Source organism: Pelophylax lessonae (genome assembly GCF_965119305.1).
Source record: "Pelophylax lessonae genome assembly, chromosome: 2".
NCBI lineage: Eukaryota > Metazoa > Chordata > Amphibia > Anura > Ranidae > Pelophylax > Pelophylax lessonae.
In genome coordinates this window covers 375,780,849-376,729,009 of record NC_138769.1, presented here as the reverse complement: position 1 = coordinate 376,729,009, position 948,161 = coordinate 375,780,849, and the positions used below count along the sequence as shown (strand labels likewise).

The window sequence follows — 948,161 nt, the reverse complement described above, 5'->3', positions numbered from 1 at the left end:
CGGGGCAGAGGGAACCCCGGAGCCAAAGGGGACAGGGGGGGGGGGTGCACAATGTTCGTAGGGCACTATAAAAGAAGGTGCATCAAGGATGGAGGGCAGGTGGGCGGCCACGGACCGGGGGAAGCAAGAGCAAACTAATGTCTCAGAGTCTGTGTGGCTCAGGCAAGGCAAACAACTAGGGTGGCATGGCAATAGTCAGTAGAAGTGAGCTGAGACGGGCAGGTAGCTCAGTCCTCTCTTACCGCCTGTGGCGTTGCAGGAACCAGCCTCCTCCGGCTTCTAGGGGTACGGGGCGACAGACCTCTGCCACGGCTAGTGGAGCCCGGGGGTCGGCGAGGCGGGTTCGGCAAGTGCTGGAGCCAGTTCGGTACAGTGACAGGTTCCACATCCAGGAAGGCGAATAGCGCCGGAAGATCCTCCGGGTGAGACACAGTGAAGGACGCCGATCCCCTACGGACCGTGAGGGAGATGGGGAAACCCCAGCGATAGGTGCAGCCCGTGTGGCGGATCCTATCCAGGAGGGGACGCAGCAGGGCTCTGCGCTGCAGGGTGGCTCGCGATAAATCTGGAAGGATTCTGAGTTTGGCGCCATCAAAGTCTATGTCCCCAGTCTCCCAGGCTTGTCTGAGGATGGATTCCTTATGGGAGTAATGGTGGAGCCTGCAGATGACGTCACGGGGTCTAGCAACGTCTTGAGAGCGCGGGCCTAGGGCACGGTGAACCCTGTCGAACTCCATTTCGGCCTGCGGGATGTCTGGTACCAGAGTATGGCAAATGGATAGCAGCGTAGGCCGGAGCGAGTCCAGTTCAGTGGCTTCAGGGAGACCCCGCAGCCGAAGGTTGTTGCGCCTACTACGGTCCTCCATCTCCTCCATTTTCAACTGCAGGGCCGTCACATATTGGGATTGCTGCGAGTGGCTCTGTTCCAGCTGCGATACCCGGGCTTCAAGGGCAGAAAACGAGGACTCATCGTCTGCAACTCGGTCAGACAGCTGCTGAAGGTCCGCCCGGACAGCCTGGTAGTCCCGTTTGTGGGCCTCTTCCACTCGCTGTACCATCGCCTCCATGTCCTGCTTGGTCGGCAGGGCCCGGATTAGGGCTCGCAGGTCCGCCTCCATCCCAGGCTCCGGCGTCGTCCTCGAGTGTCCCAGCGGGGAGCCGAGCGGGAGAGGGGTGCCCGACAGCGCCCACGGTTCCGACTGAACCGAGGCAGTGGGCGATGGCGGTGCCTGCGCCATGACAGTAGAGGTGGAGAGAGCTGCACCCGGGCCGGCCGCGTGAGCGCGGGCTGAGGCCGATCTCGTCCCAGGGAAGAACCGATGCAGATCCGACCCCGGGGATGATCGTAGGGGCTTCCGGGATCGGCGGCGGCGGCTAGAGTTCATGCCAAACGTGGATGAAGGTAAGTATTCGTGCTATACAAGAGGGAGATGGCCGGAGCTCACTCAGAGCACGTCTTCACTCCGCCATGTCCAGGACACGCCCCCATAATTGTATTTCTTCTGTGGCAGGTTCAGAGTCAGTTGCCTCTTTAAAGGAATTAATGTCATCTACTTATGAAGGAGGTGTTTTCCTCCTTTTAATCTTTTAATGATAGGCTGGCGGGGTTTGGCACTTCCACCTTAAAGTCAGTGACTCGAAAACCTTTACCTACAGTCTCTGCCAGATCTCTTCCCCCTTTGGAATTGGAAACCATAAGTTCTTGGGCTGATTCTGACCTAGAAGAAGGGGAAAATGCAGCTTCCTCGTCTGATGAGGATTATGCCTCAGAAGTTTAGGAAGCAGGTAGCTCACCTAAATATCTCTTTCTGGTGGAAGAAATCGATGAGCTTTTAAAGGCAATCTATACCAATGAACAGAGTGAGGTTACGCAACCAGCTTAGTCAGTTCAGGAAAACATGTGCAGGGATGTAAGCCTAAGACCTTTCCAGTCCATCGTTCTCTGAAAGATTTGATTCTTTCTCAGTGGAAAGAGCCTGAAAAAAGGTTGTTTCAGTCCAGGGGCCATAGGAATCCTTTTCCCTTTTAGTCTGAAATTGAAGAGGTATTTTTTAGGTGCCCTAGATTAGTTGCTCCTCTTTCTCAGGTATCTAAGAGAACAGACCTCTCCTTCGAGGATTCTAGTGTACAGAAAGATCAGATGGACAATAAAGCAGACGCACTGCTGCGTAAAGCCTGGGATGCCTCAGCTTTCTCCCTGGGTCCAGCCCTAGCTTTCACGTTTGTGGCTAGAAATCTGTATGTGTGGATTCAGAGTTTAGATGTTTTACTTTCCTCTGACACGCCTGTAGAGGAGCTTAGAGAGTCCCTTCCCCTAGTTGCTAAACCTGTGGCATTTTTGGCTGACGTTGCAGCTGAAACTGTTAAATCTGTGGCTATAACATCGGCACTCATTAATTTCAGTAGGCGAGCTTTCTGGTTGAAGCCCTGGGAGGGGGACCTCACTTCCAAAAAAAATTTGTGAGGTATTCCTTTTGAGGGGAAACTTTTGTTTGGTTCCACTTTAGAGAAAGTACTAGCACGCTCTTCAGAGAAAAGTAAGCGTTTCCCTTCTAAGAGGTAAACCTCAAGGTAAAAGACCTTTTTGTGGTTTCCAAAATAAATCGGAGGTTAAGTCAGGTGGTTTCCAGACCAAGAAGAAGGGGTCATTCAATAAGGACAAGTCAAAGGGGGGCGCTCTCTTTGCTCTTTCAGCCCCAACCAAAAATTCACAGTGACGCCAGTTTGGGGGTGGGTGGAAGGCTGACTGTTTTTTGCCGTCCAGTCGGCAGAGATCACCGAAAATGCCTTTATTCTCCAGATTGTAAGAGAGGGTTATAGGTTAGAGTTCAAAATCCTCCTGCCCTAGAGATTTTTTTCTCACCAGGCTGCCCAGGGACCAGGAGAGAAGACAGGCCATGTTAGACCTGCTCTCTCTTTTGGAGTCAGAAAAAATCATTCTTCTGTTCCAGAGAGTCAAAAATGTCAAGGTTTTTACTTGCACATTTTACTTGTGAAAAAGCCATTAGGCAAATTTCGGATGATTGTCAACTTAAACGTCCTCAACAGATTTCTGACTGAATGGATGCTTTACCTACGGAACCTTCTGCAAACCAGAAATCTGAAATCTGTTATTGCCAAATGTGTTCTTGTTAACTCTGAACCTTCAGGACGCTTACCATTACGTGCCAATTTGCCAGAATCATCAGAAATTCCTAAGGTTTGCAATTCCCACAGAAAACGAGCCACACCATTGGCAGTTTAGAGCTCTGCTCAGTAAGGCAGGGGATCACTCTTCTGTGGGAGAAGATTTTAGAAATCATTCTCTCTGTACAGAATTTCAAATTGCTCTCCCAGGCCTCTCCTTGTCAAGTAATGCAGTTGCTAGGTTTAATGACAGCAACGATCCCGGAGGATCCATGTGCTCAATTACATTCCAATTACATTCCAGTCATTTCTTCTTAGATGTTGGGATCACAGGAGGAGCTCCTTGAGTCACATGGTTCAACTTCCAAATGTAGATTCTCTAGGTCTGACCTGGTGGGAACATCCAGAACATTTGCAGAGAGGGCGGCCGTGGACACAGTGGTCACCTATAAAGGTTACCAAGAGCGCCAGTCATTGGGTTTAGGGAGCTCACTCAGAGGACTGGCAGGTTCAAGGACCCTGGCTGCCAGAGAAGGTGGCTCAGTCTTCCAATTTCAGAGAACTTCTTGCAGTGGGGAGGACGTTGCTAGCTCTCGAGCCAAGAATTCAAGCAGGAGAGATATTGATTTTTACGGACAACACCAGAGTTGTAGCATTCCTTAACAAAAATGGGGGCACCCGCTCAAACAATCTATTATTCTTAACCCAGTAAAACCTGGGCTGGGCAGAAAGCCATATTGCCTTAATCAGGGTTGTCCACATCAGTGGCACAGCAAATATTCTAACAGACTATTGGAGCTGGGAGAAAGTTAGCAACAGCAATTGGGAGTTGAACAGTGAAGTTTTCCAATAAATCACAGAGAGATGGGAAGTCATCTTGGTGGAATTTTTTTTTGTGTCCAGTCAAAACAGGAAGCTTACTGCCTTCTCACTGGAAAGAGAGACAAAGGCTTTGGAAACAGATGCATTGACCTTTCCATGGAGGTTCAGTCTGTCTTATGCCTTCCCGTCATTTGCGCTATAGACTCTAGTTATCTGGAAGAATGTCCACGAACAGGCAGATGTAATCTTGATAGCTCCTTGCTGGCCCAGGAGAAGTTGGTTCTCAATTCTGAGAACTCTTTCCACAACTATTACTCGGCCCCTTCACTGACAGGGGCCAATATTCCATCCAAACTCTCGGATTTACCGTTTGGCGGCTTGGAGGCTGAGCGGTGCATCCTTCAGTTGAAGGGGTGTTCGGAGAAATTTTTTTGTACTATTCTAAATAGCCATAAGTCGGTCACAAGAAAAATTTATGGTAAGGTTTGAAAAACGTTTGTTTCCAGGCAAAACAAGGCCGGGTTTGACTCTTTTGCTATTTCCTGTATCTTGAATCTTTTACAGGGGGGAGTAGAAAAGGGACCTTCTGTGAGTACCCTTAGAGTTCAGATTGCCACTCTGTCACTGTTCCTAAATGTCAGACTAGCCAAGGATACGTTAACAAGAAGTTTTCTCTTATCATGAGCCAGACATACTCCCAGAATAGTTAAACAAATACCTCCTTGGGTTTTGTCTTTAGTTCTGAATACTCTTACTAGAGCTCCCTTTGATCCCTTGAGTGAGGTTTCTTTAAAATTATTATCTATGAAGATACCCTTTCTTTTAGCCATCACTTCGGGCAGAATAATTTCTGATTTAGAGTCCCTATTTTGTAAGGACCCCTGTTTGAAAATTTTGGACGATAGGGTGGTTATTTAACCAGACCCTCTGTACTTACCTAAGGTCACTTCTAGTTTTTACAGATCATAGGAAGTGGTCCTTCCTGGTTTTTGTACCTCCCCCAGTAATCCGGAGGAGGAAAGATTCAGTTTTCTTGCTGTTAGAAGATGCCTTCTTCAGTACTTAGAGGTTACTAGTGAGTTTAGAAAAGCCTCACAGCTTCTAGTATTTTTTAGTGGGCCCAGGAAGGTGTCTAGGGCCTCCAGGAGCTCCATCGCTAGGTAAATCAGGGATTTGCGAGGCTTACAGTTCTTCAGGTCAGGCCCTAGCAGAATTAGGGCACACTCTACAAGATCCTTGACCACATCATTGGCAGAAAGGGCAGGAGCATCATGGGAAGAAATATCCAAGGCTCCTGTTTGGTCTTCCTCTCATGCATTCATCAGGCATTATAGAGTACAGATGCTCTCCAGCCAGGATCTCTCCTTTGGAAAGAAGGTGCTACAGGCTGTCATCCTTCCCTAAGGTATAGAATCTTGCTTATTCTCTCCAAGTAGCTGTCCTGGAAGATGAAGGGGGGAAACCCCCATTAGACTTTCCAGTAACAGTATTTCCATGAATCTTCAAGGACAGCATCTGAATCGTCACCCTTTCCTTTTTTAGCACTGATTTGATTATGTAGCTTGGTGACAGTGGACTATGGAATTTTTTTTTATTATTCCTCTGCCTTGTGCACATTAGTGGAGGTTTACTCTCTTAAATTGTGTCTGATTTGTGTTTCCTGTAGAAGGTGGAGTCAATCATCTCTCCAAGTAGCTGTCCTGGAAAATTAATGGAAATACCGTTACTGGTATGTCTAACCGTGGTTTTCCTTGCCTTCTCAACCCCTCCACCTCTTACATTTGAATATATATGTATTATATATATATACATATTTTTTTTACTTTATAGTGTTTTTGTGCTGCAACACAGCAATTTCAGTCTTTCTCACCTAGGGGAGGAGAATGAAGTTTGCCCCTCAAATCTGTGTGTATACAGATGTGCCACAGTCCTTCAAGTTCGGCAGGGCCCTGCAGCACATCTGCATACGTGCAGGTTTCCTGCACATGTCCAAAGACACAGCTAGTATGAATATTCCAACAATTGTGTTTTTAGTTTTTTGCTATATAAACATAAAAGACCAACAATTTTGAGAAAACATGTTTTCCTTAGTTCCTGTTATAACATTTTTCAAATAAATACCGTATTTATCAGCCTATAACACGCACTTTTTCCTCCTAAAATGGAGGGAAAAACAGCAGTGCATGTTATACGCAGATATATTTAAAAAAAAAAAAAACAGGCAGCGCTGAGAGGCAGAGGGGGCGGGCCGGGCCGAGCAGAAGGAAGGACGAGTGGTCGCTGTCATAGGAAGTCACGCCTCCTATGATAGACAGCACAGTGGCCCAATGCCAGGACGTGTGATGTCTATCATAGGCGCCGGGACTTCAGATGACAGCGGCTGCTCGTAGTTCCTTCTCCTCGACCTGGCCCGCCCCCGCTCTGTGCAATGGGGCTGGCGAGGCTGCATTGCTGAACACTGCGCAGGCGAGGCTGCATTGCTGGACACTGCGCTGGCGAGGCTGCATTGCTGGACACTGCGCTGGCGAGGCTGCATTGCTGGACACTGCCCAGGCGAAGCTGCATTGCTGGACACTGCGCTGGCGAGGTTGCATTCCTGGACACTGTGCTGGCGAGGCTGCATTGCTGGACACTGCGCTGGTGAGCCTGCATTGCTGGATACTGTGCTGGCAAGGTTGCATTTATGGACACTGCACTGGGTGCAAGCTCTCTGTCAGCAATCCGTCAAAATTAATGTCAAAAACAATAAAAAGATGAAATACACATCGGCTGGATGCTGTTCTTAGCAGGACTCATGTTTACAAAAATGTAGTATACCCTTAAACAGATTTTGAACATATGCAAGAGTGGCATTTTGTGCTGGATCCTCAGTGTTTGATCAGTGACATTAGCATTACAAGGGGGAAAATAAAAAGGAAAAAATAAAGGAGAGGCGAATGGAGTAGAGTGAAGGCATGGGGGGCAGGGGGGAGGGGGCTGGGAAAGCCCTCAGAGGTGGGCTCCCCAGCCTTTACACCTTTGTAATGTATTCATAAGCTCAGTATGTTTTGGTCAAAGCTTGCTGGGAGGTAACTGTCTTTCCAAACGCTCTATATTTTGTAAAACTTGGATTTAGTGTCAGGTAGGATAGCCATTACATTTTTCATTGACTAACATTTAGGTGAGATGATCTTTGATTGCCTCATAACAAACAGTGAGTAGCTTCCAAGGTTATGTTATGGATTGAATGGCTGCCTGGAAAATAATTACTAGGAAACTGATGGTGGCGTAGGTATTTATGTAGAGGTTTAATTGGGTTGTTTTTTTTTTTTTTATAAAATTCCCAAAGACAGTATATTATTTGGTACACTCTTGGCCAAATTTGTTTGATATTCTAGCAATCCAGAAATATAAATCTATTCCTGTGCTATTTAGCCATTACATCCATTTGTTCACTGATTAGATGAGATTCACCATGTTCAGCTGCTATCCTTGAAGATTGCCAACAAGGTTTGTGTAGCAATCTTTGTCTAGAGCAAGGAAATAAGAAAAAATAAGGGGAGGGCTTCCTTTGTGTAAAACCTCCTTTAATTGAAGACACGACATATAAATAAACAAAATGCTCTCACATGTTCCCAGTGCTCACATTCCTGTCACAGAGCTTGTGGTCTCAACCAAACAGTCCATCCATCCCTGCTGGGTGGCTGTCATCTAATGCCCCAAAAGCCAGTTGAGCAGTCTGAGCCAGGATGCTGCCACCAGAGCAATAAGGAGGCCCCCAGGAGCCGCTGCTGACGGTTGCAGTAGGTGGGCTGTCAAACCTCCGCTGTGGATGGAGACAAGATATACTGTATACATTTTCCTTCTGTAGTGCAACCCTGGAAACATGTCAATAGATATTCCCATATGAAGTGGACTTTTCTTTTGGGTAACAAGTTCTAGAGCATAGGATGTTTATAATTTGCCTCCACGCAGAACACATTGATGGAGTTATGAGGCGTTGTGTTCCACATTTGTGTACAGTCCTTCTCCAAACTCGTTCCCATTTTTCCTCCCACTTAAATTAATAACCTGATCAAGTGACCCAAAGAAATACAAGTTATTTAATTATTTTTTATTATAGGAAATCAGGGTGAGTAAGGAGGTCTGATTGCAAAACATTGACTTTGAAAGTTGTTTCAATTGTAATTGTACTGGAAGATTTCTGAGCTTGTGTAATTCTTGTAAATTTGGGAATTTGCATTTGGTGTCACAAAGATGTGACCAAGACTATATGGTAGTCTCCATTTTATAAGGAGAGATTGCCTATAATGTGGTCCAGGGTAGATAAGGAAAATATAGGCTTTCACAATCAGTGCTGGGACAAGGTCATCCGGTGCTCAGGGCAAAGATGGCAAACTGCACCCCCCACCATCCCGATGTGTACTTACAGTTCCTGTCTCAGTCTCAGTGTGGCACCCGCTGGGCATGGAGACAGCTTCTCCGTCTTCTCCTCTCTGGTTATCTGATATGCCCACATACAAGGGGAGACAGGAAGAGGGGTGGTCTGTGCCCCACTCTGAGGTGTGACTGAGATGCACAGCTCAAAGTACAAGTTGTACAGGCAGGTAAGGAAGGGACATAGTATGCCTCTTCTATATTAAAAATCCTGCCTGTTTGCCAATTCTTCCCCTAAATTTCACAAAAAAAAGGCAAAAAAAAAAAACTTTAAAAAGTCTGTGCTCCTTTCTTTTAAAATTATTTCTAGCTGCTATAAAAAAGGACAAATGACATAGACTACATAATAAAAACAAGTGCTTAAAAAAATTTCATACAAATTTGCAATAAATATACTAAGGTATTAAAAGCGACGTAGCATGATAATCCCTACTTAGGCTGCTTAATAGAATAGAACAGAATAAAGCAGAATAGAATAAAATAGAATAGAAAATAAAGGAATATAATAGAATAAATTAAAACAGAATAGAAAAGAATATACAATAAAATAATGGAAAAGAAAAGAATAGAGTAGAATAGAAAATAATAGAATAGAATAGAAAAAAATACAAACGATCAGACAAGACTAAAATAAAACTAAATTGATGTCTATTCCAGAAATTAGAATTTTGGAAGACATCCATATTTTTTCTATTTATTCTATTCTAATCTTTTGCATTTTTTTCTATTCTATTTTATTCCTTTATATTCTGTTCTATTCTGTTTTTTTCTATTCTATTCTGTTTTATTCTAATCCTTTATTTTCTATTCTATTCTATTACTTTATTTTCTATTCTATTCTATTTTATTGCTTTATTTTCTATTATTTTGTATTCTATTTCTGTTTCATTTTATTATAATTTATTCTCTTCTATCAGGCAGCCTAAGTAGGAATCATCATCCTATTTAACGTTTATGCCTTATTGTATTTATTGCAATATGTTTCCATTTCAAATTTATTTTCAAATTCATTTTGAATAGATTTGAAAATAACTAACAAATATACAAAATAAATCTGAATTGGGAAAGGAATTATGAAAACGAATCATTCTAACATAACAAATATGAAAAAATTAAATTATTAAACTAACGAACGAATCCGAAACATACTGAAACACATTTTTTTTCATCATGCACATATCTACTTAAAACTATGATGAACAGAATCATGCAAATGCACAAATGCATGTTAACAAGTTCTTATCAATGCCCATGGGGTAGATTTTCTAAAGCCAAAAAAACCCAGTAGTTTTGCTCGTACATGATTGGGTGATGTAAGTTAGCAGAGCTTCATCTCATTCAATAAGCTAAGGGAAAAGTCTTTTTATTAAGGGGTATCCCTGTCTTGTTTCCAGTTGGACTTAAAGAGGTTGTAAACTCATAAAATTTTTATTTTTTTTTCCCCAACCTGAAAGAGAAACACATAATGAGCTAGTATGCATTACATACTAGCTCATTATGAAATACTTACCTTAGAACGAGCCCCCGCCGTGCCGCCCGCTTACCTGTATGACAGGCGACATGTTCAGTTGCCCGTGTTCTGGGATCGCGGCATCCGGCCATCTGATTGGCCGGACCCGCGATAACGTCACTCCCGCGCATGGGGTTCTGAAGGAACGGCATGGGTGGCCGTTCCTTCAGAGCGCATGCGCCGATTACATCATCAGCTGCATGCAATGTAAATATCTCCTAAACGGTACATGTTTAGGAGATATTTACAGTACCTATAGGTAAGCCTTATCATAGGCTTACCTATAGGTAAAAGTTGCAGAGGAGGGTTTACTTCCTCTTTAAAACTATAATGAACAGAATACTGCAAATGTCCAAATGCATGTTAAGAAGTTCTTACCAAAGCCCATGGGTTTATAATATTATTAATAATAATAATAATAATAAACTTGAAATTTATATAGCGCCTGCAAAGGTACCTTCTCAAAGGGCTTTACAAAGAAAAAACAGGAAATACACAGGATAAAACAAAGGAAAAGGGACAATTATGTGAAAGCTTGTCTAAGGAAAAAAGTTTTGAGATTTGATTTGAATGAGTTTAGAAAAGATGACCCTTTAAAGTTCTTTGGAAGGGAATTGCAGAGTTTTGGAGCATAGCAGGAGAAGGCTTTGTCTCCCATCGAGTGTAGGTGAGTAAAGGGGACATACAGAAGACCAGAATTTGAGGAGCGGAGGTTACGGGGGGGGGTAAGTTGATAACAGTTCAGACAGATATTGGGTTGCCATGCCATGAAGACCCTTATAGGTGAGCAAGAGGATCTTAAAGTCCATACGAGGGGGCGTGACAGATGTAGAGCAGAACGGACGTCTGAGAGGAGAGCTCCGGTTCATCCTGAAATATCCTGTCCCTACACGCCCGTCTCCTCCATCTACTGTCCTCCCCACTATATACCCTATCTCTGCTGACATCAGGTATTCGGGGGAAGCAATGCAAGAACTGATCTGCCGCTTCTACCCCGAATAAAAAGCAGGGAGCTCCGGCGGCTGCTTGTCCCAACGCCATCTTGGGCACGCAAGCTGCAGGCACTTCTGGCAGAGATGGACCTAACTTGAGAGCAGGAGTATGGTGCGGCCCCCTCCCCCGGCTTAACTCCAGGGAGCTGACACCACAATTATCCTGCAAGCCATAGAGCAAAGTAAGTCCTCTTTACTGGTAAGAATAGACCACTTGGTAGAGGAATGCAACTTAATCCGAAATGACTTAGACAAAATCAGGGAAAGAATCAGTGAAACTGAATCCCGCATTTTGGCCACAGAAGACACCACCTCCCAGCACACTCAAATCCTACAGTAACTTCAACAGATTGTCTGCATGCTGGAGGTTAAATCAGATGGAGCAGAAAATCGTTTGCGCCGCAACAAGGTGCGGGTGCTGGGCCTACCGGAGGTGGCAGAGGGAGATCACTTTGCATAAACTTTCTTTAAGGATCTTTTGGGTCTCGCAGGAGTCCCCCCAACTTATGTCAGGGAGAGCTACCATAGGATGCCTACAGGAAGACGCTATCCAGGAGCATCTCATGGGCCTTTCCTGGTTCGGGTTCTGAATTACAGGGACAGAGACAGGATCCTTAGCGAATCTTGGAAGCATCCAGATCTTTCCTACCTAATTCCATAATACACCTGTTCCCTGACTACTTGGCAGAACTACCGAAGAAGAGGAAAACACTCACAGAGATCAGCAAGAAGCTTCTTCCATACAGTGTACTCTTCCCCAGCCGCCTCCGTGTCCCTCACGATGGAACAGTGCGCTTCTTTTACTCGCCTGAGGATGCAAACTCCTGACTTCTCACATTCCGAGGCGTGGATCGCAAAGTCTGGTGAGCCTGGTGAGCTATGACGTTTACAAAACCCTGTTTCATTTGTTTGGGTTCAGTTCTTCTGGGATTCTCAGTTCTCAGGGTCCAGTGAACTTGCCCTGAAGTTTTATTCAAGGAATGCCTGCAGCATCATTGACACAACACAGGAGAAGGCTATTTTCCCTGTCTGTCAGGATTCTTACGTTACCCATCCTGTAGCTGTGGTTTTGGAGTACAGACTTACAGTATGTCCAAATTGGGCCAAATTAGCCATTTTCCTTCCCCGTTGTCATGTGACTCGTTAGTGTTACAAGGTCTAAGGTGTGAATGGGGAGCATGTTGTTAAATTTGGTGTTATCGCTCTCACTCTCTCATACTGGTCACTGGAAGTTCAACATGGCACCTCATGGCAAATAACTCTCTGAGGATCTGAAAAAAAAATATTTTTGCTCTACATAAAGATGGCCTAGGCCAGTGAAGACAAACCTTGGCACCCCAGATGTTTTCGAACTACATTTCCCATGATGCTCAGCTACACTGCACAGTGCATGAGCATCATGGGAAATTTAGTTCCAAAACATCTGGGGTGCCAAGGTATGCCATCACTGGCCTAGGCTATAAAAAGATTGCCAAAACCCTGAAACTGAGCTTTAGCACGGTGGCCAAGACCATACAGGACAGATTCCACTCAGAACAGGCCTCGCCATGGTCGACCAAAGAAGTTGAGTGCACGTGCTCAGCGCCGTATCCAGAGGTTATCTTTGGGAAGTAGACGCATGAGTGCTGCCAGCATTGCTGCAGAGGTTGAAGGGGTGGGGGGTCAGCCTGTCAGTGCTCAGACCATACACTGCACACTGCATCAAATTGGTCTGCATGGCTGTCGTCCCAGAAGGAAGCCTCTTCTAAAGATGATGCACATGAAAGTCCGCAAACTGTTTTGCTGAAGACAAGCAGACCACGGACATGGATTACTGGAACCATGTCCTGTGGTCTGATGATACCAAGAAAACTTAATTGGTTCAGATGGTGTCAAGCGTGTGTGGAGGCAACCAGGTGAGGAGTACAAAGACAAGTGTGTCTTGCCTACAGTCAAGCATGGTGGTGGGAGTGCCCTGGTCTGGGACTGCATGAGTGCTGCCGCCACTGGGGAGCTACAGTTAATTTAAGGAACCATGAATGTCAACATGTTCTTTGACATACTAAAGCAGAGCACGATCCCATCCCTTCGGAGACTGGGCTGCAGGGCAGTGTTCCAACATAATAACGACCCCAAACACACCTCTGCCCTGCTAAAGAAGCTGAGGGTAAAGGTGATGGACTGGCCAAGCATGTCTCCAGACCTAAACCCTATTGAGCATCTGTGGAGCATCCTCAAATGGAAGGTGGAGAAGTGCAAGGTCTCTAACATTCACCAACCCTGTAATTTCGTCATGGAGGAGTGGAAGAGGACTCCAGTGGCAACCTGTGAAGCTCTGGTGAACTCCATGCCTGGGCATGTGCTGGAAAATAATGGTGGCAACACAAAATATTGACACTTTTGTCCCAATTTGGACATTTTCATGTAGGGGTGTACTCACTTTTGTTGCCAGCGGTTTAGACAATAATGGCTGTGAGTTATTTTGAAGGGACAGAAAATTTACACTGTTATGCAAGCTGTACACTAACTACTTTACATTGTAGCAAATTGTCATTTCTTCAGTGTTGTCACATGAAAAGATATAATAAAACATTTACATAAATGTGAGGGGTGTACTCACTTTTGTGAGATACTGTATATATTATCCTACAGGAAGGGTGCAGGAATTACTTTTTTTCTCCAGGGCTGAAAAACTCACCCTCTTCTCAGTGCTGCAATGTTAGACTTGCAATTTAACACCCTCACCCCCATTTCTTCAAGTCTGCAGACTTCAGTGAACTTTGTGACTACACCACAAGACCACCCTTTTTTGGTCTGTTTTTCATGTTAGTCTGATTTGCAGACTTTTGGTTTTCTAGTTGAGGTATTAAGCCGCTTGGCCTAGTTATGTTGGGACATTGGCTATGTGGTAGAGAGTTTTTGGTTAAGGTTTTCACCCTTTGGATTTCTCCTTCCACTTGTCACTTTTGGCTATTGGTTCCTTTTCTTTTCATACTTCATTTTTTACCTCTGCACACTACCATACCCCTCGCAGGGGTCTTTGTATATACTGCTACTTCATCACTTGGTTGACTTCTGACACTAGGGGTACGCAGTTTCTTACACTTCATACTTCATCACTGTTTCACCTCACTGTGGATGACTCCCACTTCCTTTGGGCATTTTCTATACTCTCATTTTGGCAGCAGCACCATGACATCTCCACTATTAAATACGTATGTACTTCTGATTCATATATCTAATATATATATATATATATATATATATATATATATATTTACATTTTGACAGATATCCCCTGTCCTGCTGCCATAAGTATTATCTTTACACCATGTACTCCTGCCCACACTTTCCATGTGTGTGGTGTGTTTGGCCCTTCTTGCCCACCCTGTGGACCCTCAGCTCCCGTGGGAGGCTATCTTAGCCATGTCCTACTCCCCAAGCCAGCAATTACCTGCAGAGCAACGTAAGTTTGGGGAATTGAGGTTTATATTTCCTCCCCCCCCCCCCTCCCTTCCAGTTTTCATTTGTCCTCATTTGCCATTTTCTTACACATACTCTTTTACATATATAGATCAGACATCTACTCCTGATGAAGTGGCATATTCAGTCCACGAAAAGCGTCGAGTTATTATGATGATGTGATCCATTACCTCAATACTGTTGACCATTGCAGCTTATTGATGTTTATGAATATATCTCTGTATGGAAAATTTGCTATGTTGATTTTATGAACACTGGAATTGGGATATTCCATCCTTCTTTTTACTCTGTTGATGTCAATATATACACTATCATTGTGTTATGTTTATTATTTGCATGTATGTATCAATAAATGAGACATCTTTTTTCCTGCTATCCTGGTCAGGTCTCTCATTCAAAGTCCCAAACTTCCTTTATGGCTACTGAACCGGGATGGAGGCACACAATTGGTCCCATTGTGCTCCTCACTCAAAGTCCCAAACTTCCCCCCTCCTTTATATTTAGACAATTTACCTGCTTATATTGCAGATGGTTCCATTATTCCTTACTACTGTATTTTATTACTGCCTTACTTATGTCAGAAATTAGGTTAGTGTCTTGGAATGTATGGGATCATAAAGTTAAATTTAAATGTTTCTTGTTGTTTAGGTACCTAAACTCCCATATACCCCATATCCTTTTTCTACAGGAGACGCATCTTGCTGGCAACTGCATCCTAGCTTTGCGTAGATAATGGGTTCATCAAGCATTTCACTGCACTTATTCCGCTTATGCCCGCGGAGTGGCAATACTCATAAACAAATCCCTTCCATATAAAGGTAAAAGGGTGATAACGGATCCCGGAAGCCGCTATATCATACTGCTGTTAGAACTACATGCAGTCCTTTTGGCCTTTGTTAATGTACATTTGTCTCCACTTGTGGATCACTCTCATGTATACTTTTGTAGCACCACCCCCGCAGGAGCTGCTGATTATATTATTGGGTCTACACCCTGCCTAACAACCCAATCAAATTGGCTCGATCCCTCCTCAGGCACAACTGACCCAGAATAGGACTGGACTATCAAATAGATACACAGGTTGGAATACAATACTTCACTATGCAACAATACCTTGTTACCTTCTTGAATAGTAGTCCTTCTGGGTGACACAATGGAACAACGCACAAGATTGTAATTAACCAAACTTAGTTTACTATATATCAAATTGAATAGGGGAGATACAATACAATACAATACAAGTCCATAAAAGGTTATTTAAAACAGCTTTAAAAAGGTAAAAGAATACCCCCACACTCCTCCTGCATTAAGGCTAGACACAGTACCAGGTAGGTGGGCCTATCTGAGTCCCTCCCCCAGAGTTCTCTTCTTTCTTGTTGATCTTCGCTAGCAAGGTTATTGAATAGAGCTCATTTGTAATCCAGATTAGGAATAAAGATCAAGAGAGAGAAAACAACGAGCTGTTAGTTGTCACCGCAGGGTGTCTGCGTAACTGAGCAATAACTTCTGCGAGAGAGATAAGCCTCTGGCGACTCCTTTACAGACCTTATTGTTTGTCTATGAGTCTCCAGAGAGAGTATGGTGATAAACCCCGGGGTTTTATCACCTCCTGCTGCGCTACCGCTATCTGTAGATAAAACTGTCTCTTCAGCAGATAAAGTCAGTTATTGGGCATGTGCCCTCTCACCAACAGAAGTTTCTCCTTCGCGCGCTTCCACTGCGGTCTCAGTCCTTTGGCTATATGCCAGCCGCGCGGGGTCCTTCTGGCGGATGACTTCCGGTCTCGGCAAACAGCAGTATGACCTCCAGGAATGTGCCTCGTGCTTGAGATGGGACGGTTCCACGTCGTCCCTCCAGGCTAAAAGGCTCTGGCCCAATATCCAGTGTCAGTCCTTCACTCTCGCTCGCTGGTTCCTCAGAGTCCAGCGCAGAAAGGCCCCCCCTTCGCGCGCTTCTCTCTTCCTTTAAATAACCTCCCCCATAGTGCCGTGCGGTGCAGCCGTGCACCCTGGATCTTGCAAAGCAGCCTGGGAGATGTAGTTTCTTCATCTTGTGAAAAGGAAGTCACAGCCCGGGAAATTCCATGCAGCTACCACTAGAGGGAGCCTAGTTCCTGGATCTTGCAAAGCAGCCTGGGAGATGTAGTTTCTTCATCTTGTGAAAAGGAAGTCACAGCCCGGGAAATTCCATGCAGCTACCACTAGAGGGAGCCTAGTTCCTTCCCACATATCAAACAGTGTCTTTAGGCATGTTTAACCCCGCTACACACTCCCCCCACTTGAGAAACTTTGGTCCCCAAAGAGGTCAACAGTATGTACCCTAGTGCATAGGTTGGCATTATACAACAAAAACATTAACATTTTGCTGAAATAAGTCAATCTGAATACATCCAATTTTGTATTCTAATAGCAGTGCAACAGTAAAACGATAAAGTGCAATTAATAAACAAATAAGTGATTTCTACAGTGTTAATATAGTGCTGATTTCTAGTGCTTTTATATAGTGCTCCTTTAAAAAGCACATGTGCCTTTGCAATTTCTTAAACACTTACATCTTAAAGTTTGTGTTGAAAAAAAACATCAAAAGGTGAGAAAGAGAAAAAACATATAGTGAGGTCAGAGCAACAAAATGTGCGCAAACATTAACTCACAAAGTAAACCAAATTGTGAACATCAAAAACTGTGCTTATTATAATGGCCAAACCCAATATCCTTATGTACAAACTTAAATGCAAACGTTTTCTACTTCAATACTTTGTTCTCATGATCTCTCACAGACCCCCCAAACTTGGGTGGCTTGTACAGTTGTGCCTGGGGGTGAGCTAGGGTTGTCCCCCACCAAATCTACAGTGGAGGAAATAGGCTGGTCAGGAGATCTTTTGGAGGTAAAAACAGCTTCTTCCGAACATTCACCCAATTGATCATAGGTCAGTCTCTTAGGTGGGTGAATGACTCTCCTTTCCCTCTGTTCCCGTGGAGGCATGCTCTCAGAGGTGCTAGGATCAGGCACTTCTGAGGATTCTTCAATGTCCCCCTCCTCATGTTCCAACACAGAGGAACCTGATGGTTCAAGAGAGGTCAGTTCTTCTTCAGAGAAGGGTGCAACCTCCTCCTCAGGATCTTCATCCTCAGCTGCTTCTTCTGGAAGCATATGAAAGGGTATGAATTCAGGGGCTTCTGCCCGAAGGGCTCCTCTATCAGCCAAGTCAGATGAAGACAGGGAGGCAGGTGTGGGTTCTGGCAACTGAGATGACCACAACCAGTCGGGTACCTCCTCTTCATCTTCCAAATCTTCAGATGGAGAACTTCCCTCTCCCTCATCTGGGAGCGTCGTCTGAGATCTGGTAACTGGTCTGGACCGGCGAGAAGTCGAAGGGGCCTCTGACAAGTCTTCCACAGGGGGCATACGAACCGCTTCAGAGAGAGGCAGCAAATGGTTCCGATGCCAAGCCTTCAATGGACCCACACTTCCTTCAGGCCGAATTTGGTACACAGGAAGGTTTGGCAGTTGCTTGCAGATAACGTAAGGTTGGGACTTCCAGCGGTCTGCCAACTTGTGTTTTCCCGGGACACCCAAGTTTCTCAACAAAACCCTGTCCCCTGGTTGCAGGTCATGGATCCGAACTTTTAGGTCGAAATTTTTTTTATTCCGCAGTCCACGTTGATCAGATGTGGCCTGAGCCTTGTCATAGGCCGCTTTCAGACTCTTCCGCAGTCGGTCCACATATCCTCTATGCGATGCTGAAGAGGTATGATCAGGCGAAATGCCAAAGGCCAAATCCACTGGCAACCGAGCCTCCCTTCCAAACATCAGCCGATAAGGGGAATATCCAGTAGCATCACTGACAGTGCTGTTGTAGGCATGCACAATGGCAGCTACGTGCTTGCCCCAATGCTGTTTCTTCTCTGAGCTCAAAGTCCCCAACATATCCAAAAGAGTCCTGTTAAATCGTTCAGGCTGGGCATCCCCCTGTGGATGGTAGGGAGTGGTTCTAGTCTTTTGAATGCCTAACATATCTAACAGTCTCTTGATCAGTCTGCTTTCAAAGTCCCTTCCCTGATCAGAATGGAGGCGTTGTGGTAACCCATAATGTACAAAGAACTTCTCTACAAGAACTTTGGCTACCGTTGAGGCCTTCTGATCCCTTGTTGGGAATGCTTGAGCATATCTGGTAAAATGGTCTGTTACCACAAGGACATTCCCCTGGCCACTCAGATCAGGCTCTAAGCAAAGGAAATCAATGCACACCAGCTCCATGGGTCCCTGACTTTGTAGATGGCCCATTGGGGCTGCTTGACGTGGCAGAGTCTTCCTCTGTATACACCGGACACAAGAATGACAGTATCCTTCAACTTCGGCCCTCATACAAGGCCAGTAGAACCTGTCCCTGACAAGCTGAAAGGTTCTTTCGGGCCCCAGATGGCCATGATTATCATGAAGAGCGGCCAGAACTCCCTCTCTGTATTTAGCTGGTAAGAACAGTTGCCACTTCTCCTCCAGATCTTCAGATGGACCTCTCCGGTAGGCCACTCCTTCTCTGATCTGTAACCGGGTCCACTCTCTATGTAACAGACGGGCCCCCTGAGGGGAGTCAGTTAGAAGCAACTCAGGGCTCTGGATCTCCAAGGCTTCCAAAAGAAGTTTTCCCAAAGGGTCTTCCAACTGCTCCTTCCGCAAGTCCCTTTTGGACAGCCGGGGCAAACCCTCCCCTTCAACCTGGGTCACCTGGCAGTAGCATTTGGGTACTCCGATAGCCGAAACCCCAATCTCTTCTGCTCTTGACCCTCCTCGGGATCGAAATTCAGTTCCCTGATATAGGGCACGCACCCCTTCTGGAGCCAAATGAGTCCATTCTTCCGCAGGTTCCTGTGGAACATGCAACCTTCTGGATAGGGCATCTGCATCCCTATTTCCGATTCCTGGCCGATACTTCAGGCCAAAATTGAAGCTAGAGAGGGCAGCCAACCATCGATGTCCTGTTGCATCCAGCTTGGCCGTAGTCAACAGATAGGTGAGGGGATTATTATCTGTCTTGACAATGAATTCAGCTCCGTACAGGTAGTCTTTCAATTTGTCAACCACTGCCCACTTCAAGGCCAAGAATTCAAGTTTGTGAGTAGGATAATTCCTTTCAGCAGGCAGTAGGCTTCTGCTCACATAGGCAACAGGTCGCAGATGACCCTCATGCTCCTGATAAAGTACCCCCCCCAGCCCATCTCGGCTGGCATCAACATGCAGTTCATATGGTTTTGTGGGGTCCGCATAGGCCAACACAGGGGCAGTGGTTAGGGTTTTCTTCAGCTGAACAAAGGCCCCTTCGCATTCCGGGGTCCACTGATCCTGGATGGATTCCTTAGCCTTCCGGGGGCCCATGGTGGACTTCACCGGCTTTACCAACTTAGGGACATCATCTTCTTCATTCTTCAGGAGCTCATTTAGGGGTCGGGCAATCTGGGCGAACCCCTCCACAAACCTCCTGTAATAGGAGCAAAAGCCCAAAAATGACCGGAGTTCGGTCACATTTGTGGGTCTGGGCCAGGAAGCAACAGCATCCAGCTTGTCCGGGTCAGTGGCCACCCCTTCTCCAGACACGATATGGCCCAGGTAATGGACCGAGGACTGATAGAATTGGCACTTCTCAGGAGAAAGTTTCAGACCTTCTTCATGTAGCCTCTTCAAGACCTTTTCCAACCTCTCCTCGTGTTCTTCCAAAGTTCTGCCAAACACGATAACATCATCCAAGTATACCAGTACCTCTATCAAGTTCATATCTCCAACGGTCCTTTCCATCAGCCTCTGGAAGGTAGCAGGGGCCCCGGACAACCCCTGAGGCATGCGATTGAACTCAAAGAACCCAACAGGGGTGATGAAGGCTGTTTTCTCCCGATCTTCAGGGTGCATGGGGATCTGATAATACCCACTCTTTAAGTCCATCACACTGAACCACTTCGCCCCTGACAGACTCTGTAGGGCATCTTCGATTCGAGGAGTGGTATACTGGTCTGGGATGGTTCTTCTGTTCAGCGTTCGGTAGTCGATACAAAGCCTCAAAGATCCATTTTTCTTCCGGACTACCACTATCGGGGAAGCATACGGGCTCCTGGATTCTCGGATAATCCCGATCTTTTTGAGCTCTGCCAGCTGTTGACGTAGATCTTCTAAGTCACCTAAGGGGACTCGCCGGACTCTCTCCCTGAAAGGCTTGTCCTCACTCAGGCGGATCTTATGAGTGGCGCTCCTGGCACATCCCACGTCAAACTCGTCCTTAGAGAATATTTCCCTCCATCGAGCAAGTTGTGCCTTGGCCCTCTTCACCCATTCCGGCAGGAGGGCAGCGCTTCCAGAGCAGAGCTCCTCTATAACCGCTTCACCCTGTTCCTTTTCTTTGAAATCAATGGGGGCAACTGGGGTAGCCGGGTTGACTTGGCCCAGGAGCACTCTGGCCGGTACCTTCACTGGTGTAATAGAGGTGTTTCTGACACTCACTAAAACCCTTCCACGGTTTTCCTGTAACACCTTCAAAGGGATCACCTCAGGGATCACTTCTATCCCTCTCTGTCTCTCCTTTTGACCTGATTCAAAGATAATGAAGGGACCCGGCTGTTGCCATGTGAGTTTAACAGAAGCCTTAAACAGGCCACCTCTCCTGGCTGTAAGACCTTTTCTGCTCTATCCAGCTTCCAGAGTCGTCCAACTCCTTCTGCGGGGGTCTCTTGCTCCAACACTAATCGTTGGTAGGCCTGCCGTAGCATGGGATGGATCCTTGGCGCCTGAGCATCTTGTCCCTGGACCAGTTGTATCAGAAGGCGCCTTACCAGGTCAGTGTTTGTTCCTACGATGAGAGAGCTTTTGTTGGCCCCTGGTGGACGAGGACAGACCACCGCTAAGGTGTCGAAGGTTTCCGCTTCACCAGCCACTGATGGATCAAAGGTCAACTTGATTGGCAGATACCCGTCATAGGGAAAACTTTGGGTCCCAATACCCCATATCTCCAGATCTTCCAACTTCTGCAAAGGTAGATGGGTAAGATATTTATCATAGAAGTCTCTATACAAAAGAGTCACCTGGGCCCCTGTGTCAAGGAGGGCTCTTGTGTAAATTCCTTCCACCTGAACCGAGACCACTGGGGAGGGCCCGACCAAGTTAGTTGGGAATTCTCTTGCTGTAGCCTTGTTGTCTGATTCAGTTCTCTGTACCCTGGCCCTCTTCTCCTTTTTCTTCCTTGATCTGGGCCCCCGCTGAACCCGGTGTGCATTGACTTTCCTTCCCTCAGTAACCCGGAGTCTAGAACTGGGGGTGTTATATTTGGGTCTGACCCCCTGACTCAGTTTCCCTGATCCTGCACCACTTCTGGAGTCCCTTAAGACTGACGGACACCCGATTGACTCCTTCACCGGTGTCCTCTGAAGTTTCCCGCTGGCTCGCGAGGTTTCGTGGCAACCTTTCCTGAGCTGGGACATACCCTTCTAACATGCCCAACTCCCCCGCAGTTGAAACAAGTTAACAATCTTGCAGGCCGTGGCTCTGGATCTGTGCTGAGACTAACAGGTTCATCTGGCCTCTCCGATATACTCCCCTTGGGTAGAGTGGATACCTGACCAGTCAGGATGGACACCATTTCTATCAACTGAGACACTTGGGTCTTTAGGAGTTCAACTTGAGAGTCACCCTCTTCCACACTTATCACTCCAACCCGGGCAGTTGAGTCAAACTGCCGACTTTTCTTCTTGTTGTCCAACATGACCTCTTCCTCTCTGACCATTCGAATCAGGTCGGGGTATTCTAGAATGCCGCCATCTTGACGAGTTCGTAGCAGTATGGCAATGGGATCTAAAGGTTGAGCCCCTTTCAGAACCTGTCGTGCACGAGTCTCATCTATTTTCCGGGGGTCTATTCCTTTCTTTAACAGAATCTGGTGGATAATCCTATCCAGACGTTTAATGAATTCGGACAACTTCTCCCCCTCTTCTTGATAACAGTGGTCCAACTGGTAGAGAAGTTCAGCCGCGTTCTCCGTCCGACCAAACACATCTTGCAGAATGTCCAAATAATCCTGTGCAGTGCAGTTCTTCTTGCTAAGCTTTAGATTACGTACAGCCTCTAATGCAGGTCCCCTTAAACTCTCTGTGATTCTCTGCTTCTTGTGCTGTTCTGGTACCTCCCATTCCTCCAAAGCCTGAGTGGCGGTATCTAGCCACTCTTCGAACCCATCTTCTGCTGAAGGCACAGGCTGTTTCCCAGAGAATGTCCGGAGCTTCCTATATCCAGTCATCAGATAGCTCGAGGAGTCCCTGCTACATTTTGCCACAATCTCCCCAAGAACAGCACACAGTTCTGAGCTAAAAGTCGACAAAGGTGATGACTCAGGATGCCCTTCTTGGACACCTTTTTCTTGGCTGGATACCCCAGGGGTGGTGGATGAGGGACCCGCAGTAGGAACTCCTGGATGTATCAGGAAAAGTTCTGTTTGGTCAATAGTTTTTACACTGTTTCCATTGAAATAATCAGGGACCCCTTTCCTCCACTCACACAGTGCATACGTGTGTGGGGCAGTGGTGTCAGTTTTTATGTCAATCACCCAGAATTTCCTGTCTGTGGATAGTGCCCTTAAAACAGGGAGGAGCTTTTCTTCAGTCCAGGCTTCTCCCTTGATTTCAACCACCAGGCCATTTTCCACTATGACATTCTCTTCCTTGCACCACTCAGCAGCAGCGACAGGATCCATTTCTGCGTGGGAGGGGATTCTGGGGCTGAGAGGGTTGTGTTACAGGACTGTAGAAATCCCGGACGAGCCCCCACGTGTAGCACCACCCCCGCAGGAGCTGCTGATTATATTATTGGGTCTACACCCTGCCTAACAACCCAATCAAATTGGCTCGATCCCTCCTCAGGCACAACTGACCCAGAATAGGACTGGACTATCAAATAGATACACAGGTTGGAATACAATACTTCACTATGCAACAATACCTTGTTACCTTCTTGAATAGTAGTCCTTCTGGGTGACACAATGGAACAACGCACAAGATTGTAATTAACCAAACTTAGTTTACTATATATCAAATTGAATAGGGGAGATACAATACAATACAATACAAGTCCATAAAAGGTTATTTAAAACAGCTTTAAAAAGGTAAAAGAATACCCCCACACTCCTCCTGCATTAAGGCTAGACACAGTACCAGGTAGGTGGGCCTATCTGAGTCCCTCCCCCAGAGTTCTCTTCTTTCTTGTTGATCTTCGCTAGCAAGGTTATTGAATAGAGCTCATTTGTAATCCAGATTAGGAATAAAGATCAAGAGAGAGAAAACAACGAGCTGTTAGTTGTCACCGCAGGGTGTCTGCGTAACTGAGCAATAACTTCTGCGAGAGAGATAAGCCTCTGGCGACTCCTTTACAGACCTTATTGTTTGTCTATGAGTCTCCAGAGAGAGTATGGTGATAAACCCCGGGGTTTTATCACCTCCTGCTGCGCTACCGCTATCTGTAGATAAAACTGTCTCTTCAGCAGATAAAGTCAGTTATTGGGCATGTGCCCTCTCACCAACAGAAGTTTCTCCTTCGCGCGCTTCCACTGCGGTCTCAGTCCTTTGGCTATATGCCAGCCGCGCGGGGTCCTTCTGGCGGATGACTTCCGGTCTCGGCAAACAGCAGTATGACCTCCAGGAATGTGCCTCGTGCTTGAGATGGGACGGTTCCACGTCGTCCCTCCAGGCTAAAAGGCTCTGGCCCAATATCCAGTGTCAGTCCTTCACTCTCGCTCGCTGGTTCCTCAGAGTCCAGCGCAGAAAGGCCCCCCCTTCGCGCGCTTCTCTCTTCCTTTAAATAACCTCCCCCATAGTGCCGTGCGGTGCAGCCGTGCACCCTGGATCTTGCAAAGCAGCCTGGGAGATGTAGTTTCTTCATCTTGTGAAAAGGAAGTCACAGCCCGGGAAATTCCATGCAGCTACCACTAGAGGGAGCCTAGTTCCTGGATCTTGCAAAGCAGCCTGGGAGATGTAGTTTCTTCATCTTGTGAAAAGGAAGTCACAGCCCGGGAAATTCCATGCAGCTACCACTAGAGGGAGCCTAGTTCCTTCCCACATATCAAACAGTGTCTTTAGGCATGTTTAACCCCGCTACACTTTCATGTATAATATACATGAAAAACTGATCCCTTTTCAAACTGCTCTAATGGAACTCTGGTGATGGAAACATGTTTTTACCATAGCCTTTTCACAATTATCCGTGACTCACAGATCGAGTTCATGCATTGACTTTGCTTTTGGCAGCTCTTCAGTTCTTACTAAATTGTCTGGACCTTCTATCTTCCAGTAGGACTATCTGACCTCTACCCACTATAACTGTGCCTCAGCATAGGCAGGCAGAAAGATCCAGGTACTTGAAGACTAGCTCCTCACTGGGTGTAGAATGAAAGGGTGGCAGAGATAGTTTTCCCTTTGATAGACTTTTACTAGTCCACTAATATGGATATGGCCTCACCAGCGATAGTGTGGGATGCCTTCAAAGTGACCATGCAAGGTAACTATATACAGTATATCAGCTATTAAAGCTGCCAGAGCTGATTATGCTTTTACAATCAAACATTTGAAGGCTTGTGAAGCTGGGGCAGCTGAGTCCTTTGTATGGCACCCCACACAGGAGGCCTATCTCTAATTGGTCCAGGCCAGAAAGGAGGTGAACCTGCATTATATACTGCTCTAATGCAGATGGATACCAATTTATTGGCAGGCAAAATCTTTGAGTCAGGAGACAAAAATGGTAGGCTATTGGTTATCCTGGTGGCAGAACCTTGCTTTCAAACAGTTGTATCAGAATTACAGATGGCTGCAGGTAATCTAATATCAGAACCTACTGCCATATGTTCGGATTTTTGGAATTTCTTTCAAGATCTGTACAGTCAACCTCGAAATACCACTCATGACCATATTCCTTCTGAACTTCAAACCTTATCTCAACCTTCCTTGGCACCAGAAGATGTGGAATCTTTAGATGCCCTGATTTCTACACTCGAAGTTGAGGCAGCTATCTACTCTCTTCCTCCTTAGCCAATCAGCGGGCCTGACGGCCGCGATGTCCGCCGTGACCCTCGGATCATTCGGCAAAATGACAAAATGGCGGTTGCCTATGTAAACAAGGCAGAACGTCGTTCTGTCGAACAGGAAGAGAGAGATCTGTATTTCAGCTTGGCTCCTTCCTCTTTTCCTCAAGTACATCCAGTCTCAGTACAGTTAGAAAGTATTCCCTAGGAGAACACTTAACCCATTGATTGCCCCTAGTGTTAACCCCTTCCCTGCCAGTGTCATTTATACAGTAACAGTGCATTTTTTTTTGCACTGATCCCTGTATTGGTGTCACTGGTCCCCAAAAAGGGTCACTTAGTGTCATATTTGTCTACCGCAATGTCGCAGTCCCACTAAAAAAACGCTTATCACCGCCATTACTGATAAAAACAAAACAATTAAATAAAAAGTCCATAAATGTATCCCATAGTTTGTAGACGCTATAACTTTTGCGCAAACCAATCAATATACACTTATTGGGATTTTAATATGTAGCAGAATACATATTGGCCTAAATTGATGAAAAAAAAATATAAGATTTTTAAAATGTTTTTATTGGGAATGTTTTATAGCAGAAAGTAAAAAAAAATATATATACATTTTTTTTTTCAAAATTGTGGTTCCTTTTTTGTTTATAGCACAAAAAATAAAAACCGCAGAGGTGATCAAATACCACCAAAAGAAAGCTCTATTTGTGGTGAAAAAAATACTTAAAATGTATTTGGGTACAGCATCACACAACTGCGCAATTGTCAGTTAAACAACACAGTGCCGTATCGCAAAAAATGGCCTGGTCATTAAGAGGGTAAAACCTTCCGGAGCTGAAGTGGAGAAGAAAAAAAGATTGTGATCTACAGTATCAAAGGCAGAACTAAGATCCAGTAGTATAAGAATAGTTAGCAGAGTTGTTCTGACAGGGCCACCCACTGATCAGGTTTCTTCTGGTTCATTGGAAACTGGCTGAAATTCCATCACTGTATGGCTAGTTTTAGCCTTGTAAAGGATGTTAGAGGTAAAATCCAGTGTAAATTGTACTTGAGTATTCATTTACCACTTCACTGTATATCCCCTAATTACATTTCTGTCGTGGACCTGTTTCTTTGGTAATACCTTTGTCATGGCCCAATATAACAAATGAATACAAACACGATATATACAGTGGGTAAAATAGGTATTAAACACGTCACCATTTTTCTAGATAAAGATACACTATATTATCAAAAGTATTGGGACGCCTGCCTTTACACACACATGAATTTTAATTGCATCCCAGTCTTAGTCCATAGGGTTTAATATTGAGTTGGCCCACCCTTTGCAGCTATAACTGCTTCAACTCTTCTGGGAAGGCTGTCCACAAGGTTTAGGTGTGTCTATGGGAATGTTTGATCATTCTTCCAGAAGCCCATTTGTGAGGTCGGGCACTGATGTTGAAAGAGAAGGCCTGGCTCACAGTCTCCGCACTAATTCATCCCAAAGGTGTTCTATCGGGTTGATGTCAGCACTCTGTGCAGGCCAGTCAAGTTCCTCCTACCCAAACTCGCTCATTCATGTCTTTATGGACCTTTCTTTGTGCACTAGTCCAAATTATTTGGTGGAGGGGTAATTATGGTGTGGGGTTCTTTTTCAGGGCCAGTGAAGGGATATTTTTGACAATATAGTGTATTTCTAAAGGTGCTATTACCATCAAAAAGTCCAGCACAAGTAATTCATACATACAAAGAAACCAAAACAAATAGGTTTAGAAATTAAGTTAGGTGTAATAAAAGGGAATGACATAGGGAAAAAGTATTGAACACATGAAGAAAGGGAGGTACAAAAAGGAATGGAAAGCCAAGACACCAGCTGAGATCTATCAGTAATTAGAAAGCAATCCTGCTCCTTTTAAGTGCAAATATATATCAGTCTCAAGTGATGGCCTATTAAAAAGTGTCTCATTACCAAGGTGTCACACAAAAAAAAATTCTCATGACGGGTAAATGCAAAGAGCTCTCTCAAGACCTTTGAAACCTTATTGTTGCAAACATACTGATGGCATTTCTTACAGAAGGATTTCTAAACTTCTGGAAGTGGAAAAAACATAATTTCACCAAAAGCCAGTTCCAACCAGGTGCTCCTCATAATGTTTCTGACAGAAGAGTGAAAAGAATTATCAGAAGAGTTGTCCAGGAGCCAAGGACCACTTGTGGAGAGCTTCAGAAAGACCTAGAATTAGCAGGTACAATTGTTTAAAAGAAAACAATAAGTAATGTACTCAACTGCCATGGCCTGTATGCATGCTCACCACGCAAGACTCCACTGCTGAAAAAAAAGTATGTTGAAGCTTGTTAAAAGTTTGCTGCACAACATTTAGACCAGCCTATGAAATACTGGGAGAATATAGTCTGGCTAGATGATACCAAAATGTAACTCTTGGGATGCTATAATACACACCATGTTTGGAGGTCAAATGGAACTGCACATCACCCCAAGAACACCATACCAATAGTGAAGTTTGGAGGTGGTAACTTCTTGGTGTGGGGCTGTTTTTCAGCATATGCTACTGGCAAACTTCAACTCATTGAAAGAAGAATGAATGGAAAAATGTACCAAGACACTCGTGATAAAACTGTGCTGCCATCTACTAAGATGATGAAGATGAAATGAGGGTGGACATTTCAGCAAGATAATAATCCCAAACACAAAGCCAAGGAAACTCTCAATTGGTTTTAAAGAAAGAAAATAAAGCCGCTTGAATGGCCCAGCTAATCCCCTGACTTGAATTAAATAGAAAATCTATGGAAAGAACTAAAGATCAGAGTTCATAGAAGAGGACCACGGAACCTTCAAGATTTGAAGACTATGTGAAAGAATGGGCCAAAATCACACTTGAACAATCATGCGACTGGTTTCTCCATACTGGAGGCGTCTTGAAGCTGTCAATACCAACAAAGGATTTTGTACGAAGTGTTAAATAAACTACATTCAGTGCGTTCATTACTTTTTACATGTCATTCCATTTTATCACATATAACCTCATTTCTGAACTTGTATGGATCGCGTGGGTTGCTACCGACATGTGGTAAAAATGTAATGTCAATAGCACCTTTTGAAATATATTTACCTAGAAAAATGGTGACAGTTAAATTTTTTTTTACCTGCTGTATAGTATATGTATATATATATATATATATATATATATATATATATATATATATATATATATCATATAATCATATAGTAAAATTGACCCAAAAGCACTATATTTTTTCCTTTTAATCTTCTGAACCGTTACACTAAACTCCCCCCTCCCTCTTGGTAAATAACCCTACTCCTAGTTCTTCCAGTGTCATATAACAGATCCCCAGCATTGAAAGGCCGTCATGAGGGGGAGGAGCCTAACGGCACGCACGTAGGCCGGAGGGGGAGAAGGCTATCTCCTACATGAAGGAACTAAGGATCCCGACCGCTCCCGACCCACCTTCGGCCAGACTCTAGACGCCTAAAGCTCCCGGGGATGAGCGAGGGCACTGTGAGCGGTGAACCTCGCTGACCCCCCCCCCTGCCTGACGTCTCCCTCCATGGTTTGATACCACGCTCCGCGCAGCACCAATACCTGGAGGAGTCCCGCTCGCCTCGCAGCACACTGACGCCGACGCTGGCGAGCCCTGTCTCCTGCACGGCGACGCAGGTGGGTAGCTACAGCGGCGATAGGTGAGGCCTCTTTGCTAACCGCCAGCGCGGGAAGCCGGACGTGGACGGTAAAGAGCGGGTCCCGAGGGAGCGGACCTCAAGAGAGCTGCCCGGTCCACCTGAGCCCTGTGAGCGATGTGAAGTCAACAGGGTAGCTGAAAAGGAGAGAAACACTCCTCACCATTTCTGCACCGTCTCTCCCTATCCCGCATAGCCTATCTGGAGATGCCGATGCCCTGATGCCTGAGGGCTGGGAAGCTAAGGAGACAGGAGAGCAAACAGCCTACAGACGAACAGAAAGAAATTTTAAAAGAGGACAGTCTACAAAACCGTGAGTTACAGAGGAGTAAACCCTCTTTCTATATCATCTCTACTGTCATCCTACTGTTTATTAGAAGGACTTATAAAGACTTCCTAGAGATAATATACAACAAAACAGCATGGTAAAATATAAAGCCAGCACACCTGAGACTGTTCTAGCTGCTCCTTGTTTAAACCAGTAACTTCACATAAGCGTCTTTTATTGGATTAGCAGCTGCAACAGTTTCTCCATACCTCAAATTAGCACACGTTTATACTACATGGTACCTCGGCAGCCGGACCATCATATGCAGGTACATTTGTATGTATACCAATTTAGTAGGTGAAGGAATGAAGGACCTACACAGAGACTCATAAGAAGAACACAGGTATAAACAAAGACCTCGGGGTTATATAAAGTAATTAACACTCTCTCTGTGAAATAATACCTGGCACTGCAAGCATTTTGTTATGCTATACAGCATGAGTTTCTTTCTTGCTCTTCTGCTTTTTTTCATTTTTTAACATTTAAGGATGAGATTCACCCCAGCCTGTATAAGGACCTGAGTAGGGAGGTGGAAGGCTGGAAGTGCCTCATACCTCTATCCTTTATAGCTGCCTGTTAATACAGATTCAAAATAGAGGTTACTCGGCCTGTCTGTGTCTCCCTCCGGTTTGAATGCAAACAAATTTTATACTGAATATCAATACGGTATACCTAATTTTTGAGTACCAATATAGGGAGTTGTGAGACTTTATAAAGGAACCTCGGAACAACTCTCTACATAATGAGGGGTAAATCCACAAGAGGAGGAGCTACTGCAAAATCACCAAGGGTGACCTCAAGCCCTAACACAATAAGGAAATTTATGACACAAGAAAACGCCTCAGAAAAAACATCTCAGGAAAAACAACAAGGAACAGACAAGAAGAAAGCGGAGAAAAATCAAAAAGCTGAAGTAGCTAAATCACCAATCAGTTCAGCAAACTCTGAGTTAAGCCTAAGGACTGAAAATGATGAGGAAGAAGAGGAAGAGCAGGGAGAAATAAAAGAACATGCCCCTACAAAAGGTGAAATGCGAGAAATGTTCGCAGGATTGGAAAAATCATTAAAAATCGAATTGGTTAAAATCCAGACCGACCTAGGACGTGTCCAGACGGATCTGGGACACGCCCTGGGACGGGTAGAAGAACTAGAGAAAAAACAAGAGGACCAAACAAAAATAATACAGGGAATGAGAAAAGAAATAAATGAGACCAAGAAAAAAGCCAGAGATCTAGCTTATAAACTAGAGGATCAAGAGAACAGAGCAAGACGAAAAAATTTGAGGATCCGAGGATTAAGGGATACAGCACAGGAAGAAAATTTAGGAGAAAAACTTCAAAAAATCTTAAACCCAGTATTAGGTAGAGGGGAAGAAGACCAATTACTGATTGAAAGAGCCCATCGCATAAGAAAACCGACAGGAGTCCCAGCAGAATCACCTAGAGATGTGATAATCAGGTTCCAAAACTATACAGATAAAGCACAAATATGGGAAAACCTAAAGAAGAATAAATCATTACTAAATGCAGTAAATACAGAAAATGACAAGATACAGATATTTACAGATTTGGCACCGGAAACATTGAGGAGGAGAAGAATTTTAAAGCCCTTGACAGAAGAGATGCAAAAACAAGGAATCAGATATAACTGGGGTTTCCCAGGTAGTTTAATAGGAAAAAGAGATGGACGATCAGCAAAACTCACTTTTCCAGAGGAAACTCAAGAATTTTGCAAAAAACTTGATATACAGGAGCCAAACCTGCCCGGATGGTATGAAGGTGACAGGGAAGATGAACCAGGAAGAAACTCACAGACGGAAGAACAGCAATGGACATTAGCTAGAAAAAACAAAAGATAAAATATGTGGAAATACTGTCTAAATAATGCAAACCGGGAGAGAACCTTTTTTTTTTTTTTTTTTTTTTTTTCTCTCTCCTGCCATACGCTGAGGGGCTCTCTCCTACCCGCATATCGATGTGAACTGTGTGGGGGGACTGAGGGAAGGGGGGTCGGGGGGGGGGGAAGGAGGGAGAGGGAGGGGAAGGGAGATAAGCTATACAAAGGAAATAGGATAGCCCCCCCAAAGCCGGAATGTCCTTCCAATTGAGGAAGGAGATACATCGTGCAAACCCACTAGAGCACCACCCCAAAGGAAATGGGTATCAGGGAGAATGACCCAAAGAAACAACTAAATACCCTAAGATCAAAAGCTGATCAAAAGAATATCAATATGAGACGGAGAGGGACGGAGGTGGGGGGGAGGGGGGAGGGAGAGGGATGGGAGGAAGGGAAGGGATAGGGAAACTCTCCATTGCCTAAAAGGAAAAGAAATTTTAAAAGTTTGCCAGACCAACAACATTGGTAGTATGCTGTCAGCAGAATTTAAATCGATCCAGCGCCTCCGTGTTCGAGGAGGAGCAGGACCGAGCAGAAAAAATAAAAATGAAAGATGAACAACTAAAAATAATAACATATAATGTAAGAGGATTAAATTCCCATATAAAAAGGTATAAAATATTGGAAGAGTTGAGGAGAGAAGCAGTAAATATCGCTTTTCTGCAGGAAACGCACATCTCTCTCCACTCGAATTTAAAACTTTTTTCTAAACACTTTCCTAAATGGTATTACGGGGACTCACCAATAGAGCGTGCAAGAGGAGTAGCAATAGGAATAGCTGGAAATATAGAATTCTCCCTAGAAGAAATGAAAACAGATCCGAATGGTCGATACATTTTTCTTAAGGGACAAATAAGGGGGATGGAGCTGACATTAGCCAATATATATAACCCAAACAAAAAACCAAGTGAATATCTGGGGAGAATCCTGTATGACCTAGAGAGCTTTAAAAAAGGCTATCTGATAATGGCAGGAGATATAAATTTCTGTATAGACCCAAGCGTCGACAGTACATCGGGTGTAAGGATGCTGGGAGAACAAAAACTAAGGAAAATAAGGGTAAAGTTACACCAGAGTCAATTAGTAGATGCATGGAGGGTTCAACATCCAAAAAAAAGAGATTATACTTACTACTCCTCAATACACTCGATGTACTCAAGACTGGACTACTTTTTTATTGACCATCGCCTATTGGAATTTATAGAAACTACAGAAATAGGTACAGCCACATTGTCAGACCACGCTCCCCTAACCTTAACAATTAAGACACCAACCCACCACAAAAGTATGGGAACATGGAGGTTAAACGAAGAACTAATTCTAGAGGAAGAAATAGGAAATAGACTAGAAAAAGAACTAGAGTTATATTTTCAAAAGAATGACACGCCAGAAATATCATCCGCTATACTCTGGGAAGCACACAAAGCGTATATCCGAGGAATATTAATATCCAGTGCATCAAGAAAAAAGAAAGAGAGGTCCAATCAAATCAATACACTCATAAGAGAAATACACGATCTAGAACAAAAACATAAAAAGGAATTTAAAAAAGAAATAGAGAAAAATCTTATAATTAAAAGAGATGAATTAAAAGATCTATTGGAAGAAGAATCTAGAAATCATTTCAATAAGATAGCTAGATACAGATACAAATTTGGAAATAAACCAGGGAAATCCCTAGCAAGATTACTGAGGAAGAAAAAATCAAAAAATTACATAGAAAAAATTAAAAACAGTAAAAACGAAACAGTAAATCCAACCACAGGAATAGCTAAAGCGTTTCATGCCTTTTATAGTGCTTTATACAACGTCCGGAAGGAAGAAACCTCAAAAATAAGACAGGAAAGAATAATAAATATCCAAAAATATATTGAGGAAGCAAACCTGCCCAAAATCCCAGAAGATAAATTGGAACTTCTCGAAGCTCCAATTACTGAAAATGAAATAAGAGAAGCATTAAAAACCACTCAAAATGGAAGGAGTCCGGGTCCGGATGGATACACAATAAAGTATTATAAAAGATTTAAAGAAATATTAATACCAAAAATGCAAGAATACCTGAATAAAATAGGGAAGGAAGAACTAAGAGAAGAATCTCTAATGGCATATATAACGGTCATACCGAAAGAAGGGAAAGATCAAACCCTTTGCTCTAGTTATAGGCCAATTGCGTTGTTAAACGCAGACACAAAATTATTTGCGAAAATCTTGGCAACGAGATTAAAAGAATTACTAAAAACGTGGATCCATCCGGACCAGACCGGATTCGTTCCAGGTAGAGAAGGGAAGGATAATGTGATACGCACTCTGCTTCTTCTACAAAAAACAAAAAAACATGAGACCCCCTCCATCCTATTATCAATTGATGCCGAAAAGGCTTTTGATAGGGTGGACTGGGACTTCATGAAAGAAACCATAAAAAATTTAGGGATTGGGTTAAGAATGAGGCAATGGATAGAGGCATTATATAACAACCCCACGGCAAAAATCAAAATAAACGGAAGTCTATCAGAGAAATTTGGAATGAGTAATGGGACGAGACAGGGATGCCCCCTGTCACCCCTATTGTTCGTGTTAACCCTGGAACCATTACTGGCAAAAATTAGACAAAATGTAGACATAAAAGGAGTGATGGTAAACCAAGATGAACACAAAGTCGCAGCATACGCTGACGACTTGTTATTCATCGTCACAAATCCAAGGATTACCCTCCCAAACATTCAAAAGGAGTTAAAAGATTATGGAAAGTTGTCAAACTTTAAAATAAATCCAATAAAATCAGAGATTTTGAATATAGGGTTAAATACTCAGGAAGAACAAATAATAAAAACATACTTCCCATATACGTGGACAAAAGAAAAATTAAAATACTTAGGGATATACTTAACACCTCAAACTGAAAAATTATACCAAGCTAATTATATACCGTTATTGAACGAAATAAAAACAGAAATAAGAAAGAAATCAAATGGTCAAATCTCATGGATCGGAAGAAACAATGTTGTTAAGATGTTTATCTTGCCAAAAATCTTATACACCTTCTCTCTATTGCCAATAAACATCCCCGCAACTTTCTTTAGGGTAATCAGAACCTTACTGACAAAGTATATATGGCAGTGGAAAAAACCCAGAGTACAGTACAAGATCCTTACAAGAAGCAAAACACAAGGAGGATTAGCCACTCCAGATATAGAAAGGTATTATAAGGCGGTAATTATTACACGAATGGTGGAATGGACAAAAACAGAAAGGAGGGAAAAAAGATGGGTAGAGATAGAATGTACACAAAATAATAATCACCTACACAAAACAATATGGATCCCACCAAAATATAGGGAAACACAGGGAGCACATGAACTGACAAAGGTAGTCTATAAAATATGGGATGGGATAAACAAACAACTGAAATGGGAATACAATTCACCAATGATAGCATTAAATGGCACTAAATACTTCCCACCCGGGGAAGAAGAACAGGGTGGAAATTGGATAGGGAACACTCAATTAAAAGATATCTTACACAAAGGTCACATAAAAACACTTCAGAAATTAAAACAAGAAAATAATAATATTAAAATAGATGATTGGAGATATCTCCAGCTGAAACATTTTGTCAGCTCATTACCACAGCCGATTAGGTCTGAAAAAAATCTTAACAATATTGAGAAACTGAGCTACTCTCCCATGCAAAGGCATGGAGTGTCTCAGATTTACAAAATGCTGACGGAATGGCACAGTCTGGAAAAACCTCCATATATAGTAAAATGGGAGAAAGAAATAGGGACACATTTGCAAGGACAGGAACTTGGGACTGTACTAGGGATGGTTGGATCCACAGCCATAGACGTAAGTACTACAGAATTAAACTATAAATGTCTATTTAGGTGGTATATCACCCCAGAAGTGACAAATAAATACCAACCAGGCAAGACAGACAAATGCTGGCGGGATTGTGGCAACATAGGTACAATATATCATTTATTTTGGGATTGTCCCAAGATAAAAGATTTCTGGCTAGAGGTAAGACAACTGATTGAAGATATCACCGAAATAAAAGTGCCGGACGATCCATGGGCCTGCCTATTTCATAAAACAACAATACCTTTAAAAAAATATAATATGACTCTGGTCCCAACCATGCTGAATATAGCAAAAGGAACCATACCAAAAAAGTGGAGAGAAAAGGAGAGCCCGAAAATAAAGGAATGGTGTAAAAAGATAAATAATAACTATAATATGGAATATGTATGTAATACACAAGAGGAGATCCCAAGAAATATGAAAAGAAAATGGGGGAAATGGATAGAATTTAAAAAATCAACTAAATATATTGAACTAAATAGTTAGCATATCTACCATGGGGAGGCACTGTAGAATGGAAACTGCTGGCAAGAAGGGGAGGAATCCTGGGAGGGGGGCAAGGGGGGGAAGGAAAAAATGTATGAGATTTAATGTATGAATTACTGTATTTCCTTTTTTTTCTTTTTTTTTTTTGCATAATTTTATTATGTAATTTGTGAATCTAAATCAATTGGTGGAATACTGTTATATATTGAAATTTTATATGCAAATAAAAACAAAGTAAAAAAAAAAAAAAAAATAACAGATCCCCAGTGGCATAGAATTCGTTTTTTGTGTTCCCCCCCCGCAAAATATGCTTCATATGTATTTTCTAATATATGCCACAAAAGCCTCTGTTTTTAACCTACGTGTTTAATGTTTTACACCTCTGACATTAGTGCTGTTTTTTTTTTTTACATTTAAGGTGTTAGACTTATATGATTGCCTGACACCTGTTTGTTTGTGTATTGTTTCCTTTCCATCTTGCAGGGTTACTGCAGCTGCATTTACAGAGCAGGTGACAGGAAAGCCTGTCATCCGCATGTAACAGATGTAACTAATTACATTGTAACAAAATAGTAGCTATTAAGGATAACTGTAGAAAGCTGTTACAGTGATCCTCCCATTAAATGCCCACTCACAAGGTCTGCATGGGTCTTTCTACTTTATCATCAGCCACCCTGTCTGCTCCATTGCCCAAAGATGATAATGATTATGTTATGCTCTGCTGCTATTCCACCCTAGAAGAGAAATCGATAAAAAAAAATAATCTTTTTTTGAATCTTATGTGCAGATGTCTTAATATAGGTCCTGAAATGCCTCCTGTTGTTGTTTTAATTTTTTTTAGGGCCTTGGTAAATGGTAAACAGTGTTTTTTTTTTTTTTTATATTGAAATATTTTTGCAAAGCTGTGTCAAGATTCCTATTTCATGGGTTTTATGGTAAAGTTTTAAACATTTAGCAATGGATGCTAGCCACAGATCTACAAGCTGTTTTTTAGAGAAATTCCTGGATATAGATCCTCATATATTGTTTTTTTTTTTTCCAAAACGATTTATTGAAACAAAGAACATGGTAGTAAATCATACAAACAGTTGAACAATCCGATCAACATTCTCGGTGTTCAGGGTGTAAGTGAAGAAAAACAGGAATGCATATAACAGAATTTCACTTCCAAATAACAGAATTTAGAAAATTTTTGTATGAGTATGCATAACCTAACAGAAGGTGCGGTTGAGGAAGCATTTTTTGTTTCATCAAGTTGCTAGGTGAAAAGTATAATAGAGTTGCATATTCAGAGAAAAATTCAATTATTTGAATGATATAATTGAATTATGCAGAAGTTAGTTGTAGGCGATAGAGGGGAAAGGTTGGTTCCCAGCACCAACCTCTCCCATGTAATGAGAAGGATAAAGGTAGAGAAGGGGTATAGGTGAGGAATGAGGGGAGGGGGGGAGGGGGATTGAAATAATGGGAGTAGTGATTCAATATAAGAAGGTAAGTAGTTGTTATTAAGTTTGAGTAAATAGATTAAAGGGTTACAAGTTGCTGTATTTTAGGTGGAAAAGGGGTCATCATTTCATAATTGAGATGTACGTGTTTGATTCTCGGAATTTGTTCCAAGGATTCCAGGTGGAGGCATATTTGAATAGTGAGTCATGGGAGATGGCAATGAGCTCTTCCATCTCTGCCAGTTTGTTAATTTGCATGATCCAGTCTTTAAGGGAGGGGACCTGAGGGGAGCCCCAGTGTCTTGGTATACATAGCTTAGCTGCATTGACTAGGAACATACTTAAGGATTTGCAGTATTTTCTATTGGCGTGAGGTTGTAAATGGAATAGGTATGAGAGAGGTGAGTATGGTAGTGAAGTGAGCGTTATTTCATGACATATATTGTAACCGGAGTACCGTAAAAGTTGTGAATAGTATATTACATACCAGGAGCTCTCCGCCCCCCTTTGGAAGATGGCACAGAATGTTGCAAAACTGCATACAGGAGTATCTCCTTCCTTCTTGTAGGACTGCCCCTTGCTCCACCGCCTCAGGTATTACCAGCCCTCCCTGCTACATGTGGCAGTCTCTCCCCTTGTGAATCCCTGGGTGTGCTGATGTACTTACTCCTTATTGCTCCCTGCTGCTTCTAGGAAAGATGCCTACTCAAATAAGATGCTAAAACAATTCTTCCAAACCAGCCCAAGCCCCAGCCTGGAGGCAGAGCCCCCCCCCCCTAGACCTAGGGGACCCCTCTTATGCCACCGACAGCCTCCTCAGAGCTTCATCTTCCACCTGATTCGACTGCTAGCATGGCTCTACCATAATTAAGGGCTGATCTATCCACCCTGCCAGGACATATTTCCTGGGGATTGGTCAGACTCCCCTAAATATGCAGATCAGGCCTCCTTCTACTAACCTCCAAAAGCATCTACCAGCTTTCTGATCCAAGGGGAGGTACCAGAAACATACTCTGTAGGGCCATCCTGCCTGACCTGCAGTAACCTGACTTAATTGTAGACTCACACAGTTACCATGAGCCATAAACTTACATTTACCTACACTAACACTAGTAGCGCACTAGAGAGTGCCCCCCCCCCCCTAAAAACAAACATTTCCCCATTTGCTTGATAAATGCCCTGTGCCCAGGATCAAGGGCATCCCATAGGAAAAATTGGAGGGGAAAAGGGAACAAACTTGGAAGGGGCTATGCACAGATAAATATACAATAGCAGAAATAGAGTATGTACATTTGATGTATATACAGCAGCAAATACATATATGTACAGAAATCTAACTACAGCTCCCTGCAGCTAGCAAGCATCAATCAAGGAAACATATGTACAAGCAATTTACGTATTACCAAAAGGCATTTTCAAAACAGAGCACCTCCCCCTAAAGGGAAGCCCTTCAAGCAGAAACTGTAAATATACTGGAAAGAATCCCAAACTCCAATGTTTGAACAGGAGACAGTCATCTCTGATGAACCTGCAGAAAAACAGGAAGGAAACACAACCCTCACACTAACTAAACTATCTGTACATTCTGCCAACAAGGGGTTATGATCCTGCTGACAGAAAGAAGAAAACCTTAAAAGCAAGAGTCTCTGACAGAGTAGCCCCTCTATAACATTAGTCTATTAAACAGCATTTTAGTCCATACCAGCACATCTTCTCCCTGGATCATACATCTAACAAGGGGTGGGTGGCACTGGTCTGGCCTAGTCTATTAAAAAACATAGGGGTAGTAGGATACTCAAAACAGCAGCTGCCATCGCTCTCTCTTCAGACTGGAATCCAGGCCTCAGCCCCTTTCGTACCAGCACATCTTGGGATTTAGCAGTCTGATGATCTCTCAGAATGCATGCCTGTACAGACCGGGTGATCCACAGTTTGTAGACCATGTTCTGGGCTTGTGTCCTGCCCCAGGTTTCTGACGGTCCTGCCTGGATCTAATGTTGGGCATTCACATGGCCTAGTTGGTCTAGGGGTATGTAGTTGTTTTTGGTGTTTTATTTTAAATAGGGATAGGAGAAGGGACTAGTGGGATATTTCAAATTAACTATTCACAAGTTGCGAGGACTCCTATCTGGTGATGCAGCCAGGCTGCTGATCCACCTTGCTACTTATGTAGATTTGGGTTTAAGTCTCTTGCCACAAGACTTGGTGAACTACATTTTTCTTTGGGACACTCTCCTTAGTATCCCCTTTCTGGACTGCTAACACCCGTCCACTGACTATCCTACTTTTGAGGGGGGCCCCCCTCAGGTCAGGCCCCTTGACACGATCCCCCGTATTTATGATACTGTTTTTCTAGGGTCTCCAGTGTCTCCCCTCTGTAGAGATTCTCTTTAATTCCTGCCCCCTCAGGGCACACTTGACTCGACGTTCCATTGTTGCTCCTGAAACAGATAACAATTAGATCCTGTCACGCTATCTGAGAATCATTTTGGTGACTAGATAATAGGCACAGTCCCTCCTCAACACTAGGGCACTGACTCTCCTCCTATTATAGTCAGACCCACAAGTTCAGAATAAAGACATGCGGAGTCCACCCGACTGGTGTTCACAGTGTCCTATCCTTCTGTAACACCTAGGCAACACATCTTCTTCTGCGCCAAGCTATATTGCTGGAGCTTGAGCAAGCTTGTCCCACCTGTGAGTTTTAAACATTTCTTCGAGGGGTCCCTCCTCTGGCATCCCCTCCTCTGAAGAGACAATGAGCCTCTACCTGCTTGTCCGAGGTAGCAACTCGCACAAAGTTCTCTCAACTGGCCCACTGGCCTAACAGGATCTTCACAAAGTGTTCTCTGAGCAAAGTATCTTTGTAAAGGAATTCTCTTCTTCTGTACTCTTTCTCCTGGCCCATTGGCCCAAGTTTCTTCGCAAAGTGTTCTTGAACTTGTTTCAATAGGTGATCCCGGCCCCTTGGCCCAAAGGATCTTGTTAAAACATTTAAAGAAGGCTTCTGATAGCAACTAAAGCATAACACCAAGTGACTACTGAAGTCCTCTAAACAGAAAGTCTGTTGTGTGTTAGAGGGTCGGCCCTATTTTGATGGTACTACACAGTGGTAGCAGTTCTGTTTATTCCTGATCCCAAGGATAGAAGAGAAAGGGGGATATGGGAACAGGGCTTTGGCCCTAGCAACAACAACTTAAACTTGTGCTGGAGCTTGCACTTGAACTTCGGGCTCACCGGCCCCTTTACTTCTCAAAGAGTTCTTAGGCTAGCCAGCCTTATAGCAACAGTACCTCTGCATGGGTCGGATCCTATATCCTTAGCAGTAATAGTCAGCATGAAGGATCTGGACAGGCTTCCCCTCAGAGTCCTAAACATGGACAGACCAAGGCTGGCCAGTTCCGTTTGGACGGCGGACCTCCACACGGTCCATGTAGATGGCCCGCCCTAGATTCCAGTTTGTCTTTGTAGAAAAGAAGGTGTTCCATACCTCAGGCCTTTCTTTGTTCTGATATGGCTTGGGGATGTAAAGGAACTCTCACATCACATTGTTGCACCACTCTTCTCTTCTGGCCTCGATCTCCAACATAATCTCCCGAGGAGCATAGGGGTAATCATACCCATACTCCAGGGCCACCTTCCTCTGTATGAGCCATTAACACCTTGAGAACCTGGGAAGGGTCTGTCGATTTCTTCTTCCAGGTGGGGAGTATAGGCTCTCTGTTCTCCTCATGAGCTTAGAGTAGGCCTGGTTCTGATCCTGAGCCCGGGTGTAGGTACGAGGTGGGGATAAATCTGGGACCCTCGTAGCATAGGCCTCACAGAACCCCAGATTCCTGGCACACTGCATGCGTACCACAGAATCCCTTGTCTCCTCATCAGGTAAGCTGGGACTTGCAGAGCTGCTCCTTTCATCTGCTCCCCAGTCCCACTCTGTCTCTTCCTCCGACTTCCATCTATGCCTTCTTTCAAGGACCCGAACCGATGCTGAAAGCTGCGTGACCCTATATCAATGGCTCCGACCTCCTCTCCACTTGACACACTCGAGGTCTCTCTCCCGGGAGCCCATTGATTCCCTTTTGCCTTGATTGAAGCCACGGATTCTGCCTGTGCAGGTGTTTCTGGCCCTCTTTCTGGCCAAGACTCGGCTATATCACCTGGGTAGATTTTACCTCCAAAGTGTGAGTCTCCCTGGTCTGGCATATGGCAGTGTAAGTCTGCACCACTGGCCCCGGTTCCAGCAGCGCTCTCAGCACTCCCCTTCCTCTTGCCCACAGGGATCCTCATGGGCATCAGCAACTCCTGAGTAAATCCTGTCTCCCATCTTACACACAGCTTCCTGGGCTGACAATTACTCTGCACCGCCTGCACAAGTAGTTTACAGCAGTGTCCACACTGACTCCAGGCCTGCAGCCGCAAGGACACATTCAAGCACCTGCCACACACCAGCCCGAGATGTTCCTTGCCTCCTCCACTGCACAGCCCTTGTTTTCCGTTGGGCACCACCCGAACTCCGGTATCCCACAGGACCAACTCCGGTGTCTCCATTAGCTTCTCAGGTACTCCGCCAACACGTGGGATAGCCCCTGCGCTCCAGCTCACTCCGGCATCCGCCATCTTGCTCCTCCACACACGTGTCTCCATCTCAGCTACACCCGAAGACGGAAGTGATGTCTCAGCTCTCTTCCTCCTCTTGTATTGGCAGTCTGTGGGCGGCAAACCCGCCCACAACTCCAGACTAGCTGACTCTCTGGTGGTAGCTCCTCCTGTTGGGCAGATCTCTTCAGTGCGCGCTTTCCCGCGCGGTACAGTAACCTCTTCACTGATGCCGCAACTCTGCCCAGCCAGAACGAAGGTCACTGCCTGGCAGATTGTATTCCCCAATCCACGCTCATCTGCCATCTCTGTCTTCACCTGGGCCTCTGTTGCACTTCTATCTTGCCAAGACAACTGACCTCCCACACTGTTTAGGAAAATTGTCCTGCTGTAATGAATTGCACGGCCAACACTTTTCTCCACCGCATATGTACAGACATGTCTTCCCATACTGTTTAGGAAAATTGTCCCGCTGTCATAAATTGCACGATCAACACTTTTCTTCACAGTGCATGCACAGACATGACCCCTGACACACCGATCCCTGTGTCGCGGGTCACACTTGCACCGATTACTGTAAAGCAGACATAGTCTTTTTGTATAATACAGTGCATTTCTTCTCCATCAACTCTCCTGCATTTTACTTGAAAACAGATACTGTTTCCTGGGTAAATGTCCATTCATTGCCCATGGCAACCACCGTTACTAACTTGACCTGTCAGCACACTTAGACTGATCACTGTAAGGCAGACATTATCCTCTTCACTGACACTCCAGTACGTTACTTGGGAAAGCATGGCATTATTTGGCGGGGTTTCTCAGCCGTTGCCGCTAGCAACTGTTGCGGTAACCCAGGAGTGCATCCTGGACGATGCCCCCAAATGTAGCACTGCCACCTTGAGGACTGCTGGATAACACACTTTCGGGGCCCCCTGGGTTACCGTTAGCAAAACTACCATTCACAATTTAACACTTTAATACTTGGCTCAGTCAATGATCAGTCAAGGGGTATGTAGTTGTTTTTGATGTTTTATTTTAAATAGCGAAGGGAATAGTGGGATACTCCAAATTAACTATTTACAAGTTGCGAGGACTCCTATCTGATGATGCAGCCAGGCTGCTGATCCACCTTGCCACTTAGGTAGATTAAGGTTTAAGACTCTTGCCAGAATACTTGGTGAACTACATTTCTCTTTGAGACACTCTTCTTAGTATCCCCTTTCTGGACTGCTGACACCCGTCCACTGACAATCCTACTTTTGGGGTGGTCCCCCTCAGGTCAGGCCCCTTGACACGATCCCCTGTACTAATGTTACTGTTTTTCTAGGGTCTCCAGTGTCTCCCCACTCAGTCAGCTCCTGGACCTCTGGGTTCAGCTCCATTCCTCTGGCCCTCAGGACGACCTCCCGATGACACGTGCCACTGCTACAGAGGAGGAGGCAGCCGCCACTCTCCCTCCAGGACTCTGCTCTCCAGCCAAAGACCTCGCAGCACATGTGCTCCTGGCTTTTATACAGTATCCCAGAATGCCCCAAGACAGCCTGTCTCTACCAATCACCAGGACTGTATCAAAGGCTATGTATCATTTGGTCAGGTTTCCTCCCACTGTCCAACATGCCTCCCTATTGAACCAGTGTGAAACTCTCATTTAGACTCAATGAATAATATACTGAGCACACTGAGTAGACCTATCTCTTGTAGACAGAAAGCAATATAGATTTGGCTGCTGCTCCTCTGAAAGTCAGAAAGAGCCAAAAACTATACTCTTTCACTAGTACCTACCTAGGAGGGTGCTACACATTTTTTAGAAAAAAAAAAAAAAAAACACTGTACAAATAAGCATATCAAACCGACACGTTTCACAATGAATTGCTTCTTTGGGGTTCATGCTTAATGATGACCAGCTGAAATATATAAAAAAAAGCTCAGCATCAGAATAAAAACATTATATACATAAGCGATATAATATACAGAAGAGAAATAATTCTTTACCACATATACATGGTGCAATAAAATATAATGCAAAAAAAAAGAATGGAGGGGAAATGAAAGGGAAAGGGAGAGGAAAAAGGGGAAAAGGGAAACAGACACCATTGAGGAAGAGCCTCATGTGGGGACATCCACAAAGAAAAAGGGGGCCAAAACTGAACATCATGAAGTCACCCAAAGAAGACACAACTTACCTAATATGAAAAAGTAATGGGCCTCTGGTGTACAGATAACTAAACACCCATTGACTGTAAAAAACCTCATAGGTCATGCACCGAGTAAGCATACCAAGTTAAACCAAGGAACCCCAAACGTACCTAATATGAAAAAGTAATGAGCCTCAGGTGTACAGATGATTAAACACCCACTGAGTGTAAAAAACCTCATAGGCCATGCATCAAGTAAGCATAACAAGTTTAATCTAGAAAATAAAGTAAAAATAAGTAATATAAATGCATGTATGATGGATAAACTATACCTCCTGCATTGTGATGGTTCTTTTATTTGACTTACAAATAGGTTCTAGCCAGGCCCCCTTTATCTCCGTCCTTCGCCACAAAAACCGTGACAAAAAATGGTGGGTATGCTGGCAGGATGCTCCACTTATCTAGCCAGGACATCCTAACTAATGGAGTCACTGGGACACCGATGATGAAATATCCAGGAAAACTGGAAGTGCCGCAGGCACCATCTTGGTGCACCCGCAGTAAAAGGGAGACATGCCAATTACCCCATAGCAAAATACAAAACAGGGAAAAAGAGCGGGCACCACAGCAGGAAGCCCACAGAGCCCCACAATCAAAGGCAACAAGGAAATAAAGCCAGGCACAGAAAACATAAGCCCCAAAGGGAAACCAAAATATAAAAAATATAAACGACATACATTAACATCCTGGAATTGGCCAAATATATAGACATGGGGTCCCTCCTCCCCAGAAAAGAAGAAAAAAAACAAACAAACATTCTGAAAATATTTATTGCTCAGAAAAACAAAAATCCAATTGAATTCAACATATGCTCCTCACAACTGATGTGAGAAGCTACTTTAGGGGCTGATGACACCTAGGGGGCTGAATTTCTAGGTAGAATTACAGGAAGGGGGCATAACTAAATTTATCGTTCAAGCCAGGTTTTTTTTTTCAGGCCTTTAAAAGTATAAATCCACCTACATTCTTTCTGCAATATCATGTTGTCAAATTCCCGCCCCCCCCCCCATTGCCCTAGAGAGAGGGGGTGGACTCTCTCTAGGGCAATGAAACACATTCCCTCTGGGTTATAGTCATGCACAGTGGCAAAATGTCTAGCCATTGGGCTCACTAAAGCCCCGTACACACAATAAGAAATTCGGCCAGGAAATTTCTTCCGATGACCGATCTGCCGATTTTCGGCTTGTTAGTATGGTGCTTCCGACAACCGACTCCGACTTTTCGGCTGAAAATATCCTGGTGTGCAGGCTATATAATTTTTGTCGTCCGTCAACACAACGTCCGATTTTCCTGCAGTCAGTACAAATTTCGTCAGACAAAAATCTAAAATCGGAAAACGCATGATCGGAAGCAAATAACGACCCGGAAGAATTTTGTAAATACTAGTCATTGTATCAAGAAAGAACTTACGTCTCGCAGCAGGCAAATAAATATTTAAAATGCGGTGCACATGCTCATCTTGGTTAATGTGAGAAGAAGGAAGCTGCTGCTCACAATTCTATACTTTAGAATTAAAGAGGCATGTGTTCTGTTATAATGATGATAATGATTTGGCTATTCTATATGTTGCATGTATTTTTTTTAAGATTGTTAACTCTTTACCATTCTCAATGGTTTATGAATGGAAAATGTCTAACTATTGATGTGTCCCTTTATTAATTTTTTCATTAATGTATAATACATATATTGCTGCCTACTCCCAATATGCTCAATTTTTACAAATACAGATAGGCAAGTATTTTTTTTTTAATTTTCTATACTTTAGAAATAAATATACTCAAACATAGATATAGAGATACTCTCATACTCTCATCTAGTAAAAATAGAACAGAAAAAAAGGGCATTCCCTCCTCAAATAACTTATAAATAAATAATAATCGGTAACAGAAAAATCACATTATAAATTATTTTAATTTATAAATATGTATAGTCATGTGACCATGGGGGTAGGTGGGGATCAAGGGCATATTGGTGGAGGTGGAGGGGGTGGCTGGTAATCTGACAGGTGCATGTGTCCATGGATTTCTCCTCGGACCCCTTTATTTAGCACCTGTAGTACTAGGATCTCTGCCATTTGGCGCTGTTCCTCACTCATCAGCCTTAATTTATTGGCTGTGAGAAAGCCAAATGAGTCAGCCTCATCTGGCTTTCTCTGCAGGGCCATAGAGGCCTGGCTAAGAAAGGAAGCAGCGGCCTCCTCCAAATTTTTTGTTTTTTTGCGTCTCTTTTGAGGAGGTTGGGTGGTTGCTGACTGCTCCGATGACACCTGGCTTCCACTTGGCTCCTCCACATTGACACTTTCCTGTTTAAGAAATTAAAAAATTATTATAATGTTATAGTGTATATAAAATGTCACGTTTGTTTGATTATTTTAATCAAATAACAGACTTTACATTAAGGGTGAATTATTGGCTTGATAATATTTTTATTGCATCATTATCTTTATTGCAGACAATATATTGTTAAATGCTATACCTGTGTCAAGCTTGGCTCCAGTAAATCTTTCTCCTGGCTTGCAGCACATGAGCCCTCTGCCGAAGTGGAAGGAAGAGTCGACAGGGATGGCCTTGCTTCTGATTGTTCCGTCAGGAAGCGCAGGCTCTCAAAATACCAGAGCCTTGGTACATATATTTCCTCTGTAGCAGCTCCTGACTTTTCAGAATTCCTGATTTTGTTAAACAGAAGCAAGCAGAACCAAGTGTTGGGGAGCCTGTTTTGTGCCCAAGTAAGTATTATTCTAATGTTGTTTTTAGTGTATTTCTATTTTGGTGTATTTTATTTAATGCTTCAAAGGAACTACCTGTTTGCTACATTAGCAAGGTGTGAAACCATACAGTGCTAATGTACATAGTATAAAGTGCATTACCATGGGGGAGCAAGAGGTGTAGTGAGCTGTTTGTGTCAACAGGTGGAATCGTTTATGAGCCACAGACACCAGTGTAAAGAGAACATAATGTTTGCACTGTGTACTTTCATAGTAGTATAGGTGTCAGAAAGGCAAGATGGTTACACACAACAATGCACAGGGTAGGTACTAACTATTAATTAGTTTATGATGAACTTGACCCCAAATGTTTAGATATTATGACCTCATCTAGTTGCTTTGCATGTACTTAATATATATTATTTTTTATTAACAGGTCATGTTATTCCTAGTTGTACAATAGCCAGGATGACTGTTGATGCTTTGCAGTGTTGCTCAGAACGTGAAAAAATTAAGGAGGCTGCTACAGCATTACAATGCAAAATGCGTGACTTTGTTGACCTGCTTGCAAAATTTTAAGGCTACGCTTTTTTCTTTTTTTTTGGTTTTAATTGGGATATTTTTGGTTTTCCCAATGTTCCTAAAAAATGTATGGCCTATTTTTTGGCCAATAACTGATCATGTGCAAAAGGTGTCCAAAAGTTTTTACAATTTTTATACTGTTTTATACAGGGCTCCTATGCATATGATAAAGTTTTATAAGTAATAAATAAGAAGACTAGCAAGCAATCTAGATGTTCTCACCAAAGAGAGTCTGGTGTTTAAGCACTTTACAACACCTTAACCCTTACCCTCACCCTAACCCTGTGAATGTGTGTTATTAAAAAATGTTTTTTACACTCAACAATGTGTGTTATAATATTTCTTTGGCTTGCTGTGGGGGGGGGGGGGGGGCAGGTCTAAAGCTGTGTAAGGTGGCACAAAATGTATGATGGCTGTCCTGTTCACATAGTTGAATGTTAATTAAAGCATTTTAGTTTGTGTGTATAATTATAAGCCTGCCAGAATGATTGTTCCTTCTGGACCAGTGGCCATCTAACAAGTGATATTCACTAGTACACTGAGTGCACAATGATACACAGTCTACACATATACAGGTTCTATTTAAGGGACTAGCACTCCTAGGATTCTATATGTCATTGAGATAGGTACTAGCACTCAGTGTATGGAGATCAGTGTAATATATAGTGTATCGCAGCTTCGTTTGTCCATTTCACTTTACATTACCTATATATAACACTTATATCTCTACACTGAGCAAGTTTCACATAACACTGACATCTCCTTACATTGGTGGGCAGTGAGAAGGATGTCATAAATTAACACAACATAACAGGTGGAGGTAAGTTGTTATTACACTAATGTATTAATAAAAAAATAAAGGTATGGGGACCTTCTGGCCAATGACCACCAATGTAAGGTGACATTGGGTGGACCTTGGGTGTGACCTACTATACAATGTGAGAGGGCTTTTCGAATTTAACTGGGGTGCTGAAGACCCTGGTATTTTGGCCACCTAGCAATGCCCCAGAGCTTTGAAATTTCATATTTTGCTTCTTACATTGTATATAAATTATATTAATCAATATACTTGACACATGGACCCAAATGCACACGTTTCTTCCAAAATGTAGATTATCTTTAGTGAAACATGTGGTGCTTAAAAATAATTACTATATAGTGACCTCGTGAATCAGTTAAGGTGTAATCTCACTATTGGAGCAACTGGTAAACCAAACACACATGGCCAAAATCTCATTTGAACAGCTGGGGAGAGACAACAGTAGATAAACACACTGATGAATGTATTAACCCTTCAAAAGTCACACATATATAACACATGATGAACAAAAAACATGTTGATTTTGGTATGTACCCAAAATATTAAAATACACACTCCTGAATAAATGCAAGATTTTTTAATTGCACAAATAATAATATATTGATACAAATTAGACTGTATCGGGCAGAAATTGCTGCCAAGAAACAGCCCCTCTCCCCACAAAATATTCAACATATTTTTGTCTAACATCACGGGCACTTCTGGATGGCAAGCCAGAATGGGCTACTTCAATAGGTGTCATAGGATCAAAAGGCCCACATGGTTCAGCCTCTACACTCGGCCCTGGCATGGCAGGGTCACTCTCAATTGGCTGAAAACTTACATATGTCTCTGCATGCCTGCGCAAAAAATTATGCAAGATGCAGCAACAGAGGACCACATTAATAATTTTGTATAATGCCAGATGGATGGAGCTCAAGAAAAGTCGAAACCTATTTGACATTATCCCGAAGGCATTCTCCACCACTCTTCTAGCACGGGAAAGGCGGTAATTGAAAATCCTTTGCTCTGGGTGAGGTTTCTCAGAGGGAATGCCTTCAAAAGATGCTCCCCAAGCACAAAGGCATCATCAGCCACGAAAACAAAATTGAGACCCTCAATTGTTTGCTCCCTGGATGGCAAGTTGAGAGTGCCATTTTGTAGCGGCAGAGCAAACCCGGTTTGGTCAATGACTCCCCCATCAGAATTGCGGCCATTCTTTCCAATGTCCAAAAACAAAAATTCATAATTAGCATTGACAATTACTAGCATGACAATGCTAAAAAAGCCTTTGTAATTGAAATAATAGGATCCCGAATTAGGTGGTGGGACAATGCGGACGTGCTTGCCATCAATAGCACCCCCACGATTGGGAAAATTTCACTGCTCCTGGAATTGGCAAGCAACTTCCTGCCACTGCTCTGCGTTGGACGGAAACTGTTGGGAAAAAATGAAAAATAAAATTAGTGCTTGAGCATATCACATTATTCCACACACATTTGGCAGAAAAATGCTTATGCAACTTTAAGATAAGAACAATATGAAGGGAATCTTTAGCATTTTGGGGTATGACATCTACATACATTTAATTTTCACATCCTAATGTCATAATATTGTAATTCACCAGCTACAGCTTTTGTATATGCTGACTTTTACATTTAACATGGGTGGGTGGCTAAAACTATGCTTTTAAACATCATTAAGGGCTTGTGCCTCATAAACTATGTAAAAAACATTTCTATAGGAATAATTGGTTCTGGGAAAGTCAGAAAATTACACAGATACACAGATACAATATACTGTTAACAGGCTATGCGTTTAGGGACACATAGGAGAGAATGCTGGGGTGGTTACTGGGTCATTTTAAAAATGCTTAGGAAAATATATAGCTTTACTACTATGTGCATGAGGCCAGAGGGTAGTTACAAAATAATGACATCTGTAATTTGATGTACATCCAAAATGATCTAAATTAGGATGACATGACAAATACATGGAATGTAATATAAAAATATGAAACATACCTTGATATAGTCCTTCTGCAAGACTTTAATGATAGCAGATCAGGTCTCAGGGATGATGACTCCAAGAGCTTGGAGGGAGATGCCTGTGGTGAACTTGAGATCCTGCAGGCTTCTCCCTGTTGCAAGATATCTTAATGTTGCAATTAGCCTTTGCTCAGGAGTAATTGCAACCCGCATACATGTATCCTGCTTCAGAATATAGGGGGACTCCAAGGTAAGAAGACGGGGAAAAATTGGATCCGTCATCCTCAAATAATTCCTGAAGTCATCAGGATTATTTTCCTGTAGCTCCCGCAGCAAGCACATGTGGGAAAATTGCTCACGGTTGAGCAACCAATTTTTGGTCCAGGAGGTCCTCTTTTTCTTCTTCTTGCAAAGAACTCGGCTTAGAGCAATTACTCCCAGCCCAACAACAGCAATAGTAGAATCCTCGGTCATCATAATTGCTTCTCGAATGATGTCTCGGAAACTAGCGAAATGTCGTTACCAAACAAATGCTACCGAAATCAGCACGAGATGCCCAGAACGGTCACGGCCAAAAACTCACTTCCTCTTTTGTAGCATCGGACGTAGTGACGTCATCTTTTGTCGGATGACAAAATTCGTGTGCAGTCTAGAGCACATTCCAACCAACAGACACGCACTCTGGACAAAAGACGGATGACCGGTCGGCGGAAATTAGTTGCGTGTGTACGAGGCTTAAGTCACCTCCACCAATGTCATTCTCATGATCATGAATACATTCCCAGAACCTCCTCTTTGTTTTGCCTACATGGAAGGCATTGCAGGGACATATTAGTAAATAGACAATCCCTACCATTTGGCAGGGTACAAAATGTCTGCTTTTCCATAAATGGACCATTAAGTAAAGTGCATTCAGAACATTTTTCCACAAAGTTGCAATTGCTTTCTGGATATTTCTGAATATATAAGTCCAGAAATGGGAGATTAGATTTGTCCTATGTAAGTGTAGAAAACAAATTGGTATTTATAATAAAAAAAAAAACACAAATTCCTGTAGAACTTGCACTGATCCAGTCAGAAAATAAAATGTCATCTATGTATCACTGACAGAGGTAAATATGGCAGGGATTCACAGATGCCTCTTTACATGAAAAAAACATCACTGCCACCCCCCAAGAATAGGTTGGTGTACGACGGGTGTCACGTACCTGGTCTGAGGCTGATTTGACGAGGGGGCTTCCCTTCCAACTAAGCGCCGAGCACCCCTGAAGGTAGGAATAGAGAGTGCTAGACTTAAAGAAGCATGGGTGCTATTTAGGAAGATCCACTGGAAGGGGTTAGCAGCACAGAGGAACTGAATAGCTGTCAGCTGGAGTGTCAGGGCAGATGGAAGGACCTCCGTAGCCCTAGATGTGTAGCTGAACCAGGGCAGTGACCACAGGCAATGTGGCACCCGAGGAAGAAGCAGGAGCGGGTTGGCAGGACAGGACTGAAGAGGCGAAGTCAGGATGACAGCCAAAGTCATACATAGGAGGGTAAGCCAGGGAGTATACAGAAAGGGTAGTTATGAGCAAGCCAGGGTCATACACGGTAAAGCAAGAGAAGCAGAGTCCAAAGGCAAGCCGGGTCAGTAACAGGTATTCCATGAATACAAGAAACACAGGAGCAAGAAGTACTGGTAGCTGAAGATCATCCAGCAAAATCTAAATGCACCCACTGACCTTATATAAGGCGTTTGGCGCCAGTTCTGGCACCAGGTGTGCGTGAACGTGCGCCAGTGCGAACCTTAGTGTGCATGTGTGCATTTCTACGCAAATGAGCATGGCCATGTGAAGTATTGCCAACTATGCCAGGTCTTTTCTTCAGCACTAGCACATCTTTATTCTTCTGACTCCTTTTCCACACCTGCTCATTCTTATTCTCATTAGCACCCTGACAACAGGGCACACTTAGTCCCCATCACCACCCCCTGCTCCTGGAAGTTGTGGGAGCCATTGAAGGGTAACACGTTATGCGTGAGGATGAAATTTAAAAGCTGTGAGACAAATTAGTTTTACCTGTACTGGTCAGTACTCCTTCTGTGTCCACAACCTCTATGCCCTTCTCATGCAGGATATTACTGTAGAATATAGAGATTTAACGTCAATTGATGCAATAATAGTATTTTCTGTGACATAAATTCCACCTAACAGAGTAAGGACATGCATCATATCTTTCAAATATGAAGATAAAGCCCCCACATGAGGTCTAAGTTATTTGTCAATTTAAGAGCTTGCATGTTCAGTCAAGCAGTTATTATCAGACACAATGGGCCTCACTGGTGGATCTTCTATACATTTACAGTATGCACCTTGGGTAGTTCTAATTGTGTTCCCCTCTTTTTGTGCTGAATTGTTGACACAGCACGTGCTTTGGTGGTCTGTTTTTTGTATGTGTTTTTAACTTACCATTCTTTGAAGAATACCTACAAGATAGACTTAAGCATTATTACATATCACGTTTTACAGTCTATATTGTATGTATGACCAAAACACTGGAGAGCATAGTTGAAGCTTTGAATTAATACACTATATGACTGTTAATAATGAGACAAAAAAAACCAGCATACCACAATGAAAGTGTACAACTTCCCTATAATAAAAATAGCACCTTTTCCAATCTTATACAACATAAAAATATGAAATGGGTATTTTTTGGGTTATAGTGCATTGGGAGGCTCATAGGAAATGAATGGAGTGTATTTTGATGTGTTTGGATATGTTGGACACAAGTATTAACAAGCCTAGGTGATTTTCTGTTTACCCGTCCACTCTGAATTCTAAATTTGAAAATGCACATCAACACACTTGAAAATGCATGTGAATGGGAAACATACATTGACACAAAAGGTACAACAAGGAAAAAAAGGCGCTAGAGCTGCAGATCTAAAGAACAGGGGGCATAGAAGGGAGCAAACAAAAAGGAGAAAGGGAAGGTAACAAAGTCCATGTACTTCATAAAGTACTACAAGTCCATGTTCTTAGGGCTTCCATCAAGGGAAACTGAAACCAGGTATCCAGAGCTGCAATAAAGATAAGAGAGAGAGGCATCGCTCAGCCAGCATTCAGACCGTGACAAGCAAGGCTGCACGGACTACACATCCTACTGCAGGACGTCGCCAGCACATGGGACAAGACCCCCACCGAGGATCTCTTGAGGTACTAATTATTGAAGTGCCTGATTTTATTCACCTCCATGTGAGTTGCCAATTGTTTTAACCCTTATTAAACTGTCAAAGTCTGCACTTAGAGGTGCCTCTCTCTCTTATCATTATATACATTGACACATGAAAATGCACCTGCCCAAAACTACAAAAAATATATGTAGATCTAAATAGGCACTTGAGCCTGATTTACATATGTGTTGCAGCAACACAACACACAACAACACACATTACATGTATATTGACACATTTCGGTGCCATTAAATAGCACCCCAACTCACGAAGACAACACATATGGATTGCAACATTCCAGAGTGCGTTGCTGCAAAATGTTGTGATTCTGGGACAGTTTAGTAATTTCGATGGACTGCCTTAAAGGTGAACTATGGAATTAACCCCTTCACGACGACGGAACGCAAATATGCGGCCTAGGATTCAGGGGGGTTGTACCGGGGTGATTTCTGCAGCTAGAGGCATCACCCCAGTACCAGTAGTGTTTAGAGCCGGCTGTCGGCTTTCTTGTAATGACAACTGATGCGGCTAAGCCGGGAGACCCGAGCAACCAGCTGGCACATCCTCCGGCTGGCCCAAGACCTGAGCAAAGCCAAATTTGGCTTTGATCGGATCTCCGATGTAGAAACCTGGAAGCGATGTCATGACATCACTTCCAGGTACTGAAGCCCTGAAGGTGCCAGATTAAAAAAAAAATTACAGCATTCAAAACAGGCAAACATATTTTATTTTATTTTTTGGACCCCAGATCCCTCCGTAAAGAGTACCTGTCACTACCTATTACTGTCACAAGGGATGTTTACATTCCTTGTGACAGCAATGAATGTGATCAAAACATTTTTTTTTTAACGAAATGAACAGTGTAAAAAAAAAAAAGTTTTTTGTTTTTTTTTTACAAACGTCATATTTACCTGCTCTGTGTAATGGTTTTGCATAGAGCAGCTCCAATTATTTTCTTTTCTGGTCCCCCACTGGCGTTCCTGGCTTGCTATGGGGCACTGGTGCATACTTGCTCCCGAGCCTCACTCTATGGGTCCATAAGACACAAAGAGCCATGACTCGGCCCTGCCCCTGCTCTCTCCTTGTTGGCTCACTGACTATAATTGACAGCAGTGGCAGCCAATGGCTCCTGCTGCTATGTCTCAGCCAATGAGGAGAGAGAAAGACCTAGGAGACCCGAGGCTCCCTTGCAAATGCTGTGGAGGGAGCAGTACACAGAATGCTTTTTACCTTCATGCCTGGAATGCATGAAGGTAAAAAAAACCTTTAGCCTTCTCAACCACTTTAGGCAAATATTGCCTAAATGCAAAATATATATGTATTCTTGCTTGAATCTTGGTGTGCTTTGTAAATTTCTTCCAGATCTGTGCAGTAATCCATTTTAAACATTGCATTTTTTATTGCTATTTCAGGTAGAGAAACAATACAATGTATTATATATCAGATCGCATAGATACTATCAAAACGATTATTAAATCACATATTCCTATTATACTTCCCAACTTTAGAACATGAGAATGAGGGACAATTCAGGGGGTCGGTGACCTGCGATGGCGCGTAGTGCGCTGCTGCAAAAATAAGTGTGGCCAAACTGTTAGTAGTGGGAGAGGCTTAAGAGACATGGTTACCTGGGCTTTCTTGTACCTATAAAATTTGCACTGATTGTTGTACCACAAGCAAGAGTCTCACAGACACATACTGTACCAGCCCCAGAACAATAATTTGCCCACACTGCCCCCTTGGCAGAATACGCCCCTCCCTGTACACACTGCCCCCTCGTGAGCACAGTATGCCCCTCCCTGTACACACTGCCCCCTCCTGCACACAGTATGCCCCCTTCCTGTAAACATTGCACCCTCCTTCGAACAGTACACAGTTCTATGAACACACTGCCCCCTTGGCAGAGTACGCCCCTCCCCGTACACTCTGCGCCCTCGTGAGCACAGTATGCCCCTCCCTGTACACACTGCTCCCCCTCCTGCCCACAGTATGCCCCCCTCTGTACACACTGCCCCCTCCTGCGCACAGTATGCTCCTCCCTGTACACACTGCCCCCTCCTGCACACAGTATGCTCTTCCTGTACACACTGCCCCCTTCTGCACACAGTATGCCCCTCCCTGTACATGCTGCCTCCTCCTGCACACAGTACATCCCTCCCTGTACACACTGCTCCCTCCTGCACACAGTATGCCCCCCCTGTACACACTGCCCCCCTCCTCGGCAACTTATTCCCTCGTATTACACACTGCCTCCTCCTCTGCACAGTACACCCCTCCCTCTACAAACTGCCGCCTCCTGTACACAATACACACCTCTCTGTACACACTGCCCCCTCCTGCACACAGTATGCCCTCCCTGTACACACTGCTCCCCCTGTGCACAGTATGCCCCTCCCTGTACACACTGCCCCCCTCCTGTGCCCAGTCCACCCCTCCCTGTATACCCCTTCCTGTACACCTTCCCCCTACTCCACACATTACGCCCCTCCCTGTACACACTGCCCCTTCTGCGCACAGTACGCCCCTCCTTGTACACACTGCCCCCTCCTGCGCACAGTATTCCCCCTCCCTGTACACCTTGCACCCTCATCTGCAGAATACGCACTTCTCTGAACACATTGCCCCACCTTGGCAGAGTACGCCCCTCCCTGTACACACTGTCCCCTCGTGCGCACAGTATGCCCCTCCCTGTACACATTGTGACATTCTTCACACATTATCCACCTCCATATACTGCACACAATGCCCCCCTTACCCCTCCATAATGCCCTTCTTTCTTTGAATACTGTCCCTGGAAATCTGAGATATCTAGTTGTGGAGACACTGCACTAGTTATTGCTCAGCCTGGAAAGGGTTAAAGTTGATGTCTGCAGAGGGCTTTCTCTGCTTGGCTGAGCACTGGGGATTCCCACATTCTTAAGAAGACTTTAAATCACACACAGTCTGCTCTCAAACCTGAGTGTTGACCTGTCCAGCTGCAGCTTTTCAGAGTACACACCAGGAAAACCAAGTCCAGCAAGAAGAACTGATTGGCTGCAGCAAGCTAGCCCTGATTGGAGGCTTCCCGGACAGTGATGTTTTGTCTACCTGGGGCAGTTCACTCAAAGAGGGAGCGTTGTGGATTCTGTTCCACAGAGCGGCTGCAGGTCCAGTATACAGCCACTGTACTGGATTTGCAGCTGCCACCCATGTGACATGCGGGACAAAGCCTATATATGCGGAATGCCGGGAAAATGTTGTATTTGCAGGACTGTCCTGCAGAAGTCGGGATGGTTGGGAGGTATGCTATTACTAACAAAGTTATTCCCTGCAACAGATGTAGTTAAAATTTCAACATGTTTCAAGTGTATGTATAATCTACGTTGTTTTTAAACACAAACATGTAATTTTGAATTTTTAATCCCCACCCTCTCCCCTTCAAGGGAAAATAAAGGGAGGAGGGAGGAAAAAAACAACAAAAAAGGAAAAAAAAAGAAAAGGAGAGAGGAAAAAGAAGGGAAAATAACCTATGACAAATAAGTTAATGAAATCAAAGGGTTAAATGATAGTGTTAATTGGTATGTCATACTCTGACTTGCTTTTCTCAGGAGTCTGAGATTATTTCATTATATCACATAGTAATCTTAAATTCAAACCAATTTGTCCATGCCTTAAAATATTTTCTGGTCAGTCCCTTATTCTTACATGTTAATTCATACATTAAATGAAGCTCACTGACCCATTGAGAAAATGTAGGTATAGATTACTTTCACCAGTATAATGGGATCAAAGATTTACAGTACCTGCATTTAATAAATATGGAGTCATAGTCATCCTATACTGACCTATTGCTTTCTTTGTATAGTGAAATAGAAATCTCAGTGGTTCAGGTTTAATTAGTTCCCCTTGCATCAAAGAGATCAACTTCGCCACTTCCTCCCAGAACAAGCTGATCTTAGGGCAAGACCACCATATATGCCAATGTGTTGCTCGTTCTCCACAATCTCTCCAGCACAGGGGTGAATTTGACGTGCACATCGCATGCAATTATACTGGTGTATAATGCCATTGGGTAAGAAGTTTAAAATTTACCTCCACTATTCTGCACGAAGTGGCGGACATATAAGAGAGATGTATAGCCTTATAATTTTGTTTATCTGTAAATCTAATTGTCAAATCTGCTTCCCAACGGCCTATATATTCTGGGTAGCCCGGGTTTTGCAAGTTCAGCAGAGCTTTATAAAAAAGTGAAATACTGTACAGTGCTGTGACAGGTCTTTATGTTGTATAATCGCTTCAATAGAGTTCAATTCATTTAGAGAATGAGTAGATTGCAGAAGACTCTGAATAAACTGAGACAGCTGTGTGTATCTCCACATACACATAAATCCACTCCACACATGGACCTTAATGGTTTAATCTTCAAATCCTTTATCGATTGATGTAATAGACTCTGGGAACCATGATTCGCAACCCTTATCTAAGACCCTGGGCATAAAATATTTTTGTCTCAACAAGGGCATTATGGGGAATTATTTTCCCAGCATTATCAGGTATGTAAAGAGTCCCATAGTGCCAGGGTAGATCTAGTCAGTGGAGACATTGTGGATGTCAGCCCTCTCATTGGTCATGGTATCCATGATACTACTGCTAAGTTGTTATCTGCCAGTGCCGTTTCAAGTTCAACCCAAAGTTTAGTCTGTCTAGCATATTTCCATTCTGCCATACGTGTCAATACAATCACTTGGTAGTATCATTTAAAGTTTGGTAAGGCCAGTCCCTGAAGTCTTTTGGGTCGGTGTGAAGTGTTTTGTGATTTTCTAGTACATCCCTTCCAGATATAATGGGCAATAGTAAACTGAAGCATCAGAAAAAATCCTACAGAGATACCTAAAGGTAACATTTGGAAGACATATACAAATTAGGGAAGGACATTCATCTTTATCAAATTAATCTTACCTAACCATGCGTGACAAAGAAAGAACAATTTATGTCCGTCTAATTTGATTTTATTTAACAAAGTAAAATAATTTTGTTGAAATAAGTTAGTAAAATTAGATTAAGATAAATGCCTAAGTACTTTAAAGCAGATGGTTGCCAGGTAAAGGGAAATAACATTTTTAAGATTTAAACTACATGCATGGATATTGATATAATAAGTATTTTAGATTTAGTCATGTTAATTTTAAAATTAGATATAGTTTGAATTTCCTGCATTAACCCAAGTAAATTTGGCAAAGTGATCCTTGGTTTAAGAAACACAGAATAGTACATCATCTGCATATGCAAATAATTTATGTTCCTTTCCCTTCACTTTTACACCGTGTATATATATTTGGATTCGTTCTACAGTTGATTTGCCATTTGTAAGGGTAAATATATCACTTATAAAAACATTAAACCTTATTCGGGCGGTCAGTTGTACATATAAAGATGCAATTCGATGAAATGTTCTTGGGCATATTCCCAATCATTATCAAACATTCCCAATCCACCCTGTGAAACGCCTTATCGGTGTCGGTTAAAAGTAACAGGGTGGGCTGGGAGCTGCCTCTAACATTGGAAATTATGGACAGGGTTTGTATCGAGTTGCTCCCTCGCTTCACTAGGGACAAAACCTGTCTGGTCTGGTCTAGTCCTATCCAATGCGGGATCAGAGGGAGTAATCTAGTCGTCAGAACTTTTGAATAGCTTCTACAGCTAAATAGATCTTTCCTCTGCTTTTGTAATACAGATATGTATGCAGATATGTACTCCGATCAGGAGCCCTCCGATCCCGCAATGAAATTGGCATACGAGGTCAGACGTGAGACAAGGGTCTTCTTTAATTTTTTATAATAAGAAATTGTGTACCTGTCCCGGCCTGTGGATTTGCCCATTGGTGTTAATTTTAAAGCAGCGTAGAACTTTTCTTCCGTAAATTCAGATTCCAGCTTTGGAGGGACTCATTATAAATTTTAGGTAACTGTGCCTGTTGCAAATAATATAACATTTTCCTATGTCTTTCCTCTATTGACTCAGGATTTAGTTTATCCCTTACATTGTACAGATCTGCATAGAAATCGTGAAAGGTTTGTACAATATCAGGGGCGGTATGCACAAACTCCCCAGAATGGGACTTAATCTTAGAAATAAAAGTTGCTGTTTTTTTTTTTCCTGTAATGAACGGGCCAACATTTTGCCTGGTTTATCTCCCTATTCATACCATATCTGTGACAAAAATTGGGAGCGCCTTTTAAAATCTGTTTCAAGTAATAGTTTTAGCTTCTCGCGAACAGAAAATTTGTGTACCCTCTCTAAACCAGCCACTTGTCGTAGCAGATCTGTCAATTTTTATTGTTCTTTTTTCTTCCTAGCACCCAATTCAATTAGCTTCCTCCTCATATATGCCTTATGGGCTTCCCACAGGACAGACTCAGGCATTTCAGGTGATTTATTCTCTGCAAAATAGGAAGCCAAAGCGGTCAAGAGATCTGTATGATCTGATGTTTCGGAAAGAAGAAAATCATTAAATTTCCAGTTACATTGTTGTTTTGGCTCACCAGAAAATATTTCACTGATCGACACAGGGGCATTGTCCAAAAGAGTACTAGTCCCTATAATGGCAGATTTTACCAGAGGGAGATGGTAGTGATCTATAAAAATATTGTCTATTCTGCAATAAGAATCACGGGTTTTAAAATACAGCACAGTGATGATGTCACTGCTACTTTTGCAATGTATCATCTGAGTTTACAAAGGCATTTGGTGCACACAAAGTGGATTTATAACCTTTGTGGCTACTGAGGAAAATATTTAAATTACAGTCTGGAGTTCAAGTTTAATGCAATGCATCTTAAGGCATGAAATAATGCATGCAAACTCCACAATTATAAATAGACCCTTAACCACTTAAGCCCCGGAAGATTTTACCCCCTTCCTGACCAGGGCCTATTTTGCGATTCAGCACTGCGTGACTTTAACGGACAATTGCGCGGTCTTGCGACGATGTACCTAAACGAATTTGACGTCGTTTTTTTCCCCACAAACAGAGCTTTCTTTTGGTGGTATTTGATCACCTGTGCAATTTTTACTTTTTGCGCTATAAACAAAAAAACAGCATCAATTTTGCAAAAATAACAATATTTTTCAAATTTTTACATGAAATTCCCCCCAAAAAAAAGTAAAAATCAAAATTTTTTAACATTTTGGGCCAATTTTTTTTTACCATATGTTTGCAAAAAGCGTATTTTGATTGGTTTGCGCAAAAGTTATTGCATTTACTAACAAAGGGAAAGATTTTTGTCATTTTTGTTGTTTTTTTTTTAACGCGTAATGGCGGCGATCTGCGATTTTTTTTGCGGAACTGCGACATTGCGGCGGACAGATCGGACCCTTGACTGACATTTTTGAAACTTTTGGGGTTACCAGTGACATTTCTACAGTAATCAGTGCTATGCATATGCACTGTTACTGTAAAATTACACTGGCAGTGAAGGGGTTAACTTTTTTTGAGAGGGAGGGGTTATGTGTATCCCTAGGGGCGTGATTCTAACTGTGATTGGCTGTGGCTTGAGGTGTAGGAACAGTGATCAACAGTCCTACATAGTAGAACCGTATAATCACTGTTTCTACACAGGGGAGAATGACAGACGGCTTGTTTACATCAGCCGCCTGCCTTTCTCCCTCTCCACCCGACGATCGCGAGTGACCAGCGGACATCGGGTCCGCCGGTCACACGCACGGGGGGGTCCGTGACCACTCGGGAGCGGGAGCGCGCCTCCGGTTGTGCGCGCTCATTCCCTAGACCCTCACAGGCTAGCGACGTATCCCTACGTCACTCTGCCTGTGAGGGGCTGACCGCCGACGTAAATAGTCGTGTGGCAGTCGGCAAGTGGTTTAAGTGGTTCTAAAGGCAGAGGGTTTTGTCATCTTAATGAATTCTATGCATTAAGGTAAAAAACCTTCTGTGTGCAGCTACTCCCCCAGCCCCCCCCCCCCTCGATCTTATTCCAGCCCTCTCTTTCTCCTCACTGGACAGAGAGGCGGCTGTGGGAGCCATTGGCTCCTGTTGCTATCAGTCACAGCATGTGAGGAGAAGTGGGGGACAGGCCTCAACAATGATCTGTGTGTCACTGGACACAGAGCTTGGCCCTGGTGCTAGCCTACAGGAGTGCTCCCATTGAAGGCCGCTTGCTAAGGGGGCACTTAGAAGGGGGAGGAGCCAGGAGCACCAGTGGGGGACTCCAGAATAGGAGGATTGGGCCGCTGTGTGCAGTACCATTGCATAAGGTGGTAAGGATGACATATTTATTATTTTTTCTAATACCTTTAGACCTAGATTATGGAGGTTTCCACTTTCAAACATCTCATACAGGAAGAAACGTATTTTTGTTCAACAATGTTTATTCAACCAATGCAGTAGTAAGATGTCCCATATAAAGTGAAAGACTGTGTGGTTACAATGCAGACATAAATAGAATGCAAAATAAACCTTGGTGTACAGAGATCGGCATGAGGAAAACGAAGCACGTGGAGTGACAATCATTTGGTCTGTACATAATTTAGTCATTAATATTATGTATTCCGAAGGAACTAATTAGAAGGAGGATAGAGAAAAAAAATCCAAAGGGGCAAGTGAGAGAGAGAAAAAAAGAGGGGGGGGGGTAATCCAACTTTCAGTCAAAATCTGGTGGCATACCATGTGTGACTAAAGGGGCCTAAACCTGGTGGAACATTTTATCCAGAAACATACAATATAAAAATTACCTAATTGCATTATTTACTACGACACAGTATACAAAAATGTAAAATATACACTGGAGGATCCTGCATTTTACTTGTAACCTTATGTTCATATATTCATGTTGACAAATTCCCAAAATTGCTAAATAAGAATAACAATGCATGTAGTAATTGTTCCTAATAGATTAATAGAATAATTTTGAAAAAACAGTACCTATATATGAATCCAGACACACGGGGGTTGATTTACTAAAATTGGAGAGTACAAAATCTGGTGCAGCTGGGCAGGATAGCCAATCAGCTTTGAACTTAAACTTGTTAAATTAAGCTTTGACAAAAATAAAAAATCTGAAAGCTTCTATGCAGAGCTGCACCAGATTTTGCACTCTCCAGTTTTAGTAAATCAACCCCGTGGGCAGTTAAAACCAGTATTTTTTCCTAGAAAACTACTTAGAACCCCCAAACATTATATATATTTTTTTAGCAAAGACTCTGGAGAATAAAATGTCGGTCATTTCAAAATTTTTTGTCACGCGGTATTTGCGCAGCGGTCTTTAAAACGCCATTTTTTTGGAAAAAATTTGAAAAATCACATTTCACTGCATTTAAAAAATACTAAACAGTAAAGTTAGCCTATTTTTTTGTATATTGTGAAAGATGATGTCACGCCGAGTAAATAGATACCCAACATGTTACGGTTTAAAATTGTGCCCCCCCCCGTGGGATGGCGACAAACTCCGGTCAATAGAGATCTCAATCGGCGACGCTTTAAATTTATTTAATGATTATCAGTTTAGAGTTAGAGTGTAGCTCTTTTTTTAAATTATTGCCCATGCTCTGGTGATTGCGGCGATACCTCACATGTGTGGTTTGAACAGCGATTTCATTCGCGGCTCGACTTGCGTATACGTTTTTTTTTTGTGCGCGAGCTAACGGTGACGGGGTCAGCTAAATTTTTTTTTTCCTATTTATTTTTTCTTTTTTTTAACTTTATTACAGGTTTTTTTTTAAAAAAAAAAATCTGATCACTTTTATTGCTGTCACAAGCAATGTAAACATCCCTTGTGACACCAATATGTAGTGACAGGTACACTTTATGGAGGGATCGAGGGTCTAAAAGACCCTAGACCCCTCCACTACACTTCCATGTATGCAAAACGCAGAAAACGGCGTTTTTGCATACAGCCGTTTTTTAAATTTGCCGCCTTTTGCAGCACAGTAACCTGGAAGTAACGTCATGGATGCCGCCTCCGGGTTACGTCATCGGAGACCCGATCGATGCCGTTTCCGGCATTCATCGGGACTCCATCCAGCCGGCGGACGTGCCGGCTGGGTGCTCGGGGCTCCCGGTGGGACGGGAGCCCCGAGCGAAGCCACGGAAGGCGGCGGGAGGGGGGGGGACGTCCCCTCCCGCTCACCCGGGTAACGATCGAGCGGCTCCCGAGCCGCATCGGTCGTTACCAACGGAAAGCCGACCATCGGCTTTAAACCACGGTACCAGGATGATGCCTCTAGCTAGAGGCATCATCCCGGTATAACCCCGCAAAGTCTGCCGACGTACGGGTACGTCAGTATGCGGTAAGTGGTTAAGGAAAATGTAAGTTCATAACAAACAACTAGTAAGTCAGTCACCTGTATGTATTTCTTTAACCACCTCAGCCCCAGAAGGTTTTACCCACTTAATGGCCTGGTCATTTTTTGAGATTCGGCACTGTGTTGCTTTAACGGAATATTGCGTGGTCGTGCGATGCTGTACCCAAATACAATTGATTTGTTTTTTTCCCACAAATAGAGCTTTCTTTTGGCGGTATTTGATCACCTCTGCGGTTTTTAGATTTTGCTCTATAAACAAAAAAAGAGCAACAATTTTGAAAAAACTTCATATTTTTTACTTTCTACTATAAAACATTCCCAATAAAAATTTTTAAATGTTTTTATTTTTTTATCAGTTTAGGCCAATTCGTATTCTGCTACATATTTTTGGCAAAAAAATCCCAAAAAGCATATTTTAATTGGTTTTCGCAAAAGTTATAGCGTTTACAAACTACGGGATAGATTTTTGGACTTTCTATTTTTTTATTTATTTTTTATTAGTAATGGCGGCGATCTGCGATTTTTAGCGGGACTGCGACATTGCGGCGGACAGATCAGACCCCTAACTGACATTTTTGACACTTTTTGGGGACCAGTGACACTAATACAGTAATCAGTTCTAAATAATATGCACTGTTACTGTATAAATGACACTGGCAGGGAAGGGGTTAATACTGGGGGTGATCAAAGGGGTTAAATGTATGCCTGTATGCTTACTAACTTTGTGTGTGTGGGGGGGTTCTGGGACAGGCACAGACAGATCGCAGTTTCAGCTTAGCTGAAACTGCTGATCTGTCCCTGCCTGTCTGACAGACGATCCGCCTGCTTTGTTTACATAAGCAGGCGGGTCTTCTCTCGGGTTTCCGGACAATCGTGGAAGGGCAGCGGCAATCGCTCCTCCCCTGGCCCACCTACCGCTGTGTCTAAACACAGTGGGAGCGCGGCTCCCGCAGCGTGCGCATGCTGCTGAAACCACATGCGTGACTGGACGCAGCCGAGCTGCCCTGCCGCAGTAAAAAGGCGGCGAGCGGTTGGCAATTGGTTAATGAGTGCAAGCTTATATTGGTTATACAATGGAATTCTTTTATCACCAATAAACCTAGTTCCAAAAATTGGTAGGATGTTCTGTTGATTAGGAACTAAATCATCCACAGAACAAGTCACACAAAATTCACTCTGAAATTATATAATCTTATTTCAAAAGGGAGTTCACAAGTTATACACACTCCCATTAACCACTTTAAGCCCGGAGGATTTTCCTGCTTAATGACCAGGCCACTTTTTTCAACTTGGCACTGTGTGACTTTAACTGACAATTGCGCGGTCATGCAATGCTGTACCCAAACGTGTGGTTGCTCTCTATGTCTCAGCCATTCCTGTCCTGGGTACTCTGTGGGGGTTCTCAGGTGGGTGTAAGTGGTAGAAAGAATCAGCACAAAAAGGGCCCTTAGGTAGTTCCATTGGCAGACGTGCCCAATGTGGTTGTTCAAAGGATAGGCACAAGTCGCCTGCTTTAGTAAAACATCCAATTACTTTATTTAACTGAATAAAACAGGTTTTGTGGCTTTAAATTGGCACTTCCTCAATTCAACGTGATACAATTGGTGTAAAGTTTGTGGCAGTGATGTCATCTAGATGGATCACATGTAGCTCATATGATCCACCTAAATGACATCACTGCCACAATCCCTACACCAATTGTATCACCTTGAACTGAGTAAGTGCCAATTTAACTGCTTGCTGACCACCCTAAAGCGCTTTTATTGCTATAGGGAGGCAGCTGTGTGCCGGATCACGTATATATACATAACCTGGCTCTTACGGGTAGGGCACGCGCATGTCACCAATTGTTTAGTACACAGGCAGAATGGCGATCTGTCTATGAAAACAAGGCAGATCGCCGTTCAGTCAATAGGGAAGGCATTGATCCTGTGTTCTTGCACATGTCTATGCCTTTCCTTAGTAAAAAGCACCTCCCCCACAGTACCCAAGCACTGGCTAGGCACACAGTTAATCCTTTGATCGCACCTGATGTTAACCCCTTCACAGCCAGTGTCATTAGTACAGTGACGGTGCATATTTTTTAGCACTGATCACTGTAAAAATGTCACTGGTCCCCAAAAAGTGTCAAAAGTGTCAGTTTGTGTCCGAATTGCCCCTCGCAATATCGCAGTCCCGCTATAATTATCGGTCTTTTTTGTTTTATTGCGCAAAAAATAAAAAGCACAGTTAATCACATACCATGAAAAGAAAGCTCTTTTTGTGGGGAAAAATAGGAAATACATTTTATTTTGGTACAGCATCGCACAGCAGCACAATTGTCAGTTAAACTAGTCCAATGCTGTATCGCAAAAAACGGCCTGTTCAGGAAGGTTGGTAAATCTTCCAGAGGTCAAGTGGTTAAAGCCACGAAACACATTTTATTCAGTGAAATAAAGTAACTGGAGGTTTTACTAAAGCAGATGAAACGTGCCTATGCTTTGAATAACCACAATAGGGGCCTCTGCCAATCGAACTACCTAAGGGGCCTTTTTGCGCTGACTCTTTCTATCACATCAATACAATAGGGCCTTCTCCAACAAAGATTGTGGGCACTCCACTGAACACTAATGTTAGAGCCCTTCTGCTCCTGAACAACATGTTACAAACTCTCCAGGGCTTCCAGAGGAATAGACATCCAAATGGTATCACAATACAAAAGCAGAAATGCTCCACGGTTGCAGTCATTCTCAGACACGGGAATCTTGAGAGGAAACTAAAAAAATACACCCAGGAGGGCACAAATGCCTTGTGCATTACAATAAACATTTATTAACCATCAAACACACAAAAACATACTCACAAGTGTGGTGAATAACAGTCATGGGATCTCAATACATTCCACTCCAGAACTGGGAAGGCATCACGCAGCCCGAATGGCCCCCCATTGCAATAGGCTTACACATTTCGGAGGATGCACCCCCTTCCTCAGAGCCAAGACATTTAGAACCAGCTCCCCTCTCCTTTATATAAAATAATATATGACCACTCAACACCCTCTCCCACTTTAGTTGGGCAGAGCCAGTGCAACAGATAGGGTAATCAAATTGCCACATGGTATAATAAATAATCCAATAGAAGAATGAGGCAACATCTCCATAGCCAAGAAGGAAAAAACAAAAGCAGAGACAGCACCAGTTTATCAGTATAAACATTAATATGAATGTTATTCAAATATACAATAATCAGATTCACATCATCGTGTCAGGTAATCAGACTGCCATTTAGATGGCATCTTTGTTTAGTAAATACGCCTCCATAAACTGTTCCAAAAATCCAATATGAAAACATGTCCTCACCAGTGCTCCAGGCTCTATCTTACCAAAATGAGCTGCTGGAACGTATGCTCTGTGTCTTTGTAGGTCATCTTCGGCCGGTTTTTGGAATAGGGAGTTTGTATTATGTCCATAACTGTTTTCCCCCCAGGAACACTTTTTTTTAGGGTACATGACATCTGATTTAACTGGTCCAGTGCAAGTGTTTAAAATGGAATTCAAGTCTAAAATTTCAGTCTCCCTTTGATTCCTATGTAATAATGTATCAACCTATATATTATGCATTTTTCTTATTTGTTATACATAATTAGAATATATCTGTTGATCCCTTTAATTCACAGATGTATATTTTATTTCCACTTTTGGCCTGACAATGCTGTCTTTACCCATGAGAAAGACAGTTTCTTTTCATGTTACCGACCCTACCCAGCTAATTAGTATTCATGAATGAAACACATTGAACACGACTATCTAAGTAGTGTTTACAGTTTACTCTGAGTTGCCCTGTAAACAGGAGGCCAACATCAGTATTGACACCCGTGACATATCAAGTGCAGGGTTTCATGCCAACCTACCGCACATATTTTCATAACCTGGACGGTTTTCAGTCACATGACCGGGACTGAAAATCTAAAATAAGTGTAATTATTTGGGGTTTATTATTACTTAGAACACTGGAATATGCATATGCAGTTATATAAGTCACATTGGGTAATATCTGAATGTAAACCCTTACAACTGATTGTCAGTTTTATTTTAAAATGTTTAATATGATTTCATATTTTAAAAGTAATTTTTTGTATTTGTTTTTACTAGTTATATAAAACCTTTGTTTTACAAATATATACTGCAGGGATCACCCATAGCTTGGGATTTGATGAGCATTATTAGCTAGTTCACACCAGCAGTGCACATTAAGTTGTACATAACGCGTGAGTGTTGATGTGCATGCGCTAATATATATTGTTAAAACACATCACATCACTTGTATATTTCCTTTTTTTAAAACGTATTTCACCTTCACATTTCTATGTCTATGCTGGCAGCACAGTGGAGAGCCCTTAGATTCTTTCTCTCTCTCATTGGAAATTCTGAACACAGCAGGAGGGTAAGGGATGGAGATGGTACACTGGGTTCTTTTTACTAAAACTGGAGAGTGCAAAATAAAGTGCAGCTGTGCATGGTAGCCAATCAGCTTCTAACTTCAGCTTGTTAAATTAAGCTTTGACAAAAATAAAAAATAAAAATCTGGAAGCCGATTGGTTTCTCTGCAGAGCTGCGCCAGATTTTGCACTCTCCAGTTTTAGTAAATCAGCCCCACTATTCTGGCTCATCCACTTGTCTAGTTAATTTTTAGCTTTAGCTTCTGCACTCTGTATACAAATTGCATTATTCAGCAAAGCAGATAAGGAGAACTTGGAAAACATGCGAAAAGGAGATCTAAACTTCATCCGTTGGCTTAAGATTAAAATACTGATACAAGATTTCATATTACTTTACATTTTTTTTAGTCTTGACCATAATACCTAAACTATATGTCAAAGGCACACTATATTCTTGGGTTTTAAGCTTTTCAAGTATCTGGCTGCCTTATAATTGTTAAAATTATTTAACAGTAAATTACTTTAGGAACCGGATAGTTTTTCGAAATCTGAAATATTATAAAAAATACAGACTCACCTTTTTTTTTTACCAAACCTTTGTCAATTTGCAGTTTCATTATTACTCCTGGTTTGTTCATTCTATGAAATACTACTTAATATTTTACATTTGTGGTACAGGAATTTTATTGGGTTTAATAAAAGTAGAATATGTAACAAACATAAGAATACATTCCAAAAATGAAAGCAAAGAGATTATACTGTAGCAAGGAATGTACATTTAGCATGTGTATATATAATGGAAATAAATCTATGTAAAAAAAAAAAAAGAAAATTATTAAGAAAGAGAAAAGGGTAAAACATAAATCTGTGTTCACAATACACTGTCTTACATGACAAGAGGACATGCACTATTGCTTTAAACAAATAAAACAGCCCAGAGTGATCTGTTAAAAGAAAGTGTCACTTCACAGTGCCGTATATGCAAATTCAAATGAGGGAGAAGTGTTGGCAGTCACCCAGAAGGAGACTGAAGTTTATACAAACAGTAGGAATTGTAATCAAGGCCTGTAACATCTTTACACTAGGAGTCCCTAATTGCATCTAAAGAGGTACCTGAACTAATCAGAGTGCTTAAGTCGTTGTTATTACCATGTAAATTGGGTCTCACCGTATTAAAATATTTCCAGGTTCGGTGTAATTTGACCTCAGTACGAAATCAACCATTTTAAGGCTTGGGAGGGACCAGGAAGAGAGAAAAGAAAGAAGAAAGAAAAGTGCCTGATTAGATACGTATCTAGTATGCCCAAAAAACTCCTGAGTGAAGAAAGATTGTAGAAACGTATGCTTGCAAGATAGTTGCTTAGCTTTGCATTTCTTTTAAGTGGGGAGTTGAAAGTATAACAAGGGGATGTGTACATGGATACATTGAGCACAGCACACTTTATTTACATCACACTACTGCTTCATTTGCATCCCTTTAACTAAAGTATACTGGCTAGATTACAGTTAGATTAGTTATAGTGGCTGCTTGCTACCTGAATTTTTATAACTAGGAACAATATGGGGGGTAAGTAATGACATGGCAGGCGTTACCATTAGGCAAAGCAGGCGTACACCTATCATTGAAAGAGACAAAGAAGCAACTTTTCGGTATATAGTTATCATACTTTACGTTTTTTTCCACCAACAACAGAAGACACAGTAATTTACTATAACCTTATTCACACGTTTTTATAATATTCTGAGCCAAGTTATTGTTCATAACTGGGGTTTTCTGATTAGGGTGTTGCTTTGGGCATCATATTTTGTGTGCATATACTGTATGCCCCAGTGATGTACACTATATCTGGCCATAAACTTGTGGGTATTTTGGTATGTTATTATAAAAGATTTTTAAGCAAATTAAGTTGTGATACTATATAAATACACAAACCCACCACTGCTTTTCGGTGACAAGCAGAATTAAACCCCCCTCCAAAAAAAAAAAAAGGCCCCCCAGGAGCTTTTAGCCATAATGTGCTAATATGCATATCATATTGGCACGTTATGGCGGACTTAAAGCTTGGGAAATCTTTTTGATCCAAATCCGGCTTTAACCTCCCTGGCGGTATGATTCTTTTGGATTTTAGGTGCTGAAAGCGGTACCATTATTTTGCATGTAGTTCTTGTGAATGAGCAGCCCAAACCAACTGTATACATTTATTATATATATATATATATATATACATATATTATATATATATATATATATATATATATATATATATATACGTATATATACAGTATATATACAGTGCCTTGCGAAAGTATTCGGCCCCCTTGAACTTTTCGACCTTTTGCCACATTTCAGGCTACAAACATAAAGATATAAAACTGTAATTTTTTCTGAAGAATCAACAACAAGTGGGACAAAATCATGAAGTGGAACGAAATTTATTGGACATTTCAAACTTTGTTAACAAATAAAAAACTGAAAAATTGGGTCTGCAAAATTATTCAGCCCCTTTACTTTCAGTGCAGCAAACTCTCTCCAGAAGTTCAGTGAGGATCTCTGAATGATCCAATGTTGACCTAAATGACTAATGATGATAAATAGAATCCACCTGTGTGTAGTCAAGTCTCCGTATAAATGCACCTGCACTGTGATAGTCTCAAAGGTCCGTTTAAAGCGCAGAGAGCATCACGAAGAACAAGGAACACACCAGGCAGGTCCGAGATACTGTTGTGGAGAAGTTTAAACATCCCAAGGAGCACTGTGCAAGCGATAAGATTGAAATGGAAGGAGTATCAGACCACTGCAAATCTACGAAGACCTGGCCGTCCCTCTAAACTTTCAGCTCATACAAGGAGAAGACTGATCAGAGATGCAGCCAAGAGGTCCATGATCACTCTGGATGAACTGCAGAGGTCTACAGCTCAGGTGGGAGACTCTGTCCATAGGACAACAATCGGTCGTATACTGCACAAATCTGGCCTTTATGGAAGAGTGGCAAGAAGAAAGCCATTTCTTAAAGATATCCGTAAAAAGTGTTGTTTAAAGTTTGCCACAAGCCACCTGGGAGACACACTAAACATGTGGAAGAAGGTGCTCTGGTCAGATGAAACCAAAATCTAACTTTTTGGCAACAATGCAAAACGTTATGTTTGGCGTAAAAGCAACACAGCTCATCACCCTGAACACACCATCCCCACTGTGAAACATGGTGGTGGCAGCATCATGGTTTGGGCCTGGTTTTTCTTCAGCAGGGACAGGAAAGATGGTTAAAATTGATGGGAAGATGGATGGAGCCAAATACAGGACCATTCTGGAAGAAAACCTGATGCAGTCTGCAAAAGACCTGAGACTGGGACGGAGATTTGTCTTCCAACAAGACAATGATCCAAAACATAAAGCAAAATCTACAATGGAATGGTTCACAAATAAACATATCCAGGTGTTTGAATGGTCAAGTCAAAGTCCAGACCTGAATCCAATCGAGAATCTGTGGAAAGAACTGAAAACTGCTGTTCACAAACGCTCTCCATCCAACCTCACTGAGCTCGAGCTGTTTTGCAAGGAGGAATGGGCAAAAATTTCAGTCTCTCGATGTGCAAAACTGATAGAGACATACCCCAAGCGACTTACAGCTGTAATCACAGCAAAAGGTGGCGCTACAAAGTATTAACTTAAGGGGGCTGAATAATTTTGCACGCCCAATTTTTCAGTTTTTTATTTGTTAAAAAAGTTTGAAATATTCAATAAATTTCGTTCCACTTCATGATTTTGTCCCACTTGTTGTTGATTCTTCACAAAAAAATTACAGTTTTATATCTTTATGTTTGAAGCCTGAAATGTGGCAAAAGGTCGAAAAGTTCAAGGGGGCCGAATACTTTCGCAAGGCACTGTATATATACATATATATATATATATACGTATATATATATATATATATATATACGCACATATATATATATACGTATATATATATATATATATATATATATGTATATATACGTATATATATATATATATATATATATACATAAAAAGTACAGTAAAACTGCAGGAAAGGGCACTGGGGGGCAAACTAATGTGATTTTTTTTTATTGAGTAGTATCAGTGTGTTTGGTGTGTTTTACTATTTGAATTTTCCGCCGGTTCCACCCCCCTGCGAACGTCACGTCGCAGGAGACGGAAGCCGGGGCACGGAGACGATCGGGAGGAAGAACCGCCGCTAGACAACGCCGGGACACATCACTGGATCCCGGTGACAAGGTAAGTAACCCTGCTTACAGGATCCAGCGATGCTTCTGGCGGTACCCCGAGTGTGGCTCGGGGTTACCGCTTTTGGCTCTCAAATTTAACCCCGAGCCACGCTCGGGAATACCGCTAGGAAGGTTAACTGGTAAACCATCCCCTTGATGCTGTGGTTTCAGCACTCCTGGTGGTCACAGGTACTTCTATCTACTCCCAGTCTTTCTTCTCAGTTCCAACTCTTCAGACTACTTAAATGGCCGAGGCTGCAATGACGTCACTCCTGTGCATGGGCAGGGGAGTCACATCATTGTGGCAGAGCCGTGGCCTAAATGTACACTGAGATATTGCTCAGTATACAGAAACATTGACAGGCAGGAAGAAGCAGTTATGACAGAAGAGACCAAAAGGGTCTCTTCTGCCATAAAAAATCTACCTATCAGCTGTTTTTTATTTTCAAAGTGTAATCCCACTTTAAAACTCATTTTACACAGCATGTGGAAGTGGAAGTGGAAGCAAAATTTTAAATTGTTTTCAAATATTTTTACAAATATCTATCTGAAAAGTGTAGCGTGCATTTATATTCAGCCCCCTTTACTCTGATACCCCTAACTAAAATCTAGTGGAACCAATTGCCTTCAGAAGTCATCAAATTAGTAAATAGAGTCCACGTGTGTGTAATTTAATCTCAGTATAAATATGGCTGTTCTGTGAAGCCCTCAGAGGTTTGTTAGAGAACATCAGTGAACAAACAGTGTCATGAAAGGCCAAGGAACACACCAGACAGGTCAGGGATAAAGTTGTAGAGAAGTTTAAAGCAGGGTTAGGTTTTTAAAAAAATACCCCAAGATTTGAACATCTCACGGAGCACTGTTCAATCTATCATCCGAAAATGGAAATAGTATGGTACAACTGCAAACCTACCAAGTCATGGCCATCCAACTAAACTGACAGGCCTGGCAAGGAGAGCATTTATCAGAGAAGCAGCCAAGAGGCCCATGGTAACTCTGGAGGAGCTACAGAGATCCACAGCTCAGGTGGGAGAATTTGTCCACAGGACAACTATTAGTCGTGCACTTCACAAACCTGGTGTTTATAGATGAGTGACAAGAAGAAAGCCATTGTTGAAAGAAAGACATAAGAATTCCTGTTTGCAGTTTGTGAGACGCCATGTGGGGGACACAGCAAACATGTGGAAGAAGGTATTCTGGTCAGAAGAGGCCAAAATTTAACTTTTTGGCCTAAAAGCAAAATGCTATGTGTGGCGGAAAACTAACACTGCACATCACCCTGAACACTCCATTCCCACCGTGAAGCATGGTGGTGGCAGCATCTTGTTATGGGAATGCTTTACTTCAGCAGGGACAGGGAAGCTGGTCAGAGTTGATGGAAAAATGGATGGAGGCAAATACAGGGCAATCTTAGGATAAAACCTATTAGACTCTACAAAAGAATTGAAACTGGGACGGAGGTTCACCTTCCAGCGGGATAACAAACCTAAACAGACAGCAAGAGCTTCAATGGAATTGTTTAAATCAAAGCATATTCATGTGTTAGAATGGCCCAGTCAATGTCCAGATCTAAATCCAATTGAGAATCTGTGGCAAGACTTGAAAATTGCTGTTCACAGATGCTCTACATCCAATCTGTCAGAGTTTGAGCTATTTTGCAAAGAAGAATGGGCAAAAATGTCACTCTCTAGATGTGCAAGGCTGCGAAAGACATACCCAAAAAGTCTTGCAGCTTTCATTGCAGTGAAAGGTGGATCTATAAAGTATTGACTCAGTATTGACGCACCACACTTTTCAGATATTTATTTGTAAAAACAAAATTGATAAATGGTTTTCACTTTCCTTCCACTTCACAATTATGCGCCACTTTGTGTTGGTCTATCATTTAAAATCCCAATAAATAAATTAACATTTTTGGTTGTAACATGACAAAATGTGGAAAATTTCAAGCGGTATGAATACTTTTTCAAGGCACCGTATGGTCAATAGTACAAGGTGACTTTATATGAGCTTAAAGAATAACTAAAAGCAAAACTTTTTATTAGGTTTAGATAGAGTAGACAGGAATTAGAACACCTGACATGTTGTTATTGTTGTCTATGCCCCACTTAGGGAGATTCACCCTTTCTCTGTTTGTCCTGTTAACATTATCACCAAGTGTGAAAGTAAAAGAAAATCTGGGTTGTCACCAGAACAGGAATACAGAGGGAACTCTACCAATGAGGACATTAGATCTAGTGATCCTGATGACCACCTGATTTTCTCTCACTTTGGAGGGATTTCTTCTCACTCACTGTTTTAGGTATGGGACTGGAAGTGAAGGGAAATCCCCCCATATAGACACAGATGGGGTCTGGATGATTTCCCACCCCTGGCCTAAAATGATGACAATATTCGATTTTTACATTTTTTTTAATTGGTTATATTTTATAGCAAAGTAAAAAATATTGTTTTTTTTTCAGAATTGTTGCTATTTTTTTTGTTTATAGTGCAAAAAATAAAAATTGCAGAGGTAATCAAATACCACCAAAAGAAAGCTGCATTTGTGGGAAAAAAGGACATTAATTTTATTTGGGTATAGGGTCGCACGACCATGCAATTGTCAGTTAAGATAACGCAGTGCCGTATTGCAAAAAATGTCCAGGTCATTAACCACTTTCAGACTGGAGGATTTTTCCCCTTAATGACCAGGCCCTCTTTTGCGATTCGGCACTGCATTACTTTGTCGTGTGACGCTGTACCTAAATAAAATTGATGTCCTTTTTTCCCCCACAAATAGAGATTTCTTTTGGTGGTGTTTGATCACCTGTGCGATTTTTATTTTTTGCACTATAAACAAGAAAAGAGCGACAATTTTGCAATAAAAAACAATATTTTTTCACATTCTGCTATATAACATTCCCAAAAAAAAAAATAAATAAAAATACAAATTTTTTAACATTTTAGGCCAATTTGTTTCTGCTACATATTTTTGTTAAAAAAATCGCAATAAGCTTATTTTGATTGGTTTGCACAAAAGTTATCGTGTTTACTAACTACGGTAAAGATTTATGTCATTTTTATTGTTTTTTTTTTAATTTTTACTAATAGATAGCGGCGATCTGCGATTTTTTTGCGGGACTGTGATATTGGGGGGGGACAGATCGGACCCCTAACTGAAATTTTTGACACTTTTGGGGGTATCAGTGACCTTACTACAGTAAGCAGTGCTAAAAATATGCACTAGCAAGAAGGATGGATGGCTGTGTTTACAGCAGCCGACCATCCTTCTCTGTCAGCGGGGAGAGATCAAGAGTGTCAGGCGGCAATCAGAGCCGCCTGACACACGCGCCAGCTTCCCCGCTGACGATCGGGGGTGGGAGTGCGCCCCCTAGCTCCTCCCAGGCAAATGACGTATCGATATGGGGTTTTGCCTGGGAGAGCCAGCTTGCTGACGTATATATACAGTATATGGTCAACAAGTGGTTAAGGAGGTAAATCCTTCTGGTCCAGAAGTGGTTAAGACTGCTTTCTGGATTTCCATGCTATGTACCTAGCTACGTACATAAATTACCTAGCTACGTACCTAGCTAAAGGACCATTCACGCTTGCTTGCAGTGCACAGCAGTTCATGCGGTGCGTTGTGTTGGGGCTCATTCACACTAGCAATTGTGGAAATGCAGAATGCACATATTGGAGCATTTCAGTTCTCTTCAGTTTGAATGGTACCCCAAAGCACCACCAGTAAGCACTTACATTGCATCAGAATGCACTGCAGCACACTACCACTGCACTGCACCATGCCCTAGATACTTTGAGGTGCTTTACAGCCCATTCATTTAAAATAGCCTTTTTAATGCAACCTGTCTTAAGGCATGAAAACATGAACATTGAGGCAGGGTGAATCCTGAAATGAATGGGCCCTTTGGCAGCCTATTCAAAATAAACGGCCTGTATGACGTGAAAAAAATAGATCCTGCTGCATTTTTCTTGCAGCAAACCATAATTCAATGATGGTTATATTAGGTCAACAATGTTAGAAGCATCCCCACCCCCCTGTCAACTTAGTTGTGGGGAATACCCACACCTAAGAACGACAGCTGACTTCTGTACAGTTCAGAAAAAAAAACAAGTTCAAGGCTAAGAATGACAGCTGACTTTTGTACAGTTCAGAAAAAAACATCGCTAATAACCACGTCACAATTTTTGTATGTCCAATGACCATTATGGATTAGATTGGGGTTTGGCTCGAGCATGAGTTCGACCTGAACTCAGCTTGAATAGGTGAACAAAATAGCCAGATTTTATTTGCCAACCATAACATTTGGCTGCTGCAACAGAGAGTCATTCATTTAGTTGGGGGTATCACTACTGCCACTAAATGACAGCTTCCGGCTGGCTTGTTTCACATGGCCACTTGTAAATGTGTATGTGGTAGGGAAATTACTTATAAGCTAATGAATCTAAATAAAACTCTATAATACTACTTTGCCTAGCAATGCAATATACAAGCATAAAAAAAAATGCATAGTAAATTACACTGGTGTTTGAATAGAAATGTTTTAAACATTGCTACATAGTTTCTAATTTCTTCCAGGTATTGTTGTAGAATAGATGCCTTATAAAGGTCCATATCCAGCATTCAGTAGTGCCGTCTCCTGTAAAAAGACACAAAAAAATTGAAGTACACAGAAAGTGAGGAAATGTCTAAAATCACAAAATGCATCATATAGCAGTCCTACATAAGTTTATTTTTTCTCTCACACTTCAGTCTACCTTTTTTAATATCCCTGATGAAACCTCAATTCTGAACCTTTTTCTCCTTACCTTAAGCTATATATTATACAATTTTCTTATAGATTTATCTTCAACTATGTAGTACAAGGGCCAGCCTGATTGTATACAAATTAAAAGTGTTTAGGTTTGACCCCATATTATATGGTTTTGGTAAATTTAAAGGAAAATTGTACAAGAAAACTGTAGAATGTATTGCCAGCCATAGACTGTTCCGGTCATAAATGTGCTGCCAGAATTATTAGTGATTGCAAAATATCACACCACCTTTCAGTCAGCAAAAAAAGTGATTCCACCTACTTTTTCACTCTTTTTATAGCCACCAATACAAGTCAGTATGAATAAGTGACTGCAATCCTTGATTCCTTTCTGTCAAGTTTTATAGTTGGATTCTATCAGGGCAGGGTGGATAGATATGCAAGATACGTTGTTAGAAATTTCCTGCTAATTCTAAAGTTCCAAATTTCTATAAAGAATTCCCACTGAAGCATGTATGGGAGTTTTTGAGTACATGCCGTAAGCAAAATATATATTGTTGAAATGTGTCCCTTCAATGGCTCTCTTGAACTACAGGATAGTTCATATAGTTTCATAATAATAGTTTTAGGCCTTTGACAACGTCTATGATGACGAAACCCGTCAGTCTCGTATGACGCACGCAAGCACGCTTCCGCCGCGGCCATCTTGGATTTTATATGCTGTATTCATGCAAGCAATTTGTGAGTACCTGTCCTTTATCTCTTAATAAATATCAGTGTCTGAACGTATTACACGATTGGATTGCCTTTATTTTCTCACGAGGTCCACCTCATCCTGGGACTTGTGGAGAAGCAGAGGGAAGTTTATTGATTTTACCATTATTCCGGTTTGGAGAATCTCTGGAGGTTGATGATCAGTAAAGCTGAGCCCTACTACATATGCCTGTTTGACCTTTCATTAGTTTGAAGGTCCACCGTATCCGGTAAGAGTACCCTGGCATTTACATCATGGCGGTGGATACTACTCTACAGTGGGAGCGGCTTCCTGTCATCACTTTTTTCCATTTTTCTTCAAAGACTTCTCATTGATTTAGAGACTGTTTCATACTCAGTTTGTTTGAGTTTACTTTATGCACTTGGGTCGTGCTCATTAACGGATACAAAGTTCCATTTTTCCATGATCTATGTATAATATACCTGTATGCATTTAGTTTATTATCATTATCAGGCGCTGCACTCTTTTTTTTATTATTTTCATAATAATAGTTTGACTTAATAAAAGGAGACTATCTGAATATAATGGCAGATCTCTGATAGAAGTAATTCAAGCTTCTTTTTATAATGATCCAGGCTATGAATTTCAATACTTGACAAGAAGACCCCAATACAATTTAACCTTTTTTTTCCTCACTATTGGACATTATGTGGATTTTGGCCAGGTTGAGATGCAGGACTATCAATGATGGGTATCAGCTGAAGATAGTGTTCTTATGTCTTTCCCACACTGAAAGGAAGAAAGGGTGGGACACAATATAGAAGTTCATCCAACTGAGGCTGAGTTCCTCTGATAGTAGTTTGTGCTAAATGGGCTTGTTGAGTTGCTTGATGATATGCAAGTAGATTAGGACTTCCCTGGTTTTATAGGTGAACAGTTTTGTTCTGGTAATCTGTTTGGTTTCTCATTTGGGAATGGGTATAGGGAGGGTTCTAAAAAAAGGTATGATAATCCTTCAATTTAATTGTATGTACAGTATTCTCCCAAACCACAAATGCTAAGAGGTTGACCACCATTCCAGGTCTCCCAAATGTGTCTAAAGTGACAGAGAGATAGAGGGTAGTTTTGTTGAAATAAGGTGAAAATAGAAGAAATATACAATAGATACATATTTAGAGAAATACAGAAGTGAATCCCTAAATAAGGGATAAACCTAACGGCCCAATTGAATTCAAAATTAGACCGGAGTAGTGACATCATAGCAGGGGGCAAGTGGACGTTTAAGATCAAAAATGTGTATATATATATTTTTTTTTTTTACTGAAAGGCCAGATATGTCTGTAAAGGAAAATACTAATTTAGGCAAATTGGTAAGGGTCGTAAGAGGTGAAGATATGAACATTAAAGTGGTTGTAAACCTACTTTAATGACTTTTACCTATAGTCAAGCCTAAATTAAGGCTTACCTACAGGTGCTATAAATATCTCCTAAACTTGCACCGTTTAGGAGATATTTACATTGCATGCAGCCGATGACGTCATCGGCACATGCGCTCTAAAGAAACGTCTGCATGTGCCGTTTCTTCAAAGCCCTGTGCCGTGACAGGCGCTTCCCGGGCATAATACAGCAGTCCACAGACCCGGAAGGAAGACGGGTGAGCATGGATGCCGCTGGCAGCAGGGACAACATGGGCTTCGTTGCAAGTAAGTGTCACATAATGTGCTAGTATGTGATGCATACTAGCACATTATGCATTTACTTTGCAGGAAAAAAAAAAGTTAAGGGTTTACTTCCTCTTTAAGATGACATCTGAAATAAAGTGTACATTTATGCTCTGTCAAGCCACATTTTGTACCCTTGATGACAGGATTACAGAGAATGACTATTGCAAGGGGTTCCATCGCTATCACAAACAACAAGAGCGATAAGGTGCACCCATATTTCTGCTTCTCTGAATGTAAATTTTGTGAGAGATTTATGACCTCTAATTAAGCTTTGATCCATTAACCATAAGAACCTATTACTTTGTAATTTACTGCAGAGAATTATGATTAGTGACTTCAGAATACTGAACTTTACTTATCATTACTACACATTTTAATACTAAACGTAATAGCACACAAAGACAGTGTATATATATATATAAAACTAGGCATGTTTTCACCTCAGTTACCAGCATGTTCTATATTCTCCCATCATTTCTTATTGGACATACATACTGCAAATTACACAGACATGAGAAACAGTATAACATTTCATTTTTTTTTTTTTTGTTTTTTAATCACAAAGCTGCAATTTGCTTGTATATTTGTGAAATATATACTGTATATTTATAACTGTGGATTAATTTATTCCTTCACAAATCCAGTAGTATTCCTATATATGTAAAACTTGTATTTACATATAGTAAACTTTAATAAAAACATGTTTTCATTGAGATTATACTTACTATGAGATCATAAAACTTTTCTCCCATAGCCTCTTCATAGAATTGTTGATGCCGCTGATATTCTGGGCTATTTATGTGTAATTTCTTCTGTTTCTTGTCTAGGCTTTCTATTACTAACATAGACATGTCTTTGCCTTTTTTGCTGGTCTGCATTGCCAAGAATTTCTTTGTGTTTGTTATTGTGAGAAGATCATTGACAACCTGTTACAGATTAACAAAAAAGTATTTTCGTAAAGGCAATGTGTATTAACAAATTATTTTATTACTAACCATTATATTGGTTGGTAAATTCCCAAAATAAACATATTTGTGCACAATTGTTGAAGTGAAGCTAACATGGCCTAAAATGTTCCTAAAGTAACAATGCTGCTGAAATGTAGGCATCTCGTAGTGCTTTCAAGTACCTGTAATGCTTGTAAAGACAGTCATTGGGCCAAAGACTCAAACGTTCTCCACAATGAGATGATGATAGATATGATAGATATGAAGGCAATTTAAGGTACCAGTGCAGAATTGTTGCTACCTAAGGGCCTGCTCACATTTACTTGAGTTGTGACAATGCACTTTATCACCTTTCCTCAATTTTGAACGCAGTAAAATTCACTCCTGCTCCATTCTTAAGTGTATAGCATACAAAAATGCTGTGTATTCCAGAGATACATTAGGTTATCATTGAATGAATGGTATTCCAGCGCAATGCACCCTGCTTGGTGCACTACTGAGTATTGTGGTAAAGGGCACACTACTGCAACATTATGGTGTGAACGAGTCCTTCAAAAAATTCTAGGCTACTTTAGTAAACATTATTTGTAGAAGAATAGATAACTGGATTTTTAAGGTGCTCATCCACAAAAATTAAGAATGGAAGAATGGATACCAGGATTTTTAGGTGCTCATCCACAAAAATTAGACATTATATCTAAAAGTATTTTTATTTAAAATATCAAAAGTTTTAAAAAAAGACATTAAAAAACCATGACAAATTCATATGGCCTTTGTACAAAGGTTTCCCCTCAACATGTTTCACCACAACTGTGGCTTCCTCAGGAGACTTATAATGCCTCATACACGGTAACACTAAGGACAAAATGAAAAACAATATCAATTTATTAAATACGGATCCTAAAGATCCACAAGGATCCACATGAAATAATGGTTTTATATACATTTATTTACAAAAATACAATTGATACCTTAGGATTTGGGCAGTGTTTTCCTGTGGTGAGAACTATTCATTAGATGTCTTATTGAGATATATATGAATGTTATAATCAATTGTATTTTTGTATCATGATATGATATATGATACTTACTGATAAATGGTCTTTACATAGGATGGCTATATCTGATATAGGTAATACTTTATTGTCTGACTACGCTCTTATGTTAGTCAATTTAGGTGAACATAATGACCATGCCCCTCATTATCTGTGAAAGCTGAACTCTTTCCTTTTAGCACAACCTAATGCAAAACAACTTTCAGAAGCCCAACAACTTTATTGTGAAACAAATGACTCACCGGACGTCCACCAATACAAACACTGGTCTTGCACATATGCATTTTATTCAGTTAAAAATTAGCTCCCATGACAAAAGACAAAGAGCCCATGAAATAGAGATGGTCATGAGGATAATACAAATATAAAAGCCTTAAATAAACAGAAACCCTCACACAAATTACCACTGGAAGACAAATACTTGAATCTCTTCTACAACTACAAAAAAACCTCTAAAAATGTCTTAAAGCTAACTATTACACACTAAGGCTGGCCATACATGGTTCGAATCTTGGAAAGATTCGAACCATGTATGGATAGGCTGAATGTGCCAAGTTGATCGATTGATCAACTTGGGTAAAACCAGTCTGCTGGGTTTTATCTCCGATTATTGCTAGCAGCTGCTATAGCTGCTAGCAATAATCCCTTTTTTCTCCAGACAGGGACAGCATCCCCCCCCTTGCTTTGAGAAGACAATAGCTCAGCAGGAGGGATTACCGCATCAACCTGTGTTTGCAGGAAAGAAATTTGTTCTGTGTATGGCCAGCCTACATAATGAAGCAGCAGACTTTGTTCCCAGTATCTAAACTATAAGATTGCTTGCCTAATCAACTCTACAACAAAACAAAAAATGACAAGTTACCCTAAAATAACAAATGTTTTAGTTAATAATGTAGTATGCTATATGACCTAAAAATAACCCAAAAAAGTAAATATACCTAAATCTAATGTTTTAAACATAAACTTGCCAGCTTCATTTAGGAGCCAAATTTGAGGTGGCAACAGTTTTCTATACCTTACTCAGGCATTAAATTGACTTCGGATACAGCTCCACTTTACAAAAAATATTATACAATATATATATATATATATATATATATATATATATATATATATATATATATGATACAGTGCATATGTTTATATGTGAGAGACAAAAGTAGAGTTATTTACTGTGATTTCATGTTTGGATGTCATATAACAGTTGTATATTGTGTTCACAGAAGCAAAAGAGAAAATATGCCTGTAAGATTCATTTATATGCCTGTAAGGTAAGCTCAGACACAGCAGAATTGAAACCAGAAAGCACAGAGTTAAACTTTATTACCCATAAGGAGTTTGTGGCCAATCACAGCCAATCCCACACTCAGCAAGAGTCTTGGCCAATTACAGCCAGCCTTACACTCCTTTTGTCTGGAAAAGTTCTATGCACACAGCCAGCATTCTCATTCCACCAGAGAGAGGAGATCTGTACAGACACAGATCCACAGAGTCAGTTTTATGGAAGCAAGTGGCTAAAAATAGGTAATTAATAGTTATATACGTTCCTATTGTTAATAGAACTGTATACTGAACTAGTTTTGTGTTCACTTGTAGTTCCACCGAACATGAACTCAAACAAGCAAACAAACAAATTTCAAACATTATAGCAAACAGCAATAGAGAAGAAAGAATATAGATTAAGCATCAGATATACCTCTCAGAGAGATCATAAAGTGTCTAAAGTATTTAATGTGAAAGTACAGATACTGAGGAGAGAAATATATCCACCATTTTGTTATACTTTATGCAGCACATGTTTGTATATGAACTGTCTGCTGCAAAGTGTCAGTGTTATCTATAAAGAAAAGTTGAAGTTAATAAAGAAGATATCTTAAGCGTTTGGTGTGCTCTTTAACCACTTGCCGACTGCCTAACGCCGATCTACGTCGGCAGTCAGCCCCTCACAGGCAAAGTGACGTAGGGCTACATCACTAGCTTGTGAGGGTCTAGGGAGCGAGCGCGCGCCCCCGGAGGCGCGCTCCCGCTCCCGCGTGGTCACGGGCCCCCCCGCGCGTGTGACCAGCGGACCCGATGTCCGCCGGTCACTCGGCGATCGGCGGGGGAGAGGGAGAATGTCAGGCAGCTTGTGTAAACAAGCTGCCTGTCATTCTCCTCGCTGTAAAGACACTGATAAAACGGATCTAGTATGTAGATCCGTTGATCAGTGTCCTTACAGCTCAAGCCACAGCCAATCACAGTAGAAAGCACGCCCCTAGGGATACACACAGCCCCTCCCTTCCAAATAAAGTTAACCCCTTCACAACCAGTGTATTTTTACAGTAACAGTGCATATGTATACAAGAGCATGCAGCGCTTGGTGGAAAACACAAAAAAATGAGCAATCTATATTAGATACATAGTGTCACAATATATCAATGTACACTAGAAAAACAGTGAAAGAAGAGTCCGTGGAGAGGAAAAACGTCCAACAGGAAGCTCAGGTGGTGTGTTGAATAGATGTGACCTTCACCAAAACACCCAAAGTAATAGCCTCTTACCAGACTTATATGATCCCCATGACAGAGATCATATAGCGCTTGCAACAAGGGCTCCTCACACTCCACAGCACTCCTCGATTCTTGTACATGTAAAGGATCACCTCCAGCAAAGAACTGCCTTAGTACCATCAAACAATATCCTCTCGTGGGGACATATAGTCATGTCACATGTAGGAAAAAGAGACCTCGCATGGTGTAATACGTTCAAGATATTACTTTTAATAAGAAGTAGATTTTACACTCACATGTGAATCACGACATATAGGCATCAAGTTATGGTCTTGCGGGGATCTCCAGATGAAATGTGCGGTAGCTGCAGCCCGGTCTCCTGAGTGAAGTAACAGGACACTAAAGGGTGTGCATAAAGCAGACGATCACCGGTCCCCTACCGGTTTCATCAAAGTATGACATCATCAGGGGGCGTGGTTAGAGATCGCCAGTCACCCCAATAAAAAGGCTGTGGGAGTCGGAAGGGGAGGAGCGGCATCTGTGCCATCCAATCACCTTCCACACCTCCAGCTCCAACCGCACATCTATATAGAGAAAGGGAAGTGAACCTCCGATGACCCGGAAGTCACAGATCCGGGCTATTACTTTGGGTGTTTTGGTGAAGGTCACATCTATTCAACACACCACCTGAGCTTCCTGTTGGACGTTTTTCCTCTCCACGGACTCTTCTTTCACTGTTTTTCTAGTGTACATTGATATATTGTGACACTATGTATCTAATATAGATTGCTCATTTTTTTGTGTTTTCCACCAAGCGCTGCATACTCTTGTTTTCATTCTACTGGGTTGAGGTACAACAACTTTCTTATGCCAGCAGCTGGTAATATCAAAACACTATTTTTCTTTGATCTAGCGCAGTATATACCTGTTTTTATCTAGTGCATATGTATAGCACTGATTACTGTAGAAATGTCACTGGTAACCCCAAAAGTGTCAAGGGTCCGATCTGTCCGCCCCAATGTCGCAGTACCGCAAAAAAAATCGCAGATCGCCGCCATTACGCGTTAAAAAAAAAAACAACAAAAATGACAAAAATCTTTCCCTTTGTTAGTAAACGCGATAACTTTTGCGCAAACCAATCAAAATACGCTTTTTGCTATTTTTTTTACCAAACATATGTAGCATAAAACAAATTGGCCGAAAATTTTAAAAAATTTTGATTTTTACTTTTTTTTTGGGGGGAATTTCATATAAAAAAATGTGAAAAATATTGTTATTTTTGCAAAATTGACGCTCTTTTTTTGTTTATAGCGCGTGATCAAAAAATCGCACAGGTGATCAAATACCACAAAAAGAAAGCTCTGTTTGTGGGAAAAAAAGGACGTCAAATTCGTTTAGGTACAGCGTCGCACGACCGCGCAATTGTCCGTTAAAGTCACGCAGTGCCGAATCGCAAAATACCCTCTGGTCAGGAAGGGGGTAAAATCTTCCGGGGCTTAAGTGGTTAAACCTACTGCTTTCCATAGAATGGTATTAAAGGGATTTATAAAGTAACAGACAGTCTGGTTAGACTGAAGTCAGAGAAATCAAGTTCTTCTAATGCCACAGCGCATAAGGCACTTCATAGTGCTGCGCCTGCCACAAGGGGAGAGTGGGGCTGCAGCCAAGACAGCCCTGGATTGTAAGAGAAGTCAGATAAGTGTTTAGGGATAGGGAGGAGCAAGGGGAGTTTTAATTACCTTAATGCAGAGAATGAGAGGTTCAAAACCTCTTTTGAACCTCATGTCTCAATCCCATTACCCACATACTTTTTCTCTTCTCTGCAAAAACTCATCAACCAATTTGTCTGGACAAACAAAAAACCTAGATGTCAATTTAACATTCTTACTAAATCAAAATATACAGAAGGAGTGCACCTCCCTAAACTTCCGGTTGTTGATTCAGATAATTGTATGTATTGTATTGTAACTTACTTCACTAAAAATGATTAAAAAAATATTGAGAATTAAATCTATAACTGTTGCCAGCTACAGGTTCTTCAAGATGTAAAATATATTTTTACGCATGCAGTACTGAATTATCTGTGCATGTCTGTTGAAAGCCATTAAAGGTAAATCTTTGTACTTTTATGTTTTGATGCATGGCCATTAGCTGTGTTAGTTATTTATAAGACATATTGTTTTTAACATGATGTTAAATGTAAAAAACTTACCGGTAAGGCATAATGTTCTTCATCAAAGTAATGACCATCCCATATTTCCATGGTTATGCTTCCGTATTTTTTTTGAAGCTGTATTTGTTTTTTCTGCAGGGCATCTTGAATGCCCAATTTCACAGAAGTCATTGATAATGTCTGCATAAACCCCTAAAACAGTAAGAAAAGTTATTTCAAGATTGTACTTTGGTGAGATGGGGAAATAAATTTATTAACTGCAGAAATTATATACTGTATATTCAACTATTTGGATATGAAAAATGAATCCACTGTTGAAGAAATGTATATTTTTTGAGTCATGGTACATTAGGCCACCCATTGCTGGACAACTGTTTGTTACCAATGTAGAAAAGTCAACAGAAAGACCATTTTCTGGTTGTAGGTTTTTGCCTGATTCTCATTTTCTTTGCAGGGACAGGCAATAAAACCAATCCCCAGTTGTTGGCCTACGCGTGGAAGACACAAACTATGTATTAGGGGTGTGTGATCTGGGGCAATTTGTCACTGTACAGCTACTAAATATACAGTAATTGTTTTTCAGGAATAGATTTAGGCCTTTAAACATATGTGTAATGGTTTTGTCTCCTTCCAGCTGCCTTCTGCTGCTCCACCCCCCTGCTGTGGCTCCAGGGGGTGTAAAATGACAGCATTAGGGCATGGTACAAGAGAGCAGCTCCTGAATACAGCCTCAAAGTATGTAAACTGATAGTGCTGAGGCTGTGTAATCATCAAGAGATAGGATATATTCTTCCTCTTGGCTGCAGCAGACTAATGATATCATCTCTGCCTAGGCTAGGCAAAGTTACGAAATGGAGATCAAGATCAGCATTTTTTAAATTAGAAAAATGACAGCTTTTTTTTAAAAAAGGATACTGTTGCTTTGTATGTGACGTGAGGAATGCAGACAGGTAAGTTCCAGAAAGGTCAATTTTAGGATGTGTTAATGACATAAAAATTGTGTTCATAAAAATTACAGGTCGAAACTTGTAAAATACTGTAAATATATATTTTGTCTGACAAATTAAAGTGTTATCTATCAAACAAAAAGAAAGGTATATTTGATGGGATAGAAATCAAATGCCACAAAGTTATAGCAAAGTGGACAACCATCCATGAAACATCCCAGTGCACCCCAGTGATGACTCCATGGCTATTCTCAGTGGGTTTCCTTGGTGTGACAACAGTAGACCATGCCTGTACAATGTGTGTCAGCATGGCTACTTATAGTCTCAATTTGGAGAGAATATGACCTTGTGACAATGCAGGAGAAAGCATTGCCACTCTATAAAGGCAAAGTAATTAGGTATTATTTTTATGAATCACTATAAAAAAACTCAGCGCAGCTCCTAAACCAACAACATAACTTTCTTTGCTCTCTACAATATACCAAAATTCATAAATCCCAATATATTAAATTCAATAACTTGGTTCTTAATTCATACAGTCCATAGATGTACATATAAAGTGATCAGTGCAACTCAAAGTGCCGATGCATACATTTTAATTTTAATTCCATATTTTAAGTCCATATATGTACACATAATATTTTAAGTCCATATATGTACACATAAAAGTGAATGGTGCAATTCAAAGTCCCAGTGCAGATACTTCTTTCTTAGTGCAGGGTTCACAGTGCTGCGCTCCCCTCCTGTACTCCCCACTGACCCACAGCTGTTGATTCTTAGACATGTTTCACCGCTACTACGGGGCTTCCTCAGAAGTTTCTTTAGACGCCCAGTGGGAGGGGTGAAAAGCATCAAGCAGGGACTTTTTAGGAGCAGTGCTGAGTTATTTTTATAGTGATCAAATAGGGTTATTATAACCCCATACTTCAGCAGCAGCTCCATGGGTTACATTATCGGATTTCGTTAGCACTATTAATTTTTAAAGGGAGTGCTCCTGATTTCAGCTTGTTACCTGTATAAAAGACACCTGTCCACAGAAGCAATCAATCAATCAATCAATCAATCAATCAGATTCCAATCTCTCCACCATGGCCAAGACCAGAGAGCTGTCCAAGGATGTCAGGAACAAGATTGTAGACTTACACAAGGTTGGAATGGGCTACAAGACCATAGACAAGCAGCTTGGTGAGAGAATGACAACAGTTTGTGCGATTATTCGCAAATGGAAGAAACACAAAATTACTGTCAATCTCCCTCGGTCTGCTGCTCCATGTAAGATCTCACCTCGTGGAGTTTCAATGATCATGAGAACAGTAAGGAATCAGCTCAGAACTACATGGCAAAATCTTGTCAATGATCTCAAGGCAGCTGGGACCATAGTCACCAAGAAAACAATTGGTTACACACTACGCCGTAAAGGACTGAAATCCTGAAGCGCCCGCAAGGCCCCCCTGCTCAAAAAAGCACATGTACAGGCTCTTCTGAAGCTTGCTAATGAACATCTGAATGATTCAGAGGAGAAATGGGTGAAAGTGTTGTGGTCATATGACACCAAAATTAAGCTCTTCAGCATCAACTCAGCTTGCTGTGTTTGGAGGAGGAGGAGGAATACTGCCTATCACCGCAAGAACACCATCCCCACCATCAAACATGGAGGTGGAAACATTATGCTTTGGGGGTGTTTTTCTGCTAAGGGGACAGCATCAAAGGGAGAATGGATGGGGCCATGTACCATCAAATCTTGGGTGAGAACCCCCTTCCCCTAGCCAGGACATTGAAAATGGGTCTTGGATGGGTATTCCAGCATGACAGTGACGCAAAACACACAGCCAAGGCAACAAAGGAGTGGCCTAGCCAGTGGCGTAGTGTGGGTTGTCAGCACCCGGGGCAAGGCAAGTAATTTGCGCCCCCTAACCCGCAGGATTTTAGCACCAGATGTTGTGCCCGGTGCGGCCGCCCCCCCCTGCACCCCCCACGCTATGCCACTGGGCCTAGCCAGTCTCCAGTCCTTAATCCTATAGAAAATATGTGGAGGCAGCTGAAGGTTTGAGTTACCAAACATCAGCCCTCAAAACCTTAACCACTTGCCGACCGCCGCATGACTATCTACTGCGGCAGTCAGCCACTTACAGGCAAAGCGACGTAAGTGGCTGACTGTTGATCGGTCCTGCCCAATCAGATACTGTCTGTGCCTGTGAAATGTAAACAAAGGCACAGAAAAGACCCGCTCTCTCCTCCCAAAATCCTTTTTGGATTCATCGAGAGGAGAGAGCAGATCTGAACTGTGAGTACTGCCCCAAGCACACACACACACCTAGGCTAGGCACATTTAACCCCCGATCACCCCCAGTTAACCCCTACACCCCCTGTCACAACACACACTGTATACAGTATATAGCATTTTCCTATATACCTGTATAAGTGTGACTTGTGACCAGGTTTAGCGCTTGTGGCAGTTCCTTTTAGGCTTAGGATACCCGCCACCCCCCCAATAAAGATTTAACCCCCTGATACCCTCAGTTAACCCCTCCCCCATCACATTGCACACTAATATACAGGTAATATAGTGGTTTACTGTATTTTGTATTAGTGTGATTGTGACTTGAGTTAGCGCTAGCGAGTTAGTTTAGAATCCCCGCCAACCCCCCAATAAAGATTTAACCCCCTGATCCCCGCCCAGTTAACCCCTTCCCCCTGTCACATTGCACACTAATATACAGGTAATATAGTGGTTTACTGTATTTTGTATTAGTGTGATTGTGACTTGAGTTAGCGAGTTTGTTTCTGTCCCAAGGAGGTTTAGGGTCCCCGCCACCCCCCAATAAAGATTGAACCCACTGATCACCCCCAGTTAACCCCTACACCCCCTGTCACAACAGTATATAGCAGTTTCCTATATACCTGTATCAGTGTGACTTGTGACCAGGTTTAGCGCTTGCGGCCGTTCCTTTTAGGGTTAGGATACCTGCCACCCCCCAATAAAGATTTAACCCCCTGCTCTCCCCCCTGATCACCCCCAACAAACTTCTTTACCCCTGTCACATTGCACACTATACACAGGTAAATATAGTGTTTCTCTGTATATCTGCGATAGGTTGATTGTGACTTCAGTTAGCGCTAGCCAGTAAATTTCTGTCCCAAGTAGGTTTAGGGTCCCCGCCACCCCCCACCCCCCCAGAAAGATAAACCCCCTGATCCCCCCTGATCACCCCCAGTTAACCCCTTCATTGCCCCTTCACAGTGTCTCTTTTATAGTGTACTTTTTTTTTCTGATCACTATTATTAGTGTCACAGGTGACATTAGTTAGTGTTAGCGTCAGATCCCGGCGCATAGTTAGAAATAACCCCTTGATTAACACATACACACACATACACACACATACACCTCCATTACTAGTATAGTGTTTGAACGGATCAATAGTTTAGGGTTCCCAAAATGCAGTGTTTGCACGATCAGCACTGATTCCTGCCAGCACCTGCATTTAGCCCCTCCGCCCAGACCACCCGACCCCACCCAGGCAAGTGTAGTAATCAATAGATTACTGTCACTTACAAAAAAACACAAAACACACAAAACCGCAGTGTTATTAGAGTCAGGCCTGATCCCTGCTAGCATTAGCAGTTTTTTTGGTAGCGGTTGAAATAGTCCTTGACAACCAGTTGCTTTTTTACCTGCGAGTCACACTACTGTACCTGTAAATTTAGTTGCTATAATGACCAAACGGTGGTACAGTAGTGCAGAGGACTAAAGTATACTGACCATGTCAGATGAGAGCGATGGGGAAGCCTCACTGGCAGAATCAGGGTCAGTATATGAACCTGAAGAGAGCAGCGGCTCCCTGACAGATAGCTCAGACGACGGATGGGTCCCTGTTAGAACCAGGTGTACCCGAGCCCATTCTGGAGTTGAAGAGGTGCAGAGATCGCAGCATGCTCGTATGGAGCAGAGTGTCGGTACTAGTGCCACTCAGCCTTCTGGTGATCTGGCGAGCACCAGCGGCCTAGTACACCCTGGACCTAGTACAACAAGCACTGCAGTAACACTTGGTGACATAAGTGCAGTTGAAGCTGGTGCGGTGGCTAGCACAAGTAGTGGCCCGCAGTCACCGCGTATTCGAAGACAGGTCCATAGAGCCCATAGTGCCCTCCCTGATATGCTGACATATCCTGATTGGCAACCCACTGATACTTCAGCGCCCGCACTTCCCCCATTCACTGGCCAACCTGGAATCCACGTAGAAACAGCCAATTTTACTCCCCTGAATTTTTATGAGCTGTTTTTCACAGAAGATCTTTTCAAATCTATTATGGACCAAACAAATTTACATATACGCTGGTCAATTCATCGCCGCCAACCCAAATACGTCCCTTGCCAGACAATTATAACGGTTTCCGAGTTTAAGACCTTTCTGGGCCTTTCCCTCAACATGGGCATAACCAAAAAGAGTGATTTTATTGGTCCACTAGCCCAATTCACCATATGCGCGTGTACTCTGCTACCATGTCCAGGGTGAGATACGAGCAAATTCTGCAGTTTATGCATTTCAACGACAATGAAATCTGTCGTCCCCGGGGAGACCATGAATATGACCGGCTCCACAAAATTCTGCCCCTCGTGGACTTCAATCAGCGGTTTGCAGCCTTGTTTACCCCCCAAAAGTTGTCTGCGTTGATGAGTCCCTTATTAAGTTTACTGGCCGCCTTGGTATGAAACAGTATCTCCCCAGCAAGTGTGCCAGATACGGGGTCAAACTGTATAAGCTCTGTGACAGGGCCACAGGTTATACAGTTAGTTTCCGGGTCTACGAGGGAAAAGATAGCACTGGTGAGCCCCCCAACTGCCCAGACTACATAGGGAGCAGCGGCAAGATAGTTTGGGACTTGGTGTCACCCTTATCCGGAAAGGAGTACCATTTGTACGTGGACAATTTTTACACAAGCGTGCCACTTTTTAGTCACCTGCTCGAATTACAAATTGGCACATGTGGCACCGTGCGACTTAATCGCCGGGGCTTCCCCCAATGGCTTGTAAATTCCCGTCTTAGTCGGGGGGGAGAGAGGCTGCTTGAAAATGGACAAATTGCTTGCAGTGAAGTGGAGGGATACACGGAATGTTTTCGTTCTGTCCTCCCTTCACGCAGAAACAACAGTCCGAATTACTACAGCAACTGGTGTTATGGAGAAACCCCTCTGTGTCCACGACTATAACCTTAATATGGGAGAGGTGGACCTTAATGACCAGCTTTTGGTGCCGTACTTAGTTGCCCGTAAAGCCAGACGATGGTACAAAAAAGTTTCTGTTTATTTATTTCAATTGGCTATGCTGAATGCCTTTGTACTATACAGAGCGTCAGGACGAACTGGATCCTTCCGAGAATTCCAGGAAGAGATCATCAATGCCTACCTGTACCCAGGAGGTGTTCCTGCCCAACTTCCCCTTCCAGATGCAGTAAGCTGTCCCCCCGTGCTTGCACGCAAAGGCGCGCGCAAACGTTGGTCTAGTGTCATATGTAAACCGCAATTGCAGCATGCATGTGAGGTATCGCTGCGAACGCCAGGTTGAGGGCAGTAATTCTTGCAGTAGACCTCCTCTGTAAGTCTAAAGTGGTAACCTGTAAAGACTTTTAAAGGTTTTTAAAAATGTACGTAGATTGTTGCCGCTGCACAGGCGTGCGCAATTTTTAAAGCATGTCATGTTTGGTATCTATGTACTCGGCATAAGATCATCTTTTAAATTTTACCAAACAATTTGGAATTATATAGTGTATTTGTGCATTAAATAAAATTTTTTTTTTTTTTTTTGCAGAAACTGCGTTTGGAGAATCTGAGCGCAAATACCGTGTGACAAAAAAATTTGCAACATCCACCATTTTGTTCTCTAGGGCCTCTGCTTTAAAAAAAATATATAATGTTTGGGGTTCAAAGTAATTTTCTAGTAAAAAAAAAATATATTTTTTCATGTAAACAAAAAGTCACAGAAAAAGCTTGGTTTTCAAGTGGTTAGAAGAGTGGGTGATGTGTGGCTAAGATTGAACATAAAAAGCCAGGACAGTTCAAACACCTCCCAAATTACCACTTTTTGAAAAGTAGACACTCAAAGCTATTTACTGAGAGGCATATTGAGTCCATGGAGTATTTTATATTTTGCCCTAAGTTTCGGGAAGGTGACAATTTGTTTTTTTTTGTTTTTTTACACAAAGTTATCACTAAATGATATATTGCTCACGCCATGGGTATATATGAAATGACACCCCAAAATACATTCTGCTGCTTCTCCTGAGTACAGGGATACCACATGTGTGAGACTTTTTGGGAGCCTAGCTGTGTATGGGACCCCGAAAGCCAATCACCACCTTCAGGTTTTCTAATGGCGTAAATTGTGCATTTCACCTCCGCATTACCTGTCACAGTTTCAAAGGCCCTGAAATTTCAAGATAGCACAAAACCCCCCCAAATGACCCCATTTTGCAAAGTAGACATTCCAAGCTATTAGCTGAGAGGCATGGTGAGTCCATGGAATATTTTATATTTTGCCACAAGTTTGCGTGTGCAAAGCTAGAGGCCAACTACAAGAAATGTCTGACCTCTGTGATTGCCAACAAGAGTTTTGCCACCAAGTACTAAGTCATGTTTTGCGAAGGGGTCAAAAACTGATTTCACTCATTAAATGCAAATCAATTTATAACTTTTTTGAAATGTGTTTTTCTGGATTTTTTTTGTTTTGTTTCTGTTTAATTGTTTAATTATCATTAAAATTATAGACTGATCATTTATTTGTCAGTGGGCAAATGTACAAAATCAGCAGGGGATCAAATACTTTTTTCCCCCACTACAGTATTATAAGTAAATATTTTCATGAAAGCTGCAAAGTTAATGAAATTTAAAAATTACTTTTAAAATCACTTTAACGTGCTGAATTGTATATAAGATTTTAGTAAATGGGCTTACATGCTATATTTAACCCTGCAAATATTTATGATCCTTTTGAAAAAAACATTAGCAGATTCTGTTATGGAAGAAATATTGTTATACAGCTTCCATCCATGCACTATTGTGACTATACACAGTGTCAGTTATGTGCTCCGTACAATTTCACCCAGCTCTATACTTTAAATAACATGTTTGCAGTATTAAGTACAAGCTCTGCAGTATGGGATGGAACAGGTTTTTTCAGGGTGGTGTATAAATACAAGTTATAATTATGATGTGAAAAACAGGTTAATCAACGATCGTTCTACACTACATATTTTACATTCATTATCAACCTACTCGCTCAGCAACAGACTGTTTATTGTTTCATGTCTGCTGCAAGTGTGTGTGTAATAGCTGTTTTGACTGCATCCCCTTATGCTCCTTCTCTTAAGAGTGGAATGATACAGATAAAAGTAAGGCATTTGTGTTAAGATTTACAAATAATTTTTTAAACATTTTTGAGACAGCTATTTATTAAGGGTCTCAATATTTTCCTGGCAGGCACTACTACTGATAATGTTTGTATGTATGCTGTATATTGTTTAATCTTCTCTCTACTGTTCGCTGTTCATTAACCACTTTTGTCCCCAGGCCATTTTCTCTCTCAAGCCCCCTGAGTCCCAGAATGTTTTTTTGACAATGTCTCAGTTCCACACAATACGTTTTTTAGCTTTTGTAGCCTACCCTAACATATTATACATCATTTTTTTGGAACAGAAAGGGCTTTAGTTTGATAGAAAATTTTGATACTGTCTTTTTATATCTTTGTTTTTTCATTGCGAATAAATAAAATTAGAAAAAAAAGACTTCTCCTGTATTTTTCCCTTACATAACACATTCATTAGGTTTGTGTACCCCATATATTTACTGCAAAATGTTATCAACAAAGCTTGCTCATTAATCACTTCCCGATTGCTGGCTTCATATACAGTATGTGACCACTCAGCGGGTGGGCTTTAATGCCGAGTGGATGCATATATGCATCTATAGGGAAACTGTTTACTGTGCTGAGAGTGCACTCACTGCCCTCTCCCAGCAAAGTAGCTAAAGTGTCACAGAAAGCTCCCAATGCATACTTGCAATCGGGAGCTTTCAATCATGTTACCACTGTGACCGCCAATTACAGTTCTCAGATGAATGGAATTTCCACTTCCGCCTCTCAGCATTTAGATTCTCTTAAAGGGCTGTGAGGCGGCAGTAGGAAGGGGTTAAATTGATACCACATTAGTGCCACTTTTTGGTAATGTAGTGGAATGGTAAAGCTCAAAGTGAACGTATGTGTTTTACTTTAGAAGAGCTTTACTGCCCTTTCAATACTACATTGTGACTCTCATGAAAGAAAAGACAATTTGTGTAAATTGTCAGCATAATATTAAAATACAATTAGGTTGTGTTAACGAGGGAACAAATTAACAAATTAATGATATTATGAATGAAATTAATCAATGATATTGTGTTCACATAAGCCATATCAAACGACATCATTGTTGCAATCTAGGGATTCATTTTTCTTTTTAAAGAGAGTGAATATTTTTTTTATTAATAACATTTTATTTTATATATATATATATAAATATATATATATATATATATTACTGAGGAGGGAGGAAGAGCTGCATTTTCTCAGGCTGTACAGGACACAGATTCCTCTTGCCTTGAGGGAGAATGGCTGGAGAGGTAAGGCTGGTAGGGGGGGTAGCCCGCTGGGTTAAACGGAAAAGAAAAAAATGACCTGTGTGTACTAGGTTTTAGGACAAAGACTGTCCAGTTACAGCTGCTACACAGAGACCCTTACCTATTGCTTATGCTAAAAGGTACCTTACAGGACATTGCACCATAACCTAGCTATTCTCCGAGAGTGCACTCTAGGCTAGTTATAGTATTATTATTTACATTGTAGTTAATTTTTATATGCTCTTTTTATTGCTGACTTTGTTGATTAGTGAGTTAACTCTAGTCTAGTAGTACAGAACTCTATTCTATGTTACCTTGGCATTGTGATTATACTGTCTAGCAGACTGTGTCTGAATTACCTTCAGTGTGTTCATTTATGTTTAAACCACCATTTTTATCCTAACCCGTACCAATACTTTGAGTTTATTTACCACTAAACAGTCTTGTGTCTATTTCCTGATGCTAATTCACAGCTGAGTTAAAGGTATGTACAGTATACTCATGTTCTTATAAGTGCTTGCAGTAATTTTTGATCAACCAGGAGTGTCAGAGAGACTAAGGTTGTTCTTGGAGGCCAATTTTTTTGCATCTGTAGCCTAGTTAAAAATTGTTCTTTCAGCTTTGAAGCATATCCTTTGGGTTATCATCCCAGGAGTTTCATACGTGTAAGTATCTACAAAATCTTTTCAATAAATGATTGAAAAGAATTAAAAAAATAAATACTACACAGCAATATGGGAACTTCATAAGGATAATGAGGGAGAAGTAATTTTCTACAGAAAGTAAAAGCCACTGCTGTCACCAAGCTGATGACGCATGAAAGAAGTCACAGAGACCAACATGCAACATTAGCATCCGCAGAGATCTGACTCACTGCGAAGATATTGCCAATAGCTTTTGTGTATTAGATTGGAACTGTATGAATCAGAGTGGTTCTTAGTGACCCACTGCCTGCAGTTTAGTGCAAATAATAATTTTTAAGCAATCTGCACAACGTTGAAAGTATGCATATGGAATAGAAAAACTGCATGTGAAATGTATTAGTAATTGGCTTAACTGTGTGGATGACTGGTCAGAAGCAGGGATATTTTACAAGATATTCTGGATACAGCCTTGTCACAGTGATTCACGTCACAATCAGAAGGCACAGGCAGATACAAACAGGCTGAAGGGAAGCTTCTGTCAAATGGCTTTGTGTTTTAGCTCATCAAATCGGCACAATCATTTATTTTGATTCATTTCTTCAGCCAAGTAGAAATAAAGGTCATACAAAACACTTCTTACATTTATTATTCACATATCTTTCTTTAGTGTTGGTTTTATTTAAATGATACAGTATATAATACAATATATTATATATACTGTATATTTCACACGCAGTGTGTAGAATATTACTAAGCTTAGATCAGTACCACACTGATGCCAGCTGCCACACATCAAAGCAAGAACTCCACTCCTATAGTATCCTATCGGTCTGCTAAATATAGCATTAAGAAATACCTGTTGATCATCTCAGAAAGTCATAGCTGTTCTATGTCTTGTGCACATTTTTTGTGTCATCTCAAGAATATTAATTAGCTCCCCCAATTCTCATCTAGGACTACAGAATAATTAGTGTCTATATAGAGATAAGGAGAGTGGGAGGGTCTGTGTAGTTTAGGAAAAATCAACTAGGCAGAGCAGATACCACTTGGTCCACAAAAAATACTCAATGGAATTCATAAAGACTGGTACAGAGGTTTTGTGAAAGTGTCTCATGTGCGTTCTAAAAGTGGTGCAGTGTACACCAAATTCATGTACCTGTCTTAAACTTGTACCTGAATTTTGGTGCACCAATTTTAGAATGCACACAAGACACTTCCGCAAAATCTGTCTGCAACATCTCTCTGTTTGCCAAAAGAGAGTTGCTTTTAATTAGCTCTACGTTCATAAGATATGGGTATTTTATGTTGAATATGGCACAGGCATTGTGCCACAATGTAAAAGTGCCACATTGTAGAACGACCTGAATTTGGCGCAATAGTTGCTTTTAAAACCAAAAGTGCTGCAGATGCTTCATAAATTTGGCACAACACATTAACACGAGGGATTAACAGCAGAAAAGTGACTCAGCAGTTTAATTACTCTCCCCCACTGTGTTTTGGCAGTCCACAGCAGGATTTAAAAGCTCAGTGCATTTCTGGCAGATCAACAGTTAGTTTTCCCTACTTGCAGGGTCTTCAGCCCTCCCCTCATGCAGGCACTGATTTATGTCAATAATAGGCAGCAGCAGGGGGCTTACACACCTTCCTGGCTCTACAGCATGCATATAAACATGACAAGCCGATTGTCAGTTTTTAGATGGAAGTGATACGGCAGCTGTATAGTCACTAGATCTCTTTCATGGACCCCCAGAACACGTGCCTGCCATGGGCTCCACTATCCCACCTACATTCCCGGGACTAGGATGGCAGGTGTCGCTAGGTAAAAGAGAGGCAGACCAGTGAACATCCATTTTAATCTAGCTAGTAAGATTGTATCTTAGTCGCTTCTGGTTTTCACTGTCACTTTTCCCAGCTGCTGTGGGTAGGGAGGAAGCTAATAGAGCACATTTGGTGTTCCATTAGCTTCAGTAGAATGCAGGGGAAACATCAGAGGTTTATTAGACCTTTTATGTCTCATTAAATAGAACCTGTCATTTTAAATATGATTATAAAGATAACCCCTGCCTTTAGACTCGGTGCCAATAAACACAATATATATTAAATGTGACAAAATGTGTGAAAAAAATATATGTTGCAACCACATACAACAATAAACTTTACACTTTTAAATATCAACAAAAATACCTCCAAATAGTGTCCATGGATCTGTGGAATCATTTCCACTTAAAATATAATACCACATGTACAATTCAAATAATGTCCATAAATATGTGAATTTGTTTCCCAGACACCGTGCCTTTAAATATCAGTGACAAACTCTTCAATCCAGAATAAGTGCTCCGCCACGTGCGGTAAGATAAACCACTCACCAGATATATATGGCCATAAAGACCTGCTCAGCCTTTGAATTATGACAACAAGGAAGGCGAATTGGGTTCAGCATTTATCATGCACTTCCTCTGCATCTTCTTTCCCACATTCAATAGGAATCATGGATTCAGAAAAAATAATGTATTGATAGTGCAGCACATTTATTAAAATCCACTAATCCAATAGACACTAATTATATGCACTTACATTAGTCTGTGTACATCATTTGTATTGTACCTGTGGTATTATAGTTTCAGTGGAAATTATTCCACAGATCCATGGACACAATTTGGAGGTGTTTTTGGTGATATTTAAAGGTATAAAGTTTTATTTGTTATACATGGTTGCAACATAGATATATATATATATATATATATATATATATATATATATATATATATATATTCTTTCACACATTTTGTCACATTTAAAATATCTTGTGTTTGTTGGCACAGAGTCTAAAAGCAGTGCCTATCTTTATAATAACATACATTCTTAGTGTTCATAACACTTAAAAGGGCAGTTGCAAATCCCATATGGGAGTTTTGGGTTGGCGCCCTTATATTATATATATATATAAAAGGACTGTACGAATCGTCACTGATAGCTCCGGGAATAGCCAACAATAACAGCAGTCCCTTCAGGGCAACAGGAGAACTGGCCTTTGAATACCTCTATGGGTTAAGTATATTGGGTCTCTATGCTGGAGATAGTAAAAAAACACAAGATGTTCTCATGAAGCCAGATCTGTGGGGTAACTTGAAGAAAACAAACAGTCTGTCCACTAAAACCACGTTTCACGAAATTGTTCTTTTTTATGGTTCGCCGAAGTTAGAATATCTTCTATCCGATATAGCTCCTCAATTTCGCGTAACCAGGTTCCCATTCGGGGAGCGATGGGTTTCTTCCAGTATAAGGGGATAAAGGCATTTTAGAACTGAAGTGTAAGCAATTGTTTTTAATGTTTGGCTGACAAGGGAGCCAGGATAACAGGTATGATGCCAGGTCATTTCACAGCTGAATGTCTAAGTTTAAACATGAAATCCCATATCTGGGACCAGAAGGGTCTCAGAACTGGATAACTCCACATATGTAGTTAAGGGCCTTGCTGTTGAAGGCATTGCCAGCACTGGACAGAAACCTGTGGGTACATTTTTTGCAGGGCGTTTAAATCTTGAAACCAGTTTCCTTGATTTAACTAGAAAGGGAAGCCTGAAGGTGAATCTCAAAATAAGTTCTTTCTGATGTTCTGAAAAACTGACGCCCAGATCCACCTCCCATTTAAGAACCTAGGGGGTTCATGGTGGTCCTGACTCCTGAGGGGAAGCTTGTAGGGGAGGGATAATCAATGTTTCATTGGTGAAGAAGATGTGCATAACTTTTCAAAACAGATTAAAGGGGGTAATAAGGATATTATTTTTCCCAGACTCCCTAGAAATTATGTTAATTGCATTTTCCAAAATAGCAACGGGGGTGGGGGGGTCTGTCATTTGTTGGATTTCTGCTAGGTTCTTATATTCTGTGGAAGACAGAAGGGCGTCAGGGTGAAAATGGTTGTTATATATCAGTGGTTAAACCATATGGTCGGAGGAACCGGGTAGGAATTTTGGGTGCCCTATGACCAGGTCATAATGGCAGGTGAAGTAGCAGAGATGATATTCCCACATTCATCAAGGAGGAGAGGCGCTGTGTATCCAACGAATAGGTGGAATCTAACAGGGAGTGGAAGAGCATTTTTAACCAAGGTATACCTCCTAAAGTAACGGCCACTTGTCAGGGTTAGGGATGATCGAACTTTTGAAAAGTTTGGTTCGACCAGAAAACCCGAACTTTCGGGAAGTTCGGGTGTTCTGGTCGAACCAAACTTTTCAAAAGTTTGATCATCCCTAACCCTGACAAGTGGCCGTTACTTTAGGAGGTATACCTTGGTTAAAAATGCTCTTCCACTCCCTGTTAGATTCCACCCATTCGTTGGATACACAGCGCCTCTCCTCCTTGATGAATGTGGGAATATCATCTCTGCTACCTCACCTGCCATTATGACCTGGTCTTAGGGCACCCGGATTCCAGAACCCCATTGAAATCAATGGGACCCAAACTTCGGTAATCAAAAAACACAATTTTGAAGCCCTAAAACCCAATAAATGCCCCTAAAAAGTGCCTAGGGTTCTGGGTCATGCCCCAGGGACTATTAATCACACAAAAAAAAGTCCTTAAAAATTGTCGTTTTTGATAGAGATTCAATTATTGAAAAAATTATTGAAAAAAAAATGAAATTTCTTTGGATTTAGTGTCTGGGGGGTCTAAAATGTGTACCTGTGAAGTTTCAGCTCTGTAGCATGTCCAGAACCAGAAAAAAAAAAGATTGTTTGTCTTAGAATTGCAGTAGAGCAGGGATATGGCTCCGCTATTTTCACACCTGGCCGTTTTTGTTGCAGGCGTTTATTGGGCTTTTTTTTGGACGTCTTTGGAGGCAGGCATGACATCTGAACTTCTGTGTAGGGGTATATATATACACATACACACATATAGGTGTGAAAGTAGTGGAGCCCTATGCCTGCAAATAATTTCATTAGCGCAGGCAATACACATACACATACACATATATAGGTGTGATAGGAGCGGAGCCCTATGCCTGCAAATAATTTCATTAGCGCAGGCATAGGGTTCTGCTACTTTCACACCTATATGTGTGTATGTGTATATATACATACATGTGTGTGTGTATATATACCCCTACACAGAAGTTCAGATGTCATGCCTGCCTCCAAAGACGTCCACAAAAAAGCCCAATAAAACGCCTGAAACAAAAACGGCCAGGTGTAAAAGTAGCGGAGCCACTACCCTGCTCTAATGCAATTTTAATACAAATGATCTTTTTTCTATGGCGGTCACCCTGACATGGAAGAGTTTGGTCACCCTGCCATAGCAGTTCAAGAGGAAGAGTCAGTTCACCCTACACTACACTACTGTCACCCTGACACTTAACACTTTCCCTACAGAAACTAGATTATTGAATCTAACTATAGTGGTATATAGTACCCTAACTACACTAGATATCCCTTTCCTCACACTAATAATTGCTAAATGACACTTTTGTAGCAGGAGTAACAGAACTGCTTCCACTCTCTTCCACAGCCCCTGTATTACAGTGCTAGAGATTTGGCGGGGCTATGTTACATACTGGGGGGCGTATTCACTACTAATTGGCCTTTGGACCCCCTAGTCACTCCAATCACATTCCTAGCATCCTCCTGCCCCCTCAATTGGCTTTTACTGATGGTTCTGGTCCAATCACAGGCTTTTAAAGCCCAGTTTCTGTCCCATTGCATTTTGGTCGGTTCTGGTTTCCGAATTCCGAACTTTTTCCGCAAAAAGTTTGGAATTCCGCCAAATATCGAACAGTCAATGTTCGGGTCGAACCGATGGTCGACCCGAACCATTCGATCATCCTTAGTCAGGGTGTCAGGAAACCAGACCACACAGGGATGCAGGAAAAATAAAGCAGTTTATTGGAGCAAACAACAATAAACACACAGCAAGAGTGAGGAAGTGAGAGCAGGAACAAGCCAGGGTCAAGTCCAGAATCGGGTAGTCATCCAAGCCGGGGTTGAGTTCAGAAGCGGGTAGTCTACCGATGTGGGGTCGAGAGCCAGGAGAGTCGTCAGCCAAGCCAGGTTATACACAAAGGAACACAGAGAACAGAAGACTGCAACCCATCAGGTAATAGATATAGTCAGGTGTGCAGCATCATCACTGTGCAACGCCCAGGCAGCAGGCAAGCGATGATGCAATCAGAGTCTATAAGAGGCAGCAGTCTGCACATGTCCTAGATGGCTGCCAACAGGAGGGCAAGGTAAGACCTTGACACCACTTCTTCCTTTTTCAATTGTATCCAACGTTTGTTACCGTCAGAGCACCAATCCAGAACTTGTGCAAGGTGGACCACTCTGTGGTATTTTATAGGGTCTTGGAAACACAGACAGCCCTGTCATTTGGAGAAAGATAGCAGTGTGAGGGATAGTCTGGTATTTCTGGGCCCTAAAAATCTGATGAATTCTTCTCTAACTTGTTTAAAGAACAATTTAGGGATCCCGATCGGAATGGATTGCAAAAGATAGAGCAATCTTAGGAGGAAGTTCATCTTAAGAATGCTATTCCTTCCAAACTGTGAAAAACAAGTACTTGACCACTGTCTGTGATCATGGCATATGATTGTCAAAACCAGGGGAAAATTAACTGAAAAAATTTCCTTTAACCACTCAAGCCCTGGAGGATTTGGCTACTCAAAGACCAGGGCCTATTTTGCGATTCGGCACTCCGTGACTTTAATGGACAATTGCGCGGTCATGTGACGCTGTACCTAAACAAAATGGACGTCCTTTTTTTCTCACAAACAGAGCTTTCTTTTGGTGGTATTTGATCACCTTTGCGTTTTTTATTTTTTGCGCTATAAACAAAAAAAGAGCAACAATTTTGAAAAAATAACAATATTTTTCACATTTTTTTATATGAAATTCCCCCCCCCCCAAAAAAAAATGTAAAAATCTAATTTTTTTAAAATTTTAGGCCAATTTGTTTTCTGCTACATATTTTTGGTAAAAAAAATCGCAATAAGCGTATTTTGATTGGTTTGCGCAAAAGTTATTGCATTACCTAACTACGGGAAAGATTTATGTCATTTTTATTGTTTTTTTTTAAACTAGTAAAGCGATCTGTGTTTTTTTTTTGCGGGACGGCGACATTGCGGTGGACAGATCAGACCCTTGACTCACATTTTTGACACTTTTGGGGGTACCAGTGACATTACTACAGTTATCAGTGCTATAAATATGCACTGTTACTGTCAAAATGACACTGGCAGGGAAGGGGTTAAATTTATTGGTGATCAGTGGGTTAAATGTATCCCTAGGGGCATGTTTCTAACTGTGAGGGGGGCGTGGCTAGTGATGTAACCACAGAGACATACGATCCTACATAGCAGGATCGTATAGTCTCTGGCTTTACATCAGAGAGAATGACAGACGGCTGTGTTTACATCAGCCGTCTGCCTTTCTTCTTCTACTGAGTGGTATCGCGAGTGGAGGGCGGACATCGGAGCCGCCGGTCACACGAGCAGGGATGCCCTTGAACGAGCGGCGGCGGGAGCGCGCCTCCGGCGGCGCACGCTCGCCCCCTACAGGCTCCTGGGCGAGTGACGTAGTACTACGCCGGTTTGCCCAGGAGCGGCTGACTGCCACAGTAAATATACTGATGGCAGTCGGCAAATGTTTAAGCAGGGAGTTAGGAAGGTCCCCAGATTATGGATGTGTATATAAGCCTACTTGAAAGAAAAGTGAGGTTTCAACATATCCATCACTGATTTAGGGAGATTTATATTTATCAAATCATAAAACAGTGCTGCGCCAAATATAAACAGTAAAGGAAATATATGATACAAAATTAAAAATAAAAATATATATTAATCTATAGTGACTCAGTGAATGAAAAATTAAACCGTGTAAAAATAATGTGATGTAAAAGTCCATAAATATATAGTAAAATCAAATCAACTCAATGTCATAATCCACCATCCGTGCATATGGACATAATGAGTGCTCAGTGCTCCTCCTCCACCTGTGCTATCCAGTCTCTCTCCTCAGATTCTGACCCCCCGTTTCACCAGTGGGTCAGAAAAAGCAGTTCCCCTCTGGGATAATTGCAGTCAGATGGGGCTCTCTGGTGATATGCTCATAGATAGTTCCAAACTCTTGATATCAATCAGCGATATGTCAGGGAATAAAAGGCAAAATCTAGTGCTCTCTATATAAAATCATCAATTTATTGAAAAAAGTATCAAACAACTCACAAGGAAAGCACTGTAAGCAGTGCGGGCTGTAGAAGCGTGCAGTATATCACTCGTAGTGGCCGCGATGTGACACTGACAGACAGGCTCCGCCCCCTATGCGTGTTACATCATGCGTTGACTTCCTCGGTAGGGGTGGAGCAATACTGTCACAACTCAGGTTAAAAAGGCTACTAATACTGCAGGCACCTCCTCTCAATGATCCTGATCCCGCTCACACTAAAATCCAATACTCCTCCGTGAACATTGGATCAAGAGCGAAAGACAAATCACAGCAGATGCTAGTATAACCTCCAATCCACAAATAGGGCCACAAATTTAACTAAAACATATCAATTAAAACCCGCACATAAATATACAGAGCGTGTCAATAAGCACCAGCCTCACATTGCAGCCATACAAAATATCAATCTATCACCCATTTATATCTACCACCCATTAGGACATGCTGTTAAATTATGTTTCTAAAAAGAAACATAATTTAACAGCATGTCCTAATGGGTGGTAGATATAAAAATTAAAAATCAATAAAAATAAAAAGAACCACCATAAATAATTACAATATTTTAGACACAATCCCAGCCTATATACTATACATAGACAACTCCCTCCTCAACTATAACGAACAAAACCCATGAGTAATGAAATCTAACACAAAAAATAATAAAGGATGCATTCACCTATCACTGATAAAACAGTTCAAATCAAAGTCTATGTTCAGACCCCTAGTGGAGAGTACCTTAGCCTCAAAAATCCAAAAGGATTCTCTTATACTCAGTTGCCTAAAAAAAAACCTCTCTTCTCCAATGCTTATTAACTATTTCTATCCCCAAAAAATTGTAGGGAATCGGGTCTTTTATATTTATATTCATGGTCTCCAATTTCTGTAAATTGATCTTAAAGTTTGACAGCTCCCCATACTTATGAAATTCTTCCATGAGGTTCGGAAGTGAAATGAGGGGTTGGGTGACAAAAAAAAAAAAAAACAACAGGTCGTCAGCATAATCAGCAACCTTATGTTCCCCCTGGGGTAGACGCAATCCAGAGATATTCTGATTTGCCCAAATGTGGCATACAAAGGGCTTAAAGTCAGAATAAATATGAGAGGGTAAAGAGGACACCCCTGTCTGGTTCTATTGCTCAGCGTAAACTCATTCAAGAAAAGGTCTTTTTTTTTACTCTGGCCAATGGGCAATAGTAGACCTCATCGATCCACCTTCCCAGGTTAGCTCCAATGCCCAAATAGTGAAAGACTGACTTCAGGAAGGACCAATCGACTCATCTGTGAATAATTTAATCATAGGAGTGTTGGTGGAGTGCACCAAATGGATTACATTTAGGGCCCTAGATGTATTATCTTTCGTTTCTCTATCCATCACAAAGTCAACCTGGTCGGGATGGGCCAGACGTTATATGTAAGGCTGAAGCCTCATGGCCAGAATTTTGGTGAAGAATTTTAAGTCCACGTTGAGCAGGGAGATGGGGCAAAAGTTTCCACATTTCATCTTGTCCTTCCCTTCTTCGGGGTGACAGTAATAGGCGCTCGTAAGCATATAACATTTTTATCTCCACCAGGTCTGATGTCTGCAGGGATATGAGCTTTGATTAGCTTAAGAAAGAAAACTTTGGTTTTTTTAAGGTATTATGAAAGCTTTATCACCACTAACAGCTTGTTATTAGCATTTTAATCAATTTTAAAAACTCCCCCAGGCTCTCAATTCCAGATCAAGAGCACAGCTCAGCACTTGCCCATCCCCAAACCTCCGGCTATGAAAAAAGGAGGGATTTCACAAAGCAACAGTTTTATGGGTACAGAGAACGCTGATAAGGTGAACAACAATTCTTTAAAAAACCTAATGTTTCGCTCCTACTGTGACAAAATAAATATACAGTATATTAGTCAGCCTAAACTACATTTCCTAATTCATTTGTTACAAGTGCCTCAACAATGCTTTAGTTCACAATGAATATAAAGAAAAAATAGACATTCGGCTTAGAGCCAGTATTGGTGCACAATATACATCATATCATTAATTGTAAGCAAAACGTTAAAAATATATCAATTTGATTAAATCACACAAAAATATGTTTACAAAAAAAAAAAATGAACAAATCTCTTCACTATATATAACTAAGTTAGCGCAACTTAGTTATATATACTTTTTTGATTGTTTGTCGCAATTTAAGTTGCTGCTGGATCTTATTAGTTAGCGCAGTTATCTTCCCGTATTAAAATCTCTTCACTAGCAGGAACCTATTCAATTATCAATTTATCCTCAGTATCCCGTAGATCTGAGACAAATTGATAGAAACCCCTCAAGTTTCAGATAAGCAGCTAAGTAAACCTGATGTATACAGAATTCATAATTGTAATATTAGACTATAGAAAAACTATCATACAGTACTTCATATTTATAAAGATTCACAACATAAATAAATGTGTCCATCTATGTCCCATCATGCCTCTGCCTCTGGGTGTCATGCATGTGGCTGTCAGAATCTTGCTATGCATCATGGGACTTGTAGTTCTGCAACATCTGGAGGGCCACAGTTTGCATATCCCTGATCTAATGGTGTGTATATCCAAGCTTAACATGTGTAGTAAAATTGGTGCTTAATTTGAACATGATTGAGCCGCCTTTTGATAATGTTATTAGCTGCCACACATAAAGATAAATATAGGCTCAGAGCTGTTACACCATCATGTAGCAAGGCGTAATCTCTAAACATAAGTATCCATTCAACACAGCCAGGCATATCAAACATTAAAGCCTATTATGTCAGATGGTGTTTCTGAACTGGAAGTTGCAAAGAAGTCAATGGGAATCTGAGCTAGGAAACCTCCTGAAAGCTCTGCCTAAAACAATGATAGGACAAAAAACAGCCTGAACCACTTCCTTTAAAAATTCTACAAGAAATACTAAGATGGATAGGTGGGACCTGGTGGCACTGGCAGACAGGGTGCCCATGCAACATCAGAAGGAGATATAAAGCAGAAAGAGCCTTTGTAGCTGCCTTTGATCTCAGATGTCTTTTGGGAATCCAAACCGCTAAAAATATCACTGAAGCGTGGATTCAGTTTAGGACATCTGAATTCACGAAATTCAGTCCGAATTAAACATAATTTTCGGGATCAAGTCTAATGTGCAGCAGCCGAGGGAAACAATATTATGCAGTATTTTATACAAGTTTTTGTTGAGAAACAATACAAATGTAAACAACGACAGTCCAGTAAGCATTTAGACTCCATTCACACTGGCACGACTTGTCAGGCACCTTGGTCAGCCTGACAAGTCGTGCACCGTCGCTCCCACTGTGTAGTACAGGAGCCGTTCTAATAGGAGCGACACAAGTCGCTCTGACTTAGAAAAAGGGTCATGTACTACTTCGGGGCGACCTGGAGGCAACTTGCATTGACTTCCATTATGCGAAGTCGCGCTGCACGCGACTTCACAGGTCGCCCCCTAAGTCGGAGCGACCAAATGTGAACGGGGGCTTAAAGTGAATGTAAACAATCACTTTGTAAAACAACCCATTTAATTTAAAATAGAAATGAAAGGCAAAACATTTTTGTATAAATAAAAATAAAACAATTATATATACCTTTTACCTTTTTTCCCATTTTTTTTTTTTTTTTTTACAAATTATCACATTCCATCTGTTTTCAGCTGGGGGGGGGGGGGATGAGAAGCAGCAGCACAGTGATCTTCCCAGTGAATGGCTGTGCATCGGGGGGGGGGGGTGTCAGGGCATGTGTGATCATTGGAGGAGAACACACTCAGTTCCCAGCATAGATAGAGAACTGACCACGGTGTGCTCTCCTGCTTAGTGTGGTCAGTTTAAGATAGGAAAGCAGAGGGACTGGCAGGAACACCAGAGATTTAACATAAAGGAAGCAATAAAAAGAGAACAGAATACTTTCTCATACAAGTACATCGTACAGCAGGCACATATCAGGAATATGAAGTGTTGGGGTAACAAACTCTTTAACATTAATTTAAATTTGGGGTAATGTGTTGTAAATGTTTTTGTTTTGTTGTTAACATTGTTTATTTTTTAGCACTATGTGCATTCTTTACGGATTAAACAGTAAACATCAATGTGCCGCAAATCTAAATTTATATGTTTTCATGGAGCTCCGCTTTGAGGACTGGTTCACACCAACTGCATTGTCATTATTTTACTGCAATTTTCAGTGCAATTTACATGAGAAAATCCAATGTTTTCAGGAGAGTCTGCGTTACACTTTAGGACATTTTAATTATTGGGCGCCCTGACCTGCAGTATTCTATTTAAATCACTTAAAGGATAACTCCACTTTTGTGGGGAAAAAAAATAGTAAATGATATAACATATCCAATTGCGACACAAGTTATATTGTAATTGAATGTTATTAAAAATTACATTTCCTTTTCAATCGCAGCTCTTTTCTGTAAAATGCAATGCAATATGGCTAACTGGAGGAGTTCTGTACACAGAATGTGTACAGAATGCTCCCAGATATGTCCTGCTTTTGTGATTGGCCTACTGATTTTCCCAGAAGTCTGCACTAAGATACAAATCTGATTTTGGCATCCCCTACAACAAAAATATCATTTTTGGTGAGATACTCCCAAAGGGAAATCATATCTAAACGAATGCAGACCCTGCAGCTGGTCTCATTAGAGCCCTGCACATGCAGCAGCTGATTGATAATTATGAAACCATTCCACTCACATGGACACATTGCACATGGACACAGTCACACAAACACACAGCTATTCCTTCAAAATAACAAAAGGTAGGAATCTGCAACAAAGTTTGTTAACTGCGTCCTTACTGCTGGACGTCATATGACGTCCAGGCCTTTAGGTGGGGATATCTGAATGATGCCTGCAGCTACAGGCATCATTCAGATATAAATTTTTTTAGCCGGCAATTCCCTTCACCATAAGAACAATCATAGTGTCTGTTCAGCCGCTTGATTGTTCTTACAGGCAGAGGGAGGGGACGTTCCCCCTCCCGCCACCCTCCGGTGCTTCTACCCGCTCGTCCATGCAAACAGTGAGCTGGAGAAGGAATCGGCCACCATAGAGGCTCTCTCTATGACTCTCAGAGCCCGTGATGATGTCACGCCCGGCCTGGCAGTTGTCAATACTGCCGTGATCTCGGCCGAGATCGTTTGTTTTTTTTATTTCAGGCTTTCCAGCCTGTAGGAGAGATCTGAGGCCTTATTGACCCCAGATCTCTCCATAAAGAGGACCTGTCTTGCACTATTCCTATTTTAAGGGATGTTTACATTCCTTGTAATAGGAATAAAAGTGATCAAAAAAAAATTAAAAGAGAAAGTGTAAAAATAAAAAAATTAAAATTAAATAAACAGTAAAAAAGAAAAAAAAGTTAAAGTGCCCCTGTCCCCGCATGCTCGCACGCAGAAGCGAACGCATGCGTATGTCATGGCCACATATGTAAACGGCATTCAATTCATACATGTGAGGTATTGCCGCGAATGTTAAGAGTGAGAGAAACAATTCTAGCCCAAGACCTCCTCTGTAACTCCAAACTCGTAACCTGTAAACATTTTTAAAGCATTGCCTATAGAGATTTTTAGGTACCGAAGATTGGCGTCATTCCACGAGTGTGCACAATTTTTAAAGTGTGACATGTTAGGTATGTATTTACTCAGCACAACATCATCTTTCACATTATGCAAAAAAATTGGACTAACTTTAGTGTTTTGTTTTTTTTAATTCAAAAAAATCTTCCCGAAAAAACAGGTTTGAAAAATTTCTGCGCAAATACCGTGTGACATATAAATTTGCAATGACTGCCATTTTATTCCCTAGGGTTTTTTGCTAAAAATATATATATATATAATGTTTGGGGGTTCTGAGTAATTTTCTAGCAAAAAAATGATGATATTTACATGTAGGAGCGGAGTGCCAGAAATTGCCCGGTATGGAAGTGGTTAAAATCCTTGCAATGTACATAGATCACCCAGAGGGTGCTTTTTTCCCAACAAAAGTGGAGTTACTCTTTAAGAGAAAGTCTTTTAAAAACACAATGTTATCGATTCAGAAAGCACAACAACTACACAAAGAGGAAGGTTCTAAAGATTTGAAAGACCTTGTACTTTTTTTTTTTAAACTCTAGTCTACTGTAGTAAATTTTAACTAGTAAAATTCCTACTAATTTGCAGTATGGTTTATAGGCTAGTTACTGTTCCTTGGTGCTGTACTATGTAATAAATCTTCTCTCTGTAGCAGTATTGATCACATGATCTGTAGTAATATCTATTATGTTATCTACACATGCATTTGTATGGCGTTCTCTTTGTCACACTTTTTCTTTTTACATCTTTTTGAAACAAATTCTTATAAATTGTTTGGAATATTGTGCTACGTGTAACTGCAAGTATTATTTGTGTACATCATTACACAAGTGGTTTAAAAAACACACACAGATGTCTGTATAGACTATAAAAGCAACATCAATACAGGAAGCAACACATTGATTCAACCAAGGCCACTATTATTGACATAATATTTCACAGTCTATGTACAAAACTGATATCTTAATAGCTGACTATGGGATTTATTTGTAAGCGTGCCATATTTATTAGACAAGCCGCATGGTGATTATAATGACAACATAAACCTATGGGAATGCCGCTAGCATCAGTTAATACTGGCATAAGGATTGTTAAGTAATGACAATTCAATTTCAGAACTCCTACAAATATCAGCTTCTAGTGTTATAATGGAATTGCATACAACACATACAACTGAATTACTTCAATATGATGATTACCTAGCTAAAATGATTACATGAACCTTATAACATCCTTGTCTGGGTGGCTGTTAGACTGCTGCATTCTTATCATAATTTGAAAATACACAAGGTGATTAATTTATTTAACAGCTTCATGGCAAATGCTATTGAACCACAGTTTGTAAACCAGCCCATTATGATGTATGCATATGTCACAAACTGTATGTCTGATCCTCACGTTACAAGAACTCGTCACAAGGATAAGCAGGCAAAAAGAAAACACGTTGCTTCATAAACAATTTATATCTATCTGACAAGACACAGTAATCCTATTAAATCTCAATGGAAGCTTCAAGATATGAAAAGGGTAATGAGATTGCAGAGGGATTACTTAATCATTTTAAACTGTTGAACTGTTTAGGTTGTTTCAATTTCTTACACTGCAAAATAATGCAGTCATAGGCAATGCCCCCCCCCCCCCCCACCTAATATGTTGCTTTCTGTTAATAATCACATTTTCTAAGGAGAACTCCAGCCAAATTATAAAGCAGGGTTGTTGTTTTAAAATAGGGAGAGTACAAATCATTCAGTATCACAAATGAACCAATACTTTCCTATCCATGAGACAGAAGTTAACAGTAGGCTTGAGCCTGTTCTCTCCACTAAATCATGCTGATTGACAGAATAGTCATGGGTGTGTGCAGCCTATTGCATTAGGGTGTGCACCCCAACGTTTAAACACACATGCCTTTCTCTGCAGCCTCAGCTACATGGGACAGTGAATAAATGGGAAGTGCTCTGTGCTGAATGGCTTCCTGTTCATTCACAAACTGAAGCAAAGTAAACACAGTTTACTATGCTTCAGTAATAAATGGACACAGTGAGCAAGTGTGTTCACTGTGTTCATTTAGAAATGGAAGGGGCTGGTAAATTACATATTTCCCCACTCTCCATCCTGAAACATACCTCACAGTAGCCAAGGGGAGAGGAGAGGAGAGGAGAGGAGGGAAACCAACAGCACTGCAAGGTGGGGGGGGGGGGCAACAAGAGAAGGGGAAGAAGCTTGGGAAGCTGGGGGAATCTGCACCACACATAGTGATTAGGGTGTGCCAGGGGACACCTGGCACACCCCCTGCGCACGCCTATGAGAATAGTTCAAAAAGAGAATGGGCAAAGAGAGAAGAGTTTTATTGAATTATAAAAAATCTAGCCTTTACTTTTAAATTCATCTTTCCGAAATACTTACATTCTGCCGGGAGGAGCAGAATCAAATTTACTAACAGCCAGTATCACACTCATAAGGAAGGGTAAAATAATATTTTTGTAGAGATATGGTCACGTTTCTCTTCTGTATGTGCCCATTGCAAAGGTTAACTCTAGTCAAACAGCTAAATATACACATGAAATATATATACTGTATAGCAGATGTTTTACCTACCAATGGATTTGAATTTCTGTTTATCCAATCCTGAGATTTACATAGCTCTGTCACTCCACATAGCCTTTTTTGGCAGGGCAAGACTTGATTTTACTATGTTACCAATAGGTAAAACTTACAGGTCTAGTCCCCACAACTAGTGTCCTGTGACTGGACAGTAAATAGAGAAACAGCACACTAATCAGCTCATCTTTCTTTTACGCTTCTTTCTCCTCCTATCAGCATGTCTTTTGCTAGCATATGCTTAAAAAAATCCTTAAATTGTATCTTTTTCCTGGTTGGCTCATTTCTAGTAGGTATTTACTTTAATATAGGAATGATCAAACCAGTACTTAAGATTTACCCAATTTTCAATTCATTGCAGCTCAGCATTATATTGTAAATTCCCTATAAAATCTGAATTCATAATAATGTGCAACTAAGACACACTATATATATTTTTCTAATTTGCTATATATTCAACTATAATTTTACTTCCATCAGAAATTGAGTTCTCACATAATTACATCCATCCAAAGATTCCCCCCCTTTCTGAGGTATTCCAATTATTGTAGTGTGGTTTTGGCTCCTGTTTTTATCTAGAGTGTCAGTTTCTCCATTATCTTGACTTCTCTAAAAATGCTGAGGTTTGACTTACCCCTCACTTCCTGCATATCAAGGTCCCAGAGTCTGGAGGAAGAGTGGAGAGGCACAGAATCCAAGTTGCATGAGGTCCAGGGGGAAGTTTCAACAGCCAGTGATGATTTGGGGAGCCATGTCATCTGCTGGTGTTTGTCCACTGTGTTTTATCATGTCCAAAGCCCTCTACCAGGAACTTCTAGAGCACTTCATGCTTCCCTCTGCTGACCAGCTTTATGGAAATGCTAATTTCATTTTCCGGCAGTGCTTGGCACATGCCCACCCCGCCAAAAGAACCAATACCTGGTTTAATGACCATTTTATCACTGTGCTTGATTAGCCAGAAAACTCGCCTGATCTAAACCCCATAGAGAGTCTGTGGGGTATTGTCAAGAGAAAGATGAGCGACAACAGACCCAACAATGCAGATTAGCTGAAGGCCACTATCAAAGAAATCTGGGCTTCCATAACACCTCAGTACTGTCACAGGCTGACGGCCTCAATGCCACGCCTCATTGATGCAAAAATTCATGCAAAAAGAGTCCCAACCAAGTACTGAGTGCATACTATACTGTACATGGACATACTTTTCAGTAAGCCAACATTTCTGTATTGAAAATCCTTTTTTTATTGGTCTTTTGTAATATTCTAATTTTCTGAGATACTAAATTTTGGGTTTTCACTAGCTGTAAGCCATAATCATCAAAATTAAAAGAAAGAAATGCTTGAAATATATCACTCTATGTGTAACACATCTATATAAAATATATGAGTTTCGGTTTTTGAATTGAATTACTGAAATAAAATTAACTTTTTGATGATTTTCTGTAGATTTTATTATTAATAACAATTATAGTCCCCTTTGAAAGACCTATAGTTACCTGAGAAACATCAATGGATACTTCTCCAAAGCAGCAAAGGGCTGTATTAGTGCCAACATTTAAAGGCCCCAAATCTTTAGGAAATATCATGCTTCTTAATTGTCATTAGGCCAGTGTGATAGTATCATATTAATTTTCACATGTGGTAGTTAGAAATTGAAAGTAAACAGCACAGGAGAAGCTGCAAGGCATTAAGGGAATCTAGAATGTTGTTGGAAGAGATAACCATAAGCTTATATTGGATTTGTAAATTAACTATTGTTTGTATTGCTATTACAGTGCTAATGTTACAAAACGAAAGTGTATGTTGTGACTATAGAACACTTTTAATTATATTTTTTCTTTCAGAATAATGTTCCTTGATAAATTATTCATTTTTTTTTTTTAAATTGATGATATTTGAATAAACATTTTCTAATTATAACATTTTAAGGAATTTTCATGGGAATTTCTAAGTTTAATATGTGTATTTTTTCTAGTAATTATATGTTTCATCTCTAAATTTGGGATTCCTGTGAATTAAATGTATCTAAACCCAAAAAAAACCCAAAATGTTATATATTGCAGCTTACCAATTTTTAGATGTAGTGGCTGCTTTAGTGTTTTGTTTCTAGGCATTTTCCCTCTATTTTTACCTGGTGATCCAACCAGTAACTATAATCAGTAGATTCAGTAGGGACTGGGCAAAATGTGCTCTGTGTGTACCTCTGTCTCTTCAACAGAAGCTAGTTGTTAGAGCGGCTTCTGTCTCTTCTGATGGCAGTCCTGCTGGAAAACCAGCATTCGATCAACACTTGAATACAATAGTTGCAGCACAGATCTTTGTATTTTGACGACGGGAGCACCCGCTGTCAGAATACAATAGTGGGGCATGGGAAATCCCTGTATCCTCATTGGGTTGAACAAAAAAGGAACTGTGCATACCCAGCTTTAGGATGACTCCTCTATCTATGGAGGATTAACGAAGATACCCATGGCATTGCCTGTAGAGGGCAGTGTCAGTTGGACTTGTAGATTTAAATGGACTTTATGTAAGAGCCCTAACAAATGAAAACCTAAATCCAGCTAACATTTTTTAGGCAGTTACATAATATTTTAATTTTTCTTTGGGGATAAAGTTTTTAACTAAATTAATAAAAACTGACCATTATAAGCACCTCTGCCAGCATTACTCTATGACAGAAAAAGAGTTTGGGCTCATGGTTTTACATGTAATAGGACCTTTCTCCTTCTGCCTTTTGTTTTTCCTCCAAAAATTAAAATAAGTAGAGGCCGCATTTTTAAATCACATTGCTGGTCTTTATAAATGTACCCGAAGATTTTTTTATTGAAAAGCAGCGGTGCCACCACGGTAAAGCCATACCACTGCTTTATGAAAAAGTAAAAGTAATGGTTTGAGCTAAGTAAGAGCCAGGGGTAAAAGGTCCCTTGAAGTATGACAGCTGCTGTCCTGTCTGCTGCCTGCTGCCTGCTGCCTGAACCTGTACTAATAACACATGTGGTCTTCTAGCTCTTAAGTAACCATTACAGTATTAAGCGTACAGCCCTTTAATTATTTGCATTCCTTTTATGCTCACTGAGAAGTGATTGATATCAGGGTAAATTCAGTTTCTGGAGAAGAAACTTATATTGCGGATTAGTTATCACTTCTAATTCCAAGAGCCATCCTTCGACAGCCAAATAATTTAATAAAATACAATATAATATAATATAATATAATATACATTTTTTTTTTGCAAATCTAAACTTACATAAAAATTTGTTTGAATATTTCAATTCTATAAAATCCATAAGGGCACTTGCATTTTTTGTTTTTAAAAACGTATAATATAACAAAAGTGTAATATTTTAAATATAATATAAATAAATATAAAATATGAAAACATATATTAAAAACTTACGGCATTCAGAAACCCTTGAAACAGAGGAGCACTGTGAATACCACTACTGACATAGTCACTGCAAGAAAAGCAGAGGAAAAGTGATTAAGTAACAGTCGGTATTTTTGTATTTCAATATCCAAATGCTATACTTAAGGAAGACAAGTAAAAAAAATGTTGGATTATTAGTTTATATAATTTAACTGACAATTTTCACAATTTGTACAAAATCCACAGTTTGCAAAGGGAGAAATAATATGTTTTAATAACCTTTAGTGCAAAGACTAAGCAAGAAATGGCTAATTTATACAATAAACTTGCTTGTGGCATGCACAACCAATAGGATCATGGAAAAGAATGCAATAATAAATCCTGTCAATAAAACATTAGAAAACAATGCTGGAGTTAAAAGAACAACACATTTACAAGAAAAAAAAAACCTTTACAAATATTGCTAACATATAACAATTAACATGATTCAGTGTATTAAAATATCTCCATGATTCATCCAGTTGAACTGTATATTTGTAAATGACCACACGCAAGTTGTATGATTTGAAGAACCTATTTAAATCCTAAAATGATCCTTAGAAATATAATCCATTCTGCTTGGTTTACAAACAGCTTTCAGGATTACGGGACCACAGTGTTTGACACAAATACATGACAAAGGATCACCAATAGGAGGAAGGAGGTCCTAATTACCCTAGATAGATCTTGAGTTAGACCTTATTTAGAATACTAATTCCAATTCTGGAGACCTGACTTACAAAGAGATATTGAACAAGTCCAAAATGGGCAACAAAAATGGTGCATGGTCTCAGACAAAAAAAGTAAAAAAAAAAAATAGAAAGAAAAAAAAGGGATAGACTAGATGCAAAACTTGATCTTTTTGTTCCATTACTCTTCTATGTTTCTGGGGGGTTAATTTGCTAGGGCAGATAGACTGTGCACTTTGCAAGTGCAGTTGCACTGATTTTCCCCAGAGCTTAGTGAATGGAGAGAAGCTTCACTTTTAAAAAAAATACCCAATCAGGTGCAAGGGAAAAAAAACACAGCCTTTTGCTAGCACATGATTGAATCATGAAAATCAGCAGAGCTTCTCCACATTCACTAAGCTTTGGGGAAAGTACAAAGTCTATTTATCTTAGCTCTGTGGATTTCCATCATCCAATCATATGCAAGCACAATGCTGTTTTTTAAATTTCACCTGATTTGGTATGCTTTAAAAAGTGAAATTTCCCCACATTCACTAAGCTTTTGAGAACATAAGTGCAACTGTACTCGCAATGTGCATAGTCAATTTGCCTTTAAAAAATCAACCCCTATGTCACCTACACAATCCAAATCCTGTTGTTACCTGCCGTACCTAACTAATTACACTCTTTATGATTATTTTTCTCATTTGCATTATTTAGACTGCAACATTCGTGCTCTAATAATACAGAAATCACCAATTTTCTGACCAACAACAGTATCTAAAGATTCTGTTTTGCAATGCAGCTGGAAAAGTCTGTCGTTTGCAAGACAAGTACATGTCTCTATTTGTTTGAAGAGCCATCAAATTGTTTTCTGTCCTTACAGCAATAGCAAAGAATCCTGCTCCACCATATTGGAAACCAATATGACCCTGATTTACTAAGAATTAAGCATGTTCATTTTGCAAAGTGAATTTCCCTTAGTTGCTGTGTTGAAAATTCACTTTGCAAAGGATATCCAACTACGCAAGGACAATTAAAAATACACAGCATTTTTGCCTGCACATGATTGGATGATTGAAGTTAGCACAGCTTTCCATACTCTCTAAGCCAAGTGGAAAATCCTATGCAAAGTGAAAATTCGCTTTTCAAAGTGACCATGCTTTATTTCTTTAATAAATAAATCCCTAAGTACCTTGAGCACACTCAGGCCATTCTACAAAAAAAAAAAAAAAAAGCTAAAGTACCTTTTTTTCTGCTTCAAAGCAGTGGTTATGGGACCTGTACAGTCCGCTTTTCCTGTACTACTATATGCAATAGGGCTGGAGGAGGGAACATCATACAACTGAGAACTGTTGGCCTGGGGAAAAAAACACAACCAACTAGTCGTTCCATGGTAGGGATTCATTTCTTTAGGCCAACAAAGTGTACAAAACAGTATGCCATGGTGCCACATTGAATGGTGGGCACGATAAAATGTGGATGCATCTAAAGGACATGGTTTATTTACCATCAGCTTCCTTTCCAGCTCTTCAAATTTAATCATGGCATTGCATACCTGCAAAGGCAATCGATGATGTAGGACTTCCATCAGTGATCACAGAACACAGACAGCAAGTAGTTATATAATGCCACCATAAATCAGTAAATGCACCCTGCGGTTGTGATGGTGTAAGCAGGGGGGAGGAGACGAGACAGTGGCGCTATTGTCAATCTAAGTTGCGCCACAGGTATCAGTAGAGTCCAGAAGTACAGTAACAGCTGTATTTCCAGAAGCACATACTGTAGAATGCTGATTTTTTTGACTGACAACTAAAAATAAATCTGAGCTATACTACATAGATAAAAACCTTGTAACTTCTCAGTTGTTAAAATTAGGATATCTGGAATCCAACTTTAATATCTACATAAAATACAGCCCACTGCACTTCATTACATCACATTCTACAAAGACGTAGGAAAACAGAATAATTGGCTTTATGAAGAACATATAATGCCTGTCTTTTCACCCTTCTATGATAACATATTGGAGTTTGGGAGTCATTACATAGCAGGACATTGCAGGTACAGACCCTACAGATATGTTTGTACTTGTTAGGTATTTGTGAGCACTTGTGGATATCTCATAAGTCCTTCAAGATTATCCAAGCTATTGTAACATAAGAGTTTTCATTCTACTACCTGACTACAAATCCATAATGGGAAACACTTACACAGCATTAAAGACATTCAAATCTCTTTTTCTGTAGAGTAAACATGCATTTTAAAGTAGAGCTGTCACAATCCTGGCATATGCAACCTGAGAATATCATGAAAACATCCATATGGCTGCATCTAAGCTTTAGACAAATCTTGACTTTTTGTATTAACCACTTAAGCCCCGGAGGATTTGGCTGCTAAACGACCAGAGGCTATTTTGCGATTCGGCACTGCGTGACTTTAACGGACAATTGCGCGGTCGTGCGACGCTGTACCTAAACGAATTTGGCGTCCTTTTTTTCCCACAAACAGAGCTTTCTTTTGGCGGTATTTGATCACCTGTGCGATTTTTTGATCACGCGCTATAAACAAAAAAAGAGCGTCAATTTTGCAAAAATAGCAATATTTTTCCCTTTTTTTTATATGAAATTCCCCCAAAAAAAAATGTAAAAATCAAAATTTTTTAATATTTTCGGCCAATTTGTTTTATGCTACCTATGTTTGGTAAAAAAAATCGCAAAAAGCGTATTTTGATTGGTTTGCGCAAAAGTTATTGCGTTTACTAACAAAGGGAAAGATTTTTGTCATTTTTGTTGTTTTTTTTTTTAACGCGTAATGGCGGCGATCTGCGATTTTTTTTGCGGTACTGCGACATTGCGGCGGACAGATCGGACCCTTGACTGACATTTTTGACACTTTTGGGGTTACCAGTGACATTTCTACAGTAATCAGTGCTATACATATGCACTGTTACTGTAAAAATACACTGGTAGTGAAGGGGTTAACTTTATTTGAGAGGGAGGGGCTGTGTGTGTCCCTAGGGGCGTGATTCTAACTGTGATTGGCTGTGGCTTCAACTGTATGCAGAGTGATCAATGGATCTACATAGTAGATCCATGTGATCAGCTCTCATACAGAGAGGAGAATGACAGGCAGCTTGTTTACACAAGCTGCCTGACTTTCTCCCTCTCCCCCGCCGATCGCAGAGTGGCCGGCGGCGATCGGGTCCGCCGGTCACACGCGCGGGGGGGTCCGTGACCACGCGGGAGCGGGAGCGCGCCTCCGGCGGCGCGCGCTCGCTCCCTAAACCCTCACAGGCGAGCGACGTAGACCTACGTCACTTTGCCTGTGAGGGGCTGACCGCCGCCGTAGATAGTCGTGCGGCGGTCGGCAAGTGGTTAAAGTTGTGCTTGTATATATCTCTGGCTCTATTGATTGTTTTGGAATGCAGTTTTCCCTGAAAGTAACCTCTGCTTATATGTTCAGTTTGCTTTGACTTTTGTGGCAGGATTACTTTATGAACCAGTTAGTCCAAACATGATGGTTTTAGAAATCGAATTACATATTAATATTAGTTTATGATAAGGTCATCCATAAAAGGAGTGATTTTCTTTACTGCATAGTCAGTGTTGATGGGGTAATCTCTCCCGCAGAGCCATTGTTTTCTCCCGGCGGGGGAGGGGAACCGTACCTGCTGGGAGAATACATTGATTCTTGCTAGCGACTAAAGCAGGCATCTATGGCCAACTTTACTTAAAGTGGATGTCAACCTCATTCATTAAATTTGACCTGGGCACATCTATCTGTAGTGTTTACTTATCTCTCTTCAAATCCCTAAGTCCCATGGCTTTCTCCTGCTCTGTTCTTCTGTTATCAGCATGATAAGTTCCCCATCAACCAAGATAAAACCAGGCTGAATTTTGTTCAGGGTGGGTGCTGTAAATAGATTTGCAGAAAGCTGGTCTATTCACAGCACAGCTCTTCATGTTTCTGGCTATTTGGAGAGGGGGTGTGTGCCCTTCCTCCAATCAGCTGTCTTACAGTGTATGGCAAGAATTCACACCCACAGGTGAATCGGGTAGAGAAAATTCTAACAGGACATGCACTTTCTAAACAGTATAGAAAGCTGAATATACAAGTAAAAATTATGTAGGGAGATTTGTTTAATCTCTGTGTATCATCTGAGGATGTTCACTTCACTGGGTATGTGTGAATTTACATCCACTTCAATTTAAAAAAGTGTGCAATGCAATGAATGTATAGACAAAAGAACATTTTTCAATATTTGCTTTTATTAATTGGCACAAAAAAGCTAACCACAAACCTCCTTTTCCCCTAAGGCTCCATTCACATGTCAGCGTATGGATCGCGACGCGATTCCGCCCGCGATCCGGAGATTATTGCAAATCGCGGGACGCCTGTGCATTGCCCGTGATTTGCAATAGCCCCCTAAACGCTGAGCGATGTTGCCGCGATTTCCGCCTGCCGAATCGCAGTAACATCGCGCAAAGAAAATCGCTGGACGCATTACGCCCAAAAAAGTACAAGAGCTCCTCCAAAAATTGCTAGTGGTTCATTGAGCAATGAGCAATTTCCGACTCTCCCATAAATTCCTCTGACACCATTAATCTTTTTAGCTATCTGTAAGAGGGTAATTCTTCCCAATGTCCACAGGTGTAATGAGCATTCATCCCACTGACCATCACACTAATGTATCTTGAGTTGTAAATATAGTAATTTTCCCTGAGACCTGAAAACTATTACAAGGGTTCCTCTGTGTTGAAAAGGTTGAGAAAGGCTGGTGTAGAGAATAGGATATGAGGAAGTTATAGAGTTTAGCAAAGGAAAACTGGACAGGGCTGACACCACTCAGTCCACAACAATGCACAAAATGTGTTGTCAGCCCAAAACAGGACTTAGGAACTTAGTGCATTTCTGCCAGATGACCAAGTCTTTAAAGGTATAAAAACATGGGTAAATGATCCAAAAGGGTGTATGCTCTGTGAATGAACAGCACTCGTTTATATAAATATTAATGTGACATGTGTACATAAAAACACAAAACTTGACTATATACAATTTAAAACATGTACAATTGGTAAGTGAAGTCCAAAAAAAAATGGATTTTTGTAAAATCTTACCGTAAAATCCTTTTCTCTTAGCTCATTGACAGACGTAGTCCTCGGTGATACACCACCTTCGGGTTATGTTGCCTCCACAGGAGCAGGACTAGACAGGAAATTAAAAAGCTCTGGCCACACCCTAGGGGCAGTCCCAGAGGGTATATCCTCTCTCTCTCTCTGCCTCAGCAAATCAGTTATGTGAAAAAGCAGTCTCTAGAGATTTTAACCCAACTCAAAAAACAGAGGGGCGGGGACTACGTCTGTCAATGAGCTAAGAGAAAAGGATTTTACGGTAAGATTTTACAAAAATCCATTTTTCTCTAGCGCTCATTGACAGACGTAGTCCTCGGTGATACACCACCTTCGGGACGTCCCAGAGCAGTATCACAACTGAGGGGTGGGAAAATGAAATCAAATCCCAATCTAGAAGGCCCAACCGGTGCCAACTAGAAGTTTACAATGCTCATCCTTAATGATGAGACTCAACAAAAAAGAGAAAAATTTTTTTTTTTTTTTTTTTTCAAACAGAAAAAAACCCTCGAGGTAGACCACCGGTCTCCTCAAATTGCGGCCTGCAAAACCTTGCGGCCAAATGAGGCATCCGCCGATGCCGTCACATCAATTTTATAGAATTTTGTAAAGGTATGTACCGACGACCAGGTGGCCGCCTTACATACCTGGACCACTGACGCCTGATGGCGAAAGGCCCAGGAAGTACTGAGCGCTCGAGTGGAGTGCGCCCTAACAGGGAACGGAGGACTCTGACCCTTAATAGAATAAGCCTGTACCACCGTTTGTCTAATCCATTTGGCAATGGTCGCGGCAGATGCAGGCAAACCCTTTCTGGGGCCATCCGTGATCACAAAAAGTGAATCCGTCTTACGGAAAGATTCCGTAGCTTTCAGGTATACCCTGATTGCCCGAACCACATCTAAGGAATGCAACGCATGTTCCCGATGATGCTTGGGCTGAGGACACAAGGAAGGTAGTACAATATCTTCATTCAGATGAAAATCTGAAACCACCTTAGGAAGAAAAGATGGCTTAGGATGAAGTACTACCTTATCCCTATGAATCACTAGGTAAGGGGACTGGCATGATAATGCAGCCAGTTCTGACACCCTGGGAGCAGAAGTAATAGCCACCAAGAAGGCCACCTTCTGGGATAAAGTAAGCAAGGGAATCTCCCTGATGTTTTCAAAGGGAGGTTTCTGTAGAACCGACAAAACCAAATTAAGATCCCAGGGCGGTAAGGGCGCGCGGACTGGAGGAGCCAGGTGCCGCACCCCCTGGATGAAATTCCGCACCAAGGATTTGGTAGCTAAAGGCTTCTGAAAGAAGATTGCTAATGCTGAAACTTGACCCTTGATGGTGCTCAAGGCTAGCTTCTGCTCAACCCCTTGTTGCAAAAAGGCCAATATTCGAGTCACCGAATAGGTACGTGGAGGAAATCCTAAAGATTCGCACCACGCAATATAAGTCTTCCATGTGTGATAATAGACTTTGCTGGAAGTCGCTTTCCTTGCTTTAATAAGGGTAGGAATGACTGAAGTAGACAAACCTCTGTCCTTCAGTACTTGGGTCTCAATGGCCAGGCCATTAAACCCAGCGACTGTAAAGCATGATGGTAAATTGGTCCTTGAGACCACAGACACTCCCTGAGACGAAGTTCCCACGGAACGTCTACGACTAACATGTCCAAGTCGGCCAGGCCGGCTTGAGGAGGCCAGCCTAGAATTTCTAGGACCACTGGCGCTGATAGAATCTGAACCAGGCGTCCCTAGAGGTATCTGGCCCCGACCATCCGAGAAAGTCTGGTCGTTTTCTGTTCCCACACATTTATCAGATACCTGATAGTTATCAGGAAAGGTGATCTTTTCTGGTTGAACCTCAGGGACCGAAGTCACCCGACTAGAGGCTACTTGGCCTATCTGGTCAACCAGATCCGATTCCTGTGAGGTATCGGGACTAATCTTAGGAAAAGGTAAAGGAAAAGATCTATTCAGGGAACGGTAACTACCGCTTCCTATAGTACTTAAATGTTGGAAGGGAAGAATCGCACCGGTAGTAGTGGTTGATGCTCGATCTAATGTCCTGAATACCGGTGAAAACGTCCCCCCACCCTGAAACCGGGTGGGGGCGCACCTTCAGGCTGTGTACTCCTTTGCTTCGGGTTTGGCTGGGTTGGTCCTTTGCTTGTCCGACCAGCCCTTCTTGAACCCTCCTGGAGGAGTCTTGCCTTTCCCGCTAGTACCAGCCGGGCGCCCTTTATGGGCGGTAAAGAAAGGTCCTCGCTTGTTGCGAGGTCCCTTAGCTTTAGCAGCCTGTGGCAAAAAAGTGCTCTTGCCCCCAGTGGCATCCTTAATGATTTCATCTAGGTTGGCCCCAAATAGACGATTCCCCTGAAAGGGGAGATTTGTCAAGGTCTTTTTGGAACCTAGGTCAGCTGACCAGCATTTTAACCACAGCACACGTCTGAGGATCACCGCTGACTTAGATGCATGCCCTAATAAGGGAGTAGTGTCCAAGGCTGCGTCACAGATAAACTGTAGCCCTTGTATAATCTGTTCCATCAAATCAGATGTCTCCTGGGGAATATCTTTTCCCCTAAGATCTTGGCGTACCATTTTCGCCCATTCCGTAAGTGTCTGGGAAACTAGACCAATAACAATTACTGGTCTAAATGCTGACCCTATCAGAGAGAAGATGGTGCGGGACTCTGCTTCCATCTTTCGATCCACCGGATCCTTAAAGGACGAAGTGTCCTCCACTGGAATAACCGTGGCTTTATTCAGCCTGGAAATAGGTGGATCCACCACTGGTGGTACCGTCCATTTCTTAATGATGGATTCCTCAAACGGATAGCGTCTAGCAATACGCTTGGAAATAGTAAAGGTACGTTTAGAATGCTCCCATTCTCCTTTAATCTGATTACCGAAACATTTAGGTACAGGAAAAACCTTCACCGTTTTGATGGGCTTATTAGTACCAAAAGGAATCTCTGTTTCAGTTGCCTCTGCCGGTAAAGCCTCAAGTTTTAAGGTTTCCTGCACTGCCACAACTAGTGCGTCCACCAATGCTTCTTCCTGAATTATAGCAGGAGAAGAAGCGTCCTCCTCACTGTCTGAGGGGGCTTTACCTGGGATAACAGCCCTTGCAGAGGAACCTGCAACTGCAGTGACCATCTCTGAATCAGAGTCAGAGGTGTCAGATAGTATAGGGGTAGGCGGGGGTCGCTTCCTTGACCCCCGTCCCTGACAGGCCGCCTCCACCCGAGCCACCATAGACTCCAAAATTGCTGTAAATGACTCTATACTCTGTGCACCGGCGGGTCCCGTGGCCCCCTCGAGGGAAACAGGTGGGGGAATATGTGTGGCAGGGTCCATGATAATTCCAGTCACTTCCTGGATAATATAATTCAAAAATAAAAAACTTTTTTTTTTTTTTTCCAGACCCCCAGCGCCACAAAAGCCCCTTAGTGTTACCTGCTAGGGATCCCTATCGATCGAGAGAGAGAGAGAGATAGACCCCCAGGCTCACCACTTGATGCTCAGAGTTTAACTGCAACAGGTTACAGCGCTGTCTTGACAAACAGGAAGTCTTTTGGCTGGCTGCCCAGGAAGAAAGGAGGCGGCTCCGCCCCTCTGCACGCCTTCCGGCGCCTCCCCCAAGCTCCACGAGGTGTTTGGATCACCTCAAACATGGCCGCCCCCATGCTGGAGACACGAGGCTACGCCAAAATGGCGGCTCGTGCGATCCAGCAAAAAAAATGGCGGCGGCCTGTACTGAATAGCGGTGTGCTGCAGGGCACACAACACTCTCTCTGCATGGGGATATGGCGTGGTTGGCGGTACCGGCCCTGGCGGACCGCATGGCCATTCGGGAGGCCTGCTAATAGCTGGAGATCTGATTAGGAAGGCAGTCTACATGTCCGTGGCTTCTGACTGGTAGGTAGCTTATTCTTAACACCGTAAGATTCCCAGAATGCCACAGATTACATCTTTTTAACATGTATACAATTAGATTGTTAGCTCCCAAACCAAGCCTCCTGGCTTTTTGCACATAAAATCACACTCAAAGTAGGAGGATCTGTGTCATGTTATAGGATAGAGAGGGACTCTATCTTACCATACAGAGAGGGGCCCGCGTTCACCACAAGACCCGTCAAGGGAAAAGGGGGAACATACTACTCACCATACCGGAACCAGGCGGGCACCAACTTCTGACAGTACCCCTCTCCACCGGGGCGGGAGGGCTGTCGACCGATACGGACGCCGTGACTCATGGTCTTTGGCGTTTCAGCGAGACGTTTAACTCGCGTGGACAGTCCTTTAATGGGACTTTGTCGCGGCCGACCCAGCGCGGAGCTATGGCCTGCACGCGCTCGTAGGCTGAACTGGGGTGACCACCGGATCTAAACATCCAGCCCGTCGCCCAGTTCAGCTTTCTTGCTTGAAGATCTCACAGGAACACTGGAGAAAAAAAGCTGTCTAAAAAATCCTTTAAGAAAAAATTCTTGCCAGGACCTAAGATCCCAGCAAGGTATCTAGGTCCTTACTCCTAACTAGACAGAAAATAACTGATTTGCTGAGGCAGAGAGAGAGAGAGGATATACCCTCTGGGACTGCCCCTAGGGTGTGGCCAGAGCTTTTTAATTTCCTGTCTAGTCCTGCTCCTGTGGAGGCAACATAACCCGAAGGTGGTGTATCACCGAGGACTACGTCTGTCAATGAGCGCTAGAGAAATATTATTATTAATGGTAAACTGCTTGATCCACATTGGACATATGTAACATCCAATATACAGAGTTTTTTGCTGAAAAAGACTTGTGTCCTGTGGTACTAATGCCCCATACACACGTTCTGATAATCGTACGATAAAACTGGCTTTCGACCTGATCGCACGATAATCTGATCGCTAGTACACAGTTTTCGACAGCCGATCACGACAGTTCATCCAACAAAATCCGAAGGGACAAACAGAAAAACTTCTGTCGTACGATAGCCCCGCGAACGACAATCGTTTCATTAGTACACTATGCGTCCGCTAAAAATCGATCGACAAAGACCACTGCATGATCAGAAACACTAAAATAGCACGGGAAAAGCCTGGCTGCCATTTGTTTTTGTTTTGCACCATCTGATACATAGCTAAGCAACCAGGAAGCTTTTCCTGAATCGTATGACAAAAATCATGGTTTGTACGCATTGTTGAATTCGATGTAAGTATCATGCAACAAAATGCGAACGATAAGTCGTCCGATTATCTGAACGTGTGTACGGGGCTTTATATTATCTGACAGTTCCTCAATGTGCTCCCAAATAAACAACACGTGCAATAGGTGTAGTGAAGATCCCCACTCACCAGATGCTGTTTACCCACCTTGTCGTATGACAAGAAGGGTCATAGCTTGATAAGGTCTCCGTGACCAGGGTGTATCCTCTGGCCAGCTCCCCACGCCACCTCTTCACAATGAGCAGTGGTTCCAGAGATAGTATATATTACCAGGCAGGGTGAAAGTAAAAAAAAAATAAAAAAACTCCTCATAGCGTAAAAAAATGGGCTATTTATTAAAATCCTTCATACAAGGTAGGCTTACAAAAAGATAGTTAAAAATTCATCCTGGGCAGGCATCTGCACTAGCAGTATTAGCAACAACCGCCTAGGTATCAGCGTGCATTCCACCTAAGCCCAGTGTAGCACACCGTTTTTTTTTTTTTTGGACTTCACTTACCAATTGTGCATGTTTTTAAATTGTATATAGTCACGTTTTGTGTTTTTTTTGTACACATGTCACATTGGTATTTATATAAGCGAGTGCTGTTCATTCACAGAGCACACCACCCTTGTGGATCATTTACTGTCATTTACTAAATATGTACAGAACAAAAAAATTTGTTTAGTTTAATTTTGATTCGTTATTTGCATAATTTTGTTTAGTTAAATTTGTTTAATGCGTATGATTCGTTTTTGGAATTCATTTCGTTTACTCGTATTTGAATCGATGCAAACTTTCTGAAATTGAATAGATTTCAAATTTATTTAGAATATTTTTCTAATTCGAAAAGTTTTCTAATTCGAAAAGTTTTCTAATTCAAAAAGTTTTCAAATTGTTATCCAATTTCCAAATACAATAAAATAGATAACAAAGTAAAGGAATAGAATAGAAAAAAATATATACTAGAATAGAAAAGAATATAACAGAACGTAAAAGAGTAGAAGATAATAGAGTATAACAGAACAAAATAGAATAGACAATAAAAGAACAAAATAGAATTAAAAAAGAATAGAATAAAATAGGAAGAATATAACCACCTTCTGAAATTTGAATAGAAAGAATTAAAAAAAAACAATAGAATAGAATAGAAAGAATATAACATATCCCAAAATTTAAATAGAATCAAATTGAATTTGAATTTAATGGAAAATAATAGATTAGAATAGAATAGAAAATAATAGAATAGTATAGCATAGCAAAAACAACAGAATAGAATAGAAAGAATATAACCATCTTCATATTCCAATCTACTATTTTCTATTATATTCAAATTTGAATTGATTATAATTGAATTTTGGAAAATAGTTATAATATTTATATTCTATTTTTTATTTCTATTCTTTTTCTATTTGTTTATTCTATTTTATTCTTTTCTATTCTATTCTCATTTATTCTTTTCTATTCTATTCTTTTCTATTCAAATTCAAATTTATTCTATTTAAAATTCGAATTTTGGAAGATGGTTATATTTGCTATATTCTGTTCCATTATAGTCTGTTGTTTTTTCTATACTATTCTGTTATTTTCTGTTCTATTCTAATCTATTCATTTCAATTCTATTTGAGTTTTGGGAAATGATTATATTATTTCTATTCTATTTTCTTTTCTATTCTATTGTTTTTTTTTTAATTCTATTCTTTTATATCCTATTATAGTCTATTATATTCTTTTTTTTTAATCTATTCTTTTCTTATGTATTCAAATTCTAATTTATTCTATTTGAAATTAGAATTCCAGAAGATAGTTATATTCTTTCTATTTTATTCTATTCTTTTTTTCCATTCTATTTTTCTCTATTCACTTTCTATTCTATTTTATTCTATTTGGAAAATAAATCGAAAACTATTCGAATTCAAAAACTTTTCGAATTAGAAAACTATTCATAGTTACATAGTTACATAGTTAGTGAGGTTGAAAAAAGACACCAGTCCATCCAGTTCAACCTATGATGTGTGTGTGTGTTTGCTTTTAACCGTACATTGTATACCCCTGTATGTTGTGGTCTCTAAGGTGCCCATCTAACAGTTTTTTGAAACTATCAATGCTCCCTGCTGATACGACTGCTTGTGGAAGAGAATTCCACATCCTTACTGCTCTTACAGTGAAGAACCTCTTACGCATTTTAAGGTTAAACCGCCTTTCCTCTAATTTTAGTGAGTGGCCACGTGTCTTATTGCATCTCCTTTCTCTGAATAGTTTGTTTCTTATGCTAGGGTCGCCAGTTGATTAGAAAACTATTGATTAGAAAACTATTTGAATCGATTCGAATTTTAGCCAATTTTTTTTCTGTTAGTTTGCTAAGAAGAAGATATGCAATACATCTTTGTAAGACATACACAGTTTCCCATTTTATATATATATATATATATATATATATATATATATATATATATATATATATTTATTAAGGTTTTAAGAATTAGAATATCCATGTTTTTATAGATGAAAAACATTTATGAATACACTCGCGCCAAGCAATAAATATTACTATGCTTGCTGCTGTTCCAAACCTTTCAGGTAAAGGATAGACATGTGCAGTTTGTTTGGTTCCGAATTCAGACGAATTTTCGAATTTCGGAAAACAGAAAATTTGTCTGAATTTCAATTCGGAATCAAACAAACTGCACATGTCTATCCTTTACCTGAAAGGTTTGGAACAGCAGCTGCAAGCAAAGCTTAAACCTTAATAAATATATATATATATATATATATATATATATATATATATATATATATATAAAATGGGAAACTGTGCATGTCTTACAGAGATGTATTGCATACATTCTTTTTTTATTTTGCTTGTAATTAGTAATTTTGCATGCAATGGAACCCAAAATGAAAAGGGAGTTAATATAGAGTCTTATGGCTAACAGGAAACATTATTCCCTTGAGACTTAAGCAGTTGTTCAATAGTACAAAGGTGGTTTATGTTTAATTCTGCAAGTCTGCAGATCAGACTTTATTTGGCAGAGTAGCTCTGCATTTATTTCCTTTGCTTAATGAGTTGTGCAAGGTCTGAACATAAGCCAGATATAACACAGCAAGTGCATGTACACAGGCAGAACTTTACTCTTCTATAATACCATGTTATGGCAGAAGTCCTTTAACATCATTTTGTTACACAGTCATTTTGTTCCTTCCAACCACTCTTTGTGGCCTTATTTTAGAAACCTTTAGGGCTCATTCACAAGAGCAGAAAAATGCTGCATGAATGCACACTGCTCATAGATTTATGCACACCTAAATGCAGCACTATAGCAATCAACAAGCAAATACACATGGAAAAACCTGTGAAAATGTGTGCTGGGCAGAAAAAAGTAAGACACCAGATCTGCAGATTGTACAAGTGACTATGCATAATGACCCGTACACACGATCCGAAAATTGGATGAAAAATACCGCTTTCGAAGCAATGGTGCATAACTCTGATCATTAGTACACAGCTTTTCAAGAGCAAATCACAACATTTCATCCAATATCAGACAAGCATGATACCAGATTGTATGATTTTCCTTTAATCAGTACAGTTGTCGTTCGAAAATACAATACAAATACATTACAACACATTACATCGTTTCTGAATTTTTATCCTGTCTCACCAGAATTTTCGTAACTTTAGTAAACTCTTTATTTTCGATATGCTACTAGCATACGAAGAAAAATGGACGATCTCTCTTCCGATTTTCAGATAGTGTGTACGGGCCATAAGGCTCTATTCACACTTGTATGACTCCAAAGTTGTCCCGATTTTGGAGTGCAATTTTGATTCAACGTTGATGCAACTTTGACGCAACTTTGGATGGGTGCAACTTGGATACAACTTTTACCAATGATAATGGACAACTGTTGCACAACCGTTGCATTGTATACCATTTAGGTATGACTTTCATGCAACTTTTGAGGGTTAACATTGAAGTCTATGGCCCTCAGGTTGCATGAAAATAGGACCAAAGTAGTGCATGAACTATTTTGAAGTTACTGCAACTAAGTCGCACGTATATGAATGTATATTATTGGAAAACATGGGAAATGACTTGTCATGCGACTTCATGTCCAAAGTTGCATGAGAAGTCGTGCAAGTGTGAATGTAGCCTAGATGAGCCTGAACAAGTACACGATTAAACATGTAGCCATTCATTTGAATAAAAGAACTGTACACATCTAAAGCTGTATGCATCTAAACACATCTAAATACAAGTTTAGATGCATATTTTCTGCAGGATCATCTGCCAGTTCTGCCAGCAAGAATTTGCATTAATGCTTAAAATGAAAAAACACATATGTCCATGTGAAAAGACCCTTAACCACTTAAGCACCCGAAGGTTTACCCTCGTCATGACCAGGTCATTTTTTGCAATACGGCACTGCGTTACAATAACTGACAATTGCGTGGACGCACGGCGCTCTACCCAAATAAAATTAATGTCCTTTTTTTCCCTCAACTAGAGCTTTCTTTTGGTGGTATTTGATCACCTCTGCAGTGTTTATTTCTTTGTGATATAAACAAAAAAATAGTGACAATTTTGAAAAAAAAAAAAATATATATATATTTTTTACTTTATGCAATAAAACATTTCCAATAAAAAAAATGCAAAAAATCAAATGTATTCATCAATTTAGGCCAATTTGTATTTGTATTCATCAATTTAGGTATTCTGCTACATATTTTTGGTAAAAAAAAAATCCCAATATGTGTACAGTATATTGATTGTTTTTTGCAAAAGTTATAAGGTCTAAAAACTATAGCATATTTTTATTGAATTTTTATTTCTTTATTTTTACTAGTAATGGCGGAGATCTTCGGTTTTTACAGGGGCTGTAACATCTAACTGAAACTTTTGCCACTTTTTTGGGGACCAGTGACACTAATACAGAGATCAGCGAGTGCTGATAGGGAGTGCTTTCCAACTGTGTGGGGGTGAACTAACTGGAGGAAGACAGAGATCAGTATTCCTGCTTAGCAGAAACACAAGATCTCCATCTTCCTCTCTGACAGAACGGCGGTCTGCCTTGTTTACATAGGCAGACCGCCGTTCTGCCTCTCCTGTGAAGGATCGTGGGTCAACGGCGGCGTGCGAACATGCCAAAGACCCTGTGTACGAACTCATGTACATCTATGTGATTTTAGCAGGAGGGCTGCCCTGCCCCAGTATATCTGCATGGGGCAGTCTTCAAGTGCTTAAAGTGCTCTAAATTTCTTATTAGCATGCATCTCTGCATGCTGATGTGAATTTGTTTTTTTAATAAGTCTTTATTGGGTTTAAACAACACACAAATACACAAATATATAGGTATATAAAATGTAAATGTACATATACACACAAGGGGAAAAAGGATAAAAAAAAAAAAAGGAAGGGTGAAGGGGGTAATATCCAGTGTATATCTTATACCTATTTATTCCTTTCATACATGTCCTAGGCAATTGATTATAATATGCATTGGCGACGGGGAAATAATATCATACGTATTTACAATCTACAATGCTGATGTGAATTTACCTAACATTTTTTAACATGTTTTTCTGCTTTACTTACCATTTTTTATCTTGAACTCCCTGATTTACCTGAAGGCAGTGGGGCAGTGGTGATATAGCCTTGGCCGCACACAAGGTCACCATTGCCATCACTGGAAATCCAGTACTGAATCTGTGAGATCTTGCAGTATTGTCATACTGTGCATGCCTGGGATGAAGCGTATAATGCCATGTACTTCATCTCCTGCATGTACTTTATGAAATTACATTTGCTGGGGGGAAAAAAGCTTCCCCCCCAAGATCTCAGAGAAGGGATTTTTCCCCAACAGATGCCAGTAGTGCCGTATGGCACATGCATAAGATGAAGCACATGATGTTACGCGCTTCATCTTCGCGCATACTCAGTATCATGTACATTTCAAGAATGGTGTCACGGGAACAGGGACCCAGGCAGCACAGAGGCAGGACAAAGATAGGTAAGTGTGACAAACACGTGACAAGGATATAGGTAAATATGATCATTTTCTCCCTATTGAGGTATGCAGGTTTATAGAGTAAGGATTTGAGAAAGAAGGCCTTCTTTAACACTAGGCTGCAATGGGAGAAGAAACTATTTTGGAAAATATATATCCTTGCTACACACTTCCATTGTTTCAGCAAAACACAATTAGCTTTTCACATGCAAAAGATACATTCTTTGTGCATCACTATTAGTCAGAAAGTTAGACTGGATATTCGGGAAAGCAAAAGAACAATGAGTGAAGGTTGAATAGCCTCTCATGGGTCAAAATGTAGGTGTAATGTTTTGGACATAAAAGAAAATAGCCTAAAGGTTAACCCACAATTCCCACCTGGACTGGAAAAACAAACCTTTTGTCTCTAGGGGATTGATAGACATTTAGGTCTACACCGTGTGATGAAGGGCTCTTTCCTGCTCAGCTTTTCAGAAATCAGGGCAAAAATGGGGATGTGGTGTATTAGACTACTAGATACAACACCAAATTGACAATTCTATATAAAACCAGATACAGGCTCCTCATTCCTATTTTTAATAACATCCACCACAATTTATAAACAAAATAATAATTAGATGTTATGCCTTTTGATAAATGCGACTGTGAGGTTGACACTAAAATACCTTACATCTTCCAATCTGCCTCCAATAGAAAAATGGTTGCTAAGGGTTGACAGAAGTTGAATGTTAGAAAAAATCAGGACTGTAAAAAGCCAAGACTATTCAGTGTTTTACACTAACTGGGCAGGCTGGCTCCTTTAAATTTTTTTACTTATCATTTTATCATTTGATTAATTACCCATAAATATACACCGACCAGCCATAACTTTATGACCACTAACAGGAAAATTGAAAAACATTGATTATCTCATTACAATAGCATCTAAAACAGGGTGGGATATATTAGACAGCGAGTAAACATGTTGCCCCTGAAGTTGATGTGTTCAAAGCAGAAAAAATGGGCGAGCATAAGGGTTTGAGCATGTAGTGTAATATAGGTTTTTAATAGTTATTGATTTTCAAGAAACTTAGTAATCGTTTGTATGTTATTATTTATGGTAGTTTATACTTGATATATGTATATATATATATATATATATATATATATATATATATTGATATATATTTTTATTTGTATATATATTTATATATGTGTGTATATAACTATATATATAAATATATATATAGCTATTTATAATTTATTATTTTTTTATTTATATAGCTATATATATATATATATATATATATATATATATATATATATATATATACACAGTATATATATATAATATATTTTTCCTGACAGACTCCATGGCAGCATACGTTTGGGTAGGCCCCGCCTCCTCTCCTACCTCATAGGACCCCACTCCCATAAATCTTTGCTCCCTTTCAGCATCAGTGTTCTTTTTTCGTCCTCCTCATACATACGGTGTTATGTTCCTACTATTTTCAAGTCCTATACCTTGAAGCAGATTGGGTCGTGGAGACTCCGATAAGCCCTGGCTATTAGCAGGGTATGGAGGGGGCAATGGAAGAGACCCTCAGCAGGATCGCTGTGGTCTGGCCGAGAGAGCCCTGCTGCCGCGGGTGGCCTATCTTTGCCTGAAGACACAGTCCGGTGGTGTGCCTCTGGGACCCTTCTCTGCTTGGGCAGGGTGGTAAGCCCTGTGATGGGACCTTTTTTATTTGTTTATTTCTTTTGGTTGTGCCTTTTGTGTGCTAGTCTGTGGTATTGTTTAAGTATATGTCAGGCAAAACAGCGAAAATACTTCAAGCAGCTATGCAAAGAGCGCTTGGACTTCCCATTTCTAGGGGAACTGGGAGATATAATTACAGAAGAGTGGAGCAAAGTGGAAAGGAAAAATTCTCTGACCACAAAAATGGCGAAGCTGTATCCATTTAAACAAGATAAGGTGAAGTATCTGGAATCTTCCCCAAGTGTGGATGCAGCGGTGATGCGTTTGGTCAAGCATGTCACCCTTCCAATGGAGGATACAGCCTCTTTTAGGGATCCGTTGGATAGGAGGATCGACGCTGATCTTAAACGAGCATATCTTTCGGCCGGCATGGCCTGTAAGCCAGCTTTGGCTTTGGCTACGATTTCAAAGGCCATGGAAGTCTGGATTAATGCCCTCGAGGGTACCCTTGGAGGAGTTTCGGAGGAAGTGCTCCAGAGCTCCCCAATCCAGGAGCTGAAGATGGCTGCGGGTTTTCTGGGGGAGGCGTCTCTAGACACCATTCGCCTTTTGGCTCGAGTTATGCTGGCTTCGGTTACGGCCAAACGCGCCCTTTGGCTTAGGCCTTGGGTTGCTGATGCTGCTTCCAAACAGGCGTGGTGCCGAATTCCCTTTGAGGGTTCTTCCCTCTTTGGGAACAAGTTGGATGCAGCCATAACTCGGGCCACGGGTGGAAAATCTGGTTTCCTCCCTCAGGATAAACGCCCAGGCGCTCAGAAGCGCTCTTTCCCGAGAAGACAAACTGCCAATCGTGCCAGGGAAGCACGCAGCTACAAACCAGGCAAGTCCTACGGAAGAGGTTGGAAGTCAAGGCAATCCACCTTCCAGAAAGGCTCTAAAGGCTCTTCGTCCGGTGACCGGGAGGCCACCAAATCCTTTTGAGGTTGGGCCCGTCCAGGCCTTCCCGGTAGGGGCCAGGTTGCTCCAATTTCGGGATGTCTGGGCGGCCTCGATTCAGGATCCCTGGGTGTTAAACATCGTGTCCCAGGGACATTCGTGGGCGTTCGACAACGTTCCCAAACCCAGGTTTGTCGCAACCTCACTTCCTCCTTCGGCAGAGAAAAAGAAGATTCTTCTTGCCTACGTGGACTCCTTACTGGTTCAGCGAGCTGTTGTGCCAGTTCCCGAGGCAGAACGAGGTTTCGGAGTCTATTCACCTCTGTTTCTCGTCCAGAAGAAGAACGGCACCTGGCGTCCGGTAATAGACCTCACTTATCTCAACAGGTCGATCCATCAAGAAAAGTTCAAAATGGAGTCCCTAGTCACCATTCAACATTCGATTCTCCCAGGAGATTGGTTGGCATCGATCGACCTAAAAGACGCATACTTCCACGTTCCTGTGGCAAAAGAGTACCATCAGTTCCTCCGGTTTGCTGTAGGTCGTGCTCACATGCAATTTACGTGTCTTCCCTTCGGGCTCTCAACTTCGCCTCGCACGTTCTCGAAGACCTTGCTGGCAGTTGTTGCTCTCATCAGGACCAGAGGCATCAGATTGCATCATTATCTGGACGATCTCCTCCTTCTGTCCCAGGACAAGCATCAGTTACTCTTACATCTGGAGCAAGTGACATCTACGCTTCAGGAATTCGGTTGGATTCTGAATCTAGAAAAGAGCCATCTGGTGCCTACGCAGTCGCTGGTGTTTCTCGGGGCACTGTTCAACACGGTGAAGTGCACCATTTCCCTGCCAGAAGAGAAAATTCCTGTAGTCCAGAGCAGGGTGTCTCACGCTCTCGCTGCCTCTCGTCTCACTGCTCGCCAGTGTCTAAAGGTAGTAGGGACGCTTGTAGCCACCTCGCCTATGGTGAAGTGGGCTATGTGGAAGCTGAGACCCTTCCAGAAGGGGTTTCTCCAACAGTGGACGACGGATAATTTGTCACAGGTTATTCACCTGACTCCATTCATGAAGGGATGCCTTCCCTGGTGGTTACGCCGTACAAATCTGACCAACTGCCACTCAATCGCTCCGATTTCCTGGGTAACGATAACCTCCGATGCCAGCAATACCGGTTGGGGAGCCCACTGTCTGACCGAAGTGGCACAAGGCAGATGGAACTTCCCAGGTCACGGAGTAGTGTCCAACGTTCTAGAACTTCGAGCCGCCCTCAAAGCACTCCAGGCTTTTCACCATCTAACACAGGGGGCTTCAGTGCTGTTAAGGATGGACAACACCACGGCAGTGGCTTATGTCAAGAGGCAGGGAGGAACACGCAGTATGTCTCTCCTCCAAGAAACAGAACCGATCATGACATGGGCTCAGCATCATCTGGCCAATCTCTCAGCGGTCTTTGTCCCGGGAGTGTTGAATGTGGAGGCAGACTTCCTATCTCGTTTCCAACTAGACAACAACGAGTGGTCCCTCCACCAAGAGGTGTTCAACTGGGTGTTTTCTCTGGGGATTTCACCCGAAGTGGATCTGTTTGCGAGTCCACGCAACAGGAAGCTTCGGAAGTACTACACGAGATTCAGAGATCCTCAAGCTTTCGGAGTGGATGCCCTCACGGACAGGTGGAACTTCCAGTCTGCTTATGCCTTTCCACCAGTGCCAATAGTACTCCAATTCCTGCGGAGACTGAAGATGGAGGAAGTAGAGATCGTGGCAATAATCCCCTTCTGGCCCAACAGGCCATGGTTTCCCCTGCTGTCCCTTCTGAGCTTCAGGGATCCAATCCCTCTACCTCTCAGGTCGGACCTTCTGTCTTAGGGTCCTACTCTGCACCCATGCCCTGCACGGCTGCACCTCAGGGCTTGGTTTTTGAGAGGGGGAGGTTGGAAGCTCTCGGATGTCCAGAGGAGGTGATTCCGACTCTCATGAGTTCAAGAAGGCCCAGCACCAACAGGGTATATGAAAGGATATGGGCCAGGTTCATGAGTCATCAGGCCCAGGGGTCAGGTCCAGTAGGTACACCTACTGTTCAGCAGATTTTAAGTTTTTTGCAGTCTGGTCTGGATCTGCCCCTCTCGGTTAGTTCTCTCCGGGTGCAAGTATCCGCCATTTCAGCCTTTACCGGAATTCAGTGGGCAAGTCATCATCTGATCCAGCAATTTTTTAAGGGAGCAGTCAGGCTTAGGCCTCAGAGAAGGCCAAGATTCCCAAAATGGGATCTTCCTTTAGTTTTGGACTTTTTTTCTTCAAAGGATGTTGCTTCCATGTCTGTCAAGGAACTTACGTTGAAAACAGCATTTTTGGTGGCTATTTCCTCTGCTAAGAGGGTCTCCGAGATACACAATCTGGGTCACAAAGAACCTTTTTTGATCTTTTTTCAAGACAGGGTGGTCCTTATCCCTATGCTAGGGTCAAATCCAAAAGTGACCCCTGTCTTCCATGAAAATGCTGAGATAGTTCTTCCCACCTTCAGAACTGATGAGAATTCTTCAGTCCATCCTCTAGACGTGGGCAACACTCTAAGTCAATATCTGGAGGCCACATCCTCCTTCCGCCAATCGGACTTCCTTTTCGTTCTGCTACATGGCAAAAAGAAGGGAATGCGTGCATCTTCCAGAGCAGTGGCTGCGTGGATTGTTCAGGCTATCCAATGGGCGTATAGAGCAAAGGGCTTGGCTCCTCCAGAGGCGATTACAGCTCACTCTACAAGAAGTGTCGCTACGTCTTGGGCAGCTTCCAAGCACGTCGCACCTGACGTGATCTGCAAGGCAGCATCTTGGTCATCTGTTAATACTTTTCTTTCCCATTATTGTTTTGAACCTGCTGCTTTGTCTTCCGTTAATTTTGGCGTTCAAGTCTTGTCAGTTGACAGTGCCAATTAAAGTTTTCTTTGTTCAGCATCTTCCCACCCGGGAGTGTATAGCGAGTTATTTCCCAAACGTATGCTGCCATGGAGTCTGTCAGGAAAACGGAAAATTGATATCAAATACTTACCGTAATTTTCCTTTCCTGATGGACTCCATGGCAGCAGGAGTCCCCTCCCAATTCCTGAGTAGGCTAGTTACAGAACACTGATGCTGAAAGGGAGCAAAGATTTATGGGAGTGGGGTCCTATGAGGTAGGAGAGGAGGCGGGGCCTACCCAAACGTATGCTGCCATGGAGTCCATCAGGAAAGGAAAATTACGGTAAGTATTTGATATCAATTTTCCGTTATATATATATATATATATATATAGCTATTTATTATTTATGAATTTTTATGAATTTTTATTCATATAAACTATTATTTATATTTATTTTGGTTTATATGAACTCTTGATAGAAATATAATAATATACTTATATTATCAGCACTGTAGGTAGTCCCTATTATAGTGGCTATACTCATTCTTCTATCACCTGTCCTCAGCAGCTGCACATTACATTGATTTATATTATTTTAATTTAATTTACTTCTTTTTATCACTATACCTAATTACCGTCAACATTAGCGCAGGGGATATACTACAAGTATATTTTTCTGACACTTTGAGGAGCGAAGGGAGCAGGTACCCGATTTTGACAGGTACCTGCTCCCACTTCCGTTCCAAGCGTCGCGGAAGTTCTCCTCCCTCCCCCTGCAGTCTTCTGGGACACTGACAGGTCCCAGGTGACTGCATCCATGATTCAGAATGCGCAGCGTGACTCCTGCATGGGCAGTGGGAACCTGGCTGTGAAGCCACAAGCTGTCACAGCCAGGTGCCCATAGTGAAAATACCGGCGCTGCCGAGGGAGGACAGAGAATGAAGACAGCTGGGGTGAGCTCAACGCTTGACCGTGGGACAGGTGAGTGGCTGTTTTTTTAAAAGTCAGCAGCTACACTTTTTGTAGCTGCTGATGTTTATTTTTTTGATATGCGTTTGGAGCTCCTCTTTAAAGGATAAGTTTACCTTTAGTAACATATTACATGTTGCACCCATATTTTGGGTGTAACATGTTACTAACTGAGCAGCCCTTACACCCCCCCTCAAGTTCCTGTTGTGACAGCGAGTTTGGGGATCTTCTCCCCATAGCCACTGTAACAATTTAAAAAAAAAAAAAACAGCTGTACGGGGCTCCGCCCACCCGGTCGAGTCATATATTCACAGAATTCCATTGCGGCTGACGGCTTGTAGTTTTCAATAAACTACCAGGGTGCTGATGAGTGCTCTAGGTAGTTCATAAATGCTTCCTGTCCTCGAACAAGGTACGGGCAGACAGCTACACTGACAATCTGCAGGAGCCTGAGATTGTACTGGTGATCTGCTGATTGTGGATGCAATTCGTTACAGGCTCCCATTAAAAAAATAATAAATGCATATTTTTTAACCTGCAAAAAGATGTACATTTATTTATTTGTAGTTATTAAATTATAAAAGGTGAGCTTATCCTTTAACAGGGTACACAACTAATGTATGCTAAACTATGCTGTGTTTATATAACCCTTGTAGACCTCATGTTGAGAACTTCATCTTATCCTTAAATAATATTAATAAACCAAAATAGTTAAAAATTGTATCAAGGAAATAAAAAAAAGGGGGGGGTAAAAAGAGAATAATTAGATAACAATTAGATCAAAGGCAAAGGGTAGTGCATTAGGGGTGGGAAGGTCAAAAAAATGTAGCTATTATTATTAAAGACATCCCAATATATTAATATTTAGACCATGTGGCCAAGATATTTAGACCAATATCCTAATATTCATCTAGTTTCTAGCTTGGAGATCTCTCTCTGGATAGAACTTCCTGTCCAAATTGGAGTGTATTTATCTATACCCAAAAATGTTTAGGGACACTATATCCTTTTAAATCCCCGTTAACCTCCAACTGCCCATAGAGGAGAGCAGGCTGTATCTGTGTCTGCTTTGCATAAGTGGAGCGGACACAGGCCAGCCATCCTCCCGCCCAGTGGGGATCAGCATACAAATCCTTTGCTGAGCAAGCAGACTCCTAGTGGAGTCCACCCGTGTGGAAGGAGCCTAATTCTATGATCACTGCTATAAATTGATGTTCACTTGTTATGTTTATATAATTTTTTGGGTCACTTGTAATAATTTAGACAATTTTGGATTAATGCTGCACCTGTCTCTTGTTATATTAGTTATTTATTGTGTATCCAATATTGTGCAAGCGGCTGTCGTGGTTTTGATATTGTTTTTCCACAAGCGCAGTTTTACATTTTTTCCAAGTTAGCAAAAAGAGTTAAGAGTTTTAATTACCAGTCTGTGAATACTTACAGATGACTATTTAATGACACAAAATTTCATTTTGCTTTAGATAAAGTGGGGTTAAAAACATTTTGTGTCTCAACTGGGGAGTTTCATCCTCTCTATTTGTTCAGGTGACTATCGTCACCAGTATTAAAAGTAAGGATACATTTAAAATTCTGAGTTGTCAACAGAACATGAATATGGAGGATCTGGTTAGAACTGTTACCATACATTGTAAGTTGCCTTATCCAGGTTAAAGAAGGGAGGTTATTGTTGCTCTATTTTGTAAGGATTTGAAATTTTTTGCATAATTTGCCACTCCACCCCTTACTTCACCTCCCTAAATCTAGCTGTTGGGTGGGGGTGTGGGGGGGGGGTGTATTAATACAAACCTGTCAATCACTTGCATGACAGGTTTGAGTCTGCTGGGGTTGCTGACATCTCAACCAAGCAAGCGGTGCCCAACAGCAGTCTCAGGCCTTTTTGATGTCTATGCTTTAATGTCTTGATGACATGGTCTCTTTAAGTACTCCAAATTTAGGTAAACTAGGTGACATCAAAAAGGTGATGGACTTGAACAGCAGAAATGAACAAACAATACAACCAGATTTTTGACATGTAAAGCATCTTCTGTTCTCTCATTACCTCATTTAGATGCCAAAATGTATGTTACAATAATTTAGTTCTAATTAACCATCCTTCAATGCATTACATTATATTACATTTAATACCATTATTTTGTAGAACATAAAACCATTTAACACTGTGTAGATGGCATAACTATCTGACAAGCAAATAAATATATAACAGAAAGTAAATAATAATTTTTATGTCAATGCCATTATATAGATTACACAGGCTTGTGTAATAGTCCAACTTTTAGATAATACAGTTAATTATTAATAAGCACAGTATTGCTAGACTTTGAGCAAAAGCCCTAGTCTATCCAGTAAGTCATTCACACTATTATTTTGTCTGATAACAGACAAGCACTAGAGGAACTTCACACTGGAGAATGACAGTTGTATCAGTCTTAATTCATGGGGCGTTTAAAGTTGTATTTTTCCTAAGTACAATTTTAAAACAATTTTAGTCCATGAATATTTACCAGTTTGAACTGATGCATTGCATATAGCTTAAGAGCATCTGAGAAATAATTTTGGTCTGCATTAGGAAAATTGTTTAAAATCAGAAGAGAGAAGTAGAGAATATGTAAATCTAACAACAGTCTATGCAAACTCCTGTGAAACTCATTTGAAACACATTTAATATCACAAGAATGTCTCTTTGGAAATTGCTTACCATTATAATGGTCGTATACTTTGAAGGTGCAGAATAAAAGTAAAATATAAAAACAGATACATTACTTGCTAAGCAAGAAGGGCTTTATCCACTAAACAGGTCTCTCATCAACCAAAGCTGTAAAAGGTTGGGGAAAAGTGGAGGGCTAGAGGAGGGAGCACAGAGTTGGGCTTTAAAGCATGCCAGCACATAAATATGTACAGTGGTGATCGAAAGTTTGGGCACCCCAGGTAAACATTTGTATTAATGTGCATAAAGAAGCCAAGGAAAGATGGAAAAATCTCCAAAAGGCATCAAATTACAGATTAGACATTCTTATAATATGTCAACAAAAGTTAGATTTTATTTCCATCATTTACACTTTCAAAATACCAGAAAAAAAAAATGGTGTCTGCAAAAGTTTGGGCACCCTGCAGAATTTATAGCATGCACTGCCCCCTTTGCAAGGCTGAGACCTGCCAGTGTCATGGATTGTTCTCAATCATCATCTGGGAAGACCAGGTGATGTCAATCTCAAAGGTTTTAAAGGCCCAGACTCATCTGACCTTGCCCCAACAATCAGCACCATGGGATCTTCTAAGCAGTTGTCTAGAAAACTGAAACTGAAAATAGTTGACGCTCACAAAGCTGGAGAAGGCTATAAGAAGATAACAAAGCGTTTTCAGATGTCAATATCCTCTGTTCGGAATGTAATTAGGAAATGGCAGTCATCAGGAACAGTGGAAGTTAAAGCAAGATCTGGAAGACCAAGAAAAATATCAGACAGAACAGCTCGTAGGATTGTGAGAAAAACAATTCAAAACCCACGTTTGACTGCACGATCCCTCCAGAAAGATCTGGCAGACACTGGAGTTGTGGTACACTATTCCAAAATGCTTTGGGCAATGATGGAAGAGGATGTGGCACAGGATGAAGAGGAGGAGGAGGAGGAGGAGGAAGAGGTATAATTTCCAAGGCTTTCAGGGCAATCATTCACAAGTGGCTCTGAGGGTGGGTTCCTGCACCCACAAACGCCAGGTACACAATTGTCCAGCAGGGGCACAGTTCTGGAGGATGACGAGGATGAGGAGGAGGAGATGGAGGAGGTGATGGAACCATGTTCACAGCAGGGTGGCACCCAGGCCAGCTCATGGCCATCACTGGTGCGTGGCTGGGGGGATACAGAGGACATAGAGGATACACCTCCTACAGAGGACAGCTTTTCGTTGCCTCTGGGCAGCCTGGCACACATGAGCGATTACATGCTGCAGTGTCTTCGCAATGACAGCCGAGTTTCCCACATTGTAACTTGTGCTGATTACTTGGTGGCCACACTGCTGGATCCCCGTTACAAGGACAACGTACCGTCCTTAATTCCCTCGCTGGAGCGTGATCGGAAGATGCGCGAGTACAAGTGCACGCTGGTAGACGTGCTGCTGGTGGCATTCCCACCTGACAGCGGGGGCACAGTGGAAGCACAAGGCCAAGGCAGAGGAGGAGGAAGAGGTCGCCAACGCAGCCAGGGCACCGCCAACACCCCAGAAGGCAGGGTTGGCATTGCCGAAATGTGGAAAAGCTTTGTCAGCAAGCCACAACAAGCAGCAGCATGTAACGTTCATGCGTTTTTGTTTGTGGATGGATTTACAGCTGCAGAATTATTACACTCAGTAGCCTTGTAGAGAATCTGTTGAACAACATATCCAACTCTCAGGACTTCATCACCGTGTACAGCCTGTTATATACTATATATATATTAATAGATGTTTAATGGAGGGATAGAGTATATGAGGATATATAGATGAGAGACAGGCTATTGTATGGTGAGCACTAGAAGTAGTATTAGGAGAGTTGCAGGTGATGGTAAAGCAGATAGGTTCTGATGTCAAGTATAGTGCAGATGGTAAGAGGACACAGATGGAGTATACTTAGACAGAGTGACCTAGTGCAAGGATAGTTGAAGGTAGTCCCAAGAGCTAACAGTCTATGCAGATGATAGTGAATAGATAGATACAGATAGTCTTGGTAATTGCAGTAGATGACAGTAGGAGATTGGTTAGCAAGAATCCCCTGCGGGGTACTTATCACTTAGATAGGTTTAGGAATAACAGTGTCCATAGGAGAGGGGTGATCCCGTAGCGAGATACGGATCACCAGTGAGGTTTCCGGCTTCAGTTCAGCAAGGGAGGTATGTCAGCAGCTCCGACTTCTCAGGCGTAGGTGCGATGAACATGTGGGTTTGAACGAGCGATGAGTGAGAGCAAACCGGCGATTGAAATAGCCGCTAATAGCGGCGCTCGGCAATGATGTCATCCGGTCTTAAAGGTATATGCGTCCTTGTTACACAAGATGGAACGCAATTAGGAGAGGAGAAATATGGAGACAAGGGTACCATAGGTACCGGAACATTACAGTACCCCCCCCTTAAGGCCGGCTCCGGAAGGCCTCTAGAACTGTTTTTTCTGGATATTTCGAGTGGAAATTGCGAATCAGTCTAGGGGCATGTATATTGGAGGTATCCAGCCAGGTGTCATCTTAGGGCCCATAATTCTTCCATCGTACAAGATACTGGAGTCTTCTTCTATTGAAACGGGAATCCAAAATTTCTTTTATCTCAAATTCTTCTCCACCTTCCACTTGTACAGGAGGTGGAGGTGAGATAGTAGGCCTTATTCCTTGGTTAGGAACATGGGGCTTCAGTAGAGACACATGGAAGACAGGATGTATCTTGAGGTCTACTGGCAATGTGAGTTGTACTGCAGCTTTTCCAATAAGCTTCTCTATTGGAAAAGGTCCCAGAAATAGAGGTCCAAGTTTTTTACTAGGGATTTTTAGTCTCAGATTTTTTGTAGAAAGCCAAACAAGATCCCCAATGGCATATTGGGGAGAGGGTTTCCTACGGAGGTCGTAGTACTTTTTTTGTTGGCTATGAGCATGAGATATGGTATTGTTGAGTAATCCCAGAGAATCCTTTATCTGGGCAAGATAATCAGATGCCACTGGATTACTTGATGGCAAGATATGTGGAGGAAGGAGTGTGGGATGAAACCCATAATTCAGGTAAAACGGACTTTGCTTAGTAGTGCTATGAGTAGCGTTGTTATAGGCGAATTCCGCCAGCGGGAGGAGATCTGCCCAATCGTCCTGTAGATACGAAGTATAGCAACGCAGGTACTGTTCAATGCACTGGTTAACTCTCTCTGTCTGTCCGTTGGTCTGAGGGTGGTAGGGAGAAGTAAGGTTACGCTCTATTCGCAGTATCTGACATAGAGCTAGCCAAAACTTTGAGATGAATTGTGAACCACGGTCAGACAGCAGTGTTTTTGGAATACCATGTAACTTAAAGACATGTTTCACAAGTAATTCCGCTGTTTGTTTGGATGAAGGTAGTTTTCGGATAGGAGTGAAATGTGCCATCTTGGTCAGATGGTCCACTGACACCAAGATGGTGTTGAATCCTTTGGAAGGTGGTAGTTCCACTATGAAGTCTAAGGATACCACTTCCCACAGGACCTGGGGTATCGGTAAACTACAAAGTAACCCTGATGGTTTCGTGTTGTCAATTTTAGACCTTGCACAGATATCACAAGATGAAACGAACTTTTTTACGGTTGTCTTCATGTCTGGCCACCAAAATTGCCTAGTGAGTAGATTGAGAGTTTTAGTCATACCCATATGTCCTGCCATAGGTACATCATGCGACAATTCTAAGATCTTGGTTTGCATAGTAGGGGGTATGTATAATTTATCGTTGTAGTAGAGGAAGCCTTCTGCGTCAGTAGTTAGTTGTGGTGGAGGTGAATCCAACCTTATGCTGTGCAAAATCTCCTCCTTCAGGGAGCGAACGACTCCGATAATACGCTCAAGTGGTATTATAGGAACTGAGGGAACCTCAGTGCAATCTTTCTCGGCTAGTCGTGAGAGTGCATCCGCTTTTTTATTTTTGTCTGCGGGGGTGTAAGTTACTAAAAAATTAAATCTCAGAAAGAATAACGACCACCGTACCTGCCGGTGGGAAAGAGTTCTATTAGTCTGAAGTTATTGAAGGTTTTTGTGATCTGTATATATCAGAATTGGCAATTGAGTGCCCTCAAGTAGATGTCGCCAATTCTCTAATGCCAGTTTTATGGCTAATAACTCCTTCTCACCTACTGGGTAGTTCACCTCGGGGCTACTTAATGACTTTGAAAAGAAAGCAACTGGGTGAAGAGGTGAGGTGTTTGTTGGTCGTTGTGAGAGAACTGCTCCTACTGCCATATTAGACGCATCTACCTCCAAGATGTATTGAAGGGATGGGTCTGGATGGCATAGTATGGGGGCAGTAGTAAAGCTTGATTTCAGCAGAGAGAATGCTCCATCTGCTTCTTTTGTCCAATTAAATGGTCTCTTCGTGCTTGTAAGTTGTGTGAGAGGTTTCACAATCGCAGAGAAGTTTTTAATGAATTTCCTGTAGTAATTAGAGAATCCTAGGAACCTTTGTAATGCTTTGCGAGTGGTTGGCACAGGCCAATCCAGAATGCAGGATATTTTGCTCATGTCCATTTTGATTCCACTTTTAGATATAATATATCCTAGGAATAGTACCTGCTCTTTATGAAACAAACATTTCTTTGATTTAACATATAAGTTATGTGCAAGTAGTCTTGACAACACAAGTCTCACATGTTTTATGTGCTCAGGTAAGGAATGAGAATAGATAAGTATATCGTCCAAATATACTAACACACAAACATCAAGCAAGTCTCGGAATATCTCATTTATAAACCGTTGGAAGGCTGCGGGAGCATTACATAGCCCAAATGGCATTACAAGGTACTCAAACAGTCCGTATCTGGTTCTGAATGCCGTCTTACATTCATCCCCTTTACGGATTCGAATTAAATTGTATGCCCCTTTTAGGTCCAATTTTGAAAAGAAAGAAGCTCCACGCACCTGTTCGATAAGTTCAGGAATAAGAGGTAAAGGATAACGATCCTTTATTGTGATGGCATTTAATTGTCTGAAATCAATGATAGGCCTAAGGCTAGAGTCCTTATTGCGGACGAAGAAGAGCCCAGCAGCAGTGGAGGAAGTAGAAGGTCGGATGAATCCTTTTGCCAAGTTCTCATCCAGATACTCCTTAAGGTGAGAGAGTTCATCCTGTGAGAGAGGATATACATGTCCGTAAGGCAACTTGCTATTAGGGAGCAGATCGATACAACAATCATAGTCCCTATGGGGAGGTAGCATTTGAGCATTTTTCTCAAGGAAAACCTCCGATAAATCTTGATAACACTTAGGAATAATGTCATCCGGCAGTACAGACAGGATCCTATCATGTGTGGGGAGGTTGCACGTAGTCTCACAATAGTGAGAAGAGAAGGCTAACGTTCTTGTTTTCCAATCCATGATTGGTTGATGTATGTGTAACCAGGGAAGTCCCAAAATGATTGGAAAATGTGGTGAAGTTAATACATCAAAGGTGGTGGTCTCCACATGAGACTCGTCAGCAGTTACAAGAAGTGCCTGTGTCTGACACAGGATAAAGGGGTACCGTTAATAAAACTAACGGAGACAGGTTTGGGTTTTGAAACAATAGGTATTTTATTAAGGGAGACAAAACAAATGTCAATGTAGTTTCCACAAGATCCTGTGTCAATCATAGCCTTGGTGGTGATCCTAGTTTGGTCCCACTGCAATGTTAATTGAACAAAAAGATAAGGATTAGAAAAGGAAGTTGTGAGTCCCCCTAGCAAAACATTTGAGCACTCACCCTCTTTTCTGCAGACAAGAGGACAGTCGTTTACCAAATGATTCGGGGATGCGCAGTATATGCAAAGATGTTCGGTTTTCCTCCTGGCACGTTCAGAAAGGGTCAGAGGTGGACGTATCATTCCTACTTCCATAGGAGTAGGGTCAGCAGGCAACATCCGAGAAGGACTGGAAAATGGTGAGCCCATCTTCTCAGCCTTTCTTTCTCGTAGTCGTCTGTCAATATTGATACTGGTCTGGATCAGTCCCTCTAGAGTGCCAGGTAAATCCGCTCGGGAGAGCTCGTCTTTAACGGCCTCAGATAGGCCGAGTCTAAACTGCGTTCGCAAAGATGTGTCGTTCCACCCTGAATCAGGGGACCATCTTTTAAAATTTGCCACGAAATCTTCAACAGGTCTCCTTCCTTGTTTTAAGGCCCGTAATTGGGTGTCAGCGGTACTCTGCTTGTTGGGGTCTTCATATAAAGTAGCAAGCTGTGCTAGAAATAAGGGATAAGAATTAAGGAGTGGATCATCCTTTTCAAAGAGAGCATCTGCCCAGGCCCGGGGTTCACCCGTTAAATAGGAGATGATGGTACAAACCTTAATTTGGTCAGTGGTGTAGGTTAGAGGTTTTAACAAAAAAAACAATCGACATGCGTTTTTAAATTCACGGAATTTGCTCCGATCACCAGAAAACACTATAGGAGGGTTTATCTTAGGCTCACGGGGCTGAGCAGCAGGAGGCTGTGTGAGACGGCCAAGCTGCTGTCTCAAGGTTTGATTGTCATTTTTTACCTCTGTAAGCGCAAGGATCAATGCATCTACTTGCTGTTTTAATTGTAGTACATGAGTGGATAATTCTGCTGAATCCATATTTTTTTTAAAGGCTCGTTCAATCTGTAACGTTCATGCGTTTTTGTTTGTGGATGGATTTACAGCTGCAGAATTATTACACTCAGTAGCCTTGTAGAGAATCTGTTGAACAACATATCCAACTCTAAGGACTTCATCACCGTGTACAGCCTGTTATATACTATATATATATTAATAGATGTTTAATGGAGGGATAGAGTATATGAGGATATATAGATGAGAGACAGGCTATTGTATGGTGAGCAATAGAAGTAGTATTAGGAGAGTTGCAGGTGATGGTAAAGCAGATAGGTTCTGATGTCAAGTATAGTGCAGATGGTAAGAGGACACAGATGGAGTATACTTAGACAGAGTAACCTAGTGCAAGGATAGTTGAAGGTAGTCCCAAGAGCTAACAGTCTATGCAGATGATAGTGAATAGATAGATACAGATAGTCTTGGTAATTGCAGTAGATGACAGTAGGAGATTGGTTAGCAAGAATCCCCTGCGGGGTACTTATCACTTAGATAGGTTTAGGAATAACAGTGTCCATAGGAGAGGGGTGATCCCGTAGCGAGATACGGATCACCAGTGAGGTTTCCGGCTTCAGTTCAGCAAGGGAGGTATGTCAGCAGCTCCGACTTCTCAGGCGTAGGTGCGATGAACATGTGGGTTTGAACGAGCGATGAGTGAGAGCAAACCGGCGATTGAAATAGCCGCTCATAGCGGCGCTCGGCAATGATGTCATCCGGTCTTAAAGGTATATGCGTCCTTGTTACACAAGATGGAACGCAATTAGGAGAGGAGAAATATGGAGACAAGGGTACCATAGGTACCGGAACATTACACAGCACCACCAGCTGATATGGAATGTCTTAACAGGAGGCAGCATTTCACTAACATGGTGGAGCAGTATGTGTGCACACACCTAGACGTACTAAATGACGGGTCTGCCCCCTTCAACTTCTGGGTCTCCAAATTGGGCACATGGCCTGAGCTTTTCCTTTACGCCCTGGAGGTGCTGGCCTACCCTGCAGCCAGTGTATTATCTGACTGGGTATTCAGTACGGCTGGGGGCGTTATCACAGACAAGCACAGCCGCCTGTCCATAGCTAATGTGGACAAGCTCACGTTCATTAAAATGAACCAGGCATGGATCCCACAGGACTTGTCCTTACCTTGTGCAGAATAGACATGTATACCGGCCTTACCCAGCCATTGTTGTATTTGATCTTTCTTACTCTTTTGGGGTGTACCCTAATTTAAAAAAATTTTAATTAAAAACCAAAACCAGTGTTGGCTACCTCGTCCTCCTTCTCCACCGCCGCCGCTTCCACCTACTCCGCCATATCCACCGCCACCTCAACCTCCTACTCCATATGGGCCTCGTCCTCCTCCTACATCATTCAAGATTATTATTTTTTATTTTTATGTATTTTATGTTATTTTAAGTTATTTCCCTATCCACAATTGTTTGCAGAGCACTTGCCAGGCTCTTAAGAAGATTTTGCTGCCATTTGCAGCCCTCTAGCCCTTTCCATGTGTTTTTTAGAGCCATTTTAGTGCTCAAAAGTTCGGGTCACCATTGACTTCAATGGGGTTCGGGATCGGGGTAAAGTTTGGGTTAAGTCTGGGTCACGAACCCAGACTTTTTTTTCAAGTTTGGCCGGACCTGCCGAACCCGGACATCCAGGTGTTCGATCAACTCTACTGGTCTATGCTTTAATCTTGGCCTTTCTCAGACATGTTGCCAATTGCATCCCTTATGGCGAATATGGTACTGAAAGTATGTTTTTTACCTTCATATTTTGTAGGTCTGTACCATTTGCAGTAGCCCAAATAACTGTTTTAAAGGAAACATTAAGCTATCAGATTATTGGAGTAATTTGCATACCTGTGGTACATTCCACACCATCTGACAAAGGTTTGGTATGTTTGGAATAGTGCAACAAATAAAGTTTAAAAAAAAAGAAAAAAAAAAACTTCCAAAAGAATGGGGAATTTAAATAAACTTGTTGTTTTGCTCTGCAAAACAGAGATTCACTTTAAAGTGGACCTTCACCTAAAAATGAAAGTACTGCTCATCCCCTTTCTTCCCCTTTCTCGACCAGATTTTGTTTTTGCAGAGCCCACTTTTCCAAAACGTACCCAGGTGAGAATTCCGTCAGCTAGCCCACCCTACCCACAACCCTCTTGGATATGGTACATGTCCCAGGAGGCTGCAGGACCAGTTCCACAGCAATGTCATGTCCTGCACATGTGGAGTTGGGGAGCTGAATGAGACTTCAGGAAGTCACAACTGGTTCCCATTTCCAGGATGGCGGCGCTGGAGAGCCGAACCCCGGTGAAGAATTGGCTCGAAAAAAGACAGCGCTAGACTCCACAGGCTGGTAATTATCCATTTCTTATTTATACATTATATATGTATATATAATATACAGTATTTGTAGTTGCTGCCTTTTTTTTTTTTTAAACAGAGTAAAGTTCCTGGTTAAAACAGGAAATGCTTAAGTGGTCTGCATATTTGCTGAAAATTTTAGGGAAACTTAATATATTTCACAGCCTAAAAATTGTTTTTGCGTTTTTCTATTAAGTTATGTGAATCTTATATTAAATGTATGTGCATGTTCAAGCACTGAAACTAAACAGTTCTCAGCTTGCTGACATTTTATCTTTCAAGTTTCTGCTTGGGTATTTACCTTACTTCCCTGTCAGCTGCTTCCTTTACATACATACACTGAAAACGAAATTGTTCAAACCCTATGCTCAATTTTTTGTGTATTTTAGCCCTTATGAAAATCTCCTAAGCCCGCAAAACACATTGTCAAAGCACTGCAACACAACGCGTTGTTTGTAACTGCTGGCCCTACACATGGCATTTCTAAGCCACTTTCAATCACTTTGGATAAACTGGGAATTGCAAATACGTGTAAAAGAAAACACTTTTACCGATGACTATAAGCAATCTACCACCCATGAGTTTGATAGCTACCCACGCTTTGGGCGATTGTGAAGTCAAAGCAAACATAGACAAACTGTAATTTGAAGGCATTTTAGGAACACACAATATGACAATTATTTAGGTATGTCTTTTTTCATTTTGTGTAACTTAGAATAGAGTTCTGTACTACCAGAATGGGATTAACTCACAAATGAAAATAGAAGAAAGCCTATAAAATAAAGTAAATGCAGCCATCATTGGTAAATTGCAATATCATAAATGTTTGCTTGCTTTGCTTTGGTTTATTACCACTTTAACTACAATGAGAATTATAATACTATAACTAGCCTACAGTGCACTAAAGGAGAATGTATAGAATATGTTGCAATATCCCCTTAGGGGTATTTCTAAGCATAAGCAATAGGTGAAGGGTTCTGTGTAGCAGCTGTAAAGGGACAGTCTTTAGTCCTAACTCTTCAACTGGCTAGCGTTGGGGCCCAGTTGTATCATTGTTCACATGGGCGTAGTCCCAGTAAAGCCTGCAGGCAGAAAAAAGACTACTACATGGCTATATGGTCAGTTCCCAAAAGGCTCAGTCTCTCTAGCAGTAGATAGTAAATCCCCACAGCAGCAGCTCACCAGTCCCAGTGATATTGCAGCTCACCATTTGGTCACACACAGCGATCAGTCCATTCTTTGCTTTGCACTTAGGTGACCCAGGTGACTGGCTATCGACATATATTTTGACTCAGCACTCCGAATCCTGCTCAGGCCGCTGATATGCAAAAGCAATGGTACACACTGAACAGTGATGTGCATTCTCTCAGCTTCCTCATGGCAAGAGACAGCTGTGTCCTGTACAGCCTAAGAAAATGCAGCTTATCCCCTTCCTCCTGGCAATCTCCCTCTGGGAAATGCAGCTCAAAATCTCTTGATTACATTAGAGTCTCTCTCCTCTGGACTGCAGTTCTCAGAGTGCAGTGCAGCCTGACTCAATCTATTGAACTCTTCCAGCTCAGCAGTTCCCTCCTCTTGCTGATATAGCTGTTAACCAGTTCAGCAGCTACATAGAGTAGCTGCAGCCAATGTTTGTCTCACTATCCATTACCAGCAAAGCAAATGGCAAAAAAATTGTATATATCCTTTATTTATACTTTTTTTCATCCCAATGTTGCTGATCTCCTGCACAATTTCTCAGTCACATCCTATCTAAATGCATTCAATCCAGTGTTCTTTGCTTATCATTGCACTGGACCAACTTCCTGATAGTGACAATGATGGACCATGTTGGTGGAATGAGTGACAGAAGGACAAGAGAGGAGCAAAACTGGGAGATAGATGTTACCCCATAACAGGACGTGTCTGAACTAGGGCCTTTATTGTGGGGTCGCCAGATATTTTACTTAACCACTTAAGCCCCGGAAGATTTTACCCCCATTCCGACCAGGGGGTATTTTGCGATTCGGCACTGCGTGAATTTAACGCACAATTGCGCGGTCGTGCGACGCTGTACCTAAACGAATTTGACGTCCTTTTTTTCCCACAAACAGAGCTTTCTTTTGGTGGTATTTGATCACCTGTGCGATTTTTTGATCACGCGCTATAAACAAAAAAAGAGCGTCAATTTTGCAAAAATAGCAATATTTTTCACATTTTTTTATATGAAATTCCCCCCAAAAAAAATGTAAAAATCAAAATTTTTAAAAATTTTCGGCCAATTTGTTTTATGCTACCTATGTTTGGTAAAAAAAATCGCAAAAAGCGTATTTTGATTGGTTTGCGCAAAAGTTATCGCGTTTACTAACAAAGGGAAAGATTTTTGTCATTTTTGTTGTTTTTTTTTTTAACGCGTAATGGCGGCGATCTGCGATTTTTTTTGCGGTACTGCGACATTGCGGCGGACAGATCGGACCCTTGACTGACATTTTTGACACTTTTGGGGTTACCAGTGACATTTCTACAGTAATCAGTGCTATACATATGCACTGTTACTGTAAAAATACACTGGTAGTGAAGGGGTTAACTTTATTTGGAAGGGAGGGGCTGTGTGTGTCCCTAGGGGCGTGGTTTCTACTGTGATTGGCTGTGGCTCTAGCTGTAAGGACACTGATCAACGGATCTACATACCAGATCCGTTTTATCAGTGTCTTTGCAGCGAGGAGAATGACAGGCAGTTTGTTTACACAAGCTGCCTGACATTCTCCCTCTCCCCCGCCGATCGCCGAGTGGCCGGCGGACATCGGGTCCGCTGGTCACACGCGCGGGGGGGTCCGTGACCACGCGGGAGCGGGAGCGCGCCTCCGGGGGCGCGCGCTCGCTCCCTAGACCCTCACAAGCAAGCAACGTAGCCCTACGTTAGTTTGCCTGTGAGGGGCTGACCGCCGACGTAGATAGTCGTGCGGCGGTCGGCAAGTGGTTAAAGATGCACATTTAAAATAGATTTAGAACTTGTACTGGAATTTGGTGAATGCTTCGTGACTTTTAAGCTAGGTACACAAAGGCTGCAAATTGGCTGAAAACAGTCGGTTCGGCAGGAACCAGCTGATGTCTGGCCCGTGTGTACAACTCGTCCAGCAAAAGCTGGTCTTCTGTCAAACATGCATGCTGGAAAACCAGGATCTGATCATCAATCACAGCCAATAGTCCTCCTGTCAGAACACATTAGCTCAGCAGGGAGATTGGTGCATTGGATGTGTTAGTACAGGGATCTGTAAGTACACACTTCCCGTGTGTACCCAACAAAAGAATGCAAGCATGATGGTTTCACAAAATCTGTCTCTGTGCACCAAAAGAGAGTTGGTCGTTAATAGCTCCACTTTTGTAACATACAAACTGTTGGTATTTTATCTTGAATTTGGTTTAGGTGTTGCATCACAATGTAGAAGTGATTTAAAAAGGAGATGGTTGTGAGGCTACTGTCCTACAAACAAGATTCCAGAGATGTACTGGTTAGGATCTCCTCCATAAAGGTTCCGCCAGATGCTATCCTGGTATGGATTGATGTAGAGTCACTATATACATCGATACCCCACACCTGGGGCTGAACAGCCACGGCACATTTTTTGGATTACAACTTCGCATTGATGGGAGCACAGAATGAGTTTTTACTAGAGCTGTTGCAACCTGCCCTCTGTAACAACTATTTCCAGTTTATAAGGCCAAGTTAAAAACAGACACATGGCACTTCAATGGGAACCCCATGGGCACCTGCCTATGCATGCCTCTGCCTGGGTTGGTGGGAAGAGGAGATAGTTTACTATTCCGAAATGTTCCTTGGCCATGCTCAGTTATGGCTAAGGTACATTGACGACGTGTTACTGCTATGGCAAGGGACCCCAGACACCCTGAAAACCTTCATGTGTGAACTAAATTTCAACAATAGGAACATCAGTTTAACCTCCACCTATGACAGCCATTAGAAATGTATTCTTGGCTCTTCGGATAAGCCTAAATTATGGCATTCTCACCACCAAGATATACAGGAAGGAGACGACAGCCAACACCCTCCTGGAAGCATCCAGTCATCACCCACAATCACTAATAAGGGGAATACCGACTGGCCAGTTCCTCCGAATCTGCTGGAATTGCTCTTAAGAATTTGATTATAGATAAGAAACTACTGAGTTATATGGGAGATACAGGGAAATTAAATATCCACACAGACTGTTGGGAAATTTAAAAAAATGGGCATCCTTGAGACCAACAGAGGAGCTACTCATGAAGCAAAGAAAACCAGAAAACACTGGTCTTCCTCACCATGTGAGGATCATTACACCCTTTGTCACACAATGGGAAGAGGTATGTGCCATGCTAACAAGACATTGGCACATACTCACCCGCTCATCACAGTTGGTGGATATCGTTGGGCCTTGACCCCTGATGGTGGCCAAAAGGGCAAAAAATCTGTCAGATGAGCTCGTACAGTCAAAGTTTTTAGATCCACGCTGGGAAACTGGCTAACGGACCTGCCAGAACTAAAGGGCATGTACCCCTGCGGAAAATGTCCCATATGCAGATATGTAGATAGTACCGATGTATTCACCAATGCGGGACAGTCAAAATCCTATAAGATTAAGAAATTAACGAATTGCAACACAAGCCAGGCACTCCATACTAGAGTGCCCATGCCATAAATATTATGTGGGTAAGACAAAACGCCCTATAAAAATTTGCATCGGGAATATCTCTCAAGTATCCAGGGCAAAAAAGATGAGTCTCCACTGGCTCAGCATTTTATGCTGTGTCATAAGGGCCAACTTAAAGGATTAAAGGTAAAAGGATTTTTCACCCTAAAATTATCAAGTAGAAGAGGCGATTTTGATACTGTACTTCTTCAATGTGAGAAAGAATGGATCTTTCGCCTGTGGACTTTGTTGCCCAGGGCCTGATCACTGAAATAAATCTGCAGGTATTTCTGAGACCCTGATTCCCATGAACAGCACTGAACCCCCAAACCCCACCCCTACACCACCCCCTTGTCTGCACCCCCACAGAAAGGATGCTGAGATAGATACAGTGGTGTTTGAAAGTTTGGGCACCCCAGGTAAAAATTTGTATTAATGTGCATAACCACTTTACCACCGGAGGATTTTGCTGTCTTCCGTCCAGGCCACTTTTTGCGATTCGGCGCTGTGCGACTTCAACTGACAATTGCGCGGTCGTGCGACGCCGTACCCAAACGAAATTTACGTCCTTTTTTTCCCACAAACAGAGCTTTCTTTTGGTGGTATTTGATCACCTGTGCGATTTTTACTTTTTGCGCTATAAACAAAAAAAGAGCGTTTATTTTGAAAAAATAACAATATTTTTAACATTTTTTTATATGAAATTCCCCCCAAAAAAGATGTAAAAATCAACTTTTTAAAAAATTTTTGGCCAATTTGTTTTCTGCTACCTATGTTTGGTAAAAAAAATCGCAATAAGCGTATTTTGATTGGTTTGCGCAAAAGTTATTGCGTTTACTAACAAAGGGAAAGATTTCTGTCATTTTTGGTGCTTTTTTTTTTAACGCGTAATGGCGGCGATCTGCGATTTTTTTGCGGGACTGCGACATTGCGGCAGACAGATCGGACCCTTGACTGACATTTTTGATACTTTTGGGGGTACCAGTGACATTACTGCAGTAATCAGTGCTATATATATGCACTGTTACTGTAAAAATGACACTGGCAGGGAAGGGGTTAATTTTATTGGAGAGGGAGGGGTTAATGAATGCCTGGTGCTTACTGACGATCGCCGCTGCTCCTCCACTGGCCCGACTCCCGCTGTGAATGAAAACAGCGGGAGCGAGCCTCCGGCGGCGCGCAAGCGCCGTCCAGAAGGGGGAGTGTCTGACGACGTAGTACTACGTCGTCAGACGATAACGAGCCACTCTGCCGCAGTAATATTACTGTGGGCGGTGGTAAAGTGGTTAAAGAATCAAAGGAAAGATGGAAAAATCTCCATAAGGCATCAAATTACAGATTAGACATTCTTATAATATGTCAACAAAAGTTAGATTTTATTTCCAATCATTACACTTTTAAAATGAAAGAAAACAAAAAATGGCGTCTGCAAAAGTTTGGGCACCCTGCAGAGTTAATATCTTGTACTGCCCCCTTTGGCAAGTATCACAGCTTGTAAACGCTTTTTGTAGCCAGTCAAGAGTCTTTCAATTCTTGTTTGAGGTATCTTTGCCCATTCTTCCTTACAAAAGTCTTCCAGTTTTTTTAGATTTCTGGGCTGTCTGTCACGCACTGCTCTTTTAAGGTCTATTTATAGATTTTTAATTATGTTGAGGTCAGGAGATTGTGAAGGCCATGGCAAAACCTTCAGTTTACCCCTCTTGATGTAATCCCCTGTGGATTTCGAGGTGTGCTTAGGATCATTATCCATTTGTAGAAGCCATCCTCTCTTTAACTTCAGCTTTTTCACAGATGGCATCAAGTTACCATCCAAAATGTGCTGAAATTTTATTGAATCAATTTTTCCTTCTACTCGTAAAATGTTCCACTGGCTGCAATACAACCCCAAAGCATGATTGATCCACCCCCATGCTTAACAGTTGGACAGAGGTTCTTTTCATTAAATTCTGTGCCTCTTCTTCTCCAAACATACCTTTGCTTATTCCGGCCAAAAAGTTCAATTTTAACCTCATCGGTCCACAGAACTTTTTTCCAAAATGCATCAGGCTTGTCTATATGTTCATTTGCAAAACTCAAACGCTGATTTTTGTGGTGAGGACGTAGAAGTGGTTTTCTTCTGATGACTCTTCCATGAAGACCATATTTGTAGAAGTATCTCTTTATAGTGGAATAGTGTACCACAACTCCAGTGTCTGACAGATCTTTCTGGAGGGATCGTGCAGTCAAACGTGGGTTTTGAATTGTTTTTCTCACAATCCTGCGAGCTGTTCTGTATGATATTTTTCTTGGTCTTCCAGATCTTGCTTTAACTTCCACTGTTCCTGATGACTGCCATTTCTTAATTACATTCCGAACAGAGGATATTGACATCTGAAAACGCTTTGCTATCTTCTTATAGCCTTCTCCAGCTTTGTGAGCGTCAACTATTTTCAGTTTCAGTTTTCTAGACAACTGCTTAGAATATCCCATGGTGCTGATTGTTGGGGCAAGGTCAGGTGAGTCTGGGCATTTAAAACCTTTGAGACTGACATCACCTGGTCTTCCCAGATGATGATTGAGAACAATCCATGACACTGGCAGGTCTTAGCCTTGCAAAGGGGGCAGTGCATGCTATAAATTCTGCAGGGTGCCCAAACTTTTGCAGACGCTATTTTTTTGTTTTCTGTAATTTTAAAAGTGTCAATGATGGAAATAAAATCTAACTTTTGTTGACATATTATAAGAATGTCTAATCTGTAATTTGATGCCTTTTGGAGATTTTTCCATCTTTCCTTGGCTTCTTTATGAACATTAATACAAATGTTTACCTGGGGTGCCCAAACTTTCGATCACCACTGTATACACCTATATCTTTGTCTGTGCTGTACCTTCACATCACCTACCTTCTAACTAAATTAATTGTTCTAACTAATATGTGCATGAAATCTACTGGAAAATCAATGTATCTCTGTATTTATAAATATCTGCATAGATGTATATCACCACTAGATGGTGACAGACTTTTACCCATTATGTTACGGGATTACTGTATGTGATTAAATGTGCCTCTATACATATGCAAACAAATTAGTGTTGCTGCAATTTAAATTTTTTTTTTTTTTTTTTGCTGTAATTTCAATTACCTCAAGATGGTGATACTAATATACAAACACACTACATAGGACCCTTTAATGGGATAAAGATTCGGTCAAGTGTGACGTCACAGGATATCCTAATAAGGAGACACAATTAATGCTAATTTTGGAAAATGGTTGTAACACTACCCTGAAGAACCCCAGGTGACCACTGGGTCAAACGCGTAGGTCTGATTGTCCCCACATGCCCGTGGACATAACCACACTCTGCGGCTGAGGACATCCTGCTGCTCAGCACCACTACCCTGTGATCTGGATATTGAGGCTATTAGATCGAATACATTCTGCTAGAGAGCTTGTGCTTTTGAAAAAAAATCAACCTTGCTATCTGGATCAGCAGATGAAAAATAGAAAAGAAAGTTTCTGAACTTTGAAAACTTTGGAAAGAAAGCCTAAAAAAAGGAAACTAATAATGCAGCCATCACATCTAAGAATTGGTAAGCTGCAATATAATGAATGTTTGCTTTTGGATTTAATACTGCTTTAATGGTTTAACCACTTGCCGACCACCCCACACAGCTATATTAGGGCAGGACTGCGCATAATCATGTAGATCTATGTGATTATGTGCCAGCAGCCGTGTTTAATTACAGCGGGAGCCAAGCCACGGGAGGAGCGGGTGCGATCGCCGCTGGCCTCCCGCAAGCTTCAGGGAAACGGACAGAAGAGCTGCCTGCCTATGTAAACAAGGAAGACGGCTCTCCTGTCAGACAGGCACAATGAGATCGTGTGTCTCAGCTAAGCTGAAACACAGACTTCTGTGTGCCCGTCACAGAGCCTCCCCCCCCCCCCACAGTTAGTAAGCACAATTTAGGCTCACACTTAACCCCTTGATCACCCCCAGTATTAACCCCTTCCCTGACAGTGTCATTTATACAGTAACAGTGCACATTATTTAACACTGATCACTGTATTTGTGTCACTGGTCCCCAAAAAGTGTCACTTAGTGTCAGATTTGTCCTCCGCAATGTAGCAGTCCCGCTAAAAATTGCTGATTGCCGCCATTACCAATAAAACCAACACAAAATATAAAAAGTCCAAAAGTCTATCTGTAGTTTGTAAACGCTATAACTTTTGCGCAAACATATTAATATACACTTTTTGGGATTTTTTTACCAAAAATTTGTAGCAGAATACAAATTGGCCTCAACTGATAAAAAAATTAGATTTTTAAATTTTTTCTATTGGGAATGTTTTATAGTAGAAAGTAAAAAACATTCTTTTTTTTTTTAGAAAAAAATTGGCGCTGTTTTTTTTGTTTATAGCGCAAAATCAAAAAAAAGGAGAGGTGATCAAATACCACCAAAAGAAAGATCTATTTGTGGGGAAAAAAGAACATCAATCGTATTTGGGTACATCATTGCACGACCGCGCAATTGTCAGTTAAAGCAACGCAGTGCCGAATCGCAAAAAATGGCCTGGTCATTAAGGGGGTAAAACCTTCCGGGGTTGAAGTGGTCAAATCGAAGTACTGTAAATATGAAACATTAGTAACACTGTATTTCAATTCTGTTCTTGATCTGAATTCATTCTTTTTTCCCCTAATTTTAAAAATGCGTATGAAAGGGAAACCAAATCTGTTTCTGAATGTGGTAAGACGATGACATTGCAGCAGATCTGTATGTTCAAGTATTTCTGTCAACAACAACATTAACTAAGCCCCTCAATTTCAAAGTAAATAAAGGCATCTGGGTCTTCTGCTCAGCACTGTTTGCATATTTAAACCTCATATACAGATGAATTTGCAGTGGACCGAATTAGCATATTAATGAAGATCTAATTGCTCTTTGCAGTCAGTTCAGTAGCAAATGACTATAGTACTGTTTGCACAGAAATATTCTTTGCCGAAACAGATAAGAAACTGTATACCATTTTTAGCAGAAGATAATGTTTTAGAGTATGTTTGATTTCTGCTGTAAGCACTTGTTCTTAAACTATACCTGCTACAAATTAGAGTTATGCACTTTATACAGTAATCAAGTGATGAAGACTGCTATACCAGTTACAGCAGCCTTCCAGCATTCTTCACTATAATCCATGGGAAAAAGGAAGAACAATTAAAAAATGGTGCTTTAATAGGCGTTTGCCAACTGTTTCGCAAACAGGCCGTCAAAATAGTTGCCAAACCTTTTTCATAGCTAGTAAAGAATATTTGTGTATGGCAAACTTTACATTCAACACCTGTTCAATTGGAGCACAAAGATATTTATGGATCTTGCATTTTTGTGTCTACAGTATGAAAGGGAACAGCTTGAGCTTCCCAGAGGTTGCCACTACTACACTCATGAAACCATTGCTGTTCTGCTCCACTTTCATGTTGTATTTTATGTCTTGTATTGTTTTGCGTGAGGTTATCAGTTTTCTGAAGTATGCTGATATCTGGTGGTGTTTATTGCCGCTACAACTTGTTTACAATGTGATTTTGATATTGTCCTCTGTTCTAGCTTGACCCTCCCCATTTCTTTCATGTTCCCTTAAGGCCCGTACACACTTGACGGAAATCGGACGAAATATCCTCCGATCTTTCTCTCTCTTGCTCAGCGTTCATTACCGTTTTTAGTTGACAGTGCATAAATGTTCAAATGTTCCGATTTTTTTTTTTTTATGGGACATTTGTTCCTAGACTTCTGGGTCGTCAGCAACTTCAGATCATGCGCGGTCTTTCGTATCCGATTTTCTGCGGATGTACTGCATACACATTAAACGAAAATTGGTCGTCTGGGGATGGGCGGTAAACATTTTGGTGTTTGTCCCTCCATTTTTTTTCATTGAAAATGTCGGCATTGGCTGCTGAAAGTTGTGTACACACTAGCCGAAAATCGTACGATTTTACCTCGGACGGGAATTTTCGGCAGATTTTCTACTAGTGTGTACCCCACTTTAGTCAGTATTAGTTATTCACAGGGACAGGGTTTAGGAAAGCCATTGTCTTCATACACGTCAAAAGACTAAAAAAAAATAATCCTCTATATAGCAAGTGGCTGAAACAAAATTGTGTTGGATTCAACTTCTGTGTCCTATTGAAGAGTGATGCTGTCTCTGGATGGTGCCAAGTCAGTAGGAGAATACAGTTCATGCACAGATTGGGTCTAAGGAGGTATGTCAGCAGCATTTCACACAGAACAATTGTTAGTTCTAAGGTTAATGTTTTCTGCTTTAAGCCGCACATATTTTCTCTGCCTTGGAGCTAGCAGTAGAAACCCCTAGCATCGGGTTAAAGCCTCAGCTGTGGAAGATATCAGCAATTGCGAGAGATTCCTCTTATGCTGGCTATACGCTGTTTTTTTTTTTTTTATTCAGCCAGGGGTCCCGAAGAGGGACAAGGGAGAGATCAGAAAGGTCAGGGAGCCCTTTCTGCTCACCATATTCCACATCTTGAGGCTATAGTAGGTCAAAGTTGTATCAGAAAGACCTCGGAAAGTCTTTTGTTAATCAAGGGGCATGGGCCAGGTTTCAACCTGCTATAAACTTCTCTATAGAGACCCACAATTTGGTGGTGACGTGAACGTGAGAGTCGACTGCCTTGTAAAAAAGATGTGCTGTATATCTGAAAGCTCTAAGTCCCATTGGGGTCAAGTCACTAAGAGTTAAATACCGGCAACTAAAATGGGGTAAAATACCGCATGCGGTAAATCAGTTGGGAAATGTCAACTCACTAAGAATTTAGCATTACATACTGAATGTGGTATTTGTTTGATTTAGCTGTAGACACTGCATTATTTAATGTGGAGGTAATTTACCGCATCAAGGTGGTTGCTAAGGAGCGGGCCGTGAAGCTGACCGTTGCATCCTTAACTGATGAACCCATGCCAAAAAAAAACAGAAAAAAACAGCGTGAGCCCCCCCCCCCAAATCCATACCAGACCCTTATCCAAGCATGCAGCTTTTCTTGAACCATGCCAGGCCACGTGCCCTTAACATGGGGTAGGTGGGTGCCTCATCCCCACAACTGTGGCCAGTGGTTGTGGGGGATTGCGGGAAAGGGTCTTATAAGAATCTGGAAAAACTCCTAGATCCTGGCCCCCCCATAGTACCCCTACCCATTCACCAAAAAGTGTCAAAAAGTAATTTTTGACAAATCTTTTATTAAAAAAAATTGAAAATCAAAAAAACAGTGTCCCTTGATTTAAATCCATCATCAATTATGCCACCACCTACGCCGGGACCTGAAAAAAAAAAAAACATTGCTCCCGCTATTTAGGAAGGCTGGCTGCCTAGTGCAAGCTCCTCTGTTAGACAGTTTGGTGCGCAGGCGTCGTTATTGACGATAGATTTACATCGGGGGACAACTGTTATTTTGCTGTTATTTTTTAATAAAGGATTTATCAGAAACTGTCTCAGGGTTTTTATAACTTTTTGACACTTTTTTGGTGAATGGGTAGAGGTACAATATAAAGGGAGCTGCCAGATCCTGATAAGCCCCCTGCCCGCAGACCCCCAACAACCACCAGCCACGGTTGTGGGGATGAGGCCCCAAGGTTCTTTGGGGTTAGGGGGCAGAGCCCCCCTGCCCCAAAGCACCCACTCTCCCATGTTGAGGGCATGTTGCCCGGTATAGTTCAGTAGGCCGCATGCTCTGATAAGGATCTGGTATGGATTTTGGGGGGAGGGGGGGCCATGTCAATTTTTTAAAAAATCTTGGTGGGTCTGATATGGATATGGACTGGGGGGGGGTGGTCTGATATGGACTGGGGGGCCACACCGTTTTTTTTTATCGTTTTTAATTGTCAGTTTTTTTTTTCAATCAGCTGTCAGTGGAAAATCCGGCCTGGCAGAGTTGCAGGTGGAGCAAAACATTTAGCAATACATTCATCCTTAAAATAATTATGCATCCCAGCCATGTAAACAAGGAAAAGTCTGATTAGCAAAGATTCTGCATACAGTATGAGGTGGTATCAAAATGAGACACACCAAGAGATGGCAACATAAGGCTGCACGCACAGTCACAGGAAGCACCGACCTTCATAGGTCATTGTGCCAAAAGACATCGTCCTGTGTACATTGGGAGCTGTGCAACTGGTGATATTCTGAACACGTGTGTTACCACTTCTGCTATTTCATCATAGACAGCAGGTTAGATCAAAGGGCAAACGTGAAATTCTGTGTGTAACTGGGCAAATCTGCCACAGAGACGTTTGGCATGATTCAGCAAGATTATGGTGATGCTGCAATGAGTTGAAGTTCCAGCTCAAAGGTTTGATCAGCAAAAATTTTGCATACAGTACGAGGCGGAATCAAAACATTTTTTAGATACACCAAGAGATGGCAGCACAAGGCTGCATGCACAATTACAGGGAGCACTGAACTTCATAAGTCAGTGTGCCAAAAGACATCGTCTCGTGTACATCGGGAGCTGTGCAACTGGTGCTATTTTGATCAGGTGTATTACCACTTCTGCTATTTCATCATGGACAGCAAGTTAGAACAAAGAGAAAACATGAAATTCTGTGTGTAACTGGGCAAATCTGCCACAGAGACGTTTGGCATGATTCAGCAAGTTTATGGTGATGCTGCAATGAGTTGAAGTTCCAGCTCAAAGGTTTGATCAGCAAAAATTTTGCATACAGTACGAGGCGGAATCAAAACATTTTGAGACACACCAAGAGATGGCAGCACAAGGCTGCATGAGTTGAAGATCCAGCTCAAAGGTCGCTGTTTTGACACCTTTGCAGAGATTCAGTGCAAATAGCAGAAGGTGCTTGACACACTTCGAAGAGAAGACATCCAGGACACATTTCAGAAGTGTCAGGAACTCTCGGAGCGCTGTATTGCTGTGCAAGAGAACTATTTTTAAGGCAATAGTGTGTAAACGTAGATAAAGTACTTTCTTGTAAACAGAGCTAGTCTTAAAACTTTTTAATACTTTGTATATAACAGGGGTTCCAAGCTTAGAGGCAGCTACAATGTTCAGAAAGCTCTATAACCAGATAATTCACAGAGCTGAGCTACAGGGGAGCGTTGAATCTGGCTGGAATAATAGAAAAAGTGAGAGTTGTCCAAACTGCCTAAAATCTTACCAATATAAATTTTATCTAGAGCAGTATTAGCACTCTTTCTTTTTTATATGTCTTTGTTGGCAGACTACAAAGACAGGGTCTGTCACACATTCATTCAAATCTAAGCCTTTTTTGTTTGACTATGCCAGTGTCTACCATGGCAAAATCTTACTGTTCCAGTGCCTATTTAAAATAAAGTACAATTCTGTGTGTCTCATTGTTTTATGAAATGCAGCAATCTAAAGCAACCAATTAAATTTCCCCTTTTCATTAGTTTTGTATATTTAGAACAATGTGTGCATGTATTTATGTGAACACACTGCAAAATATATTCCCACGGGCAATACAAAAGGCTAAAAGAAAAACTTACGAGGCTCAAAAGCTGTAAAAAGGAAATCAGAATTGCAAACATTCTAAATCAATCACAGGTTGCAAAATAGATTAAAGGCTAAGTTGATTTTTTTTTAAAATTCTAAATTCCAGCTAATCTATATCTTTCCATTGATTCTACACATGCTTACCTCACTGTCCTCATGGCTGTATGAAAACACTTGTCCATTACTTCAGCCTTACTTCCTGGGCAGACTATAGGCCATGACACAGGAAGGGGTTGACCAGCTGACTTCATTGACACACACACCCTGCATCATCTACGCTCCTACCTACCTCTCACTATATACATACACAGGCATTGTTTTTTTTTTTTTTTTGTCTAACTTAACTTTCCTCTTCCATTGATTGCTTATTTGTCAATGTGCTGAGTGATCAGATAACAGCCTATTGGAATAGAGCTGGTGTATTGAAAACAGGAGAAGTATGTTCTGGGTTCTGTAAAGCTCACCATACATGACACAATCTGATTGTACGATCTCCTGGATTTCCCACAAAGCAGGCAATACAGGATACTTTTTCATACAAGTACATGGTACATTAGGCACATATCAGGAATATGAAATGTTGGGTTTACACATTCTTTAAACATAAGTATAATCCTCTGCTGCAGGCACTGCTTCGCACTAATTTCCTGACTCAGGGAGCTGGCTCCCAGTGGTCGCTGCCCGCTTCACACTCCAAAGACCTACTCTACACAAGAAAAGAAACTGCTCGCCATGTAAAAGCTTTCAGTCTAATTTGATCAAACTGTCCATGATTCCAGCTGGCATTTTCAAGCCCTAAATCTATAAACCACAACCTTTAGTTGTGAAGATCTAATTTGAAATATATATAATTTAATGCTTAACCACTTCTGGACCACCCCACGAACATTTTCTGCAACAGGGCGCCTCTCCGTGCGCAATCACGTACTTATAAACGGTTTTGCTCTCCCTGTCTGTTCCCGAGACCCGCCGATGTTCGATTGGACCCGCTGATCGTTCCTGAGGCAGACAGAACAGCGGTCTGCCTATGTAAACAAGGCAGGTCATCGTTCTATGTAAAAAGTATACTGCGCTAATAATAATAACCTGCAGCCAGCAAAAAACAAATGACAATTCGTAAAAACCGATGATAAAAGATATTGCAGCGCTGGTAATGAGAAAATAAATAAATATGTGAAGTAAGATTCAAAACATACAAATAAATATGTGCAAATGAAGCAAAAATTGTGCAAACATATATTAAAGTGCATTGTGACATAAACCATAATAATGGTCATAAAAGTGCATATAAGTAATAAATAATGGTTGAATGCATATAGTCCATCCAGTTCAAAGAAGTGAATATTTGCAATGTTGCCTGTAGGAAAATACAACAAAAGTACAGAGTGCAAAATCTCCTTTGAATAAAATATTTTGATCTCTGGTATATGTGACCACCACCGATAAATAAGGTAAGTAGGGGGCTTACCAGATGGATAGGACCCAATAGAGTATACACTTTTTAGGTCGCTCATGCATTAGAGGCAAAATAGTTGTCACTGTATTGCTAACGCTGGAATGCCTTCAGTGCTCGGGGACCACCTCCAAACGCATCACAACATCCATATAAAAAGATTAAAGGGTAACTACTTGAGACCACGGCCAGGATATCCTCCACAAGAGCTCAATAAAATAGAAAACTCACATTGTGTGTACCGATAAAGGAACCATTTATTTTAAAAAGTAAGAATACTTACAGTATCGATGAGAAAAAAAGCGTTTGTAAGTAGCAGACAAAGTAAATGCAACACCTGTAAATCATCGTTCTGTGATAGGAGAAGCCAGAGATCTTGTGTTTCTGCTAATCAGGAACACAGATCTCTGTCTTCTTACAGTACAAGCACCCCCCACAGTTAGAAAGCACTCCCTTGGAACACATTTAAACCCTATGATTGCCCCTGATGTTACCCCTTCCCTGCCAGCATCATTAGTACAGTTATGGTGCATATTATTTAGCACTGATCACTGTATTGGTGTCAATGGTCCATAAAAAAGTGTCAAAAGTGTCACTTAGTGTCCAATTTGTATGCCACAATGTCGCAGTCCCACTATAAGTCATTGATCGCCACCAATACTAGTACAAAAAAAAAAAAAATTCCATACAAATATCCCATAGTTTGTAGACGCTATAACTTTTGCGCGAACCAATCAATATATGCTTATTGGGATTTTTTTTTTACCATAAATATGTAGCAGAATACACATTGGCCTAAACTGAAGAAATTCGATTTTCTCTTTTTTCTTTTATTGGATGTGTTTTATAGCAGAAAGTAAAAAATGTTGTTTTTTGTTTTAAATTGTTGGTCTTTTTTTTGTTTACAGCACAAAAAGTAAAAACCGCAGAAGTGATCAAATACCACCAACAGAAAGCTCTATTTGTGGGGGAAAAAAAGGAAATCAATTTTGTGTACAGCGTTGCACAAACACGCAATTGTCAGTTAAAATAACGCAGCGCCGTATTGCAAAATAATCGTCTTGTCATAAAGGGGGGTAAACCTTAAGGAGCTGAAGTGGTTAAAATATAATGATACATCTTTTATTGTCCCAATATTTACCCCTTTAAAATATATTTAGTACATGGGATTATAGTAAATAACATCTAATAACCATTTACGGCAACACTGCAAAGCCACACAGTACTGTTGTCCGTATTTACAGTATAAAGCAACAATATTTTGAATGCCCCAGTATCAACATAATTGTATCTACTTTTAAAGTGTTTAATTCTAATCATGTCCATGTATATTTGATAATCTGTAAAAAAAATTGTAGAAGACTGTTTAAAATTTACCCGTCAAACAAGGGAAAGACGGTCCAACCCAATGGCGGCTGAAGTTGAAGCTCTTGTTCATTTTTGGATATCACATGACCACGCTTGTCACTGCTAGTATGAGGGACATATGTGGCAGCCATACTAAACAGTTGTACTAGAAGTACACTATTCTTATCCAAATAAGGATGCAGGATCTAGATAAAAAAAAAGGCATTTCTTAATGTAAGCAATATATACATGTTTCAGATTGTACAGAAACAGCACGCACATTAAACATGCAAAACTATAAGGCCTAATACACACTGGATGTCATAAAAAAAAACAATTAGCATTGGCTGTAGAAAGCTGTAGCTGTACAATAAGTTTTGCAGAGTTTTTGTAGTAGTTTATTTTAGATTTTTTTTTTTTTTTTAGCATTTTTTAACTGTTGCATTTTTTAGCTTTTTTTTTTTTTTTTTAGAAAAATTATACTCCCCCTAAAGCCTATGGCTCAAAAGCACCGATAAACACTGAATAGCCACATTTTACAGCTTTTTTTAAGCTTTTATCAGAGTTAGAGCATTTTTACAGCTGAAAAACTCCTCAAAAAACCCACTATTTCTGGGGTGTTTTTTCCAGCCAGAAAACACCCATGCCAAAAAACATTGATAACGTGTGCATGGACACATAGGATAACATGCTGAGAAGTTTGCTGGTTGCAAAAAAAAAAAAAAATGCCTGGAGCCAAAAATGGCAGCTGTAAAAACATCCAGTATGCATGAGGCCTAACTAGCAAGCAGCCAAAACAATTATATAAAACTGTATTAACCATTTGCCGACTGCCGCACGACTTTTAACTGCGGCAGTCAGCCGCTCCTGGGCAAAGCGACGTAGACCTACGTCACTCGCCCACGAGCCTGTAGGGGGCGAGCGCTCCCCCCGGCGGCGCGCTCCCACCCCATTTGTTCCCTGCCTTCCCCGCGCGTGTGATCGGCGGCTCCGATGTCCGCCGGCCACTCGCAATCTCGATCAGGAGAGGGAGAAAGACAAACGGCTGATGTAAACACAGCCGTCTGTCATTCTCCCTTAGATCATGACAGAGGCTATGCGATCCTGCTATGTAGGATCGTATGTCTCTGTAATGATCTAACAAGCCACACCCCCTGACAGTTAGAATCACGCCCCTAGGGACACACTTAACCCCTTGATCACCAATAAAGTTATCCCCTTCCCTGCCAGTGTCATTTTTACAGTAACAGTGCATATTTATAGCACTGATTACTGTAGTAATGTCACTGGTACCCCCAAAAGTGACAAAAATGTCAGTCAGATCCGATCTGACCGATCTGTCCGCCGCAATGTCGCAGTCCCGCAAAAAAAAAAAATCGCAGACCGCCGCCATTACTAGTTAAAAAAAAAACAATAAAAATGACATAAATCTTTCCCGTAGTTAGTAAATGCAGTAACTTTTGCGCAAACCAATCAAAATAAGCTTATTGCTATTTTTTTTACCAAAAATATGTAACAGAAAACAAATTGGCCTAAAATGTTAAAAAATTTTGATTTTTACATTTTTTTTGAGAATTTCATGTAAAAAAATGTGAAAAATATTGTTATATTTTCAAAATTGTTGCTCTTTTTTTGTTTATAGCGCAAAAAGTAAATATTGCACAGGTGATCAAATACCACCAAAAGAAAGCTCTGTTTGTGGGAAAAAAAGGACATCAATTTCATTTGGGTACAGCATCGCACGACCGCGCAATTGTCCGTTACTGTCACTCAGTGCCGAATCGCAAAATAGGGCCTGGTCTTTGAGCAGCCAAATACTCCGGGGCTTAAGTGGTTAATATACGAGGGTTCTACAAAAAGTTTCCACACTTATTTTTATAAGTTTCGCAGCCATCTTCACCACAGCATGACACCTCTTATACTATACTGCAAGGTCAGCCGCCTTGCCAGACAGACTAGTTACATGACACGCTCAATTACTACCCCTCCTGCCCTTACTGTTTCTAACAAAAATATAAAAGTGCAGAAACTTTTTGAAGACCCCTTGTATATAATATAAAATATATTATAATACATTATATATATATATATATATAAAATATATAATATTATATATGCCGAATATATAGAGATGTATATAATGTGTATAAAACTACTCATTCCTGCCTAAAACTGATAGAATCATACCTTGCTAAGTAAAAAAAGGCCTCATTTTAAATATAGCAGCGATCAACATCTAGAGAGTTTGCAATAGATGAATGACAAATGCAGGAGGTTATCAAATAAATCCTCCACATTGTAATGCCCGCAGCATTTCACTTCCCACTAGACTTGGAACCAGACCTGGCTCTTGAGATTAGACTATAAAGCAGATATTGTTTTATTTCTGTATTACATCTAATACCAAGCACAAGTCTACATGCTATAAATGTACTGTATATGAATCCTTTTTTTTCTATAAAGTTAGTTGCTTTTCCAGTGGCAGACATAGCATTAATTCTTCATAACATAGCAGGGGAGAAGGAAACAAGTAATTACTTTACTCTAAATTTAGAATCTCTTTAGAAAGGATAAATTTGGAAGTTTTTTCTACTAAAAACCAAAACAGAAAAAAAAAATATTTCTTAAAGATGTAATTCCACATGTGACCTAAAAGACAAAATAATCTCACTAATGGATATTGCAGTACACTTTGTATACAAAACAATCAATACAGTGCACTAGGGAGTACATTGCTTGTTGTAAGATGTGTTTAAACAAAGTGACTTCTCAATTAGAGAGAGGTTATTGAAAGTCCACATTCTTTTGTAAAGAAGAAAACTGGACTTCATTAGTCCTCACTTTCAAAGCAATTAGACTGCAATGTGACAAATATCAATAAAAGATAAGCAGCAGTTTATACGCTTAATGTTGGCCATATCTGGCAATATAAATTATAACAGAAGTAATTAGCTCAGGATTAAAACTTCCATTGATGGTACAGTAAAATTCTTATTTTCTGCAATTGTTCAACAAATTAAAAAACAAACTTAACGTATGTAACAGTCACTTGTTTTAAATAATTGTCCAAATTATAAAAAATACAATTATGGCATTCCTGCTTACTCCACACAGTTAACTTGAAAGCTCATAGGAAAGCAAATATTGCTTATCCTTCTTGTTAGAATTTTCACTAAAGAGATACTAAGAAAAGCAGCCTTGCATCTATCACTCTTCTTTTATCGTAGATATGCTGTATTATTTTTTAAAACTTCTTACTTGAATGATACAATGTTGCTATATCAAATTGCCCTCTAGTAGTATTATGGTACCACAATACATGTTGCCACATTAGTGCCATTCTACCTTCTGGAACCCTATTACCAAGGCAGTGGGCTGGCTAACCAGTAGTCTGATGTCAGATGTTATTTTCCCTCCCCAAAGCAATTCTGTGTTTTACACATTATGGGAAAACAGGTTTGCTTTAACATTCTCCTCCACAGCAGCATATACTCACTTTCCTTCCGTCTTATGCCAATCCGTTCAGTGACATGAGCAAAATCCCTGGTACTTGCGGGTATTAAGGAGCATGTGCCTCACTCCGTATGGCAACGATGGACCAAACAGAGCTGTCACACAGGGATTCCATACCTCTGTATAACCTTTGAAACCAGCAGCTTGTAGCTTACACTGCTTTTGCTCCTGGCAGATGAATGAGGGTGGCAGGAGAGGGAAAAGAAAATAAGTATGTCAGGGCCTGGACCTGAACCTGGGACCTCTGCTGTGTCTGGTAGTAACTCTTCCCACTGAGCCACCTGGGATGTTGGACAGCTTTCTGCCTGACTGCTTAGACAACCTTGTGCTCTGCCCAGCCTCTTTTTATTCCTGCTGCAATCTATATCTTTGGTACCATTCGTTACTCACCTTTTGCTTTTACATAGACTATGCTTCAGCTTAATCACAACTCGCAACCACTTGTTATCGACTTTTGGCTATGACTAGGCTTGTACTTGATCTCTACCTGCTATATCTACTACTGTGCAAACAGGTGCAGTAGAGCTGCTACCTTCCTTCAATCCTCAGCTCTAGACTAAAAGGCTGCTGAGGCCTCTGTATACTGTGAACCAATGGAGGGACAGTCGGCACTCGGGTATACGTCAAATGGCAATATCCTTTATTGAAATGACATGAAACAGCTGTAAAACAGCCAATGCGTTTTGGCGTTCAGGCTCTATTAATGGCTCCTAACCCGGAAGAGGCAGAATCACATATGTATACATGACTGAACCTGCCCGTGCTGTCCCACTGCAGTAACAGTACTGTGGAGGGGTGGCAAGTGGTCAAAGCAGTGTTAAACCCAAAACCAAAAATGTAATATATTGCACCCTGCCAAATCATTAGATGTGGTGGTTGCACCTTTTTTTCTTTTTTTAAGATTTTCCTTTTTTTTTTTTTTTTACATGGTGATCTAGCCAGTAACACACCTCCTATTATTACAGTGCCCTTACTTGGTTTGCAGGGGGGGGGGGAGTGTTAACCAATTCCCTGACCATAGAGATAAAACAAAAAAGCCCCAAAAAAGCTGTTAGGAGCATTTATAGTAGAAGCAGTTATGAGCATTTAGGAGTGTTTAGGAGCATTCAGCATTTTTTTTTCCAGAAAAATGCTCAAAAAAACTCTACAAAAACAATTATTTTTCTGCTCTATGACACTGAAGCTCAAAAAAAAATGCTCATAGCCTAAAGTAGTGTGCATGGAACCAGAATAACACTATTTAGCTTCTAGGAGCGAAACAAAAAAATGCTAACAACATCTTCTAGGAACTTAAAAAAATGCTAGTGTGCATGAAGCCTAAATGTTTGTTGTTGGGTTTCATACCATTTTAATGAAAACTGTGAGCTCATCGTATTAAACAGTAGTGTTTGTATGTTTGTATGCTACAGTATGTTTAAAACGCATATTGTACGTGCACTTCTTAGGTAAACTGATACTGGTTATTAGAAGTATATCTCAAAAGATTTTTTTTTTAGCAAACAGGAAAAAAGAAAGTTTTTTGAACTAGTTAGAACAACCCCCTGCCTACTTCATAGGTGTGCGCAGCCTATTGCATTAGGGTGTGCACCCCAAAGCTCAAACGCACATGCCTTTCTCTGCAGCCTCAGCTGCACTGGACAGTGAATGAATGGGAAGTGCTCTCTGCTGAGCGGCTTCCTGTTCATTCACAAACTGAAGCACAGTAAACACAATTTACTATGCTTCAGCTATGAATAAACACATTGAGTGAGTGTGTTCACTGTGTTCATTTAGAAAAAGAAGAGGCCACTAAATGACATATTGACAAGCCCTTTTCCCACTCTCCATCCTGTGATCCCCCACAGCAGCCTAGGAGAGAGGAAAGAAGAGGAAGGAAGCCAGCACCACTGTGGGGAGGGGGGGGCAGTAGGGGGAGTCGCACTGCACAGGGTTGTGCCCAGGCACCCCCCCTGCGCATGCCTATGCTACTTGTAATTTTTTGTGTGTAACTAGTCTTTAGTTTCAGCAGTGACCCCTGTGTTATATATCTCGTTTATTTTGTAAAATAAGACTCTCATTTTGTACAACTGGAATTATTTGTAAAGGAACGTAAACTCTGCCTAAAAATCTTCAATAAAACATTCCCAGGCCCCTTTATTGGATGCTGCCTAAGCCCCCCACACCTAACACATAAGGGTCCAAAATGATAATAACACAGTTGCGGATATTAGAAACTACAAAGGAATTATTCTACTCCCAACTTTCTGCTAGAGAAAGGGATGTTTGAGCAATAAAGGAGGATTACAAGTGGCACACAAGGTTTGGTAATTAACATTTATCTACAGTTAGTCTTTAACAAAGTGCAGCAGATGTACTGACAGTAAAGCTAATACACTCTGTGGCAGCATTTTAATACCCAAAACAATTGACAACAAAGGAAATAAAATGCCATGATGTTTGTAGCAAGATTATGTGCAATTTTAAATAATATTTCTGATTTTTAATTAGATGTTTATACCCAATTGCGAATGTTACATTGAAATGTTTGTCTGGGATGGATTTACTGTACATTGGAGGTATGGCAAGTGGCAAGTATTATTTATGTTTTCTCAGTGGATTTCTAGGATCTAGAGCTATGCCTCACAGCTAGGAGGCAATCATGGAACTGGTAACCTGTCTGTATATGAAAACATAACACTGTCTTCAACAGAGCTAGTTTGGTGCAAATTCTAAAACCGTTAGTTAACCTTCCAAATTAATTTTAAGGAAGTTGTCTAAACCTGAATGTGGCTTTGTATACGTGTTATATTAGGTGTACATGCAGATCACATTAGGAAGTATGTGTATTTGGGATCATGTGTGAACATTCAAGTAGAGGAAAAAAAATGCCTTTTGCTTCATGTTATAGGAAAACATCATTTAGGTCATGTACTGGCTGATGTGATGAAAATTCAACCATTGTGTACTTTAATGAACAAATATAAAATAAAAGTTCAGAGAAGGAGTCCACAATGTCCCCAGTTGCACTTAGCTCTGACAGATGCACACTACTGCTAAATTCTACCCTGGAGCCACAAATGTTGCCTTCTTATCTGTTTGGCTGACCTTGGTTCAACAAAAACATTACAACAGTAGGATTTTCTTCGTGGATGGGCTTCAGAAAGAAGCAGCCTCCAGTCTCCATGAACGAGACTGCAAAGCATGGTTAAGACTTTGCCTACTTGATGCTGAATCGGCTTTCAGTTTTGCAACTATTAGCAGAGGTGCAAGTGAAGCACTCCACTCTAGTTTCTCTGGGTCCCTCTGCAGGTCTTTCTTGTATTGCCTCTCCCTCTAGTTTGGCTCATTTAGAAGGAGGAATGGAACTCACGCTTGCTGAGATCAGCAAAGTCAAAACTATAGATACCTCTGACACCTCCCACATGAAGAAAGTGTACAAAATCAGCAATAATTTAAACTACTCTGGACCAACATAACAGAACTGCCAGTGCTGAGTGGCAGCCACAACCTCCAGGAATAAAGAGTCCAACTGGTCTAAAATAATACCTTGTAATATAATCTGGATTAGGTGATACTGTATCATTGTTGATTTCCAAAGGGCCTGATACCTTGGATGATGACATGAGGACATCACTGCTTTTCTGAATGTATTCTCTCCATCTAAGTTAACAGAGAAGACTGGGCCTACCTGAAAATTCCGTTAACACAAAAATAAATAGTAGAAGCAATTGACTATTATTTTTTTTTTCACAATAAAGGTTTATTGTTGTAAACAAAATAATGAATATGGCTCCTTTCACATGGCCGCTCCGTGTGAAAGGTCCGCTGCGGGACTTTTTTTTTTTCTTCCACGGAGCGGATGACATTTCTGTCATCCGCTCCGTGTGCCCGCATATCATCCCATCCGTTTGCGGATGATATGCGGACATAATGTATGTCTATGGCACTGCGGATGTCAGCGGATGACACCGCTGACATCCGATTTTCCTTCCTTTCCGTTTTTTACACGGAAGGAAAAATAGGGTTCTGTTCCGTTCGTAAAAACGGAACAGAACTGACAGGAGGAAAATCGGGTGTCAGCGGATGGTATTCCGCTGACACCCGCAGTGCCATTCACTTACATTATGTCCGCAAATCATCCGCAAACGGATTGGATGATTTGCGGACACACGGAGCGGCCGTGTGAAAGGACCCTATGTTGTATATCATATTTTTATTTTTAACATTAAAACAAAAGTTGAATATATATGCAGTAAAGTATTCTGTATTTAATCTACATCACATGTAAGGTATGATTCGTCATAAATCTTAATAACATGCAATTACTCTGGGGCCAGATGGTTTACCCTTAGAATGTTATACAGCCCATGAATTTCTGGCCCACATCTACATGCAGTTTATAAAGATGTTTCTAAGCACGGAACATGCCCTATGTCAGAGGCGCTGATCATTCTTTTGCCTAAACTGGGTGCTGAAAAAGGTACAAGTCATATGGATCTCTCTTGCTTTTAAATGAGGATATCAAATTCTAGCCAAAGTGTTGGTTCGCTACCTTTCTGATGTAATACTATCAATTTCTCACCCTGGCTAGTCAAAGCTTTATGCCAGGCAAAAGTACATACACATAGCACCATCAGACGCCCTATACCGAAATATACATCAAGTCTGGTGATCACAAAGCAGTGGCTTTGTTATATCAATAGATAATATGAAAACCTTTGATTAGGTTAACTGGAACTATTTGTGGCACACTATGCAAGCCTTGGGGATTGACCCAACCTTCATAAAGTGAACTTTACAATTGTACACTAAGCCTCCAGGATATGCATGAACCAAGATGTTTCTGTCATAGTTATCAATCAATCAATTAATCAATCAATCAATCAATCAATCAATCAATCAATCAATCAGGGGAACCTGCCAAGGATGGTGATGGAGTCCTTGTCATGTAGTATTAGACAGTCATGTCTAATTTGTAGTTTTAATGGGGGCCCAAGAGGAGTGCCTGCCTCCTGTCTGCACTGACAATGCTTTTTTTGTTTCAATAATTTTTATTGAGATTTTTGTAGGAAAAAAGGTTTAACAGTGCAAAATGAGCCAACATGGCTCAACCATATCCTTTGAAAGCAGTACATTTCACAGAATACATGAAGTACAAAGATGCCTATTCAGATAAGTGCAATATCAAAAATTAGAAACCAGTAAGACTAGAGATATGAACAGTAGAGGTTGGCTAGGCATCTGTCAGATGAGGTGAAAACATGGAGACACCGCCCCCGCTTTAGAACACTAAAGGTCAGATGGTCCGGGCCCAGCCCCCCCCCCCCCGGCGCCCCTACGGGAACACACTGCGCCCTTGGGAGGAGACTGCCCCCGACCCCCGACCCCAATACTAAGCCCACTACTTGAGGGGGCAGTATCTCGCTATCCATGCACTGTCAGATAGAAACAGAAAAAAAGAAAGAGAATAAGAAATGGAGAGAAAAGGACAAGACTGAGGGAAAAAGGAGGTAACAGCAGAGAAAGGTAGCAGGAGTGGGACGGGGGGAGAGAAGGAAAGAAATATCAGCGGCCGGTGAGAAGAGAAAGGGTCGACACCCAGGTCCCGCCCACCCCAAAGGGGGAGATTCCCCCAACATTTTGTCCAAGGCGACCAGGGCGCCCGACCTCCCCTAAGGGGGGCCTGCCAGGTACCTTATCCAGGGGTCCCATGTTTTGTCAAACATACGCATCTTATCATTCAATAGCGCCACCATCCGTTCGTTTATCATGATCCAGGTCAGTTTGGCTTTTAGAAGCTCGAACGGCACCACTGGGGTTCGCCAAGAGCGGGCTATAGCTATTTTGGCGGCTGTGAACACAAAGGCTATAAGGCATTTGGCGGGTTTAGATGCCCCCTCCACTGGTTTACCCAAGAGGGCATTTTGGGGATCCTTTACCAGGTTAACCTGTGTCAAGGAGTAAACAAAATTATAGACTCGGATCCAAAAGCGTCTGACTTTCGAACAGGTCCACCACGTATGGAGCACCGTGCCCGCCTGACCGCATCCCCGGAAACAGTTGGGGGATGCAGTGCGCACCGCCGCCGCCAGCCTGACCGGGACCATGTACCAACGCAAAAATACCTTGAAGTTAGCTTCTATCAAGGAAGTATTAAGTATGGATCTAGAATTAAACTGTGCTAAAGTGTTCCATTCCGCCCGGTCCAGAGACTCTCCCAAATCCTCCTCCCAGCGTAGCATATATGACAATTTAGTATCATCTCCATGAAGTATATTATAGATCGTTGATATATAGCTTTTTTGTTTATCTAGCGTGCGGCAAAGGTACTCCATTGGTGTGGAGGTAGTGATGTCGCTCTTACGCTTGAGGGAGGCTGCGAAATGGGAGATCTGGGCGTAGCGAAAGTACTCTCCCTCAGGGAGGGAATATTTCTCTTGTAGTTGGGACTTGGTAAGCAGTCCCCGGTGGTCGCATAAATCTGCTAACCTGAGAAGCCCCTTGTTCGTCCACCAGGCAAATGCCACAGGGGTCAGACCCGGTGGGAACAAAGGATTGCCCAGCAGGGGTGCCAGCAGAGCATGGAGGGACTTAAATGAGTGTTTGCCCGACAGCCTATCCCAAACCCCCAGGGAGAGGGACAGGGCAGGGCAGAGTACTCCCGGCCTGTCCCTGGCCCGCAACCACAACGTGTGGTGGACCGGAACCCCCAAGTGGGCCGCTTCCAATTGCATCCAGATTGGGAGCGGGTCTCAGGAGTGGAAGCGCACTAAATGAGCCAGTTGTGCTGCGTTATAATATTTACCCAGATCCGGGACCCCTAGTCCCCCTCTAAGTTTTGGGGTAAAAAGAGTCCATCTGTTTACCCTGGGCCTCTTGTCCCCCCAAATAAATCGGATATCCGTCCCCTGAAATTCTCTAAGATCAGACATATTAAGCATTATGGGTAATGTGCGGAACAGGTACAACAGTCTAGGCAATATGTTCATTTTTACCGAATTCAACCTACCGAACCACGACGGGGGACTAGCAGACCAAGTAGCAAGGTCTTCCCGTAATTTTTTATATAAAGGTGGGTAGTTACATGTATAAAGAGTAGCTATGGATGCCGTGAGATGGATCCCAAGGTATGGCAGCGACCTCTCCTGCCAAGCGAACGTAAAGTTGTCTCTGAGAGCAGACAGGGTAGTGTTGTCTAGTGTTAGGTTTAGAGCCCGGGACTTGGAGGGGTTAGACAATGCTTTTTAGATGACACTGAACACACGTTGATGGCATTGTTAAATGTAACAGATAGCTTTGATACAGTCTTGCAGTGATACAGTCGGAGAGGTCAACATTCCCTCCTGTAGGTCCTCTCAAATCACATCCTTTTTTGTAATGCTCCAAACTAGCAACTGTAGACAGCTTTAAAGCATAACTCCACTTTTGTTAAGAAAAAAAATTCCCTTTTGGATAATCTATGTACATTACAAGGATTTTACCAAACTTGTTTGCAGATTCCTACCTTTTGTTATTCTGAAGAAATCACTGTTAGTTCCTTTGTGCCCCTGCGCTAAGTGAGTCTAATGGGAGCGGTTTCATAATTATCAATTACACTCTTAAAATTATTATTTTTTTAATTTGCTATTTTTTTCCCATGAAAGTAGAGTTACCTTTTAAATAACTTTCAATATTTCTATCCATGACAAGCTTACTAATATCTTTCCAATTGTTACTCTTATGGAGGCCAAACTGCAAGCTTGGTCTACCCTTTCATTAAATTGAATATGTTGTTGGTAGGATAAATCAAAAATTATTTATTTACCTATATACCTGTACTTATTTAAAGTATCACTTGTCTTTATTCCCAAAACATTCTTCCAACTTGATTTCTCTATATACTTCTTTATTTGGAATAATACTCACCAAGCATTAGCAAAATTGGGTTTCAAAATGCACCTGCAGATGGTGGTCTCACTTACACTAACTTTTACAAATATTTGGCCTCCCAAATAGCATTCATAAAAAACAAAATAGTAGACTGCCTGCAATGACAATGTTTCTACTGTTATTGCAACAGTGATCGTGGGATCACTTGGACATTTATGTAGTTTAATCAAAAGGGCTAGTTGTATTCAGGGAATAAGCCAGGTGTTGAGGATAATTACTGCCAACTGCACCCACATCCCAAGGCCGATAATTGAAGCTAAAAAGGAGGGGGAGGTTTTTTGAAATTCCAGGAAGGAACCAAGGGAAACCAAACCCAAATCAATAAAGGAAAGGGGACTTTAACAGGTGTAGAATATGCAGTAGGTGAGCATATTGAGACAACTAAAATGATACTCTTAAAAACATATAACAGAGGCTCCCCTCTTCCGGTGGAACCCTGCATTTAATGGAGTCGGCTCGTGTATCCGACACAGCCGTTCTCCATCTCTGGGACACATTTACACTCACTTATTAGTTGACTAGGTAAGGATACTCTCCCGCCTGGTACCTGTATGCTCTTTTGCTATTTCTAGCTCTATCTGTTATGGGATTCTCTGGTGAAAGGCACTACGTACTTACCTCTATTTGGCGGTCTATACTTACCTCAGAGAATGTCACCAATAGAAATCTCTGCCTTAGCATGTAATAGAGCTGTAAAATTGCTGGTGTCTGAGCAGAAATATTCTTCACCTTATGCACCCTTGTGATTATGCACCCTTTGATTTAATCCTAATCTTTAGGAGTTATTTGGACTCCCAGACACTATTTGATAGGCATCCAGAGAACTACAGTATCAGTCATATATCTTTCTAATTTGATCTATCATCAGCTTTTAAACCTTGAAAGACAATTATGATATTCCTAACAGGATGTTCTTTAAATAGATGTTGCTTTGACACACTGTGGAAATTCGCTTCAAATCTCTCTCTGTGATGATTAAATCCACTCTACTACAAAACCTTCTTCGAGGCTCTACTCAAAGAAAAGTGGCCACTAACCTCTACTCTGTGATCAAAACTGAGGGTTCTCAGTCATTCACTAATGCTTACAAAAGAGGTCCAGTCTAGTCACATTCTTAAGTTGGTGATCTCTAAGATGAAGTGCAGAAAACCTGGTTCACTGATATCATTGGCACCCAGCATAGACTGATTCAGTTAAAATGCCTAAATCAATTATATACTATTCCAGCTTGACTTAAAAAGATGGGACTATGTGAGCATGCCCTGTATTCTAGATATCACTCAGCTGAGGTGGACCATATCTACAGGATACCAACTACTGGATAAATATTAATTACACAAAAAATTGGGCATTGCAGCTCTGCTTTTACCTGAAGTACTTATTCTCAATACCTACAACAACCTATGTTGCAGCTCTCATGCAGAACAAAGTTTTAATTGATTTGCTTTTATGCTTGCAAACTAATGCTACTTCACTGGAAAGATGCACTTCCTCTGGATATATGCTCTCTATTAGGTTGGTTAAAGTGGATTTTACACCCAAGTGAAATGTGTTGCATGCAAGCTCTGCTTGCTGATATCAAATCATCTTGCTTTCTAAGGTGAAAGGGGGCATTTGGTTGCTTCTTACATCTAAATACATTGCACTTTCTGGTCTCTAGAATCACTGGTGATGTAGCCAGGGCCAAACAGATGCATCCTGGGAAGGCTGCCTCACCTACTGCTTTCCTTTGAAATCTCTTAAATACACTGCAAGATATCACAAGATTTCTGACAAATACTTTTTTCCCTTTGCCCTGACAATGTCTAGTATCACATGGGCAAGTGAGACATGTTAGAACTCCAGGAAAAAGTATAGACTGAATCTTCTGCCCTTTCTGAGAATTGTCTTTTTTTTTTCCTCTTCTCCTGCCAGCCTTTTTAAGAAAGAGAAGCCTGCAATAATTGTTTGTTATGCCTTTTCACAAAAGTTTGCATGGTGGCTCTTTCTTTGTGATGGTCCAGGGGAAGGTCCAGTTTATTAATGATCTGTCAAAAATTAAACTGATATACCCAGCCACAGCTTACCCTCCAAAATACACTAATTTGGGGAGCTTTTGGTTGGAATGAGCATGTGGTGTGCAGAGACATGGGGGGATTTATCAAAAGGGGAGCAGTTATGCTTGATAAGCAGTCAGCTTCTAGATTCAGGTTCTTCAGCTAAGCTTTAAAATTAAAAGCTAGAAAGTTATTGTTTGACATGCACAGCTGCTCAAAATTCTGTTCACTTACCAAGCAATTACTTTTGAACACCTAGGACATATCACCACCAACCACCACCATTTAGACCTCAAAGGGTTAGGGCCAGAGGGAACAAAAAAAAGGAAGAGGCTCACAGAGACCTTATTACCAATAACAAGGGGATTGGGGATTTCCATATCATGAACAGGAGGAGTGGAGAAATCCATCTCCTACCTATCCTCATTCTTCGAATGAGCGGAGAAACCAGCAGCAACCATATCCCCACTACCAGGAGGAAGAGAGGGGATGGAAGGACACCTATTGGGCACCTACCCAGGAGGGAGGGGAACAAGGAAAGGAAAGCAAAGAAGAGGGGATCTAGAGGAGGAAGAAAGAAAAAGGAAAAGATACGGTTAGATGTGGGTTTATTCAATCTGGCAGGGATTTAATTTTCTGAGGCAGAATAAGATGTGCTCCAAAAAGGAATAAAGTATGCACCAGCTACATTTTTAGACAAGTTTGAAACATTTGTGGATATAGAGAAATTTACAAGAAAACTTATTAAGAATTTTTTTATGGAAAGTAATAATAAAGGAGCTACAGTTTAACCTCCTGATTGTAAGCATAGTGGTCTTAAAAATAAATCAACATTCAATTCTAAGTCTAATGCTTACCAATATATTAAAGTTTTTAAGAATATGGTACAGCAAGAGGTTAAACAGCTTAAGGTCATACGTAATAGAAATACCAAAAGTACATGGGAAGGAATCAAAGAATTAGAAAATAGCAGAAATATAGTTATCAGACCAGTGGATAAGGGAGGGGGGCTGGTAATACTCAAAAAAAGAGGATTATAATGCTGAACTACTTAGGATTATTATTGATAGATACACCTATAAACCACTGGAAGGGGACCCCACCAGCAAACTTATAAACAAAGCTGGCTAAATTGAACAAGAAAGGGACAATTAATGGTATATTGAATAAAAAAAAAGAATCTGAATCTGAAAGCACTCCAGATCCCAGTCATATACCAGATGCCCAAAGTTTATAATAATAAAAACCGACCACCTGGATGACCCATTATTAGTGGGATTATTTCCCTGTATGCGAGAATCGGAGAGTATTTAGATGTCTATTAGCAACCTTTGGCAGCGAATGGGAGATCCTTTTTAAAAGGTAGTAGGGACACCATTATTTCTGTCATGGACATGCAATAGTGTCTGGCAGCTTACCTTCTCCTCCATGTCTGCATTAGAGGCCAGACTCTCATTCTGGTTGCTTTTTATCATCTCTCCTCCCTGTTTGGCTCCACCCCAGGCCATTCCAGGAAGTCTATATTAACCAGTGCACTGCAGGTCTGCTTTGCTGTTCAACAGTGTTTGTTAGTTTGTGTTCCTGTCTGCCGTTTGCTTCATCCACCTTTCTGTGTACGGACTTTGGCTCGTCTCTGACTACCCCTGTTTGCCTGTGACCCTGACCTTTGGCCTGTTCCTTGTTAGCCTTGTCTGCCTGTTGCCCCGACCTTGGCTTACCCATCACTATCCCTTGTGTCCCGAGTGGCTGCTTCCCCTCTCTCCCTACAGAGCGTGACCCGGGGGACCCCAGGGGCCACGACCTGGGCCCAGTTGCAGCTAAGTCTATCCTCACCCCTAGAGGCTTTGGTGAACACCTGCTGGGTCTTAGACTCCGCGCCCTGGAGAATCTTGGGCTCGCGTTTCTGTCCATCTGCAGCAGTCAGCTATTGGGTTCCCTAACTTGCGGTGCACCCCTGCCTCCAACAGGGTGCAGTTGTCACCTGGCCACAGGTGACCTGACAGTTTGAACAGTCATGAACCCAGCCTACGTGCCGCTCCCCCCAGACGATCCATTACAGGGCTTAGTTCGCAGACTCGAGACGCAGAAAGCTAATCAGACTCAGGTGATGCAATTCCTACAGGTGCTGGCTTCCCGATTTGAACAGCTTTAGACCTCGTTGGGAACTCTGGATCCACAACCCCAAGAGCAACCAGTGGCTGGGACTGTCACGCCAGTCACAGACTCGCATTCGCTAAAACTACCTTCTCCAATCCGTTTTTCTTGAGACTCCAAGGCCTGCAGGGGGTTTCTTAGCCAATGCACCATCCATTTTGAGCTTCAGCCGCAAAACTTCCTGTCAGATCAGGCAAAGGTAGCCTATATTATTTCCCTTATTTCCGGTGAAGCTCTAGCCTGGGCTGCCCCCCTATGGGAGAAGAATGATCCAGTAGTTTCCAACCTGTCCGACTTCTTGAAGCTCTTTCGTAACATCTTGGAGGAGCCGGCTTGGGTTTCTTCAGCGGCAAAATGCTCTTTTACGTCTCCGCCAAGAATCTCGTTCAGTGGGACAATATGCTCTCCAGTTCCGTATCCTCTCAGCTGAATTGAGCTGGAACAATGTGTAACGCTCCTGCGTTTTTGTAGTAGGCTGGATTTGCAGCTGCAGAATCTCCACTAACCAGATCCAACTCTCCAGACTCATCACTGTGGGCCTGTCAACTTCAGCATACAGATATACACACTCAATAAGATGTTCCTGGAGTGATAGGATGTATATGATAGTATGAAGATGATGTGCTGAAGGGACAGGTGTGAACAGTGACAGAGATGGTAAGCACTTGAGAAATGTTCAGGAGAGTATTAGATGGTATTAGGTAGAATGCAGATTGGTTAGTAATCGAGTATGGTAACAGGTGGTAAGGACAGCAAGTGACAAATACAGGATAGGCTAACCCAGTGCAAGGATAGATGGTAGTAGACTCAAGAGCTAGCAATCTATGTAACAGTGCAGATGATAGAATTAGTATGCATAGATAGTAACAGTCCTTAATGTGCAGAGGTAGATAGTGTAAGTAAGGTTATGGAGGATTCCCCTGTGGGGTACTTATCACTAGTAAGATTAGTAGTAGAGGGGTCCAGTAGTAAGGGAGTGATCCAGTAGCGAGATACAGGGATCAGTAGCGAGGTTCCGGTCTTTTCCAAGTAAAAGAGAATAGCTGGAGGTTCCGGTAGCAAGACAAGCTTGTAAGCATGTAGGACACACAGGCAGGTTGAACGAACAATGTGAGAGAGAACGCCGGCGGTTGAAATAGCCGCTCTGCGGCGCTCGACGATGACGTCATCCGTCTTAAAGGTGTATGCGTACCACCTAATTAGAAAGGTGGGACGCATATTGAAGGAAAATGGAAATAAAGGGTACCAGAGGTACCAGAATCTTACAATACCCCCCCTTAAGGCCGGCTCCGGAAGGCCTATAGCACTGGTTTCTCCGGGTATTTCGAGTGAAACCTTCGTATAAGCCTAGGTGCGTGAACATCAGAGGTATCCAACCAAGTGTCGTCTTGGGGTCCATAGTTCTTCCATCTTATGAGATACTGGAGTCTTCCTCTATGGATACGAGAATCCAGAATCTCCTTAATCTCATATTCTTCTCCGCCTTCAACTTGTACTGGAGGTGGAGGCAAGATGGTAGGCCTTATTCCTTGATTAGGAACATGGGGTTTCAGTAGCGACACATGGAAGATGGGATGGATCTTGAGATCTGCCGGTAAGGTGAGCTGTACTGCAGCTTTTCCAATAAGTTTCTTAATTGGGAAGGGTCCCAGAAATAAAGGTCCAAGTTTTTTGCTAGGGATCTTTAACCTTAAATTTTTTGTCGATAGCCAAACGAGGTCCCCAATAGCATACTGAGGAGAAGGTCTTCTACGAAGGTCGTAGTACCTTTTTTGTTGACTATGAGCGTGTGAGATAGTGGTATTAAGTAAACCCAGAGAGTCTTTTATTTGAGTAAGATAGTCCGAGGCTACTGGGTTACTTGATGGTAGGATGCGTGGTGGAAGAAGTGTGGGATGAAACCCATAGTTCAAGTAGAACGGACTTTGCTTAGTAGTACTAAGGGTTGCGTTGTTATAAGCAAATTCCGCCAGAGGGAGGAGGTCCACCCAATCATCCTGTAGGTATGATGTGTAGCAACGCAGATATTGTTCTATACACTGGTTGACTCTTTCAGTCTGTCCGTTGGTCTGAGGGTGGTAGGGAGAAGTGAGCTTTCGCTCAATCCGTAGTATTTGACAAAGAGCTTGCCAAAATTTGGAGATGAACTGTGAACCACGGTCGGATAAGAGAGTCTTTGGAAGTCCATGTAACTTGAACACATGTTTCATTAGTAGTTCCGCTGTTTGTTTAGATGAAGGTAGTCTGCGAATAGCAATGAAATGTGCCATCTTTGTCAGATGGTCCACTGACACGAAAATGGTATTAAAACCTTTGGAAGGTGGTAGTTCTACTATAAAGTCTAAGGACACAACTTCCCATGGAACCTGGGGTATTGGTAGACTGCAGAGTAGACCAGATGGTTTTGTAGTGTCAATTTTGGACCTTGCACAGATGTCACATGAAGAAACAAATTTTTGTACAGACGTCTTCATATCAGGCCACCAAAACTGCCTGGTGAGCAAATTAAGGGTTTTCGTCATACCCATATGTCCTGCCATGGGCACATCATATGATAATTCCAAGATCTTGGTGCGCATAGTAGGGGGTATGTAGAGTTTGTCGTTGTAGTAGAGGAAGCCTTCTGCATCAGTACTTAGTTGTGGTGGAGGTGAATCCAATCCTATACTGTGCAAAATATCTTCTTTTAGGGAACGAACTACACCAATAATACGTTCATAGGGTATTATAGGAATGGAAGGGATTTCGGCGCAGTTATCTTCGGTTAATCGTGATAGCGCATCCGCTTTTTTATTTTTGTCTGCAGGCGTATAGGTCACTAGGAAGTTGAATCTTAGGAAGAATAATGACCATCGTACCTGTCGGTGGGAAAGAGTTTTGTTAGTCTGGAGGTATTGAAGGTTTTTATGGTCTGTATATATGAGTATTGGTAATTGGGTACCTTCAAGTAGATGTCGCCAATTCTCCAGTGCCAGTTTTATGGCAAGCAACTCCTTTTCACCCACTGGGTAATTCACCTCTGGGCTGCTTAGTGATTTTGAGAAGAAAGCAACTGGGTGGAGTGGTGAAGTATTTGTTGGTCGTTGGGAGAGAACTGCTCCTACTGCCATATTTGACGCATATATATTGGAGGGATGGGTCTGGATGGCGTAGTATGGGAGCAGAAGTAAAGCTTGATTTTAACAAGCGAAAAGCTCCATTTGCTTCTTCTGACCATTTGAATGGTTTCGTTATACTTGTAAGTTGTGTGAGAGGTCTCACAATAGCAGAGAAGTTCTTGATGAACTTCCTATAGAAGTTTGAAAATCCAAGGAATCGCTGTAATGCCTTACGTGTTGTTGGTATAGGCCAATCCAGAATACAGGATATCTTGCTCATATCCATCTTGATTCCGGTTTTGGATATGATGTATCCTAGGAATAATATTTCTTCTTTATGAAATAGGCATTTTTTTAATTTCACGTATAGGTTGTGTGCGAGTAATCTGGATAACACAAGTCTTACATGTTTTATATGTTCAGACAGAGATCGAGAATAGATAAGTATATCGTCCAGATATACTACAACACAGACATCAAGTAAGTCTCTAAAGATGTCGTTTATGAACCTTTGAAAAGCCGCGGGAGCATTACACAACCCGAATGGCATCACAAGATATTCGAATAATCCGTATCTGGTTCTGAATGCTGTTTTCCACTCATCTCCGTCACGGATTCGGATTAGGTTGTATGCCCCTTTTAGGTCCAATTTAGAGAAGTAAGTAGCCCCACGCACTTGTTCGATGAGTTCAGGGATGAGCGGTAAAGGATAGCGATCCTTTATTGTAATCGCATTTAATTGCCTATAATCGATAATAGGCCTAAGACTTGAATCCTTATTGCGGACAAAGAAAAGTCCTGCAGCTGTGGAAGAAGTAGAGGGTCTAATGAACCCTTTTGTCAAATTCTCATCTAAGTATTCCTTGAGATGAGAAAGTTCATCCTGTGAAAGAGGATAAACATGACCGAAAGGCAATTTGCTGTTAGGGAGTAGATCGATAGTGCAATCATAATCCCTATGGGGAGGCAACACTTGAGCATTTTTCTCAAGGAATACTTCGGACAGATCCTGATAGCATAGTGGTGCAATCTCATCTGACACCACAGACAGGATCTTTCCATAAGATGGGAGGTTACACGTAATCTCGCAATAGTGAGAAGGGAAAGTTAAGGTCCTTTGATTCCAATCTATGATTGGTTGATGTGTGTGTAACCAAGGAAGTCCCAAAATAATGGGATAATGGGGTGAAGGTAGTATATCAAAAGTGATGGTCTCCATATGAGACTCATTAGCAGTGACAAGGAGTGCTTGTGTCTGGTTGGTGATTGGACCAGAAGATAGCGGAATGCCGTTAATGAAACTAACAGAAACAGGTTTAGGTTTTGAAATAATAGGTATTTTATTTGAGGTAACAAAACATGTATCAATATAGTTCCCACAAGATCCTGTGTCGATCATAGCCTTGGTGGTAATCCTAGTCTAGTCCCACTGTAATGTTAAATGAACAAAGAGATGGGGGTTAAAAAAGGAAGTCGTTAATCCTCCTAGCAAGACATGTGAACACTCACCCTCTTTTTTGCAGACAAGGGGACAGCCGCTTATCAAATGATCCGGGGATGCGCAGTACATGCAGAGGTTGCTGGATCTTCTTCTGGCTCGTTCAGTAGTTGTTAAAGGTGGGCGTATGGTTCCTACCTCCATAGGAGTAGGATCAACGGCCGAAATCCGAGAAGGACTAGACAATGGCATTCCCATTTTCTCAGCCCTTCTTTCTCGCAGTCGCCTGTCAATGTTGATACTAAGTTGTATTAAGGCATCCAAGGTGCCAGGTAAATCCGCTCGGGCGAGCTCGTCTTTAACGGCTTCTGACAACCCGAGTCTGAATTGAGTTCGCATAGATGTATCATTCCACCCTGAATCAAGGGTCCATCTTTTGAACTCTGCTACAAAGTCTTCTACAGGTCTCCTTCCTTGTTTTAAAGCCCTCAATTGGATATCAGCAGTACTCTGCCTATTGGGGTCGTCATATAAACTAGCGAGTTCCGCTAGGAATAAAGAATAGGAGTTGAGAAGCTGATCATTTTTCTCAAAGAGAGAGTCTGCCCAGGCCCGTGGATCACCAGATAAGTATGAAATAACGGTACAGACTTTAATTTGATCAGTTGGGTATGTACGAGGTGTTAACAAAAAAAGCAGTTGACATGCATTTTTGAATTCACTAAATTTTTTCCGATCACCTGTAAACACTAGAGGAGGGTTTATTTTAGGTTCAGGGGGCTGAGCAGCAGTAAGCCGTGAGAGACGGGTTACCTGCTGTGTCAGAGTCAGATTTTCTTCTTTTACTTCAGAAAGAGCAAGTATTAATGCATTTACTTGTTGTGTTAATTGTGTCACTTGAGTGGGTAATTCTGCTGAATCCATTTTTTAGGTTCGTTCAATCTGTAACGCTCCTGCGTTTTTGTAGTAGGCTGGATTTGCAGCTGCAGAATCTCCACTCAGTAGTCATGTAGAGATGTGTTGAATAACCAGATCCAACTCTCCAGACTCATCACTGTGGGCCTGTCAACTTCAGCATACAGATATACACACTCAATAAGATGTTCCTGGAGTGATAGGATGTATATGATAGTATGAAGATGATGTGCTGAAGGGACAGGTGTGAACAGTGACAGAGATGGTAAGCACTTGAGAAATGTTCAGGAGAGTATTAGATGGTATTAAGTAGAATGCAGATAGGTTAGTAATTGAGGATGGTAACAGGTGGTAAGGACAGCAGATGACAAATACAGGATAGGCTAACCCAGTGCAAGGATAGATGGTAGTAGACTCAAGAGCTAGCAATCTATGTAACAGTGCAGATGATAGAATTACTATGCATAGATAGTAACAGTCCTTAATGTGCAGAGGTAGATAGTGTAAGTAAGGTTATGGAGGATTCCCCTGTGGGGTACTTATCACTAGTAAGATTAGTAGTAGAGGGGTCCAGTAGTGAGGGAGTGATCCGGTAGCGAGATACAGGGATTAGTAGCGAGGTTCCGGTCTTTTCCAAGTAAAAGAGAATAGCTGGAGGTTCCAGTAGCAAGACAAGCTTGTAAGCATGTAGGACACACAGGCAGGTTGAACGAACAATGTGAGAGAGAACGCCGGCGGTTGAAATAGCCGCTCTGCGACGCTCGGCGATGACGTCATCCGTCTTAAAGGTGTATGCATACCACCTAATTAGAAAGGTGGGACGCATATTGAAGGAAAATGGAAATAAAGGGTACCAGAGGTACCAGAATCTTACACAATGAGGCTCTGGTCGCTATCTTTTTGCATGGCCTCTCTGACCAAGTGAAGGACGAATTAGTGGGAAGAACCATCCTCGTCGGTCTGGACAATGTCATCCCCTTATGCAACCAGATCGATATTCGTTTTCAGGAGAGGAGCATAGAAAAAGGACCCAACACTCCCTAGGTCCTAGCCAGTCTAAGCTCCCCTCACTTCATCCCGTGGAGCATCCTCTGCCTGCTGAAGAACCCATGCAGCTGGGCCGGACCAGACTAACCCCCGAGGAATGTGCTTGGCGCAGAACTTGGACTTGTGCCTCTATTGTGGAGGCAAGGGCCACTTTCGTGACTCCTGCTCCCTTCGCCCAGGAAACGCTCGGGTCTAATACATTTGGAAGGTGGAGTATTGGGCGCAGAAACATCACCTTCCCGTCTTCTTCTTCCGGTGTCCCTTCATGTAAGCAATTCTCCCCAATCGACCCTTGCATATCTGGATGCCGAGGCTGCCGGCAACTTTATGGACTGGAGAACTGCTTCTTCTATGAAGCTCACCCTTTCACCCCTCTCTACGCCGTTGGTAGTCTTGGCAATTGATGGCACTGTTCTCCCAGGGGGCCCTATTCGCTTCCAGACACTACCTATTAGGATGTCGGTAGGGATTCTCCACCAGGAGTGGATATCCTTTCTCATCCTACCCAAAGCCTCTAACCCAATTGTATTGGGCCTTCCTTGGCTACAGCCCCACTCTCCCCATGTGGACTGGGTCTCTGGGCAGATCCTGGTTTGGGGCCCCTCATGTTTCTCGTCATGTCTTTCCAAGGTGACCCCAAAGGAGAGACTTCCGGTTGCTACCACATCGGTATCTTCTGATCTTCCCACTGCATACAGCGATTACCGGGATGTGTTCTATAAGAAATCAGCTGAGGTGCTTCCTCCCAACAGGTCTTTTGCCTGTGCCATTGACCTTGTTCCCGGGGTGACTCTGCCCAGGGGTCATACCTACCCTTTGTCCATCCCAGAGACCCAGGCCATGTCTGAGTATGTCGCAAAGAATCTTGAGAGAGGTTTCATCTGGAAATCCTCATCGCCTGCAGGAGCAGGGTTCTTTTTTGTCACCAAGAAGAATGGTACCTTGAGACCCTGCATTGATTATCGAGGCTTAAACGCTGTTACTATTAAGAATCGATACCCGTTACCCTTAATATCTGAACTATTCGATATGTTGAAGGGTGCTTCCATTTTCACCAAGTTGGATCTCAGAGGGGCGTACAATCTCTATCGAATTTGAGAAGGTGATGAATGGAAGACTGCGTTTAACACTTGAGACGGTCATTATGAATACCTGGTCATGCCGTTTGGGCTGTGTAATGCCCCAGCTGTGTTTCAAAACTTTGTCAATTAAATCTTCAGGGACCTGCTGTACCAGTTTGTTGTCATCTATCATGATGACATTCTTATCTTTTCGGAAAATGTGCGTGTCCACAGAAACCATGTCCGCACTGTACTAGCGCCTTAGAGAGAATAATCTCTATGCTAAGCTGGAGAAATGTTTCTTTGAATGTTCTGAGGTCCTATTTCTAGGATGCTTTGTCTCAAGTTTGGGTCTTTGTATGGATCCTGGGAAGGTCTTAGCCATTACCAACTGGCCTCTTCCTGCTAGCCTTAAGGCCACACAGCACTTTCTTGGCTTTACAAATTTTTATAGGCAGTTCATAAGGAATTACTCTTTCATTGCCGCGCCTATTATCGCTTTGACCAAGAAGGGTGCTAATGCCAAAGTCTGGCCCCCCCGAAGCTGTCGCTACATTTCACGATCTGAAACAGGCCTTTGTCTCTGGACATCTCTTGAGGAGACCTAATCCTGGGGATGCATTCTTTATTGAAGTGGATGCTTCTTCAGTGGGGGTGGGGGCTGTGCTTCTTTAACTCTTTGAGAAGAGACGTCAACCATGTGTGTTATTTTCCAAACAATTTTCCCAGGCAGAGAGAAATTATGCCATCGCCGACCGGGAACTTCTTGCAATCAAATTGGGGCTAGAAGAGTGGCATCATCTTTTGGAGGGTTCTCCTCACCCCATAACGATCTTGACTGATCACAAGAATTTACAGTACCTACAGAATGCTAAACGTTTGAATCCCAGACAGGCCAGGTGGAGTCTCTTCTTTTCCCGTTTTAATTTCATGATTACGTACAAACCTGGTTCCTGCCACGGTCAGGCTGATGCACTTTCTAGGTCCTTTGACACTTTGGACAAGGAGTCCACTCCTGAACCTGAGCCGATCATCCAAACTTCATGCATTGTTGCCCATTATACCACCCTGGACTCAAAAATTCCTCCTGGTAAGACCTTTGTCCCCACTGAGCTAAGATCCTGCGTTGGGGACATGATTCCAAGGTGGCGGGCCACGTGGGTTTTCTCCGGTCCTTCTTGCTCATCAGCCGTCACTACTGGTGGCCTAATCTCCGCTCGGAGGTCAAAGACTATGTCAAGGCCTGTCATGTCCGTGCTCAGTCTAAATCCTCCACACAAGCTCCTGCTGGTCTCCTCATGCCTTTTCCCATTCCTAAGGAGCCCTGGGCCCATATTGCCATGGATTTTATCACTAATCTCCCACTGTCTGACGATAATACGGTCATTTGGGTGATAGTCAATCGATTTTCCAAGATGGCTCATTTTGTTCCCCTTCCTGGTCTTCCTTCTGCTCCTGCCTTGGTTCCCATTTTTATTCAAGAAATTTTCCACCTCCATGGGGTTCCTTCTCCCATTGTTTCCGACAGGGGCGTTCAATTTACGTCTCATTTCTGGAGAGCCTTTTGCAAATCTCTCAATATTGCCTTGAATTTTTCCTCTTCTTACCATCCTCAATCCAATGGGCAGGTAGAGAGGGTTAATCAGGAGTTAGAGGCCTTTCTTTGCACCTTAGTCTCCGCTCATCATGACAATTGGTCCTCTCTACTTCCGTGGGCGGAATTTTCTCATAACAATCATGTAAATACCAGTTCGCAGAAAACACCCTTTTTCGCAGTTTATGGAAGACATCCTCAACTTCCGCTTCCCATGACCTGTTCTCTGGATATCCCAGCTTTGGCTTCAGCTCAGGAGTCCTTCAATTCTATCTGGAGTGACGTTCATGATTCCCTCCGGGCAGCTGCCGACAAATTCAAAGGCTTTGCTGACCGCCGCAGGCGTAAACCGCCTTCTCTTCAGCCTGGGGACAAAGTTTGGCTCTCCACCAGGAACATCAAGCTTCGAGTGCCTTCCCTGAAGTTTGCTCCAAGATTCATTGGTCCATACACTATCATTTTTAAACTGAATCCAGTTTGTTTCAAACTTCAGATCCCCAAAAGCCTCAAAATCGCTAACTCCTTCCATGTTGCCCTTTTGAAGCCTTTAGTCCTCAATAAGTTCTCTCGTCCTCTCCCTACCATGGCCCTGGTCCCGAGGATAATCAGGAATACGAAGTCAGTCAAGTTCTGGATTCCCGACTCTGTAGAGGCGTTCTTCAGTACCTTGTTCATTGGAAAGGCTTTGGTCCTGACTCCTGAGGAGAGGTCTTGAGTCCCTGCATCGAAGGTCTTTGCACCTCGTCTGTTTAAAAAGTTTCATCTGAAGTTTCCCTCTAAACCCAGGCCCAGGCGGGGAAGGGGGAGGCCTCGTAAGAGGGAGGGTACTCTCATGGACATGCAATAGTGTCTGGCAACTTACCTTCTCCTCCATGTCTGCATTAGAGGCCAGACTCTCCTTCTGGCTGCTTTTTTTCATCTCTCCTACCTGTTTGGCTCCACCCCAGGCCATTCCAGGAAGTCTATATTAACCAGTGCACTGCCGGTCTGCTTTGCTGTTAAACAGTGTTTGTTAGTTTGTGTTCCTGTCTTCCGTTTGCTTCATCCACCTTTCTGTGTACTGACTTTGGCTCGTCTCTGACTACCCCTGTTTACCTGTGACCCTGACCTTTGGCCTGTTGTGTGGCTGCTTCCCCTCTCTCCCTACGGAGCGTGACCCGGGGGACCCCAGGGCCCGCTACCTGGGCCCAGTTGCAGCTAAGTCCATCCTCGCCACTAGAGGCTCTGGTGAAAACCTGCTGGGTCTTAGACTTGGGCTCACGTTTCTATCCATCTGCAGCAGTCAGCTATTGGGTTCACTACCTTGTGGTGCACCCCTGCCTCCAACAGGGTGCAGTTGTCACCTGGCCACAGGTGACCGGACAATTTCATTACAAGAGATTGAGGCAGTGAGCTCCACAATACTGGCAACAGTGGATGCAATGGAAGCAGTCAGGTAGGCTTTAGAGGGACAAACCGATCTGAAGCAGGCACAGATTTAATTCCTTTTGGAATGTTTGCATATGGCCATGTCCAACACCTAGTTTTAGCATAAAGGGAATTTTTTCAATCAAATCAAAGAGGTAGCTATGGGGGCTTGTTATGCCTCTAGTGTTGCGAACATTTTTTTGGCCAAATAGGAAGAACAGATTTTTGCCCTGCCCCAACTTAAATATTACAAGAGGTATATTGACGACATTATGATAGTATGGGAAGGGGAACAGAGTGAGCTTCTAAAATTCCTGGAGGATCTGAACCATAAAGTTTATGGGATCAGAATCACAGGAAATTGGAATAAGGGTATGGTACAATTTTTGGATTTGGAAGTTTTTAGGAACAACAACAGGCTAAATACTAGAACCCATTGCAAATCTGTTGACTGTTGAATGGTTACATCTCAACTAGGAGTTGCCATCATCCCAATTGGGTTAAGGACATTCCAAAAAGCCAACTTGTGTGCATTAGAAGAAATTGTAGCAATATTCATGACTACGTAACGCAAACAGATAAATTAATACATAGATTTAAAGAGAAGGGTTATAGAGAAAACAAGCTGGTGGAGGTTAGAAATGAGGTTTACTCTATGAATAGACAGGATTTATTGAAACCCAAGAAACGTAAAAAAGGTAATAAGGATTTAGCTTTTATTACAGGCTATAATCTACAATACAGAGAGTTGGAAAAATGTATTCGGAAATACTGGCCTATCCTCTTAAAAGATAATACACTCAAAGATGTGCTTTCCAAACATTTATTTATAAATGGGCACCTTGTTTGAGAAATATGGTATTGAAAAATGTACCTGATCCCCCTAAGAGAGCTAGGACCTTCCTGGAGAGGAATGAGTTTTATAGATTTGAAAGGTGTAAAGCATGCAGGACTGTTAGGGATAAAAGGAGGAAGGAGGAAACGTTTTCCTCATCTGAGGGGAAGGAGTACATAATAGATACATTTATCACATGTGGTACTAGGTTTTTCAATTATTTGCTGATTTGCCCGTGCGGCTTAAGGTATGTGGGCCAGACTACCCCAACGTTGTTTAAACGTATCGGGGAACATATTAGTAATATCATCAACGGGTACAGACAGCATAGTGTTTTGAATCATTATAGGCTTAAACATAATAGGGATTCCACATCATTTTTTGTAATATTGATAGTGAGTGTACAAGCATTGGAGAGGGAGCGATATGTGGAAACAAGTATTGCAGAATGAGACCCAATGGATTCACCGTTTATATACGTTGAGTCCAGGGGGGTTAAACTTCGATATAGACCTTAACTGTTACCACAATGATTTTTAACTTCTATCTGGATACGTGATTGGGTAGGTATTTTGTGGATATTGTGGGCTTGGAATGTAGCGGGGAAATCTATTAGGTTATTGGATTTTCTGCTATATTTTGGATCCAGGATACATCTATATTTTATGTATATTAAGGGTGTAGCGCTGATCTAGAATATACAAGTCCATATACAGGGAATGTCCGCAAGGTGTTAATATCAACTCCACAAAGATGTGTATAAGGGTTGAAAGATCCAAACTCCAAGACCACCACCAAGTTGAAAGACACACTGCCTCTTAGCGGATAACATGGACCCTCATTACAAAGGCCATGTTCACCATTCACATGTGAATACGATCAGCACTCCTCCAAGATGTCAGGAACAATTGTCTCCAAGTGTGCCCCAGTAAAACAAAACAAGGATATACCCATAGCGTAATATGTACAAATAGTTTAATATCACACAAATGAATAAAAAACAGCTTACAAGGTAGTGGATTCAATGGAGCAGAGTGGAATTCCCCTTACATCGCGGTCCGCGTCCATATCCCGCCAACAAAATGGCCGCCGCGTCTCCTCGTGTGGGCTAGCGTCGCCGTAGGCTCCTCCCGACACGTTTCATCATAGGCTGACGTCGTCAGGGGGTGTGGCCGTACGGCAATGCCACTATATTTATAACCGTGGAGACGGGCGGAGCTTCAGAGTCCTCCCGGAAGCCGGACATCCCCGGATGCATTCCAGCACCCGGAAATAGACGTAAACAAGCAGCAACCAGCATACTAACCAAAGAAAGCGGTCACCATTATTGCAATATTGCACAAAGCTAACCTCGTTCCAGATTTGATCCAAATAGGCCGCAATGAGAAACGTTAGCAAAATATCAAATTATGTGTGATACAAAAATAAAACATAAAAAGTGTGCATCCACCGGAGAGCGACGCCATCTGGTGGCCACAGACCGGATCACAACCAGGGGAACCCATACTGCCAATATCAATCCAAAGTCATAATAATATCCACATAACATTGATAAACAATAAAAATGCCTGCATGAAGATGTATAACACAAATCTTAAATATATAAATTACAAAAAACCTTAAAAAGAGACAGATAAAAAACACAATAGCAAAATTATTCATAAAAGCAAAAACCTCAAAGCATCAGGTACTGAGATGGGATCAGGAATTATTTATAAAGGCATTTATATCCCAGTCTATATTCAACCCCAGGGGAGTATGAGATTTGATCTTATAGATCCAGTTGGTCTCCAATTTGGAGACACCCCGGGTCATATTGCTCCCCCTCCAATGACCAGTGAACTTGTCTATACCCAAAAACACAGTGCCTCTAGGATCCCTTTGATGACATTGGTCGTAGTGGCGCGATACGCTGTGTTTTGGGTATCCTTTGACTATGTTGGCCACATGTTCCTTGAGCCTAACATGAAGCTCCCAGATTGTGCGGCCAACATAGTCCACATGGACACCTAATTAGATATACAACATATCTAGTGGTACAGGAGATAAAGGGTTTAATTTTGAACTCCTGACCAGTGGATCCAGACAGAAATGTATCAGTCTTTCTATTCTTATTGTGGTTCAATTTACATATAGCACACCTTTTGCAGGGGTAAAATCCCCCCTCTCTTTGGAAAAACGAGAGTACTTTAGGTGGATCTCTGATGTTTGGAGCAACCTGTAATTTTAATGGAGGCACCCCTCTAAAAATCAACTGAGGTTGCTCTGGAATGAGGGGACCCAAGACCCCATCATTCCGCAAGAATCTATATTTTAAATAGAGTATGAGTTGGTCATAAGTAGGAGAGTTATGCTTATTAGATATCTACATTAAACTATAACATATAACTAGTTGGGAGGTCACACGTTTTAGCTATTTCTATGTCGAATGACGATCGTAAGGCAGTGGCTTATGGGATTGCATGATATGATCTACTAAAAAGATCAGACATGCATAATTATGTACAAAATTATTTGACCACTGGGTGGCAGTATTGCCAGGATATCTGTATGACATTTTCTAAATGAAATTAACATTGCGGATTTATATGTGTCAATTTATGCTATTTTAAACAAGTACATTAATATGAATGGTTTTTAGAGTTATTACTATGGATTTGGATGTTGTTTTTAATTGTAATATTAATTGTAAAGAGCAATGCCAGCTCGATAGTCATTACCATACCCGGAAGTTGAGGAGTATCAAAGTATATATTTGAGGGCTTAGTAATGTTAGGGCGTTATATACATATATATCTATATGGCTGAAGGAGTACCAGTAATGGGATCCAGTTTTCCGTTAGAGCACAATTTAAAAAAAAAAACTATTTTTTCTAAGCGGTTGTCCACCAATGAGGGGAGACCAGCAGCTATTTCGATCTCAGGGATTAAAGGTGGTAACCAGATTTCCTGATGATGTGTCTAATAGACGAAATGTATTGAAATCTGGTTGCTGTTTGAAAGTTGCGGAGAATCATTGACGTCACTTCCTGCACCTCTGTGGAACGCACGCGAGTCACGGGACTGGAGTGAGTGGTGAGACCATACCTGATTCGAGCACTGAGGGGTACAGTAGAGGCTATTGGAGTGTCTAGGCACATTTTATGTAAGCAGACTACTAGAGAGATGTTTTTATGGGAAATTTTAAATAAACAGTGTTGCACGATCACCTTGTTTTTTTTGCCTTTTTGCTAAATGCCATCTGCTTTCTAAGGGGAGGATATGCATTAAGGTGAATAACGATTGCATTGGAAGAATCTCTAGATGTTTTGGTGCTGATATCTATTCAAAGCCTAGTGGTCCCTGGGATCTGGGGACTCTGGTGAGCGCAGTGGAGCACTTTATTTATGGGAAGAGAAGCACATTTAATATACACTGGTTGTGGTCACAGAGACTGGTGAGCAACACAGACTATCGTCACTTTATTTGCAGTTGACTGTGATATCTAATTTTGTCAACTATTATTTAGCATTATTTTTTTTTACATTTTTTTTCTTCCTGCAATTTGTGCATTTTTTGGGGTTGATGTACTCACATTCACTTTTTTGGGATTTTTTTCATGTATACTAAGAACACATGTTTTTGATATAACAGCGCCTTACTTTACTAGTTATTGATTTGTAACTATTGGGGTAGGTTGCTCTTGCTATAAGATTAGCCAGTAAACGAGAGAGATGGTGAGAGAGATGTGTCTATGTTGAGTGCATGAGTGTCTGTCCTATATATTCCAACCCAATTAATTTGTTTGCAATTTGAAATTTTTTTCGAAAAAAAAAAAAAAGAGAGAGAAACCTACAAATCACACTGACATCAGAACAGTGGAATGTTTCCTTTTGTATATGAACAAAACCTCAATTAGCATGAAATATCAGGAACTGGGATTTACATTATTGACACTGTGGTACAGAACTCCAGTGATCTCACACCAACTGTTCCCATTCTTTCCCGATGCATGTTGGAGTTGCAGCCAGACTAGAGGTGAAATTCTGCATATGTTCAGTTCATGTTTTATATTTTCCTCGTTTTAAGCAGAAGTATGGCAGATATCTCAGAAATTCACAGATTATACCATACCAAATGACCCTGCCTTCTTGTTATTTCATCATACACAAATTGATGAAGTCTTTTGGGAAAATATATTGAAAATATATTGTTTTTAATGCTTTATGTAGGTATATATATTCATATAGTTGTATCCCATTCTCAGCAATTGTATTGGCCAGCCCTCTGGGCACTATGTATGATATGATTGAGACATTTTTTCCATAGATTTTTTAATGCAGTGGATCCTCAACCCTCTTTGTTACTTGGGCTTGGGATCGGCGCACATGCTCTAGGGACAATTAACCCATCAGCATGTCTTTAAATTGCGGAAGGAAACCACAGTACCAAGAAAAACTCATTCAAACACAGGGAGACCATGCAAACTCCATAAAGATAATGACCTATCAGAGATTGGAACCAAGGACCCCAAGGTATAAGTGCTAACTAATTCACTGTGCTGCTCCCAGTGGTTTATACATTATACTATTTAATGATTTGTGGTCTCTCCTACTTCTTTGAAAAGTTGTATATGTACAACTTATCTTTGCCCTTTTGACTTTTAGAAGTTGAAATCAGTTAGGCACTTGTCAGGCATTATATTTTGATAATAGTAGTGGATATATTTGCCAGCTGTTTGAAGAGATTAAATAATCAAAGTTTTATTATCATTTACACAAAGTACAAGCATCGCCTATCTAAGAACTGGGGACTTAACTATTTGTAATTCTATGACATATTGGGTGATAATGTCTAATATGTAATGCTCACCTGGTACCTGCATATGCCCAGTGGTCCCAACCCAATGAGTGTCATGTTGGTGTTGCTAATGTAAATACCAGATATAGGATAGATGATAGATTATGCTTTTGAGAAAGACCTTTATTGTCCAGGTTTTGTTGGAAGCATTTGATTTCAATGCTGTTATATTTTATTTTTTATAGTAAATGAAATGCTATAATTTGTGTGTAAAGCTGGTCTAAACCACAATGTATAGTATTACAGCACATTGGATAACCCCATAGAACATAACATTTTTTTTAAATATTAGAGACATGGAAGCACATTTTTCCTGTATGAAACAGGGAGTTCATTCAAGAAAACCCACAAACATTTTGTATGCAGGAGCGACTAAAAATTTCACAAAGTAAATTTCAGATACGTGTGTGCAGTTATGCAAATTCCATAAACGTGTTTTCTGCTAAAGGGAGCAATACAAATGGTGTAGTTACTTTTTCCACATTACATCTATTGATATTTTTGCCGAATTAATTATTGAGAAGGTGTACGGTATCAACATTATCTGTAGGCACTGTTAGAATGATGATATAAAGTTTTCCTGTTCTTGCATGACTGAAACCTACAACTATTTTGCACACAAAATATTTCATACAATATAGTTGAAGGTTAACATTTATTTTATGTTGATTTTACAAATGTACATTTGTTTATTTAACTAAGGAGTCACTCACATGAAGTTTTATACAATATAGGATTTAAAAAAGCATCTAAAAAGTTCATAATTACCTTCAAAATAATCAAACCAAGTTCAACAAAATGTCAGACCCTTGGATTAACTATTTATTGGCAGACTAGCAGAAGCTTTCAGGGTAACTCACCTGCTATAGGCAGGTTATCCCTCTCCCCTTTCTCTTTTTCTCCCTACTTTCTACATTATTAATCTTTCTTCTCCTTTCTAATATGGGCAATGACAACATGCGCCAAGTCTAATACACTTTAAATTGTGATCTTTATTAGTTGGTTACATGTGAATTTTCTGTTAATTCTGCTTGTATTATGGTTGACAGCCTAACTGGGGTAACCAAACTCATAGTTGGCATTTGGAGCTTACATGTCTAATTTGCCCATACACACATTCTGTGTTGATCTAATAATGATGGCAACTGATAAAACATTTAATAATTAATGAATAAAGTTATATAATGTATATAATAGCCACGCTCTCCAATAAATTAAAATTCACATAAATAAATCCTTAATTGTGTTGAACATATAACAATGAAATTGATGATGGTAAATGATTGGATTACCAGTGCATGAATAATCAAATTATCTCTAAGTGCCACCATAAAACTGTATACAAATAAATTGAACAACTGTGCAAAATATCTGTGCAAATTATAGTCCCAACAGCAATGTTTAGTGGGCCACAAAGCAGTCCAATAAGCACCACCCAAAGATTGGAATATCAGAGGGATCCTGATCTGGACTTTTTACGATATAGACACCTCCACCATACACACAGACCACCCGGTGAGTCAAACCTCTTACCAGAGATGGTAGACCCTCAAGTTATAGGGCGTCAGTAAGAGCCTTTGTAGGACAGGGTTAAGGTGGATATCCACTGAATGCTTCCAGCCAGGGATGAACCGTCCTCCTTAGAATCTTTGTATCAGGATGCTAGACTCAATTCTATGAGTCCTCCACTGGGAGTGTCACTGTCAGTGCAGGCTTGCAGTGGGAGAACAGGCACATGAGAGGAAGCGTGGAGGTGTTAGTGGAGTCTCTGCTGTGGAGGGAGGGAATGTCAGTGCTCTGACTGAACCGAGGAGGAGGAAGCAAGAAAGGATTGGAAGTTGCGTGCTGGAGCCTGGAGGACTCATAGAATTGAGTCTAGCATCCTGATACAAAGATTCTAAGGAGGACGGTTCATCCCTGGCTGGAAGCATTCAGTGAATATCCACCTTAACACTGTCCTACAAATGTTCTTACTGATGCCCTATAACTTGAGGGTCTACCATCTCTGGTAAGAGGTTTGACTCACCGGGTGGTCTGTGTGTATGGTGGAGGTGTCTATATTGTAAAAAGTCCAGATCAGGATCCTTCTGATATTCCAATCTTTGGATGGTGCTTATTGGACTGCTTTGTGGCCCATTAAACATTGCTGTTGGGACTATAATTTGCACAGATATTTTGCACAGTTATTTTGCAATTTTGCACTAAATTAATACTGTATTGGTGTATCACTGTATTTAATTTCTATTTAGATTTTTGTATCTGATTTGTTGGTACCCACCTATTGTGGCCTAACAATTGTTCACTTTATTTGTATACAGTTTTTTGGTGGCACTTAGAGATAATTTGATTATTCATGCACTGGTAATTCAATCATTTACCATCATCAATTTCATTGGTATATGTTCAACACAATTAAGGGTTTATTTATTTATGTGAATTTTAATTTATTGGAGAGCGTGGCTATTATATACCATTATATAATTTTTTGCATTCCTTGCTTGTTTTCACGTTTACGCTGCGGCTCCCATTCCTTTTGTTTTCCATTCATTGTGGATCATTTGGATAAGTTTGGTTTCACTTTTCATTGCGCAGGACGGTTGGTGCTTAACACTAATTAGTCTTCTCATTTACTAATTAATAGAAACCTGTTATAAAAACAACAGACTGGACTTTACCTGGCCCACCTCATTGTCCTGCTCAAGTATCAACCTCACCTCACCTGTAATTTATTTGACACCATTGCAGGCTGAAGGCTTGTGAGCGAAATAAAACGAATAGAAGGGCGCTGAGGTCAGTATCAAATAATAAAAAAAACACTTTATTAAAATAAACAGCACACTTATAGAGACGTTAGCATGAAACAGCATGAATAGGGAACACCTGGGACCAAGCAGCTGTAATTAGTGTGAGGCTGTAGGCATCACTAGGTAAACAGAGACCGAGGATGACAGGGATTCAGCCAGCTCAAAACATGGATATTAGCAGCAGCGTTCTAGGCTGCACATGAGGATGACAGCTGTCAAAATGCCTGGTGGATGTCAGGATAGGGGGTGTGCATGACATGTTTCCAGGGACTTACCCTCTTCTTCAAATGCAAGAGGGCAAGTCCCTGGAAAAGCATCATGCACACCCCCTCTTCTGACATCTACCAGGCATTTTGACAGCTGTCATCCTCGTGTGCAGCCTAGAACACCGCTGCTAATATCCATACTTTGAGCTGGCTCTGTTTACCCAGTGATGCCTACAGCCTAACACTGATTACAGCTGTTTGGTCCCAGGTGTTCCCTACCCATGCTGTTTCATGCTAACTTCTATGTAAGTGTGTTGCTTATTTTAATAAAGTGTTTATTTGATACTGACCACAGCGCCCTGCTATTCGTTTTCTTCCACCTTGAGGTCATCCTACCCAGATCTTCTGCGGGAGCTGCAGAGGTTCCAGTCTCAGTCCCTTCTCCTGTTCGTCCATCCAGTTCCCTTATCTATTCCTCTACCCTGTTGATGGTCTACAGATACAGATGAAAGTTCCAATGGACCAAGGAACCTTGCACTTCTCCTAGGCGTGCCGTATGTACTGTGTGCTTGTACACTCTTTGGATTTGCTGAAGGCTAGTGGGTGCATACTATATTTCTGTAAAATAGTGAGTGGCCTTTGTGTACTTAATCTAGGAAAGTATTTTGCTGCAGACCAAATCACACCTATAGCATCACATAATTCCTGTGAAATGTACTTCTGGACCTACATTACCTTTGTTGAATGCACCATTTTCCCTGTTTTCAATCTAATCTGGCTTCCCCCACACCAACATCCCCCCATAACCGATCCCACTATGTAACATTTTTTTTTTGAAAATTCGTTTTATTTTGTTTTGAAAAAACATACAAAAACAGAGCCGCTGGGCATACCCTGACTCAAGACAATACAAAAGAACATATATAACAAGTACAACCATAAGAAAACAAAAGAAAAACCTCAAACAACGCTGCAGCCATAGTCCATGTAACGTCATGCTTCACCAGTGAAAGACAGTGTCTGATGGAAAAATCCGGTCACTGTGAAACATCTGAGAACAGGAGAAAGGTGGCACGGGCCCACTTCCCCCAAACAAAAAAAAAGACAAACAAAATGAGCAGATATTAGGGCTGCGGAGTCACATAATTTGGGCTTTCACCGTCATTAGTTTACTTTGCCTTTAACCATATGTTCCAAACCTTCATGAATTTCTGAGGGCAACCTCTGTTAGTATAAGCCGCTTTATACACAGGGATAAAAGAGTTCACCAAAGCCTTCAACGAGGAAAGGGTGGGCGCATCAGGTTTCCGCAATCTGATAACCACCAGTTTCCTTGCGTAGAATAACAGAATACCCAGTAAAGTGCGGGTCGCCACAGAGTTGGCCAGGTCATTTACAAGCCCCAGGATGCAGAACCCAAGTTTAAGAGGTACACGTATGGTGGTCACTCGATCAATAAGGCTCAGCACCTCGGTCCAGTATGGCAGTAAAGAGGGGCAATGCCAAATCATATGCGTATATGTGGGGGCATGAGCATAGCAGCGCCAACAATCTGCAGGGGTGCCAGGGAAGGCTCTGTGCAGTGTAGTAGGCGTCAAATGGAACCTATGCAGTATTTTAAACTGCACTAGGTGATCTCTGGTGGCCACGAGATGTCGGAAGGGGTAGTCCCAGACATCCTCCCAGTCCTCCGTTTCTAGTTCTGGAGCTTCCGCTACCCAGAAGGCCTGCAGAGCCTCCAGGCCAGAGTGAACACTGGAGAGCAAGGTGCTATAAATAGTAGAGAGAGGCTTCTTGAGCGTCTCATCCTGGAGGATGGAAAAGGGGTTTTGATCTCTAGGATGCCCTATAGTAAGGTTTTGCCACCGTCCCTGTGAAATCATTGTGTTTTGGGTTTGGTGCCTCAAACCAAGGTTGTTGGGACTTTAAGGGCAAGAGTAAAAAAAGTAAAGTATCATAGAATAAAAATTGAACAGTTTATTTTCAAAAAAGTCTTACAAGGCAATAGACAAGTTTATCGTGGATGGGTTTAAGGTCCATCGGTGAGAGAAGTGAAGAAGTTAGAAAGGTAGGTGACAAGGTGAAAAATGGTGACTTTTGAGGAACATTTGTCTCTGTTGTTCCATGCGTGTATTTCAGGCTTGGAACTTTGTTCAGAGGAAAATGTCCAGGAGATTATCCTATGCGTTTCGCCTGTATAGGTATTAGCCTTTTTCAAGGATAAGTCACCATGTCTAAAAACAACAATGAACTGTAAGTTTTTTGCACATATGCAGAATTTAAAGTAGAATTATGCAATGTTCTTTATGTTACATACATCTTTCTTTTGTCTGGTCCATGTGTGAAAGGTTTTCTCCAGGTTTCCAAGTCACATTAGGAACTAAGGCTGCTTCTATAAATGACGTGTAATTGAGATAAATTACTTGAAAAATGCTATTTTTTAGGAAAAGGAAATAATTGTAGATAAAAAATGATGTTCACTTTCAGGCTAAATCATATAGATTAGCTGTACTGGTAGAATCCAAAAAAGGAGTTCCTCAAGATGAGAAAGTTTGTAGCTATAAAATATGTAAGGATTTTAAGTATGAATGATTGAAAAAGAAGACGAGATGAACAAAGAAAATAAGTTTAAAAAAAATAAAAAAAAAATAAAGTAGAAATTACCATAGTTTCATGGTGGGTATTGTATCTTTGAGTAAGGGTAAAAAGCTTGCTATTTGTGGCAAAAAAAAGCAAACCTGAGAGCAGCCTTCTATGGTTCTATTTGGAATAGTAACATTTACTTTTTGTCAGGTATAGCAGAAAAAAACCTGTTCAAGGTGCAGCATCTCCCAGGGTGTTTTCTCTCCCTCATCTGGAGAAAATTGATTCCCTGGGTGTGTTCCCTGGCCTTATAAAGCGGCACTTCCTTGTTGCGCAGGTGTCAAATCCGGCAGCTGCGCATCCAGTATGCCGTGCGGTCGTGATATGTTGGCTGCCGGCACGTGCTTTGGAGTTTGGAAACCCCGGTTGGGGGGAATCTGGAGAGGCAAGCATTGCCATCATTTTAAACTCCTAATGCCCCGATCATTGATCGGGGCTTTCTGTGCCGGGTGCAATAAAAAAGGAAAAATGAGGGCGATCATCACATGTGGAGACTTGACATATTGACAGAATAATATGTTAAATATAAATATATATATAAAAAGATAGTCATATATAATTTTGAACAAATCAAAAACTTAATTATTATGGATACATTATAAGATATCTTGTATTGTATTAACAGCAGTTGAAATAAAAACAAGGTTGGAGGTGGCACAGATTGTGCCTGGGTAGGTTGACTGGTAGGGGGAACGAGGAGAACAGTCAATGTTGGGCATAGATGGTGTACTTCCTCGGGGTGAGCATATTTTTTGATATAAGTCTTATGGCTGAAAGATGGGAGGTTTACTTGGGTAGACATAATTGTTTTTACAGAGAAAGAGATTTTTGTTCTCTCGGTTCTACTCTCAAAAATATCAGGGGAGGGTGGGAAGGGAGGGGGAGTGTTAGAATATATTGGTGACCTTGTATTGTTGGGGCCGTTTTGGAGAAAAAGACTCATTCAAGTATTTTGGTGAATGGATGTCTATAATTTTTTGGTTTGCTGAATGGATCCAACCGGATTTTTTTGGGAGAAAATTTTTTTAATCAGTTTTTCCTGAGGTGAAGCCTTCCAGGAAAGGACGGAAGCTTTCTTCTTTGTTTAGACCTGGAGGTATTGTTGATTTTAAAAAGCTAGTCCACCTCATTTCGATTTGTTTTATTCCAATCCCCTCCTCTCCTTGGGATATGGATTTGATCTAGGGCCATAAATGTTACCTTGGGCATTTTATACTTATGATCATAAGCTATGTGTCTCCCAAGAGGGACATAGTAGTTCCTAAGACGCATGGTTTGTAGGTGTTTGTTCACCCTTTTTCCAAATTCTTGCCGAGTTTTGCCGACGTAAAAAGATACACACTCGCATCGCATTAGATATACTATCCCTTTGGTCTTGCAATTGGGGAAGTGTCTTGGCATGAAAGTGTCTCCGTTTGGCAGTGTAGTGATTGTGGATTGACAGATAACAGCACATTGTGCACAATTTCCGCAGGGGAAGGTTCCTTTGGTTTTGCACGGATCTTTTCTAGATCCTTTTCTATGCTCACTGTAAACCAGGCTTTGCTTTAGTGAGCCAGCTTTTCTAAAAGTAATGGGGGGGGGGGGGTTATCCGGTACCAAGCCAGTGATGTTTGGGTCCTCCTTAAGTATAGACCAATGTCTTTTTAGGATGCTCCTTATTTTTTGATGCTCGTTAGTATATCTCATAATTATTCTAGTGGTAGGTTCCTCATTTCCACATTCCAGTTTTTTTGTGTCCTTTGAAGAGGAGTTGTTTCCTATCTTTTTTCTTCACCCTATTAAAGGCTTTTCTCAAAGATGTCTTTGTGTAGCCTCTTTGTATTAGGCGTTCAGTGAGGGCATCGGCTTCTTATTGAAAATCTTTCAAATTAGTGCAGTTCCTTTTAAGTCTCAAAAAATGGCTGTAAGGAATGGATTTTTTCAAGGAAGTTGGATGAAAGCTAGAAGTGTGTAGTATTGTATTACCTGCAGTCTCTTTTCTATACAAGGTTGTCAAGATTCTACCAGTCTCATTTTTGTAAATCCAGGTATCGAGGAAGGAGACTTGTTTTTTGCTGAAATTCATAAGAAAGAACATATTATATTGATTTTTGTTTATTTCTTCCAGGCAATCATAGATCATGTCTTTCGGGCCATTCCAAATAATCAGTATATCATCGATATATCTTTGCAATATCATGATGTTATTGACAAATTTGTTGTATTCCTCTTTGGATCGGAATTCTTGCTCCCACATTCCTAGATAGATGTTGGCATACGATGGGGCGCAGCTAGTGCCCATGGCGACCCCACAGGTTTGGAGGTAGTAGTTGTCACAAAAGGTGAACACATTGTGGTTCAGAATAAAGTCCAGCATGTCTGAAATCATTAAATTTTTGATCGTGTTGGCTTTGTTGGCCTAGTGCTTTTTGGACTGCAATGAGTCCCTTGTTGTGAGGAATGTTATTACATAATGATTCTACGTCAACAGTTATTAGATATGCATCAGTTGGTATCGTTAGATCATTCAGGATTTTGAGTAGATGTACTGTATCTTTGGTGTACGAAGGTAGCTTGGTAACATGGGGTCTGAGGTACATGTCAATGACCTTGCTCTTTGACTTAGCGATGTTTCCATTGCCAGAGATTATGTGTCTTCCTGGTGGGTTTACTTGGTTTTTTGTGTACCTTTGGTAATGCGTAAAAAGTTGGTATTCTTGGATGGGTGGTTCGTACATACTCCCATAGTGTTTGAGATATTGTTCCATTGTTTAGTGCTTTGTCGATTTTTTTGTAAAAGTCTTCATTATAGGTTTTTGTCATTACAGGCGATATTTTCCTATAGCATTTCTTGTTTGCTAGTATGCTCAAACACATGGATTTGTATTTGTTGTTGTCCATGATGACAACGTTCCCTCCTTTGTCAGAGGGTTTGATGGTGATTTCCTCATTGTTTTTGAGTTCTTTTAAGGCTTCTTTTTGTTGTTTTGTAAGGTTATGTGTTGTTTTATCTTCGCATATTTTTTCAATTTCTTTGGTTGTTTGTCTTACGAAGAGTGCAATTGCCGGGTTGAGGTTGAGTGACGGAAATTTGTTAGACTTCTTTTTGAATTTTGGGTCTTTACTTTTTTCTTCTTCCTCGTCTTCACTGTCCACTAGTACTTCAGGCTCCATTGAGTCGTCTAGATTGTCTAGATCGCTTTCTTGAAGTAAGAGATTTAAATCCCTTATCGCCCTAAATTCAACTGCTGTTAGGGCTGGGGATATTTGGTCTTGTTGGGTTTTTTTGTGGTGCATGGTTTTAAAGTGTAGATTCCTGGCAAATAGGTTGATGTCCTTAATGGTTTCGAATTTGTTCGTGCTGACATTGGGGCAGAAGGATAGTCCGAGTAACAAAACTTTTTCTTGTTCGTCTGTAAGCGTGTATGAGGATAAATTTATGATCGTTCGTCCCTTTTCTCTTCCTGTCTCTTCTCTTGTGGGTCTGATGTCTGCAGGGGCTTCATTGTTGGTTTTAGGTTTTGCTTCCCTAAAAAACCCGTTGTTGTTTTGGGTCGTCTTCTTTACTTTTCTTGGATCACGTGAAGATATGGTGGTGTCTTACAGGTTGACTGTTTTCTCCTTCTTGCTGTAAGTTAGGTTCGGGATAATTGTAGTCTCTCCTTTCATTGTAGGTATCTTCTATTCTATTCTCGTTATCCATCTGTGGGTCATGCCTTGTTGATTTTTGTGTTTCTCTTTTATTTCCTCTGTTTTGTTCAGATCCGGAGGCGTATGAGGATGAATCCGAGGAGTAATATTGACCTGTTTTGTTGGGCAGTCTATTGACTTATTGTGTTTTGCGAGTTGGTCTTAGGTTTGTCCATTTATATGCTCTTCCCTGGCTGAAGGCGTTTTTGTCCTGACAGTATTTTCGTTCTTTCTTCCTAAGGATTTCTTTACTGTGCTCCTCCAGATGTAGTTTGAGTTTGTTTTCCTGTTCGCTCTTTAGTGTAGCCGTTTTTAGGGGGGACAGTTTTTCGTAAATATTCCTTATGTCACTGTCCAGACTTTTGGTTTGCCTAAGGTATTCTTCTTGTAACAGAATCATTAGATTGCGTGAGCATTCATTTAATTTATTTTCCCAATCCTTTTTCATCTGTAAGGTCACATTATCTATGATTGGGAAAATCTGGATCCTTAGGCCTACAAGGTTAATATTTTCGTTGATATAAATTTTGAAGGATTTTATGTGCCAGTGAAGGGTGGATTTACGCTCTAAATGTTTTCTTAGAGTTGTGAAGAGGGCTAGGATGTCAGAATCCTGCTGTTCTTTTCCCTGGAAGCTGGTCTGTATGCCCTGCATTAGGCTGTCCCATTCATTTCCTACCAGGTCTCCCATCTTACTTCCTTCCTTTTGTGTCATTCTTTCTTATGTGGGAAAAGAAAGAAGGGGGGGGGGCCTCCTTTCTATTGCCTGTGGTTTGGTCACAGAGAAAGGGGGGGGGGTTTCTCCAGAATATTTTTATTTTTTTTAATGCTCTGCTGATCAGCATGAGAGAGGTTGGTAATTAGTTGGGCTTTTTAGAGGTCTATGAGGACGTGGATGTGTTATCCATCCGGGGGTAAATTGGTAAGGGGTTTTGATCTCTAGAATGCCCTATAGTAAGGTTTTGCCACCGTTCCTGTGAAATCGTTGTGTTTTGGGTTTGGTGCCTCAAACCAAGGTTGTTGGGACTTGAAGGGCAAGAGCAAAGTAAAGTATCATAGAATAAAAATTGAACAGTTTATTTTCAAAAAAGTTTTACAAGGTAATAGACAAGTTTGTCGTGGATGGGTTCAAGGTCCATGGGTGAGAGAAGTGAAGAAGTTAGATAGGTATGTGACAAGGTGACAAACCCAAAACACAACAAAATCATCCCGGAGGATGGTCTCTTAATCCGCCACAGTGAAATCAGATGGGGAGTCCCCAAACTGCTTGTGTAAGGCATGTTGAAGCTGTAGGCATCGAAAAAAATGTGAGTTGGGCCTTCAGCTGGTCAAACGTCAACAGCGTCTCTCCATGACAAATATGAGACAAGTGGAGGACTCCCTTGGTGGCCCACACAGAGGGATCCGGAATGGAGAAAAACTCCGGCAACTCCAGATTCATCCATAAGGGGGAGTTCGGGAACCGACGACCGGATCCCGTCCTAACATACGGAGTCTGTAGCGCCCATGCCCTAATCACCGCCACCATAGAAACAGCGAGTGGGTACGGGGCCTTGGCTCCACGAAACAGCAGATTACGCAGCCCCTTGTAGGAGCCCACTAGGGCCGCCTCCAGAGCCACCGTGGTATTGGACGTGTCCAAGATCAGCCAATTATGAGCATGGGTCAAAAGTTCGGCTATATAATAATGAAAAAAAACAGGACAAGCCAATTCCCCCCTAGTCCAAGGCCGCTGAAGCACCGATAGTCTAATCCTGGGAGGGCGAGAGCCCCACAGGAAAGTGAGAATGTGGGAATTAAACTGTCTAAATACTGTCTTGGGAATCCAAATCGAGGAGTGACGCAGCACATACAGAAGAGGGGGGAGCAGTTTAATTTGGACTAAGTTAATTCGACCAATTAAAGACAGGGGAGGATTTGCCCAGGATCGCAGTTTAGCCTTAAACTTCTGTAATAGGGGAAATAAATTGAGGCTACAAAAATCCCATATATCAGGGGAGATAACGATGCCCAGGTATTTGATCTTATCCGTCCAACATAACGGCAGAGAGAGGTCCGCCTGTAGGCGGGCACTCCCGTCTACCTTAAGGATAAGTGACTTGTCCCAGTTCACCCTAAGGCCAGACAGTTCAGTGAAAACTGTAAGTAGGTCCAGGGCCGACCGGAGCGACCGGCCAGGGTCCCGGAGGAAAAGGACAATATCATCGGCATAGAGTGCCAATTTTTCATCCAGGGACACCACCCGAATCCCCCCGATCCCCCTGGAACCACGGACAGGTGCCGCCAGGGGCTCCATCACCAGGGAGAACAAGGCTGGTGACAGCGGGCAACCCTGACGAGTGCCCTGCTCAATGTTAAAGGGAGTAGACAATCTGCCACCCAACTTAATCTGAGCCCGAGGGTGACTGTCGAGAATGGAGATCCAACTACGGAAAGTCAGGTCGAAGCCAAAGGCCTCCAGCACCTCCGCCATATAAGGCCATGCCACCAAATCTAATGCCTTTTCTAGATCGAGCGCCACCATCACTCGGGCCCCCTGAGCCTCCACTGGGACCTGCAAATGAGTAAACACTACATATATTGATGTCAGTAGACTTACCCGGCATAAAGCCAGTTTGGTCAAAATTGATCAGAAAAGGGAGAACTTTCATTAATCTAGTAGCAAGCATCTTGGTAAGGATCTTTAAGTCATAATTCAGTAGGGAGATGGGCCTGTAGGCCGAGCACAGAGTAGGGTCTTTCCCAGGCTTCTGAATCAAGATGATATGAGCCCGAAAACATGGAGTCAGGCAAAGCATCGGACTCCATGCAAGAGGCATACACAGTGGCGGCCGGTGCATTGGGGGCGCAGGGGCGCCACCCCCCCTATCCATGCATCCGGCCCCCTAATCTACATGCAGGGGTGCCGGACGCATGGAGTTCAATGGGGCTTTTTCTTTTTGGCATCACCTGATTTGAGCCAGAGGCTCTAATAGGGCGATTTAAAGGGTGGACCCGGGGCGCAGTGCGTCCCGAGCCCACCCATTGTGTGACAATAGCGAATGAAAATACGGGCTTCCTGACTGGCCGCAAGGCAAACCCCATGCCATTGGCCGAGGAGGAGGCGGGAGCAGGAGGACTTGTGGAGACGAGCCGCCGGGGGACTGAAGAGAAGCCATCGCCGGGACTGCTCCAGGGCTCCAGGTAAGTGCACTGGTCTGGGGGGGGGGGGGGCGGCACACTGCATTGAAGGGGGCACGCATGCACGCTGGTCTCTGCATTGAAAGGGGCATGTACGCTGGTCGCTACATTGAAAGGGGGCATGTACGCTGGTCACTACATTGAAGGGGGCATGTACGCTGGTCACTACATTGAAAGGGGCATGTATGATGGTCACCACATTGAAAGGGGCATGTATGCTGGTCACCACATTGAAGGGGCATGTGCGCTGGTCACTACATTAAAAGGGGCATGTACGCTGGTCACTACATTGAAAGGGGCATGTACGCTGGTCACTACATTGAAAGGGGCATGTATGCTGGTCACTACATTGAAAGGGGCATGTACGCTGGTCACTACATTGAAAGGGGCATGTACACTGGTCTCTACATTGAAAGAGGGAATGTACGCTGGTCACTGCATTGAAGGGGGCATGTACGCTGGTCACTACATAGAAAGGGGGCATGTACGCTGGTCACTGCATTGAAGGGGGCATGTACGCTGGTCACTACATTGAAAGGGGCATGTACGCTGGTCACTACATTGAAAGGGGCATGTATGCTGGTCACTGCATTGAAGGGGGCATGTACGCTGGTTACTGCATTGAAGGGGGCATGTACGCTGGTCACTGCATTGAAAGGGGGCATGTACGCTGGTCTCTGCATTGAAGGGGGCATGTACGCTGGTCACTGCATTGAAGGGGGCATGTACGCTGGTCACTGCATTGAAAGGGGGCATGTAGCTGGTCACTGCATTGAAAGGAGGCATACACGCTGGTCACTGCATTGAAAGGGGGCATGTACGCTGGTCACTGCATTGAAAGGGGCATGTACGCTGGTCACTGCATTGAAAGGGGGCATGTACGCTGGTCACTGTTTTGAAGGGGGCACGCTGGTCACTGTTTTGAAGGGGGCACACTGGTCACTGTGCATTAAAAAGGGGGCACACTGGTCTCTCTGCATTGAAAGGGGGCACGCTGGTCTCTCTGCATTGAAAGGGGGCACACTATACCTTAATTACTGAAGGCCCCTTTCACACTTTTGCGACCTCAACGTCACGCAATTTTTTACAGCATTTTTTGCCGCAAAGCAATGCCTATTACATTTTTCTGTTTGCGCCCCCCAAAAAATTTTGAGTACCAGCCGCCAAGAGCCTGGGTGCCAAATCAGCAATGTACATCTTATACCAGTCCCCCGGCAGGCCATTAGGACCAGGGGTCTTCCCGGGGGGAGGGAGTGAATGGCCTGCTCAACCTCCTCTAGGGTAAAATCCGCCTCTAGAAGGGCAACATCTTCGGATGACAGTGTTGGTAATGACAGTTCCCAAGTTCCGACCGTCCGGCCGGGGGGGCCTGCACCATACAAACATTCATATTAATTTTGAAATTCCAGAAGGATCTCAGCAGGGTCCCTGAGAAGATCCCCCCAGGCAGATTTAATAACTGGGACTACGGTCTGTAGCCTAAAGTCCACCACCAAATTAGCCAGAAGTCTACCATTTTTGTCGCCTGACTCAAAGATCCTGGCCCGGAGTGACCCCACCTCAGCCTTAGCGGCCGAGGAGACATGCAAGTGCAAGGCTCTTCTAGACTGGGCCAGGGAGGAGTACGCCCCAGGAGAGGGGTCCGAGGCAAATCAGGTCTCATCCTCCACCACTGCCGCCTCCAGGGCAACCCTCTCCGCAGCGCACTCCACCCTGGCAGATTTAATGGCAGAAATATAATCTCCACGTACAGTGGCCTTAAAAGCGTCCCAGCATACCAGTGCTGATGAGGTGAGGTCATTCAGGTCCCAATATTGAGCAATCTTGCCGGACATCCCCTCCATCACCCTCTGGTTTTGCAGCCACCCGCAGCCCAAAAGCCAACTGCCCTGCTCTCCCCGGTCCCCCAGCCGCAGTTGAACTTCCAGCGAGTGATCAGAGAGACCGGCAGGCAGAAAGCCGGCCAAGAGGACACATGGAAGGGCAGAGGGGGAACAAAACGCCAAATCAATTCGAGAACCAGAGCGATGGGAAGCGGAGACATGCAAATAGAATCTAGTCTGTGGGTGCTTCCACCTCCACAGCTCAGTGCGCTGTAGGGTCGAGGCCCAGGTCTGTAGCTCTAAGCAGGACTGTCGACTCGGATTCGAGGTATCCAACTCCCCATCCAGAATGCTGTTAAAATCCCCAGCTACAAAGATTCGCTGAGCCGAAAACTCAGCCAGGCGGTCAGAGACTGTGAGTACCTATTACTACTGAGTGCCTGTGAGTACCTATTACTACCTGAGTGCCTGTGAGTACCTATTACTACCTGAGTGTCTGGGAGTACCTATTACTACCTGAGTGTCTGGGAGTACCTATTACTACCTGAGTGTCTGGGAGTACCTATTACTACCTGAGGGCATGTGAGTACCTATTACTACCTGAGTGCCTGTGACTACCTATTACTACCTGAGTGCCTGTGAGTACCTATTACTACTGTGAGTGTTGTGCGACTGACCGGGCTGTGTGTCTGTGAGTGTTGTGCGACTGATCGGCTGTGTGTCTGTGAGTGTTGTGCGACTTTGAGTGTTGTGCGACTGTGAGTGTTGGGCGACTGTGAGTGTTGGGCGACTGACCGGGCTGTGCGAATGAGCGTGTTGGGCAACTGAGAGTGTTGCGCGACTGACCGGGCTGTGCGACTGAGAGTGTTGGGCAACTGAGAGTGTTGTGCGTCTGACCGAGCTGTGCGACTGGGAGTGTGGTGCGACTGGGAGTGTGGTGCGACTGACCGGGCTGTGCGACTGGGAGTGTTGTGCGACTGGGAGTGTTGTGCGACTGACCGGGCTGTGAGATTGTGAGTGTTGTACAACTGAGTGTCAAGTGAGGGTAGCGGTGTACCAGAGGGTGAGAAGGTAGAGTTAGGAAGCCAGGAAATAGCCACATAGGATAGACTTAAATCACTGAATCCCCTTTAGATTAGATTAGTAGGTACAATGCCCGGCGGGTGTGGAGATGCGACTCGGTGTACATCTTGTGATATGTATGTGTTCCTCGGTCATGCGATCGAGGGTGAATACAAATGCACAAAATGTAAGCAAGTTGATTCCCTGGAAGCTCAGGTCCTGAATCTAGGGAAGCAGCTGGCAACACTGAGATGAATGTCCATACCGGAGGAGAGCCAGGATCGTACCCGTCAGGCGTAGGCAGGGGCCTGCACAGAGGTGGGCCGAGTAATGGAGGTGCAGGCATCAGAGCAGAGTAGAGGGGTAACAGTTAGGAGGGGTAGAAGGGGACAAGGCAAGGAGGCTGATCCTGGGCTGGAGCACCCCAATAGTTACGCCCCGTTGTGTGATGTTGGGGAAACCAGTCAGGGACCAGCATTGCTGGAGCAGAGCGACGCCCCTAGCTGCCAGGGGAAGAACTCCTCCAGTGAGGCCGGGAGAAAGGGAAAGGAAAGACAGGTGCTGGTGGTAGGGGACTCAATTATTAGAAGGACAGACAGTGTAATCTGTCACAAAGACCGTGTGCGCCGAACAGTCTGTTGTTTGCCGGGCGCTCGGGTTCGGCACATCGCGGATCGGGTGGACAGATTATTGGGTGGGGCTGGGGAAGACCCAGCTGTCATGGTACACGTGGGTACCAATGACATAGGCAGAGGAAGATGGAGAGTCCTAAACGATTTCAGGGACTTAGGAGCTAAGTTGAGGAGTAGGACCTCCAAGGTAGTATTTTCAGAAATACTACCTGTACCTCTAGCCACACCAGAGAGGCAGCGGGAGACCAGGGAAGTTAACAAGTGGCTGAGGAGCTGGTGTAGAAAGGAGGGTTTCGGGTTCCTGGAGAACTGGGCCGACTTCTCAGTCGGCCACCGGCTCTTTGGTAGGGACGGATTGCACCTAAATGGGGAGGGTGCAGCCGTACTGGGTGGGAGGATGGCCGAAAAGTTAGAGGGGCTTTTAAACTAGGTGACGGGGGGGAGGGTACAGATGTAGAATTAGCCAGTGGAAAGCAAGATTGAGAGGGCATAAATGGGGGCATTAGTGGTAGGGTGTTTGGAGCTCCTAAACCCAGGGGGGGTATGGGGAAAAATCAAGAGAGCAGCCTAAAAACATCAAATTAGGATATATGTAACTGGTCAAAATTAAGAGGTTTGTATACCAATGCCAGAAGCCTGGCCAACATGATGGGAGTGCTGGAGCTACTGATGTTTGAGGAGGACTTCGATTTTGTGGGGATAACAGAGACTTGGTTTGACAGCTCTCGTGACTGGATGGCGACCATTCAGGGGTATTCCCTTTATCGCAGAGATAGAGAAGGTAAAAAGGGGGGAGGGGTATGTCTGTATATTAAGAACAGTATACAGATAAATATGAGGGATGATATTAATAATGGAGCTATGGACGAGGCAGAATCCCTATGAGTAGAGCTTCAAAGGGAAGGCACGGTGGGGAAGGTAATATTGGGCGTATGCTATAGGCCCCCCAACCAGAGGGAGGAGGGGGAGGCAGACCTCATTTTACAGATAGGATTGGCAGCAAGGATGGGAAATCTCATTATAATGGGGGACTTTAATTATCCAGATATAGACTGGGCAGAAGGAACCACACACTCAGCCAAGGCTCGGCAGTTCCTAAATGTTTTGCAGGACAATTTCATGGGTCAGATGGTGAATGCACCGACAAGAAACAATGCGGTACTTAACCTACTGATTACCAACAATACAGACCTGCTCACGGATATAGAAATACGGGGCAACTTAGGAAACAGTGACGAGGAAGTAATACGAGGAAGTGAAGTTTCAGTATTAATTACAGTAATAGGAAACACAAGGGTAATATAAGGACACTGAATTTCAAAAGAGCCAATTTCCCAAAACTGCGCTCGCTGATAGAAAATCAAATGGGATAGAACCCTGGGAACAAAGGGAAAAATGGGAGTGCTTCAAGAGCATACTTAACAAGGGGATTGGCCAGTGCTTTCCAAAGGGAAATAAATTTAAAAGAGCAAAACTAAACCCTGGGTGGCTAAACTCCAACATAAAAATGCATATTAGTGCTAAAGAAAAGGCCTTCAAAAATATAAGACTGAGGGGTCATTGGCAGCATTTAAGCATTACAAAGAGTGCAATAAGAAATGTAAAGACGAAATCAGGGCGGCTAAAATAGAACACGAGAGACATATAGCGGAGGAGAGTAAAAAGAACCCCAAGAAATTCTTTAGGTATATAAACAGTAAGAAAGCGAGGCCAGAACACATTGGCCCCATAAAAGATGACAAAGGAAATATGGCCACTGAGGACAGAGAAAAGGCCGAAGTGTTAAATAATTTCTTCTCTTCAGTCTTCACAAAAGAATCGGGGGGCTACACTAACCCAGCTTGTAAGGCCAAACTAAACAACACACCTCAGGAAGTGCCACCATGGCTAACAGAAGATAGACTTAGAACTAAACTAGAGAAACTTAACATAAATAAATCACCGGGACCAGATGGCTTGCACCCAAGGGTTCTTAAAGAGCTCATCCAGGTGATTGCCAGACCATTATTCTTGATCTTTAAGGATAGTTTACAGACGGGTATTGTGCCAGCTGATTGGAAAAAAGCCAACGTGGTACCAATATTTAAAAAGGGGCCGAGATATATCCCGGGTAACTATAGGCCGGTCAGCCTAACATCTGTAGTCTGCAAGATCTTGGAGGGGATGTTAAGGAACCACATACAAGACTTTAGTAATAAAAATGGTATTATTAGTAGTAATCAGCATGGATTCATGAAAAATCGTTCTTGCCAAACCAATCTATTAACCTTCTACGAGGAAGTGAGCTGCCACCTAGATAAAGGAAAGCCTGTGGATGTGGTGTATCTGGACTTTGCAAAGGCCTTTGACACCGTTCCCCACAAACGCTTACTGTACAAACTAAGGAAGGTAGGTATGGACCATAAGGTGAGTATCTGGATAGAGAACTGGCTCCAGGGGAGAGTACAGAGGGTGGTGATTAATGGGGAGTACTCGGATTGGGCGGGTGTGGAAAGTGGGGTCCCCCAGGGTTCTGTTCTGGGACCAATCCTGTTTAATTTATTCATAAATGATCTAGAGGAGGTGATATCTAGTACAATCTCAGTATTTGCAGATGATACTAAACTAGGCATGCCAATATCTTCTATGCAGGATGTGGAAACCTTACAAGCGGACCTGAACAAAATAATGGGGTTGGGCAACTACATGGCAGATGAGGTTTAATGTTGAAAAATGTAAAGTAATGCACTTGGGGGCCAGAAACCAGAAAGCAAGCTACTCACTAGGGGGGGGGGGGGAACCTCTGGGTGAGTCTAGGATGGAAAAGGACCTGGGGGTACTGGTAGACAACAGGCTTGGCAGTGGCATGCAATGCCAAGCCGCTGCAAGCAAAGCCAACAGAATACTGGGATGCATAAAAAAGGGGATTCACTCCAGAAATAAAGAGATTATTCTCCCGCTCTACAAGACTCTGGTTCGGCCACATCTGGAGTATGCTGTCCAGTTCTGGGCACCGGTCCTCAGGAAGGATGTGCTGGAACTGGAAAGAGTCCAGAGAAGGGCAACAAAAATAATTAGGGGAATGGAGGACATCAGCTATGAGGAAAGACTACAAGCACTGAACTTATTCTCTCTGGAGAAGAGACGATTGAGGGGGGATATGATATCAATGTACAAATACTGTACTGGCGACCCTAGCATAAGGAACAAACTATTCAGAGAAAGGAGATACAATAAGACACATGGCCACTCACTAAAACTAGAGGAAAAGCGGTTTAAGTGCTTAAGGGGTTCTTCACTGTAAGAGCAGTAAGGATGTGGAATTCTCTTCCACAAGCAGTCGTATCAGCAGGGAGCATTGATAGTTTCAAAAAACTATTAGATGGGGACCTTAAAGACCACAACATACAGGGGTATACAATGTACGGTTAACAGCAAACACACACACACACATCATAGGTTGAACTGGATGGACGGATGTCTTTTTTCAACCTCACTAACTATGTAACTATGTAACTATGTAAGAGATGTGATACAATACAACACTGGAGAAGGGTGGAGGGACATATATATTCACAAAAAGAAATATGCGGCCCTCAATCTCCAGGGCAAGGATAATAAATTGACCTTTGGGGTCCGTAATGATCCGCTCAACTCGACAAGGTAGAGCCCTATTCACTAGAACAGAGTCCCCCTTGGCATAGGAGGAGTAGGTGGCGTGAAAGGATTGACCCACCTAGCGTCTGCGAAGAGCCAAAACCACACTGCCCGTCAGGTGAGTCTCTTGGAGAAAAACTATGTGCGGTTTAGAGGACTGCAGGTACTCATAAAAGTGCACGTTTAAATTTGTCATTCCAAGACACCACTTTAATTCGGTCTAGCATGATTCAAAGGAAAAAAACATAGAACAGGAGACCGGAGGACAGTGTAAGAATAGCCCCAGAGCTAGGGGGGAACCAACCACACCAACCCTCAGACCCAGCCACTTCAAGGTATATACACCAGACTGAGTTGCACAGTGATACATAAAATAATGGTGAAGCAGTAAACATGACCTGAAAATTAGTGACATAACATGGGTTTGCAGCCAGAAACAAAAGAAAAAAAGGAAAAAACAAAAACTCCCTGCCAAACCGGGAGACAACTGTGTTCCAGGTCGGCTTCATCCCCAAAAACCTGTAGAACAATGCTGCCCTGAAAAACTTAGAAAGCTAACATCAGGCACTATGCCAGGAAAAACAAGAACCCCCGCTGTAGGAGAGCAGTCACGGTCTCCCACTTATTTAATGGCCCAAAAAACTGCGCAAAAGAAAGAAAAAAGGGGTTAAGCAAAACAAAGTCATAAACACGCTACTTGGGGAGCTCCTTGGAACAGACGATCCAGGCTGGGGGTACACCAAAACAAACAAGGGAAAAAACTGCCAGGTCAGAAGGATAAAAAGGGGGAATCCATAAGGAGGTAGTCAGCACTGTACCAATCCGCAGGAGGGTAGAAAAGACTGTGTAGCAAAAGAGGAAAAAATAAGAACAAAGGATCCCCAGAGTACCTTTATAAACTTTAGCGCAGGGCCAACAGCCAGGCATCCGCATCCTCCGGCGTGTTAAAGAAGAGCACCACTCCGCCGTGAGTGACCCGCAAGCGACTGGGGTATAGCATCCCGTACTGCACCCCTTTCTCTCTCAGCCTCTGGCGAACATCAGTAAAGGACTTGCGTTTCTTTTGTAGATCATCCGAGAAGTTAGCATATAGGTGGACAGCAGCATTTTCAAAGCGCAGGTCAGGGTGTTTTCGGGCCTCGTTAAGGATCCTGTCCCTGTAGTTAAGAAAGCGGACTAGGAAGGGTCTCGGTGGGGCGCCCGGAATCCCCCTACCAGTGGGGACCCGATGGGCCCGCTCCACCACGTAGGTGGGGGACACCTCCATCAATCCCAAGGGGTCCTTAAAGAAACGCTCGGCAAACTTGGCCAGAGCATCCCCCTCTGCTCCCTCTGGCAGGCCCAGGACCCTCACATTGTTACGCCTCATGCGATTCTCGGCATTAGCAGGTCGACTTTGGTCTGCAAGCTGGCCAGAAGGCCAGAGTGTTGTGCAGTAGTGTCCTCAGCAGCAGAGACACGCTGTTCCATTTCAGTTAAGCACCCCCTGATCTTATCCAGGTCATTGCGGATGAGGTTACACTCCTCCGCGAGGTGATCAATTCTGACCAACAGGGATATCTTGCTGTGCTTGATGGCATGGAGGATGACCTCAGTGTCCGAGCCCACCGCACGGGTCCAGGTGCCGGGAGAGGAGTCCATGACTTGAGCTGCCTCCATGCTGGCCAGGAGAGTGCGTAGTTGGTCAGCCAAGATGGCGTCGGAGCACAAGGCCAGAGGCACCGAGGGCTTGGTATGTGACTGTGGCGGGGCTGATATACGCCTGGAAGGCATGAGTGAGTAGCGGAGAGATACCCCAGTACCGCAGAGGGCACCGGAGGTAAGTCTGGCAGGTTAGTGAGCAACAGGATGGGTGCAAATGTTCAGGATGGCAGGAGCTCCCAGAGCACACGTCTTCACTGCTCTACATCCAAGCCACGCCCCCCACTATGTAACATGTTGAAGACAATAGGACTTGTGAAATACTTCAGCAATTTAATATCATCTCACCTCCCAGAAACAAGGATTCTGCACAGCCCCTCATTCTCCCCCACACATGAGAATTCACAAGCTTTCTGGCACTTTAAATGTGTTGAATAGGCTTATGACCTCTTTTGATGGCATTAAAATAACTCCAATACCCTAGAGAATACAGGAAATTGCCCCACACTAAAACATTCTGATACATGCAGATTAGACATTACATCCTTATCAAACACCCTACAAATTGCCCAATACGTTTGACTCCTTTTAAATATCTGCATGAAAGAAAGATCTTCTAGACTCAACAAGCTTACTGAAACTCCTATATATAAAGAAATGGTAGAGAGACCTAAAAGAATCCTTTGACATAACTAAGACATACCTTTAGACATAACCAACTGGAACAAAATCTGGACCACCACAGTCAAATGCTAACCTAACGTATTATCCCAACAAAACTCTTACAAGGTAATATTAACCCTTATGCTAACCCTGTCAATCATCAATGTTTCAGTGACATTTGATCCCCCCCCCCCCGTTTTTTTCTCTTACATCAGTGTTTTACTGATGTGTTTTACTGCGTTCCAGTACAGTCCAGTGCAGGAAAAATGCTGTATGTTCTACTTTTTTTTCTGGAACTGGAAAGCCCTGGACCTGACTGCACTGGTGTGAACTATGCCATTGGAAACCATATAACCTACTTTTCATGCAGCAAAAAAAATGCACTGGACTGCATGTGGTGTGGACTAGCCTTACAAAAACGTCATAAATGATGAACTTGCAATTATCTTGCCACATACCGTTGAAGGATCATTCCACCTTGGTGAGGTTTGCAGGCTTGTGAAGTCATGCTGTCTTGTCAGAAATTTCTCCTCTCCTCCCCAGTTTTGTGCCAACGCAGGTAACTGTATACTTTGGGCTCCCTTTAGAATTCTAGCAAAGGCACTGATGTAAAGACCTTCCACTAATTATGTGTAAAAGAAAAAGAAAAAAGAATAGTATAACATTAGCTGGCATGTGCAAGAAATTAACAATTATGTTGTAATGCCAGTTATGCACAGGTAGATTTCATGTGTCAAAAGGTTGGTAATTGCCTGTTCTTTCTGAGATAGGTGACAGACTTCAAATGCTGTGGATTGCTGAATGCACCACATTCAAATCACAAGTCAACATAAAGCATAAATTAGGCACAGTTTATTTAAAAAAAAGAGAAAAAAGGGGGTATTACTCCAGCAACCAATCCACATTTTCATTAGAAACTGTAAATTGATGTACGTTTTTATTCAGAGGGTTATTAAGGAAAAAGGAAACGTTTCAATTACAAAAGGTATTTGATGGACTGGGGGAACCACAAATTTCTTTTTATTCTTCTTTCTTATAAGTTCTTCGCTCTGTACCCACTTACATTGGGGTCTTTGAATGTTCCCATGCCATTTGCATTGTCCTTAAAATAAATTAAAATACATTAGTGAGAGTGGGATTGTCTTGTTATTACTCCAGCCGTAAAGTGCTGAGATTTTACCAACCAAGTCATTGGGAGATGCAGCACGTTAAAGCCAATGAATACAAAGTAAACATCAAGTCAAAGCCAACCTGAAGTATTCTTTCACAGAGTGCAATGTAAAATGTAGCAGAAAAACTACACAACAATGTTTAAATTCCACATAAAACTTTTTTTCAATTTTTTTTTAGCTTAGTAGATAGCGGAAGAGGCTTAAAACCTGTGTCAAATTTTTTTTCGGTGTGTGTCTCTATTTGGGAGTAGTCTCCTCACTTCCTGTTTATTTATCAGAGGTTAGATCAGAAAGAGAGGAAGAATCTCCACATTTCCTGTCTGTTTGACAGGTGTCCAACACAAAAGGAAGTGAGCACACTGGCAGCAAAAAAAGAAACCTTGGAACCTCTATTTGGACATTATGTTCCCATTTGGGAGATTATCCCTCTGGTCCTTTTTGAAAAATATCTTCTTTATGAGGACAAATACAATACTTTACTGAAATTCCAGCCCATCCCCATTTTATCCAAAACAAAAAAAATAATAGGTTTTACATCTTGTGTATGGTTTCCAAGTATTCAAAAACGTACAAATATGTATCAATGCAACAACTGAATGTTTTTTTAAAAATGTTTTAACACTTTCTAGGGATAATAGCATGACCAAGTACATGGGAACAATAGTGAACTGCTAGTTGAAGGTTTGCTAAATAAGTATGGAAACGTTAGAGCTGATTATAAAAAGTTGTAGATGCTTAGCAAAAACACAATCCTTAAAAGGTCTTTGCAGTTCCTCATCCACTGTTTTATTCAGTAATGCAATGCTAAAAGCAAAGATGATATGAAAACTGCACCCATGTCAGCAATAAGAAATCATCTGTAAACTGGTCTGACTATAGTAAACTACGAGTTACAGCATTACTGCTCTTTGCTGTTTATGAAATAAGTTGGTGTTTTTGAGATCTTTTTTTCTTTTTCCATAAAAATATTTTATTGAGAAAAAGGTAAGCAAACATGGAAACTTTAAATAGTGACATTGAACAAGAAATGCGTTATGACGCATGCGAGAAGTACATTGCATCAAACATACATGAAGAATCGATTGTCGACGGGAAACATCAAAAATATAAATGATGTAAAACAGTAAACTTATACCTGAATAAAATAAACTATTAGTAGGAATGGAGTCTGGCCTTGGGATAGGTGAGGTATCAGTGAAGTAAGTTCACATGAAGTGTCGATTGGGCGATGGGGGGGGGATGATGTTAGGGGAAGTTGCGATGTGGGGGGGAGGGGGGAAGGGAGGGAAGGGGGGGAGGTGAATCAAGGGGGGGGGTTGATAAAGAGTATTGTAGGGTAGCAACAAAAGAGTGGGACCTTCAATGTAGATTGCCGAGATACTCCCTTAACTGCGTAGGGAGGGAGAACCCTATCTTTGAGATCTTTTTTAGCCCTAATTTATTAAGAAAATAAAACTATTTTAATTTTATGATTTAATTAGTGTAAAATGTTATATTGTGTAAATGCAAACAGAATAAAAAAAAAAAGAAAATACATTTTATTTTATTAAAGATGTAATTTACCTTCAAGTCCAAATGCTTGTCTAATTTTCAGACGCAGACCACTATGCTGTCGATAGCGTACGGCATGATGAATGTTACAATAGTTAAGTGATGGCTGTAGGAAAGAAGACTTATCACCTCCAATCCTTTGCTTATACCAATCTACCACATTGCCTTCTGGAACTGTAATATTAACAAAAAATAGTCAACTATCATCATACATGGAAGAAATTACATTACATTAGCCTTTTTTCTCTATTCTAGTATAAGAAATAGCATAATATTGGTATAGTATAATAAAAATAGTATTGTATATTATATAGTATACTATAATATATATAGTATAATATCACTATAAATCTTGACTTATTGTGTAAAGTACTTGGAAGTAACAAAATACCATATGATAGAGAACATTACACATGCAGTAAAACTTTGGGATAAACGTCTAAAACATGGTAAGGAAAAAATTACTACAATGCATATTTTACATACTATATAGTTTCCAATAAAGAATAGCCAACAATAATTCAAAAAACTATTATTGTAAAATAAATATAATAAATGATTGCCATGGGATGCATTTTTGGCTGCTCTTTAACTGCAAAGACTGTCCAAAATCCAGGATATACTATGGGCATAGTTCACACTATTGCAGTGCAGTGAAAAAAAGAAAAAGTATAGCATGCTGCATTTTTCTGCACTGCAAATGCACAGAAATGCAACACAGGGCAGTACACTTAAAAGGCCAGAGAAGAAAGGAGATAAAAGTGACCTCAAAGGAAATGCAAGCTTAGGAAATCTGCACCGCAAATGCATGTGTATACGAAAAAAAAAGTGTGTCAAATGTACAACACTGCGCATGCAAAAACACTCAATAACCACGCAGTTTCTGGTATGAATGGGCCCCTATATCAGATGGAGGATGAGGATGGATTAGATGCACAATGATACTAAGTAAATTCTAATATCACAATTTATGGGAAAAAAAAACATTATGTTAGATTTAGGAGAACTATTTATCTGATGAAGGACAGCAGTATATCTGATGTTCGCTGATATTTTGGCTGATTCACACCAGATGCAGTCCAATGCGTCTTTATTCTACATCAATATATTTTAAAAAAATCATTGAAAATGTGCATGTAGAAATGCATCCGGAACATCGAAATTGTAGTGTGAACTGGCCCTAAAGGATGATATTTCAGATGGAGGATTAGAATTTATCAGCTGAAAGGAAATAGGATGGTAGAGATGGGGGGAGAGTTTTTCAGATGAAGGATGATATTATACGTAAAATAATAGGACACCTGTGATAAGGTTTCAGGGACCTCATCATGTGGAATAAACTTGCATCAGGTAAAAGATGAAGGGTGATTAGCACAGGGTGAGGTTTTGTCATACACATGAGGTTGTGTCCCATGAACTAAGAAGCTGTGTTAGACCCATGACCAAGCTGTGTCAATAAAAGGATAAAAGTAGATATCCTAAAACTGGCATCATAGGCCTGACTCTTGTACTTTTTCCCCATATTTAGGTAAGCTTTTGCCCACAGTCCTAAAACATACTGGCAAGTTAATTTAAGTCTTCCCTAACTGACCTTAGCATGCATGTGACCAGGGTTGGGACAAGGCCATCTAGAGCCCAGGGCTAACATAACAAACTGCGCCCCCCCCACCCCAGGATGTATGAGCAGTATGGATCAGAAAAAATCCCCCCTCAAAAAAAAAAAAAAGTGAGTGCAAATTTGCATGATTATCCCCTAAGCAAAAATTCTCCCCCATCCCAGCACAGATCTCTGCCGCCTCCATCCCCTAAATCCCCCCAGCACAAATGCACACCCCCCTAACCCCGCCCCCCCAAATCCCCCTCCAAGCACAAATATCTCTCCCCACCCCCCCCCCAGCACAAGTACCCCCTAATCATCCCTACTAGCACAAATCCCCTCCCCCCAAAAAAATCTCCTCCTAGCATCAATCCCCCGCTACCGTATCACCTCTTCTAGCACAACCCCCCCTCCCAAATTCACCCTCCTAGCACAAATCCTCTGTGCCCATCTCCCCCCCAACCCAAATCACCCCTGAATCACCACTCCTAGCACTCACCACCAAATTTCCCCTCCTAGTACAATTCTTACTCCCTGCTGCCCCCCAAATTTCTCCTCACAACACAAATCCCCTCCCCTCTCAATCTCCTTGCGTTGCCCCCCCCCCACCTCACATGATATCACAGTGCCCAGGGCAGCTGCCCCTTCTGTCTATGTCAGGAACAACAAAGGGTAGGTCCCATCAGGGCAGGGAAAGATTTGAATGTTTTATTGTTCTCTGTAAGCACACCAGGGTGAGATTTTATGCTGATGTTTCTGTTCACAGATCTTAGTATGTGACAATAATATTTAAATCATATTCTCATATATTCATCTGAATTCAACACTGCAACACTCTATTATTAGAATCTATTCAAGCATACAGTAACAGCACAAGATAGATGCACAGCTTAATGTGGAACTGTACTGTTCTAGGAAGACTCCTGAAGAGAGCTGGCAAAGTACTTGATTGCCACTGATGGCTTTTTTTGTATCTGTGTTTTTGTTCTTGTAAATATAGTGTTTCTCATTACATTATTTGTTAAAAATGTAAAATGAAATTATTTGACTGTTTATTGGCAGGGAAAAATTGGTGTTAACATATTTTCCTTCCATAGCATGCAAGTCTGTAGTCTGTATACCTTGGCTCTGCTCTTTCTCCATTAATTGTTCTGACATATCCTTCACCTGCATGGGGAACAAGGTATCTTTTTGAAATGTGGACATAATCTCCATTTCTGACCTTGTGGGCTTAGCGTCATCTGTGAAGTAGTATCCTGAAGCATAGCTGGGCACAGGCTCTGAGCTCTGCAAGAAGAGAAAGCATATAGAGAATGTGACAAGATTGGCAAAAATAGAATAGTTGGCATTGTACACACTGCCATATGTTATGCTGCTTCAGCATTGCTAAATCAACATAATGATGCCTGTAATGGTTTGTATTCATGCTTGGACTGCATACACTGATCTTGAAACAAATTTTACACATTTCAGCTGCAGTAGCTTTTAATAAAATGCTATGGGAGCAGCATAAAAAGGACAATGAGAATGGCAGTAAATTGCTATGCACAATGGTTTTATGCTGTATCTTAGCTTGATGTACATAAACCTATTTCATACATAACCACAGCTTTATCACTGGTATTACAGTAGATGTCGGAACAGCTAGAAAGCTAAGTGGTCACTAGATGAGGAGAACATTTCCAATGCTTTAGGTGGACTTAAATTGGAACTCCAAGAAATAAAAATGATAATCTCCGGAGCTCAATTAATGTATTTTTGTTTCAGAAGGTAGAGTTACACCATAAAGTTCTGTTAACAAACCCACAAATAAAGAACAATACAGGCACTGAAATACTTAAATCAGAACTAAACCCTCCTATCCTTGACAGCCAAAGAAGCTGCCATCTTAGCATCTGTTTGATCTGCAGTTACTATGGTGCCGCAGAAGTGATTATTTGACTCCAGCGATTTGATGGTTGACAGTGTGGTTGACAGAAAAAGCAACAGTGACCATTTCCATTCATGGCATGATATTATTGTAACTGTTTTGGGGAACTGTTAAATTGATGGGTTTAGTTCTGCTTAAACCTTTAGGGGAACCTAGATTTCAATGCCCCCTGGTCATTTATACCTGCTCTAGGTGCATACTGAGCCTAAGATGCTCAGCTATAAGTAAATGGATCTAGCAATTATGTTTTATTCAGTCAAAGAAGTTTGGACTTTTTTCTTTAAAAAGACGCTATCACCTTGCCCATGCCCCAGCAAAATTAAAAAAGTGTCTTTGCAAAGGGAGGAAAATGCCTTGGTGCATGCTGAGATACTGTATAAATGGTAAGAGCACATGTGCTCGGGGTCTTTCAGCTAGAGAACGGAGTCCTGGAGGGAGGGGGCAGCTGCCTCCTCCTCTGTAGAAGTTGCCATGCGGCCTCAGGTGATCAACCTGAGGGCATAAAGAATCAGAGAGGAACTGTACCCAGAGGTCCTGCAGAGCTGACTGGAAGGGAGACACTGGGGGATTTGATTCTGCACTACAGTGAGTGTCCTGAGGGGGCCTTCCCTTCAGCTAGAAGAGTCAGTGGATGGGTGTCAGTCAAGGGGATGCTAGAGAGTGTCCTGAAGATAATGTAGTTCATCAAGTCTGTGGCTGGACAGAGAGAAAGGAGACTTAACCCTTTCCATACCCGCGGCAGTATGGTTAAAACAGTGTGACTGCTTCCACAAGTATCCTGGTGAGGCCAAGTGAGAGTTGTCCTTATCTACTGTAACAGTTCAAGTTGGAGTATCCCACTATTCCCTTCTACCATTCAAGTTGCACAATAAATACCAAAAAAAAAAGAAATGAGCCATTGGGAATAAGGATGAATGTGTGAACTGTCCCTAACTGACTGTCTGCAGGTAACCAGAGGTACTGTAATCACACAGCAAGCCCTACGGGAACAGTGATACAATTTAATAACTCGGAAAATATACAAAGGGATATTAACTAATACACAGCCATGTTTAATAACAGAAAGCAAATGGGAAAGTACATAATTTAAAAACAACCAATCAGCAATCATCCTTCTTTTTTATGAATAAAGGAAAACTACATTTGGTTGTCTGTTATTTGGACATATACTGCATATCCTCATTTCTTTTACTGAATATCATCCTTTTTAATTAGCCTGAAAGTTGTTCCTTTAAAATAATCCACATGTAGATAAATACTGCTTTACATGTGCACGCTGTTTCCTTGAGGTGTGCTAGAGTAGTGTGGAGGCTTTCTAGGGAAAAACTCCACAGTTCTAATATTTTCCTGGCTGTCTCTCAGCGGTAACGTTTTCTTTTTACTGTGATCTACCCTTTGTGCAGATCCTCCCACTTATACTGCTGGCCTGGAGCAGATTCTGTTCTGAGATACAGGGCACAAAATTTCTTTCCCTTTTTGGTTTGCATTTGTGACACAATACTACATGCTTGAGCACTTTTCAGATGAACATAGATGTGCTCCAGTGCTCTGACCTAAATATGCCAATGACTATCATTTGCAAAATGAAGACGGTTTTAGAATCCACATGTATATCTGATTATTGCAGCTGCTCTTTGAAAAGGATGAAGTTTAATATTAAATGCCATATTCATTCCTCTGAATGCAGCAGTTCACAGTCACTTGAGTCTAATACCATTTGTGCACCGCAGTATGCCTTTCCAAAACTTTAGATACATTTACTGGTTCTAAAAAGACTTGAATCCTCAAAATAGACCAGTTATTTATTCTTTATTCTTTTTTTAAAGAAAAAAGAAAATTAAAGAAGGCAGGCAGAAGATGGAGCCTGGAATAATAACAAGAGAAAATGGGAATAAGAATAAAATATTGAGTGCATCTGGTATATGGGACAGTCACATTTGCTCCTTGTGTGTAGGCTTTGGTTCCTCCCTTATAGTGCTAAGAAATGGGTCCTCTCAAAGAACATTTTATATTCCTGATATGTGCCTGCTGTACCATATACTTGTATGAGAAAGTCTCCTGTTCTCTTTGTATTGCTTCCTTTATGTGAAATCTCTGGTGTTCATGCTAGTTCCCTTGCATTCCTATTAAAAACTGACCACACCAAGCAGGAGAGCACAGCGTGGTCAGTTCTCTAGCTGTGTACTCTCCTCCAATGATCAGACTTGTCCTGACATGCCCCCCGCTGCACAGCCATTCACTGGGATGCTCAGTGTGCTGCTGCTTCTCCTCCCCCAGCTCTTTTGCAGCTGAGAACAAAGAGAGCATGATCACTTATAAAAAAGTGAAAAAAGGTATTTATAATGTTTTTTTTTCATATCCATGCACAAAAGTTTTGCCTTTCATTTCTATTTTAAACCAAATTGGTTTTATAAGGTTATGGTTTACAATCACTTTAAGTGATCCCTCTCACAGTCCAAGTCTATGAGATAGCTGATTCACTGAAACCACTGTAGTCCATATGTGATTGATGCCCTTTCTCAACAATTATTCAGAGAGAGAGTAGTTACACTGTGACACTAAGAGCTCCCTCCAGTGGTTTATTTACAAATGTGCAAAAAAAATACAACTTTAGGCTAGAAATTGATTTAATTTAAAGTTATTTATGTATTTTAAGTTAGATATTTATTTAATTTAAGTTATGTAATACAATAACTAAAATATATAAAACAACAAGCAAGCAAAAATGCAAAAAAGTTAAAAAAAAATACTATAAGGTAAACACTGCAGTCCTAAACATATGCACTGACTGAACAAAAAACACTACTCATTACTTTTCAAGATTAAAATTGTAAAAACTTTCTTATACCTAGTGAAGTGATTAGCCTCAGGTGATACACAGAGATAAAACAAATCCTCCTACATAAGTTGTACCTGTTTATCTGCAGTCTTCTCTACTCTACATCCATTCAGAGAGCTGAATGTTTCAGAAAAAAGGGGTTAGAACTGAAGCACACTGTGCAGAGCTCAGTTAGGAGAGCTGATCGAGGACAAGGGACACGCCCCCTTCACACAGCACAAACTGTCAATCAGCTGTAGCTCCCTCTCCTGTCATTATTTTTCTCTTGGTGTCTACTAAAAAAACTCAATAAAAATATTTATGATCCAGAAGGTCTACAGTACAGTATGCTTTAGCATTCTTTGAGTGGAACACCAAGGGTCTGCCATACTCTTTTATGCACCACAAGATGCGAGCGAGTGGCTTAAGACCCTCTGAACGTGAAGGTCTCTCCTCCTTTGTGCTATTCATCTTATAGCAGGTTGGATCATATTCCATTTACTTATTGCTGGTGTCTCAGGGTTCATGGTCTCCGGTAACCTTTTTTGATCTCTTGTGTGGGGGTTCTGTGCCCTATTCTCTATGTGCAGAATCTCTTCTCTCATTCTTTCTACATTTACCTCCCCCCCCCCTACTGGAAATTACCCTCATAGCCCTATGTTTTTTGTTTGTGCCCCTTTTGTTATCTCTTTCAATAGACTCCTTAAAAGATGGACGTCTGCAGTGGCACAATTTCCTGTGAGAATAACCTCCCAGGTGACTGCATGAATGAATGATCAAGAGCAGTTAAGAATTTTGCTCAGAGCGGTTGTGCTCTTATATTTAATTGGTACATGTATGGGTATAAGCTGCATATTAGTTTTGTTTTAGTTATTTAGTATAATAGTATAGCAGCAGGGAGTTTTCTGTGAAGATATTTTATTTATTTTCTCTTATGCAGTATACTTAACTTTCTTAATTCGATGGGTTGTTATTTATGTTAATTTGACATATTCTTTGTTGTCATGGTCTATGGTGAAGCACCATGCATGGATAATGCTTTATTCATTTTATATTGTTATAGTCTGATTAATAGGCTATGTTTTGTGTATTGGAATATCAGGGGCTTGAACAATATATTCAAACAAGCAGTGGTTCTCCAAAATTGTAAGGTGTGTTCACACTATTGAGATGCAGGAACCAGCGCGATTCCAGTGCGGGTTCCAGTGTGGACCAAAAAAGGGTCCTGCACCATATTTGCCCAACAGCAATGTGAATTCAGCCATACAGTTTGTATGGCTGAACTCGCATCACACAGACATCGCATGTGATCTGCACAGCAATGCGGTACAAACACCCATGCGATTCAATTCCAGTGCGGACCGAAAAAAGGGTCCTGCACCATTTTTGTCCAACTGCAATGCAAATTCAGCCATACAGTACAAAATTGTAAGGTGTGTTCACACTATTGAGATGCAGGAACCAGCGCGATTCCAGTGCGGGTTCCAGTGTGGACCAAAAAAAGGGTCCTGCACCATATTTGCCCAACAGCAATGTGAATTCAGCCATACAGTTTGTATGGCTGAACTCGCATCGCACAGACATCGTATGTGATCTGCACAGCAATGCGGTGCGAATCACATGCGATGTCTGACATCGCAATAGTGCGAACTCAGCTTGAAACCTTTCAGACCCTACGTACTTTTTTTTACAAGAGGCCTTTTTGGATGGTAACAGAGTACTGGCCATTCACCTCCAATGGATTTAGAGGGCACTTCATGCACATTCCTGGCAGGGGATTAAAATAGTATCTTGGATAGTTCTAAAGATACTTCAAAATGACGTGGGTCCTCCTCAATAGATTTGTCCTCCTGGGCCTCAGCAACCTCTCTTAATGAGATGTGGTGCTGGAAACATCCTGACATCAGAAGTGTCTCTCATTTGTTTATGATCCAATAAACCTCATCTAAGATTTTGCTTTGGCCAACGCTTTCTTTCTACAATGGTGCAGGTATGTAATACCTCACTGGGCATCTGTTGGATCATACCCCTTTATCTGTTGAGATTGGGCTCCATATGTGAGCTCCAGGGAGTGCATGGAGGCTTGCCCCTGCATGGTTGGGGTTGGAAAAGGTGTCTGCCTAGGTGGGGCATGCGGGGCAGGGGGGTTTGGAGGAGTATATGTCAGTTATCAAAACAGTTAATAAAGACCACAATGCAATCTCATATACATGTTTTTTATCCATTACCACGGACCCGGACTGTGCCTTTGAACAGTATTACAGTCAGGTGTATGTGCCTATCCCCCCTAGAGTCTCTTCCCATACCCTCTCTGTTGATGGATAACAGGCCCTTGCTAGATGGGGACATCTCTGTGAAGGAAATTGAGCATGCCATTGGATCCTTTCCAACTTTTAAATTCCTGGTTCCGGATAGTTTCTGGCGGAGTGGTACAGATCCCATGTTGAGGACTTGGCCCTAGACTGCAGTCTCTTTATGAGTATGGTTTAGAGATGGACATGTTGCCTGACTGCATGCTGAAAGGCACAGTCCTGGAGGCTGCCCTCATGGGCTTGTATGAGGACTTACAACTATTGGTCTATCAGGGTCCTCAAGCAACTTATCCCCTTACTGTTTCTGTGAGGATGACTCCTAAAGCATGAGATTTAGGGGATTTCAGGCTATATTACAACTGGATGATGTAAAAATGTCTCCTTCCTCTCTACTGTGGTTTAACCTTCGCTTATCTCAATTTGCTGAATTACCAGACCCAATGACTTGAGCCACTTAACCCCTAAGCTACTAAAATATATCACTTCTATGGGTACACTTTTGACTTTCGATTAACTGAAGTACAAGCTTGAATTGTGAAATTGGTATTTTTTAGTTACTTGCAATTACGATATGCTTTTGTTTCACAGTTTTCTTCTGTATCTATGGAGACTTAGCCCTCCCGCCTTGAACAATTGCTTTGTGCGGATTCCATGTCAAAACCTCTGTCAGAGGTGTTTAAAGAGTTATTCCCTGTGTGGCATCCTGCCCTGGAGTGTTGCAGGGAGAAGTGGTTGATGGATAATCCAGGCCTTTAGGGAAGGATAGATGATATATAAAACTACCTCTTTACATTGTTAGCACTTGATACAATATTAAATAATGCAAACTTATGGATCCTTCTCTGCTGAATGTTGGCACTGTACCTTTTCCCCAGCTGACTTTAGCTATCTGTCAGTGCCCCTTAATTCAACAATTCGGAGTGGGGGTGGTTCAAATAAAAAAAAAAACATTATGGCTCTTCTGATTCCACTTACAGTCTAAGTTTGCCTGCTAGGCCAAGTGGAGGAGATAACCCCTACAAATTCAGTGTTACCATTTTACAAGGCTACTTATCTGAATAAAGGCTATCCCAAAGAAATTGAGAAGGTCTGGAGTAGCTTGCTATGCATTTCTACTACCAGTGCATAAGTGCTCCTAGGAATGCAGCCCAATGCAATTATGGTGCCTGTGCCATTGAATGTAGTGCTCCTTGCTTTTGGCTGACCCTTCCTCTGAGGTTGTGTGCTCTTACCTGGTAGAAGCTCTGACATCACTTGGTCTCTTTCTGTAACAATCTGCTAAACTCTTTGACATAATGGTGATCTCATGCATGTTCTCCGGGACCACTGCATTAACACTGGTAGTCTGGTGGCCTACACGCTTTGTCTATCTAGGATGTGACTGATACAAGGGGGGGTGGACTTTCAATGTTCCAATGTTGTTGGGCAGTTTTTAAACCTTCTCAACAATCTGGTCCGATTTCAATTGCACTATGGTTTTTACTTTTTTAAAGTTTAATTTTGAATTTGTCCTTAGTTTCGTGAATGTGGGGAACATTTCCTTTGAAAAGAATGAATTTGATGCATGTATTTTTGTCTGCCAAGCAAATGATAGCTCAACCCTGGAGAAAATCCTCTGTCCCATTTCAAGCAGTCAAATACCCTTTGAACCTGATCAATAGAAAACTGTCCAGCATTCTTCAAAACTTCCATATGAAATGTATTAAAATATGAGAACCATGGCTTAATTATACTCTACCTTCTATAAATCCCTCAAGCCTGACTTATCTATAGGCCATCACCGTAATCTACATCTGAGTCGAGGAACACATTCTGTGTTTCACTTCCCCTTCTTTTTGCTCTGCATGTTTCTTACAACTTCCTTTCCTTTTACTTTCTCTACTCCACTACTTGGAGTTTATCAGCCCCTGAGGTTCTCTAACCCATCTAGATTCTAAAAATGCCTATGTTAACCTCTTGCAGTCAGAGCCTTAAGAGACTGAATATGACTGTTATGTATGCCAATTATATCCTGTGTATGACCAAACACTACTTACTGGATATTCTGTCCCATGCTTGGGCGTACCTGCTGTTATCTCAACTTAAATGTAAATCAATACAAAAGATTGAACAGAAAAAAGGGGAAAATGTATAAACCTTTCAAATGTAAGCCTAAACAGCTATAATACATCTTTCAAAAGAAAGTCAACACGACTATAATAAAGTTATTCTGCACTTTGGCCATCCAGTACAAAGCAACAGATTTACTTGAATTCGCCCTCCCCAAAAGCATACACTCAACTTCCCTTCACTCCCTCTCCCCAGCAGCATATACTCAACTTTCCTACTCTGGACAACTGCTGGGAGTTAAGAGAAATGTCCTGTACTTCCAGGTATGAGACACCATATGATTACATACTCCTTCCACTACTGCTGCAGTGCTGATGCTCAGTGATTGGCTGCTCAGACAGCCAGCATTGTCCTCAAATCTGGTTTAGCCCCAAATTGTGTTTTAAAGCTTAACCAGGAGTTCTTTTTTCCAACAGCTAAAATAGAGCAATGGGTCTAAAAAGCAAGTACTATTATTATTATACATAATTTATATAGTGCCAACAGTTTGCGCAGCACATTACAATATAAAGGGAGACAATTCAAAACAAGAGGGTTAGAAGGGCTCTGATCCTGCGAGCTTACAATCTAAGAGGGAGGGGCTGGTGAAACAAAAAGGTAGCGACTGTGAGGGATAAATTGATGAGGAAAGTATAAAATTTGGTTGTTAGCTGAAGACAGGATAAGCCTCCCTGAAGAGATGAGTTTTCAGGGATCGCCTCAAAGTGGACAGAGTAGGAGATAACCAGACAGAGTGGAGTAGTGAGTTGGGAGAGGCTCTGGAGAAGTCCTGGAGATGAGCATGGGAGGAGGGAGCTAGAGAGCAGAAGGTCTTGTGAGGAGTAGAGAGGAGGGTTTGGGTGATATTTGGAGATAAGATTGGCGATGAAGCTCAGGGCAGAATTGTAAATGGCTTTGTATGTTATTGTTAGTGTTTTGAATTGTATTCATTAGGCAATGGGAAGCCAGTGGAGGGTTTGGCAGAAAGGAGTGGCAGACACTGAATGGTTGGTAAGGTGGATGAGTCTGGCAGCGGCATTCATGATAGACTGAAGAGGTGATAGCTTGCGAAGAGGTAGGCCATGAGGAGGGAGTTACAATAGTCAAGACGAGATATAACAAAGGAGTAAATAAGTTGCTTAGTGGTGTCAACGGTTAGAAAGGGGCACATTTTGGATCTGTTTCGGAAGGTGAAGTCTGCACAGTTTGGACAGTGATTGGATTTGGGCTGAAAGGACAGGTCAGAGTCCAGGATTACACCTAGTACCCTGGCATGAGGGGAGGGACTGATGGTTGTATTATTGATCTTGATGGAGAAGTCGGGGGGGGGGGGGAGCTGGAGGAAAAACGATGAGCTCAATTTTAGAAAGATTGAGTTTGAGGAAGTGGTGGGACATCCATCCAGATATGTCAGTTGGTAAGTTAGTAAGTAAAGTATTAGTAGTTGCAGCAGTTATTACTTTGTCCTGAAATTTTAAAGCCCTGGAATATTAAAATTCTTGCTTAAACTTAACTAAGAGTGAGAGTTGCACATGCTGATGCAAAAAAAAATAACCACAACTCTGCCAGTCAAATGTCACTGTAACAATAATGGAAATTGAAGCACCACACTACTGCTAAGAGGTCCAGATACAATTTTATTCCATTACAAGTCAAGGGATCAATCCAAAGAGTATTTAATCCATTTCAGGGCTGCCAAACTAGCTGCTTACAAGGCATGTGCTTGTAATCATACAGGCAGAAATAACATTAAACATTCAGTTTACTTCTAGCCCATTCACAATATTTTCAATCAATCCTTGTGAAGGGGGTTGAATACCTTTTGGATTGTTCCCCTAAATCTTACTGCAATAAAGGTGTACCTGAACCTGAATCTTAGCAGTGGTGTGGCAGTTCAATATCATTTTTTGTTACATTGCACTACAAGCAAAGGAGACTGTGGAGATCCTCTGGAGTGAAGCATCATGCCTGGGAACCAGATTATTTACATAAACATCAATACTTTAGGATAACATTATGAATCCAGTGCCAGTGCTATTCTTCCACTTTCCTCAACTAAGTCAAATGTGACTGGCAGTTTAGTTGAGAACGGTTTATTCTGACTTACAACGTATTAGAGTCTATGACTTAAAAGCCAAAATTACAGTGCAATAAGGATAACTATAACAAGTGCATGTATCAGAAATACATTTCTCATGGATTCACAACTGCTGGAACAAGTGATTTCCTCTGACAATAATAGCATCATCTTAGAGGCAGTGAGACAAATTAATTGTACAAACACAACTTCTGCAATAAAATCAAAATACACTCTTAACCAGAGCTCCTAAACTAAATAAAATATGTGGTAAGCTAGCAAATCATTGAATTACATTTTAAAATACATTTAGAAGAAACTTACAGGTTGGAAAGTAACAGATGTATTCTAAAGCTACAACACTAATAGTTGTAAGCAGCTTAGATTACTGTTAATAAAACTACTCAAAAGGCAGAAAGCAATGCCCTCTGCTTTGATAAATACTAATCCTTTTAAATGTATTATTCTTTTAGAATAATAGTAGAAGAATTAAAGTGAAACCTGCAACATCTAACATTAGTCATTAGCATGTAAAATAATATTAAGGTTTGTATGTAATAGTAGGTTGCACAGATTAAGGGGAAAAAAACACAGGGATGCTGAAGTGATCAGAGTAGGAGTTGGGGGTGAAGAGACGATAACAACATATTTCACATAGTTACATTTTAAATATAATATTCTATTTTTTAACTACATAAACTAACACTATTTAGGTGTACATACAGTATATTGGTTCAAGACACTTTCAGCATTTTACATGTGTAGCTGACTGATGGCAACCTAGGAGCACCAGTGCATGATTTGGAGAAGCTCTGAACTATGAAACTGGCTATCACTTCTTTTTGCAGAACATGTTATTTTAAATACAAAAGAGTAGTGAAGTGGAAATCTACTAAAGCTGATAGATTTAGAAAGGAAGTACAAATTTGCATACGGTATACTGAAAACCTACAAATGTGTATCATAATCACGTTTATTAAATTTATAATGATTATCATCCCCTCTTTCAGTCTTGGGCTTGATTAAAGAATGCATAATCCCTAAAACCTGGACAATAACTATCTCCATAACTACATTTTACAATACTTACAGCTCAGTGAGTATATTTGTACTGTATGTCTTTGCCTCTGTCGACTATAGGCACAAGCCTACTTTCCTAATGGCAAATCCAGCACTTACAGTGGTATTAAACCCAAAACCAAAATGTAATATACTGCCGCTTACTAACTATTACATAGTTACATATTTAGTCAGGTTGAAAAAAGATACAAGTCTATCTAGCTCAACCAATAAAAAACAAAATACAAAAAAGAAAACACAACAATACAATCCAATATACACAATCCTATACCCACAGTTGATCCAGAGGAAGGCGAAAAACTCTAGCAAAGCATGATCCAATTTGCTTCAGCAGGGGAAAAAAATCCTTCCTGATCCCCCGGGAGGCAATCTGATATTCCCTGGATCAACTTTACCTTTACATATTAGCACCCAAGTTATATTATGTACACCTAGGAAAGAGTCCAGGCCTTTTTTAAAGCAATCTACTGAGCTGGCCAGAACCACCTCTGGAGAGAGTCTATTCCACATTTTCACAGCTCTTACTGTGAAAAAACCTTTCTGTATTTGGAGATGATATTCCTTTTCCTCTAGGAGTAAAGAGTGCCCCCTTATCCTCTGTAATGACCTTAAAGTGAATAACTCAACACCAAGTTCACTATATGGAAACCTTATGTATTTATACATGTTGATCATATCCCCCCTAAATTTCCTCTTCGCAAGAGAATAAATTAAATTCCTATAATCTTTCCTCATAGCTGAGCTCCCCCATGTCTCTTATCAGTTTGGTTGCTCTTCTCTGCACTTTCTCCAGTTCCCCGATATCCTAAGATGAGGTCTTACTAATGATTTGTACAGGGGCCAAATTATATCTTTCTCTCTGGAGTCCATGCCTCTCTTATTACAAGAAAGGACTTTGCTTGCTTTGGAAACTGCAGCTTGGCATTGCATGCGGTTATTAAGCTTATGATCTACCAGAACACCCATATCCTTCTCCACTATGGATTCCCCCAATTGTACTCACCCTAGTATGTATGATGCATGCATATTCTTGGCCCCAAGTGCACTACTTTACATTTATCAACATTAAACCTCATTTGCCACATAGTTGCCCAATGAAACAGTGCATTACATGTGGTGGCCATATTAATTTTATTTGTTAGGATTTTTTCCTTTTTTTATATACCTTGTGATCTGGCCAGTAACACACATCCTGTATTAGAGTGCCTACACTCTAAATGAAGGAGAAAAAGACATACCTCTGGACAGCAGCATTGTCTGTCTTGGGGGGAGGAGAGCGTTAGATGCACTAGCAGAAATTACACTGACAAACTAAAGCTGTCCTCCAGCTTAAAAGATTTACATAAATAAATAAAAGCTGATTATTGTAAGCCTCCCGACAGTGTTACATTTTTTTTTCAACCCTCTAACTTCTACATCTGCAGGACAGCTTGTGTTGTTGAAAAACAACAGCCTTACTGGCAGGATCACCAGATGAAAATAAAGGAAGTAAAGCCTGAAAAAGAGAATTAACGCAGCCATACAATCTAAGGATTAGTAAGACGTAATATAATAAATGTTTGGGTTTGGGTTTAGTAATGCTTTCACCATTCTTCAGCCCTGTAATAAACCCAGAAGTTTAGGGGCATAAAGCCCAAAAACAAAAATTGCCTCTGACTGAAATAATATTATGCCAGTTTCAAAATGTGTGGGCTATTAAAGTTACTATAATTACACAAATGTGGTAAATCTGGCACGTTCCCAACAATAGTGCACCATTTTTATAACATTAAAAAGAACAATTTCAATTTTGATTACCACTATGTAACAAACCCAGCTTGGCCCCACTTGCAAACAAAATATGACCAAGTTCAACACTAGATAAATGTTATCCGTTAGTACTATCTATATCTTTTTTTATTTCTGTCTTTTCTGTCCAATCTTCCAATTTTAATGTTTTAGACCCTGTTCAAGCGTGGGTACTTTTCAACACCTTTTACTGAGCTGTGTGAAATACTACAAGTAAGCTTCAGTATTTGTTTTGTTTAATGGATTTTTAAATTAATCTGAACTTGCCTCAGAGTGTGGTAGGAGTCGAACCAAAAGAGAACAGCAGGGAAAAGCAGGATATTTTTGTAAGTCCTCAGGTACTAGTGAGTCCAATGTTTTGGAAGGTAAACCTGTTCTCAGTCTCAGTTGAAATCCTCCAACGTTAGGCTTACCATCATCATTAAAAACACGGAGCATGCAGTTCCCTAAGTATAAAAAATGTATAGTGAACAACTGAAAACATTGAAAGTTTGAAATATGTATAATATTTATAAACCTTCTAATGGAAATAGTTTTGCCTGTTAAAGGGTTTGCAACTCTGTGGAGCCAGCCTTGTGATTCAGGGACACCTGCCAAATAAAACAGTTTGGTCCTTCCCCTTCTGTCGGTGCATGTGCATACAGCAAAGCCTAATTTGCTACCAGTGGTACCCTCCCTTTCCCAGTTAGAGTGATTCTGTACTGGGAATTAAATCATTCTGGTACGTCCACTAGTTGCATTTAACAATATATATATATATATATATATATATATATATATATATATATATATATATATATATATATATATATATATATATATATATATTAGTGATCAACCGATATTGTTTTTTTAATGCCGATACCGATATCGATATTTTGGTCATCGGTATCGGCATAAAAAATGTATTTTTTATTTTTTATTTTTCTAAAGGTACTCCTTGTGGAGGGATCTGGGGGTCTAAAATACCCCAAACCCCTCCTCGGCACCGAAAAGCATTCAAAATGCCAATTTTGGCTGTTTTGAATGCTGTCAGTTTTTTTAATTTGGCGCCGAGTACCCGGAAGTGATGTCATGACATCACTTCCGGGTTTTTTACATGGAAACCCGGGTCTTCTCATTCGGCAGCAGTGGAGGTAGAATGCCTGGGTCTCCCGGTGGGACGGGAGACCCAGGCGAGCCACGGAAGGCGGTGGGAGGGGGGGGGGGACTTCCCCTCCCGCTCCTTGTAATGACAGCCGAGCGGCTTCTCAGCTGCATCGGTTGTAATTACAAGTCAGCCGACCGTCGGCTATGGACACCGGTACCGGGGTGATGCATCTAGCTGCAGGCATCACCACGGTACAAGCACTTTCCCTAGATATCGGCAATATCGGTAACCTCAGGGGCCTATTCCGATATATCAGGGAAAGTGTATATCGGCCCCCTATATATCGGTGTTGCCGATAATCGGTCGATCCCTAATATGTATATATACAGTATATTGTAATAAATAGCCACATTCATTAATGTTTTTTAATATCTGTCTAGAGTTCAGCTTTAAGGGACACTGTGGTGTTCCTGGTTTTAACATGGGAAGGTGACACCAATTATAGTATTAGATGTTTTTTTAAAGATGCTCATACAGATGTAATATAACGGTAAAGAAATCATAACATTTATCATTACCTTGCAATAGCACAAAGCAGACAAACCTTGCTAAGTGTTGTTTCTGCATTCTTCCCCATAACATTTCCTGTTTCAGTAAAATTGTTTTTAACTGTAATAGTTGCTGACCCCATTCCTAAAAAAAAACTGTTTTAATTAAAGTACAACTAAATGCTCCTATATGACAGGTGCCAAATCCAGCTGCTATGTAAGTTCAGCAACATAGTGCTGTGCTGTAGTGCTGTCAATATAGAAAGCAGTGGGCAGGACTAGGTGTGGCCAGATGCAGTATTGTAAATCAGCAGTGACTGCGCGGATAGCTACACCTCTGTAACATTTTTTCATCTCACTTTAGTGCAAGATGGCACAGACTACATGAGAGTAGCAACGTCACCCTCAAAATTCAGGAGTAGTACACCATCGTTGTCCCACCATCACTGTGAGACTAAGGCTCGGTTTCCACTAGTGCGGCTACGAAGTCGTGCTACTTCTAGCGCGACTTCGTAGCTAAAGTTGTTTGCGGCTTTCAGTGAGACTTGTCCCTCATTATAGGGGGAAGTCGCACTGAAAACGGCTCAAAAGTAGTGCACGAACTACTTTTGAAGTCGCCGCAACTCAAGACGCGGCAGTGGAAACGGGCCACATTGAAAACAATGGCTTTTGACTTGCTGTGCGACTTGACATGTGTCAAGTCGCACAGCAAGTCGCACTAGTGGAAACCGAGCCTAAGAGCAAGATGAAAACTGTCAGGGGGACTAAGAGAAAGATACAGTGTATTCAAATGTTGCAGCAGAATTGTTTTTAAATGGAGGCCAGAAATCTACAAAACAAATAAAATTTACTTACCGATTATGGCAACATTTCCAGAGTCCACAGTAGACACTTGAAACAAAATACAGGAAGCCACATGTAGCTGGTCATCTCTTGTATTTAGTGTGTGATGGAAATCGAACATAGGATTTCGAGCTGGACTGTCCATTCTTGGAAAAGCCACAATTGAAGACTGAGCTTTGGTTCCAGAATTTAGAATCTGGCCAGAGACCTACAAACAGAAGGGAGTTAAATCTAATGCATAGACCATCAAAATCCATGAAGCATATACAGGCATCCATTAATTAAAAGAGACCCTGTACCAAGACCAAACTGTTATTTTTATTTTGAAATAGGAGTGCTTTACTTGTACATAAAATTGCTCCAACTGGGGGAATGTTTTTACTCACCTCTAGCAGAGTTATAGGCTCGGAAAAAAACGTGAAGAATTTAAAACAAATTCTTATCTTTCCGGCTTCCCTTTACTACTCTTCCCCCAGTTACTACCTCAGGTGTAAAAGACAGCTAGGGCTGTATGCAGAAGAATCACTCCTGAACACAGCCTCAGTACATGTAAATGAACCAAGCTGAAGCTGTGATTGGAAGCTGCCAAGCTGGAAAATGACAACTGAACCTTCATTCTGAGAACTGCCCCAGGTCCTTCTTAACACTCTTTGGTGATAATCTAAGTCTGTGATTGGATTCAGTTCTCCTGCACACAGCCTCAGCTATCTTTTTGTTTTGGTGGGGCTGTGTGCAGGAGAACAACTATTTGTTTACATTTGTTTACATTTTCCGAGGCTGTGATTGAAAAGCTGTTCTCCTGCACACAGCTTCAGGGAAAATAAAATGACTTAAATCTGTGTTCAGAGAACCGCTCCCAGTCACTGCCTATGCAAATGGGAACAACACAGTTCTCATGCTGTGATTGGGAGGTGCACTCTGAACAAAGGTTCCACTGCCATTTGAATTTGCCTGTGTATGTAAGCAGGAGAGGAGCTCCCAATCAGCTTTAGTGTGGGTTGCTTATGTTTGCTAAGACTATATTTGGGAGTGATTCTTCTGCACACAGCCTAAGCCAGTGATGGCGAACCTTTTTGAGCCTGAGTGGCCAAACTGTAACACAAAGCCAACGTATTTATTTTGAAGTGCCAAAACTGAATTAAACCTGGCAGCGGCCTTGTACAGAGCATGGGACTGATCACCCTTCTGAATGAGCCCAAAGGAACCAAAAACGTACGATTCTGCTCAAAAAAAAATCTTTTTGTGCTTTTTCAAATGACAGAATACTCAGGTGTGGGTGGGGCCATTGACAGTAATGGGGTTCTTCATCATGAGTGTTGGTGCGTTTCATGAATCACGCAATCAGTGTACTATGTATGTGGACCATGGGGCTCTACATCCAAGATTGAGATGGTAATTACCTGTTGGTAAAATTCTACTGATGTCCCAATGGTGTCCTCCAGGGCAAAGCACTGTGGATACAGCCTGCTCGGGGACCTAAATATTGTGCTGAATGTCCATGGACGTTTGTGGCTAAGGGTAATACCACGCATGTGGGGAGGCAGCTCTGGGACCAACCGAGCCTGGAGTGGATGGCGCCTCCCCGACAGTCCATGCGTTCCAAGTCCACCGGCGCATGCGCATGGCTCCACCAGTCCACGAGCAGAACTCCCCAGAAGGGAGGCTCTATCAGGCACTGATGACGCCATCCGATGGGCCCCACATGAGCCAATCATAGGGAGCCCCCCTGTGCGCAGGGTGGAGACAACATGGCCCCACAGCAGAGACACTCCCTGATCCCCAGGTAACCAGCCCAGCAAAGGCAAAATAACCACTGCCCTGTGTAGGGGAAAATTGTGTGACATTATGCACTGATACATAGGGAGGAACATGCATTGATGTGCAGAGATACAGAGGCATAGAAAAAAAAATTCTAAGGTTCAGCTGGGGGGAGGCAGCGATCTGACAACTTGCTCGTGTGCCCACAGAGAGGGCTCTATGCGCTAGCTGTGGCACGCGTGCCATAGGTTCGCCATCACTAGCCTAAGCTTTCAATTTAAATTCTAATTTAGTTGCTGGAAAAGAGCAGCAGGGGGCAGCTAGAAAAGAGAAGCATCCGCCACACTTGCATGTGTTAAATTCTCAATTTTCTCTTTTCTCAGTGTAACTCTGCAATTTACTAGTAAAATCAATGCCCAGGGGATGCAATAGTATGTACAAATAAACAACTATTTTAATTATTGATTGGTCTGACAGGCTCTTTTGTGTAACACTGAATAAATATGCACTAAGTTGCAACGCTTGCAACAATTACATTTTTAAAAAAAGTATTTTTTTTGTGGAGACACATTAATCTGTTAATGAATGACCAGGCTTTCAAATAGAATTAATATAGATTTGCATTTTAGTGTACAATATATTTAATGGGTGTCTACTGTATAGGAAATATATTTACTTTCCTAAAAAATATTTTAGCTAGCTAAATATTTAATGTTGCATATTTCAGGATCTCTTTAGCTTGTTGAAAAAAAGACTGTTTACTGAGCACATACAAACGAGCAAATATATTGACTCATCCCACTCACTACGCTTTTTATCAGAATGCTCTTTAGTTCTGAATCAGAGACAGAGCATTTGAAAAGGAATAATGACTGTTGTGCTTTCATTTTAGAAAATCTCTGCCATATCTATGTAAATAAAATGGACCTAAAACCATTATAGTTTCTCTTGAAGGGTCATTAAATGTTTTTCCACCTTTCTTTCAAAAACATACCAAAATAACAACTGCAATATCAACAAATCACCAACCATAATTATTTAACGATTTAATACTGTTTTTCTGTGATAGTCTACATCAAACCTTGTTACTTAAACAGCAGCCTAAAATCTGCTAGCAGAATTGACAATGGACATCTCCTCCCCTTGGGTAGGCTGCACAAATGGTTGAATCCAGCTTGGTCTAGCGTTTGGTGCTTGAGAATATTGAAAGTGCCACACCAGCTTAATTGGCCAACAGCAAATAGTCAAAATTGCTAGGGAAATGTTTACATTTGTTTGTGTCATTTCAGATACATTTTCAAACACCCAAATGCTGGATTTATTACCTCATCCTCTTTGTAGAACTTCCCATTTGATTCTCTTTTTAATTTAATAGGCTATCAAATCACAGCCTTAGTTATGAATTCAATTGCAGATGAAATTCGTTTACATGCACCAACATCTAGGCTTCATAGAACAGGCAAGGATGACAACAACATTTTGAGCAAGACTCCCCTCCTAAACTTTAGGTTTTCTATCACACCACTAGAGTTGAGGCCATATATGGTGTCCCTTGCAGAGTGGGTGTACAGATCCCATTAATAGATTGGAGGATAATTGCTTGTCTACTAAAGTCTCTTATTACATGTACTCACCTTGGTAATTGTTGCACAGTCAGGTATATAGTGCAAAGCATCAATGTATAAATCAAGGGGGTCCTGCAATGTTGATGAATGTGGTAATATTGTGGATTCATTATGGGGCACCCAGTGTGGCATAGGGGCTAGACTAATATCTTCCATTTTCCTAGACAGAAAACAATTACAAGCAAGCCATACAATAACTATGGATTATCCAATAGTTCTATTTTTACAATTAATTTTTAACAAGTAAACAATAAAAGCATGAATCATATTTATTTTAGGCAGGATTTTTTTTGGGAATGTGACCACTGCACTAGGCTGTTCCCTCCATACATTATATTACAGTATATGTCAATATACTATATACAGTATATATATATATATATATATATATATATATATATATATATATCTATATATATATATATACATACAGTATATATATATATATATATATATACAGTATATATATATATATATATATATATATATATATATATATATATACACTATATATTACCAAAAGTATTGGGACATCTGCCTTTACATGCACATGAACTTTAATGGCATCCCAGTCTTAGTCCGTAGGGTTCAATATTTGTTGGCCAATCCTTTGCATCTTTAACAGTTTCAAAGCTTCTGGGAAGGCTGTCCACAAGGTTTAGGAGTGTGTTTATGGGTGTTTGACCATTCTTCTAAAAGCGCATTAATGAGGTCAGGCAGTGATGTTGGAGAGAAGGCCCGTCTCGCAATCTGCACTCTAATTCATCCCAAAGGTGTTCTATCGGGTTGAGGTCAGGACTCTGTGCAGGCCAGTCAAGGCCTCCACAACAGTTCCCTTCACTGGAACTAAAGGGCCATGGCCAACCCCTGAAAAATAACCCCACACCATAATCCCACCTGCACCAAATGATTTGGACCAGGGCACAAAGCAAGGTCCCTAAAGACATGGATGAGCGGGTTTGGGGTGGAGGAACTTGACTGGCCTGCACAGAGCCCTGACCCTAACCCGACAGAACACCTTTGGGATAAATTAGAGCAGAGACTGCAAGCCATGCGTTTCTCTAACATCAGTGCCTGACCTCACAAATGCACTTCTGGAAGAATGGTCAAACATTCCCATAGACACACTGCTAAACCTTGTGGACAGCCTTCCGAGAAGATTTGCAGCCGTTATTGCTGTAAAGGGTGAGCCAACTCAATATAGAACCCTAAAGGATGGGCCAACTCAATATAGAACCCTAAAGAATAAGACTGGGATGCCATAAAAGTTCATGTGCATGTAAATGTAGGCATCCCAATACTGTTGGTAATATAGTGTATATAACACTGGCACATTGGCCCTCACCCAGACCAACCTGCGTTATGCATTCAACCCCAAACACTAACTACTACCACTAATAATCCTCTCGTACTGTGATCATTCTTGGGAGCCAAACTATCATGCCCTATGAAATTGAATCTGATCTGGAGTACAACTCTCTCACCAAAAAAGAAATAAAGAAAGAATAATATTCTGCTTTTATATCCAATGTTGTTCCTTTTGTGATTTGTCTCCTCTTCAATTCCCTGATATTCTCCTATTGGTCTGACTTACTTCATAATGTGACCGTCTGTTTGATGCACTCTGCAGTTTTTGTCTAGATTACTGGTTGTTACAACAGGCTGGCTCCTTGCCTTAGATTGGTTGAAAGTGTTACCATCCCTATCCTGCTACCACCCCACTACTTTTCCTTTGCCCCATTAATATTTTTTTATTTTCCCTGCCCCACAGCCGCTCTTTTCCTTTCTCTCTTTTTCCTGAACACTCTGGGTCTCAAACTACAAAACAAAAGTGTTAAAGCCTTTATCTCAAACTATCATGTAAACATTCTTTGCTTACAAGAGATGCATTTTTTTTCCCAAAATTCAACTTCCACTTTTCTATATATTATTAACCCACAATTTTTATGGCCTTAGCTATGGCAGGACACAGAAATGTCCTAATATCCTTTGATCCCCAATACCTTCATGTGAATTGTCAGAGGGAGAAATGCCCTACTTTGGAAAAATCTCATTCTATTCCTATCCCCATGACTTCTACAACCACAATTCTCTAAATTGGTCAGACAGTTGTGCAACCAAGCCATAGTGCTTGTAAAGGCAGAAGTTTTTTTTTTTTTTTAACCTTACTGCATACTCTCATCCAACTGTATCAAATCACTTTCCACTTTAATGACTGTTAGACTGGTGTTGACAATTGTCTACAAAACAATGGATATTAATTGAATAAACTGCATCGCCTACTCTGCTAAATGCAGTTCTGTCGACCATTGACCTGAATAATCATCCTACTATGGTTATTCAGATCAGGGGTTGTTCTGTTGTGAATGTACAATATACTGTTTATATGTAAAGCAACACTGGACACATAAGACTTGAGTCCGTCCCTTCAACACTGCCTAACCCCACCTCTTTAACATTTCCTATTTTCATACTGGCCTGACCCCTCCTCTTTCTTTTTTGCCTTGAACTCACCCTACGAGTTGGGATAAATGCATTTTCCTGTCATTCCCAAACTCTCCTGTGTAATCCTCGGTCCCTTTACCCCCCGAAACAGCCTTTCCTCTGGTTCACCCTCTACCATCGCCCAATCCTCCTTCCAGCTTGTCCAAAGTATCCTTAAAACACCTGTGTGGACATGTCCTCACCATATTATAGTGATATTCTTCTCTTCTGCACATGATTCTAGGTCAAAATTTCAAAAGACATTGACCCCCCTGGATTGAACACTATTTACCTTCCAGTTTTCACATAGACTCACTGACTCGGAACTACCAGTCAGAATATATAGCTTAACTAGAGAAAAGTATACTCCACGTGAGATCTATGACAGTTTGCCTTCCCTTTCGGCAACTCAATCTTGGGTCTCTTTGCTAGCCCCCCTCTATCCTTGGTGTTTTGCGAGAAAGCCTGGCCTCATTCTCCATATCCTCCTTCCCCCTTTCTTTTACTCTTCTCTCTTTCAACCCCCTTCTGCTGTAGCGGATCCTTTTACTACTTTTCTTGTATATTATTTTGAAAAAAATATGTTTTTTTTTTTCAGTTTCTCAAGTTATTTACTTATCCCCCTAACATTACAACACAATTACATTAGCTAACATGTTATGTCTACAATGAAAAATGTTGTGTTTGCAACATGTGTTCTGTGAACTTCTAATATTGCAAAACTATTATAGCCACCTGCCCTAAGGATAAGTGTCTAATTAAATGTAGTGATTCTAAATTGCAGTCAGCTTAGCTGAAGTTTAGCTTCTTAGTTCAGCTTCTTTGCGTTTCTCCTTTACCTTGGTTATTCTATATGTCTTTCTGTTTCTAGTAGGTGGCACTGATGTCTCTAGCAATAGCATGATCCGGCAATAGCACTAATCAGAGTTATGAATAAGTATCTTCTCTGGCCCAACAATAGAAAAGTGCTGGGTACTGGTACATGCTGGGGGAGAGTATAAATGTTCAGGAAATGACCTTGGGAAGTCAGTTTGTTCTCCCTGGGTCTCCTGCCTAGGGGAGGGGTGTGTTGTGCTACTGGAACCTTTTAGGCCTGCAGTCTGAGAGGATGACCATGTGTCTGGACGGAGGCCTGGATCGGGGGCCTAGCCTGTGAAGTCTAGGGAATGATGAGCCATGGAGGATCCCCAGATGTCTCAAGGGCATGGCAGAAGTTTAGATGTGGAGCTTGGACCTCACTGGAGTATAGCGCCTTCTACCCAGGGTGCTGGCAGTTGATCTTTCAAGTGCTATAGCGTCAGGAGTTTCAATCACAGAATGCCAGGTCGGCTTCAAGATTTTTTTTTATCTGTGAGTACTGTGAGTACTTTGTCTCTGGGGAATACCACCATGCCTCCAGGGGACAGGTAGATGCTACACCAATATATGTGGTTTAGAAGACATCAAATACTGATACAGTGCTACATTTCATTCCTTACCTGCTGTACTCTTCCCCATGAATTATTTGCTGTGAGACCTTTGTTGGATCATATACTGTTAATTCAATAGTTGATTCATATAATCCTAAAATATAACATAATAATTTCAATGAATTTCCCAGAGGGTAGATACATTTATTTTGTAATTGCATCAAAAACATAGTGTCACTTATTTTGTTATAGTATTCAAAAGACAGAATGATATACTGATGTAGGCAGGGAATGAGTTACCCACTAGAGGATCCTCTGGTGTGTTGTGAGTATGTGACTGAAGTGTGCATTGAAGTACCTAGTGGGGGGGGTCTGCCATTAATGACTAATTTCTGTCTATTAGAACTGTAATTCCTGTCAAATTAATGCCTGCCTTTCTGCCTTTCTTCCGGTTGTCCGTCAGAACAGTCGGAGACTCTGCTCGTAGAAGAAGATCACCCAGGTACTCCAGTACCACAATCCCCTGCTGACACCACAACGCCAACACCGGGGCCAACACTCTTGAAAGCCTGAGGGACTGAGGTGAGACCTCTTGACAATGCTCCTGTGAAGAAAGCACAGGTGACCACCATATAATGGAATATGACAGTAAGCCCTGTTAATATCTATAGAGGCCGGAAGATCCCCCCTGAAGAAGGAATGCCACTACCGTACGAATAGACTCCATTCTAAACATCTTTACCCGCACAAAACGTTTCAGAACTTGAGGTCCAAAATGGAACATACCTCACTTTTCTTCCTAGGACCTGCAAACATGTTTGAATAAAAGCCATGAAACAAACGTTCCAATTCTGAGAAGGAACAATCACTCCTTGTAGTAGCAAGTTTGCACTGCCATGAAGAGACCACACAGGCAGTCTGGGGATAAACACAGGTTGGAAGGAGAGAACAGCACTAGACGAGTAGATCAAAGACTCAATCATGTAGCCGGGCCGATCAACTCATGGACCCACCCGCTGTGACACAGATGCTTGCCCACACGATAATGGCTGCTTCACTTCACTAAAAAATGTAGTGCCCCCAAGGTTCAAGGGGGGCGCCAGGCTAACCATATGCCCCCTGTTGGCACCATCAGTTTAGCACCATTAGTGTAGGCATTCACACACTGTAAGGTTTTCAGGGGTTTAGTAAAGCATTAACCCCTCTAGTTATTGTAATTGTCATTGTGCCTGTTACTGCACCTGTTATGGCAAGTGTTAATACTGGTGATACCAACTGTGCTGCTATAAGTACTCTTGTAACTTTTCTGCTATACTACTTTTACAAATACACTGTTACTGAACTGTTAACTCTTCATGGTCTTTGTGTGTCTCATTTCCTCTGGATCAGGTACTATAGCTCCAAAATCCTGCCCATACACCTGCAGGCTGCAAAAGAATTAAACTCACTACCGTCGACATGTTCACAAGAATAAAATTAATATTTTGTAGGTGTTGTAGCTAGTGTTTCATATAAAACATTTCACCTTTTTTTTTCTCAAGGTATTACAAAATCAAACCTAAAACGTCTAAATCTTTAGGTACACTTGTACATTTTCCAAAACCTCAGAATCATTACATCCCCAGGCCAACAAATGCCAACTATGATGTAACACAATGACTTACTCCAGCCAAGCCAGCAGCACTGACACATTACTGAACCCATTTCCAAGTCAGCGATCAACAACCAAGATGTAAAACAGTTAAAATATGTACCCCAGCAGCATTGCCCCATTTCCTTATGCCTGCCCATAAGGCAAACCAGGCAATATGCAACACAGTGATGTCTTTAAACAGCAGTGTCATCCCTTGGTCAACATTTGCAAAGAGATGTTCTCCAGAGGTTATAGGAAAAAAAGGTGGTCATCCACATGTGAGAAGAGAAGAGATGCATCCAAAAAGATAAATTCAAAATTTACTCCTGGACATGAAAACATTTTGCCTGCAAATCTGTAATTCTGCAAAATCTGCAATGTCAGGTTTGTCTGTAGGTGAGCAGGTGACCGAACAGGCATACTTAGAGGAAATTATATGTTCAAAGGAAAAAGTCGGCGCTCAGAAAGAAAGGCTAATATAAGCAAACTAATGCTAACACAGTATACGTAAACCTTTTGCTATCCATATATACTGTGAGCAGCGCCAGAAATGTCAATAACCTAATCAGTGCTTATTGTGCCTTGACAAAACAATAGTGAATAATATTAAATCCACAATCTGATTAAAAGTCCACCAGTTCATCTAGAAATCCCCATGCAATATACCGGTATGTGAAAATAATTTAATTAAAAGTCCACCAATTCATCTGTCTGTCTATCAATGTGTATTAAATAAATAAATGGAAAGTTCCAAAATACACCCAAGTGTGCTTGTTCTTTTCCTCCATTAGATTAAACCGAGCCAAATCAAAATTACCTTCTGAAAGCCAGTGTCATCACACCTCCACCAATATGCACTCCAGTGCATCTCCACTCCATATGGTGTTCTGCAAACACCAGCAGCATATAATGCTCAAAGGAATATAAGAATTAGATTCTCCCTTTATGCTCCAGCATGTAATTCCCTGCAAGCACCTTGTAATTTTGTAATTTGGGAGCAATAAGCGATGTCCAGGATTTTAATATAGTTTTGCGTGCCGTCAACAAACATAGTGAAGACCATGATGGTATTGTAACTGATGATAAAGATGTTGATTAGGAGGAAGGGCCAAAACATCCAAAAAGGCAGATCATATGATCCTTGTCGATTTGTATCCTCGATATAGTATGTATGTATTTTAGAATTTGGTCCCAGAAGGTAGATATCTTGGCACAGCTCCACATTCTATGAAGTAGTATGGGTCGTATGGTGCCACACTAAGAGCAGGTTGAGGCTGAGGGATCCGATTTATCAATCAAAAAGGGCATGAAAACTCGATATAATAGCTTGAATTGTATTTCCCTCCATTTTTCGCTTGTTATTAAACTGCAAATTTTATGATGCCCTCCGAGAAGTTTATCATCGAATGCCTTATCTGGAAATTCCTTAGTCCATCCTTTTTTTTTATGAAAATAAAGGTTCTACGGTACATTCAGGCACATGTATCTTATGCTAAACTCCTACTTCGCCCCAAATAGCATTGTAAGCAGCATCTATTGAGTATCCCACCAATCCCAAATTAGCTGCCTTTCTATGGAATCACATGAATAGGAAGATAGGAAGAAATGTAGAAAGAGAGGGAGGGGGTATGGGAACGGGGAAGGGAAAGAGGGGGGTGGGGTGGGAGAGAGTAGAGAAAAGAGGGGAGTAGAGGGTCTGGAAGAGAAGCCTAAAGAAAACTGACAACAATAGCTGTCATTTAGGCAACAACCTAAACAAACAAAAACAAAACAAAGACAAACAAACAGCACTCTACTTAAAAGCAAAAGTAGTACCTTAGTCCCTCCTTTTAATAGTGAGTTTCTCTGCGATGCAGTTAATTGATAGTTTAATGGAGAATAAAAGGTCAGATATTAAGTATCTTTAACATTGTATTGCGTGGTTTATTAGATATTGCTGAAAAGGGTCTTTTTTTTGGACTAGAACAAGGCTTGATATTTTTATTTAGTTGATTGTAATATTATCCGTGGTCTTCTGGTAGTTTAAATTCTGTAGATAACCCCCTAAAAGATTTTAGTTTTGATGGTTCTTGATGGTAAATTGACATCACTGTTTGGATTCCTATTACTCTACATAAGTTTGAAACTTCGGCATTGGTTACACTGTCCATTTTCAGGTTTCCATGCAAAGGAAGATATTTAGAGATGGCAGTTTTAGTGATCTCCTAAGTGTACGCCATTCGGCAAGGTTGTCCCCATAAGAAGATTGTTTTGTAGCTTATCAGGTACAGTTTTAGAGTTGAAATGCAGTATAACTGTTAGATTCAGAGGAAACACCATTGATGCCTCTAGTGTCTTATTTGAGTAGTTCGAATTTTCTAATATCAAATCCATACCAATCCTCAAAAGACATGTTCAATTATAAATCCTAAATGTTAGGAAGACCTAATCATCCTTCACTTTTTGGGAGGTATAGCTTGGAAATAGAGTATTTTTTGATCGCCATAAAAAGGATGTTATTGCTTTAGTCAATATTTTGATGTCTGGACGTTTGAGTAAAAGTGGGATGGTCTGCATTGGATATAAAAGTTTAGTGAAGGAGACCACTTTAAAAAGATGACACCTCCCAAAAAGTGAGATTGGAGAGCTCGTCCATGCTTCCAACTCTGATACAATTTTAGAAATAAGTGGTGGGTAATTAAGCAAATATATTGATAAATGCTCTCTTCCTATTTTTATCTCTAGGTATGTGATATATTGAGTAGCTATTTTAAATGGGGAATTAGAGGCGCATACTTTTGATTTTGATGTATTTATAGGTAACATTTCACTTTTAGAAAAATGTATTTTGAATTCTGTGAAAAGGTATTAAAAAAAAATTGTAGTATTGGCATATCCCTTGTTGGATTTGAAGTGAAAATTAGAACGTTGTCTGTAAATAATGCTGATTTAAGTGTTAAATCACCTATTTTGATGCCTGACAAAATGGGAGAGTAATTTATTAATCTAGACAGGTGCTCAATCGATAAGTTAAACAGTAACGATGATAAAGGACAGCCTTGGCGAGTCCCCTTAGATATTGGGATAGTATCGGATATATCCTGAAGTAATTATTTGAGCTGTGGGGGAGGAATCCATTTAATATGGAGCCCATAAAACCCATCTTGCTCATCAACATAAAGAGCCATTTTAGATTGACGCTATCAAATGCTTTTTTAGCATTTAATGTAATAATAGCTGTATCTTTATCTGGAATGGATTTGACATATTGAAGAGCTAGTATCAATTTGCGAATGTTCAGCATTGCTGATCTTCCTTTTACAAATCCTGCTTGCACGTGATGGATTATAGTAGATATTATTTCTGCTAGGTGGGAAGCCACCGTTTTTGAAAGTTTTTTTGACGTCTATGTTTATAAGCGAAATGGGCCTATAAGAGTCTGCCAAAGTAGGGTCTTTATCCTTTTTTGCTAATAATTTTATATATAACTGAAGACCTGTGAGTAAATATGGTCCTTCCTCCCACATGTTTGTGTAGTTTTTGTAAGTTTATTGGATTTGTAGTTTTGTGTTATTTTCGAAATTTCAGAGGAATACCTATCCAGACCAGGTGATTTATTGTTAGCCAGATTTTTAATCATATGTTGGACTTCCGCAATAGTAATGGGTGCATTTAACATTTTTAATTGTAAAAATGTCAGTCTGAGTAATTTAATGCATCAAAGGGTTCTTCCTAATATAAATCTTTAAAGAAATCTGATAGCAAATTAATGATTTCACTTGGGATGTTAGCTCTGGTCCCTTTAGGATTTTTTAAAGCCAATATGTGGGTAGGTTGGAAAGGGCCTTTACTGAGTATAGCTAGTAATTTTCCTGATTTGTTGCCATATTTATTGTATGAAATTGTAGTAAGGCAAATGATGATTTATTATGTTCTTTTTGGTCAGCCCATAGATCAAACTGTCTTTTTGCTTCATGCCAGGCTTTTTTTATTTTCGTGTGTGTTTTTTTTTTTTGCTGAGTTAAATTATGTTGTGCTCTCCTTAGGGCAGCACTGGCTAAACGATAGTTTTCAGCTGAGTGTTTTTTTAAACTGTGAAACATAAGTTATTATCTTTCCTTTGACAAAGGCTTTATCTGTTTGCCAGTATAGGTTAAGGTTTAATGTGTGGCCACAGTTAGTTAGTTCCAAGTCATTCCAAGCATATTTTAAGTGGCATTGGAAATCCTCATTTTTTGCTAAGAAAGAGGGGAACCTCCACAATCTTAAATTTCATTGGGATTGTTTGTCTGTTAGAGTTAAGCTTATTAGACTGTGGTCTGACATCAATATGTCAACTATATAAGTCAAATGGCGCTGAGGATGTTGAGCAGAAAAAATAATCTATCCTTCAGAAGGAGTTAGGAGGAGATTAGTAAAAAGTATACTCTCTATCCAAGGGATGTGTTAGCCACCAAATGTCTATCATTTTAAGAAGAGATATGGTTTGGTGTAAGGTGGTAATGAAACTGGAGGAGGAATTAGTGTTATTAGGTCCCGGAGTGCTCCTGATTAATCTATCTTCCTCTGGATTCATGGTTACATTGAAATCCCCTCCCATTATGTGGTGATCTTCAGGAGCTTTCAGAACACAAGTAGTGAGCTCTTGATAGAATGACTTCCTAGGTGTATTTTGGGCATAAATGTTAGTGATGTCCATGTTACGTGTGCCAACTTTTAAGTGAATAGTTAGTTTACAACCTAAATGGTCTTTGTCTATTGCAGTTATATTATGGGATAGATTTTTATGAAGTAAAGTTATTACTCTGGCCTTATGGCCCACTGCAGATGATCCTAATGCCTCTTCTACCAATAGCTTAAGCAAGTGTTTGAGGTCATCATCTGTTAGGTGTGTCTCCTTGAGTAAAGCTATGTCAGCGTGTAGTCTTTTAAGATGTCGTAAAACTTTCATTCTTTTTGAAGGAGATCTTAAACCCCCTTCACATTCCAAGACACCATTTTCATATTTTTTCTTTATCTTTGTAAAGTATAATAAGCTGGGGTTTCAATTTTCCCAGGTATGGATGCAGGTGTAACCAATGAAACCAATTATTATCAAGCTCATTTTAGTGTAATTATGGAAAACATAGCATAATCCCATAACATAGTATAAAGAAATTCCATCAACCACTGACATCGAACGACAACACATAAAATAAAATGTTAACCAATAGTGACTGCTCTTCTTTCCACATGGATCTATCTCTTCTAAATACTAGCAGCTGCTGAGACCCCGCAATAAAGATATATATATATATATATATGAACTCTGGGATCTAAGACCTTTTGTATATATTTCAAAACATTGTATAAACCTTAAACATTCGGGAATTCGGCACACATTTTCTGTAAATAAAACATCCTCTATTATTAGAAATCAAATGTAGGCACGTAACCTGACCAAAAAAAAAAAAAAAACACAACAGGTAAGGATTGTAACAGTACTGAAGATGTATTTCTGACATTTTTATTATAGTAAAATATCTTACTACCTCAAACCCACCCCTAGGTGGTTAAAAAGGTAAAAGGGCCATCAAACAAGGGTTGAATGGATCAACATGCTCTGGAATTGCCTATATGCCCTGTTGACCTGAAATGTTTTGTAGGAGGTTTCCCATGGATACGTTGGGGTTTAGGTGAACCTTTTTGGTTATTTTTCCAGGGTTTTGGAACTCATCTTTCAAGGAATTCAGAAACTTCAGAGCATCTTTAGGAGATTTAAAAAGGTAAGATTTTTCCCCATCAGGAGATTGGACATATAAATTGGCTGGATATGCAAGGGTAAACTTTACCTTTTTATGCTATAGGTCAGGACAGATTTAGGCAAAAGCTTTGTGAATTAGTGACTTCAGCAGAATAGTCCGCAAAAAATTAGTAGATTATGACTATCTATTAATAGATTGTCTGTTTTCCTGTAGCATTGAAAAATTTACTTTTTGGCAGTTTAAATATCCGACTATTACAGGTATAGAAAAAGAACGACATTCAGATTGTGCTCCTACTCGATGAGCATTCTCTGCTGGGGGGACAGGGTGAATTTAACCCCAAAGCCTCTGGAATGCACCTGGAGCATATATCCATTAATGTGTTAAGCTTATAAAACTCAGTTAGACCTATTCCTAAATTGTTTCCTCTTGAGCAAGGTCTTCCACTTTTTTCAAAAGTGATTGATTTTTGTTCATGTTTGTGCTTTGTTATAATTAAACTAGCTTGGTCCAACTCATCTTCAAGTGCTAAGACTCTTTCCTCAGCTAATTTAGGCCTATTTGAATGATTCTGTATTTCCTGGTTGATCTGCTTCATCCCCTGTGAAATAGCTTCATCCACTGCTTCATTGATTTTGGAGGTTAAGAGACTGACCACAGCCTGTGCTATTTTAAAATGTAAGCTTTCCTGATCAAAGTCTGACACAGCAGTAGAGGGACAGTGCTGTCCATTGTTTTCAGTACCTGTGTCTGTAGCCATGACAGGAGCGGCGACTTTCTTGGAGTTTCTGTCAGCTTTATACTGCTCCTAGAGTGGAAGTGGAAGCAATTGAGAGTGGGTCCTGTTCTGGCCTGTAAAGCATTCCATGAAGAGGAGAACTTCAGTGGGAAGCTGGCTGTGTGAAAAGTGGGTCACTCAGTGGTCTTTCACACAGAGTTTGGGCAGGGTTCAGCTAAGCTGCAGCAGGATCACTGCCTCTCAATTCGGAACCGTAATCAGGAAGTTGTAGCCTTTTCATTTTAAAGAAACACATATACTGTAGTTAGTGGCAGCATAGTCCGGAGGGGATACATGTATATTTGCTGCATATTGCAGCTGAATAGTGGTGGGGGTGGCAGAGAGGGGAGAAGTTTTCACGCTGAAAGGGAGGGGGGAAAGGGGAGAGACTCAGAACAGAGCAGCAGGCTGACGAAGGCACGTAACCTGACTATGGTAATCATGACTCAGCAGCCATGATAAACGTGGTCAGCACAGACAGGGGGACACAGGAACAGGCAGGGTCAACCAGGTACATTACAAGATAGGAAGGAAGGGAAAAATCACACAGCACAAGCGCTGTGCTATAGATCGTGCCTTAAAGAAACAGGATCTTCTGTTTTTTTTTAGGATTACAACCACTTTAAATTACTATGTAAATTTAGATTAGCAGCCAACAGTGGCATTTCACAATTTAAGAGAAGATTAAGGATTATGTAAAATCTACTGTATATTGGAGGGCCACAAAGAGAAGACTTCAAGAAAAATATCAAAGAAGCTGTTGTTGAATGCTATCTTAGAAGATGTAAAAACAGGGGAATTGCAAAAGCCTGAGGACTACTGATTGCTATCTTTGACATTTTAACCTACGATCTCTACTGTCTAACAGCTTAAACTCAACAGCTGAAATTCTTATCAAATACCGTATTCCATTTTGTATGATTTGCACACTACACTTGCATTCTGCATATGGCATTGATAATGTTTTGCAAACGATCACCTTATTCTTTTATGTATTTGCATCCTTTAGACCCTGATAAGAAACTAGCCTGCCTATATAACTCATCTTGTTACCTTGATAGTACAATTGTAAAATAATGTGGTAACTACATAAAAATGGATATAAAAATCTTCAAACACACCAAACAAAACAAAAAACAGTTTTTTGAAAAGATTATTTTTTGTGTCCATTCCCTACTGCAGCAGATATCAATTTAGTGGGTATATTTTACATTGTCACTGTCTACTGTCTGTCGGATTGTTGCAGATAAGAAAAGGAAGAGTTATGCTGTTAACAGGCTATATGACAGATCTGATGTAATATTTATTTTCAGGCAAGAAGGTATAAGTGCAAGTAGAGAAGAAAGAGAGAATACTGGCTAGATATTATGGGCATTAACGAGGAAGTAAAGCTTCCTCTGTAACTTGTACCTATAGGTAAGCCTACAATAAGGCTTACCTATAGGTATTGTAAATATCTCCTAAACATGCACCGTTTAGGAGAGATTTACTTTGCATGCAGCCAGTGACATCACTGGCACATGCGCTCTGAAGCCCATGCCATTCCTTCAGAGCCCAGTGTCGTCAACAGCGGCTCCCACGCGCATGCGCCGGAGTGACGTCATCGTGGCTCCGGCCAATCAGATGGCCAGAGGATGCAAACCCGGAAGGAAGATGGCTGAACATGTCGGGCGTGTGAGCCGGTGGCACTGCGGGGCTTCGTTCTAAGGTAAGTATTTCAAAATGAGCTAGTATGCAATGTATACCAGCTCATTATGCCTTTGTCTTTCAGTTTTTTTGCTTTTTTTTCCCTGAGGTTTACAACCTCTAAGGAAGGAAAAGGAATGAAAGGTAAGACCTTAAAAAATTCCCAGCTCCTGCGAGTGCTAAAGAATATATAAAATGGAGGTATGGTTCTGCCTATACTGAGCCCCTAGATAAATGGATAAGGAGGACAAGGATCCACAATTGAAAACAAGGCCACAGGAAAAAAAAAAGAATCCTCAGCAATAGTTTGTAAGCACACGAGTCTCAAAAACTATGGAGAGTGACAGAAGAGCTCAATTTATTGGAGAGGGATCTTACAAGAAGTTTTGAGTGTATTACAACAGGCTTTTCACTCCCCCTACTGTCCAGAACATATTTTTTGTATAGAGGAGTTTGTTAAATTTGTTTGCCTATATTTAATCTACAAGGCCAATCTGGCCACAGGATCTAAGCATAAAGTCAATTACTCTGTAATATTTTTTTATTGCACCTATATTTTTTTTTTTTTATCAGAAAAGGGTAATTTTATGGTGATGTGGTTGCTCTCAACTATTATTCAATAGAGTTTGCCTCCAAGGCCAGGGTAATAGCAGGTATGGTCAGTGATCAAATGTAAAATATTGATCAATGGGGGAAAGAGGTGAAAGAAATGTTAAACTCTGTATAAAACTATACTCCATTTTGAATGCTTTGCCTATGTTTTGCACACTGCACTCATATTCTGCATATGTCCCTAATATTTTGGACATGATCACCCTATTCTGTTATGTTTTTGCATTCTTTAGACCCTGATAAGGAACTCGTCTATCTTTGTAATACCCCTTTTGACCTTTTCTGATGTTAATGTAGGCACAAATAGGCCCCCTGACACAAATCCTGGGTAATCTTACATTAGCCCCAGGAGAACACCCGGGAATAAGATAGTTATATAGTTACATAGTAGGTGAGGTTGAATAAAGACAATAGTTCATCCCGTTCAACCTGTGTAGGTGTGTGTGGACGTATTCATTTCTCATACCCCTAAATGTTTTGATCCTTGAGATGTACGTCCAAGAGTCTTTTAAAAATAGCCATACTTCCCGCAGTTACTACCATTTGTGGCAGGGAATTCCACAGTCTAGTAGCCCTTACAGTAAAGAACCCCCTGCGTAGCCTGTGGTTAAATCTCTTCTCCTCTAAACGCATTGTATGACCTCGTGTCCTCATGCATTTCTTGTGACTGAATAGTTTTTTCTATGCTCTGATCACCATTGAGGTATTTGTAAATCGCTATCATGTCCCCTTTCATACGTCTCTTCTCCAGGGAGAATAAATCAAGTGCTTCTAAACGCTCTTCGTAATTAGGGTCCTCTAATTCCCTAATACGTTTTGAACTGGACAGAATACTCCAGATGTGGACGGACCAGAGTTTTATAAAGTGGTAGGATTATAGTTTTATCTCTGGAATACATCCCCTTCCTTATGCATGCCAAAATTCTGCCAGCTTTGGCAGCTGCAGCTTGACATTGCATGCTATTGCCTAATCTATCTTCCACCAAGACTCCCAGATCTTTCTCCATTTTTGATACCCCCAGAGGTTCCCCCCCTTGCTTGTATATTGCTTTTATGTTATTGGTCCCTAAGTGCAATACCTTGCACTTATCCACATTAAACCTCATTTGCCATGTAGTTGCCCACTCTGTTATTTTGTTCAGGTCATTCTGCAAGATTTCTGCCTCACGATGTGAAGTTATTGCTCTGCTCAATTTTGTGTCATCTGCAAAAACTGAGATCGAGCTACTGATCCCATCCTCAATGCTACTTATGAATAAATTGAACAAAATTGGTCCCAGAACTGAGCCTTGGGGGACCTCACTTACCACCCCAAACCAGTCCGAGTATGCGTTGTTTATTACCACCCTTTGGACAGGCCCCTTTAACCAGTTCCATATCCAAGAGCAAACCTTGTGGTCGATGCCCTTAATTTATAAATCAAGCGTTTGTGGGGAACTGTATCAAATGCCTTAGCAAAATCCAGGTACTCCACATCCATAGGTCTCCCACTGTCTAGCTGACAACTAACCTCCTCGTAGAATGTTAACAGATTGGTTTGACAAGAACGCTCCTTTGTAAACCCGTGCTGATTACTGCTGATGATGTTGTTTTCATTAGCAAACTCTTGGATATAGTCCCTTATCATCCCCTCCAGAAGTTTACATACGATTGACGTCAGGCTCACCAGCCTATAATTTCCCGGGACATGCCTCTGCCCTTTTTTGAATATCGGTATCACGTTAGCTTTTCTCCAGTCCCTTGGTACATTTCCTGTCAAAATACTGTCAGCAAAGATCAGGAACAGTAGTCTAGATATTACCTTAGTGAGTTCTTTAAGTACTCTCAGATGTACGCCACCCGGGCCTGGTGATTTATTTGTGTTAATTTTATCTAGCCTTTCCCTTATTTCACCCTCTGATAGCCATAGTGGCCAGTCCTGTGAAGTACTGCTAACCAAACCGTCATGGTCAGTGTACCCCTCCTTTTCTTGTGTAAAGACTGAGGAGAAGAAAGCATTAAGCACAGTTGCCTTATCAGTGTCCTCTGTAACCATCCTCCCCTCTTCGTTAATTATGTGCGCAACATGTTCTGACCTCGTTTTTTGCTGTTGATATACTTAAAGGATTTCTCAGGGTTCTTTTTACTATCCTTCGCTATTTGTCTCTCAAAGTTGATTTTAGCCATTTTGATTTCGGATTTACATTTCTTATTTAATTCCTTGTATAGCTGGAAAGTCGATAACGTCCCCTCTGATTTATATTTCTTGAAGGCCATTTATTTTCCCTAATAAGTTTATTTACATTACGGCTAAGCCAGCCAGGTTTGGCTTTGGCTCTTTTAAATTTATTTCCCACTGGAATGTAATGCGATATGCATTTGATTAATATGTTCCTAAAACAATCCCATTTTTCCTCTGTGGTCAGTGTTCCTAGGGTTTGGTCCCAGTTTATTTCCTCTGGTCCCAGTTTATTTCCTCTATCAATGAGCACAATTTGGGAAAGTTTGCACTTCTGAAGTTTAGGGTTCTTATGTTCCCCTCATGTCTTGCTACATTGTGATTTACGCTAAATGTGATCGACCTGTGATCGCTAGAACCCAGGTTGTCGCGGACTCCTACATCTGAGATCAGATCTGGATCATTAGTAATTAATAGATCCAACACTGCATTCATTCTAGTAGGAGAATCCACCAACTGAGACATGTAGTTGTCCTGTAAGGTTTCCATAAAGAGAAGGGCCTTTAGTGATTGTGCAGTCCCCTCTTCGCAGTTAATGTTGGGATAGTTGAAGTCCCCTAATATGATGACTGGCCCCAGCTTTGCCTCGCTACTCAACATTGACATAAATTCCAACTCTACCCATTCGCCCATTCATCCCGCCAAGCACCATAATAGGCTGAAACCACTGATGCCGACTATCAAATCTTCCATGCACTCCAGGATGGTGGTGGCAGCACTTCCAACTTTGGGACTTTGTCACCTCTCTCTAGAGTCACCACTCTTGTCAGGGACCTAATCCTATTCAAGCAGTTCTGTGTGCAGGATGAGCAGCCCACATACATTATTGCACAAATCTGTGCCATCCTTTTAAACCACTTTCACTTGGGGACCCCATACTACATCAAAGAACGGGAGAGAGATTTAGACATGAAATGCTTAGGCGCTGACCTCGATAAGATTAGGCGCTGACCCTCAAGAACAAATCCTATATCTCTGCAGCTATTCAGAGGAGTTACAAAATACTTCTGCAATGGGACCACTGCCCCATGGCATTCCACCAAACTGACAGAGGTTCAGCCACCCACATGGATCCATGCTCCCCGACTGGTGGGATTGTACACATATACATAATTTCTGGTTGCTCATTTTTCGCATTTACACCATTCTAGATTCCCACACTCCTCTGTCTCCATCGATCTCCCTCCTCTCACTAGTACCAGGCTCTAGCTATTCAGCTAAAGAAGGGCTATTATGCTTCTTAGTAGAAGCCATAAACATAATTGTCAGGCACTGGAAGTTGATGGATGTCTCCATGATCACAGAATAAAATGCTGAACTCACTTGTATACAATGCATAAAGAAGCTGCTAGCAGCATTACCATACATTCTCAGCATACATGGCCATCTGGTGTATCTGGATATTCTTTTTGGAATCTCCTTGGTTCCAAACCATTTTCTCCTGACTGTGAATTCATAAAAGTTTTAAGATAAGCCTCTCCTATCCTTACACCTGTCTTTCCTCTCCTACCCTTCTCTTTAACCTACCCGTTCTTATTCTACCCTCTACCTTCTCCTCTTCTCTTTATCTTACTTCATCACATTAGGTTTACTCCCCAATTCACTCAACTTCCCCTATGTATCCAATATTAGGTTACGAGCATTGCATCAAGAAAGTGGTAGCCTTCTTCTGGGAAAGGATCACGTCCCAACCTTTTTAAATTAGCTCCTGGCTAAAGCCTAACACCCACATAGTGACCTCTGCGACACACCTAACAAGAGTCCCTGGACTACAAGCCTCCCAAATCCTCTTTTAGGGGGCCTGGAGCAAGGTTGTTTGTCAATTATACTCCTCTTGATGTTTTCTTATTATTATTATCTAAAGTCGATGTGAAGTGAATCCGCCTACTACATTTTTGTAATGGGGAAGTTACTTGGGACTACCCTGATAAAGCCTTTTCTTTGTCAATTTCTATATTTTTATATTTGAAACTTAATAAAACTTTCTTCAAAAAATAAATCCCACTGCTCCCTTACTTTTGCCTTCCCAAAGGACTCCAATGCAAATAGTCACAATGATGCATTTCTGTGAAATATACAGTGGGTACGGAAAGTATTCAGACCCCCTTAAATTTTTCACTCTTTGTTATATTGCAGCCATTTGCTAAAATCATTTAAGTTCATTCTTCTTCCTCATGAATGTACACATAGCACCCCATACTGATAGAAAAACACAGAATTGTTGACATTGTTGCAGATTTATTAAAAAAGAAAAACTGAAATATCACATGGTCCTAAGTATTCAGACCCTTTGTCTATTGTCTTTGTTTATTAGTCTTATATAAAGCTATTATTTCCACACTGGTGTGCATCTATATACCTATGGTTATTGTTATATGTGGGTTGTAATAGTTCCTCTGCTTCCAATTACTTTGAATAGATTACTGGTTAAATTTCCAGGAAGGGAAACCCCTCTGTTTACAAAAGCCCTGTCCTGGGTGGAGGCCCTGCCCACTTTATTGAAAGCAGGGTGTTCTTTTTCTTAACCTAAAGGTTTAGTGCACTATCCTGTTTGAGGAGGGTAATTTCTCATAACCCCCCCCCCTCCCAAAAAAAAAGAGGGCTTCAATATCTCTTTTAACACCAATCCATGGTTTGGAAATTAGATTACTTAATTTTCTGTATCTGGCAGGGCCAAGTCCCTAACATGGCAAATATCTGCTTTCAAGCCTGTGAGGAAATTGGTGGTTGCGCTAACAAAATTTCTTAGTTTTCTAGCCATGCAACTTATGTACCTGAAATATTGGTTAGTTCTTACAAGTGAGGCATGAGAATTTGGCAAAAAATATATACATATATATTTTTTGCCAAATTCTCATCCCTCACTTGTAAGAACTAACCAATATTTCAGGTACATAAGTTGCATGGCTAGAAAACTAAGAAATTTTGTTAGCGCAACCACCAATTTCCTCACAGGCTTGAAAGCAGATATTTGCCATGTTAGGGACTTGGCCCTGCCAGATACAGAAAATTAAGTAATCTAATTTCCAAACCATGGATTGGTGTTAAAAGAGATATTGAAGCCCTCTTTTTTTTTGGGAGGGGGGGGGGTTATGAGAAATTACCCTCCTCAAACAGGATAGTGCACTAAACCTTTAGGTTAAGAAAAAGAACACCCTGCTTTCAATAAAGTGGGCAGGGCCTCCACCCAGGACAGGGCTTTTGTAAACAGAGGGGTTTCCCTTCCTGGAAATTTAACCAGTAATCTATTCAAAGTAATTGGAAGCAGAGGAACTATTACAACCCACATATAACAATAACCATAGGTATATAGATGCACACCAGTGTGGAAATAATAGCTTTATATAAGACTAATAAATAAGTAAATAAATAAGGAAGTAAATAAATAAGAAATAATAGCTTTATATAAGCTTAACTAAGAAAAAAAGATTAATAATAGTACATACATCCAATGTACAAACAAGTATTATCAACAAAGTGCCAGATAGGAGCCCTGGTGGAATTGTACGCATACTGTATACCCAGGTATAGTTATTAGTAGAGATAACACCAGATGAATGTTGCAGCAAAGTTTAGTTGCAGGGGCCCCCGGGGATGATCATGGTTTTGGAGACCTGAAGACAATATCAGCAGTGGTGTGGAGATTCTCCAACTGTTGCTCAACCAGTATGTAACACAGCTTCTCATACACAGAAACTGTGGTGTGGCGCTTGATCACAGTCAGCCTATTTATTCTGTGCTTTAGTCTCTCCCTTGGAGTTTCTAATCTGACATGCAACCAGACCTCTAGCTACCAGGAGTGGCTATTGGATACCCAACCTGGCTGTAACCTATGCTGGTTATCAAGACCTAAGCTAGAACTAACTATAGAATCCCAGACCAGAAGGGACGGGGTTAACTAAAATAACAGGTGCTGCATATAAACACTCCATATAATGGTTCACCTACTAATATACAGGAAGGCGACCCCTACATACATACAGTAGCACACACCTCGCTATCTGGCACTGTGCATGTGAGATAATAACAATAGCACAGAAACTTGTCTACTAGAATTCAGATCAAGAAGGTATAAGCAGGAATAATTACCAGTTTCTGCTTCTCATCTGGATAAAATACAGTATTGCAGCTCCTGCATGTGGACATGTGGTGTTAGTGCTATCACATAATTACATGTAACACTGTGATATAGGCAGCTAACACTAGAGGGCAGCAATCCCTACTATATAAAATATGTATAAGGTTTACATGCCTTATTACATTAAGGGATACATTATTCCATATGTGCAAATATCTCCCATTAGTGGTAAAGACCAGTAATAAATTTAATTCTACAAATGTAGTGAAATAATTGGGTACCCAAACACCCAGATACTTAAATCTACCCATGGGTTTAGGGGATAAGTCACTGTGATTCCAATAGGAATTGGAGAGAAGCCAACATTACTGACCAAACTAAACGGGACTGGTAGATACTTGCTGAAACAATCATCCGCACACAAGGATGGCTTCTCTTCCAGTGCTTCTACCCATAGGGCAGTAATAGAGTTATACTGTCTAATCAGAGGCGCTCTATGCCCAGAAAGAACAACCAGGATGGTAAAAGAGGACAATCCTAACAGGTGCCCCTTTCTAGCGAAAAGGGAATTGAAATATCTTTTGTATATACATTAGCTAGAGGTTTGGTATACAAATTTAGATCTATTTGAATACATTAGGGTTCTCAAATCCATCTTTTTCAAAACTGACCATAGGTATTTCCAGTCTATTAATCTAAAATAATATGTATTTAAATACAGTCCCTGTAGCTATCTTTTGGGAATTCTTTGGGCAAAACTTGGTAAACAGGAGGCCATTATTTCATATGCTGACAATTGCTATCCATGGTGCTGAAACTATATATAAGCACTGTTTCAGCAACATCCTAGAAAATGCTGGCTACATCTAATTTTAATGTTAATATGTAGTGTATAATAGTTTTACTTTTAAAAACGATGTGCTCCTAACCACCCCCAGGTGCTTCACCTTGACAAAGTAGAACATACAAGGACACATTCTGTTCTCCTTTAAATAAAACCTTTATTTCTCAAGTTACAGCATAAGCACTGACACTCCAACTCTCTACATTTAGTGTCATGCTGGAACTGAACAATAAAATTGTGGCCTTGTATGCACTACTGGCACCTGGAGGTTGTTGTCCATCTGGTACACAGTGGTCATGTTTGACCACAAAGCATGCTTAAGTAGATTATTTGCCAAAATCTAGCCAGAATGCAATAAAAGAGAAATCAGCTTTTGTCTTTTTAGCAGTTTTCGCATAAGAGCAGTATAAATGGCGCCCAAAGTTTTAAAAACTCCCCTATAGGGGTTTGTGTACCCTCACATCAGACCCTGCCAATCCAGGAGGAAAGGGAATATCTCCTACTTGGAGCTGCAGAGATTCTTCCCCCTACAGCTATAAATGCAAGCAGATATGTTCAGTTCCATATCCAAGTAACTCCAGTATAGAAGCACTGAATAAATGCAAAAGGCAAACTCAAAACCAAGAATCAGTTACAACCTTTGAAGCCTCTTGTGGCTCTACTCATCCTGACTAGCAGCAGTTATTCTTTGTTGAAGGTCATGCACTGGTTTCATAGAAAGCAAAGAGTAGGGCGAAACAGCCTAAAGCCATTAAAAAATTAATTGGCACAGAACAAAATTTAAAAATCTGGCGCTGCAGCTCCAGGGAAGTGCAGAGGTTTGCTTCTCCAGTTAGATACCCCCCTCTTTTAATAGACACTTAACAAACATCAAAAGACATGTTTTCTCTATATTTAGCTTTATTTGCTTTGTGTTTGACCTTTTACGTTCCTTGAGTGGTTAGAGGCCACCTGAAGTCTTGCTGCCCTGCTAACTGCCTGACCTCACACACTGTCTACCAGCTTGTGTGTAGTTGACAGTACAGAAAACTGAAGTTGTACTCAAGAACACCATAACTCAAGAAGAAGAGTGGGATACAGACAAAGCACTATAAATAAAGGTGGCATATATAAACCTTTAATAAGAAGCCTGCATGATTGTAATATTTTAAGAAATAAACATTACAAGTAATTTTGTATGACAGAGCAAAAGGAGACATCATAAGAAAAGATAGAAGTTTATCTATCATTTTTTCATTCTCCAGCCAACTTGCATTTTCAACAAAGCAATCCCACAAAACCGTGGTTATAGGATCCTTAGCTACCATAGCCTCTAAAGCAATCGAAAGGTTGGGAAGGAAAACTACTGTACACTTAGTTTACATTACCAGAGGACATATTTTTTTTTTATAATGCTTACTGTGTATAATAGTTTAATTCACTGATGGTTCATTAGGTCTTTTTTTTTTTGGGAGTTGCTCATTTTCACTATTTCACTGCAGAGACACTGCAGGGCCAGTTATACTTTGTGGGGGAGGGGAAGTTGCTTTAAGTTTTTTAGGGAAAATATGGTAACACACTCCCTCCCTCTCTCTCTTAGAATGAAACTATATAGAGCCCCATCTGAAAAGATTGGTCAGTTAGGGGGAGAGGTAGAATGAGACACTTGGGGAAGATTTACTAAAATTAGAGCAGTCAGAATCTGCTGCAGCTTTACATAGTAGCCAATCAGCCTCTAAATTCAGCTTGTTCATATAAACTTTTACAATAAAACCTGGAAGCTGATTGTTTGTATGCAGAGCTGCACCAGATTTTGCACTCCCAAGTTTTTAAGTAAATCTGCCCCTTTGTCTCATGTAGTTGTATGTGTACATGGGCTGGAGCTATTGAGTTCTGTAAACATTTTTTTTCAACAACAGACAAGGATAGCCAGGACATTTTGATAATGAGCCAGGATTTCCACAATATTAAATATTGATATGCAATATTTTATAGTTACTAGACTAATTAAAGTAAATACAATAAATAATAAATAACTGGCGCACCACGGGGAGAAACAGTATCACCAAAAGACTATACCGATAATACTGGACACATACTAATGAACTAGTGAAAAGGACAATCAATGTGATATAAAAAGTCCATAAGTCCATATGTGACACAGTCCATAAAAAATTCCAATGTGCACTCCTTAGGCAGCTCTAGTGACAAGGTAGAAGTTTTGCTTGTTGCCAACTGAAAAGAAACACAGGCGCCACTCTAAGTGCAGTAGCTGGAATTTTATTAAAAGGATGCAACTTAATGTTGGGTACTCACAAGGGTAATAAGTAATCAAGCACATCAGAGAATGCTCCGGTGGAAAGTCAGGATGGCCAGAGCGATAGCAATGGGCAGGCTGCAGCGATATCGCTGTACTTCCTCGTCCCGGGGACACTCAGATGCCGGTCCGTCGTCACTTCCGAGAGCGTGGGCGTGATTACGTCAGGTCGCCGGCGCCATGACGTAATCACGCCCACGCTCTCGGAAGTGACGACGGACCGGCATCTGAGTGTCCCCGGGACGAGGAAGTACAGCGATATCGCTGCAGCCTGCCCATTGCTATCGCTCTGGCCATCCTGACTCTCCACCGGAGCATTCTCTGATGTGCTTGATTACTTATTACCCTTGTGAGTACCCAACATTAAGTTGCATCCTTTTAATAAAATTCCAGCTACTGCACTTAGAGTGGCGCCTGTGTTTCTTTTAATTAAAGTAAATGTATGTTAAGTTCTTAGCATACTAAATAAGTAGGCAAAGAAAACAAGTAAAAAATTAACTGTACATTCAGGTAAAAATATCTTATTGGACTGGGGATCTTTGAATCTTTATAAATATTTTTATAATATTATGTAACAATACAATGAAAGCCATATTCTTTCAAAGAGCAATTCTTTGTAGTATGTTCACATTGTTACACTACTTAAAGCTTTGGTTGGTTTCATCTGTAAGAAAAAACGGCTAACACAAACTTTCATAATAACAAAGTGATCATTAATACGATTGTGGTTTGCAAACTTTGATAATAAAAGGTTAATCAAGTCTAACAAAGCAACAGATATTCTTTGTTTTAAAATGGACCATTTATAACAGCCACAGGCACTTTCATTAAACAGTTTATTGTAACTGACAGTGCCATGTACACTGCCATGTGGTTGATATTTAATCAGCCTAGCATTTTTTAATTACCTGATCTGTTGATACCTGGAGTGCTTTCATTAATATTGTCAGGCTCTTTCCCAGGATGTAATGATAAAAGTGATGAGAACTCCCTGGGTTTCCATATTTCTTGAGTGCTCACTGCATCTCTTTCAAAAGCATCAACTTTTTCCCATCCAAGCACTTGGGAAGCTTAAAAAATAGAATGTATTTTCTTTTCAATGCAATGAATTAAAACAATTTTCACATATAAAACAATATTAACAAGGCACACTGTTTTGCTGAAAATTCAAAACCAAAGCTCCTGCCTAAAAGCTCACCTTATGAGGTGCTATTAACTTGAATCAACCATTTTCTCTGTGCCTGGTAAGTCCTGAAAAAACTGTGGATTAAAAATAATTTACCATCCCACTATCCAAAAAAAAGAAAAGCCTTAGTAGTCAAGTTTGCTATGACTGTATTCTGGGATAGTAAGAGGGTTAGGCTCATGTCTTTGGGGCCCTATAGACAAAGCTGCAGGGGGCACAGAAGAAGGTTTTTAGGTTAATAAAGTTATTGGAGTATAAAAAAGAAACATAAAAACTGGGAACACCAACATTGGGGTTGATTTGCTAAAAAAATTACTGGGCTGTTCAAAATCTGGTGCAGCTCTGCATAGAAACCAATTAGCTTCCAGGATTTGTTTTATTTTGTCAAAGCTTAATAGAACAAGCTGAAGCTGATTGGCTACCATGTACAGCTGCACTGGATTTTCCACTCTTCAGTTTTTGTAAATCAACCCCATTGTGTAGCACATGCACCTATTTAAAAATGTAAAAAAAAAGTTCACTCATGAAACATGATGCCTACATATTTATTTTAACTGGGTTTAAAGGTTTTAGAATGTATTTCCAATTTTGCAGTGAAATTGGGATACTTACCATTCAGTATGTGTTAAAAAATTTTAAAACTGCAGCTTTTAGATATTTTTTTCTGGAAATTCCAGCACTTTAAAAATCCTACCAGTTCCTTTTTGTTTATAAGGGGGATAGGTAGCTGTGTTTGCCCTCTCTGTACTGTGCAGGCATTTGCAACACTTTTTGTGCCCAACGCTGACAAAGAATGTCCTGCACCAAATTCATTAAAGCAGTGTGAAAGTTCTATTCCTAATACCAAGACATGCAACAAATGCAGGCCGGTGGCATCCTAACAACCAATCAAGCTTAGGTGCACCAGGTCATTTCTTGCTAGAGCATTGGCAGCATGGTGTCCTTTGGACCTGTGCACAAGGCAGATTTTAAACAAATTCTTGTACAAGTTACTGACATGTGCATGATTTTGTCTCATTCGTCTGTTTGTTGTTGATGGCGCAGATACTCTACTAAAAAGTGTCTGTGCCACGGTTCATGAATTTTATGGAATGGATGCATTTTCTGCTGCAGTGCAAAGGTACATAAGTAAATAGGTAAGTACACTGAACAAGTTTCAGGTGTCACCTGTGAACCTGGTAAGGAAACCTGAAAATGTGAACCTGGTAAGGACACCTGAAAAGAGCCCCTACCTCTTCTTCCTCACAGAACAACAACCCTACTGCTTGAGGTTTTAATGCTCCACCGTCTCTGCCCATCTCCATGTCAGAGGCCTTCTAACAATATTCCCAGTCATTTACCTTCATATCCCAAGGAAGGAATGTCCATACAAAAAGAAAAAAATTGCAGCACTTTTTACTGATGTTACTTTAAGATATCATTTACAGTCACATCACATAGACATATTATTCAGGGTCACTTGACAGCATTTTGTCAATCACATATAGTGAACAAGCTGCAGAAGACACGCGTGAAAGCACAGTCTCTTACCTTTCCGGGGTCATTGGTACTCACACAGACACTGACTTGCTTTAGGCTGTCCGTATCCAGCCTACTTCTCCTTACAGGTTGTCTCCTGAAATAAGATTACTGTAGTCTCTTCTGGCTTGGGTACACTTCTCCCAAGATCCTCCAGGGGGAAAGCCTCACTCCAAGGAACACTTGGCCTTGCCTAAAAGGCCTTTTGCAACCCCGATTATACTATTGCCTATTACCAGTACTATTCTGGAACAGATCCACCTAGGGGCAAACTAGCACACTGCATCTGCTTACAAGCGTACCCACCTATGTTCTTATGTACTTTTATTTGCACTGCAGCATTAAATATATTATTAATAAAACAAACACACAACATACCCCCACCTTCATCTTCAGTTTTGTAAGACTGTGCTTTGAATGGGTTTCCTCCTTTTTTTGCTTCCTCCTACAACTTAGTATCTGCATTTTGTATAGGATGCCAGCTTGAGCAGATAATGAAGCCAACCACTAAAGTGTTCAAAAAAAGTTAAAGAGGAGCTCCAGTTTCCTGTGTAAAAAAAAGTAAGTCAGCCTGACTTTTATTAAACGACAACTTACTTGTCCCACGATCCAAGAATGGGCTCACTCCAACCATTTTCAACTCCTGTCATCTGTCTCCAGCGCCGGCATCCTCACTGTGGGCACACGGAGCTTACAGCTTGTGGCTTCACAGCTGGGTGCCCGCTGAGCATGGGTAAGCCGCGCTGCATATTGTGAATGGTTCTGCAGTCTTCTGGGACCTGTGATGTGTCTCAGAAGATTGCGGGGAGGGGGTGAGAACTTCTGCTTCTGTTAGCCTAGGTGGCTAGGTGTCATTTCACAAACAGTGTAGGGGAGGAGGCCTTAAAGTGTATCTTCCGCTTTTGGGTGGAGCTCTGCTTTAATGAGATTATTTTTATCCCATGGATTTTCACTTTTCACAGCACATAGATCACATCTTTAAAAATGTCTTAAAATGCCTTGTCCTAAAGTAAAGTCTAAGTGAATCTCAGACTGTTAATCTTTGTGGAAGTGAATACACTTAAGTTTTAAAAAAAAGGGACACACCTCTTTCTTTACCAAGATAAAGGACCTCCATTAAAAGAAAAGGCTTTTCTCTGCTTTCTGTATGATTTGAGATATCTGTTGAACCAAATTCAAATTTATCTGAAAAACAAAGCAAAAAGATAAGCTAAGCAATTCAAACTGTGATAGTATTATTCAGTATAAGCAAGAAAACTATAATTTTAGTTCAAGTTCTTTTAATACATATAATCAAGAGATCTTTGTACATTTCTAGGCATGTATTATAGTTCAAATCCCACTTAAAGTGGTTGTACCCCCAAAAAATAAATAAAAAGTAAATATATGTTCCTGATCCTTTAAAGGTAGGATACACAGTATCAGGACAATATCCCCCCGGACAATATCCCCCCGGACATTATCCCCCGGGACAATATCCCCCCTGAAAACATCCCCCCCGGATAATATCCCCCCGGGACAACATCCCCCGGGCAAAATACCCGGGACAATATCCCCCCGGAAATCATCCCCCTGGACATAGGGTTAGGGAGTTAGGGTTAGAGGGGGGATATTGTCTAGGGGGATATTGTCCAGGGAGGATATTGTCCGGGGGGATGTTGTCCAGGGGGGATATTGTCCGGGGGGATGTTGTCCAGGGGGGATATTTTCCGGGGGGATATCGTCCGGGGGATATTGTCCAGGGGGATATTGTCCTAGAATCAGGATACACAGCATAGTGCTTATAGTGCTTGCGCTATGTCATTTGTCCCTCTCTATCTTTTGTTGACCTGGTTGATCTTGCCAGTTCCTGTGTCCCCCTTGGTGTGCCGACCGTGGCAATCATGGCTGCTGATCCATGATTACCGTGGTCAGGTTACATGCCTCTGTCATCCTGCTGCTCTCCTCTCTCCCTCCCTGCTGGTCAGCTCTGTGTATGCCTGTGTTAGCCATCTCCTCCCTGCCCCTCCGGCCGCTATACCTGTTAAAATGACCAGTGACAAATCCTGGAATCCCCTTTCTTACATGTAGATCTAATCAGCAGTGTGTGTGTTTTGTAAAAATGATTCAGTGAAATACTTCATTTACAGCGCCGTAGGGTGCTCATATGACCTCCCACCGTTCTACTCCTCTCCCTACATTATTGAGGTTTGAATTACATATTGAACTATTGAAGGCTCCAGAACTCAACTCCTGAAGTCTCCAAAACTTTTGATTTTAGATATAAACAAAAATTCAGATCTGCTCTTTTTAAAGTGTCAATAAATTTAGAGAAACTCTCCTGTCTAGAAAACACAAACACTTTGCTAAACTCAGTAAAATTTCAGAATGTATTCTAATTTAAAATTTTACATAATTTTACCACTACCCTTTAAAACCAAATATGGTAGGAATCTAGCAGGCCTTTGACCTCTTGCCAATCATTTAGTGCTAATTCTTTCCCTTGGAATACCATATTCTGATCTCACATAGAGATACTGTAGCTGTATTAGACTGGGAGTGCAAGATTTATTTTAGAAAAAATACAGTATATACATAAAAATGTGTGGTCTTGGGAGCACCCAAAGATGGCTATACACTATTAGAATTTCATCTGACATTTTTTTGCTTTAAAAATTCTTACAATTGTTCGTGAAGTTAAATTGATGTTTGCTTTTGACTAGAAAATTCAAAAAAAGCAGGATAAAAATTTCTCAAACAAACACATTTCTAAAAGTGTATGTGGTTTTTGTTTGGTATATCCCATTCATTTCAAAATCAATTATTAAAAACAAACAAAATTTTGAAACACTTTCAAGCAACATTTGTCAAGCTGTCAAATGTCCTGAGAATTTTCAAAAGTTAATGAATGTTATTTTGAAAATCTACTGCTATATGGCCAGCTTAAAGTAAAATAAAAGGCTAAACTATAAACCATTAAAATGTATGCCCTGCATATATTTTAGTGCTAAATCACAATGTAGATACCTTTTACAACTTATTTTCTGTGCAGTCATGTCACTGTAAAGCTTTCTCCTCTGCTTTCAACAGCTAGAGCTTTGGCAACTTGCTCTAAATGATTTAATCCAGTTGTTGGCCTTGCAAATTTACACAGATAAGCTGGAGCTTTGCAATCACAAGACCGCAAGGTAAAATTTTAAAGAAGGTATTTATATTGTGATTTATGCAAAGCATTGACGAGCAATGGGGAGGCGACCTTTTACACCCATTCACACTTGCGATTCATAGCCGCTTGCATGTAAAGGGTCATGGATCAGTTACGTGCAAATGATCGGCTTTGGGTGCAAACAGTCTGCATTTAGGACTGATCATTCGCAGGTAACCGCTCCATGAGTGAATACAAGCACACAGCAGCAAATAGCTGTGGGATTTGCCAGCAAATAATTATCCCCACTGAGTTTCTGGCATTTATTTGCAAACAGTCTCAATTGCAAGTAGAGTTAAGCCTAGTACACACGCAACGAATTTCTGCCGACCGGTCGTCCATCTTTTGTCTAGTGTGGTGTTTTGTTGGTTGGAATGCGCCTAGACTGCACATGAATTTTCCCGCACGACAAAATTCTACTTCAGAAGTGATGTTATGTGTTGGTTTTCTTTCTTTGTGTTATTTCTTCTCTGAGCATGCCCAGTCTTGCTCATAAGATTTTTCCCTGTCGAAATCTGTACTGACTACACGAAAATCGGACGTGTTTTGAGGGAGGACAAAAATTTTATAGCCTGCACACCAGAATTTTTACGGCCGAAAAGTCGGAGTCGGTTGTCGGAAGCATCATACTAACAAGCCGAAAATCGGCGGATTGGTCGTCGGACGAAAATTCTCGGCTGAATTTTGACACGTGTGTACGAGGCTTTAGTTTATGTTTTTTTTGCATTTCTTTTTATGAAGCATAAAATTGTACAGTGGCCATAGTACAATGCTTACACGCAGATGAATCCAGTGGATACTGATGATTCACATGTAACATTTCTACATAATACAGCAACAATACTTATAGGTCAAAACCAGTTAACAGACAGGAAAAATAAATACGACCTCTATAAATAGAATTTTCCATATCCAAAGATTACATCATTTGAGGGTATTTGAAGGGGTATAACCACCATTATACAAGCAATTGTTGTTTCTTTGAGAAAAGACAGATTCTAACAAGAATGGGAAATGGAAAAATTGAGAATGGAAAGGAAGGAAGAAGTGGTAAAATAAATAAAAAAAAAGAAGTAAAAAGCCCCCCTCCTCGTTTCTGACCTGGCCCATAACAAGATGATATGCAGATTAGTTAAATCTGCCAGTCAACACAGAGTGGTTCATACTCAGGAGTACAGGAAAACTCATTTTTGTTACATGAATAGGTCCAGAGTAGTGATAAATGGCTCCTCCTAACAGTCTAAATATGTGAGTGGTGTTTGTAAGGATACTGTCTTTTGGGTCAATGCTCTTCAATTTGTTTTGAAATTATAGAGGCTGAAATCAAGAGCTCAGTTTCAGTATTTGCTGGTGATGCCAAATAATGCAGGGAAATAACATTGGCACAGAATATAGCATCACAGGAAGACCTTGAAAAAATAGGGGGTTGGGCAGCTATATGGTAGATGAGGTTCCGTATTAAAAAATGTTTAAGTTATGGGTGCCATACACATGCAAATTATACATTAGGAAGGGCACCCCTTGGAAAATCAGTGATGGAAAAGGATCCAGGGGTGCTTGTAGATCACAAACTAAGCAATATATTGCAATGTAAAACCACAACTAACAAAGCTAGCAAAATACTAAGCATTAAAAAGGGCATATATTCAAAAAATAAATCAATAATTCTACCCTTTTACAAAAATGTTAGTTCAGCTTCCTCTTGAATTTTCACTTTAGTTTTGGTCACCAATCCTCAGGAAAAATGTTGTTAATTTAGAAAGAGTTCAGCAAAGGGCTATAAGGATTAATTATGTAGATTACAGTTATTCACTCTTGAGAAGAGGTGCTTAACAGGGTATATGATGGCTATGTACAAATATATCAAAGGTGACTTCAGTAACTGTATTAAACTGTTTACTCTAAGGTCCCTGAAGAGGACACATAACCACAATTTGAGTTTAACCTTAGATTGCAGATTTTTTTTTTTTTTTTTTTACTGTTAGAGCAGTGAAAATGTTCAGTTCTCTCCCCTAGGAAGTGATAGTAGCTGAGAGTGTCAACAACTTCAAAAAAACTTTTAGACGTCTTCTCCAGAAAGCAGAATATACAGGACTATGGGAACTGTTAGAAAAAAAAATATCACATGCACATCCATATACACTGTTACTTTTTTTTCTACCTTTTAAACTATGTAACTACTTATTATTTATATAGTGCAGACAAATTATGTAGCACATTACTTAAATACATAAATCAAATTATTTTACTTTAGAAAAAAAAACACAGAACTTCTTTAATAATCAACAGAATATATACAACTCTCTTTAGTAAACTTTGTAGAGATCCTTTTCTTTTAACATGATGAAACCCATCCCTTCCATTAAAAATTACAGAGTGGATTGAAAGATACAAATTTATGAAGAACTACCAAGATTGTGTGCTATGCAGTTAAGGATGCTGACCCCTGTTTCAACCTTATTCACTGCTGCAAGTTAGATAAATGAATATTTTATATACTTGTACTCTGAATTTTAAGCATTTGAATATAATAAAAAATACCAAAGAGCATAAAAGTGTTTAGCATTAACATTACAATTTGCTGGATTTCAATATTATTATAAGCTCTAAAAGTATGAAAAAACTATAATGAGCTACTAGAGCGATTGTATAAACAAGCCCCAGCTCAACAACAGTCAACCACAAATGCTCAATTGTTCCCCAGCAAAGCTATCACCACAGACCAGAATACTGAGCAATTCCACATAGCCCATTAATAAATTTCTCCCCATCAAGAGGTTTAAATCCTGAAACCCCTTTTAACCTCTAACACTATAAATAAGTAAATGAATTTCCTTAAGGCTGCACAGAAAATAACGGCTTATGTGATGTAAATGCAGTCTAATGGATTCATACTTATACTGATTGTTCATGCTGATTCTGATTGCTGTAAGAATGAAAACTTAAAAAACATTTCATTTTAATGTCAGCTGAGATTTAGAATCTTCTACCGCATGCTCATAGCTCAGATGAGGTATCACAAAGTAACTCTTTTGCTACTTAAATAGTCTTGGTTACTGGATCACACTTACACACATACAATAGTAATCAATACACATATATGGAAGTAAAAAATCTCCTGTTTATTATATATTTTTTCCATATAAATATATATATATATATATATATATATATATATATATATGTTAGAAGACCTGTATGGTGGCCTGAATTTGTGGGAGGAGCCCGGGGAGGGGGGTATTTAAGCAGCCCACTCACCTGTGTTTCTTGTCGGTTCCAGTGCACGATATTACATGTCACTAGGCCGACTCTCCCCAGCTCACTCCGTGAGTCTGAGCGTTCGATTACAAGTGTGTTGCAGCTTCTCAATTCGTGGTCTTTGTCGGCGGTTCTTGCTTGCTGTTGCAGATAGGATTTGAGCCTTTTTGTTTCATACACAATGTTACGATTCGTTAGGTTTGCTATCCCCCATTCCTTTCGTACTTAGCTGCTTCTGAGTTGCTATCAGTCATGTCCCGACATCATTTGGCACAGGCGTAGTAGATTTGTAGGTTCCCTCCGCCTTGCTTGTCATCCGATCCACAAGTATACGATTAGTTTGTAGATCCAAGCCTCCGAGCTGCTGTTAGTCGTTTTCCGATATTACTCGACACAGGCTTCACTAGTTATAGGATTCACCGTCTATGGGGTTTCCGCCTCATCCATTTGGAGATCAGCATGTATTGTTTGCACCGGTTCTGTGGCTGATTGAGGTGGTAATTAGACCTACCTGCAGTGGTTGGATTCGGCCGGTTCGCACCGGTTCGTTCGAACCTGTTACTAACATTTTACAAGTTCGCCAAACCGATGCAAGCCGGAGATCGGGCCGGTCTGATTCTCCTATAAAATGGCCGCAGCACTTCACTCTCCCTGTCCTGCATGAGCCAGGTATAACTTCTGCACTGCATATCGGCTGGGGAGGTAGCAAGAGGCGGGCTGCACTGCCTTCCCTTGCCTCTCAGCCAATGGGTGCATTGCCCATTACTTCCAGCAGACTTCCTGTGAAGTGGCATGGAGCTGCTCTGCAACTGCAAATGGAGGTGAGGAAGGAGAAGTGTGTTATGCTCCAACATGTTTAACCACTTAAGCCCCGGAGGATTTGGCTGCTAAAGGACCAGGGGTCTTTTTGCGATTTTTTACTGCGTGACTTTAACGGACAATTGCGCGGTCGTGCGACGCTGTACCTAAACGAATTTGACGTCCTTTTTTTCCCACAAACAGAGCTTTCTTTTGGTGGTATTTGATCACCTGTGCGATTTTTTGATCACGCGCTATAAACAAAAAAAGAGCGTAAATTTTGCAAAAATAACAATATTTTTCACATTTTTTTATATGAAATTCCCCAAAAAAAAAAGTAAAAATCAAAATTTTTTAACATTTTTCGGCCAATTTGTTTTATGCTACCTATGTTTGGTAAAAAAAATCGCAAAAAGCGTATTTTGATTGGTTTGCGCAAAAGTTATCGCGTTTACTAACAAAGAGAAAGATTTTTGTCATTTTTGGTGTTTTTTTTTTTAACGCGTAATGGCGGCGATCTGCGATTTTTTTTTCGGTACTGCGACATTGCGGCGGACAGATCGGACCCTTGACTGACATTTTTGACACTTTTGGGGTTACCAGTGACATTACTGCAGTAATCAGTGCTATACATATGCACTGTTACTGCAAAAATGACACTGGCAGGGAAGGGGTTAACTTTATTGGACAGGGAGGGGTTAAGTGTGTCCTAGGGGCGTGCTTTCTACTGTGTAGGGACATTCCTATTGGTGTAAAAGCAAAGATCAACCGTTCTACATAGTAGAACGGTCAGATCTTTACTTTTACACAGGGAGAACTGACAGGCAGCTTGTTTACACAAGCTGCTCTGTCTTTCTCCCTTCACAGGAGCGATCGCAGTGTGACTGGCGGACATCGAGTCCGCCGGTCACACGCACTGACTTGCCTGTGAACGAGCCGCGGCGGGCGCGCGCCTCGGCGGGCGCGCGCCCGCCCGCGATAGGCTCGCAAGTCAGTGACAGGCGAGTGACGTACCGATACGTCACTCTGCCTGGCCGGGGCTGACCGCCGCAGTATATAGTCGTGCGGCGGTCGGCAACCGGTTAAAAACTGCTAGAAGTGCCTTCCTTCCTTCCTCCCTGCCTCTTTCTCTCTCCCTCCATCCCTCTTTCTTTCCCTCTCTCTCTCTCCCTCCCTCCCTCTTTCTTTCCCTCTCTCTCTCTCCCTCCCTCTTTCATTCCCTCTCTCTCTCTCCCTCCCTCTTTCATTCCCTCTCTCTCTCTCTCTCCCTCCCTCCCTCCCTCCATCCCTCTTTCTTTCCCTCTCTCTCTCATCATTTTAGGTCAATTTGTATTCTGCTACATATTTTTGGTAAAAAAAATCACAATAAGCGTATTTTGATTGGTTTGCACAAAAGTTATCGCGTCTACAAACTAGGGGAAAGATTTATGTCATTTTTATTTATATATTTTTTTACTAATATGGGCGGCGATCTGCGAATTTTAGTGGGACTGCAACATTGTGGCAGACGGATCGGACCCCTAACTGACATTAGATAAAAAAAATGACACCATGCTTGAAAGTCGGAAATGGTTACTAACATTTTTGAATTCCACTACTGCTTACCTGGTGCCTTGTCTGCACTTTGATTAGCCTGGGGGGCTGGGTGGTTGGTATGTGTTCAGTTTTGGAGGAGGGGGTGGCACCCTAACACTCTATAATTGCCCAATTTGAATCCTGGTCACTTCGGGGACATAGTGTTTCGTATCCTCGGCACAACACAAGTCGATTCCAGTTGTCACACACATCAAAGATCCCTGCAACTTGGTCTCTCTCATGAGGCTCCTGACACAAGCAACCAGCCATTACTCAGACCATTTATACGATCGCACTTACTCAAACACATACAATACTCTAACTTCGTAACTCCGAGTCAGCACGATTTGTCCTTGTTTTCACCTCCGTGATGAGGCTACTTTCTTGCAATCGTTGCAAGCATGTCTCCTGTGGCACACGATCCGACCACTCATTGTCTCCAGTGGCACACAATTTGGCCACTTACGTTTTCTTGTCTGTCGTTTCTCCCTTAGGTCAATCGTGTTCAGGTTGTTCCATCCTGCACTAGGTTGAATGTGCTTTCTACAAAAAAAAAAAAAAAAAACGAACAAAAAAGAAAAAAATTATAATAAAATAGCAGTTCTCTACTGCTTGTTTTCACCTCCCTTTGAGGCTACTTTCTTGCAACATGCATTGCAAGCTCGTCTCAAGTGGCACTCAATCCGGCCACTTACATTTTCTTGTCTTTCTCCATAGGTCAGTGAGGTCAGGTTGTTCCATCCTGCATAAGTTTGGACATTTTTCTCTCAGTTAATATGACATACATACACACATGCAGGGCTTTGCATGCTTTTACCCAGGTTTTGTCACGTTTAAGGGGGGGGGGGGGGGCTTAGGGCTCTCCTCCACGCCAGGTTAAACCTGGCCTTCCATGTTACCTTTTTCAGGTTCCCGGTCGCCAGATTAGTCTCGGCTACGACCAGGACCTCTATTCTATCAGAGCACGAGTCCAGTGGGTAGTACACAGAATACTCTGCCACATCAACCTGCAGCACCCTTTATTCATCTCAACACCTTACATACACGAATTGGGCGGCTGGTCTGGCGCTCAGCTACTGTCACATTTTCTTTCTTACCTATTTTCTGAAGGACATCACCTTCAAACTACGCAGACACAGTTGCTAAACAGTTGCTTGCTGACAGTGCAGGCATTAGCAGGCCAACCATACGTCACCTATTGGTTATTTGGTCAGTCACCTCCTGGCTAACCTTGGTTACCCCTCACTTTTTGAGTTTTCCACTCTTCAGCGTTCGCCGGAACGCATCGTGTTCTTCACTACTCCTGTCCTTCCTTTTCTGTTTCTCCCATTTGCTTCTTACTTATTCTTACATATTCCGTCTCTCTTCCTCTGTTCTCATTTTCCAAAACTCTTCTTAAACATACACCCTCCCCCCTCCCCTCTTTTCTCATTATTGCTGAAGTCATGTCACAGTTCAGCAGTGAGGACTCGGCAGTGCCCTCGGTCACCCACTGCAGGTTCAGAGCCAGGCAGCACTCAGTCACTCAGGGGATGGACTATCCCCAAGCTCACAGCAGAGCTGCATCATAGGGCCATTCCCACCCTGCCATGGCCAGCAAAGTCAAATCAGACACTAGTTCCACTATTTTTCCAGCACACCTCCTCCCTACCGGCATCAGGAAGGACATCCTAGAGCGAATGATGTTAACCTGGCCTCCCTGCTCATCTTAGTCCACGATCTGGCCGAGAATAAGTCTCACGCCTGGGGGGACGTGTCTGTGGTTCTGAAGGCCAAAGACCCCAGGCTCAATCGCAAATTGTCAATCACTGAGTTTGTGCTGGCCTTCAGCATGTTTAGGGACATGTTGTGCTCGGCCAACCCAGGCAGCAGTGAAGAGATGGATATGTACCTCCATGCCATGGTTGACTTAGGGTATAAACACGGAGGCTCTGCGTTTTACGACTACCACCGCTCATTCGCAGCCAGAGCCACAGCCAAACTTGCCAAGTTCCAAACCAGCACGAATTGGAGCATTGTGGACACACAGTTGGTCTGCCTCCACTTTGCGGGTCTGCGTTCTCTGCTTTGCGCTGCTTGCCAATCTTCCATGCACACAGCAACCTGGTGCTCTGAACACGGCAAACTGGTGTTTCAACATGGACGCCTTGACCTTCCCCTCTACCTCTAGTGCCGCTCAAGGCATGCTTGCCCCTATGCAATATCCTCAGGTGGACAAGTTGGGATGGCCCGTCCAGTTACTAGGCAAGACGGCTATCTGCAACGACTCTTGCAGCTTCAACTAATGCCGACTGCTCCACATTTGTGTCAACCGTCATAGAGCTCATCTCAAGAGCACATACACCCTCAAGCGTCCCAACTCATCCTGACTGAGTCGGGTGAACGTATGATGGCTGGAGTTCTACCTTTCCTCTCACCCGTCACCCGCATACACACTATTCCAAATGCACAGGTTTATCTACGAATTCCACACGGAGCTCATCACACTACCCCACACCACTCATGAGTGCAGGAACCTCTGCTCAGCCTCCACTTACGAGCAGGCTATTGACAATCTGTTGTAGACCAAGCTGGACCGAGGATTAATTATCGGCCCCTTCGCTGAGTCGTCATTTGAGACATGGAGATTTACCATTGTTGGGCTTGTCATGGACAAATTCTCAAATATATTACGATTGGTGTACAACTTGACCATGCCTGATTCCTCCCACATCCCCAGTCTTACCTCACTGATTCCTTCCGAAGAGTTCTCTCTCAAGTATGCGTCCGTTGACTTAGCTATACAGTACAGTAGAGAATGTCCGATTAGCGGCAACACCGATATATTGGGTGCTGATATGCACTTTCCCTGATATATCTGTATCGGCATTTGGATTTGCCAATATTGCCAATATTTAGGGAAAGTGCATGTACCGGTGTGATGCCTGCAGCTAGAGGCATCACCCCGGTACCAGTGTCCATAGCCAACCGTCGGCTGACTTGTAATGACAACCAATGCGTCTGAGAAGCCGCTCGGCTGTCATTACAAGGAGCAGGAGGGGACATCCCCCCCTCCCGCTGCCTTACGTGGCTCGCCTGGTTCTCCCGTCCCACCGGCATCCTACCTCCACCGCCGCCGAAGAGAAGACACGGATCGCAATGTAAAAAACCCGGAAGTGATGTCATGACATCACTTCCGGGTACTCGGCGCCGAATTAAAAAAACTGACAGCATTCAATACAGCCAAACTCAGTGCCGAGGAGGGGTTTGGGGTCTTTTAGGCCCCCAGATCCCTCCACAAGGAGTAGCTAAAATAAATAAATAAATAAATAATTTTTATGTCCGAAAATGTCTTTGGACACGAACATAAAAAATCAAAAGTCCTAATTTTAAACGCTTTATAAGCAAGTTATTGCCATAAAAGGTGTATGGAGACCAAGGTACTGCCCTGGGGGACATGCATCAATGCAAAAAAATGTTTTTAAAACAATACTTTTTAAGGAGCAGATATTTTAATGATGCTTAAAGGCAAAAAATAAAAATGAAAAATGCCTTTAAATATTTAAATATCGTGCCTGGGGGATCCCCTTAATATGCCTGTAAAGTGGCGCATCTGTACGATGTATGCAGCCCATTGCAGCAATACTGACATTTCTAAAGGAAAAAATGTAATTTAAACTTGCTCGCGGCTGTAATTTATGTCAGCTCCCAGCAATACAGAAAAAAAAATGCCCCCCCCCCCCTAGTCCATACCAGACCCAAATTTTAAGGGGAACCCTACGTCAAAATAATTTAAAAAAAGGTTCCCCCAAGCTGTTTTTACCCTAATTTTTTTGAATTTACAACTTATTTTTACAATCATTTTTTTAAATTCAGCTCTCAGCAGGGAAGCCTTAACCTACTGATTGTGTGCTTTGCAGGCAAAAATCCCGCTAAGTGCTGAGAAATTACAGGTGTATCTGAATAGGTGATGTTTAGGCCAAACTTTTGCTCGGGCCAAACCGTTCACACATCCCTAGTGGTGCCTGAACACTATAACCCCTCTCAGTTACTCTTACTAGGTGCAGGAACAGCCCTGCTGTTGAAAATTTGAAAAAAAAATTAAATTACATGCACCTGTAATACAGGTGAAGAAAAATTGGGCCTTGGGTGTTAGTGATGCCGTAAATTAAAATCATTGTTGGAAGCTAGCATAATCAAGATTCAGGAATAGGATAGGCAGCATAGGCAGATAGTATAGCAAATTTGAACAGTTGCATCAGCATCAGGGGTTTGATAGCTGCTGTTGATCCAGGACTGATTCATTTTTATAAATGTCAGCCGGTCAATGGAGTCTGTGGACAGACGCACTCTTTTATCCGTCACAAAACCTCCAGCAGCACTGAATGTTTATTCCGAACGCACACTGGAAGCAGGACAGGCCAGTAGCTCGATTGCATATTGAGCAAGTTCTGACCAGTGGTCCATCTTCAAGAACCAGTAAATGCTCAGTTGGAAAGGTCTCCAAGTCTGCTCTTGTCCCTAGATAATCCTGCACCATATGCTGCAGACGCTGCTAATGGTTGCTGAAACCTAACAGCCCTGGGTGCTGAGGACTAAAGAATTGTTTAAAGGCATTGGTCAGCCGGTCGCCTTCTCCACTGCTCCTCCTTTGACTGAAAGAAGCCTCAGAAACACGTTGTCCAGGAAATGGTAACCTCCCAGTGTCTGGAAAGGTGTTACACAAATTTTTCTTCAAGGCGTCCTCAAGATGTTTCATCCTTTGCTCCCTCTCCTTGATACCACAAATCCTGGGGTCCTTTTCGCAAGGCTTTGCAGCATCGGGGAGCTTATGCAGTGTAAGTTTGAGGAGGCATGAGATTCTGAGTCCTCTGGGTCACTAAGGATAACATTGTCAGGAGCAACCTCTCCTCAGCCATGTACAACTCCGGGGGTTTCTGGGGAATAAAAAACCATCCCTTAAAGACTGCTGTATGTTATCCTCTACATCCATGCTGCCACAATTCTCCTCCTCCTCTTCCTCCTGTGTGTTTTGTGGCCCAATGGAATGGGATCTGCATAAAGGGGGCTCAAATGCCCTGTCTATGATTCCACGAAGCGTGGAAGACTAGAGCAACAATGTCACTGATGCATGCATTGTCGCAGCTCACCATCTTTGTGGCCTCCTCAAATGGTGACAGGACAGTGCATGTGTCCTTTATCAGCAGCCATTGGCATGGCGAAAAGGACCCAAGCTCCCCTAAGCCTGTCCTTGTGCCATACTCACACAGGAACTCATTGATGGCCCTCTGCTGCAGCATTGACAATGTTGAGTTCCACTTGGTGGGCATGTCACAAATCAGGCGGTTGGTGGGCAGGTTGAACTCCCATTGAATGTCAGCCAGCCGAGCACTTGCATTGTAGGACCGCCGGAAACAGCCACAAACTTTTCTGGCCTGCCTCAGAAGATCTTGTAAGCCTGGGTACTTGTTTAAGAAATGCTGCATCAACAAATTCAGGACATGTTTCAAGCGTGTGTCAAGTGTCCCGGTCAGAGGGCAGAGAGAAGGTTGGCGCCATTGTCGCATACAACCATTCCTGGCTCAACTACCTCTGAGCCTGCCGCTGCATAGCTGACAATCTCTGGCCTGGTGTGGCTCTTTTCCCCTAGACAGACCAACTGAAGCACTGCATGGCATCTTTTAGCCTGACTGCTTGCTTAGCCCCTTGAATGCTTAGGGAGCACTGCTGTTTCAGAGGATAATTCAGCATAAGAGGCCATAGAGGAAGAAGAGGGGGTGGAGCAGACAGATGTGGCAGAATCACCACCAATGTTTTGGAGGCATGGTGGCAGAACAAGCTCCAGCACTGCACCCTGTCCTGCATCCTTCTCAGCTGCCAGCAGAGTTATCCAGTGCACCGTGAAGGAAATGTAACTTCCCTGACCTTGCCTGCTGGACCATGAGTCAGCAGTAATGTGAACCTTCCTGCTGACCGATCTGTCCAACAAGGCTAGAACATTGCCTTCCACATGATGGTACAGAGCTAGAATGGCCTTAAGTGAAAATAAATTTCTTTTTGGAACCTTCCACTGGAGTACAGCACATTCCGCAAATTCACGAAAGGGGGCAGAGTCTGCCAGATGAATAAGCAGCAATTGTAGTGCTAGCAATTTGGCCAAGCTAGCATTTAGATGCTGAGCATGTGGATGGCCAGGACAGTGTTTTTTTTTTTACAGCTCAGCAACGAAATTTTCCTTCTGGTCAATCAACAGGCGGTGTACTGCTAGCAGATTGGGTGCAAGTACCTGTTGCACCCATTGCTCTACCATCATCCCTCTCAGTGCAGGTTGTTGAGAGGACTTGAGGCATATAGTAGGGTAGAGATCCCAGATGAGGAGCAAGGAGAAGTCTGCATTTTATTATGATGTGGGTCTTTCAGGTGGTGTTGCCAACGGACTGCATGGCAGGCCATCATATGTCTTGTCAAGCATGTGGTGCCCAAGCGTCTAGTGTTCTGGCCACACTTGATCTGCTTCAGCCAGAGATTGCAAACAGCAGCACTGCGGTCTGCTGCACGTGTTGAAAAAAAACCCACACCAATGAACTTTTGGAAGTCAGCAGGGAGTTAGCAGTGCCCTGCACCTGTGGAGCTCTGCAGTATGATGCAATAAGGTGGCTGCTCTTAAGCCGGCCCCTGGAGGACATCCTGCCTCATTTGAGTTGTTCTGCCTCCTCCTCACTTGCCTCCTCTATTCTCTCAGGCACCCAAGTATGGTCAGTGTTTATGCTGCAGGTTTTGGAACATGACTGTTAGTTTCTTGTCTGTCATTTTCACCCCCTCTTTCTAGGCTCACGTTATTCCCTTCTTCAAACTGGGAACCAACATTGGGGCATTCAAATTGCTGCGCATCCTCCAGCATCATGTAACTGGTGCACTATAAACCGTTTTATTATATATATATATATATATATATATATATATATATATATATATTTTTTTTAAAGGAAAATGTAATAAAGCCAAAAAAAGAAAACCCCTGCTGATGCAGAAGGAATAGAACCTGTGACACAAAAGGGGGTCAACAATTATGCCCTAAATACAATTAGTGCTGCTGCGCCATAAAAAAAAAACCCACTGCTGACACAGAAGGAATAGCACCTGCGACATGAAAGGGAGGACAGCAATTATGCCCTAAATACAATTAGTGCTGCTGCATCAATAAAAAACCTACTGCTGACACAGAAGGAATAGCACCTGCGACACAAAAGGGGGGACAGCATCTATGCCCTAAATACAATCAGTGCTGTTTTGCCACAAAACCACTCCCCACTGCTGGCGTAGAAGGAATAGCACCTGCAACCCACAAGGGGGGAGTACAAATATTGCAGCAACAGGACCTAATGCTGCTGCTGCTGCTGCAAAAAAAAAAAAAAAAATATATATATATATATATATATATATATCAAATGAAAAAAACAATGGGATCAGTGGGGTGACACAGACGTGTTGTATACACCAACACTTCAGTGGCCCCACTACACTGTGTTACACAAGAATCACAGCACTACACTGACTGCACTACACTGCAATATACAAAAATCAGCCCTACACTACACTGCACTGCAGTAAACTGTGTCATACAAGATGAATCAGCACAGCACAGCATTACACTGACTGCCCTACACACAAGAACCAGCACAGTACTACACTAAACTGACTGCAGTACACTGCTATACAATAATTAGCCCTACAATACACTACACTACACTGACTGAATTAAATATGAAAACACAATCCACAAATGACCTGCCTAATCTCCACTCCTAATCTCCACTAACACACTACACACGGGTAAGGCCCTCACCTTCCTAGAAATCGCTGTCCTGGATTAGGGTGGTCATTCACGCCTTCACCACCTCACACCAAGAGACAGCTGCAGTCCCTGTTAGGCATGCTGAACTTTGCTATGAGGATTGTCCCTCAGGGGCGTTCCTTCATTTCTCGCTTCCTGGTTTTTCTTTCCCACACACAGGACCCTGATAAAAGCATCAAGCTAGACCAGGCAGCTGCCACAGATCTAGCAATGTGGGATAACTGTCATGTACCTGAGTGTCCTTGAACTGGAAGGTTCCTTGTTTTGTAGCTTGCAGCCTTAAATGTTGTGCCACAGAGAAGCTCTGGAGTTTTGGCAGTGATTTTTCCAGCCTGATGCTTGCCTTGGACTCACTAGCCCCACCTGCTGTCAGCTTCAAACAATGTACAATTTTACCAGCTGTGAACAATGTACAATTTAACCAGCCTTTAACCACTTGCCGACTGCCTAACGCCGATCTACCACGGCAGTCAGCCCCTCACAGGCAAAGTGACGTAGGGCTACGTCACTAGCTTGTGAGGGTCTAGGGAGCGAGCGCGCGCCCCCGGAGGCGCGCTCCCGCTTCCGCGTAGTCACGGACCACCCCGCGCGTGTGACCGGCGGACCCGATGTCCGCCGGTCACTCGGCGATCGGCGGGGGAGAGGGAGAATGTCAGGCAGCTTGTGTAAACAAGCCACCTGTCATTCTCCTTGCTGTTAGGATACTGATCACTCGGATCTAGTATGTAGATCCGTTGATCAGTGTCCATACAGCTCAAGCCCCAGCCAATCACAGTAGAAAGCACGCCCCTAGGGATACACACAGCCCCTCCCTCCCAAATAAAGTTAACCCCTTCACTACCAGTGTATTTTTACAGTAACAGTGCATATATATAGCACTGATTACTGTAGAAATGTCACTGGTAACCCCAAAAGTGTCAAAAATGTCAGTCAAGGGTCCGATCTGTCCGCCCCAATGTCGCAGTACCGCAAAAAAAATCGCAGATCGCCGCCATTACACGTTAAAAAAAAAAACAACAAAAATGACAGAAATCTTTCCCTTTGTTAGTAAACGCGATAACTTTTGCGCAAACCAATCAAAATACGCTTTTTGCGATTTTTTTTACCAAACATAGGTAGCATAAAACAAATTGGCCGAAAAAGTAAAAAAAATTTGATTTTTAAATTTTTTTTTGGGGAATTTCATATAAAAAAATGTGAAAAATATTGCTATTTTTGCAAAATTGACGCTCTTTTTTTGTTTATAGCGCGTGATCAAAAAATCGCACAGGTGATCAAATACCACCAAAAGAAAGCTCTGTTTGTGGGAAAAAAAGGACGCCAAATTCGTTTAGGTACAGCGTCGCACGACCGCGCAATTGTCCGTTAAAGTCACGCAGTGGCGAATCGCAAAATACCCCCTGGTCGGAATGGGGGTAAAATCTTCCGGGGCTTAAGTGGTTAATTAAATAGCAGCACTTCCTTTTACTGTTGTTTTGGAATATCTTCCTGGGTGTGCTGCTTGCTCTTTGATAGACTTTCGTGTATGAACTTTTGCCTGTATTCGTGACTCCTCTTCAGCCTGCCGAATCTGTTCTTCACTGCCAGCTTGTGTATGACTTCTGCCTGCCTGACCATTCTTTGTATTTAGTTTGGATACCGCTTTGCCCGATCTGTTGCCGGCCTGATCTCTCTGACTTCATTTTCGCCTGAATCCTCAGCACTCAAGCTCCACTTCAGACTTTACCTCACAGGCACCTAACAATAACTTCATTGAGAACTGGAATGGCGTATCCATACAACAAAGCAAGATTTCACCCTGGGACTTTAAATGAGGTGAACACATAAGGCCAATAGATGTATATGAGGTAAACATGGTTTCTAAATGTATTAAAATAAATAATTATCATACAGAAAATGCATGGACATAAATGCAAAACCGATTTGATAAATACATGGTACATTGATGCTTGAAACATTTTACACAATTGGCTACAGGATAAAACTCTGGCATCTTTAATACTCAACGAGTTTCGCGCACCCAGGCAGCGTGCGTTTGATCTGCGTTCGTATGCATCTCGTTAGCCACCTGTACATGGTGTTAGGGGTGGAACTGATCACGCCCACCTAGGGGTAAGAATAAGAGGGTCAGCATGGTGGGGATTCTTTTCTCCCACGGCTTTTTACCCACATGGAGGAAGTATTTCTATTGGCAGCACCTACACAACTTTCCACTTTTTTGCTTTTGCACCCATATAAGTTCTTCCTTCAGCTTTTTACTGTTAGGATTGTCTTCCTATACATTTTTCACATCTTGCACCTCTGAGTTTCACTTCTCACTATCCCTTTCTGTTTTCATGTTTAGGTCATTGCCAGACCAGGTTATACATTACCTAGATTCATACATACTTACTCCCAGTATGTAATCTCAGCATTTTTATTAGACTACTTAGACATATATACATTTTTGTTACATCCATTATTTATGATTATGGACATTGAGGGACACACTCCTATCATCCACATTATGCACATACTCCATTTTTTCACTGGCCGGTCCCTGCCAGTTACACCCCTTCAGCTCCCAGGCCAGACGTGATTCGCCTCCATCTTCTGGGAAATCAGCCTTTGGTGCTTTGGCTCGCAGATTTGTAAGTTTGGGATCCCCATATCAGGGCCCCCTATTATTTGTTAGATGATATTTACCATAATGGTGTATATTCTGTGACAGGAAGTCAGGTAAATCTGGGAATGTAGTCACTGAGAGGAGACACATTCCCACCTGCTTTGAAAGTTCACTGATACTATAGGGTGTTGGCTGCAGAGAGAGCCAGCAGGAAGTTGAAAACCATTCAGCTGTTCAGAATGAGGAGATCAAGGACTCTATAATTTGTCCAGAGAAAATCTATTGAGTGCTGCCTCCTGTCGCTGTGTGAGCTGGGAAGAGGAGGACAGACATACGTGTACCTCCCGACGCCGTGTGGGCATGGGAGAAGGACTGCTGCCGCCTGTCGCCGTGTGGGCTGGGAGAGGGGGACAGTCGGATGTGTGCCTCCCGACAAGCTGGTGAGCATGGGAGAAGACCCCCTAAAGCGATGTGAAGCTAAGGAGGGTAACCACGAGTGAAGACGTCTCAAAGGTGAGAAGACAAAGTGTTCCATGTGAAGAGTGTGAAGAGTAAAGGGACCTGTTAAATGAACTGTGTTCAATATGAAGAATCTGAAGAGTAAAGGATCCTGTTATAAATGAACATGTGCTGTGTGAAAGAAAACAAAGGGACATGTTCAATGGACAATGTTTGTGCTGTGTGAAAAGCAAACAAATGGACATTTGAGTGTCTGCTGTAGGATCAGCAGTGTCGGTCCAACAGTAGGTTGGAAAGACTTCTTAGGTAGGTTCCAGCTGTGAGAAGGTAGCCGCCCACAGAGGCAAGGATTTATTTTGTCTTTTATTTTATTTTGGCTGTTTTGATGCTTGCAATTGTGTTAAGTAAATTGCATGAATAAATCAGTCTTGTTTTCAACCTCTAATCGGCTATCTCTCTGTGAAAACGCACCCCCAAAGGGGTCATCCACGCCTACCACCGAGCTAATCCCTCACATATGGTGGAGGATGCGGGCATAAGCAGAGATCCCTGCAAGGAAGTGCAAATGTTTGATGAACTTTGTCTGGTGCATGAGATTGCACAATCTATGTGTGCAGGAGAGAAGATCCTGACAGAAAAAAAAAAAAAAAAAAAGTGTTTTAAAGAGACAGGGGTCTCAAAATTTTTTTGATGAACTTTGTTGTGTCTGGTGCAAGTGACTGCACAAACTGTGTGCGCAGGAAAAGAGATCCTGCAAGAGAGAGAAAAACTACATGTGTTGAAGAGACAGTGGTCTGAAAATTGTTTGCTGGACTGTGAAAAATTTGTTTGTGGAGTTATTGAAGATGGGGCGGTCCAAACGCCTGAAAAATGCAAAGATAGATGAAATGAGAGACCGGATTCTTTGGATGGAGGGGATGTTGCCGTCTGAACCAGCCCCATCCATGCCTAAAGAGAGTCTACTAAAGAGGAAGGTTGTTGTCCCTAGCAACACTGATGAAACTGCTATGGAGACGCAGTGTGCTCAGATGAAAAGTAAACTCAAAATGGAGGAGATGTTGAAACATCTGATTATATCAAATGCAGCTCAACAGCAAGCAAATGCAGCTCAACAGCAGGCAAATGCGGATTTTCAGCGGAGCTTTGCAGCTCAGCAAAAGGCTCACCAAGAGAGCATGGCAGGCTGGAAACAGAGACGCCAGCAGCCAATGGAGGCCATCGGTTTGGAAGAAACCGAGTATGTGTGCAGGGCTGAGTTGGATGCCTTGCAACGGAAAATGGAAGAAAAGGAACAAGCCTTGGAATTGCTTAAAATGGAGCATAGAAACTTGCAGGAAATGAATGAACTACTCAAGTCTCATGTGTTACAGTGGGAAGAATCCACTGCTCTTCTTTTGGTCGAGTTGCAAAAACGCAGAGAGACTATAATGGAGAAAGATACCATCCTCATGGAAAAGGAAAGTGAAATTCAGACTTTGCAGAAGCAAAGTATGGCTGATATGTTGGAGTTGCGTAATCAGCTGGAAAAAAGTCTTCAGTGTTTGGAAGTTACAAAAATAGACCTGCAGGAGTCGCAGGAACAGAATGTTGCTCTGAAAGCGACATTGTCTCTCAGCGACAAAGAGAAAAGTGAAAGAGAGGCTAAATTACTGAGTACTGTGTATGAGCTCACTACTTTAAGCAATGTGGTAGATGAATGGCGTGCGGACTGTGAAAGTTGGAAAGGGGAAGCCCAACGTGTCCAGCAGCAGTTAAAGGAGAAAGAAGCCTGTGTGGCAGAATTACATTCTTATTCCCAGATGCTAGCCAATGAGGTGAAGGCTCTTATGCAGGAAAAAGAAGATTGTGAACATAAGAGGGAAAAAGTAGAGGCACAGCTTCTGGAATCGCAAGTCAAGGTGTCAGAAGGTGACCGATTGTGTGCTAAGCTGTCAGAGAAGGCAAACCGACTGCAGGTTGAGTTGGACAATGTTACAAATCAGCTTTCTCAAGCAGACAGAAAATCTAGAGAAATTGCGGAAGATTTTTCTATCTTGGAATCGCAGCTGCAAGACACGCAGGAACTCTTACAGGAAGAGAGGTGTCAAAGGCTGAGTTTTAGCACAAAGCTCAACCAAATGGAAGATGAGAAAAATGGCTTCCTGGAACAATTAAAAGAGGAGGCGGAAGCAAAGAAAAACCTATCAGAGCAAGTCGCAACATTGCAAGCTCAGATAGCGGATATGAAAAAACGCATGGAAGAAAGCGTTGGTTCATTACAGTGTGTTGAAGATGTGAAAAAGAAGTTTGATCAGATGCTTGGTGAAGAGAAGACTGTGTCTGCAAAATATGCAGAAGAACGCGACCGTGCAAAAACGGAGGCGCGTGATAACGAGAGCAAAGCCCTGTTCTTGGCTCGCTCTTTGGAGAAAGCTCTAGAGTGTAAGGCTGAACTAGAAAGTGTTAACAAACAGCTGCGTACAGAAATGGAAGAATTGGTCAGCTCCAAGGATGATGTTGTGAAAAGAGTTCAGGAGCTAGAAAAGTCTAAGCGAGCCTTAGAACAGCAAGTAGAAGAGATGAAGATTCCGTTGCAGGAACTGGAAGAGGAATTCCAGGCAACAGAGGATCTGTCCCAAAGAGGGGATAGTGTGCCTGATGCAGTTTTTAAAAGGATCAGTGTTTTGGGGTCTGTCCTGAGTGAGCCTCAGAAATGTGATGACATGTGGCTTGAATCACCCCTTTGGAATAAACCGTTCCTTCAAAAACTTCAAGCATTGGAAAATGTATCATTAGAGCTTCAGCAAACAAAGGAGCTGAGTAAGAAATGTGATGATTTCTCAGTTCAGGCTGAAAACCTAGTGGGGAAAACTAAGGCTGTTGGTGAAAACGTGAAGCAAATGAATAAGTGCCTTTCAGGGAGTGTTTCCAAAATGGAACTGGTGAAAGACGGGTGGCAGAAGTTTGATCGTGATCTTGAGATGCATTCCATGTGGAATTCAGATAGAGAAAAAGAACTAGGTGACCTTGAGCGGTCAAATAGTTCAGCAGAAAGTGCATTGAAGAAACCTGTAAAAGAATGTGTTGCAGTTCCATGCTTCTTCACTGATGCAGAGAGGAGGTCTATAATGGATACCACCCAGATCGCTGGGTTCAACTGTGTTGTTGCCTTTAACCCCTATGTTGGTGTAAGGAAAGTTGATGATGTTCTGGTTGACTACTTCTGTGAAGAGTTTGGCAAGAAATATAAACTGAATATCAAATCAAATAGTAGGCCTTTACTGCGACTCGCTCAGGAGGGCGAAAAGTTTAAGAAGTTGATGAGTGCAAATGCTTCCGATCTGCCTATGAATATGAAATGTTTGGTGAATGATATTGATATCTCTGGGAAAAGGAACAGGGGTCACTTTGAAGAAATGTGTGACAGCCTGTTGTCTCAATTGGAAAATCCTCTGCACAGCATCTTAGAGCAAGCAAAGCTCAAGAAGGAAGATCATTCCCTTTTACAACAAAAAGTCAATGATTGTGTACAGATGTATGGAGAGGCAACTCAAGTCACAGAGGGATGTCAAGAGTCCCTACTTGGAACAAAGCTTAGTGAAGCAAAGGTTCTCAAAGTTTTGTGGAAAACATTTATGGATTGCAGAGAGAGGCGTCTTAAGAATGTTGAAGACATTAAGACTAGCCCAATTGAGTTGCCTATGGATCACGGTCCTCCATGGTGGATTGGACAGACGGTTATGAGGGACAAGCTGTCTGACATTTATGAGAAAGCTGTCAATGAAGATGACAGAAACGAGAAGGAGCAAAATGATGCCAAAAATGCAGTTGAAGAATGTGTATATGAGATGAGAGACAAACTGTGTGGCATTTATGAGAAATCTGTCAATGAAGATGACAAAACAGTTTCATCCGGAAGCTTGAGGATAATAGGAGGCTTATCAGTGAGTCAGCAGTGCCTGACACATGCGTGCCTGGAAATATGTGTCCCAACCCTAGGGTTGAAACAAGAGGGGGGGGTATGTGACAGGAAGTCAGGTAAATCTGGGAATGTAGTCACTGAGAGGAGACACATTCCCACCTGCTTTGAAAGTTCACTGATACTATAGGGTGTTGGCTGCAGAGAGAGCCAGCAGGAAGTTGAAAACCATTCAGCTGTTCAGAATGAGGAGATCAAGGACTCTATAATTTGTCCAGAGAAAATCTATTGAGTGCTGCCTCCTGTCGCTGTGTGAGCTGGGAAGAGGAGGACAGACATACGTGTACCTCCCGACGCCGTGTGGGCATGGGAGAAGGACTGCTGCCGCCTGTCGCCGTGTGGGCTGGGAGAGGGGGACAGTCGGATGTGTGCCTCCCGACAAGCTGGTGAGCATGGGAGAAGACCCCCTAAAGCGATGTGAAGCTAAGGAGGGTAACCACGAGTGAAGACGTCTCAAAGGTGAGAAGACAAAGTGTTCCATGTGAAGAGTGTGAAGAGTAAAGGGACCTGTTAAATGAACTGTGTTCAATATGAAGAATCTGAAGAGTAAAGGATCCTGTTATAAATGAACATGTGCTGTGTGAAAGAAAACAAAGGGACATGTTCAATGGACAATGTTTGTGCTGTGTGAAAAGCAAACAAATGGACATTTGAGTGTCTGCTGTAGGATCAGCAGTGTCGGTCCAACAGTAGGTTGGAAAGACTTCTTAGGTAGGTTCCAGCTGTGAGAAGGTAGCCGCCCACAGAGGCAAGGATTTATTTTGTCTTTTATTTTATTTTGGCTGTTTTGATGCTTGCAATTGTGTTAAGTAAATTGCATGAATAAATCAGTCTTGTTTTCAACCTCTAATCGGCTATCTCTCTGTGAAAACGCACCCCCAAAGGGGTCATCCACGCCTACCACCGAGCTAATCCCTCACAATTCTTAAACTGATATTTTATCTTATAGACACAATGTATACACATCCACTCCTGAAGCAGCGAGCAGTAGCTCGCGAAATGCGTTGAGTTTTAAAGATGCCTGTGTTTTATCCTGTATCCAACTGTGCCATAATCTTTCAAGCATCAATGTACCATGTATTTATCAAATTGGTTTGGCATTTCTGTTCATGCATTTTCTGTATGATGTTTGTTAATTACTTTTAATACATTTAGAAACCTTATTTACCTCATACGCATCTATTGCCCTTAAGTATTCACCTCATTCAAAGTCCCAGGGCGAAATCTTGCTTTATTATATGTATCTATGGGGAGGGAGGTGTATCACTGGTAGCAACAAACCACTTTTTAAATTTTTGTATGGAACGGCGTATCCATGTTCATCCCAGCAGCTTCAGCCTCCTCACCTCATATAGTAACAGATGCAGCAGCCTACACAGGTTTCACTTCCATTTTTGGCACCCAGTGGTTTGCAGGTCCATGACCGCAAGAAAATCTCCTGGCCCCTGGGTTCAGCCAGACATTCTCATTGTTCAAGCTTTACCCTATAGTCATGGCAGCTCAGGTCTGGGGACACACCTGGGCGGAGCAGACCGTGGTCTTCTCCACTGACAACTTAGCCACGACTGAGATTGTCAACAAAGGCAGATCCAAGTCCCTGGCCATCATGTCCTTCCTACGCAGGCTGGTTCAGATATCCCTTCACTACAATTTCAATGTGCACTGTACCTACATACCTGGCAAGTGCAATCTTACAGAAGACGCACTGTCCCGTCTCAATTTTCCTTTGTATTTCTTACAGAGACCCAGAGCCGACCTCACTTCCTATCCCACCTTGGTCGCAGCAAACGATGGGCTAAAAGACCACCTATACACCTTACAACGCTAAACTGTTCACTGTCGCCCAACACGATGAAAGCCTACCGCACCGCCTGGAATGCCTACAGCAAATTCCTAGCTACATGCCACGGGACAGGCACAGGTCACAATAAGCATGTCTTACTGCCACACTCATCTAAGCCTGTCCCACAACAGACTGTACCTAGCTGGCATCCAGCATTTCCTCTGCAAGCGTTTGGGAAACCCTCGTTGTTCCCAACCCATGCAGTCAAAGGTTTGCTGCGTGGCCCATATCAAGTTCCACATTCCAGTACATGTCAGCCATAATGTCACAGTCCTTTTTTGGGTTGCCCTCCTGCCTGGTCATCCAAGCAGCTATCTACCTGGCCTTCTATGGCTTCCTGCGGCCCAGTTCGGCACCGGGGTCAACATAAAATTCTTCAAGACCCACAATGAATGGTGTCCAGTAGAGGTTCTAGACCAGTTGTTATCACACCTGCCGAGCCAGTCTAGCTCCAGCCCATTGTTGACTTTTTCTTCCAGCCCATTAACAGCTAGCCAGTTCATTAGACATGTTTGCATATTCCTGGCTAATCTAGGCCTCAACCCTAACCAGTTTTCATGGCACTCCTTCCAGATCGGCGCAGCTTCAAACGACTCCCGACACAGGGTGCCAGATCATGTCATCAGAAGATTAGGCAGATGGAGATCTGCCTGCTTTACCCGAATCCCCAGCTTGAGATGTCTTCACCAAACTTGCCCAATAAATGTCATGTATACCAATAAAACAGCTTTCCCTATCCTGGTATTTTTGCCCCCTTTTTGGTGTACTGACCAGCTGACCAGGGCACACCTCAGGTCTATGTTATGTTGTGAGTCTTGTGGCATCTTTATGTGGTTTCACATCTATCTCAGTTGGAGGGCTCCGACCATAAATTAGAAGGCCAGTATAGTGGTGAGGGGGGTATTTAAGCAGCCCACTCAACTGTGTTGCTTGTTGGTCCTAGTGCACGATACCCTCCCTCCCATCCCTTTTTCAGGGCACTTACTTCACATTCCTCTTCTACAATCAACCATTACTTATCTTGGGTATGCCCCCTTTTCGGTGTACCGACCAACTGAGCAGGGCACACCTCAGGTCTATGTTATATTGTGAGTCTTGTGGCGTCTTGATGTGGTTTCACGTCTATCTCAGTTGGAGGGCTCAGAATATATATATATATATATATATATATATATATATATATATATATATATATATATATATATATATATATATGTATTGTAAGGGATCAGACTCTATGCAGGGACACGCTCACAGTTTTTTAGAGAAACGTAATGTTTAATCCATTGAAACATTTCTAACAAAGGAAACAGTCTTCTTGCCATAAAACAAACAAAAAGTAAACTACTGCTCTGCTGAGCCTTACTGCATCCTTACTGTCCTAAGGTAAGTGTCCTTTACAGAGCAAATATTTGTATCCAAGGTTCAGGGATATGCAGCCATGCTCCCAGGTGCTTCCTCACATGGAGACATCCACACTCTCACTGAGGTCTAGAACCAGCTGCCTTAATCAAGACCTAGACAAAGACCATTAAACTGTGGTCCAAAGAATTGGGAATCTGTCCCACCCAGAGCTCTATCAGACTCATAGTAAAACCAGCCTTGGAATGGACTTTACTAATAGTAAAGAACTATCTCTCTTTACCATAACATCTTTGCTGGTATTACCTTAGATTGCAAATCTAAGAATCCACATAGGAACATATATCCCATTAATCACTTTTCCTGTTGGCTACCTGGTCTATGTTCTACTATAAGTTTGAAATTCTGTAGAGGCAAGAACCATCTGGTAACTCATTTTTCTCCTTATTTTGGGCCATCCATTTGAGAGGGGCATGGTCAGTTAAGAGCCTAAACCATCGCCCTAACAGATAGCATTTTAAACTCTCCAGAACCCATTTGATAGCAAGACATTCTCATTCTTCAATAGCGTATCTTTTTTCAGCGGGGGGTGAATTTTCTACTTAGGAATGCTATGTGGTGTTCCTCCTCATTCACCACTTGGGACAACACTGCACCTAATCCCAATTCTGACGCATCTGTCTGCACTATAAATTCCCATGTAAAATCCGGGGTAATTAAGACAGGGTTATTACACAGGGGCTGTCTTTAGGTCCTGGAAAGCATTCTCAGCTTCTGGGGTCCAAGTTACCGGTGAGGATTTCCCACCCATGGTAAGATCTGCAAGGGGAGCGGCCAATGAAGCACAATTGAGGACAAACCTTCTATAATAGCCTATTAACCCCAAAAAAGGACCTCATCTGTTTTTTATTGAGGGGTCTTGGTCAACTTTGGATGGCATGTATTTTTGTGATCTGGGGTTTTACTATCCCTGGCCAATAATGTACCCCAAATATCAGGCCTTCTCTAATCCCACAGCACACTTCTTTGGATTAGAAATCAAACCCTCACCATGGAGGGCATTAATAACAGCCTGAACTTTAGGTAAGTGGCTCTCCCAGTCTGCACTAAAAATTACCATGTTGTCTAAATAGGCAGATGCATAGGCTCAGTGGGGTTTAAGGACACAATCCATCTTCCATTGAAAAGTGGCCAGCGCCCGATGTAGGTCAAATGGCATACTCTTATACTGCCAGTGCCCCTCAGGAGTAGAAAAAGCTGTCTTCTCTTTAGCATGACCTGTAAGTGGTATTTGCCAATACCCCTTCGTAAGATCCAGGGTGGTGATATATCGAGCATATCCCAGACGCTCAATTAGCTCATCTACCCTGGGCATTTGATAAGCGGCAAATTTTGACACCTCATTTAGCTTTTGGAAATAGTTACAAAATCAGATGCTGCCACATGGCTTGGGAATCAGGATGATTGGACTTCACCACTCACTATGGGATTCTTCTATCACCTCAAGATCTAACATCCTCCTTATTTCCTCCGAGACTACTTGGCGCCGAGCTTCTGGGATACAGTAGGGTTTTACGTTAACTTTCACCCTGGGCTCAGTCACAGTATCATGCTTTATCATTGAAGCTACCCCTGGAAGATCAGAAAAGAACTCCCTATTTCTTAGCATAAATTCCTTGGTCTCCTGTTTTGGCTTACTGAGAGTGCCTCAGCAATCTCTACCCCAGGTATCATAGAAGGACCTGCGGTAGTCATGGCCAAGGGTGCTTGGACCATAAGGGATTCTCTGTCTTTCCAGGGTTTCAATAATTTGACATGGTAGATTTGGTAGAGCTTCCTTTTACCAGGCTAGTGTACTCTATAGTTAACTTCCCCCACCCATTCTACAACCTTGTATGGCCCGTGCCATTTTGCCAGAAAATTACTCTCCACCTAAGGTACCAGCACAAGAACTCTGTCACTGGGGTTAAAGGTTCAGATCTTGGCTGAACGGTTATAGACTCTAGCCTGAGCCTACTAAGTCCATTGCAAGTGGGATTTAACAATGGGCATGACTTTTCCTATCCGGTAATCTGGTCTTGCATTTGAGCAATATGCTCCACTATGCTTTTGAGTGGGGTTGCCTCTTGTTCCCAGGTCTCTTTTGCTATATCTAATAGGCCCCTCGGATGTTGGCCATACAGCAACTCAAAAGGGGAAAAGCCGATGTAGGCTTGCGGTATCTCCAGTACAGCAAACATTAGGTAGGGCAATAGACAATCCCTACCATCTGCTGCTACTACTCTTAGCTGAGGGGTTCCTCAACAGGATTGCGTCTGGGTACCGGGCAGCATAGTCCAAGACAACCAGGATATACTGGTGCCCCCTAGCGGACATAACCAAGGGACCTACGATATTTTTGGCAATCCAGTCAAAGGGCACCTCAATGATGGGTAAGGGTACCAGTGGACTCCGGAAATGTGAGACTTGGGCAATGAGCTGACAAACTGGGCATGACTAACAATACAATCTGACATCTTTGTGTAAGCCTGGCTAATACAAGCATTGCATTACTCTCTCTTAAGATTTACCCACACCCAGATGTCCCCCTAGAACCAGAGAATGTGCCAAATCTAGTACCATGTGTCTATGAGGTTGAGGTGCTGGCAACTGTTCCAGTCTCTCTCCCCGTATCTCATCCACTCTGTATAACAGGCCATTTTCATGGAGAAACATGGGAATTTAGCCTCCACCCCTGGCTCTTGGGGTTCCCCATTTACTACTGCTACCTATTCCCTGGCTAAAGTGGGGTCCCTCAGCTGGACCGTGCCAAACTTTTCCTGGGCAGTGGGCATGTCGGGCAGGTCTATCTCCGGCAGGGGGGGGGGGTGGAGGGGGGAGGGTTCTATGTTACCTGCGAAGACCTCCAGGGGAAAATTTGGAGACTCTTTTTCCTCATTCTGCTCCTCCAGCAGTTCTGGGCAGCAGGAGTCAGATGCAGCTGGGGGCTTTGCTTCCTTGGCATTTTCCCATAAGAAAGGGAAGTCTCGCCCAAGGACAGTGTTATACATTAGATTTGGGACCACTCCTACTTCATGGTCCCTGGTGCCACAGGGAGATTCAATAGACACAACTGCTGTGGGGTAGCACTTGGTATCTCCATGAATACAAACAACCCCCGTTAGCTTACACTGCAACTTGTGGGGGTTCACACGTGCACTAGAGTGACTAGACTGCCGGAGTCCAGCAAGGCAGTCATCTAGCAACCATCCACTTTAATATCATAAATTCTGTTTCTCAGAGCCACCTGGCTGTTGTGAAGCACCCCCTGGTGTAGCAACAAAGGAGCTTTTCTTGGTCAAACTGAAATTCATAAGTTCCTGGGTTAGCAGACAACTGACGACCAGGTGTCCTGGTTCTTGGCAACGCCAGCACACTATAGGTCCCCGGTCCTGTTGGGTCTCTCTTTGGTGATAGGGCCTCTTTACACCTTGTGCATCAGTGTCCTCAGTCATATTTACCTTCTTTTTCCCCCACTTTAAGATTTTGCTCCTCAATGACCAGGCCACTTTTTTCAACTTGGCACTGCGCGACTTTAACTGACAATTGCACAGTCATGCAATGCTGTACCCAAACAAAAATTATATCCGTTTTTTCCCCACAAACAGAGCTTTCTTTTGGTGGTAATTGATCACCTCTGCGCTTTTTATTTTTTGCGATATTAATTAAAAAAGAGCAATAATTTGAGGAAAAATTTACATTTCCTACTTTGACTCTTAAAAAATATCCAATATATTAAATTTTTGTCATATATTTAGGCCAAAATGTATTTGGCTACATGTCTTTGACAAAAAAATTCTCAACGAGCGTATTTTTATCCACTTTAAGACCAGAAGATTTTATCCCCCTTCCTGACCATGCCATATTTTGCAATTCGGCACTGTCTTAATTTAACGGACAATTGCGCAGTCATGCGACGCTGTACCCAAATTATGTCCTTGATTTTCCCACAAATAGAGATTTCTTTTGGTGGTATTTGATCACCTGTGTGATTTTTCATTTTGAAAAAAGAGACAATTTTGAAAAAAAAACAATATTTTTTCACATTCTGAGATATACTGTAACATTCCCCCCCAAAAAAAACCTAAAAAATCTAATTTTTTTAAAAACTTTAGGCCAATTTGTTTTCTGCTACATGTTTTTGGTAAAAAAAAATCGCAATAAGCATATATTGATTGGTTTGCGCAAAAGTTATCGCGTTTACTAACTACGGCAAAGATTAACGTCATTTTTATTGTTTTTTTTTTTTTTACTGGTAATGGCAGGGATATGCGTTTTTTTGCGGGACTTTGACATTGCGGCGGAACAGCTCAGACCACTAACTGACATTTTTGACACTTTTGGGGGTACCAGTGACATTACTACAATAATCAGTGCTATAAATATGCACTGTTACTGTAATAATGACGCTGGCAGGGAAGGGGTTAACACTGTTGGTGATCAAGGGGTAAAATGTATGCCTCATGCTCACCGACGTGTGTGGGGGGAGGGGTTTCTGTGACACAGACAGAGATCGCAGGTTCAGCTATGCGGAATCCTGTGATCTCTCCCTGTCTGTCACAGAATATCCGCCTGCTTGGTTTACACAAGTGGGCGGATCTTCTCACACTTTCTCCTGTTTCTCACACTCTCCGCTGAGACCACTAGGAGTCCAGCGATGTAGGTCTACGTCGCTGGACCCAGTGGAGCCGCTGTGCCACAGTAGCAGTACAGTGAGCGGTCTTAAAGTGGTTAACAAACAACGTCCCTCGAAGTGAATCCAGCATCAATCATGATGAACGCTGCCGTAGACGCCGTAGTTGAACTCTTAAAGACTAAAGTGGTTAAAGGGGGCATCCAGATTCTGATAAGCATTCCCCCTGCAGACCCCCGGGAAGAGACCCCTGTCCCCATCAACATGTGGACAAGGTGTTTTGGGAGGGGGAGACCCTTGCTGCAAAAACACCCCCCCATCTTGAGGCCATGTGGCCTGGTATGGTTAAGGAGGAGGGGCGCTCATTCCCCACCCCCCTTTCCTGACCTGCTGAGCTGAAAGCTGGAATCTCCACCTCATAACTCTTCTCAGCAGGCCCAAGCCAAACAGGCCATCAGACAATCAGCGGGCCCCAGTTCCTCTCTCCCAAACTACTTTCTTACACATCCTTCCCTCCCTCAAAAGCCCACCCTCTTCTGCCCTAACACGATTCCTCTCCCCCTATCCCTGCATGGTTCCTACCAAACTCCCAAGGCTGCCACACCAAAATAACCTTACTCACGTGGATTCACATACAAAGAGCTTAAAAAGTTAGAAGAGGAGATTCAGGGTTTTGGGGGAATTATAGAGTAGGAACATTTACATGGTTTTCTCACAAAAGTAATTTGAAATTATGAAAATATCCAGCTTCTGTTACTTCCCTAATCCCTTGTTATACCACAGCACCTCCCCTGATTCTAAATCTAGAATGGTGAACATTGGTAGCTCTCAAACTGCTAACTGGATATTCCTTGGTTAGCTTGCCAACAAATGAGGCAGGATTTTATTTTTCAAGGATCGATAAATGGTAAGATAGTTACCCAAGTGAATGAATATGCCCCAAACACCATCAAAATTATGTAAAGCTGTATAGATGCACTTTCTGGCTTTACTGAAAGCCAGATCATTGTAGGAGGCAATCTTAGTATATCTCTAGATCCACTCTTATATCATTTAACAAGTTTTACCTTTCCGATCCTTACCTTTGCCACTTTAAAAAAGACTAATCAACACCTGGCGCTCTACTCTCAAAGCTTATAGAGTACACTCCATGGCTCATCACTCATAGTCCAGAATTGATTACTTCTTTGTGAAAATACTTTTACAAAGTCTGCTCCACACAAATACACGTTCTTTCCTGAAAGCTCCATGGCAGCCTACCACTGGGTATGCTCCACCCATATCCCTTCCTGCAGGACCTAATAAAGTTGACTCCCTCCCTAAGGCCAGCGTTACTTTCTTTTTCTCCTTAGCTCGTAGGATCAAGCAGCACCCCTTACCTGGCTGCAATAAACTTGTGGCCCTCAACCTGTTGTTCCCCAGGTGCATACCCCACTGTACGGACCCTTTAATAGACTTCTTGCGTGAGTGTTATGGCTGGCATTGAGATTGATGCCCCGCTAAAAGCACAGCTGTTCCCAACACCATGGCTGTGCAGCTATCTGGTATATAATTCTGCTTGACTTTATTGCCTTTTTATTTGTCTCTGTGATGAATGCTGCATCTTACGCCATTCAGTGATGTTTCTCTAGATTGAACAACCACCGTATTGCAGCCTGGATGCTTTTTAACTCCACAGCAGCTTAGGGTTAAATAAAGGCACCTGGGTGATCTGTGTAGATTGCAGAATATATCATAATCTGTAACAGAGTTCTTCCTTTTTGCTTCTGTCCTGAACAAAATGTTTTCATTGTCCTTCTTCTGGCATACAGGGTTTGAGGAATTATCACCTGGTAAATGTCTGAGCTGGTCTAGGAAGCTGCAGTATTTAGCCTTCCTTAGCAGTAGTTTACCCCTTTAGAGGGTTATTTCCAAGCAAACTAACTCCTATTGCATTAAATATGTTTTTGTACTGCTTTTTTTAGTCTAAAGGACTGTAATTTGAAGTAGATGGGTAACTTTTAAACATCTTAGTTATCTTAAGTTACCAGATGACTTTGGTAGCATTGTACATGTTATCTTATTATTCTCAAAGCCCCTTCTTTAGACTTGCTCAGTATTTCTGTTTCAGGGATTGATTTTTATGGAGACAAGTCCTTGTGCAGCAAGCAGTAAAACTGTGTACTGTTACCTCCTTTTACAGTATTTCTTACTGCCAATTTGATGCAAAGCTATGAGTTTTACCTCATCCTGGTAGCCAGTCATTGCAAAGAAAGTAAGGGGCACTATTTAGGTAAATGTTTTTTCTTTCAGGTATATAGGAAGCAAACTATAAGCTATTGCCAGTGAGTCCCTCTGGATTGGCTGGCATCGTGCACCGCCTAAATTGGGCCTGTGCCACTCATACCTAGGCAGGCAAGCCCTGTATGTGGGCCATACAGGGCCGGCTTTTGGGGTGTGCGAGCTGTGCAGCCGCACAGGGCGCCATGGGCAACAGGGGTGCCGTGCGGCCATCACAGCTCGCAGATGATCAGGCCGCACAGCAGGAGGTAAGCGGTGACCATGGCCAGGACAGGGTTAACACAGGCCGCGGTCACCAACCAATCAAAATACGCTTATTGTGATTTTTTTTACCAAACATAGGTAGCAGAAAACAAATTGGCCAAAAATGTAAAAAAATTTTGATTTTTACATTTTTTTGGGGGGAATTTCATATAAAAAATGTAAAAAAATTGTTATTTTTTCAAAATAAACGCTCTTTTTTTGTTTATAGCGCAAAAAGTAAAAATTGCACAGGTGATCAAATACCACCAAAAGAAAGTTCAGTTTGTGGGAAAAAAAGGACGTAAATTTCGCTTGGGTACGGCGTTGCATGACCGCGTAATTGTCAGTTAAAGTCGCACAGCGCCGAATCGCAAAAAGTGGCCTGGACGTAAGACAGCAAAATCCTCCGGTGGTAAAGTGGTTAAAGAAAAAAATAAAAGCTGCAGATAGCATGAACCTCCATACTGAGGTAAGGAAGCTCTCTCTCCTGCAACAAATGTAAGGGGGGGCTCTGTGTGGGGGGGAGTCTCTGATGTAAGGGGCGCTTTGTGTGTGGCGTCTCTGATGTAAGGGGGGCTCTGTGTGGGGGAGTCTCTGATGTAAGGGGGGCTCTGTGTGGGGGGGTCTCTGATGTAAGGGGGGCTCTGTGTGGGGGGTCTCTGATGTAAGGGGGCTCTGTGTGGGGGGTCTCTGATGTAAGAGGGGCTCTGTGGGGGGTCTCTGATGTAAGGGGGGCTCTGTGGGGGGTCTCTGATGTAAGGGGGGCTTTGTGTGGGGGGTCTCTGATGTAAGGGGAGCTCTGTGTGGGGGTTTCTGATGTAAGGGGGCTCTGGGGGGTCTCTTATGTAAGGGGGGCTCTGTGGGGGTCTCTAATGTTAGCGGGTCTCTGATGTATGGAGGGGCTCTGTGAGGGTCTCTGATGTAAGGGGGGATCTGTGAGGGTCTCTGATGTAAAGGGGGGCTCTATGAGGGTATCTGATGTAAGGGGGGGCTCTGTGAGGGTCTCTGATGTAAGGGGGGCTCTGTGGGGGGGGTCTCTGATGTAAGGGTGGTCTCTAATGTAAGGGGGTATAAGTTATTTGTGATCATAAAAAAGAAAAGTCAAATAAAGTGCAAAAAAGGTGCAAGAAAATGTGCATGGGGGGCGCCCAAGGATTAGCTCGCACAGGGCGCCTGAACACCTAAAGCCGGCCCTGGGGCCATACACTCTAAGGGAGTGTTTCCCTTCACCCTCTAAGGGGGCTACCTATTCTGGCAATGAGCAGTCTCCAAGCCTTTCCAGGCAAGCAATACTTTTCAGACTCTTTCAAAGAGAAGATATGGATAAACATGACTGCAAGAATGCTGCCCTGTTCAAGCAACCAAGGATAAAAATGACATTGAAAGGTGGTCAATACACTCTAAAGCAGTCGTTTCCACTCACCCTGTGAAGGGACAGGATCCAGGAAATTGGCACATGTCTCCTACCTAGCTTATATAAAGTATGGCTGTCCATCCTGCTCTGCTGGGATGTGGTTCCTATATTTACATGCTTAATGCATCATCTATCAGGGAGCCTCTCTGCTGGTCTCTGGGGCGGCATATGAGGTGTAAATCACTCTCAATGGGGAAGCAGTGCAATATCATGGCTGGAGGGGACACTTGCCTTAATATTACAGAGATACTGAGATTACTTCCGGATGAGGCACTGCACTGCTGCTAAATAGATATTGAACAAGCTCAATGTTCTTTGCCTGCCTTCTGCTACCAGCGCTACCAGCGCTACCAAATAAGGTAGGGGACAGTGCCCATCTGCTTCCAAGGCAAACAATCCTTTTCACACTCTTCCAAATAGAGAGACTCAGATGAACATGACTGGATGAATTTTGCCTTGTTCAAGCAGTGATGAAGATGACAAGTACCAAAAGGTTGTCACAATTCATTAAGCATGTGTTCAAAACACTCTAAATGAGTTGTTCAAACTTCCCTTGTGCAAAAGTCATCTGTTCTGGCAAGGCCCAGTTTTCCTTCCAAAACCAGTAGCTGGTCTCAAGAGCTTTCTCGGGCCAACCAACCTTCTTTAGACTCTTCCAAAGAATAAGATGCAGATGAGGATGATCTTTATCCAGTTTTTGAGCCCTCCTTTGTAAGGCTGGTGAGATGCCTTAAAATAGAAGGAAAGCAGTGGGAGTATTTTAAGTGCCTTTGAAGACCGCTTTGCAATTTCCCTATGGTGACTGAGTTTAGGCTCATTCAAGAAGAATAGAGCAAAAAACATGTTTTCACAGCAGATGTCAAAATTATGCCCTTGTAAATAGAGCTTTTCAGTGTTTGGATTCACCTTATGGCCCTATAGGTTTGGCTCAGACCATTAGAAGATGATGTGGCCTTCAAGGAAGTACTCATTCACTGCATCTGTTCGCAGAAGATGAAGCTTAAATTGACAGCAAGGTTCTGTGATTGTGGACAGTCTGGCTTCCTTCCTCAAGATAAATGTCTGAGTTGGCAGTTGGCGAATAAAGAACAGGGTAATCTGACCCCTACACAGTCCTTCTGTAATTAGAAGCCCAACTAATTCAAAGTATGCCTTTCTCTGCTGCTAGAAAACATACCGGTGGTAAAGTACTGAACTGTCCTAGTGTTCCCCTCTTCACCGGTCAGCGTCTGCATGCCTGGTGACTATCATGACCATGGTCTGTCCTATCCTTGTGTTGAGTGGCTCAGTGAAGAAGATACCCTTTCCAGGGGTTTTTCTTCAACAGTGGATATGCACCAAACTATTTACAGTATCTCACAAAAGTGAATATACCCTTCACATTTTTGTAAATATTTTATTATATCTTTTCATGTAACAACACTGAAGAAATTACACTTTGCTACAATGTAAAGTAGTAAGTGTACAGCTTGTATAACAGTGTAAATTTGCTGTCCCCTCAAAAAAACTCAACACACAGCCATTAATGTCTAAACCGCTGGCAACAAAAGTGAGTACACCCCTAAGTGAAAATGTCTAAATTGGGCCCAAAGTGTCAATATTTTGTGTGGCCACCATTATTTTCCAGCACTGCCTTAACCCTCTTGGGCATGGAGTTCACCAGAGCTTCACAGGTTGCCACTGGAGTCCTCTTCCACTCTTCCATGACGACATCACGGAGCTGGTGGATGTTAGAGACTTTGCGCTCCTCCACCTTCCGTTTGAGGATGCCCCACTGATACTCAATAGGGTTTAGGTCTGGAGACATGCATGACCAGTCCATCACCTTTACCCCCAGCTTCTTTAGCAAGACAGTGGCTGTCCTGGAGGTGTGTTTGGGGTTGTTTTCATGTTGGAATATTGCCCTGGGCCCAGTCTCTAAAGGGAGGGTTCATGCTCTGCTTTACTATGTCACAGTACATGTTGGCATTCATGGTTCCCTCAATGAACTGTAACTCCCCAGTGCCAACAGCACTCATGCAGCCCCAGACCATGACACTCCCACCACCATGCTTGACTGTAGGCAAGACACACTTGTCTTTATACTCCTCACCTGGTTGCCTCCACTTACACTTGACACCATCTGAACCAAATAAGTTTATCTTGGTCTCAACAGACCACAGGACATGGTTCCAGTAATCCAAGTCCTTAGCCTGTTTGTCTTCAGCAAACTGTTTGCGGGCTTTCTTGTGCATCATTTTTAGAAGTGGCTTCCTTCTGGGATGCCAGCCTTGCAGACCAATCTGATGCAGTGTGTGGTGGATGGTCTGAGCACTGACAGGCTGACCCCACCCCCCCCCCACCCCTTCAACTTCTGCAGCAATGCTGGCAGCACTCATACATCTATTTTCCAAAGACAACCTCTGGATATGACGCTGAGCACGTGCACTCAACGTCTTTGGTCAACCATGGCGAGGCCTGTTCTGAGTGAAACCTGTCCTGTTAAACCACCGTATGGTTTTGGCCACCATGCTGCAGCTCAGTTTTAGGGTCTTGGCAATATTCAAGTAGCTTAGACCATCTTTATGTAGAGCAACAATTCTTTTTTTCAGATCCTCAGAGAGTTCTTTGCCATGAGGTGCCATGTTGAACTTCCAGTGACCAGTATGAGAGAGTGAGAGTGATAACACCAAATTTAACACACCTGCTCCCCATTCACACCTGGGACCTTGTAACACTAACAAGTCACATGACACCGGGGAGGGAAAATGGCTAATTGGGCCTAATTTGGACATTTTCACTTAGGGGTGTACTCACTTTTGTTGCCAGTGGTTTAGACATGTCTGCGTGTTGAGTTTTTTTGAGGGGACAACAAATTTACACTGTTATACAAGCTGTACACTCACTATTGTACATGGTATCAAAGTGTCATTTCTTCAGTGTTGTCACATGAAAAGATATAATAAAATATTTACGAAAATGTGAGGGGTGTACTCACTTTTTTGGAGGTACTGTATATTTCACAGACACCTAGTACAAAATCTTCTCAGTTGCCAGACAGTGGCACAAGGTCATCCAGCTTCAGAGAAGCTCATGTTAGCAGCCTGGATTTTGAGAGGCGAAGGTTCACAGATTTAGGTTGCTCTTCATGAATGGTAGATGCCCTGATGAGAGCACGCAAGAGCAGCATGAACAAAGTCTGGCAAAATTCTAAGAATACGCTACGTCAGAAGTTTTCTCCAGGCGAGCAAGAGATTGTCATGTCCTCTGTTTTCTTCAAAGAGGTCTCCACATGGGCCTGATCGCAAGCACACTCAAAAGACACATCTCTTCCACGTCGACCCTTAGTGTGACTGAGTGGACCTCTGATTCTTCAATTCCTAAGGCCCTAGTAAAGCTAAGGCCTCCCAGGGCCCCCACGTTTTTACTTGGGACCTCGCAAGAGTACTCCACTACCTGTCTGCTCCAAAATCCATGATGGAGTTGTCGCAATGGTAACTGTCTTTAAGACCACTTTTCTGGTAGCAATAGCCTCAGCTGGGAGGGTTTGAGTTGGCGGCTCTAGGGTATAAAGAACCTTATAAGTCCTTCCTGGCAGATAGAATTATTCTGCTCCTGATGCTGGATTCTATTCCAAAAGGGGCCTCAAGATTTCAAGTCAAGAAATCAAGTTGCCTACTTTTCATCTGGAAGATGGACAAAATGTTAGTCCTTTGGATGTCAGGGAGACACTGAAGACACATATTCATGCTATCCCAACTTTCAGAGCATCAGATTGCCTGTATGTAGTACCCAGAGGTTCAAGCAAAGGGAGCCAGAGCTTCCAGCAGAATGATTGCTTCATGGATTGTGAAAGTGATCTCCCTCTCATATAAGGATAGGGGGTTGGCCCTTTCGGAAGAAATAATGGCGCGCTCCACAAGAAACGTCTCAATCTCCTACCTGGGCAGTCTCCTGAAGCCAATATACATGGCGGCAAGGTGGTCATCCAAACAAACCTTTATTTCTCATTATTGCATAGATACATCATTATTGGCAACTGTTAAATTTGGCAAAACGGTTATCTCATTAGCCGGAGACCATAATTAACTGTATTTTATTTCTACATTATCCCACCCTGGTTAGCTAATTAGTTCCCAGTGGTAGGTTGACATGGACAGCCTGAGGGAGGGAGCCAAATTTATGTGTTAGGTTCTACAAGTGAGGGTATGGGCAGAGCATACATGCAGCTCGTCAGGAAAGGATAATTGCGGTAAGTATTTGATATTCAATTTTCCTTTTCTATCTCTGACTAAACTCAAGTCCCAATTGACAAATTGACATTCTTCCCAGAGATGAAGCTTAAAATGTAGGATGTGACCCTTATTGAGTCCCTTCTGCAAAATACTAAAGTCACAGAAGTGTCTGAATGGGAGATCAAAAACTTCCTAACACAGTCCCATCTTCAGACACCTCCCCTCTAAGAGTACGGGAAACATACAACTGTTGCATAAGAGCAATCCTAATAGCTCAGGACTCTAGACCTGGGTCAGCCAGGGTTATAAAGATCTTAGACCTGCTGTTTTGAATCCAAAAGTTGGAAACCTTACAAAAAAAGCTGCTGCAATTTGCAGCAACTGAATGATAGCACTTATACTCACAACTAAATGAAGTACCTTCTATTTAAATTAAAAGGGCATTCAACAAGAGCCAAAAGGTCCTTTTTAGGAGTATGGAAAAAAAAACCTGGTAGAGCCCTGGCTAGAGTCCTAAGGGCCAGTCGTTTGCTGCACTACATTCAGTTCTGTCGACTGCAAAAATCTATAAAGACTCTGGGCTTGTTGGTTTTACCCTCTTATACTACAAAATTTAAATGGCCACCAATTTTCCCCGACTCACTAAGAGGACCCATATCCATCATTCTAAAGAAGGCAAAGACCCAACCCAATGTTTCAACTACCACATTATCTTATTAATGTATGTTGATCTGAACTATTTACCAAGATCTTGGCCCCTATCCCAAAGTGTTACCCGCATGGATTGTGTTTTTTTTCCCTAACAAAGAAGCCAAAGATTACACCATTAGTGCCTTAAGTGCAATTCACATACACACACTAGCAAAACAGTATTCCTTTTGACCAATTCAAACAAGGTTTTCGATTAAGTAAACTATATACAGTACAGTATTCCCAAAAGCCACCCTTCTACTACAGGTTTGGGAAGAAACAGGAGAAAACAGATCAATGCCTATTTCCCACCCTCCTCGATACTCAGCAAAAATTATTCCACCTCAGGTTCCCTCTTTATAAGTAATAGAACAGGACACTGCTGCCCCCTGTCCTTGATTTTAATTTTATTCCTAAAGTGCCTCTTATTTACTTTTAAATCATGAACTTTCTACTATGGAACATTGTCCAACCTCAAGATAACCTTCTAAAATCGGAGGCTCTAAATATAAATATTCCACAGGCCAGACTCTAGAACATATCAACAAATTTCCCATTTAGGTGGGCCACAGGCAGCTCTAGAGCACAACTAAACTGTATCTGAGCACCACAAACTGAAAATGCTATTTAATCCAGTTTTAACATTCAAATAAAATTCCCATCCATCCATGTCTCTATGCTTTATTTTGTTGAGAATCACTTTGAAAAACACACCCTAGTATTTCCATTTGTGGCCAACTTGAGTAAGGGCTGATGATTCATGTAGCATTTACTTCCTGGAATTTATCAGCCTTTAGATCAAGCATGCCGGCAAATTTCAAAAAAGGGGGAGCAAAGGACTGGGATTATTGAGGTGCAAAGAAATTCAAAGCACATGCAGGCAAAAGGTGTGCTTAGCTGGGAAAACCCCTCCTCCAGATGAAAGAAAAAAAATGTCCATGAATATTCCTGGGATGTATGACATCATTTTAGCCTAAGCCAGGAAGCAGGATGCAACTGAAGAAATGTAAAAAAGGTTATAACAACATAATACAATCTACTTTTCTATCTATTTACCAATGCTAGCAGCATAAGGATTAAAACTGTTAATGTTGATTGAGAGAGCTTAGTTCCAATGTAAATTACCATTTACCTCCAACCATAATGGCTTTTTTACCAACAAACATTCCTCCATTTCTGGCAATAATTAGACAATACCTATGTCTTCTGAATGTGGATAACCCAAGTCCAAGAAATCCCAACTGGAAGACTTCACAGCTGTAATTTGGATAGGGATGTGGATAACCAAAGAAACAAAGTCCAAGAAATTACTATGGAGGACCTCACAGCTGCATTTAACCACAGAGGAATCATTTAAAAACTGGTTCTACTGGACACATGTTCTCCAGAATGCTGTGAAGCCTTTTTTAACTCCTAACCAGCCAAAAACATTGTCTACAGTTCCTTAACCTCTACCCTACTCATCTTTATTTTGTTCTGATTATTTTGGTCTTAAACTGATCTAAAATCTAGTTGATAATCCATCGCAATAAGGAGGACTTGATTATAAAGAACTTTAAAAAAAATAATATGACCACCCTCTCTCATGGGGCTTGCAAAGGTAAATCTTTATAAAATCTTTATAAAACATGTAAAGGATTCTATACACAGGTATTATGCCATTGCAAAAATGTATTGCTGAATCTGATTATATTAATACACATATAAACAAGGAGTCTTGTATTTTTTTCTGAAATATTTTGCGGGAATGAATACATAAGGATTCATAATTAACGTTATGGTTTAAGTTCATTTGTAGTCAACCCCTCATTTGAAATCTGTGAGTTGAAGGCCTAGGAAGAATTTGAGGTTGTGAAAATTGTGGCAAAGAGGAATCTGATTAAAAATAAATTCTTAGACAAGTCTATAAAATAAGAAACTGAAGAAGGAGAGGTAAGATGATAACTGGTTTAGGCTAGGTAAATAGTGAAAGTAAAAATGTCAGTAGTTTATTGACATGGTTCTCTGTCCCTAACTACAGATATATAATGGTGTCCAAATAATCCAATTAATGTATGATTAAGTATGGTCCATGTAAATTTGCTTTGGAATTCAACCCTTCTCATGGAAGCATTTAGCTGGGGTTGGAGGTGTCTGTTGAGGTCACGGAATACCCTTAGATACATCTTTTTCTAGCTCAATTGTCAATTACATACATTTTACAATGTTAATCTTTTATGCCTACAGTTGAATTTATGATGATAATTTGTGGCTGAGAAGATTTACCTTTAACTTCTACCCATTCACCAAAAAAGTGAAAAAACAAAACAAAAAAAAAACAAAACAAAACACACACACACTGTTTTGACAATTCCTTTGAATTGAATTACATAAAAGAAAATAATCTCCCCCAATGTAGATCCATTGTCATTCACGGCACTCGCCGCACCACTGGACCCAGAAAAAAATCTGCTATGTCTGCAACAAAGGCTAACTGCCAAATACCTGCTCTGCCATTTGGCAGTTCTTATATAGGCAAGGGGAGGGACCATCTGGTCATATCACCTGGTGGCACTGGTCCCTTGTGACATCACAGACACAGCACAACGTTGCCAGGTGGCCCTGCCCCCTACCTATTTAAAAACTGGCAAATGGTAGAGCATGAAGTCACAGGGCAGGTAGTCGGAAGTTAGCCTTCGTCACAAGTGGAGCTTTTTTTTTTTACGGGTCCAATGGTGACAGCAGGCGTTGTGAATGACAATGGATCTCAATCGTGGTACATTATTTTTTTAATTTTAATTATAGGAAATGTCAAAAACTGCTTATGTGTGTTTTTATTTCTTTTTGACACTTTTTTGGTGAATGGGCAACGGTACTATGTACCCCATGCTCATTCACATGGGAGGCCAGGATATGGGACCCCCCTTGTTGTTAAAGGGGGCTTTCAGATTCCGATAAGTACCCTGACCACAGACCCCCATAACTAACACCCAGGGTTGTCGGGAAGAGGCCCTTGTCCCAATCAACATGAGAACAAGGTGCTTTGGGGTGGGGAGCAGAGCTCACCCATCTAAAAGCACCCCCCCATGTTGAAGGCATGCGGCCTGGCATGGTTCAGGAGGCAGGGCGCTCGCTTGTCCACCCCTTTCTTGACCGGCCGGGCTGCATGCTCAGATAAGGGCCTGGTATGGATTGGGGGACCCCACGTTTTTTTTTTTAACATTTTTGTATTGCCGGCAATGGTATGGTATTGCCAGCCATTTAAATGTCTTTTTTTTTCTTTATAAATGTCAGTTCTGCTGCAGCAGGTTCTATACATGGTACCGATGCGCCACTTTACAGGCAGACTAAGGGGACCCCCCCCAGACACTATATTTAAAGGAATTTCCTGTGCCCTTGTAGCTCACACATCCCCAAAATATTAGCGATCCACCTCCATGTTTCACAGGAGGAATGGTGTACCTTTCTAATAGGCCTTGTTGACTCCTCTCCAAATGTAGTGTTTATGGTTGTGGCCAAAAAGCTCAAATGTGGTCTCCAAATGACTTAGTGCCAGAAGGTTTGAGGCTTGTCTCTGTGCTGTTTGGCATATTGTAAGCAGGATACCTTGTGGCATTTGCGTAGTAATGGCTTTCTTCATGCGACTCGACCATGCAGCCCATCTTTCTTCAAGTGCCTCCTTATTGTGCATCTTGAAACAGCCACACCACATGTTTTCAGAAAGTCCTGTATTTCACCTGAAGTTATTTGTGGGTTTTTTTTTGCATCTCAAACAATTTTCCTGGCAGTGGTGGCTGAAATTTAAGTTAGTCTACCTGACCTTGGTTTGGTTTCAACAGAACCCCTAATTTTCCACTTCTTGATTAGAGTTTGAACACTGCTGATTGGCAATCCCAATTGGATATCTTTTTATATCCCTTTCCTGTTTTATACAGTTCAGCTACTTTTTCCCATAGATCCTTTGACAATTCTTTTGCTTTTCCCATGACTCAGAATCCAGAAACGTCATTGCAGCACTGGATAAAAGATGCAAGGGTCTGTCAGGAGTCCAGAAACTCATTGACCTTTTATACACACACACGAATTACAAGTGAACAGATCACAGGTAAGGATGTTTACCTTTAGTAGCCATTCAAACCCCTTTGTGTCAACTTGCGTGCATGTTATTAGGCCAAAATCACCAGGGTATGTAAACTTTTGATCAGGGTAATTTGGGTAGTTTCTGTTGTCATTATGATTTAAAAAGAGTAAACACAGTTGATTGATAATAAATGGCTTCCGCACAACACTAACCATGAGTGAAAGAAAAGTTTTTGTGTTATCATTCATATTCTCAGAAAAAAGGCCAAGAAATCATAAATTCTGCCAGGGTATGTAAACCTATGAGCACAACTAACTGGGTATTAATATTTATAGGTAACGTTGATCCAGGAACATCCAATTACCTCCTGGGGAATAAGGAAATAATTTTTCCCCTGCTGTAGCAAATTGGGTAATACTTTGCTGAGTTTTTCACATTCCTCTGGATCAACTCTGGGTATAGGATTGTGTATATGTGTTTGTATGGTTGTGTTTTTTTTTTTTTTTATTGGTTGAACTAGATGGACTTGTGTCTTTTTTCAACCTGACCAACTACAGTATGTAAGCATCATTAAAACCACTGCTCCTGTAAAAACGATGTTTTTTAAAACAAAATTTTGCATTTATATATGTCCCCCTGGGCAGTACCTGGGTCCCCATACCCTTTTACTGGCCAATAACTTGCATATAAGCCTTCAAAATGGGCACTTGATTTTTCAAGTTCAGGTCCCATAGACTTTATTAGGGTTTGCGGTTCCGATCCGAACTTTTTGGGATTTTCGAGAGTCCTGGTGCGAGCTGAACCGGGGGGGTGTTCGGTCCAACTCTATTCATGTTCAGAGCTGTATGACTCTGGTTGGTGAAAAATAACTGATCAAGTACAGTCTGTACTTAACTTGGTTGGAGGAGTAAAGGTATTGGGGGACTGTGACTGCTATATATATGCTTTCAGCCCTTTTTGACAGCAATAGAGACATGTAAAAAAGGTTCAAAAATGAAAACATCTTACAGTACTGTGCAAAAGTTGTAGGCAGGTGTGAAGCAATGCTGTAAAGTAGGAATGCTTTTAAAAAGAAAGTCATGTGTATGATTACCCATTATACCATGCAGGTGCTAATGATCATCCAATTTCATATGTAGGTGGAAAAAGTGAAAAAGAAACAGTAGTGTAGGAGGCTTAAAACTGGGTGAGGAGCAGCCATACTCTTCTACTAAGGTAAGGTTGTGGAAAACCTTTTCATGTCACAGGTCATACACCATGGCAAGACTGAGCACAGCAACAAGACACAAGGTAGTTATGCTGCATCAGCAAAGTCTCCCTCAGGGAAAGATTTTAAAGGAGACTGAGGGGTTTAAGATGTGCTCTTTTGTAGAAGCACAAAGAAGTGGACAACATCAGGACAACATGCAGTGGTTGGCCAAGGAAACATAATTCAGCAGATGAAATCAACATCATGCTTACGTCCCCTCAACATCAGAAAATGTAAAGCAGTGCCATGAGCACAGAACTGGTGGAGACCAGTGGGACCCAGGTAAATCCATATACTGTCTGGCCAGAAGTGGTCTTCATGGATGAATTGCTGCGATGTGGAATAGGGCAATGTAACTCAACTATGCACGAAAACATAGAAACTAGGGTGAAAAAAATGGCAGCAGGTGCTCTGGACTGGTGAGTCAAAATTTGAAATATTTGACTGTAGCAAGAGGCAGTTTGTTTGCTGAGGGCTGAAGAGCAGTACAATAATGACTGTGTGCATGGGGGGGGGGGGGGGGGGGGTTCCTTGCAAGTTTGGGGCTGCATTTCTGCAAATGGAGTTGGAGATTTGGTCAGGATCAATGGTGTCCTCAGTGCTGAGAAATATAGGCAGATATTTAGCCATCATGACAAAAAAAAGGGGGGGGGGTGTCCCAAATTTATTCTGCAGCAGGTCAACAACCCCAAACATACAGTCAATGCAATCAAGAACTATTTTCAGTGTAAAGAAAGTACAAGGGTCCTGGAAGTGATGGTTTAGCCCCCAAGGTGCCCAGATCTCAACATTATTGAGTCTTTCTGGGATTACATAAGGAGACAGAAGGACTTGAGGCAGCCAACTTCCACAGAAGATCTGTGGTTATTTCTCCAAGATGTTTGGAACAACCTACCTGTATCCAATATCCTTCAAAAGCTGTGTGCAAGTGTACCTAGAAGAATTGATGCTATATTGAAGGCAAATGATGGTCACGCCAAATAATGATTTGATTTAGATTCCTCTTCTGTTCTCTACTTTCCATTTTTTTAATTGATAAAAATAAACTGTTAACAGTTATATTTCAGAAAGCACTCCTAATTTACAGAATTTTTTACACCTGCCTAAAACCTTTGCATGGTAGTGTAAATTTAAAAATAGAACAAACATTTAAACCACCACCACGTGCACGCACATTCAAACAGAAACATATACATACAGCAAACATAGATATGTAAGAAACAATTGCGCAAACACGTATTAGGCATTGGCACAAGTGATGGAGTAAAAGGAATATCTACGGCTATAAAAAATAAAAACAAGAAGGGGGCGCCTCCCCTAATTATGCACTCACTGCATGACAGATTAAGTTAGCGTAACTCTAATGTGGAGAATTAAGTCATCCATGGAGAGGCTCAAACATGCAGTAGTCTGCAGAAAAGCAGCCGTTCCAAGGTGCAGAGCTGAGCAGGCAAGCAGCTGGTATTGTGCCGAGTTCAACCAAGAAGCTTCTGGTAGAAGAAGAGGGAAAGCTGTCAAGGCTGCAGGTAGAACGCAAGCTCTCATTGCCTGTCAGGCGCGGCTTCCAGGTTAACCATCACCTCTTGATGACTACGTCAGGAGGGCATGACAACGTTGCGGTTTCATTGCCCTTAAATGTATAGCCATGCCCCTTGACATAGTGACCCGATCATGGTAAATCCTGGAGCTGAGCTGATTCCAACCAAGGCAGTGGTTGACGGCCGAACAGGCAGTGAGAACTTGTGTTCCACCTGCAGTTTCAACAGCAATTCCTCTCCATCTACCTGGCCAAACTCTACACAACACCAGCCACTTGCCTGTTGATCTCTGCATCTTTGAACAGCAGCTTTCCTGCCAACCTCTACTTGTTTGAGCTGCTCCACAAATTACTTAATTCTTCACATTAGAGATACGCTGATCTGATCTGTCATGCAGTGAGTGCATGATTTTATTTGTTCTTTCTTTTAATAAAATGGTTGATACTTAGATGAAGGCACCCTCTATTGTTTATATTTTTATGTGTATTAGGTATATGCAGGACTTGATTTAGAGTAGCAGCAGCCATCTTTTTATGTGCCATCTACGTGACCATGACCTACCCATCTCTGGTTTATCCAGCAGTGCTATAGCCATACTATTAGCAAAACGGTGAGGGCTGTCATTTTTGTTTTTTCTTCTTTTTTACATATAGGGCCACTATTTAAAGTAGATTCTAATTTAATAAGGTGTAAATATTATCTCATTGTAAATCTCATTGCTCAATCTTGACCTAAAAATCCTGGCAAAAATCTTGGCGGACAGAATTAGGCCATTCTTAGAGAAAATAATAGGTCCTGATCAAGTAGGCTTCATGCCAGGCAGGGAAGCCAGAGACAATGTTATCAAATCGATAAACCTTATTCATGGGGCCAGGAAATCAGGATTCAAGGGTCTTCTGTTGTCCACGGACGCAGAGAAGGCCTTTGATCGGGTATCGTGGGAGTATCTTTTTGAGACATGTGCTCATATCGGTTTGAGTTCGGGAATGATGTCCTGGATAAAAGCCCTATACTCAAATCCGCAAGCAAGGGTGAGGGTCAATGGGGTCTTCTCTGACCCACTGGAACTCCACAACGGCACAAGACAGGGCTGCCCATTGTCCCCCATTTTGTTTATAATCTCACTAGAACCACTGATCCGGTCAATCAACCTGGACCCATCGATTCAGGGATTGCAGATCCACCAGAAAGAATACAAAGTATCGGCATACGCGGATGACCTAGTTTTCTATGTCTCTTAACCGCATATATCGATCCCCAACCTAAACCAGCAATTTAAGATTTTTAGATCACTGTCAAACTTTAAAATAAATAATTCAAAGTCGGAGGCGATAAACCTCACACTCCCACCACAGATGGTAAAATTAACCAGAGATAACTGCCCATACAGATGGGAAAGTAATTCGTTAAAATACTTGGGCATTGCCCTGACATCAAACCCCAGTAAATTATTTGAAGCCAATTTCATCCCTTTACTCAGAAAGATTGCTAGCGACCTCAAGAAATGGGACAGGGGCAGATTTTCCTGGTTCGGTAGGGCAGCCATTGTCAAAATGACAATTTTACCCAGGCTGCTATACCTATTTCATGCCCTACCAATACACATCCCCTCATCATTCTTCCGTAGTCTTGCATCCCTCCAGCGTAATTTTGTATGGGCCGGCAGACATCCAAGGATTAGCCTTACATATCTGCAAAGAAATAGGGAGGATGGTGGCATGGGAATACCGAACCTCTACAAATATTATGTAGCAACCCACCTGACCAGAATCATAGACTGGCATTGCCATGCTGACACTAAAGAATGGGTAGACATAGAAAAGCGTTGGTCCCTCTGTGATACACACCATCTTCTATGGTTGAAAACAGGCTCCCAACCCTCTGAGATCAAAAATCATCCTCTAATTGCTACCACACTAACATTATTTCAAAAAACTCTGGTCAAATTCGGCCTGTCTTCATACCCCAATCCAATTTTACCTCTATATAACAATCCTGATTTCCCACCAGGAATTCTAAATAGATCCTTGCTTAATCTTGTCAAAAAGGAACAGGTACCTCTGCTTGCCAAAAATTGTTTTGCAAATGGAAAGATCCTCAACTTCCAAAATCTCTGCAGCAAGTGCTCAACTAGCCACCGTCTGTCATATTGGAACTATGTGCAGATACATAGCTTCCTCCAGAGCTTTAAGCACAAAAATGTATTCTTCAGAGTGCCCACGGAGTTCGAGAAATGCTGTTCTCTCCACACTCCGATGAGGAAAGTTACCTCAATAGCTTATAAATGGCTCAACTCCATTTCCGTGGACGCTGTAGACCCATACAAAAAAAAATGGGAAGAGCGTCTAGGCCGGACATTCTCAGAAGCCCAATGGAGGAAATCTTGCGTTTTCGCATACAAATGTTCACTCAGCACTAAGCTCCAAGAAAATTCATTTAAGATTAGGACACAGTGGTATCGCACCCCAACTAAACTGAAGCAATGGTACCCAGATGCTTCAGACAGATGTTGGAGATGCGGGGTCGCTCAAGGAGATTTTGTTCACATCTGGTGGACATGTCCTAAGATTGAACAATTTTGGAAAACGGTTGCCTCCTGGACAAAGCATGTTACAGGGTTGGATCTAAACTTTGATGCACCGACTTTTCTTTTGCACGTTAACTCGTTCTCATACTACAAGTACAAAAATTCCTTGGCAAGGCATTTCCTAAATGCAGCAAAATACCTAATTTCTCTCAATTGGAACTCAACTAACCCACCCCGAATCAAAGACTGGTTATACAAAATTAACCAGATCTATGAAATGGAGAAAACCCTGGCAATGAAAGCTGATAGAGCTGACATTTTCCGCAAATTATGGTCTCTCTGGACTTCATTTACCGTTACCCCTGAGTATCAGGATTCGATACTCTGAAGGAACATATATGTTGATCATCCTTCTGATATTCACCTGCCCGAGGTCCCTCGGAAAAGTCCTTTACGGTCCTGTACCTGCACTCTTCAAGTCATCAATCCACCCCATACCCCCCCCCCCCCTTTCCTACTCACCCTCCCCCCTCTTTCCCCCCTTGTTTGTCTTCTCACTCTTCTTCCCTTCTCATTCTTTTTTTTCTCTCTGATATTTTCATTCTTCCAGCAGGCCAGGTGCTTCCTCCTGACCAGTTCCGGAAGTTCACATGTTATATTATGTGTTTTATGCCTTACTCTCTTGATGTTATGGTTTACAACAATACAGTCATGTGATTTGTCCTCATGGATATCCTCAGGTGTAATTTAACCCCTTTTTTCATCAAGAGATAAATATCCATGGATAGCTGCTATTACTGAGTCATTATTCTACGATTGATGTGAAGAAGTTTTGTCTTGTTGAACATAAATTTACTGATTATGTGACTTTATGCTATTGGACCACCCAATGACTGTCTTACATACCACTTTACTATTCATACTGTTACATTGTTTCCTGTAACTTGTGTTAATTTTTTCCAATAAAGCACCTTTTTGTGAAAAAAAAAATATATATTTTTAAAGTGTCACCTATGAAAAATATTGGGTATCATAGTTTGTCGCCATTTTGCAACTGCATGTTGTTTTCAGTGTAGCCAGGAGCTGGACTACAGACAAAAATTTTGCTCTGAAAATTATGGAGAAATACATTTTTCTTTTATACTAATGTATAAGAATGGCTTTAAAATCTGGTAAGGGAGTCATACAAAAGCATATAAGGATGGTTACTTTAACTGACTTCATACTATAGGAATGTCATTACCAAGCCCCTTCATGGATGTGCTATTTTCTTTAAAAGGTAATATTACTTTTGCTGAGTTAAAAACTGGTTGTTTCTTCAACAGTAGTCCTGTATATACTACAGTAAAAACTGGAATAAGGTAGTCTTGTCCCAGGGCTGCCTAATGCATGCGCCTGGTTTGATCATCGTACCAAGCTGCAAATCTAAGTCTTCTTGTTACATTTTCCAATATTATTACATTTGTTATCAATATCGGTTATTATTTAATGAAAAGTTATATATAGTTTAATTTTATCTACAAGTGTTTGTACAATCTCTCTGTACACATCTTAAAAAAACACCCCAAAAATTTAAACTATAACGTTACAGTGGTAAAACAAAAATTGTCTTTCCATTTATTCTACTGAGTTGCTAATGTTGCTGCACTGTTCTCCTTTGGTCAGCAGGGGGACAGCAAAGCTACCTCAAGCCCGTAGACTTTAATGCAGAACACCTGTAATCCTGGGGGATGTAGTTCAAGGCAGTGGCCATTTAATTAAATGTCTTACTAAACTACAAATCCCAATGGCCTGTGAGCCAGGGGACTTCATATTCTTTGCCGGGGAAAAAGCCTGTGCTCTTGGTGCCATGGGATCTGAGCATTCCAGATCCGTTGGAGTGAGCCACTCAAGAGAGCCTGGGAGTAGGCCTGAAATTGCAGGGGTAGAATTGCTACTTTTTCTGTTCGCACAGTGAGGCTGCTGTCAACTCAAGAGGGGGCCCCTTCCACCACAAGACTTTACAGCCTTGACGAGGAGTTGGTGAGTGGGCTGCTGGCCCAGCTCTTTAACGAAATACAGACAGACCACTGAGGACAGGACACAATTAGCATTCCCCTCATATTCGGATGCCACCAGTTGATATTCTGGTCACCCAAGTTTACATCTTGTTATTGCAATCTCAAGGTGCAGTCATACTACAGATTTGCCGTGCACCCCTTGGCTCACAAATGTTCTGTTACCTTGTTTAAACTGCATCTCTCACTGCCTGAAGAATGTAAAGACTACCTCTAATGCACCAACAGTCATCTAAGGGCCTCAACGTTAACCAGCAGAAGATCCATCTTAGAGACTGTGTTAGGTACCTGACTGGAGGCTGAAGTGACAAGAGGGCTCCCCTTGCAGCTAAGTTCAGAGCACCCCTGATGATGGTGACAAAGGGTGGTGTGCCCCAAGAAGCATGGGTTGCCTGCCGGTGACGCTCTCTGAAGAGACCAGATGCAAGGACACCCACAGGTAGAGAAGGTGGTAACAGCCAAGGGTTCCCTGGAGGTGCTGGCGGATCTTGACAGTAGAGTAAGTGGAAGCAAGGTAGAAGCCAGGCCAAGGGTCAAACACAGCAGGTCAGTCTGGAGCAGAGACAAGTAGAGTAGTCGAGATCAAGCCGGGGGCTAACAGAGGATATGAATCTGGAATTGACAGGCGCAGGTCCCTGAAGCAAGCCGGGTATAGAGCCAGGAGATAAGCCAGAGCAGGTCAGGGGTAAGCCGGGTCAGTAACTGGTAATCAAAACAAAGGCACAAGGCACAGGGACAAAGGATGCAAACTGAAGATAATCCAGCAGTTTCTGATAGCCACTGATGTCTTTATATAGGCCAGTGAACACTGGCAATTAGCGTGCTTTGCGTACCCCAATGCGCTGTCATGTACGCCAATGCGCCATTGCGTGCCTTTCGCTAATGCGCATGCACATATTAGCGTGGCCATATTGGGCATTGGAATATTTGTCAGTTCTTCTTGGAGTTCTTTTCTGACAGACTGGTCCTTCTACTAAGTTTAATGGCCCCCTCCCCCTTTTTTTTGACTTTACATAGTTTAGGCTGTTTAATGCTGATTGTGTTCACCCAAACATTCTAGGCCTAGCACAGTCATCATTAGAACATGCTGGCATAGCTCCGGTTTTGTTCATCTTTCAAGTTTTAATGGCAATCTGTGTATTTTATTGCATTTATGTGCATTACAATAGTTTGAGTGCTTTCTTTTACAGAAAGTGGTTGTGAAATTATCATATAGCAAAAAAATTGCAACTACTATCATTTTATTCTATGGGTCTACTCTGATTTCAGAAACATAAAATGTTTTGAGGTTTTAAAGGCTTTTGATTTATTAAAATCTGCATTTAAGCATTGATATGAAAAATATAAAAAATTCTCTGACAGCTATGAGCTAGTTTTAATCCTTTCAATACCATCATGTGTCCTCGGCAGTGAAAACACTAAAGGGGACTCAACACCAAAATTCACGCTTTACATGATTCAGTAAAGTATATACTGCATCAACATTTTCAAATAACAATATTATTTTAAAACAACATGTGTGCCTAAGGGTGGGAGAAGACTCCATTGGGAAGGCTGTTAAGGCAATGTCTGCAGTAAAGAAGTCATCAGGATCATCCATAGTCACAGACCCTCCCAGGCATTATATGTGAATTTGGAAGAATTTATAGGATGTATTTAGAGGTCTTAGTAGTGTGGATGTATTGCCTTCAGAGCCAGAGCTTCTCTTAAATTAACCCTGTATGGGGAGTGTTTCCTCAGCAAAACCTGGTAATCCATCTGAGGTCTTTAGTTTTGCAAAAAATACAGAGTTTGCATTAGAGTGTTAGAGTATTCATGTGCTGGAGCACTAACAGTTATGTTATCATATAACATATCCTGATGGTTATTAATATCGCTACTACTAAGTTTAAAAGGTAAGTCTGTGTACTACTGCTCTTCCCTGGCAACTATAAGGTTACATTTACCTTTGGAACATGGTACATGTTCTGTCAGTTTTTTGGGTTGAACATGTAACACATGCCAGGATCTGCACCTTCTCTCCCGATCCCTCCCCCACCCGCCTAAACAGCCATGTCATTCATTCACAGTTTCCTGCGAATGAATAAACTACACGTGCTGTCAGCCATTGTGGCTGACGGCTTGCAGTTCTTATTCTCAATGAACCAGTTTATTATCATCATGATCACTAGTTCATTAATCTTCTTGCTCTTCCCGAAACCTGATCACAGATGCAATGCTCTGTAGGCTCCCAAGAAAAAAAAATGCACATTTTTACCTGCAAGGTGGACTTAGCCTTTTAATCCACAACAATGGTCCCAAGTGAGAAAACTGTACTAAAAGATGGTCTTCTCTACTAAGTGTCATATATATGGAAGTCTGCTATTGTGTATATATAAAATAGAATACTATATGCAGGTTTTGTTCTTCAATTTCACCTATCATGTGGTACAAGTTTAAAATGCCACCAATCAGACCATAAACCTGATATTCAAATATACAGTGGATATTTTTTGGAGATGGATGGTGAAAGGGATTCTAAGTTCCCTACGAATAAACCCATGAGAATGAAATGTGTCAGAACCTTCAGTTGAGACTTGCTGCATGGATTGTATCATTGAATAAACCTACTGAACCTGGTGATGCCAATCAATGTGCAGCTTTCTTTTGCTGGCTTAGCTTTTAAGGAATCAGCTTACACTTCAAAAAACCGTGCATGTGTTATTTTCTCATGTGTCATTTTATTGATAGTTATCCTATGAATCATTGTGGGATTATTTTTTTAAGAAGCTCTTAAATGTAAGCAAAAGAGATACAGACTGCAAAATCCTTGAGACAAACTGCATTTTAAATAAGGCAGAAACTAGCCTGCTGAACCATAAACCATTGTGTTTAGGTCATAAAGTAATGACCAATGACTTCCTCCACTACTACCCACCTTCTTGATTATGTTCCTGGGCTGTAAGCAACTTTACAATTCTCTCAGTACAGTATACTTTTATTTTAGAAAGGGCTGCATGAGGACTAGGTTCTCCCTGTTTTTTTTTTGTTTTGTTTTTTTGTTGTTTTAGCATTGACCTGAATCAGTGATAAATATGGCATCTACATCAATTTTATTAAAAATTAGGATAACTTACCATTAAATTGCATAAGAAAAAATTGGACTTCTTTTTTGGTGTCTTTCTTGTTCACATTTTCAGGCACAATTGGCTTCAAAAAACCTATCTTGGAGCATAGCTTGGTAACACCATAAAACACAGAAACCATCAGGCTCACAGCAGTAGGATCAAAATTTTTTAACCAAGTCTGTTGAAAGAATCATACATGAAGAGAAAATGGTTATCATTTTAGGAAACTAAATTAGGAAACTGAGTAGATGTATTTCCTACTATTAGAATTTTAGGGTACTTACACTTGAAGATTTGTTGATGCTCTCCTTTGGTGATACCTTTAGCACAATATCTTTTATACCAAAAGACAAGATATGTCTGAGATCTCCTGCGCCCATTTTATCTGTGTAACAGAGAGAAATCTTGAAAATCTAACAGCTAGGGTTTATACTGCGTATTCAGTGGTGGGATTCAGCCGGTTCGCACCGGTTCCATAGAACCGGTTACTAACTTTCTGCGGTTCCCTCTGCGCGTCTAAGGACGCGCAGTACAATTGAATGTCCCACACTCGGACCGCGCAGCCGCAGACGTGGCGGCCGGGGAGCAGAGCAGTGTGCCCCCCGACCCGCCCATTCTGTGACAATAGCGAATGAAAATTCGCTATTGTCACACGGATCCTTCTCCTGGCCAATCAGGGAGCAGGTCCTCCCGCTTCCTGATTGGCCGAAAGGCAAACCCTGTGCCATTGGACAAAGAGGCGGGAGGACTGAGGACTCGGAGACGCGGGGAGCCGGGGACTGAAGAGAAGCTGCGTGACCGTCCGTGAGGTAAGTGCATGGTCTGTGGGCACTCTGCAATGATTGGGGGCAATGCTGTGGGCACTCTGCAATCATTGGGGGCAATGCTGTGGGCACTCTGCAATCATTGGGGGCAATGCTGTGGGCACTCTGCAATCATTGGGGGCAATGCTGTGGGCACTCTGCAATCATTGGGGGCAATGCTGTGGGCACTCTGCAATCATTGGGGGCAATACTGTGGCACTCTGCAATGATTGGGGGCAATGCTGTGGGCACTCTGCAATGATTGGGGCAATGCTGTGGGCACTCTGCAATGATTAGAGGCAATGCTGTGGCACTCTGCAATGATTGGGGGCAATGCTGTGGACACTCTGCAATGATTGGGGGCAATGCTGTGGCACTCTGAAATGATTGGGGGCAATGCTGTGGTCACTGTGCATTGAAAGGGGGCACACTGGTCTCTCTGCATTGAAAGGGGGGCACGCTGGTCACTGTGCATTGAAAGGGGGGCATGCAGCGCTGGTCACTGTGCATTGAAAGAGGGGCATGCTGGTCACTGTGCATTGAAAGGGGGGAACGCTGGTCACTGTGCATTGAAAGGGGGCACGCTGGTCTCTCTGCATTGAAAGGGGGCACGCTGGTCACTGTGCATTGAAAGGGGGGCATGCTGGTCACTGTGCATTGAAAGGGGGGCATGCTGGTCACTGTGCATTGAAAGGGGGCACGCTGGTCATTCTGCATTAAAAGGGGGCACGCTGGTCACTGTGCATTGAAAGGGGGCACGCTGGTCACTGTGCATTGAAAGGGGGCACGCTTGTCATTCTGCTGGGAAAGTCGGAACTGGTTACTAAAATTTTTTAATCCCACCACTGTGCATATTCATTTATGTTTAGTGACAACCAAAATATTAAAGATAAAGTACATATAGGTGATTTCATATTGCAAACCCTTTAAACGTTACTAGCTTTCATACATTATAATACCACAAGATGCTGGAAATCATAATATAGAAAAAACATGATGAAAATTCAATAACCGAATAAATCATTTTATAAGAAACATTGAAAAAAAGCACCAAGCATAATTTGGCCGTATCAGTATCAATACATCCCAAAGAATGTTTGTGTTTATAATTTTTATGATTTACTGTGGTAAAAAATAAGGGAACATTTTGTTTCTGTATTTGTATCAGACATTACATACCTTGGAGCCTTGGAGACAGTTCACGGACTTGCCTGCACATTAAAAATACTAATTAGTTAGTTTTAATAATTTATTTTTTCCACATTCAATGCACAGTGCAATAAGTAATACTCCTGATGGATCTTCAAATGTAATTACTTTTAATAACTAATATTTAAAGAACAATAAGTGAAATGTATCACAGCAGACAAACACAGATCCACACATACACAGTACATAAGTGTAGAACAAAACAGAGTGCACTGGATCATGCACATAAAATACCCTTTTTATAGATAAACAAAGATAAATTGCACATACAAAGTAGCAAGTAGTTCATTGCATATACCCAGGCAAATCAACCCCCATCAGGAGTCAAGTCACTCACTATAGAGATGCAACCAATATCACTTCTGGAAAGCTGGCAACAGGAGAGATAGCATGCAGTGCTAATTTGTGCCTTTAGCACCATTTATTTGTGTTCCTCTGTTTTGACCATTTATCTTTTTATTGGTCTCATGTAGTGGTCAAACAGCACTACTTTACTATAATGGCAAACACAGTATTTTGACTCTGTACTGCTGTCATCCTATCCCATCTAATCCTAAAACATGGAGAATGTTGGGATGCAAAAACCACTAGATCTCTAGATACACTTAATAGACTCCACACGGACTTTGAGTCCCTTCTTTTTTCTGACTAATAGGCCTGTCAACTCTTTGTCTTTAATATATCAACTTTTAGGGAGAGAATCAATTTCTCAAAACCCTGGCTTTAAACCTAAGTGGAAAAAGGAACTGAACATCTCTGTTGACACACTGGACTGGGGTAAGATTTTTACATTCATACAGAAGACCTCTGTGTCCTCCAGGGCACAGGATCGCAACTATAAAATCATCTTTAGATGGTACTGTTCTCCAACAGTCCTACATAATATTGACTCTTCCCAGACACTTGCTGGAGGTGCTATCAAGCTCCTGGTACCATGGCACGTAGTTTGAGCCATGGTCCTCTGATCCTCCCTGTTTGGGATAAAATATTAACATTATATTTCAAACTGATGGGTGACAAAATCTCAAATACTCTTCAGATAACTCTGTTATCTACAGTATGTTACCTGGGTCATATAAACAAATGAAAAAAGGTTTACTTAGTCATTTTTTAACCTCTGCACATACTGTCATTGCCAGATAATGGCATAAACCAAATGCCACATCTATGATGGACTGGGCTTGCGAGATGGACTCTATCGGTCACATGGAAGAATGATCTCCTGAGACACTAATAAACATGATTCCTTCAAGACTGCTTTGACTGTATGGGATCACTTCAAGTATTCATCCACCTTTGCCACATAGCTATGATTATGCCCACTGAGAGTTGTAGACTGCTCACGTTGGCTTTCTTCTCTTTGGTCGCTTGGGGACCTGGGAGGTGATACTAAGGTCCATACCTCAGGTCTGGATGTGGGGGGGGGGGGGGTTCTAGTTTATACAGAAAGAATTCCCCCCTCCCCCTTTTTGCCTCTTTATTTTTTCCTTCTTTTCCCTTTTTCAAGCGGTTTGTCTTAAAATATGCTCTTATTTCTCCTCTTGCCTACAAAATGTGTATACCTCATAATTCCAAGATTGATGATATACAACACTAGGTTATCTTTAAAGCAGATTGAACTGCCTTTCTTACCAGGTATAATCACTGAATCTCATCTCTTGTATATACCACCTAAATCTGAGATATATGAACCCTATTGCATTATTGCTTTTGTGTAACAGATGTTCTACATGTACACTGATATATTGCTTTTCAAGTACAATGTTGTATGTGGATTTCATCTATTTTCGATACTCAGGTCTTATAATGCTATGCTTGGAAATGACTATGGATTTAGAGAGGATTTAGAGAGGACACCAAAGCACTGTATTTCTAACATCTACAGAGTGCTGTTATCCTTCACAGATCCAGAGTATGTAAGTTTTTTAAACACATGGGAACAGCGGAATCAACCATTTTAGAAGATCAAACACATAAAATAACAGATCATTTATATTCATCTTCAGTGGATACAAAGGTAAAAGAAATGAATTCTAAGCTCTTTGCTAGGTGGTACTATGTACTGTCAAAGCTCCATTAGATGAACCCATCCATATCTTCAAGATGCTGAAGAGGATGTGAAGTAGAAAGAACACTTGCTCATATATGGTGGCACTGCCCAAGTATACAGGCTTACTGGAAAGTTATATTTCTGGTCCAGTTGACTAGTAAATCTGAGATAAGGCAAGACCCTTGGTAGTGTTATTTTCGTGTGACTAGTGCAGGGTTTCTCAACTTTTTTACCTTGGCAAGAAGTCTGAGATCTAGGGGAACCCCTGAAATAATGTTCACAGAACATTGGTGTCATCAGCGAGCTGTTGATATAACAACAATTATTTTTAGAAATTGCATTAAATAATAGAATCAATAATAAGAAAACCTGATGGAGTCTGCAAAAGACCTGAGACTGGGACGGAGATTTGTCTTCCAACAAGACAATGATCCAAAACATAAAGCAAAATCTACAATGGAATGGTTCACAAATAAACATATCCAGGTGTTAGAATGGCCAAGTCAAAGTCCAGACCTGAATCCAATCGAGAATCTGTGGAAAGAACTGAAAACTGCTGTTCACAAATGCTCTCCATCCAACCTCACTGAGCTTGAGCTGTTTTGCAAGGAGGAATGGGCAAAAATTTCAGTCTCTCGATGTGCAAAACTGATAGAGACATACCCCAAGCGACTTACAGCTGTAATCGCAGCAAAAGGTGGCGCTACAAAGTATTAACTTAAGGGGGCTGAATAATTTTGCACGCCCAATTTTTCAGTTTTTTATTTGTTAACAAAGTTTGAAATATCCAATAAATTTCGTTCCACTTCATGATTGTGTCCCACTTGTTGTTGATTATTCACAAAAAATTACAGTTTTATATCTTTATGTTTGAAGCCTGAAATGTGGCAAAAGGTTGCAAGGTTCAAGGGGGCCGAATACTTTCGCAAAAAGAAAAGGGGGGAGAAGCACTCTAAGTGCAGACAGTTTTTATTGATCACAAGGCAAAGTTAGTTACAACTCACTAGACGTGAAAGATAATGAGGCTGTGTCACTCCAACAATCCTGCAGCCATCCTCTGGGGGGTGTCCTCAATTCACATAAAGCCGTCTGCAGCTCGATCACTGGTGGTGGGAGGAAAGGAAGCCGGCTGCCTCCCACATCAATCAGCGGTGAGCGGTCTGATGTCTCCGGTCTGCGGCTGCGTTGTGCGGGTGGTGGCTGGAGACACTCTCATTACCAGGGATGGTAGGATCTGTCAGCTGGGTACGGCATGCAAGACGCATTTCTGAGCATGCCGTAGTCTATAGAGACTACGGCACTCTAGCACCTGAGGAAAGAGCGCGCAGGGTGTAGATGACCCCGCGCATGCTCAGAAACGCGTCGTGCATGCCGTATCCAGCTGACAGATCCTACCATCCCTGGTAATGAGAGTGTCTCCAGCCACCACCCGCACAACGCAGCCGCAGACCGGAGACATCAGACCGCTCACCGCTGATTGATGTGGGAGGCAGCCGGCTTCCTTTCCTCCCACCACCAGTGATCGAGCTGCAGACGGCTTTATGTGAATGGAGGACACCCCCCAGAGGATGGCTGCAGGATTGTTGGAGTGACACAGCCTCATTATCTTTCACGTCTAGTGAGTTGTAACTAACTTTGCCTTGTGATCAATAAAAACTGTCTGCACTTAGAGCGCTTCTCCCCCCTTTTCTTTTTGTCTATACAGATTCTCCTCTTCATCTGTGGAAGAGCTGCTCAGTGCTTATGGACATTTCCTTTCAGGATTATTCACCTGCTCATGGTACCATTTTGAGCCTATATTGAACTGTACTACATTTATTTATTTTTTTCTTTTACAGACTTGATGATGATCAGGGCTCTGTGGGGGACAAACCATCAATTCCAGGACTCCTTGATCTTCTTTACACTGAAGATAGTTTTTAATTACATTGGCTGTATGTTTGGGGTCATTGTCCTGCTGCCAAATAAATTTAAAGCGGAGTTCCGGGCACAGATGTCATTTAATGACATACCCCCGGGACAGTCAGGGCTAGTACATTCCACAATGGCTAGCCTCTGATCTGTCCCGGTTCGCACTTACCTTTTAGAAGAAATACTTACTTATAAAATTTCTTCCACGGCGTTTCCATCTCTCTTGTGGGCAGCTGAAGCCGGCGCGGTCCTCTTCTGCGTCTTCTTCCGCGTCTTCTTCTCCCAGAATGCGCCGCACCGGCCCCTCTCGTCACTTCCGGTGTGGCGCCGCATTCCTAAACAGCTTCTGGGCATGCCCAGAAGCTGTTTAGCAGGGGAATGTGGCGTCGCCCGGAAGTGACGAGCGGGGCCGGTGCAGTCGCATTGATTCCTGGGAGCGATGACGTTTAGCTCCCAGGAATCATCGCAGCGCAGGAAGTGACAGCGGAGCCGCGGCGCTGAGGGAGGAAGTAACCTGAGGTGAGTATTTACGATCGTCAATTACAAGGTGAGTTTTTTAAAAAAAAAAAATCTAACTATCCAATTCCTTTTCAGGTTAGGCTGAACTAGCGGACGGGCACAAAAAAAAAATATTGTTTTTGTGCCCGGAACTCCGCTTTAAGGCCAATGACACGGCTCCCTGATGGTCTGGGATGAAGGATAGGTATTTGTCTTCATTTATTAGCATTGAGGACACCATCGATCCTCACCAAATGGCCAACTGCATTTGCAGAAATGCAGTCCCAAACTTGCAAGTAGTGATGAGATGATGTTTGGTTCACACCAGAACACTGCAAACAGGGGAAAAGTTTGTTTGAACAAACAAACTCCATTGGAGTCTATGGGAGTCGAACGTCAAAAATCAAAAGTCCTAATTTTAAAGGCTTAAATGCAAGTTATTGCCCAACTTAAGTGTATGGGGATCCGGGTACTGACCTGGGGAACATGTAGCAATGCAAACATTTTTAAAAAAAATGATAGTTTTTAAAGGAGCAGTGATTTACTGATTTTAATGATGCTTAAAGTGAAACTATAAAAATGAGAAATTCCTTTAAATACCGTGCCTGGGGGGTCCCCTTGATGTGCCTGTAAAGTAGCACATCTGTACAATGTATGTAGCCTGCTGCAGCAATACTGACATTTCCAAAGAAAAAAATGTCATATACAAATATACATGCAAAATTTCCAATCGCATGTACTTGTCATACAGGTGCAGAAAAATTGGGCCTTTGGTGTTGGTGGTGCCTGAACACCGTAACCTCTCACAGCTACTCTTGCTGGGTGCAGGAACGGGCCCTGCTGTTGAAAATTCCATATGGATTTGAAATCGCATGCACCTGATATACAGGTGCAGAAAAATTGGGCCTTGGTTGTTGGTGGTGCCTGAACACTGCAATCCCTCGCAGTTACTCTTGCTGGGCGCAGAAACGAGCCCTGCTGGTAAAAATCCCATACCAATTTGAAATCGCATGTGTTTGTCATACAGGTGCAGACAAATTGGGCCTTGGTTGTTGGTGGTGCCTGAACCCCGCAACCCCTCGCAGTTACTCTTGCTGGGCACAGGAACAGGCCCTGCTGGTACAAATTCCATACCAATTTTAAATCGCATGGACTTGTCATAGAGGTGCAGAAAAATTGGGCCTTGGCTGTTGGTGGTGCCTGAACATTGCAACCCTTCACAGTTACTATTGCTGGGCACAGGGACTGGCCCTGCCATTAGAAATGATATACAAAATTGAAATCGCATGAACTTGTCATACAGGTTCAGAAAAATTGGGCCTTGGTTGTTGGTGGTGCCTGAACACCGCAACCCCTCGCAGTTACTCTTGCTGGATGCAAGAACGGGCCCTGCTGGTAAAAATTCCATACAAGTTTGAAATCGCTTCTTGGCCTTTTGGCTAAGATCAAGTGTAGTATTTGTTCTTATCAGTGATCTAGTAGTTACTCTTGCTGGGCGCAGGGACAGGCCCTGCTGGTAAAAATTCCATACCAAATTGTAATTGCATGTATTTGTCATACAGGTGCAGAAAAATTGGGTCTTGGTTGTTGGTGGTGCCTGAACACCGCAACCCATCGCAGTTACTCTTGCTGGGCGCAGGAACGGGACCTGCCGTAAGAAATTAGATACAGTGCTTTGCGAAAGTATTCGGCCCCCTTGAACTTTTCGACCTTTTGCCACATTTCAGGCTTCAAACATAAAGATATAAAACTGTAGTTTTTTGTGAAGAATCAACAACAAGTGGGACACAATCATGAAGTGGAACGGAATTTATTGGATATTTCAAACTTTTTTAACAAATAAAAAACTGAAAAATTGGGCGTGCAAAATTATTCAGCCCCCTTAAGTTAATACTTTGTAGCGCCACCTTTTGCTGCGATTACAGCTGTAAGTCACTTGGGGTATGTCTCTCTCAGTTTTGCACATCGAGAGACTGAAATTTTTGACCATTCCTCCTTGCAAAACAGCTTGAGCTCAGTGAGGTTGGATGGAGAGTGTTTGTGAACAGCAGTTTTCAGTTCTTTCCACAGATTCTCGATTGGATTCAGGTCTGGATTTTGACTTGGCCATTCAAACACCTGGATATGTTTATTTGTGAACCATTCCATTGTAGATTTTGCTTTATGTTTTGGATCATTGTCTTGTTGGAAGACCAATCTCCGTCCCAGTCTCAGGTCTTTTGCAGACTCCATCAGATTTTCTTCCAGAATGGTCCTGTATTTGGCTCCATCCATCTTCCCATCAATTTTAACCATCTTCCCTGTCCCTGCTGAAGAAAAGCAGGCCCAAACCATGATGCTGCCACCACCATGTTTGACAGTGGGGATGGTGTGTTCAGGGTGATGAGCTGTGTTGCTTTTACGCCAAACATAACGTTTTGCATTGTTGCCAAAAAGTTTGATTTTGGTTTCATCTGACCAGAGCACCTTATTCCACATGTTTGGTGTGTCTCCCAGGTGGCTTGTGGCAAACTTTAAACAACACTTTTTATGGATATCTTTGAGAAATGGCTTTCTTCTTGCCACTCTTACATAAAGGCCAGATTTGTGCAGTATACGACTGATTGTTGTCCTATGGACAGAGTCTCCCACCTCAGCTGTAGATCTCTGCAGTTCATCCAGAGTGATAATGGGCCTCTTGGCTGCATCTCTGATCAGTCTTCTCCTTGTATGAGCTGAAAGTTTAGAGGGACGGCCAGGTCTTCGTAGATTTGCAGTGGTCTGATACTCCTTCCATTTCAATATTATCGCTTGCACAGTGCTCCTTGGGATGTTTAAAGCTTGGGAAATCTTTTTGTATCCAAATCCGGCTTTAAACTTCTCCACAACAGTATCTCGGACCTGCCTGGCGTGTTCCTTACATAGTTATATAGTAGGTGAGGTTGAATAAAGACAATACTCCATCCAGTTCAACCTGTGTAGGTGTGTGTGGCTGTAATCATCTCACATACCCCTGAATGTTCTGATCCTTGAGATGCACGTCCAATAGTCTTTTGAAAGCCACCATACTACCCGCAGAAACCACCTCTTGTGGTAGAGAATTCCACAATCTTGTAGCCCTAACAGTAAAGAACCCCCCACGTTGCCTGAGGTTAAAACGCTTCTCCTCTAATCGCATTGTATGCCCCGAGTCCTCATGCAATCCCTTCGACTGAACAGCTTTTTTTCTAAGCTGAGATCCCCATTGAGATATTTAAAAATTGCTATCATGTCCCCCCTCAGGCATCTCTTCTCCAGGGAGAATAAATCAAGCGATTGCAGACGCTCTTCATAATCAAGGTCCTCCAATCCCCTAATTAGTTTAGTTGCCCTTCTCTGGACTTTCTCCAGCTCCAACACATCCCTTCTGAGGACTGGCGACCAGAACTGGACAGAATACTCCAGATGCGGTCAAACCAGAGTTTTATAAAGTGGAAGGATTATAGTCTTATCTCTGGAATACATCTGTTTTTTTATGCATGCTAATATTCTGCTAGCTTTGGCAGCTGCCGCATGACATTGCATGCTGTTGCCTAGTCTATCATCAACCAAGACTCCCAGATCCTTCTCCATTTTTGATTCCCCCAAGGGTTCCCCTCCTTGTTCTTCATGATGCTCTCTGAGCTTTAAATTGACCTCTGAGACTATCACAGTGCAGGTGCATTTATACGGAGACTTGATTACACACAGGTGAAATATATTTATCATCATTAGTCAGTTAGGTCAACATTGGATCATTCAGAGATCCTCACTGAACTTCTGGAGAGAGTTTGCTGCACTGAAAGTAAAGGGGCTGAATAATTTTGCACGCCCAATTTTTCAGTTTTTTATTTGTTAACAAAGTTTGAAATATCCAATAAATTTTGTTCCACTTCATGATTGTGTCCCACTTGTTGTTGATTCTTCACAAAAAAATTACAGTTTTATTTCTTTATGTTTGAAGCCTGAAATGTGGCAAAAGGTCGCAAAGTTCAAGGGGGCCGAATACTTTCACAAGGCACTGTACGTAATTGAAATTGCATGAACTTGTCATACAGGTGCAGAAAAATTGGGCCTTGCTTGTTGGTGGTGCCTGAACACTGCAACCCCTAACAGTTACTCTTGCTGGGCACAGGGACAGGCCCTGCCGTTAGAAACTAGATAAGAAATTAAAATCACATGTACTTGTCATACAGGTGCATAAAAATTGGGCCTTTGGTGTTGGTGGTGCCTGAACACCGTAACCCCCCACAGTTACTCTTGCTTGGCTAAGGGACAGGCCCTGCCGTAAGAAATTAGATACATACTTAAAATTGCATGAACTTGTCATACAGGTGCAGAAAAATTGGGCCTTGCTTGTTGGTGGTGCCTAAACACCGCAACCCCTAACAGTTACTCTTGCTGGGCACAGGGACAGGCCCTGCTATTAGAAATTAGATAAGCAATTATAATCGCATGTACTTGTCATCCAGGTGCAGAAAAATTGGGCCTTTGGTGTTGGTTGTGCCTGAACACCGTAATCCCTCATAGTTACTCTTGCTGGGTGCAGGGCACATGGACGGGGCCTGCTGTTAAAAATTACATACGAAATTTAAATTATATGCACCTGTCATACAAGTGCAAAAAAAATGAGGCCTTGGGTGTTGGTGGTGACCTAAACCAAAAACATTGTTTGAAGCTAGCAGAATCAAGATTGAGGAATAGGATAGGCAGCATATGCAGTCTTCAAGGGATGGCGGCAGACCCCTAGCAAATTCAATCAGTTACATCAGCATCAGGGGCTTGATAGCTGCTGTTGATCCAGGACTGATTCATTTTGATAAAAGTCAGCTGGTCAACAGAGTCTGTGGACAGACGCACTCTTTTGTCCATTACAAAACCTCCAGCAGCACTGAACGTCCGTTCAGAAAGTACGCTGGAATGGCCTAATATGTACGCAAGTGAGATATATATATATATATATATATATATATATATATATATACATATATATATATATATATATATATATATATATATATATATATATATATATATATATATATATATATATATATCAATCAATGTATGGTCTATACTGAACTGACCAATAGATACTGAATGGCCTAATATATACGCAAGTGACCTATATATATTATACAGGACACCGGGAATGTATCCTGGATGACAGGTACATTTCCCCAATATTTGAGTTGTGGTCCCTTTAATGGGGTCAGTTGCAGAGCTTTTGTGGTACTCAGGGGTTAAGTCCCAGGTGAGGGAAGCTTGAAAGGCAGCAGAGGGAAATCAGCACCTATGTCAAGGAAGTGAATGGGAGTAGAAGCTCTCAGACAAGCTGACACAAGGGATGCTATCCTTCCCCCTGTGTGGCCTGCCTGGCACCCTGACTTTGGAGGAGCCTGACCCCTGTATGGGACCAAAGACTAGCGGTGAGCCTGCTGCTTTATTAACAATACCAGGACTTGGACTATTTACTTTGGCTGAAGTAAGCTGCCTTTTGTTTTGCTGCAATTTAATTCAAATAAATGAACTGTTTTGCTTTTACCAAACTGGCTGGCAGTCATTCCAGAGCTACCCCAGGTTACATTTGGTGCAGGATGCGGGCAGAGTGTAGCCACAAAAGCCATTTGGAAGCATTTTAAAAGCCAGTACCAGGACTCACAGTTGCATGTCCTAGCTCAGTAGAGCACAAGCTCTGAAAACCTCACAGAGTAACATGGAGGAGATGATAAAAGCCCTGGCTCAGAGCATGATAGCCTAGCAGCAGGCCGCTGCAGAGGCCAACCGTCGCCATGAGGAGGCAATGGCTGCGTTAACAGAAACGGTGCGGCATCTCGCACAGGGAGGGGAATACACGGTTGTTGCCCCTAGCAACCAGGTAGCCATAAGGGCCAGTCACTACCTACAAAAGTTGACGCCTAGTGATGGTGTGGAGGCATTTATGTCTACTTTTGAGAGAACAGCAGAAAGAGAGGGATGGCCCCCAGACCAGTGGGCTGGTATTATTGCTCCATTCCTCACTGGAGATCCCCAGAAGGCCTATTTCGAACTGTCATCTGCTGATGCCAAGGATTACAAAAAAACTGAAGGCAGAATCCTGGCCTGCCTTTGGGTGACTACTGCTATGCGGGCCCAAAGGGTACACTGTTGGAGGTACCGTCTGGACTGTTCACCAAGGGCTCAGATGCATGACCTGAGTCAGCTGGTTAAAAAATGGCTGCAGTCCGAGGTGTTAATGGGTCCCCAGATGGTGGAGCGGGTCGTGTTAGACCAATATCTGAGGTTGCTGCCACATGACCTTCAGCGCTGGGTGAGTCATGGGGACCCCAAGACAGCAGATGAGCTAGTGGAAATGGTTGAGAGACACGCTGTGGTGGAAGATCTACTGGGACCTGTCAAGCCTAGAGGACCCTTGCCAGTGAGAAGAGCCAAGCCATCCATAAACCAGGGAGTCAGCACCCAGGAGAGTCAAGGAGCAACCAGCCCAGTGTCACAGAGCTGTGCTCCGGCATGCAGGAATGAGGGCGTGCTGTGCTGGCGGTGTCACTCCCAGGGTCATATCCAGACCCACTGTCCCCTGCAGGAGGAACCCATGGAGTGTGGCGCTCTCCGAAGGATGTCGTTTTATGCCCAGATGGTCTGTGCTGCCCACCTGGACCTAACTGAGGGGCTGCTTGAATGTGACCTTTGGGTGAACCAGCTTCATGCGTGAGCACTGTTGGACTCCGGAAGTATGGTAACACTTGAGGGTAACGGGGTAGCTGGGGAGGTGAGTCCGAGAGCAAGGACCCTGAAGGTGGTGTGCATACATGGGGACACTGGTGTCAGTGACAATCACCACGACCTGTGGCACAATTGCCCAGGAGGTTGGGGTGGTACCCGACCTCATCCATGATGTTATCATAGGGAGGGACTGCCGTTATTTGTTGAACTTTGGGACTATGGGAGCCAAGGACTACCGGAACAGCTGGACTGCTCTGTTCCCTTTAAGAGGTTGGACACCCCTGATAGCATTGCATCTAGAGCAGATGGTTCCCCAGCTAAAGGGACCCTTGAGGGGGGGGAACCCAATCTTATGTATGTCATGACTGGGGAGAACATAGAGGAAGCCTCCCCTATGCCGTTTATGTCAGAGGAGGATGAGAGAGAACGCTCCTCTAGTCTTGCCCATCCTGATCTCGAGGTGTCACGGGGTGCATTTTCTTCTGCCCAAAAGAGGGATCCCACACTGAAAAATGCCTGGAAACAGGTTGCCTAGTTAACCACTTCCCGCCCGCCCTATTGGCGATTGACGCCGGGAAAGTGGTTGCATTATCCTGACCGGACGTCATATGATCGGCTTTCCTCAGTACGTGCCTGACAGGCACGAGTAAAGGAGCGCCGATCAGCGGCTCCCCTGACGGGGGGGGGGTCGGCACTGGTAATCAGATCATTGATTACCAGTGCAGACCCTCGGGGGTGCCACTAGAACCACCAGGGTTGCCCACCCATGACCCCAGGGATGCCCACCCATGACCCCAGGGATGCCCACTGTGGCCACCAGGGATGGCAATCAGGGCTCAGGGAGCCCCCCATTGCCCTCCCCATCAGTGCTGCCCACCAGTCCCCCCCAATAAGTGCTGCCCACCAGTGCCCATCATTGCCATCTATCAGTGCTGCCCACCAGTGCCCATTATTGCCCACCAGTGCCGCCTATCAGTGCCCATTAGTGCCGATCAGAGCCACCCGTCAATGCCAATCAGTGCCGCCTATCAGTGCCCATTAGTGCCCACCAGTGCTGCCTATCAGTGCCCATTAGTGCCCATCAGTGCCACCTATCAGTGCCCAGCAGTGCCACCTATCAGTGCCCATCAATGCCACCTATTAGTGCCCACCAATGCTGCATATGAGTGCTACCTATCAGTGCCACATATCAGTGCCTATCAGTGCCGCTTATCAGTGCCGCCTATCAGTGCCACCCATCAGTGCCACCCCATCAGTGCCACCCCATCAGTGCCACCCCATCAATGCCACCCCATCAGTGCCTCCTCATCAGTGCCTGTCAGTGCAGTCTCATCAGTGCAGGAAAAAACCTATTTATTTACAAAATTGTATAACAAACAAAAAACTTTTTTTTTTTCAAACTTTTCAGTCTTTTTTTTATTTGTTTAGCAAAAAACAAAAAACCTTGTGGTGATCAAATACCACCAAAAGAAAGCTCTATTTGTGGGGGAAAAATAACAAAAATTTGGTTTAGGTATAGTGTTGCTTGGCCGCGCAATTGTCATTCAAAATGCAACAGCGCTAAAAGGTGAAAATTGGCCTGGGCAGGAAGGGGGTGAAAGTGCCCTGTATTGAAGTGGTTAATGGGGTGTCCCAAGTACCTGAGGCCAAAAAAAGGTTTCCCACTTTGTGGTCATTGGTGAGCTGCTGGGTTACCGAGGTTAGGGAAGAAGTGGTCGACCAGTTGCTGGTTCCCCAGGCTTTCAGATGCACGGTGCTTGACCTAGCTCATAATGACGCATTGGGGGGGTCACCTGGGGGCTGACAAGACCGAGACAGGAATAACGGACCGGTTCTACTGACCAGGAGTGACAGTAGAGGTGAGACGTTATTGCAGTTCATGTCAAACCTGCCAGCTGACCACGCCAATGCCCCACTTGGGGAACCCATTGGTGCCGTTGCCCATTATCGAAGTACCATTTGAGCGCATTGCGATGGATCTGGTGGGCCCTTTGGTGAAATCGGCTCGAGCCACCAATACATCCTCGTGGTACTAGATTAAGCCACCAGGTATCCAGAGGCAGTTCCCCTAAGGCAGGCTACTTCAAAAGCAATTGCCAGGGAATTGTTTAATATGTTCTCTAGGACAGGATTCCCAAAGGAGATCTTGACAGATCAAGGCACCCCATTCATGTCTCGGGTGATGGCAGATCTGTGCAAGTTGTTCCAAATCAAACAGCTGCACACATCTGTCTATCATCCACAGACAGATGGACTGGTAGAGTGGTTCAATAAAACTCCCAAGTCAATGCTTAAAAGGGTTCTGCAACAAGATGGTAAAGACTGGGACTGTCTACTCCCAGCATTGATGCTTGCTATTAGGGAAGTGCTTTAAGCGTCCACAGGTTTTTCCCCGTTTGAATTGGTGTACAGGCGAAGACCAAGGGGACTGCTTGACCTAGTGAAGGAAATGTGGGAAAGTGTGTCCTCTCCTCATAAGACAGTTGTAGAACATATAACTCAGATGAGAGAGAGGATTGCTAAGGTGATGCCTCTGGTCAAGGAGCACATGCAAAAAGCGCAGGAGGCACAAAGAAGGGTGTACAACCGGTCTGCCAAACTTAGACAGTTCCAGATTGGGGATCTGGTGTCTGTGCTTATACCTACGGTGGAAAATATGTTCCTGGCCAGGTGGCAGGGGCCCTGTGAGGTGATAGAAAAGGTTGGGGAGGTTAATTATAAGATACATCAACCTGGAAAGAGGAAGCCCTATCAGATATACCATGTAAACCTCCTGAAGCCTTGGAAGGACCGTGAGCAGGAAGTTGCCCTGGCTGAGGTTAGTCCTAAGCCCCCAGTAGTGGGGAACTCGGTCCCAGTTTCCACCTCCCTAACCAAGCCGCAAACGCAGCAGGTAAAGGAGTTCTTACTGAGGAATAGGGAGAAGTTCTCAGGACTGCCAGGTCTTACCACGGTTATTAAACATGATATTGACACAGAACCTAATGTGAAGGTTCGAGTGAAACCCTAACGCATCCCCAAGGCACATAGGAAAACGGTGTCAGAGGAGGTCAGGAAAATGCTCGAACTTGATATTATTGAGGAATCGCAGAGCGAGTGGTCGAGCCCGATTGTGTTGGTACTGAAGCCCAACGGGACTCTGCGTTTTTGTAATGATTTCAGGAAACTCAATGAGGTATCAAAGTTCAACGCATATCCCATGCCCTGAGTGGATGAACTGATAGAAAGGTTGGGACCAGCCCGATACATCACTACCTTAAACCTCACCAAAGGCTACTGGCAAATACCTTTAACTAAGGAAGCCCGAGAAAGGACTGCCTTTTCTACCCCAGATGGCCATTTCCAGTTTAAAAGAATGCCATTCAGCTTGCATTCCGCTCTAGCTACCTTCCAGAGAGCTATGGATAGAACCTAATGCCCACATCAGAAAAACACTTCAGTGTATTTAGATGACATTGTCATCTTTTCTAGTGACTGGGAATCCCATCTTCCCCGAGTTCAGGCAGTCTTAGACTCTCTAAAGAAAGAAGGATTTACTATGAACCCGGAAAAGTGTGCCATTGCTATGGAGGAAACCAAGTACTTTGGGTACATTGTAGGTAGAGGGCTGGTGAAGCCACAGATGAACAAAGTAGAGGCTATCCAGGCCTGGCCCTGCCCAGTCACAAAGAAACAGGTGCAAGCCTTTTTGGGCATCGCGGGGTACTACCACAGGTTTTGTCCCCAACTTTGCCACTATGGCTGTACCTCTGACAGACCTGACAAAGGGTAAAAAGTCAGTCATGGTGAAATGGAATGAAAAGGCTGAAAAGGCTTAAAAAAGCCTTGTGTCAGTATCCATTGCTGGTCGCTCCAGACTTCTCAAGAGAATTTGTTGTTCAAACAGATGCCTCCAGTGAAGTAGAAAATTGACATCCGCCGAGAGAAATTACGCTGTAGGGGAGCCGGAGTGCCTGGCCATTAAGTGGGCTCTGGACTCACTACGCTATTTTCTCCTCGGTAGGAAGTTTCGCCTGGTGTCAGACCATGCCTCACTGACCTGGATGAGACAGAATAAACACATGAATGCTACCAGGTGAATTAGTTACCAGGTGGTTTTTGGCATTGCAAGAGTTCAAATTTGTAGTTGAACACAGGCCAGGAAAGCAACACCAGAACGTGGACGCTCTCTCTAGGGTACACTGTAGGGTGTCACACGTTGCCTCCGACACCTCCGCGGCAGAGAGGGGGGATATGTACAGGACACCGAGAATGTGTTCTGGATGGCAGGTACATTTCCCCAATATTTGAGTTGTGGGCCCTTTAATGGGGTCAGTTGCAGAGCTTTTGTGGTACTCAGGGGTTAAGTCCCAGGTGAGGGAGGCTTGAAAGGCAGCAGAGGGAAATCAGAACCTGTGTCAAGGAAGTGAATGGGAGAGACAGAGACTCACAAGCTGTGTAGTGGGTGGAAGCTCTCAGACAAGCTGAGACAAGGGCTGCTATCCTTTCCCCTGTGTGGCCTACCTGGCACCCTGACTTTGGAGGAGCCTGACCCCTATATGGGACCAAAGACTAGTGGTGAGCCTGCTGCTTTATTACCAATACCAGGATTTAGTTTTTTTTTACTTTTGTTTTGCTGCAATTCAAATAAATGAACTGTTTTGCTTTTACCAAACTGGCTGGCATTCATTCCAAAGCTACCCAGGATACAATATATAGATATCAATGTATGGTCTATAATGAACTCACCGATAAATGCTGAATGGCCTAATATATACACAAGTGCCATATATATATATATATATATATATATATATATATTTAATTTATCTTTTCAGATTATGATATATATTATGTGTAGAAAGGCTGAACATGTGTAAGAGATCTGTACACCAATTATCTAATGCTACACCCACCTGTATTCACTCTTAATAGGTGACACTGTGGGGTTATAAAGGAAGAAAGATACTTCCGGTGTCAGCATCAGAGGAGATATAACATATTATCAAAACATGTAATCTGGAATTTTTGTTAATTTTTTTTTAGAAGTTAGAGACTTAATTCATATGTAATTCATATGTAAATAAATATTTAAATTGTAAAAAGCACAAATCTCTCTCCCTGCCTAACTGACTGCTAGCAATGTCTTAACTAGACTACACTGCAATGTCTGATAGAGTGTAAAAATCACGTTTCTCTCTCTGCCTAACTGACTGCTAGCAATATCTTAACTAGATTACACTGCACTGTCTGATAGTGTGAAAATCACGTTCCTCTTCATGCCTGACTGACTGCTAGAAATGTCTTAACTACACTGCACTGCCTGATAAACTGTCTGATAAACTGACTGTCTAATAAGCTACAAATCACGTTCCTCTTCCTGCCTCAACCACTTTCTATCTCGCCCTCACACACTACACGCATCTGCTGTGTGAGCAGCCTTTTTTATAGTATGGGGCATGCACTTAGCCCCTGAGCCTTGATTGGCTAAAGGCAGCCTGCCTTTGTCCAATCATGGCATAGATGATTTGATTGGCCAAAGCATGGAGGTCAGGGTGCATGCTTTGGCGAATCACATAATGCACTGCAAGATCGCAGTGCATTATGGATGCTGGCGCTCGGAATTACCTGCGAAGAAGCACATTTGTTTGTCATTCGATGAATGGGTGAACAGCTAACGTTCGACTCGAACTCGAAGCTCATCCCTACTTGCAAGGATCCCCCACCATGCGTCAATGTTTCCTGTAGACACTCATTATTGTACTTTTCTCCAGCGCTTCTGTGAACAATCTGCCTCCTGCCACAGACAAATATTTCAAATTTTGACTCATTAGTCCAGAGCATCTGCTGCCATTTGTTTGTCCCCCAGTTCCTATGTTTTAATGCATAGTGGAGTTGCTTAGCCTTGTTTCCAAATCAGAGGTATGGCTTTTTGGCAGCAATTCTTCCATGAAGACCACTTCTTGCCAGACTTCTCCAAACTGTAGATGGTTGTACCTGGGTCCCACTGGTTTCTGCCAGTTCTGTGCTAATGTCACTGCTCGACATTTTCCGATGTCAAAAGTAAGAAAGCATTATAGGTCTTTATCTGCTGCATTAAGTTTTGTTGGCCGACCACTGCGTCTACAGTCCTCAACATTGCCTGTTTTTTTTTTTTGGTGATTCTGCAGAAGAGCTTGAACACCATATCTTGAAACCCCCAGTCTGCTTTGAAATCTTTGCTTTGGAGAGACCCTGCTAATGCAATATAACTACCTTGTGTCTTGTTGCTGTGGTCAATCGTGTTATGGTGTAAAGTATAGAAATGGAAGATTGGGAAGAAAGGATTTTCCAGGCACATAAATTGCTTAAAAAACAGTTTTATTCAAATTCATCACATACAAAACATAGGAGGGGGAGAAAAAAGGACAAATAAATTACAAATGAAAAAAAGTCTAAAAAGTTGACTAACCCCAGACTCAGCTGAGTAGTCATGTGGATAACATACAGCAGTTCTACTAGATATAGTCATGCATAAATGAATGCTAATAGTCACAAGATGCGACTATATATTACATATTTATACTCAGGTAATGGTGACAAAAAGTAGTAGTTCGATTGCTCTAGTTGCTCAACATGTTTCGCCTCCTATAGAGGCTTCGTCTGGAGCCCGTTTGTATTTAGAATGAATAATTCTGTATAAAATAAAAATACATGATTACTAATAATGCACATTATTTCCAAGATTGTGTCGTATAAACAACATCTGAAATTTGAGAACTACATGTATGTTCACGGTGACGTGTCCAATCACTAATTAGGTCAATGCGAGGCAGGCGGGCGGCGATCCCCGGTAAGCGCAACAGACATGCACCCCGGAGGTCTTCCCAAAAGACTGCATGTGGGGGACCACACAGTAGCGATATTATATATTTAGTATCGATAAATGATGTGGGTACCGGTAGATAAATGATTTTATACATACCTGTGTGTTTGTTATGCAGGACAAACGTCACCGCAGAAACATACTAATTGGTAACGAAGGGACATTCATTGGTAGGTACAGAGCTTGATACTAAGAAGGGAATGGTTAGCCCAGGAGTAGTAAAACCTGGGCGCCACCTAAGTAAGGACATAATCATATATCAGTTGACAGTAATTTAAATATTCACCATAATCAACAAAGATTAAAGAAGGCTGTAGAACAAGGGGTATATATGCAGGCTAGTTGTGATGAAGTATGATATACACCACCGCAGGAAAGCACCGTGTGGAGACATGCAATAGAGTGAGGAAGAGATAATTTAAGTAGTATAATTTGACAAAAAGGGCCTTATATCTTACCAAACATTACACTATGAAAGCTTGTCTCCAAGTATTCAGTGGGAGAAACAAACCAGCACAGTATACCAATAGGTAACGGTGTATAAGTGTCCTAAAATGGACATAAGTAGGAAAGTATTTAAAGCATGTTCAATAGCTTCAAAGATGTTAATTCTGATAATGAAGATAAGCCAGTGTGTGTCCAAGAAAATACCTTAATTGTGCTCTGTCCTAAAACGCCATGATGTCCGCTCCGGATGGAGAACCGCCGCCATACTGAGGCCAGCGTGTATGGCCTCTTTATAGTGTGGGCCCCGAGCGGCTCGTCAGTGACGTCACCGCTCCGGCCACACCCCCCGACATAACCACGCAGTACACCGAGCGACCCGAAGGTCGCACCGGTATACGCGGGCCTGTACCGAGAGGACAGGCGTGTGTGCGGGACAGAGGTGTCCCCACATCCGCCTGTGATGCCGCAGGACGTCCGCACAGGAAGTGCGTCACGTCGCTGCGGCTTGTCTGGCCGCACATGTGTCAACAAAAGGAAACCTCTGAGGGAGCGCGCCACAGCGCCACCTCAGGTCACCGCACGCAATGCAGGCAAAAGACCACATCAGTGATAATAAGGGCAGATCACCACTGCAAAAAAAAAAAAAAGAAAAGACAAATTAGTTGTTACAATATAGGTATATCGATCTAAATGACTGTTTATCACCATTGTACATTAGAATACCAAGGAGAATAGTCAGTTCAAAAGATAGCAATTCAATAATGTTGAAATGGTAGTTATCGATCGTTGTATTATATTTGTACATATAACAAAAGGCATAAATAAGAACAAAAATATGTTTTTTTGTTCTTATTTATGCCTTTTGTTATATGTACAAATATAATACAACAATCGATAACTACCATTTTAACATTATTGAATTGCTATCTTTTGAACTGACTATTCTCCTTGGTATTCTAATGTACAATGGTGATAAACAGTCATTTAGATCGATATACCTATATTGTAACAACTAATTTGTCTTTTCTTTTTTCTTTTTATTTTTTGCAGTGGTGATCTGCCCTTATTATCACTGATGTGGTCTTTTGCCTGCATTGCGTGTGGTGACCTGAGGTGGCGCTGTGGCGCGCTCCCTAAGAGGTTTCCTTTTGTTGACACATGTGCGGCCAGACAAGCCGCAGCGACGTGACGCACTTCCTGTGCGGACGTCCTGCGGCATCACAGGCGGATGTGGGGACACCTCTGTCCCGCTCACACGCCTGTCCTCTCGGTACGGGCCCGCGTATACCGGTGCGACCTTCGGGTCGCTCGGTGTACTGCATGGTTACGTCGGGGGTGTGGCCGGAGCGGTGACGTCACTGACGAGCCGCTCGGGGCCCACACTATAAAGAGGCCATACACGCTGGCCTCAGTATGGCGGCGGTTCTCCATCCGGAGCGGACATCATGGCGTTTTAGGACAGAGCACAATTAAGGTATTTTCTTGGACACACACTGGCTTATCTTCATTATCAGAATTAACATCTTTGAAGCTATTGAACATGCTTTAAATACTTTCCTACTTATGTCCATTCTAGGACACTTATACACCGTTACCTATTGGTATACTGTGCTGGTTTGTTTCTCCCACTGAATACTTGGAGACAAGCTTTCATAGTGTAATGTTTGGTAAGATATAAGGCCCTTTTTGTCAAATTATACTACTTAAATTATCTCTTCCTCACTCTATTGCATGTCTCCACACGGTGCTTTCCTGCGGTGGTGTATATCATACTTCATCACAACTAGCCTGCATATATACCCCTTGTTCTACAGCCTTCTTTAATCTTTGTTGATTATGGTGAATATTTAAATTACTGTCAACTGATATATGATTATGTCCTTACTTAGGTGGCGCCCAGGTTTTACTACTCCTGGGCTAACCATTCCCTTCTTAGTATCAAGCTCTGTACCTACCCATGAATGTCCCTTCGTTACCAATTAGTATGTTTCTGCGGTGACGTTTGTCCTGCATAACAAACACACAGGTATGTATAAAATCATTTATCTACCGGTACCCACATTATTTATCGATACTAAATATATAATATCGCTACTGTGTGGTCCCCCACATGCAGTCTTTTGGGAAGACCTCCGGGGTGCATGTCTGTTGCGCTTACCGGGGATCGCCGCCCGCCTGCCTCGCATTGACCTAATTAGTGATTGGACACGTCACCGTGAACATACATGTAGTTCTCAAATTTCAGATGTTTATACGACACAATCTTGGAAATAATGTGCATTATTAGTAATCATGTATTTTTATTTTATACAGAATTATTCATTCTAAATACAAACGGGCTCCAGACGAAGCCTCTATAGGAGGCGAAACATGTTGAGCAACTTGAGCAATCGAACTACTACTTTTTGTCACCATTACCTGAGTATAAATATGTAATATATAGTCGCATCTTGTGACTACTAGCATTCATTTATGCATGACTATATCTAGGTAGAACTGCTGTATGTTATCCACATGACTACTCAGCTGAGTCTGGGGTTAGTCAACTTTTTAGAATTTTTTTCATTTGTGATTTATTTGTCCTTTTTTCTCCCCCTCCTATGTTTTGTATGTGATGAATTTGAATAAAACTGTTTTTTAAGCAATTTATGTACCTGGAAAATCATTTCTTCCCAATCTTCCATTTCTATGTAGTAAACTCTAGGATTGGCACGTTCAATATTAACTTTATATGCTCAGATTGCTGCTATCTGATGGCATTGTTTCATTGAATAACATGGTGTAAAGTATGACCTGCGACAAGAAACTCTCTTCTATAACATCACCTTAGTAGCAGAATTTTGCTGTTCCTCACCCAGTTTGAAGCATTCTACACAACTGTTTCCATTTCAGTTAATGACTGTGTTTCAACCTACATATTAACCACCTCAATACTGGGTAATTTCACCCCCTTCTTTCCCAGACCAATTTTCAGCTTTCAGTGCTCTCCCACTTTGAAAGACAATTACTCAGTCATGTTACACTGTACCCAAATGAAATTGTTATCATTTTGTTCACACAAACAGAGCTTTCTTTTGGTGGTATTCACCACTGGGTTTTTTATTTTTTGGAATATAAGTGAAAAAATTTTGAAAATTTTGAAAAAGAAGTAATATTTTCTACAGAGAGGAGGTGCGCCGTCACTAACAACATCCGCGGTCCGCACTGCAGGCGGCCACAGATCTACAGGGTTCCAGCAAGCTTATTATATTGTCTTAACTGTAAGTGCATGTTTGAGTATCAGCAATAAAAGTTATAAGGATAATGCACTTAGTCCCCCCTTGTTTATTTTTGGGAAATCACCTGTGGACACCTGGATGAAGTTTCACTTCCAAGGGACAACAGGGAGCCGCAAGCTTGGGGGACGGTCATTACAACTGTGCTTGCTGAAAGATATCCAGAAGTTATCCTTACACCTTAACTTTTATGTCATCTGGTAAGAGTCTTATCTACTCTCAAACCGGCCACGAGGTGGGTAGAGCTGGGCTATCTATATCACTGCACGCATCTTTTCGTTTGGAGATATATTGCACCTTATTTTTCACCCGTCTGGTAAGGGGAATACCTGCACTTTAAACAAGCACCTTGAAACACCTTTCCCTCATTTGTTTTCATTGAAATCACTTGTTTGGTATTGGGATCTCTTCATTCAAGGACTTATGTGAACTGTTGCATATATGGACCTTTTATGAATTTTATGTTTTAGATCTCATCCTATTTTTTATGATATTGGTGTCACTATTGTTTACATATTTATGTTTATAAGTTTCACAGAATTAGCGCACTACACATTTTAATCAACATTTTCTACTTTGTTTCAAAGTGTGAAAGTTATAGAGCCTACAAGCTAGGCTACGTATCATTGAAAATTGATCAATGATCAATTTTATTGATACAATTGATGTACTGACTACTTATCTCATTTCTTGAGGCCCTAAAATGTCAGGACAGTACAAATATCCCCCAAATGACCCCTTTTTGTAAGGTATTTAGTAAGAAGCATAGTGAGTTTTTTGAAGTTGCAATTTTTTGCCCACAATAGTTTGGGTAAAGAAAACATTTTTTTTCCCACAAAATTGTCATATTAACAAGTCATTTCTTACACATGGCATAGATAAACTTACAATTACACCCCAAAATATATTCTGCTACTCCTCTTGAGTATGACAATACCACATGTGTGAGACTTTTCCATAGCCTGGCCACATACAGAGGCCCAACATCCAAGTAGCACCGTCAGGCGTTCTAAAGGCATAAATTACACATTCTTAAAGGCCCTGGAGAACCAGGACAATGGAATTACCCACAAAATGACCCCATTTTTGAAATAAAACACCCCAATGTATATTCTAGAGGCATAATGGGTCTTTTGAACACGTCATTTTTTCCACACGTTTTTGGAAAATGTGGAAAGAAAATTAAAACATTTATTTTTTTACAGAAAGTTGTCAATTTATAAAGATATTTCTAACACGTAGCATGTGCATAGCAAAAATTGCACCCCAAAATACATTCTGCTACTCATCCTGAGTATGGTGATACCACATGTGTGAGACTTTTCCACAGCCTGGCCACATACAGAGGCCCAACATCCAAGTAGCATCTTCAGGTGTTCTAAAGGCATAAATTACACATTTCATTTCCTGAGTATCTATCATATTTTTGAAGGCCCTGGAGCACCAGAACAAGGGAATTACCCACACAATGACCCCATTTTGGAAAGAAAACACCCCAGTGTACAGTATCTCCCAAAAGTGAGTACACCCCTCACATTTTTGTAAATATTTTAGTATATCTTTTCATGTGACAACACTGAAGAAATTACACTTTGCTACAATGTAAAGTAGTGAGTTTCCAGCTTTTTGTATAACAGTGTAAATTTACTGTCCCCTCAAAATAACTCAACACACAGCCATTATTGTCTAAACTGCTGGCAACAGGAACATAACAAGAATGACACCCTAAAATACATTCTGCTACTCCTCATGACTATGGCGATACCACATGTGTGAGACTTCACAGACTGGCCACATACATAGACCCAACATGCAAGTAGCACCTTCAGGCTTCTAACACATAGCATGTACATACCAAGAATTACACCCCAAAATAAATTTTGCTGAGCAAAGGGTAAAAAAATTAAAGATTACCTGTTAGCAGGCAGGAATACTGTCCCAGCACAGGAAAAGCATTGGTCCAGACAGCCAACGGAAATGTCCAGGAATTGTCCAGCATGCAGGCAGAGATATGCCAACATATTGGTCCTGGCAGTAGTTCAGGTAGCAGGAGTAGGCATAGGCAGTTCAGGTTTGCAGGCAGAGGCATGGCCAGTTCAGGTGGCAGCAGGGAGCACTACAAGGCTTTAGGCCTTGGTCAGGTAAAACCTGAGGACAGTGGTAGAGGCTTCTCCCACCCAAATCTTTGTGGAGCCTCTGAGTCTCCAGACCCTAATCCGAGAAAAAAGAAAAAAAATTCTATACTGGGGCCCCTCACATATGTGGGACCCCTGTACGGTCTTGAATCCCACTAATACAGTGGCAGGGAAAACGATCAGTTCAGGAGGCAGGCAAAAAGCATGGTCATTTAACAGGCCAAGGTCAATTCACGTGTAAGGCAGAAACATGGTTGGCAGAGGGATAGTCGACAAACAGTCCGGGTCATACACTGAAATAGCGGAAACTGGAAAAATATCTTCACATCATAGTTGATAAACAGTCCGGGTCATACACAGAAAAAGCAGATAGTGGAAACTGGAAAAAATGTCTTTGCATCACTAATAGTGTAGTGAAGTATAATAAATCCGATAGCACTCTCCAATGCAGAAGCCTAGCTGGGAGGGACATTGGGGACAGCAGTATAGGGTGTCACAGCTAATTCCTCTACTTGAACACAACATTTTTTTGGGGGGGTTGCGGCCTGAATTGGTAGGAGGGAGGATATTAGAGGATCACAAAGTCTGGCTAATGTATCAGAGCAAATTTATTCAGGGGCATGGCCATGGGGATAGAGAAGGGCTGTGCTATGTCCTCTTGAAATTTTAGATAGGTTAGGGATCTTTGGGTGCACTTGGAAAAAATAACATATGAATTGAACAGGGCTAGTTCAATCAAATAAATGGTGACTTTTGTATACCAAAAAAGTGATCTCCTGGTGGCCAAGTATGGCTGCATCAGCTGGTTGTTCGTAACCCTTCCCAAACAGTAGTTCTATCAGCTGCCAGATGATTTTGCCACTTGTACACATAAAGGTAGGGCATCCAGGAAGGGTTAGCTGGCTGTCCTTTCTCTCATAAATTTTGAAATCATATGTGTAACTCATGGCCCTGTCGCATGCCTTGTAAAATATTACCCTATATTTGGCCCGTTTACTAGGGAGGTATTAATTAATGCCATGTCTTCCGGTGAAGTGGACTACGGATTTAACTACACACATATTTATATTGGGGTAAACATTTGCTTGAAGCTGGAGCCCAAAAAATTAGGGTTAGGGGCCAAATTTTGAATAATTTATCATAATCAGGATGATTTCGAGGGAGGCACTGGGCATTGGTGTTGAAATGTAAAAATCTCATTATTATTTCTTAACGGATTCTGGGCATCAAAGAGAAGTAGACTGGCATATGATGGATAGGTTGGATAGCCCAGTAGGAATGAAGTACATTTTTTTTTGTCAGCCCCATGTTGAGGGTTAGTCCAAGGAAAATGTTAAATTCTTCCATAGTGAGGGGTTTCCAAACAAAATGGTAGGCATAGGAAGAATCCGGATTTATGGCAATATGTTGGCTGGGGTACAGATTACACTGCTCCACGATGTAGTTCAGCAGATCATCTGTGAAAAATAAATGAAAATAATAAAGTAGGTGTTACATTTTCTGATTATATTTGAGGGCCTGGCTGTGCTGTAAAAGGGGGAATTACAGGTCCTGCTGAAGTATCGGGCAGCCATGTAGGGTATAATAATACATCTAGTAAGGCTAGTAAGGGCCCTGCCTTGATGTGGATGTGACACCCCATTACTAGCATCTGGCCTATCATCTAGGAATGTGTCCCTGCTTGTACTTGCCACTGCACAAGGACTTGCAGAACTGCTGGTGGATGCCTGCCTATAATCTTGAAGTGCTGCACTGCTGGTGGATGCCTCAGGATTTATTTTGCTGCTGATGGATGCCTGCGCCTGCTCAAATCTCCTGAGCCTCTTTGTTAGGATTCTGTCCTCCTCGGTTTCCATTTCAGAGTCACTGCTTTCTACTGGCTCATACTCGCTATCCGAGTCTGACGGAGAGGGTTCCCCGCTACTCTAGTCCGACATACTCTGGAGTATATGGAAAGCCTCCTCGCTGCTAAATAATTTTTTAGCCATGTGGACAGATGTGTGCAGATGATTCCTGAGACAGATTTTGATCACTGGAATGTGGCAGATGTTGACTGGGAAAGATGTGTCAGATCACGGACAGATGTTGACTGGGACAGATGTGGCAGATCACAGACAGATGTGGCAGATGTTCACTGAGACAGATGTGGCAGATCATGGACAGATGTGGCAGATGATCCCAGACAGATGTGGCAGATGATCACAGATGTGGCAGATGATGTGCGGCAGATGTTCACTGTAACAGATTATTTTACTGGGACAGATGTGTGAGAGGTGTTTTCACTGTGTTGGGGACACTAGCTGGGTGATCAGTGTGTAAAAAGCAGACAAAAAAGCTCAAAACTCACTGATCCCTGGTTAGCAGCACAGATAGTCTCTTCTTTTCCTTACTGACAGGCTCTGTGTGAGAAGCAGAGCCGATTGCTGTTAAGTGTTCTATCAATACTACAGAACTCTACACCCCTAAAGAAGGAAGCATATTCTGAAACGAGTTGGGTGTTTTTCTGTCATTGTTCTGGGATAGGCCCTCTAAGCTGTCACAGAGATTTGTATAGATCACGGTTCATGTATTGCCATGAGATTGGATACTTTGGTGTTCATGTTACATCTTTAAGCCACATTGTACAGTTTCTATGTATGTTCTCTGTGCTTTTAATGCATTGTTCAATAAATTATATTATTTTTAAAAAACATATCACCAATTTTTTACTTTAGATTAGGCCATTAAATTCCTTTTTTTTGGGGGGGGGTTCTCTCTTTACTTGCTGGATTTCAATCCATGGCAGCGTATTGTGATACCATTGGTTTGTTTGGTGACCGTGGTCTCAACTGCCTTGGGATCATTCACAAGCTCCTCCTGTGTAGTTCTGGGCTGATACCTCACTTTTCTAATGATCATCCTTACCCCATGAGGAAAAATCTTGCATGGAGCTCCATACCGAGGGCGATTGATGGTTATTTTGTATATCTTCCATTTGCGAACAATTGCTCTAACAGTTGTCTCTTTCCCACCAAGCATCTTGCCAATGGTCTTGTAGCACATTCCATCCTTGTGTAGAACTACAATCTTTCCCTGATGTCTTTTGACTAGAGTTGAGCGGGCACCTGGATGTCCGTGTTCGGCGGGTTCGGCCGAACTTGAAAAAAAAGTCCGGGTCCGTGTCCCGGACTTTTTCCGAACTTTACCCGGACACCGAACCGCATTGAAGTCAATGGGGACCCGAACTTTCAGGCACTAAAATGGCTCTAAAAAAACAATGGAAAGGGCTAGAGTGCTGCAAATGGCAGCAAAATGTAGTTAAGAGCATGGCAAGTGCTCTGCAAACAAATGTGGATAGGGAAATAACTTAAAACAAAAAAAAAAACAGAAAAATAAAACAATTTTCTTCATCTGTGAAGGACGAGGCCCATATGGAGTAGGAGGGAGGTTGAGGTGGCGGTGGATGTGGTGGTGTAGGTGGAAGCGGCGGTGGAGGGGGACGAGGTAGCCAACACTGCTTTTTTTCAGTCATTTTAAATTAGGGTACACCCCAAAAGAGTGAGAAAGATCAAAAATATAACAATGGCTGGGTAAGGTCGGTATCCATCTCTATTCTGCACAAGGTACGGAAAAGTCCTGTGGGATCCATGCCTGGTTCATTTTAATGAACGTGAGCTTGTCCACATTGTCTCTGGACAGGCAGCTGCGCTTGTCTGTGATAACGCCCCCAGCCGTGCTAAATACACGTTCAGATAATACACTGGCTGCAGGGCACGCCAGCACCTCCAAGGCGTAAAGGGCAAGCTCAGGCCATGAGCCCAATTTGGAGACCCAGAAGTTGAAGGGGCAGACCCGTCATTCACTACATGTAGGCGTGTGCACACATACTGCTCCACCATGTTGGTGAAATGCTGCCTCCTGCTAAGATGTTCCATATGAGCTGCTGGTGCTGCTGTTTGTTGTGGCGTGCTGACAAAGCTTTTCCACATTTCGGCCATGCTAACCCTGACTTCTGAGGTGCTGGCGGTGCCCTGGTTGCATTGGCGACCTCTTCCTCCTTCTCCTCCTCTGCCTTGGCCTTGTGCTTCCACTGTGGCCCCGCTGTCAGGTGTCAGCTGTCATACTCCCACCTGGCAGTATCGCGTCTACCAGCGTGCGCTTGTACTCGCGCATCTTGCGATCACGCTCCAGTGAGTGAATTAAGGATGGTACGTTGTCCTTGTAACGGGGATCCAGCAGCGTGGCCACCCAGTAATCAGCACAAGTTAGAATGTGGGCAACTCGGCGGTCATTGTGCAGACACTGCAACATGTAATCGCTCATGTGTGCCAGGCTGCCCAGAGGCAACGAAAGGCTGTCCTCTGTGGGAGGTGTATCGTCTGTGTCTTCTGTATCCCCCCCAGCCACGCACCAGTGATGGCCATGAGCTGGCCTGGGTGCCACACTGCTGTGAACATGGTTCCATCTCCTCCTCCATCTCCTCCTCCTCATCCTCCAGAACTGTGCCCCTGCTGGACAATTGTGTCCCTGGCATTTGTGGGTGCAGGAACCCACCCTCGGAGCCACTTGTGAATGACTGCCCTAAAAGCCATGGAAATGATCCCTCTTCCTCCTCCTCCTCCTTCTGTGCCACATCCTCTTCCATCATCGCCCGATGCGTTTTTTCAAGGAGGCATAGAAGTGGGATAGTTAAGCTGACAACGGCGTCATCGGCACTGGCCATGTTGGTGGAGTACTCAGAACAGCGCAACAAAGCACACAGGTCTCGCATGGAGGCCCAGTTATTGGTGGTGAAGTGGTGCTGTTCCGCAGAGCGACTCACGCGTGCGTGCTGCAGCTGAAACTCCACTATGGCCTGCTGCTGCTCGCACAGTCTTTCCAGCATGTGCAAGGTGGAGTTCCACCTTGTGGGCACATCACATATGAGGCGGTGAGCGGGAAGGTCGAAGTTACGCTGCAGCGCTGACAGGCAAGCAGCAGCAGGGTGAGAACGCCGAAAGTGCGCACAGACGGCCTGCACTTTCTGCAGCAGCTCTGACATATCGGGGTAATTTTGAAGGAACCTTTGCACCACCAAATTCAGCACATGCGCCAGGCAAGGGATGTGCGTCAAACCAGCTAGGGCCAGAGCTGCTATGAGATTTTGCCCATTATCGCACACCACCAGGCCGGGCTTGAGGCTCGCTGGCACCAGCAACTCATTGGTCTGCTGTTCCATGCTCCTCCACAATTCCTGCGCGGTGTGGGATTTTTCACCCAAACAGGCAAGTTTTAAAACTGCCTGCTGTCGTTTACCCCTGGCTGTGCTGAAGTTTGTGGTGAAGGTGTTACGCTGACTGGATGAGGAGGCGTTAGAGGATGAGGAAGAGGAGTAGGAGGAGTTAGGAACAGGAGGCAAGCGCCCTGCAATCCTCGGCGGTGGAAGGAGATGCGCCAAACAAATTTAAAAGGTGTATCTCACACGTACCAATACAGACTATGCCGCAATTTAATTTTTTACCCCAAAAGTGTGTATATTGAATAGCGGAATAGAAAAAAATTTATAAAACGGTGTATTTCACACGTACAAACACAGACTAGGCCCCGATTACAATTTTTGTACCCTAAAGGGAGGATGAGGATAAAGAAGAGGAGTAGGAGGAGTTTGGAACAGGTGGCAAACTGAAGCGCCCTGCAATCCTCGGCGGTGGAAGATGCACCAAACAAATTTAAAAGGTGTATCTCACACGTACCGATACAGACTATGCCGCAATTTAATTTTTTTCACCCCAAAAGGGTGTATATTGAATAGCAGAATAGAAAAAAGGTAAATAAAAAGGTGTATCTCACACGTACCGATACAGACTATGCCGCAATTTAATTTTTTACCCCAAAAGTGTGTATATTGAATAGCGGAATAGAAAAAATTTATAAAACGGTGTATCTCACACGTACAAACACAGACTAGGCCCCGATTACAATTTTTTGTACCCTAAAGGGAGGATGAGGGTGAGGAAGAGGAGTAGGAGGAGTTCGGAACAAGAGGCATACTGAAGCGTCCTGCAATCCTCGGCGGTGGAAGATGCACCAAACAAATTTAAAAGGTGTATCTCACACGTATCGATACAGACTATGCCGCAATTTAATTTTTTTTACCCCAAAAGGGTGTAGATTGAATAGCGGAATAGAAAAAAGTATATAAAAAGGTGTATCTCAGACGTACAAACACAGACTATGCCGCGATTTAATTTTTTTACCCCAAAAGGGTGTATATTGAATAGCGGAATAGAAAAATTTTTATAAAACGGTGTATCTCACACGTACAAACACAGACTAGGCCCCGATTACAATTTTTTGTACCCTAAAGGCAGGATGAGGATGAGGATGAGGAGTAGGAGGAGTTCGGAACAGGAGGCAACCTGAAGCACCCTGCAATCCTCGGCGGTGTAAGATGCGCCCAAAAATTTGAAAGGTGTATCTCACACGTACCGATACAGACTATGCCGCAATTTCATTCTTTTTACCCCAAAAGGGTGTAGATTGAATAGCGGAATAGAAAATATGATATAAAAAGGTGTATCTCACACGTACAAACCCAGACTAGGCCCCGATTACAATTTTTTGTACCCTAAAGGCAGGATGAGGAGTAGGAGGAGTTCGGAACAGGAGGCACACTGAAGCACCCTGCAATCCTCGGCGGTGGAAGATGCGCCCCAAAAATTTGGAAGGTGTATCTCACACGTACCGATACAGACTATGCCGCAATTTAATTTTTTTTACCCTAAAAGGGTGTATATTGAATAGCGGAATAGAAAATATGATATAAAAAGGTGTATCTCACATGTACAAACCCAGACTAGGCCCCGATTACAATTTTTTGTACCCTAAAGTCAGGATGAGGATGAGGAGTAGGAGGAGTTCAGAACAGGAGGCAAACTGAAGCACCCTGCAATCCTCGGCGGTGTAAGATGCGCCCAAAAATTTGAAAGGTGTATCTCACGCACCGATACAGACTATGCCGCAATTAAATTATTTTTACCTCAAAAGGATGTAGATTGAATAGCAGAATAGAAAATATGATATAAAATGGTGTATCTCACACGTACAAACCCAGACTAGGCCCCGATTACAATTTTTTGTACCCTAAAGGCAGGATGAGGAGTAGGAGGAGTTCGGAATAGGAGGCAAACTGAAGCACCCTGCAATCCTCGGCGGTGGAAGGTGCGCCCCAAAAATTTGAAAGGTGTATCTCACACGTACCGATACAGACTATGCCGCAATTTAATTGTTTTCACCCCAAAAGGGTCTATGTTGAATAGCGGAATAGAAAATAGTATATAAAATTGGTGATTTTTTAATAGCACATGTGAACACAGCAGTGTCTTATGTTTTATGTCACGGTCAGCAGCAGGCTATGAAGGGAAAAAAAAAAATTCCCCTTTAACTTTGTAATTTTTAAATAGCAGTTTAGAACAGCAATCTGTATTAAAATATAGCTGAACGCTGCACACAACAGACTAATAAAAATATATTTTTTTCTCCCTCCTCCTCCTCAGTGGGCTCAAGTGAGGGCAAAAAGATCGTTCACTGCACCACCCCCCACACAGCAAAATCGATGTAGATCGCTAACGGACAATTGTTCTGTCCTGTGTCTCCTATCTGTCCCTGCCTAATCTCTCCAGCCTGTCCCTAAAATGCTCAAATATCTTTCCCTGCCTACACTCTGACCTGTCCCTGCATTCTTTTCGGGCACAATGTTGTTTTTCCCTGTCTGTCCCTAATCAGCAGCAGCCAGCACGTATGATGTGTGCTCTCTCCCTACACTACAGCAGACTGATGCACCGCGCTGTCTCTCGAGCTTATAAAGACATGGGTCACATGCTTCAGATGGCCAATCACAGCTACTAAAACATTAGTAGGCATGGCTGGGATGGCTTAAGGCACACCAGTTAAACGCTTGTTGATTGGCTGTTGAAAGCCCGCCATTAAAAGCGCGCCATTACATACAAAACAGGAAATAAAATTACCGAACACGGATTTTAAACCCGAACATACAGTAAAGTTTTCGGGTCCGTGTCCGGGTAGCAAAAATCCAATTAACCGATACGGACCCGAATAATACAGTCCGTGTTCGCTCAACACTACTTTTGACAGCTGTTTGGTCTTGCCCATGATGGTGGGTTGCATGGAAGAAAGAGATTCTGTGGACAGGTGTCTTTTATACACATAACGAGCTGTTGTTAGGAGCACCTTCTAAAATTGAGAGGACTAATCTGTGTACCACATGAGCACATACTGTAGCCAGTCTGTGGGAGACAGAATTATTGTTGGTTGGCAGGGGATCAAATATTTTACTCACTGAACTGCAACTCAATTTATAACATTTGTATCATGTTTTTTCTAGATTTGTGATTACTATTCTGTTTCTATCATTTAAAATACACCTATGATAACAACCTATGATAACAATTATAGACCCTTCATTTCTTTGTAAGTGGGCAAACGTACAAACTCTACAGGGGATCAAATAACTTTTTTCCCCACTGCACACATCATTCTGTCATTAGTGTCTGGAACAAGAAGATCATTGCCTTCCTGTAACTTCTGATCAGAGGATGAGGATTCCTTTGGACTGGAATGATGCTGTATTTATTGTTGAATTATGAAACCACACCCAGCTATCTGAAAGTTTAACCACTTGCCGACCGCTCACATGGAGCGTACTGCGGCAAAGTGGCTCGTTCCAGTCCAGCGACGTAGACCTACGTCGCTGGACTCCTCCCCCTGTAGGCGGCGCTCGCGCGCCGCCGGAGGCGCGCTCCCGCTGTTTTCATTCACAGCGGGAGTCGGGCCAGGGGAGGAGCAGCGGCGATCGCCGCTGCTCTGCCCCGATCCTCGGGGAATCGAGTGAGGAGATCCGCCCGCCTGTGTAAACAGAGCGGGCGGATCTCCTAAGTGACAGGGACTGACAGATCGGAGTGTTCAGCATAGAACATCCGATCTGTCCTTCTGTCACTCAGTCACCTCCCCCCCCCCACACGTCAGTAAGCACCAGGCATACATTAACCCCTCCCTCTCCAATAAAATTAACCCCTTCACTGCCAGTGTCATTTTTACAGTAACAGTGCATATATATAGCACTGATTACTGCAGTAATGTCACTGGTACCCCCAAAAGTGTCAAAAATGTCAGTCAAGGGTCCGATCTGTCCGCTGCAATGTCGCAGTCCCGCAAAAAAAATTGCAGATCACCGCCATTACGCGTTAAAAAAAAAAACACCAAAAATGACAGAAATCTTTCCCGTAGTTAGTAAACGCAATAACTTTTGCGCAAACCAATCAAAATACGCTTATCGTGATTTTTTTTACCAAACATAGGTAGCAGAAAACAAATTGGCCAAAAATTTTAAAAAAATTTGATTTTTACATTTTTTTGGGGGGAATTTCATATAAAAAAATGTTAAAAATATTGTTATTTTTTCAAAATAAACGCTCTTTTTTTGTTTATAGCGCAAAAAGTAAAAAGCGCACTGGTGATCAAATACCACCAAAAGAAAGCTCTGTTTGTGGGAAAAAAAAGGACGTAAATTTCGTTTGGGTATGGCATCGCACGACTGCACAATTGTCAGTTAAATTCGCACAGCGCCGAATCGCAAAAAGTGGCCTGGACGTAAGACAGCAAAATCCTCCGGTGGTAAAGTGGTTAAGCAGAGTAACCTGTTAACAAACAATTAGGTAATAAGGATTACCTGTTTTTTTTTGTTTTTTTTTTATTGATGATGCTGTGAGAAGGAGGATCAATCTTTCTTGGTGCTGGTATGAAGTGCAGTGATTATTCCTTACAGTGCTGGTGTGAGGATTTTTGATATAAGTAGTAACATTATAGGCTGGCCCCACATCTTATTCCAAAAAATAGCAAAAAAAATAACAAAGAAAAAGGTTTTCTACTCTCAGAACAGAAAGAGGACATTTATACACCCAAGGGCACAGAAGCATGTTGGGAGTGGGAAGGATTATGCGAGGGATATCCATACAGCTTTGTTTTCCAGTGTGTAAACACCTGAAAGTAGCTGCATAAATCACAGTCTTATGCCCCGTACACACGTGCAGATTATCTGAAGACTTTTGTCTGCAGACTTACCAAAACCATATAATATGAGGTCAAACCTAAACACTTTCAATTTGTATGCAATCCGGCAGGACCTTGCACTACATAGAAAAGGTAAATCTGAAGACAAAAGTCTTCAGATAATCTGCACGTGTGTATGAGGCATTAGACTAATGCCCCATACACACGTGCAGATTATCTGCAGACTTACCAAAACCATATAATATGAGGTCAAACCTAAACACTTTCAATTTGTATGCAATCCGGCAGGCCCTTGCACTACATAGAAAAGGTAAGTCTGCAGACAAAAGTCTGCAGATAATCTGCACGTGTGTATGGGGCATAAGATCTTATGTCCTGTAATATTTGATTAAGAAACAGATTTAAAAAAAAGTTAGTTAATTACATACACATACATATTTTTATTACCTAATATTTAATCGATTCATTCTAGGAATATCTACAAGCAGTCCTCCTTGTTGTAAGTGGACCCAAGCTCTCTGTATGTCAGCTGTAAATAAGTGATATCCATCATTCAATAATACCTGTAAAAGAATCAAACATGTTAAAGTACGTTTTATTTTGCAAGAAAAAAATATGTATTCTAACAATGCAATACGTAAACTAGTTACAAAAAGTAAATGTGTGTTATAAACAAAGCATGGGTACAAGATTGGCAGCTAAGGTTCTGAAGCTGTACAAATCCTCAGCTAATGTTGTGTGGGCCTGACAAAATTATGCAGTATAATGACTGGTTTTAAAGGCCATGCAATGATGTAGGAGTTTTCTTCTGTTTCATTACCTGTTTAAAGGCCTGAGGTTAGCCCCATCTTGTAAGAGGATAATTGAAAGGTAACATACATGGGCATAGCCTAGAAATAAACTAAAGCCCTGCACACGTGAGCTGAAAACTGCCCAACATTTAGTCTGTATGTATACCAGCCAGTCCAACAGAAGCCGGATGGTTGGCCGGCTTCTGTCCAACGAGCATGTTGGAAGACTGGCTCCAGGTCAGCGCTTTCAGCCAATGGGTTCTGGAGGGGGGCCGTCCCAATGTCAGAACACAACAACTAACATTGAATCGTTAATACAGCAGCTCCGACCGTTGCTGACAGCTTTTTTTTCCTTCAACCCAAAAACAAATAATGTGTACCAGCCTTAAAGCTGGAATGCAAGGAGCAATTCCCATTCAGATCCTAAACGGCTGAAAATTGTCTCTGTTTGAGGTCACAGCACTGGTGCTCAATGGGATGGATAAGTATACCATGCTGTGTGGGCCAGATAAAGCTGCGAACCTGCTGTAAAGAAAATCAGTAACCACTTTCAGGAATTTCTCATGTAGGAATTATTTCACATTCAACAATAAAGTGCTTTCACAGTCAACAGTTAAGTACTATGTATACTTTGTGTTCTTTGCAACTTTATACATGAAAGTTACAGTAAGGGCCGGTTCACATTAGTGCGATCACAGAGATTGCATGTAATTTGGAGCGCACTGCTCCTAAATTACATGCGATCTCTGTGCGGTGCAAATTGCACCGCAATCGCACTAAACACGCACATGACCCTTTTTTTTATCCGCAGCAGAATCGGATTGCATGGTGGTTCACACTAGTACGATCCGATACTATGCGATTTCAACTGGGGTGTCATTAACTTTTAATTGACACCCCCTACGTATCGCATATGGCAGTGTGAACTGCCAGGGTTGCGGATGCGATGTGGGAACATGCTGCATATTCGCAACGTTCCCGCATCGCAGAAGTGTGAACCGGGACTTACTGTTTTAATTTATTAAATCTACACAGTATTCATTATAAACACAATATAACAGTTTAAAGCAAAACTGACTTGTTAAAAAATGTCTGAAGTGTAGTGGTTCTAAAGCACTAAAACATGCAACAATATTTAAATGATTGCACATTGCAGCTATAAACTATCTTGCGACACTACAGTTTTACCTGTCTGATTGCAGGATAATTGTCAGCAGTCAAGATTGAGTCTCTCAGTAACATAAGTAATGCTAGGCAGAAGTTTTCCATCACTTTACGATTCCAGTCCTGCATGAATAGCTGATCCCATATAAGCAACACTGCTGGTAGATCCAGGAAATTTACAAAACCCTGAAATTATATTTGGAAACAGTGTAGCCTTTGTTACACAACAACTATACATCTTAAATTATTTATGTTTTTTTTAGCATTACAATATTGTACAATTTAGTAAAATACAAATGTGTGCATATTAATACAAGAACAGGGATAGTAGAGGCAGAAGACCTGTGTTTTTGTATAGCCTGTAAAACTCCATGCACTAAATAAATTTGTTTTTGGCCATCCAACTGATCAAAATGTTGATGCATATGTGCTATAAGTTTGCTTTGCCATGACAGTTATCTAGTTTGTTTACATGTATTATATTAACTTGTTGGATACCCTGTGATGAATCAGGAAATTAATAATATATTAACAGTAACAGATTTCTGCATAGCCAATCTAGACCATGAACTGGGGTGAATAAAATATAAAAAAGAAGGCACAGCCATCTAAGTGTATCCGTTTAATTAAAAACACATATAAATTCTACTTAGTTCATACAACACACATCTATACATAATCCACACTTCTCATCTTTTTCCCCCCTTCAAGAGCTTATTAATCCTGAGGAAATATTTTGATATTATAAGGGAATTGGCCAATGCCGTTTAGCAAGGAAATGAGGACCTCTTCATACAACATTAGCCCCCTCACCCTCATTACAACTCCTCCCCCCCCCTTTTTTTTTTGACTCTCTCTCTCCCTACTCTTTCTTTCTTCTCTTTCTTTCCCACGTTGTTCTTCCTTCTTCATAGGTATCTACTTGTCTGTCACAAGTAGCCGATACCTACAGACTAAGCAACAACATATGCACAACATTAATCAGAAAACTCTCCAGGGCTTTTTTTCAGTTGGAACTTGGTGGAACTCAGTTCCACCACCTCTGGCTCAGGTCCTCTGCTCCCTGCTCACCACTATCACTTGTAAAGACAGAGGTACTGCTTCTGTGTTTACAAGTGACAGCTTGTCTCCCAATGGCTCCCACAGATCTGATCTCCTCCGCATCTCCTACTAGGTTCAGGATGGGGACAAGGGAGAGGCAGGTGCCCAGGCTGGAGTGTGGATGCCAACACCCCCATTGGATGATCTCCCTGCAAGTGAAAGAGGCGGAACCACCTACAGTGTGTGGGGAGGTACTACTGTCACCGGCTGGAAGCTTAATCCTAATACAGCAACAAAAGAAAGACATGTGGAAGATGGTGGAGATTTTAAGGAAGGGGGGTGGGGGGATGGGGGCAGTGGAGGGGGGGGGGGGTTGCACGCAGAGGTCCAAGCTGAAGGGGGGAGGAAAGTCAGATGCAGAAGTAGGCAGCTGGGGGATGCAGAAGTAGGCAGCTGTGGAGGGTGGCTCTGCGTGTAGGGCAGCTCTGTGTGTAGGGCGGCTCTGTGTGTATAGCACCCTGAACTCTGCACTCTGTATGCAGCACACCCCTAAACTCTGCACTCTGTGTAACACGCACCAACCCCCACAAACTCTGCACATTATTTACTCCTAGTATTTAATGCCCCTTTATGACCCTCTCACTGTTAGTAAAATGTGACCACACCCACTATTTGACGCAGTTTGGAGGGTGTATGTGTATTGGGGCAGGAGTCATGGTTAAGTTCCTGCACCTATTTTTGGAGAAAAAAAACCCTGAAACTCTCTATACAGTTGACACTGCCCCCCCCCCCTCATTTTGGAAAGTACTAACCAGGTAACGAGTCCACTCCAGACCTCACACATATTAGATTAAACTTTTAGTCCTCCTCACCCTTTGGACTGTTCACGACCCAGAGCACGGTGTTTGCCTGTTTCCCAAGCCCCTTCTCTGGTAAGGTGAACTGGAATAGTAATATGTTAAAGTTATGTTCTGTAATATGTCTTTTTGATTATTGAATGACATTTACTGATTGTATGTAACAAATTTACTTACCTGTTTGTTTTGGAGTGGCTTGTTGCCACATGTAAGACATGCATACATTTACTGTTTTAAGGCATTTCTGTATTGCAAATTTCTTTTCAATAAAAATGTATTTGAAAAAAAAAAAAAAACAAAAAAAAAAAAAAACACTTAAAGATAAAGGATTGCACTCACATGATTGAGAAATTTTTATGCAGATCATAATCCTTAGGAGGCCATTTGCTGTTGACACGGGTCCAGAGGGCTGGATGAAACAGTCCCGAATCACCACTGCACCAGGCAGAGTCACAGACGAATGTATCAGTGGGTGCTGCGCTGGACGGCTCAGCCAGTAACCAGATGTCCGCAAGGAGCAAGGTGAATGGTCTGAGGGTCTTGGCCGAGTGAGCGGCAAGCAAAGAGAACTGTAGCCTGGAAGTGAGCCAAGCTGGAATGCAAGCCAGCAAGGATACTGGGGCCAGAGGAGGTTGGGATGCATTGACGCCTTCCTAAGGGTTTGACGAAGGAGCGAGACTGCTCCGAAACATGTTGTCACCCACTTTGTGACATCAATGTGTCCCGACATCCTCCGGCCCCAGCTTGACTCACTTCCAGGCTACAGCTCTCTGTGCTTGCAGCCTGCTCAGCCAAGAACCTTAGACGAGTAACCTTGCTTCTTGCGGACATCTCCTTTCATAGCTTGGAATGGCAGCAAGGATGGGAAATGTAATTATAATGGGGGACTTTAATTATCCAGATATAGATTGGGCAGAAGGAACCATGCATTTATCCAAGGCTCGGCAGTTCCTAAATGTTTTGCAGTAGAATTCATGGGTCAGATGGTGAACGCACCAACAAGAAACAATGCGGTACTAGACCTACTGATTACCAACAATATGGACCTGATCACGGATATAGAAATACGGGGCAACTTAGAAAACAGTGACTATAGGTCAATATAAGGACACTGAATTTCAAAAGAGCCAACTTCCCTAAACGAACCCTGGGAACAAAGAACATGGAGGAAAAATGGGAGTGCTTCAAGAATATACTAAATAAAGGGATTGGCTAGTGCATTACAAAGAGGAATAAATTTAAAAGAGCAAAAATAAACCCAGATGGCTAAACTCCAACGTAAAAATGCATATTAAAACTAAAGAAAAGGCCTTAAAAAAATACAAGGCTGAGGGGTCATTGGCAGCATTCCAACATTACAAAGAGTGCAATAAGAAATGTAAAGGCGAAATCAAGGTGGCTAAAATAGAACACAAAAGACATATATTGGAAGAGAGTAAAAAAAAAAAACTCCAAGAAATTCTTTAAGTATATAAATAGTAAGAAAGCGAGACCAGAACACATTGGCCCCATAAAAGACGATGAAGGGAATCTGGCCACAGCGGACAGAGAGAAGGCGAAAGTGCAAAATAAATTATTCTCTTCAGTCTTCACAAAAGAATTGGGGGGCTACACTAACCCAGCTTGTAATGTTAAAATAAAGAATACACCTCAGGAGGTACCCCCATGGCCAACAGATAGACTTAGAACTAAACTTGAGAAACTTAACATAAAAAAATCAGTGGGCCTGGATGGCTTGCACCCGAGGGTTCTTAAAGAACTCAGTCAGGTGATAGCCAGACCGCTATTCTTGATATTTATGGATAGTCTACAGACGGGTATGGTGCCAGCTGACTGGAAAAAAGCCAATGAGGTACCAATATTTAAAAAAGGGCCGAGATATATCCTGGGTAACTACAGGCCGGTCAGCCTAGCATCAGTAGTCTGCAAGGTTTTGGAGAGGATGTGAAGGGACTATATACAAGACTTTAGTAATGAAAACGGTATTATTAGTTGTATCAGCATGGATTCATGAAAAATCGTTGTTGCCAGACCAATCTATTAACCTTTTACAATGAAGTGAGTTGCCATCTAGATAAAGGAAGGCCTGTGGATGTGGTGTATCTGGACTTTGCAAAGACATTTGACACAGTTCCCCACAAACGCTTACTGTACAAATTAAGGTACGTAGGTATGGACCATAGGGTGAATGCCTGGATAGAGAACTGGCTCCAGGTACGAGTCCAGAGGGTGTTGATAAATGCGGAGTACTCGGATTGGGTGGTCGTGGAAAGTGGGGTCCCCCAAGGGTCTGTCCTGGGACCAATCCTGTTTAATTTATTCATAAACAACCTAGAGGATGGGATAAACAGCACAATCTTGGTATTTGCGGACAATACTAAGCTAAGCAGGGCAATAACTTCTATGCAGGACGTGGTAACCTTACAAGCAGACCTGAACAAAATAATGGGGTGGGCAATGACATGGCAGATGAGGTTTAATGTTTAAAAATGTAAGGTAATGCACTTGGGCGTCAGAAACAAACACAAGTTACTCGCTGGGGGGGGGGACACCTCTGTGTGAATCTAAGATGGAAAGGACTTGGGGATCCTAGTCAACAACAGGCTTGGAAGTGACAGAATACTGACATGTATAAAAAAGGGGATTCACTACAGAAATAAAGAGATTATTCTCCCACTTTACAAGACTCTGGTCCGGCCACATCTGGAGTATGCCGTCCAGTTCTGGGGACCGGTCCTCAGAAAGAATGTGGTGGAACTGGAGAGAGTACAGAGAAGAGCAAATAATTAGGGGAATGGAGGACATCACCTATGAGGAAAGACTACAAGCATTGAACTTATTCTCTCTGGAGAAGAAACGCTTGAGAGGGGATATGATATCAATGTATCAATGTACAAATACTGTACTGGTGACCATAGCATAAGGAACAAACTTTTCAGAGAAAGGGAATACAATAAGACACGTGGTCACTCACTAAAACTGAAAGAAAAGCGGTTTAACCCTAAACTGCGCAAAGGGTTCTTTACTGTCAGAGCAGTAGGGATGTGGAATTCTCTTCCACAAGCAGTGGTATCAGCAGGGAGCATCGATAGTTTCCAAAAACTATTAGATGGGCACCTTAAAGACCACAACATAAAGGGGTATACAATGTACGGTTAACAGCAAACACACACACACATTATGGGTTGAACTAGATGGACTGATGTCTTTTTTCAACCTCACTAACTATGTAACTATGTAGCATCTGGTTACTGGCTGAGCTGTCCAGCACAGCACCCACTGACACATTCATCTGTGACTCTGCCTGGTGCACAGGTGATTCGGGACTGTTTCATCCATTCTTCTAAACCCATGTCAACAGCCACTGGCTTCCTAAGGAGGATTATGATCTGCATGAAAACTTCTCAATCTTGTGAGTGCAATCCTTTATCTTTATGTTTGGTTTTAATTAATTAAACAGATACACATACAGTAGATGACTGATCCTTCTTTTTGTATCTTTTCTTCACAGTTTACAGAGGCTTCCAATACCTCATTGAAGAAGTGCTGCAGCCATATATACAGTGCAATCCTTTAATGACATTTTCCCAGACTTTGACATTATGACACATATGGGCTACACATCCACTCTGTCTGCGCTAAGGATTTCTTTCTTCTTTTACATGGACTAGGGTGACCATGCATCTAGGGGCAGCATAGAGCCACACCATACATTTTGCTGCTGACTGGGTCTCTAAACCTAATCCATATCTAGAATGAGCTCCTTAGATCAGTAAGTTCAACCTGTTGAGGGATCAGGATTGTTGTTAAGATCGTGAAAGACCTGCGTTACCCTTGGGCACACTGAGGACAGAAATTATCTTACTAATGAAACCCAACATGGCAAAAAGTACAAGTTGCTACATTGCACTGAACCCATCACATGGTCTTTTGGACGTGGATAAATTAAACATGAGTCTCTTGCCTTTTGAAGTACATGTTGTTAGTGGTTAGTGATTTACAAGCAACTTAATATCATTAATATTATTAGTTATTTTTTTTACCATGTGTAAATATATACAGTATATAACACAGCTAATATAGAAATTGAGGCTACATAGTCCCTGCCTGTAGCCACATGCAACTGCCGCTTTTTACCCTGATTGGGTTTAGTTGCACAGGTAGAGGTGGCCAGGGAAGAGAGACATTCATATACACCTAATAATAAAAACAATTGGAGCACTCTGTGTCTTAAATAGCCTTACATGGAGGAAGAGGGGATCAAAAACTAGGGAGGCACTATGGAGAATATCATTCATGGCAATATGCAAAAGGCTCAATAGAGATACACACTAAAAGCGTTGACACATACATAGCTAGGTGGACGTTTAAAGTAACATGTTTCCATGGTCTAATTGGTATTACGATCACCCCTCCTCCCTCTTCAGGGCAATGGGTGTAAAAGCTACACACTATACAGAGAATAATGCTGTACATATTGAAGACTGTTATGTTCAACCTGCTTACTGTCCAGGTCATGTTTCCGTTTTCAGCACTGATACTTTCACTAACAATTACTCGGTCATTCAACACTGTTCAGAAATGAATTTCATTTTTTTTTTTTTAAACAGATAGAGATTTCTTTTGGTGACATTTAATCATCATCACTATTTTTTTTTAAACGGTTCTCTTAGATTCAGCTGTAAAACTTTGCAAAAAAGTAATCTTTTTTCATAAATTTAGACCAAAATGTATTCTGCTACATCTAAAAAAGAACATTTACTGTATCAACCGTGATGTTCTGATTGCCTATTCTACTTCATGAGGACAGTACAAACACTCCCAAAATCACCCATTTTTGCCAAATAGATACTCCAGGGTATTTAGTAAGAATAATAGTGAGTTTTTTGAATTTTTAAGTTATTTTTAATACAGCAAGGGTATACTTGCAATTAAGCCCCAAAACGAATTCTTCTACTACTCCCAAGTATAGAGAGACACTGTATATGTAAGATTTTTTTTCACTGCCTAGATGCATAGAGGGACACAAAATCCACGGAGCACCTTATGGCTTTAAAAGGTCATAAAAACTCTCTCTGATATTCCTATTAAGTATATGAATACAACATGTGTGAGGCTTTTTTTGCAGCCTAGCTGCATGCAGGAGCCCAAAATCCAAGGAGCACCTTCAAGCTATCTCATCTAATTTCCTGACTGTGGAGGCCCTGGTCTGTGGGGGGGGGGATGTGGATGCAGCTGTATTTTTGACATCTTATTAAAGAGCGTTTGGAGGAATTGGTGTGCAGCTTTTATCCACTACTGTCGCTTGACAGTAAGCTAGATGTCGGCAGCAAGCAAGAGGGGTGCGATCAAGCGGAAGTGTAGTCGAGTAACAAGCCAAAGGTCGATAAAGAATGGTAGTGGAGTTAGGGATAGCTGCAGGTAGCTGCGTGGCTATACGGCACGGCTTCTCTACTTATGTACTGCGCCACTACCCGCCCTGCAATAGCGAGGTCAGTACACTGGACACACGACTGCTAGGCCATCCTTCAATGCTGCAAACTAGTCGCTAGATGCCGGGGATATCTTTTAATCTATTAATGAAGAGCTTATATTATTCCTGGAAAATGTGAGTGTATTTCCTGTAGACACTCTGTTGATTAAAGTTTATTTAATTGGAACGTACTGCACCATTGGTTTTTTATGCTTGTTTACATATCCATATGGGAAGAACATCTTGAAGGCACCCAAGTTTATCCACTTGCCAAAAGCTTTTTAGACCCCAAGGCCATAAGGTCTTAAGGGGTCCATACAATCTGGTAAGTGGACTCACGTGTGGGGAAGAGGGCACGTGTGGATTTCACATCCGATTAAGTTCACGTGGGAGCACTTTCTATATTATTCAGCTTTTGCACAAGGAATTTCACAGTAGACATTTGTTTTTTTGGAATTTTTGGAACTTTATTTGGACACTGATAATTACACATTTTTAATTTTGGACACTTTATTTGCTAATCTATATTCAAATCACGTAATATTTATTGGTTTATTACAGAATCTTTTTATATTACTAGAGATTCATACTGTTTTCAGCGCTGTGTTTATTTATGTATTTAATATTTTTCACCTGGTGATGAGCAGCAGCTGCAGAAATTAGAAATTTATATTCAATTATTCACATATGCGCAGGGTGGACCTTTTGGGTGTTTTTTTGTCAGGAATTACAAAAGCTTGTGCGGCCTAGAAGCAGTGTTCCAGTAATATAGGTTCACATAATTCACTGCCATATCTGATAAATAATTTGTACTCCAAATCATATGTTAAAATATACATACATTAAAACATAAAAAATATATGAGCCTCACAAACTAAAATTAACGTATACAATACAAATTATAATATAAAAATATAATAATATAAAATTACGTGTGCATCATAAATATAAACACACCAACATTTAACAAAACTGACACAGACCAAAACCTAGTAACATAAATAAATAAATAATAATCTAAGCGTCACTAATAAAACAGTTCAGGTCCAGTTCTATATTCAACCCCAATGGATCCAATGCTTGGGTCAGAAAGATCCATTTAGTTTCAAACTTCGATAATTCTCTGACCCAATTGGCCCCTCTCCATGATGGGGTCACCTTCTCTATCCCCCAAAATTGGAGGCCTCTTGGATCCCTTTGATGGTACCGCCTGAAGTAAGCAGACACGCTATGCTCCTTTTTACCTGTCAATATATTTGTAATATGCTCCCCCACCCTTTTTTTTTAAACTGTTCTTTTAGTACGGTCAGTATATAACTTTTTGCAGGGGCACATAAGACCGTACACTACGTGGGTGGTATTACAAGTAATTAGACTCCTAATGCTGAAGGTTTTGTTAATAGCAGGGACAAGAAAATCATTCCTCCTTTTAGGATTAGTAGGAGTGAAAAAACAGGCCCTACACCTCCCGCAAGCATGGAAACCCTTCCTACCAGGGAAAAAGGAGGTATCAGGAGGATCTAAGATCTTGTGTAAAATCCTGTCTCCAAAATTTGGAGCTCTCCTGTAAATAAAAGATGGTTCTTTCGGTAGAACTGGGCCCAAGGTCTTATCCATCCCCAGGACATGCCACTGTCTCCTGAATATCTCTTCTATTCTCCGGTAATCCTGAGAATAGTCCGATAGGAAACTAAATTCCTTTGTATTAACCAGTCCACCAGTGGTATTTCCTATCACCTTTCAACAGATCAGCCCTTGTAGTTGACAAAACTCTCTGTATTTCACAATCCAAAGCTTCCTCTCTATATCCCTTGTTAACAAATTTATTTTTAACGACAAGGGACTGAGAGAGGAAATCCTGCTCATAGGTGCAATTGCGCCTTATGCGCATCAATTGCCCCCGGGGAATGTTCTTTAACCATACAGGGTGGTGTCCACTTTGAATGGACAGGTAACTGTTCCTGTTGGTCGGTTTGAAGTACACTTTAGTAGTGAACCTCGTGCCCTCTCTCTGAATAAGAACATCCAAAAAGTGCACTTCCCTCTCACTCCATACATAATCTAATTTGATGTTATTCTGGTTATTATTTAAGTGGGACATGAAAGACAACAAGGAGGACTCTGGTCCCTCCCATACGAAGATAATATCATCTATAAACCTGCGATAATATCTTAGCTCAGGTCTATTGATGTTAAAAACTAATTTGTCTTCCCACTCTGCCATAAAAATATTGGCAAGACTGGGAGCAAATTTGGCACCCATGGCCACCCCTGTTTTCTGACTATAAAAGGTGTTTTGATACCAGAAATAGTTGAGACCAAGGCAAAAATCTAGAGCCTTCTGGATGAAAACCTTTTGTTCAAAAGGTACCTCATCCCTTCTGCTCAAAGCCCAATTAAGAGCCAAAAGGGCATCATCATGCTGGATGATGGTGTACAGGGACGACACGTCCGCCGTCACTCGGGTGAGGAGGACATTTTCAAAACCCTTAAAATATTATCTGTAATTCTTGAAAAAAAAGTTTCCATTGGTAAAAGTCGTTTTAAAGGGGATTACATACATCTATGTAATCCAACTTATTAAAAATGGGTGGAACTCCACGTTAAGTAAGAGACCTTCCTTTAAGGAGTGCTTGTGGAGGCCTCCTGTACATTTGGCTCTGAGCGTTGCATTCCCACCTATGCCTCCCTCACCTCCCATGCTTCCTGTGCCTGAGTCCTCTAGTGAAGTAGAGCCCATACAGATGGGCTTCAAACGTCTCTCTGCTGAAGAGAGGGCCTTTGGGAGAAGGGAGAAATGATGTCTTTAGTGCGGCCAAGCAAGTCACTTATGGAAGTATTGTCTAACCCATCCGGGAAATGCCCCCCACCTGAGGTCTTGTAGGGGACAGCCTACAATACCGCTGCAGCCTCATGCCTCCCCACTTCCCACTGAGGCTATTGATGGGAGATCTCTACAGTCTGCCCATGTGACCCATGAAACCACTCAGTTGACCATGGGTGTAGTGACTCTTAACCAAGAGATAATCCAATTCCAAATCATTTCCTCACCTCATTACCCAGTTGTCATTGGTTATCCTTGATTACAGAGTCTCAATCCTTAATTTGATTGGCGTAGAGCCAAGGTTCTGTCATCTGGCCTCCAAATGAAGCTACGTGCATTGGTGGCGTAACGCAGAGAGGTTGAGCCTGGCGGTGGGAATTTTCACTAGATCACGTGAGAAGATGGATTTTATTGTATGCTTGTTTTTTACCTAATAAACATGGGTGCGTTTTATAAAGTGGGTTCTGTGCAGTGTGTTGAGCCTAATAACCCAGGTGCTGCACTATTGGAGGCTGTTTTATCTGTTTGTTGCCTATGACCTATGTGTGAGCTGTGTGGAGTCATCCTGAAGAAGGAATTCCATCATTCTAAAAGGGAACCTGAACACCAGAGTTTGGTCCATCAGATTGATCTACATTTCTGCTTTGTTGACCCTTTGTTGACCCTTAATGAAGGTAAGCTTGCACTTCACCTGGTGAAAGGAGCACGAGTGGAAAATTTTCCTTACACTATGGTGTCATCCCCATTAAGTACCTTATCAAATAGAGGCCTTTTTGATTGCACAAGCTATGAGAAGCTTTATTATTAATTGCAGTGGCCTTTTTTGCTTTATATGTTTGTTTATGGATTTTATTTGCACTGGCACTTTTTATATTTGAAACACTTACCAATTTAGATTTGTCACTTTCTAATTATTATTTTTACCTTGATTTAGAGGCAGTGCAATCACACATTTTAATATTGAGGTTCTTTCATAGTCGCCACAATGCACTAATTTTTAAAAAAATAAATAAGGTCATGTGCACTTCTTCAGTCTCTTCATTGTCAGAGGAGTACCGTGAATTCTGTGATGTCTTTGACAAAGAGCAGGCCGGTATTTTGCAGCCACATCGGGCTTATGACTGCACAATTGACCTTCCACCTGGTGCCATTCCTCCTCATGGCCGGAATTACCCTCTGTCTGTCTTGGAGAATAAGGCTATGGAGGAGTATGTTGTGGATTCACTATCCCGGGGATTCATATACAAATCCTCTTCACCTGTAGGTGCTGTCTTTTTCTTTGTGAAAAAGATGAGTAGTGAACTGAGACCCTGTATTGATTAAACAGTTCTCAATCTCATTACTGTTAAAAATGCTTATCCAATTCCATTAATAACAGAATTATTTGACAGCCTCAAGGGAGCAACGGTCTTCACTAAGCTCAATTTGAGAGGGGCATACAATCTCGTGAGGATTAAAGAGGGTCACAAATGGAAAACTACATTTAATAGGAGCAGACGCTACAAACACCTCGTTATGCCCTTTGGCCTCTGCAATGCTCCTGCAGTTTTACAGGAATTTATTAACAATGTCCTCCGAAAAATGTGGTGATTTACCTCAATGATATTCTCATATATTCGAAACACAGACGTCACCCGTGTGCTACAGCGGTTGAGAGAGAACATGTATTGTAAGTTGGAAAAATGCGTGTTTCATCGTGAACAGGTAAAATTTTTGGGTTATGTCATATCTGTTGCCAGGTTTTCGATGGGCCCAGAGAAACTATCTTCAGTCTAACAGTGGCCTTGACCCATAGGTCTACGTCCTCTACAATGTTTTCCTGGCTTTGCCATTTATTATCTGAAATGTATTCATAATTTCCTTTCTCTGATCAAACCCCTGACTGATATGAGCAAAAAAGAGGGAACCCCACAGAATTTGTCCCCGAATTCAAATAAAGCCTTTGAATTCCTTCAGCTTTCCTTTCCGGGAGTTCAGGTTTCCTTTTACTCGGCATATCATCCACAGTCCAATGAGGCCGGAAAACAGGCTAACCAAGCCTTGGAGCAGTTTCTACGTTGCTATATTTCAGACCACAATAATAACTGGTCAGACCTGTTGCCTTGGGTTGAGTTTGCTCACAATAGCGCCATCAATGCAGCCTTCCGATTATCTCCATTTATGATAAACTAGGGTTCTAGTCATCCAAGAATCCTTGCAACTCTCTAGGAAGAGGTACACACTCCACGCTGACCTCTGACACCTACCTGTGCCCTCCTACCAAGTTGGGGAGAGGGTCTGGCTGGCCTCCCAATCCTCCATGTTCACTCACTAAAACTGGCACCTCGGTATATTGAGCCTTTCTGCATACTCTGTAAGGTTAACCCAGGGACCTATGCATTAAATCTTCTGTCCAACATGTGTATTTCCAACGTATTCCATGTTTCTTTATTAAAATCTTTGGTGTATAACTACTATACCACCTCAGTACCATGCCCTTGCCCAGTTCAGGTTGACAACCATGAGGAGTATGAGATACAATCTAGTTCACTGGAGGGGTTATGGTCTGGAGGAACGCTTTTGGGTCTCATCTTTGGATGTACATGCTCCTGCCCTCCCCTGTGTTTTCCATATATGTTTTCCCCTCAAGCCTGGTGCCCCTCTGAGGGGAGGGGTTGTTGAGTAGGGGGTACTGTCAGGGCTGGGCTCCTGCTACTTAACGAGCCGCTCTCTTCTTTCAGTGCTCAGATGCTCCTCAACTGTCGGTTAGTTACCAGCCACTCGTTGTCACCACAGTAACTCACCTGGTTATCATACACCTGCCTCATTAGTCCAGCCTACTGCCAGTCCCTTTTTGCTATTAAAGCAGCTTAGCTCATTTTTTCCTTTCCCAATGCATGGTCTATGATCTCTAAGTGTGTTCCCTCCTGTGCTCCTGTGTATGACTTGGCCTGGCTGACTTCCTGTCCGATTCCTGCTCCTGATGTTTGCTACTGACTACTCTGACTTCTGGTTTCCTGACCCTGGCTCGTCTGATTACCCGCACTGCCATCCAAACCCTGGCTTCTGTTTTTTACTAGGTTCCTAAACTGTGTTATTTTTGTCATTTTATTAAAGGTGTGATTTTAACTGCACTCTGTCTCCATATGTTTTTATGGCTCTCGACAGAATCACAAAAATTGTATCTCAAAGCAGAAAGTGTAGAATGTGCCCTTAGCTAAAAAACTGCACAATGGTAATCCTTGGAATTCCATTAAATTATTATTTTTAAAACAAAGACTGTATATACAGTAAAATTGATATATAAAAAAATGTTAATTTATTTTTAATATATTTTTAAACTGTATAAACTTAGGAAAAGCTAAAATTAACTTTGACCCAAAACAACTATTGTTTTCCTCTAAGAGATGCAGTACACAGAAATGCATAGGTCCCCTAGCGAATTCTTAATAGAATAATAAGTAGTCAAATGCATGTGACAAGAGTAGATGCCAAATAGACCTGAAACAAGCATGTGTATGACACCTGATATGTGAATGATAATATAACGACAGAAAGAACCCGTATTTCTGTCTTGATTGGTTTCATTTAAACTTTCCTTTTATTTCTGCTCAAAAACACAGTTTTCATTTTTTATCTATTTAAAAGTGTTACTAAAGGCAAAACTTTTTTTTTAGTTTTGGATAGAGTGGAGATGGATTAGAACACCTGTTAGATTTTCATTGCCACCTCTGCCCCATTAGGGAGATTTATCCTCTCTTTATCCTGTTTACCATTATAAATGAAAGTGAAAGAAAAAAATATTAGGTTGCCCCATTAAGTAATAGAGGGGGAAATCTTCCAATGGAGATGCTAGTTCTGGTAACCTTAGTGACAACCCAGGACTCCCTTAATTTGGAGGAATTTCCTGTCACTTCCTGATTTAGCTATGAGACAGGAAGTGAAGAGAAAAAAAAATGATGTGGGTTTTACCCCTTTCTTACTCTATCCAAATTGAAAAACAAAATTGCATATTGTTAAACTTTACTTACTAGGCAAGGGGAGAGCAAAAGTTATATATTTTACAAGTTTAAAATTTACATGTCAACTGTCTACTGGAAAAGTGAAAAGTAATGTACAGAAGCAGAACATTGTAATACTAACCTATATGTTAGCTTAACCTTTGTTATGCTTACCTCACCCATCCATTTTCTGAGTATGATAACTGGATTTGCCAACAGTTCTCCTTGATTGTCTATGTTGTCCAGTTTGTGTCCAGCTGCATATAGTTTCATAGCTTCTTCCCTTTCATGAGCTATTAGGTCTGCCAAAAAATCCTGTAATAAGAAATGTACCAATCTAATTATTGGGTATCAAAAACAGCTGTCTGTGTCAGAATGATGCTATTTACTGTCACTGTTACTGATATTTACAAAATCAAAACATCTGTTTGCAAATTGAATGTTAACTATTATTCAATTGTATTTTTAATATGTTATTTATTATATTAATCAAGATAGTCCAATTGATTTAAGTATAGACTCGCAATTTTGGGAGCTGATCCGTGGAAACCCCTGCCCCCCCCCCCCCCCCCCCCCGCTGTTACCCAGCCTTACTACTTATTGTTATGCTTTATTTACATTTTACTATCCCTCCCGACATCCCTTCCTTGCTGTTCTCGTTTCCCTCTTCTCTTTCTTTCTTCCCCTGCATCTTCCTTTCTCCTCCTTTACTCCCCCTGTTTACACTTTATAAACTTCCATTCCCTTTTCTTCTTACAGACTATTTCTTACGAGGCTTGACACTCAGTCTTTTTGTCTTATCTGTATCATGTCATATCTTTCATGTCCCCTTATGAGGGTTAACCTGAAGCTCTTACCGGCTCCACGAGTCCCCTTAACCTTACACACATATGGCTTTATGGCTCCCAATTATTTAAAAAAAAAAAACCGTCTTTGTTGTTCTCTTATGATGCGTCTTGTTGTTGAATCCTATTAGTCTTGAATCTTCGATTATATACATTTGAATTGTTTGTAATAGTTGACACACTTATTGTTTTTTCCTTATATTAATAAAAATATTTTCACCTCTAATAAAGATAGTCCAAATGATCATTTATTTATATAAATTTGGTTAGTTTGATATTCTATATTTTATTTTAGGATGGTGTTCTATAATACAAATACTGTATGTATATAGAGAGAATGAACACTTAACCACTTCTGGACCGAAAGGATACACCTAGCAGATCTTCAAAAATGTTGTTAAGAATGATCTTGCCTGTGTATACCCCTCCATCAGCAGTTAAACTCATGAGAATGGGACCACTGAGAGACTGTCAAGGTCAAGTGAGTTTTTCTCAGGGTGGGAGCAAGGTCTACCAGAAGTTTCAATTGCATGGATGCATTGTAGTGGGTAATTTGATTGATGGATAGCCATTAAAGGTAGCCCAGGGAAGAATAGTGACTATGGACATTTTTTCCAGTGTGACAGCTAAGGTGCTGTTTAGGCCTTCCATTCTTCTGGAGACCTTTGACCTGTGTAGCTCTATCCCTGTGATCTTAGCAAGATTGCCTAGTAGGAGTGTGAGAGGGACAAATAGGAAGAGATTCACAAGGGTAAAATATATCTGTCCCATAGCTAAAATGCTAACTCCACTTTTGTGGGAACAAAATTAGCAAATAAAAAAAATATATATAGTGTATACAATTGCGACTCAAGTAATATTGCAATTGAATGGTTTTAAAAATGACCTTTCCTTTTTAATCTACAGCGCTATAACTTTCTGTAAAATGCAATGCAATATGGCTACTGGTGGTGTTCTGTACACAGATGGTGTACAGAATGCCCCCTGAAAATGTAATTTCCTGCTTGAGTGACTGGCTTACAGATTTTTCCAGAAGTCTGCACTACGGTACAAGTCAGACTTTTGGCATCCCCTGCAACAAAAATTAAATTTTTGGTGAGATACTCCCAAAGGGAAATCATGTCTAAAGGGATGCAGACCCTGCCAATTTCCTCATTAGAGCCCTGAAGGTGCAGCAGCTGATTGATACTTATAAAACGACTCCCATACAGATTCCCTTGGACACAGACAAACAAACAGCTATTTCTTCAGAACAACAAAAGGTGGGAATCTGTAAAAACATTTGTTAAAATCCTTGCAATGTACATGGATCACCCAGAGGGAAAAAAACATTTTCTCAACAAAAGTGGAGTTACTCTTTAAGGTCAGGGAGTGTGAAAAAAGGAGAGAGGGATTTCTGACTGACAGAAAGCAGGGGGATGTCCAGAGTAAGGCATTCTCAACAAGGGAAGAGATATAGTTTCCCAAATGTGCATGTGCTTTTCGGTTCTCATTATGAAAGCAATCTACTATGCTTAGGAAAACAGCAGCATTATGACATGGTTCAAAGTCAAAAATTCCAGCCCTTCTCTTTGGGCTTCATCAAAGTGTCATATCATACCAATGTTTTTCTCTTATCCCAAACAAATTTAAATACAGAATTCGAGTTTTTTGAAGAACGATTGTTGGGAAGTGATGGAGACTGTATGAAATACATACAGCAGAAGAGAAAGGATGTCCATTTTAAAGGAAAACTGTACTTTTGGTAAAAGTTGTCCTTTGATGAGTGCAGCAGCCTCCAAGTGCAGCCTATCTGTTCATATGCTCAATAGGGATGATTGAACTTTTGAAAAGTTCGGTTCGGCCAGAACATCCGAACTTCCCGAAAGTTCGGCCCGGATTTCAGAACCCCATTGAAATCAATGGGACCCGAACTTCGGTAATCAAAAAACACAATTTTTAAGCCCTAAAACCCAATAAATGCCCCTAAAAAGTGACTAGGGTTCTGGGTCATGCCCCATTTACTATTAATCACACAAAAAAGTTCTTAAAAATTGTCATTTTTGATAAAAAAGCCAATTATTGAAAAAAAAAGAGAGATTTTTTTATTTTGACTTTGGATTTAGTATCTGGGGGGTCTAAAAAGTGTACATGTGAAGTTTCAGCTCTGTAGCATGTCCAGAACAATGAAAAAAAAAAAGATAATTTTTCAGTAGAACAGGGATGTGGGACCCTCCTTTTACACCTATATGATCTTTTTTTCACAGGTTTTTTCACAGGTACACCTTTTAGACCCCACAGACACAAAATCACACAAAAAAAGTTCTTAAAAATTGTCATTTTTGATAAAAAAGCCAATTATTGAAAAATTAAAAAAAAAAAAAGATATTTTTGGATTTCGTATCTGGGGGGTCTAAAAAGTGTACATGGGAAGCTTAAGCTCTGTAGCATGTCCAGAACCATAAAAAAAAAAATCGTTTGTATTAGAACACTTTCAGCACAGGAGTTTTCACACCTTGCCGGTTTAATAGCAGGCATTTTTTTGGGTTCTTTGCAGTCAGGAAAAACATCTGAAGTTGTGTATAGTGGTACTGTGCACAAGTTCTGATGTTTTGCCTGCCTCCAAAAACCCCCCAAAAATGCCAGCAAAAACACACCTGGGCATTTTTTTTGACGCTAGCGTTTTTTTTGGCATTTTTTTGGGTTCTTTTGAGGCAGGCAAAACATCTGAACTTGTGTATAGTGGTGTACTGTATATACACACATACATATATTTATATACACACCTAGACATATATAGGTGTGATAGTAGCAGAAATATATGCTTGCGCTAATGAAATCATTTACAGTAATATATTTCTGCTACTATCACACCTATATATGGCTAGGTGTCTATATACATATAATTATGTGTGTATATATACCACTATACACAAGTTCAGATGTTTTGCCTGCCTCAAAAGAACCCCAAAAAATGCCAAAGAAAACGCTAGCGTCAAAAAAAAATGCCCAGGTGTGTTTTTGCTGGCATTTTTTGGGAGTTTTTGGAGGCAGGCAAAACATCAGAACTTGTGCACAGTACCACTATACACAAGTTCAGATGTTTTTCCTGACTGCAAAGAACCCAAAAAAATGCCTGCTATTAAACCGGCAAGGTGTGAAACCCGAGAAGCCAACCCCCTGTGCTGAAAGTGTTCTAATACAAACGATCTTTTTTTTTTATAGTTCTGGACATGCTACAGAGCTGAAACTTCACATGTACACTTTTTAGACCCCCCAGATACGAAATCCAAAGTAAAAATAAAAAAATCTCTTTTTTTAAAAAAATTTTTTAATAATTGGCTTTTTTTTATCAAAAATGACAATTTTTAAGAACTTTTTTGTGTGATTTCGTATCTGGGGGGTCTAAAAGGTGTACCTGTGAAGTTTCAGCTCTGTAGCGTGTCCAGAATCATAAAAAAAAAAGGATTGTTTGTATTAGAACACTTTCAGCACAGGGGGTTGGCTTCTCTTCTCGGTTTTCACAACTTGTCGGTTTAATAGCAGGCATTTTTTTGGGTTCTTTGCAGTCAGGAAAAACATCTGAACTTGTGTATAGTGGTACTGTGCACAAGTTCTGATGTTTTGCCTGCCTCCAAAAACTCCCAAAAAATTCCATTTCTCTATAGCGGTCACCCTGCTATGGAAGGGTTTTGTCACCCTTCCATAGCAGTCATTGTCAGTTTACCCTACACTACACTACGGTCACCCTGACACTTCACACTTTCCCTACAGAAACTAATTTTTTGAAGCTAACTTAAGTGTAAAGGAGCACTCTAACTACACTAGATATCCCTTTCCTCACACTAATAAATGCTAAATGACACTTTTAAAGTAAAATTAACAGAACTGCTTCCACTCTCTTCCATGTCCAGTATAACAATGCTAGGAATATGGCGGGGGCGATCTTATATACTGGGGGGCGTATTCACTAATGATTGGTCTAGGGACCCCCTAGTCACTCCAATCACATTCCTAGCATTCTCCTCAATTGGCTTTTGCTAATGGTTCTGGTCCAATCACGGCTTTTAAAGCCCATTTCCTGAAGCATTGCATTTTGGTCGGTTCTGGTTGCCGAATTCCGAACTTTTTGGGCAAAAAGTTCTAAATTCGGCCGAACCTCGAACACCCAATGTTCGGGCCGAACCGATGGTGGACCCGAACCGTTCGATCATCCCTAATGCTCAACTTCATCCTTGATTCAGCAATCTTCACTGTACATCTCCACCTGAAAATTTCTTCACAGGTGCCTCTTCAAGCTGTACTGTACATGCATGCCATGGCTTCATTCAGCACTTTGGGAAAAACCACACTCTGCAGGTGTCCGATCACATCATTAATATTCATTAAACTTAGAGGGGCTGTGGTGCACATGTTTAGGCTGAAGAGGACCCAGTGAGAACATTTACAGAAGCAAGGCTGTGCAGCTCCTAACTGGTTTGCACAGCAAAGATCACTGGATCAAAGAGAATGGTGATATAAGATCAGATAGGTAGCACTCAAGGAGGAAGGGGGGGGGGGCGGTTGTGCATTTTATTGAACAACTTGTATCAAAGGTACAGCTGTCCTTTGGGACAGTAATAACCCTAACTAGGACATACCCACTAGGCTCCATCTCAACACATTGTTTAACAGTTTGTATAGTTCAATGCGTACAGTTGCGCTATCTGCAATGATATGGACATGTTTAACCATGCAATGCATTCTGATTGTTATTTAAAGGGGTATGCATTTTGCAAAGATATCTGAGTTGGTTTGGTGAAGAAGAGATTGATAGATACATTAAAAGCAACCCAAAATCCTTTTTTCTATGCATTCGGAATAAATTACAGAAATAAGTCCCTCTGCATGAAGTTCAAAATAGTATTTATTCTCAAATTACATAAACAGCTGGTGGAGTTCCAGTTGCAATGTAAGGTTTTGTTCATTGCTTTAATAAATGCTATTTCGCTAGCCTTAGAGCAGTAGATGACACAGGAAATAAATAGTGATTGCTTCAGTATTGTAGAAAGATGAGTGTATAGCTGCCTGCTGGCAGAAGGGTTAGTGACCGGCTGGAGCTTTTCCATGCAGAGTTCTGGTTGTATAACTGCATGGGAGAGTGTCCTTGTCTTATATAAATGTTTCTTTATATTGTGAGTTCTGAAAATAAATGTATAAAGTGTAAAACTTAAATGGAAATGAGTGTATAAACTATGTAAAACTGTAAAATAACAATAAAAAAAAAAAAAAAACCCTCTCTTAACAGGATGTTGCTCACACCATGTACAAGCAAAGTTTTAGTAATTTAAGTTTTTAAAAGCCATTATAAGAAATTGGCTAACATTAGAATAAAGAAGAACCCATTGCTATGTAAACATATTGCACAGAATAGGTAGGTCAGGAAGGGTAGTGGCTAATATTGGGTTGATAATAAAAAATAATTGGAACATCAATGTCTTGAATCTTACCAATTAATATAATGCATTTCCCACTAGGGTGTTTAATCTTTTTCTCACGATAAAACGGCATTTATGTTAAAAACAAATTGAAATGGCACAATTGTATTTCCAACATTTGGCAAATAAATTGGAAGAAGGTATTAAACTACATGGTGGCAGAGGTAATGGAGAATTGTGTCACCTGGAGGTAAAGAACACTGATGAGAATAATTTCACACTAACGGAAAGCTTGTATGTGCATATTCAAAGAAGTCAAACCACAGACATTCAATTAAAACCCCCTTAGGAGTATGATCACAAGCGATTCTATCATTTTATTTAGCACAAACATTTTGGTACTGTTATAATTTGCTGCTTTACTGATACCTAACAGTATTGACACTTTAGGGAGAAAACAAAGCAAGTATGCCCCTGTGTATGTTAATTTGGTGTTAGGTATTAGATTTATAGGTTTGAATAAGTTAGTATTATGGCCAGGGTTAGGGTATTGAGGTTACTGAGGTACTGTCATTTTGGCCATTCAGGGTGTAATGACAGTGTCTCTTAAAAGCTCACCCACTCAGCAAGTTATACTCAATGATCCACACTCCCTTGCTGCCTCCTCACTGCATGAGTCCACCATGTGTAAGTCTTAAAACAAGAGAAGTGCCGCTCCAAGTGAGATCATTGGGTAGATTAGATTACACACATGGGTGCTAGCCCCGGCCCGCATTCGTGGGATACATGTTTTAAAAAGAAATTGCTGCACACCATGACAATGTAAGTCTGTTTATTGCAACATTCCAGTAAATCCAACAAAGATCACCACTGGACAGTAGCAGATGCAGAAGTTTGACGCATTTTACACAATTATACTGTGCCTATTCATAACGGTATGAGTAAGCACAGTATAATTGTGTGAAGTGCACCAACCTTCTGCCCCGGTGGATGTTGTCTTTGATCCCTACCCCAAAAGGCACACCCACACACAACCACACACACACACGTACACATGTGTAACAGTGTTTCTGTCTGGTGATTGCTCACTCAATATATAACTGTTGCATAAAGAAGACATATGTTCGACTATAATTAAAGGTCTAGCTCTATTAGAGTAATAAAGCAAGGGCTGGTAGGTGGCAAAGAAGAATGCTGAGGAAGGGAGCTTCTAGGAGACACTGGGGTTATTTTACTAAAGGCAAATAGACTGCAAGTTTTGAAGTGCAGTTGCCCCAGAGTGAATTAGGGTAAGCTCTACTGATTTCCATCACGCAATCATGTGTAAGCAAAAATGCTGTTTTTTTATTTTATTTTCCTTGCATGTAATAGGTATTCTTTGCAAAGTGAAGCTTCACCTCATTTACTAAGCTCTGGAGCAACTGCACTTGCAAAGTGCACAGTCTGTTTGCCTTTAGTAAATCAACCCAACTACTTCTGCTCTAAATTGGGACAATTACAGTGTATCTTTAGGTGTTACAATTGTAAATAAAAAGATGTTGTAAACCTTAGACATTAAAATATGAACAAAGCATTTCCCTTTATAGTATGTACTTGTTTCAATTAAGAGCACTATAAGCTTCATTCCTGTCTACTGCTTCATTCCTCTGCTATCAGTATGAATAGCTTCTGACAGGATTTCCTGACACCAAAAGAAAAATGGTGACAGGGGAGGGAACTCCAGCTGATTGATAGCAACAGATCTGTTCCTTTGTGCTGTGGGAAGGGGGATGAATCAGCTCCCAGAGCTCTTCTCACTGAGATCTGCAGTTTAATTCCAGCTCTCCACCCCCTTTTTTATGACATTAGACAAGCTTTATAAATTCTTGACTTTAAGTGGATGTGGAGAAGAAAAGACTGCAGTTCAGGTGGAACTATGGGCAAAACATTTATTTTCATAACACAAATGAGGGTTATAACCTCTGTTAGATTTTTTTTTTTTTGCCATCTGTGTCCCATTTTGGATATTTTCCTTCACTTCCTGTCCTATAGCCCAACAGGAAGTAAGATGAAATCCCTGCAAGTTAAGGGAATTCCTTGTCACCAGAACTAGCGTCCCAATTGGTATATTTCCCCTCTATTACTTTTTGGGGGACAACCCAAAATTTGAGTTTTTCTTTAACTTTCAATGATAATGTTAAACATGGGAAAAAAATGAGGATGAATCTCCCTAATGGGAGCAGAGACAGCAAAAAAAAAAAACTGACAGGGGTTCTAATTCATCTCCACTCTATCCAAAACTAAAAAAAACGTCTGCCTTTAGTTATACTTTAACCAATTCTGGACCAGAAGCATTTACCCCCTTAATGACTAGGCCATTTTTTTGTGATTCGGCATTGCATTACTTAAACGTAAATGTGCGGCGGGCAGTCCGGAAGCTGTTAAACAGGTACAATTTATGTAGGAGGATGTGTTCCATCTCTGCGTATCACCTGATCATTGGACTGGGTATAGGTAAGATTTTACAACCCCTTTAAGGCCGGGTTCACACTAGCTGCAGATGTGGCTCACAGCAGGGGGTCTGGTGTGTCCTTGTTCTCCGTTTCAGGTGCGATTCAGGTTTACCTTTTTTGCCTGAATTTGGACCTGAAACAAAGCCAAAGATACACAGGATCCTTTTCCATCCATCCAATTTGCAGAAGTGTGAACGTGTATTGGTGTCACTGGTCCCCAGAAAGTGTCACTTAGTGTCAGATTTGTCTGCCACAATGTTGCAGTCCCGCTAAAAATTGCTGATCGCCGCCATTACTAGTAAAGACAATAAAGAAAAGTAAATAAATCTATCCCATAGTTTGTAGACGCTATAACTTTTGCACAAAGCAACCAATATACACTTAGTAGGATTTTTGTTTACCAAAAATATGTAGCAGAATACAAATTGACCTAAATTAATGAAGAAATTTGAGTTTTTAATTTTTTTTATTTATTTTATATTTTTTATATTTTATTTTATTTATTTATATATTTTATAGCAGAAAGTAAAAAATATTGTTTTTATTCCCAAAATTGAGGTTCTTACTTTGTTTATAGCACAAAAAATAAAATAGGTGATAAAATAACACCAAAAGAAAGCTCTTATTTGTGGGAAAAAGACATCAATTTTATTTGGGTACAGTGTCGCACGACCAGGTAATTGTCAGTTAAAGCAACGTAGTGCACTATTGCAAAAAATAGCCTGGTCAGGAAGGGGGTAAAACCTTCCGAAGCTGAAGTGGTTAATTCATCAATAAGACTTATGTTTGATTAAAGAAAACTGCATCTTCTTGCATAACAACCAAATTGCTCCAGAAATAAAACTTAATAGATGCCTGTACTTTCTACAGTACAGTAGATAAACGGTTTTCAAACTAGTAAAAGTTAAAAAAAGAATTAGGGTAAAAAACAATCAGTTAATAGATTTGAATTCATTTTTATGTATTTGTTTTTGTTCTAATGCTAATGAGTACACAAAAGTAGATTTTGTTTATACATGCTTGCAAACAATTCTTTTTAAAGCTTCTATTAGTAAATCATTTAAATCACTTTTATAAAACTGTCTCTGTTTAATGTTTTTTTTATGTACATGGCTTACTTTCTTTACTTACTATGTTAAGGTCGCTGTAAACACAAAATAAACACAAATGGACCTGAATTTTGTTGGCACAAATCCACCTTGTGTGAGATTTATTAGGTACTTTTTCAGAATATCTATAAATATTTTTTTGGGCAGACTACCATTTTAAAGAGAGATGCAACAACACCATCCTTTCAAAATAAATTTATTGGCATTTTTCCATCCAAGAGGTGACTGACTGCCAAAGCCAAAGTTTGGATCAAATGATGCTTTACAACCAAAATCCAGCAACGCTGGATTCTCACCATCTGCCTTTTAAAATACTAGCGTGGCTTTAACTCATTCAAAGGCTCCTGAATCAGCTGTTGTAATTACTGCACTGACAACATATGTCAATATTCAGCAGAGGGGAAACTGTTCACAATTAATTACCCAGAAAATACTAGGAATGCGGTTTGTGAGAATTTTTTTCTGAAGATGATATCAGGCGCTTTTCAGTGTGGCAAATTCGCTAGTTTGCTTAACAGAGCATCACTTTCCTCACAGTATAAAAAAAAACAACAGCAAATGCTGTGTGAGGACAAAAACTCTCTTGGTATTAATAGAAAATCTACGCTCTAAAACACCCCGTACCCAAGAGATCTGATGACTTAGCCAAGAGCAGAGCTAACTAATAATAAAGTCAAGACACTTCAGCTTAGAAAAAAAATCTAAGCAGGGATATCTCCAGACAGCAGTAACAACATAAAGGAACAAAGAATTGTGAAGTATTCTAAGGTAAAATGTCTCAAAATAACCATCAAGAGGTATCTGATAGGTTGCCACCAACATATGGTAGTCAATTTAGCAGGAGAATGCACATAGGTAGAGTTAAAGGGAATGTGTGGGGGATTTAATTCAATACACTTAAAAATATGTATATTTGTTGAGCATTTTTTACAATAGGGGAATGTACAAACTAACACTTTCAGGTTGTTTCTTCACAATTTGACACTCAGGGCAAAATTTACAATGCGAGGACAGACAGTACAGTTACAATACAATTCAATACAGGAGTAATCAGAGGGCCCTGCTCGTTAGAGCTTACAATCTAAAAGGGAGGGTCAAGTGATACAAAAGGTAATACCTGTGGGGAATGAGCTGATTGAGAAAATAAAAGTACAGTGGTTAGGTGGAGGCAGGATAACCTTGTCTAAAGAGAAAAGTTTTCAGGGATCACCTTAAAATGGATAGTTGGACAGATTGGTGTAGAGAATTCAAAAGGATGGAAGAGGCTCGAGCAAGCCCTGGAAGTGAGCATGGGAGGAGGTGACAAGTAAACTAGAGAGCAGGAGGTCTTGGGGGAATAAAGAGAAGGATTTTATAGGTAGTAGAGATGGCCTTGCAGTTCGCCCGGCGGTCGGTTCGTGGCAAATTTTGCTTGTTCGCTACCCGCCAATTTTTCGAACACATGGCGTTGTTTGCGGCGGCCATATTAGTTTACATTGGGGAGAACTGTGACCCATGACACAGCCGTCAGGTGGAACAGGACAGCCAATTGAAACATTTCAGCACATGGACATGCCCCCTACCCTATAAATAAACCTGAGCTGTCGGCCATTTCACATTCTGCTTTTTGTCAGCGTAGGGAGAGGTTGGCTGTGTTCATGAGGGAGAGATTGCCAGACACAAATAGCTCTGTTAAGATCCGCAAAAGTCCTTTTCAGGGCTGGTATTTCGGTATAGGTCTACTAGTATCTTTTCAGGTTAAGGGCAGGTATCCAGTCGGTGCTTTAGGGGCAGTTAGAGATTGGCAGCAGTCACACAAATCGCTCTGTTAATGTCCACATAAGTCAGTTTCAGGGCTGGTATTTCGGTATAGGTCCAGTCTCTTTTCAGGTTAGGGACAAGTATCCAGTCTGTGCTTTAGGGGCAGTTAGAGATCGGCAGCAGTCACACAAATTGCTCTGTTAATGTCCACAAAAGTCATTTAACCACTTAAGCCCCGGAGGATTAAGGCCCTCAAAGACCAGGGCCTATTTTGCGATTTTTGCTCTGCGTGACTTTAACGGACAATTGCTCGGTCGTGCGACACTGTACCCAAATTAAATTGACATTCTTTTTTTTTCCCACAAACAGAGCTTTCTTTTGGTGGTATTTGATCACCTGTGTGATTTTTACTTTTTGCGATATAAACAAAAAAAAGCGTCAATTTTGAAAAAATAACAATATTTTTCACATTCTTTATATGAAATTCCCCCCTGAAAATGTAAAATTCTAAATTTTTTAACATTTTAGGCCAATTTGTTTTCTGCCACATATTTTTAGTGAAAAAAATCGCAATAAGCGTATTTTGATTGGTTTGCGCAAAAGTTATTGCGTTTACCAACTACGGGTAAGATTTATGTAATTTTTATTGTTTTTTTTTTAACTAGTGATGGCGGCGATCTGCGATTTTTTTTTTTGCGGGACTGCGACTTTGCGGCGGACAGATCGGACCCTTGACTGACATTTTTGAAACTTTGGGGGGTACCAGTGACATTACTACAGTAATCAGTGCTATACATATGCACTGTTACTTTTAAAAATGACACTGGCAGGGAAGGGGTTAACTTTATGATCCAGGGGTTAAGTGTGTCCCAAGGGGCGTGCTTCTAACTGTAAAGGGGCATGGCTTTTGATGTAACCACAGAGACATACGATCCTACATAGCAAGATCGTATGATCTCTGCTGTTACACCAGGGAGAATGACAGGCCGCCTTGTTTACATTAGCCGCCTGCCTTTCTCCCTCTCCAGCGGGAGATCGCGAGTGACCGGCGGACATCGGAGCCACCGGTCACTCGCGCAGGGATGGCTGTGAACAAGCGGGTGAGGGAGCATGCCTCCGGCGGCGTTCGCTCGCCCCCTATTGGCTCGCGGGTGAGTGACATTCCGATAGGTCACTTTTCCCAGGGGGGGGGCTGACCGCCGCAGTATATGTACTTGCGGCGGTCGGCAAGTGGTTAAGGGGCTGCAATTTTTTTGGTATTGCTGTGCAGTGCACTATATAGGGGGGAGGGGGGTAATCCACAGTATAATATACTTTGTAGAAAGCATATTATAGTGGATTAGTAGTATTATTGTGCACTGTGCAGCATTGTGACAGGTGTGGTGACTGAGCATTGCTGCAGCAATACTAAAAACAGTGCCAAACTCCCTGGCCAATTTTTTGAACAACTGGTGTGATAGACCAGTGGCCCCCCAATACCACATATTGAAGTGGGGTGTTATCTGAGTATACTTTTACGAGGTGTATTTGTGTCCTGCAACAATATTGCCTCTTTTGCTGAGTTAAGTCTGATACACACAGTGCCAAACTCCCTGGCCACTTTTTTGAACAACTGGTGTGATAAACCAGTGGCCCCCCAATACCACATATTGAAGTGGGGTGTTATTTAACAGTATACTTTTCTAAGAGTGTATTTTAGTCCTGCAAAAATTTGGCCTCTCTTGCTGTGTTAGCTGTGCTACACACAGTGACAACAGTTATTGGCCAATTATTTGTAGAACTGGTGTAATAAACCTGTGGCCCCCCAATACCACATATTGAAGCGGGGTGTTATCTGAGTATACTTTTACAAGTGTATTTGTGTCCTGCAACAATATTGCCTCTTTTGCTGAGTTAAGTCTGATACACACAGTGCCAAACTCCCTGGCCAATTTTTTGAACAACTGGTGTGATAGACCAGTGGCCCCCAATACCACATATTGAAGTGGGGTGTTATCTGAGTATACTTTTACAAGTGTATTTGTGTCCTGCAACAATATTGCCTCTTTTGCTGAGTTAAGTCTGATACACACAGTGCCAAACTCCCTGGCCAATTTTTTGAACAACATGTGTTATAAACCAGTGGCCCCCCAATACCACATATTGAATTGGGGTGTTATATGAGTATACTTTCATAATTGTATCGGTGTCCTGCAACAATATTGCCTCTTTTGCTGTGTTAACTCTGATACACACAGTGCCAAACTCACTGGCCAATTTTTTGAACAACTGGTGTGATAAACCAGTGGCCCCCTGTGACGAGACCAATCTCGCCACTGGGCGTTGGAGAAGCCTGGTTGCTTGCCTCCTGCAATATGACTATGGACCTAGGGGCTTTTACCCCTTTAAGACTGTATTTGGGCATGAAAACGTGCCTGCGGTCGGTCAGAAAAGGACTTCCGTCTAACTTTTTAACCCCTGGAGGGATTTCTATGATTTTTGGTTATGTTTGCATTTGAAGTATGCTGATTCTGAAAATGTAAGTTTTATTTGAATGTGATGCATATTTTAGAAGTTATGAAAATGTTGCTTTTGGCCTGAGGTGGCTTTGCATTCACCTATTGTCGGGTGTGCTAAGTATTCCTGTTCCATTCTTACATGCTAATGACCTTGCATTGTTCTGGCCAGGTGGCTAGATAATTAGTTTAGTGTTATTTTGTGCCTGTTTACAAATCTATCTGCATATGCTAATGCAATGAGACTCACATTACCTGATAGTGTATATAATGTGTTTGTGTGGATTTAATAAACAGTTCTAAGACAGTCCACTGCTTGAGCCTCACACGGAGCCTTGTCTCGTTCTTGGGGGGATTCACTGTATGCTGTTGGAGACTGATTGCTAGGAGTGTAAGCTGATGTATGCTTTTCCTGTTCGTCTGCTAGCAGCTATTTGTGAGGTTCCAGGTTGGAGTGCTATTTTGTATCCAGTTTGGGAGTTTGATGTTCTGCAGTAGCTGTGCCTGCTCTCTCAGAAAGGGGCATATCGCCTAAATGTATTTTAACCCCTTGTCTGCTGAAACGGTCCGTTACATTTGGTGGCAAGCGGCGGGATCGTTCTCACAGCCAGAAGGACAGCTACAGGAGGCACCATTCCGTGGATTTACAAGTTGGGGGCAACGCATGTCTCAGTACAGCGACCCTTAAAGCAACAGGATGGAACCAGCAGTGGAGTACAGATACTCTCTGAGAGAATATGACCGTATGGTGTGGTTACGGCTGAACTTCTTCGGACCCAATCCACTGGAGAGATCCAAGCGGTTCGTGAAGAACTTAGTTTTTGGGACTCTGCTAGACAGGGCAGAGAGAGAGGGCCAGCTGGCATGTTGGGAGGAACTCCAGCGGCAGGTACAGTTAAGGGAAGAGGAGAACCCAGTCTCCATTCCCCAGCGGCAGCCTGATTTATTGGGAATTGGGAGCCCAGTCTCCATTCTCCAGCGGCAGGCTGAGTTACAGGGGGCAGAGACAGTTGGTCCTGTCGCCCTGCAGCAGATTGATTTGTTGGGAATTGGGAGCTCAGTCTCCATCCCACAGCAGCAGAGTGTCCTGCAGGAAACAGAGAGCCCAGTCTCCTTTCCCCAGCAACAGGACACTGTATTGGGAGCAGAGACAGTCGGTCTCCCTCCCAGGGGCTGGAAGTATATTTGGGAGAGGAGCTTGTTACCCCCTCTCCCCATTGGCAGAGTGATATCCAGGGAATTGGGAGCGCAGTCTCCATCCCTCAGTGGCAGATTGAGTTACAGGGAGCAGACACAGTTGGTCCTGTCCCCCAGCGGCAGATTGAGCTATTGGGAATTGGGAGCCCAGTCTCCATCCCACAGCAGCAGCTTAACGTACCAGGGGGAGACAGTAAGCCCCCCAACAGTGCAGATGGGACCGTGGTCTCTGCACTCACAGCACAGGGGGTAGGGACAGTCGGTCCTGACCCCCAGCAACAGGGCTATTTAGCCAAAGGGGAGACAGTCGGTCTCCCCCTCCAACAACCCGTCTCCAACCAGGCTACTTCTGTGGTAGCGCTGGCACCAGGGCAGAGTACCGCTGGTCTCTGCCCACTCAGCAACCCACCAAGGCAGTCTGCCAGTCTCTCACACAGCCAAGGTGAGGCACCTGGACATGGACAAATTTCTCTTCTACCCAGGTGTAGCAACCAGTTATTTTGGGTGGGCTGTACTGCTGTCTCTGTTTTGTGGGTGGGCTGCTGGACTAACAAGGGCACTGACCGGCAGAAGGTCAGATACCCTGTCAGTCTGTTTGGAAAAGGGGAGAAATGTGACAAGACCAATCTCGCCACTGGGCATTGGAGAAGCCTGGTTGCTTGCCTCCTGCAATATGACTATGGACCTAGGGGCTTTTACCCCTTTAAGACTGTATTTGGGCATGAAAACGTGCCTGCGGTCGGTCAGAAAAGGACTTCCGTCTAACTTTTTAACCCCTGGAGGGATTTCTATGATTTTTGGTTATGTTTGCATTTGAAGTATGCTGATTCTGAAAATGTAAGATTTATTTGAATGTGATGCATATTTTAGAAGTTATGAAAATGTTGCTTTTGGCCTGAGGTGGCTTTGCATTCACCTATTGTCGGGTGTGCTAAGTATTCCTGTTCCATTCTTACATGCTAATGACCTTGCATTGTTCTGGCCAGGTGGCTAGATAATTAGTTTAGTGTTATTTTGTGCCTGTTTACAAATCTATCTGCATATGCTAATGCAATGAGACTCACATTACCTGATAGTGTATATAATGTGTTTGTGTGGATTTAATAAACAGTTCTAAGACAGTCCACTGCTTGAGCCTCACACGGAGCCTTGTCTCGTTCTTGGGGGGATTCACTGTATGCTGTTGGAGACTGATTGCTAGGAGTGTAAGCTGATGTATGCTTTTCCTGTTCGTCTGCTAGCAGCTATTCGTGAGGTTCCAGGTTGGAGTGCTATTTTGTATCCAGTTTGGGAGTTTGATGTTCTGCAGTAGCTGTGCCTGCTCTCTCAGAAAGGGGCATATCGCCTAAACGGATTTTAACCCCTTGTCTGCTGAAACGGTCCGTTACACCCCCCAATACCACATATTGAAGTGGGGTGTTATCTGAGTATACTTTTACAAGTGTATTTGTGTCCTGCAACAATATTGCCTCTTTCGCTGAGTTAAGTCTGATACAAACAGTGCCAAACTCCCTGGCCAATTTTTTGAACAACTTGTGTGATAAACCAGTGGCCCCCCAATACCACATATAGAAGTGGGGTGTTATCTGAGTATACTTTCATAAGTGTATTTGTGTCCTGCAACAATATTGCCTCTTTTGCTATGTTAACTCTGATACACACAGTGCCAAACTCACTGGCCAATTTTTTGAACAACTGCTGTGATAGACCAGTGGCCCCCAATACCACATATGAGATATGATATGAGATCCTTCTTTCAGCCAAACCATTGACAGCTGTACTCCCGATCCAGCAACAAGGACTGACAGGTGTCCGACTACATCGGATTAATGGCCGATGTGGACGCTCTAAGGAGCGATGAACCCCTGGACTACTGGGTGGGCAGGCTTGACCTCTGGCCAGAGCTTGCACAATTTTCAATGGAAATGTTGGCTTGCCCCCCATCTAGTGTCCTGTCCGAATGGACGATCAACGCAGCAGGGGGGATCGTGACCGATAAGCGCACTCGCCTAGCTCATGACAGTGTAGACTACCTCACATTTATAAAAATGAAGGAGGCATGGATCTCTGAGGAATTCAACACATGTGACCAGTAGACCATGTTTCATTGAAATTCCTCATGCCAGGCCACAAATATCTGCCAGACTGCCCATCCACCCACAGCAATTCCTGGTCCTTGGCTTCGCTACATACCGCAGCATAAAAGGCATTTCATGTCCATTGAATGGCAAATTTTTGGGGCCTTTCAGGGCCGACAATTATTTTTTCTGTGAATGCCTAATGTACCTCCAGCCACCAAATACTACGTTCTTAACTGTCAGTTAAACCCATGTGGGCTAATTTTTGGGGCCTATACAGGCCGACACTTACTTCTGTATACTGTGAATGCCTAATGTACCACCAGCCATCAAATACTACGTTCTTTGCTGTCAGTTAAACCCATGTGGGCTAATTTTTGGGGCCTATACAGGCCGACACTTACTTCTGTATACTGTGAATGCCTAATGTACCTTCAGCCACCAAATACTACGTTCTTAACTGTCAGGTAAACCCATGTGGGCTAATTTTTGGGGCCTATACTGGCCGACACTTACTTCTGTATCCTGCAAATGCCTAATGTACCTTCAGCCACAGAATACTACGTTCTTAGCTGTCAGGTAAACCCATGTTGGCTAATTTTTGGGGCCTATACAGGCCGACACTTACTTCTGTATACTGTGAATGCCTAATGTACCTTCAGGCATCGAATGCTACGTTCTTAGCTGTCAGGTAAACCCATGTGGGCTAATTTTTGGGGCCTATACTGGCCGACACTTACTTATTTATCCTGTGAATGCCTAATGTACCTTCAGCCACAGAATACTACGTTCTTAGCTGTCAGGTAAACCCATGTGGGCTAATTTTTGGGGCCTATACAGGCCAACACTTACTTCTGTATCCTGTCAATGCCTAATGTACCTTCAGCCACAGAATACTATGTTCTTAGCTGTCAGATAAACCCATGTGGGCTAATTTTTGCGGCCAATACTGGCCGACACTTACTTCTGTATCCTGTGAATGCCTAATGTACCTTCAGCCACAGAATACAGCATTCTTAGCTGTCAGGTAAACCCATGTGGGCTAATTTTTGGGGCCTATACTGGCCGACACACTTATTTATCCTGTGAATGCCTAATGTACCTTCAGTCACAGAATACAACGTTCTTAGCTGTCAGGTAAACGCATGTGGGCTAATTTTTGGGGCCTGGAATGGCCGACACTTACTTCTGTATCCTGTAAATGCCTAATTTTTCAGACTGGAATTGAAAATCAATGGGTCTGTAAAGGTTCCGCCAAATTGTGGAATGGATGCGGACCCATTTTACAGATATGTGAATTGACCCTATATGTATTTGACATGTATTTACCGGCTGCTGTCAGTACTGGCTGATTTATGAAAAAAAAATTATATTTTTTGCTGTAAAAAAAAATAAAAATTTTAGGGCAACGTTTCCAATTGCAATACTTCTGTTATGACATTGTCCATGTGCTGGGACTATTTGTGCACAGCTAGTACGTCTTTTGTGGCTGCAAATATGACCTAAAGTTTTTAAAGTTCGCCTCCCATTAAAGTCAATGGGGCCCACGCGAACTTGCGGTTCGCGGACTTTTGAGAAAATTTGCGACTGACGTTCGCGAACCACCCCGGACAATGTTCTCCATCACTATTCATAGGTAAATTCCATAGAATGGTACATTCCATAGACTAATGTAAAATGCGGAAACAGGAAGCCACATGTCCCTGCCTTTATACAACCCGCACCACATACAGTATTTTGTGTCACTCTCAAGGAAGAGACTCCTTTTGAGCTAAGAGGCTATTCTTATCTCTTTGATAAAAAGGAACAATCTTACCCGAGGTTAATATTTTCATGTTTCCAGAGGTTGCCTGCTTGGACGGTAGTCCCCGAGTAGTATTATCTGTTCAACAAGAGACATTAGCTCATCTACACACTTGAGGTCTGTATGCCTAATGTGCCACTGTTTCTTATCAGGCAGGGCTCTGAAATAACGGTTCCAGACCAGTCACTCCACAATCTGAGCAAGCTTCAGCACCTCCAGTTGACACCACTTTATTTGTTTAAATCATTGGAATTTGACATCATTTAGTACATTATGGGTTCCCCAGGGTCACGCTGCCCTCGGGTGGCCATGGAAACCTCGTGCCTGGCTAGGATTTCTATTTTGAGTTTAAGATACTCTTTGGCATCCTGGTGGTGTAAATTATGGTAACCCTTAGCTTGGCTAAGCAACTCTTTCAAAATAGCTGAGGTAGGATTGAACATTATCCTCGAGGGACAATTTCCATACACGACTCTGCACCACCTATCAAGGTGTAGAAGTCAGACCCTGCAATACCATCTGCCTCTCTAATAAATCCTCCACCTGCTGCTGTAAAAAAAGGTTCACTCACTGTTGTTCCTCTAAGGAAGCCTGATGAGCTACAGTCAACTGTTGCCCCTGTTGGGCGGTTAAGCAGTTCTCCTCTTGCTGGTTAGCATTTGTCAATACAAACTGTTTTACAAGCTCCTCCATTTTGTTCAGCAATAGGCATGTGTCACTCTAAAGCGCTACCCTCATCCAAGCACCATGTATGGAACAAGCTTTTCTAAAGCAAGACAGGAGGGCTTTGTATAGCTAGTGTATAGCATAAAACAAACAAAACATCGGCTTGTCCATGCCAACTAAACTCAGGTCTGCTTCTGACTAACTGATTGACCACCAGTGTGTTCCTCAAAGCAAACAGGCAGCACTTGAACTTTTTTTTTTTTTAACAGGAAACACTTGCCAGCACCAATGGTTTGATTACACATCAAGCAAATATATAAAATTTAAAAGGGGTCAGCGCCTATTAAAAGTATCTTTAAAACATTAAAAAGAAGTCCTTATAGCGTGTAGATGAGAGGATCACCACACAAGAAGAAGTCCTTATAACGTGTAGATGAGAGGATCACCGCACACCAATAACAGCAGAAGAGAGTGTGATCATAATCATCACCACTGTGTGAGAAAATAAATCTGCTTACCGGATTGTGTTGACCCTCAGATTATAGAGAAGTCAACACTAGCATGTGGAATACAGAAGCTGGATGAAACATCAGCTGTCTCGCTGTGCCATCTGTCCCCGCAGGCTGCTCCAATAAGATATACCTGAGAGGGTCCTACCTCCAGCAAGAGATGCAGAATAACCTCAAGGGGATGCAAATAACACAATAGCGCAGTCTGTCCAAAAGGAAAAAATTGCTTCTTTATTTATAGAATATTGCACTCACAAGCTTAAAAAAGTAAGAAATGTCAAATAAGTTTTCAAAGATGGCTGGGGCTAGTAGCATGCTTAAGTCACATGATTCTATCCCACCTTATGCATTTTGTCATAATCTGACATCCTCAGAGGCATGGTGGCTGGACGCAAGCACCCTCTGTATAGTAAACAAACCGGAAATGACCGGCCGGAAGTGCGACATCTCCACCATGTGTTCCATGGTTGCATTTCACAACCCAGAAGCGGCACTGTAAATAATATTATAACATATTCGTGATATGAGTCAAAAGATTTAAACATACCTTCCTTCTAAAGGCAGGGTAGAAAAATGTAAAGCATTCAGGAAGAGACAAATGAATAGCTAATCCATAGCAAGCAAATCATGTTAAAATACAAATCCCAACTAGAACAGCGCCATCTTGTGGAGATGCCAACACTTTCAACACTAAAACAATTAAACAATCCCCCAATCCCTAACTAAATACAATGGTCTCTCTACATAGTAATTAAATATAATAAAATGTAATAAATACCATCTAATAGAAAGATGAGTATTAAGCATTTCATAATGAATGGAAATAACCCTCAGCTATTATTAAAAAAACAATTCACATTCCATTCAATGTTCATTCCCCATGGGATATAAGTCAAGAATCCAGTGGATTTCCAACCTGGAAATCTCAACACTCCCCCTCCAATGTGGAGAAAATGTATCATTACCCCAAATAAGAGAACCTTTGGGGTTTTTATTGTGACAATGTGCATAATGCTTAGACATGCTGTGTCCAGGGAACCCCCGTCTGATATTCTCTAATGTTCTTTGATTCTTATCTGCATCATTCTTATGGTGCAGCCCACATATTGTAGGCCACAAGGGCATTGGATAAGATTTAACGCATTAGTAGAAGTGCAGATAATAAAAGATCTAATATCGTAACGCTTAGATGTTACCATAGATTGAAAGTCACACTCCCTGCTATCAAACATGGTACTTATCTGACAGACAGTGCATTTCCTACAAGGAAAGTAACCTTTTAGGTCTTGAAAAAAAGGAGGTTCTCTTAGGGCTGTCAATAACATTTGGGGCCACATACAACCGTAAAGATTGTACACCTCAAAATACAACCTGAGGAGTATCTGATAGCTTGGGTCCCAACAATTTATAATTTTTAAGGAGTTTCCAGTGCATATGAAAAATGCGTTTAATATTCTGATATTGGTTGGAATAGGTGGTGATGAATGAGAAGCCAAATTGATTCATGTCTCTCTCTATCTTGGGTTTATCCTCCAACAACTTGTTCCTATCCAAGCTACCCACTTCGGTAATTAAAACATCAAGCTCATCAGCGTTATAGCCCCTGTCTAAAAATCTAGATTTCAACATAGAGGCCTGTTGATGGCATTTTATCGATAATGGCACAATTACGTTGTATCCTCAGGAGCTGACTCCTTGGGACAGACTTCAGCCAAGAAGGATGGGGGCAACTTCCCTGGCTGATAAAACTATTACGATCTGTATCTTTAACCACTTTACCCCCGGAAGATTTTGCTGCTCAATGACCAGGCCACTTTTTTCAACTTTGCACTGCGCAACGTTAACTGACAATTGCTCGGTCATGCAATGCTGTACCCAAACAGAGCTTTCTTTTGGTGGTATTTGATGACCTCTTCACTTTTTATTTTTTGCGATATTAATAAAAAAAGAGCGCAAATTTTGCAAAAAATTGACTGTTAAAAAATATCCAATATATTCAATTTTTGTCATATATTTAGGGCAAAATGTATTTAGCTACATGTCTTTGACAAAAAAATTCTCAATGAGCGTATTTTTATCCACTTTAAGACCGGAAGATTTTACCCCTTCCCGACCAGGCCATATTTTGCGATTTGACACTACGTTACTTTAACAGACAATCACGCAGTTGTGCGATGCTGTGCCCAAACAAAATTGACGTCCTTTTTTTCCCCAAAAATGGTGGGGTATTTGATCACCTGTGCGATTTTTAATTTTTGAAAAAAAGAGTGACAATTTTGAAAAAAAAAAACAATATTTTTTACATTCTGATATATAATATCCCCCCCCCCCCCACCAATGTAAAAATCAAAATGTTTTAACATTTTAGGCCAATTTGTTTTCTGCTACGTATTTTTGGTAAAAAAATCATAATAAAAGTATTTTGATTGGTTTGCGCAAAAGTTATCACGTTTACTAACTACGGGGAAGATTTATGTCATTTTTATTGTTTTTTTTACTAGTAATGGCGGCGATCTGCGATTTTTTGCGGGACTGTGACATTGCGGCGGACAGATCGGACCCCTAACTGACATTTTTTACACTTTTGGGGGGACCAGTGACATTACTACAGTAGCTATAAATATGCACTGTTATTGTAATAATGTCACTTGCAGGGAAGGGGTTAACACTGTTGGTGATCAAAGGGTTAAATGTATGCCTCATGCTTACTGATGTGTGTGGGGGAGGGGGGTTCTGTGACACAGACGGAGATCGCAGGTTCAGCTATGTGATCTCCTCCTGTCTGTCAGAGTAGATCCGCCTGCTTTGTTTACACAAGCAAGCGGATCTTCTCACACTTTCCCCGACAATCAGGAAAGAGAGGTGGCGATCGCCGCCTCTCCTCCTCCGGGCCGACACAGTGGGAACGAGCCTCCGGTGGGGCACGCGCGCCGCCGAGATCGCTAGGAGTCCAGCGACGTAGGTCTACATCGCTGGCGATAGCAGAGCCGCAGTGCCGCAGTAGCAGCACAGTGAGCGGTCTTAAAGTGGTTTAAAAAGATGGTAGTGACTAAAACACCATCTCTGACCTCAATGTTCAGGTCTAGAAAATGGATCTGTTCATGACTCGCTTCATGCTGTAGCACAATACCAAGATAATTGGTATTCAATTGGCAAATGTACTCATCCATGGACTGTAGGTCACCATCCAACAGAAGGAGGACGTCATCTATGTACCTTCTCCAGATAACCAACACAGGTCTTGGGTGACCATAAATGACGTCCTCCTCCCATTTAGCCATGAACAGATTTTCTTCACATTTGAGAAGTCATGTCCAGCAGGAGATTAGCAGGTTGGAAACCAGCTAAATTTTTGATCTTGAGACTTATACACCATGGGGAATGAACATTGAATGTGATGTGAATTCTTTTTTGAATAACAGCTGTGTCAGGGTTACCTCCTGCAGGTATCCCTCAAGGGTGATTAGATCAGCTGGTTGCACTAAGGAATCAGGACACAAACAAATAAGGTGCAAATACATTTAATAAGCAAGTGACATATTCCAATAGCAACACCAGTGGACAAAAACAAGTAACCAAAATATAAATGTAACAGCAAACCCCAATAGTGACCTAAAAAACTAACTACACAAGGAGCAAACAATAGCAAGACAGGACTGGAACAGGAGACAAGGATAGCGGAGAGCCAAGTACAGGAAACAGGGTACAGGGAACAGAGCTCAGGATAAGGGTACAGGTTACAGGATCCAGCTCAGACAGAGATACGACTAGCAGAGAAGGGTTCAGGATAAGGCTCAGACAGGGATACGGCTAGCAGAGAAGGGTTCAGGATATGGCTCAGACAGGGATATGGCTAGCAAAGAAGGGTTCAGGATAAGGTTTTAGGAACAAGCTCAAACAGGGACAAGGCTAGCAAAGAAGGGTTCAGGATAAGGTTTCAGGAACAAGCTCAAACAGGCACAAGGCTAGCAAAGAATGGTTCAGGATAAGGTTTCAGGAACAAGCTCAAACATGGACAAGGCTAGCAAAGAATGCTGAAGCCCTGAACCTTAGTGAAGGGCGGGCTTATATTCCCACAGCAGTTCTCCTCAGGTGCAGCCTAATTGAAGGTACAGTCCAGCTGCCGGGAGACACCTGCTGGTGGGCCCTGGAACTGCGCCTTCAGTTACCAGAACAGCAGAGCCACCAGCAGGTGAACGACGTAATAACACCGATACTGACAAGCTGAGGGTTATTTCCATTCATTAAATCCTTATACTCATCTTTTTATTGGATGTTATTTATTACATATTATTATATGTGAATACTATGTAGAGAGAGCATTTTATATAGTTAAGGATTGTGAGATTGGTAAATTGTTTAAGGGTTTGAAGTTTTGGCATCTCCACAAGATGGCGCTGTTCTAGTGGTGATTTGTATTTTAACATTCCGGCCAGTAATTTCCTGTTTGTTTACTATATAGAGTGTGCTTGTGTTCGGCCGTCATGCCTCTGAGGACGTCAGATTATGACGAAACACGTAAGTTGGGACGGGTCATGTGACATAAGCTGCTACTATCCGCGGCCACCTTTAAAAACCTATTAGACATGTCTTCTACTTTTTTATGCTTGTGAATGCAATATTTTATAAATAAATAAAGTAGCAATTTTAGTTTTTTGGACATACTTCACTATTGTGTGGTCATTTGAACCTGTTTGAGGTTACTCTGCATCTCTTGCTGGAGGCGGGACCCTTTCAGGTATTTCTTATTTGGGTAGCCTGTGGGGACAGATGGCGCAGAGAGACAGCTGATGCTCCATCCAGCTTTTGTATTCCACATGCTGATGTTTACTTCTCTATAATTTGAAGGTCAACAAACAGATTGGTTTTCTCACACAATTATGATCCTCTCATCTACATGTTATAAGGACTTCTTCTTGTGTGGTGATCCTTTCATCTACACGCTATAAGGACTTCTTTTAATGAAAGATACATTTTAATAGGCGCTGCCCCCTTTTGTATTTTATATATTTTCTTGCTGTGTAATCAAACCATTGGTGCTGGCTGCCTTTATATGTTTTCATCCAAGCACAGATAATTCTTTTTGTTTTTGATTACCTATATTTGCAGCTGGGAGTTGTCAACTTTGCTATTTTGCTTTCCAATATGGATGTCTTTGCCTTTAGCGCTAGCCATACCATTGATAATAAGGATGTCTTTGGGGGTACAGATGATTCTGTCAATACAGATATAGGTGGTACCTTGGTTTGATTAAAAAATGTCATGATATCTGAGATTCATATCAACTGGGACATTGCCCTCCTGGAGAAATACCAGGAGGACAATATGGTCCCATGGAACCTCAGATGGAAGGTTACCCAAGATGATGAAAAAGATTTGTTATTGTTGTTTAAATATTTTAATGATGAGGGTTTGGATATGCTAAGATTCCTTATTACCTGCAAGATAAGCAAACTTACTAGAATAGATGGGGAGTATGCAAGAAAAGGTGGGTAATGGCGCTGCTCTTGGTGTCCCTAGGTATATATGTAAACAGGAATTGTGATAATTGGTAAGTATATCATGAATTAATAAATATAGGTCACCATAAAAAATTAAATATGTCACCATAAAAAATGTATATCCCCATAAAAAAACCCATCAAACCATATGTTATATGTGCAAAATCACAAAACAGTTAACCTGTGCAAACCATAAATGGTGCAAAATACACCAAAAAAGTGCAAGTGCTAAAATTCCAAACTCACTTAGTGAATACATATGAGAATCATAAATTATTAGTGAAAAAAAGTTTATACGTTTGTGAAAAATAATTAATAGAATTGTGCATAAATTTGTGAAGTCCTGTGAATTATAAGTGTACACAGTGTCCAAAAGATTCCCCTCGTGATCTTGCTGCTCCTTCCACTGCCACCGGTGGGGTGCCTTGAATGATATTGTTACACTCAGGTGTAAATCACAACATGCAGGGATCCCCGGTGTCTTCACACGTGTCCCCCACCCGGTATCTCACTCACCAGATATCTTACCCCTTGCAACATGGGGGTCTCACTGTATATAAGTGTGTCTGGTGGTGTTACTTCTCCACAATCTCCTTATGCTCCCCCTCGTATGCAGTGGTATAGTGACATCCTCCCAAGTGGGTCAATAAAATAAGAAAGATACAGCCCCCATAGTGTAAAATTGTATGAGCAGGATTTATTAGTAAAAGTATTTCACTTACATAAGATAAACAGTCACTCGCGTTTAAAATCCAGGAAGTCTACAACGCAGTTCACTCCACAGACACAAACTACAAAACCTGAAGTTGAGCAATGATGCTTAGCTCCACCCTACGCGTTTCATCACTCTGACATCATTGGATGGTGCCGCTCCCTTTGGCTTACATAGTATATGGTATCCTGAATATTGAAAACCAATTATATTCACAGCACTAGAACTCTAATCATCCCAATTACTAGAATAGAAGAAATATTGGGTTTGCAGATAAAATATTGCCCTTATATAGAGTCTGAGGAATATAAAATTAAATCTGATAGGTTGAAAAAGGTTTTAGAGAAGGAAGAGAAGGATCAAAAAAAAGAAAAGAAAGAAAAAATACCTTAGATATACAGTATCTCACAAAAGTGAATACGCCCCTCACATTTTTGTAAATATTTTATTATATCTTTTCATGTGACAACACTGAAGAAATTAAACTTTACTACAATGTTAAGTAGTTACTGTACAGCTTGTGTAACAGTGTAAATTTTCTGTCCCCTTAAAAGTCCTCAACACACAGCCATTAATGTCTAAACTGCTGGCAACAAAAGTGAGTACACCCCTAAGTGAAAATGTCCAAATTGGGCCCAATTAGCCATTTTTCCTCCCGGTGTCATGTGACTTGTTAGTATTACTTCGTTAACCGGAACCCATGGGGCCATGGAAACTAAATAGGATTTCTCCTTCTTGCTTAGAATGCGATCCTAATAACCCTGATCGATCAACTGAACCAGCTCCTTTTTAAATCTATTGGTGGGATTGGATGAAAGAGAGACATATGTCTCCTGGTCAGCCAATATTCTCCTTATTTCTGTTACATAGGCCGATTTGTCTAAAATGACACCACTCTTATCAGCAGGGCGTACTATAATGTCATCTCTCTGTTCAAGGGACTCAAGTCCTTGTTTGAACCTAAAGTTAACGCTTTCTCTCTTGACATTAAGTGAATCCACATCTTTAAATACAAGGTCCCTAAACACACTGTCATGGAAATAGACGCCGCTGTGCGGCCAACGATCTTTCCAGGCGAGTGCGCATGCACGGGAGCGCGGGTGCGCGTGCATGCAGACGTGTCGGCGCTGCTTGCGTGAGTCATGACGCACAGCGCCCCATCCCAGCCTCCTCTTAAGGACCGCTCACTCCACCATCCGGCGTTGGATTATCGACAGCTTCCTGTACCTTTGACCTGTGTTTGTTCCTGCTTCCTTGTTGTGACCCAGCTTGCCTTCTGACCTGTTGATCTCACTCCTGTGCTTTGACCCCTGGCTTGTCTGACCATCCCTATGCCTCCTGCCTCTGCCTAAATACTTGTGTACCGACCCCGGCTTGCTTCACGGACCTGCTTCTGCCTGATTACTTGTGTACCGACCCCGGCTTGCTCCACGGACCTGCTTCTGCTAAAACCCCCTGGCCACGGCATCCTGGCTTGCTTAACTAGAAAACTTGCTGTTACCTGGACTGACCACACGTGTATGACCCCAGCCTGGCATTTACTACCGCACTGCTTGTTCTTATTGGAGTTTCAAGGAGAAAACCCAGATATCCTTTTCAAGCCATCCACCTGCACTCCACAAGCATCCAGTGCTACTTGGGTCGCGTCACCTCCTGTCTCACTTCCAGGGGTGATTCGCACCGAGCTGCAAGGGAAGCCCTCTCAGCACTTCGGCCTCCACCAAGAGATCTGACAAACACCCAATGAAGGGGCCAAGAAATCCTGGGAATTAAGCAATGAGGCATTTGATAGCCCTGAATGTCTAATACCTTTGACAATTAATCTATTATCTCTAATGGGATTCAACATCAAAAAGCATTTGATGTTTATTTTCCAGACATATTTATGAACAACCAAAAAAACACCAAACCTGTTCATAGGTTTAGCTGAGGCATAATTTAGGCCATGATTCAGAACAAATTTCTCATTGTCAGTCAAGATGACTTTACTAAAATTGAACTTGCCAACATCACTCCCATTCCTTTTCTTTTCCTTTCTACTCCTGCTCCCCCCTTTGGTCCCTCTCTTGGATCTGGATTTCATTTGTTTGTAGTTCCTCCTTTTCTGGAAAAAAAAGGGGGCCTGGACTGGTTAGAAGAATTATGAATAGGTTCCTGCCAAATTGGTTGATGAAAATGATCATATCTGTCTCTATCAGGGGTATTTAAAGGGTGATTGGGGATATATATGTCATAATAATTACCATAACCTCCTGGGGAGTCTCTCATGAGGGGTTCAAACCTATTATGTAGAGGCATGTTGTTCCTACGTGGAGAAAAATGGCCTTGATAGCCACCGTTAGCACAATTCCTACAGGAAGTGTACTGACAGTAATAACTCATATTTTGATCATTCCTCCATTGTCCAGGAGGACCATTAGTGGAATGGGATGGACCTGACCCCCTAAAGGATAGGTTTATGGTATGTTCTCCCATTAGGGGCATGATCCCCCCCCCCCCGACTGGGAGACCCGATGTCTCGATTGCAAAGGAGGTTGAGTCGGGTGAGAATCCATTTTGGAGTTTCTATTATTGGTACTAATTGGTAATTATCATTTGCCACTAAACACTATATTTGTTTTATAGTCCTCTACTAAGGTATCTCTAAAGGCATCTACAGTATCTCACAGAAGTGAGTACTCCCCTCACATTTTTGTAAATATTTTATCTTATCTTTTTATGTGACAACACAGACGAAATAACACTTGGCTACAATGTAAAGTAGTGAGTGTACAGCTTGTACAACAGTGTAAATTTGCTGTCCCCTCAAAATAACTCAACACACAACCATTATTGTCTAAACCACTGGCAACAAAAGTGAGTACACCCCTAAGTCAAAATGTCCAAATTGGGCCCCAAAGTGTCAATATTTTGTGTGGCTACCATTATTTTCCAGCACTGCCTTAACCCTCTTGGGATTGGAGTTCACCAGAGCTTCATAGGTTGCCACTGGAGTCCTCTTCCATTCCTCCATGATGACATCACAGAGCCTCCGGCAGCACGATCGCGACATCTAGTGGCTATTGAATGAAACTACGTACATGTACTTCTATTCGCGCAATAGAGCCACACTGCCGCAGTATATACACGGCGATCGGCAAGTGGTTAGGGGAGTTTTTTGGGGACCCCCAGGTCACCAGAATTAGTGTCCCCATTGGAAGATTTCCTCTCTATTACTTTTCTGGGGACAACCCAAAAGTTGGGATTTTCTTTTACTTTCACTTGCAATGATAGTGGCAATCAGGACAAATACAAAGGGCGAATCTCCTTAATGGGAGCACAGACAGAAAGAAAAACTGACAAGCTTCCTAATCCCTCTCCACTCAAAACTGAAAAAAAAAGTTTTGCCTTTAGTTATACTTTAAACCTTTAATTAATAAACTGTTAGTAGTTATCATAATATTTCAATATACCAAAATACTTTTTTTCTCAAATATTTTATTTGAAGAATGCAGAGGAATACAGAAAAAGAAACTGACAATATAAGACAGTCGTATGCAATCCCAGATAATCCACATGAGAAAGGGGTAGCAGAGGAGAAAGTGTCCCACAGATAATGTCATAGGAACAAAAACTGGGTTCATCAATCACCTATACAGGTTAAGGGAGTCCAGCATAAAACCACAAATAAAGGCATCCGAGGTCGGCCATCACCCTCCCCGCTTCCCAGCTAGAGAGTAGAGTCATAGATGCAAATCTGGAGGCAGCAAGTAGAAAAAGATAGAGATAGGAGTAGGAAGAAAAGAGAGAGAAAGGTATAGGAAGTAGCAAGCGAAAAAAAAGGGGCGGGGGTCTAAGAAGGGAATCAGGTCACTCAATGGGGAACATCACAACCCAACTGGTCCTGACTAGTGTTGAGCGAACACGGACTGTATTATTCGTGTTCGTACCGAATAATTGGATTTTTGTTACCCGAACACGAACACGGACACTTTACTGTATATTCAGATAAAAATCCGTGTTCGGTCGTTTTATTTCCGGGTTTTGCATGCTTTGGCGCTCTTTTCATGGCGGGCTTTCAACAGCCAATCAACAATCGTTTAACTGGTGTGCCTTAAGCCATCCCAGCCATGCCTGCAAATGTCTCAGTAGCTGTGATTGGCCGTCTGAAGCATGTGACCAAGTCTTTATAAGTTCGAGGCAGCCGCAGCGGCGTCATTATGCTGCTTAGATCAGGGACAGAGCACACATCAACGTGCTGGCTGCTGATTAGGGAAAGATAGGCAGGAAAAAACCATTTGTGTCCGGATAGAATTGAGGGACAGGTCGGAGTGTTTAGGCAGGGCGAGTTGTAGGCATTTTAGGGATAGAGTCTGCTGAATTATAGGGTCAGTGTGTTCTACAAACTACAATCGATATTGCTGTGTGGGGTGGGGTCTGCACTTAGTTCTCCTGATCTACGATCTCTTCTCAATCCTGTTAGGGACAGAGTCTGCTGAATTTTAGGGAAAGTGTGTTCTACAAACTACAATCGATATTGCTGTGTGGTGTGGGATAGGAGATAGGCAGGTGTCAGTGATCCACATCCATTTTTCTGTGTGTGGGCTGCAGTGAACACAATCTTTTTGGGGTGCAGTGAACACAATCCTTTTGGAGTGCAGTGAACAAAATCTTTGTGGGGTGCAGTGAACAAAACCTTTGTGGGGGTACAGTGAACACAATCTTTGTGGGGTGCAGTGAAGACAATCCTTGTGGGGTGCAGTAAAGACAATCCTTGTGGGGTGCAGTGAACAAAATCTTTGGGGGGTACAGTGAACACAATCTTTGTGGGGTACAGTGAACACAATCTTTGTGGGGTGCAGTGAAGACAATCCTTGTGGGGTGCAGTGAAGACAATCCTTGTGGGGTGCAGTGAACAAAATCTTTGGGGGGTACAGTGAACACAATCTTTGTGGGGTACAGTGAACACAATCTTTGTGGGGTGCAGTGAAGACAATCCTTGTGGGGTACAGTGAACACAATCTTTGTGGGGTGCAGTGAAGACAATCCTTTTGGGGTGCAGTGAACACAATCTTTGTGGGGTGCAGTGAACAAAACCTTTGTGGGGTACAGTGAACACAATCTTTGTGGGGTGCAGTGAACAAAACCTTTGTGGGGTACAGTGAACACAATCTTTGTGGGGTGCAGTGAAGACAATCCTTTTGGAGTGCAGTGAACACAATCTTTGTGGGGTACAGTGAACACAATCTTTGTGGGGTGCAGTGAACAAAACCTTTGTGGGGTACAGTGAACACAATCTTTGTGGGGTGCAGTGAACACAATCTTTGTGGGGTGCAGTGAACAAAACCTTTGTGGGGTGCAGTGAACACAACCTTTGTGGGGTACAGTGAACACAATCTTTGTGGGGTGCAGTGAACAAAACCTTTGTGGGATACAGTGAACACAATCTTTGTGGGGTACAGTGAACACAATCTTTGTGGGGTGCAGTGAACAAAACCTTTGTGGGGTACAGTGAACACAATCTTTGTGGGGTGCAGTGAACAAAACCTTTGTGGGGTACAGTGAACACAATCTTTGTGGGTTGCAGTGAAGACAATCCTTTTGGAGTGCAGTGAACAAAATCTTTGTGGGGTACAGTGAACACAATCTTTGTGGGGTGCAGTGAACACAATCTTTGTGGGGTGCAGTGAACAAAACCTTTGTGGGGTGCAGTGAACACAATCTTTGTGGGGTGCAGTGAAGACAATCCTTGTGGGGTGCAGTGAAGACATTCCTTGTGGGGTGCAGTGAAGACAAACAATCCTTGTGGGGTGCAGTGAACAAAATCTTTGGGGGGTACAGTGAACACAGTGCTGGAAAGACTGTGCGAGCAGCAGCAGGCCATAGTGGAGTTTCAGCTGCAGCACGCACGCGTGAGTCGCTCTGCGGAACAGCACCACTTCACCACCAATAACTGGGCCTCCATGCGAGACCTGTGTGCCTTGTTGCGCTGTTTTGAGTACTCCAACAACATGGCCAGTGGCAATGACGCCGTTCTCAGCTTAACTATCCCACTTCTATGCCTCCTTGAAAAAACAATTCGGGCGATGATGGAAGAGGATGTGGCACAGGATGAGGAGGAGGAGGAGGATGAAGAGGTAACATTTCCAAGGCTTTCAGGGCAGTCATTCGCAAGGGGCTCCGAGGGTGGGTTCCTGCACACACAAATGCCAGGGACACAATTGTCCAGCAGGGGCACAGTTCTGGAGGATGAGGAGGATGAGGAGGAGGAGGAGCTGGAGGAGGAGATGGAACCATGTTCACAGCAGGGTGGCACCCAGGCCAGCTCATGGCCATCACTGGTGCGTGGCTGGGGGGATACAGAGGACACGGACGATACACCTCCCACAGAGGACAGCCTTTCGTTGCCTCTGGGCAGCCTGGCACACATGAGCGATTACATGCTGCAGTGTCTCCACAACGACCGCCGAGTTGCCCACATTCTAACTTGTGCTGATTACTGGGTGGCCACGCTGCTGGATCCCTGTTACAAGGACAACGTACCGTCCTTAATTCACTCACTGGAGCGCGATCGCAAGATGCGCGAGTACAAGCGCACGCTGGTAGACGCCATGCTGCTGGCATTCCCATCTGACAGCGGGGCCGAAATGTGGAAAAGCTTTGTCAGCACGCCACAACAAACAGCAGCACCAGCAGCTCAGATGGAACGTCTTAGCAGGAGGCAGCATTTTACCAACATGGTGGAGCAGTATGTGTGCACACGCCTACATGTAGTGAATGAGGGGTCTGCCCCCTTCAACTTCTGGGTCTCCAAATTGGGCACATGGCCTGAGCTTGCCCTTTACGCCTTGGAGGTACTGGCGTGCCCTGCAGCCAGTGTATTATCTGAACGGGTATTTAGCACGGCTGGGGGTGTTATAACAGACAAGCGCAGCCGCCTGTCCAGAGACAATGTGGACAAGCTCACGTTCATTAAAATGAACCAGGCATGGATCCCACAGGACTTTTCCGTACCTTGTGCAGAATAGCAATGGATACCGACCTTACCCAGCCATTGTTCCATTTTTGCTCTTTCTCACTCTTTTGGGGTGTACCCTCATTTAAAATTTGTGAAAAGAAGCAGTGTTGGCTACCTCGTCCTCCTCCTCAGGGCCAGATTAACGTAGGGGCTATTGGAGCTGCAGCTCCATGCAGGCCCCTACCTTTTATATAGGCCCCGGGTTGGCCATATTCACTGTGACCGCTCTTCTGTCACTTGTAAACACAGAAGTCTGGCTTCTATGCTCGCTTCCCAAGGCAGCACCCTCAGAACCTCCCCACACAGCGCGAAGGCCGGACAAGGAGGGACAGTTGCCGATGCATGGATGTGTTTATGGGCTTCAGAGACAGCATCCCATGTTGAATTAGGCATGCATGGCTGCACCCTTCCTCCTCTGGGTGCATGCCAAGGCACGGCCCTTAAGGCCCTTCAAAATCCTCAGCACCAAGACCATGATGCTCTTAATCCGGCCCTGGTCCTCCTCCACTGCCGCTTCCACCTACACCGCCCATAGGTGTGCGCAGCCTATTGCATTAGGGTGTGCACCCCAAAGTTGAAATACACATGCATGTGTTTGCCTACATGTACATGGCCCTGATACATTACTCTCCCTGCGGTCAAAGAGAAATAGAGCAGAGCAGGTGCGAGGGAGATCTTTCCCATCTCCTCACTGGCAAACAGAGCGATAATGCTATGTGCCCTAGGTGATTAGGGTGTGCCCAGGTACACCAGGCACACCCTGTGCGCACGCCTATGACACCGCCACATCCACCACCACCTCAACCTCCCTCCTACTCCATATGGGCCTCGTCCTTCAGAGATGAAGAACATTGTTTTATTTTTCTGTTTTTTTTTGTTGTTTTAAGTTATTTCCCTATCCACATTTGTTTGCAGAGCACTTGCCATGCTCTTAACTACGTTTTGCTGCCATTTGCAGCACTCTAGCCCTTTCCATTGGTGTTTTAGAGCCATTTTAGTGCCTTAAAGTTCGGGTCCCCATTGACTTCAATGGGGTTCGGTGTCCGGGAAAAGTTCGGTAAAAGTCCGGGACACGGACCCGGACTTTTTTTTAAAGTTCGGCCGAACCCGTCGAACACGGACATCTAGGTGTCCGCTCAACCCTAGTCCTGACCTCTCTCAGAGAGAATCAACATGTCCAGAATACTTTTTATTCAAATTCTACTGAAATATTATATCTAAGCCTGTTACTATTGGGGACAATCACTGGTCACAATTTACTAAAATATGTAAATATTGTTACTTAAAGTGTATGTAAACCAAAACTTTTTTTTTTTTCTAGATACAGATGTAAAAGGGTTAGAGCCCTTTGTGGGTTTTTTATTGCTGCCTTGTTCCCACTGCTGAGATTCCCCTGTTCTATGGCCCTGGTCACTATTGCCTCTGGTACGGAAAAATCACAAGAAATCCAAATTGTTTTCGATCTCCCAGGAAGCAGAGGTGAAAGGAAATCTTTTGATGGGGAGCCTGTTCTGGTGACAATTGTCTAAATGGGTATATCCCCTTCCTATAAAGAGATCTCCTCTCACTTCCTGCTGTATATCCGGGACAGGAAAAAACAGGGAAATCTCCCCAGAGTGGCACAGACAGCAACAAAAACCATCTCCAGAGTTTTAACCCTTCACTATTCTATCCAAACTAACCAGTTAAAACTGTACAGATTTTTGGAGAGCTCAGTGTGTCCTGCTGGAAATATTCACAGTTGTCTTACTATCTTTGAGGTTAGTTTAAAATCTTTAGTTACAGAATGTTTTTTGTTGTTGCTACATGACAGCATATAAAACATGCAGATAGTACATATTACAAATATTTCAGTAGATTCCTGTTTCAATACCAGAGATTTTGTAAGTACAGATTTTTCTAAAAAGTGTTAACATTTGTTTAAAATATGAATCAAATGGGAAGATCTGCGGGTTGGATGAGAACAATGCAAAGCTTGTTAATCAGTGCGGCAAACTAGTGATACATTTACTTTGTTGATAGCTGATGTGACTAGCTCAAGAAGGAAAAAGAGCTTTATATTGGGACTCTGGGTAGTTCTGTTATCAGACGTATTCCAATGCAGTATGCAATGAAGCAATTTTTAAAGAGGTTATTCATCTGGCAGGAAATTTGAGTTAGAGCAGCACAAAAATACTCCAAAAGGCAAATAGGTTTTGCAGATTTATTCATATGCCAATTGTTGTTTTATATATGCAGCTGGATTTACACTTCCATTTTTAAGTAAAATATCATTTTTAAAAGAAGCAAAAGGAAACTTGTGTACAAAGGAGAAATATACATGTTTTTTCCCCTGAAATTTTGCTACAAGCATTATGCCTGCCCTCTTTTTTTGTATTAAACGACAATTTAAAGATTATTAACTTTTGCTTTATTTATCTTTGTATCTGTAATCTTTGATCTGTAATCTAACTTAAAGTGGACCGTTCCCGCTTTCACTTTAAAATCACACAAGCATAATGCTCTGCATGCTGATATTAAATCATCTTGCATTCATTATATAATTATTGTTTTGCTTTTGCTTACAATTATTCTTAGTTGAGTGAGGCACTGGTGATATAACCCTGGCCTCACAGCTGCATCCTGAGAAGTTCCTGTCACATGTACCAGGAGATAGACCCAGAGTTCCAGGCAAATTCCAGTAAAAAAGGGAGTTAGATTCATTTGCAAACAGTTAAAATGGCCACCATAGGAAGGATGGGGAGAAAAACAAAGTATGCCAAGAACAAAAAGCCTTCAATTATCTATACGTATCTGTTTGTAGATTATCATTTGAAACATTTCTAAAGGTGCCTTTGTTGAATTGTTTTAATACACGCAAAGGTACTTTTTGAAAGCTAAGTTCACCTTAAAAAAAAATTTGCTCACGTTTTTTGCAGGTAAAAAAGCTGAATTTTAATTTCTTTTCTTAGGAGCCTGCAGAGCACTGCATCTGTAGTCAGAAGATTGTGGGTGCAATGTCGGGCTCCTGCGGACACTGCCTACAGTTTTCTGCCTGTACCTGTGTACAAGCTTTCTTTTTGAAAGTTGTAGAAAGTGTAAATGAACTAGGAGAGTGCTCACCAGTACCCTCGCAGTTCATTGAGATCTACAAGTAGTGATGGGCTTTATGTTTGAGTCGAATGTATGCTCGACTCGGCGCTGAACACACGAACACCCGGGGTGCTCAGTGGGAAGTTCGCCCTCCGACGAGCGCCCCATAATGCACTGCGAGATTGCAGTGCATTAAGTGCTTGTGATTGCCAAAGCATACAGGTCAGGTGCATGCTTTGGCCAATGACAGCACAATGTCCTGTCAGAGCCATGAATGGTCAAAGGCAAAGTCCACGCCCCACACTGTATAAGGCTGCTTACACAGCAGCCCTGTGTAGTGTGTTAGGAGTGAAGATTAGGCAGGTAGTTAGTGGATTGGGCTTTCAGTCAGTTTAAACAGTCAGTGTAGTGTAGTGTAGGACTGATTCTTGTGTAACACAGTGTAGTGCAGTCAGTGTAGCGTAGTGCTGTGCTGATTCTTGTGTAACACAGTGTAGTGGTGCCACTGAAGTGCACCAATAATATTTAGGGCATAATTGCTGTCCCCCCTTCTGCATCACAGGTGCTATTCCTTCTGCGTAAGCAGTGTGGTTTGTTTTTTCGTGGCACAGCAGCACCAATATTTAGGGCATAATTGCTGTCCCCCCTTCTCCATCGCAGGTGCTATTCCATCTGCGTAAGCAGTGTGGTTTTTTTTTTTTATTCGTGGCGCAGCAGCACTAATATTATTTAGGGCATAATTGCTGTCCCCCCTTCTGCATCACAGGTGCTAATCCTTTTGCGTAAGCAGTGTGTGTGTGTTTTTTTCTCGTGGCACAGCAGCACTAATAATTTTTAGGATATAATTGCTCTCCCCTTCTGTGTCACAGGTGCTATTCCTTCTGTGTAAGTAGTGTTGGGTTTTTTTTGTGTGGCACAGCAGCACTAATAATATTTAGGGCATAATTACTTCCCCCCCCTCCTGTGTCGCAGGTGCCATTCATTCTGCATCAGCAGGGGTTTTCTTTTTTGGGCTTTATTACGTTTTTCTTTATTAAAAAAAAAAAACAACTATAATAAAACAGTTTATAGTGCACCAAGCACAAAAGTATTGCACCCAAGCACCATATTCCCTTCCCACACTCTATAATAAAACGTTATAAAAATCCCCGCCAAAAAAAAAACAATAATAAAATGGTTTATAATGCACCAAGCACAAAAGTATTGCACCCAAGCTCCATATTTGCATCCCACATTCGATACTAACAAGTTATAAACCCCCCCCCCAAAAAAAAATCCCCATCATGTCCGAAAGGCAAACAAGGAGAGGCAGACACTCATAGGCCACTAAAAAGAGGGCAAGCAGTGTCCACAGTGAAAAGTGGTGGTCGCGGAAATGGTGCACAATCTGCAGACGGGGCATGTTTGTCCTTTTTTTCCAGTGCTGGCCATCTTATTGAGCCACAACATGCAGAAAAGTTGGTGGAGTGGTGGAGTGGATAACTAAGCCGTCCTCATCCTCTGTCACCCAGGCTCATACTAGTTTGCCTTCCACTGCAGCTGCCAAAGCGGCCTATTCCACAGGCTCCTTGTCCACAGCTACTCCTTCCATAACCTCACCATCGTGCACGGAGGAGAATTATTCAATCCTAGTATGAGTTACATGATGCTGGAGGATGCGCAGCAATTTAAATACTCAGATGTTGGTTCCCAGGTTGAGGAAGGGAATAACGTGAGCCTAGAGAGAGAGGGGGTGACAATGACGGACAAGAAACTAGCAGTCATGCTGCCACAGCTGCAGCATACTGCCAAGTTTGTTCCAGTGATGAGAGAGGGAGGGGATGATGAGGTCACTGACTGTACTTGGGTGCCTGAGAGAATAGATGAGGAAAGTGAGGAGGAGGAGGCACAACTCCAATGAGGCAGGATTACCTCCAGGGGCCAGCTTAAGGGCAGACACCCTATTGCATCACACCACAGAGCTCCACAGGTGCAGGGCACTGCTAACTTCCCGCTGGCTTCTAAAAGTTCATTGCTGTGGGCTTTTTTCAACACATGTGCAGCAGACCGCAGCATTTCTGTTTGCAATCTCTGTAGCAGATCAAGTGTGGCCAGAACACCAGCTGCTTGGGCACCACATGCTTGACAAGACATATGACGACCTGCCATGCAGTCCATTGGCAACAGCACCTGAAAGACCCACATGCTAAAAAAATGCAAACTTCTCCTTGCTCCTCATCTGGGATCTCTACTCCTACTATACCTCAAGTCTTCTCAAAAACCTGCACTGAGAGGGATGATGGTATAGCAATGGGTACCACAGGTACTTGCACCCAATCTGCTAGCAGTATACCATCTGTTGATTTCACCACCAGGCAAATTTCGCTACCCCAGTTGCTGAACAGTAAAAATAAATACTGTCCCAGCCATCCACATGCTCAGCGTCTAAATGCTAGCTTGGCCAAATTGCTAGCACTGCAACTGCTGCCTTTTCATCTGGTAGACTCTGCCCCCTTTCCTGAATTTGCGGAATGTGCTGTACCAAAGTGGCAGGTTCCAAAAATAAATTTCTTTTCACGTAAGGCCATTCCAGCATTGTACCATAATGTGGAAGGCAATGTTTTGGCCTCGCTGAACAAAGCGGTCAACAGGAAGGTTCACATTACTGCTGACTAATTGTCCAGCAGGCATGGCCAGGGACGTTACATTTCCTTTATCGTGCACTGGGTAACTCTACTGGCAGCTGGGAAGGATGCAGGACAGGGTTCAGTGCTGGAGCTTGTTCAGCCACCACGCCTCCAAAACATTGGTGGTGATTCTGCCACATCTTTCTGCTCCACCCCATCCTCTTCTTCTTGCTCTATGGCCTCTTCTGCTAAATTGTCCTCTGAAGCAGGAGTGCTCCCTAAGCATTCAAGGGGCTACACAAGCAGTCAGGCTAAAAGATGCAATGCAGTGCTTCAGTTGGTCTATCTAGGGGACAGGAGCCACACCGGGGCAAAGATTCTGGGGCAGGCTCAGAGGTGGCTGACGTCAGGGCAGCTTGAGTCAGGATTGGTTGTATGCGACAGTGGAACCAACCTTCTCTCCGCCCTCCCACAGGGACACTTAAGACATGTTCCATGCTTGGCACATGTCCTGAATTTTGTGGTGCAGCAGTTCTTTAACAGTTACCCGGGCTTACAAGATCTTCTGAGGCAGGCCAGAAAGGTCTGTGGCCTTTTCTGGCGGTCATACAATCCCAGTGCTCGGCTGGCTGACATTCAACGGAAATTCAACCTAACCACCAACCACCTGATTTGTGACATGCCGACCAGGTAGAACTCAACAATAGCAATGCTGCAGCGGCTGCAAACACAGCAGAGGGCCATCAATGAGTACCTGTGTGAGTATGGCACAAGGACAGGCTTAGGGGAGCTTGGCTTCTTTTCACCATGCCAGTGGCTGCTGATAAAGGATGCATGCACTGTCCTGTCACCATTTGAGGAGGCCACAAGGATGGTGAGCCGCGACAATGCCTGCATCAGTGATACTATCCCTCAAGTCTTCCTGCTGGAGCACATGCTTCATGGAATCATGGACAGGGTACTTGAGGCAGTTCAGCGGGAGGAAGAGGTGGACTTCCTTTCCTCAAATGGCACCCTTTATGCAGATACCATTCTGCAGGGTCTCAAACTTACGCTGCATGGAATCCCTGATTCTGCAAAGCGTGAAAAAGGACTTGAGGGTTTGTAGTATCAAGGAGATGGATCATTACTGGTTAGTAACCCTTCTTGATCAACGTTACAAGAGTAAAGTTGCAGAGCTCATCCTGCCTTCCCAGAGGGAGCTGAGGATGAGACATCTTGAAGACGCCTTGAAGAAAAATCTGTGTAACACCTTTCCAGACACTGGGAGGTTACCATTTCCTGGACAATGTGCTTCTGAGGCTTCGTTCAGTCAAAGGAGGAGCCGTGGGCAAGGCAGCCGGCTGACAGATGCCTTTAAACAATTCTTTAGTCCTCAGCGCCCAGGGCTAAGCAACCATTGGCAGGGTCTGCACCATATGGTGCAGGATTATCTAGGGGCAAGTGCAGACTTAGAGACCTTTCCAACTGAGCATCCACTCGCTTACTAGGTCTTGGGGATGGACCACTGGCCAGAACTTGCTCAATATGCAATCAACCTACTGGCCTGTCCTGTTTCCAGCGTGCTTTCCAAATGGACATTCAGTGCAGCTGGAGGTTTTGTGACTGATAAAAGAGTGCGTCTGTCCACAGACTCCCTTGACCGGCTGACATTTATCAAAATGAACCAGTCCTGGATCAACAACAGCTATCAAGCCCCTGATGCTGATGTAACTGATTGGATTTGCTAGGGATCGGGACCCATTGAAGACTGCCTATGCTGCCTATCCTATTCCTGAATCTTGATTATGCTAGCTTCCAACAATGTTTTTGGTTTAGGGCACCACCAACACCCAAGGCCCAATTTTTCTGCACCTGATTCACAAGTGCATGTAATTTAAAAAAAATTTCTAATTTTATACAACGGGTCCCATTCCTGCGCCCAGCAAGAGTAACTGTGAGGGGTTACAATGTTCAGGCACCACCAACACCCAAGGGCCAATTTTTCTACACCTGCTTGACAGGTGCATGTAATTTCAATTTTTCTCTAATTTTATACAGTAGGGCCCATTCCTGTGCCCAGCAAGTGTAACTGTGAGGGGTTACAGTGTTCAGGAACCACCAACACCCAAGGCCCAATTTTTCTGCACCTGTATGACAGGTGATGTCACCTGGCAGCCCTGCCCCTCGCGACGTCACCGACCCAGCATGCACCGGTCTTTAACTTCATGAGGGGTGGGGCCACCCAGTGATGTCACTGGCGTGGCCCCGCCCGTTCCCTATATAAGAACTGTCAAACCGCGAATAGGCAGTCTGTGGGAATCATTCACCGAGAGCGGAGATTTTTTTATTTTTTATTCTTTCGGGTCAGCGGGTGCGGCAGGCGGCATGATTGACGATGGATTTACATTTTTTACATCCTTGTTAAAAACTGTCCTATATGTTTATTTTTTTTGTACACTTTTTTGGTGAGTGAGTAGGGGTATAATGTACCCGATACACATTCACATAGGGGGGTCTGGGGGCCCCCTTGTTAAATCAGGCTTCCAGCTTCCGATAAGCACCCCACCCTCAGACCCTGGCAAGAAGAGGGAAGAGGCCCTTGTGCCCATCACCTTGGGGACAGGGTGCTCTGGGGTGGGAGGGCAGAGCCCCCCTGCCCCAGAGAACCCCCCTTCATGTTGAGGGCATGAGGCCTGGTATGATTCAGGAGGGGGCGCTTGCTCGTCCCCCCCTTTTCTGACCTGCCAGGCTGCATGCTCGGATAAGGGTCTAGTATGGATTTTAGGGGGCGCCATTTTTTTTACATTTTGGCATAGGGTTCCCCTTAAAATCCATACCAGACCTGAAGGGCCTGATATGGACTAGGGGGGGGGGCTTACGCTGTTTTTTTGAATTATTTTTTTATCTTTATTGCCAGGAACCAACAATACATTACAGCCGCAAGCTAATTTTAATTTCTTTTTTCCCCTTTAGAAATATCAGTATTGCTGCAGCAGGCTCCATACATCGTACAGATGCACCACTTTACAGGCACATTAAGGGGACCCCCAGGCACGACATTTTAAGGAACTTTTCATTCTTATTGTTTCACTTTAAGCATCATTAAAATCACTGCTCCTTTAAAAATGATTGTTTTAAAAAAAAAAAATGTTTGCATTGATACATGTCCCCCAGAGCAGTACCCAGGTCCCCATACACTTTTTATGGCAATAACTTGCATTTAAACTTTTAAAATGAGGACCTTTGATTTTTCATGCTGGTGTCCCTCAGACTTTATTAGAGTTCGCATGTTCGCTAGAACTTTTTCCCTGTTCGAGATGATCTGGTGCCAACCGAACAGGGGGGTGTTCAGCCCATCACTAACTACAAGCTGCCTGCCATGGTGGCAGATGGGACTTGTAATTCATTCACAGATTCCTTTGCATGAATAAGACTCTTTTTTTTAATTGTGAAAGCAGGGGTTATAAGGGGGTGGGGCGGGGGTTATAAGGGGGTATGAGGAATGGTACATAGTAACATGTTACATCCTGAATACAGGTGTAACATTTTATTAAATGTGAACTTAGCCTTTAAAGGCACTTGCCCCGAAGCCTCTTTTCTTTTCATTCACCAGAACAAGATGCCAGTTAATAAGATCCCTGGGCTGCAGCTTGGAGGAATTAAGCTTTTTACTAGGTTGGTGAAGGTGAAGGTGAAGTCACGTTACTAAGATGCATTACTGTATCCAGGAAAGGTGGGCAAGCAGAGTTGACTGGAGGAATGGAAGATGATCCAGAAGCCTTCCTGGTTAATATTCAGCTCTGTAGAACCTTTTTGTTGTAGTGTAAAGGTGGTCAAAAACAAGTGGGACATTTGATCATGTCAACAGGCATATCTATCACGTAATAGTTGTTTAACCACTTCCGAGCCACCTGCAAACGAAAGCTCTATTTGTGAGGAAAAAAAGAGATCAATTTATTTAGGTACAGCGTCGCATGACCGCGTAATTGTCAGTTAAAGCAACGCAGTGCCGTATCGCAAAAAATGGATTGCTCAAAATGAAGGGGTAAAACCTTGCGGAGCTGAAGTAGTTTCGAATTTTTATGAACTGGAAATCACTTACAGATCCCCAAGCTATTTAGGGTGAAAAGCAGCCATGCAAGTTTTTAACCTTTGTCTGACTGTTATTTCAAGGGGATGTGTGTAGCTAAAATAGATTGTTGTCTGGACAAAAAAAGTCAGATGGGTCAACTGTTATCAAGCATATATGTCACCCCAGCTGTGTCAGGCAGAGAGTGATCTTCTGGTATTGCTTTTATATCCAAATATATCAGGTAAGCAGCAATCTAAGGGACATTCTTCAAAAACCACTGATACCAATGTAAGCAGTATTCCTACACCCAATGAAAAAGTAAGTGTGTGGAGCATTCCTATACTGAATGACATCAATTCCTATTCCTATAACCACTGACACCAAAGTAAAGGGGAATTCCTACACCCGCTGGTACCAATATAAGGGTCATTCCTTCTCCCACTGACACCTCCTATTATTCTGCCTGCATATTTTGCCAGTGTTGTTGCAATTGTCTGTTTCTTGCTCACATCTTGTAATGATTACGTATTTGTTACCTATGTATTGTACTATGTATTGTAATGATGCCTCATGAGACAAACTGACCCAGCAGGGGCTATATATAGCTTTTCTGGGTCCAAAATAGGTGCCCAAATCTCAGGAGAGCTTTGTCCAAACAGACATCGGGTTCCCTAAAATAGACACCAAGAGCCGAGTACAGAGGACAAGCCAGTGCTCTTTAGGGCATTTAATCAGTAATCTAAACAAAGCAATTGAGAGCAGAAGGATACAAATTGTCAACATGGCATGATGGGTACAGCCTGGGCTGAGACAAACTACATTGATGGAATGTAGAGTGTGGTCCAAAATCTCAGGATAAATCATTTGGCTTTAGGAACTGCTGAAGTATTGAATCCAGTACACTTAATGCAGCACTTCTGAGAGACTGAAGAGATCTCTAAGTGGTAAACAGACAAAAAGAGCAAAGTGCTCAGACTGTGTAGTGGGTGTAAAAAGAACAGACAGAGGGCGCACCAGCCTAGCGCATTATCTTTAAAACAATTTATTAAAATAAAATAGCATACACATTGTACTCACAAAACAAGTTGGAACACGGGCAAACATGTACAATCAAGGACCACCAAGACTCTCCACTGGGCTTTCTCTGCTGATGCAGGCCGTGGTGGGATGTGGACCTCCAAAGAACAGCTTACACGTTTCGGGGTGTTCCCCCTTCCATGTGTAGTGGGTGTGTAAGCGTTTAATAAAGGAAGACAATTAGCAACTCACATTAAGTAAGACAAATTATGCTTATCATGGTTCTCAAAAGGATTCCCAGCTGGGGAGAACACCAAAGAAACTGTCACAATGGATACACTGCATATGGTCTGGATGGCACCTGCAATAGCTAAAAGAGATAGCAAGGGGGCACCAATCTAAGTGCAGCAAGGTGGAGAGTTGGACACAGCACAAAATAATTGGCAACTCAGTGTGTAGATGATCTCATGCATGACAGTCATTGGTGCATCTGCAGCTGGGAGGAGGGGGCATCCTGGATCCCATGATGGAGCTGCTGCTGCTGCAAGGAGTGGTGTATGGTAGACATGTTGACCAGGCAGTCCCAAGACTGGAAGAAGTAAGCAGCAATTGAGACTAGATGAACTAGATGAACTGGATATGCATCCAGCATATAACATTACCATAAGCATATAGATGCACACCAGTATAGAAACAATGCAAATTTTATATAAAAAAAGATTATTAACAGTACATATATCCAATTTTCAAACAGATATGATCAGCAAAGAGTCCAATAGAAGTCCTGGTTGGATTGTGCACATATACCCTGGTCTATATAGCTCATAATAGACATACTGTCAGGGAACTTCCCACAAGAGAGCTGGATCTTCCGCCCACACTAATGCAGCGACGCCCAGTGGCCTATTTAAACCAGCCTGCTCCAGCCATTAGTTGCTGGATGATATTCAGCTTCCTGTTTCCTGCTTCCTGTGTTCCTGTTTCTGTTTACTTGGATTACCTGTTACCGACCCAGCTTGTCTCACCTGTCTTGTCTCTCCTCCTGGCTCCAACCACTGGCTTGTTTACCTACTCTGCTCCAGTCTGTTGTTCCTGTGTATGACCCCTAGCTTGCTCCTTCAGACTCCTCTACTGCTTGATGAACTGTGTTTGACCCCTTGGCTTGAACTTGACCTCACTCTTGTCGCACGCCGGGCTACCTCCTCCAGTCACCTTCAAGGCAACCTGCATTTCAGCACGCACTACGTGTCTACTACCACAGCAGTCACCTCTTCACCGGAGCTTGCCGCAGCTGGCGACCCCTGTTCCTTTGGGCACAGCATTCCCTGTCTCCACCTCCAGGGGTGCCTTGTACTTAGAAGTAGTAGAACCGCACTCAGGTAGATGAAAGTAAAAATAATACTTTTTTATTCTTCAAATCATAGATGAACAGACAGTGCAGGGGAACAGGCAATCCAAGGTTAACGCGTTTCACGGCACATACAGCCGCTTACTCATAACCGTAGTGATGGATCACGGAAATCGGTTTGATATACACATTCTAATTTGATGATTGATCGCAGGTTTGTGTCATCAACTTGATGTTTCTCAATTGAGAGACCGATAAGTCCGTGATTCAGCACCTGGGATATTTAGACATACATATGGGAGTGCTTCACAAACATGACAATAAATGTGAACAACATAAAAAGGTGTACAACATGAGTGATAATAACTATAATGATAAAATCATGTAATGCAAGAGGAAAATCAATCTCGGCATAATGCAGAGGAAAATATATATACAACAAAACATGAACATCAAAATGAAAATGCATTATATAAATACATAATATTGCATAACTTTCCTCTGTTATCTTGCATAGATATTGGGTCTCAAGACATGCCTATATCTAAATAGCAATAAATGATGGAAAATAATATTGGGAAAACAAATATAGATATCTTATATGAATGTGAACAATTGAACAAAAATAATATAACTGTTTCCCAATGAAAATATAAAAATATATATATGATGTGAAATATAAAGTGTACGTAGTGTATGCGTGTATGCAAATGTATCAAATGCAATACAAGTGTACACAATCACACACATGAGCATGCATGGGTAAAATGCTCAAAGCCATAAAAAATGATAACATACATGTACATGTAGGAGAGATACATATATAAGAAAAAAGTCATCCTACAAAAAAATCGTGCATGTATGCATAAATAAATATGGCAATCAAACCCAGCACCATATATCTAGATCATCGTGTCAATCCTATATATTATAATCAAACCAAGTGCATGAACGTGAAGTATATGCAATGAATATGTGAAAAAGAAGGGAAGAAAGGGAAGGAAAAAAGGGGGGTAGGGAAGGGAAGGGGAAAGGGGAAAGAGGGAAAGAAAGGGAAAAAGAGGGGGGGGAAGGAAAGGATGGGTAGTGACAGGTGATAAACAGTGAATGCAAAGGGTGTGTGAAATACCATGGTTGTCAGTAAAAGGCTATTGAATGAAATTTGTGAATAAATAACATGTTTGTGCCAATCATAAGAAATGATAGTGAAGTGACAAAAATAAAATTAAATTAAAATTAAAAGTGTGAGGATTGATAAACAACAGAAAAATAATGTAGACCATGTAAAGTGGTGAGTGAACCTGATAAAATGGGCGAAACAATCTGTTGTGTGGTGTGCATGTATTAATTGATGAAGATATGCCCTATGATGTGTGTGTGACAATAATGAAAGTGATGAAACTTAAATGTTGCAATAAAGATGTTTATTGTTGTAAACTTAATAAAAATAATGAAGCATGTCTGGAGACGCAAGATCATAGTCGAGATGAATATATTCCATAAACACTATATACATATACCCGTTGGAAAAAAGGAAGTAAAGAAGAGGTCAATGAACCATTGCAGACAAGGGTAATAATGTCAACACATGCTGCAATAGTAAAAGACACACAATAGCAGTCGAAGGCAAACATAAAAAATAAGACTAATAAATAGTTAATTAATGCCAACGAAGCGGCGTGTTCATAGGACCAAAAACCAACGGGAAAAAGATGAACGGAGGACCCTCATAACTGTAATGAAAACAAGTGGTCAGAATAATCAATGGCCGCATTTGATGGATGTCATATAAATTGTAAATGCACACATGTGGACATATAACAATAACCACTGATATCAGAAACAGAACTAAGACGCTATGAATAAATTAGTGTATATGTTCCCTGTTGAAACAAGAAAATAGCACATCAATATTATATAGGAAGTTGAGCTCAGACTGGGTGAAGAAAAAATGAATACCAAAAGAAATGGGTTGTGGGTGTTAAAAGACGCCAAGGGAAGGAAGTCACTCATAGAAATGAGTGACATCCCATTCCCAGTTTAACCCATGAGGTATCCGTGTGTGTAACTTAAAAATCCAAAAAACCTCCCTTTTGCAAAGCAATTTAAAAATGTCACCACCTCGAGGAGGTCTGGTGACACGGTCAATGATTTGGACCTGTACTAAAGACATATCTCCTTGATGTATATTGTTGAAATGTTTAGCTATGTTAGTGGATTTTAAAGTACGGATGTCACTAAGGTACTCTCTGAACCGATCTTTTAATCTACGAGTGGTTCTGCCTACGTATTGCATAGAGCATGATTTACATGAAATTAAATAAATGAGGTATTTTGTGTTACAGTTGAAAAAATCTTTGATGGTGTATACCCTCCCATCATGAGTAGAGACAAAATTGTCCCCGCTGATAATGTGTGGGCAAGTAACACAATCTGACATGCCACATTTAAAATTCCCTTTACAGTAGAGCCATGTCCTAGATGTATTAGGTTTTTCAGAAATATAAAGACTGGGAGACAGGGAATTACTTCGCTACTATATTCAACCCATCTTCAAGAACATTTGCACAAATATCATCTGTATATAATGTGGGCAATTGCTTTAGAATAATCTTTTTTATCTTGTTAAACTCTAAACTGTAGGGCAAAGATAATGTGATCGAAGGAATCATTTTTTTGTAACTCCTAGATTTCCTGGCATTTTTCCATGTTGTGTTCCTATGGTTGTTCCGGGGAACAATATTGTGTTGTGTATGACATGGGTTTCTTGAGCTATCTAATGTTAGAAGATCTGAGCGATCTTTATTTAAGGCGATGGAATAAGCCCTATTTAACATCCATTTAGGATAGCCCCTGTCCAAAAAACGATGGTATAATAATGTCGCTTGTTTCTTAAAGTCTTGTAAACTACTGCAAATCCTGCAAAAGAAATAACAATACCTCAAGAATGTAGGCTTGTAGTTCGGCACTGAGATGAGTACTTTGTTTAAGAAAAGTATCTATGGCTGTAACAGCAAGATCATGGGGTATAGAGGAATACAAACTGGATACATCGCATGTAATCCAGATGTAGTCCTCCGCCCATGAAAATGCATCCATCTTTCACCATCTCCCCAAAGTTCACAAGGGCTTAGATCCAATTTTGGGGAGACCTATTGTCTCTGGGATTGGATCTCTCTGTGAAAAATTGGGTGAATGGTTGGACGGTCAATTACAGGACCTTGTACTAGAACTCCCCAGCTACTTAAGGGATACCAAACATCTTTTAAACATTATGGATGCATTTTCATGGGCGGAGGACTACATCTGGATTACATGCGATGTATCCAGTTTGTATTCCTGTATACCCCATGATCTTGCTGTTACAGCCATAGATACTTTTCTTAAACAACGTACTCATCTCAGTGCCGAACTACAAGCCTACATTCTTGAGGTATTGTTATTTCTTTTGCAACACAATTTCTTTTCATTTGATGGCAATTTTTACCTCCAAAGGTGTGGGGCAGCGATGGGGGCTAAGTTCTCCCCCTCTCTCGCCAACCTATACATGGGTTGGTGGGAGAGACCCCACATCTTTGGAGGTGACAATCCATTTAGAGACCGAATTGCACTTTACTATCGCCACATAGACGACCTCATCTTTGTCTGTCACAACAGTGTGAATTTGGATGATTTTTTGTTACACTTAAATCACAACTCTTTGAATTTAAAGTTTACAGGCACTTCAAGTGCACAAAAAATAGAATTCTTGGATGTTGTGTTGAGCCATGAGAACAACAGAATTACATCCAATCTATATAGGAAACCTTTGTCTGGTAACAGTTTACTACACGCACACTCTAGTCATCCAATTCACACGATTAAGGGTATCCCTGTAGGACAATTTCTCAGAGTTCGCAGGATTTGCAGTAGTTTACAAGACTTTAAGAAACAAGCGACATTATTATACCATCGTTTTTTGGACAGGGGCTATCCTAAATGGATGTTAAATAGGGCTTATTCCATCGCCTTAAATAAAGATCGCTCAGATCTTCTAACATTAGATAGCTCAAGAAACCCATGTCATACACAACACGATATTGTTACCCGGAACAACCATAGGAACACAACATGGAAAAATGCCAGGAAATCTAGGAGTTCCAAAAAAATGATTCCTTCGATCACATTATCTTTGCCCTACAGTTTAGAGTTTAACAAGATAAAAAAGATTATTCTAAAGCAATTGCCCACATTATATACAGATGATATTTGTGCAAATGTTCTTGAAGATGGGGTGAATATAGTAGCGAAGAGGGCAGCCACCTTGGGTAATTCCCTGTCTCCCAGTCTTTATATTTCTGAAAAACCTAATACATCTAGGACATGGCTCTACTGTAAAGGGAATTTTAAATGTGGCATTTCAGATTGTGTTACTTGCCCACACATTATCAGCGGGGACAATTTTGTCTCTACTCATGATGGGAGGGTATACACCATCAAAGATTTTTTCAACTGTAACACAAAATACCTCATTTATTTAATTTCATGTAAATCATGCTCTATGCAATACGTAGGCAGAACCACTCGTAGATTAAAAGATCGGTTCAGAGAGCACCTTAGTGACATCCGTACTTTAAAATCCACTAACATAGCTAAACATTTCAACAATATACATCAAGGAGATATGTCTTTAGTACAGGTCCAAATCATTGACCGTGTCACCAGACCTCCTCGAGGTGGTGACATTTTTAAATTGCTTTGCAAAAGGGAGGTTTTTTGGATTTTTAAGTTACACACACGGATACCTCATGGGTTAAACTGGGAATGGGATGTCACTCATTTCTATGAGTGACTTCCTTCCCTTGGCGTCTTTTAACACCCACAACCTATTTCTTTTGGTATTCATTTTTTCTTCACCCAGTCTGAGCTCAACTTCCTATATAATATTGATGTGCTATTTTCTTGTTTCAACAGGGAACATATACACTAATTTATTCATAGCGTCTTCGTTCTGTTTCTGATATCAGTGGTTATTGTTATATGTCCACATGTGTGCATTTACAATTTATATGACATCCATCAAATGCGGCCATTGATTATTCTGACCACTTGTTTTCATTACAGTTATGAGGGTCCTCCGTTGATCTTTTTCCCGTTGGTTTTTGGTCCTATGAACTCGCCGCTTTGTTGGCATTAATTAACTATTTATTAGTCTTATTTTTTATGTTTGCCTTCGACTGCTATTGTGTGTCTTTTACTATTGCAGCATGTGTTGACATTATTACCCTTTTTTGCAATGGTTCATTGACCTCTTCTTTACTTCCTTTTTTCCAACGGGTATATGTATATAGTGTTTATGGAATATATTCATCTCGACTATGATCTTGCGTCTCCAGACATGCTTCATTATTTTTATTAAGTTTACAACAATAAACATCTTTATTGCAACATTTAAGTTTCATCACTTTCATTATTGTCACACACACATCATAGCGCATATCTTCATCAATTAATACATGCACACCACACAACAGATTGTTTCGCCCATTTTATCAGGTTCACTCACCACTTTACATGGTCTACATTATTTTTCTGTTGTTTATCAATCCTCACACTTTTAATTTTAATTTAATTTTATTTTTGTCACTTCACTATCATTTCTTATGATTGGCACAAACATGTTATTTATTCACAAATTTCATTCAATAGCCTTTTACTGACAACCATGGTATTTCACACACCCTTTGCATTCACTGTTTATCACCTGTCACTACCCATCCTTTCCTCCCCCCCCCCTCTTTTTCCCTTTCTTTCCCTCTTTCCCCTTTCCCTTTCCCTTCCCTACCCCCCCCTTTTTTCCTTCCCTTTCTTCCCTTCTTTTTCACATATTCATTGCATATACTTCACGTTCATGCACTTGGTTTGATTATAATATATAGGATTGACACGATGATCTAGATATACGGTGCTGGGTTTGATTGCCATATTTATTTATGCATACATGCACGATTTTTTTGTAGGATGACTTTTTTCTTATATATGTATCTCTCCTACATGTACATGTATGTTATCATTTTTTATGGCTTTGAGCATTTTACCCATGCATGCTCATGTGTGTGATTGTGTACACTTGTATTGCATTTGATACATTTGCATACACGCATACACTACGTACACTTTATATTTCACATCATATATATATTTTTATATTTTCATTGGGAAACAGTTATATTATTTTTGTTCAATTGTTCACATTCATATAAGATATCTATATTTGTTTTCCCAATATTATTTTCCATCATTTATTGCTATTTAGATATAGGCATGTCTTGAGACCCAATATCTATGCAAGATAACAGAGGAAAGTTATGCAATATTATGTATTTATATAATGCATTTTCATTTTGATGTTCATGTTTTGTTGTATATATATTTTCCTCTGCATTATGCCGAGATTGATTTTCCTCTTGCATTACATGATTTTATCATTATAGTTATTATCACTCATGTTGTACACCTTTTTATGTTGTTCACATTTATTGTCATGTTTGTGAAGCACTCCCATATGTATGTCTAAATATCCCAGGTGCTGAATCACGGACTTATCGGTCTCTCAATTGAGAAACATCAAGTTGATGACACAAACCTGCGATCAATCATCAAATTAGAATGTGTATATCAAACCGATTTCCGTGATCCATCACTACGGTTATGAGTAAGCGGCTGTATGTGCCGTGAAACGCGTTAACCTTGGATTGCCTGTTCCCCTGCACTGTCTGTTCATCTATGATTTGAAGAATAAAAAAGTATTATTTTTACTTTCATCTACCTGAGTGCGGTTCTACTACTTCTAAGTACAAGGCACCCCTGGAGGTGGAGACAGGGAATGCTGTGCCCAAAGGAACAGGGGTCGCCAGCTGCGGCAAGCTCCGGTGAAGAGGTGACTGCTGTGGTAGTAGACACGTAGTGCGTGCTGAAATGCAGGTTGCCTTGAAGGTGACTGGAGGAGGTAGCCCGGCGTGCGACAAGAGTGAGGTCAAGGTCAAGCCAAGGGGTCAAACACAGTTCATCAAGCAGTAGAGGAGTCTGAAGGAGCAAGCTAGGGGTCATACACAGGAACAACAGACTGGAGCAGAGTAGGTAAACAAGCCAGTGGTTGGAGCCAGGAGGAGAGACAAGACAGGTGAGACAAGCTGGGTCGGTAACAGGTAATCCAAGTAAACAGAAACAGGAACACAGGAAGCAGGAAACAGGAAGCTGAATATCATCCAGCAACTAATGGCTGGAGCAGGCTGGTTTAAATAGGCCACTGGGCGTCGCTGCATTAGTGTGGGCGGAAGATCCAGCTCTCTTGTGGGAAGTTCCCTGACAGTATGTCTATTATGAGCTATATAGACCAGGGTATATGTGCACAATCCAACCAGGACTTCTATTGGACTCTTTGCTGATCATATCTGTTTGAAAATTGGATATATGTACTGTTAATAATCTTTTTTTATATAAAATTTGCATTGTTTCTATACTGGTGTGCATCTATATGCTTATGTTAATGTTATATGCTGGATGCATATCCAGTTCATCTAGTTCATCTAGTCTCAATTGCTGCTTACTTCTTCCAGTCTTGGGACTGCCTGGTCAACATGTCTACCATACACCACTCCTTGCAGCAGCAGCTCCATCATGGGATCCAGGATGCCCCCTCCTCCCAGCTGCAGATGCACCAATGACTGTCATGCATGAGATCATCTACACACTGAGTTGCCAATTATTTTGTGCTGTGTCCAACTCTCCACCTTGCTGCACTTAGATTGGTGCCCCCTTGCTATCTCTTTTAGCTATTGCAGGTGCCATCCAGACCATATGCAGTGTATCCATTGTGACAGTTTCTTTGGTGTTCTCCCCAGCTGGGAATCCTTTTGAGAACCATGATAAGCATAATTTGTCTTACTTAATGTGAGTTGCTAATTGTCTTCCTTTATTAAACGCTTACACACCCACTACACATGGAAGGGGGAACACCCTGAAACGTGTAAGCTGTTCTTTGGAGGTCCACATCCCACCACGGCCTGCATCAGCAGAGAAAGCCCAGTGGAGAGTCTTGGTGGTCCTTGATTGTACATGTTTGCCCGTGTTCCAACTTGTTTTGTGAGTACAATGTGTATGCTATTTTATTTTAATAAATTGTTTTAAAGATAATGCGCTAGGCTGGTGCGCCCTCTGTCTGTTCTTTTTACACCCACTACACAGTCTGAGCACTTTGCTCTTTTTGTCTGTTTACCACTTAGAGATCTCTTCAGTCTCTCAGAAGTGCTGCATTAAGTGTACTGGATTCAATACTTCAGCAGTTCCTAAAGCCAAATGATTTATCCTGAGATTTTGGACCACACTCTACATTCCATCAATGTAGTTTGTCTCAGCCCAGGCTGTACCCATCATGCCATGTTGACAATTTGTATCCTTCTGCTCTCAATTGCTTTGTTTAGATTACTGATTAAATGCCCAGGAAGGGAATCCCTTCTGTTGGCAGAGGCCCTGTCCTGGGTGAAGGCACTGCCAATTTTATTATCAAACTCACTCTTCCACCAGCAAAGGTTATGGTTTTCTTATTTATCTACAGGTTTAGTGCAATATCATGTTTCCTGTTTGGGGAGGCCCATCTCTGTTACCCCAAAAGAGGGCTACACATGTAAAGCCATACCCCCAACACCAACAATAGGCCACAAAAAAGGTAGCGATCATTTCTATGAAAATCCAGAAACAAATACACATTCCAACCATGCATGTTTACAAACTAAAAACTGTTATGCATTACAGAGTACACGTATCTTTCATTATTTTAATTGAAAAAAATTGTCTCAAGTAACCCACCCTATGGTGTCAGGTATCAATGTACATCGACATAATATAACACATCTCATATTGTGCAATCATTTAGCTATGGAAAAGAATTTGTATAATTAGGGATAAGGGGAGCTAGAACAGGAACAGACAACTATTGCTCCCAAAGTTTATGAAATTTTTAAATGTAATAGTTTTTCTATGTTGGATGATCAAACACTTTCTTGGGAGTATAGAAATAATGTGGGCTCACCATTCCTTAAATGTAGGAGAGTGTAGAGAGATCCAATTCAACTCTAGTTTATGAAGAAGGAGCAGGAGTCTGGAAACCAGGATTCTTATCTCAGGTGGATACACTTCTTCCACATTTCTCAGAATACAAACTTATGAGTCCATGACAATCTGCATTTCAAAAACCCTTTAATAGTGCTCACCAATGCTTGTCTATATCTAAATATTTTTGAACACTTCCAAAGCATGTGAAAAGGGTCTACTGGAGTCCATTGGCATCTTGAGCAGTTTGGGCTATTCCTGTTTTGCCAATGAAAAATCAATATAACCTATGTATAAGAAACTGTTGGGACAATCTTTGTGTAGGCAAGGGGGATATCAACAGAACCTGCTCCAGGATATGCTGTGAAAACTCTTCTAACAATCCTCCCAAATCCTCCTCCTACCCACTCTTACCCAGGCTAGGAAAGTTGACCAATTACGAATGACTGTTCAGAAGCAGTATATATGACTATAAGATGAGGAAATCTGGAATAGTATAGAAGACATGGCCTAGCCCTAACAGTTTGTTAATTAATGGATGAATGGGGGTTATATTTGAATAACCTATTCATTGTACTATAGTAAAATAATAAGTGGTCCAATAGACCCCTTTATTAGTATCCCCATTATAAGCAATGTTTATGGATATTTAAGGTTATGTCTGTGTCTAGGTGGCTAGTAGGTTGAAAGCCAAAAACCGAAGTTTGTTTTTTTGGAATGCATAGTATAACAATATTTTTATATTTTTAAACATAAAAAAAAATCATACTTTTGAGTTGAAAGTTATATCTCTTTGAAAACTGCGTTGAAGGTGAGCAAACAGTTCCATATCCTCAGTTTGCAGGGTGTCCATAACCCGTTCAGCCATTGCAAATATTTCCAGCCATGAAGGGAATATGTTTTTAATCAGAAGATGTAGATACATGAATAATTCATAAGGATGCTCTGCTGAAAAAGCAAAGTTATTTTTTTTCACAATGGAGAAATAAATTTAGTGAAAACAGAAAACATATACAATGACACACATACGCAAACACACACATGTGTTTCAATCAAACAAAATTGACAGGTTTGAATACAGTTAGTCTTTTTTGCTATCTTAAGGCCCGTACACACGTACCGATCGTCGGCCGAAAAGCTTCGGCCGACGACCGATCTGCCGATTGTAGGCTTGTTAGTATGATGCTTCCGACAGCCGACAGCGCACTCTCGGCCGAACAGAATCGGTCTTGCAAGCATTAAAATTTTTGTAGGCCGACACCAGAACGGCCGATTGTTCGCCAGTCAGTACAGAATTCGGCCGACACACAGCTACAAATCTCAACACGCATGATCAGAACCAAATAAGGTCCCGGAAGAATTTTCTCAAGTAAACTCAACATTTTATCCAGAAAGAACTTTCGGCTCGCGGCAGGCCAAAAAATATGTGAAATGCGGAGCACATGCTCATCTTGATAAATGTGAGAAGAAGGAAGATGCTGCTCATAATGCCATACTTTTCAAATAAAAAGGCATGTGTTCTGTTATGATGAAGATAATGTTTGTCTATTCTATCTGTTCTATCAAATTTTAGAATTAAATAATTTTAACTCTTCACCATTATCTTTGTATTTTGACAGCAAAGATCTAACTATTGATATGTCCCTTTATAATTTTATGAATTAATGTATCAAACATATTTTGCTGGTTATGTACAATATTAAACATGTTAACAAATTAAGATACGCCATTTTTTATTTCCAATTTTCTTTATTTTTGGAGCTCTGAAAAAACAAAAAGAAAATATTAATACTCTCCGTATTTAAAACCTAAACATAAAAAAGGTCCATTTGGACTAAATTAAATAAAAAAAATGACAAACAGGGGTAAACGAAATAATAGGGGGTTACAAAAATCATAATTGATGATAACTATAATCCGGCTGCCATGAGGGCAGGTTTGGATCATGCTGGCCATATTGCCACTGGCCATGTGGCATTTGGCGAGGTGGTGGTTGTTGTGGAGGTGGAGGGCATGGGTGCTCCTCGCATGCGTGGCTGTGCTCTGTAAGGAAGCCCCTTTCCGCCTTTTGCAGCACATCTAAAATGATTTTTCTGGCATAGTGCCGCTGCATGAGGTCCACCTGCCCTAAAATGTGGCCTGTCATGTTCCCGAAGGCCTCATTTGCCTCCGGTTTGCGACGTAGGGCTATGGTGGCCTCAGTTATAAATTGGTCTGTTATTTCATCGGTATGTTTTCTTTTTTGCCTCCGTTTGGCAGGAGGTGGTGCTGGAAAGAGTTCCAAGGGCTCCACAGGCTACTGGCTGCAACCTGGCTCCTCCTCAGTGATACTTCCCTGTTGATGAAATGAACAATTGATTAGAATGTTATAGTGAATATAAAAATGCATGTTTGTTATATTATTGTGAACAAATAGCAGACTTTACATACAGTGGCATATCTAGGGTCTCCAGTGCCCTTGTTGAGGAGCTGTATTTGGCAACAACCCCCCCCCCCCCCAAGATCAATGTAAAAATGTAACCCCCCCCCCCCCCCCAAAAAATCTAAAAGGGCATTAAATGTTTCTCATTTGTCCCTTGTTTGCCCAGTGTAGAGCTCTCTAGTGGGCAATCATTGTCTCAGGTGTGAAAAACAAGAAAGAGAGGGGTGAGAGATAGAGAGAGGGAGAGAAAGAGGGGGTGTGAGAGAGAGAGGAGGGGGGTTGCAGAGAGAGAGGGGCCTGAACTTGCAGAGGGCTTGATGTAGGGCATTGAGGGCGAAGCGGTGCAGGTAAACAGGAATAAGGAAGCCACCTGCCTTGCTGACCCGGAGTGAGAGACCAGAGACATGGAAGCAAGGATGGATGGATCATTTGCAGGAGCTGTTAGTTTGTTAGTTTGGTTTAAAAAAGGTTGAGCCGGAGGAATGCTGAGGCTACAGCAGTGTTTGTTAGGACTGGAGGTGTGCTGGGGATGCTGCAGTGTTTGTAAGACCGGAGGTGTGCTGGGGATGCAGCAGTGTTTGTAAAACCGGAGGTGTGCTGGGGATGCATTGAGAGGCAGTCTCAGTCTCCTGGTCTGTTGGCTCAGCTGCTCTCAATTTTTTACACCTGCATGAAGCAGCTCTCAATGTTTTACACCTGCATGAAGCAGCTCTCAATGTTTTACACCTGCATGAATCTGCCTGCAAACTGGGGGTTCTGGGGTGTGCAGGCTGAGTGGATTGTTAAAAAAATCACTAAAACAATGCCAATGTTTTTGCGACCCCCCCCCCCCTTGGCCTGCGGCCCTGGCAGTTGCCTGTCATGCCAACCCCTTGCTATGTCCGTTTACATAAAGGGTCAATTATGGTTTAGCTTATAATTTTGTTACATGATTACATTTTTAGCAGACAATATATTGTGAAATGCCATACCTGAGTCAAATTGCCCTCTAGGATATCTTCATCCTGGCTGGGATCAACAGACACTGAGCCCTCTGCCAAAGAAGAAGGCAGCGTGGAAATTGATGGCCTGGATTCCAACGTGTCTGCCAGGAACCGCAGGTTGTCAAAATACCACAGCCGTGGTACATGTACATTCTGTGCAGCTGCTCCAGACTGGGTGGACTCTTCATTTTTTTTCACCTCTCGCCTGTATGCAGTGCGAATACTGTTAATTTTTTTCCTAATATACTCTAGATTTGCCGCTGCATAGACGGGCTTGTAGAAGGCCACTAAATGATCATAGGCCTGTTTTCGAAGATTTTTATTCTTGTACTCAGCAGATTTGACTTGCCACAAACAGGGCAGTTGCCTAAATTCATCAATGAAGCTGATGAGGAAATCATGGCTGGTGAAATTGTCCACCATTTTGCAGGACAGTATATGCCTGCAAGACACAACACAACACAAAACATATTAAAATAGCATGTATTTTGGGACATAATAAAGATATTCCTAATAAAAGCTGTATAGGGCCCAAAACACACACTTTCTAATCAAATAGTCGTACCTTTGTTTGTGGGGAAGAGTCGTGATTCGCAGATTGATCGTGCTCCAACCAACGATATGTCCGCTAGCGAATCGTCGGCCGAAAGATCTGGCGTCCTTTAAATACAGCGCATGCGTCAACTCCTCCTCCAGTGGCGGGCTTGTGCAGGGGTGTGTACGTGCCGAAGATCAGGCCTACATGCGACACTCACACACCTGAGGCAGTGGAATAATCTTTATCAAGAAAAATGTCTGAAAGATCTCAGAGTTCATCAAGTGTGGGCCGAAGTGATTGGGCCACCAGAAAAACAAGGGCTACACCCATGAGCAAGGGGGAAATGGTGGAGATGGTCTCAATTTTAGAAAGAATGGATTATGATGGGAAGTTGGCAAATTATGATCGGCCCAATGCCAGGAAAGATCGCATCATGGATAAGGTGGTGGCCTGTTTGACCAAAAAATATGGTGTGGAGCGATCGACAGATCAGATTAGAAAACGATGGTCCGACCTCAAACAACGTGAGCAGGATCAGCTTGCCCAAATCCATCGCATTCTGAAAAAAAGTAAGTTTTTATTTTTTTATCATGTAATATGTTTATTTAAATTTTGTGTATGTTGTATTAACATGTCTAGATTCTAATGTCTATATAAAAAGTACTATTACTCATTTTATTTGTCATGTCGTGATTGGTGATCTATTGGTGTTTTTTTAGTATATTACATTAAAAGTCAGGAAGCCATAGTAAAAAATATATGTATTGTGTTGCAACGAACGTTCTTTCCTGCATGAATCTTCTCTGCAAACATTAATATTAATCACAGATTATTATTCTATTATTCAAACCTTGAAATAGGAGAAAAAAGAAAACTACGGGCCAAACAATGGGAAAGGAGGAGAAGAGGTTTGGCAGCTTTATCTGCAGTGGAGGAAGAAGATGAGGACATGGGCCCAGATGGTGGCACAGATTCTACAAAAGGTAATTGGTTCCTATGCACAGTCAAACATTAATGTACCATATTTTTAGTAGATAACCATGTACATGTCAAAATTTTTGTTCATAAAATAGCTATCAAGCAGGGCACCATGTCCTAACAAATGTACCTCTTGTGACTTTTATGATATGGCAACTCTTTTGTATTATGTAGATGAAGACATTATTCCAGAAATAATCCTGGTGGAGCCAACAAGTGACCAGACACCAGAGCAACATGAAGGTTGGTAGGCACAGATTTTTGTGTAGTGGGATCATAGAAATATGTGTATTTGCAATGATTGTTTAACCTTATATTCTTGTTTTCCCTTACAAATTTACATTGCAGATGTTCCGTCATGCGAGGATGTGGCATCCCCAGCCAGATCAGAACCAAGATCTCCTGGCAACTTGCCAAGCAGCGTTGCGGGCACATCCGAAAATGTTGAGGATCCTGGACCAAGTGTCGGAGACCCAATTGTGTGCCCACATAGGTTTTTTCATAATGATTTTTATCAGTGTTATTTTTAGCCTCCAATTGTCAACACTAGTTCCCTATGGGAGCCTCTTTATTTGAATGGAAGTTGCACCGCAAGTTGGATCAGGATGCTCTGACTTGCGGGGCCACTTGCGCTGTGAAGATTATTGAGGGGGAACTACACAGAAAAATTGAATAACCCACCGTGGGTGTCCCCCCCAATTTCACAACCAGGCCTTTTGTGTGTGGTATTGAGTTTGAGGGTAGGCCCACAACAAATAGACAGCGTGGGTTACCCCCAAAACCCATACCAGACCCTTATCCAAGCATGCAGCTTGTCAGGCCAGGAAAGGGGACAAGCAAGCGGACCAAACACCTCCTGGACCACAGCAGGACACATGCCCTCAACATGGGGGGGTTTTGTTGCTTTGGGCCAGGGGAGGCTCTGCACCCCACACCCAAAAGCACCTTGCTCCCATGTTGAGGAGGACAAGGGCCTCATCCCCACAACCCTGTATGGTGGTTTTGGGGGGTCATGCGGCCAGGGGGTTCCTAGGACTTTGGAAGCAACCTTTAAAAAAGGGTGGCCCTCAGATCCCAGACCCCAATCCCTATGTGAATGGGTATGGGGTACATAGTACCCCTACACATTAACCACATAAATGGAAGTGTATGTGAATAACGACAGGAGACGTTTATGAAATGTTCTTAAATATCTTCATCCGGTCTTCTCCACTCTGCTCTTTGGATCTTCTCCTCTCCACTCTTCTGCTGTCCAATCTTCTGCTCTTATGTTGTCTGCTCTTTTGCCCTAGGCTCTTCTTCTTCCTCCTGTCCTCATCTGATGCTGTTGCCGTGCATTCTGCCCGTCTCTGGTCTCTGCAGCTTAATATATATACATTACGACCATGCCCTCACAATGACGTCATCATGCGTTCACAACCCTAATGAATATATAGTAAGCTCAGGAGACCGGCAGAATCATCAGCAACAGGATCAGAGGAGGACAGGAGGAAGAAGAAGAGCCAAGAGCATAAGAACAGGGTAGGTATTAACTCGAGAGCAATTTAAGATAACCTGGACACCAAATGTTTCTGTATTATGACCTCATGTAGGTGATTCACATTGACTCAGTTGTATTTTTTTTTACAGATCATGTTTTACATAGTTGCACTTTGGCCAAATTAACCCGTGAGGCTCTACAATGTTGCTCAGACCTAGAGCAAATAAAGGAAACTGCAACGGCATTGCAATCCAAAATGCGTGATTTTGTGGACATGCTTTCCAAATTTAAAAAAAAATATTTTCTACGTTTTTAATGTTTGTATTGGTTCCTGATGTTACAAATTTTTTGTAATCTTTTATGATATTTTTATGACACTTATGTTAAGAGTGTACCCAAGTTTGGGAAAAACAATTTAGAACACCCTAACCCTAACCCTAACCCTGTGAATGTTTCTTACTAAAACATTTTTACATTCAACAATGTGTGTTCAATTCTTTATTTGACTTTCGTTGGGGGGTCCAGGTCTAAAGCTGTGTAAAGAAGCACTAAATGTATGATGGCTGTCCTATTCAAATATTTAAATGTTAACCACTTCCATACCGAGTCATGTAAAATGACGTCGGCAAAGTGGTTGTCTAGATCCGGGCCTCCGTCATATGACGTCGGCCCGTTCTAGCAGCCAGTGCGCGCCCCCGGCGGCGCGCCCCCGGCGGCGCGCAGCGGCGCGATCAGGGATGAGGCTCGTCCCTCGGACATAGCCCATCCCTGATCAAGGTAAACAGCCAATATAAATTGGCTGTTTACCACGTGATCGGCTGTGTCAATCACAGCCGATCACATGAGCGGCTCCAGCACGAGCCGCTCGTTCTCTCTGCAATGCGCGCCCCCGGGGGCGCGCAGAGCAGCGATCGGGGACGAGGCTCGTCCCTCGGACAGAGTCGATCCCCGATCTAGGTAAAGAGCCAATGAAATTGGCTCTTTACCACGTGACCGGCTGTGTCCAATCACAGCCGGTCACAAATGTCAACAGAGAACACGGTAACTAGCTGTCACCGTGTTCTCCTCCTCACACACTGATCCTGTGTGAGGAAGAGTGTGTGGTAACAGCTAGTTACCAAGTACAGTGCACCCCAAACACACTGATTGCCCCCCCCCCAATAAAGAGTACCTGTCACTAGCCCATCAAAGTACCCGAGTACCTGTCACCAGCCCATCAGGTACTCAGATGACAGGTACTTGGGTACGATGGGCTGGTGACAGGTACTCGGGTACTTTGATGACAGGTACTCAGGTACTCTGATGACGGATACTCTGATGACAGGTACTCGGGTACTCTGATGACAGGTACTCGGGTACTCTGATGACAGGTACTCGGGTACTCTGATGACGGGTACTCAGGTACTCTGATGACAGGTACTCAGGTACTCTGATGACAGGTACTCGAGTACTCTGATGACGGGTACTCGGGTACTCTGATGACGGGTACTCGGGTACTCTGATGACAGGTACTCGGGTACTCTGATGACAGGTACTCGGGTACTCTGATGCCAGGTACTCGGGTACTCTGATGACAGGTACTCGGGTACTTTGAGTACCTGTCAATGGAGTACCCGTCATCAGAGTACCTGAGTACCTGTCACCTACCCATCAGAGTACCTGACGCCTGAAGTACCCGAGTACTTGCCGCCTGCTCATCAGTACCCATCACTACTCATCAGTACTCATCAGTACCTATCACGTATCAGTACTGATCATCAGTACCCATCAGTACAGTATCACCTATTAGTCAGTGAGTACTACTCATCAGTACCTATCACCTGCCTGTCACCTGCCCATCAGAGTACCCGAGTACCTGTCACCTGCCTATCGGAGTACCCAAGTACCTGCCACCTGCTCATCAGTACCAGAGTACCTGTCACCTGCCCAACAAAGTACCTGAGTACCTGTCACCCTTCATACAGCCACCATGTCCAAGTCCAAAAAGGTTTATATACGTCCTCCGTTTAAACCTAAATACCGGTGTTATGGCAGCAGATAGCTGCCATAACCCTGGTATTTTTTTAAACGGTGGACGGTTGGCTTTCCGATAAGGGTGGTCCCAGCGGCGGATTCGCCGTGGGATCACCCTTCAGGGATGGCGGAAGAGGCAAAAGACGCGTTCCGGTCCTTTTCCTCGCTTACCGGACCCGCCGGCAGCGGGGAAAACGATCCGGTCCCGAATCCTCACAGACAGGATGTCGAGTGAGGGCAAGCTTGCCCTCACTTGACTCTATGGTCTTGGAGGACCGGAGCTACGGAAAATGTTGCCTAGCAACCGGTTTAAAGGTCCTTTTTTTTTTTTTTTCATTTTATATAATAATTTTTTTTTTTTCTATCTTTTAGTGTACTTGTGAGATCTGAGGACTTTTTGACCCCAGATCTCACAAAAAAGAGGTCCTGTCGTGCCTATTTCTATTACGAGGAATATTTACATTTCTTTTAATAGAAATAAAAATGATCAATTTTTTTTTTTTTAAACGGTGTAAAAATAAAAAATAATAAATAAAATAAATAGTAAAAAAAAAAATAAAAAAAATTAAAGCGCCCTGTCCCCGTTAGCTCGCGCGCAGAAGCGAACGCATACAGAAACCCCGCCCACATATGTAAACGGTGTTCAAACCACACATGTGAGGTATCGCCGCGATCGTTAGAGCAAGGGGAATAATTTGAGCCCTAGACCTCCTCTGTAACTCAAAGATGGCAACCTGTAGAAATTTTTAAATTATCACCTATGGGGATTTTTAAGTACCAAAGTTTGTCGCCATTCCGTGAGCGTGCGAAATTTTGAAACATGACATGTTGGGTATCTATTTACTCGGCGTAACATTATCTTTCACATTATGGAAAAAAATTGGGCTAACTTTACTGGTTTCTTATTTTTTAATTAAAAAAAGTGAATTTTTTCCCAAAAAATTGCGTTTGGAAGACCGCTGCGCAAATACGGTGTGATAAAAAATATTGCAATAATCTCCATTTTATTCTCTAGGGTCTCTGCTAAAAAAAATATATATAATGTTTGGGGGTTCTAAGCAGTTTTCTAGCAAAACAACTGATTTTAGCTTGTAAACACCAAATGTCAAAAATAGGCCTAGGCAAGTGGCTAGGATGCATGATGATGCTCCTTGGATGTTAGGCCCCTCTATATGGCTAGGCTGTGAAAAAGTCTCACACATGTGGTATTGCCATACTCAGGAGGAGTGGCAGAATGTATTTTGGGGTGTCATTTTTGCTGTGTACATGCTATGTGTTAGGAATATCCTATAAATTGACAACTTTGTGTAAAAAAAAAAGTTTTCATTTTTTTCCCACATTTTCCAAAAACCTGTGGAAAAAAATCATATGTTCAAACGACCCATAATGCCTCATAGAATATACGTTGGAGTGTTTGCTTTCCAAAATGGGGTCATTTTGTGGACTTTTCCATTGTATTGGTGCTCTAGGGCCTTGAAAAGTGTGATAGGTAGTAAGAAAGTTTTATGTGTATTTATGCTCCTAGAACGCCTGAATGTGCTTCTTGGACGTGGAGTCTCTTTTTGTGGCCAGGCTGTGTAAAAGTCTCACACATGTGGTATCGCCATACTCGGAAGGAGTAGCAGAATGTATTTTTGGGTGTAATTTTTGCTGTGTACATGCTATGTGTTAGAAATAGCTTATAAATTGACAACTTTGTGGGAAAAAAAAGAAAAAAAATTTTTTTTCTTCATTTTCCCAAGAATTGTGGGAAAAAATTACAACTTCAAAAAACTCACCATGCCTCTTACTAAATACCTTGGACTGTCTACTTTACAAAAAGGGGTCATTTGGTCGGTATTTGTACTGTCCTGACATTTCAGGGCCTCAAGAAAGGAGATAGGCAGTCAGTACATCTGGTGTGATCAATTTTCAGTAATTGGTACCATAGCTTCTAGACTCAATAACTTTCACACAGACTAAATAATATACACTAATTTGGGTTAATTTTACCAGAGACATGTAGCAGTATACATTTTGGCCCAAATGTATGAAGAAAAATTAATTTTTTGCAAAATTTTATAATTGAAACTAAAAAAAAGTGTTTTTTTTTCAAAATTTTTGCTCTTTTTTTGCATATATCACGAAAAAAAAAACCCCAGTTGTGTTCAAATACCACCAAAAGAAAGCTCTATTTGTGTGGAAAAAAATGATAAAAATTTTGTTTGGTTACAGTGTAGCATGACTGAGCAATTGTCATTCAAAGTGTGAGAGTGCTGAAAGCTGAAAATTGGTCTGGGCAGGAAGGGTGTCTAACTGCTCTGTATGGAAGCGGTTAATGAAAGCATTTTGGACACTGCCATATGCGAGTTGCTGGAGGTGTCAATGAAATGTTAAAGATCCCCCCAGTTTTAATGCATATCACAGTGCGATCTGACATTTCACACAGGATCGGATCACACAAGTGTGAACGACTGTGCGATCCTATCCTGATGCGGCTGAATAAATGCATCATGTGCAACTTTTGTGCGAGTGCAGTGCGAATTGAGCCATACAAACTGTATAGCTGATTTTGGCCTGAACATCTGATCGCATGTAATAAAGGAGCAGTGGGCTACGATATTACATGCCATCAGATGTGCAGTGTGAATTGAGACATACACTTTGTATGGCTACATTCGCACTGAACACGCACACAAGTCGCACATGACCCTTTATTTCTGATGTATCTGGATTGGATCGCACAGTGCTTCACACTTGTGGAATACAATCGTGTGCAAAAAGTAAGTGGCGGGTCACCCTTATGCGATGCAGGAAGGCTGCAAAGTCGCAGACTTCCCGCATCGCATAAGTGTGACTCAACACTCAAGGTACTAGCAGTCATAGGATTCAATATGGCATTGATATTGCCAGTAGCAATCAGTGTAGGGAGATCAGTGTAATCTATAGTGTATTGCTGGTTCATTGCTCTAGTTCACTTTCCATTACCTATATATAACACTTTGAGATGAACAATGATCACGTTTCACATAACACTGACATATCCTAACATTGGTGGGCAGTGAGAAGGATGTCATAAATGAACACAACATAACAGGTGTAGGTACGTTGTTAATACCCTAATGTATTATATGAAATATATAGTATGGGCACCTTCTGGACAATGACCACCAATGTAAGGTGACATTAGATGAACCTTGGGTGTGACCTAGTTCTCAATGTGAGAGGGTTTGTGGAAATTTTATGGGGTGCAGAAGGCCCTTGTATTTACACCACTGGCTAAAAAATAACACATGGCCATCATCACTTTGAATTATGTTTGGCATATGTGCCCAAATGATTAGAATCCACAATACAGAATCATTGCAATTTTGGTTTAATGTGTAGAAAAATCTTATATCTCTGACATTTATCTTGTGTGTAAAATAGTTTAGAACATTAATGGGTGTGTGACAGTGATTGCTGCCACGAAATAGTCCAGATATTCCTGGCAGATCTGACGGGCCCTCTGTGATGCCAATCCTGAGCGTCCAACTTGCATTGACGTTATGGACTCCACTTGGTCACGAGTTTGGGCCTCTCCACTTGTACCTGGCATAGCAGGGTCAGTATCCAGTTGCTGCAATACATAATTTTGTGCATTCCTGCGTAGGAAGTTGTGCAAAATGCAGCAACACAAGACCACGTTATCCACTTTGTACAGTGCCAGGTGTATGGACGTCAGGAATATCCGGAACCGGTTGGCCATTATCCCGAAGGCATTCTCCACAACTCTGCGAGCTCTGGACAACTGGTAGTTGTAAATCCTTTGGTCGGGGGTGAGGTTCCTCTGAGGGTAGGGCTTCATGAGATGCTCCCCAAGCGCAAAAGCATCATCTGCGATAAAAACAAAGCTCATACCCTCAACGGTTTGATCCCTGGATGGCAGGTTCAGAGTGCCGTTATAAAGGCGACGAGCGAACTCCGTCTGCTCAATAACTCCCCCATCCGAATTGCGGCCATTTTTGCCAATATCCAAATAAATAAACTCATAGTTTGCATTAACTATGGCTAGCATGACTATAGTAAAAAATCCTTTATAATTGTAATAAAATGTGCCGGAATTCGGAGTGGGGACAATGCGGACGTGCTTCCCATCAATAGCACCCCCACAATTGGGAAAATTCCACTTCTCCAGAAATTGAGCAGCAATCTCCAGCCATTGCTCTGCGTTTGAAGGAAACTGTGGGACAAAAAAAAAAAAAGATTTAGTGCTTGAGCACATCACATTATTAATTACACACACAGTTGTCTGTTAAATGTTTATGCAACTTTTTAAAAATATAAACAACAGGAAGGCAATCGTTTGGATTTGGGGATGTAACATCTACATACATTTATTTTACACCTCCTATTGTTCTTATATTGTCAAGGGCCATACACACTATAAGATTCTCTGAAGACTTTTTCCTGCAGATTTACCTTTTCTATGTAGTGCAAGGGCCTGCCAGATTGCATAGGATTTGAAAGTGTTTGTTTGACCTCATATTATCTGTTTTTGGTAAATCGTAAGGAAAAATTGTTCTGACAATCTTATAGTGTGTATGGCCCATTATACTCACCAGCTAGAGCTGAGATTTACAAACTACGGACCTCCAGCTGTTGCAGAACTACACATCCCATGAGGCCTTGTAATTCTCTGACATTCACAGACATGACTAGGCATTATGGAAATTGTAGTTCATGAACAACTGGAGGGCCATAGTTTGAAGACCTCTGAGCTAGAGCTTTGGTATATGCTGACTTTTAGATTTAGCATGTGGGTGGGGGGATGGGTAAGTAAAACTGGGCATTTATACATCAATAAGGGCTTGTGGTCAGTGAAGGTTTTAACATCATTACATAAATATACACAATCATAGGTGGGAATGGATGGACTGATGTATTTAAGATAAATCATAAACTAGGTACTAAAACATTGGCCAATGAATAATTGTTTGAGGGAAAGTAATAAAATGACACAAATTCAAAATACTGTTAACACGCAATGCGTTTAGGGACACATAGGAGAGAATGGTGGGGTGGTTAGTGGGTAATTTTACAAATGGTTAAGATAATCTACATCTTTACTACTATGTGCATGCGGACAGAGGGTAGTTACAAAATAATGGCCTGTGTCAATTGCTGTACATCCAAAAACATCATAATTCGGGTGAAACGACTAATACATGTAATGTAATGTAAAAAATAAAACATACCTTGATATAGTCCTTCTGCAAGACCTTGATGATGGCAGAGCAGGTCTCAGGGATGATGACTCCAAGTGCTTGGGGGGAGATGCCTGTGGTGAACTTCAGATCCTACAGGCTTCTCCCTGTTGCAAGATACCTCAAAGTCGCAATTAACCTTTGCTCAGGAGTAATTGCAACCCGCATACAAGTATCCTGCTTCAGACTATAGGGGGACACCAGGGCAAGAAGACGGTAAAAGATGGGATCCGTCATCCTCAAATAATTCCTGAAGTCGTCAGGATTATTTTCCTGGAGCTCCCTCAGCAAGGACATATGAGAAAATTGATCACGGTTAAGCAACCAATTTTTCGTCCAGGAGGTCCGCTTCTTCTTCCTATTGCTCGTACGTCGTCTCAGAGCCAAAACTCCAACACTAACGACAGCAACGGTCGAATTCACGGTCGCCATAATGAATTCTCGAACGATGTCTCGGAAAATAGAGAAATGTCGTCAACCAAACAAATGCTACCGAAATCAGCGCGAGATGCCCAGAAGGGTCACGGCCAAACACTCACTTCCTCTTTTGTAGCGGCGGACGTGCGTCGAACGTTCTGACATCATTTTCTGTCAGCAGACAAAAGTCCTGGGCAAGTTTTGAGCACTTTTCAGCAGACAAACAACAAACACGACAGCCGTGGACATTTGACGGCCGATCGATCGCCCGACAATCGGTACGTGTGTACGGGCCTTTAGTGTGACAACATAGTTCAGTAACTATGCAAGCTATTATTAAACAAACTAAAACTGAAAATGACACTAAGAAAATTAGAGAAATAGGTGATTGCTAAGTAACAATAATCTGTTTACATTATGCTTAAAGAGTTCACAAGCAGCCTTAAGTACGTATATTTCTACATGTTAACAAATATTGATGCATATTTAATTGCATTATAGATTTCTACAGACTTGACTAGCAAAATAAATACAGGTCATCAACACACCCACAGCACAGCATACAGAACTGTGTCACAACACATTGCAATGCACTTTTGATGCACATTCAATGCCAGGCATATGTAACAACCCTAACATTCGATCTATAAAAATTATCTTAGGAACATTTAACATGCAGGGGGGGGGGCTCTGATGAAGTACTTTGTCCCTATGTTGATAAGGACAAGGGCCTCTTCCCCACAACCCTGGCCCTTTGGTTGTGGGGGTCTGTGGGAGGAGGACCTATTGATATCTGGAAGCCCCCTTTAAAAGCGAAGAGGCCTCCAGATTCCACCCCCCCCCCCCCCACGTGGATGAGTAATTTATGGTCAGTGATGTTATGGAGCATAGAAAGAACAGATGCAAAATTTACAGTTTATATTTCAATCTGTTTATTGTGTTTTTATACAAGTGAATTACAACTTGTGGGATAGAAATGTCAGATTATACAGAAATACTATAATAAAGAATACATTTTACCTTCACTGTGTCTTTACTGTTACCTGGGGATGCTTCTATACAGTTACACCGATACACACAATGAACAATATGAAATGTGGTATAATAAACATTCTTCATCTCTAGGTATAGTGCCTTGAAAAAGTATCCATACCCCTTGAAATGTTCAATATTTTGTCATATTACAACCAAAAACGTAAATGTAATTTATTGGGATTTTATGTGATAGACCAACACAAAGTAGCACACAATTATGAAGTTGAAGGAAAATGATAAATGGTTTTCAACATTTTTTACAAATAAATATCTGAAAAGTGTGGCGTGCATTTGTATTCAGCCCCCTTTACTCTGATACCCCTAGCTAAAATATAGTGGAGCCAATTGCCTTCAGAAGTCCCCTAATTAGTAAATATAGTCCACCTGTGTGTAATTTAATCTCAGTATAAATCCAGCTGTTCTGTGAAGCCTTCAGAGGTTTGTTAGAGAACCTTAGTGACCAAACAGCATCATGAAGGCCAGGCCAGACAGGTCAGGGATAAAGTTGTAGAGAAGTTTGAAGCAAGGTTAAATTATAAAATAAATATTCCAAGCTTTAAACCTCTCACAGAGCACAGTTCAATCCATCTTTTGAAATGGAAAGAGTATGTCATAACTACAAACCTACCAAGGCATGACTGTCCACCTAAACTGGTGGGCTGGGCAAGGAGAGCAATAATCAGAGAAGAAGCCATGAGGCCCTGTCATGTACCTGGTTGGTGAGCCTGATGTGCAGAGGAAGGCCTCTCATACAGCTCTGGCTCGAGGACCACTGGAGGTGAGTCAGTAGCTGCTGGAGCACAGTGGGGTAAGAGCCTCTATGATCAGTCCAGTAGTCTGTGCAGGTAGTAGCTGGGAAGAAAGCCAGGAGGAGACATGCCAGCAGGATAAGCTGGAAGCGAGCAGACTGGTTGGCCGATGACAGACTGTGGATGCACAGCCGGAAGCAGGTGCCAGAAGATACAGAGCTAGACTGAAGGAGCTGTAGCAGGCTGGAAGAGCTGGAAGCAGCGTCAGATGAGCAGGGTCGGTAACAGACGAACAGATCCTGGATAAACGGCAGACAGCAGAGTAATGGGGTCACAGGCAGAGTCAACAACGGCTGTAGGATCAACAGGTGCAGCAGGCAGATACAGAATCCGAGGTGAAGCCAGGGGTCAGGACAAATAGCAGACAGGAGTGGTTGGAAGCAAGCTGGGTCAAGATCAGAGGTCAAACGCAGGAATCAGGAACACAGGGGCATACATAGAACACTGTAGATCAAACAGCAATTAGCCAGTGCTGAAGCCCTGTTTAAATAGGCTGTTTGGCGCCAGATGTGGGTTCCCGTTTGCGCATGCGGTGTGAATGTTGACGCATGCTTGTGTGCATTTGGCACATGCGCACACATGTGCGCCTGGAAACAGTATCTGTACTATGGCGAAGCCTTTCCTGACAGGCCCATGGTAACTCTGCAGGAGCTGCAGAGATCTTCAGCTCAGGTGGGAGAATCTGCCCACAGGACAACTATTAAGCGTGCACTCCACAAATCTGGCATTTATGGAAGAGTGGCAAGAAGAAAGCCATTGTTAATAGAGAGCCAATGGAAGTCCCATTTTCAGTTTGCGAGAAGCCATGTGGAACAAACATGTGGAAGAAGGTGCTCTGGTCAGATGAAACCAAAATGTAGCTTTTTGGCCTAAAAGCAAAATGCTATGTGTGGTGGAAAACTGCACATCACCCTGAACACACCATCCCCACCGTAAAACATGGTGGTGGCAGCATCATGTTGTGAAGATGCTTTTCTTCAGCAGAGACAGGGAAGCTGGTCAGAGTTGATGAGAAGATGGATGGAGCCAAATACAGGGCAATCTTAGAAGAAAACCTGTTAGAGTCTGCAAAAGACAAAAGACTGGAAGGTTCACCTTCCAGCAGGACAACAACCCTAAACATACAGCCAGAGCTGCAATGGAATGGTTTAGATCAAAGCATATTCATGTGTTAGAATGGCCTGGTCAAAGTCCAGAGCTAGATCCAACTGAGAATCTGTGGTAAGACTTGAAAATTGCTGTTCACAGACACAGAAGAATGGGCAAAAATGTCACTTTAGATGTGCAAAGCTGGTAGAGACATACCCAAAAAGACTTGCAGCTGTAAATGGTTCTACAAAGTAGGGGGCTGAATACAAATGCATGTCATACTTTTCAGATATTTATTTGTAAATACATTTGAAAACTATTTATCATTTTCCTTCCACTTCACAATGATGTGCCACTTTGTGTTGGTCTATCACATAAAATCCCAATAAAATACTTTTACGTTTTTGGTTGTAACACGACAAAAAGGGTTTTGAATACTTTTTCAAGGAACTGTATAGACAGATCCATGAGCCACATGCCATTCAAACCTATTAATTAGGTAGAATAAGGAAAGAAAGAAAAAGGCTATTTCCTGTCTAGGTCTAAGCAGGCATCAGCCAGAAATGAAGAAAATTGCATAAATATAGACATAATCATAGGAAAAGAAAGAAGAAAGGGGTCATTCCTCCTGGGTCTTAGGGGTTAATTGAGGAAGAGAGAATCCATGGATCCCATGTATTGTCATATTTGTTTTGTGTATTATGTAGTGTGCAAGTGAGTTCATTGTTAACCATGAGCAAAATTAATTTGTGTTTAACAAAGTCTATAGATATTTTGACTGTTTCAATTTTTCATTATTGCTATAACTGGCAGCTAGTAGCATATATGTCACAAGTCAATTGTGTATTAAGGGATTTCATTGTCAAATTTATGAAAAAAAAATTATTAAGGTCATCTGGGTAGGTTAACCTGAGGTACAGAATACTTCAAGTTGTTACTTCTAATCCTGAATGTAAGTATTTAAGGGCATTTCCACCATATTTGGTACATGGTGCAAAGCATGGAAATTCTAGTGGGGGCCATGTACCACCTCAGCAATTTTTTGTAACTAGATTGTATAAGAAAGGTGGTAATTGTTAACTAAGTCATTTGCAACTTTTTGTCAATCCTGAATTTCCACATAATTATGGTGATCCAACCCACTTGATAGCCTTTACGAGAGCTTTTGGTAGGCATGGTAGAGTTTGTACATTGTGAAGATCCATGCTCTTAAATTGGTTCTAAAGTCTCAAGGGTTTTTACCTTAATACATTCTATGCATTAAGGTAAAAAACCCTCTCTGCTGCAGGATTCCCACGGCCCCCCTCCCCTTATTCTTGCCTGAGCCTGATCCATTTCAGCAATGTGCATAAGTAGCAGGTACTCCCTCCTCAATAGGCAGATTGATAGGAGCAGGAGCCATTGGCTCCTGCTCCTGTCAATCAACTCCAGTGACGAGGTAGCTGGGGATGGGGCTGAGTTCCACTGTCTGTATCAATGGATGCAGCAGCAGGGCTCGGGAGTGAGTAAAACCTTGGATTTAGAGTAACTTGGTTTGAGAGCATTTTGCAAGACAAGCAAAATTTTTAAATAAATGTTGACTTGATAAACAAGCGATGTATTGATATATAAGTAGCATAACGTCTCAATTGAGTATAAAAGATAAGAGAGGCACCTCTAATTGTCGCAATATGGTTACACCTAATGAAGGTTGTACCTTCAGCAACTCACATGGTTGATGATTAAAACAGGCACATCTAAGTATGCAGGCATCCGGGATAAAGCTATTCACATAGACCATCCTCCGCACCGCCATCAACGTCATTCCCTCCACACTGCGCTCCACGAGCGCTTCAAGGCTTGCTTTCAGATCGCTCTACTGCAGGGTAGTCTTCTCAGTCATGACTGTAGACTGACAGCGGTGAGAGCCAGTGGTGAGAAGGACGGCCTATGTGGACAGCTTTACCCCAGATGCCTGCCTATTTAGATGTGCCTCTTTTATTCATCAACCCTGTGAGTAGCTAAATGTCGAACCTTCATTAAATGTAACCATATTGCTACATTTGGAGGCGCCTCTCTTCTCTTTTTTACACTGTAGCTCCTGCTGGATTTTGCTTCTAATCCCCTTGTGGAGGTTGCCATATGTGGATGGACATTTTATGGTTCACATTGCTATAATCTTTTTATATGGACTATAAACTGAAAGACTTATGAATAAATGGTTGTGGAATGAATCATCTGAGTTTCCATTACTGCTTATGGAAAAATTAGCTGTGATCTAAGAGCGCTTTGGTTTACAAGCATGTTTCCAGGAACAAATTAAGCTTGCAATCCAAGGTTTTACTGTATAGCATTATAGTTTCCCTTTCACTTTAAAAAAACATATCTCATTTATTTAAGGAACCTAACATTGATTTACAAGTAAATTTCCTGTCTCCTATCACTTTAATTTAGCTTTACCTGTAGATGATGTTTGCCCGAATGCAACCTGGAGTGGGAAAAGCCAATGGATGAGGTATGGCTCATATGTGCCATTGTAAACAAAAAGTGCATTTAAAGACTTGCTGGCCTCGTCAATCATTTGTTCCTGTGTGGCAAACTGATACATAGATGGGGTACTTCCATACTTCTGTTAGACAAGAAAAAACATTGATTACTTACCAATAAAATGTGAAAATAGATCAATTTTCATAAATCAAATACATAAATACAACATATGTAAACTTGCACAACTACAGTGCAATATAACATGTTTACAATTGTTCCTGTTAGCTACAGAAATTATTAACTTCCATATTTATAATGACATAAGGAATCTTTCATGTTTATGATTGCATAGAGAATCTTCCATATTTACAATGAAGGCCTACACCTATTTTAGTGATTAAAAGGTCATTAAAAGATAAAATGAAATGCCCCTAGATTGTCTCAGTTTGATGGCCAGCATGATACAAACCACTTCCTTACAGCCAAAGTTGTGCTGGACCTGCCCCTGCCTGGACAGCGAAAGGAGAAGAAGCACAGTGATGAGCTTATCTCTATGTCAATATGCTCTCCCATTCTGTCAGCAAGCATCTTGTCAGTACATAAACTGGCTCTCTGTGTTCTTACTTTTCCTTCACATTTCAGCCCAGCTGCACAGGGACTAATACCAGTTCAATTTCATGTACATTCCCTACCTATATTTTACAAAATACATTTAATGAAACATTAATGATTATAGAGCTGCTTTTAACTGTGTCTCTTATATCTGCATATAGTTTAGCTTTAATGCAAATCCATTAAGGCAAAACAAGGTCAGCCAAAATTAACCAAAAAACCAATTACCTGTACAGTAAAACCTTGGATTGCGAGCATAATGCATTCCACAACCATTTATTCATATGTCTTTCAGTTTATAGTACATATAAAAAAATTATAGCAATGTGAACCATAAAATGTCCATCCACATATGGCAGCCTCCACAAGGGGATTAAAAGCAAAATCCAGCAGGAGCTACAGTGTATAAAAGAGAATAGAGGTGTCTCTAAGTGTAGCAATATGGTTAGATTTAATGAAGGTTCAACATTTAGCAACTCACACGGTTGATGAATAAAGGAGGCACATCCAAGTATGCAGGCATCCGGGGTAAAAATGTCCACATAGACCATTCTCGTTACCGTTGGCTCCCACTGCTGTCAGTCTGCAGTAGTGGCCGGGAAGACTACCCTGCAGTAGAGCGATCTGAAAGCGAGCCTTGAAGCGCTCGTGGAGCGCAGCGTGGAAGGGATGACATCGATAACAGTGCAGAGGATGGTCTTTGTGGACAGCTTTACCCCGGATGCCTGCATACTTAGATGTGCCTGTTTTAATCATCAACCATGTGAGTTGCTAAAGGTACAACCTTCCTTAGGTGTAACCATATTGCTACAATTAGAGACGCCTCTCTTCTCTTTTATACTCAGTTGTGACGTGATGCTACTTGTATATCAAGACATCGCTTGTTTATCAAGTCAAAATTTATTTAAAAAATGTTGCTTGTCTTGCAAAACGCTCTCAAACCAAGTTAATCTCAATCCAAGGTTTTACTGTATATATTTTTTAATGTTACAGATTTAAACGTTCAGATTCAGATTTCCATCACCAGAGTTGGTAAGTGCTCAACTGTTGGCACCCATAGAAACAACTTTGCGATTTGTAGTACCTACAGCATCGCTTTACTAAGCATTATTCACGCTATGAAAACATGAGTTTTCATAGGAATTAACAATGAGAGGTTTGTATGCAGCCCTAGCTTTCAATGGGAAGGCTGCAGGTAACTGGATCTGGAGCCTCGTGATTCAAGTGCTCTTTGTTATGGGGACAGTGATCTAAGAAATGAAAATAATTAGACTGAAAAGGAGCTAAACAAAGCCAATAAACACGCAGACCTATGTACTGGTGGTAACATATCTATCCCTAATGGTGAGGTGGGGAAAGTGAGGGGGGGTAGAAATTGGCTGTACTTAAAGTTTTTTTTTTTTGTGCAGTCCACCCATATTGATAGCATCAAGCAAGGGTTTGCCAACTGAATGCTGCATTATATAGGGAATTAGATGATTATAAACCCATTCCAGAGGCGTAGCGTGGGTCGTCAGCACCCGGGGCAAGGCAAGTAATTTGCACCCCCTAACCCGTGGGATTTTAGCACTCGAGTCTCTTCCACTAGATTAGTTAAAGAAACCCTTACCCCCTAAGCACATGTATTGTTTGTTATAAAAATACTGATGTAATTAAAGTAAAATTCATCTAAATGCAAGTTTATTTTCAAACACTTTATTGCAAACGTGCCCCCTTTCAATGCAGAGTGACCAGCGTGCCCCCTTTCAATGCAGAGTGACCAGCGTGCCCCCTTTCAATGCAGAGAGACCAGCGTGCCCCCTTTCAATGCAGAATTACCAGTGTGCCCCCTTTCAATGCAGCGAGACCAGTGTGCCCCCCTTCAATGCAGAGAGATAATCGTGCCCCCTATCAATGCAGAGAGACCAGAGTGCCCCCTTTCAATGCAGAGAGTTAATCGTGCCCCCTTTCAATGCAGAATGACCAGCGTGCCCCCTTTCAATGCAGAATGACCAGCGTGCCCCCTTCAATGCAGAGAGACCAGCATGCCCCCTTTCAATGCAGAGTGACGAGCTTCCCCACTTCAATGTAGAGAGACTTACCTGCAACGGCGGCTTCTCCTCAGTTCCCCGCGTCTCCTCGAGTCCTCCCGCCTACTCCTCGGCCAATGGCATGCAGTCGCCTTTCGGCCAATCAGGAAGCGGGTCTCATAATGGGTGGCCTCTGGCTCTAATCAGGTGATTAAAAAAAAAAAAAAACCCCATTGAACTCCATGCGTCCAGCGCCCCGCATGTAGATTAGGGGCCGGGGGCATGTATGGGGGGGGGCAGCGCCCCTGCGCTCCCAACGCACCAGCTGCCCCTGACCAATGGGCAGGTGAGACACAGTCTAGCCCCGCCCCGACCCGCCATTTTCAGTCATAGGGCAGCCGCGCTGGACATATCCCAGCCTAAAGATGGAGGCAGCCGCAGACAGTGTGTGAACTGTGTATGTCAGAGTCAGACAGAGTGACACTGCGGATGCGCCCCCCCCAGATGTTGCGCCTGGTGCGGCTGGCCCCCCCTGCACCCCCCACGCTATGCCACTGACCCATTCTGATGGCGTATGGCTGCTGGATACTGGTTTAATACAGTACAAGTAGTTAGCTGTTCTAAACCTTGCTTACACCAAATGGCTTTAGATACACTTTAAAGAGACCCTGTCACCAACTTAAAAATTGTAGTGGAAAAAGGGTACTGACATATGGTTGGTAGTGGGGTATACTGGGCTGCAACTGTGGTTGCTGTGGGTAATGGAGAGAGAGATACTTGAACAGGCAGGTGTCTAGCAGCAGGAATGGGTTGTTGCAAGCTGACTGAGGCTGAGTGTAATATATCTGACCATGCATGTAGTAATGGTTTAAGAAGATTCAGTTTACACTCTGCCTGTCTGACAAGAGACTGCACTGCATTAATACACTCCACTAGCACCTGTTGGGAACATTCTGAATAGTGCTCAAAGAAATAACCCATGTCATAGGAGTACTGGACAAAGCCAACTCCGTACAAACTTGAATTAATGGCTGAACATCTCCAAACAACATTCTGCCCTGATCAACTAGGGAAGGAGCAAGACAAATACATTTTAACAGCTGATCTTTGGCCCACTCCTTCAGTATCTGGCAGCAGTTTTCTCTTTCCTCCGACACTAGCATAGAAAAGTAGATAACCTCCCCAGAATGCTTCTTGCAACAAACAACAGCAGAGCCAAGATGGTTTCCCTGTGCAGCCACTTCTGGTCAGGACTGGCCTTGGTGTTATGTCAGTAACAGGTGTGACCAGAAATGTGTGGACTGCCACAGAGAATATCAGGCACAAGTTAAGTGTAGAATATTATAATTTCTTTAAAAATAAGTGAATAATACAACTGTAAACGCACCTCCGGTAAACTAAAACTGTGTAAATAAAACCAGATAACCGAACAATAGTGACACACAACAAACAACTGCCCAAACCAAGTATATTCAGAAAACAGGATAAACAAATCGTAATCCTAACAGAGCCAGGGTCATACATGGGAGATCAAGCAGAGGTAGCTAGGAACAAGACAAGACAGGGAGAGGGTAACAGGAGACAGAGTAAGTAGGGAGAAAGGGATCAGGCTGCAGGGTTAGGATCATGGTTCAGGATGAGGATACAGAGACACAGAAACGCACATCAGAAGCACATGGAGACAACACCAAGGCAGGGAGGAAGAGCATGCATAGGGTTTAAATACACTTCCTGCAACCAGCATCAGGTTATAACTGATTGCATGAGATGATGTCAGCTTCTAGCTACTGAGGGACACCCACTGGTGGACACCAGAACTGCAGCCTATAGATCTGGGAGCCACAGTGCCACCAGCAGTTGAACCCTTCCTGACAGCTGGTAAATCTAAATATACATAGGTTGTCTACAACAGGTTGGGATTCAATGCTGGCAGGTTTACCTTAAGTTAGTAATTGTATGAGAAAAAAAGTAATAACCCATGCAATATGTATATATAATATTTTAATGTTTTCATGAGAAAATTTTTGTTGGGTAAAATAATACAGTTTATGAAAATAACCCTTATGTACTGTATATCCTCAGAGCAAATGAGGACAACACAAAAAAGTGATGTGAATATATATATGACCCAAGTGTATTCTAATTTAAATTTCATCTGTGACGATCACTTGTGCACCAGGCCATATAGAACATCACATGAGGGTGGTAACATGAGCTTTAAGATGTTGGAGGCACTCATTATCATTCAAGATATTTTTCAACTTACAGCAATATATCTGTGTGAACAGACAAAGATCCCAACCCTAGGAAATCGTGGGAAATAAGTTTTAGTTTACATATGTGTCACTACAATGCCTGCTCAGAAAGTCATATCAGGTTAGGTGAGCTGTCTTACCAGCTATTATTCTCAGTGGAATATTTACCATTCTCTGGACACCCTAACAGATTTTATCTCAGCAGCTGATAATCAAGGCACTTGTTATAGTTGTCTGACAAATATTCTACAAATAGGTATGTGATGTACATTCCTAATAACATGTAAATGTGAAATCCACACTAAAGAAAACTGCTTGAGGACTACTTTGAAAACAGTGGCGGCTGGTGCTCAAAATTTTTGGGGGGGGCGCAAAAAGAAAAATGTAATAGGTATTGCTTTGCGGCAAAAAACGCGGTAAAAAAATTGCATGACTTTGAGGTCATGGTACAGGCATGGCACAGGTGATGGTATAGGCATGGCACATGTGATGGTATAGGCATGGCACAGGTGATGGCACAGGTGATGGCATAGGCATGGCACAGGTGATGGCATAGGCATGGCACAGGTGATGGCACAGGTGATGGCATAGGCATTGCACAGGTGATGGCACAGGTGATGGCATAGGCATGGCACAGGTGATGGCATAGGCATGGCACAGGTGATGGCACAGGTGATGGCATAGACATGGCACAGGTGATGGCATAGGCATGGCACAGGTGATGGCATAGGCATGGCACAGGTGATGGTATAGGCATGGCACAGGTGATGGCACAGGTGATGGCATAGGCATGGCACAGGTGATGGCATAGACATGGCACAGGTGATGGCATAGGCATGGCACAGGTGATGGCACAGGTGATGGCATAGGCATGGCACAGGTGATGGCATAGACATGGCACAGGTGATGGCACATGTGATGGCATAGGCATGGCACAGGTGATGGCATAGGCATGGCACAGGTGATGGCACAGGTAATGGCATAGGCATGGCACAGGTGATGGCATAGGCATGGCACAGGTGATGGCACAGGTGATGGCATAGGCATGGCACAGGTGATGGCATAGGCATGGCACAGGTGATGGCATAGGCATGGCACAGGTGATGGCACAGGTGATGGCATAGGCATGGCACAGGTGATGGCATAGGTGATGGCATAGGCATGGCACAGGTGATGGTACAGGCATGGCACAGGTGAGGGCACAGGTCGGCTTCAATCACTTACCTTCTGATGACGGCGGAATGGCGGGATTCCGGGAACCGAGACGAGCAGCGCCGTGGACGTCCTCCTCTTCAGTCTTCTGTCTTCCGGTCCGGGCGGCGGGAAGGAGATCGGGCGGTGACGGTGCGTGACTGACGCACGCACCGGCACCGCCCCCATTGCGAGTCAGCGATGTCCTGGATGATGATTGGTCCAGGCTGGAGACTGGACCAATCACAGCCAGGATATCACGAAGGTGGGGGTGGCTCAGCGCTTTTTCCTGCGCCCAGGTTACGCCCCCAGAAGGCAGCCAATCGGCGCCTCTTCTGGGTCGCAAACCCCCCCCCCCCCCCCATAGCCACCAGGCCGAGCGCATAGGCCTGCAAACACGATTTTTTTTTTTCAAAACTTTATTTGTTCTTTTTTTTTCTATTTTTTTTTTATTTTTTTTAGGGGGGCGGCGCTCTGACGCCCCTTATGCACGGGCCGCCACTGTTTGAAAACATATCATAGCTTTGCTTAAATATAGATTTGGAACTATAAAGTGTATATAAAACCTAAAAATGCAATCACTTTTGGTCTGCTAAATATACCGCTGAAAGTGTTTTGTAATATCTGTTCAAAAAGTGGAAAACATAACTGTTGATTATTTCAAAGAGTCTAATTAGACCTCCTAACATTTATCTTGGAGCTAAGAAAAAAAAAAACGGTAGGTCTCTATATTGTCAAGAATAGGATAGGAGGTTGGTTTGAACAGTTCAGCAAAAAAATTCTGGGCAGGGTTGATACCGCAGAATTGACAAAAATACTTTTGTTGTCTGTGCACAACAGGGCTTAGGCACTGATTGGCAGACCGACCAGTATTTTTCTGTAATTGCAGAGACTTTAAAGGGATAAAACACTGAAAAATGTGCATGAATTGCATAATGTTTTCAATTTTTGCCATGAATACATTCGATCAAATCCCAAGGCCATTTTACTGCTTGGGGTTATTACAGCCATTCCTGTTTCAGCACTGATTTTCTGCATAAAGACCAGCACATGTGTTGGGGTAAGCACAAGGAACTGACACAAATAATAATGCCAGACCACCCAGTGAATTCTCTGATGTGTAGAAGGTGGCACTGAGAATTCTCTTTTTATTACGAAAAGGGAATGAGATTGTCACTGTTTTTTCCCCCTAACTACTTGTCACCTAAATCAGATAGAGCAATGTAGCAGACACAGCAGTGTGTAAATGCAATCAAGGGAGAATAGAAGTCCCAACTCCTGTCAATTTTAATAACACTATTGAACATTTATGGCTAGCCTTAGAAATACAACCATCAATATCATTAGTTTTATTATCTAGGAAAATATGGAGAAAATATGCTGACTCCAAAAACCAGTTCTTTATCACTTACTTCAACCACAGCATTTTCAATAAGACCTGAAATTGGTGATCGCGTTGCACTTCTGAGCTTCAACTCTGCACGTTTGTGTTCCAGTATTTTGCCATACTTCTCTCTTGCCTCTTTTTCCATTATTCTGGAAAACAGTATATGTATTGTTATCTATCAGAATAAGAAAATTGAACTAGAGGTGATAAAGTACAGCATTATACTTGTGAAGTTGTGACAAAATTCACATAATAAGGTTGGACAGTAAAACACCATTTTTTGATTGTGCAGCTACATACTTTTAGCAATTGGACTTGTTTAACAAAGTCACAACCAAGTTGTGGAAAGTGTATTACCCAAAAAACATTAGATCTTAACATTTAATTGCATCGATACCACTTAAAGCATATCTAAACCCGAGAACAACAATTTATATACTGCAACTTAACAGTCCATGGTGGATCCATCTTTTTTTTTTTTCCAGACCTTTTTCCTTTTTTTTCTTTTTTACCTAGTGATCCAGCCAGTAAATACATTTCATCTTAGGGTTACAATGCTCATTCAGTGTGCTGTATCTTGGGAGGAGCATGGTTGCCACCCTAGGACACAAAATGATTTACAACTAAAGATCCCCTTCTCCTCTTCTCCATAACATAGGGGGGGGGAGTGTTCTATAGAAAACAAAGAGAACTTGAAGCAATGTTACCTAAAAACAGTTAGTAAAAGTACAAAGTTATCACACTTTCAACTGCATATTTACAGTACCAGACCAAGAGGGAACAAATAACAGGTCATTGTTAGGATTCATATACACTTAAATTGGCAAATTTTGATTAGTAGGTTTAGACATACTGTATCTCATCAATTCATTATGCACTGTCCTATTAAATAAGTTCATATGTGCCCATTATGAATAGATTGCATTTTACTTTACCACAAGTGAGAATAAAAGACACTGTTGCATCTACAGAATTCAATTTTATACACAAAACTCAACCTTTGTGGTTCTTTTTGCTAACTGCTTTATTACTGCATTGTGTAATGGGAAAAATGGGCAAAATTCAAATGGTGCCCAATGTATATTTCAATGACAGTGTATAATGTCAAATGTTTTGTTTAAAATATCAATGATTCAATTAATACATTTGTAAATGGCAATCTTTTAGATGCAGATACTGTGCACACATTCTTATTTTTACATTTTTAACTTACCCGGAAATAAAAAATCATTAGGTGTTATGCATTTGTTTTTAGTCAGTGACTCAAGTATGGAAGGTACAAAATCCTTGCCAAGGCCTTTTGTAATGTATCTTTAATTAATGAACTTATTAATGTCTTTGTTAACTAGATGGTACATTGTCCCATCCCACCTTGCTAAAGTATACCCTGGTACCTCCTCAATTAGTTTTCAGGGTTGTACCGTATAGGGTACTATGTATGTATCATGTCTGGGGGGGGGGAGTGCCCTGAAATCAGTGGCTTCTGGAATGGTGTTTTCTCCTTACGGTCATGGGATTATGTATACAAAGGAAGCCCTATATCACTCTACTCAATGAACCAGTGGACAGATATTTCTCAATGCTTACAAAGACTGGTCTTTTTCATACTTCTCGTATCCAGGAGCATTATAGTGAGTGCATGGAAAAAAATATAATCTTTAACCCAAACCAAACATAAAATCCCATAGATTATGATTCATTAGAAAAATGTTAATGTTATTAATGATACAGTGAAGCAATCTGAAAACACTTGGGGTCCATGGGCAATGTACATGATTATTCAGGGATGCCTAGTCTGCTGCTTAATTATGCTCTAAATGAGGTTGCTGTATTTCTCGCTCTTTATCTCTGCTCTTCTTTATTTTATCACTTTGGACATTGCCTTTGAGGTGTATATACAAGCGGAATTACTTCATTGACATGCTCTCCATTTAAAATGTAAAATTTAGAATCTCAGAAATGCACATCTCGTTTGAGCTCTTGAATACTGTACACTGGATCTATTCCCTCTGTTTGTATCTTATATACTGTATGCTGTATTCCTATTTGTAAATCTGATGTAAGCCCTGATGTAACACCACTGTATATTGTCCATTTATTTTTTACTTATAATTAATAATAAAACATATTGAACGCAAAATAGTTAGATCAGGCCTTGATCTAGACTTATATCAGGGTCAAAGGTCAGAGTTGGGATCAACGGTTAGGGTCAGTGTTTTTTAGGCAGGTTTAAAAAAAAACATACAAAATGCACACTATTGTTTTTGGCCCTACTATGTACTACCACTATGCTCACACCAGTTATTATTGGATACGTTGAACAACACCTCATGCTTGTACAGCAATTCTATAGCCATCAAAAACCTATCTGAGGGCTGGTCACTCCCCCACGGGCCAGTAGGCAAGGGTTTTCCAGGAAACATGGCAATTAACCTTCTGGCTAAAAACATGGATACAAAATATTCAAACACAATTCTTCAAGTTTATTTTCTGTATTTTCTGTATGTACAGAAAAGTACCTGTTGATCCTTTTAGAACTCTTGTGATCTTCTAATTTTATGTGTACTTGGCTGAAATCTCAAACTTTTTTTAAATGTATTAGTTCTCTCATGTGAGCTTCAAACTGCTTACCCTCTGTGTAATACAGAGGAAGGGAGGGGGGAAGTGTTTTTAATCTAAATCATGACAACAGTCTAGGGCAGTGATGGCGAACCTTGGCACCCCAGATGTTTTGGAACTACATTTCCCATGATGCTCTACTACAGTGCAGAGTGCATGAGCATCATAGAAAATGTAGTTCCAAAACATCTGGGGTGCCAAGGTTCGCCATCACTGGTCTAGAGTGACAAAGCTGTTCATCCATAGTTACACTGCAGTGACTTAGAGTTGTCACCATAAAACAGGAAGTGTGTTATTGGCAAACTCAACAGGTGAAACTGAAAGTGGTTGTAAAGGCAGAATGTTTTTTTATACCTTAATGCATCCTATGCATTAAAGTGGTTGTTAAGCCACTTATTTAAAATCATGCCATCCCCTCTGTAATATAACAAAGTGTCCCTGTGCATGTGTTATAGAAAAATAATGCCGATCTGTACCTAAATCAGAGCGGCTCCCGGCGCTCAGCTGAATCCACAGCTTTCTTCTCTGCCCAGCTGACAGCTCCAGCGGGCGGGGCCGAGCACTGCCGCTGATGTCAGCCAGGGAGGAGGGGAAGAGAGAGTGCCAAGCGGTCACGTGATCACTGGGAGCCACTCTGATATAAGGAAAGATCGGCATGTTTTTTCTATAACACAGGCACAAGGACGCTTATTTTTATATTACAGAGGGGATGGAATGATTATAAATTAAATATAAGAGCAGCAGGAGGGGAGGGGGCAGGCACTGACATGAGCAGACAGGCGGGGGGGGGAAAGGGAGGACGAGAAGGACTGTGCAGGGCTAGTGGTCAGTTTACAGAGGCCAGATTTTTTAGGTGATAAAGCGGACCAAATGGCACAGCACAAGCACTGTGGTGTATAACATGCCTTTTTTTTTTTAGGGTAACAAACGCTTTAAGATAAAAAACCTTCTGTGTACAGCAGCACCCTAGCCCCCCTAATACCTGAGCCCCATCTCGATCCAGCGGTGTTACACAAGAGTCTCAGCTGTCCGGGACTCTCCCTACTGATTGGCTGAGACAAACAGCGGGAGCCATTGGCTCCCACTTCCGTGAATCAAAGTCAGTAAGCCAATGAGAAGAGGGGGAGGGGTCAAGCCACATCTCTGATTCTGAATGGACACACAGAGCAGCAGCTCAGCTGGGGTTCTCCCATAGCAAGCTTTTAGCTGTGAGGGACCCAAGAAGTGGAGGATCTGGACTGCTCTGTGCCAAACCAATGCACAGAGTAGATAAGTATAACATGTTTGGGGGCATGGCTTGATGCGCAGAGTGGATAGAAGCATTCTAGGAGAGCTCTCGGTCCTCCACGGGTCCACGGCCAGTTATTCGGTCTACTTCACAATTAAATGGGCAGAGTTACAAGGGCAACCCTAAACTACTAAGAAAAATGGTAGAGATCAGCACAAACCTTCTAAATCAGCTGCTAGAAAAGGAAGTAAACAAAGCCTCAAATAAAATCACATAAGAATTATGCAGCGCTCATAAACGTGAAATCCAAGGATCAAATTTCATAGAATAAAATCCATAGATAAGAAAAACAATATCCATAAAATGTAGAGTCATATGGGTGAAAATCCAAGTGAATATCTAAAGTCACAACTGTTCCAAAGTGGATGTAGGCTTCTCCCAAAAGTTACATCCACAGACAGACATGCAAGGAAAATAGTGAACATATAATGGTGCAGTACCAAAAAAACTGTGGTTGCAGTTCAAACAGAGGGAGGGTAGCACCCATGGTGGAAGAACATATGTTTAAGTATGTTCAACTTCTCCACCCCTCATGCAATGCAAACTCACCAGATAATGGAAAATAAAGGCTCTTTGTATCTCCAATGTTGTTCAGTGTGGGAACCCAGCATACATTCAGCATAATGATTCATCCAACTCAGTTCAGGTCAGACTCACCCTATTAGTCTCCAAACATAGATCCACGCCATCTTGAAAGAAAAAGAGAGGGTGAAACTCTCTGTATCCAGGAGAAGAATATCAAAGGATGTCATAAATGTATTACTTTTTGGTATAAGAGCCATTAGAAAATAGAAAATTTAATTTCTATGAATTTAGAATGTTGTGACCATTGCAGCACTGGGGTGCTTTGACAAGTTGTTTCATCCCAAACCTGCTATTAGTATTCGTAAAACCCTAATCGCAGGCCATATCTAATGGCTCGTATACCAAACAGTAATACATTTATGACATCCTTTGATATTCGGGGGCATACCTGAAACTGTGATTGATTTACATGCCACCATGCTTGCACTTTTTCAAGAGCTGCAACCAGCTATCCCAGTTGAGCGATTAGAAATGGACAGGGTCTGGACTCGGATACTTCCTTACTTACGGCCTCCAAATTAATTGGGACAAATTGCAGATGCTCCCCATAGATGAAAATCCTATTGATGTAACCCCTGCGAATCCAGTCCTACAGTGTGCCCCTCGATTCAAATATTTAGGAGTCCACATTACGGTGAACCCGCAGGATTACGTGTTGGACAATGTTCACCCAAATTCCCGCTCATTAAGTCTAAGATTCAGGTGTGGTCCAAACTGCCCCTGGGGGTAACGGGTAGGATAAATCTGATCAAAATGGTTCTCCTCCCTAAGGTTCTATACGTCGTATGGCATTCCCCGATATACTTAGCTCTTAAACACTTTAAACAGCTAGAATCCCGCCTTAAGGCCTTTGTCTGGGGATCTAGTAGACACAAGATTTCTTTGCGGAAACTTAAAACCCCACGACCTTGGGTGGCATAGCACTTCCAGACTTCAACTTATACTACTTAGCGTCGCAGCTGTCCCAATTGTACCACATCGATAAAACTGACGGGGAACGCTTCTTGGCACTTCTGTGCCCTAAATGGGCTTTCCCATCCAAGGACCCTTCGACAGTTATACTTCGGGGAATACGCGGGTCGGGGGAAAGACTGGACCCTAAATCCCTCCTCTACCACTATAGTCGGATCTGGGAGGTTGTACTGTACAGACTGAAAAGTCCTCCGATACATAACCTTACCCCCTTGTGGCATAACATGATTCTCCAGGAATTCCACTCACTCCCTGACTCTTCGTTGTGAAGCGGAAGGGGTATATTTATGTTGCATCATATAATGGCAGGGGGTGAATTGAAAACATTCGCAGACATGAGAGAGCAATTTTCACTCCCTAACCACATGTATTATAGATACCTCCAGATGGGACACGCATTTCGATCCCAATTTGCAGATGCCCCACAAACCCTGAACCTATCCCAGTCCTGGATATAATTAAAAGCTCTGAACCAAAGCATCTGATTTCTCTGTTTTACGCTGAACTCCACATGCCCTCTTCCACCGAGATAGCCTATGCGCTCAAGGCCCGTTGGGTGCAGGACGTTGGGGCCATAGAGGACGAGGAGTGGGAGGAGGCACTAGAGACCTGTCAGAAGGTTTCCCCTAAGTTGTCAGATAGACTTACCCTGACGTTCATCATCCACCGTGCCTACCTCACACCCCTCCAGATGGCTAGATATCAGACTGCCCAATGTTCCGCACCGCTAGTGGCACCTTTTTCCATCTGCTCTGGAGTTGCCCTCAGCTCCGGGGCTTTTGGCAACAGGTGGTTGCTTTCCTCCACAACAAAATGGGATCCCCATTACAACTGGCCCCTAAGCAGTGCCTCCTTGGTATATATCTGGATGAGGATATGGACAAATTCACAACCATATTTCTGCAGGAGACGCTGTTTATGGCTAGGAAATTGATCGTGATGTGGCATACCTTGACCTTATTGGCCTTTACAGGATACCTTGCTGGATATGCAGGATGCCTTGACTGGCATTTAAAATGGTTATCTTAAACAAAATGTCTTTCAAGTTAATTAATCTCATTTTGTCTTTGATTTATTTACATGTGTCACTGAGCTCGCAAAAGTTAAAAATATATATAAGCTGAGATATTCCTGACCGCATCAAATATTCCCGTATCTGTCATAAAAGGAACTCTGTCTGGACAGCTGACCGCAAAACCTAGAATAACTTCTAATAAAAGTCCCTTGGAAACTTTTATTGAGCTTCATCACCGAAAATTCCCTGATGACAAGAGAATCACGATATAGATTAACCCAATGCTTACTATAATTAGTTGTTAACTTTGATTGGACAAAAGATGTTAATAACAACCCATTTCTTGTACGTCAGATTGTAATGACAAACCCATTTTGGAGTATATTTAAACTCCGGCACGCTGTAATAAATCAGGTCACTATGATTCAGCCATCTTGAGTCTTGTCTGATCTCAATATATATATAGCTATATATTGTCTGATTTGGTATCACTGACTAACAGGTAACAGGTATTTTGTACCTGAGGAAAAATTCCACAACAATTTGGCGAGCTTGAGCCCAGGAGAGGTGACGTCATCTGCGGACGGAGTGAGACATCTGGACTGCATTGGATACACTGAAAATATCTGGCCAGGTAAGCCCATTGTCTGCTTACAATGTTTTTCAGTCCATCCAATGATGTCCAGGTAACTCTGTTTTATTTTTGACGTAATACCCTCTTAAAGAACCTAAACCCTTAGTCGGTGTATATATTGTTGCTACTAACATTTGTTGCGAAAGGTGAGGTTGGGTCAACCCTCACCACTGTGGGTGTCTTGGACACGCAGGAACGTGACCCCCAGTTGTGTTCTGGTAAAGCGGTCTCATTTCGGAGTGTCCATTTGAGACGTAGCAAGCATTGAATGTATATGACTGTTTAGCCTGACATTTCATATACATCTAAAGGTTTCTATTCTTATGTTATAGTATATATGTAAACATATGCATATGGTAATAGGCTGTTTTTAAGTCCAGGTCACAGAGAACTTGGAAGTTAGAGGTTACCGGCTTAGGGCCGAAGTCCAGGTCACAGAGAACTTGGAAGTTAGAGGTTACCGGCTTAGGCCGAAGTCCAGGTCACAGAGAACTTGGAAGTTAGAGGTTACCGGCTTAGGGCTGAAGTCCAGGTCACAGAGAACTTGGAAGTTAGAGGTTACCGGCTTAGGCCGAAGTCCAGGTCACAGAGAACTTGGAAGTTAGAGGTTACCGGCTTAGGCCGAAGTCCAGGTCACAGAGAACTTGGAAGTTAGAGGTTACCGGCTTAGGCCGAAGTCCAGGTCACAGAGAACTTGGAAGTTAGAGGTTACCGGCTTAGGCCGAAGTCCAGGTCACAGAGAACTTGGAAGTTAGAGGTTACCGGCTTAGGCCGAAGTCCAGGTCACAGAGAACTTGGAAGTTAGAGGTTACCGGCTTAGGCCGAAGTCCAGGTCACAGAGAACTTGGAAGTTAGAGGTTACCGGCTTAGGCCGAAGTCCAGGTCACAGAGAACTTGGAAGTTAGAAGTTACCGGCTTAGGGCCGAAGTTCAGGTCACAGAGAACTTGGAGGTTATAGGCAGTTATTCTATTTTTTTGGATAACAGTGAAATGGGAAACTGGGTTTCCATAGATACCGACCAGGGGTCGATGAAAAAGGTCATTAGGACCATGGCCTTAGAGTGTATGGGTAACAGGGTTACCAGATAAATGGGACAGACCAGGGAGTTTGCATTCGAAAATTAAATGCTCTGGGAGCATAGTTTTTGGGCTACACTGCCAATTAAAGTGTTCTGTAGTTGGACAGCTAATAATCCTAGTTGTAGGATAAGATAAGATAGGATATGGCAGATTTTTGTAAAGTGTATGAAACAGATTTGGCAAGAACAAACTTAAAATCAGTTGCAGAAATATGGAAGCAGGAGAGTATGAAGTTGAATGAGTATTGATGTATTGTAAATGAGTTGGGGTGTGTTGAATTGTTTCATGAGAAAACACAGCAAATCTTGTATTCATAAGTAGAACGTAAGGATGATCATTGCCCTTTAATTCATAAGCCTGTTGTGGTTTCTTCTGAGACAGAAAATAATAGCAGGCTGTGTCTTTGATATAAAAAGAGGAAGTAGTCCTCTGAGTTTGTAACACGTTTGTAGCACAGAGAAAAGATTGTTTCTTTATCTGATAAATGAACGGCATATGATATTTTTGGGGTTATTTTCTATTAAATGAAAACTAAGATAAAAAATAACTTTTTTAGACATTAAGGGTTACCGCAATTAACGTGACCATTGAACCCTATTGGCACTGAGCCAAAAGTTTTAAAATAGATTAACTTTTCATCAAATATGGTATCTAAGTGGTATTTCAGGGGCATCCTCCGTAACCAAAGGGGAACCTCTGATCAGATTTTTGAAATTTGGGACAAAGTTTTTAGAGGTTATTTGTTTGAAAGATAAAAGTACATTACTTCCTGTCATTATGGGTGTATAAAAAGTGACCTACTACAAATAGTGAAAAGACAGGACATTAGAGCAAAGAATTGCAACCACCCCCTCTCCCCCAGAAGATAGACAGTAAATAAGGTATTCAGCTAACCTGTGTCCGCATGTCCCATCAGAAGCAGCCGAAAGGTTTACAGTAGGAATAACAGTAGCAGGGGTGGGAGTCGTTTCCTGCCTGGCTTCAAAGGAAAAGGGAAGTCGTTTTAAAAAGAAAAAAAAAATGTTTGTGTTGAGTTAAAATTTCAGTGTTCAGTTTCAGATGAAGTGCCCATTAATCCAGTATGTAGCATATGTCTCTTGCCAGCTTGACCCAGTGATAAAAGGATCCTCAGCTGTGTGCGGGCCGCAGCCTGCAAAGAGCTGCTGGATAAAACAGGTGCAATGTATTTAAGCCAGTTTACTTCCAGTACAGGAGCAGGCACTAGAGGGGGGAGGGGAAAAAATGTTTGTTAAATACCCCCCATGACTGTTTTGAGCTGATGATGGCAGAATTTGAATCGTTGAGCCCTGCAAAAAAAGGCTCCTCTCTAAAGCCCTGATGAGACCCTTTATGTAGATGGATCATGTTTATAAACAGAGGAGGGTAAGCCTGTAACTGGGTATGCAGTAGTAACAGCAATAAATAAATAAATAAACAAAAGGAATGCAGAGGCATTAAATCTTAAGTTCTAAGCACAAGCAGCTGATGGTTTTGGCAAAGGCTTGTGAATTTTAAAGAGTTAACATTCACATTGACATGATTTTGGTCATATTTTTTGAAAGCTTGTAACTTTTTGACCTCAGCTGGTAAGCCAATAAAGCATGCAGATATAATAGAGACTGTTCTTAGTCTTCCAGTGTTCCACCAAGGTGGCCATTTATTAGAAAAACCAAGGCACATGCAAGAGAGGACACAGAAGAAGCTGCAGGAAACGCAAGGGCCGACAGAGCAGCGAAGAAGGCTGCACTGGAACAGGTCCCTATCCAGGTACTGACACTCGTAGGAAAGCAACCAACTCCTGTAAGTATGGCAATCTTGATATCATTGCAGAAAAAGCCCCCTCACAGGAGCGTGAGAAGTGGCAGAAGAACAGTGCAACACAGGATGTAACTGGTTGCTGGAGGATGGAGGAGCATTTCTGTCTGATCTCAGGCCCTATACCCGAGGGTGGCAGCCGCAGCTCACGGATCGTGTCATATCTCAAAGACTCTAATGACCACCTTGGTAATGCAACACTGGTTAGCACCAGGTTTTCCTGGAGTAGCTGCAAAATATACTGCTTCTTGTCTTACCTGTGCTAGGTACAATGTTGGTAGAGCTGTAAGCACCCCATAAAAGCACCGCCTAAGTCAGACTGTCCTTTCCAAGGAGTTCAAATAAATTACATTGATTTCCCACAGTCTGGTCCCTATGCACATGCTTTAGTTTGTATAGACATTTTTCGGGATGGCCTGAGGCCTGGCCAGTCTCTAGGGGTAAAGTACAAACCACAGGAAAAAAGCTCTTGTCCCAGGTAATGTGCAGGTATGGAATCCCAGAAACTATGGGAAGTGACAGGGGTACTCACTTTAAAGGAAAGGTTCTGCAAGAGGTCCAATCCACACTAAATATAGACAAAGCCTTTCACACTCCATATCACTCACAGAGTAGCGGAAAGGTACAAAAGGTTGTATGGTAAAAAAAAAAAAACACAAGTTGAGTAAAATAATAGCAGAAACAGGTAGATTGTTTTACGTTTTTTCCTTTGTCAGGAACACTCCCAAGAGAGGTGTGGGTACCTGAAGCATGTCTCTATTTACCACAGCAATTACAAGCCACACACTCAGATCTCACTAGATGTGTTGCAACGCTTCAAAAGCAATTGACAAAAATGCATAATAGTGTGTTTTAATTCCTACCAGATCCAAATGAGGATACTAAAAGTCATAAAGTAAGGCTACTAAGAGTGCAATTGGTTACACCAACATCCCTCAAGGTAGAAGGGATACATGGATTCACGCCAGTCATTGAAAAAAAGGTGGTACAATGATTTTGTTTTAATTTTTGATATGTATGGGAATGTTGGGTATAATAAAGGGACAGACAACATAAGGCCCAATGTACTGTTAAGTTTAAATACCAGGTAGCCAGGAAGTCAGGATACTCAGGGTGCTAGATATGTTCACAATTACACCCAGAGTCCCAGACTATACCCTGTGCCAGTAAACCCACTTGCATTAGAGAATCTAAATCAGACAGAGTTTTCAAAATCCTATAGAAATATTACCAGTGCAGGTTTCAAGAATCCTACAGTGTGTATAGTGTTCTATGGAAATACAACTGATGTGGGGAGGGTGGACTGTTCACAAGCACTGATAAACATATCCTGCCCACAGCTGACTGTGAACAGCCCATGAAATGAAACTGTTAAACATAAAATATAAGCCATATTAAATGACAATATGGACATTTCTCACCTAGGAGAAGCCCTCATGTTTCTGTTGTTCAGACAGCAACTGGGGAATTAGGCAGAAAAGTTATTAATACCCATTTTCACCCCAGGGTGGTCACATTCGGGGTAGGGAATCTGTTATGTCTGTGTCAATAAGGCCCATAGTTGACTTTCTCAGTGTGTCACGGGAACAGGTACTATAGCCTCTTTACTTCCAATGATGTCCGCCCTTCCTAATGAACACAGTCCTATTATTTTAGGAGGTTTTGCCTTATCTCCTAAAATAATAAAAGTGGTGTATTTATATTGATGTTTATAAAAATTATGAACTCTAGTTATCTGTTGAATTAAAATAATTATGTGTTTGGTTGATAAGGTTACCAAGGCCAAGGAGACAACCTATTTCAACTCTATACGGAAATAAGAAGTAATTGATGATGCTGAGTATACTGTAATGAGCCATCTGTCACCTCAAAACCCTATGTATGAAGTAATCTCCGCCTCAGAACCTTACCAAGACTCGGACACGCCCCACTGAGCTTTGCCCTCTGGGCCAGTGTCCCAAGCGTAAGGGGCTGCTCCCTTGGAGGAATCTGATAAGCGGATAGGTAGTTAGCCTGATCAATAAATTCTCAAGAGGGGGAAGATGACGTGGCATACCTTGACCTTATTGGCCTTTACAGGATACCTTGCTGGATATGCAGGATGCCTTGACTGGCATTTAAAATGGTTATCTTAAACAAAATGTCTTTCAAGTTAATTAATCTAATTTTGTCTTTGATTTCTTTACATGTGTCACTGAGCTCGCAAAAGCTAAAAATATATATAAGCTGAGATATTCCTGACCGCATCAAATATTCCCATATCTGTCATAAAAGGAACTCTGTCTGGACAGCTGACCGCAAAACCTAGAATAACTTCTAATAAAAGTCCCTTGGAAACTTTTTTTGAGCTTCATCACCGAAAATTCCCTGATGACAAGAGAATCACGATATAGATTAACCCAATGCTTACTATAATTAGTTGTTAACTTTTATTGGACAAAAGATGTTAATAACAACCCATTTCTTGTACGTCAGATTGTAATGACAAACCCATTTTGGAGTATATTTAAACTCCGGCACGCTGTAATAAATTAGGTCACTATGATTCAGCCATCTTGAGTCTTGTCTGATCTCATTATATATATATAGCTATATATTGTCTGATTTGGTATCACTGACTAACAGGTAACAGGTATTTTGTACCTGAGGAAAAATTCCACAACAATTGCTAGAAATTGAATGCGGAACCATCCCCCAACCTTTGGCATGTGCATAAATTGCTTTACAAGCACAGGGGCTGTCCACTCAAGTTTGATAAGATCTGGGATAGATGGGTGCAATGCCCGGATACATGTTTGTAGGCATGCTAATGTGCTCCACTATGTATCGATCTAATAATTGACCTTTAATCCCTATATTTAATGGTTTTGTTATTTGCCCAGGCACCTTGTTGTTCTCTGTACTGTTGACTGTTACTCTATACTTGCTCAGTTTGTTTCTTATGTTTTTTCCTTGTAATGTGCTGAAATCTTAATAAAACTCACTGTGAAAAAAAAAGAAAGAAATGGACAGGGTCAATGGAATAGGAATCTACAAAGCGGGGGGGGGGGGTGTGGTCAGACACCAATGTGAGCAGGTGTGTGTGGCTCATCTGTAGCTCCTTCATCCTGATGTCGGTCCGCTCCGTCCAGAGCCTGGAGCCCGCTGCAGGGCTGATTGCCTGCAGTGCTTGGTAGCATGGTGTAGAGGATGCGGCTGTGTGACGGTGGAGAAGCGCTGTTTATCTAGCTGGGCAATTGCACTGTCACCGACCCGCTGGTTGCTTGGTCTGGCTACATCCCTGCCTGTGAAGGAGTGAGAACCACTGCGAGAGCCCCTGCGAGAGCCGCCGTCAGCTAACCAAGCAGAGCTGAAGGCGATCAGCTGCTTATATCGGCTTCCTCTCTCTCCTCTTTCTCCCCTGCTCTTGGTTGTCTCCATGCAGTGTGTGCAGCGTGTGCGGCTGCTCGATACCTGCTGAGGGGGATGAATGGACAATGTTGTAAGACATTATATCCCAGTGAATTTTATTAAATGATTAAATCTTTCTGGGGTGCTACCTTCTCTTGAAATGCGAGGATGGAACTCAGTTACACCGGCCTGCTCACCTTAGCACTGGGAAATGGACAAAGATAAGTAAACCTTTTCTATATTTTGCTAAGATATACTAAGACAGATGGATGGATGGATAATAATGCAAAGCATTCCATGCCGGTGAGATTTATCTAATATCCGGATTTCTTTTGGGAAGCTGTTTTTTGGAGTATCTCTTTCTTCTGGACTTCAATTGAGTTACCTGGGACTTTGAAGCTACTGGTCTGCTCATCTTAATGCTGTGGAATCCATACAGATAAGTAAAATCTCTCTTTACTTTAATATTGATTGTAACTGATGCATCTGATGTGGTAAAGTGGAGAGAGGTGAGAGGCTTGTTAGTGTCCGCTCTCTCTTTTTCCTCTGCCTGTTGTCTTTCAGTTTTTCCGCTAATAGTGGGCCATGATGACCGAGACGCGGCCAGCTCACAGACGCAAAAGGTTAAAGAAAAAAATAAAGATGTGGCTGCAAAGCTTGAGAAATTTGCTCACAATCTCTCTCAGAGCCTTAGCGGAAAAGGACAGAAATTTAAATTTTTTTTTTTTTTTTTTTAAATTTAAATTATCTCCATTACAATCCACAGGTTTGAAGGGGTCTAGTCCTCTTATCAGGCCTCTCAAAGCAGTGTCTGCACCATGTACCCCAAATACGGCAGGAACACATGACCTCTTGGGCCTGGAAACATCCTTATTAGAGGAACCATGTTTGAGAGAGGTACTGTCAGCAGTCAATGGATGTAAGACGGCCTTAATAGAGATTACAGACCAGTTAAAGGGCATTAAAGAGGAACTGCTATCAGTAAAACACGATTTACAAAAAGTGTGTGTACACTATACTGAATTGGAAGACAGAGTTAGCGGGATTGAAGATGGAATGATACCTATGAAACAGGAGATGGAGTCTCTGAAGGCTATAGTTGAAAGACAAAATTATAAATTAGAAGATCTGAAAAATCGGTTAAGGAGAAATAACGTTTGGTTAGTAGGTCTTCCGGAGAGAAGTGAAGGAGGCAATATCAGAGACTTTCTAGAAAAATGGATCCCAGAGATTTTAAGGAAGGAAGAGCTTTCACCCCTGTTCACAATTGAAAGAGCACATAGAGTTCCACTAGGAACCCCTTTGGGTGGGAGGCTTAGGCCGATACTGTTCAAAATAATCTCTTTTAAAGACAGAGAAACAATACTTCGCAAGGCAAGAGACATGAAAGACATAAAATTTAATGGGGTGAAGGTCTAGTTTTTTCCAGACTTTTCAGCAGAAGTGCAAAGGAAAAGGGTGAAATTCATAGATATAAAAAGGCGTTTAAGACAGATAAATGTGCAATATGCCATGTTATACCTGGCTAGGCTGAGGATTATGGCAGAAGGAAAAGCCCTATTGTTTCCTCTTCCTTCCTCCCTTCCCTCCTCCTACCCCTCCCTCTCCCCCTTGTCCAGGTCTTTAATGTTGAGATAGGAGCCATGGGCTTTAATTAGAGTCACAAGTTTAATAATGTGGTTATTTGGAGTGTTGTATTGTTTAGGCAATCACAGAGTTTTGTTGTGGTAAGGAAAATAATGGCAATTCACAAGAAAAAACAAAGAGAGGCACAATTAGGTTGTGGTCCCCAAATTTGGTGGGTTTTTTGGGGGGTGGGGGAGGGTAGCTGGGGGTTTGGGGGGAGAAGGGGAGATGGAGGGGTGGATTGGAAATAGTATTTAGACAAACACAGGTTTTTGATTTGGTAAAAACAAATTTAAAAGAGAAAATAGTTTGGAAATATTACATGAAAGGTTTGAGGAGATGGTAGAGGGGATATGGGCATCAAAAAAGGTATTTCACAAGATATGTACACAATTTAGTATTTATTTTTTGGTATAAAAAATGAATGATAGAGTCACGTTTTGTTCATGGAATGTAAGAGGATTAGGTGACCCATTAAAGAAAATAGCCCTGTTTAAATCTGCCTCATTGATGGGTGCTTCCATAATCTGCCTGCAGGAGACTCATTTAAACAAAGAGTTGGTATCACGGTTAAAATGTAGGGGTTTCCATTCCAATATCACTCACTATATACATCCTATTCAAGAGGAACCAGTATTTTAATACACAAATCAAAGAAGTTCTCATGTAAACAAGTAAAAATAGATAGTGAGGGAAGATATATGTTTCTATATTGTATGCTGGCAGAAACACTACGTATAATAATGAATGTATACATCCCGCCTCCCTTTAAATTAGAGGTAATTAAGCACTTACTGGAATTTATAGCAGATAAACCTGTGGTCCCAGTGCTGATAGTAGGGGATTTTAATATGGTCATGAACACTCAGATGGATAGATTCCCATTAAAAAATCGACAGGATCAAAATTAATTTACACTTTTGAAGAAACAGGTTTAAAAGATCTATGACGGGAACGTCACCCTACGACCCAGGAATTCTCATGCTATTCTGATTCACATTCAACATTATCTAGAATAGATATGGCAATAGGTAATGACGCATTTAATGTAAAGGTAATTAGCATTAGATATGAGGCTAGAGGTCTGTCGGACCACTCCCCCGTAGTTTTGACAGCAAATTTGGGTAAGAGATGGGAGAGAGGAGAATGGAGGGTTAACCTTTTTTGGCTACAGTTAATATCCCCTATGGAAGTTATGATGGGTAATTTCAAGAGAATATTAGAAAAACAGCAAGACAGGATATAATATGGGATACGCTTAAGGCTTATTTAAGGGGTATTCTAATCCAACAAATTTCTAAAAAGGAAAAAAATACTCAAGATGGCGAGTTAAAGATAATGAGGGAAGTGACTCGAAATAGAAAAACTTTATGTAGAGGGCCCTTCACCAGACAACTTAAGTAAATGGTCAGAGGCTCAACAGATTTACCAAACAACATTATTAAAAAAAAGCAGAGAATAAGACATTTTTCTGAAACAGGCATATTATGAGGAAGGTGAAAGCACTGTGCACATGCTGGCTCTCCTGGCTAAGTTCCAGGAGGCCAGGGCTAATGCTCTGGTGGCTATGGAGGCCCGAGTCGGGGGAGTGACCAGGTGTCCAAAAGAAATTTTGGGTATATTTAGGGAATATTATTCCAACCTCTATAAATCTAGAGTAGGTAAAGTAGAGGAAAAAATGAGCAAATTCCTTGGAGATTTAGTCATTCCACACCTTTCAGAGGAAGACAGGGCGTGTTTGGATCAGCCTATTACCATTAAGGAATTACAGGAGGCGGCAATGAGTTCCCCAAGCTATAAAGCACCTGGGCCAGACCGACTACCAAACAAAATCTATAAGGAATATGGGGAGGCATTAATTCCAGAATTATTTCAAATGTTGAATAAGGCAGTGGAAAAGGAGAGTCTCCCAGCATCTATGACAGAGGCAACAATTATTGTGATTCCAAAAGAAGGAAAGGATCCCCTTTAACCCGTGTCGTATAGGCCGATCTCCTTGTTCTGTACGGATGCTAAATTGTTGGCAAAGGTCTTGGCAAATAGAATTTCTAAAATGATTCATACTATAATACATCCGGATCAATGTGCATTTATGCCAGACAGATCCAGAGCAATAAATATAAGGAGATTGTTCCTAAATCTACAGATTCCAACTAAGGAGATGGGGGCCAAGAGTGGTGCTGTCCCTCGACGCTGTCAAAGCATTTGATAGCGTTGAGTGGCAATACCTGTGGGAGTTATTGTCAGCCTTTAATATAGGCCCTGGCTTTATAAAATGGGTGAAATTGCTGTATACCAATCCAGGGACTAAAGTTAAAATTAATGATAAATTATCAGAGCACTTTCCACTCTTCGGGGGCACGAGACAGGGCTGTCCGTAGTCTCCACTGCTGTTTGCATTGGCGGTGGAACCATTGGCTATAGCCATGAGGACAGCGGAGGAGGTCAGAGGCTTCAGGACAGGGGAATGGGAGGAAAAAATCTCACTATACGCAGATGACATTCTTCTGTTTTTGGGAGATGCAAATCACTCACTATGTGCTACAATGGATATTATTGAGAGATTTAGAGAGATATCGGGAATTTCAATCAACTGGGAGAAATCAGTTCTTCTCCCGGTGGATGGATTAGAACAGGAACTGCCGGAGTGTGTTAGGTTTCTACGGATAGTGGAGGAATTTAAATATCTGGGTGTAAATGTTACAATAAATCCCAAATTATTTATCCAGAAAAACTTAATACCTCTAATAGAATCATTTAAGGGAAAATGTAAAGTGTGGAATAAACTTCCCCTGTCAATGGTAGGCCGATTTAGCTTGATAAAAATGGTGTGGCTACCTCAGCTTCTATTTATACTACAGAATTCACCAATTTGGATTCCTGGGGTATGGTTCAGGAAATTGGAATCTTTTTTCAGAGATTTAATATGGAGAAAGGGGCAAGCCAGAATTAGGCTGAGAATACTGCAGCTGCCAAGGGATGGGGGGGGGAGGGGAATATGGCAGTCCCGCACCCCTGGAGCTATTTCTTGGCAGCTCAGCTCCAACAGAAGGGGGGGGATGGGAGATAGGCGGCATTGCTACTAGTTCTAGTTCTCGGGCTTTGTTGGCCTGTACCCCACATAATTCCCTGATTGAGGCCCTAGAGGCTAATATTATTGGGCGGCAAAAATCAATATCGATCCGTAAAATTAATGGTAAAGTTATGGAATATGGTTAAAACTCTATTTCAATATTCCGGACCCACAGAATACACCCCCCCCCCCCCCAATGGGATAATAAAAATCTCCCAGAGCTTATAGAGTTAGAATTTGCCCATAATTGGAAACAGAGGGGCTTTGCAAGACTCACACACTTAAATAGTGGGGAGGAATTGAAATCATTTCAGGTCTTAAAAGAGGAATTTGAACTGGTTAATGGTAATTTTTAACAATACCTACAACTTAGACATGCATTGTCTATTCAATTCAAAGAGAGAAGGTTGGAATGGATTAGAGTCCCACTGTTAAAAATGGTGGCTGAGGCTATTTCATTGAAAGGGATGATTTCAAAACTGTATAAAAATATCCATTTAAAAATATTGGAAAAGGATTCCCAGTTTGCTAGTAGAAGTAAATGGGAAGAGAATGTGGATGTAATAACAGATGCCCAATGGCAAGATGTGATTTGTTGTCCTTATCACCAGTTCAAAGACTCACACCACTTTATATTACTCATAAAGCATTCTATACACCTAAAAGATTATTCCAGTTTGGGAGACGGCCCGGATGCTTCCTGCCCTAGATGTAGGGCTACAGTGGGAGATCTGATACATATGCTATAGAGGTGCCCCAAGTTATATAGATACTGGGAAGGGGTATTAGATAAAATAAATATGACATATGAGCTAAATTTGCAACTGGACCCACTGCTGTGTATACTGGGACATCTGGGGCGGGACGTGGGACCAAAACCCAAACGGATTGCAGTAACGCGATGTCTTTCTCAAGCTAGAAAAGGAATCACCTCAAATTGGATAAGATCTAAACCTCCCTCAATAGGGGAATGGCAGAGAAGAATGAATAACATAATTGTGAGGAAAAGGATACTCTATAAAAAGGATTTGAAAAAATCTGGAGAGTTTGGATTGAAACCTTTGGTCCGCTGTCTGAGGTTGAAAATTTATAGAAAATGTGTTGTGGTTTAAAATATTTATGGTTGGGGTGAGTGGCAGGGGGGTCAATGTGCTACACTGCTAAATTTGTAAAAAATGTTCTATGTAATGTATGAACGTTTGTATTTGGGAGGAAAAAAAAATAAAATAAAGATGAATTTAATAAAAAAAAAAAAAGAAATGAACAGGGTCCATCGTGCACCATCGGTTAGAAAACCTGATGGTTCACCTCGCGATATTATCGCTAAATTCCATTTCTATCACACGAAAGAGAAACTCCTATCTGCAGCTAGAGAGAAAGATATTTTGAACTTTCAGGATCATACCTATAAAATCTTTGCCGATCTTTCTCCTCTCACCATCAACAAACATAGAGTTTTGAAACCTCTACTCCAAGTAAAATCTCCTACCAATGGGGTTTCCCCTTCTCCATCCGCTTTACCTTCCAAGGCACCAAGTATGTCTATAACTCAGCGGAGGACCTACAGTCTAACCTTCAGGACCTACATTTGACGAACACTCCACAAGTTAACGAAACTCCACGTCAGAAATCTACCTCAGGCTTTTCACAGAAACATCCACAAATCAACGGAAGGAAAGACAGACAAAGCCCGCATAAACATGCTCGCTTCATCTCTCCAGCTCCTGACCCGGCGGACTATTGACTGATACCACCTGCGATATACAGTATATCGTAATCCCACTTTGCTGTGGTTTCTCCCTTCTCTTTGGGTTTACTACTCTATTGTCCCTGTTTGAACCAACTTTGTGGACCCACCTTATATTCAACTCACTATGCTGTTTTGCCATTATGACAGACTTCCGCTTCCTGTCATAATGCTCTGGGAACTTCAGTTTTTCTTTTTTGCATACTAATCAACCTATTTTTTTTCCTCTCATGACTATTTCCTATGGTTACTTAATTTATGCCTTTAGACCCCCGCTGGCCGGTTGGATCCCCCTTGGGGTTCTCGCCAGGTGTATTGGGGGTCTGCGGGCATAGTCTGGGCTCTGTTGCCCTCCTGGTTTATTATATGATATTATTAATTAGTTTGTTCATCTGATCCCTCATGGGTTGCTCCGTTCACTCTCTCTCTTGACGTGACCTTTCTTCCCTTCATGGGGGAACCCTTGTCTACCCACCAACGGAAACCGTTTATGCATGATTTTACATATGTCTTTGCCTTGTAGCTTATTTTTTATTTTGTGCCTTACCTCTTCTCCTGCTTTCCCCTTCTCTCTCTACTTTGCCTTTGTCTCTTCTTTGGATCTCAGGAATGGGGCGTGCCTCCACAGGGTATTACCCTTTATTTTATAGCATGTCTCCAGACACCTTATCATTGACGATTCTTTCATTAAACGTCCATGGTCTTAATATTCCCCATAAACGTGTAGCAGGTTTTCCAGGCATTGGTTTTTCCAGGCATTGGGCCTCATGTGGGTTTGCCATTGTTACCGGTTACCTCTCCAGCCCATGTGAGCTGCGACCCTGGGTGTGAGAACTGAGACATTGACAAATCCGGCATCTTTGTTTTGTTGTTTTATTGTAATTAAGGGGATGGGAGAAGTAAGGGATTAGGGATTATGGGATTAGGCTCAACTAAGTACAACTTGGGACTTTCTCAGGAAATGTCTGTTAACCCTGTCTTGACGCCAGCCGACGCTAGCCAATGCTCACTGACACTCAGAACACACTGTAACTTGAAAGAAGTGCTAGATCCACGACCTTGAGTCCAGAAGATCAAGACTGTAGAACAATGAGCTACAAACACTACTGTACTGCAAAGTCACTGACTTCTTCCTCCAGCCTTGCACTGGCTTGAGGTAGACTGTTGTGGAATTCTGTGTGGCTGCAACTCTTAACTAAGACACTGCACACTGTCTCTTCAGGGACCAAACTGCAGGTGCCCCCTTTAAATCTTCAGGGCCCCCTGACTAGGTACCCCCTCTGTCACTTCAGGGTCCTCAACCTAGGTACCCTCTTTGTCCGCTAGCTGATATCTGGATCCCAGAACCTTCTCCGGAGTGGTACCCTCTAACACTTCAGGCAGACCCCCAGGGGCAGTCCTTAGTACTCACGACTTGTGTAGGTTTTCCTGGGACTAGACCCCTCTCGCTCTATGCTGGTTCTCGGCACACCAGATCCCCCTCAGCTCGAATCAGCACTCTCTGGATTCTCAGGCAGCACCCCAGACATCCTCAAACAGGAGGGGAGACAGCCGTTCTCTCTCTCCTGGGACTCTGCTCCCACCAAAGACACCCAATCACACACTTCCCTAAAACTTATACCCACTCCCAGAATCCCTTGCGGCATAATCTGCCTTCTGGGGTAGTTACAAGCCTGAATGTGTCCCCTGATTGGGTTTCCTCCACTGCCCTATGAGAAGCCTCTCACAGGAACCAGTGGGGAGACTCCCCTCTCAGCAGGCACACCTGGAAGTCATGACACCCTGACAAAATAAATCATGGCCCTGCTGTTAGGCAGACAAGGCCCACTATACATTTGCCTAGCACCTACCTGTAGGGTGCTACAAACGCACTAAGGCTTTCCGTACATTCACTTCCTTGAAGGCCCAAATTCTATGTCTTAATATTAGCTGATGATACAAACCAAGTTATCTCACCTTTTTTGAAAAAATTCCCAGCAGCTCCTTCATTGAACTCCAAAAGACTCTCTTTAGCTCAATTACTCATACAATACAACGTTGTTGACTCGTGGAAGGAACTTAATCCAACAAAAAGGAGATATACTCATTTTTCACATCCACATAATTCCTTTTCTCATATAGATCATATCCTCATTTCTACCAGTATGGCTCCTGAAATCCTTTCTTCTACGATTATTCCTATCACTTGGTCAGATCATAGCGCAGTTTGTACCACTCTAACTTCAACCTTTCCTAAAGCCTGTGATCCCACCTGGTATATGAGCGATACTTTACTTAAAAATTCAACTCATTGCTCTGAATTAGCTAACGCCCTCTGATTATTTAACTCTTAACGCCACACCTAAAATTTTACCGGTAAGCCTTTGGGAAGCGCACAAACCGGTTCTCAGGGGAATATGAATGCATCAAATGGCCCATTTTAATAGGGAACTTGGAACCCTTAGTAATTAGCTAGAATCAACTTTTAATGACTGTTATACAGCATTCCAACACGAACCCTCAACTGCCCAAAAACTTGAATTAGAAAAAGGTAGACTGGAATTTTAATTATTTCTTACCGAGTCGGCAGACAAAACTCTTCGCAGATCCAGACATAACTTTTATCTCAAATCTAATAAACCAGACACCCCTATGGCTCGGATGCTTAAGACGTTACATGGCCCTGCCTAGCATATCGGACTTAAAATCACGAAAGACACCTATTCTAGTAACCCTGTCAAAATTCTTACAAAATTTAGATCTCATCTTGCAACATTGTATACGTCTGAAGGTGAATTAGATCCTAACGCAGCCACCTCTTTTTTTTTCCCAATCTAAACCTTCCCTTTCTTTATGCTACTTAAATGGAATTGATGGAGACTCCCATTAAAAAGGGTGAAATTCTGGAGGTCATTAAAACTTTAAAATGTACTAAAAGGCCAGGCCCTGATGGGTTCTCTCCACTTTACTACCAAACTTTCTCATCTGTTTTAGCCCCTTTTCTATCCAATGCTTTTAACTCTTTTCTTTATGGTACTTCTCTAGATAGGGACTCCCTCGCAGCTACTATCTGTATGATTCCTAAACCTCATGTAGACGATTCCATCTGGTCTAATTATTGACCTATCTTATTGAATTTGGATATTAAAATCCTGGCTAAAATCATTGCTCAGAGACTAAATAACTTTATTGGTGAGATCATTCATCGTGATCAAACGGGCTTTATACCCAGGCGCCAAACAGGTGACAATATTCGGCGTGCTATCTTATTGTCTCACATTGTTAAAAAATGGTGTATCCTACATGTTTTCTATCGTTGGATTTAAAAAAAGCATTTGATACTATCTCTTGGTCCTACATGAACTTCATCCTTTGGCAGCCACCCATTTCTTGACCTACAATAACTCTAGAGCCTACATTAAATATGCAGGCTTTAAATCAGATACTTTTCTTGTACAATGGGGAACACATCAAGGTTGTCCTTTATCACCTCTACTTTTCGCCCTACTCATTGAACCGTTGGCCCAACATATTCGATTAAATACCTCCATCAAAGGTATTGAGCTGGGGGGGTCACCACCACAAATTATGTCTATTTGCTGATGATGTGCTTGAATTTCTCTCCTCCCCACACATTTCTGCACTCAATCTTATTAACACTCTTAAAGAGTTTGCCCACATTTCAGGCCTACAGGTAAATTTTTACAAATCTACAGCTTTGAACATCTCATTATCTGACAGTGAGCTCAGTCTTGCTCAATTAGCTTTACCCTTTTCATGGTCCCCACACCACCTTTTGTATCTTGGCATTAAACTCACAGCTAACACTTCTACCTTATTTTCAGCCAATTACACCCCTTTTTTGAAGAAAATAACGGACCTTTTGAAGTTCTGGGCCTCTTTCCCACTTTCTTAGATTGGAAAGATTAGCACTATCAAAATGTAAATTCTTCTCAAATTCATTTATTTGTTTAGGGTTCTCCCGATCTCAGTACCAGCCCACTTTTTCCACGTCTTACAGCGTAGAGCTTTCTCATTTACATGGGATCGCACCCGGCCACGAATTCCCAGGTCTACTTTGTTTCTTCCCAAGGTCCATGGCGGACTAGGTTTTCCTAACTTTGTTTCAAATTACAGGGCTGCCCAGATTGCCCTGTTACCAAATATCATGCCACCAAAGAAATTCCACTTTGGGTAGCTATTGAATCTACCAAACTTGATCCCTATTTAGTATCCAAACTCCTCTAGTTGAATCCTAAATCTTGTCCACCTGCTCTGAACCCAATTACTAAACACACCCTTTCAATCTGGGATAATGTGAAAACCACATATGGACTTCAGTCTGCACACAACCCCTTTCTTTCCTTCTTACAAAATCCATTATTCTATCCTGCCTGTGTTTCCCCAAGATCTTTACGCAACTGGACCACCCCCGGTCTAACTCGTTTATATAACATGGCCTCTCCCTCAGGCCTATTACCATTCCTGGATCTATGTGAAACTTTTCACTCGCCCAACTCTTAAATATTCTGTTATTTGCAAATCAAATTTTTTTATTCTACGCACACATCTAGAGATGTTAGTCTTTAAATCAGCTATCGCCCTTCGAACATATATGCTATACAGAGCCTCATGCCAGAGGCTTAATTTAAAAATTGTACCTGCAATTACTTACCAAACCGGATATTGGTCCCCCAACATATGTGGCAAAATGGGAATCCGATTTAGGTCGCACCTTAAATGACACAATTTGGTTGGACATCTGGACTAATGCCAAATCCTCCTCCACCAACACTGTTGCGGTTGAAGCCTCCTATAAGGTCCTCGTGCGCTGGTATTTCGTTCCTGCCAGGATTGCTAAATTTGCTCCTGACTATTTGGGACTCTGCTTTCGCGGCTGTACAGAGTTAGGCACACACCTACATACTTGGTGGCATTGTCCGATTGTCACCTCATTTTTGGGAAAGATCTTTGATCTTGCATCCACAATGTTTGACACCCAAATTCTACCTCACCCGGGAATGGCTCTTTTGAATGCTAAACCGGATTGTCATTCACGCAAACAATTTAGACTTTTTATCCAACTCCTCACAGCTGCAAAGCAGACGATAGCAAAAGCATGGAAATCCTCTTTAAATTTGCTTGAAACCAAGCACTGTATTAATTGTGCCATGTTACAATGTCATGCTAAAATGACAGCTTTGGATAACGCAACCTTGAGCAAATTTGACTCTATTTGGAGACCGTGGATTTTTTAAATTCATCCTCCAGATTTTAATGAATCTGTGCTACTTTTTTTGTAATGGCCTTAGCCACACCGGCTCATGCGTCATGTGGATTCCTGCCCTATTCTCAAGACCTACTTTCTAGCTTTCTTTCCTTTCTTTTCTTGACTCTGCAGCCTCTTTTCTCTATTCTCATTCGGCTTGCTTCTCTTACTTTCTACTTCTCTTTTCTCTTTCCTACACCCTTTTAAATGGTTTTCTTTAAATACAATGATTTTTAGCCACAGTCATCTATTTTCCAAATACTCGGGTTCTATCTCATGGTGTCTTTAGAGGACACCCCATACCTACATTTTTCATATTATCTTATTGCTCCAAACGGAACATAATTCTTCTTGATGCCCTATAATTCTCACGTTATATTAGTTTGTATGTTGATTTTTTTTTACTGTATGGTCTCCCTCAGGGCCACAGTTTGATCCATTTTGGGGTGTCCTGAAGGAGATCATATCCTTGCTCCCTCTTTTCTTTACCCCGATTGAACTCCGCCTTTGCAATATAGTTCTATACTTCAAACTTGATAGATAGTGATGGACGAACATCGGCCGGGGTGGTTCGCGAATGTTAGCCGCAAACTTTCTCAATTGTCCGCGAACCGCAAGTTCGCGGCCGGCTCCATTGACTTTAATGGGAGGCGAACTTTAAAAACCTTTAGGTCATATTTGCAGCCACAAAATACTTACTAGCTGTGCACAAAAAGTCCCACCACATGGAAAATGTCATAACAGAAGTATTGCATTTGGAAAATTTGCCCTAAACATTTTTTTTTTTTACAGCAAAAAAATGTATTTATTTTTTTTCCTAAATCAGCCAGAACTGACAGCAGCCAGTAAATACATGTCAAATACATATAGGGTCCATTCACACATCTGTAAAATGGGTCCGCATCCATTCAACAATTTGGCGGAACGTTTACAGACCCATTGATTTTCAATTCCAGTCTGAAAAATTAGGCATTCACAGGATAAATAAGTAAGTGTCTGCCATGAAAGGCCCCAAAAATTAGCCCACATGGGTTTACCTGACAGCTAAGAATGTTGTATTCTGTGGCTGAAGGTACATTAGGCATTCACAGGATAAATAAGTAAGTGTCGGCCAGTATAGGCCCCAAAAATTAGCCCACATGGGTTTACCTGACAGCTAAGAATGTTGTATTTTGTGAGTGAAGGTACATTAGGCATTCACAGGATACAGATGTAAGTGTCGGCCATTCCAGGCCCCAAAAATTAGCCCACGTGGGTTTACCTGACAGCTAAGAACGTTGTATTCTGTGGCTGAAGGTACATTAGGCATTCACAGGATACAGAAGTAAGCGTCGGCCATAAAAGGCCCCAAAAATTAGCCCACATGTGTTTACCTGACAGCTAAGAACGTTGTATTCTGTAGCTGAAGGTACATTAGGCATTCACAGGATTCAGAAGTAAGTGTCGGTCAGTATAGGCCCCAAAAATTAGCCCACATGGGTTTAACTGACAGCTAAGAACGTTGTATTCTGTGGCTGAAGGTACATTAGGCATTCACAGGATACAGAAGTAAGTGTCAGCCATAAAAGGCCCCAAAAATTAGGCATTCAATGGACATGAAATGCCTTTTATGCCGCTGTATTTGCAGAAGACAAGGACTATTAATTGTTGTGGGTGGATGGCGGTCTGGCGGATATTTGTGGCCTGTCATGAGGAATTGTAATCAAACATGGTCTACTGGTCACATGTGTTGAATTCCTCAGAGATCCATGCCTCATTCATTTTTATAAATATGAGGTAGTCAACAATGTCATGAGTAGAGTTGAGCGGACACCTGGATGTCCGTGTTCGGCGGGTTCGGCCGAACTTGAAAAAAAAGTCCGGGTCCGTGTCCCGGACTTTTTCCAAACTTTACCCGGACACCGAACCCCATTGAAGTCAATGGGGACCCGAACTTTCAGGCACTAAAATGGCTCTAAAAAACCAATGGAAAGGGCTAGAGTGCTGCAAATGGCAGCAAAATGTAGTTAAGAGCATGGCAAGTGCTCTGCAAACAAATGTGGATAGGGAAATAACTTAAAACAACAAAAAAACAGAAAAATAAAACAATTTTCTTCATCTGTGAAGGACAAGGCCCATATGGAGTAGGAGGGAGGTTGAGGTGGCGGTGGATGTGGCGTGTAGGTGGAAGCGGCGGTGGAGGGGGACGAGGTAGCCAACACTGCTTTTTTTTAGTCATTTTAAATTAGGGTACACCCCAAAAGAGTGAGAAAGATCAAAAATATAACAATGGCTGGGTAAGGTCGGTATCCATCTCTATTCTGCACAAGGTACGGAAAAGTCCTGTGGGATCCATGCCTGGTTCATTTTAATGAACGTGAGCTTGTCCACATTGTCTCTGGACAGGTGGCTGCGCTTGTCTGTGATAACGCCCCCAGCCGTGCTAATTACACATTCAGATAATACACTGGCTGCAGGGCACACCAGCACCTCCAAGGCGTAAAGGGCAAGCTCAGGCCATGTGCCCAATTTGGAGACCCAGAAGTTGACGGGGGCAGACCCGTCATTCACTACATGTAGGCGTGTGCACACATACTGCTCCACCATGTTGGTGAAATGCTGCCTCCTGCTAAGACGTTCCATATGGGCTGCTGGTGCTGCTGTTTGTTGTGGCGTGCTGACAAAGCTTTTCCACATTTTGGCCATGCTAACCCTGCCTTCTGAGGTGCTGGCGGTGCCCTGTTTGCGTTGGCGACCTCTTCCTCCTCCTCTGCCTTGGCCTTGTGCTTCAACTGTGGCCCCGCTGTCAGGTGGGAATGCCAGCAGCATCGCGTCTACCAGCGTGCGCTTGTACTTGTGCATCTTGCGATCACGCTCCAGTGAGTGAATTGTCCTTGTAACGGGGATCAGGCAGCGTGGCCACCCAGTAATCAGCACAAGTTAGAATGTGGGCAACTCGGCCGTCGTTGTGGAGACACTGCAGCATGTAATCGCTCATGTGTGCCAGGCTGCCCAGAGGCAATGAAAGGCTGTCCTCTGTGTGAGGTGTATCGTCTGTGTCCTCTGTATCCCCCCAGCCATGCACCAGTGATGGCCATGAGCTGGCCTGGGTGCCACCCTGCTGTGAACATGGTTCCATCTCCTCCTCCATCTCCTCCTCCTCATCCTCCTCATCCTCCAGAACTGTGCCCCTGCTGGACAATTGTGTACCTGGCGTTTGTGGGTGCAGGAACCCACCCTCGGAGCCACTTGTGAATGACTGCCCTGAAAGCCTTGGAAATGATCCCTCTTCCTCCTCCTCCTCCTGTGCCACATCCTTTTCCATCATCGCCCGAAACGTTTTTCAAGGAGGCATAGAAGTGGGATAGTTAAGCTGACAACGGCGTCATCGCCACTGGCCATGTTGGTGGAGTACACAAAACAGCGCAACAAGGCACACAGGTCTCGCATGGAGGCCCAGTTATTGGTGGTGAAGTGGTGCTGTTCCGCAGAGCGACTCACGCGTGCATGCTGCAGCTGAAACTCCACTATGGCCTGCTGCTGCTCGCACAGTCTTTCCAGCATGTGCAAGGTGGAGTTCCACCTTGTGGGCACGTCACTTATGAGGCGGTGAGCAGGAAGGCCGAAGTTACGCTGCAGCGCTGACAGGCGAGCAGCAGCAGGGTGAGAACGCCGAAAGTGCGCACACACGGCCCGCACTTTCTGCAGCAGCTCTGACATATCGGGGTAATTTTTAAAGAACCTCTGCACCACCAAATTCAGCACATGCACCAGGCAAGAAATGTGCGTCAAACCGGCTAGGCCCAGAGCTGCTATGAGATTTCGCCCGTTATTGCACACCACCAGGCTGGGCTTGAGGCTCGCTGGCAGCAACCACTCATCGGTCTGCTGTTCCATGCTCCTCCACAACTCCTGCGCGGTGTGTGGTTTTTCCCCCAAACAGGCAAGTTTTAAAACCCCTGGCTGTGCTGAAGTTGGTGGTGAAGGTGTTACGCTGACCGGATGAGGAGGCGGTAGAGGATGAGGAAGCGGAGTAGGAGGAGTTAGGAACAGGAGGCAAACTGAAGCGCCCTGCAATCCTCGGTGGTGGAAGGACATGCGCCAAATTGCTATCCGCCTCAGGCCCATCCGCCACTGCATTTACCCAGTGTGCCGTTAGGGAGATATAACGCCCCTGACCGTGCTTACTGGTCCACTTACTGGTAATTAGGTGGACCTTGCCACAGATGGTGTTGCACAGTGCACACCTGATTTTTTCCCCCACTTGGTTGTGCAGGGAAGGGATGGCTTGCCTGGAAAAGTAGTGGCGGCTGGGCACGACGTACTGTGGGACAGCCACCGACATAAGGCTTTTAAAACTGTGCGTCTCCACCAGACGGAATGACAGCATTTCAAAGGCCAAGAATTTTGAAATGCTGGCATTCAGGGCCAGGGATCGCGGGTGGGTAGGGGGGTACTTCCTCTTCCTCTGAAGTGTTTGGGAGATGGAAAGCTGAATGCTTCCACGCGACATTGTGGAGATGGTTGGTGACCCAGGTGGTGGTGTTGCTGACAGATTGTCTGTTTGCGGGGTGACAGGTGCAGGTATCACTACAGAGGTGGATGAAGAGGCCGAGACTGCAGCAGAAGAGGAAGCAGGAGGAGCCAGAGACCTTTCTTGGTTTTGAAGGTGTCTACTCCACTGCAGCTCGTGCTTTTCACTTAGATGCCTGATCATGCAGGTTGTGCTCAGGTTGAAAAGGTTTATTCCTCGCTTCAGGCTCTGATTGCACAGGGTGCAAACCACTCGTGTCCTGTCATCAGCACGTTGTCTGAAGAACTTCCACGCTAGAGAACTCCTTTGAGCTGGCTTTGGTGCGCTCGGTCCCTTGCTGCGTTGGGCAGTAGCAGGCGTAGTGTCTAGGGCATGGCCGCTCCGCTTCTGCACTCTGCTCCCTCTTCTGCTGTGCTGGTGGCTCTGTGCGACCACCGCCTCTTCCTCCAAACTACTCAGGTCACCTGCATGACCTTCATTCCATGTGGGGTCGAGGACCTCATCGTCCTCCACATCATCTTCCACCCAGTCTTCACCCCTGCCCTCCTTGTCGGTCTCCAAAATTCTGAGTGCCGCAGCAGTTGGCACCTGCGTTTCGTCATCATCGGAGACGTGCTGCGATGGTCCTTCCATGTACTCATCTTGAGAAATAAGTGGTTGGGCATCGCTGCACTCAATCTCTTCCACTTCTGGGGCAGGGCTAGGTGGATGGCCCTGGGAAACCCTGCTGACAGAGTCATCAAAAAGAAGAAGAGATTGCTGCATGACTTGGGGCTCAGACTGCTTGCCTGATTTTCAAGGGGGTGAGGTGAAAGACATTTGGACATCGGCTGCAGGTGCCAACTCTGACCTTTCTGCAGTAGACTGGGTGGGAGACAATGTGAAGGAACTGGAGGCACTGTCAGCAGCAAACCAATCTACTATCGCCTCTACTTGTTCTTGCCTCAACACTTGTAGAGACGCATGATGCCCTACCAAATACTGCTGCAGGTTCTGTTGCCTACTCACACTTGAGGAAGGTGTTTCACTTGTTCGTGTAGCTGGCACAGATCGACCACGTCCTCTCCTTGCAACAGGAGCTCTACCAGCAGCACCACGACCCAGGCCACGGCCCCTATTTGACGGTCTCCTCATATTTCTGTAATTTATGATCTTGCCCTAGAAAGGTGTTTATTAAATAGCTGAACAAAACAACAACAGTATCGCACGGGTGTATCTCAAAGTCAAATATGCAAATTATGCCGCAATCTAATTTTTTTTACCCCAAACGGGTGTTTATTAAATAGCGGAATAGAAAAACAGTATACAAATACAACGGGTGTATCTCACAGTCAAATATGCAAAGTATGCCGCAATTTAATTTTTTTACCCCAAAAGGGTGTTTATTAAATAGCGTAATAGAAAAACAGTATACAAATACAACGGGTGTATCTCACAATCAAATATGCAAAGTATGCCGCAATTTAATTTTTTTCACCCCAAAAGGGTGTATATTGAATAGCGGAATAGAAAAAAATTTATAAAACGGTGTATCTCACACGTACAAACACAGACTAGGCCCCGATTACAATTTTTTGTACCCTAAAGGCAGGATGAGGATGAGGAAGAGGAGTAGGAGGAGTTCGGAACAGGAGGCAAACTGAAGCGCCCTGCAATCCTTGACGGTGGAATGAGATGCGCCAAACAAATTTAAAAGGTGTATCTCACACGTACCGATACAGACTATGTGTAACGCTCCAGCGTTTTTATTGTAAGCTGGATTTGCAGCTGCAGAATCTCCACTCAGTAGTCATGTAGAGATGTGTTGGAATACCAGATCCAACTCTCCAGACTCATCACTGTGGGCCTGTCTGCTTCAGCATACAGATATACACACACTCAATAAGATGTTCCTGGAGTGATAGGATGTATATGATAGTATGAAGGTGATGTGCTGAAGGGACAGGTGTGAGCAGTGACAGTAATGGTAAGCACTTGATAGTAATGTTCAGGAGAGTAGTAGATGGTAATAGGTAGAATGCAGATAGGTTAGTAATCATGTATGGTAACAGGTGGTAAGGACAGCAGATGACATATACAGGATAGACTAACCCAGTGCAAGGATAGATGGTAGTAGACTCAAGAGCTAGCAATCTATGTAACAGTGCAGATGGTAGAATTAGTATGCATAGATAGTAACAGTCCTTAATGTGCAGAAGATGATAGTGTAAGTTAGTTATGGAGGATCTCCCCTGTGGGGTACTTATCACTAGTAAGGTTTAGTAAGTAGAGGGGTCCAGTAGTGAAGGAGTGATCCGGTAGCGAGATACGGGATCAGTAGTGAGGTTCCGGTCTGTTCCAGGTAAAGGCAAATAGCTGGAGATTCCGACAGCAAGACAAGGCTTGTAAGCATGTAGGCACACATTGAACGAACAACGTGAGAGAGAACGCCGGCGATTGAAATAGCCGCTCAGCGGCGCTCAGCGATGACGTCATCCGTCTTAAAGGTGTATGCGTTCCACCTAACTAGAAAGGTGGGACGCAATGTTGAAAGGAAAATGGAAAATAAGGGTACCAAAGGTACCAGAATCTTACAGTACCCCCCCCTTAAGGCCGGCTCCGGAAGGCCTATAGCACTGGTTTCTCCGGGTATTTCGAGTGAAACCTTCGTATAAGCCTAGGTGCGTGAACATCAGAGGTATCCAACCAGGTGTCGTCTTGGGGTCCATAGTTCTTCCATCTTATGAGATATTGGAGTCTTCCTCTGTGGATACGAGAATCCAAAATCTCCTTAATCTCATATTCTTCTCCGCCTTCAACTTGTACTGGAGGTGGAGGCAAGATGGTAGGCCTTATTCCTTGGTTAGGAACATGTGGCTTCAGTAGCGACACATGAAAGATGGGATGTATTTTGAGATCTGCCGGTAAGGTGAGTTGCACTGCAGCTTTTCCAATGAGTTTCTTAATTGGGAAGGGTCCCAGAAATAAAGGTCCAAGCTTTTTGCTAGGGATCTTTAATCTTAAATTTTTTGTCGATAGCCAAACGAGGTCCCCAATAGCATATTGCGGAGAAGGTCTTCTACGAAGGTCGTAGTACCTTTTTTGTTGACTATGAGCGTGTGTGATGGTGGTATTAAGTAAACCCAGAGAGTCTTTTATTTGGGTAAGATAATCCGAGGCTACTGGGTTACTTGATGGTAGGATGCGTGGTGGAAGAAGTGTGGGATGAAACCCATAGTTCAAGTAGAACGGACTTTGCTTAGTAGTACTGTGGGTTGCGTTGTTATAAGCAAATTCCGCCAGAGGGAGGAGGTCCACCCAATCATCCTGTAGGTATGATGTGTAGCAACGCAGATATTGTTCTATACACTGGTTGACTCTTTCAGTCTGTCCGTTGGTCTGAGGGTGGTAGGGAGAAGTGAGCTTTCGCTCAATCCGTAGTATTTGACATAGAGCTTGCCAAAATTTGGAGATGAACTGTGAACCACGGTCGGATAAAAGAGTCTTTTGAATTCCATGTAACTTGAACACATGTTTCATTAGTAGTTCCGCTGTTTGTTTAGATGAAGGTAGTCTACGAATAGCAATGAAATGTGCCATCTTTGTCAGATGGTCCACTGACACTAGAATGGTATTAAATCCTTTAGAAGGTGGTAGTTCTACTATAAAGTCTAAGGACACAACTTCCCATGGGACCTGGGGTATTGGTAGACTGCAGAGTAGACCAGATGGTTTTGTAGTGTCAATTTTGGATCTTGCACAGATGTCACATGAAGAAACACATTTTTGTACAGACGTCTTCATATCAGGCCACCAAAACTGCCTGGTAAGCAAATTAAGGGTTTTCGTCATACCCATAAGTCCTGCCATGGGCACATCATGTGATAATTCCAAGATCTTGGTGCGCATATTAGGGGGTATGTAGAGTTTGTCGTTGTAATAGAGGAAGCCTTCTGCATCAGTACTTAGTTGTGGTGGAGGTGAATCCAATCCTATACTGTGCAAAATCTCTTCCTTCAGGGAACGAACAACACCAATAATACGTTCATAGGGTATTATAGGAATAGAAGGGATTTCGGCGCAGTTATCTTCGGTTAATCGTGATAGCGCATCCGCTTTTTTATTTTTGTCTGCAGGCGTGTAGGTCACTAGGAAGTTGAATCTTAGGAAGAATAATGACCATTGTACCTGCTGGTGGGAAAGAGTTTTGTTAGTCTGGAGGTATTGAAGGTTTTTATGATCTGTATATATGAGTATTGGTAATTGGGTACCTTCAAGTAGATGTCGCCAATTCTCCAGTGCCAGTTTTATGGCAAGCAACTCCTTTTCACCCACTGGGTAATTCACCTCTGGGCTGCTTAGTGATTTTGAGAAGAAAGCAACTGGGTGGAGTGGTGAAGTATTTGTTGGTCGTTGGGAGAGAACTGCTCCTACTGCCATATTTGACGCATCTACTTCCAGAATATATTGGAGGGATGGGTCTGGATGGCGTAGTATGGGAGCAGAAGTAAAGCTTGATTTTAACAAGCGGAAAGCTCCATTTGCTTCTTCTGACCATTTGAATGGTTTCTTTATACTTGTAAGTTGTGTGAGAGGTCTCACAATAGCAGAGAAGTTCTTGATGAACTTCCTATAGAAGTTTGAAAATCCAAGGAATCGCTGTAATGCCTTACGAGTTGTTGGTATAGGCCAATCCAGAATACAGGATATCTTGCTCATATCCATCTTGATTCCGGTTTTGGATATGATGTATCCTAGGAATAATATTTCTTCTTTATGAAATAGGCATTTTTTTAATTTCACGTATAGATTGTGTGCGAGTAATCTGGATAACACAAGTCTTACATGTTTTATATGTTCAGACAGAGATCGAGAATAGATAAGTATATCGTCCAGATATACCACAACACAGACATCAAGTAAGTCTCTAAAGATGTCGTTTATGAACCTTTGAAAAGCTGCGGGAGCATTACACAACCCGAATGGCATCACAAGATATTGGAATAATCCGTATCTGGTTCTGAATGCTGTTTTCCACTCATCTCCGTCACGGATTCGGATTAGGTTGTATGCCCCTTTTAGGTCCAATTTAGAGAAGTAAGTAGCCCCACGCACTTGTTCAATGAGTTCAGGGATGAGCGGTAAAGGATAGCGATCCTTTATCGTAATGGTATTTAATTGCCTATAATCGATAATAGGCCTAAGACTTAAATCCTTGTTGCGGACAAAGAAAAGTCCTGCAGCTGTGGAAGAAGTAGAGGGTCTGATGAACCCTTTTGTCAAATTCTCATCCAAGTATTCCTTGAGATGAGAGAGTTCATCCTGTGAAAGAGGATAAACATGACCGAAAGGCAATTTGCTGTTAGGGAGTAGATCGATAGTGAAATCATAATCCCTATGGGGAGGCAAAACTTGAGCATTTTTCTCAAGGAATACTTCGGACAGATCCTGATAGCATAGTGGTGCAATCTCATCTGACACCACAGACAGGATCTTTCCATAAGATGGGAGGTTACACGTAATCTCACAATAGTGAGAAGGGAAAGTTAAAGTCCGGCTTTTCCAATCTATGATTGGTTGATGTGTGTGTAACCAGGGGAGTCACAAAATAATGGGAAAATGGGGTGAAGATAGTATATCAAAGGAGGTGGTCTCCATATGAGACTCATTAGCAGTGACAAGGAGTGCTTGTGTCTGATTGGTGATTGGACCAGAAGATAGCGGGATACCGTTAATGAAACTAACAGAAACAGGTTTAGGTTTTGAAATAATAGGTATTTTATTTAAGGTAACAAAACGTGTATCGATATAGTTCCCACAAGATCCTGTGTCGATCATAGCCTTGGTGGTAATCCTAGTCTGGTCCCACTGTAATGTTAAATGAACAAAGAGATAGGGTTTAGAAAAGGAAGTCGTTAATCCCCCTAGCGAGACATGTGAACACTCACCCTCTTTTTTGCGGACAAGGGGACAGACGCTTATCGAATGATCCGGGGATGCGCAGTACATGCAGAGATTACTGGATCTTCTCCTGGCTCGTTCAGTAGTTGATAAAGGTGGGCGTATGGTTCCTACCTCCATAGGAGTAGGGTCAATGGCCGAAATCCGAGAAGGACTAGACAATGGCATTCCCATTTTCTCAGCCTTTCTTTCTCGCAGTCGCCTGTCAATGTTGATACTGAGTTGTATTAAGGCATCCAAAGTGCCAGGTAAATCCGCTCGGGCGAGCTCGTCTTACGGCTTCTGACAACCCGAGTCTGAACTGAGTTCGCAGAGATGTATCATTCCACCCTGAATCAAGGGTCCATCTTTTGAACTCTGCTACAAAGTCTTCTACAGGTCTCCTTCCTTGTTTTAAAGCCCTCAATTGGATATCAGCAGTACTCTGCCTATTGGGGTCTTCATATAAACTAGCGAGTTCCGCTAGGAATAAAGGATAGGAGTTGAGAAGCTGATCATTTTTCTCAAAGAGAGAGTCTGCCCAGGCCCGTGGATCACCCGTTAAGTATGAAATGACGGTACAGACTTTAATTTGATCAGTAGGGTAAGTACGAGGTTTTAGCAAAAAAAACTATTGACATGCGTTTTTGAATTCACTAAATTTTTTCCGATCACCTGTAAACACTAGAGGAGGGTTTATTTTAGGTTCAGGGGGCTGAGCAGCAGTAAGCTGGGAAAGACGGGTTACCTGCTGTCTCAGAGTCTGATTGTCTTCTTTTACTTCAGTAAGAGCAAGTATTAATGCATTTACTTGTTGTGTTAATTGTGTCACTTGAGTGGGTAATTCTGCTGAATCCATTTTTTTTTTATGGTTCGTTCAATCTGTAACGCTCCTGCGTTTTTATTGTAAGCTGGATTTGCAGCTGCAGAATCTCCACTCAGTATTCATGTAGAGATGTGTTGGAATACCAGATCCAACTCTCCAGACTCATCACTGTGGGCCTGTCTGCTTCAGCATACAGATATACACACACTCAATAAGATGTTCCTGGAGTGATAGGATGTATATGATAGTATGAAGGTGATGTGCTGAAGGGACAGGTGTGAGCAGTGACAGTAATGGTAAGCACTTGATAGTAATGTTCAGGAGAGTAGTAGATGGTAATAGGTAGAATGCAGATAGGTTAGTAATCATGTATGGTAACAGGTGGTAAGGACAGCAGATGACATATACAGGATAGACTAACCCAGTGCAAGGATAGATGGTAGTAGACTCAAGAGCTAGCAATCTATGTAACAGTGCAGATGGTAGAATTAGTATGCATATATAGTAACAGTCCTTAATGTGCAGAAGATGATAGTGTAAGTTAGTTATGGAGGATCTCCCCTGTGGGGTACTTATCACTAGTAAGGTTTAGTAAGTAGAGGGGTCCAGTAGTGAAGGAGTGATCCGGTAGCGAGATACGGGATCAGTAGCGAGGTTCGGGTCTGTTCCAGGTAAAGGCAAATAGCTGGAGGTTCCGACAGCAAGACAAGGCTTGTAAGCATGTAGGCACACATTGAACGAACAACGTGAGAGAGAACGCCGGCGATTGAAATAACCGCTCAGCGGCGCTCAGTGATGACGTCATCCGTCATAAAGGTGTATGCCTTCCACCTAACTAGAAAGGTGGGACGCAATGTTGAAAGGAAAATGGAAAATAAGGGTACCAAAGGTACCAGAATCTTACACTATGCCATAATTTAATTTTTTTCACCCCAAAAGGGTGTATATTAAATAGCGGAATAGAAAAATTTTTATAAAACGGTGTATCTCACACATACAAACACAGACTAGGCCCCAATTACAATTTTTTGTACCCTAAAGGGAGGATGAGGAAGAGGAGTAGGAGGAGTTCGGAACAGGAGGCAAACTGATGCGCCCTGCAATCCTTGGCGGTGGAAGGAGATGCGCCAAACAAATTTAAAAGGTGTATCTCACACGTACCGATACAGACTATGCCATAATTTAATTTTTTTCACTCCAAAAGGGTGTATATTGAATAGCGGAATAGAAAAAAATTTATAAAACGGTGTATCTCACACGTACAAACACAGACTAGGCCCCGATTACAATTTTTTGTACCCTAAAGGCAGGATGAGGATGAGGAAGAGGAGTAGGAGGAGTTCGGAGCAGGAGGCAAACTGAAGCGCCCTGCAATCCTTGGCGGTGGAAGGAGATGCGCCAAACAAATTTAAAAGGTGTATCTCACATGTACCGATACAGACTATGCCGTCATTTAATTATTTTCACCCCAAAAGGGTGTATATTGAATAGCGGAATTGAAAATTTTTTATAAAACGGTGTATCTCACACGTACAAACACAGACTAGGCCCTGATTACAATTTTTTGTACCCTAAAGGCAGGATGAGGATGAGGAAGAGGAGTAGGAGGAGTTCGGAACAGGAGGCAAACTGAAGCGCCCTGCAATCCTTGGCGGTGGAAGATGCACCCAAAAAACGTTGAAAGGTGTATCTCACACGTATCGATACAGACTATGCCGCAATTTAATTTTTTTCACCCCAAAAGGGTGTATATTGAATAGCGGAATAGAAAAAAGTATATAAAATTGGTGATTTTTTAATAGCACATGTGAACACAGCAGTGTCTTATGTTTTATGTCACGGTTCAGCAGCAGGCTATGAAGGGGAAAAAAAATCCCCTTTAAATTTGTAATTTTTAAATAGAAGATTAGTACAGACTATGCCGCAATTTAATTTTTTTTACCCCAAAAGGGTGTATATTGAATGGCGGAATAGAAAAAAGGATATAAAACGGTGTATCTCACACGTACAAACCCAGACTAGGCTCCGATTACAATTTTTTGTACCCTAAAGGCAGGATGAGGATGAGGAGTAGGAGGAGTTCGGAACAGGAGGCAAACTGAAGCACCCTGCAATCCTCGGCGGTGGAAGATGCGCCCCAAAAATTTGGCAGGTGTATCTCACACGTACCGATACAGACTATGCCGCAATTTCATTTTTTTTACCCCAAAAGGGTGTAGATTGAATAGTGGAATAGAAAATATGATATAAAAAGGTGTATCTCACACGTACAAACCCAGACTAGGCCCCGATTACAATTTGTTGTACCCTAAAGGCTGGATGAGGAGTAGGAGGAGTTCGGAAAAGGAGGCAAACTGAAGCACCCTGCAATCCTCGGCGGTGGAAGATGCGCCCCAAAAATTTGGAAGGTGTATCTCACACGTAACGATACAGACTATGCCGCAATTTTATTTTTTTTACCCCAAAAGGGTGTAGATTGAATAGCGGAATAGAAAATATGATATAAAAAGGTGTATCTCACACGTACAAACCCAGACTAGGCCCCAATTACAATTTTTTGTACCCTAAAGGCAGGATGAGGATGAGGAAGAGGAGTAGGAGGAGTTCGGAACAGGAGGCAAACTGAAGCACCCTGCAATCCTCGGCGGTGTAAGATGCGCCCAAAAAATTTGAAAGGTGTATCTCACACGTACCGATACAGACTATGCCGCAATTTAATTTTTTTTACCCCAAAAGGGTGTAGATTGAATAGCGGAATAGAAAAAAGTATATAAAATTGGTGATTTTTCAATAGCACATGTGAACACAGCAGTGTCTTATGTTTTATGTCACGGTCAGCAGCAGGCTATGAAGGGAAAAAATTCGCCTTTAAATTTGTAATTTTTAAATAGCAGATTAGTACAGACTATGCCACAATTAAATTTTTTTTAACCCAAAAGGGTGTATATTGAATATTGGAATAGAAAAATGTATATAAAATTGGTGATTTTTCAATAGCACATGTGAACACAGCAGTGTCTTATGTTTTATATCACGGTCAGCTCAGCAGCAGGCTATGAAGGGAAAAAAAAATTCCCCTTTAACTTTGTAATTTTTAAATAGCAGATTAGAACAGCAATCTGTAGTAAAATATAGCTGAACGCTGCACACAACAGACTGATAAAAATATATTTTTTTTCTCCCTCCTCCTCCTCCTCAGTGGGCTCAAGTGAGGGCAAAAAGATCGTTCACTGCACCACCCCCCACACAGCAAAATCGATGTAGATCGCTAACGGACGATTGTTTTGTCCTGTGTCTCCTATCTGTCCCTGCCTAATCTCTCCAGCCTGTCCCTAAAATGCTCAGATATCTTTCCCTGCCTACACTCCGACCTGTCCCTGCATTCTTTTCGGGCACAATGTTGTTTTTCCCTGTCTGTCCCTAATCAGCAGCAGCCAGCACGTATGATGTGTGCTCTCTCCCTACACTACATCAGACTGACGCACCGCGCTGTGTCTCTCGAGCTTATAAAGACATGGGTCACATGCTTCAGATGGCCAATCACAGCTACTAATACATTAGTAGGCATGGCTGGGATGGCTTAAGGCACACCAGTTAAACGCTTGTTGATTGGCTGTTGAAAGCCCGCCATTAAAAGCGCACTATTACATACAAAACAGGAAATAAAATGACCGAACACGGATTTTAAACCTGAACATACAGTAACGTTTTCGGGTCCGTGTCCGGGTAGCAAAAATCCAATTATCCGGTACGGACCCGAATAATACAGTCCGTGTTCGCTCAACACTAGTCAAGAGCTAGGCGAGTGCGCTTATTGGTCACGATCCCCCCTGCTGTGCGGAATGTGCTTTCGGACAGGACACTGGACAGGGGCAAGCCAACAGTTCTATTGCAAATTGTGCAAGCTCTGGCCAGAGGTCAAGCCTGCCCACCCAGTAGTCCAGGGGTTCATCACTCCTCAGAGCGTCCACATCGGCCGTTAACCCGACGTAGTCAGACACCTGTTGATCTAGGCGTTCCCTGATGCTGGATCCGGAGAACAGCTGTCGATGGGTCGGCTGAAAGAAGGATTTCATATCTGAAGTGACCAACACATCTTTAAACCGCCCTCTTCTTGCAGGCGCTGTTGGATTGCTACCCGCAACTGTCTCTCTGTGACTGGAAATTCCTCTGCCAGTGCACGCAAAAGCAGAATGCAGAATTTCTCGCAGCAAGGCCTGGAAGTGCTGCATTCTGACCGCCCTCTGTGATGGTGGTAACATTTCCGCCATTTTTTGTTTGTACGGGGGGTCTAAGTACGTTGCCACCCAGTACTGGTCCTTGCCCTTTATGCTTTTTATATGGGGGTCCCCCTTAAAACACTGGAGCATGAAGGCCCCCATTTGCACTAAACTGGGCGCGGTGTAGTGGCCTGGCTCCAGCTCATCATCCAGGATAATCTCATTCTTGTTCTCCTCCCCCCATCCACACACAACACCAGGGTTTCCAGAAAGGTTTAAAGCATGCTCTTCTTGCTCCTCCTCATCCCCCCCGGTAAAATCCTCCTCTGACTCCTCTTCAGACTGCTGTTGTTGACTTGTCTCAGATGGAGTAGCACCCCCTGGGAATTCATCCAAAATTGTGACCTCCTCATCTTCCTGCTCCTACTCTTCGATGGCTTGATCAATGACACGACGCAATGCACGCTCCAGAAAGAAGGCATAAGGTACAATGTCACTGATGGCGCCCTGGCCGTGACTGACCAGTTTGGTGATCTCATCAAATGGCCACAGAAGTCTGCATTCATCGCGCATGAGCAGCCACTGGCGAGGTGAAAAAAAACCAAGCTCCCCAGAACCTGTCCTGCAACAGAGTTCGTACAGGTAGTCATTAACTGCACGTTTCTGCTGGAGCAGCCTATCAAGCATATGCAACATTGAGTTCCATCGCGTCGGGCAGTCACAAATAAGACACCTGATGGGCAGGTTGTGTCGCCACTGAATGTCAGCAAGGCGAGCCATGGCTGTGTAAGATCTTCTGAAATGGCCCGAGATTTTCCTGGCCTGCCGCAAGACATCCTGGACCCCAGGGTATTTCGCAACTAATCGCTGCACGACCAAGTTCAGGACGTGTGCCATGAATGGCACGTGTGTTATTTTGCCCTGTTTCAGCGCCAGTGTTGCCAACCCCCCGGAGGGAAATTTACTGGCAGAATGTCCAAAATTTACGGACAGCACCAATTTTTTACGGACACTGAAAAAAGTACCTAAAATAACAATTTTCAGTGCTAAACCGTGCAAATATCAATATTTTAACTATAAACATATAGCTAGTGCTATTAGCAATGTGTTAAAGTTAAACAAAAGTCAAAAAACATATTTCTCAAATTTACATGAAGGTTGGGTTACCATAACCCAGCCAGCACAGAGTTCCCCCTTACATCAGAGTCTGCAGACTCTGGTCAGACATGGTACAGGAGGTGGTCAGAGACGGTACAGGAGGTGGGCAGACACGGCAGACATGGTACAGGAGGTGGGCAGACATGGTACAGGAGGTGGGCAAACACTGCGGACATGGTACAGGGGGTGGTCAGAGACTGCGGTCATGGCACAGGGGGGTGGTCAGAGACTGCGGACATGGTATAGGGGGTGGTCAGAGACTGCGGTCATGGCACAGGGGGGTGGTCAGAGACTGCGGACATGGTACAGGGGGGTGGTCAGAGACTGCGGACATGGTACAGGGGGTGGTCAGAGACTGCGGTCATGGCACAGGGAGGTGGTCAGAGACTGCGGACATGGTACAGGGGGTGGTCAGAGACTGCGGTCATGGCACAGGGGGTGGTCAGAGACTGCGGACATGGTACAGGGGGTGGTCAGAGACTGCGGTCATGGCACAGGGAGGTGGTCAGAGACTGCGGACATGGTACAGGGGGTGGTCAGAGACTGCGGTCATGGCACAGGGGGTGGTCAGAGACTGCGGTCATGGCACAGGGGGTGGTCAGAGACTGCGGTCATGGCACAGGGGGTGGTCAGAGACTGCGGACATGGTACAGGGGGTGGTCAGAGACTGCGGACATGGTACAGGGGGTGGTCAGAGACTGCGGTCATGGCACAGGGGGGTGGTCAGAGACTGCGGACATGGTATAGGGGGTGGTCAGAGACTGCGGTCATGGCACAGGGGGGTGGTCAGAGACTGCGGACATGGTACAGGGGGTGGTCAGAGACTGCGGACATGGTACAGGGGGTGGTCAGAGACTGCGGTCATGGCACAGGGAGGTGGTCAGAGACTGCGGACATGGTACAGGGGGTGGTCAGAGACTGCGGTCATGGCACAGGGGGTGGTCAGAGACTGCGGTCATGGTACAGGGGGTGGTCAGAGACTGCGGTCATGGCACAGGGGGTGGTCAGAGACTGCGGTCATGGCACAGGGGGTGGTCAGAGACTGCGGACATGGTACAGGGGGTGGTCAGAGACTGCGGACATGGTACAGGGGGTGGTCAGAGACTGCGGTCATGGCACAGGGGGGTGGTCAGAGACTGCGGACATGGTATAGGGGGTGGTCAGAGACTGCGGTCATGGCACAGGGGGGTGGTCAGAGACTGCGGACATGGTATAGGGGGTGGTCAGAGACTGCGGTCATGGCACAGGGGGGTGGTCAGAGACTGCGGACATGGTACAGGGGGGTGGTCAGAGACTGCGGACATGGTACAGGGGGTGGTCAGAGACTGCGGTCATGGCACAGGGAGGTGGTCAGAGACTGCGGACATGGTACAGGGGGTGGTCAGAGACTGCGGTCATGGCACAGGGGGTGGTCAGAGACTGCGGACATGGTACAGGGGGTGGTCAGAGACTGCGGTCATGGCACAGGGAGGTGGTCAGAGACTGCGGACATGGTACAGGGGGTGGTCAGAGACTGCGGTCATGGCACAGGGGGTGGTCAGAGACTGCGGTCATGGCACAGGGGGTGGTCAGAGACTGCGGTCATGGCACAGGGGGTGGTCAGAGACTGCGGACATGGTACAGGGGGTGGTCAGAGACTGCGGACATGGTACAGGGGGTGGTCAGAGACTGCGGTCATGGCACAGGGGGGTGGTCAGAGACTGCGGACATGGTATAGGGGGTGGTCAGAGACTGCAGTCATGGCACAGGGGGGTGGTCAGAGACTGCGGACATGGTACAGGGGGTGGTCAGAGACTGCGGACATGGTACAGGGGGTGGTCAGAGACTGCGGTCATGGCACAGGGAGGTGGTCAGAGACTGCGGACATGGTACAGGGGGTGGTCAGAGACTGCGGTCATGGCACAGGGGGTGGTCAGAGACTGCGGTCATGGTACAGGGGGTGGTCAGAGACTGCGGTCATGGCACAGGGGGTGGTCAGAGACTGCGGTCATGGCACAGGGGGTGGTCAGAGACTGCGGACATGGTACAGGGGGTGGTCAGAGACTGCGGACATGGCACAGGGGGTGGTCAGAGACTGCGGTCATGGCACAGGGGGGTGGTCAGAGACTGCGGACATGGTATAGGGGGTGGTCAGAGACTGCGGTCATGGCACAGGGGGGTGGTCAGAGACTGCGGACATGGTACAGGGGGTGGTCAGAGACTGCGGACATGGTACAGGGGGTGGTCAGAGACTGCGGTCATGGCACAGGGAGGTGGTCAGAGACTGCGGACATGGTACAGGGGGTGGTCAGAGACTGCGGTCATGGCACAGGGGGTGGTCAGAGACTGCGGTCATGGTACAGGGGGTGGTCAGAGACTGCGGTCATGGCACAGGGGGTGGTCAGAGACTACGGTCATGGCACAGGGGGTGGTCAGAGACTGCGGTCATGGCACAGGGGGTGGTCAGAGACTGCGGACATGGTACAGGGGGTGGTCAGAGACTGCGGACATGGTACAGGGGGTGGTCAGAGACTGCGGACATGGTACAGGGGGTGGTCAGAGACTGCGGTCATGGCACAGGGGGGTGGTCAGAGACTGCGGACATGGTATAGGGGGTGGTCAGAGACTGCGGTCATGGCACAGGGGGGGGGGTCAGAGACTGCGGACATGGTACAGGGGGTGGTCAGAGACTGCGGACATGGTACAGGGGGTGGTCAGAGACTGCGGTCATGGCACAGGGAGGTGGTCAGAGACTGCGGTCATGGCACAGGGGGTGGTCAGAGACCGCGGTCATGGTACAGGGGGTGGTCAGAGACTGCGGTCATGGTACAGGGGGTAGTCAGAGACTGCGGTCATGGCACAGGGGGTGGTCAGAGACTGCGGTCATGGTACAGGGGGTGGTCAGAGACTGCGGTCATGGCACAGGGGGTGGTCAGAGACTGCGGTCATGGCACAGGGGGTGGTCAGAGACTGCGGTCATGGCACAGGGGGGTGGTCAGAGACTGCGGTCATGGCACAGGGGGGTGGTCAGAGCCTGCGTGGACAATGTAAGTGCCCTCCTCACCCCCTCACAGTAGTTTCTTCCTCTGTCCCCCTTACCTTAGCTCTCCACATCAGTGTCCTCCTCCTAAGTCCCCTTCACCTCTCCATAGCAATATCAGTGACATTACTGCAGAGTGAAGCTGTGTGACTCTGCAGTAACCTGTGGAGAGGTGAAGGGGGCACAGGAGCAGGACACTGATGTCCTCTGCCCCCTGACTCATCTCTCTACTACTTCAGTGACAGTCTACGCTGCTACTGCTAGCTGAGTGTCTGAGCCTCGGTGGCTCAGAACCCCACTCACCAGACCAGTCCTCCTGCTCTTCTGTGTGCTCTCTCTGCCTCTGCTGTCGCAGCCTGTCTGCTCTGTCCACTCCACTCCACCATCCGTCCGTCCAGCGGCATCTTCTAGAGTTCTAGTTCTTGTCCACACACACTCCACAGCTGCGCTGCAGCACAGACTCCACTCCATACTGCTGGCGCAGCGCCTGGCGGCCGGCGGGAAAATTTAAATGACGGCGGGGGGTGGAGGCAGGGGCGGAGGCAGGGGCGGGCGCAGGCGGGCCGTGGCACTCGTCCGGCGACGATCATCAGCCAGTGCGAGTCTGCATCTCTCTGCGAGTGCGAGAGAGCTCGGGGATCTTCGGAACTGCGCGCCGCGCACGCGCAGTTCTGACAGTGCCGCCGCCGCCATAGATTTACGGGCAGTTTTCTCCTGCTACGGGCATTTACGGGCAGGAGAAAAGTGCCCTGTTTTTACGGGCTGTCCGTAAATCTACGGGCGGTTGGCAACACTGTTCAGCGCGCTCAGCAGATTGGCACCGTTGTCGCACACCACTTTACCAACTGTCAAATTGAGCGGTGTCAGCCACTGATCTGCCTGTGAACGCAAAGCTGAAAGTAGTGCAGGACCAGTGTGGCTCTTGGCTTCCAGGCACAACAGACGCAGCACAGCATGGCAACGCCTCACCTGGCATATGGAATAGGTTCTGGGGATCTTGAGCGGTGCAGCGGAAGAGACGGTAGCAGATGAAAAGGAGGAGTCAGCCGAGGAGGAGAGGGAGGATGGAGTAGGAAGAGGAGAAGAAGAAGCGGGCCTGCATGCAATCTGTGGCGGTAAAACCAAATCTACACGGGTGCCACGGTTTACATGCTTGACGGCCGTCAGAAGGTTCACCCAGTGGGCAGTAAAAGTTATATACCTTCCCTGCCCGTGTTTGCTAGACCATGTGTCTGTGGTCAGATGTATCTTGGCACCAGAGATACATTCACTGTGCCAGAGATACATTCACTTGCCGCTGAACATGGCCATATAGCTCTGGAATGCCCATCTGCGAGAAATATTTCCTGCCTGGGACCTTCCATTGTGGTGTTTCAATGGCCACAAATTTTCGAAAGGCCTCCAAGTCCACCAGTTGATATGCCAGTAGTCGGCGGGCAATCAGTTCCGACACGCCAGCAGTCAAACATTGGGTAAGAGGGTTATCCGGCATCATCATTTTTTTACGCTCCAACATTTGGGCCACGGAAGCCTGCCTTTTTCCAGAACAACGTGAGGATGGCATGATGGAAGGTGGAATGGAGGACAATTGCGTGAAGAGAGGAGAAGGAGAAGAGGCTGGATGGTGAGAGCCTGGAGTGTGGCTTTGTGGGTTCTGACGGCGTTGCTGACACTGGGCTCGGTGATGGGAGTTCAGGTGCCTTATTAAGGCGGTCGTCCATAGGTGAGTGTTGGGCTTACCGAGACTTATGCGTTGACTGCAAAGGCTGCAGATGGCAACACTGTTGTCAGCAGCGGACACATTCAAAAAAGCCCACACTGCAGAGCCATGTGCCGGCGTCCTGGGAGCGCCAGATGTGACCGTACATGGTTGATGGCTCGCTCCTGATACATTTGCAGTCTGCTTTGTCCCTCCTGTGCAATGCAAGTTCCGCCTGCTTCTCCTCCCTATCTGCTGGTCCGTCTTTCCCTCTGAACTCCCCTCCTCTTCCTCTCTTGTGGGCACCCATGTGACGTCCATAGACATGTCTTCATCCACGTCACCTTCCCCACCACTAACATTCGAGATCTCGGAGTAGGCAGCAACAGCGGGGACCAACCTCCTTAGGCTGATCTGGGTACTGTCATCAGACTGCTGAGTGGCGGCTGTTGCTACCTCCTCTTCCTGATCCGATGCCAACAATGGCTGTGCATCGCAAATGTCTTGTGATGGATCAGAAAATAATTCCAGTGACTCAAGCGGAGGGTATATGGTGGTGGTGGTGGTGGTGTTGGAGGTGGTGTCTTTGAGGGTGCACACAGCAGAGAGTGAAGAGGGTGCACATAGAGAGGATGAGGAGGGTGAAGAAGAGGAAGGCTGAGTGAGCCACTCAACCAAGTCTGGTGCGTCCTTTGACGTAATCGAACGCACCTTCTGAAACTTCACACTTTGGCTCCGGCCAACTGCTCCTGCCCTACCCCTACCACCCCTGCGTAAGGGCCTGCCTCTTCCTCTGCCTGTCATTTTTTAAATCACCCTGTGACAAAAGACTCTAGAGAAACGCAGTATATGTGGAACAAGGTATATAAAAACCCCGCTTCAATCTGTGGTATTGGAGGGCCACAGGTTTATCACACCAGTTCTACAGATAATTGGCCAGTAACTGTTGTCTCTGTGTGTAGCACAGTTAACGCAGCAAAAGAGGCCAAATTTTTTCAGGACTAAAATACACTCTTAGAAAAGTATACTGTTAAATAACACCCCACTTCAATATGTGGTATTGGGGGGCCACTGGTCTATCACACCAGTTGTACAAAAATTTGGCCAGTGAGTTTGTCACTGTGTGTAGCAGAGTAAATGAAGCAAAAGAGGCAATATTGTTGCAGGACACAAATACACTTATACAAGTATACTCAGATAACACCCCACTTCAATACGTGGTATTGGGGGGCCACTGGTTTATCACACCAGTTGTACAAAAAATTGGCCAGTGAGTTTGGCACTGTGTGTAGCAGAGTAAACGCAGCAAAGAGGCAATATTGCTGCAAGACACAAATACAATTATAAAAGTATACTCAGATAATACCCCACTTCAATCTGTGGTATTGGGGGGGGGGCACAGGTTTATCACACCAGTTCTACAAATAATTGGCCAGTAACTATTGTCACTGTGTGTAGCACAGTTAACGCAGCAAATGAGGCAAAAATTTTGCAGGACTAAAAAACACTCTTAGAAAAGTATACTGTTAAATAACACCCCACTTCAATATGTGGTATTGGGGGGCCACTGGTTTATCACACCAGTTGTACAAAAAATTTGGCCAGTGAGTTTGGCACTGTGTGTAGCAGAGTTGATGCAGTAAAAGAGGCAATATTGTTGCAGGACACAAATACACTTGTAAAAGTATACTCAGATAACACCCCACTTCAATATGTGGTAGTGGGGGGCCACAGGTTTATCACACCAGTTCTACAAATAATTGGCCAGTAACTGTTGTCACTGTGTGTAGCACAGTTAACGCAGCAAAAGAGGCCACATTTTTGCAGGACTAAAATACACTCTTAGAAAAGTACACTGTTAAATAACACCCCACTTCAATATGTGGTATTGGGGGGGCCACTGGTCTATTACACCAGTTGTACAAAAAATTGGCCAGTGAGTTTGGCACTGTGTGTAGCAGAGTAAAGGCAGCAAAAGAGGCAATATTGTTGCAGGACACAAATACACTTATAAAAGTATACTCAGAAAACACCACACTTCAATATGTGGTATTGGGGGGCCACTGTTCTATCACACCAGTTGTACAAAAAATTGGCCAGTGAGTTTGGCACTGTGTGTAGCAGAGTAAATGCAGCAAAATAGGCAATATTGTTGCAGGACACAAATACACTTATACAAGTAGTAAAGGGGTAGTGGGGGATAGGAATGTAAAGGGGTAGTGGGGGACAGGAATGTAAAGGGGTAGTGGGGGACAGGAATGTAAAGGGGTTGTGGGGGACAGGAATGTAAAGAGGTAGTGGGGGACAGGAATGTAAAGGGGTAGTGGGGCTCAGGAATGTAAAGGGGCAGTGGGGCTCAGAAATGTAAAGGGATAGTGGGGCTCAGGAATGTAAAGGGGTAGTGGGGGTCAGGAATGTAAAGGGGTAGTGGGGGTCAGGAATGTAAAGGGATAGTGGGGCTCAGGAATGTAAAGGGGTTGTGGGGCTCAGGAATGTAAAGGGGTTGTGGGGGTCAGGAATGTAAAGGGGTAGTGGGGGACAGGAATGCAAAGGGGTAGTGGGGGATAGGAATGTAAAGGGGTAGTGGGGGTCAGGAATGTAAAGGGGTAGTGGGGGTCAGGTATGTAAAGGGGTAGTGGGGCTCAGGAATGTAAAGGGATAGTGGGGCTCAGAAATGTAAAGGGGTAGTGGGGGTCAGGAATGTAAAGGGGTTGTGGGGCTCAGGAATGTAAAGGGGTTGTGGGGGTCAGGAATGTAAAGGGGTAGTGGGGGTCAGGAATGTAAAGGGTAGTGGGGGACAGGAATGTAAAGGGGTCGTGGGGGACAGGAATGTAAAGGGGTAGTGGGGGACAGGAATGTAAAGGGGTACTGGGGATGAGGACAGGAATATAAAAGGGTGGGGGGGGACAGGAATGTAAAGAGGTGAGGACAGGAATTTAAAGGCGGAAGGGAGGTGATATAAAGGGGGCTGAGGACAGAAATGTGAAGGAGGAGGGGCATGATACCAAGGGGCATAAGGATAGGAATGTAAAGGGGGGGTGATGACAAGGATGTGATGGGGGGATATGAAGGTGGGCTGAGGACAGTAATGTGAAGGGGGGGGTTGTGATGTGCAGGGGGCTGAGAACACTATTGTAATGACAGGATTGTGATGTGAAGGCTATGAGGCTAGCTTTATAACATTGCTACCTGTGTTCTGCATGTAGGCAGCCCATTCATCTCATTTTGTGTAATTGTCAGTATAGTAATCAGGTAGGTCAGTGTAGGAATCAGGTAGGTCTCTGTAGTGGTCAGGTAGGTCAGTGTAGGTGTCAGTATAGAATTTTGGTAGGTCAGTGTAGTGGTCAAGTATGTCTCTAGACCTAAACCCTATTGAGCATCTATGGGGCATCCTTAAACGGAAAGGTGGAAGAGCGCAATGTCTCTAAAATCCACCAGCTCTGTGCTGTTGTCATGGAGGAGTGAAAGAGGACTACAGTGGCAACCTGTGAAGTTTTGGTGAACTCCATGCCCAAGAGGATTAAGGCAGTGCTGGAAAATAACGGTGGCCACACAAATTATTCACACTTTGGGCCCAATTTGGACATTTTCAGTTAGGGGTGTACTCACTTTTGTTGCCAGCGGTTTAGACATTAATGGCTGTGTGTTGAGTTATTTAGAGGGGACAGCAAATTTACACTGTTATTCAAGCTGTACACTCACTACTTTACATTGTAGCAAAATGTAATTATTCCAGTGTTGTCACATGAAAAGATATAATAAAATATTTACAAAAATGTGAGGGGTGTACTTACTTTTGTGAGATAGTGTATATAGTTGAGATAAGCCCCCTGAGCCCCTGAGACCACAGAATACCTATAAGCGGATAATCAGAAAAATGAATGTCATTGGTCCCAAACTGGGTTTGGAGTACATGACGAAGTTGGAGATATCTATAGAAGTGGGTTCGGGGGAGATCACATTTATCCTGCCATGTTTGAAAAGAAGTTAAACATTTCTTTCATATAAATCCCCTAAAGTGATTATTCCTTTATTTTCCAAAAACTGAAAATCCATAAATAATTGAAGATGGGGGAACATTGGCTTATGCCAAAGTGGTAAAGCTGAATCAATGTCCACAAAATCTGAAATTCTTTTGGCCTCCCTCCACACCGTTTGGGCCAAGGTCAGCAGTGGTATAAGACACCTGCCCAGTGTCTTTGCCGGAGCCTCCAGTGCCACCAACAAATGTCTGAATTTGAGCACATAAGCATGGTATGACTCGACCACTGCTGGGGTGGCTGCAACCAACCAGTCGGTCAAGTGGCGTAATTGTCCAGCCAGGTATTAATAGTATAAATTAGGCAATGCCATGCCTGCCTGGGCCCTAGGGTGCTGTGAGGTAGAGAGTTTAAGTTTACGTCTAGTATTAGCAAAAAATAAAGAAGACAAAGAGCGTATCTAAGGTTTTAAAAAACGATTTAGGCACTGAGGTAGGTACGTGGGATGTCACATACAAACACTTAGGTAGTAGAATCATCTTTATGAAGTTAATTCTTCCTGCCACTGACAGAGGGAGCCTAGTCCAAACACGAAGCTTGAGTTTGACTATCTGAAGTAATGGGTCTAAATTTGCCTTTATAGCATCCGAGGGGGACAGAGTAAAATGAATCCCCAAATATTTAAACAAAGACACTATGCGGAGAGGGCTTGGGGGGTCTCCGAGGGGCAGAACCCGGGCATCAAAAGGCATCAGTGCCGAGTTCTGCCGATTCATTTTAAGGCAAGAGTATGCAAAAACCATCGATTATTTGCATCACTGTTCCCAGTGAAGGGAAAGAGTCCTGCAAATACAGAAAAAAGTACTCTGCATAAAGACCTATAATATCAGTTCTATCGCCCATAGTAATGCCCTTTAGGAGAGGAGACTGCCAAAATCTCAGTGCCAGGGTCTCAATAGCCACTGCAAATAATAATGGGGATAATGGACACCCCTGCCTGGTACCCCTATGGAGTTGTATGGATTGGGACAGTAAACCATTGACTAAAATATGCAAGGTGGGGGTCTCTTTTTGAAACTTAATACCAAAGCCAAAGGAATGCAGTGCAGCCATAAGAAACTGCCATTCTATCGAATCAAAGGCCTTGACAGGGTCCAAAGAAGCCAAAGCACAGGATTCTGGGAAAAATTAAGCTGTACCTTCATTTGTGTCCTACGGATATTGAAAGAGGTGGACTTCCCTGGCATGAAGCCAGTTTGGTCTGGGTGAATAATAGTGAGGATTACTTACGTCGGTTGGGCAAGATCTTTGCAAGAATTTTGTAGTCTATATTTATTAGGGAAATTAGGGACGATATGACGCACAGTCTGTTAGGTCTTTATCAGGCTTAGGCACGAGAACGACAGTGGCTGAATACATCTACTGTGACAGTCTCCCCTGCCTGAAAGCTGCAGAATATATTTGTAGCAGGATAGGAGCAAGGATATCTAGATATCTATATCTCCAGAGGCAGGTCATCCGGATCAGGTGCCTTCCCCTTACCCATAGATGCCACCGCCTCCCTGACCTCCTCCTCCATTATATCTGCCTCCAGTCCCTCTCTCTGTGCCTGGGTCAGTGTAGGGAACAACAGATCTGAGAGGTAGTCATCATTTTCTTTGCTGGTGTTTGTAAGAGTAGATGTATACATGTTTGTAAAATCATGAAAGCAGGTAAGTACATCCCCAGCTACGCGGGACTCGGAAATGCCTGGGCGTACTATCTTAGTTACAACAGTGCTATTCACTTGTTGTCTTGCCATATGGGCCAGAAACTGACTAGACTGGTTACCAAATTCAAAATACTTCTGCTGTGTCTAAAAGGTTTTACTCTTAGCATTGGTAGATGCTTGATCTGCATACATGTGGGACAAGCCCTCCCAGTGAATACGACTGGAGGTGGAAGGGGATAAATGTTTTGCTTCAGCTAATTGATATTTCTTTTACAGTTCTTCTTCGTCTTGTCAGGGAGCACATTTAATATATGAAATAGTGGATTTAAGGGCCCCCCTTAGGTATGCCTTCAAAGTATCCCAGAACAATAAGCCCAGCTCAGCACTGTGTGCCTCTAGAAATACAAACAATTGGTCTGGGATCCAGTCATTAGACCCAATTTGGGAAAGCCAGAAGGGCTGAACCCGGCATGGTCTGCGTATACCCCCATATATACCCCCATATATCAATCGATAGTGAGAAGGGAGAATGATCCGATACTAGGGAGATACGAGATGGAGGAAAACTTGGTAAGTAGTTTATCATTCTCTTCATAATCCTTATAAATGATCATTCAACTACTTGACTATTTAATAAGAATTTATCCCGCTCCTCTATGTTCTTGGAGTACTTTTTTTACTCTTATTATTATGTTTATTTACACATATCAACATGTATTTACTTTTGATATTTTTCAATACTGTATGCGTTATTTGTATATTTGTATTCTCTCAAATTTATTCATTAAAATTATATTTTAGTATCACTTGAAGGTTAAAAAAAAAAAAAATGCAGCAAACACTTCTAAGGACTGGTAAGCTGCATTTTTGTTTTTGAGTTTAGATACACTTTTACATGGACACATTTATGTGCGCAATGTAATGCACAAGTGATGACTGTTTTCAGACAATATTTTGCTGGGAGGGTGGGAAGCGTGTCTTTACTGTTGGAAATGTTTTTAATATGTGTTTTTTTAACCACTTAAGCCCCCGAAGATTTTACCCCCTTCCTGACCAGGCCCTATTTTGCGATTCGGCACTGCGTGATTTTAACAGACAATTGCGCGGTCGTGCGACGTTGTACCCAAATTAAATTGACATCCTTTTTTTCCCACAAACAGAGCTTTCTTTTGGTGGTATTTGATCACCTGTGCGATTTTTACTTTTTGCGCTATAAACAAAAAAAGAGTAAATTTTGAAAAAATAACAATATTTTTCACATTTTTTATATGAAATTCCCCAAAAAAATGCAAAAATCAAATTTTTTTAACATTTTTGGCCAATTTGTTTTCTGCTACATATGTTTGGTAAAAAAATTGCAATAAGCGTATTTTGATTGGTTTGCACAAAAGTTATTGCGTTTACTAACTAAGGGAAAGATTTCTGTCATTTTTGGTGTTTTTTTTTTTAACGAGTAATGGCGGCGATCTGCGATTTTTTTTGCGGGACTGCGACATTGCGGCGGACAGATCGGACCCTTGACTGACATTTTTGACACTTTTGGGGGTACCAGTGACATTACTACAGTAATCAGTGCTATACATATGCACTGTTACTGTAAAAATTACACTGGCAGGGAAGGGGTTAATTTTATTGGTGATGCAGGAGTTAAGTGTGTCCCTAGGGGCGTGCTTATAACTGTAAAGGGGTGTGGCTAGCGATGTAATCGGGGGTCTACACGAACCCAGCTTGTAAGGCCGAACTAAATAATACACCTCAGGAAGTGCCGCCATGGCTAACAGAAGATAGACTTAGAGCTAAACTAGAGAAACTTAACATAAATAAATCCCCGGGACCGGATGGCTTGCACCCGAGGGTTCTTAAAGAGCTCAGCCAGGTGATTGCCAGACCATTATTCTTGATCTTTAAGGATAGTTTACAGACGGGTATGGTGCCAGCTGATTGGAAAAAAGCCAACGTGGTACCAATATTTAAAAAGGGGCCGAGATATATCCCGGGTAACTATAGGCCGATCAGCCTAACATCTGTAGTCTGCAAAATATTGGAGGGGATGTTAAGGGACCACATACAAGACTTTAGTAATGAAAACGGTATTATAAGTATTAATCAGCACGGATTCATGAAAAATCGTTCGTGCCAAACCAATCTATTAACCTTCTATGATGAAGTGAGCTGCCACCTAGATAAAGGTAAGCCTGTGGATGTGGTGTATCTGGACTTTGCAAAGGCCTTCGACACCGTTCCCCACAAACGCTTACTGTACAAACTAAGGAAGATAGGTATGGACCATAAGGTGAGTACCTGGATAGAGAACTGGCTCCAGGGGAGAGTACAGAGGGTGGTGATTAATGGGGAGTACTCGGATTGGGCGGGTGTGGAAAGTGGGGTCCCCCAGGGTTCTGTCCTGGGACCAATCCTGTTTAATTTATTCATAAATGATCTAGAGGAGGGGATATCTAGTACAATCTCAGTATTTGCGGATGATACTAAATTAGGCATGCCAATATCCTCTATGCAGGATGTGGAAACCTTGCAAGCGGACCTGAACAAAATAACGGAGTGGGCAACTACATGGCAGATGAGATTTAATGTTGAAAAATGTAAAGTAATGCACTTGGGGGCCAGAAACCAGAAAGCAAGCTACTCGCTAGGGGGGGAACCTCTGGGTGAGTCTAGGATGGAAAAGGACTTAGGGGTACTGGTAGACAACAGGCTTGGCAGTGGCATGCAATGCCAGGCCGCAGCAAGCAAAGCCAACAGAATACTGGGATGTATAAAAAAGGGGATTCACTCCAGAAATAAAGAGATTATTCTCCCGCTCTACAAGACTCTGGTCCGGCCACATCTGGAGTATGCTGTCCAGTTCTGGGCACCGGTCCTCAGGAAGGATGTGCTGGAACTGGAGAAAGTCCAGAGAAGGGCAACAAAAATAATTAGGGGGATGGAGGACATCAGCTATGAAGAAAGACTACAAGCCCTGAACTTATTCTCTCTGGAGAAGAGACGATTGAGGGGGGATATGATATCAATGTACAAATACTGTACGGGCGACCCGAGCATAAGGAACAAACTATTCAGAGAAAGGAGATACAATAAGACTCGTGGCCACTCACTAAAACTAGAGGAAAGGCGGTTTAACCTTAAAGTGCGTAAGGGGTTCTTCACTGTAAGAGCGGTAAGGATGTGGAATTCTCTTCCACAAGCAGTCGTATCAGCAGGGAGCATTGATAGTTTCAAAAAACTGTTAGATGGACACCTTAAAGACCACAACATACAGGGGTATACAATGTACGGCTAAAAGCAAACACACACACACATCATAGGTTGAACTGGATGGACTGATGTCTTTTTTCAACCTCACTAACTATGTAACTATGTAACTATGTAACTATGTAACCACAGAGACATACGATCCTACATAGCAGGATCCTATGATCTCTGCAGTTAGATCAGGGAGAATGACAGGCGGCTTTGTTTACATCAGCCGCCTGCCTTTCTCCCTCTACACGGGGAGATCAGGAGTGGACATGAGAGTCACACGCGCGGACATGTTAGGGAACGAGCGGGGGCGGTAGCGTGCCCCCAGCGGTGCGAGCTCGCCCCCTAGAGGCTCACAGGCTAGCGACGTAGCCCTACGTCACTTTGCCTTTACAGGACTGACCGCCGCAGTAAATAGTCGTGCGGCGGTCGGCAAGCAGTTAAGTAGAACAAAACATTAAAATGACCCATTTAACTGGAGTGTAAAAAGTGCCTAAAAATCCAAAAGTAAAATTATTTTTTTCAGGAAGCTGGAGCATTGCCAAGGGTAGCATAAATAAGCAATTACATACAAATGAATAATAATAATGAAACAAAAATAATGATTTTTATTTGACTATGAGCAAAGATCAGTCTGCATTAGTTTTAAATGCAGGCTTTACAACAACTAGAGATTATTTTATCATGAGATGCTGTGAGAGATTACTGCATATGTCATCTATCTGAATTCAATTCTTGGCCATAAATGAAATACTACTGCTGCAGCAAAAAGTAAAATAACAATAGCCTGCACAGATTATTACTAGTTCATATTGGTACGAAGGTGATTCTTCTTCAAAGTACATGTATATACATGCTTTTTCTGTTATTGTTCTTTGCCAAGGTAAATCAGCCTTACCCTGAGAATATTGTGCTTCTTGGAAAACCTGTCTATAGACTCAGATATGTTCCTTAGAAGTAGCTAATCAGATTCAGCAGATGTTGAAATTGTATTCCTGGAAATAATGTTCCCTTGGGAATGACAAAAGACTAGCTGGCAACATTTCAGAGCAGCAAAAAAAAAAAAAAAAAAAAAAGGAAAAAGATACAGTATCTTCTGCAATTTACATGTCTTACTACAGAGGAAAGAATTGCATTGCTGCTTAAACATCTTTCTTTTCAGAAAAGGTCAAAATCATTTGCGTATTTTTTTTTTTTTGTAATCCGATCCAAGATTTATACTTTGTTTTACATCTATCTCAAAATGTCTATTATTCATAGATTTACAATGGCTAGTTTTTAATTCATAATTCACACACAAACTGATTTACTACTAAGAATTTTTTGATTTATCACTTTAGCTTTAACAGCAGATAATGCCATAGGCATCCCTAGCAGTTAAGTAAAAAAAAGAAAATTGCAACTTACAAATTATTCGATGTGATGGCTCCATTCGTTTTTCTTTCCCTGTGCTCCTTCAGCTAGAGTGGCGTCACTCTAATACAGGAGGTATGCTACTTGCCAGATCACCAGGTGAAAACAGAGGGAAAGAAGCCTAAAAAAGAAAACTAAAACAACCACCACATCTGAAGATTGGTAAGCTTTAATATATTACATTTTTGGGTTTTGGTTTGCTGAGAAACCACCGGACATCACTGGCCTCTATGTGAGTAGTTCTACAACTTCAACAAGATAAGGCTGCATTCAACGTGCTTTGAGTTTATGAGATATGTGAGTGCAGCCATTGTTGATTGTAATAAAGAATTGCAATCAAGGTTTTAATATGCAAGGTGTGTGCTTCCCTGTTTTTATCTTGTTTGTCTTTTGCTCAGATACAGTACAATTTTTTGCTCATGTTGTAATCAGGCAGAGCTGTAGAAGAGTTTGCTTCAGTTCTTACCAAAGACCTGGGACTATATTTCGATAATCACCATTTCAATTGTTTGCCACACTACTGGTGGTCTTGTTTTTATCTGGCATGTAACATGGACAGTGTTACTTTTAGAATACATTCCTATTCTAAAGCCTCTTCCAGCACCAGCTTCAATGTAGAGAAGGGTAAGCAAATGGTCCACATCTTCCCCCAGGCTCTGCAGCCATTGTTGCTGCCTCTCCTCTACACTGAAGCCAGTGATGGAAGACGGTCATGTGACTAGACCGGAGCGGCTTCAGAATAGGTAAGTATAGAAATCATTTCTTTTACAAGGGAGAGAGAATAGTCTTAGAATAGGGGTGGGAGTACCTTTAAGCTTAGTCAAGGGTTGACTGGAATGGCACTTTAACAATGCTATTCCAAATGCATAAGCTTTGATTGGCATAATTATTTGGAAGCACTGAAATAACTGGATTTTTTGTCATTTCAAAGATCATCACATAAACAGGATGTTTTTTTATAATGCTCCCAAAAGATCGCCATGTAAAATATTACAAATTAGCATAAAAAGATTATTTTATCAGATGGCTTTAATTAGATGAAAAAATGGGCTACCTATCAAACAGGAATGCCAGTCAGATTAACACACAATTTGTTGCAGATTTATATTAAGTAAAATAAATAAATTACATTTAAATGCTTGAATTTCCCTTTAAAATCACCCTCTTATAATCCTCTGTACATACTTTCACCCAACCAAGCTCTGCTGCTACTTCTTCATTGTCCATTCACAGGCCATTATTTCACCAACAATCATTCCATGAGATTATATGTGCATTTAACATAGTTTAGGCATGGTATTTATCTGTAAAAATCTCCTTTGTGTAGACTTCCCAACGCCCTGAGACTGCTGCTTGGTGCTGCTATCCCAGATATAATGTCAGCCGCTCCAGCAGACTCAGAGCTGTCACTCAGGTGACACTATATAGCATTCCCCTTCACTCTTTCCCCAGCAGGTAAATAATAGGTTGTGCAGAGAGGTGAGAGGATATACAGTATATATATATATATATATATATATATATATATATACTGTATAATAGCAAGGGGGTTGTGCTAAATAATTACTCTTTCTGCTGTAGTAAAATTTGCTAGCATGTTCAGAGGCTGTGTCTTATATTACGCCAGCTATAGGTTTGGCGATTTCCCAGACTTACATATAAACAGCTATTGTTTTAGCAGCAAAAATTGTCTTCTTGTGTGAACATTTCTCAAACAAATGCAGTTGCAACAATGATTGCACATGCTTTCCACTAATACAATGGGAAAATAGATATTATTGTTGTATATTGGGTAAATATAAACGATTCAATGGACAATGTACACTTTTTTTTTTTTTTTTTGTAGCTCCCATTGTTTTACAGGAGTTCTGACCAACCACAGTATTTAAGCTACATTAAGTAAACAATAGCTTTACGTTTTGACATATTTGGCCTTTGCTATATAATACTACAGTGATAATACACTCATGTAGGAATGGCTACTCAAACTTTCCAAATAAAAGGCCAGCGGCATAAGCTGAAAGGGGGGCTCCATAACAACAACAAGAACAAGGAAAGAAAGTTTGTGCAAGAGAGGACTTAACAAGACCAAAGAAGAGACTTCACATGGGGGATGATGCTAAATCTACTGTCATGTACCTGGTTGGTGAGCCTGATGTGCAGAGGAAGGCCTGACATACAGCTCTGGCTCGAGGGCAACTCATGGTGAGACAGTAACTGCTAGAGCACGGCGAGGTAAGATAATAGTATCAGTCCAGTAGTCTGCGCTGGTAGTAGCCGATGAGTCATGGAAGGGAAGCCAGAAGCAGCTGACAACAGGCAGAAGGCAGCAGGCAGATGTGACAGCAGAATGGCAGGATGCAGGCAGACTGGCTTGGAACTTGGCTGGTGACAGACTGTGGATGCACAGCAGGAGGCAGGAGCTGGACTAAAGGAGCTGTAGCAGGCTGGAAGAGCTGAATGCAGGGTCAGACAAGCTGGGTCGGTAATGGGTGGGCAGATCAGGCATTGAGGGCAGACAGTAGAATAGTCAATTCACAAGCAATGTTGGCAACAGGTGACGGGTCAAACAGGAGGCAGAATTCGGGGTCAAGCCAGGGGTCAGGGCAGGTAGCAGACAGGAATAGTTGGGAACAAGCCGGGTCAAGATCAGAGGTCAAACAGTAGTTCTGTTTATAGGCCGTTTGGTGCCAGTATTGGTGACAGGTACTCGACTGGCGCATGCACATAGGCATGAGCCTAGAAACTGCACCTGCACTATGGCGGAGCCTTTCCTGACATTGCCCCCTCCTTTTGCGATGCCTCCGGATGCCCAGCTGGTTATTCTTTTGTGGATGATTACCAGTGCCATCTTAAGAGTAGGGATGATCGAACTTTTGAAAGGTTTGGTTCGACCAGAACACCCGAACTTCGGTAATAAAAAAACACAATTTTGAAGCCCTAAAACCAAATAAATGCCCCTAAAAAGTGCCTAGGGTTCTGGGTCATGCCCCAGGGACTATTAATCACACAAAAAAATTTCTTAAAAATTGTCATTTTTGATAGAGAGACAATTATTGAAAAAATTATTGAAAAAAAAATGAGATTTCTTTGGATTTAGAGTCTGGGAGGTCTAAAAAGTGTACCTGTGAAGTTTCAGCTCTGTCCAGAACAAGAAAAAAAGATCATTTTTCTTAGAATTTTTATTAGCGCAGGGATGGGGTTCCGCTACTTTCACAACTGGGCGTTTTTGTTTCAGGCGTTTATTGGGCATTTTTTGGGCGTCTTTTGAGGCAGGCATGACATCTGAACTTCTGTATAGGGGTATATATACACACACACACACACACACATATATATATATATATATATATATATATATACACATACACACATATAGGTGTGAAAGTAGCGGAACCCCATCCCTGCGCTAATGAAATTATTTGCAGGGGTGGGGTTCCGCTCCTATCACACCTAGGAGCGGAACACATTCCTACAAATAATTTCATTAGCGCAGGGATGGGGTTCCGCTACTTTCACACCTATATGTGTGTATGTGTATATATACATATATGTGTGTGTGTATATATACCCCTATACAGAAGTTCAGATGTCATGCCTGCCTCCAAAGACGCTCAAAAAATGCCCAATAAACGACTGCAACAAAACGCCCAGGTGTGTTGTTGCAGGCGTTTATTGGGCATTTATTGGGCGTCTTTGGAGGCAGGCATAACATCTGAACTTCTGTATAGGGGTATATATACAGACACATATATGTAAATATACACATACACACATATAGGTGTGATAGGAGCGGAACACCATACCTGCAAAAATTTCATTAGCGCAGGGATGGGGTTCCGCTACTTTCACACCTATATACATATGTGTATTTGTATATATACATATATGTGTGTGTGTATATATACCCCTACACAGAAGTTCAGATGTCATGGCTGCCTCAAAAGACGTCCACAAAAAAGCCCAATAAACGCCTGAAACAAAAACGCCCAGGTGTGAAAGGAGCGGAGCCCATCCCTGCTCTACTGCAATTCTAAGACAAATTATCTTTTTTCTCTAGCGGTCACCCTGACATGGAAGAGTTTGGTCACCCTGCCATAGCAGTCAGAGTCAGTTCACCCTAAACTACACTACGGTCACCCTGACACTTAACACTTTCCCTACAGAAACTAGATTATTGAATCTAACTATAGTGGTATATAGTACCCTAACTACACTAGATATCCCTTTCCTCACACTAATAATTGCTAAATGACACTTTGAAGCAGAAGTAACAGAACTGCTTCCACTCTCTTCCACAGCCCCTGTATTACAGTGCTAGAGATTTGGCGGGGCTATGTTATATACTGGGGGGCATATTCACTACTGATTGGCCTCTGGGCCCCCTAGTCACTCCAATGACATTCCTAGCATCCTCCTGCCCCCTCAATTGGCTTTTACTGATGTTTCTGGTCCAATCACGGGCTTTTAAAGCCCAGTTCCTGTCCCATTGCATTTTGGGCGGTTCTGGTTGCCGAATTCCGAACTTTTTCCGCAAAAAGTTCAGAATTCGGCCGAATTTCGAACAGTCAATGTTCGGGCCGAACCGATGGTCGACCCGAACCGTTCGATCATCCCTACTTAAGAGCATTAAAGGGCCCCGGGCATGCAGTGCACTGGGACCCTGCCTACACAATCACCCATGAGAATAAAAATGCAAATTATCGATAAGGCTTTATTTATTATTACAGCAGTGCCAAGCTAATGACAGCTTCCAAGTTCGGCAGCTGGATCCGCTGAACACACACACAGGAAAGGGAGTCAGACTCGACTGTCCTGTGTGTGCCTGTTCACGTGGGGGCGGACAGGCATTCCTGCAGTTGTTGGCTCCCCCTCCATGGCCCAAGTGGCCTGACAGCAGCGCAGGGCCGGCAAGCGCTTGCCACCTGCTAAGTTCGGTGGCGGGATGCAAACGGAAATCAGGACTAATGCTTGGCTGGGTCACTGGGCAGGTGGTGCCCCCGGGCAAGTGGGGCCCCCAGGCAACTACTCAGTGTGCCTATTCAGTAAGCTGGCCCTGATGATTACAAAAAAAATCACAAATCAGGTTCATAGCATGTAGGCTTCCAAGAGTTCTCTTCTTGCCCATAACCCTAACATTTAAATCAGGTATTGCATTTGACCCCTTCGTATTCTATAGTCCACAATCACTTCAATTTCAAATTCTTCATCCCCGCCAATGATTACAGGTTCAGGTGGTCCTGATTCCCAACCCAGAAAAGGATCTGGCACTGTAAGCTTCTAAAAAGACACATGGAACATTGGGTGTATCCTAAAGGATTCTGGTAGTGACAGTTTGTAGGAAACATTGTTAATTTTCCTTCTTACCAGAAATGGACTCAAAAATGTAGGTGCCAGCTTCTTTGACGGACACGCCAGTTTCAGGCTCGTTATAGCTAACCATACCTGGTGTCCTGGTGCAAGATCAGCTCCCCCTTTCTCCTTTTATCAAAAGCCCTCTTGTTATCCTCCTGTGCTTTAGTCACAGCCTCCTATAACAGCTTATTGTTGCAACTGAACAAGTCCAGGGTGCTTTGGATGCCTGAGACCGAAGATTCAGGAACAAGGTCAGGCAGGAAGGTAGGGTGGAAGCCATAATTCACAAAGAATAGGGGCTGCTTTGTGGCTGCATGACAGGAGTTATTATAAGCTAATTCCACTAGTGTCAGAAGTGACACCACATCGTTCTGGACAAATGAAGTAAAACACCGGATGTATTTCCCCCCCCCCCCCCCATTAACTGAAAACGTCCCGGTATTCATAGTAAACCTTTGGCATCTTTTGGCAGAGTTCAGTATCAATGTCCATACATAACAAGGTAGTTGGTGGCAGTGATGGTTCTGTCATGCAATGTTCTTGGCAGTATGATTACTGGACTTCCAATTAATCTGCGGCTTGTGGGCCTGTAGCAACAGCAGGCCCAAGATGACAGGAAAGGTGAAGAAATTGCATCTAAACGTAATAGTTCTTTATGGTTAGTGGACGTAACAACCAGCAAAGGTGGAGTCTCTTTCGTCACCAGTCCAGATTTCCCACAAGACCCATCAGCCAGGAATACAGTGAGTCCCTGTTTCGTGGACTGCAGAGGAATACGTTGTTGGGCTCCAAAGGTCAGATTGACGAAGCCGCTGCAAGCACCTTCAATAATCGTGGTTACCCACTTGGTTCTTCCCAAAAGCTTGAAGGAGACAGAAAGAGCGGTATGAGCTGAGCTGGCCAACAAGGATGACTGGTTAGCTAGGGAGATGGAAAGACACTTACACAGCTTAATAGTAGTAGGTGCTATATAGTATTGGGTAGTATTGTACCTGCGTCCTAAAGATTCATATGTCATAGAGGAAGAGAATGGAGGCACTGAGGACTTTCATGGTACCGGAAGGATTTACAACACTGTAGTAGTAAAAAAGATTGCTGATAATAAGTGTTGAGCGAACACGGACTGTATTATTCGCGTTCGTACCGAATAATTGTATTTTTGTTACCCGAACACGGACCCGAAAACTTTACTGTATGTTCGGTCATTTTATTTCCTGTTTTGTATGTAATGGCGTGCTTTTAATGGCGGGCTTTCAACAGCCAATCAACAAGCGTTTAACTGGTGTGTGCCATCACAGCCATGCCTACTAATGTATTAGTAGCTGTGATTGGCCATCTGAAGCATGTGATCATGTCTTTATAAGTTCTAGAGCCCCAGCGCGCCGCGTCATTATGCTGTAGTTTAGGGACAGAGCACACATCATACGTGCTGGCTGCTGATTAGGGACAGACAGTGATTCTGTGAAAAATTGTGTCCGAAAAGAATGCAGGGACAGGTCAGAGTGCAGGCAGGGAAAGTTATTAGAGCATTTTAGGGCGAGGCTGGAGATTAGGCAGGGTCAGTCTTCTATATCGATTTTGCTGTGTGGGGGGTGGTGCAGTGAACGATCTTATTGAGCATATTAGGGACAGGCTGGAGATTAGGCAGGGACAGTCTACATCGATTTTGCTGTGTGGGGGGTGGTGCAGTGAACAATCTTTTTGCCCTCACTTGAGCCCACTGAGGAGGAGGAGGAGGAGGGAGAAAAAAATCTATTTTTATTAGTCAGTTGTGTGCAGCGTTCAGCTATATTTCACTACAGATTGCTGTTCTAATCTGCTATCAAAAAATTAATTTAAAGGGGAATTTTTTTTAAGAGCACTTGCCATGCTCTTAACTACATTTTCCTGCCATTTGCAGCACTCTAGCCCTTTCCATTGGTGTTTTAGAGCCATTTTAGTGCCTGAAAGTTCGGGTCCCCATTGAATTCAATGGGGTTCGGTGTTCGGGTAAAGTTCGGAAAAAGTCCGGGACACGGACCCGGACTTTTTTTTCAAGTTCGGCCGAACCCGCCGAACACGGACATCCAGGTGTCCGCTCAACTCTACTGATAATGTTTTCACTGCTATCCTTGGGATTGAGTGGGCTTTTGCCTATGTGACATCCTTTACCATTAGGACTGGGGTTCTTTTTATGTGAGAGGGAATTGGGCCATACACTAAAGGTCTATGTATCCACATGAGACAGTGGAGTTTGTATTTAATTGCTTGTTTGCCTATTTATCTCTGTGAATCTATTATATATTCGCTATTTCTGCTATGTCATTGTTGATAGTTTGTATTTTTCTATAGATCAATTCCTCCTGAATAGCACTCCTGACGAAGCAGATTCACCGCAAAACATGTAGAGTAAGATTGGAGGTTGATCAGTGGCCCCCCTGTGTGGAATTCATATTGTATAATAGTTTGTGTTCAATTCATATTGAATGGCCTAGGTGCCGTTATTGAACTATGATAACAAGTGCTGTGTTGTCTATTTTCCTCCCTATATGGCGGTTGCTGTTGGTTTTAATATTTAATATATAAAATCAATAAAATGTGTATATTTTTTACTACTACGGTGTTGTAAATCCTTGCGGTACCATAAAAGTTCTCAGTACCTCCATTCTCTTCCCCTATGACTTACGCAGCTTAGCTGGGCAGTTGCACACATAGCCCTTCAAAGAACTTGGAACACATTCACAAGCAAATTCGTCCTTGAGACCTTCTGATAGCCCCTGGCAGAATTGACGTCGCAGAGCTGCGTCATTCCAGTTAGTATTTGCACTCCAGCGCCTAAAGTCAATGACATAGTCCTCAACTGCTCTGTGGCCTTACTGGAGGGCATGAAGTGCAGACTCCGTAGTTGCAGTTTGTTGCCGGTTATCATACAACTGGGCCATGGCATTGAAGAAGGAAGACATGGTGTTCAGCTGTGTGTTATTTTATTCCAGAAGATGATGAGCCCAGGTCTGGGGTTCACCCTCGAGCAAGGATATGATGAACCTCACCTTTGTAGATTGTAATGAGAAAGTCTGCGTTTGCAACGTAAAGTAAAGCTGGCATGCATTGCAGAATGCTCTAAATTTAGTCCGGTCACCAGAAAACCTTTCAGGGGCTGGTACTCGAGGTTCAGGAGGTAACATCACTACTGCAGGGCCAGCACGAGTCTCTGTGAGGTCAGGGATTGCACACATTCTTCCAGATTAACATATCTCTCCTGCAGGATCGTGACTGCTTGTGTGAAAGCTGTGAGATGCTCGTAGATCTCATCCAATGGAGAGGGTTCTCTTGTAGGCTCAGACATGGCTGTTTGGTACTGTCACATACCTGGTTGGGGAGCCTGACATGCAGAGAAATGCCTCTCATACAGCTCCGGCTCAAGGGCCACTGATGGTGAGATGGTGAGACAGTAACCGCTAGAGCACGGCGAGGTAAGAGCGCCTATTATCAGTCCAGTAGTCTGTGCTGACAGTAGCTAATGAGTCACGGAAGGGAAGCCAGGAGCAGCTGACAACAGGCAGAAGGCAGCAGGCAGATGTGACAGTGGGACTGCATGATGCAGGCAAACTGGCTTTGATCCTGGCTGGTGACCGACTGTGAATGCACAGCAGGAAGCAGGAGCCCAAAGATGATGAGCTGGACTGAAGGAGCTGTAGCAGGCTGGAAGAGCTGAATGCAGGGTCATATAAGCCGGGTTGGTAACGGGTGGCGAGATCAGGCAAAGAAGGCAGACAGCAGAATAGTCAGGTCACAAGCAGTGTTGGCAATGGGTGACTGATCAACAGGAGCAGCAAGCAGAGGCAGAATCTGGGGTCAAGCCAGGGGACAGAGGAGGTAGCAGACAGGAATAGTTTGGAGCAAGCCAAGTCAAGAGGTTAAACACAGAAATCAGGAACACACTCACAGAACGCTGTAGAACAAAGAGCAATTGGCCAGTGCAGAAACTCTGTGTAAATAGGTCGTTTGGCACCAGTATTGCTGACAGGTGCGCGCTCGAGAATGCACATTCGCGAATGTACAAGCACACATCTGTGGACATCTGTTCGGCCCATGCTCGACTGGCGCATGCGCAAACATGTGCGCCTAGAAACTGCATCTGCACTATGGCGGAGCCTTTCCTGACATCTACACTACGAGATTGCCCATTCTACTGCAACAATCACTTGAGTATAGCCTGGATTCCTGTTTGTTATGGAAATCATGAACTATAACCCAAGCTAAGTTACTTTTTAGTATATCCCTAACGTACAGAGACCATTGCCAATGATCATGCTAGGTTTGGTAGTGTGTGCATGTGTGTTGTATGCATATTTATGATATTCTGTATGTCTTGTTCTGTTTTCCTACAATTGTAAGAAGTTTGTATGTACATCATTCTTAATTAGTAAAGCACATTAATATACTACAGGGGTTTCTTCTTTCTTACTTTACTGTAAAGTAACCTAAACGATACAAAGCTAAACAGAGGCCCATTGCAAGTTAGCAAAAATCGGAAAGAAAAAGTAAGTATTTAAAATAGTTGATTTTTCAGTGTTTTTAACTTGCAATTTTTTTAAGTTGGTGACAGGGTCTCTTTAACGTGAGTAAAGTGAGGTCACCAACTTGGTTATGCTGTCTGAAAGAGATGTGTGGATCTCAGGACAGTCTAAACAAAATTAAAAATTCTTTGGCAGGTAGACAGCTTCCATAAAGGTATCAGTAATGTCAGGAAAGTGTAATGGACTTGGACCAATTGTATTTATTCTTTCTAGTTTTTAAGTCTACACAAAAAGAAATGTTTTAAAATGTTTTTAAATTATATTTTTGCTGATTATAATAAAAAAGGAAAATGGATACAAAACACAGTTTACCTAAATGTTGCAATACATTTGGCAAAATATAATACAAAAATATTGGTTATGAACTATGAAATAAAATGTAAATAAAGCTTACTCAATTTTTTCCCCTTTTAAATTTTTTTCAGATCGTATAAGTTTATCCAGCCATATAAACTGTCGTAGAGCTTTGGGAAGTAGGTGTCCATTGAGTCTTTTACATATTGTTGTAATGGCACTTGAGTTTGATTTAATGATGGCGCAGAGTGCATTTCCCAGTGCTTCACTCCCAGCACAGCTTAAAGGCGGTGGGGTCTTTTGCTGTACTTCTGCAATTCCTTCAAAATAATAAATCAAATCACATTTATATTACAGATGTATGGTAATTTGATAAAATGACTAAAATGCCAACTTATTTTGCTATAAATTTCCATTAATTTCAATTAATTTAGCAGGAATAACACTCTACACATTTAGCGTATAAAAAATAAAGGCTAAAGAGCATACTATTTATGACAAAACTGGACCCTATTATGCCTCCCCAAAATTTCCAAATACATTGGATGGATAGTATGTTTGTGTTTACTATTTCAACGATGATTAGGTCAGTTCTTTTTCTCTTAGGATTGCTATTAAAATGTAATTGATTTATTACTATACCTTTTAACTTGCATGGCACAGTACTTAGTGCTATAACTATATCTAATGTGCATATATCTAAAATGTATAGTAAAAGTGCCAAACCAGTGACTAACTGATATAAAAAAAAAAGCAAATGACAATGAAAACTTGTATTACCCAGAATTTAGAGTTATACATTTAACGAATGTACAAATTGCAATAATCATACTAAATATTAATAAAAATAGTGCACATTTAACTTATGCATAGCATTAAGTGCAATGTCCACAGATTCACTATAATGTATTAAACATATTCTTTAAAAATTCCTACAGAAACTGTCAAGTTTATTTCAACATGTTCAACGTTTTTTAAACACAGACTTTTCATATATATTTGGATACCCTTTATCTTGCAGAGATAATGCTGGTGAGATTTTTCTGCAATATGAACCAAAATGAGTGTGAAAATCAGGAAGAGGGGTTTATAGCAGGTCATCAAAATTTCACTTTTCATTTTGCCCAGGTAACATTCAACCAAAAAAAAAAAAAAAAACCCCAAATATTCAACTTGATCAGTTTCTGCTGAAATTCCCTCTAATTCCCTGTAATCAATTGTGTTGCTGACTGGGCTATAATTCGAATGTTTAACCATTTTTCCCTTACTAGTCAAAATCATTGGGTGAATGAAAAAGCAGGAATGTGATTGTATTCATTTCCAGGCATTGGCTTTCCATGTATGCAGAGTTTCAGCATGTGTTGCATTGCTGGAGAAGGAGTTCTCTGTGACATCATTGTCCATATTTGGACCACTATCAAATATGGGCAGTGATGTCATGGGGAACCCCTTCCCCAGAACTTCCTGGGCTCATTAAACCATACCAGTGGTGGAAAATTCCTCTTTGCTCAAACACTGTTGAGATAGAGGAATCCATGCTACCTCTTCTGCTGACCTTACGGTTCTGGAGGGATGCCAAAGGACACCTTTAGACATCAATGGAAACTTAAAAGGTAAATAATTTATATAAATATTACTAATTTTTCTTAGCTGTTTTCACTAGTGAACTGGTTGGGGTGTATGTAAATTAAAATGTGTGTTTTTAATACAATTTCAGCCATTATAGGGTTAGGTATAAAATAAAAACAAAAAATAAGAACATTTTTCCAGGTTCCATTAATGTTTGAAGAAATATAAAGACTATATTTGTCTATATATGAGCAATAATATAAATTAACTGTTGCTTTGGGAATGGCACCCCCATTACATACCACTTAGTATCCAGATAGCAGGGGGGCTGTATGAATTTATTCCTTGCTATTGTCATACCAACCTGCATGCCCGGTGTGGTGGGCTGCTTACTTCTGGGAGAGGAGCAACGCCATTACAAAAATAATTGAAACAAATGTGTATAAAAATTAACCATGGAACTATTAATCACATATTAAAAACACAAGGTTCAGGACTGTCATGGGAAGTCCATCAAGACTGATGCTTTTTTGATTTTTGTTTTTTCTTTTTTAACTTTCTGTCTAGATCTGTTTGTACATAGCATGTTTGAATACAATTACTGACTGGTAGACTGATCTATTACCTCTGCTGGAAGTCTGTTCCAAGCATCAATGACTCTTAAAATAAAATAAAAATATAAATACAAAATAATACAATATAGGGTTGGTTTTGAAAATCCTTCTGCTAGTTTGAGTTCAGGTCCCATGTTCTTGATCTCAGCTTCCTATTGAAAATACTTCCTTCCTAAACCTTTAAAGCACTTTAAAATACACATTCAAGCACTTTAAACTAGAGAATCGTTTACATATTGTGCAAGGTGAAAATGTGTGAATGGGATGAAGGGTACAGTAAAGCACTTTTTCTACTGAAGATTAGATGTGGGTGAATCTTGATTCATTACATTTTCAAACAGACAAACCTAGTTTGATGCAATTTTCAATGGGCAAATGTTGGGCTAAACTTGTAAAAAAATGATCAAAAACTAATTTGAACAGTAAATTTGAAAAATCAAATATTGAATACAAAATGAGTGAATCCTGGGTGAATATTGTACACATCTTGGTGGAAAAAAATAAATATACCCCTTTAAGTAAAAATGAGAAAGTATTTTAAAAGCGATTAATTCTCCCCCTCTAAGTGGAGAAACCTCCTAAAGACAGATATATAAAAAAAAAACATGCAAACCAGGTGGCTAATAAAGATGAAGAAAAACAGGAGGATAGAAGACCTCATCCTCTGCTCTCCAAAGAACTATGAAATCCACCATCAAACATGGTTCAACTGAAACACCTTCACATTCTCGGCTAAGGGTAAAGCCGCAATGCTCAACTGTAACTAAACCATTGCCCTCTCATTTCGTAACTTGGGGGTGGTGCTGAAGGGTTCCTGTCCTTCCCATTTCCCACTCTGCTAGTAGCTTATTCCTCCCCTCATTCCTCTGCCTTTCCCCCATCTCATCTTTCCTGCATTGAAACCCTGATTGCTCTCTGTTTCCATCTGACCCCCAATTTCATCCTATTCCCTCCTACCACTTTCCCATTCTCTCCCATTTTCCTTGACCTCATCTTCTCCATTTCTATATATCTGTACCCTAAAATGGATAACACACTTTGAAGTACTCTTACTCTCCTTCGACAGCCATTCTAAGCAGTACTGATTAAACACACGTCTCCATAATTTCCCTAGGAAATTGCTGAGGGATCAGTCTATTTCTTCAACAACACTCTCATTGATGTATTTACCAGTTGTCATGTTTACTGCCGATATATTCAAACTGCTATGATACGTGTATTCCATTACACTATACAATGTTTTTGAAGACGGTACAACAAAAATAGCTTTCTGTTATGTACTGTAACTAAATAAAAAATTTACAAAGAAAAAAAAAAATAGAACATGCATGTCACTAAAATGTGGTTAAGGAAAACTATAGGTTTTAGAATAAACAATTATGTTACATACTTGAAGTCATTTGGTCTAATGATTTAATATATTTAAAATACCTCCCCTTTCAAAAAGTGTTTCTATAGTTTCCCTCTGGCCTATGTTAGTTTTACAATGGGCATTTGTAAAACATATCTGCAGACATATAAGTGATTTGTAATATTGGACGTGCTTTGCTAGCTAGTTATCTTTCCAGTTTATGATTGCTTGAATATTGTCTTTGGTTGTATAGGTATTTGTCTTTGGTGCAGAGGTTGTATTATTTGCTAGCATCAGTGCTGCATGCTACTAATATGTGTCTTATGATATTTATGCCTCTAGAGTACTGTTTTATGTAATAATTACTTAGTAACTAAGCTGTTCATGTTTACTCATTTATACAATATAATATTTTCACCTTCAGTAGAACGGTGAGAAGAGGATGTTGATTATTAATATTGATATAATTTATAAATGTCCATATTATTATTTGTTTGCTCATTTTCTTACAGTCGTTTTTCATCATTTCTGGGGACACCTAATTTTTAGACTTTGCTTTCTATTTATTCAACACAAACCCATCTTCTATATTTTACCAAATAAAAAACAACAATAGCACAAATATCATGTGACATAAAAAATTGCAACACCCTTTATTACTTAAAAAAAAAACCAGTTCCCATACTGAGAAAGCTTTTTAACAAATTGGATAGTATAAGGCCATGAAACACCATCCCCTCATAGGATACACGACAAGAATTTGCTCAAAACTATTCACGCAATCTTCCCTTTCCTCAATACACTCATAATTAACTCCCATTTTGGGAAACCCTCAGTTCACACCGGACTACAAGGATAGAACCTTTTGAACTCTATTTGAGTCAGGCTGCTACCAGGCCTCTCCAACTCCGCCACTTCTTACAATCCCTGCCACCCCAAAATGGGTGTAGTAAACAACTTACTGCTTTTTGAGGAACACTGTTCTAATGACGGCATATTACCACACATACTCACTACTGTTCACACCCTCAGGGACTTACCAACCACCTTATTTATCCAAATGGGAGCGAGACCTGAATCGTACTTTTACCCCAGACCAACAAAACCACATCATTCAGTTCTCATTTAAGTCCTCCATGTGTACGAGGATACAAGAAACCAATTTCAAACTCCTGATAAGGTGGTATCATGTACCACTATGTTAAATAAGTTGTTCCCTATGGCCACTGATCACTGCTGCAGGTGCTGGGAGGGGCAGGGGACACTTCTGCACATCTTTTGGTCGTGTCCCAGGCTCGGGAGTTTTGGAAGACAGTACAAGAGGTATCTCAAAAATTCACAGAATGTCCAGTCCCTAATAACACTGCTTTCTTCCTTCTCCATGCCTCTAATATCTCAGCAAAAATTTACAAAAAATCTGTCATTCACCATGTCCTGGACACTGGCAAAATGTGCATTCCTCTTAACTGGAAAGAATCCAAAGCCTCCGACCATTGGCCTATGGCTTAGAAAGGTAGAGGAGATAAACAGGATGGAAGATCTTGTCCTCTCAGCACGTCACCAACATGAGCACTATTCCAAAACTTGGGCTCTGTGGAATATGTTTGTCCTCTCTGATGAAGGGAAATCCCTTTCTTAGCAATGATACCTCTGAGTAACGCCAACTCCAATCACTTGTACGAGCTGTAGGAGACTATTGGTGGAGGGAATAACTGACAACTGCCCACACCTCCTTGCGTTTCTGTCTTGCTTCCCTTCCTGTGTTTTCCCATCCCCCCTCCTCCCCCCCCCCCCCCATTATCTCCCTCACTTCTCTTTTCTTCTCTCTTGCTTCTTTCTCTTTTCCTCCTATCTACATAATCTGCTTGGATTGTCCACCTTACCCTAAAAACATAAAACCATGTTAGACAGTTCCGGGCATTCATTGGAATTAGTTTATGTTAGACCATCCCCTCTGGGGACATGTCGGAGTGTTTTAACTTATGAATACCTTGTATTTTCTGCATTACCTTATTGTCTTAGAATGTGCGTTTACTTGACCACTGCTGTTATGATGCCATGGAATTTGTCTTTCTCATAAATAAAACATTTGTAAAATAGGCTGTGTGATAAAACCCTCAGTTTGGACCTCAAAATACTCCTTTTGGTAATCTTGGACGGACTTGATTTGGGTTGTCAATTTCCTTTTTTACTATCTTTTTGCTCGCAGAGAGATTCCCTTAAAGTAAATGTCACCTCACCCCCCTATGGGTTCATGGTGTGCTGCCATTGATAACACTTTACCAATGTATAAGTTAACCTACGCGAGTAGGAACTGCCCCAAGAAGTTTGATAAGAAATGGTCCACCTGGATAGACTCCTGGGGATCAGTTTGATCCACTTATTTGACCCAGAGAGATTATACTGACATGGATACTTCAAATTGCTTTTCAAGTAGTAAGTTCTTCTTAGTCTCTAGCAGACTGCAGCAGCATGATAATATAATGCCAAGGGACAGAAACAAGGTCAGTTAGTGACTGGCCCAGACTGCAGTGCTTGATCACCAGTCTCCACTTTTGGAAAGGGCAGTGGCATGAGACAGGTGATGCTGAATAGGGGGAGGGGGGTTTATTTTGACTGGGGATAGACTTTAACAGTCAAGCAATTAGAATTTTTAATAACATTGCTCAGCAATGGCAGACTTTTTTATTTCTCTCATGACATACTTTACATTTAACTAGCTTATGGTTTTTATATTGTTTGTTTATACAAATCAGCATAAAGTAACTAACCATGTAAAGAATTCAGTCACAAAGTGACAGCCATACGTTTTAACCACTGAATCACTGTAAAAGCTTTAGGTGCAAAAATATGTAGGCTAAGCAGGTATGTCCATGCATTCTGTATACACCCTTGGTATTGGCCTTATCTTGGGAGGACCATATCCATCAAAAATGTAAATTACAAATAAGTCAGTTAAATGTTCTTCAAAAAATGACTGGGCAGAACGTGTCTGCGAAATCACATATTACTCATGGACATAAGTCATACTTCTACAATCCAATCTAATTGGACCAATTTGTGTAAGGTCCAATGGGAATGTTGAATGTGGAAGAAGCGATCAGCAAAAGCAGCCTACATATTACACTCAGTACAGGTTTGTTTTAAATAAGGTAGATTTTAGTGCTACAAATAACAGAATTCTACATAAATTACTTTTTCTGATTCTTCAGAAAATAAGTAAAAGATTAAATAAAACATAAAAGAGATCTTTTCATGAAATAAAATGTAATTAGACAATCTGTTAATTGCTTTATTAGTTAATTTTCTAGTAACAGCAGAGCTAAAAAAAAAACATATTATCCCAGCGTTCTTCTATCTCTCAATGTGCTTTATCTTCTAGTGACATCAATTGTCTTACGTAAGCATGTCCACAATAACATCCAATGTCATTTGTAATATTGTGCTCAGCTCGAGAGCCTTTTTTTAGATCAACTAAAAAGAACTTGGCGACATGCTAATGCTTGCCTGCTAAGAGTAAGGATTTACAGATTAGATTTGAAAGGATATATACTAAAACTGGGTCAGATTTGTCACCAGGAGTTACTAATTTTATACATCTTCATACTTCTAATTTTCCCATATTACACAGGCTTCAGAAATTGGGAGGACTGACATTGAAAAAAGGTGTTTATGTAATGTGGTTTTTTTTTTTACATTTTGTCATAGCAACCTAGTGGTTGATTTATGTAATCTGAGGGAAAGAAGGAAGAGCCAGACTTTTTTTTTCTTTTTAGCAAAAAAAGATGATGAAATGTTGCAGGTATTTGATGCTAACCAGATTTCTCTGGGACCTATAGGCTCTACTAAGCATGTGCATGTTATACAGGATTCAATGGGGTTTCTTCAACAAATGACTTGTTTCGCTAATGTATGCAGGTGTCTATATTTATTGCTAGAAGCTAGGGAAGAATTTAAAGTAACATGGCACCAGGAGATAAGGCTACTGGATTGTGAGCACTGGTATAACAAAAATCATATTCTTAAAAATAGGAAACAGAAACATTTAAATCAAAGTGTGTAAACCCTAATAATGAACTTCTCTTATTTGGTCCCCTTTGGTCTGGTAAAGTGTATCTAAAACCAGCAGCAAAAAAAAACATTTTTTACAGTTTACGAGTCCTTAGTTGTGGTGACTGCATTTATTTTCCTTTTGCATTTTAGGGCAGGTTAATACCTGGAAGCACACGTTCCTGAGTGGTTCCTGCACATTCCCGTGTGGTGCAGCCCATTCCTTTTAATGGGCTGTAAGTGCACCAGAATGCAAAGAAAGTAGTGTATGCGCTAATTTAAAAAAATGTGCCACAAAGTATTGCATGGTACTGTCGTGTCATGTGATTTGGTGCCTGCAAACACAATGCATTTTCAATCTGCGTCTGTGGTGCCATTAACATTACATTGGCACCTGCAGCAGATCACAAAGGCTGTGCATTTGAGCGCCACAATGTCTGCAGCTACAAAGGTGAATGATGGCTTGTTTTAATTGGCTTTTAATGTTTGTTTAGAATTTGTAAATAATTTTCAGAGCATAGTCTGGGCTTAACTCCAGGAAATAACGCATTTATAAAAGTTAGATTGAGCCAGCGTGGTTACCTCTAATGATTACTATGTAACATCCTGAGGGCTGCTGGGGATGCTCAAGTTGTCAGTACAATACAAACTGTGCTGTGATCTTCTGGGTGGTGCTGCAGTGATGTCCTGTCTTATACTGTGAGTACAGCGAGTCACCCAACACCTCTCCATTAAAAAATCTTTTTATATTCTTTTTAATGAATACAAGACCTTATCTGATTAGGCAAGGGGTAGAGGAGAGGCAGATGAACTTCACTTTCTTCCTTTGTCCAATCAGAGAACCCCTAATACTAATTGAAAAGAAAACAAGATGTTTTTTTCAATGTAGTAGGGTTTGAGCAAGCAACTCACTATACTCACTGTAAGAGATGGGAAGTTCATATTCAAGTATTATGACAAATACTGGTTATTATTCTGAACTCTGGTTAATAATTTAGTTTGATGTTAGTCATTGAACATACACTATATCGTCAAAAGTATTGGGACACCTGCCTTTACACGCATATGAACTTTAATGGCATCTCAGTCTTAGTCAGTAGGGTTCAATATTGAGTTGACCCACCCTTTGCAGCTATAACAGCTTTTAACAATTTAGTGTATATTTTAAAGCTCCAAAATCACATACAAAGAACATGAAGCTACTCGAAGACAATGTCAAAAATTGGTTTGAAATGGAGGTTTTTAGCCAGCATGTCAGTACTGAACTCTAGGCATACAAGCTAGAAAAGGATTACAATGTGACAGCGAGATTTATGTGTTACTGGAGAATCAGCTAAATTGCAACCATCTACCTAGTATACTAGTAAAGGGGTCCCCCTGGATTCTGTACCCAATCCCCACAGCACAGAAGTAGAACAAATACACGCTCAAGATTAGGAAAAGGTTTATTACATAGTTACATAGTTACATAGTTAGTGAGGTTGAAAAAAGACATAAGTCCATCCAGTTCAACCTATGATGTGTGTGTGTGTTTGCTTTTAACCGTACATTGTATACCCCTGTATGTTGTGGTCTTTAAGGTGTCCATCCAATAGTTTTTTGAAACTATCAATGCTCCCCGCTGATACGACTGCTTGTGGAAGAGAATTCCACATCCTTACCGCTCTTACAGTGAAGAACCCCTTACGCACTTTAAGGTTAAACCGCCTTTCCTCAAGTTTTAGTGAGTGGCCACATGTCTTATTGTATCTCCTTTCTCTGAATAGTTTGTTCCTTATGCTAGGGTCGCCAGGACAGTATTTGTACATTGATATCATATCCCCCCTCAATCGTCTCTTCTCCAGAGAGAATAGGTTCAGTGCTTGTAGTCTTTCCTCATAGCTGATGTCCTCCATTCCCCTAATTATTTTTGTTGCCCTTCTCTGGACTATCTCCAGTTCCAGCACATCCTTCCTGAGGACCGGTGCCCAGAACTGGACAGCATACTCAAGATGTGGCCGGACCAGAGTCTTGTAGAGTGGAAGAATAATCTCTTTATTTCTGGAGTGAATCCCCTTTTTTATACAACCCAGTATTCTGTTGGCTTTGCTTGCGGCGGCTTGGCATTGCATGCCACTGCCAAGCCTGTGTTCTACCAGTACCCCCAGGTCCCTTTCCATCCTAGACTCACCCAGAGGTTCCCCCCCTAGTGAGTAGCTTGCTTTCTGGTTTCTGGCCCCCAAGTGCATTACTTTACATTTTTCTACATTAAATCTCATCTGCCATGTAGTTGCCCACCCCGTTATTTTGTTCAGGTCTGCTTGCAAGATTTCCACATCCTGCATAGAAGATATTGGCCTGCCTAATTTAGTATCATCTGCAAATACTGAGATTGTACTAGATATCCCCTCCTCTAGATCATTTATGAATAAATTAAACAGGATTGGTCCCAGGACAGAACCCTGGGGGACCCCACTTTCCACACCCGCCCAATCCGAGTACTCCCCATTAATCACCACCCTCTGTACTCTCCCCTGGAGCCAGTTCTCTATCCAGGTACTCACCTTATGGTCCATACCTACCTTCCTTAGTTTGTACATTAAGCGTTTGTGGGGAACGGTGTCAAAGGCCTTTGCAAAGTCCAGATACACCACATCCACAGGCTTACCTTTATCTAAGTGGCAGCTCACTTCATCGTAGAAGGTTAGTAGATTGGTTTGGCACGAACGATTTTTCATGAATCCATGCTGATTACTACTTATAATACCGTTTTCATTACTAAAGTCTTGTATGTGGTCCCTTATCATCCCCTCCAAAATAAATTTATTTCCCTGTGGAATGCACTGGCCCACCCCCTTGTTAAGTATGCTCTTGAAGCACTCCCATTTTTCCTCCGTGTACTTTGTTCCCAGGGTTCTATCCCATTTGATATTTTCTAGCAGCGAGCGCAGTTTAGGGAAATTGGCTCTTTTGAAATTCAGTGTCCTTATATTACCCTTGTGTTTCCTATTACTGTAATTAATACTGAAACCAATTGACCTATGGTCACTGTTCCCTAAGTTGTCCCGTATTTCTATATCCGTGAGCAGGTCTGTATTGTTGGTAATCAGTAGGTCAAGTACCGCATTGTTTCTTGTCCGTGCATTCACCATCTGACCCATGAAATTGTCCTGCAAAACATTTAGGAACTGCCGAGCCTTGGCTGAATGCGCGGTTCCTTCTGCCCAGTCTATATCAGGATAAAATAAAGTCCCCCATTATAATGACATTTCCCATCCTTGCTGCCAATCCTATCTGTAACATGAGGTCCGCCTCACCCTCCTCCCTCTGGTTGGGGGGCCTATAGCATACGCCCAATATTACCTTCCCCACCGTGCATTTCCTTTGAAGCTCTACCCATAGGGATTCTGCCTCGTCCATAGCTCCATTATTAATATCATCCCTCATATTTACCTGTATACTGTTCTTAATATACAAACATACCCCTCCCCCTTTTTTACCCTCTCTATCTCTGCGATAAAGGGAATACCCCTGAATGGTCGCCATCCAGTCATGAGAGCTGTCAAACCAAGTCTCTGTTATCCCCACAAAATCTAAGTCCTCCTCAAACATCAGCAGCTCCAGCTCTCCCATCTTGTTGGCCAGGCTTCTGGCATTGGTATACAAGCCTCGTAATTTTGATCGGTTACATTTATCCTCATTTGATGTTTTTAGGCTGCTCTCTTGATTTTTCCCCGTACCCACCCTGGGTATAGGAGCTCCGAACACCCTACCGCTAATGCCCCCATTTCTGCCCTCTGAAACTTGCTTTCCACTGGCTAATTCTACATCTGTACCCTCCCCCCCATTCCCTAGTTTAAAAGCCCCTCTAACTTTTTGGCCATCCTCGCACCCAGTACGGCTGCACCCACCCCATTTAGGTGCAATCCGTCCCTACCAAAGAGCCGGTGACCGACTGAGAAGTCGGCCCAGTTCTCCAGGAACCCGAAACCCTCCTTACTACACCAGCTCCTCAGCCACTCATTAACTTCCCTAATCTCCCACTGCCTCTCTGGTGTGGCTCGAGGTACAGGTAGTATTTCGGAAAATACTACCTTGGAGGTCCTAGTCCTCAACTTAGCGCCTAAGTCCCTGAAATCGTTTAGGACTCTCCGTCTTCCTCTGCCTATGTCATTGGTACCCACTTCACCCACTTCACTTTATTAGAAATAATGCCCTTGCCCGGTTCAACATTTCATTTTAAAAAAAGTACATATTGTATGCTACAGTGATTCTGCATTAGAATAGAGTGTTGTTTTATGTTGCATACAGTATCTCACAAAAGTGAGTACACCCCTCACATTTTTGTAAATATTTTATTATATCTTTTCATATGACAACACTGAAGAAATTACACTTTGCTACAATTTAAAGTAGTGAATGTACAGCTTGTATACCAGTGTAAATTTGCTGTCCCCTTAAAATAACTCAACACACAGCCGTTAATGTCTAAACCGCTGGCAACAAAAGTGAGTACACCCCCAAGTGAAAAAGTCTAGATTGGGCTCAATAAGCCATTTTCCCTCCCGGTGTCATGTGACTCATTAGTGTTACAAGGTCTCAGGTTTGAATGGGGAACATGTGTGTTAAATTTGGTGTTATGGCTCTCACTCTCTCATACTGCTCACTGGAAGTTCAACATGGCACCTCATGGCAAAGAACTGAAAAAATAATTGTTGCTCTACGTAAAGATGACCCAGGCTATAAGAAGATTGCCAAGACCCTGAAACTGAGCTGCAACACAGTGACCAAGACCATTCAGCAGTTTAACAGGACAGTTTCCACTCAGAACAGGCCTCGCCATAGTCGACCAAAGAAGTTAAGTGTACGTGCTCAGCGTCATATCCAGAGGTTGTCTTTTGAAAATAGACGTATGAGTGCAGCCAGCATTGCTGCAGAGGTTGAAGGGGTGGGAGGTCAGTCTGTCAGTGCTCAGACCATACCCCATACACTGCATCAAATTGGTCTGCATAGCTGTCGTTCCAGAAGGAAGCCTCTTCTAAAGATGATGCACAAGAAAGCCCACAAACAGTTTGCTGAAGACAAGGATTACTGGAACCATGTCCTGTTGTCTGATGAGACCAAGATAAATTATTTGGTTCAGATGGTGTCAAGCGTGTGTGGTGGCAACCAGGTGAGGAGTACAAAGACAAGTGTGTCTTGCCTACAGTCAAGCATGGTGGTGGGAGTGTCATGATCTGGAGCTGCATGAGTGCTGCCAGCACTGGGGAGCTACAGTTCATTGAGGGAACCATGAATGCCAACATGTACTGTGACATACTGAAACAGAGCATGATCCTCTCCCTTCGAAGACTGGGCCGCAGGGCAGTATTCCAACATGATAATGACCCCAAACACACCTCCAAGACGACCACTGACTTGCTAAAGAAGCTGAGGGTAAAGGTGATGGACTGGCCAAGCATGTCTCCAGACCCAAACCCTATTGAGCATCTGTGGGGCATCCTCAAACAGAAGGTGGAGGAGCTCAAGGTCTCTAACATCCACCAGCTCTGTGATGTCATCATGGAGGAGTGGAAGAGGACTCCAGTGGCAATCTTTGAAGCTTTGGTGAACTCCATGCCCAAGAGGGTTAAGGCAGTGCTGGAAAATAATGGTGGCCACAGAAAATATTGACACTTTGGGCGCGATATGGATTTCACTTAGGGGTATACTCACTTTTGTTGCCAGGGATTTAGGCATTAATGGCTGTGTGTTGAGTTATTTGGAGGGACAGCAAATTTGCACTGTTATACAAGCTGTACACTAACTACTTTACATTGTAGCAAAGTGTCATTTTTTCAGTGCTGTCACAGGAAAAGATATAATAAAATATTTACAAAAATGTGAGGGGTGTACTCACTTTTGTGAGATACTATAACTGTGTTGCATTGGAATTCCAGTAACCATGCAGGGGATGAGATAAATATCTCCAGTCAGGACACATGAGGTGACTGATTTGAGATTTTGAATTAAACTCAAAATGTTAATGAAAACATACTTAATGCTGCTCATAAACTAAATTGTGACTTTCGGAATACCTGGGTAGAATATCATGAAGTAAATATATATTTTTCTGTTGTAGAAATTAGCTACTACATTTTCTGGCAAAAGTAAAAAGTTGTGCTGTGGATGAATGTGAAGTGTTATTCAATCCTCCTCCAACGTAGGTAGTTTGGTTAAGGGATCAATGTTGCAAGGGGGGTAAATGATTTATGGTGGAAATTTTTAAAGTGTATTACTGCTAGTCTATTTAGATATAGATGACTGAAGCTCCTAATAGTCTCCTCAGAATAATAAATCAATTAGATACATTATCATAATACCAAGCAATGTGAAATAATCGCTCATATTTCCAGTTTTACAATAGCAACATAAAATAGATTACCTTTGTACTTCTTTAATTTGAATCTCTCTGCCTTGTCTATTGCAAAAGATAAATCTTTACTCTCCACAGATTTTGGCCGTCTCCTTGAGAATGATCTCCAAGCTAACAGCTCATTATCCATTCCAGAATAGTCCTGAAAAAGTAAAAGTAAATACTGTGCAGATCTGTTATTATCTGTACATATTTGTTTGCCAGGAACCCTAATTAACTGTTGCTTATCAATTACAAAAGAGTAAATAAATGAAAGTAAAATACACTTTACTTACCATCATTTTGGCAACATTACTTTGGCAATTGCTGAAGCTACTAGTTGCCAAGATCAAATTCATCTTATTTTCAACTAGATTAAAGGTATGATTGACAAAATGTTTCATTTCTGCTGAGAGTTTAACAGGGTCACCTACAAAAAATAGAGCAAAATTAGCATATCTTTTATTCTGACTATATAAGGTATATAGTAGTTGTATCTGCTTGCAAGCAGTGAAAGGCACATGCCTATGCCTATAGTATCTTAATTGGCTGTTCATATTGTTATATTTGATACGGCTATTGCAAGGTTAAATAAAAGTTATTGTTATGTCACTACTGATGGTATACAACTGTGCTTTCAAGTATATTCCATCTGTCAATGAATTAACTGTAAGAGCATTAACATCTATTATAGCCGTTGGTGGAAGCCTGGAAAGAAAAGTAGTAGGTCAGATATCAGAGGAAAAAAATTAAATTACCTAAATTGTTTCTCCTATCTATCCAGACAAAAAGCACATCCCTGTTACATTGCGTTGGTGAAGTGAGACACGACACTTGAAATATACTGAGGAACTGACCTAAACTAGTTCATGAAAATGGGAGTTTATAGCCTGTCTGACAGTCTGTCAGTCTTGGTCTCTGTTTGATGCAAATGTAGTGCTCCTTCCCAACAGAGGTTGAAGGGTTCATGGAACCATCTGATCAGCACAATCACTATGTACTTCAGCACTCCCAAATAAAGGCTGATGCAAGAGAACAGAACACATCTCAAAGTCAGCCAGTTTTGTCAAGTGTTTGTGTGAACAAATGCATTGTTCCATATGATTCATTAAACCCTCCAGGCTGCTGTGCAGTGCTTCACTCTGTTTGCATAAACCCTAAAGCCTGGGTAAGTGGTTTAATGAAGGTGGCCTAAGGATTTCAACCCTAATAAAAAGTAGAGGGGAGCACGAAATATAAGGGCGAAGTGCGCATATAAAAGACCGAGACCCTTAGTAAACAAAGAGGCAGGGTCTTCATATGCAAACATTATAGACTATGGGGTTGATTTACTAAAGGAAAATAGACTGCGCACTTTTGCAAGTGCAGTTGTACTCTGCAAGTGCAGTTTCTCCAAGAGCTTAGTAAATGAGAGAGAGCTCTGCTGACTTCCATCATCCAATCATGTGCAAGCAAAAATGTGTTTTTTTTTTATTTTTCCTTGAATGTAATTGGGTATTCTTTGTGAAGTGAAGCTTTACCTCATTTACTAAGATCTGGAGCAAATGCACTTGCAGAGTGCAATTGTACTTGCAAAAGTGCGCAGTCTATTTGCCTTTAGTAACCCCCATTATGATGCCATATAATATGGCAACCATTTTATAACAAGTAGATAACCATTTCTGATCTGTTAAACTTTAAATTATGGTTTCAGGTTTGTGTTTAAGAATAGGAAGAGTAAACATCAGAAAGAAAGAATATCTGTTTTCCCTGGAAATCCCCATAACAGCTTTAGGACTTGTACATTATTTAGTGCACATAAAGACGGAGGATATAATAAAGTAGCCCAAAGTTAGGGTATATTCTCTCTACTAGCTGTTATGATTGTAGACCTGTTTTTTATACTATCTGACAGGATTACTAGACTTCTACCTAAACCATGCACCATGGCTTGAGTATATTCTGAATTAGAACTAAAAAATGAGAGGGGGGTGATATCACTATTAAAACAGAGGAGCCTGCTTTCTCCACAGATTACTAGGATTTTGAGTCTGCTATCTACACCACCTGATGGCATTACCATTTCCTACAAATGTTTAAGGAACAAATCATTTGCCCCCGTATAATTGAAGTGGAATTTTAGGTTGGAAAATCAAAATAGGCAGACAGACAGGATTTTTAATGCAGAAGAGACTTGCTTTGTCTCTTCTGCATTAAAGCTGCTTACCTGTCTGTCCGCCCCTGTAAAGTAAGCTGCGCAAGAGCAGCTCACTGCAAACATTTTGCAATGCTGAATCTGATGGAACTCCCGCCCATGCGCAGGAGTGATGTCATTTTGGCCCAGCCAATGACAGCGGTTGGCAATTGAGACCTGGAAGCCAGCACCCCAAATATGTCAGCGGCCAGTAAGGAGTTGCAGGGACGATGCATCGCTGGATTCAAGGTAAGTATAGTTCAGCTTTGAGAAAGATCATTAACTCTTATTAATCTTTATTTTTTATATCAAAAATATATAGAAACTTTCCCATCAGACCAGTCACATTGATGCCTCTATATAACCATACATAGAGGCATCAATGTGACTGCTCTGATAGGAAAGTTTTTATACATTTTTGTTATAAACAATATGTTTTTATATTTATGATATGTCCATATTGTTGTGGTGCATTAATTCCCTGTTTTTTTTCCATCTTTGAGAATTTATTTTACGGATATGTATGTTGGACGGATGGAATGCTCGACTTGATTGTTGGAAGACAGCATGGTCTTTACATTTAAATGATAGCATACACTTCTTGTTTCTCTAGTGGCCATTCACCCTTAATACAACAATGGCTAGGTGTTTCAAACCTGAAAGATAACATCCCATTTGCTCTGCTGTTTTTGTCCAAAGTTCCGACAACCAGATTTGTTTGTTTTTTTCCAGTTTCCTAAATTCAACATTACTTATGTTTGGAGGATGCTTAAAAGAAGAGAAAAAGAGAAATAATTACACAGTAAAATAGTAAAATATTACTATAATTTACTATAGTGTAAAAAAAAAATGTACAAATGGATAGATAGGAAAGGATTAACTGAAAGCAATTTTCTCCAATCACTGACTCCTAGCCAACCAAGCCTCTCAAGATGTGTTAAGTACCCACTGCTCTGGACACCTGCAGCATTCGCATTTCCACAAGATTCATGTAAACAATCAGAGAGGGTTTCAAATTATAATAAAATGTATTCAAATCTTAATCGCTGTATTTTTCTTTTTAGCTTTATTATTTTTTAAAGCAGAACTCGGGCAACAACTGTTTTTTTTTTTTGTACCATTTTGGAAAGGCATATAACCTAGGAGGTGTTTATTTGCAATTTGTGTCCCTGGCTGGTAGGTTAATTAGATCCTGTCTAACTTGGCCCTACTATGTGTATGTATGAATGTGGGTTAGGGACCTTAGATTGTAAGCTCCTTGAGGGTAGTGACTGATGTGAATGTACAATGTATATGTAAAGCGCTACGTAAACTGACAGCGCTATAAAAGTACCTGAAATAAATAAATAGGGAGCTATTTCCAAACTTCCTGTCAGGACAAGAAGGAAAACATGGAGGTGATAGAAACTGTCAGATTGTGATCCCAGTGACAAGAAGTCACATAAAGTCCTCCGTGTATTGTGCTGCTATCATAGGAATAATAGGCGAGTTGAAATTGTTCCAGTAGCATTATGAATAGCAATGCAAACTTGAAAGAATAACTTACTCTTCCCAAGCCTTTCCAAAACTTTAAAAAAAAATTGTCTGAAGTTGATTTTACTACTCAGTGTGGCTCACAACCTCTTTCTTCACTGATGAAGCCATATTTGCATTCTAGGTGGATGCCAGAAGGTTAAACCTCCCAATGGCTTCTCATTCCTTAGTCTGCAGCATTAAAATGTGTGTTTTACTGTGTCTGTATATTTTACAGTATGTTATTCTGAATGCATTGGGATACTTAATGCATCCTTCCCACCAGCAAGAGGTATGAAATACTGAGACTCACGAGAGTTATCCACTGATGACCCCAAACAAAGGCCAGATGAGATTAGCTCACACAATGTCACTATACAAGTGTGGATTTTTTTAACCTTTAAAAGAAGAAGCCATTTAGACTTTTTAATTGTATTTAAAATGGCCATATTAGTCTGTGATAAATTACAACTCTTCCAGTCCAACAAACTTTATATGATGACTCCGTGCCTCTATGAATCAGGACCAATGTACAGTATATAGCTAAATTCAAACATTGATTTTTTTTTTTTTGGAGAGAGAGTAAAACACCTTTCAGGCTTTTCTTTAGAACACACATAGCATAAAAAAACTGACAGGGGCTATAACACTCTTCATCTAAAATGAAAAAAAAAAATTTCCTTTAGTTCTAACTTAGCAATGCATGTCATTTCATTTGATGCAACAAGACATTGAGTTCCATTCCACTATTTTACTATTGTAGTCTGAGAGTTATGCTGTCATTCAGTTCAAAGTAGTGGAGAGAGTGGGCACAAGCAACAATTGTTCATGCATTTAGGTATTGGTCTGCTAATAAGACCATTCCTTTTCAAAGTTTAGATAAGATACTTTTTTGCATACTTGCATATCTCATACCTGACTGATCCCTATATAAGCTGCAAATCACCATAGTAGTCGCTGCTACTTCAGTGTTAGCAGCAGTCTTTCAGATCCAGTGCCAAGTGGTTGCAATTCTGCATAGTAATCATAGGGGGCTGCTGGGTCGGCAGTTCCACCATTAAAGTGGAGTTCCACCCTAATTTTATACTTACCTCCATCTTCTCGCTCCGGGTCACCTGAAAAAGAAATGGATAATCGCATTTTTTTTTTTTTTTTTACTTACCTCGTAGCGAAGAAAATATACTTACCTTACTTCCTTCTTCCTCCTTCCTCAGCCGCGGCCCATCGTCACTTCCTGGCTCTGCAATGATTCCTGGGAGCTGAACGTCATCGCTCCCAGGAATCATTGCGCCTGCACCGGCCCCGACGTCAGTTCCGGGGCGCGCGCGTCATCCCCTTCTAAACAGCTTCTGGGCATGCCCAGAAGCTGTGGAGGGATGACGCTTGCGACCCGGAAGTGACGTCGGGGCCGGCGCAGGGCATCGTGGGACCGAAGAAGGCGGAAGAGGACGCCGAAGAGGATCTCGCTGGCTTCAAGCTGCCCACATCTGAGATGGCAGCGCTGGACAAGACGTTTTCAAGGTAAGTATTTGTCCTAACAGGTAAGTGCAACCCGGGACAGATCAGAGGCTAGCCATTGTGGAATGCACTAGCCCTGACTGTCCCGGGGGTATTTTTAAAAAAAAAAAAAATTCCAGGGTGGAACTCCGCTTTAAGATAAAGTCATATATGCGATATGCATGCTTTCATTGGTCTATGCTGGACCAATGTAACTACACAAAAAAAATCATGCCTTCAGCTTTACAGTGTTACTAAACCCAGAACCTGCATTCACTATATCTGGTCCCCCTTAGTACAGAGAACATGGAAATTACACTTTACCCTAAACATGATTCACTAGTGACCAGTAGCACTGTGCAGGAGTACCTCCCACATGGAAGAAAAATATATTTAAAATATATTTTAGAAAACATTCTTAATTTTTCCAAAATATATTGGAAATATATTTGAAATGCTACAATTTTGGCCATATTCAATATATTTCTAAAATTTTTTCCCTAAATATATTGGAAATATATTTTTCTTCCATATGGGCTGTTTCTATGTCATTCTAGAGATCAGACATAAAAATGCTCAAGCAGCCCTGTAATTCAGGGGTGTTGAATTAAAATTTATCGAGGTCCGAACAGTAACAGTATTTTCTTTCAGTAGAGGTCCAAATCAGATGTTTGTGCAATGCCACGATCCCCCACAATTCCGCCCCTTACATCAGTCCCCCACTTCACATTATAGTTTCTTCTTCACAGCAGTAACCCCCTTTACAGTAGTGTCCTCAACCCTCCTTCACATCAACAATGCTCCACAGCAGTGTCCTTCTTTGCCCTTCTCCACCCCTCCCCCCCACAACATAGTGTCCCCTGCCTCTTTACATCAATCTCCCTCAGCGGTGTCCTTTGCTCTCCTTTACATCACCCCCCTCCCAGTAGTGTCCTCTGCCCCCCCCTTTGCACATCACCCCCCCCCCCCCGCAGTAATGTCTTTCTACTTTACTTTCCCTCCCCCACACACACAGTAGGGTCCTCTGCCTCCTTTGCATCATATCTACACAACACTGCCCACCTTCACATCACCCTTTACAGTAGGGTCCTCTGCCCCTTTACATCGTCCCCCCTCCCCACAGTAGTGTACTTTGCCTGCTTCACATTAACTCCTCACAGCACTGACCCCTTTCACATCATCCCCCACAGTAGTGTCCTCTGCCCCCTTCACATCACCTGTCACAGCACTGCCCCCTTCACATCACCTCCCACAGCAGTGTCCTATACCCCCTTCACATCACCATCCCACAGCATGGTAGTTTCCTCCTCTGTCCCCCCTTTACATCACCTTCCAGACCATAGTGCCCTCCTCTTCCCCCTTCACACCTCCCCCACCCGCACAGCACTGTAGTGTCCTTCTCCATCTTCCTCTTCCTCCTTCTCCCTCTTCCCCCCCCCCCATAGCACTGCCCCCTTCACATCACATATTTCACACATCTAAATGAGCTTGTCAAAAGAAATTGATATCATATAAGCATCCAAAAATGCACACACATAAAATGTATTGCTACTTACCAGCAAACTAGGATTATTTGGGTATTTACTAAAGTGTTTTTCTACAAAGTCCTTTCCCAGGAGTTTAAATATCATTTGCCTCTCCTTAGGATCATTAAGTGATGATTCTACTTTTTCAGCAAAGCTAGTTCCAACTCCATCCAACACCTAAAACAATAACAGACAAATTCATACATTTTGGCATCTTTAGTAATGCACAAAGTTCAGTAATACACAGGAACAAATTAGAATCCTTGCTTCAGTGGTCGGATGTCAGTTAGGTAAAATCTGATTGACTGTATTCTTTAGGGTAAAACACAATATATATTTTGACTGCCCTCTGATTATGTATGTTCTGTTACTTTTTTAACACTTCAAAATGCATATATTAACATATATGGTAACATTTTTGCTATGTTTTATGTTTAAAGGGCCACTGTCTTAAAGTGGCACTAAACTATTTTTTTTACACCAGTTGTTCTAAAATATCATGTAAACCATGGCTCTGTATTTTTTTTATCTCTTATCATGGTTTCCAGTCTTCTTTTTTGTACTATGCATGTTTCTTATTCTCTATTGATGCACCTCACAGCTACTAGTGTAGACCGAGCAGTGCCATTTTTTCTAATACCACAATTCCCATAGAGCTGAATTTATCTGCAGGTAGATGTGTACACCATCTCGGCAGTAAGCAGGAGGGGGTGGCTACATTTACATACACAAAGAGGACATAGAAAACAAACATATCCACCTTAGAACAGGAAGGCTGAGAATAGCAGAAAAAAAGCTTGCTTTTGAGAGAGGAAACAAAGGAAGAGAGTTATAGAAGGCACATTCTACTTATATTTAAACATATTGCATTTATTTTATTTTATGAAAAATGTGAGTTTAGAGTAACCTTAAAAGTGTAAAATCTGAAAAACTGCTGCAGATGTAGTGTAGGCAACTAGAGATAACTATACTGTATAAACCTGCAGCAGCTTTAAAATCTAGCAGATACGATCGAATGTTGGACCATCTGGAAGGCAAAGCTCCAGCCAAAGTTTGCTCACCCCTAACTGTGTCCTGCACATTCCTAATAGCCAGTAAATCAGCTTATTGAAGTGATGGGTCACTACTAATAATATGAAATGGTTGGACTTAGTAGCATTTGTCAATACTACCTGAAAGAGAAGGAGCCTTTCCTTTCAGAATGGCATGGAATAATTTTTGCGGCCCTTCTGAAGCCTTTATGTGCACTTTCCACCTGCAGCAGTTTTATTTTCTTTTTTAAATTCAAAATTCAATAGGTAGTAAATAACTATGTGAGGAAACCAATAGGCATTACAGCATTAACATAACGAAAAAAAAAGTCTAACCAAAACTTCCTCTATTCCTCAAAAGGGACACAGACAAGAATAAAAACTAATAGAAGCTCTAACCCATTCCGACTCTATCCAAGCAAAAAAGTTTACCTTTAACAGCCATCTGGCTTTTTGCTTAGTGTCCATTATTCTTACCTAATGCAAAGCACAGTAACTTGCCAAAGACAGTTTGATTTTTTAACTGTTTCAAATTCAACATGCAACAGCAGTCAGCAGTATGTTATATGTACAAAAGACAAATAAACTGACAAATACTCAATAAATAAAATGACAGAATATTATTCATAGAAGACAATCTTCAAGGAGAGGTGTTAACAAGGTGAATGTCTGCACGAAGTGGTAGCTTGAGGAATTGCTCTGACATTCGTGTATAATTATGTCGTCATCACAAAAAAAAAAAACTAACAGAAAACTCCACCATGCTTCTCCTTGGTTTGGTAAAAAGCGTTTTGTTCCTTTTAGCCCACCTTACCATAAACTGCCGCTATAATTTCTTCTTTCTCCCTAAGCCCAATTCAACAGAATTAATTGGTTCTCTGCACTGTACTAATGATGACCATCAAGCATGAAATAACTGTTTGCAGCTTGGAAAAATAGTTCTAGAACATCAGGTTGTTTCTCATTGAGTCTGGATGTACATTTTACCCAGCGGAATGAAGAATTGATTTGCATAGCTCTGCACTAAAATGAGGCATCAACCCCTCTTTTTTTGCCATCTAGTGAGAGGAAACCCCTGGTTTTCATTAGGGTCATCAGAACTAGTGTTCCTATAAGAAAATGTTTTATTACTTTTCTGGAACAACCCAAAATGTGGGATTTTCTTCTTTTTTCACTTTCGATGATAACAGTAAATATGACAAATTGAGAGAGTGAATCTCCCCCTCGAGGGCACAGACAACAATAAAAACCTGACAGGTGTTCTAATCCCTATCCCCCCTGTCCAAATATTTTCAAAAAGTTTTGCCTTTAGTTATACCTTAAGAATGCGCTGAATGCACACTGGTTTAGTGGAGTGCTTTTTGCTCGTTTTTAGTCCATTTCACCATAAACGGTGCGCTTTTCCTTTCAGGAAAATCATTTACATTTCCACAGTGGCCATTTGTATTTTCAAGCATTGTTATGATTTATACAATTGCATACATCTTGCTCTCTTAGTCATTTACATTGGCCAGATCATAGATACTGTTTGGCAGGCAACCTTTTACAGTTACAACTTTGCTCAGAGCCAGAGCTGGCCCTACCATGGTTCCCAGTAGGTCCATGGGACTTTAAGAGGGGCAGCAACAGGGGCACACTGCTTGAGGACCCGAGGCTTCCTCTCTCTAGCGTGAAATGTCATCCTTGTATCATGCTCCGCTCCTCAGCCCCGCCCTACTCTGCTCCCCAGCAGTACAACTGGTACTGCTGGAGAGCGGAGTGGGGCGGAGGGTGGAGCAGCTTTCCCGATTCCAGAACAACACAGGCTTCAATAGCAGGAACACCCACAGTCACTGCAGCGCTGCTGTCGCTGCATGTCGCATCACTGAGTTGGGATCGAAGCGTAGTTGCTCAGTGGTGGTGAAGAGGAAGGGAGGAGCTTTTGTGGTGCTGCACAATTCATATACCCGTGAGCTGAGCTGATGTTTTTGGACATGTCTCTTTGCTAGAGGGGGCATGTCTCTTTGCTGGATTGGGCATGTCTCTTTGCAGGAGGGGACATGTCTCTTTGCAGGAGGGGACATGTCTCTTTGCAGGAGGGGACATGTCTCTTTGCTGGATTTGACATGTCTCTTCGCCGGAGGGGAAATGTCTCTTTGCTGGAGGGGGCATGTCTCTTTGCTAGAGGGGGCATGTCTCTTTGCAGGAGAGGGAATGTCTCTTTGCTGGAGGGAGCATGTCTCTTTGCAGGAGGGGGCATTTCTCTTTGCTGGAGGGGGCATGTTTATATGCTGGAGGGGTACGTCTCTTGCTGGATTGGGCATGTCTCTTTGCTGGAGGGCTGAAATCCAATTGGGAAAAGACCGCTCCAGGTGGGCTGGATGTCAGGTGCTGGTCGGATCCGTCAATCCGGAATCACATGAAGCCAAAAAAGGAGATGACCGCACTCCGATGTAAATCAAAAATTGGAGTAAAATTTATTCCACATCAAACAAATAGGCAAACTGGAACAACACACTGTGGATGCAGGACACAAAGGCAGACGCGTTTCACGACTTAGGGATGTCGCTTACTCATTGCCAGCCATGAGTAAGCGATTTACATCGGAGTGCGGTCATCTCCTTTTTTTGCTTCTTTGCTGGAGGGGGCATGTCTCTTTGCAGGAGGGGGCGTGTCTCTTTGCTGAATTGGGCATGTCTCTTTGCCGGAGGGGGCATGTCTCTTTGCTGGATTGGGCATGTCTCATTGCTGGAGTGGACCTGTTTCTTTGCTGGACTGGGGGTGTCACCTTTCTGGAAGGGGGCATGTCTCTTTGCTGTATTGGGCATGTCTCTTTGCTGAATATATGGGGATGTCTCTTTGCTGGATTGGGCTGTCTTTTTACTGTATGGAGATGTCTCTTTCCTTTTTTTGTAAATGTATCTTTGCTTTATGAAAATGTCTCTTTGCTGAATATATGGGGGATGTCTCTTGCTAAATATATGGGGATGTCTCTTGCTAAATATATGGGGATGTGTCTGCTGGATTAGGCTTTCTATTTACTATTTGGGGATGTTGCTTTGCTTTAAATAAATGTCTCTTTGCTTTATGGAAATGTCTCTTTGCTGGACGGGCGTGATTTTTATTTTGGGGTGGTTGGGGGGGACGGGGGCCAGCATTTCATTTCTGGACCCAGGCAGCACAATGTCTTGGACCAGCCCTGCTCAGAGCTGAATGTACCAAATGTAGTATGGCACATCTAAGGTTCTCCTGGTGCTAAGCAAAGTGTTAATGAGCACCAACATCTGTATCCTTCAAAAATAGCTATGGTTTTTTTTATTTCATGGATGCTTTCTAGACTGCACTAAGTAAGTGTAAATTAATCAAAGCCCAAGAACAATTATTTATACAGTATACTGTAGGCGAGGAACAGGTAGAAGGTACAAATCTCCCTGGGATAAGCAGTCTCTCAGGCACAGATACCAAATCCAAGCAGGTAGTGACAAAACAGTGTGGTATTTATTTGTGATATTTACAAGTCTTTATACAGTTGCTGTACAGTGTCCCAGAAAACAAACAGGAAAAATAATAGCAAAACAAAAACCTAGCCTTGTCTTGGCACTAACTATACACAAATACAGGCCCTAACTACCAGGCTAAGCAAGCCTACATCTTGTCAGCTTTCACATATACAGCTTGTTAGATTTTACCAACCTTCTGCTCTCACAGACAAGAGTTGTCTGATTTCTCAGGCTGAGAGCACTGGTTGTCTGTCTCAGGTGAGTATAAATCGGCCTGGAGGAAAGGACCAAGATCAGAACTGATTGTGGATCAGAGATCCCTAAATGTGTACGAGAGGAGATTGGAAGAAATATAAACCCTGAGCTGGACTTTTCCCGGCTACTAATTATCCCCCCCCCCCCCAACACCTGTGGCTCAACAGGAGTGAACACGGGATAGGGCATCTACATTCCCTATCTAAACCCCTGGCCTGTGTTTTACCATGAAGGAGTAATCCTGTAGAGCCAAAAACCACCAGTTCACCTGTCTATTCATCTCCTTCTTATGGGCCATCCATTTCAAGGGGAGCATCAGTTATTAAATCAAACTGGCGCTCTAACAAATAGTACCTTAGCGCGTCCAAGGCCCACTTTATGGCTAAACATTCCTTTTCAATGACTGCATACTTTTTTCATGTTCATTGAGCTTTCTGCTCAGGTACACCACAGTGTTCTTCCCGATTTCTCATAACATATGAACTCGTTTATTCCATTTAAAATCCACTAATATGCACGTACATGGGATATAAATATGCAAAGCACATCATAATCAAGAGTGGGGATCGGGGTATGGCCACGACGTGCCTGGTGATTGATCGGGAGAGCGGTGGTGTCTCACCGGAGAGTCCTGGACCCAAACGCTGGTACATCACGCGTCCGGAGCAATTGAGCACCCTGATCCCCACTCTTGATTATGATGTGCTTTGCATATTTATATCCCATGTACGTGCACATTAGTGGATTTTAAATGGAATAAACTAGTTCATACGTTATTGCATAGTTGGCTCTCCTCTTTCTTCTATGGTATATGTGGAGCAGCATCTTGAGAATCACCAAGGATCCATTATTCCCTATATCCTGTGCAGTGGTGCATATTCCAAAGCGTGATCAGCCCTATCCATGAGAGTGGAGGGCAAAAAGTGGGGGTGAGTGTTCTAGCTGAGGGGAGTGGAGCACAAAGGTGGCGGACACTTTGTTGGTGTGTTTCTGTTCAGCTTACACTGGAATCTCACTGGATCATCACATATCACTATTCTCCTACTATTGGACTTTTAATTTTCCTACTATTGGACTTTCAGTTATACATTGATTAATTTATGTGTGTTTCACTGGAATTTTTTCACTTGATTCATTGTTCAATTAATTTTTGGATTGGATTTTCAGTGATTATTTGAACACATACAGTATATTGATTCAATTGTTTGTTTATTTTGTTCACATATATTATGTGCACTTTTCTGAGTTGAGCTCTGCTAGGTGGGATTATTTTTATTTTTCACTTTTTTGGTATATTGTTTGTTTTTAAGCCGCAGCACAATCATTTAAATATTTTTTTCTGATGCAGGGTCAGCTCATTAGCGCAGGAGCCTGCTAAATATAATTCTTTTAATATACACAATATAGTAAATCCTCATTGCTGCTGAAATAAAGAAAACAGGGCCTGTCCCCTGGTTCAACGGGTACCCCATTAATCACTACTACATTTTCCCAGACCCTGGCAAGGGTAGGGTCATTTCTCTGCTTGGTATCAAAGTTTTCTTTCTGCACATTAAGGTCAGCAAACTCTAATGTAGCCTAAGGTCAGCAGAAGAATGTCCCAATTACTGGCTGTGGGGACTTCTTCAGGCTGTCCAGTTCTCCTGCTATAACCGCAAAAAGAAAACCCAGGGAACCCTGAGAAGAGTCCCTTGAACTCATATTGTCGTGCTGGCCAAGAGTTCTGGCTCTACCACTGAGTCAGTTACTGTGGCCGAGTCAGGAACTTATTTCAATCCAAATATATAGTAATCTTATACCAAGAACCAATTAGGCATTTCATTCACAATTAACCAAAAAAGTAACATCTGATTCTATTGTCCTAAGTCTCAGAGCGAGGGTTGAATGAGATGTATTCACTCTGCATGGTCTTAAAGGGGATATTCTGGTACATACCTATCACCAAAAAAAAAAAAATCATATGGTTGATAAGTAAGTAGGTAAAAAAAGTTGAGATACCAAAGGATCATAAAGATGGACAAAAAAAAAGGAAAAAAAAAAACTGTATGATACATTATACCCTATAAATCTATTGCACGTGATCCGTAGTCAAAATAATTAAATAATTTAAACAATTAAAAAAAAAAAAAAAAATACCTTTTAAAAAAAGATGTAAGTCAAAATCGGAGTTCAAACCCCTGGGCGGTAATTTGTCCAGAAGATGTATCCACAGGACTTTCCATTTTCGTAAATTCAATTCACAGTTACCCCCACGTCTGTTTTGGGGAACTTCATCAATAACCATAAATCGGAATTGTGATGCCATGTGGTTCATTTCAACAACATGTCTTGCTAATGGTAGTTTAGTGAATTTGTCTCGCATGGAATTTTTTTATGTGGGGCAATGCGATCCTTCACTTTTTGTATTTTTTCCCCCACATATAAAAGACCGCATGGACATTTAATTATGTAAATGACAAATGACAAGTGTAATATCCATTGATATAAATATTTATGCCACAATGTTGATGATTAAAATGTTTTCCTTTGATCACTTAACTGAATTGGATGCAGTTCAAACAGGGACAACTTTTAAATTCTGAGATTTGTGGATAATTGTTACATAGTTACATAGTAGTTGAGGTTGAAGACAACAGTCCATCCAGTTCAACCTGTACAGTTGTGTGTGTGTGTCAGTGGCCTGATCATTTCCCATAACCCTGAATGTTGTGATCTGTGAGATGCACGTCCAAGAGTCTTTTAAAAGTATTATTGTGTGGCCATGTGTCCTCTTGCAATCCTTGAGACTAAATCATTTTTTACCTATGCTGGGATCGCCACTGAGGTATTTGTAAACCGCTATCATGTCCCCTCTCAGGCGTCTCCTCTCCAAGGAGAATACATTAAGCGCATTTAATCGCTCCCTGTAATTAAGGTCCCCCAATCCCCTAATTAGTTTAGTTGCCCTTCTTTGGACTCTCTCCAGTTCCAGCACATCCCTTCTGAGGATTGTCGACCAGAACTGGACAGAATACTCCAGGTGTGGCCAGACCAATGTTTTATAAAGTGGTAGGATTATAGCTTTGTCTCTGGAATATATCCCCTTCCTCCAGGAGAGGAAGTAGGGGGTGTCATTTGGCTTTTATTTCTTAAATTAAGAATTTTTATGGATAGTGGCAAGGGGTTGGACTTGCACATAAATGGTTGTGAGGAAAAAAGGCTTTCAATCGAAAGCCTGTAAAATCTATACAGATCCTGCTTTAAAATCAATCTATTCAAATGTTTTTTTGGGCAAAAGCCCAGTCCCTTGTTTAAAACTTGTAACTCAGTCTCTGGAAATATAATAGAGAAATATTATGTACCACATTCTCTATTGTGGTCTCTGCTGGTTCACCCTCCTGGTACACACTCCTCCTTGTCCCGTGTTTCCTATGCTGCTTGTCTCCCTCCTCCTGTGGGGGGGTTTCAGGACGTGGTTTACAAAAAAGTTGAATTAGATCCAATATTAGATGATATTACATTTGCCAATCATCATTTGTTGTTTACATGATTAAATGTTCGTGTGGCCTTTTAGATGTGGGGGAAACAACACAAACAGTGAAGGATCATATAGCCAGGCATAAATATTCCATTCGTAACAAATTTACTAATTTACCATTAGCAAGACATGTTGCTGAAATGAACCACAAGGTATCACAACTCCGACTTATGGTTATTGGTGAAGTTCCCCACAGAAGACTTGGGGGCAACTGTGATATGAATTTACGAAAATGGGAAGTCCAGTGGATACATTGTCTGGACACATTACAGCCCAGGGGTTTGAATTACATCTCTTTTTAAAAAAAGTATTTTTTTGTAAATTAAAAAAAAAAAAAATTCTGTTAATTATTTTGACTATGGATAATGTGCAATAGATTTATAGGGCATTATGTTTCACACATTTTTTCATTTTTTTTCCATTTTCTTTTTGTATCTGAACTTTTTTACCTACTTACTTATTAACCATATGTATATTTTTTGGTAATAGGTATGTACCAGAATATCCCCTTTGAGACCGTGGCCAGTGAATATATCTCATTCAGCCCTCACTCTGAGACTTAGGACAATAGAATCAGATGTTAATAATTTGGTTACTTGTGAATCAATCAGAACCTACCAGTCCCTAGGCTTTCTTTCATAATTTTTATCTAGTGATCTTGCCAGTAGCAAACCTCCTGTCCTAGACAATGCTCAATCACTGTACTGTCTCTATTGAGAAACAGCATTACCACCTTAGAACAGTAGGTGTATTAGAACCAGGGCCGCTGATAGGGCAGTACAACCGGCCCTATTGTACCGGGCCCGGCCCCCATCAGCTACACAGTGGGGCCCGGCCACATGACAGTTCGTTACTGCATTATTAAAAAAAATTGCTTTCTAAACTCCTCTCCTGCTTCTTCTTGCCTATGGAGTGTGTTATATCATTTTCCTGGGCCCCATCAGGTCTTCAGAGGGGCCCAGGAGGTGAGCGCAGTGGAGGGACTATTTCTTTATTTTCGGGGCGCATGTACATCATGCCGCCCCACTATTCAATTAGTCCCGGCCGGCGGAGTGATACTGCAATTCTCCGTTCGGCTCTAGGCTGCTGTCCTGCCAAGATGTGAATAAGTTGAGCGGCTGACAGGGAGAAGCAGGAAGAGAGTGCAGCTGAAATGGACACATGGACACAGTGAGTGAAGAATAGTGCATAGAATCCTCACTGTGTCCTATTATATCACAGCATAGCAGGTTATCATTAGCAGCACAAAAAGCAGGGGCTCTATCATGTCTCTGTGTCACACGGCTGTTGGGTGCTGACTTTGTCAACTTATGGCTGTACTGAGTTTTACAGACTGTAACAGAGCACAGCCATAACAAAGTCAGCACCTAACAGTCATGTGACACAGAGCCATGATAGAGCCCCTGCTTTTTGTGATGCCTGTGTGATTATCATAATGCTGATGATCATAGGACACAGTGAGATGCTACTTACACTTCAGTTGGGGGAGCAGTAAACATGTGCAGTGGAGCTGCATTTTTACTGCCCCCCAAACCAATCCCCTTTAACTGCTTCCCTTCCAGCTACATACTGTACCAGTACGTCACTGGATTGGAAGGGTGATATCTTGGTCATTGCTACAGCAATGATCGACATATCATTTTTTTCAGCCTCAGTGATTCTGCACACAGTAAAATTAATCCTAGTGGCTAAGAAGTCACTGGATTAATTTTACAGGCAGTGACATCCCTGCCTTTACTGCCTTTAGGATGCAAACAGTAGCATCCAGTTCCTGAGACACAGTGAGAGTGTCATTCCTCCCACTGTGTGGCATCAGAAACCAGAAGCGATAAGGATTTTATCACTTCCAGTTACGGTCTCATGTAGCCATTACCGGTTTGAACAAGCATCTGATCAAACTGATCTTGATTTGATCAGATGCTTTGGAGGCCAGAGGACAGATATGGGGTCTAAAAGACCCCGGATAGCTCCATAAAGAGGACCTGTCATGGCTCATGCTATCACAAGGGATGTTGTTCATCCCTTGTGAAAGCAAAAAATAAAGATACAGTGTATGATTTTTTCTTTGTAAATAAATTAATAAAAATACAATTTGAAATAAATTTAAAATGCCCCCACTACTTTATGCTTATGCGCAATTGCGAATGCACACGTTGGCTCCGCAAGCATTTATATAAACGGCAACAAACCTGCATTTTGTTTCAAGACGGGGTCAGGGGCGGGGCCATGGGTGTCATTAGGGGTTTGGTTGAAGGGGGCCCCGTCAGGTGGACTGTATGGGGCCCCATGATTTCTAACAGCGGCCCTGATTAGAACTACAGAACATCTCCACCTCTACTCATCTCCATAACATAGGTGTAGTTGTTCCAGAGTGCAAGGAAAACCTTCAACAATACTAACTGATAACAATGCTATCAATGGATTTTCAGCAAGATAAACAGTTTTTTTCTTTTATTTTTTTTTTGCACTTATAGAACAGATATAACAAAACTCCTTTAAAAGTGTATAATTAACAGACATAAAAGGGACAAACCTTATAAGTTCATTGTTAGGATTTACATACACTTTAAGCTAAAAGGTGTACACATTTTTAAAATAGGATCTTACAAGCTAGAAAAAGGCTACTTTCACACTGCTCCGTTGCATAAACGTGGTAAAAACACATATACGTTTTTGTCGCGTTTTTGGCGCATTTCCAGTGCGTTTTGCACCTGTGAAAAAAAAACATGTGACTCAAAAACCGAACTAAAAACACAACTGCAGGTGCCTTTTTCACGTGTTTTCCATTCATTTCAATGGGGTGATGCGTTTTTGGTGCGTTTTTTTTACCATACCCAACATGCAGCAAGCAAGACTTTTTCTTCCCCATTTTCTAACACAAAAACTGAAGAAAAACTGATCAATGTGAAAGCAGCCTAATATCAGCTTTTTACACCATTAAAATAATTTCTTCGTAATTAATATGGGAAATATACAAGAAATCCTGTCTCATAAATTTCTATATACTATCTCTTAAACTTTAGAGTAATCACTTTGGAACCATTCTCAAATTCCCTGTCATAATTAACCTCCAAGGTATCGCTTCAGAGAAAACTATTGTGGTTCTAGTGGAAATAGCAGGTAGAACTGTGTGGGATCATGAAATGCCTGCTAATGCATTGAATTAATATTTAATGCTGATCTGCAGGGAAGGAAAAGAGTAGAATAAGTGTCACTGCATTATTTTCCTTCAGTGCTGCCATTTCTCCCATGATTACCTGCCTAATTTACTCCAGCATCTACTCTAAATGCATCAAAAGAGTATTTTCTTCTATCTACCATAGACATCCTTATTTTTACATTTTTATTATTTTTCTATGTTCAGGAACACGCCAACGTTGTGCTGTTTGGTATGCAGTCACAAAAGGACAAATGCTGCCAAACATTTATTCACTAATCATTTTCTAACCTATTTAATGGACTAGAAACATTTATTTTTTTTAAAAATCTTTATTTATAGGCTGTAGAATAAACATAACAAGAAACAAGTAAAAGCATGAGACTCCATTAGGCATCCAGTAACATAAGAAAGGCTACAGTTCACCAGCCTTTTGTTTCAACAAAAACAAACATCCCCGCTAACCCAGGGTAATATGGTATAAATTGTTCCAGTTCAAAAATACACAAGGCAACCAAAAACACAAACCAAAAATAGCTCCAAATGAGGGCCCAGTACCATTGTCTAATGCCGCTTTTCCACTGCATGGAACCGAACAGTTCGGCTCGCTTTTGTGCTTTTCCCCTGCATGGTACCACATGGTACAGTGTTGGAATGGTTCGGTATGGTACGGTACTTTTCCACTACATGGAACTGAACGGTACGGCTCGCTTAAACAGTACCACCTCAGTTGTGGTTCCAAGAGGGCCGTACCGGTACCATATCCCACAATCCTTTGCATGCAGCCTTGACTGTTTGTCACTACTAGCCACTGATTGGTCAGAGAATCATTGTTATCCCACCCACTTTACTTTAGTGGAAAAGCAAACCATATCAAACCGTACCGAACCGTTCCAACACCGTACCAGGCGGTACCATGCAGTGGAAAACCAAACAGAGCAAAGCAGGGCCAAGCAGGGCCGAGTGGAGCCGAGCCAGTACTTGCAGTGGAAAAGTGCCATAAGTGGCCCTAGAAAGAGACCTAAAAGAAAAAAAGGGGGAGGGTCAAGGGGGAAATTAGAAAGAAGGGATAAGACGGATAGGGGGAGAAGAAAGGAAGAAAGAAAGGAAACCAAAGTGAAAGAACAGAAAAGAACCCCTGTCCAACTAGAGGAGGGTGGCTAACACAATATTAAACTCTTAAGCATCCTCCATGAAGCTATGCAAGAATCTGTTTCAAAACATACCAGTTTTTCAATCATAATCAAAAGAATTACACCATCAACTGTTTACATATGTCAGAGGTGGTAAACTCAATCGATAACACCCATTGATACCTCGACTCCTCAGCCAACTGCATTTCTTGTACCCGAAGGAGCCAATCTCTCACTGTAGGAACCTTTGAGGACTTCCAGTACAATGGAATGAGGCATTTGCCGGCATTGAGGAGATGAGGTATCGAGGATTGTTCATACTTTTACATAGATAAATAGGTAGTGTGATATAATACTGGGAGAGGATCGCCTTCTAGCAGGTGCTAAGTGGCCGTGACGATAACGTTTCGAACCTCTACCCAAAATGGCTTAATGCGAGGACAATCCCACCATACATGTAGGAAGGTGCCGCTCTGTCCATAGCCTCTCTAACAATGTTTGGAGATGGAGAGGTAAATCTGGAACAGTTTTTCCGGGACCCTATACCACGCTCCAAAATTTTAAAGCATGACTCGTTCATTTTAGAATATATTGAGGAGGTATGGGTCAACTTAATGATCCTAATAATCATCCCCTCTGAAAAGCTACAACCCAGTTCCGTCTCCCATTCTCTAAGTTAGTATAGAGTCATCTGAGTTCAAGTAGTTTGTAAAATTTAGATAATAGTCTGGTCAGTCGATCAGTCGCCCTGCACATAGTCTCAAAGGGTTTAAGGGAGTCACTAGGCCACATTACACCGTGTAAGCCTCTAAAGAAGTCCCACAGTTGCAGGTGCCTCCAGGTGTCCAGTGGGGTAATACCCAATTCTCTTCTAAGTTCCATCAGTGCAATAGAAATATATTTAAAGCTGTTTTATAGAGAGATATAAAAACACCAATCGTTAATGTATTTCTAAATGGAAGCACAGTAGTTTAAGAACCTGACTTTGTATTATTTTTAGCATTCTACATATATCCCCCTGTACAGCAGCAGGCCAGGATAGGAAGGACAAGCAGTAGCAGCAATTCATGTGTAGACAAGGAAAAAAAACTGACTGGAGAGAGCCAAAAGAATGCCAAGAAGCCTAATTAGTGTGCTTCTATTCTTTCATTGTCCATTGAATGCAGCAGCCTGAAAACAAAAATTTAAGAGGTATTAAATCCAAAACCAAAAATTTTATATATTGCAGCTTACTTTCTTAGATGTGATCACTGCACTTGTGTACTTTTTCAGGCTTTTTATTTTTGCCTGGTGATGTTGTTTTTCAACAGAACAAGCTATCCTGCAGATGTAGCAATTAGATGATTTTTGAGTAATGTTAGAGAAAGTGATGTAATATTTGCATTTTGGTAGTTTGATTTTCTGTTATTTTTCAATCTGTGTTATTTATTCTATGTATTTATTCTATGTAGTATTTTAAAAGGATTGTATGGTTTATTACAGTATTATATTCATTTAGTTTTATTTGGTATTAATTTGTTGTTATTTGTAATTTTATTGTTGTTATTGTGTCTTGTTTCTATTTGTTTTTGTGATTTTGTGTTGTCTTTGTTGAATGTAACTGTATTTTAATAATTTCCCCTTTGAGATAATTAAAATATTCTGAATCTGAATAATTTTATTTATTTACTTAAAATCTTTATCCCAAAATATAAATAAACTGTTGCTGTAACTGCTTAAAAAGTGTAAGTTAGAGTTTAGCATCAATTTTCTGGTGTATCTAAATCTCTTGCATCTAACACAACCCTTCCCCCAGATTAACAATGCTGGTGCCCAAAGGTGTCTCCCTTAGGGATGATCGAACTTTTCAAAAGTTTGGTTCGGCCAGAACATCCGAACTTCCCGAAAATTCGGCCCGGATTTCAGAACCCCATTGAAATCAATGGGACCCGAACTTCGGTAATCAAAAAACACAATTTTGAAGCCCTAAAACCCAATAAATGCCCCTAAAAAGTGCATAGGGTTCTGGGTCATACCCCAGGGATTATTAATCACACAAAAAAAAGTTCTTAAAAATTGTCATTTTTGATAGAGAGCCAATTATTGAAAAAATTAAAAAAAAAAAAAAAATTCTTTGGATTTAGTATCTGGGGGGGGGGGGTCTAAAAAGTGTACCTGTGAAGTTTCAGCTCTGTAGCATGTCCAGAACCATAAAAAAGAGATTGTTTGTATTAGGTCACTTATAGAACAGGATAGTGGCTTCTCTCTTTTCACACCTTGCCGGTTTAGTAGCAAGAGTTTTTTTGGGCATTTTTTGGGGTCTTTTGAGGCAGGCAAAACATCTGAACTTGTGTATACGGGTATATATACACACATACTTATATGTATATATACACCTAGACATATATAGGTGTGATAGTAGCAGAAATGTATGCTTGCGCTAATGAAATAATTAACACTAATATGGCTCCGCTCCTATAACACCTATATATGTGTAAGTGTAAAATACATATAAGTATGTGTGTATATATACCCGTATACACAAGTTCAGATGTTTTGCCTGCCTCCAAAAACCCCAAAAAAATGCCTGCAACAACACACCTGGGCGTTTTTTTTTTTTTTTTTGGCGCTAGCGTCTTTTTGGCAATTTTTTTGGGTTCTTTGGAGGCAGGCAAAACATCTGAACTTCTGTATAGGGGTATATATATATATATATATACACACACACACTTATATGTATTTTACACATACACATATATAGGTGTGATAGGAGCGTAACTATATTGGTGTTAATTATTTCATTAGCGCAAGTAGTGTTTTCTGCTCCTTTCACACCTATACATGTGCAGGTGTATATATACATACATGGGTGTGTATATATACCCCCTATACACATGTTCAGATGTCATGCCTGACTCCAAACATGTGCTCAAAAAATCCCTATAAACGCTTGCAGCCAAAAAGTAGGCTGACCGGCGAGAAGCCATATTAGTGCACCCTGATATGGAAGGGTTTGGTCACCCTGCCATAGCAGTCAGTGTCAGTTCACCCTACACTACATTACGGTCACCCTGGCACTTAACACTTTCCCTACAGAAACTAAATTTTTGCATCTAACTAAAGTGTAAAAGAGCACCCTAACTACACTAGATATCCCTTTCCTCACACTAATAAATGCTAAATGACACTTTTAAAGTAAAATTAACATAACTGCTTCCACTCTCTTCCATGTCCCTGTATTACAATGCTAGGAATTTGGCGGGGGCTATCTTATATACTGGGGGCGTATTCACTAATGCTTGGCCTAGGGACCCCCTAGTCACTCCAATCACATTCCTAGCATTCTCCTGCCCCCTCAATTGGATTTTGCTAATGGTTCTGGTCCAATCATGGGCTTTTAAAGCCCATTTCCTGTCCCATTGCATTTTGGTCGGTTCTGGTTGCCAAATTCCGAACTTTTTCAGCAAAAAGTTCTAAATTCGGCCGAACCTCGAACAGTCAATGTTCGGGTCGAACCGATGGTTGACCCGAACCGTTCGATCATCCCTAGTCTCCATTCATAGTGTGGGCACTCTAAAACAGGAAGTATGTTACTGGCCAGATCACCAGGTGAAATAGAGGGAAAGAAGCCTATAAAAGAAAACCAAGGAAACCCCCACATCTAAGGATCGGTAAGCTGCAATAAATTACATTTTTAATTTTGATTTTAATACCATGTTAGATGTATTTGCTCTCAGTTAGTAACTCTCCTTTTTATAGAAATTACAGGGCAGGTTGCTACCCGACTTGAATCAAAATAGATACTTGTCTTGGGATTTTAAATAGTACTCACCCATGGTTACCCCCCATTCACACCGGTGTGATTTGTCATGTGGCTTGACAGGTCAAATCACATGACAAGTTGCACCCTATTGTCGGCAATGGAACTGTTCAAATCGGTGCGACTTTGCCATGCCGCACTGATTTGTAAAAGTAGTTCCTGCACTACTTTTGGTGATTTCAGGTGCGACTTGCATAGACATCTGTCATGCGGGTTTGAAATTGTACGATTTCAAGTGAAGTCGCATGATTTCAAAGCCGCATTCAGTTTGAACCAACGCTTAAAAATAGATGAGTTTTGTAGGCTTGTTACCCTGCACATGTATTCCCAACATTTGATCAGGAAAAAATCTATTTCTGCTCTGGTATACCAGAGGGACGTTTAAAGATCCCACAGCATGGCAGAAATCACCTCCTCAGGGTATATCACCTGCTCTGCTATTTAATTTAATGCAATCTATGGAAACTTATAAAGGCTTTATATATCAGTGCTATGCTCCTGTATGTTACTGACACAATTTCTTAAGGACTAGCCTTTGAAAGTAACAGTGCAGTAGGAAAGGGATGTAGGCCCTGTAACAGGGGACCAACGGAAAAGAAGCTTTGCAATCAGTCCTAGTTAGTGTCTTTCCAAATCTTTCACAACCATATATCTTATTACATACTTATTATTTTCCATTTAGGCTGTATGGGAAGGGGATCTTAGCAGACCCACTTTGTAACCGATGTAAAAGGTATTTAGAGTCTTAGTTTCTTGCAAACACTTATACAGTGCAGGATGGGAGCTTGAAAGAGAGGGGCTGACAGCAAAACCAAATTTAGGGTTACAAACCCTTTAATGAAGAAACTGTTCAGAAGGGAGTACTGCACCAAAGTGGAGACAAAGGCATCTGCTGCTTCTGGTTATGAACCTATTCACCTTGTGGTTGTGATGAGAGGTCACCGGTTATGAATCTATCCACCTTGTGGTTGTGATGAGAGGTCACCTGGTCCATGTCTGGTTTTTTCCACTGTTGATGAATTAGCTGGGACTTATCCTGGTAAGTAGACCATTCTCTCAGGTCTAGTGACTCAGAATGTCTCCTTATCAGTTTTCTCCTGCAAAGATGATCATGACCAGGCCCAGCATAAAACATGTGTTTAACTCCTTGGGCCCCTGCCAAGCAACTTGTGCTGTATGTGAACAATGTGGTTTGTATACTCACTTGTATACAATGTGGATTGTATACTTACTGGATGATCCTTAAACTGATGGTTCCAATACAGCAGAGGCAGCCTTATGGCTCATATTTCCAGCAGACTGATCGTTAGTTTGAATTAGTTCTGTACGAACAGAGAATCCAGAACAACCCTGCAGCAAGAGACTCAAATTCATGGTAAGGATTGTACAACAGATGGGAAGGAAAGACTTATCTAGAGTCAACATTGGTGACCACAGCCACCATAAAAGGGATGCCTTGTTCTGTGACTAATCTTTTTGACAAATCTATAGCTATACTTCCGAAACTCTGAAGAAAAGATCTGCTCTTCTACACAGCAACCACACTGCTGCCCGCCCCTCCCTTCCACTGTCCATTTAACAAATTTAGGAGGGAAAGAGAAGAGGGTGATGGTCCAGCGTCATAGGGTCGAAGGTAAAGTTATAGGTATACATTGGGTACTCTGTAAAAATGTAAAAAGTAAGGTGGCAATCACCTTGTTGAACTCCTTATCAACCATTATATTTTTAAAAGTGCTGAAATTGCTTGAGCTCTTCTTTAGGGTTTTCCTGGAGGGGATTTTCATTATTTCAGTGTCCAGGGTCAAGCAATGGGAGTCCAGGTGTAAAGTCGGGGGACAATGAAGACTTCTGCAGGATTAGAATCCTGTTTTAAATAAGGGACACAGCACAAAATAAACAAAAGTTCCATACCATAGTCTTCAGTACTAGCCTGCAATCAGAATCCTGGTCATTCACAAGGAATGAGGGGGGAGCATGTTCTGGTATGGCACCATACACGCAGACAGGTGTAAACAGTGTAAAATACACTGCGCCCCCAACCGGTATGGCCACTGCGGTGATTGAGGGAACAAGGGGGAAGCAGGGCTGCTGCAGTGACATTACCAAATTTGGTAATGCAAGGTTTGCAATGTTGGCTACTGGGAATAATATCCAGGATCTGGTGGTCCGGTATGACAGTGCGAGCTTGAATACGAATTCAGGGGTATGGCCATGAGATGGAGCTAAGCCTCTTTATTTTGCATAGTGGCCAAATCTTCTAAAAATAGGAACTATATAAATTCTAAAAATAGTCTTGTGTATATCAATGAACATTGAATATCACAATGTTACAATGTAATTTTTCTACTGAATCATTTGATATTCAATCTGAATGTCAGAAAGGGCATGCCGGTAGACAAGATGGCTCCTCTTGGTGGACATCTGTGCATCTTCACAGGATAATCCATGCTCCTTCTCATGGACGCAGGAATTGGGCACATGCTCATGCATGTGCGCATATATGTGAACGCAGAAATGTGCTCGTATCTGTGTGTATATACGTGCAAATCGGCATGTTCATGCGCACTTGTGACGGATGTTGGCGCCAAATGGACTATTTATACTGTGCTTAGGATCAGTGCTGCTTTGTCTTCAGCCTCCTGTGTGTCCTGAGACCCTCTGTTCCTGTATCCCTGTATCCTGAAAGTTGCTGACCTGGTTTGTCCTGACTACTCTCTGAACTCTGCCTGCACCAAACTCGGCTTGTCCTTGACCACTGCTTCTGCCTGTTCCATTTGTTTCTGTTCCACTGATCAGCTCCTGACCTGGCTTGTACCATGACCATGCTCTTGCCTGTGTCTCTATAACTGATCCATTCTGCCGATGTAGGACCCAGTCTGCCAGATTCTGCTATTCTTTCTGTGGCCATCGGTACCTACCTACCATCCCGCTGTGCCTGCTGATCTACAGTCTGCTACCAGTATTTGCCTTGCCTGTCCGCTCTCACTAGTACCAGCCTGCTTCAGTCTGCTGCCCACCAGCTGTCAACCAGTCCCCCTGCTTCACTGAAGACTACTTACAACTTCTCCTGCCTGGTTTGGACACCTGCTCTGCTGCTAGCTAAACTTACAGGCACTCGTGCCATTCTGCACTCCTGTACCTTCTGTTCACACTACACTTAGGTGTAAGAGAGGCCTTCCTCATAATTTTGGTCTCTGCTACCAGGTACATGATACTGATCCAGGTGCTCTCACATCTATAATCCAGTCTTCTTATGGATAATGCTGTCTGTGGTATTTTGGTAGCATTCTTGCCAAAGTGGTCAAAAATTGGCAAGAACACAAAACCTGAATCCATTAAAAGTCAAAGGTGATGGAACTTGGGTGGGCTGTATGATCCACACTCCAGCTGCTAGAGGGAAAATTTACAGCCAAGATAATACTGTCGATAATCCTGGTTGATGTAATTAATCAAATTTGGTCAATTGCGTCACTTTGTATTCTTGGCAGGAAATATAACTTACTGCAGCCGTTAAAGTCAATGATGATGGAATTTGAGTGGGATGTACGAATGGCACTCCCACTGCTAAATTACACTTTCCCAGATTTAGTAATACAGTACCTCTGGGAATCCCAGGTGAGGTCTTTCACCAAATGTGGTGTATTAACTCTCTCAGGATTCCCACCAATACGTTTAAATTGATAATATTCAAAATGCCAGCACTTCCTAAAGTAGAACTATAAGCAAAACTTTTTTTTATTTTTGATAGAGTAAGGGAGGGGTATAACCCCTGTCAGAATTTATTTACATCTATGTCCTATTGGGGAGATTTCCCATCACTTGGAAAATTAAGGAAATTCCTTAGGGCCCCCCAGGTCACCAAAACCAGTGTCCCTATTTGGAGATTTCCCCTCCCCTATTACTTTTCTGGGGATAACCTAAAATTTGGGATTTTCTATAACTTTCACTTTCTGGCTAAACAGGACAAAAAGAGAGGGTGAGGGTAGAGTTCTAATCCTTTTTAAAAAAACAGATCGTAACAGTTACCTTTCCATCATGAGTGGCCACCACCCTACGTGGTTGAAGAACATTCCCAGGGGCCAACTCATGAGGGTGAAGCGTAACTGTACGTTTGATGATGATTTCATGACACAATCAGCTGTTATCAAAGAGAGGTTCATTCAAAAAGGATACGAGGAAGATAAGTTGGATTTAGAGATTAAAAAGATTCTCGAGTTGCCTAGATCTGAGGTTTTAAAAAACAAAACCAAGTCTGTAGATAATGGGAAGGAATGGAGTTTCCTCTCGGACTTTTCAAGTGACTACAGAAATGTTGAGGCAATTTTTGAAAAGCACTGGCCTATGCTCTTAAAAGATAGGGTACTAGGCCCAGTTCTTCCAACTAACCCCTCCTTTATATACCGTAAACCCCCCAATTTTGGGGACAGAGTGGTAAAAAAGGTTTTGGACCCTCCAAACGTTACCTTCTTCCCTGATAGAAAAGGCTTCCACAAATGTGGGCGTTGTCGGGCGTGCTCATTCACTAAAAATAATTTGAGGAAAAGGGAAGTGTTTGAGGTCCCAGCTATAGGGAAACAGTTTAAAATTCAAAGTTTAATAACTTGTGACACCACACACGTAGTATATGCCTTAATGTGTCCGTGTAATTTAATTTACATTGGTAGAACAAAAAGGACCGTTAAGAAACGTGTAGGTGAACACATCACAAACATTATAAATGGCTTTAAGGACCACAGCGTATCGGAGCATTTTAGGAGGCATCATAACCAGGACCCCACTGATTTACAGTTTTGGGGTGTAGAGAGGGTGACTCCATCCTGGAGGGGATCTAACTGGGTTCGAGAACTATCCAAATGCGAAACCAGATGGATTTTTCTCACCCAGGCCCTGGTCCCCAAAGGGTTAAATATAGATTTGGACCTGAACTGTTTCATCAGTGATCTTTGATGGACAGTACATAGGAGGAGAATGCACCTTTGTTGTAGTTTACAGTTCTAATTGTATTTTTTAACCCGTAAAGATCTTTTTAGAAAATGGGATTGTAGTGTGAGGATCAAGTTTTGAGACCATCTAATAAGTGTTTTAATTTTAAATTTTAAAATTTTAACTTTAAATTTTAGACCTTTTATATATAATATAATTTAATTGCTTTGTGTGGATTCCTATTGGATCCCACTATTATCCATATCGACTTCTGATGTGTTGCATTGGTTGGCATCTTTTGGGAAATCATTCGTGACCACACATGTGGTATTGGACATTGAGTGTTGCACAATTTTATTTTCAATTTTATTTTCAATTTCATTTTTAATTTTATGGAATTTTATAAAATATTTTTTAATTTATTGTTACTTACACTGTCTGTTATGGGGAGTGTAGTAGATATTGTGAATGTGATTTTTATGTAATTTTCTAATTTTCGATATGCACATTATTACGAGGTGTATAGGGATAATTAGCCTGTATTTCAGTGTATATTTATTATTACATGAATATGGGAGGAGCATGCTGACGGTATATGGGTATGTCTTGTATTCACAAGACCACCTAAAATGTATATCATTCTAATCAAAGGGACACCGTAGATTAATGTAATACAATTATGATAACGGCGGCTGTATACTGTATTTGGTACGACCGCCCACTGCACATAGTATGACTAATGGGAAACCAGATAATCGTGTAGTGTAGCCTTACGGGAATAGGACCTAAGTATGGGCAAGACAAGCAGGATGTAGGACCTTTTCAGCGGTCCGATGTGGGCGGAAGTGCTCGCTGTCATGGAGCGGCCCAATTTACATATGAAGGCGGGTCATTAGATCCTCGTCAAAACCGTCAGCAGACACTCCTATATAATCGGACTCCGTGCCGTAAGGTTCACGCCCTTTGAAAAAGTCGGAAATGACGAAACGCGTCGGGGCATGAACCTTACGGCGACCGGAAGTGCACGGGGGACACGAGCGGCAGCTTTGGAGATCCGAGACACCAGCGTGGAGAGGGTGAGCAGGATCGACACAGCATACCACGGTACCCGTAGCACTGATATCTACTAGGATATTGAAGGCATATGATTTTAATGCGTTTGTGAGTACATTTGTATTGGGGTCTTTTTGAATAAATTATCTGATGGGTGAAACAATATCACACTAGTGCGGTTCCTTCTTTCCCCCTATGTTCACCATTTGAGCAATTATCGGGAGGAGAAGGGAGACACGTGACTACCCGAGATTGAAATCCAGTAATAGCAGCAGTAATCGCTCCTGAGTGGGATTTGTGTTACAACAGCTTGTTTGCCTGTCCTATGCAAATAGGTGGGCCACAGCTTCTGGTGAGTTGCCATTCCCCCCATTATCACATCGGTGGAGGTGTAGAGCAGTGGTGACCCCAACACTTGGTGGTGTTTCTCACTTGGTGGATTGGACTATTGCTGGAGGAATTAACCCGTTGTTTTGAAATTTTGCCACTGATGGACGTTTAAGGACTATAATAAGATGTGACGGGTTTAACTACGTCATTTCTCCTCAATTATACCTGCGCTACTTATACCATTGTATATGTTCCAAGGGACGATATATATTGGAGTATACTTCTACAGAGTTCTAATCCTACTTCACTCTATCCAAAACTGAAAAAAAAAAGTTTTGCCTTTAGCTTTACTTTAAACCAGATTAAAAGACCTTACAAATGGAGAGAAATTCCTGCCCTTAATTCCATCTATTCCCAATCACCAAATTCAGTGATAATAATTAACAAGATTTGACACACAAACACTTTGGGATAACCCAGAATGGAACTTAGAATTTACTATTGTGTAAAGTAGGAACCAGGTTAATTTCTTGAACATAACAATCTGAATTACTAAGGGAAGAGTAGAGATAGGGATTTAGCAGAAGAAAACCGACTGTAATGGGTTTGACTCTACTGACAGTTGTCATTACAGACATTGTGGATAGAGGGAACTCCAAAAGGGCAATTTCTTCAAAACAGACTGAACTATTCTAATGACAACGTTTTTATACAACAGTCTGTGAATAAAAACAGATGTTTTAGTTGCATACGTTTGCCAATAATATATGCGGAAGCTGCACTGCCAAGGCTCCCCTGTAAAATGCGGTCCTAACTCTTATGTTTGAGAGTCTCCAAGCTGGAAAATAAATAGCAGTGAATAAATTAAGGGCAGGTTTTCCTGGAGGGAGCCTGTTCCTCTTCAAAGCCACACGGCAAATCCAGCAAGAAAGCTTTACAAAAATGACAACCACCCTAAGTTATAACTAGCTGTCACAGGCAGGGGTCAGACTCAGAGACCAGTAGCTATAGCAGTAGAGAGGCTCCCACAAAAATAGCTGGATAAGTACACAAGCAGTTCACCCTGGTGGATAAAACGGGCTCAGCCGAGGATCAGGGTCTAAGTACTAACTGGTATTCACCAGAGCTCCTGCTGGTGGAGATGTGTTTTGATGCATGCTGGTACCAGGTCATGGGGGGTTCAATAGAAGATATAGCAGTTAGGGATCAAGCAGAATCATAGTCAGTAAACAAGCCAAGGTTGGAAACAAGTGGTTGCAGGTTGGGATCAAGCAGAAGCATAGTGGAGGATCAAGCCAAAGGTAAATAATGAATGTTTGCAGGTTGGGATCAAGCAGAAGCCTAGTCAAGGAGCAAGTTAAAGTTTGGTAACAAGTGGTAGTGGAGTTAAGGACAGCTGAAGGTACGCAAAAGAGCGCAATATCGGTTGGCGAGAACACAATAATCTGGCAAACAAAGTGCAGAGACGTGGCTTAAATCAGGAAGTTCATGGGAGGAGCAAAGAGTTGAAGGTTCACCAGCAATAAAAGGCAGGGCAAGATTGTTGAAGGAGATCGGACAGGCAGCTTTCCAGCATCTCAGGTGACTCTGCAAGAAGAGGCACTGCTGACTGCAGCAGAGGCTGCGGGTTCAGATCCTGATCCTTACATCAGCTTTTGAAGCAAGATGCATAGGAGGGATTTGCACAGTACAAACAAGCAAAGGAATGCCCAGCACAGTTACCAGCCAGCTAGCAAAAAAAAAAAAAAACAGAATTGTACTCTCTAACAATTTACGTTAAAAACAGAGGTTTTAGTTTAATGTTTTTTTACTATAAAGGGATGAGTGGTCTTTTTGTTCTGTTTTACAAGGATGGTGGTAACCTTAGAGTGTGGGAAGATGAGCTGTGGATTACAGGGGGCACAGTAAAGAGCTCTGTGTATAGGACAGTAAAAGCAAAGAAGGGGTACAATCAGCAGTGTGGGACTCATAGGCTTAGTTTGTTTACAAACAGAAGCAGGCTGGGGATCTGTCATTTAGCTGCAGTCATGCTACTGCCACTAAAAAACAGATTGTGGCTGCTGTTTGCTAACAAACCATTTACTATTACAATTTTTACAAGGGTTAAATTGTACTTCTTTGTACCTTCACATGCAGCTTGAAGGAATCCTCCAAGCATGTTATTGAAAGCATTTGTGCACTTTTAATGTGGACCTTTAAGCCACAATAAAAGAACCTCTCCTTGTTTAGAGGTATTTTATTTTTAATTTTGTTGCATCTGGACTGTACCTGGTCCCCCATGGCAGTGCCCAGTTGCTCATGCATTTTTCATGCAAAAGCTTGCAAATTGTCTGGAAAATGGACACAAGAAAAAAACTGGGCTCTCATAGAGTTCAGTGGGGCTTATCACTATGTTCAGGGTTCAGGAACTTCCCGCCAGGTCTGTCTAACGTCCAGTGAACTGAACTTTGCCCGGTTTCTGTCATCCCTAGTTCTCATCTAGAACCAGATAAATTAAAGCTGAATTAAAGCAAACTGCTGAAAACAAAAATAATAAGATATATATAGGAACCATTTACCTGCGCCAAAGGATTTGTATATCTGTCCATTCAGTCTTGTGATTTACACAGCAGTGCCCCACAACACAGCCCTGCTTAGCAGAGGTAGGGATCTTATCTTTTTTTGCTGCATTGTCACGCTCACTTACAGGTCTCCTCCTCACCCTGTGACTGGACAAAATAAGGAGAAACCACACACTGATGGTTCATCTCTCTGTCCCTCTGCCCCCTCTCTTCTTTTCAGAATGCTCTTAACACTGCTGCACACCTGACAGGCTCCCTGTGCTGCTTCTTCCTGCTAAAAGTGATACTAAACACACACACTGTTTAATTTACATTGTCCCTTCTATTTCTGCATTGGGTGATGGCACTGTAATTATTTTAATTAAATCAAAATCAAAGTACCTTTTTCCTAATTGATATACAGGTGTCGCGATAACCAACACTTCCCCTGCCTGTTTGCAGGGAAACATAAATAGGAGGAGCTTCTAGTCCTCTGCTGCTGGTTACATGTTCAAAATAAAATAAAATAAATAGTCTTTGGAAAACAAAGTAAGAATAAATAATTAATATCAATAATTTTTTTAAACTGTCATACAAATATAAATTTGAAATCAAATCTTTATTATTTTTTGGCAATAACATAGTGTAGGTGGATCTCTGACAGCTACAGGCTGTGTTACACCCCCCCAGTTCGTGTCTTAGAATAAGAGGGAGATGAAGCCTCCATTAATCTACATGTAATATCCCTAATATCTATAGTCACATGGGCTGCTCAGATGTGATAGGAAGGAAATGCTCAGCATAGAAACTCACTGAAAGCTGAGCATGTGCAGAGTTGCCACCACAGCTGCAAAATCCCTAGCTGCAGTACCGGGACAGGGTCATCCAGCGCCCCGGGCAAGAATGCAGAATTGCGCCCCCTTCCCCCACTATTAATACATGCTGTAGAATGGGTGTACCAATCTGCGTCCAATTTTTGGCTCATTCATAAGTTATAATGAAAAACAGACTCCTGTGTCCAAGAATCATGCAAAGACAGGTTTTACAGGCAGATACTATTTTTGTATATTGCAAAATGTAAGAAAAAAAAAAATGGATAAGGCATAATGTTATCTATTACTAAAATGCATGCTTTTCTTGCCCATTGCCAAAATATCTAGTTACATGACTTCATACAGAATCTGCATGAATTTTACTTTTTGTATTCTGTAATACGTAATAATAAGAGTAAGAAAACATTTACAAACAGCTTAAAGAATTGTATTTACTACAATTCAATAAGAAATGAAAATAAATACTATTGTTGTAAATCTTACTTCAAACTCCCTTTTGTTTAGTGTTTAAATGCTGCCCCCATGTGGATAAAGCGAGTAGCATTGCCTTCCCTGACGCAGGTATTCAGCTTCAAACATTTTATGAACTGCTTCAGAAATTGAGACCAATCGCTTTGTGCACAGCACTAGAGCTTAAGTGGGCTAGTTTAAAAAGCCAGTTTTTTTGTGTGATTTCCTTTTTTCCTTTAAATTATTGATAAAAAGCTAAAGCCATCCATTTCCTTTGCTTTTTTATATTGTAAAATTATTCTTGAACAGATTAGCCCATATTTATTTGTATAACCAAATTTTGTTATGTCCTGTGGAGCAAATGATTTGGCACCAGTGGTAAATTGGTAAAATTGTTGCAGACCAAGTAGAATATATGTATACATCAACAAAAATCATAACCCACTGGACTTTTTACGAGACAACCCACGATTTAAAAAACACAAAAATGTATTATTTGAAATACATGACATCAAATACATTTTAAAATCATATCATGATAAATAATTGCCAAAAGTATCCAACAGTAGAAAATATGTAAACAGAATGCGTGTCAATGTAGAAACATTACAACAATCCTAGACAGTCTGTGCCGTTTATTTCTCTATGCCTTTTGCGAGAACAAAAAAAACTTGCTTCCTTCTGCACAGATGAGAATCTAAAAACCCAAACAAATGAATTTAGAGAGTATAAAAAATATGATAATTGATCCCACCTCGTAACCACATTCTTTTTTTGATATTCATTTTTTACGACGTCTATGTGTACTCTTTCCTTTTTTCTCCCTTTTTTTCTTTTTTCCTTTGCCTCTTGATTGCTTTAGGCTGATTAGCTTATTTTACAGTTCTAGGATCCTACACAGACAGCCTATTGGTCTGTAGGGTTGTCAGGGGGCACTAGTTGCCTGCTTTTGGCTTGTCCCCCCCCCCCCCCCCTTCAACTCCTGGGGAGAAAATTTGTGGACCAGGGGTTGTCCTCATCCGGTGTGACATTTTGAGCCATTCAGACAATTGACCAAGCAGTCCATTTTCTATTGATTACATTTGAAGATTCAGACAGCTATATATTAAATGTAAGTCCGGTTACGAGGTGGGATCAATTATCATATATTTTTTTTCTTTCTAAATGAATTTGTTTTTGTTTTTAGATTCTCATCTGTGCTTATCTTGAGGAAGCGAGTTTTGTATCGCATGAAACGCGTAGAGAAATAAACAGCACAGACTGTTTATGATTGTTGGAATGTTTACATTGACATGCATCTTATTTATGTATTTTCTACTGTTGGATCCTTTTGGAAATTATTTATGATGATATGATTTTAAAATGTATGTGATGTCATGTGTTTCAAATAATAATAATACATTTTTGTGTTTTTAATCTGTGGGTAGTGTCTCGTAAAAAGTTCTGTGGGCTATGATTTTTGTTGGTGTTTGCACTATTTGGGACTGAGACACACCTCGATCCCATATATACCAGCTCCCCTATAGAAAACATGCACACTTTATGTAGGTGTTACTAAGTTATTTAAACAAAGCTAACTGAGGCTGAACACAGGAGATTATAGCAAATCACTGAAACTCTTGCATGTCTGCACCTCTCACATGTCCACATCCCTACCAGTTTTAGCCCAGCTTTAGAAAGCTTTAAAAAGTATAGATTTTTTTAATTTTATGCATATGCCTGCTACTGCACCAATCTAGAGACAATGGTTGACAAGGCAGCAGACGTCTGGTCCTGGAAAGTTTTGTTAGCTACATCACTGTTGTCTTTAAGCACAAAAGCTCATGGAGCAGGATGAGGTAAGTATAACACAGAATGGGGTTACTTAAGGCCCATTCACACCTATGCATTGTGGCAATACCTGTGTTACCTGAGGCATGGAATTGCACCATACATGCATTGCGTTTCTATTCGGGTTCAATGTCAGGGATTACTTTTGTTTAATTAGCAAGAATAGATTTACGAGTTAAACGGCGAAATTTTTCTTTTAGGGATATTTTGTCATTTAAACACTTGCATTTCTGCTTTACAAATGAGGCCTCTACAAAGGCATCTGTGTGTATAGAAGCATCAAATAAGTGCGCATGTGCGCGGGCACGAGGGCGGTAATGCTGTAACCGAGCTCCGCACACCACCAGCTGAACTTTAGCTATCTTTAGCGGCGGGAGGGAGAGACCACACCCGCAAACCCTACCCGAGGGCTCGTGAGCCTGTCATGCAGTGGAGGACGACGAGGAAGCGGCAATACAAACAGGGAGGAAAGCGGGAAGCAGAGAAGCACACACCGCTGGGCCGGACTCCTCCATCCAAGATGGCGCCGGGTAAGCAGCACGAGCACAGTGGCCGGGATCCATCACAGGGCAATCCGCCCTCCACCAGCTATACTTCCCAGGCTGCCCGCTCGCCCTCTGGGGATGAACCGAGGGATCCATTTTCCTCCCAATCCTCCGGGGAGCTGGAGGGAGGCCTACAGGGTGTGGGATCGCCCCCATCCCCCTCCACCTCCCATGATTGCCCTGTAATGTCGGACTCTCCTGTTTCCTCCATGGACAGGAATATGGCAGACCTGGCTGAGTCTCTCTTTAGCCAACCCAGCCCCACAGGGTGAGATCCCGAGCCTCCTGTAGCCACATACTCTGGGGCTAGGCTTGACACCATTGAAACTAAGGTGGATGGATCCCTGTCCAGAGTCAACCAGAACACTGCACTGGTATCAGAATTACATGAAAGATTGGAGGAGGCTTATTCTAAGATAGAGGACCTTGAGAATCGTTCGCGCCGCTATAATGTGCGCATCAGGGGCCTTCCAGAATCGCACCAGGATTTGGAATCGGTGGTCCACACCCTTATGCAAGATCTAATCCCTGACATCCAACCTCATCAGCTGGAAGTGGATCGGGTCCATAAGGCCCTGACGGCTCCACGCCAGGATGGACTTCCACGCGACATCATTCTTAAGCCCCACTACTTTAAGGTAAAGGAGAAAATGATGGCGGCTAGGAAACGACAGGACTTGGCTTTACTTGGATCCCCTATACAGCTTTTCACTGATCTGGCTCCGACCACGGTGCAAAAACGGCGCACCCTTAAACCCTTGCTACAACAATTGTTGAATCGCCAAATAAAGTACAGGTGGTCATTTCCGTTCCGGCTCTCCTTCACGTTTCAAGGCAAGAACTACTCTTTCACGAACTTTCGGGATGGGGAGATTTTACTTCTGGGCATTATCTCCAGGGAACCGCATTCATCACCGCGTCCTTCAGCCTCCATGACTCTGACCGCTCGCCCCTTGTCTCCTATTTGGACCCACAGGGGCCCTCCCTCTGCGAGGAAGGACAGGCGCAACACCTGAAGTGACTGTGATTTATTTTCCTTTTTCCTTCCACATGTGTTTTTCCATTTTTTTTGTGCTTTGCCCCTGCGGGGGGGGGGGGGGCTTTTTCTTTTGGCTCCTCTGCCCTCCTCTCTTCTCCCTCTCCTGCATTGGCGTAGCTGCCTCTACATGGTCTTTTCCTATTTCGCCCGCTGGCTGTCACTTCGGTGGCGATTGGTGGAATGGGGATGGCCAGGATGGTGACAGTGACCGTCCTTGACCCTGGTTGCCTCTACGGGGGGGACCTGGGAAGTGCCTTGTTATTTTTGCTGGATGGGGGCCGGTCGGCCGCTTCGGGGGTGCTCACCCCTCCGGGCCCCCGGTTGGGGGCTGGGGGGGGTCCCTGGAGCGGCGGGCTTCCCCTCGGTGGGGGGGAGGGGGGGGACGTGTTCTACTGATGATGACATTGGCGTTTCTTTTTGTCTCCCTTTCTGGGGCCCCTGGACCAGCTTGGAAGTTGTGCTTTTTTTTTTTTTTTTTTCTTCACGTTCCTGTGTTTGGGCGGTTCATGTTTGGGGCCTGGGTCCAGGTCCCTGGTCTGTGGATCGTGGGCCCGGGTTCCGGATGTGGGAGGCCCTTGGGGGAGTACTATTGCTAGGCGGGATTTGGCCCACGTTATGGGGCCATTGCCCCTTGTATCTCCCAGCTGGCGTGTGTTTTTTAATGGGTCAGCTGGGTTGTAACCACATGCCACTCTTGTGACCTTGCCCTTGTCTTACGATGGGGGCAACCTCACAAAGTGTACCCCAGAAGGAGGGACTGGGGAAAGTAAATTCCCTTCTATGTAGCATTTTTCTATGTTATTATGTTCTTTTGGCGGGAGGAACTTATCTTCTTGCTTGTGCTTATCTCTTTTTTCACCCTCTTTTCTTTTTCCTTCATTTCCTTTGGACCCTGACCCTGCGCTCTGGCCCCGTTTTGGTGTTCCTGGATCCCGGATGTGCCTGGACTCATGCTATTGGGAACCTGCTCTGGATAACAATTCGATCAGGTGAGCGTGCTCTGTCAGACCACAATGTCAGCCAGTAGTTCTACTATGTATTCCCTTATATCACATAATGTACAGGGATTTAATTCCCCGGTTAAGCGTACCCAAGCTTTTACCTATTACTACAAACAGAAAGCGGGTATTCTGCTGTTACAAGAAACACATTTTTCCAAATCCTCTGCCCCTAGATACCTCTCAGCCCGTTACCCGCAATTCTACCTTTCGTCAGGTCCTGAGAAAAAGCGGGGCGTGGCCATGTGCTTTTCTCGCAGGGTCCCTTTTACTCTAGTGACAGTTGTGCGGGACAAGGAGGGCCGTTATCTTATGGTGGTGGGTCTCGTCAACGATCAACTAATTTCATTTATGTCTTATTACACTCCTAATACAGGACAACTCGCTTTTTTCCATAACATGCTGCGTACACTGCTCCCCAAAGCTCAGGGTAAAGTGATCCTGGGGGGCGATAGCAACCTTCCCCTGGATCAGGCCTGGGACAGGACCGTCCCGGGGAGGCCACAATGAAAACATGTGCCGAAGAATGGGCATAAACTGGCTTGTCTTCTTCATGACTGTGACTTGCTAGACCTCTGGAGGGAACTTCTCACATGTCCACGGTACGTATTCCCGCATAGATCATGTGTTCGCGAGCTCGACGCTCTCCCCCTACGCGTCGTCGGCGAAGATTTTAGCCACTCCCTGGTCAGATCATGCTCCGGTGCTCATAATGCTCATAACGCTCTCAGGGCTGTGGTCTAAACCAGGCCCGTCCCCATGGCGGCTTAATGTCACACTTTTAAACGACCCGCATATTCTCAAAGAACTAGAAACGGAGATCAGCACTTTTTTTCTAGAGAACCGTCCAACAGACATGACTCCTGCTATCACTTGGGCGGCACATAAGGCCACAATTCGTGGCAAACTGATACAGGTAGCGGCTAGATTGAAACGGAATCGGGAAAGTACGATTAAACAGCAGGAGAAGGAACTCTCGGCCCTTTTGGTCGAACAACGGTCCCAGCCCCAGGTAGACATACGACACAAGATTGACGCGGCGAGACTGTCTCTTAATCTAAGCCTTACTACGCAAGCAGAAAAATATATTCGTTGGTCGCGACACAAATATTACACCATGGGTGATAAGCCTACCACATTATTGGCTAGGAAACTGACGCCACGCCCGTATACCTCAGCGCTACCCAAATTACGCCTTAGATCCGGGGCTCTTTCTCGTAATCCCGAACTGCTCACGGCGGAATTTAGGGATTTCTATACCAAACTATACCGCGCGCCTACCCCTTATGACAGGGACTTGGTTGATGTCTTTTTTGCTGACATGTCGTTACCCACGTTGACGAAATCTCATAAGGACATGATGGATGGCGAAATCACTGAGGCGGAGGTCAAACAGGCGATTAAGGGCTTACACCCCTCTAAAGCACCTGGTCCCTATGGTTTTCCAGGACTATACTATCGCAAATTTCAGGACGTTTTGTCCCCTCATCTCTGTGCATTCTTTAACGCGATACGCCTTGGGAGAGACCTTCCTCCTCAGGAGAACACGGCGTTCATTCATGTCCTCCCGAAACCGGACGCCAGACTTCCGATCAAACGTGGCGAATACTGGACATCATATCGGCCATTCACTGGGACTGGGATGGGGGGGCCCTCGCAAGTGCATGATCCTCTCGTTAGACATTCACAAGGCCTTTGATTCCCTTTCGTGGGATTATTTGTTTGATGTCCTGGGGAGATATGGTTTCGGTGCGCCTTTCCTCACCATGCTGAGGGCTCTTTATAGTTCTCCCACAGCGAGACTAATGTTGAAGGGTTACGCGTCGGGTTCGATTACCATTGGTAGGGGGACTCGACAGGGTTGCCCCTTATCTCCCCTACTTTTTGTGCTGGCCTTAGAGCCTCTGGCTATCAAGATTCGTGCCTCGGCGGATATTAGGGGAGTGCTCTGTGGAGGATCGGAGCACAAATGCATGTTGTTTGCAGACGACATTCTGGCTTTGATCTCTTCGCCGATCACGACTCTTCCGAACCTCTTTGCGCTGCTCCGCCAGTTTGCTCGTATATCGGGCTTAAACGCCAATCAGGCTAAATCACAGGCGATGAATATTTCTTTAGAGGACTCAACGGTCGCCGTATTGCAACAGTCTTTTAAATTCATCTGGCAGAATAAAACGTTACCTTACCTAGGCATACGATTGACACCGTCCTTACACACATTGTACAACGCTAACTATCCGCCCCTCATTACTCGACTGCTGGCTGACATGGATAGGTGGCTACTCCACCCTCCGTCGTGGTTTGGCAGTCTACACTCTGTCAAAATGAATATCTTGCCTAAAATCTTATACTTGTTTCGCACATTGCCTGTTGCTTTATGTAGACGTGATATCCAGAGATTACAGGGTAAACTTTTGTCCTTCATCTGGGGGAATAAGAGACCCAGGGTGAACAGGAAAACGCTTTTGACCCCTAGAAACAGGGGTGGCTTGGGGGTGCCGGATCTGATGAAGTATTACTATGCAGCGTAACTGGCCCAATTGGCTAAATTCCACTCTGGTGGCCCCCACCCCATCTGGATGCAGCTGGAGGCGAGCTCTGTTCCGGGTAAATTGATCTCTCATTTATTGTGGCTACCGCCCAAAGAGCGCCCCCCTGTTCTATGCCCGGCACTGTCCCATTCTCTGGCTGTCTGGGACAGATTGTCCAAAGCACATACTTTTAAATCGCTCCACACTCCTCTAGCACCTGTGCTCAACAACAGCGTAATTGCCTCTGGATTACTATACGGAATGCATTATATTCTACCTAGCAACCACTGACAATAATCCTAGCTTTATTCTGATTGAACATACAACGATTCCTTAGAACCAATCAGGAAATCCTTACATACTCCAATTCTGCCCAGCAACAAGTGACCACGTCCTTCTCAATTAGACTGAGAATGTTTCATCCGGTTGCCTAGTAACCACACTGTTTTTATACGGAGCGGGAGTGACGGTAGTTACGCTTCTGAAGACGTCATTTGATGACGAAACGCGTCAAGCGTAACAACGTCATTTCTGCACTGGTGGAGCGCAGATCCGGCGGTTGGTCAGCACAGCGTCCCGGAAACCACCGCTAAAGAGGGTCTTGCGGTCCCTATGTTTTTCTATGCCTACATTTGCTTAAAAAATGTGAGTACATTGCTTTTTACAAATAAAGTGTATTTTATTTAAAACGGTACATCACTATACGCGATTTCCTTCCTCTATATGGAACCCTGGACCCACGGCTTATGAGCACGAGGGGCATATAACACATACGGTATATACGGCTACTGAAAAGGGATCAGCCTATGGGACCATCCTGGACCAGAGAACAGATTCAGGTCTTACACGCTGATTACCCCTGTAGGGGTGAAAATTTCTGGTGAGTGCGGGCAGAGTTGGGACTAAGGGAGCACTGTTTCTACACCCGGCACCCTTATACCCGGAGCACCACGGAAAGCACCCACGGAGCTGAATACCGCAATAGCCCACCCTCATTTGCACTTTCATATGGACTTTATATGAACTTACTTTTTATTTACCCAAACGATTGAACTTTTTACCGCCAGAGATCTATTTTTTATCATATATGATATACACATTTTTTCTTTTCACAGCTAATTTTTATCACTCGCACAGATAACACTTTATCATTTTTATTTTTTCGACGTTTTTTTACAAAGTTTTTTATATCGTCCAGCATTTACTATTTGATACATTTCACTTATTATCGATGTAAACTAGCAGTTTATGAATTTTAAATCATTCTTTAAACCATTATTCCTTTGAGCTAATCTTAGATATCACAGTCAGCACTATTTGGTGCAATCTATCACTGCTGCACATGCACACGTATATTTTATGAATAGTTGAAAATTATGCGCACTGATTTACTGCACTAAGTCACTTTAATACTACTGCTTTTTGGATTAATTGATTACTTGTATATTTTATTGGTTTATACACTGCACTTTATGTACGTATATATATATATATATATATATATGAACTAACCCCACGCATATGATACATTACCCGTAATTATAATTATATCAGGGCAGCGCCAAGTACCTCATTTTCGCCACATTAATACAAAGTATTGTTGCGCTGGTATATGGTACCGGCGAGAATCTCGAAATTCGTACCTGGCGCATCTTCCTTGTGCTTCCGTGGCTGCGGTCAGGAAGGAACCATGTTCCACATCTGGTGGCAATGCCCTAAGGCGCGCCGCTATTGGATTAGGGTGTATAACTTTATATACACCCTTACGCAAGTAAACCTGCCTAAATCCCCACAGCAAGCTTTGCTGGGGTTGAAGGTGGATGCTGCCGCGGGGGCTTATTTTGTTTATTTTCACGGCTGCCAAGATAACACTAGCACTATCCTGGAGATCTCCAGTCCTGCCGTTCGACCAGCTCCGCCATAAACTTACTTGGATAATGCTCAATGAATGTATGTCGGCCATGTTAAATGATAAAATGAAACAGTTTGATAAGGTATGGGAGCCGTGGCTCTGTTATCTTACCAGGAGCGGCTAATGGAGTCTGGGGCATCGGGGATTCGGGGCCGGGGGGGGCTGGGCGGGGTCCTGCTAAATTCTCTTCCTACTACTTTCTTCCTTTCTTCTCTCTTGCTATTTCTTCCTATTCCTATCTCTTTGGCCTTATGGGCATGTACCGTTAGCCCACTTACATCTTCACACGTTCAAACCCTACAGGCAGTTACATGGGCAGCACTAGGGTCGGGATATGGCAATGAGCTGAATGACCTTTATTGTTTCCTATGTTTTTTTTACTTGCTGCACTGAGATACTCGTAATCCCATTGCCTGTCCTGCTTGGGTATTGTTATGTACCCTGTTGTACTACATATAAATTTTTCACTATGTTTGGAATATGTTACGTAATGACTGCCTATGCTGCAAGAACTTTCTTTTTCTACGTTAAGGCATTGTAATTGCGGTAGGATACTTGAAACTGTTATGCTAATGTTGACGGTATTCCTTCCTGTACCTTTGATGTTTTTGTCAATTTCTCATGAAAACTTTCAATAAAAACCATTGAAAAGAAAGCATCAAATAACAGAGCCCAATGTTATATACAATCCTTATTACATGGTTCTGTATTTTATAAACTGTTATGCATACTCTGTTGCTAAGACATAGCTTGTGTTATCAGAATGAGGTCTGACAGGCCAATGACAGTCAAACTTGAGAGGTTTCTCAGTTTTGACTGTTAGCTGCTCAGACAAAGTTAATGAAGCTAAGTAAGGGACCATATACAGTACACAACTTTTACAGCTATGTATAAAATATAATTTCAGACAGAATATACTTAGTTTTTTTCTTGTTCAATTTTTTTTGTAATTGGGTTTAGAAGATTTACAAGACAGAGAATGCAAGCATACACGATTCAGAGCAATCATAATGAAAACAGTACAGATGATAAAGCATGATATAGTACTGCAATAGAATACACTAGTGGGTCCTCATTTTAACCAAAAGCATTAAGAAGAGTTAAAACTGTAAATAGTAATGTAGGAGCAGAAAGCAGGAGAGCTTTGAATGTTGCGGCGTAAAGGAGTGTGCAGGGAGGAGATTAGTGTCTTGTAGTTTTTGGGGGATGCCAGATTTTACCTATATAAGGTGGTATAGGGGTTCATAAATCCAGTTATTGGCAATCAAAATAAGCAGAAAAGATATGGGTGATCCGTGGATCCCTTGAAATTGGCCATCGTGTCCATGGTTTTACCATCAATTTTTTAAATGATAGTGTCTGCAACAGTCTGTTTCCTAGCCGTCAGAACGTGCATCATAAAGGTGGATTGATGTTTCATGAGGCCTTTGGGTTTAAGGTTAAGAAGTGCTTCAGGAGATTTGTGGAGGAGATCATATACCCTCATACACAGTTCCTGGACTACTGAGCAGGTGCACAAACTGAAAATTCTTGGTTCTGAGCAGCTCAAAAAACATCTTGGCGAGTGGCTGGGGCCATCAAGGGTGAGTCGACTGGGTATTAAGGAACCATCTAAATTTTACTTTGCAGTTTATTTCAATAACATATCGGTTTTGGGAGCAGGATTTGTTGGTGTTTCTTTTTTGGGGACCAAACTTCAGGTTGCAGTGTGTTGTTTAAATCAGATTCCCATTTCTGCATTTAGTTGTGGGTTGGTAGGGAGGGTTTATTGATGAGTAAATTGTATAGCAAAGAGATCAAGCCTCGGAAATAAAGGTCATCGAGTGTAGAAGTAGAAGCCTTGATCATGGAGGTAACAAAACACCTGATCTAAAGAGTTCTGAATCTGGTAGATTCTAAGAGTTTTTTAGAAAGTAAAATAGTTTCATGTTGTCTGTCCTGAGAAGTGGGTGGAATTGGGTGATGCCAAATGACCCAATGTTTAAAAGTGCCGGGGTGTAAGGGTATATGTAAACCCTTACATATACCCAGTGAAGTCACAAGCTTCAAGTGATACCCAGTAATGAAACAAATCCTCCTACAAAAGTTGTGCCTGTTTATCTGCAGCCATCTGACCCATACATTCTACAACACACAATTGAAAGGATTTTTCTTAGCAGTAAAAAGCAGGGATGGGGATCTGACGTCTCACACACACTGCAGACCTGTGGCACAAAGCTGAGTGCAATTTGAGAACTAATTGGAGGAAAGTGACACTCCACCCTTTTCACAGACTCAGAGAAACATAGAGCTGAGGATGTGAACCATCTGCTGTGTGCTGGGGGGGGGGGAGTTGGGCCTTCTCCCAGAAGGCTGAGGTGTCGGCTTAATCTATTAGGAGTAAGTCATGCTGATAGCAAAGATCAGAAAGGATCCAAGCTCTGTACTTTGGATTCAGGTTTGTACAAATTATTGTGGGATGTGCTTTCTTCATTTTTCATGTCTGAGGTCTACAACCACTTTAAGAGAGTGGTGTGCTTTAGGGCTCCACATTGTTGTTCTGTCTTTAGTGGGAAGCAAGAATAAATTGTCTATGTATATTGGATCTCAATCTATAGCTTTGAATTATACCCAAATACAAATAGGCTTCAACGAAGGTTTAATATTTGGTAAGTACAGCTAGCTGGGCTGCTTGACAATATTTATCCAATGATGGGACTCTCAAACCACCATTCATTTTGGACTGAGATAACGAATTTAGGGAGCCTTTGTCTGACTTGCTTTAAGATAAATTGTAGGACTTGCCTAGGTAGGTTTCCTAAGTATGATAAGGGATGGAAATAGACAAAACGTGCAATATGTAGAGTAGTTTAAGCAAGGTTATTTTGATCACGGCTGTCTGGCCTAGCCAGGAAAATTAGTAGTTTTTCTAGGCAGTAAGACCTTGGCCTTGAGGAAGAGAGGATAACTTGAGTCATTTAAGGTATGGTATGAATTACTAAAATGGAACCCCAAGAATTGAAATTGTTGAGGTTCCCACTAGTAAAGAAAGGAATTTTGTAAGGAACTATAGTGGTTAGTAGACAATTATTAAGGCCCTTTGACTAAGTGGTGTTTATCTGAAGACCCTGATAACCTGCAAATGGTTTAAATTAGGTTGAGAATTCTGGGGTTAGTGATGAACAGGATCTTCCCATCAGCAAATAAACTGAGTTCGTGATGATCACTACTGTTGTTAACTACTTTTATATCTGGGTGGTCCCCTATAAAGTGAGAGGGGGGGGGGCTCTGTTGTGAGAGCAAATAAGTAGGGAATTGATAGGCAGCCCTGTCTAGTACTCTGAATTTTCCTAAATTAGGTAGATTTAAAGCCTGCATGTTTTACAACTAAGGGGGAAGAATAGAGCGTCCCATTTGCAGAATTTTGAACCAAAACCTTATTTCTGCAAGATAAAGAATATATACTGTATTACAGCACAGTGGTGTAGTGGTTAGCACTTTCACCTAGCAGCAAGAGGGTCGCTGGTTCGAATCCCAACCACAACACTACCTGCCTGGAGTTTGCATGTTCTCCCTGTGCCTGCGTGGGTTTCCTCTGGGTTCTCGGGTTTCCTCCCACACTCCAAAGACATGATGGTAGGTTAATTGGATCCTGCATAAAAAAAAAAAATTGGCTCTACTGTGTATGTATGCGAGTTAGGGACCTTAGATTGTAAGCTCCTTGAGGGCAGGGACTGATGTGAATGTACAATGTATATGTAAAGCGCTGCGTAAATTGACAGCGCTATATAAGTACCTTAAATAAATAATAATACAACAATAACAAATGAAATTCTTTTTTATATTAAATGACAGCATCAATAGCGGGATGTTGTATTTCTTTGCTGCCTAAGTGAGAAGAGGAGTCTTACAAACATTGTCCCTGCTTGTCTAAGGAGGCACAAAGCCCATTTTGTTTTTATGAATACGAATAACAAACCCCTTTTAAATCAATGGGACCCGAACTGGAAAAATCAAAAGTGCCCATTTTGAAGGCAAGTAATTGGGTATGGGTATGGGGGTCCTGGTACTGCCCTGGGGGACATGTATCAATGAACACAAAGTTTGTAAAAAACATAATTTTCAAATGAGCAGTGATATACTAATGCTTAATGTGAAACCATATAAATGAGAAATAATTAAAATTCCTTTAAATATAGTGCCTGGGGGGTCCCTTTAGTCTTCCTGTAAAGTGACACATCTGTACCGTGTATAGAACCTGCTGCAGCAATAATAACATTTTCCCTGCAAGCTTTCTTTATTTTGTAAACTCAGCTTGGGGGGGGGGGGGGGCAGTCTGTATAATGAAGCCACAATTTAGTGCACTCGGAACAAGATTAGAGATGTTTTGGATAAATCCTGGTGTCCCTTTTGCAGACTTTGAAAAGAAGTAACAGGTGTGGAAAAATTGAGCTTTGGGCGTTGGTGGTGCCTTCGCACCGTAATCCTACAGGAGGTACTTCTAATAAAAGCGAGAATTGGTCTTGCTGTCAAAAATTCAAATGATATGCCCCAGTCAAACAGTGGCAGAAGAATTGGGCTTTGGGTGTTAGTGGTGGCAGAATAAGCCACTCTGGCAGCTACGGTGGACTGCGCACTAGTCTTTGCGTGGGTGATGGAGGATGAGAAGGATGAGGATGGTTTAGTAAGCCAGTCCATCACCTCCTCTGCATATACAGTATATATATATATATATATATATATATATATATATATATATATATATATATTGTAAAGTTTGGGGGTTCTAGCTCCACCGGATTGAGTGCACAACCGTTTAAAACATAAACAAAAAGGCTTTATTTCAGCAAACTTAAACAGGCTTCCAGCAGTGCATAAATCAAACACAAAATAAAGTCCGCTTTTCTTCAGCACAAAGGAATAAAGCAAGAAAAAAGGCACATACGGTTTTGTGGATGGGTCTTCACCCCAAGGTTTGTAACAGTCCTTAATAGACCTCTCAGCAGCTTCCAGCAAACTTGCAGCTCCTTCAGACAGGTGCAACCACCAAACTACTCCTCCCCCACACTCACCTATTGCTGCTTCCTGTCTCTTAAGGACTGCTTCTCATGGGTCTTAACCCTGTATGTGCTGGAATCCCTTATGGTCAGGGGTGGGGGCTCTTTCCCACCCGAATATATCACTACAGAGCCCCCCAAATTCCGGGTCCCAAAATATCGCTCTATTCAACACAGAGAGCACTGCGATTCAGTCCTCCTGATTTTAGCTATTTCCAGGAATTTCTCACCCGTCTTGGGTGACCCCCTGAACATTTCCCAACTTCCCTTAAAGAGACCACAACCCAAACACAGGAGATATATAGCGATTGTCCAGGACCCAACCTTGGCGTCCTGTACATATCCCCCCCCTCTGCCTCAACGCGGAGGTGTTGGAGGCACCACACGACAGCATACAGTGGACTCGGGAGAGGGCATCGGCATTCTGATGCTGTCTCCCGGGTCTGTGTTCTACCACAAAATTGAACTCCTGGAGAGAAAGGAACCACCTTGTCACCCTGGCATTGGTGTACTTGTTCTGTCTCATCCAGGTCAATGGGGCATGGTCTGACACCAGGCGAAACCTCCTACCTAGGAGAAAATACCGTAGGGAGTCCAAAGCCCACTTGATGGCAAGACACTCCCGCTCCACCACAGCGTAGTTTCTCTCTGCTGTCGTTAGCTTCCTACTCAGAAAAACCACGGGGTGTTCTTCCCCATTGACCACTTGAGAGAGGACCGCTCCTAATCCTTCACTTGAAGCATCTGTCTGCACTACAAAATCCTTGGAGAAATCGGGAGCTACGAGCACCGGATGTTGGCATAATGCCGCCTTAAGCTTCTGAAAAGCTTCTTCGGCATTCGCGCTCCACTTTATCATCACTGACTTTCTACCTTTGGTCAAGTCAGTCAATGGTGCAGCAATGGTGGCAAAGTTGGGGACAAACCTCCGGTAGTAGCCAACTATGCCCAAAAATGCTCTGACCTGCTTTTTGGTTAGGGGACGGGGCCAGCCCTGTATGGCTTCTACCTTATTCATTTGGGGTTTAACCAGCCCTCTACCCACAATGTACCCTAGGTACTTGGCTTCCTCCATCCCGATTGCACATTTCTCTGGATTGATGGTGAACCCTGCTCTTCTCAAGGAGTCTACGACTGCCTGAACCCGGGGAAGATGGGACTCCCAATCAGTGCTGAAGACGACTATGTCATCCAGGTAGACGGAAGCATATCTTTGATGTGGACGTAAAGTTTTATCCATGGCCCGTTGGAATGTGGCAGGGGCAGAGTGCAGACCAAATGGCATCCTTTTGTACTGGAAGTGGCCTTCCGGGGTGGAGAAGGCTGTTTTCTCCCTGGCCTCCTTGGTTAGGGGAATCTGCCAGTACCCTTTTGTGAGGTCAAGCGTGGTGATATACCTGGCTGGACCCAACCTCTCAATTAACTCGTCTATCCGGGGCATAGGATATGCATCGAACTTGGAGATTTCATTAAGCTTTCTGAAGTCATTGCAGAAGCGAAGAGTGCCGTTGGGTTTAGGCACCAACACAATTGGACTCGACCACTCGCTCTGCGACTCTTCAATGACATCAAGCTCAAGCATTCTTTTTACCTCCTCAGACACTGCCACCCTATGAGCTTCTGGGATACGATACGGCTTTAACCGGATTTTTTCATTGGGCTCGGTTACAATGTCATGCTCGATGACATTGGTGAGACCAGGTAACCCTGAAAACATGTCCCTATTTCTTTGCAGAAATTCTTTTGCCTGTTGGGTCTGGGGCCTAGACAGGGTAGCGGCAACCTGCACTAGGTCAATCCCTGCAGGGTCCCCTGACTGGACACCTATCACTGCAGACACCTGTTCTCTATCTCTCCAGGGTTTCAATAAATTTATGTGGTAGATCTGGTATGGCTTTCTTCTCCCAGGCTGGTGTACCTTGTAGTTCACTTCCCCCATTTTTTCCACTATCTCAAACGGACCTTGCCACTTGGCCAAGAACTTGCTCTCCACCGTTGGTATTAGGACGGCCACCCGGTCTCCTATTTGAAATTGTCTGATTTTAGCCGACCGGTTGTACACCCTTCTTTGGGCATCTTGAGCCTTCTGCAGATGCTCCCTCACCAACGGCATTACCTTAGCCACTCTCTCTCGCATTTGGGAGATATGCTCTACCACAGTTTTGTGTGGGGAAGACTCACTTTCCCATGTCTCCTTTACTAGATCTAGCAACCCCCGGGGCCTTCGCCCATACACTAACTCAAACGGTGAGAAACCCGTTGATGCTTGTGGAACCTCCCGGATGGCAAACAACAGGGCAGGGAGTAACATATCCCAATCCTTCCCATCTTTCTGGACCACTCTTTTTAACATGCATTTTAAAGTTTTATTGAACCTCTCGACTAGGCCATCAGTCTGCGGGTGATAGACGGACGTCCGCAACTGCTTAATCTGGAACAGTTTGCACAAGTCCGCCATCACTTTGGACATAAAAGGGGTGCCCTGGTCCGTCAATATTTCTTTGGGGAACCCCGTTCGGGAAAACATTTGAAACAGTTCCCTGGCAATGGCCTTAGAGGAAGTTTTTCTTAAAGGGACTGCTTCTGGATATCTAGTGGCATAGTCTAGGATGACTAGTATATATTGGTACCCCCTTGCTGACTTCACCAGGGGTCCTACGAGATCCATTGCAATTCGTTCAAATGGTACCTCGATAATTGGCAAGGGTATCAGGGGGTTTCTGTAATGGGACACCGGGGCAGTTAACTGGCAAGTTGGACAGGACGCACAATACCTTTTAACCTCGGCCTTTACCCCTGGCCAGTAAAACCGGTCAGTTACCCTGGCCTCTGTTTTTTCTGCCCCCAGGTGTCCTCCCAGTGCATCATTGTGGGCTAGATCGAGAAGCATCCGCCTATAAGGCTGGGGAACCAGCAACTGCTCGACAGTTTCCCCTCGGCTTTCAGCCACTCGATAAACCAAGTTATCTTTCAATGCAAAATGAGGAAACCTCTGGTCTGCACCTGGTATTTGTGGGATCCCATCAATAACAGAAACCTGCTCTCTAGCATTGACCAAGGTAAGATCCTGCAATTGAGCGGTGCCAAACGCACCCCTGGATACGTCCAGGTCTGGATGCACTGGCCTTGAGGAGGTTTCCCCTTCACTCTCCTCAACCTGGGACTGTGGTGGGGAGAGTTCCTCATCATCCTCTCCCAGCATAACCTGTAACGGGGAGACTTCCCCCCCCTCAGAGGTCAGCTCGGTCTTGCGACCTGAAACAGAAATAATATCGTCCACTTTAACATTTTCTGCAATGTCATTGTTAGTGACAGGTACCTCCCCATCAGGGGGTTGTGTTGTGGGGATTTCAGGCCCGGACCCCTCAGACTCTGTTCCTTCGAGGCCGAGGGTCCCCAGTCCCCTTGGTTGTCCAGGCTGTTCACACTGTACCTGGTTCCATAGTTCAAAAAACAGTGGGCAGTCCCGCCCCACTATGACATCATGTATCAAATTTCTTACCACCCCGACTTCTTGTGTCACAGAGGTACCACCATAGGCAACAGTCACTGGCACCAGGGGGTACTCTCTGGTGTCCCCATGGATACATACTACCCGTAGAGTCTTACTTACTGGGCCGAGTCTTCCGATCACCCTGGTATGTACCAGCGTTACCATGCTACCAGAGTCCAGCAGAGCCTTGGCAGGAAGGTGGTTCACCCATAGTTCACATTCAAACTGTCCGGTCGCTATATCAAGATGGGTGGCACATGCTCTTTGCACATAAAAAGAGCTTCTCCGAACAGTCCCACACTCCATAGGCTCCTCCTGAAGTGGGCATTGTGCCCGGGTATGCCCCCAGGACCGACATCGCCAGCACTGTATGTCTCCAATCCTTGGGACAGGAACCAACCTCCGTGGTTCTGCTGAAGAAGATACCGGTTTGTGGGTGACAACGTCTGGCGGAGCTTCTCTCCTAGGTGCTGTGGCTGGCCTGGTTGCCCTATGTGTGGGTTCCCGATGCTTGGCAGGCCCGAGCAGGTCTTCCACCACAGTGTATCTTTCGACCAACTCTACCAGCTGGTCAGCGGTTGCAGGATCGCCATGGCTTACCCAGCGCTGTAGGTCATCTGGTAGGGACCGCAGGTACCAGTCCATCACTACCCGTTCCACCATTTGCGGGCCTGTCAGCTTCTCTGGTTGCAGCCATTTTTTCACCAGCTGTACCAGTTCGTGCATCTGGGACCTGGGTGGCCGATTAGGTTTGTACCTCCAGCGGTGCACCCTCTGAGCCCGGACAGCTGTGGTCACCCCCAGGCGGGCCAAGATCTCTGCCTTCAGACGCTCATAGTCGCTGATGTGCTCAGTTGGAAGGTCAAAGTAGGCTTTTTGCGGGTCACCAGTAAGAAAAGGGGAGATAATGCCAGCCCATTGGTCACGGGGCCACCCCTCTCTCTCCGCTATCCTCTCAAAAGTTGTGAGAAAAGCCTCCACATCATCACTGGGGGTCAGTTTTTGCAAGTAATGGCTGGCTCTCACAGATACTGGGTTGCCATCGGCAATGACTGCTTGCTCTCGTCCCTGAGCCAAACGCTGTACTGCCTCCTGCAAGGCAGCCACCTGTGCTTGAGTGGACTCCTGCTGGGCAGTAAACTGAGCAGCTAGCAACCGTGTGCTTTCCTGTTGTGCCTTTACAGCCTGTGCCAGGGCTTGCTGCTGCTGAGCCATTGCTTCCTCATGGCGACGGTTTGCCTCTACTGAGGCTTGCTGCTGGGTCACAGTGGCTTGCACCAGTGCTTTAATAACCTCCTCCATGCCTGCTGTTTGCAGTGTCTGAGCTGTTTTCACCCAAGACATGCCATAGGTATACTGTCTCTTTAAATGTCAGTTTTTGGTTTTAAACGGCTTTTGCGGCTGCAAAATGCACTCTGCCCGCATCCGAGACACCAGTTGTAAAGTTTGGGGGTTCTAGCTCCACCGGATTGAGTGCACAACCGTTTAAAACATAAACAAAAAGGCTTTATTTCAGCAAACTTAAACAGGCTTCCAGCAGTGCATAAATCAAACACAAAATAAAGTCCGCTTTTCTTCAGCACAAAGGAATAAAGCAAGAAAAAAGGCACATACGGTTTTGTGGATGGGTCTTCACCCCAAGGTTTGTAACAGTCCTTAATAGACCTCTCAGCAGCTTCCAGCAAACTTGCAGCTCCTTCAGACAGGTGCAACCACCAAACTACTCCTCCCCCACACTCACCTATTGCTGCTTCCTGTCTCTTAAGGACTGCTTCTCATGGGTCTTAACCCTGTATGTGCTGGAATCCCTTATGGTCAGGGGTGGGGGCTCTTTCCCACCCGAATATATCACTACAGAGCCCCCCAAATTCCGGGTCCCAAAATATCGCTCTATTCAACACAGAGAGCACTGCGATTCAGTCCTCCTGATTTTAGCTATTTCCAGGAATTTCTCACCCGTCTTGGGTGACCCCCTGAACATTTCCCAACTTCCCTTAAAGAGACCACAACCCAAACACAGGAGATATATAGCGATTGTCCAGGACCCAACCTTGGCGTCCTGTACAATATATATATATATATTTAAAATAAAAGATGGACTCGCATAAATTTATTATATATAGATGGTATTTACACTGTTATTTATGCACTATTATTTGAATGCACTTTATTAACGGAGAGCGCTGCACTTTTTTGCGACTATATATATTTATTGCAGTTTGTACAGGTGGTTGGATGCATAGTGGTGCTAGCTGCTTCCTATACTACATAGAGTTGTCTAATAGGTTTGTTTATACATGGGGATAGAGCAAAAATGTATTTTCACATTTATTTAGTTAAACGTAAAGTAACGCACTGAAATATACTGCGTTAAACGTGCACTAACACACCCTGCAATATACTGCGGTAAACCTGCAATAAAGCAATGAAATATACCGCATTAAAGGTGCAGTAACACACTGCAATATACTGCAGTAAACGTGCAATAATGCACTGAAATGTACTGTGGTAAACCTGCAAAAACACACTGCAAAGTACTGCGGTAGACGTGCAATAACGCACTGAAATATACTGCAGGAAACCTGCCCTGACAAAATAAAATTACACTAAAGTAAAAATGAACGGTCGCACTACTCTCACACTGTACTATGACTAGATTCACATTAAATTGATATTCTACACTTACAATAGAATAACAATAGCACACTAACTCGCTAGTAGCACTGAACAGAGCCCTGTTCTATCTCTCTCTACGCCAATATCACACTGCAAATGGCATCAATGGGAAGAATATTTTTATAGTGTGGGGTGGGACTGAGAACAATGAGCCATGATTGGATAGAGTCATCATTACAGTGTCGGATCATGGCTCTGACAGTGCTATGTGCCCTGATTGGGCAAAGCTTTATTGCTAAGCCAGTCAGGGCTTCCAATGCACTGTGCGGGGGAACAGTGCATTGTGGTCCTTCAGCGGGTAGAACACCCAGTCGAACACACCGACAATTTGGGTGTTTATCGAATGGGTAAACAGCTTTTGTTCAGCAAAAAATCATGCTCGGGCTGAACCGGTCCCCCAACTCTAATAATGAATCAGATTTCCAGTACCTATGTTAAGTCTGGAGGTGAGAATTTTCACCAGGAATTTGATATCTATATTGAATAAGGACATCCACCTGAAATTGGACCAGTTTGTGTCACTGGAGTTAGGTTTTGTTATCATGCATTACTGTAAGAGATTGCAGTCTCAAGTAGGGTTGCCACCTCACCCCTTTAAACCAGGACACACATTGATTAAACAGGTTCTATGGTAGATTAGGGAGCTAAATAAACTCACTTAGTGCCTTATGTGCATTATATTAGCCCCAGAACCTGTGTAATTAATATGTGTCCTGGTTTAAAGGGATGAAGTGGCAACCCTAGTCTGAAGGTATTTTCATGATGCAAGCTATTAAGGGCATCTGTCAGCAGGGAGGTTAATATATTGGATATTTTTTTATAGTAGGTTGTCATAAAACCATAAGGGCCCAGTTTTTTTGTGGACTCAATGCATTTATTTGCCAATAGAATGTATGTGCTGGTAAAGGGCTGGTCTAACCCATCTTTTGGAGAGTCTGATATATTACTTTTTTTTTCCTGATATATTAGATAGTTTAATGCTGGGAAGGTAACGTTCTGTCATTTCTCTGCAGAAAGAAGTTGTAGCGAAGTAAAGTTTAGATAAGTGTCACTGAAACTTGTGGACTACTTATGATGGATTATTTGTGAAAGCCTATTAGGATTATCCTGTGTTCCACATGGTCTTTTGCAAAGCAGACCCGGAGGAAATGCAATCTGAAGTACTTAAATTCTGAGGTTTGGGAGAATTTGATTGTTTGGAGACAGACCAGGTCTGTTTTTAGGAGGCGAAAGTGGCAAAAGGCCATAGTGACTTATGTGGGGATTTCAGACTCTTAAAATTAAAGTGGCTGTAAAGGGTATTAATTTTTATTTAAATAATAAACATGGTAAACTTACCTGCTCTGTGCAATTGTATTGCACAGAGCAGCCCAGAACCTCCTCTTTCTCTGTGTTGCACCATAGAAAGCCACTTCTTATGGTGGCACATCTATTGGCTCACTCCCAAGCTGGGCTGTGTGGGTCCATTGAAACACACAAAACGGCTTAACCCCGCTCGCACTCTCTCCCCACAGCATTTGATTGACAAATAAACTCTAAACCTGTGGGGAGAGAAAGAGACCAGCGCCACTGTAGACAGGCACAGCGCTGGATTGAGATTGGACCTAGGTAAGTATAAAGGGATGTGAGCGAGTAATACATCTACTGGGACATTTCTTACCCTAATGCAGGGAATAAGGTAAAACATATCAAGCCTCTAGAACCACTTTGACCCATTCCCACCCAAGGACGTACCCGTACGTCCTTGGGTTTCAGTGGTCATACTGGGATGATGCCTGCACCTACAGGAATCATCCCAGTATCATTGTTTGCAGCCGGCGATTCTCTACAAGGCAGAAGTGATCTGAGTGCCTAATTATCCACTCAATCACTTCTGTGAGTGGAAGAAGGGGGTCTCACCCCCCCCCTCCTGCCACCATCTCTCCCGGGTTCTCCGGTCCCATCACGGAGGCCGGGGGCGATGTGGCCGGCGGCGATGGCTGCCTGGTACAGAGAAAGAGGAACTGACATCATTCCCCTCTCTCTGTAACACTGGAAACCGGGATCGATGAGTATTCGTCACTTCTGACTTCGACCCTTCGTGTACCTGGCCACCAGCGGCCAGAGAAGCAGCCGATCAGACCGGTCTGATCGACTGCATGGGGGGCTAGAAGAGAGATTTGTGGTCTAATAGACACCAAATCTCTCCATAAAGAGGACCTGTCCTGGCCCATGCTGTCACAAGGGATGTTGTTCATCCCTTGTAATAGCAATAAAGTTTGTACAAAAAAAAATGTAAAAAAATATATATATATATATATATATATATATCCTGTCCCACCATGCTTACATGCAAATGCGACTGCATACGTTACTCCCACACACATATGTAAACGGTGATCGCACCACACATGTGAGGTATTGTCGTGAACCTCAGAACTAGAGCAATAATTCTAGCACCAGACCTTCTGTACCACTCTAAACTGGTAACTGGAGATCTTTAAACACCGTGGTTTGCCGCCATTCCATGGGCAGATGCAATTTTAAAGTGTGACATCTTAGGTATCAATTTACTTTGTGTAACGTCATCTTTCACATTATACAAAAAAAATTAGGCTTACTTTACTGTTTTTTTTTTGTTTTTTTTATTCATGAATGTTTTTTTTTTCCAAAAAAATTCATTTTAAAAATTGCTGCGCAAATACCCCCAGACCCCACATTAAATAGCTCAATAAACACAAGTACTTAGCAGTTTGCTTTGTGTAGCATTGCATAAAACACTGCCTAAAGTTTCTGCCCACAAACATCATTGCAACCCTGTTATGTTTATCTTTTGCAGTCCCACCATTGGGAAATGTTTAAAAGGAAGGCCAATTGCAGCCCAAAAGCCACACAAGCTAGATGCACTTCTGCATCCAACCCATGTTTGTGTAAGACCTCATTAATTGTGTTCAAAATTTTGTTTAAATACAGAATGCTTTTTAGTCTTCCCCTCTTTTGGGATTTTCGTCTAGGTGAAATGTGTCTTCTAGCTGAGGAAAACAAGTCACATATTAGCCCTTCATTAATGTAGGAGGCTATGTGATTCTTTCTATAAAATATTTGAATAGTACAAATTCTTGGTGAAAAACACACTTATACAGTATATGCACAAGGACCAAAAAATGTAATATATCTTCAAACATTTTGACACATAAATCTAGCATAATCTTGTAAAATTTGCATAAGTCCTACAATAGTACGTACAGGTGCAGCTTATAAAATTAGAATATCATCAAAAAGTTTATTTATTTCAGAAAATATTTCAAAAAGTGAAAATATTTTTAATATATAAAAATATTTATTTAATACATCTTAATATATCTTTAATATATATATAATATACCAAATATTTTATATAGATGCGTTACACACAGAGTGATATATTTCAAGCATTTCTTTCTTTTAATATTGATGATTATGGCTTACAGCTAGTAAAAAACCCAAAATTTAGTATCTCAGAAAATTTGAATAATACATAAGACCAAGGGAAAAAAAGGATTTTTAATACAGAAATGTTGGCTTACTGAAAAGTGTCCATGTACAGTATAGTATGTACTCAATACTTGGTCGGGGCTCCTTTTGCATGAAGAATTACTGCATAACTGGTAAAGCACAACTCCAACATCTGTCTGCAGGTACTCTATCTCTGCAGAATAATGCTAAGGCACCTGGCTTTAGGATTCCCAAGCAGGAGGTGCAGGGTAGCTGTATGTATGGACTTTGTTGGCTCTAAGCTGTCCATTGTAGATAGCTAGGTTGGTATTGCACCTGGCTGCTAAGCCTCTTGTAGGCTTTGAGGTGTAAAACTGAAGCAACTCACTCAGTCCCTTGTAAAGATCCTGAAGCTCATGTTGTGATGCTGACAGTTCCTTCTGCCTGGAGGCAGAGCCCCCCAGCACAGAGGCCCCTGGACTCCACATGGCCAGGCTCCAGAAAACCTATGGGCTATCTCTCCACCTTCTGGGCCATCTTCACACATGAATAGGGGAAGACCCCAAAAACAAATTCTGGCCTCATCTCTGCCTCTCCCCATCAATGTTATAGAACTCACCAGGAGCTTCTAGAAGCCAGGGGGAGACAACAGAGACTTAGTCCTTGGGGCTCTGCCAAGCTTGCTTTCAACAAATTAACCCTAGTTCCTCTGGCTACAGCAGGATCCCAACTAAACTTACCTACTGTAAAAAATAAAAAGATTAAAAAAAAAAAAAACTTACCTACTGTATACAGTGTGTTACAGTGCAAACATGTGCTCCAATGCTCAGAACCTCTCCCCAGCAGATTAAAATTAAATGGACATAAATGCCTCTCTTTTCACAGATCGGTGTATAGGGCTTGTCAACAACAACTCTATGGCCTCATGACGTGGCTTCTGGTTCTGTATTTTTTACTCTAATGGGGGCTCCTCATATGGTACATAAAATAAATACTGTAGTCAAATATTGTAAAACTATATATATATATATATATATATATATACAAAACCTTTTATTTAAATTCAGAATTGCTCACAAGACAAAATACAATAAATCCAGCTTGGACAGTGGGCCAGTAGTATTACATAACCTTGTATCTAGTAATATTCGTCCAAAGCATCGGTCTCACTGAACCCCCAAAATGTCCCTTATGGTACAGCACTTCTGGTGCAAAAGATGACGTCACATCCGGTTGCTGCACGCCCATGCCCCTTTGGCAAGCGGCTACATGGCCGAGCGGCAATCAGCGTGATGGAAGTATGTAATTAACTTCTTCTATTTTAGAGGAGATTGAGGAGACATGTGAAACTTGCAGTATAGTGTCTCTTTGATCATCAGTGATAGACATACAAAGATCTTTTTCTCACCGTAGCAAGTATCTGGGAGTACTGTGTTAACAATGTCAAAGCTTTGTACATTTGTGAGAGACATCTTGTAGGTTGTTTTTTAGAAACAAAGATTCATTCAATGGAATTCAAGCCCCTAGATGAGCGTATGGATTTCAGGAGTGAACAGACAAACTGAACTAAATGAGCCTTTGAAAACGTCATCTGTGACGAAACGTCGTCAGGGCACGGCGTACTGACGTCATCTGACTTCGACCTGCGAGTGCGGACGAGCGGAGCCGTCCGGCCGGCGGCAACTAACATTGCTCACCCATTCCTGGTTATTGTAAGTGTATTTGCTTTTATCAAATAAATTTTTTATGGTTTTACGCTATGGGAGCCCTTTTCTCTTCTTATGGTGGTGAAACCCTGCATTGTTGAAACTCCTGGGACCCAGTTACTGTACATCTCTGGTCGGGATTCCCTGGATATTCGTATACCATACAGGCTTGGATCACATGCGATTTGGGGTCGGTCTTTGGCCACTTGGTTTACCCTACAGGCTTGATTCAATTTCCATGTGGTAAGAGGCAACTCTCACAGGTGTGATATTGCGGGCTCCTGAGTGGTACACTGGATTTGTATAGCACACTTTGGCCAACCTTTATCTATCCAGGGTAAGAGGCGAATCCAGCTGGTGGTGGTTTAGCACGATTATTTCTTTTCAGCGTTTTCTTCACTGTGTTATTACTTTTCTGTTTGGTAAGAGGCGACTCCAGCCGAGATATATTTCAATTATTTAAGGTGTTAACCCTTAACCTATCTGGTAAGGGGTATTTATCTCAAATTCCCTTATTTTTTGCATGGTTTAGTTTCCACTTACCATATTTCATTTTCATTTTGGTGGAGGTTATTTCACAACACAACCCTTATTCACCCAATTAAAATTGTATGTTGGGTTTTACGCTATTGCGGTATCTTTGCTTTTCATGATCCAACGTCCACTGAGTTGACCGATCATAGCGGCCTGGATCTACTGTCAAGGTGACAAGTTTCCACGCAGCGAGACTGCCTTTTCCTTACCTTCATCTGGTAAACACATACCCTTAAGGGAGCTTGATCCTGGAATTTATCAACAATACATTTTTGGACTTTTTATGGACTTCCCATCTCCATCTAATATATTTAGCGCCACTTATATATACAATATCTATTAGGGTGTGGTCACACTTGAAGTTGCTGCTGTCCCAATTTACCTGTTCCTTTAGCGCGGTTATTATTCCTTTTTCTACATATGAACTAAATGAGCGTGGCTTAATTTGTTCAAATGAGAAATGCTTCCAGGATCCACTATCTCCTCTTAGAATTCTTAGTAACGTGATGAGTGGTCACAAGAGTGGTTGATCAGGTGACCATAAGTAGACATAATGATCTAACATACCAAGGAGAAAGTAGGTATGACTGAGTATAGGCATAATTGGGGAGTTATATGACCACCCAAAGTATCAAAGTCAAGGTAGTAAGGGGTAATGTCTACATTGATAATTGATGTTATTTCTTGGGATCCAGGGGAGTATAGTACCATACCTGGCCAATGCCCCTGGAAGCTGGAAATCACTGAAGTAGACATCGCATCGCTACTTCAGTCATCACCACTTGCTGCCGAGTCCCACGCCAAGCAGCTGCACTCCTGCTTACTGAACACAGGAGGTCAGCAGCTCGGAATGGGCACCATTAAGAGAATTCTTTGTGTTTTCTGAATGAATGCAAAGCATTCTCTGATTGGACAAGGCAGAGGAGGCAGAGGACCAAATACTGGTGCCATTCAGGACACATTCCCAGTGTCCTGTACAGTATCCATTTGTAGATTGCCATTTTTAAAGATTGTTTTTGTCATTTTTAAGATAAGAGTAAAGTTTCTATTTAATAATTAAATTGTCCTACATAGTCAGAACAATCTGTAATCGGCAGAGCATGATTCATCTGGGCAAATTTTTGAGTATTTTGTATTTGAGTATTTCTGGGTATTTTGTGAGACCATCTGGCTTTAGAACCAAAACCCTTTCTAAAAACAGTGCCTGGCTTTATGAATCAATGTACTTTTAATTTACAAGCTGAACCCGTTGCTTAAACAATTATTTATTCTTCATACCTTATGCCATGGACTTCCTGGTAACAAAGTTTCACGCAAGCATAGTGCCAGCCATGGCTCATTTTGTCTGCTGTCTGACATGTGATCTGGAAGTATTTCCATCTCTAGAAAATAAAGTGTAACAATCAGCAGAATGTGATATATGATGTAAAAAGTGCACATTAACCACTTAAGGACCGGAAAATTTTGTTGCTTAATGACCAGGCCCTATTCGGCACTGTGTTACTTTAACGGACAATTGCGCGGTCCTGCGACGCTGTACCCAAACAAAATTGAGGTCCTTTTTTTCCCACAAATAGAGCTTTCTTTTGGTGGTATTTGATCACCTATGCGATTTTTATTTTTTGCACTATAAACAAAAAAAGAGCGACAATTTTGAAAAAAAAAATATTTTTCACATTCTGCTATATAATATTCCCAAAACAAAAATGTAAAAATTAAAATTTAATAACATTTTAGGCCAATTTGTTTTCTGGTACATATTTTTGGTAAAAAAATTGCAATAAGCGCATTTTGATTGGTTTGCGTAAACGTTATTGCGTCTACTAACCACGGGAAAGATTTATGTCATTTTATTGTTTTTTTTTTTTTTACTAGTAATGGCGGCAATCTGCGATTTTTTGTGGAATTTTTTGCGGGACTGCGACATTGCGGCAGGCAGATCGGACCCCTGACTAACATTTTTGACACTTTTAGGGGTGCAAAAAATATGCACTGTTACTGTAATAATGACACTGGCAGGGAAGGGGTTAATACTATTAGTGATCAAGGGGTTAAATGTAAGCCTAGGGGAGTGATTCTAACTGTGGGGGGGGGGCTTGCGAAATCATCACAGAGACATGCGATCCTATATAGCAGGATCACATAGCCTCTGTAATCACTTCAGGGAGAATGACGGATGGCTGTGTTTACATCATCCGTCTGTCCTTCTCGGTCAGCGGGTGGAGTTCGCGAGTGGCCGGCGGCCTTCGGAGCCGCCTGTCACATGCACTGGCTCCACAGCTGACGAGCGGGGGGGGGGGGCGGAAGTGCACCGATGGCGGCGCGCACTCGCCCCTTAGATTCTCCTGAGTGAGCGACATAGTACTACGTCGGTTTGCCCAGGAGCGGCTGCCTGCCTCAGTAAATCTGCGGTGGGCGGTCGTCAAGTGGTTAAAGTCCCTTTCACACAGACTTTCCGGTCAGGTCCACCTGTCAGTTTTTCAGGCAGACCTGATTGGACCTTGCACTCTCACCTATGGAGGGGCTGATGTCAGCACATCTGCCGCTATCTGATCCGATCCTGCCTGCAAAATTCAACTAGGCGGACGGTGGCCCTAGTTTCCATTCGTCTGGCGGATCAGATCAGAAAAGATCGATTGAAAACGGACTGGCAGGCAGTGTTCATCCAATTTCCCCAAAGAGGAGAGCGGGACTGTGTCCGTCTCCGCTCTGCACAGTGACTAGAGACAGATATATCATCTGCCTGCTCAGCGGGGATCAGCTAAGCAATCCCCCACTGAGCAAGTGGAGTCCGCCAAATGGAGGCGCCTGTGTGAAAGGGGCCTATGAATACAGCAACAAATCTGAATTTTAGGTTTTAAGAGGCCCACAGTTTAAAAAAGATTCTTCTTTATGCAACTAATGGGCCTCTTTCCAAGTGTCACCTTTTTGTGATTTATAGCATACTTTGTTCACACAGGTGGCAAAAACAAGCTGTTTTGACCAATTTTTTAAAGAGAAAGTAAACACGCTGAAAAAAAAATGTGAAAAAAAAAACCTGTAAAGACAAAGGCATAATGAGCTAGTATGCATTGCATACTAGCTCATTATGAAGTACTTATCTAAAAACGAAGCCCCAGCAGCGCCCACAGGACGGCCGACATGTTCGGCCTTCCTGCTTCCTGGATCGCGTCCTCTGGCCATCTGATTGGCCGGAGCCGCGATTACATCACTCACGCACATGCGAGCGGGAGCCGTCGTTCACGGCATTGGGCTCTGAAGGAACGGCACGGGTGGCCGTTCCTTCAGAGCGCATGCGTCAAAGACGTCATCGGCTGCATGCACTGTAAATATCTCCTAAACGGTGCATGTTTAGGAGATATTTATAGCACCTATAGGTAAGCCTTAACCACTTCCCACCCGCCCTATTACAAAATGACGGCGGGAATGTGGTTGAGTTATCCTGACCGGACGTCATATGACGGCGGCAGGATAACACAGCTCTGGGCCCCAAGGATGCCCACTATGACCCCAGGGATGCCCACTATGGCCACCAGGGATGGCAATCAGGGCTCAGGGAGCCCCCATTGCCCTCCCCATCAGTGATGCCCACCAGTGTCCTCCCTATCAGTGCTGCCCACAAGTGCCCATCATTGCCATCCTTTAGTGTCGCCCACCAGTGCCCATTATTGCCCACCAGTGCCGCCTATCAGTGCCCATTAGTGCCCATCAGTGCCGCCCGTCAGTGCCGATCAGTGCCGCCCGTCAGTGTCGATCAGTGCCCACCAGTGCTGCCTATCAGTGCCCATTAGTGCCCGTCAGTGCCACCTATCAGTGCCCGTCAGTGCCGCCTATCAGTGCCCATCAATGCCGCCTATCAGTGCCCAGCAGTGCCGCCTATCAGCGCCCACCAATGCTGCATATCAGTGCTACCTATCAGTGCCACATATCAGTGCCTATCAGTGCCGCCTATCAGTGCCGCCTATCAGTGCCGCCTATCAGTGCCACCCCATCAGTGCCACCCCATCATTGCCTCCTCATCAGTGCCTGTCAGTGCAGTCTCATCAGTGCTCATCAGTGCAGAAAAAAACTTATTTATTTACAAAATTGTATAACATAAACAAAAAAACTTTTTTTTTTTCAAACTTTTCTGTCTTTTTTTATTTGTTTAGCAAAAAGTAAAAATCGCACAGGTGATCAAATACCACCAAAAGAAAGCTCTATTTGTGGGGGGAAAATGATATAAATTTGGTGTAAGTACAGTGTTGCATGACCGCGCAATTGTCATTCAAATTGCAACAGCGCTAAAAGGGGAAAACTGGCCTGGGCGGGAAGGGAGGGAAGTGCCCTGTATTAAAGTGGTTAATATAGGCTTACCTATAGGTAAAAGTCTTTAAAGTTGGTATACAACCACTTTAAGCTCCCTGTCTGCCTGGCAATGCTCTTCATTGATTTTATAATGCGAAGCAGACAGAGCTGTATGCATGCATACTTTTGAGTTAACCCATATCGCAGTGGGCCAAAAATAACACTGTCTGCAGGTTTCGGGAGGCATGGCATCTACAGTATAGGCATGTTAGTGATCGGTAAAAAATTAAGGAGCTAATTAAACTCACTTAGTGCCTTATGTGCATTATATTGGCCTCAGAACCTGTGCAATTAATATGTGTCTTGGTTTAAAGGGATGAGGTGGCAACCCTACCCCTTAGGCCTCATGCACACTGGACGTTTTTACAGCTGCTGTTTTTGGCGTCAGACGTTTTTTTCTCCAGCCAATAAACTCCCCAGCATGTTATCCTATGTGTCCACGCACACATAGGCTGTTATCAGCAGTTTTTGGCAGTGGCGTTTTCTGGCTGTAAAAAAAAAATGAAAACTAGTGGATTTTGAGTTAGCTTTTTTTTTAAGCTTTGAAAACGCTCTAATGTCAATAAACGCTGATAAACGCTAATAAACGTCAACAAAACGCAGCTAACTGGTGTTTTTTTTACTTTTTTTTTTATTCCATTGCTTTTTATTAAGCCTGGGTTCTGCTTCGAGATGTAGTTCATGGAACATAGCCTGGGTTCAGACTGGTGCATGCTCAACACCGCATGTGATTTGCACCAAAGTGTTGTGGGACCCTTTTTTTCTCCACATCTAATCGCATTGCAAGGGTGTGAACACCCATGCCATGCGATTCTGACAAGAGCACTGCATTTTGCAATCTGTTTCGGGATATCGTTCATGGAACATGAAGCCCTGTTGACATTGTGCCAATTTGGCATACGATTTGTCATGTCGAATCGCATGTCAAATCAGAGTCTATTGCTGGCAACGCCACCGGTTCACACTGAGGGCAGGTTTGAAATCATTCAGCTGAACGTGCACGATTTCAAACTTGCATGTCAGTGCGACTACGGGGGCAATTTGACATACATCTGTACGGGTTCATGAACAGATGTCTATTGAAATTGCCTTGAAGTCGTCAAAAGTAGTGCAGAAACTACTTTTGGGAAACGGCACGGCGCCGCAAAGTCAGGTTTGCACCAATTCGGACAGTGACGTTGCTGGCAATATGCTCTGATTTGGCATGCGATTTGACATGTCAAATCGCATGTCAAATATGCCCGATGTGAACGAGGGCTTAAAGTTCCATCAACGACACACCGAAACAGATTGCAGAATGCAGTGAGCTTGACAGAATCTCATTGCATGGGTATTCACACCCCTGCAATGCGATTTTGGTGCAGGGAAAAAAGGGTCCACATCTGCACCAAAATGTTGTAAGGCCTTTTTTCCCTGCACCTAAATCTTATCGCATGGGTGTGAACACAAATGCGATGCAATTCTGGCAAGCATTGCAATGTGGAAAAGCTGAAGTTACTAAAATTGCAGAGAGGTTATTTTTAGCTAAAAATGCCAAAAAACGCTAACGCCAAAAAAACGCTAAAAAATGCTGAAAAACGTCAATGCAAAAAATCTAAAAAACGCTGAAAAACTCACTGGCTTCCACTGCTGTCAATCTCAGCCACTGAGGAGGAAACAGGGGGCAGGGCCATGCTGAGCTCTGTGTCTCATAGACACATAGAGGTGGCTCGGGAGTGAGCATACACAAATGCCCCCTTGAGCAAGCAGCTTGCTATGGGGGCACTCAGCAGGGGGGAGGGGCCAAGAGCACTGGCAAGAGACCTGAGAAGAGAAGGATTGAGGCTGCTCCATGCAAAACCAGTGCACAGATCAGGTAAGTATAACATGTTTGTTATTAAAAAAAAAAAAAAAAAAGTGAACCTTTACAAATGCTTTAAGGTGATTTTAAAGTCTTAAGCCAGCCATAGATGGTGCGGTTTTCTTTCTTGCAACCATGAAAATCACTCCATTCCCCCATCAACATAGTCAGTGTTGATGGGGCAGTCCCTCTCGCAGAGCTATTATGTTCTCCCGATGGACGGGGAGCCGCCCCTGCCTGGAGAACACACAGTGATTATTTCTAGCGTCAATAACAGCCAGGTTGTACCCAACCTGGATTAACTTGGGTACAATCAGCCTGCCTATACATGGTCCAAATTTTGGCTGGTCCCTGCTGAAAAGGCCCAGATTCGAACCGTCTATGGCCAGGCTTTAACCTCCATTCACACCTTTGTAATTTGCAGCAACAACTGCTACAACTAGGTTTTTTTTTAGCTTTTTTTGTTTTTTAGAGAAGCATTCTTGAAACGGCACCACTCATTTAAATGAGCCTCCCTCCATTCCAAAAACGCCCCAAATAAGCTCATGTACCAAATCTTGGCACACAGCCAGGAGCGTTTGTGATTTTTGCCACGACTGAAGTGCGTATTGCGTTTTGCCGCAATTTGGGAATCGCAGGCAGAACCATGGTGATTCCACCCACAATCCGGATCGCTCAGCTGTGAATGGAACCTTAGGGTTTTTTACCCTAATGCATTCTTTGCATCAAGGCAAAAAAACCTTCTATCCTGCATGTGTCCCCTTACCTCCCCCTTATACTTACCTGACTTACCTGAGCCCGATCCAGTGATGTGCAGGAGAGCAACAGCTCTCAATGCCCTCGCCCTCCTCACTGGACAGATTGATAGCAGGAGCCATTGGCTCCCCCTGCGGTCAATCACATTTTGTGATGAGTAAGCAGGGGGCTGGGCCGAGTCATACTATCTGTGTCAACGGGGCAGACAAGCCGGCTTGGGAGCGAGCTTGCACAAGTACCCCCATAGGAAACAGCTTCCAATTGGGGCACTTGCTGAAGAGGAGGAGTGAGGAGCACTAGCAGGGGACCCCAGTATATGAAGCAGAGAGCTGCACACAGAAGGTATGAAATAGACGCCCTCCCAAAACTGGATGACCGCGCTGTAGCTGTCATTCGGCTGTAGCGCAGTTGGAAAGTGGTAAGATCCAGTAATACATGGTCTTAACCTTGCACTGCATCCCAGATAGCAAGGATAACGTGCCAGACATTTGTGGCAGTGTTGAATTGTCAGTCTGTTAACTTGCTGCACATTTTCACTGGCAAGTTGTACACTTGCAGAGCACTTGAAGCACAAGTTCTAGTTAACACTTTTCCTACTTGTAGCAAATTTGCGTGGCAAGTCTCTAGCAAGAGCAAAGTTGCAGTGGTGAGTCTACAGCAAGAGCTCTGCAAGTGTACAGCATGAAAATTCAGCCACAGTGACCCCTGTGGTGGGATGACTATTGCACAACATAACTAAACCAGAACTTGCAGACTTGCGGAATGTTTGCAAAGAAAGTTGATCTGGAGTCATACAATGCAGACTTAAGCCCCGTACACACGTACCGATGGTCGGCTTACAAATGTTCCTCTTTTCTCCCCGGGATGTCGGTGTCTGCTGAAAAGTGCAAAGACAGCACAAGGACAGCACAAGAATTTTGTCCGCCGACTGCAGAAGTGATGTCATGTAATGGTTAACTTTCCCTGTGTTTTCTATTTTCTGAGCATGCCCAGTCTTGCAAATCTGCGGTCTGTCGGCCGAATTGTGTACTGACAGGCGAACAATCGTCCGTTCTGGTGTCGGCATACAAATATTTTCATGTTTGCACGAAAGACTTTTGTCCGCGGATTGTGCGCAGACATCTGTCGGAGGCACCATACTAACACGCGTACAATCGGCAGATCCTTCGTCCACCGACGTTTGTATGCCGACGATCGGTACGTGTGTACGGGCCTTTACTGCAATTGTGCAACAAACTTGTGAAGCCTAGCAAGTCTAGCAATAGCTTAGCAAGTCATTTTCACACTTGCAGCTCATTTGCTTGCAATCTCGGACATGATCAGTTGCTCAATATTTTTCGGCACTAATTTGTAGAGGTCGATCTGCTGACAACTGAAAGATTTACTACTGTTCAGGAGCTCTACGCTTCAGCAAAATGGCAGCCTCTACCAAGAAGAAACACGAACAATGCTGGAGGCAATTTACAGCACAAACTCATTTTGGTAGCATAATTTTGAATTAGGAATGTATGTTGCTTCCTAAAGAATTTGATTTTTATCAAGTTGTTATGTGTAACGTTCCATTTTAACTGTCGGTTCACACTACCGCGACTTGTCAGGCGACTTGGTCGCCTGACAAGTCGTGCTCCATTCTGTGCTATGGGAACCGTTCTAATAGGAGCGACTCAAGTCGCTTGGACTTAGAAAAAGGTTCCTGCACTACTTTTGACCGAATAGTCGCTTCAATAGTCGCCCCCGAAGTCGTGTCGCCACAGTGTGAACCGACTCTAATACTACACTTAGAGTGTGCCCTCTGGTGTTTTCTTTTGTTATTGTTATTTAGAAGTTATCTACAACTCTCTGAGGAGCTGTCCTGAGGTTTATAAAAACAGTCTGGAGGTAACCCTTCTGGTGCCTAGTATGGACATTATGGACTCCTACTTGCTTCCTGTGGTAAGTACTGAAGTAAACTATACAGCCTTTTGCACTTTTTAAAGTGTCTGTTACCCCAACACATCATATTCCTGATATGTGCCTGCTGTACCATGTACTTGTATGAGAAAGTACTCCATTCTTTGTATTGCTTCCTTTGTGTGAAATCCCTGGTGTACCTGCCAGTCCCTCTGCTTTCCTATTAAACACTGACCACACTAAGTAGGAGAGCACATTGTGGTCAGTTCTCTAGCTATGCTGGGAACTCAGTGTGCTCCCCTCCAATGATCAGACTTATCTTGACACCCCTCGCTGTGCAGCCATTCACTGGGAAGCTCAGTGTGCAGCTGCTTCTCTTCCCCAGCATGCAGCTTAGAACAGAGGGAATGTGATCACTTATAAAAAAAGGAAAAAATATATTTATAATGTTTTTTTTTATACCTATACAATGCCCTCCAATTATATTTTAAACTGAATGGGTTGTTTTTAAAGGTGATTGTTTACAATCACTTTAACCACTTGCCGACCGGTCACGTTGACCGTACTGCGGCAAAGTGGTTCGTTATCGTCCAGCGACGTAGTACTACGTCGCTGGACTCCTCCCCCTGTAGATGGCGCTCGCACGCCGCCGGAGGCGCGCTCCCGCTGTTTTCAGTCACAGCGGGAGTCGGGCCAGGGGAGGAGCGGCGGCGATCGCCGCTGCTCTTCCCCGATTGTCGGGGAATCTAGTTTGGAGATCCGCCCGCTTGTGTAAACAGAGTGGGCAGATCTCCTAAGTGACAAGGAGTGACAGATTGCAGTGTTCAGCATAGCTGAACATGCGATCTGTCCCTGACTCACTCAGTCACCTCCCCGCACACACGTTAGTAAGCACCAGGCATACATTAACCCCTCCCTCTCCAATAAAATTAACCCCTTCCCTGCCAGTGTCATTTTTACAGTAACAGTGCATATATATAGCACTGATTACTGCAGTAATGTCACTGGTACCCCCAAAAGTGTCAAAAATGTCAGTCAAGGGTCCGATCTGTCCGCCGAAATGTCGCAGTCTCGCAAAAAAAAAAAATCGCAGATCGCCGCCATTACTAGTTAAAAAAAAAAAACACCAAAAATGACAGAAATCTTTCCCTTAGTTAGTAAACGCAATAACTTTTGCGCAAACCAATCAAAATACGCTTATTGTGATTTTTTTTACCAAACATAGGTAGCAGAAAACAAATTGGCCAAAAATTTAAAAAAATTTTGATTTTTACATTTTTTTGGGGGGGAATTTCATATAAAAAAAATGTTAAAAATATTGTTATTTTTCCAAAATAAACGCTCTTTTTTTGTTTATAGCGCAAAAAGTAAAAATCACACAGGTGATCAAATACCACCAAAAGAAATCTCTGTTTGTGGGAAAAAAAGGACGTTGATTTCGTTTGGGTACGGCGTCGCACGACCGCGCAATTGTCAGTTAAAGTCGCACAGCGCCAAATCGCAAAAAGTGGCCTGGACGTAAGACAGCAAAATCCTCCGGTGGTAAAGTGGTTAAAGTGGTTGTAAACTTCAATCTTTTACTTGTACCTATAGGTAAGCCTATAATAAGGCTTACCAATAGGTACTGTAAATATCTCCTAAACATGCACAGTTTAGGAGATATTTACCATATATGCAGCCGATATCATCTGCGCATGCGCTCTGAAGAAACGGCCACGCAGGCCGTTCCTTCAGAATCATGGGCCGTAAACGGCGACCGGGAAGTAAGACGGGTGAGGATGGAAGCGGCCTCCAGCGTTGACATTGCATCACTGGAATGCTTAGTTTTCAGGTAAGTTTCACATAATGTGCTACTATGTGATGCATACAAGCACATTATGCCTTTACCTTGCAGGCGTAAAAAAAAAAAAAGGCACCCAGTGGTTTACAACAGCTTTAAGTGTTTTGTCTACTGCATTATGGAATTTTATTAGATACACAAAGCACATCAAGATTCAAGTAATAATACACAGGGCAAAGAATATTTGATCACAAAGTTCAGCTTTATAAAACTAAAGTTGCACTTTAGCACCCATTCACCCCATAGATTTGTTGCTCAACAAAACGCAACAACACTCAAGATAAAGAATCCCATTATTCTCAAGGGGCTCATTTACACTTGAGCAATGTGCCACTTGAAAAAAAAGTATGTGAGATTCTTTGGGTCAGAATTGTGCGTTTTAAGGTCTCATAGACTTTAACTGCAGTGCTTGAAAAACTTGCATTTATCAGATGCTCCCAAAAGCAAAAAAACATTTGTGCATAGATATAACATTTTTATAACTGATCATGTTCCATCTGTTCTTAGCTGCATAAGACATGGGGGGAGGAGAAGCAACAGCACACTGATCTTCCCAGTGAATGGCTGTGCAGGAGGGGGGAGACGTCAGGAGAAATCTTATCATTGGAGGAGAGCACACTGAGTTCCCAGCACAGCTAGAGAACTGGCAACGCTGTGTTCTCCTCTTTAGTGTGGTCAGTGTTTAATAGGAAGGCAGAGGGACTGGGAGAACACCAGGGTTTTCACATAAAGGAAGCAATACAGAGAGAACAGGATACTTTTTCATACAAGTACATGGTACAGCATGCACATGAAATATTGGGGTAACAAACACTTTAAAGTATAACTAAAGACAATTAGAACATGTCTAATAACAGTCAGGTTTTTATTACTGTCCCTGTCCCCATTAGGGAGATTCACCCTATTTGTCCTGTTTCCTGTTATACTGAATGTGAAATCCCAAAGTGTGGTCACCAGAAAAGAAATAGAGGGGGAATCTTAAAACGGGGGCAATAACTGTACAAAAAAGTTCTGGGGGCAATCAAGGATTTCCACTCACTTTGGAGAGATTTCCTCTCACTTCCTATTTTGGCTATGGGACAGGAAGTAAAGGGAATTCTCCCCAATGGGACATAGATGGCAAAAAAAAGAAACTCAAAGGGGTTAGAATTCTCTTTTACTCTATCCAAAGCGAAAAAAACAGGTTTTAGTTCTACTTTAACCCCCTTCCAGCCGACCGCACACATATACTGTATGCCGCCTCATGGAAGTGGGCTTTTTTTCCGTGAGGCCACATATATGCATATTTCCCTCTATGCTGGGAGTGCGCCGCATATCACACTCCCAGCACAGTGACTAGGCTCTCACGAGCCCCTGTCTCATACTAATGATCAGAACCTGGGACTTTCGGTTCCAGCTCACCTGATCCCTGTGATAGCCTCTGATTGGCTATTGCAGTGATCGGTCACGAGCCCGTCCCTGTGTTTACTTTCTCTTCTGAATGAAGAGAAAGATACGTTGTTTCTTCCTTTTTTTTACAGGAGAGAAAAATGTTAACAAACAAAAATGTGTAAAATGAAAATCAAATAAAAATGTAAAATACAGAATAAAAAAGAAAATAAATCAGAAAGTAAAAGAAAAAAAATAACAAGATCAAAGTTGGCCAGGGTTAGTGTTAGGGTCACGGTTGGGGGTCAAAGGTCACGGTTAGCTTATTTGGGGTAGATTTTGAAAAATTATTTTTTTTAATTTATATAAATAAATAAAAAAAATATTTTTATTTTATATTTTGAGCCAGTTTTTCTTTATTATTAATGATAATAATAACAATAACAATAATAAAAATCAGGAGATATCCTTTACCATTTACCACCAAAACAACGCCCAATTGGTCCTAAAAAATAAAAAGTAGTTGTGACGATATATATGGTTTTACTAACACATATCAAAGTTGCAAAATTGTGCTAAGGGATTTACATTTGTTTTACCCTTAGGTGTGAAGTAGTAAGGGTAATAAAAAAAAGAAGAAAGAAAGAATGAAAAGGGCCACCCCTATTCAGCAAGCATAAGCAGAACCGTAGTACAAACCTTAGCTATGTTATATGTATTGGGACAGAAGCAGCGGTTCGAATTTACAGTCCTCCGTTTAGGTTGTGGAGAATCGATGGAAGAATCAGTTACGTGAGCAAAGCAGGACTTGGTTGCTAGGGTGAGAGGACGCCACCCGGCCCTGCCCTTGGTAACCACGCACACAGATTGTTCCCCGTCAAGACGTGAAGCGGCGTCCCCGGCTCAGGCGGATCTACACTGGAGTACACAAACCCCGCCCTCCCTCGTGACGTAAGCTGTTGTCGGCTGGAGAAGGTCAGGCCCTCAGAACCCGGAACCGGAGACCACCTGTAAGCGAAGCCCGGGACTTGTATTGTGGCGGACATGGACTGCTGCGGTTACTTCTTCCCAGGACAGTATGAAGCTCCGACCATGTTCTGAGGGGTGAGAATGTGATTTATGTAAACATTTGGTGTGGTAGAAGACCAGCACACAGTACATTCAGCTTAGAACCCTTCAGGAATGATCAGCAGCTCCAGTATGTTCTTCCTATAGACGTGGCGTTTAGTTTTTAAATCTGTGTGTCCTATAAACCCCAAATCTGTTTTCTGGGTTTGCCATCATGTCCTACCGTTTTCTTAAAGCAGTATTAACCACTTTAGCCCCGGAGGATTTGGCTGCTCAATGACCAGGCCACTTTTTCCAACTTGGCACTGCGCGACTTTAACTGACAATTGCTCGGTCACGCAATACTGTTCCCACAAGAAATTGACGTCATTTTTTCCCACAAACAGAGCTTTCTTTTGGTGGTATTTGATCACCTCTGCGCTTTTTTTTTTTTTTTGCGATATTAATAAAAAAAGCGAAAATTTTACATTTTCTACTTTTGACAGTTAAAAAAAATATCCAATATATTCAATTTTTGTCATATATTTAGGCCAAAATGTATTTAGCTACATGGCTTTGACGAAAAAAAAAAAATTCTCATTGAGTGTATTTTTAACCGCTTTAAGACCAGAAGATTTTACCCCCTTCCTGACCAGGCCATATTTTGCGATTTGGCACTGCGTTACATTAACGAACAATTGCACGGTTGTGCGACGATGTGACCAAATTAAATTTACGTCCTTTTTTTTTCCCCACAAATCGAGCTTTCTTTTGGTGGTATTTGATCACCTGTGCGATATTTAATTATTAAAAAAAAGGGTGACAATTTTGAAAAAAAAAAAATATATTTTTCACATTCTGATATATAACATTCCCCCCAAAAAAATTTAAAAATCAAATTTTATTTAACATTTTAGGCCAATTTGTTTTCTGCTACATATTTTTGGTAAAAAAAAAAATCGCAATAAGCGTATTTTGATCGGTTTGCGCAAAAGTGATCGAGTTTGCTAACTATGGGAAAGATTTGTCATTTTTTTTTTTTTTTGTTACTAGTAATGGTGATCTGCGATTTTTTTTTTTTTTTTTTTTTTTTTTGCAGGACTGTGACATTGCGGCAGACAGATTGGACCCCTAACTGACATTTTTGACACTTTTGGCTGGACCAGTGACATTACTACAGTAATCAGTACTAAAAAATATGCACTGTTACTGTAATAATGACACTGGCAGGGAAGGGGTTAACACTATGGGTGATCAAGGGGTTAAATTTGTGCCTCATGCTTACTGACGTGTGTGGGGGGAGGGGGGGTTCTGTGACACAGCCAGAATCCTGTGATCTCTCCCTGTCTGTCAGAGAAGATCCGCCTGCTTTGTTTACACAAGCGGCGGATCTTCTCACACTTTCCCCGACAATCGGGGAAGAGAGGCAGCGTGTGTCTAAACACAGCGGGAGCGAGCCTCCAGCAGCGCGCATGCCGCTGAGACCACTAGGTGTCCAACGCCTACGTCGCTGGACCCAGGGGCAGGGCTGCTGTTAGAAATCGCGGGGCCCCGTACAGACTACCTGGCAGGGCCCCCTCAAGAAAATATTAAAGATATATTTAGCTAAAATTACAACAAAATCACTATTAGCAGACACAAATATAACATAACTCACATAATTCCTGCTAAATCTAAAACAAAAAAACGATGTTAAATACAAAAGAAGATGAGATGAGAAAAATATACAGGCTGGACAGTTGGAGCTCAGTGATCAGAGAGACAGAGAGAGAGAAACAAAGTTACAATTTACAAATAAATTCCTGAGCAGGGATAAGTGCTGGGAGGGGGGCCACACAAGGGAGGGGGATTAGTGAGGGACAACTGTCTCTTTCTCAACAGATAAAAGCTGATAGCAGGGAGAGGGACAGATCAGATTCAGGTGCTGGAGGAAGATTTATGTCATTGTTTTTCAATACAAATCCCCCTCTCTGTGTGGGCCCCCCTGTGTGCTCGGGCCCCCTACAAGAGGGCTGGTGGTCCCCCCCTATCAGCGGCCCTGCCCAGGGGAGCCGCAGTAGCAGTACAGTGAGCGGTCTTAAAGTGGTTAAACCCAAAATCAAACTTTTATTGAATTGCAGCTTACTAATTCTTCCATGTATTGGCTGCATTTGTTTTTTAGGCTTTCTTTCTTTTATTTTCACCAGGTGATCCTGCTAGTAATTCTGTTTTTTAACAGAACGATCTGACCTACTGATGTAGCAGTTAGCCACTTGACCTCTGGAAGATTTACCCCCTTCATGACCTGGCCATTTTTTTTGCGATGGGGTGTCCTGTCAGAATACCACTACCCATCAGAAAATGTAACAGAGGTAACTTTCTGAGAAAAATTGCTTACTGTGCATGCGCCGTGCGTTCCAATAGGTTTCCTAATCTGCCAGAACACGAAGGTATCAGCGGACATGTTTTTACAGCCAGGCAAGTCTTCAATTTCACACATAATTTAGCAGTAAACTCACCTTTATATACTGAAATACTGTATTGCATTTTTATTAATATAGTATTATTAGTATTCTAGTAAATACAGAGACAAGCCTGCAGGCAGAAGGTGGCGACGGCCATCTTGGTACACCCCGCACTGCTCAGCGCCAAACTGATTATATAGTGAAATTTAGTATTTCATCTGGTTGCGGTGAAATAGTCTTTTTCAGTATATAAGGTGAGCTGGCTGCTAAAATAAGTGTGAAATTGAAGACTTGCTTGGGTGTAAGAAGATGTCCCCTGCCACCTTCGTATTCTGTCAGATTAGGAAACCTGTTGAAACGCATAGCAGCCATGTTGGAACGTATAGCGCATGCGCAAAAGGCAATTTTGTTTGCAACATCACATCCGTTGCATTTTCTGATGGGAAGCGGTATTCTGCTAGAACAGCACTGCGTTACTTTAACTGACAAACGCGCGGTCATGCGATGCTGTACCCAAATAAAATTTGAAATGATTTGAACCAGTGCAGAAAACACTGACCTCAACCTGATAGAACACCTTAGGGATGGATTAGAGCGGAGACTGAATGAGCATTGGGCCTCCAAATGATTTGGTGGAGAGGGGATTATAATGTTGGGTTGTTTTTCAGGGGTTGGGCTTGGCCCCTTAGTTCCAGTGAAGGGAACTCTTAAGGCGTCAGCATACCAAGACATTTTCAGTGGACAATTTCATGCTTCCAACTTTGTGAGAACAGTTTGGGGATGGCCCCTACCCGTTCCAACATGACTGCGCACCAGTGCACAAAGCAAGGTCCATAAAGACATGGATGAGCGAGTTTGGGATGGAGGAACTTGACTGGCCTTCAAAGAGTCCTGACCTCAACCCGATAGAACACCATTGGGATGAATTAGAGCGGGGACTTCGAGCCAGGCCTTCTCCTCAACATCAGTGCCTGAACTCACAAATGGAAAACATTCCCATAGACACACCCCTAAACTTTGTGGACAGCCTTTCCAGAAGAGTTGAAGCTGTTATAGCTGCAAAGGGTGGACCAACTCAAGATTGGACCCCACGGACTAAGACTAGGATGCCATTAAAGTTCATGTGTGTGTAAGGCAGGGCTTGACGAATTTTCTTGGAATCTAGGAGCCAAAAAGTTAAGAATTTTTGTCATTTCTGGTATTTTTTTTTTTTTTAACGAGTAATGGCGGCGATCTGCAATTTTTTTTTTTTTTTTTTTGTGGGACTGCGACATTGCTGCGGACAGATCGGACCCCTGACTGACATTTTTGACACTTTTGGGGGGACCAGTGACATTACTACAGTAATCAGAGGACACTGGCAGGGAAGGGGTTAACTGTGTGGGTGATCAAGGGGTTAAATGTGTACCTAGGGGCGTGGCTTGTGGAATGACCATTGAGAACTGTGATCCTATATAAAAGGATCACAGGAGCCCTGTGATCATTCCAGGGAGAAGAACGGTCAGCTGCGTTTACAACAGCTGCCCGTCCTCTCTCAGCGGGGAGCGATCGTGGGTGTCAGGCAGCAATCGGAGCCACCTGCCCTATGCATTGGCTTCCCCGCTGCGACATTGCGGTGGACAGATTGGACCCCTGACTGACATTTTTGACACTTTTGGGGGGGACCAGTGACATTACTACAGTAATCAGTGCTAAAAATATGCACTGTTACCGTAATAATGACACTGGCAGGGAAGGGGTTAACAGTGTGGGTGATCAAGGGGTTAAATGTGAGCCTAGGGGAGTGAGTCTAACTGTAAGGGGGGCGGGGCTTTTGAAATGATCACAGAGACCTGTGATCCTATATAGCAGGATCACAGGCGCTCTGTGATCATTCCAGAGAGAGAACAACAGCTGACCGTTCTTCTCTCTCAGCGGAGAGCGATCGCGGGTGTCAGGCGGCAATCGGAAGCCGCCTGTCCCCCGTGCATCAGTGTCCCCACTGCCGTGTGGGGGCAGGAGCGCGCCGGCGGTGACGCACACTCGGCCCCTAGCTGCAGGCGGGCGACCAACTTATACGTATGTCGGTTTGCGTAGGAGGGGCTGCCTGCCGCAGTAAAACTGCGGCAAGCGGTCCAGAAGCGGTTAATAAGGGGGAAAAAAAAAAAAGTATAACTCCTATCACAAAAAAGTTGGTATGCTGTGTAAAATCTGTATAAAACAGAACTCAATGGTTTGCAAATCTCATGAACCCATATTTTATTCCTAATAGAAAACATATCCAATGTTTAAACTGAGAAAATGTACCATTTTAAAGTCTACGTTTTTTTACAAATTCCAGTTTCCCTGTGTACTAATAAAGCATTAATCAGGGATGTGCAAATCCTATTGCCCAACCCCCAGGACATGTAGTTCCAGGCGCCGGTGTTCTAAAATTTAGTCGGACCTGTGAAAATTCCGGACCCTCGTCACTTCCGGGGACGCTCCGTCACCACCAACTACTGCGAGCCCCGGTGTTCATGCGCACAATGCATTTTCAAGGTCCGATGAAATTCTAAGACTTACGAACAGCTGACTGAGAGGAGGAGGGGCTGAGATGGGACTCGGACCGCTGCGGGATAATGTTACAACATCGCCGCGTCATCGAGCAAGGAACATGTTGCAGAGCTGACTTAGAGGAGGCGGGAAGGAAGTGAATACTCATACTAAATAGTAATGATAAAAAATGTTTAGTATTTCTTTTTTTTTTTTTTTTTTTTTATATCATTACTATTTAGTATGAGTATTCACTTCCTTCCCGCCTCCTCTAAGTCAGCTCTGCAACATGTTCCTTGCTCGATGACGTGTTGTTACCTTATCCCGCAGCGGTGTGTGCGTCCCACCTCAGCCCCTCCTCCTCTCAGTCAGCTGTTCATAAGTCTTAGAATTTCATCGGACCTTGAAAATGCCTTGTGCTACATGACGTAGCCTCACCGGAAGTGACGAGGGTCCGGAATTTTCACGGGTCCACGAAATTTTACAACACCGGCCAGATGCATTGTATTTTTGTTTTGTCTTTTTACATTTAGCCCTACCCTTGGACATAGAAGTTTTTTTTTTTTTTTTTTTTTTTTTTTTTTTTTGTATTAACCTTGCTTTCATCTTGCTTACATTGTTCATTTGGCAGAGTGTGGAGGAGCTGAACAATTAGATAACAGAGCTGTAGTAATGAAAGCAGAACATGTATCCCTGGAAGTCCTGTAAAACTCAGCATACATACAATCTGATTGTACAGTCTCCTTTAGATCTATTATCAACTATGTAGTGCAAGGGCCTCTGTGATTGAATGTAGGATGTTTGGAAAGATGGTGTGTCCTCCTCCTTATCTATTTTTTGTTAAATCTAAAGGAGATTGAACAGAGATTGTACAATCAGATTCTATAGTGTTTATCCACCTTTTATACACTTAAAGCGGAGTTCCACCCAAAAGTGGAACTTCCGCTTTAGGGAGTCCTGACTCCCCGACATGCCACATTTGGCATGTCATTTTTTGGGGGGGGGAGCGGGTACCTAGTTTTGACAGGTACCCGCTCCCACTTCCGCTCGGAGCGCCGCGGCGCCCTGAGCGGAAGTTCTCCTCTCCCCCTCCCTCCCTGCAATCTTCTGGGACACGTCAGAGGTCCCAGAAGATTGCCGGCCAATCACGGCGCGCAGCGCGACTCGCGCATGCGCAGTGGGTACCCGGCTGTGAAGCCGCAAACTGTAACAGCCGGGTGCCCACAGCAGTGATGCCGGCGCCGAGGGAGAGGATCGAGGCTTCCGGCGGCCGCATCGCTGGACCGTTGGACAGGTGAGTAAATGGCTGGAACTCCGCTTTAAAATTAACTAGTCATACTTTTGGACAATTATGGTAAAGGCACCCCAAATGCAGAAGCAAGCACACATTTTGCCACGAGAAAAAAAAAAAAAACAATAGACCAAATGAAGCAAAACTCGCAGTAGAAACCTGTGCAAACTTCAACATGCCAAAATGTCCCATGAGCTACTTTGCACATGTAGGGCAGCCCATTGAAATCAATAGATTGCACTGTGTTGCTGGAAAAATGAGCCAAAAAATGTGTGCTGCCTCTACGCTAGGTGTTTTCTAACCTAAAAACTAAAAGGGAGATGGAGCCTAAAACTGAAATTGGTATGTTTACACAGGAACAATGAGGCTCCATTCACATCTGCATGTTTCCGAAAGCACAGCAAACTGCATAGAAAATGCACGCTTTGTTGTGTCCTGCAAACACACATCTCGCTTTCATTGACGTTAAATGTTAATGGCACCCCAAGTGCAATGTGATGCTGAAGCTATCCCACGTTGTTGGTCTGCTTAGAGTGAAGAGCAGTAATTGTCAGTCACTGCTCTCCCCTCTGCCTCTCCAGCGCTCACTAGAGCCCCTGTCTGAAAAGGAGGCGGTCGCAGCTGGCCTCGGCTGTGCCTAGCATTAAAAATCTCAGAACTTGTTCCTGTTTTGCATCTTGGTGTTCAGTATTCTTGCAGCTGGCACCATTGACTCTCATAGTTTTGCTGATAAGTGAGAACTGCAGCTGCTAATTGCAGCTATTTTTTCTGGTTCCCATTCCAAACTCATTAAAGGGGCTGAGGGATGTGCTAAAGGGATGTTAGAAGTGTTTTACTGTGCTCTAGTGGACACTCCCTTAATGCCAATTATTTTAACAGTATCTATATTTCTAGATGGCTGGGTTTAACGGTCTGACAAACATATTATTAAAGAGAATGATATTACAATTTGATAGACGCCAAATATGATATGAATTCTATATGTTTCTCTTAGGAGGTGTAATGTGTTCAATCAGGCTTCTGGTACTTGTAATATAGACATGTTTAGTATCTGTTATTTTCTTATACATTAGCGCAACCACATTTTATGATGATATATCCATCCCAGCTACATTATAAAAATATGAACCAGAGTTTGGCTTTGGCATTCCTTTCTTGCCAATCTGATTTGTGTGAGTGGAGGAGATTTACTAAAACTGGAGAGAATCTGGTGCAGTTGTGCCTAGTAACTATCAACTACTAGGTGGTATTGTCAATGCTTAATTGAACAAGCTGAATTTAGAAGCTGATTGGTTACTATGAACAGCTGTACCAGACTCTTTGGGCTCCAGTTTTAGTAAATCTCCCTCAATGGGGTTGATTTACTAAAACTGGAAAGTGCAAAATCTGGTGCAGCTCTGAATAGAAACGTATCGGCTTCCAGGTTATTTTCATCAAAACGAAACCACTTGCCGCTGAATCACGTACACGTTATACCAGGATTATAATTGCAGCTCTATGCCATAACCCCAGGATTTTTTTTTTTTGCAGCCTTTGATTCTCTTTCACCTAAAAGCAATCCCAGCGGCTGATTAGCTGCTGGATTGCTTATACAGGAGGCGGAAAGGGACGCCTCTCCAGGCTTTCCTGTGCGATTGGGGAGCCTGGTATTCAATTTGGTGGTGCCACCAGGTTATCCTAGAGCTGGCCAAGGAACGGCAGATCCCTGGCCATCCCTATGACCTAGGAGGCTGAAGGCGATGTCATTATGTCACTTTTGGTTATGGCAAATGTAAACACTGCCTTTTTATTTGGAAAGCATGAGAGCAATGTTGTTGTGTGTGTTTTTTTTTTTTTTTTATTTCCAGCATTTCAGGGTAGAGGAGAGATCTGGGGCCTTATAGACCCCAGATGTCTCCATAAAGAGGACCTGTCATACCTTATTTCTATCGCAAGGGATGTTTACATTTCCTATGATAGGAGAAAAGTGATCAAAAGAAAAAAAAAAAAGGGACTGTGTAAAAATAATAAAAGAAAAATTTATAAAATTAAGAAATAAAAGAAAAAAAATTGAGGTCAAGCATGCATATGTAAATCGCACCAAATGAGTAAGGTATCGCCACAAACATTCTAGTGAAAGCAATAATTCTAACGCTAGACCCCCTCTAAAACACTAAACTGGAATTTTTTTTTAGGTATCGTAGTTTGTTGCCATTCCACCAGCATCACAATTTTAAAGAGGAAGTAATGCTACTTCTGTAACTTGTACCTATTTTTAAGCCTATGATAAGGCTTACCCGTTGGTACTGTAAATACCTCTTAAACATGCACCGTTTAGGAGATATTTACTTTGCATGCAGCCAGTGACATCACTGGTGCTTGCGCTCTGAAGGAGTGGCCGCCCATGCCATTCCTTCAGAGCCCTTTGCTGTAAACGACGGCTCCCGTGCGTATGCTCGGGAGTTACGTCATCGTGGTTCGGAGGATGCGAACCTGAAAGGAAGACGTGTTAACATGTTGGCCGTGTCAGCGGTGTGCGGGTGGCGCTGCGGGGTTTAAGAGGTTTACAACCTCTTAAAGCATGACATGTTGCGTATCTATCTACTCAGCATAACCTCATATTTTCTAGTTTACCAAAAAATTGTGTTATATATTGTTTTTTTGCATTAAAATTCATTCAAGTTTGTTTCTTCCAAAAACATTGTGTTTGAAAAATGCAAATACTGTGTGACATAAAAAAATGCAACAACCACCATTTTAATCTCCAGGGCCTCTGCTGGAATAAAAATATATAATTTTGGGGGGCACTAGGTAATTTTCTAGCAAAGAAAATGCTGATTTTTCTGAAAATGTGTCATAATAGGCTTGGTCTTTAAGTAGTTATTTTAAAAAGCTGAAATTAAAGGCTGATTGGCTACCATGCAGAGCTGCACCAGATTTTGCACTCTCCAGTTTTAGTAAATCAACCCCTGTGTCTTGAGCTGGTTGTTTCTTTTTTTTTTTTTTTTCTTTGTCATATCCATTGCTTCCCATGAATACGAGTTGGCTTTGTGTATGTTTTAAAAAGTAGAATAAACCTGTAACTCAACTGTAACATCGTGATGTGGTGCTTTGGTTCTAGTCCCACCCAACAACAAATAGCAGACTGAGTTGTACAGCTATTTAATTGGCTAGTTACATATAGTATTCACTGTTTAGAAATGTGTTCTGCTTTGCTATGCAGTTGTAATAATTATAAACACACACTTAATGCTTTAACCCTGATACCTTTTAATTCAGGAAATGTAGCAGTGAGACCAGCAGATTAGAAGATCAGAATACCCTAACAATGCAGGCAAGCTCTGGACATGCTCATCAGGCCGGCAATATTGATGGTTCCTCCGCTAGTCTTTCTCTTCCAACTGGTCGTTCACCAACAGAAGGTTCCTGCAGTACTGGAGAAGTTACAATAAATCTCCGCCCTGCAAATTATGAGAGTGAAGGAAGGTCTGGCTCTCGACATACCAGACCAACCATACGTTTACACAGTCGGCATGGTCATACACACTCAAATTCTAATGAGGCGACTGGGCCAGATGATCCAAATAATACAGACAATAGAGAAAACAGCAACAGTATCTCAGAGGTCCTACATGTCTATCAATGGCTGGAAAAAAGCTTTCCGTACATACTAATCATCAGTGCCAAACTTATTGTTCAGCACCTAACAGGTAATGTTCAGTATTATTTTCAATTCAAAGCAACCCTATGATCTTAACTGTAAGTCTAAGTTCACACTAGTGCTGCTGAATAATCATGTGTTTTTAGTGTGTTTTAATAGCACATTTGTGAACGTTTTTTACACATGCTTTTGATGCCTTATCGTGCTTCATGTGCACCTACATCTTTTCAGAAAATGCACTGCACTGTGCTGCATTGTTTTGAACAAGCACCATAGAGAATATTGTGATTTCCATTGTTGTGCATGCCTGAGCAACGGCATATGTGTAATAGTATGAATGGAAGCTAACAGCTTAGCATGTAGTTATACAGGGATTGATGAGTTCTTTCATGCCTCTTTGCATAAAGGTGCTTGGATGCTTAGGCCTGATTCACACTAGGGCAATTTCTTCTATATCTGCTGCTGTTTGCGACTATGGAAAACACATTATTCTTTAGGGTGCCAGTCTACATTAGTGGAACTTGGTGCAGCACGACTTTTGAAAAGGTGCAGGTGCTTTTGGTGCACCATAGTGCGTTTTTGGCCCAATAGACTTTAATAGGAACGCACCTATAACTCTTGTACATGTGTGTTTAGTGAGTTTTTTGTGTAAAAAAACGTGTCTTCTCGCCCCGCATAATGAACCATGAAAATGCATCAAAAACACACTAAAAAATACATGGTTATGCAGCAGCACTTGTGTGGACCTAGGCTTAAAGTGCATCAAACTCTTATAATCAACCTGTCAAAACACAAGCAGGGAGGGAGTAGTTGTAAAGGTAAGTTTAGGGACCTGAGGTTCTTGAGAACAGATTGGGGTTATATTAGGGATATTTTTCTTTTGTAGTGACTGGTGTGCTTTAAACCTATAATGTAAGCATAGAGGCTTCCATTGCTGTTTTCTGAAAATTATAGTTTTCAGTCTATTATGCTGACTACTGGCTTAAAGTAGAAGTTCAGCCAAAAACGAACTCTAAACCTTCTCGCAGCCACATTCTCTATCTAGCTCTGTAAAGCAAAATCACTATACTTGCCTTTCTTCAGCCACTTCAGTCCGGTCCCACGTTGAGGCGTCATCGGCGCATCTGGGTGTAGGCATGTGCAGGAGAGGCAGCAGACAAAGGATAGCCCATATAGTAACACTATGGGTGACGACGTCACATCTCATGCATTTCCCAGCCATTGTCAGCTGTCTCCTGCACATCATTCACCACTAGAGACTGGACCGGATTGGCTTCAGAAAAGGTATGTATATCGATTTTTGCTTTTCAGGGTTAGATAGATTTGTTGTAGAATGTGGCTTGAAGTAGATTTAGAGTTAGTTAGTTCTTGACTGAACTTATACTTTAGATTTTTTTTATTGACCCAAAGCAAACTTTTGCAAAACTGTTATGGGTCCTCAACTCAGTATTGAAACCAGGTACTTACATGTGAAAGCAGGCCTCTAGTACTGTCTGAATGAGAAATCAGCCAAGACGATCTTTATGTTATCCTTGGGTAATGTTTCCTTTTAAAAAGTCTGATAACCCAATTACAAATCAGGCTTTTGTGTTGGACTAGGCCATATTGTGGGTATTTCAATGCATTGTAAAAATCTGAGCACCAATGATTAAGGACATTTTTTATATTGACGTTTTGTATTTTAATGAGCTAATCATGCCTTTTTAAAGCCCTTACAATGGGCATATGTCTGGTATGTCTTCTGTGCAGATCAGAGGTGGCCTGAATAATCACAGGCTGCCTTCCACCCCTGAGATGAAGAGCAGAAAGTGCATTTAATTACCTGGAAGCATTGGTTTATTAATGCCTGGCACCATTGAGGCTCCATGCACACTCCATGCAAACTACCTTATTTTAAGCTCCTAGCAGCTACTTTTGAGAAATAGTGTTCTCCTATGTATTTATGCACACTATTGTAGGCTAGAAGCGTTTTTTAAGCTTCAGCTTCTAAGAGCAGAAAAAAACACTTCTTTTTGCATTTTCTTGTGGAGTAATTTGCTAGCAGGAAAAAAAAGGCTGACAGCTCCCAGAAGCGCCTAAACGCTGTTAACCGCCATTAAGCACTGGACAGCAGTTTGATTTTCTTGATTCTTAGCCAGCGGCCCGCCAGCGTCCTTAACCAGTGTATAGCTGGTTAAGAAGTGGGCCGGCAAGCCAGCTACCTCATCCTTCATAGATGACTCATCAGCTGTTAGTGGGGTTCCCCGCTGACAGCTTAATGTAAACAAAACTATTGACGGAAATAAAAATTGAAGAAAACAGGCAAAAAAAAAATTGTGGGGGTCCCCCAAAATCCATACCAGACGCTTATCTGAGCATACAGACCAGGAAAGGTTAGGTACGAGCGAACCCTACCAGGCCATGTGCCCTAAACATAGGGGTGGTGCTTTGGGGTAAGGGGGCTCCATGCTGTTTTAGTCTCCATTTTATTGCCGGCAATTATTATTTTTTTTCTAATGACATTTAGCTGTCAGCGGGGATCAATGTTATGCATTGTTAAGAATGTGTTGGCCAGCTTGCTATTCACTGGTTTTTAAAAACGCCAGTGGCCCACCTGCTCCTTAAAAAGGTACTGCAGTCTGCTCACATAATTTGTAAAAAAAGCTTCCCTTCAACCACTTTGCACATTATTTTTGCTGTGATTCTGTACTTGCCAAATATGCTGCACACATCTCCCTCCATTAAGTCTGACTGCAGCCATTTTAACTGTGGGCAGCTGAAGCTGCTGTGCCTGTTCACTTCCTGGATTTACACAGACATACATATACATAGATACACACATACATACACAAATGCACACATATATACAGACACACACTCACATTTGCCTGCACATTTCTCCTATCTGGATAAATACACATGGATCTCTGCAGTCTCCTGTTATCTCCGCCCTCATCCAGCCCCCTCCAGCTCTGCAACTCTCCTTGGATTTTCTATGATTTATCCCTCCTCCACTCTACTTATGCTTCATTATATAAGTTGTTCTTGCTCAGTGCTGAAAGCTAAATTAACTTCTTTTAATTCAACTAATAATATTCTTATAAGAAGAGCAACATTTTGCAAAAAAAAGTTACCTTCAAAAATTTAAAGTAGATCTAAGTCCTGATTACATTTTAGTTTGCTGAAGTGCTGTGTAACATGAACAGCTATCTTGGTTTTTTGTTTTTTACCAGGTTTTGTGTTTTTCATCCTTCTTCTTTTTTTTTTTTTTTTGCATCTCAATGCTTTTGACCTGCTGCCACTTTCAGCCACATCCCATTTACATTCACCGAAAAATGTATACCTACACCTGCTCCACTGCTGGCTGCTGGCTACTCATAATTCCCCTGAATTGATTTACTTGTGACAACGTTAGACCATAACTGCGCAAAATGTAGCTGCTTGTTGTCTCCATTAGGGGTGCTTGTGACAGGAAGTGCCTGAACAAGTATCTTCAGAGTAGGATTACCAGATATGATAATGAAAGCTGCAGATTTAGGCCACTTGCACATTGCTGCCTTAAAAAGCTCAGTTTTCAGGCATACAGCATTTTATTTATTTTTTATTTTACTGATCTAAAATGTACCTCAATTTTTACAATGTGCTTGTACACACACAGGAGGAATAAACAAGCACTACATTTTGGTCAGTAAAAAAAAAGTGCAAAAATCTGAGTTCATGGTCAGTATTTTGCACATAAGTGTCAACTTCCCATGTACCTGACTGATGAGCCCGATTGCTGAGTGCAGAGGAAGGCCTCCCTTACGTATCTGACTCGCGGCCCCTGGTAGAGCAGACAGATGGCACGGGAGAGCAGAATGGTATAAAGGCCTAGCGGGTCAGCTGTTGGACGGGCAGCTCTAAGGTCCCAGATACTTTAGAGGAGACAACCAGCTAATAAGAGGATCCGAACAGCAGGCAGGCTGAAGGCTGGAACACCGAGTCTACGCTCACGCACACCCAGAAGTCGGATCTGGCACACGGTACATAGCACAGAGGGGTGTGGATTCAAGCAGAGGTAAGGAGGCTGGTAGAGCTCAAATGGGAGACGGGGCCCACAGGCAAACAGGCCAGTTCACAGACTGAGTCAACAACTGGCGGGCGGCGTGAAATCCAAAGGAGCAGGCAGGTTCAAGGTCAGAGACCAGCCGAGGTCAGGTGCAGGCAGAAAGCAAGGGAAGTCAAAAAGTCAAGCCGGGTCATACAGGAGATCAATCACAGAAGCAGGTAAACAGGAGTAGGGTTCACAGGAAGCTACAGATCAGACAGCAAATACACAGTGCTGCTGAGGTGTTTAACCACTTAAGCCCCGGAGGATTTGGCTGCTAAAGGACCAGGGGTTTTTTTGCGATTTTTTACTGCGTGACTTTAACGGACAATTGCGCGGTCGTGCGACGCTGTACCTAAACGAATTTGACGTCCTTTTTTTCCCACAAACAGAGCTTTCTTTTGGTGGTATTTGATCACCTGTGCGATTTTTTGATCACGCGCTATAAACAAAAAAAGAGCGTAAATTTTGCAAAAATAACAACATTTTTCACATTTTTTTTATATGAAATTCCCCAAAAAAAAAAGTAAAAATCAAAATTTTTTAACATTTTTCGGCCAATTTGTTTTATGCTACCTATGTTTGGTAAAAAAAATCGCAAAAAGCGTATTTTGATTGGTTTGCGCAAAAGTTATCGCGTTTACTAACAAAGGGAAAGATTTTTGTCATTTTTGGTGTTTTTTTTTTTTAACGCGTAATGGCGGCGATCTGCGATTTTTTTTTTTCGGTACTGCGACATTGCGGCGGACAGATCGGACCCTTGACTGACATTTTTGACACTTTTGGGGTTACCAGTGACATTACTGCAGTAATCAGTGCTATACATATGCACTGTTACTGCAAAAATGACACTGGCAGGGAAGGGGTTAACTTTATTGGACAGGGAGGGGTTAAGTGTGTCCTAGGGGCGTGCTTCTAACTGTGTAGGGACATTCCTATTGGTGTAAAAGCAAAGATCCACCGTTCTACATAGTAGAACGGACAGATCTTCACTTTTACACAGGGAGAACTGACAGGCAGCTTGTTTACACAAGCTGCTCTGTCTTTCTCCCTTCACAGGAGCGATCGCAGTGTGACTGGCGGACATCGAGTCCGCCGGTCACACGCACTGACTTGCCTGTGAACGAGCCGCGGCGGGCGCGCGCCTCGGCGGGCGCGCGCCCGCCCGCGATAGGCTCGCAAGTCAGTGACAGGCGAGTGACGTACCGATACGTCACTCTGCCTGGCCGGGGCTGACCGCCGCAGTATATAGTCGTGCGGCGGTCGGCAACCGGTTAAATAAGGAAGCCTGTTGCCAATCACTGAAATTAGTCTGCACTCAGTTAAGCCTTAGGTGGCAGACCCATGACATAAGTGCAAATACGTGGCCGCAGGTACCCGCAAACATGTACAAAAACTCCTAAAATAACTGCCAGAATTGCATCCAGAAATGCTGATGTTCAAACATGAGTACCATGTGCAAGAGGCCTTAAAAACTATAAACAACTTTTGAAATTACATAACATGTTAAAGCTTATATGACAGTATGGGGATTGGGGTTGGATCTACTTTATAATATTTTTTTTTTCTTTGATTTCTTTCAAACTGTAGTAGGGTTAACATTTAATTTTAATTTTTTTTTTTTGTTGTTTTTCTTAACATTAGTTTATCATATTTTTTTTATGTGTTAACTTCTTTTATTTTATTTTTTAATAGGCATTTCTGTTGGAATTGGTCTGCTAACAACTTTTCTCTATGCAAACAAATGCATTGTTAATCAGGTTTTTCTAAGAGTAAGTAAGCATACATTTGAGTATCATTTCTACTGATAACAGATAAACGAGGGCCAATTTGTAAAGAGGTTTCCAAGCCATTCAAGTTCATAACATCAATTGTTTTTCTGACAGACTTCCCAACTATTGTAATATAAATTAACCGGCCATTGACAAAGTTTTTGCAGGAAAGAAAATTGCTTAATTCCTCCATCAACACAGTCAGTGTTGATGGGGGATCCCTCCTGCGGTGCAATTTTATTCTCCAAGAAGCCGTCCCTGCCAGGAGAAACAGTGATTACTGCTAGCGGCTATAATAGCCGCTAGCAATAATCCTATGTAAAATCCGAAAGGCTGGTTGTACCCAAGCTGATCGCTCAACTTGGGTACATTCAGCCTGTACATACATGGTTCGAATCTCAGCTGGTCCCTGCTGAACAATCTATGGCCTGCTATACTGATGTGGTAGAAAAATTATGTAATGGCTTTTGGAAAATCCTAAACCTATTTATTTTTTTCCCCCAAAAAAACTCAAGCAGACAAGCTAAAAGATCTAGTAAAGTAGAAAATAACAATAGTTTGCTGATGACAATTTTTGAATTGTCTAATTTTGTTTGTGAAAATTTTAATTTCTCACAGAGGTTTTTTAAGTATGTGAGGGTGTTTATATAGAATACATATCCATTTTTATGATTTTTTTTTATATACATTCATATCCTGCTTAAAGCGTTTCTAAGATCTATTTTTTTATTTAAAATAATAAACTTATGGTATACTTACCTGCTCTGTGCAATGGTATCAAACAGAGCAGCCCCTTACCTCTATTTCTGGGGTCCCCCGCTGGCGCTGTCCTCTCCTCCTTTTCTGCATGTACCCCCATAGCAAGCCGTTTGGGGCTCGACCCTGTTCCCTTCTCACAGGATTTGACTGACTGCAGCATGAGTCAATCGCTCCCACTGCTGCCTGAGTCGCCTGTGAAACCAGGAGGAGAGAGAAGAGACACAACCATGCATCATACTGGATCAAGAGAGGACTCAGATAAGGGGACAGGGGAGGTGACGACAAAGCAAGTAGTAAAATGTTTAACCTAATGCAGAGAATGCATTAAGGTAAAAAAAATGTAGCTTTGGAACTCCTTTTTAGGGTAATAAGCACTGATCATTTTTCACGTATTAAAATGTTGTACAACGCTTCATATATCTGATCAACTTTGACAGAAGAAAAGGGATATTTATTATGTAAATTAGACTGGTAATGCTAACTTTTTTTGTTTTGTACCAGTTTGCAACAGATTTGCTACTGTAGATAGATTTTCACTGAAAACAAACTTACAATTATGAAATGATCAGATGCAGGTTTTATATTGTCACAATTAGAACAGAGCAGAAGAGGGAGGAATTAATATATCACATTATATCATAAATCTGTTGCATAATCTGACTCGCTGCTCCAGTAAAGTAGACAATACAGCGATAAAGTGGAACGAAAGACAAAAATAAACTTCCCTGCCTGTTCGCAATCTGCTGCACATGCGTAGGTCCATTAACATTTAAGGCATATTGCCAGTGTGCACGGATGAATGATTTCCGAGAGTGACATCGCCCTGCTCTATCTAATCAGGACAGCTGAAGACCAGTTTTTCTACCTTTTTAGTTCCACTTTAAGGACCCTTTAGGGATACCTAATAACTTTTAAACTGAAAATGTTAAAATGAGTTACGATAAATATATCTTTATTTTTTAAACATCACAGAACTAGCTATAAATCATGACTACTTGGGTTTTGCTCCACCTGTAGGTGAATGGATACTGGCAGATCAAACAAATAGGAGTCCTCCCCTACATAACTCCTCCTATTGAGTCCTATGTTTTTTCACCACTGTCTTGAAGGTGATGATCACTGAACTCACTTCATACTTTTGCCATATTCTCAAGTGATTCCAGCAGAGTTTAGTCAGATCCATTCTCGTGGCTCGGTGCCTAGATGTATGATACCCAGGCCCCACTGTGAGGAAGTCGGATTTTGGTGGGGCTTTGCCAGTAATGATCTTTTTTGGTGCTGGTCCCTGTGTATTTGGAACTCTGTGCGGTTAGGTACCGACCAAGGTGTTTCGGTGGGGTGCTGTATGGGTCGAGGGCAGTGGACCTCGAATGTAAGAGGGGTCTGAATTCCTGAAGGTCCAGAATGACCATTCCCGCTGTGATGGGTAAATCCTAGTTGAAAGGATCCTGTGGCTGGAGGCTGGTTTGATATTTCTCTCGTAAAAAATCTCCAATTTTTGCTAGAAAATGACTTTGAACCCTGCAAACATTATGCATTTTTAAGTAGAGGCCTTAAATTAGGGATTAAAATGGTGGATGTTGCAATTTTTTTAAGTCGCACGGTATTTGCGCAACGGCTTTTCAAATGCGCATTTGGTAAAATATGATGATGTGGTGAGTAAATGGGTACCAAATATGTGATGCTTTAAAATTGGCTGCTCCACTGTCTTGAGGAAGCTGGTGCCACCGGTCACTTCCTTACTGGGCTCTCTGATGGGAGGAGAGAGTCCAGTAATGGCAGCAGCAGTGGGAGGTTCCAGGGGGGGGCGCTCCAGCAGACATCCTCTGACGAAACGCGTAGAGTGGAGTCTAATACGTCATACGTCACTTCCGGTCTTTGGAGCTCGGCCATGGAACGCGGAAGCTTCCCGGCTAGCACGCTGATCTATAGCAGCCGATACTGTGAGTTACTACGTGTCCTTGTTCTATTGACTGCATTTATACCTTGCATCATGGGGTTTCCTTTTTTCGCTTGAGCACCTAGATAACCTGCACTTTGCTCATCTGGACTGGAGGATACCCCGAATATTCTTTCCAGCTTTGCTATATTGCCAAACCAAGCAAACAGGTCGTATATAAGGTGCGACACCTAGTGGCTACACTGGTGTACGCACTCTTTTTTGCATTCTTATTGGAACTTTGTTTCTATTAATTTCAGCAAAGTTCCTTAAAGTGGAGTTCCACCCTAAAATTATACTTGCCTCCATCTTCTCGCTCCGGGTCACCTGAAAAACAAATGGATAATCACAATTTTCTTTTTTTTTTTTACTTACCTCCTTTGGAAGAAAATATACTTACCTTACCATCCACTTCCTCCTTCCTCGGCCGCGGCCCGCGCCGTCACTTCCTCTTTGCAATGATTCCTGGGAGCTGAACGTCATCGCTCCCAGGAATCAATGCGCCTGCACCGGCCCCGACGTCAGTTCCGGTGTAGGCACGTCATACCTTGCAAAACAGCTTCTGGGCATGCCCAGAAGCTGTGGAGGGATGACGCTGCGGCACCGGAAGTGACGGCGGGGCTGGTGCAGTGCATCGTGGGACCGAAGAAGACGGAAGAGGACACAGAAGAGGATCGCGCTGGCTTCAAGCTGCCCACACCTGAGATGGCAGCGCTGGAGAATAAATTTTCAAGGTAAGTATTTCTTCTTGCAGGTAAGTGCAACCCGGGACAGATCAGAGGCTAGCCATTGTGGAATGCACTAGCCCTGACTGTCCCGGGGGTATTTTTATTAAAAAAAACATTCACTGGGTGGAACTCCGCTTTAACTATCTTGCACTCAGCACTTTCAGGAAGAAGTCTTTATTTATCTTCACCTTTTGTATATCAATTATATACTTTGGGAAATACGGTGAGCACCATACCCTCACTTGAACCTGCACTGTACATTGTTTCTGTTTTGGAATAAAATTCATCACCGTTTTTGTTTATTTATTGCACTTAGCACTTCATTTATTTATGGTACATTGTCTGGTCTAGGACAAGAATTGAGCACCTTCCCCAGTGGAGTGGGACAATTTCATCACTTGTGCACTTTAGATTTATAATTAGACAATTTTTGTTTGTCACTTGTGCAATTTATATTTAAAACTACACAATTTCTGGTTTCTCTATATGTCTGGTACACCATTTGTTTTTAGCACTTCATTATCGATAGGTAGCGCCTTTATCAACCTCCTTGTTTTCTATTTCACCTTTAACCCTTAGGGGTTCGGTTGTTGGCAGCTTACACCTTTTAATACCCATTTTACATATATTTATCCACAAACTCCATAGCGCTGGTCACCTTTGCTCCATTACTAGCAGTGGGAGGGTTTCCCCCTTCCACCACCTGTAAAGTGATTCAGCGGCCGTATAGCTACTCAGATTACTTTTACTGTGTAGAGAATTGGCTGCTGAAAAAAATCAATACTGGGACCGTAGTTGTAGCCTCAACTATGATCCTGGAATAACCACCTCAATACGAGGCCAAAACAGATTTTCTCTTTCGTTCATTGACAGACAGTTCCTGAGAATCTTGACCAGTGGGTTATACTGCCCCCTACATGGGTAGGACTCTAGGCAAAAAAAAATCAACTCGACTACGCCTATGGGCAGTCCCAGGGGTTATACTCCCACTCTCTGCTATAGGTACTCTGTTTTTTTTCTGCCTAGTCAAGAGTAAGGAACTAGTTCCTTGCTGGGATCTCTGGTCCTTGCAATTTTCTTTTTTATATATTTTTTTATTTTTCCTGTGAGATCTACAATAAACTGCCAGACTGGGCAAAAAAATGGATAATCTAGATCCAGTGGTCACCCAAGCGGGCCATCGAGCGGGCGCAAATCACAGTTCCATGCTACTTCGCCGCAACATAGCCCCACCACATGGGTGCTGGCCGTTGCCGCGAGTTAAACGACTCGCGAGGTTGCAGCGTTCATCCTGGCTATCAGCTCCCCATTTCGATAGCGAGGAGGTTTTGTCTGGTGCGGTGCCCGCCTGGTTCCCCGTATGGTAAGTAGCTGTCCCCCCCCCCCCGGAGGGTTTTGGGGTGGACGCGGGCCCCTCCCTGGGACGGTCAGACCCCTGGGTTCCCCTCCTTCCTGTTAGGCCCCTCCCCTCCTATCTGGTGTAGTGTGGCCATCTGGGCGTCTTGCTGGGGCATGGTGCTGTGCTGGGGGCTGAGGAGGGAAGGGGGGTGCACCGCCGGCGACTGGGCTATCAACTGAGGGGGGACCTTACCTAGTTGGGGGCTCCTGCCCGGTTACCCCTTCCGTTCTGTGCCTTGCCCTGGGCCCCAAGGATTCCTCCTGGGAGCCTCGTGGAGCTCCACGGTGCCACTAGTTTGTCATGGCCTATATTGTGGCTTCCGTTTTGCGTTGATCCGTCATAGGCATCAGCGGCAGCCATTACAGAGGAGCCTCTGGATGGCGATTTCGGCTGTGGGAGCCCCTCCTTATCCCCTGGTGCTGACTCCTGGGTCTCTTCCCTTCCTGGACGCCGCACGTGGAGTATATTTGATCCTGGTGCTGCCGGTGACTGCCTGGTGGGGTGGTGAGTCTGGATAGGTCCTCCCTCTCTCTGCTGCAGCATCGTGGGGTGCTCTGTTGCTGGTGACCGGGTGGTGGTACCAGCGTGGTGGGGGTGTCCCTTGGCAGTGTTTGCACATTTACTCATGGAGTCTTTGGAGCACTTTTCCACCACCTGACCACCTCTCAGAGGCTGCGGGGCCCTCCAGGTCCCAGCTATCCCTTGATGCACTGACGGTGCTCCTGGAGTCCTTTGTGATTCGGGTGGAGGTGGCTTTTGGGCGGTGGGTTAGCAAAAAGCGTCCCCTGCCTTCTCCTGCCTCATCTGTCTCCTCAGATCCTGAATCTGATTCAGCTGCTGCGGACTTGGCCCACCCTGAGGGGTCTGCGGCCATGCTCCCTAATTTTTCAGATAGTGAGTAGGATTCCTCCACACCTGTAGCTTCGCACGAAAAGGCGCTGGTGGACACAGTGATTGTGTCTGTGCGTGAGCCTTTAATAATGGAGGATGCAGCTGAAGCTGCGGTGGAAGCGCCGGTTCCTTTTGGCACAAGCCGTCTAAGGTGTTTCCTTTCCCTCCTATTTTCACAAATTTGTCGCAAAAGAGTGGGAACGTCCAAAATGTCCCTTTTGTTGTCCCTAAACGATTTGCGATGAGGTACCACTTTGAAGAGTCCCTCCTTAAAGAGTGGACTATTCCAACGGTGGTGGACCCCCAGTTTCCAGGTTAAATAAGGCAACCATGATTTCAGTTGAAGAATCGCCGGCCTTTAAGGATCCGGCTAACAGAAAAGCGAAGGCTGTGGCCCGAAATATGTTCACTGTTGCGGGTTCGGCGCTTAGGCCGGTCTTCACCATTTTCCTGGTGTCGCAAACTCTGATAGAGTGGGCTAAACTTTTTAATGCCGTGACCTGGAGGGTGAGCAGCTCCCTCCTGCCTTTGTTGAGCTGGTGGGCCAGTTGGTCCAGAGGCTGCAGTTTATCTGTGATGCCTCTTTGTAAGTGGCTCCCCTAAATTCTAGACTGTCTGTCTCAGCAGCGGTCCTTAGGCGTGTTTTGTGCCTCAAGTGTTGGTCTGCGTACCAGACCTCTAAAAAAAAAAAAAAAAAGCCTTAACTGATCTTCCTTTTCAGGGAGATCACCTGTTTGGAGCTACCCTGGATGACATCATTAAGAGTCTCACAGGGGGGGGGGGGGGGAGGAGTGCTTTTCTTCAGCAGGCTGGTAAGGGTAAGGAACCTTGTCATAGACTTGGCCTGTCCTCGGCTCACAAGAGGTTTTTTTTGTCCCTCAGTTTCAGCTGACAAGGGTTCAAAGCCTTTCCGGGCCTCTTCGGGAGGATCCAAACGACCTTGGTTTTGCAAGCTGAGTGTGAGATTCTGCAGACCCACAGACAAGGCTTCTGGATAAAGGTGCGCCGTCACCTGGCGTGCGGGGGGATGTCTTTGCTGGTTTCCGGGCCCATGGACTTCCTTGGTGCAAGACAAGTGGGTTCACGAAGTGATACGGTCCGGCTACAAGATCGAATTTCATTCTTTCCTTACAATGTTTGCCTGTCTCCTGACCGATTGCAAGCTCTCTTTGGGGCAGTGCAAGACCTGTTACTTCAGGGTGTGATTGTCCCCGTTATCAGTTTGAGGCGTTACCCTTTGGTCTCGCCTCTGCTCCTCGGGTCTTCACAAAAGTGTGGGCTCTGATGCTAGCGATGCTACTTCAGTGGGGGATCGCAGTGCTGGGTAACCTGGACGACCTCCTCCTGTGAACGGAGTCCCCTGCTGCTCTGGTGGACAAAATGGAAATCACTATACGGACTCTTAAGGAAGTTCCGTTGGTTTCTGAATTATCAGAAGTCTGCTCTGGTTCCTTCCACAAAGATGGACTATCTGGGTCTGACTCTGGACTCAGCTCTACCTAGAGTATTCCTTCCTCTGGACAATTTCGATTCATCTCCTGTTGTCCAGCAGATGGTCATCCCTCCAGACTTGCATGTGGGTGCTAGGCCATTGCAAACCATATTCTCAGTGTCCATTAAGTCCATCATTTTTTTGGTCACCCTGTCTCCCTAATAGACACAGGTTGACTTACACATAAGAGGGGTCGGGGGAGCTGGAAAATGGGTTTCCAGGACTCTCAAATGTAAGCTGGGTTCCACAGGCCCCCCAACCAAAGTGACTCCCGTTGCAGCTTCCAAAAGTGGGGTGGGGGGGTGTAACAGCGGGCACGGCCACGCCACTGTTAGGTCCTGAGGATACTAACCACAGTTCTTCTGTATTTGCATCCCCCCCGAAAGACCATAGGTGACAGGTGCTTTGGAGCCACTGCATCTGTCTGGTATTGTAGCCATAGTAGGGGCATCAACCTCAGCTTATGTCCCTAAGGATAACTTGGCAGCTGCTTTGGCAAACCTGCAAGGAAAAATTGCAGCCATGATTACTGTTCGAAATAAACTTCTCAGCTGTCTTGATACTTAAAGAGGAAGTAAACCCTCCTCTGACACTTTTACCTATAGGTAAGCCTATGATAAGGCTTACCTATAGTTACTGTACATATCTCCTAAACATGCACCGTTTAGGAGATATTTACCTTACATGCAGCCAGTGACGTCACTGGCGTATGCGCTCTGAAGGAACGGCCGCTGGTGCCGTTCCTTCAGAGTCCCGTGCCGTGACCGTCTGCTTCCGCGTGCGTGCGCGGGAGTGACGTCACCGCGGCTCCAGCCAATCAGATGGCCGGATGCCGCGATCCCGGAAGATGGGCGACTGGACATGTCGCCCGTCAAACAGGTAAGCGGGCGGCACAGCGGGGGCTCTTTCTAAGGTAAGTATTTCATAATGAGCTAGTATGCGGTGCATACTAGCTCATTATGTATTTCTCTTTCAGGTTGCGAAAAAAAAAAATCTATGGTTTTACAACCTCTTTGTGGAAAGTTGTTTATTCAGGAAAGTTGTTTATTCTTTTAAAGAAAAGTATCTTCAGAGTGTAGATCTCATTTTCTCTTCTCTGTTTATTCTATATATTTAGCTGTCTTTTATGCTGTATGTAAATACAATGTCAGCAAGAACTGTATATATTCCCCAGAAGGTAATAATTATAAATATAAAAGTAAACACCCTATCTTGCATATATGGTTTGCTCTATAATCGAAACATAACGCCTCCCAACATACTAACATAGAATCTCAGAATCGAAATACATACATAGCAAAATGGCTTCTCTGTTCTTAACAAAGACAAAATGAAGTAACCTTCAAACTAACATCAATAGAAAAAAACATATATTTATATATATTTTTTTTAATATGTATTTCAGAGACTTTTATCATCTAAACTCCTAATCGCTAACAATTCTCCCTCAATGCACTATAATCGACTAATAAATGTGCATTCATCTTAAATAAGAAATGTCTCTGATCATCTATTTGATTTTACAATACAAACAAATTATAACAAATAATACAATAAAATAAACAATAAAATTGGATATGTCAGATAATGTACGTAAGCACTTCTCTAAAACCCAGAGATATTCCTGTGAAAAAATTTAACTATTTCATTCCATCAAAAGACTATAAATTATTATATTATTCATTAATTTTAGTTATTTTCCATCCAAATGATGTAATATCAAAGATTTTCTTCCTTCAATCTCATAAATTTGTTTAACTTTTTGTAAAACTCTTATCCTTGACCATATCATATAACTATTTTCCTGTTTCAGTGTAAGGAAGAAATAAATAATCTTTGATATGTAAAATTATTTACTCCAAAATATAAATTATTAATTAATAAAATCTCTTCTATCCCAGGAAATTTCTATAGAAATTTCTATAACTAAATGATTCGTACAATATAAGCCTTTATGCTTTAACTATATCTTTTTCCAAGGATCTACTAAACTAACAAAGGTTGCGTAGGAGAAAGTATCAAATTTCAATGTCAACACCGAGTCACTTATGTTTTCCTCTAGTCTATCTTGTCACTACCACCAAGATTACTACAGCAGATTTTACACATAATATTCCCATAATTGTATAATCCATTCTATTTAAATAAGGAACACAATATGTTTTAAAATATTTTCAAGCTCTAAACACATGTATTTCCCTGTATCAGACCATTCATTAAAAAAATTCCTATATGAAAATCGCATCCCAACTCCCCGTCTCATAATGATTGAACAATCAGAATGTCTCTTATGAAACAAGTCCATATGAGGAAAACATTGAAGTCAATCCAAAAAATGATATTCCTTGATAACACAATTAGAAAGAAATAAGAAAGAAAACAAAAAACAAGAGGTAGTGACAAATAGAAGTATGGTTGTGCTTGTCTCGTCGTCATAGTAGAATTCAAAAAAATATCAAAGAAAAAAAAAATAAAATATCTTGAAACTTAGAATTGAAAGATATATCAAGGAGAGAAAATGAAAACCAGTGTCAAATTATTATTAAAAAAATGTATGTTTTGTAATGTTCGTTGATCAATGTGGACCGTTCTAGACTCATAGACCTTTCTATGTTGTTTACCCATTCTATGAACAAAAATTAACTATAGTCCCAATAATTTAAGAAAACAAAAGAAACATTCCCAGTTGGCATCCCAAGTACCTTCAGATCTATAATTCTTAACCATAACTTGAGTACCTGGAATAAATTTCTTGACATACTCCAGAAGTGGAAATCTTATTTGCAACATTTCTATTTAAATCTAGCAAGGGTCTATCCATATTTTGTGCAGCAAACATCTGAAGTTCTTGTGCCTGTTGTTGCAATGTTTGCAATTACACTCTTTTCTATACAACAGATTGCAAATAACTAAGTATGCTAATCTCAAAAGATAGAATAGACATTCTTTGTCCTGTCATCGACTCAAAAAGTGACAAACCTATGCTAGAAAATACTAAAGCTCTTAAGCTAAAATATAGCATGTAAATAAGTCACCCAATCTTCAGTTTAGGTTTACCTTTTCCTTTTGGATTGTTCTATAAACAAAAAAACAAGACTCAGAAGTTTGATGACAAAGGTCTCTAAAAATTAGTATTTAAAAAATGTACTTCCTTCACTTATACAAAAAACTCAGGTACTGTATGTGCAATAAAATAATAATTCAAGGCCAATAGCGTTCTAGCCATTATTTTTGAAATAGAAGTAACCAATTAACCTTCAAGATTTTTTATAATATTTTTTCAATACTCTAACTAAGATAAAAGTTTTGTGTACCCCTCTTTATCCTGTGACCGTATTAAATCTTATAAAGAAGTAGCCTTATCAGATTCTTATATTCTTTTGACTACTAGACTCACAATTGCTTTCATTTCGCAAAAGGACCACTGATTTATTTTGATCTTTCCTATGTTCTATTCCTGAAGGAAACTTGATCATGTGTAAGTGGATTATTTTTGAGAACCAACAATGTCTCTCATGGACCATATGGAAAGATACAGCGTGAATGCATGAACCACATTTGCACTGTCACTCTGACTGCAAAACAAACGCAAGGCAGCCTCAGGTTCAGCTCTTTGTGCAGATATATATCCAGGAAGCTTATATTGTAACAAAAGTTGCTGTTGAGGAGGTAGAGCTGGAATTTTTAGCACTAATAGGTAAAGCGGCAAAACTAGGATCAGTCATCATATTGGGGGACTTCAATTATCCCGACATTGACTGGGAAGAGGGGACTGCACACTCGCATAAGGCCCGGCTATTCACGGAAACCTTACAGGATAACTACATGTCGCAGTTGGTGGATTCCCCTACTAGAGAGAATGCTATCCTGGATCTATTGATCACTAATGACCCAGACATAATCTCGGAGGTAGGAGTCCAGGACAACCTGGGCTCTAGCGATCACAGGATGATCACATTTAGTATAAATAACAATATAAAAAGGCAAGTGGGGAACATAAGAACCCTAAACTTCAGAAGGGCAGACTTTCCAAAATTGTACTCATTGATGGAAAGGGTAAACTGGGACCAAACCCTGGGATCACTGACCACAGAGGAAAAATGGGAATGCTTTAGAACAATATTAAGCAAAGGCATCTTGCAGTGCATTCCTATGGGGAATAAATTTAGAAGAGACAAAGCCAAACCTGGCTGGCTAAACCGTAGCGTTAAAAAACTTATTAGGGGAAAAAAATTGGCCTTCAAGAAATATAAATCAGAGGGCACCGTATCGGCCTTCCAGCAATACAAGGAGGAAAATAAGAAGTGTAAACACGAAATCAAGATGGCTAAAATCAACTTTGAGAGACAAATAGCGGAGGATAGTAAAAAAAACCCAAAGAAATTCTTTAAATATATCAACAGCAAAAAAACTAGGGCAGAGCATATTGCACACATAATTAGCGATGATGGGAGGATGGTTACAGAGGACACTGAAAAAGCAACCGTGCTGAATTCTTTTTTCTCGTCAGTCTTTACGCAGGAAAAGGAAGGGTACACTGACCATGACTGTATGGTTAGTAGTAATACACAGGACTTGCCACTATGGCTAACAGAGGGGGAAATCAGGGAAAGACTGGATAAACTTAACACAAACAAATCACCAGGCCCGGATGGCGTACATCCGAGAGTGCTCAAGGAACTCAGTATGGTTATATCTAGACCACTGTTCCTGATCTTTGCTGACAGTATTAGGACAGGAGATGTACCAGGGGATTGGAGGAAGGCTAACGTGATTCCGATATTCAAAAAGGGCCAGAGACATATCCCGGGAAATTATAGGCCTGTCAGTCTGACATCAATAATATGTAAACTTTTGGAGGGGATGATAAGGGACTATATCGTAGAGTATGCTAAAGACAACAACATCATCAGTAGTAACCAGCACGGGTTTACAAATGGGCGATCTTCTCAAACCAATCTCTTAGCATTCTACGAGGAAGTGAGCTGTGAGCTAGATAGGGGGAGACCAGTGGATGTGGTGTACTTGGATTTCGCTAAGGCGTTTGATACAGTTCCCCACAAGCGCTTAATTTATAAAATAAGGTCTGCAGGTATCGACAGCAGGGTTTGCTCTTGGATACGGAATTGGCTAAAAGGCCGTGTCCAAAGGGTGGTAATAAACAGCGCATACTCAGACTGGTCTGAGGTAGTAAGCGGGGTGCCCCAGGGCTCAGTCCTGGGACCAACCTTGTTCAATTTATTCATAAACAGCATTGAGGACGGGATCAGTAGTTCGTTATCAGTTTTTGCAGATGACACAAAATTGGCCAGGGCAATAACTGCACAGCATGAAGCAGATATCCTACAGAATGACCTGGACAAAATTACGGAGTGGGCAACGACATGGCAAATGAGGTTTAATGTGGAGAAGTGTAAGGTTTTGCACTTGGGGACCAAAAACATAAAAACACAATACACGTTAGGAGGGGAACCCTTGGGGGAATCAAAAATGGAGAAGGATCTGGGAGTCTTAGTTGATGATAGATTAGGCAACAGCATGCAATGCCAAGCGGCAGCTTCCAAAGCCAACAGAATATTAGCATGCATAAAGAAAGGGATGTATTCCAGAGATAAGACTATAATCCTTCCACTTTATAAAACTCTGGTCCGACCGCATCTGGAGTATTCTGTCCAGTTCTGGTCGCCAGTCCTCAGGAGGGATGTGTTGGAGCTGGAGAAAGTCCAGAGAAGGGCAACTAAACTGATTAGGGGGTTGGAGGACCTTACCTATGAAGAGCGGCTGCAATCGCTCGATTTATTTTCCCTGGAGAAAAGACGTCTGAGAGGGGACATGATAGCAATTTATAAATATCTTAATGGGGATCTCAGCTTAGAAGAAAAGCTGTTCATTCGAAGGAATTGCATGAGGACTCGAGGACATACAATGCGATTAGAGGAGAAGCGTTTTAACCTCAGGCAACGTGGGGGGTTCTTTACTGTTAGGGCTACAAGATTGTGGAATTGTCTACCACAAGAGGTGGTTTCTGCAGGTAGTATGGTGACTTTCAAAAGACTCTTAGACTTACATCTCAAGGATCAGGAGATTGAGGGCTATGTTAGATGATTACAGTCACACACACCTACACAGGTTGAACTGGATGGACTATTGTCTTTATTCAACCTCACCTACTATGTAACTATGTAACTATGATCTGGAATCCAAACGGCAAATCCCATCACATGCACTCCAATGTGCCGATATCTGCATCCATCTATATAAGCACAGGAAATTTATTTCTGACAAACTGTGGCTCTGTCTCTCACATTGTGTCATTTGAGACAAGAAATAATTACCTCCCACTTCAACTAACAAGCCTTTCTCCTCAAAATCCAATTGTCACTAGGCAAAACTTTGTGAATTTAACACCTTTTAGTGTATCCTGAGATGTTAGCAAAACAAGTGATGCAAAACCCACAATGTGTCTCACATATAGCATTGTATAATGCACCCTTACATTTTTAGTGATAAAATTGTCTCATCATCCACATACACTTGTATGTAAAATGGTTGAGAGAGATCTACATTATTTAGAAATACTGAGTTTATAAGGGCTTTATTTAGATCTTCAAATTATTGTGTACAAGGCCTTTCCTATTATCAAATATATTTAGCCTATATCATTAGTAAGCCTCCATAATTCATTTACTCAGATAGATGCTTTTTCTGCAAAAATCTCAATTCTCGAGAAAAGTTGACAAGGCCTAAAAACCTTTTTATGACAATTACATTAGTAGGTAATAATACCTTTTTAAATATTTTTTTCTCTTTTCATCCATGAACTCTCTGCCATGTATCTGGAAGAATTGACACAAAAGTCTGTCATTCTCTAAGCCGCAGAAGAAATGAAAACTGTCATGGGATAGCTAGCTAGTTTGTGCAACTAGATCTTTGCTTCTCTGTATGCTTTAAATTTCACATTCTTTTCAGAGAGCGCAGAAGATAAACTATTACTGTCAGTTGTAGCTGTTACACTTTGTATCCCAATATACTGTTGGTAACAATCTCGTTTATCGTTTTTAACAGATTTTGATTGTACATCTGCAAAAAAACTTGTACATTGCTTTTTAATATGACTTTCCTGATTACAGCAAATACAAAGAAATTGTTTGGAGACTGATTTTTCCTGTGAAACTCACAGGGGCCCACCCATAAACTGGGATTGGCCTATTCCCCGAGAATGACTCCTCCCACAATCATAGTCTTTACCCTTATCAGAAATGCTTATTGCAAAGACTTTTAACAGTTGACTTTTAGAAACTTCTGGTTGCACAAAACATTTACACTTTCAACATTTGCTGGGTAGCCTCAAATAAATTAGGACAATCTACTACCTTTATTTTAAAAACCAAATCCAAGTTTGGAATCTTTTTGTAAAAAATGCGCAATCATTAACTTATTGTTTCCTGCAACCTTATCTGTAGGATTGCTGTTAAACACTAAACACCAAGTTCTTTTCCATTCATCTAATTTGCATACAGTTATTTCCACAATCTCAATTCATGAATTCTCTTGTAAGCTTTGTTCTGCCCCTTGTATGTGTTTTGGAATGACCACATGTAATAACACATTTTCTTTTCACTTTCAGGGCTTAAATATTCATAAAAAGATAACCATAATTTACATGCAGCATTAAACTTAGTTGTTTCTTTGCTAAACATTTTGTTGTCAACACTCTAGCACTGATCAATAAACCACAGCATGTCTGTATTCCATATATGGAATGTATCAGCTCCCGATTAGTACAGGGACATGTTTTATACTTTTGAGCTTGAGATGTTAACAATTCTATTTTATCTGCTTGTATGAAGAATGACAGTCCTGTGTGCACTTAAAGAAAATGAGTATGAGTAGTGTCTTTTTTTTTTTTTTGCCTTTTGTTCTTTCTTTTGTCCTTGGACCTCCGTCTTCAATATTCAGAATCTGACTTACAAACTTTCCTCATCCAAAGGGAACTAGGGTTTCTAATAATGGTGGGCTTTAAAAAATAACGTTAAGTCTCAGTCCCATTTAAAGCCCTATCCTCGGGTCTCCAACCCGATATCCTGTGAGAACGTCTCATGTGTCCTGGCAACCAGCTTCCTCTGGCAGGGACTATAACCTTGGAATAAATCTTCACGTACGTAATTTTACGAATTCCTCTTAACCTGAAAGTCCTTCCTGGATCTAAAATACTTGAAGAAAACTGTCCACAGGACCATGTTACTTAACCTCGGGCAAGCTGGGCCTTTTTTTTTTCCCTTCTTGCTGAACTGAAAGCTGTTAATAGGGTGAGAAAACAGACAAAAACTCACCCCTGGGTGCAGGACTGGTAACTGGAGTAAAAGATAAATATACTTCATCCAGGTCTGCATTCTCCACCAAAATGTTCAAAATTGACTTCTCAGCTGTCACGATACTTCAGGAAAGTTGTTTATTCTTTTAAAGAAAAGCAAAACCGAATAAAACAAAAATTGACAGAAGGAGAGAGCTGTTACATGTCTTCAGAGTGCAGATGTCAATTTCTCCTCTTGTGTTTATTCTATAGATTTAGCTGTCTTTTATGCGGTATATAAAAACAATGTCAGCAAAAATTGTCTATATTCCCAAGAAGGTAATAATTATAAATTTAAAAGTAACCACCCACTCTTGCATATATGGTTTGCTCTATAATTGACACATAAGTCCTCCCAATATACTAACATAGAATCTCAGAATAGAAATGCATACATAGCAAAATGGCTTCTCTGTCAAAATGAAGTAACCTTCAAACTAACATCATTACATTATTTATATATATATATATATATATATATATATATATATATATATATATATATATATATATATATATATATATATATATATATATATATATATATATATATCCTATGTATTTCAGAGACTTTATCATTTAAACTCTAAATCTCTAACAATTACCTCAATGGCACAGTGCGGTAAGAGAGAGCGGTCCCATTCTCCAGACCCCCTTCTTCAAGGGTAGATGAGAAATGGGTAGACATTGATGAGGAGGTGGTCAATCTAGAGCTCGAGAAGAGTCAGATGGTGGATTCTAACTCTGCAGAGTCTGGGCCCACAGAAGTGCAGGGGTCCTCGGTCTCACAAGCTCTGGAGGTATTAGTACAATCCCTCTCTAAAATGGTTTAAGTTGACTTTGTGTTACCGCCAACTGAATCTTCTTTTGGGGTCTCTACATCCTGCCTCCGACTTCACAAACTTTTCCCTTGCATCCTTTCTTTGAAGATTTGTTTTATGCTGAATGGGGACACCCAGGTAGTGTATTTGTGCCAACAAGGATATTTTCTATGGAGGGAAAGATTTAAAAAAAAAAAAAGTTTAGTATGCCCACAGTGGATGCAGTGGTATTTTGTTTTAATAAAAAATTGACTTGCCCAGTAGAAAATGCCCAGGTCTTTAAGACCCACCTGCCAAAAGGCTGAATAAACTGTTAAAGGCCTCCTTTGCCTTGGCAGGCTCTGCTATACAGCCATCGGCGTTTGCCAAATCCTCAAAGATTGCTTGGGCTCAGTTTTTCAGTAGATGCCATGATTGACTCTATCCAACTCTCATTTTGCTTTAGTGTCAGTCCACATGAGGAGGGTTCTATGGGTGAAAAGCTGGTCTATGGAACTGGCTTTTAAAATGTTTGCTAGCAGGTTTTCCCTTTCACAGGGAATGCCTGTCGGGGAGGACTAGGATAAATACATCCAAAAAATCTCTGGTTGGAAAGAGCTCCCTCTTGCCACTTAAAATGGTTCTAAAGGCTCATTCTATGCACAGAGCAGAGTATAACCTGTTTTTTTTATTTTTAAACTTGCATTTAATTTTACTTGAACAAAAAGGAACCTGTTTTGGCACATTTGAGCATTAATGCATTCCGATGGGCAAAATAAATTAATATCCTGGCCAATGAAATCCATTAACACTCAGATTGACGCGCCTAAACGTGTGTGCATTATGTAGCAGCTTTTCCTCCCAAAAGTTCCAGCATTCAGAGGAGAAAGCAAACCCCCTGTGTGCATAGGGCCTAGTTCGTAGCCCCTGGCTTCTAATTTTGATATTGCTTTTGGGAACTCTTCATGTTCTTGACTGCAGTTACCTAGTTTCCACCTCCTAAGAATCTCAAACTAATTCATCCATAGCCAGTATTTGGTAATGTTAATCATGACTGTGTTTTCTGTTTTTTGTAGGATTTCTGTTCAGCTCAAAGTTCAGTAGATTAAATGAACAAGTTAAAGTTGAAGTTTAGTTAATTTATTTTCCCACTGCCATCTTTCAGGACAGACCATGAGATTTAGAGCTCTTCCCACCGAGACAGGAAACATGTTACCCACAAGAGTTAAAAGGTCATCCTTGAGGTCCTTGCCACAGTTTTTAGTGTTTCCTCTAGATGGGGGGTAGCCTGCTACCTGTATAAACAGTGGTGGAAGCCCTGAGCGCTCTAGGCTGTGCTGGTTGACCGGATGATGCAGAGGCATAATTTCCCGGGTCCCGAGACATTATTTCAGGTCACCGGAGGCATTTTAGGCCTTCTTTTGCCATTTAGCACTGGATGGCCAGGGATCTGCTGGGCTAGTGATGACTTTTATGTTTTTCAGGCTAAGGCCCAAGATAAAGGTCCAGTTCCTGCTCCCAAGAAGAAATGTGTGATCTGTACGGCTAAGTTAGGATCTTCTTGGAGCAAGCCAAGGAAGAGTTGGCTTATACTTTCCACACCTTTTGATCCCTTTTAGCTGACATTGAGACCTAGCCAGTCTCCTTGTCAGCCTCTGGTAGTGCCTAGGCGCTCTTTAGCGTGTTTTTTTTTTTTTTTTTTTGCATGGTGAGGTGACTGAAGATGTATCTGGGGGGCCTTGTCATCCTCTCAGGCACTGATGCTGATTTCAGGGATGAAGATTAACCTTCTAAGGGGTCTAGATACAAGTTGTCCCATTTAAGGATGTTGTTGATTTCCTTAAAGCTATACATGAAACTTTGGAAATCGAAGAGGAAATGGTACAGCTTTTTTAGGCATGAACTAATGTATCAAGGCCTTTGCAAAATAAAGGTCCAGATTTTATCCCTGTGACTAAAACTCTTTCAGGCAACATCCAGCTGGAGTGGTCAGAATCAGAGAAGAAGCTTTTCTTCTCCAATAGTTTAAAATTAAGGTTTTCCTTTGATCTGGATTCTTCACGTCCTTGGAGCAAATGTTCTAACCTGGATGAACTCCTTTCCAAGGTTTCTCACAGTGGATCTAGCCTTTGAGGTTATGGGGGTCCTCAAAGATCCAATGAATAAGAGAAGTAATTTGCTTCTGCGTAGGGCATGGGATTCCTCCATCACTAATGCATATAAGTGATCACATTCCCTCTGTTCTCAGCTGCATAAGGGCTGGGGGGGGGGGGGGAGCAGCAGCACACTGTCAGGACAAGTCTGATCATTGGTGGAGAGCAGGCTGAGTTCCCAGCATAGCTAGAGAACTGACTATGGTGTGCTCTCCTGCTTAGTGTGGTCAGTTTTTGATAGGAAAACAGAGGGGCTGGCAGGGACACCAGGGATTTTACATAAAGAAAGCAATACAAAGAGAACAGGATACTTTCTCATACAAGTAAATGGTACAGCAGTCACATATCAGGAATATGAAATGTTAGGGGTTACAAAGTTTTAACCTCTATTTGTATGTCAAGGAACCTAGAAATACTTTAGTTGCAATCACATTTACTAGCTAGTACTCCTAAAGCGCAGCTATTGGACTCCTTTCCTGTGCAATTTAACATTGGAGGATTTGTGGCAAACACTTAATTCTTCAAAATATTAGCCAGATCCTCTGCATTAATCAATTTACAAAGAGGGCTAAAGGCTTGGTCCAGTGATTTTTCCTCCAAATTACGATTCCTTGGCCTTCCATTCTTGAGGGGTTAGCTTTGAACACACCATAGGCAGAAAGGAAACCTTTCCTGGGAAAAAGAAAAGGCCAGTTTAGTGTTTTTTTTTTTTTTTTGTTTTTGTATTCAGCGCTAAGATGAATTGGACAGGCTCTAAAGGCAAGGGGGAGGGGGGTATCTTGTTTTAACCCTCAGCAGCATGCCAAGCCACAATGGGTCAATTCGCCCAATTCAAGACTGGGAAAGTTACATCCACAATGGGAACTAGTTACCGCCAAAGGATTCATTCTGGACCTGATCAAGAGGGGATACAAGCTAGAATTCAACTCCCAACCACCCTCAAGCCTTTTGGTATCCAAGTTTCCCAAGGATCCCAAGAAGGCCATGGCCTTATGTCTCCAGTTAGGAGCGTTAATCAGATGGTGTTCGTTCAGGTTCCCCTATTACCAAGGCTGTGGATTTTATTCTCATGTATTTGTGGTGAAGAAGTCTTCCAGAATATTCCAGCTGATTCTAAATATAAGACCTTTTAACAAATCCATAAAATACAAAGTATTTTGCATGGAGTTGATCTTTTTAGTCAGGTCTATCCTCTAACCAAACTGTTTCATAGCTGCACTGGACTTGAAGGATGCTTACCTTCATGTTTCTATGTTTATGTGGATTTTCAGAATATTTTGCAGATAGCAATCAGGATAGGATCCAGAATCCATCATTACAAAGGCTCTTCCTTTTGGGGGCTCTCCTCGGCTCCAAGGATTTTTTTTAAATCCTAGGAGAAGTCCTATCCCCTTTTTGAGGTTGAGAGCCATCACAATACTTCCCTATCTGGACAAACTTCTACAGATTGCTTCCTCTCAGGGGAGTTTGTGATTAGATCTGTAGTTCACTAAGGATTGGCTCCAGAATCTGGGATGGTTGATCAATGTGGAAAAGTCAAACAGGATTCCATCGCAGGTGATTGGATTTATTGGTTATAACATTCATTCCAGGGATCAGAAACTGTTTCTCCTGGAAGAGACCATTTTCAAAATAGACCTGGAGGTTGCACACCTCCCGTCAAGCAAGTGGTTTCCATAAGGATGGTAATAACAGTTGTAGGCCTAATGACAGCCTACATTTCAGTGGTTCCTTGGGCATGTCTTCATCAAAGACCTCTTTAATTATACCTTCTAAGTCTTTGGAATGGCTCCAGTGAAACCCTAAACAGCCTAGTAAGAATTTCAACAAGGGTCAAATGTACTCTTTGGTAGAGATCCCAGGCACATCTCTCTGCCTTTTCTGGAGTTAACCTATTTAAGAATGATGGATGTAAGCTCCTGGGGTTGAGTGGCTCATTTGGAAGGATGTCTATGGTCAGTGGTCCATAAACAAGACCAGGTGCTTTTCGGTTCCGATAGTACTGATAGCGGTACATCGAGCTCTGAAAGTTTTTCATGAGGATGTGAAGGGCATCCTCTCCAGATTTTGTTTAGATAGCATTGCCATGGTTGCTTATATCAACAAGCAAGGGGTTACAAGTAGTTCTGCCCTTCAGTGGGCGTGACAGGGATTTTTGGTGAGGTCAGAGCATTGTCTGTCTGGTCCCTATTTCAGCGTAACGCCTAAAAGGAACGCAAAACACCCTAGCAGATTTCCTCAGTCGCCGTCAGGTGTTGCAAGACAAATAATCCCTTAGTCCAGAGGTTTTCTCCTTTCTGGTAAACATTTGGGACCAAACAGAGGTAGATCTCTTTGCCTTTATGGCAAACAGAAAAGCAGTTTTTTAAAATCCTATGAATTTGGCTCTATCAATGCTCTAGCCAGTCCCTGCACTTTTAGTCTTTGCTACGCCTTTCCCCTGTTCAGGCTTAATCTGGCATTACTTCAGAAGTTTCATCAGGAGCACACATCTTATTCTTATAGCTCCTTATTGGCCCAAAAGGCAATGGTTTTCTTTTCAGTCCCTAGCCACAGCTCCCTTGGTGTTCCTTCCATTGAGGGAGGACCTAGTACCGCATGGTCCAATTCAGCATCCACAAGTAGCTACTATGAACCTTGCAGCTTGGTTTCTGGGAAAAAAAAACAGTTTTGAAGTCTAGAGGTTTTTTGGACCTCGTGGTCAAGACTTTGTTGAATTGCCAAAAAAGCGTCACTAGGGCCATCTACCAGAAGGTTTGGAAGAGATTCAATTCTTGGATGGAGGAACCTCATATGTGAGTTGCTAACATTCAGCCTATCTTAGAATTTTTTCAGTATGAGGCAGAGCAGGTTCAGGCAACCGCTTTAAGGTGTTTTCCTGCACAGTCCCCCTTTATGGGATCCCACAGTTTTAAGATTTTTCAAGGCTGTCTCTAGGATGAGACGATGGTTATAAAGACTTGTCCCACTTGAAATTTATCCTTGGACCTTCAGGCTGCTATTCTCGCTTCCTTTGAACCCTTGCAAGAGACTTTGGTTAAGGTTCTTACTTAAGACTGTTTTTCTGGTTGCCATTACATCTGTCTGAAGAATCCGCGAGATACAAGTTCTTTCTATTGGGGAATCCTTTCTCTCTATTTTTGATGACTGCAATGTGTTAAAGACTGACCCAGGTTTTCTACTCAAAGTGTCATCTTCTTTTTATAGATCTAAAGATATTGTATCGCCTACCTTCTTGAATTCCCTATCTGGAGCCAGAGAAAGAATCTTCAGCTTGCTAGATATTAGGTCAAAAGACAGCTTCTATCTTGAAGTCACTAAACATTTCAGGAAATTGGAATTCCCTTTTGTCCTGTTTTCAGGTAGCCTTAAGGGTGTCTAGCTAGATGGATCAGACAGGCTATATGCAATGCTTACAGGATTATGCAAACATCTCCACCATTTGTGAATGCTTACTCGACTAGGGCCTTGTCTACCTCTTGGGCAGAAAGAGCTAGTGCCATACCAGAACAGATTTGTAGAGAGGCAACTTGATCCAGATCCTCCACTTATATGAAGCATTAGCGTTTGGATTTATTATCAAGTCAAGCACAGGCAATTGTTAGGTCCTCCAGGCAGTGGTTTCACCCCCCCCCCCCACCCCGGCTTTTAAGTTCTTGCTTATAGACTCATAGACTTTCCTGGAAGACCACTATAGAAAACCCAGTTAGACCTAATGCTGGCCATACACATTAAGATTTTTGGAGAATGTTCGATTAATGGACAAATGTTATTCGAAAATTCTTTTGCTTTTAACATTAAATTTTAAAATTAATGTAATTTCTGAATAATAACCACATACACTGCCCGAAAATTTGTTGATCGATAGTTTTCCTTCCTGCCCTTTCAAATTTTCTTGTCACTGCAGTCGAAAACGTACAACGATTTGACCCCACTAACGATTAGAAAAGCAAACTAATTTTTCCTAAAATGAAAATTTCCAAAAGAAAATCTATACGTGTTTGGCCAGCATTACCATTAACCACTTTAGCCCCGGAAGATTTTACCCCTTCCCCTGACCAGGCCCTATTTTGCGATTCAGCACTGCGTGACTTTAACGGACAATTGCGCAGTTGTGCGATGCTGTACCTAAACAAAATTGACGTCCTTTTTTTCCCACAAACAGAGCTTTGTTTTGGTGGTATTTGATCACCTGTGCGAATTTTTACTTTTTTGCGCTATAAACAAAAAAAAGAGCGTAAATTTAGCAAAAATAACAATATTTTTCAAATTTCTTTATATGAAATTTGTTTTCTGCTACATATGTTTGGTAAAAAAAATTGCAATAAGCGTATTTTGATTGGTTTGCGCAAAAGTTATTGCGTTTACTAACTAAGGGAAAGATTTTTGCTGGTTTTTTTTTTAACGAGTAATGGCGGCGATCTGCGATTTTTTTTTTTTTTTTTGCGGGACTGTGACATTGCGGCAGACAGATTGGACCCTTGTCTGACATTTTTGACACTTTTGGGTGTACCAGTGACATTAATACAGTAATCAGTGCTATACATATGCACTGTTACTGTAAAAATGACACTGGCAGGGAAGGGGTTAAGTGTGTCCCTAGGGGCGTGCTTCTAACTGTAAAGGGATGTGGCTAGTGGTGTAACAACAGAGACATACAAACCTACATAGCAGGACCGTATGATCTCTGTTCTTACACAGGGGAGAATGACAGGCGGCTTTGTTTACATCAGCTGCCTGCCTTTCTCCCTCTACACCGGACGATCGCGAGTGACTGACGGACATCGGGTCAGCTGGTCACACGCGCGGGGATGTGCAGGAGTGCGCCTCCGGCGGCGCGCGCTCGCCCCCTAGAGCCTCACAGGCTAGCGACGTAGTCCTACGTCGCTTTGCCTGTGAGGGGCTGACTGCCGCAGTAAATATACTGTGGGCGGTCGGCAAGTGGTTAACTTTATTTCCAGTAGTCTTCCAGGACAGCGGGATTACCGCCCAATTGTATGTATTTTGTTCTGAATTCTTTTTTAGATCTCTACCGTGATTTTCATGTATTCTGAGGTTGAGGACCACCTTTTCACTTGTGGTTAATGTGTTTCCTGTCCTGGTGGGAGGAGCTCTCGGTCTCCTGGGCTGTGCTGGAAGACGGAGTCTAACTCCCAGTTTTTTGCCATACAGCACCAGGGGAAAAAACGTACTTTGTAGTAAAGTGTGTCCTATGTCCGACTGGCTGCTGCATAGTGTAAAACTCTTCTCCCCCGCAGGGCTGCAGAAGCTGATATTGGCCACTGCAAAAGTTGAGCGATTGTCTGCCTCTTCTGCCCACCGCCTCCATTCATGGAACTCCTGCTATGTTGTCCCAGAATGCAAAGCATTTTGTGAATAGAAGAAAAACAGATGAATAACACAGGATCGAGTTCTATGAATGGAGGACGCAGTTGAGAGGTGCAACTCTTTCACAGAAACTGATGTTAACCCTAGCAGCACTGGATAATCAATGCAGTAGGGAGAAGATTTCTACACTAAGCAACAGCCAGACAGAACAAACTTCATTACTACACAAACTGTTTGGCTTTACAATAATAATATTTACAACCAACACAGGATTTTCTGATTACCTTCATCAGTTTATTTTAACACTGTTTCTCCCATTTTAATTTTTTTCTGTTTAATTTTCCAGGATAAGTGTTCCAAAATTCAGTGCATTTGGCTGTTGTTTTTCTTATCTGGCTCGTCATTCCTTTTATATTACACATTTTCTTCTCAGGCACTTTATTACAGGTATGTCAGCACAGGATGTTTCTGTTTTGTTTTATATTTGAACTTATAAATACTACTATTTGATGAATGAAAGGGGAATGCATTAGATTATAATTCAATAAAGTGGAGCAGCGCTAAATCACTATGTGATACATTAATACAAATGTGAAAAACATCCCATAATGTAGTCAAATAAACAACAAATATATCCTCACCAAAAAAAAACTTTCATCAATACATACTATCAATACACATAAATCGAATGCAGTGAACATATGGTGCAACACATAAATATAAACCATAAATAATAATGCACAAAATAAATAAAAATGGGAGCAGTGAGATTACTTTAAAATTACACACAATAAAGTGCTAGAAGAGTCCCATGTAAAACTTGTGATTAGCCATAGAAAAGTTCATAGATAAAGTGCTGTGATCACCTTGAGCTTCTAAACAAATGGTGCAATCTGGTGCTCAATCTAAAACATCCACCACCTTATGCAATGGCCGCTCACCACTAGTTATAAAGTAATGCGCGTCAATCTGTATGGGCTGCTGGAAACTATCTCCATACACTCCTATTTACAGGATAATGTGCATCAAGGCTGTATGGGCTGCTGATAACAATCTCCATACGCCGAGTGTCATTTCAAAACATCTCACATGAAAAGGCAAAAATAACTCCTCATGGTGTAGTATTTAGGAAAAATATTTATTAAAATATAGCACACTTACATTTAAAATCACATTAGCGCGATTCCTCCTTCAAATCAGGGGGTCACAAAGCAATAATGCGCTGTGTATTCTGAACTCCCTTGAGAAAGTCACGTGGTTGTGAGGCAACACGTCAGGAGGAGCCGGGTGACGTCACTTCCGGTTACGGCTGCAACCGGAAGTTCGGAATACACAGCGCTTTATCGCTTTGTGACCCCCTGATTTGGAGAAGGAATCGCACATGTGGTTTTAAATGTAAGTGTGCTATATTTTAATAAATATTTGTCTTCGAACTCCTCATGATGTAGTATTTTTCTGCCTCTTCATGTAAGATGTTTTGAAATGACACTCATGTATATGGAGATCCAGAGCCCATAGTTTCCAGCAACCCATACAGCCTTGATGCACATTACTCTGTAAATATGAGTGTATGGAGATGGTTTCCAGCAGCCCATACAGATTGATGTGCATTACTTTATAGCTAAAGGTGAGCGGCCATTGCACACGGTGGTGGATGTTTTGGATTGAGCACCAGATTGCACCATTTGTTTGGAAACTCACCAAGATCACAGCACTTTAACTATGAATAAAATGTATAAAAGTAAACCTATGCGCTACCAAAGGAGAAAAAGGGAACGGATAAAAAAGAGGAAATGAAGATATGTTAACGGAGCACCAGAGGTCTGCAGCCAATTCTGTAGTGTCACCACATGCAATAAAATGTAAATAAAAAAATAAATCAGCGCAAAAAACACTCTAAAATCGGTGAACCATAAACTAGATAATATCAATCTTCACAGATGTGCTGAATGTGCCAAAGTGAACGTAAATAAATATATATAAAATACAAATTCGTAATCCCACGGAAATTGCTAAAAAGATGGTAAGCAATTTTAAGAAGAAATAGTAAAACTGACTGAATAATCAATAAATATATAAAAATTCTTCAGATGGTGAAGGGAAAGTGACATGTGCAGAAATGTGGATAAGCAAGAACAATAACGTAATAACGTGATCAAGTGATCTATAAAGTGATCAAAGATAGCTGAGTATACAATAAAGTGAATATCCAGTGCTGGAATGATCTAAAATGATCAAAAAATAGTTGAATCAACAAAATAAATTAATGTGCAGAAATGAGCAATTGCACACAGTTCTATAGAAGAAGAACTGATCAAAGGCTCCAACTGAAACAATTATTGTAAAAAATAAAAAAATAAAAAATTTTGGTAATATGCCCTATGAACTTGAACACGTTAATACGTTATTGTTCTTGCTTATCCACATTTCTGCACATGTCACTTTCCCTTCACCATCTGAAGAATTATTATATATTTATTGATTATTCAATCAGTTTTACTATTTCTTCTTAAAATTGCTTACCATCTTTTTAGCAATTTCCGTGGGATTACGAATTTTTTGTATTTTATATATATTTATTTACGTTCACTTTGGCACATTCAGCACATCTGTGAAGTTTGATATTTATTATCTAGTTTATGGTTCACCGATTTTAGAGTGTTTTTTGCGCTGATTTATTCTTTTATTTACTTTAACTATGAACTTTTCCACTTTGTGTGGAATTTTAAAAGTGATCTCACTGCTCCCATTTTTATTTATTTTGTGCATTATTATTTATGGTTTATATTTGTGTTGCACCGTATGTTCACTGCATTCGGTTTATGTGTATTGGTATGGTGAATTTTTTTTTTTTCTTTGGATAGATATATTTCTTCTTTAGTTGACTACATTATGGGAGGTTTTTCACATTTGTATTATGGTATCAGTGATTTAGCGCTTTATTTAATTAGTGACTGTATGTAGTGAAACTATAGGGATTGGCAGCTTTATCCATTATTTGCTTCAATTTATTATTTAAATCTTTGAAAATTATTATTTTAGCATATTTTTTCATATATATTGCTCCTTGGCCTTTCCCTGTTTTTTCTGTCATCAGACACACTTCTTAGCACACTAGTCCTTTAGATCAATGCATAAGATTAACAGCTGAAGATAGCTTTTTATTTCTGCATTTTATATAGAAAGTAGCATGATTTAAAGTGGATATAGACCTAAGACATGAAAAAAGAACAAAACACATCCCACTATAGTGTGTACAGGGAAATGGGAATGTAGTAAGCAATTAAAGAGATTAAACCGCACCCGTCCTGGTGTTGCCAAATCGGCGTAAGCCAGTTAAGGTTCCTGATTGCCGGCACACCACTTGGCAGTGTCACCAAACCAGTGCAGCCAACAACATTGTTGTACTAACCGTAGCCTTTTTGTTGGCCAAAAAAAATAAAAAACATTGGAGAATGAATATCACCAAAAGAAACTCCTATATGTCTACAAAAAATGATATAAAATTGATCTGGGTACAGTGTTGCATGTTTAATTGTCATTCAAAATGTGACAGCCCTGAACTGAAAAAATGGCCTGGGCAGGAAGGGAGTGAAACAGTCACGCGTTCAAGTGGTTAATCCTCAGACTTTGTTGATAATTTGTGGCAAATTGATAAGATTGTGCAAATTATTTAAATGTGGCTTTGGGAAAAATTACACCAAAATGAAAATTTTCTGATTTTTTTTTTTTATTTATTGCTATTTTTTTCTCAAAAGGAAATAAAAATATGTATCCAGATTTGCTACCAAAATGAAAGAGGTATTAAATCCAAAAGCTAACATTTATTATATTGTAGCTTACCAATTCTTAGATGTGGTGGCTAGATTTTATTTTTATGAGCTTCTTTCTTTTATTTTTACCTGGCGTTCTAGTTTGTTGTTTTTCAGCAGAACAAGCTCTTCTGCAGATGTTGCACTTACAGGGTTGAGACAAACTATTTAACAAAGACAAGGGTGCTTACAATTATCGGCTTTTATTTATGTAAAACCTTTATCCCAAAGTGATTAAAACAGTTTGCTGTAAGTGCATAAAAAGTATTAGCTGGAGTTTTGCTTTGTCAGTGTATCTAAATCTGCTAGTTCATCTAACGGTGCCCCCTTTAATTTGCTAGAACGCAAATAGTTAAGGTACCCCAATAATAAAGATGGCCTAGCTAATATGAACATGCTTATTTATGGGACTTATGCATTAAAAAATAAATTAAAAATACAGCAGTCGCTGGACTGCAGTCTAAAGGCCTGTACACACGATCAGATTATCGAACGATCTGTCGTCCGTTTTTTGTGGCATGCTAGTCTGATGTGGAAAGTGAAAAGGTTATTTTCATACGAAATTTTCCCGTACAACAGAATTCTACTTCAGAAGTGATGTCATGTGTTGGATTGCTTTGTATGTGTTCTTTCGTCTCTGAGCATGCCTAGTCTTGCTCTTAAGATTTTTTTTCCGTCAATCTGTACTAATGAGACGAAAATCGGACGTTGTATTACGGACGACAAAAATTTTATAGCCTGCACACCAGGATTTTGTCAGCCGAAAAGTCTGAGTTGGCTGTCGAAAGCACCATACTAACAATCCGAAAATCGGCAGATCGGTCGTCGGACAAATTTTCCCTACAGATCGTGTGTACGGGTCTTTACTCCTGAAGGTCGTTTTGTGCAATGCCTGAGTACTTGAATTTCTGCAGCCATGTTATGAAGCCACTTTCTTTTACTGGTTACCTTTTTTTTAATTTACAGTTTTCTTTTAAATTAATACAAAATATATATATTTTTCTTTTTGCAGCTTGATTTTTATGCACCCCACTATTGGACCTTTACAATTCTGGGATGTGTTGTGGGTTGTTGGTATCACAGAATTTGTTGTGAAGTTTGTCTTTATGGGCCTCAAGTGTTTGATCCTGCTGGTGCCTTTTTTCATAATGTCACACAAATGCAAGGTAAGGCTGTTACAGTACTTTCATGTTGTTAGGCATGTATAGTTATTATTCAATTGATTTTCAAAGAATTTTGATACAGACCTACATTTTTATGGGATTAAATATTGATCAGTTTAGTCTGCGGCTCAAGAGCCTAAAGGAATCTAAGGACAATAGAGATATAATTGAAACAGTCCAGCATGTGACACTGGATTTGAATATGGTGTGCCTGGATTTCAGATTGCTGTGCTTTGAAAACAGACCTAAATGGCAGGATATCGAGTGGCTCAAAGGAGAACACGCCTTTTTCCTGCAATAAATCCGGCATTTAAGACTGGCCATACATGGTGCGAATTTCTTTCCTGCAACTATGGGTTGCAGGAAAAATTAGTACTGTTTCCCCCCCCCCCCCCTATCAACACAGACCGTGTTGACATGAAAGACAGGAAGCAATTGTCTTCTCCCTGTGGGGGTGGGCAGGGGAAGCCGTCCCTGCCGGCAGAAGACAGTGATTATTGCTAGTGGCTAGATCAGCCACTAGCGTTGATCGAAAGAGAATCCAGCAGGCCGGTTGTAAACGTGGTACATTCAGCCTGCCCGTTAATGGTTAGAATCTGGGTCGGTTCCCGCTGAATCAGCCGGGATTAAAATTGTGTATGGCCAGCCTAAGGGAGGCCAAACATGGATTGAAATTCAGCTGGTTCGGCAAGAATCGGCCAATTTGAATCCATGTATGGGTAGGCTGATTGTACAGAAGTCGATCTATCAATCCAAATTCTGTACAACCACTCTGTCAGTTTTTTTCCAAATAAACCGTGCCACCCACTGCACTGATCAGTGTATTCCGATGGCAGGAAGGGTTCCCCATCGGCAAATTACAATAGCGCAGTGGGAGTGATTCCCTATCCACCTTGTGTGTTGATGGGGGAATCAAGTCATTTTTTTCTTGAACGAAAAATATTTACTAATGCATGGCCAGCATAAATCTGCAGTAGCAATAGGCAAGTGTGGAGTACACATTGAATCATGGAAGCACCCAGCTAACAAATTGGTATACTTTCAAAACTTAAATTAAATTAAACAAAGTTTGCTTTTAATAAAGTTTAATTAATACTTTACTTATGCAAGAAACAGTACTTATGCAAGAAACAGAACAAAAAACGCATATACCATTGAAGGGTGGTGATTCCGCACAAATGGGTGTTAATTATTATTTTTGTAAGAACTGCTGGCCCTACTGGTACAACTACCTAAGTAGAGTCTGAGATGAAAAGTGTTTGAGGGTAGTAGGTATGGCTCTGCTCTATTAATATACGGTATATAAATATGTGGTGCTCTTTAAAAAAAAAAAAGGTGAATAAAATATTCCTAGTGCTCTATTAAATTTCGAAGACCTTAGTGTTACCAAAAACACATTCTATTAATTAATTTTGTAAAGTGACAGATGCTCATATTACTTAGAAATGAATAAAATGACAAAAGTTGATAAACCTTAGATATGTGCAAATAATCTTTAGGTTAAAGATACTTGCAAGTTAAAGTGGCCGGTGCTCTTTAAAATTAGGCAAATTAACAAATGATCAATCTTTGATCCATACAAATAGTCCTTGAATGAATAATTAGTAACTCATGTGACAGGTGCTCTTCAATCGTGCATATCACAAATTCATGCTTGTGCTGGTGCTTCACTTTGTGCTCTCCCTATGGTACTGCACACTCCACAAAGCTCTCCAATCTAGGGTGTAGCTCACATTCGCAGTTTGTCACTGTGTAGCAGAACCCAGATCCACACCTTTGTGTCTCTCCTCTCCTTCCTCCTTTAGAAGTTCAGCCCCTCCGTCTCATCCACATGCAGAGAAAAATAACATCTCATAGCACAATACAGTTTTTATCTGTTTATTTCATTCAGACAGCTGGGAATGTACTCACAATTTATCTGCATTCAGAAAGCATTAAAAACCAGAAAGTCTGGGATGATATGCGCTCCACGGCTTTGCCAGGAAGTGACGCAATGAAGCTGGAAGCGCCCCCCTATGTGTTTCGTCAGCATATACAATTACAGCATGTTTTAGTTGAACTATGGTATAGCTTTCACACATATTCTATAATCTGGGCATGTTTGTATTTGGTAAGCAGAATAAAGCAGCTAAATGGTTGTAGCAAAATGAAAACAGTCCCTTTGGTGTACATTTAAAGTTCTGGAACGCCAGAAAAAAAATGTATAACTTTTTTTATTTTACAGTACAGGACACAGGATGTGTAGCCATAGACCATGGGTTATATGCTACTGCCTTGAGGTGATTGGACACTGGTAAAGGCTGGTAAAGACTAGGTTTATTACGCAAAGTTGGGATTCCAAACTGTAAATGCTGCTTCTTTAATATTTTTCTCCATTGTGCTGCTGCTTACAGAGGAATTGGACACTGGCAAATGCAAACTGTAGGCGAGGTCATGATAATTGTTATCAGCATGCTTCATTTCTTTTAAAGTGTCTTTAGAGGAATGATGCCTTTTCTACAGCAATGCTATGTTGAGACAGTTTTTTTTTTGTCTTTGATTTTTTTTGTCTTTTATTCAAGGTTCTTCGCTAAGTTTCTGCTGGAGTATAATTTTTCACAATTGCAGCTTTCTGGCACTGTCCTTTTCAGCCTGGCTTTTGGAGTACCGTGTCCAAACCTGATCAGACTGGACTTTCGGGGATAGTCTGGAACTGACCTTCAGGCAATGGGTTCCACCAAGGGAGTTTTCTTGACTCCATTTTGCTAAAAGGTACCTGTGGACCGCTTTTGGGGTCCATTTGTCGGCCTTGCCTAAGTACACACCCCTTAGAAGACTGTTCGGCCAATCACTGTAAGATACCTTAATTAGGTCACTGGGTAATTAGTCCCAGTTCTTGCCAGTTTTGCCACGAAAGAGATCAGTGCTAATAAGTGGTTGGATGCCCTTTCTGTAGAACTCTATTCTTGTTGGCAGACCATGCCCTTAATCAAATTAAATCTGTGATTTTGCTTTGTCAGGCCATGTCTGATTGTACAAAATCCCTTTAAACAGTTCTAGCCACTGAAGAAGTTGAGCCCCCACTTATAGAATGTGTAAAGCGGCTATGATGGTTTGCTAGAAGCCTTGCATGTGTCTTATGTTCGTTCATATGTGTGAGTCACTTTGGCTAAAGTGACAGACTGGGGACCCCTTGAGTAAAAAGCCCCTGATCCACAAGGCCTTTGAGGGACAGCGCCTCTTCAGAGCAGCTCAGACAACATCGTCAGGGATGCTACTCATGGCAAAATCACCCATCTTCCATAGCAGAAGAAACCTAAGGAACAGACTGCCAAGTTCATTACCTCTTTATCTGTAAAGCAGTGTCCCTTTTTTCTTCTCGACCCCTCTGTCCACCCCCCTTCAAGCTTGGCTCCCTGTCCACCTGCAAGGTCTGGCACCCAAAGCCTGCCAAATCTTTAGAGAAACCTTACTTTGCTTAAAACTACACCCCCACTTTCCAGAGTGGAAGAGGGGGGGGTCATTTTCTCATGACGTCCCCATGTTTATTCAATAAAATGTATTGCAACAGAAAAGCTAGGAAATGTACTTCTCACGAGGTCTGTTATCAGACATGGAAGGCATACTTCACTTGGTGTCACTCTTCCTCTCCAGGTTTTTTTGCATTGTAAAAATTCTTACCTTCCAGCAGCTGGGTCTGGACCTATAGTTTTCAGAACTAAAGAAGCAAAAGCCTGACCCTGAAAAGTGCTGTTTCAGACTGTTGAAACTTGTCTTCCATGTAGCCTTCCCCCGTCTGTTCCCCTGTAATTTTATGGATCTGAACCTGGTTCTTTCTGCCCTTCAGAAACATTTGAACCCTTTAGAGACATTCCTCTTTCCACTCTCAACCACAAGATGACATTTGTTGACTTCTTGTAGCCATCACCTCTGTGAGGCGAGTGTCTGAACTGGTGGCCTTATTCTTCAGAACCTTTTCTAGTTCTTCATATGGACAAGGTAGTGTTGAGACCCAGCACATCTTTCTATCTCTCATCTACTGCTTCTTTCAGGAGGACGTATTCACTTTTTATAATCCCAGGTGAACCTTGCTTTTGTGTTCATAGCGTAATAATACATACATAATCAATGCATCCAAATAAGAATTAAAGAGCAATACTGTGCTGGCAAGAATCCTTCTGCCTCCAGTTCCTCAAATGTGTCTCGACCATTTTTGAAAGTACAGGGGGGTGCCATAGCTGTTTTTATTTCATGATAAGATTCTGTCCCCTGCACAAGAGGAGGTCATGGCCACAGGAAATGCTTTGGAGAGTTGAGGGGCTGTGGATTTTTAAACTCCTGTCAGGGGTCCCTCAGGAGTTAAATCACAGGTGGGGAAATGAAGTTTGCATTTAAAATAATTTATTTATAATTCTTTTATCCTTAAACTGGATACACACTATACAACTTTTGTTGTTAGATTTCCTTTAGATTTACCTTCAGCTATGTAGTGCAAGGGCCTGATTGCATACAAATTTAAAGTGTTTAGGTTTGATCTAATATTATATGGTTTTGGTAAATCTAAAGGAAAAAATCTAATGAATTGTATAGTGTGTATCCAGCTTTACTCATTTACACTTGGGACTTTTTCTACTTTGTATTTCCATGTGTTGTTCTTTTGTGCATTCTTTGGTCATATCTAAAGCATTTTAATCGTTTGTTCTCTAGTATTGTATTTTTTTTTTTTTTTTAGATTTTTGTTCCACCTTGAGGTGGAAGGTATTTCAGACCTGTTTGTAGTAACCAGCTATTAGTGTAGCCTCCTACACACTACTAGCTCAGGTTGGAGCCACTGTACTAACAATCCGATGTTAGTACAGCAAACTCTCCTGCTGTGCCATTGTGTTCCGACAGGGGGACCCCCCCCCCCGCACCAGAATACTCCGGTCAGCGCTCTCAGCCATAAGCTGATAGGGACCTTTTTCGGTCATGACCCTTCCCATCAGACCAGCTGCCGTACACATAGGCTGAATGTCAGACGGTTTCCATTGAACAGGCCAATGCCACCCAACATTCGGCCCATGTGTACCAGGCTTAAGGCATATATGCTGAAAAGCTTCAGCAGTTCTTACTTTGTATGCAAAAAAAAAAGGATGATTGATGAAAGAATCTGTATGCCAGCTTTCACATTTATTAGTGTTTCAAAAAGGTTAGGTCTCTCTTGGATTAAACATGACACAATTTTTCTTTAGGGCTATTGGTACATGTGCTTAGAAGAGATTGCGCAGTATTATTGTATGCTTGTGTTAACGCCGGTATGGTTCCGTTATTTGATTGACTATGGAGCTCAGACCAGTGGAGTGGAATGGCATTTTGGTGTTTTGTTGGCTTTACTCTACCTCATCATAAAAGTAAGTTGAATTTATGATTGTTTTTTATGTTACTTTTATTTTGGCCCTTAGAAGTCAATGGGATCGGGGGGTGGATTAAATAAGGCTGCTGCACCACTTTTCTGGCAGTAATCTCTTGTTATGTATTGCACCAAGCTCATGAAGAATCTGCATCACTTTGGTTTCAGACAGCTACTTTTGCACCAAATTTAAGTAGTTCTAAAATATGCCACTTTTACATTGTGGCACATTGAATGTGCCAGATTCAAAATAAAATACAGACTTTCATCTCTTTTGAAAGTGGAGCTAAAGAAGACCAACTCTCTTTAGGGTACAGAGAAAAAACAGTACAGACAAGTTCATTCTAAATGTGGCACAGCATTCATACATGAATTTGGCACATGCCACTTTTATAATATAACACTTTTGCAAAATATCTTTGTACCAGTCTTTATGAATTCCAGGGAATATCTTATGTCAAAACAATGTCATTATATCATTTGTCCATCAGAAATAGCTGTTTGCTGTTGCTTTTTTTCTTATAAAATGAAGTTAATATGTACAGTATAATGTTTTTTATAGCATGTGTTGCAAAGAATCTTAATTGAATCTTAATATAATAACCTAAATCTAAATTTATGTATTACAAAATTAAAAAATTGCCACCTAGGAAGGGAGATTGTCTGACAACTAGGCTTCACTGCATTGCAAACCACTGTCATTTTAAAAAAACACCACGTGTTGTATGGAGGAGAATGCACAGAAATAACATGATCCTTGAGCTAGTGTTCCATTTTCATTATCTATTAACAAAGCTGTATTCTTTGACTACAGTGGAAGGGCTAGTTCACACCACATGCACAGTGTTTTTTTTCTGCATCCAAAACGTATAGAAAGTAGGTTACATGGTTTTTAATGGTATAGTTCACACCAGTGCTTGTAGTTCCAGTGCATTCCGATTCCAGAAAAAAAAAAGTAGAACATGCTGCATTCTTCCTGCACAGAACTGTACTGGAATGCGGTAAAACACATAAAAAACGAACTGGAACGCACCTACACACAACAAAAATGCATCAGACTCCAGTACAGTGAAAAGAAGGAAAAGCATCTGAAATGCATCAAAAAGCACCTGGAACGGATGGAGGACCTTTTTGTGGTGTGAATTGACCTTTAAAGAATAATTGGCTGGGACATTTATAATAGTGTCTTTTAGGTTGTCTGAACTAAAAAACTGGTTAAATAGAATGAGTTTTTCTTTTTAGAAATCTGTTAGTACGCTATTCAAATGGAAAGTTTGTACATCTTGCATAATATAAACTTCTAAATTTCTTGAATTCTTTGAATGATTCAACTTGCCTACATCTGCCCAAACCAGGTATTTTTATAGAGGAGGGTTCAGCTAGATGGGATTGCTTGGAATTAAAACTCCTAGTCTTGGAACATAATTTCTGTTCGTGTCAACTAATAGACTTTTTTTCTCCATCCCTCTGAAAGATCCTGCTCACTCTTACATTTAAATGTTTGTCTTTAGATTGCAGCAAAATGTCAAACAGCAATTAATAACATTTTTTTTTCTTCTTTTCAGCTTTTTGTGGTTTTTGGACAAAGGAAAACGTCTGCGGATATCTTACGATTGTTTTTTAGTCAGCCTGTAAGTAATCTGAATAAGTCTGTAAGTGCACAATCCTCTATAATAAAGTTAAAGTGTCTCTGCATCAAGTCCCTGTGTCCGTGGGATTGCGCTACTGTGCATGTGCCCCACGGACAGCCGTTGGGACTTGGAGCGCAGAGACTTCGGGCTGCTGGGCGAAACTGTTGAAGGGGCGGGTGCGCGCTCACGTGGACTTCTAAGCGGCAGCAGCCGATACAAGTGGCAGCGGGCGAGCGATGTCAAGCGAGAGCCGCTTGGTCAGCTCTGCGCGTGTCCCAGATGTTGCTAGGGCAACAGGGACGCTATGCGCAGAGCTGGCTACGTCATGGGGCTCTCACGTTGTTAGAAAAGAAAATGAGATAAGCGAGAGCCGCTCAGTCAGCTCTGCACATGTCCCCGACGTTGTTAGGGCAACAGGGACGCAGAGCTGACAAAGTCATGCGGCTCTCACATGATTTAAAAAAAGGGAGAGTGGCTCAGTAAGAACTGCGCATGTCCCCGAGGTTGCTAGAGTAACAGGGACGCAGTGCACAGTGCGTGACAGGTCGGACAAGGAGGCTGATGAGGGAGAGACTTAAAGATATTAAAAGGACATTGTATGAGGAAACTTACAGTGGGTACGGAAAGTATTCAGACCCCCTTAAATTTTTCACTCTTTGTTATATTGCAGCCATTTGCTAAAATCATTTAAGTTCATTCTTCTTCCTCATGAATGTACACATAGCACCCCATACTGACAGAAAAACACAGAATTGTTGACATTGTTGCAGATTTATTAAAAAAGAAAAACTGAAATATCACATGGTCCTAAGTATTCAGACCCTTTGCTGTGACACTCATATTTAACTCAGGTGCTTTCCATTTCTTCTGATCATCCTTGAGATGGTTCTACACCTTCATTTGAGTCCAGCTGTGTTTGATTATACTGATTGGACTTGATTAGGAAAGCCACACACCTGTCTATATAAGACCTTCCAGATCACAATGCATGTCAGAGCAAATGAGAATCATGAGGTCAAAGGAACTGCCTGAAGAGCTCAGAGACAGAATTGTGGCAAGGCACAGATCTGGCCAAGGTTACAAAAAGATTTCTGCTGCACTTAAGGTTCCTAAGAGCACAGTGGCCTCCATCCTCATAATCCTCAAATGGAAGACGTTTGGGACGACCAGAACCCTTCCTAGAGCTGGCCGTCCGGCCAAACTGAGCTATCGGGGGAGAAGAGCCTTGGTGAGAGAGGTAAAGAAGAACACAAAGATCACTGTGGCTGAGCTCCAGAGATGCAGTCAGGAGATGGGAGAAAGTTGTAGAAAGTCAACCATCACTGCAGCCCTCCACCAGTCGGGGCTTTATGGCAGAGTGGCCCGACGGAAGCCTCTCCTCAGTGTAAGACACATGAAAGCCCGCATGGAGTTTTCTAAAAAACACCTGAAGGACTCCAAGATGGTGAGAAATAAGATTCTCTGGTCTGATGAGACCAAAATAGAACTTTTTGGCCTTAATTCTAAGCGGTATGTGTGGAGAAAACCAGGCACTGCTCATCACCTGTCCAATACAGTCCCAACAGTGAAGCATGGTGGTGGCAGCATCATGCTGTGGGGGTGTTTTTCAGCTGCAGGGACAGGACGACTGGTTGCAATAGAGGGAAAGATGAATGCGGCCAAGTACAGGGATATCCTGGACAAAAACCTTCTCCAGAGTGCTCTGGACCTCAGACTGGGCCGAAGGTTTACCTTCCAACAAGACAATGACCCTAAGCACACAGCTAAAATAACGAAGGAGTGGCTTCACAACAACTCCGTGACTGTTCTTAAATGGCCCAGCCAGAGCCCTGACTTAAACCCAATTGAGCATCTCTGGAGAGACCTAAAAATGGCTGTCCACCAACGTTTACCATCCAACCTGACGGAACTGGAGAGGATCTGCAAGGAGGAATGGCAGAGGATCCCCAAATCCAGGTGTGAAAGACTTGTTGCATCTTTCCCAAAAAGACTCCTGGCTGTATTAGATCAAAAGGGGGCTTCTACTAAATACTGAGCAAAGGGTCTGAATACTTAGGACCATGTGATATTTCAGTTTTTCTTTTTTAATAAATCTGCAACAATGTCAACAATTCTGTGTTTTTCTGTCAGTATGGGGTGCTATGTGTACATTCATGAGGAAGAAGAATGAACTTAAATGATTTTAGCAAATGGCTGCAATATAACAAAGAGTGAAAAATTTAAGGGGGTTTGAATACTTTCCGTACCCACTGTATACTTGGAATTGCATGAGGAAACCTATACTTGGCAAACCCTTTGACTGTAATTATTGTGGTGAAAAAAAAGGGAAAAGGGGAATGCCTGGTCGCCAGACGATAACGAACCACTTTGCCGCAGTACAGTCAACGTGACTGGTCGGCAAGTGATTAAGGTAAAGGCTATCTTAGATACTCAAAAAAATCCTATTGCATTGACAGCATGCAACTTCTAACTGACAAGGGACATGTATGTAAATGTTATTCCCTTAACCACTTAAGCCCCGGAAGATTTTACCCCCATTCCGACCAGGGGGTATTTTGCGATTCGGCACTGCGTGACTTTAACGGACAATTGCACGGTCGTGCGACGCTGTACCTAAACGAATTTGGCGTCCTTTTTTTCCCACAAACAGAGCTTTCTTTTGATGGTATTTGATCACCTGTGCGATTTTTTTGATTTTTTAACTTTTTCGGCCAATTTGTTTTATGCTACCTATGTTTGGTAAAAAAAATCGCAAAAAGCGTATTTTGATTGGTTTGCGCAAAAGTTATCGCGTTTACTAACAAAGGGAAAGATTTTTTGTTGTTTTTTTTTTAACGTGTAATGGCGGCGATCTGCGATTTTTTTTTTTGCGGTACTGCGACATTGGGGCGGACAGATCGGACCCTTGACTGACATTTTTGACACTTTTGGGGTTACCAGTGACATTTCTACAGTAATCAGTGCTATATATATATGCACTGTTACTGTAAAAATACACTGGTAGTGAAGGGGTTAACTTTATTTGGGAGGGAGGGGCTGTGTGTATCCCTAGGGGCGTGCTTTCTACTGTGATTGGCTGTGGCTTCAGCTGTAAGGACACTGATCAACGGATCTACATACTAGATCCGAGTGATCAGTGTCTTAACAGCAAGGAGAATGACAGGTGGCTTGTTTACACAAGCTGCCTGACATTCTCCCTCTCCCCCGCCGATCGCCGAGTGACCGGCGGACATCGGGTCCGCCGGTCACACGCGCGGGGGGGGTCCGTGACCACACGGGAGCGGGAGCGCGCCTCCGGGGGCGCGCGCTCGCTCCCTAGACCCTCACAAGCTAGTGACGTAGCCCTACGTCACTTTGCCTGTGAGGGGCTGACTGCCGACGTAGATCGGCGTTAGGCAGTCGGCAAGTGGTTAAAGGACTCTTGTACGTAACGTCACATTAGGTAATATACCTGTACAGAGTAAAATCCACCTGTGGTGGCACCCGGAAATCACAGCTGCAGTGCAATTTAGCCCATTGACATGTATTGCAGCTTACACTGCTTGACTACAAGTGCGTAACCACCGGCAACCTCTACCAATTTATTACATACATCTTTTATTTATACTGTATTGTTATGATGAGCAATTATTTAACTTGCATCTGAGTTCACCAAGCCATTTTTATGATTTTGAGTCAGTCTTAATGCAAATGTAATTAATAATGAATGTATAGTTACATTTATTTGATCTCAAGCACATATTGTGTATACTTTTTATTTTTTTTATTATTCTTTCAGAGTTATGGAGTAGCTGCATCTAAAAGGCAATGTTCAGAAGTTGATGACCTATGTGCAATCTGTCGGGCTGAATTTAGAAAGCCAACAGTACTTCTGTGTCAGGTAAAAAATACTGAATGACCAGACTTTTGTTGTGATGATTATATGTATTTTTAAATGCAGCCAAAATCTATTTACAAGGAGTAACAACTCGTATCCATTGAAGAGAATATTACATCATATTTGTTTTTTATAAATAGGATTTTATTTACAGTAAGGCAGTGCTGTATAATGGCAAAATTCATTATCCAAACCTACATCTTTTGTAGGCAAGGAGCAGTCAACTAAATTCTGTCTCTACACATCCTCACCTTGGAAAGATTGCAGTGTCTTTCGGTGACAGCATCCTCAGACGCAACGGATGTGTAGAGACTGAGTTGAACAATTTTTTTTTGCCTTGGTTCCCAAGTGTTTGTGAGTGTATTAACACATTTTTTTATTTATTAGCTTACCTTTGTATCTCTGAGTGTTATGCCTCTTTGCTTATGATCTAAACGCTTCACAAATCCTGCCAGACTAAAGCACTATTGTGACCACAAGCTACAAGCTGTAATCCAACCATTGCACACTGGACAGTGTAAGGCTTTGCAGAGAGCAGCCCAGATCCTGCTCCTTCTCCCACTGCCGCTTGCTAAGTGGGCACTCATGCATGCTTGCTCAAGCAACCCACACAGAAAAAACCCATGGCAACACCCAACAAACACTCATCGCTCTCACAGTGCTGAGTTCGCATCTGCGTGTTTCTAAATGCATGGCAACCCAAACAGAAAACGCACACTTTGCATTTGTAAAATGTGCAGCAACGCACGTCATATTTTCTGTTAAGGCTGCGTTCTCATGTGTGCGTTTCTGAATGCCTGACAACCCGCAGGAAAATGCATGCTTTGTCGCCTGTTTAAAGATTTGTGGCAGTGCACATCTCATTTGCGTTACCATTTTTTTTGCATCTGCCTGTTTAAATGCAGGGCAGCCCGCAGTAAAAAACGCATGCTTTGCCATGTGTTTTGAAAATTAGTCGCAATGTATGTCACGTGACGCTTGCTTACTATTCAGGCTGCATTGTCATTTACGCATTTCCAAATGCAACCAGCAGAGAAAACAAGCACTTGTTCTGCATTTCAAAAAGACATAGCAACGCATGCACGGCAAACTGCACAAAACACGCACTTTACCGCACATTTTGAAACCACACAGCAACGCGCATCATACTTATGTTACCATATGTTTGTTTCTGCGCATTTCTGAATGCAGGCAACTCGCAAGAAAAAACACACTTTGGTGAGCGCTTTGAAAACGTGTGACAATGTGTGGCTCAGTTGCATTACCATTTGTTTGCATCTGAGTGTTTCTGAGTGCACAGCATCGTGCAATAAAAAAATGCACGCTTTGCCATGCATATCAAAAATGCACAGCAACCAGCGAAGAAAATATGTGCTTTGTCATGTGTTTCAAAAACAAAGGGCAAAACGCGTCACATTTGTGTTAACAGCTAAACACAGAAACTGACCTCAAGTGGAGAGCTTATCCTACCCAATTCCATTCTGTATTCTCCATATATGTGAGGGGAGTCAGCATCTTAATCTCAAATACCCTTCTATACCTGTAGTCAGGTCATAGTAGACTCTACCATTTCTTCTTTGTGATTTGAATAATTTGTCATTGCATACTAGTAAATATCTGTTTTGACCCCATATAATGATGAGGTACTGTGCAGCTTGTCTACATTTATTTCTTATATCCAAGAGTTATGCTCCTAGTGGTGGTATTTTGCATACGGGTATGGAACGTTTTTTGAATGGAATGCTGTAGACTCAGGAGCAGACAACTTTTTTTTAAATGCTAATTAAAAGAGAAGAATTTTGAAGCATACGCTGATCGTCCTTAACTTTATGATCACTGGTGGCGGCCTGGTCCGATAAATCGTGTTTTCTTTTACATTCTGTGGATGGCCAGATGCATGTGTGTCATTTTACCCGGGAAAGAGATGTTACCAGGATGCAGTATGGGAAGATGCAAGCTGGAGGACGCAGTGTGGTGCTTTGGAAAAATCTTGGTCCTGCCATTTTATGTAGATGTTACTTTGATACGTATCCCCTACCCAAACATTGTTGCTGACCAAATACCCCTTCATTTAAACAGTATTCCCTGATGGCGGTGGCCTCTTTCAGCAGGATAATGCACCCTGCCAAAATGGTTCAAAAATGGTTTGAGGAACACAACAGCAAGTTTGAGGTATTCACTTGGCCTCCAGAGGTGTCCCTAAACAGACAGGTCACACACTGCCCCCCCCCCCCTTTCCTTTCCTGGCTTGAGGAACTCCTTGATACTGGGTATCTTCTGACACCTGGGTCTCTCTCTTTACAAGGTGGTTTGCTCACTTCATGAGTACCTACGGTCTGCAGGGGCTTCATTGGTGGTTCCTATGAGTGTATCTTACTTCTCTGTGAGCTGCCTACTCCCCATCGTGCTTGCTACCTCCTTTGGCATCTGGAAGATCCCAGTTAAGCTCCTTCTCCCTGGGGAGGTTTTGCAGCCTGTTTTCCCCTGGGGATATCATCTATCAAAGGCAGACTTCTCTAGTGCAGTTCTCTTCTACAATGCACAAATGTTCCTGGAGAATAGAAAATTGTTCCTGTTCCAAACATCTGTAGCAATGGTCCTGCACAGTCCTCCGCAGTATGGAGGTTTTTGCCCTCATCTAGTTACACAGGGTTAGGGGGGGGGGGGGTCATCTTCTCTGCTTTGCAGATCAGGTTCGGAGGAATGGTTTCGCAAATGAGTTACGTTGAGCTTCTTCACAAAATTTCTTATCCACCAGTTAAATTCTTTTATTCCCACCTCTGTTTTTCCCTGGCTTGACTGCTTGACCATTCCCTAGCAGCTGGAGCTTGCTTTATCAGGCAGTGATTGCTGTGGTATCTGGTTCCAAGAGGTTCTGGTGTCTCTTTACTTCAATCTGTGTTATGGTAGCAGACAAGAAAGGGTGCAACCTATTATGGGCAGCCAGGTTCGCAAAAACATTGTGGGGGACCAAACATAGAAGATGAAATCTGTTTGCTCTGTAGTGGCCTCTCACCATCAAGGAGGTATAGCCGGACATCCCTATCTGTGCAAGGCAACCCCGTTCTTCCTTTTGTGATGGGGGAGGATCACTGCCAATTATTGCCTTCCTTTTTGGTCTGACATCCGCCCCCTGGGTATTTACCAAGGTGCTGGACCTAATCCTGGCACTCATGAGACAGTGAGGAATTTCAGTGGTGGGCTATCTGGACCCATCTTCTTCTCAGGCGGAATCTGACTGTGCCCTGCTGGACAACCTAGTGATCCCAATGTGCATTCTGCAGGATTTCATCTAGATCCTGAACCTCAAGAAGTCCTCTCTGGTTCCACCCAATTGTTGGATTACCTGAGTCTGATCTGGACTAGGTGCAGACCAAGGTGTTTTTACCAATAGACAAGATCAAACAATTTGATGGGTTTTTGATGTTCTGCAGGTGGTCCTCTTTGTTCCTGCATGCAGGTTTTGGACCTCATGGGCTTAATTTTTGAAACTCTCCCATTTGTGCAGATCCATGCTCGAGATTCTCTGGTGGCTCGGTCTCCTTTTTTTTTTTTTTTTTTTTTGCTCAGAGGCTTGTCATTCCTTCCTCTTTGCAGGTCCGCAGTCATGATGGATGCCAACCTGTCTGGCTCTGGGGAGTGACAGGTCAGCTGTCAGAGCAAGGCCTCTGGACAAAGCAGGAATCTTAGTAACTTAGCGATGTCCTGCAACAGGGGATTAGGTTTTGTCTGTCTAGCTGGATGTAGCATCTTCAGGGATGATCAGTCCAGATCCAGTTGGACATCATCATGGCAGTGGCCTATGTCAATCACCAGGGTGGCACAAGGAGTTTTGGCTGCAGCACTGGAAGTCACTTGCATGCTCAGCTGAGTAGAGTTTCCTGTTTCTGCCGGCACAATTTGGCCAACGTGGTCCTGTCCAACCAGATTTTTTTCCCCATTAGATATGCCTGTGGTGGAGCATCTCGGATGTAGATCTCCTAGCGTCTCATCTCAACAGGCAGGTATTCAAATTTGTGGTGAGGATGAGGCCTCCTTGGGCAGAAGCTTTGGATGACCTGGTGGTGCCATGGGACCATTCCAGTCTCATTTATCTCTTTTGGTTTTTAATGCTTCTCCCACTCCTGCTGCGAAGGATAGAGGCCGAAGAAATTCAGGTCATTCTTGTTTAACAGTTTCCGCTGCTACTATTTTGCGTTTTACACCTGTTGTTCACGCCTTTGCCATTGGGGGGGTCAGGCTCCCCCTTTTCTTGTGACAGCGCAATCCACTAGGGCGGTAGTGCATCTTGGGTTTTTTGGTGTCAGTGTCTTCGAGTTGCAGATGCTACCTGGTCGTCTGTCCATACCTTTCCTAAGTTTAAGGCCTCATGCACACAGGGCGTTTGAAAAAAACGAGCTGCAAAGCCAGTTCTGACGTCCGGAAAAAAAACTTACAGCTTCTAAAAGCCTGTGTGTGCATGAGGCCATAGAATAACATAGAGGTGTGTTTTTAAGCTTCAAGAAAAGTCTGACGCTCCTAAAACCAGCTGTAAAAACTCAGTGTGCATGAGGCCTAAGAATGAGGATGATAGCATCTTCAGATGCATGTTTTGCAGGCAACAGTTGAGGGTTCCTGTTGGGTTTTTCTTTTTTTTTTGTCCTGGTTTCTCACCCCTCAGTGGTCACTGTTTTGGGACATCCCTATGGTCAAAAATATTGCCGGGCTGTTTCCTTGAATGAGCATAAGAGAAAACCAGGTATTTTTTTTTTCCTGCTCGCCGTAAAATCCCTTTCTCTGAGTTAATTGTAGGACATAGCTCACCCCCCTCCCCAGTATTTTTCTGTTCTGCTTTAACTAAGATGTCTATAGCAGGTGGAGGTTTTAGGTGGTGCTATGACCCTGCGGTCAAGAATATTGCCAGGCTGTGTTCATCATTGAACTTGGAGAAAGGGATTTTATGGTAAGTAGCAAAAATCCTGTTTTTAGCTGCATATTTTTTGCAAATATCTGTGGAAACCACACTGCCTTGACAAGGCCCCTCTGTTCAGTCTGGTACTTAACTCTAATACAGGGAGTGCAGAATTATTAGGCAAATGAGTATTTTGACCACATCATCCTCTTTATGCATGTTGTCTTACTCAAAGCTGTATAGGCTCGAAAGCCTACTACCAATTAAGCATATTAGGTGATGTGCATCTCTGTAATGAGAAGGGGTGTGATCTAATGGCATCAACACCCTATATCAGGTGTGCATAATTATTAGGCAACTTCCTTTCCTTGGGCAAAATGGGTCAAAAGAAGGACTTGACAGGCTCAGAAAAGTCAAAAATAGTGAGATATCTTGCAGAGGGATGCAGCACTCTTAAAATTGCAAAGCTTCTGAAGCGTGATCATCGAACAATCAAGCATTTCATTCAAAATAGTCAACAGGGTCGCAAGAAGCGTGTGGAAAAACCAAGGCGCAAAATAACAGCCCATGAACTGAGAAAAGTCAAGCGTGCAGCTGCCAAGATGCCACTTGCCACCAGTTTGGCCATATTTCAGAGCTGCAACATCACTGGAGTGCCCAAAAGCACAAGGTGTGCAATACTCAGAGACATGGCCAAGGTAAGAAAGGCTGAAAGACGACCACCACTGAACAAGACACACAAGCTGAAACGTCAAGACTGGGCCAAGAAATATCTCAAGACTGATTTTTCAAAGGTTTTATGGACTGATGAAATGAGAGTGAGTCTTGATGGGCCCGTGGCTGGATTGGTAAAGGGCAGAGAGCTCCAGTCCGACTCAGATGCCAGCAAGGTGGAGGTGGAGTACTGGTTTGGGCTGGTATCATCAAAGATGAGCTTGTGGGGCCTTTTTGGGTTGAGGATGGAGTCAAGCTCAACTCCCAGTCCTACTGCCAGTTTCTGGAAGACACCTTCTTCAAGCAGTGTTACAGGAAGAAGTCTGAATCCTTCAAGAAAAACATGATTTTCATGCAGGACAATGTTCCATCACACGCGTCCAAGTACTCCACAGCGTGGCTGGCAAGAAAGGGTATAAAAGAAGAAAAGCTAATGACATGGCCTCCTTGTTCACCTGCTCTGAACCCCATTGAGAACCTGTGGTCCATCATCAAATGTGAGATTTACAAGGAGGGAAAACAGTACACCTCTCTGAACAGTGTCTGGGAGGCTGTGGTTGCTGCTGCACGCAATGTTGATGGTGAACAGATCAAAACACTGACAGAATCCATGGATGGCAGGCTTTTGAGTGTCCTTGCAAAGAAACGTGGCTATATTGGTCACTGATTTGTTTTTGAATGTCAGAAATGTATATTTGTGAATGTTGAGATGTTGTATTGGTTTCACTGGTAAAAATAAATAATTGAAATGGGTATACTGTATCTTTGATTTTTGTTAAGTTGCCTAATAATTATGCACAGTAATAGTCACCTGCACAACACAGATATCCCCCTAAAATGGCTAAAACTAAAAACAAACTAAAAACTACTTCCAAAAATAGTCAGCTTTGATATTAATGAGTTTTTTGGGTTCATTGAGAACATGGTTGTTGTTCAATAATAAAATTAATCCTCAAAAATACTCATTTGCCTAATAATTCTGCACTCCCTGTATATGAGAGCCTCCATATTGGAGGGAATTGAGGGCAGGTATGCTTAAGGGTATCTTTTTCCTTACAGGTACAAAACAGAAGCCCATTGCAGGTGAAGAACACTAGTGTGTTCCCTCACCAAATCCAGCAAGCTAAAAAAAAAAAAAAAAAAAAAAAATTGGAAACCTCTCCAATTTATAACTAGCTTTTTAAAGTAAGGTGCAAATGAAAGGGATTTTCACAGAAACAATGCAAAATAATTCCAAGAAGCCTTCAAAAAAACAAAAGAAAAAACTATTTAACAGTTTGCAAAGGTTAGCTACACTCCCTTGGACCTTGAAATAAAATATTTGCAACTGTGGTCACAAGATCATCAAGCTGCTTGGAGATACTCTTGTAGCTTTTAAATCTGAACTTCAGGCACAGAAGAATGAATATGAATATATTCTTCAATAACTGCAAAAGTATAAATCCACTTGCTTTTGCAAAGCCATTTATTACCTTGTAAAAATATCAGTGTATACCTTGATTCACATGCCTTGGCACTTTCCTTAATTTTATATATATATATATATATATATATATATATATATATATATATATATATATATATATATATAATATATGTATGTATGTGTGTGTGCTCTTAAGCATCATCCCTGAAGACGTTGTTCAGCCATCCACCAAATTGTTACGAATACGTCTGCTCTTCCTTGCTTGCAAACCTATAGCACAGAGATGGCTATCTTCCCGCCTACCACAGCACAATGTTGAGATGCAGTTAATACCATATTGGAGAGCGAGAGAAGCTTACCTACCACCATAGGGGCTGTCCAAAAAGTGTGATCCCCTTGTTCTCCTCCTTGTTGGCCCATCCAGCTTTAGTTTACGGACCCATATAGTCCTTCAAAACACCTATTTCTGGATCAGCAGGTGGTTACATATAAAACTGTCTGTCTTTCTTTTCTACCTCTTGGGAGCTTTCCTAGGAGGCCATTGGCTACGCCTAAAAATACTGTGTCCTCTGCACAATGTACTTTTCCCTTATCAATTGTATGCCATGCTATATGGGTGCTCTAAAATCTCATTATATACTGCCAACATGTTGGTGTACGTATTGCTGCTATTTTGAGTGTTGTTATGCTAAAGATTCTTCTTTTTTTGTTTTGTAAATTTTGCTAAAAAAATAGCATCACACATCTTAAATCTTGTAATCAGTCAGCCTAATTACAGAAAAGTTAGTATGAAATATCACTATGTTCTGACAATCTTTGTAGAAAAAGCAATACTTTATTTCTTTTCAAATTTCTTTGCTTTTAAGCCTAGTACACACAGCTGGAATATAGGCCGGTTTAACAGAAGCCTTCCAACATTTGGCCGTGTGTATAGCAGCCTGTCCGGCTTCTGTGGAACAGGCATGCTGGAAAAACAGATGGGCGGGGGTCTGGCATTCCAGAACAGTTTGTGTGAATTTATCCAATGGGAAAAGCACAAACATTTTTCTCATATGATTTTCATTTAATCAGTACAGTTTTCATCTGAAAATACAATATCAATACAACACATTAGATCAGGTCCGAATTTTTATTCTGTCGTACAAGAATCTTTGTAATTTTAGTAACCTCTTAATTTTCGATCTAGGGACTAGCATGCAAAAAAATATGATTATTCGTACGATAATCTCATCGTGTGTACCAGGCTTAAGAATCTACTGGCCCCTGATTACTGCTAAACTGCCATGTGAATGTAGTCTAATTCATATGCCAACACTACAAAAAAGCACAATTCCGTATTTATTTCATTCAAGGAACAGGCACATTTCTCTTACGTCCTCCGACAGTCGCCGCCCCTCATACAGTCTTCACCAATGGGTATTGACTTCCTCTCCACAGGAGTAGCTAGGCATAAGACTTGTTAAAAACAAAAGCATTTAACATAGACACACCCATGGGGGCTGTCCCACTGGTCAATACCCCCCTGCAGTAGCCATCCCAACTCAGTTTGTCTTCTGCCTAGCGTTAGGAGTAGATAGGCTTCCCTGTGCTGGGGCTACAGTCTCAGCCTTCTAATCTCTTCTTATGATTTTTATTTGCAAGAATGTCAGTTTTTTCTTTGCTTTACTAGCTGTTTATTTTGTCCGCTTTAGTTTAGTCGGATCTTTGGATGAAGATGGATTTTGCGGAGCTGGGAATCGGACTGACCGCCCTGGCTCTCCAGGGCAGAGGGTCAGATGGATCCCCAGCCCGCCATCGAGCATTCAGCTATGTGTTCGCCCTGGCACTAAGAACGACCCATCCCTGTTCGCAGCAGGGATGCAGCCTGTGAGGTGGCTACCTCATTGGACACATCTGCGGTTCAGTGCTGCAGTGTCCTGCGTTTTGGCTGACGGCATTCCCTGTCATCTGAGGACAGAGGCTTTCCGTTTAATGGAGGCACCCCACGCCATCCGGTACAGGTAAGTACTTTCTGTGTGGTGCCTCTGTCTGGGGTGGCAGTCCTGTGTGCTGTGTGTTCCCTCATGTCTGTGCGTTTGTGGGGCTCCCTGATGCGATCCCTGCGGGGGTCTTTTTTATTGCACTGCTGGTGCTGTGTGGGTTTGGGGGCCCCTCTCCTGTGTCACTTCGGTGTTTTTAAAGGTGCAGACTATGTGTGTGGCGGCCGCTGCGGGTAAAAACCGCGCTGTCTGCCATTTTGGGTGTGGGCAGCATGTCTGGCTTCACTGTGGGCTTTTTTAACAGCTTGCTATGTAGTGGTTTTGGCGCCATCCGGCGCCATCTTGTGTGTGGCAGAACGATCGTTCCGAGCACATGTCGGCGGCCATCTTGCTGAAGCCTCCCATTACTTCCTATGGGCAGCCATTTTCCCTTAGCCTTGCAGCATATAGTTCAGCCTCTGATGACCTCACTTCCTTTTCCTCTGGAGCAGCGATCGGTGTGGTAACACTCTGTGGGGCTCTAAAGACTGTCCTTTCCATATTTACTTTGGTTCCCACTGAGGATACTCCGGTGTTCCGGGATCCTACGGACAGGAGGTTGGAGTCTCTTGCCCACCATGCCTAACATGGTGGCGGGTTCCATGCTCAAACCTATTTTCGCTTCTGTCATGGTGGCTCAGGCGGTGGCGGATTGGACTAAGGTGCTTAGACGCAGTGTCTGAGTTTGCCCCACCTGCTACGCTGGACATGGTGGACCAAATTCATCAAGGGGTCATGTATTTGTGCGATGTGGCCTTGAATGAGGCCCCTTTTGGCTGCGCGCCTGTCTAGTGTCGCGGTACTTAACCGTCGACTGATCTGGCTGAAGAGCTGGTCGGCTGACCAGACGTCACGGAAAACGGTGGCTGATTTTCCCTATGCAGGGTCTCTTTGGCGAGGCTTTAGATACTTTGGTGAAAGGAGTCACTGGGGGCAAAAGTACTCTGCTGCCCCAGAATCTGAAGAACAAGCCTTTTCGCGGCAAGCGGGGTCCCGCCTTTAGACCCAATCAGGGGTCCTTTCGTGCCTTCAAGACACAAAACAAGGGCAAGCCCTTCAAGGGCCAAGGTGGCCAGAAAAAGCCCTGGGCGGGCAAGCAAAAGTCCGGCCATGCCGGTGCGGCGGCTCAATCCGCCTCTGCCTGAAGCGACACCCTCACCCGTTTCAGGGGTGGGGGGACGTTTGCATGGTTTCCTCCAACCTTGGCTGCTCAGAATTCCGGACAGGTGGGTTCAGGAAATCATTCGATCAGGATACAAGATCCAATTCCTTTTGCAGCCGGCGGACAGATTCTTTCCCTCAAATCTTCATTTGACCCCAGGGCGCCTACGGGACCTGCATCAAGCGGTGCAGGATCTCCTTGCCCAGGGGGTGATTGTCCCGGTGTCTCATCAGGACAGGTTTCGGGGGTTTTACTCGAATCAGTTCACTGTGCCCAGAAAGGAGGGCAAGGTACGTCCGATCCTGGACTTGAAAGCTCTGAACCGCTTTGTGGCAAGAGCTCGCGATCCTCTGGCGGACGCCTCGGATGCGCTGGTGGCCCCTTGGCATCAGTATCGTCTGATGTATGCCTTTCCTCCGATTCAGTTGTTATCCAGGTTCCTTCGCAGGTTGGCCTCGGAACCGAACTTGGTGATTCTGGTGGCCCCGGACTGGCCACGCCGGTCCTGGTACGCGGACATCGTTCACCTAGCAGTCGCGCCTCCTTGGCGGCTGCCAATGCGAGAAGATCTACTGTCTCAGGGACCGATCTTCCATCCTGCTTTACAGTCGCTGGCTTTAACGGCCTGGCTGTTGAAAGCCAGGTCCTGAGAGACGGGGGTCTCTCCCCAGAGGTCATTCCTACCTTAATCAAGGCTAGAAAAGCCTCGTCTGGTAAAATTTATTACCGTACCTGGAAAGCTTATTTTGCCTGGTATGAGTCCAGGGGGTTTTCTCCTCCCTCATACTCGGTGACAAGAGTGTTGGCTTTCCTCCAGTCTGGTGTGGACCAGCGCCTGGCGCTGGCCACGATAAAGGGCCAGGTATCTGCAATGGCTGTTCTTTTTCAACGCCCTGTGGCGTCTCATTCCTTAATTCGCACCTTCATTCAAGGTGTGTGACATTTGGCCCCTCCCCGGAGGGAGCCTTTACCTCCAAGGGACTTGAACTTGGTTCTGTCCGTGTTACAGCGTTCTCCCTTTGAAAACATCCGGGAGATATCGTTGCCTCTGCTGTCTGAGAAGGTTGCATTTTTAGTGGCGATCACTTTGGCTCGCAGGGTGTCGGAGTTGGCGGGGTTGTCTTGCCGATCTCCTTACCTGGTGGTTCATAAAGATAAGGTGGTCTTGCGACCTAACTCGTCATTTCTCCCTAAGGTGGTGTCTGACTTTCACCTTAATGAGGACATTGTTTTGCCTTCGCTCTGTGCGAAGCCTAAGCATCCTAAGGAGGTTGCCTTACATTCCTTGGATGTTGTCCGGGCGATCAAGGTTTACCTGTCGTCCACTGAATCCTTTCGGAAATCGGATTCCCTCTTTGTCCTTCCTGAGGGACCTCGGAAGGGCATGGCTGCGTCTGCGACCATTGCCAAATGGATCAGACAGACGATTGTCCAGGCCTATGCTTTGAAAGAACGGGTTCCACCCTTCCCTGTTAAGGCGCACTCTACCAGATCGATGAGTACGTCCTGGGCCTACCAGCATCAGGCTTCGGTGGCCCAGGTGTGCAAGGCTGAGACTTGGTCGTCAGTGCACGCCTTTTCCAAATTCTATAAGATTGATGTTCTGGCATCAGCTGATGCCTCCTTTGGCCGCAAAGTTCTCTGTGTGGCAGTGCCATAGGGGACCCTTGTTTTTTTTGTGGGTCCTTGGTTGTTGGGGTTGTTTATCCCCTGGGTTATTTGCTTTCCTGGGCCGTTGCTCCTGTTGAGCCTTTTCTGTTGCCCAGAAGGTTCTCTTACTGTGCGTGTAAGGTTCCTTTCTCTGCTGTGGGTACTGCGTTGTCTTTTATACGGTTGCGTCTCCCACCCCTCATGTCTACACTGCTTTGGGACATCCCATTCGTGAAGACTGTATGAGGGGCGGCGTCTGTCGGAGGACGTAAGAGAAAACTTAATTTTTGTAAAATCTTACCACAAAATTCCTTTCTCTGAGTCCTCCGACATTCGCCGCCCCCGCCCCTTATTTGGGGTTTTCTTGTACACTTACTGCTATGCTACCAAACTGAGTTGGGATGGCTACTGCAGGGGGGTATTGACCAGTGGGACAGCCCCCATGGGTGTGTCTGTTAAATGCTTTTGTTTTTAACAAGTCTTATGCCTAGCTACTCCTGTGGCGAGGAAGTCAATACCCATTGGTGAAGACTGTATGAGGGGCGACGACTGTCGGAGGACTCAGAGAAAGGAATTTTACGGTAAGATTTTACAAAAATTCAGTTTTTGCTCATCATTGAGAGTTGCACCATGTTTCTAAATCTATCCTTTTCAGCACAGTTCAGCTGTTTACCGCTATAGACAAGCCTTCCCATTCATCTCAAAAAATGGTAGTTGCTTGGACTTACTACATCCAGTATGCATGGAACCCTTAGCCTCCACAGCAGGAGGATATGTTACTAAAACACTGCAAAAATATGTCTTAGTTTTGTTGTTTAATTGCCTACAGTACATTCAGTGAACAGGTACATTTCATTTCTAGTCTCATTGGTGCCACCATACCATGATTGCAAAGTTATTATGTACTGTAAAATTTAGAATATATCTTGTAATTTGAAGGTCAGGTACAGATATTATTTACAATGTTGTCTCTCTCTTCCAGCATATATTCTGTGAGGAATGCATCTCCTTGTGGTTCAATAGAGAGAAGACCTGCCCCCTATGCCGTACTGTGATTTCTAACCATAGCCACAAGTGGAAAGATGGAGCCACATCGCTACAGCTACGCCTGTTCTAGTCTTGCTTCATCTGCTGTGCTCCTACTGTTGAACACATTTTCATCTTCTCATTAGATTTGTTTTACCACACACATGCATAAATCAACATTTTTATTCTGTTAGAAGGGCTAGATCTTTTTAATTGGGTTTTCTTTGCATTTTTTTTTTTTTTGGTTAATGTAAAATAGGGTTTGTCTGTCTTCTCTTTGCAAACGTAGGACTTTGCCTAAACATGGACTTCCAGCTAAACACAGTTGAAAAGTTTAATTTCAATTCTGTTCAATACACACTCTATAGTGAGGATGGTCAAACTAATATGCACTGCTATGGCTTCTGTGCCAGCATCCTGCCTATTAGGTCATGTATAATCAATCTTCATCACTGCTAAAATGTTTTTCTTGCGTTCCCCTGCTCCTGTGATACTGGCCATACACTGTGAATTTCAGCCAGTTCCTGTACCACCTACAATTTGATGTGTGTGTGGCCTTATCACTCCCCTCCTTCTCAATATCCTTTAGGCTCCGTTCACATATGCTGCAGTTCACAGAATGGGGTCCGTTGTGTCACTGTTCACAGAATAAGGTGCAAATCAGGTCTACATTTTAGCCTGATTTTAAACCAAAGACACACAGGACCCTTATTAAATGCAGACCATTGCTGCCCCAGAAACCCGCTTCCAATTCGCATGTGAACCTGGCCTTTGTTGAAAAATCAAAGGAGCTAGGCAGTAAATTGTGGGCAGAACAGGGGTTGCGTCCAATCAGATGAAGCCATTTATCAGGTAGGCTGGCTGTGGCAGATGTCAGAATACAATAGCTTGGTGGGGGAATTTGTCCATCTGCACAGTATATTGTGGATGGATGAATCAATTGTTTTTTTTTTTTTTCATTGAGCCTATTCTATTGGTGTATGACCAGCTTAAGCAGCATAAACATTTTCTGCCTGAGCCTCCAGTGTCTGATGCACGTTAGATGAGCTGTATTGTAAAATGCAGTAAAGCCTGATTGGCTTGTAGTGCCTAACCTCTCACTCTAATTTCTGCTGTGCAGGAAAAAGCAAGAGATACATATCAGAAATTGATACTGGCAGTATTTTTAAATATATTAAAGTTGACTTTAAAGTAATACATAGATGCACTAAGGTATTTGCCTGCTTAATATTTATTAGCATGAAAAAAGTGTAAGATTTAGAATATACCCAATAATGGTTAAATATAAAGGATACATTGGATCAAATTGCTATGTAAAGTTTGAGTACAAAGTACGCATTTGCTAGGAAATTTTTTTCCTGGCAGTATAATGTATAATATGATATGGGGGCTTTTGGAAAGTGGTGATTGATTTAAACCAAAGACTTTTTCATTTTTGATATTAATTGGGCAAGCTGTAAATTCAAGTATTGTCTAGTTCAGAAATGTAACTCCTCCTGGGAAAAAATAAAATAGCATGCTGTCTGCTACTGACTTCCTCACACTTACTGTGATCTCCCTGTAAGTAAAGAAAAAAAAAAAGTCCCTTTCTAATATGGCATGTAATTGAAAGGCTGTTTGTTTCTTCCCCCCCCCCATGTAGGTCTACATTTTTTATATTTAGTCATTTATAGAATTTCAGCCTCATGATTTGTGGAAACTGTTGACAACTAGAATGGAGGTTTCCCCACACTAATTCTGTTGTACCTGATTATTTATTGAAACAACCAAAGCAAAGCCATTCAGATTTTTTTTTTTTTAATATGTATGTTTGTGTGTGCACCTTCCACTTTTCCCGTCCTTTGTAGGCGGACACAAATGTGTGGCAAACCAGCATTTTTAAGAGATGTTCTGTACAGACTTGCAGAATGTCTGCATTGGATGGTATAAATCCATGCTTTACTAGCTGGCATCCAGCCAAACCGATCAGTACTATTTTTTCAGACTATACTGAACCTAGTTTATATTCTGAGCACAAATCATAGCAAAGATATTGATAGAGGTATATTTATATATGCTTTTGTTTTTTTTTTTTTTGCTATTCTTGGGGTGCAGCTTTTATCAACAGATTTTTGCTGCCTACCTTGAAATAGAATGTATAGAGACGAAACACATTTTTCATTGATTGAGGTTACTGAAAACTGATTTATGCATCTAGTGCATGTGTGGGGTTGTGAACAAATTGTGTTTATATAACAGTTTAAATAAAAGTATTTTTCTCTTCTCAACTGTGTGGCATCTGGGTAATCAACTGTAGACCCTAGTTTATAAATAAGGTTTACCATAGTGCTTCACTAATGCAGGGCTCGACAATCCCCGGGCGCCAGGTCGCATTTGCGACTAGAATTAGCGACCTGGCGCCGTGGGTGCCCTGCAGAAGGTGTCCTGTCATTTTTGCCCGGACTTCCGTGCACGGACTTCCGGGCCGTCTGAAAATTGAGGCCCCGGCTTTTCGGCCTACTTGAGATGACAGGCTTCCAATGGGGAACTGGCGCCCTCTTGTGGAGGCCGGGAGTAATGACTGTTGTAATGACTGTTTCCACTGCCTTTTTGTTCTCAATTCATTACCATCTCCATGTCCAGTTAGTTACCTTTTGACAGGGAGTGTGGTTATTATTATTTATTTAATTTATTTTTTAAATGTAAAAAAAAAAAAATATTTTTTCTTTTTTTTTAATTATTAAAAAAAAAAAAAAAAATTGATTATATATATATTATATAATTTTTTTTCCTCATCACCATGCCACAGCCGAAGGCCCCTTTCACACGGGCTGTCTGATCAGGTCCGCCTGTCAGTTTTTCAGGCAGACCTGATCGGACCCTTGATTCTCCTCCTATGAAGCAGTAATCTGCCGCCATCTGATCCTGTCCACCAAAAGCAGACGGATGGTGGTTCTATTTTCTATCCATCCCGTGGATCGGATCAGATGGCATCGGATGGAAAGAGACAGACAGTCTGTTTTCATCCAATTGTGCTATAGAGGAGAGTGGGGTTCTAGTCGTATTTATGTGTAAATTTAGTATCCGTTTTATTGAATAAAGCTTGGTTGTTAGTTTAAAAAAAAAAAACTGGCTCCTAACTTTTTTAGCTGGCTCCTAGATTTCAGGAAAATTTGTCAAGCCCTGCACTAATGGATACTTGAGTACTAATGAAATGGGTTTAAGTAAGCTTAAAAATACATAGCTTTGCCTATCCCTCTCAGGTAAACGGCTTATCTTGTCCTCACTGCTGGTGGGCATGGGAGGCACTGGTTGCTATCAAGCAATTGTATATGTGCTATTGTAAATGTATTATTGTCAGAAACTTATTGTAATTTTCCTTTCCTGACATCTCCTAATGACAGCATACTCTGGGGTTCACCCCAAAGGACCACCTAACTAGCAAATAGAAAAACATACCTTTCCCACTGTTTCATTATTAGACTTTCAACCGGACACCGGAGGGAATTATGCTGTTATGAGAAGATGTCAGGAAAGGAAAATTACAGAAAGTATCAAATGATGATCAGTATTTCTGGTTTTCCTTGTGACAGCATACTCTGTGATGTAACTAGCAAGAAGAAAGTCGGGGGGGGGGGGGGGGGAACAAACAAAAATACTGCATTAACAATCAAGTCACTTTTGGAAACAAGCAGAGGAAAGAAGTCTTTTACCAAATGGATTGTGAGAACCTGACAATATGTCAAGTTTTAGTCCTTAACCTCCCTGGCTGTCTGATTATGTCAGAATTGTTGATCTCAAAGCGGTACATTGTTTTGCATGGAAATCTGTTTTATATTTTTTGGTGAAAGAACAGAAGATGTTGCCATTCCATAATTGCTGTATTTTTTATTGAATGTTGTTCCTTTTCCAGTGTATATCACTAAATTCCAAATGTAGCCAGGTGACGATTTGCATAGCATGTAGGATTTTATGCCAAATCGTGCCCTCTTTGATGAAATGTATGACACCCAGCTGAGCCTTCCCTTGTAGGCCATTAGACTTTCATCTATGCCGATGTGTCTTTCTGGGACATAGCTCCATTGGAAATTCTGTAGAATCATTTGATATCCTGCACCACCAAAACTAAAGAAAATTTGGAAAGTATGAGTAGTTTCATCAAATTCTTTGTTTTCGAAGTTGAGATATTTCATTATGAGGAAAAATCTGTACTCTGGCATGACCTTGCCAAAGAATGGAGTGGCAAGTAATGTATTGGTTGTCCAATACCACTTCTGCAGGGGTTTCCCCACCACTCCCTGAAGAATTATTAGGCCCAAAAATTTCCAAATGTCATCTTTGGTCACTGGTTCCCGCTTTGTGCATCTTGCAACCTTCTGATGGGTAGCCAATTGTTGCTCTTTGTACCGGTTTGTCTCGGTAACAAATTTTTCAATAACCTCATAAGACTATAATCCTTCCACTTTATAAAACTCTGGTCCGACCTCATCTGGAGTATTCTGTCCAGTTCTGGTCACCAGTCCTCAGAAGGGATGTGTTGGAGCTGGAGAGGGTCCAGAGAAGGGCAACTAAACTAATTAGGGGATTGGAGGACCTTGGTTATAAGGAGCGTCTGCAATCGCTTGATTTACTCTCCCTGGAGAAGAGACGCCCGAGGGGGGACATGATAGCAATTTTTAAATATCTCAATGGGGATCTAGGCTTAGAAAAAAAGCTGTTCAGTCGAAGGGATTGCATGAGGACTCGGGGGGCATACAATGCGATTAGAGGAGAAGCGTTTTAACCTCAGGCAACGTGGGGGGTTCTTTACTGTTAGGGCTACAAGATTGTGGAATTCTCTACCACAAGAGGTGGTTTCTGCAGGTAGTATGGTGGCTTTAAAAAGACTACTAGACGTACATCTCAAGGATCAGAACATTCAGGGGTATGCGAGATGATTACAGCCACACACACCTACACAGGTTGAACTGGATGGACTATTGTCTTTATTCAACCTCACCTACTATGTAACTATATACTATGTAACTCATCTGTCAGAAATAATTGTAGGTATGCCAAGGGGTTGTCCTGGTCAACATCAACTTTCATACCAGGTGCATCAGTAAATGGGAATCTTGAGGACACTGCCTGATCCGTACCGCAGTCAATAGAGCACCAAGTTCTCACATCGCTGAGCTCAGTCGCAAAATCGTCGCTGTTGTCACTTTCAGTACCCGATGATGAATTTTTTCACAAATCACTATTGCGCAGTTCTTCAAATAATTCTGATTCACTGTCACTGTTTTTTAGTTCGTCTAAAAGAATGCTTTTTGGACGCCATGGGCATTCTCAATTTTCCAGCCACAAAGCACCGCAAAAGTACAGGCAGGGCACTGGAAAAGCAACTAGGTGAAAAGCTGTGGTGAAATAGCTTTGATACAAAGTTGTAATCCTAATAGATTACACTGTATCAAGTCATTTGTGTTATTTATTTTTTGAATTTCCCGTCTGTTCCACCCCCCCCTGCGTTTCAGCGCTCGCAGGGAAGGAAACCGGAAGACTGGCATCAGCCAGAACACACAAAGGGAGGATGGCAGGGGATCAATGTAGAAGGTGTGATTGTGGGGTAATCCCGAGTGTGGCTCAGGGTAACCGCTTTTGGCACTGTATATTAACCCCAAACCACACTCGGGAATACCGCCAGGGAGGTTAAAGAGGAGCTCCAGGCTCCTTAGAAAAAAATTATAAGGCAGCAGCTAAAAATACTGCTGCCTTTTTTAAAATTAAGACACATAGCTATCCACGAATTCAGCAGTGTCTTCACCCCCAGCAGCTCTCTGCCCCCTCCTCGCTCACTGGGCTGTGGCGGGGTGGGGAGTGAGCGGCTCACTGAAAGCCTGAGCCGGAGGTCAGCCCAGGTACCTGATGGATCCCGACTTCCATTGTCACGATGACACAGTGCCTAGACCAACTTCTGTGATGTCAGCAGAGAGCGGACTTCAGCCCACTCTCTGCTGCAAACAAGTCACGGAAGTGTAGAATGAACTGCACTCCTTTGATCCATAGATATACAGCCAAACAAGCTTTGGCTGTACATCTCCCTTCAGTTTATTGCCTGTACTCCCCATTTCATGAAGATTGTTTGAAGGGTGTCATTGATTCAAAGTCCAATTGTTCCAGGCTGGAAACTCTTGGCTCAGCCTGTTCACAAGGGCATTTTATCTGCCTGGGAGGTAGGATGCTATTAAAGAGGTTGTAAACTCGTTTAACCACTTAAGCCCCGGAAGATTTTACCCCCTTCCTGACCAGGCCCTATTTTACGATTCGGCACTGCGTGACTTTAACGGACAATTGCGCGGTCGTGCAACGCTGTACCTAAACAAATTTGACGTCCTTTTTTTTCCCCACAAATAGAGCTTTCTTTTGGTGGTATTTGATCACCTGTGCAATTTTTTTTTTTTTTGATCATGCGCTATAAACAAAAAAAAGCGACAATTTTGCAAAAATAACTATTTTTCAAATTTTTTTATATGAAATTACCCCCCCCCCCCAAAAAAAAAATTTAAAAATCAATTTTTTTTGAACATTTTTGACCAATTTGTTTTCTGCTACATATGTTTGGTAAAAAAAAACGCAAAAAACGTATTTTGATTGGTTTGCGCAAATGTTATTGCTTTAACTAAGGGAAAGATTTGTCTTTTTTTAACGAGTAATGGCGGCGATGTGCGATTTTTTTTTTTTTTTTTTTGCTGGACTGCGACATTGCAGTGGACAGATCGGACCCTTGACTGACATTTTTGGGGGTACCAGTGACATTACTACAGTAATCAGTGCTATACATATGCACTGTTACTGTAAAATGACACTGGCGGGGAAGGGGTTAACGTTATTGGGGAAGGAGGGGTTAAGTGTGTCCCTAGGGGCGTGTTTCTAACTGTGCAGGGATGTGGCTTTACATGTAACAGCAGAGATCAACGGTCCTACATAGCAGGACCGTTTGACCTCTGCTGTTACATAGGGAAGAATGACAGGCGGCTTTGTTTACATTAGCCACCTGCCTTTCTCCCTTCACGGCGGACGATCGCGAGTGACCGGCGGACATCGGGTCTGCCGGTCACAGGCGCGGACTTGTTAGGAAACAAGCCGGAGGCACGCTCCCGCCCACTATTGGCTCACAGGCTAGTGACGTACCATACGTCACTTTGCCTGGCTGGGGCTGACCGCCGCAGTATATCTACTTGCGGCGGTTGGCAAGTGGTTAACTTTTTTTTTTTTTTACAACCTGAAAGAGAAACACATAATGAGCTAGTATGCATCGCATACTAGCCCATTATGAAATACCTTAGAACAAGCCCCGCCGTGCCGCCCGCTTACCTCTATGACAGGCGACATGTTCAGTCGCCCGTCTTCTGGGATCGCGGCATCCGGTCATCTGATTGGCCAGAGCCGCGGTGATGTCACTCCCGTGCGGGAGCCGATGGTCACGGCCCGGGGCTCTGAAGGAACGGCACTAGCAGCCGTTCCTTCAGAGCGCATGCGCCAGTGACGTCACTGGCTGCATGTAAGGTAAATATCTCCTAAACGGTACATGTTTAGGAGATATTTACAGTACCTATAGGTAAGCCTTATCATAGGCTTACCTATAGGTACAAAAGAAACAGAGCGCACACCGCCCTAGTGTAACACCATTTAATGAAAATAATAGAAGCCATAAAAACAGGTACTCAAACATGTATAGTGTCATGCATGGAAATAATATCCCCCGATCTGATGTGTACAGGGTACTCTCCTCGGTGGCTCAACTGTTCATTCCCGCACTGATAGGTAGATAATGTCCGGCTGAGCCAACCGCCTCAGATGACTCAATAAAATTGGTAATGAACAGAGCATTAGAGAGTTCTTCACCTTTACCCTTAATCCTTCTACTCTCACCACCCATAGCATACCTATCAATGGCCTCATCAATATGCTCCTCACGGTAACCTTTTTCTAGGAATCTTCTCTTCAATATATCAGCCTGCACCAGATACTCTGAGACTTCTGTACAGTTCCTACACAATCTACAAAATTGACTGTGTGGTATATTCTCCTTCCACTTAGGTAAATGGCAACTTTTACAATGTAAATATGAGTTGCCTGCAGTCTTCTTAAAATGCGTCCTAGAGGTGATGTTTCCATCAGCATCCCAGGATAACTCTAAATCCAAAAACACCAGAGTTTGAGCATCAACTACATGTGTAAACCTAATACCATAGGGATTAGAGTTACAATAGGCCACAAATTCAAACACTGAATTGAGGTCACCATCCCATATGATAATCACATTGTCGATGTAGTGCCCATAACAAACAAGATGCTTGGCAAAAGGGTTCTGGGTCCAGATATAATATTTCTCCCAGAAGCCCATAAACAAGTTAGCATAGCTAGGCGCAAAATGTGCACCCATGGCTGTGCCAGCAACTTGTCTATAAAATGAACCATCAAACTGGAAGTAGTTTCTTTCCAGTGCAAACTTAGTACATGAGCATATGAATTCATACTGAAGACTTCAGTAAGAAAGTATTCTACTGCTCTTAACCCACCCTCATGTGGGATGGATGTGTATAGAGAACATACGTCTAAGGATAACCACAAATAGTTGGCTTCCCATTTGTATTTTGCCAAGGTTTCCAAAACCTGGGAAGAATCCCTAATGTAGGCTGGCAGGGACATCACCAGTGGGTGTAAAAATATATCTACATATTGGAATATCTTACTGGTGATGCCTTCCATGCTGCCAGCCACAATTGGTCTCCCAGGTGGACATCTGGGGTCCTTATGGACCTTAGGGATATGGTAATGTCATGTCCTGGGTCCTGATCGGGGATCTCCCCTCTGCGTAACTGCACTGTCGGCTACAGCATCCGGCTCTTGGAGAGTGTGCAGCTGCGGCTGGACCGTGCGCAGGCGCACCACATTGAGTCACTCTGAGTCATCTGAGGCGGTTGGCTCAGCCGGACGTTATCTACTCATCAGTGCGGGAACAAACCGCTGAGCCGCGGAGGCAAGGAGGAGAGTACCCTGTACACATCGGATCGGGGGATATTATTTCCATGCATGACACTATACATGTTTGTGAGTACCTGTTTTTATGGCTTCTATTATTTTCATTAAATGGTGTTACAGTAGGGCGGTGTGCGTTCTGTTTCTTTTGTCTTCTGCTTAGTTTCTCTGTCTCACATCCCCATGGAGGGTTAAGAGAGCTGCCAGGCTTTTTCTTATGTGTTTCACCACTGGCCATACTACAAGGTTCCCCAGCTTGAGAATTAATCTCCAGAATCTGCGCAGGGACTGGTAATGTGTTTCTTTTTGTGCTTTACCTATAGGTACAACTTGCAAAGGAGGGTTTACTTCCTCTTTAAGGCCTGGAGATGTTTTTCTGCCAATAGAAAAATGCTAACTGCTACCTTCCAAAGGGAAGACATTTTAGCTACATAAGCTGCCACCATCTTGTTTTCCATGAGCATCTTAAGAACCACCCTAGAGATTGGGAAAAAGCATTTGTCGCTGTAGCCATGAGTTCCAAAATGTTGGACTGATGACAGAGATGAATACACCACTCAGCTTAAACTTTGGTGCCCCAGGCAATGACATTCTCTCCCCCAAAACCCCAGAGACTAGCATCCAAAGTAGCAATGGTCCAAACTCCAGGATTGAGGGGTACCCCCAGAGGCAGTCTGTTCTGAAACATCCAGCATCTCAGATCTTAGTGAAGGAAATGGGGTATTGCAGGTTCACTCATCCAGAGATGCTCAAACCTACTGGGGGAAAAAAAAGTTGGAAGGCGTCTTCATATGCCATCATCATTTACAGCAGAACTAACAGTCTTCTGCACTCAAAGAAAATGTCTCAATTAGTATTCTGGCACAGGCCATTAATTTTATGACCTTCTGGAGAAGTAGAAAAACCTTTTTTCCTGGTTGTGCTGAAAATGATAAATACATGCTCCATTTTTCTATTTTTCTGCGGTGGAGACAATTGGCTGTTCTGGCAATTAACCAACCATACAAATCTGGTCAATGTCTGTAAACACTATAACCTTGTGTTCCATGATTATCTGTGTGAAATTTGTAAGATTAGAACATTGTCCAGATAATGATACACTCTCATGTTGAATCGTAGATGGGTTATCAAAGACCCAAACAACTTTGGTTAAACCAAAGGTCCAAGGGCATTTTTAAATAGGGAACAAGTAAACTGGTAGTGCTGATGGAAGATTATATCCTAAATATACTTTTTGTGACTGACATCTATCAGTAGATAACAGTAAAGCATTGGCAAAATCTACCAAAATCATTGTCCTTTTTCCACAGCATTGTGTGCAAGGATTCCATGCGAAAATGGTTGATCTTGATAAACATTTAGATCTTTCAAATCGAGGACTGGCCTGAAAACTCCTGTGTCCTTTCCCTAGGAATATCCTGGAATAAAAGCATGTGGCCTGTTTGCAGAGTGGCACTGGCATGATGACCTTTTCCTGCAATTCTTGCACATAAGATTTCCGATCCCCTTTTTTCTTGATTGCTTGGAACCAAGGTATCAACCAATCCTGGTGAGGAAAGAAAAACTGAATTTTTGTAAAATCTTACCGTAAAATTCCTTTCTCTGAGTCCTTCCAACAGTCGCCACCTCCTCTAAGTCATCACTATTGGGTATTGACTTTCGCTCCACAGGAGTAGCTAGGCATAAGACTTAGTCAAAAGAACAAAAGCATTTAGCATAGACACACCCATGGGGGCTGTCCCACTGGTCAATACCACCCTGCAGTGATACCTCCCATGATGTAAGCCACCGCGGTATCATTGTCTGTCTGTACCCGAACCGGACGGCCCCGAAGTCGATCCGACCACTGGAAGAGACAGAGCTCGATCGCTCTCAATTCCAATATGTTGATCGGAAGGGAGGATTCCACCCCCGACCAAGTGCCCTGGGCAGACAGGTTGCCCAGGACTCCACCCCAGCCCGACAGGCTGGCATCCGTGGTAATCACCGTCCACAGTAACGGACGGAAGGATTTTCCTTCTGACACATTCGGGGACTGGAGCCACCACAGAAGATCAATTCTGGTCCGGCGACTCAATGAGACACTCCGATCCAAGGACTGAGGTAGTCTGTCCCACCTGGCCAGGATCTCCGCTTGAAGAGACCGTGTGTGAAACTGAGCAAAGAGTATCGCCTCGAAGGCCGATACCATCCTAGGGATACTAGGGACCATACTAGGGACCGCGTGCAGGTCCTAAGTGACGAGGATGGCTTGTCCCTGAGGGACCTGATCTCGTCTTGTAAGGACCGGAGCTTGTCCTCCGGCAAGAACACCTTTGCTTGAGCAGAGTCAAGGATCATTCCCAGATAGGGAAGACGAACCGAAGGAGACAAGGTCGACTTCTGTATGTTGATGGTCCATCCGAACTCCTGGAGCGTCTGTACCGTGGTGGACAGATCGCGCAGTAGGTCCTGGCTGGCACTCGATCTTAAGAGGAGATCATCCAGATATTGCAAGACCGCAATGCCCTGTGCCCTTAGCAGGCCCAGTACAGGCGCCAGCACTTTGGTAAAGACCCTTGAAGCCGAAGCGAGACCGAAAGGTAATGCCACAAACTGATAGTGGTCCTCCGCTATTGAGAACAGACGGTACCTTTGGTGACCCTCAAAAATGGGGATGTGTAGGTACGCATCCTTCAGGTCTATAGAGGCCAGAAATTCTCCTGGGCTCAGGGAGGCTACCACCGAGCGGAGAGATTCCATACGGAACTTCCGAACGCGCACAAAGCGGTTCAGCACTTTCAGGTCCAGAATAGGACGCACCTTGCCCTCCTTTCTGGGCACAGTGAACAGATTGGAATAAAACCCCTGTAACCTGTCCCAATGAGGCACGGGGACAATCACCCCCTGGGCAAGGAGGTCCTGCAGGCACCCTGGGGTCAAATGAAGATTTGAGGGAAAGAATCTGTCCGCCAGCCGGGAAAGGAATTAGATCTTGTACCCTGATCTAATGATTTCCTGAACCCACCTGTCCGGAATTCGGAGCAGCCAAGGTTGGAGGAAACCACGCAGACGTCCCCCCACCCCTGAAATGGATGAGGGCGCCCCTGCAGGCAGAGGCAGATTGACCCGCCGCATCGGCATTGCCGGACTTCTGCTTGCCTGCCTGCCCAGGGCTTCTTCTGGCTACCTTGGCCCTTGAAGGGCTTGCCCTTGGTTTGATTCCTAAAGGCACGAAAGGACCCTTGATTGGGTCGAGAGGCGGAACTCCGCTTGCCACGAAAGGAGTTGTTCTTCGGGTTCTGGGGCAGCATTGTGCTCTTTCCCCCCGTGACGCCTTTCACCAAGGCATCCAACGCCTCGCCAAAAAGGCGAGAACCTGCATAGGGAAAATCAGCAACTGTTTTCCGTGATGTCTGGTCAGCCGACCAGCTCTTCAGCCAGACCAGTCGACGGTTAAGCACCGCAAGACTCGACAGGCGTGCGGCCAAAGGGGCCTCATTCAAGGCCGCATCGCACAAATACATGACTCCTTGGTGAATTTGATCCAGCGTGGCAGGTGGGGCAGATTTAGACGCGAGGTTGCGTCTAAGCACCTTAGTCCAATCCACCACCGCTTGAGCCACCAGAACGGATGCGAAAATAGGTTTGAGCAAGGAACCCGCTACCATGTAGGAATGGCGGGCAAGAGACTCCAACCTCCTGTCTGTGAGATCCCGGAACACCGGGGTGTCCTCAGTGGGAATCAAGGTAGCCTTGTTTAAGACTGCCACAGTGTGATCCACCTGTGGAGACACACACCAGCGCGAGTCCGTAGTCGGCGCAAATGGATAAAGCATTTAAACCGACTAGGTACCGTGAATGGACGTTTTAAATTACGCCACAGTTTATTCACAGTGTAATGAAATTCAGCAGGGCAGGGAAAAACCTGCGTCGACTTGCGGGTCCTGTGTGTACCAAATGAAGACACAATGCCCGGAGGACTGGGCTCATCCTCCAAATGTAGTGTTTCTTTCACAGAAGAAATCAACTCATCCATAGCTGCGCGTTCTTCAGGCGACCCCGGGGGAGAATCATCAACCCCCCTCCACCTCAGACCCCAGTGGGTCCAGGGATGAGCAAGACCCTGAAAAGGGCACGCCCCCACCGCAGTCACATCACCATCTGAAAAGGAGATAGATAATCCAGGCCTTTTCCTAGCAGCTCATTCAGCCATCAGCACCTCCGTTTTGGACACTAAAGACGCCACTACGGCGGCCAAATCAGGTATAACAGGGGGTACAGCAGGACTGGGGTCCCCCACCAGGGCTGGAGGGAATTTGCTGTCCTGAGACTCCATTGCCCAAGTTATATAAAAAAGTGCAATAAAATGTACTGGCCCTTTAAGATCGCTGCGGAGTGCGCAGCCCAACGCTATATGCACAGTGAACACAGACCCCGCAAAAGGAGACAAAACTGAGCCAGGAAGGACAAAACAGAGTTATGGAAGAGACAGTCTGCAGAGCCCCCACAGAGTGTTACCACACCGATCGCTGCTTCAGAGGAAAAGGAAGTGAGGTCAGCAGAGGCTGAACTATAAGCTGCAAGACCCAGGGAAAATGGCTGCCCATAGAACTGAATGGGAGGCTTCGGCAAGATGGCCGCCGAACATGTGCTCGGCCCGATCGTTCTACCACACACAAGATGGCGCCAAAACAGCATGCAGTTAAGCCCAAAGTGAAGCCAGACATGCTTGTCCATACTTAAAATGGCGGACCGCGCGTTTTTTACCCGCTGCGGCCGCCGCACACGCTGTCTGCACCCCCAAAGCACCACAGTGACATGGGAAGGGGCCCCCAAAACCACACAGCACCGCAGCGCATGTAAAAGGAGACCCCCGCAGGGATCGCATAAGGGAGCCCCACACAGGCACAGACATGGGGAAAACACAGCAACACTGGACTGCCACCCCAGAGGCCCCACACAGAAAGTACTTACCTGTACCGGATGGCGTGGGGCGCCTCTATGAACGGAAAGCCGCTGTCCTCATCTGACAGGGAATGTCGTTAGCCAAGGACAAAACACTGCAGCACCGCAGATGTGTCCAGTGAGGTAGCCACCTCACAGGCTGCATCCCTGCTGCGAGCAGGAATGGGTAGTTCATAATGCCAGGACGAACACATGGCTGAACGCTTAATGGCGGGCTGGGGGTCCCTCTGACCTGGAGAACCAGGGCGGTCAGTCCGATTCCCAGCTCCGCAAGAATCCATCTTCATCCGAAGATCCGACTAAAACTAAAGCTGACAAAATAAACAGCTAGTAAATCAAAGAAAAAACTGACATTTTCAAAGAAAAAAAGATTAGAAAGGCTGAGACTGTAGCCCCAGCACAGGGAAGCCTAACTACTCCTGACGCTAGGGAGAAACAAACTGAGTTGGGAGGGATCACTGCAGGGGGGTATTGATCAGTGGGACAGCCCCCATGGGTGTGTCTATGCTAAATGCTTTTGTTCTTTTGACTAAGTCTTATGCCTAGCTACTCCTGCGGAGCGGAAGTCAATACCCAATAGTGATGACAGAGGAGGCGGCGACTGTCGGAGGACGTAAGAGAAATCAGAGTTGCCCTTACCGGTAACCACATCCTTTCCTGTAGTCCTTCAGGACAGCACCTTTGAGAGGCTCTTCCCCTTTTCCCAGGAAACATTGCATCTCCAAATTTTAAAATGTGTCTCTCCAGCTAGCCCTTCAGTTTGTACAGAATAGCCCTGGCCTGCTGGAAAGACACAAAATAAAGGCAAGAAAAGAACATGACCACAAAACAATATCTCTACTTCGAGCCAAAAAAAAAAAAAAAAACGTGGGCAGTCACTGCTGTCCTGAAAGACTAATGGAAAAGACGTTACTAAGAGTAACGGATTTTCCCAAAGGCTTCTTTCAGGATACCACCTCTGAGAGGATAACCGAGTACTTACCAGCAAGGGTGGGACTGCAGCCCACAGGCTCTTTTGCCTGAATGCCTACTCCTCCACCGATGTTAAATCCAACCTTTAGGTGGAGAAGCTTTTCCAATTTGCAGCTCTACAAATCTGTTCCAAACTGGCACCAGCCTTCTGCCAGCCAGTTGCTGCCATTGCCCTTGTGAAATGTACAGACATTTTCTCCAGAATGCCCATCCCCTTACTCACATAAGCCTGACAAATTGCCAGTTTTAACCATATCGACACTGTCTACCTGGAAGCCCTAAATACAGGTGCATCTCATAAAATTAGAAAATCATCAAAAAGGTTAAATTATTTTGGTAATTCAATTCAAAAAGTGAAACTCATTTTATATAGACGTGTTACACACAGAGTGATATATTTCAATCATTTATTTCTTTTAATTTTGATAATTATGGCTTACAGCTAGTCAAAACCTAAAATTCAGTATCTCAGAAAATTGGATTATTACCTAAGACCAATAAAAAAAAAAAAAAAAAAAAAAAAGGTTTTTAATACAAATATTGGCTTACTGAAAAATATGTCCATGTACAGTAGAGTATGCACTTGATACTTGGCTGGGGCTCCTTTTGCAAGAATTACTGCATCAATGTGGCATGGCATGGAGACGATCAGGCTGCTGCTGAGGTGTCAAGCGGTGCTTGATTGGCCAGCAAACTCGTCTGACCTAAACCCCATAGAGAATCTGTGGGGTATTGTCAAGAGGAAGAAGAGAGACACCAGACCCAACAATGCAGATGAGCTGAAGACCACTATCAAAGCAACCTGGGCTTCCATAACACCTCAGCAGTGAAACAGGATGATCACCTTAATGCCACACCGCATTGATGCAGCAATTCATGCAAAAGGAGCCCCAACCAAGAATTGAGTGCATACTATACTGTACATAGACAAACTTTTCAGTAAGTCAACATTTCTATATTCAAAATCCTTTTTTTTATCAGTCTTATGTAATATTCTAATCTTCTGAGATACTAATTTTTGGGTTTTTAAAGAGGAAGTAAACCCTCCTCTACAACTTGTACCTATAGGCAAGCCTATGATAAGGCTTACCTATAGGTACTGTAAATATCTCCTAAACATGTACCGTTTAGGAGATATTTACCTTACATGTCGCCAGTGACGTCACTGGCACATGCGCTCTGAAGGAACGGCCGATCGTGCCGTTCCTTCAGAGCCCCGTGCCGTGACTGTCGGCTCCCGCGCGGGAGTGACGTCACCGCGGCTCCGGCCAATCAGATGGCCGGATGCCGCGATCCCGGAAGACGGGCGACTAGACATGTCGCCCGTCATAGAGGTGAGTGAGCGGCACGGCGGGGGCTCGTTCTGAGGTAAGTATTGCATAATGAGCTAATATGCGATGCATACTAGCTCATTATGTCTTTCTTTTGCAGGGTGTAAGAAAAAAAAAAAAATGTTATTCGAGTTTACAACCTCTTTAACTAGCAGTAAGCCATAACCATCAAAATTAAAATAAATAAATGCTTGAAATATATCACTGTGTGTGTAACACATCTATTATAAAATATGAGTTTCACTTTTTTTTTTTTTTATGGAATTACTGAATTAATTTTTAGATGATATTCTAATTTTCTGAGATGCACCTTTATATCCTTTCCAAGCTCCCGAAAATAAGACAAGAACAAAAACTAAAAAAAATTCAGTCTTCCTGAATTCCTTGGTTAGCAGAAGATAATGTAACACACCTTTTCACGTCTAAAGTGTGAAAAATATCCTCCTGACTACAAGAGGATTTGAACTAAAAGGAACAAAGACTGGATTAGAAGGACCCTCTGCTAACGCCTGCAGCACTAATGCTAAATTCCACTTAGGGAAAGGCTGGAACAGTACCAGACTGTCTGGACAGAGTCTTAAAACACCTTGGCCAAGGAGCTTTCTAAGAAAACACTTAGAACTACCACCTAGGCCTTTAGGATACAAAGCAGTAACCCTTGTCTGTTCCACACTGTAGGAACTCTAGCACCACCATAGAGCTTTGAGAATCAAAAGCTTTTTCACTGCTCTATCTATTGAAAAGTTTCCAGAATTAGCATAACATGGCGGAACCGCCAAGGTTGAGGCAGAGCATCCACCCCGAGAGCTGCATCCTGTCTGCCATGAAGGAGAGCACCAACGGGACACTATTTTTCTCCCTGAGCAAACAGCTCTACCTGAGGAGTACCCCACCTCTGCCTAAAAGAAAACCTAGATTCAGCTCCCACTTGGACTCCCTCAGCTGACGTTCGCTGATTTAGGTCTCCTTTTAAATGTACTGCCAAATAGGGAAGCTAGATTAGATTCTGCCCATTCAAGCAGTTCCTCTGCTACCAGACACAAAGTCCTGCTTTTGGTCGCTCCCTGCTTTTGTGACATACAATACTGCAGAGGCATTGTCTGAGAGGACCTGCACAAGCTGGCCCACCAAGTCTCCCTGAAAGGGTTAGAGCTGTTGGCCTACCTCCTCTATCTAATTTGACAAACTCCTTGCCTCTCTGTTTTTCCCATCTGCCCTGACAGATGGGCTCCCCACCCCAATGCCATTGCATCGGTAACCCTTTTAGTGATGGAGCCACTGTGAAAGCTTTGCGCACTTCCTCCACCACCAGAGAACTGGGATCCTTACCAGCACATCCAAGGACTCCTGCTGTTGGTCCTATACCCTGAGAATAAAGTGCTGCGAGGGCTGCAAATGTAGCCCTTATCACTGGACTGCAAGGATTGAGGATGCCACCAGCCCTAGAGTGGACGTGGCTGCCTTTGTGGAGAAAGATGGATTCCCCTGAAGTAGGTGTACCGGTGCATCCACTTTCAAGATCTTTTCCTCCAGTAAGATTACCATCTCGTGTGGAGTCCAACACGTACCCTAGCCACTTGCCGACCGCTCACTGAGCTGGTACTGTGGCAAAGTGGCTTGTTATCGTCCAGCGACGTAGACACAGCAGGAGTCGGGCCAAGGGAGGAGAGGCGGTGATCACCGCCGCTCTTCCCCGATCATCGTGGATCGAGTGAGGAAATCCACCCGCTTGTGTAAACAAAGCGGGCGGATCTCCTATGTGACAGGCAGGGACAGATTACAGGATTCAGCATAGCTGAACCTGCGATCTGTGCCTGTGTCACACAATCCCCTCCCCCCACACATGTCAGTAAGCATGAGGCATACATTTAACCCCTTGATCCCCAATAAAGTTAACCCCTTCCCTGCCAGTGTCATTATTACAGTAACAGTGCATATTTATAGCACTGATTACTGTAGTAATCTCACTGGTACCCCCAAAAGTGTCAAAAATGTCAGTTAGGGGTCCGATCTGTCCGCTGCAATGTCGAGGTCCCGCAAAAAAAAAAAAAAAAAAAAAATCGCAGATCGCCGCCATTACTAGTTAAAAAAAAAAAAACCAATAAAAATGACAAATCTTTCCTGTAGTTAGTAGCTGCGATAACTTTTGCGCAAACCAATCAAAATACGCTTATTGCGATTTTTTTTTTACCAAACATATGTAGCCGAAAACAAATTGGCCTAAAATGTTAAAAAAATTTGATTTTTACATTTTTTGGGGGGAATTTCATATAAAAAAAAAGTCAAAAATATTGTTATTTTTTCAAAATTGTCGCTCTTTTTTTGTTTATAGCGCAAAAAGTAAAAATCGCACAGGTGATCAAATACCACCAAAAGAAAGCTCTATTTGTGGGGGAAAAAAGGAGATAATCGGTTAAAAATACGCTCATTGAGAATTTTTTTGTCAAAGACATGTAGCTAAATACATTTTGGCCTAAATATATGACAAAAATTGAATATATTGGATGTTTTTTAACTTTCAAAGTAGAAAATGTCAATTTTTTCGCAAAATTTTCGCTCTTTTTTTATTAATATCGCAAAAAATGAAAAGCGCAGAGGTGATCAAATACCACCAAAAGAAAGCTCTGTTTGTGGGAAAAAAAGGACGTAAATTTTGTTTGGGTACAGCGTTGCATTAACGCGCAATTGTCAGTTAAAGTCGCACAGTGCCAAGTTGCAAAAAGTGGCCTGGACGTAAAGCAGGAAAATCCTCCGGTGGTAAAGTGGTTAGAAAGGTTGCTATTTGAGCCAGCGCCAGACTGTCCCTGTGATGTGAATGCAGGGATCTCAAAATAGAGGTAGAGCTGATGTGCTGGAAAGATGGGGACATGCAAGTACGCATCTTTGATGTCCACAAAAGCAAGTTTCCCTGGTGGAGGGAGGCTATGACAAACTAAGTGGACTCCATTAATTTTTTTAATTTAACTTCTTCCGGTCCGCGCTATAGCCGAAGTACGGCTACAGCGCGGACTCTAATTTCCGGGAGGCCGTCTTTAAACGGCCTCCCAGAAACAGGCTCCCCGCGAGCGCGCATCGGGGAAAATCTGTGTCGGCCGTGTCCCTTGGACACAGCCAATCACAGATCATGGTAAATGGGCAATCACAGCGGCCATTTACCACGTGATTGGCCCATGCAATGAGAGATGATCTCATATGTAAACATATGAGATCATCTCTCATCGCCAGCTCTCCTTCCTCACACAGAGACTGCATGTGAGGAAGGAGCAGAGCCGATCAGCCGTTCGGGGACACAGAGGAATGTAATCAGGGCACTGATCACCAGTGCCCTGATTACACAAGGTAAATAAAATACACTAAGTGCCCGCCATCAGTGCCCATAGTGCTGCCAGTCAGTGCCCATCAGTGCCTGCTCATCTAGGCACTGATGAGCACTAACTGGCAGCACTATGGGCACTGAGTGTGGGCACTGATGATGCTGCTCATCAGTGCCGCCCATCAGTGCCCAGCAGTGCCACCTATCAGTGCGGCATATTAGTACCTCCTCATCAGTGCCACCTCATCAGTGCCCATCAGTGCAGCCTATCAGTGCCCATCAGTGCAGCCTATCAGTGCCGCCTCATCAGCGCACATCAGTGAAGGAGAAGAATTTATTTATTTTCAAAATTTACTCGCAGAAAATAAGAAAAACTTTTTTTTTTCAAAATTTTCTGTCTTTTTTCTTTTGTAAAAAATAAAAAACCCAGAGATGCTTAAATACCACCAAAATAAAGCTCTATTTGTGTGAAAAAAATGATAAAAATTTCATATGGGTACAGTGTAGCATGACCGCGCAATTGTCATTCAAAGCGTGAGAGCACTGAAAGCTGAAAATTGGCCTGGATAGGAAGGGGGTGAAAGTGCCCGGTAGGCAAGTGGTTAAATGACACCTAAAGCAGGTAATAATGTCCCTTTTGCAACTCTTACCTACACATAAGCTTATAATAAAGCTTACCTGTAGGTAAAAAAAATATCTCCTAAACGTGCACCGTTTAGGAGATATTTCAGTGAGCAGCAGATGGTAATGTCACTGATGCTTGTGCTCTGAAGGGACGGCACCTTCAGAGCTCAGTGTCCCAGCCGTGATACCTGTGCGCACACGTAGGAGTGACTCATTGGGGCTTGACCATTCGAATGGCCGGAGCCCCGTAAGGCTGACATAATGAGCCAGGGTGGAGTGTATAATAGCACACTGTCTTAACCACTTGCCGACCACCCACAGTATATTTACTGTGGCAGTCAGCCCCGTACAGGCAAAGTGACATAGTACTACATCGCTAGCCTGAGAGCCTCTAGGGGGCGAGCGCATGCCGCCAGGGGCGCGCTCCCGCCTCCGCTCGTTCCCTAGCATGTCCGCGCGTGTGACCGGCGGACCCGATGTCCGCCGGTCACTCGCGATCTCCCGGTGCAGAGGGAGAAAGGCAGGCGGCTAATGTAAACAAAGCCGCCTGTCATTCTCCCTGATCTAACTGCAGAAATCATACGATCCTGCTATGTAGGATCGTATGTCTCTGTGGTTACATCACTAGCCACACCCCTTTACAGTTAGACGCACACCCCTAGGGACACACTTAACCCCTGCATCACCAATAAAGTTAACCCCTTCCCTGCCAGTGTCATTTTTACAGTAACAGTGTGATCTGTGCCTGTGTCACACAATCCCCTCCCCCCACACATGTCAGTAAGCATGAGGCATACATTTAACCCCATTGATCCCCAATAAAGTTAACCCCTTCCCTGCCAGTGTCATTATTACAGTAACAGTGCATATTTATAGCACTGATTACTGTAGTAATGTCACTGGTAACCCCAAAAGTGTCAAAAATGTCATTCAAGGGTCCGATCTGTCCGCCACAATGTCGCAGTCCCGCAAAAAAAAATCGCAGATCACCGCCATTACTCGTTAAAAAAAATTACAAAAATCTTTCCCTTAGTAAACGCAATAACTTTTGCGCAAACCAATCAAAATACGCTTATTGCGATTTTTTTTTTACCAAACATATGTATGTAATCGCACAGGTGATCAAATACCACCAAAAGAAAGCTCTGTTTGTGGGAAAAAAAGGATGTCAATTTCATTTGGGTACAGCGTCGCACGACCGCGCAATTGTCCGTTAAAGTCAGGCAGTGCCGAATCGCAAAATAGGGCCTGGTCTTTGAGCAGCCAAATCCTCTGGGGCTTAAGTGGTTAAACCTGCTGCTTTTTTAGGGAGGTGGGGTTAAGTGTACAACCACTTTAAAGCATTTAAATCCAAGATGGAGCAAATACCCCACCTTTTAATTTTGGGACAGTGAAAGGTTGAAAAAAAAAAACCCCTGAAACTTTTTCACTGTTGGCGCAATGGCAATAACTCCTTAGTTCAGTTTCACAAGAGCAGCATGGAGATCTTCTAGCTTGATGTGACATGTAACAGGTCAGATAACATGAAACGGGGCAGCGTAAGAGAGTGAAACTCTAGCTTGTAGCTCTGGGTGCCACTTCCCTTACCCAGGTGTCCGAGAGGCTTTCTGGTCAGGTTTTCACAAAGACCAACATACTCCCCCACCACTTTAGAGAGTGGGGGTAGACCTTCATGCTAAAAAGAACTTGTCTGCCGTCATGGAGTATTAAGAGGTCCAAGGTTTACAATTGTACCAGGCCCACCCCCTTAGGTTTAGCTTTGAAGTGTGAGCCCTAGGAGAAACTAAAGGAACTCTTACTTCACAGAAGAGTTGCCAGTTTGAGGCATAGGCTTCTTCTGCTGGGGTTAAGGCCGGTTCACACTAGTTCAACCTATGCTCTGACTTCCGAAGCACAAGTCACATGATATATCAAGATCAAAGTTTCACTGTGAGAGCCGTCTTCACTGGTCTCACTTGTGTCAGCCTGACTTTGAAAATGCTCCCTGCACTACTTTGGTCCCACTTGGAAATTATTTCTGCCCTTTGACTTTAATGTAAGTCGCATCCAAGTCGGATTATCATCTTAACTGATCCGACTTGTGGCATGTGACTTGTGCTCTGAGGATCTTGACTGGGAACTCTATGCCAAAATAGAAAAAAAATGGCATGGGGTTCCCTCTCCAGGTCCAAACCAGACTCAAAGTCAAATCCCATTCATTAAAGTTGGACATTAAGTCGCAGGGCAAAGTTGGATCAGAAGTTGCGCTATGCTGTGTTGGAACAGTGTGAACATAGCCTTAAGGAGTACTCTTACTGCCAGTGATGTCCTTTATAAAGCTTTTTAAAGACTAACCCAAGAGGAGTTCACCATTAAGAGGCATTTTTACATTTTACATGTAGCCCTGCCCCCTTGAGGGTGGCTGGATTTCCCACCTTTTCAGCTCCCCTGGGTTACCGATAGCAACTGCATGCAGAATCTTAACATTTTACTTTCTGGCTCAGTCAATGAACAGTCTAGGGGTTGTTTTAGTTTATATTATATGGGGATGGGAGAAGGGGTGAGTAGGATACTCCAACACTTGAACTATTCACAATGCTGAGGACTTCTATCTGAGAATGCGGCAAGGCAGCAGCTTCATTCTGCCAACTCATAGATTGTATTGGTTTACCCTAGTCCAGTTAGCTGCAGTTTGCCAGCCAGAAATTGTAGCCATAACAGTTTAGAGAGCTGAGCCTGCAAGTGTAAAGCGCATTTAACCACCTGCCGCAGTTATACGACGGTGGGCACCCACGATCGCTCGCGGTGAAGAGAACACAGCAGAACGTTGTTCTCTCTGGTATCAACACTGAGCCCCTGTGTTCCTGCTATTTAGGAACACAGGCCTCTGCTGTTATTACAAGCCCATTCCCACCCCCCACACAGTTATAAAATACCCCCAGTGGTCACGCTTAATACTTTGATTGCCCTCGGGCTAACCCCTTCCCTGCCAGTGTCCATTACAGTAACAGTGCATATCTTTAGCAGATTACTGCAGTGTCACTGGTACCCCCCCCCCCCCCCAAAAAGTGTAAAAAATGTCAGTTAGGGGTCCGATCTGTATGCCGCAATCCTGCTAAAAATCGCTGATCACCGCCATTACTAGTAAAAAAAAAATGAAAATGACATCTTCCCTTAGTTTGTAGACGCTTTTGCGCAAACCAATCAAAATTTGCTTATTAGGATTTTTTACAAAAAACATGTAGCACCCTCCCAGACAGGTGCTAGGTAGGGAGAGTAGTTTTGGCTCTGCCTGCCTATCAGAGCAGCAGGCAAAATATAGCTGCACTCTGCTTATCAAGGGAGCCTGATCACTAGTTAGGCCTGTGCAGTGTTTCTGATGTGGGATCAATCTGGGCTGAGGGAGTGTCCCCACTGTGTCCAATAGGGAGGGCTGTTGGACAGTGGAGGAAACCCAGCCAGTGACACACAGGCTTTTGTAGCTGTCTCAGTGGGTTGGCACAGACAAGTGGTGCATCCTAGGATATGCTATAAAAGCCGAGGACACATGAGGCAGGGGTCTTTGGGCAGGAAGCCAAGTCCCAGAAAGGGGGGTGACAGCTGTCTCCTCTTCTGAAGCTGTGGAAGATGGTCACGGGCAGTGTGCCTATTGAATCAGAAAGTAAGGCTAAACCCATTTACTCTTATATGGTGCATTAGGGCCTTCCCCCTCTTTGGTTCTGGTTGTCCCTGTTTTTTCTATATGCCTTTTACCATTAAGAGTATCACTCATTTGCGCTGTACAATTGACACCGCGGTGAGTGAAGGGGTTTACCAGGACACCTCTATTTACATAATTTCCTAATTCTGTGTTCGTGGTACTGCTATTTGTGCTTGTGGCTTTCCACTTTTTTCTTTTTTTGTTAAACCCAGAGGTCCAGTGGAAGCTGACTAGTGGAGTTGGAGGCAACGGTGATTCTGGAAAAACAGTGTCCGTGAGTACAGAACTTACCCAGGTGTCTGCAGGAAGGGGACCACTCCAAAGGCTAGAGTCAGCAGGCGGGCAGTAAGAGTAAAGGGGGTGCCAAGTTAGAACCCTGAAGAGAATAACCAAGCAGGAACTTTTAAAGTATCTTCACTTCAGTGGCAAGGTAAAGCAGCGGCCTTGCCGCATTCTACAGTTAGCTGTCCTCAAGACTGTGAATAGTTAATAGTTGTAGTATCCCACTCATACCTTCTCCTATCCAAGTTCCACATAAAAACCAAAATATCATCCCCTGGATTGATTATTGACTGAGCAAGGACTTTCATTGCTGGTTATCTGCTATCAGCTGTTAAGGGTAACCCAGAGGAATCCACAAAGTGTAATTCTCGGCAGTCTTCTAGGGGGCAGTGCTACAAACATGTAGCAGAATACAAATTGACCTAAAATGATGAAAAAAACCTGAATTTTTGTAAAATCTTACCTGTAAAATTCCTTTCTCTGAGTCCTCCGACAGTCGCCGCCTCTTCATATTCGTCACTAATGGGGTTATTGACCTTTGCTCCGTAGGAGTAGCTAGGCAACAGAATATATTAATATCAAAGCTTTTAGCATATCCCACCCCCAGGGGGTGGTCCCCTCAGTCAATACCTCCCTGCTTCCTGCATACCAACTCAGTTTCAGTAGAATAGCAGAGTACATAAACAAACCCCAAAAGAGGGGCGGGGGCGGCGACTGTCGGAGGACTCAGAGAAAGGAATTTTACAGGTAAGATTTTACAAAAATTCAGTTTTCTCTTACGTCCTCCGACAGTCGCCGCCTCTTCATATTCGTCACTAATGGGGACGTCCCAAAGCAGTGTAGACATGAGGGGTGGGAAAACAGCAGCCGCGCCTAAAGCAACGCAATACCCACATCAGAGAAAGGAACCTTACCAAAGTAAGAGAACCAACTGGGCAACAGGAAAAACGTGCTCAACAGGAGCAACAACCCAGGAAAAAACAAGTAACCCAGGGGTAAAAACACCCCAACAGCCAAGGGCCCAAACAAGGGACCCTAAGGCACTGCTGCACTAAGAACTTTACGGCCAAAAGAAGCATCTGCCGATGCCTGAACATCCACTTTGTAAAATTTTGAGAAGGTGTGAACGGACGACCAAGTCTCCGCCTTACACACCTGGGCCACAGAAGCCCGATGATGACAGGCCCAAGACGTACTCAAAGATCTGGTAGAGTGCGACTTCACAGGCACGGGAGGAACCTTCCCCCTCAAAGCATAGGCCTGCTCAATGGTCTGTCTGATCCATTTGGCGATGGTAGAAGCCGACGCCGCCATGCCCTTCCGAGGTCCCTCAGGAAGGACAAAGAGAGAATCCGACTTGCGAAAGGATTTAGTCGATGACAGATAAACCCTGATCGCCCTAACATCCAAGGAATGTAAAGCCACCTCCTTCGGATGCTTAGGATTCGCGCAAAGCGAAGGCAAGACAATGTCCTCATTGAGGTGAAATTCAGAGATCCTCTTCGGAAGAAAAGATGGGTTAGGTCGCAAGACCACCTTATCCAAGTGAATCACCAAATACGGAGACTTGCAGGACAAGGCCGCCAGCTCCGACACCCTGCGAGCCGAAGTGATCGCTACTAAGAAGGCAACCTTCTTAGACAACAAAGACAACGAGATCTCCCTGATATTTTCAAAAGGAGCATGTTGCAACACGGACAGAACAAGGTTCAAATCCCATGGAGGCAAAGGCTCCCTCCTAGGAGGGACCAAATGTCGCACCCCTTGAACAAAGGTGCTAACCAAAGAGTTAGACGCCACAGGACGTTGAAAAAGAACGGCCAGCGCAGAAATCTGACCCTTAATCTTGGCCAACGCCAAACGCTGGTCCACGCCCGTTTGAAGGAAAGCCAACACTCTCGACACCGAGTATGAGCGAGGGGAAAACCCCCTGGACTCACACCAGGCAAAATACGCCTTCCAAGTACGGTAGTAAATCTTCCCTGAAGAGGCCTTCCTGGCCTTGATCAAGGTGGGAATGACCTCAGGGGAGAGACCCCTATCCTTCAGGACCTGGCTTTCAACAGCCAGGCCGTCAAAGCCAGCGACTGTAAAGCAGAATGGAATATCGGTCCTTGAGACAGAAGGTCTGCTCGAAGAGGCAGACGCCACGGAGCGTCGATCGCCAGATTCACGAGGTCTGCGTACCAAGACCGGCGAGGCCAGTCCGGTGCCACCAGAATCACCGTTTACGGTTCCGAGGCCAACCTGCGAAAGAACCTGGACAGCAGCTGAATCGGTGGAAAGGCGTACATCAGGCGATACTGATGCCAGGGCGTCACTAACGCGTCCGAGGCGTCTGCCCGAGGATCGCGCGTCCTTGCCACGAACCTTTCCACCTTGTGGTTTAGACGAGACGCGAACAGGTCCACATCTGGGGACCCCCACTTCGCGCACAACATCTGGAAGACATCCGGGTGAAGGGACCATTCCCCCTGGTCCACGGTCTGGCGGCTCAGATAATCCGCCTGCCAGTTTTCCACCCCCGGAATGTGAACTGCAGAGATCGCCGGGACGTGCGTCTCGGCCCAAGATAGAATTTTGGCTACTTCCCGAGCCGCCTGGGCACTCCTGGTGCCCCCTTGGTGGTTGATGTAGGCCACCGCTGTGGCATTGTCCGTCTGCACCCGAACCGGACGGCCCTGAAGCCTGTCCGTCCAACGCAGAAGACAGATTTATCGCTCGCAATTCCAGAATGTTGATCAGAAGGGAGGATTCCTCCTCCGACCAAGTTCCCTGTGCGGACAGAACACCCAGAACACCACCCCAGCCCGACAGGCTGGCATCCGTGGTGATCACCGTCCACGACAAAGGATGAAAGGACTTGCCCCCCCGACACCGCCGGAGACTGGGCACTGAAGTGTCCGAAGCTTGTCTTCCGGCAGGAAGACCTTAGCCTGAACAGAGTCCAGAATCATCCCCAGGTAGGGAAGACGACCCGACGGACACAACGTCGATTTTGGGAAATTTATCGTCCAACCGAATTCCTACAAAGTCTGCATCGTGATGGACAGGTCGTTCACCAGGCCCTGACTGGTCGCAGACCGAATCAGGATATCGTCCAGATACCCCAGGACAGAAATGCCCTGAGCCCTCAACAAGGCCAGAACCGGCGCAAGCACCTTGGTGAAAACCCGCGGAGCCAAAGCGAGACCGAAGGGTAACGCCACGAATTGATAATGATCCTCCGCAATGGCAAATCGAAGGTACCTCTGGTGACCCTCGAAAATGGGGATGTGTAGGTACGCATCCTTCAAGTCGATGGAGGCCATGAATTCCCCCGGAACCAGGGCAGCCACCACCGAGCGCAGGCATTCCATGCGAAACTTCCGAACCCGCACAAAGCGGTTCAGAGCTTTCAAGTCCAGAATCGGACGTACTTTGCCCTCCTTTCTGGGCACAGTGAACAGATTGGAATAGAACCCCCGAAATCTGTCCCGATGAGGCACCGGAACCACCACTCCCTGGGCCCGCAGGTCCCGCACCGCCAGGTGCAGATCCTGCAAGCGCTCCGGAGGCAGTTGAAGGTTTGAGGGGGAAAATCTGCCCGCCGGCCGAGAGAGAAACTCGATCTTGTATCCAGATCGAACGATTTCCTGAACCCACCTGTCCCGAACGCGGTCCAACCAGGGTTGAAGAAAACCGAGCAAACGTCCCCCCACCCCAGAAACGGGTGAGGGCGCCCCTTCAGGCCGCATTGTTATGGGCAGCGGATCCGGACTGACCGGACTTCTGCTTACCCGCCCACGGCTTCTTCTGGGAGCCTTGGCCTTTGAAGGGCTTGCCCTTATAGTGCGACCGAAAGGCACGAAAGGACCCCTGAGAGGGCCTAAACAAAGCATTCTTCTTACCACGAACAAACTTATTCTTGTGAGATTGGGGCAAGAGAGTGCTCTTACCCCCAGAAATACCCTTTATCAGAGTATCCAAAGAGTCGCCAAAAAGACGAGATCCCGCGTAGGGCAAATTAGCCAAAGTCTTGCGAGAAGATTGGTCAACAGACCAACATTTCAGCCATATCAGGCGACGGTTCAAGACTGCTACACTAGAAAGACGCGCAGCCAAAAGGGACTAAATCCAAGTCCGCATCACACAAATACATGACACCCTGATGAATCTGATCCACCATAGCCAAAGTTGTCGGCGGGGCAGAGTCAGCCACCAGGGTGCGCCTGAGAACCTGCGTCGAATCCGCAATAACCTGGGCTGCCATAATGGAAGCACAAATAGGCTTCAGCATAGAACCAGCAACCGTATAAGTATGACGGGCCAGAGACTCCAATCTCCTGTCCGTAGGGTCCCGGAACACCGGGGTATGCTCAGCAGGGATCGCAGTTGATTTATTCAAAATCGCCACCGCGTGATCCACCTGAGGCGGTACACACCAACGCTCATCAGTAGCCGGTGAAAAGGGATAACGCAGCTTGAACCTACTCGGCACAGCAAAAGGCTTTTTTAAATTGCGCCATTGCTCATCAACCGCGCGCTGAAATTCCGTAGAGCAAGGAAAAACCTGCGATGTTTTGCGTTTTCTCTGCGTCCCATAAGAGGACATCAAAGCAGGAGGACATGGTTCATCCTGCAAATGCAGCGTTTGCTTGATAGAAGCAACCAACTCATCCATGAGTGCAAGCTCTTCAGACGAGCCAGGGGGAGAATTATCAACCCCTTCCACCTCAGCCTCCCCGTCAGACCCCACAAGGTCCAGGGATGAGTGAGACCCTGAGAAGGGCACTCCAGCCATAGCAGCCCCATCGCCCTCTGAATCAGAGGAAATAGACACCCTGGGCCGTTTTGTGGATCGATCAGCCACCAGCATCTGCACCTGAGCAGCTAAGTTAGCCACAATAGTAGCCAGATCAGCCCCCTTGGGGGAAGCAGCAGCCCCTTGGCCCCCCACCAGGGTGGGAGGAAACTTGCAATCCTGAGAATCCATGCCACAGCAAAGTAATTAATAAAGGGTACTGCCCCTTTAAGATCGCGGCGAGCGCTGCCCACCGCACCCACTGAACACACTGACCCCCACAGGGACAAGAAACTGAGCAAGGAATACAGGAAAAAAGGGAGATATAAAACCTGGAGAGCTCACACAGGCTGCTGCACCGATTGCTGTCCCAGAGGAAAAGGAAGTGATGCAAGACTGACCGCCCCTATGAAGCCTATGCAAGGCTACACAAACATGGCCGCTGGCTGAGGAAAAAACCCTGGGCAAAGGGAACATGGCGCTGACATGTGGTGATTGATCGCTGCTCAAAATGGCGGCGTTTGGCGCCAAAAAACGCTGTGCAGTACCTCACAGGACCTGCCACCATAACTTTTGCCCCAGAAAAATGGCGGATCGCCGCAGCGATCGCCGCACAGCATGCTGAAAATCTGACTGCTGCATATGACACCCAGCAGAGCGGGAGAGCCCCCCCCCTCACAGCCCACACACAGGCAGCAAGTGCACACAGGAGCTGACAGGGAACACAGCAGCCACACAGACATGCAGGGTCACACAGTCCCAGATGGACACCCAAAAAAGACAGGTCCCCACATAGAGTTACACTTACCAGTCCGGATGGCGTGGGGAGCCTGCTCCAGCGACCAAACCGCAGTACTGAGGACAGGGAGTGTCGCAAGCCTGACGCAGTGGAGTTGCGGTGCGAAACCGCAATGGCGTCCAGTGAGGTAGCCACCTCACCGATAGCATCCCTGCAGCGAACAGGGATGGGTCGTTCAATGTGCCAGGGCAAACCCTAAGTTGAACGCTCGATGGCAGGCTGGGAAGCCCCTGGCCCTGAGCCCTGGGATCCAGGGTGGCCAGACAGACCCAGCGCCGCACGATCATCTTCATCAGAAGAACTAACGCTGAAAATAAACAGCTAAGTAGAAGAAAGAGAAAAAACTTCAAATAAAATCAAAAAAGAGAAAAGTGGCTGAGACTAAGAGCCCCAGCACAGGAACAGCCTGCATACTCCTGAGCTAGGCATATGAAACTGAGTTGGTATGCAGGAAGCAGGGAGGTATTGACTGAGGGGACCACCCCCTGGGGGTGGGATATGCTAAAAGCTTTGATATTAATATATTCTGTTGCCTAGCTACTCCTACAGAGCAAAGGTCAATAACCCCATTAGTGACGAATATGAAGAGGCGGCGACTGTTGGAGGACGTAAGAGAAATTTGATTTTTAAATTTTTTTTTGGCAATGTTATAAAGCAGAAAGTGTAAAATATTGTTTTTTTTTTGCGCTATAATCGCACAGGTGATCAAATACCACCAAAAGAAAGCTCTATTTGTGGGGGAAAAAAAAGGACATCAATTTTATTTGGGTACATTGTTGCACGACCAGGCAATTATCCGTTAAAGTAACGAAGTGCCGAATAGCTAAAAATGGCCTGGTCATTAAGAGGAAAATCTTCCGGTCCAGAAGGGATTAACCACTTGCCCACTGGGCACTTCTACCCCCTTCCTATTCAGGCCAATTTTCAGCTTTCCCACAATTTGAATGACAATTACTCAGTCATGCAACGCAATACCCACATGAAATTTTTGTTCTCCCCCCCCCCCACCCCCACATGACTAGAGCTTTCTTTTGGTGGTATTTAATGAACACTGAGTTTTTTACTTTTTGCACTACAAGTTAAAAAAAAAAACACTGAAATTTTTGTAGCAAAAATGCATTTTTCTGTTATAAAATCTTGCAAATTACTAACTTTTCTTCATACATTTTGGCCAAAAGTTATACTCCTACATATCTTTAGTAAAAATAACCAAAATCAGAGTATATTATTTGGTCTTTGTGAAGGTTAGAGAGTCTACAAGCTATGGTGCTAAATCATTAAAAATTGATCTCACCAAAATTGATCTAATGTCTTGAGACACTAACAAGCCAGGACAATACAAATACCCCCCAAATTACCCGTTTGGAAAGTAGACAAACTAAGGTATTTAGTTAGAGGCATAGTGAGTTTTTTCAAAATGTAATTTTTTCCCACAATTCTTTGCAAAAATCAAAAATTGTCATATTAACAGATTTCGCTCACATGGCATATGCATACTTGCAACTACACCCAAAACACATTCTGCTACTCCTGAGTATGGCGATACCACGTGTGAGACTCTTACAAAGCCTGGTCACATAGAGGGGTGCAACATGCAGGGAGAACCATAAGGTGTTCTAGGGACATACATTACACATCAAATTTTTTGACTACCTACTACACTTTGGAGGCCCTGGAGCGCCAGGTTAAATGGAAACACCCCCAAAATCTCCCCATTTTGGGAAGAAAACACCCCAACATATATTATGTCTTTTTTTTTTTACACTAGTTGAAAACATGGAAACAAAAATGAAAATGCATGTTTTTTTTTTTTACACATTTTTACAGAACCGATGAGGATCCACTGGCATTGAAGTGCACTATTGCCACTAATAGAGTACTCTTGTGGCACTGATAAGCATGCACTGATGAGCACATTGAGGGAACTCAAAATCCAGCCCACTCGCTGCTGCACCCCCTCCTCTCCTCACACACTATCGATCGGTGTGAGGAGAGAGCTGAATCAGACATGATGCCAGTTTTTTGACATGGGCATTGGACAGAGCGATCCGGATGCTAGGGGCATGCAAGAAGCACGAGCACGGGAGGACATCATAGAACATCCTCCCAGAACTATCTGGCTATGGAGCAGTCGGCAAGTGGTAAGAGCACCTCAAACATCATACTCGCAGAATCCTTGAATAAAGGAACATCTTCAATTGGCACAGTAACATGTTGTTATGACAGAGAGCAGAATCTACTACCAGAACAGACCACGTTTTTTGTTTTCTCACTGGATAGAGCTTGAAGGGGGGGGGGGGATATTTTGTGCATTAACCCAATTGTCTCCAATTCTATTTGTTCATGAATGGGAATGTCTTTTTAGATGTAGCAGTTCTCAAATGGGAGAATCAAATGCAGCCACGATGAGGGGCTTTTGTACAGAGGAGAAGCAATCATAACCATTTTAGCAAGCATATTGCGTGAAGCAACATCAAGTGTATAGGATTCTGGGGTGAGAAATCTTCTGCAGCCTTCTCTAACACTTCCTCCTGATCCTCTTCATTTCCTTCTATGTCTGCCTCTCCTAGACAGGCATATCAGGATCTGATACAGTATAAAAGGAGTCTTGTGTTTTAAAGCGCTGGCCAACATTGGGTGTATTAAAGCTGTAAGTTGACTGAGAAATGACGACACAGTTGCAAAAATTGCCTTACTCAGGTAGGCCATTTATTGTGTGCTAGAATAGGATGCAGAGACCTATGTTAAAACTGGGTCTTGTTCCAAGGCATAGGAAACAGCATTATTATTATTATCTGAGGTTGATAACTGTGCAGGCCTCCAGCAGAACAAATATTAGCTGTGGCTCCCATTTGCCCAGTTTCTAATGTAGATAAGGTAGGCTACTCCCCTGTGGTGCACTCACAAAATAGAGAGGTGAATATAGGGTAGGCATATCCAAGGCAGAGAATGCAGCAACCCAAGTACAGAGTTTCCAGTAGCGATGTCCTTGTTACAAAAGAGCTGGAGGAAGCACCTGAGTACCTTATGAGAGCTCGAGGCAGAAGTGATGGTAAAGTGTCTGACCTGTGGTGTAATATAAAGCACTCCTAGAACGGTAGCAGCAAAAAAAAAAAAAAACACGAGCGAGGAGTGCTGGAGTTATACTGCGCTGCCCAGACAGCTTTGTTGTACTAGTATCCAACCCCTTGAAGGCAGCTGCATAATCCAATGTACTTAAATATGCATCCTGTGTTCTGTAATGTACAATTAAGAATATGGGATTTTTGACTTCCCATAAAATCCATTTCTATGATGTTCATTGACAGACACAACTCTAATATTCTTAACCATTAGGTTAAACTGCCCCCCTACAGGAGTAGCACGCTAGGCAGAAAAAAAAGTCTGGCTACGCCTATGGGCAATCCCAAAAGGTATCCTCTCTGCTAAAGGTACTCAGTTTTGTTACAAGCAGTGTCAGAGAAAATACAACTCCCCAGAGGGTGGGTGCTGTGTCCGTTAATGCACATCAGAGAAATGGATTTTACAGTAAGTAAAAAATCCCATTTTCTCTTTCGTTCATTGACAGACAGCTCCTGCTATTCTTAACCATTGGATGTCCCAAAGCAGTGTTAAACATGAGGAGTGGGAACAGCAAAAAAATTCCCAAGGCTAAAAACAGTAGCCAACCAGGCAACAAACAAGGGCTCAACCAAAACAACTGGAGCCCACATGAAAAAAAAAACCAATAAACCCTCAAAGAGCAACAAAATCCTCTAAACAGCAGCCTGCAAAATCTTGCAGATAAAAGAGGCATCCGCAGATGCCAACACATCCCCTTTATAGAATTTTGTAAAAGTGTGCACCGAAGACCAGGCGACCGTCTTGCAAACCTGCATCACCGACGCCTGATGACGGAAGGCCCAGGAGGCACGGAGCGTCCAAGTAAAGTGCACCTTAATAGGGAAAAGGAGGAACCTGTCCCCTGATGGAATAGGCCTGAATCACCATCTGTCTGATCCATCTGGGAATGATCGCAGAGGAAGCGGACAACCTGTCCAAGACCCATCCATAAGCGCAAATAGTGAGTCTGACTTCCTAAAAGACTCCATAGCTGCCAAGTTCACCCTGCTTGCCCAAACCACATGCAAGTCAATTTCTTTAGGATGTTTTGGCCTGGGACACAAGGAAGGCAATACAAGGTCTTCATTCAAATGGAAAACTAAGACAACCTTTGGAAGGAATGACTTATGGGCGAAGAAGCAACATATCTCTGTGAACCACCAAGTAAGGTGAATGACAGGAGAATGCCACCAGTCAACACAATGTCTTCAGTCCCACCTTCTGAGACTGTGTAAACAAGGGAATCTCCCGAAGAATCTCAACGGTAAACTTGGACCAAAAGCACCAAACTGAAGTCCCAAGACAGCAACGGAGACCGCACTGGAGGAACCAAAGGGTGAACACCCTGAAGAAAGGTATGCACCAGGGAGTGCCTAGCCAAGGGTCATTGAAAGAAGACCACCAAAGCCTAAACCTGGCCTTTTATGGTACTCAAGGCAAATTTCTGTTCAACCCCCCCCCCCCCCCCCCTGTGAAGGAAGGTCAAGATCCATGCCACCGAGAAGGAACTAGAATGAACCCCAAGGGACTCGCACCACTCAATGTACGTCTTCCACGTACAATGGTAGCACCAGATCGGCATACCAAGCCCGGCGAGGCCAGTCTGGTGCTACTAAGATTACCGGCATCCCTTCTGCCTCGATTCTGCATACAAGTCTTGGCAGAAGCTTGAGAGGCAGGAAGGCATAAATCAGATGATACTGACCCCCACAGGGCCACCAGCGCATCTATGGCATCCACCAGAGGATCCCGTGACCGTGCCACAAACTTCTGCACCTTTCTGTTGAGCCAAGACACCAACAGATCCACCCCAGGGGTGCCCCACCGGAGACACAACTGATGAAACACCTCCGAATGAAGAGACCATTGCCCCTGGTTCCACGCCTGACATCTGTGGTAATCCGCCTGCCAGTTTTCCACTCCACAACATTCTGCCCACCTGAGAATGCCAGCTACCTCCAGAGCTGCCAGGACACTTCTTGTGCCCCCTTGGTGATTGACAAGCCAAAGCTGTGGCATTGTCCGATTGAATGCGCACTGGAAATCCTTGGAGATGATCCGTCCAATGTTCCAGGCACAGTCTGATCGCTCAGAGCTCATGCACATTGATCAGTAGTCTGAACTCTTCCAGGGTTCAGACCCTCTGAGCAGAATTTGTCGAGAACGCCTCCCCACACCGACAGACTGGCATCAGTGTTGACCACCGTCCAATACAAGGGGAGGAAGGACCTGCCCTGCCGGAGCACTGGATATCGAAGCCACCAGATTAGGGACCCTTTTGCACCCTGGCTCAGCTGGATTTGGTTGTCCAGAGACTGCCCTATTTGATCAGAATCTCCCTAGCAGGGACCTCGTATGGAACAGTGCAAACAGGACCGCCTCGGCGGTAGACACCATCAGACCCAGCACTCTCATGCAAGTCCGGAGGAATGACCTTTTGCTGGACAGCAGGAGGCGAGTTGCAGGCTGCAGTTTCTGGAGTTTATCCAGTGGGAGGAGCACTCAGGATAAGGCCGAGTCCAGTCAGACCCACAGTTTAGTTTTGTGGAAGGAAAGAATCCAGCTGAACTTCCTCAGAGTCCGTATGGAGATCTCCAGGTTTTCCACCAGCGCAGTAAGATTCTGCTCACAGAAAATGGTAGTCCAAGTAACCCAGGAGCGCGATTCCCCTGCTGACAATGCTATCACCGGGACCAACACTTTTGTGAAGACCCAAGGAGTTGAGACAAGACCATAAGGGTAACACCACAAACTGATAATACTCCTCTCCTATGGCAAAGCAGAGGAAGTGCTGGTGACCGACACATAATGGAATGTGAAGGTAAGCGTCCTTGATTTCAATGGAGGCAAGAAAATCACTGATGCAGGGAAGCCACCATGCAAACAGACTCCATTCTGCACCTACACAAGTAGTTCAGTACCTTGAGGGTCCAGGATTGGACGCACCTTGCCCTCCTTTATGAGGACTGTAAACAGGTGTGAGTAAAGTCCCTGAAAACGTTCCAAAGTGGGCACTGGGACAATAACCCCTTGTAGTAAAAAATCTTGCACCGCCCCAAAGAGCCTGCAAGCGGACCGGGCACAGTCGCACGTTCGAAGGAAAGAACCTTTCCGGAGGGTGGCCGAACTGTATGACTTTGTGGACCCACTTGTCTTGTATCGGGGAAGTCCACCGGTCTGGGAACCAACAAAGATGCCCCACCCCAGATACTGGTGGGGGTGCATCTTCAAGCTGAAGGGGCCTTGTCCTCGGGTCTGGAGAAGCCTGCTCTTGACTTGCCAGACCAAGTTTGCTTGGATCCTCCAGAGGAGGCCCTGAAGGACTTTGATCCATTGTCAGTCAACCCTAAGGGACAAAACAAAACTTATGAGCCAAGAAGGAGGGCCCACGTCTACGGACAGAGGACTTTGCCCATAGTAGCCTGTGGAAGAAGGGTACTCTTGCCCCCTGTGAGACCTTTAATGATCTCTTCCAGGGTAGCACCAAACAGGCAATCGCCTTAAAATGGGAAGTTCAGGCAAGGCCTTTTTAGAAGTCTGGTCCACAGACCAGCATTTTAGCCAAAAGACACGCCGAGGGATCACTATCGAAACAGAGAGCTGAGCCACTAGGGGACTTGCATCCAAAAGAGGCATCACAGAAACTGCCAGCCCCTGGACCAGCTCGTCCGCCAGCTCAGCAAAGGCAGGGAGGAGCTGTTCTCCCTCCACGTCACGGCGCAAAATCTTAGCCCACTTGGTCAAAGTCTGCAACACCAGGGCAATGGCCTCAGTGCCGAACCAGCCAAGGAGTACCTATTGAGGGCCACAGCCTCCACCTTCTTGTCAGCTGGGTCCTTACAGGCCGGGGACTCTTCAACCGGAATCATGGTTGCCTTGTTTAATCTGGAAACCGGAGGGTCCACCACTGACGGAACAGTCCACTTCTTAAGAAGGGACTCCTAATAGGGGTATCACCTAGCACAGCTCTTAGGGACCCCAAGAGAACGCTTTGGTCGTCACCACTCTGAAGTGACAATTCTGTCAAAATAGAAGGGGAAAGGTTACACCTTTGCCGCTCTGGTAGGCTTGTGTGTGCCAAGGGGGACCTGCGCCTCCGTTGCAGCTGCGTCCTGCATCTTTAAGGTCTCACCCCCAGATACAAATAGTGCTTCCCCCAGCGCCTTTTTGTACGCAGTTGCAGAAATGGAGGAATCCTCACTATCTGAGGATTCAGAGCACATGGTCGCAGACCTATGCAGGGTGACCCATGTCCACGGAGGCTGAATCAGATTCAGGATCTAAGGTGACAGATGAGGCAGGGGAAGGCGGGGGGTGCTTTTTTGCCAGCCCGTCACCCAAAAGCCAACTCCACCTCGGACACAAAGGACTCCAGGACCGCCGTCAGTGTGTCGCTGGATGGATGGATGGATGGATGGGACCTGGAGCCTCAGAGAAAGGATCAGGTGGGGAGATGCTCTCTAAAAGACTCAGTCACCAGGAAGACCCCACCAAAAAGTGTAACACACTACTAAGGGACACCCACCCCCCTCTCTTGCGGCACACCTGTTTGCCAGTCACGGAGCCCTATTTAATCCTCAGCAGAGAGGGAGAGGACCCAACCAGACTCACCACCCCGCAGAAACCAGGCACCGCAGCCATCAGGAGAATCTGCACCGCACGTACAGCGATCCAATAAGGAAAGGATCCAGGAGTCAGCACCAGGGAATAAGGAGGGGCTCCCACCGCCAAAATCGCCACTCATAGGGCTCCACTGTCAGGGCCACTGACCGATGCGCTGGTGTCAGAATTCCTATCCCTGACTTAGCGGTCAGCGCCGTTCTGGGTCAATTCAACTCTGGTCAGTTCAGAACACTAAACCTCCTGTGGGCTGGGACAGGGACAACCCCCTGGGGTTGATTGGCCAAGGGCTAAAGTCCAGCCCACATTTATATTCCAATAAATTGGGGAACCTGAGATATGAACCCGTTCTTCCATGAAGCCAGTTCTATACTGGGGAGTCCCCACACGGTTTCCGGTATGCTTCTACCAAGGGATAAGCTTTGGTAAAGTTTATTTTTTGTTTTTATTCCTTTTTATTTTCATAGCAAATTGCCAATTGTGTGCCTTTTTATCTTTTTTGTAACTGCTTTTGCTTTGTATATATTTTCTATGCACTGCCCACTTTCGGGATATTAAATTATAAAATTAATAAGTGACTTCTGTGTACTAAGCGAGGACTCATATCTCTGAAGAGATTGTTGCATTTTAGTGCCTAATTGCTTGGTCTAAGCTACATGCCAATCTGTATGCAATTGCACTGTATGTTGGCAGATTGCATGCAGATTGTAAACCAGACAGAGATCTGCTTGTGTGTGGTGTCCAGCAGACAAGCCTGCGGACAAACTGTTGGGTGGTGGCAGGCTATTGTTTGTGGTGTGTGGGTGTGGGGACAGTGGCAAGAGTGATTAACACAGGGGTTCTAGCTTGTAGGATAGCTGGAGGAATCCTAGTAGTGTGTGATAATTGCTAGACTGCTCCCTAACCCTTGCAGTTCACCAGATTGTATGTAAGATTTGTATCTGTATGTGTGTGGTCAGCCAGCTGGATTGGAGTGGAGTCTCCCTCTAGTGGTGACCAAAGGCAGTGCGGGCTGCGAGAGTGTCACAGCCAGTCTCATTACTCAGTAGGAATTTCCCTTATTCCCTAATACTCCCCAGTAACGAAACCACGTCTCGGTTAGTCGCCGTGGGCGTGGCTAATCGTGACAGATTGGCGGCAGCGAGCGGGATCTGCTTAGTACATTAGTGCATGGTTTATTCGTTTAACCCATGTTCTAAAAGGTTGGAAGCTTGTTAGAAGCGACTGACCTACAGAAGCTCACTCAGTGCATAATTTTTGTTTTGTTGAAGACACACTTGGCTATTTGCTCCCCACCCCCTCTTGTTCTTTTCTATCTTTTATTGTGGCAAAATGGCTGAGACGGTGATCAGCTACATAAAGCAAAGCCGAGATGACCTGCTGAATCTGTGTGAGACCAGAGAAAGACAAGGAGGAGCGAGCCTCGGCTATGGGGTCACAGGATGGGACTGATGACGCCCCAGAGGAGCAGCAGTCCTCCCCACCAGCAGATGTTGATGGCGGTGATGTCCGGGAGGACCAACTAGAGGTCCAGTCATCATCCTTGCAGGCTGATCTACAACTGCTAGGCCCAGTCAGTGAATCATTACGTTACCAGTTCATTCTGCATCGCATGGAAGCAGAGGAAAGATGAGCACAGCAGCAACATCAGCTGGAGCTAGCAAAACTTCAGCTGCAGTAGAACAGGCCTGCTGGTAATGCTGAGTCCAGGGAAGAACGAATACACAAAATTCCCCTGGACAAATTCCCAACCATGGACAAAGATGGCGATATGGACACTTTCTTACAAGGATTTGAAAGGACTTGTCGTCAGTACTGCCTGCCCAAGGAGCAATGGGCCCAGTACCTCACACCAGGGCTGAGAGGCAAGGTCCTAGATGTGCTTATGAGTCTCCCAGAGAGTAAAGGAAGGGACTATGAGGCCATTAAGCAAGCCATTGTTAAACAGTACCAACTCACGCCAGAGGTGTACCACAAGCGTTTCAGGACATTGCATCGAGGTCCTAATGAAAGCTACGTGGATCTTGTTTGCAGTCTGCGCACTGCTTTCCAGCAGTGGCTAAAGGGACTGTCCGTAAGCACCTTTGACACCCTGCAGGAACTAATGATTAAGGACCAGTTCCTACATACATGTCCTTTTGAGGTCTGGCAGTTGGTGCTGGACCATGATCCCAAGACGGCGGATCAAGCAGCGGAAATAGCTGATGCCTATGCGGCTAACAGAATGTCAGACACCAGGAGGACTACTGCACCCAGCTGGAAAGGAGGGAAAGCAGGTGGACCCTCTTCTCAGGACAGCCAGAGGACCAAGCCAACAGGTGTGGATACCTGGAAATGTTTTGTCTGCAACCAGATTGGTCACCTCAGCATGTCCAGTCCTGAGAGAAAGAAGGCTGCTCCATCTACCAAGCCAACCAGCACAGAGCCTGCTGTCTTGTGTGCTTCCAGGAATGCAGGGGGGCTCTCCGATAATCTGCAGCCTGTCACTGTGGGTGACAAAGTTACCACTAGCATAAGGGACAGTAGAGCGGAAGTGACATTAGTGCGCCCTGAGATGCTGAAACCTTAGGACCTCATCCCTGGTAAGACTGACTGTAAAAGGTGTTGGGGGCCATAGCCACAGCGTGGATTTATCTAGACTGGGGAGCAGGAAGAGGAATGAGAGAAGTCGGGGGTAACAGATGCTATTCCCTCAAATGTGTTTTTGGGCACGGACCTGGGACAGTTGGGTAGCCCGTTATGAGCCAAATTCAGCCCCCCTGGAACCCGAATCTTTACCAGAAGCCCTGGATTCATGTAAAGTACTGTTGGGTGACTCCGTGCACATTGGGAACTCTGGAGAGGGTCAAGGCTGTGTGCAAGGTCCTAGCCCTAGTGGGTCTCCAGAGCCAAGGCCTGCAATAGAACTTAAAGACTTGATGGACTCTAAAACTAATAATGTTTTATGTGATGTGAAATGTCAAGATCTGTGCAGTGCAGACCTTCCCTCTGCTGCAGTGGTGACTCCCGGGGCCCACCAGTTGGCCCCCAAATGGTCCCTGCCCACTGCTACAGAAGAACTGTCTGTGGAAGGGCCCAATCCAACTAGGTCAGACCCTTGTGAACTTGGCCTGGCGAGCCTGAGGTCCCCTCACACTGTTGTCTCCCTGTCATCTGTGGCAGACAGCTCTGAGTCCCCTAAGGCTGTTAAAATTTACATCAGCCTGGAGGAGTTCAGTCCCTCCAGGCTGCCATCCCCAGACTGCCAGCTGGGGATGGCAGGATGAAGGTGTCCTGGGAGCAGGTTTTTGATACTGTAACTGTTTGTGAAGAAAGGGAATGCTCTGGAGTACCTGGTGAAAAGGCAACTTGTGTTTCAGCATCTCCTAGTAAGGTCAAGCAAGGGGGGCTTGTAGCCATGTGTGAGGCAAAGTCTCCTGTGGTCTGCTCCTCTGTCATCGCAGCTACCAGTACTCCCACATTGTGGATTCTCAGCTGTGCATCACAGAGAAAGATTTAAACCCTCCCTCGGTGGTCCTGACTCAATCTGACTCTGCTCCCTCATTAGCTGGGGCTGATGGCACTGAGTTTCTGGAGGCTGATACATTTGATGCCAGCCAGGAGGAATTCAGTTGTTGTGCCAACAAACATGTGGCCAAGGGCGGAGTAGAAGTTTGTGACTTGGGTCAGGTGACAACCCCTGGTAGAGTCCAGTCTCCTGTGACCTCCTCTGTCACCACAGTTGCGAGTTCTACCACTGCAGACTCGGTGCTGTGTGTTGCAGAGGGAAGACTATAGGGTGATGGGGCAAATCTGGCTCCATCAGGGCCTACCACCTCAGCAGCTGACAACACTGAGTACCTACCGGTTGATAAATTTGATTTTAGCCCCAAGGAACTCAGGTGTTGCGCTGGCAGGCATTTGGCAGAGGACAGAGTAGAGGGGTGTAACACGGGTCAGAAGATGACACCTAGCAGAATAAAGTCTTCTGTGGCTTTATCCTCTGTCCCCACAGCAATGAGTATCATGATTGAGGATTTGTTGCTGTGCACAGCAGGGGAAGGGCCACAGGATTATGGGAAAGTACTAACCACATCTGAATCTATTCCTTCAGAGAATGCCACCAAAAATTATGCGTTGGCACGGGCTGATAGGTTTGGTGTCAGTCTAGAGGAATTCAGGGGTTGTGCTGACATGCCTTCTGCTGGGGCAAAAAGAGCACAAATGTGGGAGATAGGTCAGAGGGTGGAGGCCCTGGTATCCAGGTCATGGAACCAGGTCCAAATCAACCAGGAACGGCCTTATGCCAGGCTCAAACATCTGGGTGTGGTAGCTAATATAGCACCCCCAGATGACCAGGACCAATGGCTGAGAATGATGACAGCGCACAATGACAAATTCGCTTGTACCCTTTCAGTAGGTAGTCGGTGGCCAGTGGATGAAGAGCATACACAGGGTGATCTGCTGGCCAATCCAGATCCAGACCGGTTAGGATCCATCAGAGAGGGGTGTGGTAGCCCTATCCTATCTGCAAGGGGACAGGCTGAAATGTCAGCGGTGCCAAGCTTCAGTTGGGGGAATCTTCACCCCACAACCTAGGAAACCTTCCATGTAGATGTGTTAGCTGACCCGTTTAGGCTCAGCTGTGCGTCATCTAGAAGAGGGGAGATGTAACATAAATGTAAGAGTATGGTAGCCTTGCATTATGGAGATATGAAGTGATCTGTAGAAATACAGGGAGTGCAGAATTATTAGGCAAATGAGTATTTTGACCACATCATCCTCTTTATGCATGTTGTCTTACTCCAAGCTGTATAGGCTCGAAAGCCTTCTACCAATTAAGCATATTAGGTGATGTGCATCTCTGTAATGAGAAGGGGTGTGGTCTAATGACATCAACACCCTATATCAGGTGTGCATAATTATTAGGCAACTTCCTTTCCTTGGGCAAAATGGGTCAAAAGAAGGACTTGACAGGCTCAGAAAAGTCAAAAATAGTGAGATATCTTGCAGAGGGATGCAGCACTCTTAAAATTGCAAAGCTTCTGAAGCGTGATCATCAACAATCAAGCATTTCATTCAAAATAGTCAACAGGGTCGCAAGAAACGTTTGGAAAAACCAAGGTGCAAAATAACAGCCCATGAACTGAGAAAAGTCAAGCGTGCAGCTGCCAAGATGCCACTTGCCACCAGTTTGGCCATATTTCAGAGCTGCAACATCACTGGAGTGCCCAAAAGCACAAGGTGTGCAATACTCAGAGACATGGCCAAGGTAAGAAAGGCTGAAAGACAACCACCACTGAACAAGACAAGCTGAAACGTCAAGACTGGGCCAAGAAATATCTCAAGACTGATTTTTCAAAGGTTTTATGGACTGATGAAATGAGAGTGAGTCTTGATGGGCCAGATGGATGGGCCCGTGGCTGGATTGGTAAAGGGCAGAGAGCTCCAGTCCGACTCAGACGCCAGCAAGGTGGAGGTGGAATACTGGTTTGGGCTGGTATCATCAAAGATAAGCTTGTGGGGCCTTTTCGGGTTGAGGATGGAGTCAAGCTCAACTCCCAGTCCTACTGCCAGTTTCTGGAAGACACCTTCTTCAAGCAGTGGTACAGGAAGAAGTCTGCATCCTTCAAGAAAAACATGATTTTCATGCAGGACAATGCTCCATCACACGCGTCCAAGTACTCCACAGCGTGGCTGGCAAGAAAGGGTATAAAAGAAGAAAAGCTAATGACATGGCCTCCTTGTTCACCTGCTCTGAACCCCATTGAGAACCTGTGGTCCATCATCAAATGTGAGATTTACAAGGAGGGAAAACAGTACACCTCTCTGAACAGTGTCTGGGAAGCTGTGGTTGCTGCTGTACGCAATGTTGATGGTGAACAGATCAAAACACTGACAGAATCCATGGATGGCAGGCTTTTGAGTGTCCTTGCAAAGAAAGGTGGCTATATTGGTCACTGATTTGTTATGGTTTTGTTTTTGAATGTCAGAAATGTATATTTGTGAATGTTGAAATGTTATATTGGTTTCACTGGTAAAAATAAATAATTGAAATGGGTATACTGTATATTTGATTTTTGTTAAGTTGCCTAAAAATTATGCACAGTAATAGTCACCTGCACACACAGATATCCCCCTAAAATAGCTAAAACTAAAAACAAACTAAAAACTACTTCTAAAAATAGTCAGCTTTGATATTAAGGAGTTTTTTGGGTTCATTGAGAACATGGTTGTTGTTCAATAATAAAATTAATCCTCAAAAATACTCATTTGCCTAATAATTCTGCACTCCCTGTAGTATGATTGTGGATGTAGTGTCATTTTGGGTTATTAAGAATTGTAGTATTCAGTACTCAGTCATACACATGTGTCCTTTTATTAGCATTTGAAAAGGACAAAACTGGTCTCTGGGATGGAAGTGACACCTGGATGCCAATTAAAGTCTCCCATGCCAGTGAACTGTCACCTTCCTGGAGCTTCAAAGAAAACTGCTAGACATCTTGGCTACGAGGGAACAGGGAGAGGCTCCAAATGGTCGGCAAGCTTTGGGTGGTATCATCAGATCAAAAGGAATGTATTTTATCTCTCATAAAAGTTAAAATATTAGTGGCAGAGAGATGAAAATAATTCCTTCTTATGGCTCACGTGTTGGGCTACAAGTACATGTAAATCTGTAATTGTAGCATGTGTAGAATCCTAGAGAAATGTACAAAACCGTTATATGGCTCCTGATTACGGCAAGCAAGCAGTGTTTGGTACTGTCGCAATCAGACCGATGCGCTGGTGTCAGAATTCCTATCCCTGACTTAGCGGTCAGCGCCGTTCTGGGTCAATTCAACTCTGGTCAGTTCAGAACACTAAACCTCCTGTGGGCTGGGACAGGGACAACCCCCTGGGGTTGATTGGCCAAGGGCTAAAGTCCAGCCCACATTCATATTCCAATAAATTGGGGAACCTGAGATATGAACCCTGTAGCGGAATGGACACAGAGTGTGGTTTATGTTGAAAGAGTGACCATAATATTACTGAACAGTGTCCCTGAGGAAATATATAAAGATATATTGCAGATTGCTAGAATATGGCTGAGATGTTTCATAGACCCCTGCTAGTGGGGTGGGGTCTGTTATTGTGAATACCTGCATTTCATTGTTCTATTGTTCCTGTCTGCCTTGTAAGCATATTATGGGATGTGTGTTTGTGTGGAATGGCTCGAAGAGGGAGGGGTTTCGGCAGAGTGTAAATCTCTTGTGTTTTCAATAAACAAGGCATTCTAGTTTGACTCCCAGAACTGTGTGTCGTCCAGTTACTGGGGGGGATTTTGCCATGGATATTGTAGCACTTCCTCAGCTCCAAGGATGATACAGCGGAGATACCTAGGCTAGGTATTGGAGCTCCATTACACTGGTGGCAAGCGGTGGGATGGTTCTTTTCCCCTAAAGGAGATGCTACAACGGGTTCCGAGAATGGAATGAGTAGATGGAGAATCGCTACGGAAACTTGAAGCGTTCAACCTTGAAAGATTTGTTGGAGAACCGTGGCCGACCACCAAATAACCGTACCAAAAAGGAACTACTGGCCGAGCTGAAGGAAATGGACCAAAACTACGGTGTGACTGAAGCAGTAGCCCCGAACCTGGAGGATGAGTTGATGCGGACTGTGCGTATGCGGTTGGCATTGTATGGACCCAATCCTCCTGCAGACATAATTTCCCAGGTGATGAACGCTGCTATCGCTGAGAACCGGGAGAAACGACAATACCAGTTGCGCATGGCGGAGATCCAGAGACCAGTGAGCCCAACTGTGGAGAATGCTCCAACCCCAACAGAACGGAAAAAAGATACCCTTTGCAGCCTTTAAGAGCTTCCAGGAATCGGAGGGGGAAATAGATGGCTACTTAGCCAACTTTGAAAGACAATGTGCCTTACACAAAGTACCCACAGACGAATAGGTCACCATCCTGGCTGGGAAATTAACAGGTAGAGCTGCCGAAGCCTTTAGAGCTATACCTGATGAGGAGATTCACCTCTACCCAGCAGTCAAGGAGGCGTTGCTTGCCCGGTCACCCCCGAGGCGTATAGGAGACGGTTCCGGGAGTCCAAAAAGCACAGCGGGGATTCCTACACCAAGTGGGCCTGCCGTCTTTACAGAACAGCCTCCTTCTGGATTACCGGTTGTCAAGCCATATCAGGAGAAGATGTGTTACAGCTGTTTCTATTGGAACATTTTTTCAACACCCTGCAGCCGGAGATACAGGTATGGATTCGGGATCGGTGACCGCTCACCTTACGCGAAGCAGCTCGTCTGGCTGAAGAGTATACTAACTCCAGAAAAACAGAGCAACCCTCCGTAAGACCTGCGCCAGGACCAGTGGCACCAACCCGAAGCCCAGGTACCTGCAATCCCCCACCACCACGCTTCCAACAGCAACGCCAGGTACAGTGCCATCGGTGCAAACAGTTCGGGCACTATCAGAGAGACTGCACCCAGAACCGGAACCACGCTTCATGGTTTCGAAAAGGACCACCACTACCACAGAGGGGGCGAAACTCCTCCAAACACCAGACAACCAGATACCCATCTCACAGTGGGGTACAGTGCCACAGGTGCAAGCAGTTTGGGCACTATCGACGAGACTGTACCCAGAGCAGGAACCAAGCTTCATGGATCCGACCAGGGTCACCCCCTTCAGCACGGACAACGGTCCCGTACTATCCCGCTGAGGTTTCCCCAGTCGTACCCAGGTTTAAACCCACCGAGGAGCAATTGGGTACCCTTCATGAAGCTAACCCAGTGCAAGCCGCTACGGAGAACCGACAACACCATCTACAAATCGGTCCAGTTAAATGGAAAGCCTGAGCAAGGTCTCCAAGACACAGGAGCCACTCTCACCTTGGTCAAGCGACACCTGGTCCCAGATGCCGCCTGAACCGGGGGCTCAGTAGTGGTACGGATGGCAGGGGGAGCAGTACACAGACTACCCACTGCGAGGGTCCACTTGAATTGGGGTGCCGGGTCAGGTCTGGTTGATGTGGGGTTGATACGGGAGCTCCCCACCGACCTCTTACTGGGGAACGACCTAGGCCAGTTGCCCTCAGCGTTCCTGCCAGTCCAGATCCCAGGCCCACATCACGGAGACCTACTGGCCTTCTGAGGTCCAGACGCTTCAATGTTTGGATTTAGAGCAGGATTGAGCCAGGTTAGAGAAGATGGCAGAGAACAACCCGTGACCTACTTGATCAGGAAGCGTCTCCCCAGAGAAGTGAGCTTCAGCCCTACTTGTTCGGACAGCAGTTCACCCTACTCATGGATCCCAACCTGATGGTATGGTTAAACCGAGTGGCAAGGGACAATGCCCGGTTGTTGTGCTGGAGATTGGCGCTACAATCGTATGACTTTACTATTCACTACCGTCCAGAAAACAGAACAGCAATGCCGACGGGTTATCGCGACAAACTGAACCGGAAAAATGATCTGTGAGTACTCCCCGGACATCCCCAAGCAGATCCGTTATGGATCAGACGGTGTATGCCAGCTTGTGGTTAAGGGGGAGCAGTGTAGCGGAATGGACACAGAGTGTGGTTTGTGTTGAAAGAGTGACCATAATATTACTGAACAGTGTCCCTGAGGAAATATATAAAGATATATTGCAGATTGCTAGAATATGGCAGAGGTGTTTCATAGACCCCTGCTAGTGGGGTGGGGTCTGTTATTGTGAATACCTGCATTTCATTGTTCTATTGTTCCTGTCTGCCTTGTAAGCATATTATGGGATGTGTGTTTGTAGCACTTCCTCAGCTCCAAGGATGATACAGAGGAGATACCTAGGCTAGGTATTGGGGCTCCGTTACAAACCCGTTCTTCCATGAAGCTATCTAAACTGGGGAGTTCCCAAACTGTTTCCAGTATGCTTCTACCAAGGGATAAGCTTCGGCAAAGTTTATTTCTGTTTTTATTCCTTTTTATTTTCATTGCAAATTGCCAATTGTGTCTTTTTTATCTTTTTTGTATTTTTGTAACTGCTTTCGCTTTGTATATATTTTTTTATGCACTGCCCACTTTCGGGATATTAAATTATAAAATGAATAAGTGACTTCTGTGTACTAAGCTAGAACATATATCGCTGAAGAGATTGTTGCATTTTAGTGCCAAATTGCTTGGTCTAAGCTACATGCCAATCTGTATGCAATTGCACTGTATTTTGGCAGATTGCAAAGTGTGTGTGTGTGTGTGTGTGTGTGTGTGTGTGTGTGTGTGTGTGTGTGTGTGTGTGTGTGTGTGTGTGTGTGTGTGTGTGTGTGTGTGTGTGTGTGTGTGTGTGTGTGTGTGTGTGTGTGTGTGTGTGTGTGTGTGTGTGTGTGTGTGTGTGTGTGTGTGTGTGTGTGTGTGTGTGTGTGTGTGTGTGTGTGTGTGTGTGTGTGTGTGTGTGTGTGTGTGTGTGTGTGTGTGTGTGTGTGTGTGTGTGTGTGTGTGTGTGTGTCCCAGCAGACCAGTCTGCGGACAAACTGTTGGGTGGTGGCAGGCTATAGTTTGTGGTGTGTGGGGACAGTGGGAAGAATGATTAACACAGGGGTTCTAGATTATAGGATAGCTGGAGGAATCCTAGTAGTGTGTGATAATTGCTAGACTGCTCCCTAACCCTTGCAGTGCACCAGATTGTATGTAAGATTTGTATCTGCCTGTGTGTGGTTAGCCAGCTGGATTGGAGTGGAGTCTCCCTCTAGTGGTGACCAAAGGCAGTGCGGGCTGCGAAAGTGTCTTATTACTCAGTAGGAATTTCCCTTATTCCCTAATACTCCCGAGTCACGAAACCACGTTTCGGGTAGCTAGTCGCCATGGCGAATCGTGACAGCCCCCCCTGCAACTAATTGTCCGGTTGCCAGCGGCGCCCAGCCCCCCAAGCCGGGAGGTGTACCAGACCACCCACACAGCCCCAGCATTAGTGGAGGGAGGGGTAGGATGGGGGGGGGGCAGGTAAGGGGGGTCTGACCGTCCCATGGTGGGTCCCGCATCCACAACAAAACCTCCCAGGGGGAGAGGGGGGACAGCTACTCACTATACCAGGAACCAGGCGGGCAGCGCTCCAGACAGAAACCCTCACCATCGAAATGGGGGGGGCTGTCGGCCTGGAGGAATGCTGCGACTCAGGCTGAGACCCGGTCGTATGCGACCTCACTAGGCGTTTAACTCATAGGCCAGCCCCGGTCCGGAGGGGCTATGTGGAGCTGAGGTTTGCGCACGCTCGAAAGACTGGGGTGACCACTGGATCTAGATTATCCAGCCCGTCGCCCCGGTCCGGCAGTTGATTGTAGATCTCACAGGAAAAACCAGGAGAAAAAAAAAAAGCTATCCAAGAAAATTTTTTTGCCATGACCATAGATCCCAGCAAGGCACTAGGTCCTTACTCTAAGCAGAAACAAAAAAAAACTGAGTACCTATAGCAGAGAGGGAGTATACCCCCTGGGACTGCACATAGGCATAACCAGACGTTTTCTACGTAGTGTCCTACTCCTGTAGGGGGCCGTATAACCCAATGGTTAAGAATATCAGGCGCTGTTGTCCATCAATGAACGGAAGAGAAAAATCAGTTTTTAAAGTAAAAGCTCTGAAACAAAAGTCTTACATTGTTCTACATCATAACTATTTTGTTAAAACAGTGTAAGGGTGTGCTTGAGCAGAATTTCTTTTTTTAATGGTTATTTGATCTAAGTTTCTAATGTAAAATTATTTATGATTCAACAGCCCACTTCACTTGTCTGCCTTTGGTTGAAAATGCCAATTCTTTTTAAAATTCCACTATGTCAGCATATCTCGTATAGTTTCTCCATTAGCTGATTTTACAAACCCCCCAAATAAAACCAGGCAGAGGGCAAAAGGATTAGGAGCCCATAGGACTTGCCATTTCCCTGCAGCTGATCCTTACCTATTACTGACTTACCATGTCTTGCTCTGCAGTGTGTGGTAATGGCCATTTTGGTAAAGGAAGAGAAGCTTCAGTTCTTTAGATTAGGCTGCTGGATCTCACATTGCAAACACAAGAGTGTAAATTCTAACCTGTTCAAATTCACAATTTATGTGCATAAAACACTGAACTCAGATTTGTGCAGCAGGTAACGCCACAAACTGATAGTGTTCCTCCGCGATAGCGAATCGGAGGTACCTCTGATGACACTCAAATATGGGGATGTGTGAATAAATGGATTTTTGTAAGATCTTACCGTAAAATCCTTTTCTCTTAAGCTCATTGACAGACGTAGTCTTCTTGATTCTCAAGAGCTGGGTTATGTTGTCTCCGCAGGAGTAGGACTAGGCAGAAAGACAAAACGTTCTGGCTCCACCTTAGGGGCAGTCCCTGAGGGTATATCCTCCCTCTCTCTCTTACAGGGAATCAGTTCTGTTCTAAAGCAGTAACAGAGAATTTAACCCAACCCAACTCAATGATAGAGGGGCGGGTACTACGTCTGTCAATGAGCTTAAGAGAAAAGGATTTTACGGTAAGATCTTACAAAAATCCATTTTTCTCTATCGCTCATTGACAGACGTAGTCTTCTTGATTCTCAAGAGCTGGGACATCCATAAGCAGTGCCACAAAATGAGGGGTGGGATTGGCAGAATCAAAATCCAATCTAGAAGGCCCAACCGGAGCCAACCAGAAGTATCAAAGGACTCATCGAGTAAACAGATGAGACCTACCCCACAAATCCTCGAGGTAGACCAACAGTCTCCTTAAACAGAGGCCTGCAGGAACCTTGCAGCCAGAAGAGGCATCTGACGATGCCATCACATAAACCTTATACAATATTGTAAAGGTATGAACCGACTACTAAACAGTCGCCTTGAAAACCTGAACCACTGACGCCTGATGGCGGAAGGTCCAGGAAACTCTAAGCGCCCGAGTAGAATGCGCCTTAACAGGGAACGGGGGATCCCGACCCTTAGATAAAATAAGCCTATACCACCGTCTGTCTGATCCATCTAAAGATGGTCGCAGCAGAACAGGCAACCCCTTCTTAGGGCCATCCGTGATCACAAACAGTGAATCCGTCTTACAAATTGAATCCGTAGTATTCAAGTATATCCTGATCGCCCGAACTACATCCAAGGAATGCCATGCAAATTCTCGAGGATGATTGGGCTAAGGACATAGGAAGGACAATACACTGTCCTTATTCAATGAAACTTTGAAACCACCTTAGAAGGAAGGATGCATTCGGATGAAGAACAACCTTATCCCTATGAACCACCAGATCTGGGGAACAACAGGATAATGCAGCCAGTTCTGACACCCTGCGTGCAGAAGTGATAGCCACCAAGAAGACCACCTTCTGGGATAAAGTAAGCAAGGGAATCTCCCTGATATTTTCAAAGGGAGGTGTCTGAAGAACCGACAGCACCAAATTAAGATCCCAGGATGGTAACGGCGCGTGCACTGGCAGAGCCAGGTGTCGCACCCCCTGGATGAAATTCCGCACCAAGGAATGAGTAGACAAAAGCTTCTGAAAGAAGATAGCAAATGCTGAAACCAGACCCTTGATAACACTCAAGGCCAGCTTCTGCTCAACTCCCTGTTGCAGAAAGCCAATATTCGGACTACCGAATAAAGATGTAGATGGAACCCAAGGGATTCACACCACCCAATAGACTTCCATGTACGATGATAATCTTTCTGGAAGTTGCTTTCCTTGTTTTAACTAGAGTAGGAATAACTGAAGCTGACAATCCCTTGTCCTTCAGCACCTGGGTCTCAATAACCAGGCCGTTTAAAACCAGCGATCGTAAAGCAGGATGGAAGATCGGTCCCTGAGACAGTGAATCCTCCCTGAGAGGAAGTCTCCACGGGACGTCCGCCACCAGTCTGACCACGTCGGCGTAACAAGCTCGACGAGGCCAGTCCGGAGCTGCCAGGATTACTGGAATTCCTTCCTCCTCTATCCTGCGAAGAAGTCTTGGCAGTAACCCAAGAGGAGGGAAGGCATACATTAGCTGGTATTGCCCCCACGGGGCAATCAGTGCGTCTGCGGTTTCTGCTAGAGGATCGCGGGAGTGAGCCACGAATCTCTGAACTTTTCTGTTGAATCGAGATGCCAACAGATCCATATCCGGGGTGCCCCATCGTAGGCACAACTGGTGGAAAACGTCTGGATGGAGGGACCATTCCCCCTGATCCAGAGTCTGACGGCTGAGATAATCTGCCTGCCAATTCTCCACCCCCGGAATGAACACCGCAGAGATTGCTGGAACAAATCGTTCCGCCCAGCGAAGAATGCAAGCCACTTCTTTGGCCGCTCGGACACTCTTGGTGCCCCCCTGGTGATTGACATAAGCCACGGCCGTGGCGTTGTCCGACTGGATCCGAACCGGGCTGCCCTGGAGCTGCTCGGTCCAGTGAATCAGACAAAGTCTGATCGCTCTCAGTTCCAATACATTTATCGGTAACCTGGATTCTTCCGGGGACCAAAGTCCCTGGACAGATAACTGACCGAGAATTCCTCCCCATCCGGATAGACTGGTATCCGTGGTCACTGTCGTCCAATATATTGGCAGAAATGACTTTCCCTGGCTGAGCATCGGAGACCGAAGCCACCAGACCAGAGACTCTCTGGTCTGTTTGCTCAATCGGATCTGATTGTCCAGGGATTCCGGATTCCGATTCCATCTGAGAAGAATCTCTTGCTGAAGAATTCGGGTATGGGACTGGGCAAATGGGACTGCTTCGAAGGAAGCCACCATCAACCCCAGAACCCTCATGCAAGTCCGAAGGGAAGACAACTGGACTGCTGATTGAATCTTTCGGAGTTTCCCTACCGGAAGAAAAAACTCTTGTCCTGACTGTGTCTAGAATTAGACCCAGATATTCGAGCCTCTGGGTGGGAACCAGAAATGACTTTTGCTGGTTCACCAGCCACCCGAATTCCTGTAAAGAAATCATAGTAATTTCTATGTTTTGTAGCAAGGTCTGAGGAGACTCTGCATGAAGCAGAAGATCGTCTAGGTAACCAAGGATCGATATGCCTCTTTGGCGCAGAAGTGCCAACACCTTCGTGAAGACCCGCGGAGCCGTGGCGAGACCGAAAGGTAACGCCACAAACTGATAGTGGTTCTCTTCTACGGAAAAGCGTAGAAACCGCTGATGTCCTGCGAAAATGGGAATGTGAAGATATGCGTCCTTGATGTCTATGGACGCTAGGACATCCCCTGGATGCAGAAAGGCTGCTACTGTGCGAATGGACTCCATTCTGAATCTTCTTATGTTGACAAAAGAATTGAGTGCCCTTAAGTCCAGAATTGGACGCACTTTGCCCTCTTTCCTGGGTATTGTAAATAGGTTTGAATAAAACCCTTGAAACCGTTCTGTCCAAGGAACGTGGACTACCACTCCTTGTTGTAGTAAATCTGTGACTGCTCTCCGCAGATCGTCTAAACGATCCGGGGATAGTCGGCTATTGGAAGGGAAGAATCGCACCGGTGGGAGAGATCGAAACTCGATCTTGTACCCTGACCTTATGACTTCGCAAACCCATCTGTCCGGGATTCTGGAAAGCCATGGATCCGGGAACCGGCGAAGACGTCCCCCCACCCCAGTTATGGGTGGGGGCGCACCTTCAGGCTTTGGACGGTTTATCTTCAGGTCTAGAGGGGGCGGGCTTTTGCCTGCCCGACCAACGACCCCTGACGCCTCCTGCAGGAGCTTTGGAGGACTTAATTTTTTCACCCGCGGGACGAAAAACCTCTTGTGAGCAGAAAAAGAAGGCCCTCGTCTTTGACGAGTTCCTTTACCTTTAAAATTTTGCGGTAAAAAGGTGCTCTTTCCACCCGTGAGATCCTAATGATCTCATCTAAGTTGGCTCCAAATAGACGCTCTCCTAAAAAGGGGATATTAGCCAATGCTTTTTTGGAACCTTGGTCGGCTAACCAACCTTTTAGCCACAGTGTACGCCTGAGAACCACTGCTGAGACTGATGCTCGCGCCAATAATGGAGTGGCGTCTAACGCCGCATCACACACAAACTGTAACCCCTGTATCATTTGTTCCAACAAATCTGATACCGCCTGAGGGACCTCTTCTAAGTCCCGGCGTAACCACTTGGTCCATTCAGTTACAGCCTGCGAAACCAGACCAATAGCTATTATAGGTCTGAAAGCTGATCCAATCAAGGAAAACATGGTGCGAGACATAGCTTCTATCTTGCGATCCACTGGATCTTTAAAAGACGGAGCGTCTTCTAAAGGAATAACCGTGGCTTTATTCAATCTAGCAATTGGTGAATCCACCACAGGTGGTTCTGTCCATTTCTTAATGAGGGTTTCCTCAAACGGAAACGCCTGTCAATGCGTTTAGAAATAGTAAAAGTGCGTTTTGGCAGACGCCATTCTTCTTCGATTGGATTGCCAAAACATTTGGGCAATGGAAAAACCTTCGCCACTTTGATGCGTTTTTTAGTCCCAAAAGGGATTTCAGTTTCAGCTATTTCCGATGGAATACCCTGTAACCTTAAGGTTTCTTGAACAGATACAATGAGTGCGTTTACCAACGCTTCCTCTCGGGCTATGGCGGATGCCGAAACATCCTCCTCGCTGTCTGAAGAGACAGTACCCGAGACACCAATCCCAGATGAAGTACCTGCAACTGCAGAAATAGGCTCAGAGTCTGAATCCGAGGTTTCAGATAATAAGGGGTTAGGCGGGGGTCGCTTTCTTGCGCCCTGTCCCTGACAAGCCACTTCCACCCGGGACACAAAAGTTTCCATAATAGCTGACAATGATTCAATTGTCAATGGGGTGCTGGAGGATCCCGCAGACCCCTCGAGGGGATCCGGAGGAGATACATGAGTGGCAGGGTCCATGTTAATTCAGGACACCTTTGCCAGCAAAACAAAAAAACTTTTTCTTTTTTTTTTTTTTGTGTGTCTCCCCCTAGCGCAATAGCGCCCCTCAGAGTACCTGCTTCTCGATCCCACAGAGAGAGAGAGAGAGAGGGACCCCCAAGGCTCACCAACCGATGCGGTGCAGTTTCCAACCAACTGCAGTCAGCGTCTGTCTTACACAGACTGGAAGGAGCTGTTTGCTTTTTCCCGGGTAGAAGGACGTGGCTCCGCCCCCTGTGTACGCCTTCCGGCGTTCCCAGCTCTCCACGAGGTAGCTGGGCTCACAAAAAATGGCCGCCCCCATAGAAGAGACATAAGACTCCAAAAACATGGCGGCCGGCGTGACCTGAGGACATACATGCATTCGGTCTACGGCAAAATGGCGGCGGACCGCCGAAATCGTTATCCCAGCACATCCACCTGCATCTCTGCTAAGAGGCGATATATGGATCTACAGGAGATACACTACACATAAGGTAGGATTATACCTCCTATGTCTGCTGTAATGTTACAGTCTGCTGGGTAGAGTGTTAGCTCTTAAACCAAGTCCACTTCCCACAAACACATGCTGTATTACAAGGGGGACTTGTAAGTATCAGATATATACTGACCATATATGGAGGGGCCCATAATACATACTGCCTCATAACGAGGAAAAAAGGGAACGTTTACTCACCATACCGAACCGACAGGCACCCTCTCTTCACAATACCCTCTCCACCGGAGTGGGGGTTTGTGGACCACTCCGGACGCCTCGACTCTCTGGTTCCTGGCGTCCAAGCGAGACTTTTAACTCGCAAGGTCAGTCCCTCCACTGGGACTCCGTCGCGGCCGACCCAGCGCGGAGCTCTGGTCTGCACGCGCTCGTAGGCAGAAACCGGGGTGACCACTGGATCTCAACATCCAGCCCGTCGCCCGGCCCCGCATACTTACTTGAATGTGTCGCGGCCGACCAAGCGCAATGCCATGGTCTGCGCGCGCTCGTAGGCCGGCTGGGGTGACCACAAGTGTCGCCCAGTCCGGCATTTTTGCTTGAAGATCTCACAGGAAAAAAACACTGGAGAAAAACTACCTAAAAAACGGAATTTTTGTAAAATCTTACCTGTAAAATTCCTTTCTCTGAGTCCTCCGACAGTCGCCGCCTCTTCATATTCGTCACATATGGGGTATTAGACTTTGCTCCGAAGGAGTAGCTAGGCAACAGAATATGTTAACAATAAAGCTTTAACATATCCCACCCTCAAGGGGTGGTCCCCTCAGTCAATACCCTCCTACTTCCTGCAACCATATCTCAGTTTTAGTGGAATAGCAGTAGAGTATACATTCAAACCCCAAAAGAGGGGCGGGGGCGGCGACTGTCGGAGGACTCAGAGAAAGGAATTTTACAGGTAAGATTTTACAAAAATTCCGTTTTCTCTTACGTCCTCCGACAGTCGCCGCCTCTTCATATTCGTCACATATGGGGACGTCCCAAAGCAGTGCAAACATGAGGGGTGGGAAACGCATCCGCGCCGAAAGGCAACGCAGTCTCCACATCAAAGAAAGGAACCTTACCAAAGGAAGGAAACCAGCTGGGCAACAGCAAAAATAAGTGCTCAACAGGAGCAACAACCCAGGAAAAGACAAAAAACCAGGGGATACAAAACTTATCCCAACAGCCAGGAGTCCCCAACAAGGGACCCTAGGGAACAGCCGCACTAAGAACCTTGCGGCCAAAGGAAGCATCCGCCGATGCCTGAACATCTACTTTGTAGAATTTTGTGAAAGTGTGTACGGTCGACCAAGTCGCCGCCTTACACACCTGGGCTACAGAAGCCCCATGACGACAGGCCCAAGACGTACTCCGAGATCTAGTAGAGTGCGCCTTCACAGGCACAGGGGGAACCTTCCCCTGCAAAGCATAGGCCCGTTCAATGGTCTGCCTGATCCATTTGGCGATGGTAGAGGCCGAAGCCGCCATGCCCTTCCGAGGACCCTCTGGAAGAACAAACAAGGAGTCCGTCTTTCGAAAAGACTCAGTCGATTTAAGGTAAACCCTAATCGCCCGAACAACATCCAGAGAATGCAATCTCACCTCCTTTGGATGTTTAGGCTTCGTGCACAACGAAGGCAAAACAATATCCTCGTTAAGATGGAATTCCGAAACTCGTTTCGGCAGAAAAGAAGGATTAGGTCGCAAGACCACCTTATCCAAATGAACAACCAGGTACGGAGACTTGCAGGACAAAGCCGCCAGTTCCGACACTCTGCGAGCCGAAGTGATCGCCACCAAAAAGGCGACCTTTTTGGACAACATAGACAACGAGATCTCCCTGATCTGTTCAAAAGGAGCACGTTGTAACACAGACAGGACTAGATTCAAGTCCCAAGGGGGCAAAGGATCCCTCCTAGGAGGAACCAGATGCCGCACACCCTGAATAAAAGTGCCAACCAAGGAGTTGGAAGCCACGGGACGTTGAAACAGAACGGCCAGCGCAGACACCTGACCCTTTATCGTAGCCAGCGCCAAACGCTGATCGACACCCGTCTGAAGGAAAGACAGCACACGGGAAACCGAGTACGTGCGGGGTGAAAACCCCCTGGACTCACACCAGGCAAAATAGGCCTTCCAAGTACGGTAATAAACCTTTCCCGAGGAAGACTTCCTCGCGTTGATCAAGGTATGAACAACCTCTGGAGAGAGACCCTTCTCCTTCAGGACCTCGGTCTCAACAGCCAGGCCGTCAAAGCCAGCGACTGTAAAGCAGGATGGTAAATCGGTCCTTGAGACAGTAGATCGTCCCGAAGAGGCAGACGCCAGGGGGCGTCGACCGCCAGATTCACGAGGTCTGCGTACCAGGACCGGCGAGGCCAGTCCGGTGCCACAAGAATCACCGTGCTGCATTCCGAGTGTAACCTGCGAAGGAACCGGGACAGCAACTGAATCGGTGGAAACGCGTACATCAGCCTGTACTGATGCCACGGGGCCACTAACGCGTCCGACGCGTCTGCCCGAGGGTCGCGCGTCCTTGCCACGAACCTCTTCACCTTGTAGTTGAGGCGAGACGCGAACAGGTCCACATCTGGAAGACCCCACTTCGCGCACAACATCTGGAAGACAGCCGGGTGGAGAGACCATTCCCCCTGATCCAGGGTCTGGCGACTCAGATAGTCCGCCTGCCAGTTCTCCACTCCCGGAATGTGAACCGCCGTTATCGCCGGGACATGAGTCTCGGCCCAAGACAGAATGTCGGCCACTTCTCGAGCCGCTCGGGCACTCCTGGTGCCCCCTTGGTGGTTGATGTAGGCCACCGCCGTGGCATTGTCCGTCTGCACCCGAACCGGGCAGCCCTGCAGCCGGTCCGTCCAGCGATGAAGACAGAGCCTTATCGCACGCAATTCCAGAATGTTGATCGGGAGGGAAGACTCCCCCTCCGACCAGGTCCCCTGGGCGGACAGAACGCCCAGAACACCACCCCAGCCCGACAGGCTGGCATCCGTGGTGATTATCGTCCACGAGATCGGACAAAACGACTTGCCCCCGGACACCAACGGGGACTGGAGCCACCACAGAAGGTTTTCCCTGGTGCGATGACTCAACGAGATCTGAAGATCCAGAGATTGAGGTCGCCCGTCCCACTTGGACAAGATCTCCGCCTGGAGACCCCGCGTGTGAAACTGCGCGAAAGGAATCGCCTCGAAAGCCGAGACCATCAATCCCAGACATCTCATACACGTCCGCAGAGACGAGTTCGGAACGTCCCTGAGGGACCTGACATCCTCCTGAAGAGTCCTGAGTTTGTCTTCCGGCAGGAAGACCTTCGCCTGCACCGAGTCCAGTATCATTCCCAGATAGGGAAGACGAACCGACGGACTCAGTGTCGACTTTGGAACATTTATCGTCCAACCGAACTCCTGCAGAGTTTGCATCGTGACAGACAGGTCCTTCTCCAGACCCTGACTGGTCGCAGACCGAATCAGAATGTCGTCCAGATACCCCAGGACAGAAATGCCCTGGGCTCTCAATAATGCCAGAACCGGTGCAAGCACCTTGGTGAAGACCCGCGGAGCCGAGGCGAGCCCAAAGGGCAACGCCACGAACTGGTAGTGATCCTCCGCAATGGCAAATCGAAGGTATCTCTGATGACCCTCGAATATGGGGATGTGAAGATACGCATCCTTCAAATCGATGGAGGCCATGAATTCCCCCGGAACCAGGGCAGCCACCACCGAGCGCAGGGATTCCATGCGGAACTTGCGAACCCGCACAGAGCGGTTCAGAGCTTTCAAGTCCAGAATTGGACGAACCTTGCCCTCCTTTCTGGGCACGGTGAACAGATTGGAATAAAACCCCCGAAATCTGTCCCGATGAGGCACCGGAACCACCACTCCCTGAGCCCTCAGGTCCCGCACCGCCAGGCGCAGATCCCGCAGGCGCTCTGGAGACAGTTGTAGATTTGAGGGAAAAAATCTGCTCTCCGGCCGAGAGAGAAACTCGATCTTGTAACCAGATCGAACGATTTCCAGAACCCATTTGTCCCGCACACGGGCCAACCAGGGCTGAAGAAAACCGAGCAAGCGTCCCCCCACCCCAAAACTGGGTGAGGGCGCCCCTTCAGGCCGAACTGTTATGGGCCGCAGGTCCGGATTGGCCGGACTTCCGTTTCCCAGACCAGGGTTTCTTCTGAGAGCCCTGGCCCTTGAACGGTTTGCCCTTGTAGTGCGGCCGAAAGGCACGAAAGGACCCCTGAGGGGGCCGAAAATGAGCATGCTTCTTCAAAAAGAAGAAAGAGTCTGGGACAAAAAGTCCCAGCACAGAGAGAGCCAGCCACTCCTGACAAGCTAGACATTAAAACTGAGATATGGTTGCAGGAAGTAGGAGGGTATTGACTGAGGGGACCACCCCTTGAGGGTGGGATATGTTAAAGCTTTATTGTTAACATATTCTGTTGCCTAGCTACTCCTTCGGAGCAAAGTCTAATACCCCATATGTGACGAATATGAAGAGGCGGCGACTGTCGGAGGACGTAAGAGAAAATGTCTTTTTCTTAAAGAAAAAAGTCTTGCCAGGACCAAAAGATCCCAGCAAGGAACTTAGGTCCTTACTCCTGACTAGACAGAAAAAAACTGATTCCCTGTAGCAGAGAGAGGGAGGATATACCCTCAGGGACTGCCCCTAAGGTGGAGCCAGAACGTTTTGTCTTTCTGCCTAGTCCTACTCCTGCGGAAACATAACCCAGCTCTTGAGAATCAAGAAGACTACGTCTGTCAATGAGCGATAGAGAAATGCATCCTTTAGGTCGATAGAAGCCAGGAAATCTCCCGGGCTCAAGGAGGCCACCACCGAGCGGAGTGATTCCATGCGGAATTTCTGAACGCGCACGAATCGGTTCAGAGCTTTCAAGTCCAGAATCGGACGCACCTTGCCCTCCTTTCTGGGCACAGTGAACAGATCCGAGTAAAACCCCCAAAATCTGTCCTGATGTGGCACCGGGACGATTACCCCCTGGGCAAGGAGATCCTGAACCGCCCGATGAAGATCTTGTAAACGATCTGGGGTAAAATTAAGATTTGAGGGAAAGAATCTGTCCCCTGGTCATGAAAGGAATTTTATCTTGTAACCTGATCTAATGATTTCCTCATCCTCCGCCTCCCCTTCAGACTGGGAAGAATGAGACCCCTCAAGGAGCACACTATCTACGGCAACCATGTCAGACTCAGAATCAGAGGAGCGAGAAAACCTCTGTCTTTTTCTAGAATCCCGTTCAGCCATCAAAATATCCACCTTGGACGCTAAAGTCACAAGTGCAGCGGTCAGTGCAGAAGATCCAGAGGAGCCCGAATAATCCACCAAAGCTGGGGGAAATTTGCTGTCCTGGGACTCCATGAGAAAAGTCTTTTTTTGGTACTGGCCCTTTAAATCGCACGGCGATCCCACCGCAGTACACCGCTATGAAGGGCTATACTGATAGACCCCGCAAGCAGGAATCAAACTGATAGCCAGAGATATTCCCCACAAAAAACAGCAAGACAGACCCCCACAAGTGTTACCATGCTTGCCTGGCGATCTCTGCATAAAAAAGGAAGTGATGTCACACCGCATGAGGCTAAACTGGATTCAGGCTAAGGGAAAATGGTTGCCCATAGAAAGCAATGGGAGGCTCCGGGAAAATGGCCGCCGACATGTGTACAGAAGAAACACATTAGCACAAACAAGATGGCACCTGAAGGCGCCAAAATACACTACATACATCGCTGCAGAAGAGCCTATAGTGAAGCCAGGCAGCTGCCCACACCTAAAAAAGCGGACCCGTGGTTTTTAACCCCGCAGCGGCCGCCGCACATGTCTGCACCCCAACACACAAAATAGTGGCACTCGGGATAGGGACCCCCACAACTCCCCACATAGCATCCCAAACGCGGCAGCGCCCCCGCAGGGACCCGGGAGTAAGGGAGCCCCGAACGCACAGACATGAGGGGATACCACAGACACATCAGACTGCCATCCCCAGACAGAGGCCCCACACAGAATGTACTTACCGCACCCGATGGCGTGGGCACCTCTCATCGACGGGAAGCCTCCCACCCCAGAACGCAGGACGCTAACAACGCACGGAACCGCGGTTGAAACGTCCAAGCGAGGAGGCCACCTCGCGGGCTTTCATCCCTGAGGACAGGGACAGGTCGTTTGCGAGGCCAGGGCGTACGCATAGCCTGCTAAAAGCTCGAAGGTGGGCTGGGATTCCATAAGGCCCTCTGTCCTGGAGCACCAGGACGACCAGTGTGACTCCCAGCTCCGCAACACCGTCATCCAAAGATCTGACTAGCTAAACGCTGACAAACAAACAGCTAGTAGTGCAAAGAAAACACATTTGCAGAAAATAAAATCATAAAAATAGAAGAGAGGCTGAGACCGTAGCCCCAGCACAGGGAAGCCTATCTTACTCCTAACTAGGCAGAAGACAAACTGAGTTGGGATGGCTGATAGCAGGGGGGTATTGGACCAGTGGGACAGCCCCCATAGGTGTGTCTTATGTAAATTACTTTGTTTTTAACAAGTCTTATGCCTAGCTTGCTCCTATGGATAAGAGGTCAATACCCATTGGTGAAGACTGAATGAGTGGGCGGCGACTGTCAGAGGACGTAAGAGAAATAGTTTTTTTTTTTAAATTGTCGCTCATTTTTTGTTTATAGCGCAAAAGATAAAAATCGCACAGGTGATCAAATACCACCAAAATAAAGCTCTATTTGTGGGGGAAAAAAAAAGGACACCAATTTTATTTGGGTACAGCGTCGCACAACCGTGCAATTGTCCGTTAAAGTAACTGCGTCAAATCTCAAAATAGGGCCTGTTTATTAAGGGGGCAAATCCTTCCGGTCTTAAAGTAAAGTGATTTTAAAGTTTTTTTTTTTTTTTTTTTTTTTTTTTTTTAACATGCTACACTTACCTCCTCCTCTGCAGTTCGTTTTGCACAGAGCAGCCTGGATTCTCTTCTCGGGTCCCTCTTTCCTGCTCCAGGCCCCTCCCTCCTATTGAGTGCCCCCACAGCAAGCAGCTTGCTATGGGGGCACCCAAGCCGAGCTGCAACTCTGTGTGTCCATTCAGACATGGAACTGCCATTCAGTACCGCCCCCTCTCTCCTGATTGGCTCACAGACTTTTATGGACAGCCGCAGGAGCCAATCGCACTGCGGCTGTATCTTAGCCAATCAGGAGGGAGAGTCCCAAGTTGGCCGAGGGACTCTTACGACATCGCTGGACAGACAGGGGTCACAGGTAAGTATTAAGGGGTGCTTCTACACACAGAAGGCTTTTTATCCTAATGCATAAAGATAATAAACCTTCCTGACTTTACAACTCTTAACAATGAGCTCTGGACATTTTCCCAGTGCATGTGTGAGTGTTAGACATACTGAGGCTGCTTTAATAAATAGGTTGGGAATCTTCACTCAAATGAAACATTATTGGGAAGTACAAATATCTGGGAAGAGAGTGTGTGGCACAGAGATGCAAACAAAAAAAAAATATTAAATCAGCAATTAGCAAAAGGTGAAAAAAAACAGGGAAGAATTGCACAAAATAAAACTTAAACCAAACAATTGGTTTAATGAAGCACCAGATTCAAAAATGAAGTTTCCCATTTCCAAAGCAGGTAATGTGATTCAATATTACATTAAATGGGGATGACTTTTACAGGTTGAGAACTTGACAGAAGTGACGTACTATAGCACTGACTAAACTAATGTCTCGGTCCACCTTTTCCAAAGTAAAGCTAGTAAATGCAGCATCATTAATCTCATTATCAATATGCATCTACAAATTTTTTGTATTGAAGCCCGCACAGCATTGCACCAGTATTAAGTATGTCACGGGTGAAATGCACTCTCTCCTTTGATTTCTTCCCTCAGCCCTGTATGGAGGTATAGACCTGCTGTATTGGGACTGGCAGAGAAGAGGGAGGATGGATTGCAACCATGCTCTACACAGTCCCTCCTCCATGGTAACAGAAGAGGCAAGTAGTAATTAAATGTTAACAATCCCAGCCCTGAATGACAGCTCTGTGCACAAGTTTCAAAATACTGTTTTTCTTTAGTTTAGATAGAGTGTTGAAGGGTTAGAACCTCTTTCAGACTAATATTTGTGTCCCTGTTCACTCTATTTGTCCTATTGACCATTTTTACCAGAACTAAAAAGTAAAAATCTAAAATTAAGCCACTAGAAAATGAATAGAAGTGAAGTGTTCAATGGGGATATTTGTGGTGGTGACTACAGAGTAATTTCCCTCAGTTTAGAGATTTTTCCTTCAATGTCTATGAACAGGAATTTAAAAAAAAAAAAAAAAAAAAAAAAAAGTCACACAAAAGGCAAAACTAAAGCCCCTAAATAGCTTTTAACCCTTCACTACTCTATCCAGAAAGAAAGTTTTTGGCTAGATATTTAAATTCTGGAGCAACACACAAAAAATCTTTTTTTTTACAAAGTTCTCACAATTGTATATCACCTACTATAAATGTATAATCTGTAGAGAGTTGCCAAAAATAAGAAAACAGGTATTCAACCACCCATCTTCCATGGCATTCAGTTCATTTATTATGGAAAATCGATAAAACAGTTACTGGATGAGAAGTCCTAGGACATTATAAAAAAAAAAAAATACAATTTATTAAAATAATGCATAGCAAAACAATTATGGGACTCAGTATCAAGTTTGTATGTTGCTTTTTGTAAAAAAAAAAAAAAAATCCTCTGGAAAAAAAATCTCTCCTTTACAACCTTTGCACTAGGATTTCCAACCATAATGTACTGTATTATTCATTAATGTAATCTTCAAGACAGTCAGAGATGATTAAGTATTGTGCTGCTTCCTAAGCAAATAAAAAAAAAAAAGAAAGCATGGCTAATGAAAAGCAGCTTCATACCAAACACCGGAAGACTGAATTATAAGGCTCATACTGATATTTATTATCATACTGTGGGAAAGAAGATACCTTAATTACATAGATTAAGCTATCTATACTGAGAAAAGCCAAATTTACATTATCCCATTATGTTCCCTCCCTCTGCAGAAAGGGCCTATGAGAGCAGAAGCAAATGCAAATTAATCCATCAGTGCATGATCATTGTAGATAAAAATTTTCAGTCCAGACGCTAACACCTACTTGAGTATAATAGATGCCATTGACTAATGCTGAACTATATACCTCAATATCAACATTTGGACAGCCACAGAGATTGTTCAGGTTAATGGAACCTCACCTGTATGTCCCAATCTACAATAACTCAGGCTACTTTAGGTTTGTTAAACGTATTAAATCTTACCAATACAGTGAATTATAGTGTTCATTGCAAATTGTTGCAATTAATATGTCAATTCAAGTGACAGCAAAGGCCTGCAACTATGGCCCAGTCTTGCAGAGAACACAGATGTGGCAGCATAGAAACAAAAAGATAGGCTGGCGTCAATTGTGGTGCCATTTGCTCAGTGGGACTAAGGTTTATCTTAAATTTGGTTAATGATATTGTATAAACATTTCTATGGCTTGTTTCCTATAGCTCATATGTGGATTGAAATCAATTTTAAAAACAATATAATGCTGCCTTGACCAATGCTACCATATTCCAGTCTAAATATTTCATTTACAATGCATTATATATGTCAATGTTACACAGACAGTTGACATGTCAATAGGACAATTTTTAAAATGTACACCATGATAAAATGATCACTGTTAATACTCTTAGTGATGTTTTATGAAATTGCTTTGTTAAGGCAGTTAAGGTAAAGTTACCTTTATTTCTTTCTTTGTACCTATAAGCCATTCATACAGGATCAAAAACAAGACCAGCATTGTGATAACATTCCCTAGGTCCAGGGACATTATTCCCTCAACATGGAAGACATGAGTAGAAAGGCCATTTAATACTTTTACAATCTTTAAGTCCCAGCATTTGACTTTCTATCAGGAAGGACTGCCAGACCAAAGACTGTGGGAGCAATAAACAGGAAAGAAAAGAGAATGACTATGAAATACATGACATGACTAACACTCAAGTGTCAAGGTACATTTGTGCCTTGCATTCACTTTAAATACATGGTCGGCCTTCAAAACTCATCTTTTTTGCTGGCATGATGAACAGCAAAATAGCACATTATATTTCCAAGAATGCAAATCAACCACACTGATGAAGGAGACATCTATTGCATTGCTGTCCCCATAACATAATGGAAGACTGCCATTTGGGTTTATGGGTAAAAAACTAACACACAAGTAGTTAGTCACTGATACTTGACAACTTTTCTGGATTAGGAAAATCCTATTACACTTTCAACCACCTTGCACAATCAAACCTTTCTATTAAGACAATTTGGTATTTTTGATTTTCATTAAATTTTTTTTTTTTTTTTAGACCCAGTACTTGTCTCTGAAGTTTGACGTCTTATACTCCAACCATTGTTTTATGGTGATTTAGAAAAATGTAAACTTCTGAAATAAAATTAAATCCATGAACACAATATGGTTTATGTTCCTTCTGTGACATTGAAAGAATTTGCTGGGAACTTATTAATACATTTCTTCCATGTCTAGAATGCAGTCTCAATCTGCTTTTTTTTGCACCACTGATTGATATATATATATTTGCATATATATATATATTTATATATTAGTTGTATTTTTTTTTAAAAAAATGTATGTTTGTTCATCAGTTTGTCCAGTCTGCTTAATGCAGTAACAGAGACCACAAATGTATGTCCCTCTCTTGGGGATTTGAAGCCAAAATCTATGTACTTGCTTGTTTGTAAGCTAGATTTTATATTCCTTGGGATCATCACCAGTATTAGTCTGAATGAATCAGGAAAAAATGCACTGTCATAGATTCATGCGTAGATGTTCTGGTCGCTTAGGGATCAAGGGATAAGCTTGTTTTTTGTATGGCGCAGCATTGGATTGTCTTATTGGTAGTGGGGCAGAAGCCTCTCCGCTTACAGTCACGTCCATTTGTTCCACGCTACTTGTTTCCATTCGGAAATCAGACGGTGGTTGTGTGTTGGTTGATCCAGCAGCCGTTCCTCTTCCCCAGAAGTCACCAGTACAGAACTTTACAGGGCTTGAAGAAAAGGGGGAAAAAAAGGATCTACAATGAAACCTAGCTTGTATACATTTAAATGCCATGCTTAAAGCGTTGGATGAGTGAAGAAAAGAAAAAAGGAAAAAAAAAAAGGTTCAGCATTACATGTGCATTTCTCTTTTGTCTCTTGTGTGTACATAGCGAAAAATGCCCTTTTGATTATTCTGCCAGCAACCAAGTGAGCTCAAAGTTTTTACCTTAATGATTTCTCTGCATTCAGGTAAAAAATGCCCCCCTAGCTGTCTTAGCACCCCCTGCCCCTAAACACTTACCCAAGTCCGGTATTGATCCAGTGCTGTGCTCAGCTGCAGCTCTTTTCTCTTCACTTCTTGGATTCAAGAGGAGGCTGAGAGCAGTGGGAGACCTAGGTTGCTGCTGTCAAACTTCTAAGAGGAGGTAGGGCTTACAATCTGTAGGCGTGTTAATGGACGAACATAGCCTGGTTTTGGATAGCATTCGCATGGGTGCCCCTTCAGCAGACAGCTTGCTGAGGGGGCACTCGGAGGAGCAGACAACTAGGGGATTTCAGAAGAGGAAGGAGACCGCTCTGTGCAATTCGACTGAGGGGTGGGCAGCAGCCCAAAAGCGTCCAGGACAAATACCCAAATTGGACACTAGATGGGGCCGAACCCCATGTTTGCCAAGGTAACCTGCCAACATACAGGATGGCACAAATAATCAACCTGATGCTCAAGACCAGGGCCAAAAAGGTCACCAACAGAAGAAAGACTCTATACAGAAGGGAGCATCCATCCAATCACAGACGAAGCGAGAACCTACCAAAAATAGATGGAATGATGAAAGGACAACAAATTCCCTTGTAGGGAAAAGATACACAATCTGATGTGATCAAACGCAATCAGGAACAGGTCCCAAATAAGAACCGAGGATGAAACATGTCCTGGAGAGAAAGTCCAGTTAGTCCATGTAGGAAAGCCGCCTAGACCATTACATCCCTGACCCCCTAGGGTCCAGAACATCAAGTCTTTAGAGATTGTCTGGCTAGACAACTAACCTCACTAATCGAGACGAAGGGAAAACCTGAGTTCAGCTAGAACACAGAGTACAAAGGGTGCGATTCCCAAGTCTGCCAGAGAACCCAGGATTTGATCTCACAAAGTCAGAATGACTTGGGTAAGGTACATAGGAAGTTCCCCACAAGAGTAGACAAGGGATGGAAGTCAGAACCTAAACCACAGACTGGTGAGATGGCGGAAAAAAATGAATTTTTGTAAAATCTTACCTGTAAAATTCCTTTCTCTGAGTCCTCCGACAGTCGCCGCCTCTTCATATTCGTCACAATGGGGTTATGACCTTTGCTCCGTAGGAGTAGCTAGGCAACAGAATATGTCAATATTAAGGCTTTTAACATATCCCACCCCCAGGGGGTGGTCCCCTCAGTCAATACCCTCCTACTTCCTGTATCCATACCTCAGTTTCAGTGGAATAGCAGTAGAGTACATAAACAAACCCCAAAAGAGGGGCGGGGGCGGCGACTGTCGGAGGACTCAGAAAGGAATTTTACAGGTAAGATTTTACAAAAATTCCGTTTTCTCTTACGTCCTCCGACAGTCGCCGCCTCTTCATATTCGTCACAATGGGGACGTCCCAAAGCAGTGCAAACATTAAGAGTGGGAAACGCAGTCGCGCCCAAAGGCAACGCCGTCTCCACATCAGAGAAAGGAACCTTACCAAGGGAAGGAAACCAGCTGGGCAGCATGAAAAAAAGGTGCTCAACAGGAGCAACAACCCAGGAAAAAACAAATAACCTAGGGATAAAATTATATCCCAAACAGCCAAGGGCCCAAAACAAGGGACCCTAAGGAACTGCCGCACTAAGAACCTTGCGGCCAAAGGAAGCATCAGCCGATGCCTGAACATCCACCTTGTAGAACTTCGTGAAGGTGTGAACGGACGACCAAGTCCCCGCCTTACACACCTGGGCCACAGAAGCCCGATCATGACAGGCCCAAGACGTACTCAGAGACCTGGTAGAGTGCGCCTTCACAGGCATAGGAGGAACTTTTCCCTTCAAAGCATATGCCTGTTCAATGGTCTGTCTGATCCATTTGGCGATGGCAGAAGCCGACGCCGCCATGCCCTTCCGAGGACCCTCTGGAAGGACAAATAAGGAATCCGACTTGCGAAAGGATTCAGTCGATTTCAGGTAAACCCTGATCGCCTGAACAACATCCAGGGAGTGCAAATCCACCTCCTTCGGATGCTTGGGCTTCGCGCAGAGCGAAGGTAGGACAATATCCTCATTGAGGTGAAAATCCGAAATCCTCTTCGGAAGAAAAGAAGGATTAGGTCGCAATACCACCTTATCCAAGTGAACGACCAGATACGGAGACCTGCAGGACAAAGCTGCCAGCTCCGACACCCGGCGAGCCGAAGTGATCGCCACCAAAAATGCAACCTTCTTGGACAACATGGACAACGAGATCTTTCTGATCTGTTCAAAGGGAGCATGTTGTAACACGGACAGAACAAGATTCAAGTACCAAGGAGGCAGGGGTTCCCTCCTAGGAGGGACCAGATGTCGCACCCCTTGGACAAAAGTGCTAACCAAGGAGTTAGATGCCACAGGACGTTGAAAAAGAACGGCCAACGCAGACACCTGAGCCTTGATCGTAGCCAGCGCCAAACGCTGGTCAACACCCGTTTGAAGGAAGGACAACACCCTAGACACCGAGTACGTGCGAGGGGAATGCCCCCTGGACTCACACTAGGCAAAATAGGCCTTCCAAGTACGGTAATAGACCTTCCCCGCGGAAGACTTCCTCGCGTTGATCAAAGTGTGAATGACCTCAGGGGAGAGACCCCTATCCTTCAGGACCTCGGTTTCAACAGCCAGGCCGTCAAAGCCAGCGACTGTAAAGCAGGATGGAATATCGGTCCTTGAAAAAGGAGATCTTCTCGAAGAGGCAGACGCCACGGGGCGTCGACCGCCAGATTCACGAGGTCTGCGTACCAGGACCGGCGAGGCCAGTCCGGTGCCACAAGAATCACCGTGTGCGTTTCCGAGTTCAACCTGCGAAGGAACCTGGACAGCAGTTGAATCGGTGGGAATGCGTACAGCAGTCGGTACTGATGCAACGGAGCTACCAACGCGTCTGACGCGTCTGCCCGAGGATCGCGTGTCCGCGCCACGAACCTTTTCACCTTGTTGTTCAGACGAGACGCGAACAGGTCCACATCTGGAAGACCCCACTTCGCGCACAACATCTGGAAGACATCCGGGTGAAGTGACCATTCCCCCTGGTCCAGGGTCTGGCGACTCAGATAATCCGCCTGCCAGTTCTCCACCCCCGGAATGTGAACTGCCGTTATCGCCGGGACGTGTGTCTCGGCCCAAAACAGAATGTCGGCCACCTCCCGAGCTGCCCGGGCACTCCTGGTGCCCCCTTGATGGTTGATGTAGGCCACCGCTGTGGCATTGTCCGTCTGCACCCGAACCGGACAGCCCTGCAGCCTGTCCGTCCAACGTTGAAGGCAGAGATTTACCGCTCGTAGTTCCAGAATGTTGATCGGAAGGGAGGATTCCTCCACCGACCAAGTTCCCTGGGCGGACAGAACACCCAGAACACCACCCCAGCCCGACAGGCTGGCATCCGTGGTGACCACCGTCCATGAGAGCGGACGAAAAGACTTGCCCCCCGACACCGTCGGGGACTGGAGCCACCACAGAAGATCCCTTCTGGTGCGATGACTCAATGAAATCTGGAGTTCCAGAGATTGCGGTCGCCCGTCCCACCTGGACAGGATCTCCGCTTGGAGACCCCGCGTGTGAAACTGGGCGAAGGGAATCGCCTCGAAAGCTGAGACCATTAATCCCAAACAGCGCATGCACGTCCGGATGGACGAGCACGGAACGTCCCTGAGGGACCTGACTTCTTCCTGAAGAGACCAGAGTTTGTCTCCCGGCAGGAAGACCTTCGCCTGGACCGAGTCCAGAATCATCCCCAGGTAGGGAAGACGAACCGACGGCACAGCGTCGATTTTGGAAAGTTTATCGTCCAACCAAACTCCTGCAGAGTTTGCATCGTGACGGACAGGTCTTTCACCAGACCCTGACTGGTCGCAGACCGAACCAGAATGTCATCCAGATACCCCAGGACAGAGATGCCCTGGGCTCTCAACAAAGCCAGAACCGGTGCAAGCACCTTGGTAAACACCCGTGGAGCCGAAGCGAGCCCAAAAGGCAGCGCCACGAATTGGCAATGATCCTCCGCAATGGCGAATCGAAGGTACCTCTGGTGACCCTCGAAAATGGGGATGTGAAGATATGCATCCTTCAAGTCGATGGAGGCCATGAACTCCCCCGGAATCAGGGCAGCCACCACCGACCGCAGGGATTCCATGCGGAACTTGCGAACCTGCACAAAGCGCTTCAGAGCCTTCAAGTCCAGAATCGGACGCACCTTGCCCTCCTTCCTGGGCACGGTGAACAGATTGGAATAGAACCCCCGAAATCTGTCCCGATGAGGTACCGGAACCACTACCCCCTGAGCCCGCAGGTCCCGCACCGCCAGGTGCAGATCCCGCAAACGCTCCGGAGACAGTTGAAGATTTGAGGGAAAAAATCTGCTCTCCGGCCGAGAGAGAAACTCGATCTTGTAGCCAGATCGAACGATTTCCTGAACCCACCTGTCCCGAACACGGGCCAGCCAGGGTTGAAGAAAACCGAGCAAGCGTCCCCCCACCCCCAGAACCGGGTGAGGGCGCCCCTTCAGGCCGCACTGTTGTGGGCAGCGGATCCGGACTGGCCGGACTTCTGCTTACCTGTCCACGGCTTCTTCTGAGGGCCGAAAAGAAGCGGTCTACTTACCAGGAGCCGCCTTAGCCTTGTGGGATTGGGGCAAGAGCGTGCTCTTACCACCCGTGATCCCTTTAATCAGTGTATCCAAGGAATTGCTAAAAAGTCGAGATCCGTTATAGGGTAGATTAGCCAAGGTCTTGCGCGAAGACTGGTCCACAGACCAACACTTCAGCCAAATCAGGCGGCGTGACAACACCGCCACACTGTGCACACGTGCAGCCAACGGAACTATATCCAAGTCCGCATCACACAAATACATGACACCCTGATGGATTTGATCCACCATAGCCAACGTCTCTGGAGGGGCAGAGTCAGCCACCAGGAAGCGCCTAAGCACCTGCGTCCAATTTGCGACAGCCAGAGCTGCCATAAGTGAAGCAAAAATAGCTTTGAGCATAGAATCGGTAACCGAATAGGTATGACGGGTAAGAGACTCCAGTCTCCTGTCCGTGGCATCCCGGAACAATGGCGTATCCTCAGCAGGAATCGCAGTAGACTTATTCAAAACCGCTACCGCGTGATCCACCGGAGGTGGCACACACCAACGTTCATCAGTAGCGAGCGTGAAAGGATAACGCAGCTTGAACCTACTTGGCACAGCAAAAGGCTTCCGCAGATTGCGCCACTGTTCGCTAACAGCGCGCTGAAAATCATCAGTGCAAGGAAAAACCTGTGAAGATCTGCGTCTCCGCTGCGTCCCATAGGAGGCTAAAACAGCAGGAGGACAAGGCTCATCCTGCAAACGCAGTGTTTGTTTGATAGAAGCAACCAATTCATCCATGAGTGCAAGCTCTTCAGACGAGCCAGGGGGAGAATTATCAACCCCTTCCACCTCAGCCTCCACTTCTGATCCCACAAGATCCAGGGAGGAACGGGACCCCGATAAGGAGACCCCAGCCATAGCAGCCCCATCACCATCACCCTCTGAATCAGAGGAAATTGAAACTCTGGGCCGTTTAGTGGATTGAGCAGCCACCAGCATTTGCACCTGAGCAGCCACCAGCATTTGCACCTGAGCAGCAAGGTTAGCAACAACAGCAGCCAAATCACCCCCTGGGGGGGAAGCAGCAGCCCCCTGGCTTCCCACCAAAGTGAGAGGAAATTTGCTTTCCTGAGAATCCATGCCCCCAAAAAAAAATTTTGCAGGAGAATAAAGGGTAACTGCCCCTTTAAAAGCGCGGTCAGCGCAGCCCACCGCACTCACGCACCAGCACAAGCCGACCCCCACAGGGAAAAGCACAAACTCAGGCAAGGATTCAGGACAGAGGATAAAACCTGCAGAGACCACCGCTGCTGCCTCGATCGGTGCGCCCAGGAGAAGAGGAAGTGATGCAATACAGGGCGCTCTATTGAAGCCTATGGAGGGCTACAAGAAAATGGCCGCCTGCAGTGTCAGCATGAGGCCGGAGCGATCGCCGCCAAAATGGCGGCGCTTGGCGCCGAAAACGCCGCTCCCGCCCACAGTGAAACACCAGGACACATGCAGTACAGTAAAAACAATGGCGGACCGCAGCAGCGGTCGCCGCAAGTATGCACAACATGATCCACATCATGCCCCGCAGCACACAGCCTGTCACACAGTAAAAGACAGCACACATTCTGACACAGAGACAGTGCAGTATAGCCCCCCTCCTTGCATTCCACAGAGTGCAGCTAAGACAGATAGGGAGTCCAACAGTGTGAACAGGGGCAGGGTTACACAGTCCCAGACTGACACCCCCCAAACAGACAGGTCCCCACACAGATACACTTACCTCCTAACTGGCGTGGGGAACCCGCACAAGCGATCAAGCCACTGCACATGGGACAGGAAGAGTCGCAGCCAGGACGCAGGAGAACTGGGGAGCGATACCGCAAGGCGTCCAGTGAGATAGCCACCTCACCATAGCATCCCTGCAGCGAACAGGGATGGGTCGCTCATTATGCCAGGAAAAATACCTGACTGAATGCTCGATGGCAGGCTGGGAAGCCACTGACCCACAACCTGCGACCAGGGGGGTCAGCCCGAGACCCAGCCCGCATGATCCTCTTCATCAGAAGGACTAACTAATGCTGACAAAAGTAAAAGCTAAGTAAAGAGAGAGAAAAAAACTCAAATAAAATCAAAAAAAGAGAAAAGGCTGAGACAAAATGCCCCAGCATAGAGACATCCAGCTACTCCTGACAAGCTAGACATTGAAACTGAGGTATGGACACAGGAAGTAGGAGGGTATTGACTGAGGGGACCACCCCCTGGGGGTGGGATATGTTAAAAGCCTTAATATTGACATATTCTGTTGCCTAGCTACTCCTACGGAGCAAAGGTCATAACCCCATTGTGACGAATATGAAGAGGCGGCGACTGTCGGAGGACGTAAGAGAAATTAGGATTTTTGGTTTACCGGTAAAATCCATTTATTGGGAGGACATCACAAGGCACAGGGTACTTCATATTCATAAGAAAAAAATGTAAAGCGCCAAAAGTAAATAAACAGCAATGAAATGTGAATACTGTGTTATAAATGGACAACACGTTGAAAAAAAATCCACCATACCCCTGGAAAAGCTGGCTGCCGTTACAGCAGCAAACACGCACTCAGTGTAGATCCACCATATGTTGTGGGGAAGGCTGTTTAGCAACCAGCACCATCCAGATGTAGCTATGGTAAATAAAGCTCACCGGGAGCCAGATGAAGTTTCCATAGTGTAGTATTTATTGGATTTGTATATTAAAAGCCCAAATATAATGAATCATAAAATCATATGACAATGGGTGCCATTACCGACCCAATATCAGACAGTGGCCTGACGTCAGCACTAGCGTCTCCAACGACTTTCGTCCAACAGGACATCATCAAGGGGTCCTTTTGTGTCAAACGTTAAACTAGTTTATATAGCCTCTCAAAACACTGTGCCTCCCTTGAAAAATTGCAGACAGAAGTGATCAGTCGGCTATTTTGCTGGAGATGTTGGAGGGATGACTTCCGGTCTGCAATTTTTCAAAGTAGACACCATGATTTGAGCAGCGTCAGGGAGGAGACACTAGTGCTGACGTCAGGCTACTGTTCAATACCGGGTCGGTAGTGGCACCCATAGTCATATGGTTTTAGGATTTATTTTATTTTGGCTTTTAACATACAAATCCAATAAATACTACACTATGGAGACTTCCTCTGGCTCCCAGTGAGCTTTCATCTACATCTGGATGGTGCGAGTTGCTGAACAGCCTTCCCAACAACAGATGGTGGATCTACACTAAGTGCGTGTTTGCTGCTGTAACGGCAGCCAGTTTTTCACTTTAGCACTTTTTTGGACTTTTTTTCAATGTGTTGTCCATTTATAAACACAGTATTTACATTTCATTGTTTATTTACTTTTGGCGCTACACATTTTTTCTTAAGATTGGTATATTACTTATATGTGTCAGCTGCCGCCTCACCACATCGCAGAGATACACCTTTTTTTCTGTTACTTCATATTCATGACTAGAGATGGACTCGGGTATGTTCGGGATCCCACCACTGCACACAGCTAATTACCAGCAGTGAGATTTTTCCTGATCTGTGCAGCTGCGGTAAATGTCTCACTGCCTGCGATTAGCCGTGTGCAGTGTTGGCTTCCCGGCGGGATCGGGCAGGTGAGATATCGAACACGCCCAAGCCCATTCTTATTTCATGATTACTTGGAATATGCTTGCACCTGCAGGTGGACAGGCCAGCCAGGTCCTCCTAACCCAGGCATAACCACTTCCAGCTAAGCTAAGGCTGGCCATACATGTTCAACTTTTGTTGTACAATTTTCTGTCAGATCTACCACAAACCACATAATGTGAGGTCAAAGCTAAACAACACATTCACTTGTATCCAACTAGGCAGGCCTTCCTACTACATACTTGAAGGTAAATTTCAAGAAAATCTGACAGAAAACTGAAAGAAAACTCATGTATGGCCAGCCTTAGTCTCACCTTTTGAAGCAGGCAATAAAGAGCAGACAAAAGCGGGGGTGAGGGATTGTTTGGTCCCTGTGTCCTATGAAATACACAAAGAAAAGGATTTTACAGGTAAACAAAAAAATCCTAATAGCTTAATCGTACATTACAGGACATGAGGTGCTTCATATTCATGACTATTTGGGATGTCCCAAAGCACTGAACAGTAGGGGTGGGTAACACCACAACAAGGCCAACATGCCCAATAATCCAAAAAGAATAGGGGAAAACCCACTATAAAGCCACCTAACAAAACTTTTCACCCAAAAGTGGTGTCCGGAAAGGCATGAAAATCTATGGGGTAAAGCTTACTAAACATAGGAGAAGATCAGGTAGCAGCCTTACAAACTTAAAAAGCAAAAATGCACCCCATGACATGCTTCAGGCATGAAACTTATGAGAATCAAATCTGGAGAAAAAAAATATCTTTGAATTTAGGATGGTACAAATTCCTGTAGGTTGATTCTTGCCTTGAGGAGGGTATGAATTCGAGTCAGAAAAACCCCTATCCCTCAGAACTTAGGCTTCAACAGCCATGCCAAAGTCAGAGTCCGTAAAGCAAAATGGAAGACTGAACTCTGCAACAGCAAATCTGGCAAACCTGGAAGAGCTCATGTCACATCTGCCAAGAGAGGTGGTGTCTGCATACCACGTTCTCGGCCAAGCAAGCACAATCAGAATCCATGGAATGCTCACTACTGCCTTTATCTGCATAACAGGTGAGGAGGAAGCTGCAGCAGAGGGAATGCATAGATCAGGGAAACCGGATTACACAAGGGCTACCACCACAAAGGCCTGAGGAACCCCACCCAGCTCGTTGCTGAATCTGGATGCCAAAAGATCCACATCCAGTGTCCCCCACTGCAGAAAATTTTCAGCAAACATGTCCGGGTAAAGGGTCCCCATTCTGCTGCATTTTGCCTGCAATTTCTATGGCGGGAATTTAGTGGAGTGGGCTCGAACATGAAGTTCTGCCCAAAACAGATCACAATATCTGGTCTGATTCTTCTTGAGAAGTGTGACTTCTTGTCCCTTCTTGATATATGCAACGGCGGTCTCATTGTTTGGCACTGTTTTGGCACGGTTTAACACAGACTAATGTATGAGAGTCAGGCAAATTGCCCAACGCTCCAGATGTTGATTCGCAACTTTTGCTCCACCAACAACCTGGTTTTCTGAACCAAAAGGCTCTCCTGAACACCTTACAGGCCCAACAAGCTGGCATCCCTTGTCAAAACCTTCCAATTCCCTGGAAGAATCTTCTGGCTTCAAGGATCTGTGTGAAACTCCACCACCCAAGAACTCTCCTCTTCAGGGACAGGTGTGATGACCCCCTGAAACAGTAGTCTTTCCAGAGCTGCAAAGAAAACAGCTCCTCCTTTGTGGCTTCAAAGGTACCCTTGGACGCAGAAGACATGGAAGGGGAAAGAAGAGAAAGTTCAGCTTGTAGTCTCAGAACACCATGCTACAGACCCAGCTGTTCGTAACATTCAGGCAGCCACGAAGGCCAATAGCACCCCCCCCCCCCCCCCACCAGCTGCTCGTGACATCTAGGCAGCCGCGAAGGCCAATAGCAACCCTACCTTTCCCTTGTGAGGAGGGTGCTCCTTCACAGTGAAGAGGACTTTCCCCTGTAATCAGTGGACATTGGGGTTCAGTTCTTATGGAACTAGGACGTCGGCTTCTACTTAGAGACCAAGGCTTGCTGCTCTTCCTGGATTCTGAATGCAACACCGATTTCCAACTTTTCTTCTTTAGGGGTAAGGAATGTGCTTTTATCTACAGTTACCTTCTGGATAAAGGCATCCAAGATGGACCAAACAGGCACTTGCCTTCAAAGGACAGCCTCAAGTTGCTTTTCACAGAGAAATTCCAGCAACCTGCACTCGAGCCAAAGGATCCTTCTCATATGGACAGATATGGTGCCCAACCAAGAAAGCTGCCATGTGCAGTCTTCCAAGACATCCACTGAGAAACTCAAGACATTCGAAAAGTTCCAGAAATTGCCATAATGGGCAGATCTTCATGGTCCGATTTTCTAGAACAGAGCATATACTTTAACTTTGAATGCTCAGAACACTCCACTACATCCACTGTGCACTGCAGAGCCACTCCCACTAGAGACGTGGTTTCCTTTAGAGCCCTTTCATGCCGAGGTGCTTTTGCATTGCTTTTCAGGCGTTAGCAGTGCACGTTTTTTTTTTTTTTAAACACCACTCAAGAGTGGCTTCAAGAACCATTTTGAGGCACTTTCCATTTATTTCAATGGAGTGGGGCATTTTTAAAACGTTTTGTTTGGTGCTCCAAACTTGCTACATGCAGGAATTTTTCTCATCACCCTGCCAGCACACTGCCCCAGTGTGAATGCATTCATTGATTTTAATCGGAATAAGGTTTTTGTGAGCTTTTTAGGCACTTTTTAGCACCAAAGCGCTTGAAAATCGCCTCAGTATGAAAGGGCTTCAAAGAGGGCCTCCAATTTCCTAATCTGTTGCACTGTTAAAGACCAGGACTTTCAGAGTCTTACACTCCATATTGATTACCGCCTCTACGCTCCGGATGGCAAGTTGTTCAATCACAATGCATCGCCAAGTCAAATGCTGAGCATGACGTGTATATGCCAAACCTGGTAGCTGAGTACTCTTTACTCCCCCCAGGTACGCCGCTCCAAAAGATGAAAGTGAAGCTCCATTATGTGCCATAGCAGAGGATAGCTGCACTCCACCAGTGTAGGCACCCATCTTATTGATTCAGGGATCCCATGGCACCGTCCCATGTAAAAAAGAAAAAAAAAAAAAAGGTAGTGCAGAGTGTGACTGGTGGCAGCCGGTGCACACCTACATGACGTCAATGCGTTTCACCGGAAATCCAGCTTCTTCAGGACAATAAGTTTGTGACATTGCATACTTGAAGCGGAAGCCCGGATGGCAACATAACCAGCCACCCCCGCACTTGCATGCATGGTATGGGAACCTTCCCTCTTGCCCTCAGGACCATACGTGGCTGATCCAGATGAAGACTTTCCCTTCCCCAGCAGTTGTATCGAGAATAGGCCAGGAAATAGGGCACTAACACCCAACGAAACATCTTCAAAGAGACCTCATGGCCACATCTATTACCTAAGGACACTAGCTAAAAATGAAGGCTTACCTCAGCTTTCAGGTGTTATGCAGGAAATCCTGCCTCTTTTTGGCCACTGTTCATTCACCTGAAAGTTGCAGCATAACCCAAGTAGTTCTGAATATAAAATGATCCCGTGTCCTGTAATGTACAACTAAGATTCCAACCTCCCAGTTAAAGTGGTATTAAACCCAAAAACAGAGGTTTATTATATTGCAGCTTAACAATTCTTAGATATAATGGCTGCATTTGTTTTCTTTTTAGATTATTTTAACCAGCTGATCGTGCCAGTAAGTCTGTTTTTCAACAGAAAACGCACTTCTGCAAATGTATCAGAAGTTTTTGACTAACCAGTTACCACTGACAGGGGTGTTCACAATGATCAGCGTTTATTCATGCAAAATCTTCATTCCAAAAGACAAAAAACTGCTGCTGTAACTGCAAGGTGAGCTGGATTTTGTACTTTTACATCTAAACAACGGCCTCTTCTAAAACTGACAATGTTGCTATCCAAAAGGTGCCCCTGTACCCATTTATCTAGAATAGAGGCACTCTAATACGGTGTTACTAGCCTGATCACCAGGTGAAAGCAGAAGGAAAAATAAAAGCCTAAAAAAAAAAAAAAAAAAAAAAAAAAAAAAAAAAACGAATACAGCCACCACATCTAAATACATTTTACATTACATTTTTGGTTTGAGTACTAAAGTGGTATTAAAGCTTTGTTTTTTTTTTTTTAAACATGTTATACTTACCTGCTCTGTGCAGTGGTTTTGCCCTTGAGGCACCACTGCGTGCTCACTCCCGAGTCGCTGCTCTATGCGTCTAACGCTTAGAACCGCAGCTCGGTCCATACACTCGCCACCCCCCTCGGCTCACTTTCAACCTCCAGAACCACTTTAATACCGTGGTTAAAAGGTAAGGTTAGACAAGATCTGGCCTTCAATTGTGTTTTTTTTTTTGTTTGCCAGTGTCCAAGCTTCCTGCAGGCAGCAGTATCACCAGAATGTTTTAGAATTCCTGAATTCATGTGTGCCTCAATGAATGAATAAAAAAAAAAGTTTTAAGGTTCAGATACACTTTAAGCCTGGCTGAAATATATACTGTATGTATGAGAAATAGCACAAACAATTTACAAGGTGAAGAGATTTATTGCATAGCAACATTTAAAACTTACGTACAAAGATAACCTAAAAACAATCGCAACATTTTCACATGTTTGTAGGATTACCTGACAGGTGTTCGAGGACTTCCAATAAATCTACGAGGAGACCGAATTTTTGGTTCAAATGAAAACTTCTCTTTCACACTTTCCAGCACAGAAGGAGCCACATATGTAAAACCCTTGAGAAAAGCAAGCAAATGGTTTAAACATTACAGCAGCATTCAATATTACAACTCCATTAGGGTCAAGCTAGCACTAAAAATGAAAAATATTTATTCAGATAAAAGTCACAACAGCCACATGTTCTACTGAGATTAAGGGAAGAGTCGTATTAGCTCTCCTATTCATCTCGATTAAACACTGCCTGGCTGAGAGGAGGGTCAGGCAACAGGGAAGCAGGACCAAACTGCATCCTCTGTGCTCCCCAACCCATAGGAAAGGGTTGGGGGAGGGGCACCGAGGATTTTTATTGAGAGGGGAAACTTTAAAGCAAACCTGATAAAACATTCATTATGTTAAAGAGGAAGTAAACCCTCCTCCAAGTTGTACCTATAGGTAAGCCTATGGTAAGTATTACCTATAGGTACTGTAAATTTCTGCTAAACATGTACCGTTTAGGAGATATTTACCTTAAATGCAGCCAGTGACCTCACTGGCGCATGCGCTCTGAAGGAACGGCTGCTGGTGCCGTTCCTTCAGAGCCCCCGTGCCGTGACCGTCAGCTCCCGCGCCCATGCGCGGGAGTGACGTAATCGCGGGTCCAGCCAATCAGATGGCCGGATGCAGTGAACCCGGAAGAAGGGTGACAGAACATGTCACCCATGGGAGAGGTGAGCGCTCGGCGCTTCGGGGCTTCGTTCTAAGGTATGTATATCATAATGAGCTAGTATGCGATGCATACTAGCTCATTATGGGTTTGTCTTTCAGGTGGAATTTAAAAAAAAAAAAAAAAATCTGGAGGTTTACAACCTCTTTAATGAAAGAGAAATATTTTAAATTAGAGTAAGACAGACTTTTCAAATTAACATGCCATTTCAAGTAAATCAAGAAAGCACAAAAAGTGCCAGAGTTAAATCATAGGAAAGTTATGAATACCTAAAGCGGAAGCCCAGACAGAACAGTTTTGTGTTATGTAGTGTGTACAACAAAGTTACCCGTAGTAATGCATATTCTCATCTTGATTTCTGCTGCTGTTTAGTGTAAAGATACGTTTCTTCATACCAGCAAGAAAGTGTTGTATTTCCAGCACTGCAGGTATGAGAGAAACAGCACAATATATGGTCAGCCCACAGTGATGGCTGCTCACTCCCTGCCCCCAAATTAGGTTTAAAATTACCTTGTTGCCGATATTCCCGTGACTTGACAAAGCGCATACGCATGAAAAGCATAGTCACGGCAACAGGGCTTGCTTACATTCCATGCTGGTTCCTGTACTTAGCTCGTCCCCATTGAGTGACGTCAATTCCGGATGCTGCGCTGCCTTCTGTGCTCCTGTACAACGGCCACACGTGCCGGCGGCGTCTGCTCAGTTTCCCTTTTCCTGCTCCACGGAGGGTATTTGGTTTCCGGTCATCTATGCATCCACTTACTCCGAGAGGCACAGCGTTGAATGTTCCAGTTTGACCACTGGTAATCGTCCATCTTCAATGTCCTCACTGCCATCCAGAACCGTGTGGCAACTAGCATGTATTCCCTAATTTTATTTGCTTAACTGACATTCATTATGGATCCACTGCCCGTGGGTTCTCTTTCATGCTATAATACCATCACTATGCGCTGTCCATATATTGTGCTAAATTTCTTTCCCTCTACATCCCATGCTTGGTACCGGCAGCACAGGGATTGGTTTCTCCATTCACACAGTGATTTCCTGGTTCAATTCCTCCATAGGGGGCTTTGGCTTTCAGCGCCTGGACTTTGTATATAATGAGAGAATTGTTTCTATGCAGATAAACAATTTTGTTCACACAGAAATTCTTGTATTGCTGTCCAGAGAACACAAGGAGGTTCTGTGTATGGACAAGGGAAGGGGATGAACAAATAAAAGACAGGGTCTCCACGGGTCCATTCACAGACCACCACCTTGTATTCTATGAACAAGGTGAACGGCCAAGGAGAAGGGAAAGGGGATACACAACAGGATTACACCATTATACAAGTACAGCACTAGCTGTACTTTCCGGCATGAAATAGATTTTTTCACTATTCTGCAGCAATCCAATTGTACAATATACATCATTAAAAAGGTAACTGTTGTAGGTGTCGCATATCACAAAACTGTTTTGCCTACAGTTCCCATGCAATATATTTTAGTCCCGGTTCACACTAGGGCGACCTGTGAGGCGACCTGGTCGCCTCATCGGTCGCCGTAGGTCGCCTCCCATAGGGAAGCTGCGGACCCGTTCTAATAGGAGCGACACAAGTCGCTCCGACTTAGAAAAAGGGTCTGGAGCTTCTTTGGGGTGACCAGGAGGCGACCGCCATAGACTTCAATGTTATGAAGTCCGTGGCGGCCGCTCCGAGGTCGCGGCGCGCTGCTCGCACCGCGACCTCGGAGGTCGCGGTGCGAAGTAGAGTCGCTCGTATGTGAACGGGCACTTAGAAAGTAAGAACGCCTTCATTTGTTTACTAACACATCTAAATGGTTTATGCCTAGTAAAGCATTAGGAATTACAACACAAACATCCAAAATTTAAGTACAGATGCCTCCAGCCACTTAAGATTTAAACAAGCAGATCTCAAACCTGTTGCCTTACCAGAAATACTTGATTGGCACTTTCACTGAGAGTGGCATCATCTGGACTGTCTACAGGAGTCTGACGTGTAAACTTTGAATCAAACTGGCTAACATCTTCTTCAGATTGCTTTGGAAAAACAAATAATGCGATTTGTTATGAGTAATTTTATTTATGTTTTTTTTTTCTTTTTTTTATTTGCTGTAAAATCATTTTCCTGGAGTACATTACTGGTAAGAGATGAAACCATGACAAACAAGAACTGTAAGGATAGCCCAACATAAACCCTCCCACTACCAGAATGCCTAGTTTTGTAGCAAGTTATTTTAACAGTGGATCGTAAAACAATGGGGAGGGACCTGTGTCCCCTAATATACTCCAAGAAAAAGATTTTACAGGAAGTAAAAATCCTTTTTTCTTAACTGTATATTGTAGGACACAGGGTCAGTAATCATGTACATAGAGAATCCCAAAAGTAGTCTGAGGGATAGGCAACGCAGCAAAAGCTAAAAGGTCCACAAACACCAATGGGTTAACAGAGGGGAGTCAGCAGCTACCCAAGTTGCCTGAAAAACCTGTTGACCCAAGCTGACATCACCTAAGGCCCACATCCATCTGGTAAAACGTAACGAAAGTGTAAATAGAAGACTAGAGTGGCGTCTTGCAGATCTAAGAAACAGAAGCATGATGCTTTAAAGCCCAAAATGTACTAACTGATCTAGTGGAGTGTACCTTGACATGGGAAACTTTGCCTTGGAGACATAAGGTTCAACGGTGAGCTGTTGAATCCACTTTGTGATAGCGGAATGAAAAGCAGATTATCCCTTAGAGAGAAATTCAGGAAGGACAACCGGGGAGCTGTAGCTCAGAGATAGACTGAAGAAGCACTAACCAAACACAGACAATGGAGGCAAATCTCCTTGGGATGCCCTGGAGCAGGACAGATTGTAAAAACTGGATTTTTGTCTTATTGTAAAATCCTTTTCTCTGATTTTCATTGACTGTCACAGCACCATATCTTCTTGACTGATAGGTTTATGCTGCTCTCCACAGAACGACGACACTAGGTGGAAAAAAAAACAATTTGACCACACCTATAGGGAAATCCCAGGGGGTATACGCCCATTTCCTGTTTTGTAACAAGCAGTGTCAGAACAACATAAAACTCGACTCAAAGGGGACGGGTGCTGTGTCAGTCAATGAACATCGGAGAAAAGGTTTTTACGATAGGACAAAAAATCCAGTTTTTGCTTTCGTTCATTGACAGACACAGCTCCATATCTTCTTGGCTGATGGGACATCCCAAAGCAGTGTCAATATGAGCGGTGGGAAAAACACAGCAGAAAAAAAAAAAACACTTCCCAAAAGCTTAACATAGCAAACCAGGCAAAACAAGAGCTAAACCAGGAACAACTGGGGCTCACCTGACAAAAAAACAAAAAATACACCCTCAAAGAGGACTGAACCTCTCCAACAGCGGCCTGCAAAACCTTGCGGCCAAAAGAAGCATCCACAGATGTCAACCCATCCAAATTTTGTGAAAGTGTGCACAGACCACCATGTGGCCGCCTTGCATACCTGCATCACTGACGCCTGATGACGGACGGCCCAGGAGGCACTACGCTTCCTCGTAGAATGCACCTTAACAGGGTAAGGAGGATTCTGCCCCTTAATGGAATAGGCCTGCACCACCGTCTGTATGATCCATCTTGAAAAGGTCGCAGCCGATGTGGCCATCCCCTTACGAGGTGCATCCGTAAGGACAAACAGGGAATCAGATTTCCGGAGCGACTCAGTCTCTGCCAGGTACACCCTGATTGCCCGAACCACATCCAAAGAATGTAAGGCAATCTCTTTAGGATGCTTAGGCCACAGAAGACAACACAATGTCTTAATTTAAATGGAAACCAGATGACTTTAGGAACGACTGACAGGTACGAAGTACAACCTTGTCTCTATGAACCACCAGGTAAGGTGAATGACAGGACAACACAGCTAGCTCCGAATCCTGCACACAAAAGTAATAGCCACCAAGAAAGCTACTTTGTGTCAAAGTGAGCAGAGGAATCTCAGGAATATTTTCAAAGGGCGGTTTCTGAAGAAACGACCTCACCAAATTGAGGTCCCATGGAGGCAATGGAGACCTCACAAGGGGAGCCAGGTGGCAGACCCCCTGAACAAAGGTTTGAACCAAGGAATTTGTTGCCAACAGGCATTGAAAGAAAATCGCCAGGGCCAATATCTGGCCTTTGATTGTACACAAAAAAGGAACAGGCGAAGCGCCTCTAAGTGCACTACATTTATTAAAGTAAAGGCACACAAGATAATGGCAACTCACAGAAAAGTGAATAAAAAACGGCTCGATCTGGAGTCAGACGGTGAGTGAGTGGTCCGAAGCCCAATTCCGGGAGAGAGGAGGAGATGGAAGAAACCTTTCCGGTAGATGGAGATGGAGGACAGGAAGATGCCGGCTGCTGTCTTCCAGGACCGGCTGGTTCTCTCGTGGCGGGCTGGAGCGCAGCGTCAACCGCGTGACATCAGCAGGTTCAAGGAGTACACGACGCGTTTCAGAGCATGCGCCAAGCTCGTGGGGAGCACGCGCGCTCTTTTTTCAAGTGAGAACTCACTCACTGTCTGACTCCAGATCGAGCCGTTTTTTATTCACTTTTCTGTGAGTTGCCATTATCTTGTGTGCCTTTACTTTAATAAATGTAGTGCACTTAGAGGCGCTTCGTCTGTTCCTTTTTTGCATCGTCCACAGATTTGTTCTTCCTGTGTGGTGGAGCTGGCCCTTTGTTTGCAGACTCAGACCCGTCCTTCAGTCTCATCACCTCCATTGTTATTTCACCTTATGGACTTCACCTATCTTCCTTGTTATGCCATATAGGTAAACTGTCCTTACCTGTTTATTGTACCATTGTTATCTTGTCATATCCTTACATTGACCCTACCAGACCAGAGCGCCAGTTATTTCCTTTTTTGATTGTACACAAGACCAAACGCTGATCTACACCTCTTTGGAGAAACTCCAAGACACGAGACACCGAGAAGGAACGGTGAAACCACACCCCCCCCCACCCCCCAAGACTCTCACCAAGTAATGTATGCCCTCCAGACTCTGATAAATCTGCCTAGATGTAGATTTTCTAGCTTTTAACAAAGTAGGAATCATCGATTCAGACATCCTCTATCCTTAAACACCTGGCTTTCAATAGCCAGACCGCCAAAGCTAGCACTTGTAAAGCAGGATAGAAGACCGGAGTTAACAGATCTTCTCTGAGAGGGAGTCCCCAAGGGACATCGGCGACCAGCCGTACTAGGTCTGTGTACCATGACCTGTAAGGCCAGTCCAGTATCCCTCCTGCCTTGATCATTTGCAGAAGTCTTGGCAGAAGAGTCAGCAGAGGAAATGCGTACATTACACGATATTGGCTCCAAGGAGCAACAAGAGCGTCCGTGGCGGCGGCCAGAGGATCCCAAACCTTGCTACGAACCTCTGCACCTTCCTGTTGAGATGAGAGACCAACAGGTCCACATCAGGAGTCCCCCACCTGAGGCACAGTTGATGAAACACCTCCTGGTGAAAAGACCATTCTCCCTGATCAAACTTCTGCCGAATGAGGTAATCCACCTGCCAATTTTCCACCCCTGGAATATGCACGGCAGAGATGGCTGGAAAAAAGCATTCTGCCTATCTTAGAATGCCAGCTACTTTCCGGACCGCTAAGGCACTTTTGGTGCCCCCCTTGATAAAAGACATATGCCAAGGTATTGTCCGATTGAATCCTCACCGGGCACCCCTGCAGACGATCCATCCAATAAATTAGGCAAAGCCTGATCGCCTGAGTTTCCAGGATATTGATCGGCAGACTGGACTCCTCCAAAGTCCAAATCCCCTGAGCCGGTTCCATACCCAAGACACCTCCCCATCTGGAGAGGCTGGGTATCCGTTGTGACCAACGTCCAGTACAGAGGGAGAAAGGATTTTCCCTGTCAAAGCACCGGAAAGCGGAGTCACCCTCTTACTCCGACTCAACAGGATCAGATTGTCTAGTGCCTGTGGATTCTTGTTCTATTTGACAAGGATCGCCTTCTGTAGAGACTTGGTGCGGAACTGAGCAAATGGAACCACCAGACCTTCACAGATATACTACAACCCCTGGACCAACTGGTCCGCCAGCTCAGTCAGATCAGGAGGTGGTTGTCCACCTTCCAAATCCCGGTGCAGGAGCTTAGCCCATTCCGTTAATGTCTGTGAAACCAATATTATGGCAAACACTGGCTATATATAGGCGTGATCTTGTGAGCTACTATGACTTAAAACTGCAGCCTGCACTAATCACTCCCCAATCAGTGTGAAAATCAAATGGTAATCTTATGAATTTATTTAATCACTGGATATTTTAATTAGCATAGCACTTACTGTGAAACACTGGCTGCAGAATGGAATCGGCCATGGTGAAAAGATATATCACATATTCAGCTCTCTTGTCAAAGGTGTCCTTAAATGAAGGAGAGTCCTCCACCAGAAGGAGGGTGGCCTTATTCAACCTGGAAACCACGGGTGGTACGGTCAGTTTCTTTAGCAGGGACTCTTCAAACAGATACCTTCTAGCAAAGCACTTAGGGACCCTGACAGTGAGTTTGGGGGGGAACCCCACTGACTTGCGACAATGTTTTCGAAATGGGCAGGAAAGGGAAAAATGGATTTTTGTAAAATCTTACCGTAAAATCCTTTTCTCTTAAGCTCGACAGACGTAGTCCTCCTTGATTAATATCAACTCGGGTTATACTGCCCTCTACAGGAGTAGGACTAGACAGGAAAGAAAACGTTCTGGCCACACCCTAGGGGCAGTCCCAGAGGGTATATCCTCACTTCCTGCTACAGCAAATCAGTTATGTCACAAAGCAGTGTTTAGAGAATTTAACCCAACCCAACTCAAAAACAGAGGGGCGGGTACTACGTCCGTCAATGAGCTTAAGAGAAAAGGATTTTACGGTAAGATTTTACAAAAATCAATTTTTCTCTGTCGCTCATTGACAGACGTAGTCCTCCTTGATTAATATCAACTCGGGACATCCCAAAGCAGTGCCACAAATGAGGGGTGGGAAAATGGAAATCAAAACCCAATCTAGAAGGCCCAACCGGTGCCAACTAGAAGTTTTAAAGGCTCATCACACGATGAGACTCAACTGAAATTCCAACGGAAAAAACCCTCGAGGTAGACCACCGGTCTACTCAAATTGCGGCCTGCAAAACCTTGCGGCCAAATGAGGCATCTGCCGATGCCATTACATCAACTTTATAAAATTTTGTAAAGGTATGAACCGACGACCAGGTAGCCGCCTTGAACACCTGGACCACTGACGCCTGATGGCAGTAGGCCCAGGAAGTACTGAGCGCTCGAGTGGAGTGCGCCTTAACAGGGAACGGAGAATTCCGACCCTTAATAGAATAAGCCTGTACCACAGTCGGTCTAATCCATTTGGAGATAGTCGCGGCAGATGCAGGCAACCCCTTTCTGGGGCCATCCGTGATCACAAAAAGTGAATCCGTCTTACGGAACGATTCCGTAGTCTTCAGGTATACCCTGATTGCCGTAACCACGTCCAAGGAATGCAACGCATATTCCTGAGGATGATTGGGCTTAGGACACAAGGAAGGTAGCACAATATCTTCATTCAGATGAAAATCTGAAACCACCTTAGGAAGAAAGGATGGCTTCGGATGAAGAACCTTATCCCTATGAACCACTAGATATGGGGAATGGCATGATAATGCAGCCAGTTCTGACACCCTGCGTGCAGAAGTGATAGCCACCAAGAAGGCCACCTTCTGGGATAATGTAAGCAAGGGAATCTCCCTGATATTTTCAAAGGGAGGTTTCTGAAGAACCGACAAACACCAAATTAAGATCCCAGGGCGGTAAGGGCGCGCGCACTGGCGGAGCCAAGTGCCGCACCCCCTGGACACCAAGAAATGAGTAGCCCAAGGCTTCTGAAAGAAGATTGCTAATGCTGAAACCTGACCCTTGATAGTGCTCAAGGATAGTTTCTGCTCAACCCCCTTTTGCAGAAAAGCCAAGATTCGGGTCACCGAATAGGTACGTGGGGGAAATTCCAAAGATTCACACCACGCGATACAAGTCTTCCATGTGCGATAATAGACTTTGCTGGAAGTCGCTTTCCTTGCTTTAATTAGAGTAGGAATAACTGAAGCTGACAACACTCTGTCCTTCAGTACCTGGGTCTCAATAGCCAGGCCATTAAAACCAGCGACTGTAAAGCACGATGGAAGATCGGTCCTTGAGACCGCAGATCCTCCCTGAGAGGAAGCCTCCAAGGAGCGTCCACGACTAGCCTGTCCAAGTCAGCGTACCCGGCTTGACGAGGCCAGCTTGGAATTTCCAGGATAACTGGAGTTCCTGCCACCTCTATCCTGCGGAGAAATCTCAGCAGCAATTTGAGAGGGGGGAAGACATCTAGTAGCTGATACTGCCTTTACAGGCCGTTCAGCGCGCCTGCTGCGTCCGCTAGAGGATCGCGGGTGCGAGCCCTGTTGAGCCAACCTACCAACAGATCCATATCCGGGGTGTCCCAATGAAGGGACAGCTGGTGAAATACCTCTGGATGAAGAGACTATTCCTCTTGATCCAGAATCTGACGGCTGAAATAATCTGCCTGTCCACCCCCGTGATAAATATCGCGGAGAGAACTGGAACTGTTCCCCCAATAAGAATGTTGGCCACTTCTATGGCCGCCAGGGTACTCTTGGTGCCCCTTGGTGATCGACCGAAGTCATGACCGTGGCATACTCCGATTGGATCCGAACCGGGCTGCCCTGGAGCTGCTCGGTCCAGTAAATCAGACAAAGTCTGATCGCTCTCAGTTACAACACATTTAATCAGTAACCTGGAATTTATGCGAAGAAATGACTTCCCCTGGCTGAGCATCGGAGACCGAAGCCACAAGACCAGAGCCTCCCTGGTCCGCTCACTCAATCGGATCCGATTGTCCAGGGAATCGGGATTCCGATTCCATATGAGAAGAATGTCCTCCTTGGAGAATTCGGGTATGAGACTGGGCAAACGGTACTGCCTCTAAGGAGGCGACCATCAATCCCAGCCAGTTGACGGACAGCAACATCCAAATCATTGACTGAATCTTCTGGAGTTTCTCCGCATGGAGAAACACTCTTGCCAAGGATGTATCCAAAATTAGGCCCAGATAGTTCAGTCTCCTGGTGGGAACCAGGGATGATCTTTGGGAAAAGCAACGAAAACGCTGATGTCCTGCGAAGATGGGGATATAAGGATAGGCATCCTAAATGTCTATGGATGCCAGGAAATCCCCCTGATGCAGGGAGGCCACCACTGTATGGATGGACTCCATCTCTTCCAAGACCAGAATTGGACACACCTAGCCCTTTTTCCTGGGCATTGTGAACAAGTTTGACTAGAACTCCTCCAAGGAATGGGAACTACCACTGCTTGTTGTATCAAGCTGTCCCCCGCAAAGCTTTTAAGCGACCCGGGGATGTCGACTATTGGAAGGGAAGAATCGCACCGCTGGAAGTGATCGAAACTCGATCTTGTATTCCGACCATATGACCTTGCGAACCCCTTTATCTGGGATTCTGGAAAGCCCTGGATCCGGAAACCGGTGAAGACGTCCCCCCACCCTAGAGATGGGTGGGGCCCCATTCTGTCAATCCAACGGGATAACAGTGGCTTTATTTAGTCTGGAAATCGGTGAGTCCACTATTGGTGGTACCGTCCATCTTTGTAATGAGGGATTCCTCAAAATGATAGCGCCTAGCCATGCGTTTGGAAATAGCAGGGCTCATTTACGGACGACCCTATTTGGGCAAGGGAAACCCTTCACCATTTTGGTAGGCTTGCTAGTACCAAAAAAGGAATACGAGTCTCAGCTATCTCTGCCGGTGTAACCTCAAGATTTAAGGTTTCCCGGACAGACAACTAGTGCTTCCACCAACGCTTCTTGTGCTATGGCGGAGGCAGAAGCGTCCTCCTTACTGTCTGAGGAGACCGTACCTGAGACAACCCCAGAAAAGTGACTGCAATGACCAGCTCAGAATCCGTATCTGAGGTATCAGATGACATAGGGGTAGGCGGGGGTCGCTCTTCTTGACCCCCGTCCCTGACAGGCTACCTCCACCCGGGATACCAAAGACTCCAAAACTGCTGATAATGCATCATCACAAGTGGGGTACTGGAGGGTCCTGCGGCCACCCTGAAGGGATCAGGTGGGGATACATGTGTGGCAGGGTTCATGTAACAAGACACTTGCCAGCAAACACAAAAAAATTAATTGCAAGAAAAAAACTTTTTTTTTTTTTTAAACTTAGTCCCCCAGCGCAGTAGCGCCCCTCAGTCTACCTGCTTGGACCCCTCAGAAAGAGAGAGAGAGAGAGAGAGAGAGAGAGAGAGAGACCCCAAGGCTCACCTGATGCACAGAAGTTTCTTATCAACCTGCTTCCAGCACTGTCTGTTACAGACAGGAAGTCTTTGGCTTCCTTTCCCTGGGCAAAGGAGGCGGCTCCGCCCCTTTACACGCCTTCCGGCGCCTCCCAATTACTCCACGAGGTGTTTGGTCACCTCAAACATGGCCGCCCCCATGCTGGAGACACGAGGCTACGCCAATATGGCGGCCTCGTGCGATCTGCAGGAAAATGGCGGCGGCCTGTGTAGGATAGCGGCAGCTTGCAAGTTAGCAGCGGCCTGCGGGATGTGTGCATTCAGCCTGTGCGGCCTGCGGGAGGTGTCCTCGGCCTGCGGGAGGCTGTGCGGCCTGTGGAAGTGACCGGCTTTCTGGAGGGATGGCGATCTGTGGCTGCAGTAACTCAGGCATAGGCATCGGCCTGTGTACACACTAGACAGGTAGGATACCTCTATACCTCAATAGTAATGCCTTTTAGTAGTCTGCCACTGACTACAGTCACCCTTACAGTCATATAGTGACTGTATATATACAGTCACTGTATATATACATATATATATATATATAGCGCTCCCAAACCAAGCCTCCTGGTTTCTATTCACAAAAATCACACTCAAATTGGGGGGATCTGTGACCTGTTATAGGATAGAGGGGAGACCCAGAAACTGAGTGTCCGACCATCCCAGAGAGGGGCCCGCGTCCACCAACAAACCCGACAGGGGGAGAGGGGGAACATTCTACTCACCATACCGGAACCAGGCGGGCGCCAACTCCTGACAGAAGTGAAATGATTTTTTGCTTAATTATCTGCAGACCACTATCCAAGGTCACCCCTGAAGAAGGAGTAATCACTGTCACTCCGAAATGCGTTGGGTCCTTACCCTGGGGCTATGTGGTCACTATTCGCCTGTTGATGTGATGTATTTTGCCAAGCTTGCCATTTTTTTTATCTTTATGTACTATTTTTCAATAAATGCTATTTTCATATAAATCTGATATTGTTATATATAGTTTCATTTTTTTTTTGAGTGCCTATAAAGTCCCACAATCAGGGGAATTTTCCTTTTTGCAATAAATAAAATATAGGGGCAGTCAACTACGTGGCAAATAAGGTTTAATGTTGAAAAATGTAAAGTAATGCATTTGGGTACTAAAAATACGAACGCAAGATACTTGCTAGGGGGAGAACCTCTGGGGGAATCTAGGATGGAAAAGGACCTGGGGGTCCTAGTAAACGACAGGATCAGCAATAGCATGCAAAGCCAAGCTGCTGCAAGCAAAGCCAACAGAATATTGGCATGCATTAAAAAGTGGATTCACTCCAGAGATAAAACTAAAATTCTCCCTCTCTACAAGACTCTGGTCCAGCCGCAGCTTGAGTATGCCGTCCAGTTCTGGGCACCAGTCCTTAGGAAGGAACCTGAGTCAGTCCAGCAAAGGATAACAAAGCTAAAAGGGACTAGAGGATCTCGGCTATGGGGAAAGACTACAAGCATTGAACTTATTCTCTGGAGAGGAACATGCTTGAGAGGGGATATGATAGCGATGCACAAATACCATACTGGTGACCCTAGCATGGGTCAATATAAGGGAATTTAAGAGACACGTGGTCATTCACTGAAACTGGAAGAGAATCGGTTTAACCTTAAACTGTGTAGAGGGTTCTTTACTGTCAGAGCAGTAAGGATGTGGAATTCTCATCCACAAGCAGTGGTATCAGCAGGGAGCATCGATAGTTTAAAAAAAACATTAGATGGGCACCTTAGCGAGCACAACACCCAGGGATATACTATGTACTCTTAACAAACATACCCACATACACACACGCCATAAGTTGAACTAGATCAGTGGTCTTAAAACTATGGCCCTCAAGTTGTTTGCGAACTACAATTCCCATCATGCCTAGTCATGTTTGTGAATGTCAGAGCTTTACAATGCCTAATGGGATGTGTAGTTCTGCAGCAGCTGAAGGGCCTTAGTTTGAGGATCCCTGAACTAAATGGACTGGTGTCTTATCAACCTTACCAAGTAACTATTATTTGAGCTTTTTGACATGGTGCATTGTCCTGCTAGAAGTAGCCATCAGAAGATGGGTACACTGTAGTCAAACGGATGGACATGGTCAGCAACAATACTCAGGAAAGCTGTGGCATTTAAACAATGCTCAATTGGTACCAAGGGGCCAATAGTGTGCCAAGAAAATATCCCCTACACCATTACACCATCAGCCTGAACCGTAGATACAAGGCAGGATGGATCCATACTTTCATGTTTACACCAAATTCTGACCCTATGCTCTGAATGTCGCAGCTAAAATCAAGACCCCCCTCAGACCAGGCAAAGTTTTTCCAATCTTCTATTGTCCAATTTTGGTGAGCCTGTGCAAATTTTAGCCTCAGTTTCCTGTTCTCAGATGACAGGAGTGGCACCTGGTGTGGTCTGTGGCTGCTGTAGCCCATCTGCTTCAAGGTCCGGGGTGTTGTGCATTCAGAGATGGTATTGTGCATACCTAGTTTGTAACGAGTGGTTATTTGAATTACTGTTGCCTTTCTATCCTCTCAAACCCATCTGCCCATTATCCTCTGACATCAACAAGGAATTTTCATCCACAACACTGCCACTCACTGGATTTTCTTTGTGGGACCATTCTCTAAACCCTAGAGCTGGCTGTGCGTGGAAATCCTAGTAGATGAGCAGTTTTTTAAATACTTAGACCAGCCTGTCTGGCACCAACAACCATGCCACGTTCAAAGTCACAAAAATCCCCCTTCTTTCCCATTCTGATTTCTTGGTTTAAACTTCAGCAAGTTGTCTTCACCATGTCTAAATACATTAAGTTAATGCCATGTGATTGGTTGATTAGCAATTTGTATCACCAAGCATTTGAACAGGTGTACCTAATAAAGTGGCCAGTAAGTGTATGTATATATAATATACACACACACACACATACACACACACACACACTCCTATTAGGGTGGTTTTACCGGGTTCATGGTTGAGGCTACAACCTAAAGTTTTTTTTTTGTTGTTTTTTTACAGGAGGAGACTCCCTAGGAGGTAAAAGCAATACAATCCATACGGCCACTGGACCACTCTTACAGGTGGCAGAAGGGGGTCTTCCTCCCCTTCAAACCCCAGGAAAGTTGTTACTGTTCACCTTCACCATCGCAGGAGTGAGCTTTTTCTGATTCAACGCCCCGCACATGCCCTCTGATGCAATAAATCTGAGCTCAGTGCTTGGGGTGTTCACTCTTGTGATGGCAGGGTTTAGCAGTAATGACTAGGCCTCACAAAGCCACGCCCCAGGGAGTATTCTTGTCAGTTTTCATGGGATATGCAAATGGTCTGAACCTATAGCAAGGGCATTATTCAACTTTAGTCAGAGCTGCACAGTTTGTTTTTATCTACAGACCCCCCTAATCTGCATAGGCTGTTTTTTGGTAAAGGAGAACTAACCTTAAGTTTAGATTTGTTATTAGAGAAACACTGAGTACCAAGTCTTCAAAATGCACAAGTACAATCCTCACCCTCTTTAACCAAATGTGCAGAAGCAACTGTAGCTAGAGGAAAATCAGAGGGTGTAGGTGCCCGCTTGTGGCCCCCAGGTTCTGAGACGGCCATAAATTCAGACATAGCAGATATCTCCTCTCTTGATAAAAAAAAGAGAAGGAAACCATGTCTGAAGGGGTGAAAGAGGCCCCTGCGGAGGGTAGCACTCAGGAGGGGACAATGGTCTGGGCTTTCAGGTTCAAGACCCCTACAGTGGACACTGCAAACAACCCTAAAGCCGTTAGACTGCAAGTCATCAAGAGCTAGTAGGGCTGCTGTCACCCCCAACCTTCCCATTATAATCTGCTACAGTAGGCCTGCAAATGGGATTACCACAAAGGGTACTCACAAGACTGCCAGAGTAGGAAGGGTTTATGTCATTTGTGACTAGTCACTGAAGGGAGCAGGGAGCACGATCATGTGTCAGATGATCAAAATGCTAAGAGTAGCTGAGCAGGTGACAGGAGAGTGTAAACCAGTCTGCACATGTAATCCAAAATTGTGCATGAAAAACTAGGAGGATGCGCAGTTATTCTGCAATGCCAAATTATTAAAAAGTCTCTGGGTACAGACTTCAGCGCCAAGTTGAGCTTTTGCTAATCTGGAAGCTGCAAAAATGGGCCCCAGTCGTACTGCAGCAACTGCAAAAACCTGCTAGTAGAAAGAAAGGTATAAAGAGTTTCTTTTCTCAGGAGTAGAGAAGTCTGTTCTAGGACATGGGTCTCCAAACTTTTTTTGTCCTTCAGACTTAAAGGGGGGGGAGCGGGGCGGACAGTAGCCATAAGTAGCAGAGGACCCGATGTCAGGGGGAACAATGCCCCATCCTTCGTGTCAATAGGAGGAAGTGTGCCCTATCATTGGAAGGAATTTCTGCCCCCTTTATGCCCCATTGTTGGTATTGGTGGGTGTATGAAAATAGTGCCCTAAGGGCCGAATAAAAGCAAGCAAAGGGCCGCACCTGGCCCGGGCCAGTTTGGAGACCACTGTCCTAGGACACTAGGGAAAAAAAAAAACGAGTGGGAGTTCTACTGGGCTGTCCTTACAGCTATTGTTTGCCAGTGTCTAATTTAAAAGCAGCAATATAACCCTAAATACTTCTACCCTAATTTACGATTAAGAAATGCAAACGCTAAGATTTGATATGGTTCATATGCTTCTACCAGTCAGGAGCCCAAGGTGCATCCTAATATGAATATTCTGCACTGTGTGTAAAAGACAACAGCCTAAAAGGACCATTTCGCTTCTATGACAACAGACGCATCCTCTGATGTTTACATCTTCTGGCCCAAAATTTGTCTGGCACTGTCTGCGCCTGCACAGTAAGTCCACATAGACTTGAATGTTTTTGTACACCTAGCATCGCAAGTGTAGAGGCATGACCCCATTCTTGTGGTCACTGAAAGTTAAAGGAGTAGATCAGGTTTGTGTATTTTTTTTAAGTTGTACTATAGGACCCCTGTTGATAGCTGTAAGAATGTATTTATAATGTTGCTTGGTGTCCTGCATAAGTTAACTTAAATTAGAAAACTGGAAAATATGTATGAGGTCGCTTGGCAACTCTTTATATTTGCATTACCCTTCCAAATTCTTTTATTCAAAGAAACAGTCAATTTTAACAACTGCAATATTAAGTTGGGCAGTAGCATTTTTTTTCCTGATTGAATTCTCTACTTTTTACAAGACGATAAGAATATTCATACACACCAAAAGCGGTTTAAAGGGAGGCTCCACCTTACGGGCCAAAAGATCTTCCCAGCTGATGTGCCTAAAAAATGGATGAGCCTGAAAAACACATAGCAAAAATAAAAACAATGTATAGAATAGCTTAAATATTTATATATATTTTTATAACAGATTTCTTGCATACTCCTCTTAAAATGATAGCTGTAACACATTAATTTTAACATTCACAATTGCCACCATTTGCAGCCTAGATTTGTAATAATTTCCTAATTTCAGTGAATGCCAATCCTAGGACTCATAACTTTCTACTCTTCTCCACATTAGTACCACAATCTCAGCCAACTTGTTTTTATCTAGGATTGCCCAGGTTAGGACAGCTTATTTATGACTTCTATATTACAAGGTTGACGCCTTACCAGGTCCTAGTCTTCCCTAAATGCTGATGTCAACAGTTCAAGTTGCATGTAAATGCTCATATTTCAGATGAGATTTCTAGGAACCATAGTTATAGTACATGCACTCTGTCAAAGATATGATATGTACAGTTAAGATTTCAGAAACTGGGAAATCTCTAACCAGCTCCCCTCTAAAGCAATTTTTCAATTTTTCACATGTTAAAATCTGCACTTATGGCTATAAAATTACAGATTGCAAGGGACAGAATATACCTGGGGGTTAAGATGCCTAGTGCCTTCCAGGTCCTATGGAAGTTTCTACGAGAGGTTTTGTTTTTTTGCTTTGAGTAAGGTGGTAATGATAAAGTCAGAAATGCCCCTATACTTTAGGTATAGCGGACAGTACTGGTATAGCCGACAGTACTGATTATTCGGTAAAAACCCAACAGGTTGGTTGTACACTAGATGATCGATAGATCATTGTGTACAACCAGCTAGCCCATCCATGGATTGAAATTCAGCCGGTTCCAGCTGAACTGACCAGATTTCGATCCTGTGGGGACCAGTTTCCCTGGACTGTAGAGAATTGTAGAACCTGTCCAGCCTGTCAGGTTTGTGTCAGGGGATACCACTACCTTTCAGGGAGGAAGGAAGGAATGATTTCCCAGATTGCAATGTTGAATTGGAAATCCACCATGCCAAGGAGACTTCTGCCTGGATAAAACCGCAGCAGTGGGCTATCCAAAGAAAGGATCTGCTTGTTTACTGTTGTAAGAATGTTCATCTCCAAGCATCTTGAGAGGAATTGAGCATTCGGTACTGCCACGAAGGACACGACCACCAGACTGAAACCTTCATGCAGGAATGAGTCCTGGTTTGCCTGAGAGTCTATTAACTGGAGGTAATAGAAACAATATTTTCCTGGGAAAAAAAATGGATTTTTGTTTTACCATAAAACCCTTTTCTCTGATGTTTATTGATGGACACAGCTTTATATCTATGACAGATGGGTTATGCTGTTCTTCCTAGGAGGACACTAGGCGGAAAAGGGTTAACAAAGCTTTTATAGGGCAGTCCCAGGTGGTATACTCCCACTTCCTGCTCTAGGATCTCAGTTTTGTAACAAGCAGTGTCAGAAGAATACATAACCCAACTCCACAGAGGGGTGGGTGCTTTGACCGTCAATGATCAGAGAAAAGGATTTTATGGTAAGACAAAAATCTATTTATCTCTTTCGTCCATTGACGGACACAGCTTCATATCTTCATTTGGCAGATGGGACATCCCAAAGCAGTATCAGGATGAGGGGTGGAAAAAAAACAGCAGTAAACAAATTCACAAGGGCTAAAAACTTAACCAACCAGGTAAACCCAGGAGCTTAACCAGGAACAACTGGAGCTCACCTACCAAAAAAAAAACACACACCTTCAAGTGACAGAAGTATCTGCCACAGCAGCCTGCAAAACTTTGCAGCCAAAGGCAGCATTTGCAGATGCAAAAATATCCTGCTTGTAAAACTTGGTGAACATGTGTACAGACGCCCAGGTGGTCACTTTGCAAACCTGGACCAATGACGCCTGATGATGGAAGACCCAGGAGGCACTAAGCGCCCTTGTGGAATGTGCCTTAACAGGGAAAGGAGGAATCTGACCCTTAAGTGAATAGGCCTGCACCACCATTTGCCTGATCCATCTGGACCATCCTTAAGAAATCAGATTTCCGAATAGGCTCAGTCGCCATCAAGTACACCATAATGGCCCGGAACACATCCAAAAAATGCAAAGCAACCTCTTTTGGGTGTTTTGGCTTAGTACATAAGGAAGGCAACGCAATGTCTTCATTCAAGTGGAACCCCGAAACGACCTTAGGAAGGAACGACTGACAGGGACGAAACACCACTTTGTCCGTGCGAACCACCAGGTAAGGTGAACTACAGGACAACGCAGCCAGATCCGAGACCCTGCGTGCAGAAGTGATAGCCACCAAGAAAGCCACTTTCTGTGACAAGGTATGTAGAGGAGTTTCCCGAATATTCTCAAAGGATGGCCTTTGAAGAACTGGCAGTACCGGGTTAAGATCCAACGGAGGCACTAGGGACCGCCCCGGAGGGGCAAAATGGTGAACTCCCTGCACAAAGGTGTGAACCAAGGAATTACTTGCTAACGGTCTTTGGAAAAAAATTGCCAAAGCTGAAATCTACACCTTTTTGGAGAAACTCCAGCAGACGTGATACCAAGAAGGAGCTGGGGGGAAACCCCTGACACTCACACCAAAGCAATATACGATTTCTAAACTTGATTTTAAATCTTCCGAGAAGTAGATTTCCTGGCTTTTAACAGAGTAGGAATCACAGATTCCGTCAAACCCCTATCTTTCAGTACCTGGCTTTCAATAGCCAGGCCGTTGAAGCCAGCGACCGTAAAGCAGGATGGAAGAAGATCGGTCCTTGACATAGAAGATCTTTTCTGAGAGGAAGCCGCCAAGGGACATCAGCTACCAGTCTTACCAGGCCTGCATACCAGGACCGACGAGGCAAGTCTGGGGCCACCAGAATCACTGGAATCCCTTCTGCCTGTACTGGAGGAAAAGCATAAATCAGACGATACCGGCCCCAAGGAGCCACCAGAGCATATATGGCGTCTGCCAGAGGATCCCGAGACTCACAACAAATCTCGGAACCTTCCGGTTGAGACGAAAGGCCAACAGGTCCACATCGGGGGTCCCCCACCGGAGACACAGTTGCTCAAAAACTTCCAGGTGAAGGGACCATTCGCCCGGGACACAGTGCCTGACAGGTAGTCCGTCTGCCAATTTTCCACCCCTGGAATGTGCACAGCAGAGCACTGGAACAAGGCGTTCTGCCCATCTTAGAATACCGCCCACTTTTGGTGCCCCCTTGGTGATCGATATATGCTACCTCCGTGGCGTTGTCCGACTGAATCCTTACTAGACACCCCTGCAGACTATCCATCCACTGGGACAGGCAAAGCCGGATCACTCGAATTTCCAGGATGTTGATCGGCAAACTGGACCCCTCCCGAGATCAAAACCCTTGGGCTGATTCGGTGCCCAGAACCCCTCCCCACCCGGACAGGCTGGCGACCGTGGTAACCACTGTCCAGAACAGGGGGAAGGTAGGATTTCCCTTGTCGAAGTGCCAGGGAACAAAGCCTCCAAAGCAGAGACCCTCTCGAACCCCAACAGGATCAAAATGTCAAGAGACTGGATTCTTGTCCAATTTGGTTAGAATCTACTTTTGCAGAAGTCTGGTATGGAACTGAGCAAATGGGATGGCCTCGGAGGTGGAGACCATCAGGCCCAGCACCTGCATACAAGTTCTGAGAGTTGACCAGCAATTGGATAACAGGAGCCGAATCACATGCTGCAATTTGAAGAGTTTTGTTTCCGGGAGAAACAGCCAGGCTGAGGCTGAATCCAGAGTAAGCCACACGAAGTCCAACTTGGTGAAGGCTGACTTTTGAAAATTCAAAGTCCAGCCGAACTCCTGCAGAGTTCTCACCCTGATGTCCAGATCTTTCTTCAGGACAGATGACGATTCCGCCCTCAGAAGATGATCGTCCAGGTACCCCAGTACCAAAATCCCCCGCAGTCTGATCAAGGCTAACACCGGAGCCAACCCTTTTGTGAACACCCGAGGAGCTGAGGTGAGACCAAAGGGTAACGCCACAAATTAATAGTGCTCCTTGCCTATGGCAAAGCGAAGAAAACGCTGATGCCCGATGTAAATCGGGATATGAAGGTAAGCCTCCTTGATGACCATGGAGGCTGGAAGGTCCCCTTGATGAAGGGAAGCCACAACTGTGCGAATGGATTCCATTCTGAATTTCTGTACCCGCACAAAGTGGTTCAGGGCCTTGGGATCCAGGATTGGATGAACCTTCCCCTGCTTTCCTGGGGACCGTGAAGAGGTTTGAATAAAACTCCTGAAAACGTTCCGAATCTGGAACTGGGATATCCCTTGTAACAACAAATCCTGTACAGCTCCTAGAAGGCCTTGAAGCCGATCCGCGGACAGACGCAAATTGGAAGGGAAGAACCTTGCCGGGGGGAGGGCAAGGATCAAAACTTGATTTTGTAACCAGACCGAATAAACTCGAGTACCCATTAGTCTTGGATGAACTAGGTCCATTGGTCTTTAAAGAAACAGACATCCCCCCACCCCTAGTACAGATGAAGGCATCCCTTCAGGCGGAGGAGGGCTTATCCGTGGATTTGGAACCCTTGCCCTGCGAACCCGTGGGACGAAAGGGCCGAAAAAACAGGACCACGTTTGCCGTGAGGCTCTCTCTGTTCTTAGTAACCTGCGGAAGCAAAGTACTCTTGCCTCTCGTGAGACCCTTTAGGATCTCTTCCATGGGGGCTTCGAAGAGGCGGTCTCCTACAAAGGGAAGATCCGTCAGAACCTTTTTGGAGGCCTGGTCCTCCAGATCATCACCGCTGTCACCGACGCCCTGCAGGCTAACAGAGCTGCATCCAGGGAGGCATTACAGATATATTGCAACCCCTGTATTAACTGGTCTGCTAGCTCTGCCATTTCGTGAGGGTGCTAACCCTCTTTCAAATTCTGGCGTAAAAGCTTTGCCCACTCCGTCAAGGTCTCAGAGACCAAGGTAATGGCAAACACTGGTTTAAGGATTGAACCTGCCACGGAAAAAAAGATGGCGGACCAAGGATTCAGCCTTCCTATCTGCAGGATCCTTAAAGGACAGAGCGTCCTCCACTGGTAGTAACGCGACTTTATTTAGCCTAGAAACCTGGGAGGCCACCACCGGTGGCACTATACGTTTCTTCAAAAGGGAATCTTCAAAAGGATATCTCCTAGCAAAACGCTTGGGTATCCCAGCCATGCGTTTCAGGGACCCCCACTGAAAGGAAAACACTTTAGTCACTCTAGATGGCCTGCGGGTGCCTAATGGCCCCAGAGCGGCCGACGCAGCATCCGCTAAATTCTCCATTCTAAGTTTCTCACACTGACACAATCCGTGCCTCCACAAGTGCTTTTTCTTGCGCAGAGGAGGTGGAAAAGGAATCATACTATCAGAGCACTTGAAGTGCGTGGGCGCAGACCCCATGGGATGACTTGCGTCCACGGTGGCCAAATCAGCCTCAGAATCTGAGGCGGCAGAGGAAACAGGTGAAGGCGGAGGGCGCTTTTTGCCAGGTCTTTTCTGTAGGACCATGTCCATTTTAGACACTAGATTACATGAGGCAGTTACACGGCCAGGGAGACTTGTGGGGACCTCCCTCAGCACATAACACCCCCAAAGTAGATATCCGGCCGCTCAGCGACTCGGAGCGACCCAGATGTGACTCAATTTTTTACCACACCTAACGGTCACAGCTCAGTTCACCTCACTGAGGGAGGCAAGGGTGGGAAGGGAACCTGGGAGACCTACCAACCCTGGGAGGACCCCGCATTTACCCCAAACTTCCAGAGGGAGAGGGGGGCACTACTCACCATACCATTGGAACCTGCGGACCAGAGGAATGCTGCGACTCCAGCCGCAACCAGGTCGTGTGCGTCCTTGCGAGGTGTCCCACTCGCAAGCCTGTCTGCATGCACTCGCTGGCCAGACTGGGAGGACCGTAAGGATCTAGGATAGCCAGTGCGTCACCCAGTCCGGAAGTTGATTGATTGTAGTTCTCACAGGAACAAACCTGATTGTAGAAGAAAAAAAGGAAAAAAAAAAAAAAAAAAAGAAGGAACAAATGCCAGGACCAGAGATCCCAGCAAGGAGCTAGGTCCTTACTCCTGACTAGGCAGGAGGAAAAAAAAAAAAAAAAAAAAAACAGATCATAGAGCAGGAAGTGGGATTATACCACCTGGTACTGCCCTATAGGAGTAGTTAGGCTTTGTTAACCCTTTTCCGCCTACTGTCCTACTCCTAGGAAGAGCATAACCCATCTGTCAAATGAAGATATGAAGCTGTGTCCGTCAATGAACGAAAGAGAAAGGAACATTTTTGCCTGGGTCGTGTCCAAGATCAGTCCCAAATACTCCAAACAATAGGAAAGCTGGAGGGTGGATGTCAAAGTCGTTCACTCATCTAAAAGTTGGAAGAACAGGACAGTGGCTGAAGAATCTCTCAGCAGAGACTTGTCCGAGTACTTTGACATGGATACCCTGAGATGGTACCAGAGCCAGTACGATTGTGAATACTTTTGCTGCACAGGAGAGCCCTAATTGTAGGATGACATATTGAACAGGTCGTCCCTAACAGCAAAGCCTAGAAATCAGTGCGCAGGAGAGTGTGAAGATAGGCAACTTGGATAGATGTACATGGATGCCAGAAATTGGCCTAATCTGAGAAAGTGATGACAGATCGTCTCTACTCTGACTACAGCAGAATTTGGGGATTCTCAGCTATCAATTTAGGAATTTTAGGTCCAAAATGGGGCGAACACCTCCATTTGGTTAGGGAACTGGGAAACTTTGATTACACTTCATGAATAACATTTGACTTACCTTAGATGCAGGTTCCTGGAGGGAACCAAACTGCAAGGTGAATATACCCCGAAGGGGTACCATAGCTGTGGAACTGTATAGCACCCTGCAGCCAATTACATTTGTTTTCCCAGGTGCCAAGGTGAGCACCAAACATAGGATCCAGTACACAAAGCAAAAATTACAGACCAGTTCCGCTACATTACAGGGTCAGTCCCATGCTGGGGGGGGGGGGGGGATGTAACCAATCTGGAAAGTGGAAACATGGCTAATCCAGAAACAGAATGGGGAAAACCCGCTGTAACACTGCCTACAGGAACTGTCACCCAAATGTGGTGTCCACAGAGGAATAAACCTATCTGGCAGCAGAGCTTAGTAAATGTATAAAGAGGAACAGATGACATCCTTACAAACTTCAATAGAAGCTTAATGCTGAATAGCCCAGGGAGTACCGACACTCATGGTAGAATAGGCCTTGACTAAGAAAAGGAGAAAAATGAACCTTCATAAAAAGGCCAGAGAAATAAGCCGATGAGTCCACCTATAATGCATGCCGGGACCACTACTTATTTACTGCACATTTGTGGTTTTTGCGAATTTACTTTCACTCCTTTTTTATGCAGTATTTAACCAAGCATGTTTGCTTTAAGCGGTAAATACCACATAAAGCGGTAGTAAATTTAAAATTTCAGGATCGAATGCGGTATTTGGGAAAACCCCTAAATACCACATGCGATCCGATTCTGTGAATGGAGCCAAGGATGCCTTATAGGGGGCCACTAACCAAATGCAAATATTATATTGCAGCTTACCAATTCTTAGGTGCAGTGGCTACAATAGTTTTCTTTTTTGGTTTTCTTCTATTTTCATCTGGTGATTTGGCCAGTATGTTGATTAAAAGAACAAGCTCTCGGACAACGCTACTGGGGAAGTAGATGGTGGTATGGTGTGGGAGGGTCACAAAGCAGTGGTTCGAGGCTCCCTTATTGCCTGGGGTTCTAAACTCAAAAAGGAAAGGCAGGTGGACTTTCAGCGTGTCCTCACTGCTCTGCAGCATGCAGAACTGACACAAACATAACTGACCCCGAGACTCTGACTAGGCTGACTGAATTGCGCACCAGGTTTACTAAACTTCTGGATCGCCAGATTTCCCGCAGACTACGCTATAGGTCCCATAGATATTACGAGTTCGGTAACAAATGTGGTAGGATGCTAGCCAGGGCCCTTCGAAAACACCGGCTGTCTGTCCATGTCGCTAAGCTTCATTCCCCCACAGGAGATCCGGTGTACCATAACTCTAAACTGGCGTCGATGTTTCACGATTACTACGCAGCCCTGTATAACCTTGATCCTGGCTCTGGCGTGACCTCTCTGTCGCGAAAGTCGGGGGATTGATGACTACCTGTCCTCCGCGGATATGCCCAGTATCTCCTTGGCCCAATGAGTGGAATTAGAGGCTCCCATCACGGCAGAATTGCTAGCCACGGTAAAGTCTCTCCCGGACGGGAAAGCCCCCGGCCCGATCGGTCTCACAAAAGCGCACTATGTGAAATTCTTTCCATACCTCCAATCTCACATGTGCACTTTCTTCAATACCCTGGCCGAGGATGGCCGCCTTCCCAGGGACATGTTCTTGGCGCACATTACCGTTCTTGCGAAGGACAGCAGGGACCACACACTGCCACAAAATTACCGCCCGATCTCGCTTTTGAACACAGATTTTAAGCTATTTGCCAAGATCTTGGCTAATCGGCTAAAATCTCTAGTTCCTGGATTCGTGCACCCGGATCAGACGGGATTCGTCACGGGACGGGAAGCTAGAGACAATTCTGTCCGTGCCCTCCATCTCATCCATTGGGTTCGCTCACAGGCCCCGCAGCCCCCCTATTTGTTGCTTTCGACAGACGCCGAGAAGGCTTTCAATCGGGTGGATTGGAGCTTTCTCGCGGCCGTCTTGAAGCGCTTGGACATGGGCCCCTGTATGCTACACTGGATTTGAGCACTCTACCAGTCCCCTTCGGCACAGGTCAGGGTTAATGGTTGCCTCTCAGACCCATTCCCAATCAGAAACGGCACGCGACAAGTCTGCCCCCTGTCGCCCCTCTTATTTGCACTGGCTTTAGAGCCCTTGCTCCGTAAGGTGCGGGCGAACGTGAACATTAGGGGGGTCACAGTGGGCTCCACGGAACACAAGCTCTCTGCGTATGCGGACGACGTTATGTTCCATGTGGTGGAAACGGTCACCTCTCTGCCCAATCTGATGGCGGAACTCTCGGCGTATGGCAAGGTATCCAATTTTCAAATCAATTACTCCTAGTCCGAAATTCTGCCTGTCACCATACCTCCACCTGTGGCATCCACGCGGCGGGCTTCTTTTCCCTTCACGTGGACGGTTTCCTCTATGAAATACTTAGGTGTTCACCTTACTAATTCCCTGGACTCCCTGTACACCTGTAATTATGCTCCTCTTCTCGGGCGGATTCGTGCAGACCTCGAATCCTGAGACAGATCCTCTTTTACATGAATCGGTCACACAAATATCCTCAAAATGACTGTCCTCCCCCCGTAAACTGTTTCTCCTACAGATGATCCCTGCGCCGCTTCCTAGATGCTTCTTTGCTGAACTTAAGAGCCTCTTTATTGCATACGTGTGGGGGGGTAAGAGACCCCGGATAGCTGTTACTTTATTGCAGAGGACCAAACACAATCTTGGCCTGCCTAATATTCTACAGTACTATAGAGCTGTGGCTCTCCAACGCCTGCTGGACTGGCGGTTTCAGACCTCGTCGAAGATGTGGGTCTCTTTGGAAAAAACGGTTGCGGGCCGCAACCTGGCGTATGCCCCGTGGGTGCCTGCGGAGAATAGGGGACTGTCGCACTGGGCGTCCCCTTTGACGACCCACTCACTACGTGTGTGGGATAAATGAAATGGCTACTTGGCTCTGGCTCCTCTCACGTCTCCGCTGGCACCTGTGGGGGGTTTCCCATGGTTCTCCCCTGGAGAGCGGCTATCATCGTGGGGCTCCTGGGCTAGAGATGGGGAGGTTAGTCTAGCTCGCTTCTGGTCTGCTGGAACTTTTGTCCCCTTGGCTACGCTGAGGGTTCGTTATGGAAGCTTTCCCTTTGACTTCTGGAGATACCGTCAATTGACGCATTTTGTGGCCTCTGCTTGCCAGGCGGCCCAGATCAGAACCAAGCTCACTCACTTCGAACGCTTGTGGGCAGCCCGTGACCCGCAGCAGCATTTGATCTCAGCCCTGTATAAATCATTGGAGCTGGCCAAACCCTCTCCTAAACCGTATTTCATCAGGGAATGGGAAAAGGACTTGGATTTTGAGTTTACCTCAGACCAACTCCACCGCCTGTACCGTCTGACCCACTCTAGTTCTGTAGATTCCAAGACACAGGAGAATAACTATAAGCTGCTCTCAAGATGGTACAGAGTTCCAGTGACTATAGCTAGATTCTGCCCTGGGGTTTCGGATGGGTCCTGGAGGGGCTGTGGGCAGAGAGGGACGCTCCTTCATATATGGTGGACGTGCCCTCGGATCAGGCCCTTCTAGGAGATGGTGAAGAAACATTCTGGCCGGTCTCGGTCTAGACGTACCGGACTCCCCGGGGCTTTTCCTCCTGCATGCCCCCCCCCCCCAGTGCCGATCCCGAGATAAAAGCGAGGGGCTCTCCCGCACTTGCTCAACCCTGCCAAGCACCTCATTCCTATCCACTGGAAGACTCCCCATGTCCCTAGCGAGGCAGACTGGTTTCGCAAAGTACAGGAGATTATGGACGCTGAGGAGTGGATGGCCACGTGTGGAGGCACCCGGGATGGGTTTGACGCAGCTTGGTCGCAATGGCGCCGGTACGCCCCCAATTCGTTCCCTGTGTCCTCCAGTCTCAATGTGGCCCTCCTGGCGCTAGCTGACCCCTCATTTCATCGGCGGGTACTGCAAGCCTCACACACCCCTGCACCTTAGCCTTGTTTATGTTTCCTTGTTTGTTGCTCTTGGAGCCGGGCGTGGGCACCCCTTCGGGTTACCCGATTCTCCCCCTTGGATGGCAGAGATACTCTCCCCCTCTTTTTTCTTCCCCCTTGTTTTTATGCAATATTTGCCCAGCCCCCTTCTGTTGAGCTATTGGTTTGCACATTTATTGTAGATTGTCCAGTTACTATTGTTTCGCTCAGTTATGCTCCATTAGCTTTGTCTGTATAATGCTGGGTTTCTTTTTCTTTTTTGTACTACATTGTTTGTTATTGCAACTCTTTCTCAATAAAAATTGATTATACAAAAAAAAAAAAAAAACGAACAAGCTCTCCTCCAAATGGAACAGAGAGTTGGGACAAACCATTTAACACTAACAGGGGTACTTATAATAATCATCTTTTATTTCCGTAAAACCTTAATCCCAAAAGTGAAAAAACTGTTTGCTGTTGCCACTTATAAAGTGTTAGCGGGAGCTTGCCCTCAATTTGTTATTGTTTTAAATCTGCAAGTACTTCTCATTCATCCAGAGAGGGGGTAATCGAATAAAGGAGGTGTGTTCATGTGGCAGCCACCACATATGATTGGTAAGCTGTAATATATTACAATTTTGGCTTTGGGTTTAAACAGTTTTAAGCAAATAAAAGATAATGTTAGGATAGCGGTCTCATTAAATAAATTTCAGTGGTAAGCCTGATCAACCTACATATCAAGTTGGACAAATGTTACATTTAGGAACTAGAGTGAGTAAGGGACAGTGTTAAACATACCTGTACATCCCCAGCATCGGCAGCTCCTGCTCCAAGACGAGAGGCAGCATTTCTTTTTAGCAGCTGAGAAAAGTATGAAAATGAGCACACATCTATGACACACAGTTATCAATTACTAGTTTAAACAGACTTACTTAAGAGTAATAGTAGGAAAAAAAGAGTACTGTACTTTATAGTAATCCAAACCTACCCACCAAATAAGAAAAAAGCTGGCTGCTATGGGTTACCACTGCTTTAACAAAGTCTTACTGAATAAGTCTGTAGACCAAATGAACAGCAACATACCTTTTCCCATTCAATATTTTTTTATTGATTTGGCATTAACACTTACATCGTGCTGTACAGTTGCTCTGCTTGAACATATAGAATTGCTAAAAATTGCAAACAAGCTTCACAACAGAAATTGAAGAACTGTATCAACTTTTTGTACTTCGTAATTTTCCCACACAAAGAGTTGCTTTTATGTTCAACTCCTCTCAACTCCCCAAGGAGTTTTTCTGGCGTTGGACATTTGGCTGAGGTGACTATTGTATTCGTGCTCAACTGTGATACCATTGTGCTCAAAAGCTTGCATATCTTGACAGAAATGAAATTTTGGTATGGATATTGAAAACATAACTGATAATGCAAAAAAAAGAAACTGCCTTTTAACCACTTAAGCCCCGGAGGATTTTCCTGCTAAACGACCAGGGGGTATTTTGCGATTCGGCACTGCGTGACTTTAACAGACAATTGCGCGGTCGTGCGACACTGTAAACGAATTTGGCGTCCTTTTTTTCCCACAAACAGAGCTTTCTTTTGGTGGTATTTGATCACCCGTGCGATTTTTACTTTTTGCGCTATAAACAAAAAAAGAGCGTACATTTTGCAAAAATAACAATATTTTTCACATTTTATTATATGAAATTCCCCAAAAAAAAAATGTAAAAATCTAAATTTTTTAAAATTTTCGGCCAATTTGTTTTATGCTACCTATGTTTGGTAAAAATAAAAAAAAAAAAAAAAAAAAAAAAAAAAAAAAATCGCAAAAAGCGTATTTTGATTGGTTTGCGCAAAAGTTATCGCATTTACTAACAAAGGGAAAGATTTCTGTCATTTTTGGTATTTTTTTTTTTAACGTGTAATGGCGGCAATCTGCGATTTTTTTTGCGGTACTGCGACATTGGGGCGGACAGATCGGACCCTTGACTGACATTTTTGACACTTTTGGGGTTACCAGTGACATTTCTACAGTAATCAGTGCTATATATATGCACTGTTACTGTAAAAATACACTGGTAGTGAAGGGGTTAACTTTATTTGGGAGGGAGGGGCTGTGTGTGTGTCCCTAGGGGCGTGCTTTCTACTGTGATTGGCTGTGGCTTGAGCTGTAAGGACACTGATCAACGGATCTACATAGTAGATCCATGTGATCAGTGTTTTTACAGCGAGGAGAATGACAGGTGGCTTGTTTACACAAGCTGCCTGACATTCTCCCTCTCCCCCGCCGATCGCCGAGTGACCGGCGGACATCGGGTCCGCCAGTCACACGCGCGGGGGGGTCCGTGACCGCGCGGGCGCGCGCTCGCTCCCCAGAGCCTCACAGGCGAGCGACGTAGACCTACGTCACTCTGCCTGTGAGGGGCTGACTGCCGCAGTAAATATACTGTGAGCAGTCGGCAAGCGGTTAAGGATAGTGATCATATGAAGTAATTTATATCACATAGTTGTTGGGCTCCTTTTTAACATCGGAAAACACCTAAATGGCTTGTATCAAAAGTTTACATACCCTGGAATATTCGCCTTGGTACAGACACACAAGGCGACACACAGGTATAAAATGGCAAATAAAAGGGTAATTTCCATCATCCGTGGCTTTTTAAATTTCAATTAGTGTGTGTACAAATAGTCAAGGAGTTTGTAAGCTCTTAAGTGGATGAACCAAGCAGTCTAGATACTGAGCCATAGGAAGCAGAAAAGAACGGTCAAAAAACCTGTGTAACAAGGTAACGGAACTTTATAAAGATGAAAAAGGATATTCTAAGTTTTGAATACGCCATTCAGTACTGTTCAATCGCTTAAGTGGAAAATTCAGGGATCTCTTGATACCAAGCCAAGGTCAGGTAGAGCAAGATTACAGCCACAACTGGCAGGAGAATTGTTTGGAATATATATGGTGGTTTCAAGGAGCACAATACGACAATACTTGAACAGAAATGAGCTGCATCGTCGAGTTGCCAGAAAGAAGCCCTTACTGCACCAATGCCACAAAAAAGCCCGGTTACAATATGCCTAACACCTTGACATGCCTCTCAGCTTCTGGCAAACTGTAATCTGGAGTGATAAAACCAACAGAGCTTTATGGACACAACCATAAGTGCTTTGTTGGGGGAGGGGTAAACAAGGTCTATAGGGACAAGATGACCATCCCCACTGTGAAGCATAGTGGTGGCTCACTAATGTTTTGGAGGTGTGAGCTCTAAAGGCATGGGGAATCTTGAGAAAATTGAAGGCAATATGAATGCAGCATGTTATCAGAAAATTAGCATTCTTCTGCAGGAAAGATGTGCATGGGACGCGCTTTGATTTTCTAGCACCACATGACCCTAAGCACAACACCAAGTTGGCTCCCCAGTGGTTACGGAAGAAAAAAAAAAAAAAAAAAAAAATCCGGAGTGCCTATCAGAGTCTCCTGATCTTAATATGATAAAGTCCTCTGGGGAGATCTCAAATGTGCAGTTCAAGCAAGAAGACCAAAGACTTTGCATGACCTGGTGACATTTTGCTAAGTCTAAAGAGCAGCTATACTACTTGCAAGAAATTCAGGGCCTGATAGACAAAAAAAAAAAAAAAACTGCACACTTTCATTGATGCTAAAGGGGGCAATACACAGTATTAAGAACTAAGTGGATGCAGACTTCTCAACAGGGGTCACCAAATTTGTTTACTCGTTGCCATATTTTATTTTAGAATTGTGCCTTTCTGTTATGACCTACAGTTTAATATGAATCCCATAGGAAATCAAAGAAATGTATTTGGCCAGTTTACTCATGTTGTCTTTAAAAATAGTACTGTATTACCATTTCTTCAACGGTATGCAAACTTGAGCACAACTGTTATCTGTGCAGTTATAGGATGGGCCAATGGTTCCACATTATTTTTGGTCACAGAACCAGGGGGTAGAACTGAGCTCCAGAATCTTGTGTATAATCAAGAATAGTTACCAGGTTCAAAATGTATATCATTTATATCATTAGTGAGGAAAAGTTAAAGTTCTACAGTAGCTACATAGATTGGGTGACTGCTTATACTGAAGAGGGAAGGAGCGTAGAGGTTTAACACCTTTGGCAACATACCTTTTTAAGTAAATCCCTGGCTTCTTGTGTGAGGTAGGGGGGTAAGTTTAGTTTACACTTTAGGATTTTGTCAATAGTCTTTTTTCGGTTTTCACCAGTAAAAGGTGGCTGCGAAAACAAGACAAGGAGGCATTTGCTTACAAGAAAAAATAAATAAATAATTGTTACATTTTGTGATGCAAAATTCTAACTATACAAGCACATTCAATTTATTTTTATTTTTTTAACTAGTAGTTCAACATTACTTGGGAATTTTTTTAAAATACAGAAGAATGTTATAACAGAACTTTACTGAGCAAATTTTTTTGTAAAATTTGATAAAAATGTTTAATTACCTATAACTATTCTAATTTTAAACTAGAATAACGTGGTAAAAAGCATAGAAATAAGTTATGAAGAAGAAAAGTAACCTACTGCTCCAGTTAACATGTCATACATCAGGGCTCCCAAACTCCACCAATCAACTGCACGATTATGACCACTTCTCATTAAAATTTCAGGAGCCCTAAAAACAAAATAAAGAGAGAAAAACCAATTGAATAGATTGCAAACAATATGGAGATTTTGTAGAATTGTTTTCACACAAGAGTCCAATTAAAACCATCTAGAAAAATGTTAAATGAAAGCGGTGTGAATCTTGTGTGAAAACATTTACAAATAGACCCCCCCCCCCTTTGTGTAAGCCAAAAAGTATCTAACCTGGCTCCCAGAAGTATCTAATGCTGCAACAAATTCACTGATTGTAAAGTCGTTTTTGTTTTGTTTTTAAACCGCAAACATGTTATATTTACCTGCCCTGTGCAGTGGATTTGCACAGGGCAGCCTGGATCCTCCTCTTTTCGGGTCCCTCTTCTCTGCTCCTAGCTCCTTCCCTCCTGACAAGTGCCTCCTAGCCCCTTCCCTCCTGACAAGTGCCCCCACAGCAAGCAGCTTGCTATGGAAGCACCCAAGCCAAGCTGCAGCTCCGTGTCCATTTAGACACGGAGTTGGTGTTTGGCCCTCTCTCCTGATTGGCTAGCTGACTTTGACCGCCGCCGGAGCCAATGGGGCTGAGCAAATCAGTAGGGAGAGTCCCGGACGGACAAGGGGCTTGTGGACATCGCTGGACAGAGATGGGGCTCGGGTAAGTATTAGGGGGTGCTGGGGGCGGCTGCTACACACAGAAGGCTTTTTATCTTAATGCATTAATATGAAAAATCTTCTGACTTTACAACTCCTTTAACACATCTAATGGAAAAAAGGTTTTTCTTTTTTAAATAGATTTAGATAAAGTGTGGAAGCGCTGAACCCGTATCAGCCATATATTGCTATGTCCCAACTGGCAAGATTCTCTGGTACTTAAGCTTACAAAGCACATAGGGAGATGGGACAACATATATTGTGTATATTTTGTCCCGGGGGAAATCTCCCGTCAATTCCCTCCTTCAACCCTATTTGGCCATCTCCTTCTGGTCTTTTTTTTTTTTTTTCAAGCAAGGCCTGCCCGTGTTCCGAGTGCTGGTTGAATGTACCGTGGAATTTCCGCCTGTGATCGGCCTCGGCACCTGTCAGGCAGGCAAGGCATCAGGTGGCTGGGCTACCCACGTATCTCACTGCCTTCGCTTTTGGCTTGGCAGGCTGGTCTGGACAGCAGTGGCTGACCTCAGTCGTCATCGCCGGTGGTGGTGGTAAATGTGTTTTCCCGAGTCTGGGACATGGAGCTGTGTGAGAGGCGACATCACAGGGAGATGTTTGGCCGGTGTAGCTCATGTTGGCTGCATCCAGTGCTCTCCTCATCTAACCCCCCCCCCCCCAGTCTCCTCATTGTCAGCTTGAGGAGAGACGTCTGGCCAGCTACCAGGGCTCCTCTCCCATTCCCAGCTCCTCCATGCTACTGTAGTTCCTACTGGCTCCCCTGTGTGTATATGTCCTTCCTTGGAGCCTGGCCTGTAGCTGGACTCTCCCAGGCTAGAGGAGGTGGTTGTCAGATGGAAGGGCCTGGCCGTCCTTTACTCGCTGAATCCTGGGTCAGAGCAGGCAGCAGCAGTGTCCCTGGGGGAGAAGGATGGACCCACACCTCAAAACCCTAAACATTTTACAAAAGCAGCGCAACTTCCCCCTTATAATTATACTGACTGCTGCCTGTTCGCCCACAGTACATTTACTGCAGGCAGATGGCACGAGCAGGCTGGATAACGTACATGTACGCCTGTTCCGGGTTAGGGGCACACATGTGGACGCTCCCTGCAGATGCACGCTGACACTGGCTACAGCAGGATTTTATCAGCAGGTCACGGCCAATGATTTATGGCTGAGACCTGTTGACCGGCTGTAGTCAATGACAGCACATAGTCCTTTGTTTACAAACACACACAGGTCAGCGATCTTTGTAAGTTTGAAAAAAAAAAAAAAATGGCTCCTAACTTTTTTAGCTGCCTCCTAGATTCAAAGCAAATTTGTCAAGTCCTACTTTAAGGGATTTCCTTTTTAATCACTTACTGTTGTATAGGATTTATATGTACCCTTGTTCCTAAGAAGTTGTCAAGTTTTAACCTCTGAAATAGGAAATGCAGCAGTGTTAAAGTCAAAGCTAAAAGCTCAACTCACATGTATTCTATTGTCCCACAAAATGTATGAGTGACTGTGCCATCATGAATGGATTCCTTACAAAGGCCAAAGTCTGTTAATTTCACATGCCCTATAAAAAAAAAAAAAAAAAACAGCTGAACTACAGGAAGCCTAAAGGACAAAACATAGAACATAACTGCTTTGAATGTTTTAGTAATACTATCAAAATGACTAAAAAAATCCTAAAGTAATAAATGTATTCACACATGTACAGTATCTCTGAAAAGTGAGTACACCCCTCACATTCTTGTAAATATTTTATTATATATATCTTTTCATGTGACAACACTGAAGAAATGATACATTGCTACAAAGTAAAGTAGTGAGTGTACAGCTTGTATATAAAACAGTGTAAATTTGCTGTTACCTCAAAACAACAACACACAGCCATTAATGTCTAAACCGCTGGCAAAAAAAGTGAGTACACCCCTAAGTCAAAATATCCAAACTGGCCCAAAAGTGTCAATCCAGCACTGCCCTAACCCTCTTGGGCATGGAGTTCACCAGAGCTTCACAAGTTGCCACTGGAGTCCTCTTCCACTCCTCCATGACATCACGGAGCTGGTGGATGTTAGAGACATTGCGCTCCTCTGCCTTCCGTTTGAGGATGCCCAACAGGGTTTAGGTCTGGAGGCATGCTTGGCCAGTCCATCACCTTTACCCTCAGCTTCTTTAGCAAGTCAGTGGTAGTATCAGGGGTGTGTTTGGGGTAGTTATGTTGGAATACTGCCCTGTGGCCCAGTCTCTGAAGGGAGAGGATCATGCTCTGCTTCAGTATGTCACAGTACATGTTGGTATTCATGATTCCCTCAATGAACTGTAGCTCCCCAGTGCCGGCAGCACTCATCCAGCCCCAGACCATGACACACCCACCACCATGCTTGACTGTAGGCAAGACACACTTGTCTTTGTAGTCCTTACCTGGTTATCGCCACACACGCTTGACCCCATCTGAACCAAATAAGTTTAACTTAAATAAGTTAGTCTCTTCAGACTACAGGACATGGTTCCATGATCCATGTCCTTAGTCTGCTTGTCATCTTGTGCTTCATCTTTAGAAGAGGCTTCCTTCTGGGACGACAGCCATGTAAACCAATTTGATGCAGTGTGCGGCATATGGTCTGAGAATTGACAGGCTGATCCCCGACCCTTTTAACCTTTGCAGCAATGTTGGCAGTACTTATACGTCTATTTACCAAAGACAACCTCTGGATAGGCCGCTGAGCATGTGCACTCAACTTCTTTGGTCGACCATGGCGAGGCCTGTTCTGAGTTGAACCTGTCCTGTTAAACCGCTGTATGGTCTTAGCCACCGTGCTGCAGCTCAGTTTCAGGCAATCTTCTTACGGCCTAGGCCATCTTTATGTAGAGCAAAAATTCTTTTTTTCAGATCCTCAGAGAGTTCTTTGCCATTAGGTGCCATGTTGAACTTCCAGTGACCAGTATGTGAGAGTTCGAGTGATAACCCCAAATTTAAACACCTGCCCCCCATTCAAACCTGAGACCTTGAAACACTAATGAGTCACATGATACCAGGGAGGGAAAATGGCTAATTTCTTTATTTGGAGAAACTGGAAAAAAACTCAAGACAAAAAGTAGTAAATCCCCCGTGTGATGAAAAAAAAAATTTAAGTAACACCCCACCCAAGCACAAAAAAAAAAAAATTAGATGTCCAAGAGTCCCTGTACCAGCCAGTCACCCACCACAGGGTGCCAGACAGCCACCCACCACAGGGTGCCAGACAGCTAGCCATTAAGCATTAAAAAAAAATTAACATGTTCAGTACCAGATTTGTGCCAAAAATTGTCTATTTTTCAAAAATTTAAAAAAATATCGTCCATAACGGCCGATACCGATACGTTGTGACCAAAATATCGGTATTGGCCCTGAAAAAAAACCATATTGGTCTATCCCTAGTAGGGACCCTTCCCCTGCATATCGACTGAGGTAATCAGCCTGGCAATTACCCACACCTGGAACAGCGGAGAGAGCTGGAGCAAGTCGTTCTGCCCAACAAAGAATGCCTGTCACTTCCAAGGCCGCAAGCCATGGTCGTTGCATAGTCCATTGAATGCGGCCTGGACAGCTGCATGTGCCCGGTCCAGTGAACTAGGCAAAGCCGGAGCGCTCTCAGCTCCAGGACATTGATCGGTAACCTGGATCCTTCAGGGACCAGACTCCCTGGTCAGAGAACCTGCTGAGGACTCCTCCCCACCTGGACAGGCTTACATCTGTGGTACAACTGTCCAGTATAAGGGGAGAAAGGATTTCCTGCTTGGGCATCGGGGACCAAAGCCACCAGATAAAAGACTCCCTGGTCACCTGGCTTAGCCGGATCCAAATGTTCAGAGAGTTTGAAATCCAGTTTCATTTGAGAAGGATTGCCTCTTGGGGCATTCGAGGGGGATTGAGCGAAAGGGATCAAAAGACGACACCATCAGTCCCAGAACTTGCATGCAGGTTCGAAGGGACGACCAAGAGCTGGACAGCAACAGCTGAACCACAGCCTGAAGTTTCAAGAGTTTCAAGAGGGAGAAACACCCTGGCTGAGGACAAGTCCAAAGTCAAGCCCAGATAGTCCCGTCTCATGGAGGGGACCAGGGACTTCTGAAGGTTCAGAACACACCCGAACTCCTCCAGAGTTCTCATGGTGACTTCCAAATTCGTTGTCAGCACCGTAGGGGACTCCGCATGGAGAAGCAGATCAGCCAGGAACCCAGGACCGATACACCCCGCTGTCACAACAGCGCCAGGACCAGAGCCAACACCTTAGTGAAGACCCGAGGAGCAGAGGCGAGACCAAAGGGTAACGCCTACCGATAGTGATTCTTTCCCACGGAGAACCTGTTGGTGTCCTAAACATAACAGGATGTGAAGGTAGGCATCTGTGATGTCTGAAGTCTTATGTAGGAAACCCACCCTTGTGTGAACCGATTCCAGGCCCATTAGGTCCAGCCTTGTTGACTATACAGCCCATAGAGCGCCAGCAAGGGATCCGGGGACAGCCGTACAGTGGAGGAAAACCTTACTGGAGAAACTCGATCAAAACTCATTCTTGCAACTGGATCGCATGACCTCCTGAACCCAGCTGTCTGGGATCGGGGCCAGGCCGCAGGTCCGAGAACCAGCAAGACGTCCCCCCACCCCATATCCGGATGAGGACGCACCTTCAGGCCGAGTAAGCCTTGTCCACAGGTCTGGAAAAAAAAATTATCTTTGTTTGCCAGACCAGGGTCGCTTGGAGCCACCTGCGGAATTCTTGAAGGATTTAACCCTTAATCGACTGTCCCAGAGAGACAAAGAAAACTGTGAGCCGAAAAGGAGGGACCCCGTCTGCGACGAGGGTCCTTACCCTTGTCGGCCTGTGGAAGAAAAGTACTCCCACCCCCCGTGAGACCCTTATATAATGTCATCCAGGGACAGCACCAGACAGGCAATCCCCCTGATAAGGGAAATCCGTTAAGGCCCTCATAGAAGATCCGCAGACCAACACTTCAGTCAAGTATACGCCGGATAACCACTGCCGAACCGACAGTTGACCTAATAAAGAAGCTGTGTCCAGGGCGGCATTGCAAAAAAGCTCAGCCCTGCACCAGCTGGTCCAACAGCTCCCCCCAAGGTAGGCGGGACTTGCTCCTTCCCAAATCACAGCGTTGGAACTCCGCCCATCAGGCAGAGTCTGCGTGGCAATGGCAATCCTAACTGTTCTCAGTGCAGACACCGCCAGGGAGTATAGATCGCGGGCCACAGCCTCCCCCATCCTATCCCCCAGGTCCTTAAAGGGCGGGGATTCCTCCACTGGAATAACGGTAGTCTTATTCAGCCTGGAGACCGGTGGGTCAACCGTAGGTAGCACAGTCCACTACGTTACCAGAGACTCCTCAAAAGGGTAATGTTTAGCAGCTGCTTAGACACCCCAGGGGAATGTATCGGATGGTCCTATTCCTTATGAGCATGCTAGCAAATTAAGCTGCTCCGGATGCCATGCGAGTGCCAAAACGCAACCTGCGCCCAAGCGTCCTTCAAATTGCAGGGTGTCACGCACGAAACAATCAGTGCATCCACCGGCGCCTGTATCTTGCGCGGCGGGGGGTAGAAATGTCATTCTCGGTATCTGAGGAGACAGGGTGCGAGTTAACAGACCCGGCAGGGAGACCCACATCTGCGGAGGCTGAGCCAGACTGAGAATACGAGACAGATGAGGCAGGGGTAGGTGGAGATCGCTTCTGCGCACCTCGCCCTCTCAAAGCCACCTCCACCCGGGACCCAAATGCTTCCAGAACCTCTGAAAATGCATTGGTGGACAGCGGAGATCCGGAAGGCCCTGTGGTCTCCATGAGAGGGTCAGGTGGGGACACACGGTCTGCATACTGAACCAGAAGAACCCACCAGATAAATTTGCAAAAAATTACAAAAAATAAAAATAAAAAAAAAAACAGTCCCACTGCGCCACTACGCCCCCTGAAGTTCAGTCATGCCCTGAAGACCCCCCAACAGAGAGAGAGAGAGACCCCCAAAACCCACTGTCCCAATCTGTATTCCCAGGGCGTCTGCACATGTACTAGAAGCTCTCCCAAAAGGGAGAGAGCATTGAAAACTGCCCAGTGTGAAGGGAGGGGCTCCACCCTCCAGAAAAGTCCTCCAGGCACTCCTACCTAGATTCCTAGGCAAGAATCCACTGCAAAATGGCCAAAAACAGGTTCACCAAGATGGCCGCGGTCATAAAAGCAGACGAGGCTACAACAAAATGGCAGCCCCGCGCAGCGACAAGGACCCACAGGGGGACCCCCACCAGCCCTCCTAACAGAATCACACAGCAGGAAGGCCCTGGAGGGACCGAGACCCCTCCTCCCCGCACGATCAGCCGAGCGCCTCTGACGGCACACCCCCCCCCATGCGGCCTGCAAACAAGGTCTCAGCCTGAGGTAGGCCCAAAAAGTGCATAACAGGACAGAGGGAAACCCAGGAGTGTGGGGCTGACCATCCGAGGGAGGGGCCCGCATCCGCCCCAAAATCCGCCAGGGAAGAGGGGGGGGGGGAAAGAGGACGTTTACTCGTACCAGGAACACTGGCAGGCGTCATCTCCTGACAGGACCCCTCTCCGCCGAAATGGGGGGGGGGGGGGTGCTGTCGCCCAAATAGGAAAGCTGCGACATAGGCCTAGACCCTGTCGTGTGCGACCTTGCGAGACGTTTAATTCCCAGTGGGACCATGTCGCGGCCAACCCAGCGCGGAGCTAAGGCCTGCAGCTGGGGTGACTACTGGATCTAGATTATCCAGCCCGTCGCGCACATCAGGCATAGTTGCTTGTAGATTGCACAGGAAAAAAAAAACAGAAGAAAAAAGGCTAGCTAATAATCACATAAAAAAACACTTATGCCAGGACCAAAGATCCCAGCAAGGAACTAGGTCCTTACTCATGACTAGACAGATTAAAACTGACATCCTATGCAGCAAATGAGAGGGTGTACCCTCCGGGACTGCCCATAGGCGTAGACAGAACTTTTTTTCTGCTTAGTATTCTACTCCTGTATGATAGAGAGATCCTATTAAACAACTGTGTGTAAAAATAATTCTTTCTTTCTGCATTTTACAAAAACTTCTGGCGAAAAATGACATGTCTATGCCTTTCAGAAAAAACTTTTTGATTTCCAAAATGGTAATGTGGATGTTTCCACTATCTTGGTGCTCCAGGGCCAAAAATGTGATAGGTAGTCAGTAAATTAGCTGCATAATTTGTGCCCCTTTAAAGCCAAAAGGTGCTCCTTGGATTTCAGGGCGCCTCTATGCATCTACGCTTTGAAAAAGTGTCACACGTGGTATCCCTAGACTCAAGAGGCATAGCAGAATGTGTTATGGGCCAAAATTGTGACAAAAAATGACCATAGACCAAATAATACACAAATTTGGTTATTTTTACCAAAAACTACATTTACAAATATTTGCAAAATTGTATACCAAACTAAAAAGTGTTTTGCCTAGATTTTTTTCATTTTGGTAAAAAAAAAAAAAAACAGCAGTGATCAAATACCACCGAAATCAAGCTGTCTCACAAAATAAAAATGTAATTTGGGTATTGTGTTACATGACCGAGTTTGTCAAAGTGCGACAGTGCTGAGAGCTGAAAAATGTCCACACTTGAAGTGGTTAAAGTGTCACAAAAGGCAAAACTTTTTTCTATTTTTGGATAAAGTAAGGGATGTGTGCGCCATTGGGGAGATTTCCCTGCACATCCTGTACTAGCATCAAAGTCAGGGAAAATCCTTCCAAAATTAAGGAATCCTGGTGTGTCAGCAGAACTAATGTCCTCAGTAGAAGACTTCCCCTCTATTATTGTTCTGATGTTAACCCAAAATTTGGAACCTTCTTTTATTTTCACTTTCGATAAACAGGACAAAGAGTGTGGGAAAAGTGCCAGTTTTTAAATTACAATTCAATAAGGAAAAGCCAAAGGTGTAATTTTATTGTTGTTTAAGCAAACCTTGATGATTTAGCATGATGTTCTCCGGTTTCAGATCACGATATATTATTCCTTTTTGATGCAAATGTCCCAAAGCCATTGAGATCTCAGCCAAGTAAAAGCTGAAAATAAATATGAAACAATAATTTAGAAAGACAGGTTGGGTAAAAATCAAAATCGGATATGATAAAAACTGGATTTTTGTAAGAAATAAACGTAAAATCATTTTCTCTGAAGTCCGACAGACGCAGCTCCATCTAGTCAGAGACTATAGGGTTATGCTACTCCGATCAGGAATAAGCACTAGGCAGGAAAAAGCTTAATTACACCTATGGGGGCTGTCCCTGCAGGCCTAACCCCACACACACCCTGCTATCATCAAACAGTTTATTTGCAAGCTATGTATCACCAGATAAGGTGAGCGGCAGGACAACGCAGCCAGTTCAGAGATACTCTGAAAGCGCAATGGATAGCCACCAAAAAGGCAACCTTCTGGGACAACGAAATCAGAGAAATCTCCCGAAAGTTGTCAAAAGTAGGCTTTTGAAGAACAGATAATACCAGATTGAGGTCCCAGGGAGGTAGTGGGAACCTTCTCGGAGGAGTTATATGGCGCACTCCCTGTATAAAAAGGTACGAAGCAAAGCATGCGTAGCTAACGGGCATTGGAAATATATAGCCAAAGCCGACACTTGGCCTTTGATAGTGCCCAAAGCCAACCGCTGTTCAACTCCTTTCTGCAGAAAGGCCAAGACCCTAGCTATCGAAAACAAGCGAGAGTGCACCTTCAGTGATTCACACCATGAAAAACGGAATTTTTGTAAAATCTTACCTGTAAAATTCCTTTCTCTGAGTCCTCCGACAGTCGCCGCCTCTTCATATTCGTCACATATGGGGACGTCCCAAAGCAGTGCAAACATGAGGGGTGGGAAACGCATCCGCGCCGAAAGGCAACGCAGTCTCCGCATCAAAGAAAGGAACCTTACCAAAGGAAGGAAACCAGCTGGGCTACAGGAAAAACAAGTGCTCAACAGGAGCAACAACCCAGGAAAAGACAAATAACCAGGGGATAAAAAACTTATCCCAACAGCCAGAGGTCCCCAACAAGGGACCCTAGGGAATTGCCGCACTAAGAACCTTGCGGCCAAAGGAAGCATCCGCCGATGCCTGAACATCTACTTTGTAGAATTTTGTGAAAGTGTGCACGGTCGACCAGGTCGCCGCCTTACACACCTGGGCTACAGAAGCCCCATGACGACAGGCCCAAGACGTACTCAGAGATCTAGTAGAGTGCGCCTTCACAGGCACAGGGGGAACCTTCCCCTGCAAAGCATAGGCCTGTTCAATGGTCTGCCTAATCCATTTGGCGATGGTAGAGGCCGACGCCGCCATGCCCTTCCGAGGACCCTCTGGAAGAACAAACAAGGAGTCCGTCTTTCGAAAAGACTCAGTCGATTTAAGGTAAACCCTTACCGCCCGAACAACATCCAAAGAATGTAATCTCACCTCCTTTGGACGTTTAGGCTTCGCGCACAGCGAAGGCAAGACAATATCCTCATTAAGATGAAATTCCGAAACTCGCTTCGGAAGAAAAGAAGGATTAGGTCGCAAGACCACCTTATCCAAATGAACAACCAGATACGGAGACTTGCAGGACAAAGCCGCCAGCTCCGACACTCTGCGAGCCGAAGTGATCGCAACCAAAAAGGCGACCTTTTTGGACAACATAGACAACGAGATCTCCCTGATCTGTTCAAAAGGAGCACGTTGTAACACAGATAGAACGAGATTCAAGTCCCAAGGGGGCAGAGGATCCCTCCTAGGAGGAACCAGATGCCGCACTCCCTGAACAAAAGTGCCAACCAAGGAGTTGGAAGCCACGGGACGTTGAAACAGAACGGCCAGCGCAGACACCTGACCCTTTATCGTAGCCAGCGCCAAACGCTGATCGACACCCGTTTGAAGGAAGGACAGCACTCGGGAAACCGAGTACGTGCGGGGTGAAAACCTCCTGGACTCACACCAGGCAAAAAAGTCCTTCCAAGTACGGTAATAAACCTTCCCCGAGGAAGACTTCCTCGCGTTGATCAAGGTATGAACGACCTCTGGGGAGAGACCCTTCTCCTTCAGGACCTCGGTCTCAACAGCCAGGCCGTCAAAGCCAGCGACTGTAAAGCAGGATGGTATATCGGTCCTTGAGACAGGAGATCGTCTCGATCCGCCAGATTCACGAGGTCTGCGTACCAGGACCGGCGAGGCCAGTCCGGTGCCACAAGAATCACCGTGCTGCGTTCCGAGTGTAACCTGCGAAGGAACCTGGACAGCAACTGAATCGGTGGAAACGCGTACATCAGCCTGTACTGATGCCACGGGGCCACTAACGCGTCCGACGCGTCTGCCCGAGGGTCGCACGTCCTTGCCATGAACCTTCTCACCTTGTTGTTGAGACGAGACGCGAACAGGTCCACATCTGGAAGACCCCACTTCGCACACAACATCTGGAAGACAGCCGGGTGGAGAGACCATTCCCCCTGATCCAGGGTCTGGCGACTCAGATAGTCCGCCTGCCAGTTCTCCACCCCCGGAATGTGAACCGCCGTTATCGCCGGGACATGAGTCTCGGCCTAAGACAGAATGTCGGCCACTTCTCGAGCCGCTCGGGCACTCCTGGTACCCCCTTGGTGGTTGATGTAGGCCACCGCCGTGGCATTGTCCGTCTGCACCCGAACCGGGCAGCCCTGCAGCCGGTCCGTCCAGCGATGAAGACAGAGATTTATCGCACGCAATTCCAGAATGTTGATCGGAAGGGAGGACTCCCCCTCCGACCAAGTCCCCTGGGCAGACAGAACGCCCAGAACACCACCCCAGCCCGACAGGCTGGCATCCGTGGTGATTACCGTCCACGAGATAGGACGAAACGACTTGCCCCCGGACACCATCGGGGACTGGAGCCACCACAGAAGGTCTCTTCTGGTGCGATGACTCAACGAGATTTGAAGATCCAGAGATTGAGGTCGCCCGTCCCACATGGACAGGATCTCCGCTTGGAGACCCCGCGTGTGAAACTGGGCGAAGGGAATCGCCTCGAAGGCCGAGACCATCAATCCCAGACATCTCATGCACGTCCGCAGAGACGAGTGCGGAACGTCCCTGAGGGACCTGACTTCCTCCTGAAGAGTTCTGAGTTTGTCTTCCGGCAGGAAGACCTTCGCCTGCACCGAGTCCAGAATCATTCCCAGGTAGGGAAGACGAACCGACGGACTCAGTGTCGACTTTGGAAAATTTATCGTCCAACCAAACTCCTGCAGAGTTTGCATCGTGACAGACAGGTCCTTCTCCAGACCCTGGCTGGTCGCAGACCGAACCAGAATGTCGTCCAGATACCCCAGGACGGAAATGCCCTGGGCCCTCAATAATGCCAGAACCGGTGCAAGCACCTTGGTGAAGACCCGCGGAGCCGAGGCGAGACCAAAAGGCAACGCCACGAACTGGTAGTGATCCTCCGCAATGGCAAATCGAAGGTACCTCTGGTGACCCTCGAAAATGGGGATGTGAAGATACGCATCCTTCAAATCGATGGAGGCCATGAATTCCCCCGGAACCAGGGCAGCCACCACCGACCGCAGGGATTCCATGCAGAACTTGCGAACCCGCACAGAGCGGTTCAGAGCCTTCAAGTCCAGAATTGGACGAACCTTGCCCTCCTTTCTGGGCACAGTGAACAGATTGGAATAAAACCCCCGAAATCTGTCCCGATGAGGTACCGGAACTACCACTCCCTGAGCTCTCAGGTCCCGCACCGCCAGGTGCAGGTCCCGTAAACGCTCTGGAGACAGTTGAAGATTTGAGGGAAAAAATCTGCTCTCCGGCCGAGAGAGAAACTCGATCTTGTAACCAGATCGAACGATCTCCTGAACCCATCTGTCCCGCACGCGGGCCAACCAGGGTTGAAGAAAACCGAGCAAGCGTCCCCCCACCCCAAAACTGGGTGAGGGCGCCCCTTCAGGCCGCACTGTTATGGGCTGCGGATCCGGATTGACCGGACTTCTGTTTTCCAGACCAGGGCTTCTTCTGAGAGCCTTGACCTTTGAACGGTTTGCCCTTGTAGTGCGACCGAAAGGCACGAAAGGACCCCTGAGGGGGCCGAAAATTAGCATGCTTCTTCCCAGAAGCCCCCTTAGCCTTGGGGAAATGGGGCAAGAGAGTGCTCTTACCTCCGGTGATCCCCTTAATCAACACATCCAAGGACTCCCCAAAAAGGCGAGACCCATCATAAGGCAGATTGGCTAAGGTCTTACGTGAAGACTGGTCCACCGACCAACATTTCAACCAAACCAGGCGGCGAGACAACACCGCCACGCTGTGCACACGTGCAGCCAACGGGACTAGGTCCAAGTCCGCATCACACAGATACATGACACCCTGGTGGATTTGATCCACCATATCCAGGGTCGCCGGCGAGGCCGAATCGGCCACTAGGACGCGCCTAAGCATCTGCGTCCAACTTGCGACCGCCTGGGCCGCCATGAGAGAGGCAAACAGAGCCTTAAGCATAGAACCCGTAACAGAATAAGTATGACGGGCAAGAGACTCCAATCTCCTATCCGTGGCATCACGGAACACAGGGGAATCCTCTGCAGGAATCGCAGTGGATTTGTTTAAAACCGCAATTGCGTGATCCACTGGGGGTGGCACACACCACCATTCATCAGTGGAAGGCGAGAAAGAATAACGCAGCTTGAACCTACTTGGTACAGCAAAAGGTTTGCGCAGATTGCGCCATTGTTCCTTAACAGCGCGCTGAAAATCATCATTGCAGGGAAAAACCTGCGGCGTCCTGAGTTTTCTCTGCGTCCCATAAGCCGCCAAGGCAGCGGGGGGACACACTTCATCCTGCAAACGCAGCGTTTGTTTAATGGAAACAATCAATTCATCCATGATTGCAAGCTCTTCAGGCGAGCCAGGGGGAGAATTATCAACCCCTTCAACTTCAGCCTCCACCTTGGACCCCACTAGATCCAGGGAGGAGCGGGACCCCGATAAGGAGGCCCCCGCCATAACAGCCCCATCCACCTTCACCCTCAGAATCAGAGGAAAGAGAAACTCTGGGTCTTTTAGTAGATTGAGCAGCCACCAGCATCTGCACCTGAGCAGCAAGGCCAGCCACAATAGTGGCTAAATCCCCCCCTGGAGGGGAAACAGCGGTCCCCTGGCTTTCCACCAAGGCGGTAGGAAATTTGCCCTCCTGAGAATCCATTGCCCCTATTACAAATGCCGGATAATAAAGGGTTAACTGCCCCTTTAACAAGCGCGGCGAGCGCAGCCCACCGCACCACACACACAAGCACAATGAGACCCCCACAGGGACAATAAAACTGACACAGGCAATGGATAAGAAGGATATAACCTGAGGAGACCCTCGCCGCTGCTGCTGCCTCGATCGGTGTTCCTGGAGAAGAGGAAGTGATGCTGCCAGGGCGCTCTATGAAAGCCTATGGGAGGCTACAAGAAAATGGCCGCCATGCATGTAGAACATGCGGCCGGAGCGAGTGTAGGCAAAATGGCGCCGAAACCGCCGCTCCACAGTACAGTAATGCACACGTCATCCATGTATAAAAAAAACATGTCAGATCGCCGCAGCGATCGCTGTATAGTGCCCAAACATGCCCAAAACATGCCCCACAGCACACAGCTTCTCACACTGACAAGGCTGACACACACAGTGTCACACAGCTCCCCCCCCCCTTGCAGCCCACAGCATGCAGCCGAGTGATAGGGAGACAAACAGTGTGAACAGAGGCAGGTTACACAGTCCCAGACTGACACCCCCCCAGACAGACAGGTCCCCACATAGATACACTTACCTCACAATGGCGTGGGGGACCCGCACAGGCGAACAAGCCGCTGCACATGAGGCAGGGAGAGTCGCATACAAGACGCACAGAATGGGGGTTAAGAAACCACACAGCGTCCAGTGAGGTAGCCACCTCACCAATCATCCCTGCACCGAACAGGGATGGGTCGTTCACTGTGCCAGGAGCGTTACCTGGCTGAACGCTCGATGGCAGGCTGGGAAGCCACTGACCCACGACCTGCGACCAGGGGGATCAGCCCGAGACCCAGCCCGCATGATCCTCTTCATCCGAAGAACTAACTAATGCTGACAAAAAGAACAGCTAAGTAAAGGTAGAGAGAAAACTCAAACAAAAAATCAAAAAAGAAGAAAGAGTCTGGGGCACAAAGCCCCAGCACAGAGAGAGCCAGCCACTCCTGACAAGCTAGACATTGAAACTGAGATATGGTTGCAGGAAGTAGGAGGGTATTGACTGAGGGGACCACCCCTTGAGGGTGGGATATGTTAAAAGCTTTATTGTTAACATATTCTGTTGCCTAGCTACTCCTTCGGAGCAAAGTCTAATACCCCATATGTGACGAATATGAAGAGGCGGCGACTGTCGGAGGACGTAAGAGAAAATACGATTTCCACATAGGACGATATATCTTCCTAGAAGTCGACTTCTTAGCCTTCAATAGCGTAGGATTCAGAGTCAGAAAGACCTCTGTCTCAACACCTGGCTTTAAACAGCCATGCCATTAAAGCCAATGACTGTAAAGCAGGATGGAAGATTGGACCTTGAGACAGATCTTCTGAGAGGAAGTCTCCAAGGAGCATCGGCGACCAACCTTACTAGGTCTGCGTACCAAGATTGGTGAGGCCAGTTCAGTGCCACCAGAATGACCGAAATCCCTTCCACCTCCATCCTGCGCAGAAGCCTAGGCAGGAGTTTCAAGGGAGGAAAGACATAAATAAGCCGATACTGACCCCAAGGAGCCACCAGAGCATTTGTGGTGTCGGCCAGAGGATCTCGAGACCTGGCAACGAATCTCTGAACCTTCTTGTTTAGGGGAGAAGCAAACCGATTGACCTCAGGAGTCCCCCACCAAACGCAGGAGATTAAACACCTGCGGGTGATAGAACCACTCCCCTTGATCCAACAGCTGAGGGCTCAGGTAATCTGCTTGCCAGTCCTCCACACCTGGAATGTGTACAGCAGAGGGCTGGAATAACCCGGGTCAGAATCTCGGCCACCTATTTGGATACCAAGACACTCTTAATGCCCCCCCGGTGATTTATGTAAGCCACACCCGTGGCATTGTCGGATTGATCCGAACCAGACCATCTTGCAGATGAGTCGTCCAATGGCTCAGACAAAGCTTTACTGCTCGGAGCCCCAAAACATTTAGCGGTGCAGTGACGCCACTACCGTGCGGATGGATTCCATCCGAAGCTTCTGTACTAGCACAAAGCGGCTCAGGGCCTTAGGATCAAGGATAGGACGCACCTTTGCTTTCCTTCAAAGGCACAGTGAAGAGATTTGACTAAAACCCATGATAACGTTCCTGAAAAGGAACCGGTACAATCACTCCTTGCGGCAGCAAATCGTGTACTGCCCCTCGCAAGTCCCTTAACCAGACTGGGGACAGTCGAAGATTGGACGGGAAGAACCTGTCAGACAGGCGAGACCAGAATTAGATCTGGTCAAGGAGGTCCAGGATTCCAGAAAGAAACGAAGAAGTCCCCCCACCCCAGAAACAGGTAAGGGTGGCTTGTAGTTCCTCTAGACCTTGGTCCTCACGAACTAACTAGTGAAAAAAAAAAAAAAAAAAACAAACTAACAAACTTTCCTTTATTAGCTAAGACTGAAGTCCCAGCAGGAAGCTAGGTCCTATTCCTTACACTAGGCAGAAACAAACTGATGATAGCAGGGTGTGTGGGGTAATGCCTACAGGGACAGCCCCCATAGTTGTGGTTAAGCTTTTTTCCTGCCTAGTGCCTATTCCTGATAAGAGGAGCATAACCCTATAGTCTCTGACTAGATGGAGCTGTGTCTGTCGAACGATAGAGAAACGTTTTTAGTTCTAGTGATGTTAAATAAAAAGTCAGGCAATTTGCTAAACCTTCTGCATTTTTTTTAATTTTTAAGAACTCTTTTTCTGAGGAAGTTTCTGTGAATAAGGAATAAAGACTTTCCGAACCGTGCTCTATGAACTGATAAAGATATAGGCCTCATGCACACATGACGTTAAAGCTGCATCTAGGAGCATCTGGCGCTTTTTTGTTATGGCCTCTAAACTCCCCTGCACATTATCCTATGTGTCCATGCACACAAGGGTTTTTAGCGGCGTTTAGTAGCAGGAGCTTTTAGAGGCAGAAAAAATGAACCACTGCCTGTGCGCCCAGCAGCAGAATTGGGCAGAGAAAATGCTTGATGCAAAACATACCTAAACACTAGTGCTTGAACATTAATTTCAACAGCCAGAATTATTCTGGCCAATGAAATGAACGCCCAAGAGCTTGACACCTGTAAAAGCTCCTAAAAGCTTTAGACACTTTTACAAACAGGCATTTTTTTCTGCAAACACACTGCAAACCAGTCTATTTCCACCCAGCAGCGCATAGAGCAGAGAGGCTCTGTTCCATGTCCGCTTTGCAGAAACTGAGTGGACACGGACCTGTGATCCACCCACTCTGCTCAGCAAGGGATTTGCCCCTGCTGAGCAAATGGAAATCCGCCTCATGTGAGAGGGACTCATGAATTTGTTATCAAACACCTGACTTTCCCCTACATGTCTTGCAACATTATTAAGCCCAATTTCAAAATTACCTTTTTTTTTTTTTTTTCTTAGTGGTACATTTGATCTCTTAAACATTGAATAGGTTCATGACATTTGCATATCATTGCATTCTGTTTTTATGTAGCTTTTACACAGGAACCCAACTCTCTGGAATTGCGGTTGTAAACATGTTTGCTTCAGATTTTGGATACACTTTAAGAATTCTGCATACAAATCTCACACACACACACACACACACACACACACACACACACACACACACCAAAAAAGAGAGAGCGGCTAGAAAAGTGAATGCACAATACCCTTTTATTTAGACTAGGCACAAGCTCGTCTTCCTGAGGAAGACTAGATTGTGCCTCGTCAAAACGGCGATATAAAACTATTATAATGCATTCATGTTTCAAGACCGTGAGTGTCGCTCTCTCTTTTTATATGCACAACAATCTTGCTGTGCACCCGGGCCAATTATTTATCCCTGATTTGTGTGCAGTGGCAACCATTAGATCACAAACACAAATAGGGTTTTTAGCTTTGTGCCCAAGGGAAAAAAAAAAATAAAAATAATGGCTGCCGAAAACGCTCCACACAATTTTACCTTGCTTATGGTGTGTTCTTAATAGGTCATGTAACTCAAAAAAAAAAAAAAGCAACACGGGTGCATTTTTGATGCACTCTCAATGCATTTCAATGGAGAGGTGCATTTTTGGTGTGTTTAACAAGCCAATTATGCACCAAAAATGCAGCAAGCAGGATTTTTAAGGCCGCTTCAAAAAAGATGAAGATAATGGCCGCCAAATTCATATTCATTTAAATTCATGATATTAAATTAAAAAGGTGCTCTCAGCTATTGGCTGTAATGGGTTTGCATCTTGGTTTGAGAGCGCTTTGCAAGACAAGCACGTTTTTTAAATAAATTTTGACTTGATATACAAGCGATGTCTTGATATACAAGTAGCGTCATGTATAAAAAAGAAGAGAGGAGCCTCTAAAGTGTAGCAATACGGTTACATTTAATGAAGGTTCAATATTTAGCAACTCACATGGTTGATGATTAAAACAGGCACATCTAAGTATGCAGGCATCCGGGGTAAAGCTGTCCACATAGACCATCCTCTGCACAGCCATCTTCATCATCCCTTCCCTGCTGCACTCGAGTGATTCAAAGCCGCACTTTGAGATCTCTCTACTGCAGGCTATTCTTCCCGGTCATGATTGCAGACTGACAGTGGTGAGAGCCGGTGGTTCAGAAGATGGTCTATGTGGACAGCTTTACCCCAGATGCCTGCATACTTAGGTGTGCCTATTTTAATCAACCACGTGAGTTGCTAAAAGTTGAACCTTCATTAAATGTAACCATACTGCTACACTTAGAGGCTCCTCTCATCTCTCTATTATTCTGTAGCTCTGCTAGATTTTGCTTCTAATCCCCTTGGGAAGGCTGCATATTGTGGATGGACATTTTATGATTACACAACCTATCACATTGCTATAATCTTTGTATATAGACGATAAACTGAAGGACTTGTGGAACGAATCATCTGAGTTTCCATTATTTCTTATGGGGAAATTTGCTTTGATACAGAGTGCTTTGGATTACAAGCATGTTTCCAGAACGAATTATGCTCGCAATCCAAGGTTACACACACACACATACATACATACATACATACACCGTGCCTTGCGAAAGTATCCGCCCCCCTTGAACTTTGCAACCTTTTGCCACATTTCAGGCTTCAAACAAAGATATAAAACTGTCATTTTTTGTGAAGAATCAACAAGTGGGACACAATCATGAAGTGGAACTAAATTTATTGGATATTTCAAACTTTTTTAACAAATAGAAAACTGAAAAATTGGGCGTGTAAAATTATTCAGCCCCCTTAAGTTAATACTTTGTAGCGCCACCTTTTGCTGCGATTACAGTTGTAAGTCGCTTGGGGTATGTCTCTATCAGTTTTGCACATCGAGACTGAAATTTTTGCCCATTCCTCCTTGCAAAACAGCTCAAGCTCAGTGAGGTTGGATGGAGAGCGTTTGTGAACAGCAGTTTTCAGTTCTTTCCACAGATTCTCGATTGGATTCAGGTCTGGACTTGGCCATTCTAACACCTGGATATGTTTATTTGTGAACCATTCCATTGTAGATTTTGCTTTGGATCATTGTCTTGTTGGAAGACAAATCTCCGTCCCAGTCTCAGGTCTTTTGCAGACTCCCATCAGGTTTTCTTCCAGAATGGTCCTGTATTTGGCTCCATCCATCTTCCCATCAATTGTAACCATCTTCCCTGTCCCTGCTGAAGAAAAGCAGGCCCAAACCATGATGCCACCACCATGTTTGACAGTGGGGATGGTGTGTTCAGGGTGATGAGCTGTGTTGCTTTTACGCCAAACATAATGTTTTGTATTGTTGCCAAAAAGTTTGATTTTGGTTTCATCTGACCAGAGCACCTTCTTCCACATGTTTGGAGTGTCTCCCAGGTGGCTTGTGGCAAACTTTAAACGACACTTTTTATGGATATCTTTAAGAAATGGTTTTCTTCTTGCCACTCTTCCATAAAGGCCAGATTTGTGCAGTATACGACTGATTGTTGTCCTATGGACAGAGTCTCCCACCTCAGCTTTAGATCTCTGCAGTTCATCCAGAGTGATCATGGGCCTCTTGGCTGCATCTCTGATCAGTCTTCTCCTTGTATGAGCTGAAAGTTTAGAGGGACGGCCAGGTCTTCGTAGATTTGCAGTGGTCTGATACTCCTTCCATTTCAATATTATCGCTTGCACAGTGCTCCTCGGGATGTTTAAAGCTTGGGAAATCTTTTTGTATCCAAATCAGGCTTTAAACTTCTCCACAACAGTATCTCGGACCTGTCTGGCGTGTTCCTTGTTCTTTATGATGCTCTCTGCGCTTTAAACGGACCTCTGAGACCATCACAGTGTAGGTGCATTTATACGGAGACTTGATTACACACAGGTGGATTCTATTTATCATCATTAGTAATTTAGGTCAACATTGAATCATTCAGAGATCCTCACTGAACTTCTGGAGAGAGTTTGCTGCACTGAAAGTAAAGGGGCTGAATAATTTTGCACGCCCAATTTTTCAGTTTATTTGTTAAAGTTTGAAATATCCAATAAATTTCGTTCCACTTCATGGATTGTGTCCCACTGGTTGTTGATTCTTCACAAAAAATTACAGTTTTATATCTTTATGTTTGAAGCCTGAAATGTGGCAAAAGGTTCGCAAAGTTCAAGAGGGCCGAATAATTTGGCAAGGATATATATATTATATATATATATATATATATATATATATATATATATATATATATATATATATATATTATATATATATTAGTGATGCACCGAAATTGTGGCCGAAAATGGCCTTATTCCATTTCGGCCGAAAATGGGTTAAATATGCCGATACTAAAGATGGCCGCCTCTGGCTGGCAGGCCCGCCTCCCTGTGATGTCACTACTACTGCGATCTGTGCATGAATGAACACACCAGGCGGGCGGGCGAGCGGCCGCTAATAGCTGTAACTATGTGAGCGCTTCACTTCCCTGTCAGGCATGTATCTCCGCTGACAAGGAAGTGAAGCGCTCACATAGTTATAGCTATTAGCGGCCGCTAGCCTGCCCGCCGTGTTAGTTCATTCATGCACAGATCGTAGTAGTGACATCACCGGGAGGCAGGCCGCCGGCCAGAGGCGCGTCTTTTGAAAGGAAGGACACAGGAGGACTGGAGCTGAGAGTAAGGAGATTGCATTGGGATTTTGAGGGACGCTGAGGCAGGGGGGGGGGGGGGGATGCTGAGGCGGGGGGGGGGGGGGGGGATGCTGAGGCGGGGGGGGGGGGGGGAGGGGAGGGATGCTGAGGCAGGGAGGGAGACTGAGGCGAGCTTACCAATGGTATTAGTATTTCGCAGCATGAGGGGGTTAATGTATTGCCACTGCTGGTCACTGATGCATTAGTGACCGACCAGTGGCAGTTAATTATATCCTTTGTGCTGCATTAGTGCAACCAGTAGCAGTGCAACCAGTGTTAATTAACACTGATACTGGTTGCACTAATGCAGCACAAAGGGGTTAATTAACTGCCACTGGTCGGTCACTAATGCATCAGTGACCAGCAGTGGCAATACATTAACCCCGTCATGCTGCATAATACAAATACCATTGGTAATTAAATTAACCACTATACTGCGACAGGGTGGCAGCTACAAGTGTACGCCTGCCTGTTTTTGGTGTATGCCCGTTCTAGCTATTTTATCTATATTATCGATGCCAAGGGCATCCTGCATTTTCGGTCCAGAATTTTCATTTTGGTGCATCCCATATATACACACACACACACACACACACACACACACACACACACACACACACACACACACACACATATATATATATATATATATATATATATACATACATACACACACACACACATACACACGCTGAGTTGCACTGATGTGATACAAGTTGCATTGATGTGAACAGGCATTTAATGCATTCTGTGCAACTCGGGTCACATGTGGGATCGCACTAGTGTGGACAGAGCGAAAAGGTTAGAATGTGGTTTGGTTAGTAACCTGTAACCCAGGCAGCCATGTCCTCCTCTTTCAAGGTCTCATACTTCTCAAAACTTTGTCTTTAAAGATGCACCTGACCCTTAACATATTTCTCTGCCATGAGAGACAATTTTAGAAAATTAAAAGTAAAAGAAAAATACATTTACAATTCATTGTACTTAACTCACCAAGCGGTATCTTCCATAAATATCCCTTCTCTTTCCAGCTGCATGAAGAGCTCCCCACCTGAGTTCAACACAGTCATTAATTTTAATATTCAGCATAAAAGTCTAAATTACTGTGGGGAATGAGGGGGTAAACAATACACTGGCAATGTAAATACAAGGAAAATAAACAGTAATCTTAGAGCTGAACTATTTGGAGAACTGACCACTAAGATACTCAAGAATGAGGTAGAGTTTTCCACCAGTCTGAAAGGCATAGATCAAATCCACAATGAAAGGATGCTTTACTTCTTCTAAGATATTCCGCTCAGCCTTTGTGTGTGCGGTGTCTTTTGCATTTCTTACAATCATAGCCTGGAGAAGAAGAAAAAAAAAAAAAATACAATTGATCAATCCAAACCTCCTAAACCTTCTGTATATATTGGGATACCTAAATTATCTAAATGGACTTTGCAACTTATCTTCTATCCAATTTCAGTTTTCACCGTTTTTAATTTAAAGAACACTTTGTGACCTGGCCATGAAGGACCCTTGATCAGGCACTTCCTGTTATGAAGTGACAAAACTCTGTCCTTTTCTCCTTCACCGTTACACTACCCCATGGGCTTCTCATTAAGACTGTATAGCCATTGCAGCACACGTTGCACAGACGTGGTCCAATGTTTGCATCATGTGAGCAATGCCATGCAGCCATCATTGAAGTTCATGTATGTAAACAGAGGCTGCAAGAGATCAGTAGCACAGATGTGCAGCAAATTAAAAAAAAAAGTGATTAAAAAAAATGGTAATACAGTTGGGATTTACTCAAGTAGACGAGGATCATTGTAAAATAAATCCTGACACACAATAAGAAATCTAATAGTTTTCTTATTGGTCCAATAGGTGGTCCAATAGGTCAAAATCATGTGAATCTGAGCCAATCTGTGTTAGCAGAAGAGCGATGCATATTGCTGAGCAATAGTCAACATTGGCGGTGACTTTGTAAACACAAAGTTATCAGCTGCCTTGCCAACAGTAAATAAGGACTTTGTAACTCCATCAGCACCTGCCTGTGCTGTGCATGGGGTCTGCCACCACTCCTATTACCAGCACTGGCTGGGCCACATGAGGATATATGGGTGCATTCTGCCACTGGCTGGCTCATACAACATGACAGGCAGCCTGAGGCACTCTCCCATCAACCTGTCTGCGGTTTATGGACAAAATGTACTCATTACACGAGCAGCGAAACAGAAGGCTGCAACTACAGCATGCAGGCTATGGAAGCCAAGTCAATTTTGATTCAAAGAGTGTCAGTTAGAAAGGCCATGCAAGCTTTTAAAAAAAAAAAAAAAAAAAAAAAAACAACCTCAATCTTTCCACACACTACAAAGTTCGTTTGGGCCAAGTTGGCCTGAACAAACTATGTCCCTCACTAACCTGTGAGGAGGCTGGATGTGTGGTTTAAACTGTATGTAGATGCATAGATGCAGCTACATACAGCATACCGCACTGTGTTCCGGATGCGAGCCAAGATTTCCTGCCCCATACCCAGGACACAGAAGAGTCTATTGCAGTGGCTCTCAGCCAATCAGAGAAATGTATTCTATTAATGAATATAAAGCTTCCTCTGATCATGTGACCTCTGATAAAATCCAGTGGACCAACACCAGCAGATGACATGGCTCCCCAAATCATCCCTGACTGTGGAAACTTCACATCGGACCTCATGCGACTTGGATTCTTTGCCTTTCCACTCTTCCACCAGACTCTGGGATGGGACCTTGATTTCCAAATCAAATGCAAAAATTTCCAGTCAGTGATGATTTTAGAATCCATGTAATCTGCTGGTGTTCGTCCACTGTGTTTTATCAAGTCCAAAGTTAGCACAACCCTCTACCAGGAAGTTCTAGAGCACTTCATGCTTCCCTCTGCTGACCAGCTTAATGGAGATGCTGATTTCATTTTCCACCAAGACTTTGAACCTGCCCACACTGCCAGAAGTACCAATAACTGGTTTAGCCCCGGTTCACACTTGTGCGTGTGCGGGGTTCGCATGTAATGTCGGAGCGCACTGCTCCGACATTACATGCGATCGGCTGTGCGGTGCGAGTTTAGCCATACAGTTTGTATGGCTAAATTCGCACCGCAGCCGCTCCAAACACGCACAGGGACCCTTTTTTCTAGCCGCATCAGGATCGGATCGCACAGCGGTTCACACTTGTGCGATCCGATCCTGTGCGAACTGCACGATCGCACTGCGATATGCGATCAAACTGGGGGTGTCGTTAGGATTACATTGACACCCCCAGCGTATCGCATATGGCAGTGTGAACTGCCGGGGGTGCGTGTGTGATGCGGGAACAGGCTGCGGATTCGCAGCCTTCCCGCACTCGCATAAATGTGAACCGAGCCTTACTGATCATGGTATCACTGTGCTTGATTGGCCAGCAAACTCACATGATCTAAACCCCATAGAGAATCTGTAGGCTATTGTCAAGAAGACGATGAGAGAGACCAGACCCAACAATGCAAACGAGCTGAAGGCCACTATAAAAACAACCTGCATACTATACTGTACATGGACACACTTTTCAGTATGCCAACATTTCTGTATTAGAAATCCTTTTTTATTGGTCTTATGTAATATTCTACTTTTCTGAGATACTGAATTTTGGGTTTTCACTAGCTGTTAAGCCATAATCATCAAAATTAAAAGAAAGAAATGCTTCAAATATATCACTCTGTGTATAACGCATCTATATAAAATATATATGAGTTTCACTTTTTGAATTGAATTACTGAAATAAACTTTGATATTTATCCTGTATATCCTTTCAATTAGGGTAAACATCATGCAGATAATTTAACCACTTGCCATTTATAAATGGCCTGGAGTCTGAGTGGTTAAAATTGCCATGCTGCTGGGATCATTTCAACTGGACTGTGAACAGAGTGGTTTACAATGAGTTTACAATGACCGGCTTTTCAGGAAAAGTGATCAAGGCGACGGTCATGCAGCTCGGATTACTTTTATTGGACTGTGAAGGGAGTGGTTCAAACAAGTTTAAAATCACCAGTTTTTCAGAAAAAGTGATCAAGCCGACTGTCGTGCTGCTCGGATCACTTTTACTAGTAAAACTAAGATAAAGGAAAAGATAAGGCCGCACACCACAACAGAACCAAAGCATTTAAAATATTTTATTTGTCACCGTGCCAGACAAAAAAACAGTGACACTGTTGACACGTTTCACAATTTGTGCTTTCTCATAACAGTAAGCACAAATTGCTTTTGTGTAACATGTCAGTCAGTGTTTCGGTCTTTTGTCTGGCACGGTGACAAAGGATTTAAAAGGCTTCAGTTCTGTTGTGGTGTGCAGCCATCTCTTTTCCTTTATCCACGTTATTGGAAGTGGCGAGCACCTGCAGCGGTGAGCAGCTTATTACTTGCCTGAGCGGTGTGCAAACTACAGTTGGACTTTATGCAGTAAAACTAAACCTGTTCTCTGATCTCCTCTGTCATAAATTAACCCGAAAGCGACAAGAAAATGATAACTTCCAGGTTCAGATCTGTCATTCCCCAGTTGCTGTGGTCAGAAAAGCAGCTCATCAAGTAAGATATGCATCTGATTAGCTGCAGTGAAGGGCAGAGGAGACATTAGGGGTTTTGTCAATGCCATCCCATTAAGGCTGGAGTAAGAAAATCTGCACCCTCCACAAAACTTTCCCAGGTTCAACTACCTCAAGATGATTATCAAAATTAGGAGCAAACAGAATCTGCATGTCTGCTCACTGGACAATAGGCAGTACCTTCTAAAAACCATAAGAGTGGCGCTATTCAAAACGTGTGCTATTGCGTATAATGGTACTGAAATAATGACTTAAGAATTCATCTATTCCGTAAACCATATACTCCCACAAAAGTGTTCAAATAATGTTGTGTAAGAAAAGTGAAAAATAAAGTGCTCAAAAAGTCCACGCTGTGTGGAGCCTGCCGCACTACTTTGGGGGAAATTTTGTATTACCGCAAAAGGAGGGGTGCTACCTACACGAGAAGAAGAATTCACACATTTTCATGGAGCACTTCCACAAATATTTTGTAAGCGCAGTATCAGGACAAAGTTCAAAGTACAGCCCTTATTAGATTGACATTTAAATTAAACTCAATATCCAAGTACTTTAAGTGGGACAATACAGAAGGTACTCAATACTTTTTAAACTTTGTATAGCAAAGAGCAAAAGCTGTAGTAAATCAAAGTTTTACCTTTTTTAGAACTTTCATGGCAAATATGTTTCCAGTATGAGCTCCAGCTACTTTTCTTACTTGAAAAACCTACACACAAAAGAACACATTTAGAAATGTTAACAGAAGACAAGTTATATCTCACACATACATATCGCACAGATATAACGTTCAACTTATAAAAACATGCAGTATTTTCATTACTTTTCATTATGTGTTTTTAATGTTTTTTCACCTCAATAAAGGAGTTATCCGATCAGCTGAACATATACATTTTTAAAATGTGCGAGGTTATTTTGAGTCAGAGGACACAGTACCTCAATCTCATGCTACAGATACACAACTATGAAGATGGAGGTACAGATATGCCTAGTCACATTCACATGGAACGTCTTCTGCTGTTTACTCATTTTTAAAGTGGTTTTAAATGCAAATTAGAAAAAAAAAAAAAAGCTTTCATTAATTAATGCATTTTAATGTAAACATACATACAGCTGTGACTGTACCTCAGAAAAAGGCTTCCTTAGGCCCCTTTCACACTTGTGCGACCTGAAAGCTGCACGACTTTGATGCGACTTGAAGCAATGATAGTGTAACCTTGAGGTCCATGGTTGCATCAAAGTCAGACCAAAGTTGTACTTTGAAGTCGCACAAATATGAATGGCACTCATTGGAAATCATAAGGTACAACTTGTCATGCGACTTTGCAGTCACAAGTTGCACAGGTGTGAAAGGGGCCTTAGCTAGTATCAGCTCTCCTAAAACTGTGGGTCTTTGGGCATGGCTTAGGACTGGAAAATAGGCAGAGACGTGAAATCCCATAGTCCCCCAGTTATACACACCCACAAGCCTCAGCTCAAGAACATGCACAGCTACCAGACATCTGTGTGCCTGTGGGCAAGTCTCCTGAGTACATCCGAGGGAATATACAGGTGCCAGTGACTGTGTCAACTATGCCAATGACAATAGTGAGTGTTGGGGCAAGCGGATAAGAGTCATATAATGCTCCTACCACTAAGGCAAACAGCAAATCTGGAGAAAACTGGTAGGAATAGGAAGGGGGTAATAGAAAAACCATGCTAGGAATCTTGAAGCCTAAAGTGACTGGGAAACATTCTCATGTAAACTCTGTAAACAGCCATTTACAAGCTAGGTTCTGGGAATAGAGCAGGACAATAATCAGCTGTCAGCAGACTTAATTGGTAACTAAAGGGTTAATGAAGTGATGCCGATATATAGCACAGATCATTGGTGCTGCATCAGCAGCTGTAAGTGCTGGAGATTGGAGTCTATCAGGAGCTTGATCTTGTAAAGAAAGAGAGCAGCAGGGAGAGGATGCCCCCCCCCCTCCCTCCTTTGCAGTGTATTAAACAGAGGCTCGTGCTGGTGTGGTCTTCAGCACAGCCTGCCACTCACAGGAGAAAGGGAGTGGCATCCCCATTTTTTTTCCTGGTGTCAGGTTTATTCTGTTCTGAAGAGCAGGGAGGATTTCTAAAGAAGGGGCTTGCTTCAAGATACCAGACTAAGCTCAAATGATTAGTATAGGTAATATCTATTCAATCATATGATTAAACTGACTTGCGTTTTTCAGGTTTGCAACCAACCAAAAGAGGAATTGCATTAGGGCTGAAACTAATCGATTAATTGACAGCTAATCGATTACGAAAAAAGTCGTCAACTATTTTCATAATCGATTAGTTAGCCTGCATTCAGAATGCATTATCAGGAAATACAGTGATGCACACATACAGCTCAGCACATCCTCCATACATGTCAGTATACACAGTGCAGCACACATTTAGCTCAGCATACACAGTGGAGCACACGTACAGCTCAGTACATCCCACCCCCCCCCCCATACATGTCAGTATACACAGTGCAGCACACCTACAGCTAAGTACACCCTCCCATACATGTCAGTATACATAGTGCAGCACACCTACAGCTCAGTACACCCTCCATACATGTCATTATACATAGTGCAGCGCACGTACAGCTCAGTACACCCTCCATTAGACATGGGTTAGGGTGTGTTTGGGATCCCACCTGCCCGATCCCGCCAGGAAGCTGACACTACTAATTACAGACAGTAAGACATTTCCCGATCTGCGCAGCTGCGGATCGGGATCTGTCTCAGTGCCGGCGGGATCCTGAACGAGCCCATTCCTAGCCTCCATACATGTCAGTATACACGGCAGCACATACACAGCTAGCACACCATCCATACATGTCAGTAAGCTTGTGAATGTGTGAGGAGCAATGCCTCATGGGACATGTAGTCCCATACCTTGCTATAAGGGGACTCGATATTACTTTGCGGCTTGCTATAAGGGCACACTTAAGTACTCCCCGATATCAATTACCGATACCCATTTTTATTGTCGTGACAGTTTTTGTTTTTAGACTAATGAAAAACGATTACCGTTTCTATACGGTTATGAAGAACAGTTCTTCTGTGACTGAAATTGAGCTACTTCAGCGTGATTTCAAAGCCGCAGATCAGTGTAATTTGGACCTCCTTGCAAACCTCATATCTTCAACGGACTCTCTGGCAATTACCCTCTCCTTGGATGTTAGGGGAGGACTGTGCTCATCTACTCTGCTTCATTTAAGTGCTGCTTAGCTAAATGGTTAAATGAATAACTCTTTACAGCTTAATATCTGCAGGCTTTTGCTTCTGGTATGAATGGCATTTGTGCCTGCTTGTATATCTGGTTAACCCTTCATAGCTACCTGGGACTATATGGCTAATGCTGCCTTCGGACATAAAGAAAAGTGTAATTTCTGATTATAGATCAGTCTGGATTTTATTGCCGATCCTACTGACTACATTTAAGACTGACTGATTTCTTTTTTTTTTTTTTCTCGTCTGTGTCCATTTCACTACATGTCTATTCAGAGTAAACAGTGCAAAATGCTGAAGAGGCCAATGATTCTGCCATGCCTCATTATGATCTATCCAATCTCTGCTGTACCTGCTCCATCAGCCCTCGTCTATATTCCACCCACTGATGCACGCGCTTTCTCCGTGTATGTTAAGGTGTGCAGGACAGGTGAAAATTTGGAGTACATGCACACTAGAGGCTGGGAAATTGGCGAGATTAAACACCACCTCTCCCCTTGAGAATTGCCCCCTCTGCTGCTCTGAGTCTCTGATTAAAAAAAAGACTGCCACTCCTCTAAAAAGCAATCAACACAGATTTATTTTCAGAAACAAATGGCAGGCAGTGAGCAGGCAATAGGTCACCATAAATACTGCAGCACAGACCCTTTTATTTGAATAGGTTTCGTTCAGTAGTACCGTAGTGGGCTGTAATTCTTGAGAGTAGGTGCATAAAAGATGGCAGGCTTATAGGGGCTCCAGTGCATTACTTTGCCCAGGGTCCTATGATGCTACTAAGGTGGCCATGGATGTGTGGGCGGGAAGTTTAAATCCCAACAGCCAGAAAACCTGGCTTCAAACTTTTTTAGCTGGCTCCTAGATTCAAAGCAAATTTGTCAAGCCCTGCCTAAAAAAGGTACTCAGTTGAGTTATAAGCAGTGTAAGAAGAATTACAACTCCACAGAGGGGTGGGTGCTGTGTCCATCACTGATCAGAGAAATAGATTTTAAGGTAAGTCAAAAATCCCATTTTCTCTTTCGTTCATTGACAGACAAAGCTCGTGATCTTCTTAACCATTGGGACGTCCCAAAAGCAGTGTTAAACTTGAGGGGTGGGAACAGCCAAAAATAAACTTCCAAGGATAACTAACTATAGCTCAGCCAAAACAACTGGAGATCACCTGAAAAAAATATACCTTCAAAGAGGACCAGGTCCTCTAAACAGCAGCCTGCAAAAACCTTGCGGTCAAAGGAAGCATCCACCGATGCCAACATACCCACTTTATAGAACTTTGTAAAAGTGTGCACTGACGACCAGGAGGCCGCCCTGCAAACCTACATCACTTACGCCCGATGGCGGAAGTCCCAGGAGGCACTGAGCGCCCGCGTAGAATGCGCCTTGACAGGGAAAGGAGGAATCCGATCCTGGATGCGATAGACCTGAACCACCTTCTGTCTGATCCATCTGGAAATGGTCGCAAACGAAGCAGACAACCCTTTCCAAGACTCATCCGTGGGCAAAAATAGTGAGTCTGACTTCCTAAAAGACTCTGTAGCTTCCACCAGGTACACCCCAATTGCTCAGACCACATCCAAGGCATGCAAAGCAATTTCCTTCAGATGTTTTGGCCTAGGACACAGGGAAGGCAACACAATGTCTTCATTTTGAACGACAGGATAATGCCACCAATTCCGACACCCTGCGCGCAGGAGGTGATAGCCACCAAAAAAGGCCACCTTCAGGGACAGCGAAAGCAGGGGAATCGCCTAAAAGGATTCTCAAAAAGGAGGCTTCTGGCAGACACCAAATTAAGTATCCAAGGCAGCAACAGAGACCGCACTGGAGGGGTCAAGTGCCCAACTCCCTGAAGAAAAGTACATACCAGAGAGTATGTGGCCAAGGGCCGTTGAAAAGACCACTACGGCCGACACCTGACCCTTGATAGTACTCAAGGCCAGTTTCTGCTCAACCCCCGTTGAAGGAAGGTCAAGACCTGAGCCACCGAAAGAGAGAGTGAGGATGAACCCCAAGAGAGACACACCACGCAATGCATGTCTTCCACGTACGATGGTAGCTCTTTCTAGCTTTTACCAGCGTTGGAATCACCAACTCAGACAAAACCTCTATCCATCAGCACTTGGCCTTCAACTGCCAAGCCAGAAACTGTAAAGAGGATGGAAGATCGGTCCTTTGAACAGCAGATCCTTCCTGAGAGGTAGCTTCCAACGTTTGCATCAGCCGCACCAGATTGGCATACCAAGTCCAGCGAGGCAAGTCCGGGGCCACCAAGATGATCGGAATCCCTTCTGCCTCGATCCTGCATAGAATTCTTGGCAGAAGCTTGCCAGGAAGGGAAGTCGTATATCAGACAATACTGACCCCACTGAGGCCACCAGCACAATCTGTGGCACCCGCCAGAGGATCCCGTGACTAAGCCACAAACCTCTGCACCGTTCTGTTGAGCCGAGACGCCAACAGATCCACCGCTGGGAATGCCCCATCGGAGACCCAACTGATGAAACACCTCCGGATGAAGGAACCACTCCCCTTGGTCCAACGCCTGCTAGTTTTCCACCCCTGGACAGTGTACGGTGGAGAGGGCTGGAACAAACTGTTCTGCTCGTCTTAGAACGCTGGCTACCTCCAGAGCCGCCAGGACACTTCTTGTGCCCCCCCAGTGATTGACATAAGCCACAGCCGTGGCATTGTCCGATTGAATGCGAACTGGACATCCCCGGTGACAATCCGTCCAATATTCTAGGCACAGTCTGAATGCTGAGTTCCAAAACATTGATCGGTAGTCTGGACTCTTCCAGTGTCCAGATCCCCTGAGCAGAATTTTTGCCGAGGACGCCTCACCAGCCGGACAGGCTGGTATCATTGGTGACCACTGTTCAATACAAGATGAGGAAGGATTTGCCCAGCTAAAGCACTGGAGAACAAAGCCACCATATCAGGGACTCTTTCATTCCCTGGCTCAGCCGGATCCGATTGTCCAGACTGCATACTCTTGTCCCATTTGACCAGAATCTCCCTTGCAGGGACCTCGTATGGAACTGTGCAAATGGAACTGCCTCAAAAAAGGTAGACACCATCAGGCCCAGCAGCCACATGCAAGTCCGGACGGATGACTATGTGCTGGACAGCAGGAAACAAATTGCAGCCTGCAGTTTCTGAAGTTTGTCCAGGAGGAAGGAGCACTCTGGTCAAGGCCAAGTCCAGAATCAGACCCAGATAGCCCAAGCTTTGTGGACAGAACCATTCACAGAAAATTCAGAATACAGCTAAACTCCCTCAAAGGTCGTATGGCAATTTTCAGGTTTTCCACCAGAGCAGTAGAAGACTCCACTCACAGAAGGAGGTCGTCCAAGTAGCCCACTACCGCGATCCCCCATTGGCGTAACAATGATAGCACCGGGGCAAACACTTTCATGAACACCCAAGGAGCGGAGGTGAGACCAAAGGGTAACGCCACAAACTGATCTTGCTCCTCTCCCACGGCAAAGCAGAGGAAGCGCTGGTGACCGACACATATTTGAATATGAAGGTAAGCGTCCTTGCTGTCGATGGATGCAAAAAAATACCCAGATTCAGGGAAGCCACCACAGTGCAAATGGACTCCCTTCTGAACTTTTGCACCTGCACAAAGCAGTTCAGCCCCTTGAGGTCCAGAATTAGATGCACCCTGCCTTCCTTCCCGGGGACTGTAAAGAGATTTGAGTAAAAACCCCAGAAAATTAGGAACCGTGACAATCACCCTTTGAAGTAAAAGGTCTTGCACGGCCCCAAGAAGAGCCTGGGGACCGTCGCACGTTGGAAGAAAGAACCTTACCGGAGGCTAAGAATGACACTCGATCTTGTAGCCGGACCTTTTGACTTTGTGGACCCACTTGTCTTGTACCAGGGAAGTCCACGGGTCCATAAACAAGCAAAGATGTTCCCCCACCCCAGATACGGGTGAGGGCGCACCTTCCTCCGGAAGGGGCCTTGTCCGCTTGGATCCTCCAGAGGCAGCCCCGAAGGGCTTCGATCCCTTGTCAGTCGACCCTAAGGAATGAAAAATAAAAACTTATGAGCCAAGGAGGGGGGCTCACTTCTACGACGAGGGTCCTTGCCCTTAGTAGCCTGTGGAAGAAAGGTACTCTTACCCCCTTGTGAGACCTTTATGATGTCATCAAGGGTAGCAAACATATTTCTTTGAAAGGGATGATCAGTCAAGGCCTTTTTAGAAGTCTGATCCGCAGACCAGCATTTAAGCCAAAAGACACGCCATAGGAACACTGCCAAAACAGAGCCGAGCCACTAGGGAAGCCCCATCCAAAGAGGCATCAAAGAAAACCTGCAGCCCCTGGACAAGCTGGTCCGCCAGCTTAGCAATGGCAGGGAGGAGCTACTCCCCTTCCAGGTCACGGCACAAAATCTTAGCCCATTGGGTCAGAGTCTGCGACAAAAGAGGAATATTGAATATCGGCCTCAGTGACGAACCAAGCAGGGTGTACAAATTGCGGGCCACAGCAGTGAAAACAGTCCACTTCTTAATAGGGGTATCGCCTAGCAAGGGACCCCAAGGGAACGCTTTGTTTGCCAACACTCTTTAGTGACAATTCTGTCAAATAAGAGGGGAAAAGGGAACACCTTTGCCGCTCTGGGTGGCTTGAGTGCGCCAAAGGAAACCTGCGCCTCCATCGCAGCTGCGTCCTCTAACTTTGAGTCTCAAGCACAGATACAATCAGTGCATCCACCAGCGCCTTTTCATGCGCGGTTGCAGAAATGGAGGAATCCTCCTATTTGAGGATTCAGGGCGGGTGGTCGCAGACCCAGCAAGGTGACCCACGTCCACGGTGGCTGAATCAGATTCAGGATCTGATGAGACAGATGAGGCAGGGGAAAGCTGGGGGACACTTTATGCCAAAAAGTCGCCCAAAAGCAACCTCCACCCTGGAGGCAAAGGACTCCAGGCCTGCCGTCAGTACACCGATGGATGGATGGGACCCGGAGGGCCCGTAGCCCCAGAGACGAGGCAGGTGGGGAGTGACCAGATGGACCCCGCAAAAAAAGTATAAAACACTACTAAGGTACAACCCCACCACTTTGGCAACACCCGATTGCCAGTCACAGAGCCTGAATCAATCCACAGCAGAGAGGGAGAGGACCCCACCAGACACACCAACCCGCAGAAAACAGGCACCGTAACCACCAGGAGAATCTGCACTGCACGAGCGGCAATCAGGAAACAAAAGGATCCAGGAGTCAGCACCAGGGGATGAGGAGGAGCTCCCACCACCGAAAACTCCACCCAGAAGGCTCCACATACATGGCCGCTGCTGTTTTCTTTGGCAGACCACCGCAAAATGGCAACCAGACTATACAAACACGGCCGCCGTGCATTGCAGCACAAGGTTAAAACAAAATGGCAGACCCAGGAGGGATCCCTAGGCCTCAAAGACAGGCCCAGGCAGGACTGGGGGCTCTGGTAGGAGCCCCCACCAGGTAGAGTCTTATTTTAAGCACTCTCAAGTAGCACACTTTACTCCCCTGGATGCCAGTAGCAAGAAAGGATACCTTATAAGCTCAAAACCATTACTTGGAAATTGCTGAGGATTTAGACATTCTCCCTGCTGCCATGTGACAGTGCTGCGTGCCCAAACAGCCAATAACTAAGCACCAGTGCAGTTATGTGGAAAGAAGGGGAGCAAACGGAAGCCAAGTATATGCAGCCGGTGAGGGAGCAGTTAAGTGAACTTCCATGAGTAAAGTACACACTCAATTTAAAGTGCTACATTGCTACTTTGTGTAATAACAGGGGAGTATAGCACCCTAGCAGGCTAGACATTGTGTATTTGTTAAAATATTTCCAACCTTCTATACTTTTTTTTTTTTTTTTTTAACTTTTGGGGACAGTGGAAAGGACTAGAACTTTCTTTCATTGTTGTCTGTGTCCCTGGAGAGTTCTCCTCACTTCCAGTATGACACCAGAATGAATGGACAAATCTCCTTCCTTCTATTTTGATGGGTGTTCAAAAGAACGGGAAATGAGGGGAAATTTCCACCAAAGGGGTACAGACCGCAATAACAAAATTACTAGTACTGTAGAAGGTTATTGGTAAAAAGGATCTTTACAGTCCACCTTGGTATAGTCAGAATTTTGGCAATTAACCACATAAAGCAACAGGGATCAAGGGCCAGACTTGTTTGACAACAAAAGTTAAAAAAAAAAAAAAATCAAGTTGGCTTTCGTACACCTAAAACGTAAATGTGTGCATGCATACAAAGACAATGACTGCGTCACGCATTGTTGCCAATACTAGAGTGAAAGCAAGAATTCTAAGGTCATTCCTTACTATTAACTTTAAATTGATGAGCCTTTAAAGGATTTTGCAGCCTTCCACAATTTTGGCTCTTTATAAACAGTATTTACTATACAATTTAATATACAATTACTCAATGCAATCACTTTTTTTATAAAAAAAAAAAAGGGGGGGGGGGGTTAAATTAATTTTAGTGCACAAAAAAAAAAAAAAAAAAAAAATTTCCTGTATTTTTTTTCCAAAAAAGAAATTAAGAACAGTAACAGGTAAACTGCACATAGGATAACCTTGCAGGGGAGAGGGGCGGTGAGAGAAATTGTTTATTGATGGGGGGTTTTTTTTTCCTTTTTAAAGAGTGTTGTTGTTTGTACATTTCACACTGTGTTGGGCTAGTGTTGTGTAATCTGTTTTATAAAATGAATAAACATATAAAAAAAAAAAAAAAACGAGCAGTAACGGAAATATCCTGTGATATAAAACATTTTAACTGCAATTTTATTTTACAGGACCTCTGGTTTCCAAAAGTATATATTATTTTTGGGGTTGGAAGTAATCATCAGGTGTAAAATATCTGTATTAACGTGTGCAACAAAAAAAATTTGGTAGAAAACTAAAGATGTGCTTGCTCATACAATAGTTTAAATTAATATCTCCTATAATCCTGCTTTTTTAAACCTTTGAAGTAGTTAATTCCAAAACACATTTAATTTTAGGTTCACTGAAATGAACAAAATGGTAATAAAAATACAAAAAAAAAAAAAAACGACCTAATGGGTATAAAGAAGCAACCTCCAAGCCCTTGTTGTTCTGGCCAAATCACAGGCCATTTTGAAAGGACTCCAGTGTTTTTATTGGTAATGTGAAAGGTTGCTTGCTTCTTCCTACCTTCTGCACACCTCTATTGGCCGATGCAACTGCACATGTTAGTGATAGCCCAATAAGTATGTGTGGAAGGCAGGATGGAGCAGCAAGCTTCATTACTACTAGATCACTGATGTTCGCTTGTGATTCCCCAATAGTAGCAGGCTCTCAGAGGCTGTTGCAGTCACTTTGAACTTGTACCAAAATAAACTGGAATAATTCAATTTAATGTTCTTTGTTCTTTCACTTACCTTGCCATAGCCACCTTTGCCAAGCACTCGGAGTAGCTCAAAACATTCTGGTCTGATCTTTTCTGGCCCTCTATTCACACTGGTTTCTGAGATTTCAAACTTCTCACAATGTTCCATACCACTAAAGGTAAAAAGTAGTGTTTATTTCCATGCAACAAATTAAAGTCTTTAAAAGTCTTAGAATGTATAGTTATTTAAACTGATCTAACCTTGTTTGCTTAGAAACAAATCATGAAATATTTAGTAAATATTAACATTTGAAGGACTATAACAAGTGTAAAATCGGATTTTTGACTTGTCAGTAAAAACCGCTTCTTAAAAGTGGAACTTCACCCAAAAGGGGAAGTTCTGCTTGTTTGCATCTCCCACCTCCCCCTTCCACATAAAGCAATTTTTTGCATTAAGTACCCGCTCCGACTTCTGGTCTAAGTGCCGTGGCTACCTGTGCGGAAGTTCGGCCCCCTCCTTTCCTCTGCAGCCTTCTGGGACACATTATAGGTCCCAGAAGACCGTGGGACCATTCACAAAGTGCAACAGGGCTCACACATGTGTAATAGGAAACTGGTTGTGAAGCTTTACTCCCAGTTTCCCTTAAGCCCTGTACACACGGACCAAATGCCAGCCGACATTGGTCGGTTCAACAAACGGCCCGTGCGAATGGCAGGCTTCTGTCGGATCAGCATGCTGGCAACCAAACAGCCGACCGACTCCCAATCCGCAGCTGGTCAGAGTATTCTGGCAGGCGGGCCTTCCACCTGTCAGAACACAACAGCTCAGCGGGGGAGATTACTGTACCAACATCAGATTCTTAGTACATTGGCTCCGACCAGAGCTGAGAGTTGGAAACTTTAATTTTAACCTTAGGATGTCCAAAAGTATTTCAATTGAGTAACAAAGCCATGTAAAAACTGGTAAAGAAAGGCTTGAAAAATTCAGAGAGCAGCTCCTAGCACCTTGTGCGTGAAACTAGCATCAGAGGAGCTCGGAAAACATCAACCTGATTTTAAACATGTGAACAGAAGCCCGGGTGGCAGATTTGCAAATCTGAGAAATATGCTTGATGCTGATAGTGTGTGCCTAACAGGGAAGGGAAGAACTTTATCCTTTGGGCTTAATGCTCAAATTAAATTGTTTGATCCACCTAGCAAGGAGTGAGAAACCAGGAAAGCCCTTTAGTACAAACAGTGTACCACATTAAGACAGTGAGGAGAAATTCACCTGGGATCTTTTGAAGCAGGACAGTAGGATGGACAATATCCTGGTTAGGGTGGAAGGAAGAGACCACCTTAGGAAGGAATGAGGTATTATGCCACACGATAACTTTGTCCATGTGCAACACAGAGTAGAGCTGAGCTCATATTGATCAACACAGCTACTACCTTTTGTATCACTCCACCCCTCCCCTTTAAATTGTGAGAGACCCAACCCTCTTGTCTCAAATTATATTGTAACTGTACAGTCTCCCACTTATTTTGGTACAGTCCTGTGCAAACTGTTGACACTACATAAATACTGCATAACAATAGGAAAATAAAAATATCTTAAAAAAAAAAAAAAAAAAGGTTAGTAAAGACAGTTAAAAGGATTTCAGTGGAGAAAAGGCATCAACCCTCTTGTGACACTAGCTGAAAACCGTGACAAACAAAGTGGGAGGGGCTTATACCAGTCTGGTCACTGTTTATTTTCTAGTGTCGGAATCCTCCAGTAGGCAGCAGTATAATCAAATCCCTGCCCATTTTGTTCCTCTTTCTCACAAGGGCCAATATTTGAGCTGATGACATGGCCACTAGTCCTTAACATGTCATCAGCGAGAGGGGTGGCAACAAGAACATTTAAGGACCAACAAGCAGACTGGCTTTGTAGGCTAGCTATTCCAATCATAATCAGCAGGAAGATCAAGGCACCCTTGATTAAAGTAGGCATTCATTTGAGTTACCCCATCCCCTACAAAAATAAGCACTGGACTTTTTGTCTGCTTGGGGGGTTGGGGATAAGAGTCATTTTTTTAATTTTTACCTTCCTAGAGATGGGCTTTAATCTGGGCAGGGCAAAATATCCACAACTTCAATATGAAGCAAGCTCTGCAAACACAGTTTTCTCAAACGCCTAGAACGCAAACATCGCCGTCACCATCTTGGTCCACCTTTCCGAACTAATAATGGACACCCTAAGTGACGTCACAGCCACCATTTTAGAGGAGTCCTGGGGAGAGAACCACATGGGCCATTCTCTCCCTGGGAAGACAGCAGAGGACCCAGGCGAGAAGCCCCATTAATGCGGCCAGCCAGACAGGACTTTCCAGCGGATGTTCCGCCTGCTCCGGGTACGAGACCTGGTCAGGCAAGAGTTGCTGATTCCTAAAAGGGAAATAGCTTTCTTAGGAAACCAGAAGACCTCAAGGCATACTAACAGGTATCCCAGGAGGAAAGAGAAAGATAGCAGGTAACTACAACCACCCGCTTTAGGATGCTCCACCTGCTTCGGGCATGAAATCTGGTCAGTCTGGGAGTTGCCGATACCCGCCAGAGTGGCGTGGAACCATCCCAAATTGCCCACATTCAGCTATCCAAAAAGGGAGCTACTCCACAGAGCAGATCCCCCTCAGGAACCCTGACAAGGGACCCAAGCAGAGCTTTTCCTGGAGAAGCGAGGTCCAGGGAAAAAAAAAAAAAAAAACTTTCAAAAAAAGAGAAATAACCGTCTCATGAAGGCAGAAAATCTCAAGGCATACTCTTGGGTATCCCAGAAGGAAGGAGACAGATAGCAGGTAGCCACAATCACCCGCTTAGAAAAAATAAAATAAACATAGCGATTGGTTTACCTGAAGGATCAGAGACACAATAACTGAAGATGAGGGGCTTTTTAACTTTTTCTGTATTGTGTTTTCTGTAGTAGGCGGAGCCAGTATTTCTTATGTAGCCATCCTTGAAGACGCTTTGGGAAAGTAGGCTTTAAATTTGTGCACTGGCCTTTTTGTCTGTGGGGAAAGGGGTGCTGGTGTAAGATAAATTAAATACTGGAGTTGGGCTTTAAAGCAGACTTTCACCAAAAAAGGGTACCTGTTTTTGACAGGTACCCTTCCCCACTTCTGGGAGATGGTGCAGCGGCAAGTTCCCCCCCTTCCTTTCCCCCGCCGTCGGGCCAATTAGAAAGTGCAGCCCGGTTCGCACATGCGCAGTAGGGAACCAGCTGTGAAGCCGAAAAGCCTCATTGCTGGTTTCCTTCACAATGAATGGTGGCGGCAGCAGTACCCGGCAGCCGATCCGAAAATCAACTGGGGTGCAGACTTCAGGGGCTCCCTGGATAGGTAATTGTCTATAAATTAAAAGTCAGCAGCTACAGTATTTGTAGCTGTTGACTTAATTTTTTTTTTTCCCTAGCTGGAACACCACTTTAATCAGTAATTATGCAAGTAATTATTATCATACACACAAGATCAGATGACAGAGCAAAATATCCACAACTTCAATGAGGCAGGCTCTGCAAACAATTTTCTCAAACACCTAGAACGCAAACATTCTGCTTTAAAGAAAATGTATATCAAAACTTACAGATCAAAGGATATGTTTCCATGGTCCATAAATTCATTTATGGTGCTCTGTAGAAAAAAAAAATAATTAAAAAACAATAAAAAAATACTACACTGCAAAAACTCTCAGAATGAATACAACAGCCAACAGCCATATTGTCCGACAGGAGACTTAGGGCTCTTTCACACGGGCGTTCCGTATGTCGGTTTTTCATCCCATCCGTGTGCGGATGAAAAATGGACATAATGTATCTCTATGTAAATACGGATGTCAGCGGATGATCATCCGCTGACATCCGTTTTTCGTCCGTTACGTTCAGTTTTTTGGAACGGAAGAGAACCCCATTTCTTCTTCAACAGACACAAAAACGGATGTCAATGGTGTCATCCGCTGACATCCATATTTACATAGACATACATTATGTCCGTTTTTCATCCGCAAACGGATGGGATGAAAAACGGACATACGGACCGGATGACACAAGTGTCATCCGTGTTCGTTTAAAAAAAAAAAAAAAGGACCTGATCGGGCAAAAAAAACTGAACGCCCGTGTGAAAGAGCCCTAACACATCCAAACATAAAACTAGCCATACAGAGGAAGAGCCTTTGGAAAGTATATCTTGCAAAGAGTTCTATTTACAGAAGCCCCGCTAGACTTAACCCATAGTAATTTGGCATATTTCAGAAAGTGGGAAGTATTCCTGAAGTAGAGCTTTAATTTATAGTGATTCACTGACGGTGAAAACAAGTTTGCACATTAGGAGTTTCTACTTTCATGATGCCTGTATTCTTGTTATAGGTCTGTAGCTTAGAAAGAACTAAAGCAGAAAAAAGCTAAGCAACTATCATTTTCTGAAGAAGTTCAGAAGTGACAGCCCCGATATTTCTCCGAGTTTTCTTTAAACACTGCTTAGGGTGGTCTACAACATCTTCATAATATTTAGGGACAAAATGTGACAGGATCTTGGAGGTAACAAGTTCCTGCTAAGATATTACATGGTTCTATTCAAGTCTGAATTTTACCATCACCTACTACTCAGCAACTGTACAGGTGATCTCTTAGGTCAACTTACAAACAGCCCGTGGGTTTGTAACGCTCTGTTAGCTTTAAAAATATCACCACTTCTCTCTTATTAACACAACTCTTGATTGATGCTGAACTTTACATTTTATCAAGCATACATCATGCAGTTAAAAATTCTGTTCTCTGCATTACAAATGGAGAAAAAAACGATTAGTGTACTAGATCAAAAACTGTGCATTGTCCATACAACAGATTACTCCTTTTGTGAAATTACAACTGAAAAGGGGAAACTGGAAACGCTTTATGGGCAATAAAGGCAGTTCTTTCCATACAAATGTTAAAGTAGTTCTCTAAGGCTCGGTTCACATATATGCGATGCGGGAAGGCTGCGAATTCGCAGCCTGTTCCCACATCGCACACGCACCCCCGGCAGTTCACACTGCCATATGCGATACGCTGGGGGTGTCAATGTAATCTTGACACCCCCAGTTTGATCGCATATCGCAGTGCGATCGTGCAGTTCGCACAGGAGCGGATCGCACAAGTATGAACCGCTGTGCGATCCGATCCTGATGCGGCTGCAAAAATGCCTCCTGTGCGTGTTTGCTGCGGGTGCGATGCGAATTTAGCCATACAAACTGTATGGCTAAACTCGCACCGCACAGCTGATCGCATGTAATGTCGGAGCAGTGCGCTCCGATATTACATGCGAACCCCGCACACGCAGAAGTGTGAACCGGGGCTCAAGGCAGGTTTTTATCTTAATCACTTCTGTACCAGAAGATATCCCCCCTTAATGACCAGACCATTTTTTGCAATTCAAGACTGCATTACTTTGACAATTGCCCGGTCGTGGGACGCTGTACCTAAATAAACTTGATGTCCTTTTTTCACCTGTGCGATTTTTTTTTTTTGCACTTAAAAAAAAAAAAAAAACAATATTTTTCACTTACTGCTATATAACATTCCCAAACAAGAATAAAAATTTAGAAATCATTTTTTTTCATAACTTTAGGCCAATTTGTATTCTGCTACATATTTTTGTTAAAAAAAAAACCCGATAAGCGTATTTTGATTGGTTTGCGCAAAAGTTGTCGCATCTACAAACTAGGGGAAAGATTTGTAATTTTTCTTTTTTTTACTAGTAAAGCGGGACTGCAACATTGCAGCAGACAGATCGGACCCCTGACACTTTTTGACAGGGGACCACTGACATTACTACAGTGATCAGTGCTAAAAATATGCACTGTTAAAGTAATAATGACACTGGCAGGGAAGGGGTTAACCCAGGGGCGATCAAAGGGTTAAGTGTGAGCCTAGGGGATGTTTTCTAACTGTGGGGGGGGGGGTGGGCTTGTAAAATCAATACGGAGACCTGTGTTTATAAATATGTGGAACACAGGAGCTCTGCATTGATTCCAGAGAGAACGGGCTGCGGTGTTTACATCAGCAGACTGGCATTCTCTCTTCACGGGAGTAATCGCAGGTGCCTGACTGCAATCGCAGCCACTAGCCCTATAGATCAGCTTCCCCGCTGGCGAGTGGGCACGCGCCTCCAAGATCGGTACGGCGAATCACGGGAACCTGCTGACCTGCCGCCGTATAACTCCGGTGGCTGGTTCGGCAAGTGGTTCCACCCTAAAAACTATCTTTGCACAGTCCGCTAGCTTAGATAAGCCTGAAAAAGAATTGGATAATTACAATTTTTTTTTTGTTTCATTTACCTTGTTTTTAATGAAACTATACTTACCTTCCTTCCTCTTCATCCCTCTGCGGCCACGGCCCACAACGTCACTTCCTCCTTGCATTGACTCCTTGGAGATGAGCGTCATCGATCCCAGGAGTCAATGCGCCCGCACCGAGTCACTCATCCCTTTCGGTGCAGGCGCGTTATTCCCTGCTGAACAGCTTCTAGGCATGCGCAGAAGCTGTTCAGGGATGACGCACCTGCACCGGTGTAACATTAGAAAACCATACCTCGTGAAAATTCCATACCCATGTCACTTCCTGTCAGGAACAGCTGAGCAGCGTAGCCGTGCGCATGCTCACAGCCCCGGATACGTCATTGAACAGCTGAGGAGCTGACAAGTGCGCATGCTCGGAGGGTATGAAATTTTCACAGTAGTGTGTATAACGTTACACCGCATCAGCTGTTGAGGCGGTTACATTAAAACAGCTCGGCTGCAACATGAGTCATCTCAGCTCCAATCCCTGTCACTTCCCTGATCTCGGCTAGATGTATGTAAAAGCGGGGGGGGTGTATGAAATGTAAATGACGGAGATCTCGGCTCCATGATTTATATTTTCAAACACCCGCCGTCGCATTTATATTTAGTAGCCGAGATCAGGGAAGTGACAGGGATAGGAGCGGAGATGACTCATTTTGCAGCCAAACTGATTTAATGTAACCGCCGCAACAGCTGATGCGGTGTAACGTTATACACACTACCGTGAAAATTTCATACCCTCCGAGCATGCGCACTTGTCAGCTCCTCAGCTGTTCAATGACGTAGGTGCTGACGTAGGTGCACCGGAAGTGACAAGGGTATGGATTTTTTACGGGTATGGTTTTTTCACGGAACACCACAAGTGACGAGCAGGGCATTCTGGGACTCCGACATCACTGAAGAGGACACGCTCCAGCTTCAGCTGCCCACACCTGAGATGGCAGCGCTGGACAAGACATTGTCAAGGCAAGTATTTCTTCTTACAGGCAAGTGAAACAGAGGATAGTTCAGAAGCTATCATTGCTTAAATGCACTAGCACTGATGTATTTTTAGCATAAAAATTTTTTTTAGCCTGGAACTCTGCTTTAATGCATTCTTTGCATTAAGATTAAAAAACGTGTGCAGCAGCCCTCCTTGTACTTACTTGAGCCCCATTTTTATCCAGCAATGTTGCACAAGAGACTCAGCTGTCCAGGACTCTCCAACTTGATTGGCTGAGACATAGCAGCAGGCAACATTGGCTCCCGCTGCTGTCAAAGTCAGTGAGCCAATGAGAAGGGGGGGGGGGGTTGGGGCTGAACGGCAGCTCTGTGTTTGAATGAGCACAGAGCAGCAGCTCCGCTCAGCTGCCCCCATAGCAAGCTGATTGCTGTAGGGCAGTGGTTCTTAACCTTGTTGGAGGTACTGAACCCCACCAGCTTCATATGCGCATTCACCGAACCCTTCTTAATTGGAAAAATAAAATATGATTTTATGAGTCTAGTCTTGGGAGGGGCACTGCCAGAAAATAAGGTGTTGTTTACAGAACTGAATTAAAGGTATCATACGAAGTAAAATGTACAGAGGTCAGTAGTATGTAGGGCAGCGTACAGAGGTCAGTAGGCTGTAGGGCAGCGTACAGAGGTCAGTAGGCTGTAGGGCAGCGTACAGAGGTCAGTAGGCTGTAGGGCAGCGTACAGAGGTCAGTAGGCTGTAGGGCAGCGTACAGAGGTCAGTAGGCTGTAGGGCAGCGTACAGAGGTCAGTAGGCTGTAGGGCAGCGTACAGAGGTCAGTAGGCTGTAGGGCAGCGTACAGAGGTCAGTAGGCTGTAGGGCAGCGTACAGAGGTCAGTAGGCTGTAGGGCAGTGTGCAGTAGTGAGTAGTTTGTAGAGCAGTGTGCAGTGGTCAGTAGTTTGTAGGGTAGTGTACAGTGCTCAGTAGTTTGTAGGGTAGTGTACAGTGCTCAGTAGTTTGTACGGCAGTGTAGCGAGGTCAGTAGCATGTAGGGCAGTGTATAGGGGTCAGTAGTTTTTAGGGTGGTGTAGAAAGGTCAGTAGGATGTAGGGCAGTGTACAGAGGCCAGTAGCATGTGGGGCAGTGTATACGGGTCAGTTGATTGTAGGGAAGGATAGAGTGGTCAGTAGACTGTAGGACGGTGTACAGAGAATAGGGCAGAGGACAGGAGTTGACAGGACAGAGGATAGGACAGTGTACAGGGATCAGTAAAGCCACACACCCGGGGGGCTGGGAGGGCACACACCAGGGGAGGGTCAGGAGGGCACACACTGGGGGGGGGGGGGGTCAGGAGGGCACACACCAGGGGGTTGGAAGGGCATACACTGGGGGGAAGGTCAGGAGGACACACACTGTGGGGGAGGGTAGTGAGGGCACACACCAGTGGAGAGTCAGGAGGCCACACACTGGGTGTCAGGAGGGCACACATCAGTGGTTGGGAGGGCACACACTGGGGGAGCCAGGAGGGCACACACTGGGGGGGTTGGGAAGGCATACCATGGGGTATCAGGAGGGCACACACTGGGGGGGGGGTTGGAGGGCATACCATCGGGTGTCAGGAGGGCACACTGGGGTGGGGTTGGGAGGGCATACCATGGGGTGTCAGGGGGGCACACACTTGGGGGGGTTGGGAGGACATACCATGGGGTGTCAGGAGAGCACACACTGGGGTGGGGGGTTGGGAGGGCATACCATGGGGTGTCAGGAGGGCACACACTGGGGGAGGTGTTGGGAGGGCATACAATGGGGTATCAGGAGGGCACACACTGGGGGGTTGGGAGGACATACCATGGGGTGTCAAGAGGGAACACACTGGGGGGAGGTGTTGGGAGGGCATACCATGGGGTGTCAGGGGGGCACACACTGGGGGGGGGGGGGTTGGGAGGGCATACCATGGGGTGTCAGGAGGACACACACTGGGGGGGAGGTGTTTGGAAGGGCATACCATGGGGTATCAGGAGGGCACACACCAGGGGGCATTCCCAATGCTTATTGAGCTAAATGAAAAGGACATGCATTTCCATTTGTCAGCTAACAGCACCTCTATGCTAAGCTGCAGTAACTCAGCAGACTTAGCATAGAGGTGCTTGCAAACTAATCCACCATGTACAGCTAGCTGAGCCTACCTCCAGGAACATTCACTTGGCTCCCTCTGCTCAGCTGCTCACATTTCCCTCTTCCAGGCGGGCGCGATCTCCGTGGTCAGGTACATCCCCATCCCGCCCACTCAAGCAGCAAGCAGCCTGCAGGAGATAGGCTGGAAACCTGCTGGGGGAGGTACAGGGGGCAGAGCGTCAAGTGTCTATGTGTAATGGCTGTGAGTCGTCCCGACCGCAGCTCTGATTTCCCGGGGGGGGGGGGGGGGGGGGTTGGCATCACAATCAGTAATATTTTCTCGGGGGGAGCAATTGCTCTGTTGCCCCTCCGTCGAACCCCTGAGACTGACTCACCGAACCCCTGGGGTTCGATCGAACCCAGGTTAAGAACCACTGGCCTGGAAGATCCCATGGTGCTGATTGTTGGGGCAAGGTCAGATGAGTCTGGGCATTTAAAACCTTTGAGATTGACATCACCTGGTCTTCCCAGACAATGATTGAGAACAATCCATGACACTGGCAGGTCTCAGCCTTGCAAAGGGGGCAGTGCATGCTATAAATTCTGCAGGGTGCCCAAACTTTTACAGACACCATTTTTTTGTTTTCTGCAATCTTGAAAGTGTCAATGATGGAAATAAAATCTAACTTTTGTTGACATATTATAAGAATGTCTAATCTGTAATTTGATGCCTTTTGGAGATTTTTCCATCTTTCCTTGGCTTCTTTATGCACATTAATACAAATTTTTACCTGGGGTGCTCAAACTTTCGATCACCACTGTTCTTTTTTTACTGAATATATCTTACTATTATAACAATGTTTTTGCTATATGCATTTTTTTTGTGTCAGCCTTTTCTGTGTACATGTCTGCATCATATTTTTACTGATGTCAACATTTGTATCAATGACAGTATGTACAATAAATTATTACGTTTATAATCTTATTTTGTATATCTTAGTTTGTGACCTGTCTCATTCAAAGTCCCACAACCTCTGTTTTCTGTTTGCTTTAACCAATAGGGATGGAGGCACGTCAATGTGTTTGCTTCGGATCATATTCCTCTATACTTACATCTCTCCGTCACCCCTTCAAGCTGTAGTGTGTCTAGGACAGTGAATGAGAGGAGCTGTTTTGGACCCTCATTCAGAACAAATCATCTGACATACGTCACAGGACAGGAAGGGAGATGTGGGTCCAAGAATGGTATAAGGAAGTGATATTCAGCAGCTATATTATAATGTTGTCGGCCAGAGAGAGGAAATAGTACAGAGCGGGGCAGAATGGAGGAAAAAAGGTCAGTAGGAGTGACGCACACAAGAATGAATGTGATTCGTTCTTCATTCATTACACTGAGAATGAACTATTAATTCCAACCTCTATATCAGTGGTTCTTAACCTTGTTGGAGGTACTGAACCCCACCAGCTTCATATGCGTATTCACCGAACCCTTCTTAATTGGAAAAATAAAATATGATTTTATGAGTCTAGTCTTGGGAGGGGCACTGCCAGAAAATAAGGTGTTGTTTACAGAACTGAATTAAAGGTATCATACAAAGTAAAATGTACAGAGGTCAGTAGTATGTAGGGCAGCATACAGAGGTCAGTAGGCTGTAGGGCAGCGTACAGAGGTCAGTAGGCTGTAGGGCAGTGTGCAGTAGTGAGTAGTTTGTAGAGCAGTGTGCAGTGGTCAGTAGTTTGTAGGGTAGTGTACAGTGCTCAGTAGTTTGTAGGGTAGTGTACAGTGCTCAGTAGTTTGTAGGGCAGTGTAGCGAGGTCAGTAGCATGTAGGGCAGTGTATAGGGGTCAGTAGTTTTTAGGGTGGTGTAGAAAGGTCAGTAGGATGTAGGGCAGTGTACAGAGGCCAGTAGCATGTGGGGCAGTGTATACGGGTCAGTTGATTGTAGGGAAGGATAGAGTGGTCAGTAGACTGTAGGACGGTGTACAGAGAATAGGGCAGAGGACAGGAGTTGACAGGACAGAGGATAGGACAGTGTACAGGGATCAGTAAAGCCACACACCCGGGGGGCTGGGAGGGCACACACCAGGGGAGGGTCAGGAGGGCACACACTGGGGGGGGGGGGGGGGTCAGGAGGGCACACACCAGGGGGTTGGAAGGGCATACACTGGGGGGAAGGTCAGGAGGACACACACTGTGGGGGAGGGTAGTGAGGGCACACACCAGTGGAGAGTCAGGAGGCCACACACTGGGTGTCAGGAGGGCACACATCAGTGGTTGGGAGGGCACACACTGGGGGAGCCAGGAGGGCACACACTGGGGGGGTTGGGAAGGCATACCATGGGGTATCAGGAGGGCACACACTGGGGGGGGGGGGGTTGGAGGGCATACCATCGGGTGTCAGGAGGGCACACTGGGGTGGGGTTGGGAGGGAATACCATGGGGTGTCAGGGGGGCACACACTTGGGGGGGTTGGGAGGACATACCATGGGGTGTCAGGAGAGCACACACTGGGGTGGGGGGTTGGGAGGGCATACCATGGGGTGTCAGGAGGGCACACACTGGGGGAGGTGTTGGGAGGGCATACCATGGGGTATCAGGAGGGCACACACTGGGGGGGTTGGGAGGACATACCATGGGGTGTCAAGAGGGAACACACTGGGGGGAGGTGTTGGGAGGGCATACCAATGCAAACTAATCCACCATGTACAGCTAGCTGAGCCTACCTCCAGGAACATTCACTCGGCTCCCTCTGCTCAGCTGCTCACATTTCCCTCTTCCAGGCGGGCGCGATCTCCGTGGTCAGGTACATCCCCATCCCGCCCACTCAAGCAGCAAGCAGCCTGCAGGAGATAGGCTGGAAACCTGCTGGGGGAGGTACAGGGGGGCAGAGCGTCAAGTGTCTATGTGTAATGGCTGTGAGTCGTCCCGACCGCAGCTCTGATTTCCCGGGGGGGGGGGGGGTTGGCATCACAATCAGTAATATTTTCTCGGGGGGAGCAATTGCCCTGTTGCCCCTCCGTCGAACCCCTGAGACTGACTCACCGAACCCCTGGGGTTCGATCGAACCCAGGTTAAGAACCACTGCTGTAGGGACATTCGGCAGGAGGGAGGGGCCAAGAGCAGCAGCAAGGGACCCGAAAAGAAGAGGATCGGGGCTGTTCTGTGCAAAACCACTGCACAGAGCAGGTACGTATAACAGGTTTGTTATTTAAAAAAAAAAAAACGAACACTTTAAGCTAGCTACAGACTGCCCAAATGTTAACGGATTCCTATGAAATTTGAAGCACGGGTGGCCCTGTCAGTTGTTTAACAAAAGCCAATTGTTCACTTGACTTCTATCAAAGCAGCCTGTTGGAAAATTTCTGGCCGAACAGCACCTGCATCCAATCAGATGACAAGCTGTCAAGACAATAGGCCAATCTGCACTGTTAACATGGATAGAAAAATCTGTTATTTCTTTTGTTCAGCCCACAAGCTGAACAAGAGAAACCTATACATGCATGGACAGCTTTTTTTCTGCTCTGAACGGTCAACATGAAAATGAACACAACAACAACAACAACAGCTGGACTATTGACCCCGTTTACTCCAGCTAAAGCTGAAGTTTGGGCATTGCAGTTTTTACATTGAATCAATGTATGTGCTGTACCTGTGAGAGCTGGTAGCAGCGGCTACCACAGTGATATCCAGTAGCTTCCAAGTCACTTTTTAAGTGGCTGCCATGCTGCATTTTGAATACAGAAGGTAATTTGCTTGGAATGGGCGCCATTCAGAAAACACTGCCATTTTCTCAATAAATGCAAAGTATTCTCTAAGTGAACGAGATGGACATCATGACATTAGTATCCCACGTCTACACCTAGTTCAATCAGAGAACACTCTGCACAATTTGTATTTAATTTTGCCCAATTGGAATTAAAAATATCTAAGGATATCACACTATTTGGAGCCCCTTTTTTCATATCTTTTTTCTGGCACGAGGGGAGAGGAGACAGAGGGAGATCCCACCACCTCATCCACCTGAAGCAAGCCATAAAGATCTTTTAGCCTGGAAGGCTATACAAGCTGGATTGGTCATGGTGCTATAAGGCACACATGACCCACAACGTCTGTTAAGTGATTGAATCTTACCTTTGTCACGGTGATATTTCAAATATTAGGATTATTACTGAGTGGACTGAGTAATCATCGCGCTGAGCATTTGCACTTTTCATCTGGAAGTTTGCACAAAGGACTCACTTTATATTGCACATTTATTAATTGGAAATTTGCACAAAGGATTCACTTTATAATATATATTTATTGGACTTTTTGAATTTTGGACTTTTATATTTATTAATGTTATACGGAATTATGATCTACTAATTTATTTATTCTACACATTATATTTGTTATGTATATTAATTTTTATGAAATTTAGTATATTCACTTTTATTGTAATTGTTTTAAAGCAAGCGCTATAGGTAGCCTTTTAGACTACTTACCTGCATACACATTTTAAATTCTATAGCAGCTGCTACGAATACACATAATTGTATTATACTTATTCACAAAATATTTTATTATTTCACATATTTATATATATACCCCCCGCATCCCGCTAGTGCAAAGGCACCAGGACGGGATGCGGACGTGACGGAGGGGGGGGGGGGGGGCATACGCATGCATCCCATCAACCCAAGACCCGGATATACTTCCCGCTCATCCGGAGGGGAGCAAAGAGGGGTAGGGCACGTCATCAGCCTCTCCGTCTAGATAGGCTACCCACACAGGAAAGTTCCCTGAATGTGTTTGTCCCTGTGATTATCACATGAATAGTGACTAGTTACCAGGGAATCGCTAAGCGAATGGGATCATTTGTATGTAATTTCCGGATAGCATTTTATACAACGGTTAATCTTTGGATCTGTTGTTAAGAAGTACCAGTATTTTTTATAAATGGCTCGCTCTTTATCATGTTGCCAATTATATCTAGTGATTATTCTATTAGATAAAACTGATGTAGGCTTTTATGCCTTATATATCAAGGACGATCTGCCCTGGATCCTCACCCTATTGAAAGCTTTTTTAAAGCATGTCTTACTATAGCCTTTAGTCAAGAGGTGTTCCCATACAGCATTAGCTACCCTCTGAAAATCTTTATCTGTAGTACAATTACGTCTAATTCTGAGATATTGACTATAGGGGATACTCCTAATTAAAGGCTTCGGATGCGAGCTGGTAGCATGCAGCAAAGTGTTGCCAGCCAAAGGCTTTTCGATACAGAGTTGAGCACAAAACACCCATCTCATTGATGAATATTTCCACATCTAAAAATGTAATCCTTTCCAAATGATAATTGTATGTGAATTTTAAATTGTATGTGTTCTGTCCTAAAATCTCCAAGAAATTAGTTCATTGTTCCTTTGATCCTGCCCACACTATAAATACATTGTCTATATAGCGGTACCAGGATATTATGTTATTAAGTTCCTTCATCCGATCTTCGCGGGAAAATTGGTCATGCTAGAATATCTCCATTGCTTTGTAATGATTTTATAGCCTGCCTCTGAGATAGTTGTAGGTTGCGCCGAGAGCCTGATTTTCAATTAGTGTTTTCTATAGCTTTTGTTACTTGTATGACAAATGCCCAAATGTTGGGATTGCCTTGTAAAATGGGAAAATAATTAGATCTTGGTTTAGAAGTTTTGGGTAGAAATTGATCCCAGTGATGTGGTGGGAGTACATAGTTTGAGGCCCCCCTCCCTCACATTGTCCCTTGGTTCTATAGCCTCTCCTGGTGACGCCAGATAGTGTAAACAGCAGTTAGCGGTAGTTCGTGTCTGTCCCAGATAAGGCGGGCACCCTAAACCTATATCCTCTAAAAAAGATTTGACCCCCTGATCACCCCCAGTTAACCCCTCCATTGCCCTGTCAGTGTCACCATCATAGCATACAGATCTTTATTCTGATCACTGTATTAGTGTCACAGGTGACGTCAGTTAGCGTCAATCCAGGATAGCGGCAGATTATCCGCCACATATTTAGTAATAAATTGGAACTCTGATTGTGACACAGGCAGACACACACTAAACACCTCCATTACTAGTATAATGACGGAACGGATCAATATCTTTGATCAGAACTATACTAGCATCCCAATATAGTATAGTGTTCCAAAAACGCAGCTTTAGAAGGATCAGCCAAGGCACCTGCCAGCACCTGCGTTTAGCCCCTCCGCCCAGCCCCAACACCTGCATTAAGCCCCTCCGCCCAGCCCCAAAGAAGTGCAGTATCATGTCACTTCTGATACCCAGCACACAAAACCGGCCTGATCTCTGCTAGCCCTAGCAGTTAAAATTAAGTTTATTGGATATTTTTATAAGAAAAAGTAGAAAATGTAATGGTTATTTTTTTCTAAATATTTTGGGTATTTTTTTTTGTTCATATCACAAAAAATAAAAACCACAGAAGTGATCAAACACCACCATAAGAAAGCTCTTTTTTTGTGGGGAAAAAAGGACAAATTTAGTTTGGGTACAATATTACATGACTGCGCAATTACCAGTTAAAGTCATGCAGTGCCAAATTGCAAAACATTGCCTGGACAGAGAGATGAGAGGCCGCCGGTCACATGAGCGCCGATATAGAACGGAAATTTATTTTTATAAATCACATACACTGGGGCACTTAACATTATCAGACACAAAAGACTGCATGAAGAAAGTACAGCGACTTAACCACTTTAGAAATTGGTTAAGCCCCTGTGATATGTTCATATAATCTCGTATGCTATATGCCTCAGTCTGTGTTTTATAGAAAAAAAAAATTTATATATATATATATATATATATATATATATATATATATATATATATATATATAAATGCAGTTCTATACCTGATCCCAGAGAGCCGCTTGGCACTCACATGACTGGCCGCATCTCCTGATCTAACAGCTAGAGCGGGAGGGGCCGAGAATCCCCTGCTGACATCAGTCGGGACGAGAGAAGTGGCCGGTCACGAGAGCGTCACTCTGAAATCAGGTATAGAACGGCATTTTTTTTTTTTTTAAAAAACAAAGACTGGGGCACATAATAGCATAATAAAAACACACTAGATTATATGAAACACTAAAATTAATTTCAGCAGCAGGAGGGCAAGGGCAGGCACTGTCATAAGCTCACAGGTAAGGAGGGGGACAGAGGAGAGCTGCGGATGATGGAGGCACGTAAACTGACCACATAGCCATGATAAACCGTGGTCAATTTATAGGGGGGAGGGGCAGAACCAGGCAGGATTAGCCAGGTATTTCAGGTGACACAGGGGGCCAAATTACACAGCACAAGCACTGTGCTGAATAACATGCTTTAAATTAACAGGATCTTTTTTTTTTTTTGGCCAACAAACGCTCCATTCACACCTGGGAAATCCAGGAATCGAGGGCAGAATCAGGCAATTCTGCTCGCGATTTCTGAAATCGCGGCAAAACGCAAAATGTGTTTGTGACGCCATTACTTCTCAGTGGTGCCACAATTGCGTCAAAATCGCAAAGCATGCAAGTCAAATAGGAGAGGAAGCATCCTTTGGGTAGTCGTATTTACACTATCCCCGACAATTATGGCACAATTTGGGGTGCTAGGAAGTAATGGCATAGCAAACATGTCCCGCTTTTTGTCGCAATTCTGCCCGTGATTCCAGACAGTCCAGGTGTGAATGGAGCCTTAACTAGTGCTCTGCTGGACACTGAGAAGTCACAAGACTGCTTTATACGACTGATAAGAAAAGGTACATAGCAGTTTATATTTACTAAAACTATTGAGTTTCCATGTTCTGTGGGAGACAAGATATAGTAAATGCAGGGTCCTGGGTTTAGTAACACTTTAAAGCGGAGTTCCACCCTATTTTTTCATTTTGAAGTTTCCAATAGAAGAAAAAATCCTGAAAAAGAATTGGATAATTTTTTTTTTTTTTCACGTACCTTGTTTTTAATGAAAATATACATACCTTCCTTCTTCTTCCCCTGCGGCCGCGGCCCACGCTGTCACTTCCTCCAGATAAGGGTTATCGATCCCAGGAGTCAATGCGCCTGCACCGGCCCTGCTTGTCACTTCCGGCGCGTCATTCCCTGCTGAACAGCTTCTGGGCATGAAAACCCTACCCCATCAGAAATCCATACCCTCGTCATTTCCACTTCAGATCAGCTGTGGATTCATCATGCATCAGCTGTAGCCGCGTCACCCATCCTAGTGCGCATGAGGGTCGGGCAGTGGCCAGAGAGAACTCTTATAACAAATATCCATCTGATCTCCATGCCCCACACTGCACCGACCCGACAATGGGACAATATGCCCACTGTCATTTGATGTCCCATTGTCGGGTCGGTGCAGTGCGGGGCATGGAGATCGGATTGTCCCATTGTCGGGTCGGTGCAGTGTGGGGCATGGAGATCGGATTGTCCCATTGTCGGGTCGGTGCAGTGTGGGGCATGGAGATCGGATGGATATTTGTTATAAGAAATCTCCCTGCCCGCTCCGTTGCCGCGCATGCGCACTAGGATGTGTGCCTGACCATTGCGATATTATCAAATTTCCCTACCTATTGCGCGCCTGTGCACTAGGACGTGTGATGCGGCTACAGCTGATGCATGACGAATCCACAGCTGATCTGAACCGGTGTTCCGTGAAAAAACCATACCCGTGAAAATTCCCTACCCTCGCCACTTCCGGTGCACCCACGTCGCACCCTACGTCATTCAACAGCTGAGGAGCTTACTAGTGCGCATGCTCGGAGGGTAGGGAATTTTCACGGTAGTGTGTTGTAACGTTACACCGCCGCAGCTGTTGCGGCGGTTACATTAAAACATCTCGGCTGCAACATGATTCATCTCCGCTCCTATCCCTGTCACTTCCCTGATCTTGGCTACTAAATATAAAAGCGGTGGCGGATCTATGAAAAAACCCGCCTCTGCATTTACATTTAGTAGCCGAGATCAGGGAAGTGACAGGGGTATGAGCGGAGACGACTCATGTTGCAGCCAAGCTGTTTTAATGTAACCGCCACAACAGCTGAGGCGGTGTAACGTTACAACACACTATAGTGAAAATTCCCTACCCTCCGAGCATGCGCAATGCTAAGCTCCTCCAGCTGTTCAATGACGTATCCGGAGCTGTGAGCATGCGCACTGCTAAGCTGCTCAGCTGTTCCATTACGTTTCTGACAGGAAGTGACGTGGGTATGGAATTTTCACGAGGTATGGTTTTCTAACGTTACACCGGAAATGACAAGGGTATGGATTTCTGAAAGGGTAGGGAGATCTGATAGAACACCGGTGCAGGGCATTCTGGGACTCCGAAGTCACCGAAGAGGGCACTCCGGCTTCAGCTGCCCACCCCTGAGATGGCAGCGCTGGACAAGACATTTTCAAGGTATTTCTTCTAAAAGGTAAGTGAAACAGGACAGTTCAGAGGCTATCGTTGCTTAACCACTTCCCGCCCTATAACAGATTGACGGTGGGAATGTGGTTGTATTATCCTGACCGGACGTCATATGACGGCGGCAGGATAATACAGCTCTGCGCGTCCCCCGGGGGCGCGCAGAGCGGCGATCGGTGATGCGAGGTGTCAGCCTGACACCCTGCATCTCCGATCTCGGTAAAGAGCCTCTGACGTAGGCTCTTTACCATGTGATCAGCCGTGTCCAATCACAGCTGGTCACATAGTAAACAGGAACAGCCGTTGATCGGCTTTCCTTAGTTCGTGCCTGACAGGCACGAGTAAAGGAGCGCCGATTGGCGGCTCCCCTGACGGGGGGGGGGGGGGTCAGCACTGGTAATCAGATCATTGATTACCAGTGCAGACCCTCGGGGGGGGGGATGCCACTAGAACCACCATGGATGCCCACCCATGACCCCAGGGATGCCCACTATGGCCACCAGGGATGGCAATCAGGGCTCAGGGCTCCCCATCAGTGCTGCCCACCAGTGAACTCCCTATCAGTGCTGCCCACCAGTGAACTCCCTATCAGTGCTGCCCACCAGTGAACTCCCTATCAGTGCTGCCCACCAGTGAACTCCCTATCAGTGCTGCCCACCAGTGAACTCCCTATCAGTGCTGCCCACCAGTGAACTCCCTATCAGTGCTGCCCACCAGTGAACTCCCTATCAGTGCTGCCCACCAGTGAACTCCCTATCAGTGCTGCCCACCAGTGAACTCCCTATCAGTGCTGCCCACCAGTGAACTCCCTATCAGTGCTGCCCACCAGTGAACTCCCTATCAGTGCTGCCCACCAGTGAACTCCCTATCAGTGCTGCCCACCAGTGAACTCCCTATCAGTGCTGCCCACCAGTGAACTCCCTATCAGTGCTGCCCACCAGTGAACTCCCTATCAGTGCTGCCCACCAGTGAACTCCCTATCAGTGCTGCCCACCAGTGAACTCCCTATCAGTGCTGCCCACCAGTGAACTCCCTATCAGTGCTGCCCACCAGTGAACTCCCTATCAGTGCTGCCCACCAGTGAACTCCCTATCAGTGCTGCCCACCAGTGAACTCCCTATCAGTGCTGCCCACCAGTGAACTCCCTATCAGTGCTGCCCACCAGTGAACTCCCTATCAGTGCTGCCCACCAGTGAACTCCCTATCAGTGCTGCCCACCAGTGAACTCCCTATCAGTGCTGCCCACCAGTGAACTCCCTATCAGTGCTGCCCACCAGTGAACTCCCTATCAGTGCTGCCCACCAGTGAACTCCCTATCAGTGCTGCCCACCAGTGAACTCCCTATCAGTGCTGCCCACCAGTGAACTCCCTATCAGTGCTGCCCACCAGTGAACTCCCTATCAGTGCTGCCCACCAGTGAACTCCCTATCAGTGCTGCCCACCAGTGAACTCCCTATCAGTGCTGCCCACCAGTGAACTCCCTATCAGTGCTGCCCACCAGTGAACTCCCTATCAGTGCTGCCCACCAGTGAACTCCCTATCAGTGCTGCCCACCAGTGAACTCCCTATCAGTGCTGCCCACCAGTGAACTCCCTATCAGTGCTGCCCACCAGTGAACTCCCTATCAGTGCTGCCCACCAGTGAACTCCCTATCAGTGCTGCCCACCAGTGAACTCCCTATCAGTGCTGCCCACCAGTGAACTCCCTATCAGTGCTGCCCACCAGTGAACTCCCTATCAGTGCTGCCCACCAGTGAACTCCCTATCAGTGCTGCCCACCAGTGAACTCCCTATCAGTGCTGCCCACCAGTGAACTCCCTATCAGTGCTGCCCACCAGTGAACTCCCTATCAGTGCTGCCCACCAGTGAACTCCCTATCAGTGCTGCCCACCAGTGAACTCCCTATCAGTGCTGCCCACCAGTGAACTCCCTATCAGTGCTGCCCACCAGTGAACTCCCTATCAGTGCTGCCCACCAGTGAACTCCCTATCAGTGCTGCCCACCAGTGAACTCCCTATCAGTGCTGCCCACCAGTGAACTCCCTATCAGTGCTGCCCACCAGTGAACTCCCTATCAGTGCTGCCCACCAGTGAACTCCCTATCAGTGCTGCCCACCAGTGAACTCCCTATCAGTGCTGCCCACCAGTGAACTCCCTATCAGTGCTGCCCACCATTGCCAGATTTCAGTGTCGCCCACCAGTGCCGCCCATCAGTGCCCACCAATGCTGCATATCAGTGCCACCCCATCAGTGCAGGAAAAAACTTATTTACAAAAAATTGTATAACAAACAAAAAAACTTTTTTTTTTTTTCAAACTTTTCGGTCTTTTTTTGTTTAGCAAAAAGGAAAAAAACCCAGAGGTGATCAAATACCACCAAAAGAAAGCTCTATTTGTGGGGGGGGGGGGGATTACAAATTTGGTGTAGGCAGTGTTGCATGACCGCGCAATTGTCATACAAAATGCAACAGCGCTAAAAGGGGAAAATTGGCCTGGGCAGGAAGGGAGGAAAGTGCCCTGTATTGAAGTGGTTAAATGCACTAGCCCTGGCTGTCCCAGGGGTATTTTTAGGTAAAAAAAAAAATTCAGGGTGGAACTCCGCTTTAAGCTCACAACACACATTACAATTTGACCAGAAACTAGGTAGTGCAAGAACTTGCCCGGCTGGATACAGCTTAACTGGTTAGACAAGTTAGGCCCCTGGTATAACAACTTTGGCAGATCTTAATGACTGTATAGTGACCGTCCGTGCCACTTCCTGTAGCAGACCCGCACATAGCACTACACCGTACTTCCATCCTAAACTTGTACAGAGGGGACGTCGATTTGCTGACGTTTCTCATTACAGCCTCCTGCCTCTAAGCAAATCACACGAAGACAATATGCGGGTACCCGGCTCACTTCTCACCTACCCGGCTCAAGGCCTGTTCCCCTTTCTACAGGCCCCTACTCACCCCGTCCTCCAACTCGTCGTCCGAAATGGCGTCCTCTGGTTGGTCCAGGTCTATGTCAAACACGCCCGCCATAGCCTCGGACGTCCTCTGTTTCCCCCCACCGCGATACGGTGCTCCGTTTCCCCGCCTCATGGGTTCCTACACACGGCCGCCATCACCGGACGTTGTAACGCGACGGCTCCAGTCTGCGCGTCGCCACTTCCCAGGTCCGCTGCGTACGCGCTCCCTTCACAGGGCGCGCGCGCACACACGGATCGGGAAAGGCCGCGACAGAGAGGCGGTGCAGTTAGATGAAGCGCATGCGTAGTTTACGGCCTTTGCCTTGACTACGGCGCTAACGTTACTAGCTGTTCTCTCAAGGAGACCGTACCGTGTGATAATTCCACAGCTGGAACACCTCGTGACCACAAAGTACCGTCTATTCCCCAAATATTACAAATAAAACGGTAGGGCATAGCTACGGCGGAACAGGTGAATAAAGCATCTACCAGCAATATTTGCTATAAAAACTATAGTGCATACTTCATTGTATTAATTGAAATGAAAGGCTAAAAGGAATTGGGGGAAACTGGCTGTGTTGGCTTCACCAAAATGGCCCCTGGAAGTGAAGACATACACGAAGACAAGGCTGCCACCTAGTGCTGAGTGTTGGGGGCGGACAGTTTAAACGTCTGTTCTCCGAAGCAGGAAGCACAGGGGATCAGAAAGCTGTTTTTTTTTTTTTTGTTATGAGAGGCTGGAGAAAGAAGAAAACACACCAGCCGAAGGATTTCATTATTGGAGGGTCGGACGCTATGGCTGTATTTATCTGGGGGCACTGGTGAGGAAACAAGGGAGGCTTTTGAATTGGTCATTTTTATTTTAAAGTGGGAATTTAGTCTGAAAATGTAGTCCTGCCAAATGACTTCAGGTTGGCCCCTTTTGCAGGTATGGCTATGTAAAACATTAAAAATACAGTAAAACCTTGGATTAAGAGTAACTTGGTTTGAGAGTGTTTTGCAAGACAAGTAAAAATTTTCTATTTTTTCTTTTTCTACATTTTGACTTGATAAATAAGCAATGTGTTGAAATGCGAGTAGTGTCATGTCATAACTGAGTATAAAAGAAAAGAGAGGTGCCTCTAAGGGTCCATTCAGACTAGCACGACTTGTCAGCCTGACAAGTCGCGCTCGGTCGCTCGCCATTGATTAGCACAGGAGCCATTCTAATAGGAGCGACACAAGTCGCTCCAACTTTAGAAAAAGGGTCCTGTACTACTTTGGGGCGACTTGCATTGACTTAAATTATATGAAGTCCGGGCAAGTCGCGCAGAAGTCGCGGTGCACGCTGTGCACCGCGACTTCACAGGTCGCCCCACAAAGTCGGATCGCGCCAGTCTGAATGGGCTGTCAGTGTAGCAATATGGTTGCACCTAATGAAGCTACATCATTTAGCAACTCACATGGTTGACGAATAAAACATGCACATCGAAGTATGCAGGCATCCGGGGTAAAGCTGTCCATATGGACGTCATCCCTTCCACACTGCGCTCCACAAGCTCTTCAAGCCTCGCTTTCTGATCGCTCTACTGCAGGGAAGTCTTTCCGGTCATGACTGCAGGCTGACGGTGGTGAGAGCCGGCAGTGCGCAGGATGGTCTATGTGGACAACTTTACCCCGGATGCCTGCATACTTAGATGTGCCTCCTTTAATCATCAACCATGTGAGTTACTAAATGTTGTACCTTCATTAAATGTATCCATATTGCTACACTTAGAGGCGCCTCTCTCCTCTTTTATACACTGTAGGCTGGATTTTGCTTCTAATCCCCTTGTGGAGGCTGCCATTTGGATGGACATTTTATGGTTACACAGCCTCACATTGCTACAATCTTTTTTTAGGGATGCACCGAAATGAAAATTTTGGACCGAAACCGAAAATGCAGGATGCCCTTGGCCGAAAACCGAAAATGACTTTTTCCCCCAAAATTTTTTAAAATGGATAGAAGAGGGGCATACACCAAAAACGGGCAGTGAAGTACAGCTGTCACTGCCACCCTGTCACAGTATATGTACTGTGATGGGTTGGCAAGAGGTTAATTTAATTACCAATGGTATTAGTATTATGAAGCATGAGGGGTTAATGTATTGTCACTGCTGGTCACTCATCTATTAGTGACCGACCAGTGGCAGGTAATTAAGCCCTTTTTGCTGCATTAGTGCAACCAGTATCAGTGCAACCAGTGTTAATTAACACTAATACTGGTTGCACTAATGCAGCACAAAGGGGTTAATTACCTGCCACTGGTCGGTCACTAATAGATGAGTGACCAGCAGTGACAATACATTAACCCCTCATGCTTCATAATACAAATACCATTGGTAAGCTGCCTCAGCTCCCCCCCCCCCCACCTCAGCGTCCCCCTCCTCGGGTGTCCTTCATTCAAAAGTCCCGCCCCTGGCCGGCGGCACCGCCTCTCAATGACGTCCCTACTACGATCTGTGCATTATGAAGTGACATACCAGGCGGGGGGGCGGGGCGAGCGGCCGCTATAGATAGAACTAATGTGATCCATCCCTGTCAGCTCAGCACGACTGTGTGTGAATGAGAACAGAACTGAGCTGACACCGGGCGGGGGGGCGGGCGGAGCAGCCGCTATTAGCTGTAACTATGTGAGAGCTTCACTTCCCTGTCAGGCATGTATCTCCGCTGACTGGGAAGTGAAGCTCTCACATAGTTACAGCTAATAGCGGCCGCTCCGCCCACCCCCCCCCGCCCGGTGTCAGCTCAGTTCTGTTCTCATTCACACACAGTCGTGCTGAGCTGACAGGGATGGATTACATTAGTTCTCTCTATATAGCGGCCGCTCGCCCCCCCCCCCCCCCCCCCCGCCTGGTATGTCCATTCATAATGCACAGATCGTAGTAGGGACGTCATTGAGAGGCGGACGGCCGGCCAGAGCGGGACTTTTAAAACCTGCACTGCGCTGCGCCCTCCTCCTTCCCCACGGCGGCCATATTTATTTTCGGCAATGTTAACCCATTATCGGCTGAAATGAGATAGGCTCATTTTCGGCCGATAATTTCGGTGCATCCCTAATCTTTTTATATGGATTATAAACTGAAGGATTTATGAATAAATGATTGTGGAACAAATTACAGGCAGTCCCTAGGTACAAACAAGATAGGGTCTGTAGGTTTGTTCTTAAAGCGGTAGTATACTCCACTTTTTAACTTTTCCTACAGTTAAGCCTATAATAAGGCTTACCTGTAGGTAAAATTATTACCTCCTAAACCTGCACAGTTTAGGAGATAGTCACCCTGCATGCAGCCGCTGACACTAGCGGCACATACACTCTGAAGGTTCCGCGAACCTTCAGAGCTCCTTGTCGGAAAGTGAACTCCCACGCGCGTGCGCGGGAGTGATGTCATCGTGGCTCAGGCCACTCACAGCGCCGTAGCCGCTGAACCCAGAAGAGACGCCAAGGGAAGATGTCAGCTGCCTCAGTGATGTCCGGGCTTCGTTCTAAGGAAAGTATTTTATAATGAGCTAGTATGCAATGCATACTAGCTTGTTATGCCTTTGTCCTGCAGTTATTTATTTATTTTTTTTGAGGATACAACCGCTTTAAGTTGAATTTGCTTGTAAGTGGGAACACGTGCATTTTTAAGTGTAACTCTAGCCAAAATAATAGTTTTTTGGATAGCATAGGTAATGGTTAGCACCCCTGTAACATTTGTTTGGCTGTCTGTGCTCCTGTGAAGATTTCACCTCACTTTCTGTTCCTGTGACAATTGAATTTTGAAAATTTTGGGTTATTGTGGAAAGACGGATTGGTGATAAAGCTTCAGTGGAGACACCTTTTTCCCATGACAACTCTTACAGGAGTGAATTTCCCTTCCTAGGGGGAGATTTCCTCTCACTTCCTGTTGTCTCCCTCCTTTTGTAAGTTGGATGTTTGTAACCCAGTGACCGCCTGTATCTGAGTTTCCATTAGCTCTTATGGGGAAATTCGCTTTGATATGAGTGTGTTTTGGATTACAAGCCCATTTCCGGAACAAATTATGCTCGTAATTCAAGGTTTAACTGTCATTGCATATACTGTATAAAATCAAGTCATACACTGTCTCACCCTGCTCTGCACATTCTCAGTTGCTCTCTATTTTATAGGTGCTGCTGAATTTTTGTAGAGGCCAATCTGCTGACAGCCTTTAAAGTGGAATTAAACTCTCTTATCCTTTACAGCCAAGGAAGCTGCTTCTGGTTGATTTGTAACTGCCATGGTACTGCACATGTGATCAGTTATGACCCCAACCATTTGATGATCAGACAGTTTGGTTGAGGATACAAGCAAATTTGACAGTTAGCAATTCTGGCATTCCAGGAATGTAACAGGTTTTTTTTTTTTTTTTGTAACAATTAAAGCGGAGTTCCAGCCATTCACTCACCTGTCCAACGGTCCAGCGATGCGGCCGCCCGAAGCCTCGATCCTCTCCCTCGGCGCCGGCATCACTGCTGTGGGCACCCGGCTGTGACAGTTTGCGGCTTCACAGCCGGGTACCCACTGCGCATGCGCGAGTCGCGCTGCGCGCCGTGATTGGCCGGCAATCTTCTGGGACCTCTGACGTGTCTCAGAAGATTGCAGGGAGGGAGGGGGAGAGGAGAACTTCCGTTCAGGGCGCCGCGGCGCTCCGAGCGGAAGTGGGAGCGGGTACCTGTCAAAACTAGGAATTACATGCCAAATGTGGCATGTCAGGGGGTCAGGACTCCCTAAGCGGAAGTTCCACTTTTGGGTGGAACTCCACTTTAAATAGACGGGTTTAGTTCTGCTGTAGGCCCCTTTCACACATACGGTCCGTTCAGTTCATCAGTTCAGTCACGTCAAAATGTATCAGTTTTTCATCCATTTGTCGTCCGGTTTTTCATCCGTTTTTTTTTTTTCTTACATCCACTTCCAATGCAAAAAAACAGATGAAAAACGGACCGTTTGTCTGTTAACATCCGTTTTTTCATCCGATCCGTTTTTCTCTTACGTCCTCTGACGGTCGCTGCCCGATGGTATTAGCCTTCACTATTGGGTAATGGCACACTCTGCAGGAGCAGGCTAGGCAGATAATTGATTATCAGGTAATACAAAAAACCGTTATACCTCAGCACGCCACTAGGGGGCCATCCCTCAGCCATTATCCAGAACCCAATCTGATATTGCCTCAGTTTGAAGCTGCCTAGTGTCAGGAGTAAAGCTATGCCTTCCCTGCTGAGACCTAGAGTCTCTGCTTTCTTTGTTTTTTTCTGAATTTGTGTTTTTTCTTTACACAATAGATTTTTATTTTCTCTCACTATCACTAGTTAGTCAGGGATTCCTTTCCTGGAGGACTACAAGTGACTGCAGAGCTGGGCCTCAGACTGGGTATCATTAGATCCTTATGGAGTCCCAGCCTGCCATCGAGCCTCACAGGTTATTGGTACGCCCAGGCCTCGCAACGACAGTGCCCCTCCATATGGGGACGAGCCTGCGGAGCTGTGCTTCCCTGAGGATGTCTCAACCTGGATCGACCGCGTGTTGCCAGCGTCCCTCCATGGCTGACGGCACCCCCACTTAGGGTGGGAGGTCTCCCGTATCTTGAGTGGTGCCCGCTTCTAGGGGATAGCAGGGCTGGTGGTCTCTGTACAATCCCCCTTGTGGCCGGGTTGTGGGTTTTCCTTCCCTCCCTGCTCCCGCTGGGGGCGCTGTATGGGGTGCTGCCGGGGGCTCTCTGGGGTCCCTGATGTTGACCAGAATGTGATTGTACACTTATTTTTCCGCCGTTTGGGGCGGCCGCCATGTTTTATGGTGGGCAGAATCTAAGCTCTGTGTAGGGACAGCTGCCATATTTGGGTCCTGCACCGGTCGGGCGCCACCTTGGATGTGGGCAACATGCCTAGTAAGGGCAAGCGGCCATTTTCCCTGTGACTTTTGTCATTGACTTCAATAGGCACCTATTGTCTGGGCTCGAAGACTGGGCCTCTAGCGATGTGAGGTCACTTCCTCCTTCACAGTTTTCTCCTGTGTAAAAAATGTGCTGACAGGCTGGGGATTTTTGTTAATCCTTCTGTCATTTTTCAACCAAAACGTTTTTTAATTGTGACTAGTGTGTTTTCACAGGGGCTCTTTCTGTTAGTGCAGATTGCGGGGGGGGGGGGGAGATGTGGGGTTCTGCGGGAACCGCTGATTTAGAGGGCCAGCGTCCCTTTTTCATTTTAAGGCAAAAATGGACTCCCAGGATAATAAATCCCCCGCAGACTTGGTGGGGGGGGGGGGGGGGCGCTTCGTGTACACCTGAATCCTCTCCCATGGCCCCCATTTCTGATGCTCTGGCAACTTTGGCGTCCCAGGTGAATCTGCTGATGTCGGCACGCTCCTTCATAAAAAAGGCCTGTGCCCTCCCAGTCGTCTGACTCTGAGCCTGAATTGGTTGCCACGGACGATGGTCCCCCTGAGGGGTCCCGGTCCTCCGCTTTGAAAAAGAAGGGGGGGGAATCTTCCTCCTCGGTAGCACGGGAACGCGCTACGATGGATGCTCTCATTGCCGTCATAACTGAACATCTCAATCTTAACGATGGGCCAGCTCAGTCAAGTAAGCGGTCCGTTTTGTTCGGGTTCCGCAGGCTCCAGGAGTCGGGTCAGGCTTTTTACCTGCCCAGATGATTTTCAGAGATTGTGAATGGCCAGTGGCGGCGCATTTAGCACATGTTGGTGGTGCCTGAGCATTTTTTCCATCCGCTCTCTGTTTTTTGGAGGTGATAGACGAACGTTGGATGGTGTCCCCAAGCAGGGGATCACACTGTGTCTAGGCTGCATAAGTCCACCTTGCTGCCAGTACTGTAGAGGATTTCCCGGTATTCAGGGATACGGCTGATAGGCGTGTGGAAGCGATTGCCCGCCACATTTATCTGGTGGCGGGTTTTCCTGTTGAAACCTGTGTTTTGCCTCAGTGATGGCCTCTTAGGCACTCGCGACATGGTGCAAGTGGCTTCGCAGCAGGATCAGCTCATCCACACTGCGATGTTCGTTGTACGACGCGGCCTTGGACGTGGCTCCGTTAGTCACCCAGTCGTTAGGCGGTGGGGATTGCGATCCACCTCATTAACCTGGTTAGCGCGGGTCGGTTGACCACGCGTCCAAAAAGACGGTGTCTGAGGTCCCCTATGAGGGGGGTCGTCTTTTTGGGGTAACTCTAGATGAGTTGATTAAGGGGCTCACGGGAGGTAAGAGTACTCGGCTGCCCCAGGTCACCAAGGGTAAGCCCCCCGCACGCGGAGGGGGTCCTCCTTCAAGACTCAACATGATTGCTTTTCGTGCCTTTGGGACGCAGGAGAAGGGTAATCCCTTCCGAATTCCCGGTGGCCGCGAGAAGCCGTGGTCAGGTTAGCCAAAAGCTGGTCAGTCTGGTTCGGCAGGCCCAGTACACCTCTCCCTGTAGGGACGCCCACCCAGTTGTCGGGGTGGGGGGACGTCTGCTTTCTTTTCAGGAACCCTGGTTGTCCGACATTCAGGACAGGTGGGTTCACAAACTGATTCGTTCAGGATACAAGATCGAGTTTCGATCTCGCCCCGCAGACAGGTTCTTCCCGTCCATTCTCCAGCTGTCCCCTGATCGTCTCAGAGATCTCATGGGGGCTGTGCACGATTTGCTTGCCCATGGAGTCATTGTACCCGTTCCTTTCGGGTATGGTTTCACGTTTTTTGTTACTCCAACCTGTTCATGGTGCCCAGGAAAGAGGGCACGGTGCGTCTGATTCTGGACTGCCTTGTGCGGGGAGTTCAGGATGGAATCCATCTGGTCGGTGATGGCCTCGTTGAGGTCTGGGGACTTCCTGGCATCCATCGACTTGCGAGATGCGTATCTCCATATCCCTATTTTCGAGGGTCATCAGAGCTGTCTCCGCTTTGCGGTGGCTGGGGAGCATTACCAGTTCGTGGCATTGCCTTCCGGTCTCGCTTCGGCTCCCAGGGTTTTCACCAAGGTGTTGGCTCCGGTTCTAGCTTTACTGCGTTTCCGGGGCATTACGGTCCTCGGTTGCCTGGACGACCTCTTGTTATGGTCAAACTCATGTGTGATTTGGCCGTGAAGGTTCAGACACTTAAGAAGTTTGGGTGGACCGTCATTTTTCAGAAGTCAACACTGACTCTCTCTACTCGTCTCCAGTACCTAGGGATGGTCCTGGACTCTGCTCAATCTCGGGTCTTCCTTCTGGAGGACAAACTCGGGACTCTGCGAGAGGAGATCAGAGCTCTCAGGAACGACGATCTGTCCTCTTTGCGGACATGCATGCGGGTTCTGGGCCTGATGGTCTCGGCCTTCGAAGCAGTTCCGTTTGCTCTATTTCACACCAGGTCTCTGCAAGCGGAGATCCTGAACAGGTGGGACAGGACACCTCCGTCCTTGGAAAGGAGTATTTCTTTGAGTCATCCGGTGCGGTCGGATCTCCTGTGGTGGCTCCGGCCGCAGTCCTTGACACAGGGTCGGTCGGTCCGACCTTAATTATGGACGATTGTCACCACGGATGCCAGCCTGTTGGGCTGGGGAAGAGTTCTGGGCACGCTTTGCGCCCAGGGGACATGGTAGGCGGGGGAGACTTCGCTACCGATCAACGTCTTGGAGCTCCGAGCGATCAAGCTTTGTCTTTTCCGGTGGTCCTCTCAGCTTCAGGGGTGTCCGGTGCGGGTACAGACGGACAATGCCACGGCGGTGGCTTATGTCAATCACCAAGGGGGCACCAGGAGTGGCCGAGATTCTGTCCTGGGCCGAATCGCATCTACCTGCGTTCTCAGCCGTTCTCATTCCGGGTGTGGAACAATGGCAGGCGGACTATCTAGTTGCCAGACTTTGGACCGTGGGGAATGGTCCCTACGTCTGGAGGTGGTTCACCTCCTGTGCGCCCAATAGGGGACCCTGGGCTTGGATTTGTTTGCGTCCCGTCTCCACAAAGAGGTGGTAAGGTTCGTGGCCAGGACTCGCGTTCCTCTGACAGACGCCGCGGACGCGTTGGTGGTGCCTTGGCACCTCTCTCGGCTACTGTATGCTTTTCCACTGATTCAACTGTTGTCCAGGTTCCTCCGCAGATTGGCGTCGGAAACTGATGTTGGTCATTCTGGTGGCTTCGGACGGGCCTGGTACTCGGACGTTGTTCTGATGGTCGGCGAACCCCGCTGGCGGCTTCCCCCTGCAAAACAATCTTCTATCTCAAGGACCGATCTTCCATTCTGTTTTACAGTTTCTGGCTTTATCGACATGGCTGTTGAAAGCCAGGTCCAGAAGGATAGAGGTCTTCCTCAGGCGGCCATCCTTACCTTGTTAAAGCGTTGGCAAGGCCACTTCTAGGAAGTTTTCTCACCGCACCTAGAGAGCGTATATTGCTTGGTGCGAAGTGCATGGGTTTCACCCTCGTTCCTTCTCGGTGGCGAAGGTCTTGGCCTTCCTGCAGAAGGGCGTGGATCAGCCTCTGGTGCTGACTACGGTCCTGGGTCAGTTGTCGGCCTTGGCCGTCCTTTTTTAACGACCTTTGGCGTCGCCTTCTTGGGTCCGCACCTTCATTCAAGAGGTGCGGCATTTGGCTCCCCCAAGGAGAGCTCTCTTGCTTCCCTGGGACCTAAATTTGGTTTTTGTCAGCATTACAACAAACCTCCCTTCGAGAATATCAGAGTGATTTCTCTGTCTGTGTTGTCACAGAAAGTTGCCTTTCTGGTGGCTATCACGTCGGTTTGCAGAGTGTCTGCATTGGTGGCCTTGTCCTGCCGTTCTCATCTGGTTCCTCATAGAGATAAGGTAGTTCTGCGACTGACTCAGTATTTTTATTTCCACGGTGGTTATTTTCTTTCCACCTCAATGAAGAGAATTTTTTTGTGTGCACGATCCTAGCATCCTAAGGAGTTTGCCTTGCATTCTCTGGATGTGGTCCGGGCGGTCAAGGTCTACCTGTCTGCCACGGAGTCGATCGGCAGTCTGATTGTCTGATTTTCTATTTCTTTTTCCTGAGGGACCTCGGAAGGGATCGGGCGCCTCCCGTGCGACCATTTCTGTGTGAATCAGACAGACGATTGTTCAGGCCTTTTCCATCACGGGTCAGGTTCCTCCTTTCCCAGTAAAGGCCCATTCTACTTGAGCTGTTTGTGTCTCTTGGGCTTTTCGCCATCAGGCGTCTGTGGCTCAGGTGTGCAAGGTGGCGACCTGGTCGTCCGTGCACTTTTTCAAAAGTTTTCTAAACTTGCTGTTTTGGCATCTTCAGATGCTTCCTTTTGGCCGCACAAGTTAGAGTGCGGCAATTGTTCAAGGGGACATTGTTTTTACTGTCCCTCCTTATGGGGTGTTCTTTTCTGGGTTTGTTCCAGTTTTTTCCTGTGGGCTCAGGTTGTTACTGGGCCGGCTATTTGCGTTACCTTCTAAATTGGTTGCGTTGCTTTCCCACTCATACCTGCACTGCTTTGGGACATCCCATTAGTGAAGGCTAATACCATCGGACTGTCAAGAGGACGTAAGAGAAAATAGATTTTTTGTAAGAACTTACCATAAAACTATTTTCTCTGAGTCCTCTGACAGTCGCTGCCCCTCTGGTTTTTGGATCTGGGGGTTGTTGCCTTCCGGTACTGCTTGCTACAAACTGAGGTAATATCAGATTGGGTTCTGGATAATGGCTGAGGGATGGCCCCCTAGTGGCATGCTGAGGTATAGCAGTTTTTTGTATTAACCTGATAATCAATTATCTGCCTAGCCTGCTCCTGCAGAGTGCGCCATTACCCATTAGTGAAGGCTAATGCCATCGGGCGGCGACTGTCAGAGGACTCAGAGAAAATAATTTTACGGTAAGTTTTTACAAAAATTCTATTTTTTGATGGATGAAAAATAGGACATTCATCCGTTCAAAAAAAAAGGACATTGACGGAAGCGGATGAAAACAGATGTTAATGGATGATCATCCGTTGTCGTCCGTTTTTACCTAGAGATGCATTGATGTCCGTTTTCATCCGTCAACGGATGGATGAAAAATGGACAAACAGACCTATGTGTGAAAGGGGCCTTATGATTTACTTCTGCTCAGGGGTTTTGGTCTTCAGCAAAATGGCAGCCTCCAGTAAGAAGAAACAGGAACAATGGCGGAGGCAATTTACAGCACACACTTATTTTGGTAGCATTAATTAATAATGTGGAATGTATATTCCTTGCTAAAGAACATTATTTTAGCAAGTTGTTATGTGTAAAGTTCCACTTTAAGTAGCACTAAAGGCAAAACCTTGTATTTTTATGTTGTAAAGGAAGGTTATAAATCCTGCTAAGTGTTTTGCCACCTGTGTCCCATGGAGGGGGTTTCCTTTTCTGTCTCACAGTCAAAACAAGACGTGAGGAGATATCCCTAGCTGTCGCCAGGACTAGTGTCCAAGTTGGAAGATTTCCCTGGTATTCCTGTTCTAGTGACAAATCAAAAGTTTAAATTTTTTCTTTCTTTCCCTGTGGTAATGTTAAAACAGGACAAAAAGAGAGGGCGAATCCCCCTTTATGGGGACACAAACCGCAATAAAATCCTGACCGGTGGTGTAATCCTCCTAAATTCTATCATTTTGAATGCTATGCAACTCAAAGCATGAAAAATAGACAATGTCTACATTTTATGTGCAATGCCAGTATAATGTGTGTTGTGGTGTAGGGATGGGCTCAGGTGTGTTCAGGATCATAGTCCCAACCCACCTGAGTAATCCCGCCATGAAGCCATCGCTGCAAACCATCAATCATAGGCAGTGAGGCATTTCCCGACCCGCACCTGCACATACACACGCTCTGACTAGGCAGATCATGATTGGCGGTGTGGAGTGAGGACTTCCTGGTTGGATTGCTCAAATGTGTTGAGACTAGGATACGAACACGCCTGAGCCCATCCCTACTGTTGTGCATTGAAATGCATGTGTGTTCTTAAAGCGGTGTTCCAGCCTCCCCTCTCCCCCTCCAAAAATTAAAAGTCAGCAGCTACACATACTGTAGCTGCTGACTTTTAATATTAGGACACTTACCTGTCCTGGAGTCCAGCGATGTCAGCACCGGGTGCTGCCGCCGCCATTGCCGGTGAGGGAACCCGGCAGTGAAGCCTTACAGCTTCACGAGTGGGTCCCTAATGCGCATGCGCAAAGCGCACTGCACATTCAGATTGGCTCAGCAGCGGGGGAAGGAGGAGGGGGCCAAACATCCGAGGGACATCGCCGTCTCCCGGAAGTGGGGAACGGTACCTGTCAAAAGCAGGTACCACTTCCTCCCTCCTCCCCCCCTGAAAGGTGCCAAATGTGGCACCGGAGGGGGGGAGGAAGCAAATGAGCGGAAGTTCCACTTTTGGGTGCATTGGGGTGGCATTCGCATTGCATAGCACTGCAGTGCACCAAGGCATGTGACAATGCTTTAGTGCAGTGCAAGTGGTGAAAATGGGTATTTACTCCTGTGTTAATTTGTTACATAAAACACTAGTGTTAGCGAGCACCTTCGCTGCTTCTCAAAGTCTCTTAAGTTAAAACAGTGTTCCAGCTGGGGAAAAAAAAAATGTAAACGTCAGCAGCTACAAATACTGTAGCTGCTGACTTTTAATTTACATACCCTGGCAGTATTTATGATTTCCTGGCCATTTTTCAGAGAGAATATGAATGATAACACAACAACTTTTCTTATACTCATGGTTAGTGTTTGACTGAAGCCATTTATTATCAATCAACTGTGTGTACACTTTTTTTAAATCATAACGACAACAGAAACTACCCAAATTACTTTTGTGTTATTTGTGGATGAGGCTCTTTATCTTCTCAGATGGTAAAGCTGCCCATTCTTCCTGACAAAAAGCCTCCAGTTCCTGTAAATTCTTGGGCTGTCTTGCATGAACCGCACGTTTTGAGATCTCCCCAGTTTGGCTCAATGATTTTGAGGTCAGGAGACTGAGATGGCCACTCCAGAACCTTCACTTTATTCTGCGGTAGCCAATGACAGATTGACTTGGCCATGTGTTTAGGATCATTGTCATTTTGGAATGTCCAAGTACGTTCCATGCGCAGCTTACAGGCTAATGAATGCAAATTTTCCTCCAGTATTTTTTTATAAAATACTGCATTCATCATGCCATCAATTCTGACCAAATTTTCTGTGCCTTTTTTGTAGCTCACGCATCCCCAAAACATCAGCGATCCACCTCCGTGTTACACAGTAGGGAGGGTGTACCTTTCATCATAGGCCTTTTTGACTCCTCTCCAAATGTAGTGGCCAAAAAACACTCATCACTTATGACTTTGTGCCAGAAGGTTTGAGGCTTATCTACGTTTGGCGTATTGTAAGCGGGATACTTTGTGGCATTTGCATTAGGGATGCACCGAAATTTCGGCCACCGAAATTATCGGCCGAAAATGAGCCTCTCTCATTTCGGCCGATAATGGGTTAACAGTGCCGAAAATAAAAATGGCCGCCGTGGGGAAGGAGGAGGGCGCAGCGCAGCGCAGGGCAGGTTTCAAAAGTCCCGCCTCTGGCCGGCCGTCCGCCTCTTAATAATGTCCCTACTACTCTGTGCATTATGAATGGACATACTAGGCGGGGGGCGGGGCGAGCGGCCGCTATAGAGAGAACTATTGTGATCCTTCACTGTCAGCTCCTCACGTCTATGTATGAATGAGAACTGAACTGAGCTGACACCGGGCGGGGGGGCGGGCGGAGCGGCCGCTATTAGCTGTGACTATGTGAGAGCTTCACTTCCCTGACAGGCACGTATCTCCGCTGACAAGGAAGAGAAGCTCTCACATAGTCACAGCTAATAGCGGCCGCTCCGCCCGCCCCCCCGCCCGGTGTCAGCTCAGTTCAGTTCTCATTCATACATAGACGTGAGGAGCTGACAGTGAAGGATCACAATAGTTCTCTCTATAGCGGCCGCTCGCCCCGCCCCCCGCCTAGTATGTCCATTCATAATGCACAGAGTAGTAGGGACATCATTGAGAGGCGGTGCCGCCGGCCAGAGGCGGGACTTTTGAATGCAGGAGAGGACACCCGAGGAGGAGGACGCTGAGGCAGTGGGGGAGGGGGGAGGGGAGCTGAGGCAGCTTACCAATGCTATTAGTATTATGAGGCATGAGGGGTTAATGTATTGTCACTGCTGGTCACTCATCTATTAGTGACTGACCAGTGGCAGTTAATTAACCCCTTTTGTGCTGCATTAGTGCAACCAGTGTCAGTGTTAATTAACACTGGTTGCACTAATGCAGCACAAAGGGGTTAATTACCTGCCACTGGTCAGTCACTAATAGATGAGTGACCAGCAGTGACAATACATTAACCCCTCATGCCTCATAATACAAATACCATTGGTAATTAAATTAACCTCTTGCCAACCCATCACAGTACATATACTGTGACAGGGTGGCAGCGACAGGTGTAGGTGTACGTCGCTGCCTGTTTTTGGTTTATGTCCCTGTTCTATCCATTTCAAATTTTTTTGGGGGAAAAAGTCATTTTCGGTTTCGGTTTCGGTTTTCGGCCAAGGGCATCCTGCATTTTCGGTTTCGGTTTCGGCCCAAAATTTTCATTTCGGTGCATCCCTAATTTGCATAGTAATTGCTTTCTTCTGGCGACTCGACCATGCAGCCCATCTTTCTTCAAGTGCCTCCTTATTGTGCATCTTGAAACAGACACACCACATGTTTTCAGAGGGTCCTGTATTTCACCTGAAGTTATTTGTGGGTTTTTCTTTGCATCCCCAACAATTTTCCTGGCAGTTGTGGCTGAACACCCAGTTGGTCTACCTGACCGTGGTTTGGTTTCAACAGAAACCCTCATTTTCCACTTCTTGATTAGACTTTGAACACTGCTGATTGGCATTCTCAATTCCTTGGATGCAAGAAAAAATATAGAGCGCAGGACCGCCCTAGCGTAATACCTTTTTATTGAAGGAATACAAGAAGCTGAATAAATTGCAAGCTCACATTTGGGAGTAAGATTCAAACATATTGAATTAGTGGTATAACATTGGTATCTCTCTCCTGGATCGACGCCATGTTACACCAACAGCCTTTACCTCAAACCGCTGGCAGTGACTTCCGGATTCTCTTACTTCAGCCTCCGAGCATGTAGGCTGGAGTGCACCTGCACCCGGACCAGCCGGCGCTGCACCCGATGACATGAGGGGAACTTCAGGAACATGAGTGGAGGGGGAGAGAGAGATCCAGGTCACCCTGAAGGAGGCCACGCCTCCGAAACGCATTGTCAAAGTAACCACCTGTTCGGGCATCGGTTCCTTGTTCTAACAGGTGGTTACTCTGACAATGCGTTTCAGAGGCGTGAACTGGTTCTTTCTCTCCCCTTCCGCTCGTGTTCTCTGAAGTTCCCCTCACGTCATCGGGTGCAGCGCTGGCTGGTCCAGGCTCAGGCGCACTCCAGCCTACATGCTCGGAGGCTGATGTAAAAGAACTCAGAAGTCGCTGCCTGCTGTTTGAGGTGAAGGCTGTTGGTGTCACATGACGGCGATCCACGAGAGGGATACCAATGTTATACCCCGATTTCAACATGTTTGAATCTTACTCCCTAATGTGAGATTGCATTTTATTTAGCTTCTTGTATTCTTTCAATAAAATGGTATTATGCTAGGGCGGTCGTGCGCTCTTTGTGTGTTTTTTTTTTTTTCTTGCATAGACTTTTGTCCACCGCCCAGTGGAGTTCTAATTCTAAGTGAGCTGCAACATCCTGACATTGAAAGCCCAATTTTTAACCACTTCCCGCCCGCCCTATATTAAAATGACGGCGGGAATGTGGTTGTGTTAAGCCCCGTACACACGTACCGATCGTCGGCATACAAACGTTCGTCTTTTCTCCCCGGGATGTCGGTGTCTGTTGAAAAGTGCAAAGACTGCCCAAGAATTTTGTCCGCCGACTACAGCCGACTGCAGAAGTGATGTCATGTAATGGTTAACTTTCCCTGTGTTTTTTATTTTCTGAGCATGCCCAGTCTTGCAAATCTGCGGTCTGTCGGCAGAATTCTGTACTGACTGGCGAACAATCGTCCGTTCTGGTGTCGGCATACAAAAATTTTAATGTTTGCAAGAAAGACTCTTGTCCGCAGAATGTGCGCAGACAGCTGTCGGAGGCACCATACTAACAAGCGTACAATCGGCAGATCTTTCGTCCGCCGACGTTTGTATGCCGACGATCGGTACGTGTGTACGTGCCTTTATCCTGACCGGACGTCCTATGACGGCGGCAGGATAACACAGCTCTGGGCGCCCCCCGGGGGCGCACAGAGCGGCGATCGGTGATGCGAGGTGTCAGTCTGACACCCTGCATCTCCGATCTCGGTAAAGAGCCTCTGACGGAGGCTCTTTACCATGTGATCAGCCGTGTCCAATCATGGCTGGTCACATAGTAAAACAGGAACAGCCGTTGATCGGCTTTCCTTAGTTTGTGCCTGACAGGCACGAGTAAAGGAGCGCCGATCGGCGGCTCCCCTGACGGGGGGGGTCGGCACTGGTAATCAGATCATTGATTACCAGTGCAGACCCTCGGGGGGGGGGGGGGATGCCACTAGATCCAACAGGGATGACCACTATGACCCCAGGGATGCCCACCATGACCCCAGGGATGCCCACTATGGCAACCAGGGATGGCAATCAGGGCTCAGGGAGCCCCCCATTGCCTTCCCCATCAGTGCTGCCCGCCAGTGTCCTCCTTATCAGTGCTGCCCACAAGTGCCCATCATTCCCATCCTTTAGTGTCGCCCACCAGTGCCCATTATTGCCCATCGGTGCCGCCCGTCAGTGCCCATCAGTGCCGCCTATCAGTGCCCATCAGTGCCGCCTATCAGTGTCATCAATGCTGCCTATCAGTGCTGCCTATCAGTGCCACCCCATCAGTGCCTCCTCATCAGTGCCTGTCAGTGCAGTCTCATCAGTGCTCACCAGTGCAGGAAAAAACGTATTTATTTACAAAATTGTATAACCTAAACAAAAAAACTTTTTTTTTTTTTTTTTTTTCAAACTTTTCGGTATTTTTTCATTTGTTTAGCAAAAAGGTAAAAACCCACAGGTGATCAAATACCACCAAAAGAAAGCTCTATTTGTGGGGGGAAAATGACATAAATTTGGTGTAGGTACAGTGTTGCATGACCGCGCAATTGTCATTCAAAATGCAACAGCGCTAAAAGGGGAAAATTGGCCTGGGCAGCAAGGGAGGGAAGTGCCCTATATTAAAGTGGTTAAAGGACCATCAACCTGCTTGTGATGTGAATTTTGGATCAGCGCATGAACTGGTGATTTGTATCTGTTTTTCAATTCCTTGGATATCTTTTTATATCCCTTTCTTGTTGTATACAGTTCAACTACCTTTTCCCGCAGATCCTTTGACAATTCTTTTGCTTTCCCCATGACTCAGAATCCAGAAACGTCAGTGCAGCACTGGGTGAAAAATGCAAGGGTCTGTCAGGAGTCCAGAAATTCATTGACCTTTTATACACACACACACTAATTACAAGCAAACAGATGACGGGTGAGGATGTTTACCTTTTAATAGCCATTCAAACCCCTTTGTGTCAACTTGTGTGCATGTTATCAGGCCAAAATCACCAGGGTATGTAAACTTTTGATCAGGGTAATTTGGGCAGTTTCTGTTGTCATTCTGATTTAATAAGAGTAAACACAGTTTATTGATAATAAATGGCTTCAGCCAAACCCTAACCATGAGTCATGAGTGAAAGAAAGGTTTCTCTGTTATCATTCATATTCTCTGAAAAATAGCCAAGAAATCATGCAATTTTCAAATGCAATTACTTCTGTGGACAATAGTTCCTCTAGAATTTTTACCATTGGCAGGGGTGGCTGTTAGTTTAGAGAGGTGCAAAAGCCAACAGTGGCAGAAATGAAGGTTGCATGTTCAGCCTGAGCCCGGGAGCACCACAGGAAAAGAGGTAAAATCTTCTTAACGCAAACTGATGACAGAGGTCTTGTCACATGGTTCTTTTTATTTTGAATAGCACCCTGAAACATTAAAGCGATGTAGGTGCGTTATTTTACAGATATTTGGCATGACAATTTTCAGGACATCATGGTGCATGAGCTAGTGAAAAGTTTAACTTGGCCTTAAACACAACAGAAGGTCTCATGCACATGAGCCATTTAAGGCACAAAATATGGTCTAGTGTAAAATCCAGGTGTTTCCTTACTTGGGGAGCCACAGGTAGCGCATTCCGATCCTGCCATTTTGGTGCAGACAGAAGGTACAGGCACACTGTCCATCCCCAATGCTAGCAGCCACTAAAACTTAATGAAAAGGTGAAAAGCTGCTGGTAGTTGGATAGTGAACCAAGTGGTACTAACAGTTAGGGCAGTATGCAAAAAAGAACGAAGGGAATGTAAAAATACATTTGAATTATTCTTAAAGGAATTCACAATTGTATGAAGTGACGATTCTTAATGTTTGCTTGGGGTTCAGAATTATTTTTGTTTTTATATTTCTGCATGTACTGCTAATTTAGAACTGTGAATATTCTAGAAAAAGATGTGATGTACTGACAGTGTTTTTCATGTTTCAGTAGTTTCCCTTTGTTTTTCTGTTTAACTTTCCTGCTGCAGATAAGTGAAAGATATGGCATTCATTACATTGCAATTAGGCCAGTGTGGAAACCAAATTGGGTATGAATTATTTGACGTCCTCTGCAATGATTTCCGTAGCAATGGACTATGCTCCAAGAAAGAAAATGACTATTACCAGACAGTTTCCAAGGATAGATTCTTTGAAGAGACTGAATCTGGAGGTACGTTTCCATTTTTAAAGGTGTTTTTTTTTTTTTTTTTTTTTTTTTTTTTTTTAGTGCTGTTAACTTTCTTCCTTTTTTTACTATACCTCCACTTTGATTTGTGTTGCAGAACTTGTAAGTCGAGCAGTGCTTCTTGACATGGAGCCCAAAGTCATTACTCAGACTTTAGCATTGGCAGCCCGGTCTGGTAAATGGACATATGATGACAAATCGCAGTTTTCCCAGAAACAAGGATCTGGGAACAACTGGGCTCATGGGTAAGGTGACTTGAATATCATTTCTTTTTCACAACATGTACATAACCACCATAAATAATGCTGAATTCCAGCTAGCTTTTTCAACAAAAAATTTAATTGGAGTGCCCTGTTCCCCTCTAGATTTGTGAATTGTTTCTCATTTAGTTTAGGAGGGTGTAATGCAGAGAATTGCCTGCCTTATTTGTTGCTCCCACAAGCTTCATTCCCACCGGTTCCAGTATGAACAATTGATCTTATGAAGCTACTTCCCTTCTCCCAGTTGGGGGTCTCCCTCCTCACCGAGGACATCTAAATGCACCAATGCAGGTCCAGCAGCCACCAATGGCCCTACATTGTACATGATGAGGTTGTGCGCCCACAAATATTCCAGGGCTGAAGCAAGGAAGATTGCCGGCTGCCACTGGAGAAAGGCATAAGGTACACTTATTCCTCTGCTTTACCCCCTACAAGACTAAATGAGAAGTAGTTAATATACCCAAGACTTTATTTAATTTATTTTATAGCTGACCAATATTTAGCCTTAATGCAGTATTCACTCCAAAATAAAACTTGTCCTATATTGCAGCTTACCAGTCATATGTGATGGCTGTGTTAGTTTTCTTTTGTTCCCCCACCTCTGTTTTCACCTGGTGATCTTGCCGGTAACACACTCCCTGTATTAGAGTGCATCCACTGGATGAAGGGGCACCTTGGACAGCAGCATAGGTAATCTGGGGGGAGGGTAGTGTTAGACCTACAATCATATTTAGATACACTAGCAAATTGAAGCCAAATTACATCCCACGTTTTATAGGCAGGTTTTATTCCTTTTTGGGTTAAAGGTTTTACATTAATGCTGATCATTGGAAGCACCCCTGTCAGTGGTTAATGATTTGTTTCATCCCTCTAAGTGCTACATATGCAAGAGAACTTCTTTTGAAAGTCAACAGATTTACTAGCCAGATTATTGGGTAAAATCAAAAGATAGTCTAAAAAATAAAACTAATGCAGTCATCGCATTTAAGAATTGGTAAGCTGCAATATAATTTGCTTTTGGGTTTATTATTGCTTTAACCACTTCAGCTCCAGAAGATACACCCCCCCCCCCCCCCCCACCTTCATGACCAGGCCGTTTTTTGCGATCATGCACTGCGTTACTTTAACTGACGGTTGTGCAACACTACCCAAATAAAATTTGTCTTTTTTTTTTTTTTTTTTTCTCCCACAAATAGAGCTTTCTTTTGGTGGTATTTTGATCACCTCTGCATTTTTTTTATTTTTTGTCCTATAAACCACAAAAGACTGACCATAAAAAAATATATATATATGCTATGAAACCTATCCAATAAAAAAATCGAATTTCTTCATCCGTTTAGGCCAATGTGTATTCTGCTACATATTTTTGGTTAATAAGAAATATTATCACAGTATAATCACAGCGGGAGCGAGCATTCGCGCACGGTACCTGGAAGTGCAGGATCTTGTTCATATACATGATCCTGCACACAGCGGCCCCCCTGTAGCAGTATATTTCCTATTGGGTGGTCTGCAAGTGGTTAATGGACATTTGCCTTAGATTTCATTCCAGTTTAAAGGAAAACTGCACTGGAAGAAATACAAAGTTGCCGTTGTTGATCACTGAGTCAATAATCCAGAACAGCATGCATCCAGTAATGTCATAATTCCTATTCTGCTCACTTGTGCTTGGTTTGTGCTTTAGAAAGTATTAAACTTTTTTGGATCTGTATGACAATCCAACAACTAGCATCTTTAGGAGGTCAGCAATTTCAGTAATCGCATACAAAGCAGGTCAAACGGAGCGTTTTCTTGTCAAACAATGCAGCATGTCCTATTGAGGTATAGTTTGAACTGAATGCTACACAGGTCAAATTAAGCATTTTACAAGAATACCAGCCAACATAAGCCCTTGAAGCGGTTGTATACTCAGAAAAAAAAAAAAAAAAAACCCTGCAGGACAAAGGCATAATGAGCTAGTATGCATTGCATACTAGCTCATTATGAAATACTTACCTTACAACGAAGCCCCGACACAGTCGTCTGGACAACGCTGAGGGAGCTGACATGCTCCCTTGGCGTCTCTTCCTGTTTCGGCGGCTCTGGCGCGGTGAGTGGCCGGAGCCGTGATGACGCATGTGCGGGAGTTTCACATTCCAGCAAGATCTGGCAAGGATCTCCGAAGGTCCGCCGGACCTTCAGAGAGCATGCGCCGCAGACGTCAGCGGCTGCATGCAGGTTGAATGTCTCCTAAACCGTGCAGGTTTAGGAGATCTTAATTGTACCTACAGGTAAGCCTGATTATAGGCTTACCTTTAGATCAAAGTCACATAGTGGAGTATACTACCGCTTTAGGGCACTGCTTCTCTTTTTTAGATTGTATTGGATTATTTAGATTAGATTTATTCTGTTTCTCTTATGTCAAATTGCTTTGCTATGCCTTTTTTCTTTCCATTTGTACCTATTCTAAATATTTCATAAAGAATACTTTGTTCTTGTTTATAAAATCTATACAATTGTGTATAAATAGTCACTATAACTAAATATATTTAGAACCGTAAGGCTTCTTTCACACAGGCGCTCCGTTTTTGTCGTCCATTCAGTCACTTTTTTACCGACACGGATGACACTTGTGTCATCCGGTGCGTATGTCCGCATATCATCCCATCCGCTTGCGGATGATATACGGACATAATGTATGTCTATGGGATTGCCGATGACACCGCTGACCTCCGAATTTGCGTCCTTTCCGTTTTTTAAACGGAAGAAAAATAGGGTTCTGTTCCGTTCCAAAAAACGGAACAGAACTGAAAGGACGCAAATTGGATGTCAGCGGATGGTCATCGCTGACATCCGCAATCCCATTGACATACATTATGTCCGTATATCACCCGCAAACGGATAGGGTGATATACGGAATGCCCGTGTGAAAGAGGCCTTAATGTCTTGGCAACTTTTTTATATTTTAATGCTGCTTTCTTTTTATACCGCTTACATTTGTGTATTTCTTTCATTGTCTTTGTAGTTACTGTGTACATGGCCCTAAATATCAAGATCTTGTTATGGACTTGGTTAGAAAGCAAGTAGAAAAATGTGATCGATTGGGTGGTTTCTTCAACATAATGAGTATGGCTGGTGGCACTGGGTCAGGCATGGGAACATTCATCACAAAATGTTTACGGGATATCTACCCTAATTCACTTCTACTCAATGAAGTTATTTGGCCTTATGGTACTGGTGAGGTAGGTATGTGCGTCATAAAGTACAATAATGTTTGAAGTGGATGACAAATCTTCTATTTACTTGTAGTGGACATATGGAGGACTTATTTTTTATATTGGTGATGGCTTTTCCAGTTTCTGATAGAGCTGCATATAAACAGTTAGGTGGAATATACAGTTGTACTCAAAAGTTTGCATATCCTGGCAGAAATTGTGACATTTTTGCAATTATATTGAAAATATGACTATCATGCTAAAAAAAAAACAAAAAAAACCTTTTAGTTAAGGATGGTGATCATATGAAGGCATTTATTCTCCCATAGTTGTTTGGTTCCTTTTTAAAATCCCATTGATAACCGAAATCACCCAAATGGCCCTGATCAAAAGTTTCCATCCCCATACAGACATACAAGGTGACACACATACAGTAAAATAATTAAAGGTAAATTTCCTTTTTTAGCTTTTCAAACACCGTAGGGGTAGGTAGTGATAATAGTGTGAGGTGTGAGTAAAAAAGTGTCTCGCTTGCATTGCTTTCCACAGTGGGAGAGGTTCACACATGGTCTGAATATTGGAAAAAGAGCCTCAATGTCCTGCTGTATGAAAGTGTTGTAGTCTAAAGTGAGCTTGTCTCAATGTAGAGAGACCCAACTTGAAGGCCCGACGGAAACTGCAGATGACCTATCACCTGAGTCAAACCAGATGGACAAGTTTCCAATTAAGCCGAGTGTGTGTTACTCCTAAACAGGGTTAATGTTGTGCCAGTGGTTGGGTGATTAGATGGGCTACATCTTGGTGTAGCCAAGGTAGACCCCCTTAAATGCATTCCGAAATATGATTGTTCGAGTTGGACCCATCATTGGCCTACATCAGTATGATGCCAATTAAGAATCCTAGCTAAATGCGTTGCTCTAAGATATATTTATGAACATCTGGCAGTAGTATGCCTTCTGTGGACTTAGGTCTGGATAAAGGACGCTGAGAGTTACACTATATTACCAAAAGTATTGGGACGTCTGCCTTTACACTCACATGAACTTTATATTTAGTTGGCCCACCGTTTGCAGCTAGAACAGCTTCAACTCTTCTGGGAAGGCTGTCTACAAGGTTTAGGAGTGTGTCTATGGAAATTTTTGACCGTTGTTCCACAGGCACATTTGTGAGGTTAGGCACTGATGTTGGAGAGAAGGCCTGGCTCGCATTCTGCTCTCTAATTCATCCTAAAGGTTATCTATCTGATTGAGGTCAGGACTCTATGCAGTCCAGTCAATTTCCTCCACCCCAAACTCTTTCATGTCTTTATGGACCTTGCTTTATGCACTGGTCCAAATCATTTACTGGAGGGGGATTATGGTGTGAGGTTGTTTTTTCAGGGGTTGGGCTTTGCCTCTTAGTTCCAGTGAAGGGAACTCTTGAGGCATCAGCATACCAAGACATTTTGGAGAATTTCATGTTCACAACTTTGTGGGAACAGTTTGTGGTTGGTCCTTCCTGTTCCGACATGACTGCACACCGGTGCACAAAGCAAGGACCATAAAGAAATGGATGAGTGGGTTTGGGGTGGAGGAACATGACTGGCCTGCACAGAGTCCTGACCTCCACCCAATAGAACACCTTTGGGATAAATTAGAGCACAGACTGTGAGCCAGGTCTTCTCTCCAAAATCAGTGCCTATCCTCACAAATGTGCTTCTGGAAGAATGGTCAAACATTCACATAGACACACTCCTAAACCTTGTGGACAGCCTTCCCAGAAGAGTCGAAGCTGTTATAGCTGCAAAGGGTGGGCCAATTTAAGACTAAGACAGGGATGCCATTAAAGTTCATGTGCGTGTAACGGCAGGCGTCCCAATACTTTTAGTAATATAGTGTATGTTGTGCTTTGCCCACTTCTAGAAACTTTCCAAACTCACTCCTGAGCTGTTTAAGAAATGTTTCCGGGATTCTTATTGGGAGGGTTGGAAAGAGCTACAGGAGGCAGGGAAGAATGTTCATTTTAATCACATTGCAATCTTCCAAACCAGGAAAGAAGGATTAGGTACCACTTAGAAAAGTCCCTTCTTAACAGTGTAAGAAATGGGGGCAAAGTTAACCATTAATACAGTATCTCACAAAAGTGAGTACACCACTCACATTTTTGTAAATATTTTTATATCTTTTCATGTGACAACACTGAAGAAATTATACTTTGCTACAATGTAAAGTAGTGAGTGTACAGCTTGTATAACAGTGTAAATTTGCTGTCCCATCAAAATAACTCAACACACTGCTGGCAACAAAAGTGAGTACACCCCTAAGTGAAAAATGTCCAAAAATGGGCCCAAAGTGTCAATATTTTGTGTGGCCACCATTATTTTCCAGCACTGCCTTACCCCTCTTGGGCATGGACTTTACCAGAGCTTCACAGGTTCAGAGGGGACAACAAATTTACACTATTATACAAGCTGTACACTCACTACTTTACATTGTAGCAAAGTGTAATTTCTTCAGCGTTGTCACATGAAAAGATATAATAAAATATTTACAAAAATGTGAGGGGTGTAATCCCTTTTGTGAGATTGTATGTGTGTGTGTGTGTGTATGTATGTGTGTGTGTGTATATATGTATATATATGTATGTATATATATATATATATATATATATATATATATATATATATATATATATATATATATATATATATATATATATATATATATATATATATATATATATATATATATATATATATATACATATACATACATACATACATACATACATACATACATACATACATACATACATACATACATAGTGCCTTGCGAAGGTATTCGGCCCCCTTGAACTTTGCGACCTTTTGCCACATTTCAGGCTTCAAACCTAAATATATAAAACTGTAATTTTTTGTGAAGAATCAACAAGTGGGACACAATCATGAAGTGGAACAAAATTTATTGGATATTTCAAACTTTTTTAACAATAAAAAACTGAAAAATTGGGCGTGCAAAATTATTCAGCCCCCTTAAGGTAATACTTTGTAGCGCCACCTTTTGCTGCGATTACAGCTGTAAGTCGCTTGGGGTATGTCTCTATTAGTTTTGCACATCAAGAGACTGAAATTTTTGCCCATTCCTCCTTGCAAAACAGCTCAAGCTCAGTGAGGTTGGATGGAGAGCGTTTGTGAAGAGCAGTTTTCAGTTCTTTCCACAGATTCTCAATTGGATTCAGGTCTGGACTTTGACTTGGCCATTCTAACACCTGGATATGTTTATTTGTGAACCATTCCATTGTAGATTTTGCTTTGTTTTGGATCATTGTCTTGTTGGAAGACAAATCCTTGTCCCAGTCTCAGGTCTTTTGCAGACTCCATCAGGTTTTCTTCCAGAATGGTCCTGTATTTGGCTCCATCCATCTTCCCATCAATTTTAACCATCTTCCTGGTCCCTGCTGAAGAAAAGCAGGCCCAAACCATGATGCTGCCACCACCATGTTTGACAGTGGGGATGGTGTGTTCAGGGTGATGAGCTGTGTTTCTTTTACGGGAAACATAACGTTTTGCATTGTTGCCAAAAGTTTGATTTTGGTTTCATCTGACCAGAGCACCTTCTTCCACATGTTTGGTGTGTCTCCCAGGTGGCTTGTGGCAAACTTTAAACAACACTTTTTATGGATATCTTTAAGAAATGGCTTTCTTCTTGCCACTCTTCCATAAAGGCCAGATTTGTGCAGTATACGACTGATTGTTGTCCTATGGACAGAGTCTCCCACCTCAGCTGTAGATCTCTGCAGTTCATCCAGAGTGATCATGGGCCTCTTGGCAGCATCTCTGATCAGTCTTCTCCTGGTATGAGCTGAAAGTTTAGAGGGACAGCCAGGTCTTCGTAGATTTGCAGTGGTCTGATACTCCTTCCATTTCAATATTATCGCTTGCACAGTGCTCCTTGGGATGTTTAAGCTTGGGAAATCTTTTTGTATCCAAATCCGGCTTTAAACTTCTCCACAACAGTATCTCGGACCGGCCTGGTGTGTTCCTTGTTCTTCATGATGCTCTCTGCGCTTTAAACAGACCTCTGAGACTATCACAGTGCAGGTGCATTTATACAGAGACTTGATTACACACAGGTGGATTCTATTTATCATCATTAGTCATTTAGGTCAACATTGGATCATTCAGAGATCCTCACTGAACTTCTGGAGAGAGTTTGCTGCACTGAAAGTAAAGGGGCTGAATAATTTTGCATGCCCAATTTTTCAGTTTTTTATTTGTTAACAAAGTTTGAAATATCCAATAAATTTCGTTCCACTTCATGACTGTGTCCCACTTGTTGATTCTTCACAAAAAATTACAGTTTCATATCTTTATGTTTGAAGCCTGAAATGTGGCAAAAGGTCGCAAAGTTCAAGGGGGCCGAATACTTTCGCAAGGCACTAATATATATCTCCTCATCGGGAAGCGGTTATACCAGGATCATGGCTGCAGCTGTAGCTATGATCCTGGTATCAAAATTTCCTACCAGCGATTCTCATTCTTGTAAAAGTGTTTCAAGCAGCTCTGCAGCTGTCCAATCGCTTTTACAGCTTTCCTGGACTCTCCTGGTCCCCCAGGGAGCCTGGAACTGAATTTACCTGTCACACTGGAAGCACACCATTGAGTGTAGTGGAGAGCAGGTGAAAGATCTCTCTATAAACGGTACCCATCATTGTCCATGCTATCACAAGGGATGTTGTTCATCCCTTGTAACAGCGATAAAGTTGAATTAAAAAAAAAAAAAAAATCGGTGTGTAAAATTAAACTACGCACGTGCTCATGTAAACAGTGATCATACCACACATTTAAGGTATTACGACGCACGTCAGAGTGAGGGCAATAATTCTATCATCAGACCTCCTGTTAAACTGTAAACCGGTAACCTGTAAAAGGCTTTTAAAGTGCCTTTTGATTATTTATTATACTTTAGTTTGTCACCTTTACACAGGCATGTGAATTTTTTAAAGCATGACTTGTTAGGTATCTATGTACTTGGCATAATATCTTTTTTTTTATTTTACAATAAAAAATGGATATTATGTTAGAGTGCACAGTGACAGGTTAGTGGCAACTGCAACTCTCCATGGCTGTCTGCAGGGCAAGCAATTTCCTATGGTGACGCTTTGTGGGTCCAACCGCAATCCTAAGCGACCATAAGCTTACTTTTGAAATGAGTCTTTAGAGACTGGGTCATACTGCAGGCTGTACCACAGCTCTGAACATGGATAGCACTGTTTAGCTAACACTATGGTTTGGAAAGTGCTACCAACAGAGCACTGTGCCTGAGGGTCACATTCTAGGACAGCCCCACAATCTTTGGTCCAGTGGGGTCGGTACAGCCTCAGAAGCTTCTACTGCGGATACACCGATCCAAGTAGCTGGTATAAATTGACTAGCTCAAAAGAAAAACCAAAGAAAATTTTCCACAAATATGTAGTGTAACAAATATCATGACTAAAGCTAGATACACACTATACAACTTTTGTGGTTGGATTTCCTTCAGATTTGCCTTTTCTATGTAGTGCAAGGGCCTGCCTGATTGCATACAAATTGAAAGTGTTTAGGTTTGACCTCATATTATATGGTTTTGGTTAGGGATGCACCGAATATTCGGCGGCCGAACATTATTCGGCCGAAAATAGAAAAAATAGCACTTTCGGTGTTCGGCCGAATAAGTCAAAAGGCCGAATAATTTTGTGCCGAACAATAGGGCTGAACGATAGTCGATATGATATCGACTATCGTTCTGTGGCCGTAGGCGATATTCATATCGCCGCAGGGGGAAGGGACTCGGAGGAGGACTCACAGACTTCCGTGAAGCCGGGACACTTCAGCGGTGAGCATACATACATTACTCACTCGTGCACTGCAGCCCGCCCCACACATTCAGTGAGTCTTACTCTCCTCCCTAGTTTTTTCAATGGCACATTCAGAGAGCCAATCACGCCGTGATTAGCTGCACAGCGAACCAATCACGCGTGCCTGCACACCTGATTGGTTCCGCTGTGCCGCTACTCACGGCGTGATTGACTTCCTGAATGTGCCATTGAAAAAACTAGGGAGGAGAGTAAGACTTACTGAATGTGTGGGGCAGGCTGCAGTGCACGAGTGAGTAATGTATGTATGCGGCTGTGTTCCTTTCCAGGCTCCTACTAGTCCACCTCCAGCCTCCTACTACCACCACTATGAGAGACTGTCTGTCACTGTATAATCTGATCGAGTCCACACTGACACTGACTGACTGTCACTGAGTAATTGATGTTACCATATTAACCCTGACCTGCCCAGTGCCCTGTATCTGCAATTAAAATTTACAAGGCTGCCTGCATGCTTCCTGATTTCCATTCCCAGCATCCTTCCCAATCCCTACAGTGTCACTAACATTAACCCTATGGTACAAGGCTGCAGTGTGCACTGAATCCCATTCCCTACAGTAACATTTAGGGAGAGAGAGGACAAGAGAGAGAGAGAGAGAGACACGAGAGGACAAGAGAGAGGACAAAAAATTGGCAAAATAAATAAATGGAAAAAATGCGAAACACCGCGTTCGGTATTCGGCCTTCGGCCAAGCATTTCATTATTATTCGGCTTCGGCCAAGAATTTCATTTCGGTGCATCCCTAGTTTTGGTAAGTCTAAAGGAAAAAGTCTTCAGAAAATCTTATAGTGTGTATGGCTCATTAGGGAAAAGATGTCCAACCTCCTAAAACACTAGCATAAAACGGAGGCATGGTGGTTGGAGGCAAGGTTCTACAGATCTGGCCTAATGTTTTTTGTTTTGCCAGTAGGTAGCAGTATAACTTGTCACAAACTATTTTACAATCCTGTTTTCCTCAAACAAATGATATTTTTGTACTTGCCGTAAAATCCTTTTCTTAGAGTCCATTGAAGTGCGCAGGTCCTAGTCTTATGTGTTTATGATCATACTCTCCCTATTGCTTTGCTACAAAACTCGGGCATCGTCATAGTAGGAGAGGTGATCCTGGTCTGGCCTTTAGGTTTTTTTTTTTTGGTTGGCAGTGTCCAATCTTCCTTTAGGGGGCAGTATAACCCAAAGGTTGAGGCTTCCCTCTGCAGACTTCAAGTGATATGAAAGGCAGATTTTCTAAAAAAAATACAGTAGGTTTTACCTACCTGTGCAGTGGTTTTGCATGGAGCAGCTGGAATCCTCCTCTTCTCAGATCCGCCGTCAGTGCTTCTGGCTGCTCCCTCATGCTAAGTGCCCCCATAACAAGCTGCTTGCTATGGGGACACCCGAGCAGGCTTGTTTCCAAGCCACTGCTCTGTGTGTACATTCAGACACAGAGCATGGTTTGGCCTTGCCCCTGTTCTCTCCTCATTGGCTCACTGGCTGTGATTGACAATAGCGGGAGCCAATGGATCCCGTTGTTGTCTCAGCCAATGAGGAGGAAGAGTCTCGAGACAGCCGCTGCTCTCGTTCATTGTGGGATCGAGAGGGGACTCGGGTAAATATTGGGGGGGCTAGGGGACTGCTGCACACAGAATATTTTCTACTTTCATGCAAAGAATGCATGAAATTAAAAAACCTTGAGCCTTTACAACCACTTTCAAAAAATGGATTTACTGTGTTTACAAAATTTCAATTTTTTTCATACTGTTAATTTACTGCCTATTAAGTTAAGAATATATATTTGATTGTATGCTCTCCTAAAGACTGTACATCAACACGTTTATAATGAATCTAATGATTTTTCCTATGAAACACATCTTTAGCCCCTTCTAGAGTACATTGATAATAAAATGGTACATTTTATTTGTTGCAGAATACAATTTCTCTATCGCTCATTGACAGACGTAGTCTTCTTGATTCTCAAGAGCTGGGTTATGTTGTCTCCGCAGGAGTAGGACTAGGCAGAAAGACAAAACGTTCTGGCTCCACCTTAGGGGCAGTCCCTGAGGGTATATCCTCCCTCTCTCTGCTACAGGGAATCAGTTTTTTTCTGTCTAGTCAGGAGTAAGGACCTAAGTTCCTTACTGGGATCTTTTGGTCCTGGCAAGACTTTTTTTCTTTAAGAAAAAGACATTTTTTTTAGGTAGTTTTTCTCCAGTGTTTTTTCCTGTGAGATCTTCAAGCAAAGATGCCGGACTGGGCGACACTTGTGGTCACCCCAGCCGGCCTACGAGCGCGCGCAGACCATGGCATTGCGCTTGGTCGGCCGCGACACATTCAAGTAAGTATGCGGGGCCGGGCGACGGGCTGGATGTTGAGATCCAGTGGTCACCCCGGTTTTCTGCCTACGAGCGCGTGCAGACCAGAGCTCCGCGCTGGGTCGGCCGCGACGGAGTCCCAGTGGAGGGACTGACCTTGCGAGTTAAGTCTCGCTTGGACGCCAGGAACCAGAGAGTCGAGGCGTCCGGAGTGGTCCACAAACCCCTACCCCGGTGGAGAGGGTATTGTGAAGAGAGGGTGCCTGTCGGTTCGGTATGGTGAGTAAACGTTCCCTTTTTTCCTCGTTATGAGGCAGTATGTATTATGGGCCCCTCCATATATGGTCAGTATATATCTGATACTTACAAGTCCCCCTTGTAATACAGCATGTGTTTGTGGGAAGTGGACTTGGTTTGAGAGCTAACACTCTACCCAGCAGACTGTAACATTACAGCAGACATAGGAGGTATAATCCTACCTTATTTGTAGTGTATCTCCTGTAGATCCATATATCGCCTCTTAGCAGAGATGCAGGTGGATGTGCTGGGAAAACGATTTCGGCGGTCCGCCGCCATTTTGCCGTAGACCAAGTGCATGTATGTCCTCAGGTCACGCCGGCCGCCATGTTTTTGGAGTCTTATGTCTCTTCTATGGGGGCGGCCATGTTTCGTGAGCCCAGCTACCTCGTGGAGAGCTGGGAACGCCGGAAGGCGTACACAGGGGGCGGAGCCACGTCCTTCTACCCGGGAAAAAGCAACAGCTCCTTCCAGTCTGTGTAAGACAGACGCTGACTGCAGTTGGTTGGAAACTGCACTGCATCGGTTGGTGAGCCTTGGGGGTCCCTCTCTCTCTCTGTGGGATCGAGAAGCAGGTACTCTGAGGGGCGCTATTGCGCTAGGGGGAGACACACAAAAAAAAAAAAAAAAAAGAAAAATTTTTTTTGTTTTGCTGGCAAAGGTGTCCTGAATTAACATGGACCCTGCCACTCATGTATCTCCTCCGGATCCCCTCGAGGGGTCTGCGGGATCATTGTCAGCTATTATGGAAACTTTTGTGTCCCGGGTGGAAGTGGCTTGTCAGGGACAGGGCGCAAGAAAGCGACCCCCGCCTAACCCCTTATTATCTGAAACCTCGGATTCAGACTCTGAGCCTATTTCTGCAGTTGCAGGTACTTCATCTGGGATTGGTGTCTCGGGTCCTGTCTCTTCAGACAGTGAGGAGGATGTTTCGGCATCCGCCATAGCCCGAGAGGAAGCGTTGGTAAACGCACTCATTGTATCTGTTCAAGAAACCTTAAGGTTACAGGGTATTCCATCGGAAATAGCTGAAACTGAAATCCCTTTTGGGACTAAAAAACGCATCAAAGTGGCGAAGGTTTTTCCATTGCCCAAATGTTTTGGCAATCCAATCGAAGAAGAATGGCGTCTGCCAAAACGCACTTTTACTATTTCTAAAAGCATTGACAGGCGTTATCCGTTTGAGGAAACCCTCATTAAGAAATGGACAGAACCACCTGTGGTGGATTCACCAATTGCTAGATTGAATAAAGCCACGGTTATTCCTTTAGAAGACGCTCCGTCTTTTAAAGATCCAGTGGATCGCAAGATAGAAGCTATGTCTCGCACCATGTTTTCCTTGATTGGATCAGCTTTCAGACCTATAATAGCTATTGGTCTGGTTTCGCAGGCTGTAACTGAATGGACCAAGTGGTTACGCCGGGACTTAGAAGAGGTCCCTCAGGCGGTATCAGATTTGTTGGAACAAATGATACAGGGGTTACAGTTTGTGTGTGATGCGGCGTTAGACGCCACTCCATTATTGGCGCGAGCATCAGTCTCAGCAGTGGTTCTCAGGCGTACACTGTGGCTAAAAGGTTGGTTTGCCGACCAAGGTTCCAAAAAAGCCTTGGCTAATATCCCCTTTTTAGGAGAGCGTCTATTTGGAGCCAACTTAGATGAGATCATTAAGGATCTCACGGGTGGAAAGAGCACCTTTTTACCGCAAAATTTTAAAGGTAAAGGAACTCGTCAAAGACGAGGGCCTTCTTTTTCTGCTCACAAGAGGTTTTTTCGTCCCGCGGGTGAAAAAACTAAGTCCTCCAAAGCTCCTGCAGGAGGCGTCAGGGGTCGTTGGTCGGGCAAGCAAAAGCCCGCCCCCTCCAGACCTGAAGATAAACCGTCCAAAGCCTGAAGGTGCGCCCCCACCCATAACTGGGGTGGGGGGACGTCTTCGCCGGTTCCCGGATCCATGGCTTTCCAGAATCCCGGACAAATGGGTTTGCGAAGTCATAAGGTCAGGGTACAAGATCGAGTTTCGATCTCTCCCACCGGCGCGATTCTTCCCTTCCAATATCCGACTATCCTCAGATCGTTTAGAAGATCTGCGGAGAGCAGTCACAGATTTACTACAACAAGGAGTGGTAGTCCACGTTCCTTGGACAGAACGGTTTCAAGGGTTTTATTCAAACCTATTTACAATACCCAGGAAAGAGGGCAAAGTGCGTCCAATTCTGGACTTAAGAGCACTCAATTCTTTTGTCAACATAAGAAGATTCAGAATGGAGTCCATTCGCACAGTAGCAGCCTTCCTGCATCCAGGGGATGTCCTAGCGTCCATAGACATCAAGGACGCCTATCTTCACATTCCCATTTTCGCAGGACATCAGCGGTTTCTACGCTTTTCCGTAGAAGAGAACCACTATCAGTTTGTGGCGTTACCTTTCGGTCTCGCCACGGCTCCGCGGGTCTTCACAAAGGTGTTGGCCCCAATGTTGGCACTTCTGCGCCAAAGAGGCATATCGATCCTTGGTTACCTAGACGATCTTCTGCTTCATGCAGAGTCTCCTCAGACCTTGCTACAAAACATAGAAATTACTATGATTTCTTTACAGGAATTCGGGTGGCTGGTGAACCAGCAAAAGTCATTTCTGGTTCCCACCCAGAGGCTCGAATATCTGGGTCTAATTCTAGACACAGTCAGGACAAGAGTTTTTCTTCCGGTAGGGAAACTCCGAAAGATTCAATCAGCAGTCCACCAACAGCTGGTCTTCCCTTCGGACTTGCATGAGGGTTCTGGGGTTGATGGTGGCTTCGTTCGAAGCAGTCCCATTTGCCCAGTCCCATACCCGAATTCTTCAGCAAGAGATTCTTCTCAGATGGAATCGGAATCCGGAATCCCTGGACAATCAGATCCGATTGAGCAAACAGACCAGAGAGTCTCTGGTCTGGTGGCTTCGGTCTCCGATGCTCAGCCAGGGAAAGTCATTTCTGCCAATATATTGGACGATAGTGACCACGGATGCCAGTCTATCCGGATGGGGAGGAATTCTCGGTCAGTTATCTGTCCAGGGACTTTGGTCCCCGGAAGAATCCAGGTTACCGATAAATGTATTGGAACTGAGAGCGATCAGACTTTGTCTGATTCACTGGACCGAGCAGCTCCAGGGCAGCCCGGTTCGGATCCAGTCGGACAATGCCACGGCCGTGGCTTATGTCAATCACCAGGGGGGCACCAAGAGTGTCCGAGCGGCCAAAGAAGTGGCTTGCATTCTTCGCTGGGCGGAACGATTTGTTCCAGCAATCTCTGCGGTGTTCATTCCGGGGGTGGAGAATTGGCAGGCAGATTATCTCAGCCGTCAGACTCTGGATCAGGGGGAATGGTCCCTCCATCCAGACGTTTTCCACCAGTTGTGCCTACGGTGGGGCACCCCGGATGTGGATCTGTTGGCATCACGATTCAACAGGAAAGTTCAGAGATTCGTGGCTCGCTCCCGCGATCCTCTAGCAGAAACCGCAGACGCACTGATCGCCCCGTGGGGGCAATACCAGCTAATGTATGCCTTCCCTCCTCTCGCGTTACTGCCAAGACTTCTTCGCAGGATAGAGGAGGAAGGAATTCCAGTAATTCTGGTAGCTCCGGACTGGCCTCGTCGAGCTTAGTACGCCGACGTGGTCAGACTGGTGGCGGACGTCCCGTGGAGACTTCCTCTCAGGGAGGACCTACTGTCTCAGGGACCGATCTTCCATCCTGCTTTACGATCGCTGGCTTTAACGGCCTGGCTATTGAGACCCAGGTGCTGAAGGACAAAGGTTTGTCAGCTTCAGTTATTCCTACTCTAGTTGAAGCAAGGAAAGCGACTTCCAGAAAGATTTATCATCGCACATGGAAGTCCTACATTGCATGGTGTGAACCTTTGGGGTTCCGTCCTCGGTCTTATTCGATTAGTCGAATATTGGCTTTTCTGCAACAAGGGGTTGAGCAGAAACTGGCCTTGAGTACTATCAAGGGTCAGGTCTCAGCATTAGCTATCTTCTTTCAGAAGCCTTTGGCTACTCATTCCTTGGTGCGGAATTTCATCCAGGGGGTGCGACATCTGGCTCCGCCAGTGCACGCGCCGTTACCCCCCTGGGATCTTAATTTAGTGTTGTCGGTTCTTCAGAAACCTCCCTTTGAAGATATTAGGGAGATTCCTCTACCTACGTTGTCCCAGAAGGTGGCCTTCTTGGTGGCTATTACTTCTGCACGCAGGGTGTCAGAACTGGCCGCATTATCTTGTCGTTCACCATATCTGGTGGTTCATAGAGATAAGGTGGTTCTTCGTCCGAATCCATCCTTCCTACCAAAAGTGGTTTCAGAATTTCATCTGAATGAAGAAATTGTGTTACCTTCCCTGTGTCCTAAGCCCAGTCATCCGCGAGAGTTTGCTTTACACTCCTTGGATGTGGTCCGGGCGATCAGGGTATACTTGAAAACGACAGACTCGTTTCGCAAGACTCACTTTTTGTGATCCCAGATGGACCCAAAAAGGGGTTGCCTGCATCTGCCGCGACCATTTCCAGATGGATCAGACGGTAGTACAGGCTTATTCTATTAAGGGTCGGGAGCCCCCGTTCCCTGTTAAGGCGCACTCCACTCGGGCACTTAGTGCGTCATGGGCCTTTCGCCATCAGGCGTCAGTGGTCCAGGTGTGCAAGGCGGCTACCTGGTCGTCGGTGCATACCTTTACTAAACATTATAAAGTTGATGTAATGGCATCGTCTGATGCCTCGTTTGGCCGCAAGGTTTTGCAGGCCGCAATTTGAGGAGACCAGTGGTCTACCTCGAGGGTTTTTTCCGTTGGAAAATTTTTCTTTAGTCTCATTCTTTGTTTATAATGAGCCTTTAAAACTTCTAGTTTGGCACCGGTTGGGCCTTCTAGATTGGATTTGATATTGTCAATCCCACCCCTCATTTGTGGCACTGCTTCTGGATGTCCCAGCTCTTGAGAATCAAGAAGACTACGTCTGTCAATGAGCGATAGAGAAAAATGGATTTTTGTAAGATCTTACCGTAAAATCCTTTTCTCTTAAGCTCATTGACAGACGTAGTACCCGCCCCTCTATCATTGAGTTGGGTTGGGTTAAATTCTCTGTTACTGCTTTAGAACAGAACTGATTCCCTGTAGCAGAGAGAGGGAGGATATACCCTCAGGGACTGCCCCTAAGGTGGAGCCAGAACGTTTTGTCTTTCTGCCTAGTCCTACTCCTGCGGAGACAACATAACCCAGCTCTTGAGAATCAAGAAGACTACGTCTGTCAATGAGCTTAAAGCGGAGTTCCAGCCATTTGACTCACCTGTCCAACGGTCCAGCGATGCGGCCGCCCGAAGCCTCGATCCTCTCCCTCGGCGCCGGCATCACTGCTGTGGGCACCCGGCTGTTACAGTTTGCGGCTTCGCAGCCGGGTACCCACTGCGCATGCGCGAGTCGCGCTGCGCGCCGTGATTGGCCGGCAATCTTCTGGGACCTCTGACGTGTCCCAGAAGATTGCAGGGAGGGAGGGGGAGAGGAGAACTTCCGCTCAAGGCGCCGCGGCGCTCCGAGCGGAAGTGGGAGCGGGTACCTCGTCAAAACTAGGTACCCGCTCCCCCCCCAAAAAAATGACATGCCAAATGTGGCATGTCAGGGGGGTAGGAACACCTAAAGCGGAAGTTCCATTTTTGGGTGGAACTCCGCTTTAAGAGAAAAGGATTTTACGGTAAGATCTTACAAAAATCCATTTTTTATTTAATTTTAGGCCCCTTTCACACGGGCGATCCGATTTCAGGCGGACCGGATCGGATGCTCCATGCATCCTTATGGGGCAGCGGATGTTAGTGGAGACATCTCCGCTGACACCCGCTGCTATCCGATTCCGATCCTGCCCGTGAAATCCGGACTGATGGAAACCCTATTTTCCATCCGTCTGGAGAATCGGATCGGATGAGAACGGACAGGCGGTGTTCGATTCCCCCTGCTGAGCAGAACTGACTCCATTCCGTGTGAAAGGACCCTTACTCACTGTAACGGAGCATGTCTTTCTATATATATGTTTCTCTTTTTTTTTTTTTTTTCCAGGTGATTGTTCAAAATTACAACTCCATCTTGACCCTTTCTCACCTTTATCAAACCTCTGATGCTCTGCTAGTTCATGAAAATGACATCATTCACAAAATCTGTTCCCAACTGATGAATATTAAACACATCACCTTTAAGGATGTTAATAAAGTAATTGCACACCAACTTGGCAGTGTGTTTCAGCCTGCATATACGTCAGAGGGTTCATATTACAGCAAGAATCATCTTGGTATGTAATGATATCTGTTGTTTTCCACCTGTTTTACTAAATGTCATTAGCTGTGTTACAATCCCAGGTTGGTTAGTGCTTTGAGGTATGTATGTTGAACGAATGAAGATTACCATGTATAACTAACAATAGGAAAAGTCTATTAAGAAAAAATGTTGATATGTACAAGTTCTGGATTCAGATTATAGTAACAATTTATCCTGCTAATCATAATGTTGTTGTATTTATTTAGACTGTATCTCAATTTACTGTGTAGTAACATGAAAGTATCCCAGGAAAATATGAGTCAAATTGAACCCCATCCTAGTTCAGGGCACATTGCCCAGATGCTAGTACATTTATAAATACAGTAAAACCTTGGATTGCGTGCATAATTCGTTCCGGAAACGTGTTTGTATTCCAAAGCACTCTTATATCAAAGACAATTTCTCCATAAGAAATACTGGAAACTCGGATGATTTGTTCCACAACCATTCATTCATAAGTACTTCAGTTTTTTAGTTCATATAAAAAGATTTTAGCAATGTGTAACCATAAAATGTCCATCCACAAATGGCAGCCTCCACAAGGGGATTAGACGCAAAGTCCAGCCTACAGTGTATAAAAGAGAAGAGAAGCGCCTCTAAAAGTCGCAATATGGTTACATTTAATAAAGGTTCAACATTAAGCAAATCGTATGGTTGATGATTAAAAGAGGCACATCTAAGAATGCAGGCATCTGGGGTTAAAACTCTCCACATAGTCCATCCTCCTCAACACCGGCTCTCACCCCTGTCAGTCTGTTGCTGTGACCGGGAAGACTACCCTGCAGTAGAGCGATCTAAAGGCATGCCTTGAAGAGCTTGTGGAACGCAGTGTGGAAGGGATGACGCCGATGGCACTGCGTAGGATGGTCTATGTATACAGCTTTACCCCAGATGCCTGCATACTTAGATGTGTATTTTAATGATCAACCAACATTAAACATTACAGTCGTAGAGTGTGGATAACCCTCAATCACCACTAGGGTGTACAGATACCATACAGGACTATTGCTCATACAGAGATCATGATATGCGCCGATATGTATCCGGTGACGAGGGAGCCACTGAAGAATACATTTTCTCTACATGTTTTGCGTTTTATATAACTCTTCTTCAGGAGAATATATTGAGCTATAATATCAACATAAGATCTAGAAAGGTAAAGGAACAATGTATGAGTTACATACATACAATATGGCCTTAATTTGAAAATCCTACATTAGGTTAAACAATACGTTTATATCAATTTGGTATTAACAATGTACTGGGGGGGGGGGGGGTTATATGGAAGATTTCTTACCAATACATGATGTGTAGACACCAGTAACAACAGGTCCCAATTCGGAACTCAATTTAAATAGTTTGCATTGCAGTGCGGAATGACCAGACACCAGGGCTATAAGTAGATAGGGGTGGGAAAATACTTAAAGGTAGAACTATTTTTACATATAGAATGATACAGGTATTCTTTTTTGTAGTCAAAGTGTGTCCAAAGAAATTCACATGAACTATAAAGTTTTTTTAGTATAGAAAAAAGACTATTAAATAGGGGTACAGGAGAAGCAGAGATCTCTACTCCAAAATCTTACCCAGGGTTTGCTCATTGATGGGGAACAATTTTTTGTATATCCGGAGGGATGAAGACAGTCCAACTAACAGTTGTCTGGGATGTATAAATGTGCGTATAACACTTTATGGTGAGAGGTATCCAACTCTATAAAGAAAATATGTAAAATATTGTCCAAATGGGGTATATAAAGCCACATCCCTAAATAGGGTATGTTTTGTATGGTAATAAAAAATAATACATGTAGGGCTGCATGTTTGACAATTTTGTATACATCATTCGCATGTGTAATCATATATATACCTGTCCAAAAGGTTGGGGTACTGTAGCTCCACCACTCTAAAGACACCGGTTAAGTGCTAGATGGTCAATGGGTACAAAGATTTTTGAAGCTGTGTGTGCGCCTTTTAATCCATGGAGTACATGGGGCACAAACGTAGTGTTGGAGTCATGCCTAGACCCTAAAACAACAAATAGTATGGCTGCTAGTAAAAAACATATACATGAATCACTATGTGATAATGTATAGGTAGATAAAGGGTAGACAAGGGATGAGGAATCCCCTGTCTATCCCCTAGGTGGCAGTAATTAGATGGACTGGCCGGTGTATGGCTTACCTCGTGTCAAACATATATTTTGTTAAGTAGTTCCCGCAAAGCCTGGGTATGATGTGCCCCTGTCGTCAGCCGAGCAGACTCGAGCGTCCACTCAGCTGATTAAATATCTTCCGACTGGGTGACGCTCCCCGCTGGTGAGCGTGCTGACGTCATGCAGTCCGGCTAGGTGTTTCCTCCCCCTAAGCCACCGCCACTGCGCATGTGCATACATGCTGTGCGGGACTCATAGGGAGACAGATCTGGGGGAGGGGGGTGGAGACACGGAGAAGTGTGTCCGCCCAGATGGAATTGTACCCAAACCCTGGGTAAGATTTTGGAGTAGAGATCTCTGCTTCTCCTGTACCCCTATTTAATAGTCTTTTTTTCTATACTAAACTTTATAGTTCATGTGAATGTCTTTGGACACACTTTGACTACAAAAAATAATACCTGTATCATTCTATATGTAAAAATAGTTCTACCTTTTTAAGTATTTTCCCACCTCTATCTACTTATAGCCCTGGTGTCTGGTCATTCCGCACTGCAATGCAAACTATTTAAATGAGTTCCGAATTGGGACCTGTTGTCTACACATCATGTATTGGTAATAAATCTTCCATATAACCCCCCCCTTAGTACATTGTTAATACCAAATTGATATAAACGTATTGTTTTTCTGAATATATTTAACCTAATGTAGGATTTTCAAATTAAGGCCATATTGTATGTAACTCATACATTGTTCCTTTACCTTTCTAGATCTTATGTTGATATTATAGCTCAATATATTCTCCTGAAGAAGCGTTGTATAAAACGCGAAACATGTAGAGAAAATGTATTCTTCAGTGGCTCCCTCGTCACCGGATACATATCGGCGCATATCATGATCTCTGTATGAGCAATAGTCCTGTATGGTATCTGTACACCCTAGTGGTGATTGAGGGTTATCCACACTCTACGACTGTAATGTTTATATATGATCTATTTTTAAACATGTCTTGATTGTATTTTCATTTGTCTTTGTTATATTTGTTTTACTTTTTAATTATTTTTCTAATAAATTCTATAACTTTTACGACATGAGTGTCATATTGTTGTGCCGGGAAAGTCCATGCTTCTAGCAATAGTATATCTTTTCCAAATTTGTTAATTAGGACGTGGCACAATCCACATAAACGGTGTCCACAATGGCCATCCTGTGGTGACACTATACTATCACATGATCAACCAAGTTAGTTGCTAAATGTTATACCTTTTATTAAATGTAACCATATTGCTACACTTAGATGCGTCTCTCTTCTCTTTTATACTCAATTGTGACATGACCCTACTTTTATATCAACACATCGCTTATTTATCAAGTCAAAATTTATAAAGGAGATTTTGCTTGTCTTGCAAATTGCTCTCAAACCAAGGTACTCTCAAGCCAAGGTTTTACTGTATACTATATGTAGTTTTACATGTACCGTAGCCTGGTCTGAAATTTCAACCTGAAACATCGGTATGCCATAGTTTTGGGTCTGAGGCTTAGTGTGTGTGTGTGTCTCTGACTAAATATATTTCAGGAAATTGAAAGGTGTTTTTGAGGCACACATTTAGGCCTCATGCACACTGGACGTTTTTGGGGCTGCTCTTAGCAGCGTCAGACGTTTTTTTTTTTTTTTTGCAGCTGCAGAACGCCCATCCATGTTATTCTATGGCCTCATGCACACATAGAGCTTTTAGGAGCTCCAAGTGGCATAGGTGTTTTACAGCTCCAAAAAAAACCCAGGAACTGTGCGTTCTGGAGCTGCAGCGTCAAGCTGTAAAAAGGTCTGACGCTGCTAAAGGCTGAATAACGTGGCTTAACGTGCGTTAAGCCACGTTTGTTTTTTTTTCTTCCATTCAAAATCAATGGTTCCCTATGGGAGCCTATTGATTTGAATGGAAGTCGCACCGCAAGTCGGATCAGGATGATCCGACTTGCGGCGTGACTTGCGCTGTGAGAATCTTGAGGGGGAACTCCACGCCAAAATGGGGAAAAAAACGGCGTGGGGTTCCCCCCCAGGTTCCAAACCAGGCCCTTCGGGTCTGGTATGGAATTTGAGGGTAGCCCCACGCCGAAAAAACGACGTGGGGCCCCCCCCCAAAATCCATACCAGACCTTTATCCAAGCATGCAGCCCGGCATACCAGGAAAGGGGAGGGGACGAGCGAGCGGCCCCACCCCCCCTGGATCATACCAGGCCATACGCCCTCAACATGGGGGGGTGTGGGTGCTTTGGGGCAGGGGGGGCTCTGCACCCCCACCTCAAAGCACCTTGCCCCCATGTTGATGAGGACAAGGGCCTCATCCCCACAACCCTGGCCGGTGGTTGTGGGGGTCTGCGGGCAGGGGGCTCATCGGAATCTGGAAGCCCCCTTTAACAAGGGGGCCCCCCCGATCCCGGAACCCCCTCCCTATGTGAATGGGTATGGGGTACACTGTACCCCTACTCATTCACCACATAAAAGGCAGTGTATGTAAATAACGACAGGAGACGTTTTGGAAAGTTTATTAAAAATCTTCATCCGGCTCTTCTTGTCTTCTCTCCGGGGGTCTTCTGCTCTTTTGCTATCCGCTCCTCTCCGGGGTCTTCTGCTCTTTTGCTGTCCGCCCTTCTGCTGTCCTCTCTTCTTGTCTTCTCCTCTCCGGTCTTTTGCTGTCGGCTCTTCTTCTTCCTCCGGTCCTCCTCCGACGACATCTCCGGCGATTATGCCGGTCTCTGCAGCTTATTGTATAGCCATTAGGGGCGTGGCCGCCAGATGACATCATCGGGATACCCCGCCCCCTTGTGTCACATGTGACACAAGGGGGTGGGGTCTCCCGATGACGTCATCTGGCGGCCACGCCCCTAATGGCTATATAATAAGCTGCAGAGACCGGAGACCGGCATAATTGCCGGAGACGTCGTCGGAGGAGGACCGGAGGAAGAAGAAGAGCCGACAGCAAAAGAGCAGAAGACCAGAGAAGAGAAGAAAAGAGAGGACAGCAGAAGGGCGGACAGCAAAAGAGCAGAAGACCCCCGGAGAGGAGGAGACAAGAAGAGCCGGATGAAGATTTTTAATAAACTTTCCAAAACGTCTCCTGTCATTTCCATACACTACCTTTTTATGTGGTGAATGAGTAGGGGTACAGTGTACCCCATAACCATTCACATAGGGAGGGGGTCCGGGATCTGGGGGGCCCCCTTGTTAAAGGGGGCTTCCAGATTCCGATGAGCCCCCTGCCCGCAGACCCCCACAACCACCGGCCAGGGTTATGGGGATGAGGCCCTTGTCCTCATCAACATGGGGGCAAGGTGCTTTGAGGTGGGGGGTGCAGAGCCCCCCCTGCCCCAAAGCACCCACACCCCCCCCATGTTGAGGGCGTGTGGCCTGGTATGATCCAGGGGGGTGGGGCCGCTCGCTCGTCCCCTCCCCTTTCCTGGTATGCCGGGCTGCATGCTTGGATAAGGGTCTGGTATGGATTTTGGGGGGGACCCCACGCCGTTTTTTCGGCGTGGGGCTACCCTCAAATTCCATACCAGACCCGAAGGGCCTGGTTTGGAACCTGGGGGGGAACCCCACGCCGTTTTTCTTTGTTTCCCCTCAAGATTCTCACAGCGCAAGTTGCGCCGCAAGTCGGATCACCCTTATCCGACCTGCGGTGCGACTTCCATTCAAATCAATAGGCTCCCATAGGGAACCATTGATTTTGAATGGAGGCAGAAAAAACGCTGCTAACAGCTACTGTGGCCAAACGTGCAATAACGCTAATTGAAAAAGCTACTGAAAGCACGTTTTTACAGCTGCTGTTTCCCGGCGTCAAGTATACAGCTTTGGAGCACATTTTTATGACGCCCTGTGTGCATGGAGCCTAAGATGTGTGCTTCCAAAAGATATGACCTATGTTGTTAGATATGTCCTGTTGTTAGTATGCTTCATCATGTACCCATACAACAAAGTTACAATCTCTAAAGTTTCTGTACTTTTTTGCAAACCCTAAGCAGCTCTTTTCAAGGTATAACTTGGCATCACATGAGCACTCCTCCGTCACATCCCACAATGCAATGTGAAATCAGTCTTAAAGCCCAGAAGCCACTTGGTAAAATCTCTATATTCCTGGGTGGAAAGGCATTTTGGAGACTGGAACTTGCTCTTACAAAGCGCACATTTAAGTGTATGTAAACTCTTACAATGATTTGCCCAATGGCAAACATTGCGGAGACGCAGAAAGATGCAAATAGAAAAATCAAGGTAGAAGACAGAGGCAAAACGCTGTTTCTCTATCGTTCATTGACAGGCACAGCTCCATATTCTTCTTGCCCATTGGTTATGCTGCCTCCTACAGGAGTAGGACACTAGGCAGGAAAAATCTTTACCACGCCTATGGGGCAGTCCCTGCAGGCATACTCTCACACACTCTGCTATAGGCTTCAGTTTTTCTGTTTAGTTTAGAAGTAGGACCTAGTTTCCGGCTGGGACTTCGGTCTTAGCTTGCTTTTTAATTTTAAAGGGAACCTTTTTGTTAAATTTTATTTTTTTAGCTTGATATGTTCCTGAGAGAACTGCAATCAACAGCCAGACTGGGTTTCGAACTGGATATTCTGGATCCTTAAGGTCTCCCAGCCCGGCCAGCGAGCGTGTGCAGGATATAGCCCAGCGCTAGGCCTCGCCACGACCGAGCCCCAGCGGACGGTGGCTGGCCCACGAGTGAAACACCTCACCGGGACGCACACGACTTGAGTCGCAGCATACCCCTTGGCCATCAGCACCCCCACCTCGAGTGGAGAGGCAGTCTGTCCAGAGTGATGCCCACCCGATATCATTGGTATGGTAAGTGTCCCCTCATAACTCTGGCGGTCTCGGGGTGAACATGGGCCCCTCCCTGGGAAAGTCGGACCCTTGGGTACCCCTTCTTTCCCCTGGCTTCTCGGTAGGTACCAGGCTCCCCCCAAGGCCTCCCTCCCCACCAGTCATGGAGGTCCCTACCTTAGTCAGCGATGGGGTCCTCGGGGGCTGGACATGCCGAGACCGCTAAAGCGGATCCGCTGGGGGGGGGGGGGGGTGTTGATCCTGGTGGGGGTCCCTGCCAGGGACCCCGGATGCCACTTATCTTTTGGACCCCTTAGGGGGCCCTGGAGACCGCATGGTGTGCCGTGGGGGCAGCCATTTTGTTGTTGAATCGTTTAGCCTCATTTTTGCAGATTTCCCCATTGAAATGCATGGGCAGCCATGTTTTTGTGGTTTCCCCATAGGAATGCATTGGGCGGCCATTTTCTTGGAGTCCACGATTGCTGGACAGCAGGGAGCAGCTAGGCCTTTACTGTAGTGAATAACCCAGGTATTTCTTCTTCCTGTGAAGATCATTTTTTCTACATAGCAGAACGATCCTGTTCTCCTTCATATCTATTGTTGGTATGTATATTGGGGTCCCTGTAGGTCTTCCTTTGCTCACCCTGCTATCAGCAGTGCCTCCCCTGTATCCTCAGATTCTAAGGTAGATATGGCCCCCACGGACGCAGGTTACCCTGAGGGTTCTGCGTCATCGTACTCGGATGGCAAGGATGACATATCCTCGTCTGCAGCCGTGTGGGAAAATGCGCTGGTGGAGGCACTTCTAGTGTCAGTGCGGGAAACTCCAAAAATGGCGGATGATTCTGCAGCGTCAGGGACTTAGGTGTCTTTTGGCACCCGCAAATCCCAGAAGTCGGCCAAGGTTTTCCCTTGTCCGGTACTTTTTGACAAAATTGTCAACGAACAGTGGGGGTGCATCAAACAGATGTTCACGGTGCCAAATCGTTTTAAAAGGCGCTACCCATTCGTAAACGCGGTATCCGCAAGATGGACCGTACCACCAAAGGTGGACCATCCGGTTTCCAGACTGAACAAATCTACTGTGGTCCCGGTCGAGAGTCCCCAGTCTTTACAGACCCTGTGGATAGATGGATTAAGTTTCTGTCCCGCCATTTACACGTGATAGCGGGCTCAATACTTAAACCGATCTTCATGATCACTCTGGTGTCCCAGATCATAACGAAATAGGCAAAGTTACTAAAAAGGGACTTAGAAATAGAACATCTCTCTCCGGGCCTGACAGAGCTAACGGACCAGATGGTCCAAGCCCTACTATTTATATGTGATGTGTTGCTAGATGTGGCCCCCCCTTGTAGCCAATGTCCGCGGTGGGTATAGCTATTAGATGCATGGTGTGGCTAAAAAGCTGGTCTGCAGATCAGGCCTCAAAAAGGCTCTATCAGATCTCCCCTTTTCGGGAGACTGTTTGGATGAGTTAATCAAAGGGCTCACAGGCGGGAAGAGTACTCTTTGTCCTCAATCCGCCAAGAGCAAGCCACCGCGTAATAGACGCAGGCCTTAGTTCACAGCCCACAGGTGGCCCTTTCATGCCTCTGGCTAGCAGGAGAATGGATCTAAGAAATTTGGGTCTTCTGGGGGTCCAAGAAGACATGGTTGGGTAAGCCGAGAACAGGCCAATTCAGACCTGCAGACAAATCCCAGTCTGCGTGAAGGGACACCCTCACCCATATCTGGGATGGGGGGACATCTTTGCTTCTTTCCGGAACCACGGACTTCCTTGATTCAGGACAAATGGGTCCACGAACTGATCCGATCGGGTTACAAGATTAAATCTAGGTCTCGACCATCAGACAGGTTCTACTCGTCCAATCTACACCTGTCTCCAGACCGTTTAAGGGATCTACGAGAGGCGGTACAAGATCTGCTGTCGCAAGGGGTGATTGTGCCAGTTCCTTCTCGCTTTCAGGGGTTCTATTCAAACCTGTCCACTGTGCCCAGGAAAGAAGGCAAAGTACGTCCAATCCTGGACCGGAAGGCTTTGAACTGCTTTGTGCGGGTACAAAAGTTTAGAATGGAGTCCATTCGCGCGGTGGTGGCATCTCTACACCAAGAAGACTTTTTGGCCTCCATCGATATCAAGGACACATATATATATATATATATATACATATCCCTATTTACACTGGACACCAGCATTTTCTTTGCTTCGCTGTAGGAGAGGAGCATTATCAATTTGTGGCATTACCCTTTGGTCTCGTCTCCCCCCAGGGTCTTCACCAAAGTGTTGGCTCCGGTATTGGCATTACTGCGGCAACAATTGATTTGCAGTATTGGGGTACCTGGACGATCTCTTAAGAGCAGACTTGCATTCAGCCCTGTTGGGCAACTTGACAATCACTGTACGGACTTTGCAAGAGTTCGGCTTGAACATCAATTTAGAAAAATCTGCGCTGGTACCATCCTTACGACTGGATTCTCTAGGCCTGACTCTGCTTCGGGAAGGGTTTTTCTTCCCCCCCCCCCCGGACAAGCTGCAAAAGTTGCAAGTTGCTGTTATCCAGCAATCTGTCCTTTTCTGCGGACTTGCACGCGAGCCTTAGCTCTGATGGTGTCAACCTTCGAGGCAGTTCCGTTAGCTCAGTTGCACATGAGACCCTTACAAAGGGAAATTCTTGTCAAATGGAACAAAGATCCAAAGTCCTTGGACATTATGATTCGTTTTGAGTCACAAAACAAAGACTGCTCTTCTATGGTGGCTTCACTCGTTAGCACTACGCCAGGGCAAGTCCTTCCTCCCCTTGTATTGGACTGTGGTATCCAGACGCCAGCCTGTCTGGCTGGGGAGGAGTGCTGGGGAAGCTGTGTCCAGGGGTTCTTGACAGTAGAAGAGTCCAAATTTCTGATCAATATTCTGGAACTCAGAGCGATAAAGCTTTGGACAAATCGTTTACAGGATTGTCCAGTCCAGATTCAATCTGACAATGCAACGGCCGTGGCTTACATAAATCATCAAGGAGGCACCAAAAGTGTCTTGGCGGCCCAGGAGGTGGCCGAAATCCTGAAATGGGCGGAAAATTTTGTTCCAGCCCTTTCTGCAGTGCACATCCCAGGTGTGGAAACTGGCAGGCAGATTACCTGAGTCGTCAGGTGTTGGATCAAGGGGAATGATCTCTGCACCTGGAGGTGTTTCACCTCCTGTGTGTCCAGTGGTGGACACCCGACATTGACCTGTTAGCTTCTCACCTCAACAAAAAGGTTCAGAGGTTTTAAGCCAGGTCTCGGGATCCTCTGGCCGACGCCACAGACGCACTGGTGGCTCCTTGGGGTCAGTATCAACTGATCTATGCATTCCCTCTGCTGAAACTCCTGCCGAGGCTTCTGCGCAGGATAGAGGTTGAAGGGATTCCAGCCATTCTGGTGGCCCCAGACTGACCTCACTGGTCTTGGTACGCAGATCTGATAAGGAAGGTCTGCTGTCTCAGGGACCGATCTTCCATCCTGCTTTTACAGTCGCTGGCTTTAACAGCGTGGCTGTTAAAAGCCAGGTATTAAAGGATAGAAGCGTTTCTGATTCAGTGATTCCTACACTGTTGATGGCCAGAAAGTCTACTTCTAGGAAGATCTATCATCGTACGTGGAAATCGTACATCTCATGGTGTGAATCGCTGAAGGTGCATCCTCGCCTTTTTTCGGTGGCTAGGATTTTTGACCTTTCTTCAAAAAGGGGTTAAACAGCGGTTTGCTTTGGGCACTATCAAAGGCCAAGTGTCGGCTTTGGCTGTGTTTTTTCCAATGTCCTTTAGCTACTCATGCCTTGATTCACACTTTTATTTAAGGGGTTCGCCATATGGCTCCTCCGAGGCGATCACCGCTACCTCCGTGGGATTTTAATTTGGTATTGTTTGTTCTTCAGAAACCTCCTTTGAGAACATTAGGGAGATTCCTCTGCTTACACTGTCTCAGAAGGTTGCCTTTTTGGTGGCTATTACTACTTCCCGCAGAGTATGTGAATTGGCGGTGCTGTCCTTCTGTTCACCTTATCTGGTGGTCCAGACCCAATCAGTTGTTTCTTAAGGTGGTTTCTGATTTCCATCTGAATGAAGACATTGTGCTGCCTTCACTCTGTCCTAAGCCCAAGCATCCCAAGGAAATTGCTTTGCATTCTTTGGATGTGGTTTGGGCAATAAGTGTTTATAAGTGTTTACCTGGTGGCTACTGAATCTTTAAGGAAATCAGACCCTCCCCTTGTCTTCACCGAAGGACTTCGAAAGGGATTGGCTGCGTCGGCTGCAACCATATTCAGATGGATCAGACAGAGGGTGGTACAGGCTTATTCACTGAGGGGTCCGGTTCCTCCTTTCCCTGTGAAGGTGCATTCTACTAGGGAGCGGAGTGCCTCTTGGGCTTTTCGCCATCAGGCGTCAGTAATGCAAGTTTGCAAGGCGGCAACCTGGTCGTCTGTGCACACGTTTACAAAATTCTACAAGGTAGATGTGTTGGCATTCTCAGATGCTTCTTTTGGCCACAAGGTTTTGCAGACTGCTGTTTAAAAGAGCAATTTGTCTCTTTGAGGGTGTATGTTGTTTCTATGTGAGCTCCAATTGTTCCTGGTTGAGCTCCGTGTTACCTGGTTGGCTAAGTTTTAGATTTTGGAAAATTAAGTTATTTTCTGCATTGTTTTTCCCTCCCCTCATGCAAATACTGCTTTGGGACGTCCCAATGGTCAAGAAGAATATGAAGCTGCGTCCGTTAATGACACTAGAGAAAACTGGATTTTTGACTTAACGTAAAATCCTTTTCTCTGAAATATATTGACAGACGCAGCACCCGTCCCTCTAATTATGAGTGGGATGGGGTTTTTTCTTCTAAACCCTGCTTGCAACAAAACTGAAGCCTATAGCAGAGTGTGTGGGTGTAAGCCTGCAGGGATTGCCCCATAGGCGTGGTAAAGATTTTTTCCTGCCTAGTGTCCTACTCTGTAGGGGGCAGCATAACCAATGGTCAAGAAGAATATGGAGCTGCGTCTGTCAATGAACTTCAGAGAAAAGGATTTTACGGTAAGTCAAAAAAGACAAGTTTTTGTAACCTTTTAAGGGCAGTTACCTGCACCCATGCATCGACTGTGTGCTCCCAAAAATCCTGCAAAAAACTGACAGATGACCGCCCCCTGTTCCCCCTCCCAATCTCTGATGGGTATAGAAGATGACATGAGTCCGGAGCTGGAACCTGACTTGGTGGAAATAAAGTGTCAACTTGTGTGAGTGCCCTTACTCCTTATTGCAACTTTTAATGATGTAGTTCAGCAAAGCACTAAAAAGATGGGTCCCCTGAAAGGTATGCATGACAAGAATCATTCCGCCTTGTGGAGTTGACCAGAAGGAAGGGTTATCCGAGACATAACCCTTCTAGTATCCAGTGTAACATCGGACCAAAGCATCTGATAAACTGAGCAGCCTCCAGATACCTGTTAAGCAATTTAGACCAGCCAGCCTAGATTTAGTGTTAGAGAAAGAAATGTACAGTCTCAATTAAAAAAAAAAAAAAAAAGTACACTTTTTGTGTTGGTGAAACAACCGCTGCCTGAAATTCAGCTGTTGGTCTTCCCCCCCCCCCCCCCCCATCTAGCGAACTTTCAACAGGATTGGAAAAAAGGGGGTTTCTTACATAGTTACATAGTTTTGTGAGGTTGAAAAAAAGACCTCAGTCCATCCAGTTCAACCTATGATGTGTTTGTGTTTGCTGTTAACCATACATTGTATACCCCTGTATGTTGTGGTCTTTAAGGTGCCCATCTAATAGTTGTTTGAAACTATCAATGCTCCCTGCTGATACGACTGCTTGTGGAAGAGAATTCCACATCCTTACTGCTCTGACAGTGAAGAACCCCTTACGTATTTTAAGGTTAAACCGTTTTTCTTCTAGTTTTAGTGAGTGGCCACGTGTCTTATTGTATTCCCTTTCTCTTAAAAGTTTGTTCCTTATGCTAGGGTTGCCAGTAAAGTATTTGTACATCGATATCATATCCCCCCTCAATCGTCTCTTCTCCAGAGAGAATAAGTTCAGTGCTTGTAGTCTTTCCTCATAGCTGATGTTCTTCATTCCCCGAATTATTTTTGTTGCCCTTCTCTGGATTCTTTCCAGTTCCAGCACATCCTTCCTGAGGACCAGTGCCCAGAACTGGACAGCATACTCAAGATGTGGCCGGACCAGAGTCTTGTAGAGTGGGAGAATAATCTCTTTATTTCTGGAGTGAATCCCCTTTTTTATACATGCTAGTATTCTGTTGGCTATGCTTGCAGCGGCTTGGCATTGCATGCCACTGCCAAGCCTGTTGTCTACCAGGACCCCCAGGTCCTTTTCCACCCTAGACTCACCCGGAGGTTTACCCCCCCCCAGTGAGCAGCGTGCTTTTATGTTTCTGACGCCCAAGTGCATTACTTTACATTTTTCAACATTAAACCTCATCTGCCATGTAGTTGCCCACCCCATTATTATGTTCAGATCCGCTTGTAAGGTTTCCACATCCTGCATAGAAGATATTGGCATGCTTCGTTTAGTATCATCCGCAAATACTGAGATTTGTGCTAGATATCCCCTCCTCTAGATCATTTATGAATAAATTAAACAGGATTGGCCCCAGGACAGAACCTTGGGGGACCCCACTTTCCACACCCACCCGATCCGAGTATTCCCCATTAATCACTACCCTCTGGACTCTCCCCTGGAGCCAGTTCTCTATCCAGGTACTCACCCTATGGTCCATACCTACCTTCCTTAGTTTGTACAGTAAGCGTTTGTGGGGAACGATGTCAAAGGCCTTTGCAAAGTCCAGATACACCACATCCACAGGCTTACTTTTATCTAGGTGGCAGCTCACTTCATCGTAGAAGGTTAATAGATTGGTTTGGCAAGAACAATTTTTCATGAATCCATGCTGATTACTACTAATAATACCGGTTTCATTACTAAAGTCTTGTATGTGGTCCCTTAACATCCCCTCCAAAATCTTGCAGACTACTGATGTTAGGCTAACCGGCCTATAGTTACCCGGGATATATCTCGGCCCTTTTTTAAATATTGGTATCACGTTGGCTTTTTTCAACTCAGCTGGCACCATACCTGTCTGTAGACTATCCTTAAAGATACGGAATAAAGGTCTGGCAATCACCTGGCTGAGCTCTTTAAGAACCCTCGGATGCAAACCATCCGGTCCCCGTGATTGATGTTAAGTTTCTCTAGTTTAGTTCCAAGTCTATCTTCTGTTAGCCATAGCGGTACTTCCTGAGGTGTATTATTTAGTTTAGCATTACAAGCTGGGTTAGTGTAGCCCCCCGATTCTTTTGTGAAGAGAAGAAATTATTTAACACTTCCGCCTTTTCTCTGTCCTCTGTGGTCATATTTCCTTTGTCATCTTTTATGGGGCCAATGTGTTCTGGCCTTGCTTTCTTACTGTTTATATACTTAAAGAATTTCTTGGGGTTCTTTTTACTCTCTTCCGCTATATGTCACTTGTGTTCTATTTTAGTCACCTTGATTTAGTCTTTACATTTCTTATTATAATCTTTGTAATCTTTGTAATGCTTGAATGCTGCCAATGACCCCTCAGTCTTGTATTTTTTTTGAAGGCCTTTTCTTTAGTTTTAATATGCTTTTTTTATGGTGGAGTTTAGCCACCCAGGGTTCAGTTTTGCTCTTTTAAATTTATTTCCCTTTGGAATACACTGGCCAATCCCTTTGTTTAGTATGCTCTTGAAGCACTCCCATTTTTTCTCCGTGTTCTTTGTTCCCAGGGTTCTATCCCATTTGATATATTCTAACAAAGAGCGCAGTTTTGGAAAATTGGCTCTTTTGAAATTCAGTGTCCTTATATTACCCTTGTGTTTCCTATGATTAATACTGAAACTAATTGACCTATGGTCACTGTTTCTTAAGTTGCCCCGTATCTCTATATCCGTGAGCAGGTCTGTATTGTTGGTAATCAGTAGGTCAAGTACCGCGTTGTTTCTTGTCGGTGCGTTCACCGTCGGACTCATGAAATTGTCCTGCAAAACATTTAGGAACTGCCGAGCCTTGGCTGAATGCGCGGTTCCTTTTGCCCAGTCTATATCTGGATAAATAAAGTCCCCCATTATAATGACATTTCCCATCCTTGCTGCCAATCCTATCTGTAAAAAGAGTTCGGCCTCCTCCCTCTGGTTGGGGGGCCTATAGCATACGCCCAATAGTGCCTTCCCTTTTAAGTTCTACCCATAGGGATTCCGCCTCGTCCATAGCTCCATTATTAATATCATCCCTCATATTTACCTGTACACTGTTCTTAATATACAGACATACCCCTCCCCCTTTTTTACCTTCTCTATCCCTGCGATAAAGGGAATACCCCTGAATGGTCGCCATCCAATCATGAGAGCTGTCAAACCAAGTCTCTGTTATCCCCACAAAATCTAAGTCCTCCTCAAACATCAGCAGCTTCAGCTCTCCCATTCTGTTGGCCAGGCTTCTGGCATTGGTGTACAAATCTCGTAATTCTGACCGGTTGCATATATCCTCGTTTGATGTTGTTTTTAGGCTGCTCTTGTTTCTACATCAGAATCAGTTGAGAGCAGTAGTGGGTAAGGTTCTACAAGCAGGAGGAGAAGTAAGTTGCACAAAGTCATTAAATTCTTGCACGACCGAAGGAAAAACCTCTGCTGTGAGGCAGATAGAGGAATAAGCACCCTAGGTCGGGGGGGGGGGGGTCAAAAATGACCGCTGACGCAGGTGGATTCACAAGGTTTTCCCACACCAAACTCAATTTTGCACATTCCAAATTCGGTCCTAGGTTGATGGATCACCTGCAGCCACAAGAACACCACCATAGGCGTGTGCACGGGGTGTGCCTGGGCACACTCTAATCACCCTGTGTGCATACCTCCCATTTGCCAAGGATTGGACAAGCCTCTCCCGCAATACCAGAACATGTTTCAGCACCCGGCTCCACTAGCCTAAAGGAATGAAGCGCCATCCCTCTGTGTTTACCCTGCAGCTGCGCTGCGCTTGTCATAGGCAGCTACAGAGGAAGCACTGTTTATTCCAAGGGGCTTCCTCTGTAGCTGGTAGTAAAGGCTGGCACAGGCAATGCTGTGATTGGCCGGGGGGAGGGGGCAGGTAAAACCACAGTGGGCGCATAGCTACAATCCAATCATAGCCCCACCCCCTACTCCCCGTGCTGTCCTTTTGTACCCGCCCCCTCCCTGGCATAAACAGTGTTTCCTTTGTAGCTGCCTGTGGCAAGCACAGCTGCAGGGAAGACACAGAAGATTGGCTTATGTCTGTTCTTCCTGGCACTCTTCACAGTACTCGGGGTACTGCAGCTTCGGCTCTTCTCCCCCTTCTCCTTTTCCTTGGTCCGGTAGGCGGGGCTATAAGTAGATGTCATTTTAGCTCTACTTACTGAACTAGGGAATTTGGGAAGAGCCAGAGCTGCAGTACCCTGAGTAATGTGGAGTCCCAGGGAGAGAACAGGTCAGCAGTGCAAATGCGAGCCTCACTTAGCACTGATCTCCTGCCTCACTCCGTATTGACCTCTACCCCACTTAGTAATGACTTCTGCCTCACTCAGTATTGCCCCCTGAACTCTGCCTCACTTAGCACTGATTTCTGCCTCACTCAGTATTGACCCCTGACCTCTGCCTCCCTTAGTACTGACCTCTGCCTCCCTTAGTACTGACCTCTGCCTCCCTTAGTACTGACCTCTGCCTCCCTTAGTACTGACCTCTGCCTCGCTTAGTACCAACGTCTGCCTCGCTTAGCACTGACCCCTGAACTCTGTAATAGGTGACGCAGAGCTCAGAAGTGAATCAAAGGTCAGCAGTATGTGAGGCAGAGTTCCAAGGTCAATAGTAATAAATAGCTTGGCTTTCAGACTAATGTAGTTCGGTTTTCCTGCACCATGGGTGCAGTGCAGTGTACCCGTGGGTTTCCTGTGGGTTAGCTGCAATTTCCCATAGACTTCTGATATGTCCTACTGCAGAGGTGTCAAACTTAATTTCATTGCGGACCGCATCAGCATTATGGTCGACCTCAGAGGGCCAGTTCTATCTGTAGCCCACCACTATCAGAAGTCAAGAGCCCCCACTCTCCCTTACATCACAGTGCATCCCCTTTACCATGTGCTGTGGCTGGGAAAAAGCTGGAGGTAGAGCTGGGAAGCAGCAACTGCAGGGTCTGGAGGAGGGCTGGAGTGAGCTGCCGGAGTCTGCTGAATGCTAAGATCAGTGAAGGCGGAGAGGAGGTGGTGCTGCGGCTGCATCGAAAGGTGCTGGATCTGTAGGAGTTGTTGTGTCCACTCTGCTGCTGAATTGGGGGGGTTATCCTCTCTGCAGCTGCAGGGGGAAGCACAGGATCTGGCAGAGGAGTTCTGTCCTCTCTGCTGCTGTCTGCTGAGACAAGTTGGAGGCAGAGATGAGGGAGATGCTGCAGGAGAGGTGCAAGGGCCACATGAAATGGCCTGGTGGGCCGGATTCGGCCCGCTGGCCTTGTGTTTGACACCTGTGTCCTACAGTTTGTGTGCTTTCTGAAAGCACACAAAAACCACGCTTCCAGTTTTTGGTTTCAAAAAGGTCACCAAAACCATGGGACAAAATAGAAGTCTGGCAAACTGCAGCTAACCCACACGAAAACAGTAGTTACACTGAGATGGTATGGGAAAAATCACACTGCATTAGCGTTAAAGTGCCCTACTGTGTGGAGGGAGGACCAAGTTAAGATTTTATGGGTACAGGAAGGATTTTGTTTATTTAACCGCATCCTTTTAGGCCCCTCCCACTGTAAATGCAATTTGGCTACACCCACCTTTCACCGCAGGTTTTAAACTTTGGTGTGCACACCCTAATGCAATAGGCTGCACACACCTATGAAGACCACCCTTCTGTTTAGCACCAGACATGTGGCTAAAATCAGAAGGCTGTTGCACTTTGAAGGAATAAAGTGCTACCGCTACCCCACACTCCAGAAAATATTTGCTGACCAGCTGAGTGAGAAACTACCAGGAGGAATACCAGGCTGTGGAAAGTGACCACTGTTACTGCAGGCAGATCACTAGATGTAAAAGTGCTGTGTCTGCTAATCAATTGGCTGCTTACCTGATTAGAAGGCTGTTTGCAGCCTTCTGGAATCTTTGCTATGTGATAGACTCTAGCTTTAAAAGTGGCATCATTGAAAGCCCCAACATCTATGGGTAGATCATCTTTACAGAAGGCTGGTGGAAATTTCAACATCACAAAGCATTCTGAGGCAATTCACTGCTGGAGCAGGAATTCTGCAGGTTAAAATATTTGGTGAAAGTGCTGTGTCACTAAGACTGATGAGGAGGAGGCAGCAAATTATAAAATGGGTAATTTGGGCATAAGCAGTGCTCAGTCGCCAGGGTAAAAAAGGGTCCATTCAAAAAAATAAACCCAGCATGTAGAAACCACACCTACATAGGACTATAAGCAAGTAAAATCTAGGCCAGAAAGGCTTCTTTCCTAAGACATGGCCTCAGGAAAAATAGGAGGGCTTCTTGACTAAAGCTGGCCATGGATGGATAGTGTGTTTGGTGTAAAAATTTTTTTTTTTTCTTCACACTTTCACACATTCAAGATGGATGAGGGAATCCTCCCTGCTGCGCTCTTGTATTCTGACTGGAGGCGCTCCTCAGCTGTAAGAATACAGTGATCAGCGCTGCAGCCGAATGGCTGCGTTCACTGCTTTGAGTGTAAATTTTGCAGTGTTTCCACTTGAGAAGACAATGGTTTGACCAACTTCTCTTTTGTGTGAACAAACATGGATGAATCAATTTTCCGTCAGTCCCTGCTCAGCTGTCCAAATTTCGATCCATTTATGGCCAATGTAAGAGACCCCAACTGCAGGTATCCAGGAGCAGGGATGACCAGACCAGGCCAGGAAACTGAAACCAGACTGTGTAAGCTTTAAGTAAGATTTATTTACATTGAAACACCAGTTAAGAGCATACACGGAAAATGTGAAATTATAAGTGAACCGTAAACCAAGTTACAGAAACCCTAATGAACTATAGTACAATATATACAAACAAAAGGAGGAGCATGGGTATACAGAGTAAAATTGGAAGTGCAAGGAACAGTAAGAAGAACTGGGATTGGGAACAAGGAGAGCAGATCTAAGACCGCAAGATACAGGGCGTGAGCAAGAGCAGGATCAGGCAGGAATAAGGCTCAGGACAAATCAGCAAGTGGTATCTGGCTAGCAGGCAAAACACTGAAGCAAGGCGGATGGACTAAATACCCTCCCAACAGTCAGCATCAGGTTAAGACTAATTACTGGGATCTGGTGGGAGACACCCACTCCACTGGTGGACACTGGAACTACAACCTTCTGGCCAGAGGACCACAGTACCACCAGCACGTGATCCAATTCCTGACAGCCAGGTTTCCTAGAGAGACTTTCTTTAGGATTTTCAATATCCAGTAGTAGTACAAAATCCACTAGTAGCTGTTGATGGTAGAACGTTTTTCGAAGTTAAGCTAAAAAAAAAAAAAAAAATGTGCACAAAAGAAACATACGTCTGTTCTCCAGGGATTAAACTGGACAGCTGGAAGGGGTTAGAGTCTCTAGGGCAGTGGTCCTCAACCCTGGCCTACAGGGCCCACTAACAGGCCAGATTTTAGGTATTACCTTGGGGAGAGGCAGACTAGAGTACTGCAATCACTGAGCAGCAAATGATATCACCTGGGATGTATTTAAGTTATCTTGCAAACCTGGCCTGTTAGTGGGCCCTGTAGGCCAGGGTTGAGGACCACTGCTCTAGGGGGGACTGGCCTTCAGTTTTCTATAGTGTCTATTTCTCCTGTAGATGGCAGTATAGTTCTGTGTTGCATATTATCCTCAATTTGTATTTCAATATTTTGCAGGTTAGCTAGTAAGTGTGCAGGAAAATGTTTTTTGCTTGTAATGTGCATGGCTCATTCATGTGCACTTTACTTCAAAGGCTAGTTTTAAGTTGGGGAGGTTGCCATTTTTGCATAGCTTGTTCAATGGATTTGGCATTGGGACTCATTGGACGCCTTCAGCTGTCATTGTGCTCTTGTTGCCCTTCTAATGTGTCCCTGTGCCTTTAAGGAGGGGTGTGCTCCCTCCAGACATACCTGCCTTTAATTTATCCACTACTATATACAGTATGCTCCAACTTGAAGACCCCTAAATAGTGAGGCATTGCAGCTTCCACTTACAGGTGCATCTCATTAACTTAGGATATCATTAAAAAGTTAATTTATTTCAGTAATTTAATTTAAAAAGTGAAACATATATTTTATATAGATGCGTTACACACACAGTGGTATATTTCAAGCATTTCTTTCTTCTCATTTTGATGGTTATGGCTTACAGCTAGTGAAAACCCAAAATTCAGTATCTCAGAAAGATATATTACATAAGACCAATAAAAGAAAAAAGGATTTTTAATTACCGAAATGTTGGTTTCCTGAAAATGCTTTACTTTTCCTGCTGAGATCATTGCATACTACAAGCGCTGTCTTTCTGCAAATTTTTGTATGTGTTCTGTAATTTTCGGAATAAATGTGTTTTTAAATGGTTTTACACTAGGTGTGACTACTTGGCTTGTTTTCACATATCTGCTTAAAGCGGAGTTCCGGGCACAGAAATTATTTTTTACTGAACATACCCCCGGGACAGTCAGGGCTAGCACATTCCACAATGGCTAGCCTCTGATCTGTCCCGGTTCGCACTTACCTTTTAGAAGAAATACTTATAAAATTTCTTCCACAGCGTTTCCATCTCTGTTGTGGGCAGCTGAAGCCGGCGCGGTCCTCTTCTCTGTCTTCTTCCGCGTCTTCTTGTCCCAGAATGCACTGCACCGGCCCCTCTCGTCACTTCTGGCGCGGCGCCGCATTCCTAAACAGCTTCTGGGCATGCCCAGAAGCTGTTTAGCTGGGGAATGCGGCGTCACCCGGAAATGATGAGCGGGGCCGGTGCTGTCGCATTGATTCCTGGGAGCTATGACGTTTAGCTCCCAGGAATCATCGCAAGCAGGAAGTGACGGGGTGAGCCGCGGCTCCGAGGGAGGAAGCAGTCAGAGGGGAGTATTTACGATCTTCAATAAAAAGGTGAGTAAACAAAAAAAATAAAAATAACTATCCAATTCCTTTTCAGGTAAGGTCTACCTAGCGGAGGGGCACAAAAAAAAAATCGTTTTTGTGCCCGGAACTCCGCTTTAAACCTTGAGACACAGTTCATCTAAAGCAAGGTCCATTTCCATCAGAACTGTGGTGATACATTGTCGATATCCCTATGTGATTTATGTGTGGACTTCTTTTATTTTTTTCATGAACTTTTATAGTTTTTACAGATTTTTTTTTTTTTTTTTAATGAATGTGTATGAAAAAAAAAAAATATATATATATATTAGCGCTGCTCTTTATCTTGTGGCACTGCTGAAGGGTTATGGAAGCCCAGGTTGCTTTTGATAGTAGCCTTCAGCTCATCTGCATTGTTGGGTCTGGTGTCTCTCATCCTCCTCTCTACATACAATACCCCACAGATTCTCCAGATTCTCTATGGGGTTTAGGTCAGGTGAGTTTGCTGGACAATCAAGCACAGTGATACCATGATCATTAAACCAGGTATTGGTAGTTTTGGCAGTGTGGGCAGGTGCCAAGTCCTGCTGGAAAATAAAATCTGCATCTCCATAAAGCTGGTCAGCAGAGGGAAGCGTGAAGTGCTCTAGAATTTCCTGATAGAGGCCTGCAGTGACTTTGGACTTGATAAAACACAGTGGACCTGGCTCCCCAAAGTCATCACTGACTGTAGAAAATGTTTGCAATTCATTTGGAAATCAAGGTGCCAGAGTCTGGAGGAAGAGTGGAGAGGCACTGAATCCAATTTGCATGAGGTCCAGTGTGAAGTTTTCCCAGTCAGTGCTGATTTGGGGAGCCATGTCATCTGCTGGTGTTGGTTAATATTACTGAAACTGACACGAGTTCTCCGGGTTGTTATGTGGGGTTTATTATTGCAGATTTTGACACCAGTGCTGGAGGTTGGTATTGGGTCTACTGACACAACACTGAAAGTTTTGGTTGCGTTCACTGACACAAATGCTGTGGGTTACTTTTTCTGACACCATTAATGGGCTTATTTTGCTCCCACTTTCTCTTTGTTTACTGGAGTATGCTGCAACAAATACAACAGGAATTACAGGTGTTGATGTTTGTGACAGCTAGTTCATTTTGCAAGGGCTGCCTAACTAGACAAAATGCACCTCTTATAATGAAAATGCATATTATGTGGCACTCTTGAAGTAATAGGGGCTAGACTTAAGGTCCTCTAAAATTTTCAAGTTGAGCATCACTGATTTATATACCTAATAGCTTTCCAGCATTCATGTATTGAAAAGCTGACACTTCTCCACTTCCCCAGGCCCTGCAAGTATTGTACTGTGGTTCTTCTTGCCAGCTTTTACATTGCTAAAGGACCGAAGAGTCGGTGGGACTAACTACAGCAGCTAGCAGGAGGAGCAATTGGGAGCTTCCTCTCTAATGACAGTGCTGGTGCTTGGCAGTTGGCCATTCAAGCACCCAGCACTGTCAATATGGGGGTGGGCAGATAGCCTTCTGCCTTGTATTTAAACAAGGCTACTTTTTTCTCCTGTGGGGAACAGGGTGGCAGGGGAGCAAAGGGAAATTGAAGTGACTGTACAAAAAAGTGGCAACCTCCCCAACCTATTATTGGCCTTTATGACACATGAAAGGGCAATGCACATCACAAACAAACAAATTTCCCAGCACTCTTTTACCAGCCAGCCTGAAGAACAACCAAATTGGCCCTGTCTAGCAGTTTACGTTAAAAAACTGAGGGTTTTGATTGCAAATATATGCGTAAGTCACAGTGCCAATGCCAAGGGACCTCTGTATACAGTATACTGCGGTTCTAACTCTAAATGTCCAGAACCTCCATATTAGGAGAACATATAATGATAGATTAAGGGCAGGTATGCCTGGAGGGAGCCCACCGGTCCTTTAAGGCACAGGTACGCAAGTGACGCCCAGCAAAAACACAATGACAGCGAAAGGCATCAAGTGCGTCCCTGCACCCGATTTTGCGTCACCCTAAAGTAACCATAGTGAACAAGAATGTTGTTGTTAGACATTAGATCTAAATGGACTGATCCATAAAAAAAGGGAAACGCTATCTTGGGGTGTACTTGGGCATGGTTCAGTTAAACCGAACAGAGTGTGAGTTTGATTCTCCTGCTGATTTGCACTCACACCTGTTTGTAAGGAAGTGTTCTCGGCACACTTCCCTGCTAACCTGCGATCCTTGTTTTACTGCACAGTTTTCTATGGAGAGAAGGGAGCAAACTGTACCAGAGTGAACTGCGCATGGAACCACCTGTTTTCAAGTGGTCCCAGGTGTGGTTCTGAGCACACACCCCCTACACAAATGGACGGGCCCAAGGTGCTGAACCACGCTCAGGACTGGTTAAAAGTGCTTGTGTGAGCGCACCCTAAACGGAAAACCTGCCATGAGAAATATATGAAGGTGCCGATGCAATTACTTAAAGATGCTAGTTGCCTGACCGTTATGCTTAACCTTTGGCCTCAATATTTTTGAGGTACTAACCTACTGCTTGTATATAGGTATGGAATCAAGTGGGTTAGTTTGACAGCCAGGAAATTTCCAGGAGAGGTCCATAATGTCGGTATCCATGAATCCTTTAACATACACTCCTGTTCTGCTGCCAATGCTGCTGAATGCACCTCTGATCCTGTGAAATAGTATCCCTGCAGATTTCGTGGGACTGAGACCTATAGTTTCTCCTGTAATGACATCAAGTGAGCTGGAGGAACCAGTGAAAGCTGCGTGGGACCCTGGAGCTCGACACTCTCAGAAGTGTCAATTTCCCTGTGGACTTTGGGGGACCATTTCTAAGGGCTGGAGCAGCATAGGCAGTGGGAAGGGCAGTTTTCACAAGGATGCTTTTATATAACTTTTGAATTGGTTTAATATTATTAGCTTATGGTGAAGTCCTTAACAGGTGGTGACAGTTGAACAGACTATAAGTTTGTATAAGAACATTTTCAATTTGAAGGAATGGTTTTAAATATAGCCTTCCATTCATAGTGCCCTTAAAACACTTCTTGTCATGCCTAGTCGGCATTCCCTCCTCCCCCCCCATGTTAAGATGTTTGAACAGTAGATACTTGACAGCTGTACAACTGTGGTCTCAGAAAGTTCTTGACCTGCTAAATGTAAGTCTGTAAGTGACTTGAGAACGTGAAGTTTAATAAACTGGAACAAACAGTACACCACTGCATTTTCTTTATAAATGAAAATGTCACACTATAAAAACATAAAATAAACCGAATTAAATCAGGTTTGTTTAATACACTTTTTTTTCCTTCTCTTCCCAGGGGAATTAATGGAGTGCTTGGTTCCACACCCTGAATTTAAGATGCTGGGTCTCCGTAACATTCCTCAGATGTCTGAACACTCCCTGGCATACAGCACATTTACTTGGCATGGGCTCATCAAGCATTTGAGACAAATGCTCATTGCTAATGCAAAAATGGAAGAAGGTGCGAACAGTCATATAGTACAGCCCAAAATAAATGTAAATAACTGTGCAGTTTGAAAATAACTGTTCTTGTAAGTTTCATGAGTTTATTTGTCTTGGATGTTTCTCTGGTGACTTTGGCCAGGTCATTGGAAAAACATCTCCTTCCCCTCACACTAAAGAAGCATCTTTACTGGCATATAGTGTGGTTACAGCACCCACAGTCTGAACTCCACCAAACTGGAGGCCAGTGAGTCCCATACTTGAACAGACCCCTCTCAGTATTTGTCTCTTGAACCAGACATGCACTTGGCAGTTTTCAAATATTCTTTCGTTTTTGGGGTCATCCTGAATTCTGTAGCTCTAAGTTCTGCCCAATGGAAAAAAAATATTCAGATATATTTCATAAATAAATGGGAGATCATTTTACCTTTAACATTCCTATGATTAACTATTTTTATGTTCCTCTATAAAAATCTATAAATTAATTGCATTTAGTTTAATGTTTTTTAATAAAAAAAATTAGGATTGTGAAAACTGAAGGAAAGATACATGTTTTTGTGATCAGTTTTACCTAACTATATTCAAATTGTCATTTTCCTAGTACCAGTTAGGAATAAAAAGAAGACACCAAATTGGCTGCTATAGACATCTTGTTAAATGTTTCATTATTCTGCAATATTTTGCACTATAATAGAATTATTTCATAGTTCTGTGTTTTGCATAAAGGGAACCTGTCCCAAAAAAAGACAAGTCTAACAAGATATGACAGAAGAATATATAATCAGAAAGTACCTTCTATGAAAGCCACATATCAAAACAATCAACAGACTCAGAGATAGGCAACTGAAATAGTTAATAGTCCAAAAATATGGCCAAGCACAGCTTTTTACAGTAGAAAAAGTTGGAATTTGCATATAACTTCAAATGCCTGTGTCTTTGCATCTGCTGATTTTTGTTTTTGCATTTTCAGTGAAGTGTGTGTGTGTGTGTGTACATATATGTACAGCCCTGGCCACACATTTTGAGAATGGCACAAATAATAATTTTCACAAAGTCTGATGCCTTCGTTTTTATTATGGCAATTTGCATATACTCCAGAACGATAAAAAGAGTGATCAGTTGAATTGCAATTAATTGCAAAGTCCCTCTTTGACATAAAAATTTAACTTTATTCCAAAAAAAAAAAACATTTCCACTGCATTTCAGTTTTACCCCTACCTGGTCCAGCTGACATGTCAGTGATTCTCTTGTTGACAAAGGCAAGGCTGGAAATCAATCTGTAATGCTGATTGAGTTAGAATAACAGACTGGAAGCTTTAAAAGGAGGGTGGTGTTTGAAATCATTGTTCCTCCTCTGTTAACCTGCAAGGAATTACATGCAGTATCATTGCTTTGCACAAAAAAAAAGGATTCACAGGCAAAGCTATTCCTGCTACTAACATTGCACCTCCATCAACCATCAATTGGATCAACAAGAACTTCAATTAGAGAGGTTCAATTGTTGTAAAGAATGCTTCAGGGTGCCCAAGAAAGTCCAGCAAGGGCCAGGACCATCTCCTACAGTTGATTCAACTGCGGGATCGGGTCACCACCAGTGCAGTTCTTGCGCAGGAATGGCAGCGGGCAGGTGTGGGTGCATCAGGGACAGACTGATATTCTTCAAAAGGTACAGGGATTGGACTGCTGAGGACTGGGGTAAAGTCATTTTCTCTGATGAATCCCATTTCTGATTGTTTGGGGCATCCAGAAAAACCTTGTCCAAGGAGAAGAAAAGGTGAGTGCTACCATCAGTCCTTTGTCATGCCAACATTAAAGCATCCTGAGACCATTCATGCTTGGGGTTGTTTCTCAGCCAAAGGAGTGGGCTCACTCACAATTTTGCCCAAGAACTGCCATGAATAAAGAATGGTTCAAAAACCTCCTCCGAGAGCAACTTCTCCCGACCCTCCAAGAACAGTTTGGTGATGAACAATGCCTTTTTCAGCATGATGGAGCACCTTGCCATAAGGCAAAATGGATAACCTAAGTGGCTTAGGAAACAAAACATCGACATTTTGGGTCCATAGCTAGGAAACTCCCCAGACCTCAAACCTTTCGAGAACTTGTCAATCCTCAAAATTCGGGTGAATTAAAAAAAAAAAAAAAAAACCCATACATTCTGACAAACTCCAAGCATTGATTATGCAAGAATGGGCTGCCATCAGTCAGGATGTAGCCTGGAAGTTGATTGACAGCATGCCTGGGCAAATTGCAGAGGCCTTGAAAAAGGAGGGTCAGCGCTACAAATACTGACTCGTTGCATAAAATTAATGTAATTGTCAATAAAAGCCTTTGACACCTAATGAAATGCTTATAATTATACTTCAGTATACCATAGTAACATCTGTCAAAGATCTCAAAACACTGAAGCAGCAGACTTTTTTGTAAAAATTATTTGTGTCATTCTCAAAACTTTTGGCAGGGCTGTGTGTGTGTGTGTGTGTGTGTGTGTGTGTGTGTGTGTGTGTGTGTGTATATGTATGTATGTATGTATGTATGTGTGTGTGTGTGTGTGTGTGTGTGTATAATATATATATATAATATATATATATATATACACACACACACACACACACACACACACACACACACACACAGTATCTCACAAAAGTGAGTGCACCCCTCACATTTTTTTAAATATTTTATTAACTCTTTTCATGTGACAACACTGAAGAAGTGTCCCAATACTTTTGGTAATATAGTGCGCGTATATGTGTGTGTGTATATGTATATGTATATGTGTATATATATATAATAGTTACAGTGGGGGAAAAAATAATTATTTGATCCCCCGCAGATTTTGTAAGTTTGCTCACTTACAAAGAAATTAAGGGTTTATAATTTTTTATCATAGGTGTATTTTATAGAGCTAGACTATCAACCAAAAATCCAGAAAAACATAAAACAAATGCTATCAATTTAGTTGCAGTTCAGTGACTAAGGCTGGCCATACATGTTCAATTTTTGTTGTACAATTTTCTGATAGATTAACCACAAACCACATAATGTGAGGTCAAAGCTAAACAACACTTTCACTTGTTTCCAATTAGGCAGGCCTTTGTACTACATACTTGAAGGTAAATTTCAAGAAAATTGGACAGAAAATTGGATCATGTATGGCCAGCCTAAGAAAAGAATTTGATCCCCCAAGCAAAACATGACTTAGTACTTTGTGGAGAAACCCTTGTTGGCAAGCACAGAGGTAAGACTATCCTTGCAGTTAGTGACCAGGTTTTCACATGTCTCAGGAGGGGTTTTGGTCCACTCTTCTTTACAGATCTTCTCTAAATCCTTAAAAGATGTGTGGCTTTTTTTTTACCCCAATTATACTTACCTAGGTGAATGCACCGATGCTGCATCTGACCCACGGAGCCACCTTCACTGAGAACCAATTGATCGAACACCACCGATCGCTCAGTTCTGACAGCTTCCCGAGCAGAGAGCTGCTGAGTCAGCAGCACTCTGCTCTTCCCCTTCCTCGCTCACTGGAGCGCTGGAAGCGGAGCACTGCAGCGGCCGGCTAAATAAACACCAATGATCCAGTGCAACTGGAAGCCATGCATGCCCATGCCATCACACTGCCTCCACCATGTTTCACAGATGGCGTGTGCTTTGGATCATGAGCTGTTCCAAGCATTCTCCACACTTTTTTCTTGCTGTCATTCTGGTACAGATTAATCTTAGTTTCATCCATCCATAGAATGCTTTTCCAGAACTGGTCTGGCTTTTTTAGATCTTTTTTTGCAAAGTCTAATCTGGCTTTTCCATTCTTCAGGCTTACGAATGGTTTGCACCTTGTGGTGAACCCTCTGTATTTGCTCTTGTGACGTCTTCTCTTGTTTGTAGACTTTGACAATGATACCCTCACCTCCTGGAGAGTGTCCTTTACTTGTCTGATTATTGTGAATGGGTTTTTCTTACCATAGAGAGGATCCTGCGATCATCCACCACTGTTGTCCTCGTGGACAGCCAGGCCTTTTTATGTTGCTGAGCTCACCAGTGCGTCTTTCTTTCCTCCGAATGTACCAAACTGTTGATTTGGCCACTCCTAATGTTGTTGCTATCTCTCTGATGGATTTGTTTTAATTTTTGAAGACTTACAATGGCCTGTTTCACTTGCATGGACTGCTCCTTTTGAACGCATGTAGGTTCAGAGCAATAGATTCCAAATGCAAATACCACACTTTGAATCAACTCCAGACCTTTTACCTGCTTAACTGATGAAGACATAATGAAGGAGTAGCCCACACCTGGCCATGAAACCGCTTTTCATTTAATTGTCCAAATACTTTTGGTCCCTTGAAAAAAGGGGATGGTTATTCTTAAGAGCTGTAATTCCTAAACCCTTCCTCCGATTTGAAAGTACATACCCTCAAATTAAACCTGAGTGTGAACTTTCAGCCCATATCCATTATATAACTATAGTTTGAATATGTTTTGGTAAATACCTGAAAAATCTAAAATTGTGCCTGTGTCCAAATATATACCGGATATGGACCTAACTGTATCTGCTCAGTCTGAATTTACAAGATTTGCAAATGGCCTGCTTTGACAGGGCATTAGTTCTCAATATATTTACGTGTCAAACTAAAATGTAGTTTTGAGTTTGCTTGTTTAAAAAGGCTATTTAAGTTTTTTTTTTTTTTTTTTTTTTTTTCTTTCTATTTTGTACAGAATACTTATATATTTGTTTTATGATGTTAAAAGGTATAAACTGGCAAATTCAGCCCCCATCACACCCAAAAACGGAGAAGATTTCCTTGAAAACCTGTATGCAGTTTAATAGATCATTGGCTAATCTTGCTATATTTCGAGGAAAGGATATTGAGTCTGCATCTCCTGGTGAGCAACATTCAGTATATTCTCTTAAGATCAGTTATGTACATTCTCTGCATTTCATCAAATTTAATTCTATGTACTCATTTCTGTTCTTGAGATTTTGAGAGACTTTCAGAATAACTTCCTCAAATTGAAGGCAGTGGGTAGAGGAAGGTGAGAGGATTTGCCTGCTAGAATTACATGATCCCTTCCTGGGTTCTAATTAACCACTTTACCACCGGAGGATTTTGCTGTCTTCCGTCCAGGCCACTTTTTGCGATTCGGCGCTGTGCGACTTCAACTGACAATTGCGCGGTCGTTCGACGCCGTACCCAAACGAAATTTACATCCTTTTTTTCCCACAAACAGAGCTTTCTTTTGGTGGTATTTGATCACCTGTGCGATTTTTACTTTTTGCGCTATAAACAAAAAAAGAGAGTTTATTTTGAAAAAATAACAATATTTTTAACACATTTTTTTTATATGAAATTCCCCCCAAAAAAGATGTAAAAACCAATTTTTTAAAAAAAATTTGGCCAATTTGTTTTCTGCTACCTATGTTTGGTAAAAAAAATCGCAATAAGCGTATTTTGATTGGTTTGCGCAAAAGTTATTGCGTTTACTAACAAAGGGAAAGATTTCTGTCATTTTTGGTGTTTTTTTTTTTTTTTTTAACGCGTAATGGCGGCGATCTGCGTTTTTTTTTTTTTTGTGGGACTGCGACATTGCGGCGGACAGATCGGACCCTTGACTGACATTTTTGACACTTTTGGGGGTACCAGTGACATTACTGCAGTAATCAGTGCTATATATATGCACTGTTACTGTAAAAATGACACTGGCAGGGAAGGGGTTAATTTTATTGGAGAGGGAGGGGTTAATGTATGCCTGGTGCTTACTGACGTGTAGGGGGGGAGGTGACTGAGTGAGTCATGGACAGATCGGATGTCCAGCTATGCTGAACAGTCTGATCTGTCACTCCCTGTCACTATGGAGATCCGTCCGCTTGTGTTTACACAGGCGGACGGATCTCCACACTAGATCCCCGGCGATCGGGGCAGAGCAGCGGCGATCGCCGCTGCTCCTCCCCTGGCCCGACTCCCGCTGTGAATGAAAACAGCGGGAGCGAGCTTCCGGCGGCGCGCAAGCGCCGCCCAGAAGGGGGAGTGTCTGACGACGTTAATACTACGTCGTCAGACGATAACGAGCCACTCTGCCGCAGTAGTATTACTGTGAGCAGACGTAAAGTGGTTAAACAAAAAAAACACGAGAAGCAATTCTAGGTTCATGCAGAATTTAGCCAGTGTTGTCCTGGTTGCAAGAAAATTACACTGAAATTGTTGCCACTTTTGGAAAGCAATAATTGTCTGGAAATTGAAATGTATAGGTAATCTAGCCTGATATTACATTAGGAATTTTTTTTGTTTGTTTATTGTTTTCATCATTTAACAAAATGGAAATTAAATGAGCAGAAAAGAAACCCAAATCCAATCAATATTTGGTGTGACCCCCCCTTTTGCCTTCAAAACTGCATAAATTCATCTAGGTACACTTGCACACAGTTTTTGAAGGAACTCGCCAAATAGGTTGTCCAAAAAATCTTGGAGAACTAACCACAGATCTTCTGTGGATGTAGGCAACCTCAAATCCTTCTGTCTCTTAATGTAATCCCAGATAAACTTGATGTTGAGATCAGGGCTCTGTGAGGGCAAAACCATTACTTCTACGATTTATTGTTATTCTTTGCGCTGAAGATAGTTGTTAAGGGCATTAGATGGCTGTATGTTTGGGGTCATTGTCCTTGGGCAGAATAGATTTTGGGCCAGTCACACACCTCCCTGATGGTATAACATGATGGATAAGTATCTGCCTTTATTTCTCAGCATTGATGACACCATTGATCCTGACCAGATCTTCAACTCCATTTGCAAAAATGCAGCCCCTAACTTGCAAAGAAACTCCACCATGTTTCACTGTTTCCTGCAGACACTCATTATTGTATCGCTCTCCATCCCTTCATAAACTGCCTCCTGCCACAGCCAAATATTTAACATTTTGACATCAGTCCAGAGCACCTGCTGCCATTTCTCTGCACTCCTGTTCCTATGTTTTTTGTGCATAATTGTGTTGCTTAGCCTTGTTTCCATGTCAGAGTTATGGCTTTTTGGCTGCATTTTGTCCTTGGAGACCACTTCTGTCCAGACTCCCTCCAGGCAGTTGATGGGTGTACCTGGATTCCAATGGTTTCTGACAGTTCTGTGCTAATGGCACTGCTGGACTATTTTACAATGTCTTACATCTGCTGCAATAAGTTTAATTGGCCTACCACTGAATCTGTGGTCCTCAATGCTGCCTGTTTCTTTGTGCTTCTTAAAAGGCTTAAATCGCACATCTTGAAAACCCAGTCTGCTTTGAAATCTTTGCCTGGGAGAGACCTTGCTGATGCAGTATAACTACCTTGCGTCTTGTTGCGGTGCTTAGTCTTGCCATGGTGTATGACCTGTAACTGTCTTCCACAGCCTCACCTTAATAGCAAAGTTGGGATGGTCCTCACCCCTCCTACATAGCTGTTTCTCTTGCAGTTAATGACTAGGTTTCAACCTACATGTGAAATTGATAATCATTAGCACCGGCTTGGTATAATTGGTCAATCTTACACCTGATTGTAATTATACCAAATCCCTAAATTTTGTGCAAGTGTAAGAATTGATGCTGGTTTGAAATCAAAGGGTAGTTTCACCAAATTTTGATTTAGATTGTTCTTCTGTTCGCCCACTTTGCATTTTTTAAATTGATAAAACAAAACCATTTAAAATATATTATTTTGAAAGCATTTTTACATCTCAGCGTTTCCGCACACCTGCTTAAAACATTTGAACAGCATTGGTATGTTTGGCCACTTTTTTTTTTTTTTTTTTTACATGAGTGTAAATTTCCTTTCAAATGTTTGAGAATTTTAAGATTTCAGGGTATTGATTTTCAGCAAGACTAAGGTCAGAACTACAGATAGAAGAGCCCTCCGACTCACTTGTCGGGGACGCGGACGTGATGGGAAACATACCTGATATTAATTGATATTAGCGTATGTTGAGTTTTTCTTCTCCTCCTTTACCCACTCCCTCCCATTTTGGGAAGGGGGCTTGTTTACCCCATTACCCTTACAGGAAGGGTGAGTTATTTGTCTTATACACTCATGATACTTGACACATCTTGGTTCTCATCAGTTACTCCATGGTGACTTTGAGGGCACATCTAATGGCCAGTCGCCGTGGATGGAAACCATCTTCTTCTGCCACCATATTTGCACTCTGTTGCTGGGGGGGGGGGGTTGCACTGTCTCCGCCTCGGTTGATATCACTCAATAGAAGGTACCGCTGAGCTAAACTCTTGACACAGAGGAACTTGGAATATGAGCAAACATATTTTTAGATGAGTTTGAGAATTATCCCTTTTTTTCTTTTTTTTTTCTCTGTATTCTAGATTTGCGATTGCATACATAGGGCTATTGGATATATTTGGTTCCTGACCACGCAATGCTAATATTGTTTTCATGTAATGTTATCTTCATGTTACTTTTCTTTGAAAATAAACTAAAGATTACGTAGAGCAAATTTCCTAAAGAAAAATATAAGAAAAAAATTGTGAATCACTCTACTCTACTTACTATAATAAACAAATCATGCATATAGCAAAAACTAACATATCTCCAAAAACACAACATGACATTGAAAATATTGCAAATATCGAACTGTCCAAATGTAGGGATGGGTGAACGGTTCGGGCCGAACATTGGCTGTTCACCTATTTAACAAACACCCGGATTATCGAGGCGTTGACCATTTTTTGGCCCGTCAAATGACCACAATGCACTGCGCCAACGCACAGCGCATTGGAAGCCCTGATTGGCTGAAGCAATGAAAGCTTTGCCCAATCAGGGCACAGAGCACTGTCTGAGCCATGATTGGAAAAAGTAATTATGACTCTATCCAACCATGGCTCATTGCTCTTAGTCCCACCCCACACTATAAAAGTATTCTTTCAATAGCGGCCATTTTGTAGTGTGATATCGACATAGAGAGAGATGGAACAGGGCTCTGTTCAGTGCTATTCTGTTTCTATTGTCAGTGTAAAATATCAGTTTAGTGTGAATCTAGTGATAGTTCAGTCAGTGTGAGTGTAGTAAACGCTCATTTCTCCTTTGTTCACTGACAGACACAGCTCCTGATATTTATAACCATTGGGTTACCCCCCCCCCCCTCCTACAGGAGTAGGACACTAGGCAGAAAATAATTCTGGCTACACCCATGGGCATTCTCAGGGGGTATACTCCCTCTCTCTGCTATAGCCACTCAGTTTTTTTTTCTGCTTTGTCAGGAGTAAGGACCTAGTTCCTTGCTGGGATCTTTGGTCCTAGCAAAATTTTTTTGGATAGAATATTTTTTTTCCTCCTGGATTTTTCCTGTGATCCAGTGGTCACCCCAGTCTGGCCAGCAAGCACGCGCAGACCTCAGCTCCACGCTAGGTCGGCCGTGACATAGCCCCACTGGACGGGGGCTGGCCTGCGAGTGAAACTCCTTGCGAGGTCGCATATGACTTGGTCTTGGCCCGAGTCGCATCTTTCCTCCTGGCAGACAGCCCCCCCATTTTGATGGATGGGGTTCTGTCTAGAGCGGTGCTCTCCTGGTATGGTGAGTAGCTGTCCCCCCCCCCCCCTCTCCCCCCAGAGGGTTATGGGGTGGGCCCCTCCTTCGAATGGTTGGACCCCTGGGTTCCCCTCCTTCCCGCAGGCACCCCCTCCCTGCCAAGTCCCTCATCCTGCCCCCCCCTCCACGCTGGGGCTGTCTGGGATGGTGGCAGAAAGCTAACTGGCGATGGGAGCCAGGGTGGTATGCCGCCGGCAACCGGATGATCAACTGTGCGGGGGGGGGGGTTATACCTGGTGGGGCACTTGCCAGGGCCCCCGTCCTACCTGGATCTGTCTTGAGGCCTGGTCTCCCTCCTGGGTCCTTGTAAGCCTTGTGGTGCCATGCAGGGCCGCCATTTTGTGGTGGCTATGTTTGTGTAGTCCGCCAGCCATTTTGTTGTGGTTTGACATTGGAAATAGTGGGGGCCATGACAGTGGAGCTCTGTGGGCAGGAATTTCAGCGGTGGGAGCCCCTCATTCCTTGGTGCTGACTCCCGAATCATTTTACTTCCTGATCGCCGCACGTGTAGTGCAGATTCTCCTGGTGGCTGCAGGTGCTTCTTTCTGTGGGTGGTGAGTCTGGTGGGGTCCTCTCCCTCTCTGCTGAGGATTTCTTGGTGCTTTGTGCCTGGTGCCCGGGTGGTGCCAGCGCAGTGGGGGTTGTCCCTTGGCAATGTTTTACACTTTGTGGGGTCCCCATGGTGACTTATGGAGTCTTTGGAGCACACTTCCCCACCTGATCCCCTCTCTGAGGCTGCAGGGCCTCCAGGTCCCAACCACCCATCCATGCACTGACGGCGGTTCTGGAGCCCCTTGTGTCCCGGGTGGAGGTGGCTTGCGGGCAATGGGCTGGCAAAAAGCATCCCCTGCCTCATCTGATCCTGAATCTGATTCCCCCGTGGTGGACGCGGGTCACCCTTGTCGGTCTGCAACCAACACGCCTGGAATCCTCTGATAGGATGCGACCACACACGAAAAGGCGCTGGTGGAAGCACTGATTGTATCTGTGCGTGAGACCCTGAAGATGGAGGACACAGCTGAAGCTGGGACGGAGGCGCAGGTGCCCTTTGGCACACTCAAGCCATCCAAAGGTCCCCATGGGGTCCCTAAGCGCTTTACTAGGCAGAGGAGGAGTGGACTGTGCCACCGGTGGTGGAACCTCCGGTTTCCAGATTAAACAAGGCAACCATGATTCCAGTTGAAGAGTCACCAGCCTTTAAGGGATCCAGCTGACCCACGACTGGGAGGCTGTGGCCCGAACTATGTACACTCTGGCTGGTTTGGCAATGAAGCCGGTATTCCCCATTGCCCTAGTGTCACAAACTCTGACCGAGTGGGCTAAGTTCCTACCCTGTGACCTGGAGGGGGAACCGCTCCCCCTGCCTTTCTAAATCTGGCGGACCAGCTGGGCCAGGGGCTGCAGTTTATCTTTGATGCTTCTTTGGATGCTGCTCCCCTAATGGCTCGCCTCTCTGATTTGGCAGTGATCCTTTGGCGTGTCTTTTGGCTCAAGTGCCGGTCTGCAGATGAGATTTAAAAAAAGGCCTTGACCGATCTTCCTTTTCAAGGAGATCGCCTGTTTGGAGCTACCCTGGATGACATCATTAAAGGTCTTACAGGAGGGAAGAGTACTTTTTTTCTTCCGCAGGCTACTCGTTGTAGACATGGGCCTTCCTTCTCAGCTCATAAGAAGTTTTTTCATCCCTCAGGGTCGACTGATAAGGGCTCAAAGCCTTTCAGGGCCTCTTCTGCAGGATACAAACGAACCTGGTCTGGCAAGCCAAGATTGGGCTTCTCCAGACCCATGGACAAGGCTCCTTCTGCATGAAGGTGTGCACCCTTACCGGTATCGGGGATGGGGGGGGATCTCTTCGCTGGTTTCCGGACCTGTGGACTTTCCGGGTGCAAGACAAGTGGGTCCACAAAGTCATTCGGTCTGGCTACAAGATCAAGTTTCGCTTTGGTCCCCCGGCAAGGTTCTTTCCTTCCAACTTGCGCCTGTTCCTGGACCGCTTACAGGGTCTGTTTGGGGCGGTACAAGACCTGTTGTTTCAAGTGGTGATTGTCCCGGTTCCGACTTCGGAACATTTTTAGGGTTTTTACTCAAACCTGTTTACAGTCCCCAGGAAGGAAGGCAAGGTGCGTCCAGTTCTGGACCTCAAGGCGCTGAACTGCTTTATGCAGGTGCAGAAGCTCAGAACGGAGTCCATTCGCATGGTGGTGGCATCCCTGCATCGGGGGGATTTCCTTGCCTCTATCAACATCAAGGATACCTACCTTCACATTCCAACATGTGCCAGTTACCAGCGCTTTCTCCACTTTGCCGTGGGAGAGGAGCAATAATCGGTTTGTGGCGTTACCCTTTGGTCTTGCCTCCGCTCCTCGTGTCTTCACAAAAGTGTTAGCCCCGGTGCTAGCTTTGTTACGCCAACGGGGGATGGCAGTGCTGGGCTACTTAAATGATCTCCTTCTGTGAGCGGAGTCTCCTACTGCTCTGGTGAAAAGCCTGGAAATTACAATACAAACTCTGTGGGAGTTTGGCTGGATTCAGATTTTTCAGAAGTCTGCTCTGGTTCCATCCACAAAGCTGGACTATCTGGGCCTGACTCTGGTCTCGGCTTTAGCCAAAATGCTCCTTCCTCTGGACAAACTCCAGAAATTTCAGGCTGCAATTAATCTCCTTCTGTCCAGCAGATGGTCATCCCTCCGGACTTGCATGCAGGTGCTGGGCCTGATGGTGTCTACCTTTTTGAGGGGGTTACGTTTGCACAGTTCCATACGAGGTCCCTGCAAAGGGAGATTCTGGGCAAATAGGACAAGATTCCACAGTCTCTGGGCAATCCGATCCAGAGTCGAGGATCGAAGGAGTCCCTGATATGGTGGCTTCAGTCTCCGGCGCTTCGGCTGGGCAAATCCTTCCTCCCCTTGTATTGGCTAGTGGTCACCAAGAATGCCAGCCTGTCTGGCTGGGGAGGTGTCCTCGGCAAGCATTCTGCTCAGGGGATCTGGACACTTGAAGAGTCCAGGCTACAATCAATGTCTTGGAACTCTGAGCGATCAGACTGTGTCTGGACCATTGGACAGATCGTCTTCAGGATTGTCCAGTGCGCATTCAATTGGACAATGCCACAGCTGTGGCTTATGTCCATCACCAAGTGGGCACAAGAAGTGTCCTGGCAGTTCTGGAGGTAGCCGGCATTCTAAGGTGGGCAGAACGGTTTGTTTCAGCCCTCTCCACCACATTCCCGGGATGGAAAACTGTCAGGCTGATTACCTCAGTCGGCAGGCGTTGGGTCAAGGGGAGTGGTCCCTTCATCCGGAGGTGTTTCATCAGTTGTGTCTCCGGTGGGGCATCCCCAAGTTGGATCTGTTGGTGTCTCGGCTCAACAGAAAGGTGCCAATCTGGTGTGGCTGGTCGCTGACATTCAATGAAAGCTTCCTCTCAGGGAGGATCTGCTGTCCCAAGGACCGATCTTCCTCCCTGTTTTACAGTCGCTGGCTTTGAAGGCTTAGCTGTTAAACTCCAGGTGACTCAAGGATAGAGGTTTATTCCTATACTGTTAAAGGCTAGGAAAGATCTACCATCATACATGGAAGACGTACATTGCGTGGTGTGAGTCTCTTGGAGTTCATTCTTGCTCCTTCCTGGTGGCTCAGATCTTGACCTTCAATGGGGGGTTGAACAGAAATTGTCCTTGAATACCATCAAGGACCAGGTGTCGGCTTTGGCGGTCTTCTTACAATGACCTTTGGCCACACACTCCCTGGTGCATACCTTTCTTCAGGGTGTCCAACATTTGGTTCCTTCAGTGAGGTCTCCGTTGCCACCTTGGGACCACAATTTGGTGCTTTTGGCGCTCCAGAAGTATCTCTTGGAGAATCTTCGGGGAGATTCCCCTGCTTACACTGCCCCAAAAGGTGGCCCTTTTGGTGGCTATCACCGCTGCATGCAGGGTGTTGGAACTGGCGGCGTTATCCTGTCGTTCACCTTACCTGGTGATTCAGAGATAAAGTGGTTCTTCGCCCTTGTCTGTCTTTCCTTCCAAAGGTTGTCTCTGATTTTCGTTTTAATGAAGACATTGTGTTGCCTTCCCTGTGTCCCAGGCCTAAACATCCAAAGGAAATTGCCTTGCATGTCTTCGATGTGGTCCGGGCATATAGGGTGTACCTAGCAGCTACGGAGTCTTTCTGGAAGTCATACTCACTATTTGTGCTCACGGATGGGCCTCGTAAAGGGTTGTCTGCTTCCTCTGCTACCATTTCCAGGGTCAGCATCTGCGGATGCTTCTTTTGGCTGCAAGGTTTTGCAGGCTGCTGTTGAGAGGACCTGATCCTCTTTGAGGGTGTATTGATTTTTTTCAGTAGGGCTCCAGTTGTTTTGGTTGAGCTCTTGTTGCCTGGTTGGCTATTGTTTAGCCTTAGGATTTTTTTTTTTCCCCCATCCCTCATGTTTAACACTGTTTTATGACGTCCCAACGGTTATGGAGATCAGAAGCTGTGTCTGTCAATGAACAAAAGAGAAAATGGGATTTTTGACTTACCGTAAAAATCCATTTCTCTGATGTTTATTGACGGACACAGCACCCACCCCTCTGTGGAGTTGTAATTCTTCTGACACTGCTTGTAACTAAACTGAGTGCCTATAGCAGAGAGTGGGAGTATACCCACTGGGACTGCCTATGGGCATAGCCAGACTTTTTCTTCTACCTAGTGTCCTACTCCTGTAGGGGGCAGTATAACCCAACGGTTGTGGCGATCAGATCTCTGTCCGTCAATGAACATTAGAGAAATTGATTTTCTGGTAAGTCAAAAATCCTATTTTTATTCCCTGTGCACTACATTGTAGCCTCATCATACAGAATGGCTGACCAAGCCGTTGTTTACAAAATAAAGAAGGCTTGCAGGGAAAATGTCATTTTTTTGGCTGTTATAAATGCAATTATTTCTGAAGCAGCTTCTATACCCTTTACAGATGTGCCACTTTAAATGGAGACTAAGGGGGGACCCCCCCCCCCCCCGGCACTATATTGAAAGGAATTTTTCATTTTTATTGTTATTTGCTATTTTTATGCTTTTACATTAAGTATCCGTAAATCACTGCTCATTTAAAAATTGAGGTTTTTACAAATTTTTTTTTTTTATTTTTTTTCATTGATACATGTCCCCCAGGGCAGTACCCAGACCCTCCATTGTAATTGTATGCCCAATAACTTGCATATATGCCTTCAAGATGGGCACCTTTTTGATTTTTGCAGTTCGAATCCCATAGACTTCAATTGGGTTCATTATTTGGTTCCGAACTTTTGCGATGTTCGAAAGTTCTAGTGCGAACCGAACAGGGGGTCGTTTAGCCCATCCCTATCCAAATGTCCTTTAAAATATATGCGATGAGTCCACAAAGTGATGCAACAAGTTCTCTTGTACAGTCTTCACCGTGCCTTAAATTATTATTACACTCCATACATGCCTCATTATCACCACTGTGATCTAATGGATGTGCCCTCACCTTAAATGTTGGTCCCTCTATTCAGGAAACAGGCGGTCAAACAGCACTTGGTTTTAATAAATATGCTCCTCCCAGAGTTGCTGTTGGCGCCTATTCCACCGATCAATCTCCAATCCAGGGTACAGGGCTGTGCTGAATGCTGTGAGCTGGTGGTGTGTAGCTGGATGTACCCTGGATTGAAGATTGGAGATTGATAAGTGGAATAGTGGCCAACAACAGCTCTCTCAAAGTCTCTCTGCCTCCTGATATGATGATATCCCTCAACACTTCTACTGATGCAGTTAGAAGAGTGATCAGCTGTTCAATCACTTTATTTTGCTCTATGAAAGTAAAATGCTGAACATTATTGATATGTGCAGATGCATATGGTGTATGGAACTTTTCTGAAAAGAGTAGATCTATTTTATTAATGCTATAACCCTACTACTGTAAATTCCTGGTGAGATTTATTTTTTTCATGTTTTCTATTCCCTATACAGACGGTCCCTGGGTTAAAAACAAGATAGGAACTGTAGGTTTGTTCTCAAGTCAAATTTGTTTGTAAGTCGGAACAGGTAGATTTTTTTTTTTTTTTTTAAGTTTAGCTCCAGCCAAAAGAATAATTTTTTACATTTTTTGGATAGCATAGGGAAGGGTAAACACCCCTGTACCATTGTTTTGCTGTCTGTACCCCTGTTCAGAAGATTTCACCTCACTTTCTGTCCCTATAACAACTGGATTTTGAAAAATTTGGGTTGTTGTGGATTAGTGATACCAGGATTAGTGATAAAGCTTCAGTGGAGACACCTTTTTCCCCATGAGAACTCTTATAGAAGTGAATTTCCCTTCCTAAGGGGTAGATTTCTCCTCACTTCCTGTTGTCTCTCTCCGTTTGTAAGCAGGAGTTGTTTGTAAATCGGATGTTTGTAACCCAGGGACCACCTGTATTGCAAACTTAAATACTAAATTTTATAGGAGTATATTCCATGTAATGGTTTACCTAATAACCAAGTTAATGCTCCTCTCTCATTTCTCATGCTTACAAAGGCAGCCCTGGCCCACTGACAGGCATTTTATTAAAGGATTAGTTCACCTTCAGTAACATGGTACACCTATATTTAGGGTGTTTTATGTTACCAGAGATTGCCTGCCTGCACCCCTTTTGTTCCTGCACTGGTAGGCGGAGGTTCTTCTCCCCGCACCCATCGCCACAATTCAAAAAGAGAGCAGCCATGCAGGACTCTGCCCACACAGCTGCATCATTCGTTCAGAGATCTGTGAATGAACTACAACTATCGTCTGCCACCATGGCAGGCAGCTTGTAATTCTCAGTGAACTGCAGGGGCATTTGTGGTGCAGAGAGAATGACAGCTATAATTCTATGCAGATTTGAGATAACACTCTGCACTTCACCCAAAAAATAAAAAATACTTCCAAACTGAAAATAAATGTATCTATTGACTATACCTAAATACAATGTACAATACACCCCAGACTAACAGTGTGATGAACAGAGATGTTTTCAATAGTATTTGAATTTTTTTAATTGCAGATGGCTTCCAAGATTCAGCATTGTATACGCCCTGGTTATCACCAGACAATGCATTCACAATTTGGAAAACACCAAGAGCTTTCAACAAATATGAGAAGTCAGCTACTCTAGTGAGCAATAGTCAGTGCCTGCTAAAGCCTTTGGATAACATTGTAGAAAAGGCCTGGAATATGTTTGCATCAAAGTAAGCTTTTTCTTTTTCTTTATTTGCTCCTTTGGTGGGGGGGGGGGGGTTGAAACAAGAATCCTGGAAAGATATATTTTAATTGGGTAGTAGAGTGGTATTTTTGTCGGGGGTTGAGGACATGTTATCCAGGGTTGCCAGATTTTAAGGTATTTTTTCATGGGTGTTAGATTCATATTCAGATTGTTCTGTGAGGGGACAACATTTTTTGCATATCAGAATGGTAACATTTAAGCAGTTACCTGGGTTTGCTTGTGGAACACACCTGGGCAATTTTACTTTCTAAAGCAAAATAATTGGAAAAAGGGGAATGCAACTGTACAATACCCAGACTGTCTGTATATACCTAAAACTAGTAGGTATTTGACAAAAACCCATATAAGTGTCGGGTGCTGTTCCAAGCAGTCATTCAGTAATGTCCTGTTGGCTCACGTTGGATGTAGGTGCTGGCGTTAAGTGAGCCCGTTCTGACTCTATATACACCCTACCCTATGATGAAGCCCTGTAGGCGGGTTTAAATAAATCAGTTGTGTGTCCTGGGAGTTGTCAGGCTAATGCCACTTTCATCTATTCTTACTGGGGTGGTTTCTTCAGAGTTCAGCGCTCCATCCTTCCTTCTCCTTTGGTAAGTATTTGAGAAACCGTAATAAAATACTGGAATGGGTCCCCTATTGAATGGTTCAGTGAATGTAAGAAGTTACTGATATTCCACCTTTTATACCATGTTTACTCATGCTTTTCTGGAGCGGCCAATTGCCCCCATCTTTAACAAAAGCCTCCAATTTTGTGAATCTTTTGGACCCATCTCCCTTTAATAATTCAGATATTAAAATCTTCACTACCATTTTGGCATATCTGTTGAATGAGGTGATGACAACTAATATTTTATCCCAAGCCATTCTTCCTCTATAAATATAAGATCTCTTTACCAACCTACAAGTTAATTGTCTGATCAAGTGAGAGCTCATCTCTCCAACATTAGGATACAAAACATACAAATGTAAAGAGTCACTTTGCAGAACAGCATTGATGTAGCATGGAATCCTTTAGAGCAGGGGTACCCAACCCCTGGGCCTCAGGCCGGTGCCAGTCCACGACCTCTTGATAACCAGGCCGCACAAAGGGAGGTGGGCAGCGATCGCGGTTCGCACAGGTTTATCACAGACTGCAGCTGCCGCTCACCATCTGCTGTGCGGCCATGCCCATGTGTCCTCTCCCGGCTCCAGGAGGAGCCCTGCTGATAGGATGACCTCGTTGGGCGGGCAGGGGAGCTGGGAGAGGACACACAGACTGAGCACAGCCTCTGCCCTGTCAAATGTAGGAGTCCTGTGCAGGGGATCTAGAGATTAGAATGAGGGGGAGGGGGGAGAAGACTGCAGGGGCACTGTGCCCCCTTTTACAGAGCAGTCCCCTGTTACATTACAGCGACCCATTTAAAGACCAAAATATTAAGAAAAATAGTGCAGCGCTAAAAAAATGTGTGAGTAAATGTGCACGAAGTAAAACGTGAACAATCAAACCAAAATGCAAAAAAATGCAAAAAATCAAAGTCCAGAATGTCCATAAAGTGAAACTGTGACTTGAAAAAGGTGTTGACTCCAGCATGTGAAATAACTGCAACAAACGATAAATCCCACACCAAAGGAATAAAGGAATCAAGATGTGCTCACCAGATGGTATGGACCCAAAGTACTGTACAGCAAATGGGTCATACACGCTGTATATGTAGATGTCCTCGGTACCGACTAGGCAGGAACCTCAACAGCGTCTGTTTAATAAAAAAGATGAGATGAGAAAAATATACAGACTAGGCAGTTGGAGCTCAGTGATCAGGGAGACAGAGGGAGAGAAACAAAGTTACAATTTACAAATAAACTTCTGAGCAGAGATAAGTGCTGGGAGGGGGGGGGGCACAGAAGGGAGGGGGATTAGTGAGGGACAACTGTCTTTCTCAACAGATAAAAGCTGATAGCAGGGAGAGGGACAGATTAGGTTCAGGTGCTGGAGGAAGATTTCTGTATTTGTTGTCCATCACTAATCCCCCTCTCTGTGTGGGCCCCCCTGTGTGCTCGGGCCCCCTACAAGAGGGCTGATGGTCCCCCCCCCCCCCTATCAGCAGCCCTGCAGGTGTAATCTGTGGTTAATGTGGTGAACTGACATGGTAAACAATTCTTTACAGATCTGGACAGGGTGGGAAGTGCATTGCATATGCAGTACCTTAGTTTTGGTTTCAGCAGCATCACACAACCATATTTTGAAAAATGTATTTAATGTGCTTTCTCAAACAGTTCAGTTTGTAGAGATTATCCTTCTGAATTTCAAACAGTAGGCTCATGAAGTTTGTAAATGTACTTTGTAATAATTTAAAACTGTTGTTTCTTTCTGTTTACTTACAGAGCATATGTTCATCAGTACACAAAATATGGCATTGAGGAAGAAGAATTCCTGCAGTGTTTTACAACGCTTGAACAAGTTATTTCCAGCTATTCAAATTTATAAATGTTGATTTATGAAAATTTAGTATAAAAGAAAACCTGCTAAATTCCAAAACTATTTCTTGCCACGTTTCACAAAATATTTGAACATGTAAATATCTTATTTATTGTTTTAAAAAAAAATACATTTTATTTTTCATTGTTGACTTTTATTTTTTTCATTTTTTTTTTTTTTTTTTGGTAGCACATTTTAATTAATATTTTCACCAGGGTCACTGAAGCCGAATTACCATAACTTTCTATTATGACCCAAAGTTTGAAGCCGCATATTGCAAACCAGTCCATTATATGGTACGATAGGTCACTTTGTAGTGCAATTAATTTTGAGTAAGGTGACGCTCCTTTGTTCGTTTTTTCCTGGTGAAAATGGCTTATCTAAGTTGAGGTCTCTTCTCCACCCCAAATATATTTTCCATAGAGCTGATTTCAAGCAAGGAAAAAAGTATTTTGGGAGAGGTGCTCAATTTCTTCTTTTTAAAGCACTTAAAGGAATTGTAAAGGCAGAAGTATTTTATTTTTTTATCTTAATGCATTCTTTGCTCCAAATGCTCCAAATTTGCATCTCAATAATACAGGAGATGCGCTACTGGCCAGATAATCAGGTGAAAACAGAGGAGGCAAAGCCAAAGAAGATTAAACTGATGCAACCACCACATCTAATGATTAGTAAACGGAAAATTCCTATCATACTTACCGTAATTTTCCTTTCCTGGTGGTCTCCATGGCAGCCTACGTGTGGGTTAACCCCGCCTCCTCTCCAATGGTATAGGACCCCCCTCTATAAATTTCAGCTTGCAGGCACAGCCAGTGTTCCATATCTTAGCCGAATCCAAGACCAGAGGGTGGGAACTCCGGCTGCCATGGAGACCACCAGGAAAGGAAAATTACGGTAAGTATGATAGGAATTTTCCGTTTTCCTGGCAGTCTCCATGGCAGCCTACGTGTGGGAAATAACTAGCCCAAACCACACGGGTGGGAATGTTTCAAATCAAATTTTACTTCAAATTATTAGCAGACAAAACAGTCAAGCCAAAATTAACTGAAGATAAGGAGGCTGGCTCCACACAATAATGTGTCATGAACGTATTTACAGAAGACCATGAAGCTGCTCTGCAGACTACTTCTGGTGCAACATGATGTGAAGCTGCCCAGGACGTTGAGATGCTTCTCGTCGAGTGGGCTGTCACCGCCTCCGGAGGAGCCAAACCCTCTACACAGTAAGCTCGCTGAATGGCAGACACAATCCAGGCCGCAATGGACCTTGACGAGGCCCGTTTCCCTCTATTCTTGCCTGAGAAAAGGACGAAGAGATTATCCGATTGTCTGAAAGAAGACGTTGACTGGAGATATTCCATAAGAGTTTTCCCTACATCCAAGGGATGAGGTTCATTATCCTCTGAAGAACGAAAGGTAGGAAGTACAATCTCCTGGTTCTCATGAAAAACCGATGATACCTTCGGATTGGAATTGAGCATCGGAATTAGGACTACTCGGTCCGGGAAAAACGTGAGAAAAGGTTCTTTATAACCAAGAGAACTGATCTCAGAAACTCTTTTAGCTGAAGTGATTGCTACTAAAAAGGCTGTTTTAATGGTAAGATCTTTAATGGAGTCCGACAAACTAGATCTTGAAAGGACGTTAAGGACAAGGGGAAGGTCCCATTTTGGGAACCTTGGCTTCCTCTGAGGTCTGAGTCTGACCGCACCTTTGAAGAATTGTTGTATGAGTATATGCTTGGCCCAGGAGAACCCTGAGAACACCGATAAGGCTGATATTTGCACCCTGAGAGTCCCAACTGATAGGGACTTATCCAGACCTGCTTGAAGGAACTTCAGGACTTCTTGAACTCCGAAATTCAGGGAATGATTTCCCTCCGGGTACGTGAATTCCAAGAATCTAGACCAGACTCTACAGTAAACTCTGTTCGTGCTAGGTCTCCTAGAGTTCATTAAAGTAGGGATTGCCCCAGGAGGGCATCCGAGTGACTCCAACCTCTCCCTCTCAAGAACCAGACCGTTAACCTGAGCAAGGCGGGGCAGGGGTGTAATGTTGTTCCCTGCGAGAGAAGGTCTGGTTTGATGGGCAGGGGAATCGGGCTCCGATAGCTGAGTTGCAGGAGAAGTGGGAACCAGGGCCTGTTCGGCCAGTGAGGGGCTACCATGACGATCTCCACATCTTCCGCTTGGAGTCTCTGAAGAAATCTGAGGATGATGGGAAATGGGGGAAAAGCATATGCCCTGCTGAATTCCCATCTGTCGGTCAGAGCATCCGTTCCGCATGCTTGGTGACACTTGCTGCGTGTGAAGTACCGGACTAGCTTGTGGTTGCATGGAGATGCAAACAGGTCTACTTCTGGTGAGACCCCTAGGGACAGAATCCATTTGAATGAGTCTATGTGGAGAGACCACTCGTTGTGATTCAACTGAACTCTGGAAAGGAAATCTGCCTGAACATTCTGTGGCCCCGGAATGTAGGCCGCCGAGATGTTGGACAGATGGGCTTGGGCCCATGTCATGATTGGGTCTACTTCTTGAAGAAGGGAGAGACTCCTGGTACCGCCCTGTCTTTTCACATAAGCCACTGCCGTGGTGTTGTCCATTCGAAGAAGTACGGATTTGCCTTCTATTAGATGATGGAAAGCTTGAAGAGCTAGAAAAGCCGCACGAAGCTCCAGGACGTTGGAAACCGGGGAGTGGGCTTGCGGGGGCCATTTCCCTTGAGCCACCTCTGTCATGCAATGGGCTCCCCAGCCAGAGTTGCTGGCGTCGGTTGTAATGATGACCCATGTGATGGGGACTAGAGAATGGCAATTGAGCAGGTTCTTGCGTTGGAGCCACCAAAATAAGCTGCTCCTCATGCTGTGGGAAATAAAGATATGCTGATCGTGATCTTCCGGATTCCACTGCCGAAGGAAGCCCCTCTGAAAGGGCCGCATTCGCCACAGTGCCCACTTGACCATAGGGGCCGTCGAGACCATTGTGCCGATGATCTTGAGACACTGGGATGCCGTCAGAAAAGAGGATGAGAGGGCTGGAAGGATCCTCTCCCGAACCACCGGGATTTTCTCTAGAGGCAGAGAAAGTGTATTCTGAACGGTGTTGAATTGAGCCCCTAGATAGACCAGATGTTGAGAGGGCTCCAGATGACTTTTTTGAAGATTCAACAACCATCCGAACTCCATGAGAGTTGTAGTGACCAGGTCCCTGTGGAACAAAAGTTGATCCCGGTCTTGTGACAACAGTAGAAGATCGTCCAAGTAGTGATGTAGACGTACACCCTTTGTTCTGATTAGAGCCACCACAGCTAGAAGGACCTTGGAAAACACCCTTGGGGATGTGGACAGGCCAAAAGGAAGGCAGATGAACTGGAAGTGTTGATGTTCTACCGCGAAACGAAGGTACTTGTGGAAGTTTACTGCTATAGGCACATGGAAATACGCGTCTTTGAGATCTATTGACACTAGCCAGTCTCCTGGAAGTACTGCTTTCTGGATAGTAGATAAGGTTTCCATTTTGAACTTTTCGTTCTTGATGAACCTGTTGAGATAGGTGAGATCTATCACAGGGCGCCAGGATCCATTCTTCTTCTGTACTAGAAAGAGGGGCGAGTACACGCCTTGGAATCTTTCCTGCACGGGCACCGGAATTATTGCGCCCTGAGCTACCAAAGTGCTTACATAGTCGAGCAAAACGTTTCTTTTCTCGTCCTGAGAAGGCAAGCGAGTGGGAATAAATCTGGACACGGGATCTGTTGAGAAAGTCCATGTGTGTCCTGTGGACACTGTCCTGATGGTCCAGAAGTCTGAGATTGAGGCCGCCCAGACACGCTGAAAGTGGAGCAGGCGTGCCCCCACCTGGCATGTCTGAACGGGCCCAATCTCAAAAGGACTTCGAGGTTTCTTGACCGGAAGGTGCTGAGCCTCTGACCGGCTTACGAGAGGATGCTTGGCTGCTCTTCCAATTTCTCCTGTAATCTCGCCCAGGCCTATATGAGCGGGCATCCTTTGATCGCTCTGCAAACTGCTTTCTTGGTTGCTGCTTCTTAGGGCCAAAGAGGCGCCTATCTTGGGGAAGGAGACCTGACTTTCCACCCGTCACTTTAGTAATTGCATTATCCAATTTGTTTCCAAATAAAGAGGAACCTTCAAAAGGGATTTTGCACCAAGCCTGTTTAGAGGCTGGGTCTGCCAGCCAGGGACGCAACCACAGGGCCCGTTTGGCTGTGACAGAAGCCAACATGGATCTGGATAGGAGACGTAACACATCAATGGATGCTTCTCCAAGAAACACAGAAGCCAACTTCAGTTCCTGAACAGGAGAGTTCTCTACTGCATCTTCAGACACACTTCTTAATTTTAGTTCAACATCAGAAACCCAGGTTTCCATGGCCTTAGACATGGCTGCTAGTGCTAGCACAGGTTTACAAGCCGCACCGGCTGTGACATAAATTCTTTTTAAATCCAAGTCCATCTTCCTATCCAGAGGGTCTTTAAAGGACACCGCATTATCCAGCGGGAGTGTAACGTGTTTAGCCAGTCTGGACACTGCAGCATCAACCAGAGGAGCTGATTCCAGGTGACTGACTTCTTCCGATTTAAAAGGATACAACTTAGACAGTTTGGAGGATAAGGAGGTCTTGCTGTCCCCTTTACTCCACTCTTCTAGGATGACATCCTTCAATTCTGACAGGAGCGGAAAGTTTAGCCGCTCTTTCCCCAAATGTTTGAAAAACCTTCTCTGTTTTACTTGTGGGGTACTGGGATCTTCCCATTTCAGAGCCTCTTTGACTGCTCTTATGAGAGGTGCAACAAGGGCAAAATCAAAACCCCCAACTGCACCTTCCTCTTCTTCCGAATCGCTCTCTGAGGATTTCCCGGAAGTGAAGCTTGGCTGAGAGGGACCTTGCTCTTCAGGAGCATCAGCAGGAGAGCTGGGAGTAGCAGATCCAGGTGTGGGACTAGCATTCCACTCTTTCATGGATTGTTGGACAACCCGTTTCACCAGGGATTCCAATCTCTGATCTTCAGACTCTCTTTCACCAGCTGCACGAGCGAAACAGGGCTCGCAAAGGGACTTGTCCTCCGGGACATGCGCCCCACAACCCCAACAGGCTCTCTGGGCCGTATGGCTACTGTGGCGGTGTGTGCGGTGTCTGGAGGAGGAATGTGAGCGTCTCCTCTCATGTCTGCTCCCTGATGGAGACTCACGGCGTCTTGACCTTGAAGATGATTCTCTTCGTGGCCTGACAGGGTCTCTTTCTTGACCAGACCTGGAGGAGCTGGGAGAAAGAGAAATCCAGGGAGACACAGGATTTAGCCATGAATCATGAGCCAGCATCCCTCCCTTCATATCCCTCTAAATGTACCAGCACTCACCTGTTGTGAGAGGGCTGGCCACAAGAGGGCGGTGAAGCAGGATCCATGTTTCAGGCAAAACCACAAACTCACTAGGAAGTAGAGCATACAGGGATCACTACAAAGCAATAAGGAACATTCAGGTGTTGTCCTAATATGCATCCAACCGCTCTCCCCCCCCCCCCTGCATACCACAAAAAGGTATGCAGCATCCGGTCCCCACATACCTGGTAAACAAACGGACAAGGTACCGGGAAGACGTCGCTATGCCCACAGTGCATTCCCAAATGCTCTGGAGCTGACAGGCGTTTAAATTTTCGCGCCAGGATGACGTCAGCGATGGCCGGCCGTGATCGCAAGTGCGCATGCGCGGACCAGGCCTCGCTTCCGATCGCGGCGAAGTGCGCATGCGCAGGCAGCGAGCGGAGCTCCATTACCACACAGCGCATGCGTCCGCCGGACTGAGCGGAGGGGAAGCAGGAAGGAGATGGCTGGAACGCACGGAGCGTTCCAGCCGCCATTGGGCCACCAGGGATAGCAAAGAAAGATAGTTTGGAGACAAACAAACATAACAAAAACACTGCCATGGAGGAGACAAATCTTCAGACCCTGTCAGGATATCCGTCGGCCATCCGAAGCACCGCACAGTTATAGCCAAAGGGGATTTTGAAATGTCACTCACCCGCCCATGGCTGGGCCCTGGACATAGACACCGACTTTTCATTCTGAGGTAAGCCGACCAAATTCCAACAGGAAATAATCCAAATAGTTGATCCTTGGAGGAGGACAAAAAAGGAACACTGGCTGTGCCTGCAAGCTGAAATTTATAGAGGGGGGTCCTATACCATTGGAGAGGAGGCGGGGTTAACCCACACGTAGGCTGCCATGGAGACTGCCAGGAAAGCTACAATATATTACATTTTTTTTTTTTACAAACTTAAGAACATTAAATGGGATTTTTGAGGCACAGCATTTACATAAAACACAATATCTTTATTTAATATTCACTTATAAAAATGTTGTCTCTTTGTTGTACAACATATCATTAAATTTGTCGTTTGGAAAAAAAAATAAATAAATAAAATTTGTCAAACAAATTTAGAATGTGACAATACATCATATTTTAAAGTGGAATAAACTTCCGCCACTAACTTTTACCCATAGGTAAGTCTATAATAACGCTTACCTATAGGTAGTGTAAATATCTCCTAAACAGGCACTATTTTGGAGATATTTACTATACATGCAGCCAGTGACATTACTGACGCATGCGCTCTGAAGGAACAGCCCCCGTGTTGTTCCTTCAGAGTCCTGTGCCGTAAACGTGATGTCATCATGGCTCTGGTCGGGAAGCATGATGGGTGAAGATGGGAGCGCCTGCAGCTCTGACATCTCGATGCTGGAAGAGCTTAGTTTTAAGGTAAATTTAACATAATGTGCTAGCATGCAATGCATACTGATATCTATCTATATCAAAATTATTAAAGAGTCCCAATATAACTTAGAAAAGGTAGCATGCCAATCACGGTGGTGGGGGCCGCAGGCAGACCACCAGCACGTGGATCATATCCAACCCACCTTCCTAGTAAAGTGCGCCCATGTCAGATAACGCATACAATCAGGTAATAAAAGCAATACAACAGCTCTCCCTGAATGAGAGCAGTAGCTTTACTTCCAACAATCCTCAAAATGTAAAGGGAAAAACATTAATCACAGGATTATAAAGGATCTTCTGGAATGTACTGCATAGGGCATAATGAAGGGAGCACAATAAAATCTATACAAACTCCATTATAGCTCTTTAAAACCCTCCACATAAATATCTCAAAACTAGCATATACTGGATGTTCAGTGGAAAAAGCAAACATCCTCCAGTATAGGTAGACATGTAGAAGGGAGGAGGCCCAGTAGATTCTATTGAAGGACACATATTTGCATCCAGATACACCTGTATTCCACTGACACAACACAAGCACTGCCAAGCTGTCAGTATGACACAGTGGTTTTAGTAGTATACATACAATTTTGTCAGAGATAAACTTGCTGCTCTTCCCAAAGACCAATAGCAAAACTGCAAAATATAAACTATTCGCACAGGGGCCACAAATAGGCCTCAAAGTTTAAAGCCAAACGCCCCTATATAAACATATCTTTTAATTACACTCTAATCCAATGTTCAGCAGCACCATCTCCAATATAGCTGAGGGCCAGGGAACTCCAATGGACCAGATAGATCCTGTACTAATAAAGCCCTCATATTGGGGCACAGATGGCAAATCTACACCTGGAATGCCCAACAGCGTCCGGATGTTTTCAAGATGGTCGCGCCAGTCCCAAAGGTTTTGGATTTTATGTTGCTTTAATGCAGTATTTTCTACATTAATATGGGCATATATTAGACCAGAGTTGAACATTTCTACACTGCAAATACCTAAGGAGGAGGCAGGTTTTTTTTCATTGTTAGGTTTTTTTTTTTTTTTAATGACTTGTTTGGCCAAATAAAACATATCCTCATCTATTTTGAGGCTCCTAAATTATTCAGTTAAGGCTTCATGTACGTAAATTTTTTTTATGTGTTCTTTTTACGTTGAGTTTCATAAGTACATACAATACAGGGGCATTTGCACAGTACAAAAAAATATACAGTATGTACAGTTAACTAACATTCGTCATAGTGGAACACTGTGTGACCAGCATGCAAATCTCAAGCAATCAGGCAGTTCAGTCCTTGTTGATGTTCATGATAGATAGGTTGTATTTCCTAGTCTTGATCATGTCCATGGAACACTTGTGTACAGTAGCCCGACATGACAATACCTTTATGGGCATGTATCGTAAGTGGGTGAGCATATAGCTAGTGAAATTTTAAATAGGGAAATAAGAGGGGGAAAAAAACAAACAATGTAAATAAAACGAGGTTGAGATTTGAGGGAAAATACAGTCACAGCCACTTTTTTTTTTTTTTTTTTTTGGTGCTCCTGTTCAATTGTTGGGTGACACAAATTCCTAATCAGCCAATCGCATAGCAGCAACTCTATGGGCTGCTCTGAGTATTTTAACCACTTACCGCCCGCCGCCGTAGATTTACGTCAGTCCTTTGACGCTAAATACCGGGGTTATGGCAGCAGATAGCTGCCATAACCCTGGTATTTTTGAATACGGCGGGCGATCGGCTTTCAGGTAAGGGTGGTCCCAGCGACGGATTCGCCACGGGATCACCCTTACTGTGCGGCGGAAGAGGTGACCCGCCTCGTCGCGGTCCTTTTCCCCGCTTACCGGACCCGCCGGCAGCGGGGAAAACGATCCGGTCCCGGATCCTCTTAGATAGGAAGTCGAGTGAGGAACTCGACTCTATGGTCTTGGAGGACTGGAGCGACGTCAAACGTCATTTCATAGCAACCGGTTTAAAGAGCCGATTTTTTTTTGACCCCCAGATCTCACAATTAAGAGGTCCTGTCATGCCTATTTCTATTACAGGGACTGTTTACATTCCTTGTAAAAGGAATAAAAATGATCAAATGTATTTATGTTTTTTTAAAAACTGTGTAAAAATAAAAAATAATAAATGGGGAAAAAAAAAATTAAAGCGCCCTGTCCCCATTAGCTCGCCCGCAGAAGCGAACGCATACAGAAGCCCCGCCCACATATGTAAACGGTGACCTCCTCTGTAACTCTAAGCTGGTAACCTGTACAAATTTTTAAATTGTCGCCTATGGGGATTTTTTTTAAGTACCAAAGTTTGTCGCCATTCTGCAAACGTGCGCAATTTTGAAGCATGACATGTTGGGTATCTATTTACTCAACGTAACATTATCTTTCACATTATGGAAAAAAATGTGCTAACTTTTTTTTTTTTTTTTTTTTTTTTCAATTAAAAAAAAGTGCATTTTTCCAAACAAATTGCGTTTGGAAGGCCGCTGCGCCAATACGGTGTGATAAAAAATATTGCAACGATCTCCATTTTATTCTCTAGGGTCTCTGCTAAACAAAAAATATATATTTCTCTATCGCTCATTGACAGACGTAGTCCTCGGTGATTCAACACCCTCTGGTTATGCTGCCCTCTACAGGAGTAGGACTAGACAGGAAAGAAAACGTTCTGGCCACACCCTAGGGGCAGTCCCAGAGGGTATTTCCTCTCACTTCCTGCTCTAGCAAATCAGTTTTTTTCTGTCTAGTCAGGAGTAAGGACCTAGATACCTTGCTGGGATCTTCGGTCCTGGCAGGATTTTTTTCTTAGAAAAGATTTTTTAGACAGCTTTTTTTCTCCAGTGTTCCTGTGAGATCTTCAAGCAAGAAAGCTGAACTGGGCGACGGGCTGGATGTTGAGATCCAGTGGTCACCCCAGTTCAGCCTACGAGCGCGTGCAGGCCATAGCTCCGCGCTGGGTCGGCCGCGACATAGTCCCACTGGACGGGGACTGACCCTGCGAGTTAAACGTCTCGCTGAAACGCCAAAGACCATGAGTCACGGCGTCCGTATTGGTCGACAGCCCTCCTACCTCGGTGGAGAGGGGTACTGTCAGGAGTTGGCGCCCGACTGGTTCCGGTATGGTGAGTAGTATGTTCCCCCTTTCCCCCTGACGGCTCTTGTGGTGAACGCGGGCCCCTCTCTGTAATGGTAAGGATGAGTTCCCCTCTATCCTATAACATGTCACAGATCCCCCTAATTGAGTGTGATTTTTGTGTACAAGAAGCCAGGAGGCTTGGTTTGGGAGCTGACAATCTAATTGTAAAAATGTGAAAATGATTGTAGTCAGTGGCAGTACTAGAACTTTACTGTGATAGTATAAGGTATCCTACCTGTCAGAAGCCACAGGGCGATGTCTATACATGTATACTGCATTCCAGATCATTCCTCCAGCTAAGCAGATGCCTCCCGACGGCCACGGACCGCATACGGCCCGCCAGGGTCCGGTACCGCCGACCACGCTGACCACCATGAGGGTGAAGGGTTGTGAGGCCGAGATCCTTCTGCAGACATGCCGCTATTCTGTGCAGGCCGCCGCCATTGTCTGGTAGATCGCACGAGGCCGCCATTTTGGTGTAGCCTCGTGTCTCCAGCATGGGGGCGGCCATGTTTGAGGTCACTCAAACACCTCATGGAGCCAGGGGGAGGCGCCGGCAGGCGTGTTAAGGGGCGGAGCCGCCTCCTTTACCCAGGAAATAGGGCCAAAGACTTCCTGTCTGTAACAAGACAAGCACTGAGCAAGCTGATGAAGACTTCTGTGCATCAGGGATGAGCCTTGGGGTCTCTCTCTCTCTCTCTCTCTCTCTCTGTGGGGTCCAAAAAGGCAGGTAACACTGAGGGGCGCTGTTGCGACTGGGGGACACAAAAAAAAAAAAAAAAGTTTTTTACTTTGTCATTTTTTGTCGCTGGCAAGTGTCTTGTATAATCATTGACCCTGCCGCATAGGTATCCCCACCTGATCCCCTCAAGGTGGCCGCAGGACCCACCAGTACCCCACTTGTTTTTAATGCATTATCGGCAGTTTTGGAGTCTTTGGTATCCCGGGTGGAGGTGGCCTGTCAGGGACGGGGGTCAAGAAGCGACCCCCACCTACCCCTATTGTTTATCAGATACTTTAGGGGCTGTTGTCTCAGGTAATATCTCCTCAGCAGTGAGGAGCACGTTTCTGCCTCCGCCATAGCACAAGAGTGGTGGATGCACTAGTTGTGTCAGTCCGGGAAACCTTTAGTCTTGAGGTTACACCGGCAGAGGTAGCTGAGACTGAGATTCCTTTTTGGTACTTGTTAGCCTACCAAAAGGGCGAAGGATTTTCCTTTACCCAAATGGGGTCGTTTTGAAACGAACCCCTGTTATTTCCAAACGCATGGCTAGGTGCTATCCGATTGAGGAATTCCTCTTTATAGGATAGACGGTACCACCTGCTGTCTTGCCACAGACTGTTAGGATAAAAGGACCTTGTAACTAACGAGGACCTTCCTTTTCTGCTCATAAAGAGTTGTTCGTTCCGCGAGGGCGGGCGATAAGGCGAAACCCTCCAAAGCCCCTTTAGAGGGGTTTCAAAGGGCGCTGGTCGGCTAAACAAAAAGTCCGGCTCAGCCAAGCCTGAAGATACAGCCTGATGCGCCCCTACCCATCTCTGGGGTGGGGGGGGATGTCTTCACCGGTTTCTGGAGGACACAGGATCGAGTTTCGATCACTTCCACCGGTGCGATTCTTCCCTTCTAACATTGAACGGTTTCAGGGGTTCTATTCGAACCTATTCACAATGCCCAGGAAAGAGGGCAAGGTGCGTCCAAATCTGGACTTGGGAAGAAATAGAGTCCATCCGTACAGTGGTGGCCTCCCTGCATCAGGGGGATTTCCTGGCGTCCATAGACATTTAGGAGGCCTATCTTTATATCCCCATCATCGCAGGACATCAGCGTTTTTTCGCTTTCCCAAAGATCATCCGTGGTTCCCACCAGGAGACTGAACTATCTGGGCCTAAGGTTGTATACATCCTGGGCAAGAGAGTTTCTCCTTGCGGAGAATCTCCAGAAGGTTCAGTCAACGATTCGGATGTTGCTGTCCGTCAATTGGCTGGGACTGATGGTGGCCTTCTTAGAGGCAGTACCGTATACCCAGTCTCATACCCGAATTCTCCTGAAGGAGATTCTTTTTTAATGGAATCAGAATTCCGATTCCCTGGACAATCGGATCCGGTTGAGCGAGCGGACCAGGAAGTCTCCAATGCTCAACCAGGGGAAGTCATTTCTTCCGATAGTATCCAGATTACCAATAAGGGTATCGGAACTGAGAGCGATCAGATTTTGTCTGATTTACTGGATCGAGCAGCTCTAGAGCAGCCCGATTCGGATCCAATCGCATATGGCCTCTTCATCCAGAGGTTTTTCACTAGCTGTCCCTTCATTGGGACATCCCGGATGTGGATCTGTTGGCACCTTGGCTTAACAGGAAGGTGCGGAGGTTTGTAGCTCGCGCCGCGATCCTCTAGCGGATGCAGCAGAAACGCTGATCGCCCCGTGGGGGCAGTATCAGCTACGGCATGCCTTCCATCCTCTCAAGTTACTGCGGGAACTTCTTCGCAGGATAGAGGTGGAGGGAATTCCAGTTATTCTGGAAATTCCGGACTGACCTCGTCGAGCCTGGTACGCCGACTTGGTGAGGCTAGTCACGGACGCTCCTTGGAGACTTCCTCTCAGGGAGGATTTGCGGTCTCAGGGACCGATCTTCCATCTTGCTTTACAGTCGCTGGCTTAATGGCCTGGCCATTGAGACCAGGTACTGAAGGACAAGGGAGTGTCAGCTTCAGTTATTCCTACCTTCAGTTAAAGCAAGGAAAGCGACTTCCAGCACATGGAAGTCTTATATTGCATGGTGTGAATCTATTGGATTTCCCCCACATACCTATTCGGTGACCCGAATTTTGGTCTGTCTGCAACAAGGGGTTGAGCAGAAACTATCCTTGAGCACGATCAAGGGTCAGGTTTTCGGCGTTAGCAATCTTCTTTCAAGAAACCTTTGGCTACTCATTCCTTGGTGCGGAATTTCATCCAGGGGGTGCGACATCTGGCTCCGCCAGTGCGCGCACCCTTACCGCCTGGGATCTTAATTTAGTGTGGTCGGTTCTTCAGAAACTTCTCTTTGAAGATATTAGGGAGATTCCCTTGCTTACATTATCCCAGAAGGTGGCCTTCTTGGTGGCCATTACTTCTGCACGCAGGGTGTCAGAACTGGCCGCATTATCTTGTCGTTCCCCATATCTGGTGGTTCATAGGGATAAGGTGGTTCTTCTTCCGAATCCATCCTTCCTTCCTAAAGTGGTTTTCAGAGTTTTTCATCTGAATAAAAGTATTGTGTTACCTTCCCCGTGTCCTAAGACTAGCCATCCTTGGGAGTTTGCATTACACTCCTTGGATGGGGTTCAGAAGGATACACTTGACTACTACGAACTTGTTTTCGTAAGACGGACTCACTTTTTGTGATCACGGATAGCCCTTGAAGGGGGTTGCCTGTGTCTGCCGCGACCATATCTACATGGATCAGTCAGACGGTGGTACAGGCTTATTCTATTAAGGGTCGGAATCCTCCGTTCCCTGTTAGGGCGCACTTCACTCGAGCGCTCAGTACTTCCTGGGCCTATCGCCATCAGGCGTCAGTGGTCCAGGTATGTAAGGCGGCCACCTGGTCGTCGGTACATACCTTTACAAAATTTTATAAGATTGATGTGATGGCATCGGCGGATGCCTCATTTGGCCGCAAGGTTTTGCAGGCCGCAATTTGAGGAGACCGGTGGTCTACCTCTGGGGTTTTTTTCTGTTGAAAAATTTCTGTTGTCTCATCATTGAGGATGAGCATTGTAAACTTCTAGTTGGCACCGGTTGGGCCTTCTAGATTGGATTTGATTTCCATTTTCCCACCCCTCATTTGTGGTACTGCTTTGGGACGTCCCGAGGGTGTTGAATCACCGAGGACTACGTCTGTCAATGAGCGATAGAGAAAAATGGATTTTTGTAAAATCTTACCGTAAAATCCTTTTCTCTTAGCTCATTGACAGACGTAGTACCCGCCCCTCTGTTTTTGAGTTGGGCTGGGTTAAATTCTCTAAACACTGCTTTGTGACATAACTGATTTGCTGTAGCAGGAAGTGAGAGGATATACCCTCTGGGACTGCCCCTAGGGTGTGGCCAGAACGTTTTCTTTCCTGTCTAGTCCTACTCTTGTAGAGGGCAGCATAACCCGAGGGTGTTGAATCACCGAGGACTACGTCTGTCAATGAGCTAAGAGAAAAGGATTTTACGGTAAGATTTTACAAAAATCCATATATATATATATATATATATATATAATTTCTCTATCGCTCATTGACAGACGTAGTCTTCTTGATTCTCAAGAGCTGGGTTATGTTGTCTCCGCAGGAGTAGGACTAGGCAGAAAGACAAAACGTTCTGGCTCCACCTTAGGGGCAGTCCCTGAGGGTATATCCTCCCTCTCTCTGCTACAGGGAATCAGTTTTTTTCTGTCTAGTCAGGAGTAAGGACCTAAGTTCCTTGCTGGGATCTTTTGGGCCTGGCAAGACTTTTTTCTTTAAGAAAAAGACATTTTTTAGGTAGTTTTTCTCCAGTGTTTTTCCTGTGAGATCTTCAAGCAAAAATGCCGGACTGGGCGACACTTGTGGTCACCCCAGCCGGCCTACGAGCGCGCGCAGACCATGGCATTGCGCTTGGTCGGCCGCGACACATTCAAGTAAGTATGCGGGGCCGGGCGACGGGCTGGATGTTGAGATCCAGTGGTCACCCCGGTTTCTGCCTACGAGCGCGTGCAGACCAGAGCTCCGCGCTGGGTCGGCCGCGACGGAGTCCCAGTGGAGGGACTGACCTTGCAAGTTAAAAGTCTCGCTTGGACGCCAGGAACCTGAGAGTCGAGGCGTCCGGAATGGTCCACAAACCCCCACCCCGGTGGAGAGGGTATTGTGAAGAGAGGGTGCCTGTCGGTTCGGTATGGTGAGTAAACGTTCCCTTTTTTCTTTCCTCGTTATGAGGCAGTATGAATTATGGGCCCCTCCATACATGGTCAGTATATATCTGACACTAAAAGTCCCCCTTGTAAATACAGTATGTGTTTGTGGGAAGTGGACTTGGTTTGAGAGCTAACACTCTACCCAGCAGACTGTAGCATTACAGCAGACATAGGAGGTATAATCCTACCTTATTTGTAGTGTATCTCCTGTAGATCAATCAATCGCCACTCAGCAGAGATGCAGGTGGATGTGCTGGGAAAAACGATTTCGGCGGTCCGCCGCCATTTTGCCGTAGACCAGGTGCATGCATGTCCTCAGGTCACGTCGGCCGCCATGTTTTTGGAGTCTAATGTCTCCTGTATGGGGGCGGCCATGTTTCATGAGCCCAGCTACCTCGTGGAGAGCTGGGAACGCCGGAAGGCGTACACAGGGGGCGGAGCCACGTCCTTCTACCCGGGGAAAAAGCAACAGCTCCTTCCAGTCTGTAAAAGACAGACGCTGACTGCAGTTGGTTGGAAACTTCACTGCATCGGTTGGTGAGCCTTGGGGGTCCCTCTCTCTCTCTCTGTGGGATCGAGAAGCAGGTACTCTGAGGGGCGCTATTGCGCTAGGGGGAGACACATAAAAAAAAAAAAAAAAAAAAAAAATTAAAAAAAAAAAAAAAGAGAGGTATTTTTTATTTTTAAAAAAAAAAGAAAGTTTTTTTGTGTTTTTCTGGCAAAGGTGTCCTGAATTAACATGGACCCTGCCACTCATGTATCTCCTCCGGATCCCCTCGAGGGGTCTGCGGGATCCTCCAGCACCCCACTGACGATTGAATCATTGTCCGCTATTATGGAAACTTTTGTGTCCCGGGTGGAAGTGGCTTGTCAGTGACAGGGCGCAAGTAAGCGACCCCCGCCTAACCCCTTATTATCTGAAACCTCGGATTCAGACTCTGAGCCTATTTCTGCAGTTGCAGGTACTTCATCTGGTATTGGTGTCTCGTGTACTGTCTTTTCAGACAGTGAGGAGGATGTTTCGGCATCAGCCATAGCCAGAGAGGAAGCGTTGGTA

General features: G+C 43.4%; 4 protein-coding genes across 5 annotated transcripts; 2 read left to right on the top strand and 2 right to left on the bottom strand.

The window, feature by feature from the left end:
• Window positions 1-76,649: 76,649 nt before the first annotated feature.
• LOC309548122 (uncharacterized protein) lies at window positions 76,650-614,150 on the bottom strand. The gene is made up of 35 exons (XM_082248087.1): window positions 614,102-614,150; window positions 602,547-602,650; window positions 549,046-549,192; window positions 545,137-545,248; window positions 542,604-542,737; window positions 542,338-542,470; window positions 528,451-528,670; window positions 461,360-461,483; window positions 453,854-454,022; window positions 435,195-435,373; window positions 379,872-380,012; window positions 365,547-365,708; window positions 364,015-364,130; window positions 329,611-329,642; window positions 327,913-328,013; window positions 327,638-327,806; window positions 308,735-308,915; window positions 302,471-302,658; window positions 301,079-301,209; window positions 300,879-300,985; window positions 281,983-282,059; window positions 273,788-273,886; window positions 270,906-271,067; window positions 250,199-250,283; window positions 246,246-246,396; window positions 242,866-243,061; window positions 240,640-240,818; window positions 227,401-227,566; window positions 224,695-224,856; window positions 222,418-222,581; window positions 168,183-168,358; window positions 116,025-116,082; window positions 86,024-86,176; window positions 80,046-80,246; window positions 76,650-76,767 (listed from the first exon to the last, which is right to left on the bottom strand). The coding sequence occupies exons 2-35, from the start codon at window positions 602,646-602,648 to the stop codon at window positions 76,729-76,731; spliced, it is 4,716 nt and encodes a 1,571-aa protein (XP_082104213.1). The 5' UTR covers window positions 602,649-602,650; window positions 614,102-614,150; the 3' UTR covers window positions 76,650-76,728.
• Window positions 614,151-614,316: 166 nt separating this feature from the next.
• RNFT1 (ring finger protein, transmembrane 1) lies at window positions 614,317-682,896 on the top strand. The gene is made up of 9 exons (XM_082248374.1): window positions 614,317-614,413; window positions 623,864-624,294; window positions 630,007-630,083; window positions 654,272-654,372; window positions 658,750-658,903; window positions 664,111-664,269; window positions 665,834-665,899; window positions 669,678-669,779; window positions 682,620-682,896. The coding sequence occupies exons 1-9, from the start codon at window positions 614,388-614,390 to the stop codon at window positions 682,752-682,754; spliced, it is 1,251 nt and encodes a 416-aa protein (XP_082104500.1). The 5' UTR covers window positions 614,317-614,387; the 3' UTR covers window positions 682,755-682,896.
• Window positions 682,897-746,914: 64,018 nt separating this feature from the next.
• RPS6KB1 (ribosomal protein S6 kinase B1) lies at window positions 746,915-851,652 on the bottom strand. Its single transcript, XM_082245710.1, has 15 exons — window positions 851,411-851,652; window positions 833,267-833,313; window positions 829,716-829,836; window positions 819,715-819,783; window positions 815,678-815,825; window positions 815,475-815,532; window positions 802,103-802,203; window positions 795,600-795,690; window positions 793,428-793,518; window positions 793,014-793,121; window positions 789,679-789,741; window positions 778,089-778,166; window positions 764,394-764,501; window positions 761,704-761,816; window positions 746,915-748,545 (listed from the first exon to the last, which is right to left on the bottom strand). Exons 1-15 carry the CDS (start codon window positions 851,540-851,542, stop codon window positions 748,308-748,310), a joined length of 1,566 nt encoding a protein of 521 aa, XP_082101836.1. The 5' UTR covers window positions 851,543-851,652; the 3' UTR covers window positions 746,915-748,307.
• Window positions 851,653-852,211: 559 nt separating this feature from the next.
• TUBD1 (tubulin delta 1) lies at window positions 852,212-932,325 on the top strand. Of its 2 annotated transcripts, none has more exons than XM_082245793.1 (9): window positions 852,212-852,230; window positions 869,993-870,174; window positions 870,287-870,434; window positions 873,454-873,670; window positions 888,202-888,430; window positions 912,860-913,024; window positions 917,752-917,886; window positions 929,584-929,767; window positions 932,164-932,325. In XM_082245793.1, the coding sequence occupies exons 2-9, from the start codon at window positions 870,006-870,008 to the stop codon at window positions 932,264-932,266; spliced, it is 1,350 nt and encodes a 449-aa protein (XP_082101919.1). In that variant the 5' UTR covers window positions 852,212-852,230; window positions 869,993-870,005; the 3' UTR covers window positions 932,267-932,325. The 2 variants fall into 2 exon arrangements, with proteins under 2 accessions (XP_082101919.1, XP_082101918.1); XM_082245792.1 differs by having other exon boundaries at window positions 852,222-852,337.
• Window positions 932,326-948,161: the final 15,836 nt, after the last annotated feature.

Excerpts from the sequence above, each read along its gene's own strand:
- LOC309548122 (XM_082248087.1), bottom strand. The coding sequence starts at position 602,648 with ATGGAAATACTTCCAGATCACATGTCAGACAGCAGACAAAATGAGCCA. Across the intron at positions 454,023-461,359 it reads TTGAAAATGCTGTGGTTGAA|AAGTATGGAAGTACCCCATC; the intron begins GTAAGTGATAAA and ends CTTGTCTAACAG. Across the intron at positions 246,397-250,198 it reads CATGGGGAAGAGTACAGCAG|GAAAATGGAAGATATTAGTC; the intron begins GTAAGGAATGAA and ends TTTTCTGTCTAG.
- RNFT1 (XM_082248374.1), top strand. The coding sequence starts at position 614,388 with ATGAAGCTCCGACCATGTTCTGAGGG. Across the intron at positions 624,295-630,006 it reads TATTGTTCAGCACCTAACAG|GCATTTCTGTTGGAATTGGT; the intron begins GTAATGTTCAGT and ends ATTTTTTAATAG. Across the intron at positions 669,780-682,619 it reads CAACAGTACTTCTGTGTCAG|CATATATTCTGTGAGGAATG; the intron begins GTAAAAAATACT and ends TCTCTCTTCCAG.
- RPS6KB1 (XM_082245710.1), bottom strand. The coding sequence starts at position 851,542 with ATGAGGCGGGGAAACGGAGCACCGTATCGCGGTGGGGGGAAACAGAGG. Across the intron at positions 815,533-815,677 it reads CATTCTTGAGTATCTTAGTG|GTGGGGAGCTCTTCATGCAG; the intron begins GTCAGTTCTCCA and ends TGTTGAACTCAG. Across the intron at positions 802,204-815,474 it reads TTTATGGAAGATACCGCTTG|CTTTTACTTGGCTGAGATCT; the intron begins GTGAGTTAAGTA and ends ATTTATTTTCAG.
- TUBD1 (XM_082245793.1), top strand. The coding sequence starts at position 870,006 with ATGGCATTCATTACATTGCAATTAGGCCAGTGTGGAAACCAAATTGGG. Across the intron at positions 888,431-912,859 it reads TTACAGCAAGAATCATCTTG|GGGAATTAATGGAGTGCTTG; the intron begins GTATGTAATGAT and ends TTCTCTTCCCAG. Across the intron at positions 913,025-917,751 it reads TAATGCAAAAATGGAAGAAG|GTATAAACTGGCAAATTCAG; the intron begins GTGCGAACAGTC and ends TGATGTTAAAAG.